The sequence below is a fragment of the Danio rerio genome, chromosome 21 (genome assembly GCF_049306965.1).
Source record: "Danio rerio strain Tuebingen ecotype United States chromosome 21, GRCz12tu, whole genome shotgun sequence".
Taxonomy (NCBI): domain Eukaryota; kingdom Metazoa; phylum Chordata; class Actinopteri; order Cypriniformes; family Danionidae; genus Danio; species Danio rerio.
Genome location: NC_133196.1, coordinates 28,846,669 through 29,791,566, shown reverse-complemented (window position 1 = coordinate 29,791,566; position 944,898 = coordinate 28,846,669). Strand labels below are relative to the sequence as shown.

General features: G+C 38.8%; 24 protein-coding genes, 7 long non-coding RNA genes and 5 other non-coding genes across 133 annotated transcripts; 17 read left to right on the top strand and 19 right to left on the bottom strand.

The window, feature by feature from the left end:
• The first annotated feature begins 2,249 nt into the window (after positions 1-2,249).
• Positions 2,250-7,758, top strand: banf1 (barrier to autointegration nuclear assembly factor 1). Of its 2 annotated transcripts, none has more exons than XM_073934319.1 (3): positions 2,250-2,341; positions 3,158-3,336; positions 6,892-7,758. In XM_073934319.1, exons 2-3 carry the CDS (start codon positions 3,211-3,213, stop codon positions 7,036-7,038), a joined length of 273 nt encoding a protein of 90 aa, XP_073790420.1. In that variant the 5' UTR covers positions 2,250-2,341; positions 3,158-3,210; the 3' UTR covers positions 7,039-7,758.
• Positions 7,759-10,510: 2,752 nt separating this feature from the next.
• On the bottom strand, positions 10,511-19,859 carry gng3 (guanine nucleotide binding protein (G protein), gamma 3). Its single transcript, NM_131841.2, is given in 3 exon segments — positions 10,511-11,445; positions 15,010-15,109; positions 19,780-19,859. Coding segments are annotated over 2 exon segments (228 nt in total). The 5' UTR covers position 15,109; positions 19,780-19,859; the 3' UTR covers positions 10,511-11,316.
• A 5,552-nt stretch (positions 19,860-25,411) lies between these two features.
• bscl2 (BSCL2 lipid droplet biogenesis associated, seipin) lies at positions 25,412-36,724 on the top strand. 2 transcript variants are annotated; one of them, NM_001423731.1, is given in 11 exon segments: positions 25,412-25,658; positions 27,318-27,886; positions 28,043-28,124; positions 29,369-29,512; positions 31,521-31,655; positions 31,809-31,906; positions 32,788-32,929; positions 33,227-33,308; positions 33,397-33,474; positions 33,581-33,646; positions 35,649-36,724. In NM_001423731.1, coding segments are annotated over 10 exon segments (1,218 nt in total). In that variant the 5' UTR covers positions 25,412-25,658; positions 27,318-27,677; the 3' UTR covers positions 35,831-36,724.
• Positions 36,725-36,810: 86 nt separating this feature from the next.
• On the top strand, positions 36,811-49,724 carry nxf1b (nuclear RNA export factor 1b). Its single transcript, XM_001923926.7, has 21 exons — positions 36,811-37,051; positions 39,246-39,477; positions 39,552-39,729; positions 40,452-40,535; positions 40,621-40,725; positions 40,916-40,996; positions 41,088-41,157; positions 41,248-41,336; positions 41,823-41,930; positions 42,014-42,123; positions 46,119-46,155; positions 46,268-46,339; positions 46,428-46,483; positions 46,557-46,664; positions 46,779-46,837; positions 48,278-48,393; positions 48,480-48,522; positions 48,607-48,679; positions 48,770-48,952; positions 49,033-49,093; positions 49,176-49,724. Exons 1-21 carry the CDS (start codon positions 37,018-37,020, stop codon positions 49,212-49,214), a joined length of 1,938 nt encoding a protein of 645 aa, XP_001923961.2. The 5' UTR covers positions 36,811-37,017; the 3' UTR covers positions 49,215-49,724.
• A 48-nt stretch (positions 49,725-49,772) lies between these two features.
• On the bottom strand, positions 49,773-57,110 carry prdx5 (peroxiredoxin 5). The gene is given in 6 exon segments (NM_001024406.1): positions 49,773-50,163; positions 51,395-51,459; positions 51,599-51,637; positions 51,750-51,881; positions 54,439-54,573; positions 57,084-57,110. Coding segments are annotated over 6 exon segments (489 nt in total). The 5' UTR covers positions 57,096-57,110; the 3' UTR covers positions 49,773-50,057.
• A 7,421-nt stretch (positions 57,111-64,531) lies between these two features.
• On the bottom strand, positions 64,532-95,818 carry esrra (estrogen-related receptor alpha). Of its 3 annotated transcripts, XM_009295473.5 has the most exons (8): positions 95,440-95,818; positions 89,889-89,992; positions 80,236-80,628; positions 78,721-78,837; positions 78,481-78,594; positions 78,210-78,377; positions 71,419-71,688; positions 64,532-67,648 (listed from the first exon to the last, which is right to left on the bottom strand). In XM_009295473.5, the coding sequence occupies exons 3-8, from the start codon at positions 80,621-80,623 to the stop codon at positions 67,395-67,397; spliced, it is 1,311 nt and encodes a 436-aa protein (XP_009293748.1). In that variant the 5' UTR covers positions 80,624-80,628; positions 89,889-89,992; positions 95,440-95,818; the 3' UTR covers positions 64,532-67,394. The 3 variants fall into 3 exon arrangements, with proteins under 3 accessions (XP_009293748.1, XP_005161401.1, NP_998120.1); XM_005161344.6 differs by lacking the exons at positions 89,889-89,992; positions 95,440-95,818 and adding an exon at positions 88,538-88,738; NM_212955.1 differs by lacking the exons at positions 89,889-89,992; positions 95,440-95,818 and having other exon boundaries at positions 67,395-67,648; positions 80,236-80,623.
• Positions 88,275-92,691, top strand: LOC137488819 (uncharacterized). The gene is made up of 2 exons (XR_011008060.2): positions 88,275-88,416; positions 91,803-92,691. It is a non-coding gene; the product is annotated as an uncharacterized lncRNA (long non-coding RNA).
• Positions 95,819-107,923: 12,105 nt separating the features above from the next.
• kcnk4b (potassium channel, subfamily K, member 4b) lies at positions 107,924-130,445 on the bottom strand. 12 transcript variants are annotated; one of them, XM_073935934.1, is made up of 9 exons: positions 130,358-130,445; positions 124,832-124,947; positions 124,425-124,654; positions 119,000-119,117; positions 118,701-118,861; positions 116,405-116,591; positions 114,048-114,196; positions 111,730-113,748; positions 107,924-111,534 (listed from the first exon to the last, which is right to left on the bottom strand). In XM_073935934.1, exons 3-8 carry the CDS (start codon positions 124,611-124,613, stop codon positions 113,059-113,061), a joined length of 1,494 nt encoding a protein of 497 aa, XP_073792035.1. In that variant the 5' UTR covers positions 124,614-124,654; positions 124,832-124,947; positions 130,358-130,445; the 3' UTR covers positions 107,924-111,534; positions 111,730-113,058. The 12 variants fall into 12 exon arrangements, with proteins under 12 accessions (XP_073792035.1, XP_073792039.1, XP_073792040.1 ...); XM_073935938.1 differs by having other exon boundaries at positions 107,924-111,497; positions 111,726-113,712; XM_073935939.1 differs by having other exon boundaries at positions 107,924-111,468; positions 111,726-113,712.
• An 11,427-nt stretch (positions 130,446-141,872) lies between these two features.
• On the top strand, positions 141,873-149,298 carry LOC100149591 (protein RD3). Its single transcript, XM_017353061.4, has 3 exons — positions 141,873-142,181; positions 144,481-144,776; positions 146,436-149,298. The coding sequence occupies exons 2-3, from the start codon at positions 144,481-144,483 to the stop codon at positions 146,758-146,760; spliced, it is 621 nt and encodes a 206-aa protein (XP_017208550.2). The 5' UTR covers positions 141,873-142,181; the 3' UTR covers positions 146,761-149,298.
• stx5al (syntaxin 5A, like) lies at positions 148,422-165,550 on the bottom strand. 4 transcript variants are annotated; one of them, NM_199630.2, is given in 12 exon segments: positions 148,422-149,593; positions 152,772-152,893; positions 152,985-153,082; positions 155,113-155,194; positions 157,029-157,085; positions 157,174-157,290; positions 157,374-157,444; positions 157,517-157,572; positions 160,413-160,483; positions 160,606-160,834; positions 163,302-163,389; positions 165,105-165,550. In NM_199630.2, coding segments are annotated over 10 exon segments (1,044 nt in total). In that variant the 5' UTR covers positions 160,816-160,834; positions 163,302-163,389; positions 165,105-165,550; the 3' UTR covers positions 148,422-149,433.
• Positions 163,394-210,251, top strand: rce1b (Ras converting CAAX endopeptidase 1b). Of its 27 annotated transcripts, none has more exons than XM_073935927.1 (11): positions 182,717-182,875; positions 182,954-183,056; positions 183,155-183,238; positions 184,298-184,334; positions 184,478-184,556; positions 185,869-186,036; positions 186,509-186,580; positions 186,652-186,714; positions 188,166-188,336; positions 191,677-191,759; positions 192,004-192,091. In XM_073935927.1, exons 4-10 carry the CDS (start codon positions 184,329-184,331, stop codon positions 191,688-191,690), a joined length of 573 nt encoding a protein of 190 aa, XP_073792028.1. In that variant the 5' UTR covers positions 182,717-182,875; positions 182,954-183,056; positions 183,155-183,238; positions 184,298-184,328; the 3' UTR covers positions 191,691-191,759; positions 192,004-192,091. The 27 variants fall into 27 exon arrangements, with proteins under 27 accessions (XP_073792016.1, XP_073792019.1, XP_073792020.1 ...); XM_073935926.1 differs by having other exon boundaries at positions 182,733-182,875; positions 185,866-186,036; XM_073935909.1 differs by lacking the exons at positions 184,298-184,334; positions 192,004-192,091 and adding an exon at positions 206,844-209,037 and having other exon boundaries at positions 182,661-182,875.
• On the bottom strand, positions 170,974-180,738 carry adssl (adenylosuccinate synthase, like). The gene is given in 13 exon segments (NM_173237.2): positions 170,974-171,857; positions 172,037-172,186; positions 173,171-173,268; positions 174,391-174,515; positions 174,623-174,777; positions 175,888-176,014; positions 176,096-176,177; positions 177,863-177,970; positions 178,081-178,147; positions 178,301-178,351; positions 179,771-179,839; positions 179,992-180,094; positions 180,397-180,738. Coding segments are annotated over 13 exon segments (1,407 nt in total). The 5' UTR covers positions 180,616-180,738; the 3' UTR covers positions 170,974-171,804.
• Positions 206,545-210,251, top strand: cd248b (CD248 molecule, endosialin b). The gene has a single exon (XM_021469088.3). The coding sequence runs from the start codon at positions 206,688-206,690 to the stop codon at positions 208,692-208,694; it is 2,007 nt and encodes a 668-aa protein (XP_021324763.1). The 5' UTR covers positions 206,545-206,687; the 3' UTR covers positions 208,695-210,251.
• Positions 210,252-210,834: 583 nt separating this feature from the next.
• On the bottom strand, positions 210,835-210,916 carry trnas-gcu (transfer RNA serine (anticodon GCU)). The gene has a single exon. It is a non-coding gene; the product is annotated as a tRNA-Ser (tRNA).
• A 1,299-nt stretch (positions 210,917-212,215) lies between these two features.
• On the top strand, positions 212,216-216,547 carry zgc:110540. Its single transcript, NM_001014352.2, is given in 7 exon segments — positions 212,216-212,425; positions 213,141-213,256; positions 214,672-214,865; positions 214,946-215,093; positions 215,189-215,304; positions 215,679-215,778; positions 215,889-216,547. Coding segments are annotated over 7 exon segments (795 nt in total). The 5' UTR covers positions 212,216-212,331; the 3' UTR covers positions 215,916-216,547.
• A 2,966-nt stretch (positions 216,548-219,513) lies between these two features.
• On the top strand, positions 219,514-294,003 carry ankhd1 (ankyrin repeat and KH domain containing 1). 5 transcript variants are annotated; one of them, NM_001199768.1, is given in 35 exon segments: positions 219,514-219,974; positions 255,830-255,983; positions 264,163-264,319; positions 265,073-265,220; positions 266,969-267,116; positions 267,248-267,481; positions 268,900-268,994; positions 269,091-269,328; positions 272,271-272,462; positions 272,551-272,660; positions 272,738-272,825; positions 274,540-274,667; positions 274,773-274,916; positions 275,073-275,175; positions 275,711-276,102; positions 276,169-276,559; positions 279,198-279,331; positions 279,458-279,569; positions 279,660-279,805; positions 281,691-281,833; positions 281,926-282,139; positions 282,320-282,495; positions 282,582-282,744; positions 282,864-282,959; positions 283,057-283,173; positions 283,280-283,445; positions 283,854-284,358; positions 284,623-284,775; positions 285,057-285,206; positions 285,302-286,947; positions 290,464-290,628; positions 290,738-290,992; positions 291,624-291,802; positions 293,168-293,332; positions 293,417-294,003. In NM_001199768.1, coding segments are annotated over 35 exon segments (7,743 nt in total). In that variant the 5' UTR covers positions 219,514-219,698; the 3' UTR covers positions 293,477-294,003.
• LOC141380005 (uncharacterized) lies at positions 259,240-263,523 on the bottom strand. Its single transcript, XR_012397207.1, has 2 exons — positions 261,341-263,523; positions 259,240-261,056 (listed from the first exon to the last, which is right to left on the bottom strand). It is a non-coding gene; the product is annotated as an uncharacterized lncRNA (long non-coding RNA).
• A 1,767-nt stretch (positions 294,004-295,770) lies between the features above and the next one.
• eif4ebp3 (eukaryotic translation initiation factor 4E binding protein 3) lies at positions 295,771-300,378 on the top strand. Its single transcript, NM_001007354.2, is given in 3 exon segments — positions 295,771-295,961; positions 297,017-297,169; positions 299,853-300,378. Coding segments are annotated over 3 exon segments (315 nt in total). The 5' UTR covers positions 295,771-295,831; the 3' UTR covers positions 299,885-300,378.
• Positions 300,379-306,465: 6,087 nt separating this feature from the next.
• On the bottom strand, positions 306,466-306,547 carry trnas-gcu (transfer RNA serine (anticodon GCU)). Its single transcript has one exon. It is a non-coding gene; the product is annotated as a tRNA-Ser (tRNA).
• A 5,191-nt stretch (positions 306,548-311,738) lies between these two features.
• Positions 311,739-314,357, bottom strand: tmsb (thymosin, beta). Its single transcript, NM_205581.1, is given in 3 exon segments — positions 311,739-311,953; positions 313,139-313,249; positions 314,303-314,357. Coding segments are annotated over 2 exon segments (138 nt in total). The 5' UTR covers positions 313,239-313,249; positions 314,303-314,357; the 3' UTR covers positions 311,739-311,915.
• Positions 311,906-451,811, top strand: LOC141380004 (uncharacterized). 2 transcript variants are annotated; one of them, XR_012397206.1, is made up of 4 exons: positions 311,906-312,034; positions 319,824-319,915; positions 428,157-428,286; positions 450,133-451,279. It is a non-coding gene; the product is annotated as an uncharacterized lncRNA (long non-coding RNA). The 2 variants fall into 2 exon arrangements; XR_012397205.1 differs by lacking the exon at positions 428,157-428,286 and having other exon boundaries at positions 311,909-312,034; positions 450,133-451,811.
• A 1,102-nt stretch (positions 451,812-452,913) lies between these two features.
• On the top strand, positions 452,914-564,001 carry gria1b (glutamate receptor, ionotropic, AMPA 1b). 6 transcript variants are annotated; one of them, XR_012396510.1, is made up of 18 exons: positions 452,914-453,291; positions 453,435-453,569; positions 472,446-472,685; positions 490,415-490,599; positions 492,585-492,638; positions 496,092-496,250; positions 498,623-498,790; positions 503,169-503,273; positions 503,619-503,729; positions 507,915-508,121; positions 516,273-516,724; positions 529,872-530,070; positions 532,399-532,646; positions 544,406-544,520; positions 545,041-545,155; positions 547,440-547,684; positions 548,515-548,649; positions 559,674-560,551. XR_012396510.1 is itself a non-coding variant. In XM_005161339.6 (16 exons), the coding sequence occupies exons 1-16, from the start codon at positions 453,210-453,212 to the stop codon at positions 559,830-559,832; spliced, it is 2,754 nt and encodes a 917-aa protein (XP_005161396.1). In that variant the 5' UTR covers positions 452,914-453,209; the 3' UTR covers positions 559,833-564,001.
• LOC141380003 (uncharacterized) lies at positions 551,058-555,133 on the bottom strand. Of its 3 annotated transcripts, XR_012397202.1 has the most exons (8): positions 554,965-555,133; positions 554,104-554,286; positions 553,672-553,739; positions 553,038-553,110; positions 551,949-552,081; positions 551,667-551,824; positions 551,459-551,554; positions 551,058-551,287 (listed from the first exon to the last, which is right to left on the bottom strand). It is a non-coding gene; the product is annotated as an uncharacterized lncRNA (long non-coding RNA). The 3 variants fall into 3 exon arrangements; XR_012397204.1 differs by lacking the exons at positions 554,104-554,286; positions 554,965-555,133 and having other exon boundaries at positions 553,000-553,110; positions 553,672-553,719; XR_012397203.1 differs by lacking the exons at positions 553,038-553,110; positions 554,104-554,286; positions 554,965-555,133 and having other exon boundaries at positions 553,672-553,719.
• A 9,509-nt stretch (positions 564,002-573,510) lies between the features above and the next one.
• Positions 573,511-590,833, top strand: nipal4 (NIPA like domain containing 4). Of its 3 annotated transcripts, none has more exons than XM_073934470.1 (7): positions 573,570-573,792; positions 575,223-575,486; positions 579,704-579,760; positions 579,832-579,922; positions 588,479-588,639; positions 588,723-589,150; positions 589,495-590,833. In XM_073934470.1, the coding sequence occupies exons 1-7, from the start codon at positions 573,741-573,743 to the stop codon at positions 589,561-589,563; spliced, it is 1,122 nt and encodes a 373-aa protein (XP_073790571.1). In that variant the 5' UTR covers positions 573,570-573,740; the 3' UTR covers positions 589,564-590,833.
• A 7,691-nt stretch (positions 590,834-598,524) lies between these two features.
• On the top strand, positions 598,525-616,116 carry tlcd1 (TLC domain containing 1). 2 transcript variants are annotated; one of them, NM_001006071.1, is given in 5 exon segments: positions 598,734-599,021; positions 600,214-600,296; positions 605,353-605,435; positions 607,845-608,299; positions 616,015-616,116. In NM_001006071.1, coding segments are annotated over 4 exon segments (756 nt in total). In that variant the 5' UTR covers positions 598,734-598,815; the 3' UTR covers positions 608,229-608,299; positions 616,015-616,116.
• Positions 600,965-619,929, bottom strand: LOC141380002 (uncharacterized). Its single transcript, XR_012397201.1, has 3 exons — positions 619,789-619,929; positions 617,517-617,690; positions 600,965-602,792 (listed from the first exon to the last, which is right to left on the bottom strand). It is a non-coding gene; the product is annotated as an uncharacterized lncRNA (long non-coding RNA).
• Positions 619,930-621,707: 1,778 nt separating this feature from the next.
• rpl23a (ribosomal protein L23a) lies at positions 621,708-624,448 on the bottom strand. Its single transcript, NM_001001593.2, is given in 5 exon segments — positions 621,708-621,768; positions 621,977-622,046; positions 622,658-622,834; positions 623,063-623,243; positions 624,401-624,448. Coding segments are annotated over 5 exon segments (468 nt in total). The 5' UTR covers positions 624,426-624,448; the 3' UTR covers positions 621,708-621,753.
• LOC137488881 (small nucleolar RNA SNORD42) lies at positions 621,835-621,902 on the bottom strand. Its single transcript, XR_011008142.1, has one exon. It is a non-coding gene; the product is annotated as a small nucleolar RNA SNORD42 (small nucleolar RNA).
• On the bottom strand, positions 622,118-622,181 carry LOC137488880 (small nucleolar RNA SNORD42). The gene has a single exon (XR_011008141.1). It is a non-coding gene; the product is annotated as a small nucleolar RNA SNORD42 (small nucleolar RNA).
• On the bottom strand, positions 622,915-622,985 carry LOC137488883 (small nucleolar RNA Z17). Its single transcript, XR_011008144.1, has one exon. It is a non-coding gene; the product is annotated as a small nucleolar RNA Z17 (small nucleolar RNA).
• A 126-nt stretch (positions 624,449-624,574) lies between the features above and the next one.
• On the top strand, positions 624,575-635,357 carry rab34b (RAB34, member RAS oncogene family b). 29 transcript variants are annotated; one of them, XM_073935904.1, is made up of 12 exons: positions 624,575-624,771; positions 624,990-625,019; positions 625,299-625,327; positions 625,565-625,647; positions 628,757-628,822; positions 628,983-629,084; positions 629,161-629,225; positions 629,298-629,349; positions 629,431-629,512; positions 630,945-631,035; positions 631,583-631,690; positions 633,492-635,357. In XM_073935904.1, exons 6-12 carry the CDS (start codon positions 629,041-629,043, stop codon positions 633,548-633,550), a joined length of 501 nt encoding a protein of 166 aa, XP_073792005.1. In that variant the 5' UTR covers positions 624,575-624,771; positions 624,990-625,019; positions 625,299-625,327; positions 625,565-625,647; positions 628,757-628,822; positions 628,983-629,040; the 3' UTR covers positions 633,551-635,357. The 29 variants fall into 29 exon arrangements, with proteins under 29 accessions (XP_073792005.1, XP_073791996.1, XP_073791990.1 ...); XM_073935895.1 differs by having other exon boundaries at positions 625,215-625,327; XM_073935889.1 differs by having other exon boundaries at positions 625,212-625,327.
• A 2,452-nt stretch (positions 635,358-637,809) lies between these two features.
• Positions 637,810-667,343, bottom strand: supt6h (SPT6 homolog, histone chaperone and transcription elongation factor). The gene is given in 37 exon segments (NM_145118.1): positions 637,810-639,065; positions 641,727-641,923; positions 642,298-642,482; positions 642,576-642,650; positions 642,733-642,845; positions 642,935-643,059; positions 643,504-643,617; positions 645,562-645,800; positions 645,890-646,085; positions 646,170-646,310; positions 646,411-646,553; positions 646,675-646,822; positions 651,512-651,719; positions 651,812-651,939; positions 652,061-652,228; positions 653,006-653,143; positions 653,234-653,369; positions 653,451-653,527; positions 653,620-653,737; positions 654,602-654,741; positions 654,842-655,034; positions 658,186-658,340; positions 660,034-660,184; positions 660,262-660,391; positions 660,686-660,796; positions 660,882-661,030; positions 661,105-661,247; positions 661,338-661,427; positions 661,514-661,627; positions 661,712-661,813; positions 661,930-662,185; positions 662,279-662,360; positions 662,450-662,633; positions 662,733-662,806; positions 665,560-665,727; positions 665,879-665,989; positions 667,272-667,343. Coding segments are annotated over 36 exon segments (5,181 nt in total). The 5' UTR covers positions 665,979-665,989; positions 667,272-667,343; the 3' UTR covers positions 637,810-638,875.
• A 796-nt stretch (positions 667,344-668,139) lies between these two features.
• sdf2 (stromal cell-derived factor 2) lies at positions 668,140-674,922 on the top strand. The gene is given in 3 exon segments (NM_200039.1): positions 668,140-668,348; positions 670,059-670,255; positions 673,053-674,922. Coding segments are annotated over 3 exon segments (669 nt in total). The 5' UTR covers positions 668,140-668,173; the 3' UTR covers positions 673,350-674,922.
• A 6,024-nt stretch (positions 674,923-680,946) lies between these two features.
• Positions 680,947-778,085, bottom strand: caln2 (calneuron 2). Of its 8 annotated transcripts, none has more exons than XM_068216058.2 (6): positions 777,941-778,085; positions 758,187-758,308; positions 738,470-738,613; positions 733,844-733,956; positions 684,781-684,937; positions 680,947-682,016 (listed from the first exon to the last, which is right to left on the bottom strand). In XM_068216058.2, the coding sequence occupies exons 2-6, from the start codon at positions 758,299-758,301 to the stop codon at positions 681,889-681,891; spliced, it is 657 nt and encodes a 218-aa protein (XP_068072159.1). In that variant the 5' UTR covers positions 758,302-758,308; positions 777,941-778,085; the 3' UTR covers positions 680,947-681,888. The 8 variants fall into 8 exon arrangements, 7 of the variants coding, with proteins under 7 accessions (XP_068072159.1, XP_001343041.1, XP_021324760.1 ...); XM_001343005.9 differs by lacking the exon at positions 777,941-778,085 and adding an exon at positions 773,871-774,457; XM_021469085.3 differs by lacking the exon at positions 777,941-778,085 and adding an exon at positions 772,779-773,086.
• On the top strand, positions 685,937-688,966 carry LOC137496647 (uncharacterized). The gene is made up of 4 exons (XR_012397200.1): positions 685,937-685,979; positions 686,920-686,959; positions 687,058-687,202; positions 688,541-688,966. It is a non-coding gene; the product is annotated as an uncharacterized lncRNA (long non-coding RNA).
• On the bottom strand, positions 691,559-695,271 carry LOC141380001 (uncharacterized). 4 transcript variants are annotated; one of them, XR_012397197.1, is made up of 9 exons: positions 695,189-695,271; positions 694,796-694,855; positions 693,940-694,091; positions 693,471-693,526; positions 692,542-692,726; positions 692,350-692,457; positions 692,215-692,274; positions 691,958-692,123; positions 691,559-691,864 (listed from the first exon to the last, which is right to left on the bottom strand). It is a non-coding gene; the product is annotated as an uncharacterized lncRNA (long non-coding RNA). The 4 variants fall into 4 exon arrangements; XR_012397196.1 differs by lacking the exon at positions 695,189-695,271 and having other exon boundaries at positions 692,215-692,271; positions 694,796-694,838; XR_012397198.1 differs by lacking the exon at positions 695,189-695,271 and having other exon boundaries at positions 692,542-692,644; positions 694,796-694,838.
• Positions 778,086-944,898: the final 166,813 nt, after the last annotated feature.

Genomic DNA, 944,898 nt, shown 5'->3' with positions numbered 1-944,898 from the left:
TACATCTCAAAATATTGCAACCCAAAATTTAAAAAAAAACATTGAACAAAAATGTCACACTATAGAGAACTAAGCAAAATAGGCATACAAAAACAAAAGAAAGAGTTTAAAACATGTAAAACACATTAAAATGGTGCAGCAGGCTGTAATCAGTTAAATTCAATTCATCTTTATTTCTATAGCATTGTGTCAAAGCAGCTTAACATAGAAGTTCTAATAAATTGAATCTGTGTCAGTCCAGTTTTTAGAGTTGAAGTACAGTTTAGTTTAGCTTAGTTTAGGTCAGTATAATTTAAATTTCACTGCTGAAAGTTTTAACACCGAAGAGCAAATCCCTCGATGAGCAGCTCCACAAGTCCCAAACCAATCAAGCCAGTGATGCAGTGGTGAGAAACAAACTTCAGCAATTGATGAAAGTGAAGGGAAAAAAAACTCAATAGGTTATTAATGTAAATCAATTACTATTTTGCATATATTTCTACATAGTTTCATAATAACTGCCTATACATTTTTAATACTAAGGTGTCATTTTTGGAGTGATTAATCCTTTTAACCAGTGATATGCAAACTAGGGCCCTTTGTATCCTAGTGGCCCTTTGTATGCTTTGATTTGGCCCGCCTGAGAGAAAATGAATGGGAAGGGTTGGGGAATGTCTTTAACAGAGATTTTCCATTAATGTAACTTTTTGTTTGTTTGTTTTATTCGTGACCTACAAAAAGCAACCTGAAATTAAATGTTTCAAATAAATGTTAATTAATCAGATTTATTTTAAAAATGTACATACTGTCACTTAACGAATAGGGGACACATCAGAAGAAATCAGCACGCAGATCAAGGCAAAGGCAGGTTCAGCATGACTTGTCTATTTGGCATTGAAAATTTAATTTTTTATGGTTTTATTTTAATAAGTTTGTTGAATTATTATACATTTTCAAAAAAATAAGTATTAGTGAATATGGTTGAAGTAATTTTTTTATTTATTTTTTTGTCATATTAAATGAAATAAATGAGGAACTACTCATGATAACTTTAATGTAATACAGTTTGCTCTTTTTACTTTCGGCCCACAGCTCTCAATCAAGCATGAATTTTGGCCCTTTATTTGAAAACGTTTGGAGAGCTCTGCTTTAAACCAACTAAACAGAATTATTAAATAAAAATAGAGATACAGGATTAAAAAAATATTTACGTTATTAATTTAAAAGGTTGCTTGAAGTTTTGTGGTTAGCAAAAATATTTAAAAATGTAAAATAATGAATTTAGCAACTTAAAAAATTGATTGTCTTGAACTGTAAGATTTGTGAAATAAACATCTGTAATGGGGGACGACACGGTGGCTCAGTGGTTAGTACTGTTGGCTCACAGCAAAAAGGTTGCTAGTTCGAGTCCCGGCTGGGCATTCAGTGTCATACCATCAGTTCTTGGACTGAAGCTCTGAAAGGGAGAGTTAGTCATTGCTTCATGATTCTAAATAAATGTTCTTCATGATCATTATTAGATTTTCACTCCACATAGAGTTTGCATGTTCTCCCCATGTTCGCATGGGTTTCCTGCAGGTGCTCCGGTTTTCCCACAGTCCAAAAACACGCGGTGTAGGTTCATTCATTCATTTTCTTTTCGGCTTAGTCCCTTTATTCATCTGGGGTCACCAAAGCAGAATGAACCAAGAGCGACACGATGCGACAGGATGTCCACCAAGAATGCCCATGTAGGGCCCACCTGGTATTGTCCACCTGGGTTTGCCCATCTGGGGTCGACCTGGGTTTGCCTTGGATTATAGCCCTATTATAAATGCATAATCTTTTAAATAATGAGTCAAGAAAAGAGTCAAGAAAAATAATGTGTATGTGGCATTATGTACCACTGTATTTGAGCATCTAGCCTAGCCTATATATTGAGAGTCTATATGCATATACAATATATAAGTATTAAATAAATGTTTTGAGAAATTTTTCAATACATGCAATAAAGTTCTTAAGTTACATCAAACTGTTTTGACATTTGTTTGGATGTTCTGACACTCAGAGTTTAGAAAGTGTTAAGACTGTTTCGAAAAAAATGTGCCAAAGCAATTGAGAAAATCTGTAATTATTATTCTCTTATTCTGTATATTAACTCTGTTATGACACATAATAAAACTCACCAAGCAGCTGAATCCAGCAGGGGCCAGCAGCTCTGTGAAGAGCGCCATGATTGTGGCGGAAGTGGTGGTGTTCTGTCTAAAGGCGGGATCAGGAAGCGCCGCTCTGTGTGAGTTATTTTGGGCGCACTCAGACTGTGAACGGCACGGTGTCTGTGTGGATGAGGATTGAAATTTCTCCATGATACTGTCTAGGTATGGTAGGTGTGATGGTACATCATTGTGTGTGTATAGGAGTAGTGTTTATATTGTTGTCATTTATGTTGTTTGTCATTGTTGAATGAGGAACGTGTCGTTGTGTAGCGCTGAACGCGAAGAAATGAGGCGGGACCTCAGAAACTCGTGGAAATGAGGAAAACTTCACTTTCGCGCGCAAATTGATTATTTTTAAAAGAAGTTTATTAATCAGACGTCTTTGCCGATTTTGTGGTTTGTGAACATCACAAATTTCACTTTCATTTCCACATTAGTCCAGAAACTTACCTTCACTTTCAATATTGAGTGTCCGGCAGCGTTTCTAAACACGGTCCTTCTTGCACACGGCTGTAAACATGGGGTTAAACATAGGCCAAACTCACTCATTTACAACTAAAGTATTTTAAGCTTCACAATATTTGAAGGAAATGACAAAAAAAACGTTAATAATTAATATGTCCAGTTGATTAAATCATTCTGAAAGAAGACGTGTCCATTCACTGACAGAAAGTCTCCAAAACCAACGTTGCAATCATATTACCTATTTTACAACAACATCTCCAAATGGGTTTCAAGAAAAATGAAAACATTTTCACTTTCACATTCATTTTACAAATTATGCATAAACACCTCATTACCGAAACAGCCTTTCTAATAAAGTTTGCAATCTGTATAATGTACAGTTCAGGTAATGTTCACATTGAACGTTTTTACAAAAAGTAACAAAGTTTGGACTTAATAGATTTCTTTTTATTTATATGTATAATTTTAGGTTGTATTAATTCATATCCAACTTATATTTATTTTCTCTCTTTTTTAAGTCATTGAAGAAAGTCATCTTGAGTCCCTCAGCCCTCTCTAATCTGAATCAACAATGTCGTCGACATCACAGAAACACAAGGACTTTGTGGCAGAGCCCATGGGCGAGAAGTCAGTGATGGCACTCGCAGGAATCGGTGAAGTTCTTGGAAAGAGATTGGAAGAGAAGGGCTTTGACAAGGTAAAATCTATCAGAATGTTTCATGCGTACACTTTCTGACAGCTCAAACATGCTTCAAGTTAAGAAAACACAATATGGCTGTTTCTCAATATGCCTTCTTCAGCAATCTTGCGTAACGTCATCTTTAACTGACAAAGTTCAGTGCTACAACTTAAGATCGCAATAACGGAGGACGCGTGAAAGTTCCCAGATGCGTTCTTGATTTTGAGGATGGATTGATGCGTACTTGAGCACAAAACTCACTCGAAGTCCCAGAAGTCATTGTGGCTGAATAAAAGAGGTGGGAAGCACAGCATTTTATACAGATTTATTATTATTGTTCAGAGATGTAGTTTATTTATCTTCGGAGTTTTCCTGAATGAAACTGAAACTAAACATCACCATGAAAAGGGATTAACACATTAAGGGTGTTTACTTGCTAAAATTTGTATAAAATTGTTTTTATTTGTATTGCTCAAAGTATATTTGTAAAGTTTTTGTACATGTTAAATATATTGAAAATGGGGAAAAATAACAAATCGTTGTATGAATTCTGTAATGTTAAAATAACTTTCTGTTAAAAATACGTGAAGGTCATGTGACCAACAGGAAGAAAGCAGCATCTCATTTCTCAGAGGACACGTTCTTTGTTCTTTTGGTCTCCCGAGTTAATTCTTCCCAGGTAACCTGGTAAGACTGCTCTCCACGAGAATGCACTTCTGTTCTCTGCCTTCTTGGAATTGAGAAACAGCCAATAGAAGTTTGTCAACTATATCAATGCAAGTTTAACAAGATTTGTGCGAATTCTCACAACACATGCAAATAAAGCTGCAAGTAAAAACAAATGAATATAGAAAAATGCTAACAAATGTAGAAAACGCAAATTTGGGAAAAAAAAACAGAAATGTGCATTTAATACTCATGTAGTCAAAACCTAAAACTGTCTAACATGTTTCTTTAACTTCGCTTTTCTGAGAGTCACTCTTTTTATTTATTTTTTTTTAAATTTTTAATTCTTTTTTTTAATGTATATATATATTTTTTTTAAAGGAAGAAAATGGAAAGGGTAAAATACGAATGAAAATTGGTATTTATTTCCGGTGCTTTTAAAGATTTATTTTTTTAAATTTCATACCACTTTTAGATAAATGCAAATCTGATATAGCTCGCTGGGGTTCTCTCCCTCTTTCCATAATAGGTCGGGTAAATCTTATCAAAATGATAATTCTTCCCAAATTTTTATACCTTTTTCAACATATCCCAGTCTCCATAAATAAATAGCTTTTTACTAACCTAAAGCAACTTTTGCGCGGGTTAATTTTTTTGGGTTCAAACCAGCTTGTATCAGAATGTCAGCTTCCCAAATCTGAAGGGGGTCTTGCGCTCCCAAATTTTCAATATTACTTTTGGGCTTGTAATATTATCAAAATACTTAATTGGATTGGTCACAAAACTGGTGTTCCTGACCCACCTTGGACACATATAGAGTTATCTGCCTCTTCACATTGTCTATGTTCTACAGTCTATTCCCAACTTCCCCTTGAAATACACAAAGCATCAAACAACCCAATAGTTAATAACACTTTGAAAATTTGGCAGCAGTTTAGAAAACATTTTGGTCTTCATAGTGCCTCAACTCGTATGCCAATCTCTGATAACCATTTATTCCCTCCCTCTATATTAGATCATGTTTTTAACACTTGGTCAATGAAAGGCCTAGCCACTTTAAATGATCTCTATGATAACAATGCTTTCTCCTCCTTTTCAACCCTATCAACTAAATTTGATCTTCCCAACAACCATCTTTTCCGTTTCTTTCAAGTGAGACGTTTTGTTCAAAAACTATTCCCCCATCCCCCATTTAGTTCACTCTTCATCTATTTGTGCCAGACACGGCCTACTACAGTGTAAAGTACTTCATAGGACCCATTTCACTAATGCCAAACTTTCTAGAATATTTCCAGACAGAAGTGATGCCTGTGACTGCTTGCATCTGTTACCGGCTGATTACCTTCACATGTTTTGGTCATGTTCAAAATTAACTATTGGTCTAATATTTTTAAAATTAATTTACATTACATTTACATTTAGTCATTTAGCTGACGCTTTTATCCAAAGCGACTTACAAAAGAGGACAAATAAGCAATTCACACAACTATAAGAGCAACAATATATAAGTGCTGTAGGCAAGTTTCAGGTGTGTAAAGTCTAAGAAGGAAAGCATTAGTCATTTTTATTATTATTATTTTTTTGTAGTTAGTGAAGGAGTCAGAGAGAGAGTTGCATATTAGTAAGTAGTATTTAATATAACATGGAGTCCCATACTGTCAGTCATTGAGAACCCTAACGTTTCAGGAACTGCTGACTACAATTTCGAAAGGGAGAAAGAGAGACTTCTAGTTTTTAATTTACATTTTCATCCTCTGTATTTACCTATTCATTCATTTATATTTATTTATTTTATTTATGATTTTTTCAAATGGCTTACTATTTATTTATCAGTGTATTGATTCACCGTAACACTTATTGAATGCCTCAGAAAATAGGGAGGGGTGGGAGATGGAAGGGATGGTACATAGAAGTAGGTAGAAAAGTGTAAGTTTAATTTAAGAGTTCTACAGATTTCTTGTTTTTATTGCTATGTATTTCATGTCATCTCTGCTTGGCTTTTAGTTTTCATATACATTTGTAAGTTTGTATAATATCTGAAAAAAATGCAATGAAAATATTTGAGAAAAAAAAAAGAATGCTTTTACATCAGCTGCATTTACAAATATAGCCTATAAATAGCCTAATAATAAACTATGCTTAAGAAATTATTTAAAAAAAACTGCTTTTTTTTACATTGCAAGATGCTTCAAAACCGTATTAAAACACAGTTAACTCAAAACACTTAACTCATATATGTCAATGTGTTAACGAAAAATCATAAACATTTTCTCATTTAAATGCACTTTGCAACTCAGAGGGTATTTTCAACTGCAGGGAGCACAATAAACAAAGAAAGATTCTGACTTCTGCCAGAAAAGGCAAACGTTGATTTTTCTCCAGAAAAAGTTTTCTCTACATTCTTTTACAGAACAAAATCTAATTATTTGTTTTACAATTATTGGTTTCATTTTATTTTACATAAAAAACATAGTAGTAAAATAAAGTGTTGTTAATTCTGCTCAATTTGTTATTAGTTTTTTCGTAATATAAAAACACCACAAAAAGTACCGATAAGAGAACCGGTTAAGAACCGAACTGATAAGTGGTATCGATAAGTGTGGTAATACCATTACAACCTTAACGATACCCATCCCTACCAACATTATCGCTGGCTAAACAGGAAAGAGCTTTTTTGCATCGTGGTCTTTGCAGTTCATTTCTCTATTTGCATGTGTTGTGAGAATTTAAGTGCACATGTTGACAAACTGATGAAGATGTTTTCTTAAGTTGTTAGTTTTTAAACATGCACTGGTTTTCTTAACTTGTAGGGAGTTTGAGCTCTCTCAGCCACCGTAATTTTGTCATAGAGCTGAAAGATAAAGTGTTTAAAGTGTTATTTAAGTGTTTTACATTTCGTCCCCACAGGCGTATGTTGTTCTAGGCCAGTTCCTGGTACTGAGGAAAGATGAGGAGTTGTTTCGGGAATGGTTGAAAGATACATGTGGAGCAAACACCAAACAGCAGGGTGATTGTTACAGCTGTCTGCGAGAGTGGTGCGACTCCTTCCTGTAGTTCACGGTTCCCTATTTGTTTTTTTTTCCTACTGCATACCATATATATTTACCTCACTATCAATTTTGACTTTTCGAACAAAAGTAACTCGGCCCAAAAATGGTATAGCACTAGAAGGTCTTTATAAGGTGTTCACATGTAATATCACTGCTCATTTTGTGTATTGTTCAAACATCATTCACATCCATTCTTCTGATTTGGAGAAATTCTTGAATTTTCGGGGGAGTTTCGTGTCATCATACTCAGTTCTGTGTTAAGTTGTGTGTAGATATGTATATGTGCATACACTAGTAGTACAAACACACAATCTTTCTTCTCTTATGATTATAATGATGATGTTTGAAGGTTTTAAACTGACGATCTTCAAAATGTGCCACAGTGCTTATAAGCTTTTAAAAGGTTTCTGGGAACTTGTCACTGTATTACCCAAAGGATCACATGCATCTGCATTTTATTCTCCCCAATCTCAAAATTGCCTTAATAAAAAAAAAAAATCTGAATTAATTTTAACTGTGCATGTGTAGCTTCACCCTCATGGTCTGATTTACATTGTGTAGTCTACACTTCCATCATTTGCTGCTTTCACATTGATTAAACTGCTGCATGGATGTTCTAAGAAACACTGATAAATGTTCTTGTGGCTCTAAAACAAAAGACCTTTATGTGTTTCATTTTTTAATTATTTTTGGAATAAAAGATCCTGAAAGGTGTTGATTGAAAGGGTTGTGTTGTGAGTGTGTGGAGTGATTAACAATATTGCTGGAAAATGTGGAAAGTGGAAAGTCTTCCTAGTTTGAGCTCAGTGGAATATTTTTTTTATCATTTCTAATACAAAGCACTGTTGCCTAGCTAAGAATTGTTTTTAGGTGTAATATTACACCTGCTGCAGTCACGGGACTGCTGTAACATTTCTTGATTATTATATCAGAAGGACTCAGAAATTAGCCTAGAAAATAGCAATACTTTGTTTTACTAAAGAGTCAAGTTTTTAAAAGAAAAAATATAAAATTATTATTAATAACTCTTAGTTTTTTGTTGAGATGCTAATGGTCTAATCTGGTTTAATGATCTACTAAACGTGCTTTCCCCAGTCCTGGGCCCAGTTTATCAAAAATTTTATCTGGGTCAAAAAAATCTTTTTTTTTTTTTTTTTATATATATATATATATTTTTATATCTGGGTCAAATTGGTGCAGATTTGGAAAAAACCCATGTTTTGCTATCCAGAATTAATTGATCTGTCTTGCATTTATGGCAGTTTTTAAAAGGAATATTGGATTGGATCACTGTGATCCCCACTTAATTGCAGGATTACCTTATAAATCTTGTTAACCAGAGCCTTAAATGCACAGCTGTCAAACTCTGCCCAGTTTAGTTCCAACCCTGCTCTAACATACTTAAGCTGCGGTCACACTAGAGTTTGATAATACGAAATTGTGTCGTGCGGCACTGCGAAAAGGGGTGGGAATAAGCAAAATTATCAGGCTTTAAAAAAGTGAGCGATTGCTCCATGTTTTAAATTTTTGTCTAGAAAGGTTATGTTTTGATCCTCTGTTGTTCTCATGCAGTCAAGTGATGGGATTTCGCACGTCAGAGTTCACCAAGCTTAAACTTTGCACTGCAGCAACCTGCAAAACTTTACGCATGACCCTGCATTTCCGGTCTGATGCGTTCAAGTGCGTATGAATGGAAGTCTATGGGAAGAAAAGGCCAGTGTGACCGCAGCTTTACCTGTAGGTTCCAAACAAGCCTGAAGGACTTAATTAGTTTGATCAGGTGTGTTGTATTAGGGTTAAAGCTAAACTGCAGAGCTGCGGCCCTCCAGGAACAGAGTTTGAAACCTGTGCTTAAATTGAACCAACAGTGTAGCCTACTGGCTTGGCAGAGAACAACATGTAGGCAAAATACCAGTGGCAACAAACGGTCCATGTTTGTCTTAATTGTTAGATACAGAAACGCTGCAATCAACAAACATAACGTTTATAATACTGTTTTGTTATTGTTTATCATATCATATTAGATGTGACATGCTTCATATACACTGTAAAACCCAAAAAGTTGAGGTAACTCAAACTGTTTGAGGAAACTGATTGCAACAAACCGTTTAAGCTCAAAAATTAATCCTAATGAGTACTGTGAACTTCATTTGAGTAAATGAACCAAATTGAGCATAGTAAACCCGGATAAATGAAGAGAACTCAAACCATTTGAGTTAAACTAATCTGAGTAGTGAACTTACTCCATTTAAGTTGAAGTAATGAGGTATTTTATTTAACTTATTACCAACAGAGTTTAAAACTCTTCAACTGAGCAGAATTAACTTTCAGTATTTTTTGAGTTAACACTCATTTCATTTGATAAAATTGACTCTTGGGTTTTACAGTGAAAGCTTCAAATATGAAGGAATTTGTATATCATCAGTAACTATTAAATTTATGATCATTCACCTTTAAAAAAAAAAACGTTTTATTTTATTTGGTTAAAAAAAAATCACAACAATCAGAATCCATTTTTTTAATGGGATAGATCTCAATCTGAGTTTAAAGTTTAAAATAACAAAATGGCAGGTTTGATCCAAAGATTAAGATTAAATTACATGGTCTGATCTTAATTCAGAATCCCTGTTGCTTTTGAAAAACCCCTTTCCAAGATTTGATCCAATCTGTGATCCAAAATCCAACAGTATTACTAATATAAAAAAAAAAAAACTGAAGATCAAGATTGAAAAACGCAAAAACTCAACTGTTTAACTCTGTTGACTTGTAAAATGAGCCTTTTAGTGAGTATTCTTTCAAATTGACCTTATGAACAATATATAACATAAAAACAAGATGTCTTTGCTTATAATGTACTCATTTTCTAGCAATGGATTTAAAACAATGCTTAATCCAGGGGTTTCCAAACTCGGTCCTGCCAGGATGTTTCTACACTGTACAAAAATAAAAAGTTGAGTTAACCTAAAATATTAATGCAACCGGCTGCATAGAAATTTTGAGTTTATTAAGCTTCAGTGGTTGAAGTTGTACCAACTTATATTTTTAAGTTGTCTGAAAGGACTGGTTTTAGGTCAAGTATACAATAATTTGGCACAACTTCATCCACTGAAGCTTAATGAACTCAATTTCTTTGCAGCCAGTTGCTTTACAATGTTATGGTAACTAATTTTTTTTTATTTTTACAGTGGTTAGGGGTCAATTTTTTACTTTCTTTGAACAATCAGTTCCAAGCATGCAGTAATATTGTTTTCATGATTAAATTCAACTCTGAGCTCAAAAATATGTCCACAATTTTAAACTGAGTAAGCAATTTTCAAGCTGGGTTTTTACAGTGTAGTATATCTAGTAAGGCCTTAAACTGGTTCAGGTGTGTTCGATTAGGGCTGGAGTTTGGACACCTCTGGCTTAATCCATTGCAAAGTAAAAAAAAAAAAAAAAACAGTGCTCCCCGATCTCAAAAACAGCACACACAAATCTGTTGTTTAAAATCTTTATTCATTCCTTCATTAAATTCTGTCTGCAGTGTTTAATCCGTTACTTGAGACCACAGTTTTCTGACATTTTTTCTTCAATGGTTGTTTTTTGTAAGCTAATTTCCAACTCTTAGAGACTAGACACCACTTACTTAAGTGGTCATAAAAATTAAACCTTTTATGACACAAGCTTCAGTTTACAAATCCTAAATAGGAGTGCTATGTACTGGTGGTATTTGTGTGTACAATAGGTATCACCAGTCTCACCATGATCTAAACTTGAAAAGCTCTAACAGTTAACCAGACATTTCTACCAGCGTACATAACCACCTCAAACAAAACATTAAAAAAACAAATCAAAATATACATACAGAATATCGTAAATCGCCATAGAATACTATGAGAAGAAGATAACCAATGTCTCGAATATAATAAACTTTGACATACCCGGACCCACACCTATTTCCTTTTGCTGGATTAAAAAACTGTGTGCTTGCATATGTGTGTTTATCAGTGTGTCATATTCATCCAATCATTTTGCACAATGATGTTAATTTGTCCCCTTAATGAGCAGGAACATCGATTACCAAAAAAACCTAAAGAATTCAAATATCCTCACAAACATAAATATATAAATCTCTGGCCTCCGCGATGTCAGTTGATGAAATTTAGGACCGCTTTTGTGTTTACTGGACGTTAATTTGGGATTGATTTATCCTTGTGGTGTCTCGTCGAGTGTTGTGTCGTGTTGTGTGATGTGTGTACACAAATCGTTATCATCTAAATTAGACTAATCCTGGGCGTCCTGCTCAGAGCAGAGCACAGAAGAACTTTTTCTCCCTGAAGGGGTTTTCTGAAGTGGGCACAGGGGTGATGAGAGGATCCTCGCATGCATGGGCATCACAGTAGGCCATCAAGTCCGCTGCTGCCTTAGACACCTAAAAATACAGGAGACATCAAGAAAGAGATATTAGAACTGATTAATCATTTGAAAAGACATTTGTTATGTTTATGAACGCAAAAGAGTCCATTTCTAATAAAAAGTGCATTCATTTATATACATTAGAACGGAAAGAGTATTGACATATTAGAATTATATACGTTTTCATTTAGTACAGTGCATCTGGAAAGTATTCAGAGCGCTTTACTATTTCCACATTTTTTATGTTAAAGCCTTATTCCAAAGTGGATTAAATTAATTTATTTCCTCAAAATTCTACGCACATTACCCCATAATAAAAACGTGAAAAAAAAATGTAATTGTTGCAAATGTTTTAAAAAAATAGAAAACCTGAAAAATCACATGTTCGTAAGTATTCACAGCCTTTGCTCAATACTCTGTTGGTGCAGCTTTGGCAGCAATTACAGCCTTATGTCTTTTTGAATATGATTCCACAAGCTTGGTACACCTGTCTTTGGGAATTTTTGCCCTTTCCTCTTTGCAGTACCTGTCAAGCTCTATCAGGTTGGATGGGAAGCGACGGTGTACAGCCATTTTCAGATCTCTCCAGAGATGTTCAACAGGATTTAGATCTGGGCTCTGGCTGGGCCACTCAAGGAAATTTACTGAGTTATTTTGAAGCCACTATATTGATATGTTGGCGTTGTGCTTTGGGTCATTGTCCTGCTGGAAGAAGAACTGTCGCCCCAGTTTGAGGTCAAGAGCACTCTGAAGCAGGTTTTCATTCAGGATGTCTTTCTATATTGCTGCATTCATCTTTCCCTCTTTCCCAACTAATCTTCCAGTTCCTGCTGCTGAAAAACATCTCCACAGCATGATGCTGCCACCACCATGCTTCACTGTAGGGATGGTATTAGCCTGTTGATGTCAACTCCGAAGAGTTCAATTTTAGACTCTCATCAGACCAGACAATTATGTTTCTTATGCTCTGAGAGTTCTTCATATGCCTTTTGGCACAAGGCAGGCTGCTATGTGCCCTTTATTAAGGAGTGGCTTCCGTCTGACCACTCTACCATACAGGCCTGATTGGTGGATTGCTGCACAGATGGGTGTCCTTCTTTAAGGTTCTCCTCTCTCCACAGAAGAATGCTGGAGCTTAGACAGAGTGATCATCGGGTTAATGATCACCTCCCTGACTAAGGCCTTTCTCCCCTGATCACTCAGCTTAGATGGCCGGCCAGCTCTAGGAAGAGTCCTGGTGGTTCCAAACAGCTTCCACTTACGGGTGATGGAGGCCAATGTGCTCATTGGAACTTTCAGAGCTGCAGAATTTTTTCTGTAACCTTCCCCAGCCTTCTGCCTCGAGACAATCCTGTCTCAGAAGTCTACAGACAATTCCTTTGTCTTCATGCTTGGTTTGTGCTTTGACATGCACTGTCAACCCTGGGACCTTATATAGACAGGTGTATGCCTTTTCAAATCATGTCCAATCAACTGAATTGACCACAGGTGAACTCCAGTGAAGCTGCTGAAAAATCTCAAGAATGATCAGTGGAAACAGAATGTACCTGAGCTCAGTTTAGAGCTTCACTGCAAAGGCTGTAGATACTTATGCACATGTGATTTTTCAGGTTTTTTATTTTTAATAAATTTTAAAAAGCTAAAATCTTTTTTCACATTGTCATTATGGGGTATTGTGTGTAGAATGATGAGGAAATAAATATACAAGTATTTCCTATAGGTTCTGACAAATTGTGAATTGATGCAGTATTAAAAAGTAACACTTCGATTCATAAATTCACTCAATCTTTTCCCAAGACATCATTAGTTAGTAATATAGTATATATATAATAATATAGTAGTATTATATATAATTTGGAATTGTGTTTGTGTGCCCAACTTCACATATATGCGTCCTAAATTTTATAAGAAAATTGAATTAGTATGTTCCAACTTAGTATGTCCCAAGTCTATGATGAATTGAGTATTCCAAAATTGATTTCAGTCACAGCAACGGATTAAATGACATTGAAGAGTTATCTGTTGCCATCTACTGGCAAAATAATGTAATTACAATCTTTACTCAAAGTCTAAAGTTACTTTCAAATGATTTCTTCTAATTTGATCACTATCCTAGATATCAATGTTTATATTGAAGCTATTATTTTATCCTAGTTAAAAAATAACAAAATAAAGATGGATAGTGTGTGGGTGTTTCCCAGTGATGGGTTGCAGCTAGAATGGCATTCGCTGCACAAAACATATGCTAGATAAGTTGGCGGTTCATTCCGCTGTGGCGACCACTAATTAATAAAGGGATTAAGCCAAAAAGAAAATGAATAAATGAATGAATAAAGACAAAGCTTTTATAGCTTTTTCATAACTATACATGACGAGTGCTCTGTCTCTCACTCCCTCTCTCGATCTCTGCAATGTAAACAGATCTGAATGTCTGCTATAACACTTGCCGAACATAGATGTCATTTATAGTTGAATTGTTAATCAAAATCAAATTTTTGTTTGTGTTGTTTTTTTTATCGAGTCTTACAATTTTCTAAATAAACTTTACAGGAAACTTTAATGTTCAGTTTATGTAAGTCCCACTGAAGAGGAGATTTCAGGCACAACGCAGGAGGAAATAACTCATTTCCTTTAGTTTTTCTGAGAAAATAGCTACTTTAAAACAGTGACAAAACCAGATATTTTGAAATGTGTGAAGTTTTTTCAAATGGGATGGACCTCAGTTCCTCAAATTAACTAAATATCACCATTTCACAATTTTGAAAAAGCGTACACAAAAAAATGCAATTAAAAAGTTCTAAATTAATATTACTAATATTAATAATGTATAAACTGTGCACACCCGCATTTTTATGGACACATTTTGGTTTCTAGCTTGACTAAACATTAGTAAACTATAGTAGATTGCATATTTATTTTAAGCAGTTCTTGATGTTTTTGATCCATATCTGCCCAAACAAAGCTTAACACGACACATACATTTCGAGACAGTCATCACAGATCATTAAATATTTTTAACGTGATAATATATATTTTTAGAAATATATTTATAATTTAAAATATTAAATTTTGTCTACTTTGATAAGGTGTCCCTGCCATCTGAGTTTTCCAATGCCATTCCAGCGCTTATGTACTGTATTTTAAATATACACACAAATTATTGAGTATTATATACATGTTCTTACCTCTAATCTAAGACATATTATTGGGCAATTCATGAGAAAAAAGGGCTTAAAATCTTTATTTACATTTAGATAATGAATAACTATATTTGACTACTTTCACCTTCATGTCTGGTATATAACATGGTTTTAATTGTACGAGAGGTTGAGGTCGATGCTTAAAGGCTGTTGAATGCCTCAGATTGTACTTGTAGGACACAGTTTACCAGAGGGATTGTAGAATTAGGTCATACCTATTAACCTGATTCCAGATCTTTGATCACATCTGATACAAATTAGTCTGCCATGTACAGGCTGGTATAATAAGACATACAGGTATTTATAGGCGGGCAGGATTACAGCTAATCTGACTTTTTGCTTGCCACATTTTCTGTCTGTTTTTGGACTGAAACGCTCACCTTGATTCGACAAAAACTGGCTTCAATCTTCAGCTGCTCCACCAGCTTCCTGGCCTGACCGACGCTCATGGTGCTGTTCACAGGGGTGTCTCCTTTCATCCTGCCCACAAAAATAAACAGAGGTCAATGGAAAATGCAAAAATATTATATGAACTGAGGGATTTTTATATCGTAAACGTGGTATTTTGCTGCCCTATTCTGATTCTACCAGTGTAATGTGGTAAAATCTTACAGTAAGGTCACATTAATGTTAAGTAAAGTGATTTGAATTTTTTAAAAGTAAAAAAAAAAATTATTTTCAACAAGTTATTCAAAACCTGCATTCATTTTGTCTTATAAAAACTAAATATATTAATTATATCATGGTAAATCTGTTAGAAACAGTTGCTGCTCCTCCTTGATATACAGTAGAGTGTAAACAAATTTCCACCAAATCCCTTCAGTTAACTATTTTAGTTATAATTTGGTTAGATATAGCAGATAAGGTGTTAATGATTCACATTATGATCGTATAATCCATTCAGATATGCACAATTCTTTCAGTTTTTTCAAGTACACAGGCTTAAAACCAATATATATAGTATCAACAATACAGCCGGCAGCTAGTACATTCAGCAGCTAGCTCTGCAACTCTCACATGGTCACCCACTGAAGCTAAGCTGGGCTGCACCTGGTCAGTACCTGCATGGGAGACCATATGGAAAAGCTACAGTAGGTTGCTGCCAGAAGTGGTGTTAGTGAGGCCAGCAGGGTGTGCTAAACCTGTGGCTTGTGTAGGTCTTAATGCTACAGTATACGGATGGGGACTCTATACTGCTCAGTGAGTGCTGTCTTGAGAGGGGTCTGGATGCAGACCTGGTGCAGTGCAATCTGAGCTGCATCCAATGCTTTTTAATGCGCTCGCCTAACCCCACCCCTAACCCTACCCCTCGCAGTGACGTCACTCGAACCATTTGAGAGCATTGTGTCTGACATTGCATCGCTGAGGGATGCAATCTTAGCCTGCATCATAAAGGCATCCTGATACTTTTCAGATGAGACATTAAGCAGAGGTCCTGACTCTTTGTGGTCGTTAAAAATCCCATGATGTCCTTCGAAAAAGGGTAGGGCTTTAACCAACGTTGCCCACTGGCCTCCTTCCATCATGGCCTTCTCCTAACCATAAAAATAATTCTCTTCTTCTTCTTTTAATCAGTAGTTTCATATATTTTTTTTCTTCATTCGTCTGTTTAACACAAAAAAAGATACTTTGAAGAATGTTACTAACCACTGACTTCAACGGTAGGACAAAAATGCAATTAAAGTTATCAGATAGAGGTTACAAACATTCTTCAAAATATCTTTACAAATCCTCAAAATATCAGAAGAGAGCAACTCAACTAGAACTGGAGATTGAGAAAATGAATTAAAATTAACAGATTATAATTTTTATATAATAATTTATTAGTAAATGTTGCAATTGAAATTAATGAAGCTTACAAAATAACATTTATCTAGAAAAATGCTATTTTTAGGGCATCACAATGGCAGTGTTCACATGAGTTTCCTCCAGGTGCTCCGGTTTCCCCCACAAGTCCAAAGACATGCAGAATAGGTGAATTGGTTAAGCTAAAATTAACCGTGGTGTATGTGTGTGAATGAGAGTGTATGGATGTTTCGCAGTGAGGGGTTGCAGCTGGAAGGGCATCCGCGCTGTGTAAAACATATGCTAGATAAGCTGGCGGTTCATTCCACTGTGGCGACCCCAGATTAATAAAGGGATTAAGCCAAAAAAAAGAAAATGAAGGAATTATGCTATTTTTATTAGCTTATGTTTTTAAATAATTTATTTAATAAATGTTAAAGATATTTTTAGATCTAATCTTCTATATCAGACTATACTGTGTCAAGGTGCAAACATTTATTTTGGAAAGCACTACGAGTGATTGAAAACCTCAGCAGATATTTTGACTTTGATTGGCTGTTTTTCTCTCTCGCCTCGACTCCTGCCATAAGTATTTATTTTCAGCTCTGGGTTCACCTTTGTGCCGCTCCAGCCAACAGCAGAACAGCAACTACTTGGAGTTGGGGATGAAGATAAAAAGTCTAAAAAGGTGCTAAATAGTACAATAAGTGGCTATTTAGCTCATAATTATAGGGTAACCGTTTAAAGTGGTACATACTGTAGCACATATATCTTTACAGATGGTGCTTTGTGCAGTCTGTAGCATTTAACCCACTTGAGGCTTTCTCCACAGCTTTAAAGAACAAACCTTTTCTGTTTAATCAGACAGGCGATTCTTTATTTTAATTATCTGGGAACCTTTAAATTTCTTGTCTGCTAGACTCTGGACAAAAGAAGTGTAATCTGCCTTTTTGTAAAATTATTTTGTATTCTATGTCGTTTTCTTTTTATTTTGTTTATTTATTTACAATTTAATTAATTTAATTGTATTTTTTTATTATAATTTTTCATGATTGGAATGATATGAGTCATGGATATTGTCTTATTAATCATTCCTTCATTTTCTTTTTGGCTTAGTCCCTTTATTAATCTGGGGTCGCCACAGCGGAATGAACAGCAAACTTATCCAGAATGTTTTAAGCAGCAGATGCCCTTCCAGCTGCAACCCATCACTGGGAACACCCATACACACTCATTTAAACACATACACCACGGACAATTTTAGAATACCCATTTCACCTACAGTGCATGTCTTTGGACTTGTGGGGAAACCGGAGCACTGGGAGGAAACCCACGTGAACGCGAGGAGAACATGCCAACTCCACACAGAAATGCTAACTGACCCATCCGAGACTGGAACCAGAGACCTTCAGGCTGTAAGGTGACATCACTACTCACTGTGACACCGTGTTGCCCCATTGTCTTATTACACAATGTAAATTTCTGATGTGTTTTTGCTATTAAAAACATTTTTAAAAAATGTAACATCTTTGTAACTTCTTAACCACCCAAAAGAACAACTTAAGAACCAAAAATCGATTCTTCTCCTATAATTATTACCCAAAGAACCACTTAAATGCTTCTCAAATATATATAGTTATAGTTTCAAAATATTTACAGATATTTTGTTATATGAATATAAATAAACTTTTCTTTACATGTAAATGCAAATTTACATGCATGTGCGTAATAAATATTACAAATAAATACGCACAGTACTTGGGCTGCACAATATATCGCTTCAGCATTAAAATCACAATGTGTCCATTCTCAGTAGTCACATTGCAGGATTATAGATTATCAGCAATAAAGATTGAACAGTGTTATTTTGCATTACATTTGAATATTCAATTACTCCACCTGAATATCTGACTACTGTTTGACCTTCCAGAAACCCAAAAAGCACTGCTTATTATTAATTTTTTTATCTTTGCTCTACCTTGTTTATGCTTGAGTTTTTAAGTTTGATTCACTCTGCTACAAAATTATCCTGATCAATCTAAATTAAAGATTTAATTCCAAAAAGAGCTACTCAAACCATCATCGCAATATATATAGCAGAAAAATAAAATATTGCAATGTCAGATTTTTCCAATATCGTGCAGTCCCACACAGTACACACAAAATTATTATATGAATGCAAACTTTTATTTTGTATGCGATAATCACGATTAATCATTGAAGAGCATTAATGTACATCCCCTTCTGTAAAAATGGCCTCGTTAACATGGTCAAACTGTACCCAACTACTAAAGAAATTAAAAATTGGCACTTTAGATTAAACAAACTGTGCATGTGCGTTTTTTATCTCTTAATCTTTTGCCCAGACTGCCTTTCATATGGAAGTAGCTGATTATTGTAATAGCTGTGATGTGCTATTCCAAAACAAGAATGATTTTAAAAACTAGATCTTTATGGTTATGACTATACCCTACCAATCATCATCTATATTGTGAACAAACCTCAATAAATAATTAAGTTTACGTTAACTAATGCAGACAAAGCATCTGTAAAGTGCTCCTGATTCTGTTTATAATGCACACAGTCTCTAATGGAAGCATCATCCTGTGGTTCAGGACTCTCAACCCCTCTGCTTTACTTCCTGTCTTTCCTCCTTCTTGGTATCATTTACTACAGATTTGCTAAAAGCTGCTGCCCTAGAAAACCAAAACCTCAACTTAGATCGCAATGATCTGATAGTAACGCATTTCACCTTGCTGAAACCCTTCATTTCCAGATGAAGATCGTCAGAAACCATCGCATATATAGATTTGGAATCATTCGTAATCATACGAATATCAATATACAACAAATATTAGCAGCATTAATGAATCTGGATAAGATTTCAGCAAAGTATTGGAGCATGCCGGCCCCATTTTCATTATAGAAAATATGTTTGCTAGGATCTAATCAGCACTACACAGAATATACCACAATATCTGAATGAAAAAATAATTAATTTTTAAATATTATCTCTATTAATGTCAACATTTAGGCATATATAGACATGAAAATCACGTGTTGCAGCCAGCAAAAAAGAGAGAGAAAAAAAACTAGGCCAGATACACAAATGACAATCACAGCTTCACAGATCTCCATAATCATCAATAGGACTACATCCTTAAATAAGAACATGAATATTAATACAGCTGCAATCAAATAAACTGATCATCTTAATATTAAAGCAATACATTTCAAATAAATGAACATCAAGATGAATTAAGGGAAAATGGAGAGCAAGAAGCATTTTTAAAAAGCCCAGAGAGCTGTATTCGTCTGTTTTATGATTCCGGCCCTTTTAAAATCCTTTTTATCCCATTTCTTACCCTTGCTGTATTCCACTTGTGGTGATATCTCTCCCTCCTCTTCTTTCTTATCCCTTCTCTCTCTCTCTCTCTATCTGTCTGTGTTGTTGCTTTCAGTGTAGCCGGACCGCACCCTCATACACAGTGTGGATGCTACCCAGTTCTGTACAGTCCAGTGCACTGCAATTCTGCTACAATGAACACCAGTCTCTCGGTGCACACAAATCCCCCCTGTGCAGACAGTGGAATGTGCCGAGAGGGGGGAGGGGCCGCTAATGGAATTGATTTATTCTGCGCGGTGGATCATACCATGTTTATGACGGGAGAGGGGGGACGAATGGGGAGGGAAATGTATTGAAGAAAGCCAGCGTTTTAAGAGCTAAAATCTCACAAGATGTGTTCAGATTGTCAAGAATTAAAAGAATAAATTTGATAGGAGTGAACATGTATTTTGTTTGTTGGTGGTGATGCTGCTGAAGCTCCTGAATAAGTGAGCCTTCCCTCTCTGGTCTGTTACCATGGGAACTGCTGCAGTCTCAGCCTCTTTGTCTTGCACTGATGCTCCATTTTGACTCAGTGGTCTCTCCCACTTTGGTGAAGATCTTATACCCCACTATGGCAGACCGAATGAACATTCAGTCTATGAAACACACTAATATATGTCTTCATGATAAACCAATGCTTATTTATTTATTTATTTATTAAAATATCTTTTCTAAACAAAAAACAAAAAATCTTAGCCTCTAGTGCTTATTCTTTAGGTATTGCTGCTTTTTTGTTAAATACTTTTCCTTATTAAGTGCTACTTATTCATTAGATACTGGTAGTTAATAGACACTAGTACAGTTCTTATTAATTAGATACTTGCTGTAATTTTAATAGTGGCTTTCCTGCTGAACATTCCAGCTTAAACCAGCCTAGGATGGTTGGCTGGTTTTAGCTGGTCGACCAGTTTGGTTTTAGAGGGGTTTTGGCCACTTCCAGGCTGGTTTCCAGCCATTTCCAGCTTGGTTTTAACTGAACAGGCTGGGAGATGACCACCTAAAACCAGCTTGACCAGCCTAGCCAGGCTTGGAGCCCAGCCCAAACCAGCTAAGTCCAGCTTAAGCCAGGATGGTCAAGCTGGTTTTAGATGGTTTTAGCTGGTTACTTTCCAGTCTGACAAGCTAAGACCAGGCTGGAAATGGCTGGAAACCAGCCTAAAAGTGGCCAAAACCCCTCTGAAACCAGGCTGGTCGACCAGCTAAAACCAGCCAACCATCCTAGGCTGGTTTAAGCTGGGTTTTTCAGCAGGGATACTAGTCGCTATAAACTTTTAACTAATTGTTTTGGTATAGCCCATCTATTTTATGGACACTCATACTTGAATTGATTTCTTATTTATTGGGTACTAGCACTTATTTATTAGAATCTTTTGTAATTATTACTATTAACAGGTCTTATGACTAATCTGAACAAAGAGTTCAGTTAAAAGAGTTCAGTTACTTGTAAAACAAACAAACAAAAATCTTGGTAACATTTTAAATAATAAGCTAGTCTCTAATAAATGTGTACTATCTTGAATTAGTATTTGTGTCTATTTAAAGTCCCTATGAAATCAAAATGAAAGTTTTCATATTAGAAATTAAATTTAATATCTTTAGGTTTTCAGCACAATTCATCAATCATTTTTGACGTAACCTCGCACTTCAGTTTCTCACCAAATCTTCTGATTATTCATGTCAAAGGAAATTTAAACTGCCTGAAAGCTTGCAAATATAAGACAATAATAATAGATAGTAGCCAAACTGTGCTGATCTGAACTCCTCATCAGCCATACTGTGCACAGCATCTCTAGACAAGTGAGTACTGCTATATAAGGATACAGATAGTGTAAATATAATTTCCTTCAGAGTGTATGAAAACTGCTTTCATAAAATGCACATTTCAAAGACCTCAAAGCACTCATTCATTAATTTTAATTTTGGCTTAGTCCCTTTGTTAATCTGGGGACGCCACAGCGGAATGAACCGCCAACTTATCTAGCATATCTTTTACGCAGCGGATGCCCTTCTAGCTGCAACCAAACTCTGTGAAACATCCATACACACTCATTCACACACATATGGACAACTTTAGCTTACCCAATTCACCTATAGTGCATGTCTTTGGACTGTGGGGGAAACTGGAGCACCAGGAGGAGACCCACACCAACACGGGAGAACACTCAAACTCCACACAGAAATGCCAACTGACCCAGCCGAGGCTCGAACCAGCAACCTTCTTGCTGTGAAGTGATTCTGCTACCCACTGCCACAATTAATAGCAAAGATTATCTAAATAATGAGCAGTGCTTATAGTTTTTTATAGTTGTCCATCAAAGAGTCAGTGTCACCAAAATGAAAAGTCCTGACACCATTGTTTATAAACAAGATAGTCAAATGGCTTTGTCATGTTTTCATTATGACAGTTCCCCATGTACATTTTTTCCAAAGCAAAAAAAGTCTGATTTTGGTGACACGTCCTGAACATGCTCAAGACAGCACTATATACTATTTGCACAGCCATTTGAAAGCTACATTAAAGTTAGACATCACTGCATTACAGTTTTTCTCAGTCGCTTTGGTGCGTTTCTCACAACACTAGTGCATTTCTGCTCAACAGTTACTGCATTTCTCAAAACAATTAGTACAAACTACAAAATCTAGTTGATAACCTGCAAAAGCGCAACACATGCTCAAAATAGATAGTTCATTTCTCAAAATCAATTAATCATGTAAATGAAAGTGTCAGTGTCATCAAAATGAAAAGTCCTGACACCATTGTTTATGAACAAGATTTGCTTTGGCTATAGACTATTTGCACAGCCATCTGAAAACTCAATTAAGTTCGACGTCACTGCATTTAGTGAGGTATCTGAGTACAAGACACTGAATATGTATGTTTCACATTTTTACTGCATTTGCTTTTTGCAATTCTAATTTATTCACAGCATTGTGCAAAAGAATAAATACACTCTTATTTATAACAAACATAAACTTCCTTTGGGTAGAGCACAACTGTGCACAACTGTAAACAATATTGCAGTACATATTTCAACTGAACCTACAACATACACAGGTCTGTAAATCATTCATCAAATTGTTCAATTTTAAAGACATTTTCAGAAAAAAAAACATTTATTTTTTTGTAAATAAAGTTTTCTTGACAGATTTTGACAAGTAGTTCGACATTTTTGTATGTAATGACTATGTAATGAGTAGTGAAATGAGAACTATTAGTTTTATATGGAATGACTATTCAGCATTTACAAGTTTAGTTTAGTAGCAATATTTACTGGCATGACATAAGCAAATGATAATGTTATAAATAGCAAAGAGTTGTTTGAAAGCAGTTGATGCATGTCCAAAAGCATTCACAATTTGTTGGAAGGAATGAGAAACTGCTACTATGATGTGCACAAATGACTAATTGTTTTGAGAAATGCATTAACTGTTGTGCTAATGTAAACAGTGTTTTGAGAAATGCACCAAAGCCACTGAGAAAATCCGTAATAAGTATATTTCAGTGATCTTAAGAAGTTACTGGTAACATAGAATAAGCACAAGGTAATGCAAGTACTAGTAGAAAATATACCAGTATCTAAACAATAAGCACTAGTAGCATAAAATAGATACAAGTACAGTTTAGATGAAATGTAAAAACGGCTTGCCATGCACACCTTTACATCATTCCAGCTCCCTCTGCATCCATTCTCATGTTACATTCACATTGTTGCAAATCTGCCCCCTAGTTTCCTCCTGAGAAATGAAAAGGCTGCTGTCTGAAACATTCAGTGGGAGAGAAAGAATGAAGAGAGACTGATTCCTAATGGTGGACAATATTACAGTTTTTCTCAGTCGCTTTGGTACATTTCTTAGATCAGAATTAAAACTACATGTTCAATCTTCACATCAATGTTTCTCATTCCTTTGAACAAGTTGCAAATGCTTTGGTACAGCCATGCAAATGATTATGTGCAATTCTCTGATGATATCTACATGATCAATTGCTTATGTCATGTTGATTAAAATGTACTATAAAGGTCTCTGTTGTCATAATATTTTGTCAAAGTGAATTTTTCTATAAATTTCCATTAAACTTGTTTTTTTAAATCTGTCCTGAATTGGTAAATTGATCCCAGATGAGCCTTAACTTGAGAATGTTCTATATATGTTCAAGCTTCTACTTATGTTTTATTTTTGTCTTGCTGTCTTTTCATTTCTGTATCACAATGACATGAACTGTCAACAGTTTACAGTACTAACAGCAAATATTTGTTTACATCAGAACACCCCTCCAGAGTTCACTGCTATCAGGGCTGGCCCTGTACATTTTGGGGCCCTATAAGCAGAATTATTTTGGGGCCCTTCTGTCCTCTAAATCAGGGGTGCCCAAACTTTTTGTTATGAAGGGCCAGAAAACTATTTTGATTGAGGGTGGTGGGCTGAAATATACCAAACTCTATTACATTAAAGTTGCCATTGATTTCCTAATTTATTTAATATTTAGAAATTAGGGCAGCGCGGTGGCGCAGTAGGTAGTACTCTTGCCTCACAGCAAAAAGGTCACTGATTCGACCCTCGGCTGGGTCAGTTGGCATTTCTGTGTGGTGTTTGCATGTTTTCTGTTGGTGCCGGTTTCCCCCACGAGCCCAAAGACATACGCTATAGGTGAATTTGGTAGGCTAAATTGTCCATAGTGTATGTGTGTGATTGGAAGTGTATGGGTGTTTTCCATGAATGGAGTGACACTAGTCAAGCTACACTTGTTTTTGCCTTGATTTGCATGCCAATTTGTTCTGCATTGTCCCCTATCCACTGAGTGACAGCATTTATATTTCTAAAAATCAGATTAATTTACAGTTATATTATATTATACAGTTATATTCAATTATAGTTTCAAACTTTCGTTTACTACAGTTTAAAATAGAAACCATGGTAACTGTAATGTGTTAACTGTATGTCTGGCTGTTGTAATGTTTTGCTTTGTTTTTCAGCAGAGTTGTTGAGCAAAGAAGGACTATTGAAGACAACCGCAGGTTGTATTCATGAGCGCGCACATTATATTGTTTTCGTGCTGTTTTCTGAAAGTTTATTCTGTTTAGATAAGTTTGCAGGTCAAACAAAATAAACTATACTCTTAAAACACCTGTCTCGTGTTTTATTTGTCCTCTTCAGCAGCACACTGTCATATAATAAGTCTGTTGAATGCATTTGAATGCAACATGGTTTGACTATAAAGTAGTCTAACAAATAAATAGTTGTTATAAATGTACCTTCATTAGTCAACATTTGGTGTAGGTAATAAAAAGTTAATCAAAAATGTTCTAAGACATAATGGTAATGTTATGGTTGTTACATTACTGTATTTATTATTATTCTGTATGTTTAAAACCAGCAGATTATACTATATATTTAATGTGTCTGTTATTTAAGAATCTGCCTAATAAAAATGTCCTAAGACAAAAATGGGTTTTGTTTTGGTTTTATGTCAAACTACTGTAGGTTTTAGGTTGACTACAGCAGGTTTACTGTAATCATTGGAATGAATTACAGTACTGCATTGCCTCCACTGACAAGCAAACGCATCAAACAGTCTGTAATTTGTACCTCTTCTGTTGCCGTACTCACAGGAAGGGGCGCCAATGAGTTCGGCAGTTGGTTGTTTTTCTCTGATCTCTAAATAGTCAATTGCGGCAATTCGCTATGGTTTTGGACTTAATTTGATGTGGACATCGATCATTCCGCCATGAAGTGCATAAATTATGCGTCACTCGAGCTCATTATAGGGAAAGGAAGACAGGGCAGGAGTTGTTCATCAGTTTGTCCTGAAGCGAAATGTTATTTATCTGGCCATGGCGCATTTTCTGACTGAAGAGGGTGAGTTTGCGGGTTGTTTACAGTTGATGTACTGATATTAGCGTAAGATGACTGAAGAAAGTATGACAAGGAGGCAATTGAATTCATGTGCAGAAAAACTGAAACGTTATGCTAAAGACATGCTGTAATGACATTATCTTTGAGTAACTTAGAAACATTAGTATCTATCTTTATTCTTCATCTGTCTTTATTGGTTTGTTTTAGTTCGAGTCAGTTTCTATTTATTCAAAGAGTAAAATATATTTAGAATCACAGATGTTACATATGTATACACTCACCGGTCACTTTTATTAGGTACACCTTACAAGTACCGTGTTGGACCCACTTTTGCCTTCATGGCATAGATTCAACAAGGTACTGGACATATTCCTTTTTGATTTTGGTCCATATTGACATTATAGCATCACACAGTTGCTGCAGATTTGTCGGCTGCAAATCCATGATGCGAATCTCCCATTCAACAACATCCCAAAGGTGCTCTATTGGATTGAGATCTTTATGACATGGCGTGTTATTCTGCTGGAAGTAGACATCAGAAGATGGATACACTGTGGTCATGAAGGGATGGACATAGTCAGAAACAATACTAGGGTAGGTTGTGACTTTGACATGATGCTCACTTGGTACTAATGGGCCCAAAGTGTGCCAAGAAAATATCCCCCACACCATTATACCACCACGACCACCAGCAGCCTGAACTGTTGATACTAAGCAGGATGGGTCAATACTTTTAAATAGATGCCAAATTCTGACTCTACTATCCGAATGTCAGAGCAGAAATTGAGACTCTTCAAACCAGGCAACGTTTTTCCAATTTTCTGTTGTCCACTTTTGGTGAGCCTGTGCGAATTGTAGCCTCAGTTTCCTGTTCTTAGCTGACAATAGTGGCACCTGTTGTAGTTTTCTGCTGCTGTAGCCCATCCGCCTCAACATTTGATATGTTGTGCTTTCAGAGATGCTTTCCTGCATACCTCGGTTATAACGAGTGGAGTTAATGTTGCCTTTCTATCAGCTCGAACCAGTCTGGCCATTCTCCTCTGACCTCTGGCATCAACAAGGCATTTGTGCCCACAGAACTGCCTCTCACTGGATATTTTTTTCGGATCATTCTCTGTAAACCCTAGAGATCGTTGTGCATGAAAATTCCAGCAGATCAACAGTTTCTGAAATACTCAGACCAGCCCGTCTTGTTCAGTTAATTAAATCACCTTTCTTTCCCATTTTGATGCTCAGTTTGAACTGCAGCAGATTGTCTTGAACATGTCTACATGGCTAAATGCATTAAGTTGCTGCCATGTGATTGGCTGATTACAAATTTGCGTTTATGAGCAGTTGGACAGTTGTACCTAATAAAGTGGCCAGTAAGTGTATTATAACTGTAATATTTCTAATAACATCTGTCAAAAGAAAATGTCAAAATAAGTTACACAGGATGCAGTATAATGACCATAAACAAAACATTCACAGCTTTGAAGCTTGAAATGTCATTAATGACCAAGCCAGTAGTCTTTTGTTTTATTATTAATTTTGGATAAGTTGTCATGTCATTATCCTAAAAATATGTGATCATTAAAATTTTTTGTATGTTTAATTATGATTACATTTAATACGATTTCAATCTAACGTATTTAATCCTGTATTTCTTTTGTTCCTTTTTAGTGTACTCCATGACTTCATCCAGAATTACAGAAGAACACTGCAGGGGCTGCTCATATAAGAAACGAGCACATCATGTCTTCAGCCAAAGAGCGAGATCTAAAGACGATTAGACCTCAGTTTGACTTTTTGAATGCACATTCTCTCTAGCTGACCAGTATTTTCACACAATTAATTCTCACAACAGATACCGAGCATAAATAGATGCAGTGATGCAGACTGTACACGTTATTGAATAGCGTGTAAGAGGTTTGAATGAGTGAAGAGGAACAAACCCCATTGTTTGCAGTGGAAGGGCAGACAGGCAGACGCCCTGAACCAAGACGACTTGCTCCTGTATGGGACGGTGAAGGACTGCCAACCATGGGCGCAGCAATGGGACCATTATTGCTTTGGCTTCAGGACGTGGCTGCGGTGACCCTGCTAAGAGCTCGCAGGACGCTTTTAAGAGCCGCCATCCTGCTGTGTGTCCTTGTGCTTCTCCTCTGGGTCTCCATCTTCTTATATGGGAGCTTTTATTACTCCTACATGCCCAGCGTCAGCTTCTCCACACCGGTGCACTACTATTACAGGTACAGACACATCATCACATTCCTGACCCGTTTTGATAATGGTCTGCTTGCGCACGACTGAGTTTTTCATTAGTTTGGTCCAGTGAACAAATACTGTTGGAGGAATTACTGGTGTTCGTGTTGCATTGTGGGTCATTCATGTTTCACCCCTAACAGGACAGATTGCGAGGCTTCGGATGCCGTTCTCTGTTCTTTCCCGATGGCTAATGTTTCGCTCTTGAAGAACGGAAGAGACCAGGTACATCACAGTCCTGCCATTAATCTGTATTTACAATGAAGAAACAATGCTTAAAAATGCTTTGAGGGGTATACCCGGCATTAGTTTTTGCATGATGTTTACGCCAAAATGTTTTCACCATTTATTTGGTTCTAAACCTTTTTATTATTATTGAGTTTTTTTACCACAAAAGAAGATATTTTAAAGAAAGGTCAAAAACTTTAACCATTGAGCTCTATAATGTTAGTTTTTTTTTCTACCATGGAGGTCAATGTAAAGAGTGTGTAAATGATGACAGAATTTTAATTTTTGTGTGAACTATCCCTTTAAAGATGCATGTACATTTTAACAGTTTTGTGTGGAATGATGGTTGCATTTGACCAGTTCTCAGTAATTGCTTATTAGCAGAATATTACTATAATTGTATAATAATATTTCTGATTAAGGCCTTTTTCCACATGATGATATTTCAAATAAATCAGCACATTACTAACTATTAATAAGGAGCAAATTAAATGTTAATTTTAGGCAAAAGTTTTATTTATTTATTTAATTGTTTTTTTATTTGGCAGGGACAGTGTACATTAATTAGCATTGCGACATATGCACCAGAATTAGCCAGAAGACTATTTTCATCCTTTGTCCCTGGACAGATGTTAAAATTGTCAACCTAAAAAGCAATACAAAAATTATTCAATCAATCAAGCATAGTTAAGAAACACTAAAATAGACATAGTTATGTAGATCTTAATGAAATGTATATGTACGAAATAAACTAAAAACACCAACATTATGTAATAGAGATAAGAAAAGTTAAAACGTATTAAAACAACAAATTATTTAGATGGCAGGCGCACGTGGTAATAGTTTGTTAATAGTGTAGTAAATAAATAGTTTGGTAAAGTTGTAGTTAATAGTTTGTTAATATTGTGAATTGGCCAAAATAATTTAAAAGGATGATTTACACAAAAATAATAAAATAATTTATTTACAGGCATTATCAAATCAGATTTTTATTTTTTCTATTGGTTAAATAAAAACCAATTAAATTAAAAAAAATATTTTATTGTATTATTTTTTCTAATGATTTCCACATTCTTCAAAATATCTTCTTTTGTGTTCAAGATATATAAGAACCATTAGAGTGTGAATTAATGATAAATCGTTTTTTTTTTTATTTTAGTGAACTATTCGTTTAATAAATGTTGGTTTGTTATGACATTGATTTATTAGATTTTTTTTGGTCATATTTTTTATTGTGATAGGTGATGATGTCTGGTCAGGCCTACAGGATCTCTCTGGAACTGGAAATGCCTGAATCTCCTGTTAACGAACAGCTTGGCATGTTCATGGTCAAAATGTCTTGCTATTCCAATGATGGGACAGTTGTTCACTCAGTGGCCCGCTCCGTGAGTAAAGACAGCTGTCATTAAATTGTAATTTTTAATATATATATATATATATATATATATATATATATATATATATATATATATATATATATATATATATATATATATATATATATATAATCCTGTCAGTCATCTTTTAGAATGGGTGTCAAACTCAATTCCTGGAGGGCCGAAGCCCCGTACAGTTTAGTTCCAATCCTGCTCCAACACACTTACCTGTAGGTTTCAAACACGCCTGAAGGACTTGAATTAGTTTGATCAGGTGTGTTTAATTAGGGTTGGAACTAAACTGTGCAGATCTGCGGCCCTTATGGAACTGAGTTTGACACCTGTGTTTTAGAACATAAGTCATTTGATTTAAGGATCACTGTGCAGCTTCAAAATACAAATACAAATGAATAAGTATCTAAATATCCTTTATCAGCCAGCATACAGGACTTCAAAGTTGTCCATGCCATGGTGATTGTTAGTACCTTACTCATGACCATACTAGAATGTTTGGGCCCTATCATACACCCGGCGCAATGTGGCGCAAGGCATGACACAATACTTGTTTACTAGTTTCAGCTTGGCGCAAGAGTTGTTTTGAGGCGTTGCGCTACACTCTTTAACTAGCAAATGCATTAGCGCTCATATGTGCGCCCATAGGCGTTCTGGTCTAAAAAGGAAGGCGTTCTGAGGCGCGCTGCTGGTGCGTTGCTATTTTGAGAAACTATAATAGATTTTTCATTAGACCAAAACAAACCTGGTCTAAACTCCAGCGCAGAGTTGCATCTCGCTTACACACTGCTTAATACACACAAGATGGAGAGCAATATGCAAATGTCTTCACATATGAAAAATGTAAATATTAAGGATATATATAGGATATAATAAGAATATATATATATATAGGATATAAATATAAAGGATTAAAATATTACAAAACATTATTTTTTAGCCTACATAAATATGAAAAGCCACTGCTTTTATGTCTTCTTCATCTCGGGAGGCTTTTTCAGTTCATTCATACCAATTTGCTTTTGTATAATGTTATTATTATTAGCCGTATTATTTATTATATCCATATTTATATTTGTTTTATTAAAAACAAGCTTAGATTTGCCCACCTGCAGGTTTTAGACCATATGGGGCACAGCATGTGTTTTAGGATATAACTCAGGTTTTTGAACACACTTCATTATTGTTGTTCATTTATTTGTTTGCTGGAAATTAAAACTGAATTTAGAAATAGTTTTGAAACAAATATTTGCGCTTAACAAACAAAATTAATTATTTATAGGCTAATTGATGTCTGTGTGTAAAGGTTTCCCTATCCACGAGAGCGAAAGTGAAAGTAGAGCATTTATCTCTCACTCTCGCGCGGTTGATGCTCTGTTAAACTGTTTTCTGTTAAAAAAAAAACTGTTAACTGTTTGCTTGTGAAATGCTCAGTTTTTCCACCTACACTTACTTTACGTCAAGTAAATAGCAAATGCGCTTATGGCACGCCGCAAGGCTCTTAAAGGGAATGGGAGATGAGACTCTGATTGGTTTATTCTCAAAACACACCTATAACTCATTAAGAAAATAAACTCAACCCTTTTAGACCATGCGCCACGGCGCAAAGTGGATTTTCCCATCCTTAAATTAGCAAATATGGATTCTGACACGCCCTGAATGCGTTTGTGCCCTGCGCTTTCCGTTTTGCACATGGACCGTCGAAATAGAGCCCTTTATTTTTTGACATTTGCAAATAAATTTATTGGGTTGCAAATAACTTCCCTATTGGGAAATGCACATGTAAAACTAGCAATATTTTATCGATCCGTTTATTGTGAAATATATAATTATTACGAGGATATTAGCTTTTCAAATGTTTCCATAAAATATCAAGGAGCACACAAACAAACACACAAAACTGAGAGGCAAATCAGCACATAAGAAACAATCTTTTATGTTCTAATGATTGCCAGTAAATGCCTGTTAACTCATAATTACTCAGTCCTTGTTTCTTCCCCATCAGACGATGCTGCACTACCGCTCTAATCTCCTGCAGACCCTCAGCACACTGTTGTTCTCTCCACTCTTGCTGTCCGGCGTGTCTGAGCAGAAACAGCTCGTTGAGGTCGAGCTTTTCCCAGATCTCAAACTAGACATTGTGAGTTTGTCAATTATGAATAAAAGGGATAGAATTGTTATTGAGCGTTTACATAAGACTGATGGGAATGATCATTTTAAGAGCAAATATCTATGTACTGTAAAAACTATATATTGATGTATAGAAGACTGTATATTGATCTGTCTTTTACAGTATCATCCTGCCGTTGGGGCTGTGATCGAGATTCAGTCTCGCAGGGTTCAGATTTATTCTGCCCAGCTGAGGATTCATGCCTACTTTACTGGCGTTAGGTAATTGTCATTGTTTCATTTAATCAGTTTATTTACCATATTTTACAAGATAAAAGTCCCAGTTTTTGCTTCTTGTAAATTAATTAATGCTTGCAATTAATTTCAAGCAAGCAAAATAAGCAAAAAGAGAGACATGTTTGTATTTGTATTATGCAATTTCCAACACCGTTTGTTTAAAGATTTGTGCTATTATTCATTGTCTGATATATCACTCACTAGCAAAAACATCTCTTGAAAGTCCAAAAGGGATTTGTGTGACTGTGTTGTGAAATGCAGTTAGAATGATGCCATAATTCTGCAAAATTATCCTTTATGTTAGAAGATATTTGTTGTGTCACACAAGCAAAGTAGTTTCCCCCCCAAAGATCAGTGTAAATGTACTCACAAATTACATTTAAAAACAAAATCACAAAAAACAAAGAGTAAAGGAGATGAGCCGATGCAGGCGCAATGAAATTATGCAGCACCTAAAAATAGTCCCCAGCAGCAAAAAAGCCCTACACTTAGAACTAGTTAGAATCTGTGTAATATCATTGCGCCTGCTGCAGTCATAGTACAGCTAGTCATATCGACCTAGAAAGGTGCAACTTTTCATTTTTTTCGGTGTCTTAGTACACAATGTAACTACAAAAGAATCAAGCTTCAAAAAAGAAAATTATCAAAACTGTTTTATTTTTTTGAGTGCGATGCTAACGATCTTATCCAATTTAATAATTTATGCTAAGCTAAGCTAAAAGTGTTTCCGCCAGACCTGGCTGAATGGATTCAAAAATGGTAAAACTCAACTATTATCTCTAGGGGAGTTGCAAAATTAACCTGTTTTCAAAAAGGGTGATGTGTTGCATTAAGACCTTCATGTGACGCTCTTCCCTTTACAACAGATTCCTCCTGTATAACTTCCCGGTGATGTCTGCCATTGTTGGAGTGGCGAGTAACTTCACATTCCTCAGTGTGATTGTGCTCTTCAGTTACCTGCAGTTCATCTGGGGAGGCCTCTATCCACCCGAGCAGGTCCGAGTGAAGGTAAGATCAGCAATCACTCAACTTCATTCTCTCTCATTTTGTCCAGATGTGAGACACGGGTGAGTGGGCTGGACAAACCACCTGTAGAAACACACACACACTCTCTCTCTCTCTCAAAAAACCTCCCCCTCTTTACTCCAAATTCTAAACACAAACAAATGACTTTGTATAACCAGCAGTAGTGTGTATTGCCTCTTCTTGTTAAATCGCTGAATTCCTCCTTAATTGTAAGTGGCTTTGGACAAACGCGTCGGCTAAATTAGTAAATTAAATGTCGATGTCTGTTTACACTCACAGGTGATGATAGGAGACTCGACACGTCTTCAGCAGAGACGAGAAGAAGCACGTAAACGCATGCACTCGTCTGCCAGCACTCCTGGTAAAACACCTTACTCACAACCACACACATACGACTGCATTAACCAGACCAACCAGTCACTAATGCACAATGTCTGACTGTTCCCCAGTTATGACATATGGAAGAGATGGAAGTGAACTACTCTCAGATCCGCTTCAGCATCCCAAACAAACCGTTCGAAACAAAGGTACAGGAGAATGCCTGAGACAAATAGAAATGTGATGATTCTTTGTGACTTGTATGCACAGTAACGGAGAGATCATTTCACTGTAGAATCATGTTTGTTTGTGCAGGTGATTTGGACACTCCTAGTGTGATTGGGACGGAAGACCTGAATAACCAACAAGAGGATGAAACTGGTAAAAATATTACATAAAACGTAAATCTCATCACAAATGTAATTTTTTAAACATTTTGTACAACAGTTAAGCAAGCAAAAAGTAAATGAGATGAGAAGATGCTGGTGCTTTTATTATATTTAGTTATTATTATTACTTAATAATTACTTAAATACTTTTATTGCTTTAACATTATTACTTCAATGTTATTATTTTAACATCACTACTAAAGAAGTCGCTTAGGGTGTGTGTTCACACTCTGCAGGTTTGGTTCAATAAAAGAAACTGGTTTTATTCTTCCATTAGTGTAGTTTATAATTATTCTGAAATTTGAACCTTGATGCACACTAACAAGAAGTCAGACATCCCTAATGACATACAGTTGAAGTCAGAATTATTAACCCCTCTTTGATTGATTGAATTATTTATTTCATTTTATTTATTTTTTTATATTTCCCAAATAATGTTTACCAGAGCAAGGAAATCTTCACAGTTTGTCTGATAATATTTTTTCTTCTGGAGAAAGTCTTTTTTGTTTTATTTCAGCTAGAATGACAGCAGTTTTTAATTTTTTAAGACCATTTTAAGGTCCAAATTATTAGCCCCTTCAGGCTTTATTTCTTTTCGATAGTCTACAGAACAAGCCATCGTTATACAATAACTTGCCTAATTACCCTAACCTGCGTAGTTAACCTAATTAACCTAGTTAAGCCTTTAAATGTCACTTTAAGCTGTATAGAAGTGTCTTTCAAAAAAAAATATCTAGAAAAATATTGTTTACTGTCATCAAGGCAAAGATAAAATAAATCAGTTTTATTTTTATTAAATAACTGTTTTATTAAAACTGCTGTTTAGAAATGGGTTGAAAATCATCTCTCCCTTAAACAGAAATTGGGGAAAAAAATAAACAGGGGCTTAATAATAATTCATAATAATAAGTTTGGTCTCAAACTCAAATCCCTGGAGGGCCACAGTTCTGCACAGTTTAGCTCCAACTGACACCTGCTTAATAGTCTCTAGTGGTCTTGAACACCTTGATTATTTGGAACAGCTGTGTTTGATTAGGGTTGGAGCAAAACTAAGCATAGCTGTGACCCTCCAGGAATCCAGTTTGAGACCTTTGCTTTATAGTATCTTTTGTGTTCAACAAAGAAAGGAAGTTCTAAAAGGCCTGGAACACATGGATGCTGTGTAATTGATGGCAGGTTCACATATTGGGTGAACTATTTATTTTGTGTTGTCACTTATGTACACTGGAAGCTTCTGTAGCCAAAACTAATTTTTTTGTGTGTGTGAAGCACACTTGGCAATAAAACTGATTCTGAACTATCCCTTGGATATATTTCAATATGTAATTTATTTCTATGATGTGAAAAATGTATTTTCAGCATCATTACTTCAGTGTTTAATGTCACTCATGATCATTTGCTGCTCAGGAACCATTTATTATTGCAATCAGTGTTGACTTTTTGCCATTTTGCAATTTTTCCCAATGCTTCTAAATCAGCTTAAATAAAAGTATCAATTTAATTTACAAAACAAACAGAAGATGATCAGTGGTTCAAATCATTTGTGACTTATCACATGTTTTGCATAATGAGTATGAGATGTTACCTTCAGGGGAAAAGGTTTAGAGTACCTTACTGTAGATTAAATAGATATCTCTTTAGAAAACTCTTTTTATCTGTTGAGCATTAAGCTATTAAATAGTGATGGCTTAGACTGAGAGTATTTCTCTTTTGTTTATTTATGTGTATACAGTGTATAGAGGTGGATATGTAACTTTTTTTGGGATGGGGCCATAGGGTTGTAGATTTATTTATTTATATACTCATCTGTTTTTATGTACGTTTTGTACATGTTTATCTGTGTATGTGATGACTGCAGCTTGAGGGCAAGAACCCAAGACAAATTTTCCTAACTAGGACAATAAAGTATTACCTTACCTTACCTTACCTTACCTTACCTTATCTTACCTTATCTCATCTTACCTTGGTTGGTGTTTCCTCCATCACCTCGACAGACGATGCTCCTGTTTTTCTGGATGCTCCTCGTGGTGGAGAGAGCAGTTTGACTGAGGAGGATGCAGATGATAAGCAGAGGATGGCAGGAGAGAGGAATGACACTCAAGAAGAAGAAACAGCCCAGCCACAGTCATCAGACACCAGCCTTAGGCAAAGGCCTGGACCCTGGATGAGGCTCTGAGCTACAGCCACATGACGTCTGTTACACTCACTCACAGCTCACACCTTTGACACATTCCTTTTGCAATGCACTGAGAATTACCATAAGAAAATTTTTGATGCATTTGGAAACCAGTTTACCTCATCTAGCTGATCGAGAGCATTTCCTGTTTTGCTGCATTTGTTTTTTAGTTTAATACTTCCTACAGGTCTCATCCTGACATGCTTTAATGTGCCATTACTGAGCAGTGTGGTTCTGTTACAATATGAGCTCTGCATGTAAAGTGTAATCACATTATTAGCATTAACATTTTATTCAAAATTCTCAGCAGTCTTCTTTACTGAGAAGTTTAGCATTTTTACATATCTAAGCAGTTCTTGGGAATGGTAAATAGTTTATTTTACTTCATTTTAAGTTGTTTTTAATGTTGGAAATGTTGAAAATCTTATTTTAAGAGGATTGTTACTTATGAAAATTAAGTTGTGGACTATGATATATAATTTATTAGGGAATAATAATGTTACATATTGTGTAAAAATAACATTATAAGTATTTTAAATACATATAAGTTTATTATATTATGTATTAATATTGTTTAATGTCTGAGACGTAAGATGATGATGATAATATATTGTTATAAAATAGCACACTAATAATTGTTACTATTACTATATAAATAATATTGCAATACTAAAAGAAATACTAAAACTACTATAAAAAGGCATATGGTGCTTAACCGGTAATGTTTTGTTACAGATTTATGCATATATTTTCTCTTTCACCAAAGAGTTGCTGTTATTTGTGTTTTACTTTTATTCCATAGCACTTCTGATCATATCGGAAGCTTATTGTGTTCATGTTTTGTTACGCTTTTTGTGTTTATTTAATAAAATCATATATGATGTAAATGAAAAACAAAAGTCGTTCGTCGTCGCTCATTGCTGTTGTGCACCAGATGGCGGTAGTGACGTGATGAGCGAACTGTCCGCTGGGTATTCGAAGAAGAGTCAGTAGTAGCAGCTGCCCAGCACGGAGGCAGATTATTTCTGGCACGAAACACGGATAAGAAAGCATTTCTTCGGATCTTTCAGCCGTTCAAAGTGTTATCTTAACGCCTCTCTGTTTGGTGTTTTTTATAAAACTACTAAAATAACACCTGGGAGTCGTATATATCTTACATTTAAAGTAGCGTGAAGCCTTCTGAAAAGATGGCGACAGCAGACGACTCGCGCTACTATAATGGTAAGTTTGAGCCGTTAACAAAAGCTCTCGCGTCCATTTCAATGCCTTCACATTTGTATAGTTGGATTAAGATTATACACTGTCATACTGCGTCCCAGAACCTGTTTTCTTCTTCTCTGTATTCTCCAGCTGTGTAGCGTTAGGATTTACATAAGTTCATCTAGCCAGCTAGCTTATTTGTAAGTCGCCGTTGTGTTTTTGTTGTATGAGCTGATTTTGACCAACGCTAAACGCATTGTCTTGATTCATTTAGCCGCATTTTGCCGTATTTATTGGAATTACATAGAAATTATTGAGCGGGATGAACTGGCCACATGGTGGTAATGCGTGTTGAGCTCGTGTTGAACTTATGTGGTATCGTATTGACTAACCTGAAGCAATGATGTCGAGACCCTAATGCTAACAAAAGAACCCAAATGAGCCTTTTGGCAGGTTAACTCTGTGTACTCTGACTATTTGCCATAAAACACTCAGAAAAATAGTTTGTGTATTTAATTAGACACTATTGAATATGTTTACAAAGTTATACAAATTTATCAACGATTATTTGTTGTATTGTGAGAGGCAATTAAAGGCATAGTTCACCCCAAAATGAAAAGCCTGTCATCATTTACTCGCCCTCCTCTAGTTTTAAACCTCTTTCAGTTTCTTTCTTGTTGAGTTCAAGGTTAGATATTAAAAATACTTGTATTATAGTGTATTTGTTCCTGCTATGAAAGCCAACTTTTTTCCAACTTTTCCCATAATATCTTGTTTTATGCTCAAGAGTGGAGAGAAATTCCTAAATGTTTATAACCATTTGAGTGTGTAAATGAGAAAATGTTTACGTGAACTACCTCTTAACATATATTAGTTGCACATAATATAAGAGCTATAAACGCATAATACTAACTGTACTTGCTTAAAATCATGTAAACACAAGCTTCTATGATATCTCAGTAATAAAATGTCCTTTGTATATTTATATTAAATAATTGAGAGCTATTAAGCTATAAGTTTTAAATTTTAATAATATGTGCATGATTACAATTTCTAAAGAAAAAGCATAAACACATTAAAACTGCCACTATAATACATCTAAAAATATAATGAATAAAATAAAGGTATAAAAAATTTTCCATAGTGGGATAATCTGTTTTACTATTGTAAATAGTGTATAGTCAGGAAAAGCAAACATTCTGTTCATTTTAGTGCATTTTCTGCTGAGCTTTTAACAGGCTTAATTTTTGAAAATAAAATATATTTTTTTAACAGACTAGCTAGCCAGACTGGATTTATTACTTTGCTATTTAATTCTGGAAGTGTGTGTTTGGTTTTAAGGTGAGAAAACATAAGCAGAACAATGTTTTTCACTTGTCCACTTGTGCTCCAATCAATCAAAACACATACTAAATGGTAGATCACCACAAAATGAAAATGCCTCATCATTTACTCTTCCACCATATGGTTTTAAACATCTTGAGTTTCTTTCTTCAGTTGAACACAAAAGATGTTTTGAAGAATGCTGTTTGCAAGGATTCATAATCTTCAATAGTAGGAGCAAAAATTACCATGGAAGTCATTGGGTTTTGTCAACTCTAAATGGTTTAGGTGTAAACACGTTTTTTTTTTTTTTTTTTTTTTTTTTTTTTTTTTTTTTTTTTTTTTTTTTTGTTACAGCAAAAAAAGTCTACATTGTAGACCATTTTCAAATGCTGATTCTTGCACTTGTTATATAGTTAGCACTAGGCATGGGCCGGTATAAGTTTTGGACGATATGATATCCTTGGATAAATATACCACAGTTTGAGTTTGACTACAGCTCCAAAATGTTTTTTTTTATGTCCGAGTAAACAAACAATTTTTTTCCCCCATTGAATAAAATTTCTTTTATTTTAGGAAATATTTATAATATTTTGAAACCGTAAACATGTCAAGCTAAATAATTAAAATAAATCATTGATTTCTGCTGTCTTCATTCATTGATTTCAAAAACACGTTTTTATTGACAACACATTAAAAAAAGGTGAGAGAAAAAAATACATAGACTTTATAACAGAAAACTTTGTTTTGAAACCTCGACTTTTCCAAATCGCTGTAAACCTTGAAACCAGTTATCTTCCCATGGCTAATTGGCACATTTGTTCAAGGATTATGACACATCAGTTGTGTTTGTTAATGACACGTTCACACCTCTGACTCTTTCATCCTTCAGAGCATGATGACCGTGTTGGTGGACCAAAGCATCGCAACCGTAAAGGCAGAGGCCCTTTCAGAGCCCCCTTGTACAGTGATCAGATGTCTCGTCCAAGGCATCGAGGAGGTCACAGCGGGGGAGGTGGAGGAGGAGGAGGAGGTGGCGGCCCTGGCCCCCGGTCAAGACTTCATGATGATGATGGAGACGTGACCATGTCTGACATCCCTCAAGACAGCTCGCAGCGCAGATAGTAAGCACTTGTGGATGCGGAATTATACTTTTATTTGTGCGATGATCAAGTTAACGTTTCATGCTTTCTTGTAGTAATCCATATGGCAGACAACAAAACCGTCGTGATGACCGCAATCGCAAAGGTGGAAGAGGAGGTGGTGGAAATGACGATAGAGGTGGCAACCGATTTGGAGGCAGAGGAGGAGGAGGAGGAGGGGGCGGCGGTGGAGGACTATCTGATGGAAGAAGCAAGAACTGGTTTAAAATGACGGTTAGTGCATTACACATTAATAACACATGAGATATGCTTTTATAATCATGCCAATGCTTTGAAGTACTTCTAGTTAAATTAAAGAATGAAGAAGTGTTAATTTAAACATTTTTAAAGTGCTTTTGACACTTTAAGTTCCTAGAGGGCTGCAGCCCTGCACATTTTAGTTTTAACCCTGCTTATCAGTAGGTTCAAGCCTGAAGGACTCAATTAGTTTGATCTAGTGTGTTTAATTGGGGTTAAAGTTAAACTGTGCAGAGCTGAGGCACCTGTTTGACACCTGTGTCTTAAAACAACCTACTGTATAAAGTTGCAAATAAATCAACGTGACTATACTTGCAGAGGTTTGTCAAATATCAACATGGCTACTATCAGATGTTTGCATATTCATTAACGTATTTATCTAAACACCACACTAAGTAATGTGAGCTACATTGGATTGTTCATTAACAATATGCTGCTCGTGGTATTGAAAATGTCTTTTTACCAATGAATGGCGATCAAAAAAAAGAATTTTAGTTTAGTGGGGTCTTTGGATTTACTTAAAACTTGATAATCATCTTATTTGCATATTATATTGTTACACATTATTCTGTGTATTTGTTTATGTCATTGGCTCACTCTTGTTGTTTGTGTGTTGTGTGTAGTTATTGTTAAACAAAGTGTGATATAAATAAACTGTCATTATCGTTGTCATATATTGTGCTTATGTTTGACCACAGATTCCTTATGGGAAGAAATACGATAAAGACTGGCTTCTTTCTTCACTTCAGAGTGTCTGTCCCATACCATTCCATGCCGTTCAAGTAAGTCAAGAATTTTCTCTAAAATGTTTTAATAATCAGATGACTTGCTAAATGTAATTTTTTTTTTTACTTCTCTTGGAAATAGTATCATCTGGATGGGAACAGGGCCCAGTTTTATGTTGAAGACTCTACAACCGCTAACGCTATATTTAAAGTTTCACGTAGAATAACGGACAAAGATGGATATAAGGTAAAATATACTTTCGTTACACTAAATGCATCATAAATAACTAGAAGATGACAGAAATCCCATTATCATTCAATTGAAGTGCATCTACAGTAAGATAAAGAAATATTTGTTATTTTAAAGATCTGTATAAGAATTTTAGTTCAGTCCATGTACTTAAGAGTTTAACTTGATGCCAATCTTTGATGGACAGGTGGCTGTTATCATGAACAGCTGCCCCCCACCCACTTTAATTCACTCTGATCTGAAGCCTGCAGATCTTGAGCATTTGAAGGTGAGTGATTGTTAAAACATCTTATTGATTTTCATTTAGATGATTTATGGATTATTTATTATTTCCTGTAACTATAATTTGTTGTTTGCAGCAATGCATGGCCAAACGATTTGATGGATCACAGCAGGCTCTTGACCTGAACAACATCAGGGTCGATCCAGGTTTGCATTTTTTCATTCTTTCTCCACTTAAATGTGTTTATTGGGTTTGACTTGTTTTTGTTTCTCATCAGTTTTCTTCTTTTCCAACAGATTTGGTTTCACAAAATATTGAGGTTACCTTGAACCGGAAAAACTCCATGTGTGCGGTCATTAAGATTATTGAGGAAAACATTCCTGAGGTACAAGATGTCTCTCAAAAAGTTCAAGAATGTACAACTTTTGTTTTTTGCTTTTTAAGTTTTGGGTCAGTTTGACTTTGAATTGATACTTAAAATTAGTTAAGAAATGTATGATGTTACAAGCATAGCTTTGTTACAAAACTTGTAACAAATCCTTTTCATTAAATATGGTTTCTACAAAAGTGTTAAGAAGTGCAACCATTTTCAACACCTAGAAGAAATCGTTCTGCTCATGATATTAGGGTATAGAATTATTTCTGAAGCATCACAAAACAAGACATTTTGCAATAACAGGGAGAGATGATATTTAAATTGTAGATTATTAAATGTTCGAAAAACAAAAAGGTTATTTTTTATTATAATGTCTGATTTAATAAACAAACAAACATGGCTTTAAGCTTTTACAAAGGCATTGAAAAAAACAATCATACTGAATGTAAATATGTGTGCATAACTCATAATGTTTTTCTTTTACCCCATTCATAGCTGGTTTGTCTAAACCTAAGTAATAACCGGTTATTCAGGCTGGATGACCTGGTGGATATTATCCACAAAGTTCCCAACCTAAAAATTCTCAATCTGTCACACAATGAGGTATGAATGTGCTCTCTGATGCCTGTAGATTTATCTTGCTACCTGTAATTCTTTCAGTCATGTGTCATTGTTTCATGTTTTAGCTGAAGACAGAAAGAGAACTTGATAAGCTAAAGGGTTTGAAGCTGGTGGATCTCTCACTGGAGGGAAATCCTTTGTGTCACCATTTCAAGATCCATGCTGACTACATCAGGTTAGTCTTACGTGCCATTTATTGTCTGGTGAAGATTAAGCCAGAAAAATACTATACACAAGTACATCGATGCCAACACTTACGAACATGTGCTCTTACATTACTTAACAGAAACAAGCCTCGATACTTTAATACTTTAAACTGTAGAGGCTGATCTGAAAGAGAAACATTTAAAATTTGCTAAGATTGCAACACATACTTATGAATTGCAGTTTAAACTATTCGAGAACACAATCTTGCACAGTTAGTGCGTCTGCGTTCAAGTACTTGCGTACAGTGTGTTTCAGGTCTGAAATAGAACAGTTGTGTGTTTGTGCACTCGTACAGATGAATGAATGAATGCATGCCTATACATACACCACCTGTAAGAACAACAGATAACAAATAAAGGCCTTGGTGTACTTCAGACGAAGGTCTTTTTCATTCTTGGTTTGAAGTATACCAGAGCCGTAATGCTGGAAGGGGGTGGTTGTGTTTTGTAAAATACACCCAAAAAGCATGTCAGTCACTAACTCTATTATAGACAACAGACCAATGTGTTGTGTATGGAACATTTTAACATTCTTCAGTTGAATATTGCATTTTATTATTATTTTTTTTTCTTTTCTTTCTGGATGAACCACTGCCCACCAAGGCAGAGATAAAGAAAATGTCCTTTTTTATCATTGCAGTTGTTTTTGTAATCATTGCATGTTATAAAACGGAAATCATAATTCATAAGTCCCACCCCTTTGTACTTCTGGTCATTCAGCCCTGTCTGTAACGTGCAGGTGTTTTAATCCTGCAAATAATTCTTCACTACTTCAACCATCAGGCATATGATAATAATATTCATATGTTCACGTTCCAGTGGCAACCCAGTAAGAATAAATTTTTCCTAATTTTTTTTTTTATAGACTTCACACTTGCTTTGCTTCATTCTTGCTTCATTTCGATCCTATTCTCTGCCCTCACACTGTTGGCCCTGTAGCTTTTTGCACAGACGAAATGTAATCGCCTAAAATTTAAGTATATAATACAGTTACATTACCTCATAGTTCAGTAGTCAATTCAAAAAGTTCAGCAGCTTCAACATGTGACCTCCCAGAATGCCTATGGATAAGTTTCTTAAAGGACAGAACGTACTGCTGGAAATGATGCTCTGTAAAGTACATTTGTCCTCCACCTTTCCAAAACGCCGGCACCCTCCTCCCTCCCACCCGCCCTGCACATGTGACACCTGAAGCACTGCTAGTGCTGCGTGGCCAGTGAGAGGCTGGTTAGTCAAAGACGGGTAAGATCCCAACTTTGAGCATGGGACAACCTAAGGCAGGCACAGCCGCAAAACTGGCCACAGCCAACGATTCGAAGATAAAGAAGACTGGAGTGAAGAAGACGAGATGTTCCAGAGGAGATGCTGCGGGTGGAGAAGGAGAGGGGAAGGTTTTTAAGAGTGACCTTGAGCCGAGCTCTGCTCCATAATGCGAGCTTTGTTGCATGGTGAATAATGAGAGGCAGTTCTCTCGCTGTTTGTGAATTCAAACTGAGGTGGAGGATAGTTGGTCAGATTGACCTTTTTCACGATCTTCGTCCTAGAGCATGTTGAAGGAAAAAATAAAGCATCAGATCTACAATCCTGCAAAGGCAAAACGCTGAGAGGAAAATACTGGAGAGGATCACAGGAACAGCTTTGAAATATTTCAATGTAAAAATAGATTACTAATTAGATTACATGGGAAATTGTACCGTAAGCTGTCTGGGCTCAAATAAAGCTTTGATTAATTGCTTGAATAAATACCCTGCTGTTCTTAATTTTAATGGTGGGGTCCAAATTGAGTAGACCAAATAGCCCATACAGCTTTTATAGTGTATTTTACTGTTTGTATTATTATGATCTGTTCAAAAGCTCAGGGTTCAACAATTGTGACGTTCTGGTTTTATATTCATTAACTTTTGTTAATTTATTTTTAACAAACCTTCTTTTAAACCCTCTCTTTTGGTGTTGTTTCATACTGTATGGCTGTGCGTTTGCTGTCTTATTACTGGATTATGCTTAATTTAGTACACTAGTGCCCAAACACACTTTTTGTGTGTGTTTGTATGGCTGAATTTCATCAGTTTTACTTTTAAATGAGAAATTCATTTATTGATCTTTTAACAATTAAAATAAATTCCCTCCCTTAAACTAGCAACTATGAGCACCATATTTCTTTTGTAACTGCCATCTTGAATAGATTTCTTGAACATAGTTTTGTCATTAGTCATTCAAAACATCATTTGCAACATTTTAAGAAAATGTTTGCAACCTAAAAAAAAATTGTCAGTGCCTGATGCTGTTTGATAAAAATAAATGAGTTTTGCTGATAAGTAACACCAGCATGACCAGATTATAGCATTCGTTTATCAAACAACATACTCTTTTTGCTAAATGTGTGCCAAAAAAAAAAGCGAAGCAAAATAAACAAAACAAATACAGACAGAGCGACTGACTGACTGATGGTGTGAATGTTCACCAAACTCTACCCCTCACAACACCCCACTGCCCCCATCCTTTGCCAGCCTGCGTGTGTCTGTTCGACCTGTAGGGGCACCAGTGGTGAGTATTGTGATTGGGTAAGTACCATGTGCCGGGGGCGGGAGGGAGCTGAAACAAGGCTGTGATTGGCTCATTGGTGCTCTGACTCAAACGCTTGTGTTTTTGTCATTTTTATTAGTACAAGACATACTTGATGGGTTATTGAGGAAATCTTGAGCTATTTGTTCAACTTGAAAGGAATGGTTTTTGTTTGTTGGTTAAAGACACTACTGTTGAAATGTTTGAGGTTAGTAGTTTAAAAAATTATGTAAATGTCATAGTAAAGACTTAAATTAATAATTTCTATTTTGAATAAATGCCTCTTGTTGCTTTCTGATCATCAAGACTTTCAGTAAAAATATCAAATGTTTTTTGTTAATGATAAAACTTTCTTGAGTAGCAAATTGGCATGTTATTTATTAAGTATTGTGTGACACTAGCTACGTTTCCATCCAAAAATGCAAATTAAACTTATGTGCATAAGAAGCGTTTTCATCCAAGTGGTCAAAGAGAACAAAATTCAGCCACTTCCTGATTAACTGACGCCAAATATCAACAGTAAAAACTAAATTTGCTGCAGGATAAGCTGTGTGAATCTTTTCTTTATATAATAAATGACCTCAGAAGACAATGTAACACGCAATGAATGTGTGGTGTTTGTTGGCGTCAGACGTGGAGCACAGATGTTCTTGCCAATTATTGAGGTAATTAATAATTTAATAACACTAAAACTGTTGTTTTAGAATGACTAAAAGAACAGTTCAGATGTTTTACAATGTGCTCAGCCTGCTGGTTTGTCCATTCACAAACATTTTTATAATCACATTTTCTTATAACAAAATCACATGACACTTTATTTTTATTTTTAATTAATACTTTAATTTGTTCAGTAAAAGTGTTTCCATCGTAGTTTATGCGCATCTTGTCAAATAAAAAGTTTATCCTACTCTGTTATACTTGTATGTTTTTTTAATGCACATTTTTAAAATGTATGCACAGCTTGGCGTTTCTATCAACTGATTTTTTTGTATATATTTTTTATGCACATATCCAAAATCCACATAAAAATAGGTGAACGGAAACGTAGCTACTGAAGCTTTGCCATCATTTTGCCAAAGAATATGAATTTTAAAATAGATTAAAATTAAAATGTTTTGAAGTATTTCAGTTATTGCTATTGTTTTAGTAGAAATTAATGCAGCCAAATCACACCAGCCTCATCTTTTGAATGGTAGTGTACATTAACGTCTGTGTGAAAGTTCACAGTATCACAATATCTCAAGCCTGATGGATAATTATCTGTAAGTAAATGTTTTCTCTGATTACTGAACACTTAAGATGCCCCGGCTCAAGTTTTTGGGTGTTCATGTGGGATATTTCAATGACGCATATGTGTCTCGTACTAACTCACTTTTGTTCTGTCTTTGTGATTGTTGGACAGTGCCATTCGGGAACGATTCCCCAAGCTGCTCAAACTGGTAGGAAGTCCCCTGTGTTTAACTATTGGTGTCGCTTTGTTGTGTGCTAACTTGAACATGCAATCATGTTCATCCTAATTGTACTTTATGCTCATTTCTTGGTTTTTAACAGGATGGACATGACCTTCCACCTCCTATTGGTTTTGACTTGGATGATGGTCCATCCACTCTTCCACCTTCCAAGGTTTGTACTAGTTTTGATACATTCTTCATTTTTGAGCAAGCCACAGTTGACTTCCATACTTAATCTCTGTCTTTTATTGTGAACACAGGCAAGCTACTTCTGCTCTGAGGAAATCAAGAACATCATCCTTTGTTTCCTGCAACAGTATGTATATGTGGGTCTTTATAAATTAGTTTTTGTCAAAGTAAAACGTTCAAACATCTGTCTCATTGTTTAGGTTTTACAACATATATGACTCTGGAAACAGACAGCCACTGCTGGACGCCTATCATGACGGAGCCACTTTCTCCCTTAGCATTCCCTTCGTTTCCCTGAACCCCTCAAAGTATGTTATCATTTTTTCAATCATCACTTTTTTTTTTTTTCCTAATAAACCATATAATCTGGTGTGCCATCATTTGGCATGTTTTTGAGTGTTTTTCTCAATCTGTGTCTGCAGAAGTACTTTAGGGGAGTATCAGAAAGACAGTCGCAATATCAAGCGCATGAAAGACCCTAGTAAGTAAATACTGAATACATCTTTACACTACATCTTTCATTTCTGTTTTGTAGGTTCTATGGCTTCACTATAATATATTTAATTAACATGGTCTAAAATAACACCAATTGCTTTAAAAATATGACATCTATATATTATTATTACTTTCATTTTTGTAACTGGCCATTAAGCTGTGTGTGTGTTGTTTAATTTTAGAATGGGGAAGTTAGGATACACAATCTAAATTGTCACATTGTAAATGTGAACTGGGTTGATGGACATGTATGACCGTTATGCAGAGTTTTAAGACGCCTTGTAAAGTGGAACTAACTTCAACTTTTACACACATCGCCATTCATCAGTGTCATGCCTAGTTTAGACTGCAAGATTGTAGCCCTGATTTTGACTCGCCGACAGGTTTTGAGAAATCGCAGACAAATGCCTGAAATCACTGGCCAATTTGTGCTCATTCACCTGAGTACCAATCCCACAGTGTGAACTATCAAAGATGTGATCTGAGAGAATTGCAGATGAGTGGCTGATGCCAGATAAATATCTGGAGCTGATGCTGATTTAAAATCATGCTCTGTGAAATGTTCTGATTAAAAACAACATCTGCAATTAACTACAGCCAATGAGAGAGCAGCATCCACTAGTATGTGTATCTGCAGGCCAGCGGGATGTTGGGAGAAGTTAAAAGGGCCTATTTTCAAGAAATATAGGAAAAACTTTAGAAATTTTGCAGGAGCACCCGTATGTTTGACTTGTCATGTGAGCAATATCACAACTGGGTCGAATAAGTTAAATTGCTAATTACCGTTAAAAGCTAGTTGAGCAAAATAAGTACATTTTCTACCCTATTAAAGACCTCTTTCTCATTATGTAGTTAATAACAAAATATTACTACGTGACCTGGCGTTGTTTCCATGTAACTTCTCGCAGCTGTTTGGTTGTGAGATGTAGTTTGCGGACTGAGACAAAGTTGTCGACAATTCTCCCTATTTTAAAGTCATGCGGTGTGAAGCTGACGCTGATATATCTTGCAGTGTAAAAAAAGCAGTGGCAGAATGCTACCCCCGATAGTCATGCAGTTTGAAAACTTCAGTGACACGACTACTTTGAGAATCGTGCAGTCTGAACTCGGCATTAGCTGCAATGCAGGGGACCAATCAGAAAAAAAACTTGAAGGGACAGTACAGGTGCTTATAGAGGCTGTGTCTGGATCCCCTTTTTCCCCAAGGCATTTTTAGATGTGTACTTATTTAGTTTTGTACATGCCCACTCAAATTTAGTGTTTGGCAGGTGTTCATGTTAGACCGTGAATAAAAATACTCACCTCTATTTTTTTTTACCACAATTTGCCCAACTTTGTTGAAACAAATTTTGTCTACAATATTTCAACAAATGTTACATGTTTAGTATCTGTTTTTTTTAAACTCTATTGACCATTTTTATTTCAGCAACACGGTACCGTTTGATCAAACACACACGATTGAATGTGGTGGCTTTCCTGAATGAACTTCCCAAAACACAACATGACATCGCCTCATTTGTCGTTGATGTCAACACCTACACGGTGAGTGCAGCTTTCCACGTTGTTAGTATGTTTCGTATTTCATATTAAGGTATGTAGTTTTTATTTCCGCCTTTTATTGTTCTCAGGCTACACTGTTGGCATTCACAGTCTGTGGAGTTTTCAAAGAAAGTAAGTTCCTTAATTTTAAATCCTTCAGAGTGTGTGTGAGCTGTGTGATCCACAACCTAATTTTTTGCTCTTCTCCCTTTAAAGTGGATGGAAAGTCCAGAGAGACCTACAGAGCCTTTTCCCGGGTGTTCATCGCTGTTCCTGCAGGAAGCACTGGGTAAGTCTGAAAGTCTCATTTGTTTGATTTTTAAACACATGGCTTTAGTTTGATTATCAGTGTAACTTTAACCTGTTTTCAACCTTTCAGTCTGTGTATTGTGAATGACGAGCTGTTCGTTCGAAACGCCACAACGGAGGAGATTCGCCGCGCATTCGTCGCTCCAGCACCCACGCCATCCAGCAGTCCTGTGCCCACTCTGTCTGCCCACCAACAAGAAATGCTTGCTGCCTTCTCACTGAAATCCGGAATGAACCTCGAGTGGTCTCAAAAGTAAGGGCTCAGTTAATTACTGGATTGTTGTAGAGTCATATAAAGTTGGACTGAATGTTTCTTTTTATTCTTTTAATCAGGTGCCTACAAGATAATGATTGGGATTTTGAAAGAGCCGCTCAGATCTTCACAGGCCTCAAGGTAAGCCAGTATCACTTGCTTATGATTCGCACAAAGATAAATAATTGAATATCCTGTGTTTATAGTACTTTGTCTTTTACAGGCACAAGGAAAGATCCCAGATGTTGCGTTTGTGAAATGAGTTCATGTTGAAGCTTTTCCAGAAACCATGAGGTGCTTTTCAGATTCTGTCCTCCTCGAATATTTTTTTTTCTTTTTTGTATAATTCTTGTTTTTCTGATGGAAAACGTTCTCCACAAAGGAAATAATTCGTTTACAGAGCAAAAATATGAGACAAATAAGGAAAAATAAAAGTCGAGCGAAGACAAATAGTGACTCAGGAAGACACTAAGACAATGTTTTTCCTCCTTTTGTGAATAATTTCCCCCCTCACCAACTCTGCGGTTCGATGTTTCCTTAAGTTTTAAATTGTCATGTCCAATAGGGGACAGTTGTGGCAAATAAAGTACACGTTCATTGCTTGTGTTTTGTAAAATAAATATTAATTATGATCTTACGTTGTTCAAGACTGAAAGTATTTTACTGTCTATCTACAGTTGAAAAGGAAAATATAACACTTCAGTTCAGTTGAATGTGTCCGTTTGTAAAATACTGTGAATATGCTGTCATAAATCGTACCTCCGTTCTTTTACTCTGTGCCCCTTTTATTGTTATTACTGCAAGAAATCATCAAATTGGATGCAGTCATGAAGAAATATTTATTGCTGCTTGGGTAAATACTATAGGTTACAATACGTAACAGTCAGAATAAAAAGATTTGTGCGGTTTACAGCCAAACTTGTGCTTTGTTCCCACATTAAAATAGGAAGGAATGAATTACTGCTCTTAGTAAACATGTTTTTTTCCATAACATAAGCAATAGTGTTGTCAATGTTACATATCTGTATTTTTTTATTGCGATTGGGCAGTCTGGTTTATGACTAGAGGGTGACTGATGAATTGGTTGTAAGCTGGATGTAGCTCTTTAGACCTCAGCCAGAAAGTTTGATGCCAGGCTGCAGGTCAGGCCAGTCCCATCAGGCTCCACGCTGAGCTTAGTCACCACTCCATTTTCAATCAGCATGGCATACCTGCACACAAGCAACCAATCAGGATTGAGAGAAAGAACTGAGAATGTCACTTACCCATGAAAATGAGACTGAATTTCACACTTCTATGCTGTTAGTTTGTTGTCCATCTCGCTTATAACAGGAGTGATTGTGGACATTTTGAAAGCTCAATACGAGGCTTCTTGTTTCTAGTGTTAACTGTGCAAAATTATTCTGTTTTATGTATTTACATGCTCTTACCTGTTCAACTGCTCATTAATACAAAATGGCCTATGGGGTACTACTACAGTGATCAAAATATGAAATTGCTTGCGACTTTTATAAAGTGTTTGCTCTCATAAACTGGAATCCTCATCTCAAGAAATGATTGAAACTATCTCAAATTTAATTTCCTGAATATTTGTGGAGTAGTCCGAGGTTTAAAGTCAATCTGACCTAACTACTGCAGTTCATAAGGATTCTCCGTATCAACACAAGGGGGTGCCAAACCAAAAAAAAGATTGCTAAAACTATCATAACGCTTCAAATATCTTTGCTAAATTCCAAATACATCTGTATAAGCTCAATCTGTGGTCAAACTAAAAATAATGGAGACAAGCCCCTTATTTTTACTTTGACCATACTAACGTGTGATTGCTTTATTGCATACTTGAAACTCTACAATCTTTGATCTGATTGACCAGAAATTTGGCATGTAGTGTCTTTTGTCCAATGTACTGCTAATATCCAAGAGGGCCATGACATATCCAAAAAACATGGCTGCTACTACTTATGAATTAAGCACCTATTAGTAGGCCTACATGGAATCTGCACCCAGATTTTTCAATATTTATTCACTTATTTAAATGTGTGTAAATATAGATTTACTCTGTTTTTATATGAATTTTATTTTTAATTAATATGCAAATGTTTAGTTGATTTATGTACAGCACAACTTGTAATTTTCCAATGCCTTTTAGTGGATATATTATATGAGAGCTACTGTGATTTTTGTTTTGCCAAATCAGGGGTTCATATGGGATTGTAAATCTTATTAACTAGTCAGCTCTTAACTATTTTGAGTACAATAATTTCATGATGTCTATAACAATTAAAACCTCTTAAACTCTGCTAATTGGTGCTTGAATATATTTCTTCTAGTCATATTCCCACAGCATCTCACACATCAACAGACAGTGGCTTTCTCTTGGGTCATGAAATAAAGTTGACTCAAGGGAGGGAGATGTTTTGTTCTGGGAGGCGGTCACCTCACCTTTGAGACCTCAAATTCCCAAGCACCGGGATCAGTTGAGCATTGTTTAGGACAAGATCCACAGCCTGTGAAGAAAAACATTATACATGTGGTCACATATATACATCTATTCTTGTATTATTTCAAGCTTCGTGCTGATTTTTATCTATAAAATGTTTAGAAATGACTTCTCATGAATGAAGGTGTTTCGAGAGCAAATCTGACCTTAGTGAAGGCTCCTGTGGGATCAGCCAACATCCGCACCTAGAATACATCAAGCATTTAATGACTCACTTGATGAATCCATTCAGACACAAGTTAGACTGTGTTTTAGTCTAAATCAGCAATGTTAAATAAGGGTGGAGAGCTTCCCCACCTTGCCGTCTGCTCCGTTCTGTTTTCCCCAGGCGGACATAACAAACACATCATTAACAGAAATGCATGCAACCTCATCCACACCTTTGGCCCTCAATTCCCCAGCCATCTGTATGAAGCCTGGGAGATGAGTCTGAGAAAAACACAACACACAATTCATCTTTATTAATCTTCTTTCACACATTTGTTATTTGTTCTGGGATCATTTGAGTGTTGTGTTTCAGGCCTGGAATCATGTATCTGTGTAACCTGGTGCACTGTGTGAAGTCCTTAAAGAGCTGCTATTTTAGCTTATGAAGGGTTATATTTCGCATTTTGAAGTCCCAAGCAACAGGATGATATGCATGCAAGGTTAAACACATATTCAATGTCTTATTTATTTATTTTGCCTCCTTTTCTCAACTACTCTCATATGAATCATCCCAGCGACTCTTTTTACCCAAGCCCCTCCTTTACGTGACGCTAACTTGCAGTGATTGGATGTATGACCCAGTCTTTTATGATTGGTGTACTGAGCAATGCTACGCTTTCTTATATTCTAGTGTTAAAGATCGCAATTAACATCATATATGTAGCTTTATGTTAGTTGAGGTTCAAAAGTATGCATTAAAGCTGTGTTTCTCAACCATGTTCCTAAAGGACCACCAGCTCTGCACATTTTCCATGTCTCCTTAACCAAACACACCCAATTCATATCATCAGCTCATTAGCAGAGGCTGATAGATCTGTAATGGGTGTAACAGATAAAAGAGACATCCACAACATGCAGGGTTGGTGCTCCTAGAGGAACATGGCTGAGAGACAGAAATATTATTGTTTTACATCAAATTGGGAAATTATAATTGGCTGACCTGTTAAAAATGACCCTGCAGTTTAAAATTAAAAGCATTATTTTAATGAAATTCCACAGAACTTAATGTCAACTTTCACTAATTATATCCTAAAACTAAACTGTTTAATCCTCATAATGCATCCAGGTTTGTTTTGATACAATATTTGTACTAACTAAATGCTTTTAACAATTATTTTTAAGAGATATAGTCTTTAAAAAAATCATAGTGTGTGTGTGTGTTCAGGTATTTTTTTTTATTAGGATATGCATAGAGAGCTTTTTTGTAAAACTGACTATGAAGTATTGCTGTCCCTAAAAATGATCAAATCCTATTTCCCCATATCTGACATAGGAAAGTATTCATGAGTCATTTTAATGTGGTTTTTATATCATTAATTAATATGAAGGTTTCATAAATGTGTATCATCTTGAGTGAAAAAAGAAGAAAATCTGTTCATTTCAATGGCATTGTTACTGGTTCATGTAATACACTCACTGGCCACTTTATTAGGTACACCTGTCCAGCTGCTTTTTAACCCGAATTTCTAATCAGCCAATCAGATGGCAGCAACTCAGTGCATTTAGACATGTTCAAGACAATCTGCTGCAGTTCAAACCGAGCATCAGAATGGGGAAGAAAGGTGATTTAAGTGACTTTGAACGTTGCATGGATTTTGCTGCTAGAGGTTAGAGGAGAATGGTCAGACTGGTTCCAGCAGATAAAAAGGCAACAGAAACTCTAATAACCACTTGTTACAACCGAGGTATGCAGAAGAGCATCTCTTAATGCACAACACGAGCCTTGGGCTACAGCAGCAGAAAACCACACCGGGTGCCACTCCTGTCAGCTAAAAACAGGAAACTGAGGCAACAATTTGCACAGGCTCACCAAAATTGGACAATAGAAGATTGGAAAAACGTGGGCTGGCCTGAAGAGTCTCAATTTCTGCTGCAACATTCGGATGGAAGTGTCAGAATTTGGCATCAACAACTTAAAAGTATGGATCCATACTGCCTTGTAATAATGGTTCAGGCTGGTGATGGTGTAATGGTGTGGGGGATATTTTCTTAGCACACTTTGGGTACATTAGTACACAATGTCAACGCCACAGCCTACCTGAGGATTGTTGATGACCATGTCCATCCCTTTATGACCACAGTGTACCCATCTTCTGATGGCTACTACCAGCAGGATAACGCACAATGTCATAAAGCGGGAATCATCTCAGACTGGTTTCTTGAACACAACAATGAGTTTGCTGTACTTAAATGGCCTCCACTGTCACCAGATCTCAATCCAATAGAGCACATTTGGGATGTGGTAGAACTAGAGATTTGCATCATGGATGTGCAGCCGACAGATCTGCAGCAACTGCGTCATGCTATCAAGTCAATATGGACCAAAATCTCTAAGGAATATTTCCAGTATCTTGTTGAATCTATGCCATCAAGGATTAAGGCAGTACTGAAGGCAAAAGTAGGTCCAATCTAGTACTAGAAAGGTGTACCTAATAAAGTGCCCGATGAGTGTGTAATATAATATAATACAAATAAAACTTATCACCAGTATTGAAAAAAACTAATGTTATAATATAAACAGCGATTCTGAACGGGAAACAAGATTGTGAATGTTTGAGAATTTTTTTTTTGTAATAACTTTCACTTCCTCTTTCAACAACACGAAGGGAACTTCTCAAATGATGTTTACTAGCATGAGGGCGGGATCAGCTAGCCACCCACATGAGATCCGCCAATAGCAAACCACAATGCTTCAACTATGCATTCCAGATGCACGAAAACCCAGCCCTTGCCCTCGTTTAAGAAGTTTTACAGCTCTGTTGTGTCTGAATGTTGGTACCTTAGAGCAGCCAGGAGTGAAGGCTCCAGGGACGCCGAACAGCACTCCTCTTTTACAGCTGAAGAGTTCAGCCATTGAGAGGCTGTTTCCCGGGTCTTCCTCCTGCACCTCCACAGCTGGGAGACGCTGACCAACCTTAACAAGATAAGAAGAAACAATAACACATAAAACTGATCAGACAGATTCATTTCCTAATCCATTATTCAGTGGTGATTAAATTCATCACCTTAGAAACACAAACAACAAACAAGTTCTCTGATGACAGACGCAGTTCCCGTAAACCCAAGCCAATTTCAAAATCAAAAGTGACTTCATAATACAAATATAAGGTGTTCTTATGTTTATGTGACAAATAGGCAGAACTTTTTTTTATAAACCACCATTTTGAAGAAATATATATATATATTCATGTAGTTTGAAGTCTGGTGTTTGAGAAAATATAATTTTATTCATTCTTTGACTGTTTTTCTTCACTTTTACTGAACTCTACATTAAATATGTCCTAAGATGTGACAGCAAAAATGATGAGACACAACTCACAGTCTTTACAGTCACATGAGCCTCATTGGTGTCCTTCAACTAATTACAGTTTTTAGCGGAATTGATGATTTTAAAGCTACAACTCAGGCTCATTCTGAAAACGTACCGATATGTACATTTCTGGAGAGCGCCATATATGTCCCAGAAGGTACGTTTTTTTGCAGTTTTTGTGTTCGCAAACCCACCAGAGGCTGCTGTGTACGCTTTTTGAGATCTCAAAATTCTCTTGAGAGTGCCATTCACACCTGCTGTTCTCTCGTAAATCCAGAGCGTGCTGTCGCCTGACAGACCGATCAACTGACCCACCCTCCTCCTGCCCTAAACTCAACCAATAGTGTTTTCAAAATAACAGATTGACCTGCCCAACCACTTCTCTATACCCAACTGACAATTTTAAAAAGCAATTCAGAAAAAGAAAAGCCCTCGCCTGATTTTTACCACATTTTCTTATTTTACCACATTCTTACCCTGTTATTAACTTGTTTTTTTTTATTCTTTGGCTTATGTTTTGCATAATCACTTTCTGGAATAATTTTTCACTGGACTCAAACCCTGTCATTATGGTCAACTCCTCTCTGTGTCTCAAGTCTGCCGATGTACATGGTGAGCTACTGGACAAACTGGTAACAGCGGGAAAGCCGTCCAAACGGAGGTAAGCGCGAAAAGGTACGACATCATACCACCCCATATCAATCGTTTTAAAGATGAAATGCAGCCAGACATACTTCTTGCTAAACAATTCGCGATCTCCAGAGATGTATATAGGGCTACGTTTTCAGAATGAGCCTACGTTGTAAAATTAACATATATAGTGTCACACAAGAGGACAGGATTTTCAGTAACAAAATGCATCATGTTCCTATTCTTTAGAACTTTATGGATAAAAAAATGAATCCTGTGAAATTAGGTATTTATTAAAGATTTTTTAAAGTAAAATAATTATAGAATATAATTTTCTTTTTAATTAATAAGAGTTGTGATTCATTTCACTATTCTATTAGATTTTCCTCAAAAATGTGAAAAAAAATTTAAATGGCAGAAAATTGAGGGTTTTCATTAAATTGTTTAGATTTTTTCTATTTAAAACACAATACAGTGTTTTAATCATTAAAGACTTTCAGAGGCTTTTTCTACAGTGTATTTGTTGTTGAACTGGATAATCAAGGAGCAGCACTTTGTCTAGGAACCATGAAAACTTGTTGATGACTCATATTAAACAAGGGCTCTTTCAAATCATGTGCACTTACACTTACAGGAACTAATCTACCAAAAATAATTGATGTTTTTGGTCAAAACATTTATAATTATTTTTAGATACTGACTTGCGTTTTATAAATCACCAAGGACCACAGTTTCAGGAAAAAAAATCACTGAAAAATAAAAGTCACATCTTGGATTACACTTTTGAGTGAATTATTCCTTTAAGTATAACTGATTTCATTTTTTTTTTGTTCATCCATAATTCCCATTGCATTTACGGTTTAAAAAAAAATCAAACTAACATAATAAATATTGTTGACACACTTAAAACCACGGGTAAAGGGTGGGCAAAACCTAAACTTAACTAAATGAACCATATGCTTACAACACATAAAACACCAAACCACAGTATTTAGTATACCCTGGTATGGATAAGTAGCAACTATATTTGGCAATGCACAATAAATGCTCTATATAAATACACATTACATTACAACGAGTCAAGCGCAAACAACGCCACATTCGAATCATTTGTTCATCAGTTGAATCCGTTAGCTACTAAACTGGTTAGTTGCATCGTTATTACTAGTGTAGTTGCGTCAGGCCCACAAATGTTTACAAATTGAGCTAAAGGCTGACTTTTACTGCGCGCTTAAACAAATCTGAATAAGGATCAGGAAAAGAAAGTGGACAAAAAACTTTTAAAAACGCCGTCCCATTCAGCTCACGTTACAGCACACTTGTGCTTATGAAATGCGTGAAATAAAAACACTCATGGCCGCCACGCTTTCCCGGAAGCATCTAATGCGTTTATTTTAGGTACAGTGCGGCCAAAATAGCGCCAAGGTCATGCGCAAACGTCGCTTACGGTCCTGTCTGTGAGTATCCCGGGTATGAGTTCTTACCTTGATCGGCATGCTGGTTATCGGTGTGCAGTGCAGTTGTCTAAAAGTGCAATGGGCGGCACGGACGCCTTTCTGGAGCAGTGGAGTGGAAATCATCGGTTTATATATCAGCGGCAGGAGCGGCAAAGAGGAGCAGCGACTGCGGGAACTCAACACTCATCCTGCCCCCACGCCTTTGCCTCCCCGCCCTGAGTGTTTCATCAGAGCACATGAGACTGATCCTTCTTATTAACTTTATTACAGCAATGAAGATAATTTACTGTTATTATTTGAGCACTTAAAATGAGCAATTAACTGTCTGTCCAGTTGACATGGTTTTTTTCCTTGCCCAGATGATAGAAATGATTATGATGGTCCAGGATCAACATTAGTGAATTTCCACTGTATTTAAATGATTATGGTCCAGGATCAACATTAGTGAATTTACACTGTATTTAAATGATTATGGTCCAGGATCAACATTAGTGAATTTCCACTGTATTTAAATGGTGATGGTCCAGGATCAACATTAGTGAATTTGTATGTTATTGTTTTTTTTTTTAATAATATTTTGAGTTTACTTCAATTGACAGTTCAGTAGAAATTATGGAGAAGAAAACGTGTGTGGCAGAGAGACAGGAAGGTTTACCAAAGCAACTGTAGGTGGGATTTAATCTCAAGTAGCTGTAAATGCCAGTGTTCCTATTGTCAACGCACTAACCACTACACCACTGGCACTGACTTTTTCCATTGTATTTAAGTGATAGTGATGGTCTAGGATTAAATTTAGCAAATTTACACTGTATTTATATGATGATGGTCCAGGATCAACATTAGTGAATTTACACTGTAGTTAAATGATGACAGTCCAGGATCAACATTAGTGATTTTGCACTGTATTTAAATAATGATGGTCCAGGATCAACATTAGTGGATTTACATTAATTAATTCATTTTCTTGTTGGCTTAGCCACAGTGAAATGAACTGCCAACTTATCCAGCAAGTTTTTTTATGCAGCGGATGCCCTTTCAGTCGCAACCCATCTCTGGGAAACATACACACACACATTCACACACTCATACTATGGACAATTTTAGCTTACCCAATTCACCTGTACCACATGTCTTTGGACTCCAGATAATCATACTCTGATGTACTCAACAAAAGACCAGGTCACAAAAAGTGAAGGTTAGGATATTGAATCCAGTCATGCTGATAGTTCAGAACCGCTGATTTTTGCTGTGTAGTTAGAAATAATGTGCAGCTAGTTGAGAGAGGGAAGAGTCTTATCAACTCCCTCTACTTTTTGAACAAGCAGGCCGACCTTTGACCAGCACCCAAATTTTGACTATAAAGGTGAGAACTTCTTGTAGTAACATTGAAAGCTCAGCCGTGGGACATGAGTGAATCGCCTGGCATTCTCAGATGTAACAGGATGTGACACTGACAACAGAGGTGCAGATCCAAATATAGTGGCAAACAGATGTATACAGGCAAATCAGAAACGTAGTAAAAGAAACAGGTGAGAGGTCAGAAGGCAGGCGGCAGACAGAGATAAATCGATTAACAAGGCGAAGATAAAAACACGACAAAAAAGACAAAGAAAATGCATTGTAATGTCACTTTAACAGATAACAAGACTCAGCCGCTAGAGTGAGTGTTTGTGCTGTTTAAATAGTGTGTTTAATCAGTTTTTGATTACGGTGTGTATGCAATCTGTCAGGGTCAGGAACGTGTGTGTGTGTGAGTGGAGTGCATAGCAACTGTAGTCTATGACAGTGGTTCTCAAAGTGGGGGTCGGGACCCCCCGAGGGGTCGCAGGGCAATGAAGGGGTGATTTCCAAAAATCTATTAATTTTTTTTAAACCATAAGAATTAAAATATTTTATCCATAACTATACTGAAAATAAAAATAGTCGTTTATAGTTACTATATACTATATAGTTACTATAGTAGCTTATAGTTACTAGTTCTATTGGATTGCGACCCCTGGGGTAATTACAATATATTAAAGGCAGCAATAGCATCAGATGCATTTTGATTTTATAACATCAGGTTATACTTTCTGGCACATTTTAAGCACTGACACAAATTTAATTGGTGTGTCTGCGTCATTGCATGCAAGGTTTCTGTATTTATAACCACCTCAGAGGATATTGGGGGTCGCGAGTCACTGGCATTGTTATTTTGGGGGTCGCGGGCTGAAAAGTTTGGGAACCCCTGGTCTATGAAATGGCAGATTTGTAGTCCGTTAGCGCTTATTAGTGTTTTCCAGCAGTCTATGGTGTTTAGATCGCTGGTGAACGTGACATCAGACTTATGTGTTTGTCTTCCAAGTGACTGCAACCGGCTCTCCAGTCTTTGGAGAGGAAGATGATGGCACATCTCTGAGGTTGTAAATAATTCTTCTTGCTTGACATTGTAATATTCATTCGTCATCTGTTTTCTATCCACTTGTTTTGTATATTGTGATAGGCATTTTATGCATTTTTATTATTCATTATTGAATATGGTTTATGAATATGATGGTTATTATTATTATTATTATTGATAACAGCTGTATGTACCAACAATAAACCGTTATATTGCTTGATTGGTATGGTGTACAGACCTTTTATTGGTACCTTCTTTTGTTGATTAGCACCACACTTGTCTCACTTGAGTAAAAATACAAACCATACTAAAACATTTTTGGATTGCTGAAATATTTCAGATAATAATAATTTGGGTATACTAAAACACCGCACAATACCTTTTGGACCCTCGTCAAAAAAGTGTTTCTGGATGGAAAGCCAATCATCGCTGTGCTTGACACCGGGAGTTTCATCACCCTGGTTTAACCAATAACCACCCAGCTCAACGAAGTAAGTAAAGCCAGCATTCCTATTGCACATTACATATTCCTATTGCACAACGGGTTACCATTACAGCCAGACCAGCCACTTGTTCCGTTGAGGTCAGAATGGTAACCGATCTCCTTGTCTTCCTCAATCTGAGCCTTAACAGCTACAGGCTCCCAGCACCTCACCCTCTCTTCTATTTCACTATTACCAATGGTCTGCTGTACTGCCTTGCCCAGCGGTGGGTGGAGAGAAAGATGTTACTGGTGGTTCTGAAAAGTAAAGTCCCCACCATACAAGAGCTGGCCCAATCCCACTCTGATGGCAGGCCATCTGGGGCCTGACAATATGGTGCAATGGATCTACAAACATTTTTACTGGACGAACTGCCAGGGGTGTCCTACCTGCCAGATGATCTCTCCACAATGGCTTTCCCCCAGTTTACTGATTCCTTTACCCAGTATTGAGGTATCCTTCAACCTTATTGGTCTAGACCTGGTGGGCCTGTTGCCATAGTTTACCCATGGTCATAAACACATCCTGTGGATCCTGAATTATGACACGTTACACTGAGGCAGGGGGCCAAACACCAGCACAACTGCCCATTTACTTTCACTGGTACTGTTGTAAATAAACCAGGGCTTTTGATTTAACCTTTGTCAGATTTGCTTTGTGTTTATCCCTCTTCTCGCCACAATGTAGAGTAAATATATATATATATATATATATATATATATATATATATATATATATATATATATATATATATATATATATATATATAAACTATTCAGTAACACATTTATGTGGTTGTTTTTGCCGACTTTTGTCATAACAACATAATTCCTACAACCCTCAGTTGCTTTAAAATGGTTATATTAATTTTACCATTATTGTTTGTGGCTCAGAAATGATAACACTAAAAAGTATTAACATATCCAAATCGAGATCATTAGGTATAAATAAGATTGCGTAGGTATTTGATCAATTTTCATTTATTTTATTGATTAATATTTTTATTTCTAATTTCCAAGATAAATTTTGATGGTTTAATAGTAAATGGTTTTAGGAGGAATGAAGATACAGAAACTGTACTATAACCTCCAAAAAAGAGGTCTTTGTTTAAACGCCCCTTATTTAAACTCCTAACTCATAGTTTGTGTTTAATCTTGTGTTATGTTGTTACTTGTTGTTGACTTCTGCAACATCTGTCTTCTTCTTCTTCCTGAAGGCCATGATATGCTGCAGAAATCTGCTTTTGAGGTTGATCTTTCACTGTACTGCAGCTTTGCTTCTTCATAGCAAATTCATTGTTGAGGCCAGAATTCTAAATGGAACTCAAAGGTTCCAGGATGTCATCAAGACTAAAGCTAATTGGCTGTGAGTGTCAAAGGGCTGAAAACCAGCAAACCAATATAAGACAATGAAAAGGAGACTTCAAATAGAAGATTTTTTTTTCCTGGAAAGAGGGTGATGCAATTGAAACAATGTTATGAAATATGCAATTGGGGAAAAACATGATTCAACAAGTTGACGCAAAATATTGAGGCAGAGATTTGACCTGGTTTAAACTAGTTATAGATCAAACATTTCAAAGCAACAAAATTCACTATCAGTCATTATCACTATAAAGTGCTTTTGAGACATAAAAACTTTCAGTAAAAAGTTGAGATTTTATATTTAACCATATAGTTATATTAATTAGATCTTAGGCTATAATAAATGATTGTTGGTCAAGCTATGGCACCTTTTACAAATAATCTGCAAGCAGAAAAACAGTAAACAAACCTCAAATTGTGTCAACCCTTCCATAAGGTCAAGGTAATGTGTCCATTTACCAACCCAACTTTTTTGATTATGGAAATAGTCTGTTTATAACAATGAAATATTGAACAAAGCATTTATTTTTTTCAATAAAATATGCACTCATTGCACATTCTTTTCAAAACAAAACCCAAAATCTAATCTATTATTATTATTATAAATCTAATATTTTGTCAAACTTTCAAACAATATTAACTGGCCCTTAATGGTCAATTAAATGAATCACAAAAGATATTTTGCTGAGGTTATAAATGAATTGTTTATTTTCATAAAAAAAAAAAACAAAAAAAAAAACAAGATGACAGGGTGGACATTGGAATGACAGAGTGGACAAATACTTTATTTAGTGAACTAAATAAGCAGAAACATTTAAAAAGCAACAGGTACAACAAGAAATATTAAAGGGTAATTTAAAGGGGAGTAAAAGTTTTTAAGAATTCAACTTCTTCAATTTCAAGTTTTCAGCAATTACTGCAAACCACTGAGCCACCATGCCACCTCTTCTGTTATCAGTTAGGTTTTATCAATATGCAAATCAATGGGAAAATAGACAGTTATTGTCCTTCAAATTAAACTAAATTTGCTAATGAATTTAAATCTTTACATTGTATTGGAGGAGTGAAGGGAATGTTGGAAGCGAATCGAGTTAAAACAACTTAATAATACTGTTGTTTTTTTCAGAACAAGGTAAATAATTAGATTACAGATGTCATTGTAGAAATACTTAGGGCTGTATTTTTATTTCCTACAGTCAATGAGCTCTATTATATGGACTTTGAAAGGATATCCCTTATTTAGACTGAGACAGATATTGTCAAATGGTTTGTATAGTCCACTCATGTATTGCATCTACTGGTAGTATGTGTGTTTATAAGTAAGTGTTTCAACATAAAAACTAATTAACAATAAAATATTAAATAAATAAATAAATAAAGTGTCAATAACAATACATATGTCCAGGGTGGACAATGACAAGGAGGACATTTTTGGCTAAACATAGCATTTATTCAAGACAAGTTGTACCTGCAGCTGGCAAGCGTGTTTCCTTGTTGAATCTCTTTGTACACAGTTTAAGCTATTTGTTTAAAATTTTTTATTTAAAAAAAATATTAATTATTATTTTACTATGACAGAGTGGACATGTTAAGCTCGACAACATTCAGTTTCAAACACAATATGAGGAAAAATAGGAAACACAAGTGTAGATACGTACTGTGTGGCACATCAGATGTTTTAACCTCCTCTGAAAAGCAAAATGGGCAGGGGGTGTCAATGAGTACATCAGAGGGTTTCTTAAGGGGACATTTACCACATCATGACATAGTTGATTAATAATATTATGAAAACAAAATAAAAAATATTAAAATGACTTTATCAAATAACTTGTAAAGACAAGAAGAATATTTAAAAATCATTTTAATTTGATTCAATTTAGCTACTTTTTAGACTCACTGAAGCTGGTTGATTAGTGTGTGGGACATGGCAAAATCACATCAATGAAAAATATGGCAAAAATGGACAAAAACACATTTCAAAACACATAATTCTGTCTTTATGTGTGAAAAGGTTCAACCAATTGTATTAAAACATCAGAAATTCATTATTTCGCATTATGTTCATATTGGACGGTTTCAATCTCCTTTAAAACATTAAAGGCACTTATAGTGATATTGACCCAATTGTCCATCAATCATTTTTTTACAACACTAAGGGGAGTTTTTTTTTGGTTGACCTACAAAAGAAACAACCTACTGTATTCCTGAGGCATTATTTTGTTCCAAAATAAATAAATAAATAAATAAAAAATAAAAAAATGCCCAAAACAAATTGAGATCTCAAACAGGATCATATGTGAAAAGCTTTCTAAAACAAATTTTACACACATCTAAAAGATTATAGCAAACATTTTATAGTAACATGCTAAAACATGCTTTTACAGTTTGAAAACCTATTTTCAATGTCTGGGCTCGAAATATTCAAGCCAGTCTAGTTTTTAGAAATAATTTTGCAACTGTAAAGGCAAAAAATAAATAAATACAAAAAGCCAGGAAACTCAGACAGTTGGGCACCTGCCACAGTGTGGGAGAAAACTCCACATTATATAACTTATGATAAATTGTAGGCTATCAATTATAGAACAGAAATGAGTGTACTGCTTGTTTCACACACTTACCACAAGATGCATTATTCATTAACATTATTGCATTAAAATTATTCATGCAGGAAATTATTATAAACGGTTGTTCATAATTATTTTGCTATTATGGGCATAAAGACTGGCATAAGAAGTCATGAAACAAATCTTCTGTAACTGGTACAACTGGTTTCTTGATGATGACTCCGCTCTCAAGCTAAAACTAAACCTAGCGTTACAGCTTTATACAATAAAAGCCCTGACGATGGCGCTGTTTGTCCACTGTTCGGGGCAGGCGCGTTCATGTGAAATTAACCACATGATGGCACTATTAAACACACATATCAAAGTGACACGGTGTTTTTGACTGAATGTTTCTACCTCAGAGAAAAAAATGTTGAGATTAACTGCTCAAGTTAACTCTACTTCCACTACTCAAAGGTTTAATTTGTGAAAACGCACGAGGGGAGGGGATTGAAGTCGTAAACTGTGTGTAATTGTCGTCGACATGTCTTTTCCTAGTTTTGCTTTCAAGATGTAAACAGTGGAATGGACCAGAGACTGACGTTCATTCATTGCAAAATAACTAAATACTCCACTTTGCAGCCACATGAGGAGAAAAACAGACAGGATAAGAACAAAACGACATAGAAATCCAACGACAAGTGAGTATGACGAGTGTTAATTTATTACAAAACACATAGACACTGACAATATTTGAAAATACTTCTATCTTATCCTGTGGTGTTTTAGTGTTTGCTTTCTCTTCACAGTGATTCAATATGAACAAAGTGTTGAAATAGTATTACTACTGCAGAACCACTGAGCTTTACAAAAAGGAAAAAAAAAAGAAGCACAGACATTTACAATCATTTGACTTCAACTCACACAAATACCAGAACAATAATATTAATAATAATAAACATCCGCAAATTGAGTAAAAAATAGATTTTAATCTTTTAAATACAACATTTTGGAATACAAATATTGATTTGTTCATAACTGTAGTTCTTATTATTACTATCGACTGTTATCATCACTAGTGTTACTTTTGAGGTTTGCTTTACAGTATATCAATATACAGAAAAAATGTGAAAACAAACATTTTGGTAAATTCTGGTATTGCTCATTTACATAAATATACACAGACACACAAAAACACCTAGCCATGAATTTAATTTATCTCTCAACCATGTTATGTACTAAGTCTGACAGACAAAATGGCTTTATATATATATATAATGCTTACAATTCTGAAAACACTACTGTAATATCATCGTTATATTAGAGTTATTATTGACACAAACATTGACATATTTTACAGCTGTCTTTGAATGGACCCACTCATTCATGGTTATGTACACAACCCATGACATCCCAATAACCACTTGGGAGAGACATTAACTTCTGTGTATAAAAAAAAAAAAAAAAAACACTCCAATGTCACAAAATCATATTTTAGCTTAACGTTTATAGATCGGATCCAAAATTAAACAGAAATATCCCAGAAAATTCCCTTAACAGCCAAATTAGCTGTATTTTCAAAAAAAAAAAAAAAAAAGATTTTGTTTTGCAGAGATCGACACGCATGTTAGTGTCTAAAATCTACAAATACCATTTTGAATGAAAATGTCACAGAAAAAATGACACAGGAATATAACGTCAACTGGCTTTCATATGTCTTAAAAGTTAGTACTTTAATCACAAAAAGAGAAATCTAAAAAACAATTCAATACAAAACAGACGTTTCATAACATTCTCCCAAATGAATTGCTTTATTTCATTACCAAACCTGAGGCCAAGCTTCATAGTCTATATGAAAAACCAAACACTAAAGTCAAGCACAGAATGAGCAACAGAAACTCACATGATTCTCACGATGCGTCCCCTCAGTATTTTGGACTAGAAATCAGCAGATACTAATATTGAGCTGAAAATATTATAAATATCAATCTTGGAAGATTCTTTCTACCTTCGTCTATGGCATAGGAACCATTTTGCGAGCGCGCATACAATCATTGCTGCGAACAGTGAAAAATCACCCTGAAGATGTGGCTTCACCTCCGAGGTCTGACTCTGGACAACAGTGGTTATCTTTTTTATAGTATTTAAATTGGTAAAGATGCCAAAAAATGGCAACTGGCTTTTCTTCCTCCCGTTTTCACACCTTTAGAATAAATAAAAGGTAGCAGAGTTGCACTCTTTAACGGAGTATGATTGCATATAATACCAGACAAGAGTCTGCAAACAAACAACTATGAGGAGACCACGCAAACACATCTTAAACCAAGAGTCTGATTAAGCTCTTCTCATGAGGCTTTCCAATTTGCATCTAATGTTGCTCTGCGCCACAGAGGCTTTCAGTTTGAATATCACAGAACGAATCGGCTGTCCGGCTGCGTCGATGAATGAATGAAGATTACAGTGTGGAAAATGATCTTTCCTCTGAAAAGTCTTTCACAAGCAGGCCAGTGTCTTCTGAAGAATCCAACAGTGTCCAAAAAATATCACAGCAAAAAAAATAATAATATCAAACTACAGTAGTGGCCTACAGGAGGAAAAAAAATCCCCGTTTACCCTGATTTAGACGCACTGTTGGTTCAGTTCAGCATTTATAGTACCCAAAATCTCCCATTCACTCAATCTGCATCCCAAAAATGATAAAACAACTTGCTATTATACAAAGGACGGCCTGAAAATGGTCAACAATCATAAAAGTTATTTTTCTTTATGCGACTACACCAATACTAAATTCATTTTGAAGCAGAACGTGGCATCGCAGCCGCTCTTTTTTTGAAAAAAGGCTGACATCAAACGAGCTATGAAATCTTTCATATTGCTTTCTGTTAATATGATGCATTTGCAGTACCAGTGTAGACCAGTAAACTGAAGATTGTTTAGCTGTATTTCCTCCAGTAAGTCTTTGCATATTCCACAAAAAGCTAGCGGGACAAGGTTAGATAGCACTTGTAGTATGGCGAGTGCATTAGAAAAGACATTATCAACTAACACAGACATTATTAACTTAAATCTGTGCTTTTAATGCACCGATTTAAGGAGAAATAGAAAGCTAACTGTAGTGATCGAGAGCTTGCTTCAATGGCCTACTATCAGTAAAGGAGGAAACATCGCTGAATTGTGCAATTCAGAGAAGAGTTTATATTGCTGCAGTCTCAGTAGGCGCCCTTGGCACGTGAATTTCTCTGAGTTTACAGTAATGGTTAGCTCCTAAAACACTTATCTGGATGGCCGTGAAGTGACAATGAATTACATGTTCCTCTCTAACACTGATATAAATATTAAAACTGACCCAAGCCTACGCTGACGGGATACTCATTGGAAATTGAATGGAGAAGAATAGGATGTGAAAGCCCAGATCTGGCGAACACCTACACAAAGCGTTGTCTTCATATTCAACCCCCAAAATAGTTTTCTTTTGGCTTTTGGAGCCCTTGCGCACACATAAAATTGACTTTGGGCAAACGTAGAGCCCGTTTTCTTCATCCTTCATCCATGTGTTGTCTGTGTGTGGTCTAGGGTGAGTCCATCATGGCCTCCAGCATCTCCAGGAAGAGTTTGTGCATTGGCACGCCGCCACGGGTTTTGATGCTGTAAAAGGTGGTGAGGGCTCGACCGGCTGTCTGCCTGAGGAGAGGCAGGGTGAGGAGGAGACGTCCAGCGCGCTGAGGATCATCTGGACGCCGCTGAACCTCAAGCTCCAAAAGAGCCTGATGCAGCAGGTCTCGTAACTTCTGCACTGCCTCCATGTCCTCAATGTACACCGAATCTGAGAGAGGGGAAGAGCAGGGTGAGTGTTAAGACTCTCATATCACAGTAAATGAATGCAGTGGTTCTAGTAAAGAATTAACATGATTCAATTGCACAAATTATTTTAGACACATTTTCAATCCATGTGTTTGGAGAACAAAATGATCATTCCTGGAGTTATTCCCAGCCAAATGTTGGACTAAAAAGCTGAATTTCCATGATCTAATAAACAAAATACAGGTCGTTGTTCTTCTTATATATTAATAAGGTAACATTTAAAAAATACATTAAAATAACAATATAATATTACAGTGTTTTTAACATGATCATTTTGCATGACTTTAGTAGCCACCATGAGAACAACAATGGATAATTGACCTCTTAAGGCTGATTTAGACTTCTGCGTGAAGCGCACACATATGCTCTAGCGCAGCCTCCAGGTGGTCACATAACCCTCACCGTGGCTGATACGGACACACACACACACATCTCAAAAAATTGTAACTACATGTCGCAACATTGCATAGTGCAAGCTCCGTGATATGTCAGCTTGGCTGCTGTGACCAATGTGGGTGAGACTAAGAGCCGCGCGAACCCATTGGAGTGAGTGTCGAATTCTGTGAAGTAGCTCTAGATCAGGGGTGTCAAACTCAATTTCTGGAGGGCTGAAGCCCTGCACAGTTTAGTTCCAACCCTGCTCCAACATGCTTACCTATAGGTTTCAAACAAGCCTGAAGGACTAAATTAGTTTGATCAGGTGTGTTTAATGAGGGTTGGAACTAAACTGTGCAGAGCTGCGGCCCTTTTGGAACGGAGTTTGACACCTGTGCTCTAGATGGAAACTTGTCATGTTCACCTTATGATTAAAGTTGTTGCTCGTCCACCGGTTCCCACCTCTGATTAAGTGAGTTTTATCTACTTGTACATTAAGGTAGTGTTCAGAAAAAACAAAACACCCGCGAAGAAACTCAACACAGAGGAACATAAGAACCTACTGCCAGCTAGCGTTTCAGAAGTGTAATTGCAGAGCAACACAAACAGCGTGCAGAAGTATAAATGCATGACTACCCGCAAGGCAGCCTCTACTTTCAGCCTTTACTGTTTGCATGACAGCAAATTGCTCTCTCTCCCATTTTTGATAGCTCAATAGTTTTACTTCACATTAGCTTTCCTGCCATCTACTTTTTAATGCCCAGTCTTTGAAGCCAAACCTCTCTAAATTTCTATTATCCTCACATGTTAGCCTCAGTTAACAATTACAGTCTGGCGACTGGATTCGACTTAAGTGACTACCAGTCAGAGAGCTCAAAAGGAATAAAATGGAGCAAAACAATAGCCCAAACAAAATAGGCATTAAAAATAAAATTGACAAATGGAAACTAAAATTTAAAGGAACGAACAAAAAACCCCCCAGATATTCAATGGTGTGGACAAACAAATATAAAAATATGAATCCCTGTCTTTCAATGTCTGGAATTGACCTTTTAAAATTCCATGATATTCTAGAAATTCCATCACCGGTGGGAACACAGTTATTTGCACATAATAGAAGGAGTACAATGATCCCTCGCTTTAACATGGTTCGCTTTTCACAGCCACGCAGCATCATGGATTTTTTTTTGTGTAATTTGACATGCTTTTATTCTACAGCGCATTGTGTTTAGTGTCCTGACTGGCTGCAGACCATTGTCAATCAATTTACATAAATCTTCGATCTCTGAATAGCTGTACTGTATGTTTTCAAGTTTTCTCCCCACAATCTCAACGAAACGTTCTGCACAGTCAAAGGCACCTGTGGTAGCACCACAACTTCTGGACATGCTAAAAGAAGGTAGAAGTTATGCGGCTGTAGGGCGCCATCACAGAAGAAATAAGTATAGATCAAATGGTTTTGATCTTTGGTTTCATTCTATAAAACTGGACTTATTTTTCTACAAAGGTTTGAACTTTGAGAGTGTTAAGCCTGTCTGAGAAAAGTGTATAAAGAGTGTAGTGAAGGTTTTGCAGACTTCAAACATCTAAAATAATTGTAAAAAATAAAGCTTACTCCTTTGCAGATTTTACCTATTGTGGGTTGTTTTTAGAACCTAACTCCCGCGCATAATGAGGGATCACTGTAACAAATTTTTTAAAGATAAGAGAAAGAAAACTATGAGGAGGATAAGAATGCAGCAGACTTAAGAAAGATCCTGAAATGTTATACTATTTAGAAAAATGAAATATCAATATACTAATTAGGGCTGTGTGATTAATCGAATTGCGATTTGAAATGTTGACATTAGCTAAGCGCAAGGGGCTGCGATATGAAATATATTCGTACTATTTAATTTCCCCTGCCCAGAGCAAATGCGTGACTTCTGTCTGTGTGTGATAGTCTTACTAGCCAAGTGAGTGAGCACAATCGAGTGATAAGTGTCTTGTTAAAAAGTCAACTGAAAGTATTGCCAGTGGCACTTAATCTAGTAGCAAGCAACAGCAAAGTACAAGTTTGCTGACAGTTCTTTATTTTTATAATTATTTTTATTACTAATTTTACTAATTTGAGTACAACTTATTTACAGAAATGTAAGGTCATTTATTGATTTTTATTTGGTCTTAAGAAAAAAAAAGTGTTTATTTCAAATTTTTTAAAAATAAATTTCAGTTTATCATTTATTAAGTTAGTCAGTTCCTTTTTTAACTAACACTCACTGCATTTTAACAGTAAGAAGCTACGATACAGATTATTGAGCTGAAATAAAATTAAATTGCTAATCAAATAAAAAATTATAATAATAATAATAAAAAAAAATCGAAATTAGACTTTTTCCCCAAATCGCACAGCCCTAATACCAATGCATAAAGATGAAGTGTAACCTTATGATTTGAAATGTTTTATTTCAGTCTAATTTAATGCACCACTTATTGTTTTTATAAAGTAACTAGAACGTTTTCTTTTATTTTCTGGATAAACTTTTTTCTGAATTTTTTTCAGTAAATTAGTTTCATCAGTTTATTTGCAGAACTTCTAAGTAAAAACATTTAGTTATTTGCATTTTTACCTGCAAGGACATTTATAATTCTTTAGTTCGCCTTTAAACTGGTATCCTTTTGATCCCTACTTATAACTCAAACTAGACTGAGCTCGACAACCCCTTGTAAATCATTAGTGACCCTTTAATTGCAGGTCACAACCCCTGGGTTGGGAGCCACTGCCCTGAAGCATGACATTATTATTGTTATGCCTGTAGAAATTGTGTGTGCTCCGAATTCAGTCCTGAGGATTTCTCCAATGACAAGTTATAAATACACATGCGGAACAACAATTCAACAAATCTGATATACGTATAATATGATTCTTATGCTAATTTTGGCATGTGTGCCAAATGTCACTGACCCATAGACTAGTGTGTTGCTGAGGGTTAATGTTTGCCATGTACACACAGATACGCGAGGTCTAAGGAAGAGCTACTGGGTGTGTTCAAGATTCAAAGCATGCGACTCCCAGTATTTGCATAACAAATACAGATTCAGTAGGTGAAGCAGATACGGGGGTTGAATTTATTATTTACAGTAATTAAAGGTTTCATGGGCTCTTCCGGGAGGGGGATGAATTGGCACGCGCAGACAATGACAAGACACGTATGCTTTCAACACGACACAAAACAGAATAGTGTCTGGTCTTAATTACTGCATGACTCAGTCGGGTCAGATGGGTTTTGATCAGAAGGTAAGCAGTCAGGGTCAGGGAATAAAAATAGAAGTGGAATGAATGAGTCATTAATAGGAAGATGGTGACAGGAAGTGCACCTGAGTTGGTGAGGGCGATGGCCTTGAGCATGACAAACTCCTCGCGGTCGAGCTGCAGGGCCCGGAAGCGGCGTGCCAGCTGACTGATGGCAGCGTTCAGTTCGGTCAGACCGGCCACACGAGACATCTCCTCATCCAGAACAAAGTCCTCAGCAAACACTACCTCGTCCTCGCAGCCCAGAGAACGATAAGCAACCCCCAACACCAACACTTCCAGCCACACCGACTGCAGCACGGACATCTGGTCAGCCAGTGACAGGGAGAGAAAGCCTGGGTGAGGGGAACACAGAGAGAGAGGTTGACCATACATGCTCACTGCTGCAGAAGAAAACAAAACAAAAATGCAAAAAAAATCACAGATGGTTTATCTCTGATTTAGGCAAAAGGTTGGTCAGAAAATTTGGTTTTAAACTGCATGTTTTCGGAAACGATACCATGTAAACTATGAAACAATTTATTTATTTATTTATTTTGTGAAAACAGGTATGTTATGAGCAGTGTTGTGCTAGTTACTGAAAAATAGTAACTAGTTACAGTTACTAGTAACTTCATTCAAAAAGTAACTCAATTGCTTTATCAATTACCTACACCAAAAAGTAATGCATTACTGTTAAAAGTAACTTTTGAGTTACTTTTCCAAAGAACACTTTTATGCTCCTATTATTACTCACACTTAGGTGCTACATGAAGAATACACTGTTGATCAACCAATTTGCTTTCTCACAACTAAAACACAACAAACTTGAATAAAAAGTAATTTTTAAACACAAATTTTTAAGTCATTTTTAACACTATTTAACCCTTAAACATGTTCTTTCACAGCTCAAGTATGAAAACTATTCAACAAACACAAAACCATTCTGAAATAAATAAATGAAAGTAATCTGAATTTTCATTTTGAATCAATTTGGTGAAACTCAGCACCAAAAAGTTGCGATTACAGACAACCATAAATTTGATGCATTTTAAAAACACACCAAAAACATAACAGCTGCTCAAAAATGAAATCGATGAGCATTTTTCAAACTAACCATAAATTAAACATGCCATGTCAACAAACCCATGGAAAATTAGCTGTGTATATTCAAAGTGCAAAATCTGCTGCTGTATAACAGCTATAAAGATATGTAAAACAATAATAAAAAAAAGAAAAAAAAAATTACAGCCTTTTTCTGAGCAATGCAACACTATACATTTAAAGTGTTGGTCCACTACGATATCATATTTTAAACTTTAGTTGATGTGTAATGTAGCTGTGTGAACATAAACAGCATCTCTGAATGTAAAATGCTCAAAGTTCAATGCAAAGGGAGACCTTGATTTTACAGAGTTAGCTTAGCAAAGCCTACAATGAATGAACTTTGGAGACTACAAAAAATACTTCCGCCCCCTGTGAGATCACATAAGGCCGTGGCCAGAGGCGCTGTAACGTTATAGCAGAAGGAGAAAATGCCATCCTGCTATTTCCACAGAGCTTCTCTGTTTCTGTATTTGGGCTTCCATATGACACAACCCAAACACAGAAGTGCTTACAGTTCAATATGAATTATGTTCCAGAGAACTTTAAAATACATAGCAAGCATGACAAAATACAGCTTCCAGAATCCCTCTCAGTTCAGTGCTGGATTCAGCTAAAATCTCCTCAAAGATGGAGCAACTACAAGGAGACGCTGTGAACTCTGAGCCACAACCTGTAAGTATTTTATTTGTTAACATTGATCATGACATGTACAGTGTCTAGCCTTAACGCTATGTTGTAACAAAGATGTAAACAATGGGAAATAATGTTCGCCACCGCTAATGATTTAGCTACAAATCTATATTTATCAGTCAAACTGCTGTAAACACACACACAGACACACACAGGCACACACACACACATGTACAGCACGTGGGTCTCTCTGTGTGCGACGGCAGTTTCTCTACCATTAACTTTCATGCATTTTACATGTTATATTTGAACAATTCATGTTCCTTACACAGGCATATTCCGGATATGTGTGAAATACGTCATGTAACGCATTGAGTTAAAAAAATACAGCAATGCTCTCTTAACTGGAGTGTAGCACCAAAAAAAAAATCAATCAAGGCTCACAAAGGTCTCATCCCACATCTTATGCTTTATTCTGTCAGCAGCGTCACCACAGAAAATAACTTAATCCGGAAAAGAAAAATAAACATCGGTCCTCGCACATGCGCTTCTCGTGTTACAGATAGTTCACAGTATAAACACACACACACAATGGCACACAAACACTCTCTTAAAGGAGCCGCATCCCATTTTCACTCGTTACAGACATGTTGACTGACTGTTTACACAAAACGCGCGTGCTTGTGCGGGCATGACATGGAGCCGATCCGCGAATCACAGCACATTATGACGATGACCAATCGGAGTCACTTGAGGGTGGGCCTTTCAGAGGAACTAGGAAATATATCAGTCGTTTTCATGTTAGCCGTGTAGCTGTATATAATCAAAGTGAGATTTATGAAAAAATAACATGATTACCTTCAAGTGAAACATGAGCACACATTGCTTTGCATCTTATTAACACAACCAAGCCTTAAAAATACTTTCTGGACCACCCTTTTAAATAACATGTCCTGAAATATAACAGAAATGTGTCACAGTGTTTACTAGACGAATCAGTTTTGTTATACAGATAACAAATGTGTACTTATTTATTTGAAACAACAAATAAAGTAGTATTGATAATAGTAATATTAATGGTTTCTTGGTCTCTCTTGCGCGTGCATTCGGTCTCTCCCGCAAGAACATTTGGCCTCTCTTGTATGCACCCCGTCTCTCTTGCGCACACACTTGATGTACCTTGCGCGCATTTGATCTCTGTTTTCACTTGACTTTTGTCCAGTCTTTTTAAGGGTGGTTCGTTGGCATTCACCAATCCCACAATGTGTCGCCACTGTAAACAGGAATAAGTGAGCTACACTGCAGTCAATATTAATTAATTTACCAAATATTGGACAAACGCATTGTAATGATAACGGAGTTACTATATTTAAAAAGTAATGCATTACAGTGTTACTGTCAAAAGTAATGCTATTAAGTAAGGCGTTAATGCCCAACACTGGTCTTGAGTACTTGCCAACTAAAGCAATGATGGTGGACTACAAGATTGGATGTGCACAGATGCATAGTGTTTCTTTACAAAGTGATATCCCCATGTACTAGCCCGGCATTAATAATATAGTATTTTTATCATTTTAGGGATCACATGGTTTAAACATTATTACATCCCCCAAGACATTAGTTTCACACAAAGCTCCAAGAACACTTTTGTGTGGTAAAAAAAAAAAACAGTAAAAACTACTTTGTTTCTTCCTCAACGGAAGTTAGGGTGTTCATTTACAAAGGTCAATTAAACATTTTGTCTTTAGAGTCATTCAAGCATACTGCCTAAAAGGCGTTTCAAAGATGACCATCGAGTGAAATGATTTGCCTTAAAGGGACTTTGAGATTATTAAGAATTTGATCAAATGGCCAAACTGGTTCCAATTCCTAGCCCTAGTGTAAACAATAGGATTTCAATACAGTAGTATGTAGCTTTCTGGAATTTTAGCAATGTGTAGATGTTAAAATACTTGTTAAGATTCCACTTCATGACGACTGGCATTTTTCACAACCAATCTGCATAAAGTTTCTCAACTTTTTTTAGGCTGTCAGGAACGTCAATGCCACAACAGCTCTTCTCCGATAAAGCCTAAAAATGCCCACTTAATTCAGATCCAGTGGATGTGTGCAGTGAGAGGTGTATAGAGAGCAGCATAAGAGTTGTTTATGAGTACCAAGACGCGATGGACACTCAGAAAAGTGCTCTAAAATAGGAGGTCTTGAAAATAGCCAGAGACTGACAAAATCATTCTAAGACTCCTTCCAAGACTGAGCTAGGACACCAATTAAGAGGAAAGTCTTCCACATTCTGACTGTAGCTCTGACTCACCTGCTCCAGTTGCCTTCAATTATAATCTTTCTTTAGGCACCTGTTTTCAGCAGGGAAGAGTTGTGATTGATCAGCACTTTACAGCACTGCAGAAATGTGAGAACCAGCATTGATTAACAAGCTACTAACTGTTTTCTAGATGGCCTTTTCATAGCCTTCTGAAATGTTAGCCTGTTATCGATATATTAGCATTTGATCTGCTCTCTTTCCATCCAACATTAAGCATCTGAGTGGCATTTGGCCAGCAAATTCATATAAACAATGAGCATGAGTAAACACAGAAGTAACCATGAAGGAAGAGGTTTTTTAAGAGTGGACTTTTTGCACAGATTTCAAGCAACCTTTAGTACTACGATTAGTAACATTACACTACTGTGCAACTGAAAAAGTTAAGTGGCACTTCACTCTGGTCCACATTGCAATTTATTCTCACCAATGAGCCAATTTAGTCAAAGCAAAAAAAGTTCATTATTTTGTTTCACAAGCATATAGGGGCAGCATTATCTGCAAAATATAAAGCCACACAATTAGATAACAGAAACTCTCATTTTGGTTCAACTTGAAGGTCCAATTGAAGTGATTGTGATCAAGCAACTTTGTTCAATCGAAGCAGGACATAATGAGTAAAATAGTTCCTTTCGCCTTTAAAAACAGCCAGTGCACTTTCATTTATAACACATCTCTGCCAGCCACAGCTGCTGAGCTAAAGCCACATCTAGCAGCTTCTCCACTATAAAAAACAATATTCATTGTATAATTCCAAGGAGTCTGAATTTTTTTGTCTACTCTGAATCGCACATTTTTTCTGTTACATGATGTCAAGCTGTGCGTGTGTGCTGCAGGTTTATGTGACATTAACAGGAAGGCTTTATTCTAGAAAGGATAAGAAAGGAAATTTTCACAAGCAATGTTCCCATCCACCTATTTTTATGTGCATTTTGGATATGTGCTTAAAAGAAAACGGTTGATTGAAACGTCAAGATGTGCATAACTGAGTAAGATAAACTTTTTATTCGATAAGAAAAGATGTGCAGAAACTACAATGGAAACACTTTACCGAACACATTCCAGTATGCACAGTAAAAAAAGGTCATGTAATGGTGAAAATTTGTGTGAATTTGTGTAATGCACAAATCAGCAGGCTGAGCACACTGTAAAACATCTGAAATGTTGTTTTGGTTATTCTAAAATGCCAGCATTGGTGTTGTTATATTATTATAATTACCTCCAGAATCAAGAGCATCTGTGCCCTGTTTATCAAGCCATAAACGCTACCGCACGTTCACTGCATGTCTGGACTGCCTTTTTTTTACTTATTAAATAAAGACAAGATTCACGCAGCGCCTTCTACCGCAGCAAATTATGTTTTTACATTTGATATTGGGTGCCAGTTAATCAGGAAGTGCTGATTTTGTTCTCTTTGACTCGCTGGATCGAAACGCTGCTTTATTCGCATATCTATTTCTGCAATAATTCAGTTTTGCGCTTAAAGTTAATTTGCATTTTTGGATGGAAACATAGCTAGTGTTTGTATATCTCATAATTGGTGCACACACTATATGCAGTATTGTAATTGTGTTTGACAAACATAATTTAACAGAACATAACATGCCCACTGCATTTCAGCATCCCAGTTTTTTCCTGATTCCTCCTCACATTTTATGCAACTACTAAAAGTTCAAAGAGTTCAAATCCACACTCTTTTACGTATAATTTATTTATTTATTTATTTTTTTTCGCAAGTGTTTGCGTGTATGCAAATAACTAATGATTTTAGACATGTCCTATAGGGGCAGGATGCTTTAGATGCTACAGAGCATTTAATTGGTCTGAAGATCAGACAAGAAGCTAAAATGCATAGTGATGTCATTAATAATGACTGATGCATTTTTGTTTATTTAGTTTAGTTTCTCAATTTAAGAAAGAAACAGAAAGATTTAAATTATTATATCTTTTAAATGGGACGGAGTGGTGGGTAGCGCTGTCGCCTAACAGCATGAAGGTCGCTGGTTTAAGCGTCGGATAGGTCAGTTGGCATTTCTGTGTTTGCATGTTCTCCCTGTGTTCCCATGGGTTTTCTTCCGGTTGCTCCTGTTTCCCCCACAAGTCCAAAGACATACGCTATGGGTGAATTAAATAAACTAAATTGTCTGTGGTGTATGTGTGTGTGTGTGTGTGTGTGTGTGTGAATGAGTGTATGGTGTTTCCCAGTGATGGGTTGCAGCTTCAGAAAACATATGCTGGATAAGTTATGATGAATAAAGAGACTAAGCCGAAAATAAACTGAATGAAAGAAAGAATGAATATCTTCTAAATGTGAATTCTGTCATCATTTCTAACTACTGACATGTACTTCATTTTGGCTTGATTTTCTTTAAAACTATATCATAGCAATTTATTCTGAAGTTTCACTTGAAATATACCGAAGCCTTTGCAGTCAGGTGCAAATTGCACAACTTAAAAGTTGTCTTAAACAACATTTGATGCTGACCAACTTTGGCAGCTCTATATTTAAAATGCAATGCTTATTTCCTCCCTCTGCAAGACTATATTTCCAACTTCAATGAAATAAAACCCTAATTAGTCCTCTTAGAAACACAAACAAATAAAAGCCAGATTGTGGAAGTGGTTTCCAGTTTAAGTGCACTGTGAATCAGACAGTGAATCATACATTCAAAGGCTAAAGCAGGCATAACTTTGTGGTAAATTTGCTTTAGCTTAACTCAAGCAACATGAGAGTGAGTAACCAGTCGCTTTACACCAGAATAGCTTACTTGAGAGGGTCTCCTTGCCAACCGCCTCGCTGTTCCTCTTATTGCTCTTACTTACCAGGAATGTGCTTGGCCCAGCCGATGATGACAACTAGTTCCCTATCGGCCAGGTCACAGAGAGTGGTGAGCGTGCGCTGGGCTGTATCAGGCTGCAGGGGGTCTGGCATAGCAAACAGTTTTTCTGGCTCCGCCACCAGCAGATGAGACACAATGATGCTGGATGAACCTGAGAAAAACAAACTAAACATTACTAAGCTGAATTAGCCGCAAATGTAGCACCAATTGCAGACCATAAAATGATTCATTTATTTTTGAACTAAAATATATACCCTTCTCTCCCTCCTTCCTTAAAGGTATTGGTGCACTCTGGTACGTGGCATTTTCCACCTCAGGGCGTCTCTTGTACTTCTGTCGTCCACCTCTGACTCGGTCCAAGCGAACTCCTACACACGTTAAACGCAGAAAGAGGATTATGGCATTGGCACTGCTTGCCGATCACACCATACACTGTGAGGTACTTGTGTAATGTTAGAGAGAGGATTGGTTGTGTTGGCCAGCTGCCACCTCACCTTCTTTGAGCATGCCTACTTTGAGGCACTTGGTGAAGCGACACGCCTGACAAGCCTTTCTGCGGCGCTTGGTGATCTCACATTCATTAGAGGCAGGACAGCTGTACTCAATATTGCCTGTTGGATGAAGGGAAACCATTATACAAGAGCCTTATACTTAGCATTAAAATATTAATAAATATTATAAATATAATTGTTTTACTGTGTTCTTGTTACAGAATTATTGTCCATTTTATTACAGATTAATAATATTAACCACAGATGCTTACTACAGGATTATGATAAAGGTTACCTCATATAATTATAAAATAAATAACTATAATAAATATAGATTAGTTAGATTCCCTAATCTGGCAACGACCACATGTAGTTAGTGCTACAGAAATATTTCATTTATCAGTAAACAGGAAATGTCGATAATTCAAATAAAAGAAAATAATTTGTTTAACTAATAAACATTTTAAGCTTAAAACAATTAATTTAACTACTTGTAATATGATACTAAGGTTAAAAAAAAATCCTAAACCAAAGTTTACTTAATTTCAACAACAACAAAAAAAAGTTCATTTTGGGAAGGATCAATTACACTGATTAAACTATTTAACTTTATTTCAGCCATTCATTGAAAGATGCCAGAGCAAATGCTGAGAGCAGTGATTCATTTTCAAATCGGATTACACTTTATGTATAATTACACTTACTATATATGTGTATTTTGGAATGCATCCAGTGAAAACACAACAGAAAGACAAACTGTCTTAGGGCTCATTCACACAGTGAAAACACTTTTTCCATTCTAATGCGATACCTTTCTATTGTTTTTCAGTGTAAAGATGTTCTTGTTGGACATGCATGATTTTTATACTTTACACTTGTATGTTAAAGTATTTTAGACACCATGTCAAGTTAAAAGAACTTCAGTTTCAGACGCAGTGTAAATAGTAAACTGAGAACCAAGTTTTCAAAAGTCTTTCTATGTTTTTTTTAATGTGTAATATTCACACTTACTCCTGATAAGTGTGAACTTAAAAACACTTTCAAGTGTGACCTCAATAAACGCCGCTACTTGTCAAGTGTCAACACACCCTAAAAGGACTACAGGTGACTACAAACTAGAATGTGCAAAAACTAGATTGGCAGATGCTCTCTGATGGCTGGCCGCCTAATTTGTGTCATGCCATTTTTAGTACTAACTCAAAGCACTTAATTCAAGGTTCTAATCAAAACCCAAACCCCATTCAACTCTTAATAAATATGATTTGTTATGTTGAGAGAGTTTCATTTTATTTGGTTGAACTTATTTTAAGTTATTAGTAACAACAAATATGCAGTACCAAGCTAAATTGGCTGTAATATATGTGTGTGAATGGGAGTGTGTGGGTGTTTCCCTGTGTTGCGTCCCATCCGTTGCGTAAAACATATGCTGGATAAGTTGGCGGCTCATTCCCCTGTGGCGACCCCTGATTAAAAAAGGGACTAAGCCGAAAAGAAAATGAATGAATATGCGGTGCTCACCTTGTATGGTTCTTTTGAAGAAAGCCTTACAGGCTTCACATGAAGCCACTCCATAGTGGTAGCCAGATGCCACATCTCCACACACCAGGCACAGCCTTTTGGGAAGTGTGCTTAACGCATACTTGCAACGCCCTCCTCCACTACCAGTTGAGCCCTCTTCGGCTCCATCTGCACCCTCCTCCTTAAAATGGCAGCGCAGGGCAGGTGTGTAGAGGGGTGGGGAGTAGCGGCCAGCGCCTTCTCCTCTGGATCCCCCTCCTCCACTCTGAGAGGAGTCTGAAGATGCTCCTCCTGGGCTGGTCCTCCCTCCGCCACCTCCTCCGCCTCCCTCAGGACTGCTAGGCTCAGCCTTTATGTACAGGTCAGAGCGTCGTTCTCTGGAAGACATGATACCTGCAGAGAAAAATGTGAGACAAACATTTTAGGTATTAACTTCATCTGCATTACCATGAAGGTCAAGTCTGGGTGTCTGGGTGCCAATCTTTCAAATGTGGCTTTAAAAAAGGATAAATATATTATATATCCAACCACCTGATCTGCATCAATATGTGCAGGTGAGGTGGTGTTTAATTTCTGGATTAATCCACATTTTTAATAATCGAGTGAGTCATCATTTTAGCAAATAGATCAGTCTCTTTCCTGAATAAATCAGCTAAAACAAACTGATGGAGTGAATAATTAATTACTCATTAAGATGACAGAGTGACTTATCTGCATCTACTAGTGTTTTGTTTTATTTTTTTCTCTATCATGTTATATTTATATGAGGTGGCATGGTGGCTTAGCGGTTAGCACTGTCACCTCACAGCAAGAAGGTTGCTGGTTCGAGGCCCAGCTGGACCAGTTGGCATTTCTGTGTGAAGTTTGCATGTTCGCATGGGTTTACTCTGGATGCTCAGTTTCCCCCACAGTCCAACGACATGAGTAATAAGTCAATTTAATGAACTAAATTGGCCGTAGTGCATAAGTGTGAGTGAATGAGAGCGTACGGGACTTTCCCAGTGTTGGTTTGCAGCTGGAAGGGCATTTGCTGCTTAAAACATGGCAGAATAGTTGGTGGTTCATTCCTCTGTATGACCCCTGATAAATTAGGAACTAAGCCTAAGGAAAATGAATGAATGTTATATTTATATATTAAAAACATAATCATTATTATAATGGACGCAAGCTATGACAGCTGATCACATACTTCTTTATCGATATTCGCTCTCAAGACTTATGGCTCATTTCCACTGACTGGTACAGTACGGTATGGTTCGGGGTGGTATGGGTCACCTTTACAGGCTTGTATTTCCACTACCAAGGGTACCCTTTTGGTGGGTGTGGTGTATGACAAAGTTTCAGTCGCATCATTCTCGCTCGTGGAAATGTCTACGATAAAGCTGTACGAGTCGCTTACATATCATATGAAAAGCACTTCTCACAAAACAGACGGATCGACCATGGCTCGTTGCTATATGTATATATAATTCCGCTGTAATCTCTCGGCTGTGTGTGTATTTTAAACATGGCGGGGTTTTTTGTTTTCATTCTGGCTTGTTGCGTAAGCAAATGACGTATCTCTGTAAACCAAAAGCGTTCCGCTGCGCATCTAGCTCCGCCTTTTGGTACCCTTTCTCGTGTTTGGTACCCTTTCGAAGAGGTGCCGAAAAAGTGATACGGTGCGCCTTTTGATAGGGCTGTGCAATTAATCGAAAATCCGATTTCGATTTTGGCTTCAAACGTTTATGAAAAGGCATTAATCGAGATAAACGATTATTGCATCATTTACCGCCCCATTTCCAGCTGAACACATGTGTTGCTCTTAAAAGCGCGTAAGAGTGTGTGCTTATGTGAGTGCAGCCAGAAGCATGCGGACGGTCAGCATTCGCTCTCATTCGCACACTGAGACGAGCAGAGGAGCGCAGACATCTAAAGTCATCTTAACGCGAGCGCTTTAATGGTCAAATAGGTTTCAAAACGCAGTGGTTAGAGATTATTCATATTAACCCTCATTTGTGTAATAAACAAACGAGTTGAAGATCAAAAGACACGTGAAAGAGAAACCATTAAAGAGACAGTGCACTATTCTTGCTGCTGCCTTTTTTTATCATTATTAAACAAAACGAGAAAATCCCTCTCTGCTCTTGACTGAAGGATTTTTGTAGCTAAAGTGTTTTTCTTACAGTGAAGATGCTTAAAGCACAGTTTGTTTCATATTTTTATTCTATTATATTCATTTATCTTTCCTTTGCAGGGTGGAAAATAACTGTATATATGAAGTTGAAGTCAGAATTATTAGCCCTCCAAAATATTAGCAACCCTTTTCCTCCCCAATTTCTGTTTAATGGAAAGAAGTTTTTTTTACTTATTTCTGAACATAATAGTTTTGATATCTCATGTCTAATTATTGATTTCTTTTATCTTTGCTATGATGACAGTACATAATAATTTTCTAGATATTTTTCAAAATACAAGCATTCAGATTAAAGTGACATTCAAAGGCTTCACTAGAGTAATTAGGCAAGTCATTGTATAACAGTAGTTTCTTCTGCAGACAATCAAAAATATATTGCTTAAGGGGGCTAATAATATTCACCTTAAAATAGGTTTCAAAATATTTAAACCTGCTTTTATTCTAGCTAAAATTAAACAAATAAGCCTTTCTCCAGAAGAAAAAATATTATAGGAAATACTGTTAAAATTCCTTGCTCTGTTAAACATCATTTGGGAAATATTTAAAAAAAAAAATTTTTTTTAGGAGCGCTAATAATTTTGACTTCAACTGATAATTGTTTTAAATAATCGTGATTACAATTATGACCAAAATAATCGTGATTGTGATTTTTCCCAAAATCAAGCAGCCCTACCTTTTGACAGTGGAAACGGCCATAAAAGTGTACCAAACCAAACCATACCGTACCACTCAGTGGAAACAGGCCATTAATGTCAGCTGTCATGCAAGTCTCGTCTAGTAGACACCAGTGTATATTTAAATGGGTTTACTCTAGATTGATACTTTTGTTTTGTGGTTAATCCATGATTAAAGTTGAATTGGAATTAAACATTCGCCGCTTAGTGGTTGCGAGTTTAAACTACTGTCACAGTAGCATCGCACACATTTACAGAATGAACTTCCGAATGCATCAAACTAGTGTATTGCAGAGTAATGCAGGGAGAACACAGAAGTATAAATGCTCATGATGGTGTCAGCTATGTGAATAATCTACAATGTGGGCTAAGGTGTTCATGCGACACTGAAGTTATAAATTGGACATGACAGACTGGAACTGATGCCACATGCTTCATGTTTTCTTTCATTTGGCTTAAGTGAATGTAAACAGGACAAAAAAATCCAATAGCTGTTTGAATATTTGCATTAGGCCTCACAAAACAAATGCAGCATCAGTCTCCTTTAAAAGTTTTTTTAAGAAGAAACAACAAGACAAAGGCAAAAACAAAGCAACTACTGTTTATTTTTCAGTAATCAGTTCTGCTCCTTTCTACTGCTTACAACACAGGTGCGTGCTGAGTAAGCAGACAGCATTCATTCGCAAAGACGAGCATGAACCTATACATCCTCACTCTCAAGTACTGTTTTCTCCACTGAAACCTCTGAACAAACCAATTCACAACAATTAATCAAACCTCCCAGCGGTACCAGAGAGAGAGAGAGAGAACATTTTAAAATACTGTGCTCAACTTGCTCACCTGCGCTCACACAGCAGTTTAATGCAAGCAATACATTTACATTTTATCTTAAATTGTTTCTCTATTTTGGTTTGTTGACAGCGTAGAAGCAGTTATGCAAAGAGCACAGTATTTTCCCGTTTCCAAATAAGTACAAAAGCTTCAACACTAATACATTGAGTTTAATCCCAAAATGGGGAAGTCTGATCTGTGGCTGATTTGGCTAACTTCTGCTGACAAACGGTCGAGAATACCTTGTAGCAGTTAGCATAATCTGCAAGCAATAGAGATAGAATATCAAACAGGTGAGAATGAATTGTGATGCTTTTCCTAGTGAACACACATATGCACATGACAGAATTCACCACAAATCTGTCCATAATCCCAGTGCCATGGCCTCCGCCCACAACAGATTAGGGTCATTAATCCAGGAGAGAGAACCAATCCTCTAATTATACCTCCACAGGAGATGCCCTACAGACTCTGGTCTGCTCCATGGTACCCAGTTTATAAACCCCCCTGAGGGATAAACTGACCTATGATGCCATTTCATCCATGTGCTGATCTTGTCATTTTAAGCATTTAGCGAGAAAGAGACAGCATCCATCACATTAGCACACACAGCGTTACCCAAGTTACAGAATGGCTGCCAAGTAGGGAATACAGTCAATGATATCTGCATCTTTTTGACTTCAATTCAAGCACACTTATTACAACACACTGAAAAATGAGTTTGCTTTAACTTGAAATTCTGACAGAAATATATTACTATTGTGAAGTAAAATATCGGGGTTTCTGCAGGTTTCACCAAGTTACATTTAAGACATTAAGACCATTATAAATAATACAATTTTGGACTTGCACAAGGCTACATGCTAAATTCTACCCCAGTTAGAAATTTTCACTTGATTTGAAAAACTTATTAACATTTATTTAATACCTTTAATAATAATTTTGCTTTAATATTTGAAATGTATTTTTTAAGAGGTTTTTCACCTTTTTTTATTATGATATGACAGTAGAGATTTCAGACAAGAAAGCATTGAGAGCAGAGAGAGGGGAAAACACGGCAAAGGACCTCAAGCCGCCATGAGCACGTCGGGGCTATATGTTGCTGCACAGCACCACTGGGCTATCGGCGCCGACGTTTAAATATTTTTTCATTTATTTTCAAATATATTTATTCACATACCCTATAACCCTTAGTAAGAATAAAACAAAACATAGCTGTCAATTACTTCAGTCTACGATAAGAATAATTTGATAATAAAAAATATGTAAGGTCACTATCCTCAGCAGTATATAACAAATTTTAAGCAAATGTTACTGTAAGGAAAGTAATTAAATGCTAATTTTTAAATAAAAAGTTACAAGTTTTGTTGAGATGGATTGTTGGATGTACACGTGTTAATGACCAAACTGGGTAGCTAGCTATACATTAACAAAGGCAAATTAAGACCTGTTAAAATAGATTTAAGACCTACAACACAATATTTCAGTAAATTTAACACTTTAAGGCCTAAAATGTAGCTTTTGAGATTTAAGACCTTTTAAGACGCTGCAGATACCCTGAATATATTACTAAAAATTCTACCACTGCTACTATTGTTATGGAATAATAACACAATGGGCTATATGCACACAGAGTTTTAATTTCAGCCAGCCAGTCTCAATGCTTCTGGTGAACTGTCTTTCTTTTATAAAATTGCCATGTTTGACGTGATTTCTTTGAAAATCTGTGATTTTTCACTCCCTGATAGATATATGACAAAGTATGTCTCAGACCAGACAAGAAGCACTACATTAAATCCCATTTCCCCCGCCATGTCTTTAAAATATGACAGTTCATTTACCCCAGTTTTATCAATAGAGTTTCTGTGCTCGCCTGCTCATCCTGACGGTGCTAGTGGTTACATGGTCTTTCATCTCATTTTATGCTTGAACAACTAAATGAATGTTTGAGTCTATTTAACTGATTATTTTTTAATTACATTACAACATCATACTGTAAACCTTTTAAAGACCATGAAGAATGAAATTTCAGGCTTTTATAGGGCTGAACGCTAAATATTTTTTAATCGTCCATAAGGAAAAAGAGTGTACTTGGCTTATCTAATACAACTTGCTTGTAATTCTAATTAGTTTTTTCTTATTCACATATTACAAAAGTGTCCAAGCAAGCAGTTCCTATAGTTATATAGATTTTTTTACAGCATAACCGTTAAACATAACTAACAACATTAAAAAACCTTTATAAACAAAGTGTATGCGCAACAGACTGTTTATTCAGTTTATTTTTTTCAGATGTATTTGTTAGTAAATGAATGTGTTGGATTGATTGGGTAGCTTTAAATAAACAAAGAAAATTAAGACCCGTTAAAAACTATTTTAGACCCACAAGACAATATTTCAGTAAATATAAGACTTTTTAAGGCCTAAAATTGTGTTTTTAAAATTGAAGATATTTTAAGACCACATGGACACCCTGTGTAAAAGTAATCTTAAGAAACTGAAAATAGTCACTAAGTTTTCACCAGAAGTTTATCATTAGCTGAAAAATATTGGGTGTGCGTAAATCACGTTGTTCTATGAAAATGTAGAAAAAATTATAAAACTTTTTCTGAGGGAAAAAGTTCAATAAACTGTTGTTAAACTGTAATTTAAATAAAACAAGTGTGATTTTATTTTTTATTTAACTGAGTTTAGGAAAAAAAAAAAAAAGTCCGGAAGAATTTAAATGAAAAATAAAAAAAAACAACTGTGAAAAAAAATACATTAAAAAAAATCAGTTTTCTCTCAATAAAGGTTTATTATTTACAAATAATAGTACTAATCAATTATTAACTTATTCTGGGTTTTATATCTGGGAAACTACATAGATGCCTTTTAAATTTATAATGAGGGTCTCTCACACATCGAGATCATATTTTATGGCGTTTTCAAGATTGAAAAAGCTGAACTAATGCACTTTAAGTGACTCGTATATATCATATTGTCCTGTCGGCCGTTCAGAGTCAAAAAGCTAAATTTCCACCTTCATTTGTCCTCAGTGAACATCACACACACACACACACACACACACACACACACACACACACACACACACACACACACACACACACACACACACACACACACACACACACACACACACACACAATCCCCTTTCACCTGCTTGTGTGATGTGTTGCAATTTTGGCGAGTGTGCAGAATGTAACTGTGCCCCAATGCCTTCAAGTCCACTGTACTTTCTGCCAAACACGTTCATTCTGTCACTCTTGCATAACAGCCGAACTTTGAATTCAAACTACACTGCCCATTCCAACAGAAAAGATTTGACACAGTTAAATATGATTAGGAAAAGTAAATCCAAAGTAAATCTGTGGAGTTTGCCTTCTACTTGTTCTAATTCTGACCGGTTATGATGACAGTGCTTTACAATACATTGAGCACTGCTACTAAACCTAATAATGACCACGTGGCTACAGCGAGGACACGCGCCGCCGGTTCACGGAAGGTAAATGAGTCAATCGCTCATTGTGAGGACAAGCTGAAATCTCTAAATCCCTCATCAAATTGAAGGAACCGGATGATGGAGGAGCGCTCCTCTTCAAAGAAACCTGTAAATGTCAGACCATGAAGAAAAAGGCGCAATCTGGTCATGCGGTGCAAACGACAGTCTTCATCACACACGTGCGTGTCTCCAGCAGAGCTTTGCTCGAACCTCGCTTACCGATGTGCGACTTCCGATTCGCCTCATTGCATAGAAGTACATTAAACAGTGAGCTGCTTTGAAATGGGATAGAAATTCCGACTCCCGATACATTTTGAGTCGGTTCTTTTGAACTGTTCGTTTAAATGAACCGGTTCAAAACGATTTTGCGTCATCGCGTAATCACATGCTTCCTGTGTTAACCCGGTATGACGTTTCACGCTCCAACCGCTTGGAGGTACATATTGCGGTTTATTAAATTTGATTGATAAAGGAGCTTACTGTAATTCGTATGCCCTAATTCACCTTGTTACACGAAAACAAAGCCAACAGGTCAACCTGTATTTGGATTAAACGACGCTTGCATATTTCAAGTCTGAGTTTCTGCATGTTAGTCAAATGTTAGTATGTTTGTAGCGATGTTTACATAACTGTTTTACGATAAATTCAAAGTATAACGTTATGTACTTTGTGATATTTCCAGTACGTTTCAGCTGTTATATTTCTAATCCTGTATAAAGCAGTTCAAATAATTTCACTCGTTTTCATATCACATTAAAACTAGCCTTCTCTGCTTATTTCAAATCGGACATTATGGTTCTTGGTTCAATGAGTCGAATCTGTTCACTCCAGAACCTCTCAGAAACCGAGTCAGTCTGGTTCACTAAAATGACTCGGTCAGGTCAGCCAGATGTAAATATAAAACAGCAGCATTTATTGTGCTATTGTACAAATTCATCAACCGAGTCAACACATATCATACCTCTGTAAAGCTTACACTTTTCAGCCGGGCTGAAGCTGTGAGTTTGTATTTTTATTTATCTTTCTCTCTCTTTCTCTTTTCATGCTGTTCAGTGTTTAAATGAGCGCTCAAGCTCTCATATGAACAACTGGGCACTAGCTTAGCTTTCGCTAACTTACCTTTACTCATTCAAGATCCGTCGCGCCTCCCCCAAACGTCTCAACTGAAGAGCTTGCACCCAAAATTAGCTTTTCATTGACTCACCGGCTTTTCAAAACAAAGAAATCGGGTTGTAGCCCCATAAACATGCCTGAAGACGCGTGGTTTAGTTAGCAGTGCGCATCTTTGAACTTCACTTTCCCCCTGACAAACGTTACATCATGAGTCACTGACTGCCCTCAGGAGGAGGAGAGTCGCTCACAGGCGCTTTTACTAAATATATTCAAACAATCACGCAATGATTACTTATGAAAAGATTCTGATAGATTACTTAATGAGAATGTAGTAATAGTGACTGAAAGAGTGAAGCACCAAGTCATTTTGTAGCTGCTCGAGGCAGTTATGTTAGTAAGTTTGACGTAAAACAATGATGCATTTTATAAGTATTACAGCAAATTTCTAAAACATGGACAGTATTTATATTGACCTAGAGTCATTTTTAGTTTTTTTTCTGCTAGTAAGGGCTCTAGATGTTATTATTCTTGAAAGAATTATCAATAAATTCTAAAGAATTATCAATATTTTCTTACACAAAACACAAATGGCAGTTTCTCAAAATGTAAACTACCGGTCAAAAGTTTGGGGTCAGTATGATTATTAAATGTTTTAAATAAGCTTCTCCTGCTCACCAAGGCGGCATTTATTTATTCATAAATACAGTAAAAATTGTGAAATGTTATTGTACTATACAATAACTGCTCAAAAGTAGTTTAGAAGATATTTTAATAATTTTTTTTAAATAATTTGAGTCAGAAAAGCATGTTTTAAATAAAATGTATTATTATTATAACAGTAAAGGAATGAATGAATTTTCAGCCTCATTAATCCAGTCTTCACATCATCCTTCAGAAATCACTAATATTAATTATAATCATTATTAATAATAATAATAATATTATTAGTAGTAATAGTAATAATATTATTAAAGTTAATAGTAATAAAAGCAAAAATGACTGGAGTAATAATTTTGTTGGAAACTACATACAATAAGAAAGCAGTTATTTAAAATTGTATTAAATATTTAACTATTTAACTATTTTTTGTTACATTTTTCTGCCTTGAACAAAATAATTTTCTTTAAAGAAAAAAGAAATCACAAAAAAAAAAAACTGACCCCAAATTTTTAAGTGGAAGTGTACTTATTATTGGCAAATCCAGAGAATTGATAATAATTTTGAAGTGGTCCTACATTTTTTTACCCTCAAGAGTTGTATACACATATTTAACACACTGTGTATGTAGGATAGAAAACTATACTCAACAGACTATAAATAAAATTAAATAAATAAAACACAATTAAAAAAATCTTACCTTCTGCCGAAAAGCCAAAGGTCTTTGTCTGGCGTATACTGAGGATCTCACTTTATTTTGCTGCCAGAAGACTACAGGTCAGTTCAAGCTGAGCATTAGGAACCCTTGCAAGAAAAGAGAAAAATTAGTGACACAGCAACAAATTTATTTTAGACTGAATATAGATGACAGCACTATCTATTACAAAATGAGGCCTCAGAAAATGCATTGCATCAGCAGAAGCATTTAGCTAAATGATGATGATAATAAGAATGAAACCACCATTAGTTCAAACCACATCTTCATCCTGAAAGTAAAACTAAATTAAACCAGCCATAAAAGCATCACTGATATCTAACAAAAATCCCAGATTTAATCAGACCCAACATTAGCTAATGTCGCACTGAAGTCAGTGTTAAGTCTTGCATAGAAATTCATCTCTCCTATATTTCTTCCTCTCGTTTAAAAAAACAAAAAAAAAACAAACTCCTGGTCACTCAAACATCTCGTAGCACCTGATTTGTTCCCCATAATAACAATCGGTGTGTCCATTACACCGTATCCGTGTTTTACACCTCACCACCTACACCTACAGCAGAAAGTGCTGACTGAGGGAAAAGGCGTTTCTTTGTCTTTCTCTCAGGAGCCGTTTCTCTGGTGTTGCTCACTGTCATTCACTCAGTCTCCACATGCGTTCGGACACTCAGATCCTCTCATATGATTTCTGTACACAACACTCCCCTCCCCCTCCGCTCTCTGACACATTCCAAAGGTCAAAGTCATTGGAGGCCTTTGAAGGACAAGCGCAGTTACTCCGAAAGCGCTCTCTGTGTATGACAGCAATTACATGTGAGGAACAATAGACTACACAGATGAGAGACTATTTACCCACTTTAGAAGAAGATTAATAAGAAAATAATAATTAATGCAAAAATTTATAATAAATAATTTCTTTTAGAAAAATACAAATATTGAAACATTTCTACAATGCAAATTTTAAAATAATTACAAATAAAATAGGTATAAAAGTTAAGATGAAACCAAAGAAATAAAAAATAGCTGCCAAGACAGCCTTCCCCATGCTCACATTTATCTTTGAATGATTTTTAAAGAAGTAAACGGTGTACAATAAAGACTTTTAATGACTTAATGTCAGATATTGGCATTACCTAATAATGACACTATTAAAGTCTATTGCAGATATGTTTTATTTTAATAGTGCACAAATAAATGCTGAAATTAAAATTATTAAATGCTTAAGACGATTGAGAACATGTTAACAAATGCATGATCTACTGTTAACAAACGAAACCTTACTGAGAAGGATTAGTAAATAATATACGATACACATTAATTTTATACATCTAGTTCATGTACAGAATGTTAATGATTAACTATCACAGCTATTTTAATGCAGCTATCTACGACTTGTGAAACTTCAGAGGAAACAAACTAATATTTAAGTTCTAACAGAACATCTAAAACCCCAAAAAACTGTTCTGTTCTTTCACTTTCATTTTATTTTACATTATATTTAGAGATAGCAGGCACACATTGTAGTCCCAGAATATACTCATGAGTTACCTATAAATTTCCTCTCTCAGTGACTCTTATCTCTTTGTTGGCCATGTGCTATAAAGCATATGGTGTTAAAAATAAAACTGCATTTATAATTATTCTATATAAACTCAACGTTAACATTTTTAAAATATAAAAGTTTTTAATGCAGCATTTTGTCTGTAACATTAGTTAAAGTTTTTTTTTTTTTGAGGTTACTTATTGATCTCGTTGAAGTACGTTAGTTAAGTACATAACTTCACAATGGTGACGATTAGTGTAGTTGTCAGTTGGTGTTGTGTGTATAACTAAAGCATAGTAGCAGTGATCAACTGATTTCTAATCTAAAGTTTACTGTGTAAATCTGATTCTCCGCAGAGAAATCTGAGATAAGTCGTCTGTGCCAGCCTTTGAACTTCGACTACAGTATGCATATGCATGCAACTGCAGAGCAAAGACTGTCGGAGCAGGCCTCAAAAGGTGACCTTGTTCAGCAAGCCTTGACAATTGAAAGGTTAATTGCTCAACTGGATTACAACCTCTTAAGGACAGAGATTCCCAGTCCAACCAAAAGGTGGTCAGCAGCACTTTTGAAGTGTTTTAGTATATATGATATCAACAGTCATTAGAAATAGACTTATTTAAAAAGCACATATGGAACCTACACAGTAGACGTATGTATAACCAGTATTAATGTATATTTGGAATAATGCTTGATACACTTTTTTACAAGCAATGCAGCCTTGACCTGTCTGTGAACTCTGAAACCACTTACAGCTGAGTTTAAAGGTGAAATGCCAAACTCTAAATTTGTATTTCATTATCATTAAAAATAAATCTATAAGTAAGAAAAACAAATAAAGCTAGCTAACCATTGCATATATCTTAGTTTTTGCTGGAACATTAATAATGCTCATTATCAAGAGTTTTTCTTACTGACTATGAAAGTAGCAGCATAGTGTATTGCTTATGTCGAAGTCTAGACCCCAATATGTTTGTTGTGCCAGCTCATATGGCAGTTGTCTACTTTGAAGTAGAGGACACTTTAATGGGCTTGTGCACTCCTTTTTGTGCTACACAGAGCGGAACGTGGAAAATGAAGCATACTCTGGCCTTTAAGGTCTCTGCTCTAAATTTTAAAGGAGTACAGCACTTTATGCTTTGAAAGTATTTTTTCTACTTTATTCATAGTCATATGCTGAGCTATTTAATTTAAACTCCGTTTGATTTGCTTGTGAACACTGATATTAAACATATATTGTACTCACATTATTCTGAATATTCATCAATGAGTATTGACCCTATTCTTTCATGTAAGAGTGAGCACAGCCTTTGGAAACTTATTGGCTCAAGACATCAGTCTTAATGCCTTCTAACGGTTTTCAGCCATAAAAACAGTTTGTTATACTAATTGATGTAGCAAACAGGTATTTTCTTATAGTTTGACCGTTTAATGCCATATATTATTCCTAGTAATTTCCCCGTAGGCAAATGAATTGAAGGTCCAAAACAATCACAGAAAAGAGCTTAAATGAGTGTTCAGACATCTAGTTTATGCACTTTTGCATTGGAGTCATTGTTGCCATCTTGTGGGCAAAGTAATACGACAGCAAAAAAAACGTAAAGCGTATTGTTCGAATGCATACTTACAAATTAAAACAGCAGTGTTTGTCCAGATCAGATCACATGAACGGAAATTAGGCCCTATCATGCGGTTTCAGACTTAATCGAAATTAGACGTCCTGATCAGGACTCTATAAATGTATCTATATTGTATCTATATATGTATTCTCATTATTTTTGAACACATCTGTAATTATGTGGTGGCACAGAGTTAGACCTCTTTCTTGACTTCACACAGAAACAGCAATGTGTGCGGCATAACATCACTCTGTCGCAGAGATGCTATTGGATAGAAACTGAGATATGTAAACTTGGGATTGCCTGCCGGGTGTTTTAGGTTGAGGTGCTATTTGTTTTTATATTAGATTTTTTTTTTTATTTACTGTTGCAAGTCCAAAAATAAAAAATTATGTTATTTATTACTTGATTGTTCAAGCTACCTCACAAAAGTGCTTAGTTTAAGTTAAAAGTTGTTGAATGTTAAAATAAGGTGAATTAAATTAAAAATAAGAAACATCCTGGATTTGTTTCTTCACTCTTCTTTATTCTCTTTTTATGTATTATAAAAGTATCAGATCCGGTTTCGGTATCAGTAGATACTCAAAATCAAATGACTTAAAAAAAAACCTGATCAGGACATCCCTAGTACATCACACATACATTATGCGCGAAACTTTGTGTACAGGTATATCCCCAAATTATACTTCAGCTGTCTGCGTTTTGCATTCAGTCATCATGAAGTTACAAATTTTATTGATTAGTAGTGGATATAAGTGTACACTGCCTGTGTGTAGCAGTTTTTCTGTCCATTCAGAAGATTGGTGTACAATAGTGCAGATGCAAAGTAAATGTTCAAACAGAACGTGTGAAAAAAATTGTCCATCCATTACCTTCCATAGTTGAGATTACTTAAAAGTCTGCACCTGAAGAATTACTATGCGTTAAGGCTGATTTTTATTTCTGCATCAAGTGCACGCGTATGCTACGGCGCAGCCTACGTGTGGACGCATAGCCCTCACCGTGGCCATTGCTGACGCGCACCTCTTAAAAAAAATAACTACACGTCGCAACGACGCGTAGCACAAGCTCTGTGATTGGACAGCTTGGTAGCATGTGGGTGGAACTGAGAGCCACGTGAGTCCGTTGGAGTGAGCATTTACAAGTGTTGAGTCCCGTGAAGGAGCTCCAGATGATAAGTTTTGTTTTGTGTTTACCTTATGGTTGAAAGTTTATGGTTGCCTCAAAATAAGTGAGGTTGAACCACTGGTACATTAAGGAAGCATTCAGAAAATACAAAACACCAGCGAAGAAACTCGACACAGAGGAACATAAACACATCACTGCCAAGTTCCCACTAGCGTTTCGGAAGTGTTTTTGCAGAGCAACAGAAACAGCGCGCATTAGTATGAAAACCACAGCTATGCATGTTGCATGCGCCGTCGGTCACGCCGATCACTTGACGCACAAGTATAAACCAGATTTTAGTCGAAAAAAGTATACCTTGGACGGCATACCGACACCTAGAGGCTGAATGTGGAATTGCATTATGAGCACTATATTTACAATGAACCCACATTCTTAAAGGACCAACAGCTATGGTAGCAAATCGGCAGCCCCCAACATCTCGAAATGTTTGTCCTAATGAAAGCAACTAGCTCCATATGAAATAAATTATGGAGCATCATCTTTTTTTCCACAGTGCAAACTTTAAAACTCATTTTAAGCATATTTTACAAAAACAAAATTGAACATAAAACTTTTAGTTAAGGAACCAATTAAGTAAACTGTTAATCACACTCTGCTTCAAAAAAGACAGCAGATAACCAAATAAAATGATTACCTTCTTGTACCAACTGCATTACGTCAGTGACGACGTGAAATGCCTCGAATATAAGAATGCAAAGCAGATCTGTCGCGCCTGAGGTAGTTTGTTTCCAGACTGAAGGGCTGTACTGGAAATGCGACATGACTCGAGTACTGGAGTCTGTGGTAAAAGCTCACTCGCTGACACAATGTATGAGCTAGGGGACAACTCATCAAGGTCAGCGTGCTGCAAAGTCTTACTGCGGACTTTTTATAGCAATAAAAGCGCGTAACGCTCATTTATATGCAAAGAATAAGCCACGGTCTGCGAATTTAAATGTTAGGCACTACATCAAATCATGTTCTCGTGCTGATAGTAGTCCTAGAAGCAAACTATCAGAACACACTGACCTATTTACAGTGTAAAGTTTTTACTGCTGAGTAGCGACAGCAGACATCGCCAGTGATGGACAGTATGACATCAGAATTATGATTATCAAACAGGGTCGCAACACCGCGCATTCACATTAAACACAAAATAAAGAAACATTGCATTTCGTTGCTGGATGCCGGGTGGATGAACACTTACCAGTATATCAGAGAGCATTGCTGGTGCCTCGAAGCCAAGCAAAGAAACTCTTGAGCAAAGCCGGGTTTAATATATAGATAGCCTGCTATCACATAAATTACAGCACAATGTCCTACACGCCGAATTAAACAGCAGATGCTCTTCCCTATCAGTTAAGTGGGCTACCTTACTTAGCAATTCTGGTGCTGTATTAAGTACGATAAGGTATATGTGACACAAAATCAATGCTAGCACTCGATATTTTGAATGAATGGCGGCGCGACTGTGGTCAGATGAGCAGACGCGTATGTTTAATCCATGTTTGATTTGCTCTTCCCTGGACTAGTTCCCCATATTGCTGTTACGGTTGTCACTGGAAGCCTGAATCCTGTCTTCCGCTAATACAGCTGAGATCCCGGTTACGTATATCCTCGTTGTTCCTCCTCCCTCTCCGCTCTTGCGTCTGCTGTTTCTCCGTTACGTCCACTGCCGCTTCCAATCACGCGTCCTCGCGCCTCTGTCACAAGCGGCAGCAGCAGCGCTTTCAACAATACAGAGAAACTGACCTACTGTATGTGTGTGTGACTCACGAGTTTGCACACTTTTGATCTATTATCCCAAGCTTTTATTCGATGCCTTGCATCCCGGGCTATTTTGGGGACTGTTTGAGGGGTAAATTAAATGAAGCGTGGTGCGGAGGCCATTTGATAGCACATGATTCGTGACTGAGCTGTAGTGAATAAAAGGTTGGATATCAACTGTAAAGCTTGGAGATTATATAACTACAATGCGTTTGTATTTCAGTATTAAGGGAACTTAAATATTTGGCACCTTTCCCTTCATTAAACCATAACGAATTATGGTTTTATTAGTAAAAGGTAAACGTGATATTTTTGGGGTGGCATATTGATTAGGCTACCATTTGTAGGCTACAACAACAGGTTAGCTATACAAACACCCTTGTAAGTGCAGCAAATCTAGGTTTATGGTTTAAGTCTAGTTTCATTTCTAAAACCATGGTTAATTTTCATAAGGGCTTCCAATATATATATATATATATATATTTACAAACATTAAATAGTATCCTTGAGAAAATAAACCACATTTTTATTATTATATAGAATATAGTATTTATTAGTCATAGTCATACAGTACTCGGCACTCTTTTAACTTCATATTTTTAATAGGAAGCTGTACAATATTATGTTTGTGCATATACATTAGATTAGTCAGTACTGAAGCCAAATCTGGAGCGTATCTAAAAACTAGTATACCCAAATTTATGTTATAGAAAAATATTAAATGCAAATTTAAAAAAGGAAAAAATGAGCAGAAACAAAAAATGAAAAACATTTGTTGGAATTTTGTAGGTTGTACTTTTTTTGCCATATTTTGCTTAAATTTAATTGTATTATATTTCAATTTCTAAATATGTTTGGTGACTAAAATATTATGTTAATAAATTTATCTTTTTAATAAATCAGTTTTGTCTTCATGCACCAAAATACACTGCCTATATTTACTGCGAAATTGATAAAAATATTAATTTTCAAAACGGGGTGTACTGTACTCCAATGCTGAGCACTGTAGATTATAGTTAATTATTAGTAACTAAGGATTTTGGCACATTATTTAACATTTGTAAATGGTTTACAAATATGGATAATTAGTGGTCAGTTTAGCAAAACCATAGTTTATTTTTGGTTATCATGCTTTAACTACAATGTAGTTTATTTATTGATTTAGTTTTGGGGAAAACCATGGTTAATTAAAAAAAAATAATGATATATATATATATATATATATATATATATATATATATATATATATATATATATATATATATATATATATATATATATATATGGATAAATGGCAACATTAAACTATAGCTTGTACGCCTTATGGAACACACCAAAAAATAAAAAATAAAGAAAGACCCCCCACACACACTCTCTCTCTCTCTCACTCACTGACAAAGGTCCAGAATGTGTCACATACATAAGGTAATTTGTCCAATTTTGATTATTATGCCATAATGAATTAATGAATTGTGAAAATAACACATTGAACAAGGCTTTAAAACCTAGAGGAAACCATGTTGGCTGTCAGTACAGAATTTAGGCAATTTTTGTGCCAAACTCGGTGTCCCAAATTCTGCCAGAGGAAAGTTGAATGTGCTTGCCAGTTTTGTTATTTGCCTAATAAATGATAACAGGCTACAGTTTTTTTTCTTTTCTGAAAAACAGATTTATATTTGTTCTAATGATATATAATGTTATAAATTATTATTTTTTTAAGTATTATATTTTTTTGTAGATTATAATTTTTTTATTAAAAATTTTTAGGAAATGTTTTTGGTATGTTAAAAGTGTGGTTGTGATGACCATCAGACAAGCTAATCCAGCAAAAAAGGACTTAAAATGCTGTATTTAAACCTCATACTTAAATAGAAAATGAGGCAAATAATCGCAAAAAGGTCCACTTTTGAGAAAAAAAGAACCATTGATTTTGCCAGGCTGGCTACAAGCCTGGTTTATGAGCATGAACGTAATTAAAGGTATGGAGTTATGTGAAGGATGCACTGAGAAAGGGGATGAAAGTAAAAAAAAAAAAAACAGTCCCACAGAGAACCCTACTATGGCTTTATGCAATGGTAAAGTGTATACACACTTCTCAATTTTGCCAAGTCATCTGGATGCTTTTTGTTTTAATCCTTTGTGAATTCAGACATATTTGTTTCACATTCTATATATTTGCTTATGTAGATAGTTAAATGTCATGCACAGATTATGCATATTATATTTATTATTAAATAATTTAAGTATTAAATTTATACAAATTCTATACTAGTTATAGGCATGCATATCAAACATGGAGGTAAATTATAATTAATGGGGCAAAAACAGTTCCAAAAACACTGCAAGCACAAACAACCCGTCATCTACTTACAGTGATAAACAGTAAATTTACTTTGCCTGAAGTTTCAGCGTGACACATTACTGCTTTTCTTATATTGTGTTGTATGTTGTTGCTGTATAACATTTATTTAAATTTTAGCCTAACCAATATGTGTTTTTGTGGGTCAGTGTTTAAAAAAAAACTAATTTTATTGTCATCATCATGTGACCTTTTGTTTTATTAGCAGCTTAATTTAGAAGTGATCAGGTGACAAATCGAGATATAAAAAGCTTTATGCATGTTGCAACCTGCAACTGTTACATTAAAGAGGTAATTTTACCAGATTTAGCCTATAAAAAGTATTTTTGCTCGTAAATATATGCAGTTTCCATTCAAAAAAGTTTACTAAACAAACAAACACAAAAACCCACGGTTATAGTTTAACAGCGAGAATAATCACATGGTTTACCGCACTGACCATGGTATTTGCAGTAATAATAAATAAATAAACCATGCTTACTGCACATTTACTACAATAAGACTGGTTCTTTTTCATAGGGGTTACTTCAGTCACAACATTGCTGACTTGACTGCTTTAGATTGAACTCTTTTATTTGTTTTCAGTGTGCGTTGCCCCCACTTTCCATTATAATGCGACAGAATCCGTTTGTCCCATTGAAGTTCAAACGGCAGGGCAGTAAATCAAGCATCGCTTTAGATGGCATGGAAAATGTCAGTCCGCTCGGTCTTGTGACACTGACCCAACTCGCTGCTCTAGGCCTCCCATAGTCAGCTGGTTCCTACAACAGTTTTGGGCTGTGAGCCAGCGGCGCAGTTCACAGTGACTGCGGAGCGAGGAAAGGAGAGACAGAAGGAGAGACTACAATCCGCGTAACCCGATAACCGGCTGAGAGAAAGAGATCGCTGCGTCTCCAAGCCGCTGTAACGGAAAAGAGTCCCATGTTAGGGAAATAATTCGGCGACAGGGGTCTATTTTAGGAATGCACCCCAGACAGCTTGACAGAAACGTGTCCGTTTTGCATATTGAACTAAAATAACTCATTAATAAGAACAAAACGCATATATGTGTGTGGTGCTGCAGCAGAACAGGGCTAAAAAAGGAAACAGAGAGCGCTAGTGTTCTCGGTGTCATTGAAAGCGCACGCACGACCTTCACTCAAGGTCGTTTCCCGACGCAGCGTTTCAGCTGAGCTGCATGCGCATCGAAACGCTCCACGTGGGACATTTTTCCTCTCATGCCCTCATCCGAACGCCTCTCGCACAGTTTGGTAGATGTTTTACAACTTTTACAGAGTATCACGAGATCTTTTCCGACAGAGGCTTTTGTGTAAATGTGGTTTATGGCTCCACCACAAAGGGTCACACCTCGGTGCTCTGGAATGTTGACAGAGGTCATGACCTTAAAAACAGGTGGGAACGACTACACAAACACTAATAGCATGCAAAAGACAACAGCTGGGAGGTGATGGCTATATGCAGAAAGGGGAAGCTGAATTATTATCATGTTAAACAGTGACTTCTTATTCTTTTTAACAGACTTGGGATAAAACAGACACACTCTGAAAAACGGAAATGAGCTTTTGCATGCAGGGTTTCTTAAGCACGCTGCATAGCCTACATAAAGGCATACCAAAACTGAAACTTCTGTAATCATTTACCCACCCTTCACCTTTATCCAAAAGGTCTTGGGCAAGTGTAGGGTGAGTAAATAATGAAATACATTTTAAATTGAATTTCTTTCCTAAATTTAAAGTGAAATAAAAACAAACAGTTTATGTTTAAAGCTAGGAATAAAATACTTCCGAAACGCATACAAAAAGACAAGGGGGATATAATCTGACAGAAGATCAAAAGTTTAGGAGGTTAAAAACAAGGACAACTTTTAAAAAATTGTGTATGTGGTGTGAAATTATTGAATAGTCTAAAACATATTCTCAAACAATGACAGGATATTAATCAATTGCATGAATACATATTATTTAAGGAATATAATGATGAATAGAGGTGATTGAAAAATAATAAAATAAGAAAGATATGCAGAAATGCATGATTATATGCAATACTATGTATTTTTAGGTCTGTTATAAAGTGTAAATGTACAAATGGAAATAAACATAATATATCAAAGATGCCAAAAGGGCAAATATGTCTTATGTAAAAAGAAGCGATAAGTAAAAGAAGAAATAAGTTGAAGTAATAGAAGCATGATGTGTGTGGTAATGGGGTGGGAAATAATAAGCTTGTGCTTCATCCTGCTCCCTTTTGACCATGGTGAAAAGTTTTTTTTTTTTTTTGTTGAAGAATTTTTATGTATGATATTTCTGTTTGAAATAAATAAATAGATCAAATCAATTTCTCTGTTGAACACAAAGATATTCTGAAATGTTGCCGGGACCCATTAACTTCCATAGTCATTTGTTTTTTTCTATATAAAATAAAATAAATGGGTCCTAGCAACCAGCATTTTTCTTTTGTGTTCAAGGAACTCAGGTTGAAAATCATATGTGGAAGACTTTCATTTCTGGCTGAACTATTACTTTAAGTCAAATTTGCATAAGTAAATCAGAAGTAAGTGTTGAGTCATTTTAACTTGGGCAATTTACTCATTGTCATTCAAACAGTGTAGCACTGAAAAAAGCTATACTTTTGTGTTGCTTAAACATTTAATTACAGAGGTAATTTATTGTTACAAGGTGATATCTTAATATCTCTTCATTCATCAGGGGACTTCACAGCGAAATGAACCCCCAACTTATCCAACATATGTTTTATAACATATGTTTTAGTCTTCGCTGAGGCCATCTTCCAGCCTCCACCACGGCGACTGAAGCCCTGCACAAGACTTTTGGCCAGCGGAGAAATTAAAATGGTCGTGCCCAACTGAGTCTGGTTCTCGCAAGGTTTTTTTCTTCACTCCCATCAGGTGAAGTTTTTTTTCCCTCTTCGCTGTCGCCACTGCCTCGCATGGTTCAGGATTGGTAAAGCTACGCATCGATGAATTTGCTCTTCAGTGTTTGAACTCTCAGTAATGATTAAATCACACTGAACTGAGCTAAACTGAACTGAACTGAACTTAAACACTAAAACACTGAACTACACTGTTCCAGTTACTATGACCATTTATGTGAAGCTGCTTTGACACAATCTACATTGTAAAAACGCTATACAAATAAAGCTGAATTGAGTTGAATTGAATATAGTGGATGCCCTTTCAGCTGCCATCCTACTGGGAAACATCCACACTCATTCACACACATACACTATGGCCAATTTAGTTTGTTCAATAAACCTATACTGCACTCTCAGAAATAAAGGTACAGGAGCTGTCACTGGGGCAGTACCTTTTCGAAACATACATATTTGTACCCAAAGAGTCCACAGTGGTACCCCAAAGGTGCCCAAATGTACCTAAAAATGACCTTTTAGGTACCATCATGGACCCTTCGGGTACAAATATGTATATTTTGAAAAGGAACTGCCCCAGTGACACCTACTGTACCTTTATTTCTGAGAGTGTGCAGGTTTTTGGACAGTGGGGGAAACCCACGCGAACATCGGGAGCACATGCAAACTCTACACAGAAAGGCCAACTGACCCAGCCGGGACTTGAACCAGCAACCTTCTTGCAGTGAGGTGACAGTGCTAACCACTGAGCTACCATGTCACTATATTTTTAAATCATTATTATTTTGAGAAGGAAATGGACTCTAGATGTCATAACACTTCATAACAAAAGCAATGATAAAACAATGAACATAAAAAGTACCCCATGGGAGCAAATATTTCTATTACTTTTATTTCCTCAGAGAAAGTTATCGATATAAATATGACAAACAATTTTTGTAAAATATTGGCGACTAATTGAAGCTTTCAGTTCTGTAAGCCTCAACATAGCATTTCTTCGCCAAATATAAACTAAGTAATGTAAAAAATCTGCTTTTTCTGTTGTATTTACTTCATCACAATGCAGTTACAGGCCTAAAGCCAACTAAAATGATTTGTCAGTTAATGCAACTTTTTAAAAACCTTTTTAAGTATGCATAATATTAGTAGAGATTAAGAAAATGAGTTCATTTATGGTTTTTACTATCATCACTAATAGGCTACTTTAGGTATGAATAATTTTTCATCACTGAACAATTTCTATGAGTGCAAATCTAAACATTGTTGATGTTTGTTCAGCGTGGATGAAAGTGGTCAGTAATGTTCAGTGGTGTAATTGCGGCAGCAGGCAGTACGCCGCAGCGCCATCTAGCGGTGATGTCCCTATGCAGCAGTTAATAAGTGGATTGTGCCAGTCTGCCGACTAGTGACGTCTGTGTACAGAGTGTCCTCGAGCACAAGGTCATATGTTTCCGTGCACGAAAGTTGAGACATCCGAGCATGTGGCCCAGTTAAACCTCCTGTGGTGTAGCAACGATGCGATGGCAAACCAAGATAATCAAATAGATAACTTTTTTTAAGTAGCCTTTGAGCTGCAGTTTTATTTTATATTTATTTTTAATGTACCCTTAAATTGGCCAGGAGTAGCCTACTCACGGTTTTTTATGCTTTCAGATGATAATAACACAATCCATGCTTGTTGTTTTTGTATTATTTACTTAATTCTTTATTTGTTTATTTATTTATTTTTTTTTTTTTGCAAGGCAAGCTTTAGAATGTCTGTGGGTCATGCAGGATGATGGATGGTCCTTCAACAATTCTTGAAAAAAAAGGGAATAGTTATATACAGCTTGGCTATATGACACTGACGTTTTTCTCCATATTTTATTATTATATTTAGAAAAATAGGCTTTAAAATAATGGTTTCAGGATGGAACATTTCTTATGTAGTTTAAAAACTTTTTGACCACGCCGTTTAAGTAATTAAAAGTATATTACAATTTAAATTGCAATAAATGCACATCATCAAATGGGAATATGGGTTTTTAGTTTGGTTGTTTAGATCATGTCTGAATTAAGTGAAAAGGTCTCAGTGTCATTTGCACTTTAGTCTTATTTGAGCACTTCTCAGGGTTTTAAGGTAAGCTTTCAGCACAGGATTATGGTGGCCTCACCCACTGAGGCAGATTACGTTTGTTTCCTTCACCGTTTCTCAAGATGTCCTTCATAATGCAGATATTTTTATTGTTGTTATTTTGAATTACACGTTAGTTTTTAATGTATGCAGTGGCCATCATTTAAAGCGTTTTTGCATTCAATTCAGAGGCCATTATACGCTTAAAGATTATAATTAGACAAAATAACCTATTTTTCTAAAGCTTGACTTGAACCATGCAAGATGAAAAGATTATAAATCATTTTGTCTACATGATCTTCAAAAAAAAAAAAAAAAAAAAAATCAATGGCATACTAGCAGTTTCTCTTCAATAATTCTGGCTAAAACTACCTGCACTACTGTTCAGATGTTTTGGGTTAGCTGAGTTTTTATTTTATTTATTTTTTGTGAAATACTTTTAACTTGCCAATTTACATTCTTACTCCTAAGGCCGTTTATATTGAAGTTGATATTTAACCCTACCATGCTGGCGTTTTATAACATCTAATTTTTACAAGGAGGGTTGTTAGCCCAATGCTCAACCCCCAAGCTGGAGGGCCAAAACATACACACATACACTACGGACAATTTTGTTTACCCAATTTATCTATAATGCATGTCTTTGGACTTGTGGGGGAAACCGGAGCACCCGGAGGAAACCCACATGAACACAGGGAGAACATGCAAACTCAACACAGAAATACCAACTAATCCAGCCGGGGCTCGAACCAGCGACCTTCTTTCTGTGAGGCAACAGTGCTACCCACTGCACCAGTGTGTTAAATACAGATTAATTTGAGTTTAATAAAGTATTTGTTCTCATAAATAATGTCTTTTGCTGCTGTTTTAATCTAATTATGAAAGAAACAAACACATTGTTATTTATAAAGGGTGAAGCTGATGTGTGGTCAAGATAGAAAAGGTCTGTGTTGGGGTGGGGGGGACTTCATATTGCATTTCTCCATCTCTGCTCTGTTGTTAAATCTCCCTGAAGCTTTTCCTTCTCCTAAGAGCTGCAGCTCTCATCTTTTCTGCATTATTCACTTATTCACTCACTCATTCACTCACTCTGCTTCAGCTCTTTCCACAGGTGTTGACCTCTGCTCAAGGTGAGTTTCTGTTCAGCACTGAAGCTCTGGTGCTTAACTCAAATAAGCGAGATTCATACAGTTAACAAAGTGATAGTACAGTTCTGCTGGGTTAAATAAGAGTGACATACTGGCTGCCCTTTAATGGGTTCATATTTTTAATAAGCATAGTTGCATATTTGTAATACAATTTTTATATACAGCAGAAATCAAAATTAGAGGACAATTTCCGACCACTCAAAATTCAAAATTTCATTCAATTTTAAGGAATTTTAGTTGTGGCTGCACGATGTTAATAGAACAGTGGTTTACAAGGTCTTTAATAAAAGTACTTTATCGGTCAACAGCAATTAGATGAAGAAATTGTAATATAAGCAATGACTACCACTAAAATACCAGGCGTTTACAGCAGTCAGAAATAAGTTAAGTGTAAGGCCCTTGATTTAAAGGTGCCAATAGCATGAAAATCTGGATATATCCATGCAAAGCTGAATAATAAGAGTTTGATACAAATAATATACTGTGAGCCTTAAATTCCATTATTTTCTTGTTCTCATGTAAATCCTGTGCTATGAGTGTAAAATCAGGTGAAAACAGGACAATCTGAACAAAACACTGACTGTGACAATTCACAAGTGTTCATTAACATGCACATCCCACATACTGTAGTATTGAGTTACTAGTGAGATTACAGCAATTATAATTTCCCCAATATTTTCTAGATAAAACACAGCTTATTATATTTTATGTGTATGTGGTACACTCAGTTTGAATACTGGTCTGGCTTTAAGGAAGCAGGCAACCATGCATGGCTATGAAGTAACAGTGTTCCAAATAGGATATATTGCCCTTCGATGGGCACTGAGGGAAAACAATCATGGCCGCCAAATTGAATTGTTGTTCCAAAATTAAGTGCTCAAAACTGGCCACTTTGAAGAGACATGAAGGATTTCATTGGGAACAACTGATGGATACTTCTGGCCATGATCGTTGGAGCAGGGAAGTTGTCACACATTGTGTTCAATTCGCAAGTGTTCATCCCTATGCCCTAATCCCTTCAGAGCACAGGTGACAAATTCAGTTTCTGTGGGGCCACAGCTCGTCAAAATGCAACATTCAGAGAAGACAGATGAACAGTTTATTCACTGGCCTGTATCTTTTGTTAGTTCAACATGCATATTGTGAAATTTGCCTCATATTTTTGCAATAAAACAAGTGTTTAATGTGTGTTTATGCATTGTGTCATATCACAAAGCTCATACTTTGTTTTTCTACAGTGAGAGGATGGCAATAAACTCCAAGAACTCATGTTTATAGAGATTGATAATAATTCCTGTATGAGTTTTGTACAGGTTAAACCCACTACATGCAGCTCTAAATACATCTGTCTCTGCTGTTTAATTGGGTGTTATTATAATTTAGCCTATGTTTTATTCACAACAATTCAGGAGCAGTAATGAAGAAGCAGACTTAAATGCCTATAGATCACTTCTAAAATGAAACTCTTCTCCAATTCAGTTGAAATGAAAATCATTTGACAAGACAGTACTCACTTTGTTTAAAAAAATGTTGAGAACTGAAGTTCATTTATTCATTTTCTTTTCAGCGTAGTCATTTTATTAACCTGGGGTCGCCACAGCGGAATGAACTAACAACTTATCCAGCCTATGTTTCATGCAGTGAATGCCCTTCCAGCCGCAACCCAGTACTGGGAAGGAGAACTGAAGTATGGAAAACAAATATGTATTTCAGATTCAAGCTGTGTGAGCGTCAGAGACATGAGCTCATTAATATTCACAACCCTTCCAATTAAGGTAAAAAGTGAGCTTTCATTCTAGGGCTAAATTCTAGGTTATACGCATGGGTCTCCAACTCAATTCCTGGAGGGGTCAGCTCTGCACAGTTTTGCTTCAGCCCTAATCAAACACAGCTGATCCAACTAATCAAGGTGTTCAAGACTACTAGAGACTGTAAAGCAGGTGTGAGTTGGAGGTGGTTGGGGCTGAACAGTTCAGAGCTGCGGCCCTCCAGGAACTCCAGGAGTTTGAGACCAATGTTCATGGTGTCTTGTAAAACCATTTCTGTATATTTGTGCAATTACCGGAGCCACATACATCATGTAGATATCAGAGAACAATTTAAACATAATGTATCATAGCATCCTAAGCATACCTCCCAACATTTGTCTCGGAAATTCTGCAAGACCCGGGAGAGATGTGTTTGTCTGAATAACACAGTTTAGTGTGTGTTAGTAACAGTACTATGGACCAGGTTTTGGGCAGCTGCTGAGATTGTATACTATACCAAAGTTAGCGACCTAGGGATGTTACAGACCACTAAAAAGCTAAGGGCCGAGGCGGGATGAAATTACGAGAGTTTTCTGGGAGAAATAACAAAATGGGAGGGTCGCGGGAGATTGGTCTGAAATACGGGAGACTCCTGGAAAAAAACGGTGTTGGCAGGTATGATTTTAAGGCTATTTTAAATGAAATGAATTCTTTTGTATATTTTGCTGTTAATTTACTTCTTTAGATCATTAAAATTTGCTTTTTTTCTTCAGTAGAACAATAGAAGATTTTTTTTAAAATGCATGTTAAAGGTAACCATAACTATACCTGTAAAAAAAGCATATTATGGAATTCAAAATGATTACCTCTGTAATTAATCTGTATTGTCAAGAAACACAGATATTGATTTTGTCTTTTATTAAAGGAGTGGTCCACTACGATATCATATTTTAAACTTTAGTTGATGTGTTATGTAGCTGGGTGAACATAAACAACATTTCTGTATGTAAAAAGCTTAAAATTTAATGCAAAGGGAGACTTTGGTTTTTACAGAGTTAGCTTAGCAAAGCCTACAATGAACAAATTTTGGGGACTACAAAAAATACTTCCGGCCCTTGTGAGATCACAAAGGTTCTTTTACCGCGCACACACTGCGCAGCTAAGGGTCGTGGCCAGAGGCGCTGTAACGTTATAGCAGAGATAGAGCTAAAATGCGTCCAAACGCTGCTATTTCCACAGAGCTTCTCTGTTTCTGTATTTGGGCTTCCAAAAGAAACGACACAATGACAGAAGTGCTTACAGTTTAATATTAATTATGTTCCAGAGAATTATAAAATACATAGCAAGCATGATTTGACAAAACAGCTCCAGAATCTCTCCCAGTTCAGTGCTGGATTCGATTAAAATCTCCTCAAAGCAGAAGCTGTGAACTACAACCTGTAAGTGTTTTTTTATTTGGTAAAATTGATCATGACATGTACAGTGTCTAGCGTTAACGATATGCTGTAGCAACGATGCAAAAGATATGTGGATGATTCAAATTACTTACATCTGCATATTCCGGATATATGTGAAAGACGTTGTGTAACGCGTTGAGTTAAAAGTATACAGGATAGCTCACTTAACTCATGTAGCAGCAGAAAAATAAATCAAGGCTCACACGTCGCATCCCACATCTTGTGCTTTATTCTTCTGCCACGATATAATACAGAAAACTTAATCCGAGCATCAGAGAAAAAGAAAAAGTCCCGCGCACATGCGCTTGTTACAGAAAGTTCATACATTCACACACACACATAGACACACAAAGACGATGTCTCGTAAAGGAGTCGCACCCTATTTTCACTCGTTACAGACACATGTCAGATTTTATTTTAGAGAGTGGGCAGGAAGTTGACTGACTGTTTACACAGCAGAAAAGCATGTACTTGTAAGGGCGTGACTTGGAGCCAATCCGCGAATCGTAGCACATTAAGACGATGACCAATCAGAGTCACTAGAGGGCGGGCCTTTCAGAGGAACTAGGAAATATATCAGTCGTTGTCATGTCTGCTGAGTAGCTGTGTATAATCAAAGTGAGATTGATGAAAAAATAACATGATTACCTTCAAGTGAAACCTGAGGACACATTTCTTTGCACCTTATAAACACAACCAAGCCTTAAAATTACATTCTGGACCACCCCTTTACTTTGACTTATATAACTGTTGACTTGCTTTTATGAGTCCCACAAATTCATCTAGAAATGTTATTTTGTTGTTCTGACAAAGAATTTTGCCATCACAAAAATGTATTACAATCGATTACAAAAATATATTTTACATTTACTGATTTTTCTGTTTTGTTTTTTATTAAATTAATGCAGCCTTGGAGAGCATGGGAGACCTTTTAGTTTTTAGATTAGAAAAATCAATCATTTATTTTCCTTCGGATTAGTCCCTTTATTTATCAGGGGTTGCTATAGCAGAATGAACCACCAACTTATCCAGCATTTGTTTTACACAGCAGATGCCCTTCCAGCTGCAACCCAGTACTAGGAAACACCCATACACTCTCATTCACACACAGACACTACGGCTAATTTAGTTTATTCAATTCACCTATAGCGCATGTCTTTGGACTGAGGGGCAAACCGGAGCACAAAGAAAGAACATGCAAACTCCGCTCACAAATGCCAATTTTTTGCTGTGAGGCGACATTGCTAACCACTGAGCCACCCTGTCTCCTAGAAATTGATTGATATTGCAAATATTAGAAGTGTGCTACAATGACGATGGTGATGAAATCATCTGCAGGAGGTAAAAAAAAAATCTTTATTTTATTTATTTATAACTGCTTTAAAAATATCAGGAGACTATCTGTGCTATGACAGCAGAAAGCATTCCACCTGCATTAGATATGAAACATTCATGCATTCAAGAGTTAAAAAACTTTTTTATTTGAGAGTAATGAAAACCAACGCTCTTGCACAGCATCTGCATACACCTTTGAGAAGGAGGACACAAATAATCAGAATACTCCTTATGACTACAGCTCCATCATGCATTACGGAAGGTATAAATTCACCCATATTACTTGTGAAATCATGCTGCAGTTCAGATATATAAAGTACATCGTTTTGAGAATTTATTCTCTCAACCCTTCTTTTGCAGGGCAGCCTTCACTATACAACATGAAATGATAACTCAGTTTCCTAACCCTTCAGTGCAGATTGAACAGAGAAAAGAATTGTCTGACGTTGACATTCAGAAGATCAAAAAACTCTGTGAGTGTAGTGAGTGCATTACACACATGCAGCCTTTCATTTTGGACTGTAATTAAAGAAGTGATGGATTAAAAATCATCTTTATATCCCACAGCTGTTTAAAGTGAACACTTCACTGATTATGAAGTCTAAACTCCTGTGAAATACAGACTGTGACAAATAATACAGTATTGTGTAACACACCTTCTGCTTCCTCCTTTGTGTGTAACTTGACCACATAAATGTAATGGACTGACTGCAGAGCTCAGTTGCAATAAATCTAGTTAAGGGTGACTTTTGATGAAGGTTTGTGTTAGTTCATTGCAGTGGTGAACTTCTCAAGTTACGGAAAGAGTTGCACATGTACCACATTTATTGTAGTTTGTCTGTTAGAGACCCATATATTTGATAGTAAAACCTGTTTCTGCCTCAGAGTAAAAAAATAAAACGCTGGAAGTCGCAATAATGGGAAATAATCTTGCAGTTGTGAGATGTAACGTAAGAGTTAAACAATTGTATATTATTTATTTGCTCAATTATGTATATTCAAGTCTCAATTATGGGAAAATAAAGTCACAATTATAAGCCGCAGACATTTGAAATGGCTATTGTTTGACAAAAAAGTAGCAATTATATAAAAAAAACAACATAAACTTGAAATTACAAGAAATAACTGCAGTTCTGAAGTCACCGTTATTAATAATTGTGACAAATAGTCACTTTGTGGGATAGAGTGGAGAAATTAAGTATTGAACACATCAACATTTTTCTCAGAAAACATCATTTAAAGGTGCTGGTGGCTTAAAATTTTCACCAGCTGTTGGTAACAACCAAATAAATCCCTATATGCAAAGAAAACAAGGTTGCAAGATAAGTTAATATGAAATGACACAGGGATAAAGTATTGAACACATGAAGAAGGGGAGGTGTAGAACAGCAGTGAAAGCTAAGACAGCAGCTGAAATCTCTCAGTAGTTATTTAGCAACCCTCTGCCCTTCGTCATTGTAAATTATTATTGGCTTGAAGCCAGGGTGACAATAAAAGCAGGGTGGACATTTCAGCGAGACAATGTCAAGGAAACTAAAAAATAAAAAATAAATAAAGCTGTGAATAGGCCAGCCAATCACCTGACTTGAATCCAGTATAAAATACAAAAATACAAAATAAAGATTAAATTTGATAGACGAGACCCACAGAACCATCAGGGTTTTTACTATCTGTTGAATTCTGTGAAAAACTCACACCTGACTAATTCATGTGACTTCATTCTCAATATGAGAGGCTTCTTTAAGCTGCTGTCACCAAAAAAAAAAGCCTTTAATATAAAGTAGTAAATGTGTTTCAGTACTTTCTCCTGGTGTCATTTCATTGTCATTACACATTTTTCAGATTTCTTTAGGTTTTATTTTTATGTTTGTATAATTAAAGGGCACATAGTTTACCCATTTTTCACAATTTAATATTAGTATTATGGTTCTTCTGAGTGTGCCAGTTTAGGCTCAGTTCAACACACAGTTGAGATTTTTAAAATTATATTGTGTTCAAAAGTGTCATGTTGGGGGCGTTTACACAGTTTGCTGTTTTAGGGGCGTGTTGCTTCACATGAAAATTAGTTTCGGCTTCCTGCCCAACTTAAAAAATTGCAGAGCCAAGAGCTCACCTGCTCTGTGTTTTCAACAGACAGGCAGACTGTGAGAAGGAGCAAGAGTCACAGGATCAGCATTCAGCTGTACATGTACGACTCGGACACAGACCAAGCAGAGAGTACACAATAATTTGTGTCTTTGTATAGTTGTACAGACAACTGTGTGATAGTTTCAAGTGCCGAGCTTGACTGAGGCACCGGATGCGCTGCGACACGGCACACCAGACACTCTCTGTGGCGCAGAAGATACATGAAGTGTCCCGAATCGTCGCACCACACATTTTAGAACTCTAAACATGAAGCGTCATGCGTGTCATATGCACGTCTCTCCACTGGAAAACCAGAAGCGCCGCTCTGCGTGGCGCGACGCAGCACCATGCATTTTAGAACTCTAAAAACATAGGTTTCTATCAGGGTAAACACAACGGCGCTTGAAGTCGGCGGCTGTCTGCAGCGCCCAGCCACCAACTTGAAGCGCCATTGTGTGTACACTGATAGAAACCTATGTTTTTAGAGTTCTAAAATGCATGGTGATGCATCGCGCCACATAGAGCGGCGCTTTTGGTTTTCCAGTGGAGAGACGTGCAGCTGCATCTAGTTAAGATCACAGAGAGCTTCTGTGACCTCGGTAAATGCAAATGGCTGAAGTTTAAGGTAGACGCAATGAAAAGTACACATTTGCAAACCTACCTAAAGATACAACCAATAATTCCAATTACAGCAACCATGTGGTGAATGTTGATCTTGTGTTGAGCTAAATGAGCCTGGCATCTAAAAATAGAGCAAGGATGTTCCTTTAGTGATATTGCTTTGACTCTCGCTGAAAATGGCGGACGTGAATCAACAAACTGATGATATGGTGACGTCAATCAATGGGCCTGTCAATTAATATTGGTTGGCAGGGGGACCGCACTCCTACGCCAAGTTGCGGTCGCTCTGAAAACCGCTCCACCGTTTTTATGTTGTTAAATTAAAAAAAAAAAAAAAAAAAGGACTGTGTGTGTTTATATCACCCCAATATGACGGTCTATACACTATACTTACACACCTGTAAACAAACAGCTGTCCAAACAGCTTGAAAAGTAGATTTTTTACCATGGGTGCCATGGTCACATTTATAAGATTGAAAATAAGAATAATGAGAAATCGTCACACTGTGAGGTATAAAGTCCCAATTGTTTTGAAATAAATTTGTTAGCAGTTGTGGGATTCGTTCACAACTATGAGATATGATAGTTATGAGATAAAGGGAAACCATGAGAAGTAAAGTTGTAGCTAAAAGAGAAGTTGTAGCAGTGATATTAAAAGTCACAATCATGAGAACGAGTCACTTTGTTGGAAATAAAGTGCTACATGATGTGTATAAACTTGCAAACCTTAAAAACAGTCACTTTTTTTACTTGAAGCAAAAACAGGTAGTCATAGCAAAGTGTTATTTTCCAGTAGTAGAAAAGTGACAGTTTGATGAACTCAAGCAGTAAGTATCAGTTGAGTTGGATTAGTAACGTTAGTAACAAGGTGTCATTCCTTTATAATTATTACGACGTAAGGAAAGAAGCGAAAGGCACACCGAAAAAACATTCATTGACAGTCAGTGCATCTGTAAACAAGTCAGCGTCCACAAGATGGCGCTAATCGTCTGATCACGATGGCCTTCATGTACACAGAGAAATCCCTAATAGACTAGATTATCCAATAAAAGTTCTCTCTCATGCTGAGGGGTCCAAGAGTTGACATGACCTGATTCTTTTTCCCCCCTTTTGCATTTTAGGCACATGTTTTTTTGTTTTTTTGTTTGTCCCAGTAAAATACTGTCACAGTGGAGCACAGCATATCTTAAAGCTAGCAGTTGCTTAAAGTTTATTCCAAAGAGGCTTTTTTTAAGGAACTACAATACTCCTCAACATTTTAACACTCACACTTTTGGTGTAGAAGGATCTTTCTGTTGAATGTCTCCATTTGGCGCTCTATTCTCTGGTTCAATTGGACTGGTTTGGGGGTACTTGGTTTTTGGTTGATCTCTTCTCAATTGTCTCCGTTGACGTCTCCTTTTGGGCCTGTCTGGGTTTGAGTCTGGTAAATCCAGCAGGGGGTCTAGGTGGACCTTCCTGCTCCCTGCATCTGAGGATTCATCAATGTATGCAAGATTTTCCCCAAAGTAATCCAAAGGCTGAGAGAGAATAGGATCTTTGAGGATGGGATCTTTGGGCTTGGGATCTTTGGGGATGGGATCTTTGGGGATGGCGTGAAGTTTTTCCTCTTTCTCTAATTCTTTAGCAGCAACGCTTCCTCCACCCTCCGGGACCCGTTCAGTTTGAGTTGCCTCTGACTCTGACTCTGAGCTGCCTTCAGACTCATCTGATGAGTAGGAGCCGGATTCAGATTCATTCTCCTCTCTACCATCTTTTCCGACTTCACCCTGACTGCCGGTGTGTTTGTGCCGCCTGTGACGGCGCTTTCTCTTGCTGCGCTTGAAGGGATCTTCAAGTTTTCCAGCAATGTTGAAATCCACAGACATATTCTGGATGTTCTGAGTCCAGTCCGAGGCATGGGCTCGCAACCCCTCCATCTTAGAGCAGAAAGTAGGGCAGGAGAAATGGAAAGGCTTGAGAGTTATGGAGAGATTTGTATGCCACCAGGAACAGAATGATTGAAATTTGACACAGATTTTTTGGTTAATAGGAGTTGTGGAGAGATGAATTACGGATATGAGTGGGAAATGGAAGGAAGGTTATCATGGAGATAGAAGGGACGGGAAGTGAGAGAGAAATTAATAATCCTAATTGATTTGCAGTGCTGAGTTTGACCAGGGAGTTTGACCAGACACTGCCCTTATTCATAAACTCCACAAGGCATTTGGTTATAAAAAATTAATCTGACATCAAATATTAATCACATGCCTACCTCAGCTTTGGTTTTTTTCGTAACTACCAAGATCCAGTTCCCAATCATGGAGAGAATGGTAACAAAGTAGGCCAAACCGAACAAAACCCAGAACCACACCAGAGGCTTGTACCAATATTCTCGACCATCGTCACCCTTGACGTCATCCCCTGATGGATGCACAAAATGCATAAAAAGTGAGTTATTTATTTATTATAAGTATTAAAGTGATGATTTATTCATTATTTAATTTCATTCATCCATTCATTTTCATCTTTTCCAAGGCCGGGTCATGGGGACAGCAGTCTTAGAAGAGAACCCCAAACTTCCCTCTCCCCCGACACTTCCTTAAGCTCCTTTGGGGGTATCCCGAGGTGTTCTCAGGCCAGCCGAGAGACATAGTCCCTCCAGCGTGTCCTTGGTCTTCCCTTAGGTCTCCTCCGGGTGGGACATGCCTGGAACACCTCCCTAGGTAGGCTTCCAGGAGGCATTCGAAACAGATGCTCGAGCCACATCAGCTGACTTCTCTCGATGTGGAGTAGCAGTTGGTCTACTCCAAGCTCCTTCCGGGTGACAGAGCTCTTCACTCTATCTTTAAGTGTGCATTTTGCCACCCTGCAAAAGAAACTCACTTCTATCCGAGATCTTGTCTTTTCGGTCCAAAGCTATGACCATAAGTGAGAATAGGAATGTAGATTGGAGATGGTTGGAGGAAAGTCTTTTACCTAGGTGGAGCAGTTCAAGTATCTTGGGGTTTTGTTCACGAGTCAGGGAATGATGGAATGTGAGACTGACAGGCACATTTATGGTACATGCAAATATTAATCCTAATGTGGTTCCACATTTCTTTGAATTTAGTTTCTCTGTGGAACCCAAAAGAAGATATGCTTGTCTATATTATGAAAATAAATTACACTCTGAACTTTCAAGCTCCATAATGCACAATAATGTAGCATTAAATTAAGCCAATTGAAGCTTATATTCAAATTTTACAATTAATGTCAGGGTTAATTACAAAGAAAAAATGGTCATGTGACAAACAAGGCTTAACATATGGAATTGGAAGACAAAAATGTTTGATAACTGTGCAACACAATTATGAGAAGTAAAGCCACAGTTACAAGTAGCAATTGTAAAATGTCCCATCTGTAAGATTTAAAGTTGCAATCATGATAGATACAAGACGAAGTAGCATTTGTGGGATTTAGTCATAATTTTGAGATGCATAGAAATTACATTAAACACAGTATGAGTTATTATGAATTATTAGATTTTAAATAAAAATTTGCAGAAATAAAATAATAATGAGTGGGTATGTGAAATTTCAGCTTAAACACTATCACATTGCTAAATATGAAGTGTAAGATAAAGTTTCAGATAAAAGTATGAGATAAAGGCTTAATTATGAGAAATAAAGCAGCAGTTGTCAAATATGTGTGAAATTTAAATCTCAGCTGTAAGATTTGTAAAGTTTCAATTATGAATAATTAACTTGCCGTTATACGAGACAATATTGCAATTGTGAAATTCAGTTGAGGTTTGTGTTGTCTGGTCATATTTGATCATTGTTCGTCATACAAAATCATTGTTTGGCTTCAGATTAATTGTCCACTTAAATGAATCAAGTTGCATTGATTAATTTAACACCATCATGTTGTCCATTTTGGTGCTAAAATATATTGGGTCCCACTGACTTCAATAATGTGGTCAAAAATGACCTTTAAAATATCTTTCTCTGAGAGGGGTCTGGATGCAGATCTGGTGCAGTGCAATCTGAGCTGCATCCAATGCTTTTTAATGCGCTCACCTAACCCCACCCTAACCCTACCCGTCACAGTCATGTCACTCACTCCATCGAGTGCATTGTGTCTAACATAGCATAGCTGGGTGATGCAATCTTAGCTTGCATCATATAGGCTGCATCCAGATACTATTGCTTTCTCTGCATAAAAGCATTATACAGGCTTGGAACAACCTATATTTCAGTTAAGAAGGAAGTAAAATGTTTAGCATTGTAAAAGCGTCTGCTAAATGACTAAATGTAATGTAATGTAAATGTAAGTCACTTTGTAGTTTCGGTTCTGGCATTTGAAAACCAAATCAAGTGGCATGTTAATGCAGGCAATTGTGGATTCAGACCATTGATTTAACCCATTATATTTCCACCACAAGATGACAGCAGTGGTTTGTTTATTAATGTTTACAATTACAAGAATGTTCAAGGTTAAATTGGGTCTTTGCTACGCGTGGGGTTAACCTCCAGCTAACTTATACAAGTCAAAAGTCAAGGTAGAGGTTTTCATCTCAGTTTTAGTCATTTTGATGCATTAAACTTGTAATGCATACATAAAATATGGAAGTGAAAAATTTCAGGATACCTGCAACATAGTCTCCAAAGCCCACAGTAGTGAGGGTGATGACCACAAAGTAGGCAGATTCCAGCAGAGTCCAATTTTCAATCTTCTGGAAGACTAAAATTGGCAAAAAGATGAAGAGGACGCAGCCCAGCAGGATGGACAGCACTGAGGTGATGACACGCACGATGACTGGCTTCACCTTAAATTTCTGAAATTAGAAAAAGACAAGACATTTAACACAATTTTAGACAAGATTTAAGACAATTGGCCTGTTTAGACCTGGCATTTAACATGTAGATAAGACAGACACATTCCTGTTTATACTTGATGTCTCTATACTTGATTTGTTTGAGGGGGACGGTCATTGAGCGATTGAGTTTATGAACTTTTCAGATTTTTCAATCCAATATTATAGAACAAATTTGCACAAATGACATATGAACCTCAAAAGACAAATTAAAATGATATAAAAGCTATGAACACTGGAACTTTGTGGTAGAATCACGACTGGTAAGAAAAAAAAAAACACGATTTACACACAGAGACACACACACAGAGACACACACACACACACACACACACACACACACACACACACACACACACACACACACACACACACACACACACACACACACACATATTTATTCACACTCCCCTCTTTATTAGGTACACCCTACTAGTACCAGGTTGGACCCCCTTTTGCTTTCAGAACTGCCCTTAATCCTTTGTTGCATAGATTCAACAAGGTACTAGAAATATTTCTCAGACATTTTGGTCCAAATTGACGTGACAGCATCACAAAGTTGTAGCAGATTTGTTGGCTGCACATCCATGATGGAAATTTCCTGTTCCACCACATCCCAAAGGTGCACTATTGGATTTAGATCTGGTGATTGTGGAGGTAATTTAAGTACAGTAGCCATTAGAATATGGGTGGTCATAAAGGGATGAACATGGTCAGCAACAATACTCAGGTAGGCTGACACCAAATTTTGACCCTAGCATTTGAATGTTGTAGCAGTACTCAAGACTCATCAGACCAGGCAGCATTTTTTCAGTATTCTATTGTCCAATTTTGGTGAGCCTTTTTGCGAATTGTAGCCTCAGTTTCTTGTTCTTAGCTGATAGGAGTGGCACCCGGTGTGGTCTTCTGCTACTGTAGCCCATCAAGGTTGGACGTGTTGTGCATTCAGCGATGCTCTTCTGCATACCTCGGTTGTAACGAGTGGTTATTTGAGTTACTGTTGCCTTTCTATCAGCTGGAACTAGTCTGACTATTCTCCTCTGACTTCTAGCATCAACAAGGCATTTGCACCCACAGAACTGCCCCTCATGGGATATTTTCTCTTTTTCGGACCATTCTTTTTAAACCCTAGAGTTGGTTGTGCTTGAAAATCCAAGACTTTCTTCCTCATTCTGATGCTCAGTTTAAACTGAAGCTCGTCTTGACCATGTCTGCATGCCTAAATGCATTGAGTTGCTGCCATGTGATTGGCTGATTAGAAGACAGGTGTACCTTATAAGGTGGCTGGTGAGTGTGTATATATATATATATATATATATATATATATATATATATATATATATATATATATATATATATATATATATATAGCTTTTCAAATAAAACTTTCTCAAAATCTAACTCAAATTTAAATTCCCACTCCTCAGTGGTTTGAAAATAAAAAAGTTTATTTCACATTTCTGATATGCATCAACTCGTAATTGCGAAAAAAAAGTCTAATTTACTAGAAACATTGACTTTTCTACTCACAATTCTGACTTCTGCCTAAAAAAGTCAGAATTGTAAAATATAAACAATTACAGGGGGAAAATGATTAGGCTTTTATTACGCACTTCCAAGAAAAAATTATTTGTGTTTCACAATTATGATATTATAACACACCAATATGAATTTATGTAGTACAGTTCTGAGAAAAAAATCTGAATAGTTTTGTTATGAAATTCTAAGGTAAAAAATCCCATACTTCAACAACGGGACAAAATGAGTGTTTAAGCTTTGAGAGCAGTCTGATCTATAGCATTTTCAATTGAAGTGGTCAAAAGTGGACAAGCTCAAAATATTTACATCTCTATTAATCGTCTTCCAAGTTCCGTAACTGTCACATTAATTAAATTTATATAAATCTTATTCCAAACGTCAAGCTGAATTCTAATTCCTTCCAATTTATTGAGCCTTTGATATCTTTTTCTTTCCACAGCTCCTAGGTCATACAGTGAACCCTTTCTCTGTAAATGTTAACGATTGTCACATGAGTGTGTGCATGTGTGTGTCATCACCATCATTATTTACCCATAAAAGCGCTTCAATTTTAGCAATGGCATTCCTCAGCGACGTCCCCAGATGGTCTCCTGCGGCAGCCAACAGAAATCCAAACAAGGGAATGCCCACCAGTGTATAGCAGATACAGAAGAACTGACCCCACCATGTCTTTGGAGAGATGTTTCCATAACCTGGACCACAGACAAACACTTGCTGTGATCTGATGGCAGATATTTTTAGACATCACACAGTGCCAATGATCTCCAGAATGCAGAGGCTCTGGCTTTAGCATGCAGGTATGTTCAGCCAGTGATGTGACAATCCTGTACCGATGGTGGTGACAATGGTTCCACAGAAGAAGAAAGCGCTGGCCAGGTCCCAGCTGGTGCTGAAATTGGTTTCATTTTTGGTGGGGTCAACTCCAACACCCATTACCTCTGCTAGTGTCTATTTAGAAACAGTAAGTAGAGTGTGGAGAAAAGATTAGATATTAGATTCTGCATGATGCTCTGTTGTTGTGAATGAGCATGATACACGATAAAAGTCAAAGCAGTGAAATAATACAGGCTATTGAAATATGGTAAACAGGCTTCCTAGTCAGAACAACCCCTCAAGTAGTATTTATGACCTGGAAGCTCCGAGATAAACCTGATATCTAGTTTCGATCTAGTTTCGTAATTGGGTGGACCATAAACCCAGGGAGGGGGACTGGATTCTTTTTTTTTTTTTTATCACAGCAGCTATATTTTCTTGCCTTGTTATTAAAGGGGTCCTGTTACAGTTTTTTTACAAGATGCAATATATCTCACAGGTGTCTTGTGAAAGTTTCTGTGAAGTTACCTCACAAATCATATATTATACCATGCAGTAAATGCTCCTTTTTGAGTGTAAGCAAAAACACAGTTTTTTAAGTGCAAATGAACTGCCGTTCCCAACCCCTTTCTAAAAGTGGCCATGCCTTTACAGCTTGTCCTAGTGAAACAATTTTTAAAGGGGTGATTCACAGTGCATTTTTAAGGCTTGATTGTGTTTTTAAGATGCTAAGCAATGTGTGCTCATGCTTCACTTGTAGAAAATCACATTATTTTTATTATATTATTACGTTATTTGATTATATACATCTACTCAGCTAACATGAAAATGGCTGTCATATTTCCTAGTTCCTAGTTGAAAGGCCCACCCTCAAGAGGCTCTTATTAGTCTGCTAACATAATGTGCTGGGATTCGCGGATTGGGTCCACGCCACACCCATACAAGCACATGCTTTTGCGCTGTGTAATCAGTCCAGGAGGAGATTGACCAGAAGGGCTAGACCATTTTTTAAGTGTGGGCCGGTCAGTTTTTATTTTATTTTATTTTTTTAATACATATAGTATTTACATGCAATCAGCTTTTATCTCTTGCAAAATGTGAATGATGTGAAGACGATGATGTTGATAATAGTAATAAAAGTAAATGTTAAGCATTTGGCCCAATCGGCAATGGCCGGCTGGTTTCGAGATGGGCTGAACCAATCAGAGGTTACGCGGACGTAATCAATATCTGGCAAGAATGTCAAACAAAAAGTTAGTGCAACACAAGCTAATTGTCAGAGATGGACCGTAAAGAAAGGAAGGCAGTGCCGAAAAGCTTAGAGAAAGCAAAAAAATGGCTCTAAAATCAGACACTGCCTAATGCAAAAAATTAACTGAAATATTCTCGAAAAGAGGAACCCTCAATAGATCAATTTTAACAAATAAAAAAGGGTACAGGTTGTGGCTCACGATCTACAGCTTCGTTGATTGGAGGAGTTTTTAGCTGAATGCAGCACTAAACTGGGAGAGACTCTTGAAGTTCTCCTTTGTCAAATGCTAGCTATACATTTTTTTTTTATAATTCTCTGGAACATATTTAAAATGAAATTGTAAGCACTTCTCTCTTTGTGTCGTGTCCTTTAGAAGCCCAAATACAGAAACAGAAGAAGCTCTGTGGAAGTAGTAGCGTTTGGACGGCATTTTAGCTTACTCTGCTATAACATTAAAGCGCCTCTGGCCACACCCCTTTGCTGCATAGGGTAGATCCGCGTGGTGAATGCACGTAACCAAAAGCCCTTGTGATCTCAGTAAATCGGATGTATTTTTTTTTAGTCCCCAAATTCTTTAGCTGGAGGGTTTGCTAAGCTAAATCTGTAAAAGCTAATGTCTCTCTTTGCATTAAACTTTGAGAGTTGTACATTCAGAGTTGTTGTTTATGTTTACACAACTACATTACACATCAACTAAAGTTTAAAATATTATATCGTAGTGGACCACCCCTTTAAAGGCTTATTCATCTGATTATTTAATCTGATGTTTTTATAAGAGCATACAGTTCAAGTCAAAATTATGAGCCCTCCTGTGAATTTTCTTTTTCAAATATTTCCAAAATGATGTTTAACAGAGCAAGGAATTTTTTCACAGTATTTGCTATAATGTTTTGGAGAAGGTCTTGTTTGTTTAATTTCGACTAGAATAAAATCAGTTTTAATTTTAACAAACAAACATTTCAGGTCTATATTATTAGCCCTGTTAAGCAGTATTTTCTTTTTTCTTTTTGATTGTCTACAGACCACTGTTATACAGCGACTTGCCTAATTATCTTTGTTAAGCCTTTAAACTGCACTTTAAGCTAAATACTAGTATCTTTAAAAATATCTAGTAAAATATTATGTACCATCATCATGGCAAAGATAAAAGAAATCAGTTACTAGAAATGATTTATTAAACAGTTACACAGAAACCATTTTCCCCCCCCTCAGGCAATCCATTTCATGAACACTTGATGATAGTAGTGAAACAAACATCACTACTTTTATACACATATTCACTTATTTAACAAGATACTTTACATGTCAATTTGCACATAGCAGCTGCACATACAGTAGAACGTTGTATATAGTAATATACCTGTACATACCTTGTCAGTTTGTATATTTGCAGTCACTATTTCTGTTTTTGAAACATATTTGTTATCTGTTTTTTGTCCTGTCTCTGTCATTCTGTTGCATCGTAGAAGCCTTGTCATGAAAACAAATTCCTCGTATGTGTGAACATACCTGGCAATAAAGCTCTTTCTGATTCTGAAATTATTATGTTTAGAAATGTGTTGAAAAAAAATCTTCTTTTCAGTGTTGGGAATACAGGAGGGCTAATAATTTTAACTTCAACTGTAGCAAAGCTCAGTGCACAGAAAGTTAATAATAATGTTTGTCACGTCTGTTAATATAAATGGACATTTTATGCATATCAGTATTTTTGTTCTTTGGGGCAGCACCACTATTTTGACAACACACTAATATTAAAATGACTAAACCAGGCCACACCTCAATGACTATGAATTATTTACATTCTCAATATTAGGATGTGTACTTTCCCAATAGAAAAATCAGTAAAGCAATTGAGAAAACGTGTTTGAAGTAGTTCAGAAACAGGACCAGTTATAGAGTATAAATCTCTTTGCAGTAATTGTGCGCTTTATAACACGGCAGAATCTTTCATGCTCATACAAAACAATAATGGAAGTTGGAAGTAACCATAAAATGGTTAAAAAAACGACTTTATCATCTTTGTAATTTTTATGTCAACAACCATTGATTAGAATATTTTGTACAACACTGGATCTAAAATTTATGAATTTTTAGGAAGCAGCCTATCTAGAGCAGTGTTTCTGAACCATGTTCCTGAGGGGCCACCAAATTTGCATATTTCCCATGTCTCCTTAACCAAACACACCTGATTCAGATCACCAGTTCATTAGCAGAGACTGAAAGACCTGTAATGGATGTGATATAGTAACATCCAAAACATGCAGTGTTGTTTGTCCTCCAGGAACGTTGTTGAGAAACACAGATAAAGCAAATAAAACATAAAGACGGATGATGATGCTGTATGATAACAAAACAATTCAACACCACCACCACAAAAAAAACAAAAAAAAAACATACAAAGCAGAACATTTCTCATGGAAGTTAGGCATGATTAAAGGTAATAATCACACTTTTTTGTTGAATGAGATTCCTGAAGACCTTTTTGACTCAGACCTCAAACCTCTGTTTACAACTCCTACATTTCAGGCTACACTGTAAAACAAAAAGTTGTTTTACAGGGTTTTTCCGGCAGCTGGGGTAAATTAAATTACAGACATTTACCGTAAAATAACAGACGTTAAATTACAGACATTTACCATAAAATAATAAAATAACAGACGTTAAATTACAGACATTTACCATAAAATAACAAACGTTAAATTACAGACATTTACCATAAAATAATAAAATAACAGACGTTAAATTACAGACATTTACCATAAAATAACAAACGTTAAATTACAGACATTTACCGTAAAATAACAGACGTTAAATTACAGACATTTACCATAAAATAACAAACGTTAAATTACAGACATTTACCGTAAAATAACAGACGTTAAATTACAGACATTTACCATAAAATAACGACGTTAAATTACAGACATTTACCATAAAATAATAAAATAACAGACGTTAAATTACAGACATTTATCATAAAATAACAGTTGTTAAATTACAGAAATTTAAAGTAATATAATGGCTGTTAAATGTAGACTAGCTGCCGGGGAAAAAAACGTAAAATCATTTTTTTTACAGTGTATGAAATGAATATTAATAAAATGGTCTACCTCTCAAATTCCTAATATTTCCATGTGGATTTCTCAATTTTCAGTCATTCTTTGGAAAAATTACCTTATGACCTCAACCACAAACAGGTCAAATTCAGACGACTTCAGGAACCTCTCCAATTCTTTCTACACAAACAAAGATTGTTTTCTTGCTTTCTTTAATTTGATTTTGTTTTTGTTAAACAAATACATTTGTACATTTTCTTTTATGGCAGCATTTGTAGTTTGTTTGTTTGTTTGTTTGTCTGTCTGATTGTCTTTGTTGTTTGTTCTATTTAAAAATCCTTTACAAAAAAGGTAATAATTACCCCAAATGGAAAACATGGGAAAAATACATTACCCACAATCCTATACAAAACGTTCACCAACCGAGTTGCAGCAAGCAAAATGGGCCAATCACAACGTTCCCATAAAGCAGTGCAAATTACATAACGGATTTGACATATTTGAGAGGGGTCTGGATGTAGACCTGGTGCAGTGCAATCTGAGCTGCATCCAATGCTTTTTAATGGGCTCAACTAACCCCACCCTAACCCTACCCCTCATTGTGACGTCACTGGCTCATTGTAAATGGATTGTGTCTGACATTGCATTGCTGAGTGTTGCAATCTCAGCTTGCATCATAAAGGCTGCATCCAGATACTATTAACATATTTTGCAATAAACATGAAACAAATTGATTTTATAGATGCAACAGAGAATTTCAAATAGATTTTTTGTTTTTGTATTTCTCCATTGTTGTTAATTCACAGTGCTTCATGGGATTGAAGCTATTCCCCTCATCAAAGAGATAAAGACAGCCTGGTACTTTTCATTATTTTGTCCAACTTTTATATTATTATTTGTTTCAAATTTAAGTTTACAATGTTGTGATTCTCCTTCTAGCTTGTTGGATATTTTTTGACCCTAGTGCTTTAACAAAAACTGTAATATTAATTACAAAATTGGTATTTGTTGTGAAGTTTACCAGTGATTTATGAGTGGAAGCACAATTTATTTTGAATGTAAAAAGTTCAGTATTTTTAAACAAAATAACTGCACAGATTTAATGAGTATAAAAATATGTGTTAGTATACTCACATCGATGAACTTGTTTAGATTCTCTAGGTCCACACAGGTATAGTTACTAAGGAACTCTTGTTTGGTGGTCTGCAGAAGGTCAAAGTGTTTCTCTTCATGACCGGCCTCCAGATAATTGAACATCAGAGCCCCCATAACCAAATACAGGAGCACCCCAGTGAGGATAAATACAAGAGTTGCCCCGTGCATGGTTAAACATCTGCTGGAGTCCTCTACTGCTGTTTATCCTCCTGTGGACGAGATTGCAAAACCAGCCAAATCCATTAAAAAGAGATGCAAGCTTAAGCGAGAACACAAAACAACTTTACAGGGAATTTTGGTGAAACACATTCAAGCTGTAATATCAGTGTTGGTCTATGACATTTAAAAAAAATACATCCTAGGAAAATATTTAAACAACCACAAACCTGTGTTTTTTTTTTTCAGCTTATCCAGCTTAGTCCGTGGCAGTCCTTAGAAATTTAGTCTCCACATAGAAATCCACATGGAAAACTGGCGTCTTCGTGATCTAATTGTGGAGACACTGTTTTGATGAAGAAATACCAATAAATATCAGCATCATATTGAGGTCAGTAAGATAGCCAATATCTTATCAATATCTTACATCAGGGATGATGTACTACAGGTTAAAGTTGGGGGTAAGTTGTCATGATTTATTCATTCATTCATTTTTCTTCCGCTTAGTCCCTTATTTTATCAGGGGTTGCCACAGCGGAATGAACCGCCGTTGTCATGATTTATATGATAAATATAACATTTTGTTTCTTACTAGTTTTTTGTTTCTAAATTTTTTTATTCAGTTTTATATTACTAGCATTTTTATGATCCAAGTTATTTATTTTGAAAGATATTAGGTTAATAATTAGACAAGTTGAGTTAATAAGGTAAGTCACTGGACAACGGTTCTGTAGCCAACTGAAACAAATATTTTTAAGGGGCTAATAATGTTGACCTTACTCTAGCTGTTTTCAAACCTTTATTATTATAATTCATTCATTTTCTTTTTGGCTCAGTCCATTTATTAATCAGGGTTCGCCACAGCGGAATGAACCGCCAACTTATTCAGCAGATGTTTTACTCAGCCGATGCCCTTTCCAGCTGCAACCCATCACTGGGAAACACCCATATACTCTCATTTACACACATACACTATGGGCAATTTAGCCCATCCAATTCACCTATAGCGCATGTCTGGACTTTAATGGAAACCGGAGCACTTAGAGGAAAACCATGCAAACACATGGAAATGCCAACTGATAGAGCCAGGACCAGCACCCTTCTTGCTGTGAGGCGACAGTGCTAACCCCAGAGCCCCATGTCGCCCATTAATATATGTTTTGTTTCTTACTATTTTTTGTTTCTATTTTTAATCCAGTTATACATTAGTATCATTTTATGATTCAAGTTAATTATTTCGCAAGATACTGGGTTTATTAGGCAAGTTGAGTTAATAAGGCAAGTCACTGGACAACAGTGGTTGAAATTCTAAAGGTGCTAATAATATTGACCTTACTGTAGCTGTTTTTAAACCTTTATTATTATTATTTTATTTTATTTTATTATTTTTTTTTATTCATTATTATTTATTTTTTTATTCCGGCCAAGCTAAAAGAAATAAGACTTTATCCAGAAGAAAAGTATAATAGGAAAATCTTACTACTCTCTTAAATATTTCTTGGGAAATATTCCAAAAACTATTTACATTTCACAGAAACAAATTTTTTTTTTGTCTTTATCTGAATATTCTGAAGCACACTAAAGAGTTTGATACGAATTGGAAAGCAAGAGAAGCTGGTTAATCCAGATATGTTTTCTAAAATATTGCATTTATACAAAGTCAATACTGCAGCTGGAGTTGGTCATCGGTTTAACAGTGAACAGGGTATCTGTATCTTCATAAACATTGTATGAAGAGAATACTAAAAACAATTAAGAGAATAGACCTACTAAATTTCTTCCTAAAAAGGGATTTCTGCCAACACATATGTTGATATTTTGGTTGTTCTGGCTTTAAACCTTCTTTAAAATGAATATTAATTAGCCCAATTTCACAGTTTTGAAATGCCAAAAGAATAAAATAAACGTTATTCTCACATTTCAACAAGCAGTTTCTAGTCATGACAATAAACAATTCTTTGCCATATCCTAAATTTTGAAAGAAAAATAAAAACTTTTTTTGTACTTTTTTGAACGTTAGCCTTTTGTAATATTAACACTGCTACATCAAATTCAGTGTCAGATCAGGGTGTGTGTTTTTTTAACATTTATTAAAACCAGCTTGACCAGCCTGGCCAGCCTGGTAGCCCTGCCAAAACCAGCTATGTCCAGCTTAAACCAGGCTGGTCAAGCTGGTTTTAGCTGGATTTAGCTTGTCATTTTCCAGCCTGACCAGCTAAGACCAGGCTGAAAATGGCTGAAAATCAGCTTGGAAATGGTCAAAACCCCTCTAAAACCAGCCTGGTCAACTAGCTAAAACCAGCTAACCAGCCTAGGCTGGTTTAAGCTGGATTTTACTGCAGGGAGGCAGTTAAGTCATAAAACAAAGCTGTGGTGACCAGTGTAAACCTGCCCTGAATGCTTGTCTAACTTCTAACAAATGTATTTTTGGCTTCTGCTGGACAGTTTTAATGACAGGACTCATACAGAGGACCAGCTGGCTCGCGTCATGTCACGAAGACTTTACCTTCACAACAAAACTCATCTGTCTTCTAGTGTAAAACAACAACACCAGACCATTAACCAGCTGTTAGACAAACAAAACCCACATGAAGCAGAGGTGAGTTTAGGACAGAACTACCCTGAAAATGATTCTTGTCAATACAGAAGATGAGCTCAACTATATGCCGAATCAAATTACAGAAAGCGAGAGGAAGAAGCACTTTAGAGTCTGTGGATGAATGGTGTGAAGGCGTCATGAATACGAGCTGAGCAGTTTTTAATTATTATAAATATATTAGTTGAACAGGTTTTATTGCTCATGGAGAACTATGTGAAAAATTTGACTTAATTTTAGCAAAAATTGCAGTAATATTGCTGTTTTTATCTTTTAATAAACTAAACGAGAAATGTTAAATATTTATTTAGTTTTTAAGTTGTATATAGCATATTATACAATATAATTTTAATTTCAAAGACAGTTCTCCCAAAAATAGCATAACAAATAGCATAACAATCTTATTCAGCTATATATATATATATATATATATATATATATATATATATATATATATATATATATATATATATATATATATATATATATATATAAGCTGTGTTTATTTCTTTCTATGTTTATTTACATATATTATTTACATATATTTAATTTTTTTTTTATTCATTTAGAAACCACTGCTAAAAAAGCATCCATGGTATAACAGTTATAGCCTCTATAAAATATATCTGCATGACAACTAGCTTCAGTCTTTCGTATTTATACCACGTTATGTAACCAACTTATTTTCCAGTTCTTATATTTTTATTTTATAGTAAGAAGAGATATTCGTAACGCTATACACTTTGTGTGTGTTTACGAGTGTACGGTCAACTCTTCAAGTGCGTGTGTGAGATCCGAGAAGCTGTAAATGCCAGCAGGCCGAGACGTCTGAGGCAGTTATTGGGTTCAGGGTTTGATTGGAGGGATCTGCTGACTGCATACTTGCAAACTCACTATAAAAAAGTGCTTTGGCAAACACGCAAATATACAGACATTCAAGCAATTAGAACTACAATAATCAAGGCAAGACACTGCACCAAACGGTAAAAATAATAACTTATTAGTAGGGCCACACCGAATCTGTGGACATTTTTTGCAATTTCAGCTGAGACTTTTGTAAAGAATCAGTGGATTTATGTAAAATGATTTTAGGAGTATCATAACTAAAAACTTAATATATGAAATAAAAAAATAATGCATTTTTAACTTTAATGTTTACAATGAAAATCCAATTAGATCCACGTAAACAAAGCAAGTCTCTCATAAAATATATCAACTAAAAGAGTGAAAATATAGCTTTACAAACCGTATTGTAAATTAATCATATGAACATTTTCATATTACTATTAATATATCACAATAACATTAGTGAACTTAATAATAATAAAAAAAACGGAATAAATTTACATTTACACAAGTAAGTACATAGACTCAATGATGGGCTAAAAATCTGAGGAAATTGTGGATTCATGCACGCACAGATTCCATGTGGGCCTACGGGTATTTTTTTATACAATTGATATTGTCTACTTGGAAAACTGTAAAGTTTTTTTTTTATTTAAATAAAGTTTTATTATTATTTTATTCCAGTTTGCTTTACTATATTTTTTATCTATTTCCATTGTAATTTTATATTAATTTAACTTTTTTGTTCATTTATTTTCGCAACAAAGATCATTATGGAAAAATACAACTTTGATAGTACAAAATTTTTTTAAAAACACACACACACACACACACACACACACACACACACACACACACACACACACACACACACACACACACACACACACACACACACACACACACACACACACACACACACACACACACACACACACACACACACACAATAACTTATATTTATCACTGTACTTCCCTATTTGATTGATAGGGTTAGGGATAGCAAATACATTCTTGTATTGCAAGTTTCCTAATGTGATGTGTATAAATAAGATTGCAAATTATGCAAATAAAAACACTAATTAGGCACATTTCTTGAATAAAAATTGGTTAGTTTCATCTTAAGGCAGCTTTGTTACAGCACAACTATTAATTAACTTTTAATAAATACTGAAGAATATTAATGAATTACATGTGATTGGGGTTAGCATGTGGATTGGCTTTGAAATAAGCAATATTATATCTAATCACAATAAAATTTATGTTAATAGCAATGATAAGCTCTGGACCTTTTTACTCAATATTGATCTAAGAGCCAATCACACAGCAGAAATGTGCAACAATGGGAATCTAAAAGTGTGTTGTTATTTGAGATGCACTGAATTTTTACTCTCCGAAAATTTATCCGCCGAAAATATGGGAACTCATTTTATGCACCCTCTAATTTTTGTGGCTTTAGTCATTGTTGGGATAATTTTTAAAATCTGGAAGCATTAACAAGTTATATCGAAAAACATATAGACATCATCAAACATTTTTGCCATATCAACCATCAGTCAAATTCATTTATTTTCTTTTCGGATAAGTCCCTTTATTAATCTGCGGTCACCACAGCTGAATGAACCGCCAACTTATCCAGCATACGTTTTACTTATTGGATGGCCATCCAGCTACAACCCATCACTGGGAAACAACCATACACGCTCAATCATGCACATACACTACGGCTAATTTAGCTTACCCGAATCAGTCAAAGTACTAAATATAAATATAATATATATTATAATATAATAAAATTAACATAATATAATATAAAAACGTTCAGGATACAGAAATAAAACTGCAGCTTAGTTTTTTATGTAATTGTAATTTTTATCAACAGACACAAATTGGTCAAATACAACAAAAAGAAGACCCCAACATGAACTTTTTATCTCCATTACACTGAAAAAAAGCCAGTAAGCCTCAAAACTCACAGGTGCATAAAAATGTTTTCGTCTGCAGTGTCTCGCCTTAAACAAACCAAAGCCAAACAACTCTAGTCAAATCCAGAAGATCTCCTACTTCCAGTGCATTCATATATTGCACAAACGGCATATTCACAACTTCTAATAACTAGTAGAGACATTCATCAGCTCAGTCCATATACAGTAAATGCTGTTTTACACCTCGCACAGTCAAATTCATAACTTAATCATACAATTTCCATGCATTACTAAATAAGTCCAAAACTTCCAAACAGACTTACATGCAGGACCAGCATTTGCTTACATTAGCAGTAAAAGCACAGAATAGATCAAAAAACAATTCTTACACACAAGCTCCCAATGCCATCTCCCACCTCAGTGCAGATGATCCTGCAAATCCTGCGATCCAGAGCTTCAAATTGCAGGACTCCTTTCAGAGAATGTGTGTATGTGTATGTGTATATGTATATGTGTGTGTGTGTGTGTGTGTGAGAGAGAGAGAGTAAGAGAGAGTAAGAGAGAGAGAGAGAGAGAGAGAGAGAGAGAGAGAGAGAGAGAGAGAGAGAGAGAGAGAGATGGAGAGACACTGTTGCTGAGTGCCCAAGAATGAAAAGCTACTCAATCAGAGGCAGGCTGAGAGACCGACTGAGTGAAGTGTATGAGAGAGTGTGTGTGCGGTGGAGAGGGTAGGATCAGAGCAGGGAAGGGCTACTACAGTAAAGGATGGTGAAAAAGAGAGAGAGGAAATGAAGAAAAGAGAAAGGGAAAGGGTGGGGTCGATGCAGAGATTCTCAGCTCGATCTGATAATTGGTCTTTCCTTTCGGATCAGCCGGAGAAAAAGCCCAGTTTATCCCAGGACTAATGGTTCCGTTCAGGAGGACAATTTACTTTTCAGTCGGAAATGCTGTTTAGGGGACAAACTGTGCTTATAAAGTACAAAACTTATTTGGCAACATGTTATAATAGGCTTTTATTGATTAACAGTTAATAAAATAGCTTACATAAAATGTGGTCAACAAAATAGGACAACAGCAGTAAACATTCTAATCCATTCCATTCTACTCTACTCTACTCTACTCTACTCTACTCTACTCTACTCTACAACAGCAGTAAACATATTCCATTCCATTCTACTCTACTATATTCTAGTCTTTTCCATTCTATTCTTTCAGTATTTATATAATATTAGATATTTATATATAGATTTTTCATATATATTCAGTACATATTTATCACTTCAATGTATGTATATTTAATAATTATACATTCGAATGTTAAATATGTACTAAATACATATGGATAATCAGTATATAAGTATCTAATAATTTATAAATTTGATATATTTTAGCATATAAACTATAATAAAAAATATTTCAAAATATTAAATATGATTTATTATAATTTAATATGTTGTATTTACATATTATATATGTATAGTTTGTTAATCTCAATTTTATCTTATAGTATTTATCTGAATATTAAGTATTTATTATGTATAGTTATGTTCAGACAATTTTCCCTCTGTTCTCTCCAGACATTACATATCGACAGACAAATTGCCTCTAATATTCTCTCTCATTCAGAGTAAGGGCGTGTAAATCAACATTAATTCAGAAAAGTGTCTATTTCAGTCTGCCGTCTTTTGCGTTTTCTCTGCCTCCAACACGTGCTTCCCATATGCTTGTGTCAGTATCAGCTTGATATGTGATGCACGCTAATGTGCATAACTTATTGGGAATTGCAGCTGCAACACTGCAGACCTTGCACAGCTTTCAGAGCTGAACGCCAGCAGCAACACATTCTCACAGATGGAGTTACACTTCTCCTAACCGATACTGACTGTATATGTCTCACCACCTTGAATTGATTTGGCCTGGGAAGTTTTTTAGAAATATCAAAAACAGTGACAGTTTTTTGGCTGAGACAAAAACAAGAGCTTGAAGCCAGAGGCGAAAAACATGATGTTGGTGTAGCATTAAAGGCGGCATATGCTTCTTTCCATAGATAAAATAAATATTGGTGTTTAAAAGATGTGATATTTCAGCCCAAAATACCTAGTCTTTGTCAAATTCACCTATTTGGGTGTGAGCAATAACTCAGAAGAAGGTGGAACCTTTACAGCTATTCTGACAGAAACAACAAAACAAAGGCATTTAGCCGCCTCCCGTTGTAATGAATGGTGATAGGCACTGCATATGTCACAAAAAAAGCTTCAGCATGGACAGAAAGAATTGCTTGTGGACCCAGAAGAGAAGTTACGTTAGTAAATTGCCACCAAAACTCACCTCAAATCAGCCCCTTCAACTTCTTATTTGACTGCCTGTTGGAATACAACAACTTATGATTTAAATTTCAAAACACACAATAATATACCATATATTAAAAACATAGTAATAACAATATTTTTAAATATTATTTAAATTGAGCAAGGCGGTTCATTCTGCTGTGGCAGCCCATGATAAATAAAGGGGCGAAGCTGACAAGAAAATGAATGAATAAACGAATAAAATTGAACAATGCTGGGTTCACATCAGACGCGAAGCATCACATTACTTGCTCTAAATACTTGAGATGTTCTTTGCAAATTTTCAGCTCAGGTAAATTTTTTTAAACTTCAGATTTACATACGGCGATTTACATTTATATAAATATTTATATTTGTATTTAATCTACTCCTGGGAATAATTAAATTTGCATTTGATGTGAACCCATCATATAAGTTTGATAGCAAATTAACAATCCTTATTTCATAGGGTCTACATTTTTTTATGCAAAATAAATATATTTGAAGGACTCTTAGTTTAAACTTTATCTTTAATAGGAATAGAAATCACACTTAGTCATTTTCTTTTGGGGTTAGTCCCTTTCTTAATCAGGAATCGCCACAGCAGAATGAACCGGCAACTTATCCAGCACAAACATGGGGAGAACACAGAAATGCCATCTGACCCAGCCGGGGCTCAAACCAGTGACTTTTTTGTTGTTGTAAGGCAACAGTGCTACCCACTGCGCCATTGTGTGACCTCTAATTTACACTTAAAAAGTTAATAAATATAAATAGTTAAATAAAAGATATAAATAAAACGCACAATGTGTTATTATTATTTTAAAATCAACAGGGCCCAGAATATGTCAATTCAGGGCCCACATGAAAAACATGTGACCAAAACCTAACTCAGGGATCCATTAGCTAAAAATTAAACTTATTACTAAAGGGAACAACACCCCTGAGAAATATAGTTTTGTCTGGAGATCACCACAGTCTTGAAAAAAAATTGGGGCTACGCTGCACTTGGAGTTCCTTCAGTTTATTTGTGGTGTGTTATAGCGTGACTACAGCAATGATGCTGTGGATGGAGAAATGCAGATTCATAAGTGGTAATGTATAATAACATCCCTTTCCCAGAGGAGTGAAATCTGAATTGTGCATATTTTCCCCACACGTTTGCAGAAAAAGCTTAACCAAAACAAATAACTGTTGTCCTATTTCACTTTTTCTGTGTTGGTGGTTACACCGAGGACTTAATTATTACACTTAAACACAGGTAGAGTTATGATATGTTTTCTATAATTGATTTAGTTTATACCTTATCAGTCATATCAATAATGTTTTTATCCAAGACAAAAAAATGGTCAAAGCCAGAGGGGGAAAACACAACAGTGGTGTAACATTAACATACTACAGCCAACAATCACCAACAAAGCCATTACATAACCAGATAGTGAATCCGTTGTCTATTATTCATGATTATGTTTCTACTAAAGTGGCTGCTGCAAAGAGAAAGCAACACCAACACTCCCCTCATTCCTGCCAGTGGCTCGAGCCCAAAACAACTCTCTTTAGACCAAAAAAGCTTGACTTACAGGGTCATGTCAGCAGCAAGAGAGAGACTGTGTTAACAAGTTTGGAAAGATTATCCCCCTGTGGCCACTCAAGTAGCGCAATGAGTCAAGCGTAACATTAGCACTCATTTTGGAGCTCATTCAACAGGCACACACATAATTAAATGATGCATATGCAGGTCAGCTGTGTGTGTGCTGAGAGATATCAGTTCATTTAAGTCAATGAGTGACAGTTTTCAGGGGGATTTCATTAAATGGAGATGAAAATAGTTGTTATTTTCAACCCACGATGCATCATGATTGAATTTTAAAAGCCTTTTTAATTATTCAGGGTGTGATGTTACATTTACAGCTCCATGCATGATTAACTTTACTCTTATGTCTGTGAGACAGGCCACTTCATATGTTTTATGACCGCATAAACTGGGAATGGCGCACAGATGATGATGAAGCTCCTCTGACTTAATTACATCGATTGACTACTAAAAGAAAACCATATACTGTGACTAAAATCCATTTTGTTAGAAGAAAAATAGCGCTCACTGACAAAAAATAATTACAGAAAAATAAAGGTTTTTAGTACAGTTTATGGTGGCACGATGGCTCAGTGGTTAGCACTCTTGCTTCACATCAAGATGGTTGCTGGTTCGCGTCCCGGCTGGGCCAGTTGGCATTTCTGTGTGGAGTTTGCATGTTCTTCCTGTATTGGCATGGGTTTCCTCCCAAGTGCTCTGGTTACCCACATAGTCATGTGCTATAAGTGAAGTGGATAAACTAAATCGTGTGTGTGTGTGTGTGTGTGTGTGTGTGTGTGTGTGTGTGAATGAGAGAGTTTATGGGTGTTTTCCAGTACTGGGTGGCTGGAAAAGCATCCTCTGCATAAAACATAAGCTGTAATAGTTATCGGTTTATTCCACTGAAAATGAATGAAGTATATTTTGTTATATATTTTAATTTACATTTAACATAAAATTGAGGCTAGAAAATTGAGGCAATTCAAACTATTAACAAAAAGCTTAAATTCCTCCAATCCATGCTACAGTTTTTCTTGGTAGGACGACAAAAGAATGATTAGTAATTATTATATTAGAATTTTGAAAACGAAATATTAAAATAAACTTAACTCTGATAGTCCGCTTTTGTTGTGGTTTATTGTAGCTTAGAGTAAGTGAACTATGGAATATAAACTACCAGAGTAACCTAGTTTGCTTGTTGTGTTGTGAATAATATATAGGCTAAATTATAATTAAACTTGAAAAAAAAAAAAAGAGAGAGACAGACAGAGATGCATTGTGTTGTATTTTGAAGCTATAATTGTAAGTATAAACACAGACAGGTCAGGGTTTCTGTAGGTTTAATTTAAGATTAACTTTTTAATTAACATTTTTAAGACCGTTATGAATAAAATTTAAAACTCATACAGGGCTGAACATTAAGGAATTTTTCAAATAGCCCACATGAAAAAGATTTTTATTTGTCCTATTAAAAAATATTATAGTTTAATACATTTATTAATTCAATAATTGAATAATAAAATATATATATATATTGGATATTCCTTAGCAACATATTTGAAACATTGTGTAAAAACAAACAAGTTACCAACATAAACTTTGTTTAAAATAAAATTAAAAAATGGACAAATGTTTTAAACTGTTTAAAAACTGTAATAAGCTAAATCTATGCGCAACAATCTGTCCAGGTCAGTATCCAGCTGTAAATACATTGAGTACATTAATAAAATATTGTAAGGAAAGAAATTGGTAAACAGAGTTAAAATGAACCTTTTTATACAAAAGTTTAAAGTTTTATTGAGATTGTGATTGTTGGTGATTGTATAGCTGTTGACCAGATTGAGTTTTGAGATTTAAGACATTTTAAAACTTTTTAAGGCCGTGTGGACACCCTGCCGGAATAATCAACCTCTGCATAAACAAATGATGTTTAATAAAGTGTATTGCTATTTTATCGCATTGCTTTATTACTGAGTGATTGATGCAATGCTTAAACGTGCATTAAACACAACACTCATCAGTTTACATGTACAGTCTACATGCCAAACATACAATTGAAGTCAGAATTATTATCCCCCCCTTTGAATTTTTTTCTCTTTTTTTAATATTTTACAAATAATGTTTAACAGAGCAAGGAAATGTTCACAGTATGTCTGATAATATTCTTTCTTCCGGAGAAAGGCTTATTTGTTTTATTTGACCTAGAATAAAAGCAGTTTTAAATGTTTTAAACACGATTTTAAGGACAAAATTATTAGCCTCTTTAAGCAATTTTTTTTCGATAGTCTAGAACAAGCCATCATTATACAATTACTTGCATAATTACCCTAACCTGCCTAGTTAACCTAATTAACCTAGTTAAGCCTCTAAATGTCACTTTAAGCTGCATAGAAGTGTCTTGAAATATATCTAGTCAAATATTATGTACTGTCATCATGGCAAAGATAAAGTTATGTTTAAAAATGTGTTGAAAAAAATCTGCTCTCCATTAAACCGAAAATGGGGAAAAAAGAAATAGGGGGACTAATAACTCAGGGTGGCTAATAAGTCTGACTTCAACTGTGTGTGGCAAATATCACAATAAACATAATCAATTAACAAAAGATAAAATTAAACATACCTTATGTCCCTTCAGGGTGGAGCTGAATAATTCATTTTTAGCCAAGCATAGAAAACAATCTAGTACAGCTGGCTTTGGCTTTTTTCAAAGGGACTTTGAATATCAGTTTGTGTTTTGGCTGCTCAACTTCTGATGACTCATGGCAGGTTTGGCTGATTTAGAACGTGACCTAAAGTACATGAAAATGTTGAGGGCATGGTAATGAATATTCCTATGAGCAACATTACAGTCTGTATTGTGTTCTGTTTGGCCAGTTTTTTCACCAGGGTTTTACACTTGTAGAATTTACATGACAATGATAAAGCAATGGTGTTTGAGGCTCAGTGTTTGGCCATCTCCATATATTGATCTCTTATTATTCGACTATGCCTAGGTATTTGCAAATTTTTTTTACAGTGCACCTTTAATGTTGGGGGTGGGGGGTGGGGGTGCAAAACAACAATAAACTTGTCACTCTGATATATATATATATATATATATATATATATATATATATATATATATATATATATATATATATATATATATATATATATATAAGGTATGTGGATGCAAAAGTTCAGTGTGATCTTCTTGACCAATATTCTTGGCTGGCTCAAATAGATTGTATTGTGAAATATCTGCTAATCAGATTCTGAAATACATGTAAGAACACGTTTAATTTTTTGAAACATCTTAATTGTGATGATTATGGCTGATTTATGAGCAGTAATGGGTGTCACCTTACAATAAAGATTAGATTAGAGCTGCTGGATTTACAACATGTTAATTCCTCGACTTCGCACAAATACATGAAACTACATGGCTGTTTAACTGGAGGAAGATCAGAGAAACTGTTCTAGTTTTCTAAAGAACAAACTGTTTATCTGTTACACACATTGTCAAATGATGAGTGAACTGATTATCATGGCTGTCTCCATAGACATCGGGGTGTATTTTACAAACCATAAATGTTTTGTTTTGCCAGTAAAGTAAGTTGTGATCTTTGACAAGTAATGTGCATGTCTTTCTCTGGCTCAGAGTTATTGTGCATGAACAGACGTAACTTGCTGATTAGGTAAGGCACTTGGCAGTACTGAAACACCATCTAGCTGTTAGTCAATCATAACACACTGGTACAACTAACCAATCACAACACATTTTGTTTCTTGGAAGGCGGGACTTTTGCAATTACAATAATGTAAATTATGTAAACAATAATATGTTTTTCGAAAATCCAACCATTGATTACACCCCCAAACAGAATCAAGACTTTGTAAAAGGGCATAATTGGACAGCTTTACTGTATTGACTGCTATAGTGCAGGGGTTCCCAAACTTTTCAGCCCGCGACCCCCAAAATAACAATGCCAGTGACTCGCGACCCCCAATATCCTCTAAGGTGGTTATAAATACAGAAACCTTGCATGCAATGACGCAGACACACCAATTAAATTTGTGTCAGTGCTTTAAATGTGCCAGAAAGTATAACCTGATGTTATAAACTCAAAATGCATCTGACGCTATTGCTGCCTTTAATATAATGTAATTACCCCAGGGGTCGCAATCCAATAGAACTAGTAACTATAAGCTACTATAGTAACTATATAGTATATAGTAACTATAAACGACTATTTTTTATTTTCAGTATAGTTATGGATAAAATATGTTAATTCTTGTGGTTTAATAAAAATAAATAGATTTTTGGAAATCACCAGGCGACCCCCTTTCATTGCCCCGCGACCCCTCGGGGGGTCCCGACCCCCACTTTGAGAACCACTGCTATAGTGGACTCATAGCCACAAAGTCACTTCAAAATAAGCAATAATATACAAAAGTATTGTTATCAAATATGTTTTTCCTTTGTGGTCGAGTAATTCCTGCATCTGAGGGTTAAACAGGGCAAGCATCTTTTTGTCAGCACAAAGTTTGCAATTAACTGATGTAGTGCTGCTGTTTCCACTGGGCCAGGTGCCATCTGAGCTGAAGATGAAATACACTCTGCTTTTACTCATTTTAACAAGACTTGGACTCAAACACAAAACACAGGCTTCAGCAAATACCATAAAGTATTTTCAATATTTTCCTCTCCTCTCTCTGCAGAATATGATTTTGCCTGTACTGTAGTAAAAAAACAGCAACTCTATATCAGCCTCTGAATTGAACACTGGCACACTCTGACCCTCTCTAACATAGATATAGACCTCATATGCTATTTGACACATCCACATTGAGACTCTGATTCATTTTGCACTCTCTCTAAATAGACTTTTATATGCTCTTTGATGCCCGAATGTAATTCGTGAGAGAGGTTTGGATCCCCTCCTCAAATTGTTGGCCGGGCTCCACAAGCTGTGGAGGACTTTTATGACTCAAAGGCAAGCCGAAGTAAATCAGAAACCTCGACCTGAACAGATGCAAATGGCAGATTTATGGTGACAACATACTGGGGATAAATATAAAAACTAATCAGGATGGGAGGGGGATTGTTATCATTCATATATAGACAAAAGGTTACGTGTGAAAATGTTAAATAGGACTGTAAAGGAATTAAAAACTGATTTATATATGAAAGTGTCAGTTAATGTTCTTTTTTGTTATTTTACAGTACAGACATTTTTGTTTAGCAACTTATATTTAAAAACTAAAAATATTTAGTTTCTATTTTAGCTTAAAGTACTTTACATTTTAGATTTTAAATGCAATTTCCACTACTAATAATTAATAATAATAATATTTATAATCATAGTATTATTAGTGGAAATTACAAACTGTCACATCTCATAAATTACAAGCACAGGAGTATGGGTAAAATACAGGGGTATTCACTAAGAAATGTAAACAAGTGAGTCTTAACTGAGAAATCTTGAAGTCAGAGGTAACATGCAGAGAAGTTTGTTCAGAAACACAGAAGTTTGTTTGTGCAGAAACACATGACACACACAAGCAGGGGAAACAGAAAGACAAACATCAGAACATACAGAGAAATACTGGAACTCAGGATATCGCTGGGAACCAGGAGAAGAATCGCTAGAGAGTAATCGCGTGGGAAAAGATTGGAAGATGCTCTAGATGTGAGTATCCAGACTGCGGTGGCTGAGTGAAGGTGAGAGCTCTTTAGTCTTTAGTCTGTGTGCAAACCAAGCAAGCCAGTGGTGACAGTGACGAGGAACAGACTTTACCAATTGACAAATGTAAAGGAAAAAAACTCAAGAGAAACCAGGCTCAGTTGGGCACGGACATTTCTCTTCTGGCCAAACTTCTTGTGCAGAGCTGCAATCTAAGTGTTGCAGGCTGAAGAACACTGGACATTAATCGGGGAGAACTGCAGGTGTGAGTAGGTCACCGGCGAGTGTTCAGGCTGGCCTACGGGATCAAAGTGAAGACTCGATTGTCACGGGGGTCTTTCAGGAATCATTCTTAATGCTCTCCACCCCTCCATAACCACCACAGCATCTGCTCAGGATACGGCCTGGTCCAGGATTATGGATACCTCTAGAAGTCCTCTTTGGTTGGCATCATCTCTTCATATGTGTTGTCCTTGAGGTCCTCGATGATTGACATGATCACTTCCCAGCTCTTGGATCACATCAATGGCGTTGCATAATCTCTAAAGGCCTTGATATGAGCATCCCCATGTGGATGAATTAGGGAACAAATAAAATAATTTGTGGAGCTGCTGTTCATATTTAAACAAAATATTTAAAAATGAAGTGATGTAAATGAGCTGTTATATAAACACACACACAAATAAACATAAAAAGGATATGAGTGTTTCTAACATTAAAATAGGAGTAGTGTGTCCTAGAGGTGGTTTGTCAAGCCCACTTACCTGTGTGGAGCACACTCATGCATCATGCCATAATGTGATGCATTGTGTTTATGCTTTACTAAAAAGATAGGTCTTTAATCTACTTTTGAACTGAGAGAGTCTGTCTGAGCAATTCTCTGAAAGGCTATTCCACAGTTTAGGAGCCATAAATGAGAACGCTCGACCTCCTTTAGTAGTCTTTTCTATTCTGGGAATTAACAGAAGCCCTGAGTTTTGAGATCTTAAATAAGAATTACAGTGTAAAAAAATTTAATTCTGCAATGAAGAGTATTACAACATTTATAATAATTGTTATTGTCGTCATTATTATTATAAATACATATCCTTAATTCAAATAATAATAATAATAATAATTCTTTTCATATATTAGAAGTAGTGGTATTTTAGATAAATCAATATCCATAAATCAACACAAATTTTAACCTTATTTATGGATTTACTAAAATAAAAGGAATGTCATGCAAATTGTTTTCAAGTTTTATTACGTATGACTGTTGGAATGTGGGAAAATCCATGCCTATACTTACTTTTTTCTTTGGGATGAAACTTACACCAGTTTCCCTCAGTAATGTGCTTCGATATCATTTTCACATTAAAGTCCACACTAAGACATTTAAAAAGAAAATATGACAGAGATGTACTAGCAGCTGTAACTGTAGAAAGCAAAGTGATAATGCCTAGCAGAGGACTTCATGAAGGAATGAGAGAGGAATCACTGGTTTAAAATGTCAAAACTGATGGAAATCTAATGGTCGGGTATTTTAGCAGGAACTGAATTTGCAGAGATGAAAGTGGCTGTGAAAAAAGGGAATGTCTCCTCTGTTCCATTAAGAAAAGCTATGAAAAAAATAGATTTTCATTTTGGGAGCTGTCAAGCAAACAACATGAGTAGTCAAGCATAAAAAATAAAAAAAAAACACCGCTATATGCTCATCTTCAATAAACAAATACTAAAAAGAAACTTTTAAAAAATAAAAAACATGAATAATTTATAAGGTCTCCATTTATTATCCATTAAATACACACATTCCTGGCCTTGTTCAAATATGACAGGAAGTTCAGAATCATCGGATAAAATGGAGCTGAGCTGGCGTTTTTTTCTCCTCATTTGAGAGACACGTGCGGAGTGGCAGCTCTTCCCTGAACACCAGTACTTAAGAACTCTTACATTACACATTAATCTAATCCTAGCCATTTCCCTGGGCTTTTAACATGAGTAAGGAAGCAGGAGGCCAAGAAATAAAAGTGAGAAGTTCAGTGGCATTAGAGTCATAACAAGGCGAGAAATTAAATCAGTTTTAACTTTGATCTCCAGCTTCTTCTGTTTAAAAGTCGAGTTCTGACAAATATTAGTGTTAAGTCCTACTCTACAACTTCAATTTCCTCTGTAAGTTGAAAATGGGATGAATCACATTTCGGACGCGTCTGAAAGATGAGAATTGCGAGGCTATTATATTTCTTGGTGTTACTAATCTAATTTGACATCATTTTGTTCACCTACAAAATGACAACAGGGGCCGTAGCGGTGTTTATTGAGACAGGATTGAGATCTAAATCTATGTTGTGTAATCTTTAAAAGAAATAATCCTATTACGCTGACTGCTCCATCGGAATGACTAAGCTAGACATCCACAGTTTGCATTTGAATTGTTTGTATGTGTGGAGGGATGGTTTACTCTTAGACTAAGTTGTTTTGTTTTTTTCCCTTTGTGTGCAGTGATGAACTACTGAAATGTGGCTTTACTGAAGATTATGATCATAAGGGATTTTCTTTAGCCCTTTATCTGTTGTTGAGAGGGACAGAACTGACTGCAATGTGCTGTAGGGTTAATAGTGTGATGGATCCACTGAGAATATAATCAACTTTTTGCATCTAATAGAAGGTAAGTCCCATATGTAAACATTTAGGAGAATGTTTTTTAATAGTATTATTATTTTTCACGACATACACTCATGGATACTATGTGTGTTAAAGGCAAATATCAAGTAACCAATCCCAATGCATTTAGGCATTTAAATGTGCTCTCCTTCTCAAACTGAGCATCAGAATGGAGAAGAAAGTTGATTTAAGTGGCTTTGAATGTGGAATGGTTGTTGGTGTAGATGAGATGGTAGAGTACTATTGCTATTAAAAAATAACAAGTTCATTGAAAATTATCCCAAATTTGGAGAATATGCAGTGAGCAACCATTTAGAGCAGTTTAGTTCAGAGGAGAATGACCAAGCTGATCGAAAGGCATCTGTAAACCAACCAAGGTCTACAGAAAAAGAAGAATCTCTGAACCCACAATAGATCAAACCTTGAAGCAGAAGACAGCAGAAGAATAGCACACCCTGAAGCCTAAGACTGGTTGAAAACTAGCAAAGTCCTGAACCTGGGTAAGAGTCCACCTGGGTTGCTATTAGAAGTGGTGTTAGTGAGGCCTACAGGGGCACTCCTGTGTGGGTCATGATTATATAATATAGCAGTGATTCTCAACCATGTTCCTGTATGGGCACTAGCACTGCATGTTTTGGATGTCTTCTTTCTCTGTCACACCCATTGCAGGACTTTCAGTCTCTACTGAAGATCTGAATCAGGGGTGTTTGGTTTAGGAGACCTGAAAAATGTGCAGAGCTGGTGGTCCTTTAGAAATGTGGTTAAAAAACACTGCACTATAGTGACAGGGACACTATCGTAACAAACAATGCTTTTTCACTATTGTAACAAATCTCATGGCCTTTCTTACACACAAACATACATGTATACATGGTTTACAAGGACACTCCATAGGCATAATGTATTGTATACATAAAAAAAAAACATTATTATATAGCCCTATCCCACCCCCGCCCGAAAACCCAAGCTTCACACAGGAAAAATGGCAAATTTTGAATTTCAAAAGACCTCATAAAGTATGAATTTTAAGCGTTTTGAATTACTACATCTAACCTTAACAGAGTACAAAAAGGTCATACTCATGTCATTATACAACTTTGTGTATCTGTAAACAACATACACCTACACACACACTCACAAAGGGTTTAACATCAACCTCGACATTAACATATCACAGAAAGCTGAATGATACAAGAAAAAACATGCATGATTTATGAACAAGATGCATGAATGTAAATTAAACGCATATTCAGCAGTATGTGTTTACTGTGTCATTACAAACATATGCAGCAAATTTCACAACAGAAACGTTACACTAATGAAACTTAAACAGACCTTATGCCTCTTCAGGATGGCATTGTATAATTTTTTAATCCGTATATCCTGCAGTTTGTGTTCTGACGAGCTGTAAACATGAGATGTCATGTCACTAGGAAATGTTGGGGTAAATCAAACATTGGGCATGCAAATTTATGACCTTGCATGGATAGTCAAAGCCTGTGTTTTAATTTGATTGGCAGTATTTTTCAAACTGATCTTACACTCACAGGATTTACATGAGAACAAGGAAACAATGTTGTTTATTATTCAGCTATTCCTAAATATATCCAGATATTTATGTTTTTGCTTCATTGTTATTTCTGGTTGTTGTGTAATTATTGTAATGTTCCTGGATATAGCATACTGTATATCTGAATTGGTATTATTACTTTATGTACCGTTTCAAAGCTATAGTAAAAAAAATAGTTTAATTGATTAATTCTATGGTACATTTAAATGAATGAAAAAAACATTGCTTGTTTTGACGAGTCTTGATTTGTACTGTGATACTCGAATTGTAGATTCAGAATTTGGTCTAAAGCGCGGATCCATCCTGCCTTTTATCAATGCTTTATGCTGCTGTAATGGTATGAACAATATTTTCTTGGCACACTTTCAGTCCCCTGGTACCAATTGAGCATCATTTAATCGTTGTTGTTGCTGACCATGTCCATCACTTTATGACCAAAGTGAACCCTTCTTGTGTAGTCTACTTCCAGCAGGATAATGCTTTATTAAGCTCAAATTGCCCTACAGTCACCAGAACTCAATCATGATTATGTTAAAGATTTTTCAAAATGTGTGATGTTCCCATGCCAAAATGAACCAAAAATTTGCAGCACCTTGTTGAATTGATGCCACAAAGAATTAAGGAAGTTCTGAATGTTGTGTCCAATACAGTCAAGGTGGTGCACCTAATAAATCTTCCAGGGAGTATATTTTGAACAGACTAAGAAGCACTTCAAAACTCTTTACCATTTCAGATGTTCCTCTGGTCCTCAGTGTTCTCTAAGGAGCCACAGGTTCCCGGTCATCGCTCACCTGAGGAACTGGTAACTAACATGTTGATGTTAGAGTTGGGATCTCTGGTGAAGCGCAGCGAACGTCTCCACCAGGAGAGGGCAATGGAGACCCGCAGGCGCAACTCCAGTGTGGATTACAGCTGGCTGGCATCAGTTCCACAGAGATCCTCCCGTGAGATCTCACCTGGAGAGAAACTGGAGCTTCAAGACCTGTGCGCCAAGATCCCCCCATCCCAGTGCGGTCCACTCATTCTCAGGTAGGCCTACAGTGATCAATGCTAAAACTCATACACGAACATTCACATATAAATTAAGAAATGTAACTATTTAAAGACATTTCTGATTATTTAAAGTCAATATTTTTCTCTAATTATGATACATGCATATAAAACTATATACAAATAGATACCATGAAACCGCCTACAGAAACAAAACAAAAAAATTATACATAAAATTAACTAGAAATTAGATATACTCAGTGGAGGAGAGAGTACTGAAAAATCATACTCCATTTCCATGTGGTTTGTGCAGGGATGCGTGAACGTAGCATGCTGTAGTGCATTTAGTGATCTTCCTATATTCGTTCCTTACAACCTTCATTCCATTGTTTGTTTGTTCTGTCCTTCCTTCTTTACTTTTTTATTCATTTGTTCGTTCCTTCCTTTATTTATTTTGTCCTTCATTTCTCCCTTCATTCGTTCACTAATTCATTTGTTCGTTTATTTTTGTTCCTTCCTTCATTCTTCCTTTAATTTGTTCGCTTATTCATTAATTCATTTGTTCATATTTTTTTCTTCCTTCATTAGGTCCTTTGTTTATTCATTCATTCATTCCTTCCTTCCTTTTTTATTTTATCTAATTCTTCCTTGAATCCTTCCTTCCTTCATTTGTTTGTTTCTTCCTTCATTAGCTCACTCATTCGTTCATATTTTTGTTCCTTCATTAGGTCCTTTGTTCATTCATTAGTTCCTTCCTTCCTTAGTTTATTCAGTCCTTTCTTGAATCCATAATTCATTTGTTCCTTCATTTGTTCGCTTATTCTTTAATTAAAATTTTTGTTCCTTCATTATTTGTTTGTTCAATGATTCCTTGAATCCTTCCATCATTCATAGGATCCTTCCTTACTTCATTAGTTTGGTCCTTCTTTCAATTTTCAATCCATCATCTTCTCATCAGTGACATGCAGTCTGTAAAAAGTCTCTGGGTCAATGCGTGTAAAGATTTTGGACATGTTCTTGGACATTTTTAATGCTTTCAAAGGGTTTGCTACATTTATAAAGCACCCATGTCTTAAGGTTGTGATGCAATTTACTTTCTATGTGCGATTTGATTGGACAGGAGTCTGATTTTTCTACTTTAGCCAATCACCATAGACAAGAAAGAAGTAGTGACTGCAGATTGAAGGAAAATGGTTGAGTAAAAGAACCGATACAGCACTAAAAATGTACTGAAAAGAAAGTAAAACTAAATACATAAAACTAAATTACAATTCCTAAGAAAAACTACTCAATGGCAGTAACTGGAGTATTTGTTACTTTACACCCCTGAAATACTGTATAGATGACTACTGCAGTTGTTCCTTCCAGCAAGGCAATCTCAGGTAAAAATTGGGCGAGTGGATGGTTCAAACCATTGTCTTTTTAACAGTAGTGCTCGCAGATGATAAGGTCCTTTTTTGATGAGTGTTCAGTTGTAGAATGGAGTCATTCAATAAAAGAAAAAGTAAGAGATGTTTAAAGATATTTTTAAATATGTATTTTGAAAAAATAGGATAACTGACATGATTATATCATTGCAGGGCAGAATAAAAAAAATTGCCAGATCAAATCTTTTCATTTAAATATATCAAAGCTCAATTCAAAATAACCTCTTATAGAAAGTTTCTTTGAGACATCATCTGTATTTTTGTTGTTTAGACTGAGGAAAATGGTGACAGAGCTTGAGCCGGAGGTGAGTGAGGTGTCTCGCGTGTTTCGGGCCGTACTCTGCAACTACCTGGATGAGATGGAGGAGGGAGCCGCCATGGAGAAAGCGCTGAAGGTCCGGGTCAGCCGCAGCAAGAGCATGTCCGTCATCAACCTGCGCTCACGGCTTCGTATCAGCCCACTCTGGAGCAGATCCACAGCCGGCCGAGATGATGAGGATCCTGGCACTGAGGAAGATGAAGATAAGATCTACAGGAACAGGAGGATCAGGAGCATGCCACATATCAGCATAGTGGAAGAAAAAGCACAGACCTGAACAAACGGACAATTTTGGCAATGCTGTAGCTTTTTTTCGCATAGTTTAAAGCATTGCTTGTTCAGTAAAGGAATGCTTTTCTATTTTTATTCTTTTTTTTGGTATCAGACGGTTTTTATAGCTTGGTCTTGTTGATTCATCATTTAGAGATTTCCCTTACATCAAACATGACATATTTATCAAATGCCTGCATTAGGACTCCCAACAACTGATCAATACATTTAATCATAATCGCTAGTTAAAATAATTGATTATTTGTCTCTGCAGATCCAAAAGAGGCATTTATACATACTGTGTATATATAGACACACTCCTGATCCAAATCTTCAGACCAGGTCAGAAATTGGCATGGTATCCAGGATGGTATCCAGGTTGTAAGTACTGCTTCAAACTGGCAAAAGAAGAAACAACCCAACACAAGTGTCCAAAATAAAGAATCAATAATGAGTAGCTTCACTGACCTTCTTGAAACCACCAAACATTGGTTTCAGCATGCTGGACGTGACAGGAGGTCAGTGGGAATATTGATGATTCAATGTGATGAAGGCTTCAGAAATGGCAACCACGGTCTAGAATTGAGATATTTTTTGCAAACTTCCCTTGCCATCAATCCATTCCTGAATTTTTTTAGTGGGATTAAGATCATATTCTCCTGGATGATAACCTTCGTCAGGCAGGCATTGTGAACTGCAGAGTTGTTCTGTTAAAAATACACAGACGCGAGAGATGCCCCATGCAAATCCACATAGCCAGTCACCTCCGCACAACCTGAAGCTGATTTTCCCATTGAAGCAAGATGCATCCCACGTCATGATGGAGCCTAGTAATTTTTCTAAGCCATCAGGGCCGTCCAAGTTCATTTTTTTCTCATCAGAGAATAAAACTTTCTTCTGCCTTTCAGCATCCCATGTTTGATGCCCACTTGTAAATTCCAAATGGGCAAGTTTGTGATGTGGGAGGAGATGTGATGTCTAAAGATCACAGATCTTGTCTTATGGTTACTGGACTGCAGTCAGCATCAGCATCAGAAAAGGCTTTAATCTCAGGAACATAATGAGCTTTATTCACCAAACACAATGATTGTTTTATTTTGAACAAGTATATATATCAATGTGAATACTTGTCCTTTTGCACCTGGTCTTAAGATTTTGATTATACAGTGCTCAGCATAATTGAGTCCACCCCATTTTGAAAATGAATGTTTTGATCCATATTTGTCACATAACTTTAGAAATGGAAAGATAATACAACAAAATTCATGCAAAATATTGCAAAAAGAAAATTACAAACTACAAAATTATCAACAAAATTGTAAATATCATTTGCTTTTCTTGATTTTTGCTATTTTTTATTTTAATTTTTAAAATATTTTTCACTTACATAAATTTGGCCAAATGTTTGAACCATTATTGTAAGTAAAAAGTTTGTTAGATAAGCTCCAGATTTGGCTGACTAAACTAATGTATATACACAAATATAATATTGTATTGTTAGAAATTTGTGGGGGGTGTACTCATATGCTGAGCACTAAATGTTGCTAAAACTACAAAATGTAAAAAAAAAATATATATATTTAAATTTTCGAGCATAAAGAAACAATGAAACGTTTAATTGCTTATCAAAAATAAGCCCTAGCTAAAAATAAAACATTAAAAAAACAATTTTATCCTAAAAATAGATAACTTTATTAGTAATCTTATAATATTTTGAGTTCTGCACCTATAAAATATGCTACAATAAAAAAGAAAAACAGATCTCACACACATTACAACATAGATATTGTATTTCATATTTCAATACCGTATGTATTTCACAAATAATGGCCTGTGAATTCCCCCAACCTCATTGGGTAGTTAAACACAACTTTACACTAAGATTTGGAAAGCAGCTTTCTAACAGACTATCTGTGAACATACACAGAAATATTTCTGTACAAACCAGCTTGTGAAAGTTGACTTAAAGAACCACTGAAATAAAAAATAAACTGAATCTTTTTTTATTCATATTTCTCCCAAAATTCATGAATTATGTCCAGCTTTTACGTTAAAGTAGTTCTCTGTTCTCACCAAAACTTGAAAAGGTCTGAATACTTCAAATACTGACCTCTTACCCACTGGACAAGCAGTATCTAAATGTTTAGCAAAGAAAAATAGGTGGAATCCACATTAAAACGGTCAACAAGTAGGGGTGTAATGTTGTCTTTCAGCAGTCAGAATACACAAAGTATGTATATTTCAAACTCCTGCAAAACAAGTGGCCTCAAAAGGAATATTTAGTCAAAAGAGAGAAATAATGCAATGCATGATAATGTCTCAGAAAAGATGTGTAGCATATTTAGTATAAACCACAACATTATAGTTTGCACTTTGACTGAATGAACCAGAATCTGTCAAAACAGTTGGAGTTGTTAGTTGTGCGATTCAGAAAAACAATGTTGATTTCTTCGACAGACAATAAAACATGTAAGACAATTATAGTTAAATTATTTGAAATCTATGAGAAACCGCCAGCTGCTTTGTCTTTGTTTTTACCAATTTTGAAGACAAGAATCAGTAAAAGACAGTGACCGGTGAGCAGATAAAGAGCAGACAGAAGTAAGAGCACAGCCTCTTTTACTCTTCAAATACTGTGAATCATATACTCCTCAAAATCGGCACCTCTTAGAGCTGGACGTCAGGTCATGAAGAGCACAAAGACAATGAAAAAGATGACGAGGACTAGGAACATCTTGATGAGCAGCCAGCGGTTGTTGGACACAGACTGGAAATATTTGAGTATCTCTGTATGCGCCAGGTCCACGTTCAGCTGAGTGTCCTCCACATTCGCATCAATTCTGAAATGGTAGAGAGGAATCCATTTTTGCTTAAGTAGTGCAAGTATGCTAAAGTTCAAAAGTGTAAAAGTCGTTAAATCTTGCATTCATTTGATTAAGAATGCAGAAAAAGCTGTAATGTTGCTAACATTTCTCATTAGCATGCTTAATATTGGTATGTAAATCATACATTTCTTCAGAATTTCTTTTTGCTGAATAGACAATAAAAACAGCTGTTATTTATTGCAAAGTTTGTTTGTAACATTAGATTTGTTGTCATTTACCTCTTTGTTGATGAATGAAAGTATCATATATACCAAGAAATTCAAGGTTTGTTGAAGGATTTATAACTAGAGTCAAGCTGCTGGGTTTTAAAAAAAAATATGCACAATTATTTGAGCAAATCAGCTTAGATAGACAACTTTTAATACTGGTTTTATTTATTAAACTGCTGGCTAACTGTTAGTGTGGCAATAAAAGAGGGTTTGCAAAGGCAAAAAGCTTTACATTATGGTCACAAACTGTGACGACTTGACCACAAATGGAAGTAAATAGGGAAACACACACTTGCAAATTGATTAGACACAGAAAGTGTGGAACAGGAAAAGTAAATGAAGAGCCATTCTTGAATCTCACCTACATTTCGGAGTTCAGGTATGTTGTATTATAACACTATTAGTATTTACGATTTATTTAATATTATTTTTTTATATAATCCTTCATTGATTGAGCTTTTCTTTTGATATTTAAAAGGGACCATAGAATGAAAATCTGGGTATCCTAGCTTAATAATAAGACTTCAGTACATAGGAATGACTTACCACGAGCTGAAAAAGTGCAAGTTAACGTGTATATTATGAAATTTGCTGCATATGTTTGTAATGATACAACAGACACATGCACAATGCTAAATTAGTGTTTAATGCACACTTATGCATCATGTCATATCACTCAGCTCTTACTATGATTTGTTTAAAGCGAAAGGACAGCAATCAACTTTGAAAACTCATCTGCTAACTGCAAACAGAGGTTGATATTTTTTCCTGCCATCGTTTTCAGATGTGTTAGACCTTTTGTCAGGCATAATTACAATTTAGTCTATATTTGATTCACAACACATAACTCAGGAGCTGTAACTGAGCAGATGTCATTGTTTACAGTTAACTCCGAAACCTCTTCTCCACTGCAGTTGAAACAATTGTCATTTTGACAAGACTTTGTTCAAATATTTCCAAGTAACTGAAGGTTATTTTGCGCATTTGTATTTCAGATTACACCAGGCTGTGAGAGCATCAGAGAGATGAGAAAAAGCAGAGCTCATTAATATTCATGACCCTTAAAATAAGGTGAAAACTGAGCTTTTCACTGTGGGGCCAGATTCTAGGTTCTAGGGGGCCTGTTAAACCATTCTTTTTTTTTGCATTTACCCAAGCCTCATCCCTTCTTTGTAGATATTATATGGCACCTTTAAGTATAAATTTGAGTAATTTTGTTTATATTTTATGAATATTATCTGAAGGACTCTTTTTTTTTTTATATATATATATTTCTAGTTTAAATCTGCTCTATAATCTGTAGTCTACAACAGGGGGGTCAAACTCTAATTAAACACACTTAATTGTACTAATTGAGTCCTTCAGGTTTGTTTGAAAGCTACAGGCAAGCGTGTTAAAACAGGATTGGAACTAAACTGTGTAGTAGTGATGCGTGGATGATGGTTATATCCGCGGGCGCTGCGGATAATCTGCGGGTCGAGCGGGTTGGGTAATAAAAAAACACATTATGATTAATTGTGGGAGGGTTGCAGGTAGATGTAGCAGGACATGGCAGTGGACCAGTGAAAAAGCAGAGTACGGGCTTTGAAGGATGAGAATATGAGAAGGCCAAAATAATAGATGAAGTGCAAGAGTACTGTTCAAACTTTCAGTTAGAGGAGTCATCAGAGGAAAATCTGCTATCGTTCTGGGAGAAACAAGATAATTTATTTACACGACTGCAGCACCTTACGAGGAGAATCTTGTTCATTTCTACAACAAGCGGTGCAAGCGAACGCTCATTCAGTGCAGCTGCCCACGTTTTGGAGGCAAGGCGGAATCGTCCAAATTTAGGCACAGTAGATGCTATTCTGTTTTTGCACAGTGCAAAGCAAAAGACCATGTAAACAACATAGCTGCCGTTTAGGCTGAAGTGGCACTTTTTTTGTTATCTTGTTCATGTATCTGTAAAAGCTAAAATGTCTTTTATTACTTTTTTTTGAAAAGGAAGAAAATGTTGTATAAAGACAAACTTTAGTTTTTATAAATAAATATTCATTTAAAAATGTTTACGATTAATGTAGGCAACTGTTTTACTATCAGAGATGTGAACTATCATCATGCCTAAAACAAAGAATTAAAATTATTAAAGTGACGATCAGGTGCGGATCGGGTGCGGGTCTGATGCGGATATATACATCAGATAAAAGTATAAGTGCGGGTGGGTGGCGGGTGGATGATTAGTATGAAGCCGCGGATTCGGGGTGTCATTTCAGCTGATCCGCTGTGGCCGTTCAGGAACTGAGTTTGACCACTTTGGTCCACAGTCACAAATACACTTTTAAACTGATCTGTCATAACAGTTTGCAATTTACATACTGTATTCTGCAGTTGGTATACATTGGTATATCACTATAATCAAACTGCTTATTTCTCATTGCTATAAGATTTGGTTCTTTTTTATGTTACTAATGGGCGAGGCTTTCCTTGTTAGATTACATGTACAAAGGGAGAATGTCGAAGTCAAATCAAAGTGTTTCTCCTGACTGTTTTTATGAAGTGTGATTATAAATATACATTTTTACCACAAGAAGCTTATTATATTTACAGACTGTTGCCACACAACTGCTTAAACCCCTTATAAAAGTGATTTCTACATAATAAGTATGCTTTAATGTACAGAAATGAAATCAAAACACACTTGTAAGGAAATATCATTTATCGGTACATGCTTTCAGAATCACCTTTACTTGAAACAGCTCAACTGAATACTTTTTATATAAAAAAATCTGCTTCTGGGCAGGTTTGAACTCACATGCTGCAGACATGCTGCTATGACAAAAACACTTGGATGAGTTTTGAAGAACCAAACTATCCTGGATTGTGTCTAATGGTCAATAACCAAATCCACATGTATTGAAAAGCACAAACATTTCTTTCCTCACCTGTGTACAGTCTCTTCCTGTTCTTTCACCATATGAGCCAGCTGCTGAAATATGGATCCGAGCTCAACAATGGTGGACTCTATATTCTGCATAGTGTCTGCACGGTTCTGAATGTACGAATCCTAAACACAAACAAGGCAGCAGTGATTTAAACACATTTAAACCAGTTTACAAGCAGCTTTTGTTACAAAACAACCAATAAACAAACAATACCCGTTCATTGACTAATTGCATCTGCTGACTGGAATTCAGGTCCATATCTATAGATATATCCGTCTTCTTGGAGTCGTCCTGCATAAGCACTGAATTATCTGGGAATAAACATGAAAAAGATGAAAAAGAGTGCCGGGTTTGTTACCAGAATTTTATATAATAAAACAAACACAGTAAATGTAAAATATACACTGTCTTGTCAATTGTTTGTCTCAGATTTGACCTTTATTACAGTCATTAGGACCTCACAAGTCTCTCTTTTAAAATTATATTTTCTATAGGAAATAAAAAAATACTATATTTATGCTTATCAGTAGATTAGACAGCACCAAGGACAAAACAGAAGCGAATCCGTTCAAACATTAATATACTCAAGTTATTATGTTGGGGTAATAATAGGAAATAAAATTTAATAAACAGGAAAAATTAAGAGTAACACAAAACATGTCAAATATAGTTTGTACATTTTTTAAATGTATTATCTTCCTATTTCTATAGATGTTAGGTGACCAAACTCCTATTTTAATGGAAAAACCATTTAATAAAGCTGTTTTGTTTATATAGTCCAAAGATTATTGGCTATATTCAATGAGAAATTAATACAAATATTTATTTCCAAAAGGCAGTGTACTCATTTGGGCAGAGCTCTGTATAAATGTTTAGAGTAAATTAAACTGCTACAATGTAAATACAATTGGTAACACCATAATAGAGTCTCATTAGTAAAAGTTAGTTAATGGATTAAAACCAACAGTGAAAAAAGTTTTTTTCTAACTGAATACAGTTACTATGTTAATATCAATAAAAAAACATTGTTGATGTTAATATCTGAATTATTAAACTATCCAACTACAGACAGACAGACAGACAGACAGACAGACAGACAGACAGAGAGATAGACAGACAGACAGAGAGACAGAGAGACAGATAGATAGATAGATAGATAGATAGATAGATAGATAGATAGATAGATAGATAGATAGATAGATAGATAGATAGATAGATAGATAGATAGATAGATAGATAGATAGAAAGATAGATAGATAGATAGATAGATAGATAGATAGATAGATAGATAGATAGATAGATAGATAGATAGATAGATAGATAGATAGATAGATAGAAAGATAGATAGATAGTTAGATAGATTTCCCCTCTCACTGTCACGGACTGTTAAATATTATTATTTTTTTCCATTTGTAATGTTTAGAAGAGTTTATTTCCTTTTGTACCCAGCTTTTTTTATGTGTGTATTTTATGGTTGTATTATGATCATCTTCTGTCATGTCAAGTTGCATTTGACTGTCATTAAAAAAATTTATTTGTTTATATTTATTTGTTTATATAAATTTAGCAGATTTGGGTTGTATTCAAAATCGCCCCCAATTCCGAGTGTACTATTTGAGCCATTTTGTGGTAGTGTCTGAAACCAGTGGATGTTCTGCACTTAATCAAACTCATGATGCACCGCAATAACAAGTGTACAACCAATGTACACTCAACAGCTATAAAAATACTTATAATGCACTGAGTTAGCAAGCCGAATTTAGTGCATAAGATGACATCCACAGTGGTATCCTATCGCTGTCAAATTTGAAAGTAATGAATTATTTTATGTAATAGTTTACTTTTGCATACAAGACAGAAATAAAAACACATTTTTTATATTTAGTAATTCCAGGGCTCGCTAAGTGTTAAATACTGTAAATATCACAGAATCTGAACAAGAAATTGAGTATCTGTCTGAAGGATTTATACCCAAAGCACAAACAAAACGGCAATCCTTCCTGTGCACTCAGTACTCAGAATCACTCATTTAAGTGGACTAAAGTAGTGGACTAATGTAGAAAATAGTGGGAGATTTTGGATACAGCCTAAATGTTTTAAAAATTCAGCTACACAGATAGTGGCAAATCTCTCTGGCCAATCAGGATCTTCAAATGGAATCTAAGCCAAGGAGGTACTTAAAATATATATACTTAACTTTGTATACTTGGTAAAAAAGTGAGTTGTACCAAACCATACTATGTCATACGAAGCAGTGGAAAAGCACTTTGATTCACAACACTTCACTTAAACCTCACTGAACATCTTGAGATGACTTTATCACAACCAAAGATGCTCTTACTGAAGCTGTTAGTGTGGAAAGCAGATGCGGAGGCAGGAGTCTGAGAAAACTGCTCTTGTCTGCTTCTCTGCTGCTTCAGGTTCTACAAACAGACAGAAATAAAGGGGAAATATAGCCCATGAATAAAATGATTCAAAATTCATCAATTATTGGGTCACCTTTAAGTCCGCATTTTAACATGGAGATGTATTACAGGGATAATTTTGGGACATCCGATACATGCAGTGCTGTAGGGCTCCAGGAACCTGGTTGAGAACCACTGCTTTAAAACATTAAATGTACCTTTGGAGTGGCTGAGAGCTTAAAAGTGCAGCGTTTTAAGAAAGCACTTGCTTTTTTTACTATTATGAAAAAAATATATAAATTAAGCAAATTGCAGCCGGGTCGAGTCACATTTTGGGGTCCCTTTGAAAGATATCTATTGTGTTCTGTGCTATTTGCATGTGTTTTGAAAAAATGCAGCGTGTTTTCATAATTGTTTTGAGTTGTGAAGATCTACAACACATTTGCTGTCAAAACAATAAAGATCGTTTCTTAATTTCCAGGTAATTTTTGTAAATGCATTTGTTTTCTTAAATTGCAGCATGTTAAGCTCTCTTGGCCACTGTATATTTTCCCTTAAGGCAGGAGTGTCCTCACTCGGTCCTGGAGGGTCGGTGTCCTGGAGAGTTAAGCTCCAACCCTAATGAAACACACCTGAACAAGCAAGCTCTTACTAGGTATACTAGAAACTTCCAGGCATGTGTGTTGAAGCCATCGATATATACACTAGATATCGCATAGAGACCTGAGCATGCGTCAATAATGCCGCCATATTTGTACAGTGCTCCCAGGACAAGGGTCATTCAACCACACTAGTCAATACAGTGTTATTACGTGAAGATGCTGGATTTTAGAGCTGTTTACGTGTGTAGTAATGAGCAAACAAAGAAAACAAAGCACAAAGGCAGAACATTTCATAGGTAAGATTCAGTTTTTTACATTTTTGTATGTTATGAACTTTTGTGCTAAACGGGTAACGTTATTGAGTCACTTACTGCATTCATCATAAGGCAAAGCAGCAACAACTTGCACTAAACACTCGGCTTATGCTAGTTTTGTTGACTAAAATCAGCAAACAATGCAAAAGAAATATGACAATGAGATGCTTCGGTGCCAGAAACTTGCATTATTGTCAGCTAAGTGAAGGTGTCATTCATAACGAAGATTAATTCACAAACTAATTGCTCCTCCGTCAGTATGAGAAGTGAGCAGGAGAGAGGGTGTGTTTCAGGACATGGATTAGATCAAATTTAACAGGGAGGATGTATAGTACATTTCCATACAAACAAACACAAGCTTTTTGTCTGGAATGTGTAATTCTGTGGCTCTGGATGGCCAGTCCTCCACTGCAGTTTGGTCCTGCATTCATTTCAAGGGAGCACTACCCTGTTCCAAAATGGCAGCTCTATTGACACATTCCTTCTAATAGACAACAACAGGGTAGGCACCATCTAATGTATATATCTATGTGTTGAAGCAAGTTGCATCTAAGATCAGCAGGACACCGGCCCTCCAGGTCCGACTTTGGACACCTCTGTCTTAAGGCATAAAAACAGCTGGTGTGATTTTCTAGTGAAATCTGGCAACACCAACCAATATAATGGAGAATGAAAAATTCACAGAAGACATCAAGAAGATCTTTGTGTGTTTTTGCAGGCTGAAGACTAACTGTTATTGAGGTATATTTAGTTAATATAGATCAAGATGTATGACTTTCACCTCACCACTGTAAGCATATCAGATCAGATCAATTTAATGAGATCAATAACTTGAGAACTAATAAGTGATTATTAGCCGATTGCAAACTCTATATTTGGTCAAAGTTAGCACTCCTACCAAATACTGCATTTAAGGCAAAAAAGGAAATCAATTACCTCTGTTCTGACTTCCAGGACAGACTTGAAGTCACTGGACATCGATGCCAGTTTGGACTACAAACAGAAAACATATTATATTTCAAGAGAACATCCACTAGACATCACTGTTTTGTAAATGAATACTAAAGCCAGAGGTTAATACCTGTAATGAGACCACGATGGTGTTGGAATGTGTCTGAAGATGTCTGCCGTTCTGTGCACTTCGAGACCGAACCAGCTCCTGCAGGCCAGCAATCTGCTTATTCAGACTGTTGATGTCCTGAACAGGGATGGGTAAGAGTATGAAATGCACAGACAGAATAATGTGTCCTTTTTGAATGGCAGGTAATAATAAACCCTCACCTGTTTCACGATATAAGTGAGTTCATCAATCTCAGTGGCTTTGTCATCGAACAAGGACTTTCTTTTGGCAACTGTAGACGTAAACCGTTTGAGTTATATGCTAAAAACATGTGCAACAATGACAGGAGGGACAAGATACTTACGAATTGTGAGCTTCTCCAGCTTGGCAAAAGTGTTGCTGAGGTCTCTTCCAATTCGCCTGTTAATAAGATGCGGGTCAATATCTGTCATAAAGCCAAGTCGATGAAATAACACAGACCATTAAAGCTTAAGTAGGTCTGAATAAATTATAGGTCAAATGCAGCGTCTCGGTGCCAATACTAAATACAGTTGCAGGGAAAAAGTCCTTGAACCCTCTGGATTTTCCGGGAAATTGGTCATAAAATTGGATCCAATGTTCAACAACAATAAAGAAACAATAAAGTGAAGTATGTGAAGGTAAATGCAGTGAGGAGTCAGCTGACCTGGATTCCAGTCAGTGTTTATGTTGGTCAAATCCACTCTGGCTGATGAAAATCATTCACAATTCTGATTTGAGTACGGTTAATCATATGATGCTCATTTATTTACTAATGTATTAATGTATTGTTGTCAGGCTCTAGTCACTTAAAGACAAACACATTTAAAATACAAGTCATACTTACAATGTTTTGAATAGAGCAAAACATTTTTATACAAATAATCTTAATATTGGTATAGGTGCTCCAAAAACATTTCATCTTACTGACAACATCTGTGCTGTTTTATTTACATTTTATAGATAGGCAGTATAATTAATAAACATTCAACTTAAAAAGAAATAGGATGTATTATATCATTTTATATATTTTTAAAAAATACAACAAAAAAAAAAACTAAAAACCTTCAAAATGTGACAAATGTGAGGTATCTTCAGGTGTCAAATTCAATTGCTCTGCACAGTTTAGTTCCAACCCTACTTCAGGACAATAATTCTGTAGTATGACGCTGTGAAAAGGGGCGGGATTAAACAAGATATTACACATTTTAAAAAGCATGCGATTGGGCCATATTATAAAATTCTGCCCATAGAGGTCATGTTTTAATCTTCCAATTTTGAATCCTGAAATGGTCTCACATGGTCAAGTGATGCAATTTCACAGGTCAGAGTTCACCAAGCTTGAACTTTGCAATGCAGCTAACTTTCAAACTTGTCACATGAGCTTGCGTTTGTGGTGTGATGCATTCGTGTGCTTATGAATGAAAGTCTATGGGGAGAAAAGTCTAGTGTGACTGCAGGTTTACCTGTAGGTTTCAAACAAGCCTGAAGGACTCAATTAGTTTGATCAGGTGTGTTTAATTAAGTTTAAAACAAAACTGTGCAATGCCCTCCAGGAACTGGATTGACACCTGTGCTCTAGAAGAACATTGTGTTTGTAACTCGAAAGCCAACACCTCCAAAAATGCATTTAATGACAACTTTTTTTTTATTTATATTTTTTATAAAATTGATTTATATATTTATGTGTTTATGTTCACTTCTTGTGCTTCTAGCAAAGAAAAAAAATAAAGAGTGCATTCAAAGCTTTAGATCAGGGGTGTCTAAACTCGATCTGAAGAGCCGGTGTCCTGCAAAGTTTTGTTCCAACCCCTATCAGACCCAACCTGGGCTAGCTAAACAAGCTCTTACTAGACTTTCTAGAAACAGCGGCAGTGTTCAAAACAGCATACTTCCATACGATATAGTATGCTAAAATCTTTATGTGAGCCAAGTAGTATGTCCGAACTCATAGAATTTGAAAAACAGTATGCGAGAAGTACCTGGATGACCGACTACTTATGGGGAGATTCTGAAGTGCGCATCGCAATCTCATGATGCCTCGCAGTAGAATTCATGAATGGGAGTAGTAGAATGCAATACGTCCAAATTCCTTTTATACTGCTCACATTTATACTGTATAGAAGATACTTTTATAACGGCTGAGTAGTACATTTAAATTCATATGCAAAACCTACTGAGTAGTAGGCGGTTTCAGACGCCAGCCATCCTGGCAGGTGTGTTGAGGCTATTTGGAGCAGGACACTAGCCCTGCAAGACCAAGTCTGGACAGCCCTGCTTTAGGAGCACCTTCAGATCAACCAATTAAAAGGGGATTTTTTTTCTTTCTAAAGTTTTAAACATTTTGTTTTTTAAAAAATATTAAAATAAAATTTTTAAATAAAATTAAATAAACAACACTAGCAGGTGCCAAATTGTCAATGAATCCTTCTTTAAAAGAATTCATTCAAAATGTCTCATTTACATTGGTGAGAACAAAATGTAGTTATTAACTCTGACTGAATTTTGATGAAAATCAACTAGTTTGTAGGAATGCAGTTAATAAAGATTGTGTCTTTAAATAATGAATAACATCAAATATAGTCTGTATTTAAAGAAAATGTTCAAACTTTTTACTTGATTACACTATAATACCTTTTATAGAATCATTAAACTTAAATAAAACCAATATAATGAAACCAAAAGAAAAAAAAGTCGGGCATGTCATTTTGTAGGAATGATGTCTAGAGGAAGTCAAACACAACCTCATGGCTAATACTTAGTGGATAATTCATATGAATTCCTACGATCTCATTTGTACAATTTAGTACGATTTGCTTACCCCCCCCCCCAATGACAGCTGAATTTAGAGGTGGGGTTGGGTGCTACGCCTCCTTTTTAAAATAGTAAATTTTCATACAAATTAACTTGTACAAATACGTATGAATTAGCTGCTAAACTAAAAACGTAAAATAGTTACGTTTCCTCATGAGATTAGGCTGGGAAGACAGTGATTTTGATCGTTAAAACCCATGGTTTTACATATTATTTCCAACCTGCTTTTGAATATTATAAGGTGTGTTTAATAGCAGCATATTCATATATCAAACCATGAAACTTGATATGTGTATTTACTAAAACAGACTGTGCATGTGTCTTGTTGTCAGCTGAAGATCAGATCAAATATTAGGACTAAAAATCGCTACTTTTGATTACTTTTCATTTTTAACTCTGTATGAGAGATTGCAAATTAGTTTACTCACTTAGCCAAGAGTGTGAAATCACTCCTCTTTTGGATTGCATTGTTGACAGCTCTGACAGGCTGTGCTCCATTCTAAAAGATAAAAACAAGAGAAATTTTAATGCAACCAGTACAAACTCCATTACAGCGAGACTATATTGAATGTTTTAGCCACTCACAGGTTTCCCGACAGTGTGAATCAATAGTTATCGCACCTGTCTTCCTTGCAGGGACTTGCACACAGACTGAAACTCGCCAGTTCGGTCTCTGCAGGACATGCTGAATGTGTCTGGGACGGGAGCAATGGGCGCTGGGACAGCCAGGGGGGTTTCCAGCTGCTGGACCAGCTGGGACTGGGTCTGAGAGGGCCCAGTGTACACCCCGTCCTGGCTGCTTTTAGGACCGTGACGCCGACGTGTGTTCATTGGTGCACCCACTCATCACCTTATGAACAGGAAAGAGGAATCCATCCAGACATATTCAGTAACAAAATAAACTATGCATGATATTATTATTGTGGGCACTTCAACTCAATTATTTATGATTTAAACATTTTGAATGCCTCTCAAGAATATTCAGATTGTGGTGTTCATCACAGGACCAAATGCTTGAAGACTCATTAATTTTTTTTTAAATACACATGTTTCTTTACGTCAATAATTTAGTGTACAGTGTTCAACATAAATGAGCACACCCCATTTGAAAATTTATATTTTCATCCATTTCTCAGTGAATATAGATAATAAAAATGATAATAAATTTTATTTGTAATGCGCTTTTCTTAGACTCAAAGCGCTAAGAGGCAAAATACCAACAATAACAGAAAAAGCACAACGATAAAAAAGATGCAATAAAACAATAAGAATATGAACCATAAGATAGAATTTAAAAAGTTGACAAAATGATTGTCCTAAGGTAAAAGCAATGCTAAAAAGTTGAGTCTTAAGAAATTTCTTAAAACAGTCCAGAGAAGCGGCATTCCTAATGCTGATGGGTAGTGCATTCCACTACTTAGGCGCACCCCATGAGAAAACCCAACCACCCATCATCTTTAGTTTACAGCGTGGCTGATACAGAGTAAGTCCCAATGCTGAATGAACACTGCAGGCTGGAGTAGCAAGATTCACCAGGACACAAATGTAACCACGTTCTAGCCCATGCACCCTTTGAAAGTTAAAATCACGATCTTAAAATCAACCCGTGACTTAATAGAAAGCCAGTGTGGTTGTTGAAGTATGAGTAATATGGTGGCGTGATGATCTGTGTGTCAAAACCCGTGCAGCGGAATCTGTAATCTACTGAGAGAACTTGTAGGTAAATCCCAAAAAAGTTCATTACAATATCAAGATGTGATGTGATGAAGGCATGGATAAGCCTCTCTGCATCAGGTAGTGAGAGAAATGGTCTAATCTGTGCAATATTGTGGAGATGCGAGAAGGCAGTTTTTGTAAAGTGTTTGAAACTGAGCAGAGGTAATATATTTTGGTGCATTTGAACAAAACAGATTTATTAAATTCAAATATTTATTAAAATAATATTTTAGTCACCAAACGTCTTTAGAAATAGAAAGATAATACAATTAAATTCATGCAAAATATTGAGGAAAAAATTACAAACTATAAAATTTCAACAACATTATATATATATATATATATATATATATATATATATATATATATATATATATATATATATATATATATATATAGTTTCTCTTGAGTTTTGCTCTTTTTTTTATTAATATTTAATATTTCCCCCCTGACATATAGTTTGGGTGTACTAATTTTGGACCATTATCATAAGTTTTTTTGTAACATTAGCTCCAGAATTGGCTTCAGTGGTGACACAAATATAATAATGTAAAGCTTCCTATAGAAAATATAGAATTTAAATGAGTGCTTTGTGAGAAGTGTAGTCATATATGTTGAGCACTGAAATTGTTCTGATTCCTAAACACTTCACAATAAGGCTCATTTTATTACTGTTAGCAAATAGAAACAAAACAGACATTGAAAATTACTAATAATGCATTGTTTAAATTTGGTGAGTTTAATATCTTAGTTTAATAGCCCATCACAATCCAAAAGTGGCAACTATTTTTTATAACTAATAAAGTTCAGATTTAATACAACAATTTACATAAAAGTTTCTGTAACACATTACTTCTCACTATTGATGCAAGTAAATGATTTAACTAATGTTTACTAACTTTACTAATAGTGAAGTTGTATCTAATATGCAATATTATCACACCAAATCAGTCAAACAGCAAAATGGTCATCTAAATGCACTTTTATTCTTTGACCAAAAGCAAAAAATAATAATAATAATTACGTGTGGTGTTAGATTAACTAACTTAATCTGTATGTATCTCACAACTGAACTGGGAATGTGCCTGTGATATTTAAACCATATGAACACTTATTTTGAGCACTGAAAACAGCTGTAAACTAATTTTTCAGGATTTTTTACTGAGTACATTACTGAGAGAACATTTCTGAAGAACTTCACTTGAGGTAACATTCTGAGGTTAGTTACATACTTGAGGACATTATAAATCTCTTTACGGTCATTTTTGACTAATTGAATTACAATATTGACAGCTGTTTTGAACAGAGCATAACTGGATATTTGTGTTTATTGTGTTTTAGTAATGTCGCCATTTTAAAATCAGAAGAACTCGTTAAAAGAGCGGCGTGTTATCTGCTTATTTCGATATTTGACAATAATCTTTTATGAAATCCAGCTCATGTTAGCTGCTAAGCTAAGTAACTGATTGTGTAAATATGTTAACACCGTTCAAACTGTGAAAAACGTCAAACATTTGTGAACAATTGAGCAGCTTTGTTGTAACTTATGGGAAGCTGAATGACAGCACGTGAGACGAAAGATACAAAGATTCATTTCTCACCACTCTGCCTCTCTGATGGCTGAACTGTGTGCAGGCTGTAAATAATATCCGGGTCTTGACAAACATACTGACGTCACTGCCACGTATCCTTTGCAGAAAATTCGGTTAATAGTCAACACAAGGTGGCGCTGCGATTACTATGCTTGAAGTTATGAAGGTAAGAATTTTTTCATTTATTTTTTTATTCTTATATTTTTATTGAAGCATATAACTGACAAGTATACAAGATTACACGCTAACATATGTAGCAGTCATACAAAACTTATTGATGCAGAACATACATTAAATAAAAAATGCTACATGGAGGGATCCATCCTGTTTAAATTATTTGGTTGTACAGATTTGGTTTTTTGAGGTTTTTATAGCCTTCTTGTTTCTTGTAATTGAGGTCAAAGAATTATTAACTATTTTTAAATCTTTACAGAACAAATTAACGGAGGGACTAATAGACATTAATTTTGCCATGTGTGTGTGAAACTTCCCAAGAAAAATTATCAACTTTAAAGCATTATTGAGTGTATCATAGCCACACAATTTTACAATAAAAAAAAGAATCATGTATTCGTCAAAGGTAATTATATTGTAAAATTAATCAAAAATCAACCCTAAAACCTGTTTCCAAAAATAATCAGAAAACTTACAAGTATATAAAATAGATGTAAACAAAAAGAACATTGTGGTGAAATGCCTTTTTAAGATGTATAATTTTAAATCAATTAAAATTATTTTTTTCTTGTTGAACATAACCTATAAAGGTAAAAAATATATATAGTTTCCATTTCAAAATGGCTATTTTGAATATTTCAAAAATACTACTATTTTGAATTAGACATTTTCTGACATGGAAGGTATTACATTTATTTATTTATTTTTTATCTAGGATACTGATACCACCAAGTAGAGTTTTTGGAATTTGCTTTAAGACTGAGTTATAAATAACATGAATTTACATCAAGTAAAGCAGTTTATTAGAGATGCTTTTCACAATCAAATTATAATCATTATTATTAGAAAGAATGTCCTGATAGATATAAATCTCATCACTGCTATTTAGTAAATCTTAAACAAAAATAATTCCCTGGTCAAACCAATCTTTTTTAAGATAAGAAATTTGCTAAACAAATAGCTTGGCGGTCAACAAAAAAAAAATGGTGTTTCAAGCATCAAAACAATCAAAAGCTATTTTTTTCATAGTATTTTTATTACAATTATTTTAATAAAATACATTTTAGTTTGATTTACATAAGACTGACACAAAAAGTAACAATGTTTATTTACAAATAAAATAAAAAAATAATAAATTATATGTCCTTTATGAAATGTTTTCACCATTTAATATTAAAAACTCCAAGTTTCATTCATTTTTTCATTTCATTTGTAATAAAATGTAGTAAATAATGCAACATTATTTCACCCGTTTTGACATACTACTTTCACAAACATTATTTGAAACATTAAATAGACACTTTACTTGCATTAGAATTGCTTGTGGGTCAACGAAGAAAATTGGGTTTCAAGCATTAAATCAATCAAAAGCGTTATTTTCTTAATATTACTTTTTTATCACTATTATTTTAATATAATATTTTGATATTTTATGATATGCATAGAACAAACACTAAAATAGCATTCAGTGCAACAATATTTATTTACAAATAAAATAATAATGACATGAAAATAAAATTAATTTCCTTTATAAAATGTTTTAAACATTTATTATTAAAAACCACAAGTTTTATTCATTTCAATTGTAATAAAATAAATAAAACAGCGATGCGGTGGAGCAGAGGGTAGCATGCTCACCTCACAGCAAGAAGGTCACTGGTTCGAGCCTCGGCTGGGTCAGTTGGCATTTCTGTGTGGATTTTGCATTTTCCCCAATGTTCGTGTGGGTTTCCTCGTGGTGTAAAAGACATGTGGTACAGGTGAACTGGGCTGGAAGGGCATCCGCTGCGTAAAACATGTGCTGGATAAGTTGGATGCTCATTCCACTGTGGCGACCCCGGATTAATAAAGGGACTAAGCCGAAAAGAAAATGAATGGATAAATAAACTGTAATATACTAAATACAGATCAGAATAATTTTTGATTACATTATCCATCTGTTATGTTAAATGATGGAACATTTTTTCAACCATTTTGACATACTCTTTTCCACAAGTCAGTTTTACTTGCATTAAATGTTTTCTATCTACACTATCTGACAAATAATAACTTGACTTCTAGTTGATCATTTGGAAAAGTTGCAGGTCAATTTATTTTTTAGATGAATCATCTGTTGAGCCGCATCCCAATCATCACAACTTCTACAGAAGACCTATTGGAACACGCATGAACCAAATATTCTCACCGAAATCAGTCAAGTTTGGTGAAAAAAAATCATGATTTGGGGTTACATTCACTATGGGGGCATGCGAGAAATCTGCAGAGTCAACCGCCTGAGGTATCAAGACATTTGTGTTGCTCATTACATTACAAACCACAAGGAAGGGTTATTTCTTCAGCAGCATAGCGCTCCTTCTCATACTTCAGCCTCCGCATCAAAGTTCCTGAAAGGAAAGCAGGTTAAGGTGCTCCAAGATTGGCCTGGCCAGTCATCAGACATAAACATTATTGAGCATTTCTTGGGTAAGATGAAGAAGGAGGCGAGGCATTGAAGATCAATGCAAAGGATCTTGATGAACTCTGGAAGTCCTGCAAGAACGTTTTCTTTGCCATTCTAGATGACTTTATTAATAAGTTATTTGAGTCATTGCAGAGATGTATGGATGCAGTCCTCCAAGCTTATGAGAGTCATACACACAATATTAATTATTTTACCACTGCACCATGACTTTATATTCTATACTGCACATTCTTTCTGTTAAGTGACAAGACTTTTATTTTGGTCAAATAAGTGTAATCTAGAGGCCTTTGCCTTTTATTTAAGCCACTTTTGATACCACATGATCAACTAGAAGTCAAGTTATTATATGTTGTTCCTAAAACTTTGATAGGCAACAAGACTTTTGTCAAGTAGTGTATATAAAATCACTTAATGTAAATGTAACTTTGTGCAATCACCAAAATGTGATGTTGTGTCTTTGACCTGTGTTGGCCTTCCTCATTGTGTTAGCAGAACATATTTAATAATAATGAAGTAAATGATAATGAAATGAAGTAAATGTACTGAACTGAACAGAGTTTTCTTCTTAATAGCTTTGAAACTTGTGACTGAGAGAAATGTGGTGATCAACTGTGTGTAGCTTCTAACAAATAAAACAACTTTTGCTTTAATTCCCAAAATGCACGCAGTACAGTTCACTGTATTACCATAAAAATAATTTAACTAAAGGACATGGACTTAAAAGCTGTGACTATCATTGATAAAACATTTCATAAAATCATCCACTTTAAAATCATAACCCTTCCGATGAAAACAGAACAAAGAAAACTGTTTACACATAATCTCAATATTCATTCATTCATTATCTTTTCGGCTTATTCCATTTATTAATCTGGGGTCTCAATAATGCTGTCAATTATACATTCATAATACAAATATTAAATAATTCCTTAAATAACACTGAAAAACTTGTATGTAGATAAGCTGTTTCATCAGAACTAGTCTCTGAACCTGTTAGGAGGAAAGAATAATAGTATTATTTATTACTACTCATGAGAAGAAAGAACATTATACATGATTTTAGGGACGTTCTATGACCGTTTAAGTTCGTCAAAACTCTTAATGGCAATCAATACATCTGATAAAGGCATAAAATTGTCCATTACCTGCACTGACACTGGCTGTGTTCAACAAACGGCAGCTCGATGATGCTCCCGGCCATATTCCCCTCCGAATCTGTGGCATACTGCTGTAACTGTCGTTTTGTTGAAGCAAAACAAAAAACGAAAAAAGACAAAACATGAGAAAACAAGACAAGACAAAACACGAGGAAAGGAAACGCTGTTATATGCTGAATTAAACATATCCCTATACACTAGCTTGTGTTGACTACCGGAATTATGGTGGTGTGTTTGGCCACATTCACACACACCATAGCCTCATCTGAACAGCATCCCCCACAGCGCTGTAGAGGGACACATGAGGGCACAACATGACCCAGTATCACCTCAGAGAACTCGTCTTCAACTTTAACCAGTGTTTCACGAGGCTTGCAAAGGGTGCTCATGTAGAGCTTCAGCATAAAAGAGAGAAATCGATGACTTAGAACAGTGTTTCCCAACTCTGTTCCTGGTGGCACACCAAACGTACATATTTTGAATGTTTTGATGAGGGGAAGGTAAAGATAACAATGGTAATTAATAAACTGTACACAAATCCTGGTTGCCTCAAAATTTAAAGCTGAATCAGATTAATCTCATGAATCTATTGAGCTTATTTTGTTAAACTGACTTAAAAGTGCTTGCATAACTTAAAAATTAAGTTAGAATATAGCATTGTTTAATAAGTTTCAATGTACTAAAAACATATGCTGTCATGACTAATTGTTTACATATTTTTACAGTGTAGTTACATTTAAAAATAACATGCAAATATAAAGCTATCAGCCTTTCCATGTTGACAATATTTGTTCCATTGGATTTTAACCCATAGGAAGGGTTTTTTCCATTGGTATTGCGACTCCTATGAACAGCATATGGCTACACACAGCATATGGCAAGCCATTTAAGCTTAAAATCTTACAAAGTTATTTGTTACAAATGCATTTTTAGTTACAAATTCATTACAGGGATCTACTATTAAATGATTACTCTTATCAATTCCTATTAGAAAGCCTATCTAATCAGTTCTTAACAATTACAATTAAAGAGATCTCTAAATTAAACAATTCCAGTTTAAAATTATTTTGTTTACTAGTCATGTAACCATTCATTTCCATTAATGTTTAATTATAGATCTCTATAATTGAATCTTTACTAAGAATCCTGATTAAACGGATATACAATTAAATTTGACTTGCATTGATTCAGGTTAGAGACCCCTCCTTTATTACTGCTACTTGTAATAAAAGAACACTCTAATTCAATTCATTTTGGTAAAGAAAAGCAATAACAGAGCTCTAAAATGTACTTTTTACTAGTAAAAAGTCTCTGTTTTTAATTTTTCAAGTAATAATTTAATTTACCCAGACATTAAGATTTGTATTACGGAGCTTTCTGATAGTAATTCCCATAGAATTCATATTAAAGAGCTCTCTAATCTTAAATGTTACCAATAGGCATGCAGTTCATGAGTAACTCTGCTCATACTTTTAGCTTCAAGCTGCTTTTCATTTACATTAAAACATGATAGTGAGTATCTGTGAGAGATCATACCTTGATGGTGAGGATGCTGTGGGATTAAAGATACAAAAATTTGATTAATATATTAGTTATTATGATTATATTAGTGATTAATTATGACAAGATTGTTCTTTTTGCTCATATATTTGTTGTTAATGATATTTCAGAAAACACTTTGCTTTGTACATTTTGAGTTTGCCCCAAAGTAATAATTGGGTATATGCACACAGATATTTAATTTCAGCCAGCCAGCCTCAGTGCCTCGTTCGCCACGTTTTAGGTCTGATTTCTTTAAAAATCTGTGATCTTCACTGCTGGATAGTTATACGATATAAAGTGGGTCTCAGACCAGGCAAGCACTGCATTAAACTTAATTTCCCCCACCATGTCATTAAAATATTAAAACCATTTATTTTACCCCAGTATTTTCAATGGAGTTTCTGTACTCGCCTGCTGATCCTGACGGCCCTAGCATTAACACTGTCTTTCAGCTCATTTTACACTTGAACAAAATGAATGAATAAGTCTATTTAGCTGATTAAATTTTAATTACATTACAACATCAATGCTGTAAAAGAAACCTTATAGAATTGAAAATTGTCACGTTATGCTTTCAACATTGGCTGAAAAACACTGGCTGTGCATAAAACCAATTCTCTCATCATTAACTTGCACTCCATTTATTTCAGACCTGTTTGAGTTTCTTTCTTGAACCCAAAGGAAGATATACTGAAGAATGTTAAAGAAAAACATCCAGTGTTTTTCTTCCTAATTATTGCAGAAACTTTCCAATATTCTTGTCTTGTCTCACGTTCAACATTAGTGTGAGGACATTTTCATTTCATTTCATCAGAATCCATTTAATTAAAGAGAGACGGATCCTAAATTAAAAACCAGTCAGCGATTCCAACAGTGTATATTAATAATTACAGGAAAGCTTCATTCAATTTCAGAATCACCAGCAGGTCACTAAAAGTTAAATCATAGCACGTAGCATTTGTATGGTACGGTATTGTCCATGAAACCTGAGAAACTGAGCAGAAATATGTGCAACTAAATATTTGTGGAGCCTATATTATTAAATTAGCCTACACAAAGAGATGCGATTACCTTAAGCACGTATGCATCTTACGTCAATCAGCACACTCTCTCTGCTTACAACGCCTACGCGTAATCACACACGCACTGACTAGAGTTTAACATCCTTCCGTGCATTTTAGAAACCACTCTAACTGGTTATACTACTACCACCACTGACTTACGTAACATTAAGTTAACCAAGCTAACAGAAAAACTTAACATACTGAAAATTAAGTAAAATAAAATTAAGTTCATTTTAAGTAAAAAATGTACACAATATATGCAAATTAATAATCACAACATATATATGCATGTATATTTTACCTGGGCTTGAGTCACCGCTGCCTGATGTTACATGAGATAAAACACAAACAGAAGAAAACCCCGCATTATTCTAGATGAATAAGTGCACTGCAAGACAAATTTTAGACTGACGTCAAATTCTGTTACAGTCTTCATTCGAAATCTTTTCCCCATTTAACTGTTAGTCATATTCTCATGATGACACTGTATTGCAAAATATATCCTGTCCTGAGGTGGTTATTTACTGCGTGCACTTTACCATAGAATCTACATCTAATTTGTGCTATTTCTAAATAATAGCACACATTAAATCATAGAAATAAATATACATTGTAAAATATTATTTCTACAATAAAAAAAGATTGATGCCCCTGGTGCTTTCAAATATTTCCTATGTATTCTTTTGAGAGTGCAAGTACAGTCATATGACCGGTGATAATGAAGTGAATCAAAGTTGATCAGTTCTCATGTAATGTACATGTTGACAGGGTCAAATTGTTAAGGCAAGGTGACTGGGTCATCGTACCTGTCAAAACAAGTGCCCAAAAATTTCTTAAGCACAATGGCATCAAAGGCCATCCTGTTCGGTTTGAGCCAACATATTGTATACTGTGCTACAAGTGAAAAAAAAAATGTTATGAGATAAATCTCACTGCATTTTTCTCCATAGCTAAACATTGTAATCATAAGAGTGCTAATGATGAGCCATTGGACATCATAAAATGGCAGGGGGTCTAATTTTTAATGAGCTGGACTTGTAACATCACTCCCTTCCAGTTGCAGTACCCACAACTGAGGTGCCCTTGGGCAAGTTGCTGTTTAGCTATAGGTTTGAAGATGAAGAGGTAAATATTTTGTCCTCTCTTTAAAGTTCTCCGAATCTTAATTCAAGTAAGAATCTGTGACGTGCTGGATCAACACATTTGATCCACCTCATAATCTACAGGTCTAAAAGAATCTGTTGGGGATGTATGCAGTTTTGGAAGTATACAGAAAACCAACAGCATGTTAGGCAGATGGTCAATATTTTGGCTCACCTATCAATTTATGCATTTTATTGGAATTAAAATGCAAGTCAAAAAGAATCAAACATTCACTTTCAAACTATACTTAGTTTTGCACTTTATTTGTCAAAAAAACAGCAGCAAATGAGTTTGTGCACTAGGTGGAATGCAATGTCTATCAGTTATTATAGATTCAAGAGCTGTGTCTGAGTGCACTAATCACTGACAGAAGGCTGAAAATGTTTTCTTTTTTTTCTTTCAATATCATAAAGCCTCAAGAGAAGGTCCCTTTTGGTATCAAACCAATGTTAAAGTATACACAAACAATTAAAAGACAAAAGATATAGCGCTCACCCCTCATACTTGATCACATAAAAAATAAACAGTACATTACAATCTTAAAAGTTTGGTTTTATCCACCTAATAGCAATAAATGTGGTAATTTAAATGCTCAGAGTGCAAGTCTGACTTTAAGAAATACGGCAAAATATGATGAAGCCTTTCAGTTGGGAGCTCATTACTTTACCGGCAGACTACTACTGATTAGCAGAGGTATGTTCTGAGCAGGTCTGGGATGCGCTTTGGAAACAAACAGGAACGAATCAAGCAATTACAAATGCACTGAAGCAGGTCTGGTGCTCAAATCTGACCCCTATACACAATGCTGGTGTTCACTTTGAGTGGGACATTCAGTGGATTCTAAACCCACGGTTAGTCTTCATCTCAGCGCTGATGCATAAAAGCCAGTTCAGGTGCTCCAGCGGTCATGATGATAAATGTCGTGCCAGACCAGTCGATGACCATCAGCTCAGCCTGTCCCTTCGCCCTCGTCAAAACAGCTTGATCATGCTTTCTCTTGACTTGCCAACACCAACCCACTTCACTGAAAAGAGAAACATATTTGTATGTGTAAGCATGCCAGTATGTAGTGTTAAGTAATGGTACTTCAAATTTTAAACATGTAATGGCATTAGCTTTTCTGCAGTACACCTAAAATTCCTACTGACAGGCATGTGTTATTTTGACTTAAATAAACAGAACATTAAGGTCAGTGTATGTTACCTGGCACTTGCAGAAAATCCTCAATAAATTTAATGTAGCTTTGTGCCTGTGTAGGCAGCTCATCGAAGCTGCGCACTCCCTCAGTGCTACAACTCCAGCCAGGGAACGTCTCATAAGTCACCTGAACCTTTGTGAGCATGTCCATGTTTGCTGAAATATAAAACAAAAGCTCTCCATTATGAACATACTAACCAAAACTAATATCTTACTGCTGCACGCAAGAAAGTTTCAGACTGGTTATGTCGTTCATGTCTCACCCTCAATGCAAGTAAAACTGTGGGAATGTTTTTTTCAATTAAGAAAAATGAGGAGCATTGCTCAGATATTTTAGTTAATGGAGTAGTAATAAATATAGTTAATAATTTTAAATATTTAGGTACAGTTTTGACTCTAATTTAAATGTTAAAAAACACATTTAAAAGTTTTCCAAAAGTGCTACAGCAAACCTGAGGATTTATAAACTTCAGGCATCAGTTACCTATGAGTGCTGCTAAACTTCTTTTATGAACACAATGATTTTCCCTTTTTTATTTTATTGTGCTACAAACTGGTCCCAAACAAACATTACAACATTAAAACCATTGTATATTACCTGTAATTACTGCCATCATTACTGTAACTGTTTTGAACACCATAAATTACATTTGACAGTTTCTTATTTTATCCTGACGTGTGTTTAATGTAGAAAATATTTCATGATCTTGCACCACCTCCTCTCAACAATGTGTGATTGTCTGCAAGGACAATACAAGACAGACTAGGTCATCGGTTAGAGGTGATTGTTCAGTTAAAGTCAAGAGAACTGTTTCTGGACGATCCGTTTTTTCAGTCAGAGCAACATTAATAAAACTGTTCTTAAAATTTGGTCTAAAGAAAAATCAAATATGCCGCCACTGATTTGATTTCATTTTATTGACAATGATGTATTGTATGTATTGTACAGTAAGTGTATATTGTATTATTAATATTTTTTATAGTTAAACCTGTTACAACTTCCTGGTTTATAGCTAACTCTGGCACATGTCATCTTGTACATTATCCCTGTATAAAATAAATAAATAATCAATTAAATAATAATACATGAGTAACATTACACTGAGTGATGAAATCTAAAAACAGGAGCAGGTTCCTTACCAGGAAAACTGGGAAGAGGCTTTCCATCAACTGTGTAGGCTGTGCCAATCTTTATTTCAGGCAATGTGTCAAGAATGTCCAACTTAGTCAGCGCAATGCTAAGAGAAATAGAAGAATAAGTGTTGTTTAATTAATTATAAGATTACCAACACCTTGCAGCAAACAAAAACAACTATAAAAACTAACAATTCATAATTACCTCAAAAATAAATTCATTAGTAAACCATTTCAACATGTTAATTTGGATAAACCTGTTATACAGATACATAAAAGGTCCCAACGGTACAAAGTATCGGAATAAATAATTTAAAAGATCGAATAAAACATGAAACTAATGTTTTAAATGAACAACATTTCACAATATTGCTTGCATTTCTTATATGAAAGCATTCTAATGAGTGTTTCATTTTAAAAAGTATTTGGCCTAAATAGGTTTAATAAAACCTGATACATGCTTTAAATGCAGAGAGGCTCAGGGTTTATTTGTGCATTGTGTTTGGGAATGCAACATTATTAGAGACTTTTGGGTGGAAGTGATTAATATTACAAAGATAATTGTACCTTGAATATTTCACTAGATGCAAAAATGATTTTGCTACATTTATACCTAAAGAACCTAAAACTAAATCTTCAGCAGCGCAAATTCATAGATTATGCTATATTACAAGCTAAAAGAATGATAGCTCTTAGCTGGAAAAGACCTGATCCACCATCTATTGGAACTTGGATTAATGCCATGGCACAGTGTATGTATGTAAAATATGTAACATATTTTACTAAAAACAAAATAGATGAATATGAAGAAATATGGAAGCCGTTTAATTACTAAATTAAAAACAATAATATTGGTCATTTATTACAAGAGGTGTAACGAAGTATACAGTTTTTTTTTTTTTTGTGAGTGTGTGTGTGTGTTTCGTTTTGTTGGATAATGTAACTTGTGTGTAAAATACAGTAATGTATACTTGGTTTTTGGGTACCTAGCAATTTTTGTTTTGCAAATTGTCTCTTGTGTGAGAATTCTGTGTATTTCTATAAGGGAGAAGAGAGTGTTGTTCTTTTGTTGGGGTGTGAAATAATTGTGACGAAATGGAATAGTGTTTTTCTGTTACCTGTCTTGCAAAATCAAAAACAATAAACACATTGTTCAAAAAAAAAAAAAAAAGTATTTGGCCAAATGTTTGAATGAAAGCACATGTAAAACACTCAACACAACTTACGCTGAAAACCCGTTAACCATGTGGGCATAGCGAACCAAAACCAGATCCAGCCACCCACAGCGCCGCCGCCTGCCTGTTGTAACTCCAAATTCCCTCCCTCTGCTCTGCAGCAGATCTCCAATTTCCTACAAAATGAAAGAGTATTAAAAATGTTCAAACATAAAGACAAACAAGAGAATGTCACTGAATATTAAAAAATGATTCACTATTTCCAACCCACAAAAACACTCACATTGTTCTGCTCAGTGGGAAATGCCCCGACTCCAACCCTGGTGGTGTAGGCCTTCACCACTCCATACACACGGCCAACATGAGATGGGGGGATGCCAAGACCTGTGCAGACGCCTCCAACAGTGCAGTTTGATGAGGTCACAAAGGGGTAGGTCCCTGAGAGACATGGATACATCTAAAGTTAAAGAGATGCTTCGCCCACAAAAGTAAAATGTGCTGTTCATTTAGGGCTGTGCCAATGCCAATGAAATAGCGCCAACATAACTAAATTTGTTGTCAGCTTGCGTTGGCCACATCTGGACCACAAAGCTGCACATGAACACAATAAACGAATGGCAGCTGACAGAAAAGGAGAGCATGCTTAATGCACCTGCATGAGAGCAAGTGTTTTTCCGCCCCATAACCAGAACTTCCCACGCTCAACGCAACATGTTGTTCCATTATTTCAGTAATTGTCACTCACCCAGGGGGATTAGCTTGTGCAAACTTGTCTGATAATCTTATAAACCACATAGTTTGCAAACATTTGAAAAATGTAGCAAAATTACAGACTACTTTTTGTTGCTACTTTACTTGAATGTTTTATTTGGTTATGTCACTTCAGCTTTTGTTCTCAGGCTCTTACTCACTGCTGAATAACCAATCAGAGCACACTCTTCAGCCGATGGCAGATACTGAATCTGATCTGGTCTACTTAATCTCAAATTAAGCCGACTAGATGCAACAAGTGAAACACACCAAAGACATACCAAAAAAAAAAAACATACAGGCAAGACAAAATGAATACATGTGACTTCAGTTGAAACACTGAGGTCTCACAGTAAAACTACTGGTCTGTACAAAAACTAAACCTTGCAACATCTACTTTTAATCCACAGCCTCAGCAAAAGTTGCTAGAGTGCAAGTTACAGACTGATTATGAGTGAACCGTGCATCACAAGACCTCAAGTTATCTTCACAGAGTTCCCACTCTTAGCCAAATATCAATGTCCCTGACTTTCACTGACTAAGAAGCTGAACTTACACAGCCTTTGATGAAAAAAAAAAAAAAAAAAAAAAAGGAGCTGTTGTGTTTTGCACAATATTACAATTAATGAATGTCATTTTACATGAATATAAAAGCCATCATTAGAGCAACTATGTAAAATTGACCCTGGATTTTGAATGGATATTAAGAGAAGCAAATATCATTGTTTTTTAACTTAAGATATTTTAAAATACACAAAACAAAAACAAGTCCTATTTATGCAAGAATATTTCTCATACCAAAATCAATATCCAGTAAAGCAGCATTGGCTCCTTCCACCAGAATCTTCTTGCTTGGTCCAGTGAGGGCTTTGTGCATGAAATAAACCCCATCAGTCACTAGTGGCCGTAATCTTTCAGCAAAATTCTGCAAATGGAGTAAATATTATTTACAGGTTCACAACTGAGAAGGTACCAAATTGAAAAATGCAGCGATGCTAATAATCACCTTGAGCTGCTGAAGCTCAGCATCAATGTCAATGTTAAGATTAGGATAAGTGGTCTGATAATGTCCAGCCAGCACCCGAAACCTGTGGAGAACAAATTACATATATTAATCTTTCAGTTGACATTTGTTGAGAATACCGCCAGGATTTCTACAGGATTCATCAAGTCAAATTTAAGACTTTTTGAGACCATTATGAAAGAAATTTCAGGCTTACACAAGGCTAAACACCAAGTATTTTTACTAATGGCCCAGTTAAAACATTTAAATAACCATTAAAAGCAAATGTTATTGTAAGGAAGATAATTAAACTATATCAGTAAATGACGTTAATAAATAAACTTGTGTTAAAACTTTTATTGAGATGGGATGTTAGTGTTCTGGATGGGCATTAGCTCCATTACATGGACATAGGGAAATTAAGACCCTTTTAAAATGATCTACAACAGAATATTTCAGTGAATTTAAGACTTTAGGACCCCGCAGATACCCTGATCTTATGCAAGTGGCCTAAATAAAAGGTTACTAAAATAAAATGGTAAAATACCGTATTTTCCGCACTATAAAGCGCACCGGATTATAAGACGCAGTCTCAAGTACGGGGTCTATTTCTGTACTTGACCCATACATAAGGCGCACCGTATTATAAGGCGCACGCTAAAATACACTGTCTGCAAAAAAGGTAATGGAAGCAAAACAGTTAACATAGTTTAGTTGAACTTTATTGTACTATTTAACAATACACTCACATTATTATTTTTTTCAATCAGTCTTCTCCCAAAAATCCATCAAAGTCCTCATCTTCTGTGTCTGAATTGAACAGCTGGGCAGTTTCGTCATCAAACACGCCGGGTTCTCTCTCATCATTGTCGGAGTCAGTCTCATTGCCGGGTGGCTGTTCCGGCTTTTGCGAAAGCTCGGACAACAGTTAAAGCAGACACCCTAGCCCAGGCATCCACAATCCATTCACTTATGGTGGCGTAACTCGCCCGGCATGCTTACCAGTCTTAGTAAAAGTGTGTTCGCCGTATGTCATCCATTGCTCCCACGCTGCTCGCAACTTCACTTTAAACGCCGTCTACACCAATATCCAGCGGTTGAAGTTCTTTTGTTACTCCTCCCGGAATGACAGCAAGCTCCGAATTCATTCAAGTTGGTCTTCTAACTGTCCAGATTAGACAGATTTTTGAACTCCGTGCACACATAAAGCGCACCGGATTATTAGGCGCATGGCCGTTTTATAACAAAATTTAAGGCTTTTAGGTGCGCCTTATAGTGCGGAAAATACGGTAATTAAATTATTTAATATTAGCAACAAAAATAACATATAAAATAAAAATGTAATCTTAATATTCATTCATTCATTTTCTTGGGCTTAGTCCCTTTATTAATCCAGGGTCGCCACAGTGGAATGAACCGTCAATTTATCCAGCAAGTTTTTACGCAGCGGATGCCCTTCCAGCCGCAACCCATCTCTGGGAAACATCCACACACACATACACTAAGGACAATTTAGCCTACGCAATTCACCTGTACAACATGTCTTTGAACTGTGGGGGAAACCGGAGCACCCAGGGGAAACCCCCGCGAACACAGGGAGAACATGCAAACTCCACACAGAAACGCCAACTGAGCCGAGGCTTGAACCAGTGACCTTCTTGCTGTGAGGCGACAGCACTATCTACTGCGCCACTGCTTCGCGTAATCTTAATATTTCACGATTAAAGTACTGTTTTGCTAAAGAATCAATTGGAAATCTCTCATACTCACTTTTCTTCAAAGACAGAGAAGTCGGAGACCAGATCACACACTCTCAGTCCATTACGTGCTGCTTTGGAAGAGTATGCAGGTCCAATACCCTTCTTAGTTGTGCCCAAACTGTAAAACAAAGCGTAAACTCAATATTAATCAAGTAAAAAAAAATAAGCAACAAAAAAAAAAACTTATCTACAAAGCAACTGTTTCCATGCAAAATGAAAATAACTCACTTTTTTCCTGCCTGCTGTTGTCTGAGCTGCTCCTGTATGCCATCAACAGCCTGGTGGAAGTTGAACACTATATGAAAAATCAGAAAAGCTTTAACTTCAACAGAACAGATATCAAAGTGTTTGTATTTGAATGAGACAACCGTTGTACAAAGTCAATGCCATCTGCAGCACATCTTAATCACTCAGATGAAGGTCAGATGAAGTCAAAACAGAAAAGTACCAATGTGTGCCCGGTCAGATATCTTCAGTCGTTCCTCCCATCCTTGAAGTCCTGCATTATACAAAGCAAAAGAACACAGAATTGATACAAAAGCAGAAACACAGCTTTCAGTTCATTATTAAAACACTATCTTGATTAACAGAACACATGGGACTTGTGGGACACTGGGACTTCTGAAGCTGCATATCGATGGATTTGCGCTTTAGTGTTTGGACTTTCAGCAGTGAAAATTAAACTACACTGAACTGAACTTCAACTCTGAAAACTTGCCTGACAGTTTCAATTTACTAGAACGTCTATGTCAAGCTGCTTTGACACAATTTACACTGTAAAAGCGCTATAGAAATAAAGGTGAATTGAATTGAACATCCTCAAAGCGTATTTCAATGGGAAAATGGAAAAAAAATAAATAAATAAAACTTGCCAGGAATACTTAGAGCAAGAATAATGTGATAAAAGACTATTTACAGATCACAGTGCAGCCAGAACCTTACTAATTCAGAGATTAGTTTTTTTTTTTAAAATGTTGACACCATGTATTAAATCACAACTTTCAGTTACTGAAAACCAAATTAAATTAAACACAGCATTATATGTACTTCTGCTGAATGATGATCATTTTGTTAAAAAAATGACATTTTATATTTGAAAGAAAGGACTTTCTAAATACGTTTTATATGTATTTTTGCCATTTCGCAAAATTTTAATTGATGCAGATACAGAATGTGATGCCTGAAGCACTTGTGTACATATTAGATATGGGACGATAACCGTTTTTAATGTTTACAGCGGTTTGGAAAAGTCAAGATTTTAAAACCGCCAAACTATTCTGCTATACCGTTCCTAAGGTATGTGTAAGGTTTTTGTTTAATTGTTTGTTTGTTTTTTAGGACAACAATATCGCCAGCAGAAGAGATATCCAAGGATGCCGTTTTAAATTGTAAAGAAATCAGTGTTTTTTGAAACTAAAGTCAATAATTTATTTGAATTATTTATCCTGACATGTTTACTGCTCCAAAATATTTTGAATGTTTCTCAAAATAAAATAGATTGTGTTAAAAAAAGTTTGAGTTTTTTTGCCAGACATTTAAAAAATATATATATTTTGGAGAAGTAATCAATACCGTGATACTGTGATATTTTTATCCAAGGTTATCATACAGTCAAAATCTGTACAGCCCATGCCTAGTACATATACATATGTATTATACAATACATGCACATATAATATATAACTAATTTAACCACTACTTTTTCCACCTCACATTTCTTTGCGTCTTAAAATACTTGCCGTCACAACAATGTAAGGAAGATTAGCTTATTGAATAATTTTCATATTTTTAATTGGTCATATTTTCAATTTCTATTGTTTTGCAAAACAATGCAGGTCCACTACTGACACACAAACACTACAACACATACATTTAATGTATTTTACTCAATATCCAGATTGTGGATTGAAACACTTACCATTGCCCTTCTGCAAGTTCTTCTCAGCCTCGTCAAAGAGTCCTGGCAGGTGTATCACAACACCATTTCCTGTGAGACAAAACAAGATCAAGATCAACATACACGGGCAACATCTGATCCAAAACGCAATGAGTCAAACAGTACTAAGATCTTACTAATAGTACAATCTAGGGGGCAGCAAAACAACAAATAATTTAACAGGAAGGTCAAACAAACAATACCAATAAAGGAAGTGGCCTTTTTGTTAAGAACTCCGCTGGGCAGCAGGTGGAAGTCATACTCGACCGAGTCCACGACCACAGTGTGTCCCGCGTTATTTCCACCCTGCACAAACACTGACGTTATCAACACGAGCGGGAGTATCGCGATAAGATCAGAATGAAGACGAAACAAATCATGGACAGGTTACATCACTAGTTCTACCGCCAACAAGTGGCAATGACAAAAACAACAATTCGGAAAACTTTGTTTCGCCCTGTGAGGTTAGAGATGCGACTTGTGAACGCGGGCATTTCCGCTCTTACATCAATAACATTGCCTAATGAAACTAAATCTCAGGTAGCAGATATTATATCTCCGCGGCGAACTCTTATTAAACACACAATGATAAGCGGCTGGAAACCCACCTGGCATCTGCATACAATGTCGGCGTCCATTGCCAAGAGGTCGACCACTTTCCCCTTCCCCTCATCGCCCCACTGCGCGCCCAGCACTACGGTCACTTTATTCTGGGGCTCCCGCGGGACCCGCAGTGAATCCAGACTGTCTCTGGAGCGTTTGAGCGCCGGTTCGCCGTTTAGACACGCCGTTTCCTGACCATTAGACATTGTGCTGTCCGCTGCCATGCTGAAACTAAGCGAGGGAACAACGTGAACGCGGTACCGACACAATTGCGCGCGAGATTGGCCTTCAGATTCACAATAAAAGTCCGGGGGCTAAAAGTTAACAAAAGAGGTGCTTTGGTTTGCACATGCTGCCATGAAAGCTCCACATAAAGAACGTGCGTGGTTGTAAAAAGAGTTATTGAAGTAAATTCAGAGTATATAAGACATGAAGCTATTGAAATGATTTTTAGTAAATTGAAAGTTTTCGGCTCTTATCATTTGTGACTTCACAGTCGTATTTTGGCGGGTTGTACCCATAGTAGACTGTAAAAATTGTTGTTACGGGAATATGTCTTTGTTTTGGCTACTAAATATATATATATATATATATATATATATATATATATATATATATATATATATATATATATATATATATATATATATATATATATATATATATATTTTTTTTTTTATTTATTTATTTTTTTTTATTTTTTTTATTATTTGCTCATACATAACAGCTCTAATAAAAAACGACATTACAATCTAATAATCTAGCAGAAACCTGAATGTTTGTCTTAACGCAAGTGAATAAAATTAAAAGTTATCAAACCAAAGTCCATTTTCTTAAATCTTTAAATATGCAGATGATGCATTGTTTCAATCTGATTTGCATACATTTCTTGCACAAAAATGAATGTTGTATAAAGTCTGGTTCAAATATTTTGTTTGTTTATTTGACATTAATTAGGTTATATTGAGTCAAAATGTTTTTACTGAAAGAAGTTTGGGTTTATTTTTATCACTTCATAATTCAGAAGAATACACTGCTTAATAAAGTAGAATAAAATGTAATATACAAGCACATTATATATGAGCAAGTCCTGTAAAATCCTTCTGAAGATATGAAACAAACTGAAGATGAAAGTGCTGCTATTTAAGACAAAAACAACTCGTGTTGTATTTTAAATCTACTGACACAACTGGATAAAGTGTGATCAAATAAATACTAATGTGTATTTTGAATGCTTTCCTTCAATTAGACTGAAAATTAAGCACTTTACGAAAAGCAGACAGAAATCTTAAAATTGAGAGATGCATGAAAAATGTTTTTTTTCCCGATAGTGTCTCAGCTGAAAAACAAACAAACTAGTTTTTCAAAGTGCATAGGCTATTAGGGCTGCACAGTATATCGTTTCAGCATAGATGGGTCAATATAAAGTGTCTTTGATGTCACACAAGATTGTAATGCAAAATAAGGAAATTCTGATGTTTCAATTGGTTAAACCTTTTCACACATGCAGGTAGAATTATAAGTGTTCTGAAATATCTTTTTGCCACATTCTTTCATTGATTGTATGTGATTTTGCCATGTCACACACTGCTCAGCCAACTTCGGTGAGTCTAAAAAGTAGCTAAATTCTATAAAATGTAAAGATTTTAAAATATTCTTATTGTCTTCAACAAGTTATTTGATAAAATAAGTCATTTTAATAACTTTTTTTGTTTTTATAGTAATAATAATCATTTTGCACGTGTCCTTGAAATTGTTGTCCACCATGTAATAATGTGGTAAATGCCTATTTAAGAAACCCTCTGATGTACTCATTGACACCCCCTGCCCATTTTTCTTCAGAGGAGGTTAAAACATCTGATCTGCACACAGCAGGTATCTACAATTATGTTTCCTATTTTTACTCATATTATGTTTGTAACTGAATGTTGTGAAGCTTAACATGTCAACCCTGTCATAGTGAAATATTAATTACAATTTTTTTTTCAGAAATTGAAAATATAGCTTTTAAACTGTATACAAGAAGCTTAAATAGGGAAACACTTTGCCAGCTGTAAGTACAACCTGTTGAATAAATGTCTCAAAGGCTTTTTATAGTGATAATGACCCAGATACCTAATGACCCAGAACAAGTTAAAAGTCTTATAAAACTAGCCATAACTATACCATTTTAATCAACTAGATGTTTAAAGAATAGCTGACCACCTAAGAGCAGGTATCTATTAGATTAGCATAAACATGCTAGAGAAAGTATGCTCTAAAGCTTGACAACGCAGGCTACGTCATGAACCGCAAAGCAGCTTAAGCTTGTTATCTTCTTTTCTCACAGCAGCAGTACGTTGCTTTAGAACAACGGACTATGTTATCAATCAAAACCCTTTCAGACACCTTTGTAGGAGAATGTTGGATATCTGTTAGTTGTTGTTTGTTGCTTGCCTGTCTGTATGTTGGGAGTCTGTATGTATGGAAGGGCAGCTTACCCAGGTAGCGATGGAAGTCAGCAGTTTAATTTAAATGTATGTTTGATTCCTTATGCTCTGTTGTGTTTTGTATGCTATTTAGGGACCACCCAAATACAATAAAACGGCGTTTCACCAGTGTTTTGTGTGTGTCAGCTGTTGCACCACTAGTTGTATTGGCCTGGACACACTCAATGAAACTCAGGGTGAGTCTGGGTTGACAGGTAGATTGCATACTTTTTAGGTCCTGTCTCAAGTATTCATTCATTTACTTTATATAAATTATATTTTATTTTTATTACAGCCAAGTCCACCACTGTGGGCACTTCTGGGCATTCGTCTGGAGGGCTTTGTACCTGCTGCTGTGCTGCCACTGACACTTACTATGGTATGTCATTTCTGTCTTCTCATTATTCCTCTTCTCCATTTCCTCTAAATAAATGTGTACAGTAACATGCAACCTGATGATTATAAACCAGACCTGACCTTATATTAGTTAACTGATAACAAATCTATAATGTTTCACCACTTTTCAGTTGATGGGTTAGTTCACCTAAAAATGAAAATTTTGTTGTTAATTACTCACTTTCATGTCTTTTCAATCATGAGACCTTCGTTTATCGATAACTCCCTCATCCTCCATTGACAGACACAGTCCAGAGATGTTTAAAATCAAGAAAAGAAACCAAAAACAGTCAAAACATTCCATGTGACTTCAACCAAAATACTGTTTAAACGTCTTTGTTAGGCTGGTTTTTGATTAAGATTGGAGTGCATGTTTATTATACACAATGGTGAAAATTTGATTGAAAAATCAATCAAATATCAACATCATTCCATGTTGTTATGGGTGATCAGAATAACATTGTGTTTAGACGCTGGCTAGATATTGAATTTTGGTCAACTGAAATCACAACCTAAATCGAACCTAACATTAGCATCTGATGACTTTGTGTGTCCACTGGACAATGACTAAATGCACTACAGAATGTTACGTTTACACTCACATGCACAAATTACATGTAAACGCATTCGCTTTTTACAGCGTAATACTCACTACTCTCGAGTAGTTTTGAAAGAGCTACTTTTTACTCATACTTTGATTAATATTTACAACAGAAACTTAACTCTACTTGCGTTACACTTTTAGGCAAGTAATGGTACTTTTACTTAAGTATGATTATTCAGTACTCTTTCCACCACTGACTATACTTAATACGCGTTGTGCTGCTGACTTTCATATTGTCTGTAATAAATGTGGACCGTAATCTTTTTGGCACACAAGTGTTTTTGGAGCTAAGTAAGATTACAGTTAAAACACTGAAGTCACATGGAATGTTTTGACTGCTTTTGGTTCCTTTTCTGGACTTTTCTTGATCGTGGCAGTCTATGGAGGATGAGAGAGCTCTGGGATTTCATCCAAAATCTCTTAATTTGTGTTTTGTAGATTAACGAAAGTCTCAGGCAATTGAAACAACATGATGGTAAGCATTTACATACAGAATGTTCATTTTTGCATGAACTGAGCATTGAACCAGAAATTACCCCATGCAGAATCTTTCTTGAAGGACTACGGACATACAGAATAACTTTTTATTGTGTGTTTTTGTTTATTTAATTTGTGCAGGTGCTTTTCCTTGGACCTCTGACCCAGCTAGCAGTTGAAAGCCCAAGAGGACTTTTTCATGATGTTAAAGCAGGTTTAAGTGAGTCAGGGGGAAAACGCAGGCACACAGAAACACACAAACATACAACTATACACTCACCGGTCATCTTATTAGGTACACATGTCCAACTGCTCGTTAACGCAAATTTCTAACCAGCCAATCATGGCAGCAACACAATGCGTTTAGGCATGTAGACATGATCAAGATGATCTGCTGCAGTTCAAACCGAGCATCAAAATGTGGATTTCAGATTTAATAATCTGAAAAGGCAAAATATTTTTTATATATAGAGGAGAATGGCCAGACTGGTTCGAGCTGATAGAAAGGCAACAGTAACTCAAATAACCGCTTGTTATAACTGAGGTATGCAGGAAAGCATCTCTGAAAGCACAACATATCAAACGTTGAGGTGGATGGGCTACAGCAGCAGAAGACCACATCGGGTGCCGCTCCTGTCAGCTAAGAACAGGCAACTGTGGCTAAATTTCACACAGGCTCACTTAAATTGGACAATAAAAGATTGGAAAAACCGTTGCCTGGTCTTCTGATGGCTACTTTCAGCAGGATAACATGCCATGTCATAAAGCATGAACAATCTAAGACAATCTGTTTTTTTTAACACAACAATGAGTATGTACTCAAATGGCCTCCACAGTTGTCAGATTTCAATCCAATAGAATGTGCAACTTTGGAATGTGGTGGAACGGGAGATTTTTGCATCATAGATGTGCAGCCGACAAATCTGCAGCAGCTACGTGATGCTGTCCTGTCAATATGGACCAAAATCTCTGAGGAATATTTCCAGTAGGCTACCTTGTTAAATCTATGCCACAAAGGATAAAGGCAGTTCTGAAGGCAAAAGGGATCCAACCCAGTACTAATAAGGTGTACCCAATAAAACGACCAGTGAGTGTATATTTATCAGCCACCGGCCACTTTTTTACAGGTAAAGACCATTTTAACTACTTTTTAAAATTGTTTGTTTGACCGAATAATACCAGGCCCTAATTGTCAAGATGCATATATGGCTCTGTCTTTATTATGTGCATGTGTGTGTATAACAACATTACTGGAGTATATTTTACAGGCAAATACGATTTCAGTCATTCTACTTAAAAAAAATGTTTAAATAAATCAACGTAAATTTACTTATTATGCAATGCATGCAGTATTGTAATTGTTACATTATGTTTATTGATTTGATTCGTGCATGTGTAAAACAATAATATTAAAATTGAAAACTGTATTATTATATTCAGTCTTTCTACTTAAAATGATGTTAGATTAAACTAAATTAAATATTTTATTAACTCTTACTGCAATTTAATTTCATGTTTTTCTTAAAAAGCAGATTGTCAGTCCTGGAGCAAACGGGTGAAAGATTTGAAATGGTTGAGGAATCATGTGGTGGCCCCGTTAACAGAGGAGTTTGTTTTTCGAGCTTGTATCATCCCCATGTTGGTGCCATGCACTGGTCCCACATCTGCCATCTTCATTAGTCCGCTCTTCTTCGGTGTGGGTATGTAAAAATAACAAAATGTAAAACACACATTGTTCTTTCAGCAGATGGCGATGTTGAGCTCTGATAATAAGCTGTGAACTCGGAATACTTACTGTATGTGTATGTGCTTTTAGAGGGATTCTTTAAAAGCCAAAACTGAATGCTGTCATAATTTACTTCTCCTTCACATACCTATTTAAGTTTGTTAAACACAAAAGAAATGATATTGCAAAAGAAATGATATTGAACTGCTATAGCATTCTTTAGAATATCTGCTTTTGTGTTTGACACAATAAGAAACTCATAAATGTTTGGAAACACTTGAGGGTGAGTAAATAGTAAGTAAATGTTTTTTTTTGGGAGAACTATCCCTTTAAGAGGCATTATATAACTATTGAAAGAAAGCACAGCATGTCAGAGAATGTGTGGCTGAAGTTTTCCATTAATTTTTCTGTTGCCTTACAGAGGTTTTTTGTTTCACTCCACACAGCCCATTTTCATCATATCATTGAACAACTTCGCTTTGGACAAGACACTGTTTTTGACATCCTAATTTGTGCAGGTAAACTGCATTCAGAAGCCTTACATTTGATGTAATGTCAACTAAAACTTCATCCCATCCTCATCTTTCAGCTTTTCAGTTTACTTACACCTCAGTTTTTGGAGTTTACACTGCCTTCATATTTATAAGGACGGGTAAGTATTCATGATACATATATAAGACAGCATACTTTGCCTTGTGTCTCACATTCTTAAATCCTAAAGGATTAGTTAATCAAAAAAATTGAATTCATGTTACTAAATGCTCACCCTCATGTCTTTGAGCTCTCTGATAAGTTCAGAAAAGGAACCAGATCATTGTCCACGTGACTTCATTGGTTTATCTGTAATCATACAAAGCTCCATGAACACTTTTTGTTTGTAAATCTGATTTTGATCACCTATATCTTCTGTTCCCCATCTGATTACGGTGCAAGTTTAGCACAGGAAGTACAATATATTGCTATTACAGTCATCCACACGACATGCAAGCATTGTGTCGCCTGAAGGGGGGGGGGGGGGGGGGGGGGGGGCAAAATTGTTCTTGCAGCTTCATATGGTTAAAGATAAACCGCTGTCACATAGAATGTTTCAACAATGTTTTTGGTTTCTTTTGAATTTATCTGGACCATTGTGTTGCTGTATATGAAGAATGAGAGAGCTCTCAGATTTCATGAGGTCTCAGCCCACTTGAAAAAATATACTATAGTAACTTTTAGTAAACACTAGGGTTTTTAAACCACGTTATAGTAAAGTACTTGAAATAATGTGTTAGGGTAATTCTAAAGCTGCTATAATAATACTCAAACAACTATCGTCATATAAACCAATTTGTAAAAACTGTAGAATTATACGACCATAGGTTGATTACACTACAATGCAACACAGTTTACTGTAGTAAAAACTAAAGTATACTACATCATTTATTATACAGTTTATCAGTTCAATCTATTCATTCATTCATTTATTTTCTTTTCAGCTTCGTTCCTTTATTTATCAGGGGTTGCCACAACGGAATGAACAGCTAATTTATCTAGCATATGTTTTATGTAGCGGATGCCCTTCCATCCAACACTGGGAAACACCCACACACTCTTGCATTCACACACACTACAGCCAATTTAGCTTATTCAACTCATCTATAGCGCATTTCTTTGGACTGTGGGGGAAACCAGAGCACCTGTTGGAAACCCACGCCAAGACAGGGAGAACATGCAAACTCCACACAAAAATGGCAACTGACCCAGCAGGGGCTCGAACCAGCGACCTTCTTGCTGTGAGACGATCATGCTACCCACTGCACCACCGTGACACCACAAGTTCATTATAGTTAATACAGACAAATAATATAACAAAAAGATTAACAAATTTTAGTAAATATGATTATAAATATACAGTCTAATACACTTTACAAAAGTGTGGCTCACAAACACCATAGGATTTACTATCAATTATAGTATGTTTTAATGTGGGTGGGGACTGGAACGACATGACACCCCCAGTAATTAATAACATCTATTTTGGTGAAGTAAGGCAAGGCAATTTATTTTTATAACAAATTTCATACACAATGATAATTTATAAACAAGTAATCATTTAATGCCCAGGTCATCTTGTGGGACCCGTGCTGTGCCATTCGTTTTGCAACCGGATGGGTTTTCCAGCCATTGGCTCAGTTTTGGAGCATCCACAAAAGTCTTTGATCCTGCTCTTCTACCAGCTTGGTGTTCTGCTCTTCTTCATCCTCCTCTTCCCCTTCACAGACCCAACATTCTATGGTATGTCCCCAGTCTGCAGTCTACTGCTTACACCCCGCTCTGCCTGCACTTGACACTTCTTCATGCTACCTGGAAAGAAATGTACCAAAGAGTCTTTAAAAACATGACTTGGGCAGGAGATCCCTTCCTGAGAGCATGAGGAGTAAATGAACCGCGCTACTTTCATGCACAAGACTCAAACGTATCCCGCACATTCATCAGCCTTGATGCTGAGTTAATGACTGTCATGTTTCATTTCTTTGCCTTTTTGTGGTTATGCTTGTAGATTGGAGTGTGGCTTGCTTGATTTATTTTTATCCCATAGTTCTCTTCCATTCAGTTAAAGAGCGGTTATCAGCTGTCTTGCTGTTAAATTAAAAGCAGATGTGATAGTTAATACATGTCAGAGATGAGTAGCATTTTCTGCCTTACATAAATCAAGGATTTTCATTTATATTGAGAACCATTATGTGTATTTATCAGTATCTGTCATGGTCCAGGGTGGCATGGTGGCTCAGTGGTTAGCACTGTCACCTCACAGTAAGAAGGTCACTGGTTTGAGTCCTGGCTGGGCCAGGTGGCACGTCTGTGTGGAGTTTGCATTTTTCCTTGTGTTTGTATAGGTGTCCTCCGGTGCACATGCACTATAAGTGAATTGAATAAACTAAAATGGCCCTAGTGTGTGAATGTGAGAGTGTTTGGGTGTTTTCCAGTACTGAGTTGCAGCTGGAAGGGCATCTGCAGCGTAAAACATATGCTGGAATTTTTGGCGGTTCACTCCACAGTAGTGACCCCTGATATATAAGGTACTAAGCTGAAGGAAAATGAATGAATTTTCTGTTTTTATGATAATTTGTGTAAATGAAACTTCGAGGTTAAAAATGTGTTATTGTAAATGTTTTTTTTTACCGATTGCGTTTTAAAAAAAAGCTTATTTCATCCAAAAAGCTGTGATGAAAGAGGATTTATTGTCTTTAATGGTTGTTGTGTAAATGTAGTTCACTATTCTTGGTTGATTATTATGTTCAAAAGTTAAAAGGTTTCAACTTTAATTAATATATACATCGTTCAAGAATACATTGTTCAAAATGAAATCCAAGTTTATTGTTATAATAGAGTTGTTTCAAATAAATAAACTTTCTAATATTATTGTCCAAAAATATAAAGCTTGTGCTTAAAGGTTGATTTTGTCCAGAGATGGCAAAAGTACACACATTCTTTATTCAAGTAGAAGTACAGATACTCATGTTTAAAATTACTCTGGTAAAAGTTGAAGTACTGACTACACTTTTGTACTCAAGTAAAAGTAAAGTGCTTAAGTAAAAAGTATTTATCACTAATACCTGTTTTAGTTTCACGGTGGTACAGTAACTACACTGCACATAATGTATACATCTATACAAAATTACTTACATTTCTAATTTTTTGGTCAAATTTTTTTTTTGCCCAAAAAATTTCAGCTGCAAACTAGCCCAACAACATTATCGATGACAATATAGACTTTATTTACACCTCGTATGCTTTTTAAATCAAAGATTTCAATGCATTACTGTTGAAGAAGCATTCCTAATGAGTCAATTCATTTATAAATGAGCCTCTAATAAAAAAATAATGATATTGATATGAAATAATTTGATATTCAGCATTTGGAAAAATTTGATAATTCAAATAAATATAAATTTAAAGGTAAATATGACATCTAAGATGTAAATAGATAACATTTAAGAAAAACAGCATTTCAGTGTTAATAATGGGCTTTTGACAAACATACCAGTAAAAAAGTATGATTGTTAATGTTTTTTTTCGGCGGTATTAGATTGAAAGATCAGAAAAGTACAGTTCACCATGATCGAAAGTGGACAAAAGACTTTAGCCCAACCCCATAAAAATGCAAGATTTGAACAAGAATCAGTCTCTTGTTTACCTGTGATCTGATCGTTAAGCTTAATAAACAAGCCTAATTATGGTGCATAATCAGAGGTTGAAAAAGCTGCGCACTGCATCGCGAATGCGCACAATGACCAAAAAATCTGATTAAATCAAACAGACGTCCAAATTGTGCAATGACAAGAAATAATATCCACATAGCAAAATTTCTCTGGCCCACACAATCAGGCTTTGCTTGGCCCACATGCTGCAGTGAACAAGTCTGGCTTCCAGACAATGGCCAAATATAGACCATATCTGGGACAAGTCTCAGCCAAGTTAATACCTCATAACTGAGCCTGAACTGGGCCAGAGAGGTTGGTGTGTCACAATTGCAATGAAATCGATTAACCCATCAAGCACTGTGCTTTAAGTGCACTATGTGCTTTTTCCTAAAGCGACCTGATTGGTAGAATTGTTTCTTTACTCAAAAATAATTTTAATGTATTTTAAATGTGGGTCAAGACAGGCCAAACTTACATTGGCCACATATCTATTTTTAACATCTGGACCAAACAATACATTTTACATCTGGCCCAAATCTTGTGTGTGCCGCCTTAAAAACGGTGCCACCTCTGCCAAACCCGGGCCATGTTTGGCCCACATGCTGTATGCCACTGCCAGATGAATGCCTCCTGTGCCAGCTTTATGCCAAATCTGGGCCAGAATGCTTTGCTACCTTCCCATCTTTAATTATATCTGCTCGTTTAGTGTTGTTTTCATAATAATAATTCAGAAGAAATTTGATGTCCTTTTGTCAGTTTTAGTTTAGTTTTTATTTATTTTCATTTGAGAGTTCAGATTTATTACTTTGTCTTGCACTTAATTTTGTTCAGTTATCAACAAAAGTTTCCTAATTCTTGTTTATTCATTAATTAATTTTCCGTCACCACAACGGATTGAACCACCAGATATTCCATCATAAATTTATGCAGCAGATGCCCTTCCAGCTGCAACCTAGTACTGGGAAACACACACTCATTCACACACACACTACAGCCAATTTAGTTTATTGAATTCCCCTGTACCGCATGTCTTTGGACTGTGGGGGAAACCAGAAATCCTAGAGGAAACCCACGAGATCACAGGGGGAACATGCAAACTCCACACAGAAATGCCAACTGACCCAGCCAGGACTCAAACCAGCGACCTTCTTGCTGAGGCGACAGTCCTAACCATTGAGCCACCATGCCACTCCTTAATTCTTGTTTAAATACAGCAAAGTTAAATATTTAAATAATAGTAATAAAATTAAAAAATAACAATAAATGATTTTTTCAATGAATTCAAATCTAAAAAATATTCTGCATCTTAATGTTTCCTTAAAATTTGAGCTCTTTTACTTTACTCTTATGATCATTCAAATACATTCCAATCAAACATCAGAGTTGCCGTTGTGCTCTTTTATGGTTTTGCTGTCTCTGTTTCTATTCAGTTCAGTCATGGTGATGAAGACCAGTCTGTTGGAGAACATCCCCTTAGAGACAAGCAGATAACTAAACAAACAGACACACAGAGGTAAAAAAAAAATACCTGGAAGTCTCAGTACAGTGCTCCCCATTTATGCACTACAGCTTTTCAAAATCTCTGGAGTTTAGTAGTCAGCATTGTGTGTCTTCCTTCTAACATGGCGTTTTGTCTGTTTTGGCTTTGTTTGATTGTGATGCTCACTGATTTGACACCCTCCAAAATGTCAGTAGTGCAAAACATTTCCTGCAAGTACAAAATTTCCTGTGCTTTTATTTGCCATCCATCGTCTCAGGTCACAGCTCTACGAAATCTTCCACATGAACTCTCCTGCCAAACACACATTTCTGTGGAATGCTGGGATTGAAGGGTATGTGATTTCAAAGCATCTGGTGGGCATCAGCCACTGTCAGTCTTCCAATTATAACTGCCAATCAACACAGCAAACCGTTCAATGGTCAACAAAAGGATTTCCACAAAAAACAAACACAGGTTTTGAGTCTGAAACTCTGGGTACGTGTCAGTAGAGCTGCGCTGAGAATGAAAAACCTGAGCGCTCTTTTCTCCTTGGAGTGATCTGAATGGTTCTGCTCTGCTGAGGTAGGCTGAGGCTCCAGGAAACTTTAATTCCAGGGTCCTCTCGAGGCCTGCTGGAAACCCAAACGCAGCGTATCTGGGAGCCGTAACAAGAGAAGCTCCGTGGGATGCAATGGGGTGTCTGAGGTTTATTACCGTTCTGTAAACAAAATTGTTACCCTTTGCTTTATCTACATTGACCCTCAGGTGTGAAGAACTTAAGAAATTCAGTAGCCAAGAGAGTTTATATGCTTCATATTGTAACATTTATTCCAGTGAACAGAATGGTTCACCCAGTTGTCAGACAGTAGGATTTTCCGTGATGAATTAACCGTCGCTCTCGGGAGCATTGGCTGACTTTTTTGTGGTCGGAGGCTTAATGCAATTTCGAGGGCAGCCATTGTGTTTTGAAACTTTGAAGCATTCCCTGGATGTATTGGCTCCTGGAACCCATGGTGATTGTTAATGTGTTCACCATTTGCCCGTTATATATTCACATATGTGTTTCATCGGCCTCATGTGAATATATGGTTTTCCACTGGCAGTGTCAATGACAAAACCGTCAGTGCTGGTGAAATATGGCACTATAGTTGGTGTATCCTGAAACCAAATATCGGTTTGTTTTGTGCACTGGTGATTTATTTGCCATTCTGCATCGAAGGCGTTCTGTTTTTCCAATAACCACGAGGAGCTATCAGTATCCACCAACACAGAGGAGGAAAAATGGCTCGCTGTGCTGAACTGTAGCTCATTGTGTAATTATATGCAGTAATAAGAACGACAGTCGTGTTAAGCATATTAAGAACCTTCCATTGGAGGAACACATTGTTTTAATGATTGAAAAGTACAATATTGGAGTCTGGTTGAGGTCAGTGGGTTGCCTTCGGCTATAGACAGCCAGAGATCATGGAAATAACGAGAGTTTTGACATCATGACTCTTTCTCTCCCCTATTTCCAGACCTTTTCTGCTTTATTGGTCTCTTTTGCAGCAATTTCACAGAGAAAATATGGAATATCTGATCATCTTTTGATTCATTTTCCACTTCACGCTGCTCAAACTTGCCCTTTCTCCCTCATAAGCAGGTGTCAGCTGGGCTTCATCGGACTGTCCTTTATGTTTATTATCAAGGTGGAGAGTTAGACATTGATAGACCTGCAATCCCCATTAAGGGATATGATCATCACTTTTGGAAAGCCAAAGAATACTTTGCACAGATGCTTGTGCATTGACTTACAGTAGATTTTTAAGATCTAATGGCATTACAGTTTGCTCCATGACAAGAGAAGAATTTAGCGTTTTAGCATTGTTGCACTGTAAAACCCAACAGTCTACTTTATCAAATGAAACTAGAGAAGTAAAGTTCGTAGACAAACTTCATGGTGACTTGAAAAAAGCTTTATTTGAAAATTTGAACTTTAAAAGTTTAAATAATTGAAGTAGTTTTTAGACAGTTTGAAACACTTGCACAGATAGAAAACTATATATAGGCTAGCATGTTTCAAACATGGTTTGCCTTGTTTCTTGCTAGGTGGTTGTTAGGGTGTTCTAAGTGGTTGCTAAGGTGTTGCGAAGGTGTTCTGAGTTGTTGCTAAGGTGTTGCTAGGTGGTTGCAAGGGTGTTCTCTGTGGTTGCCTAGGTGTTGCTAGGGTGTTCTGAGTTATTAGTAGGCGGTTGCTAGGTGTTTTGAGTGGTTGCTCGGCAGTTGCTAAGGTGTTGCTATGGTGTTCCAGGTAGTTATTAAGGTGTTGCTAGGTGGTTGTAAGGTATTCTGAGTGGTTGCTAGGTCGACCACTGAGCGATTGCTAAGGCTATGCTAGATGGTTGTTAGGTTTTTCTTAGTGGTTGCTAAGGCATTGCTAGAGTGTTTTAGGTGGTTGCTTGGGTGTTCTGAGTGGTTGCTAAGGTGTTGCTAGGGTGCTCTAGGTGGTCGCTAAAGTGTTGTAAGGCAGTTGCTAGGGTGTTCTGAGTGATTGCTAGGTTGTTGCAAAGGTGTTGACAGGTGGTTGCTAAGATGTAGCTAGGTGATAGCTAGGGTGATCTGAGTGGTTGCTAGACATTTGTTATGGTGTTCTAAGTGGTTGCTAAAGCATTGCTAGGGTGTTTTGAGTGGTTGCTAAGATGTTGGAAGGCAGGTGCTTTGGTTTTCTGAGTAGTTGCTAAAGCGTTGCTAGGGTGTTCTAGGTGGTTGCTCCGGTGTGGCTAGGCGGTTGCTAGGGTGTTTTAAGTAGTTGCTAAGATGTTGCTAGCTAGTTGCTAAGGTGTTCTGATTGCTTGTTAGGTGGTTGCTAAGGTGTTGCTAGATAGTTGCTAGGTTGTTCTAGGTGGTTACTAAGATGTTGCTTGGTTGCTAAGGTGTTCTGAGTGTTTGCTAAAGTGTAGCTAGGTAGTTGCTACAGCGTTCTGAGTGGTTGCTAGGCAGTTGGTAACATATTGGTTGCAGTAAGAATTAGCATGTTGGTAACTTTCTAGCATAAATTAGCATGTTGTTAGCATGGATCTAATGTGAATTAGCATGTCGCTAGCATGTTTCTAGTATAAACTAGCATGTTGTTATAGTGAATTAGTATGAATTAGCATGTTGCAAGTATGTTCATAGAACGAATTAGCGAATTACCATAGCCTAGGCTGGTTTAAGCTGGATTTTTCAGCAGGGAAGTGTATGGGACAGTTGCTAAGGTGCCATAAGTGGTTGCTAGGGAGTGTCTAGTAAGCTGAAAGGTCATCAGTGATTGGCAGATTGGTAGTCTAAGTAAAATTAGCCCAACCTAAGTCTGTATGATAGTCTGGCGCAAAGTTATGAGGTCACAAAGTTTGGTCCAATGAATTTTAAAGGTCAGTTTTCAGAAAACCATAAGTCAAATCAGATAGAAAAGATAAGCAACCCGGGTCAAACCAGTTTGGCGGTTTGGTGTTAGTTTGGTGGATGTAGTATGGACGGTCTAGCAGGAGATCCATATAGAAATTAGTCTCAGAAGAAGAAGAAAAAGAAGACAGGAGAATAATAAGTTTATATAACAAAATGTTGGCTTTCTCAAGCCACCATAATGAGTGTAGTTATCTCAAAATTTACTGATAGTTAATTCTACTCATTTGAAAAGAGTTTTGAACTCAGTGTTGAAAGTAATGAGTTTTTTAATTACCTCATTACTTCAGCTTAAATGGAGTAAGTTCACAGTACTCATATAGATTAGTTTAACTCAAATGGTTTTGTTGCAATCGGTTTCCTCAAATGGTTTGCGTTGGCCTGACTTATTGGGTTTAACAGTACTCAGTTGGTTTGAGTTCTCTTCATTTATCGGTTTTCACTGTGCTCAAATTGCTTCGTTTACTCAAATGGATTAAATTCACAGTACTCATTAGGATTAGTTTTTAAACTTAAATAGTTTGTTGCAATCGATTTCCTCAAATGGTTTGAGTTACCTTAACTTTTTGGGTTTCAGTGTGCATGTCTTCCTCTTGTCCCTATGTGTACATCAAACACACAAGTGGACACAGGGGATTTAATTTGATTTAAAAGGGAAACATTGTTCCTCTTCAAAGACAACAAGGGGAGGTTTTCGGTGTAATCCCAGGAAGGCCACGATTTCCTGTGTGTGAGCAGGAGATGTTATTATTAAAACTATTTTTTGCACAGATCCTGATCACTTTCAACTTTTCTGCCTCACCAGCATTTTCTTGTTTTGTTTTTATAAAAGAGCCAAAATAAATGTAGCATTTCTGGTATAAATGAAAAAGTGGAGCTTTCTGAGCCTGCCATCCTCTTCCTCAGATTACGTTGAATTCCACAAAACCAGCAACATTCCATTCACAGATTAACATAGTGTGCTTAACGCAGACCATACATTCGACGATATGTGTTTTGCAAAAAAAAATGATGTGGATAGTCATTTCTCTTTAAACATGGATAACTGGAACTAATTAATGTTCTCCAAGATGTGGCTTTGTCTTCAAACCATCCACTCCACAATGTTAAACGGGCTGAATAAAACAACAAAAAAATCTGTTTGTTGTGTTGTGTAGATATGTGGCCCTTCCAAAGGCCTGGAAGAAATTCAAAAATAAAAGACAGTTTAGATGGTGTGAGTCCTTGCAAATATCTTCTTAATGGAAACAGGCCAAAAGGTAAAAGTAATTGAGTCACCTTTTCTCAAGGTGAAAAGTCCTTGGACGTGCATTCAGCTAAATTCGTTTGCCACGTGGTCTTGACTAATAGTTTCAGGATGTCTAATGAATGATGAAGCGGTTGCTGCCTCCAGCTCAGAGGCCGCTGTAGGGTCGCGCTCGCTCGAGAGCCGTTCTGCTTTGAGTCAATAAACAAATGATGGAACCAATTAAATCCATACGCACATGCTGAATGAACTCAACACCTTGTTTTTGTAAAACTCATTATCATTGGATGACACAAACTACCTCAAGGTAATGTCTGAGGTACTTTTGAGTTAAAGAAGCTAAAGGCAATAACCAAGCCTTAACCAAACATTTTCAATGTCCCACCTGTTTAAGAATGATATATACCAGCAGTGCAGGCAATTGTCGAACAAAAGAGTGGGATGCCTAATCTAGCAAGAGGGATTAAGGCCTAAAACAAAACCTTAGATCCTGCAGACCAGTCAGATTACCTTTATTTCTATAAATGCTTTCAGCCTGACCTCACAAGAAAACGTAAGTATTTTATGTTTTGTCAGTTTAGTGGCTAAAGCCCTGCTAACATTGTGAGATTTCAGCCACTATTTGGTCATCTGAGACAAATTTGGAAAATCTTAATAAAGGATTCCTGAAATTCTAGGCTAAAATCAGTGATCTTTGATCGTTGGTTTGACATGTACACTTACTACCCTGCGATCAGATGTTTCCTCCGCTGAAGTTCTGGCAGTGTCAGAAGATTTCAGACACTTTCCTGCAGTGTGACAACAGCTGTGATGAGCGTCAATCCAAGAACCAATAGGAGCTCCAGAATTGATGACACGATATATTCGTCAATTCAAATGACCGCGGAGAAATGTCAAAACTATTTTTTCATTCTGTTGTCGCTACAGATTGTTTATGTTTGTTGTGAGGAATCAGTTCGGAACATGGGATAATGAAAGAGTCACGGGTGAATGACGTCAAAATCGTCTTCACTGTTGTTTAATCTGACTTCATAACAGCTGAAATCTTACAGTGTGATATGGGAGCCATGTTTGTGCAGTCTAACATGCTAAAAAAAATCGCAGTGTGAGCCAGCCTTAATTCGTACAAATTCAGTCATACGAAAATGTATGATTTTAAAAAGGAGGCGTGGCACCCAACCCCACCCCTAAACCCAACCATCACTGGGGGATGAGCAAATCATATTAAATTGTACGAATAATATTGTACGAATTCATATGAATTATCCACTAAATCAAAAAGTTAGGAATTGCCGTGAGATTGCGTTGAGTGCTTTACACTTCTTCAACTGTGTTAAAGCAGATTTACATAGTTGAAGGGGCAATGAATAGGTCAGGTACAACATTTTCATCATTGTGAAAAAAAATTAATATGAAGGAAGAGACAAAACCGCAGTTAGAAGTGCACAACTGGCTTAGTAGAGCTTAATGAGCATCCTTCTTGGTATAGGTGCAGGTCTGGAATGTGTTCTATGTGGACATGGGGATTTATGTACAAGACAATTCATCAAGATTTTTGCTGAAGATCAATCCTTGCGGCTCATATTATCATGGTTTGTTTACAAAGGGAGATCTGGAAAGACAAAAATCCAAGGCAGAGTCAGGGAGGTTGGACACCAAAGTGAACCTGTAAATCTGAAGACCCAGAGTGATGCCATTTGTCCCAAGGGCCATATCTGAGTCAGGGGATCCGAGGACCAAGGTGGAGTTGCAGACTTGGAAGGCCAAGGCGGAAGCATAGCAAAGATAGAGGAGCTTGATGGACCTGACTGACTAGAGCCAAGAATTAGGCCCCTCATGAAGTCAGAAAAATGACCACCATGGCCAGAAAAAAGGCCACGGTGTGGGAGGGCAGAACTAATGGCTCGAAGGGCAGAAGTAGAGTCATGGTTTTGGAGGAATGAAGTGACCCTCATAAACCTTTGTGCGAGGCCAAGAATTTTTTGACCATGGTAAAATGGACTAGCTAGAAGACTGTGGTCATGCTATGGGAGCTGAGAGTTGGGGAACTGGTTTGGGACAAAAAATTCCATAATATCAATTGGAACCACATAAGGAAAGACCTGACACCTCATTCATACTAGCAGCGACTTTGTAGCTGCTTGACGCTCTGGGTGGGGACCTGCTTCAAACACAGGTCTGTGTAGATACAGCACGAATATAACCAGCCTCTGAGTGAGCTGAAAGAAGATCAGGTGAACTCTACTGGTGCTCCTATTGGCTGTCGCTCAAGAAAGTCGCTCTTTTGCATGAAGTTGAAGGATTCTTAACTTTGTCGTGCTGCTCGACATGCCCACCAAGTCGCCAACGGTTTCTGTCTCCTGCGTAGACAGAAGTCGCTCTCCTTTGACATTAACGGTCGCTTGGCAATTTGCCGCTGCAAGTTGCTTGTTGTGTGAATGAGGCTTTAGAAGTAGGTCAATGGAAGGAAGGCCATTTCAGGGTGTGTAAATTAATGAGTATTATCTCTTGGAGTTGTAGCTTGGGAGCTCTAAAATGACCAAAATTGAGAACAAATGACTTGGGAGCTCTGGAGATAAATCTTCTATATCAACCCCTGTGAATGAGAAAGTACTGTAGTAGAGTACACACTCCACATTCCGAGTAGTCTTTCATTTAATTTAAAACAGCAACACTAAGTAACACAAGGAGTATGCAGGTGAACTGAAAAACCAAGTCACGTAATACAGACAAGAATAAAGAAATTAGGAAATTACAAATAAGGATCTTTTAAATACTCTACATACTAGTATTAGGTGAAACAAGGGCCCAATGCCCATTCCCTTGGCCCTTGAAACAGTGTGAAGAGGAAGGGCTTTAAAATTTACCCCTAAGAAATGGGACACCGCTGCAACACCTGCACACGTCATCACAATCTTTTGCTTCATATGAGATCGACAATCATGACTGCTGTAGTTATTCCAGTTGTGTTATGTTTTTGTATTTATCTTCAGAAAATCACTGAAGGCAACATTATAATGTTATCATAATGATATAATGTGGCAACAAGATCGTAACTGAACTGTGGATTTACACCCTGGCCTTATTCATCTATGTAAACACAAGAAAACAACATTAGTGTTATATCTGTAAAAAGGTCATTCCCAGCCACTAGACTTTTCTGACAGGGTATTCGAGTGTCATCGAGTGACAGAATGTTGTGGGACTACTATACAGGAGTTATTATTATGGATTATGGATAGCAAAATTTTGTTTTTATTTTGTTTTTATTTTAGCGCTTTATTAAAGCATGATGGTAAAACACAAAACACATGCTTGTTTGTTATAAAAATTCATAATAATGACAAAAAAATGCTAATTTGTGCATTTCCTGACTTCCATGTGCAGCCATGCTGCCATTGTAGATGGTGTATATTATAACATTTTCGAACCCCTTGGTTTCGAGTGTGGTTCTGAAAAATCTTTGTTTCAAGGGATATCTAGCCCTTTCCCATAGCCCTACGCCTTCAAACTAAAGAGAACTGGGACACCCTTACTCCTTCAAATAAACGCGCAAAATGAGGGGTAAGGGGAAGGGCTAAGGGGTAGACTTGGGATTGGGCCAAGATCACAGCACTCAGCAAATGATAAAATGTACGAACCAAGAAAAAACAAAACAATGAATCCCAGCAGGTAAATAAACTCCAGTAGTGGTACTATTTCTTGATATCAGTAGGGGTTTTGCTCTCATTGTATCATGTAGATATATACATACATCCAATTCAATTTAAAAAAAATTATATCATTTCAATCAAATCACTATTTCAACAAATCATTTACAAAGAATAGCAGTTTGAATGCTTCACTAAATTAACTTACCAAATCTGTCAGAGTGACTTCTTAATAAGCACATGAGCCACTAAACTGCAAGGTCAGTGCAATATTAGATACTTCAATACAGCTGTTCCTACTTGCTGTGCAACAGCAACAAAAAAGAAATCCCTCTGTTTGGAATGAACAGTCTATGTCCTCATGTTTTCCATTCTCCTTATTGTAATGCAATAAAATATATTTGTAAGTAGGCTTATGTAAGACAGTGATAGGACAATGGAATAAAATATTTTTGTTCTTAAACATTTATGGTTGGTCTTCAATTATATTATACCTCTTTAAGTGGGTCATAAAATGAAAAAGCGCTCCTGTAGCTCAAATAATTGAGAGTGCTGCTAGCAGCAACCACAACTCAAGGTTCAATTGGGGTTCAATTCCAAGGAAATGCATAAAGTAATGGTATGTGAATGCAATGTCATTTGGATAAAAATATCTGTCTGTAGTGAAAAATTAGGAAAACCCTGATTTATACCATTCACAGAACCATGAGGAGTTTCCAGACTGTTCTCATTAACCCTTTGACCTCACCTGCTATCCTTTACTACGTTCCCTGTATGGTTCAAATGCATGCAGACAGATATATGTTATTGCATAATAGGTGTGAGGGGAAAAAATAACATGGGATTAGCTAAGCTGCTACCAAATACTAAGGGACTGGGTTTGATGGCAGCAAATCAAGAATTTTCCAAACAGTAGAGGATTTCCAAAAGGAGTCTGCTTGGAGCCTCTGAATAGCAAAAGTAACATGTGATCTCAACATAGTGATACTTCTGTTAGCAATGTAACCAGACACTAAGCCTGCCAAGGCGTTTTATCCCAAAGGGAGCAGTGAGATACTTTAAGTTCACAGACTACCAGCAGACACCACACACTCGAGTTTTTCTTTAAATCTTGGCCTTCACAAACTATTTTTGGGTTGTCTAGACCATAGACAGGTTGTGATATTCAAAATGACATCTGTGATTTGATTCTTTTCATAAAGCATCACTGACTAAAACTCCACAACAAAGACCTCAACCACAGCAGGGAAGGAAGCTTTGAGGAATGTGAAGGTTTCTCAGTCTAAGTAAGCAAGTCTAGAGAGAATGAGCAGATGCTATCTAGATCAATTGCAACTGGGCCAGCATATGCTATGCACATCAGCTAGAAGAGGGGCTGAGGTAATAAAGAAACTAGCAGAAGTCATTGCGGACTTTCTTACCTGGCTCGGGGACCTGAGTAAGATGGATTTTATAGATCAAAGCCTCCTACAGTCACAAACTACAATTGAAAAACCAGAATAGGATGGAGGAGGCCAGGATAAATGGCTAGTTTTTGTTTAAGCTCTTAAAGAATCAAAACTGAAAAAAAGAGGATGGGAGAAGAAAACAAATCTTCAGAGTTCTGTAAGAGTTAGTTTGCTTTTAAAATGTAGGAAAAATTGATAAAAATGAAGATTTTTTTGGGTTTATTCTCCACTGTAGGTTGCAAATATGGTTTTATTGATGTTTTATCAAGGAATGATTCATTTGGAACTAATAGGGGAAAGTGTATACACAGCGTTTCGATGTTGGCTACAACCTTTGACTTGGAAGAAGCAGCATGATGACAGCATGAAATATAGACTTGGCCTGTGTACTGAATTAGAAAAGAATTACTTAACAACCCATAAGCTTCCAGTTTTTCCAAACCCCGCTCCATCACTAGACACATGTTGTATATTCCTGCTAACCCTTTAAAACAGTCAAAATGTTCCATTTGAACTGAACAAAACTATTTTCCTGTTTATATGCGCGGACCTTATGAGCTGTAAGAAATGAAAACCTCCAAAAAGACAGGGCCAGGTTAAAGGTTATGAAGGGTTCGAGAGGTTAGCGGAGATTCCTGCTAAATCAAATCTACTAGTGCAGACATCTCTTGAGGCTTTTTGATCTCTCAACGTAGGGTGTTAAGAAAATGGAAGACAGGATGTTAAAGCACCCCCTTCCGAAAATGAGTAACCACTGTTTCCCAGCATTCCTCATCAGGATATTCCCCTAGGGTCCATCACTTATGGGCATGCATCAGGAGGGTCCTTCATGCTGTGCTGTAGACAAACATACAAACAACATCCTTTGTTAGTCATACAGTATAATGAAACTTTGACACAGTGGGATGTACAGCTGTGTCTTTAATTATGCTACAATATCAAGCTGTTAAGTGGTACAAGTTTTAGGTACAAACTAGAGAGTACAGAAACTAAGAGAATTATTTTAGTCATCTTTAATGTTATGATTTGATGTTGTCAGTAAAAGTAGCAGAGGAACATTATAGATCAACTATATAACTGTGGTTTCTAAAACAATTTTAGTTATATGAACTCCCTTTATAGGGGGCTAAATTGGCTCCTATATTCTATTGTGGTCATGTGGTGCAAGCCCTCAGAAAAATCCCAGCTCACAAATTGTGATTATAACTTGTACGAAAGCATTAATGAATTTACAAGTTAGAATATGCAGTAAACACACCTATACTTTAACAATTAGCTGTTCAGTAACTCAGTGACATCACATAGAGTGAGTCTGAATCAGTGAATTTGAGAGAATATGATTAAATTACAGTCTGCTTTTCAAATCAACGAATCAGATTAAATACCTTTTACTTTCATTAGCTATTTAGAGCTTTAAATCAACAATCATCATGCTTTGTGTCTCACTGATGAAAATGTCATATTTGGTTATTAAAAATTTTTTGAATAAAGCAAGTAAAACCAGAAGTTCACTCATAAATAGATTAATTCACTTCATTAGGTACACCTGTCCAACTGCTCGTAAATGCAAATTTTTAATCGACCAATAACATGGCAGCAACTGCATTTAGGGATGTATACATGGTCAAGACGATCTGCTGCAGTTAAAACCAAGCATTAAAATGGGGGCGAAAGGTGATTTAAGTGACTTTGTACGTGGGATAGTTGTTGGTGCCAGACGGGCTGTTCTGAGTATTTCATAAACTGCTGATCTACTGGGATTATCACGCACAACCATCTCTAGAGTTTACAGAGAATGGTACGAAAAAACAAAATATCCATTGAGCGGCAGTTCTGTGGGCGCAAATGCTATGTTGATGCCAGAGGTCAGAAAAGAATGGCCAGACTGGTTCAAGTTGAAAGAAAGGCAACAGTAACTCAAATAACCACTTGTTGGAACTAAGGTATGCAGAATAGCATCTCTAAATGCACAGCACGTCCAACCTTGAGGTGGATGGGCTACAGTAGCAGAAGATCACACTGGGTGCCACTTCTTTTAGCTAAGAACAGGAACCTAAGTCTGCAATTCACACAAACTCAACACAATTGAACAATAGAAGATTGGAAAACGTTGCCTGGTCAGATTAGCCTTGGTTTCTGTTGCAACATGTTGGTGCTCGTGGTGTATTTGTGTGGGGGATATTTTCTTAGCACACTTTGGGCCCATTAGTACCAATTGAGCATCGCAACAATGCCACAGCCTGAGTATTGTTGCTGAACTTGCCAATCCCTTTAACCACAGTGTACCCATCTTCTGTCATAAATTGCTAGTTAGACTAGTTTCTCAGACTAGTTTCTTGAACATGACAATGAGTTCAATGTACTCAAATGGCCTCCACAGTCACCAGATCTCAATCCAATAGAGCATGTTTGGGATGTGGTGGAATGGGAGGTTCGCACAGCTGACAAATCTGCAGCAGCTGCATGATGCTGTCACGTCATGGACCAAATCTCTGAAGAATATTTCCAGTATCTTGTTGAATCTATACCACGAAGGATTAAGGTAGTTCTAAAGGCAAAAGGGGGTCCAACCTGGTAGCAGTAAGGTGTACCTAATAAAGTGACCGGTGAGTGAAGAAAGCACTCATTGCTTTGTTGTAGAGCCATTATATTTGTGTATACTTCTGTAGACTTTAAATCTACACATTTAGTTGAAGTACCACCTTGTTAATGAATATTGTGTTCAAAACGTTTCCCCAAATGGCTTGAATCAATTAAATGCATCCAACATTAAAATCAAGAAATAAAATGTAAGACTTGCAAAAATAGCATCCACTGAGGTAGTATCCACATGATAGAATCTCCAGTCTACAGACGGAGGTCAAGAACTGACCCTTTGCAGCACTCATGGTCATTATTTATTTGTGTTGAAATCTCCACGGTCAGGGGAGAGGGCCAATCTGATACAAGTGTTTCCTTTGTAAACTGCCCAAATAGCAAAGCACTTCTGTCTGTGTGTGAACACAACAGGCTAAACAGGCAGTTGAACTTCTATGGCTGTCTATAAAGTTATCACTCTAATATAGTTAATGAATCTTGTGAAAGTGCATAATGAGGATTACTATCATATTCTACAAACAAAACTACCAAAAGGTTCTTAAATAATCCTGACTGAATATGTGAACTTTTGAACTTTGGATGCTGGAGTGAATTTGGCAATGTGATCTGTCTGTTTTGCTTCTCAAAGTGAAGGGGAAAATGGTGAAACTATTTCTGTGTGTAATAGAAAAACTCCACACTATAAAACAAAAGGGCAGTTGTGGAGCTTTAAGCATCCAGTCTTTCTGATCTCCATTCAGGAAACCTTCTCTTGCAGAGGCAAAAGATTCAAATCTGTGCATTTAATGTGGAATCGCAGGCAGATCTGTCTCAGACTAGAGAGTGTGCTACAACATCTGGAGAACTGAGGAGAAAAAAATAGCACTTCTAGATTAGTTCTTCTTGAGGGTTAAGCAAACAACCCCAAGTTTACCGTTCCTGCTGTAGATTTTGATGTTTTTGCAGAATTCATCTGCTCCTCATCTTTTGTCGATTGTGTGTGATATTTATGAGCCTATTCTGTTATTTCGTCCATGTATTTTGGAGTTTTACTTTGGTCAGGTATGTTAGGTCCACACCAGGACAGACTTGTTTAAATTGGAATTGGTGAGTGAGATTTTTGGGATACATTTCAGAAAGGATTATTATTTGCTTTAGACAGGTAAATGTTGGAGAGATTGTGGAGAGAATAGGGCAGTGGTTTTATTTCCAAGTAGACTTATTATAGCTGAGATGAATGAAAACATCTGAAGCAATAATTTTGTTCAATTGTCTGACTTGCTGGATTTAAAGATTAGTAGATCAGTGTTTTACACAATGACAATTGGATATATCTGAATTTCATGCAATCGAATCGGAGAAGGTTGTGGTCTTGGACAAACACTTCTCCCCTGTCTTTAACTGGAAAACCTTGACCGCTTGTGGTTTAATGGCTCAATGGAATTGAGAAACAGGCTGTGACCACTGAGGAAATCTCTGCATATTCTCACATTTTTAACACAATCTTTAAAAGTTGATTCAGTCCAATGCAATTTGAGCTTTGCTGGGATTCTGGGTCTATCATTCTCATTGCATATTTTATACAGAAGCTTGCAGAGACCATGAACTAGTATTTTTTCTTTCATGCTTTGGCTTTGACAGAACTATTTTACAATTATGTCTTGAGAGCTTTTTCATGATATGGCAGTATATTGCTCTATGCATGGTTTAAATATTTGAGTATTGTGTTTACAAGATAATATGGCAACATCAAGTATTAATCATAACAAAAACATAAAGGTTCTGATTCACTTCAAGCAAAATCAGCAATTTGAGCCAATGAAGCTTGTTTAGAGCTCGACTTAGATGTCCAGAACAGCGAACCCAAAACTATCCGAATGGTATCTAGAGAGCTACAGGCTACAGTTTTATTCAAGGTTTCTGCCTTGCCTACCCAAGATTAGGAAGTGTTTTTCAGTTTAACATCAAGAAAGTTATATAATGCTCAAACAAAAAATAAGTAAATAGATGATTGAGCCCTGTGTATTCTCTAATGTCTGTTTACTATAATTTTTTTTTTTTTTACGTCATTATAGAGTTGTTGCATTGTGAGACAAAATAAGGATTTTTAAAAAATTGAGAAGGAAAAACTGTGTGAGCAGCTCTGTGAAAATGAACCATACAATAATAGAAAACTGAGAAAATATCATTAGGATGATCCAGGATGAAGTTTTCAGGTTTGGATGGATGTATGGATTTGTGATGATGATTGTTGTAGTGATTGGACAAGCGAATAGAGGATGGGGGGGGCTGGGGGTGGACTTGTTGGCGGGGTCACAAACTATTTCCTTAAACAGCCTTATGAAAACCATACGGCACAAGGGAAAACCACAGGCCGAATCTCCCCCCACCACACAGCATACTCATTACCCGCCCCCTCTTCCAATAACAAACGTCTGTACCCTCCTTCTCAGTCTCTCTGCTGCAGACAGACTGCAGACAAAAGTCATCTCTTTAGGCAGAGAGACCAGAGCTTTGAAAGAGCTCATAGGTCAATTTAAAAATTCAATTAGGTCAGAAAAATACAACTGCAGACAAAAAAACACCTGAGCTGCAGAAAAGTAAAAAAAAAGCAATTATGGGGAAAAGGGCTGATAGGAAATCCTGTGCAGTGTATCCCTGTCTTTTCTTTGGTCTTCTATATTTGTACTGGTCAAAGGGAGTCATGGGACAAAGCTTGCAGGAGCAAGACGGCATGTGCGACGCTGATGGATGCTACTCTATTCATCTCCAGCGCAAGACCTTTCGGGAGTCCTCAAGGATCTGCAAGGATAAAGGGGGAAACCTGGCTACCATTAAAGGACCAGAAGAGGCTTCCCTGATCCATAACCTGCTTTCCTCAGGGGTCAGACGTGTGCCCCGGCCCAGAATCAGACTGTGGATTGGCCTTCAGCGTATGCCTCGGCAGTGCTCAGCCACGCGTCCTTTAAGAGGCTTTACCTGGAGCACCGGGGAACAAGAAACGCAGTATACAAACTGGCAACGTGACGACGTTCCCAATGCTTGCGCTGCTCATCGTTGTGTAGTCATCAGCTACAACACTGCAGACAAAAGTGGCAGTGACCAGAACAACTTCAAATGGCTTGATGGGTCTTGTGCAGTGGCTGTCGATGGCTTCCTCTGCAGCTACACCTACCAAGGGATGTGCCCAGCTCTTCAGAATGAAGGAGGTGGTCCTGCACTCTACAATACCCCATTTGAACTGGCAAGTACAATTCTTACTCATGTCCCTTTTGGCTCTGTTGCAAATCTTCCTTGTCGTGAAGGTGAGAAGGAAGATCAGTCTGTGCTGTGCATGGTGAGGGATGATGGAAGTATTGGCTGGTCAAAGGATGCTCCACTCTGCACGGACATTCCTAAAGACTTGTGTGAACAGGACAATGGAGGATGTGAGCATTACTGTGAGAACCGGAATACTCATTATTACTGTGAGTGCTCAGAGGGTTATGTTCTGGGAGAGGACGGCAAAACCTGCCAGCTCTCGGATCCCTGCCACAGAGCCAATTGCGAGTTTGAGTGCGAGTCCACTGCTCAGGGACATCGCTGCAAGTGCCCTGATGGGTACCTTCTGTCAGGTGATGGTCAGAGTTGTCTTGATATAGATGAGTGCTTGCAGAAACCATGCCCACAGGAATGTATAAATGCACCTGGAACATTCGAGTGTCGATGCAATGAGGGCTACCTTACGTCAGAGTTTGGAGAATGTGTAGATGTGGATGAATGCATGGAAGGAAAGTGCGATCATATATGTGAGAACTTGAATGGCTCCTACACATGCCTCTGTCACGAGGGATTCTCACCACTCAGAGAAGATCCAGATCTATGCGAAGACATCGATGAGTGTAAAACTCCAGAGATTTGTGATCAGGTGTGCAGAAATTATGAAGGTGGGTTTGAGTGTCTTTGCGATGAGGGTTATATTTTGCAAGAAGACAACTACTATTGTCGGCCAGTCGAAGAGGATGAACACTTGACGATCCAATCAGCTGATGCAACAATGAATGATCCTGATCTGGTGACATATGCCAGCACTACTGAGTGGCTAACAGATGCACCAAGCATAGAGTGGCATCCAACTTACCCGAGCTGGTTTACGGAGAAGACTGAGGATGGTGATGTAACCACACAAGAAGCTGATTTAACTGAGAATGCATTCTCAAATTCACCTGACCATCTGTTGGATATTACAGAGTCAAACAAAGAGGATGAGGGAATTTCAATAGCAACTAGTGATTCAGTAGCTGCTAGGGCTTCAGGAAACAAAAGAACCTCAGAGGCTTTGACATCAGCACCCAAGAAAAACAGGGTTTTTGTAATGTCCACGTCTGCAACATCACAATTGCCAGAGGATGCATTAGCACCAGGAACACAACAGCGTCCAGGTGACAAGAAGAAACATGATAAAAGCTGGCTGCTTGTGGCATTGCTGGTACCACTATGTGTTTTTATTGTGGTCATGTTAGCATTAGGCATTGTTTATTGCACAAGCTGTGCTGTAGAGCCAAGGAAAAGTGTGACAGACTGCTACCGCTGGACCACCACCTCAAAGCCTGAAAAATCAAGCACAGCAAAATCTCAGGCTTGAGTAGTGCATAGTTAACAGTACTTTTTTTTTTAAACAGCAGTGATCCTGAACTTCATCAAGCTGTTTTGGTGTGATCACTGATGTCACTTTTCTGTGGGATCCTGTGGAATTTAAGGACAAAATGATCCACAATAAACAATTTGACATTCAAGCAATGGATTTTAAAAAGCATCAACAATCTTTTGAGTAAAAGTGGACCAGTATGCCCCAATTTGTAAAAGATATTTTGTGGAAAGTTGGACATAGCAAACAGAATTTAGCATGCATCCATTTTTCATACAATGCCATGATTTTTTTTTCTTCTACTAATTCTTTAAGTGAAAATAAATTTTAATGTATTAAATGTATGTGTTCCGGTCACATATTTTGTGCAACAGCACCCTCAACAGTAAGGTATGTAAGTAACAAACAGTAAGTAACAAAACTATTTTCAAACATTAGGACGTTTACACATTAGACGGGAACAGGGTTCATACACATTTTTTTACCACAATTCCATGGCTTTTCCAGGATTTTTCAAGTAATTTTTCATGACATATTGTTACATGTAATATCTACGTATAAATGCAATAAAAAACATTACAGCGTATTATAAAACACAACAATCTATTTAGTTAGAATTTATTTTAATATCTATGTCAAATTAATTTAGATAATGCTTACACAGCATTCATAATCTGAGACCATGTTTTTGGCCAGAAAGGATAGAAAAGAAGTAATGACAACTAAACCATATTCAAGTTTACAGATATTTATTAAGCTAATTTCCAAAACTTTTCCAAAACATTGTGGGTTTTTCTGTTTTTCCAAAACTTTTCCAGGCCTGGAAAATGCCATGACAAAAACTAATGACTTTTTCAGGTTTTCAATGACCATATGAACCCTGCACGAAACACATCAGTTTAGCATCAGTTCATTTTGATCTAGAGCAAATTATTTGAGTAATTATTACAACATGGATATTTTTAATCAAACATACAATACTGTAAATGCCTAAATTAATTTAATTTCAGCGTTTTAATCATTGAAGTAGACCAAAAAAAGAAAGAAGGGCAATAGAAAAATAGAACAGTAATAGAAAAACAGACTAGTGACAGTCATATTAAAGTAACACTTACAAAACACTTTTGCCTTCAGTAAAATAAAAGCAAATAAATGGAAAAGGTATGCCAATGTGGTTTTACCATTATTATTCAAAAATATTATATAACACATCCATGTTAACAGATATCTGCTTCATCAAGCAGCCATTTATATTTTTCACTGTATTCCATTTTGCACACTGTTGAAAGGGTTTGAACAGAAATTGTTTGCTAGTAATATTGAAATAAACGTTGCTTGCTTGTTTTCGTCAAATTTAATAAACATCTTCAGCATCTAAATTGTAATTTACATCTGACATTGGGAGCAATGTGTAGCGGAGTATCAGTTTGGCTTGGCCGTGTAGTGTTGTACAGACACAATCACACCAGTAGTGGTCACTGTATGACATTTGAGTTATTGTTTATGTCTGCAAACTAACGTGATTTTAATAAAAGCTGAACATGAACAACGTCATGGTACAGTTTTTCTGCTTGGTTACTAAATTGTGACTAATATATCAATTATTATCAACCTATTTTTTACAAATGTTCTGCATAACAAAATCAGGTTGTTTGTTTACTGCATTATAATTGAAGAGTCTAAATGCCGTCTGAAATTTTCCTCAAAATGAGCATTTTTGTCAGACTCTTGTGTGTACGTTAAGTGACATCACTTTTATGGCAAAGAATAAGTCCATTTCCTCGTCTTTAAAGTGAAATATCTCAACACAAACAAAGGAGGTTGAAAAAAATCAATTTTTAATGGAAATTTCAGACTCTTCAATAATGTTGATGTCGTTTTTGGAGTTACCAATATCACTGTCATTTATTAACTTGCAACCCCTTCATGAAGAAAACAAACAATGTTACTAATGCAGAAAAAAATGTTTTATTAATAAATCATCTATTTAAAATGACAATATTTTTTAATAATGAACAGTAATAGACTATTCGAAAAATAAGGTACAACACTGAACGGTATTTAATATTATCAGCGCTTAATTGATCTTCTCAACGTAATATCAGGTAAACACTTCAAAAATATAAACAATAAAGTTCGACGAGGATGGGATTCGAACCCACGCGTGCAGAGCACAATGGATTAGCAGTCCATCGCCTTAACCACTCGGCCACCTCGTCATACAGCTACAAAGCGTGAACACATAAGTAAAAAAATAGCTTACTGTGCAAACTGTTTATATGCTCACGCAATATATACTTAAACATTTTCTTGTAGATGAAACATTGCCTCTGTGATATTCATAGTCAATATCACAATTACAATGGCATTAAACACTACACAGACATTAAAATCATCTATTAAAAATTTGCTTTATGGGAATGTTTACAGCTTTTTAGTACATAGAAACTTACCTTACCTTAAATTACAATAATACAGACTGTTTATCGCGAATTATTTAAACGATTTGCTTGTAATTAATGTGACTCACAAACAAGTAACGACGATAATGATATGAACTCACACACAATTCAATGAAAAGCGATACCAATCAACGTGGTGTTTCGATTTCTACGTTAACGTTACATGTTTATATATTTAGTTTGGCTTAAAAGTGCGGGAAATGCTTTAGATTGACATTCGTGTTACGTAGTTCACTGCTGCCCTCTATCGGCCATATAATGGTATTGATTTGCAAATTGACACGTTATATTTAAAATAATTTAAAATCAACGTTTTCCCAGAGATGGGTTGCGGCAGGAAGGGCATCCGCTGCGTAAAAACTTGCTGGATAAGTTGGCGGTTCATTCCGCTGTGGCGACCCCGGATTAATAAAGGGACTAAGCCGACAAGAAAATGAATGAATGAAAATCAACGTATATTGAGATGTTCGTTCAATAAATGTTTGACTGCTCTGTTCCTAGGGTGTAAAAACCTTCAATGTTTACAGTCCGTGGAGACTTGCTTTAGCTAATCTATAAATGATCATTATCAATGACTTTAGCAGAACGGGAAATTTATATGAAAAAAAAAAATATATATATATATATGTCGACGTTTACAACATTTACAGTCTTAACTTTACCATCAACAACAAAACAAATTTGCACATAATTTTTATTTTTTTAAGTTGAACAACGTGTAACTGAACAATGTAATGAAACTAATTTAATTTCAGCATAAACTATTTGGATCTTTCTTTCCACCTTTGCGATCACTTACCACTTCAATCTTGGGATATTTACATAATTTAAAGGTCTGAAACGTTGTCTTAATATTAATAGTCTGGGTTTTGTTTACCAGATAAAAACGACGGAAGTATCTCAGTCAGCAGGCGGTACAGCTCAGCAGAGCTCAGCGCGCTGTAAACGTCAACCAATGAAACGGAGGCCTTTGCGGGCTTGACCAATCACAGAGGGCATGTAGCAGAGCTCCTCCCCTGGCCATGTGAACACTTGCCTTTACCGCGAATTTCAAGCGGTTCTTGAAGCTGTTTAGGCGCGCACGATAACATTTGGTCCTTGTAGATTTTTTTTATTTAAAGAGTTTCAAGTACTTGTTTTATTATTTATTTGTTTATTTTCTTGATACAATAATGGCAACTCCTCCTAAGAGACTTTGTTCGAGTTTCGACGCAGACCTGAGTTTTGAAAAAAGGGCAATGAAGGTCTCGATAGAGGGAAACATTGGTAAGTTGTATTGTTTTGTTTTCTAGTCAAGTAATATAAATATACGAACTTAATATATTCTGTGCGTGCGGTTTGGTTTAGTTCGTTAACATTCTGTAACGTTACTGTTATACAGTAGCGGTATACAGTAGTGCAGTTGGCGCCAAATACTAGACCTTTTTTGAGGGAACAAAACACCATCGATTTCTGTTATTTGCAATAGCATAACTGTTTATATATTTTGTACCTAGTATAATTACTTAGTAAATGTCCACATATTCAGTAATGTCTTTGAAAGTATAAACGTGTTGCATGAAATAAAGTAAATGTCGACAGTTACGTAATTGTGTCATGATGTTACAAAGCCATGACAAACACCTGTATAAAATATAACTAATAATCAACATCAAATGGCCTAAATTTTTTACCTTAACTTTGTCTCTGCATCCAGTTTGAAATGTATAAAATGCTTGGTTTTAGTGTATTAAATTTATAATAGTTTGTACCTTTCATGTAAGTGAAGCTAATATGACGATAGACTTGCACAACAGAAACACAACTGCATGATATTTTATTAAACTGTTAAACTTACACAAAGTTTTATTTAAGGATGTTTCAGCCAATTCATGAAATAGTTAACTATCTAGGGGATTTGTTTTAGTCTGTAATAATAAGGTGCACCGCATGTTGTACATTTTTTGTTTTGCATTTTAAAACATTTATATCTGTTCAACAGCGGCAGGAAAGTCCACTTTCGTACGTTTGTTAGAGCGGGCATCAGAGGAATGGGAGGTCATACCAGAGCCCATAGGGAAATGGTGCAATGTACAGACCACAGAGAATGAATATGAGGTACAGTTAAGTCTAAGATTTGATTTTAAATAAATAAAACAAAACTTTTGTTGCACAAAGTTTTCCTTTGTTGTTTTGAAAGCTGAATATCCATGACTGAAATCGCTGTATCATGCCAGGCTATTAGTTGGAAATGACACTTTGTAAAGAAGCATACACAGACTGATTATGCAATTTGTATGTGTATATCAGAAATGCACATTAGTCTGTGCATCTAGTAATGTAGATGTTATATAGTAGTTATAAATTAGTCTGTTGTTTTCTTAAAATTCTAATAGTATAAACTTTAGAAAGTAATACTTTAAAAACCCAGTTTTAGATCCCTAAAACACCACAGTCATGTACAGTTGAAAGCAAAATGATTACCCCTCCAGTGAAATTTGTATTATTTTTAAAAGATTTCCCTAAGTGATGTTTAACAGACATTTCACAGTATTTCCTATAATATGTTTTTCTTCTGGAGAAAGTCGTAATGGGCTCTATGCACAGCTAGAGTTTTAAAGCAATGATAAACTTTTAATGAAAGCTTTATGTGACAATTTCAAGCTGTTTTTACAGCATCGATGCAATGCAAGTACAATACATTCAGTTAATTAGACTTAAGCATTAATTTATTTGTTTAAGCATAAAACGAGATTAAATTTCGTTGTAACCACTGACGCCATCAGTAGCAACAGGCTAGCGCAGAAATTCCATTATAAATAGTGTGGTAAAATAAATTCATGTTTTTAAGACATGGCTGTGCTTGTCCAATTCGCATTTCTAACAGGCAGTAAAGATTGCTGATTTAAAAAAAATCTGATCTTAAACGTAACAATTTTGTAATGGAAAGACAGTTGACCCGAAGCCCTTGGGCTGCCTGACTGAAAATTTAAAGTCTGTCTGTCTGTGCATATAGCCCATTCTTACAGTTTGACTATAAAAAACAATAACAATATAAACAATATCATCAGCCCCGTAAGACATTGTTTTTTGGCTACAGAAGAAACCACTGTAGTCCAATAAGTTGCCTACTTTACCTAACTTGCGTAGTTAACCCTAATAACCTAGTTATGCTTTTGAACAACACTTTAAGCTGAATACAACATCTTGCAAAAGAACTAATAAAATATTATCCACTATGCCAAAGACCAAAGAAATTAGTGATTACAAATAAGTTATTAAAACTATTGTTTAAAAATGTGTTAAAAAAATCTTACCATTCAACAGCACTTGGGAAATATTTCTAAAAGAGTTAAATTTTCATAGAAACAAGAGAAAAAGAATTTTAAGTGGCTAAAATGTAGATAGAGGAACTCTATCATAGAAAAAGAGTTTTCCGTTTTAATGGTGTTGTAGCGTAAACACCTCCTAAGTCCTGTCTCAAATATTAATATCAATGATTTAACATAATAAAACCTCTTTAAACCATATAGGAGCTCAGCACATCCCAGAAGAGCGGAGGCAACCTGCTGCAGATGTTATACGACAAGCCGAGTCGCTGGTCCTACACTTTCCAGACCTACGCCTGTCTGAGTCGAGTCCGTTCGCAGCTTCAGCCTCCATCTGCCAAACTTCAGCAGGCAGAGAAGCCAGTCCAGTTCTTTGAGCGCTCCGTCTACAGTGACCGGTACATACAAAAAGAGTCATGAAAAACAGCTACCAAAGAATGCCATTTAACTGAAAAGCTTGATATTTGCAAATCTCCAGATACGTGTTCGCCTCCAATCTCTTTGAGTCCGGAGATTTGAATGAGACCGAATGGGCCATTTACCAAGACTGGCATTCATGGCTTCTCACTCAGTTTGAGTCGCAGATTGAACTGGATGCCATGATCTATCTTCGGGCTGATCCTGAGGTATCTTGCAGCTCATTATGTGATACACCTGTAGTAACATGGAAATGATGGAATAAATGTTAGGATGGTTGACTGATTATATGCATGATCTGCAGAGGTGTATGCAGCGGCTTCAGTTTAGAGGACGAGAAGAGGAGCAGGGGATTCCTCTGGACTATTTGGAGAAGCTGCATTATAAGCACGAGTGTTGGCTGTACAACCAAACCACAAAGTTAGTGATTGGCTTATTATTAGGTGCTAAACCTGCATTTGAGCTGTTTGAATTTCTTCCAACACATTTAAAGAGATGAAGCCACTCAAGGACAACACATACACTTAATACACTTCATTAAACATGCACACATAGACATCATCATCAATAATAGATGCTGGCATATATATATATATATATATATATATATATATATATATATATATATATATATATATATATATATATATATATATATATATAATAACTTACATTTGATTGTAGCTTTGACTTAATTTAATTGTAATGCACCTTTCATAAAGCTGCTTTGAAAGAACAATCATTGTAAAAAGCGCTGTACACATAAACTTGAATTGATATCTTGTCTCATGCAGGTTGGACTTTGAGTATCTAAAAGACCTTCCCATCCTGATCCTGGATGTTAATGAGGATTTTAAAAATGACAGAATTAAACAGGAAGGTGTAATTGATAAGGTATGTATATATGGGTGTGTTTGTGTGGACGCTTGCAGTGCAGTGTTTTTGAATCACCATATTTGGATACAGTTTGATATTGAAAGTAAATTACTCTTGTTTTATTTCAGGTCAAGGAGTTTCTGAACAGCCTTTAGCATTTAAATAAAAGTAATTTATTGTGTGTTGATCATGAAAACTTGATGGATTCATGCATGTGGTCAACTGAGTGAATTTTGTATCATTGTGTTGTTATTTTTAACTGATTGTTATGTTTAGCTTGTATATATCTATTTTGTAATTTTACATTAAAATATCATTTTAACAAAAAGCAAACAAAAAAAATCAACCATGTGTTATTAATTTTGTTTTAAGTACTTTGTATAGGATAAGAATTACATCAAATGTAAAGTGTGGAATATTTTGTGACGAGCAACATATGCTGTTGGTGCAGAGATACTTTTTTATACATTTTGTAATGAGTTATACAGACTTAATGTACGTTTTAGTTTTAATGTTGCAGGATTCCCACAGACCAACTCTGGAGATGTCAGTGGTTAAAAAAAATGATGCTTACATTACACAATTGGAAAGTTCATTTAGTTACTCTCTGCACTTAAATATTTAATCTGTTTGAAATTGCTCTGTGAGTGCTGAATCATTTTTTTATTTAATTATGAACCACTGCAAATGTCATGTCATTTTATTGGAGAAGAGCTGTGGGATGAATGTGTATTGAAACAATGTATAACTTGAATAGAGAGAAAAATAAAAGAGGTTTCACAACCAGAAATGTTTGCAGTTTTAGAGACAATTCATTCCAGTTTTTCTCATGAATACTTGGCCAAACTCTTGCTTGCTGTAATACAGGTTGTCAGAACCAACAAGGACCTGCTGACTCAATCCATCTTTTGTTCATTATAATTAAAGCTTTCAAGGTCAATGTTGACAATCCATTTAAGTTTATTTTCAGATTTCTTTAATATATGTTAAGACTTTTGACTCGTTAAAACCTAAATTTTTCTATAATGGAGAACATATATAGATATAGATAGATATGTGTGTGTGTGTGTATAAACAGTTGAAGTCAGAATTATTAGCCCCCATTTAATTTTCCCCCAATTTCTGTTTATTGAAGAGCAATTTTTTTTTCAAAACATTTCTAAACACAATGATTTTAGAAACTCATCTCTCATAACTGATTTATTTTATCTTTGCTATGATGACAGTAAATATTTTACTAGATATCTTTCAAGACACTTTTATACAGCTTAAAGCTACATTTAAATGCTTAATTAGGTTAACTAGGCAGGTTAGGGTAATTAGGCAAGTTATTGTATAACAATGGTTTCTTCTGTAGACTATTGGGGAAAAAATAGCTTAAAGGGGCTAATAATTTTTTGCCTAAAATGGTTTTTAAAAAAAATTAAAAACTGCTTTTATTCTAGCCGAAATTAAACAAATAAGACTTTCTCCAGAAGAAAAAAATATTATCAAACATACTGTGAAGATTTCCTTGCTCTGTTAAACATCATTTAGAAAATAATTAAAAAAGACAAAAAAATTGAAAGGGGAGCTAATAATTATGACTTCAACTGTAAATATACATACTAGCAAAAGTTTGGGGTCAGTAGGATTTTTAAATGTTTTAAAATGAGCTAATCCTGCTCACCAAGGCTGCATTTATTTAATCATAAATACTGTAAAAATTGTTAAATGTTATTGTACTACAAAATATCTGTTTAAAAGTTTATCATTTAATAATATATAATATAATCCTGGCAACGCAGTAGGTAGTGCTGTCGCCTCACAGCAAGAAGGTCGCTGGTTCAAACCTTGGCTGGGTCAGTTGGCATTTCTGTGTGGAGTTTGCATGTTCTCCCTGTGTTCTCGTGGGTTTCCTCAGGGTGCTCTGGTTTCCCCCATAGTCCAAAGATATGTGGTACAGGTGAAATGGGTAGCCTAAATTGTCCGTAGTGTATGAGTGTGAATGAGTATGTGTTTCCCAGAGATGGGTTGCGTAAAAACGTGCTGGATAAGTTGGCTGTTCATTCCGCTGTGGCGACTCCAGATTAAAAAAGGGACAAAGCTGAAAAGAAAATGAACTAATTAATTCCTATGATTTTAAAAATGAATTTTCAGCTTCATTACTCTAGGCTTCTAAGTCACATGATCCTTCAGAAATCACTTTAATGATTATAAATATTATTAAAGGTATTAGTAATAGCAATAATGACTGGAGTAATAATTTCATTTGAAACTACATACAAAAAGAAAGCAATTATTTTAAAAAAAATATAAATTTTAATAAATACTTGACAATTGTTTTTATATTTAATTAATGCTGCCTTGATGAACAACATTAAAAAAAAAAAAACTGACCCCAAACTTTTGGCCGGTAGTGTATATTTCTGCTTGGAAGTGGTTTAAATGTCAAATGATCTGTAGCAATGTCCTGTGTGGCATTAAGGCCTAAATAATACTCAATATAAATATATACTTTTCATTAGTCTAGTTTGCATCGTGAACCTGCATTGTAAATACAGTGGGTGGGACCTATTTAATGCCATATACATTTTAGCCACTTAAATTAGAAGTCTAAGAAATGTTTCAAATATGTATTAACCTAAATTCATCTTTAATATGTTGTTAGCAGAGCAAAGATGAAATGTAAAGTTAGTTAGGTAAAACATACTTCTGTACAAAATAAATAAATCACCTTTTTGGAGACCTCATTAAATACTAGTAAACTGCAATCTCGTTCATATTTCTCTAGTCTCATTAAACTCATCTTCTCGACTTCAGGATGCCCCACTGTATCAAAAAATACTCGAATGTTCCCCTGCACAACATTTTTAGACTTTGCATAGCCAGAAAGACATTTATTGTTTGACTCACTGAATTTATTTTAATATTGGAGGACTTTTTTGAGGCTGAAATAACTCCTTTAAAGGTAAAAACACAGCTTTCCATGCAATATTTCCATGGAGTCATAAATTACTGTTCATATAAAATTGGCTCACAGCTTCTTTACCACAGTAAGATGTCAAATATGTATGCAGAAGAACGTAGAAAAAAAGTTATGTAAAAAAAGATTTCGCAAATGCTATGCGCATATTTCCTCATGATACACTTTGATTCACATGCTATATAATGTTTGTATATTGTTACATATGTGTGGAAATTAAACTACAAGTCCCATAACGAAATCGAAATTACAGAAATCCGGGTATTGCTTCACCCTAGTCGGTCGCGCCCTCCTCTGAGCAGACTGTTATTGACACAGTTGTCCTGAAACATGTTAAATACTAAGAGCTGCTTAATATTGGACGCAAAGAGTTGACAGCCACTCAGACTTTCAGCTGTCAGTGCATTAGATGCACTGTATTCACAAAATAATTCGACAGTTACTGTCTTGACTAACCAGGTGCATCTTGCAACGCAGCACTGTAAACATGACACCGAAACTGACAAAACTTCATAAATATGATTGTAAAACAAATTAACCTCTACTTTCTGGAAAAAGACGAAAATAGGCGTTTCGTGAGGGCGGGAATTTGTGACAAGCGTGCCCGCGTCCAATCGTCTTGACTTAAAAATGTTTCCTGGCGTTAAATCTTAAAGCCCTCGTATCAACCAACCTTGACGTTGCGTGCTTTCGCTCGAGTAGCGTCCGCCGCAGCCAATCGTCTTCCAGTCCTCAACTCTCGCGCCCAATGTTCTTCGCATATTTTGAACAGGGGCGGGACAATACACAAATGGAACGAAGTAGGGTAGGTTGTTAGAAAGTTAATGGCTTGGGGGAAAGAGATTCTCTTCTCGCTTCAGGAGAGTTTGAGGATTTTTCTGAAGTAAAACGTAATTATTTTATAACAACATAACCCCAAAGAAAGTGAAGAGACAACATTACCTTCACAAATAGACGTATTATTTAAGAAAGTATGCAGGATGCAGTAGCCGGGACGGCAATGCTGACGGACGGCTTCGAGGACGAGATTGACTCGGTGACTCCGCGTTCCCCAGCGTTAGGGATGGGGGTTGGAGCTACACCAGGAGCCGGACTCGGGGGCCTCGGGATCGGCGTCGGTGGCAAGAAAGTCCGCTTGTTCGGCGAGGCTGGCGGGCCCACCACAGACAGACTTGATTTCAAACTCACAGCGGCCGCAGTGCTCTCCTCGGGCCCCGGATCCGGCAGCGACGAGGATGAGGTGTCTGAGGTGAGAGCGAGTCTGCCAGTAGGAAAGTGTGTGAGAGTGTGTGTGTGTGCTAGCTCACATGCTAATCCCAGCTAGCCTTAATAGGCTTCATTCCCAACCCACCAAAACCCTGGAATTAATCACCTCGTCTAAAGAGAACGACTTATCACGTCCCACTTTTGTCAACATTCACACAACAATGTCCTCACGCAAGGCGCACCTTGCAGACATTTCAGCAGCGTTTCATGCGACCCACGTTGCCAGTTGCGTTTCTAAATAGCTGAAATTCAGGCGAGCTAGCTTAGCTTAGCACGGGCTCAGAGACGAAGGCTGCGATTTGGGCCTAAACAGAACATCAGGGGGCAACGCCATCGTCTGCTAGTTAGCCGTCCCGAATTATTTCACTTGCCACTTTAGTTTACGTGCTTAAAACTGTAACTGGCCACACGTCGTGTCTGCGTGACAGTCGTTTTGAAGGATGTAGAAATGGCGTTAGCCGAGAAGCTAAGTGGATCTTGGTGTGTAACTAAATATTAGCTGGAAATATTAGCTGTTTAGCAAAGCTTATCTGCGTGACGGTGCCTCGCCAGGCCTTTGCACTGTTGGTAAACTTACAGCTCGACTTCGAGGTGATATTTGTGCCATTTTTGACTGTAGGAGCGTGATGTAACAATGTTCACATTAACCTGCGTATTAGTGCTTGTGCTTATATGTCCACTACAGTTTCTGCAATTTCACAAGTCGCAGATGTTAAAAACATCAAGCTGTAAGCTTAGAGGTTATTATTATTTTGCTGTCAGAAGAGCAATCATTTGCTATTATGATAATCAAGCGCTGGGTTTCAGGGCGACTTGTCATGCGGGTTTGGCGTCAAATAGCCAGATGCACCTGTTGGGTCCTGTAGATGTTTAATTATCAATCCCACTAAGTTTTCTTAAACTGCAGTCACGTATTCCTGAAAAAGGTGTGTTCTTTTCTGTTCTTCCGAGCTTAGATGTGATCTGGATACAACTTTAATGCAAAGATTGTGTAGATTCATCTTTGTTGACAGTTGACAGGTCATGACATTTGCCACGCAAGAATTGCATGATGAACAATTCATGCATGTTGTAGCTGTGGACAATATGACCAAAAGATTATGTTACCAGATGAGAGATTTTATATCGCATTAACACATTAATCTGGAATTCTGTAATAATCATTGAAATCTGGACTTTAATAGAACTATGCGGGGCCTGCCTTGACACAATCTATATTGTAAAAAGCGCTAATTAAATAAACATGAATTGAATCTGTTTTTTTTTTTTTTTTGCATGAAATAAGGTTGTTGCCATATCACTTTCGCAATCAGATGGATTTGAATATATTCTTGACACTTTCAAAATCAGTCAAAACTAATACTTTTCGTTTTTTTTTTTTTTTTTTTTTTACATAAAAGCAAACAATTTGTAATAGGGCTGCATGATATTGGATGAAACTGACGTTGCAATATCTGTATATATATATATACATTTCATTTAATGCGATTAGGCATGGGCCGGAATAAGATTCTGAGGGTATGATAACCTTCGATAAAAATATCATGTTTTTACGGTATTGTGATTATTGCGCCTAAATAAGTTATTACATGTCTAGGTAAAAAACAAGAACTTTTCCCCATTTAACAACATATTTCATAAAAACATTTTGGAACAGTAGCTTTTGATGTAGAGGTTGCTTTTCTGCTGAATATATTGTGTCCCTGAAAAAAACAAAATGAATAGTTGTGAAAAGCAAAATAAAAACAACAACAACTTACATATACCTTAGGAAAGGTATTACAGGAAACTTTGACCGTTTTAAAACCTTGACTTTGCCAAACTGCGTTAAACCTTAAAACCGGTTATCGTCCAATGCCTAACTGCAATATATATTGTTATATATTATTTTAGATGATATTTTCATTTACTTTTAAAATTGACAAGCAGAGTTAAATACAACAGATACAAATAAACAATATGATTTTCCGTGGAGTCAAACAGTATTCAGAAACAAAAGGTAAATAATCACCGTATTATAATAATAATTATAATGTTTTAAAAACTCTAAGCGTAACATTTACATTTAAATGTACCTGCTACGTTAACTGTAATGTCTGATTAACTATAATCCCAATCACATTGCAGACTCCTGCAGATGTAACTATTGCAGATTTGAATATTGCAGTATGGATGCTGAAATGATGTATTGTGCAGCCCTAATCTGTAATAAGAATAAAGAAACTATCAGTTATAGAACAAACAGATACATCAAAACATAAATGCACATAAACAGTGTTACAAGAAGTGTTTTCGTAGGTAAATTCGAAAGTATTCCAAAATACCTTTCACACAGCTGATTGTGCTTAAAGATGAACATTTAAAGCCTGAAATTAAACTTTTCTTTAGTTCTTAGCGATTGTTATTGATCTTGTTGTAAACACTATTTAGATATTGTAATGTTTAATGAAAATGTCAAAACGTCATCTGGTTTAAATGACAGACGTCTGTCCAATTTAATTATGACTAACTTCCTCAAACATGTAGTTTGCTCAAACATGATAATATTTGTGTCCACTTTTAAGTGTAACAACCATATTTCAATATTCAGTCAACAACTGATGTAACAGATCAATTCCAGACTCCCGTACAAATGTAATGTTTATTAAATCATTGTATGTAGTATAAACTTTTACTAATATGATATTATTACATCTTCAACCTCTCACCCTCAAAAAAGGTATGCAAATTCTATACTTTTATGAAAATGCATATCATAACTGCAATCTCTACTGGTTGATATTTCTTCTGGTTTTTCATGTTTAGTGATATATCGTTCAACATACTCGCTCCACTACCAAGTGGGCAGTGATTAAGAAATATTAATGCTCTGTTCGCAAGGGCTCAACCTTTACCGTCTGCTTTAAAGCAAATGACTACAGTCAAATTGAGTTTGTCATGTCCGCAAACATATACACTGTTGTGTTAGAGCTGCACGTGATTCCTTCCTTCTATCTGGAGTACAGGGGTGTGTCTGTTGCCTTTTTTTAGCTTGTAATGGGTGCCCCACTCTTGTGTTGTTGGTATTTGTTTGGAATTTAAGGGGGAGGGTATTAAAGTTGGTGGAGGTACATGCATATGATAACAGGCTCAGGTATGACCTGCATTTCCACAAATTCCTCTGCACTCCATATGCACTTCCTGCTAGGTCACCCTGTGTCATGTGTCAGTCTGGCCTGTGAGCTTAAAAGTAGACTCTAAATATGTGTAGAAATGTTATGTTTGCAAGAAAAGAAAGAGTTGCATCATTCCACATCCACACACACAGCTGAATCTGGATACTTAAATTGACCTGGAGGGTAAATTGTGCAAATTTGTTACCTTGCATTCATGAGATTATGGATCCAATGAATGCGTTCTTTAGTTAGATTTAAATTCTTGACATTTTTTATGCTTGTGGTTGAAGTTGAGTTCTGCATTTTTCATGTCATTGGCTATGTTTTCATTCTTCTCATATTGAAATTTATGTCTTATTTGTATGGCACTTTAAAATGCGACATTCTGACTTGTTGTTTTGCTGCAAGCTATATAAATTATTCTGTGAAAACCTGCTAATAACTGACTATTTCGAAGTCGGATTTGCATGCTTTAACACTTAAGTTGGTATCGGTTGTAGGGTTGGGTGGTATGACCATAATTATTTCATAATTACATTATTTCATGATGTAGTTGGTGTATTATGTATTTGTATACATGCATTATGTTAAACTAACATTTAGGCATTTATCAAGATATTTATGTATGAAATAAGGACTTTATAATTCATTTTTTTTTTTTATTGGAAAGGCATAAAATTCACAGCATCAGTGACTTGTCACTTTTCCAATTTAAATTCCCTAATCATGGACCAAGGATGAAACGCAATTTTCTTCATGACAGTAACAGATCAACATATCCAATTCCATTATATTAGATCATTTATATCAAAACTATATACAGAAAAATCCATTTGAACCAAAAGTCAACAAATGTATCTTTTTGGTTATGTACACAGTTTCTTCACAATTAACACATTTTCCAAAAACATCAATCAAATCTTGCATTTGTGGTGGATTAGGTTTATAACCAGCATCTGTAATAGCTTATTTACTTGAAGCAAGAATGACTCTATACACACATTTGTTTTGTTTTTTGTTTTTACGATGAAACCATTGATAGCATACCCAAATAAAGTACATCAAAACTGAAATCACTTGAAATATTCTCGAAAATGCCGAGTATATCTCTCCAACATATTGAGTTTCCACGAAATGACATTTTCTGTTTTAGTCTAAAGGAAAATAAAGAATAATATTTCTTCAGCAAAAATTCTCTCATATGAAGAACGGGAAGTTGCCTATTGTAATTTATATATATTTACCCAATCCTCAGTTGAGATGATAAAACCACATTCTTTCTCCCGTCTTTCTTTAATGTGCAGAGACGAATACATTTGTAGATCTATCAGTGATTATATAGTCTAGTTATAGTTTTTGACATTGGTTCAGCCATATAAGCTTGAGTAGAATAATTTAGCTAGAGCACACTTGTTTGTATCACCCTCAGTGTTTATTGGAAATATTTCCGGAGCTTTAGATATCTAAAGAAGTCTTTGGAATCTAATTTAAGACTTTTTAAAAAGTACTTCATCTTATTTCATATATATTTTTTTGTTTTATTTGGATGCAGTAAATGAAAGACGGTCAAAAATTTGATGAAACTTAATTTTCACAGTATGCCACAGTTCACAATTCACTGTCATCTGATTGTTCCCTTTTTTCAACCCTCTACATGGTGTATGTTAATAGTTTTATATACACTGTCTGCTTCGCTTCAGAAAAAAGCTTATGATATGAGCAGTTCCATGCAAAAGTCAACCTTCCCATAATTATAATAAAGTTTTCACCAAAATAGCGAAACCCTTGCTAGTTATTTTGTAGGCTTGTATTTTACAGTACTGTAAAATACTCACTCAAAAATGTCTCTTTCAATGTTCTCAAACAATTATATTTGATTTACCAAATTAACACAAGTGGCGATTTTACATCTGTCATGTAAATAGCAGAAAAAATATCACATCCATAACGAAGCTTTTCCCACAATAATTTTTGTTCTATAGAGAGCCAGCTCTGATCCTTTTAATTAACATTATTTCTTTTGTTTTGTGCAGTTTAATTCACAGAATTTCTTCAAAATATGTTGTCTACTGTAAACTCTCACACTTTTTTGGTCGCATCCATATAGCATGTTTATTTTTCTCATTAAAATATGATCCATAAACTTTGTGGTTAGAAGTTTTGGAAATTTTGATACCGTCAAACAGCCTACATATTTTACCCTGGTATCCGGTATTACCGGCGTTAGGGTTGTAACAATATACCGGTATGACGGTCTACCACGATTTGAACGTGCACGATTATCATACCATGAACAATTGCATATCAACGGTTTTAACCCTTAAAGACCGAGACAGCCGCCCGCGGCTAAAAATAAGTATTGCTCTTAAATGTTTAATAACTTTTGGTCCGCTGATCCGATTCATACAATTCAAAGATTGGCATAAAGAAGAGAATCTCAGCTTTCCAGTGCTGTATCACATAACGCGGACTTTCAGAGGCTCCGGAATCAGTGCGGTTACGTCATCAACATTTGACAACGCTGATTTGACAAAGAAACGCTCGTCACTGTGTCTCCGGACAAATCAGACATGATACATTGATGCATTATCCCTCCTCCATGCCCAGATTGGTTCAAACTCGCTATATCACAACCAATAAGCATAGGTTTCGCTTTTGTTTGTGGACCAAGCTTTTTGAACAACACGGAATGAGAGAAAGGCATACATTTATGCGCGGCTAAATAAAACGCCAAAAAAAAAAAAGGTTTTGCATGAAATAATTCTCATACTAAGTACTTTTGCATGCACAGCAGCACAGAAACATGACAAAACAGTGACACAGCAAAGACGAACTGCTGCTCTTGCTGTTCTCAAAAGACGCAAATGAAGATGCAGCTGTTTATCTGCATTGCAAACAACCATTTCCAAATCCATATCCATAGACAACCATATCCATGCTGGCACATAAAACCTAAGGATGTTCCATATTGAATCTAGTTTCGTTATGTAACTATTTATAGTATAGTAAATATTTATATCTATTTTTTACTGAGGATTTGCACCATGTTTATTTGGACTTTATTTGGACTTTGACACATTATTTATTATTTTCTTATTTTTATTTGTTCATTGTAAGTGGTGTTGTTTATAGGAACTAAAAATATATTATTTGGAAAAAGTCAAATTTGCTTCACTGTTCTATTATTTTGTAACATTTGTAACATACCGTATACCGCGAAACCGTCAAACCGTGGTATTGTTTTAGACGATTATCATACCGTGAAAAATTCATACCGTTACAACCCTAACCGGCGTAATAAAAAAAAAAACATGACGTAAGGCTCAGACAGCGTCACCAAACTGTTGGCTTGAGCCTAAACCATTTAGAAACTGAATACCTTCTAGAGAGAGAGAGAGCGTTTTAACATAATTTATTCGTAACAAACGTAGACTATAGGCCCTTTGGAAGTTGGAACAAAGAAATAAAATAAATCCTCTGTATCATCGTAACATCTCAACACTGTAAATAGGTCTAGGTACATACACTTAGCCTTTAAATTGGCCAACACACCAATGAAGAGAAATCTTGCTAAACAAATCAAATTAAATAAACTAAATGATGACGGGTATTTTGGCAATAACGAAATTAAGATAAAGGCTGTGCAAGATTTGTTTCCACTTCTCTTCTCACAATCTGGCATGAAGGCGGTGGTGAAGCTGAATATTAAAAGAATAATGCCACCATTAGCCTGTATACTCTGTCTACATTATGATTATATGGTTTAATTAATATTTATTTATAATTTAAAAACCCTTTACTCACCAAGATTAGGCTACGTGTGTTTGTGGAGGAACATTATTAAATCCACTGGCTCTTGCACTCATGGTGCATCCAGCAGAACTGAACACCCTTTCCTGTGGCTACAGGGCGAGATGCAGAGTTCTGATCTGGCTGATTTTGCAAGTTTTGGGTAGGATTGTTTGTTCATCTTCTACCAGTCAGGAACATCCATTTAATTTTCCATGACAGCAGTTTCACTGTAGCGAGTGGCCTCGTCTTTTTACCTGTCAGCTTGCGGTTTAGGGCTCTACCGTAATACGCAGTGTATGAGCGACCGCCGAAATACCTTTGCGGCTGGAATGACTGTTCCTTCTGAACTAGTGACTGACTTGACCGCCGTCAAAATTGATTGCTTTTTTTTACTACTCCGTCATCATTTGTTTCACCTTTGCAGGGATGGATTTTCATGCAGGGATTTGGATTTTTTCGGGTCTCACTGGGTCCGGGCAAAGATCTTCAGCTCTAATTCAGACCTCTTGTTTATATTAACCATGTCTCCCTTCTGTTCAGTCGAAACCGGAAATACTGCCAAACTGCAGGTCACTTTGGAGCGCGACTCGTCACGTCACCTCTCCCTCTCCCTCTCCCACTCTCCTCCACATTGTCCCGTGATGACAACCACACATACATTTTTGTAGGCATTAAATAAAGGATATTTAATATTTTATGACGGTATAACGGTATTGAAACTTACACCGTTGCTATTTTTAGAACCCGCGGTATACCATAATACCGCCCAAGCCTAATAGACATTAATAGACATTTAGTCACCATGCTGTGAAATTTGGTTGAATTTGTGACTAATTTACTTGCTTTATAGAGGGTTGTTTTTCTTGTTTTTTTTATTAAATTTGTGGTGTCTGATGAAATTTCATGTACACTGCATGTGACAGCCATGCTGTTTAATGTACACGTTAAACATTTTTGTAAGGTTGACTTCTTATACATTGGTGACAATGTGTCATCTTAGTGCACAAAAAAATTACTTTAGATGCATGTTCAAACTAATTTATAGTTAAAACAACACAATTCTTAAGTTTTTTCGTGGACAACTTAATTGTTTTATGTTCAATCCAATTACATTTGTAAAAAACGATTGCGTTAACCTAATTGATTTGTGTTAGGATAACAAAGGAATTGTGTGGAAGCCAGCATTTTTATAGTGTAGACAAACAGATGTTTTCACTTGTGAAAGTGTGCAAAACCCTCTGTATGTTACGTGTGAACAGGCACAGAAGATATATTCTGGGTTTATTCAGACTTGGTTAAATCAATATCTGAGTCAGACAAATGTCAGATGAAAACAGCAGCATACTTGTAGCGGACATCTACCCTTTTCTGCCCTCATGTCAAAATGCATTTTCTTATGGGAACAGGGAAAGCGTATATAGCATCAATTTGTGTTGCATTTACCAAATTCTTTATAAACATATTTTCATTCTAACATCTTTGGAGTATTTTTGACTTTTTGGAAACTCTTAATGTTAGTCCTATATTTTTTGTAACTTTTTTTGCTTGTCATAATTTAAAGAGAACACAATTCACATGACTGTAGCCTATGACACAGCATGTGTTTCTTAATTAATGGCGTATTGCTCTCTGAAGACGAGTCAACTACATAGTCGCTACAAGTTACCTCCCTGTCTTTGGGGAAAACTGTAGATATAATGATATGATTAAAATACCTCTACCGCGTTTTAGATCTGTTTCTAGTTTAGGGTCTTTCTTCAACCAGGGCTTATTTTGGCTCTATAACTTTTAACTGTAACAACAGTATATGATCCTCTGAGAAGATTTTAAGTTTATTTTTTTTGGCAACTTTATGTATTCATTTAGTGTTTTAAGAGTTTTAAATGAAAAGTATAAAAACATTTTTGTTAATCTTTACCTCTCTGGCTAGTGTTCATACTGGAGTGCACATTTGTTACAGCATAGTAACTTTGATTTAACTGATATTTAGCAGTTTTTTCTAATTTTGCAAATCCAGTTTCTAATAATTCTTTGTAAACTTGTAAAATTGTTTCAGCTCTGAATCCTCCTCCTACAGAAACTACACAAGATAACTACACAAATAGACATTAACTACGCAAATATTTGTGTATTAGCGGTCACAATTCCAGCACAGGTCACTATTGCTATCTTTTTAGATGATCAAAAAAATATGGTACTGTAATAATGGTTTATATTAACCGAGTACTTTTATTTCAGTCTTCTAAAATTATGTGAGTTTTAAGATTCTTTTCCACTGCATGGCATGGTGCAGTTTGGTTTAGGATGGCTCACTTTTGGGTGCTTTTCTGCTGTGTTTAGTTTTATTTTAGTTATTTATTTGTTTATTTTTTTAGTACCCTTTTGTGTGTGGTTCTAAGCAATAGGGCTGCTCGATTTTGGAAAAAATCATAATCACGATTATTTTGGTTATATTTGTAATCACAATTATTCAAAACGATTATCAGTTTAAGTCAAAATTATTAGCGCTCCTGAGAATTTTTTTTTTAATAAATATTTCCCAAAATATGTTAAACAGAGCAAGGAATTTTAAGTGTTTCCTCTAATATTTTTTTCTTCTGGAGAAAGTCGTATTTGTTTTATTTTAGCTAGAATAAAAGCAGGTTTAAATATTTTGAAACCCATTTTAAGGTCAATATTATTAGCCCCCTTAAGCAATATATTTTTTGATTGTCTGCAGAAGAAACTACTGTTATACAATGAATTGTCTAATTACTCTAATTAAGCCTTTGAGTTGCACTTTAATCTGAATGCTTGAATTTTGAAAAACATCTAGTAAAATGTTATACTGTCATCAAAAAACTTCTTTCCATTAAACAGAAATTGTGGAGGAAAAGGGTTGCTAATATTCTGGAGGGCTAATAATTCTGACTTCAACTGTATATTTACACAGTTATTTTCCTCCCTGCAAAGGAAAGAGAAATAAATACAATAGAATAAAAATATAAAACAAACTGTGATTTAAGTATCTTTACTGGAAGAAAAACACTTTAGCTACAAAAATCCTTCAGTCAAGAGCAGAGAGGGATGTTCTCGTCGTTTGATTAATGATAAAAAAAGGCGGCAGCATTTCGCACTGTCACTTTAATGGTTTCTCTTTCACGTGTCTTTTGATTCTCAACTCATTTGTTTATTACGCAAATGAGGGTTAATATGAATTATATCTAATCACCGCGTTTTGACACCTATTTGACCATTAAAGCACTCGCGTTAAGATTACTTGATGTCTGCGCTCCTCTGCTCGTCTCAGTGTGCGAATGAGACCGAATGCTGACCGCGTGATTATGCGTGTGCGCGTGTTGCACACACACAAGCACGCGGTCTTTCGTGCTTTTCATAATCGTTAGAAACCGAAATCGAAATAGGATTTTCGATTAATTGCACAGCCCTATTAAGCAAGCCGTACTCTTACTAACTTGTATACACTGCTGGTCGTTGATTGGTTAGAGCTGCACTATATTGTTTAGGCATCAATATTGCAAAGTGCACAGCTGCAATTTCGAGTCAGCATTATGGTTGACCTGGGTCCACAGTTCAGAATTTGTCATTTGTGTAGACATTGCAAACTTAACCATAATAGACAAAGTTTATCATTTGTTGAGGTGTGACCTACACTGTTCTCGTGGTTTGGTTATGATTATCATGCCATCGCTTTGGTTCAATTTGATATCTTGGTTCATCACGGTGCATTGACGATGCTTTCCATATATAGTTTTATATTTACTTCACAGCACAGCAATTATTGTATTAAAATGTATATATATATATATATATATATATATATATATATATATATATATATATATATATATATATATAATTTGTAATACAATTTTGTCCTTTCATACAAATACTCATATATATAAACTGTACCTTTAAAAGCTCAAGTACATGCACAGAACAACATGAGCATTTATAGCAAATAAACAAATATAAATATCCCCCTCGCTTTGAGCGTTGTCGAGCAAATTCTGAATATATTAAAATATATTTGGGAGCATTTCTGTGAGTGCTTAAAATTGTTATGTGCGACCAGTTTTTACTGTAAAATGTTCACCACATGCGCGGATTCGGGAGACATTCACGCAGAATGCATCTCTGCACTTGAAACGTGAAACGCAGCACTCAGGAATGGTTTAAAACTGTTGTCATGTCAACTTGCTGCAGTAAACAAATCCAAGTCCGTAATGCGTGCCCCGCCTTCACGCTCTTCTTATTGGCCAACTGCTCTAGCACTGAACGCAAATGATTGGTTAATATCAGCTGTCAATCACTCAGTCAGCGCTTTTGGCTTGGGATGACAGAGAGAGCAACTACCGCGAAAAATTGTAAAGCGCTTAAGAGGAGAATGAAGATAACACTGACAGATTTTGTTTTAGAAACCATGACAGCTAAAGTTATAAATACTGAAACATCTTAGTAATGATCATGTGCTAAATGTTAATCCACTATCTACACTTTTCCAAGCAGGGGCGGACTGGGACTAAAAATCAGCCCTGGCACTGTAGCCACATCAGCCCACATTATCACACCGACACAGCCCCACCCTCGGACATGCATATTCACTACTTTTATTGGTGTACAGATGGTAAAATAATATAAGCAGTACCATATGTAATAAATGTTTAATAGATATTTATTTTGTGTTTGGACTTGTGAGGGAAACCGGGACGAAACCCACACGAACATGCAAACTCCACACAGAAACACCAATGACCCAGCCAAGGCTCGAACCATTGACCTTTTTGCTGTGAGGCGGCAGCGCTACCTATTGTGCTGTCCCCTTTTGAGACTATTTCAGTTAATTTTATGCATTTGGCAGCGTCTGATTTTAGAGCAATTTTTAAGTTTCTCTGAGCTTTTGGGCACCGCCTTTCCTTTTTTTACGGTCCATCTCTGACAATTAGCTTGTGTTGCACCTAATGTTTGTTTGACATTCTTGCCAGATTTTGATTATGTCCGCGTAACCTCTGATTGGGTCGGCCCATCTCGAAACCAGCTGGCCATTGCCGATTGGGCCAATGCTTCACATTTATTATTATTATTATTATTATCATCATCATTATCATCATCATCATCATAATATTCACAACTTGCAAGAAACAAAAACTGCCTGTATGTAAAAGCAATACTTATAAAAATATTTAATAAAAAATAGCATACCGGCCCACATTTAAAAAATGGTCCAGCCCTTCTGGCATTTGCCAGAATTGCCAGATGGCCAGTCCGCCCCTGTTTCCAAGAGTAGAAGACTTCCATTGGCTTCAAGTCCGCTATGTAAAGTCTGTGGGATGGAGTTTTCAGGTAACTGTTTGCCACATCTAGCACGAGAGCTTCTGTTTAATACTTCATATAATCGCCAGATGCTGTCCGCCATGCAAGGGACAGCTATATGTAAAATTGAACACCACGTAAACCATCGCGAACGGGCTTGCATTGAGTAAACTAATATTGCTACTCATAAAAATAAACCGGTATTGCTATTAACATGTATGCATATAATAAGCTACAATATGTGTCAAAAGCATTAGTGCAATATCAGACAGCACTTGTGAGAACAGCAGAGTTATGCCGTTAACAGATTCATTTAAGCAGTGCGTGCAGGGCCAGTGAGCGCTCCGTGTATCTTTTGCTCACTCAGTTCTGTTATAAAAATATATTTTCTTGTGATAACGGGATTTCGTTGAGACATATTTTCCTCAAGCTTGCATTTATATATATATATATAATTTTTTTTGCTTGTTAGTTTGTTTAGTGTTGATTTCAAATACAATAAATATGTTTGTATAAAACTTGTAGTAACGGTGCTCTTAATTGGTGGGTGCGACTAAATTTTGGCTGATGCGCCTAAATTTTTAAAGTTAGGAGCACCGGTGCTACCAAGCAAAAAGGTTAATTTCGAGCCCTGCAGCTGGTCCATGATAGTTGCGGATGTGTCAGTAGCTATGTTTTCATCGACCTATTTTTATGCGCATTGTGGATATGGGCATAAAAAACTGGTTGATAGAAACGCCATAATGCGCATACATTTTAAAATGTGCATAAACGGAGTAGGATAAACATTTTATTTAATAAGAAAAGATGCACATAAACTATGATGGAAACACTTCATGGTTTCCGCTACATTTATTCTTCCGTGGTGGGGCGCCACGCCAAAATTCATCCCGCCACGGCTACAGTACAGCTTCCTATTCAAAATATTTGGTTGTGTTTTAAATAGCAGGTTAAAATCGCACCGAAAAATTATGAAAAGGTAAGTGAATAATAACAGCGAAAACTTTTCTGTGACTGTAGTAGTGCTGTGCGTTCTGTTTAACCCTTTAAGATGACGTGGTGACTTACTGACAGGTGCGTGATGCATGAGACCAGCAAACACGGCGTATCTTTCAGTTATGATTAACATAGTTTCCATAATTATACTTTATTTATAGATAAAGGTCTGTGGCTCTGCATATAGATATACCCAGTTTTGCGCATAAAGTTCATTCGCATTTTTGGATGGAAACATAGCTAAAGAAAGACTGTCCAGCTAACACACACGTAGTGAGTTGTGCACAGTTTTTGTGTTTTTAAGTATGTTTATTTTTATACTATGAAGACTATACAATCTTTTACATTTGAATATTCAATTTATTCACCTGAAAACTATTAGCCTCCCAAGAAAATCATTAAGACCTGTTTATTTCATTTGTATATTTGTTCTGTTTATCTTTGCTTATTTATTTATGATTTTTTATGCAGACTCACTCACCTACAAATTCATCACAATCCATAAAAATTAATCAATTCTTTCCAATTAGAGCTGTCATGTGGTGAAATTGTATTGCAATGGCAGTATTTTTCCCAGTATCGGGCAGCCCTGTGCCATTGGATTTGTGACACCAGATGCATTGCTGTATTGTTGACTAAATTGTTTTTGTTCTACCTTGAGACACCAACATCTGAAATTACAGCATTGTGGTCTGTAGAAGAGTTCCAATTTGTAGACAAGGAGCGAATGCGATGAAGATGACAAAAGTTTTTGAGGAAGTCAAGGCAGTATAGGCAACTATACTGATAATTCAGCTCACTTTAAACATTACTACACTGCAGTGGAAATGCACAGCGAGCCAAGCCATCTAGAACAGTACCATACTGCACAGTGGAAAAGTGACTTTATTGTAAAATAGATTGAATTGTATTTTTTAAATAATATTTTTTCTTTAAGCTCTCAGATATATTCCTCATATACTAATAGTTATGAGACTACTGAACCACTAACTTCTAGTACAGATGTTGTTCTATTTTAAGATGATTTGAGAATATTTTTCAGCATAGAGTTTTAGTTAATAAATTGTCAAATTGCATGAAGCCTTTAATTATAGCATGCAAACAAGTGTTACAGGCCATTTTAGAATTCTTGCTAAATGTCAAACATTTGTCATTCTTTCCAGAAGAAAGACTATCAAATGCTTTCAGAAAAGTAGAAGTGAATCATAATCATACAAGGGCTGCATGATATTGGAAAAAATGCATGTATATTGCAATATGAACACAGTTTCACCAGATGGCGTGAATAGCTCTATTTGGGACAAAAAATTAATTCAGACTGATTGTGATGTAAATCATACCTAAAAATTATAAACAAATTACAAGCTACAGTGTTTTATGGTTTTGTTAAATCATATTCAGGTTCTCTGCTCCTTCTTCATTTGTGTAAAATAAATTGTATCTTTTATTAAAGAGTGAACTCTTACTAGGCTGCCCTAAACCATGCTGAAGCACGGTTGTCCCCCTCCCCTTTCTCCCGACAGCCTGTACTCTCACTGCATCTTGCTTAAAAAGTATTAAAAGTTGAAAAATCAATGTAGATAAATTTAAGACCCTTAAAAAGTATTAAATTCTTACATGCTTTTTGCAAGGTATTCAATTTTATATAGTTTTTGATTACACAATGTGTAGTTGTATGCTTAAGTTTGCCTGAATTAAATATGTGATTATCAGGATGCTGTGTAGTTTATTAAATCCTACTAGATTTGACATCATGCTGATTTGTTTACTGCAGTAAACAAAGCAGCACCAATATTTCTGCTGTTTTGTTGGCGCCAACCTACTGAATTAGCTACATTTAATAGATTTTTATTTAGTATATGAAAATTGTTTTAGTTTTGGATTATTTTCTTACATTTATATTTAGTAAATATACTGTTAGAAATATATAAGTTAAAGCCTCGCCAGTGTTTCTGGTTCAAAAGGGGTTATAAGGTCTTAAAATTTATGGAAAAAGTCTTAAAAAAGGTCTTAAAAGGTATTGAATTTCACTCTCTGATTCCTGTATATACTCTGGATTAATAAATCTCTATGATGTTTCGGGCTCAGGCACGCTTTGCACTCACTACAAGCATACTGCTCCAACGTCCAACGGAACCGCGCTCTGGCACACCTTCCAACTGGGCCAGGGCCGGCCAACTAAACCGTGCCTGGACCCGATTAGGAGCAGTCAAACTTGTCAAGTGAACCAGGAAACACACCTGGGCACAGTCAACTATAATCCCCACTCCACATTGATACCATTGCAGATGCACACGTTGTGAAATCAATGCTGAAATCATATATTGTACAACCCTAAATAAAACATATTTTTTTGAGTGAACGTTTCTTTTAGTACATTTTTCATAATCATTACCTTGCACAAGCTACTTATCCCATGTTCTGTTTATCTTAACAGCATGTCCATAGTTAATGTTAACCTTCTGCGTCCCCTACCTTTATGTGGCCTAAATACACATGCAGATAAATATGCTGTTTTGTGTATATGAACCTGACTGACACAGGTGTTATGTAGTGCAGTACATAAGCTGTGTAATCACAGAAGTTGCTGTTTTGGACTTTACACACTGTATGTTATTGTTGTCAGGAATTTTGCTGCCAGCTCTTTTGCATGGATGGGTAAAGTTTCACCGTCGGAAAGGGTCAGTGTATAGAATACTGACTAACTATATTTTCGAGTTGAGTTTGACTTGTACTTGAATTGCATTAATAATTTAAATAGTAAGCTCTATTTCTATTTAAATGATTTTAAGTATAGTATTGACACTCGCTACAAAAACTTTTGCAAATTTTTCAGAATAAAAATGGAACTAAAACCACTGTAGATTTTTTTCCCCTGCATATTAAATGACTTGCACTAAAGTGCTCAAACCACATACGAGGTCATATTCTCCCAGCTATTTTACGTTCAGATGTCTTTTAACCAAATAAAAGTTTGGTCACAGACTTTGATAACAGGCTCAGGTATTTGAGAACAACTAAAACATTTAATGTGGTGTATGTTGACACCGTTTTAATAGTAAATCCACAAATTCATTCATGCTCTACTCTGACAAATCTATGCTTTGATTTCTTTGGTTGTGCATTAGGAAATTTTTATTCAGTTTTGTTAAATGTCTTTTAGATTAAACCTTTTATTTGTCTATAATACCAGGTTCAGACTGCATAGCATCAACCTGACTTTGGCACAATTTGTTTGATGTTGCATGTCGTAATTAACTTTGGCCATCGAAACACCAGAATCGGTTGTTTAATCATGCATTGTATGTTAAAGTGGCCTTCATAACGCTCTGAATAAAAGAATGGCATATTTAATTTGTTTTCCAGTACTCATGATTCAGTGGATTCAGTCACACTTGGGACTTTGAACACCAGAAGTTGTCCCTATAAAAAATAGCTAAATGAAACGAAAACAATAATGCTGCTTGTTGGTATTATGCAAAAAATGAAAATGTTGTGAAGTATGAACAGAATTCTTGCCCTTTATGATTTTTGCAATGCTAACCAATTTTACTATTAACCGTGCTTTGATTTTAAACAGTTAATTAATCATAAAGCTTTTCAACACCAGGTTTTTCCACACTGAACAAAACTGCTGCAAGTAAACAAAGTTATGCCAACTGTGCACTAGTTTAAAGTTCTGAGCTTGTAAACAGGCTAATAGCATACACACTGGATAACCTGTGGCTGAGGCCATTAACTGAGGGACGTTCACATACTGCATTTTTTGCGCATGCAAATTTGTTATTTACAATGGATGTGCGCTAATATTTGGATCGATGTGTCACATTTTCTAAAAAAAAATGTCACGTGACAAGAACTGACCCATTAGATTCATACTTTGTATGAAGAATAAAGAAAAATACAATTTTGCAATATAGTTGGTCAAAAGCGCCTTCCAGACAGGTTCAGCAGCCTTTGACTACATTTGTTCTCTATAAAAAAGGAAATACTTAGCTAATATGTAGCTTATATGTAGCTAATATGTTGCCTGATTTATACTTTTGCGTCGTGTGATTGGCGTGACCCATGGCGTATGCTTTGCGCGTTGTCGTGCAGTATACTTTTGTGTGCAGTTTGTGTTGTGTTGCTCTGCAATAACACTTCTGAAACTGTAGTTGGCTGTGAGGATTTTATGTTGCTCTGTGTCGAGTTTCTTCGCTGGTGTTTTGTTTTTTCTAAACGCTATCGTAAAATAGAAGTAGCTCGATCTCGCTCATTTTGAGGCGGTAACTAAGGGATGTGCAACCACATTAATGATAAGGTAAACACAAAACAAGAGTCTCCATCTGGAGCTCTTTCACGGGATGCGACACTTGTGAACACTCGCCCCAACGGGTTTGCTCAGCACTTGGTGCCACCCACACTCATCTGGCTATCAAGCTGACCAATCACAGAGCTTGCACTATGCGTCATGTTGCGACATGTAGTTTCATTTCTTGACAGGTGCACCTCAAAATGTACAAAGAATGCGAATGTAAACATCAGACTTTTTGTGTTTTCCTTTTGTGATATGTTGAATAAAAGCACTTTGATTTCATGAAGGACATCATCTATTGCTCGCAGTGAAAGAATTGTCCCTCATCTTTCTCTAGTTCTTGCTGCTTGCTGAGAGTGTAGCAAACGCAGTCTGTCTCTCGGTGCAGAGATGAGGTAATGAGAGTCACTTGTTTGGACGCAGACTTTCGTCTCGCCCTCACCTCCCTCCTTTTCTTTCTTTTTTTCTCCCCCTCTCTCACTCACTCACACACACACACACACCATGAGACAGATGCTTCCCAGAGTCTAAGACCAGAGCACAACAATTCCAGCCACGCCACAGCCCTGAACATTCAACTGCTCCTTTATGCTTTTAATTATTCTTACTGCAGATGAGCTGTGCTTGACCACGCCCGGCCTCCCTTTACTCACCCTGCTTTTTGGGTCATCCCTTTTTGGCAAAATCCCTTATTTTGTCCAAAATTTTTTACTCCTCCCAGTTTTTTGGTTTTTCAATTTTTCTTATTTAAATATGGTATTCTATTGTGGAGTTCTGATGTGGAATTATCATGTTTTAGTATTTATTGTGATGATGATTTCAAACACGATAATACAAATGTATTCACTGAGAGGCAAATAAGGCCTGGATCTTTAGACAAAATGACTATTATTATTATTTTATTTTATTATTTATTTTTTAGAAAAAAATTGAGAACATGGACTTAACATAATATCAGGTTTGATTCATATGGACAGGGCCAGTGCATGCTTATAGGCAAACTAGGTAGCAACAATGCTGGGACAGCAAGATGGAGAAAGATTGATTAAATTATAGTTATTCTTGTATATTCATTTGGGATTTTTGCAGTCATGTCAACAAGTCATTGTCAGTCACTGATCACCCAGATTGGGCTTTTTTTGTGGCTGTTTATGCAACCCAGGTGCCTTTTGTTTATTACACATTAGGTTATATTTAGGGTGCGTTCTGAACACCTCAAGTTGAAAAGCGTTCAACATATTTCCTGTTTTTTTTTTTTTTTTTTTTTTTTTTCAAATTTGAGTACACTCATTCTATACTGTCAGACTTTTAAAAACAATGTTTAAAAACAAATTTTTTTTGTTTTTTTTTACAAACAAATAAGATGTGTGTGCCTTCATGTTTGTAAACTTCTAAAACATGTTATGTGTGATTGAGGTTTTAGTAACGTATATTTAAACGCATCGCATGCATATTCTGCTTGTATGTATAAGTATGATTTATCATTTATAGTACAGGGCAGGGATTCCCAAACTTTTTTATTCCGGGACCCACCTAGACAAGTAATTTAATCTCAAGACCCACCATAATATTTTATCATGGAAAAATGGGTAAAAAAAATTATCCATTGAAAGCAGTCAAAAATATATGGTGTGCGGCTTTTTGGATTTTGCAATTTGATATGTACAAAATAAGGCTCGAAGTGCTTTATGGGGGATGCTGGCCGTAACTGATTATTGTTTTGTTGAAAAAGATACTCTTCTTTTTTCAGAAGAGAATATGATCAACCTTTGATCAAGCCCCTGGATTATGATCAAGCCCCGTCACATCGCAGTAAATTCCACTGCTGGTGTAGTCAAAAGAAACTAAATAGCTTTTTGATTGACTACTACAAGCTGGCAAAACATCAGATAAATATGCCAATGCAATTAACATTATTGCAGAATAGATCTAATATTTACACATTTGCTTGAGGAAGGAATGATGGGGTAGTTACATTGCTATTACTATTTTCCATAACATCTATGCCTTTCCATAACATTAGCTGATGTTAAAACTAACAGATAGCACTATAGCTATTTATTAATTAGCAATCTGTCAACGTTAGTATGTAAAAAATATAGGACAACAAATGGCTTCAAATGATAGAATGCATAGCAAACATTAGAAAATATTGACAATAAAATAAAAGGTTTAGCCTATTAAAATCAATGGCCTATCCAGAAATTAAATAAAGCTATAAAATCTATTTCACTTTTGATTGTATTTGCATATTGATTAAAGTTACTATAGTTATTTAGTGAAGAGCAGCAAATGAATCTCCCATTGAGTTTTGTTTGATAACAGAGGTGTTAATGTAAGAATGCACAGATCTATAATGAAGCATTTAACTACTTTAATAACTGTTTGTTGCTCATTTAAGAGAAAATAAGTAGTGTTTAAAATAAAACACGCAGGATGGAGAAAAAAATTAAAAAACGGGAAAAAAAGAAGAAAAGAAAAAAGCACTTTTCCGATGATCCCTTACTGAGAGCTCCGCTCTGCGTGAGCTCTACCGGCTAAACGCAGATTGCGAGAGCTCAAACGAAGCAGTGCTCAATGTCGAGCGAAAAAAAGAAAAAGAGCTATTAACCATCTTTGTCTTTTTGTAGGAAACACTTTAGATATTTTTAGGGTAAGATGCTTTTAAGTTATTGCCGTCAATAGTACTGGTTTTGATTCACCGCAATGTAAATATAGCTGCAGCTATGTGACGTTCTAGTGGGTCACGACCCACAGTTTGAAAACCCCTGGTATAGGGCAAAAAAAAAGTGATTAATTGCATCCCAAATAAAAGTTTGCTTTGACAATTTTATAATATGTAGGGGTGTAACGATACACTCAGCTCACGATACGATGTGTATCACGATATAGTGTTCACGATTCGATATGTATCACGATATTTGAAATAAAAATTGAAAATTTAACTGAAATGCAAATTTTACCAAGTAAACTATTTTTTATGTATTTCTTTTGTTTCAACTTGTTAAAGTGAACCTCTTAAATAAATTAAACAGGCCTGTCTCTGGAAAATAAAACAATTTAAAAACTTCTTTAAAAATATTATTGAAATGACAGAGACACAATTAAGGAACAATTTAAGTAAAGGTGCAAAAAAATAAGCTTTCTATTCAATTGAATTTAACAGTAAGAGCTTAAGGCTTTGCTTGGTCACTTGCGTTTTTTGTGTGTGCAAAAAAATCCACATTTCCAGGTAATCAGCAGTTCTATAAGATAATCCTGAACTTATATGTATCTGTCTGAGAGGTATTTATGGATGGCTGTCTTCATGTTGGGCATGATGAGTGACAGGGTGGCCGTCTTATCATTACACTGGACAGTCGTGGCTCTTTTCAGAAGTTTAGGCAGGTTTACTATTTCTTCGGCGTCGCTGATGTCGGCGCTATCAAGTGTATCATGTTGACGTGCATTTTTGTGTACCTCTGTACTCAAATTTAGCTTTATGCTCGTCGTAATCATAACTCTAAAATGCGATATGGTTGTTTAAATAATGTGTACATTTTCGGTTTCATTTCCACTGCTAAGTGCTGTTCATAATTCCCACGCAGCTCCTGAAAGATCACTCTGTTCCACAAACTGAATGTTGTTTACTACTTTATTAGTCACAACCTGCAGGTTCTGTTCACTGAAGCAGACGCGCGCGTATGGCAAGCCGTTTTAGCATTTAAACCTTTGTTCTGACTATCCATAAATATATGTAATTCATATTTAATTAAATTAATTTAGAGATATCTCTAAATATATTTATGGATAGTCAGATCAAAGGTTTAAATGCTAAAATGACTTGCCATACGCGCGCGTCTATCATAGTCCGCCCTCTGTAGTAACAGCTCACGTCATGTGTGATTTTGCGGCCGCCAATACATCATTATATGAAGACAGAATGATATTTTAGGGTGAATTGTACCTTATAAATACAGTATGTGACTCTTTCAACACCATTAGGAGGTATCCCTGTCGCTGTGCAAAGTATGTAAATCACTGTGAAGACTTTAAAACTTAGGATGTGTGACCCAGTATGCGTGTCAAAAAGCGGACGAGTCTAAAGCAATGACTGTACACCCGAAATGTTGCCAGACGTCTGATTTTGAGAGGATGGGCCATCCTCTATTTCAGCTCCACTCATCTTGGTCTGCTAACATTACAGCTGCTGCAATCTGAACTCACTTGCGACAGCAGGTGGAACGTAGCTCACGTGCAAACAGCTCAACTAATTAGAGAAATAGGACGTCATATCCTAATCAGATCGTCATAACGCCACGATGCATATCGAGACATTTTTGCATCGCAATAAATCGTACAACGATAAATCGTTACACCCCTAATAATATGTATTGAGTATATTTATGTATATACAAATACACGCAGGCATGCATATATTTGAGAGAATCTTTATTTATATATAAAAATAAATTCTGCGTTTATGATATAAATTTAAATATCTATGTCACAAAATTAATTTGTATAGGTTTGTTTTCATGTATTTGTGTGCATCACATATATTATATGTATGTATGCATGTATGTATGTATGCATGTATGTATGTATGTATGTATGTATTCAAAGAAAACTTTATTTTGAATGTGATTAATCTTTGCCCATGACAAAGTGTACACGCATCAAAAAAATTTACCAAAGATTTTGTATGGAGTCACGTGACCTGTTAAGGCTGACAGTGTACTTCTGCATTGAGAGCACGAGTATGGTCCGGCGCAGCCTCCACATACCCATGCTACAACAAATTTACCTACATGTTGTGACGAGAGCCGTGAGGACAGCAGAGAGGCTGTCGTTAGAGCGAGAGTTTACAAGTGTGGAGTCCCGTGGAGGAGCTCTAGATGGAAACTTTTGTTTTGTGTTTACCTTATTATTAAAGTTTTTGCACGTCTGCCGGTACCCTCCTCTAAATAAGCAAATTTTTACTTCTTGTACATGAAACATTCTGAAAAAAAAAAAAAAAAACCCTGCCATAAATCAATGCATGGCTACGCGCAAGGCAGGCTCTGTGGCTCACGCCGATCACTCGATGCAGATGTAAAATTCCACCTTGAAAATCTGAGGCTGATTTATACTTCTGACAGTGGAAAAAGGTACAGCACACGAGCCGCTATTTCCCTATAGGGTTGGGTATCATTTGGGTTTTTTCTATACCGGTGCAAAATCGCTACTTTTAAAGCTGTACCGGTGCCAAAACAGTGCCTGAATCGATAACTTTTAGCCACAAAATTAATTGACTATATATATAAATATATTAGGGCTGTGCAATTAATCGAAAATTCAATTTCGATTACGGCTCATAACGATTATGAAAAACCATTAATCGAGATAAACGATTGTTCCATCATATACCGTCTCCTTTCCAGTTCCACGTTAAAGTGACTGAAAGATGTGCTGTAATGTAACTTTTGCAGCATGGGATGCGCATCATTCATATTTTTAAAAGCGCGAAAGAGCACGTACTGTTGTGTGTGTGCGCGTTGCGCTTAGCCTCGGACAGGTATTGTGTGTGTGTTTGTGTGTATGTGTGCGCGCGGTCCGCGCTGAGCCTCAGACAGCAGAGCACATGCACATCTAACGCCATCCTAATACGAGCGCTTTAATGGTCAAATACATGCACGGTGTTTAGTGATTATTCATATTAATCCTCATTTGTGTAATAAACAAGTTGAGAATCAAAAGACATGTGAAAGAGAAACCATATCGGAACCGCACTATTCTTAAAGTGACAGCGTGCGATATTCCTGCTGCTGTTTTTATTATTAATCAAACAACAAAAGGAAGAAATCCACTCGCTGCTCTTGACTGAAGGACTTTTTTCTTACAGTGAAGATGCTTAAAACACAGTTTAAACAGATTTAATAGCTCTTTTCTTTAAAAGTTCTTTTCTTTTATTTATTATTAAATAACTGATTTCTTTTATCTTTGCTATGATGACAGCACATATTTTATTAGATATTTTTCAAGATACTAGTATTCAGCTTAAAGTGACATTTAAAGGCTTAATTAGAGTAAATTGGCAAGTCATTATGTAACAGTAGTTTCTTCTGCAGACAATCAAAAATATATGTTGCTTAAGGGGGCTAATAATATTGAGCTATTAAAATACGTTTCAAAATATTTAAACCTGATTTTTTTTGTAGCTGAAGTAAAAAAAAAAAGCCTTTCTTCAGAAGAAAAAATATTATAAGAAATACTGTAAAAAAATTGCTCTGTTAAACATAATTTGGGAAATATTTGTATATAAAAATAAATTCTCAGATGGGTGAAAAATTTTGACTTCAACTGATAATCGTTTTGAATAATCGTGATTACAATTATGACCAAAATAATCGTGATTTAGGATTTTTCCCATAATTGAGCAGCCCTAATTGTATATATGTCACTATCATTTTAATTGAACCATATAAATACATATTTATAATAGGTTCAAAGTAAACATCAATTCATATTTTATTCATTTGAAATGCATTAATATATTTTGATTATTTGTTTATTAGCATAAATGCAAGATTTACATTATGCTTTAAACATTACATTAGCTTACTACTAACCTGTGGAATAGCTGTCATCAAAATCAGGGAGCACCTTTTTTCTGGGTTTGGGGCTTGTAATACTTTTACATGGACATCAGTGAGCTAATGATTTGCCTTAATCTGAATAAGACAATAATAGGATTCAGGTGTTTACATGAAGTGCTTTATGGATGTTACATTCATGATTCCCAGTTACATCTTATAGCACATAGATCCATCAACGTCATTGTGTCACCAGCCTATAAATGTTTCCTCTACAGTTTGTGTCTGGTGCTTTAAGATATAAAAAAAAATCACTGTTTATGTGTTAGACTCTTGATCAGAGTAGTGTCTTAATCATATTAAAATCAGTGTATTGGTGTCTATGTAAACGTACTCCGATAATGAGTCAGATGATGTCACAAGCTGTCAGAGATGGTCCATTTCTCACCTTTAGGTTGATTCCATGAGCCCTCACATTTTATAAGTTTGACGTGCTTCTCTCTTACATGCAACTTTTGTAAAACATCTGCTGCATGTTGGTGTGTCAGAATCCTTGCTTGTTAAATATAGCCATACTGTAGAATGCTTAGTTTAAGCAAATTAGATGAATGCGATCATGGGTGTTGATGAAGTGAGTCGCTCACCGCATGCGCCGTACTGCGCGCTTTGCCTTCTATAAGCAACAATAACAAACGCCTGACATCGCTGACATCCGTATCCCTCAAAGCTGTTTAGAATTAAACATTTAGAGATAGTGTGACAACGCTTTCTCACGTGTGTCTTTAATGCACCCCTTTATTTTCTTAAGCGCGTCACACAGCAGATGCGCCACTCAGAGCTGCGGCACGGAGCACACATGACAGTTCATTGTAGTATCACACACCAGACTTGCACATTTGTATGTTATTTAAAATGAAATTCAGATGGCGCTTTGTGGCATGCGCGTCGCCGAGCGGCGCTTCCGGTGCGTGACTTGCTTTACGTTCTTGTTGCGGCACCGAAATTCATATGCTGATTTGATCCGGTGCATATCGGTTCCAAAGAGTTTCGGTACCCAACTCTATTTCCCTACTAGGGAAAAATGCTTTAAAAATCCACCACTGCCTCTCTCTCTCTCTCTCTCACTCTCACTTTGGACATTTGACCAGCTGCCGTGTTCGTGAGGTAACTTTTTCTCTCCTCTTGTCTGTTAAAGCGATATTTGTGGATCCAGACACGAGCGTGCCTGAGGTGCAAGTTTTCTCAACTCTGCCTACTATGGATTACCTGTGATAATCGTGTATTATGCGCATATTGACTGTAACCGCGGCTGTTCTTTCCTCCATCTGTGAACAGCGCCTTCAATTTTATAGCCAATATCAGCCCTTTCTGTTCAGCTGGTAAAGACTATTACCAATCATTACCAATCAGCAAGCGGCATAGTATTTACATTAGTTTATTTGCTCTAAATGCTCATATTGTTCTGTGGATGTATTGGAGTTTTGTTTGATAAAGTGATTGTTTGAGTTAAAAAAAAATAAAAAAATGCTTCTCACGTTCAGCATTTTAAAATGTCCCAAAACAAAGGCATATGTTGTGTGAAAGAGAAAATGGGCAAGAAATCATGAGGATCAACTTGTTGGGCGTGTAGTTGCAAATCCAACATATTACAATTTTTATGTTTATAACCAGCACAAACAGCTGTCACAACCGTCACTACGCTGGTACTGAAATCACAGATTTAGTGCTTTATATGTTGAAAATCAATGAGAGAATTGTCCTTTATATGTCGATGTGGTGCTACTGTCTAATGTATGACCAGGCCAAAGAGATTCATCTTAATATTTCAGAGGGACACTGGGCCTGTACAAAGGCTATACACCTATTATCTAATTTGCAAATGCAGCTGTGGCATAGTGAGTCCATGCTTTACATTACAGATTAGGGAAAAAAAGTGTATGCATTTTACAACTACTGGTTGCTTTATGTTTGCAAATGACTTTAACTTCCTTTTATAGAACAGGGGTCACCAAACTTGTCCCTGGAGGGCCAGTGTCCTGCAGGTTTTAGCTCCAACCCTAATCAAACACACCAGAACAAGCTAATCAAGTTCTTACTAGGTATACTTGAAATACCCAGGCAGGTGTGTTAGGGCAAGTTGGGGCTAAACCCTGCAGGGACACTGGCCCTCCAGGACCAAGATTGGTGACCCCTAATCTAGAATGAATCTATTTCCTTGAAGTCAACTCATGAATTTTGCCATTTCGGCTATATTAATTCATAAAGTGTAAATGCCTGTCTGCATAGGTTCACCAAACAAATTCAGACTCCAGTTAGCATAGCAAGTACTACCGGCTAGTGCAGGAGCAAAGGCTGTTTGAAATCAGCGTCACCCTACTGCATGTTTGTTCAGCAACCTCTATAGAGATTTCCTGAGTTTCTTCTTTAACGCTTATTTGGAGAAAGTTGCACGTTTATGATGGCCTGCTAGATGTTGGCAAGGGCTGCACAATTGTATTCATATTGTATATGCTTTAAAATATTGTGGTTCTGGTTTTTTATGTTGGAAATATAATGGTTTAATGCTGTTTGATGACAGAAATGCCTGCGTCCTTCTACTGATACAGGCGGGATATCTTATTAAATGATGTAGTAAAATATGCATTAGAGCTATTGTCATGTAAATCATTAAAATACACTACGTTTAATTTTTATTGGTTAGGATTTTTTCAAATAAATGGTATGTTTAATTTTTTTTTTAAATGTAATGTGTAATTTGTGTAGTGGTCAAATTCAGGACATTTAAGTAGATTTATTCTAAAGTTACAGTCCATATATAACCCATTAACCACTTTTTGCTTAATTCTGAATTTTAAATGTGTACCAAACATTTAAGGGTGCTTTCTCATTGATTTTTGGTTATTGTTGTTTTTTTCCAAAGTGACATGGCAGAATATTGATGTCAAGTAAAAAATTACTTAATTTTATGATTTTGAGTTTGAAATGAAGTGTATATTTATAAATTACACGTAAATGTATATATTCTTTGAAACCAAAAAAAAAAATTGAAATGCATTGTTATAGATTTGATATTTCAACAAGTGAGGTTCCAGGAAGATTTTCCACTAGACAAAACAATTAAATTTAAAGTAGTATTATAAGTTTAAAATGCAGTCTTTTTTGACCATGATCAGCACAGGGTGACCCTTTTATTTTACTTATTTATATAATATTCAACAAAACATCTTCATAGTTTTTCCCCCATGGTAATTGCCAAAAACCTAATCCTGTGTGGAACATTCCAATAAAGTAAAAAAAAAACAAAAACAAATTATCAAACATAATTCAGTAACAGTTTTCTAATGAAACATGAAGTTTGTTCCTAATTTCAAAACATAATGAATGCAATATATATATATATATATATATATATATATATATATATATATATATATATATATATAAATATATATATATATAAATATAAATATAATTTACTTATTTCTCTGTCAAAATAGCTAAAAGAATGTTATCAATTCGCAGAACCTGAATTGTATTACTTATGAGAGTGTGGCACAGATCAGAAATCCTCCTGCTGTGTGGGTGTGTGCTGTTGGTCTAGAAGTTAATCAACAGTTTGTACTGGCAATAGAAAACCGATTTTAGCTTGACAGAATCTGATTGAATGTGTCATGTGCATCATATGCCTCCTGTTCTGTTTGAGTGTAGCAAGTGCTTACAACTGGACTCTCTAAGCATGCTTGTCACTTTTCTATTTGCATTTCAAAAACAAAGTAATTTTTGAGGGGTTTATTTGAGCAAGCACAGATGTCCCATTGCCTTTGAAGGGTTTTGTGGTTGACCACTGGAACAATTAAAACAGCATGCAAGGTTGCTTTGCATTGGGTGTCTATTGTCTTCATTAAATGTGATTTTTCATTTGTTTTGATAGATATGAAATTTTCTCCCACAGAGCTGACCATTGAGTTGGCACAGACAAGAAAAACATATTTGCTCCATTTGAATCCTGCACAGAATATTGCTGTATTATAAAGTGAGAGGTTTAGGGGTTTTAGGAGGAGAAAAGATTAGATTTGCTGTGGCTGATGTCAAATGCTGGTTTACAGAGCAAGCAGTGATGTAAACAATACTATTGGCTATTAAAAAAAGGGAGGATTTACTTTATGTCCTGCCCTTTCTTCCTATTACAGTGGAAGTTATGTAATTTACATTAATTTAGATGTAATAATTTAGCTTTTTCCTTTCTTATGTGATCTTTAAATTATTAATTTCAGTACTGTGAACTTTGTTTACCCTTGTATGAGTCATGACCAAAGTTCATGTAGCATGATTTGAGCTCTGCACAGATCTTAAATGCAGACAAATGACAATTTTACTGGAAAGATAAAGTTGTTCTAGATAATAAAGCAGTTAAATGGGAAGCTATATTATTTAAAAGTATAACATTTATCTTTTTTTTTCTGAATTACTTTGACTTATTCAGTTCAGAAGCAGTTAGGACATTTTTTTTAAAGAGCCCATATTATGGGTTTTTGAAAATTCCCCTCCATGTAGTGTGTAACACAGCTCTAAGTGAAGTGAAGTATTCAGCTAAGGCTTAAATCTGTAAGAATACAGTGTTTAAAACTGTTGATTCATCTATAAAAGAGTCGACTCATAGTGCTTCAAACGAGTCGCCTTGATCACGATTCATTAGGTGTTTCGCCATGACGTACGAACGAAACCAAGTTATTCACGTGCACGCGCAAACCCGGGAGATTTCAAACCTGAGGCCCCGCCCTCTGACGCAGAAACCCAGACACACACACACCCACAAACACACACACACAAACATGCCGGTCGATTGAAGTCACACTGCAGATGGATATTATATTGAGTCTCTACCCAAAGATGAAACCTCAGCATTATAACCAAGCAGTTGGAAACTTCTGGAAGCTACATGCTACAAAGAATACTTCATCTGAGTTTGTTAAAGGAAGGATCAGTAAAGTGTAACTGATGGACGTCAGGATGGGTTTCTTCCATTTCTCAAGTGTAAGTACGTGCGGTTAAAGTTGTTGCCTCGTTGACTCTAGCTTGCAAATGTATTTAGCTGTGATTTGTTACTTGTAACCGTGTGTACTGTATCAGGTTAACTGGATATTTTATCTTATCGCGTACAAAGTCACGTTAAAAACGCGACGCGTGCTGTTTGTTTATGGAGCTCCGTGCTAGAGTTCAGCTCCCGCGATTTATTCGGAAATTTATTCCCGCGCCGCAGAAATCTGGGAAAATAAATTAAAATTTCCGAATAAATCGCGGGAGCGGTCGGTAACGGGTTTAATTTGGGACGGGAGCGGGCTGTCTAGCAATATCACGGATATTGCTATGTGAATTAGAAAGAGAGAGTCTGCTTGGTATGAGAGAGCGTATGAGAGAGAGCGAGAGAGAGAGAAAGAGAGAGAGCGAACGAACGAACGAGCTTTGTGCTGTGTATGTGTTTATACAGACAGCTTGGCTGTCTGGACTGTATACTGGGTGATTTTTGGTTGTGTTCTCCGCTCTAGCGGCACCGGGCGCGGCGGGCAGAAAACGGAGCGGGTTCTCAGGCTAAAACCTGGCGGGTGCGGGCGGAAGCGGGAGCGTTGTCATCCGGAGGTGTGTGTGTGTTTTTGTGTGTGTGTGGTATGGCGAGTACACGACTGTCTCCTTCGTTCGGTTATCCGTGGCACTATCCACTCGCCATAGTGTGGCAGCTAAAATCCACGCCTACACTATCGAGCGTGTATGAACTGTGATTACTTTTTAAATTGCTGATTAGCTATTGGCCATTTCCCTCTCTGACTGAAGGCAGTCGACCAATCGCGACAGACTGTCATCGGTCCAATCAGCGCAGATTAGCTCCGCGCTAAGGAGGGGTTTGGGAACAAATGAATCACTGGACGATTCATACAGGAGTCGCTGGGATAATTAGGTAAAAATAAATGCAGATTATAAGACCATGAAAGTGTTTTTTGACCTTGCATGCATATTAGACTGTTGTTGGAGACTCTTACAACCAAGATATGACCCTATTTCATGTTTAATATGGGCTCTTTAAATGTTAGCTCACAACAGACACTGGAATATTGAAGTATTTTAAATTGTCATTTACATGTTTAAAAATACATTTTTAAATAATTTAAAGTAATTTAAAGAAGTTTTTTTTTAGTGCAATAATAATTTACATGGTTTCTACTGTATTAATAATCAAGGTTATGATCAACTTTTAAAGACTTACAAACAACAAAATCTTACCGACCTTTGACTGTCTGTGTGCATCTATCTATCTATCCATCTGTCTTGGTCTGTGACCGTCATGGGATCTGAGTTCAATTTAGCTGAGTTGGACCTGGCTGAGCCTTCGATTTTTCTCATATTACCAGTTTAAGATATTATGCTTGTACTAGCTTCATTGCTGAGATGCTTTGAAACTCCACAGTGTTTATATTGTTTTTGCTGAATGCTTATTTCAATATTGTAAACAGAAATTACTGGAAAAGTCATGGAAATTAAATATTTCTTTAGCATCTTGTCTTTTTAAAAATGCTTTTTGTTACATCATTGTGTTACATTTGTACTACTTTGTGAGAAATTGTTACTGAGGCTTTTTAATGTTTTTTTTTTCTAACGGTGTTGGTTCAATCGGCCTACGGTGGTCACCACTACCTTGCAACTAGCTATGCTAACAAGGCGTCTAGTTTGTCCTAGTAGCCCACAGTATGGGACATCCTTCCCTTTAGGTGTTAAATAGGGTGTGTGGAGGTCAAGGGCGCAGGGAGAGTAAAGGGAGGGGGAAACCCGCTGATCAGCTCATCTTAATGCTTACAGTAATTCCTCAAAGGCTCAGGGCCTAAATAGCACTCAGCTCTTTCTCCCAGCTGCGCTTGAGAGGGGGGTGGGTTTAGTGGCTGATGTGAACTTTGTGACTGGTGTCCTCATTTGTGTTAATTACCTGCTCATGTTCCAGGGAACACACCATGTGCTGTTGTTATTGTTAAAGTGGCTCACATGATGGCATTGAATTTTGTTTTGTATATGGATGTCGCGGGTCTTATTCATATTAATATTGATATTCATGTATTGATATCCATATTGATGGGTTGTAGACTCTAAAGTAAACACCCACTGGTATGATTGACTAGCAGTTAGTTTATATATAAAAATTACATTTGCTTGTTCATCAGTCCAATGTTGTTTGAAAGCCTAAAGGCTGATTTATACTTCTGTGTCAAGCGCACGCGTATGCTATGGCGCAGCCAACGGCGTCGCTGACATGCACCTCTCAAAAAATGTAACTACACGTCGGAATTGAAGCGTATCGCAAGCTCTGTGATTGGTCGGCTTGGTAACGCTGACAAGTCTGGGCGGGACTGAGAGCCGCGCCTACAAAAGTGGACACGAAATTTGTAAAGTTTAATGTTATTCTGTTGTATTCATATAGTGTATTATCTCCAAAATAAATAAAAACAATAAAAAAATAAAAGAAAAAAGCCGCTCGTGGCATAAACAGAGCTATGAAGGGAGCGCTCTTTCCTCGGTCTCACACACACACATACAGGCATCTAAATGCGCACAAACACACCTTTTAAACTTGACAAAAACTCTCGAAAACCTTTACTGTCTATTGTGCCTTTTAATATGATGTAAAGATTATTATGCGTTATTGAAACATCCAGAAGGACGCAGCAAAGAAAAGTCACGTATAAATTAAAACTACTTTATTATTTTATGCAACAGACTTACATAAGGGTGATCATACGCAAAAAAGACCCCAGCCTATAATTTGTTCCAGATGTTTTCTTTCCCTTATTTATTTATTTGTTTATGTGTTTTGCGCATGTACTCGTGTGCATTTGGAAAACTGTGCCCGCCTCTCCTTTCACTCCGCCCCAAACCCCCGGCTGGCCCTCTTTGGCCCAAGGTGTTCGTCGGGCAGAAAAAGGCCGGCCGCTGGCCCCAAGAAAGCCCCGATTTGGCCCGATTAGGCCCCGAAAGTGACAGTGGAAACGCGACTAGCCTTGGTTCGCCCTGGCTCGCTCGCTTTAGGCGTGATAGTGGAAACGCGGCTAGTGATCTTGGGTTCTATTGTGCCTTCAGTGTCAATGAAAGACCAAGCAAACTCATAAGCAGTCACATGTGCCCAGCGAATTCTTTGCATATATCTGTGCATTTATTCTTCTGTGTTCTGTCATGATACCACTTCTGAAATGCTAGTAAGCAGTAGAGGTTCAATGGCCCTTCACAGTTTCTTCGCAGGTGATTTGAGATTACACTAGAAAAGCATGAAATTCTAACTTACTGTATGAATAGCTCAAACTTTCACTCATTCAAGCCGACTGGAGAGCATGCAACAATTTTAATCAGAGTAAGCTCAAAACAAAAGTGTCCTCCACACCAAGACGATCCCAAGCAACTAGCACCGCCAAAACCCAACTGTGTTTTTACTTTACATCTGGTTTAGTCTAGACCAAAAGCTGTCCGTGAACACAGCAAATGTACAGCAGCGTACTGATTCAAGAGCATTTGTTCTGCGCCTATGTGGAAGGATGCGTTTTTTCTCACCCGTGCATTGAAATAGTTTGTTTTTCTGTTCAGAGCAGGAAATTGAAACTTCCAATGCACGTGCAAAGTGTAAACAAAGCAGCGTTTAGTACCATTATCACAGTATTTGTCACTCACCATGGTGGGATTCTTTCATTTTCTTTTCGGCCTTGTCCCTTATTATTAATCTATTAATCTTAATGAACTACCAACTTGCAGCACATTTTTACACAGCATATGCTCTTCCAGCCGCAACCCATCAATGGGAAACATCCATTCACACTCATTCACACACATAAACTACAGATAACTTAGCTTGCCCAATTCACCTGAATGCAGGTTTTTTTTTTACTTTTAGAAGGAAAACATGCAAACTCCACACAGAAATGTCAACTGACCTAGCCGAGGCTCGAACCAGCGACCTTCTTGCTTTGAGGCGACAGCACTCCCTCTAGAAATTTAGTAAATTAACAGCCAGTCTTTTTTGACATGAATTGGTGACTTGCTACATCAATTTACCACGTCACACTTGTGCTGTGATTCATTGCTAAATATCCAGGCAGATCGCTGTCTTCAGTTGACAGCTCGACATTAATTCTGCACACTGCATCGGTCAAGTGAGCTTCGATGTTTATCCTGACGTAAGGCAACGTGGGGAACACACCAAACCTACTAGCCAGACTGAAGCCCAAGGGCTGTCCGTCAGCTTGGTGTGTCCCAGCTCTTAAATATTTGTGCCACTGGCCTCCTCCAATACTACACCTTTTAGCACTAGGCCTGTTATGATATCTTATATTTGTTGTACAATGTTTTGCGCCAAATTGTATTATGTTAAACTTTCTTATTGTCATTTTAAAGCTCTTTATTTCACTCATAAGGACATTCATTACGTATTTCCAGTATGACAATATAATAGCATAATAATGCAAGTACAGTCAAAGATTACTTTAGATAATTGGAACAATTCAATAAAAAGGGCATTATAATCAGAATGTGTAAAGTGTATCCTAAACAAATATAAATATTATGTGATTACAGTGCTAGGTAACAGAAACTAGATTAAAACAGAGCAACCCACATGAAAAAGTACTATAGCAAGTTTTTGTAAATGCAGAAAGTGCTCCGCGTTTACATGAACCAACAGTTTAAAATGGTGCAAAAACAATGCAGCATTGGTGAGATTTTCATTGCTGAATTTTTGTTTTCTATAGAATAAATAATATAGACACCTTTTGACTTTAGCCCCTTTGACACTCACATAATTGTTCAGAACATTACATAAATTAAATTGCCATAAAGAGATCATATGTGAACAGGCCCATTTTAAAAACAAGTTCACACAGTTTTCTGGAATATGAATTTGTAACATTTGCATTAAATTGATGAAAGTTTAGAATGTGCTTATGTGTCGTCTTCTGCTTCTACATAAAAATGATAAAATGCTTATGATAAACTACTGTCAGATAATCTACTGACCAAATTGGCAAAAATCACACTTCCCTGCTTATGCATGCAAATCAAAATGGGATTTTTGCTAATTTGGTGAGTCCGATTTTGGTACAACATTGATAGTCTTACGTTCCTAGAAGGGTCGAACTAGAAGTGCATACGCAATATTCTGCAATGATTGTGAATTGTGCTTTTTAGAAAAATAGTAGAACATCTTTGCCTGTGTTAGCTGCAAGTCATCTAAGCAATTTAATGGGTATTTTCCATATTTTCTTGTTTTACTGTCAAAAGTGCTTTTGTCATGTCTCAGCATACTATATTTTAATTTAGCAGGTGTGTAACGATATTCAAACCTAACTAAAAAAAGTAGTACGTGCCCTGTGGTATGAGCCTCAATACTCTTGAGTAGGGCTGCACAGTATTGACATTGATATTTTTTTTTTTGCTACGATCTATATTGAAATATGAATACAATTTCGGCAAATGACTTTTTAGTAAAATCATTAACTTGGATTGATAGGAATAATCTTGTAGAGGAGTGAAAGTAAGAAATTGCAAAAATAAATAAATAAGATAAGAGCAAAGATAAAAGTGAAATAAGTTGTCAGACATTCAGGAACAGTAATACGATATTATATTTTGCCCCTGATAATGACACATCATGATATCAACGATTATATCACAAGAAAACCATTCACAATAGATCATGATATTTGTAAATGAAGAGGGAAAAATGCATCAAAGTTATGAGATGTATTTCTTTTATTAACAGCGCATATATTTCTTAGAACTGCACCATTGATATATGTGCAATGCACCACCTCATGCATATCGCTATTTTTGTCCTGCCCCTATTATTGAATAATCAAGTGTAATGTAAAATGTAAACAATGTACATTCTTCATTGCTGATCAGCAATGATAACATTGTAGATGCTGCGATCTTACTATTGCAAATGCACACATTGTGATATCGATACTGAAAAGGTATATTGTAAAGCCCTAACTCTGAGGTTTCAACCACCCACAAAGCCCCCTCACGGAGCCTTCGCACCCTCAACCGTCACAGGAAAGAGAGCAAATCGTTTTTCACTGAAATGAAACAATTAAACAAAATCTGTGTATTTGTCATTTGTGCTGGGCTAGATCAAGGATGCAGAATTCTCCAGATAACCCAATCAACGAGCGAATGTGCACAGACAAGCCCTCTTTCAAGCTAAAACTATTCTGCGTTCAGATGTCGTCAAAGCTCTATAGTCATGAGGATGGCATGTGTTACTCCAGCAAAATCTACAGTATGAGTTGTAAAATGAAAAGCAGTGTAAACACTCTCCAATGTATGATGCGTGTCTCACTTTTGCTTTACTTGTATCAGTGAGGGTATGGTTGTGCTTTTGTATCTTAAAGTGTCGTTACAGGATCAGTGCCAGACTTCATGATGTACGGTGTTGTCACGCTGTGGTGCTGCTGTGTTCATTGAAGTGGACCACAATAATTTTTCACAGCCAGTCTGAAGTGACTCTGGCAGATACAAATGTTGGCCATTACAAGCTAGATAAACCTATCCTGCCTTTTAAACCACATTTCCATCTTCAGACTAATTGATGTTGCTTTAATGTATAGGTTTATCATGAGATATTCACATTCTTTTCTGTTTTTCTTAACTATATTTGCTAAACAACACGGGCAGACAATTTCTGACAGTGACTCTTTCCATGCAGGTTGAATCATTCATACTAGACCAGGAGGATCTGGATAACCCCGTACTAAAGACAGCTTCAGAGCTACTCCTATCAAGCGCTGCAGACGGAGCTGACCTCAGAACAGTAGACCCAGAAACACAGGCACGGCTCGAGGCGTTACTAGAAGCAGCAGGTACATCCACTGGCCAAGCGTGATGTGATCGCATTAAGCCTAATGATTTATCCTGTATCTGCATGCATGTGCTCACTACTTCTGTTTGCTTTTTCAACATGTCTTCACAGTGCTGAGCATGAGTCAGGCTTTCGGTTCTTGTGGTTTCTGTGGCAAACTGTTACAGAGGCGCTACAAATGGTTTTGTTGCTAGACAAAACTCTACAGGAGCAGAAATAATTGTAAATCTGTATGTTTAGGGCTGGAGTGACTAAGTATTAATAATTAAAAGCAGCAATAACATTTCACTGATTTTTTGTCTAGGCTTTGCGCTGTGCAGAGAACTAGTTTATATACTAAAAATCTTTTCAACCATATTTGCATGAGCCTAAATATGAATTAACTTCCATTTAAAATATTTTTGGGTTGGGTTTGGTTTTTACTTTACATAAAGTAGGGCTGCACGATATCGGAAAAATCTGTTATTGCAATATTTAATTTTTTTGCAATAAATATTGCTATTTGAGTACAGTTTCACCAGATTGTTTGAATGGCTCTATTAAATGTTTTTTTTCTGGGGAGTCTAAGGGTGCTTTCACACACAGATGTTTGTTACAGAACTCTCGTTTGCCTAGTTTGTGTGGTTCATTTGGCAAATGTGAAACCCGCAATCGCGCTCAAATCCGCGGCAAAAAAATCGGTCTGAGAACGCCTGAATTAGCTGCTCTCGGCTCAATTGAAACAAACTCAGGAGCAGATTGTAGTGAGAAAGCTAAATTATCCACTGAACCAGGCTATATCACAGTGTATTATGGATATGTAATAGCCATATATGGCTTTATGAAGAGAGAATTATGAGCTGGGTGTAATGTCTTTACTACTGTTCATGTCAAATTCGAAAGTGAAAGCATGCTGAAATATTACAGGGTGCTGTTTTTCTGGTTGGAAAAGTGACTAAAATTACCATCTGATACTTTTTCCATATTTTAATATTATAATTTTCTTTTATGGCTATTGATTTGTTCTTTCTGCACTGACACTTACACAGAAGATCAACATTGATCTGCTTTATGATCAGACTCTAGTCTTTGTTCATCTATTATTTCTCTCTATAGCCTAATTTAAGCTTGTAATGCATAATTCTAGCCAACATTTTTTTAATACATTGATTGATTCAATAGATAATATTACAAAACTTTAACTTAAATGAGGCTGTATGAGAAAATCTTACCTCTCTGATTTATATTTGGTCACTGTGTTTGTGGGTGTCAAAATTAAAGTGCACCTTGTCGCTTATGTCTTATTTCTCACCATTATAAGTTCAAACAACGTTGTATGACAGGTAAGTGGAATCCATGGGACTCTGAAAAATAAACCCTGAAACTGACCAATGTGAGGAGAGTTTACTTGCATGTGACTTGTTTTAACTATGTTTTGGTCCGTTTAGAAACGTTGCGGTGTGAAAGCGAACCACATTAAGACTGAAAATAAACTTTTTAGCAATTTAAATCCCTATTTCGGAACAAAAGAATCAATCTACAGGTGTTGAAAGCATCCTAAAGCCCCCTTTCCACTGCACACGACAAGTGACAGACGGAAGTCATTCATTTCCAATGGAGAGTACTAGTCTGGGAGCAGCGTGGAGTTACAATCATCTCCGTATACGGAAAATTCGGATCCAAATTGAGCTGCAGATCCGTTAAAATATTTGAACTCCTGTGACTAGACCATATGTGACCGGCTGACCGGATGTGATGTATTCCAGTGTTTTTCAAGCAAAAATGTAAAATTCCAAGCGAAAAAGTCTATAATAAAAAAAATAACATTTCTATTCATAAATGTAAGTAATAAAGTAATAAAAATATATTTTTTTATGTTGTCTCCACATTCCCTCCAGTATTTTAAAGGGCACCTAGGTTACCCCTTTTTTCAGATTTAATATAAGTCTTTTGCATCTCTAGAATGTGTATGTAAAGTTTGAAGTTGCAAAGTTCACGCGCGCTTGCACACACTTACATACTAATACACGCACACCGCAGCTGACATACAAACACACACACAGACAGGCAGAGAGACAGAGCGCGCTTAGCTTTGCACTGTTTTTGCACTCAAATGTGTCAGGATACAGGCTAATCTCCACTGTTGTGTGGATTTCTGTTATGTTATTGTACAAAATAAACCTGATTTAACGTCTACAAACCGGGATTGAAGCGTCTTCCTTTATAATTGTTCTGACACTCGGCTGTGCTGATAAAGTAAAGGTGAAGTAAATCACTGTAATTAATTACACACGTGCTCTGTTTTAAAACACTTTAAAGGGTCACGAAACACCAAAACACATTTTTTGAGCTGTTGACAGTCGTATATGTGTCCCACACTGCTAATAACACTATGAGGACGCCTATATTTCACTAAAAAGTGTAAATTGGTTGTTTTTGCGTTATTTTAAGTAAATTCGTACTTCCGGTTTGAAACTAATTTCTGAAGCTGCGTCACGGTCATGACATAATAGCGTTGTATTCCAGCGTGCAGACTGGACGTCTGTGCCAGAGTGTGTCTTATTACGTCTTACAGTGTGATGCATTAATGCATAAGTAAGGCTTGGTTCAAACCAATCAGCGCGCTCTATTGTGCAACTTCATTATTATTCATTACTGTCACAGTGTTTAGACGGCAGAGAAGCCACGTTGTGTTGGCAAAACAAGCGTGAAGTATTGCTTTTATAGTTTGCTGCAGTTAAGTTTCGTTTTCATTTTCTCTCTGTGAGAGCTCAGAGTCACGTGTGGATTAACAGTGTACACGACGCTCGACAACAATAACTTGCGTGTCTAAGGAGTATTATTGTTTACCTGAGAGCTGTTCTCATCTGCAAACGCTGAGATCCGGATTCGCTTGTAGTATTCTCTTCATAAAGACGCGGCTCTAGTTGCTGTTGATTGTCCTGTCTCTACAGATTTGGTAAGTGAGCAACCAGTGCTCTTTGTTTATTCAGTTTGTTTGTATCTAACAAACTATTGCACCGAGTGTAAACACGTTAGCACCACAACCAAACTTTAACCTCGTGTAGGGTTTTTACCGCATTTAGTGACCGGACTAACACACGCAGCTTTCTGACACTACCTGCCGTGTGCATCTAAGTTTCCGGGAAATGCTGAGTTTTTTTTTTCTCTCATTCGCCGTGCGGTATCAAACATTGCATGAAAAATACACGCTTAGAGCAGTTCCTCGAATCAAATATCTCGTTTGTTGCGAGGGGCATGAATGAATTCCCTGAATGAAAGTCCACCATTTAATAATTTGGCAAATAATTCGACTACAGATGTCCATGTAGGTTAAACACCATCACTTTCTACTGTGTGTGTGAATTTTGTCTCTGAAACTCACGCATGCCTAAATAGACACTCCCACACCCTCCCACTTTAGTTCCTCCGACACTCCCCCCTAAACAGAGCTGGACACGCCCACTTTTCTGACTTTTTCCAAAGTAGAGGTGTGAAAACACCCTGCTGAAACGAAGGGGTTTTATGGCCCTTTAAACATGTGAAACTTACTCTTAATCAAATTTGATGATGATTGCTGATCCTAGCGAACTGAACAGACCTTTTATTCCCGGTTGCTTTGCATATGTCTGGTCTTGTTGACATATACACGTGACTACCGGGACATGTTAATGCAAGCAGCTGTCAATCAATTCGGTGGGCGGGGGACCGTACTCATACGTAAAGTTGCGGTTGGTCTGAAAACCGCTCCTATTGGTCCACCGTTTCTATGTTGTTAAATTGAAAAAAAGGACTGGGTGTGTTTATATCACCCCAATATGATAGTCTATACACTATATATACACATATGTTTGTCCAAAAGCTTGAAAAGTAGATTTTTCACCATAGGTGCCCTTTAAGCAGTCTGAGTTTCTAGTATTTATTCATTCAGTCACGGGGAATTGCTTTTGCACTTCTTTATTTCGGACACTGCGAGAACAGTCTCCCATGGTGCACGTCAGAGCTGAAAATTCTGTGCGACTGCCACAAGGGGGCATAAGCCGACAGTCTTGTCCAAATGTTGTGTGCAGTGGAAAGGCAGCTTAACAGTATTTAGGTACAGAAATGGCTTTTCTTGCTTTGTTTGGTCTCATATCTAGTCTAAATATCTAAAAATTCTTAAATAAAAATGTTGGTTTCAACTTAAAAAGAAGTCAAAACTAAGAGTTTTTCTGGCCTAGTGGTTAGCCCGCCGAGATATAGTGCAGCAGAACTTTAGGGCGTCCAGAGTTCGAATCCCAGCTCGAGGGCATTTCCCGACCCTACCCCTCCCTTTTTCTCCCACTTAACTTCCTGTCTCATTACTGTCCTATCTAATAAAAAGGCAAAAAAATAAATCTGAAAAAAAAAAATACATTTATTCTAGGCGAAATAAAACAAATGAGACTTTCTCCAGAAGGAAAATTATGGACCCTTTTTACAAGACTGTTGAAAAGCATTTAATGGTCTTCATGTTCTGAAATGCTTGAAAGTTTTTAATATTTTAATCTTTTAAAAAACTTATGTACATTTATATGTATTCACATATTATGCTTGAGATGATAACCACTATCAAGGTATACCACAGTTTCGAAAAGCCAAGGTTTTAAAACTGCCAAAATTTTCTGCTGTACTGTTCCTATGGTATATGTAAGATTTGTATTTTATTATTTAATTTTTTTAATTAAATTCTCCAGCTGAAATTATATTCGAAGAAACCATTTTAAATTGCTAAGAAATCAGTGTTTTTGAAACCAATGAAGTTAGCAGAAGTCAATGATTCATTTGAGTTATTTAGCCTGACATGTTTAGCTACTGCTCCAAAATATTTTAAATCTTTAACATAAAATATAGTGTGTTATAAAGGGGGAAAAGGTTTTAGTATTTTACCCAGACATTTAAAAAGAATATATTTTAGAACAATAATCACAATATTGTGTAACTGTGTGATTATCATACACTCAGAATCTTATTAGGGCCATGATAGGCCCATGCTTATTACATATGTATTATATCATCTTTGCATCAAATTACTAAAAAAAATGACCGTTTGTGCGAGGCATTTGTAAAGCAGGATCTATGGGGCAGGACAGTAAATTTGCCATTATTCTCTCTTCTGTTTGTTGTTTTAGCCTCACACATTTTTTTTCCATTCTCTGAAAGTCTTGATAACACAATCATTATTTTAAACAAGAGCACTGACCAATATCATACCCAATAAATTTAAATAACTGACAGACTAATTTGACACTGCAAGTTGCACACCCAAGTGCATATGGAGAATAAATTAGTTTTTCTTGTGTATTTTATAATAAAAAGAAACAAAGCACAATATCTGGGTCCCTCGGCTAAAGAGTTCACAATTACAGTGTATATATAGATCTACTACGGACTGAACAGCACTCAGGCAGTTCAAGTTCACACACACAAATATCTGGATACTGAGAGACGCTGCTTAATATAGACCTGCAAATCCTTAAAACCTGTTTATTTGTACATGCTTTACATCCTGTAGTGTTTTGTCCAAATGACTCGCCATGAGCTTTGATTGCATTGCGAGTGCTGACAGGTTAATGATCGACCACATTTCGTAAAAAAAAAAAAAAAGGGTCTTGGGAGGGTGAAAGGTTAGTGTCGCATGTGCAGAGTGTTTCGTAATTGTTTTATAACCTAGGCAGCTAGTGGTTGGTTCTACTTGGCACCATGTTTGGCCTAGTCTGCGAGCTGTGCCATTGTATACATGTTTGGGATGAGTTGGCTTGGGTGAGGCCTGTCGTGTTCGGCCTGATTCTCTACAACGGCCTGCCCTGCCCCATGAGCGGATAGTTATCTCACAGAGGAACCAAAGGGGAGATTAGTAACAACAATGGATTTCCATACAGCAGCAGCAGCCTCACTCATGACTCAGCACTGGCCTTTAGTACACTTGTGTACTGTCTGTATGCGTGTCTTCATCTGTGTCTATGAGCATCTCTTTTGCTTTCTCCGTCTGTGCAGAGCTTGTGGACATTTGTCTTTTTCTTTGTCTACTCTTTTGTTGTGTTCTCCTTCCTCTTAGTTGTGCACCCTTTATGCTGTTCATGTGTTAGCTGCTGTTTACATGCGCTTTGACGTGTTTTCATTCCACCTGAACCACACTATTGTGACCGAACACCTCCATGCCACGTGGTTTTCCTGTTTTACCACGAGCTTTATCTGTTTTACGTCATCTCATGCTGTCAGAGGAAAGCAAACACTGCTCTTCCTGGTTGAGGGTTGAGCAGCAGATAGCGAAATGTTCTTTGAAATGTTTTGGAGTTGGCTGGTGGTCATTTGTTTTCATTAAAATTCAAGGTGGAATCGAAAACACAACCTGAAAATCAAATTTAAGAGTTGGGAATGGTGCATAGCACACAAGTGTCTCAAAGATAAATGGCTCTTCTTTGACAGAGATTAGAGGTTGACCGATATGTGCAAAATATAGATTTTAGGGCCTAACAGCAAAAATTGTGTTTCTTAAAGGGATAGTTCACCTAAAAATGAAAATTATTTGATATATACTCACCCTCAAGTTGTTGTAAACCTTCGAGTTTCTTTCTTCTGTTGAACACAAATGAAGATATTTTTATAAAGCTAATAACATAGCCAAAATGTCTATGGCTAGTTTTTTAGCTTTTTATAAAATATCTTCTGTATATCTACTATGTTCTGTGTTCAACAGGTTTGGAACAAGTAAAGAGTGTTGTAAATGTTTGAGTGAAGCATTCCTTTAATGTTTTTGTACATAATCTCTGATTAAAATAAAAGCTGTTGATAGCTGTGTCTAGACCAGGGGTGCCCAAACTTTCTCATATGAAGTGCTAAAAACCAAATATCAGTGATAGCCGTGGGCCAAAGATAAATATACTAAACTATTTACCACCATTAATTTTCTAATTAATTTCATAATATAAAAAAATAAATAGAAAACGTTACTTTGAATTGTATTAACTAATGCAGTATAACTATTTTCCATTAGAACTTATTAGAATACAAACAAATCAAAGGTTACCATGAGCCAACTTTGGCCTGCGGACGCTAGTTTGGGCATCTCTGGTCTAGACCTTTCGACAACTAAATGTTTAACTTTGTTTTATTTAATTGGACATTTTAAGTAAATGCTTGGAGTTAATAATCATTTTCAACAATGTGGTTTGCCATGTTAAATGTTACACTGCAGTTTAATAGTTGGCATTTGGTAGGATTTTTTTATTGTTATATTCACCGACGTTACATATTTATTTGATCATTTATACAGTAAAAACATGCATGGTTGGAGATCCTGTCCTGAAGGGATTTCAGGAATAGCTGAAAATTATTACACTTAAAAAAAATAAAAATAAGAACATGTTTGTAATATATCAGGGTTTCCGTAGGGTCTTGAAAAGACTTGATGTCTTACATTTCAAAAACAAAATTTTAGGCCTTAAAGTCTTTAAATTTTGAAACAAAAATGAAAAAACAGGTTTTCCTTGGTTTATGTAAAGCTACCCAATCAATCCAACACATCCAATCACTAATAATACAAAACTTGTAGCAAATCTCTATTTATAACTAATATTATAACAGTCTGTTATGTATACATTTAATGTAAATTAGTTTGAAGTCTTTTTTTTTTTTTTTTTTTTTAATCATCTTCAAACCTCATATTCATGTTGGATATTAAGGTAGTAAAGAGTTATCTTGTCATGGTTTATAGGAACATGCTTAATTCTCACACAGGCATGCTCATTTATGCCATTTATCTTGCACTTATAGGTATAAATCAGCGTACCTACGCCACATAAAATCATTTATATTATGAATACCATTCACATTTGAAGTCAAAATAATATATGCAGCATACTTGATTGCCAGTGCACTCTAGAGAAATACCATACCATATGGTACCATACTAGCAAAATCGGTCAACCTCATTTTATTTTATTTGACTATTTTTCTTTTGTGACAATCAACATTTTCTTCGAGCATTTATCATGTTATGACGTTCTCCAAACTCTACAGAAGCTTCGAAATGTAAAAACTAGACTAAAACTGCATGGTGTGAGTTTAGCTAACCGAGCATTGTATTCTCCGTGTGTGAGCGTGTTGGGCCTGTACTAACCATGGATGCGTTTGTTCTTGCTGGATGGCGTGTGGTGCTGGTGTGGGGCTGGATGCTACAGGCATTGGTAAACTCTCCACTGCCGATGGCAAAGCCTTTGCAGATCCAGAGGTGTTACGCCGGCTGACGTCGTCGGTGAGCTGTGCACTAGACGAGGCCGCCGCCGCACTGACCCGTATGAGGGCCGAAAACACACTCAACGCCAGCCAGGCCGACAAGTAGGCATCTTTTCTCACACAAACACACATTTCTCCTGTTTATACATCATGATGCAACATTCTTGTTCAGCCAGCAAGAATTACTTCACTGTTAAGGCTTAACACAGAGCGATATTAAAGGATTAGTTCACTTTCAGAATGAACTTTTCTCATTTACATGCCACCATTTCAGAAACAAATTAAGGTTTTGAGAAAAACGAGCAGGATTTTTCTCCATATAGTGGACTTCTCAGTGGTACGCAATCCCAGCAGAGGAATAAAGGTCTTACCTTGCTTAACAATTGGTCATTTTCTTAAAATAAAAGGTTATATACTTTTTACCAACCAAAGCTCATCTGGGATGCAAACTTCTGTGGTTAACACTATATATATATATATATATATATATATATATATATATATATATATATATATATATATATATATATATATATATATATATATATATATATATATATATATATTTCAGGCTTCTCTAAAACTGCTGTTTGAAAGCTCGAACCACTGAGCAACTATATGAAGAAGAGTCCTGCATGCTTTTAAAAACTGGAGAAAGAAAGAAATGACCATCTTGAATGATGAGTAAATTATCATCAAATGTTCATTCTGGAAGTGAACGAATCTGAATGTTTAAAGCAGTCTTGATATGAAATTAGAAGCAGGTAGCTTCTCTAGGTCTTCTTGCTCCTTCAGTTAGAGTAGTTAGCTTCGCCTGCACAGTCGCAGTAATTGTAGTAGTCTGGTTATTTTTAGCCGTAGCCTGGCTGAGGCCTGCTCGGACGGCGACGTGAATGCGGTGCGGAAGCTGCTAGACGAGGGACGCAGCGTCAACGAGCACACAGAGGAGGGCGAGAGCCTGCTGTGTCTGGCCTGCTCAGCTGGATACTATGAGCTCGCACAGGTACTGTGTACAGACTTAAACTCGCACTATTGTTTTGTCCTTCCACATTTTTAGCCCTGAAGCTTTCATTTAAGATGCTACAAATGCATTTGGTTAAAATCTAATGCATTTGGTTGATTAAGTAATTAAAATATTAACTTGTCTGATTTGCTTTTGTAATTTCTGCACTTTTTAATGAACTAAAATAAATTAAATGCAATTGTTTTATTGCCACTCTTTAGATAAACAGCTAGTAACCATTTTAAGCTATTTGTAATTTCTGATGTTATGAATTATTAAAGTCAATTTCTTTTTTCTTCCCCAAATTTCTCATGGCCAAATTTTATATGGGTTATGTGTAGTACATGAAATTCCTAGGGGTGTATAGATACATGGTAATATCGAGAAATCACAATGAAAATGCAATGCATTCGCTGATATAAATGATATAAAGAGCGATTTTAAAGTTAGTTTTATCCAAGAGTCAGATTCCCACAAAATATCAATTGTTTTTATGTGCTACATCATGATTGCATATTCACGGCGGTGATACTACTTGTGAGCTGATTCACTTACCACAGAAAGACAGGACAAGCCTGTGAATGCATCATTATGCGACCAGATGCTTGTGTTGCGTACTTTGGTGTACATATTCAAAAATCTTTGCCCAGGTTGTGAATAATAGGTAATAAAGTTGTCAATAATGTTTGTTTTGGATCATCAGGAGCATTTTAACCAAGAGTAGGCCTAGATATATCATTTACCATATATTTTAGAGAGTACTAATATTAAACATTAATATGATTTTGAGATGATAGTATTAAGATGAATATTGTTAAGATATTGAGAATAATAATGAAACAATTTCATATCGCAAGTATCATTATATTTATATCTTATCTTGACTTGAATGAATTGTTACACCCCTAAAAATTTCAGCAGGTATTTCTCCAGTCACATGATCCCTCAAAAATCTTTCTTATAAGCTGATTTGGTGCTTAATCATATTTTGTAAAGGTGTTTTTTGATTTTTGAGAGTAATTTTCAGACAATGATCTTATAACTCTTTATTAAAGGGTCACTTGATTGATTTGTGAGAATCTTAATCTTTATCTATACATAGTCTATATCTGAAGATTCTTTACTTTCAGCGTAATTCTCACTACGTTTTCTGATTTTTCTATTTTGAACTAATATAATTGAATAGACCAATCATAAAAGTTTATGTACTGCTTTATTTCAAATAAATTTGACTAATAATTGTATATTAATATTTTAAAATGTTTTTAATAACATCTAAGAATAAACTGAAGGACTAGTATTTTCATCTGAAAGACATTCACAGTAAAGAACTGGGTAAAACTGAATGTGTAGCATTACATTGTATCCATGTATTAGGTCTTGATAAAATAAAATCTGTCGTTGTTAATCAATCAAAACATTGAATCATTCACAATAATTTTTTTTTTTATTCCGACCACTGTTCCTTTTGTACTTCTATGAACAGTTTTGTAAAGCTTTTCTTATTTTGTGTTGCTTAATCTGTTTATTGTATTTTTGTTTTAATTTTTAATTACAAAAATAAGAATACAGAAATCTACATTTTAGTTGTTAATATAGTAATTATTGTTAATGCAACTAAACTCATAATATAATAATAAAAAATGGTTTGCATATGAATATGGTGTTGTTAGTGATGAAGAAAATACACTATTTTAGTTTTAATATAAGAAGGACGTCTGGGTTAATTTGTGTATGCCCGCTTGTAGGTCTTGCTGGCCATGCATGCTAACGTGGAGGACCGAGGGATTAAAGGAGACATCACGCCACTAATGGCTGCTGCAAGCGGTGGTTACGTCGACATCGTCAAACTGCTCTTAGTGCATGGAGCTGATGTTAATGCACAGTCTTCAACAGGTACAACACCTTTTTTCTGAGCTTTTAAATAAGTGAAATGAAAGTGAACTTAAGTGGACCAAAAAGAGTAAAGTACGTTTTCAGTTGTGTTCAAGTCATTAAATGCGTGCTTGCCTTTTCTTTTCCTGCAGGTAACACAGCCTTGACATATGCATGTGCTGGAGGCTTCCTGGATGTAGTGAAGGTGTTGCTGAAAGAGGGTGCTAACATTGAAGATCACAATGAGAACGGTCACACTCCGCTGATGGAAGCGGCCAGTGCAGGCCATGTGGAGGTGGCTCGTGTGCTCCTGGAGTACGGCGCTGGAATCAACACACACTCCAATGAGTTTAAGGAGAGTGCGCTCACACTCGCCTGTTATAAAGGTGCGTCACAACAAAGATTGCAAAGATTGCATCTGTTGATAAAAACAAATTAATATCAGGTGATAAATGCAATCGTGAAATGTGATGAGCTATAGCTTTTTTTAATCAATTACAGATAACATTTTAATTTCATTATTATAGGTTCATAGATTTTTTATTAATGTGATTTTTTTTAGGTGTTCAGACATATTTTTATTATTTTTATTGTTATACTGTTTTATTGCAGAAAAATAAAGTGCCTTTGTTCCATATTAATCTTTTAAATATCTATATTAATCTCTAATACACCCTAAAGTAAAATTTGATGTTTTGACATTCAATTGTTTAATTTCTGTATTTCTATCTTAAGTCTATGAATTAGATATTATTTTTATTGTATTATTTTAATAGCAAAGCTAAAGAATTACAAAGTTGTAATGTGGTTTAAATAATTATTAATAATTACTATTTTAAGGATAAAACATTGACGTATGAAGATCCAATTTATTTACAAATTTTTAATTTCTGAATTATAATCAAATACAAACAATTTTTTTTTTACAATTATCCTTCATTATATATTGCTTTTTAAATTAATTATTGCATGAAAATTTACAGTACTTTCTACAAGATATTCTAAGGGGCCGATCACACTGAACACGCTTTTATGTTTCATGTTTCAAAAACGTAAGGCGTGCTGCAATGCCTTTGTGTTGACTAGAAAAAAAGAATCGGCTGCCTGTTGTGCACGAGTGTTTTTGTTGATATTGGTATCATTTTAATATTTAATAATAATGTGTTATTCAAGATTTGTAAATTCAGCTCCGGTTAACTCAAAACAGTAACCTCTAGTCTCTCCTCTATCTTTAAAAGTCTCTGTAGTCTTCTTGACAACACAAATACTGCAGTTACCTCAACGGACGCCTGGAATTGATTTAGGACTCAACGTAAACCATTTGAATGCAGAATGAAAAAGACACAACTGATGTTACGCGCTTTTTCCGCTCAGAGTTGTCTTTTTTTTTAACTGCAAGAGCACAGCGCGCAACGGCAAAAACGCAAGACGCGCAGGGCGTATAAGCAGCGCACAAAACGCTCACAAAAAGCATGTTCGGTGTGATCAGCCCCTAATGCTTTTAAAATAAACGCATAATCAAAATGTCACGTCAAAAACAATTAAAATGCTGTGTAATTTCTGAGTTCAAAACATTTTACCCTCACCATCCCTAATTTTAAGTTTGGTCTCTAAAATTTAATTGTTTCTTTTTATAATAAATACTTATTCAAAATATATACCTTAACTGGATAGAGATGTGCAAGTAATCACATTAAAAAATAAATAAAAGTAAATAATAAATTCCTGACTGTGTTTGTAAAAAAAAAAAAAAAAAAAAAAGAAAAATTAATGTGACATTGATCGTATCCTTGTTGTTCCCCAGGGCACTTGGACATGGTCAGGTTTCTGTTAGAAGCAGGAGCTGACCAGGAGCACAAGACAGACGAGATGCACACTGCACTCATGGAGGCCTGCATGGTAACACCACCTCTTAAGTACACAGTCTGTAGGAACTTCCTCTGATGTTTGTGCAGGTCTTGTGAAGTCCTAATTCTCGTGGTTGTTCTTGTGTAGGATGGGCATGTGGAGGTGGCACGGCTGCTATTAGATAGCGGAGCGCAGGTAAACATGCCTGCTGACTCATTTGAGTCGCCTTTAACGCTGGCTGCCTGCGGGGGCCACGTGGAGCTGGCAGCGCTTCTGATCGAGAGGGGGGCCAACCTGGAGGAGGTGAACGATGAGGGATACACGCCGCTGATGGAGGCAGCTCGGGAGGGCCATGAAGAGATGGTAGCACTGCTCTTGGCACAAGGTACTGGGGAATACAACCGTCAATGAAGTAACAAGTTCACTTGGGCTGCATTTACACAAGTGAATATGGCCCATGTACGTGTAAGCAAGAAAAGATCACATGAATTCCGATCTGTGCCTGTGTGTGTGCAGTGTATGCAGGTAGATTGGATTTTCACCTGTCAATGCGAGTCGCGCATCATCAAAAACTGTAGCGAATGACGTCAAGTCTGACACTTTCTTTTTCGAACAGACTTCAGTCCCATACATTAAATCTCATACACAAGGACTAAAAAAAGCTAAAAGAGAGAACGAGGGATAGATCAACATCCACCACATAACCAGTATAAAGCTGTTGCATACTTCACACGGCATAAATCACGCCTGGACATGCATGGACATTACATTAAGATGCATACAGGTTTTAAAAGGGCCAGATTAAAACAAGATGGCAAAATGAGAACTTTTCTGTCAGAAACTATTGTAAAACAACCTGTCAAAAAGAATAAAAAATGAAACCCTGTGAACACATTAAATATAGGAATGGAGAAAAGAGGGCTTTTTTATTATTAACTGTCCGTCAGCACCCGCTCGTTTTTCCGTGTCATTGCGCCTTTGCCTTGTGCTGCATAGATGCAAAATTGGAAACAAGTCACTTTTAAAACATAATGTAAGCTGGTCATCAAAAAAATCAGATACAGTCACCAAATTGGAATTGACCGTCAAGATCTGCAGTGTAAATGCAGCCTTGTAAAAGTTATAATACCTCCAAACGGGTGGATTTGACATTTTTAATACATGTATATAATATCTGTATTTAAACTATAGTTGGGCATTGATTTTTTTATTTATTTTTTTATCTAGATTAAAATTGCTCATTTGAATTCTGCTGAAGGCATTCAAAGTATGTGTGCAACCAAATAATAAGTCTTTGAGAACGGGTTTCTTAAGCTAGGTGGCGCATTAGACCAGGGGCTCATCTCCTGTTTCCAAAATGCATCACTGTAACTGCTTGAGAAACTGTTCTACTATGATAATTGGTGATAAAAATAAGTTATGTTCAATAAGATGTACTTGTGTTTACTAACTGTTTATTCAGTTAAACATTAATTTTGATCTGTAGGCCTACATAAGCTCTAAGGCAAGTTCACTGAGCCCTGACAGTGTATCAAACATCGAGTATCATGGGCAATAGTACTTAAATAAGATTTTAATATGATTAAAACAATTCTCTGATTAAGAGTTTTCTATGTAAACAGTGATTTTTTTATCACCTTAATGCGACTTAAGTCATAACTGAACTAAACAGAATGGAATTAAGACGTGGAGTATGCTTATATTAGTGGCATTACTGACAAACTATTACCATCATGTAGGACTTTTCGCCATGTTTTCCGACAAGATCCACACAGGTGGCTGTCTTTAAAGCACTGCACGCGCACACAGACACACGTGCACACACACACACCGCGAAATGTTGAAGTTTTTTTTTTTTCATTTGGTGTGCGTTAAATTCTATAAGTCCTTATTCCTTATTTGCGTCTAATACCTCAGTTTGTCATAGGTGTGAATGAAATTTTTATGAGTTAAAGTAAAACTGCTGAACTGCAGTTAAAGTCAGGGATACTGCTGATTTGATTCAGAAGGCCACTTTTTTTGTCAGACGGCTCACCGGTGAGGTATACATCCTCGCTAAAATATTAAGGTGAAAGTCATCATAGCTTGCATAGAATAGACCCAGCTCCCAACCCAATTTTAAGAATAGATTAACGGCGAGATAATTAAAATCGCGCAATAAGATTCTCGCGTTAACGCCGATAATGGCCCAACCACTAATTTAAACATAAATGATTTTAAACCCTCATACAGAAGAAAGCTGTATGGGCCGTTCATATGTCGCGTCTTTGCATACTAATTTTTATTATTTCAAATGTAGATGCACACCAAGAACACACAAATAGAGAGAGGAAGTGGAAACCCTCCAGTATTTTTCACATGTGGTTTAGAGTCGACATGTGAATGCCCCCATAAAACAACCAAGCACACACAAGATGATGCAGTTCTTGTTACTGGGCATGTTGCTGTTTGCCACTAGGTGTATGGTATATGCCTTGCTATTTTGGTAACTTTAACACTGGAATGTTAATCAATGTTCCAACTATATACCGTATACCAATACCGTACCCAACCAAAAGGCTCAGTGGAAATGGGCCATGATAGACAGGTAATTTGGTATGAGTTACTGCTAAATCTTACACTGTCTTACACTGCATTGTATTATAGCTATTGTACTGGCTCTTGTGGGAACAGTTTGCAAATGACAGTAGTTTGAGTACAGTATTTTCACAAATCAGACTTTACCCTTGCTATCAATGGCTTGCCATGACCTACTTTTGTGGTTCTTGTTTTTGTCAAACATCTCAAAAGGTGGAAACATAATTTTGTTGTTTGTATTGGTCATTCTAAACTGCGGTTTACTCATTTTTGGGTTATCTTGCTTCAAATTTCTCACTCGTTAACTTTATGCTACTTTATTATATCTGACTTTATGGACTGCACATGCCAAAATCCTGTGTTAAGCTCCTGGCTTGCAAAATTGTGATTTGTTGGAAAAACACAGCCTGTTTACAAAAAAAAACCTGTTGTGTTGCACATCCACATATTGTAAATTGCTGACATCTATGTAGTTTCTCCTGATAAAACATTTCAGTAAGGAAGAGGTCATAGCTGATGACATTTTCTGTGTGACACTGTGGTGTCCTCCACTAATTGGCCACTATTTAAGAAAATTGGTTTCTTATCCTTTTTAATTTAGGTTTATATATTTCATTGATTTAAATATGATGCTGGTTTTGGAGCAAGAAATATTGACCCAGGGTTATATGCTGTATAAAAAGCCCTAAATGATTCAATGTCAGGATTTCTTTATACTTACAAACTGAGTGATGACTTGTTTTATTTTAGGTGCAAATATTAACGCTCAGACAGAAGAGACGCAGGAGACTGCGTTGACTCTGGCATGTTGCGGAGGCTTCCTAGAGGTGGCGGATTTCCTTATTAAAGCTGGGGCGGACATTGAGTTGGGTTGCTCCACTCCGCTCATGGAGGCTGCACAGGAGGGCCATCTGGAGCTGGTCAAATACTTGCTGGCTGCTGGTGAGGCCTTGCTTCTGATGTAATTCTTGAAAATATTTTCCTTTGTCTGTAGCTCAGTATGTTCACACACATCTTTCTCTGTGTTTAGGGGCAAACGTCCATGCCACAACAGCTACAGGTGACACAGCTCTCACGTATGCCTGTGAGAACGGACACACGGATGTGGCCGACGTGCTGCTTCAAACAGGGGCTGATCTGGTTCGTGGATCTCTTAATTTTTATACTACTGATTTTGGACTTTCACTATTATTATTGACTGGTGTTTTTGTTTTTAGGAACATGAATCAGAAGGGGGCAGGACTCCACTGATGAAAGCAGCCCGAGCAGGACACCTGTGCACTGTGCAGTTTCTCATCAGTAAAGGCAAGTTGCAGTGTTCTTAAACTGAGCTGCAGCAATCAATCAGTGAGACCAATAACACATGAGAATAAAAACTGTCAATAATGAATTATCACAAATATTATATATATAGCTTTTATGCAGAATAAAATTTGCTGAATGCAGACATGATTCAGACATGAATGCAAATATCATCAGTAAGTAGAAAAAATGTAAAATGTTTAAATTGGTTCCTAAAGATGCAGTTTAATCTTGCCAGCCATATTTCAAATAAGCTATTTAGTATCACTATTTTTGTCACTACCTTAAAGGTTCTCGGTTGGTAATGTTTCCTTCATTTGTTTTCTCAACAAGACTTTGTTTTCTATTTTGTGATTTTTTTTTTTTGTGTAACATTTATTTGTCCAAAATACATTAAAAAAATTATGTTGTGAAATTATATAAAAGTTTGTCACATTTTGATATCAGTGTTAAATTAAACTTACTAAAGTGAACTTGTATAAATGGCATCTTGCATACAGATGAAGTAGCTTTAGTTGTATTAAAACTTCTTTATTTAAAATAGAAGTCTTTTCTATTACAGCATGTCTTTGCTGTCACTTTTGAGTAGAGCTGCACGATTCTGGCTAAAATAAAAAAATTTTTTTTTTTTTTTGCTTGAAACAAAAATCACAATTTTCTCACAATTCTGTAGATGTAAGATAAAGGTTAATGTGAATAGGCTATTATTATTGTTATTTCTCAAGCATATGGTAAGATAAACAATAATAGATTTAGGCCTATGTGTAGATCTACTATTGATTAAAATGCTAAATTTTATATAGACTTGGAAAGGTAAAAAAATTTTTCTGGTTGTTAATTCACATTAAAGTGAACACATCACGATATAACTGTTCATAATTACAAAGTTGAGTTATTATGTTTGAGACATATGCTTGTTTTTTTTGTCATTGACAACATTATTATACCATTTTTCCTCACTGATAAAATGAGACATTTGTCATTATCAGATTCCCTCTTTCATTATATTCAACATTATATAGGCTACAGTAGTTATACTGACCCAGTAAACATTTATTTTTAAGCACAACCCTATGTGTTCGTTATGACAGAAAAAATATCAAATGCTTGCTGTAATCATAACTGTAAAATGCAATGTTTGGTTTCGCTTTCAGTGCGGAGTGCACTCATGTCATGGTTGTTTCTTGGATAGAAAAAAGCACTTGCATGCAAATCATACTTCCCCTCGGCTCCTGCGAATTTTACAACTTTATTAGCTGTTATTCACAGCCTAAACGGGTTCTATTCACTTAAGTAGATCTTGGCGGGCACTTGCGTTTCCTCTCGGTAGTAAACAAATATTTGGGTGAAATATACCTTTTAAATACAGTATGCGACTCTTTTAACGCCATTTGGATGTGTCCAGACATTGTGCATCTGCTTTCGCTTCCCTTCTGAACTTGAAAATATAATTGGCTGAATCATAGGAAAGCTGAATAAAGATCGTGTGTAGGGTCGAATCAAGATCGCAATCTTTTTCTGAATAATCGTGCAGCCCTACTTTTGACTACATAAATTTACTCATTTTTTTCAACTTATTTTTTTCAGTTGTATATCTCATGGAGCATTTAAAATTAGATGTATAAGGCGTATCTCTCTGATCAATTATATGCCCGCTTCAGCCCTCATAGTTCTTTATTTTGCATTGTTTGAAATTCAGTTATCCCTGTTTCTGCAGGTGCTAATGTAAATCGAGCAACAGCCAACAACGATCACACAGTGGTTTCACTAGCTTGTGCTGGGGGCCACTTGGCTGTGGTGGAGCTACTGTTGGCTCATGGTGCTGACCCCACACACAGACTGAAGGTGAGGGTATCAGACAGTGAAGCTGTCCAGATGGTCATGGCTGCTATTTGGTGGCACAATCTCTGGCCAATCCTCTGTGTTAATTAATTTCTTTTACATCCACAGGACGGCTCCACGATGCTGATTGAAGCTGCTAAAGGTGGTCACACTAATGTGGTGTCCTACCTGCTAGACTACCCAAACAACATTTTGTCAGTCCCTGCCCCAGACCTGTCCCAGCTCACACCACCCTCTCATGACACTTCTCAGGTGAGCTGAAACATGCTTTACTCTCTTCAACAGTCGGAGCATCACTACAAATTACCCTCTTTTATATGAAACCTAATGTTTTTAGGGTATGTGCTATGAATAGTGTAACAGTTTGTACTTTTATATAATTGATTGTCGATTTCACTTGACATGCAGGCCCCACGAGTCCCATTCCAGGCCCTGGCTATGGTGGTGCCCCCCCAGGAGCCAGACAGAGTTCCCTCCACCATCCCCACACCCCCACCCGTTACAAGCAAAGGTTAGATTTTAATGAAATCAGCTAAAAGTGTATTTCAAAAATGACAAAGCAGTTTTTAAAGTCAATATACCCTAGTTTTTTTATCATTTGCATGTGTAAACAGCACAAATGGACATGAATTTCTGTTTTTCCACATTAGTTTCAAGCTACACATACACAGCTTTACACATGGTTTGAAACCCTTTTTTAATTCAATCAGTTATGTTTCAGATTGGAATTTTTTACATTTTAAACTTGTAAACTTGATAGACACTGTTATATAAAGTGCTGAAGTGCAACATCAGTACCTTAGAGAATGTAAAAAACACCACAGGATTTACAAATAAGATCTGTACAGTTATAATACATGTTGTTTAGAGTAAATCATTTTGGTCAGATTTTAAAAAGATGCATTCACATAGTCTTACATTGACATTTTACTGTATTTTTACCATGGTCAGATTAGTTTACTGCTACGATGTTCATGCACAGAACTTATGATGCTTGACCGATATCAACTTTTTGGGTTTAAGCGTTAGTCTTGTTTCCCTTCTAGGTGCGTCCAAGCAGAGACTAAGCTCCCTTCAGAGCAACTCTGTGGCCTCGGGTGGCCTAGACTCCGACCTACTGCCGCCCTTCCACCCCTATCAGCCTCTGGAGTGCATTGTTGAGGAGACAGAGGGCAAGCTGAACGAGCTGGGCCAGCGCATCAGTGCCATCGAGAAGGCCCAGCTCCAATCGCTCGAGCTCATCCAGGGTGAGCCGCTCACCAAAGACAAGATCGAGGAGCTGAAGAAGAGTCGCGAAGAGCAGGTGCAGAAGAAGAAGAAGATCTTGAAGGAGCTGCAGAAGGTGGAGCGGCAGTTGCAGCTGAAGACGCAGCAGCAGTTCACCAAAGAATACATGGAGACCAAGGGGCTCAAGGAGGAGCTGGGCCAGGCGGCAGGGGTGGAGATGCCCGGCACCCCCCTGCCCTTGCAGGCCACACAGCTGGGCTCTGACAACGAGTGTGAGGGGATTCACGAAAAGGAGGACCACAGGCCCACCCCCACCAATGAGGAGGATGAAGACGAGGAGGAAGATGAAGACGACATCGACTGTGCCAAGCTGCCACAGGTGAACACCATTCTGCAGCCACCGCCGCCTCCTCCGCCTCAGAACCAGGTCCTCCAGAGCCCCCCTCTGCAGACCAGCTTCGTCCCCATCCAGCCTCTGACCCCACAGCTGTCCACAGATTTCAGTAGCGCCGAGTACCCGGGGAGCAGCAGCCCAGACCTGCAGAGGGTGTTGCTGGGCCAGCCACTCACCGGCTTGGGCCCGGGGCTTCTTGCACAGGCATCTGACGGACTCATGGTCGCCACACCTGCACAGACGCTCACAGATACGCTCGATGACATCATGGCGGGTGAGCTCACTGCTACTGTGGCTTCCTTTCAGGATGTCGACCAGTGATAAGAAATGCAATAACTGTTTTAGCGTTGGGAATTAAAGGGGTAGTTTTCCAAAATTACGAGGTAATTCAAATATGTAGGCTACCTCAAGCAATTTCTGGTGTATGTGACTTTCTTGTAAGGCTAATACAATCAAAGTAACATAAAAATGTTGCTAGATCTTCTAAGCTTTAATAAAGGCAGTAAATGGCATTCCAGGTTTAATGCTAAAAAATTCTATATTCTTCTATATTGCTCCACACGGCTTGTGAAGTGAAGTGACGTTGTTGTTAGAAAAAAAATCTATATGTTTTATTCTTAGTTAACCATAATCCCTCTATTATATTAATTGAGGGGGATTAAATCATGTCATTTTAAATTGCTATTTTTATTCATAATTAACAATATTTGTGTTTAACTTAATGTTTTAGAAAGTACAGTGGTCCCTCGTTATTTGCGGGAGGAACATTCTTAAAACAACCCTCATAAGGCAGAATCCGCGAAGTTTTACTTTTTTTACAATCATTCTAGATGTAAGGCTGTAACACCCCCCACTACACACTTTATACACTTTTCTCCGACAAGCATTAACATTTTTACATTTTGCTCTCATTTAAACACTCAAAGTTCAAACCCTCATAGAAAAATAAGTCTAGTATTATAGAATTAAACCAAAGATCAAAACCGGTTGATCTGCATTTATTTATTCCACAATGGTGTTCTACAGCCATGTAACTTTTACCTTCCTTTAGCATGTCCAGAAGTTTTTGTGCAGTGGTTAGCATATTCCTCTACCTTTTGTGTGCTACCGCAGATGCCTTTGATGGTGCAGAACGTTTCGTAGACATTGCAGGGAGACAACGCAATGCTAAACTTGCAAACATACAGTACAGCACTTCAGAGTCACACTGCTAGCGATCGAAGATTTATGTAAATTTTGGCAAGCTGAACGCATTCTGTTCGGTGGTGTGTTTCCTAAATAATGACATAACTCACAGCTGAACTATCATATAGTATGATGCATTGTTTGGGAAAAGAACGATGTAGTGATGAGTGTTTCCCAAAACCCATAGTTTTCTGTCGCAGATCCATCGTTTGAACCACGTTAGTTATAACATAAAAGACCCATAATGATGCTCTAAACGGGATGGTAACAACTTCTTTAGAGCATAATCCCATAATTTCTTTGTGAAAATTATATTGTTTTACACACACATAAAAAAAAATCCAGTATTAGTGTTGGTAAAGACATGCACTCGCTTTCCATATTAATGAAATATATGTAAATGGCAGATATAGAGCCTGTTTCTTTTACAAATATTATTGAGAACATTACAGTCTATTCTAAAACATAAAATCACTAAGAAAAGCTAACAAGTATTCTAATCTTATATATAAATAATACAAATAAATAAATAAATAAATAAATAATGAGATACTAATATTAATATTAATAATGATAATTATTATTAAGTAGGATATTGTTTATTTAGGTTTTATTTTTTGAAAAGTCTACTTTTACAATTTATTACATGCAAACCACTGCAGAAATGTTCTAACCAACAGGCCCATGTCATATACAGTACATATACTTAGTAAATAATCTACTATAAATTAAAAGCATTAACATTAATATGTTATTTGTTTTTAAAAGCTTTGGAGACATAACATACATTCTGCTTTTAAACAATAGGTCACCTGCATTTTAAACACTAAAACCTGAACCACACTGTTCCAGTTACTATGACCATTTATGTGAAGCTGCTTTGATACAATCTACATTGTAAAAGCGCTATACAAATAAAGCTGAATTGAATTTAATTGAATTGAATTGAATTGAACTGTAGCTTTCATCATGAGCCACGGCTGTTCGAAATGACATCAGTGTTTTCAAAGTGCACTGCAAAGGGAGCGCAATTGTAAACATGAAGATCACTAAAACTGAACTGTAAATATAGTTTAAAAGCAAATTACACCCAAGATTGATGACAATTTTTTTTTATCATTCCAAGTTTAAATGTTGGAATGTTCTAGAGGAATATGGCATAGGGGGATAACTGTGAATACAACACAGCCAGGAACTATCTTTCTAACCAAAGCTCTAGAGGTGTAGTTGCAAGCATACAAGTTTGCGACACAGTTTCGAATGTTTGTTGGAACGGCGGATTTGGGAAATGCCAAATCAAGAAACTGTTTGTAACGATGGAACTTAATTAGCTTATGACCTTAGTTAGCTAAAGATGGTTTTCTGGTTTTCGGGAAAAGTGAATCGTGTTATAGCAAGGGATCACTGTATTAAAATTTACATTTATTTTTCTTTTCTTTGCTGTTAATTCAACCAAAAATATTAATGACTTCTCTTATATATATATATATATAAGAGAATAATCACATTCACGGCCAATCAAATCCTTTCTAAGTTAGTTGCCATATGCCAAAGCAGCATTTTATATTTTAAGTTATTTAAATAATAATGCCAAGTATAAATATTAAAAAGAAACCAGCCAAGAACAAAGTTGCTTAAACTATATTTAAAGCTAAATCTAAATAGAAAAAAAGTGCAAATGTTATAAAAATCATTCTAAAATATACCTGGTCTGACTGTCTTTGCAGCTGTGAACAGCAGAGTGCCTGTGGTAAACACTACAACTTCGCCCTCCCCTCAGCCCTCCGCACAGACGCCCATCAACACAGCCTCCCCACCCTCCATGCTCCCTCTCTACCCCTCCGTGGACATTGACGCACATGTAAGTCAATCTTCTTCACACAACAACAGCAATCATATAGCACAAAAGACAACATTTGTAGATATGATAAAACTGTCAGATACGTATTTGTTTTAAGCATAGCATCTTAATATTTGTTCTTGACAGACTGAGAGCAATCATGACACAGCGCTGACCCTGGCCTGCGCAGGGGGCCATGAAGAGCTTGTCTCAGTGCTCATTGCGCGTGGGGCCAACATTGAGCACCGGGACAAGAAGGGTAAGAGGCTGCTTCATCATTTTCACTGATGTATATTGGTATGGTGAACTTACAGAGATATTGAGTGTCGTTGTACATGTCTGCCCACAGGATTCACTCCCTTAATCCTAGCGGCCACTGCAGGTCATGTGGGTGTGGTGGAGATCCTACTGGACAAGGGAGGTGACATTGAAGCTCAGTCTGAGAGGACCAAAGACACCCCTCTGTCCCTCGCCTGCTCGGGTGGCAGACAAGAGGTACGCAAACAGCTTTCTTTTAGACTCTTCACCAATTAAGCTAATCACTTGTGTGAATGACGAGATGTGCAAAGCATGAATGGATTGGTGTGGTCCACTTATAGAAATTTTGATTTATGATTAAAATGTTTACAAAATGCCAATAAACCAAAGACAAAGTTTTTTCCTTGTGTTTTAAAAATTTCACATTTACATTTTGAAAAAGGATCTGCTTGTACCCATTTGTGAAAACAGATAAAAATGCTGTACAGTCATCCCTCGTTATTCGTGGGGGTTACGTTCTAAAAACCATCAGCATTGAGCAAAATCTTTGGAGTAGTCCGCTTTATTATTTACAGATATTCTAGATATTTTAAGGTTGTAAAACCTCTCACTACTCACTTTATACACTTTCTCAGACAGGCATAAACATTTTCACACTTTTCTCTCGTTTAAATGGTATCAAAGTTTAAACCTTTGTAGAAAAATAACACCAGTATTATAGAATAAAACCAAAGATCAAATCTGTGACACGGCAGAAATATCCGGTGTATTAGAAGATTTGTGCGCATCTAGTGTGCGACCTCCTTTATGATGATTTTAGTGCACAGTTACAAACCCTTTTCATATCCTTGGTAAAACTCACACTGCTAGTGATTGAAGATTGGTTAATTTGCAAGCTGAACACATTCTGTACTGTAAGGAGACACGGAGGAGATTGATCCATGGTCAGCCAATCAGGATGCAGAACACAATGCGCTGTAGAAAAAAAGCATGTCAATATGTGCAAATAGTCCACAAAACCGCGAGGTGCATTACGTTGTAGCAAGGCGCATCACGTTATAGCAAGGGATCACTGTATTGTGTATCCCAGGCCTGTATTTGGTGCTGTAAACTTGTTTGGAAATCCACACTTTGCTGATGAAGCATTAGCAACAACAACACTACCCATGCGCTCTGTCATTGTTGTTTGTTTGCGCTTGACTGGTGTCCCAAGTTTGAATTACGGGGTGGCCGTTGCTCTCTCTCTCTCTGTCCCTCCAACTTCGCTTTTTGTCTAGCTACTTAAATAAGTTTTTACATTTTTTTGAACTTTTTTTTTTTAATAAAGTCAGTTTTACTAATCAAAATGCATGTCCAGTTTTTTAAAACAATAAACTAATTTAATTAACAATTTATGATAAAATTAACAAAATGTAATGTTTAGGAATCAAGTGAGACACGAGACACCACGTAGTAAACCAAACTGCTGCATGTAAAAGCTTATTTCTTGTAAGTAATGTGTATTTATATAGTGCATACAATCATAGGGGGGGTCTCTCCACACCACCACCAGTGTGCGGCATTCACTTGGATGATGCAATGGCGCCAATGCGCTCAGCACACACCAGCTATAGGTGGAGGGGAGAGAAAGTGGTCGAGCCAATTCAGTGGATGGTGATGATTGGGAGGCCATGATGAATAAGGGCTGGGGAGGGAATTTGGCCAAGACACAGGGATTTTACCCCTGCTCTTTACGAGAAGTGCCATAGGATTTTTAATGACCACAGAGAGTCAGGACCTCAGTTTAACAACTCATCCGAAAGACAGAACTCACTGACAGTATAGTGTCCCCTTTACATTACTGGGGCATTATGCCCCCTGCTGGCCTCACTAACACCACTTCCAACAGCAACCTAGTTTTCCCATGTAGTCGGTACTGACCAGGCTCAGCCCTGCTTAGCTTCAGTGAGTAACCCGTCTTGGGCTGCAGGGTGATATGGCTGTGGTTTGATACTCTCAGCCACTTTTTTACATTATGCCGCTTATTTAATTTTTATGACTAGTCTCTGTTATTCTGTCTGCATTTTCCCCATTATGGAAGCTGTAGGATGTTATACATTACCATTAATATCAATCTTTCCAGGTGGTGGAGCTGCTGTTGCTTCGTGGGGCTAACAAGGAGCACCGTAATGTTTCTGACTACACTCCGCTCAGTCTCGCGGCCTCAGGTGGCTACGTCAACATCATCAAAATCCTTCTGAATGCTGGTGCTGAGATCAACTCTAGGTCAGAACATCTGTGCCCATTGGTTTAATCAGTTGTCTTAAGATTCATATTAGGAAATATCAAGATACTGACTGTGTAAACTCTTGTTTCAGGACTGGCAGTAAGCTGGGCATTTCACCACTGATGTTGGCAGCCATGAATGGGCACGTGCCTGCAGTGAAGCTGCTGTTGGACATGGGCTCTGACATCAATGCACAGATCGAGACCAATCGTAACACAGCACTGACCCTGGCCTGCTTTCAGGGTCGAGCAGAGGTTGTCAGCCTGCTCCTGGACAGGAAGGCCAATGTGGAACACCGTGCCAAGGTCTGTAATTACATGTTACTTGGGCAAAAAGGAAAACATGAAATTTGAACTTCTTATATAGTAAAAGACTCTGACTGTTTGTGTGTAGTTAAAGAAAACCGTCGTTTGAGCAGTCGAAACATTCAAGATTATTTTATTTTAAAGATGTTGTAATATAAAACTAAATGGTCTTTCCACTAGACTGGTCTCACCCCTCTCATGGAGGCTGCGTCTGGTGGTTATGCTGAAGTGGGCCGTGTGCTGTTGGATAAAGGAGCTGATGTCAATGCACCTCCTGTTCCCTCTTCTCGAGATACTGCCCTCACCATTGCTGCAGACAAGGGCCACTACAAGTTCTGTGAGCTCCTCATCAGCAGGTAAATATTAAAGCTCTAGTATTTTACAGTAACAATCTTACCAGAATGTATCAAATCATGCTGCTGTTTCTGCTCTGGTTGTGTAGAGGGGCTCACATTGATGTGCGAAATAAGAAGGGGAACACCCCATTGTGGCTGGCTGCTAATGGTGGCCACTTTGATGTGGTCCAGCTCCTGGTGCAGGCTGGGGCTGACGTGGATGCAGCTGATAACCGCAAGATAACCCCCCTCATGGCAGCATTTCGCAAAGTGAGTGAAGTTGATAGGATTCGTGGACATCTTGCAGTAAACCAATTTTTGTTTTTAGAGTAGCACCAGTGATGCTTAATAAATAAAATGCCATAATCACTGAAATGTGTTTTTTTTAGGGCCATGTAAAAGTGGTGCAGTATCTGGTGAAGGAAGTTAACCAGTTTCCATCTGATATTGAGTGCATGAGATACATTGCAACTATTGCAGATAAGGTATGAAGGATCTTCTAGTGATGCAGAGCATATTCATAGAAAACTGTTTTAATCATTTGGCATGCCTTTAATGGCTGTTTATATTTACACTCTTTAGGAGCTGCTCAAGAAGTGTCATCAGTGCATGGAAACCATTGTCAAAGCCAAAGATCAGCAGGCAGCTGAAGCAAACAAGAACGCCAGCATTCTGCTCAAGGAGCTTGATCTGGAAAAGGTTTGTCTCTTCTGATAACCAGTTAGATTAGCTAACTATCTTGTTGAGGAGTTTTATAGTAGTCAACCTTTTTTGACAACGTATCATGGTTTTTAATTTGTAACAGTCTCGTGAGGAAAGCAAAAAGCAGGCTCTGGCTGCAAAGCGTGAGAAGAGAAAGGAGAAGCGCAAGAAAAAGAAGGAAGAGCAGAAGAGGAAGCTGGAGGAAGAGGAGGCAAAAGTGAAAGAGGTGTCGTTTGAGATGCTGGATCAGAAGGAGGACTCTGCAGAAGGTCAGGAAAACTTTAGGTCTAGATATCATGAAAACAAATTAAAGTTAATGCCCGAAATAAATAAATAATTAAAATCCGAGTGCATTTAAAGAATAATCTGTACAAATTCTTAAACCCAAAGTCAATCTATTAATCTGTCTTCTGTTGATGCATGAAAAAACTAACATTATTTTAATTGAACCTCCTATTCATTTAATATCAAGCGTCACTTTTCAGTTTTATCATGAGTCAGATATTATTTTGAAGCTCATTTATGTGGCATGACGCATGCACTGCAACACGGCTGGAGTAGAAACGTTCAAAAGCTGAAACAAAACTGACTTATGTGCAGTTTTTACCCCCCAAAAACATACATTTAAGTAATACATTTCTTTGCATCACTAACCTTTTGCCTTTTTTACCCTGCAGAGGCAGAGGTTCCCATCGAGCCCCCGAGTGCTACCACCACCACAACCATCGGTATCTCCGCCACCTCCGCAACCTTCACTAACTCTTTCGGCAAAAAGCGAGCCAATGTGGCCACCACACCAAGCACTAATCGCAAAAACAAAAAAAACAAGACCAAGGATACACCGAGCGAACCCATCATCCTTCAAGACCCGCAGGTAGCGCTGGCACAGCAGAAAGCCGACAAAAACAAGATCCACGGAGAACCTCGAGGGGGTGGGGCGACGGGTGGCACTAGCGACTCTGATAATCTAGATAGCACCGACTGCAACAGCGAGAGCAGCAACGGCAGTAAGAGTCAGGAGCTCACAGACCTGCCTTCATCGTCCTCCTCTTGTTCCTCTGCCCCTACGGTCTTTGTGGGCTCTAACCAGCCCCACTTCGCAAATGAAAAGAGACATGGGCTATCGCTGCCGGGCTCTCGTGAGGAGAAGGTCATGGTGTCCATCTCCAAACCACAGATAAAGTAAGAGTTAATATACCTCTGTTTGTCACTACCTGTTTGTGCAAAAATTTGCCTTACAAAGTTGTAGTGAGCAGGCTTTTGATGGGTCTTGCACAGCTGTTTATTTCCTTAAATATTAAAATACGGGCATTACCTAAAAAAATTGCAATCATAAATGTTAGTAATTTTATTAATTTAATAAGCATTTAAATGTCGCCTATTTTTGGCCAAAACAGTACATCTAAGGGGAGATGGTTAAACTTCTTGTTCTGTTCTCATAAACAGATCTCATGAGATCAGTGACTTGACACCCAGTACCCTTCCCACCTCGTTCAAGACCATTTCACTGCCAGTCACCTCGCCCAACAGTAAGATGAATCCCCTTAGCCCAAAGAGGACCCAGAAGAGAGAAGAAGGGTGGAAAGAGGTGGTTCGGAGGTGAGGAACATTGTATATGCTTTTATGCTTGCTTTTTTATCACGTCATTGAGCAAAGAGGTAGCATTACATGTTTATGCTATCAGACTTCATTCATTAAACAGGATAAAAATCTAAAAGATGTACTGTGCAATAAGAGACAAGAAGAATGATCCGAGTATTTCAGACACTTAATAATTTATTTTTTTAGCTGTGTGCTCAAAACCCTCTAATCAAATCATATATCCCTGGCCTACATCTAGCAGTTTCATTAGGTTTTGAGCTTTGTCATTTCTTTTTTAGATCCAAGAAGCTCTCTGTCCCTGCCTCTGTGGTGTCTCGGATTATGGGTAGAGGTGGCTGCAACATTACGGCCATCCAAGATGTTACTGGTGCACACATCGACGTGGACAAACAGAAGGACAAGAATGGAGAGAGAATGATTACAATCAGGTAAAAAAGGCCTTTAAAAAAGCGTTTTAGGATGCTAGTGATTGATTAGTCCATCTTGGCATTTCTTACAAATGTTTCTTTTATTTTGTTTGCAGAGGTGGCACAGAGTCCACACGGTATGCAGTGCAACTGATCAACGCGCTGATCCAGGACCCAGCCAAAGAGCTAGAGGACCTGATCCCTCGTAACCACATCCGCCCGCCTGGGGCCAACACCAAAATCAGCTCCACCTACACAACCTCCACTGGGGCCACAAGCACTACTGCAGCCAGTTCAAAAGGCCTGCCTTCTGTAGTGCCCTCCGCCAACGTGTCTTTCCAATCCACCACCAATTTCACAGCTCAACAGGCTAGCAAGTTAGGCAAAAGTATGGCATCAGGTGTCAGGCCCCCATTCGTTTCTTTGCCGCCGCTCGCTTATGCTCATCCTCAGCTTGCCCTTCTTGCAGCCCAGACAATGAACCAAATCCGGCACCCACGATTGCCCATGGCACAGTTTGGTGGCACTTTCTCACCCTCTCCCAATACTTGGGGTCCTTTCCCTGTGCGTCCTGTGAGCCCAGGTAGTGCTAACAGCTCACCCAAACACAGTGGTAATTCTGCACCACGCCTCGTCAGCACTACTCCGGCCCATATCGACCATCCTACAGCTCCTGTATCCAGCACCTCAACTCCCACTGCATCCACAAGTTCTCCCACCAGTACGGCACCTGCCAACACCCCCACGCCTTCCTCTGTAAGAAAGCAGCTTTTCTCCTCAGAGCCCAAGTCTCTGGCTGGAATTGCTGTGGTCACTACAAGCAGCAATGCGCCCTCAGCACAGATTGCACCTTCTCCCATCAGTTGCGCTCCTACAACACCTACGACCCCTCCACCTTCATCTGCAGCCACTGCTGCAACTCCACAGCATCCTCCAAAGCCAGAGCCGGCCAGCCTTAGCACCCCAGCTAAAGAAAAGCCTGTCACAGAGATTGCAGCACCCACTGCAGGAGCGCCATCTGACGGGCCCAGCGCCTCTGCTCCCCTGCACTTCACCTCATCTCCTTCAGGCCCCTCGATGCTGCCCCCACAGCCCGAGAGCCGGCAGACGCTTCCATCACACTTTCCCCCCAGCACAGAATCCAGTTCCTCTTCCTCATCTCAGCCAGGCTCATCTCACCCTGTCACACGCCTGCCACCTCCAACCTCCAGCAACACCATCACTAATACCAGCAGCACCTTACCTCATTACGGCTCCCCCACAGCGCCCGGTGTGTCCCCGCGCATGCAACCACCAACACCCTACTACCCCATGGCTCCAGGGGCCCTGCAGGAGCAGCAGTCTGTGTTTGTGCCTCCAGGAGCCACACAGGAGACCCTTAAACAACAGCCGCCGCCTCAGCCCACCCTTGCTCCAGCAGGCATGCCTCCTCCCTCTCTTCCAATGTCCTCCACTATGGGCATGATAAATGGCTCTCAAATGCACCTGCACAGTGGAAAAGCGCAACTGCCCCCCAACTTTGGCCCTGCTGCTCTTTTTAATCACTTCAGCAGCATCTTTGACAACAACCAGGTGGGCAACAACCAGGTTTGGGGTGCCTGCCATCTGCCTGCTCGTACCCCACCAGAGCAGCCCTACAGTGGCACAACAAATGCCTACATAGGGGGAATGGGGCAAATGGAAAGTGTCATGCCTCCTCCTGATGGCTCAAAAGCGCCAGGGTATCGCTGCTCCACACAGCGGATGGTCTCCAGTCCCATTGGTGAGTGAAGCAGTTTATATCAAATGTCGAGTCTTGCTCCCAACTTTCTATCCCATCTTTTATGTTTTGCTTCAGCTTTCTCCAATGTGCCCACCTGCATGTCTAGTAATCCTGAAGACCCTTGTTAGATCTAGGATTTGATGGATTTTTTTCATTAAAATTTTTAAGTATACTTAATAAAAGAAAATAATTATACATTTTATTGCTTCCCCCTAACAGGGATGTAACGATTTACCTGACTCATTAGTACGTTTGTACGATTGAAACTATTCAAATTATCTCTCGATTTAGTCACGATTTTTTTTACAAAATTATTTGAGAGAAATTTAAGGTGAACAAGAGCCCTTTCATATTTTTTTTCAAATGCTGCAGTTTTTCTTTAGAAAATAAAATATTTTATTTAACTAACTAAATTAACTAAATTGGAATTTTAAAACAAAATCCAAATTGAAAAATGAATACAAACTAAAAAAGACTCTTTACAATAAGCGAATTAAAACTTTTGTGCAACTACGTTAATACTTTAAAACTGATTCCAAATAAAAAATTAAGAATATTAAATTAAAGAAGACTCTTTTAATACAAACAAACTAAAACTGTGACTGTGCTGGGAATTACCTTTTTTTTTTTTTTTTAAAGAAATATCAGAATATCTATGTTTTCTGGTATAAGCGGAGATCTTTGCACATTTACAATGTCCCCTGCTGATGGAAAAAACTTTCCTAAATCAAAGATCAGTGTGTACATTCTATAGGCCCTCTGCTCCTAGGGGCCTGGCATGAAATACTGATTATAATATATTATATAATAAGCAAATTATTAAAATATGCATTAACTAAATTTAAAAAGAGAGGGTTAAAAGGAACAATATAATACAGTGTTTCCTCTAGGATTTTTTCCAGTTGTGGTGGCAGGCCTTTTTTGCACAGCTCTACCAACTAACTGTAGTGTTATTTCAGTGATAAATGTCTTGAGCGCAGTATTAAGTCGAGATTGAATTTATGTAATAGCCTATGAGCATGCAAATCTCTTTGCTTGCGCGGTGGTTTCCTCCGCATCACTCACCTGCCAGTCAGTCAGTCAGCACGTAACCTTAAAGAGTTAAACAAATGACGCACAGCACTACTACGGTTACAGAGAAGTTTGCGCTGTTATAATTTACTTACTTTTTAATATGTCTTGGTGTGATTATCATCCGCTATTAAAAAAAAAAAAAAAAACACGAATTAATGTTTTGAATGGAAAGCTGTAATGTAGCCGTGGCGGGATCAATTTTGGCGTGGCGCCCTGCCATGGAAGAATGAATGTAGCGGACACCATGTAATACCTGGTTCTGTAACAGCATTGCATTCTCTTTCAGTCTGAAAAACATCTTCACACTTTCATATGAAAACACTGATGCACCATGTGATCTCCATATCTTTGGCACTCGTCAGAGCAAGCGGGGCTGCCAATTCTTCGGTCAGCGTGGTTTGATCTATTAATAGCTTTTTAAGTTAAGGTGCCTGTAACAGTAGTTTTTCACTGTGCTGCATCATATTCGTTGTTCTGTTAATGTACGTAAATGTCTTTTTGCAGTATTTGCACACAGTTTGTGTTTGTTTGACGCACCTCACCTCTATCATTTAGGCTGCACCCGAAACCGCCTACTACTCAGTAGGTTCTGCATTTGAATTTAAACGTACTACTCAGCCGTTAGGAAAGTATGTTCCTTACAGTATGAATAGAATCAGTTGCGTCGCTTCACTTCCATTCATGAATTCTCTCGTGGGGCATCATGGGATAGCGCAGCCTGCATGGCATGTAGCCATGCGCACTTCAGAATCTCGCTGGAAGTAGTAGGTCATATGGTTACTGCTCAAATACTGATTTTCAAATTCTATGAATTTGGACATACTACTCAGCTCGCATACTCATTCACCTCATCTCTTGCTCACTGCGCATGCATTGGCAAAGCGAGTTTGTGCCTTTAAACAGCGCCTTTTCTGTTTAAAACAGGTATCGCAATTCATTCAACATTTGTACCAGTTTAAATCGACTTATGGTGAATCGTTACATCCCTACCCCCTTATAGTCGACTAGAACAGATTCAGTTGACAAGTTTTTGTTAGTCAGTTAGTTCTGGGGAAAAAAATTACACAAATGGTGCGCATATTGTCAAACAGAACGTTTGTGTGAGCTGAGAGTTTGCTTAAGCACCTAATGTGTTTTAAAAGCTTTGACAGTTGAGAAGCACTCGCATCTGAGCAGCGCAAATAACACACACAGCGAGAGCTTGTTAAGTGGATCTGATAAAAATTATTGTAACAATAATTACCGAGGTGGTAGTCGAAAGTGTGGGATCATTCCATCACTTCCACATCTACTGCATCAGACGCAACACATTTCGGTTTGCTGTTTATTTGTTGTTTAATTTGGGTATTTATATATTTGACTTACACAAATATTGAATACCTAAGGAAAGACTGTTTTACTGAATGCTACAAATTATATACTTTCTCAGCCCCTTAATTGCAAATATTTTACTTTATTGCCTTAGGAAGGCTTAATTAAATTAATTTATTAAACGGGTGATTAGCTGAGTAATGGCTTTATTAAATTAATACTGGTTGACTAATAAAGTCTTTAGTTGGAACAATTCTAACATGTTTACGATAAAACCAAAGCCTCATAAACCAGTAGCTACAACAGAACACAATGATACCAATCAGCTTCAAATTTCAGCATTTCTTGTCTTGACCATGTTTACCTTCACTGGCCAAAAAATGACTGGTTTCTCAAAATAAACTTGTTTGTTCCTTTTTGAATAATTATTTTTGCTGAAATGTACATATTCACAAATGTTATCTGTTACAATTTAGTGAGTTTAAATTTCCGTCTTTTGTTAAAAATATTAATATATGCATTTTTTAAAAATCATTAATAAAAATTAATGTAATTTAGCACAGCCTAAATCTAAGATTCTTTTGGTTCAGTACTGACACCTTGTGGACAAAGTAGTCCGAAAAAAGATCCAAAGAGCATGTGTGACCTGCTCATAAATTGTTTGCACTGTTAAAACAGGTTTTACAATAATCACAAATAACCAAATGGATTAACATTTTTATCAAATATATGAATAATGTTTTAGTTTAGGATTAGTTTCTTACAATCAGTATTTAGTGAATATATTTAAAAAGTCGCCAATGTTTCCTATTCAGACCTTAAGTGGCAATGAGCTCTTAAAATGTAAGGAAAGAGTCTTAAAAAATCCTAAAAGGAATCCGATTTTACCCTCTGATTCCTGTATATAGGTACCAATACTGTATAGGTACCAAAGGGTACCACACCCCTAATGATTTGGTTCAAGAGTTTAATTTGATTTGGAGCTAAACTTGCTTGAAAAGTGGCTGTCCAAGAAAAGCATTATACACCCTGCCTTAAGTGAATTATAGCTGAAGAACCCGCTGCTTGTTTATTTGGGCAATTGGGGTCAAATTCTTTTAGTAACACTCTTGTATTCACTCTCTACAACAGGAATACACCCCATGGATGGCTCAATGTCCTCATCCACTGCACTCACCAGCTTTACCACAAGCATATCTGCAAGTCCTGTTTTCCTGCCAGGTCCTGCTCCAGTGGGTACACCCTCCTTCAGCCGCCAGCACTTCTCTCCCCATCCCTGGAGTGCCTCCACCTCTTGTACGTCAACAAATATGTCCTTTGAATTTAGATGGACCACAATTATTGACAACTATTATCTGACCAATTTGATTTTACTGATGCTCTTTTCATTCCTCATCGATTATAGGCGAGTCTCCAGTGCCCTCTGTGTCCTCTGGGGCATCGTCACCTCTTTGCACATCTACGGTGACTCCTGCTCTGATCCAGGCAAAACCTAGTAGCTCCAACCAGCAGGACCGCAAAGTGCCCCCACCCATCGGAACAGAGCGCTTGGCCCGAATCCGGCAAACTGGCTCAGTCAACCACACCATGCTACCCACCAGCTACACCCCACCAGTTGGACAGGGTGGCATCTGGTCTTTTGGAGTGGGCAGTGCCTCCGGTGAGCATGACTTAGATGTAGTTGACATTTACAAATGGTTTTACAAAGGAAATTATTTACTTATGTAGTACCAATCATTGGGCATTAAACTTGAAGTTAATATAGAACTGACAGATGATGCAGACAAAAAAGTACTTTCTTCCGATCTATATGTATGTATGTATGTATATGTATTTATACTGCAAACAACCGGATAATAAATTGCAAGAGATCAACTCAAGCATATATCTAATACAATTTTTACATTTAATTTTTGACATACCATCAGTGTAAAATCACAGTCAAGCCTCTCTCTCACCATAAAACATTTTCTTAGAATGTGAAGTTTTAAAGACTTCTAGACAAGATTTTTGTACTCAATGCTTTGGATGTTTTTAAAATGTATGCCCTAAAGAGTTATTTATCAAACATTGATTGAAGTTAAAAAATCATATCTAATGTTTTAAATGTGTTTCTTATTTCTATTTATTTATATGTATTTATTTATGTTGTGTCATGTCTTATTGAAATCTGAAGTTATGTAAAATGTTTTATCTAGATGTTGATCTTAGCATAAAATAGCCATAAGTTGCTGATGTGGCAATAAATAAACTAACTTAAACTTTAATATGTCTGTTTTTGTTCTTTGCAGAGACGATGTCCGGCTGGTCACAACCCCTGATGGGAGGAGGGCCAGTGATGCACCAGCAGATGCAGGAGCCTTCAGCCTTCTCTCAACACCAGGCTATGGAACGAGATGACACTGGGATTGTGGCTCCATCTAATACTTTCCATCAACCTTTGCCCACCAACTTCATGGATTTTCCAAAGGTACACACAGAACAGTGATGTCCAAAACAAAACAGTCCAAAACAGTCCAAACAAAAAATTTTATGCATTGTGTCATTGCCATTGTATCAAATTGCACACCTAACAACAATGTAGGCTACCTAATATGCTAAATATTATTTATATATATATATATATATATATATATATATATATATATATATATATATATATATATATATATATATATATATATATATACTGTATATATACACATTTTTATATTATAAATGTTTTTAATATTTAAATATGTTTTAATTACAAAATTGTCTGCAAATTTCTGGGAATTACTACCACAAATTATTTATAATTTTTATCGCAAAAAAATCACACAAGAAATTGTGAAAAACTAGGAGGTCTGCCAACAACTCTCTCTGTGTGTTTCGAATGGTATATATATAACCCTCAGAAGGGCACTTCATGACAATCAAAACAATCATGGCCTCCAAATTGAAATGTCGTTCCAAACAGAATAAATGATTTTGAGGGGTACAACTGTTGGATACTATAGAGCCCCATACTTCATTGTGCAGGGAAGTTTGGTGTCTTTCTCTACGCCCACCCACCCATCATATATCAACATGCATAACTTCACATAGAACATTACAACTGGTACATGAACAGTGTGCAAAAAGACAGAACATTATGCCAGGTGTAATTAATGATTAAAAATACAATCATTTTGAGGGAAAAGATTTAGGAAAAAAAGCTAATTTCTGCCCTCCCAACATCTAGTAAAACTCATTATAAAAGATTAAATGCCAACTCAGCCTCTTTTTGGTTCCTGGGGCTCTACATTTGTTGTGGAAATCTCTAATTGAACCAAAACAAACAATTACAATTGGCTAAGATTAGCAAAAAATAAATAAATTGTTTCAACTGACAGACTTGAATACTTTAATAATTACAAGTGAACGTTATACTTTGTAGACAAAATACCTATAGGATTTTAAGCCATTTACATTGTTTGACCATGATAAAGTATCCAAAAAACTAAAAAAAAAAACAAGTAGAAAGTACATTTTTTTCTCCTCATGCCACATTTTTTTAGTGGGTGTCAACCAGCAGATACTTTAGATTCTCTTTATCTATTCGAATTCCTCACTCCTTTAAAGGGATTTGGGCAAATGGATTGACATCAAATTTAAAGCAGTGTATGTCTGATACATAATATAATTCCTCCCCAAACCTCCCACTACCCTGTATAGTGCTCTTGCATTGGCTGATTTTGCAATTTGTCGCCGAATGCAATTCAAGTGCAGTCTGAACCCTCCATTAGTTCTGCACAAAAAGGGCAATTTCAGTTTGTACCTCCACAGCAACTCTTGTGTTTTGTGAACTCTTCAGGGGCTGCCAATGTCAATGTACGGTGGCACGATGATCCCTCCTCACCCTCAGATGGCGGAGGGTCCTGGAGGCCCTGTCTACAACGGTCTTCACACTTCTGACCCTGCCTGGAACCCCATCCTAAAGGTTGTACCCAACTCTGCTGAGAACGCAGACCCACAGCAGGTAGTTGCCAACCCCGACTGAAAGAGCTTATAAATTAGAAGCTGCTTTTTTGTTGTCCTGACTCTTGCGATCTTGTTGTTGCAGGTATGGCCAGGCACTTGGGCTCCACATGTGGGAAATGTGCATCTGAATCATGTCAACTAAACTGTGATCGAGAGGCCTAGGAGCAGTAACAAGAAACACGTTAAAAAGAACAAGATAATTACCTAATTACTGAGACGTGGTATTAACCTAGATGTGTCCCCCCAAAAATGTTAAAACAAGTTCAGAAATTTGAGAGACGGACACCCTCGATGTGCCTAACTAAAAAGAAAGAATCCAGTGTGGGATTTAACGTGTTTACCACGGTCTATGAACAAATCGATTGCCTGTTCAACAGGATACATACTGAGTAGTATAGCCATTTTGACATATAAGCCCCACGTAAAAGTGTTCTTGGTCGGCAGGGCTCAATAGGACAGTGCGCTATTTATACTTGGCCAAGACCTAGATGATTGCGTAAAGAATGAAATCAGACCTTTTAGAGTGGTAAATACCTGTATAATTGTTTACATACTGAAAAAAGGGTTAAAAATGAGAGTAAATTTCATGTCGTATAGTGGCTCTACTTTATGTAGCTTGTATTAATGTGAAATATTTACCTTAATATTCAATAAAAAGTTGGAAATGTATCTGGTGTGAAAGTTATTTCAGTCCGTTGAGTTTATGATACTAGTTGCCTGTTATGTTTTTAAAATAAGGCACGCTGGTACATTAAGGCACACACTGTACTAGGACTAGTTTGATTTCTAACTTCTCTAAGACATTATTTTGGCATGTAAATGGACATGTTTGCACATTTCTCTGTGTTCTGAAAGTCTGACCATAATGTCAGGATGACCTACCAGGAATTTAAACTTTAACCTGTAATATTACAACATCCGTTTTAGCTGTACTTATTTAAACTCTTTAAACCTTTTTTCTCTCTAAGACCAGTTTTACACAAATAAAAAGTCCTATTGCAATGCTATGGGATAGTAGATTTATTCTATCATTGGATAAATGATTTAGTTAATGGGCCATGAACTCACACAACCTGAGAACTTGCATTAAAACATCATTTTGTTTCATTAAACTAGATAAATCAGCACTTAGGTAACAAGTTTCTAGAAACTTCTTTGATTAGTCCAATATCTAGATGCAGATGTGAAGGCAGTGTTGAATGCTTTGATTATACTACATTTTGAGCGTATGGCAGTGTTGTAGTTTTACAATGCTGGGTCTCAGGGGTAGTAAGATTAGCTTTTGTACATTATGAATTTTATTTCTGTGTAAAGAATACTAAAATAAATGGGTTTTTTTTTTGAACGTTTCCAATTTTAAAACAGCTTGGTAAACATTGTTTGGAGTAACTTTTGTGATTACAAAATATAAAGTATATTTAAGCACATTTCTTTGTTAACTACATTCCATAATTTGTGAAATGTGTGAATTGTTTGAAGCATGCCAGTATCATTTGGATAGTTTATTTTTAAATCCTCCTAAATTTATAATGTGCTAGTCTTAGGGGGGAAATCTTACATGCAATGTATGAATTCTATTTCATGATTCAATTCAATTCATGTTTATTTCTATAGGGCTTTTACAATGTAGATTGTGTCAAAACAGCTTTACATAGAAGTTCTAGTAAATTAAAACAATGTCAGTCCAGTTTTCGGAGTTTAAGTTCAGTTCAGTGTAATTTAAATTTCACTGCTGAATGTCCAAATACTGAAGAGCAAATCCATCAATGTGCATCTCCACACATCCCAAACCAAGCAAGCCAGTGGCCACACTGGCAAAATACAAGCTTCACCAATTGACAAAAGTGAAGAGAAAAAAAATGAATAATTATAATTATTGTGTTATAGTTGATGTGTTTATAAAGCATTATACCCAGCAAACATTTAGATTTGCTCAATTAAAAATTTTAGCCCAAACAAACACAAGGTCAAAAACACATGTCCCTTTTTCACTTTATATGCATTCAATGGGGACACGTAAAGGGTGTTTTTTCTTCAATTTCGGGCTTTTAAAATGGTTAAGGTGCCAACAAATATAGGCAGCACATCTAAGCGTGATACAGCACAGCTCATGTCTTTCATGCAGAAAATGTCCAGATGTGCAGCCAGTTCAGGGAGTGAAACCTTGGGTCAAGTCGAGGTGACTATTCCTCAGGTAGGTCAGGCTTTTCGCACTGCACGCGTTGTTTTGTTTCACCGTGTCCTCGCTCCGACTGACTCGTGCAGTTCATGGAGCTTGCATTCCGTGAAATGGCTAAGCGCTTGCTCCTTATCGAGGGCCTCAGCGCTGTTAGTACGGAGTGTGATTGTTGTTTCTGATTGGCCGAATATGTCACGTGACAAATCTCCGCCCCCCCTCTCAATAAACATGTGGAGGACAGAAACACGCAGCGCTCCTAGTAAATGAACCGAGACTTTGCTGTGTGTACGTGAAAGACTCGCTAACTTTAAACAAATCATGTCAAACAGTGAAGCTTCGTCGACCTGCCCGATCCCAAGCCGCTCCATTCATGAGAAGAGCTGGTCTCCGCTTCCGGACAGTTACAGTCAGACACCAGGAGGAACTGTGTTTTCAACAACCCCCGGCGGTGAGTTATTTGACCTCGTGTATCATAAGTGTATTGTACTAGACGAGTGGTTTAGTTTTGTGCAAGTTTCTCTGCGTAAGTTACCCGTGCACGCTTTGTTTTTGTATGACGTGAGCTCGACTGCGCAATCATATGCCGCAGGCTATGCGCTGTTTACAACTTAAACAGTCCTGTGAGCAGTGACAAATCGATTAATTTTTTTCTCACCGATGCACTTGTGCTTCAAAGCACTTTTGCAATAGGTTTAAACCACATTTTATCTCTTTACTATACTGTCTAAAACTGAACAATTGCGTCGTAAAATAGATAGTTGTTTATGATAATTTACGAAATTTGATAAATAGAAATGTTTTCTGGACCTTAACGTTATCTATAACTTTTGTCCACCTTTTTTAAATTGCACTAACCTTTTGTTTAAATATATGTACAGCAAATTCAGGAGACAGTTTAAAAATTAAAATATAAATAAAGGAATGTTAATAGACTTTCTTGAACTTAAAACACATTTATAAACTATAACTTAACACCCAGATTCAATACTGATCACATGGGAAAACTCACATGGAGAAATGTGACTGCAAAGTTGGTTTAGTTTGTTACAGCACAATTTATTCATATAAACCTGTCAGCTGTGACCATATCTCAGGCACAATCATAATCATGCAGATCATATTGATTTAAAAAGATACCCTGCTATAACTCATTTTGTAAGCCTTCCGATTTGAGTTCATGTTTTGGATTTTTTCATATCAAGCCAACCCTCAGGCAGTCCAATTTCACTGGTTCTTTATGCAGAAAGGGCGATGTTGCTCAATTTCCTCGCTCCTTGGGTTACTACAGGACATCTAAACAGGGACGCCTTGTTTTAATCACTGCTTGCATGTATTTCCATTAGACAAACTTTACATTTACTTGGATGACACAACATGTTTTTCTGTATTTAGAGATGGAGCTGAACTCAACAGGAAGCTCGTTTCTCGAAGCAAAAATGCTTTCAGCTTGTGCCAACATTTTTTTTCTTTTCCCTTAAACCAATATTGATATCTTCCCTGCAGGAACTCGGATTATCTATGATCGAAAGTTTCTGCTGGAATGTCGAAACTCTCCAATCGCTCGCACCCCACCCTGCTGCCTCCCGGACATCCCAGGAGTCACCAGACCCTCACTGCAAATAATAGAGCAAGAGGAGGACAGCAAAGATCTGTCAAGTAAGAGACGCATCACTTGCATTAGTTTGTTTTTTTCCACCTAAGAAGAACATTCAGTCTTGTACTGTCCTATCTAACATTCTCTCACGTTGTTTATTTAGGACTGGGTGATATGGCAAAAATGCAATCTCGATAATTATTTTCCATATTGAACGATAATTATATTTAATTCGATATCAGTTGTTAATGTTTCCCGATTTAAAAGAGTACCTCAACATTGACTGAATCTGCAAAAATTAGAGAGTCCATTAACTGGCGTAACATATCTTCGGCCGATAAATTTTCAGTGGCCAAAAATTTGGTGCATCTCTAATATTAAACACTCTTCCAGATTCTCATTGTTGCACATTTCTGCTTTGTGATTGGCTGTTGGATCATTCGTTCAGTTATTTTCTTTTCGGCTTGGTCCCTTTATTAATCTGTGGTCGCCACAGCAAAATAAACTACCAACTTATCCAGCATACAGTATGTTTTACACAGCGGATGCCCTACCAGCTGCAACCCATCACTAGGAAACATCCATACACACCCATTCATACTCGTACACTACTGACAATTTTGCTTACCCAATTCGCATGTACCACATGACTTTGGACTTGTGGGGGAAACAGAGCACCCGGAGGAAAGCTCTTAGATCAATATGAAGTAAAAAAAAGGTCCAGAGCTTATCATTGTTATTGACATTAATTTTATCGCAATTCAATATAATATGGTTTATCGGCCCAGCCCTAGCGCAATGTATATAATTTTTCATTTACAAAGCTGCAGTGTTGAGCTAAACCTGTGGAACAGGTTTAATCATGTTTCTGATTGACTTCGTTTAAGTCATCAACTACATGAATGTCACATCACTGTTGTGTATAGTATGCACTGCATGTGACAGAGCAAGACCCACATGGGAATTTATGTACAGTAAATGAGACAATGGCAAAAAAAGTGGTCATGAGAAAGAGAATGCAGGATGCTGTAAACATCAGAGAAATGTTTACTTATAAATCATTGGTTTTATCTTTGGTGTAATATTTTATCTTGCACTAGAAATATGCTACACATTTTATCCAAAAAAAAAAGTAAAAAACAAAATGCAAAAAAAAAAAAACTATTTGTGGGGGGCTGCAAATTCTCACAATTTTTTAAAAATGTGCTGCATTTTTCCACAAAGCAAACAATTTACGTAAACGCTTTACTTTTTCTCACAACGCAATTTACAGTAACGCACTGCATTTTCTAATAACGCAAACAATTTCTGGAAATGCGCTGCATTTTCTCAGAACGCAAACAATTTAAGTAAAGCTCAGAACATGAAAACATTTCAAGGAGACCCTATAACATGACGGACCCAGCTATTTACGTTATGGTTATTTAGGCTAGTGAAGTACAAAAGAAAAGGGAATCAGGATGTTAAAATAAACAAACAAAAACTGACTTTTCCATGATCACCTACAACTTCACAGAACAATAATCACGGCAAGTCAGTGTCCATCACATTTTTGGGTCCACAGTTGAAACATTTTCTGCTGTGTTCCGTTCTTTACACAATCTGAAATTAGTAATTCATCTGATCATTTCAATTTTTTTTATGAGGCTTAAAAAATATTGACATTATAGAATTTGTATGGGTGCTGCAATTTTTGGATAAAGTCCTTGAAACTACATAATGTAATTGTTTTTTCATAATAATTTTTTACTAAATAAATAATAATATTTAAGTATTTGCATAAAAATATTTATTATTTTTTGCTTGTGTATTAAATGAAACATCTGGAGTCTGCACCTGTAGTGTGATCTGGCTGTCTTTCTGTAACCATACACTTTGATTAAGTGGTGCGAGAAGACAAAATACAAGTAGATTACCACATAATGAATGAAAAATGCATTAAATTAAATTTAAAATACTTTTAGGATAAAAAATGAAACATTTAGAAACTGTGTGAATGACATTTCATGCAGTAAATAACAGTTATTCTGTTTAATTTACCTTTAAATACTATACTATAAAATACTGTAAAAATACCATCAGATATAATGTAATGAAGTGGCAAGGTTTGCATGTTCTCTTTGTGTTCATGTGGGTTTCCTCCTGATGCTCTGGTTTCCCCCACAGTCCAAAGACATGTGCTATAGGTAGATTGAATAAACTAAGTTGTCAGTAGTGTATGATTGTTTCCCCATGCCAGGTTGCAGCTGGAAGGGCATCCGCTCTGTAAAAAAAATGCTGGATAAGTTGGCGGTTCATTCCACTGTGGTAACCCCTGATGAATAAAGGGACTAAGCTGAAGGAAAATAAATAATTGAATAATGTAATTAAGTATATCAATTTTGCCACACTTGTAAATTGCTGGAAGAATGTAAAAATTAACCTGGAAAATGCTTTAATTTGACTGTGGAATAAGTGTAAGAACCATGTAAGTGGATTTAAATTCAGCAAATAAAACATTGTTTATCACTGAGATGAAGTGAAATCAGAGCAATGTGGGGCACTCCTTTATTTTTTTACTACTGCATTGTAAGCGCAGTCACATTTCACAGTGGCTGAAATGACTTCATGAGAAAAACAAATAAAACTGCATCTGACCTGCTCCTAGTCGGTGCGTCTGATTTCCATATCAGGAGACCATCCACAGGGTGACGCAACTCTTTGAACCCTCTAACCGCTCTCTCTTTCTCTCGTTTCTCTCCTCAGTTGATGACAGCCAGTTTGTGATTGACATATGAAGTGTCTGCAGCTCTTCTGGATATAAACTGACTGTCTCAGCCTGTTCCACCAGTGCTCTATCTGAAGGAGGATCACACCAGCAGACCGTTCCTTCATTATTGCCTCCATACTTTTTTGACTTTTTTTGTAATTCATGCAATACTTAGAGCGAGAGTCTCTGTTATGGGGAGGAGTTTTTTTTTTCTTGAGTTTGGTGGATATTATGGTGAAAATGCGGCTTTTGTTGTTGTTTTAATGCAGCAGCTGCGATTTAGTGCCTTCTTTTCTCTTTATTTACAAACATTCTGAAGGTGACCGTATGCAATTTATACTTTTACTATCTTAGGATAGTTCAAATGCAACAACTTCATTTTTGTAATGGATTTACGACCCTATGAGGGCTGTTTAAGTCATATGCCAGAAATCAGCAGTTGGCTGACAATTGTTGTATTGTGCACTGTTCATTTTCTGGATATAATATGACATTTTGCAATAAAACTAATAGAAAACACCATGTGAATCTCTTGACTTGTGTCTTATTTAATATATGTATTCACTTTAAAGGGATAGTTCAACAAAAAATTTACATTTGCTGTTTTACTTTTGTTGGTAATTTTTTTAATATATATTTTTTTAGCAAAACATTTAAGTTTTTAGCTGAAAATCCTTAATGATTCATAAAATGCAAGTGAACTAAGATCAACACCTAATGAGAGTAAAAAAATGTAATTGGCTACACCTGTCCAACTGCTTGTTAACACAAATTTCTAATCAGCCAATTACATGGCAGCAACTCAAAGCATTTAGGGTTTACAGAGAAAAGAGAAAATATCCAGTGAGTGGCAGTTCTGTGGGTGCAAATGCCTTGTTGATGTCAGAGGAGAATGGCCAGACTGGTTTTAGCTGAGATGAAGTCAACAGTAACTTAAATTAGCACTTGTTACAACCGAGTAATGCAGAAGAGCATCTCTGAATGCACAACACGTCTCTACCTTAAGGTAGATGGACTACAGCAGCAGAAGACCACACCAGGTGCCACTTCCTATCAGCGAAGAACATTAAACCGAGGCTACAATTTGCACAGGCTCACCAAAATTGGACAGTAGAAGATTGGAAAAACTTTATCTGGTTTGATGAGTCTCAATTTCCGCTGCAACATTCGGATAGTATGGTGAGAATTTGGCATCAACACCATGAAAGCATGCTTCCATTCTGCTTTGTATCAACAGCTCAGGCTGCTGGTGGTGGTGTAATGGTAATGGATATTTTTTGGTACGCTTTGGGCCCATTGGTACCAATTGAGCATCATGTCAACACCACAGTCTACCTGAGTATTGGTGCTGACCATGTCCATCCCTTTATGACCACAGTGTACCAGTCCTCTGATGGCTACTTCCTGCAGAATAACACGCCATGTCATAAAGCACAATTCATCTCAGACTGATTTCTTGAACATGACAATGAGTTCACTGCATGCATCACAATTCTGTAGAAAAAAAGGCAGAAATCTAGGGTATGATGATCAAGAATAGAGCCAGTTTCTATGTGATATGAAGGCAGAAATGAGAAGCCACTTTTGTCAAATGTGAAATTACTTTAATTAACATGCACTTGAACATGATCCGTAAATTAGACACTTCATGTCACTGATATGTTGTCAGGTCAGTTGTATCATCAGGAGTGGTTTTATTTCTGTTTAAGGTGCCAATTTTGCATTTAACTTCTTGCAGCTTTGGCAATAACCATGATGTGAAGAATAAAATTCCCTTTTGATGATTTACCAAGGTTTACCACAAATAAAACCAGAATGTTACAATTAAACCATGGTAGCCACATGGTTACCATCTTGCCACACCAAGAGGTTTAACCATTTTATTTGTAGTAAGACTGCTAATTGAATTGAAATGCTACATAAAACGGTAAGCAATCCACCCCCCATAAAAAATGGTTTCTACAATGGAATTTTATTTTGTATGTAAAATTAAGTTATTATCAATCTCTAGTGCTGATATGGAGTGCTAAATTCTCCTAAAATGTCCACAAGCAAGACGTACTGTACAAGCAGAAATAAAAACTTTGTTCTCAATGCAAACAAAGCCATCAGTGAATTTTGAAGAGGATCAATGCATGATTAAAATATTCTTCAGGTATATTCACATGTGTAATGTGAATGTTTAACGTGATGCTAAAGAACATGGGTTTTATCACAGTATGCTACTGAATCTATTTCTGCAGAACGACACATCACTTTGTAGTAGGAAGGTGTTCCAAAAACATTACATTGAATCTATACTATGGTTTGAAGTGAAGCTATGTTGTGCAAAACTCTTTTAATCACCTATTAAAGGGATAGTTTGCCCAAAACTGCATGTTGTGTCATCATTTACACACCCTTTACTTGTATCAAACATGTTTCCCTTTCCCTCTTCTGTCAAGATATTTTAAAGACTATTGACTTTTTTCCTACTTTGGAAGTGAATGGTCACTGGTTTTAAGCTTTCTTCAAAATATCTTCTTTTGTGTTCAACAGAATAAAGAAACTTTATTAAAGATTTAATAAAGATTTGGAAGCATTTAGTCCTCAAATAGTGAGCATATACCAGTTTTAGGGTGAATTATCCTATCCTTTAAATGTCATTTTCCCTTTTGTAAGCAATAACATTATTTATTTTTAAATAAACATTTTTTAGTAACAAAATGCGTGTACATATGATAGATAGTTGTACAAAGAAAGAAAGTCTCTATAAGGGCATATAAATAGCCTAAGAGATATTTTTAACTTTTACAAACATTACCAATATTTGTGTGTTGTTTTCCTGATGAAGTCAACAGATATGTCCTTTCAGTCTTTTCACCCAAACTATAAAAAAACTTATGGTGTGCACTTTGTCCTAAGCATGTGAGAATTTGGCTCGTTCCTAGAATGTCACTCTGTCTATACTGAGAAGCAATAAAGTGCACATTGAACATCCATTCTAGCCCTGAACCATGATCAGTACTGACCGGTTGATCTGATAGCAGTTTATTTCTAGTGTTCTAAACGTGTTGATTCTTCGATGTTTGTTTTTTCCCTCTGAAATCAGTAAGAAATGTGAGTTTATGATCAAGGCAATGAGAAATTTCAAGTTTCAAAGCTAGGATTGAATATACTTCTGTTCCATTTGATTTGTAACATTTTTATACAGTTTTCAATTAAAAAACAGTGACTAGCATAAACAAGTACACACTTTACAGATATCCATTTAAATTAATACCTTATATTGGACGCTATAAAATAAGAAATTTGTGTAAATACATTAAATTAGTCAGTACCAAAGTCAAAACTGAAACTAATAAAGTATCTGAAAATCATGGTGCAAAAATGTGAACCCCCCAATGAGTATGTTAAGGGGAAGTAATAAACAAAATTTTGACAAAGAGGAAAACTCAAAGAGAACCGTAACAATTTTACATTTAGTTGAAATAAAGTAGTTTGTAATTTTTTCCCAGTGTTGGGTTGCAGCTGAATAGGCATTTGTTGTGTAAAACACATGCTGGATAAGTTGGCGGTTCATTCCGCTGTGGTGACCCCTGATTAATAAAAGGACTAAGCCTAAAAGAAAATGAATGAATGTACTTTATTTGAATTTAAATGTTTTAGCAATCTTTGTATTCTTAAAGATGTTAGGGGACCACACTCTAATTTTAAACTGTTAAATAAAACAGATGTTTAAATGCATCAACATACAGCATATTGTACATATTCACCTAGAAATTGATACAGATATTAATTTTCAAAGTGGTTGTACTAATTTATGCTGCAGACTGTATACATTTATTGATTCTAAAAATGCTGTTTGTAAAATCTATTTTTAGTACAACCTGATTAGTGTACACTAATATGATTATAGCTTGATTTTGAAAGCTGCCAATATTCAGTGTCAGTATGGAGTGATGTGATCTTACTAATACTGATAGTGTCAATGGTACACAAAAGCAGCTGTTGTTTTGTTTAACACTCTCCTCCTTATCATTCCTCTCGTACTCAGCCTTGAAACCCAACCCTGTAAGTTCTTCGTGACTCCGTCTAACCGGCATCACGTAATGTTTACAGCAGCTGCTGGCAGCTTCATTTTCTCTCATCAACTTATTTAAACAGTAATTGACTGGCAATACTGAGTTTGACTGCCAATTAATGGTTATATCATGTCATGGCCCTGAATGCTTGATTGCCCTAGTGTGACTTTGTGCAAATTCTTCATTATTCTATGCAGTGTTGAATGTTAGAACAACTTTAATGCCTTTCACTTAACACTCCCAATGGGGTTTATGCACAGCTAGATCTTTTCAGCCAATGATAAACCACTGGTGAAAGCCTAATATGACTATTTTCAATTGCATATAGTTTATTTTACAGCATTGATGTTGTTCGTTCATTCATTTTCTTTTCCGCTTAGTCCCTTTATTAATCCGAGGTCACCACAGCAGAATGAACCGCCAACTTATCCAGCACATTTTTACGCAGCGGATGCCCTTCCAGCCGCAACCTATCTCTGGGAAACATTGTAATGTAATTAAAATATGTTCAGTTAGGCATTCATTTAGTTGTTCAAGTATAAAACTAGATGAAAGACCATAGCACCATCAAGATCAGCAGTCAAATGCAGAAACTCCATTGAAAATACAAGGGTCAAATAAACTGTCATATTTTAAAGACATGGCATGGCTTCTTTTCTGGTCTGAGACCCACTTTATATCATATATCTATCAGGCAGAGACAATCATTGACTTTTAAAGAAATCAGACCTCAAATAAGGCAAGTTTATAATGAAAAGGCAGTTCACCGGAAACGCTAAGGCCGGCTGGCTGTGCATATACCCCACTGAGCATACATAGAATGTCTATGCACGTTCTAAGATTCAGTATAACATTTAAATATTTATTTTGTATAAATATAACATATGCAACCCTACAAATGATAGGATGATAGATACTTAAAGATTCTGTTCCCTGTCACAATATGCAACAGACTTAAAGGCTTTAGTACATTCAATAAAAAAAGAAAATGCTGTTATTAATTACTCATCCATCCATTACTCATACTTGTGTCATTCCAATAGCCTAAGCCTTTCATTTCTGTTAAAAATGTAATTATAAAATAAATAAACTGTTATAAAATAAATATATTTTAGATGAAATCTGAGTGCTCCCTTGTCTATCACAGACAGCAATAGTCATGAGATGTTCAAAGTCAAAAAAAGGAAACAAAAAACACTGTCAAAGCATTGTTACTTCTGTGGTTCAACTGTAATCATAAGGACCCCCTACCCCCAAAATAAAAAAATATATAAAAATAAAAACAAATGTCCCATGTCTGCTGATTTATTTGTATTCTAAAAATCTGAAGATCTCAGGGGATTGGAGAGACATAAGGATGAAAATTTAATAACAGACTTTCATTTTTGGATAAACTAACCCTTTAAGCTGAAAATCTGAACAAAACTTTACAACATATCAGAATAGTAGCTTGATGTTAATGGTATGCAACAGGACACTAATATTTGTATAATTATGCCTACAAGCAGGGATGGGCACTTGGGCAGTATTAGTGATACATGTATTTAAAATACATATTTTAAATACAAATTAGTATTTGACAGGGTTAACCAAATTATCTAATTACTTTGTATTTTCAAAATACTATAAAATTCTTTGCAAGTCTACTGTATATGATAACTTAATTAAAATATGAGGCCTCTGATTGGTGCTTTCTCAGTTATTTGCCTAAGCTTAAGATCAGAGCAGAAAAGAAAAGATGTTGCTCAAGGATTGGTGTATGGATGGAAATTATGCTGAAAGTAACAGACAAATGGTGAGGGTATATTCAGGAGCAAGTAAACAACCATTGAAAATAGCTACTGAGCAATATGCTAAGACCTTAAATATATAATGGCTGTATAGTGTACAATTCAGCGTAGTTAATTTAGCACGAACTGGGGCGCACGTGGTTAAAATTCCTGCAAACAGTGACACATCTCGCATTAAGTCACAAACTAAAAAACAAACTACTTTTCTAAAAAGAAAAATACAATTTGAGTAGGCTAAACCTCAGTCTGATATAACGAAATAGCTAACCAAAAGGACAGAAACCACATTTGGGAAAAACGCAGTGTGACGCGGATTATGACTAAACATACTCAAACTGCAGACGTCCACTGGGAGTGAAATATTTTGGCTTCTCGTTTTCAGCACGTGTGGGGCACACTTGGACATAATCAGCAACAGCTTCACAGCATGTGTGGCAGTGAGTGTTAATCCTGTTCAATAGTGACATCTAGTGGTAAAACAATGCAAGAGTACTCATGAACTGTCTTACTCAAATAAAATAAACTAAATACTTACATTCATGTTTTGTAGACGCTTTATAACGAAATAAAAAAAATAAAAAGTAGATACAGCTTCTATTATGATAGACGTGAACACTAGATGCAAAGACAGCACGATACCTACTTCGGGAATAAGCACTAGTAGAAATGACCAACGAATTCCTTTTACACGTGATTTTAAAGCTTCTCGTGGTTTGAAAGTTTCTCGGGTAAATGTTTAGCATAACATTGATTTCCGACGAGGATGGGATTCGAACCCACGCGTGCAGAGCACAATGGATTAGCAGTCCATCGCCTTAACCACTCGGCCACCTCGTCGCAAACATGATTATATTTGTGCAACACTTCCGGTTGGTTTACAACTGTATGCATAATAATCTAGTGTCGATCAAGGGTGCCCAAACGTTTTCTTATAAAGGGCCAAAAACCAAACTTGATTGAGGCATGTGTACTAAAGTTGGATATACCAAACCATATTACATTATATTTGCCATGTGTAATTTATTAATATCTAAAAATCGCTAGAAAATGTTGCCTTAAACATATTAATTAAGGATGCAGTGTAATTTTTAAAACATTTTATAATGAAATTATTATCTTAAAAACATAAACAATCCCATTTATAAAACAGATCAATGCTGAATAGGCTAGTCGAGCTCCTACCTTTGTCTTGATTTGCTTGCTTATGTCTTGTCAAGTGATCTGCCAAGGGGCAGCATTAGTTAAATTTTTAAAACGTTTACAAGATTTATTTTAGTTGGCTTTTTTTGTAGGTCTTCAATTAAACAAAGAAAAGCTTACATTAAATACACAATGACGATCTCTGTCAAAGCCATTTGCCCCATTCAACTCCCTATCATTCCCCCTCTCATTTCAGATAGGATGGCGGGCCAATCCAAAGTTAACCATGGGCCAACTTTGGCACGCTGGTCCTACTTTGGGCACCTCTGCACTATATGTATTCAGTTAGTAGGCCTACTTATTTTTGAGAGACTGTAAGTACTAGTAATCACAAGTGCTTTTTCTTTAGGTTGCCCACAGGAACCCTTTTAAAATAGACTTATCTGTTTATGACATACAAAGTTAATTAATTCATTAGATGCTATAGTGCCTATTTAATAAAGGCCTACATTAAAACTAGTAAGATACTTTTGCAGAAACTACTAAATTTGATTGGAACTTGTAAAAGTATACTAGTACTTCATGATGAGCTACTAGATGCTAGCTGTTCATTTGTTGAAACAAATGTATTTTTGCTGTTGAATTCCGTGGAGATCTTACTTTGAAATATCAATATCAGATCATTATCATAACTATTAAATAGATTGTGGTTATTCAGTTGATTTTGGTATTAATTAATGCTAGTAATTATTTTTAAGGTAGCCTATTAGATTTCAGTGACTTTTTGTAATTATTACCAGTTCTATAGTAGGCTACCATATCGTCATTTGGATGTATAAGGTTCTATTTGTGTTCTGAATGCAGACAGTATGTGTGTAACATTTGTTTTTTTTAAATAAAAAGTCTTAATGTAAACAACTTATAAAAAAAGCATCCCATAATGTTAATTATTTATCATTTATTAAGAATATGTCAATAACTCAATTTTGACAAAAATGTCAGATAGAACCTTATAATTCTAGGGTGACGATATATTCACAGCATGCTTATTACTCATCAATATATTACGATTACTCAGGATGGTCGCGGGATAGTTTAATAAAGATCTAATTGTAAAATAAAAATATGTTAATGGTAAATTTTCAAATATGTTGTATATGCATTTTAGTGTCTAATAAATAAGTGGTAACTAATAAATGCTAATAGTGTCTTTACTAGTATAGTGCAAATGGAACTAATTCAAAAAGATACTATAGCATCTAATAAATGAATAATCAAATAAGTATTTAAGTAAAGGAATTAATGAATGTCTAAAGGTGCCAATCAATGAATACATGTATCAGTTTAATAGGTATGTATCAATATTGTAATATCTAGTGAATAACAACTAGTTACCAATGAATATTTACATAATAATTTACTTTTCTAAGTAACGAGTAAAGTAAGGCATTACACTGTTAGACCGTACCGGGTTTTTTTTACAGTAGAATACTGGCAACACTGTTGCCAGCTACTCAGTGTAAAAGTTTGGTTAGAGTAAGTAACTGGCAACAGTGTTGCCAGTTATTTACTGTAACTGAACCATAACAGTGAGTGGCTGGCAACAGTGTTGCCAGTTATTTACTGTAACTGAACCGATACAGTGAGTAGCTGGCAACAGTGTTGCCAGTTAATTACTGTAATAGAGCAGCAGTGGTAACTAACTGGAAACTGTGTACAGTTAATTACTGTATTGTAGTGTTACAAATCACAGCATTATACTGCATACACATTAATAGTATGTCATATATATTTATTGTAGTGTTACTAAAATTAATCAGTATTTTTACCTGTTATTAAAAAATAGAAGGCATAAAATTTTTTCAGACAAATTTATTTTATTGTTTTATCACCAAACAAATAAATAACAGAAAATGTATAACAAAATTAAGAAATCAGCAGATATAAATATTGTCTTACATATTACAGGTCTGCACAGTAAGGCTGCGGTCACACTAATGTTTGAGCATGCAAAATTCTGTCATACTGCACTGCGAAGTGGAATTAAACAAAGCGAGTAGTGGAATTAAACAAAATAATTAGAGATTGAAAAAGCAAGCCAGAGAGGTCATGTTTTGATCTTTGATTGGTCTCAAGCAATCACATGATGTGATTTCGCGTTCAGCGTTCTCAAAGCTTGAACTTTCCATTGCTGCGAATTATGAAATTTGTCGCATGAGCTATCATTCCAGGTCTGCAGTACTCACATGCGTATGAATGGAAGTCTATAGGGAGAAAAGTGCAGTGTGACCGGGACTTTAAGCTGTAACTCTAATTAAACACACCTGATCAAACTAATTAAGGCTTGTTAGAAATCTACAGGTAATGTTGAAGCAGGGTGGGTACTAAACTCTGCTGCGCTGCAGTTCTACAGGAACTTGGAGTTTGACCCCCATGGTATATAACAGGGGTGCTCAATCCTGTTCCTGGAGATCTACGTTCCTGCAGATTTCAGTTGCTACCCATATCAAACACACCTGCCTGTAATTATCAAGTGGTGTTCAGGTCCTAATTAATTGGTTTAGGTATGTTTGATATGGATAGCAACTGAAATCTGCAGGTAGGTAGATCTCCAGGAACAGGATTGAGCACCCCTGGTATATAGCATACTTTTAAAGCAACTGCCAACATTTATCGCCAACATTTATCACAATCACATATCCAACACACACACACACACACACACACACACACACACACACACACACACACACACACACACACACACACACACAGCATTATTTTACATTTTAAAGTTTTCAATAATTAAAAACTGTGTCAAATCTCAATAAAAAGTTTAAAATAATTGTAGAAAACAAAAATAAAGTTGGCATTTACATACATTTATCACAATCATGCACATATCATTGAATAAAAACAAAAAAATATATAAAAACTTCATCCAAAGCAAAAAAAAAAAATATATAATAATAATAAATAATCTGATCATCATGTTGTTTCAAACCTGTAGTAATAAAAAATAAATAAAAAAAATAAAATAACCTGATTAATACATATATTTCGGAAAGTCTTTATACTATACTGTTAATGCCATTTTTACCTACTTCATTTGAAGTTTTCCAGACAAATTCATTGAGTCGCTGCAAAAATGTATGTACGTGCTGTTTAAGATATTTTTTAAATAACACATTTTTACTAGTTATTTAGCAAAATACTAATATTCAGATTAAAGTGCAATTTAAAAGCTTAACTATAGGTTACACTAGGCAAATTAGATTAATTATAGAAAAGTAAACAAAGTTATAAAAATGATTGTGATAATTTGGTTGCTCTGTGTGAATATTTTTGCCTTTAAATGCATCTCGTCGATATCTTTAACTTTTAATTAGCTCTGTGACATTGACATTGGTTGACTCCTGATACTCAATGTTAAAAACATAAAAGGAACCAAAGAAAACACAGAGATGGCTGCAGAGAAATTTAGCTTATCATTAATGCATTGTCTCACTTTCTCCTCAATACTGCCATACACATACCAAAACTGAACAGTGTATATATATATATATATATATATATATATATATATATATATATATATATATATATATATATATATATATATATATATATATATATATATACACACACACACACACACACACACACACACACACACACACACACACACACACACACACACACACACACACACATATATATAGCAACATAAAGCATCAGAGTACATGGGGTAATAATGGTTGAGCAGTAATTTACCATTTATTATCACAGTAACTATCTGTAAGTGGTACATAAAGTAAATTACTGTAATTTATTCTTTGCACTACAAAATTTCATACAAATCCTGCTCCTTTTACAGTAAAATACTATTTCCTTTTATTACAGCAAAACACTGGCTATATTACAGTTATTTACTGCATAATCTACAGTAAGGGTTAACAGTGTACTTTTAAAAATTAAGTAATAATATTTGAGTTACTTTTTAAAAATGTAATGTGAGTTACTTCTTAGTTTAATTAATTAGCTGAATTAAAATTAAAGTAGTCACGATGAATCACGCAGTCAATGAGAGAATGTGTTCATAATATTGAAAGCATCGACGAAAAGGAAAAGGGGATTGTCTTAATGGACAGTGATTTTACTTGAGACAAATAGTACAAACATAGCAAACACATTGCTTTAAACTTTCAGTAATCTGAATATACGGCATGTAGAGCTCTGGGGTCAGGAAGTTCTTAGATAACATTATCCTAAAATATGTGAAAAGATGTGGGGTTCATTTAAGATGAATAAAGGTGTGGGTTATACAGTGTGTTGATTACAAAACTCTTCTATAAAAACAAGTTCTGAAAGAGAGTAAGTCGCAGCCATGTAATAAAAGTAACACAAATAACGTAAGACATTACTTATACCATAAAAAGTAACCAAGTAACGTTGGGGAGTAATTTAATATTGTAATGCGTTAGTTTCAAGAGTAACTTACCCCAACACTGTATGTGATAAATGAAATTTAGTTTATATTTAATCAAATAAATAAATGCAAGTATGTCCTTTAAAAGGTTCAATTATTCAATAATCAATAATCTAATAATACATCAAGAAAAAGCACTAGTAGCTAATATGTACTAGACCTAAAGGAAAAGTTAGTTATATCTTATTATTAAGAATAAGAACTAGTAGTGTGTTAATAGATACTCCTGATTTATTTACATGAAACATTAAATTATATATCATTATAATATTGTAATCACATTACTAAAATCATAAGTTTGCTGGTGTGTAGCACCAAAAAGTAGTTTGCTGCATTTTTTCAAGCAACTAAATGCATCCAAACAAATCTGGAGAAAATACAGAAAAAGAACTTATTTTTGTGTCAAAAATGAGGTGCATTTTATTTGGTTTTCTGAACTCACAGGGTGAAATACATTCTCACATTTGATTTAGTTCTTATACGGACAATCTAAGTTATAAAAAAAGACACATTAGTGAGTGCTTGAGTTCGTCTGAAGTCTCTGGTCTTCACTTTCTGCTGTGTTACAGACGTCATTCACGGTGTGGACTCTCCTTGTCTCTCCTGTTCAATAGCTGCAGAAAAAAGACAGACCTTGAGATGTGCTTGATGTGAACGGAGATCAGAATGGCTTTATTCTCTAGCACAAGAGAAAAGTAGGTGGAACGACTTGATTATTATGATTGAAAAACAGAGCAATAGTACAAGGACAACTTTATAAATTCCATGAGTGTTAAGAGAAACAGTCACTGATTTTAGAGATTAATTTCAGCATCAAATTATGTAAGGAATGAATAATCAAACATCACCATTTTATAATCAAACATCATTATTTTTATATTGTCCCCATACATTAAAATGTCTTCGGTTTATTTAAGAAAAAATCACATTGATGCAAAATTGGGTTTATTTAAAGATTACAGTCCATCCCCAAATCCATTATCATTTTTAATCTTAATATTTGCCATTTTCATTCAAACCATGGTTTTACCCATTTGTTGTTTTTAATTATTAAAATATAAAGGCAGCAAAACCAAAGCTTAAAAAATATGAATGTATTACCCTGAAAAGGCTATTACAAAGCATAATTGTTGTTTGGCTAAGCACCCATTTTAGACTGATGTTAGATTGATGTAGCATTTAACATTCCATATAAAGTTGTAGTCAGAACTATTATCCCCCCGTTTAATTTGTTTGCCCAATTTCTATTTAACTGAAAAAAGCTTTTTTTCCCAACACATTTCTAAACAAAATAGTTTTAATAACTCATTTATAATAACTGATTTATTTGATCTTTGCCATGATGATAGGAAATAATATTTTACTAGATATTTTTCAAGACACTTCTATACAGCTTAAAGTGACATTTAAAAGCTAGGTTAATTAGATTAACTTGGCAGGTTAGGGTAATTAGGCAAGTTATTGTATAATGATGGTTTGTTCTGTAGACTATCGAAAAATACATAGCTTAAAGGGGCTAATAATTTTGACCTTAAAAATGTGTGTGTGTGTTTTTTTTTTTTTTTTAAATAAAAGCTGCTTTTATTTGCGCCAAAATAAAACAAATAAGAAAAAATATTATCAGACATACTTTGAAAATTCCCTTGCTTTGTTTAACATCATTTGGCAAATATTTAAAAAAGAAAAAAAAAATAAGGGCAGTAAATAATTCTGACCTCAACTGTATATAAAATCAGTTTTGTTGATTTTATTTGATGAACATCATATCCATGGCCATTGTTTCGTGATCAGATACTCACTTTCTTTGGTTGGCAAAGGGTTCTTTTCTTGGGTTTCTGTCTTTCTGAGTTTAGTTTTATCAAAGGATGTAATTTCAGTCATGTTGGGTTTGTCGGCCATGTTTTTTTGAGCTGCAGATGAAAAAGCAAATTCAAGTTTATTATGTTTATATAATACAATGTTCCTTACACAAATAAATTCATCTTAATTCAACAAGTAAAGTGTTCAGTGGAGTTTACTGAGGTCATCATTTTACCAATTTTCTCTCCACTTGTTTTCATTTAAAGCAAGACATTGCAAGTAAACTGGGTAAAAAAATGAATATTTATTACCATACTTGCCCAGTTTATCAATGACATGAAAAATGACAAACATTTTTTTATTTAGTATTTTACAAATGTTGTTTAAATATGCAAATGATACATCATTTATTAAATATACACTACTTTGCAAATAATTCTAGCTCAAAAAAACTTTGAACTTTGGTTGAAATCAGGTTCTTGTCTTATTTTTTGGAACAATAAAATCTGTGTTATTTACACAAGGGATTTTGGGTGTAACTCCATTAATCATCAAGTTCAGAAAATAATGCTGAACAGCCAAAATTATTGCACATATTTATTTTTGTAGATTAAAATGTTGCATATAATCAGGCAAATTACATATGAACATGTCCATCTGTAAAAATATTCAGACCATTGATGCGAATAAACTGTCAAAAAGTCTGGTGTAAGTTCTGCTGATTTTTTGAGAAAATTTAACACAAATTTATAAAGTGTTTTTAAAAAACACTTAAAATGTATTTAGGATGTTTTCTTTCCATCAGGCTGAAACAATATTGTATGAATAGCTGAAAAGAATTGAGGGGTGCATAAAAAAATAATTAGAAAAACTATAATTTATTTTAGTTATAGATAAAATTGTCCTACAGCTGCTGTTAATACTCATAAATATATTCCTATTAATCTCTGCCAGTGTGTCAAAGCAGATGCCTGTTGGCCATCTTTTCTTCCTGGCAATGCCTCGCCTCTGTCTTTGTTCTGTGACCTGCTTCTCAGAGTCATTTCACTCGTTCTCGCTTCAAATCTCTAGACATTTCCGACTCTATCTCTCTGAAAACAGCAGAAAGAACACAAAGCTGCCTCTAAAGCATATCCAGAAGATTGGATTGTAGAAAGTCTTACCGTAAAGCAGTGAATGGGCTGGAGTGCTGAAAGAGAAAGTGTCAGGCTGTGTGCTTGTGTGGATGGAGCAGCAGGTTCTGGCCGCGTGTGAATGATGAGGAGGGGGAAACACCGCCTTTCCCAAGGGCTTTCAGATTGGCCACTCCCTTCTTTGTCTTTCTTCTACACTCAAATAACATGAAATATTCATGGACTAGGAACTGAGGGGCTGATCTTTTATGGCAGAGTATACTAGATTTGAGGGTATTGTAACTAATTATATACACTCAGCATATTTATAATTCTATATACTCAACATATATGTGCTCAACATATATAAGTACATCCCTCACAAATCTTCAGTTTAAATGAATATTTTCTATGGGAAGCTTTACAATATTATATACAAACATATGCAATAGATTAGTCAGTACTAAAGCCAAATCTGGAGGTAATCTAACAAAATAAGTTAAGATAACGATCCAAAATTAGTACACCCAAATTTATGTTAGGGAAAAATATTAAATACAAAAATTTTAAAGAGCAGAAATCAAAAGAAACAAAACATTTATAAAATTTTGCTGAAATTTTGTAGTTGGTTTTTGTTTTCCAATATTACGCATGAACTTAAATGTAGGCTATAATCTTTCTAGTTCTAAAGATGTTTGGTGGCTAAGATATTATTTTAATAAATATTTTAAATAAATAAATAAATATTTAATCAATTTATTTTTTTCAAATACACCAAAATATATGACCTATATCTACTGAGAAATGGATAAAAATATTCATTTTCAAAATGGGGTTCACTCAATTATGTTGAACACTGTATATATTATGTTATGTTGTGAAATGGAAATCTTTTTTCCATAGCATTGAAATCTATGGAAACATTATAACTGTCAGTTCTAACTGTCATGCCTCTCAAATGTATTTATTTATTTATTTATTTATTTATTTATTTATTTATTTATTTATTTATTTATTTATTTATTTATTTATTTATTTATTTATTTGTTGTCAGCACTTAATTGAGTACAATCATACAATAATTCAAGGTGCATATGAATTTTAGTATGTGACCTTAAGTGACATACAATTTACATACACTGTAAAAAATGGCAGTGATTTCAACGGTAGAAAACTGTAAAAATGATACAGTACAAATCTGTAACCTGGTTAACGGTATGTTTTCTTAATATATACGGCGAATAACCGTAAATTGACTTTTCCAGAATTCTGTGCATGGCACATCTCTTTTTATGCATTTGGTTGCCATTCTTATGGATCTTTTTAGTTGTTTCCCCATCAGTTATGTACAGTAGAGATTTATGTTACATCTAATGTTGATAAACAATGTTTATTTCATTACTTTAATTTTATGCGTGTTACCATACTGGTGTTTAGTAGTAGTGTAAATGACACCGAGCACCTTCTATGTGCTGATACTCTATTCTGCTTGTGGGAAAAGTTGATTGTGATGAGCATTGGCTCATTATGTAACTTCCTCAACATCACCTGCATGTGGGTGTGCTAAAGTGTCTAACTGTTTAACAAAAGATGTGTAAATGTTGATCATTCAAAATACAGACATTTTACCTCTACAAATTAATAAAATACGGTAATTTACCGTAAAAATGAAAAATTACTTTTACGGTTTGTACCGTGTTTTTAACGGTAAAGTACTGGCAACCACAGCTGCCGGTTTTTTACCGTAAATTTTACGGAATTATTTTTTACAGTGTACAATATTGTCAGGTGTACTAACTATACATAGTACTCAAATTTTGTTAAATTATAAATAGAAAAATATTATAAAAAATAAAATAATAAAAATAAAAAGCTATTTACATCCAGGGTAAGAACGCATGTCATAATATAATTCCTTCCAGAATGTTCACCTTCATTACACACATGGGGATAACACAGAATACAGCATGTATATATGAAGACTTTAGATGCAAAAAAACTCTAAATGCCATCTGAATTTTTCCTCTAAAATTAGCATTTTTATTAGGCTCCTGTGTTTGTTTATGTTTTATAATATCACTTTTATGGCAAAGAATAAGTCATTTTCCTGGTCTTTAATGTGAAATATCTCAACATAAACAAAGGAGGCAGAGAAAAATGTTTGTTTTTAATGGACATTTCAGATGGCATTGCATCTTAACTCTTCATTTACAACCATATACGTATATACACATTACATTAGCCTGTGTTTATCTATCAGTTGAGCATCTTCTAGTTGTTTATAGTAATAAAATCGGGTCTTTTAACTGAAATATATACAACCCATTTACTTCATTTTCCCGGGAATATATTCTTCTTTAAATTGACTAGAGAGGTGATTTTTTTCCATTGTATACAGATCTCAAAAGTTGTATCTATCCAATTGCTTAAGGTTGGTTGCTCTTGTTGTAGCCATTTGCGTGTGATTGTTTTTTTTTTTTTTTTTACTGATAGCCATGAGATCACTGCCATTACTGATTTACACAGCCAAAATAACAATAACAACTTACTGTACTTTCTAGAGGTATATCTTTTTAAAATATATGTTCAAGAGCCTCCTGTATTTCTTTACAGTATTCTTAATTATTTTCATTTTAATATTAGTTGAAGTTTTAAAATTTTAAATTGATCATTTATTAGTTTATTTTAATAGGTACTGTCAAATTGTCAAGCGAAACATTGAAACTATGCTGTTTTAACAGTGAATAGCTCATGCTAATTCTCATCTCTGGTGCCTAGAAATACTTTTTTTAAACAAGAAGAAAATCAAGACTCATAATATCCTAAAATAAAACATGCGTAACCACTTGTACATTCTAAAAAAAACTAATACATAATGCAAGGAGACTTCCAACCCTGGAAAGATATAGATGAACATTTGAAATAATACTATAATAAACCTATACATGCTTAACTATTAATGTAAACAAGTTTATATCATGTGGTGCACTTTAATCTCAGTTGATAACATCATCTTCCATTAGTTCCATACTGTATGTTGGGAACCCTTTACAGAGATGGCTCTTTATCCTTGTATGGATCTGCAGTATACCTAATCCTACAATTCCCATCTGTTGCACTCCTAGTGAGAAGTAACCTTGGTGGGAAGACATGTTATAAGAAGACAAAATAAATAAACAAATGCATACAATCAGAGATATTGTAATTGAAAAAAATGTATGGTCACACTTTATTTTGATTGTCTGTTTGTTGAATATAAGTTACATTGCATCAACATGGCAACTAATTCTCATTAGATAAGTAGACTGTTAGGTTGGGTTTAGTGTAAATTGACATGTACTTGCAATTTTTCCTATATAGTCTGTTAAATGTCTGTTGAAGGAGCAGTATCAGCAGATATTAAGCAGACAGTCTACTAATACTCAAATGGACCATCAAAATAAAATTGTTCCAAACTTACAAATAATTTATGTACATAGGGATATACACCAATATCTTTGCCTTATTTAATAATCTATTAACTGTACATGACTTGTTTGGTGTAATCATAGTATCAGACAAAAGATGTGTCAATTGGCATGTGGGCAAACATGAGCTTTAGTGTGTGCATACATGAAGCAACTGCTTCAGTGCACAGAGCGGCTCAGCTGCCATGTCCCATAAAGAGAGTCACCAAACACCAGACACATGTGCCTGAGAGCAGCTGTGTCTGAACTCATCCATATGGAGAGGATGTGACCTGAAATCTACAGCCCAGCCTCATTGGACATAAGTGGTTCAGTCTATTTGTTTTTTTTTTGTAAAACATATGTTGCTCCAAGAAATTTTCAGATGTTTCAGACGACAAATCCTCTAGAGGGCAATGACTACATTTTTTTTACAATCTGAAATACATTACTTTGAGTTCATTGAGTTTTACTCAGTCCTTCTCTGAATCCAACCAATAGTGTTTTTAAAAGAAAACATAAGAGAAAATGCACTGCAACTACGATTGATGTTACATAGCTTTTATACAGGTAGAACCGTGCTTCACCAAATTGAATCTGAGCTCTTTGCATTCTAAGTACAACACCATACGTGAGCTACCATGCAAACTGACTACACCAGAAAAGTTGTCCGCATGGAAATAGATATGAGGTTTCACAATATGTAGGCTAAAACACACATTTCAAATGAGCCTGTGCTGTAAATCAATACGACACAGCTGTTTCTGCTCTTCAGACCAGGAGACTGACTTATGACCCTTCTGAAGGCCTTGATAAAACAAACCGCACACATAACAGCAACTCAATACATTTAGCCATGTAAACGTGATCTAGAAGATCTGCTGAAGTTCAAACTGAGCATCAGAATGGAGGAGAAAGGTGAATAAATGGATTGAATGTGACTTGTTTGGTGGTGCCAGCAGCGTTGGTCTGAATATTTCAGAATGATCTACTGGTATTTTCATGCAGAACAATCTTTACAGAGAATGATCTGAGGAAGAGAAAGAGCTTCTGAACAAACAACACATCAAATCTTGAAGCAGAACAGTGGTAAAAGAGGAGCACCAGTGTCAAAGGAGGCTAAAATTTACACTGGCTCACCAAAAATTGGAAATACTTAGCCTCTGCTCCTCCTTTCTGCTGTGACATTTAGATGGAGCCAGAATTTGGCATAAACAATATGAAAACATGGACCCATTCTACCTTGAATGAGTTTCTGAGGGTATTTTCTTGGCACATGCTGGGCCTGTTAATACAAAGAGAGCATTGTTTAATTGCCAAAGTCTACCTGAGTATTGTTGATGACCATGTCCAGCCCTTTATAACCACATTGTGTCCATCTTGTGAGGGCTACTTCCAGAAGTATTAAGTGCCATGTCACAAAGCTCAAATTCATTTATTCATTAATTTTCTGGTGCTCTGTTGATTTGTCCTACATTGTCAGATTGTCTTACCTCCCATTCAAAAAGTAGGTAGCACATTTTGATGATGCAATATGCTACCCATCAGATTTTGCTACCAATATAAATTTTAATGTGGAGTAGTGTGATATGAGGCTGTATTATTGCCCTAACTGACCTAATTCCTAACCTCAACCTCAGAGATATTCAGATACAGTGTTGGTAGAATAATCTGATGGGTAGGATAAAATGAAAGGACACCGGGACTCAAACTAGTGACCTTTTCGCTGTGAGGCAACAGTGTTAACCACTGAGCCACAATGCCACCCCAAAGCTCAAATGATCTCAAACTTTTTAAAAAAATCATGACAGTGAGATCACTAAACTTGAATAGTTCCACAGTCACCAGAACTCAATTCAATCAAGCTCCTTTGGGATGTGCTGGAATGAGAGTCACATCATGGATGTGGAGTCGACAAATTTGCATAAACTTAATGAAGCTTACATGTTGATACAGACCAAAATGTTTGAGGAATGTTTTAGCCCCTTCCTAAAGGAGGTCCAACAGGCATGAGGTATACTAGACTGGTATATGTAACAAATTAAATACAACTTGTACTTTATTTGTAGATCTAAAATGATATTCCTGCTGGATCACAAACACACATTTTGCATTCTCACCACCAGGTGGACCCAGAGAGACACAAACGTTGTGCTAAACTCTGAAGCACACCAGCATTTTCCAGAAACTGCATTAGAACATGCGAATGACAGTTAAGGTAAGGTCTTTTTTATGAAATGTTGAATCTTTGTAGATCCCATTGTCCTTCGTGATTTAAAACATACACACACGTCCGACTTCTGATCTTTAAAGAATAAACTCTTTATAAGGTCTGTCTATGTTGAAGGAGTTTAATTAGTTTGTTCTTACTCAATGTGCACATCATCTATTCACCACCCCCGTATCAAGTGTATCATTTACCATTTATAAAACTCAACCAATTACTTCAAACATGCTTTTGGTCTTCGAATGACAGATGTAGGTGAAACCCTTGAGAAAAGCCTGTGTGAAAAGAGCCAGTAGAGGAAGATGAGGTTGACAAGCCATTAAGGTGATGGGCTATAATCTATTGAGCTGATTGTTTTGTTCTCCTCGCTGAACGTCTTAAGCCTGAATTCGAAAAGCCACAAATCACTCTTAGTTTATCATCCTGGAACATGTTAACATGCTTTTCACGCACAAGCAAAATCCCCACAATATAATCAGCTTTGTGGACAGCCGTACTGAATAATAGCGGCCCGACTGACTTTTTTTGCAATAATTAAACAGTCGAATGGAGACGAGACTGTTTATTCATAACCTTTGAATAACCCCACAAAAGCCCCAGGGCAGCGTTAAGAGATTTGTCCTCAGATTTGCAGAAAAATTGGCCCTTCCTCTCCTCCTTCAAGCAGACCGTGCTCAACGTGCCGCAGCTGTGCTCAACAGAGCAAAGCGATGTTCACCCTTTTTAAAGTCCACTTCCCACATGAACCAATCTCCACCTCTGCACCTCTTCATCCATATAACATCCACCGTTGAGAGGGTCGTCTGCAAAGCTTCTTCAAAACTGATTTATAATGCTTATGCTCCAACGACAAGCGACAGCGTAAGTCTATGAATCACCTTTCTGGATTGCCAAATGGCAGCCTATAAAAGAAGCGACTTGAAAAATAAGGATTAATATAACTAACATAGAAACCACCTGCACACGCATGGATCCTGAATCAAATGGCTTTTCCGTTGAGATTCATTTTCATTTATCCATTGGTGTGCTATTCATCTCTCACTTCATCCTTTGAGATGTTTGATAATTAGACTACATTTCCAGCCCTGATCCTATGTACATGATTAATTTTAAACCGTCCTTCCATTATTATCAGGAACATTGGAAAGGTCGAATTTAGCCAGCTACATGAATGATTATGATAAAATAAGATTGGTGAAGTCTGCCAGTCTGGTGTCAGGAAGTATTAATCTATCTATCTTGTAAAAGTTTTTAATGATTTATTGATGGCTGTGGATGCTGGTGATTCAGTTATGTTGGCAGAATGGCAGAGTTTGTTATAGTAGCCCACATGGGGCTGCTTTTGTGGCTTGAACAATATCAAGAGATACAAGGGAAAGTCTGATAGAAACATTGCAGTGAGATTTATTCCATTTAGATTAAGCTCGACCTTGCTAATATGTGGTGTGCCTCAAGGCTTTATTTTGGCCCCCCATTTTTTTCATTGCGAATGTTCTCATTATACGAAATATAAATATTCTGTTTCACTGCTATGCAGATGATTTGCAAGTCTATCAAAATAACAGAACTTTTGAGTGGCCTCTCCAATTTAAAATCATGGTTGGCCTCTCATTATTTTTTATATCTAAATGAAGATAAGAAAGTTATTTTGATCCAAGATTTGTGATATGAATGGCTCTCATATCATCAAGGTTGGAATATTGTGATTTGCTATCCAAGGTTGTCAATCAGACTAATCAAACTATTTAAGAGTTGCAAGTTTAAAATGCTGCTGCAAGGCTGCTACTGAATTTTAAAAACAGAAAACACCTCTCTACACTTTTGTTCCAACTACTTAGTTTAACAGAATGTTCAATTTTAATTCTTCAGTTTTTTTGTTACAACTCTGGTTCAAGCACTGGCTAGGTCAGTTGGCATTTCTGTGTGGAGTTTTGCATGTTCTCCCTGTGTTCGCGTGGGTTTTCTCCGGGTGCTCTAGTTTACGCACAGTCCAAAGACATGCGGTATAGGTGAATTGAATAAGCTAAACTGGCCATAGTGTGTGTGTGTGAATGCAAGAGTGCATAGGTGTTTCCCAGTGTTTGGTTGCAGCTGGAAGGGCATCTGCTGCGTAAAACATATGCTGAATAAGTTGGCGGTTCATTCCGCTGTGGCGACCCCTGAAAAATAAAGGGACTAAGCCAAAAGAATATAAATGAATGATGAGGATGGATCCTGGTGGTTCAGTTGGCAGAATGGCAGAGTTTGTTATAGTGGCCCACGGGACTGCTTTTGTGGCTTGAACAATATCAAGGGATACAGGGGAAGGTCTGATAGATACTGGGCTTACAACTATTTTTAAAATCATTTTTATTATACTAAACTTTTCAATATTATTTGTATCCTATTATAATCATAATCATATTGTTATTAATAATAGTAGATCACAGGAAAAAAAGAGGTCTGACGGCGCTTATAACGGTCTAAGTAACAAGGGTTTCAAACAATTTATGCCTTATTTGATGTATTTACTGAACAGATCCATCACGAAATTACAACCAATATCCTATGTTGAGTAATGAATAGTCTTACATGCAAATATTGAGGAAATTAACTTGCCTTCTTAGATTGCGATGTCATCAGGATGGGATGAAAAATTGGCGCCAAAATTTGCGCTATCAAGTCACGTGATTAGCTACCGCACACACACACATCTGATTGGTTGAAGCATTGTATCAATTAGTTGAAACATTGGTTCTAAATGTTCCAGAGTCAACAAGGGTGGAGCTTATTATACAAAGTCCCTATGAGGCAAGTCATTTCACTCGGCGGCCATCTTTAAAACGCCTCTTGGGCAGTATGCTCGGCATTCTGTCTGAATAGGGAAACATCAAATTCTCTACAGTTGTTTGCCAAGCTTATGATTAAATTTCATATTAGGAATCAACAATAAAATTAAACAACATCTGTCTCTTTAGTTTCATCTGCAAATGTTTGAATCACACAAAATCTGCAGAAACTCATGTCTGGTTTCGTCAGTTTATAGCAATCGCTGATTGGCTTCTGTACTAGAAGGCGGGGCTTCATTCGCCATGCTGACTGTTTCACTTTTCCCCATTCAAAACTATATGAGTGACACGTCTTTTGTATTCTATAGTCTTTTGTTAGAATCAGGTTGTGCGATAGAAACACATGGCAGTGAGATTTATCCTATTTACATCAAGCTTGAGCTCGCTCACAGGTTGTATGCCTCAAGGCTTTATTTTGGCCCCCCATTTTTTTCAATGTATATGTTCCAATTGGATGAAAATTTTAAGAAGTACAATTTAACTAGTTTCACTTCTTCAGCTTTATTTGCTGCTCTGCTATCAAAATAGTAGAGAAGAACCTATGAGTGGCCTCTCCAGTTTAAAAACATGGTTGGCCTCTGGTTATTTCTAAATGAAAATAAGAAAGTCTTTGTGATTCAAGATTTGTGTTATTGGGGGATAAATCGCTCTCACATCATCAAGGCTTGAATACTGTAAGGGTATCACTCAAACTAATCAAAGAATCTGCCGGTTGCCGGTTTAAAATGCTGCGAGGCTGTTACTGAATATTAAAAACAGGAAAATACTTTCTTTCATCTCTCTACACTAGCTTCCGGTTCAATATAGGATTGATTTTCTTTTTTATATCAGTCCTTATATGGCCTTGCACCATCCTGCATATCAAAACTGCCAAGTGAGTGTCAGAGTGAAAGAACATTGAGATCATCATCTCAAGATCTACTTAAAATCGCAAAGACTAAGTTACTCTGCCTTCTCACTAGCAAAGCCAAAACTTCGGAACAGCTTACTAGTACATGTATAAAAATTCAGACTTTTTCATATTTTTTAGGACAGTTAAAGACGTACCTGGCATTTTCTTGTTGAGAATTTTCACCTTTGTTTTTTTTATTTTTTATTGATGTATTTAATATGATATGAAGAACTATGGTCAACATATGTTGTTTCAATATGGTTCTATATAAATAAATTTGACTTTGACTTTACATTTTCAAGGATATAATGAACCAAAAGACTAATTCCTTAGCGCATTATGGGAGTTTAAAGTGCTTGGCCATCATGAATAATAAAAGGACGAGGGGCCTCATGTATGAAGAATTGCGTTGAATTAATACTAAAACATTTACAGCTTTGTGCGTACGCAGTAAAAATTCATATGTATGAAACACTGCGTATGCAGAATCCCACGCATATTCTCTTTCTACATGCGAATTAACCTGAAACTGAGTGCACATGCACGAGCGCAGAAAAAAAATTACTCCCCAAGAAGCTACCCATCGTGCACCCTGCCACCTTGGAGCCTTCGGATTCGACCATTGACAATGTCCTCTAATAAGGCCAACACTGCAATTGCCATAGACTAAGGGTTGTATACATTTGCAAATGCTTTTATATGTTCTAAACCACATAATTGGTAAAAAATTTTTATTGTCAATTAACCCATTTTATTAATTATAAATTAATAGCTATGTTTTTCATGTGTTGGTGTGATACGTTGCAGTGTGCAATTAAACATAATGGCCTCTAGGAGATGCCAATGGAAATAAAACAAACACACAAGAAATACACGTACGCCAGACATGAAGTTGGCGTAGACCAACGCACATTCTCATGTTAATTTCATCATTAGTAAATCCAAACATGAGCGTGAGACCTGGCGTACGCAAAGTTTTTGTGCGTACACAGCATTAATACATGAGGCCCCAGGAGTGTTTAAAAGATGAAACACACCAGCTTTGTGCAACATCAGTAAGAGAGCACAATCCAAGCATTTTTTATTATTATTTTTTTACAGAGTACACTGGCTTCCGGTTCACTTTTAAGCTTCTTAATTAGTACATCAGTTCTTATATAGCCTTGCACCATTCTACATTTCAAACTGCTTAGTGAGTCTCACAGTGAAAGAACATTGAAATCATCATCTCTAAGACTTAGTAAATTCCATTAACATCAAACTTTCTCAGTGGTAAAGCAAGACTTTGGAACAGCTTACCTGTTCATGTAAGAAATTCTGACATTTACATTTTTTCAAGTAAAGTTAAAGACATACTGTTGCAGTTTCGTAATTGAGAAGTTTCATCTTTGTTATTGTTGTTTTTATTGATGTATTTGATATGATTAATAAATAACTTTGGTCAACATATGTTGCTTCAATATGGTCCTATATATATATATATATATATATTTGACTTTGACTTTATATTTTCAAGGATTTGATGAACCAAAAAACTAATTTATAAATACATTACGGGATTGTATTAAAGTGCTTGGCCATCAAAAATAATAAAAGGACCAGGAGTATTTAAAATATTGAAGATGGGATGAAACACACCGGCCTAGTGCAACATCCGTAAAAGAACTGAAAAGAATAACATTTTACAAACAAAGCAATGAAGCGAATCTCCTATTATCTGGCAGCTCTCTCCTGCAAATATTTCAATTGCTTATTTCAGTTAAATCTATAAAAATCCCTGAATAGGTTTCTGTGCTGAAAAGATTGTGTTCCGGCAAAATTACTATGAAACAATTTCATCACAGAGACTGTTTCGTGGACACCCAAATAACCCTGTTTATTTGTGCAACTGTTTTCTTACAGAAATATTTTGGCATCAGTTGAGGTTAAAAGGGCGCTTCATCCAAAACCCAAAGTTCTGACATAATTTAGTCATCTTTCAAAATTGATCTGACTTTCATGTTGTTGTTTTTCTGTGAAACAAAAGAATAGAATTTGAACATGTCAGAAACCAAATCTTAGTAGTTGGTAACATTGTAAAACAAACAAACACATAAACACACATATTCCCATATAATGTATATGCCTATGATTAAATGCACAAATAAATGCAAATCTGTTTGAGTGTGCTGTTGAATCTTTAAGGATACATTTTAAGGCTTATTTTGTGGTATCTATATAAGCTATTTGATCTACAGGGAGTTGTAGAGAGATGAATAAATCACATTCAACCCAGGATATTGATTCAGGGAATATGGATGAGAATTTAAACAAATACTAAGCAAAAATCTAACACCTTGAAATCCATGAGCATGTCTCATACTTGCTGTACATGATCTTACAGTTACAGAAATGTCTGTCGTTGAAAATCAATGTATGTTGTCATGAATGATTACGTCTGTTTGCATAATAAATGCACTCAGAAATGCTTGGTTGTTTTAACCCAAATGGATTGTTTATATTTATTTGAGCATTTGACTTGTATGTCAGAAGATTTGATGAGAAATTAAAGAGATCCATATTAATGGAAAGTGTTGGTGTGAAATTGGTTTGGAATGTTGATATCTTCTAAATGCAAGTAACATTTGGAGCACAGTAACTTATATTTAACCTGAATGACAGAGTATTTTCTGCCACTAGAGGGTGCATTTTAGCGACAAACAATGGCATATTTTAATGACGCTGTGACTAAGTGTGAAATCATGCCAGTTGTTTTTTTTTCTCATTCATGCACTTCATCATGTTCATAAATAATCTAAAATACTTAAATTACTATCATGGTAGTATGAACCAGAGTAAAGCTGGAGGTCATCAAAGCAAAACAATAGCTGATGAGAGACGAGGAAAACTTTTATTATGCCACAGTCGACCGCTTCCAGGTCTTCTGTTCATGACAACATGGGGAAGCAGCAGCACTATTTTATTATACTAAATATACATTCAATTGGAGATATATTCAGCTGCAGACCCGCAGACCCACACACGTTTTTAGGCACTCACAATCTAGCACACACGATCTAGGCAGGGGCAAACCATAGATGGTTAATGACGGATCAGTCATCTTCTATTTTTTTCTTGTTTATCAATGACTAACTCCTCAGGAGCATTATCAACACCTACTTAATTACCACATAATAGCCACAAATTACCAGTACTTTATGATTTAAAAAACAATATATTACTTACTATAAATTGATCTTGGAAATCATTAATAAAAAAATGTCAATAGAAAATTAAGCAAACAAATACTATTCAACTACTGGAATAAAATAGTGTTATACATTTATTAAATGTAAAAAGATTTTTTATTACAAATAAAGATGTATTATTGCCTATATATATTCACTTGCTATTATTTCCTTCATTATAATGAATCCGTTATATAAATTAAACCCATCCAATTGTTCAGCAAGGCCAACAAACAAGTATCTGCTAAACTGACTCTGTCAGATAAATAATGACTGATCATCTATGGTGACTGATAGAAAACTGTTCAGTCTATTTTAATAAATGGCGATCGTAACGTTCCCCATTCACCCATCCTGATTGCCATATTTGTGAAATAGGAAACACTATTGTTTATTGTGTACAATATTTATTAACAATATATTGATGACGGTGTCAGAGAAGACATTAATAACTTTTACATCCGACGTAAACATATATGGTTTGCCTAGATTGTGTGTGGTGGATTGTGTGTGCCTGAAATGTGCGCGGGTCTGCTGAATATAATTGTTTAATTCTGCTTTCATGTTGCTCTGTGCAGTCTAATAAAACGCACATACATCTTTAGTGTTTCCAATTTCTATAAAACCGAACTGAAAATCAAGGTTGTAAGATGTCATTAACATGGCAATGGCAGTCACAGTCTGTGTTTCTATTTAAAATTGCTTACTTTTCTGGATTTTAACATTTTTCTAAACATTTGGTTTAATGCAAGTACACAAGTCAGCAAAATATTTGAGATTTTAGCAATGGCTTTTATGAAATTTTAGTCCCACTTTATAATAACCCTCCACCCTCTATCATTATGATAGATCTATAAAAAAAATTTGACTCTCTTTTCTTAAAATGGCTTAACTTAAAGTGCTGTAAAATGTTTTTGAAAAAAATTTTTTTTAAAGCTACTTTATGATCTGTGTAACGTCTCAGTTGATCTTACTTTGAAATGTCAAATTTTGAACTTTCCTTAAAATTAATATTTTTTGTTGTTTAAACTAATTCAATTGTTGTTGCAGTATTATGAACTTTAACACAGAATTTATAAATGACACCTTACACATGCTTTCCAGCAACTCATACCATATACCATATACCACGCCTGCCTCTGAGCTAACTTACCTGAACTGTCTCTATTAAATGTCCAGTCTCCATCATTCTCATGGCCACTAAAACCCATCTCATCTTCACTTTCATCTGCCGGAAGAGCCACTTCTGTCCTTTTGTTCTTCTGCTTACCATAGAACATGGTGGTCTTCACTAATACACTGTTCCCTGTATTTATATCTATTCAAAAGTTGTATTCCCATTAAAACTATATCCTAAAACTTTTTTCCATGATGCAATTTCCAGTAACATACAATTAATCAACATTATATTACTAGCTGTCATGTTGTTATTGTAACAACTTAAAAGTTCACAGCTGACCTTGCTAGCTAGCTAACCCATTGCAATATGCATGTTCCACTATTGCATTTGGCAACACATACATTTGATTGATTTACAAAAAACTAATTTGATAAAATCATTTGTGTTGTGAATATGTCATCATAACTTACTGGAGATGAAGTTTCAGATTTTGTTTGTGGATCTGATATGAGTTGATTCTTTGTTTTTATTGACGTTTACATTTACATTCAGGAACTACTCACAATTAACACTAGGAGTCCGTTCTTCGTACGTGGATTACTCAGCTGGATTTGGTTATTGCTGATTTGACACAGGCGAAGCAGTGGCGCAGTAGGTAGTGCTGTTGCCTCACAGCAAGAAGATCGCTGGGTCGCTGGTTCGAGCCTTGGCTCAGTTGGCGTTTCTGTGTGGAGTTTGCATGTTCTCCTTGCATTCGTGTGGGTTTCTTCTGGGTGCTTCGGTTTCCCCCACAATTCCAAAGACATGCGGTACAGGTGAATTGGGTAGGCTAAATTGTCCGTAGTGTATGAGCGTGTGTGTGAATGTGTGTGTGGATGTTTCCCAGAGATGGGTTGCGGCTGGAAAGGCATTCGCTGCGTAAAAACTTGCTGGATAAGTTGGCGGTTCATTCTATTAATCCTGTGACCTCAGATTAATAAAGGGACTAAGCTGACAAGAAAATGAATGAATGAATGATTTGACACGATCCAGGATCGTTTTGTTCTTCAAAACTGATCTGAGAGTTGTTATAGTTATTGATAAAATAAATAAAGTTTTATATATATACTAATAAAACTTACGTAATCTGCAACAACGAAATGAAAGTACAAAGACTGCAACCTGGTGGTGCAAAGAGAAAACTTATTGATATGAACTTTAGATCGCTTTAGTACAATTTGTGCATGATAATAGAAATGCACAATATGTGACTTTTTTTAAAAGCAATAATAGCTACATTTATGCAGTCATAAACATATTTTGACAACTAATATGACAGTTATTTGATGCTTCATAAAAGTTACAGACGCCTTTACCAATATCAAATGTTTTTGTAAACATCCAGCTATTCTTTACACCGATTAAAAAACCGGCTACTTTAATACCACTTTGATAAGGAAAATCCATTCTAACTGTAAAACTAAATAAATTGCTCTTGACACATGAAAGGGTCAAGCATGCAGCCCACAACAAGGTGTAAAGTTATTGCGTATCATATTTAACAAATAGTTTACTACTAATTTGATGTAATTTTGCTCACGTAGATCATTGAATATTAATCAGATAATGTCATTACGCTGCTGTGCCGTGAGTCAATCGTTGCATTGCTGATCATGATTTCAAGAATCGATAGATCTGTCCTTCACAACACACGCAGCGATTTTAGATCAGTTCATCCAGACATTTTAATCTAATTCGCGAACTTGTTTGAAGAACCAAATTATCCAGAGATCAGTTATCAAGATGAACAGATCCAGGATCTGCTTATCTTCTTCGAGGTACGAAGAACGGACCCTAGGGGTCTGTTCTCCATTTGTAGATTACTCAATTAGCTGTATATGGATGTTGACGATTTGACATGATCAAGGATCGTTTTGTTCTTCAAAACTCATCCGAGACTTGTTGTCATAGTAACAGTTCTGATAGATCAAACCTGCGTAGGAGCAGGTTAATTTCTTATACACAGGATTAGATCAAGTCAGTTTAAGCAAAGATAACACGGAAGGTATGTACCAAATGCTGATGATTTCTTACAGTATTTATAAACACTTGGGATAATAGTAAATGTGTATATATATATATGTTAAAAAATATATATAAATAAAAATTATGCAATCTGCACTCTGAAATAAAAGTAAACGACTGCCACCTGGTGGTTCAAAGTGAAAATTTATTGATATGAACTTTTCTGATGCAAACGCATACATGCACAAGATTCAGCTTTTTTTTTTTTTTTTTAAAAAAAGGATAATAATAATTTATGCAGTCATGCACGAGTTTTGATCACTAATATGCCGGGTATTGACACCTTTACCGATATCAAAATGATATTTTGATGCAAATGATCATGATTTTGGGAATCGATTGATCTGTCCTTCACAAAACAGGCAGCGATCAGTTCATCCAGACATTTTAATCTGATTCACAAACTTGTTTGAAGAACCAGATTAGCTAGAGATCAGTTATCAAGTTGAACAGATCCAGGATCTGCCAAATCATCTTAGATCATCTAAGTGAGCTATGAAGAACAGACCTCTGTCTGTCAAAACTTGCAATACAGAAAAACACTGCACATCATGTGACTTAACCAAAGAACATCATTGGCTACACTAAGGTCTTCTCTTTCCAAAAAAAAAATAATAATAATCAATGTTGGTTGTAAAGAATCAGTGGCAGGGAAATTAACATAATATCATGTTGCCACATGCAACACCATGCGGTAAAGGGTTAAGTGGCCTTAACCACTGTGCACTTGCAATTGCATCAGAAAATAACCATAATTTACTGTGTTCATATTGTAGTGCACAACACTTTTTGTTTTACTGTGTGGTGTGGGTAAGGTTAAGGATGAGTTTGGATGTATAGGTAGGTTTGAGAGTGGGTTAAGGTGTAAAGAATGGTCAACATTGTAACTAAACATAATCAGTGGCAGATTTAGGTATGGACAATATGGGGCGACATCTTGCTGCCGGCAAAAAACGTGCACTAGTGTAAATAATCTGTTCCCCATTAAGCTTTGAGATATGATTTACTTTATACAAATGTATTAATTTAGAGTGGTGATGCTGGTGAAAGCAAACTGACGCATGCGCGCAGAAAACCATTCCCATGTGCCTCACATGAGCTGCTCCTGCTCCCGGTGTGATTCACGGTTGTTTACATGCGCGCTGATAAAATCAGGGCTGCTCATGCGCTGTGAAACCGTAACAGCCCTTTATGTTACTTTTATGACACTAGGTGTTGACATGCAGCAAGTTTTACAAGTTGACAAGACTTAAATGTATATAGTATGATGATGTTATTATTTTGACTAAGCATAGCTATGAAGCAGAAAGGAGGAATGAGTCAGGAAGGTAAGACTTATTAACATTAATTCTCGGCCTTCAGTCGGATCTAAGAAGAACAGATAATTCTAATATATATATATATTGATTTCAGTGGGACTTTAAATGTTCTGTTAACTCCTGTTCTAGACTACAAAATTGTCCTGACTCCTGACCTTGCACTGGCGAAACCACTCAAACAGACCACCTGAAACAGCCAACAGGTGTGAGTCACAATGCGTTCTGCTTCTTACACTAATCTAGGGCAGCAGTGACGTGCGAGTCAGTCTGCGCCAAAAAGCTTCGTTTAAATCTCAAAAGAGCCAATAGAACATCCATCCTTGGAAACCGTGGAGAGCTTTCATAAGAGCCAGTTGTCATGGCAACTGTGTACTAATGGAAGTCATGACAAAGGGATTGCACACGCCGCCCAGGTCTGACAGAGTCACTTGCAAGCAGCTGTGAATGCAAGAGGACAAAAGCCGAGTGGAGATGGTGAAGAGGCTGGTTTTCTGCTAGTCTTGTGTGATTGTGCAAAGGCTGGACGTGTTTGTAACAGCTGGCCTATAGTGGCAAACTGAGACAAGCAGTCTGAGCAAGATCAGAAGCCCCGGCATTGCAGGGTGTCTGAAGGTGCGTCGGTTACATAAACGTACTGTGGATGTGAAGGAGGTTTACATAAGTGCTATATAGTGCAAAGCTCCATTACAATGCTGCATTGTGCTTGACAGATCACACCATGTTCCCCCTGCTTATAAGACACATCCTGTCTCTCTTTGTCTCCTGTCAGCTGGAGAAACAGGGGTGATTTGCCTTCAGTAACTCTGATGTGTCTTTCCAAACTCTGCCTGAAGAGTAAAAGCAGGGGTGAAAAGGTCCTCACTTGAGAGAGAAGCACTTACCTGCTAATTTCTGCAGATATAGGGGTTCGGTTTGGTTCCCCAGTCACCAGACCTTTTTTGCCCCATGGCACATTTTTTAATCAAAATATGGGTTTCTAGACACATATCTTAGTTATATAAAGGTTAAAAATAGCTACAAGCTGTGTGAAATCTAAATTGAAAGCTTAAAACACAACAATGGCTTATAATCTTAATGCAGTGGTTCTATATACGTACATATGAAAATGCTCACTATCTAAATTAAAGGCAAGGCAAGTTTATTTAAATAGCTCATTTCATACACCATGCAATTCAAAGTGCTTTACATAAACAGGACTAAAAAGACGAGTATAAGAAAATAAAAACAAATATTAAAACAGATTTAAATGTGTCTTATAAAATAATAGAAGAAAAGAAAGACATGATATTGTAATCTGTGGGACCTATACAGTGCTCATTCAGTAAAGGCTCAGCTAAACAGATGGGTCTCAGTCTTGATTTGAATGTACCTAATGTTGGAGCACATCTGATCATTTCTGGAAGCTGATTACAGCAGTGGAGGATGTACAGTAGTAGCTGAAGATGGATTCACCCTGCTTTTTACTAAATTCTTGGAATTTCTAGTTTATATGATTCTAGAGCTGAGTAACCTATTAGGTTTGTATTCAGTGAGCATATCTGTAATGTATTGATGCCCTAGGCCATTTAGTGATTTATAGACAAGTGATAATACTTAAAATTTTTTTAACTGGGAGCCAGTGTAAAGAGCTGAGGACAGGTGTGATGTGCTCTAATTTGGTCAGAATCCTGGCCGCAGCGTTCTGGATGAGCTGCAACTGTCTGACTGTCTGCTGCATACTGGTGGTGGATGAGGAGATTCCCCCCTCTGTGTAAAGCGCTTTGAGTGCCCAGAAAAGAGCTATATAAATGTAATGAATTATTATTATTGATAATAAATATGTGAATTTGTCTAAAAATACATTTTTAAATTCATATTTTTAATGTTATTTTGAATGAAAAAAATTACAGTTCTATTTAACGAAATGGAAGCAAAAACAATATAATGAAAGTATTGAAAGAGGTTTGTACTTGATGTTTTACTATTATACTGAGACCTCCTAAATTGAGGACCTAAATTTGAACCTAATTTCTGACCATTAAAGGGACAGTTCACCCAAAGATGAAAAAAAAACTTTTATTATTTACTCAAAATTCACTTGTTTACAACCTACGCATTTCTTTCTACACTCAAAAATGAGAGAGGTTTGGTTGCAGATTCAGTGCAGATGCAATCTGAGCTGCATCCAATGCTTTTTAATGTGCTTACCCAACCCCACCCCTAACCCTAACTCTCACAGTGACGTCACTAGCTCCATTGAGTGCATTGTGTCTGACATTGCATCTCTGAGTGATGCAATCTCAGCCTGCATCATAAAGGCTGCATCCAGATACTATTGCAAAAAAAAATATATTATTTTGCCCGTTAAAACTACTTATTTAAAATGAGCTGAAAACACACAAGTCTTGAGATTTCATTGGGACAACTTAATTTTTTAATGTTCAATCCAAATAATTTTGTTAAAAGTGTTAAGTTAATCAGTTTCTGTTAGGACAACATGAATGAATTGTGTGGAACCCTGCATTTTTTACAGTGTATTGTTGAACACAATTAAATGTTTTTACAAATGCTTGCTGGGTCTGATTAACTTCCAGAGTAATTATTTTCCTACTATGGAAGTTGATGGTGACCAGCAACCAATATTCTTCACAGGATCTTGTTTTGTGTTTACAAGAGAAAAGAAACCCATAAAGGTTTAAAACCACATAAAGAAGAACAATTGATGATGTAATTTTCATTTTTTGGGTAAACTATAGCTTTAAAGGGGTAGTCCACTGTGATATCATATTTTAAACTTAAGTTGATGTATAATGTAGCTGTGTGAACATAAACAACATCTCTAAATGTGATACGCTCATAGTTCAATGCAAAGGGAGACATGAGTGTGCCTGTGCACAAAACATCATCAAAAAGTCTATTCCTGAGTTTAGCAAACACTCTGCCTTTGCTATTCTATGAACATCAAAACTTTTTGTGCTTATAAAAGTGTGTGATGGAAGATTAAATTTATAGTAGCTAAACTATTTAGGAATTGCAGTAACATTTTTTAATAAATACAGACCTTACAAGATAGCCAATGTAGAGATGATTGAAGTGGGCGTATATGATCCTAATTTCATGATCAAGTTCTCAGATAAAAACTCCAACAACTGCATTTGAGCATGAAAATCACCTAGTAGTCATTACAATAATCTATAGTTTAGAGGCCACGAATGCAGGAACTTACTTAAGCTCAAGAAACAGATTACATGACTATGAGCTTGGTGATATTTCTAAGGTTGATGAAAGCTGTTTTTGTAACATAAGTGATATGATTTTGAGAAAACAGGCTGCTGTCTAATAGACACCCAGGTCTTTAACTGTAAAGAATGAAGTATCAGTACATTGTTCTGTTGGAAGCTGTATTATTTGGTTTATGGGTTATTGGCCATATGTTTTTTTTTTCTAATTGAAGAAATTTACTGGTAAACTAATATATCGACACACTCAGTTAACATATTTTAATTTAGAATTTTTATTTGAAATTGAAGAAATATATAGCTTCATCTGTGCAACAAAAGAAATATTGAAAATAGATAGCAGAAGGCCTAAAACAGATACATACAGTACCATGCATGAATGGCCTTTAACAAAATTGTGCTGATCTTCACAGGTAGGATCTTAACTACTTAAATTCTTGTCCCTGAACAATAGAATAGTTTTTAGCAATCTCAGAAGGAGACTATTATGAACTATAGTGTTGAACGCAGCACAAAGATCAAACAAAGCTAGTAGTGAGATGCAGCCTTTGTCTGAAGATAAAAGCAAGTCATTTGTAATTTTAAGTAGTGTGGTTTCGCTTGATGGAGTCTGAAACATGACTGAAACTCTTTACTGAAATCAATCACCTGTAAGAAAGAGAGTAACTGAGTAGAGAGAACTTCTATTATTTAAATCATGAATTGAAGTTTTGAATTGGGTTTGTTGTTTGATATTGCAATAAGATCTAAGTTCTTAATGAGAAAGTTTTGGATGTGATTTAGAGATAAGTTAATAATAATGAGAAGATGCACTCTTGCTACAGGTAATGCTTTTAATAATTTAGTTAGTATGAACAAACAGGTTGTTGGTTTAGATGTAGTGGTAAGTTTGCTCTTTCTGACAAATAGTTGTAAAACAAGAGCGATCTTCATGTAAATGAGACTAAATCAAGATGATGTAAAAAGTTTAAGGAATTACAAATTTTACTCTTTGTTTTTAAAGTTTTATATGGTCTGACACTAGAGCTGCAAGACATTGGATAATAAATTAAATTGCAATATTTTCATTCACTGCAATATTTATGCTATTTCAGCAGATGACTTAAACAGCTTGTAAAGAGTTCATACTTTTAGATCGATTAGAATGATTATGTAGAGGAGTATATCTGCATAAAATATAATAAAAATGACAAGCAAAGTTAACAGAAAAGATGCAAATAAACAATGATTTATCATTTTCTGGGGAGTCAAACAGTATTCAGAAGCAAAAATTAATAATAATAATAGTAATAATAATAATATTCATAGAAATAATAAAATAATAGTTATAATAGTATTAATAATAATAATAATAATAATAATAGCAATAATAACTAGAATTGTACATTTCCTAAAGGAAATGTGAATGGGGTTTGCGTGGCAAATCGATGGGGTACAAAATGGTACTAAACTGGGCAAAATAGCAGTAAATGTGGAGAAATGGTTAAATTCATGTGTTTATGTGGTTGCTAGGGTAAAGTAAATGGTTGCTAGGGTGTTGCTAGGCGGTTGCTAAGGTGTCCTAAGTGGTGGCTAGGTGGTTACTAAGGAGTTGCTAGGCGGTTGCTAGGGTGTTCTAAGTGGTTGCTAGGTGGTTGCTAAGGTGTTGCTAGGCGGTTGCTAGGGTGTCCTAAGTGGTTGCTAGGTGGTTGCTAAGGTGTTTCTAGGTGGTTGCTAGGGTATTCTAAGTGGTTGCTAAGGCGTTGCTAGGCGGTTGCTAGGGTGTCCTAAGTGGTTGCTAGGTGGTTGCTAAGGTGTTGCTAGGCGGTTGCTAGGGTGTCCTGAGTGGTTGCTAGGTGGTTGCTAAGGTGTTGCTAGGTGGTTGCTAGGGTGTTCTGAGTGGTTGCTAGGCGGTTGCTAAGGTGTTGCTAGGCGGTTGCTAAGGTGTCCTGAGTGGTTGCTAGGTGGTTGCTAAGGTGTTGCTAGGCGGTTGCTAGGGTGTCCTGAGTGGTTGCTAGGTGGTTGCTAAGGTGTTGCTAGGTGGTTGCTAAGGTGTCCTAAGTGGTTGCTAGGTGGTTGCTAAGGTGTTGCTAGGCGGTTGCTAGGGTGTCCTGAGTGGTTGCTAGGTGGTTGCTAGCGTGTTGCTAGGCGGTTGCTAAGGTGGCCTAAGTGGTTGCTAGGCGGTTGCTAAGGTGTTGCTAGGTGGTTGCTAGGGTATTCTAAGTGGTTGCTAAGGCGTTGCTAGGCGGTTGCTAGGGTGTCCTAAGTGGTTGCTAGGTGGTTGCTAAGGTGTTGCTAGGCGGTTGCTAGGGTGTTCTGAGTGGTTGCTAGGTGGTTGCTAAGGTGTTGCTAGGCGGTTGCTAGGGTGTCCTAAGTGGATGCTAGGTGGTTGCTAAGGTGTTGCTTTGTGGTTGCTAGGGTATTCTGAGTGGTTGCTAAGGCGTTGCTAGGCGGTTGCTAGGGTGTCCTGAGTGGTCGCTAGGCCCTTACTAAGACGTTACTAGGCGGTTGCTAGGTGGTTGCTAGGCGGTTGCTAGGGTAATTTGGGTGGTTGCTAGGCAGTTGCTAGGGTACCCTGGGTGGTTACTAGGCAAGCCTAACATACATGCCTGTTGAAATAATTACACTTAGTAAGCATTTCTAGCAAGTTACAGTACTTGGCTAGTCAGTATTAGCATGTAGCTAGTCACTGCTTGCATGTGTAGCATATAGGAAGTTCCGTTTGCTAGCATGAGTCAAACGAGCCAATCACCAAGTCTCTACGATGTTCCGATGCTGAGATATAGCTGTTGATGATTGGTTGCTAGGGTACTCTGTTTTGTTGCTATGGGCGAGGTTACAGAGTGAACTTGAATGTGGTTGGCTGTCTAAGTCAAATAAACCAACCCCCATGTCTCTATGACACTGCTATGTAAAGATATGCATCTAGGACAGTTATAATGACAGTCTATGGGACCAGTTTGGGGGCGTGGCTTGTGAGCTTCATTATCATATTGAGATGCTCATTGGTTATCTGAGTCAGATGAGCCAACCCCCAAGTCAGTTGGACACTGCTATGCAAAGATATGCATATAGGCCAGTTACAATGGCAGTCTATGGGACCAGTTTGGGGGCGTGGCTTGTGAGCTTCATTATCATATTGAGATGCTCAGTGGTTGTCTGAGTCAGATGAGCCATCCCCCAAGTCAATAGGACACTGCTAAGCAAAGATATGCATCTAGCCCAATTATAATAGAAGTCTAAGGGATCAATTTGGGGGCGTGGCTTGTGAGCTTCATTATCATATTGTGATGCTGATTGGTTGTCTGAGTCAAATGAGCCCACCCCCATGTCTCTATGACACTCCTATGTAATGTTATAGATGTGTGACCTTTATAATGGAAGTCAATGGGATGTGCAATGGGACATCCCACCCCCTGTTAAGTCAATGGGGCAGTTATTAAGGGTCTTTAAATGGTTTGGGGGGGCGTGACTTGTGAGCTTCAAAATCATATTGAGATGCTGATTGGTTGCCTCAGTCAAGTAAGGCAACCCCCAAGTCAGTATGACACTGCTATGTAATGTGATTGACATGTGAGTCAAGAAATGAATGGGAGTCAATGGGCCATGTAAAGTCAATGGGGACCCCTTTGGGACGTCCTAGCACCCCATGGGTACAACTTATACCCCTTTTTGGGGTATGTTCTCATACAGGCTGCAACCCCCTACAGATGTTGCGAATCCCATATTTCTACGAATTTCACACTTGGCGCTACAACGCTTTAAAGGTCGTCCCATTTCGCGGCGCGTTTAGTGCTCTTCTAGAAAAATGAATGGGAGTCAATGGGGCCAATGTAAGTCAATGGGAGAACTTTGGGACGTCCTAGAGCCCCAGAGGTGCAACTTATACCCCCTTGCGAGGTATGTTCTCACTTAGGCTGCAACCCCCTACAGATGCTGTGAATCCCATAATTCTATGAAATTCACACTCGGCGCTGTGATTCGTCAAAGTTCGGCTCAATGTTAAGTCTATGGGATTTTTGGGCAGGTTTTTTGGCCCCTGCGGGGCCAAAAAACCCCCCACCGCTTATAAAAGTCATAGCACACCATTCCCGATAGAACCGGACGATTTGACACCACTTTCAAGGGTCTGGGGCGAAAGCTGCGGGACAAGTTACGCGCCGAACTTTTGGCAGAATTAAGAATAATAAACCACAATAGTAAGAATGGACTTTGCCTATGGCAAACCCCATTAATAATAGTAACAATAGTTGTACTATGTTGTAGTTGTACAATTGTGCCCAAATGGCTTAAATTTGTTTCAAAATCTTTTCTCAAAAGCACATGCAAATAATGAACTTTCACTTTAAGGTTAAAATCTGAAATGAATCCAAATTAATCATCAACTCATCAACTATAGTTGAATCAAATCATCAACTATAATCTCAACCACATTGCAGATCCCTGCGATGTGACTATTGTGGTCTCGCACATTGCCATTTAGATGCTGAAGGAATATTTTGTTTAGCCCTATTTGACACCTTATTTATCTAAACTTGTAACTGTTAACATACCTACTAGATGCTTCATCATGCCAGAAATTGTTCAGGGTTCCCAGATTAAAATCAAAGAGAAAGGGAGACTGTTTGCCATTGTCTGCCCCAAATTGTGGGATAGTCTACCTATTTTTTAGGATAATCTTCACTGAATTCTTCTTCAAGGGTAAACTGAAACTTTATACTTTTGAAAAGCCATTTAATACCAGAGTCATTTGAGCACAATTGTCAACTGCAGATTTTTTTTGCAATATAAAAAAATTCACAATTACCAGCGATGTAATCCTTGTAGATCGCCAGTAAACGCGCAAATCGCTGTAGAACTACTAATCCACTGTCATTTGGACTACATATCCAGTCATGCACCGCTCACACGCACCTGTCCTGGTTTCCATTAATTACATACACACACACAGCTGGAGGATCGTTATGGACTTATTAAACAGCACACATACACACGCATTAGTGCTGAGTCTTGTTTATATGTTAGTAAACATTGAAATGTTTGCCTTGCATAGCCTTGTCATGCTAGACCCTTGCCTTGTTGCTTTTGTTCATTTCAACCTAGGCTCATTTCAGAAAACGTACCTCTATATACATTTCTGGAGACCGCGAAATCTGTCCTAGAAGGTACGTTTTTTGCAGTTTTTGTTTTCGCAAATCTACGAGAGGCTGCTGTGTATACTTTTTGAGATCTCAAATTTCTCTTGCCATTCGTGCCTCCACCAGAGGCCGCTGTTGAATGACTGTTTTACTGACTGACTAACTGACCGACCGACCAATCGACTGACCCATCCTCCTCCTTCACTAAACCTAATCAATTCTATCAATTGACCCGCCCACCCACATTCCTAAACCTAACAAACAACTTTCAAAAGCAATCCAGAAAAAGAAAAACCCACATCTGATTTTACCACATTCTCACCTTGTTATTTACTTGTTCATTTCGTTTTTTGGATTACCTGCTTTCTGGAAGCGTTCTGTACTGGACTCGTACCCCATCATCGTGGTAAACTCCTCTGTGTGTCTCAAATTCACCGACGTACATGGCGAGCTAATGGGACAAACGGAAGCGGTCAGCTGGTAAGCGCGAAAAGGAATTGCGTCATACCCCCCCCCCGTAGCGGTCGTTTAAAAAATTAAATGCAGCTGTACGTACCTCTGGCTACATAATTTGCTGTCTCCAGAAATGTATATAGGATTATGTTTTCAGAATGAGCCTGTGAGTTTATTTACGTTGTCTGCTGCCTGCCTTTTGAGCTTCCACCTGTTGTATGACCACTACCCGGATTTGCCTGTATACATCTGTTTGCCCCTGTGTTGACTGTTGCTTGCCTGACCATTTTATGTTGAATAAACCTGCATTTGGAGCTGCACTTTCTTGTCAGCCCTACATTCAGTTACATAAATAAAGTAGACAATTAAAGTTGCTTATCTACAATTTATTTTCTAACTCTTTGCCCCGTGTTTGTTTTGATGGTGTATTTTGCGGTCAGCTACATAAGGTCCAGCTGTCTTTGGCTAATCCACTTACACAGTAACATCTGTTCTAAGAAAATACCCTTAGGAATGGTGTGTGTCAACATCAGATGCACAAGGTCCCCAGAGTTTTACTTTTGTGTCCCCAAAGGAGCCTCCCCAAGAGATCTGTTGGCAAATATGTTCAGAGACTGAGACTGAGAGAGAGACTGAGAGAGAGAGAGAGAGAGAGAGAGAGAGAGAGAGAGAGCTTAATATCCTATTCAAATCTCCTCTGAGTTCACATGATTTCCCATTTTCCACTGAATAACAACACAAACATTACCATTGTATAATTCCTTGTTGGGTCTGGATAGATTGAATTGGATTAACTTGGATCTTCAGATACGAGGCAACTTCTTTTCCAGGAAGTCGCTCACTGTGCCTTTCAGTTTTACTTATTTATAAGCAGCTGACTTGAAAGGTGGCAGGAAAAGGCCAGAATTCTTAAAGAAAGATAAAACAAAAGCATTCAAAAGCACAAATGTGTGACTCACAATAAGGACGCCCACTTGGTAAAGAATCTATGGCTGTTATTATCAAATCAAAATGACTCAGCGTCACAGCTCTCTGGGAGGCCCTGCAGGGACGGCAATGAAGAAACATAACAGCCCATCGCTCAATACCTTTCAGCTGCGTTTTTGTGTGATATGCATAATCACTGGTTATAGCATCAGGGTCCTTCGAGAGGAGACAAAGGGAAAAGGCGGAAATTCTGACTGCTAAAACCAATCTTTAACCCCCCATCCAAAAATCTATCATCCCAAAGTGTCACTTGTGAACGTCTTGCCACCTACCGCTACGCATTTTTCATCTGACTTCCACAATGAACTATAATCTCACAAAGAAGGCAATTCCTTTGAAAAATGACAGGAAGAAGTGTGGGTGTGTGAAATATAGACCTCATATCATATTGTGAAACATGTTGACAGGTGTGTGATAAAGCAGCGGCACATCATTGAACTCAGTCAACTTCGCTGAGAATTTGCATTTAAAAACGCGCTGCCAAGGAATGCATGGCAATGATTGCAGCTTGTTGAAGGACTTAACATGTCTATGTGCATCCAAATTTGCAAAGCCTTCAACTAAACAAAACCAAGACTTCCACACATCGATGATTTGGCTTAAAACAAGGGAAAATCTAATCATCTAACAACAGTCCAAAACTAAACTAATCATCATGATTAGTCAAACTTCATGTGTAGTAATTCATTTCTTTCTATTTAATATAGTCTAAATAGATAATTAGTAGTTTATTAAGCTAGTAGTTATAAAGATGAATTGTGACCTAAACTAAAGTGTTACCATTCAGAACTAAACTAATCATCTACATTAGACTTCATATGTAGTAATTCATTCTATTTAAAATGCTCTGTTCTGGTAACACTTTAGTTTAGGTCAAAGTTCATCCTTATAAATAATTGCCTATTACATGCCTGTTATTAAGATATTAACTGTTTATTAGTAGTTATAAAGTATGATCTTATTCTGCATCCCTAATCCTACCCAAATCCTTAACCCTACTTCTACATTACTAACTATTATTAAACAGATAATTAGTAGTTAATTAAGCTAGTACTGTTAGGTGATTGTTTGTTAATACCTTAAATTGTTACCTAAAGTGTTGCCTCTGTTTTTAGCCAAGACTTTTGGGTTTAGACATCGATTAGACTTCTTGTAAACTCATAAAAATGCTTGTTGCGCTCTAGTGAGAGAATAAACATTGTAAAGAGTATGTTTGAATCTACAGTATTCAAATACAGTGACCCCCATTTTGAAAATTTATCTTTTTTTATCAGTTTTTCAGTAAATTCAGGCAATGTATTTTGGTGTATTTAAACAAAACAAATTTATTAAACAGATTTATTTATTAAAACAATATTTCAATCACCAAACATATTTAGAAATTGAAAGAAAATACTCTTAAATTCAATTGCAAATGTTGCAAAAAAACACCTACACATTTTCAAATAAAATTTACTTTTTTTTTGTTTATCTTGATTTTTCTCTTTTTTAAATTTGTATTTAATATTTTTCTATAACATATAAATTTGGGTGAACTAGTTTTTGGTCCGTTTTCGTAAGTTAATTTGTTATGGAGCTAATAATATGCCAAAACAATCTGAATTTGGATTGTGTTAATTTGAATTATTGACAATTGTAATTTAATAAATGTGATTTTTTTCCTATTTGTTACAATATTTTACAGTAGAGCAAACCATATAGTATAGTATTTTAAGTAAAATTTTATCGATGTATTCCCAAAGCCATTATCAACACTGAAATGCTGCCTCTTTTAAATATTATCTATTCACATCTAGGATGTCATATTTAACCTTACATTCTTTTTTATTTGAATGATCAGATTTATCCATATATTTCAAAATATGACATTATTTATGGCTAAAATACATTAAAACTAAAATGTCCAATAGGTGGGGCTAAATCTCTATCTTTGTCACTAAATTGTTCATTCAGATTCGTTTGAATCGGTTCATTTATAAATGAATTAAGTGACTCACTATGAATGACTGGCTCAGAGATTTCTTGTTAACCTCATTTGTTAAATGCCTAACACTTTGTTTTAAAAAGTAACAACTTGAGAGGTGTTAAAAGTCTATATAGTTGTGAATAGAGTACAGGGAAAGCCACCTGATGAGTTTTCAACATAATGTTTGTTTTATGTGACCAAAACTGAAAGCAGCCTTCCCCATACTTAAAGGGCCATGAAACCCCCTCGTTTCAGCAGGGTTTTTCTTACACCTCTTCTTTGGAAAAAGTCAGAAAAGTGGGCGTGTCCAGCTCTGTTTAGGGGGGAGTGTCGGAGGAATTAAGTGGGAGGGTGTGGGAGTATCTATTTGGGCACGCGCGAGTTTCAGTCAAAATACTCACACACAGTAGAAAGTGATGGTGTTTAACCTACATGGACATCTGTAGTGGAATTATTTGCCAAATTATTAAATGGTGGACTTTAACTGCAGTTTGGCTCTTTCATTCAGGGAATTCATTCATGCCCCTCGCGACAAACGAGATATTTGATTCGAGGAACTGCTCTAAGCGTGTATTTTTCATGCAATGTTTGATACCGCACGGCGAATGAGAGAAAAAAAACCCTCCGCATTTCCCGGAAACTTAGATGCACAGGTAGCGTCAGAAAGCCGCGTGTGTTATTCCGGTCACAAAATGCGGTTAAAAACCCTACACGGGGTTAAAGTTTGGTTGTGGTCCTAACATGTTACGGTGCAATAGTTAACTTAGTTCGATACGAACAAACTGAATAAACAAAGAGCACTGGTCGCTCACTTACCAAATCTGTAGAGACAGGACAATCACCAGCAACTAGAGCCGCGTCTTTATTAAGAGAAGACTACAAGCGAATCCGATCTCAGCGTTTGCAGATGAGAACAGCTCTCAGGTAAACAATAATCCTCCTTAGACACGTAAGTTATTGTTGTCGAGCGTTGCGTACACTGTTAATCCACACGTGAGTCTGAGCTCTCACAGAGAGAAAATGAAAACAAAACTTAACGGCAGCAAACTATAAAAGCAACACTTCACGCTTGTTTTGCCAACACAACGTGGCGTCTATGTCGTGTAAACACAGTAATGAATATTAATGAAGTTGCACAATAGAGCGCGCTGATTGGTTTGAACCAAGCCTTACTCATGCATTAATGCAACACACTGTAAGACGTAATAAGACACACTCTGGCACAGACGCCCAGTCTGCACGCTGAAACACACGCTATTATGTCATGACCGTGACGCAGCTTCAGAAATTCGTTTCAAACAGGAAGTACGAATTTGCTTGAAATAACGCAAAAACAACCAATTTACACTTTTCAGTGAAATATAGGTGTCTTAATAGTGTTTTTAGCAGTGTGGGACACATATACGACTGTCAACAGCTCAAAAAATGTGTTTTGGTGTTTCGTGAACCTTTAAAGCTGAACATTCTTTCTGCACATGCGAGGACACTCAGAACTTTGAGGCTGGTTTAATAAATGTGTTTATAGCTTTCAACTCCCTGCAGGGATCATGAAGCTACAACATCCATGCATTTGTTTCCCTGCTATTAAAATACAAATGGGTTCAATTTTACATTAGGCTATATGTAGATTAAAAAAGCACCTATTTTTACCTTTTTTTCAGACCTTTCTGCTGAATTAAAAATTTCACAATCTGAATTTCTGGTTTTGAATTTTAGGATATTAAATTTGATGTTCTGAATTTCTTCATCTTGAATACTTGAAAATATTTTTAAAACTGGATATCTGCAGTCTATGAAAACAGAACACAAAAAATCGTAAGTCTGAAAATACGCCTATAAAAAATTCAGCCTTGAAAAATTCAATTGTCTTAAATTTCAGATGTTCAATATTCAAGTTATGAAATTCAAATTCAAAATAAGAAATTAAAAACTATTTTAACAGCATACAAAAAAATCAGATTTATTAAATTACATTTTTCCTAGAGATGGGTTGCGGCTGGAAGAACATCCGCTGCGTAAAAACGTGCTGGATGAGTTGGCGATTCATTCCGCTGGGCGACCCTGGATTTATAAAGGGACTAAGCCGAAAAGAAAATTAATTTATAAATTACAATTGTCAATAATTCTAAATGACAAAATTCAAATTCAGATTGTTTTGGCCTATTCTTTTTTTGGCCTATTCACTGTACTATTTCTTAATTATTAGCTTCATGTTTTCACAGCCCCAGATTTGGTTTCAGCACTGACTAATCTAATGTATATGCACACATATAATATTGTATAGCTTTCTATTAAAATATAAGTTTAAAAGATAGATTTGTGAGGGGTGTACCAATATATGCTGAGCACTGTAACATTAAGCAAGAAGTACCAGGATGACCCATTCCATTCAGCAATTTTCTAAAGTGTGCATCCAATTGACACTTTATAATCCCTTGAGGCAAATAGTCTGATAATGGAAGTAAAGTGACAAAACTGGTGGGTCACAAGGCCACAACCAGGATGATATGCAGTAAAGTGATACAGTAATTCTGAAATGCATTCATAGTACTCACATTCATAAAACCACATTTTGTTGCAGCATGTATATATATTTCAGATTTATTATGCTGTAGAGCATCAGAAAATTCACAGAAATTCTAATATGGTAACCACTACAGAGCAGACACAGGACGTCAACACTATGTCAGATTAACTCTGTACGCAATGTTGTGGGGATGTAGCATTTTGGGTGGGAAGTGAAAATAGTGTTGCTGTAGAACTCAACGTTGGATTATGGTCACTTTCCAACGCAACCTAATATACCCAAATGTCTAATGACGTTACAGCTTGACGTGTGGACATTACCACTATGACATCTATCAGTTGTTGGATTTTGGTTGAATAAATATCAGTATTTGACATCAATATTATATTGGTTAAAGATGTTGACTCGACATTGGATTTTGGTCTCTTTCCAACACAACATTGAATTTTGGTCACCCGACACCACAACCTCAATCTAACTGAATACTAGCGTCTTATGATGACGTGTGTCTGCTGGGTATATTGCAAACCCTCACTATAAATCAAAAAAAAAAAAAAACATACAAATCATGTTTCCACTGTTAATTTTCATTAGGGTGTGGGTTTCTATTTTAGGAATAGGTAGAAGAACAACAAAGTGTAATAAAAAGTAAAACTATTTTTGCTACGAAACAGAACATTTAATAATCATGACTGCAATTTACAAAACAACAAGAAATACATGTTTGCATCAGGCAGCAAGAGAGGCTGTTTTGCAAAGAAACCAGAAGCCTGATACTTGATATCTGACACAATTAAAATTACAACCGGCCTTGAAATATCATTAAATGTTTGGAGATATAGTCATTTTTAGCTTGAAAGTTATTACTTATTCAGAAGATGTCACATAGGTGCATGTGTAATTCTTATCATATGAAATGTAGCAAATTAAAACCACATTTTAAAACTACTTCAAACCTACATATTTTTATCTTGCATATTCTACATGGTGTTTGAGTGCTGTGGTTTCGTAGTGCTTGCCCTGTTGGACAGATGTGAATGAAAGCAGATGAAGTGAGGTTCTGAATTGCTTAGCCTCACGCTGCCCTAAATCGCATGTACCCAATTACCAGAGCCACCGGAGCCTGACCTCCAGATTACGAGCAATTGGAAGGACATTTTGTTGTAATTTGGAATGAGGGAGTCCAATTTAGTGCTATTTTTCAGAAATCCATCATACTCTGAGGTGCCACGGTTCGTCTCCCCCTTCACCTCTCAAAATATAAGGTTTGCTTTTCTTTAATATATTTGAAGGTGTTTGTGTGAGGTGTGTTTACAAAGTGTAGGGAGTCCACGGATCCTTCCAGATCCAAACAAGTCACAGACCATATTATCTTTAAAAGATTGGTTGGTGCCTACATGTCTGAGCTTTGATTTCATTTTCAAAGCAATCCACAAGCACCCAGCAAAAGGTTATCCACAGGATGACTTGCCAGTCGCAATCACAACTGCCTGCTAATTAACTCTACACCTTAAAACTATAAAAGAGGCTCTGCACTCAAAACAACCGCACCCCGTAGCTTCTTTGATTAGACAAATCATTGTGTAGGCCCAGCCTACAGCAAAGCCTATAAAACTTTGAACAAAGAAATTTTGTTGTCGTCTTTTGCCAGTCATCTTTGCCAGTCGTTGCTGGCTGGACGTTGCTCTTCTCGTGCCGTGGCTGTTACATCGCCTTGCCGGAAGCCTCGTTACATCACGGAACAACCGCGACCTTCACTTGCTGCCGGCTCAACCTCCGATCTGGTTGTGCAACCGCTTCAACAACAAGCCATCAGGTCAACAAATCAGAACTTTGAAACTCTATCATAAATACAGAAACCCTAGAAAGGACTTCGAACGCCTCCTCGTCCAACATCCGTATCACTAGCAACCGACTCCAAGCTTCCCTGAAAGTAAGGAAACCCCTCTTCTCTTGAGAGCACCCAGTCATAACTCTCCTCAAACTGCTTGTACATGTGTGTATCGATGTGCATTTGTTTGTTTTATGTAAATTAGATCGTTGTGTTATAGAGTAGCAATAAACTTTTGTTTCGTTTTAAGATCCCGTGTTGGTATGTTGTGTGCTTTATAAGTCATTGCCTCAGCTTCAGATACTGCTACCTTGCTCATGGACAAATACAGAGGTTAAGTGTAAGCTTTAAATAATTCTATGTGAATCATGTTCGATTCTTTAGATTTGAATCCCCAAAGTTTAAATGTGATTCAAACCAAAGAGCTGACTCTTACAAAAGTTTGAGACTGCGTACTTCTCACTTAATACAAATTATATTTTCAGCATTAAGTACATGAATTTTAAAATGTAACGATGGTTTGTTCTGTAGACCAGGGATTCCCAAACTTTTTAGCCTGCGACCCCCAAAATGAAAATGCCAGTGACTCGCGACCCCCAATATCCTCTTAGGTGGTTATAAATACAGAAACCTTGCATGCAATGGCGCGCACACACACCAATAGACCCAAGTCTATTCTTCGCTTAGTTTTTTTTTTAAATGTATGTCAGTGCTATAAATGTGCCAGAAAGTTTAAAGTTTGTCTTTAATATAATGCACTTACTTAACTATTAGCTACTATAGTAACTATAAACGACTATTTTTTTTCTCCTCATGAGGTTATGGATAAAAATGGTAATTCTTATGGTTTAATAGAAATAAGTAGATTTTTGGAAATCACCAGGCGACCCCCTCCTCGGGGGGTCCTGACCCCTACTTTGAGAATCACTGCTGTAGACTATTGAAAAAAAAGTAGTCTAAAGGGGCTAATAATTTTGTCCTAAAAATGGTGTTTAAAAAATTAATAACTTTATTTATTCTTGCTGAAATAAAACAATTAAGACTTTCTCCAGAAGAAAAAATATTATCAGACATACTGTGAAAATTTCCTTGCTCTGTTAAACATAATTTGGGAAATGTTTTAAAAAAAATTCAAAGAGGGCTAATAATTCTGATTTAAACTATATATATATAGGTTAACAGAAATACAAGGATCTGTGCAAGTCAGGTGTGTGCTACACATGCCACTAATGTGAAAGCCTGCTGGCTGATTTTGCTCATGCACTACACACATACACACACACACACACACGTACTGCTTTGTGCTCTGCAAGTACGTGCGCTGTGAAAGAGGCGTGACACAGTTTCTGTGTTACGTGCTGTGCCTGCAGCAAGTCTTTATTTAAGAAATTTTACTACATTTTTGACAGTAATATTTGTGTGTAAATGCGACTTTGTTAGTTTACTCATATCTAACATGCGGTTTCATCTTCGTCGGGTTAAATGCTGAGTTACAGACCATCGTGAAGGTAAATACTGCAACCTACGATCATGATGTGTGTAAAATCATGATTAACTTAAAAATAGAGGGAAAAATATTCATTAGTTTTTCTTTTCGGCTTAGTCCCTTTATTAATCTGGGGTCACCACAGCGGAATGAACTGCCAACTTATCCATTATATGTTTTACACAGCAGATGCCCATCACTGGGTAACACCCACACACTCTCATTCACACACATACACTACGGACACTTTTAGCTTACCCAATTTACCTGTACCGCATGTCTTCGGACATGTGCGGGTAACCAGAGCAACCAGTGGAAACCAATGCGAAAACGAGGAGAACATGCAAACTCCACACAGAAATGACAACTGACCCAGCCGAGGCTCGAACCAACAGCCTTCTTGCTGTGAGGTGACAGCACTGCCAACTGCGCCACCGCAACGCCTTGAAAAATATATAATTGCTGTAATTTTACTAGGAAACATAACAGCAAATCAAACAGTCTGGGCATGCATATTAAAGTGTATCATTAAAGTTTGTGGTTTGTTCTGATTGGCCTGCTTTTTTACTGAGATTTTAAACTACATTTTAAATCTACATGAGAATAGGAAAACCATGTTTGAGAATCATTGTATGTAATTTCCATGTACTGAACTCTTATTAATCAGGTATGCCAAGGTATATCCAGATTTTCATTATATGGCAGCTTTAAGTACAGCAGTATTTAAACTATAGGATCTCTGCAAATTGTAAAATACCTGAGTATCATGTTTCCCAGCATTATTTAAGAATTATCCAAAGAATTATGCATAAACATCTGACTGTCTGCTCATTAACATTTGCGTTTATACAGGGACTGAGTCATAGGCGTTTATCAGATTAATGCTAAATAAATGCCTCTCTTTTTCATCTACCTTTCACTCTCTGTCTCATTACATATTTATATATAAATAATGTCACTGTTCAGCATTCTGATGAATCCATCACTTGCTGAGCGTTTTGGGGTTCTGTTAGTAGCCAAACTCTTCCTTTCTACTTTTTCTTGCCCTGCAGCTATGGCTACAGAGAGAGCACACGCTGAATAAAGATGTTCCCTCATGCCTGCAGATGGGCTATGATGCACTTCTGAGGAGAGCATATGCTTTGCCTTTGCTAGAGTCTGTAGCTCCAGGACTGCACCAATATAGGACTTTTACATTTTTTATTTAATTTGTTTCTGTGGCTATTGGGCTCAGTGGTAAGAACTCACAGCAAGACAGTCGCTGGTTCGAGTCCCGGCTGCGTCAATTGACATTTCTAAGTGGAGTTTCCATGTTCCCCCATGTTAGTGTAGGTTTTCTCCGGTTTGGTCTAGTTTCCCTCACAGACTTTATAGGTGCTTTATAGGTGAATTGAATAAACTAAATTAGCCATAGTGTATGAGAGTGTTTGTATGGGTGTTTCCCAGTACTGTGTTCCGGCTGGAAGGGCAGAGTTAAAATAGTTGGGTTAAAAGTACCCCAACATGTAACTCAATCATAGGTTATTATAGGACCTTCCCAACTATTGGTTATTTTACCCAAGTGCATTAAGTTATAGACCGGTAAAAAATTATGCCAAGCTATTCATAACCCTGGACCAGGCCGTATCCTATGCAGATGCTGTGGTGTCATGGAGGACCGGTAAGCGTGAGACAGATTTCTGAAAGACTACAACTCCATACATGCACTCCACTCACACACACACCTGTTCCAAGTTCCGATGATGAGCACACAAACAGCCAGAGGGTCATTACGATCATTTGCATCTCGTTTATATTCACTATGAACAGCAGCTACGCTAATTATTCTCTATTTCCACCTGGGGATACTCATTGTGAGGCCCTCAGACAATGCAGCACCATTGATTCGATCTAAGATCAGCAATGAGATAATCCCAAGGTTTCCAGAATCCTGGAACAGGCCGTATTCTGAGCAGCTGCTGTGGTAGTCACGGAGGAGTGGAGAGCATAAGACTGATTCCTGTGACGCTCCAGGGATAGACGAGTCCTCCGGCGCCTAAACTGCAGCTCTGCACAAGACGTTTGGCCATAGGAGCAATGATTGTGCCCAACTGAGCCTGGTTTCTTTCGAGGTTTTTTTATTCTTCACTTTCGCCAATTGGTGGAGGTTTTTCCTTGCCGCTGTCGCCACTGGCTTTCATGGTTTGGGATCTGTAGAGCTACGCATCAATGTATTTGCTCTTCAGTGTTTGGACTCTCAGTAGTGATTATAAACCACACTGAACTGAGCTAAACTGAACTGAACCGACACAGTTTCAATTTACTACCATCTTCTATGTGAAGCTGCTTTGACACAATTTACATTGTAAAAACGCTATACAAATAAAGGTGGTTGAAAGGTTGAAGGTTGAACCGGAGTGGGCGGATTAATGGCCGTATGAAAAACGGGCTTCAATTTAGAGACATGAAAAACGTGATGAATTCTCCTGTACGCTGGAGGAAGTTTGAGGCGGACTGCCACCGGACTAATGATCTTGGTGACAGAAAACGGGCCAATGAATTTAGGTGCAAGTTTGTTACATACGGTGCGGAGAGGAATATTTTTAGATGAAAGCCACACTTTTTGACCGACAACGTAAATGGGAGGCTTAGACCGGTGGCGATCGGCTTTTGCCTTGGTGCGCAAACCTACTTGAAGGAGGGTCTGTCTGGCCCTATTCCAAGTACGTCGACACCTCTGGACAAAGGCGTGGGCAGAGGGAACCGCGACTTTGGATTCCAGACTGGGAAAAGCAGGTGGCTGGTACCCTAAACTACACTCAAATGGAGAGAGGCCCGTGGCAGACACTGGTAATGAGTTATGTGCGTACTCAACCCATGAGAGCTGCTGGCTCCAGGAGGATGTATTCTGAGAGACTAAACATCGTAACATGCGTTCAAGATCTTGGTTGGCTCTCTCCGTTTGACCGTTAGTCTGATGATGGAAACCAGAAGAAAGACTAACAGTCGCCCCCATTAAATGACAAAACTCTCTCCAAAATTTAGAGATGAACTGAGGCCCCCTGTCAGAAACCACATCCGTCGGGAGGCCATGAATACGAAAGACATGGTCAATGACAGCAGCCGCTGTCTCTCTGGCTGATGGTAATTTGGGCAGAGGAATAAAGTGAGTGGCTTTCGAAAACCGGTCCACTACGGTCAAAATCACCGTATTCCCGTTGGAGGGGGGAAGACCCGTAATGAAATCTAGCGCAATATGGGACCAGGGTCTCGATGGCACTGACAGCGGCTGAAGAAGTCCAGCGGGGGGGCGATTGGAAGTCTTAGAAACAGCACAAACTGAGCAAGCCAACACAAAATTCCTTATGTCACGAGCCATAACTGGCCACCAGAATCGTTGTTTGATTAGATACAAGGTACGACTCACCCATGACAGGCCAACTTGGAAGAGTGACCCCAACGGATGACGTCAGACCGTAATTCCTCTGGCACAAATCAACGACTCGGTGGGCATCCAGGCGGAGGCGTTACCCCTTCTAAGGCCATGCGGACCCTCGACTCGATCTCCCAGGTGACAGCAGAGATAAAAAGTCTGCGTGGCACGATGGTCTCAGGAGATGATGCGCGCTCAGAGTGATCAAAAATTTGAGAAAGTGCATCAGGTTTAACATTCTTGGAACCTGGTCAATACGAGATGGAAAAATCGAAACGTCCGAAAAATAAAGCCCACCGCGCCTGCCTAGAGTTCAATCTTTTGGCGGATTGGATGTACTCCAGATTTTTATGATCGGTCCAAACGATAAAGGGAACCCCCGAACCCTCTAGCCAATGACGCCACTCTTCCAATGCAAGCTTGACGGCCAACAGCTCTCGATTACCAATATCATAATTTTGTTCAGCATTGTTGAGACGATGAGAAAAATACGTGCATGGATGGATCTTGCCGTCCGAGGAAGAGCGCTGGGACAGGATAGCACCGACCCCCACCTCTGATGCGTCAACCTCCACCACGAACTGCCGTGATGGATCAGGGGCAATAAGAATAGGTGCTGAAACAAAGCAGCTTTTCAGACGATCAGTCCGTTCTGTCACGAATCAAGACAAGGAGGATCCAAATGCGGGTGTTTTAATGAACAGAGGACACACGAAAGTTCAAACAAAAGAGAGCCACAGGCCACAACGATGACATCAAACAGACAGCGGATGATACTGGGAGACAACAGTCAGGAACAAGGACAAACAAGGACAACAACGGACTGATAACCAGCACATACCACAGGAGGAATTATATAGCCAGCCAAATGAGGTTCAGCTGGAGGATAAGTCAGCTGATGACATCAGCTGATCCTAGCACGCTGTCAACACAAAAGGTAAACAAACACACACCCTCACACATGACAACACACAAGGCATGATACATAACATACAGGAGGAACACACAGATCCATAAACCGTGACAGTTTTTGACCCTAGACTTGTTTGTTAGTTAGTTTGTTCACGTTGCCTGCTGCCTGCCTGTATTGACCATTCGCCTGTTATTTACCACGACTCTGGATTCCCTGTTCAACCGTTTGCCTCTGATTGGGATCATTGCCTGTTTGACCATTCCCTGTTTTTAGATCCGCACTTCCCTTGTCAGCGTCTTCCTTGTGACAGCACCAAATATTTAACCCAAATGAATGAATGAATGAAAATGAATGAACTGACAATGCCTTCAGTAAACAATACACTCATTTATAAGAAATTTTGTTTTACATCTTGCTAAGCTTGAAGTTTATTTTTAATAGCATAATTCATTCATTTCAACACCTGCTTAGGAAATGACATTTTATTGAAAATTTTAAGCACAAGCTTTCCTCCTCTTTTCCATACCAATGTGGTAGTGTAATTAATTTAAGACAAAAAGGTTTCTAAAGAAAAGAAATATTTGTTTAGTGCCACCCTTTTTGTAAATCTGTTTCAAATCATCTGCCATTATGTGCATTTAATCTGGTTGTGCCTTTTGCAGAGCTCTGTATTTGCGTGCACCACCATATATTATTTTCTGCTGAGATTAATGTGTGCCATTTGGCACCGTATTGATTTGGTGATTAAGGTAATGAAAATAAATGCCTCTGTTGGTGTGCAGAAGACTATATTTCTCTCAGATTTACTGAGAGTTCGAGAAGTAGAAGCCATTTTGTTTAGACAATATTTGGATGAGTCATTAAAGTTGTAGGGAGCAATTTTAGCACCGACTACAAGCTTCCATTCTTCTTCTTTATTGCATTTTCATGGCTGGGTTAACTATAATAATCTTAAATCATAAGGTTTACAAAGAGGAGGCTAGACATTTCTCATCAACATTCTCGCAGATCGATGACAAGAGGGTCAGCGACAATTACATACTGAACTGCGAAAGACAGTTGTTGAATTTGCCAATTACTCTGTTGGCAATTGTAGCAGGATGGAAGGTGCTGTTTCTTTTTTTATTCAGCTCAGAATAAACAACAAGTACAGTAAGTGCTTTTTAGTCTCGATTCTGAGCTATACATGTGTTTGTAAGTACCTTACCAGCAGTATTCCTGCTACAAATCTGCACACTGACTTTTTCTTACCAACCGTGCTTTGAGAGGATCAACTTTGATGGTATAAATGGACTGCGGTGAAATAACTGAGTCATGCTGAAAAGCTGCAGAAAAGGCTTCTCGCATTTTTTTTCAGAGGCATAGATTAAGTGCAGCCATTTTGATCTGGCTTCTCAAATAGTTTGTTCCCAGTGAGATATGAATAAAGGAGGAGGAACAATCAGGATGTTGCATTTCATTTGTCATCTGCATGCTTGTGGGTGAGGCTGGAGTCTATGAAATGATGCAAAAGTACAGCTAAGCTCTCTAATTTCTCTTCAGAAATATCTGTTCGTGCTTCTGGTGTATAGATTATTTCTTGCTTGTTTTTGGATTTGATAAGAACAAAAAATCTTCACTTGATTAACTGATGACCAGATACACTGAAAAAAAAAAGATTCATTGGATTTACTAAATATTTTAAAGTATCTGGTTGCGAACAATTTATATGAGCTGAATTTAAACAAATTTATTTGAACATTATTAAATTTTATTTGTTTGTTTAAGTTCCGGCGGTGGCTCAGTGGTTAGCACTGTCGACTTACAGCAAGAAGGTCACTGGTTCAAGTCCCGGCTGGGTCAGTTTGTGTTTCTGTGTGGAGTTTGCATATTCTCCCCTTGTTGGTGAGGATTTCCTTCAGGTGCTTCGCTTTCCTCCTCAGTCCAAAGACATGCGCTATAGGTGAATTGGACAAACTAAATTGTCCAATTAAATGTAAGAGTGTATGGGTGTTATCTAGTGCTGGGTTGCAGCTGGAAGGGCACCCACTGCGTAAAACATATGCTTAATTAGTTGCCGGTTCATTCTGCTGTAGTGACCTCTGATAAATAAGGGATTAAGCCAAAGGAAAATTATTTTTTAATTCAGCCCATATAAATTGCAACCAGTTACCTTAATTTTTTTAGTAAATCCAACAATTACTTTGTTATTTATTTAGGAGAAGATTGGAAAAGATCCCATGATAAATTCTTTGTGGTTCCTAACCTGTTATATTTTCTATAAGACACTATATTGGTGATCAGTTTTACATTTGATTTTAGACTTGTATGACTCTATATATTCAAAATACACAGTCTATTTTAAATATATAAGGCACATATAAATTCACAGAATAGAGTAGTCTTTTTTTAAAAATCAAATAGACCCTTTTCACACTTCTGGGTTTCTCTGTAGCGGAAGTCTTCATATTTGGGAAAACTTAGAGCACAGTGAATGGGAGTGTATAACAAATATGATGTTTTAAAGACTTTCAGGAAAAGGAAAAAATTGTGTGAGACTGATGACGGCAGCCAGAGGAAAGAATAACTTCAAATTTACTGTCCTGCCCCATAGACGCTGCATTAAAAAACCCTCGCACAAGCGGTAATTCTTTTTTTGTTATTTGAAGAAACGATGATCTAATACATACGTAAGTACACATACATGCTCATACATTAAAAAATATTTATATATATATTAAAAACTTTAAAGGATTTAAGATGCTGATGACTGTTCAACGCGTCATAACAGGCTTGTGAAAAGGTTCCATTATACAACTTTTAGCTGTTAAAAAGTTTGCAGGCAACAACTTTTAAAAGTAACAACAAAAAAGTATAATTAACAGAAGTGTTTTATACCCAGAGACATCATACTAAATGCAAGTAAAGTGTCTATGTTTCAAATAACTTTTGTGAATGTTAAATGTTTTTATAAAACAATAACTGGATTAAAAAGTACACTGTTAAAAAAGTTGACTCAATTTAAAATTTTAAGGCAACAAACTTGACATTAGACATTTTTGAGTTGACTCCGTTTTCAACCCAATACTGCATTTGACTCCATTTAAGTTGAGTAAACTCAACAATGTCAAGTTGAGTCAACTTTTTTTAAACAGTGTAGTGGTTTGAAGTCTTTTAGTGCGTCATCAAATACTCTATGTATGCCTAAAACAATTTTTGGGCACAAACTGTTCTACCAAATTATTTTTTACAGAAGTGTCTTCTGTACATCATTGTAAAATGTATAAGTCATTATGTCATTATTTTTGTTCAGAAAAAAAAAATATTTCTTTAAAAATATAAACCAGATCCATTCTAGTGTACAAAAGCTGTAATATTCTTTTATTGTATTGATGGTTGAAAAAGAAAAGAAAAACCTAAATATTGAATAGAATATGAAAACATATTCTTTATCATTCTGCAACAATGTAGATTTCGATGCCATCTTATATTTTGTAAATGGAGAGAAGTATTAGGCCTGTAAGAATAAGTCTGACTGCAACACAATAAAATGGCATTTGATTTTGTTAGCATGCTTAAGCACAATGCACTTCATCCAGCTATAGCCGCTTACTGGCTAATGATATGTCACTTAATGCAATATCATCACTATAGTTTCCTCAAAACAGCTAAATAAGGGAAGTTGTTGCTTAAATTGGTCAAATGCGGCTCTCACTATCTCTCATTATACATTCAGCGGATTAAGCTGCACTGAAGTTTTCATACTCTGTTCTCTTTACACCTAATGACAGCTGCAAAAGTGTGAAATGTCACACGGCCAGGTTTGTGTTGTGCCTAAGAGGCTGTTCATTTCACTTTCTGTTATCTCTCTCAAGGGAAAAATTCTCAAAACGCCGCTGTACTGCTTAAATCAGCAAAACATTTCCCACCGCTCCCCATCACAGTTTCTGCTTTGGTTTGCGTGGCTCTTGCAAACACAACAAAACAGTGGCGAGTTCAGAATTTCAAATCTGACAACAGACATATAACCTGAAAAGTAATTGCAGATTCTTTCTAAAAGGTTTCTCTCTAGATGAATATCTGCCTTGTCATAAAAGTTGTCAGATAATCTGAAGTGTGAGAAACTGCTGTAGAAGCTTTTAGGGACATCATCTCTCCTGGTTTTCAGAATATTCTGCTTGCTTCAATAGAAGAGAAACTGTAATACTCTTTTTGTTAATGTGAGCTTCAGAATCGGCTTAGTAATGAACATTAAAATGAAACAAATATATAGATTAGCATGTAAAAATATCATTCTTCATTCAGCAATTTGATTGACATTTGCAGGAAAAGCCTTTCATAAATTTTGTTAAAGTACTAGTTCACCCAAAATTTACTCACTGTTTACTCACCCTCATACCTTTGTGAGTGTCCTTTTTTGAACATAAAAGAAGATATTTAGAAAAATATTCCATTTCAGAGAAAACAAACATGGATGTCAGTGGTTACAGGCCTCCAACATTTTTTATACCCTTTTTTGTGATCAATTGAGCAAAAAATTTTTAAAAATTTTGTGATGAGTAACGGTTGTTAAGTACAAGTAAATGATGACAGAATTTTTTGTTTTGGGTGAACTATCTCTTCAATGCCTCAATTTCAGATATTAAACTCAAAAAGGCCTCCAAGTTGACTACAGTTATATTTTGACTAAAGTTGACTACAGTTATTTGCCCTATATATTTATTCTTTACTATATACATTATGCATATATGAAGACAAACTACACATAAGTCACTTTATGAATTTTATTACTAAAAGTCTACAACATTTTAAAAATGTAAATTCAAAATCACACTGTATAAAAATTTCTTGCTGCCTTTTTTTTGCTTAATCTAATTAGATAATCATAATAAATATAAATGTATATGAATCTAACAAAAAAATCAAACTAAACCCGATTAACTTGATTGAAATAAGGTAGCATAACATTTCTCATGACATTGCAGTGATCTTGAGACATTTTAGTGTATGCAACATAAAATGCACATGAGTGATTGTACTGTATATACTGTATATATGTGGAATGGATAATAATTTAAAGTAGGGCTGTATGATATTGGACAATTATGATATTGCAATATTACATTTTTCTGTGATTTAATATTTGGCAGGGCTAAATTTGTGGCTAAACTAGCCAGATCCGGATCCTGCACCTCTGAAATTCGAAATTTGATCTGGTTTTACCAATCCTTCTCCTCACACAATAATATCCAGCTGCAGGACCGCAGTACCACACACGTTTCAGGCACACACAATCCAGCACACACAATCTAGGCAAACCTTATAGTTACTACAGATGTTATTGTTATTAACGTCTTCTCGAACCTTGTCATCAATATAATTGTATATATATTGTTAATAAATATTATACACAATAAACAATAGTGTTTACTATGCAACAATACAGTTAGCCCACGGTTCAATACATACTGTACCTCAACACGGTTTTCGGTTCTGTTCGGTTCTCATGGTTTGATACGTTTTTATTTTTGATTTATTATTTTATTTATTTTTTTATAGGCAATAGGAACAGTAAGAGGTTAAGAGGAAAAAAATAAAAACGCTTTATTGCAATACTCATTTTTTTTTACTTAAGCCAAGAAAAGTACACTAGTTCCTTGTTTATTCTATAAAAAAATGAACACGGAAATCTCACTGCTGCTGGTAGCCCATGTGCAAACTGGGAAACACATAAAATCCTACACTTTGAAAATAAACATACATGTGAAGTTAATAAAGATAAATTGGCCATTTCAAATAAACATATTTTTACTTAAGTAAACATAAATAAACCATCTTAATTATCTCGGTGCTGAAAAAATGCGAGACTGTAGTCTGCAACGTGGATCGAGTGCTTTTATAAAATGACAAAAGCCCACATCTCCCATCACCGTAAACGGCTGCAAATCTTAAGCAATAAACACCCGCACTGCCTTTGTTATTTTTATGTGTTTCTCTGAACCAGTGGGGTATGTTTGCTTGAAGGATTCAGCGAGGGATTGTTGCTATTTGGAGGACTTTATTACCTTTTCTGCTATCCTGCCTTCAGACAGTGATATTGCTGGGTGATGGGAATGCAGATGTGCAATCATAGTTATACGTGTAAAACAATGCTTGCACAGTTATTTTTTGTTCACCGTTGTTTCTTTTATTGGCATTATTCTTACCGGCAAAACCGAAATGTCCTCAAACAGCAGATTTGAAAGACGCCGGTGCTTTCTGTTGACTTACTTCGCCGGCACTTCCTTGTACTGTTGCCTCACTTCACCGCCACTCGCCATGTTAAAGTGTGGAATGATGGTTAAGCTCCTCCTAACTTTAGAGCATAGTGATTGGATATTTACTCGCGGTGAGGAGTTTTCTTATCTCAGCTCATGTACTTACAGGCACACACAGTAAATTCGGGGAGATATGAAACGCACATAAAATTATTAAACGCAAAACCAAGAAAACCGCAATTCACAAGCTCGGATTAAACCGTGGAGGTCGTACCGTACGGTTCAATATTATATTGAGAGCCGTGACATCCCTTGTGTTTACTATTTCACAAATATTGCGATCATTCAATATAATAAACTGAACAGTTTTCTATCAGTCAAAATAGCTGATCAGTCATTATTATCTGACAGAGTCAATATAGCAAATACTCATTTGATGGCCTTGCTAAACGATTTAAATTGGACAGATTTCATTTATATAATGGATTCATTTATAAAGAAGCAAATAATAGCAAGTTAATATGTATAGGCAATAATACATTATAATACATGACGTACTTCATATGTAATAAAAATCTTTTAACATGTTATAAAGGTATAACACTATATTAATATTTTACTCAAACGATTTAATAGTATTTATTTGTTTAAATTTCTAATGACTTTTTTGTTGATGATTTCCCAGAATAAATACTACAGTAATTTATAGTAACCAAAATATTGTTTTTAAACCATAAAGTACTGGTAATTTGTTGTAATTGTAGTTGCAACAAATTTAGCATTACAAACAAATTAACTGTTAATAGTTAATTAAAGTAATAATAATAGTAATAATAATAATAATTATTATTATTTATCTATCTATCTATCTATCTATCTATCTATCTATCTATCTATCTATCTATCTATCTATCTATCTATCTATCTATCTATCTATCTATCTATCTATCTATCTATCTATCTATCTATCTATCTATCTATCTATCATCTATCTATCTATCTATCTATCTATCTATATATATATATGTATATATAAGCAACATCACACTCGTAGCATTGTGATATGGCTGTATATCGGTATAAATGGCCGATATACAGCCATATTGCACTGCTACGAGTGTGATATTGCGTTTATACAACAGTTTGACAGCATAATTGTGTATATAAAAACAAAATCAAACACGCAGAGTTTCAAAAACCCTTTTGTTTGAGGAACTACTTTCTTCCTCATTTGATTCAACTTATAAGCTGCATCTTTTGAACTTTAGATCTGTAGTGTCTGCTTTTTGCTGGCTGAATGTGGGCGGAGTAATACACAAAGGGTAAAGAGGCTGTAGAAGTTCTGATATTACAGAATATCGCACGGCTATCAGCCAATCAGATTTGAGAACCAGACAGAACTGTTGTGTATATATATATATATATATATATATATATATATATATATATATATATATATATATATATATATATATATATATATATATATATTACATATATATAAACAGTTTAATAAAAGATAGTTAAGATAAAATAATAAATAAACTATAATATATATATATATATAGTTTAAATAATTGACTTTACAAATTAAGCAGCATACAGTTTCACAAGATGGTTTAAATACCTCAAATTGACAGTTTTCTGAGAAGTCTAACAGTATTCCGGTACAGAAATTGAATAATCACAATGCAAAAAAATGCTTTTCTTACTTTGCTTTGTATCTTTTTAGTTGAAATATCTAAAACTCTTTGATTAAGTAAAAAATATTGTTTAGTTTTCGCCTTCGGGAGAAATAAGTCAAAAGTTTTTCCTTTATGTCTAGCTAAATGATCTGGCAATGGAGTAGATCTTATAATCTTATTTTCACTTTGAAATGTAGATATTTGAGATAGATACAAGATAAAAATTCTAAATATCTTTGTTACACCTCCAAACATCATGCTTTTTTGTGCCCAAGTGTTCAAAACTCTCTTGAAATGCGCTCAGTCAGAGGCCTTGAAAACAGATGCAAATGATAAACCTTTACTCTATTATGGTAGCAGTGACTTTACAAATCCTTCTATCCCTCAAATCCTCCTGGTCAAATAAAATTAAGATTCAACATGGCAAATCTTGTGATGTGAGTATTGTAGATGTGCACATTGCGATATCGATGCTGAAACAATATATTGTCATTATTGTGCAGCCCTTATTATAAGATTCTACTTTAATGTCAAACTAACTTGTTGAAAAAAATATAAATAAAAAGGTTAAAACAGACTCTACTAAAAATCTGCACTAGTAGTAAATCTGGAGTGGCATGCTTGAATAGTGGCTACGACTCTACTGAAAGAGTTTTTTTTTTTGAAATGTCAAATGACAATGTAGATTAAGCACTCATACCACGTATATGACATGTTTCTGATGACATGCTTTTGACAAGCATGCCATGCTTTTCTGAGAATAACTTCAGCGGCGTGTTTTGTGGCAGTGTTTGAGCATTGAGCATTTGAGCATGAATCTGATGTTTGTGGTGAACCCTTTCTGTCTTTTCATTGTTTTAAGGTCATTTGTAGGGCATCAGTCCCAGTAGAGTAGCTATAACCCATGACAGTGATTGTCCTTGTGCTTCCTCCTCATCAAGTCATGCATGTCTTGCGTGTGCAGCAACCGCACGGTGTCTTTACGAACACAGTTCAAGACCGAGAAATAGATCCCAGTGGGACTTTCTGATCATAGATGTTGGCGCTGCTCCCATTATGCCTGTCTATTTTATGCTCTGTTATGTGTGCATCAACTAGATAATAATGTCTCTGCAGTGTTATTAGGATTGTATTGCTTGGTTTTATTACAGTGTGGGCCAAGAAATGGTGATGATATAGGAAAGAAGCAGTTAGGGCTCCGTATCCTAGCGTTTCATTATCTGCTTGCTGGAGTATGCATCACTCAAATATATGGATTATGGATAGCTCATGCAGTGTGTGGAAGTTAAAGACCACTAGTTTTTTCACCAACAAGAATGGTTTTTAGGCAATTATTTCTGTTTTTTGATGTAGTGTGTCAGTAAAAAATGATCAGTTTAATTGACAAATGTTATTTTCGCTATTGAAAAGATAGTTTACCCGAAATGATAATTCTGTCATCATTTATTCACCCTTCACTTGTCAAAATCTATTTGAACACAAAAGATGATATTTTGAAGAAATTTTGTAACCATTGACATTCATAGTAATATTATTCTTACTGTAAAAAGTCAATGGTTTAGCTTTCTTCTACATATCTTCTTTCAAGAGTTCACACTTAGCTGATGATTGATTTTAAAGTGTCTTTGGCATGCTGTCCCAGGAGAGAGTCCTGAACTCATAAGATCCTTGAGCCCGGGGATCCCTCTCGTTTGCAGGGCGAGAGGGGAGTTTGAGCTCAGGTAGATATCAAGAACTCCCCTGGTGTTTATGGCTAACGACAAATTGGGGACTGCTGTGGAGCTATCCTGCTGACTAAGAGCCCATTTATGGTGGGATGGTGGGAGGAAACCGGGGAACTCACACGAGCACAGGGAGAACATGTAAACTCCACACAGAAATATCGACTGTCCAGTGGTGTAGCGGATGGGCCCACAGTCACATTCGTGCTGTGAGGCAACAGTGATAACTACTGGGCCGCCAAAAAATTATAAATAAATAAATGAATGAATGAATAAATAAATAAATAAATAAATAAGAATTAACTAAGGTGAAGCAATCAAACAAACAACCCCATGGCATTTATATGAAGCTGATATTGTGATGCTGGTCTTTAAGATACTTTTTGTGTAAAATTTATTCTTTTTTTAAACTGTATACTTTTTATAAATGTTTATTTAGTAATTTCACAGAATGTTTATTATTATTATTGTTATTATTATTTTTTTATTTTTTATTTTTTTAAAACAATTAACTGTATTGGTCTGGCCCTCTAAAACCACCCCAGAGTCTAATGTGGCCCCTTGGGAAAATGAATTGCCCACACTTGCTATGAGGTGTCGCATGCATTTCAAATGATCTCCAGTAAAGATTACTGTTTCCACTCAAGTGAAAATTCAACTCAGGCAATCCTCATCTTTTTAGTCCAACACTTATGCTTTTATAATTATCCTACCCATTTCCCTCACTAAAATGTGCAATGAACCAAACCCAGCAGGCAAGAATGTGACCTGGAAACGACTGTCTGTGATTTCACCAGGGACAGCAAGAGTTTGCTGCAGGTTTTATCGCAGCTATCTTACCTCACTCAGCCCATAGCAGAAATGTTAAATACTCTGACACCTGAGTTCTCCAGTGCGGAGGCATTTGCAGATGTTGCAGGGCTCTGGTCCTCAGAGAAGGAGCCCACTATCACATTCAAGGCTGGCGGCTGGTGAACAGAAGCTGTACAAGGGCAGCATGTGGCCCTGAGGTGGAGCAGACGATCACAGAGCTACCGCTGTTCATATCGCTCAGTAAATAGAGCATGACTGACTTTCTGGACAGAATTCAACGCAGAAACACAATAAGTGGCTTATAAACATGAAAAATTTAACTGTCTGCAGCTGGGAAAGCCAAAGAGTGATGTTATGGGATTAAGTTAGTCTGGTGTTTACTGCCTTGCTGTAAACCGTCCGTATCATCCTCATGACTGAGCTAAAAACATTATTTTCTTTGTTGGCTTGATCAAAGAAGTGTCAACTTGGCCATTCCATACATTGCTTTAGGTTTCCAGGGACGTCTGTGGCAATAATATCTCTGTAGGGTAGAGCATATTCAAATTGTGCATTTCTTGCCAATGTATTGAAGGGATAGTTTACCAAAATGTTAAATTTCTTCCCCCTTGAGTGCTTCAAATCATTCTAAATTTTAATAGCAAATAAAAGAAGACATTTTGAAGAATGTTGTAAACCAGAAGCTATTGACTTCCATTGAAGGAAAACAAATATGATGGAAGTTAATGCATGGCTTAAAGGGAACATTCCATAAGGCTTCTTAAAAGTTGTGTAAATGTTTGCACTTAACGTTATTAAAATAAGGTTTTTGAAACCTTTGTGTAATGTTGCTAAAAATGGGTGAGAATTTATAATAACTACACATTATGAATCATTTATTGAGCATTAGCAGTTAGTTCATTCATTATGTGCTAAGCATTAACTCTACATTAATAGACGCTAGTAAGCAGTTTCTAAATACAGCTTCAAATGCTGTATTCTTGACTTATAAGCACATTTGTAATGTGCTTAATGATTGTTGTTTCATACTTTAATGATACTTTTTTCATTACTTAAGTATTGGATTATTTACAAACCTATTTAAGAATAATTGGTGCTATTTTAAGATCTTTCAGAATGCATAAGTAAATGATCAATAAATTATTTAAATTAACATTATATAACTTATTGTTCAGGTATATATTAATAGTTGATTTGTATATAAATATATGCTTTATTAAGTCAACAATATTTAGTTTTGTGACCTAAATTGAGGACTGTTTATTCTTTATAAATCCCTTAACAATGACAAAAGAAAGTTCAGTTATATTTTAAACAGAAAAAAAGGAAATTAAAGTATTTATTTCTATTCATTTGGAGATACACAAATAAAACTGTTTTACATGAAAAATAAATCTGTGCAATCTTAGCAATCAATCAACAGTACAATCAAATGTACTGTACTGTTTAAACTGTGCTAAATAACTTTAAATTGTTGTATCATAATATATTAAATTAATATGTTGTTGTTGTTTTATCCAATTTTATTTAATGATATTTATTTCTAATTTTATTTTGACACTCATGTTATTTGGCAATGATTAAAGTTTTATTTAATGTTAAACATTTAATGTTCATCCTCACTTTAGAATAGGTCACAAAACTGCATGAAGTTAATGAAACATTTATTAACATACAAATTAACTATCAGTATAGGCCTGAAGAATCAGACATAAATGTTCATTTGAATAGTTTAATAATCATTTACTAACTCATTTTGAATGATTCTAAAAGCCACCGACCACTCTTAAAAATAAGTGATTTGTAAATAATAGTGAATTTAGTAATGAACAATTAATAAGTATTAAAGTATGAAAATACAATGATTAAGCACATTATAAATGTGCTTTTAAGTCAAGAATGGAGCATTTATATCAGTATTTATAAACTGCTTATTTGCTAATGCTTAATAGATGATTCATAGTGAGTAATTATAAAGTGTTACTGAAAAATGTTTTTAGAACATTGATATTTTGTGGATGGAATGTTCTATTTAAATAAAATAATAAAGTTCTGAGAACATTAATATAGAATAAAACGGAAATGTTATGAAAATGGTTTAAATAATGTTATTAACATAAAAAAAAACTTCAAACTATTTTAGCCAAAAATAATGTGAATACATTGCATAAAAAAAAACTGGACGTTTTGAATGTTCGTTTAAAGTACATTTAAAAAATAATGTTATTTATCTTAATGGCAGCAATAACAGAATGTTTTTAGAACCTAACATTTTAGCTGGGTGGCTGCCAATTTTTAAAAGATCTGCTTTTTTATTCAGCACAAGAAAGAAGCTCAAACAGGTTTGGAACAATAGAGGATGAGTACAAAACATTAACAGAATTTTCATTTTTTGGTTGAACTATTCCTGTAATGACTGCACATAGTGTGGATTAACATTCACATGTCTGTTTTCGCATGTGAAATGACACAGAGAAAGAGAGAGAGAGAAACAGGCTGTTCCTCCTGAAAAATATATGCGAGTCATGTCACTGCTCATAAATATTAAGCACCACGGATCATAACGTATGTATCCCACTTGCGCATCACTGTTTTCTGCATGTCTTCCAGCAGAAGGAAATCTTATGTGTGACAGATATATAATGAATTTAATATTTCATAAATGTAAAACTCAAAAAACATACCCACATACAATTTACTGCATAAGACTTTCTGCTGTGATGCCATTGGAAAACTATTTTTTCCAATAAAATTTTTTATAGTGTAAAGAGCATTTCATTATGCTAAAAACATTTTCGGATAAAGAAAATAAACTTTTACAGAATTAAATAGCTTTAGTGTACGTGTGTAAATGAGTGTGTATGGGTGTTTCCCAGTACTGGATTGTGGCTGGAAGTTCATCCATATGATGGTTGCTTCATGTGGGTAATTTTAATTGCACATTTTTACATTTAACACTGTCAGTTAGGTGAAAGATACTTATGCAGTCATTGCCCTTAGCATTGCAAATAAGTCCTCATGTTCATTATCAGTATCTCTTTGTAATGATATATTTTTTTCTATATTCTATATTTTAATAGTAGAGTGAATATACTCTATGAGTATGTCCATTGCGAATATACGCTGGGAGCATATTGGGACACTGAATCATGTTCAGTCTGTTTTACATTGAAGTACAAACAGTTCATTTAGTGTCCACCAGTATTCCTAATATAGGGTTTTCAACTAAATTTAATACCTGACTGTCTGGAATACTTGATTCTGATTGGTCAGTCATGACATTTGTATGTCATTCCCAGAAAACAACCGCTGAACCTAATAACGCAGGCTTATCTGGGTACTTTGAATCATCTTGTTGGTCAGTAAAAACTTTTCTTGACCACATGCATTGTAAAAATTTCCAGATTTTCACAACATGTTACTGTAATTTTTCACAGTAAATTACATTAGTATCACTTTACAGGATTTAATGATAAAATTTCACAGTAATGTGTTGTACAGTGTTTATAAATTTATTTTTAAATTAATGCAGGAAGCATGACTACAGCAAATCACTGTAAAAAGGCATATGTATTTTGCATGTTAAATCAAACACTTTTTTTTTCATTCAACATATATATTAATATAAATGAATTTTTATGCTAGTATTGGCACTTTTTTATATTTATAAATAACAGAATGTTATTGCTGCCCTAAAAACAATTTGGTTCCATCTTCAGAAATAACTTGAAAGAAAATTCTTCTTGTTTTGAAATGATATGAATGTTATAGTAAATCTTCATTTTTGGTGCACTGCACCTTTATTTAATTTTATAAGGTTAACTTGGAAATATGAAATAATATTTAATGAACATAAATTTGTGCTTAGCCAAAAATATAATAAACTGGAACAAAAGTAATAAATTCATAAAAACCAAACACTGTTAAACACCTAACATAATTTCAAAGTCAGGGCAAAGGTCAGAATGACTAGCCGAGGAAAGCCTGCTTCACAGTAAAATATAATTAATTCTACAAGATAATATTGTGAAATCACAGTAATGGGCGGTACTATCTACTGTAAAGTTACACTAAATGGCTGTAATTTTACAGTTATTTTAAGGTAATAAAATCACAGTAAATATCTGTGAACTTTCTCTCAATAATTTACTGTGAATTTACATTCAGTATTTTGCTGTGAAAGTAATGCAATTATTAGCCAGTAATTTACTGTGAATTGAAGGTCATTTTTTTACAGTGTGCTTTTCTGTCAACCAGCTGTTTGTTTGGGTAAGTCTATGCCCCACTAAGCTGTTTTTCATTTCTGTCAGGTTTGACATGTGAAACACTAGCTCTCTACAGCTAGATAGTTGGATACCTGGATAGTTAGTACTCTGGATGGGAGACCATGGGAAATCTAGGTTGCTGTCGGAAGAGGTGTTAGCCCAGCAGGGAGTGCTCAACCTGTGCTCTTTATGGATCCTAATGCCCCAGTATATATAGTGACGGGGCCAATAGTGCCAGTGAACACCATCTTTCGTATGTTAAACCAAGGTCCTGACTTTCTGTGGTCATTAAGAATTCCAGGATGTCCTTGGAAAAGAGTAGAGGTGTGTTCCCTGTATTCTGGCCAAATTTGCCCACTGACCTCTGTCCATCATGGCCTTCTAACCATCCCCATATAATAATTGGCTTCATTACTCCTTTACAAAATGCCTGCCGTAGCAACATGCCGATAGATTCTGCAGACTGGTGATAGATGAAGAGATTCCCCCAAAACATTTAAAACACTTTCAGTGTCCAGAAAAGCACTTTATAAATGTAAGGAATTCTTCTTCTTATTATTATGCTTATTAAAGATTTAACAAACTATTACAGCTCAGAGCAATGATTTATGTGTACTTTTATTTTGTGGCAAGTAACCTTGTAGAAAGTGGAATGAAGAAAGTCTTGGTGTTTTTTTTTTTTTTTTACTAAAGTCTCTGAGCTCTAAATTGAACTCTGTAGCGTCACTGACTGGACATTTCACTTTAAATCTGTTGTAAAACACCTAAGAAGCATCACAATAACATTTTAGCAAAAATGTTGCCACATGCACAAATATTTTTATGATTTATTTCAATATTTTACTTTTAATTGATTGTATATGGTCTGTCTCAGTCACAAATATTTGGACAATTTGTTATACTGTTGGCACCACAGTTGCACTTTAGTATATTCTTTAGTGCCCACGGTATAGTGAATTATCCAAATATTCATGACTGAGAAGGACTACAATCATTTAAAAGTAAGATACAGAAATAAATTATAAAAAGTATGTGCCTTAGCACTTTTGCTAAATTGATTTTATGTTGCTTACCTTGCAGTTGGGATATATTTAATTTCTTAGAAATATCTCAAACACTAATGAAATGCACTCTATTTGTATTCATAGTCTCACAGCTTGACAAAGATTTCATTTTTTATGGGGAGGGAAATCAGCATGTTTAAATCTGCAGGCCTCTGTTGTTTGATTGATCTTTGCAATCCTGATTGAACCTGCTGTCTGTTTCCACATTCCTTTTGTTCCTTCTCAAACTATTTACTTAGCACCAGTTCTGAAATCCCCCTCTGATAGCTTATTCTCATCCTAACGCTTTCTCCAATAGTCATGCAAATCACTCCATTCCCAGTGTTGGACGATGAGAATTATTCATTGGCTTTCAAAGACAGATGAGAAGAGTGCTTTTTTACTCACAGTTTTCTTCTTCACAACTACACAGTGAGAGAACACTGCATTTCTCACTCATTAGACTCTATTTATGTTTACTGCACTCAGTGCACTGGTTTTAGTGCAGCCTGTCAACACAGCGCTCTAATCTGTTGATAATTGTCACTTATGATGTTCTTCTAAGTGAAAATCAGGGGTTTACGTTAAATGTAAGTTGTGTGGAAGATATAAACAAGGCTGGCTGGGTGTTTGCAATTCAGAGTTTATTCAGGGACTGCCTGATTCAGAGTTGAAAATAGGGAGCCTGGTTAATCCCAGAATTCTTATTGAGTTTTTTTGCTGTGATATTTAGTGGAATTAAAACAATTTTGGAGGCAAAAATTCAAGGAAATTGATGTAACCGTTTTGAGCTAGTCATAACATGGTATAATACATAAAACATTATTAAATATAATATTGTTATTATATATAATAATATTAGATCCCACTTTACATTAAGTGGCCTTTACTAATATGTACTTAAACAGGAATTAATAGTTTGTTACAATGTATAGTATAATGTATAAAAAATTCATCTCTGCCGTGTCACAATTCATAATGTGAGTTAAAAAAAAGTGTCCCTTCAATGACTGTGTTCTGCCTGAAGGTCGCGTTCTCTCTAGTAGGTGTGTAGAGCTCCACCATTCACTGCACTTTCCATATAGAAATGAGTGACGGATCTCTACATCTGATTGCACGATGCATCTGCAAATGAGCGCTTCAAATTACCACCTGCACATCTGAAGCCACTAAAGTGAGAGCCCCCTCCACCCTCTGTTTGGGTGTTTTAGCTGCATAACAAAAGCCCAGACCATTGATCTGAGTTTTAATGCATGGTTTCATAGACAGTGAGTGAGTAAAATCATCCACCGCTGACCCGCCGTATCCCCAAACCACAGCTGTAATGCAGTTTATATCTGTGCTTATGCAGCCTGAATCCCAAACTCAAGCGTTGCCCCCAGTTAAACTCATGTTGACCGTAATTGGCCCACGGTGACAGTCAGCTGTGATTAACAGGGACAGATTTAATTACAGAAGGGCTTGAAAAGACGACGTTTGTCTCATGTCATGTTTCTCTGAGCCGAAGGGCAGGGGTTTTTACCTAATGAGCCAACGAGTTAAGGACACATCTAGCCTCTGGGCAGAAAGACCGATGTGACCAAAAGCCTTGGCTTGGAAATGGACTTAAAAGTCACAGAGAAGATGAGAAAGTGATAAAAAAGGCCTGTTCATTTGTATGTAAAGCCACTATGCGCCAGGGGTGTAAACAGTGAGGAAGAATCAACTGCTGATATGTTTCTACTGCTTCACTGTGCTGAAAAGACCTGGGGAAATGGTAGCTATAAGGTATTCAATATTTAAAGGAGTTTAAATGATATTTTAAGTAGCTATACTTCAGGCTGCTGACAAAAGGCAAAAAAAAAAAAAAAAAAATGAAGATTTGTTTTAGAAAGGTGTGTGTGTGTATGTATGTATGTATGTGTATGTGTATTTATATGTGTATATATATATATATATATATATATATATATATATATATTTTTTTTTTTTTAATATTGCATTCAGAAAGGTTTTAATTTAGTATTATTTATTTAAAGTTTAATTATTCAATTAGTAATATAGTAAAAGTACAGATATTCTAATAAAATATATTTCCAGTAATATTAAATGCTTTTTCCCCATTGTACATCAGTCAAAGTACAAATTATTCTTTTCATGCTAATAAATATAAATTGATAAATGTTTTAATTTCATTTTCCTCTGGCTTTGTTTCTATTTCAGTCTCCGTTTCAGTTTCAGCATTTTTCTCTGTCACCATAGCGCAATGAACTGTTTACTGTTCCAGCCTATGTTTTACACTGCGGATGCCCTTCCAGCTGCAACCCAGCACTGGCAAACACCCATACACACTCATTCATGCCAACTGGTCCAGCTGGGACTCAAACTCTACCCACTGCACCACCACACAGCTCCACTAACAGTTCAGTTTATTCAATTCATCTTTAGCACATACCTTTGGACTGTAGGGCAAACTGGAGCACCCAGAGGAAACCCATGTGATGCAACATGCAAACTCTACACAGAAATGCCAACTGGCCCAGCCGGTACTTGAACCAGCGACCTTCTTGCTGTGAGGCGATCGTGCTAACAACTGATCCACCATGTCGCCCTATTATATAGTCATTTCAAAGGAAAATATTTTATTAACAAAACTTGTCATGCTCTGATAACTGACACTTGATAATTTAAGTTTTCAAACAAGTAAATATAGCACATTATGCAAAGGTTAGTACATAAAGCTAAATGTGTGCATAATACTAACATATAATGAGCTTTGATTTGATAGCATCTGTCTTCTTCCGTCTGCTGTGTCTCCGATCAATCCAATGGACACATTTATTGATTGTTTAATCCCTCTTGTACTCTATCTTGCTCTGTTTTCTTATTCTCTCTCTTCCTCTCTCTTTATCTTTATTTTGCTCGCTCATACACACACACACACACACACACACACACACACACACACACACACACACACACACACACACACACACACACACACACACACATAATCATTATCTGATTTAAATAGCTTAAACTGTGACAATAATTCATTATTTGCACTGCAAAAAAAATCTGTTAATTAACAGTTGCCTGTAGCTTGTGTTTCATGGTTGTTTTCTATTTATCTACGCTTCCCTATTGCAATAAGGGAACCCAAACTCTGCTCCATCAATGTTTCATGTAGAAATTCAACTTAAACAAGGAAGAAGACTTGATATTTGAAGTGGATTTAAATAATGCACTAATACTATACCACTGCTAACTGTGAGCAAAGAGCTTAGAATGACCAAGAGGCGGCACTCTATAGAACTCAATAGAACGTTCCATCACAACAGCAGCGTCCAGCAACAGCACCAGATTCTGCTATTTTGGAGTGAAAGCGATCGGCTGTCCATTAGATCTAATCGCTGACACGATGGCAAGCAGCTGCCTTGTTTGTTTGTTTATTTATTTATTTATTTATTTATTTAAAAAGCACATTAAAGTTGAGATACAACCTGAAAGATGTCAATACAACACTTACATCACAATCATCAGCACTTTTAATAGTTTATTTTACAGACTTTTAATATGCTGTTGTTCTATTGGAGTTTTCATTCCAAAATGGCCGCAAATTTCCCAAATCGCAAATAGAGTGTCACCTCTTGGTGATTCTATGCTCTTTGCTGTGAGGCAGTTTAAAATACAAACATTTACATATTTTTTCCAGCAAAAAATTTCTCATGAAAAAATACTATAGTAATTTATATGAAATACTTTAGTGTTTTTTATTTATTCATTTTCGTTTTGGCTTAGTCTCTGTATTAATCTGGGGTCGCCACAGCAGAGTGAACCGCCAACTTATCCAGCATATGTTTTATGCAGCGGATGCCCTTCCAGCTGCAACCCATAACTGGGAAACATCAATAGACACTCATTCACACACTTACACTATAAACATTTAACTTACCCAATTCACCTGCACTGCATGTCTTTGGACTGTGGGGGAAACCGGAGCACCTAAAGGAAACCCACACGAACACAGGGAGAACATGCAAACTCTACACAGAAATGCCAACTGACCCAGCCGAGGCTCAAACCCGTGACCTTGTTGTTGTGAGACAATCGTGCTACCCACTGCACCACTGCTTGACCATAGTGTTTTTAACCATACTATATTAAAGTTTATGACATATTCTGTTGTGGTAATTCTATAGTTGGTGTGATAATACATTTTGCACATTATGTATTCGTTTTCAAAAGCAAATTAGTTTTCTTTAACTACAGTCTACTACAATACACCACAGTTTACTATAGTGTAAACTAAAGTACACTATAGTATTTATTACATTTAATCAGTTGACTATAGTGAATATCACAGTATGCTAAAGCACTCATTAATGAATAGTTGTAAATAATATAAAATATACAGTATAATAGCTTTACTATGGTATAGTGTTATAGTACTATAGTATTTACAACAAAAACTAGTATTTTTATGTGCAATGCAATTTAATGTTCTCTACATACAATGAAATATTTAATGTTTATCTTATACAATTAAAATATATATTTTATTATTTGACTACATTTGATAAGATTAAGAGTTTGCTTGTGACACCAAAATGAAAGACCTGTAAATATTAGTCTAGTAGTGTTAGATAAGTAGTGTAGCCATTGTTGGGTGTAAGCAGTTTCAAATTAACTAATGCTGCAATTAAATGACTTTTTCATTGAAAGAAAAGTCAAAAAAGGGATTGCTTTTCATTTTTAGCTCCTTTAAATATTTATTTTTTGTTAAACAAATACATTCGCATTTATTCGGATAGGTTAGACAAATACACACATTTAAGAAACAATGAAAGGAGTAGGAAATTATTGTCAATGTATTGTATGTATAATATATGGTGCCATTATTACTTTAAAAAAATGTTTAAAAGTTTTTAAACTTTTACAGATATAACAAAGTAACTTTACAGAGAAATTTAAACAAATAATATTTCCACCCCTACCCTCTAAACAAGATGAAATTAAATTTATCTAAGAGGAAAAAAAGAAATAATAATAATAATAATATTAATAATAATAATAATAATAATAATAAATTATTTCAATAAGTTATCCTGTACAGAATTCACATATATCTTGATAACCCATTATTTCAAACATTAATCCTCAGGTATTTGTACAATGTACTTGATTACATTTGCTTTGCAATTGAAAAGCCCTAAGATTTAGATTGACAATTTGTAGAGGTGCCAATCTTACTTTAAAACATTTTGTGTTTCCATCAACCCAGGCTCATTCTGAAAACGTACCGCTATATACATTTCTGGAGAGCGCCAAATACGTCCCCGGAGGTACTTTTTTTTTTGCAGTTTTTGTTGTCACGACGCCCACTAGAAGCCACTGTGTATGGTTTTTCTCAAATTTCCATTTTTTTCAAATTTCAAAATGCCATTCCCGCCTGCTCTTTTTGCGTAAATCCACCAAAGGGCAGTATTGACTAACTGACTTGGGTAGGTCGATCAACTGACCTACCCTCCTTCTTCCCTAAACCCAAAAAATAGTGTTTTCAAAAGCACCGATTAACCCAACCGACAGTTTTAAAAAGCAATCCAGAAAAAGAAAAGCTCTCATCAGATTTTTACCATATTTTCAGATTTTACCACATTCTTTCCCAGCTATTTACTTGTTTATTCTATTTTTTGGCTGCTGTTTTTGTCTCACCTCCTTTCTTGAACAGTTCTTCACCAGATTCGTACTCAGTCGTTCTCCTCTCTGCGTCTTAAGTCTTCTTGCTACCGGACAAATTTTTTAATAAAGCTAAAAGGCACAGTCAAATTGAAATCACTTAAAGGAGTTTTGTATTCTGTATGCTTAGAGATTAATAAGGATTTGAAGTTGTATTGAGTCAAGTAATTAAATTACTTAATGAGTAATTAAGGTACTTTTCAGACAAAGTAATTAGAAAGTAATTTGAATGAATTTATTTTGGTTAAATTGCAGTTTGAATGTAACCAGTTTTGAAGGTGGACCGGTGACCTGTGATAGGCTGTTATGTATCTCAAGCCCAAAGGAATGTACAGCAGAACACACTGTGCAGGTTGATTCCCAACGGCTCACAGCTGTCATCCTGTTTAAATTGGTCTCAAAGATTCTGCATAGTTTGTATTAATACTTAATGAATGTCACCTAACATATGAAACGTTCACATTCTCAACCATTCTGAGCACTGCCTTTATGACTTGACAGGCATGATTAATGCTTTCTACAGTCACACGACTGAAACGGCACAGATAAAGCAGCCGTCAGTCTTCCTCCCCGCCTGAGCTGCGAAAAAGCATCTCTGAATTACAAGCGCGCTTTGGATTTCAGCGCGGGAAGAGGAAATCGTTTGTGCCCTCAATTAAGTCCTAAATGAGTTCTTAAGGAGCCATTTGCAAAATCTCTATGAAGTTTTTAATAGATGCTTTAAAGGAAAGGATGCGCCTCTGCTGCCCTCAATTATGAATAGGTGACAAACACAGAGGCTGAATGTGACTATGACTACATTAGCTTTGATGTCCTCTTCCAATGACCTATGATCCGCTGTCACTGATCCTCACAAATGTCAACTTACGTAAATGCCTGCCAGAGAGGGTTTATTTATATCCAGATCAATACTGTGCTATAGACAACCTCAAGTGGGAGTGAGACTTGTGAAGCGAAAGTCTTTCAAATGTGACCCGTGTGTCTCGAAGACCAATTCCTCATTCCATTCAGACTTTGGTGATGAACTTATTTTTTTCAAGTGGCATGTGCTTGTGGTGTTGTTGTCATAAAGAGCTGTTTTAAATGTACCCTTGAGCAAGGCTGTCCCAGAGTGACTGTTTGTCATGCTGATGTTCTGTGCAACATCTTGTTAAATTCACAGATATCCACTGGTCATTTGGTCTTAAATAAATATTCTATTCTATTCTATTCTATTCTATTCTATTCTATTCTATTCTATTCTATTCTACTCTAGAATGGGGGTGGGGGTGGCTTGTATCTGTGATCTGTGTCAGTACCATTCAGAGACTTTAAAGGTATGTGTTTGGAGGTATGATTTAGGGACTGAACACTCCAACTGTTGAAGTGTTTCAGGTGTAATTTTGTCCCAATCCTGCAAACAAGTCTTAAGGTGGGTAACAGTACGGAGTCTTCCCCGAAAAAAAACCTGAAATACTGATTCATCTGATCATATTCCACGTTTCCGCTGTGCTATGGTCCATCCCAGATGAATCTGAGTCCAGAGAAATCAAAGGCGCTTCTTGACACTGTTAACATAGGGCTTCCTTTTGGCACAGTACAGTTTTTACTGGCATTTGTGGATGTAATTATGTATTGTGGTACTTGACAAAGGTTTGCCAAAGTAATCCTGAGCCTATGTGGTGATATTGCTTATAGATGTATAACAATTTTAGATGCAGTGCTGCCTGAGGGATCGGAGATCATGGTAATTCAGCTTAGGCTTGCGCCGTTGTCCTTTGCGCACTGAATTTCCACCGGATTCCTTGAATTTTTTAAGGATGTTATGCACTGTTGAAGGTGAAATATCCAAATGTCTTCCTGTCTTTCTCTGAGGAACATTGATTTAAAACATTTCAATAATTTCTTGTATTTGTTGGCAAACTGGTGATCCTCTTCTCACCTTTGCTTCTAAAGGACTAGACCTTTCTTGGATGCTGCTTTTGTACCAAATCATAATTACAATCACCTGTTGACATCACCTGTTTCAAATCACATCATCATTTAACTAATTTACCTAATTACTAGCCCTAAATTGCTTCTGTCCAAACGTCTTAAAAATATGTTGCATGTTTAAATACATGTTTATTTGGAAAAAACAACAATAAAACAATAACAATAACAATAAAAATCATGCGGAACACATTAAAGAATGTTTGTTGTATTGTCTGCAATGGAATACATGTCAAAGTAAATTTAGAAATCACTACTTTTTTTTAATTAGTTTTTTTAATACTGTCACAACTTTTTCTGGTTTTGGGTTGTTGAATCTAATACATGTGTGCTCTGCAGGTGAGTGGGATTGACAAACCACCCGTAGGACACTCTCTGTCCTCTTCATATACTTTACTGCATTACTAGTGCAGTTTATTGAGTAAATGTTTAACCTGCTTGCATTAGATGGATGGATGGACGGATGGATGAATGGATAGATGGAAGAAGCAATAGATAGAATCATTGAACAATAAATAGATACATAGAACGATGGATGGATGGATGAATGGATGAATAGACGGAAGAAGCAATAGATAGAATGATAGAACAATAAACAGATATAGAGAATCATAGATAGATGGATGAATAAATGGATGGATGGATGGATGGATGGTTGGATGGATGGATGGATAGATGGAAGAAGCAATAGATAGAATCCGAGAACAATAAATAGATACATAGAACAATGGATGGATGGATGGAAAAAGCCATATATAGAATGATAGAACAATAAATATACAGACAGATAGATGGATAGATGGATGGATGGATGGATGGATGGATGGATGGATGGATGGAAGAAGCAATAGATAGAATGACAGAACAATAAATATACACATAGAATGATAGATGGATGGATGGACAGATGGAAGAAGCAATACATAGATAGATAGATAGATAGATAGATAGATAGATAGATAGATAGATAGATAGATAGATAGATAGATAGATAGATAGATAGATAGATAGATAGATAGAAAGATAGATAGATAGATAGATAGATAGATAGATAGATAGATAGATAGATAGATAGATAGATAGATAGATAGATAGATAGATAGATAGATAGATAGATAGATAGATAGATAGATGGATGGATGGATGGATGGATGGATGGATGGATGGAATGATAAAATGATAGATAGATGGGGATCCATTTAACGTGCTGTTGATCTCTCTGTGGGGTCACTCCACTGTCCTGCTCCGTCTTGATATTCTGCTCCGTTCTCTGCCTGAATCGGCTGCAGCTCCCAGAAGAGCAGTGCTGTGGTATCACAAGCCTGTTATCTGCTTCCTCTCACAAAGAGCCTTTTTTATGTGAGGAACAACTGCAGTGTGCAGCTCCACTAGTCATGTTATGGACTGCTAAATCTCTTTTGAACACACTATTACCACCTGCTGCCAGCTCTGTGTACTCAGTTCCACAGTCTGACCGCTGTAGGAATAAACCACATTCATGCGTCTTCAAATAGGCCTGAATGTGAGCAGCTTCTCCGCTCTCTTCAATTATTGGCTTGCAGCTGCTGCCGTTGGTGACGGCTGTTTAAATCAATGACCACTGAAGCGCTTTCCACACTCAGACACTTATTATTCACTCGTTTAGATGCTGCACTATTTTTTTTTCTTTTCTGTTGGCACGATCCAGCGAGCTTTCCGAATATCTTCATCCCCATTTGTGTGACAGAACATCTCTGACAGTGATGTCTTATCTGGCCGCGGCAGAGCTGTTGCATTTCAAACCTAAACACTAATGTTTATTTCAGCTCAGGCTGGACTGTAATGGAGGTTCTCTGCATTTTTCTGCTCTTCTTTATAGCCATGTTGTTCAGGACAGATGCACTACAAAGGATTACGGGAACAGGCTAAAGGACCAAAAAAAAAAAAGAAGAAAAAAGAAAAGAAAAACAAGATACAAGGCATAACAGAGAAAAGGGAAAAGCAGGGATTTTTTTTGTATCAGCAGGACATTCTGTGTGCTTGTGTGTTAATGGAGAGAGTGGGCGGCCAAATGAGTTTTCAGTCACTCTTTAAGTAGCAAGTTTGAGAAGCATTATTACATTACACAAAGGAAGGTGAAGGAAGGCGTTATTAAAATCGGTTTATTAATGAGTGTTGATTGACTGGCTGAACATTACACAGGATGTTAAAAAAAAAAATCTGTCATCGTTTCCTCACCCACATGATGTTTCTAACCTTTCTTTCTTTCTTTCTTTCTTTCTTTCTTTCTTTCTTTCTTTCTTTCTTTCTTTCTTTCTTTCTTTCTTTCTTTCTTTCTTTCTTTCTTTCTTTCTTTGAAGCACGAAATAAGCCATTTTAGAAACTAGCCTTATTAGAAAGAAGCTTTATTAGAAGCCATTGTTCATTATAAAATAATCTCTATCTGTGTATGTGTTCTACAAACAATAGAGAAATGCACACTGTAAAACCCAAAAAGTAAAGGTAACTCAAATCGTTTGAGGAAACCGATTGCTACAATCCATTTGAGGTAAAAAATGATTCTATATGAGTACTGTCAACTTGCTCCATTTGAGTTGAATGAGGTATTTAATTAACTCATTACCTTCAACACTGAGTTCAAAACTCTTTTCATATGAGTAGAATTAACTTTCAGTAAATTTTGAGTTAACTACACTCATTTAATCTGATAAATTTGACTGTTGGGTTTAACAATGTATAAGAAGATCTGGAAAAGACATGATGAGGGTGAGTAAATTATGACAGCATTTTCAGATTAATCTCTCAGATTAAAAATGATTCTCTTTATTATACAAGTGCTGTAGTTAATATAATTTAAATGGATGCTGATGCTTTGTTGTAAGCTGTTTTAACATTAAATGTTAAAAAAACAGAAGTTTTTAGTACCTATTAGCTAATTCTTTCTTTAAAAAATGACTAGAACTTACTTATTTGAGACTATTACTTATTCATTTGATGGTATCTGTTTAATAGATAGCAATTTAGATTAGTCAAAATAGCAGCTGGAGTTAAATGATAAAATCTTTAAAAGTCTTTTTAAATTTCTACCTAAAAATCTTACTAATAAAATAAATAAATTTACAATATTCAAAGAAGTACTAAGAAGTACTATTATCTATTGATAAAATACGTAAGCTCTAGCATCTCAAAGAACTAAGATCTAATGAATATCTAATAAATATAATTAATACTACTTTTTTAACAACCTTCTGTCAGCACCAATATCCTAGTGGTAAAATGTGCCAACATACAGTTAAAGTCAGAATTATTACACCCCCCCCCCCCAACAATTTTTTTTAGTCACAACTTTTGTTTAAATATGAGAAGATTTGCTCAACACATTTCTGAATATATAAGTTTTGATAACTCATTTCTAATAACTGATTTATTTTCTCTTTGCCATGATGACAGTACATAATATTTGACTAGATATTTTTCAAGACACTTCTATACAGCTTAAAATGACATTTAATTAGGTTAACTTTGGCAGGTTAGGGTAATTAGGCAAGTTATTGTATAACGATGGCTTGTTCTGTAGACTATCAAAAAAAAAAATATATAGCTTAAAGGGGCTAATAATTTTATCCATAAAATGGCTTTTAAAAAATTAAAAATTTTATTCCAGCCAATATAAAACAAATAAGACTTTCTTCTTCAGAAGAAAAATTATCAGACATATACATGTACCGTGAAAAATTTCTTGCTCTGTTCAACATAATTTGGGAAATATTTAAATTAAAAAAAAATTCAAAGAGGGGCTAATAATTCTGACTTCAACTGTATAGCAGTGAGGTGCTCACGGCAACCTGAATTCGATTCCTGGCTTGAGATTCTTTGCTGATCCTTTCCCCCTCTATCTGCTCCCCATGAACTGTTGTCTCAACTCCACTGTCTTATCAATAAAGATGAAAACCGATAAAAAAAAGAGAAAACCTTGTGAAACTGCATCTGTGTTCAATGTTGTTTAATTTTAAGGAGTTTTTCTTACGTTTCTATTGTTATGTATGTGCTGTAGGACTTGTTCTTTTAATTAGTATTGATTGTGTTCATCACTTTGGGCAACATTGTATTGTAAAAATGTGCTAAACTAACCAACTAACTAACTAACTAACTAACTAACTAACTAACTAACTAACTAACTAACTAACTAACTAACTAACTAACTAACTAACTAACTAAAAGTATGTAATAAATACAATGTATTATCTATTTAAAATAGATCCCGAATAAATAGGCAGCATCTAATGATTACGTACTACTATCTAATAAACATGCCAAATGAATTACTAATATATACAAATATGGGAAAACGATTCACAAATTTACTAGTCAAAACAGAATAGTTCATATTTTAGTGTTAGATTTACATTAAAATAAATGACAAATTAAATAAATATTAGTATATTTGTTAGTCTCTATTGAAATGTCATGAATTAGTAGTATCTGATGTAATGAATAATTACATAATTTCATGGCACCAGGTAACAAAACTTTGTAAAGTTAGAGCTTTTAGAGTGTAATATGTCAAAAAGATATATATTGGCTAACCTTGGAAATTTTCACCAAAAACAGGTCACATGGCAGGAGTGATTTCCTTGTGGTGGAAGCAATGTTGTGATGAGTGCAGTTGATTGTGACTATAGTGACTAGAGGATTTTTTTGTTTTTTGGTATAACATCCTTCAACCAGATGGTAGAGATGGCCCAATCAGGTTTAGTTAAGTTAGGTACTCCTCCCAATGAATTATAGTTAGTAAAAATATGATCAACCAATTGGTCGAGCAGGCAGTTAAAGGGTTAATATCCACTTAATGTAGTATGTAATGAATAAATAAATAATATATGTGACAAATAATGTACTTTTAAAGGTACTAGTACCTAAAGAATAAGCACTAGTAGCTTTGGAATAAGTACAAGTGTAAAATACAATTGTAGCTTAACAACAAGAACTTGCAAAAAAAAAAAAAAAAAAAAAAAAGAAAGCATGATGCTAGATTGTTTCTTTGATTAAATGGTAAAATGAAGTAATGTAAAAAGAAGTAATGTAACCTGATGAGGATGTTTTTAGTTCATTAGAGCACTTTTATGGATCACAGTTTGATGATTTACCAGGAGCGAAAGTGAACATGCAGTACAACCCTGCAATCAGAGCAGCACATGAATGACTAGCAATCAGCTTTCTTTTCAGTCTGTTTAAAAGCCTTCATGTGACTTTCATGCAGTATATGCAAAAGTCATTCACTTTTCCGTGCATAATATCACAAAATTTATATTCAGCTCTGTCTTGTTTTGTATAATGTGCTGTGAATATTTGTAACAGAGTACAGTGTTACACAAACGTTTGTGAACCCCTTTCAAAATCTGTGAAAATGTGAAAAATTCTTACAGAATAAGAGAGATCCTTTACTATTTTTTATTTAGTGATGTCCCAAGAAATTTTTTTTACATTAAATATATGGTCACAGTTTATTTTGATGGTCTGTTTGTTAAATTTAAGTCACATTGCATCTACATGCCAACTAATTCTCATTAGATTATAAATAGACTGTTAAGTGGGATTATTTTACCTTATATAGTTACCTGAAAATTCCATCCCACAGTCTTTTCATAGCGGACTTGAAGCCAATGGAAGTCTTTTATCCATTCTTCGAAAAGTGTAGATGGTGGATTAACATTCAGCACATGACCACCAGTAAGATGTGTCATTATTTGTAACTTTAGATGCCATGGTTTCTAAAACAAAATCTGTCAGTGTTATCTTCATCCTTAACCTCAGCGCTTTAGTTTTTAGTAGCTCTCTCTGTCATCCCAAACCAGAAGGCATTGACTGAGTGATTGACAGCTGATATTTCAGTGCTAGAGCAGTGGGCCAATAAGAAGAGTGCGATGGCGGGGCAAGCATTACGGACTTGGCTTTGTTTACTGCAGCAGTTGACCTGACAACTGTTTTAAACCATTCCAGAGCCCTGCGTTTCAAGTGCAGAGATGCATTCTGCGTGAATATCTCCCAAATTAGCCCATGTGGTGATAGTTTTCTAGATAGAAGTTAGCTTTGGTAATCTAATATTAGACCAATGGTATTTTAAAGAATGATAATTAATCCATATTAACAAAAATAACTATGAGCAAAAGAAAGCAGGTGAAAAACACACCATGTGTGATAATGAAATCTTTTAACCAGTCCAGCGCATCACAGCTACTTTTGGTGCAAGTGATCATCCACTCATTCGGTATTCACAGAAATTATTTAAAGAATAAACTTACAAAGGACACTTAGAAATGTAGCCTTGCAGACAGGTATCTTGTGATGGGAGGAGCGCAGGAAAAAAATGCAGCATTTCACTGTAACCCCTGTCCTTCTTCTTGACAGTAGCGGAGACTGACAGACGCAGGATTTTTTTTTATCTTGGTCCACTTTTGTAGCATTTTTTTACATTTTGGAGAAGTTGAAGGCTACATCTTCATATAATAGTTTGTCGGCATGACACAGACCAACATTACTCACATTACTGAGCAAACTCAGATCTCTTCTTAGCTCTCTTTGCCACTGGTCCTTTACCACTGTTGTTTTCACATCTGGAAATTTACATATGAACAGCATGCTTAGTGAAAGGCGGGATCAAGTTAGTTGTAATGAGGCAATACTGGAGAATCCGTACCAGTCCTTACTTTTATACGGATTACATAAAAAGAGATTATTTGTTTTTCGTCTTGAATTGGTTAATGCAAAAGTAGACAAATCAAGCTTTATATAGATGTCATAAATCATCATCTTTGTTGAACATTTGCTGAGTTTCCTTTCATTTTAGTGACGTGTTTTTCTGACTACAGTCTGCATATGGCACGCGTCTCATGCATACGCTTGTAATAACAATGCCTCGTGGGCATGGTCGCATTAAAACTAATGAGATCAGACTAAGAAACTAGATAAAGTGTTGGTTTCATACTGATTACTTTATTAAGCAATGTTTGTTTTCAAAAGTAGACACTTCAAAAGTAGACACTTCAAGCTTTCTAGAGATAAATGTTTCATCTCTGTGCGTTTTGTTTTTACGGAGTTTCAGTGCATTTTACTGACGCGCTTCTAAAAGCAGTTCACGGAGAGAGAAAAGACAGAATGCCTACACTGTTTGTTTTCCTTATTGTGCACAAGCACACACTTTTGTAGTTGTTGTAAGTGTACACAACAAAAAGTAAACACATAACAGATTCAATTGATGTATTGATCCTATCTGTACGATCAAAACTGAAAGTGTAATTTAAGTTCATTTCAGCAGTTTGATGACACTACAGATCAAAACAAGTATACGCGGTCTTCGAGGGTTAATCCCAGAACTCCTGGGTGGTGGAGCAATGGTAGGGACATCTCCCTACTGCCCCCTGCAGCCAACCCTAGGATCCTTCTCTCCCCTATGACTTGCCTTTCCTCCTTAACCATAGCCAGAAGCTCCCTCTGCCTAACTTTAGACCATCCACAACTGCATTCTTGTAGGATCCTCTGTTCAGGTGTCATTTCCATGCCAATCTGTACCGTGTTGTCCGTCCAGTTTGGTCTATCTTCCGTCTCGCCTCTCGGAGGACCCCCGGGTTGTTTCTTCATTGTTCTGCTTGTAGTTACTTCGTCCAGTGACATGTGGTTAGGGTAACTAGCCCTGCCACCCCAGGTATAGACTTTCCTGCTGTCAGCCAGTCTTTCCTGGCAGCCCATCAGCCTTTCCTGGTAGACAACTGCTCTGTTCACAGTCATCACTGTTAATCCAGACTAACTAGATATAAACACAGATAGTACTAGCTGCAAGGCATTTCTGCCTGACCCACCACGTGATAATTGGGTGCCGCTGACACCAATAGACTTCAGGAGCTGTTGGGTGGAGGTTCCGGAGAAGCCTAGGCAGCCACTTTCCACTGGATAAGTGAACGCGTGCCACCCTGCATCCTTACAAGTGTCTGCAAGGTCTGCATACCTCTCTTTCTTCCTCTCAAATGCAGCGTCCAGACCGTCCTTCCATGGCACTGTTAGTTCAACCATGATGAGGTTTTCGCGACGGTGGACCAGAGCAAAATATCTGGCCGAAGGGAGGTTATAGCAGTTTGCTGTAGGAACTTCAGCTAATGATCAAGGTCTGCTCTTAGCTTCCAGTTGCTTCCTGGTAATGTTTTTTACAGTGTTTACAGTCACAGATTCAAGGGATTCACACTTCTGCCATAACACTTTTAAGATAAACCCAAATCTGTTAACATTAGAACAATTGCACTCAGATTTAGAACTCAGCAAGTGTCCTTAGTTCTATTCATGCAGGTCTCTATGACAGTAGATCACATTTGCACCAGAACAATCGCTCCAAGATCACCTGAATAAAGTAGTCTTGGCCAGATTGTCACAGCAAGCAGTTTGTTGAGGTATGAAAGCAATTTGACTCAGCAAACCATTGGTTGTCATAATTCATAACAGGAAATGCGTTGTATTAAAAGCAGTGAATATGTAAATGCGTCTTAGTTATTGCAGTTGAAAACCAAAGAGTGCTTCTTCATCTTAAAATGCTGTCCAGATGTACAAATAGCCTTCATATACAAATGAAAACATTATGAGACTTTAAATTTCTTAGTTTCAGTTTATTACTGGGTTTACTGGGTTTGAGTAAAATGTTAAGATTTGTTTTATTCACACTGTTTCATTCACACAAACACACACACACACACACACACACACGCACGCACGCACGCACGCACGCAAACACGCACACACACACACACACACACACACACACACACACACACACACACACACACACACACACACAGTTGTAATTGTAAATTATTGAACTATTCCACAAAAAATTCTTTCTTAAAACAAGGCACCTTTTTTATGCAAAATGGAACATTTTTATTTTCATTTTGGAAGAAAGAAAATCAGTAGTTTAGAGAATAAAACCGAAGCTCCGGAGAAACCAGAGAAATGCTTGGATAAACATGTTTTGGTGCACTTTTGAAATGTTGCCTTGGGCTTTTTCGCGTATGGGTTAAAAGCCTTGTTCCTCTGTGTTTAGCCACGTTAAAAGGTTTTGTTTAAATCAGTGAGGTCAAGGGATAGAGCTCATTATAGCTCATTCTTATTTGTGAGAATTAGTACAATGTTGTCAGTGCTAAACAATGAATGAAATAATAAAAAAGAAGCTTCATTCATCTATTTATTTACTTCGGGACAGAGCACAATCCTCTGATGGTACACATTAAGAGTACTTATATTTTCAGCTCAGAGACTCGTCTTTGGATGCTTGTTGCTATGGTTACCACTTTCTCCACTAGAAATGTCTTTTTGCTTCTGCATTGACCCACCAAATTTCCTAATTTTGCCAGCACTCACAGCTAAGAATTTTATTGGCCCTTATGACCTGCGACAAGTAATTTTAGGAAGTCAATAAATTGACGTTTAAGCCCTCCTCTGCACACATAATCATTTTATCCCATAAAGTGCTAGCCTGTTATGTGCCTGAGATGCACAGATTAAAATGTAATATTCCTCTGTGAAAAGAGTGAATTAGCTTGAAGAAGTCAAATATTTATGTGCTTTAACCTTAGAAAGGAGGGATTTGTTTTTGCAAAACAGAGCAAGCTTGTCATGCTTTAATTAAGGGTCTGAGGATTTGTCGTATTTAATAAATCAGCGAAGTTTGTCCTGATTACTTGTGTTTGTATTATGTAAACCCGGGAATGTGTTTATGAATATGTGCTTGTGTGTGTGTGTGTGTGATTTTTATATATATTTTTTTAAAAGAAGAGTTTGTGCATTATATATAGAGCTTACTGTTTGAACACTCATGTCTGTCTTTGGCAAGTTTTCACCAACTTATATCAAATTCATCTCTACAGAAACCTTTTTCTTTCCTTTCTGGGGCAGAGGGAAAATGAAAATGTGCGGTTGTGGCTTTTTTTCTCATCCCAGCTATTTAAGATCAGGATGAGGATTTGCAAAGTCAAACAAACTGTTTAATCAAATTAAAATTGCATAAAAGCAACAATGAAGGAATTCATCCAAAAAAAGGGAGAAAATAGCTTGCCTCGTTAAAAGAACAACATAAATTAGAAACCTTTCTGGCCAAGAATCAGGGTAAAATTCGATTAAAAAGTCGATTGCACACAATCCCTAAATTGTCTTCCTGCAGCAACCTTTTACTTCTGTTTACAATGATGTCAGATAAGATCAGGGATATGGGAATTATTATGGCGTTCACCCAATTTACGGCATCATGTCATTACAAACAAACGGTAAACAACAATAACTACAATCCCAGACTGAATCAGGTTTAGTGGCTTCTGGGTGTTTATCCGCAATCTCAGTTTCCCACAGACTAATCATGCCAAGGGTGTCATCATTGCTGTTAATCAGTGTTATTTAAGAAAACTGGCAATGAATCAATGAATTAGACGCTATAACAACTGCACAAAAGGAAGAAATAAGTAATAAAAAAATACACACAGAGCCATGAAGGATGCTGTAAGCTTATTGGAGATATATAGAATGGGGCTTTACGAAGGATCAATTGATATTTTGTGTTTAGTTTTGGTTATTAATACATAATGTCTAACATCAATGGCTCTATTTTAATGATCTAGGTGCAAAATCTAAAGCAAAAAGCATTAAGGGCCTGTTCAATTCCACTTTTGCTATTTTAAGGATTGAAAAATACGCTCTGCACCCTGTTGCAAGGTCTAACGGGGTTGTGCTTATTCTTCTTATGAGTTATAGGTGTGTTTTGAGCATAACATGCTTTAAACCAATCAGAGTCTCGTCTCCATTCCCGATAAGAGTTAGTTGCGTCATGCCATGGCGCATTTCGTATTTACATGGTGGACTTTGTAAAACGGAATACTTTACTAGCAAGAAAACAATAATAATAATAAAAAAACATCTGCACGTGGATAAAGAATGAGCCTCCTCCTTTTGGCCTCTTTACTTTCTCTTTACTTTACAATTACTATTTATTTCACTTCTTTACTTTATAAAGTAAGGAAACAGTGTTGCACGCACTCCACTGAAGACATCCATTAGCCTACATATTTAATTTTGTTTGTTAAGTGCAAAGATTTGTTTGAAAACTATTTCTAAACTCAGTTCTAAGCAAACAAATAAGTGAACATAAATAAGGAAGTGTGGTCAAAATATCCAAACACACATCTTATACTTAAGCCCCATATGGTCCAAACCTGACAGGTGGACAAATCTAAACTTGTTTTTATTAAAACAAATATAAATATGCATATAATAAATAATACTGCAAATAATAATAACATTGTACAAATGCAAATTGTCATGAATAAAAGAAATCCCAGAGATGATAAAGCATGGAGACGGTGTTTTTTTTATATTTATGTAGAAAAATAATAATTTTTGCAAAATTTTTTCATATGTAAAGATTTTTGTTTATTGCTTTAGCAATATGTAAGCTTGAATACATATAAGCACTAACACACTCTGCACTGGACTTTAGACCAACTTTTAGTTGATCAATGGCGCAGTCTATTTCAGTTCCTCAAAATAACAATGTGCCAACAATGTGCCTTGACACATCTTCTTTTTAGACCGGAGCGCCCATGAGTCCACATAATGGATTTGCTATTTAATCAACGTGGTGCAAAAATGTGAAAATTAGAGTTACACTAATCTGAAAATTATTATAAAATAGTAACAATAAAATAGCAACAAATCACGCCATACAACCATACAACGCCTTATTGCGCTGAGTGTATAATAAGGCCCTACGTAAGGCTTTTTTTTTTTGTCTTTTTGACAAGAAAGAGTTGATATGGGCACATTTTTAGCTTGCAGTGTTTTGGTTGCAAATACAGTAGCAGCCAGGGTGACCTTTACTGCTATACCAACATCTGCAACAGTAGTCCAGTGTGTGATGCAGAAATGTCGAGAAAGTTAGCACTTGTGTTGCTTTTGAAGTTAATAGGAAGGAGAATGCCAGTTTTCCATGATGTTTATGATGTTATACAAGAAAGGAAAAAATAAACACTTTAGCCTTGGAGCTCAAATTGAAATGCAGCATATTTTAGACTATTTGAACTCCTTGTGCTAAATGGTTATGGAATGGTTATTGTTGGTTATTGTTATGGAAATCATAATTGGCCAGCTGTCAAAAAGTTTGCAAAAAGTAGCATTTTTTTTCAACTTAAAAGGTGCTCTGAGCTGCAGAATAAGACACTAGTAGTGGTGTAAAAACTCATAAAATGTTTTCGGAAATGTGTTTTTTTCCCCCATAGTATTATATTATAAGATGCTGGCAGCTTTAAAAAAAGATTTCAAGTGTGAGCATTCATAATTACGTAACACTAAAAACGACAACAGTGAAATGCTAAATGCCTGCTTGTTTAGTCCCCAGGGATGTGTGAGTATCAAAAACAACAATGACTATGTTTATATGGACATCAGTAATCAAATTATTTGCCCTTTTGTGAATAAGAAAATAATATGATTAAGGTGTTTACATGAGTTGCTTTTTAAATATTCCTTTAACGATCCTGTTTTACATTTTATAGCACATAATTCGTTCTTTGAGTCACAGCGCTATTCACATTTCCTCTGCAGTTTCATGTAATTTCAGGTGATTCATTTTTAATTCGTCAACTTTAACTGCAGTTTGGCAATTTCACTTTCATTTAGGAACATTTATGCATGCCCCCATGACAAATGAGATATTGGATGTGAGTATGAACTGCAGGAAGAGTGTTGTTTTAATAGAATTTCAAACCGTACGTCGTATGGGTAAAAAAAAAACCTACGAATTTCCCGATGCAGGTGTCTTTTACCTTCACTGACTCGGTAGGTGCAGGGAATAGTGTCAAACAACTGTTTGTGTATGGAATATCTTACCACAAAATGCGGCGAAAAGTCCTACATGAGGTTATTAGTTTGATTAAGTTGTTTACATGTCTGTAGTGCTCCTCAATAATGCAACTAAAATTGGCTCACTCTATTTGTCTTAATCCGATTTCTGTTTAGTTCAATTATGACCCTAATCAGATTAATCAAAAATTGCTGTTTACATGGTAGACTCTTAATCAGAATATCGGCTTAATTACAATAAAATTGTTGTCCATGTAAACGTACTCAATTTCAGACTACAGGACATATATAGACAGACACAGTGTTTCTTAAGAAAATGACAACTCCATGTGCAAACCTTGCATGCATAATAAATTGTTTTAATAATTTTTTACTTGTTCATGCATTACTGTAGGGTGCAGATAATATAGTGTTGGGCTCACAGAGCTTTGAGAAGACTCAGAAATGAACTGCAGAGTCAGTGCTTTAAAAGTCAGAAAGTTTCCTCAACAACTGAACTATCAATATTTCTAAGAGAACAAAGTTTCACAGTAGCTTCCTGGAAGCCCCAAACAAACAGAGGATAATGCGAGAGACTCTCCTGCTGAGGCCGACAGCAAAAATGCTGGAGTAATCACAAAAGACTTCAACAGAACTGATGTTCAAGGTAGCACTAGTCTGAAGAGCTCAGTGTTTCCAGAGAGAGACAGTGCAAGCTCCTGTCAAAGGCTGGACAGTGAACACAAACACTGCTTCTCCGTGGTTCCCTCCTGCTGCATACAAAGCATGGGGGAAACCTAAAGGTAAAGAAGACCAGCAGTCTAAATTGCTGATGTTTGCAGGTTCAGATTGGACAGGATCTAAGAACTATGCTAGATGTATAATTAATTTGACTTAGCATGCTGTTTTAGTTGTGTGTGATTTAAATAACCCAGAATGTTAGGGTCAGTCTGTAACACATTCCTGGTTTATGTTTCATACTGAACAATAAAATAATAATTCTAAATATGGGTCTTCTGTGAGTAGAAGTTGGCAGGACTTCTGCATAAAATAATCATTTAAAGCCATTTTTGAGTGATGCACTTGTGATAAATACAGATAAAACAAAGAAATTAATCATAACTTGAGGTAAACACAACACTTTGCAGTTGGAACCTGTAATGCTTTATGGGCAACATTAAAGTAGGCCTATTCAGGGACAAACATAAATGCTGAACTTAGTTTTTCAAAGAATACCAATAAGAACAACTGCTTTATCTAAAGTTAATTTCACATTTATTTGTATAATACTTATAAGCATTTAGAAGCAGCTTTATAGAAAGAAAGCAATTGTACTGTGGTCATCAGAGGTCACAGAGTCAAAGTAATGTCTGCTGCAGAAATGTACAGTTCTGGGATAATACAATCATGCAGATAATCACAGTATTCAAGAACATGATTAAGGCAATGATTACACTCCCTGATTATGATTACAATGTAAGGAACATTTTAAGGTTTGTACGTTGATTTCGAGCTTTAGCGCCATATGGGGTCCTCGCAGGTGCTGTCGTCATATCACAGGTGTTTAGCTTATGTGAAATCTTCAGGAGAGGCTGGATCCAAACTAGAGCTTGCGTAATCTTTGATTATCTTAGGATGGGTATTAATGCTGGGTAGAAGCAAGAAAGATAAGTGTGGATGATTATAGTGTGATAAAGGAATGGTTAAGTACATAGGAGCTTTGTATGCAAGTAACCGTAAAATAAATGCACACATCATGGAGACGTCTTTTTTTTCTTTCTTTTTTTTAATTAATTGTTAACAAACAAAACATACAGGCTGAAAAACCTATATAATGAAACATATCAATAAAAAAAAACACCCCTCTCCCCTGCGGTCTCTTGAAACTGGGCTTTACAATGAATAGAAGTTAACATAAAAACAAAAACAGAATACAGTATCAAATATCAATTATACAAAGCAAGGCAATTATTCTGGATCCTGATCATTTCTTTGTGCAATAAACAAATAGATTTTGTCAGCAGCTAAAGTCCAGATCTGTGATCTACTCATTTGTTCACTCGTGCCGTGGATAACTCCAACATTATAATGTCTTGAAGTTGTACCAACCACTTGTACATGTCCAAATTATGTGAAGGCAGCCAGTGTTGGGCTAGGAATTTTTTAGCAGAAGTTAAGCTAGCCAGCCAAACAGCTTTTTGTAGCTTGGTAAGGTTCAACGTGGAATCATCACTCAGTAATAGAACAGAAGGATTCAATGGTACAGGATATTCAATAATTTTTGACAGGATGACACATATCTCATTCCAAAATCTTTGTACTTTCTCACATTCCCACATCATGAGGATATGGGACATTTGGGACATTAGAAAGGACTAAAGGAGGCATTGATACAATGTCTTTTGAGTGGGGTCCAGTAGGTTCTGTGACAAAAGTAATAGTGAATGAGTTGGTGATTGGGATTTTTAGATGAAGTAAAAATGTTCTGCTATACTCTTTCCCAGTCTGTGACACCCTCTTCTAGTTGACAATCAGTTTCCCAACAGCGCTGTTTAGCTAAATTCTTTGCTGTACCCTCTAAGGCCTTTCTGTATAACCATGAGGTAAAATGATTAGTAAAGGACAGATCAAACCAAGCAATGATTGGATGAGTGGGAAGATTGTCCCCCCAGGGAACCTGTAGGCCTTCATGGAATCATGGAGACGTCTTTGATGTTTGTCTTTACATCTGAAGGCTTATTTTTTGGAGTACAACATATTAATTAAAGTATTTATGGTTTAAAGTGTTGTTTTACTATTTTACTGTTGTTTGGTACTTAATGGGTATCCGGGCGAAGCAGTGGCGCAGTAGGTAGTGCCGTCGCCTCACAGCAAGAAGGTTGCTGGGTCGCTGGTTCGAGCCTCGGCTCAGTTGGCGTTTCTGTGTGGAGTTTGCATGTTCTCCCTGCGTTCGTGTGGGTTTCCTCCAGGTGCTCCGGTTTCCCACACAGTCCAAAGACATGCTGTACAGGTGAATTGGGTAAGCAAAATTGTCCATAGTGTATGAGTGTGTGTGTGAATGTGTGTGTGGATGTTTCCCAGAGATGGATTGTGGCTGTAAGGGCATTAGCTGCGTAAAAACATGCTGGATAAGTTGGCGGTTCATTCCGCTGTGGCAACAGCAGATTAATGGGGACTAAGCCGACAAGAGCATGAAATGAAATTAACTTAATGGGTATCCATTGTTTGGTTTGGTTTGTAAGAATAAAGGCTACCTGACTTGTTATGTTTATAAAGCATATTATATGGGCTGTTTTCTGTCATGCATTTTCTGTCATGCACCTGTCTGTACGTCTCTGTACATGTTTGTTCGTTTCTTTGTCTGTTTGTTTATTTGCTTGCTTGTTTGTTTATCAGTTTGTTCATCTGTTTGTTTGTTAGTTCGTTGTTCTGTTTGTCCATCTTTCCGTCTGTCCATTCGTCTGTACGTCCGTCAGTCCGTCCATTCGTCTGTTTGTTCAGTCATCTGTTCATTCATCTGTCCATTCGTCCATTCTTTTATACGTCCGTCTATCCATCCATCCATTCAATTGTACACATAGGCTACAATAAATGTTTAATTTTCGGTTCACAGAGAGATGTGCAACTGCAAATTATCTCCACTATTATGAGAATAATTATGGCAAAAAAAAGTCTGTTCGTTCAGTCGTCTGTTCCTCCGTTCATCTGTCCGTCCGTCCGTTCATAAGCTACAATAAATGTTTAATTTTAGGTTTACAGAGAGACGTGCAACTGCGAGTTAACTCCGCTTTAATGAGAATCGTTTCATATGTAGAAAGTTGGGATGTTAAAACCTAATTTATTCAGATTTTGAGTTTTTATATCGGACTAATGTTTGTTATATGGATAAAGGATATTATATGGGTTATGCCTGTTTTCTGTCATGCGTTTGATGCCATGTCTGTAGGTCGCTGTACATGTTCGTTCTTTCTTTCATTTGTTCCTGCACATAGGCTACAATAAACGTTTCATTTTTGGTTTACAGAGAGACGTGCAACTGCGAATTATCTCAGCTATTATAAGAATAGTTTCATATGTATGAAGTTGTGATGTTACCGTTTTTCTTCATTGGTTTGGCTCATTTCTTGAAACAGAAATTACATTCTCAAAATTCTTAGATCATTTGACAAAACAGTGTTATAGTTTAGCACAACACTATAGCTCACTTGCAAAAGCTCACATCTCTCCAAAAACAGTTCACGCATGCATTAAAACTAAATTCCTTTCCCATATAGAAAGTCAGTGCCAAAAAATGGCAAATATCCTTCTCAATTGCTTTGGCTCATTTCTTGAAACAGACCGGATATTCTCAACACTCTTGGTGCTTTTGCCAAAATAATGTGGATGGTTCGGCACAACACCATGTTCACCTGCAATAGCTCATACCTTTCCCAAAACAGGTCACTCATGTGTGAAAATTAAATTTCCTTCTCATTTAAACAGTCAGTGCCCCCAAAATGCTTCATCCCTTTAGCATTGTGTAAGCACTGCAAGTCAAAATGTTTAGATGTTTTGTAATTATAGCACAGGACCACTAAAATATCCTTCATGTCCACCTTACAGTCTTAGGCCAGTCCTTCATTGACAATGGTTACAGTACTGTTTTGTCTAGCTTACAGAATACAATTGTGTAAAAAACTGAGAAAAAGAAATACGATTTTAGGGTAAGAGTAGCCTCCAAAGTTTGACGTCACACATTGCACTCATACTGCCAAGGAAATGTTAACTTCTTTTTTTATTGTATTGTAATGATCAACCACACACAAAGTTACTTCCATATATCAGAGCAAAAAAAAAAAACTGTATACAGCATAATAAATTGTAATATAAACACACAAACAAAAAACTAGAGTGCTATAAATAAAGCTGGAGTTTCATAACAGTTCTTCACTGCCCGCTGTCCTCACCCTCCTGACCATCCACACGCTGCAGTCTGTGTGGCCACTGATTCTCGTCCACATCACAGCGTATATTCTATCTTGCGATTCATTGAGGGAAGAAATGGTGTGAATGTCGTAACCATCCCCTACAATGATCAATTGTTCCAAGGATTCACCTACTGTATGGCTTTCTGTACTTAATCATTTGCAAAGATGTAATTAGACATTTGCAATTTGATGAAATGAATGAGAAATTTAATTCTGTTGTGAACAATTGCCAAGTGGTCTGGAGGTTTGTCCATGTTGTTTTGAGAATGTAATTTCTGTTTTAATAAATGAGCCAAACCAATGGAGAAAAACTGTAACTTAATTTATTAAGATTTAGAATTTTTATATCGGACTAATGTTTGTATTTGCTGATCAATACCGTCAAAAGTTGCTCGCATTACTGTGGGCATGTGAGCTTTAACATCTGGAAACATTGTTACATAAATTCTCGATGATTGTCTCAAGTGGATGGAAAAGAAAAAAAAGGGTATATAGTTGCTTAATCATCACAGTTTTTTTGCGTTTCCAGTCATTGTTCAAATGTACTCAGGAGAAAAATACAGCCATGGATAAATCTTGTAAATAAATGTGGTAAAGGGATTTGCCACCTACACAAAGGTCATGAACAGTGTTGCCAACTATTTTCAATGAAAAGGTGCTAAGCTCTGCCTGAAAATATGCTACGTCAATTTGCATATTACTGACATCATCACGTCCAACTGTTTCTGTTTGTTTAATAGCCTATGGTTAATAAAGAATTATTAATGTTTGCGCTACGCTTTACTTATGCATGTCAATTTAACTAAATGTATTGCTGTTTGAATACAGTATACCAGTATAGATGTGTAGTGAATTTGCAGTAATCTACCAGACATGATAAACTGAGACCAAGTTCCAAAACTGTCACTAAAATCTCTCTGATTGCGAACAAGAAAAGAATAAATGGTAAAATTAAATTGTTAAATTTAAAACAAAGGAGAAGCAGATTGGTTTGACTGTACAAGGGAAATACCTCACGATTGCGATGCTGAATCATTTCCCGTTGGGACGCAGAAGGGCGGCCTGTTTTCAGGCTGCAGGTGAGAGAGACTCCTGTTGGAGGACTGGGCCGCATATCAGTGCTTGTAGTGAAGAGTAGGAACTGTACAATATGAACACATGAGAGTCTATAAAAATCTCCAGTAACACAAAAAAAAAAAGTCGTTAGATTTGTTGCTAGTCGTTTTTTGAAAATTTGTCACTAAATCTGCGACAAATATAGGGTATGAGGGGGTATAAGAAGTTGATAAATATAGTGACAAAGTCGCTAAGTTGGTTACACAGGTCATGAATATTTAATAAGGTAAATAGCCTACTGAGTGTTTGATTGGTTGACTGTCGTTTCCTAGTGGAACATATAAAACAGATTAACAATTTCATTCTCTCCAATCTATTGAATGTGTCTACGCAAATTATCAATATAAAAAAGCAAGAAATTAGGGGTAATAAAATGTTTTATTGATTATTTTTGATGAGCTGAAAACAAGTAATAAAAGTAGTCTGTTTCTATACTCTAGTTCTATTAGATTTGGAATCACACCATATTACAGCATCATTATATCCCAAATGTCCCATTAACTAGATAACTAACCTTGAGCAATAATTAAGCATGTCTGAAATGGCCTGCTCTCCATATTTCTCAGTTCTTGATTACAGTCATTAGAGAACAGGGATGAAATTGCGTTCCCTCTGTCAATAGTGCATAAATTTGCCCTCCCTTACATCGTCCTCCCACTCATGTGACTAAAGCTGTTCGATGAGTGGGATCCAACAAGACCTGAGCATCAAATAATAAAATAAAAAATACAAATTACATTTCAAAGTCAAACAAGTTCACGTTAGCGTTTTGTGCAAAGATAATATTGGTTACCTATCCCACATAATTGTGGGGTGAAAAAAGTTTTACAGAGCTGTCACAAACCATTGATTTTAATCCATCACAGGCTGCTTTGCAGACAATTTTTGTACATTCAGAAAGAGAAGCAAACAAATACCCATACACAAAGTAAAAAAAGGAAAAACCAAACTGGTCAGATTCATATAGCTACACTCTTAAAAAGAAAGATTTTGAACTGCAATTAGCAGTTCCACAAAACCCTTTAAAAATCTTGTGAAATTAAAATAAAAAATTTCAGATGTTAGCATGAGTATGTCATTCTTAAATATATCTATACGGTGCTCCAAGACAGTGACGAAAATTGCGTTTACTGTAGAAGATATAAACATTCAAAACCTGCAGTCTGTCACTTTCACCTATCAATGATTTTTTGACCTCATACTTCAGGTTCTCATTAAATCTTCTCACCTAGTATCTGACATGTCCCGCCCCATTTTTATCTGCTTTTCATTTGATGCTCTTGGCTATTTTTTAAAAAAGGGAAGAGCTGCTATTTGTACTATCTAAATGTACTATAAATTTTTAAATAGTGTTACCTCAGCAGCCCTTTGTGCTTTGGTTCCAACAGATCTGTAACAAATGGTATTTGCAGTTACTGGCTTTTAAAAACTGTTATGGACAGAGATTCTTCGTTTACTGTGTGTTTTCACAACATCTAAAAACAAAACCAACACTGAGACCTTTTAAAAAAATCCCATGCTCCTCATCTGAGGGTCAACTATTGCTGTAGCTACTGAGTTTGTAGCCTGTTTCTCTTCATTTTGTATGTTTTGTGATTGTTTGTACTGTTCTCAGGTGTTGATGGAGGAGATGTTAAGGGTATCTGTATGTTTTTATGTTTTGCAGAGCAGGAACCTGCTGAAAAACAGCATTCATGCTGAGCCAGGCCCAATTATCTTTTAATCTTTTACTGTTTAAAAATGATAGATAAATAAATAAATAAATAAATGGGGTCTTCGTACCTTGCTTAAATGATAAGATGACTATAGGCAAATCTTGGGTATGTTAATCTTGATAACTGGCCTCTGGCTAATTTGGTTCTTCAAACAAGTTGGCGAATCAGATTAAACTGTCTGGATGAACTGATCTGAGATTGCTGCGTGTGTTGTGAAGGACAGAGCCCCTCAACAATTGGCTGACAGCACAGCAGCGTAATGACATCATCTGATTAATATTACAAAAATTATATAAAATTCGTAGCAAATGGTTTATTAAATTTGGTTTATACGCAATAACTTTCCACATTTGCTGGGGGCTGCAGGCTTTACACTTTCATGTGTCAAGAGTATTTAGCAATTTATTTAGTTTTACATTTAAAGCAGACTTTCTTTATTTTAATGGCCTATTTAAGTTTCTTAATCAGTGTAAGGAATTTAAATTTTAATTACATTTTTAAATTAAAATAAATTGTTGAAAAGCATTTTGATATTGATAAGGTGTCTGCAACTTTTGCGAAGCATCAAATCACCAACATATTATATGTCAAAATGTGTGCATGACTGCATAAATTGTTATTCCTTTCCTTGAAAAAATAGAATATTGGCCATATCCATTATCATACACAAATTGTACTAAAACTGGGTCAATATCTCATAAAAGTTTGCATTTGTATCTAAAAAGTCAATTTTAGTTAATGTTCTCTTTGAACCCATTGGGAAGAATGCCCCTGTGACAGTTTTAAGTGTAGATTGCATAACAGTTTTATTTATAAATTTAAAAAAACATAAAATTTATATATAAATTAAATTTTTGTTTTATTGTATACTATTTTCCCCAGTGTTTTTAAACTATAGGTTACTACTGTGAGAAAATGTCAGCATTCGGTACATACTTTCAGTATCACCTTTGCTTGAAAAGACCCAATCTAATCCTGTTTACATGAAATGAGCCTGCTCCCGAGCAGGTTTGAGCTACCAGATTTGTTGCTATGACAATAACTCTCGGATTAGTTTTAAAGAATGAAACAATTCGGGAGCATGTCAAATGGTCAATAACCAATATCCAGCTAATTGAGTAATCCATATACGAAGAACAAAACCCTGGCCTGTCTTCAGTTGAGATTACTTCAAACATTGAAAAAAAAATGCTCATTTCATTTCAAGTACTTTCCAGGACCTTTAACAACCTTGAAAACTTTTCATTCCACAAAAAGTTCATGTTTAGATAACATTTTCTTCAGATGATTAAACTGTTCTTCACACAAAGATATTTAACTCATCATAAGTTCTTTGTAAACCAAAACAAATCTTATTTTCCATCATTTAAAAATTGTATTTATTTTATTTATTTATTTCATGGAGACATCAATGGCAATAATGAACCTTTCATTTTAAGAGCACATACCCAAGGTAATACCCAAAAAGGACATTTAAAAAGAATCAAAGCTTGAAAAATGAAGAATACTTCTTTTGGCTGTATGACACTAGTGTGTTTACTCTTTGAAGAATCTCTACTACACAGTGACACAGAAATATATGATAATTCAGTCTTCAAAGTGAGTTGTGCTTCATGGCTTCGGGATGTCTCTTAATTGGGTTAGCTGCTAACTAATTTGTGCCGCTAACTTCACCCACCTGTCTTTTTGACTCCCTGTGGCACACGTGGACTAAAATATCAAACGATTCAGACGTCAATTTGTCACACTACCTCCTCAGTGCTTCTTCAAGTTGAGGGATGATTTTTATAGACCATGCAAAAATATTTGAATGCAGGTGTCATCATCACATGCCGTTTTGGGGGAAATTAATTGTGCCAAGGCTGTTTCTACTATTTTGACATTTGAATTACATCATGAAATAAATGTAAGGTAATATTTAAAAAAGTGAATTAAAGTAATGCGGAATTTAATCTTAAATACATAGTCTTAAAGAGCATATTGTAGGTTAGATACCACCCCAGTGAGTCAATGTGCATAAAAGTAAAGTAGGAACTAGATTTTCTTTAAAATATATGTTAAAGTTTATTATTAAGCTTTTTGGAGTCATTTTTAGTCACAAAAGTGTTCATCCACATCTGAAAATCACCAGATCTGAAGTAATGTCAGAATGAGCAGATCGCTTATGTAAACAGTATTAAGACAACTGATTGCTCTGTGCGTTTGCATGCCGAGATAAGATATTCACACAAATGACGGACCACAGCCATACAATTATAATCCTGTGGACAGAACAGCCATCAGAAAAGAGTAATTGAGCTGTAATGTGAGAAGAACAGAGCAGGTTCTTGGTAAGAGACCAGTGTTAGCTTACAGACAGATATGTTGGCTAACTAATCTTATTAGGCAAAAGCAAAGCTAGTATTGATCATCTATAAGTATAAATTATTAGAACAGAAACCAATGAGCATTTAAAAGAGTTATGCCACATTTTCACTATGTTTTAATTGTTGATAAGTGAATACAAAACACAAATAACATAGAACATCTGGAATAATGCAGAAACATGCAAACAATGTACTTGGAATTTTTTTATTATCAAAATGTTTTAGAGCTTTTTGTATTGAAATAAAAACAACATCAAATATTAAAACAATTAGGATAAGTTTTAAATATGTTTCTTTTTTTGTCAATTTCTTTTTGCTATGGGTATAAGATGATCCGTATTGGTACTTTGTTCTTAGACAGCCCCGCTACACAGCATATAGACAAGTAACCCTCATCTTTTGCGTATCCGAAAAATGATGCCATTTTAGCAACAATCCATAAAAAAATACAATCACTGTAAACAGCACACGCCTGTCAGATAAGTCCCCAATGTGACATCACTGTGATTTTAGGATAAAAATTTGAACCCTTGCGCTTTGTAAAACATTTTAATGTGGTATTTTCTGGTATTATGCAGTATTTTCAGAATCTATCCTACCTTTTTATTGTTTTTTTTTAACCTACAATTGCTCTTTAAATGAATGTAATCTTTTGTAGCAAATCCCAAAATGAACATGCATTATTAATATTTTACATCATAACCCTTACTGAAAAGCTGCATCAATTTCAAGTGCAATCATGTTTAAAAAGTGTTGTTTTATTGTGCTTATTTTGCGATAATTTTCATGTGATGACATCATCATAAAGGACATAATTCTAATATGATGAAATCTTTTCTATAAATCTAAACGTCCAATCACGTCAAATCACACATAAAATATGTGGAAGAAATGTGAAATGTGGATTTGAAATCTTTTGATTTGAAACTCACATTATAGCCGTTGGCCAAATGTAGATGTGTGAAAACATGTTTCTCATACAAAATGCTCCAAACCCCCATTTCAAATGCGGTTCATGTGAGTTTCACATTTTGTTCCACATAAACTACATGTGACTTTAACATGCGGTTACAAATTGAGGAGCTGTTGAATTTTATTATTTACTAGTGCTCCACTATTATCACCCATAAAATACATACACTTCCTGACAGTAGTCTTGTCCTTTATCCAAGTTTTAGGAGCAACAAATAATAACTTGACTTCTAATTGATCATTTGGTATCAGAAGTGCCTTATATGAAATGCAAAGGCCTCTAGCTTATGCTTATTTTACCAAAATAAAATATAGTAATTTCTTGATTTTTTTAAATTATTTTATTAAGACAGTAATGTCTGACTTTGCTTAGAAAAAAGTCTTGTCACTTAACAGAAATAATGTGCAGCATAGAATATAAAATCATGGTGGAGTGGAAAAACAATTAATATTGTGTTTGACTCCCATGAGCTTGGTTGACTGCATCCATACATCTCGCCAATGAATCAAATAACTTATTGATAAAGTCATCTGGAATTGCAAAAAAAGCGTTATTGCAGGACTCCCAGAGTTCATAAAGACTTTTTGGATTTATCCTCAATGCCTCCTCCATTTTACCCTAGATTTGCTCAATAATGTTAATACTGGTGACTAGGCTGGCCAATCCTGGAGCACCTTGACCTCCTTTGCTTTGATATGGCTGAAGTATGAGAAGGAGCGGCATCTTGCTGAAGACTTTGCCCTCTCCTGTGGTTTGTAATGTAATGGGCAGCACAAATGTCTTGATACCTCAGGCTGTTGATGTTGCCATCCACTCTGCAGATCTCTCACACGCCCACATACTGAATGTAACCCCAAACCATGATTTTTACTTCACCAAACTTTACTGTTTTCTGTGAGAATCTTGGGGTCATGCTGGTTCCAAAAGGTCTTCTGCAGTATTTGTGATGATTGTGGTGTTTTTCAACAGATTTTTCATCTGAAAAATTGACCTTCTGCCACTTTTCCAAATTATCAAGTAGAAGTCAAGTTATTATTTGATGCTTTTACAATTCGGATCAATGACAAGACGTTTGTCAGGTAGTGTAGTATTATCTGTTTGAATTTTAATGGGGCTTCTCTGAATACGAAGCTAGCACATGTAATTCCCTTTTCTTTAGTCACCATTTAGCACTCCATTTGCTGTTGGTGAAGCCCCTATGGATTGAATTGAACATTAACTGTGCTTGCGAACAGTGCGGTGGCGTATAGCCTGCCAATGTAAGGCTAAATATGGATTAAGGGAACGGGCAGCACAGGAACCCATTACTCATTCAGTCATGTCTGGAAATGTAGCTGAGCGACACCATGTCTCCTGACACACAAAACACAGGGAGCCCCTCTCCATCTGTGAGTGCTGCTGTAACACTTCTAAAAGAAAATGTGGAAAGCCAGAACGCTGTCTCCTGGGTTATTTGTCTTTTCTCCCCCGTCAAATATAGCATTTGGATGCTTTTTGGCAGCTTTTGGACTTCGTCTTTCCATCTCTTTTGCGTGATCTTTTTGGCTGTCGAGAGCATCGCTGTCCTCTTTTTAGTTCTCACTTCTCCGTGGACAGATTTTCTGAGGGCTGGTGATGAAGATGTGTCATGCTGTCAGCAGATGTTCCCTTTCCTGTTATGATTCCACTATTTCTGACTTTCTAGCATTGGCTTGACGTGAGGGATGAAGCGCTGAGTCGGCTCCAGGAAGTTTCTGCCTGAGGACCCGCTGAACTTCTTAAGCTTGAAATTTTTAAATACTTATACTGAATGCTAATCGTGTACAATTTGCATGTTCCAGAAGCCCAATCTGTCAAAGCACTTCATGTATTTTGAATATTTAGCTCACTACAGGAGCTAATGGGCTTGTACTTCCTTTAAGTATTTGACAATGTAATACTTTTTCTTTATGTTTGTGAAACTTGTGCTGAAGTGTTTAGCTCTGTCGTCTTACATCAAGAAGATCGCTAATTTAAGCCCTGGCAGGGGCAGTTGGAATTTCTGTGTGGAGTTTGCATGTTGTCGCGTGGATTTTCTCTGGGTGCTCTGGTTTCCCCCACAGTCCAAAGTCATGTGCTATGTAGGTTAAGTAAATAAACTAAATCGGCTGTACTGTATGAGCTTGTGTGTGTGTGTGTGTGTGTGTGTGTGTGTGTGTGTGTGTGTGTGTGTGTGTGTGTGTGTGTGTGAATGAGTGTGTATGGATGCTTCCCAGTAAAGGGGTTGTAGCTGGAAGTGCATCCACTGCGTAAAACATATGCTGGAATAGTTAGCGGCTCATTCCACTGTGGTGGCCCCTGATAAATAAGGGACTAAGCTGAAGGAAAATGAAAGCATGAACTTGTGCTGAATTTAAAATTGCACGCTAGCATACTGCTCTGATCAATGTTTTTCCATACATTTGAAAACATGAATATGTAATATAACCCAATTTTTGTACCGTTACTGACATAAGTGACCCAGGAGCTGTAGCATTTCAAACTGAAATGAAAAGTAAATAAATACCCATAAAACTTTACAGAGAATTTCTATTAAGATACATGTTCAAAAATGACTGATAACTTATTACCTTCTTTTATAGCATAATTCTTGTGACAAATCCTTACATGCATGCTGACTTTATACCCTAAAATGTCAGTAAATTTCACTTTGTTAAACTACAGAGTATTTAATTTTTACCTCAGAAGTTGTCTATTTGTTGCACACATACACACAAAGGGCCCTATCATACACCCAGCGAAATAAGGCGCAAAACGTGTTTGGTTGCTATTTTCAGATCAGCGCAACAATAATTTTCATGTTTTGCACCACGTTGTTTAAATAGCATATCCATTTGCTTCACTTTGTGGACTCATGGGCGTGCTGGTCTAAAAAGTAGGTGTGTTAAGGCACATTGTTGGCATTTTGCTATTTTGAAAAACTGAAATCGACCAGTGACCAACTAAATGCTGGTCAGTGCAGAGCGCATTAGTTATGTGCCTACGCAGGTTTCTTTTTTTTTATTTTTAATAAAAACATGTTTAGATTTAACAATGTTATGTTTAGAAACCTGTCAGGTTTTGAAGACCTATATGGGCCTTCATATAAGACCACCACTTTGGATAAAAATCTCCTTCTTCTGTAAATCAAAAGTTTTCTCTATTTTCTCAAAGAGTTATTGTGTGGCGCTTTGATGTTGTACTGCTTTTACTTTGTTTTTACTTTACCAGTCAAGACTGGACAAAACACAGTGCAAGGCTAGCAGGTCGACTTCGTAGTTATTTTTTCCCCCCATGTTGGAGCGTTAAGAGCTCCACTGGGCTCTCAGTGTTTTGCATGTGTGGCACTTTCTTGCTGTAGAAATGCTTTCCCTGACACTTTCTCGATTACGAATCCTTACATTTCACCTGAAGGAGAAATGCACACACATCAGCTTTGGACAGGCTCTGAAATCCTGTTAGTCAGCTGAGCATTCGTGATCTGTAGAGAATATAGAGCACATAGTAGATGATGTACAAACAGGGAAAGTGGAGGAGCAAGAGGTTAAAAACCGCTGGTGACTCAGAACTGGAAGCTCCGTCACTCATGTAAACAGGAATGGACATCAGATAAAAGAAACTTTAAGAATCAGTTTAGTGCTTTCATATGCTGTGTGACATTTCAACTGCAGTGAGTTGTTGCTAGTACCTTAAATAAAATGTGTAAATAAAGGTTCTAATGTATAGGTATGCAAAATATCCATTTGTTTTTTTTCCTATAGATTCTTCTGTTATTTATATTTGTTCTAATATCTAAGATCCCTTATTAGGGTTAGGCGATGTCGACCAATTTGGCATTGTACGATGTATATTGTGAAACATTTCAATGGACGATGGCATCCTCATTGTAGGCAGCAGTGAATTAATTATGTATGAAAAATTAATTAGTATTTAACTAAATTAATTATTTGTAGCCTACTGCTTCAACTACCTGACCCGCATGGTCTTTGTTTTACCCATAAGTAATCAAATCAGAAATAAATAAAGATAAGTTGCACACAAATTATCACCTGTCAATCTCTTTTTTCTGCAGGACTCTGGCATGAATAGGCAAAGTGATCTGTGTTGTTATAATGGCGTCGACAAACATGGTTGTTAAAAAAGGTGCACAACCAACAGGAACCAACCAACAGTATCTGAGGTTTTTGGTAAAATCACAAAGTTCATGCGTGAAAGTAGGGCTGCACCGATCCCGATACTTGGATTAGATATCAGTTCGATATCGCATATTTTTGCTGGATCGGGTATCGAACAGCTGGTACAGATCCAAATCCGATCTTCCGTCTCACTCGCGACGAATTTAGGCAAGGAAATGATGCCTTTAGATGGTTTAGTTTATAGTCTGCTTCAAACCTGCAGGAGAATATCAGGCTTTGCTAAAAGGCTGGTTATTTTACCAGCGATCAGGGTCTATAATGGTAACCTATTACAGATATCAAGGAAAAATTTTAATATTAAAAAAAGAAACATAAGCTGGACCACAACAGATCATATCAATGTCATCAAGGAATGCTCAAATAATGTAGCAAATATCACAACATTACAGCAAACATCATGCTTTAGTTAGATTGTGCCGTCTGTCATGTATAGTAGGCCTATGGTTCTGTTATTTTTACTGAATAAGATATATTATTTGAGTTTAGCACCAGAACAATAGAAACTATGTAAAAATAAATAAATAAATGGCACAGTATCGGGATCGGATCTATATGGTTGATACTCAGAATTTTGATATCGGGATCAGATCTGCTCCAAAACATGGTATTGGTGCATTCTTACATGAAAGCGAAAGATAGTGTACTGACGCTGTGACACGTTACCTGATAGATTCAAAAGACAGAAGAGTCGTTAGATAGAGACAAGATTAAATAAATACCACATTTAACAACTATAGTAAGACCGATCCAGCACTACATCCTTGATAAACTGTCTCATGAGCACTGCTCTCTAGGGTTTTGTGCTCAAAGCCCCCTATTGATTGCCTAGAGCTCAGATGTGCACATATACTGCTGAAGTGCATGCCAGAGTGTGTGTATGTGTGTGTGGGGTGACATGATGTGCGTTTTTAGTGGAATACTGTGGATGGAGAGCTGTTCAGAAATGCTAGGTAAAACACAGTGTGGATGTGGCTCTTTTTCATTCTAAAATGCCATTTTAAAACTAAGACGTATTAGTGTAAACAGGGCCTAAGTGTGTTTTTTTTCGTGAGCGAGTTTCTGCTGCGACAGGGGCGGGGCGGAGAATTGCGATGGCGGCTCAGGATCATGATGTCTTCCTGTCATTGGATAGATCTGCATTTTTTTTCAATGTTGAAATGTTTCTTATGTTTATTTCAACACAGGCTCATTGTGGAGATTATGAATTATGTAGCCAGAAAAAACTTTTGTCTTAAAAATGAATGCTACGGGGTTAGGACTCCGCAGATGGCTTTTCTTCCTTTTTGGGCTAACATCTTACAGCTTACCTCTGTATGGTTGGTTTTTCCAGTGTTACCAGTTTGCCTAGTAGTAGAGTTAACCTCGATGATGGGGTTAGAGTCCAGTGAAAAACAGTTCCAGAATGGTCCAAGAAGAGGAAGCATGAGAGAAATTTTAGATCAGCAAAAAGTGAAACTCTGCTGCCTCTGGTGGTTTTGTAAAAACAAAAACTGCGAGCACACGTACCTCCAGTTGTGTATTCTGCTGTCCCCAGAAATGCAGACTTGGGTATATTTGTATTATTTTATAGCAGTGTTAGCAGTGTCAATGCCTAAGCTGCTATTATTTAATTTCAATTACTCAGAACTGTTTTAATAGTTTTGATTTAGTGCTTAAAACCTTTTCGATGTAATTTACATTTATGTAGATGAATTAGAATTTAGAATTTCAATACTGACCATTTATAAGCTATTTACACAGCGCATGGCCTTCCAACTGCAACCCATCACTGGGAAACACCCATACATTCTCATTCACACACATACACTACGGACAATCTAGCTTACCCAATTCACCTATAGCACATATCTGTGGGGGAAACCGGAGCAGCCGGAGGAAATTTACGCGAACACTGGGAGAACATGCAAACTCTACACAGAAATGCCAACTGACCCAGCAGGGGCTCGAACCAGCAACCTTCTTGCTGTGAGGCGACAGCGCTACCCATTGTGCCACCGCACCGCCCTTCAGCAATTGGCATAACATAAAAATAATGACATTACCAATACATCAGTCAGAATTTGACTATATAATCATCCATATTGTGAAGACTCATAAAGAGAAATCTGAAAGTGTTGTGATCTTTAGTGTCATAGAATGAATAAAGTAAAAAATTACAATCATTGACCTTTGAAGAAGACCTTTAATTCCTCAATGTTATACCCAATATGCAATAATAAAAAGATTCACTGGAGTCAGATATTTGTATTTTCTCAAAACAGAATAACAACAGAATCTCTCATTTTAAAATGTAATCTGTTTTATGGCTTGAGTTTGAAATGAATGTTTGCCTGCTGTTTGGCACTGCGCTAAAGGGAGATATTAGATTAAATCAAGCAGAACATGATAACGACCTTCACACTATTCTCGCTTCATTTTTACCTTTGAATATTTTTGTAATTGAAGCTTCCTTTGTAGTCGCACTTGCTGTTTAAACAGGACTATGATGTTGGTCACACTAGGGAATGTAAATGGCAGCATTTGCAAGTCAGATCCGTATATTTGAATTTTGCATATTAATAAAGAAACAAGGTGTTTGTGAGAGCTAGACGGTCATTTTGGAGGAGATTATTATTTATTTATTTTGTTTATTTTTTGTGTGTGTGGATAATCAGCCATCATAAAAAAATGACAGAGAATAAGCTGGCTTCCATTATGTTCAGAATCGTTTGCCAATGAATTAGAGTGCTTTAATAGATTATTACTTTGTTTGTAACCCTTCAAGTACCTCAGTCATTGTAAATTTTATTTATTCTGCTGAAAAGAGCTGAAATGTTGCACACATTAGTCTATATGGGTTGTAATTTCACAAAAGAGCCAACACAATCTCACAGCAATTCGTAACCTTTGATTTAGTGGCTAATTCGTATGAATTCATACGATCAAATTCTTACAATTTAGTACGATTTGCTCATCCCCAATGACGGTTGGGTTTAGGGGTGGGGATGGGTGCCACGTCTCCTTTTTAAAAACGTACAATTTCGTACAACTGAACTCCTACAAATTTATACGAATTAGCCACTAAACTGGCAACGCAAAATACAACGCAAAGTACTCACGTTTTCTCGTAAGATTAGGCTAAAATAGCTTCTGATGGATAAATACACCAAAAGATAAGGACACAATTTACTTCTTTATTCCATCTGATGGCATTAAAGGGTCAGGTCATACAGAAATCAAAATGATGTCATTATTTGGACTTTTTTCCCTTAATAAATACAGAGCTATGATGTTTTTTTGCTTTCGTACTACATATATTTTAATGCAATCTAATGTACTTGAAGGGTGCACTTGGACATTGAAATATCCAAGTATTGATTTGGAACTTGTACTAGGCATCAGGGGCACAAAATCTTTTTTTTTTTTTTTCCAAACCCATAAGAAACATATTAATCTTCTGAGCACACATTTATTGATCTATTTGTAAGCCGTTCTGACAGATCTATTTAAAAGGCTGTTTACCCAACCACTTAAAGTTTTCATAAACAAATTAAAAAAACATCCACATGATTCAAGCTTAAATGTGCTGAATCAACCTTACAAAATTATAATATTGCATACATTACACGTTGCTTTTATATTTTCACATTTCCCCCTTTCATATTTTCCCACACAGACAGAGAGTGTTTTTGGTCCCTGCAGATATTTTCCCTGATGTTTGTACTATATTTTATTATTATAAACTTATTAATGGTAGATGACGCTCTGTTTAGCACAAATAAAGAGAGAAAATACAAACATTTGACCACAAGGCTTTTGAGTTGTGAGTGTGGTGCAGTAATTACTTCAAAATTAGCTGACAATCACCCTGCCCACTCATTCACATAAAACCAACATGTTTGAGAGGTTGCATGTTAAGGAGTTGACAATGGGTAACACTGTTGAGCTAAGAAATGCTGAGAAACTTCTCTTATTTACCGATCAGTGTTGAATGTGGCTTTGGAACAGTCTAAAATACAGATAAAATAAAAAAAAAAATAATAATACAAGATAAAATATATGATGTTGTGCTTAGCGTCAAGTGTTTGGGTTCAAAACTGGTGAAGAAGAGTTCCACAAAACAGATAAAAACAATGTAAAATCAAGGTAAAACTATTGTTGCAATGCACTAATCTCTTATGATAGCTTCAGAAATGCTGTTGGTTGGGTTTAGGAAAAAGTTCAGGTCAATGGATCACTGGCCTAGCTGACCTGTACATTAAGTTCTGCCTTTTTGTGAAATTGACTTGTATCTGTAATGTACAAATAATGTACTTTAAGTAACAGTTCAGATTTGTAAAAAAGTAGACAGTGACCTGTAGTGGATTTTTTTTATCTAATATGTGCAAACAACGTTGTATTTTACGTTTTGCAAAAATGTAGGCTGAGACACTTACTTCCAAATAGATATTAAGAGATTTTTTTAAGTGAATGACCTATAAAAATGAACATAATCATTATTAGATGTAAAAATGATCAGTTTTAGTTTTCAAAAATGTCCTCATCAAACCTTTTATTCTGAAAATTCCTAACAATTATTTTTAATTACTTGACTTGTTAAGATCAGAGATCTCATCTCCTGGTTCTGTTTCCTCAAAAAGGGACTCCTGGCTCTCTCTCATGGGTCGACATTGATGAAGATGAAAAGACTCATGGTGTGATATTCATAATGAAGGATGGTAAACAGCTCAGCTGGGTGATTATTATTACAGAAACTCTCATTACACGTATGGTCACAAGAAAACATTTACACTATATTAGTGACTGGAGAGCTCTAAAAAACAACTCATTAAGATTTACTAGACAAAAAGAGCTGATTCATCACTATGGCGGCTTTGTCCATTTTGCATTTAAATCTCTAAAGCCTGAAGTTTGCCAAACTAACTTTGTGTATGTGTGTCAGGGCTGTAACCTCCATAGAAAGTGACAGCAGCAGATCCCTTCCCTAATTAATGGATACACTATCCACCCTAAAATCTGAGATTATTTTACTTTATTATGTGGTTCCTGGTTATTAAGATGATGAAATAGTTTTATTTAACATTTTTAGACTGAGCTGTGTGTGTGTGTTAAAATGTTTGAGCGACAATCAAATAAAATAATTCCAGTGTAAGTTTAACATGATTAGCAGAACATTTAATATATGACAACTTTCATGACAGAACTGTTGAAATGGCTGACAACAATATCAAGTGACTACTCAAATTCTTTCCTCAAATTAAATTGTAGACTGACATGGAAAATATTATATCATTTACACATTCATAATACCTAGAATGGTGAACCAAGGAAAAGTTGTCTTTGAAATTTTAGGCATATAAATCACAGTGAATGTTCGAGTATTTTTGCAAACTTGCAAAGATCATTAACACAGTTTGTAAGACCATATTGCACCCCTAGAAGCAGCTTGTGGAACTTTATAAACCAGACCAGTCAGAAAGCCTCACAGATAGTTCATAACTCCACTCATCCTCTTTATTATGAAGTTGAAAAGCTTCCTTCTATCAATAGACAGAGTACCCACGGCAAAAACAATTTTTTTTAAGAAATCTTTTATACATTTATTGAACAAATGATCATAAAGTAGTTTGTATATTATTCTGTAACACTGTGAATTTATTTGTGGTTTGATAAGCCTGGGTTTTGTGCTGGTAATCTGTGGTGTAGAAAGCTTTGTGTTTGTGTTTTGTATTTGTGTTGTTTGGGGGTGTTTTTAGTAACTTTTTGTGAGACCAAAAACGAATTTGGTAGACAATAAAGACATGTAATCTAATCTAATCTAATCAATTCATTCATTCATTTTCTTGTCGGCTTAGTCCCTTTATTAATCTAGGGTCGCCACAGCGGAATGAACCGCCAACTTATCCAGCACGTTTTTATGCAGCAGATGTCCTTCCAGCCGCAACCCATCTCTGGGAAACATCCAAACACACACACAAACACACTCATACACTACGGACAATTTAGCCTACCCAATTCGCCTGTACTGCATGTCTTTGGACTGTGGGGGAAACCGGAGCACCAGGAGGAAACCTATGTGAATGCAGGGAAAACATCCAAACTCCACACAGAAACGCCAACTGAGCCGAGGTTCGAACCAGCAACCCAGCGACCTTCTTGCTGTAAAGGAAATCTAATCTTTATATTTAAAAAAAAAAAAGTTCCCCTCCTAATTCTAGTTCAGAAACAAGTATTTAATTTAATTTAATTTAATTTAATTTAATTTAATTTAATTCAATGACTGTTATTTATAATTGTTTCACTTAAAGGGCCATGCACATTTATCAACTGATGTTGTTTGTATGCAAAAATGTTTTTTTAGGGCATCAAAAATGATTTGCATTGATCCCCATTCACTTGCATGCAGTAGCTAAAATTCTGTAATGTTTTACCTTTGTCTTTAGTCATATACAGTATCAGACGCTTCTGTCCAAAGGCATTTGCAATGAGGATGTTTTTTTCTACAAAGCCTTTATATCTGTTTAGCTGAAGAAATAAATAAGCCTTATGTAATATTTGAAAGGCCCTAGGGTGAGAAATAATCAGGAAATTCACATTTTATGTCAATTGTTATGATGTTATGAAGTTTTATTATTTTGAAATTAATATACTGAACTCATTGATTCACCAGACAAAAAGGTGAAAATATTTATACACTTTTACACACCTAGAATGCATTTGTCAGTGAATGATTTGGTTAAGAAAGCAAAATGGCTGATTTACATAAAGTATACATTACATTACTCAAGTATGTAGCATAATTGTGTAATTATATTCACATTTCATGCTAATATGACATTTATTTTATCAAACAAATGTATACACTGTGAACACTGAAGTATACTCCGGAAGTTATGTACAAATATAAAGGGTTTCTTTTTTTGTGACAGTGACATGATTCACTTTCAGCAAGTAATCCAGACAGGACTGCGCTGAGCATCAAAATATGGCACTTTGCTGTGTCTCCTTCATTTAGCCAACTTTAGAAATAGCTATGTTCCATTGGCATGCTTGTACCTGCAGATGGGAAAAGACGGAAGCAGAAGCGAGACATGTCTCAGCCCAAATTGAAACTGCTATCCAAGTTCTGAATAGTGCTATTAGTGATAATGACATAATTATTGGCTCTAGTTGGTAAAACAGATACCTTTGTGAACACACACTGTGAACAAATTATCACCCTTCCTACACATCTTTAAAAATGTATAAGAGTCTCAGGCTGCAAGGCCGGCGACTTGAGAAATTCAGTTCCTTTTTAACACATCTTATAGTCTGTGATGTAAGAGCTGATTCTGACAAAATACCAGGAGTGGATGTCTTATTACTTTCATATATCTTTTAATATTCATTAAAGGTGAGATAGTATGCCCCCATTTTATAAGGTGCCAAATAAATCTGGTATCCCAGTGTGTCTGTAAAGTTTCAGCTTAAAATAGCTCACAGATCATTTATATTGTCAAATTGACCGTATTTGCATGTAAAAAAAAATAGTTACTTCTGCATGTTACTTTAAATGAGCTGCTGTTCTAAAACAACTATTCTGACACTCCAGAAACATCAGAGTCAGACAATGCAGAGTAAAGCCCCAGTCAGATTACACCATTCATTTTTTTGATTTTGCCACTGTTTGTGTCGTGGGGATCTGTAAATGAAAAATCTGCCTCAGACAAGATTCAATTGTTTCTTAGTGTGCCATAGTGCATGATAACCAATGTCATGTCTATGACGCTTTATAATGTCGACTACCCGAGGCACTTCTGCATCCTGGTTAGTGAGTACTTGAATTACCATGTAAAATAACAAATCACCCATTATGTTCTCATTCAAAATACAGTATCTTCTGAAAGTGTGATTGTCATTTTAATTTTAATTAATGTGTTTGTAAGCGAGTCAGAGATTTTCTAAACTATATGGAGATGGAAATCTGTGTGTTACTCACTATTGAAAAAAAGTGCAATCGTCACTGGTCAGCTTTCACAGATGACAGACTAAAAACCATTAGGGTAAAATCTACAGTTGAAGTCAGAATTATTAGCCCCTCTTTGATTTTTTTTCTGTTTTAAATATTTTACAAATGATGTTAACAGAAAAAAGCTAGAACATTTACACAGTATGTCTGATAATATTTCTTCTTCTGGAGAAAGTCTTATTTGTTTTATTTCAACCTAATTAATCCTAGTTAAGCCTTTAAATGTCACTTTAAGCTGTATAGAAGTGTCTTTAAAATATCTAGTCAAATATTATTTACTGTCATCATGACAAAGATAAAATAAATCAGTTATTGGAAATGAGTTTTTAAAACTATTATGTTTAGGAATGTGCTGTAAAAATCTTCTCTTCGTTAAACAAATATTTGGAAAAAAATAAACAGGGGGGCTAAAAATTCAGGGAGCTAACAATTCTTCAGCTGTACAATTGATTCACCATGAGTGTGGTGTTTAGTGTAAAACACGTTGAAGATTATCGAACAGGCTTTCAATTGAATAAAAAACAAGTTATTTTCTCACATAAGTTGTTTATTCCATTTAGTGCACTTGAAAAAAGCTTTTGTTCATCCGATTAAAAACATTTAGGGTAATGGTTCACATCTAAATTTTATCACTTGACCCAATAAAAAATAAATAACTTGCGTCAAACAATATTTTCTATCTTCATGGGAACAATTTTATATAACTTGGTACACAGGATATGTGTCTTGTTGAAGTCAAATAATTAAATTTCTCTTTTTTTTCTAAACAAAAAAGATATAGCTCTAATCAAAACAACAATTCCATATTATATTCATTCATTCATTCTTTCACTCATTCATTCATTCATTCATTTTCTTTTCAGCTTAGTCTCTTTATTAATCTGGGGTCGCCACAGCGGAATGAACCGCCAGCTTATCCAGCATGTTTTTAAGCAGCGGATGCCCTTCCAGCTGCAACCTATCTCTGGGAAACATCCACACACACTCATACATTACAGACAATTTAGCCTGCTATTCACCTGTACCGCATGTCTTTGGACTGTGGGGAAAATCGGAGCACCTGGAGGAAACCCACGCGAACGCAGGGAAAACATGCAAATTCTACACAGAAACATCAACTGATTTAGCCAAGGCTCGAACCAGTGACGTTCTTGCTGTGAGGTGACAGCACTACCTACTGCACCACTGCGGCGCCCCATGTTCATTCATCCAGTTAAAAAAAAATAGGGTAGTGGTTTCACATCCAAGTTTGACCACTTGAGCCAATTAAAAATAAATCATTTGACTTAATATTTTGTCCACAAAGCTACAAAGCATATTGTAATGATTGCTGTACATGGACAGCTGGAGCTACTTTAATCTAACTAAACTGTTTAATTAATCGAAATGGCTAGCAGGGTGCTAGCATTTATGGTGCATAACTTTACATTTCTCAGCATGTTAGTGAGAACACTCTCGTGTCTCATACAGCCCACAACCCTGAGTGTCTCTGGTTTCAGTAATCTGGCAGAATAAGCAGATAGGAGACGGCACTGTCAGTTAACCTTTTTATTTAGAGCTCAGAACATGAACAGCTCTTCACAAAATCACACCACCGTAGTGCTTCCTTTACACACTAAGCTCGTTGATGGTGACGGCCAATATTTTTTAAATAAATTAAATGTTGTGCTATAATCACTGAAGCCAATTTAAACATGAACACACATTAAGTTTATAACAAAACAACCCATGCATTTAACTAATATAACACATAAACTAACTCCCATGATGCACCTGGCTATAGTGCTAAGAGCCAGATCATTAAAATATTGAGTTTCTGTTTAATACACATGCACTGGCCTGTGTGAGTAACCTTAACATTTTACATTGGTCAAAACAAATATTTCTTAGTTGAGCTCTTCATCAAAAAACATTTATATTTACTATGACTTTCATTAAAACAAAATAGCCTCTGTTCTCATTCCTCACTTACTGGCGTTAGCGTTTAGTTAGCCATTATGTCTTTTCAGATAATAATTTCCGGCTTGTCATCTATTGGCTTTGAGTGAGTGCATCCAGGGTTGCTTTGTTTACAGCCATTGCTGAGAAAATGTTCCTGTAGCTTCAAATGCAGCTCATGCTGGCACAGAATGAATCTCCTTATCTACTGATTTTGTTCAGAAAACACACACGTGATACAGTATATATAATATATATATATATATATATATATATATATATATATATATATATATATATATATATATATATATATATATATATATATATATATATATATATATATATATATATATATATATATATATATATATGCTATCACTGGGGAAACACTCCATAGACGAGATATATGAACTTTATGTTGCTTTCTGATGGCAGAATGTGCATTATATGCGTCACGCGATAATTGATCATAAAGCAATGTATGGTATATTTGGTACCCACAGAATATCAATATTTCATATAGACAAAATCTAATCTAATATGTAATCAACAAAAAAAAAGTATAGTCTGAATATGGTTTATGTTACAACTTCTAGACTGCTTTGTTCCGATGCGGTGGCCCAAAAAACACTTTCATTGTCTTACAATATTTTTTAATCTAATTATCCCAACGACTCCCATATGATTCGTTCATCGATTCATTTGTTCCCACACCTCTTGTTTGTGTGAGGTTAATCTGCTGTGATTGGTTCAATGACCCAGTCTGTTGTGATTGATCAACTGTGTACAGCATGAGACAGAGAGAAATGCCCACCACAGCTACAGTATAAAGTAGCAGAAAGTATGTAAGAGCCCAATGCAGGAATGCGATAAAGCAATGCAAAAAGCATGTGTCGCGTTTTCAACTTGGTTTTAGACGCAATATGTAAATAGCCCCATACAGATTTAACCTGAAAGATACAGTGCAAGCACTGATCTATAAAAGATAAGTGATAACAAGTCGCGTGGAGCGATTACAATTTAACACAAATTTTACAAACTACACAAAACTAGGCAACCATTTCAATTACAACTACATGTTATGATCCAGTGGAGAAAGAAACTGGTCCATATGAACTGGAACAGTTACTGACAAAGTCCCTGTCAAAGTCTTACAAAGTCCCATACATAATGATCTCTGCTGCTCCTTCAATAGCAAACGGCAGGCAAATTCCACGTTGGAGTGTAGGGTATTTATTTAATTACCAGAAAAAAAACAGAAACAAACACAGCTCTAGCTTGAGTATATGGTATTGTTGTAAAAATTAACTTCAACCAATTGTTCCCCTGCGCCAAATCTCTATCTGTCAGTGATTGTCATCTTCTTGTCACGATTAGTCCCTTTATACCCCACGCTCCACTAGTGTTGTCTAAAGGGAAAAGCATGTTCACAATTTACGGGATCCGGCACTACATATTTGGTCATGTACCGTATCGGCGTCGACGTGTTCAAGCAAATGATCCGAACCCTAACACGATTCATTTATTCGACTTTGAGTTAACGTTTTTGTTAAAGAATCAATAGGTTCACTTTCAGTTTAAAGCCTCAGCTGAATGTTTTCATTCACTTAGAGTTGTGTCACACAATGGAAGGTCATTTAAAAAAAAAACTCATAATAGCGGCTCTTTAAAACAAACTGAGTAAACTTGTTGTGACTTGAAACTGTTAAAGGGATAGTTCACTCAAAAATGAAAACGTACTCCCTATTTACTCTGCTTAAACCTTTTTGAATTTAATTCTTCTGCTGAATTCAACTTTGTTGAAGATGACATTTTGAAGAAAGTTGAAAACCTGTAACCACTGACTTCCAGTGTAGAAAAAACAAATACTATGAAAGTCAATGGTTTCAGAATTCTGACATTTTTCTATTTATCTTCCTTTAGATATTGTACCTTTTTAAAACATAAATGATGACACTCAAAAGGATTGAAGCAAGTAAAGGCTGATAAAATTATGACAATGTTTTTATTTTTGGGTGAATTATCTTTTTAATTTGACTTAATTTTATAATCATGCACATACGCCATTTATTAATAAATTTAGGTCAACCAATCACTTTAAAAGCAACCGATTTACTAAGCGTTTACTAGTAAGGTCAAATAATTACTTTTTACAGTGTATTTGCTGGGCGATGCAGCGGCGCAGTAGGTAGTGCTGTTGCCTCACAGTAAGAAGGTCGCTGGTTTTAGCCTCGGCTGGGTTAGCTGGTGTTCCTGTGAGGAGTTTGCATGATTTCCCTGCGTTCACGTGAGTTTCCTCTGGGTGCTTCGGTTTTCCCCACAGTCCAAAGATGTGGTACAGGTGAATTGGGTAGGCTAAATTGTTTGTAGTGTATGAATGTGAATGAGTGTGTGTGTGTTTCCCAGAGATGGGTTGCAGCTAAAAGGCTGCATCCACTGTGTAAAAAACATGCGGGATAAGTTGGTGGTTCATTCTGCTGTGGCGACCCCGGATTAATAAAGGGACTAAGCCGAAAAGAAAATGAATGAATGAATGAATGAATGAGTGTATTTGCTCTAAATAGATATTACATTGTTTGTAGCTAATGTTTGTGGATGGAAAAACACACGGATAACAAATTTCAGACACACTGTGGTTGATTTACTGTCTGACTCCTAATTACATGTGTGATGAAGCAGAACTCATATGGCAGTTAATCACACTGTTAAAAAAAGGCTGACTGGCGTTTCTTGCATGCCAGAAGCGTTTTGTTTTGTCTTTTCGTTCTGCACTGTTAGGTGTGTGCGTCTTCATATGGCCATCTGAGATCATTTCTCAGCCGCCATCTGTGTAATTGTAGTTCTGGGAAGAGCCTGTAAGAACTGATGGACCTTTACACGACAACAGCCTCTCACCATAAAACACATTTCCCTCCAACAGAGTTCCTAGATATGATATATTCATCTCCTGTGCCATCATTGTATTGTGACTGAAACATGTCCAAAATTCTTTAGCTACTCTTTTACTATTTTTCCTTTTCATACTACTGCACACTTGATACCTGTGAGAGCCAAGGTGACGCAAAATCAGGATGGAAAGGAAATCTAAGTATATGTTTTTCTGAAATATTTTTCTGTAGTTATTTTATTGATTGATTGAGAAATAACAACAAATAATAAGCTGCTGTAAAAAAAACTGCTATACTGTTCTTAGAACACTATTATAATATAATTATTAATACTATATGTATATGTTTATTTAACTTTGGCAAAAAGAACATAATCGAACATGGACATTTTTATATATTTTTTTTGTTTTTGTACAGTTGTACATCTGCTATTTTTCATTAAAGTGAAATACAGTATTATTGCGTTTATACAACAGTTCGAAGGCATCATCATGTATATTTAAAAAAGACAATCAAACACAGAGTCTCAAAACCCTTTTGTAAGAGGAACTATTTTCTTCCGCCCTTCACATCTGCAACTGACATCAGAACAGCAGAAATCATTGCTCATTCACTAATGTCACACACAGAGCTAATATTTGAATTCTCTTGCATAATATCTAAGTGATGACAAAACAGGGGATTTTGCTCATATTTTAAGATTATAAGGCTGAACGGCATGAAATGCCATCAGTCTACAGGAATATCTCCCAGTATTTCTCTGTTGCAATCAGGAGAACACAATAATACTATGGTATTAATGCAGCACTACAACATAAAAAAGAGAGAGATCGACTTGAAAAGTCATTTACCTGTTTAATAATGATGTGATCAGCTGTAGTTAGAAATGTTTTTAAAAATATTTTAAAATAGGCACTGTCCTTATAAATAAACTTCATAGTTGCAGTCTAAATAACTACATTCTCGACTAAAACAGCCTCAAAAGTACATCATGTTGCCCAACAGCAGCAATGTTTGTCAAACTGTAGAATGTCCTCTGCTTGTTGCAGTATGTGGGTGGAGTAACCATGCATTCACACAGTACGAACTGCATTGTGGATTGGATTCATCAGCGCTGCTTCAACAATTGCTTGCTGCAGAAGTTAGGAATTTCTCAACTTTTCAAGCGCCAACGGACCCGTCAGCCAATCACATCGCTTTATGCAAATACACCAGCTCAGACAGTAGCTAATTGCAGACTAATTTCATTGACTGACGCTACTATAACCACCGCGTCAGCCCCAACTTCAGACACACCCTCTGCCAAGTGTTGACATGAGGGTTATACTGTAGGTTAAGAGGCTGGACAAGTGCTGTTACTGGCAGAATATTACATGGCTATCAGCCAATCAGATTCAAGATCCAGACAGAGGTGTATATATATTTTTTTATTTAGTTATCAAGAACTAATAACTTAAAACCTACTGTAGTAAACTAATTTGTTTTTGCAAAAAAGTCGTATAAAGCAAATGTATGCATGTGTTTATTTTTTTAAATTTTACATTTATTGTACAATAAATAATACTAATCAAATGTTATTAACAATGAGGTGAGAATAAAAGGTGAGAAGTTCAACTGCAATCGCAGATTATAAAAAAAAATTATTGGAGCTGTAATTCCATGGAGGCATTTTCAATTTAAAAATACCTAATACCTATAGTAAATTATTCATTCAAATGTTAGCATTTAGTAGTAAATGACAGTTAATATAAAGTGCCTTTTTTAGTTGAAAATGGTTTATAATGTATTGTAGTATAAGCAAAAATGAGTAAGTGTCCATTTATCATGCATGCATTACAACAGTACAGATCCCAAAAGGGTTTATCCATCATAATAATACAAAATTATGACAAATCTGTTTCTTCCAGCAACTCATAATTTATCATTACTTCCCAGTTCTCGCATGCTTATGATCTAATCAGCAAGCACAAGTATTTACGAATGACCCAAAGCTATCAGAAGCATCAACATTTGTTCCATGCGTGCATATCATTTATTTTGTTTGCTTGCAATCTCGTGCTCAGAAGAAGTGGTTAGGAGAACATCCTCTTTGGAATCGTTTGGTCTGTAGACAATTTCACACAAGCTTGATTCTGCTCCAGCAAAGCTCTAATCTTGTTGCGATCATGCAATGCTGTCTGTTTCTCTGTGTGACTTGGCTGAGAGCGAGAGAACGAGAGACAGGGAGAATCTGCTGACAGAAGGAAATCGGGGATCAAAGTAGGATTCCGTCCTAAAAAAAAAAATCCAGGGGGAAATGCGTGCACGTTTGATCTTAACAACAGACTTGTAGTGCTAACATGAGTGAGTGTTTGAGTGAGAAATGAGCGGTGTGTTCTGGTGATACTGTTGACTTGATGTGAACAGACACTTAAATGGGTCCACGAGGAGCATATACTTAACATTGGAAGAGCTTTTCAAACCGAGAAAAAGTATGACAAGGCTTGATTCAGAAGGATGGGGAAAAAATGATGCTTGTAATATTTTTGATGTTCTGACATCTTAAAATAAAATCACCCACCTTAAACTCATGACACGACTAAATTGCAAAATGTGGGTGGATTTCAGCAGTGATGTGCAACATTTGTCACTTCCACTTACATTTCATATACTAGGGCTCAGCATTGACACTTTAAAAAGTGAATTTGTGAGTTGGCAAAAGTGGAAAATAATTTTACCTAACCAACTACACAAGCCTAAATATTATAGGAAAGAAGGGCTCTATTTTAACGATCTAGGTGCAAAGTCTTAAGTGCATGGTGCAAAAGCATTAAGGGTGTGTCCAAATCCACTTTTGCTATTTTAAGGACTGAAAAATATGCTTTGTGCTGCGGCGCATGGTCTAACAGGGTTGTGCTTATTCTCTTAATGAGTTATGAGTGTGTGTTGAGCATAACATGCATTAAACCATTTAGAGTCTTATCTCGCATTCCTTTTAAGAGTCAGTTGCATGGTGCCATAGGGCAATTGCCAAAACTGAATGCTTTACTAGTGAGAAAACAGTTCTACAGACCATCTTCAGCGTAATGATAAAGAACAAGCCTCCTCCATACTTTACTTTATCTTTACTTTACTTTTACTTTTTGCTTTACTCTTTTACTTTCGTGGATAAGGAAACAGTGTTGTACGCACACCACTGAAGACATCCTTTAGCCTACATATTTATGTTTTCAAAACTATTTCTAAATTCAGTTCTAATTTCCAGCAAACAAATAAATGAACAATAATAAGGAAGTTTGGTCAAAAAAGATAAGGTGAAGAAGGCATGGAGGTAGTGGTTTTTTATATTTAAGTAGAAAATAATAATTTTTGTAATATTTTAAAACTTTAATTCATATATAAAAATATTTGTGTATTGCTGTACATCTTGTGTGTATTAAGCAATGTGTATGCATTTTGAACCTGCATAGGTGCTAACGCGCTCTGCGCTGGACTTTAGACCAGCTTTTAGTTGGTCAATGTTGCAGTTTATTTCAGTTCCTAAAAATAGCAATGCGTTAACAATGTGCCTTAACCCACTTCCTTTTCAGACCGGAACACCCATGAGTCCACAATGTGGCGAAAATGGATTTGCTATTTAAACAATGGGGTAACAAAATGTGAAAATTAGGGTTGCGCTGGTCTGAAAAACCAAACACGTCTTGAGCCTTATGTGCTGGGTTTACGATAGGGCCCTAGGAGTGAAAGTCGTTATGCATTAATAAGATGAGTATTTGCTTTTTCCATGAATAAATCATTTAATGCAAGACAGAAGTGAGCTTGGAAAGTACATAGGCTCAAATTTTAATTCTTATGTGATTTTGAAGTGGAATTTGACACTTATTAACTTAATTTGTTGCAGTGTTTGGTGCAATGTCTGATTTATATTTACTTTCATTTTTACAGTTTATGGAAATCTAAGCAATTTTGTGATCAGATTGACATTTTATTTGCTGGGGTAATTTCACAGCTTTTCTGCATCGTAAAAATAAATACCTGAATATTGTTTTTTCCAACCATAATTTGACACATTTGATAAGAAAATACTTTGCTCATTTGATATTCACCTTGATATTTCATATTCTCTACTCATCTCATATTTTCTTTTATGTTTTATAGTTTATTTTAATGTTGCATTTTTCTATATCTAACAGCAAAACGTTTTTGTTTATGTTGATACTGAAAATGTTTTCATTCATTCATTCTCTGTTTGGTTCAGTCCCTTCATTAATCTAGGGTCGCCACAGTGGAATGAACCGGCAGCTTAATCAATATATGTTTTATGCAGCGGATGCCCTTTCAGTTGCAACCCATCACTGGGAAACACCTATACTTCCATCCACATTTACAGACTACAGACAATTTAGCTTTCCCAATTCACCTACAGTGCATGTCTTTGGTCTTTGAACAAGGGGGAGAACATGCAAACTCCACACAGAAATGACAACTGACCCAGCCGAGGCTCGAACCAGAGACCATTTTGCTGTGAGACGACAGCGCTACCCACTGCGCTACCGCCCTTGATAATGTTGTTTAACCATTAAATTAGCATATCGGAATTATATCCGACGGATCTTGTGAAATTTAGCACTGGGTTTGTTGAAACCTCAGCTAAGCCATCAATGGAATAAAATAAAATAAATAATACTTAGGGCTGCACAATACAACAACAACAACAACAACAACAACAACAACAACAAAAAGAAATGTTTTGAATAGCTCTATTTGGGAAAAGAAAATAATAATTTTTGACTGACTGAAATGATTTTGTAGGGTAGTGCACCTCTATAAAAAACAGATTACAAGCATTTCTCAAAACAGTAGACCAAAGGAACAAATTAAATATACTTCCTCAGGAGCATCTAACAGTGTTCAAGTACAGAAACTGAATAATCAAATGTAAAATAACGCTGTATCATCTTCATCTTATAATAATTAGAGGCAATTCATATTTGTTAAAGCTACAAACGTTATACTATCTTTTTCTTTATGATTTTATTTAAAAAATCTGCAAAAAAAAAGTTGAAGGGAAGGAATTGGTCATTCAGTCCTGCTGTTTGATTGTAAATACTGGTTTTCAATGGAAATAATGACAGTATAATTTTCAAAAGTTGCATTTTCAGGCATTAAAAATGACATTGCCGTACAAATAAACAATCAAAACAGGATCAACAGTTTTCCATTTTTTTGCTCAATATGCTTTCGCTGTATCCCAAATTAGATATGCACATTTAATCCTACTCTTGCTTCTGTTTAGGGTCAGTTTGATCCTTACATAATCCCACAACAAAATGCAATAAAATACACAATTGACTCCAGCTCTTCAAATCTGACAATATTTTCCAGTTGGTGACACCACTGGTGCATAAAGCATAAACACTTTATGGAAGTTTCTCCAGTCAAAAAATTACCAAAAAGCCATCTGCGCCCTTTAAAACCATATAAGCCGATCTGCCACTGGAATATAAAAGCTGAAATTCTACATCTGTATATCTGCCAACCCGCAGACAGGACCAGCTGTTGTCACAAAGCCTGTTTTTTTGTGTATTTGTTGCTGTGATGAGAATAGGACACCCTCTGGAAGACGCTCTGCTTTGGAGTTTCTTTCATAAGAATGTCACACTTTCTCCTGATTTGGCAGGCCATTGTAACGTCTTTCTGTCGCCTTGTGTTTTACTGTGACTGTCCCTGTCCATGGTGCTGAATGCGGTGCTGTGGAGAGGAGATAGGGCTGTGCTTGGCTGAGCTGCAAGGGTGAATCACTGTGACAATGCGCCGTGACTGAAAGCCCACTCAGCTCCGTCCCACATGCCTGTGCAGACAAGACTGCCTCTCCCTGGGTCTCTGCCCAGAGAACTGACTCAAACCAGACACAATCCAAGAAAGCTTTTCACACGGCCGACAGCTGCTTGTTGCTCTCGTGGTAGGCTCTTCATCAAGAATAAGTTGATAGATGAAGTATAAATAGAGAAAGTCTCTTCTGTTATGATAAACTGTCCTCGCAGAGTCCTTTTAAAGCACATGCGATTGTTCTTGTAATGGCCTTTTTAGCTCCCTTGAGTTTGACTTTAAAACGTTAGATGAGAGGCGGACTGAGCGCTGTGAATATTAAATTCGGATTCACATTCATGCATTGTATGACAAGAGGTTTCTTTATTGAGTAAATCAGAGGTTTAAAAGACTAATTCACTTTGAATGCAGATGTTTTTTTTTCAAAGAAAAAGTTCATGAGCCAAATAAAGCGTGCAAAGAATGTGCTTTTTAATTGGAATCATCTTCATAAGCCACACGACTTATATGTTTTTCAAATGCGACATGGCAGGTGTTTTATGCACAGTCCTAAATATCATCTGCTCAACTTGCATATGCAGGCATGTTTTTTGTCTTAACTGTGCATAATATATTTAATTTGACTTAAATTGTCTTAAGAATCCTGAAATATTTTCACTAAGGCACTTGCTTTAGATGTCTTCAGCACATCTGCAGTCACAGCACAGCACCAGTCTCCCACACTGCTCTGCTGTGATCTTCATCAGCTTTTACTCCATCTCTTCCACAGTTCATCAGCTGTAGTGGATTTCTTAGCCATAACTTTGTTGCCAAAGTTTTTCCAGAGATTTTCAATCAGGTTTAGATCAGAACTATTTTTTATATTTCAAAATTTTAGCTTCAAAAAACTGCTTTACTTATTTTGCTGTGTGACAGATGTAAAGTTTAAGATTCTCAACTTCTGCTGCAGAAAACATCAAATCATCATACTTTTTCCTCGACCTTTCACTGACTCCTGCACACACTTTGAGTTCAGTTTTTCACCAGTTTGCTGACCAGCATAACATTTCACAGTGGATCCAAATTAATTAAAACTGGTTTTAAAGGGCAATTATGATAAAAATAAGCTGTTTGGGCAGAACTGTCTGTATTGTGTGTCCAGTCATATTGGAGTTATATAAACGATTTATATAAACGAGTTATATAAAGATTTCTGATGCTAAAAAAAGGATCCAATAGTGATTTTGGGGCCCACCGCAACGTGATTTAGGAGTGCAGTTTTCCCCGCCCAGCATATTGATTGATAGTTGCCATGTTTCTATAATAATAAGTATACACACGTCCACATAACATGTTTTTGCAAAGAAGCTGGGATTAAAATATTTGTTGAAACTCTCTGTGATTTTGTAAGTTTTCTAAGTTTAAAACGTTTTTTAAAAGAGCAATAATAATATAAAGACTTTGTAATTCTTTACTGCTATAATCACCACGGCTGTATGGTGTCAGTAAACACTGTGTACTACAATTGGAATTTGTGTGAGACTCATCCGGCTCTATTTTGACGATCCATGCGCAAAGTGCAAAGCGCACGACGCAAACGCATTAAGGGCATGTCAGAATACACTTTTGCTAATACAAGTACGTAAAAATCCACTTTGCGCCGTGACACATGGTCTAAAAGTGTTGAGCTCATTTTCTTAATGAATTATATGTGTGTTTTGAGAATAAACCAACCAGAGTTTCATCTCCCATTCCCTTTAGGAGCCAGTTGCGTCGTCCATGGTGCATTTGCTATTTACATGACGACTTTGTAAGTGGAAAAACTGAACGCTTTACTAGAGAGAAAACAGTTAAACAGAGCATCTGAAAATATAATTAACTGAAAAAGCCCCCGAGATGAAGAAGGCATGAAAGTATGGTTTTTATTTTTATCTAGGCTAGAAAATAATGTTTTGCAATATTTTAATCCTTTATATTTATATGCTATATATATATCCTTATTATATTCTATATACATCCTAGATATTTTAATTCTTTTTCATATGAAAAGATATGGCGGTTCATTCCTCTGTGGGACCCCGGATTTATAAAGGGACAAAGCCGACAAGAAAATGAATGAATGAATGTAAAAATATTTGCGTATTGCTGTATATCTTGTGTTTATTAAGCATTGTGTAAGCAAAGCGCACAACTAAGGTGCTCTGCGTTGGACAATAGACCGGCTTTGTTCTGGTCTATAGAACGGACTATTATAGTTTCTCAAAATATCAACGCGCCAGCAATGCGCCTCAAAAGACCAGCATGCTTATGGGCGCACATATGAGCGGAAATGAGTCTATCTCTGTCACTGCTCTATTTATCTGACACAACACATGATGAGAAGCAGACATGCAAGTGAGAGCAGTGGGCAGAGCGAAGCAGCTCATTTCAGCTCATTTAAAGCCACAGGCTACAAAAACAGTTACAATGTATTCAGACACCAAAACGGGCAGATTCTACTTCATATAATAAATAATTTGATGGGTATTTTGAGCTAAAACTTTACAGACACATTCTGGGGACAACAAAGGCTTATCTTACATCTTGAAAAAAATGGTTATAGATGCCCGTTAATCACTAAAAAATTAACTTCTGAGCATTTGTCTGTTCACACAACATTATTTCTTTGCAAAGGTTATTATGGCCTTTTCATTCTTTCTGCTGATGAGATCCAAATTCTCTTAAATATCAAAGGACTGTATGCTGAGATTCCAGCTGTAGTGCTGAACCAACTGACCATTCTCTGCAGTATTCTGTTGTCTTAAGCATTTGTCTTTTTTTGTATTTGTGTAATTTGTGTAATTCTTTTGTAATTGAATGAGTTAATAATTTTGTAAAAGTTTAACATTCTAGAAGTCACAGATTTGGAACATCCAGCTTCTTTAGCGATTTTTTAAAGGGTAAACCATTTGTCCTTCATTTGGACAACCCAATCTCTAGGGTATTACTCACTTTAGAATGGTTCACGTCTAAATTCTCTTCTATATAAATCTTCTATAAAAGAAACTGTTCTCTTATTTTGATACATGTTCTGTTTTTAATATCTCATTTAAGTGTTTTATTTTGTGCTTCAAAATATATGGAACTCAAAGAATATGTATAAAACTGAAATATACAAACACACACACACACACAACTGAAGTCCAGACTCATTGGAAATATTTGCCTTAGCATTCACTTTGCAAATGTAACCCTGCTGGCCTTGGCTACACTTACCCCACTAAACCTCAATCCCATCCAGGTCATGGCACTCATGTAACCCTGCCAATCCTACACCACCAAACCCACTTCGAGCTGGAATCGAGCCAGCGACCTTCCACGTAGGAGTTGGTTGCTCTAACAAGGAGGTTAAAGACCATGGCCTTTAGTGTCTGTCGCTAGACCACATTTGGTGGTCAGAGGAGTGAGGTTTACCTAAACAGCACTTCACTAGCTAGCCTCCACTACACAAAACATAATATAAGTTGCTCATGGTGCATTTTATTAGATGTTTCAGATCACAAATCCACTAGAGGGCACTGTCTACATTATTATTTTTTTTTGCAAATCTGAAATTTGTTACCGGTACATTTGGTTGTACATTTAAGATACTTTCCTTGATTTACATGTCCACTAGAATGCAGGACTTGCCGTACAGATCAGCTACTGTAGACCAGCAAACCATTGACCCTAAACTCTTCATTAAACTCAACAAAAAACTGCATGAAAATAATCACTTATTTGTCAACTATATGTCTCTCTAAATATTACTAGAGTAAAAAAGGAAAAAAAGTTGCCACCATGCTGCATCATAGTGTTCATTTTACCTAGAAACTGCAATCAAATATATATATATATATATATATATATATATATATATATATATATATATATATATATATATATATATATATATATATATATATATATATATATATATATATATATATATATATATATATATATATATATATATATTTCACAAGGTTACCTGCTCAATTAATTGTGTCAAACATGGTAAATGATTTTGGCGTTGTTGTCCTTGAACAGAGCTCGGAGCTATCGTCCTTGGAGGAGGCTCGAGGCTTGACTCTCCCTCCCCTAAGACATTTTGAAATAGAAAAGGAGGAGTTGAATAGAAAGGGGAGATGGAGGGATGCTGAAACAAAAGTAAACTGAAACGCAAAGACCGCTGTCTGACCCACCTGACTGATCAAGCTCCTCCCGAACTCATGTTAAAAACTTAATTTAACCATGTTTTCAGGGTTTCACAAAAATGTAGCCTGAAACATGTATTTCCATTGAGCCCATGTTGCACAATTGTACTGGTCTCTTTGTACAACCATGATCTATAATCAAAAATTCAATAAAAAATGTACTTATATCAAAGCACTTCATTTTTATTTTTACTATAAAACCTCATTTGAGTTTGGCAGGTATTCTGATCTTTAAGCAAATGCAGCTTGAAACAGCAGTGTCAAACTTTCAGGAACAGACTTTGAGTGAAATACTCTTAACCTAATTTACCCAATCTGTTCCTGTACAGCTGGGAAGAAGAGTGAAAGCAAAAACAGCGGAAGGCATTTCCCCTTCTAAAATCATTTTTATCATTTGGTCTGACAGACTTTCATCCATCTGTTTTCCATGATGTGAACGATGACGAACAGCTCGGTACCTGTCCAGGATGTTCAGTTTTGCTGTCTAGCAAGTCTGACAGCACTAAAAGTATTCAGAGGGCAGAGGACAGATGAAGGTGAGACTGCAAATTATTTTTTGTCTCAACAAAAAGGATTTCAAATGCTTGTTGAAATTAAATTGTTGCTATATAAGGGGTAGTACGGTGGCTTAGTGGTTAGCACTGTCACCTTACAGCAGGAAGGTTGCTGGTTCAAGTCCCAGCTGGGTCAGTTGACATTTTCTTTTTGGAGTTTGCATGTTCTCCCCATGTTAGTGTGGGTTTCCTCCAGGTGCTCCGGTTTCCCCCACAAGTCAAAAGACATGTGATATAGGTGAATTAAACTAAATTGGCCATTGTGTGTGTGTGTGAATGTGAGAGTGTTTGGGTGTCTCCCAGAATTACTCCCAGGGTTACGGCCAGAAGGGCATTCGCTGCATAAAACATATGCTGGAATAGTTAGCGGTTCATTCTGCTCCGGAGACTTCTTCTTCTTCTGTTATATCTGCTGTGGAGACTTCTGATAAATAGGAGACTAAGCCAAAGTAAAACGAATGAATAAATGTTGCTATATAGTACATAGCAAGAAGAAGATAATTAGGGTAAGGGGCTTTGGGGCCTGGAGTACACATTAACCAGGGGATCCAGAATCCTTAGCAAAGCCCCTAGCCCTGTTTATCAGGAGAAGTACAGTACATTGTTGTCTTAAAGTCAGTTTTGTGCTTGGTGTGACTTTCATTTTTGTAGTATATTTTGTCTTCCTAATCCCTACATTGTTTCCTGACACGTGTTCATTTGTTTGCATGCTTTTGTTGTGATTGGTCTTAGTCATGGCTTTCATTTTTCATAGATTTTTCGTTGGGTTTTTATTTTTCATGTCACGTGATTCCCTTTGTTTGAGATATATAGCCTTCATGCAGCCTTTGTTGCCTGTTTGTATAAGCCCACTGTTTGTGAGTTTGTTCTTTGTTAGCTAAGCCATGCTTTATATATGTTTAGTTGTTTGATCCTCCTGTATCTCTGGATCAGTAATGGCATTGAACATTTTGATGAATATCAAAGGTCTCCGATTCAAATAAAGCACAAAATTCTCTTTAAATCTGCTGGAGAATGTGATCATATACAAACTGCATGTCAGATTGAGTGTGGCTGACTGTCATAAAGCAAGGCATTCAGAAACTGAAGCTCAGTTTTGAATTCATATTCTCACTTCTCAGATTGATAACAACTTTTGCAATTAAACCAAGTCTTTTCATTAAATCAGAAAGTGGCTAAATACAACGTTTCCTCTAGTAGCTTTAGTATCTTAGAAGCTGCAGTTTTTTTCTTGACATCTACTATAGATTAGAGGGAAGTAAAAGAGGAGTGTGAAAGGAAAGATAGAGGAAGGTTAAGAGGAGCTCAATGCTGCTTGCCTGCTTCTGCAGCCCAGCCTGCGGGCTCACAGCTGGGAGCACTTCTGCTCTGCCCTGGGCCTTTCTTGGAGGAGTCAGCATGGTTTCTCAAACACACACACATATTCACTGCACTGAAAAGACAGGAAGAGTTTAGCAGAAAAGCGGTCTGAGCTTTAATACGCAGTGCCAGTAGCGCTATTCAGCAAGAGCTAATTAGACCTTAAAGTTTGAACAGAATTTACAAAAGCCTTGAGTTTCCCTGTGGTCACCACTTTTAAGATCTCAGTTCGCAGCTGACCGTTCAAAAGGTTAACGAGGAGCTTCACTTTAAACCATGGGGAAATCCATATCGTTTACTTGCTGGACTAAAAAAAGGTTGGAAACAGAACATGTTTTATCAGCTTTTCCATATTTTTGTCTTCTGTTCTTAAATGAATATTACTGTTAACCTTAAGTGTGTAACACAATGTTAATCACAATGTTAACAGCATTTTTTCAGAATTCCCCTACTATTATCAAAAAGCATAATAATTCTCTGTGAAAAATATGATAAAATAAACACTGCAGATGTGATTGCAATATTTTAAAGGGCACATATTTTACCCCCTTTTCAAGATTCTTTTGTGTCTCCAGAATGTGACTGTAAAGTTTCAGCTCAAAACACCCATTAGATTATTTATTATACCTTTCAGAAAATGTAATTGTCTGCTCTAAACACAATGTAGCTGTTTTTTTGTTGCCTTTGTCTTTAATGCTAGTTCTCCCCATCTACCGTTCCCACCGTTCCCATATCAACACAAAGTTTATGCACACACACACACACACAAACAATGGACACACGCACAGCACGTGCATTTAACTTTGCACTGTTTTTGCACTGCAAATGTGACATGATACATCCATTATGTTAATGTACAAAATAAACCTGATTTAACATCCCCAAACTGGGACTGAAGCGTCTTCTTTTTAATTGTAGACATGCAGCTGTGGTGATAAAGACAGTACAATTGCTAAAATTCATTACAAACATGTTTAAAAATGTTTTAAACTTGTAAAACCCATTCTTGATCACATCTGTTTATGATTGATGATCACAGCGAGCTGAACAGATCTTTTAATCCTAGTTGCTTTGCACACGTCCTGTCTTGTTGATGTAATTATATGCCTTAATATTGAGACATGTTAATACACGGCTGTCAATCAATTCGAGTGGAGAAACTGCACTCCTACATGACATTGTGGTGAGCCTCAAAATGGGCAGAATTTGGATCCTATTTTAACGTCAGGAAATTAAAAAAAAGAGACTTATTGTCTTTATATCACCCCAATATGACTGTGGACACACTATACCTACACATAGTTTTGTCCAAACAGCTTACAAAAGATGATTTTCATCATAGACGCCCTTTAAATAAAGAAAAACAAGTTATTCAGATATAATGTCATGTATAAGTTTTTCTTCTTTTTTACCTTGTAATAATACACTGTCACCATAAAACACAAGTACACTGTAAACCCTAATGCTCTCTTTACTTAAACACTTAGCTAAATATTACTTAAACTATTACATTTTGGCACAATTACTATTTAATAGAATTAGATTTCATATGTTTTGACCTCTACATCATGATTAATACAACTTGTAACAAACTCAAAAGTGTTTTTCACAATTTTTGATACACTTTTTTGATTGGCTGTGCAAGGAGTTCAGCCTGGCAACAAGAAACGGTCTGATTGTTGTTATTAAAAAGAAGGTCTCTAGAAAGAACACATAGAATCTACTCAGTAGCTTTTTCCAAATGAAATACTAATAGATTGTGTTCGCATCAAAAATACAAATAAGAAAGACCATTACACTAACACACAACAGTGAAACAATGCAAAAACAATCTTTTAAAACACTAGCTCACTTTAAAGCAAAAAAAAAAAAAAATCTCCTGAAAATTCTGAGATTTTTCTTACAGTAAAAAATAAAAGTATACATATTTCAATAACCGACATTACATCAAATACCACATTTAATCTATTTTATACCATCATACGCTAAGGAAAAAAAGAAAACACATCACAAATTCAAGATTCTTTGGATTCATCTTCAATGCCTCCTTTATCTTACCCCAGACATGGTCGATGTTAATATCTGGTGACTGGGCTGGCCAGTCCTGGAGCACCTTGGCCTTCTTTGCTTTCAGCAACTTTGATGTGGAGCCTGAAGTATGAGAAGGAGCTCTATCCTGCTGAAGAATTTGCCCTTTCTTATGTTTTGTAATGTAATGGGCAGCACAAATCTTGATACCTTAGGCTGTTGATGTTGCCATCCACTCTGCAAATCTCTTGCATGCCCCCATAGTAAATGTAACCCCATACCATGAATTTCCTTCATCAAACTTGACTGATTTCTGTGAGAATCTTGGGTTCATGCAGTTTCCAATAGGTCTTCTGCAGTATTTGTGATGAATAGGATGCAGATCAACAGATGATTCATCTGAAAAATCTACCTTCTGCCACTTTTACAAATGATCAACTAGAAGTCAAGTTATTATTTGTCGCTCTTAAAACTGGGATCAATGACAAGACTTTTGACAGGTAGTGTATAGTTGTGACATAATTATAATAATTTCTTTATCAGAAAATTTTCCCAATTTGCTCCCATTGTAACTATCTCAAAGAAAAACAATGGATAAGTTCATTTTGGATGTTGTAATCACTATTATTTCACAAATGTGGCGGATAAGCTTAAGTTGCTGAACTCTGAATATTCCTGTGAAGGAGAGCACATGTGATGCTGTACAGTAATGGCTCTGTGGAAGTGTAATTAACTTCAAAGCTTGCTTGCTAATGCTGGATAATTAGAAGCTCTCTGGAATGCAGAACTATCAGGAATGAAACTGCTGAGGATGAAGAGATTAGAAAGAAGATCGCGATTGGACAAGGAGAAGCACATGACAGATGATCTATAGATTTAATGACCTGATTTATTCAACACATGCTCCAATTAAACTGATTAGGCCACAGAAGGCTTGTTTAATCGCTTAATTTTGCTACAATATTAAGGAATTTGCCAGATGAAAGTGTGTGGTCCTTCTCTGCCATGAGGTAATGTGGAAGAGATAGCTTCACTTGCAAATACAGAGTTATTGTAGGTTTTATCCTAAAATAGAATAGATATTCTGTGAGCTAATTTTTAGCATAGTCAACACTTACTTTTATCAGCTTCCAGAGCTGTATTTTGGATTTATGTCAGCATTGTACTTGAATTGTTTTTTCTTTTTGTTGTTTTAGAATAATGATGAACTGTCAAAATCCAGAGCCCTCAGTTAGAGCTGGGTGACCAATCTGTGGCAACTTTTATGCAAATTTTGTCAATAAAGCTGGCTCTTCTGGTAAACCTTCAGCACATGCTTTCAGATGGAAGAAAATAGAGTCATAGTTCACTGATAAGCTATGCAAAAAATAAAATAAATAAATAACAATAATCAAAATCAATTGAATTGGACGATAATTTTATCGAGATAATCATTCTGTGATAGTGGTTTGTGTAGCTTATAAATTAACTACAGGTCTATGTATGTACAGTAGGGAAATTAAGTATTGAACTTGTCACCATTTTTCTCAGAAAACATATTTCTAAGGGTGCTTTCACAACTACACTTTTGTTTCGGAACGTATCTCGTTTGCCCAGTTAGTGCAGTTCGATTGGCATATGTGAACAGGGCGATCTGTTCCGCGTCAAAGTAATCGCTCCGAGATCGCTTGAATGAGGTGGTCTCGGCTCGATTGAAACGAACCCTGGAGCGGTTCGATTGCAGTGAGAAAGCGATCCGATCCGAGCGCGGTTATATCACATGTGTTTTATGCATACGTAATAGGCTTACGGCTATATGAAGAGAGAATAATGAGTAGGGCTGGAAGTTTCGCGAGTCTCCGGATGTCAGCAAACGAGTGATGATCTCCCGGTAATCTTGCCTCTCCCTCCCTCAAATAGGCATCGTCGCGCACCCTTCTCACCCCTCCCCACCGCGTCTCTCCTCAGACATGTCGCGCGCGCGCACCCTGTCAATCACCACCAAACCACCACCTCTCCTGACAGCTGAGCTGGACGCTGCAAAATAAACCCTGACACTGACCAATGTGAAGAGAGTTTACTCGCACGTGACGCGTTTTAGCTCTTTTGGTCCGTTTCGAAACTTTGCAGTGTGAAACCGAACCGCTCCAAGAGCAAAGAGCAACAATGTAACAATTGTAATCTCTGTTTCGGAACAACTGAATCAATTCACAGGTGTGAAAGCACCCTAAATGTGCTGTTGACTTGAAATTTTCACTGGATGTTGATAACAACCAAAGAAACCCATATATGCAAAGAAAAAAAAAACTAATTCGTTTACAAATGAATGTGTAATAAAATATAAATGACGCAGGAAAAAAGTATTGAACACACGAAGAAAGGGAGGTGTAGAAAGGCAGTGAAAGGCCAGACAGCAGCTGAAATCTCTCAGTAGTTATTCAGCAACCCTCTGCTCTTCATTATAGTAAATTAATATTAGCTTTAGTCCAACATCTACATTACCAGGGTGATGAAGATGAAAGCAGAGTGACAATGATCCGAAACACAGCCAAAGAAACTTTCAAATTCTTTAGAGAAAGAAAATCAAGCTTGCAAAAAGCAAGTTTGTCGCAGGATTGGTCTATGGTGATTGATAGACCAATGAGAGGCGAGCGGCCTGACTATTTAGGGACTTTTGTATTTTGAAGGATTGTCGATATCCCGTTAAGAATGCCCTCTTTCTGGCATTGCCTCCCCATGGTGTGCTCCATTTTTGGTTACCTGTTTGTCCTCAGGTAAGAGTGGTGCTGGTGGCATTAATTGTACAGCAAGTTGAGACAGAGTTGACCTCGCAGTAAGGAAGATGAGTGTGTATGAGTGATATTTGGCACATTTGATCCGTGATCCTTGAGGAAGTGACCATATAGTGTTGTATAGGCTCTAGTCCGGAACCCTTGAGGCCTGGATGTGAAGCAGGAAGGACCAGCCGCTCTTTTGGTGATGTTTCACAGGGGGCCATGTGAAGTAATATGGTTTCCATACTAATGTGTAGTGGTTGATTTGGTGTGCAAATCTGTGTGCATCTGTGCTTCTAAAACAATGAATGTTTTTGGATTGCTCCTCCTGTCTTGCTCCGTCTTATTCTTTGCCTTCAATGTGGTAAAACTTACCCTGGAGTCATAACTGGGAGTATTTCTCTGGTCCCCCACTAGGGTGGCATAGTCGGATGAACTAATTTCTGATGCTTGACACAGTGGACTTTAAGGGAGTGCCACTTGTAGAATGGCCCAGCCAATCACCTCACTTGAATCAAATAGACCATTCAAAATAAAGATGAGATTTGATAGACAAAACCCACAGAACTATCAAGACTTTTATGTATTTCATACATTTCAGTAGTTTTTCAGTAGTACTTTCTCCTTGTGTCATTTTATTGTTATTACACAACTACTTTTTCAGATTTTTTGTTTTTGTTTTGTTTTATTTTATTTTTATGTTTGTATTGTTTAGGTTTTTACCAAAATCTGGTTCAATTTCATGTCAACAGCCCTTTAGAAATGTTATTCCCAGGAAATTAAACATGACGTGTTCAATACTTATTTCCCCCACTGTTTGTAATAAATGCTGCATGTGATATAAACATGGTACAACATGGTTTTACTCCAAATTCACCTCATAAGTTTATTCGAGTTTATTATTCAGTCAGTTCTGTCCATGCAATGCTCTAGGAATTTCCTGGGTTGCTTCTTTGGCATTTCCATGCAAGCACCCTCTGGCCTTCAGCGGAGATTTACTACAGATCAGTTTTCACTTTCCTGACAAGATGTGCATGAATCGGTTGTTTATCCAAATTTATCCAAACCAATTGGATGGGGCTTTATCATCGTTATACTTGTCACAGTCAGGCCAGACCCAATCTCAGTCACCACAATCACCGCAATAACAGTCACCTGAGTTTTAATCAGTTCCGCACCTGCACGTTATTCTCGGTCATCACTCCAGCACCATAAAAACCCTCACCAGTCTTAACTCAGTTTCTGGCTTCATTCCAACAACGTACTCTTAATGCGGTCAGTGTCTAAACTATGTTATATAGTTTAAAAATATATTCTTGTTCCCTGTGATCTTCAGTGTCTGTGTCTCTCCTTCCTTGTGTGGTTTCTTCTGGTCCCTCCTTTGGTTGTCGTACAATGCCTCTGCACCACAGCAGTGGTGAGTCTTGAGTTTTGTTTACCCATCCATCCTATTTAATAAACTGTTGTTATACTTATATTTTTGGTTCCCTTCCTGAGACAATAGGTGCGTCCCAAATCACATACTTATTCACTATTCTATGCCATCTTCTAGTTTAAGTAGTGCATTCACACTGAAAAAGTACACTTTAAATACCTGACTGATGCACTAATTTAACTGTTATTATGAACTGTGGAATGATGGACACTTCACTCACTCAACGATCGCATGTAACAGAAGAGGCGGAGCTTTCGGGCACTGATGTTGGATTATTTATTTTGGATTGTGAAAGCAAAATTCTCCTACGAGAGTGATTATAACACATCCCGATGATGAATACAGTTATACCCTAGGCAGGCATTATTTTTTATTTTGGTCATTTATTTTACTATTATCTCAAATGTCAACAGGGAAACGATTGGAAATTTTGCTTTGTAAAGCTTAAATTCTATAAATTATTTTAAAAAAAGTTAATATACAGTTGAAGTCAGAACTATTAGCCCCCTTTTGAATTATTATTTTTTAATGTTTCCTAAATGATGTTTAACAGAGCAAGGACATTTTCACTGTCTGATAACATTTTTTTTTTTCTGGAGAAAGTCTTATTTGTTTTATTTCGGCTAAAATAAAAGCAGTTTTAAATTTTTTATATGAGCCCCCTTAAGCTATATATTTTTTTCAACTGGCTGCAGAACAAACCATCGTTATACAATAACTTGCCTAATTACCCTAACCTGCCTAGTTAACCTAATTAACCTAGTTAAGCCTTTAAATGTCATTTTAAGCTGAATTCTAGTGTCTTAAAGAATATCTAGTAAAATATTATTTATACATGACAAAGATAAAAGAAATCAGTTATTAGAGATGAGAAATGTGTTGAGAAAATCTTCTCTCCATTATGCAGAAAATGGGGAAAAATAAAAGGGGGACTGATAGATCTGAGTTTAATTGTAAATGGCATTTCTTTCGACATACTGCATGCTATATCACATAACAAAACAATAAAATGTATAATTTGTTATTGTTATTTTAATAACATCTAACCATCAAAAATGTAAAGACCATGAGACCATGTCTTGTTTTACACTTGTATAACGAACAAATTAACTCTATTTTGATGGTCCCCGTAGTGGACTCTCTGTTAAATGTAAGTTACTCGGTAACATAAGGTAAACAGCAATTAGAGTATTAGTAAACTGTTGGGTTAAAGAAGAAAAAGTCAAAAGATTTGTATTTTTTTTCTGAGAGAACGTTACAATAAATAGTTATTTAGTTTATATGCTTATGTCCTCTTTAAACATTCTTTGGACTAATTTAACAACTCATTAGAATCAGCAGTCATTAGAATAATAGTAAACTGATACTTAACTGTTCGGTCGAATAAGTTAACTTTTTTATTTACATCGTTATTGATTTATCTAACACTGTTATACTTAAAAAAATGTTTTTATTTTATTTTATAAAAGTTTAAGACAAATGCAAAGATTTCTTGAAAAGCAGATTGAGTCATGATTTCTAAAAAGTGTTTCAAGAGTTAAGAAAGCACAAGCTTTAAATAAGTGAAAGAACTCAAGCTTTTATTGTGGTGCTCTTGTTTCTACTGTGTTTGCATTCTGCGCTGTTGAGCAAGCAAATTGAATTAGATTAAACACAAACCATTAGGACACACTGTTGTTCTAAAGTTCTAAAATAGCACTCAAATGCATTATTTTTGTTACTTTTATGCTCTCTTTAATGGAATAAAGGCCTGTTTCAGCACAGCGCAGCGCTATTGTTAAAAGATAAAAACGCTGAGATCAAAAAGACTTTTTCTTATTAATATGCTTTTATGATATGATACAGTAGCAAAGAATCTGAATCAGCCATGCGTACATGACCTGCATTCATTCTATGTACTGTATACTCTAATGCATAATGCATCTGTACACTTGCATTATGTTTTATAACCACTGCCACTGAAGTTTTTGTGACACCACCGATGCGTGAAGTAAGCTCTTGAAAACACACTTCACCCGTAGTGTGTGTTCAGCCTCCCCAACAGACCGGATTTGCACTGCATTTTTTATTCTTATGGAAGTTTCTAGTATGTCTCTCTCTCCTTTTGTTGCGTTTTGTTGCTTCATAAATAAAATAACATTAAAAAAACATGACCTCAACGTGGGCTTCATCCACTGGTTTCAGCCGAGAAACACATTACTAATTGTCAGATTACAAATTATTTATCGCATTATTGAATGCATTATGCATTAGATATGCAAGCATAGCAGAGGTTTTGTGGAGGAACGGAGGGGGGGAAATGGAGCTTTGAGTGTAGGTGTGCCTGAAAGCATCTCTCGCACGGACAGGCCTGACAGCTTCACTGGAGGAGGCTGGAGAACTGAGCATCAAAAAACTCTCAGTAGTGCAGTTTCCAGCTTTCTAATTGGCCTTACTGACGGATCTTAAAGTCTGGGTTATCCCATGAGCAAAGCCGCATGCTCGTCAGAGGCTTCCAATCAAATAGTAAACACAAAAATAGGCATGACCTTTCACCTTTATAAATGTGCTTTCTGAAATATACATGACTCTGTGGAGAGATATCCAATTACATGTCATAAATCATATGAAGTCACATGAACTTTTGATCCTGAGGTTGTTGAAGCTGGTAAAAGCCTGTAACATTCTGTGTTTTCTTAAAGTGCTAGGCTTTTGGTTAATGGGTCTAGAAATATTATATTGATCTTTATAAAAGCATACTGGACACAGCCATTCATCTGTTTATCCATAATCCATTTATTGTCATCCATCCATCCATCCATCCATCCATCCATCCATTTATTGTTCTTTTTGGCTGTCTAATAGGGCGACACAGTGGCTCAGTAGTTAGTACTGTCGTCTCACAGAAGAAAGGTCGCTGGTCCAAGCTGGGTCAGTTGTCGATTCTGTGTGGAGTTTTCATTTTCTCCCTGTGTTGGCGTGTTTCCTCCACGTGCTCTGCTTTCCCCCACAGTCCAAAGATATGTGTGAATTGGGTAAGCTAAATTGGCTGTAGTGTATGAGTGTGCATGGGTGTTTTTCAGTACTGGGTTGGGCTGGAAAGGCATCTGCTGTGTAAAGCATATACTTGGTAAGTTAATGGTTCATTCCGCTGTGGCGACCCATGATGAATAAAGGGACTAAGTCAAAGCAAAATCAATGATTGAATGTCTGTTTAATGATCTATTTATTTCACATTAATTAATTTATTGTAGGTGACACGGTGGCTCAGTGGTCGCCTCACAGCAAGAAGGTCGCGGCTGGGTCAGTTGGCCTTTCTGTGTGGAGTTTGTATGTTCTCCACATGTTGGCGTGGGTTTCCTCCAGGTGCTTCGCTTTCCCCCACGGTCCAAAGACATGTGCTATAGTTGAATTGAATAAACTAAATTGGCTGTAGTGTTCGAGTGTGAAAGAATGTGTATGGATGTTTCCCAGTAGTTTGTTGCAGCTGGAAGGGCATCCGCTGTGTAAAACGTGCTGGATAAGTTGATGGTTCATTTTGCTGTGGCAACCCCTGATGAATGAAGGACCGAAAGAAGCAGAAGAAAAAAGAATGATTGAATGAATAATTTATTGTGGAATTAATTCATACGTTCATTCTTTCTTTCATTAAATCATTCATTCACCCGTACATCTGTATATTGCTCTTTTTTCCATCCATCCAATTAGCCTTCCATCCATTCATCCTTCCATCCATCAATTTATTCTTCTGTTTATTTTGTCTGTTTATTGATCCAACGTTCTTCTTCCATTCATCCATCCATCCATCCATCCATTCTTCTGTTTATTCTTCTGTTTATTGATCCAACGATCTTCTTCCATCCATCCATCCATCCATCCATCCATCCATCCATCCATCCATCCATCCATTCTTCTGTTTATTCTTCTGTTTAATGATCCAATGGTCTATCTATCTATTTATCCATCCATCCTTCTGTTTATTGTTCTGTCTGTTTAGTGATCCACTGATCCAATGATCCATCCATCCATCCATCCATACATCCGTTTATTGTTCTGTCTGTTTAATGATTCAATAGTCCATCCAACCATTCATCCTTCTGTTCATTGTTCTGTTTGTTTAATTGTCTGTCCATCCATCCATCCATCCATCCATCCATCCATCCATCCATCCATCCATCCATCCATCCATCCATCCATCCCTCCATTTTTTGTTCTGTCTGTTTAATCACATATCCATCCATTAATTTATTCAAAAACTAATAAATAACACTATTAATAATACAACTGTATTATTATATTACATCAAAACTTATTTTATATATATTTTTATTTTTACAATTTCTTTATTAATCTTCTTTTTTCCTTATTAATTTTATCTGCTCAGCACTGGTTCCTGCCAGCAAACTGCACCTGGGCAACATGTCATGCCAATATGTTCTTCATTTAAACTTGCATTAATAAGCAGTGTCTGAGTTAGTGAGAACACACAGCAATTAGTGAAAGTCCAAAGCAGAAGCAGTTTTGGCTAATCATTTTTTAATATGATCCATCATTCATTGAATTAACCAAGCTGATATCTGAGGAAAATGCTGACTCTCCCATGCCATATTAATTGGGCTCCAGTGAAATGGGATGAGCGTTTGGGCTTTTTTTCGGCTCCACCCGGCAGTTTTGTAGCATCGCTTTGTAATATTTGTTTCAGGCTGCCGTGTTCTTCAGGGACACAGTGGGGGTGAAAGTCATCACAGCTTTTCTTTTTTCTTCTGCTGCTGATATGTTTCTGTCCCTACCGTGTAAACAAATGTCGATCCAGCCTCCAAATTAACCAAAATAACATCGGTTTGCGGAGGCTGTCTCTTAAAGCCAAGCCAAACCGCTGCTGTCCTCTCATTCCTCTACACACAGCAGTTCTTCGACACATTTGTCTTTTGGCCCCTGATGTGTTGTGCTTATGTTCCTGCTTTTCACAATATGTTTGTGGACCCATAAAGCTGAGAGTCATTACAAGCCCCCCCACCACCGAACCCACAAAAGAGCTGCTCAGTTGCTATGACAACCGAAATAAAAGCAATTAAGGATGATTTAAGTAGGAAAAGCAAATCCAAGTTTGCACATAGCTCTCTCAGTTCTACTAAATGTCGAAGTGATCCTTTATCCACCCATATCTCTTTGTGCGTTATTCCACTTAACAAGACTAAAGTGCTGACAAATGAACAAGCGTACTGGTTTAGGGTGCCTTGAGCAAGTATAAAAGCAGAGCATAATGACTTAATGAAGAATTAAATGATACATATGAAAATAATGCTGACTGTCTGAGGTTTTATTTTTGCTAAAGCCCACTTGATTATTTTGACCCCATTTTTTGCTTTGTTATTGAAATATTGCCAACTAAGTAAGAATATATGAAAAATGTTTAACAAATGTTTAACAAACAATATTTCATTGACATCAGTTCCGTAGGCATTTTTTAAATTAATTTTTCTCATTAGGATTTCTTTTATTTAAAGCATTTTAAGCCATTAACAAAACAAACCAGTTGCAAAGTAAATTCTAATTTGGCAAAAGTTGATTTTACATATAGAAGAGAAGGGCATAAGATTGTGTATTTATGCATTCAAAAAAGGAAAGATTGACAGGAAAATGACAGAAAAATATACAGAAATAAACTGTTTATTTTAAATTATTAGTTACATCTAAACAAATATGTGTTTTGCAAAACATACATACAGTCATAGCCAAATTATAAACCCTCCTGTAAATTATTTATTTATTTATTTTTAAATTTTTTATTGTTTTTCAAATATTTCCAATTTGTTTAACAGATCAAGAAAATGTTTTCCAGTATATCCTATTATATTTTTATTCTGGAGAAAGTTTATTTCTAAAAGTAATAGTCATAGTCATAAGTCATTTTCATAAGTCATATTCCACAGTCATATTATGGTGATATAAAGACAATAAGTCTCTTTTTTTTAAATTTCATGACTTTAAAATAGAATCCAAATGCCTCCCATTTTGAGGTTCACCATAATGTGATGTAGGAGTGCGTTGTCCCTGCCCAAACTGATTGACAGCCGCGTATTAACATGTCTCCGTAGTAATGCGTGTAATCATATCAACAAGACAGGACGTACACAAAGCAACTGGGATTAAAAGATCTGTTGAGCTCACTGTGATCATCAATCATCATCAGATGTAATCAAGAAAGAGTTAACAAGATGAGTTTTAAGTTTAAAACGTTTTTAAAACAGAGGATGTTTGTAATGAATTACAGCGATTTTACCATTTTTATCACTACAGCACTATCCCTTTGTCAGTACAATTATTAAAGAAGACGCTTCAATCCAGGATTGTGGACGTTAAATCAGGTTTATTTTGTAAATCAACAAGGAATATCCAAACAGCAGTGGATATTAATGGTCATCCTGTCACAAACAGTGCAAATTTAAACGTGCGTGCTGGTTGTGTGTGTGTGTATGTGTGTGTGTCTGCTGTGTGCGTGTGTCTGTGTGCGCTTGCGTGAACTTTTTAATGACATTATGTGAATCAATGCAGAATTAACTCCACAACAAATACATCAAATAAATATTGGGAAAGTTATTACTGCAGTATTTCTCAAAAATGTTCTTGAGATCTGCTTTTTTCCATGTCTTTCACTCTGCTGTTTATCTGACACAGATTGAAGCACACACTGACAGGCACATGGGAACGGTCGGCGGGGAGAACTAGCATTAAAGGCACAGGAAACAAAAGCAGCTACATTATGTTTAGAGCAGACAATTCAAGATTCCGAAAAGTTTAATAAATAATCTGATGGGTGTTTTGAGCTAAAACTTTACATACACATTCTGGAGACACAAGACTCATCTTAAATCTTGAAAAAGGGGTAAAATAGGTGCATTTTAATGGCTTTAGAACAAACTACTGTTTTTTAGTGACTTGCTTAATTAATAACTTGCCTAAATTAGTCAAATGAATTAACAGTTAAATTGCAATTTAATCCAAATACTAATATCTTGCAAAATACCTAGAAAATTATTATGTAAAAAAGAAATTAGTTATTAGAAACTAGTTATTAAAGCTAAAAATGTGTTGAAATGATCTTCTTTCCAATAAACACCACATATCTTCAATATATATATTTATACAACAGTTCTGTCTGGTTCTTAAATTTTAACCTTTGTGTATTAATCTGGCCACACACAGCAAAAAGCAGAGGAAACTCTACAGTTTGACAAACATTGCTGCTGTTGGACAACATAATGTACTTTTGGGACTTTTTAGTCGAGAATGTAGTTGTTTAGATTGCAACTATACTTTTTATTTATAAGGATAGTGCCTATTTTAAATATTTATAATTTCTGAGAGACGTCGCGTCAGCAGTCACTAGCCTTTCATTAGGCAGAGCTACAACTGATCTAACTACAGCTGATCAAATCTCTAACTGGTAAGTGACGTTCTAAGTCGATTTCTCTCTTCTGTATTTTGTAGTGCTGTATTTATACCATAGTAATTGTAATGTGTTGAGTGTAAGATGGGACACACATATCAGAAATGTGTGTATTTTGAGTTGGCCACTCTTTGTATAACCCTGTTACTTTTTGGTTGGCCATCTGTTTGTTTTTATTGCGTCTCCTGTTTTCGTTACTGCAGACTAGTTCAGTAAAAGAAAGACAGAAGAAATGCCCGCATGTGTTTAGCATTTTTCCTTACTGCAAACACAGCAGTAATCTGATAGCGCTGGTTTGTGGTAAATTATTGTTTTCACTTGATTGCAACAGAGAAATACTGGGAGATATCTCTGTAGACAGATGGCATTTCATACTGTTCAGTCTTATAATCCTAAAATGTCATCAAAATCACCGGTTTTGTCATCATTTTAGACAGTACGCTAGAGAATCATTCAAATACTAGCTCTAAAGTGACGTTTTTAAAGTAGCAATGGCTTCTGCTGTTCTGACGTCAGCTGCAAATGTGAATGAATACCAAAGAAAGTAGTATACACGATTATGCCATCGAACTGTTGTATAAATGCAATATCCCACTCGTAGCAGTGCGATATGGCTGTATATCGTCACTGGTGGAACACTAAGGCATGCCTCCCATGAGTGCTGATATACATCCATAACTGCTTCTCACACAAACTGATGTGTTCAACAAAAACATATATTTTTTATGATTTATTATTTATTGCTAAAAAAAACTGTTTCCTTGTGAAAAAAAGGCATAAAGTTATTACCTGACGACTGCGCTCTATTCAGATGCACTGTAATTAGATTGCCTGACATATCATTAGAGGACACGGCTTATATACCATGTGACAGAATAGATGGAGGTTGGTCTAACACAGAAGTGGAAGTTAGTAAAAATGTCATAGATGGCTCAGGGCATCTTTAAGCCTGTGCAGTCAGCCTAGATTCACTCCCCATGTTCCAACGAATGACACCTGCTGGAGTAATGCTGACAAAGCTGCAACCGTCTCATTCCATCAGCCACATAATTTGATGTTCTTACTCCCCTGTTAAGTACACTGTCATCCCTGCTCGCCTGTAAAGATTAACAGAACATTTCCGAGGGTATGTGGTATGTGCTGGGGAATCCAACAGGAAATGAGAGCATTCAACTCCAAGTTTGGTCAGGAAGACGCAGAGTTTACTGACAAACATGACCTATTTTAGTGAATGCACTTGAAACCACACACACATAGTTGCTTGTGTTATGTTTAGTGCTCTCATAGTAGCTATACGGAAAATTGTAAAGATCAATTATAATTACCCCAGTTTTCTTTCACAAGATTTTACTGGCTGATATTTTAAACTGTGGTTATTAATTTTTATATCTGAATAAACCACCATCTCATGTTGTCCTATTACTGTCATTACACACTCTAGTTAAGCCAACTGCAAATTTCTGCTTACTCAGTTCAATTAAAATGATCCAAACAATTCCCAATGGACCAAATTATACAAGTCCTGTCCTACTTTCACCCCCTTTCCCCCCTAAAAAGCCCTTTTACTGTAGTAAATAATTACAGTACTGGCCACTTTATTAGGTACACTTTACGAACACAAGTTTGGAGTTTGTTTGCCTTCAAAACTACTGCAATTATTTATGGCATTGATTTAATAATGTGCTGGATACATTCCTCAGAGATTTTGGTTCAAAATTGACCTGATAGTATGGTCCACAATGTGAAGTCTTTCAAAGAAGCTCTACCGGATCGAGTTCTGGTGACTGTGGAGCCATTTGAGTTTCGGATAATTTGAGCTTTGTGACTTGATGTATTATCCTGCTGGAAGTGGACATCACAAAAAAGGTTTACTGTGGTCATAAAGAGATGGCCATGCGCAACAATAATACTCAGGTAGCCTGTGGTGTTTAAACAATATACAGTTGGTGGTCCAAATTGTGCGGAAAAAAAATCTCCTTAACCTTCACCCATCAAATTTCACTGCATAAATTGATACTCATCAGACCAGGTAACCTTTTTCCACAATCTATTGTCCAGTGTTTTTGAGAGTGTGTGAGCTTTAGGCTTAGATTATTGTTCTTTTATGACAGGAGTGTCACTTATTGCTCTGCTGCTGTTTCTCATCTACATCAAGGTTTTTGTGTTGTGCATTCAGAGATGCTCTTTTACAGACCTTGGTTGTAACAAGTGAGTATTTGAGTTTCTATTGTCTTACTGAGCTTAAGCTAATATAATAATTCTGCTTTGACCACTGGCATCAACAAGGCATTTTTTGCCCACAGAACTGCCACTGACTATAAATTTTTTCAAATCATTCTCTGTAAACCCAAGAGATAGTACTGTGTGAAAATCATATAGATCAGCACTGTCTGAAATACTTAGCTCAATGTGCCTGACAGCACCAACCATGCCACATTCAAAGTCACTCAAATCACCTTTCTTATCCATTCTGGTGCTCAGTCTGAACTTCAGAAGATCACCTTGACCACATTTACATGCCAATATGTTGCTGACATGATTAGCTGATTAAATAATTGCATTAATAAACAGTTTAATAGGTATACCTAAAGTGGCCATTGTCTCAATATGTCACAATAAGAAAGACTCCTGTAACGTTTTTGTCTTGCCAAATTGAATTGTTATTTAATATGCTTTTAATTAAGTTGTTTGGGTTTAAGATTTTATGGATGCACCAGCAACAACAATCATTATGGATTACAAATACAGTAGTTACAATCTGTATGTACATTTAATGGCAGATTAGATTAATCACGCTTCATGTGTCAAATTTGTCACACACCGTATTCTATGCATTAAAAAAAAATAGCTAGTTTACCCCAAAATATTAATTGTTATTAATTACCAGTGGTGTAAAGTAACTAATTGCAAATACTCAAAGTAATGTAATTAGGTAAATTTTCCCAGGAACTGTAATTTACTGAGTAGTTATAAATGTTTACTTTTACTTTTTCCTACAGTACCTTTTTTAGTGCTGTATATTGGTACTTTTACTCCAGTACTTTTCTTCAACCTGCAGTCACTACTTTATTTTTTTCTTGTTTACTGTATGATAACCGAAGTGGCCTTAAATACCCAGCAGGCACAAGAAGTCAACATGACGTCATATTAACTTTGTACTCTAACGTCATGGGGACGTTGTATTTTGCTTTGAATTTAAAATTGGGTTGACATTAGAACTCAGGGTTGAACATCAGGACAACGTCAATGTCAAACGCCCAACCTAAAACCAACCAAATATCAACATCTAATGATGTTACAGTTTGAGGCTTTGTGCACGTAACCCCTATGAAGTCTATCAGATGTTGGATTTTTGTTGCCATACCTGATAATTAAATGTCAGTATTTGACGTCAAAATGCCGTTGGTTTCAGATGTCGGCTTGATGCTGGATTTTTATCACTTTCTAACAACCTAAAATCAACTAAATATCAACATCCTTTGACGTCATTATTGGACATAAAAATAACATTGTCTCTAGACGCTGGCTAGACATTGAGTTATGGCATCACGACCTAAATCTAACCTAATATGAATGTCTTATGATGTTGTGTGCCTGCTGGGCAATAACTAAATACACTACAGAATGTTACATTTATACACAACTACAAATTAGATGCAAACACATCAGCTTTTTATTGCATAATACTCACCACTCACTACTTTTGAGTACTTTTTAAAGGGCAACTTTTTACTCATACTTTGAGTAATATTTACAACAGATACTTTTACTCTACTTGCACTACATTTTTAGGCAAGTAATGGTACTTTTACTTAAGTATGATTTTTCAGTAAACTTTCTACCACTGTTAATTACTCACCCTCAATCCAAACCCACCCAGAGAACCCCTACACAAAGTAAGATATTTTAGGTGAAATCTAAAGCTCCTTAATCCTCTGTAGACAGGAAGTTATCCGATTTGTTTAAAGTAAAAAAAAAATAGCTTAATTTCTAAAGATGAGCAAAGGTCTCAGGTGTTTGGAATAACATAAAGTTGAGTAATAAATAACATAATTTAAATTTTTGAATGAACTAATACTATAAGTATACTTATGTGCCATTTTATACACAAAATTACTTTTAGCTTGTTGATACGCACTAATTGCTAACTGCAAGAAAATTAATTGGGTTAAGTCAAATGTTTTTTTGTTTTAATGAATTTAGATTCTGCTACACCATGTCTCTGAAGTTCACAGTTTAATATGATGTTAAGAAAACCTATTTATAGTGATTAGCCAAATGAATTACCTCCAGTCAAATAATAATTTCTTGTAGAGAAGAAAACGCCAAGTCTGTTTCTTTCACAAAGTCCTAGTTCAAAAAAGAAACCCCTCTCATCTATTTGGGTCAAACACTTGCCCGTTCCCTTGACTTTCATGAAAACAGGGCATGACAGTTAAAACAGCGTCCAAATTAATATGAAAGGAATGACGTCTTTTCCCTTTTTTTTTGCACAGAGCTTTGTTCAGTAATAATGGTAATGGCTTCAGTGCTTCCTGCTGAAAGACCTCGCGCTTCACTGTCTGACTTTCAAAGGTGAAAAGCTTTTAAGGTATAATGGAGACGCAAATGTTACTTGCAGTGCTGCTGAATTAGCTATGCCTCATCACCTTTAACAACTAATGGGAAGAAAAACGTCCTGTATTGAGGGCTGAACCCGGAACACAAATGGCTCTTTCTTTGGGATCCCTTCCTTTTAAAAACTCAAGCGCACAATCAAAACTTCTGTTATAGTAACTGTCAAATAGCCTAAGGTGGTGCTGCATTATTCACTTGCTAAATATTTCATTCCTCTGTACCTTTATGTCAAAGAATTGTTGTGAACATTCTTTGAGCTAAAAATAATGAGCTGAATGTGGAATACTTTTGGCTATTTGCTTTATTCATCCACATTGAGATCTTGAGGATCAATGATTTGATTACTGCTAACAATTATTTTGTTGATTCAGATGACTTTCCAGAAGATGTTTGTGTGCATAACGATAGATAAACCCCCAAAAAGCTCTTTTCTAGACTGCCAGGAAATCAGGATGGTGTCAGGAAAAAGCTGAATGTGCATTTCGTTTCTAGTTCATAGGTATTCGAATGAAGATTAGGAGAATCACGAAGCGTGGTGGATTTAAGCTTACTGACTGTACACATTCTTCACTGATTTTCTAAGATGAGGAGTATCCTCAGATTTTCTCTGAGGGGGAAATCAAAGAGCAGCAGTAAAAATCGTGCCAGCGCTGACAAGAATAACCAGAGGAAGGATCCTCTTGTAAGCAGGATATACTGTAAGTGTACTGTTGTGATTCTGCAGCGTTTAGATCCACTAGGCTCAGCTTTACTCCACCCTGTAGCGTCGGTTCTGGTTCTGCCTACTTCATACTTATGCAGACTTTCAGCTGTGAAGACAAAAAAATAAAAGAGCTGTTGATATGTTGTATGTAAGACAGTAATTTCTCTTGTAAAATTAATTCTCTTGAAAAATACTTTTATATTAAAGAGGAGTGCAAGTTTTTTGTAGAAAGATATTGACCTTATTCTGCGATGCGGAGTGTGCTTGTTTTTTTCGATTGTTTTTAAACTTCCAATTCTGTCGCCTATAGAAGAAATGACCAGGAATAATAAACACCAGAAAACGGTGAAAGTGCTTTGCTCTACAGACAAGTGTGTTCATGACTATACATAAAAAGCAGAATAATATAACAAGAAAATATCAGTATCATTAAATATAGATAAATCACTCATGTGCATGTTTTACAGTTCATACATTCAGTCACTGTTATCTTTTTCTTTGCTTTGTTGGTCCAATTCTCTAGGTGTGAAAAATAAGAGTTGTTTGGAAAAAATCATGAACTTAGGAGGAAAAAGAACAGGGAAAACAGATGACTATGGCTCAGTTATACCATAGACAAATTTAGAGTAAAGCTCAAAGTATTCTGTCAGATGACTCCCATCCTATGTACCACAAGATTTATTTTAAATCCGATACAGAACTTCTATTAGTAAAACAAATCGGTTCAAACTTTTATTTATCCCCTCAGCTGTAAAGTTTTTAGATTTAGGGTAGATTTGTATTGTTCAATGTGTCTTTGTGTATTATGTTTGATGCTTCTATGCTCCAACCAAATCGTTTTCTGGAATGAATAAAGACTTACTGGCTGACTTTCAGTTTGCAGCATCAAGCAGCGTAACGAGATGTTTTTACCATCTCAAAATCAATGAAAGTCTTGAGCCAAAAAGATTCCAGTGTCGTACATGAAGAATAAGGTCAATATCTTAAACATATTGTAGTAATGTACTATTGTAGTAATGTACTGTAAATGTAAATTGATTGATAAACTTTAAATATTAAATTATTTAGTCAGTTAGTTGCAGTCACCAAAATATAATTTTATTTGAAACAATAAAACAAAATAAGAAATCAGATATTTGTTGCCTTTCTTAAAAAAAGTGTATGATTAATACAGAAAAGTGTAAGTTAATTGAGCTCATTATAATAAGTTATTAGTATAATAAGTATAACTTTTGTAATTCAATTTGTTAATGTGTAGTATTGTAAGACATTATAATGATAGTTTTAATTAACTGTATGTTTAATTAGATTCATCTCAAAAATTTAAGTCAGCAAATAAAACGTTGTAGTGAACTCGGCAAAAAAAGCTGATTGAACTCTAAATCCACTCAATTCACACAACACACACTCAAGCAAATTTCACTTATTTATTTACAACATTAATGTTTTATTTATGGATGTTTAATAATTCATTCTCTCTTTTTTTGTTGTTTGTTTGTTTCAGCTAACTTGCAGCAAGTCGTGTTCCCAATTCCCATAAGGCATTTTTTGGCACTTGGCAGTGCAGCCTAGTAAACCACAGGGAAGCTAACGGATTTCCTTCTTCTGTTGGTGAGCCGAGAGGGACTGGAGATCCACCACACTGTAATTGTTCTGTGTCATGGATGTTAATGTCATTACATCCTGCAGCTGATGAAGCCAGTTATGCCGTCTTAATTACATAGGCCTGTGTCACTGTTAATATAATCTAATCTCAGTGGACAACTCTCACTTACAGCCCAATCTTAGGGTTATATTAAATCATTGCAGTTCCATTAAGGTGAGACACTGGTATGCATAGTACACAGTTTTTTTATAATATTTTAAGATTTTTTGGCTTTCATTTATTGCACTTTAACAATTTGTATCTGTACATGTAATCTTTGATGCATACACTCACACCAGTGTGATCAGTATTGGCTGGTTATATTAAATCATTGCAGTTACATTAAAGTGAGACACTGGTAAGCATAGTACAGTTTTTTCATAACAATTTTAAGATTTTCTGGCTTTCATTTATAGCACTTTAACAATTTGTGTTTTTATACTTAAATCTTTGATGCATAAGTGTATCAAAAGACCAGATGCTAAATTCAAATCTGTTTTCCTGCAATGGCTTGTGCTAAATCAGAGATAGAAGCCCATGGTGCTAGTCATAAATTGCAATGCATCAATGTTTTCAAACTAAACAAATAAAATTCATGCTGATGTTTATGGAGACTGCAATTATGATTATTTTTAAACATAATCAGATGCACACTGTTTAGGAAACTTGAATGTTTACTCTATTACTCTCCTAGTTAAACAGCCCCTTACTTTCATGTATTTCTGACAGTTTGATGAATTAACATGTTGTAAATCCAGCAGCTCAAATCTCTCCTCTGCATCTCAGACTAACATTGCGTAAGCCATCATCTATTCAAATAATATGATCATTATTAAGCTGTTTTAATGTTCTTAGACAAATTTGTTAATACGAATAAGAATAAGAAATGTAACAATATAATTAGGATATTTGACAATATTTACATAAAAGGGAAAAACCAATGTACTATATGCATAAATCATTGTGATGCAGTGTGTCTCACAATAAACTTGACATGTTACCATGCAAACGTAAAGTGATGATTTCTAAATAATGGTTACTTTGAAAAAACAGTTGGGACAGTGTTAAAACTAGCAAGTAATTTTTTATTATTATTATATCTTGTGTGTGTAAATTAAGTGCTTACATTCACTAGACAGTTGTATCCTTGTCTATATTCTGAAGGTTTTATATATTATTGGTATTCATATCACAATTTTTTTAACTTAAGTTTATTCAGTGCTCAGATCCTACATTGCTATGTGTGCAATTTAGGAAACTTTGTGATTGTAGCAATGTAGGAAAATTCGCAGTTATGTCACCCATTAGGGTCATGCTATATACAATAAGGTTTTATTAGTTTATAACGTAATTAGTTACGTAAACTAACATGAATAAAGAACAGTCATTAATCATAGTTCAACATTTACTAATGCATTATTAAAATCCAAATTCTGGAATGTTTGTTAATGTTAGTTAATGCATTGTGATTAACAAGAACTAACAATGAATGCCTATATTTTCAATAATTAATGCTAACACAGAGTAATAAACACTGTAAAAAAATACATTGTTCATTGTTTGTTCATTGTAAAGGCTTGACTAGGCTAATTAAGTTGGGTTAATTAGTCAAGTCATTGGACAACTTGTTCTTCAGCAATCAAACAACATATTGCTCTGTGAAACATTCCTTGAGAAATATTTTCGGAAAAGAATTACATTTCACAGAAGGGTTAATAATGTTGCCCTCCACTGTAATCAATCAGCCTGTGGAAGTATGGTGATAATAACTATTAGTTAATCTTTTACTGTGTTACTCTGCAATTTCCCTAATTCAAGTCACTGCAGTCTCTGTATAAATATCAAATTTGTAGACTGAATACAAGCACACACATTTAACTGGAACAGTGTGAACAGCCAAATTCATAAATGCTGATGTTGTGCAATGCATTGCATGTAATATAGATGTGAGTACAGTATGCATTTATCATTTATTAACTCATGCAGTCTCTGCCATTCACTTGGGTATTGTGACCAATTCAGTTGTTGATGCAATCTTCAGATTCACCATGGCTTCAGTTACAGTATGTGATTCATTCCAAAAGAAAATATTTCATGAACTGAAATGTTGAGTGAGGGTTATTATTGAAAACACATCTTTAAAGACATTCATTCTGGGTAGAATTTGAGTTTCATCAGATGTGATGTTAAAATCATTGTGACTTACCGTAAATGAGTTAACTGCCAATTTGTTCACACTACACTCCAAGCAATTGCTTAGCTTTATTAGCCTGGTTTCAAATATGGGCAAACCCAATGTTTGGATTAATCTCTATTTGACCCAGAACTGGCCTGATATAATCTAGCATTTATTAGAGGGTAGAATACCCATTAGCTGATCTTAAATGTTGAAAAATGCCATTAACAATTGATAAAATATCTTGTTGGGTAGTTTACTCCAGCTGATCAATTGTCTGTTTATGAAGCTTTGAACTGTTTATCAGTTTTAAGTCATTTAATAGACTCCTCTAAATATTTATTTTATCAGCTTAACTTGTAACAATAATCTTACATAGCTACATATGTGCCGCCTGTAGCAAGCAAGCTGGTAATAATGGTACGGTCTGCGCACGGCTTCAAGTTTACAGTCACTCGCTCTTCAGAGTAACGGCAACCGGGAGCGCGCGCGGTGATGGTGTTGAGAAAGCGATCAAGATCCGCGTTGACTTTCTCCTGCTGACATTACAGAGAGTGTGTTCATTTGTTAGTAGGTCTGTCCGAGACACGTTTTTTCAGTCAGCACTGCAGTTTTACAGTACCAACAGGACTTACCAACAGGGATTCACTGCGCTCTGCGTTACAGCCATGGGTTCAGTGTGAGTGAAGAGACAAAAGACTTTTGGATATATATCATATATGTTTGGCTTTTGGCGTGTTTCTCAAATGCAAACGGAAATATGTGGCAAAGCTTCGTCCTACTGTTAACCGGTTTGCTTGGGTTGTGTTCATGTTCAAGTTTCCCAAGTAACATCAACATAGGTGAGTACTCGGCGTCTATTGTTTATAATCGCGTCCCTAAAGTTTCCGTTGCACAGAATAAGGTATTTTCGAGGTCATTTACGTTACGATGTTCACATTCTGCTTGTATTTTCCCTCAATTACTCTTTCTGTAATCTCGACAGGAGGTTTGTTTCCAACCGACTCCCATGAATACGATGTGTTCCGTTTCGCGCTCTCGCAGCACAATGATGTCCCTAAACTGGTACCACAAGTGGACATGGTGGACACGGGGAGCAGCTTTGCTATGACATACGCCTGTAAGTTGTGTATTATTGTTTATCCTCGAGGTCTGTTACTCTTCCCAAAGCCAAACATCTGCAGTGCGCACGCGACCTGTTTCCATCACGCTTGTTGCTCTGCTGAATTTCCGTACGACTTTGCACAGATGATTTATGCCATTGTACGCTTAGCGAAGTAAAACCCCAGACATTTTGTTGCTGTCTTCACTTATACAGTCTAAAACTCAGCTGGATTACTGTCACGATTAACGTCAAGATGTCAGGTGGAACTGCAAAGCTGGCAAAATGTCCTGGAACACCTGAGGTTGAATCTGACACAAGCCAGTGGTGTGTTTCACAATTTCAGGGGCTTCTTGTGCCACATTCGTTTCATTTTAGATTCAGACTTGTGCTTTTTACGTGTTTAGTAAACAAAGGTGCATTTATTGTGTTTATTTACAATGTAAATGCATCGTAATTTTAATAGAAATGTAATAAAATAAAAACAAAACAAACCATTACTATTGACTGTACAGTAATATACAGTATTATATGCATTATCATATTTTATAGTGCTAAACAACATCTTTAAGACATTATAAATACAATATTTTTTAATGTTTTTGGCAACTAAGTAGGATTAACAGCTTTAAATAATTCAGTTTATTATATTTATGTGAGTAATGTATGCAAAGGTATGCACAATGTGTTGTTTATTTCACTAATTTTGTCTTTAGTTTATTTCTGTTGAAACATCGCCTGAAGCATTCCCACCACCTTTTTTAACAGCAAATTTCTGGCACTGCAGTTGTCATATTTAACATGTTTTTATAGCATATTTGCAGACAGCATATTTTTCTGTCATAAAATAGAATATGAACCATATTCCTGTACATAGCTAATATGAACAATTTTAGACAAGCCGAACAGAGGAGACATCCTCATTCATGGCTCAGCTGGCTGTCAATCACAAATCTTGCCCTTTAATGTCTGAGACTGACACAGGCAACCTCTCCATGCTCGTGTTTAACTCTGCCAGCGACGTACAACAGTACATCCACTCTTCAAAAATAAAGGTTCTTTACTGGCATTGATAGTTCCAGGAAGAACCTTTTCATTCCAGTTTTTTTTTTAGAATCATTTGAAAATCTTTTTACTAAAAGGATCTTTGAGGAATCTAAAAAGGGACATCACAAAGCCTCTTTTACCTGGCACCTTTATTTTTAAGTGTCTATGGCTGATTATTTAAACAGCTTCTGATAAAGAGATATTTCAGATGTTTGAGATACTTTGACGCTTGCACAGTAGACCAATCACCCTGACAGGTTCACATGGGCTATAGTTTCTCCCAGATGAGTACTTGTGATAAACCTCTCTCATGTTGAGCTCTTTTTAGTGAGTCTCAGTGCCTCAAAGCAAGAGTATGCTGTTTAATGGTGGCTGAGCACTAAATCTAGGGCTGGAGCAGTGTTTTTCATTTTAGGGCAGTCCTTAGGGCGATTTTATAGGGTGACATCGTAGAGTGTCTTGTTAGAGGAAGGCTATCAAAGGAAAGTTGAACACACTGTGTAAGAGCTGATTCTGTATGTTCTTGTCACGGGGAAGTGTGAAAGTAATTATATGGAGCTAATTACATCTGTAGAGAGTTCGCTCATCAGGGCGATTGTGCATGGCTGCTGTCTTATCCCTTTAATCGCTATATACACCTTCCAGAACAAAACCTGAGAGCACTAGAGCCAGAAAGGGCAACACATTTCAGTTTGATTATAATTTTTCTTCCTCTGCCACAAGAACAATGAGTGAGGCTTTAAGAAGCAGAACAAAAGAAAATCAGCGTTTTTGTCGCTTGATTGATATGTTTAAGAGAACTGTGCTTGCCATTGTGTTTTTGTTTGTTATTATGAAGGAAAACATAAAAAGCTTAAAAAGATGCACTTGCAATAATTGCAGTGATACTGAGAGACAATTTTATAACATGAAGCCCATATGGTTCCATTATTTGGACAAACATTGACCAATCTAATAAAAATTATTCAGTTTAAGTAAAAAAAATGAGCTTAGACAGCCGCTGATGATATTTAAATACTTATTAGTATTAAAATTTTTTTAATTTATTTAATATTTGCATTTTAAGCTATTATTTTGGATGATAAATTAAGTGCATGACTAATTTTTGTTTCTGAAAGAAAGAATAAACATACTCTAGGTGTAGTATAAAATTGCTCAACGCCAACCTCAATTTTCAGTTGCTGAATATGAACAATATCTACAGCGGAAGCACAGAATGTAAAACAGTGGTTAGATCAGCAAAGCGTTACCATTTAAACCCTTTCACAAGTATTAAATACTCCTGCTGACCCACCAGTGTGAGTTTTAGAGTGTGACCATTAAATAAAAGGCAGAGCTTTAAAGTTTACATAGTGACACATTAGTTTTATTACATGACACACCACAGCCTAAAGGTCTCATTTATATACTAAATGGGCAGAAATTGAACCTCTCTAAATCATCATGAGCCATTTTTTATTAATAAATATAGTAAAACTTGGTGACACTGTGGCTCAATGGTTTGCCTCATAGCAAGAAGGTCATTGGTTCGAGTAGTTTGCATGTTCTCTCTGTGTTGCCGTGGGTTTCCTCCAGGTGCTCCGGTTTCCCCCACAGTCCAAAGAAATTTGCTGTAGTTGAATTTAATAAACTAAATTGGCTGTAGTGTATGTGTGTGAATATGAGTGTGTAAGTGTTTCCCGGTACTGGTTTGCAGCTAAAAGGGCTTCTGCTGTGTAAAACATATGCTGGAATAGTTAGTGGTTCATTCCACTCTGGCAACCCCTGATGAATAAAGGGACTAAGTCGAAGGAAATTAAATGAACAAATGAATATTTAAACTTGGTCTATATTCACTTTTAAACATTTTTTATGGCGATGCAGTGGTGCAGTAGGTAGTGCTGTCGCCTCACAGCAAGAAGGTCGCTGGTTCGAGCCTCGGCTGGGTCAGCTGGTGTTTCTGTGTGGAGTTTACATGTTCTCCCGTCCCAGCGTTTGCGTAGGTTTCCTCCTGGTGGTCCAGTTTCCCCCACAGTCCAAAGACAAGTGGTACAGGTGAATTGGGCTAAATTGTCAGTAGTGTATGAGTGTGTATGGAGGTTTCCCAGAGATGGGTTGCAGCTGGAGGGGGCATCCGCTGTGTAAAACATATGCTGGATAAGTTGGTGGTTCATTCTGCTGTGGCGACCCTGGATTAATAAAGGGACTAAGCCAAAAAGAAAATGAATGAAAGTTTTTTTTATGCAAATTTTTATAAATCAGACCCCTGGTGATTTAAGCATATATTGTTTTTTGTTATTTTTTCCATTTTTGTTTGCAAATATTGACATGTTTTATTTATTATATTGTGAAATATTTGATATTTTGATTGTCAGATATGTGTAACAACATAAGGATGGAGGCTGACATATTTACAACATGCTAATTCCTCATCTTCTTCAGACATACAGCTAAAGTCAGAATTATTCTCCCCCCTTTGTTTTTTTTAATGATGTTAAAACAGGACATTTTCACAGTATGTCTGATAATATTTTGTCTTCTGGAAAAAGTTTTATTTGTTTTATTTTGGCTAGAGCAAAATCAGTTTTTAATTATTTAAAAAAACAGTCTACAGAACAAACCATCATTATACAATAACTTGCCTAATTTCCCTAACTTGCCTAGTTAACCTAATTAACCTACTGTAGTTAATCCTTTAAATGTCGCTTTGTTGTATAGAAGTGTCTTGAAAAACATCTAGTCAAATATTATTTACTGTCATCATGGCAAAGATAAAATAAATCAGTTATTAGAAATTAATTATTAAAACTATTATATTTAGAAATGTGTTGAAAATATATTTTCTCCGTTAAACAGAAATTGGGGGAAAAAATAAACAAGGGGGCTAAAAATTCAGGGGGGCTAATAATTCTGCCTTCAACTGTATGTGGACACTGTATAAGTGGTTGTTTAACTTATGACTTATGGAAGAATAGTGTAAACATTCTAGTAACCTAATTATTGTGCATATGATGTGAATAATGCACATTGTCCATAAAGTTGTAAAATAATTATCATTGCTATTGCCATAGTCATCAGCATGTATTTTACAAACCACAAATGCTAATATTATTTGATCCATGAGCGGTGATGGGTGTCATTACATAGTCTGTGCTGCATAGGGGAGATTAGAACTGCTGGATTTTCAACATGTTAATTCATTGACTTCTCCAAAAATACATGACATTGGCTGTTTAACTAGGGGAAGAAAAGGGTAAACATTATAGCTTACACACTAAACAGTGTGTACAGTAGCTGATGCAAATAAAGCACGTCATTTGATTTACAGTTGAAGTCAGAATTATTAGCCTCCCTGTTTATTTTTTCCCCAATTTCTGTTTAGAGATTTTTCCAACACATTTCTAAACATAGTAGTTTTAATAACTCATTTAATTTATTTTAACTTTGTTATGATGACAGTAAATAATATTTTACTAGACACTTCTATACAGCTTAAAGTGACATTTAAAGGCTTAACTACTGTAGGTTAATTAGGTTAACCAGGCAGGTTAGGGAAATTAGACAAGTGATTTAGGCACAATGGTTTGATCGGTAGACAAAAAAAAAAAAAAAAAATATATATATATATATATAGCTTAAAGGGGCTAATAATTTTTTCCTTAAAATGTCTAAAAATGTAAAACTGCTTTATTCTATACCCAAAATAAAACAAATTGGACTTTATAAATATTTAAAAAAGAAAAAGAAAATTAAAGGGGGGCTAATAATTCTGACTTTAACTGTATGTTTAAAATATATTTTTTACCATCTCCATAAACATCAGCATGTATTTTACAAACCATAAATGTTATGTTTTGCTAGTACTTACATCTATTTGAAAGTGTTAAACTTAAAATAAACATCATTTGTTTGAAAACACTGATTAATTGTGATTTATGATGCAGCACGTCTTTCTCTGACTCAGCGTGAGCCATCATGGAAAAGGAGATCTGAATTTAGCAGCTGATCACGTGATGCACTTAATTTTGTTATCACACTTTTGTGATTGTATGCGTCATATGTTTAAGTCAAATTCCTTTTGTAGTTGTTTTTAATAATTAATAAAACCTGACTAATTCAGGTGGTTTTCCCTTGATGTTATTTGTATTTAGTTGTGATTAGTAGCTGTATTATTATTAAGCGTCCAGTGTTTTTTATTTGTCATTTTCACCATAAGTCTGCATTTCTGCCGTTTTACATTGTTACAGCCTAACAGTTTCTTGATTTGATTGGTTATCTCAGTAATTGTGTTCATTTTAGTGGATCTAGACCACTGAGGCTGACAGCCTACACATTAAACAACCAACAGGGCAATGTCAATATTGAATTTGGATGTTTCTAATTGTTGTCATATTTAATTGCTAACTAAATTTTCTTAAGCTTTGTTTATACCTAGTACAATGTTTTCTTCATTCTCAACTGATCTAATATACAAGTGGTCACCTGAGACTAAAAACTGTTTATACTTGGTGTTAACATGCATCTCGAATGAGTCTCCAGTGGGTCACTTGTGATTGGATTATGAGGGGGTTTAGATGATTGGCTGCCTTTAAAGCACTTCTAATCAACTCTGTGTTTAGTGCAGTGTTTTTTAGCCCTGCTCCTAAGGCCACTTTCTGTTTTACACCCACATTCATTTTGAGGAAAATGGCTGAGAACCACTGTTAAAATGTAATGGTTGATTGACAAGTGAGTAGGCCGCCCTTTGCTTCCGTCAAGGTTTACATCAGGACAGATTAGTGTCTACTACAGATGCAGTGTGGTCAATTATGGTTCTGACCATATACTGTGGCTGGATTTTATTATCATGTCAACCCTTTTTGTATTGCGTAAGACTTTGGATTTTTTAAATGGTCAGATAAACCAAAAAAAAAAAAAGGAGTAAAGGAGAAAATACAGCCTGTCATCTTTACTCTTTTTTGTTTTGTAACAAATGTAAAGGCTTTTTATTTTTTTCATTTAAACATGTTCCCATTACTGAGAATTATTATCTGTTTTCTTATTTTAAATGCTTTGCAAGATACATGGCAGAAATGACACAAATAGAGCAGTGCAGACTCTTATTTTCTTAGATATGTGCCTGAACTGGCTCCCAAACTCTGAAGAGTTATAGTAACCGTTTAGCACAGCTCAGATAGATTCATTTAATCTATTATTCATTGCATCATAGCCAGAGTGATTATTTCTGGGGTTTTGATGTATGCATGTGGGAGCAGAGCCACAAAGGGATGTATAGTGAAAAACCCACTTGCGTGGGAGGGAATTGACAATATTTAGCTGAAGTAGGACAGGTGTTCTTCTGGGAGGAAACATTTTTCCCTAGATTACCACATAAAGGAGGGTTGAACTTGCACTGATAATAGTGGGCTTTAATCAACATGGCAAGTCACTGCATAGTGTGATTTTGAAAGGACTGAAGTGTCAAGATTAGATTGCAGCAGACAGATTGTAGAATATTTCTGTCTCCTTAATAGTGATCATTTCCTCAAGACAGGGAAGTTGACTTGTGTATGTCAGTTGACATCATACTCCCACATAAATTGATGTACGCTACCAATGATGTAGTGTGTTTATATATGGAATTTTTTGTAAGGTTTGATTTGATTGAATTTCTGGTGTGATTGCCCTGTTAGTGCAGTATTTCACATTTATTCATTCATTTATTTTCTTTTTGGCATAGTCTCGTTATTAATCCACGGTCGCCACAGCAGGATGAACCGCCAACTTATCCAGCTCATGTACACAACGGATGCCTTTCCATCGGCAACCCTTCTCTGGGAAACATCCATACATACTCATACACACTCATACACTACGGACAATTGAACCTACCCTATACACTTATACCGCATGTCTTTGGACTGTGGGGGAAACCGGAGCACGCGGAGGAAACCCACACGATGCGGGAAGAATATGCAAACGCCAACTTAACCAGCCGGGGCTCAAACCAGCCGCTTTCTTGTTGTGAGGCGACAGCACTACCTACTGCGCTACTGCGTCGCCTGTATTTCACATTTAATCTTGGCATATTTGTTATTTTTTTAAAATTATGCTATAATAAATTATCATAGCAATGATACATTATTTTATTAATATTTGTCTCCAGTGTCTCCAGAATGTGTCTGTAAAGTTTCAGCTCAAAATGCCGGACAAATTACTTATTATAGCCACCAGAAGTTGCCCGTTTTGGTGTCTGAATACATCGTAGCTGTTTTTGTAGCCTGTGGCTTTACATAAAAATTAGCTACTTCTCCCCGCCCACCCGCTTCGATGTGCATGTCTGCTTCTCATCATATGTTGTGTTAGATTTACAGCATGTGGATGTGTTTACATGTTATTATACAAACATGGCATCTGTCAATCAATTCGGTGGTCGGGGAAAACCACACTCCTACATCACGTTGCTGTGGGCCTCAAAATCACTGGGATTTGGATCCTATTTTAACATCAGCAAATTTAAAAATAGAGACTTGTTGGGTTTATATCACTACAATATGACTGTGAACACACTATACCTACACACAGTTCTGTCCAAACAGCTTACAAAAGATAATTTGATTTCATCATACTGTGTTGGTGCTCTTTAAAGAGATGAAAAAACTCAAATTACCTCATCTTTTACACTTGTGTGTTTTTAAACCTTTATCAGTCTTTTTGTTCCGTTGAACATGAAAGATATTTTGGCTGATTGCTTGTACCCATCGACTTCCATATGTTTTTTTTTCCCCACTATGGAAGTTAATGGGTGCCAGCAATCAGCTCTCTCCAAAATATCTTCTTTTGTGTTGAAAATAGCAGCATTTTCATTTTGGGGTGAATTATTCCTTTAAACTATAATTATCATGTTTCCATTCTCAGGAAGTAATATAAGTAATTGTAACAGTATTGATATTATTCAAAAATAAAAATAAAAGTATGATATGAATACAGATAAATATCAACAGTACCATATCGAATTAAAAATAAATGTAATCACCCTCCCATCACAAAACGTTTATTAGCCAAGCACAAAATATTGTTTTGGATGTTGTGTTCCTAAAGTTCTTTTAGTACAAAAAAGTTATATTGTTTTGTACTTTTAGATTTGCTCTTAGGAAAAAAGTGTGAATGCTAACTATAATGCAAAAATATGTCATTTTAATTTTTTTTGACTTGGCATAACCTGGACCAACCAAGAAAATAAACTACAACTGTGAGCACAATTTTATTTTTTAACATTTTTGTTTTCTATTGTGAGAGTTAATATGGATCCAACTAATTTGTTAAATATATTCATTCATTCATTCATTCTTTTTTTTTCAGGTTAGTCCATTTATTAATTTGGGGTCACCGCAGCGGAATGAACCACCAATTTATCCAGCATATGTTTTAAGCAGCTAATGCCCTTCCAGTCGCAACCCGTCACTGGGAAACATCCACATACACTCATACACTACAGTAAATTTTTTAGCATACCTAATTCACCTGTACCACTTTTGATTGTGGTGAAAAAACTGAGCACCCAGAGGAAACCCATGTGAACATGGGTAGAACATGCAAACTCCACACAGAAATGGCAACTGACCCAGCCAAGGCTCCAACCAGCGAGCTTCTTGCTGTGATGCGTACTGTACGTGCTACCCACTGCGCTACTGTGTCGCCACCTGTAAATATATATATTGTAAATGTTTTTCATAAAAATAATAAAGAATATTGCAGAAGAAACAAAAAACACATGTGCTTTAGGTGAGTAAAGGATGCCAGTCATTTCATTTTCGAGAAATTGATCTCTGTAACATTGTCTTCAAGCAGTGTTGTAGGAATGCCACATTTCAGCCTTCATTGAAAATGCATGACAGCAGTTCACAGTAAACAGTTTATCAGAATTGGCTGGGCCCTTAGATGTTTTCAAACAGAATATCAGACCACACTGAAATTGCAACACAATATTAAAGTTGAGGAATTGCACGCACCTTTGATTTAAACTTGAAGTGGAGTTGTCAGCTGCACTGATGAATAGCGAGTAACATGCAGTACGTCGACCTCCCAGTGACAAGTGAAATAACCAGTCGAAGTCTGTCATGATGGCGGTGACTGTTTCTCCTCTCGCCTTTCTAGTTGAATAAAACCTCATCATCACATCACTTTAAACTTGGCAAACGGGCTCTTGTGATTCATTTTTCTTCCATACGTGAATTATTTTAAGAATCCGTTTCAGCTTTTGCCATATCACAAGCCTTTATGACAGTCTGTTCAGGGCATTAGTCCCATTCGGCCCCGTGGTCCTCCTTTCAGCACGTATCAGTCCTTTCATCACGCTGACATGCAGTCGGGCCAAATGTCCACAGCATGTCAATCAGGCGGCTCCAAAGAGACCCATTGAAGCTCACGTCAGAGCGGGTTCAGGAACAAACACTGTTTTGTGTGTCTTCCCTGTGGATCTCACATAGACCACTGAAGAGCTTTTACCTGTGTGGTTGCCTTAATATACAAGTGATGGAAGACTTTAGAGACAATAAATGCCTCGATGTAAAAGCTAGCTTGAAAAATACCAAGGATAGCCAGATCAGTCCCAAAAAATACATTTACAAAATTCATATATGCGCAGCGCAATTCACATTTACAAAATCTAATATGTCAATTTGTAAACACAATTTGTGAATTCACAAATCATCATACATATTTTCAGCAAATAAATATAATTTGTTTAGTTTTGAATCGTGTTTTAAATTTACGAATTAAGTTTTCATATTTTTAAATTGTGTTTTGAATTTAGGAATTAAATTTGTGCGTTTTTGAATTTTGTTTTGAATTTAGGAATTGGATTTGTGTAATTTTGAATTTTGTTTTGAATTTACGAATTGGATTTGTATATTTTTGAATCGGGTTTTGAATTGACAAATAGAATTTGTGTATTTTTCAATTGTGTTTTAAATTTTTGAATATATTTGCGTGTTTTTGAATCATGTTTTAAATTTACAAAATATATTTTTTTGTATTTATGAATCTTGTTTTGAATTACGAATTGGATTTGTGTACTCTTGAATCGGGTTTTGAATTTACGAATTGGATTTGTGTATTTTTGAATCATATTTATATTTACGAATTAGATTTGTGTATTGTTTTTACAAATTCAATTTACGTATTTTTAAATAATGTTTTGAATTCACGAAATTGACTTTTTGTGTGTTTATGAATCGAGTTTTGAATTATGAGTTGGATTTGTGCATTTTTGAATCGTGTTTTAAATTTACGAATTGGATTTGTGTATTTATAAATCATGTTTTGAATTCAAGAAATGAACTTTTTTTTAATCGTGTTTTGAACTTGCAAATTGGATTTTAAAAATGTGAATTGTGTTGTGGATGTATGAATTATATTTTGTAAATATATTATTTTTGAGACTGATCTGTCTGATCATACAGACATGTTAGCATCACCTGCCTGACCATTAGCAAAGACTTCCAGGCATAAGATGGATTCATAATGAAGTTGCATTGTGAAATATGAATGGCTTTTTTATTTCAGGAAGCTTCAGTGTTGATTATAGATGACACTATCTTCGTTAGCTGTGAGGATCTGGATGCAGTTCAGAGGGAATGGCTCAGGCAGCTGTAAGGTTAGCGGTGGTGATTTCTGGATGTGTGTCTGTAGGGCGACCTTCACTGAGCTGGAATGATACAGTGATAAAAATGTGCCTTATCAGAAATATCATCTTGCAAAGACTGAGGCTACAAGCCGCTTAGAGGACACCAGGGACAAAATCTGATTCTGTTAGGTGACAAAAAGAGCCCGCTTGGCTGTAATCTCTGAAATGATCTCGGTATTTTCTCTTAGAAGGAAACGCTGTGCCCTAATGCTACAGGATTTGGTCATGAGCAGCTACCGTATTGATTTAGAAAAAAAAAAAGAAAGACATATTCTCACAATTTCCTATAATTTCCATCCTGTATTATTTTGATGTTTTTTTCCATGATTTTTGAAGGTACCGTTGGGATTCCTCTGTATTCCTCCATGGCATAGATCAGAAAATTAAGCATATTATAAATTTAGGGGTGAAATTTGGGGTTTAAATTAAATTATTTTAATAAATTAGGGGTTTAAAATTGACAATCAGGTTAGAGTGGTAGTTAAATCTAGCTTTTTCCAATTAAAAAATTAACAAAAATACAGCATTATATACACTAAAACAACAGTTTAAGACAGTGATTTATGCTTTTGTGACCACTCAGTTGGATTACTATAATGCTGTGTATGTGGAGAGTGGAAGGTCAGCTATTGCCTATTTGCAAATGTTGCAAAATGCTGCAGCATGCCTGTTAACTGGTACTCACAAATATGACCACATTTCCCCCGTGTTAGCTTTGCTTCATTGGTTGCCAGTTTATTTTAGAATACAGTTTAACATTCTTTTATTTGTTTTTAAACCAGGTCCGTGCAGAGACTGTCCAAAGGGCATGTGCAGGATAAATTTTTTGAAGAGCGAGTTGGCGCGGGGGGGGGGGGGGGGGGGGGGGTATGGGGGGATTGGGGGGTACTGAAGAGTGTTATCACGCTCGTTCTGATCAGCGGTGTTGTCACGCTCGTTCTGATCAGCGGTGTTGTCGCGCGTATAATGTAAAGCGGTGGGGCATGGCATACTCAAGAGCGGTGTTGTCGTGCGCCTACTGAAGGGCGGTAGGAGGGGGGGGGGTGTCGCGGGGGCACTTTTGATCATTTTGGAAGGGCACTTTCTATCCAAGACTAAAAAGGGCATGTGCACTACACAGGTTGAGCCCTATGTGTGCACGTGCCTGTTTTAAACCTCTAAATGGTCTTACCCCACCTTATATCTCTGAGCTGATACACCCCTGTAAGCCCACTCGTTCTCTCAAGTCAGCTGATCAGTTTACGAACTATGGGCCCTATCATACACCCTGCGCAATTAGGTGCAAAAGGTGTTTCCACAATTTGTTGCTAGTTTTAGACCAACACAACACTAATTTTCCATTTTCCGCCATGTTGTTTAAATAGCAAATCAATTTGCACCACTTTGTAGATTTATGGGTGTTCTGGTCTGGAAAAGAGGTTTGTTAGGGCACATTGTTGGCACGTTGCTATTTTGAGGAACTAAAATAGACTGCTTAATAGACCAGCTGAAAGCAGGTCTAAGGTCAAGCGCAAAGAGTGTCAGTTGTGCGCCTCACTTACACATTGCTTAAAATATGAAAAAGAATAAAAGGATTAAAATGTTAAAAACAGTTATTTTTTCCTACAAATATAAAACCAGTACCTTCATGCCTTCTCTACCTCGGTGGCTTTTTCAGTTTATTCTCAACAGATTGCTTTTGTGTATCATCATTAGTATTATCTATTATATGCATGTTTATATTGATATTTGTTTTTCTAAAAACAAGCTTAGATTTGTCCACCTGTCAGGTTTTGGACCATATGGGGACCAGATAGGTCGTGTCTTTGGATATAACTATTATATCAAACTATATAATGGATATTATCCACTATCGTTATTATTGTTAATTTATTCGTTTACTGGAAATTGAACTGAATTTAAAAATGTTTTTAACCAAATCTTTGCGCATAATAAACTAAATTAATTATGTAGGCTAATGCATGTCTTCATTGGCGAGCGTACAACACAGTTTCCTTATACACGAAAGAGAGAAAGTGAAACTACCCTGTAAAGGCTGAATGGTGGAGTCTTATTATCCTTTAGCTGCAGATGCTGTCTGTTTTTTTAACTGTTTTGAAGTGTTAAGTTTTTCCACTCACAGAGTCCGCTATGTAAATAGCAAATGCGCCATGCAGTGATGCAACTGACACTTAAAGGGAATGGAAGATGAGACTGTGATTGGTTTATTCTCAAAACACACCCAGAAAACATTAAGACAATAAGCTGAACCCTGTTGGACCATGCGCCGTTGCGCAGAGCGTATTTTTCCGCCCTTAAAAAAGCAAAAGTGAATTCGGAAACACCCTGCTTTTGCACCCTGCACTTCAGACTTTGCACCTAGACCATTAAAATAGAGCCCCATGATTTTCTTGTTGCCAGATCTTAGGCGAAAACACAGAAGAATCCATTATATAGCAAGAAAAATCCAAATGCTTTATATATTAAATAATACTAGTATATATATTGTGTATATCTGACCCCTTTATTAACTATTTATTAACTTTTTCTTGAATTTAACTGATTTCTGAGCTGGGCCTAAAGAACAAAGCCATCTGAGCCATCTGTTTGCCCATTTAAATTAAATATTTTCTAATTAAAGATTAGTGAAGATTAGTGAAGAACTACTACACTGTAAATAAATATTATGATCAATTAAACGTGACAGCATATGTTTTTAGGTGATTGTAAATTATTAAACTAAGTTAAACATGTTCAGGGTCAGAATTAGTTATTTTGGGGCCCTAAGCAATTCCTGCCATAGGGCCCAAGTCTTGAAAGGCACTTTATGTAAATTTATTTATATTTTAAATGTTTATATATTTTTGACATTTTAAAGTAACGCAATCTCTACATTTTAAGTGATTGGTTTTCTTAAAATAAATTTACAACTAAAAATAATAAATATATATTTTTTATAAATTATATAATTTTAATATAATTACATAATTTTATAAATTATGATGGATATTTTATTTTGTAATATTATTATTATTACATAATTTTATGTTATTATAACAATATCATATTCGAATGTATATTAAATAATATTTAATTATGTTAAAATTGTTTTTCAAAATATCTTTAACTTTTACTATACAAAATATAGTAGAAAACAATGTTATATATAGTTTAAAGGTATAATTTATAGTTTATTTATTGGGAGCCCCCAGATTTTCTTGGGCCCTAAGCGGTCGCTTACCTCGCTTATTGGTTAAATCCTCCCCTGATTATGTTATAACTTAATTTTATAAGTTACGCAAGCTGTTTTAAGTCAGTTTATCATAGTTACGTTCGATGCACTCATAATGTTTCTTTAAATATAACTGCTTGTTTTACTGGCTAAATAAAATTCATTCAAACGTAAAAATTTTAATTAAATTATTAGCTCACATCTACAGACTGCGGAGTGACATAAAAAGTAATGAACGATATGAAAAACTGCATGAAACAAATCTGAAAATAAAAAAAATTATAGAGTGTGACCTCTTAAAGCATGAGTGCCCCCTTTCCAGCCCCTCAGTCACTGTGGTCTAAAACCACCACTGACCATCAGTGTCCCAATGTGTAGTGAACCAAGCTCCTTACTGTCCTATCAATGCCTTAATTTGTGTACACAACCTACTGATTCACAACTAGGGAGCTGATTGAGACACAACTACACAAACCCGTTCAAATAAATAATTGGTAATATCTAAATTTGCTGGTTTTCAGTCAAATTAGTTCTGAGGGTAAACCCTTCTGCACCCTTTAAAAGTTACTTTCAATGATATGATATGGCAGAAAATACTATCTACCAGTTGCCTATTTCACTTTTCAGATGGTTTATCGTGTTTTTAGAAGACTTGGAATATAGTGCATGAGTCATATGGACCACTGCTTTATTTTTGTCCTTTTGAGAGCTTGTCAGTAAAAATAACCATCCACTTTTATACTTATGAAAACTGAAGGTGAAGGCTGGACTGTATTCACAAAGAAAAGAAAGAGACAGATTGACACAAGAGTACATAATAATTTTTAGCCAAACAATCTATTAAGATACAACTATTATTAGTTGGAAAGTACAACTCTGATTAACCCTAGCTGGCATATATGACCCCTGTCACCATTTTTGGTTTCTCAGCCATGGCATGACTCCCTCAGGACTGCACATCAGTTCAAACACCCCCCATTTTTTTTTTTTTTTTACCTCAGCTGCTCAGTAACCAAAGGCAAGGAGAACAGAGGCCGCTGGAACAGATTGATGCAGCCGAGCTCCTCTCATCTTCACTGCAGTGACTGAAGATCAGACGCGATCACTCACGCTGGACCCACCTGTCACAAACATCATTCAGCATCGTGGAGATCACCTCAGGCGGAGAACTTGTTTTCTCCTCCCCAGCCCTGACTATACATTCATGCGCATCCCTCTCCACACGAGATTCAAACCCCGATACTCCTTTCCACCAGCACTGCATAAAAATGAGTTGTTCTTTTTTTCCGCCGCCCCCTCCTCCTTTTTTATTAATCTGCGGTAGGCATGAAGAACGCTGATAAAGAAGATGTGCACACAGGAATCTCTCGTTATCTTTCCAAATGATTGAGATAAATGCATTGTGCGGCCTCTTTATCGTCTGTTTTAAGAGATATGCATCTCCGAGTGACAGTGCTTTTCGTCTGTCCTCTCTATCAGTGATTATTATGGCTTAAATTTTGCCTGCTGTAGTAGATGAGGAGCAGAGAAAGCTATCTGCTATCAGAGTTGTTTTCTGAGCCTGGTTTGAAAGTTTATTTGCCCAAAGGAAAGATTTGGAGCTGAAGTATGTCACAACTGTGGCACATCCCTCATTCTCATGCTCACAGCCGCAGGGAACCAACATGTCTGAATGCAAATGGTACGAAAATCCACTGAAGTTATACCTTCGCTGGAACGAATAGAAGGTCTTAGCTTGGAAACACTTTTGAGTTTTGGCCGCTGTGATTGAAATGTGTGGTAAAAGAGGTGTTTTATTGCAAATCTGCTATAATTATGTCTGGAAATGCCTGCATTATTATTAATATATGCAATGTGGAAGGGACAGAGCAGTGGATATAATTATAACTGCAGAAGAGGATACAGTCGCAGGTGAAACTCAATACTCAATAATAAAAGTTGTTTTTTTTTCTGTTTGAGTAGACCCCGATTTGACACCGTCTGCAACAGAGGACGCACAGACACAAGAAACAGGTCCTCTACTGGAGAACTGCAATAAAAATCAATTGCCATGTGCCTCTTGAGCACATGGGGTTTAGCTGGCTGTGAGGTGGATGGAGCGGAGATGATTGGTGGGTGGAGGTTTCACTGTCACTGTAATTACAATGAAGAATGCAGGGCAGGACATATTGAGGTCTTGTTTTTTTTAGGAGGAAGTGCTTTAGGGGGTGATCATGACAGAATTTTTGATAATGTATTGACTCCCCTAAGCACTTGCTTTCTTGTTTCGACCTCTCAGCATTGATTGAAGAGGTACAGTTATAGAGAGGGTTTCACAAGTTTTTTAATGGTAATGAGTCGATGCTTTATTTCAGAGTTGCTTGTGTCCTGGAAAAGAGGTGTTTTTAAATTAAGGGTGAGATTTGCTTGTGGAGTTCTGTAAAAGCAGAGATGAAAAATTATGTGAGTGATCTACTTACAATGTACTAGTTAAATAGCACAGATCAAGCAATGCATTTTAATTTTTATCGGTCGCATAGCCCTCGCCATGGCTGACGCAGATGTTGACGTGCACCTCTCAAAACATGTAACTACAGTTGGCGCCAATAGCCTAGTGGTTAAGTGCGCAGACATGCAGCACCATGGTGCTCATAATGACCCGAGTTTGATTCCTGGCTTGAGATCCTTTACCGACCCTTCCCCTCTCTCTATTCCCAATACTTTCCTGTCTGTCCTCCTCTATCTTATCCAAATTAAAAGTGAAAAAAATATATATATATCAGAATAAAAAAATGTATGTAACTACACGTTGCAACAAGGCAAAGAGCAAACTCTGTGATTGGTCAGCTTGGCAGTGATGATTAGTGTGAGTGGTGCTGAGAGCCGCGAACCCAATGGAGCAATTGCTTAGAAGTGTCAAGTCCCGTTATGGAGCTCCGGATTTTTTGATCCTTATGATCAAAGTTGTTGCACGTCTGCCAGTTCCCGCCATAGCATGAGCGAGTTTTAGCTACTTGTAGCGTTCAGAAACAAAACACCTGTGAAGGAACTCAACACAGAGGAACATAAGAGCCTATAGCCAGCTAGCGTTTTGAAAATGTTATTAAAGAGCAGCAAAAAAAGCACGCAGAAGTACAAATGCATGACCATGCACAAGGCAGGCACTGTGGGTCACGCCGATCACTCGATGCAGAAGTATAAACTAGGATTTACAGTATGTTGCAAACGAGCAGTCGATAAAGATAATAAGTTAAGATGTAATATAAGTTAAGACATTGGTTTTTGTGAATTAAAAAATTACTTTAAAAAACCTTGGTAAATAATGTTGCATAATTGAATGGGAGCTCAGTGGTTAGCACTCTCGCTTTACAGCAAAAAAGGCACTGGTTCAAGACCAGGGCCAGTAGGTATTTTGTATTGAGTTTGCATGTTCACCCCATCTTTGGGCGGGAATGGGTGAATTGGATAAACTAAATTGATTGTAGTGTGTGAATGTGAGATTGTATGGATGTTTCCCAGTGCTGGGTTGTGGCTGGAACGGCATTCGCCGCATAAAGCACATGTCAGAGTATTGAGTGAGTGATGTTAAATGCTTTTAATAATCATTAGTGTTTCAGTGCAAGTCTTCTACCTGGAAATTCTCACAGCACTTTTTTTTATATATATATACAGTGTATATAAAAGCAGTTAGTAACTTTGTACCCAAGTGCTTTTGTGCATTTTGTCAGTGGTTTTGCTTTGTTTGTAGTAGAAACCTACATTTCCTTTATTTATTTTTTTGAATGAATAAATGTCAATTTTCCTCAAGGGTTTTCAGACTTTTGATTCGACCTCACCCACACTATATCCATCCTTTATGAGGACTTTTTGAAGTGTTATTCGCTAAATCCCAAGATGTCTTACCAATGTAAAAATACATTTTTTTCTTATTTAAATGGCTTTTTTCACTGTAAAGCCAGTCATTTAAAATATCTTATACCTAATATTTATTTGTATTATATTTTTACTTTGTCTATTTGTGCTGTCACTTAAGTTTAGATTTTAGATGTATAATAAAGCAATAGTTTACTCAAAAATGATAATTACTTACTATTTTCCCGCCATCAAGGGATTTTATTCAAATTATCTTCTTTTGTGTTCAACAGAAGAAACTCAGAAAGGTTTGTGATAAGTGTGAATAAATTTTTAGTTTTGATTAAACTCTCCCTTTGATGCATCAATTTCGCATGTTCTCTGCAACTCTCACATGGTCGTCCACTGAAGCTAAGCTGGGCTGTATCTGTCAGTACATGGATGGGAGACCACATGGGAAAATAAGGTTACTGCCTAGCTGGGTCCTAACGCCCCAGTACAGTGAAGGGGACTCTATACTGCTCAGTGACTGCAGTTTTTTCATGAGACGTTAAACCGAGGTCCTGACTCTCTATGATCGTTATAAATCCCAGGATGTCCTTCGAAAAAGAATATGGGATTTAACCCCAACATCCTGCCCAAATTTGCCCACTGGCCTCTGTCCATCATGCCCTCCTAACCATCCCCATATCATAATTGTCTCCTCTCCACCATTCAGCTGGTGTGTGGTGTGCGGTCTGGCGCAATATAGCTGCCGTCGAGCCATCCAGGTGGATGCTGCACACTGGTGGTGGATGAGGAGATTCCCCACTAAAATGTGTAAAAAGTGCTTTGAGTGTCCAGAAAAGCACTATATAAATGTAAGGAATTATTATTATTATTATTAATTGTTAATTATAACTCAAAATGGCTTCTAAGTTTACTTAAGTTACATTTTGAGGTCACCATTGTGGTGCTCAGTGTTATAATGATGATAGCATTTTTTATGAACTGTTCTTTCAACCGGATATGTAACATTAGAATTACTTAAAGAGTCAACAGAATGGCTAAAGGGGTCCTTCATAAATAATACTTGTATATATTCTTTTTTTCCTGCATGAACATATAATTTTGAATGAAGCAAATGTCATTTTCTTACATTTCTTTTCCTGTTTTACAGTTTGTTCACAGTTCTCCAAAGGAGTCTACGCCATCATCGGTCTGTATGACAGGAAGACCATGAACATGCTGATGTCGTTCTGTGGCGCTTTGCACGTATGTTTCGTCACGCCGAGCTTCCCCATCGACACCAACAACCAGTTTGTGATCCAGCTGAGACCTGAGCTCCAGGATGCTCTGATCGCCCTCGTCGAGCACTACAAGTGGAATAAGTTCGTCTACATGTACAGCTCAGACTCAGGTTGGCTTTTTTTTATGCTGTTTCAAAAGTGCAATGAGTTTATGAGTACTGCTGCCAACTTTTTCAGGGTAAGGTAAATATTTCAATATTAGTTTTTTTCTTTTTCTCATATATGCATTGCCAGTGGAGTTGCAATGGTGATAAAATGTTGTAATATTCTGTAAGGTTGCTCCGGATGTCACTAAGATGAACAGCAGATGATTTGTGATTTAGGAGCTCTGGAGGATATTGCTGGGAAAGTTTGAGAAACATGATGATCAGCAGTGTAATCCTGTTGCGGTGCTCTGCTCAGTTTGTAATAGGGTTATACTTTGACATTTCCAGTGCCTCGGGTGTAGTAATTTTACTTACGGCTCCCTGATTCCCTCAGGATTGTTCTGATAATCTGTTTGAAGTTCACTGAAAGATCCTCATTTGTGATTTGAGTGTTGGCCGAGCACTGACTGCACCATATTTCACATGCGAGTGGAGACACTCTATCATATTTGCCATATCCAATCATTATCAAGCTATCATGTTGACATCAGAAAAGAACTCTAAACCATTACTGCAATCACTTACAGATCTCCATGACCAGAACAGCACTAGGCAAATAAATGAGCGCATCAGAGTGAATTCATTTAGCATTTGAACCAAGGAAATGCACAGTGTTTCTGCACAAAAAAAATCAGCCAGTAGCTTAACCAGGTGCTAAATGCACTGGAGAATCATTGCAGGATATTTAAATAAAGTCACTGTCATTATTTTCAGCACAAACATGCCTCATTTCTATGCAAATTAGGCTCATTATTGATTGCGTCCTATTCACAAAACTCTGTGCTATAGAACTGTTCAGTCATGAAATCAATTTGTGGACCAACCCGGAAGACTAATTGACCATGGCTTCCCTTGGGACTTTCCTAAAGGGGTTTTCTTCGATTTGTGAGTAAAATAAGGTCTGTGCTTCGCATGATTTGAAGAGACTTTAATATTTTGCTTAACAGTGTATATTACACACATTTAGTTACAAATTCTGAAGTTATAAATTCTGAAGCCATTATATATGGATGACAGCAGTCTTTTGCATCAAGCATGTCAACTGATATCTTAGTGACAATAGTTTGTTTTTTAGATATAGCTTTTGTTTATTTTTAACAACATCAAACTAAGAAATGTGGCAGAGCAAGATCCATGAAGTGTATTTCTTATTCTCAGGAAATATACAAACTCAAGAACAGCAGAAAGTCACAGAATATATCGGAACAAAATAATAAAACAGGCTCGCTGTCAGGCATACTGCTAATACTGCCTTCATATTTTTTGGGAAACGGGTTTCAATACCAGGGTACACATAGGGCAGGCCAAAATATTCAGTGTAATATATATTTAAACAACTTTCTAGTTGTCAAATCTAACTAGTGAGAGTCTTTTTCAGCAACTTTATGTGAAATGAATCAGTTCTGAAGACTTCTGCATTAAAAGGAAACAAAACCAGTGGTGTGTAATCTCCTAATTTGCCAAATAATACATTGCTTTCCTCAATGGACAAATTAATTAATTTAATTTGATTTATTAAATAATTTTAATTTATTAAACTACTTTGATTAATTCAAATCAAATTATTAAGATGAATGTTGTTTGACTTGAATGAACATAGGTATAACAGTAAATCTCGCTTTCTCTTTTGATTTATTTTTTTCTCGCATAGTATTGTTATGTCACAGTATAATATACTGTTGCTGTAATTTAGCATTTGCTTTGCTTTGGCATTTACAAAGTTATTGTTAGAGATTTATTTAAATTCCATTTTGCATTATATACCTGATTAAATGCATTAATTTTTTTAAATAAGAGATTATTTTTGTCGTCAGCTATTGAAACAGACAATTTGAGATTGAAATCTGCGGCAGAAATTATTATTTCTTTTTATTTACACATTGGTATCATTAAACAGTTCAGTTGTATAAATGTAATACCACGCTCATAACACTGAGATATGGCTGTTTACCAGTACAACTGTGATTAGCTATGCTACTTGCCCTTTGGCAATGCAGTCATGTTGATATACAGCCATATAGCAAAGCTATTTGAGCAAACATTTGAAGCATATTTTACATTTTATAAACAGTCACATTAGCATATATTTGACCGAAAATCCAGAATCATAACCAATCTGAATATTTAACAAGGTTAATGTTTAACTACTGAGATGCTACATTTTATTCTTTGTGACATAAAAGTGCATGAATGAGCTTGTAATTATGACTTTATAAGTGGAAAGAAAAAAAATCCAAATAGTATGTTAAGACAACAAAGTATGTAGAAGTAGGACTGTGCAATATGTTAAAGTTGTTAAAATGTGCATATAATTATATAAACTGCCTGACAAAAGTCTTGTTGTTGATCCCAGTTGTAAGAGCAACAAATAATAACTTGACTTCTAGTGGATCATTTGTATACGTGTCAGAAGGTAGATTTTTCTGATGAATCTTTTGTTGATCTGCATCTCAATCATCACAAATACTGCAGAAGACTAGTTGGAACCCACATAAAGATTCACACAGAAATCAGTCAAGTTTGATGAAAGAATAATCATGGTTTGAGGTTACATTCGATATGGATGCGTTTGAGAGATTTGCAGAGTGGATGGCAACATCAACAGCTTGAGCGATGAAGTAATTTCTGCGGCCCATTACATTATCAACCACAGGAGAGGGCAAATTCTTCAGCAGGATAGCTCCCTTTCATAATTCAGCTTTAAAGTCAGAAACATCAAAGTTTCTGAAAGCAATGAAGGTCAAGTTGCTCTAGGATTGGCCAGCCCAGTCACCAGACATGAACATTGTTGAGCATATCTGGGGTAAGATGAAGGAGGAGGCATTGAGGAGGAATCCAAAGAATCTTGATGAACTCTGAGAGTCCTGCAAGAACTCTTTCTTTGCCATAAGTTATTAAATGATCAACTAGAAGTCAAGTTTTTATTTGTTGTTCCTAAAACTTCCTAAACTACAAGACTTTTGTCAAGTAGTGTACAGTACATATCACAATGGTTTTAAATAAGAGTGATTAAATAAATAAAAAAATTATTTGTGTGCTTCCCATTAGCACACTCTTTGAAAGTGAAGTTGAATTATAATGTGCATCTCTAAACCTAAGCAGAAATGACATACTGGTTTCCTTGTAAACAAAATGTGTAAGGATTTTAGTATGAATGCTAAAATGACCAAGCAAAAGCAAGCAATGTTAAGAAAGCAATAAGACGGCAAAAAAGTAAATTGACTCTGTTTCAGATAAATTTTGTTTTCCTGATTGTGTTCTTGATGTTTTCAGTTTGATAAAACTATATCAGTGCAGCAAAGTTTTGGTGATATTTACTTTTTTTGTTAACAATATTGAAAAGTCTAATTTGTTTTTTGCAACAGTAAACATGGCTGTTCACTTTCAGAAAATTGTATTGATGCTTTATTTTGCCTAAAAATAATTAGCAGTTTAATGTTGTGTTGTGTATTGAATTTTGCGTTATTAGCATACTATCACATATCATTTTTTTTTCAAATATTGCACAGCCCTACGCAAAAGGTTGCAAACTGCACTTAAGCATATTACCCGTTTTGCTAGTTACAGTATCTTTAAATTATTTGAATTATACATATGTTGACAGAGCTGATGTTTTTCAGAAACATTTAGCTCAGCTTACCTGTCAAAAACCAAAACAAAAACAAAACTGTGAGTTCAGCGAACATTCCATCAAAATCCTTCATCTTGTAAATGTCTCGCCAATGTTTGACCTTGTAATACTCTGTTGTCTGTGTCTGGGCATTTTGGCAAGCTGGCAAATTTTGACTTGCGCTTGTGATTTTTTTTTTTTCTCATGTCACCGTCTCACATCAACTAGACACCCTCTTTGCTCAGCCGGCTTCAGAAGTCACACCTCAAACTCTCGCTATATTGATTGAGCTGGAAAATTATTCATGTATTTAAATAAACCACTTTGATGGTACTTCAGGCTCTGTATTTACACCTTGTGGGGGAGATAAACTTACAGTGCTGTAGGGATGGTATACAGTTTTGACCCAAAGAACGAACAGTCTGTCGGATGAAGAAGAGCCAGAGTCAGAGATTCAAATAAATAAATAAATAAAGTTTACTGAAGATAGTTTGAAGTTTCATCAGCAGAAGCCAGCTTCAACACTTGCAATGAGTTCCTAGGCCATTCTGAATTACAGTAAAACAATGCAGCAATTATACTCTTTACACAAGCCCAGAAAAGGTTGGATCCAGGTAAACAGTTTTCATTGGTTACAGCAGAAATAGACATCTCTAAATGTGTGCGTCAAGGAAGAATTGTATCAAACTCCAAATATGGATGGCGCCATGGTTTTTGGGGGTCAGGTCGACCCTAAACTATTAAGAGCTGATCTTAGACCTGTAAAAAGCTAAATCATGGATGCAAGAGACGCAAGAGACAATCTGTTGTGGAAACTCAAGGTTGTTTCTTGTACGTTAAGCTGTCTTATCAAATTGGATCAAGACTGGTTTCATCATCATTTGGCTTCAATATCCTCACTACACACAGTGTCCATCTACCATACAAATTGAATTACTTTAAAAAGAATTATCAACCAAAACAGCTAAATTACTGTAGACAGTATCATAACAAATAGAACAGGTGTTTTCCTCTCCTCTGCATCAGTAATTCCGTTCAGAGGGACAGAGGGAGAGAAACAGAGGTCTCCATGACCTTTGACCTGGTTTTTGTGTGTCTCCTGAAAACAAAGTTAAAATACACAGGCTAAGAGAGGAGCAAGGACACTGAACATTCTTTCATAAAGCAGTGTTACTTATTCATTGGTTCAAATCAATTTCAAAGTTAAATACTCATTCAAATAATCAAATAGTTATTTTTAATAAAAGTAATGAAAAAGAGGATGATGAGAAAAAGGATAAACGCTGAATTACGTTTAGATGTATTTAAAGGTAGAAATTCGAATCCTTCAGTGCTCAGCATATATAAGTACATCCCTCACAAACAAAAATCTTTTAAATTCATATTTTTAATAGGAAGCTTTACAATATTATATTTGTGGATGCACAATTAATAAGTCAGTGCTAGAGCCAAATCTGGAGCTTGTCTAACAAAATAACTTACGATAACGGTCCAGAAACTAGTATACCCAATTTGATATGTTTTGGAAAAATTTTAAATATAAATTCTAAAAAGCAAAAATACTGAAAAATTTAGTTGAAATTTTGTAGGTTGTAATTTTGTTTTGCAGTATTTTGCTTGAATTTAATTGTATTATATTTCAATTTCACAATTTGTTTGGTGACTAGTATATTTTAATAAATATATCTGTTTAATAAATCTGTTTTGTTTAAATGCACCAAAATATATTCCCTAGAAATGGATAAAAATATTAATTTAAAAAATGGGGTGTACTCAATTATTCCGAGCACAGTACTTATAATTGGCAATGCTTGATTTAAGCTAAGAAAATGTATGTTGACTTGCTGAAATGCTCTCATTAAATAATGTTAAGCCCAGAGCTTAGGTTAATCTTAAATGTAAAGTCACGAATCTAAAAATCCATACAAACTTCCCAAAGGAACCCGTGGCTATAAGGCAGATTTTCTAGCCAACGTTTAAAATCTACAAACCTCAAAGCTCTATTTGTCTAGTGAAATGAACCGCTTTACAGAAATTGGTAAACAGAATTTCATTTGAAAGAGGTGTCTGTGCACACTGCCTATTTATCATGACAGGATTTACTCATTAAATAAACAGAGATGTATTCATATGTGTATACATGCATGGCAATTGTAAAGAGCTGATTCAGGTGTCTGGATTGCAGTGATGGAGAGACGTGGCAGATTTTGTGGCAGTGTTGGTGCTGTTACCTGATTTGCATAATTCCTTTAGTGAATCGGTGCTAAAACAACACAGAGAGCATGTGCAAATAACAACATTGTCAACAGGAGCAGTTCTTTCCCAGTGAATACCCTAATAATATCACACAATATTACCTGTTCACAAACACACACACCCATCCCACATGCTTAATTATATGTTATTCATTATCCAAGTAAACAGACTTATCATGTATCATACAGATGTTTGCCAAAGCTGAACTAGGAACACAAGGTCACTATGTGTTTCATCTACGCACAAATACAACAACCACCTCTAGAAGCCCCCACTGCTCTCCTGTTGCCTGGATACAACAGTACTCAGTCTCTAGGTTATTTTAAACCTTTTGAGTAACTCTTGTGTGTGTGTTTGTGTGTGTGTGTGTGTGTGTGTGTGTGTGTGTGTGTGTGTGTGTGTGTGTGTGTGTGTGTGTGTGTATGTGTGAGAGAGAGAAAGTGTGTGAAATGTTTATGTCAGGTAGCACATTAAACCCAGAGTTCACCGGAAAAAGCAATAACATGACAGATGTAATCATAGCCGTCTTCAGTCTCTGCTGTCACAGTGTTTTTTCCTTCTCTCGTTTCAATCAAATTGAATTACACAGTTTATCAGTAAGATATTAGAGCTTTTAAAATTGTATTTTTACTGTATACATGACAAAGCTTAAAAGAGCTATTCTTAAGCATAAAAATACAATAATATGATTGCAGATTTTTAAGAAACATGCTACAGTAAGTGAACGATCTTGTTTATCTAAAACACAATGCTGTAGTCAAATATGCTGCTTTAAAAAATGTCTGTTACGTGCCGGAATGCTGTCTATGTTTTTGGTTCTTTTAACCCACTCACTGCCACTTTAGCCAATTACATTTCAGCACCGAGGGTTGCCTTGGTGGAAAACCGTGTATATCATTCATTCATTAATTCAGAAAGGCTCTCAAAGCAGCATTTGTGACTGAAATGTGACCTCCGGACAGTAGCAGACTCCGAAATGAGACGTGGATTCAGAATTCCACATGATGTTATTAATTAGCAAATAACATAAATTTTACAAATGTAGGCAGGTTACACTGTAACTCCATGTCCTAACAACATGCTACTGGATGACATTTGCAGTTGCGTCAGTGCACCAGACGAAACACGACAGAAATTTAAATACAGCCATTCAGAAGCACAGAATAGTGCACTCACTGCATCCAACAAAATGGTAAGGTTTATAATCTAATTAATACTTATTAAACATCTTTAACATGATTAAATGTAGATGCTGAATCACTGATATGTGTTGGGTTGCACTGAGTCTCTGTTCTAAAGTTCAATTTCTAAAGGTTTATTTTATTTTCAAGATCTGAGGTGAACTATCCGCTGCTGCTTTCAGGAGTATGGCTATACATGTCATGTAAAATGGCATTCAAACTCACATTATTAGTATTTAACACTGAATAAAGTACATGGAGTGTACCTGAGGTGATTATTGTCATTTAATACTGTTGTTCAGCTTAAAAAAATAGAAACCGTTTCTAAAATATAAATTTCAGATGTTGGTTAGGACAAAATCACCTTTTAATATGTGGAATATTCCTTCTATCATGTGTCATTGATTTTAATATAGAACACAATTTATTTCATATTTAAATCAGCCTTTAGGCTCGATAGTCAGACTCGCTCCTGTTGGTAGTCAGTCTGGCAACCTGCACTTGCTTTTGTTTTGATTTTGAAATGCATGGGAAGAATTTGTAAAGGAGTGCATCTGCAGAAAATATTACAGACTAATTGCCAGCATAGGTAAATACTGTAGCGCAATGGTATAAAGCCGATTCGAATGTTATCACTCGATTGAATAGGTGTTATCAGTGGTTATCAGTCCACTGCACCTTTTGGTAGGCTCAGGCCCATCCACATGGTTAATCAGCTATAGATAACATACGGCTGCGGCTGAAAGTTAAGTGAACTAGGGAATTATTTATATTATTTATAAAATTTTCCATTAATTGTATTTTATTAACCTCTACCCCTACCCAGCCTTAAAACCAACCATCACAGTAATGTAAAAACAGATCTGGATCTAGAGTCTTCTCTATTAGTATAGCTGATTAACCATGTGGATGGATGATAGCAGCTTTATAAGCCTACCAGTAGATATTGATACTAAAACGATATATTGTGCAGCCCTAGTCATACGCCTGTTCAACAATATTGTGCATTCTAATTTTACATTTGTCCATTGGTACATTTGGCATAATCTATGCTTACCTAAAATTTTTAAAATCACTAGGGTTAGGAATTAAAAATCAATTCTTGAGTCCTGTTTCTATTACAATGCTTTTTACTGTGTTTTATTTTCATAATAAGCTAGGTTGTAATCTTTAAAAAAATAGTCTGAAATCCCTAATGGATATTACCAACCTGCAATGAAGGTGTTTAAGTGTTGTTTTTTCAGCTACCATGCGTAACAATTGCTACGCTAACCTAGACTCATTCTCATTCTCACGTTTACTGGATCGTTTGTCAGGTGCTCAGAGATGACATCTCCAAGCCGCTGCAGATGGGCCGAGCATCATCTGTGGAGCTCGCAGCAGTTTAGTGATCACAACCCCCCGGATCTGTCCTTGCCAACTCACACAGATGTTTACTGAGCTGAGGCATGATGAGCCGGCCGCATGTGCGCATCTCCTCAAAGAGCCAGATAATAGAGTTAGGGCCTGTAAACACACAGCCGGCTTTGTTGAAGGAGGCGAGGAAAACACACGGTGTGGGACTCCAAAGGAGACCAGCGGAAATTCAATTTGTTCCTGCGCGTGAGATATTTGAAGAAGCGCGGCGAGAGCAGGTGATACCAAGCCAATTCTGCTTTTCCAAGACAATCCCTGCACTTCTTTTCCTATTCCTCTCTTATCAGTAAAACCGCAGTCACGTTAAGCAAAACTAACAGGAGATGGACAGAACGCGCCGTCCGTCTCTCCCTTCGTCTTATCGGCAACTTGGAGCTGCTTGGTGGGAGATAAAGCAGGTTTGCTCTGTGGCACGAGACAATTTCACAGCTGCTGAGATGCAGGCGTCAGGAGAGGGTTGAGCGTTGGTGTGGCCAAGGCTGTAGAGGCGTTTCAAAAGGCAATCTGACACAGTCTTTTAATGAATGCACTGGCTGTCTCACCGTTCTTTCAGCGACAAACCTAATTCTGGCTGCTGTTGCATAATAATCCAAACACTCCCTCTATAATTAGTAAATCTCTTCTTAATCTGTTGTTTAATTGAAAGGTGTGAAATGAAAGATGACTGACAGCTGCTGATTAGGGTTGGGCGATGTTGTATTTTTATATAATTTTTTTTACAATACCAATGACAAATTTATACTTAGAAAGTGGTACCGTTGTCTGCCTGGATAGATAATTGAAAAAAAAAACACACAAAGACATACACACGAACATAACAACCTAAAATGATGTTGGATGAAAGAAGATGGAAGCTGCTCATATATCTTGCTGCACAGTTAATAAACAGGGCAAACATGTCATTAAAATGACCCATTATTTACTCTTCTTCGTGTCATTCTAAACTTTTGAGTTTTTATTCTGTTGAAGATATAATATATTTTGAAGAATGCTGGTTGCTGTTACCCCTTTCACACAGTGAAACTGGTAAATTCAAAAAAGCGCTGCAAGCAACTGAAGGTTGCCATTAAGAAGGAACATAGAAACGTTATCTGACCAACATCTAGCAGCTAAATGTGTCTGGAAAACTATTAAAAGGCTTTAATTTTCATAAACAGCACGGATGTGAATGTGTCTGAATGTTCTGATTGGCTGTCTTACGTCAGCTTGTGCTAAGCGTGAACGCTGCAATTTTCTTTCTGCGTTCATACAGCGCAGCATTCTGGCAAATTACTGGTAATGTTACAACTTCTTATTCTGGAAAATTGCCTGAATGAATTTACTAGTATTTTCAAAAGGGGCCTGTTTACACATGATCCCTATTCCTGAAAGATCTGTATGTGTGAAAGGGGCTAATGATTTCCATAGTAGGGGATTTTTAAAAATTATGGAGTAGAGGAACTATGACGTCAATTTGTATCCAAGAACCCGGAAGCAAGTTGGCATTTTAGCAGTTCCAGGTCCCTCGTCCTAAAGTAAATGTTTTTTTTTTTTTTTTTTTTTTTTTTAAATAGGATTTTAGTTAAATCACATAAATAAGGTTCGTGGGTACAACAAACTCAAGATACTTTAACGTTTTATTCTACAACATAAAACACACCAGTTACATACCACTTTTGCTTTTTAAAATTGGTTATGCTTCTTTTAAAAGACACTTGCTATCAAGTTGCTAAATGAGACTACAGGCGATGTCAGAGACTTTATATGTCATCGAGCTGCACTGTCTGAACTGGAATACAGCCCACTTTAAATTTACAGCTTGCATTTGGTATTTTCATAAATAGTAATCATAAAATAACATAACATAACATAACACAACACAACATAACATAGTTCATATTTTTCTAATTGGGCATTCATATTGTGTGTAGTCTTCACTTTAACTTGAAAATTGAATCAAACTTATAGAGATCGTCGGCATCGTGGCAGATAATGCTTTACATAGCGCAGCCTGTCTCTTTCCTGCTTTTAGTAATGCAAATGTGTGAAAAAATTTGTGAAAAATATATATATTTACTGAGATTTTAACATGAATGTTTTACATTATCGTTTTTTTCTCTCTTTTTTTGTCATTTAAACACATTTATTGCAACATTTAAACTAATCTTAAAATATATAGCATTTGTGAATGTATGAGCTGGTTTTCGTTGTACTTTGTGACAAAAAAAAAGGTATTGAATGTTGTTCTCTATCTATGATGGGACTTACAGACTTTTTACTCGGGTAAGCGAGCTGTACGTGCACAATTAAACTTATTTAAATATGTCTTATGACAATAATAGGCACATTGATAAAACATACAGTATGTGTTTTAAAACTTTTATAACAACTGTAAAGCTAAACAAATGTATTTCTCACTGGAAAATGGCACATAGGTCTTCATATAACCATTACAACAACAATTTTTTTTTACGTATTTGTTGAGAGAGTAAATCATCATAACATTGTATATCCAGTGTTTTGAGCTGCTGTGACTAGTATCTCTATGAGTCTCTTGCAAAGTCAAAGTTGCTCTATAAGGCCCGCAAATCATATCGAGGAGAGAGAACAGATCTCGAGAGGCTCATCAATGTTCTAAGCATTACAGTTGTTGGGTAAAATGAATTGATTTAACTTTTTGTAATATAAATATTGCAATAAAAAGTTTATAAGCCTATTTCTTTTAGTAAAAAAAGTCATATATTTATAGGTGTGCCTTTAAACTCCTCCAAACAGACAGGTTAGACATGTGAGACATGTAAAATTATTATTCCATCATTTGCAATGTTTCTAAATTGCATTGTCAATAATTTTTTTTAACCATTTTTTTTCATCTGTTTTATCTATTCTGTTCTGTAAAGCTGCTTCTGACCATGCCATGTCCACACTAAATGGTTATAAAAGACATGTTAAATGGAATATATACAACATTCTTTATTTATTCTCTTAGGTATGGCGAGATCTCCACTTAAGTATCATACTTCGAGGGAAAATGTGCTTTATGCATTAGCATGAAGCATTTGAATCGGTACCTGGTATCGGTCGATCACGATGACAAGGAATTTGTACTCGGTATCGGCTTCAAAAATCCAGATCGGAGCATCCCTAGAAATTACTCATGGCAACTTTAATGTATACAGTTTGCATTATTTACCTTCAGTCCACAGCCCTCAATCAAGTTTGGTGTTTGGCTCTTCATAAGAAAAGGTTTGGGGGCCCCTGATTTAAAAGTTACTGATTTAAGTTGTAGCCTGATGATTTCTTCACATAAAATGTGAAGTTCCAGTACAGATGGACAAGAGGCCTGTAGGTAGAATTTAATTCATGTAGAATTATACACAATTGCATTGTAATGAAAACATTTTCAATGAATATCCAATAAAGAGCAGTTTTAATGTGGACAACAACCTAAAGGGTCTATTTGCATGTTTGTTATAGTCCAGATTGTCATCTTGATTTTAGTTAATGATATGCATTGTTATCTTATTATGCTAATTGGATGCAGTGGACCAAAATCAGAGTCTATATTTATAATGCTTCTCTCTGCTCATCTCCAGATATAGTTGACTCTCTTCCAAAAGTAAAATCTTTTTTTGCCTCATTTGAAAAAAAATTAAAATAAAATAAATAAATAAAATAAAGCCTGAGCTTCTCAAAAGACATAGTGTTAACAAAAGAATTTAGACTTATTTTGACAGCAGAGCAAAGCGAATTATGTTTTTTCTAACACCAAGTTTCCGAAACGTCTGGGCTGTAATGTACGAGCAGTTGTGATGGCAGCACCAATTATAAGCCAAATCCATGACTGAAAGTGCAACCAAGCATGCAAAACAAATGCAAATTCATTAAAATACATAAATTGGCTTTTTAATGTTGTCTCAAATTAATTTCTTTAAATTTTATGTCACATTTCTGACCCATTTAAATGTGCGAGCTAGTTTGTGTTGAAACATTTTACTTGCTGAACTTTGCTCAGCCTAATTTTTCTCTGTGTGCATATAGTCAGGCTTGTTTAGGAGGTTGCTCATTTGTGCTGCTCTTTTTTTGCATTTGTGCTGCTCATAAATACTGATGTGTGTGTGAATATAGGTGCCAGTATTGATCCGGCTTTTGCTTTGAAGGCAGTTGCCTTTGGCTGAATAGGAGATTTGCTGTCTTTGAAGTTGAAATTCTGCTGCCTGCAGAATTTGTCCTTCATATTGACCAGTAAGCTTATCATAATCGGGCACAAGTCAACGCTGATTGCTGTATTAACGCACCGTAATTTGTTTTTTAGAAATGCAGAGACTTTGATCCTGTTCCTTTAGGTGTAGTCTGACAGGGAACATGTCTGAATGAGATTGTCTTTTGAAGTCCTGTTTGAAATGCTGCATAGGCAACTACATCTCTTTTAAACACAGTGTAGCATCAGCGTTTGTTTTACTGATGTGTCTTTTAAACGAAATACTAAAATACTTAGATTTAGCATAGTAGTGGCATACTAGGATGTTTTTGTAATCATTTTTTTTTACTAGCTGGCAATAATAAATAAATACACTGTAAATAAACTGAAACCACTGAAAACATGGGTCTAGTTTTAATTTTTAATTACAGCACCGTTTCCTTATCCAGTAAAGTAAAGGAGTAAAGTAAAGAGGTCGAATGGCTTTCTCGCTAATGTTTTCTCGCTAGTGAAGCTTACAAAGTCCTCCATGTAAATAGCAAATGTGCCATGGTGTGATGCAACTGACTGTTAAAGAAAATGGGAGATGAGACTCTGAATGGTTTATGGCACGTTATGCTCAAAACACACCTATAACTCATTAAGAGAATAAGCTCAACCCTGTTAGACCATGTGTCAGGGCGCCAAACATATTTTTTTTGTCCTTAAAATAGCAAAAGTGGATTCGGGCACACACTTAATGCTTTTGCGCCATGCACTTTAGACTTGCACCTAGATCATTAAAATAGAGACCTAAAAGCCCTTAGAGCCCTGAAACAGACCAAAAAAGTAATTTCAAATGATTTTAATTAGTTTATTTCAAAGAGGGATTGGGGAAAGCATCGAAGCAGTTTTCTATATTATCATTTATTAAAAAAACTTCTGTCTGCTAAATCAAGCCATTTGTATTTCTCTATTGTTTTTTTTTATTATGTTTTCAAGTAATCATTAATCAAGTACGTTAAACTAAAGTTTAAAAGTGGCATGAAATTTTAACAAAACAAAACCAACAAGAACTTTTCTGAAAGCTTTGGCACATGCAAATGAAATAATTTTTAATTTCCTTTATCCTGGAAACTCGTATTGACCCAGGTAACAGTCTAATAAATGGGGGAATTTGCTTAATTCTGTTCAGTCAATAGAGCAGAAGAGACTCGGAAAACACTCACCGTAAGAAATGCAAATGCTTCTGAGGAACGATCATCTTTCATTAAACTAATTATATCAGTGCGTCTGCTGCACAGGAAACAAGCTGTCAGTGCCAGCAGAAACTTCCTGTTTGAAGAACAATCAGTCGTTGGTTCTTTTATTAGTTTCTCTCCATATGCAAGAAGCTAAACTGCATGCAGGTTTAAAATTACCTTGATGAACGGCTTGGAAGAAGAAGTCAAATGATCTGAAACGGTGCCTGTTTATTCAGACATCACACCTCTGCATGATGAGAGACAGCCAATAAAACTGGTCATTCCATTCTAATGAAATTCACAGCACGCCATTCAAACGCTAGCACTCGGAAGAGGAATGTCCATTAATATCACATTGTGTCGTTTCCTCCTAGAAAAGCAGTTCATACAAATGCTGGAGTGGCTTTTGATATCTTGGATTACAAAAAACTGTTGCACAATATGAGTTTCTGCTTTCTTTGAAACGTTGTAAAGCACCAGAGGAAAAACATTTGAGGATAAGAGTATGCAATGTAGAGAAGCAAACTACAGAAGTGAGTAGCACTTTCTGTGAAGCCTGTATTTGTAATAGATCAGGCTGTTCGTAATGTCTATAAGAGATATACTGTAAAATGCCTTATAAGTGACGTTATAATGTAACAGCAGTAAAATACTGCTATAATTTTAGCCATCAAAGTTATAACGGATCATACTGTATATCCCACACTTCAAACTTTAGGCCATATGATTTTTTGTGGCCTGTGAGAGCATATGATTTAGTCATTTGTGCAAGTAGGTTACCGCATTTGCTGTGAACACACAGAATTTGCTTCAATCACTTCTTTCGTGCAAGATTGTATTGTCTGACATTTGCAAATGTCTATCTGTCACTCATTAGCAGCTCAAAATGATTTGTTGTTTCATAGTTCTGCATCTCTCAGATGTGACACTGTTTTGGAGAAAGGCAATGACTTGTGTCTGATGATTGTCTATGTTATTTACTTAGATGGAGTAATGTGTTTTTCTTTTAACTTGATAAAAGGTTTCATGTTAAAATATTATAGAGAACTAAGTTATATTTTACATTTATGCAAATACATGTATTTATTTGTTACTTCAATATGGTGTAAGGAAGTAAAGGGACAATTAAATACAGAATAAATTTTACATTTGTATTATTTGTTTACAAAACTGTCATTAATCTTGTTCCTCAGTATCTTACTGACTTGCTCTGTTTGTATACCCCCTCTTGTTCATTAAGATCTTTTGATCTCAATTTACTCACTGTACCTACAACATGGCTTAAAAAAACAAGGTGATCGAGCATTTACAGTTGCTGGTACTAAACTCTGGAACAGTCTACCAATTCACAGTAGACTTCCCCCCTCCATTTCTATGTTTAAGTCCATTTAAAAGACCTATCTTTTCACTCTGGCTTTTAATACTTTTTGATCACTGCTTTATTGATTTTGTTTGTTAAATGTTTCTTTTATATTCTGCTTTCTTCCCTGTCTATAGTACTCCCATGTAAAGCAGTCAAGTCAACTTTGGTTGTTTTTATAAATAAACTTAAAATAAACTTTATAAATAAGTATTGTGTTGTATTGTATTGTAATTATTTAACAATTTGTTATTTAGGACAAGTAACACCTTACAGACTGTAGGCCCTTTGAGAGCAGCCATAATGCAGTTGACACCCCTGATATGTCCCATTAGTCTCAAATATTCAGGTTTCCTGAGTTTCACATCTTGTTTTCTTAATATCTTAGCTGTATACTACATCTTACACTCTTTTACTGCAAAAAAACAAACAAAACAAAAACAAAGCATATAAAAGAATGAAGACTAAAAATATTGCTTTGTAGAATTGTTAGTGGATTACATTGCAATTTGATCATTATAATCTAAGAAAAAATTATATAAATAAAAGAATATATATATATATACACACACACACACTTGAAGTCAGAATTATTAGCCCCCCCTTTGAATTTTCTTTCTTTTTTAAATATTTCCCAAAGGATGTTTAATGGAGCAAGGAAACTTTTACAGTATGTCTGATAATATTTTTTCTTTATTTTGGCTAGAATAAAAGCATTTATACATTTTTTATTCCCAATTTAGGGACAAAATTATTAGCCCCTTTAAGCTTAATTTTTTTTCCGATAGTCTACAAAACAAACCTTCGTTATACAATAACTTGTCTAATTACCCTAACCTGCCTAGTTAACCTAATTAACCTAGTTAAGCCTCTAAATGTCACTTAAAGCTGTATAGAAATGTCTTGAAAAATATCTAGTCAAATATTATTTACTATCATCTTGACAAAGATAAAATAATTCAATTATTAGAAATGAGTTATTAAAACTATTATGTTTAGAAAAGTGTTGAAGAAATCTTCTCTCCGTTAAACAGTAATCGGGGAAAAAATAAACAGGGGGGCTAATAGTTCTGACTCCAACTGTATATTTGTAAAACTGAAGGCCTTTGAATGTGTTTGAGCATAAAATAAATACATTCTGTTAAATATATTAAACTTAAAAAATAGTCACTTGGTTGGTGCTATTACTTCTAAATATATAATATTTTTATATATAATTTTAGAAAAAAAATACAGTACATTAACTTAATTTAAATGAGTAAAAATGTTTTTCTGTAAAACATTAAAAGTATTTATCTGTAAAATTTTATATATTTTGCACTTTATTTAGAAAACTATATGTTACTGTCATTTAACAGATTTAGTTTCTCAGCTGTCAATCATTTGACTATTTTTGACTATTTTTTATAGTACATAATATGGCAACACTTTAGCATTCTCAAATTGATCAGCATTCATATTGGCTGTTTCTTAGTACTTATTGCTTTCTAATAGCTATAAGATACCGTAAAGTGGTAATAAATAATTTCCTATAAAAAGTATAATAAAATTGTGTGCAAAATTACAAAATAGCTTTTTTAGCTACATTTTCAATTCATACCATTTGAATTAATAGAAAACATACAACTGAATCTAGTTTTACTAAATCTATACCTATTTAAATGGCAGCATGGTATTTATATTAGAAACAAAAAGGAAGCTGAAAAACATAAAGCATAAACCGTCGATTGTATTTAGAAGTTTTTTATATATATATAGTATATGCATGTAATTCTTACTTTTATTTATGTGCAATTTATTGCTTTTTTTTTCCTAAACATTAGTGAGGAAGAAAAGCATTTTAAAATAAAAAGTTATATAAGCATTAATGCATAATGCATGCATATATTCAACTGTTGTTATGATCATTTATCAGATTATGCAAAATATTATGCGTTTGTTTATAAGTGATTATGCATGCATCGTAATGCATTAAGAATACCCCTGTCACCAAGCAATGTTTAGGGTAAAAATAAATGTTGCATATCAAAATGCTTCATTTAGCTATGATCATTCAAAGTTTTTCAAAACCATCATCATACTAAACAACATCAAACTCATATCTGCTTGTCCTCTTTAAAAAAAAAAAACATCCAGAATTCTCTTCAAGCCGAAGAAAAGATGAACATTTGAAGTGTTGAGCTGTCCATAAATCTAAGCGGGAGATTGTAAATGATATGAAAGCAGATGTTGATTAGAGCTGGAGCAGAACAGCAGGGACCCCCTGCTGAATGTGGAGACAGAGCTTCTCCCTTCTTCAAACCAGGACTTTACCTCCTTTAGAGTTACAGTATTCAAAGATGGTTTAAAACACTGATATGTACAGATGCTTCGACATATTGTGCTGAAACAAAAGTGTACCCATGCAAGCAGCTGCCTGTTATGAATGTTCAATCATGATGCTCATTTTTATTTTTATTTTTTGAAGGTCTGACAGTGTTGCAGAAGATCTTAGACACTGCAGCTGAGAAGACCTGGCAGGTGACGTCCATAAACTTTGACACACTGACAGAAGCGGCATTCCTGAAAGCCATCCAAGATCTGGATAATAAGAAGGAGTTCAAGATCATTCTGGACTGTGAGCTGGAGAGACTCAACTCCATCTTAAACCTGGTAAATTCATTTATTCATTAATTTTCCTTCGGTTTAAGCCCTTATTTATTAGGGGTCGCCACAGCAGAATGAACCGTCAATTATTCGAGCAAATATTTGACACAACAAATGCTCTTCTAGCTTCAACCCAGTACTGGGAAACACCCTTACACTCTCACTTTCACACACACATACACTACGGCCAATTTAGTTTATCCAATTCCTCTAAAGCACATATCTTTGGACTGGGGGGGGAACCGGAGCAGCCAGAGGAAACCCACATGAACAATGAGAGAACATGCAAACTCTACACAGAAATGCCAAAAGGGACTTGAACCAGCAACCTTCTTGCCGTGAGGCAACAGTGCTATCCACTGAGCCACCGTGCTGCCCATGTGAATGCTTCATGCTTGTTTTTTTTTTGTTTTTTTATGTATATATTGACCATGCATTGTGGTCATTTATAATCAGGTTGATGGCCCAGCCTGAAATGTACCATTTTCTGCTTTGATTTTGGGGAGAATACTGTGAAATTCAGTGAAATGACTTGACTAGAAAATGTGTTAAATGTTGCTATAAGTTGTAATGTAGCTATAAAGTTATAACTTAAATGCATTAAATATTTAAAGTAGTTTAAATTATACAAAAAAAGTTTGCCTTTGCTTTGCAATACCTATGGGTGCGGTAAGTAAAGTCCTGCTTTCATTTAAGTATGGCCATGTTGCTCGAGGATCATACTGGACACAAAAATGATCTAGCACATATGACAAATAACATATGGCAAATTGCTATAAGTAATTGTAATTGAAATGTTTTCATCAAAAATGGTGTAAAGCTATCTGAGGGGTTTCATCAGAACATAACGGCATAATATATAATATATATTCCAGAACTGTCAAGAGCACCTGTGATCTGCGTCTCAAACACCAACATGTTAATTGCGTGTCAGCATTGCCTTCTGAGCCGCAAGTAATTTATTAAATAAAGAAATGATTCACGCAGTTTCTCCTACCTCAATAAATTACATTTTTACTGTTGATATTTGGTGCCAGTTAATCAGAAAGTGACGATTTTGTTCTTTTATACTCATTGAATGGAAACGCTGCTTTATTTGCATTCTTTTATGGTATAGTCCAGTTGTGCGCATAAATTTAATTCACATCTTTAGATGGATATGTAGCTACTAAAGTATCAAGGACTGGTTACCTAGACTTTATAATCACCTCTTACACACACTTTGCTGAGTCTTGTGAGTTTGTTATCTTGGTGCAGGGGAAAACCCTGAAGTGTTACTGGGTGGGTGGAAATTTGATTAAAAATTATGTTACAGTCAATGTAATTGAAGTAACCTTACTGTATATGGCTCTTTGCCCAATAAAAGTTAAGACTTTGAAAAAGTTTTTGGAACTTCTAATAAAAAACACCTTCACTTTAAGCCAGTGCCTTCATGGAACATCATCTTCTTAGACAGAACATGATTCTTCTGTACACTTTTTTAAAGTTATGACATGCCTCTACCAGAAAGACAACGGATTCCTCCTTCAGGCAAACCAAGCCAATTACTCTCCTCACTACAAACCCCATCCAGACATGACAAGATCTGAGAGAAAGCGCTGCCAAAGCCGATGATCAGAAATCTGCATTCGATAAAATTAACCCCAGCAGCAATGTGTTTCCTGCTGCCGCTCACAGGTGTTCCTACGCTCCTCATGTACATGTAGTCATTAAGTCTTATAATTGGACTTCCTATGGCGGCAGATGCCAAATCTTTCTTTCTTCCTCCATCTCGACTGCCCCTTCTGATCACAGATATTGCAGACACTCAGTGAGCTCTGCAATGGTGTGCAATTAAGGCCTGAATGATGGGACCTATTCATCGCTATTTAGAGAGCCAGGCTAAAAATTATGCTTTAATTGGTGTTGAATGAAAGAGGGCTGCCATTAGCTGACACAGAGAGAGAAGATTGTGGTTTTTTGCCCTGATGTATGGTGCATTTGTCTTTCAGATCGCAGCGCAGAAAAAAAACTTGAAGAACTACCATTACATACTAGCAAACCTGGTAAGTGAAGTGTCTTGTGTCCTCTTTGGTTTGCATGAATGAACCATGAGCCTTGAGGCTTTTTAAGATGAGTTGTCGGTTAACCTCTCGCACATCACAAGGGAACGCTTTAACAAATTGATGGTGGTGGTTTATGTTGCATGGCTACTTTTTTCTACTTTTTTTTTCTGTGTGACTGGGAGAGTTCATAATTTTGAATGCAGCACACAATGCTGACAGATTGCAGAATTACTCTCTGTGCTGACCGAATTTGCATTTGTTCTCTTTCTGGAAGGCATTAGATGCCTTTTTTGCATGAATGAGAGTGGGAATGTGTGGCAGGGGTGTAGCAATCATTATCATATATGCACTTTTGAAAATTTGAGTCTTATTTTTATTCTATTTTATGTTATTATTTATTAAAGTTTATACTAATATAAAGTTTTATATATTTTTATATGACTCTTATGTCAGGATTCTAGAGGTTTTTTTTATTTAATTTAATTTCATATTAAACTTCATTTTGTTTTGTTTTGTTTTAATATTTTTTTTTATTTAATTTGTTTTGTTTTGATTATTTTTATTTATTTTTATTGAATTGTGTTTTGTTTTATTAAAATTTTTATTTAATTTAAAAAAATTCATTATTATTTTATTTTATGAAAGAATACTCACTCACTCTCCTTTGGCTTAGTCTCTGATTTTTCAAGGGTGGCTACAGCAAAATGAACTGCTAATTAATCTGGCATATGCTCTATGTGTCGGATCCCAACATCCCAACCCTGAGAAACATCCATACAATCTTACATTCGCACACAGTCATTCATTCACTTTGGCCCAAACACTGGGGAACCATGCAAACTTCACACAAAAGGCCTCATGAAAGATTAAATTGAAGCAAAATATTTAATTAAATTTATTCAATAATTGAAAAATAAGGTTTTATTTACTTTTATTTGTTTCCTTGTTTCTGTTTTAGTTTAGTTCAGTTTCTGTTTTAATATTATATGAGTGCATTTAGAAAAAGCTGAATAATTATTGCTCAAAAAACCTACTGTACTAATACAGCACTCATTAACAAGTTATTAAATTATTAAATAAATTATTAAATGATTAAGTTATTAAATTAATTAATATTAAATTATGGTTTCATTTATTAAATTTATTCAATTATTTCATTTATATATTATATAATTATATTATATTTATTTATATAATATCTCTTATTTTACAGTTATTTTTAGTTTTCAGTGATGGCTTAATATTTCATAGCAACTATTTTTTAAATTTTTTATTGGAGTAATTGCTTTGAAAGCAATTTTCTGACTGAATGAAGACACTGTAATACAGCAATGTGACTTCACAGGAGAAATAGTAAATATTTAATTTGGTTGTTCATGGGGAGAAGAAAATTCTTCAAACTTCCCTTTTGTCAAGAGCATAATCCAGTTCAGCAGTGATGACGAGAGATGTCAACCCATGAGCCATTTTTCAAGGGTTATACAGCAAGGATGCAACAATTTGCATCATAGACTCCCCTGGGGTTTATCACTGCATGGGCCGGTCACCCAAATGAGCAAACATACACACAAACACAATTAACTGTTATCACACAGATACTGTGATATTTAACCAGCATGTCACTGTATCATTAGCTCTTACACTGACTATTGTATCACAATATCACACAGATAATTGTAATGCTCCTAGATGATTGCTCTTGGGTATTTATTTTTCTATTTTTAGTCTATTTAAGAGGGAATAATTATGCCTAAAAAGTGTTCTGATATTGATTATGGGTTTATATTGTGGTCTGTAGCTCTGTTTTTATGTCGTTGTTAAATTTAAAGGGGTAGTTCACCCAAAAGTTACAATTCTGTCATCTTTTACTCACCTTTCACTTGCTGAAAACCTATTTGATTTACTTTCTTTTTTTAAACTTAAAAGAAGATATTTAGAAATATTCAGCAGAAGAAAGAAACTAAACAAGATGAAGGAGAAAAAATACAAGGTGATTATCATTTTTGGGTGAATCATTCCTTTAATTTTAAATTTTTGGAAATTGTCTTTTCTTAAAGTGTTTTTGTTTTTTTGTTTTTTGTTTTTTAATTTAAAGAAAAATAAATCTATTTGGAATTATTTTTGTTCACAGCATTTTAGTAATAATAAATGAGTGTATATGAACCTTTGACTTTGTAAAAATAAACAATTCATCCAATGGTTTGTTTTTTTACTAAATATATTTAGAATAAATAGATTAACACATATTTCATTATAAAATTTAAACAACATTTTACAAAAATTATAATATGCAAATGTTTGCAGTTCTTAATGTAAACAATTAATCGGGGAAGCACAATTATGAGTATAAGTAAACTTTTTACTCTAATCACTTGCTGCGTCTTGCTTATGCCTTCAGTAAATATTAGAATTAATTACATCATTCACGTTGTATTTAAATTACATTCAAACTACGTTGTCTGAAAAGTAATTTAATTATTCAATTAGTAACTTAATTACCTGATTCAGTAATACTTAAAAGTACAAATGGAAGTATTACAATTCTTTAAATTTGACAACCTTTATTGTTTAAAAAAAACACTTAAGAAAAGTTAAACATGTATCAAAAAACAAAATGTTTCAAAGTAATAATGACACCATATTTCAAACATTGAAAGCATACATCGATCTATTGACATTAAATTACAGCTCAGTTCACTGTTCAATACAAAGGTGTATTCATCTGAAAAATCTAAACTTTAGCTAAGTTGAGGTAAATATATTTGTATAACATACAGTGGCAATCAGAATTATGGCACAGTGTCTGATAATATTTTTTCTTCTGGGATTTGTTTTATTTTGGCTAGAATCAAAGCAGTTTTTTATTTTGTAAAAACATTTTAAGGTCAAATTATTAGCCCCTTTAAGTTCTTCTTCTTCTTATTATTATTTTTTGATAGTCTACGGAACAAACCATCATTATACAGTAAAGTGCCTAATTACCCTAACCTGTCTAGTTAACCTAATTAACCTAGTTAAGCCTTTAAATGTCACTTAAAGCTGTATAGAAGTATCTTGAAAAATATCTAGTCAAATTATATACTGTCATCATGACAAGATAAAATAAATGTTATCACAAATGAGTTATTAAAAATATTATGTGTAGAAATGTGTTTAAAATCTTCTCTCCGTTGAACAGAAATTGGGGGAAAAATAAACAGGAGAAAAGTAGAAATAGAAAACTTACTTTTCAATAGAAAATTACAGTAATTAGTTACTTGTTACTTTGCAACTAAATGCACCCAATGATCTTAATAGATTCAAACTCACTGTACAATATTACGATACAATAATTTGCATTTTGCATTAGAGTCCTTAAACTTGCCCATTAGTCTGTGCATCAGAGCAAGACTGATAGATATTAGACATACTGTATGAATAAATGCAGATTGTGATGTGTTTGATCTCCTTCAGGGATTTCTGGATCTTAATCTCACTGAGTTCAGGAAGGGAGGTGCAAATGTGACAGGCTTCCAGCTGATGAACTACACAAACCCTACTGTCAGCAGGACAATTCAGGACTGGCTGGAGTTTGACAGTAAAGACTTGAAAAGCCCCAAAAGGAGACTCAAGGTAAAGCAAGGTCGTAGTCATGAAATATGATTTGAAATTTTCTCATAAAAAACTCAAAAAGAAGTCTGTCTAGCTGAAAAGACCTTGAATTTACATATCATCACCTAATACTTAAACACCCCATGGTGAAAATTATGCTTTTAGCATTGTTTATTTGTCTGTTTTGAATATGGATATGAAAACAACAAAAACAGAACAACAACAACATGTTATTACATCAGTCAACACAGTCTCAAACATGCAGTTTCACACTTAGATATGCTTGGCGTTAATGGCAGATTTGGCATGAGTTGTCTCTGGAGAGAACCCTGAGCTCGGAGATAATTGAACAAAAGACCCCCGCCTAGTCAAAAAGCATATAAGGTGGTTGCGAGCAGGGTGTTATGCATTGGATCAGGAAAACTTTACTTTTTTGTTAAGTTAATTAAATTGATTTATTTATTTAAATGACCTCAAATTCATTAACATGATGTATTTAAATTTTCTGTGTTTTGATGGATATTAAATGTATTCTGACATACAGCAACCTGATTATTTCAGAGTTTACTTGCTCAAACTATTCCAACCATGCATCTAATTTTACTTTACTTTTAGGCTATGTAAATATAAACACCCATTTCGCAAGGAAACTGTCTTGTGACCCCTTACGATATCCATTGCATCTCTAGATCTGCTTGTTTACTGTTGAATGATTCTTGCAGACTAATTAGCACGATGATATGATGGCATGCTATTATAGAGGTGGTCAAATGTATGTTTGTATTATCTGTTATTTTAATTATTAATATTATTATTATTTAAGATATAGATCAGGGAACCCCCCCCCCCCCATCACATTCTTCTTTTAAAGTTAGTTTATAAAACTTAACTTTGCATAAATTATGAAGGAGAATTTATATTTTTGTGTTATGTTTTAAAAGTGTAACAGTAATTTATATGCAAACAAGGCCACAGTGCAGTCCTAAAAATAGATATTGTCAGTTGAAAACTTTACATTTTGCTACTATCCTGTCAGCAAGATATTTTGAATATTTTAAAATAGAATAAAATGTTTTATGATCACTTGTTCTTTTGTATATTTGTGACATTAGATCAGGGGTGCCCAACCTTTTTCTTATGAGGGGCCAAAAACTAAACTTGATTGAGGGTGGTGGGCCGGAGGTAAATAAACCAAACTGTAAAGTTGTCAAGGTAATTTCCTAAATTATTATTATAATTCATTATATAATTTATTATATCATTTAAAAATATATTTAAAATACTTTAATTGTATATATAATTATACATTTTTGCACATTTAATGAACATCTTACAATAAAAAACATAAACAATTTCATTCATAACACAATAAATACACTTTGCCTTAATTTGCTTGCTGATGTCTACTGCAATGTCCGCAACCATCAAGTGACTTTATTAAATAATTTTTTAAAATCTGATTCCTTCACAACATTTAATTAAAACATTTAATTCAAGTTTGCTTTTTTGTAGATCAGCAGTTAGAAAAAATAGTAATGTGCATTAGAAATGACAGTCTCTGTTGAAGGCATTTCCCTGAAAATTCCCCTATCATTTTCCTTCTCTTCTTAGATGGGATGGAGGGCTAATTCAAAGATTGCCATGAACCAACTTTGGCCCGCGGGCTCTAGTTTGGGCATCTCTACATTAGATGATGCATTATTGCACACATTTTAACTAGATTTATTTCCGCAGATGTTTAAATAGACATCGTGTTTAATTCATGCATGTTAAATCACTATTGTAAATGTACTTTATTTTAAACACCAAAATAAGATGTTGACCCAAATTCTTTTGCCTAAAGAGCTTGAAATTGTAAACGTTTGAACATTGTGTAACATTAGCTATGCATTACTAGATGTTTGATAATGGAGCCAAATAAGTCTAATGATATCAATTATTGGGTCGTGTCTGATGATGTGGAAAGCAATACATGAATTAGCCTACCATTCTGATACGTCAACATGTAAAATGTAAAATTTACACTTTGGATTTTTGGTGTAAACATACAGTACATGGATGAATTTCTCCATTGTTTCATTTGTTTGCTGCTTGAGTTGAGGAAGTAAAATTAAAGCTGGTTATCAGCAATGATATGATTGAGTGGAGGTGATGTTAATTAGCATAAATATTGAATTGCATAAGTGAGGTGTGGAATTAATGGCCATTGTCAAAGATGTCTTTTAACAATTAAATAAATAGTGATCATAGGGATGCAATTAGAAACACATTAACATACTGTAAACCGTGACTCTACTGTGGCATTTTCAGCAAGACAGGAAATAGAAATCCAATGTTTGTGAATACATTTCTTTGTCTTTTTTCTATTCATTTTATTTGTAACTATATTTCAGTACACTGGAGCACTCACATATGACGGGGTGACTGTCATGGCCACTGCCTTCCAGAATCTGAGAAAGCAGCGCATTGATATCTCACGCAGGGGGAATGCAGGAGAGTGTCTGGCGAACCCTCCAGCACCCTGGGGTCAGGGCATCGACATCCAGAGAGCCTTACAGCAGGTAAACAGAGCCGTTTACACAACAAAAGATGATGCAAGAGCGAGATAGAACAAGAGAACCTGCAAACCCCATAATTAGTCTCATATTTCTGCTGAATTAAAAGGGTAAACTATGAAGAAATGCACATGGCACTACAGTATATAACCTGTCCACAATCTTACAAAGTTGATTAAAGTCATCTTAATATTCAAGGTAATTTAATTCAGTGTCTTTATGCAATCACAGGTTGCTTTGGTTTCATCTGTTATCTGATGACATTCTTAGCAATCATTAAAAAAACTTAAATAAGGTGATTGGAGCCTCTGTGCATGCATTTATGCATATTAACGTGAGCAGTCAGCTAGTGTCGTAACTCCTTATTCGCATTGCTTTTCTTATTTTGTTTTTGGTTCAAGACCAAAAAGCTTTTAGGGGTAGAAGAAGAGACAGCCTGACTCTGATTTGTAGTATTTAAAATGCACAGAAAGAATGGACACAAACAAATGCTGCACAATATTATAGCAAAGGGTATTTTCTACGTTTATTTGTTGAGTTTTTTCAATTACAATTTAAAACAGTACGTTACCTCTCCCCTACCTATCTCCAATTTTAAATCCCAGGTTAAAACCTTTCTATTTAGGATTGCTTTTAATGACTTTCTGGATTAATATTATTTTTTATTACTTTTCTGTCTTGTTTTTATAATGTACCTGTGACATACTGTACGGTGTCCTTGAGTGTTGTGGAAGGCGCCTATAAATAAAATGTATTATTATTATTATTAAATAAATAAATTTATTCTAAAGGTCAGGGAGTTCCTCAAAGTATTTTATAAAGGGGACCAATTATCTAAGACAGGCATGCCCTAACTATTTCATATGACAGGCCAAAAACCAAATATCATTGAGAGCCGCGGGCCGAAGGTAAATATACCAAATGATATTACTTTAAAGTTACCATTGGTAATTTTTTCTTAATAATATTTTAGAATAAATAGAAAACATTACTTCAAATCATAAAACCTAGTGCAGTATAACTTTTTAAATTTTTTTTTTTAATAAAACATAAACAATCACATTTATAACACAATGGAGAAAGCTAAATACACTAATCAAGCAAAATCTTGATTTGCTCACCAAAGTCTGGTGAAAGTATGTACAGTACATTTAAACAAAATCTACACCATTTAGTTGAAACATTGAATTTAAGTTAGCTTTTAACAATAAAACCAACAAACCCTACTTTTGGCATCTTTGGTCTTAGAACTTGCCTTTTAAGCCTCGAATTATGTATTTAATCTTTTCCAATTAAACGCAAGACATCACTTCATTTATCCAGCCAGCGTGTGTTGGGGGTCTACTCTTTTCCACTTGAATAAAATTAAAAGTAGTAGTGCTAGTAGTGTTGTGAAAGCAATAGCCAAATGTATATCTTTACCGAGATCTGCAGTATATTCTCAGCCATGACACCAAAAGTGACTATCAATGGATCTGGGTCAATTGGAATGCCATATATCTGTTCGTATGTTTCAAAAATCCCCTTCCAAAACTCTTCTAGCTTGGGACAAAACCAGAACATATGAGCAGTGGTAGCAGGTGATTGTGAACATCTACCACATGCAGGGCTAACATTTGGGTATTTTTTTTTTCTAATTTAGAGTTAGTCAAATGTAGCCTATGGAGAACCTTACATTGAACCTTACATTGTCTAGCACATAGTGAGGATGAATGCACCTTTGTTAAAGCCCATTCTACATCTGAAAATTCTCTGCTAAATTCATCTTACCAAGCTTCATGATTAAACTCCTAGTTCTGCGGGTTTGTAGATGTAATAATTGAATATATGCTTGAGATGAGACCCCTGTTCTGTGTGTTCAATTCAAGCAAATTCTCAATGGGTGATGTAGGGGTATTTCTGGGAAGAAAACAAATACCTTCTTAGTGAGACTCCAAGGGTATTTTTAAAGCACCAGATTTTCTCTAGTTGCCTATAATAGCCGGCAACAAGCTCTTTGCAACTCTCACATGGTCACCCACTGAAGCTTAGCAGGGCCAGCAGAGGCCACTCAACCTGCTGTCTGTGTGGGTCCTAATGCCCCAGTAAAGTGAAGGGGACACTATGCTGTCAGTGAGTGGCGTCTTTCAGATCCTGACTCTCTGTGGTCATTAAAAGTCCCAGGATGTCCTTCAAAAAATACTTTTTTGCCCACTGGTTTCTGTCCTAACTATCCTCATACCATCATTGGCTTCATCACTCTGTCTCCTCTCCACCAATCAGCTGGTGTGTAGTGTGTGACATGTCGCAATATGACTGCTGTTGCATCATCCAGGTGGATGCTGCACACTGGTGGTAGATGAGGAGATTCCCCCCGATGTGTAAAGCGCTTTGAGTGTCCAGAAATGTGCTATATAAATGTAAGGAATTATTATTATTATTATTAATAATAATAATAATTAATACAATTATATTAATATTAAAATGTTTATATTGTTATAAGTAATAGTAATAATACTAGTTATTAGTATTATTATTATGGTTCTTGTTATACATTACTAATATTATTATTATTATTATTATTATTATTATTATTATAACCTTTATTTTACCAGGAAAGACACATTGAGATTAAAAATCTCTTTTACAAGAGCTCCCTGGCCAAGATTGGGCAGTACACAAGTCATATGAGTCCAACAGACAACTAACAAAAAACAATTTACAGTTAACATGAATCACACCGACAAACTATTCAAAACATCTATAAACCTGTGTTTCAACTTCTAAATCTTTTATATTCTTTTTAAAAGCATGTAGTTAAATCAAGTCTTTGAACTGCAACTGTTTTTGCAGATTATTCCAAGCAAAAGGTGCTGCGTACTTAAAAGCCTTTTTTCCAATCTCAGTGCGCACTTTAGGAACAGACAGTAAATAAATATACTGTGACCGAGGACCATAGTTAAGAAACAGGCTTTTCACAAATGTAATTCTGGAGATGTGATGGGAGTAAACCCAGTATAGATTTGTAAACAAGGATATGCCAATGCTTGAGCCTACGAATGGACAAAGCAGACCAAACTACCATAGTATACAGCACACAATGATGAGTAAGAGATTTAAAATTTGTTATAAATCTAAGTGCACCATGGTAAACAGTATCTAATGCATTCAGACTTTGAGACGAAGCATGTACATAGATAACATCACCGTAGTCCAATGTCGACATGAATGTTGCCTCAACCAGCTTCTTTTTAGCATCAAAAGAAAGGCAGTTTTTAATTCTAAAATAGAAGCCTAAAATCATTTTTAATTTTTTCACCAATTGCTGAATGGGAGTACTAAAAGAAAGTGTATCATCAATTAAAACTCTGGGACACCAATTCAATCTCTGCACCATGAGTAGTAGCAATAGGACCTAGTTTTTGCTTAGCTTGTTTTGAATTTGAAAATAACATAAGTTTTGTTTTATTGGCATTTAAAACTAATTTTAACTCAGATAGATTTTCTTGAAGTACATTGAAAGCGATCTATAGTTGAGAAAGGGCCAGATTAGGTGTAGATGCAGCCATGTATATAACTGTATTATCCGCATAATAATGAAAATGGGCATTTTTGATATTTTTGATCAATATTATTTATATATATATATATATATATATATATATATATATATATATATATATATATATATATATATATATATATATATATATATATAGTGAAAAGAAGAGGCCCTATTACTGAACCCTGTGGAACTCCTTTAGTTACAATCAAAGTTCTAGAAACAAGGCCATCCGCTTGCACACATTGATTTCGATTTGTAAGGTAGTTTTTAAAGCAACCAATAGCATGATCAGATAAACCAATACTTTTGAGGCGTTGTAACTACTATCACTACTACAGATACTCATAATAATACTAATAATTAATTAAATATTTATTTAAATATACCTTCCAATTTTTCCTAGCAGCAAAAAAGTATAATAAATTAATTTAAATAAATATGATAAGTTTTTGTACCCTTTTTCTGAGATCTTAATGTACCAATGTCCCATATGCACATTATAAGTGAACTAAGTAAACTTACTGTTTATTGCCAGCCAAGCCACTCTGAGACAGTGAAAACACTGGGTCATTTGCTGTTAATGTTTACATATAAACACTGTTGTGCTTCACTTTAAAACACGCAGTGAATGTATTTAATAAAACCACTGTCTTTGCCATTTGATAATGGCACTAAGCCATAGCTATTTCATTTTTATTTCAATTATTCATGCAGCCCTAAAATAAGTGTCATTTGACTCCCTGTACAAAAATGTAAATCAGCTTTCCCAGATAGTGAAGTTCTGCGTATGCTAATATGAGCTGATGAACAATCCGATTATGTGTGATTCTCTCTCTGTAGGTGCAGTTTGAAGGACTTACAGGACATGTTCAGTTTAATGACAAAGGACATCGAACCAATTTCACTGTCAGTGTGATGGAGTTTGGCCCAAGCGGACCCAAAAAAGTAAATGGGATTGTTTTTTTTTCTCTGCTTGCACGCAAATGAGGCTCATTAATCCCAATGAGCATGCATTCTAACTTTTCAGTGGAAATCTGAAAACATGTTCTTGACATTCTCCTGACATAAATTTGATTGCTAATGATTAACCTGAGGTTGCACCTGAAACTTCAGCCCCGGCTGTGATGAAAGCGAATCAAGTGTTAGTCACAGACCGGCTTAAAGAGCCGCGTATGCATTTCAAATGATTACAGCTCCTCTTAAGCCGTCAATATGAATATTTAACAATCTAAAAATAGTGGCTCTGAAATTCCTGTGCGCTGCTGTGATATTCCTCCCTCCTGCCTGCAGGTGGGCTACTGGAATCAACGTGAGAAATATGTGAGCACAGCTACTTACAGCAACATGCTCAACGAGACGTTCGGACTGCAAAACAGGACCTACGTCGTCACTACCATCCTGGTGAGTTTGTCAGTACAGCTTTTTTTTTGTTCCCCTGATCTGGCAATGCATCCCATCAGTGTGGATTACAAGTCATCAGTGTCATCAAGATGAAATGCTGCGTGTGTTTTTTCATGCAGATAATGATCTGGAGGTGTGTGACATATAGCTGAAGTCTGCACTAAACAGAACTGCACAAATGAACTCTCCAGTCCCAAACTCTTAAAAATAAAGGTGCACTACACTGCAACAGAATGTTTTTCTTAGATTTTATTTTGTCTTGTTTCTAGTGCAAATATATATATATATATATATATATATATATATATATATATATATATATATATATATATATATATATATATATATATATATATATATATATATAAATATCTGTCTTTCGGAAGAGATGTTAAACCGAGGTCCAGACTCTCTGTGGTCATTAAAAACCCCATGGCACTTCCCGTTAAGAGTAGGGGTGTAACCCTGGTGACCTGGCTAAATTCCCTCCATCGGCCATTACGATCATGGTCTCCCAATCATCCCCATCCCCGTCTATCCACTCCACCTTTAGCTGGTGTGTGGTGAGCACTCTGGTGCCATTGTCCTGTGGCTGCTGTCGCATCACCCAAGTGGATGCTGCACACTGGTGGTGGTATGGAGAGACTCCCTTTCATGATTGTGAAGCGCTTTGGGTATATGGCGATAAACATGGGTATATACACGATAAACATGTTATAAAAAAAATTGCATTACTTACTTACTTAATTTAAAAATTCTTAAATCAAGAAGTATTTTCTAGACAAACAAAGCATATCATCTTGCTTTTAGAAATAATATGCCAAAATGAAGCAAGTCATTGCTCAAAACAAGCTAAATAATCAACCAATGGGGTAAGAAAAAGAATGTTGTTTTTCCTTTTTACATAAAATTATTTGGCTTACCCCATTGGCAGATGATTTAGCTTGAATTAAGGTACTCACTTAATTTTGACATATTATTTCACGTATTATTTCTTTAAAAAAAGAACATGTTTTGCTTGTTAAGAAAATAGTTCTTGATGTAAGAATTTCTAGACATTTGGACTAAAAACAAGACAAAAATCTAGGTAAGAAAAGCATATTTTACAGTGTATCAGTTTTTAGTCTATAATCTGTTTTTTTACGTTTTGACATCTATTTTCAAATTTTTCAGAAACTATAGTTGTTTTGTTTGAATTGTTTCTTTGTGGAACCATCAAATCAAATAAAAGACCTTTATTTTTAAGATTTTTTCTAAATAATGTCATTGGTTGGACTAATCTATATGCATATTATAGAGTAACTTCTTTCCACAGAGTAAAAATAAAAACACTATAAATATATAATTGTGAGCTTAAAATATAAATTGATAAATTAATATTTTAATTTTATTAAATACAGTATTGGTAATAAAACACATTATGAAAAATAAAGTCATTATTATGAAATGTAGACAACAATATATTGTAACAATTTGAGATATATAGTCTCAGTTACCCTTGCAAAAAACTTCAGTAATGCTGAAATTGTTTTCACATTAAAATACATCTTTATACATAAGCTCGGCATCTTTCCTACAGTTCCAGTTAAAGTCCTCTTACTTTACTCTGAAACTTACTAAATCTTGTTTTTTTTATAAAGCCAATACACATTTTATTTCCAGAAATATTTCAATAATTAGGCGACGCAGTGGCGCAGTAGGTAGTTCTGTCGCCTCATAGCAAGGTCGCTGGTTCAAGCCTCGGCTGGGTCAGTTGGCATTTCTGTGTGGAGTTTGCATGTTCTCCCCGCGTTCGTGTGGGTTTCCTCTGGGTGCTCCGGTTTCACTCACAGTCCAAAGACATGTGGTACAGATGAAATGGTAGGCCAAATTGTCCGTAGTGTATGAATATGAATGAGTGTGTGTGGATGTTTTCTAGAGATGGGTAGCGACTGGAAGGGCTTTCGCTGCGTAAAACAGGCTGGATAAGTTGGCGGTTCATTCCACTGTGGCGACCCTGGATTAATAAAGGGACTTAGCTGAAAAGAAAATAAATGAACGAATTTAAATATTAGCAACATGTTTAGGTACATTTCAAAAACAGAAAAATCAACAAACAATACAGGTATCATAATTTCACAAGGGGTTCGCTGTGACCCTGATACGCCATAGAGTATCAAATTTGCATGTTTTCAACTGAAGTAGTGTGCTTCATTTGCATAAATACATATGTGCAGGTGTCAAGTGTGTGTATATATATATATATATATGTTTAAATTAAACTAAATCAAAGTATTTAACAAATTCCACAAAAACCAGGTTATGTATTTGTTGTTGAATAACTGATTCAGTTATTCACAGACAATTTCAAGATATATAGTCTCAGTTACCTGCTCTATACAATACAGAAGACTTCAGTAATACTGATAAATGTGTTTTCACATAAAAAATGACATCTTTTTACGTAAGCTGGGCTTCTTTCATTCAAGTTTAGTTAAAGTCCTCTTATTTTACTCTTGAAGAGGCTTTTCTTTGTTTTATTTAAAAATGTTTTACTAATTGTAATAATAAAGTTCTCCCTGCGTTCGCGTGGGTTTCCTCTGAGTGCTCCAGTTTCCCCCACAGTCCAAAGACATGTGGTACAGAAGAATTAGGTAGGTTAAATTGTCCGTAGTGTATGAGTGTGAATGATTGTGTATGGATGTTTCCCAGAGATGGGTAGCTGCTGGAAGGGCATCCGCTGCGTGAAACAAACGCAAGACAAGTTGGCTGTTCATTCTGCTGTGGCCACCCCAGATTAATAAAGGGACTAAGCCGAAAAGAAAATCAATAAATGTTTAAGGTTCATGTCAAAAGCAGAAAAAGGAACAAACAATACAGCTATCATTATAAATATAATTTTACAAGGGTTTCACAGTGAACCTGATACATCATAGAGTATTAGATGTGCATGTTTTTAACTAAGGTAGTGTGCTTTTTATTTTTTTAAATGCACATGTGTTATTATAAGCTTATGTTATTAATGTTTTTAAATATAAAACATGAGCAATATTATTTAAAAGTTTATTTAAAAAAAAGTAACTATATAAAAAGGTTTAACAATTTCAACCTAAACCAGGTTATGTGTTTGTTGTTGAATAACTGATTCAGTTATTCACAGAAAGTTCTGTAATTCAGTAGTTCACAGTAAAGTGAAGTGGCTTTTGGATGTTATGAATGGGCCGTTGAATCACTGACTCATTTGATTAATTCAAAAACACAGATTCTTTCATCATTGAACACCTTGTGATTAGACTTGTTGACAGCACTGCAAATGCAGACTTATTTGAACAGCTTGAAATATTATAGCAAACTGACTTAAACAGGCATTATAACTGTAACCTAAAATTATCTCTAGCGTTTTTTATGATATTTTAATAATCATATTTTGATGAAGTTCCTGTCCAGTGTTCTAGAACAAGGACGAAATAATAATAAATAATACAGTCACCATGTACTCTGTGATGTTTTTTCTGGTATTACTTGTTCCATGGTTTAAATAAAAGATGATTCAAATTCTCAAAATTCATCACTGCATGATCCTGCACTCAGAAGAGTTTGTTCTCTGCCTCTAGGGTGAATCTCCATCCTCTCAGGAAGGTGAGAGGTAGCGTGAGTCTTCTGAACCCTGCTGGGTTTACTGTTCTGCTCATTACGGACACAGTTTGTGGGCTGACTCCGAGTTTTGAGTGGCTATTAATCTTATTTCAGTGCAACTCCAAAAAGAAATACCTTCATCCCTTGAGGACTCTTCTTTGACTGTAGTTAGACCCTTACAGTATTGATTTGTCTTTTGTATGGCTGTAATGTCATACCTATGGTGTTCATAATGTGTATTCGATGTCAATACACATAATGAACATTGTGCATTGTCGTATACATATTTAATATACATGATTTCATCTCTGTTTCTTCTCCTTGTTTTTTTTCCCTGTTGATGTTGTTTTGTGCATTCTATATGATTGAACTGAACTCTTTCATTATTTATAAGCTGAGAAATACGCTGGAAATGCAAGATCCATTTGATGTAGATGATGCAAGGTTTTCTTCCAAGCCTCTTTGAATCACGCAGTAACTAAAGAACTACACTGATCTGGCCTGTACTACAACACAAAAGACTAAATGCACAATTAACCTACACTGTGTTTCTGTGCTTTTTGTTTGCAGGAAGCTCCATATGTGATGCTGAAGAAGAACCACGAGCAGCTAGTAGGGAATGATAAATATGAGGGTTATTGTGTGGAGCTTGCGGCAGAAATCGCCAAACACGTGGGCTATTCCTACAGACTAGAGCTCGTGGGAGATGGAAAGTATGGAGCCAGAGATGCAGAGACAATGATGTGGAATGGGATGGTTGGAGAACTAGTGTATGGCGTAAGTAGATATTATCATTGAATATTTTGTGTGGTAGAGATTGAATGATTGACTGCTTTATTATATTTTCAATTAAGTTTTTCCAGTTTTCCATTAATTAGTTAATTAGTTTGTTTACTTAACATTTTTTTTATCTTATATATATTTTTTTTTATTTAAATTGTATTTTATTGCAGAGGATTGGTATATTAGGTTTGTGTCGAGCATACATTAAGAGCCACACTAGGCAGGAAAACATTAAGTATATGTAAAGATTATCAAGGTCAGTATGGCATGGATTTATTGATTGATTAATGATTTATTAACAAAATGTTTATTGGTTGATTAATTGGATGATTGATAACATTTTTATTTCCTTTCTAATTTACCTGTATTTTATTTTATTTTATTCTATTTTATGTTTTGATATTTTTAATGTTTAGTTCACCCTAAAATAAAGTAGTTTTCCTCAATCTAATCTAATCTTTGTTTATTTTCACACAAATTAAGATATTTTAGATAAAATCTGAGAGCTCCCTCATCCTCCAAAGACAGCAACAGCCCTGATACGTTCAAAGTCCCAAAAAGGCACCAAAATCTTTGTCAAAACATTCACTGTAAAAAGTTTAGGCCAGTAAAAAAAAAAATCTTTATTTCCTTTTGCTTTTTCTTGTTCACTCAACTTTTAAAAACATCAGCTGCTCTCACCTAAAATTATTTGTCAGAAATACAAACAACAATTAGTTGGGTTAAAATAAGATTATTACTTTTCTGGAGAGGTGAACTACTCTGTAACAAAACTTTCTAAGTTATTCCAACTAAAAATGTTTTTGTCTGCAGAACTGGAATGCCTGAAGTTGAGAATGATTTTATTGTGTACTTAAGGTTTTTTTTTTCACTTTTAATTAATAGGACAGTAGAGAATATAGACAAGAAAGTTTGGGGAGAGGGGCATAGAACCTCGAGGCGGGAATCAAACTCAGGTCTCCGTGAACACCGGAGTGCCATGTTACGACACACTAACCACTATGCTATTGGCACCAACGTATCCTCAACTTTTGAAAACATCAGTTGCACTGAACTAAAATGTCTGAAGTTGAATGAACAAAAAACACTTTTGGATATTGGTATTAACAAATAATACATTTTCAAAACAAACAAACAATCATATTTCAACTTAAAAAAAGAGAAAGCCATGCTTCACATGTAAAGTCTGTCCTGACATGTTTTGATGCTTGTTTTGTTTACTGTTATTGTTGTTTTACCTCCTGTCTTGTTTCTAATTCTGTGTCTAATACATTTTTTGTTAACATTTGTCTCTGTTTTAATTTTTTTTAGTTGAAGTATGTTTGTTTGTTCTGATAATGTATCATTTCTTAATACCAACTCCCACAAGAGTTTTTGTTTTTTGTTCACTCAACTTCAGCAATTTAGGCCAGTGCAACTGATGTTTTCAAAAGTTGAGTACACATCGGCGCCAATGGTGTGGTGGTTACATTTACATTTACATTTAGCCATTTAGCAGACGCTTTTATCCAAAGCAACTTACAAATGAGGACAAGGAAGCAATTTACACAACTAAGAGCAACAATGAATAAGTACTAAAGGCAAGTTTCAGGTCTGTAAAGTCTAAGAAGGGAAGTATTAGTAGTTTTTTTTTTTTTTTTTTTTTTTTTTTTTGGTACAGTTAGTGTGATATTCAAAGAGGCAATTGCAGATTAGGAAGTGAAGTGGAGACTAAATAGTTGAGTTTTTAGTCGTTTCTTGAAAATAGCGAGTGACTCTGCTGTTCTGATGCAGTTAGGGAGTTCATTCCACCAACTGGGCAGATTGAGCGTGAGCGTTCGCGAAAGTGATTTTTTCCCTCTTTGGGACGGAACCACGAGGCGACGTTCATTCACAGAACGCAAGTTTCTGGAGGGCACATAGATCTGCAGAAGTGAGTGCAGATAAGAAGGTGCTAGGCCAGAAGTCACTTTGTAGGCAAACATCAGAGTTTTGAATTTGATGCGAGCAGCAACTGGCAGCCAGTGCAAACGGACTAGCAGCGGAGTGACATGTGCTCGTTTAGGTTCATTGAAGACAACTCGTGCTGCTGCACGAGCAGTTGAAGAGGCTTGATAGAGTTAGCTGGAAGCCCAGCTAGTAGAGAGTTGCAGTAATGGTTATTGTGTTGACACATGGCACTCCCTCTCTCTCCTCTACCCACACTTTACTGTCTATGCTTTCTACTGTCCTATCAATTAAAGGTGAAAAAATGCTGAGTACACAAGAAAAAGAAAATAAGAATTATGTTTTTTTTTTTTTTTGTTGACTCAACTTTAAGCATTCCATTTCTGCAGACAAACATTTTCAGTCGGCACATTTTTAAAAATTGTGTTACAGAGTTCAACTCTCCAGAAAATAAATAATCTTATGTTAACCCAACTAAATGTTTTTTGTATTACTGATAAATAAGTTTAGGTCAGTGCAGCTGATGTTTTCAAAAATTAAGTGAACAAGAAAAAACGAAAGCAAATAAGGATTTTTTTTTTGTACTGACTTTTTAGAGTGATCTATGTGACTTCAGTGGTTCTGCTGAAACTGTTCATATGAAGCTGCTGCATTCATCCCTTGAGGACTCACAGCAAATTTAATTTTGCCTTCGTCTCCCATGTTTATGCACATTTACTGCAGACAATACCACACTTTGATCACACATTTATTTAAATTTGCACTGTCTTTGTTCTCATGCATTGTTGCTCCTCGTATATAGTTGTACTGACACTATGCGGCTTTGCGAGTTTACTTTGCGAGTTTACACTATGCAAGTTTACTGTCTTTCATTTATTACAAACATGCACTGTTTTAGCAAAGAGTTGAACAGATCTTTTAATCCAAGATCCTTTGCAAATTCTCTTTTGTGGACTTGTTTATATACATAACTACAGAGATGCATATATGTTAATATGTGCCTGTCAATTAAGTCAGTGGGTGGGGAAAACCACACTCTTATGTCATGCTGCAGTGGGCTTTAAAATCACTGGAATGTGGACTTTTGTTTATATCAATCCATTATGACTGTGGACACACTATATCTACACATAGTTCTGTCCAATCAGCTTCCAAAAGTTGATTTTGCATCATAGGTACCCTTTAAGTGTAAGTACGTCTGTATCACACATTTAGAATATATCTGCATTTTGTCCATTTCCTGAACGCAATCTCTTTAACAATGACAAAAAAATAAATAAAAAAATAAATAAACAGCAATGTGTACAAATTTTGTCACAGAACAAAGAACAGGACATGTTGTCTCCAAACCTCAATGCCTCAGGTTGAACAAAACATTTTTTATTTGGTCTCTCATCAGCACTCATGAAAAAGATTTCCCCTCCTGTCCTGTTTCCTCCCCTCATGTTAGAACAATTTCTGATTTTGCAATATAGCAAAGAGTCCAGGCACCCTACTGAAAAAAGGTCAATTAGATAGGTATAGTTAAGAATACCAAAAAATAGTGTTTGGTTTTCATAGCCACTCTTAGTTCTTGGTTGTAGTTTCTTTTTGAGAGCATGTTTACCCTGAGGCTGCAGCATTAGTGGCTTTGGAAAGCTAAGCAGTGTCAGATGTAGTCTGTCTTCGTTGGGCTAAATGCGAACACTCCAGCTCAGTGTTGTCAAGCGGCATTCGTTACTATTCTTTTCTGCTTGAAGAAAATACAGCATTATTATAAAGCACGGAAAGAGTGATAGTGCACGAGGGATTCTCTTGAGGACATAGCGCTGAGTAGAACTGACTCTGTAGTGATCCGTGATACTTGAAGTTATTTATATGTTCGCCTGCTTCTAAAATTGTAGATAAAGCTTTTTGTTGCTTTGTGCTTGATTTGTAATTCCAGTGAGTTCTGAAAACCTACTGAGGAAAAGTCTTGTTGTGTGTGAAACTGGATCTCAAAGCTTTGTAATACACATTCTGAATGTTTGATTTCATCACTTTCTGTGAAGCCACTCAAAGCATGAGTAGTATGCTTTATTGTTAACGTAGTAAATAACACAGGACCAAAAATGAAAATGTATTTATTCATTATTCACCCTGGTGGTATTCCACTCTAATATGTCCTTCTTTACTTTCCATAAAAGGATAAAATATTTTTAAAAATGTCATGCTCACCCACATAATGTTGATAAATAGCAATATTTTAAAGTTTTAAATAACAACAAAATGATAATTCGAGAATTTGACACAAACAATAGCTGTTTCTCAATTTCAACAATGCAGAAAACGGACTTGTGTTTTCGTGAAGACCTATCTGGAGTGCATTTCCAAAAACCATCGTTAGCCTGATAAGCTCGCAAGTTGCATTGTTACAAACATAGTTAATTGATTTGGCATTTCCCAAATTAGTCAATCCAATGAACATTCGCAAACTGCATTTCAAACTTTTACGCTTGCCACTACCCTTCTAGAGCTGTAGTTAGAAGTATACTTCCTGGTTGTGTTCTATCCCCAGTTATCCTCCATTTAGAACATTCTTACATTTAAACTTGGAATGATAAAAAAAAAACATTCAAATCATCTCTCTTAGGTGTAATTTGCTTTCAAAATCATTTTACAGTTCAGTTTTAGTGATCTTCACATTGATAATTGCGCTCCCTTTGTAGTGCACTTTTAAAACAAATGCCATTTTGAACGCAGCCGTGGATCATGACGAAAGCTAGAGGTGACTAATTATTTAAAACCCGAATTTATGTTACATCTCCAAAGCTTGTGAAAAGAAAAATAATTAGCATACATTAATGCTTTAAATTTTTAGTGCGTTAATTATTAAGAAATGTATCTGTTCTGTATTTGACATGGTTAAAAGATCTCTGCAGTGGTTTGAATGTGTGTCAAATTGTAAAAGTAGGCTTTTCTAAAAAAATTTAATGAAAAATAAATAAGCCTTATCCTACTTAATAATAATAATAATAATAATAATAATAATAATAATAATTATTATTATTATTATTATTATTATTTTAAGTATGATTTTTTCATTTCTTAATAACTACCCTACTGTAATTAGGCCTACAATCATTAACGACTGATATGATTTATACATGAGATTAGAATACATGTTAGCCTAATTTTATATGGAATATTTTTTATAATATTTGTAAAGGAAACATATTTAGGTTCTGTATGTGTCGTTTACGTTTATTTCAAATTATGTGGAAAAACGAGTGCATGCTTTTACCAAAAGTAATATTGCATTTAGTTGCAAATACGAGTGTGTGTAAAGCAAAATACATAGTTCAAACGATGGATCTGCAACAGTTGTTTTTTTTTAGGGAAGAGACTACTCACTACATTGTTGTTTTCCCAAATAATGCATTGAACTATGATAGTTTAGCTGTGAGTTATGTCGTTGTTTGGGAAATGCACTCCTGGCCAGGTTAACTCTGTAGGCGAAAACACAGAACGTGTCCTGTGAGAAATCAGATGCTGCATTCTTCCTAATGGCCACTTGACCTTCACATATTTTTAACGAAAAATTATTTAAACATTACAGCATTCATACAATGATTTATTGTTTTTCCCATTTCAATATATAACATACACAAAAACCTTACAAATATACTTTGCACAATACAAATAAGCCAATTTTAATACAAAACTTGGCAAATAAATACCCTTTAAGTGTCTTTATTAGGATTTTCATGGTAATGCTTACTTTCACAGTTTTATTCAGGAAACCTCCTGAGATAAATAAGTTATATCTCTGAACTTTAATGATAAGCAGCTGCACTTCCCACCTCCTTTATTCAGCCGCAAAGATTTCCATGACTTCTCAAGCGAGTTTTGTGCTTAAGTCTGCATGCACGCATCCTAAATATCAAGAACACATCCGGAAACTTTTATGCGTCCTGTCTTCTTGTGGTTTTGAGTTTTGGAAATGAACTTTGACAGTTTATGACGATGTTACATGAGAACACGAGGACGCAAGAGCTATGAAGAAAGCTTATTTAGAAACAGTCATTATTTTATTGAGAAAAAGATATTTGTCTTTGTGCTGCTTTGCACTTTCATGGAACTCTATTAGCCTTGCGATTCGCTCTATTTCTGTTTATCTCTAGATTAGGACTCAAGTCATGACAACATGTGTTTTTGTTGCTTTAACTTACAATGTTTCCCATGTTTGAACTTAAATTAAAATTAAAATCCTGTTTTCATTTACTCATGCTTTACAAACACTTATGTGTTTCTTTCTTCTACTGAACACAAAAAAAAGTTTTTAAAGAAAGCTGAAAATCTTCCATTGGGAAAAACAAAACTATGGAAGTCAATGGTTACAAGTCAAAACTAAGCAACGTATGATGTTTTGCAGTTTTTGGCAAATAAATATTTTTACTTAGTTGAAGAAAGTTCATGGGTTATACTTTGTATCCCATTTCTATTAATCTGATATTCACACAACTTTTCTTTTCAGGGTTGAGTCACAGTGAATTACCGGACTAATATTTTCACAAATGCACAAAGTCCAATGTTAAAGGTCAGGATTTTTGTTAAATTAAGTATTAAAGATTTAGTTCACCACAAATGAAAAGTTCTTTCATCATTTACTCACCCCTGTGCCGTTCCAAGTCTTCTCATCTTCACAAAACAAATGAAGATTTTTTTTTAATTCTGTGCTTCTGTTTTTGCTAACCACCTCTACTGTCAGTTCTCACACTCTGCAAAGAAATATTGAATCATTTTAGTTCAGTTTTTTTATTTTTTATTTTTTATTTTTTTGCCATAATATCAGTGGTATGATTGGTCAGACCAATTGTCAATCTGACTCCCTGGGAGGGATCAATAGGTGAAAACAAGGTCAATTTGGGGAACATCTAGAAAAACCCAAACACATGGTCAAATTTAACTTATTTTAATGTTAATTTTAAATTTTTAAATAATGGTTGTACATTATTTACCTAAATTAGAGTTAAACCAACTCGGAGTGTACATTTGAAAGGGTTAAGCAAAGAAAACTTTGTTCACTGATCAATGTATGTGAATTAAAGCCTGATATAAATCTATTCATCAAATAAAATGTTGTCTATCAGAAATTGTATTAATATAAATAATCTACTTTCAAATTCATACAGAAGCAAAATTTTTTACTTGTGTATTAAACATAAAGACATTTTTGAGGGGTGAGAAAATTACGATATGGATTTCTTTTTTGATGTAAGTTAATCATATTTTGATTTGTTTGTTTTTTTTTAACCTAACACTGTTGTATACCACACAAACACTCACAATATGGCACACAAGTTAAACTATTCTGGGATACTTTTGGGTAAGGTAACACTTTACATTAAGGTTCCATTGGTTATTGTTAGTTAGCAAGTGTTAGCTAACATGAGCAAACAATGTGATGTGTGATCACGCTGTAAGCTCCCACAATAATATCAAGCAATAATAACAGTAGTTTTCATTGTCATAATATTGTGAATTGATACTGCAAATTATGGTAAAAAGCACAGTTACAATTACTGAATTATATTATAATAGTTTAGTTTGTTTATTATTATTGTCATAGTATTCTTATTATTCTTATTATTCATAGAATTGTAGAATCATCCTGGTGGATGAATAACATTTAGTATGTTAAACTAGTGCTTTTTACATAGTTTTAAATTACAAATTTTAAATCCCATAAGATAGAATTCAAATATAAAATGGAGACAAATGTAGATCTTGCCTTTCAGCAAGGCTGAGGTTGGGATCTTTATCTAAAAAAGGTTGGTGACCACTGACATAACCAGTCAAAAACAGTGGTGTGACTGATGAACATATTAATATGGATTTGAATGTATTCAGTGATGGTAAAGATTATATGAAGTACCCAAATGAGTCTGTGTTATTTGTTTCAGTGGTTGTTATCAGATTGTAACATACCTAATACCTAATATTATTCCAAGTGTAACATACCTTGGAATGTCATAACTGATAAATCAGAATAAATTATTCCAGACAGCCGTGTAATAAATAAATATAATGTGCTGGTTGCTATTCACTGCCATTGTATAGACAACAATGAGCATTTGTGGCCTTCACAGATGGTAATTTGAAAAATATTTGAAAAAGCATTAGAACAACACCTGACTACATTTTCCACATTTTTTAAAGTTGAACTATCGCTTAATTAATGTTAATTTTGTGTTGTAGAAAGCAGATGTTGCTGTGGCCCCCCTCACCATCACACTGGTCAGAGAAGAGGTCATTGACTTCTCCAAGCCCTTCATGAGCTTAGGAATCTCCATCATGATCAAGAAACCCACTAAATCCAAACCAGGCGTCTTCTCGTTCCTGGACCCGCTGGCCTATGAGATCTGGATGTGCATTGTGTTTGCTTATATTGGTGTGAGTGTGGTGCTGTTCCTGGTCAGCCGCTTCAGTCCATACGAGTGGCATGCAGATGATGAAGAGGAAACAGCAGATCAGCAAAACCAGAACCAACCACCGTCGCCAGAACCAAACCAGTCGCCAAACCAGAGTCAGAACCAGCGAGAGGAGAAGCAGGAGAAACAACCGGAGCACACCAATGAGTTTGGGATCTTCAACAGCCTGTGGTTTTCCCTCGGAGCCTTTATGCAGCAAGGATGCGATATCTCACCAAGGTAGGCCTAGATGAGAAGAAAAAAACGCAATTTTCATCATCATTGTCATAATGTTTCTCATCTTCCACTGCTGCTTGCTCATTTGGCTGACTCATGCTCTGCAAACAACATCTGTGATGGAGAAAATGGGTTGTAAAATAAAGATGATCTCTTTAATCGTCTGCTGCATAACACTGTCTCTGAACTACATCTGAAATGAAGACTGTGTTCAAATAAATTGCTCAGAATATATTTAAAAATAAACATGGTAAAGACTACAAATCAACAGTTATCATATATTGCAAATATTTTTTAACACTTTACATTATTGTTTAGTAGTTAACATTAGTTAAAGGTGCAGTAGGTGATTGTCCTCAGAAACTTTTTTTTTTTTTTTGTGCTGGTTGAAAGTCTCTTCACATTCCAATAGTACTGATTAAAGTAAAAGATCTAAATGTATTTTATTATGTATTTTTATATTTTGGGTAAGGCATGAGACTAAAAATTTTCATCCAGTTAAAATAAGTCGGGCCGACAATTCCCATAATTCTGATAAGTAGCCCAAACTGTCTATCAGCAAATGTAGATTAGTACATCTGCGCACCCCATTAGCGCAGATCTATTTTACTCACAGAAAGCTTACGTAGATTTTGCTGTATTATGAACGGGTTATGTACCCAGAAGTGTTGTTCAGCAACTGAAATCTTTCAGCAAAAGTTGAAGTTGGTTTTCATATCACATTGATTCATTTTTTGAACAATGATAACCTGTTACGTGCTCCCTATATTGTTCACCGTGCTACTTTGAATATTTGGTCTGAAATAACATGTAAGTGTGATTTAGTAATAAGTCTAATTCCTGCACCCTGCCGGCCAACCACTAAGCATGCAGTAGTTGCTTTAGGAAAAATTGCATGATAGAGTGAGACCAGCAATCTTTGCATGCCTGAAATATTGTGCATTATGACAAGTTTTGCTTGCCACACTGAAATCGTGCTAGATATAATACAGTTTACAGAATTGCTGTATTATAAAGTACTATAAGTTGTCTAACTGGTGAACGACATGATCTATTGAGTTGTCTGCTTTCATTTTTAAGGTGCGCGTTCATGATTTCAGTAGGCGTGGCTTTGGACTGTGTTTTCAAAGCTTTTATGCTAACAGTTAGCATTTTGGCAGATCACCTACTGAACCTTTTATCCATTAACATTAGCTAGTGATGAGTAACACATTTGTTCCTGTGTTTATTAATCTTTGCTAATGACATTATTAACTTAGAATTATTATACAATATTAAACAAAAAAAGGCTACTTAAATAAATATACAATTTATTATATTAATACATAAAGTTAAACAAAAAAAATGCTATTTATTTGTAGCTAGCTGAATTTTAAAAAGAAGTTTACAATTATTTCATTTCATTATATATATAAAGTATATATAATTTTAAAAGCGGAAGTTAAATACGGAGTTAAATGCGGAGCTTATATATAAGCTCCGCATTTAACTTTTTTTTTTTTTTTTTTTTTTTTTACATATTTCCCAAATGATGTTTAATAGAGCAAGAAAATTTTCACAGTATGTCTGATAATATATTTTCTTCTTGAGAAAGTCTTATTTGTTTTCGGTTATTGTTCGGTTTTATTTTAGTTTTTGTGTTGTAAAAAAACATTTTAAGGACAAAATTATTAGCCCCTTTAAGCATTTTTTTTTTCGATAGTCTACAGAACGAACCATTTTTATACAATAACTTGCCTAATAACCCTAACCTGTCTAGTTAACCTAATTAACCTAGTTAAGCCTTTAAATGACACTTTAAGCTGTTTAGAAGTGTCTTGAAAAATATCTAGTTAAATATTATATACTGTTATCATGACAAGATACAATGAATCAGTTATCAGAAGTAAGTTATTAAAACTATTATGTGTAGAAATATGTTGGTTAAAATCTTCTCTCTTTTAAATAGAAATTATTGAAAAAATAATCAGGGGGCTAATAATTCTGACTTCAACTGTGTATATGTTTATGTATATAATTACTTCATTTGCCATACAGCCTAAATTGAAAATACATTCCAAATATTTTTCCAGCCTTACAAAAATTTTGTAGCTTTCTCCTAACCTGTGCCTTCCTACAACCTTATTACGAAGAACTTTTTAAAAGCAAGGTGTAACATGGGAAAAGGTGTAGATTTTGATATGGTATGAAGATTTTATAGGCACTGTATATACTGTATATTTGTATAAGGGACGTTTTCAGAGATAATAAAGGGTGGTAATATTAGTACATTTATTGGTAGAACTTAAATACGATGGCTGAGAAATTTTAACTACTGCAATTTAAGAAAACACATGCAAATAGAAATTAACACCAGCAAATTAAGAAAACATCTTCAAATTCTTACAATGCAAACACAAATTCAAAGTGCGCTGCAGAAACACAAATAGAAAAACACGCTTCAAATTAAAAAGCAGGTTTTTCTATTTGGGTTTGCAATGTTAGGATTTGCAGTGCATGTGTTATTAAACTGATGAAGATGTTTTTTTAATTTGCTGGTGTTTTTTTCTATTTGCATGTATCTTCTTAAGTTCAGCATGTTGAGCTCTCTCTGCCACCATACTTAAGCTTGAAAAACGAATAAAACCTCACAAATCGTCTTTTTTACATTAGCAATAAACCTTTCTCTGCTTGTCACAGTTTGCAGGGAGTGATTCAATATAGGAATCACCAGCATAGAGCCTTCTTCTCCAAGCATCTTATTGGATCTCAGCCTGTCTCTTTGACCGATTGGACACTTATTCACAGTTTTTTTTATACTAGCATTAGTCATGAGGGAAGTGTTAGCATAAGTCGGGCTAGCGCTGACACCCCTGCTAGGGTCTTCTAGCCTCATTATGTGCAGATTGGCCTGGAGCCTCTGGGTTTGCTGGCTCTTCTGCTAGTGTTTGACATTTTGGTTGGACATGTATATCCTTGGCTTGAGGGAAGCAAGCAACACACTCAAATTAGATTACACTGCCAGAGAGCCTCCATGACAGATGTGATTGTCTGCGCCAGAGCACTGAGCTAGACAGTGTTTTTTTATCCATGCCGGATAAGGACTTCATGCAAAAAAACTTCATCTAAAGTTCTGACATAAGGACATTCATTAGGAAATCATTCAGTTGGTTTATTGTGTGAAGGCTTTGATTGAACTGAAAAGGTGATGAACGGTTGTGTTGTTTTGACTGGAGAGTTTCAGATAAGGATGAGGGAATAAGTCTATTATGAGCCTCCAATAATGCATTTTATGAAGTCTTTTTAATTTTTATGATACTTGATGCTTGATCTGAATCTTGAACAAATCATTGTTTTATTGTTGTAAAAAAAACAAATGTATAACAAACAAACAATATTAATTATTATTGTTTTTGTTATTCACATATTAGAGATATTTTAAAGTTGTTTAAAATATGTTGGCCACATATAGTTATATAATATATAATATATATATAATATAAATATATAAACATATATATGTATATATAAATTATTATTTAATATATTATTTGTAAAAATAATTGTTGTTGTTGATATTAATCATATTATTAGACCAGTAATTTTACATTAGACCGTTTTTTTTTTATTAGACATTAGACCAACTGTTTAATACAATTCCAAAGTCTTTAAAACTACCTTGTTGTGTCATTCTTATACTATTTTCCTAATTCTATAGCTGATATGTTTATACTTATTTGTATTTGCCCCTAACATTGTTTATCTTTCAGTTGTACACCTTTTTTTATTTTATTTTTATGTGTATTCTTTGACATTCAAAAAAAGTTAATGTATAATGTAATGTGTATTTATATAGTGAATATATTATGTATGGCCATACACACAAAGCCCTTCACAATCATGATGGGGGTCTCTCCACACCACCACCAGTGTGCTGCATACACTTGTCTTGAATGATGCGACAGCAGCCACAGGACAGGGATTGGGCCGATAGCAAAAATTTAGTCCGAGCACCGAGATTACACCCCTACTCTCTACAAAAAGTGCCATCGGATTTTTAATGACCACAGAGAGTCAGGACCTCAGTTTAACGTCTTATCCAAAAGACGGTGCTCACTGACAGTTTTGTGTCCCCTTCATTGTACTGGGGCATTAGGACTCACACAAACCAAAGGGTGAGCAACCCCTGCTGGCCTCTCTAACACCACTTCCAACAACAACCTAGTTTTCCCATGTGGTCTCCCATCCAGGTACTGACCAGGCTCAGCCCTGATAAGCTTTAGTAAGTAATTAGCATTGGGTTGCAGGGTAATATGGCTTATAAAGCATTATTATTATTATTATTATTATTATTATTATTATTATTATTATTATTATTATTGGATAATCAACCATTTAGATTTAGAAATAGTCAATAGTCAAAATGTTATGGCATACTACTACTACTACTACTAATAATTTATATTATTAATATTAATCGATGATCAACTATTTAGATCAAGAACCATCTATTAAATAAATCTAATTATATAAACATAGGAACAATATTAGGGGTGTCACGTTGGCAGTGGGTAGAACGATCGCCTCACAACACGAAGGTGGCTGGTTCGAGCCCCAGCTGGGTCAGTTGGCATTTTTGTGTGGAGTTTCTCCCCGTGTTCATGTGGGTTTTCTCTGGGTGCTCCAGTTTCCCCCACAATCCAAAGACATGCGCTATAGGTGAATTAAATAAGCTAAATTGGCCGTAGTGTATATGTATGGATGCAAGAGTGTATGGGTGTTACCCAGTGTTGGGTTGCAGCTGGATGGGCATATGTTTAAATCATATGCTGGATAAGTTGGCGGTAAATTCCGCTGTGGCGACCTCTGATTAATAAAGGGACTAAGCTTAAAATAAAATAAATGAATAATTAATATTAATAATAATATTTGTTGTTTTCTTTGTTGTTGGTATTATTTATGCCTAGATATTGCTAACCCATAATCATTTGATTGCCTGTGAAACGTAGTTAAGCAAATAGGTCATTTTTTTTAGTTGGCCATATTAACAGGTTGCATGCAAGATGTTGTAATACAATGCAATGATTTCACTCTATGAAAAATAAGAAATTGTCATAGATATATTTTTTATACATTTTTACTGTACCACAAGACAAAGTGCTTATTAAGAGAATGTTTTTACAAGTTGTGGTTCTGCTGGGCATTTGAATCTCGGATACTTTATACTCGGAGCCATTTAAATACTTTTTCGGACTGTGAGGTTATTTGTCAGTCATGGCAGAAAGCAGCGTTTAAGAAAGTCTTCAGCTAGAGTGTTTTGGTAATGAGGACTGTGTGGGCCAGACAGAAAACACCAAGCGGCTTACAGTATTTATCTCTGACAGGAAACTTGTTTGTCCTCGACAAATGTCAGAGCTGCCACTCAGAGCTGTGACTGCTCACATTGTTATTCACTCCAGCTCATCTGCGCCATCGCTTCAGAAAAATCCCCGCTACCTCATCCACACTGTCTGATTAGTTCCTGATGAGGTGCTTATGAAGGGTGCTTAGGATTTCATTAATTCATTATTTCTTTTAAAGGTGCCAAAAACAAAGTCTCTTTGACGTCTCGCGAGACAGAGAGCAAATAGAGATGCTACTGTAAGCACGAGGGCAATCAAAGCAATTAACCAGGGCTCGAGCTCTGCTGTAATCTGAAGTCATGAAGCGATGGCACAGATGATTAGCAACGTGAGCGGAGAATTACTCAAGCCCACAGCAGCCTGACACGGCTCTGATGGTATATAAATGAATAACTCGACACACGGCACGATTGCTGCTCGTCTTTTAACGCTTCACCCAGAGGTGGGAATTGTAGACTGTTTGCTATGCATATTATGCACTATCACTGTCACGTCCACTAGCATCAACACTGTGCATTTCATAGCACGTTTCAGATAGGCTTCTGTAAACAACATGCTTTTGTGAACTGTCTTTTCAGATTCCGACAGTTAAAAGCCACCTGTTAGTGGAAACCGTCTGTGTTCGTCTGCATAAATTCTTTATGTGAAGCACGCGTCTTGAGTGCTGTAGTGTTAATTTGGTAATTCATTCATTAAAGTGATTTATTTCTCTGCTCTGCATCACTGCATCTTACATTATTTTAATTAGGGGTGAAGTAACATTTACATTTGTTGAGATATTAGCTCGAAGTAAACGATTTACTGAACAATATACTGAACAACCTATCTGTCTGATCTGGGCTGTCACATGTTCATCCATCCATCATTTTGTTTTTTATTATTCCATCTATCAATTTATCCACCCATCAATTAATACACTCATTTTATTTTTCTGTCTATCCATCCATCCACCAATCTAACCATCCATCCACCCATCCATCAACCCATCCATCAATCCTTAATCAAGCCATTGTTCTTTTTATTGTTCATTCATCCATGTATTATTTTGGTTTCATTATTCCAACCATCAATCTCTTCATCCATGAATTAATCCATCCATTATTATTTTTCTGTCCATTCATCTATCAATCCAGAATTAATTAATTGTTCTTTTTGTTGCTCGTCCATTCAATTTTAATCCTTTTTTCTTTTTATTGTTCATCCATCCATCCATCCATCCATCCATCCATCCATCCAAAACTAATCCAATGATTTTTATTGTCCCATCTATCCAACATCCATCATTGATTGTTTTATTGTTCATCCATCAATTAATCCATCCATATTTCCTTTTAATTTTCTGTCCATCTATCCATCCATCCATCCATCCATCCATCAATCCATAATTAATCCATTGATCTTTCCTGTTTCATCCATCCATCCAATATTATTGTGTTGAGTTTTTTATTGCTCATCCATCCATCCATCCATCATTTTGTTTTCATTATTCCAACCATCAATCTATCTATCCATCAAATAATCCATCCATATTTCTTTTTATTTTTCTGTTCATCCATCCATTCATCCATCCATCCATCAATTAGTTCATCCATAATTAATCTATTTTTCTTTTTATTGTTCATCCATCCATCCTAAATGAATCCATTGGTTTTTATTGTTCTGTTTCTTGTTATTTCCTCCAACCATGTTATTGTTACATCCACACAGCCACTCATAATTTTATTTAGTCCATTCATCCATCCATCCATCCATCCATTTCTTAGGTTGTCTATTTTACTGGAGATTTGTTGCTGCTTCTTGTTGTACTGCATAGTGACTCCAGTGTACCATTACACCCCTGTGTACAGTTTCTCATGGTGCTGTACACACACACACACACACACACACACACACACACACACACACATATATATATATATATATATATACACAAAATCATAGCACATGGCTTGCAGAGCTTAACCTTAGAAAAAGCACACTGCCCCTTTAAATAAGTATAGGAGTTATTTTAGCCGTTGGTGTCAGTGTTTAGAGCAGTAAAATGCAATGCCCTCATTATGGTAGACAGAAGGACCTCCACTGAACTAATACTGCGAATCTCTTGTTATGAATAGTGCTCACTGTGAGGGGGGGAGGTGCAGATGTGACTCCCAGGAAAGCTGTCGCATGCAGGCCAGATGACTTTTCCAATGAGTTAAATTGGCCCAGAGGCCGATGGTCTGTCTGTTCACACCTGCTGAAGAGTAATCCTGAAAGCACTCCAGGACACGAGCGTGGAAAAGTGTGTGCGTGCTGGAGCAATAGAGCGAGAAGTGACCCTGAGGAAGCGATACATGTTGTGTGCCTTAGGAGCATTATTGGAGATGGTGAATGTGTCTTTGTGTCTGTGTGTGGGTCACACCATCAGGCTTTCAGTAAGCATGACAGTTCAACCCAGGCGTCATGGTGCCCCCTTCCTCCCGCCGGCCGCCGACTGTCACTTCAGCTTTGTCCAGATCCCTTATACCCCCTGTACAAAAATACTCTCCCTTTACAAACACTTCCATATGCAATGACACTAACAGGTCACGTACAGTACACATTACGTTTAGGTCACACATTTAGGTCACGAGCACATTAATGTACTTTCACAATACAAAAACATTTGCACTGAAGCCTGGAGGAAAACATCTCGTTCGGGTTTTTCTTACTATCGAGGTGACCTTGCCATCCCAAGTGTTTGGAAATTTTCTGCAGTGTTTAACTGAACTGTGACACGAGTACGAGGAGATGATCAGTGTGTCACAACGTTCCCATCAGCATCTGTCTGAGTTCCTGTAATGGAACGGACATTTTGCAGCAGCACCATGAGGAACGACAAGAAGACCTTTATTTTTAGTTTGCTACAGCGCTGTTGTGAGTCGTCTTGTCTCAATGGAGATGTGATTGAAAGAGTGTTTGTCCATGAGAACCTTTTTTCGGTGCCAGAGTGACCCATATTCTGCGGATTAGCATGATAATTCATTTGGAGGATTCATCTGGGGATTTGCACTGCTGGTATCCTTTTAATGTGCAAGCTGTGTGTGTTCAAATAATAATAGCTGTAATAGTTTCTTATGTGACCTTATGTTTTCTTTGTCTATTGTGCTTGTATATCAGGAATGTCTCCTCTAAGGAGGAAAGGGAAGCAATGTTTAGCCTAGTTTTAGAGAAATAATCCTCCAAAAGGTGTCTCGATTGAAACCCAAGCATTTATTCATTAATTTTCCTTCTGCTTAGTGCCTTTATTTATCAGGGGTCACCACAGCGAATTCAACCGCCAACTTATCCAGCATATGTTTCACGCAGAATGACCTTCCAGGTTTCTGTGTGGGAAACCGGAGCACCAGGAGAAACACACGCAAACACAGGGATAACAAGCAAACTCCACACAGAAATGCCAATTGGCCCAGCCAGGGCTCAAACCAGCAATATTCATGCTGTGAGGTGACAGTGCTAACCACTGAGCCACCCAAAACCCAAGCATATCATCAAAATCCTCCATCTTGTCAAAGCACTGCCAGTGTTTAGTTTAGTTTTGCATATACTGGAAGTTCAGATTTTGTCAAATCATAGTTTCATGTCTGTTACGATCCCACATTCACTAAACACCCACTGGTTTGGTCTGCTACAATAGCTATGTCCCAAACTCTTGCTATTGGTCGAACAGGAAAATGGTTATCAGATTAGAGCAGATTTTATGCTTGTCTGTCTTACATACTGTATTCAACTTGCCTCATTTATTTTGACATTTACTTTACACGTGATTTACTGCTTAGGTCTGGATGAAACACGTTGCAATAGACTTTTTGTTATCGTGACATAAAAACAGCTCATCACTCAAGAAAAAAATAAGGCTGTAAATCAAAAAATAATATTAAGCACAAATAATTAATGCATTGATTTTTGTAAGTACTGCAATATTTTTTTAATTAAAAAGAATTTGTGATTTTTATTTAAATGTGACTTCATAAATGAAGTATATACATGTATTTTACATGCAATATTTTTTTATTAATATACTAGCTGCCTAAATCCCAAGAAATCACTAGACTGGCCAGTCTGCAGTCCTGACCTGTCACTAATAGAGAATATCTGCATCCCAAATGGCACACTCAGTGTTGGGCAGTTGCGTTGTTACAAGTAGTGACGCTACTAGCTTAGCTACATTTCTCAGTAGCTTGGCGGTAGCGTCACTTTTTTCTAAATCAAATAGCTTTTGAGTAGCGAAGCTATTCTATTAGTCAAGTAGCGCAGTAGCGTCCACAAAGCTACATTTACCAATCGCAGATCAATAAGTGACCGCACCGACATTCACAAAGCTGTGAAGCCGTTGTCTAGCCAATGAAAGTAAATCCATATGATGGAGAGTATCATGATTTCTTCTTCCTGTTTTATGGTGGTTGACAACAAACTTTTTGGTGCATTACTGCCACATCTGGTCAGTTTTAGGCCAAATTAGGCTAGCACAAGAAACTTCCTTGATGGAAAGATGACTGAGGGAGAGGAGTTATTTCTAAAGCAGGATTTTTTCGTGACCATACCTCGAGAAGTACATGTTAAGATGCAATAACTTAATTTCTGATGCTGTGCTCAAAAAATATTTCCGGAATTTATAGTACTACTATAAATTACTGCATTATGTAGTGTCATTTATTAATGAAGAGTTGTAAATATATTTACAATATGCATAAGGCTTATGTCAAAATATTTATCTTTACTATAAATTTTTATAGTATTTTAAGTTTTTGTTTTAGCTGTTACATACTATGTGTTCCTGTTTAGTACAGGATATTATTTACTATAAATAACTGAATTGAATTATGCCCCATATGTTTCATTGACTCTTTTATTGATCACTAAGATATGAATGACTTAGTGTTAAGTTGCTTCGATTTAAATATAAAAATTGCAAAAAAATAGCTTAATGTAGCTAAGCTACTTTTGCCAAGTAGCTTTTAGCTTAGCTTGCTTCATTTCCCAGAGGGTAGCTTATAGTGTAGGCTACATTTTAAGTTGAGTAGCTTTAAGAAGCTTGCCCAACACTGGGCACACTATACACTATGCACTTATGCACTTACACACTCAACAGCATAGTATATGTATGTGGTGTCGTCACCAATGGAACACAATTTTTTTTTACTTAGCGGAAATTCAAACCCCATCTTACCCAGATGATGTTTGACGGTTGCCAATTTAATGAAATAAATGCCATGAGTGTAATCACATTCACCATCGGGAGGTGGTATAATCACTCTCGTCAGAGAATTTTGCTTTTACAATCCAAAATAAGTAGAGTAATCCCACATGAGCGCCCAAAGGCTCCACCCCTTTCGCTTCGTGAGTAAAGCAACGGCTGTTGAGTGCGTGAAGTGTCCATTATTACACTTTATTTTAAAGATTGAATAAGTGCATCATCCAGGTATTTAACGTGCACTCTTTATTTTTATAGTTTTCAGTGTGAATGCACTACTTACACTATTTATACTACAAAATTTTGTAAAATAGTGCATATGTGATTTGGGATGCACCTATTGTGTGGCACATTTTAAAGTAAAAAATGCAGCAACAAAGACCCTGTATATATGCATAGATATATTGACATATATTATAGAGCCATCTGCTATATACAAACTTCATAATTAAGCAAATTTATTTAAAGGTGCAGTGTGTAGTAGTGACAGTTAGTCAATAAGTGAAGCTAAGTTAAAACCAAATAAAGCTCAGGATTTATTTTTATGGTAATCAAACGCAATTTGATGGTTATAGAGGGAATGTTTCTTACAAATAGCTGCACTCCTCTATTTGACAGACTGAATAAAGTCAACTTCATATCACACTCCTTACAGCTGAGCGGACGTGAAAATAGGGAGACGGGGCAGGTGAGAGAGACAAGAAAGATACGCGGAGTACAAGAGAATCTTTGAGATGAAGTAAAGAGTTGAGGCAGACACAGATTCATTGCTCTATTATGTTTTTTTTTTTTTTTTACATTTTTCACTAACTTGCGCCTTATTCCTTTGTTATTGTAAAGATGTAAGACACATTTCAGCATCTTTTGAAGCTGGTATTTGACATCAAATTTAGTTTTTATTGCTTTTTTGAATACAAAGTAATGTACTTTTGCACTTAAGGTCTTGACTGAACAAGAATATAAAATAAGCATGACAAAACCTTTGAACTGTTGTTTTTTTTAAGCAGTTAATAGTTTAATTCAGTACAATAATTTAATCAAAAGTGACAATAAAGACTTGTAATGTTAGAAAAGATTATAATTTCAATTAAAGGCTGTTCTTTTTCTTGAAGCATCTTAAAAGTTGTTGCCTTCCACAAAAAAGCACCACAGCTGAAATGTTTCATGAGCAGCAAATCAGCTTATTAGATTTTTTTTCGGAAGGATTATATGCAGGGACTGAAAACGCAGCTTTGACTGAAAGATTTTTTTTTAATAATGATGTTTCATAGTTCTAATCTATAATAGTGCAATTTTGATTGAAGCTTAAAAAAATGAAGAAAAAAAAAACAACCAAGCCTTTGGACAAAATAGAAAATTTCTCCATTAAGAAACAATATTCACCCATTTGTCGTATTTCCTTACTGTTTACGTGTTTAAATTAAGAGTGTGCAGACTTTAATGTGTAGATTTAATAAGCATGAACTAAAATTTCCATTATTGATCTATATCTAATATTGGATATGCAAATGTATTTACATCTCAACAATGTTTCAACAACTTCCACTTTGTAATGCAGTGCATTTTGCTTTCCAATAAAAATGTAAAGTGGTTTATGGGCCACTTTAATATAACTGATAATATCACTGGAAGCAGTGAAGAGAGTATATTTCCCTAGAAAGTGAAAGAGGGTGGAATAATGCACAGCATGTATTAGAAAGTAGAACTTTAGTGCAAGCTGGGCAGAACAGGATCTTTGATTAAATTAAGGACTTTCAAAGGGAGCTGTGAAAAAGAATGAGGTTTTCAGGACACTCGGATCAATCGACATGTGCATAGTGAAGTCACAGATCAAACCATGTCTCCTGGACAAGGTTATGTTGTAATGGTTTATTTAATTTTTTTATAATGTCAGAATTTATTTTTCAGATAGGTGTATTCAGCATAAAATGAAAACAAACTTATTTTTCAGTTTAAACAGTTGTTTATAATAATAATAATAATGATGTTATTACACCATTTAATATAGTCAATATGAAAGAAATTGTGTTTTTAAAATATTGGAAATCATTATTGCTTACCAGCAGCATTTAAAAATTGCTTGTAATTCATAAAATGTACTTTTATAAAAAAAAAATAAATGTGTCTATAGCACAAATTTCCACTTTTAAGGAAAAAAAAAACATTTATAATTGTAAAAGATTTAAACTGCTGCAGTCACCCAGTCATTTCATTAAGGTAATATAGGTAATATTTCAGGCATTTCTTATCTCTGATGGTTATTACATTCTGCACACAAAGGCTGCAAATGACTTTACTTTTGTTTAAACTCTGCTCCAGATCTGATTTATGCTTCGATTAACCATTAAGAAGGCCCTGTTCATCATATATGCCTGCTGATAACATAATTCATGTATTAATTAATCTGTTATCTCTCCACTTTGTGCGCAGCTAGAAATGGAAACGATATTAGAAATGAGACACTTCATTATGAGTCTAATTTGATAGAGAAGATCGCTATAATTCAGGCTATTAACCACCTGTTTTGTTGTTAAATTGTATGCTCTTTCTCCCCTAGATCTCTCTCTGGTCGTATAGTCGGAGGTGTGTGGTGGTTCTTCACTCTGATTATCATCTCCTCCTACACAGCCAACCTGGCTGCCTTCCTCACTGTGGAAAGGATGGTTTCACCCATTGAGAGTGCAGAGGATTTGGCTAAGCAAACTGAGATTGCTTATGGGACTCTGGATGGAGGATCCACTAAAGAGTTCTTCAGGGTAAGTAATACTCGCTGAATAAAAAAGGCAAAAATTATACATTTAGCTTATGGGATTCTGGATGGAGAATTCACTAAAAAGTTCTACAGGGCAAGTAATACTCGCTGAATAAAATCAATGAAGAGATTATACATTTAGCTTATAGGATTCTGTATGGAGAAGTCACCAAAGAGACAAAATGTGAAAAACCTCAACCTCCCTTTGCTTTGCACCATGTCTAACAAATATACACTCACTGGCCACTTTATTAAGTACACCTGTCCAACTGCTTGTTAATGCAAATTTCTAATAAGCCATCACAATCACATTGCAGCAACTTAATGCGTTTAGGCATGTAGACATGGTCAAGACGATTGGCAGCAATTCAAACTAAGCATCAGAATGGGGAAGAAAGGTGATTTAAGTGTCTTTGAACGTGACATGGCTGTTGGTGCCAGACGGGCTGGTCTGAGTATTTCAGAAACTGCTGATTCACTGGGATTTTTACGCACAAACATTTCTAGGTTTTACAGAGAATGGTCCAAAAAAGAGTATCCAGTGAGAGGCATTTCTGTGGGTACAAAAGCCTTGATGCCAGAGGAGGGGTTTTGATGTCAGAGGAGAATGGCCAGACTGGTTCAAGCTAATAGAAAGTCAACAGTAACTCAAATAACCACTCATTACAATTGAGGTATGCAGAAAAGCACCTCTGAATGCACAATACATTGAACCTTGAGGCGGACGGGCTATTGTAGCACTACACCAGTACTAGTAGGGTGTACTTAATTAGGTGGCTGGTGGGTGTATATTAGTATATAATCATCATTAAGGTATTAATATACATCCTTTGAGAGTTCAAAGTTACAGCAAGTAGGTTATAAAGCTTTATAGCTATTAAAGAGCAAAATATGCTAAATTTATCCATAAATCTAAAATTCTAAAGAGAAAACTGAGGAAGAACTGGTTTTAACATCTTGATGTGACATGCAGGAGAACCATGGCATCAGGTACTTTGCATACTTTTTTGTTATCATTTGTGCAAATGGTATTCCAAAGCGACTTACAGTACATAATGTGATCCGTACAAAGCAAACAAAATACGAGCAAAATGCCCATTTGTATTCATGCTGAATAAGAGGCCTGTCTGTTTCTTTTTAAATGTGCTCAGTGTCAGTTTAAAGGTGCTGTGTGTCATTTTTTAAGGTTTTTGAAACATGTGAAGTTCACATCCATGTTTATCTGAAAAAACTATACAAGTTAATATCTTTTGAAATGTGTTTCTGCCCATTGCCTACTAAAACAGTTTTTACTCAAGCTAGGTTGCCAGTTGGAAGAAAACACAGCAATTGAAGACAGCAAAGGAACTGGGTCACAGATCGCTTTGCAGTTCTTCTGACAACCCAATGTTTTTGCTACAGATTTTTTTAAATAACCTGCTTATTAACAAACCGTACAGTACAGTGTTTGGGAAAGTTATTTAACATCACATATTCAGTATATAATGAATGAAATCAGTTTGTTGTTCAAGACAAAAGGCATTTTTCTAATTTAGCTTGCTGACATCTCACCTTTGTATATGTTGCATAAAATAATTTACAGCACACTGAACTCTATTATAAATGCACCAATTCAAAAAACTTCAACTGACAAGCTCATGTTGGTGTAATCAATCTAGCAAACAGTGTCTTATTATAGTTTAAACTACAGGATAACCACTAGCTGTCAATATCACTCACTGCACCATTAAATAAATGAGTTTAATTGTGAAATTTGTATATACTGTAGCAGATGGCTCTATAATATCTATATATCTATCTATGTATCTGTATATCTATATGTGTCTAGATAGATAGATAGATAGATAGATAGATAGATAGATAGATAGATAGATAGATAGATAGATAGATAGATAGATAGATAGATAGATAGATAGATAGATAGATAGATAGATAGATAGATAGATAGATAGATAGATAGATAGATAGATAGATAGATAGATAGATAGATAGATAGATAGATAGATAGATGAGGGTGAAATATCCAAATATCTTCGTATCTTTCTTTGGGGAACATTGTTTTTAAATATTTCAATAATTTTCAATAAATCACTCTCATTTAGTTTATACCTTTGTTGAATTTTAGTAACATTGCTCTAGTCTTTTGGTGTCACGTAAATCTTCAATAATAGTTACAATATGCTGTTTTGGTGTTCACGAAACATTTATTGTCAATATTGAGAGCAGTTATGCTGGATAAATATTTTGTTAAATATTCTGACATTTTCAGTTAGAAAGAAACTGCATCTTTGTTGAATAAACATGAATCAGACTACGTTTGATCTTTTCTCAGAGATCAAAAATCGCAGTATTTGAGAAGATGTGGTCCTACATGAAGTCTGCAGAGCCTACAGTGTTTGTGAAGACAACAGACGAAGGCGTCGTTCGAGTAAGAAAGTCCAAAGGGAAGTATGCTTATCTGCTGGAGTCCACAATGAATGAATATATCGAGCAGCGCAAACCTTGTGACACCATGAAGGTGGGAGGAAACTTGGACTCAAAGGGTTATGGAGTGGCCACACCTAAAGGATCTGCTTTGAGGTACACTTGAGCTTCCAAGTACTCCAAATACAACTTAAAAATGTTTTCTGACAATGATTACGAGTCTGAGAGTTTACACCGGAGAAATGTCTGAGGCCATTACAGCATAAGGTCAAAGTCTAAGAATTAAACTAGTTAGAAGAAATATGTAGATGTATTTTGGAATAAAGTAATATATACTGTGTAGATATTTACTCAATAAATATACAATTTAAAATGTAAATGTATTAAATTATGAAGAATTTAAAAAAATATATTTTACTCAAAAACACTGATTATAAATGGGGATTTAGAGTTGTATTAAATAAGCACACACATGAGACAAAAAGAAATACATAAACATTAATTATTTTATTATTAATATAAAGTAATTAAGTAGCTACAGCTAAAATGCATTAGATTTAGTAATTTTTCACAGACATATCTCCTCTGTAACCTCTAATTTTATGTGTTGACTGGAATAAGTTATAATTGTTTCTGTTCGTGTTGTGTACCATCAGTTTTCATTGAACTAACAAAGTTTGTACTCATAATTCCATTGTCAAGACAATTTTAATGTTTATGTGTGAATACCATGTCTAACTCTTCATTTACATCCCAGTCCATTGACTTTCTAACCTTGTTCTTTATAACATTTACACATGACATCTTTGCGAATATACCTAAAAAATGCTAAATGCTGATTTGAATAAAAGCTGTGTGCCTGTTTAGCAGCATTTAACTATAAACAACACATTCCCCAAGAGTTGAATTCAACTTATTTAACTTGATTTATTTACACTGCTGTTCAAAGGTATGAGGTCGGTAAGATGCATTTGTAAGAAGGCTCACCGAGACTGCTTTTGTTTGATCAAAAATACAGAATACAACCGTAAATATGATAACTGTTTTGTAATTTAATGTTTAATTTTAAAAAATTATAATAATTTATATATATATATATATATATATATATATATATATATATATATATATATATATATATATATATATATATATATATATATATAAATTATTAAATAATAGAAATTATTAAATAATATAAATAAATATTAAATACAAATATTTTTAAACATTAAAAGAATTACTGTTTAAAACAAATTAATAAATTGTTATTTATTGTAGAATTTTTAGCATAATTACTCCAGCTTTTAGAGTCACTTATTTCTTCTAAATTCCTTCTTAGATGCATTATTTGATGCTTAAAAACACATCTTACTATTATCACTGTTAAATTAATCAAAACTGTTTTGGGGCCACACCAGTTTTAATGACCAGTGAAATTTCACATATACAGTACATATATAACGTTCGAGGTTACTAAAGTAACCCTTCGTTCCCCGAGGAGGGGAACGGAAGCACTATAAGTGGATTTGATTGTAAAATCCACGCATTGGGAGGTTCGGTTCAGAAGCTACTCGTCTGAAAGAGTATTGAACGGGCCAATTAAGAATGAATTGGCAGCGCAAGCCTGCGCAGGTGAGCGGCATAAGCAATCAACTGAGTATATAAGCTCACCTGGCGCAGCAGACGCTATCCTTTTTAAGCTGAAGAGACTTTCAACAGCTAAGGGACAGTCATTATGGCGACGGAGTATAGTGCTTCCGTTCCCCTCCTCGGGGAACGAAGGGTTACTTTAGTAACCTCGAACGTTCCCCTTCGGGGGGAACTTCAGCACTATAAGTGGATTTGATTGTAAAATCCACGCATTGGGAGCCCATTGAAAGCGCCATAATGACTGCACCTTACCAACACCCCCGATGAGGAGATAGTCAAGCAAGCGTGACGCACCCACATCATGGGGGGCGCGGTCCTCCAACGTGTCCCTGGCCCTAATTTATCCTACTTCAACAGAAGTTTTACGGATTTATATATATTTTTTGGGGTGTCGTGAGCATCTAGATAATTCTAGGAAATACGACAGTACGTTGGGAAGCGTGCAATCCCGATAGGGAGGACGCTGCGGAGGCCATCCGTTACCCAAGGGGGGATAGATGGCAGAATTTACATATGGACTAGCCCTAAAAAGGGGGAGTACGCATAGCAAAAGAGTGGTTAGCGGGGAGGGAAGACACGGGTCCGCCCAGGGGGGGGGGGACTTAACCGTGGCTGAATAAGCATATGGGATCGCCTAGTGGGGACCACGCATAGCAGGCACCTTTACCCAAAACGCGGGCTGACCAGCGGGCAGACCTACAACGTAGTGGGCCAGCAAGTGACTCCTCCGCTGAGTCAGTGCTGGGGGCCACGGAGGAATCTGCAGGGCTCACCTGACGGGGAACTTTACTGACAGATAAAAAGGCGCACGTATCTCCGTGTTAGGGAAAATGGCGCAGCAAGCGTGTTTCAACACCCTACCGAGTTGTTTCCTCAATCACCAAGGGTTACCTAATACCCTTGAGGAAACCGGCTCCACTCGCAGATTGTAAAACCTTGCAAATGTGTTGGGTGTCACCCAGCCCGCAGCTCTACAGATGTCTGTTAGAGGGGCGCCGCGTGCACGCGCTCGAGAGGATGCGAAGCTCCGAGTGGAGTGCGCACGCGCTCTCGGGGGACGCGGCTCATCTCGGCTCTGATAGTGAAAGAAAGGCATCCACAATCTAGTGGGAACTTATTTCGGTACGGCACTTCCCTGCTGCCGACCGCTATAACAGACGAAGAGCTGCTCAGATGATCTAAACTCTGAGTGCGGTCCGGATAATACGCAAAACGCGAACTGGACAATAAATAAGGGCTGGGTCTGCCTCCTCCGAGGGCAGCGCTTGCAGGCTCACTACCTCGTATTAAAACGGAGTGGTAGGAACCTTGGGCACATATCGCGGGCGGGGTCTCATACGTGAGAGAAGCCAGCCCAATTACAGGCACGAGTCACTGACCGAAAAATGCCTCCGGGTCCCCGACCCTCTAATCGATATCAACGCGACCAGCAGAGCTGTCTTCAGGGACAGAAATATACTGAGTCGAGGATCGAAGGGATCTGACGCGGCTTGTGTAGCGAGGGCGAGATCCTAAGAGGGCATGAAGGGGGGCGGGGTGGATTAATTCGCTTAACGCCCCTGAGGAACCGGATGATGAGGTTATGCGTTCCCACGGTGCTGCCAGCCACCGCGTTATGAGAGCGGAGATGGCAGCCACGTAACCTTGAGTGTGGAGGGCGACAGCCTGCTCTCCAACTTCTCTCGGCGTAAAGAAAGCACAACGCTGATCTGGCAAATTACGGGGGTCTTCTCAGCGAGAGACACACCATTCAGTGAATAGACTTCACGTCAGGGCATAGGCGCGCTCGGGGAGGGGGCTCTAGCCCGAGTGACGGTATTAGCCACCGCAATCGGAGGTTACCTAAGTCTTCCTCGCGTCTAAAAATCTCTTCAAAGATCGGCGAGGGTGCCAGGTGGTGCCCTGTCCCTGAGAGAGTAGGTGCTCTCTCGAAGGGACTGCCAGGGGAGGGCTATCGCGAGGGAGAGCTCTGACATCCAGGTCCGGTTGAGCCAGAGGGGCGCAACCAGCAACCTGTTCCTCGTCCTCCCTGACCATGCACAGTAACTGCGCGAGCAGGCTCACTGGGGGAAACGCGTATTGCGCGTGCCCCGAGGCCAGCTGTAAGCCAGTGCATCCGTGCCGAGAGCACTCGGTCAGGGAAAGAACAACTGGCAATGAGCGATCTCGGGGGAAGCAACAGATCGATCTGGGCTTCCCCGAATCGCGCCCATATCAGCTGAACAGACTCGGGGTGGAGTCTCCATGCTCCAGGACGCAAGGCTGCCGTGAGAGCGCATCGGCTGCACGGTTGAGCTTGCCTGAATATGAATGGCGTGCAGCGATTTCAGCCGCGGATGACTCCAGAGGAGCAGACGGCGGGCGAGCTGAGACATGCGGCGAGAGCGCATACCCCCTATACGGCTGATATACGCCACCGCCGCCGTACTGTCCGTCCTGACCAGCACGTGTTGCCGCTCCAACACCGGAAAAAAACGGTGGAGAGCGGGGAACACTGCCAACAGCTCCAGGCGATATGCCAATGCAACTGGGTACCTTTCCACAGGTCCGCAGCCGCATGCCCGCAACGCACAGCCCCCCAGCCCGTGTTGGAAGCGTCTGCTGAAACGACAACAAGACTGGACGCCTGTTCTAGAGACACCCAGGCCTGTAGGAACGAGGGGTCGCTCCAAGGGCTGAGGGCGCGGCGACACAGCGCAGTAACAGAGACTCGGTGTGCGCGCGCGTGCCATGCGCGTCTGGGGACTCGATCGTGAAGCCAGTGCTGAAGTGGTCTCATATAGAATAATCCGAGCGGCATGAAGCGGCTGCGGATGCCATATGCCCCAGGAGCCTCTGAAATTGTTTCAGTGGGACCACTATTTTACTGTCGAGCTCTCTCAGACAGTACAGCATCAGCTGAGCGCGCTCTCCGGAGAGGCGCGCTGCCATGGTGACCGAGTCCAGCTCCAGCCCGAGAGAAGAGATCCTCTGCACGGGGGCGAGTTTGCTCTTTTCTCGGTTGACCTGAAACCCCCACAGGTGGAAGTGCCAGAGCACTTTGTCTCTGTGCATAATCAACTCTGTGCATAATCAAAAGAGAGGGCAATTCAGCCAGTCGTAAAGAAATTGAGTATGCAGATGCCCGCGAGCCGAAGGGGCGCTGAGGCACCCTCCGCGGGCTTGGTGAGGACCCGCGGAGACAGAGAGAGCCCGAAGGGGAGGGCTTTGTATTGCCAAGCTCGACCTTCAAACGCAAACCGCAGAAACTGTCGGTGGCGAGGAAGAGTGGAGACATGGAAATACGCGTCCATCAGGTCTAATGCTGCAGACCAACCCAGAGGACGAACGCACCGGAGGATGCGCTTCTGCGTGAGCATTCTGAACGGCAGCTTGTGCAGGCAGCGGTTCAAAACGCGCAGATCTAGGATTGGCCGTGACCCACCGCTCTTTTTGGGCACGATGAAGCGTGGGCTGTAAAACCCGCTCTCCATCTCGGCTGGAGGGAGCGGCTCGATTGCATCCTTCGCCAGGAGGACAGCAATCTCCTCTCGCAAGACAGGGGCGGACAGGGGGCTGACCCTGGTGAATACACACCCGTGACTTGGGGGGCCGTTTCGCGAACTGAATCGCATAGCCGAGTCTGATTGTGCGTATGAGCCACCGCGAAGAGCTGGCCCGCGCTAACCAGGCAGGCAGAGCTCTCGCTAATGGACTCATCGCTACAATCGCTGACGTACCAGCAGTGGGGCAGCGCGGAGTGGGTGTGCTGATCCGGGAAGCTCGCGGGTCCCACGGAAAAGCTGGAGGTGGGATATTTGCTCTCACTCCAAACCCGAGCTCCGGAGGGGAGGCTCGAGGGGTGGGAGAAAGGAGACCGTCCTCCCAGCGCTCGTGAGCCACTGGCGAAACGCACCGAATCTGCAAGCTAGAAAGCATAGCGTCCCAGACTGGCAGATTTCGGGCTGTCACATCTGGGGAAGTGAAAAGTGCCCTTTCATAATGTTTTCATGGCAGTAAAAAGTGCCGTTGGAAATGGGGCCCCGCCCTCCAGCGGGGAAAGAGCAAGTTCCCTCTTCTCCAGATGGCCTGTCCCAGGGGCGCTTCGCGGTCCGTTGCCGGACTTAGCGGCGTTCTGGGCAGGGGGGCTGCCTGCTTCCGAGGTGCCCGACGCGCTCGCTTCGCCTTAGGCGTGTGCGGGGGCGGAGCAGCTCTCGTAGGCGGACGCCTTCGGCGAGGAGCAGGTATGAATGGCACGGCGGGCGGAGCGGGCTACGGACCGCCGATAAGACATCACCCACCAACTGCTCTCTCACCGCCTTGAATTCCTGGGTGAATTCACAGACAGTGTCGCCGAACCTGGCTGGGGATATGGGGAAGTCAAGAAAGCGGACTTTGTCGACTTTGCGCATATCAGCCAGGGGTGGCGCTCCTGGACCACTAATGTGGACATCGTCCTCCCCAACGCACACGCAGCGGACTCAGTAGTCCGAAGAGCTAAGTCGGCGGCGGTGCGAAGCTCGTAAGCCTGGGTTGGACCCACCCTCGTGCAGCTCGGCCAGCGCCTGCGCTTGGTAGCGCTGGTAGGTGGCTATCGCATGCAAGGCGGAAGCAGCCTGGCCCGCAGCTATGTAAGCTCTAGCTCCGAGGGAGGTAGATAACTTACAGGCTTTGGATGGGAGACGAGGCGGACCCCGCCAAGAAGAGGCGCCGCGCGGATTTACCGCCATCGCGCACTCAACCTGAGGAATCGCCACATACCCCCTGGCTGTTTCACCGTCAAGAGTGGTTAGGGTGGAGGAACACGCAGCACGAGCAGAAAAAAGTGCTTTACAAGACCGCGTGAGCCTACTGTGCACCTCCGGGAAGAAGGGAACGCCCCTCTAGTCGGTCCGGCCGCGGAGCTGGGGGATAAACCATCTCCAACCCACGGCCGAAGCAGCCCGGGAAAGCACGGCTAACATGTCCGTTTCAGGATCCGTAGTGACAGCGCTCACCAGCCCGAAGGGGGCGAGCGGGTCTGGATCATCATCGGACAATGAAAGCCCACCCTCCGATGCCGCGGTGGACATCTGGTCTCCGGTGTCATCGGGCGTAAGGGCTACCATCTGTTAGACGGATCGCTTCCTCCGCCCGAAGCTTGGATGGAGCGCTTAGAGGAGCGGGAGGTCCGCGGGCCCGTGGGCGACGGATTATCTCTCGCTGAAACCCTCAGATCTGCCCGAGTGCCCGCTGCAGAGCAGGGGACAACTGGGGTGGTTCGCCTTTTTGCAAAGGCTAACCGCGATCTTGCGCAACAGTCATGGCATCGCAATGACGACATGAACTGCCCGCGAGCAGCGCATTAACATGCTGGACCCCCAGACATGTAACACAGTGCCCGCGCCCATCATCCGAGGACAGGAAACCACCGCATCCAGAAACGCACAGTCGGAGCGCCGTCCTGATAAGGACGTGCTGCACGACTGTGTTGCTCTTTCTGTGAAGTTTGCAACTTTATACGCACCGCTCTGGAGGACCGGACCCAAAGAACGCCAGGCAAGGGAGAAACCCAGCTCGACCGTCTGCCACTGCGTGTACACACTCTGGACCGGGAGAATGCTCTCGTTCGCTCAGAATCGCTGGTCACAGCAGGAGGAACCCTCATCGACTCGATCAGAAAGTCTCTGAAGCGAAAAGGATAGCGTCTGCTGCGCCAGGTGAGCTTATATACTCAGTTGATTGCTTATGCCGCTCACCTGCGCAGGCTTGCGCTGCCAATTCATTCTTAATTGGCCCGTTCAATACTCTTTCAGACGAGTAGCTTCTGAACCGAACCTCCCAATGCGTGGATTTTACAATCAAATCCACTTATAGTGCTGAAGTTCCCCCCGAAGGGGAACATAAGTTATTAGAGCAAAGTGATGTTGAACAGAGCAAGGTCATTTTTCACGATATTTCCTGTTATATTATTATTTTAGAGAAAATCACGTTTATAAAAATTGGGCTAGAATCACTTGTTTATTTTTTATTTATAATTTTATTTTAAAAATCTGCTAAGGTCAATATTATTTGCTGAATGCTAGTATCTTGCAAAATAACTGTCAACATGGGAAATAAAATAGAAATCATGTAGTAGAAATCAGTTATTAAAACTATTCAGGGTACATTGGTTCATGGAAAAGCTGGAAAAGTCATTGAATTTTGACATGGGCATTTTTTAAAGCTGGAAAAGTTTTAGAAAAACAGAAAACCCCACAAAGTTTTGGAAAATTAGTTTTAACAAATATCTGTTAACTTGAATATGGGTTAGTTGTCTTATTTATTTTCTGAATTTGGCCAAAAACATGGTCTTATGAATGCTGTGTAAGCATTCATCAATTCATTTTCCTTCAGCTTAGTCTCAATTTCAGAGGTGGCACAGCGGGAAAGAACTGCCATGAGTAAGCATTATCTAAATAAATCTTACATACAATAGATATAAAAAAAAAATTAAAACTAAATAAATTGTTGTGTGTTTTAGGTTTTTTTAATGTATGCTGTAATACATTTAAACGAGCATTGTTTTTTAATTATTACAGTTTTTCTCAGTCGCTTTGGTGCGTTTCTCACAACACCAGTGCATTTCTGCACAACAGTTAATGCATTTCTCAAAACAATTAGAGCAAACTGCTAAACCTAGCTGATAAGCTGCAAAAGCGCGTCACATGCTCAAAATGGATAGTTCATTCCTCAAAAGCAAGTATTCTTGTCAATAAAAGTGTCAGAATCATCAAAATGAAAAGTCCTGACACCATTGTTTATGAACAAGATAGTCAAATGGCTTTGTCTTGTTTTCATTATGAGTTTACTCTGGACATTTTTTCAATGCAAAAAAGTCAGATGTTGGTGACACGTCCTGAAAATGCTCAAGACAGCACTATATACTGTTTGCACAGCCATTTGAAAACTAAAGTAAAGTTGGACATCACTGCATATAGTGAGGTATCTTAGTACAAGACACTGAATATGTATGTTTCACATTTTTACTCTGCATTTGCACTTTACAATCAATGATCACAATCACTTTCAATCACAATCACAATCACTACAATCACTTTACAATTTACACTTTACAATCAATGAATAAATTATCACAGCATTGTGCAAAAGAATAAACACACCCTTATTTACAACAAACATAAACTCTCTTTGGGTTGAACTGTGCACAACTGTAAACAATATTGCAGTACAAATTGGACTTGAACCTGCAACATACACAGGTCTGTAAATCATTCATCAAATTGTTCAATTTTAAAGACATTTTCAGGAAAATAAAGTTTAAATTTTTTTTTTCATAAAGTTTGCTTGACCGATTTTGACATCAAGTTCAACATTTTTGTATGTAATGACTCAAGTAATGAAATGAGGACTGTTAGTTTTATATGGAATGACTATTCAGCATTTACAAGTTTAGTTCATTTTGACTGACATGACAAAAGCAAATAATAATGTTATAAAAAGCAGAAAGTTGAATGAAAGCAATTGATGCATGTCCGAAAGCATTTGCAATTTGTTGAAAGGAATGAGAAACTGCTACTAGGATGTGCACAAATGACTAATTGTTTTGAGAAATGAATGACCTGTTGTGCAAATGTAAATAGTGTTGTGAGAAATGCACCAAAGCGACTATGAAAAACTGTATTTACCATGTGTACAGTACATAGACATTACATTTACGGAGACCCGGAAGGGACGTAGTGGAGGAGAAAAAAATTGGCGTTTGTGAGAAAAAAAAGAATGGGTAGGATTGGAGAAAAAAATTAGTGGGAGGAAAATATATATGTTTTGCGTTCCCTCGCAAAGTTTTGCATTATCTAGCAAAGATGTTTTGCGTTCTCTCGCAAAACTGTTTACACTTCCTGTTCACTTCATTCATGTAACCCTCCCGTTTTTGCCGAAATTCTCCCGTATTTTAACATTCTATCCCACTTTCTTTAAACTAAAGCTGTGTCGCCTTTCATTTCCTACCTCTGAATCAGTGAAAGCATGTAGTATAAGTGCTGACTGACAGACGCGCTCAATACAATAAACTGATCCCAGATCAGCGTCTGTACACACTATTTACAGAGGAACAAAACTGCAGGAAACTTTTGGATTCGGGTGTATGTTTAAAAAGACAAATACATTGAATAATATGTAAACATCTCCGTCCTGCATGTTTTATATTAAACAGCTAATTTCCTCTTAAATAAGCACAAACAGTTTCTAAAGTAATGGAATGCTTTCATTATATCTGTGCATTCTTACAGAGACACCTCTGTTATCAAACAAAACAAAACATGAGATTCATTTGCTGCTCACTTGTTTGATAACAGAGGTGTCACTTTAAAGTGTTACTTGGCGCATACAGAAGATTATCTGGGATCAGTTTATTGTACGGAGCACGTCTGTCAGTCAGCGCTTATACATGCATTCACTGGTTCAGAGGTAGCATATGAAAGGCGACGATCGACGCACAGATTTAATATAAAGAAAGTGAGATAGAATGGTAAAATACGGGAGAATTTTGGCAAAAACTGGACGGTTTACATGAGTAAAGTGAGCAGGAAGTGTTTGTGGAGAAACAGTTTTGCGAGAGAACGCAAAAGATCTTTGCAAGATAATGCAAAACTTTGTGAGGGAACGCAGAACATTTTTGCGAAGGAATGCAAAACTTTTCGAGAGAACGCAAAAACATAAAAATATATATTTCCCTCCCAGCCATTTTTTTCTTTCACCCATTTTTTTCTCCTACCCATTTTTTTTTTTTTTTTAACCAGCCAATTTTTTTCTCCTCCACTACGTCCTTTCCGGGTCTCCGTTATACAGTAACAATTGTTTAAAAATGTGTGTGAAAAAAAATCTCTCTCCATTAAACAGTATATGGGAAATATTTGAAAAATGATTAAAACTTCACAGGAGGGCTAACAATTTTGTATTTATATTATGTATATTGTCTTTATTATTACATAGTTTGCTCTGAAAAAAGTGACCATTGGACACTTGCAGTGTTCCTTTTAGGCCTTCAACGAGCCATGCATTTTTGTGGAAAATATTATACTTTTTTCAGGACTTTTAATCCACAATAATATACAGTTGAAGTCAAAATTATTAGCCCCCCTTTGAATTTTTTTCTTTTTTAAATATTTTCCAAATGATGTTTAACAAAGCAAGGAAACTTTCACAATATGTCTGATAATAGTTTTCCTTCTGAAGAAAGTCTTACTTGTTTAATTTCGGCTAGTATAAATTCAGTTTTTAATTTTTTGACAACATTTTAAGGTCAAAATTATTTACCTTCTTAAACTTTTTTTTGATAAGTCTACAGAACATCGTTATACAATAACTTGCCTAATTACCCTAACGTGCCTATAGTTAATCTAATTAATCTAGTTAAGCCTTTAAATGTCATTTGAAAAATATCTAGTCAATATTATTTCCTGTCATCATGGCAAAGATAAAATAAATCAGTTATTAGAAATGAGTAATTAAAACTATTATGTTTAGAAATGTGTTGAAAAAAATTAATTCAAACAAAAACAATCATATCTACTCTACAAGCAAAGCAGTCCGTTTTCCAGTCCTGAGCTGATAAATATCCTGTAGATCAGATGTTAAGCATGAATCTTTCTTTGAAAATTTCCTTCATTTCAGGCATTGAGCTGCTCTTGCCCATCATTATCCTTCTCCACATTCCTGTTGTCTTGTGTGCCCTGCAGATTTCAGATTAATGTCCATGGATGAAGTCTGGCTTTGTTTTAGTCATCCATAAACACACCGGCTCTTTCTCCCTTTCTCTTGAGGGATGCAGAAAGAAGTCAGCGATTTTACCAAGAAAATCTTCATACACACACACCAGAAACGGGCCGCATTAAAAAAATGCTCTGGATTTGGAACATACAGTGTCCTTCAACCCCAACCACAGCGTAGCAGATCATCCACAGCTAATCTACAGTAATATTAACTTAATCTGTGAATCCTCTTACACCAACCACACTTAAATCCAGAGCATGGCTTAATTCGTCCCGTTTTCCCCCCACTGGGGGGGTTCTGCTTTTGGTAAAATTGTTCATAATTTTGTCACTGTACACTTTAGCGCAACACAAGACAACTAATATAGTCACATCAACAAGCCCAGCAGAGCCAGGCACACAGTCAGATCAGTTTTCTGTTCTGTTTCACTTCCTCGACGACTTAATAGACTCACTTTTATTTGACACAACCTCTGCCTCGCCGTATCATATCACCAATGCTGACCCAGCTTATTTTATTATCATTTCAAGAAACCCAGTAAACCTGGCAGTGTTAAAACTGAACGAGCAGGGCCTGTTGGACAAATTGAAAAACAAATGGTGGTACGACAAGGGAGAGTGTGGCAGCGGAGGAGGTGATTCCAAGGTCAGCCCCAAAAAATGAGCCATCCGGCGGGTAACCACCACCTTGGGGGGGTAACCGGCAACCTCAGTTAACAAACACTCCGGCTGCAGATCATTGAAAAATATCCAAGTCTGACTTGACTGATTGACAGCTCGAAATGATTGACGGCTAATTATAACTCTGAGTATCGTAACTGTAAAATGTGCAAATCCGAGTGTTTCAAATCTCTTGCCGGTTACCCAAAGTGATATAGTAATACACATCTTGCAATAGGGAGAAAGGTCACAAGCTAGATGGAGTATTAATGCATATCACTTTGGCAGTGGCAGTTTTCCAACTCTGTGACTCTGTGCTGTTCTTCCTTTTTCTTTTCTTTTATTGTTTCCGTCTCCTTTTTCTTTCTTCCTTTCTTTTTGTTCTATCTATCTGTAGACATTTAGAACACATCAAAGCGTAATTATGGGTGTATGTATTTTGCTTAAATGCTGAATAACATAAGATAACATGGGTAATGTTATTTATGTTATTTTCCTGGTTGAAGAATCCCCGTAAACCTAGCGGTGTTGAAGCTCAATGAGCAAGCCGTCTTAGACAAACTGAAAAACAAATGGTGGTACGATAAAGGGGAGTGTGGAAGCAAGGACTCCGCCAGAAAGGTCAGTTCACTCATTGGTCCTTTCCCTCAGCTTTAGCGCTTTACTAAAGGCCCTGTCCTCTTCTCTCTCAAAAACTCGCTCTGTCTCCAGTCTGCCATTTGCTCAGAGACTCGTGCGCTCTCTGTCATCATGTTTCTTTCTGGCCCTTATTACTTCCCATGTTACAAAATAGACATGCTGCTTGTGGTGTATTTATAGCGATAGGCAAAGTGTTTTGTTTTGTTTTTTTGCTCACTTCAGTGCTTTAGCACAGGCACTTGGTTCTTCACTTGCGTATTTAAAAGTTGTTAACATTTTGTGTGTGTGTGTACATGTGTGTTTGTGGATCAACTTCATTCAGAAATTATGTATTCATTAATCATTTAAGGATTAAAATTAACCATCTGAAATCACATGTACGCAACAATCAAGCAACAGTATATGAAGTATTATCAATTATTTTCAAGTGTGCTTTAATTGACTTGTGAGTTATTTCATTATTTATACTTTTTAAGAGTTACATACTAAAGCAATTTGTATATTGATAAATACATAATCTTTATTTACAGACACTCAAATAATTTATATTTGACAACTATATTATATTTTATATACAGATTTTATTTTAATATACACAGTTTTTTTTTAATTATGGACTTAGATTTAATCCTAATATTTACTTACTAAGATGTTATAAAAACATCTTTGCAGTCATAGTTTAACTGTTAAACTGTTATTCAGAAATGACATAAATTGTTGTCGTGTTCACCTCCCGCCTCTTACTTTAGTGTTCCTGGTCAAAATGGACCACTAAACTGCTCTTAAATTGCAACCAAATATTTATTCAACATTCTTTAGCTGTAAACAATGTCTCAAACTAATGTTTAACATGAATTTATAAAATTAGACATAATATAACTGCAGTGAAAATACAAATAGGCACTGAAAATATACTTCAAAATAAACATGCAATGTCATGGAGGTAATCATGTGCGGGGGCTAAGCAGACATTTTAAAAAGTGTGTGTAGGGGGTGATGGGACAGCTGATTGAGATCCAAAAATTTGCAATCATATAATTATTAATGACCTGTTTCTGGATGGTCTGCCTCTAAAAGTGAGGGGGACGTATCCCCCCGTCCCCTCCGGTTGCTACGCCCCTGATTACGTGGGAGGATCGGCACATAAGCACGGGAAAGAGATGGGTATCCACAAAAGACAATGTTCAGTCAGAAATGTGTGTGAGTGAGTTGGAGTGGTGTGTATGGGGATGTTTTATGTTTGATGGTTGAATATAGTCTGGATACTCATTCATATCCTATAGTCGTCAATTTTAACTAAGAACTTAAACACTCAAAATTCAACGAAAGAGGAGGTAATTGTTTTTATACACTGTAAAACCCAAAAAGTTAAGGTAACTTAAACCATTAAAAGAAACCGAATGCAAAAAAACAAACAAAAAACATTTAAGGTCAAAAACTAATGCAAATGAGAACTGTAGACCTAATCCGATTGAGTACAAGAAGCAATTTGAGCACAGTGAAACCCAATAAATGAAGAGAACATAAACCAACTGAGTACTGTAAAACCCAATAAGTTAAGGCAACTCAAACCGTTTTAGGTAACTGATTGCTACAAACCATTTGAGTTAAAACAAAACTAATCTGTATGAGTACTGTGAACTTGCTCCATTTAAGTTGAAGTAACTAATTACCTTCAATGCTGAGTTCAAAACCATTTTCATATGAGTAGAATTAACTTTCAGTCAATTTTGAGTTAACTAAACTTATTTCGGTTTTACAGTGTTTAAATGCATATGTGGAGAATATCATAAGGCCTTGAGGCAATCAGATGTAAAACACAATATATATGAGTGTTTTAAGTCGGTCAGATTTGACCCAAACACGACAGGAAGGTTAAATAGCCAATCTGAATTATCTTTATTATATCAGATTATTAAAATTAAGTTTCAAACTAAATTAACTGTTACGCTCCAATATTTATACATTCAGGCAGACACAAAGGGCAGCAAATAAAAGTTAAATGGACAAAACATCAGATTCATAAACATCTTAAATAAAATTTCAATAATTAAAAAAAAGCCATATGAAATATTGAGATACTGCGCAGTGCTGCTGTAGTGTCCTACGTTCCCTTTATGCTATCTGCGTTCTCCTAAACTCATTATAACAACATCAACACATAAAAAACGAAAACCCCCATCTGTCTCAGCATGAGTAAATGGCAGTCTGGAGAGAAAAGCGTTGCCATGAAATGCCCTCTAACTGGATTGCTCTTCCCCTTTAGAGTCCTTCAATGCTGTCTTGTCTCTGTCCAAAGACAATATGCATGCCAATGGATGAGACCTTAATGCGGTCGCCAAACAGATGCATGTCATTGACTCCCACCACCCTTGACGAGACGTCTCCACCAGAGACAGAGAGAGAGAGACGCCAAAGGCCCCCCAGTTATGACCTTTGGACGAGAAACCTTAAAGTGACAGTTCACCCTAAAATGAGAGTTTGCTGTTAATTTGCTCACACTCAGGCCAGGCAAGATATTTATTTCTTATAAGTAAATTAAAAAGATTGAAACCAAGCTACTTTTTGATTCATAAAAGATAAAGTCAATGGCCGTTGGAACTTTTGAAGTAAATAAAAAAAACATGCAGCCAATACAAAATGAATACTTGTACATTGAGATCTTATGAAGCAAAATATAAAAATAATGTTCAGTTTCTGATTATTTTGCTTCATAAGATCTCAATGTACAAGTATTCATTTTCACAAGACCTTAATGTATCATTTTTGTGTTGATTCTATATGTTTTTTGACTCTTAAACTGACAGTAGACTTTTATTTTATGAATCACCAAGGAACACAAATTGGTTTTGAAAGTCAGTGAAATAGCAGCAAGCTTTCATTTTTGGGTCAACTATCCCTTTAAAACCATCCCTATATAAACAAGACAAAAAAGTTTATACATGCATGGTAATAAATAATAAGGTCTGCATATTTCAAACTAGAGAAATGTACAATAAATAAATTAAATTTAAATATATGTTTTTATTTATTTGTAATGATTTGTTTAAGGTTAAACCACTATGTATAGACAGCCAGAAATGACTCAAAATTATTTTTTTTTTCTCAAGCTGACGCATGAATTTGCATGAATTAGTTCTTTTTTATTGCTCACTTGTTTTACATACTGCAACAATATGTAATGTGATTAAATAGTGAATGTATAAGTATGCAGATGTTGAGATGTAGCTGTAAATATCATGTTGTTTGTTTACTGACTAGCTGTGAATAGAAAGAGATGATTTCTGTTTGTTACTCTGCTGAAGATCTGTGAGTGTTTGATTGCCGTCTCTGCTCTGCAGGATAAGACCAGTGCTCTGAGCCTCAGTAATGTGGCTGGAGTTTTCTACATTCTGATTGGTGGACTTGGGCTGGCCATGCTGGTGGCCCTGGTCGAGTTCTGTTACAAATCAAGAATCGAGTCTCGAAGGATGAAGGTGTGTAAAAACCATGATATCTCACTCCGTTCGGAATCTACAACCTGGTACTGCGCAATATTTAGATTCATCTGCATTTAATTATGGGCTTTGCACTTGGCACTTATAATGTTTTATAACTGCTATTATATACTGACCTCACTTCCTCTAGGGGATCTGGCAGAGTAAGATGTTGGCATTTAAGAGGTAATTGTGGGTGGTTGTAAACATTGTACCGCCCACTGCGCTTCGCTCTAATCCTCGAGCACGTTGCAACTGAATGCTCAAAGAATTAAGAATACAGCGACTTATATAGAATTAATTACTCACAACCCCGTGTTGTGACTCATAATTTTCATTCAAGGTATTTCAAAGGGAAATCTGAGAAGTCATTTTTAGGACATGGTTTATAAAACACATGGCTTACTATATATATTTTTTCAGACAGCATCACTCCGGAAGAACAAATTTGAATGTAATAGACTGTCAATATTACTTTACCCATGATAAAATATCTGGGACTTACCAAAATTGCACCTGATCTGTAAAACTTATTTTGATAAAAATGTGAGGTTACACTTTATTTTGGTGGTCCGTTTGTTCCCAGTAGATTATAAGTAGACTGTTAGGTTGGGGTTAGGGTTAGTTTAAGTTGATATACTTGCAGAGTTTTTTGTAGTCATTTAAATGTCTGTTGAAAGAGCAGTATTAACAAATATTAAGTAGACAGTCTACTAATACTCAAATGCACCATCAAAATAAAGTGTTACCAAATGTGATATTTTAAAGGAATAGTTTAGTCAAAAATAAAAGAAAAATGCTGTTGGAAATCTAAGGTGTAGGTAGCTTTTTTCTTCATTCTTCATTTTTTTTCTTCAACACTAACAAAGACCTGTAGCTGAAACTGTGGTTACAAAAGGCAAGTTAATGGTTACTTACCAGCCTTTTGCTAGTCAAAAAACCTATATAGGTAATGCAGAATTATACCTTTTGCAATTTAACGATACAATGAGATCTTATGAACCTCAAAAGAACTTCCTAATGACCTAAAAACTAGGATAATTAATCAACATAAATTAGGAGAAGGATACAAAAAGCTGTCAAAGAGGTTTAAAGCCTCTATCTCCACAAGCAGAAATATAGTAAGAAAATAGAAGACCACAGGGACAGTCCTTGTGAATAAAAGGTGTGGTGGGCCAAGAAAATTCCTAAACAGCAAAGGGGAAGGATGGTTAGAATGGCCAGAGACCACCTACAAAGAGCCCCAGGAACATCTTGCTGCTGATAATGTAATTGTACCATTATACCATCATTGTTCCACAGTCCAGCACACTCTTCACAAAGAACAGCTCAGTGGAAGGTGATGCAGAAAAAGCCTTTTCTGTGTTTTGCCAACAAGCAGAGTCATTTGATGCACTGTAATCCCGAATAAGTTGACAAAACTCAAAAAATTTGAGGTAATCAGTTACGTCAAATTTTTTAAGTTATGAAATTATCTATTTTAAGTAAACAGAAACATTAAGTTTTGAGTTTGTTGTACTCATGCAAGACACTTCACCTAACTTAAAATACCCAAGTTACTCAGCTTATACGTTTTAATTGCAATTAACTTAATTGTTTTAATTTTTCCAAACTTTAAATACTTAGTCACCCAGCTCATACATTTTAATACCAATTAACTTAATTGCTTTAATTTCTTTCAACTTTAAATACTTAAATCACCCAGCTCATACATTTTGATAGCATTTTTTAAAATTAACTTCTCCATCGTCAGTTTCACAAATAAAATAAGGCATTCGTTAAAAAAATAATAAGTGCACATTCTGTGAAGTGACTCGTTTAGTGTAAACTACACAGAAACTGTATATATATATATATATATATATATATATATATATATATATATATATATCGTTGAAGTCAGAATTATTCGCCCCCATTTATTTTTTCCCCCAATTTCTGTTTGACGGAGAGCATATATATATATATATATATATATATATATATATATATATATATATATATATATTCAGTCTTGGTTGAACTATGATTCTGTCATTTACTTATTCCAAACCTGTTTGAGTTTCTTTCTTCTGTTGAACACTTAAAAGGTTATTTTTGACCAAAAAAAAAAAAAAAGCTGAGACCTGTAACCACCGATTTCCACAGTATTTGTTTTCCTATTAGAAAGTCAGTGGTTACAGGTTGTCAGCTTTACTTAACTTTTGTGTTCAACAGAAGCAAGAAATTCAAGCAGGTTTGGGACAAGTGAAGAGTTAGTAAATGACAGAATTTTACATTTGGACAAACTATCCCTATATATAATAAAATGCATACTTACCAATTAAAGGTAAATGAATGTTTTGAAGTTACTACCCCAGAGACAGTCTTTATTAAGTAAAAAAAAACAATCAACTCATTCTTTAAGGTTTCCATGCTACGAGACTTTTTATTTTCCATCATCCATGCCGAGCAAAACTTTTTGCACAAGTTCAAAGTCCTTTACTATATATTATGTGAAGAGCATACATTAATCCATACAAGACAAGAAAGGTCTGGAAGTGTGCTGTGGGTGGTGTCCAATTCATTCTTCAGGACAACAGAGACCCTCAGTGAATGCAGGGCCAATAAAGCATCTTCAGTCAGCAGGATTATCAATCTAAAAATATAATTCAAGGATATTAATGTAAGGACAGTATCAAAATGACTGAGCCAATATTATATGATTCATCAACTATTCGTGATTACAAATATGTTAAGTAAAAGTTTTCAAAACTTTCATCTTTTTATTAAACATGCCTAATTGTGAAAAGAATGAATGAAGTCTTACCAGGGTGTTCCTAAAGAATCTTAAGTCACGCTCACGCAGCAAGACCAAAAGACCTCTGATAAGAGTAGTCCGTCATGAACTGACATCATGCAGTTCCTGGAAATCAAGTATAATAAATGATGAATAAATGATTTTAAATCAATTAAAAAAAAAAAAAAAATTCAAATTATATTTTAATGTATACTTTAACACGTGACCCCAAACATACCTGCTCATCATAAGCCTTTAAAAGATTAGCCAGGGTATCTGCTGTCTTGCCAGTTTTGGATGCTGTTTGCCTTGAAATTGTCATCAAATGAAATATGTGGTGGTCCAGTTGTGCAAAGAATTTGTGGGGAAAATTCTCATTTGTAACATGTTGGTACTCTGCAAACAGCAAAAAGAAACAAGAGAGAATTTCATAAAACAAACCCACACCACAAAATATACAATTCTAGAAAAAAATGTATTAATATTATTATTATGTTTCATTTACTTATCTATTTTTTACCTCAGATGAAAATCAGGTGTTGATCAGATGTTGAAAGCAGGATCTTCATGTTGTAAACTGAACTCAAGGTCTAGCTGAAGTTTCACTTTCCTTGTAGTTCCTATCTGTAGTCAGCAACACCCGACCTTCAATTCTGTATGTACACAAAGTCACAGTGTCATTTAGCTGAGAGTGGAAGTAGTACAATTGCATGATGTCTAACGTTAACCTCCAAAACGGTTAGCAATAGAGCTGATTATCATGTTAGTTGCTTTGATTTGATGAACACAGATTTAATTTAAACAGTATTGAAATTTCTAAAACTGAATAGGACGACAAAGAAATTTAAGGCCTGATTTTAAAAGCTAGAAATAACAAAACTTACCTTATTGTCTAATGATGTAAAAATATATAGACTAAAATATTTATATTTTTAAGATATAAATATATTTTAAGCTACAAAATTTGCACATCAGAAAACTATGTCTTGTTTACCACGTCTTGAATATTTTGTTTTGTTATTATTTTATTTAATAACATAATTTTGTATTAATGTGTTAGAGATATGCATACTTTGTTTTTTAGGCTGTTTATATTCTCTCCAGAGTAAACATTTTAAAAATAGATTGAAAAAAAAAAAACTTTTATCATACCTTTAAAATACATTTGACCTAAATGACATTTAAACTCATTTAACTGATCGCATTAATCAGGTAATCATTGATATGCAGAGATGTCGTCTTAAGCGCTAGGAAATATTAAGTGTTGATCAGTGCTGGTGATTGAGGTAAAGTTAGTTTTATATTTACACATTCAGACTTTCTCCTTAATAATATAATTTCAGAAAGGTAATTTTTGCATATTCTTAATGGTGAAATCATATTAGCAGCCAATGACTTTCAAAGTACAACATTGTTCAGTCAAAAAAAATAGTGCATTTATTGTAATGTTGTTTTCATGTCATACTTGCATGTGATTTCAGAACGAATAGACAAAGTACCATGGTAAACAATTAATGGAGCGAGTTACAAGTTGTTACTAAATGAATGTATGAATATAAAACCAACTTTACCTCAATGTGGTAGAGTAAAATGAAGCTCTGCTCTGTACCTGCTCAGGTGAGGAGCGCAGCTTAAATGTTCTCCGTCAGGCTATCCTCATACATGGATCAGCAAGCAACAAGCTGCGTGTGACAGAGTTAAGTTTTGAGACTACATTTTTGCGCGTCATCAGAAAATACCGTTAAGTGTTTAGGCGGAGATCATTCGAGTTATGATTAACGTTATGTTTCTTGCGCCTTTCGTTTCCGAAGTGCCTACAGATTGCAAAGATAATACCACATTCACACACTGGATGGAGTTCAGCGCAGCGCCAAGACATGCGGTTGTGAGAGCGCGCGTCTCCATGACAACTTCAGCACAGGCCGAGAAAAGGCATACTCGCGCCAAGATTTAAATTTTTTTGAAAAATGTAATCTGCCGATTTTAAATATTTTTGTCTTTATCACACTCTGTTAAAATTCAGAGTTAACACGTTACAACTAACGCTAACGTTGCACTGATTCTAACTTTTTAAACAGCAATGTTAACGTTAGTTAGCAACAAGTGAGGCTAAACATGTTTTCTGTAATGTACGACATGTAAACACACCCTGATTAACTCTACATTACATTGAACTGTTACTGTGATTATATTAATTAAAACATACAATTAATATTTCTTGGATTTGTAAATATTTTACTTACTGTAGTGTGAAGCGAGGTTGATCCGCCATGTTGAAAAAAACGAATGATGCATGAGCACGTACGTGAACCTGGATGACGTCAGACGCAAAATCACTGGGCTGACAGATTTTGAGTTAATGAAACTTTAAAGAGACATTTTGTATAAATTAAACCCAGCAGAATTGTTCACCTTACTTGAAAGATTAAATTTTTTCAAACTCAAAAATAAGAAAAAGTTCTAAATACTCATCAAGGTTAACTAAGATAAACGAATTTTAATGATTTAAGTTAATAGAACTCAATTCAATTAATTAGTTACAGCATTAGGGTTTACAGTGTGTATGCAAAGGCTTATCTGGACAATTCTGAATCATTTTGGAAAATTATACAATTTGGTCACTATAATAGGCAGAAAAACAACACAGCATTCCAGAAGAAAAACAAGCTCCCTACTGTAAAATATGGTGGAAGGCCCATCATGCTGTGGGGATGTTTGGCACCTTTTCAGAGTTAAAGGTTGCATGGATTCCAGCCAGAAACAGCAGGTTCTTTTGAGAATAATGGTCAGGAATCCGTCAAGAAGCTGAAGTTACTTCAGGATTAGATGTTTCAGCAGGACTATTCCACAAAGCAGTTCTAGATCAACCAAGGAATTCATACTTAGACACAATACAAAGTTTAGAATGGCCATCCCAGTCCCCAGACTTAAATATCATGTAAAATCTATGGATTGATTTGAAAAGGGCCATTCACACTTGGCAACCATCAAACCTGACTGAACTGGAGAAATTTTGCTAGGAAGAATGGTCCAACATGCTTTCAGCAAGAGTTCAGAGACTTATCCTTGACAATAAAAATTGCATTTATATCAATATAAATATTGATTTAAATTGCATTGCATCTGTTGATTAAATAAATGTTATGTCAGAACTGAAATGTTGCTTTGTTTATAGAGCATAAAATGTATTCAAATAATTTTGCCGCTTTGAAAGGCCAGCAAACTAGGCCTTGCAATTTTGAAAATTATGAGGGTGCCCAAACTGTATATTTCTATCTCTTAAATGATCAAACAATGTGAGGTAAATATGAGGTCAGTATATTAGTGCATCTTGATTTGTATTTTTTTGACCATACAACAAAAATCTGTGTTTTTGACCCTAATGAATTTCACTGCAAACAAAACCAATTGTAACTATCTTCAAAACATGTGTTCTTTCGAAGAAATAAGGTCGTACTTGTTTTAAGGACATGCAGAAAAGTAAAAGATGACCAAATTTTCACTTGTGGATTAATTAGCACACAGCTATACTTCACCATATTTTTGTCACAGCAGCTTCTAGCGATGTGTCTCTTCATTCTTCAAGTGTTAGGACATTACAGTCGCATAACAGCCACATTTAGAATATCACAGCAACAAATCGTTGTTGCTTGCAGGCCAATTAGTCTGCATCAGCCCAGGCAACATAATCCCCAGCAATCCACTGAAGTGTGCTGGATTTAAATCATTTATTCGTCAAGGATGTACAAGCCAACATCCACATCATTAGCTCCAGTTTCAAGCCTACAGGGTTTCATTATGTAAAATTGCTACATGAGAGAGTGGCTTCAAGTTATTGTGGCACTGGTCTCATCATCACTGCACTTGATGGCTGTTATTTTTCACCATTTTATATCTTGAGTCATTAGTGGCTTTAGCACCGGAGAAACATTTTCACATTTCTTACAACTGTTGGTGGACAAAAACACACTCACTGACATGTTTGCAAAGCGGCTTTTGCGGGAACTATATTAGATTAGGGTCTAAACTAACATTATCAGGCATGACCTGAAACTATCACTCACATAAATATACAATGATTGGGCAAATGCATACCATACAAAACACACAAGCATAGTATTTTAAAGTGTAACAGATCATAAATGATTAAAGTTGGGTTGTTTTATATATATATATATATATATATATATATATATATATATATATATATATATATATATATATATACACTGTAAAAAATTGCTGTTAAAAAACGGTCAGATTCTACAGTAATATAATGTTTTTTCACTAAAACAGTAATATTCTGTTAAAAACAGTGCTTTCTGGGTAACATTTTTGTTTCGAGAAAGAAACCAACTGCAGAAAACTGTGAGCGAACAGAGTTCAGATTCGATGTTTTGAAATCTGTGTTTGAAATCACACTTTGTGTCCTTGTTCACTATTTCATACACTAGTTAACTAATATAGTTCACCTGACAGTTTTAATGAACACTAATGAGTGAATTCAGACACTGATGAACACCTGCTGTTAATAATTACAATTACTGAAGAAAATAAACAAGAAACACAAACAGTGACTTGAGTTACAACATTAAATAAAATAAAATAAAATAAAATAAAACAGCTTTAGTCTCAGCAGAGGATCATTAAACAACTCCACAAACAACAGCAGACACACACTTATTACTGACTGAATTGACTTCCATACTATTCACATTGAGATCCTACAGAAATTAAGGTGTTTTTTGTGTCACCGTAATGGAGTGAGGGGCTGATTTAGTTGGGCTCTTCACCCTTGAACTCTTTTAAGAAGACTTTCCATCTGCTTGAATACAGAGTTTACAAAACGTTTGTACTATAGCAATAAAGTTGGGAAGTCAATAAATAGAGAAATCTGTTTATCTGAAATTAATTCTGATAAATGTTTTGGTATAAATCTGGAAGAAGGGCCACATTCAATAGAATTTATGCTTAGTTGCAGGTATTAATTTAATTAATGAGAAGTGGAAACAGAAAAGATACCTCCATTATTACTTAACAGTTCAGTTATGACAAATACACACTCAGACCTCATGAATCTGACCTTGTATCTCAACAATGGTAACATCTCAAATGTTTCATGCTGCAATGCATGCTGGGAGTGGCACTGTACAAATATCCCAGCATGCATTGCGGTATAAATAAATGTTGTATAATGGTCTAACAGTTTTCTTTATTTGTGTTTGATTCTGCTGTTGTTTATGTTTAGACTTTCAGTTGCCTGTTTGTGAGTTAAACTGTTAATTTTGTTAAATTTGTTTTCACCATTATTGAGGTTCATATGCTGATTATTGATGTCTCTTTGAGTGCGATTTACACCATAGAGCAGTGTTATTGTCCAAGATATTCTTAAAAACTTCCAGAAATCATTGCCATATATAGACATATAATGTAAAACAATAGATTTAACATTGAATTGGAGCAGCAAATTTTATTATACGAAATGAGAACAGACTCTGCCATTTAATAGCAACATGAACATCACCAGATCTTATTTAGGTTTTTGGCTGGCTTGCCACAACAAAGGATCTTTTCAAACAAAGTTCTTAACAATTGCAGCAGCCACGATATATAAATGTTAAATATGACAGGGCTAAGAGCCCAACTAAAGCAAACTCTGTTCTCCATGATGGTGACGTAAAACTTTAACTTTTTCTCAAGAAGAACTTTAGTAAATGTTATACAAAAATACATGTATTAAGTAATAAGCGTAGCTGGTGATGATGTTTGTAGAGTTGTTTAATCATCCGCTGATCATTTAAATGATTTAATCATTTGTTGTTCTTCAGGTTATTTCATTATAAAGCTGTGACTAAAGTTTTGTATGTTCTGTTCTTGTTTTTTCCTTTCAGTATTTCTTCATTTGTTCATTGTTAATCCTCAATTATCATTTAATTAGTCAGATAATTAATGAATTTACTTCAGCTTTGCTCCATGTTTCTTGAACACTCAGTAGTGTGGACACTTCAATTAAAACTGAAGTATTTGCTCTGGGGTTTAAAGGGTTAAAGGTGTGAGAGGTAAAAACACAGTGTAAAAATGTATTTTAACAGTAATATACTGTTAATTTACACAACGGAAGTAGACTGTAAAAAAACAGTACATTGCTGGCAACCACAGCTGCCAGTATATTACTGTTAAATCAAGGAAAAAACAGTATTTTACTGTAAAACCTGAAGCTAATTTCTTCTGTGTGTCACCGTTGTGGAGGAGAGTAGAGCCAGTGTATGAGTTAAAGATGAACAATGAACTGCTGATGTTATTCTGCATGTTTCTCTATTTAAAGATAGCGGCTGTTTAGTTGCTGATGCAGTCAGAATCTCTCTGGTGATTTCAGATTTACATGTATGTGTGCTGTTGTGAAAAATAAGACATTAGAGTTAAACCAAACTTTTCTAATTAACTAAAATAAGTTATCATTATGATTATGCTTCTAAGCATATATAGCACATTACTTCATAAACTCATTCAGCAGTTGACCAAGTTGAGGCAGTTGCTTTCAGTGAGCAAAATGAGTTCACTTGAGTATTGTGTAAATCAATGTAGTCCATGTATTTTTACAGCAACATACTGTAAAATAACAGTACATTGCTGGCAACTGCAGCTGCCAGTATTTTACTGTTTTTTAACGGGACAATTTTTAACAGTGTATATATATATATATATATATATATATATATATATATATATATATATATATATATATATATATATATATATATATGATGTGTAGTTTTTTGATGTTGTAGATTTTTAGTCTGGCTCATGTCCCATTTATTGAGCAGGGTATGTCTGCGAACAGCAAAACAGAGGCATAACATGAAGGGGCATAACTTATAGTAGGTTAGAGGCATAACATGATGTTATGGAGACCCACGTGTCAAAGCTATGTTGTTGGCAGATGTTGCTATACATCAGTTATTAATGTCTACACCGACTCCACATCTAAACCGAACCATCACATTTACTAACATCTATACCTACAATACCCCTAAACCCAACCATCACAGTTATTAAAGTCTACAATAGCACCTATCCAGCACACTCTTCACAAAGAACAGCTCAGTGGAAGGTGATGCAGAAAAAGCCTTTTCTGTGTTTTGCCAACAAGCAGAGTCATTTGATGTATGCAAAGGCTTATCTGGACAATTCTGAATCATTTTGGAAAATTATACAATTTGGTCACTATAATAGGCAGAAAAACAACACAGCATTCCAGAAGAAAAACAAGCTCCCTACTGTAAAATATGGTGGAAGGTCCATCATGCTGTGGGGATGTTTGGCACCTTTTCAGAGTTAAAGGTTGCATGGATTCCAGCCAGAAACAGCAGGTTCTTTTGAGAGGTGCTATACATCAGTTATTAATGTCTGATGTGCTATACATCAGTTATTAATGTCTACACCGACTCCACATCTAAACCGAACCATCACATTTACTAACATCTATACCTACAATACCCCTAAACCCAACCATCACAGTTATTAAAGTTTACACCTTCCCCAATCCTAAACCCAACCATCATTATTATCGTTAACACCTTCCCCAACCCTAAGCCCAACCATCACAGTTATTAATGTCTACATCTTGCCAAACCAAAACCCAACCATCATCATTATAATCGTCTACACCTTCCCCAACTATCAAAGCTATTAACATCTACACTTTCCCTAACCCTAAACCCAACCATCACAATTATTAACGTCCACACCTACCCCAAACCTAACACTCTCGCCATTGTATTGTTATTTGCAACCACAGGGGGTGACTGAGTAGGCTGTCGTTACAAAAAGGATGAAGAAGTCAGCGAGTGAAGTTGCATGGTGGAGTTGCTAAATAAATGAATATTATAATAAAATATCAAATGAATTGATTGTGGATAAATTTGTAGAAAATAATGAAAACATTTGGTGAAAATGTTCTCTGTTAATATTTCCACCATCTTGCCGACAACATCTCGTTGTGACATCTTGCATTGTTCAATGGGATCTTGACAACTGCAAGTTATGCCTCTCTAACTTAAAGTTACATCCTTTCATGTTACGCCCCTCTCTTGCAGTTTGCAGACAGATACATGGACATTTACATGGAAAGAATGGAGTTTATGACAAATACTGCAGCCTGCCACCAGGGGGCGATCGAAATGTTTTGACATTATGACATATATGACAATGCCTTTTAATTGTCCATTTTTTGTTTTTCTCTTAGCAAATCATTGATGCTGCAATGCTCAGCTCCACACTGACTAGGATGGGTAGTGGAGGTGAGAATGGTCGTGTGATGGCCCATGACTTCCCCAAAGGGGCACAGACTCTGCCATGTATGGGCCAGGCGGCCGCCATGGGCCTCAGCACCACTGGGATGTAAACAGCCATCATCCTCCCCGAAATGACGGGACATCAGGAGACTAGTGGAAAGAGTGGAAGATGATGTGAGAGACACTGCAGTGTACATCTCACCTGCCACTGAAGTACTGCCAAATGGATTCATGGACACATTCTGGGCTCCAAATGAAATTAGATAAAGATGGAGGAAAATTACTTTTTTAATATCAGGATGTGGCTGTTTCTTTCTTTTTTTTCTTTTTTTTTTTTTTGAATATCTTTTGCAATAAGGAGACCATGTGTGAGGTGTTTTTGTATGAAGTTTCACTTTTGAGAAAACTGGGTTTTCCTTCAATTCTACACAAAAATTACTGACAATGTTTTTTGTCATTTCATTGTCCACAAATCCCTCCGAATTTCCTGATTATGATCATTTTATTCTCTTCATCTGCCTTCTGATATATCCAACAAACATCTGAAGGACATTTTATTTGACATATTTTTCCATAGTTTCAAATCATTTTTACACTATCAGATAGTGAAGGTGAAGTATGTAATTTCTGTGTTACTGGCATACCCATGGCGAATTGCAAAAGTGTGTTCATCATTGATTGGAAAAACCAATATTCCTCTCCTTAAATCACAAGTTGGCTGGGTTAGGAAGTACATCATCTAATACTTACTACAGTATATAATGTGAAAAAGGGGACAGTTGAAAATCAAATGATTGAAATGCAGAGCACTTTCAAAAGATTTATGCTCACCAGGCACAGCTATACAATCCGAATAAATGTCAACTAACAGAGCATCAGCAAATATGAATAATAGGTGAAGATATCAGATTTCCAAGGCTAGACACCGCCATTTTTGGCCACTACTACAGTTGCATATTGATTTGGAAATGGACATATTTTGGGTATTGCGCCCTCAAAAATTATGCCTGTTTTAGATCTTATATGAATTCATATTTCTTTTGTGGAACACCAAAGGACATAGTCAGGTCAGGTCTGGATCAACACAAAGGTGAGTAAATGAATAATTAGGGCCCAAGTATTTAAATTACATTAGTCTACTTATACTTAGGGATTTTACATTTACGGTTGCTCTAGTTCTACCTGAGCAGGATTTGAATTAGTGAATTGTCACGTGGCCACATTATCATCAAGTCACTAGCGTTCCTCTTTGGTCTGGTTTTACTCACCCCATTCTGAGATTCAAATCAGCATGGGCATACTAACAATGAAATATAAAGTCTATAAACTGATTTTTTTTTTATGTGGTCACCATTTTAAAAGTGAAATCGAAGCTGCGGTGGGAAGAAACCCAGAAGTATTGCCTGGAGTCACACAGGAATGTTGTGTACCTAGCTGTATATCTTATCAGCGAAGAGAAAGTGACACAAATTTATAATTTCACCGCCTTCCGAGTGACCCGAAGGTTCATTCTAAATGGATAGTGAAAATAAAAAGGGATATCAGACCTCTTTTTGAGCTAAGGTAAGTGAAATGGCACAAGTTAGCTAACCCTTTCTTTCCCAAACACACGTTTTAGATGCCATTTATCAAACTCAAGTTAATACACTTTATTAGACGTCACAATACTGAAATAAAAAAATAAAAAACACGTCAATTTTCGGCTAACATTTATTCACTGTTGAGCGTGTTCTTAAACACCTCAGATTTGCCAAAGTATTCAACAATGCTCAAAAGAAATGACTGTGATTGGCCGTGAAGATCATCAGTTCACTACACCCCACTGATGTTTACCGAGTGCAAACACAGACGAACAATCCATTTGTGGCTTTAAAATGCTCCAATGTCTGTGTATCTGTGTTTGCACTCAGTGAAGAGCTGTGAACAGATGACCTTTGCAGCCAATCACAGTCATTTCTGTTGAGCATTGGTGAATACTATGGCAAATCAGCACTGTTTAAGAACTCCCTCATCGGCGCTTAAATGTTAGCGGGAAATAGACGTTTTTAAAATCTTAGGACTAGGACAACACTATTACAGACAACACAAGGTTGTGCTACAGAGGACAGCATTGTTTTAAAACTTACTTTAACTTTTTTTTAACTTAACTGAATGATATTAAAGTGATGTTAATACCATATCTACAAATCGTGACAACAGCTAATCCACAGCATGTTGTTACAATGTTTACAGTGCTGATCCTATACTTCTGTGTATCTTCCCACCTCAGCCTCGCTGTCAAATTTTAAAATTGCGGCCTCGTGAAATAAGCATATTTTCATAGTGTCTCTGAAAGCCAGGGGACTATGGTTTTCAGGTCCTACCAGCTGTTTTTTTTTAAAATCATACACAAAAAGTTGCACAATAGTTATGTACTTGACCTTTTAAGACACAATTCTGAATGAAACAAATGTTTGCCCTCTGAAAAACTATAGGAAGTGTGCTACATCTGTGTGTCAGCTTCAGTGCAGAGTCTCTAAATGTCTTCCTTTCCGTCCACTTAGATTGACAAGCCTCTCTAGGGAAGGTGACTTCTTCCATAGGTTCGGAGAGGCTGATTACCAGTCCTGTCGTTGTTACTGCTGTAGCTCGCAGTCTCACCCTTCACTTATGAACACTTTGGATCAATCACTGCTTCCCCGTTCATGCTGCTCGATAGAGTCTGAGAGTTAAAGACATCAGATTGAGAGAGCGAGAGAAACTGAGGGGTGTAGGCTATGCTTGCAGATCCACTTTTGCCTATTGCTTTGCCACTTTCACATTCCGTCTTCCTTTCCAGCTTAACATGACATTTTTCTGTTGAAGTGATATGTATACACATCATTCCCACTGTCAAGCGCTAATGAGGTTGGCGTAAACAGATGTGACAATAACAACAGATTCAAGGGCAGAATGAGCACCCAGGAGGCCGACTACTTAGAAACCCTAAAACGTCTGTTTGTGATATTGTCGTTGTAATAACAGCTGAAATATTGTCGTGTAAACACCAATTCCATGAAAAAGCATCATATGGAAATCTACCTAATAGCTGACACAGACAACAATAGAAATTGTTCACGCTGTGAGATTAATAAGGTGATTTAATAGCTTGACTATTAACAGTTCATTTAAGATGAGCAAAGCACGATGGCTATGGCTTGTTTTGTACAGTCATTGCTTTGTGCGCCAATAAAACGAACACACTTTTGAATACATTGGCAAGAAATGATGTCATTAACAAACAATGATAGTCTGACTTTTTTAGTTTCGAGGTGCCACGTCAGGCCTTGTGTTTTTCTATCAGACGGGACTCACCGATTGAAGCACAGGAGAGGATGATGAACTCTTAATGGACCTGATCATCAGATACTGTGAACGAACACAGAGGTAAAACTGAATGTCAATACTTTAAGCACAAGATCTTCATTCAAACGTTCAGGAGAGTTTCGCTCAGCAGTGAGGCCCTGTGGTCGGCCTTTATCCTCCCTCAATCCTTTGCCAGTGAACCTTCATCGGTCTGTACATCATCTGTCCTCTTTACTGCCGATTCTATTTGTATAAAATACAGAAAATCCAACATAACCTGACATGGAACATTTGTGCTGACGAAACGGTGCTTTGTGGCCTTTGTTTTCCATTTGATGGGTTATTTGTTTTGTTTGTTATTTTTTCCAGTCTCGTATTTAAAGTGGAATTCTGTATTTAAGATGTTTTTTAGTTGGTGTTGTTGTTGGTTTCGCACTTTTTAAACAGGGCTGTCAATCGATTTAATCGAATGAATCACGACATGCTGATTAATCAGATTAATCACACACTGCGTATCTATGTTTGCTGAGAAAAATCGAAATAGAACAATTTAATGTATTTTTAATTTATAAATTCATTGTTTACAAATACAACATTATTGTGGCATGGCGGCATTAAATAGAATTTTAAAAGTAAGTGATTTATATATTGTCAGTTAGTCCGAATATTGTTTTGTTTTTAAACACTGAACTTAAGCACTTGCTGACAGGTCAGAATTCATTTTACATTCAATTTGTCAATCTGTCTGAGGCAGACACTGTTTTTATTTGTATTATTGCTTATTTGATTTAATTAAATGCATTAAATTAGCTCATTAAATTGACAGCCCTACTTATAATAACACCTCTTTTTAACATTCTCCCCACAAAATACATTTTAAAGCAGCAGCAAGATGTAACATTAACAAACCAACGTATTGACAAGGAGTATTCCGAAATAAACTTTTCTTACTGAATGCCTTTAGCTTTCATCTTTTGTCTCTCTCTTCTTAAAGGTGTGGTCTCCTACGATATCATATTTTAAACTTTAGTTAAGGTGTAATGTAGCTGTGTAAACAAACAACATCTCTGAATGTTGAACTTAATTTGCTCAAAGTTCAACGCAAAGGGAGACATTGGCTTTTACAGATTGTCACCTTGGCATTATAAAGTTCTATCTGCGTTCTGAATGATTTAGAGATATTGAGCTTTAAAGTTTTTGCATTCCATAGCAAACAGTATGTGTGTAACATTTGTTTTTAACAAAATGTCTTAAAATGTAAACAACTTATAAAAAAATCCCAAAATGTAAATAAGTTATCAATTATTCAGAATTTGTCAATTTCACAAAAATGTCAGATAACACCTTACAATTCCAAGGTGACGAGATTTAACTTAGCAAAGCTTACAGCGAACAAAGTTTGAGGACTACAAAAAAATACATCCGGGTTAATGATGTCATAAACCCTTCAGGTTACGAGCATACACACAGTGAAGGGGCGTAGCCAGAAGTGCTGCAATATTATAGCAGAGATGCTTCCTGGTGACATGGAGCCGATCCGCGAATCACAGCACATTATGTTAGCTGACCAATCAGAGCTTCTTGAGGGCGGGCTTTTGGAGGAACTAGGAAATTTGACAGTCATTTTCATGTTAGCTGAGTAGCAGTATATAATTAAAGTAAGATAGATTTAAAAAATAATGTGATTTTTTTTTTTTTACAAATGAAGCATGAGCACAAGTTGCTTTACACCCCATAAACACAACCATGTCTTAAAAATACACTCTCGACCACCCCTTTAACATTGTTTTTCGAATTAATGATGCCAGAGTCTACAGCTACAGCTTCTGTGTTTCTGCTCAACGTCATCGGATTCTTGTCCATGACTTGCACTGATATAGAACATCTTGTTTAAGCTCTGCTGGCTCTCTGAGTGTTGTATTGATCTCGATAAATGCCACATTTGTTCTCTTCCTTCTGTTTCCCCCATAGGCCTGGCCTTTCACTCAGTCACTCACTCACTTCCAGCGGAGCTCATATGCTCAAGACATAGAAAGTGCCAGAGGCTTTTGTGCACTTGGAAAGAGTTCGGAGATTCAGCACTATCTGTGCTCGGCTAATTGTGTGCCTACAGGTATGCAATCATCTCTGAGAGTGGAGATGGTGAAGTTTTGTATTAAGGGTTACTGAGGTGCCTAAATTGAAGATCCAGGGAGTTAGCGCTCTGTTTGGTGACATTAAAGAAACACTCTCACTCACTTTTTTTTGCAAATATTCTCACCTAGAGTTAAATAGCTGAGTTTTACCATTTTTTTATCTATTCAGCTAATATCTGGATCTGGCAAGGGCATATTTTAGCCTAGCTTAGCATAAATCATTGAATCAGATTAGACTATTAGCTTCTTGCTGAAAAAGGCTAATGTTACGACTCAACTAGAGTTAAGCAGTTGAGTTTTACCATTTTTTAATCCATTCAGCTGATCTCTGGATCAGTCGAGGGCATGTTTTAGCTTAGCATAGCATAAATTATTGAATCAAATTATCAATAGCATCTTGCTGAAAAAGGCTAGTTTTACGACTCACCCAGAGTTAAGCAGTTGAGTTTTACCATTTTTAAGCCATTGAGCTGATTTCTGGGTCGGGCGAGGGCATGTTTTAACATAGCATAGCATAAATCATTGAATCATATTAGACTTTTAGCATCTTGCTGAAAAAGGCTAATTTTACTACTCACCCAGAGTTAAGCAGTTGAGTTTTACCATTTTTTATCCATTCAGCTGAAATCTGGGCCTGGCGAGGTCATGTTTTAGCTTAGCTTAGCATAAATCATTGAATCAGTTTAGACCATTAGCATCATGCTGAAAAAAAGTTAATTTCCTTATTTAATAATGGAACAATAACAAAATCCTTGTTTTAATTTTTTTAGCTAATAAGCTAAAATTGCTCTCTCCAGACCCCGAGATCAGCTGAATTGATTTAAAAAATGGTAAAACTCAACTGCTTAACTCTAGGTGAGACGTAAAATTAGCCTTTTTTCAGCAAGATGCTAATGCTCTAATCTGATTCAATGATTTATGCAAAGCTAAGCTAAAATATACAATTGTCAGAACCAGAGATCAGCTGAATTGATTTTAAAATGGTAAAACTCAACTGTTTAACGCTACAAGAGGTGTAAATTAGCCTATTTACAAAAAAGTGGAATGTTTCTTGCTACGGAAACAATTTACTTCACCTTTAAAATCTTTGCACTAAGCAAACTTTCTCAAGTTCAAAAAAATAATAATAATAAAAAAGAGAAAAGCCAAGATTTTTTTCACAAATATATGTTTAAGCTGAATAATAGCAGTTTGTTACACTGTATAGGGTTATTTTTCTTCCAAAATACCACAGAACAAATAATTTTAATAATATTCCTCGGTTGATGACAGCAGAGACAGATGCTGAAAAATGTTCTGATGCTGTCATACTTAGGCCCAAAAATATTGTTTGCTCATAAAATGGTATTATTTGAATGGTATTTTGGGTAGAGAATCTCCTCAATGGCATCTCTTGTACTTGAAATATGGAAAGGAAACTGTCAGAATAATAATAACTTGCAGTGCCACAGTTGCAATCCTCATTACTGTTCACGTCTCCTTGCATGTCACTTTAACTGCTGCATCTGCATTTAATTTTTGCCATTGCATAGCAGCTCTCTTAATTTCTGTGCGGGGAAAAGGACAAAAACCATGTAAATACATAATAAATATACACTACAGGTCGAAAGTTTGGGGTCAGTCAGATTTTTAAATGTTTTAAAATAGGCTTATCCTGCTCACCAAGGCTGCATTTAATTAATCAAAAATACAGTACTAATTTTAAAATGTTAAATGTTATTGCACTATAAAATAACTGTTCAAAAGTAGTTTATCATTTAATTTAATCATTTATTACTTTGCGTTAATTATGAATTTTTAGCTTCATTTCTCCAGTCTTCAGTCACATGATCCTTCAGACATCACTCTGAAATTAATTAATTATTATTATTATTATTATTATTATTAATGGTAATAGTAATAAAAGCAATAATGACTGGAGGAAAAAAATCATTTAAAACTACATTCAATAAGACAGCATTTATTAAAAAATGTAATAAATATTTAACAATTTAGAAAAAGGTAATAAATGCCACCTTAATGAACAGAATCATTTTCTTTACACACACAAAAAAAAAAAAACATGCAAAAAATAATGACCCCAAACCTTTGACTGGTAGTGTACATTTTAATAAATATAAATATTTTCACATATTTAATATAATTTATTAAGACAAGACACTAAAGGCAGAAAAAAATGTTTTTTTATTGGCTTGTTTTCACTGTCAAATGGTTCTTTGTTTTAGTTCATGTTTAAACTACATTTTCTCAAAATGTTTTTTTTTTTTTTCATTCATAAATCTCCTCTTCAGCAGCGCCTACATCAAACAAGGGATGATGGATGCATTTAAATAAACTTTGCCTGATTAAATACGGCATCCTCCTCAATGTCTAGAACAGAGATGCCCAAACTAGGGCCTGCGGGCCAGAATTATCCCTTGGTAACCTTTGATTTGGCTCGCCATCCCATCTTAGAAGTGAGGTTGTTGTTTTTTTGAGTAGTTTGTATTGTTGTTAAGCCACACAAAAGCAAACTGAAAATAAATGTTTCAATTAAAGGTTGTAAATGAATCAGATTTATTTTAAAGTACACTGTGACTGATAAATAGAAGACCATGCAGAAGAAATCAGCAGAGGCAGGTGCAGCTTTACTAGTGTATAAGGCATTGATCTGCGTGGTATTAAAAAAAAAAAAAAAAAAATATATATATATATATATATATATATATATATATATATATATATATATATATATATATATATATATATATAATTTTTTATTCCTGTAAGTTTGTTAAAAATCTACTGCATTATTAAATATGATTAAATCTGATTATTTATTAATAATATGAAATAAATTAAGAAATTACCTATGGCAACTTTAATGTTATAAACAATATATATACAGTTGGAGTCTGAATTATTAGCCCCCTAAGTTTTACCCCCCTGTTTATTTGTTTTCTCAATTTCGGTTTATGGTTTACGGAGAGAAGATTTTTTTCAACACAATTCTAAAAATAACAGTTTTAACAAGTCATCTCTAATAACTGATTTATTTTATCTTTGCCATGATGACAGTAAATAATATTTGACTAGATATTGTTCTAAACACACAGCTTAAAGTGACATTTAAAGGCTTAACTAGGTTAATTAGGTTAACTAGGTAGGTTAGGGTAATTAGGCAAGTTATGAACAATGGTTTGTTCGGTTGACTATCGAAAAAATATATAGCTTAAAGGGGCTTATAATTTTAACCCTAAACTGCTTTTATTCTAGCCGAAATAAAACTAACAAGACTTTCTCCAGAAGGAAAAAAAATTATTAGACATACTGTAAAAATCTACTTGCTCTGTTTAACATCCTTTGGGAAATATTTTTAAAATAATAATAATAATTAAAGGGAGGCTAATAATTCTGACTTTAACTGTATATTTTGCTGATTGTTCAATCTACTTAAGTAAAATAAGCTTATACAACCATTTTTTTAGATTTGTTGGGGCCAACTTTACTGTTTTATGTTTAATCCACTTAAATGTGTTAACTTGATTGATTTGTGTAGGGACAACCTGAATGAATTGTGTAGAACCCTGCATTTTTTTTATTTTATTTATTTTTTTTTTACAGTGCAGTTTAATAAACCTTCGACCAACAACCCTCAATCAAGTTTAGTTTTTGACCCTTCATAACAAAAAGTTTGGGTACCTCTATATGTTGTGAAGTTTTATGAACTAATTTCGAGATGAGCACATGGGATTTATTGTGGCTGGCCTCTCATCTGCAATCAGCCCTAAACCAATCTGATTGATTCAAATTTATAGACCTCCTTCCACCCCATCTCCTCCTTTTCCTCCCTTAACCAGGGGGATCTCGGTCTCCCTTATATGCTTATTGACCAGCTGGGAGCCCTGGGCTCAACTATCTCTGAGCTCAGGATTCTCTCCTGGGACAACATGCCAAACCTGCTATTAGCATCAAGCATATCTAAGTGTGAACTCTTGAAATGGCCCTTTGTCAACATATAATGAAATTAAATGATATTTTATTAAAAGTAAGACAAAGAGTATGAAAATGTAATTTTAAAATTTGATTTGCTGCCAATATTGATGTTCTTCAAACAGATTTTTATTGAATTAAAAATAATATTTTAATGGCTTTGCCAAATTTAATTTTACCATTGTACCATATTTAAGCTATAATTAATATAAACATACATAGTTTGGTTATTTGTTTAAAAGTAGCAGAGCTAAAGCTGTTTTAAATCAGACTGACAATTCTCTAAAACTTCACCATTTTGTAAGCAAAAACTGAAGTCTTTTATTTCTTTTCTCCTAAAACGGTTGCCATGCCAACCCCCCAAAAAATCCTTACCTTGGAAAAGAGTCTCAGTCATACCAACTTCTGTTCATAATCTAATTGCAAAGAACTGAAATAAAAAATATTAACTCTAACATTAAACTGTCCATCCAAAACAGCTTCACCAATTATCACTCTGGATGCATTACATTCAACGATAAAACACTAATTAATTAACATTCAAAACAAAAGCTGCATCTTTAATGGCATCAGACCTCCAATTTACGACATGCTGTCTATGACAATCATAACGAGCATAATTTGGCAAGTGCCCTTGTCATTAATGATGTTAATTCATGTTGATCGACATTGCCATCTGACCTGCTAATAATAACCTCATCTAGCGCTGTTCTGTTATTGAAATGATGTTTACTACCTATCTCTCCTATGAAAGAGTAGCTGCATGTCTCTGTGTAGCTGTGCATGAATTGTTTTTTAGAGCTCGTGTGGGAGGCTGCAAGCAGGAGTAGTGCTCCGTTTTGAATGATCATGGTAATTAGTGCAACGCACACACTCAACAAAAGCCATCTTGAAAGCAGAACATGCGCAGACAAATTAAAGCAGTGTATTACTGTGAGTGACGTGTTGTTCTCCTTTGCAGATGGCAAATCTGACGTTTGATCCATTCCTGCATGCATAGGTGGACTTGACTAGGATAGCTATGATAAGATAATGCGAAACAATTCTATAAAAGTTATCAGATTTTTTTGAGACAATATGTTCCAGTAAAGCTTCTTAGAATTTTAGTTAACGTTACAGCAGGCCTAGTTGATCTTGTTGCACCATGGCTTATATCAACCATTAAAGCCAACTCTACCACAAACCCATTAATTTTCCTTAGGCTTAGTCCCTTATTCATCAGGGGTCCCCACAGTGGAATGAACTGCCAACTTATCCAGCATATGTTTTACACTGCAAATGCCCTTCCAGCTGCAACCCATCACTGAGAAACACCCATACACTCTCACATGCACCCATACACTACAGCCTATTTAGTTTATTCAAATTACCATATAGCGCATGTCTTTGGGCTGTGGGGGAAAACGGAGCACCCACGCCAACATGGGGAGAACATGCAAACTCCACACAGAACAGTGCTATTCACAGAGCCACCTTGTCGCCTTAAGCAAACTTGAGATTCTTATATTTTTGGGACTTTTCAAGTAACAGTTCCCACAGTCAAAACAGAACATTAGAAAGCATTAGATGTTTGCTGGGGCCACAGGATTTTGCTGCTTGTGATTTTGAAGGATAAAAGTCTACATTTTTCTAGGCTTCTGATTTTTTCTAGACTGGATAGCATGTTTTAAAATGTCTTCCAGCACTTTCTTTTATCCATAAAATGACATTGAGGAATAGGCCTATAACCTAATAAAGGGCTATGACCTAAGCAAAACAAAAGTTCTGTGCCTTGTGTGACTCTTTTTTTATAAAATCAAATCTCTCAACAACAAGCCAACTTTAACACCATGTTTGACTTTATATTATTTTCTGATTTCCACTCACTCAAAATAAGGCTAACGCTGTGCTTTCCATTGGTCTGCAGTGACATCAACTGGGCATTTACAGAATTGTCAATAGTGGTTCTTAAAAATCATTTTCTCTCCAAACTAAAGCAACGTGATCTTAAAAAAAAACATATTTTTTAATGATATTTTTTGTACAGCGGGTGTACTGACAAAATTGTATTTTATAAGGAAAAAGCTGCCAAAATTTATGCATTTATTTATTAAATTGCATAATTCCAGAACTTTCAATAGGCTAGCTGAATAATCTTCATGGTTTAGTAAATTTATGTGACAGTTATAAAATCTACAGTTGCCAAATCTTTGAGAAAACATTTTGGAACTAAAATGACAGATGTTGAGGAAACAAAATTATTATCATTATTATTATTTATTAATTTCCTGCCGCTTAGTCCATTTTTCAGGGCTGGATTGTAGCTGGAAGGGCATCCACTGCATAAAAAACATATGCTGGATAAGTTGGCGGTTCATTCCACAGTGCCGACCCTGAATGACCTTCTTGCTGTTAGGAGACAGTGCTAACCGAGGGGATTCTGGCTGCAGACTAGGTGCAGATGCAATCTGAGCTGCATGCAATGCTTTTGAATGGGTTCACCTAACCCCACCCCTACCCCTATCCATCACAGTGACATCACTAGCTCTATTGAGTGCATTGTGTCTGACATTGCATTTCTGAGATATGCAGTCTCAGCTTGCATCATAATGGCTGCATCCAAATACTATTGACTGAGCCACCACACAGCCCCTCGTTTTTATTTATTTATTTAGTTAGTTAGTTAGTTAGTTGCATTTTAGCTCTGCAACAGTTTTTTTATTAGATTGAGAAATGAATGATTTCATTTATTTTTATTAATTTCTTATTTTCATTATGCAGACATGACGTGACACTAGACATGAAAGAACCTCCTCGTGATCTTATGTTGCCTCATGTGCTTATATAGCCTGTGTCTAGAGACATTAGTGAGCGCACTTGCTCTGGTAACCAGTCTCCCTGGACAGATGCTCAATTTAAACTAAATTTTGACACACCTGACAGCAACCGAATAACCACATACATACCCTGTTCTAACAGGATTACACCAACCATGATATAGAATTCATGGGGAAGAACAAGATGATTTACATGTATAACAAATCACTAATGCATCTCAAAGTTCCTCTTCTCAAAAGGAGAACAGTTGCCAACAAACAACAACAAACACCATATCAAATAGCACAGATGGAGATAAAATTTTAATGAGTTCAGGCCAATAAACGATCCAAATATAGTGTTTAAAAAGTAAGCCTAATATAAACTGTCTGTTTTGATAAATTCATAACACTTCACAGCCTGTTTAAGCTTGTCTGTCTTTTTCTTCATCTCTGCTCAAACCCGTTATAAGCCAAACTGGTTTTCCAACTTTCTGGCAGAAAGCTGTTATGCCAGACAACACCATCAGCAGCACAGTATCAGATGTCTGTACTCTGAGATTACACTACAAACAAGCAAACAATAGTTGTTTTATACCTGATAAACAAACGCTGAATACATAAACATTCAGATGAAGATTTAAATAAAGGAAAATAATTAAAATAACAAATAATGAGCTCTTTTTTTATGAAAAGCAACATGTTATTTTATGTGAAAGCAGTAGACAAATTCAAAATACAAACTAACTAATTATTCTAAATTAAATACAAAGTATTTGAAATAAATAAAAAAGATAAATAAGTTTTAAAACAAGTTTTATTTTTAACTGCATTATACTTAAAACAAAATAATCACCTTATGATTTTTAAAATGGTATTACAGGTATTTTCCTACACTAACAACACTAACAAAAAAGTACAAATGAATGTATGAACGAACGAACGAATGAATGAATGAATGAATGAATGAATGAATGAATAGTAAATCATTTTTAAAGAAATTTTATTTTATGCTATTTAGCAACTATATCGTAGACACTAAACCACCTTATAAAATTCAGTGGATTATTATTTTTTTAATTAATTTGTTTGTTTGTTTGTTTGTTTGTTTTGCATGTTTCATCTGGCAATTGTATAGCATTTTAGCTTATTTTAGGTATATGTTGCTCTTTGATTAAGCAATAAGTATTTTAATTGTTGATAAATTTTGCTTGCAACAGATATATGAAGGTTAATATAATTATACTAAGTAAAATAATGAATCATTTTTATTTATGTATGCGTATTTATTATTGATTAGGCTTCAAACGAGTAATAGCAAGTGTTTTTATTGGATATAATGGCCAACATTCTACTTACAAAAAAAAAAACCAAGAAACCGGGGTGAAAGCTTAAACAAAGAATGTGACATGAACACTATGTCCTTCCCACTAAAACAATAGTAATGTCTTATTAAAGTAGGAACTTTTGCGTGTGTTTGAGTTCCGCTTATTGTATTTCCTGGAAGGTGTTTCTCTATTGACAACGGCGTGCAGCAGTCTAGAGGCGCAGTTCGGGCGTGGCTCCTCCGCCGATACCTGCTCTGCGCGTGGCCGTGTTCGCGTGCGCGTGCTTCACAGGTATCATATATTCCTGTTCTTCAGAGCGGTGAAGTTACGCGCGAGGTTGCAGAGCTCTTATTCTGGATATATTTAGATGAACCGATAGAAACATGTTCATGTCTTGTAGTTTATTCTGATAGTTTTGTTGTTTTTAAATGGCTTCTTTTCGGTAATTTTAACGCGTCGGTTTAATGGGTGTAACAATGAAAGACATACACCTGCCATCCGATTCATGCATCAATGGTAAGATTACTGTTTGTTCGTGTATCTTCATGTGTATTGTGAAGGCTAACTGCATTTGAGTTAATACTGTGATACGTAAGGTGTGCATTACTTGTGCTATTTTTAAATGTTCAACCCACGTAACCTTTAATTAATCATTTTATAACGTAGAGATTGTTTCAAAGCAACTTCTCAGCATTAATCACGAAAGAGTCAATAATCCAAACTTCACACGAGGCAATTATTATTAGCTGGTTTGGGCAAATATGTTTTAATTGGATGACATCTTGCTTATTTACATAGAATAACATAATTTGTTTTAAAGACAGGCGTTGTTTAATGTACGTCTAATGTCAACCTTATAAGTAGCTAATGTCAAATGGTTACTTTTGCAAGTACATCTGGTTTCATTGTTTGCTAAAACGCTGTGTAAACACTGCCTTTGCGTCGGTATTTTATAAACCTTTACACTTTTTATACAAATCTGATTATAATAGTAGTTATTACAGCAATTATGGCAAATATATATATATATATATATATATATATATATATATATATATATATATATATATATATATATATATATATATATATATATATATGTGTGTGTGTATGTATATATGTATATATATATATATATATATATATATATATATATATATATATATATATATATATATATATGTGTGTGTGTGTGTGTGTGTGTGTTGTACTAGTTGTCAGAGTCCCATCAACTTAAATTACAAATCAAAATGCTGTAAACTGAAATTTTCAGCCTACAAGAACTAAAAGACATAAATGTTTAAATTACCTTTGGTAAAAAAAGATTGTAAGATATAAATATTATTTTAATAATTTAGTTATTTATACATTGTTCAGTTATTCATGTTAGCTATTAGTTATTTAATTAATAATAATAAATGTTCTATTAAATATAAATTTAATAATTTTAGGTTCATCCTCATTCAGCACAACAGATGTAAAATTTATCAAGATACACTTACCTATAGTGAACATATCTTTAATAATGGATAATATAAAATATTACTAAAAGATTCTAGCTATTATTATAGTAAAGAACTGATCATTTAAAAAAATTGGTTTAAATTCCCAGTTTGTAACACTATGTAAATATTAATATTTGAGTCAAACATAAAAAGCCAGAAGATCCAGAGAAACACGTACTTGTTCAGTCTTAAATAAATAGCAACAAAATGACAACCTGCAGCAGTGAGTTCATTGCTCTCTCTGCCATGCAGTCTTGTGATGAAATCCTGTTTATTTAGCAATGTTGATTTAGCTCTTAGGTTTTTGAAACGTACATCATGTGAATAATATGAAATTAAACTCATCTAAAAATAAACATTTTGCCAAATTTTTCCTTAAAATTGTGTATTAAAGTAACTTACTATTTTAAAAATGCTGTTCTTTTTTATTGTTTTGATCAGGTTCAGTAATAAGGATCTTTTGTCCCACATCCGCCTCCATTTGTGTGTTTGACACGGCTGTTGGCAACACGTCTTATAGTTTGGACAACTCCAATAAAAATTTGACAGTCAGCACACAATCTCTAGCCATTGACAAATGGAGCAATTACAACTTCTGGACGGGCTTGACACTGGCCGTCCTCTCAGCGTTTCTCATAGGAGGAAGTGTTATCCTGAAAAAGAAGGCACTGCTGCGTTTGGCCAATACTGGGGAGACGAGAGCAGGTCAGCTCATTTACATCAATATTTGCATACAAAGACTTCATACAAAATCGCTATTGGATTCTAATGAAATAAAGTTTGTTTGGTGTTTATACTAAAAGGATTGGTTCAATTCCAAAATGAAAATTTACCCATAATTTATTCAGTCCCTTGTCACCAAAGATGCAAATTTCTTTTTTTAGTTGAAGGTTTTTGAGGAAAGCATTCCAGGAATTTTCTCCACATGTTGAACTTCTGCAGTGGTTTGAAGTTTGTAGTTTCAGTGCAGCTTTAAATGGCTCGTATTGAGCCCAATCAAAGGTATTTTAGCAAAGGAAAACTAAAACTATTGGTAATAAAAAACTATTTAGTTTACTTAAAGGGCCATGACACCCCCCACTTTTGGTTAAAGTCTACTTCAAGATTTTTTCAAAAGATGCATGATTAATGGGCGTGGAGCTCCGCGAGCATCGGGCAGGAGTGGGCGTGGCCAGCAGGGGAGAACGTGAGCGAACGAAGCTAGCTCACAAAATGAGACAAACCGTTAGGAGACGCATGAGTTTATAGTTTACAAAGTTAAAATGCAAAGAAATGTACAGTGATTTAATGCCCTGCTACATTTGTTATTCGTAATTTCATATACACATAACCACAATTTATATCATTGTAAAGATAAGTGTGTTCATGTAAACCCTATAAATGAGGACTTCTCCCTCAATCCCCGTATCCAGCAGACTCAGTGCAGCAGGTCTCCTGACCTGTCTATTTTAACCATTAGCCCTGCTGGTAATCTGGAGGATTTAGGCAAACACAGCAGCACAGTGATGTGTCTGAATGTGAACGAACTCCTGATAAAAGACAGCGTCCGCCATTCTCTAATTCTCGTGTTGCTCTCCCGACAAAAATGCTAGCAGCACACACAGCTTTGCTGTATGATCGGCCCTGACAAGATCGCGGGGGAAAACATGCAACAAACCCCGTGGATCATGGAAACAAACGCATGTGAGCCTTCATGAACGGCTAAATACTGTGTGCCCGTGCCGTGGGTCCGTGACGTGTCTCACAGCTCGGGCTTGACTCTGGCAGGTCTCATGAATAATTAAGCAGCCGGCTCTTCTCATAGGATAAGAAACTCCGCTATGAATAATAATGAGAAACCGATGCGTCATCATTGCACTTGCAGTACTGCGCTACGTCGCCGATTTTGATCCCGCCCCAAAAATCATTTTAAACCCGGAAGCTAAAATTTGCTGACAAAAGCTCAAAATTATCCAGTTTTCCCCACAATTAAAGCTGACAGGTGCTGACATTGTCTTAACTGATGCTCAACACACACAAATCTGTTAATTAAAAAAAAAAAAGTTCTCCAGGGTGTCCTGAACCCTTAAATAAAATATTGACAATAAATGAAAAACCAAAACTAAATTGAACGAACAACAGTGACCGAAAAACTATTCATTCATTCATTCATTCATTCATTCATTCATTCATTCATTCATTCATTCATTCATTTATTTTCCTTCGGCTTAATCTCTATTTCATTGGAATGTGGAATGAACAGCCAACTATTCCGGCATTTTTTTTTTACTCAGTGGATGCCTTCCAGCTGCAACCCAGCACTGGAAAACACCCATACACACCCATACACACACACACACACACACACACACACTCCTACACTACGGCCAATTTAGATTATTTAATTCACCTATACCACTTGTCTTTGGACTGTGTGGAAAAAAACTACTGAAATGAAATAATAATTAGCAAAAATAAATTATAATTTTTTTGGTGGAAATTAATAAGCTCAATCTGTGGTGGAAAATCTGACCTTTGGCTGTTTATTTAGTCACCAGTAAAGCACATGATCATAAACAAAACACATTTTTTTATAAATAAATAATGTTCTGTATTTTGCTCTTTTGCAAAAAAAAAAGTCAATTTATGTTTAATAATTTGCATATTCAACCACATATACAGTATGATCTTTAATATGAAGACTTAAATATGAATTCATAATTTTGTACTTTTATTCATTGCATTTTTATGGTTTTGGATTCATTGTTTTTCATACAGTTATTTTATTTTTACTACTATGTTTGCACAGGGCTTAACTTAAGCTGCTTAAACCTTAGTGTCTTATTTATCAGGGGTCACCAAACCAGAACAAACTGCCAACTATTCTGTCATTTGTTTTACACAGTGGATGCCCTTGGAGCGGCAACCCAGTACTGGGAAACACCCATACACACTCAGATTTACACACACACACACACACACTCATACACTGCAGCCAATTTAGTTCATTCAATTCACTTTTCCCTTGGTCTGTGGTGGAAACCTGGAGGAAACCCACACAAAAAAACTAAAACTAAATAAATAAAAAGTATATGGAAATGTGTTTACAAAAAAACAAAATGAACAAAACTAATAAAACAAACTAAAAGTAAGCTGCAAAATAAAAAGGATGATCAAAATAAAATGTCATTTAAATATGAGAAATCGAACCCAGTCAATGTATATTCAATTCATTCATTCATTTTCTTTTCGGCTAAGTCCCTTTATTAATCTGGGGTCGCCACTGCGGAAAGAACCGCCAACTTAACCAGCATATGTTTTACGCAGCGGATGCCCTTTCAGCTGCAACCCATCACTGGGAAACATCCAAGCACACTTATTCACACACATACACTACGGACAATTTAGCTTACCCAATTCATCTATACCGCATGTCTTTGGACTTGTGGGGGAAACCGGAGCACCTGAAGGAAACCCATGCCAAAACTGGAATAACTAAAACTAAATGTATAAAATTTAAATAGAAATGTGTATACAAAAAAAAAAAAAATTAACAAAACTAATGAAACAAACTAAAAGTAAACTGCAAATTTAAGAGGATTATCAAAATAAAAAGTCATTTAAAAAATGCGAAACTTTAATATTCTTGATCCCAGTCCATAGATATTCAATTCATTAATGTATTCATTTTCTTTTCGACTTAGTCCCTTTATTAATCTGGGGTCGCCACAGCGAAACGAACCGCCAACTTATCCAGCATATGTTTTACGCAGCGGATGCCCTTCCAGCTGCAACCCATGCCTGGGAAACATCCATACACACTGGACAATTTAGCCTACCCAATTCACCTGTACCACATCTTTGGGCTTGTGGGGGAAACATGCAAACTCCACACAGAAAATGCCAACTGACCCAGCCGAGGCTCGAACCAGCGACTTTCTTGCTGTGAGGCGATTGTGCTACCCACTGCGCCACTGCGTCGCCCCATATTTAATTAAATTCAATTCATGTTTATTTATATATTTTGTCAAAGCCACTTAACATAGAAGTTCAGTTTAGTTCAGTTCAGTGTAATTTAAATGTCACTGCTGAAAGTCCAAACACTGAAGACCAAATCCATCAATGTGCAGCTTCACAAGTCCCAACCAAGCAAGCCAGTGGTGAGGAATAAACTTCACCAATTGACGAAAATGAAGGAAAAAAAAATCTTCCGAGAAACCAGGCTCAGTTGGGCAGGACCATTTCTCCTCTGGCCAAACTTTTTGTGCAGAGCTGCAGCATAAGGGTCATTATTGGTCATTATCTAAGAAAACATTTAATTAAAAGATCTTAAAAGATGCAAGCTTTTGTGGTTAAAAAGTATATATTTGTTATTTATTGTTTTTTTTTTTTATAAATGGCTGACTGCTTTAAGGTAAGAGCCTTATTCCTAGTCTAGGATTGCATATAAACTGCAATTTGGAAGTACAAAGCACTGAGCACCATAGAAGTCAGTCAAAAAACTTGTTTAAACTACTTATTTAAAATGAATTGAAACAACACAATTCTTAAGGTTTTTTTGGGGACAAATTTATTGTTTAATGTTCAGTCCATGTAAATTTGTATAAACAATCAAGTTAACTAAATCGATTTGTGTTGGGACAACATGAAGGAATTGTGTGAAACACAGCATATTTTACACTGTCCGCTACATAAAAAGTCCTGGATTGGAATGTTTTCCTTAAAAGCCTTAATTTCATTTCAGCTGGAAGTGAATTAATACTTAAATTGTTAGAGAAACTTGTCATATGGGGGTATGTAATGTTTATTTTTTTTTACTTGACTGAATAGCAATTGCAAAATTGGTTGAAACTGGTTTCTTTGTTTGCTTAACTAATACTGACAGAATACTGAGTCAAGTGTTCTTTAATGCGCTAAATTACTGGAAATGTTTGTCTGTTTAGCCGAGGGAGGTCATGGGTACCTGAAAGACTGGCTATGGTGGGGAGGCCTTTTGACAAGTAAGTGCAATGCAAAGCAATTGTAAATAACCTTTTGATGACTCTGATAACATCTTCTAATGTTCTGGCAGTGGGCGGAGGTGAAGCAGCAAATTTCGCAGCCTACATGTTTGCTCCAGCCACAGTGGTGACCCCGCTAGGAGCTCTCAGTGTTCTTATTAGGTAATGGCACGCCTTTATTTACACTCGCCAATGGTCTGATCCACACTGTGCTGTGTAAACTTTACAAGCCTGTGAGTGAGAGGACCAATGTGTTTTGAAATATATACCAAATGACTAAAATGTTCAACATGCCAAACTTGTTTTGTGCTATTATTGTGGAACTTTGGTGTCAAGTATGTTTAATGTATTATTTTACATTTTCAGGAATATATATTAACTTTTTCTACACTCAAAAAAAGAAAAGATTTTTGCTGTTTGTTCAAACTATTCAAATAGTGCTGAAACACAATCCTTGAATTCAATTTTTTTTTTTTGGGGGGGGGGGGGGGGGGATAAATAGTTGTATGTTTAATCTACTTAAATTTGTAAAAAACTAGTAGGTTAACATAATTCCTTTATGTTGTCTCAACAAAAAGTGTGTTGAACCCTGCAGTTTTACAATGTATTGCATGACTATTTTGTTTTGTTTTGTTTGTTTTTTATCTCATGTTTACCAAGGCTGCATTTAGTTGATCAGAAATAGTGTAAAAATAATATTGTGAAATATTATGCAGTTAAATAAAATTTTTCATATGTTATGAAGATATTTTATTATTACTACTCTATATAGAATATAATTTATTCCTGTTATTTAGGAATACTCCGATCAGGATTTTTGCAGCCTACACCGAGTACCGAATATTTGTCATGGTGATCGGCCAATAACGATTCTAATGCCTCAAGCTTTATAATGCATAAAGCACATTTTCCCTCAAAGTAAGATTCTTAAGTGGAAATCTCTCCCTACCTAATAGAAAAAATAAAGGATGCTGCATCCCTTAAGCATTTTTAACCATTTAGGTGTGAACATGCCATGGTCAGAAGCAGCTTTACAGAACACAATACATAGCACAGGTGAAAAAAAAAAATGGTGAGAAATTTTACTAACAATGTAATTTGAAAACACTGCAAATGATGAAAAAGAAATTCAACGTTTTAATCGAGAAAAAGTTTGGAGTGCATATTTGATGCATAAGAAGTTAAAATGCTCACCTAAAAAACAATACTTACTAAAAGTAGTTTGTATGCATAATAACGTTCGAGGTTACTAAAGTAACCCTTCGTTCCCCGAGGAGGGGAACGGAAGCACTATAAGTGGATTTGATTGTAAAATCCACGCATTGGGAGGTTCGGTTCAGAAGCTACTCGTCTGAAAGAGTATTGAACGGGCCAATTAAGAATGAATTGGCAGCGCAAGCCTGCGCAGGTGAGCGGCATAAGCAATCAACTGAGTATATAAGCTCACCTGGCACCAGCAGACGCTATCCTTTTTAAGCTGAAGAGACTTTCAACAGCTAAGGGACAGTCATTATGGCGACGGAGTATAGTGCTTCCGTTCCCCTCCTCGGGGAACGAAGGGTTACTTTAGTAACCTCGAACGTTCCCCTTCGGGGGGAACTTCAGCACTATAAGTGGATTTGATTGTAAAATCCACGCATTGGGAGCCCATTGAAAGCGCCATAATGACTGCACCTTACCAACACCCCCGATGAGGAGATAGTCAAGCAAGCGTGACGCACCCACATCATGGGGGGCGCGGTCCTCCAACGTGTCCCTGGCCCTAATTTATCCTACTTCAACAGAAGTTTTACGGATTTATATATATTTTTTGGGAAGTCGTGAGCATCTAGATAATTCTAGAAAAATACGACAGTACGTTGGGAAGCGTGCAATCCCGATAGGGAGGACGCTGCGGAGGCCATCCGTTACCCAAGGGGGGATAGATGGCAGAATTTACATATGGACTAGCCCTAAAAAGGGGGAGTACGCATAGCAAAAGAGTGGTTAGCGGGGAGGGAAGACACGGGTCCGCCCAGGGGGGGGACTTAACCGTGGCTGAATAAGCATATGGGATCGCCTAGTGGGGACCACGCATAGCAGGCACCTTTACCCAAAACGCGGGCTGACCAGCGGGCAGACCTACAACGTAGTGGGCCAGCAAGTGACTCCTCCGCTGAGTCAGTGCTGGGGGCCACGGAGGAATCTGCAGGGCTCACCTGACGGGGAACTTTACTGACAGATAAAAAGGCGCACGTATCTCCGTGTTAGGGAAAATGGCGCAGCAAGCGTGTTTCAACACCCTACCGAATTGTTTCCTCAATCACCAAGGGTTACCTAATACCCTTGAGGAAACCGGCTCCACTCGCAGATTGTAAAACCTTGCAAATGTGTTGGGTGTCACCCAGCCCGCAGCTCTACAGATGTCTGTTAGAGGGGCGCCGCGTGCGCGCGCTCGAGAGGATGCGAAGCTCCGAGTGGAGTGCGCACGCGCTCTCGGGAGACGCGGCTCATCTCGGCTCTGATAGTGAAAGAAAGGCATCCACAATCTAGTGGGAACTTATTTCGGTACGGCACTTCCCTGCTGCCGACCGCTATAACAGACGAAGAGCTGCTCAGATGATCTAAACTCTGAGTGCGGTCCGGATAATACGCAAAACGCGAACTGGACAATAAAGAAGGGCTGGGTCTGCCTCCTCCGAGGGCAGCGCTTGCAGGCTCACTACCTCGTATTAAAACGGAGTGGTAGGAACCTTGGGCACATATCGTGGGCGGGGTCTCAGAACGTGAGAGAAGCCAGCCCAATTACAGGCACGAGTCACTGACCGAAAAATGCCTCCGGGTCCCCGACCCTCTAATCGATATCAACGCGACCAGCAGAGCTGTCTTCAGGGACAGAAATATACTGAGTCGAGGATCGAAGGGATCTGACGCGGCTTGTGTAGCGAGGGCGAGATCCTAAGAGGGCATGAGAGGGGGCGGGGTGGATTAATTCGCTTAACGCCCCTGAGGAACCGGATGATGAGGTTATGCGTTCCCACGGTGCTGCCAGCCACCGCGTTATGAGAGCGGAGATGGCAGCCACGTAACCTTGAGTGTGGAGGGCGACAGCCTGCTCTCCAACTTCTCTCGGCGTAAAGAAAGCACAACGCTGATCTGGCAAATTACGGGGGTCTTCTCAGCGAGAGACACACCATTCAGTGAATAGACTTCACGTCAGGGCATAGGCGCGCTCGGGGAGGGGGCTCTAGCCCGAGTGACGGTATTAGCCACCGCAATCGGAGGTTACCTAAGTCTTCCTCGCGTCTAAAAATCTCTTCAAAGATCGGCGAGGGTGCCAGGTGGTGCCCTGTCCCTGAGAGAGTAGGTGCTCTCTCGAAGGGACTGCCAGGGGAGGGCTATCGCGAGGGAGAGCTCTGACATCCAGGTCCGGTTGAGCCAGAGGGGCGCAACCAGCAAACTGTTCCTCGTCCTCCCTGACCTTGCACAGTAACTGCGCGAGCAGGCTCACTGGGGGAAAAGCGTATTGCGCGTGCCCCGAGGCCAGCTGTAAGCCAGTGCATCCGTGCCGAGAGCACTCGGTCAGGGAAAGAACAACTGGCAATGAGCGATCTCGGGGGAAGCAACAAATCGATCTGGGCTTCCCCGAATCGCGCCCATATCAGCTGAACAGACTCGGGGTGGAGTCTCCATTCTCCAGGACGCAAGGCTGCCGTGAGAGCGCATCGGCTGCACGGTTGAGCTTGCCTGAATATGAATGGCGTGCAGCGATTTCAGCCGCGGATGACTCCAGAGGAGCAGACGGCGGGCGAGCTGAGACATGCGGCGAGAGCGCATACCCCCTATACGGCTGATATACGCCACCGCCGCCGTACTGTCCGTCCTGACCAGCACGTGTTGCCGCTCCAACACCGGAAAAAAACGGTGGAGAGCGAGGAACACTGCCAACAGCTCCAGGCGATATGCCAATGCAACTGGGTACCTTTCCACAGGTCCGCAGCCGCATGCCCGCAACGCACAGCCCCCCAGCCCGTGTTGGAAGCGTCTGCTGAAACGACAACAAGACTGGACGCCTGTTCTAGAGACACCCAGGCCTGTAGGAACGAGGGGTCGCTCCAAGGGCTGAGGGCGCGGCGACACAGCGCAGTAACAGAGACTCGGTGTGCGCGCGCGTGCCATGCGCGTCTGGGGACTTGATCGTGAAGCCAGTGCTGAAGTGGTCTCATATAGAATAATCCGAGCGGCATGAAGCGGCTGCGGATGCCATATGCCCCAGGAGCCTCTGAAATAGTTTCAGTGGGACCACTATTTTACTGTCGAGCTCTCTCAGACAGTACAGCATCAGCTGAGCGCGCTCTCCGGAGAGGCGCGCTGCCATGGTGACCGAGTCCAGCTCCAGCCCGAGAGAAGAGATCCTCTGCACGGGGGCGAGTTTGCTCTTTTCTCGGTTGACCTGAAACCCCCACAGGTGGAAGTGCCAGAGCACTTTGTCTCTGTGCATAATCAACTCTGTGCATAATCAAAGAGAGGGCAAAATTCAGCCAGTCGTAAAGAAATTGAGTATGCAGATGCCCGCGAGCCGAAGGGGCGCTGAGGCACCCTCCGCGGGCTTGGTGAGGACCCGCGGAGACAGAGAGAGCCCGAAGGGGAGGGCTTTGTATTGCCAAGCTCGACCTTCAAACGCAAACCGCAGAAACTGTCGGTGGCGAGGAAGAGTGGAGACATGGAAATACGCGTCCATCAGGTCTAATGCTGCAGACCAACCCAGAGGACGAACGCACCGGAGGATGCGCTTCTGCGTGAGCATTCTGAACGGCAGCTTGTGCAGGCAGCGGTTCAAAACGCGCAGATCTAGGATTGGCCGTGACCCACCGCTCTTTTTGGGCACGATGAAGCGTGGGCTGTAAAACCCGCTCTCCATCTCGGCTGGAGGGAGCGGCTCGATTGCATCCTTCGCCAGGAGGACAGCAATCTCCTCTCGCAAGACAGGGGCGGACAGAGGGCTGACCCTGGTGAATACACACCCGTGACTTGGGGGGCCGTTTCGCGAACTGAATCGCATAGCCGAGTCTGATTGTGCGTATGAGCCACCGCGAAGAGCTGGCCCGCGCTAACCAGGCAGGCAGAGCTCTCGCTAATGGACTCATCGCTACAATCGCTGACGTACCAGCAGTGGGGCAGCGCGGAGTGGGTGTGCTGATCCGGGAAGCTCGCGGGTCCCACGGAAAAGCTGGAGGTGAGATATTTGCTCTCACTCCAAACCCGAGCTCCGGAGGGGAGGCTCGAGGGGTGGGAGAAAGGAGACCGTCCTCCCAGCGCTCGTGAGCCACTGGCGAAACGCACCGAATCTGCAAGCTAGAAAGCATAGCGTCCCAGACTGGCAGATTTCGGGCTGTCACATCTGGGGAAGTGAAAAGTGCCCTTTCATAATGTTTTCATGGCAGTAAAAAGTGCCGTTGGAAATGGGGCCCCGCCCTCCAGCGGGGAAAGAGCAAGTTCCCTCTTCTCCAGATGGCCTGTCCCAGGGGCGCTTCGCGGTCCGTTGCCGGACTTAGCGGCGTTCTGGGCAGGGGGGCTGCCTGCTTCCGAGGTGCCCGACGCGCTCGCTTCGCCGGAGGCGTGTGCGGGGGCGGAGCAGCTCTCGTAGGCGGGCGCCTTCGGCGAGGAGCAGGTATGAATGGCACGGCGGGCGGAGCGGGCTACGGACCGCCGATAAGACATCACCCACCAACTGCTCTCTCACCGTCTTGAATTCCTGGGTGAATTCACAGACAGTGTCGCCGAACCTGGCTGGGGATATGGGGAAGTCAAGAAAGCGGACTTTGTCGACTTTGCGCATATCAGCCAGGGGTGGCGCTCCTGGACCACTAATGTGGACATCGTCCTCCCCAACGCACACGCAGCGGACTCAGTAGTCCGAAGAGCTAAGTCGGCGGCGGTGCGAAGCTCGTAAGCCTGGGTTGGACCCACCCTCGTGCAGCTCGGCCAGCGCCTGCGCTTGGTAGCGCTGGTAGGTGGCTATCGCATTCGCGCACTCAACCTGAGGAATCGCCACATACCCCCTGGCTGTTTCACCGTCAAGAGTGGTTAGGGTGGAGGAACACGCAGCACGAGCAGAAAAAAGTGCTTTACAAGACCGCGTGAGCCTACTGTGCACCTCCGGGAAGAAGGGAACGCCCCTCTAGTCGGTCCGGCCGCGGAGCTGGGGGATAAACCATCTCCAACCCACGGCCGAAGCAGCCCGGGAAAACACGGCTAACATGTCCGTTTCAGGATCCGTAGTGACAGCGCTCACCAGCCCGAAGGGGGCGAGCGGGTCTGGATCATCATCGGACAATGAAAGCCCACCCTCCGATGCCGCGGTGGACATCTGGTCTCCGGTGTCATCGGGCGTAAGGGCTACCATCTGTTAGACGGATCGCTTCCCCCGCCCGAAGCTTGGATGGAGCGCTTAGAGGAGCGGGAGGTCCGCGGGCCCGTGGGCGACGGATTATCTCTCGCTGAAACCCTCAGATCTGCCCGAGTGCCCGCTGCAGAGCAGGGGACAACTGGGGTGGTTCGCCCTTTTGCAAAGGCTAACCGCGATCTTGCGCAACAGTCATGGCATCGCAATGACGACATGAACTGCCCGCGAGCAGCGCATTAACATGCTGGACCCCCAGACATGCAACGCAGTGCCCGCGCCCATCATCCGAGGACAGGAAACCACCGCATCCAGAAACGCACAGTCGGAGCGCCGTCCTGATAAGGACGTGCTGCACGACTGTGTTGCTCTTTCTGTGAAGTTTGCAACTTTATACGCACCGCTCTGGAGGACCGGACCCAAAGAACGCCAGGCAAGGGAGAAACCCAGCTCGACCGTCTGCCACTGCGTGTACACACTCTGGACCGGGAGAATGCTCTCGTTCGCTCAGAATCGCTGGTCACAGCAGGAGGAACCCTCATCGACTCGATCAGAAAGTCTCTGAAGCGAAAAGGATAGCGTCTGCTGGCGCCAGGTGAGCTTATATACTCAGTTGATTGCTTATGCCGCTCACCTGCGCAGGCTTGCGCTGCCAATTCATTCTTAATTGGCCCGTTCAATACTCTTTCAGACGAGTAGCTTCTGAACCGAACCTCCCAATGCGTGGATTTTACAATCAAATCCACTTATAGTGCTGAAGTTCCCCCCGAAGGGGAACTACTGTTTATTGCAATACGTAAATTACAAGAAGTTATATTCTTCAATATTCATGTTAAAATAAATACAATTTTAGTTTGTTTCTTTCATCTAATATTTCCAGCCATGTTTTAGTGAACTTGTAAACATGTAGTAGCTGCTGTATAACCCAGATGCGCATGTGAATAATCCTCTGCTTGTAAACGCATAAACAAACATTTGCAATAGGTTCATGAGATCGGCCAGATCAGCGATTGAGTTATTAAATGTGATTATCAGCCGATACCAATCTCCCACCAATCAATCCCTCTGTTATTTATTCCTTAAGTCATTGTGTCTTGAATTCCACACAATCCTTTTACAACCCAAAATGCTTATGGTATCCTCAAAAAAAACTTTTTGGAATCTTTATTTTTTTAATGTGATCTAAAACAAAGCTGATACTATGATTTAGTGATAAAAATTATGAAAACAGTTTAGGTACTTGGCGAGGCAGTGGCGCAGTAGGTAGTGCTGTCACCTCACAGCAAGAAGGTCGCTGGTTTGAACCTCGACTCAGTTGGCATTTCTGTGTGGAGTTTGCATGTTCTCCCTGCCTTCGTGTGGGTTTCCTCTGGGTGCTCCGGTTTCCCCCACAGTCCAAAGACATGCTGTACAGGTGAATTGGGTAAGCTAAATTGTCCGTAGTGTATGAGTGTGTGTGTGAATGTGTGTGTGGATGTTTCCCAGAGATGGGTTGCGGCTGGAAGGGCATCCGCTGTGTAAAAAAAAAATTAGCTGGATATGTTGGCGGTTTATTCCGCTGTGGCCACCCCGGATTAATAGTGGGACTAAACCGACAGGAAAATGAATGAGTTTAACTACTTATTTTTGCACTTTTTGAACTAAAACCACAATTCTTTTACACACAGCTGGACATCCAGCTGACACAGTGAATTACATGATTGACCTAAAATGAAAATGTCTTCATCATTTACTTAGACTCAAGTTTTTCTGAACTGAGGTAGAATGTTGTGGAAAAAGCAGCCGTTGATATCTATAGTAGGAACCAAAAATATATAATAGAAGCCAATCGTTGTTTTTCTCAACGTTGCTTGGTATATATTGCCTTGTGTTAACAGAAGAAACTCAAACAGGTTTGGAACAAGTAGAGAATGAGCAAATTATGGCTTGAGTTTCATTTTTGGGTGAACTTTAACTTTTGACACTGTTGTTACTTCTGATATTGTGTACATGTAATGGCCAGGACATTGGAATACATTCATTTCAAATAGAAAGTCTCAACAGAGCTCTATATGATGTCATTTTAACTTAAACTGATTTGCCCAAAAAGCCTGTCAATTGATTATTTCAATAATTATAATCAGTTCATTATGATTATTTTTTTATTTATATTTTAGAATATTATAAGCATATGCTAAGTATATTGAAGTGCATGCATTATAGCTGAATCCTTTGCACATTACTTACTCTTTATGAAAACGTTGAATTCCTGTAATAGCCTTTATGTTTCTTTCTGGTGTTTTTCATTAGAGCTAAATGGAAAGGTAGTAGTGTTAATGTTTATTTACTCTCTTCAGCGCGGTGCTGTCCTCCCACTTGTTCAGAGAAACAATGAATCTGCTTGGAAAATTGGGCTGCATGCTCAGCGTACTGGGAAGCACTTTAATGGTTATACATGCACCTGAAGAAGAAGAGGTGACCACACTTAAAGAAATGGCCGAGAAACTCCTTGATCCTGGTTAGTGTTAAAATTCCTTTAATTTTTGAACTCCAAAAGCAGTTGCTATGGATAACAACAGGTTTTTATGCTTCTCCTGCAAGGTTTTCTGGTGTTTGCCAGCATCCTGTTGGTCACTTGTTTAATCCTGATCTTCTACGTCTCTCCTCGATTTGGTCAGTCTAATATATTGGTATACATCAGCATCTGCTCTCTGCTCGGATCCTTTACTGTGTCCTCTGTCAAGGGTCTTGGCATTGCCATCCGCACCATGTTCACAGACACTTCAGTGGTCCGTAATCCTCTCATGTGGATTCTTTTGCTGACCTTAATTGGATCCATCATCATTCAGGTCAACTATCTGAACAAATCCCTGGATACTTTCAATACTCTTTTGGTTTACCCCATCTACTACGTCTTCTTCACCACAGTGGTCCTGAGCACGTCTGTGATCCTTTTTAAGGAATGGGGTGCCATGTCAGGAGTGGATGTGGTGGGCACCATTGGGGCATTTTTGGTGATTGTGATTGGGGTGAGCATGCTTAACATCTTCAAGGATTTGAATGTATGTTTTGAAGATCTGAGAAGTAATCTTTGTCAGCCACTGAGTCAGGAGAGCCCGTCAAAGAGGGAGGACAAGCACATCCTCATAGAGAATATAGAAACTCTGCCGCCCATGAGAGAGGAAGGGCCCAGAGTCTTCATCATCAGCTGAGAGTGTGAATATATATATATATATATACATAAAAGTCTTGTCTATTCCAGTTGTAAGAGCAAAAAAGAATAACTTGTGTTCTAGTTGATCATTTGGAAAAGTGGCAGAAGGCAGTTTTTTTTTTTTGATTAATCTGTTGAACTGCATCCCAATCATTACAGATACTGCAGAAGACCCATTGGAACCCACATCGACCCAAGAATCTTAGAGAAATCAGTCAAGTTTGGTGAAGAAAAAATCATGGTTTGGGGTTCAGTGTGGGGCGTGCAAAAGATCTGCAGAGTGGATGGCAAATTCTTCAGCAAGATAGTGCTCCTTCTCATACTTTAACCTCCACATCAAAGTTCCTGAAAGCAAAGAAGATCAAGGTGCTCCAGGATTGGCCAGCCTAGTCACCAGAGATGAACATTATTGAGCATGTCTTGGGTAAGATGAAAGAGGTCCTCCAAGAACGCTTTCTTTGCCATTCCAGATGACTTTATTAATAAGTTATTTGAATCATTTCAGAGATGTATGGATGCAGTCGTCGAAGCTCATACACAATATTAATTCTTTAACAAGACAAGACTTTTGTCTAAGCAAAGTCAGATCTTTCTGTCCTAATTAAATAACTAAAATCAAGGCATGATCATATTTTTTGGTAAAATAAGCGTAATCTAGAGGTAATCTTGCCTTTCATATGTCACTTCTGATACCAAATGATCATATAGAAGTCAAGTTAGTATTTGTTCTTCCTAAAACTGGATAGGCATCAAGACTTTTATCAGGTATTGTACAGTAGTCAACATTTAAAGTAGATTAAAACCTTTCATCAAAGTTGTCCTAAAACTATTGAACAACACCCACTCTTGTTTTAGGACAATTTTTAAAAAGTTTTTGATCCACTTGAAATGTTGACTACTGCACTGTATATAATTTTGAAAATGCAGTTTTATGATATCATCACTCTTTTTTGTTCACTTCCTCTGCTGAAAGCCATACTGTGATGCAGTGATTTGGATTGGTTACTGCTGAATATGGTGATGATGCAGACCTTTTTCTTCTACTCAAAATGGGTGATGATTAATATTAAAATAGCATATACAGAATATGATGTGGCAGAATATAAAATCCTGCTACTGAGAACTGACATTTTATGTAAATGATTATACAGTCAATACAGTTGGTATATTTTTCTGTTTATTGGAACGGTATAGGTTATACCTGCGAAATAAGACAAATGAACTGAATATATTTACACATGCTGTAAAAAAGAAATATTTCACAGAAAATATGCTGTATTTGAAATATGCTGATACATATATTACATACTACATTTCATGAAATTCCTAACATTTAATTAAACAGTGATATTAGAGGCCATGCTGTTTTCTAAATCAATGTGGCGCCTGTATTCATCCTGCATCATGCCTCAAGTATGTCTGTTACTGCCTAATGCAAATATTTAAGGAAAAATATGTGTAATAATGTTACTTTTTTAAATAAAATCATTGAATTCCATCCTTTAGTGACAGAAATATCTCAATGTTAAGTTATTGGCATTTCTGTGTGGAGTTTGCATGTTCTCCCCGCGTTTGCATGGGTTTCCTCCAGGTGCTCTGGTTTCCCCTACAAGTCCAAAGACATGTGGTACAGGTGAACTGGGTTAGTTAAAATTGTTCATAGTGTATGTGTGTGAATGAGTGTGTCTGGATATTTCCCAGGGATGGGTTGCAGCTGGAAGTGCATCCACTGCGTGAAACGTGCTGGATAAGTTGACGGTTTATTCCGCTGTGGCCACCCTAGATTAATAAAAGTACTAAGCCGAAAAGAAAATGAATGAATGCTGGCATTCAGGCAAAATGTCTGACTATTAAAATGTGGGAAAATGCTTAGCAGCATGTTTGGTTCTGAGTATACAGTATGTACACACTTTCTTGTGGCAAAGTCAAAGTATTTGGAAGTCTGCAGTTCTTGTAACTTCCCCCTATATTTTTAAAACATACAGATTCATTGAGAACCACAGGTCAACTGGGAGATTGCAAAAGACCGGCTTCTGCTTTAAACTGGACTGACTGAATATCTACTATTAAATATTTACTACTCAAAACCATGCTGACAAATGTAAAATACAGTAAAACACACTAAATCTGATGAAACGCGATGGCAGTTGTGTTACTGGATATTATTGGGATATCGCTGACAGGAACAGTAAACAGCTTTGCCAGAGCGCGGCTGAAGCTTATATGCAAGTTTATTTTACAGTCTTTGGCAGAAACACCATTTAGCCTTGCTAGACCCTCCTTTATGATTGCGCATCCATTATAAAAAACTCACAGGACATTAATTTGGATAACTATGGGGATATATTACAGTTTTTTTGGATTGCTTACACACTAAAATTAAAAGTAGTACACTATTAGCAAAACCTTACACACAAGTATCAAAACATCAGCCCATATTTGCACAACTATAAGCACATTGTCAGCTTCACACTTGTTGCAAAACTCTACACACAGTGATTTGCAAAACACTAAACACACTTAACATACATTACACACTAAAATCTATCATAAATTCACTTCCTTGCAATACCAAAGCACTGACTGTCAAATTACTGCACTGTCCAACCAATTGGTTCAACACAGTCGTCATGTGTGTTTAATTTTAGTGTGTGAGCAATCTTAAAAAAACTGTACTGTACTGTAATACTAGATCTACACTGAACTACACAATTTTGCCTGACACTGTTCTTCACGTAGTTTTATGAATGGATGGAGAGGAGATCTAGCATGAGTTTGCTTACGTAGATGATGGTGTGTTCAACCTGACGTGAACACGGAGTAGAAGAAAAATCATTGGCCACAGGGCTATAGTCAATGTCCCAGGGCAACGTGGGGGAAATATACAGTAACACTCTGTGCAGCCATTACAAAGAATGGGGTCCTCCACTGCCATGCCCATATGGGCCATTACAACACAGCACATATACTTACATTCTTGGACCAATTGCACAACATAACAGCAGCAAATGAAATCGATCATACGCAATACATTGTTGTCTGGGACAATGTGTCTTTCCACCGTTCTGCTCTGGTTCAGAACTGGTTTTAGCAACATCCACATTTTACCGTCCTGTATCTTCCACCATACTCTCCATTCCTCAACCCTATAGAAGAGTTTTTCTCTGCATAGTGGTGGAAAGTATATGATCTCCGTCTCCAAGCTGAGGTACTCCTCATCCAAGCCATGGAGGAGGCCTGTGACCAGATGGAGGTAGCAGCAATACAAGATTCTACATTCAAGACACTTCTTTCCAAGGTGTCTTGCTAAGGACAACATTGCAATTGATAATTCTCATGCCAGATTTATCTTACAGTTCAATACGTGAAGTGACATGTTACAGTACTTTGAATCTTCATGCCAACATGTTGGACATGTTGAGGAATAAATGAGTTTCTTCAAGGTGCAACATTGTTCTTGAGTAGTGTTTGGTGAATTTACTTTATATTTGTACTTTGTTGATGGTAGCCTACTCTAATCATAGGGAAGTAGAAGTGCTAAAAGGGTTTTAGGTTTATCACAGCAGTGTGTAACTCGTGCAAGCAGTGCATAGTAAATGTGAAAATGTGTGTTTCTTATGGTAAAAAAGTGTGGTTTTTAAGCATAAGTCTATAGTTTTTATAAGAGTGTTTAATTATGCAAAGGATCTGTAGTGTTTTGCTAATTGGGTGTGTGGTTGAGCTAATTGTGTGTTTTGAAAACACGGGCCCTGTTTTGAAAATCGTGCTTAAGCAATCCAAAAAAACTGTAAATAGAGACTTTCACTTCACACAGTTTGTGAATGAACAGACTGACGTGTACTAGTTGCAGGCGTGATCATGAGGTTGTTTTTGCGCAGAGTTTGAAGTAATCAGAAAGGGCATTTATTTCATCAATTTAATATAGCATATTAATAATAAAATCCAAAAATTATTGTATAATCTTAAGCGTTAAGAGAGGCCCACTAGTAAGCTGCGGCCCACCGGTTGAGAATCCCTGGCCTAGACCATAGTAATCTGGTAGTGTTTGCTTTGCATTGGCTTTTTCAGTGTTAATTATTGTGATATTCTGATTGCAACAGAGAAATACTGGGAAATATCTCAAGACTTGTGATTCCAAAATGTGAGCAAAATCACCTGTTTTTTTCATAATTTTAGATATTGCGCTAGAGAATCATTCAAATACTAGCTCTGGGCTGTGACTTGGCCCAGATATGGTCCATGTTTGGCCCTTGTATAAAAGCCAGACTTGGTCCGAACATGACATGTACCATAATTTACTGGGGACCAAGCTAAATCTAACTGTGTGGGCCAGAGAAATTTTGCTATGTGGGTTGCCATTAAGAGAACATTAGAATGAATCTACACCCTTAAAATTAAAGATGCCAAAAAACGTTTTGTTGCAGTGATGCTACAGAAGAACCAGGAGGATTGTTTCTACACAGGCTTTTATGAATAAGGCCTGTTGATTTCACCACTGACTTCCAGGATATGCATGTTTCAGGCAAAAAAAAATGGCACCACATGCATGAAACTCTTTTAGTGGATCTTGTAATAAGCAGTTGAATATGCAGATAACAGGATTTGGTCTCACCGTGTTAAACTGTCAACTTACCTGGTGAATACATTATATGACAGAGCTGTTCTGCAAGGATGTACATGCTCCACTGTTTTAGGCAGAAACTGCACTAAATGCAACTCATTAGTGAACTTGTAATAACACGCAGATAATGATTCAGTTTGATTAATTTTCTACATTGCAGTAATGTAATATAACTTTGTATAAGACTAACTTAGTCAAAATTGATCAAATGTTCTTTCGCATAAGCCCAGTACTTTGTAGTGCTGGTTAATTGAATCTTTTGTTCTAATTGAGGAGTTCATATTGAGTCACTTGATACGGATATCTTCGTCACTGTGGTTATTTAAGATCTGTGAAGTGACTGTAGGCTAATGTAAATCGGACTGCTCCAAACGTCAAGAACAACACAAGAAGACTGTATTCACCCATCAAATCACTGACCTGAAGAGCACTGGGTCAAATGACTGTCAATAGAACTGTAGTCTGTGTATCAGCTAACAGAACTCTCAGTTTGAAAAATAGAATTTCAAAGTCCATGGATATAGCTCTTTAATTAGACGTCTTCACCCAATTACACAGCCAAACGCATACAGATAGGACAGAAGAATAGGACAGATTCTGATTTATCACAGCGGAATGAACTGCCTTTTGCGCGGGCACATGTATTACGCAGCTCATGCCCTTACTGACAAGAAGAGATTTTAATGTTTAATCAAATGACATATTTAGACAATTTCTTTGAAAGTACAGTTTGTAAGCATTTCATGTTGCATATTCATACACTGAAAGATAAAGGTATCACAATAAGAGTTCCTGCCTAAAATTGTTCATCACTCATTTCAAGAACAGCAATAATGTATTGAGTTGTCTTTCTCTTTTGTACCAGTAGATGGCAAACACTACACATCAGTCTTCAGCTCTCAAAACCACAGAGCCACACACGTTTCAGGACCAGGACACATATAGGAACAGGGACGTTTTAGTGCAGGGAGGTCAAACTCCATTCCTGGAGGGCCGTAGCCCTGCACAGTTTAGTTCCAACCCTAATTAAACACACCTGATCAAACTAATTGAGTCCTTCAGGCTTGTTTAAAACCTACAGGTAAGTGTGTTGGAGCTGGGTTGGAACTAAACTGTGCAGGGCTGCGGCCCTCCAGGAATTGAGTTTGACATCCCTGTCCTAGTGGGTTGGGTTAGTTTGCAGAGACCCAGCTATGTTTACTGATATGCTTATCAATTTAATAGAATTTTTGTGACTTTGAATCTATCCAACTTCTAGAAATATGTAGCTAATAATTTTATGAATAATAGTTAAGGACTATCATTTTGACTTCAACTGTAGGTGTTAATAAAACACAAGTTAAGGAGTAGGCATAGAGTTAAGTAGATGTTAATAAAATAAAAGACTCATAATACAGTTAAAAATGTCATGGTTCATTATATTGATTAAATGAATGTAATTTCATGAACAATGGGAATGTAAGGGAACAAAGGAATGTAAAGCACAATCACAAATCAAATTATGTATTTTTAGTATATTATTAATAAGTAGTGTGTGTGTTTTTTTTTTTTTTTGGGGGGGGGGGGGTTATGGTGATGTCACCCAAAAGTGATTAATGATTTATTAGCAATAAAATTGATTTAATAATCTTTTAACCAAAATTATAAAGTAAATACAAAATATTATTAATAAAAATAAATAAACAGAACCACACACATTTAAATTAAGCAATTTCTCTGTGTGTAATGTTTTTTAAATACTACAATGCAATTTCAATATTGCAAGTTGATACTTATTTTATCTTTGCCATGATGACAGTCAATAATATTTGTTTAGATAATCTTCAAGACACTACTATACAGCTTAAAGTGACATTTAAAGGCTTAACTGGGTTAATTTGGTTAACTAGGCAGGTTAGGGTAATTAGGCAAGTTATTGTATAATGATGGTTTGTTCTGAAGACTGTCGATAAAAATATAGCTTAAAGGGGCTAATAATTTTGACCTTAAAATGGTGTTTAAAAATTTAAAAACTGCTTTTATTCTAGCCATAATAAAACAACTAAAACTTTCTCCAAAAGAAATAATATTATCAGACATACTGTGAAAATTTCACACTAGGGGGGGTAATAATTCTGACTTCAACTGTATATATATATATATATATATATATATATATATATATATATATATATATATATATATATATATATATATATATATATATATATATATATATATATATTTGTCCTCAATATTATCCAGCTGCAGGCCCATAGAACCACATAGTTTTAGGCACACACAATCTAGGCATACCAAATATGGTTACAACAGATGTTAATGTTATTAACGTCTTCTTGGACATTGTCATCGATATATTTTGATATATATATATATATATATATATATATATATATATATATATATATATATATATATATATATATATATATATATATATATATATATATATATATGGTTAATAAATATTTTACACAATAAACAATAGTGTTTACTTTATTTCACAAATAATGCAATCGAGACGGGCAAATGGGGAGCGTTGTTTCCGATCGCCATTCAGTAAAATAGACTGAACAGTTTCATAGATCATAGATGATCAGTCATTATTATATGTTTGCTGGCCTTGCTAAAAGATCTAAATTGGACAGGTTTAATTTATGTAATGGATTTATTTATTATGAAGCAAATAATAGCAAGGTAATATAGGCAATAATACAATCTTTATGTAATAAAAATCTTTTTACATGTAATAAATGTATAACACTATATTAATAGTTTACTCTAGCGATTTAATAGTGTGTTCGCTTAACTTTCCAACAACTTTTTAATTAATGATTTTCCACATTAAATACTGTAGTAATTTATAGTAAACAATATAGCTTTTAAACCAACATTTAGCAACAGAAATAAGTTAACTAATAATAATTAGTTAAAATAATAATAATAATAAGTAATATATATATATATATATATATATATATATATATATATATATATATATATATATATATATATATATATAAAAAACAGCTGTGACAGTTTAGTAAAAGATAGTAGTTTATAATCAGATAATCAGTTAAGATAATCAGTTTATAACTATATTATATATTGTTTAAATGATTAACTATAGTAATTCATTTTAATATGACACATTATTGTTTGCTTTTTATATTTTACAACCAAGTGATTTTAACCAATATTACGATCCTGAATTAGTTTATTACACTAATCCTACATTTAGACAGTCTATTTTATTTTCTTTGTGTATGTGGACACATAAATAAAGTCGTGTGTCTTTAAACAATTATTTTTATTTACATAATTTGAGTTCAGAAACTGCAGAGATGTTAAAATGATTGTTACGGTGTAATAATAATATCTGAAATGGGAAACCATATTTGTGAAATTCAATAGGTGGTGATAATGCTCCTAAGGAGTTAGTTAGTTACCATATATGGTATGCCTAAATCGTGTGTACTAGATTGTGTTTGCCTGAAATGTGTGTGATTCTGCGCTTCTGCAGCTGGATATATCTCGAAAATTTTGACGGTTTTAAAACCTTGACTTTTCCTTTTCACGGTGTGCCTTGAAAACGGTTATCGTCCCATGCCTATATGGAAGTAACTGAAACTGCAATTCATTGACTGGCCTTTGGGGGTTGCTGTAGGAACTCCAGATGTCCACTGAGTGCAATGCTAAATTGGCCAATTTTACAGCTGATAAAAACATGTTTACAAAAGATGATTTTGGTGCATAAAGCTAATATTACCCTTCATGACAACTGTTAGGGCGTGATTTTTTTTTATAACTCATCCGTTCAGTTTTTATTAAGTTATATGAATTCTGCATAATTAAGAGTGTGTTATTTGCGTTTTCCTCCTGTAGAAAAACGTTATAAGAACAATGCTTAGTGACTCAAAGTATTACAACAGTGTTTTCAAAAGACTAAACACTTTATTGATATAGTACACAACCAAGCACATGTGGTCAGAACACAAACTAGTCGCAGGTAATGAATTGTAATAAAGTGTAACGAAGGTAACAAAGCGTTTCTCCTAAAGAAAAGCCTGTGTAAGCAAAATGCTAGCAGGCATCTGTAGCTTCACTCACACTCCGCATTTTGCCCTGTTTTGGGAACCCCTGGTCAGTGCAATGACGCGTGAGCAAAATAGCTGTGGCTTTTTCAATTTTTCTTACTACCTTGTAGTGTAAACGTAGCCGAATGTGTCCAGATTCTTTATATGACACTGCACACAACACTGAGTCAAACTGTTAGTCAAATTCACCAAAGATTTGCCCAGTAAACATGATGTTCATTGCAGTCGCATGATAAGTCTCATGTCACTAACTGTGAGCTGAGCAAAGCCAGCGGACAGTGTGTTTTCTTTCAGTCGTTCTCCTCTGCTGTGACAGTGAGTGAAGTCATTTGATCCAGCTGCGGGACACAGGACATTTCATTTTATTAGGGACAGCAGGACAACTGTGAGTTTAAATGGCTTCTATTGTTCCATTGTGCTCCCACACACACACAACAGACACAAACACATACTGTATCATTGCAGTACCGAAGTGTTTTTCTGGATTGAGGAATGCTGCGAGATGGGCTCATACAGTTCAGCTGCCATTCCTTACACTAAACCTCATGCAGATGAACTGTACTTCCTCAGCCAATCAGTGCTCAGCAAACAGGTCTACAGATACAGGTAGACGCCACACCTGTGACAGGCAGCAGCACGTGGAGGAACAGACAATTACCAGGAAAAACTGAACTTTTTTCAGACTCATGTGGAAAGGCAACTGAAATTTTAGATTAAGGACTCGCTGTCTGAGAGAGAGGGAAGGAGAAGACAGAGTGAAGGATGGACACATGGCTGAATGAAGTCCAGAAGTTTCCGGTCCTGTATGTGTTGTGCTGTTCTGTGCTCTTCAGGATCCTGCACTGGTGTCTGCAGATTGTGGCCCGTCCTGATACTGTGACTAAAGACCGCTGGAAGACGTGGAAATGGAGGAATCTGTCAGTGTCTCTTGTTCACTCGCTGCTTACGGGCACCTGGGCCATCGCCTGGTGAGTTGACTTGTTTACTATTTTATACACTAACTTTTCTAAAAGAAAATGAGCCATAAAACAAACAAACAAACAAATCTATAACAAATGAAATGTTAAAATATTAATATTGTCTATATATACTTTATAATTTAAAAATATACTAAATAACTTAGAAAATATTATAAAAAATAAGTCTAAAAATACTTTTTAAGAAAAAGTTACAAAACAGAACGACCAAAACTTAAACTTTAGTTTAAATGAGATGTAAATATACATAAAATATTTTAACTATAACTATAATATGTTTAACTATATTTAAATTTTTACAGTCTGTCAATGTCACTCATATTAGATTGGATTATTTTGATGTATTATTTTATTTTTGTTTGTGCAGTGTAGTTTAGTTTACAGTAGTACTTTTAGTATCTAAATAACAATGTGACGATGTTTATAAAACTAAACCCATACAAAAATACAAAAATCTTCAAATAAAACATCTAGCTAGCTTTCAGCTTTAGCTTATAGCTCAGTTATAGCTTTATTCTATACTTTAAAAGTCAAATAAAAATAATACAAACTAAATAGACATTTTTAAATATTTAAAAACAAAAAAGCTTATTCTATTATTTTCTGAAACCATAAATGTAACCGCTTTAGTTTTTCAAACAAGAAAATTTAAGAAGTTTTTTGGGGAACTGCTTAAAAATAATATACTTCAAAATAATTAAAAACAAATTGGTACATTTTATTTAGTATTTTGAACAATTTTAAACAGTTTACTAGACATTATGTTTTAAGAAAAATTTAAATATTTAACATTTAAGGCAAAATGCTGAATAAGTATCGAGAGTTGACATACTTAAAGCATCCAAGAGCTGTTGTTTTGACATTATAAAAACAAGCGTTAATTTAGATTTTGTAATGAGTTTGTACTAACAGCAAAGTCTACAAATAAATGAGCTTAACCTTCAGTCAGATCTTTCAGTTTAGAAACAGGAGAAACCAGTTCGACCAGCACGAATGGAGAGTATGAATGACTGTGAAATTATTACTGACATAAATCAGTTCATCTCTCTCACAAGAGTTAAGAGTTGTCTCACTGTTTTCTGCTCTTTAGTGTCAGATTCTGAGCACATGTCTGTCGTGTCTTGCTCTTTTGATGATCTGTGTGACGTGAATAACAGTTATGAATGTGTTTTTGTCCTGGCAGTGTCATTTACTATCCAGCAATGGTGCATGAAATCCACTCAACATACACACCTTCAGCATACATGCTAGTGGTCGTCTCATCTGGTCAGTAAACACACCTTTATATCATAAACACAGTGTAATAACTCATAGTAAATGAGTAGATGTAAAAATACTTGCCCACCTCACATATGCCCTTTGTTCAAACTATGCTCCCTCCTGATAGCAGTCTGAGCTCTTCTGGGTCTTGAAGTTTTGGAATGTTTACATCTTAAAGGGACAGTTCACCAAAAAAGTTAAAGAATTAAATTTCACCAAAATGTAGCCCATGATTTACTCACTCTCAGTGCTCCTTAGGTATATATGGCTGCATCCAAAATCGTCTACTACTCAGTAGGTACTGCATTTAAATTTGAATGTACTACTCGACCATTAGAAAAGTATGTTCTATACAGTATGAATGTCAATAATATGATTGGAACTCGGACGTGCTACATCCGCCATTTTGTCATGAGCACCTGACCTAAATGCACCAGTTGCGTTGCTTCACTCCTATTAATCAATTTTATCCTGGGGCATCATGGTATAGTACAGCATCCATCGGATGTGCACTTCAGAATCTCAAAGGAAGTAGTAGGTTATTCAGGAACTCTCATATACTGCTTTTCGAATTCTGTGAATTTAGTAATACTACTCGACTCGCATGCTGTTTTTAGTGTACTATATAGTATGGAAGTATGTGATTTCAGACACAGTATAAGTCTTTCTTTATTCAGTTAAATTTCTTTATTTTTATTTCAACGGTCCAATAACACATCTATAAATTGCCATTGAGATGAACGTGAAAATGGAAAGTAGACAGATAAACAAAACACTGGTCAAGAAAGAAAAACAGGCAAAAAAGTCTCCACCTGGCTTGTATTGAATTTTCAAAAAATTATATGAAAAAAGACTTTAAATTACACGAAGCAGTTTATAATGTTTTACATTTGAGTTTTACAATTTGAGATTTGCTTCAGTAAAAATTTATTCACCCACTAGAGGGACTTTTTAAGATTATAGACGTATACTTTATTGAACTTGTTTTGAATTAATGAAGAGAAACACCAGCCCATTTTCATCGTAGCTCTTAAAAAAACCAAGAAAACCCAAATTCACTTGTGAATTTAAAATACTCCCACTGACTCCCGTTGACATTGTGAAATATTTGATATTCCGATTTTTAATTATGTGTAAAAAACATGTTTTTAAATAGCTTAATAGAAATCATATTGTTAGATGGGAGATAGGTGCCGCAATGTTAGTCTGCGCTGCAGTGGAGAGATTAGAGCTGCTGAATTTTCAATATGTTAATTCATCAACTTCTCCCAAAATACATAGATAAATATGAAATAAATACGTTGATGATATAACTCAATCAATGAAATTAAGAAACAATACTTCTCCACCATCAACACATTTTGAAGGCAATCAGTGTTTCATGTATATTATGGTAATAGAAATACATAAAATGATATGATATGATATGATATGTCTAAGTTATGCAAGCAGTTTTAAGTCAGTTTGACAAAATATAAGTTCAACGTACTAGCAAAACTAACAAAGGTTAATTTGATTCAGCTAAAAAATTTACGGCAACCAGGATTTGTTTTTACAACGTAGGGAAGGGAAGCCCTAGTTCATGTCCTGAGTGAGTTACAGGATTTCTGGATCTCCACTGAGTAAAATATATGATGATGAGAGAAAGTGAAAGTCACATGTATGTGTTTGTCTTTGTATAATTGTGTGTGTGTGTGTGTGTGTGTTTGTGTGTGTGTGTGTGTGTGTGTGTGTGTGTGTGTGTGTGTGTGTGCATGTGTATGTGTTTGTTTGTACTATGTACTAGTGATCCCCAACCTTTTTATCAACGCTTGACAGTTTACCGTAGCCTGGTAAAATTGGCCCAAGTCGTGCACCTCCATTGGAAATAACAAACTTGCGCAAATTCTTGAAAAGACGCGATATTTAACATAAACGTATTGTTGGAGCCATTTGTGATATTTATATATATATTTATTTCATTTGTTTATTTGTTGCATGATTGATTAAGATTAATAATATTATAAAGTATTATTCTGTGTCACTGTTCGAGTGGTTTAATGATATAGATAAACTCCACCTACATATCACGTCAGCTTACCTGCTTACGTAAATCTAGAAAGGCCTATTAACTAAAGGTATGAAATTGACATTCAATCCTCCTTTCGGCTCACACCATTGAGGCTCATGGGAGCGACTTATCCGAACCATCAAGAAAGTCCTTTACTCCATTATTAGACAACAAGTGTTGGAAGATGAAAGCCTTCAAACAGTTCTCTGTGAGGTTGAGAACATCTTGAATGATAGACCCCTCACTGTGGTTTCCGATGATGTAAGTGATCCAGAACCCCTCACGCCAAACCATCTGCTCTTGTTGAAGGTAAAACCCCTGCTCCCACCTGGATTGTTTAGGGAGGAGGACTGTTACTCCAAACGAAGATGGAGGCAGGTCCAGTATATCGCTGACATATTTTGGAAGCGTTGGGTCAGAGAGTACCTCCCTCTGATGCAGGAAAGACAAAACTGGAATGTGAGAAGAAAAAACCTTAAGCCAGATGATATAGTGTTAATTATGGATGAAACTTCACCACGTAATTCATGGTTAATGAATAACGGACATGTTCGACAGGTGAAGCTACGAACAAGGAGCAACATTCTGGAGAGACCCATCACCAAGCTATGCCTTCTTTTGGAGGCCTGACATATCCTTGGCTGATCTCAGATCTTCTATCCTCCCTTTTTTTTTTTTTTGTACTTTAAAAAGGTTTCCCTTTTTTGCGGTGGAGAATTTTTGTTTTTGCCTTTCGAAGAAGAAAATCATCTAAATACTTTTATTTTTTTTCATAAGATATGGACTCTTAACATGTATAGAAGAACTATATTTAATGCCTCCTCTTATTCTTGTAATTGTCATTATAATAGACAATTAGGGGCCGGGATGTTGGAGCCATTTGTGATATTTATATATATATATTTATTTTTTATTTGTTTATTTGTTGCATGATTGATTAAGATCAATAATATTATAAAGTATTATTCTGTGTCACTGTTCGATTTGTTTAATGATATAGATAAACTTCACCTATATGTCACGTCAGCTCACCTGCTTACTTAAGGGCTCACAGGTGATGGGTGATCAGCTGGCAGGAGTAGCGGGGAAAAAGTTTTTTGACCGTGTTTGTTTGTCGCATTTGTAAGAAAAATAAAGTTAATCTTGAGATATAAATGCTTGGACATCACTGCTCCTGTCAAAACGGTTCCGTAATAACTAGAGGATGCTGGAGACCGTTATACGTATATTGGCAACCCGTAACTTCTTATACAAAATGCTGGCTGGGAAAGAGTTAACAGGGAGAAAAACAGAGCAAACTTTTTAATTTACACATTAAAGTGTTTATCTGATGTAAATCTGATTGTTTTTTTTTTTTTTTGTTATATGAACAGCAAATCAATGGCACTTTGAGAGTCAAATAAATGTACAGAAAAAAACTAAATTAATACCCATGGCTCTCTCTATAATACCATTGCCTGTGTTTCTAACACAGACAAATCATGTCAGATCTCATCAGACCTCATCAGGAGTCAGAATGAAATCAAAATGTACTCTTGTTTTTATATGTATATAAAATTTTGTATTATATAGGAGTTCTTTTTAAAAGCATTGTATCTGTGCACTTATTGTTTTGCAAAAATTAATTTGCCTTTAGAATCTTTAATCAAATAGCCTTTTCTTCCAATTTCTTCACTTCTGGTCATGGAATACGCAGGGCTATTAGGGCATGTCTCATTTCTGCCATGCTTTTGACCGTTCACCTCTTTTCTTTCATTTTGTAAGCAACGCCTGTCCTTTAACAATCCAATCAGTTCCCAAACAACAAAATCATTCACCAACCAACAGTTTTTTTTCTCTAATTTTAGCACTGTTTTACTTCCATTTCATAGCATCTTAAACATATTTAGCCTGTATGTGTTAGTTTGCCTAAAATACTAAGCTTATTACATAAAAACGCTATCATTTAGAAGTATAGGCTATATTCTGTCTTTTTTTGACCCCATGACCTGAACATATATTTTGAATGGGTGTAACAGACTGAAGACTTAGAAGTAAAAGCCCTCTTGTGTGATTTGTTTAGCATTTGTAACTGTGTGTATCCTAAAAATGTAAACTTATACATGTACAGTAAGTTAGATTTGACAGACATCCATCATAGCTTGATTAATAGCTGTTGACGTTGTGATTAATGATAAAAATGTATGAATACTCAGTACATATCAAATAATCTGTATAACAAACAGACAAAGCTATAGTGAATATTAAAGAAAATAAAACGGTTAAAAACTTTTCTTACACGGCAAAATCACTAGTGTTAATTCAACTCTGAGAGAGTTCATTTTAACACCTTACCAGTGTATATATAATCCACACTGGCCAGAGTTCAATTAACATTTTCAAAAGTGACAGCAATTTAACACTGGCTCAAAAGTTACATTTTTTGTGTTTTATCAGTAATTATTCACATAATAAATGCAATGCATACTGTTCTAGTCAATGATTTCAATAATTACATTAGTCAGATAATACTCTTTACACTGTCAATGTGAATTAAACACTATTAAACAACACTTCACTCTAAAACACAGGATCACCAGGATTTTAACTCAAATTTCAACAATATTTTTATGTCAAAATATCAAGGGAATTTTAATTTCTCAGTTCATGACTCCTCTAAAATAATCTGTAATAGATTTCTTTTGTTTTTGTATCGATTTAACAACAAATATCCATACCTAAATCTACCTTTAACATTTTGTCTAAACTTGTCCTCCAAACATAAAATATTGTCCGTTTTTAAAATCTTAATTGCATAGCTGATTTTTCGGCATCATTGTTTTTAGTGTCACGTCCTTCAGAAATCACTCCAATATGCTAATTTTATTCTCACTAAACTTTTAATATAAATCTCTTTTTTTTTTGGTTCATCAAAAAATTATTATAATAAATCCAAAATTGGGTCAAAAATAGTAAATTCTGCTGTTTCTGTGTTTAATCCATTAAATTCAGTGTTGATCTTCTGTTCAACAGGGTACTTCATTGAGGACGCTGCTGACATTGTGTTTAGTGGCCACGCTAAAGCATCTTGGGAGTTTTTACTTCATCATGTATTGGTAAGTCTGCACATAGGTCAAGATATAAAGACTTATAAAAAGTCCATTAGTCAGAGCTGCAAATCTGAACAACTCTTTCCAGGTGGAAAATAATGAGATTTAGATCAAAGTTTCTGGAGTAGTAAAGTGACTGATTTTACAAATGTAAATTAGTTACTCAAACATAATCCTGCAGGGTGTGTGCAGACAACCACTGTTTACACAAAATACCTTTCTGTACTTTGTACTTTTTTTTATTTTTTAAGCTACATACAGTTGAAGTCAGATTTTTTAGCCTGAATTATTAGCCCAAGTTTATTTTTTCCCCCAATTTCTGTTTAACAAAGATTTTTTTTCCAACACATTTCTAAACATAATAGTTTTAATAACTAAATTCAAATAACTGATTTATTTTAACTTTGTCATGATGACATTAAATAATATTTTACGAGATATTTTTAAGACACTTTTATACAGCTTAAAGTGATATTTAAAGGCTTAACTAGGTTAATTAGGTTAACTAGGCAGGTTAAGGTAATTAGGCAAGTTATTGTATAATGATGGAATTTAAAAAATTTTAAAACGCTTTTATTCTAGCTAAAATAAAACAAATAAGACTTTCTCCAGAAGAAAAATGTTATCAGACATACTGTGAAAATTTCCTTGCTCTGTTAAATTTGAACACTTTTTAAATAAAAACATTTTTAATATTGCAGTATATATTATATATCTGTGAAGATATTTGGGGTAAACATTACAAAAAGATTTTATAAGTTAATAAATTATCAAACAATTAACCAGACTTTTATTACAGTATTTATTCTTCTTTGTTAATGTTAATATCTTCTTTGTGAAAATAGTTTGTTCTTGATGACTCAGTGTGTGAACTAATGTAAACAAGCACAACTTTTCATTTCTTTACATTTTTTCATGCTTACACTAGGTCTTTAGCTGCCCATAATGTCATTCTCTTCTCTCCCTCTTAAACTATGTTTATGACAATATGCGATGATACGATGAGAATAGAAGACTGTGAATATGATCCAGATGCTGAATGATAGAGGAAGATGAGCTCCGAGACATTTACTGTTTATTTACTGTGGTAATACAACACCTACAGCAATGTAAACAACCAAAAACTGTACATTTTCTACTCTCTTTTTATAAACATACACACACAAAATATATACACCACCGTTTCCTGTAAAACTAAACTTTATTAGTTTATCAGTTAATTTTAATTAATACAGTATGCTGTAGCATGTGCAGTAAATATTATAAAGCATACAGTGTAATACACTATTAATATGGTTCAAAAACACATAGTACTTACTACACTGTAAAACCCAACAGTCAACTCTATCAAATAAAATGAGTGTAGTTAACTCAAAATTTACTGAAAGTTAATTCTACTAATTTGAAAAGGGTTTTGAATTAGTTAATTAATTGCCTCATTACGTCAGCTTAAATAGATCAAGTTCACAGTACTCATAAAGATTAGTTTTTTTTACTCAAATGGATTGTAGCAATCGGTTTCCCCAAACGGTTTGAGTTGCCTTAATTTATTACAGTACTCAGTTGGTTGGAGTTCTCTTCATTTATTGGGTTTTACTGTGCTCAAATTGCTTAATTTTCTCAAATGGATTAAGTTCACACAACTCATTACAACATTACACATACAACTTTTTAGATTTTATGGTGTATAAATTAAAATTTTTCAAATCAAAATCTTTTCTGAAAATCTTTTTTTTTTTTTGACAATTTTCATTTAGGGAGGTAAAATGTAGAGGGATCTAGATTCCAAACTCATAAATCTGAGATCTATTAAATAAATCTGAATTTAAGTCTAAATGTTCTATTTAGGTGTCTTAGCTCCAAATACCACACAGAATATTGTATAACATAAAATTATAAAAATTGTATAATTATAACTTTTTGTATAACTAAATTAATGAACATATTCAAAGAAATATGTCAGAAGAAAGGAGTCTATAGAGACTCATTTGTGAATCATAAAACTATTTATCCTGTTAGTTGCTATATTCTCTTCAGAAGGTGAAAACTCTAATGGCGGACGGCTGCTTCTCACTCAGGGCTGTTTATGCTAATGATGTAGAGATGATCACTAATAATGGGTGGGGCTTCCTTTTCTGATCAAATTTGCAAAATGTCAAAATGAAACGGTGATTCAGGTGAGTTTATAAAAAACAATATTAATACATTTTTTTTTCCATTGCAGTTTGTGATATTTGTAATGTTGCCAATAAACTGTTTAAACCCCTTATAAAAGCGATTTTTGCATAATAGGTCCCCAATAACAGATGCTTTAATCCAAAGTGATTTACAAGTGAGGACTGAAAAGATTTTATTCAACAAATATGGCAAAAATATCAAAAATTGTCCTGCTTTAAGCCGTGTGTTGTCTTGTAGGTGCTGTGGTGTTTCCTGTACGCAGTGTTCACTCATCAGTATGTGGCGGGAGCAGTGGTGGCTTTATTTGTGGAGGTGAACAGTGTTTTCCTGCACACTCGTTTACTGCTCAATCTGGCGAAGGTGGCACACAGCTCTCTCATCTACACCGTTAATAAAGTGTTGAATGTGGTGACATATGTGACCTTCCGGCTCGGAGCACAGTTTTACCTGACCTGGTACCTTACTTACCATTACTCGTCATTGGATTATGCTCTCTACTTCCTGATCACCATGATGCTCATGAATATCATGATCCTCATTTACTTCTACCGACTCATCAGGAGTGATTTCTTCACCAAGCGGCGAATTCAAAACGGCATTCAGAAGTTAGCGGCGGACTAAGTCTGTCAGTCTAAAAAGACTGCGTTTAGGGTGACTGGTGGTAACTACATTTACATCCAGAGGATAACTATTGTACACTCTAAAAAAAATTCCGTAAAAAAACGGTAAAATGTACTGGCAGCTCATTACACAAATATTTTACCGTAAATTAAAAACGGAAAACTTCTGTTAATTGACAAGTGTGTCCACATTAAAAAAACAAAAAAATATCCGTTTTTTGACAGGTAAACTACTGTAAAATAACCAACCATTTTATAGTAATTTAAGGGTTTTCTATATAAAAAAAACGGTTATTTTCTGTGTTTTAAAGGGTATACCAACAGTAAAAAAGCGGAAATATTCTGTGTTTTAATAGTATACCTACTGTAAAAAAACAGACAGATTCTGTGTTTTAATAGTATACCTACTGTAAAAAAACAGACAGATTCTGTGTTTTAATAGTATACCTACTGTAAAAAAACAGACAGATTCTGTGTTTTAATAGTATACCTACTGTAAAAAGAGGACTTTTTTGTGTTTTAATAGTATACCTACTTTAAAAAAACAGACAGATTCTGTATTTTAATAGTATACCTACTGTAAAAAGAGGAGTTTTTTGGGTTTTAATAGTATACCTACTGTAAAAAATAATTATTTTACTAATTTAATGCTCTTCAAGCAGCATAGAAATGGCAATTGGTAAGGGCAAACATATACATATGGGAAATACACTATTAATGGTTTACAATAGTAAAACAAAACATTTATTCTATACTGTATGTGTAGAGAAGCAGTAAATAGTTTGTTATCTATGAACTTACAATGATTAGTACAAAAACAACTTTGCAATTAAAACAGATTCTTTAATGAATACAAATCATTTGAATTCCAAATAGCTAGTTATACACACAATAATACATATTGACATGTGAATCACACAGTGAGAAGTCTTGGCAAATAATCTCATAGCAAATTAGTTTTAAATGTTAGCTTTAAGATAATTGAGGACAAGTGGGCAAATTACAAGTACTTTACATTAAGAAACCAGGTTAACTGCAAGATGGCAGGAAACAGACGATACAACTGGGTCTTCTTCCTCTCCAATACTGATACTTCAATGGCTGTAAAACAAACAAACAAAAAAAAAACATTACTAATGACATTTCACTTACAACTGGGGTGATTCCTAGCATGTCAATAGTTCTGTTAATCATTGACTCTACATTAATAGATGTTAGCAGTCGGTTATAAATACAGCTACAAATGCTGTAATCTTGACTTAAGCACATTTATAATGTGTTTAATAATTGTGTTAACAAACTTTAATGATTGATTTTACATGACTATTTTTATATATTAAAAAAAAAAAAAAAAAAAAAAAAAATATATATATATATATATATATATATATATATATATATATATATATATATATATATATATATATATATATATATATATATAATATTGCATTATTTACAAAACTTCTTCCAGTTTGGTGGCCCTAATCTAAAGTGAGGATTATTTATGATTTATAAATCCTTATAAACGACAGTTAAAGGCTCAGTATGAAATGAACAATAAATCATTACAGTCTTATCTAATAAATGTAATTACTGTAAATATGAAACCTTGCTGAATAGCAGGAGTGACAAAATATAACATAAAACTGGATAAAACAACAATAAAATAATTTAATGATATATTACGATGCAACATTTCAGTGTTATTTAGCTATGTTTAAACTGTACAGTAATTTTATTTTAGAAAAGATTTATTTTTCATTTAATACAATAAAATGAATTTCATTTTTAGAATATAACTGAACCTTTAATTGTGATTTATAAGGGGATTTACAAAGCATAAACAATCCTCACTTTAGGCTACAAAACTGGATGAAGTTAACAAAAGCACTTATTAAAATAAGTATTGTATATACTTTATATACTTATTTTTTTTACTTTATATACAAGTATAACTATTACTATTCATTCATGTATTTTCTTTCAGCTTAGTGTGTACTCGCACTATGTACAGTTGCCTTGAACCAAGCCGAAGCACGCTTGTCCTCCCTACCGTCTCCCCCAACGTCCCGCATTCACATTGCATTCAAACCTGAGCACTCTTACATCATCGATGATGCGCTGTTTAGTTTAAGAAGTGCTCTCTCTCAGCACAGTGGAGAATTCTTACATTATTTTGTTTTAGTTGTTTGGGATGCAGTAACACGCAGTCAAATATTTAGCCGAACAGATCAGCCACTTTTGATGTTCCCCGTGTTGCTGTGTGTTTGAGTACGCCCTTGGAAACACCAATACACACTTATTTACAAACACACTCATACACTACAGCCAATTTAGTTAATCAATTTCCCTATAGCGCATGTCTTTGGACTGTGGGGGAAACCTGAGCACCCGGAGGAAACACACAGCAACACGGGGAAAACATGCAAACTCCATACAGAAATGCCAACTGGGACTCGAACCAGCGACCTTCTTGCTGTGAGGCGACAGTGCTAGTCACTGAGCCACTGTGCTGCCCAACTATTACTATATGCCTGAATAATAAGATATTTAAATGTTAGTTTGAATAGTTTATTAACCATTTACTTACACATTCTGAATGATTAGAAAAAAAATACACCAACTATTCTTAAATCACTGGTTTGTAAATAATGCGATACTAAATTTAGTAATGAAAAATTAATCATTAACAAAATATGAAAACAAAATAATTAAGCACATAATAGATGTGCTTATAAGTCAAGATTACAGCATTTGCAGCTGTAGTTATAAACTGTATACTAAGGTCTATTAAATGTAGAGTCAATGCTTAACAGAACTTTTTGCTAATGCTTAATAAATTAATCAATAGTGTTTAGTTATTATAAAGTGTTATCGGTGTGCTTAATTACCTTTAAATCTTCCAAGGATTCTGAAAGTCTTTCTGATCTGACAGGAATCGAAGGAGTTTAGATGGTATGTTTCTGCTTGGTGCCCTTTTTTCTGCTTTGGACCTACGTTCTGGATAGTTACTCAGCATGCTCCTGTTGTAAATACAACAAACATGCATCACCTTACTTGTCTTGTAAAAATGAAATAAACTTAAAAATGTAAAAACATACCTTTATATAAACTCCAGAGTCAGGGCTGCTTCCTTAGGCTACATAATGTTTAGCACATAAGAGACTAAACATGTAGCTGACCACAATTAGGGGACAGCTCAATGATCTTGTTATTGTGACTGTGGACTCTTCTTCTGAAAAAAAGAAAAGAAAAGTGAGTTGTGTGTTGGGTCTGGTACACGCCTACATGGAAAGAATATGGTAAGAAACATATGGTGTAATATGGGTTTTTGATATATGTGACGCATATAAAATTGGCTGTTTTCCTATATTATATGTACATATATGGGTACATATATGCACACCTATATGTTAAATTATTAATATTATTAATAATATTATAAATAATATAATTATTATGTAAAATTATTCAAATACATGTCTGCTACATAATTTAAAAGAAATTTTTTAAAAATTATTTACTTAATCAAAAAATATAGTGCAGAAACAAAAATAAGTTATACTTTTTCTTCTTTTCCACTATCTTTATGCAAGAAAGAATTGACCTTGCAAATGTTTCAGGAAAAAGTGTAGACATCATAGCTTTCCATCTCCTCTTACTTATTTGCCATAGTTAAATTCCATAACATGCCAATTACATGTGATACCAAATTCAAGTGGCACATTCATAAGTTTTTTGCATTTTTAAAATAAGTTCTTTTCCAGATAGCAGACCTAAGTTAAATTAACATTGAAATGTTAAAACATCAATCAAACTATCATTGAAACAATGTTAAAAGTCATCACTGATTTTTAGGCAGTTTTCCACCCTGAAATAATGTTAATTCTATGATGATAAATAGACAAAACTGTCCCAAAATCAGCATTTATTCAACCAAAATTAAATCATTTTTTACAATGAACCCAACATTAAATAAAATGTTAAATCAACCACACTATCATACAATTAATGTTAAAATTTAAAGTTGATTTTTAGCCAGTTTTGCATCCTGAAAAAATTTTTATTACAATCACGATAAATAGATTAAACGGTCAAAAAATCAGCATGAAGGTCTGGCTCACCATCAAGATGCCCACATTGAAAATGTCTTTTTCATTATCAGGTGGCTAAGAGAGAAAAGAAAAGAGATTCAGCAGTGGACCAGTTATTTTCTTATCATTTTAAACAGACATTACCAAAATAAAAAACTTGTAACATTTTAAATGTTGTAAAAATAAATAATAATAATAAATAACTGCTTTATTCATTTAACAGATTACAGTAGCAGCTTAAAAAACCCCAGATAAAACACCCACATCAACCCAGTACTTTTAGTTTGAATACATGTTAACAAAATTCAATATTACTGAAGCAAAACATGTTCCTGTAAACACTTAGTAAAAATATAGGTACAAGTAATTGGTTTTGCCAAATAATAAAAATAAAAGCATCAATATCAAACAAAAACACTGAACATTTTACCTCTTAAACTTGTAAGTTTACTGTCATCCCCTGTATGAAGTACAGATGGTCCAGCACAACTGCCTGAGTTCTGAAAGAGCAAACACATATTTTTTTGTATTATTTATAAAAATGCAGTACTGACCAGTCAGCATCAATTTCTACACCAACACACCTACAACAAAAATAGCACTCATTCAGTTCGAAACATGCAACATGTAGTCTACTGTTATACTTTACAAACTTTGTGAATAATAAAAAATTTAAAACATTTAAAACCCCAGGTGTATTTTATTTCATTTGTCTATATCAACTGAAATTTAGTTTGGATTGAACGTAAGATTTAAGATTTTTATTTAGATTGCTGTGAAAATGTACCTGTACCTTGTACTTATAACCAAAATGACAGAACCTGGAAGTCAACAAAGCAAAATATCAGTTAACCTTATATATACAAAACACTCAAAATCAAACAGAAAAAACGCTGAACATTTTACCTCTTAAACTTCAAAGTTTACCGTCATCTCCTCTATAAGGTACAGAAGGTCCAGCACAATTGCCTGAGTTCTGAAAGAGCAAACACATTCTTGGTAAAATTACAATAGATGCAATGCTAAATATAAATCATTGTTTATTTTTTTGATTAATAAATGCAGTACTGACCAGTCAGCATCAATTTTTACACCAACACACCTACAACAAAAATAACACTCATTCAGTTTGAAACATGCAGCATGTAGTCTACTTTTAAATTTTACAAACTTTGTAAATAATAAAAAAATGAAAACATTTAAAATCCCAGGTGTATTTTAATTTGTCCATATTAATTCAAATTCAGTTTGGATTGAATTTAAGATTTTAATTTAGATTGCTGTGAAAATGTACATGTACCTTGTACTTATAACCAAAATGACAGCATAAACATAAAGCAAATCTTATATCATATATCAGTGAACCTTATATCTACAAAACACTCAAAATCAAACAGAAAAACCCTGAACATTTTACCTCTTAAACTTGAAAGTTTACTGTCATCTCCTGTATAAAGTACAGAAGGTCCAGCACAACTGCCTGAGTTCTGAAAGAGCAAACACATTCTTGGTAAAATGACAATAGATGCAACGCTAAATATAAATCATTATTTTTATGGTTAAAAATGCAGTACTGACCAGTCAGCATCAATTTTTACACCAACACACCTACAACAAAAATAACACTCATTCAGTTTGAGACAGTATACATTTAGACTTCACAAACGTTGTGAATAATAAAAAAATGAAAACATTTAAAATCCCAAGTGTATTTTATTTCATTTGTCCATATCAATTCAAATTCAGTTTGGATTGAATCTAAGAATTTACCTGTACCATGTACTTATAACCAAAATGAAAGAACCTGGAAGTCAACAAAACAAAATATCAGTGAACCTTATATGTGCAAAACACTCAGACTCTAAATCTACATAAAAAGATTTCATTTGTGATAACACCATGTGTTATGCATTGTGTTCACTCTATTATCAAGGCTTTATTAAAATAAAACTCCTGATCTCCTAATAGTAATGAAAGTATTATTTGCTATAATGATTCGAACTGACAGTTAGTTTGAAGAATTTTAGGACTGTGGAAGAACAACTCATATTTATATCTTCATATTAGCAGCCGTTGAGGTTCTTAAAAGTGAACTTGGCTGAATCTGCAAGTTGACAAGACGTTCATAAGTATAATATCCATGACAGTTCAACTCGACTACAACAAACATTTAATTGTGTGCTTTAAGGTACACGTTGTATTTGAGGCCTAAAACGCATGACAGTTTAAACACTATATATCATTTTAAATGTCACACACTTACTGTATCACTCTGTTATCTCTGTTACACACAAACACACGTCGCGAAATGCGGAAGTTTTTTTTTCGTTCCTTTTGGTAAGCGTTATTGAATTCCATAACACTCTCATCAGTTCTTGCCTCTTATTTGCGTCTAATACCCCAGTTTGTCACGCGGGATGAATGAAATGTTCATGAGTGAAAGTGAAACTGCCGAACTGCAGTTAAAGTCAGGCATCCTGCTGATTTGATTCAGAAGTGCACTTGTTTGTCAGACGGCTCACCGGTCAGGTATACATCCGCGCTAAACTACCAAAGTATAAAAGTCACCCAGCTCCCAACCCAACGTTGAGAATAGATTAACGGCGATATATTTTTTTATCGCGCGATAAAAGTCTCGCGTTAACGCAGCACGTTAATGCTGATAAGTGCCCACCACTAATAATAACTTTATGAGTGTGTATTTCCCCTCATACCGAGTTACACAATGCCTCAATTTCACGCGGGTCTAACTTATACTTAAAAACCAGCAAAGCTGTTCCACTGAAACTCGGTCACACAGCCTTAATACGTCGGTCAAACTAAAGCTAACATTTGATAACGTCAGTAAAAATATGAAATTATTAATATGCAAACAAACACAGACGGTCAGGTGTTACGGGCGTTTGAAACACGTTAACGTTAAAGTTCATTAAAGGTAACGTTAACCAGTCATCGAAATACACCTTCATCACTATAACTTATATCAACCAAACTAACGTTACACAGTGTCACAAACTTTGAATGCTATCCCTTGTTCAATGCACTGTACAAAGAAAACATTTTTATTTCTATAAAATAATTAACATACCTTTTACACTCTCACTGACAAGCTGACGTTTTACCGTTAATCCAGTCAGACTCACGCAGGTGCAGAGGGAGTGAGTGGGTGATTGGGACGTCACATCACTTCCCGCGCACGGCAGTTTAGAAAAATACGGACAAACAACTGTAAATTAACAGATATCATATTCACTGATGAAGATAACGCATAAAAAGGTAAAAATTCATTATATATGCTTGTTTAAATTGCATTTAACCACTCACAGCTCAGTTTGATCTTAATGATATAAAGTCTGATCTTGTTAACAATATTAAACGTAATTTACTGCTGTACTTTCCATGGCCGCTTCAGACAAGACAAAGATCATTTTAAATAACGATACAAATGTAATAAAGCAGTATTTTAACTAAAATATTGTTATATGTTTTATTAATCGTACTTACCAGGGAAAAAACAGAGGAAGAAATATCTCCCGGTGTCCATCAAACGTTGCCTGAGCTGCGATCCCCTTCCCATAATGCAATTCGAAAATGTATATAAACGGAAAAACAACCGTAATACGTGTATACGGAAAAAATCCGTTAAAATATACAGTCATTTAACTGTTATTTTACAGATTTTTTTTACAGTGTACGAGCAAACCTAAACAGAGTCCGATGTGAATCTCCAAACATTTTAAATGTTTTTTTCACACTGCAACTCAATAAACAACTTAAAATGTTGGTAGCCAGGATCTAATGCTGTCACATATGGCATTTCATTGACTATTTATATAAAAAAAATAAAAAATTAGCATTGAGTACGGCTAAACTCTTTGGCACATCATTCAAAGCAGGATAGTTGACCCCCCTTGTCATTTACTCTTTTCTGTCCCCTAAAGCTTTAAATAGATAGTTCACCTAAAGTAATAATAAAAAAACAATTTACTCCCTTTAATATGGAGCTAATAATATGCCAAAACAATCTAAAATGAATTGTGTTAATTTGAATTATTGACAGTTGGAATTTAATAAATCTTAATTTTTATATGCTTTTTTAAAATCATTATGAGTTGGAATTTCTTAATTTGAATATTGAACATCTGAAATTTAAGACAACTGAATTTTTCCAGGCTGATTTTTTTCTGAATTCCTAGCAGATATCCATTTTATAAAAATACAGTTTTAAATATTCAAGATGAAGAAACTCACCGCATCAAATTAAATATTCTAAAATTCAAAACCTGAAATTCAAATACAGCAGAAAGTAGGTCAGGGGTCATGAACAGGGAAGAGTAGACGATCACCGAAAAGTCAAAATAAGAACACTCACCTCTGCTTGATTCATGGTTATGGACGAATTACAGGGTGCGAATTACGAGAGTGGGAGGGGTCTGGAAATAGGTAAAAATACCTTTTTTTCTCTACAAAAAGCCTAATGTAAAATTAAGCTCATATATATTTTAGCTTAAAGTATAGGGAAGGCTGCTTTCGAGTTTGAGGTCACAAAACAAACATTATGTTGAAAACTCATCAGGTGGCTTTCCCTGTACTCTATTCAACAATATAGACTTTTAACACCTCTTGTGTGGTTACCATTTGAAACAAAGTGTTAAGCACATAAAGGTGCAGCAGGTGATCTGCCAAAATGCTAACCGCTTACCATATTATCTTTGGACGACAGGGAGGGACTGTGATTCAATGCCACGCCTCCTGAAATCACGAACGCGTGCACTGCACCTCTTGGGGGTCATTCGCCAGTTAGTGTTTGGCCGGCGGTGTGCAGGAATCAATTACTAAGCCATACATTTATTACTAAGCCACACTTACATGCTATTTCAGAGCAAATATTCAGAGTAGCATGCTAAAAAGTATAGGAAGGCTGTCATTGTTAAAAAATGACCCAAATGTGAATATAAAAGCAACTTTGGTGAAATAGCGCTATTTACTGATGTTTTGTTGTTAAACTAAATAAAAATTTACATTATCGATAGTGTAAAAGGTCCCTTATAAAACTGAAAATAATCACATCGATCTTTCACCGGGAGATTTCAGTGGCTGAACAACACATCTGTGCATATAAGCCATTCATAACACAACACAATCTAACATAAGCTTAGCCTGACTAAAATAGTTTTAAAACAGAACATTACCTGTCTAACTGTAATACTTCAGCAACGTGTTGTTCTTCCTCCAACGTACAAAAGTAACTCCAATATTGATTCAGGGTTATCAATAGTTCCAATTCAGCATTTGATTTCATTGCATCTGTGATTGCCTTGTGAACGCACGGCACTCATGCAGGCAGGCAGGCGCGAATGGCAGATCTGCGTGAACAGATGCAAAGAAGTCCGAATTTACATTTACTGACAGTTTGGGCTACTTATCAAAATAATGGGAGATTTCGGCCCGACAATATTTAATTGGATTAATTTTTTTGTTTTTTGCCTTATCCAGAATATAAAAATACATTTGAAAATATTTAGATTATTTACTTTAATCATAATTTATATATTTACTGTTAAAGCATGCTGTATTGTCTTCTTTTAAAGTGTGTTACACACTATTGAGAATATTGAGATATTTACTGAATTAAAATCGCAAATGGAATAAAAATCACAATTTCAGAAAAATCACAATTAGATTTTACCCTCCTTGGACAGCACTATTATAAAAGCATCATTTTTATTACCCAAAATAAAAAGTCAAGAAAAATAATGTGTATGTGCCATAATTATTAGGTATTTAAGCATCTATATATTGAGTCTATATTAGAACTTTATTATTTCAGATTTTTTTTTGAAATCGCACATCTGAAATTTCTTTTTAAACTGATTGTTTAGAGAAAATGCTTATTTTTACCCCTTATATATATTAGCAAAACATTTATTTTGCTTTTACTAATATTATCTTGTTTTTCTACAGAATTTGATAAAAAAAACTGAACTAAACTAGTTTGTATACATATCATATATAGTATTTGGGTTTTTTATTTGGGAGTTATGCTGAAATTCTAAAAGGTTCACACAAAAACAGCACGCTGTAGCAGGAAAATGAACATAAGTATCAAGTTGCCACATGGTAACCGTGCAGTAGAGGGTTAAGCTGTCTTGCAGCCCACCTGCAGGATCGCTACGGCCCAACGGTTGAGAATGCTATATGCTATGCTGTACTATATAATATTGTAACAAATAGCATCTTGTATAATTTGATGAAGTGTGTGTGCATGCAAATATCAGGGTCCATACACATTTTTACTACTAAAATTCCATGATTTTTCCAAAAACTTTCAAGTAAATTTTCACGGCCTAATGTTTCATGCAATGTCTACATCAGTGTGGTAAAAGAAAAACAATGCATGTTCAAATTTATTACAGCATATCGTAAAACACTCAACAAACTTCAATTTATATCCATGTAAAATTAATTCAGATAATGCTTACACGCACTAATGTGAGAGTAACGTGATTTGCCGGAACGTTGCGTTCATTCGATTTTTGATCTTAAACGAAATTTTAAAAATTAGAAAACTGACATTTTTTTTTATTATTAAATAACTGATTATGGCTCGATTTTCGTTTTTTGGTTTGGAGTAGGAAAATGGATAAATGACTTTAAAATTCATTATAATTATCAGCGTTTCAGTAGGCGGTTCTGAAATCCCCATGTCCTCTGATTGGTCCATTAAAATAATAGTCCTGTAGTCCTCGTCCTTTGCGGATCAGCACCCAGGCATTTAATTATTATTATTTGATTATATATAATCTGACTATATATATATATATATATATATATATATATATATATATATATATATATATATATTAGCAGTATTATTAAACATTTATCATTACAATTTATCATTACTGTCATAGTTCGCTGCCAAATTTGCTGATGCACCTGAAGCTGAGCAAAAGATTTGCGAGCAGCACTGGGTTTGCACGATTGTTACCAAGCTAGGCCAATATATAATAATAAGCATTATAGTGTTTTTTTTATTGTTTAGTTTTTATTTTTATAGTAGCAGGCCCAGATACATTGAGTACATTGAAACACATTTTCTCTCACAAGCCTTCCTTTCGAAACTTTCGCTGGATTAATGTCGAGTACAGTAAAAAAATATTTGTAAATAACAGTTTTCCGTATTTTGTGATTCATGTTTTTATTTTTTATTATTATTTATGTGTTTATTTATATTGTCTGGGCTGGTGTTGTATATTATGCTACAAAAACGTTGTAATAAACTGTCAGTAGGCCTACATTTTCTGTCATTTTACAGATTCATTTATCTAGCCTATATTATTTAAACATATTATTTCAAAAGTCCACAGAGCAGAGACTGAGGTCCCATAATGCAATCCACAACCATAAATAAACGGCAAACACAAAATACGGAAACTTAACATATTTTTAGTGTAGCCTTACCAGGAAGTTATGTGTAATACACAGGCTTTGCCCTGTAGCCGGTGTTACATAGCCTTTTATATAAATAAAAATCAATTTAGTTCAGCTGAACATCTTACTACAGATATGAGGCGCAGGCGCTGCGCTTCTCTTCCAAGCAGCAGCTGCAGGAGTGACGAATGATGCAAGTGTCGGATATTTTTTGAAAATGTTGGAAACCTGTAACCATTGTTTTCCATACTTTTTCTCCATGGTACCGTTACAGGATTTCAGTTATCTTTAAAATATTTTTAAGAAAGAGTACATTCATTTTAGGGGCTAAACTATCCCTTTAAAACTCTAGGTTAGGGGCAGTATGGATAGCTGGCATGTAGAGGTCTCATTTTGTGATAGAAAACTGTAAATAGGCACCATTTATTAAATTCTCTAAATTGTAATTGAGAGGTGATACAAATATTGATTTAATTAAATATCTCATTCCTCTATTGAAGACAACGGTCATGATAAATTGTGTATTGAGAATTAAAGTTGCAGTAGCAGCCATGTTTAACAATGTACAATACCATGTTGTATTGTAATGTACAATGTACCATGTTTAGCATGTACAATAAACAAATACTTAATTTCCACAAAAACATTATTTGCCACGCAAAACATCCCAGTAACACTGATTTAAAATGATTTAATTGTAAATATACAGTTAAATGGTCATTAATGGTTTAATGTTTACAAAAGAAATATATATATATATATATATATATATATATATATATATATATATATATTAGCAGCAAATACATTAGCAAACAGTTCAGCTTATTAAAATTATTAGCTTTTATAATGAAATAGAATCAAACAAATCTCAGCCGTTCCTTCACTGTATAACTTTCACATTCTGATTAAAGAGCAACTAATGGATCTCATTTATTTAGATTTTTTTGTTTGAATAAACAACAGGTGTCAACTTAAAAATAAACGCATATTTTAATACAAGCATTCGACTGCTTTCCTGACTTAATTTAAGAAGAAATTTTTGAAAAAAAAAAAAAAAAAAAAACACTAAGATCAACATCTTTTAATGTTATTATTTATGAGTTGTGTATATGTCTGTTTATACACGCACCCAAAAGCCAGACTTTCGCTCAGCTTCAAATTCAGAATTCGTTTAGGAAACGGTGTCTATCACTATGGAACGTGTCAGCTGACAGTCATGCACCATTATATGACTGTTTTGAGGATTGCATAGGAGGAGTGACGGCAACTGTAATAAAAAGGAATGGGAATTGCACTGATTTTATATTTTAAAGTGTTTTCGTGCCTAAACAAAGCGAATACACAGAACAGACCCACATTTAAGAGCAAGGGGCGGCCCCTGGAGGTTCGGCGTTATGGGTTGCGTATAGGGGGGCTCGGCTCTTTAATGTTTCTTGCCACCCATCAGAAAAACACTGAAAATACAGGAGAAATAAGGGAGAATACCTTTACAGGATGATAGCGGGATAGAACTGTAAGATAAACAATAATCCCAGGAAAAAGGGTTTACAGGTATAGTGTTGACGTAAGCCAGACTCAGAAAATGTATTTCTCCGACTTGTGGACATCAGCATGTGTCTACTTTAATTATAGTACTATTTCACATTGCACCCATGAAAAACTCCAATCAAGCCAGAAATGAAGTGTGCTGGAAGTCAATAAAAACCTTACATGGTCTAATTCAGTCATAATAGATATTCAGTTATTTGATTTAGTGGCAGTATTACAGGCATTTAATAAGTGCTTTGGTCTGCCTTTGAAATTTAAATTTGCTAATGTCATGCCTTTACATTTGATTAAATCAAACGAAAGAAAACAGCTAAAAAAAAAAAAAAAAGTAATGACCAAAAGGCTATTCTTAAACCTAAAAAAAAAATAATAATAATGAAAAAGACACAAAACAAAACTTGTTTTACAAACATTTATTCTTCTGTACATCTGACCAAAAGCAGTTTAGATGATGCCGATCTGTAATAGAGAACAGATGATAATCAGTACTGATCACAGCAAACACTTCACAAAGGCAAGAAAACAGAGCATCAGTGGTTCCTTTGAATGCATCACAATCATTCAGGCAGAAACTTAATTTACATCATATGCAGAGCTTCAAAAATAAACTTCCTCAGCGTCCAACATAGTGACATGAAATTAATTTACTAGTTCATAAATTATTTACCTTGTTGGCAACATCCAATGCATCATAATCTGGTGCGAGACGAACGTATGCCTTCTTTTCGCCATCGGGCCTGAAGAGAGAAATAAATGCAGCACTCAGAACAGATTCATCACTGCATCACAATCTGAGTGAACCTCTCCTGTGTATCAGTGGTTCCTTTGAGAACATCACATTTCAGAGAAATAATTATTTTACATCATTACACAGCAGGGTTTCTCCTCTAATCATTTTAGCACATCTCAACATCATAAAAGCATCGCCTTAAAACAGTGATTCTTAACATTTGCCTTAAAGAAAAACTTCATAAGTCAGGTTTTTTTTTTAAAAATGAAGTTAAATGTTTGCCTTAAGTGTAGATATGGTAGAAAGCAACTACTTTAATTGAGTACTTGTACTTTTTAATCTTAATTAATACGTTCTACATAAAAGTTTAAGTTAATGTTCCAGTAATAATTCTGTAATTGACACAACTGCTGGTTTCTCAACCCTTTTCAGTTCTGTATTTTACACCAATCACTTAAACATTTAACAATAAAAAGAGACAAAACGAAATCTTTTACAAGTTTGAATAAGTGAGCAAGCATATAATTATATATAATAACATATTTATTCCATGTGCACACTGGACGGCAAAGTTGAAAACCACTGTTTAAAAATGCCTAGATTAATAAATAGTTATACCTGATCAGTGTGTTGACTTTGGCCACATCGATGTCGTACAGTTTCTTGACGGCATGTTTAATCTGATGCTTGTTTGCCTTTACGTCAACAATAAACACCAGAGTGTTGTTGTCCTCGATCTTCTTCATGGCCGACTCAGTGGTCAAGGGGAACTTGATGATGGCATAATGGTCCAACCTGGCAGAACAAGAGCAACACTTGTTATAAACTCACTCATGTTCTGGAAAAACGTTTTGTTTTACTTAAGTTCTCATGAGGATGCATCAGTTTTAAAAAAGCGTAATCACATTATTTTCATGCTTTGATCGCAATTCCCATCATTTGCATCATAAAAAAAGTAATTCTTGTTTCTGTTGGAATTCAAAATTTAACACACTAAAACACAAAGCAGTGTCCGGGTCTTACTTGTTTCTGCGTGGAGCGCTTTTCCTAGGGTACTTGGGCTGCCTCCTCAGACGCAGGGTTTTGGGCCGGTGGAAGGTCGGGGTAGTCCTGATCTTCTTCTTCTTCTGGCTGTGGACTCCCTTCAGCACAGCCTTCTTGGCTTTCAGGGCCTTAGATTTGGCCTCAGTCTTTGCCGGGACAGCTGTCGAAACATTTGAAAAAATAAAACCATGGAATAGTAACTAAAGAGAACGTTTTTGATAGATTTTTATTCATTTATTAAATCAGTTTATTGCTTTATAATTTTATATGCACATGTTCAGAAATACAATATTGGTTTAATGCACGTTTTAGATCTCAAATTCATAATACTGTTTGAAGTTTTGACAAAGATTAGAACTTTAATATTTCTCACGGCTGATGTAAATGCATCAAATGACCTTATTATAAAACTTCGCCTGTTGTACTTCATAAGCAACTTTGTTAGAAACATTTCTTTATTCTAAACCAGGGGTGCTCAATCCTGTTCCTGAAGATCTACCTTCCTGTACAGTTTAGCTCCTACCCTGATCAAACCCACCTGAACCAATTAAGTAGGACCCGAAATCCACTTGATAATTACAGACAGGTGTGTTTGATAAGGGTTGCAAGTTGCAACTGAAATTTGCAGGAAGGTAGTTCTCCAGGAACAGGATTGGCCACCCCTGTCTAAACACTCACAACAAAACGGTCTATAAAATTAATGTAACATTTAAAATCGTGATAACAGCTAAAATAAAAACAATCATTTACAACAGAAATCAGAAAATTTTAACGTTACAACCAAATCAATTGTACGTGAACATGAAGGTGTTTACATTGAGGAATCGGCTATAAAATGCTTCAAGGACACGTTGGAATGTTTTGAGCCTAAAAGTTTTATAGCTTGATCCAGTTGCTTTTTACTTCACGAATATTAAACTGACTAATAATGAAAAAGTAATAAGAACGAGTAACCACGTGTGTGTTAACGTTACGAGCTAACTACAAGCTAACAAAGTGTCAATTGCCTGTTTTTCACTCTGGACTCTCAAAATAAAAAATGAGAACCAGTTAATGACAACTGGACAATGCTTTTAACTCGCAGAAAGACTGATGTAATGACACCATATGAGCGCATGTAGTTCAATGATTAGCTTGCTAGCCGCTCTTTTCACTCCAGCTTCGTCGCACTAAATAGCTGTATTTTCCTACTCCAGACGGCGAAAAAATTGCTAGAAACGAACATAACCACATCACTTACATTTGAATGAAAATAAAACTGTATATAATTTGCACAAACTTTATTTTTATAACATAAAATGCATAAATCTGACGCACCTTCCTTCTTCGCCTTCGGGGCCATGTTGGGAAAGGAAGAACGAGAGGGGTTTCCTTCAGTATATTGCAGGGTTTCACGTTGACACACACAGTTATCGCGAGATTGTAGATATGCATTATGGGTATGGTAGTTTAATCACGTAGTGTAAATATTGGGCGCAGCCTCAAGAGACCGAGGCGAGCTTTGAGCAGTCAAACAGTAAAAGCTGTCCGTTAGGTTAACGTTACTTCTATATTACTTTGCCTTTTTTGTTTTAGATATGTAAAACATTTGTTGACAAAACAGAACATAACGTGTCGACTTAATAGTTGCTATTAAGTCTAAAAAGCTAACGTTACTCGTAGAAGGTAAAAAAAAACTCTGTACTGAGGTAAGATGTATTTACTTTTTTCGTTAATATAAATATTAATTATCGTTGTTTAGATTTTTATTACAGCAAGATAATAATTTTTCATTAATGTTAATTTTCTAATTTATAATTTTAGTATTATGAATATTTTTGTTACAGTTATTAATGATGACGGTAATTATGTCGTTATTGATTTAATAACACTTAACTGTTATACTAATAATAATAAGAAGAAGAAGAAGAAGAAGAAGAAGAAGAAGAAGAATATAGTAAGGCATGTCTCATTATTGTTAAACATATTAAACATACTCTTTATTAATTATTATTATTATCATTATTATTATTAATATTATTATTATTATTATTACTACTACTACTACTACTACTATTATTATTATTACATTATATAATTATTATTATTATCACCATCCTCATCATGGTTATTATGTATTTCTTCCCAGAAGGACAGAATGGTAGAGTGTTTGTGGTTGTGTCAATGTGCTCTTGTTAAAGCTCTCACATGATGAATTCTTTACCCCCTGTGAAAGGAGACCGGATCATCTGTGAACTCCCTTTGGTAACATTTTCTGTATTACTCAGTTATTCATTCAGTCTCTGTGAACATTCAGCCATGTTTATATATTTTCTTTTTTTTTAACCTCAGAATTAAACACTTCCTTATAGAGGATTATAACATTGAATAACCCTCTGAGCTTAATAAGCCAGACTCAGCCAGAGCAGATTGTCATGTAACAGGTTTTGTTTTTTTCTTGTTTTAAAACTTAACCTCATTTAAATTGGTCTATTTTTTCAGTATTTTACAAGAGATGCTGCAGTGCACACCAAAGATGGCTTCAATATTACTGTTAGAGAGGCTTGTCAAGGGCAGAAAACAGGGTAAGTTATACTTGACACAGAAACGACAGTTTGTAATTTAGTTTTTAAGTTAATTTAGTTAGAGTTTTGTAAAGTGAAGGGAAAACATTTGCAGTTGGGCAGTGATTTATCGAATATGTCAACATTTTACATGTCCCAGTACCTGTACATTACTACAACACTAAAGGCTACAGTTAACACAATATTACCATTGGTATTCAAAGCAATTTTTACAATAATGCCTAAATCAATTTTGAAAATCAATTTCTCATAATTGCACATTGTTGAAATACATAAATTTAGATAGTGGCTTTCATGATATGTGTTCTTGTTTGGGCTAATGCAGTGCAAAGTGCTCTTACTAAAAGATTGACTTTAGGAATTAAGAATTTATAATAGATCAAATGAAGGTCTATAAAAGTTGAAGTTTCAAATATATATACTTCAAATATGTACCTTCTGCACATGCAGAAGTTAATACAATGCTGTTTTTTTGTTTTGTTGTAATCCTATACATAGAAATGTTATACAACTATGAGCGATATTTATGCATGTGTGATGTGTAATGCACATTTTAGTTATAATGTTCTTTATATTACTTGCATGAAGGCTCAGTGGTTAGCACTATCACCTCACCGCAAGAAGGTCCCAGGTTTGATTACCGGCTGGACCAGTAGGCATTTCTGTGTGGAGTTTGCATGTTCTCAGCCCAAAGACATGCAGTATAGATTGTGTGTGTGGGAATGCAAGAATGTTTGGGTGTTTTCCAATACTGGGCTGCGTAATATATACTGGAATCAGTAAAAATAATAGATTACAATATTAAGTTACTTCTCAAAAAAGTAACTAGTTACATTACTTAGTTACTTTTTATGGAAAGTAATGTTACGTTACTTTTGAGTTACTTTTTCATACCTGCCTGAGGCTTGATCTCTTCATAACTTTCAGGGTATTATCCTTTTTTTTAAATAGAAGAGCTCTGCATTTATTGGCACACTGTATAACCAGCACCTTCATTTACCTTTAAAAAAACGAATAAAAAGAATTAGAGCAATGTTACCGTCTGAGAACTTCCTGACTCTACACATGCCGTATATACAGAATAATGAAAGCTGAAAGCAATGTGTATGCTACTTTTGTATTTTTGTCTTATTAGTTCAGTAAAATCACTCTCCATTGATACTATAATCCCATTTTCTTCCTTGTGTTCAAAATAATGAAAATACTTCCACCACAAAAATGTAAGGTTCTGCCATCTTGGTTTCTGTCTGTTCCCACGGGCAGCTTATTGACTGATTTAATGTGATTACACTAATTTTAATTTAGCAATTTATTTTTTGAAAACTAATTAATTAATCTAAAAATTAACTTGAGTTACATTATTAAAAAATTAACTCAAATACTATTACTTAATTTTTGTAAAATTAAGTAATTATGCGTTACATTAGTCGTTACTTAGAAAAGTAATATTATTACGTAACTCACGTTACTTGTAATGCGTTACCCCTGTAAGAATTGAAATATTGCAAATATTCTGATATCTTTGACAATTCAAAACATGAGCTGAAAACAGAGACTGGTAACTTCACAACTCAGCAAGGGGAATGCGGGAAAAACCAGTTCCTGCTGCATTTGCATCTGAGTCTGCTTCATCCCCCCAACTCACACATATGGTCATTTCAATGTTTGAATGTTCTAGAATTAACCAAACTGACTTTAACTATCATGTTTGATATCATTTGAAATGTCTCAGTGCGATTGGTACAATGGTCTCATTCTCTCAGAAATAGACATAATCAGAACAATAAATATATAACTTCAGGCATCTTTTGATCCACTGTGAGGGGTGTGACACTAAGTGTGAATGCCTTTTGTTATATATTCACACCCCCTTCCTTGAGGGAATTCTTGGATTATTTAAGGTAAGGGCTAAGAAAAGCTCAGGGCGATTCTGCCTAACCAGATCAGCCCATAACATGGGGTCTGCCCCATGTTATGTATATTTCAAAGTCAGGAATGCATCTTTTTCATCTTGGATTTATCTTTGATAATTTGATGTTTTGTATTGATCATTTATGAATTGACTGATTGAATTGGCATATTACATTTACCTGACAAATAAATTGTAATGTTTGACCATATTTTGCTCACTCTGTAATTATTAATTCAAGTAGATTACGCTGTATCCTTGTTTCCACACGTCTTGCGTCAGGTCAGTAGACGGACTAAAATCCAATTGAGATGGAGCATTGGCACACTAATTGTGTTTTAGCGATCCGGCTGACTCTTGATATTGATTCATGTGTACTTAGGTGGAAAGGGCGATAACTTCCGTCTAGGTCAACAAGGTGTTGCACGACTAACCTAGATTGGGTACCCGACCTTTGTTTGAAGGTAATATTATTCTAAATTAAGTTCATATGGGAAACCATGGGCTTGGTGAAAACCAAAGTTACTATAGAGTCCAGTAGTCGGGTACATTTATATTAATGCCCTAACCTCTAATTAGAAATGATGATTGTCTTAACTCAAAGGTGTACATCTAAGCGGGACTAACTAAAGTATTTTAGAACGAGCGCGCTGGTAGCGGCCATCTAAAGTATTAGTCAATTTACCTCTGTTTAATATTCAAGACTGACCGGAGTGTGACCGTGAGGGACGCCTTCGGCCGAGGCGATTTCTCTGAGCGACATGAGCACCCGAATGAACGGATGTAATAGTTACTAGTGAAGACAAACGGTTCAAACATTTATCTAAATTACATATTGATATAATCTTCTTAATGTTTTATAATTGGAGTCAGACAAAACGAGGATAAATATATTAATATTCTAAACCACCTCATACTAAAATTGGAGTCAGATATGAGTTAAGTTTAATATAAATCAACATTGTGCACTGGAAAGACCGAACATGCAGTGAACCTTCATCCACCAGTGGACACCGGCATTGGGCCAACTGGGTGGACCTTACACCCCCAAAACTGGCGGGAATAGCTGGTGGTTCATTCTGCTGTGGTGACCTCTGAAATAAAGACTAAGCTGAAGGAAAATGAATAAATGAATGAATAAATGAATGAATGAATGAATGAATGAATGAATGAATGAATGAATGTTCTCTATGTTTTTAGATTAAATGTAGCCAAAGTCATTGTCGTTGGTGATGTTGGGGTCGGGAAGACCTGTTTAATAAACAGGTAAGAGTGTGTAAATATTCTATTCTCAAATGATCTATTCCCTATTCTCTTATTGTTCTAAATGTGTCCAAAATTTAATTTATATTTTACCAGAATTAAAATACTTACAAATTAAGAAAAGAAAGAAAGAAAAATGAATGATTTGTCTTTTTCCCACAAGATTCTGCAAAGACTCATTTGACAGAACGTACAAGGCAACTATTGGAGTGGATTTTGAGATGGAGAGATTTGAAGTTCTCGGGGTACCCTTCAGTTTGCAGCTGTGAGTTTTTTTTAATGTATTTTATTGGTTTATCTGTCATTCACTTGGTTTCAGCCAATCATGTCTTTCAATACAGGTGGGACACAGCAGGTCAGGAAAGATTTCGATGCATTGCCTCCACATACTACAGAGGAGCGCAAGGTGATAAAACAGACTATATCAATCATAATCTTGCTGTCAGTAGAGTTCAAATGTTTTGCTTTTCTGTTCCAGCCATCATCGTTGTGTTTGACCTGAGCAACTATGAGTCTCTGGATCACGCGAGGTACAGTTGAAGCTGTTATTGTGGTTGAAATACATCTAAATAATCATGAATGGTGTTTGTTTTCTGTGTCTGTTTATTCAGAGAATGGCTTGAAGATGCCATGAGGGACAATGACCCGTCCAGTGTCCTGCTCTTCCTCGTGGGAACTAAGAAGGATCTTAGTGTGAGTAACTCTCACATGATCTATCGCTGAAAAAAAGTGTCCTAAAAGTTCTTTTTTGTCTGTGAGTTATTTTATTCCATTTGAATGGTTATAACATTATCAAAAAGGTCAAAAGAAAAGAAAAGTTTACCCCAAAAATGAAAATTTCCTCTCCATTTACTCACACTAAAGTGTTTTTTTTTTATTTCTTTTTTCTGTTGAACATAAAGGCAGATGTTCTGCTGTTGGAAAAAAGCAGTCAATAATCCATAGTAGGAACAAAAATACAATGAAAGTCATTGGTTGTTTTATTCCAACATTTTGGGACAAGTGGAGGATGAGTAGAATTTTCATTTTGGAGTGAACTATTCCTTTTTATTGACTTTTATTTCTTCTTTTTTAAAAATCTGTTTACTTTTTTTTTTTTGTCAAAAAATAACTTAGTTCCTGTTTTGTTTATAATCTGGTTATAATTATTATTTGTTCTTAAATTGAGAATGACATTTTACTAGGCCTATACCGCTTGACAAGTTGTCATGTAGATGCTTATATTTCTATGTGTACTTGATAAAAAGAAAAGGTTGAGCAGCTCATGTGTTCATGCCCAGAACATTTAGATAATATGCATTTTGATTACTACTGTATATCAAAATGTTCATCAAATATTGGAAACATGATTTTAAATTTAATTTAGTCTTTACTCAAATATTAGCAAAAGCATTAAGGACATTAGCTCATCTAAGTAACATGGTAAAATTTTTGTAAAAGTTTCCTAAGATGTCAGTCCGTATCTTGAGCTGAGTAGGTGTACACTAGGGGTGGATATTGGAAAAATCTGAAATTGCTATATTTATTTAATTATTGCAATGTGAATATAAATATTTCAAATTCAAATGTAAGCAAATACAACTGCATAGTCTTCATTGTTTAAAAAAAATAAATGCAATACGTTTTCATTGTTATAATTTCTTCTACACTTATTATTTTAAATGCACTTGAAATCTTATTCATAGATCTTAAAAACAAAGCAAACAAGCACTATTTCACTCTATTAAAGTTAAACTTCAAAAATCACTCAACAATATGGGTCTTGGTAAACTATAATTTCGCTGAGGGATGAATAAACTGAAGCTGAACTTGACATTTCAGATACTGCAGTGTAATTATTGCGAATGATCACATTGTGATATCGATGCTGAAATGATATATTGTGTAGCCCTAGTGTAAACATCTAGTTTTTATTAATATGCTCAAAACTTTAAACTAAATTTGATGAAATTCCACATTATACAGCAGATTCTAAGTGTGTGCCTTTAAATGCACTCTGGCTTTCACAAGATTAAATACAAAATAAAATGACAAAAAAAGGATATGGATGAATGAAATTATACTTACAATTAAATCTATGTTTTCTTGTGAGATCAAAGAGTCTAGGGATCTTTCTCTCTTGTAGCATCCAGATCTGTTGGCCCAAATGGAGCAGGAGGCCATTCGATTGTCTGAGGAGATCAGAGCAGAGTACTGGGCAGTTTCTGCTTTGTCAGGTACAGGAATGTGTCTGCACAGCAAATGTTTTGTATGCATCAAACTAAACTTACAAAATATATATTTTATAGCCTTTATTGGTTCCATGAAGGAATTGTAACATCCATATCTTTACATTCGAAAAAGATGTTTTAGATCATGATAATGTTCTTTACACCAAGAAACAAATGAATGATTTCCTTTATGAATTCACTTAGCATTTTTACCAGAAGTGATCAAGTCATTTACAGTGTATGAAAGATAAAAAATGTCTTTTGCATAAAAAGCTGTCTAATATTTCATTCTTGTCATTATTGCAGCACTCATTGAGGACAATGGCAGCTCTACTTTCAAATCATAGATATAATGAAATATCCTCTTTCAATATATTGTAAACTATAACTTATTCTTATCATTACTGTCATTTATTGCTCCGATGTCGCATGATCCTTCAGAAATTATCATAATATGCTGAATTGATTCTTTTAAGTAACAAGACTTCTTCATAATCATTAAAAATTCTTGAATGATTGCAACTGTTTGTATCATGTTTGGTGTCGTCTACAGGGGCGAGTGTGAGAGATTTCTTCCTGCGGGTTGCTTCGCTTACATTTGAGGCCACTGTTTTATCTGAGCTGGAGAAGAACAATTCTAGACGAGCCGGTGATATCGTCAGTAAGTTCAAGTGACTTCACTAGTTTACCATCACCTGTTCCAAACATTAGACCAGGGGGCTGTTCCATAAACCAAGCTTAGAGAAAAAGCCAGGCTTATTTTGGTAAGTCTGGTTAATTAATGGGGGATTCTGTTCAATAAATCAAATTTACGATAGTTCAAACTCAGTTACTATGACAACTTATGCTGGAAAACTAGCCTGGTCCGGGACAGGTTATCTTTTAGGCTTATCATTATCTTTTTGATTAAGTCAAGCTTAATCAAAGTAATGTTACCATTCGACTGATGTAATTTGATGCCATTTCATTTCACTTAACCTCTTATTATTACTTAATATTTTCCCTCAACTTATTAATTTGGACTGTGATCTTTAGTTTATTTGTTGTTAGATTAGTCCTAAATTTGGCTTTGGTACTGAATAATCTAATGTACAGTTGAAATTAATAAGAATTAATAGAATTAATAGCCCCCCTTGGATTTTTTTTTTTCCCTTTTTTAAATAGTTCCCAACGATGTTTAACAAAGCAAGGAAATTTTCACAGAATGTCTGATAATTTTTTTTCTTCTTTTGTTTTATTTCGGCTAGAATAAAAGCAATTTTTAATTTTTTAATAATTATTTTAAGGTCAATATTATCAGCCCCTTTAAGCTAATTTCTTTTTCGACTGTCTACAGAACAATCCATCATTATACAATGACTTTCCTAATTACCCTAACCTGCCTAGTTAACCTAATTAAGCCTTTAAATGTCACTAAGCTGTATAGAAGTGTCTTGAAATATGAAAATCTAGTAAAATATTATTTACTGTCATTATGGCAAAGATAAAATAAATCAGTTATTAGAAATTAGTTATTAAAACTAATATGTTAGGAAATAAACAGTGTAAAATAAACAGCGGGATAATATTTCAGGGGGGATAATAATTCTGACTTTAACTGTATATGCACAAACATATTATAAAGCATTCTGTAGAACATATTAATTTAAAATATTGATCTGTGAGGGGTGTACTTAGCTATATGTGTAGTATGAATTACAAAATTTAATTAAGAAAATATATTAAGAAAGCATTGACTGATATGAAGAAGTAGGGTAATAATCGGGGAATTTATAAGCATGATTTCAATATAAAGACATTTTCCCAGGGGCCGCGGCAAACACAAGTGTCAAAGGGAAAGAAGCATTCTGCAGAAATCCCTGAAATCTCCAATTTCATGTCAGATTCCCTCTTGCTTTGCTGCAAGCCATAGATTTTGATTATTATGTTTAAAATATTATATATTTAAAGCAATCACGGCTCACTGTGAACAGATGTGTCTCATTTCAGAGCTCTTTCAGTAAATTTGGCATATTCATAATCAAAACACAATCTATGTATCTATGCTCAACCTTCAGGGTTTTGGGACAGTAACGTGCACAAGCAGTTATCTAGATTATTTAAACTGAACTCAGATTAGTTAGATCAAATGATTTTCAACTTGCTGTTATGGAACCAATTGAAGCGTGGACGTTTAGTTTGACTCATTGAATACCCGCTTTTCTAAACCACTTTTATGAAACAGCCCCCAGTGTGTCAAACTCAGTTCCTGGATGGCCACCAGCCCTGCACGATTTAGTTACAACTCTGCTCCAACACACTGTATACCTGCAGGTCTCAGGTGTGTTTAATAATGGTCAGAACTAAACTGTGCAAAGCTGCGGCCCTTCAGCAACTGAGTTTGACATCTGTGCTTTAGACAAATCTGCCAGTATGGTCATACAGAATTTCCTCATAAACACAAATATTTGGTCTCTCCACAGAAATCTCCAATAATTGTGACAACAATTTTAAGAAGAGGCAATCCAGCTGCTGCCATTGACTGAACATAAAGAATGTAATGTGTGGATTTGATCAAACGGGAATAGATCACGAGACTGTAGAATGTAGACTTTGGGCAACTGGGATGACGTGTCATAATGACAGAGTAAAAGAAAAGTTTAATCCAGAAGATTGGCCAGTGAGAAACTGAGGGAATCTCAGCAGGAATCCATCCGAAAGTCAAGTCTGGATAGTATTTAGACGCGTACTAATGAATGCAATATTATATTTAATGTATTTTCATGACTTGAAAGTGCTGTATCGAGATTTTCATGTGTATACACTTTAACAGTACACAGAGATTGTCACACACTATCAAATAACCAGGATCAAGTGAGTGTTATTTTGGATAAAAATATATTAAACAATTGAGATGAATGAAATCTGTATATGTATAAAAATAATATAGTATTTTAAGTAAATACTGTAGTGTTTTTGAACCACACTATAGTGAACTACTTAGTTATTTTATTGGTGTAATTTTGTAGTAGCTCTGGTAGTACAACTATTGTAAAATAGACAAATTACCCAATATGGTACTAATATACAGTGCTAACTATACTATAATACTATACACACAGTAAAACACAGTTTACTGTAGTAAAACTAGCAAAAGATTAATCGTGATTAATAGCATCGAAGTGTTTTTGACATAAAGTGTGTGTGTTTTGATATACACTCACTGGCCACTTTATTAGGTACACCTGACCATCTGCTCATTATCACAAATTTCTAATCAGCCGAGCCAACTACATGGCTGCAACTCAATGCATTTATGCTTGTAGACATGGTCAAGACGATCTGCTGCAGTTCAAACCGAGCATCATGCCAATCCATCCTGCCTTGTATCAAGGGATCAGGTTGCTGGTGATGATATAATGATGTGGGGGATATTTTCTTGACACACTTTGGGTCCATTAGTACCAATTAAGCATTATGTCAACAACATATCCTACCTGAGTATTGTTGCTGACCATGTCCATCCCTGTATGACCACAGTGTACCCATCCTCAGATGGCTACTTCTAGCAGGATTAAGCGCCAGCACCAGCAGGATAATGTCATAAAGTGTGAATCATCTTAGACTGGTTTCTTGAACATGACAATGAGTTCACTGTACTCAGATGGCCTACACAGTCACTAGATCTCAATCCAATAGAGCACCATTGAGACATGGTGGAAGCGGAGATTTGCATCATAGATGTGCAGCCGACAAATCTGCAGCAACTGTGTGATGCTATCATGTCAATATGGACCAAAATCTCTGAGGAATATTCCCAGTACCTTGTTCGATTAAGGTAGTTCTGAAGGCAAAAGAGAGTCCAACAGGGTACTAGCAAGGTGTACCTTATAAAGAGGCCGGTGAGTGTACAACACAATACCTTTTACTATAGTATGGTACAAAAACACTATCAATACTTTACTGTAAATACTTAAATTCTACACAAATCCAAAACAACTCTCTTTTAATGATGTTTATTTCACATTTGATTTTTATTCTAGCAAACAGCCGTGTTTCTTTAAGAGGTCACAGTAACTTGCCTTCTAGCGGTTCTGGGTGGATCTTTTGTAAATGCAGCCTTTGTTTTTCATTGCATCATGAGTTTTTCTGGCTAATATGATACATATGCCAGCACTCATGACCACGGGCTCCGCTGCGACACCATATTTCTGCTGGGAGAAAAATGGAGGGATTGTTAGACATACGTGGAGTACTACTGGAGCAAGCAACTCAACATCCTGTTATATTCTGAGCTGAATTGTCCTCTCAAAACATTGATTCATGCAAACAATAAAAGGTTAAAACAATTGAAGCTTCTAGAAGTTGCTTAAGGTATTTTGTCACTAGCAATAAGTTGGCTTGAAGTTGGGTGTGATATATTTTGCACATTTAGGGTTCGTCTCTAAAGTTACACAAAATATGTCATCATCTAAAGCTCAATAGAGTTCAAAGAGATTGACTTATTGTCAGTTGGTTTTTCGACTGTAAATCATTTCCTTCCATATTTAACTATTAGCTATTCATATAATTCTTTACATAAATCTTGAACCATTTAAAGGCACAGTATGTCTTTTTCACCACTAGAGGGCACATATTCACAACAAACAAAAATGTAGTTTGATGACACTGACTGGAATCATGGGGGCTGTAGTCTTTGTTAAATCCTACTGGGCACTTGCAGAAGTCATGTTGATGGACGAGCTAAAGCACAGGTGTCAAACTCAGTTCATAAAGGGCCGCAGCTCTGCACAGTTTAGTTCCAACCCTAATTAAACACACCTGATCAAACTAATTGAGTCCTTCAGGCTTGTTTGAAACCTACAGGTAAGTTTCAATTCAATTCAGCTTTATTTGTATAGCGCTTTTACAATGTAGATTGTGTCAAAGCAGCTTCACATAAATGGTCATAGTAACTGGAAGTGTGTTGGAGCAGGGTTGGAACTAAACTGTGCAGGGCTTCGGCCCTCCAGGAATTCAGTTTGACACCCCTGAGCTAAAGCATTCAGAATGGATTATCACGGTAATTTGAAGCAGAGAAAGGCTGGAAGCTGCAGAAGCAAAACAAGACCAAAAAGAGAAATTGCTGATGAAAAACGAGAGAAACTTTTATTATGACACAGCTTCTGTTTTTTGCGGTTGGTATCATGTGCCGATGTTCTATTATAATGCTGCTCTGTGCAGTCTAATAAAAAGAATTTAAACATTAGTAAAAAAAAAAAACATTTGAGATAAAGTACATTAAAAGTCATCAAAATATTTATGTTTTATATCATTTTATGAAAATTTATTACATGTTGTGCATTTCATTGTCATAATTTTAAACAATTGTAATATTATAAATAATTTGTCAAGATTCAGGTTGAGGTAAAGACAAAAAAAAAAAAAAATGTACTGAGAAACAATCCAACTGTGGGATGTTCAGATAAAAAGCACATCTTGCACATCATTTTGTGTAACCACATTTAGTCATTATTATGTAAAGATTGTCATATATATATATATCTCTCAAAGCTTCATTTTTGATTTGTAATGTTTAATAAAAAGAACTTGTTTTAGACAACTTCAAATGCTATTGACTCAATATTTTTTAACTGAATGAAATGAAACATTAATGGAAAACTTATTTATTCAGCTTTTATGTGATAAATAAATCTCAATTTCCAAACATTTATCCGTATGACTGCCTTTGTGGTGCTGAGTCACAAATGAAGACTACCAATTTATTCTAAGAGAATGTCTGGTACCCCTTTATTTAGATGGTCCATTTGAGTATTAGTAGACTGTCTGCTTAATATCTGTTGATACTGTTCCTTTAACAGACATTTAATTGACTATAAGAAACTTTGCAAGTACATGTCAACTTACAGTAACCCTAACCTAACAGTCTACTTATAATCTAATGAGAATTAGTTAGCATGTAGATGCAATGCAATTCAAATTCAACAAACCGACAATCAAAATAAAGTGACCGAACGTCTCTCCACTTAAAGTCTGTTCGTGTAAAAACTGATGCGTTAAAATTTTTTTTATCTCGAAAAAAGAGATAAAAACAAAATCACACTAGTCCAGCAGTTTAAAGCTCATTGGTTCTTTCACATCAAGAAAGCATGACTGGGCTTATTCGAGTTTCTTCTGTTGGACAAAGAATTATCAGACATTTTGAAGAATATTGGGGACCACAGTAAACTTTTTTTTCATTCTATCAATGTCAATGGCTACCATTTATCTTTTAACATTCTTCAAAGCATCTTTTGTGTCCAGAAAAACAGAAAAAACATAAGGAACCACTTAAGGGTGAAAAAATTGGGTGAACTGTCCCTTTAAATGTTGTAAACATTGTTCAGTTAGTATTCATACATTAATAAAAGCCTGAATATGTTAATCATAGAAAGTGTTTATTCGGTCTTCTGAAAACCGAAATCATTCACTCAGATTTCATTTTGTGATTACAATCTAAATGTTAAACATTAAATTGAGGAAGATCTCAGCTCTCAGCATCGGAAGATGAACTGTCTTTAGATTTTAATGGCATGAGGACGAGTAAATGATGACATTTTCCATTTAATAAAACCCAAGGAATGTCACATGAAAAACCGCATTGCAGACAGTTTAGCATTATCTTAAGATCACTGCTGTGTGAAATGAATTCTCTCCGGTGTGAATACAAACAAACAAACCTTTCCTTTACTTACTCAAATCTCTATAGATCTTCAATAAACTCTCAGTTGAACACAAATAAAAACACGAATCAGATTCAGGTTTAATTGGGACAACTTTATCAAAGAAAAAATAATGAAATGGTCAGCAGTGAAATACACTGAACAGAAGGGTTCAGACACCGAGTTCATTTCCTGACCTGAAGGCAAAGCAAAGCCTCAGTGCTAAACGAACACATGATCAGGTCAGACACACTCGACTAGATGAGGGGTGAAAGAAAAAAAAAAGTTTGTTGCATGAAAATATTGTCACAGCCTGTTAATAAAGTTCTTTTTGCCTAAATCTCACAATTTCTGTCTATAGTGACACATGAAGGAAAGACGACTGCATGTGTGCGACACCTTCAGGAAGTCCAGCCAGCAAAGATACACACAAACAGTCCCCAAACCAGAGAAGCAAAAAAAAAAAAAGCCGTTCAGGGTCTTAATATCTTTTAGCACAATAGATCAGTTGATAATGTACGAGCTTCAAAGGTGAACATCTAAATGAATGGGCTGAGCAAACCTTAAAACCATCATTCCTCAATGTTTAGAAATTAAAACGTGGAAGATCCTGTAACAGTCCACAAAAACACAACATTTACAGGATCTCTTAATAATCGTCACTTACTTCATCTATTGTTTTAGTAGCTAAGCAGCTTCGCAAATCTCTTCAGTGCTTAATCCTCGTAACAGCCAAAACAGAACACTGATTCTGAATCATTACAGTGCTCTGTCTAAAACGGTTTTATTTCACCGTTTAAAGCCAAATACAAAAACGAAAAGCTCTGTGGGTTGCTCTGAACTAATGATCATACTGTGAATCGAACACCAGGTCTTGTGGGCACGATCATGCAGCGCCTCATGCTTTTCCTTTCAAATTTACTTAATAAAAACCGAAAAAAGCCTTAAAAAAAAAAAAGAACGAAAGAAAACCCTCGTGACAAACTTGTATGGTAGGTCCATTTCCTAAGTGTGTTTGTCGTCAGCACGTTTCAAGTGTTTGTCTTTGTATCAGTAGCTCTGAATGACTCTGAATCAAATACTTCTAGCAGCGAGAGAGCGCGAGAGACGGAGGGTGAGGGATGGATGTGGATGAACTTCTATATGACACTTCACTCAGCCCTGCTCTATCGGTCCATCTCGTCTAGCAATGGAGTGGCATCTCCAGCTATGGACATGGGTGTGCTCTCGATCATGGGGCTGGGGGACGGTCGGGGAGTCATGCGGGGGGTCTTTTGCTTCCGTCGTTCCGCTTCTTTCTCCTGTAGCCACTGTTCAGCCATCTTACCCCAATCCACGGCGGTGTGAGAGCTCGCCCTGCAGAGAACACAAACGCACAAGCATAGAAGTTTAGTACTTCACTCTGTAACTCCTTAATGGCTTAAGCACAGACGCTGCTACATTATTTATAGATTGCAGGGAGAACATTTTGATTGCTTTATTTACAGTGTAATATGGGAGCAACATATTCTGCTATTTAACACTGTTGTTTTGAACAAGTCTAAGGATTCAAACAAATAGGTTAAGGCAGTGGTCTCCAAACTCAGTCCTGGAGGGCCGGTGTCTTGCAGATTTTAGCTCAAACTTGCCTCAACAAACCTGCAAGGATGTTTCTAGAAAGTTAGTAAGAGCTTGATTAGCTAGCACAGGTGTGTCTGATTGAGGGAACTAAACTTTGTAGGGCACCGGACCTCCAGGACTGAGTTTGAACACCCCTGGGTTAAAGCATACACAATCCACTGAGTTTTGGTGACTAACTTAAAGTCCACATGAAATTAACTAACCGTATTGATTTTGTTAGCTCACATGCTAGTTTTGTGAACATCACATCTGTATGTCATTAAAAACGAAAAATTGTTTCCCCTTGTTATCTAAATTAAAATCTGAAAATGCACTTCATGTTTATTTTTTTTGTTGACTTGTTAGATTATGTCTGGGCATATTGGGGCGTAGCTAACATACTTAACAACGTCCCTCCAACTGTTCGTTTTGACAGCACTATGACAACATACAGAAATGGTGAGAAGGACGAATCTGCTAGGTTGTATTAACTCTCCCCAAACCATTTTCCTGATCTTTCTGAATGAAATGCCTACTTTACTACATCCAATCAGCCTGTAGTAGAAAAAACAAGTCACGCCCATCATCTCATCATTCAATTTTTAATTTCACTAGGGAACTGCGTCACTATATATCTATAAAATAAAATATATTATATATTCATTAGGGGGAGGAGGCAGGAAGGGGTTTTGCAATCATCCACGTGTGCTCAGTTTCATGCTAATTTGGATGTACAAAAAACATTTGCATTGGGTTCCGCGTACGCAGTGTTTTATACATCTGAATTTTTTTACTGTGTGCGCACATTTACAGCTTTGTCCTCACGCAATGTTTTAGTATTAACTCCATGCAAGTCTTTGTACATGAGGCCCCAGAGTTCACATTTCATCAAACAATACATCAATTTTTTTGCATATAATAAAAAAAAAGTTCCAGGTTGTATATGTATATTTTGTTCTCTGACAGTAGGTGCGGCTTCTGTCATGGTGACCTTCTGTCCATCCATTCATTTTATATGCACATTATATATTAGAGATGCACCAAAAGAAAAATCATTCTGGATCCACTTTGCCCAAAACCAAAACTGTTCTGTAATTATCATTAATTTCTTAAATAATACTAAGTACAAATTTGTAAGACTTTTAAAATTTGACTTAAATTATAATAGTGATTTTAAAACAATTGAAAGTCATCATTTTACCAGCGTTGCCATGACAACACATTAGCGCTAATAAGCAGAAGGAACAACTACATTAAGTATAATACTAAATCAACTGTCACCACATGATTTGAGCAGATTACACTCACACTAGGCACAGTTGTCTTGAACTGTGCCGGGGGAGGATTGTGCCCCTCCCCCCTCCCACTCGGCCTGCACTCACCCTGCAATTTTACCTTTTGAGAGCATTGCTTGCATCATCAATAATGCGACTGTTTCATTTTGAAGCGCTCTCACTCAGTACAGTGGTGATTGCTTTAGTTATACTCTTTTTTTATTATTTTAAGTCGTTTAGGATGCAGTGACACGGCTTCAAATCTTGTGCTGACCAGATCCACCACTTTTCATTGAAAAGTAAGAATGATTAATAAATCCATATGTAACAGTCCCTTAAAAGTGATGTCGGGTCTTCAGTTTTGGGTTCAGGTGTGTTTTGCACTCACACCACAAGTGTACCTCGCCTGAACCCAACTAAATCACACTCTGGCACACCTCTTGTTACTGGAACGTTTTGGAGAACTCACACTTGTCAAACAAACAGGGAAATGGGAGTCAAAAGCACCCAGATATGGTTCGGTTAGGGTTAGGTTGATTTACACTTTTGTGTCAAGCACGCACATATGGTCCATTGCAGTCACATACCTCTCGCCGTGGCTAATGCGGACGTTGACGCACACCTCTCAAAAAAATAGAACTGTACATCGCAATGACACATAGTGCAAGCTCTGTGATTGGTCAGCTTGGTAGGGCGAACCCATTGGAGCAAGTGTTTACAAGAGTTAAATCCTATGAAGGAGCTCCAGATGGAAACTGTTGTTTTGTGTTTACCTTATAATTAAAGTTGTTGCACGCCAGTTCCTGCCTCAGAATGAGCAAGTTTTAGCTACTTGTACATTAAGGTAGCGTTCAGGAAAAAAAAAAAACACACCCATAAGAAAACACTACATAAGAGGAACATAAAAACCTACTGCCAGCTAAAGTATTGGAAATATTACAGCAGAGCAACACAAACATCAAACAGAAGTATAAATGCACGGCTACGCGCAAGGCAGGCACAGTGGGTCACGCCAATCACTCAATGCAGAAGTATAAACCTGTCTTAACAAGGACAGTCATAAAATGTTGTTCGTATTGTGTATGTGACAAATGGCATCTGACATTTTGAATGTGAAGACATTCAGATTCACAGTAGTACTCACTTGGGCTGTGGCGTCCTCACTCTCGATGAAGATGATGATGGAGTGGAAGATGAATGCTGATGGTGTCCATGTGAGGACTGTGGTGTGCTGCTGGGATACTGTGGTGTGGTCATGGCCTGCTGCTGGCCTGGTGTGGTGTAAGAGTAGCTGGGCGTCATCAAGGGTGTCGCCATTGGCTGCTGGGGTGTTGCGAACACCTGGAAAACATGAAAAGAAAAAAATTAAATCAGTTTAATTAAGTTTTAATTTAATAGGATAAAAAGTCAGAGGCTGGGTCAGTTGGCGTTTCTGTGTGGAGTTTGCATGTTCTCCCCATGTTGGCGTGGGTTTGCTTTGGGTGCTCCGGTTTCCCCTACAGTCCAAAGACATGCGGTACAGGTAAATTAGGTATGTGTGTGAATGCAAGAGTGTATGGGTGTTTCCCAATGTTGGGTTGCAGCTGGAAGGGCATCTGATGCGTAAAACAAATGTTGGATAAGTTGGCAGTTCATTTCGCTGTGGCGATCCCGGATTAATAGAGGGACTAAACCAAAAAAAAAAAGAATGAATAAAAGTCAAAGAGGTGTCATACATGATAAGCACTGCTGCTGCCTCCTCCTCCTCCTGCACTGCTGCCGCCGCTGTAGCCATACTGGCTGGAGGCCCACTGAGCCGGTGTGGTGTTGGGGTTTTGGCCCTGCCCTGTAACCGCTGCAATGGCGTTGAACATTTGGGACGTCATGTTACGTGGAAGAGAGTTCACAGCTCGAGTCAAGTCTGAAAGAAAAGATACAGGTTTGTTTATGAGTAGGATTAAAGTTTTAGAAATCCCTTCTGTTTTCAGTGGAGACTCAAGTGTGTCTGTCAAACCTGCAATGTTGATGTTGGCAGGTGTGGCGTTTACTGATGCTGGCGTTCGCGTTCTGCTGCTGGCTGGCGTCACACCTTTACAGACAAATCAACACTGCATTAAAAGAAAGAACAACAATGTTAGGCCAGAGCTGGGGTGCAGATGGAGACTACTAACCTGGCACAGGATCCTGGTAGTGATCTTTGAACCAGCGGAAGAGGCCATTGACCGTAGGGAATATCTGCGAGCGATACCTAAAGCCATCTGGAGTGATGGTTACATATTCTATCCTGCAAAATTGATCAAAAGCAAATGTTATTGAAAAAATATTCTGAACTGTGTGACCTGTGTCTTGCATTGGTGGGGTAGTGAGTGTTACCTCGGCTTCCCTCTAGGCTGGTAACCCAGCAAGAATTTGCCAGGCAGGTCTCTACATGCTGAGATGTAGTAAGGGATGAACGTCGGCTTTTCTTTCTTTGTCCTTACTAGAAGCTCCTCCATTTTCTGAAAAGATACATAAGATAATAAATGCATGCTTCATCTTATTTGTAATAAATGTCTGCTGTTTTTATATTGACCTTATTCTCTTCAGACGAGCGGGCGCTGCCATTTGAATCTTTTTGGCACGAGACTTCCGGTCTCATTCACTTCCATTCATTTTTAGACATTAAAAACTGCTCGTTTCGCTGTTTGATCTTGCAAACTGATATGTCCTTGTTATATTATTCTACTTGGTCTGTATAGTCATGCAAACATTTGTTTGTAGAGCAAGTAGTTTGACCGTTTTTTGCCGTTTATTATTCCTAGTCATTTCTCCCATAGGCGACTGAAACGCAAGTTCTAAGACAATCGCGAAAACAGGCGCACTTCCGCATTTTAGAATAAGGTCAATAATGAGGGTATAAATCAAGATTAAATGAACAGATGGTAGTTAATCAGAATAATCACCTTCCTGTCGCCCCCATTGCACTCATGGAAGTACTTGTGGCCGAGCAGATCTCGTGCGAATGCAGCCATGGGCTGGACATATCTGGCTGTGATTTCATCCAGATCCTCAAACTCCTGCAGACAACCACATATACTGTTAGACGTCAAATAAACCATTCATGGTGTTTCTCTTTCATCCGCACTTTTCAAAGATTTAAGAAAGTATAAAACAAAACGCACAACAATTCAGAATGGAAGTGATCTAGGGATTACGTCCAAAACAAAGCAAAAGTTTTTCATTTACATGGGATTTTTAAAGTTGTGCACACATTATAAGTTCATTTAAAACATTCAAGCTACAAGAAATTATTATTTATAATATATTTTATAACTTTAACATAGCTCGAAATTAACTTCAAATATTTAGGAGCACAAGAAAAAGTATAGGAGCACCCACCAAACATGAATGAGCACCACTGCAAATTGTATAAAGGGATTTATTGTATTTGAAAACAACATCAATTAGGACTAACAAAAAACAGAAACAACTATCTAACTAATGCTGTGAGGACTTATTAATATTTGTGCAATAATTCCAAAATGAATGTCTAATAATTATAGAACGTTAATGATGATGACAACAATAACACTAACAATGAATTACATTTCTCAATATCATGCTGCCTTGACTTTGCTTTAATGCGAGTTATCTGCTATAAAAAGTCCTACTGTTACTGTATGAAAAATACATTTATGGTTTGCATCCAACAAATGAAGCATTGCAGTAAGAAATAATTATTTTGCACCATTGTTTTCATATGCATGTCAATTTAATAAATAATATTTCTGCTACAAAACAAAATATTATAATAAATCACTCAAATTCAAGGCTGAATGCTGAAAAGCAGTAATCAGTAATTAAATAGAAAAATAATATAAATCTCAAGAAAGAATGACAAAAGAAAGTAAGAAAAGTCTCAGTTCCATCACTCTTTAAAAGTTTTGGTTTGGGTTTGTGTCATTTTAAATGCTTAGTCTTGTTATGCACAAATTTCCATTGTTCTGTGTTTGTGGAAAAAAGCAGGGTGTCAGCAGGCCCAATACATGAGTGGGGCAGAGCAGGATTCTTGCGATGAGCACTGGCGCAATACCTTAATTATACACCGCAGTTTCAGTTTAAACTTATAAAAGGCAAGCTTCTTAGGCGATGATGTGTACAGTGTAATATTTTACATTTAGTGGATATTTGCGCTGAACACGCAGTGAATGTAACGCATTGAGATTCGGACACTTTCTCTGAAAACACTCCATTGATCTCAACATTCACCACATGATCCCTGTCATCTGCGCCATTATTTGTAACTTAAGGTGGGGTTTGCAAACCTGGGTATTTTTCACTCTTCAGCTGTTTGCTCTCATCTGACAGCAAAAAGCCTCGAGTGATTGACAGCTATTATGAACCAATATAGCGGCAGGGAAGACCGATTCAGCACATTTGAAAAAAAAAAAAAAAATCAAAACAGGTCACACTACAACCAAAATAAGCAATCGCACAAATACTCCCAAATATATTATGAGGTCGCATAGATTCAAGTTTGGGTGCATATGCAACCAAAATGGTCACAATTTCGAGCCCTGTTTAACAAAGAGTAATGGTATATAGCACGGGTGTCCAAACTTGGTCCTGGAGGGCCAGTGTCCTGCAAATTTTAGCACCAACTTGCCTCAACACACCTGCATGGATGTTTCTAGAAAGCCTAGTAAGAGCTTGATTAGCTAGCTCAGGTGTGTCTGATTGGAACTAAACTTTGCAAGACACTGGCCCTCCAGGAACGAGTGTGGACCACCCTGGTATATAACAGTGAGACATGGCTGTATTTCAGACACGAGGTCCCTACATTAATCCAAAAATCCTAAAATAATGAATTATTTCCAAACAGGGGTACTAAAATCATGCAGTGCAGTGTAAACGGTTACATATAGATATCTCTCATGAAACTAAATATACAATTTTTTGTAGTAGTATTTTTTCAATATTGTGCAGCCCTCATGTATGCTGGAGCCATAGGAACAGCTCACCTCAGTGTTAATCCAGAGTGTATGTCCAAGGCTGAAGGCGTTTTCTTTGCCCTCTTCACGGACGTCCACATGCTGATAGATCCCATCTGCCACCTTCCACGTCACCGTCAAATGGTTCTCCCCTTTACTGCTCGGTCGAATCACCACATCACCCTGGTCCATGGACTCCATCATCTTCTCTGCTTGTTTGAAGTTGATGTTGTGGAAGGATGGATGCGCAATCACACGCTTGATGTAAGCTAGAAAAAAAACACACAAAAAAAAGTCATACTTGGATCACACACAAAATAAAGATAATGAATGCTCTTAAAAGAAGATCAATGCTGACTGGTTCTCTGCTGTTTCTTCTTCTGCTCCTCTTCCTGTTTAACATCATCTGTCTCAGCATCAAAGTCATAATAGGTGTCTTTGGGAAGTTTCCATTCGTTGTTCTTATCGCTCAGATCAGACGTTCTGCAAGTGAGATCTACATTGAACTTCTCAATGTCGATCTTCATTATGCGGCAGTGCACGGTCATGCCAGGCTAAATGAAGAGAAACACACACAAGTGTTTTGTAAGGCAAAGCATTTATAGTGAACAATGCCAGATGATGTTAGATTAACTCACCTTGACCCTCTCCTCGGGGTGCTTGACCACTTTGTCACTAAGAAACTTAGTTGGAATGAAGCCCATGACGGCGTTATCTAACCTGGTTCTTACTCCGATGGCTTGACCAGGACAGGAGCCGCTGTCAAAGTGATTCCACACCTGAGAAATACACAACACCATGGTAACAGCATTCACTGATGTGCAAAAGCTAAAATGAACAGTCTCATTCCTTTAAAAAGATATCAGAAAAGCTTCCCACCTCACTGAGCTCAGGGAAGTTGTCCTGCTGGCAAAAAGGACACTGCCAGAGTCCAGTCTCATCATTACGGATGGCCTGGTCATAACTCTCACCTTGTGGTCGTCTGTGTGCGATGTTAGTTACTACACAGGTGATCAGTTTACCTGTAGATGCACAAAGATTTACATTATATATTAAAAATACAAAAATATCACCATAAATATCACAGAGCATGGATCATTACGATCTTTTATCATTTCTAAAAGCAATCAAGTAGTGGTTTACCAATATAGAAAGTCTCAGGTGTCTCCTTGGTGAGCATGTTAAAGACTTCCTCTGTGTTGGGAGGTCTGTATGGAGCTCTCAGGTCTTTATATCTACAGCTGAGCTCTGCTCGGATGTCATACAGTGTAATTCCCTTATTACCATAACCCTAAAAAAGATAGAAAAATGTCTAGTTAAGTACGTGTTCAAATCAGTTACGTTTGAAGCCTGCTAACATTAAACAATGAGGGTATACTATGAAACACTGGCCCTGTTTACAGCTGGCATTAAGATGCATTTCTGTCCATCAGATCACAAGTAGGTGATGCTAAATACATATATAAATGTCTTCGGTAAGGTTTCCACTTAAAAAAAATAAATAAAAAAAAGGAAATAGTCTCAATAAAAAAATAAAAAAAAATACAAGTAAGTCACAATAAACTCATGTAAAAGGAATAGTTCACCAAACTATTTAGTTCATCCATCATTTACATCATCCTGAACTTGTATCTACAGATATACTGAAAAATATTCGACAAATAATCAGCCACTGATATCCATAGTACTTTGTGTTTCTACTACTGTATGAATGTATACAGCTGCTTTTTCTCCACCATTCTTCAGAATATCTTGTTTTGAAAGAAGTTTATAAATATTTAGAACCACTTGAGTGTGAGTAATGGTGAGGAGGTTTCATTCGGGGTCCCACTCATTCATAAACAGAGGATTAAAAAGGCTTTTTAAAGCACCATTCTAATCAAGCACCTTTGTCACACCGCCATCATATTAAGTGTATTATTTGCCAGAGTCCGTGTACAAGATTTAATTTAAGATTTTTAATTGAAGAATTTCTCTCTTTTTTTGTTGTGTTTTTGACAGCAGTACAGTACAATTGTGGAAACAAATTTAAATTCAAACTTAATTCAAGCACTTTTAACAACCTATGTTCTAAGTACTTTCTGTACTTTTCTTTTACTGATAGATTAATCCTAAATCTGGAGAGAGAGGGAGAAAGAGAGGGAGTGAGGGAGAGAGGGAGAGAGAGAGAGAGAGAGAGAGAGAGAGAGAGAGAGAGAGAGAGAGAGATTGCATTAATGCATGAGTAAGGCTTGGTTCAAACCAATCAGCGCGCTCTATTGTGCAACTTCATTAATATTCATTACTGTCAGAATGTAGATGGCAGAGACGCCACGTTGTATTAACAAAACAAGCATGAAGTGTTGCTTTTATAGTTTGCTGCAGTTAAGTTTTGTTTTCATTTCTCTCTGTGAGAGCGCAGCTAGCGTCCCGTGTGGATTAACAGTGTACGTGACGCGCGACAACAATAACTTAAATGTCTAAGGAGGATTATTGTTTACCTGAGAGCTGTTCTCATCTGCAAACGCTGAGATCCGGATTCGCTTGTAGTCTCCTCTAAATAAAGACACGGCTGTAGTTGCTGTGGATTGTCCTGTCTCTACAGATTTGGTAAGTGAGCGACCAGTGCTCTTTGTTTATTCAGTTCGTATTTTATTCGTATCAAACAAACTATTGCACCGAGTGTAAACAAGTTAGCACTAACAGTTACAACCAAACTATAACCCCGTGTTGGATTTTGTGACCGGAATAACACACGCGGCTTTCTGACTACCTGCCGTGTGCATCTAAGTTTCCGGGAAATGCTGAGTTTTTTTTTCTCTCATTCGCCGTGCAGTATCAAACATTGCATGAAAAATACACGCTTAGAGCAGTTCCTCGAATCAAATATCACGTTTGTCGGGAGGGACATGAATGAATTCCCTGAATGAAAGAGCCAAACTGCAGTTAAAGTCCACCATTTAATAATTTGGCAAATAATTCGACTACAGATGTCCATGTAAACACAGTCACATTGTCCGCTGTGGTTGTGTGTTTTGACTCTTAGGCCCCGTTTACACTAATGCGTTTTAGTTTGAAAACGCATAAGTTTTGCTACAGTTACGCCATCCGTCCACACTACGCCGGAGTTCTCGAGCGCCGAAAACGGAGCGTTTCGAAAACGCTGGAGAGGCCGTTTTCATTCTGAAACGCTGCTGCTCCGTCTCAGTGTGGATGATGGAAAACGGAGACATTTGAAAACGGAGGCGGGCCTGCAGACATTCGCCTCTCTGATTGGGGCTTTTCCTGAATATTAAGTAGCCTAACACGCACAGTTCAGTCCTGCATCTTCTCCGTGTAAGTTAAAACTTCGCAAGTTTGATCATGGCTGCAGTCTCTTCTTCTCAGTTTGATATGGAAAACAGACTATACCGAGGACACGGGTAAATCTTCAAAGGGAACAGTGTACTTTATAACTTCATTCACATCACCCTGTCTACGTTGTTTTACTTTCTCAACAATAAAATGTAAACATGATATAAGGAACTGCCTATTTTCATTTTAATATTATTAACTAAACAGACAGCAAAAATGTTGAGGCGCCGTGCTGCAAATATGAGCGTCATCTTCACTGTGTGTATATTTATAACAAAACGGAGCCGATAACAACTGCCTCCTTTCAATTTCAGTGAAAATACGAAACACACCCTCTCTTTGCTGAATATCAGTTTTAATCGATAATGGCCATTATAAAAGTATAACATACAATAAGTTTATACATTATAGGAAATAAAGGCAAGCGATCAGTCAATATACAGAATGTACGTGCTTACATTAATCATTAACTTATCTTTGCGCTTAGCCAAAACACGTTACCTGAGAACAAGTAATAGATTCCAATGTCCAATGAATATGTCGTTAAATAAAGACAACAAGATGAAAGAAATATTCCGTTTAATAAATATAGTGAGGTTAGATCCAGCGGGAGATGCTTGATGAGAAGTCCGACTAGCACAGCTCTCATCTGGGTAGATTGGCTACAGCGCTTGCCTGAGAGTGTGTGTGTGGTCACGTGATGTGCGTTTTCAGCGTTTTGGTGTGGACGGAGAGCAGTTCAGAAACGCTGGGTGAAACGCGAGTGTGGACGCGGATCGTTTTCATTCTAAAACGCCGTTTTAAAACTAAAACGCACTAGTGTAAACGGGGCCTTAAATTCAGCGCGCCCAAATAGACAATCCCACACCAAGCCTCTTTTCTTCCTCCGACACTCCCCCCTAAACAGAGCTGGACACGCCCACTTTTCTGACTTTTTCCAAAGTAGAGGTGTGAAAACACCCTGCTGAAACGAGGGGGTTTCATGGCCCTTTAACTGCTAGACATAAGCCTACTTGTTAACTTGCGGGACGATAATGTATAACCCGTGCCTACAGACATATTTGCCAAAGAAGCAAAATGGAAGAAGAATATTGCTGTTTGATACAGACGTGTTGATGCCAAACCAGCACTGATGTTGACCTGGATCTGCGTCATAAACACAACTAATAGGCTTTACGTTTTATTTTACAGCTTATAAAACATGTATGCACATTAATGCAATATCATATTTAAACAACAAAACTATTTACAAAATGTCAACATATGCACGCGTTGTCATAGTCTTTTCATCACGGCAGCGCGCATTTGAACTGTGAGGGGGAGAGAGGAAACCATACAGCAAGACATAATCTTTAAAATAATGATTTTTATTAAAAATGTAAAAAGGTTTTGTGATATAATAACAGTGGGTCATTAAATAAATGCATATTTTCCGTGAAGCGGGCAATTTGAGGAAGTCTGTGATTTTTATTTGACGGAAGAAAAAAACTATGATTGGAAAAAAAAAACAGCCTATGCCAGTTATTAAAAAGAATCAGTCAGTGTTTTCATTTTGTAATATAAATTAATTATTTAAGTGAAAATACTGTAGGACAGTCCTATTTATTTTATTTAGTTTAATCTGCTCTTCTGTGCTAAACACTGCAGGTGCGTGAAAAAGCTCTGTTATTATGTTCTGTTATTAATATGCTAGCATGTTAAAATAAATCAGTATTTTAAAATGCAATATTTAATGTGTCAGACACAAAATAGATAAAGGTAAATTGATGGCTTGCACGAAACATTTTACATGCAACAAGCCGGCCAGCTGTGCTGCCACGGTCATGTTTGACGCGTTGTCTGTTACAACGACAGGTCCTTCCAATTGATGTCCCATTCTTCCTACGCAGTTTTCAGTAACTGCATTGTTAGTTAAGGCAAACAGAAGCTTGTTGATGATGTTATACAGTGTAGTTTGCCTTGAATCAAGAGGTTTTGGTTGAGGTCGCAGTGCCGCTAATTCATTTGCCTGGTGTTTTGTTAAGTGATAACGCAAGTTCGTAGTGTTTCCTGAATATTTTAAGATAGATTTGCAAAGCTTACAAATGGCATTTTTTATCTAATTCAGTACTCTGGTATAGTGTTAAAGCCAAAGTGCAGCCACACGTCAGCTCTAAAAGCAGAAGGCTCCTTTATATTTTCCACTATGCTCACTCTTGCTTACTGCTGATACCATACTAAGCGTTTTGTTGATAGCGAGTTTGCGACATCTACTAGAGCAAAGTAGGAGGTTGTTTGGCACAACATGAATCGATACTTCAGGTTGGACAATCGATACACTATCGTGAAATAAATTATCGAGACAGTTAGATATATCGATATTTTTGCACAGCCCTAGTGTCTTGCAGTGCTGCCTTTGTAATAAATGTAAAGCTAATTACATTTGTCGACTCCCCTTTTTGGCTGATTCAAAAAAAGGTCCGATCCCTGACTAAAAAAAAAACCATAATGTGATCCGAACCGTGAGATTTGTGATTTGTCACACCACTACTAGAAATCCTGTTCATTTTTGGGTGAACTATCCATTTAATATCAATGCCTTGATTCACAAAACTCATCTCATCACAAACTAGAAAAATGGCCACCAAGACTAAATCCCAAAGCTCACCTGTCTCTCCAGCTCCTCAGCGAAGGCATCCAGATCCAGATCTTTTAACCTCTCCGGATTCTCAAGAATCTCCTCTAGTGCTCCAGCTGGGTTGGCATCTTCTGCAGATTCATCATACTCTAGAGCATCCACCGCCATTTTACGTGCCCACTCGTATGTTTCAGGGTGAACTCGAGAGCCGTCCAGAACTTCAATGTAGGAGTCAGTGCTGCATGATGAAAGATTAGATCACTTTATCTATTCTGGCTGTATGCAGCACGACTTAGAAGAGCTGCACACACATTATGTTTAAAATCTTACCTGTCTCCAAGAGAGGCTGTGTCAATCTTGATAAATCCAGCACAGTTAATGAAGACTTTGGGCCCCATATGGCACATGGTGACCAACTGGGTTCGGTTCTCTAACCTAGTGTTGTTCTGCTTAAGAATCTGAGGGAGAATGGAAATGTGCAGAAGATGATTTAATGTTCTTCACTTGATTTAATGCTTCACTTGAAATAAACCTAAATAAAATGAATAGTATAATTGAGATGTTAGGAAAATGTCTCACCTTAAGCAAGTGTGAGCCTTTTCTTGGTCCGAGACCACAGATGTACTGGACCAGGCTCTGGGTATAAGGGTGAGCGATGGCTCGGTTCACATCCACACCAACCTCATTCACTCGGTTTATGAACTCACAGTAGAGCGCGCTCAGCAGTTCATCTTTCACTACATGCTCCTGAGGAACAACAAAATGAAAATACACATAGCTGATTAGCCCTTTTAAGCGTTTATTAAATATTTAAGTGTGTTGAACAGAGCAAAAATTATTTTCACAATTAAATGTTATTAGCCTTAAGATTGTTTCCACCTAATTGGCTACAGAACAAACCATTGTTGTCTAATGACTTCCTCATTTAATCTAACTTGTCAAGTTAAAAACATTGACCTAATTAAGCCTTTAAAATGCCCTTAATGCTGAATACTAGTATCTTGCAAAATAACTAGTAAAATATTATGTACCATCAGCATGGAAAAGACAAAAAAATAGTGATTACAATTATTATTTTTAAAAAGTTGTTCTTTTTGAAACTCCAATAAACAGCACGTGGGAAATAGTTGAAAAATAAATAATTTCACAAGGAGACTAATAATTTGAGAATTGGTTTGGAAACAACGTTCTTAAGCCTTCTCAAAAAATAAATAAAAAATTGCTAACTAACAAATGCAAATTTGCTCAAACTAAAACTAAATGTAAATATGACAAGACAAAATTAAAGAACTAAAAACTTAATTTATTAGAAAAATGAAAAGTTAAATAAATGAAAAGCAAAAGATTTTCAGTTAAACTCAGAATGAAAATAAAAGCTGAAAATAAAACCAATTCAATACTATAAAAGTTTATTAAGAATATTAAAAGTCATCACAATGTTGAACTGTCGCAAATGAGCAATTCTAAAGCATTTAAGTATAAATGTCAAAAGGCAGGCCATGAGAGGCAGGAATATGCTTTTACCTGCAGGGGATGCAGTTTTAAACACAGGATGTCATCATCAGTACTGCAGACTTGGGCAAACTCCACTAGTGGGTCCTGGATTTTGCGAGCCACAGACACAGCCTGCCGAAGCAGAGGTGGGTAATCCCTGAAATCCGCCTATGCGAGGAACAGCATGACAATGAAAACGTAAGAATAAGATCCTACTTCGGTTTTGTGTGTAAGATGCGTTTCTCTCACTCCACTGACCTCAGACTTCTTGCTGTTCATATAAAGCACAGCAAGTTCATTGTCCACCAACTCCACTCCCACCACAGGCAGAGAGGAGTTCTGCTCTAGCTCACTGATGGTGCGCTTGATGTCCTCCATCACCATATGCGCATCACTGCATGCATGCAAACACAATATTAGCATGTGAAGCTCTTATGAAGGTTCAAAATCACAAATTCAGCAATGATAAACGCACCGATTCTCCCCAGAAACAGCAACAACATGTGGCTTCTTACTGAGGAGGAATTTTTTGAGGTTTTCAACATCTTGTTGCTACAAAACAAGCAGTAGTTTAAAAACAAATGATCAAATGTAATTAACAAACAACTAAGCAGTTAATCATTCTGAGGGCTTCTGTTTCTTACCTTTTTCTCTCGTTCATCTTCTCTCCATGCATTTCTCCTCTTCAGGAAATAAGGAAGTCTAAGGAAATCCACCACCTCTCCTTCACCATTAATGAGAGAGCAGAACACTGGTGTGTCTCTACACAAACACAAGCAAACGACATCAGATCCCATTCAAAACCATACAGAGTAAGCAAACTTATACTCCAATACTCTCACTTGATAACCATAATCATATTATGGCCAGTAACCAGCAAACGGAATATATCAAAATGATTACAAGTTTAAGATATGTAATTTGATGTTACCAATAGGGATTTATTTCAGCAGATACAACAAAGTGAACCCTTTTGGCCAATTCTGATATTGATATTTTCCAATTTCATACAGTACTAGCTAGTTATTTTCTCCATTAAATTCATTTTATTGAACATGGATTGGATTCATTTAGCATTCAACCATCAAGAGAGGCACAAGTTATAATATGAAAATTATCAAAGGAAATGTGTCATTTAATATTTATTTTTACAGCATTAACTGTTATTTGTCATACAATACAAAAACTTTTTACTTGATAAACTTAAACCAATAAAGCCAGAAAAATATTGACTCACTAAACTGTAGATGGTTTTTATAGTCCAAGACATTTTAGCCCAAACTAACCATTGTCTTGTGCGAGTTCTTAAGCACGTTGCATACCAGCTGCTTTTTAAATGCATTTTTTAGGCCTAATATTTGCAAGTATTTACTGAATAAATGACTCTTGTTAACCGAACAATTGGGACCAAACCCGCAACCTTTTGATTACAAGTCCAATTCCCTAGACCTTAGGTCAACTGCCCCCTGAATTATTGATTTTGCTCAGAGAAAAATGTTAAAAGTTTTAAACGTGGAGCTCATTTCCTCCATATAATTAATATATTAGGATATGATACCATTTGTCCAAAATTTTTAAATATCCATACAAACAGTAAACACTTTCTCACTCCATTCAAATACACACCTGCCAGAAGCAAAGGCCACTCCGAGCACACGGATGCCCTTTCCTTGTGACTCATCCATAAGGTCATCGTCCTCCTCCACCTGTTGATCAGGCCGATAAGGAGCCACCTTCAACCAATTATACAGCTTCTTGCAGCAGGACTGTCCCCCAGAGACAAGAGCACAAGTCAATATATTATAGACTACGGTTTTTGTGTACAGAAACTTGGTTAGCAGCGAACACATTAAATCAATGGGTCACCTTAACAATATTGTCCTTTGCTTCAGCGATAAGCTTGTTCTTTAATTCTTTGGCCATCTGTGGATACAGGAACTGCTGCAGGGATCTTTCAATGGCGAGAGTTCTCTGCTTGTTCCACTCCTGCACCTGGTGACTGAACTCATCCCTGTAGTAGAACTGCTTGATCTCATCAAAGTAAGTCTGATCTCCATACCTGTAGAAATGGCAAACATCTGGTCACCAACATTAACTTAAGCCCATGATCTCAGACCTTGCTCAAAGGCAATATCTAACCATCAAAGAAGTGTGATGCAACCAATTGAATTGAGACAATTAAGAGTGAGCCGATCATATGAAGTGCCATTATTAACAGTTAAATGTTATTAATAACAGTGAAATAATGGTTCAACCGGTACTACATTAGCATTTTAAAAATCAACTGTAATAAAATCAGGCAATCTATAAAAATATAAAAAAGCCAGCCTCTGACATGTCTCTCAGTAAGACGACTACTGTACCTTAACTTGATTATTTATTATACAATTAGAAATGCATGTATCTTTCAGCATGGTATAGAGAGCTGTATATTAACATTTGCAAAACTATGGCATTTAATTTATAGCCTTATCTCAGCTGGATTAAATAAATAGAGACACGCAACACTTCACATCAATAAAAAAAAAATTTCTTGTACTTATTTTTCTGTTATTTCAGGAGGTACCAGCAGAGTGAAAAACATCTACCAGTCAATCGCGATCAATGTGTTGGTGACAATTGCCTTATGAAGATTACTTGTTCCATATTTGTTTATTAAACACAGAAGATATTTTGAAGACTGAAAACCGATAGTCTTTGAATTCCATAGCATTTATTTTTTTACTATGAATGTCAGCGGCAACTGGTTTCTAACATTCTACAAAATCACTTTAGTTGATTCAAGTAAATTTTTCCATTTATAGGTATCCCTTTAACAATTTATAACAACCCCTTTCCACTGAGTGGTACAATATGGTAGACATTTTTGGCTGTTTCCACTGTCAAAAGGTACCAAAAAGTGAATCGTACCATACCTATTTTTGGGTACCCTTTCGAAAGGGTACCTTGCACAACAAAAGGGTACCAAAAGGCGGAGCGAGACATGCAGCTGAACGCTATTGGTTTACAGAGATGTGTCACTAGCTCATGCACAAGCCCAGAGAAACAAAACAAAGGAAGCACCATTTATAAATACACAGCTAAGACACTACACCATAATAATATATACATATAATAACAAGCCAGGTCGACTCGAGCTTAAACAAACCTTGTCGTTGTCTTGATGAGCAGCCACAAAGCCAAGAAGAGCAGAATCTCATCTGTGCCCAGTAGTTGTTTACAAGGCCTTCTAAAGCGCAAACAGTTTCAGTTTGCAAGTCTTTATTTGATATAATGAACTTCTTAAACTGATGATAATAACTTGAGTGTGCGTGATTATTGAAGTGCTTCTGACATCCGATCTTTTCTAAAATGAATGAGCGACGTGCAAACAAAGTAGAAATCCGAAAGACAAAGGAGCAAAGGATTCTTTCAGCAACCTAAAACATGAACAAACTGCTATGTTTAACTATTATCACCACCTTCTGGACTATTATGAACTCGGAATGACATAATTACACTCTACCAAGAGGTTACATGTGCTGGTAAAGATACAGATGAAAGGTTACTGTGGGCTATATGTTGTATGTTTTTTAAACCCAAATAAGGACTAAATGTATACTGTGTGTAGTTTTTTCTTTAAGTGGTAAGATATCAGAGACTGTAAGGGTCTGTATGCGTTCATATGTGTTGCATTTATTTATGTAATTTTATATAAATTGCAGATGTTGCAGTAGGCTATTTCACACCATCATTGATCTGTAATTACAATCAAATCACGTGCATAGAAAGGCTACACAAGTATTTATGTATATAAAGCATCGTTTTTGTAAGCAGTGCTTCTCATTTTATACATGAGCGACCCGTACAGCTTTACTTTGACATTTCTTTGAGCGAGAATTAGGGCTGTGCAATTAATCGAAAATCCGATTTCAATTTCGATTTTGGCTTTTAACGATTATGAAAAACCATTAATCGGGATAAACGATTATTCTATCACGTACCGCCCCCTTTCCAGTTGTACACGTGTGAAAACTCTTTGCCTCTGCAAAGCTCAGTTCCACGTGAAAATGACTAAAAGCATGTACTGTAATGTAACTTTTGCAGCACGGGATGCGCATCATTCATATTTTTAAAAGCGCAAAAGAGCATGTGCTGTTGTGTGTGTGTGTGCGCGTGCCGTGCTTAGCCTCGGACAGGTCGCGTGTGTGTGTGTGTGTGTGTGTGTGTGTGTGTGTGTGTGTGTGTGTGTGTGTGTGTTTGCGCGCGCCGCGCTTAGCCTCGGACAGCAGAGCACACACACATCTAACGCGATCTTAATGAGAGCGCTTTTATTGTCAAATACATGCACATTTGTGTCAGAGCGCGGTGTTTAGTGATTATTCATATTAACCCTCATTTGTGTAATAAACAAACAAGTTGAGAATCAAAAGACACAAGAAAGAGAAACCATATCAGAGCCGCACTATTCTTAAAGTGACAGCGTGCGGTATTCCTGCTGCTGCCGACTGTTTTTATTATTAATCAATAATAAAATTAAAAATACAGTGAAAATGCTTAAAGCACAGTTTAAACATAATAGATTTATTAACTCATTTCTAATAACTGATTTCTTTTATCTTTGCTATGATGACAGTACATTATTTTTCAAGATACTAGTATTCAGCTTAAAGTGACATTCAAAGGCTTAATAAGGGTAAATAGTCAAGTCATTGTATATCAGTAGTTTCTTCTGCAGACAATCAAACATATATATTGCTTAAAGGGGCTAATAATATCGAGCTATTAAAATAGATTTCAAAATATTCAAACTGCTTTTATTCTAGCTGAAACAACAAATAAGCCTTTCTCCAGAAGAAAAAAATTTATAGGAAATACTGTAAAAAAAATCCCCGTTAAACATCATTTGGGAAATATTTATATATAAAAATAAATTCACTGGAGGACGAATATTTTTGACTTCAACTGATAATCGTTTTGAATAATCGTGATTACAATTATGACCAAAATAATCGTGATTATGATTTTTCCCCATAATCGAGCAGTCCTAGCGAGAATGACGTCAACTGAGACTTTCTGTCGTACATCACGTCCACCATTGGTACCCTTTAGGCAGTGGAAACGCAAGTCTGATAAAGGTGACCCATACTGTACCACTCAGTGGAAACGGACCATAAACATTTCTTGACACTAAATTCAGGTTTCCTCTAAAGCTAAAAATACAACTATACCCTTTGACTCCAACAAGGTCAATGCAGATGTCTATGGCGAGAAGGCCTTCCTCCTCAGCCAGACACATCTTCAAGAACTGATCTCCACTGAGCTCTTTCACAGGCTTGTTCTTCAAGTACTTGAAAGAATAGGCAAAGTGCGCCTCATCCACATCCTGGAAAACATGACAGGCAATAGCAGACAAACTTAGTAAAGAGCAAACAATGGAGCACATCAGTTCACTTTGGGTTTGAATAGCAATTCACTATGCTAATATTGTTGCACAGCAAAAACAATGGCTACATCTCGCACCTACAGGCAACAACTGAATATTCTAGCTAAAGCTCTAACACAACAGACTTGGGATTATGCTGCAAAGGTTGATATTCTGCTTATACCCTTTCCTTGATGAATACGGTTAAGCAAAAGTTAGAGGATAAACAAAAACAACAGTTAATAAAATACAGGTTGAATACATTTATTGCCTTCTAAGGTGTGCAATACTGAAAACATTTGTATTTTTGCTAGGAGTGTTTTGAACATACCACCAAAATCCTCAGTAGGTGGTGGCTTTCTAAATGAGCTTAGCTGAACCCTTAATTTAATAGATTTGTTTAAAATAGCCGATTCTTTAAGAACTCTGCCTCTCAAACGATTCACTCAAAGAAATTCAATAAGCAACAAAATATTGCAATGCTGCTGAGCTGCAAAAATGCTCCACTCCGGCATAGTTTAAAACCATTTTCAATATAGAACAGGCAATATCATGTCTTAAATGTATTTTACTCAATAGTAGTCAGTTTGTTGCAACTCTTAATATAACTTCAGAACTGTTGTATAAAAATCAACATCACATTTGGAATTGCACTGACATGCTGGCATTAGCAATATAATTATATTGTATAATAATTACAGGGTTTCTGCAGGTTTCACCAAGTTAAATTTAAGACATTTTAAGACCATTATGAATTAAATTTTAGACTTATACAGGGCTTTATGCTAAAGATTTTTTTTTTTAAATATCTCAGTTAGAAAACATTTTTATTTTCCCCATTAAAAATTTATTAAAATGTAACATTCAATAATACAATAATAATAATTTTGTTTGAAAATGTATTTGTTTTTTAAATATATCCATTCACAAATTCTATAACCCTTACATAGCTGTCAATTACTTCAGTCTACGATAATAATAATAAAAAATATAGGTCAGATCAGTATCCTCAGCAGTAAATAAATGCAGAACTTTTAAGCAAATGTTACTTTAAGGAAAGTAATTAAATGCTATTTTGAAATAAAAAGTTTTATTGAGATGGATTGTTGGTGTTTGGGTGTTAATGGCCAGATTGGTTTGCCATACATGAACAAAGAAAAATTAAGACCTAAAACCTTAAAAACATTTAAGACCTATAACACAATATTTCAATAGATTTAAAACTGTATAAGACCTAAAATTTAGATTTATTTCCCTGAAAATAAATGGCTGAAAGGGCATCCGCTGCCAAAAAACATGCTGAATAAGTTGGTGGTTCATTCCGCTGTGGCGACCCCGGATTAATAAAGGGATTAAGCCGACATGAAAATTTAGATTTAAGACATTTTAAGACCCCACAGATACCCTTTAATTAACATTCAGTAACATATTAGTAGATAATTGATATTTAAGCAATATTATCATTTGTATGACAAAGCCTGTTAGATTGACAATATCATTATTATAAATCATATTGTCATTCTAATAGGCTTTATTACACAAATGATGATTGCATATCAATAAAACATAATACTATAGCCAACATATTTTGCACACCCCTACTTCAAACATTTAGAATTTGGTCTGTTAATCCTAAACAAATCCAAGAACCAACCTTCTTGCCCTTCTTAGTTGGCTTGATGTTAATCTTGGCCCTCTCCTGGAAGGTTTGTCTGAGCACGTGTCTGACCAGAGGCTCGCGGGCAATCTGCATGGCCACCATGTAGCGAGCGCCTTCCAGGACAGCCTCTGGGGTGTTAAATTGGCTAGAAAAAAAACATTGATTTATAAAAAGACTACAGGGCAAAAAAAAAAAAAAAGAGAATTCCAACTGATCCATTACCTGCAAACATAGTCCTTGGCCAGCTCCAAAGGCTCTGCAGGAAACTGCTCGGTTTCATGCCTCTGATAACTGTCTCGCAAGTTTTCACCAAACTGTTCTGGGGTCAGACCAAACTTCTTGGCAAGACCATCTTAAAAAATAAAATAAAGGTTACCATAAGCCATTAACAATTAGTAAAAGTGTGTGCATGAATTCATAACTTTTAAAAATGACACTATAATATTTATAAATTTATATATATACAAACACACACACACACACACACACACACACTTTTATTTATAAAAGAAAAAAATATTAATGTAATAAAATTACCTTTTCATTTTTTTATTATATCATGTGACATTATATTTATATAATAGGTTCCATTTTTTTCTTCTTTTATTATAACCGAGTCTTATTTAAATGTGCAAGATATACACACCAAGGCCTGCACTCTGGCAGATGCTGTACATATCTCTGCGTGAGGCTTGTTTCAGATCTGGACCCTTTTGCTCCTCTTCTTCCTCTTCCTCCTCCACTTCTGCTTCTTCCCCTGGAAATAAAAACACACAAAAGGTTTTGGTGTAATGCATTAATAAACATTAGAATTCACTCGTCCTAGTAAAATTCTGCTATACCATCTTCCTCTGAAACTTCCTTGATCTTCTTTAGTTTCTTTTTGCCACCCTTTGCTGCATTCTGCATCTTAGGAATGTCTCTGCCATAGTAGAGCAGGAAGTGATTGTAGACATCACCCAGCTCATCAATAGACTGAACGTCTTTCAGTCTGTCAAAGCAATAAAGAAGTGAGCACTGTGGACAAAGAGTCAAATTTAGGAGCACATGTTTAAACAGTTATACCTCTCCATGTCAGCAGTGTCTAGGGGACGAGTAGAGTCAGCTAAAGGCTTGTCAGGGTCAGCCGAGATCTGCTCAAACTGATAAGACTGCATTCTCTGGAAAAGACGTGTCAAGTTCTGCTTTCTGGTCTTCAGCTGGGTCCACTGAATAGGACAGCATAAATAATTTGTCAATTTTTAAATGAAAACCACAAAAAGCTTCAAGCAAAGCATTTGGAGCATATTTGCATTTACCTTCTCATCCCACTGCCACACCTTCCAGAGATCATTGATGTTCAGCTCTGGTTCCACATACTCTTTCCTGTAGAACGCAATGAAGGGAACCTGTAGGATTAAATAGAGATGTGTCAAAACTAGATTACCTGTATATCAGATGTGACTTATACAACCTATTTTTTCCATTACTGAACCTCAAAGTGTTGGTTCCTCATAAAATTCAGGGCTTCTTTGATTTTAGCAATAGTACTTGGGCCCTTTCTGCTGAAATTAGTTGTTGTTCCACGATCCAGGTAATCTGTGCTTTCCTACATTGCCACACAAAACAAAAGTAAGCATGTTAAGTTAGTGCCATAAAACCCTCTAATTACAGTCACATACTCGGCTCCTACCTGCATGGAGATTGTCGGTGTGGAGAAAGCATTTCTGTAAATCCATTCAGCTTCTTCCTCCAGCTCATCATCCTCAGCAGGCTTTACAGGGATGGCCCTTAACTGCAAATGTGAAGAAAAAAAAACATGTTAAGACAGAAGGAAACACAATGAGAGCAAGTAGAAGTCTCTGATAACTTTCTCATTCAAAGAAACACTGAAAAAGAAAGAAAAGCAACCTGGAATCTTTCTGGCATGTCTGTAGAGCGGATCTCGTTGTCCTGATCGGTCATGTGGCTGCTCTCCAGCTCACTGGGCTCATAGATCTCAAAGATGCTACGGCGGCTGACTCTTCTCTTGGTCTGCTTCTTGGGCCGATCCCAGGACTCATCATCCTGATCCTCTTCTTCTTCTTCTGCATGATCATAAGCTTCAGTGTCAAACTCAGCAAAGTCAAAGTCACCCCCGAAAATCTCCTGAGCTTCTTGCAAAGCACTGGAATGTGACAGAAAAGAGATAAAGAGTCACAAGAGTAATCAAGACTTTCGTCCACCATACTATCATCATACTACAGTCTACAGCACTTACGCATCAGTGTAGCCAGAGAACTTCTTTCCCTTCTTTTTAGTGATGGGTTGTCCATCATCATCCACAATAAAATCATCAATATCTGTAAGGATTGAAAATTGAACGAATAATTAAATAAATAAAAGAACTCTATCATAAGAACTCAAACTTATGATAGACAGAGTAATCTACCAGATTCCTCATCATCTTCCTCCTCTTCATCATCTCTTGGGTGAAGTGTATCTACGGCCTCTCCATCCTCCACCTCTCCTTCTCCGTCGCCATCCCCAGTGAAGATCTCATCAGCAATCAGGTCTTTTTCATCATCATCATCTCCCTCATCATCCATTGTTTTCACACGAGAGTACTTCTTTTTCTGAACTCAAGCAAGCATTTCTTTGAACTCAAATTTGGAATTTTGGAATATGGAGCAAAAATATACAATTTAGCACAGACTTAAAATTTGGCAACTCACCCTCCTCTTCACTTTTACTCCTAAATTCTCCTCAATGAGGTCCAGATCATCATCATCCAAATAGTCATCAAAACCTGACAGATACAAGCACATGTTTGTTTACACGCAAAACTAAAATTGAGCAATACATAAAGTCAATACAGAAAAATCATCTTTAATTTGGCCTAGTCTTAATCAGAATTTTTTCAGAGAAAGAATAATTTAGCCAAATTACTTTAAAACAATCGACACAAAAACAAAACACACATACACATCCATCTAATAACACATTGCAAATGTCATTCACGAAGGTAGATATATTGTACACCAAAATACCAATGAAAGTGTTTCCTGAACAAATCTGAGGAATGATGTACTGATTCAGATTACTGAATCATAGCTACAAACAGGCATGGGGCGATAAACAGTTTAAAGGTTTAAAAGTCAAGGTTTTAAAACCGCAAAAAAAATTCTGTTATATTGTTCATAATGTATATGTAAAGGTTTAAGTATTTGCTTTTATGTGTGGTAAAGAAATCTGTGTTTTGAAGATAGAAGTCAGTGATTAATTTTAATTTAACCTGGCATGTTTACTGTTCCAAAATATTATAAACGTTTCCTAAAATGAAATATATATTGTGGAAAAAAGTTGTTGTTTTTACTAAGGTATTTAAAAAGAACTTATTTTAGAGCAGTAATCACAATACCACAATATTTTATCCAAGGTTAATATACCGTCAGAAACTTATTTCAGCCCATGCCTAGCTAAAAATCTATACACTTCACTAAATTATAAATCTAAAATGCTATTAAACAACACATAAGAATTTTAGTGCTGTCAAACAAGTCATAAATCAAGAATACATCTTTCCAAATAGTAATTCTAACTAGGGATGCACCGATACCATTTATTTGGAACCGATCTGACACTGATACCAAAATTCTCTGTATCGACCGAAAAATTCTGAGTATCGACCGATACAAATCTGATAGCAATACTGTGCATAATACAGTTTCATTAGTTCTGGTAATAAACTCAAATAATATATCTTCTTTAGAAAAAAATAACAGACCTATAGGCCTACTATACATGACAGACCGCACAATCTAACTAAAATATGATGGTTGCTGTAAACTAGGCTACATTATTTGAGTATTCGTAATGACATTGATCTGTTGTGGTCCAGCCTATGTTTCCTTTTTTAATATTAAGATTTTTCTTTGAAATCTATAATAAGCTACATGTATTGACCATAATCGTTGGTAAAATAACCAGCAAAGCCTGATATTTTCCTGCAAGTTTTACACAGATTAAACTAAACAGCCTGAGGCCAGTTTTACTTAATAAACATTCCCTTTTCTGTTAATGACAATCAATCATGCGCTCGTCAGTTTCACTTTTATTAATTTGATCAACTACTTTTACCACAATGAGGTAGGCTTTACAAACTATTCGCAGCACTGAAAATATTCACCTCAGAAGAATAAAGTCAGTCAGAAGGATGAGAGAACAAACTCAGTGCGAGAATAATTTTACGAATCAGCGCACGTCAGGTCTGCGCAGCCGGTGCGTGAATGAAGTGCTTGATGCATCTGAGACATCGCGCAGCCCTCCAGAATCTGCGGGCACTTTCAAAACTGAGCAGCACAAAGAGTGTGCGATAAGGATCTGTCCAATTTATTATTAAGCCTTAAAACTTCAGGTAGGCCTACTTTGAGTGTGAAGAGCAGGTAATAACCCTCTCTACTCCAGTGCTGCGAATGTGATCTGCTGATCTAACAGACACAGAACAAAATGATTTAAAAACAGCAATGAACTCCTTGCTGCATGTAAAAATGAACCTATTTTATGCAAAACTAAATGCATTTATCCACTGATTATTCAAACTAACAGGAACAAATAGTCTTGGAGAAAGTTGTTTTGTTGTCATAAAAGCGACACGCAGTTTAAATCGTGATTGAATGGATAATGATTGACAGGCATGGTGGCGGGAAGCGCTGAACTGAATTTATCTGTACTTCACATTAAACTATAGAATGGCTTCAGAACACTTAGGATATAAAAGGCCTAAATGACAACTTTCTTGTGAGTTATTAACATAATAATAGTCTACTTTCATGGATTTTGTTGGCTTATAAATTACACAGAATATAGCGCATGCGCAAGTTTGGATTTGGATTGGTCCTAGCTGGGTGTTAACCGATCCAGCAAAAACATGTAGTATCTAACAGATATCCAATCCAATTATCGGTATGGGTGCATCCCTAATTCCAACAATGGCTGAAATCTAATTGGGAGTGAAATCAGTTTGCTATTGCACTGTATTTTATAAATTACGTCAAGTTAAAACAAACTTTCACTCTGCTGCCAACAAGATACATGACATGAGATTCTGTCCACACAATTTTAATATGCTGGAATATGTGTGTAGTACACAGAACCACACCATTTATTCACAGACACATGTAACATGCAGAGTTCAGATTAAATTTGTCTTTTTATGTAATATCTGCAGACATGTAAATGGTTATATTAGGTGTAGAGTTCAATTTCTAATTTATTCTTTTAGCATTTAAGAATACAGCTTGCCGTCTTGTGCAGTAGATTCAATCTGTATTACTGGAATCCATCTGCATATTCCACATCTCATAAATCAAAAGTCACTAATTAATGTGCACTGATATGCAGCACATTATTTACAATACTGCACATTTCCTTATCTCCAGTATACTAATGTGAATATTTGAGTTTACCTAGCTTACTTAGATCAACACATCTCATTAGAAAATTGACAAAACGGCAAAACACACAATGACCTAATAAAACAGCTTGGTCAGAGTAACTTACTCCGTTTCCTGCGTCGATGACGGACCTCTTCCCCAGAGTCACTGTCCTCTCCTGCTGGTGGTTCCCCCCGTTCCTCCTCCTCTTCTTCCTCCACGTCATCATCATCAATAAGCCCTCTCAGGTTTCCGTGCTCGTCTTGATCTTCAGTATTCTCTTCTTCTTCCTCTTCTGTAGAAAACAACAACGTCGAACATTAGGAAATACTCAATGCTCCAATACAAGAATGAAAACATCAATAATAAGACTAAAATATGATTTTAATAATTTTCATGCCTTTTTCAAGATTTAGTTTTTTTATTTAAAGCAAGAAGCATCTTACCATCTTCTTCCATAAATCTCTGGGTCTTCTTGGGCTTTAGGTCCTTCTCCTCAAACTCCTCCTCCGACTCCTCAGCCTCGCTCTCGATGAAGTCAGACATCTTTGCAAGGCCTGTGTAGAAAAATAAACGCACATTATAATAGAGTTGCATGGTTTACTGGTACTTTAGTAGCACCGCGGATACTATGGCTCCAAAACAGTGGCGGTGCCAATGTAGTTTGAAAACAGTAGTATCGTCATTAACGGTTCTACAATATGTTGCATGTGGAAAAGTCACTAAAATGCTCAAACATTTGTGAAAGAAAATAACCAATTGACCACTTTATTTCTTAATTATTGCAATAACAAAAGAGTCACAGTATATACAATAGAGTCTGTACAACTAGCACGTTTTTAATAATAAGGGAATTCTGAATATCATTTAAGTATTATGACATATAACATATAGTATTTCAGACAATTTTCTATATTTTGAGCTATGTATTAATATAGTATCACAATAATAAACAAGGTATGGCATTTAGTGGTTTTGGGGTGTTCATAATAACTATATGTGAAACGTTAGATTATAACATAATCTGTACAATTCAGATTATCAATGATAGCAACAATAAACAATTGAACAGTCAGGAATCTGGTTGAGGTAAAGTTGGTTTTAAATTTGCATATTCGTTCAGTGACAACTTGTGACAAGGTGCATATATTGTTTAACATGTTTCTTTGAATATTAGGTCTGAAGTCTCATGCAATACTGACTGCAAAAGAACACTAGCTCAATTTAATTGACGATGAACAATGATGTACTTGATGTAACCACTTAGAATTTGCAAGGATCACTTTTTTGAAACTATATTATTAAGGACAAAGTCTGAATTAGCGAAAAAAATTTAACTTTACCTCAAAATGAATCTGACAAATAATTTCATTAGTAAACAAAAGATAAAGACAACCTGCCCAATTTAAGCTTCACTGGTCTCTCAGCTCGATTATTCGTATATAACATTTTCGGAAGAACACTTAACGTGAAGACATAGCACAACATATTACTTCTAAATTGAAGCTTTTCAGATGCCAAAATATACATTAAGTTGAACTTGGCATCCATGCGACTAGCTTAATAACTTAGCTTAGCAAATGAATCAGGACGCGTAAATACAACCTTAAACTCATTAGGAAATATCTCAAAAGCCGTAAATAAATAAAACTTGAACAGCAAATAATAATTTACAACCATTTTAATAATCACGTTACTAATCTGTCCGCGACACTGTGGGAGATCAAGGCCCTCATGCTAATCGCTAACCTGTGCGCTAACAAAAACAACACAGGCGATACGTGCTGCTTTATAAAACGGCATATTGGAATAAAATATCGTGCACAAAAGCCCACTTACTTCTCCTCGCAATGAAGCTCGGTTAAATACGTGAAAATAAGTGCTGAGATGAAGAATAGAGCGTCACTTTTGGAGAAGCTTGAAAGTGACAACAAAAAATGGCTGAGGGGATATAGTCGAAATTCTGGTTCCGGTATATACATATTTAACTTCCGGTCGTGGTGCCGCTGTTGTGATTGAAAGGGTTTTGATTTTATTTATCAAATGTCCTAAATTATTTGCATTTTGCTTCCAATTTCTCTATATGCTATTTTATAACTATAAGTTTGTGACATTCGTTAGTTGAATTCCATTATTCAATGTTAGTTAATGCATAAAAATGAATTTAAAATGATAATGAATCGTTCAATATTAGTTCATGTTAAAGTCTAATAACAAATACAAATGTTTAGTACTTTTATTACTACTTTTAGGATTTTTAGTACTTGTACAATGCATATCCGCAAGTAAATGTTTAAATGAAATTAACTTAGATTATAAAATGTGAAGAATTTGACACTTTTTGTTAACCAATAATGCTAATAATTATAACATTATTCAACATTATAATGCAGTAATATATGCACCTTTTGTAAAGCTGCTTTGAAACTAAGATGAAAAGTGCCATACAAATAAACTTGAATTGAGTTATTCTTGGTTTCTGTGGGTCTTTACAAGTTTTAATTTGCTTTTTTTTTTCTCGGGGCAAGCAGAAAAACAAACATCCACAAAGTTATGGCACTTGCACAAATGATATCCCATTATGGGTGTACTTGGCATTATTTGCCTCTTCTGTGCTGCGTTTACTCAGGCAGAAGCTCCAAACCTGAAGTCGGCGCTCTCTTTCGGTTCTTCACGCGCTGCATGTGACGTCATTTAGGTTTTTTAAAGATTAGTTTTTTCCTCTTAGGGCTCAAGAAGCCATGGACAGTTTTGTGTTTCTGCGGGTACAGTTGCCTCTAACAGTATTATTGTCATGTGTGTTTACATTGACCCTCTGCAGTGAAATGAATTGTGTAACATGCGGGTCGGTGGTGAAGTTGATCAACGTGAAACACAACGTCAGATTACACTCTCACGATGTCCGCTATGGGTCTGGTGAGTGAGTGACTCATTCATAAATGCTGCTCGTCCAGTCTCGATGACAGCCGTTTGATGTGTTATACAACGTAATTAACAAAAACGTTAAATGTTAACTTCTATATTATTCGTTTGTAAATGTGTTTAAAGCCTACACATTGTTTAGGATTGGGTGCATTTGCTTACCAAGAGTCTTTCTTTATAATCATCATGCAGTAAAACAGCGACATTGTGTTTCTTAATCGTTGTGATGGTAATTTGAAAGTCATTAATTCATTCATTGTCATGGTTGTTCAGAAATGAATACTTTAATTTCTGCGCCCTATTCATTACTGTTCAACTCATTGAATTGGCCTTCTCTTCAATCACGTCGACAAATTCATTGGTTTCTATTCATTTACACAGCTCCTATTGGGAAAACACTTCTTAACATCCAGAAAACATGTTGAAACCTGCGCTCTATTCTGGTAGTTTTATTAACCTTCGCACTTCATTTGGTCGCTAACGTTACTTTTTTCAGTTGACCTTAAAGCTCAACGCTTTCATTCCACTAACATTTTTTAAAAATCAGTGCCGTTAATAGTATTAGATCACTGTGATTGTTTTTAGTTTTTCCTTGGTTTAACATGTTATTATTTGCATTTGTGAAATTGTTATTGTATTTTGTTCCTGCTGCTTTATATCTGCTTTTTTTATGTTGCCTCTTTGCCTGGTAATCACTTGACTTACCTAAATTAAATTAAGGTTATTATTAATTACACTACTGATATTCTCATTTGGTGCTCAAAGTATTAAAAAAATATCACCAGTGTTTAAGATGCTTCAATGTTCTTGCTTCTCAACACAAACTATTTTACATACACATGTGAAATAGAAATTTAGGCCATTACTCACAAGAAGAAAGTCTTTATATTTAAAAACTGATTACCAATATACAGGCTAATAGCCTACAGTAGGGCTGAACAATATATAGTTTGAGCATTGACATTGCAATGGATGTATCCACAAAAGTCACATTACAGGATTATATTGTTTATTAAAGGATAATGATATTAATAAATATTATTTTATAGTATTATTATTTCATTCCATGATAACCATGTTATTTTACATTTGATTGGTCGATATATTTCGTTAGTGTTCGTTTCCCCAGAAAACCATAAAGCACTTCTTTATTTAACTTTTATCATTAAATTATGCTTGCAATTTATAATTTTTATGCAGATGGACTGATCACCCCAGTGAATCTAATTTAATAGATTAGTAGATATTTTCCAAATAGACCTATTTAAATCAACAGGTGAAATTATATTCATATTGCAATATATATTGCATCAAAGCAAAATATCGCAATGTTTCAATACCGTGCACCTCTGGCCTACAATGCATAATCGCTTGCAAAAAAAAATTGAAAACATACAGTGGACAACTGCAGAAAATGAGAAAACAGCAAGGAAACATTTACATCCTTCTTTTCCTAACATCATTGTCAGGTTGCAATTCTGAAGAAATCCATATTCTAACTTATTTTCTTATTGGGCTAGTAATGGAAACACAAAAAAGCAGTTATTGGCTGATTGATAAACCGATATGGTCACTGATGTATTAATCATCTCTAATAGAATTCTTCTATAATAAAGTAAAATTCTGTTTTTAATTGCCTTAATGCATCCTTGCTTCACATAAATTAATTAATATAAATGTGTTATTATGATTTTGTAATTGCAGGTAGTGGTCAGCAGTCAGTGACAGGTGTGACCACAGTGGAGGACAGTAACAGTTACTGGAGTGTTCGGGGCACCAGTGATCACTCATGTCATCGAGGGACTCCTGTACGTTGTGGACAAAATATCCGACTGACCCATGTGAACACAGGCCGCAATCTACACAGCCACTACTTCACCTCTCCGCTTTCTTCAAATCAGGTTTTAATATCTCCATTAACACATATCTAAATCAAATATTTATATGTGAAGCACTGTATGAAAAGCTACATAAGTATTGCATTACATAAGTTGTCATTAGTCAGTCATGAACATGATTGTCGTGAGGCCTTTAAAATTGTATCATGAATATTTTCCTGATTAAATCTTTCTTTTTTATAACAGTTTTTTAAAATACAAATATGTCAAAATAATTTTTAATAGTGCCAGTAATGGGCTAATGACAGATGATTACAGTTGCCATAAATGAAACTCTCTGTGTTTGATTTTCTTTTTTATACACACACGATTATGCTGTCGAGCTGTTGTATAAATGCAATGTCACACTCATAGCAGTGCTATATGGCTGTCTAACGCCTCGTTCACATGGGGCTTCAGCGTCAACGCTGGACAGTGGGTGTGTCTGAAGTTGGGGCTGACGCGATCGTCATAGCAGCGTCAGCCAATTAAATTAATCAGCAATAGGCCACTGTCTGAGCTGGTGTATTTGCATACAGCGATCTGATTGGCTGATGCTTCTGTCGGCGCTTGAAAAGTTGAGCAAGTCCCAACTTTTGCAGCGAGCAATGCCTCTAAAGGGGCGCGACAGATCCTCAATGCAGTTCATCAATGCCTGACGTCACCCATTCAAACTGAATGGGAAACATTGACGCTGTGTGAATGGGGTGTAACGGCACTGGTGGGAGGCGTGCGTTGGCTCAAGGCTGCAGGCCGAGTGCCTTAGTGTCCCACCAGTGCAGATATATAGCAATACCGTAATGCTACGAGTGTGATATTGCGTTTATACAATAGTTAGACAGCATAATCGTGTGTATAAAAAGAAAATCAAACACAGTCTCAAAAACCCTTTTGCACAAGAATCTACTTTCTTCCGCCATTCATTCACATCTGCAGCTGACATCAGTACAGCAGAAACCATTGCTACTTAACAAACATCACATTAAAACTGGTATTTGAAAGATTCTCTAGCTTAATGTCTAAAATGATAACAAAACAGGTGATTTTTTTTTTTTTTTTGCTCACATTTTAAGATTATAAGGCTGAACGGCAAAAAATGTCATCAGTCTACAGAGATTTCCCAGTATTTCTCTCTTTCAAAAGGGATATCACAATAATTAACCTTGAAAAAGCCAATGCAAAGCTTAGACTACCAGTTTGTGTGATATAAATACTGCACTACAAAATACAAAAGAGAGATATCGACTTAAAATTTAGTCGCTTCATAATCCTTTGATAAGCTGTAGTTTGAAACATACATTGAGAAAACGCTGAGTTTTTCTCCCTCTAATGCACAGGTGTCAAACTCAGTTCCAAAAGGGCAGCAGCTCTGCACAGTTTAGTTCCAACCCTAATTAAACACACCTGATCAAACTAATTGAGTCTTTCAGGCTTGTTTGAAACCTACAAGTAAGTGTGTTGGAGCAGGGTTGGAACTAAACTGTGCAGGGCTTCGGCCCTCCAGGAATTGAGTTTGACACCCCTGCTCTAAGGCCTTATTATGCAGTCCTTGTCGCCATCTTGTGGCGAAATGTCAACCATCACTATCTTTGGTCCGCTCAGTATGACAGGCTGATGGGAGCCGATGTGCTGAAGTGCTGAATTTATAAATATTTAAAATGGGCATTGTTCTTATAAATAAACTGCATTGTTGCAATCTAAATAACTACATTCCCGACTAAAAAAGCCTCAAAAGTACATTATGTTGTCCAACAGCAGCAATATTTATCAAACTGTAGTGTGTCCTCTGCTCTTTACTGTATGTGGGTGAAGTAATACACAAGGGGGAAGAGGCTGTACGAGTGCTGATATTGCAGAATATTGCACGGCTATCAGCCAATCAGATTCAATAACCAAACCGAACTGTGGTATACGCAGTCTCATTCATATTAATGATGTATCATATCATAATTAGGAATGTGTCATGTCAGTTATAAGAACATGAAATGTTACCAAAATATGTCAGCATAGAACTGGCAGAGAAGAAAGTTTTGGTAGTGCATGCAAAGTGGATTTTCATACACATGACAGAAAAAAAGGATCATCTTCGCATATAGACAACACAAACCAAACTCTTTCAGTATCCAATATATAACCTATAAAGTTTGAGGGTCAAAGTAGAGGCTGTTCATAAGCAATTATGAATAAATAAAAAGTAAATCTGTAATTACTAATGATTCATTTCATTCAATTGAGTAACAGCTCTCTCTTTTGCATCACACTTTTTTTTCACATTTCTGGGTTTCTCAGCATCAGGAATCATCATAGTTAGTTAAACTTCGAGCACAGTGAATGGGAGAGTACCACCACTTTTTTTTTACAGTCCTATTTGCTCAAACCATAAAAGAAAAACACAACCATAGTGTTATCAAGACTTTCAGAAACGAAAAAAAAAATAATAAAAATGAGTGTGACTGATAACAGCAGCGAGATGAGAAAAAGACATAAAATGTACATTAGAAATGCCACACACAAGCGGTAATTCTTTTTTTTTTTTTTTGTAATTTGATGCAAAGACGATATAACAAATACATAAATACATATAAATGTGAATTAAAAAAAACTTTTAAAACTTCCAAAAATTCAAGATGCTGATGACTGTTTAATACATCATACTATAACTGTCTTGCAAAAAAGGGTCCATAACTCTGCAACACATTTTACATTCCAACCAGCTTCATTTACACACTAAATGAAAGGTAAGCATAATCATCAGTGCACTTGGAGAGTTTGATGTTATAAGTCTCGTTATACATGTTTACTCAAAGCTCTTCTCATTTAGGAGGTCAGTGCCTTTGGTGAGAACGGTGAGGGTGATCATCTGGACGAGTGGACGGTCCTGTGCGCGGGCTCCATCTGGCAGAGGGACGAGTCTGTCCGCTTCCAGCACACGGCCACCGAGGCTCTGCTGTCTGTGACAGGCGAGCAGTACGGCAGACCCATCCACGGCCAGAGAGAGGTGCATGGCATGATGGTCAGCAGCTCACACAGCTACTGGAGGACAATGGAGGGCATCTTCATCAAACCCAGTGAGGCTGGATCAAGAGATTTCCACAGTCCATTACACAGCGAGTTCTAGAGAAACGCTTGAACTTGCTGGACTCTTGATTTTATAGAGGTGTTGTTATTTCTTAACCTACCAGTCCTGATGAGCAGCCTCGCGCTGTTGTGAATAATGGTTTCATAATCACTCTGTGCCTCATGCTCATTTTTAACACTTGAAGCATATGGTTTTAAATTGCACAGCATGCACTACTTTTCAAACATTTTGGTCAGCTTTTTTTCATCAAGGACACATACAATTGTAAGACTGCTATATTAATTGAATGATGTTCTTTAAAAATACATGAAAACATAAAGCAGCTATTTTAAATTGTAATTTCACTGTTCATTCACTAAAAAAAACTTTTTTTTACTCAACTTTTTTAGTTGAATGGAATGACCTTTTCTGTTTTATACTGACTAAAAAAGTTAAGTTTAACCATGTTTAACTTAAATGAAGTTGAAACCTGATTGACGTATTAAAATAAGTTAAAACAACATTAAAATATTTTTACACTGTTAAAATCATGAAGAAAATCTGACTGACCTTAAATGTTTTAAATGTAGTGTATAATAAGGGAAACCGAAATTCAAGCTGTTCATACATTTAAACAAAAAGGCCAAAAATGTTGAAATTACAATACAAAAAATTCATAAATAAGCCATAAAGAAGCAACACAAACAATTTCAGAATTTCACATATTAGAGATTACAATCAGTGTTTTTCATAAATTAATAACCTGCAACATCCATGTTTTCTGAATATCTAATGGGCAAAAATCTGATCACAAATTATAAGTCATAAATAATAAAAAATAACAGCAGCAACAAATTTAAAATTCATAAAACTGCTAAATCTAAATAATATTTTAAATCCTTCAAATGTAATTAAATCGCACATTGAGCAGTCTTGAATTGACTTGAATTGTTTAATGCTGCCCTCAGAGTGAAGTCACTACAGCAGCGGTGCTATATTATATTACATTTGATGCTGTACTATTTTGTGACAGTATTAGCAGTAAGAGACTAGCAGTTATGTAAAGATGTTTTAACATATTTTTCTAATAGATACCATAAATTCTTTAAAGTGATTAATATCATACCTAGGAACACTCTGTTGGATAAGAGTGTTCTCCTAATGAGGCAATATATATTGAGTTGACATCATTTTTTAAGTGTCACTAAAACAGATTATTTTTGTTGAAATTAAAACAAGTGCCTTTTTCTTCTTCATTTATTTACCTTGATTATATTTCCTTCATAAATTAAGTTATAATTTAAACACATTGAATACTAGAGGTGACCCGTAACATTTTTTGTGTTGATATGTTTGTGGTCAAAGCTGTAGAACTGACAAGAAAAAGACATTATTAAGAGTGAATGTGGAAGTTTTGCGCATCAAACAGATTACCTCAACATATCACAATCTACTTCATGCCTTTTAAAGCAGTATTTTTGTTGAAACATGCCAGTGTTTGTTGATGGTTGAAAAAAAACATGTTGTTTTGTGGATGCTATAAATTAAAAAGATCAAAACTGCCCTCTTTTTTGTGGTGATTTATTTTATATAGAGAGAAAAAAAAATGAATAAAGGGATGGTTCGATCAAAATGTTAAAACTTCCTCATCATTTATTCACCATCTAATAGTTCTGAATTTTATGTTGTTTTTCTGTTGAACACGAAAGAAGATATTTTGAAGAATGTTGGAAACTGGTAGCCATTAGCATCCACAAATATGATGCAAGTCATTGGCTACCAGTTTTCTTCACTCTTCAAAATAGCTTTGAGCGATTAATTAAACACAAAGAGATGTTTATTGTCATTCTCAATAAATAATTTTAATTTATTTCTTCATATATTTTACATATAATGATACATTTCTGTTTAGAAACCATATTGCTGTAATCTGACTGTCAATCCACATCCTGCATGCAGTGTATTGTTTTGCATAATAATAGTCCTCCTTTTTGATATATTCCATAAAAATACATACATATAAAACTTTATTTGGCATGCTTTCAGATTCGGATAAGATTAGGATCTGGATTGAGAGTAAATAAAAAGAATAATCCTATCAATCTTTTTTTGTGAGATTACAAACCAATATAAAACATAAAAATTATTAATCAACAAAATATAAAATACGGTAGCAAATAAAACCAAATTTTTTAGTATATATTTTCCAAAATGCCCATAAACTAGAGAGATTGTAGATTCTAACAAGATAGCAACAAGCAAGGGTATACATAGAAGAATGGCTAGTTAAAATGTTTCAAAATAAAATTAAATGACAAGGTCCAACAATCTGATTTATAAGGAATTTACACTGAATTCCACTCTCGTTTCCTTTTTTGGAACATTTTTGTTACAATATGGCAGGCTATCTTGACTTTTATTTTTTCGCAGGATTAATTTTCATGATCAAATATTCATATTTCACTAGATGAATCTCATAACTCTTGATATCAATAATGACATCCAGAAATTAACATCTTCACATCAACAATTGTATTGTGGTGAATTGTTTCAATGTCTTACACTGTTGTCTGATATCAGTATTTAGGAGAGTAAGTGCAGATATATGGCTTTCTTACTAGCCATAATGACAGCCCTGCTGAAAACAAAAAAAAAACTGTAAAAAGAAAATGCTGGTAACGTATGTTTTGATGCTGGTTTTGTTGGTTTCGATGCTGGTCGTGCTGGCTTCAGTGCTGGTCTCAATGCTGACCAGGAATAAGAGACCAGCAAAAGCATTGAAACCAGCAAAACCAGCATCAAAACATACCTTACCAGCATTTGCAGTTTTGTTTTCAGCAGGAAATAATTTCATAATAATAAAAAAGAAGCAGATCAATTGTTGCTATAGCCTAAAGAATAGCTGTCTAATAACCACTAAATATCATACTGATATCATAAATGAAGGTTTTTCATAAATTAGTTGTATTTAGGATATATTAAATTGGGATTTTAGCTAACAAGATATCAAGTCTTGACATCAACAATTGAATTTAGCAGTGAATATCAAGAATTTGATTCATGTGTGTAGAAATCTGATTCCTAATATTAAGAATTAGCATTTTAATAGATAAAAATGTAATTGTATATCAATAATTCATATCCTGCTAATGAATCAAAATCAAAATGGCTTGTCAGACGCGCTCCATCTTCACCAAACAATTATTATTTTTACCTCAAATCTTCAGCGGAGCCCACAAGATGGCGACATTGATCTGGAAGTTTCCGAAGCACAGACTGACAGAATAAAAAAGCACCAGTCCTCAATCAAGCCGTTCTCTGACACTCTGTGACTTTCTGGAAAACTGACAGGATCTTTGTCCAGTAATAATCCGCTTTTCCTCTACTGTGTATTTTGGCACTGAATGCTGGTACGGTTTCAGATAAAATTTGCTCACAGGAAGGAAACAAAGGGAGTTCAGACATTTAGACTGATGCTTTCAGCAAATGCCTGCAAGCGTTACAGACCTTGGAAAAGCACTGCGTTAGTGTTCTGAACATGCAAACATGACACATTCAAACAGACAGTGCAGTAAGTGTGGTACTATATGCATAAATACACATGCAATATACAGGGGATTGTGACAAACGGCTGTGAGTACTACAAGTACACAGGGAACGGGGACTAATGTATGTGCAGATACATTATAAATATATAGACAAACAGGTAGACAAATATTTAACATTGCACGCAGACTGTAAAAGAAAAAAGTGCTGTATTTAAAGACTGACCAGTTATCTTCTGGTTGATTCAGAGCAATTTTTGTCGCATTCACTGACTCTGAGCCTGAGAGTGAATTAAAACTTAAAAATGGACCAAAAAGTCCAAACTATGTCGCATAGACACTTCCGCAGAAGTTCAGTGTCATATATTTTGACCAGACAATATATGCAGATATCGAGAAGACTTTGATACTAAAACAAAGAGAGTATTATACTCTCTCTTTTTTTTCGAGAGATTATTAGGCAATGAATGAAGCAATTATTTTAAGGTTTCTATATAAAGTGACAGAACTCGGTTTAGCTTTAATGGACAAAATATGGAGTTTTGTGGAATTGAGTTCATCCCACTTCCTTTGCAGAATATGGAATCTGTTATAGCAATATGTATAGCAAACAATGAGATATGAGTATGCTTCCGCTCAAACTGGGTTTGTAATTGTACAAAGACTTGGGGTCGGTGGGATAGTTTTCATAATTTAAAGTAACATTTCAGGTTAAAATTTCAATTATTCTGAAATTTTTCATTCAGATTTTAGTATCATTTAAACCTTTAGAAATAATTTTAATAATAAATATTACAAATAGATGCCTTAATGCAGTAAAACAAAAGGATACATGTGTTTTCAGGATTCATAAAGAAAATTCGATAGAACTGCATGTATTTTTCAATACACATATTTTGTAATCTTTTGTTTATGATCGCACTGAATGAATTTAATGCATCTGTGCTGAATAAAAGTATTAATTTCCAAGAAACTCCTACTACAAACTTTTCAAGTCATGTCTAAGTAAATAATTGAGTTAGTATTTTTGGTATTGTTGTCATTATTTAAAAAAGTTTAGCTCAGCTAACAGCCAGACAGTTATCATTATAAATGAAACTGTCATTCCCATTCATGTTTTTGGTTTACAAACATTTTTGTTCCTAAATGATTTTGAAATTGATTTATGGCTCATTTTTATAATCCTCTGTCTCTCTTTCTCTGTCTCTCTCTCTCTCAATTATGCTAATGTAAAGTACTTTAAAATTATAATGGCCAATATAATTTAAAATGGGCATTCTTACTTTACTTTGCCTTGGAAAAAGTATGATTATATTTACTATTTTCATATAATATTTAAGAAAAATGAATCCATTTAGTATTGACAGTAAATCAAAGGAAAAACAGCTGGTTCATTCTTCAAATCTGAAAGGTCATGATGCATTGTAGGATACAGTACAGAGCACAAAGTTCAGGTTCTGGAAGTAACCCCCCCTCCCGCCCTGCTTTCTCTATAGGAAACACAAACTTAAAAACCTTTATAGACAGATCTTTTGAGCTCTGACGATGTTAATCGATTGCATAAGCTTTAGATCTGCTTACATTCATTCTACAATAATAGCAGAATTTGACAGAAAAACATTACCCATAATGTTGTACATAAAACCCCATTTTTTGTTCCATCCACTCCCTTGAAACGCTGCAAATTTTGTAAGTAGTCAGGGCAGTGTCTAGATGCTACTACTGTATAATAAAATAGTGAAAATAAAGTATAAATAGTATAAAATATATAGTTTCTTTAGATACAACCAACAACTTTATATTAACAGTTTTAAATTTCTTTGTTATTTTGTATTATTCTGTGGGTGCTATTTGCAGTTAGTGCTGCATAGGATTGTAGTCCTTTCCCTCATTAAATATGTCAAGTCTTGTACCTTTGTGCGTCAAATCAAACTTTTAATGTTGTGATTAAATGTTCTGGTAAATTTGGTTCATGCCTTTAATGCTTGATCAAAGACTTTCCCTATAAGAAAAATGAATGGGGGAAAAAGTTTCAGAACCTGAAAAAGTGTTCTGACACCATTTTAATAATCCAGTGGTTCTCAGTTCTGGTCCTCGCGACCTCCTCTTGTTTAGCACACCTGATTTAGACTGCACAACACTGTTTGCATCATCCTAAAACAAAACTTATGACAAAGGTGTGCAGGGATATTCAGTCGCAATCATGAGATTTGCATATATTTTCTCCCAATTTAATTATGTTAATTAATTACCTTCATGTCGTCTGGTAAAACCAAACTTGACAAGGCTCACTCCACTTCTTTTCTCAAACCTCAGAGACATCTTATTACATTACATCTTCAGAACGCAAATTAAGATATTTTGAAACCAGAGAGCTCTGTCATCCCCCATAGACAGCAGAGGTTCAATTGGAATATAATCAAGCTATTTTCATTTTTATGTCTTCAGTGTCAGTATAGGGCACACTCAGTGTTGCCAACCTAGCGACTTTATCACTATACCTAGCAACTTGTCAAACCCCCCTAAAGACAAGTTTTCAAAAAAGCAACTAGCGACAAATCTAGCAAATTTTTTGGTCTTACTGGAGATTTTAATAGACTTTCATGTGTACATACTGTACCATTCCTACTCTTCTCAATGAGCTGTGGGCGATGCCGTCAGCCGCTCCCCAGAGCACTCACAGTCACCCCAGTCCTTGTACAGCAGTCTGTCCAATCTGCAGCTTGAGAATGATTTAGCACTGCGAGTGTGATTTCCTATATACAGTTAGACCAATCTGCTTCCCCTTTGCTTTAAATTTAAACAATTTAATTTGACAATTTATCATTTTCTTGTTCACAATCACAGATATTTTAATGACAGTTTCAAAACTTGCCTGAGTTTATTGCGTCTGGGAGCTTACTGCAAATTCACTACACATCTATACTGATATACTGTATTCAAACAGCAATAAATTTAGTCAAATTGCATAGTGCAAATATAAATACCCCTGTACTAACCATAGGCTGGTAAACAAACAGAAACAGTTAGACATGATGAGGTCAGTAATATGCAACGTTACGTATGATATAATCTAGCAACATTTATTGATTTTTCAGGCAGAGCTTAGCGCATTTTCGTTGAAAATAGTTGGCAACACTGGGCACACTTTCTTTTTTTTTTTTGGTTTTGTAAATTGTTTCACACTTACTATTAAAAGTTAATAATAAAAATGTTCTTATACTTTTCCAGACCTACTGTACTAAACTCCCATGTATGTACAGTTTAAGTCAGAATTATTCGCCCCCTGAATTATTAGCCACGTTTATTTTTTCTCAAATTTCAGATTTTTAACACATATCTAATCATATTAGTTGTAATAACTAATTTCTAATAACAGATTTTTTGTCTTTTCCATGATGACAGTAAATAATATTTTACTAGATATTTTTCAAGACACTTCTATATAGCTTAAAGTGACATTTAAAGACTTAACTAGGTTAATTAGGTTAACTAGGCAGGTTAGGGTAATTGGGCAAGTTATTGTATAACGATGGTTTGTTCTGTGGACAATTGAAAAATAATATAGCTTAAAGGGACTAATAATTTTTTCCCTAAAATGGTTTTTAAAAAAATTAAAAGCTGCTTTTATTCTAGCCAAAATAAAACAAATAAGACTTTTTCCAGTAGAAAAATATTATCAGACATAGTGTGAACTTTTCCTTGCTCTGTTAAACATAATTTAGGAAATAATTAAAAAAGAAAAAAAATATTCAAAGGGGGGCTAATAATTCTGACTTTAACTGTAAATGTGTACCTGTAAGCCCAATTTTTGTGTGTGAGCTGAACTTTCTTGTCTGTTAGTTTTTTTGTTTTTTTTTTTTTTGTTTTTGGTATTTGTTTAACTGTTGTTGTCAATGTAGATCATTATTTCACAAGAATGTTATTTTTTTCTTTTTATAAAAGCAAAACCTTAATAAATATACATATATACAAAAAAGGAGCTTCTATTCTATTCTAAAATATATTATTTCATGTTCTGAAGAGGAATGAAGATCTCGGAGGATTAAAACAACATAATATTAATTGTTTTATTATTATTATTATTATTATTATTATTATTATTATTATTATTTGTTTTTTAAATTTTCCAGGTCCTGCCAGTTGAAGCACTTTGGCTGAACTTTCATTTTTCATCTTGAGCCAACCCTAATCATTTATTTGGTTCAGTTAAGAATTTCCACAACCACCAGAGCCCAGGGGATCAGAGAGATACTCCAGCTTGGCCCCTCCCTGATCCATAATATTCATTTTTGTTTGAACTTTAATACTCTTTAAATTGAACACACGTCTTTCGAACTAGAATCATGACAGAATATCCTCTGATGTCCACTTTGCAGGCCATTTACTAACCTCTGAAGTGGTAAGTGAAACAAAATGTGCAGAGCAGAGGGTCACGAGGACCAGGATTGAAAACCACTAGTCTATTCCTTAACGGTTGTATCCTGCATATATTGCCAACAGGGACTTTCTTTGCATACCAAACACTATAAAAGCGTGACAGTATGCCTCACCCCCGAAAGACACCCGACATCAAACAACATCCTCAATAAATCCAATAACCAATCTTCAAGACAGAACAAAATGGACAGCATATTTGAGATGAGCATGCACACACTCTTGATGCCAGACATCCTGCGGTGGCTCAGATGGACAGGCTGCCAATCTCTCCTCATCGTTCCCATGTGGCAAGGCCTGGAGTGAGATAAAGTACAAAGTCGTCGCCTTTGAAAGACAGCGGATGAGAAAAAACACGCAGCAGTGCAGAGGGACACAGGATGTTATTGCATTAAATGGTATCCAGCGAGGAGCCCTTGCGTGTCCCTGTCAGGCCGATGATGGAGGACATTCCTCTCTGCTGTTTCAGAGTCTGTCACAATCACAGTAGCCGTAATAAATATAAAAAAGGGATTCACATCCTGGGCTCTTCAAATGAAAAGAAAGCGATGCATGTTTGTTTTTGTTTTGTTTTTTTAAGCAGAGGTCAGATTAACCTGTTTTCACAGTGGGCTGGGCTACTCCATGCCATTCCGCAGCATCTGATTGGCTGCGATGAGCATGACGCTGATGATGAAGGCCATTGCGAAAGCGCAGATGAGGCTCTTGCGCACACATGTCTGCCGGTTCTTCTTTTTCGAATGCACTATATGAAAGATGACAGCACACAATAAGCGTAAGCCATCCCAACAATGCTGTTGATCTCTGTGCATAATGAGGCTTTGAATATGCATAATAATGAAACAAAACACTGAACTGCCTCACAGGACTCGACACAGTAATGATCGCACACACACACACGCACACAAAAATAGCATTAAGTATTGGCGTGAAACTGTTTAAGGGTGCAGTAAGAGGCTGTAAAGCTGTATTTTAAAAGATTGCGACACTAATTGGATATTGAGGCATGAAATTGTTACATTTTATTCACCTTTTTTCTCTGGCTAGCAGATTCAATTGCATTCGGTTGGTGTTGCTATTTTGTGCTTTGTGTTGAGATTAAATATTGAACTGTTGAAATATAATTGGATGTGAACTTATGATAATTTCCTTGGTTTTGAAATCCGACTTGCTTTTGTTTGGTGATGAAAACGTCTTGTTCAATAACACTTTATAAAAAAATCTTTGAAAGCAACCAATTTTGAATGTCTTATTGTAGTGAAAAAAATATAACAGTATTTGCTTTCATAGATGCTTTTAGTCCAAAAAAAAAAAAAAAACCTATAATGGACAGAGAGCACTGAACTCTTATAACATTAAATGGCCAGTTTCTGGGCAAACACAGCAGGTTATAGAGCGCAATAGTCTGGCTCTGGAAGTAAAAATCCATAAAGAAATGGATTTTTAATGATAACATATAAGCCTTTAAAGACCTACTATAAGCTCCAAGATTGTTAAGTGATGATGTATGCTTCTGCTGAAGCCAGAAGTCAATGTGATTTCAGCTTCACTTGAAAAAAACAAGCTTCTCATTGGACGCACCAATAAGAAAAGGCTTTTTTTCATGAAAAGAACGGATTCTTACGGTTTCTTTATACGCGAGTAAATATTCATTCAGTTTCCTTCGGCTTAGTCCTTTATCTATCAGGGGTCACCACAGCGGAATAAACCGGCGTGATTAAATATTTTATAATTCAATTTTAATAGATTTATTTAATTTTTTAAATAAATTTTATTTGAAATGAACTATATACATTTTGTTGTACTTTAACCATTACAATAAAAGCTTCTAAATATTTTATATTGTAATAAATATTTTTATATAATTAAAAACTATTTAAATTAAATATTTAATGAATCAATATATAGTCTTTTAATATATCCTATATTTAAGCAATTAATTAGTTTTTTTTTAATTAAATTTAGACATGTACATTTTAGAATTAAAATTTTAGAAAGTAAATTTTAGAGTGTAAAGACATGCAATTGGGCAATTTAAATGTTTGCAAAATTGTCTTTTTGAATGAGGTTAGTCATATCCAAAATAAATTGATTAATTTAAATGGCTCATAATATAAGCTTTTTATGCGTAAAAATGTCATTAAATTAAGTAGCATTTATTTAAAGACAGAGTCAGGATCTTTTAGTAAAGCACTGTTTAAAAAAATAATCAATTTCATTCTTAATTGAAATCAAAACCTTCTTGTACTGTTGCTCCCCTACCATACAGTATGCAATTTCAGACACAAAGTACTATTCAGTTTGAAATTTCACAAACACATGTAATTTCTTGCCAATCTCAGAATAAAATGTAAGTATTATATGTATAGACGTTAAGTGGCAAATTCATCAGAATTCATATCATTTAAAAAAAAAAATTGCTCCTGGCTTAAATATTTTTAGATGAATCTAATTAAATTTTTTAGTCAACTAAACTTACATTAGTCAAACTGGTGAAGCATATTAAGTTAAACTTTGTAGAACTTTAAAATGAGATGAAACCTGATTTACTTATTCAATTAAGTTAACTTATTCCATTGAGTCATATACATTTCTAGTGTATAAAAAACCTGATTTTTAAAAGGAGGTATGCTCCCAAACCCCACCCCTAAACCAACCCCTCTTGGTGGCTGAGCAAATCCTACTGAAATTAACAAATGAAATCATAAAATTTAATGCGAATTAGCCACTAAATTGTTATTAATCCGTAAAAAAGTTAGGAATTGCCAACGTTCATTCACGGCAATTCGTAACTTTTTGAATTATTGGCTAATTCATATGAATTCATACAATCTCATTTATACAATTTAGTATGATTTGCTCATCCCCCAATGATGGTTGGGTTTAGGGATGGAGTTGGATGCCATGCCTTCTTTTAAAAATTTTCACACAACTGAACTCGTAACAATTAGTATGAATTAGCCACTAAACTGACAAAACGTAAAGTAATTACGTTTCCTAGTGAGATCAGTCAAAAAACTGACTGAGAAATGAGAATGTAAGGAAATTCAGCAGCAAACTTTTCATTACCATAAGCCAATTGCAAATAATATTACTAAACTCCTTCTACTAGTTTATTTATAATTATATGCTTTGCGTTCTACATTTAAATGTCATTTTATATAGTAATGCTAATATTGATATAAATAATCAATCCAAAAATAGCTGATAAAAATTAAACTGATTAATCTCGGAGCTGGTTTAGTTCAATGTTGTTAAGAATATAAACCATGTAGAAAATTCTCTGAAAGCTGGCCGTTCACTGCTGTACTCTGCCAATCATATGAAGTATGAAATGTAATCTTTTTATTTGTTTCATTCAAAACTGAACTTTCCAGTTCCTGTCAGAACTGCAAGCAGCACCCTCAATGACGTTTCTTAAAAGTTTCCAGCATCTGAAAAACTTGAATCACCTCAAACTGTTTCCGAATCCGTCAATTAAAATAAAATAATCCTTTTAGTTTATTTACCTCCCTGAAATTCCGTCTGGCAGTTTCCTGAGTTCTCCTTCAAGCTCTCCTCCTCGGTGACGATGATGTTCTCAATGTCCTTCATGGTGAGATGGTCTCTGAAGGCGTGGAACAGGACGTGTTTAAGCTCCTCCAGGGACATCTGTTGCATGTCAAACTGCAGGGTGGAAACACAAGAGGACTGCCGTCAAATCTCAGCACGGCTGGTCTGTCAATGCCGCTCTGTGGGGCAGCGCTCCAATGCGAGAGACACTTATTATAGGACAATTTCCTTCCACAGAAAGTTAGAGAAGTGGAGCTAGTAGGACGAGGAAAGACAAACTGGCCAGAGGAGCTGTACTAGTAGATAGACATCACATTAAATCAAGAATTTACTTAATCAATCCCACTCGCTCTTGCTCAATTAGTATAACATTGAAAAGAACAACACATTCTCACTCCCAACTCGTCATATACTGACGCTTGGTCAGGAACCCTCGGCGTAGGTTATTGACGCACAGGGTACCCCTTTAGCGTCACATTTAGACGTGCAGGGATTCCCTATAGAATCTGTACCTGAGCCTGAAGCGTCATAGGGAGACGCTGGAGGCTCGTATAATTACCAATAGATGTCAACGCACTTTTTAAAACCTGATTTACGCCTATTATCGCAGTTTTCTTCTTTTAAAAATATGTAATTTTTATTTTGTTCATGAAAAGCGTCTGTAAACTGGGTCGAAACTACTGTATGAATAAACTTCGGTCCACGTGACATCCCTTCACGGTGAGTTTAACGCCGCTCTGCTATTGGTCAAACTGCATCAACGGTGAGTTCTCAGATGAGTTCAACTGTCAACATTAAATAGTATGTTAATGCTGCATAATGTATTTTTATTGGAGATTAGTTGGTGTTTATAAATATTTTATCATTAACTTTATATTTAATGAGTGAAAATATATTCGGTTGTCCAGTTTAGGTTAACTATAAAACTATACTACTAATAAAACTTTGATTCATTCATATTATTTATTATTTTTTTTACTTTAAAAAATATTACATTTCAAGTACTAAGTTTAAAAATGTTTTTGGCTGATCTTTTTTCATTTTAAATTATTCATTGAAGTTGGGGTCATTGTATGTGGCGATCTATTTTTTACAGTCTATGCTCGCTATCCCAAGGTTCATTGCGATCCCAAGGTTCACTGCGGTTTTCCACAAGGTAAGTAAAAAGTAAACAAATAAAGACGATTTGTTGATAAAGCATGTACTGTAAACTAGCGACGTTATCTAATTACATCAAGTTCATTTATTAAAAACATATTTTTCTCACATATAACGTTGGTCATGCATTAGAACAATATATAAATTTTAAGATAAGGAACAGTGTTACCAGATTGTTGTTTTCCACAATAGAATTCGTGCAAAATCTTTATATGATATGCAATATGCAACTCTAATAATACAAATGTATTCGTAATTGTTTCAATATTAAAGAACATCAAGTGTTTCCAAAGGTTTAAAGGCTACATTGTAAAAACAATTATTTTCCATGCCTTAAAACACACACACACACACACACACACACACACACACACACACACACACACACACACACATATATATATATATATATATATATATATATATATATATATGTGTGTGTGTGTATATATATATATATATATATATATATATATATATATATATATATATATATATATATATATATATATATATAACATAAGAAAAGCTCAAGTATAACTTAAGCTGATGTATGTCACAATGAATATCTTACACTATTACAAGTATAATTTGGCCTTTACCAATTTATTTAATAAAAGAAAGAATCTATCATCTCTAAATTGTGGTAAAGAGGCACAACAAGCTGTCTTCTTTGTCAAATATTATGTCAGTCAGGATGGCAATGGTAAAACTCAAGGATTACCTTGCACCTTCTCAGTAATTTACCATTGATCATATGTATTACAAGTGGCTGGGTTGTTTTTAACACAAGCAACGTATTTTAAATCATTATCTTAAACAGATTATGGCTCATTTTGGACTACACTTACATTACTTTACAACTGCTTAATGCAGTACTGATGTATCTAGTAGTTAGTGGGTTTAACTAATGTCACATCTGTTTTTATTCATTTTAGATGCAGAAACTTTTGACATATGAATTCATCTTGACTAAGGGTAAGGTTTTTGTTCAGAATTAATCATTATTTAAAATAATTGTATTTTCTTTGTTATTATGTACAGATTTTAAAAGAATGTACTTTCTTTTAATAAAGAACTCTTCACAGCACTGCATCTGAACAGTCACAACCTCACAGAGCTGCACAACTGCCCCACTCAAGATCACTGTTGAAGCTGGAACCTCATCTTGTGTACAGCAAAGGCAGAGCTGAAAATTCACTGTTTGTCTTGTATTGTGTGGTAAGTCATAGTTTTATTTATTTTATTTTTTTTATTGCAACACTAAGTAGTCCATTCTGTGGCCAATATGATATAAAAGGCCTAAAATGGGACTGACGTGATCATTGTTTTGATTTCTAGATAAGTACTTATGGGGCTACACATGCAGCTGAAGTTAGCTACATGGAGTAGGACATTTCTTTCAGTATACTCTTAAAGAGATTCACCCAAAAATGAAAATTCTGTCATTAATGACTCATCCTTCACTTGTTCCAAATATGTCTGAGTTGCTTTCTTCAGTTAAACACAATTTATATTTTAAAGAAAGATGAAAAACTGCAAACATTAACTTCCATGGTATTTGTTTTTTCCTACTATGCATGTCAATGTTTTCAGCTTTTCAGCTTTCTTCAAAAACTTCCTTCATGTTCAACACAAAGTAACTTGGAAGTTTTTAAAAAAAGGTTTACAACCACTTGAGGGAGAGTAAATAGTGAACTATTCCTTTAACCCAATCTAGTTGACTTTACTAGAAAATTGTATAGAAACCCAGTGCCTTAAACCCCTTACATTTTATACAAGGTACAACTTAACAGCCATACTTGAATTAAAATATTACTGTAAGTCCAAGAAGATTGTAAAGGTTCTAGGTTAATTTAAAGAGGGCTGTTTAGTTTCACCTTGTGTAAAAACATAAAGGATTTAAGGCAACATGTTTCTATGCAGTTTTCTAATAAAGTCAACTAGTTTGAGTTAAGAGTGTAATGGGTTTCAGTAAAAGCAGTGAATCATGCAGGCATGAAATAAATGTTTAGCCATGTAAAGCAATAAGCTTGTTATAATTTAGAAATATTTTTAGGGTGGAGCACTGTATGCTGTAGTAGTTTTCATATAATTGATGAGTCAAACATGAGATGTGTTTTCAATTGCAAGAAGTGAATTAACAATATGTTCATCAAGATTCAAATCTTGCATCTTATATTTTTTAAGGTTTTGGCCCAATAATACCCATATTCTGCTATTTAAAAAAAAAAACTTGCTGGAATTTGTGTCAGCATTCCCTTCAATGAAAACTACAGCAGTGGACATCAGTGGTGATAAAAATGTATGAGAAGGATAAGGGTGTTCATAATGAGAAGTGCAGTCACTATCCTGATCTCTGAGTTTGTAGAACTGACAGATCTGCTTGGAATACATGGAAACATGCTGGAAATGTTTAACTTATTATACAGTTAATTCAAGAGTGCCAGGTTTAATGACACTTTACATATATAAATAAATATCACTGAACTTTCTAAATGAAACCTAACACTCATTCTTTGTTCAGTAATGATATTGTGCACTTCTAATACTTTACAGTGGCAAAACCTGGAATAACACATGGGAGCCCTCCAGGAATTGCTGACACTTTACGCCCAAGTCTCCTCATGCTAACCGGGTTGCAATATGACAGTCTAGTCAGCATAAACACCTGGACTCACCAAGCACACTTTGATTCTCAGTGTTTTGTACAAATTGTTTTTGCTATTCTTCAGTAAATACTTGAATATGTTTTGAACTTATTCTACTTTTGATGTTTAAGTTCAGAAAGTTGTTATTATAAACATAATTTGCCTTTGTCATGAACTTGACTTCTTTTTGTTGTGAAAGCTGTTTATTATAATGGCATTTCCAAAGGCATCATTTGAAAAGATTTTTTGCAGTGCAGTTTTACTTGAGCTTGACATACCAGATGTATGACATGAATAAATATCACAAAATAAATATAATAATGATAATACAAAATATAAATTTCCTTCAATTATAATTGTTTTTAATCATTTATATATGTATGGTAATATATTATTGCATTAAAAACTGTTATAAATATATATATTTTTGGTTTTTGCATGTTTGCGTGATTTTTTTTTTTTTTTTTTTTGTGGCATTATGAATAAATTATAAATGTTTCATTAAAATGTATTGTGTTTATTTGCATACTGATTTACAATGAACTACTATTTTTACTATTTAATGGGCACTATATTTGTCATTTAAGTTTGACACATATTTATTTTTGTATACCTACATGATGCAGGGTTTAGTTACAGGAAATGCTGAAAATGTTTTCAAACATGAAGCTTTTTTTATTATTTTATCATTCGTTTCAAATTTAGTATACTGCATATGATCTGGTTTTACTATGATCATTTTGCACATCAGGTTACCCCCACAAAGGAATCTCACGGTAAATATACATTTGTATTTTTAATAAGACAATAAATAGCATGTAATATTAATACACATTTTGATATTTAAGTTATATTATGAGGTTATTATAATCTACCTTCAACCGGAAGATTACCAAATAGAGACAAAGTGTGACGTAGATTGCGACATTGTGATTGGACTATAACTTCAAAGCCAAATTAAAAGATCCTTCGTGTTGCTAACTATGTTTTGCTAACTTTGCCACTTTACTAACAGTGTCCTTTATCAATGAGTTATCGCTGTGTTTCAAATAGTTACCGATTAACCAAGATCGTAACCCTAAACGTAACCCTAACTACAGCTTTTAATGAACTACAATTTGTACCGCCATGTCTTTCCCGTCCCATCTATACAGCGACAAAGGATTGTGGGTAATGTAGTTTAAAGCCTTTTTGTAATAAAATGGAACAAATACTATTTTTAATGAACTAAAGACTATTTGAATAAGGTCATTGTGCATATATTTATGACATATATGAAAGCCAGGCATAAATTTGTTATTTTTCAATGAGTATTTTTTTAAAACAGCTTTTATTGACTTGATCAGTATATATCAGACTATTATATCCAACATTATTTATTGAACATAGCATAGATAATAGTCTTGCTGATATTCTCTCACTCATTTCTCGTTTGAAATGTGAATACTTTTTCCTTTTCTACGGGGCTCTACTCATCCCCTTTGAGTAAAAGGGCAGTTAACCTATGTAGATGTATTATCTTCAACATGGACTAGAAATTGTATTGTCACATGTACAGTTGTGGTAAAAAAAAAAAAAAAAAAAAAGCTGTAAAAATAAGCTAAACATTAGTATCCTCTTTAATCACAAATTATTAGCAATAGTGATCTATGTTCATCACAAATATTATGAGTTCAGAATAATATGTGTGGATGTAATTTTGTAAGTGTTTCATTAATGGTCATCGTGTGATGTTTAATTGTTTTCACTTTATTTGAAATATGGATAAAAGCTCTTAAAATATGTAAATGTTTATAAATATAACCTTTTTGAAGACATGTATTTGTTTGAAAACCACTCTTTATCTGATTATTTTTACTTTCTAAATCTTCAACTGTTTGTGTAACAGTATGTTTTGATGACAATAGATGAACTTTGTGTTAAATAATGATTCCACATCATGTCTTTGTCCTGCATGTGGGTTAATTTGTTAATTATTTTCTTTATGATCAAATGATTTTAAGATTTGCTGCATTGTAAGAATCATGAAAATAGTGAGAAATGAGGTAACAATGACGATAAGATATCCTTTCAAATGCTGTGAATAGTTCGAAATGAATGATACATAGCCATGAACCAACAAAATAAATATGCAAACCTTTAAATCATCTAAACTAGAAGTAAAAAAGTTCTGTGCTGTACTTAAGTTACTGTGAAGTTCTATGTCTACAAAAAATACATATTTTATTTTACTTTTTGGCTTAGTCCCTTTATTAACCAGGGGTCGCCACAGCTCTATGAACCGCCAACTTTTCCAGCATGTTTTTATGCAGCAGATGCTCTTCCAGCCGCAATCCATCTCTTGGAAAATATTTTATTTTTTTATTTTTTATCTTGCATTCAATAAAACATTATACAAAGTTATTTTTTATTTTCAGCATAACAACAGTGGCACTGTTATCTCACAAGTACAGTAGTTTTTTGTTAGACATTCTAACAAATGAATACAAATGTTTCAAAGTAAAGACAAAAATAAAAGGAGATACATTTTTTTTTTTTTTAGAAAAATCCATGAGGACCAACTAGATCCATCAGATCTTTGATGTAAATCATAGGTTAATTTGTTCAGAGGTAGAAGTGTGGTTGCCTGACTCAGCCACATATTGACTGGAGGTATCTGAGCAGTTGACCATAATAATGTACATTTTTTGGCCAAGTATATGCAAAAATTTAATTTATCATAAAAATGTATCATAAAATTAATATTTTAAAAGCTCTTAATGTCATTTAATGTAATAATTTTATTTTAATATAGAGTTCCTTAAATCGTTATATGTTGTAAGCAGTTAGGCATACAATAATGCTCTTAATTTACAACACTGATTGATTTTAGAGGAATGCTTACATACTGTACATGTCTATGTATTTTAAAAAAAAGAGACAACAATTTGGTTATAGATGATGAAAATTTTATTTTATTTTTACAGATTTTATTACATGCTTTAGATTCAGGGTTAAGGTCATCCTCTTCTGGATTACAGTAAAAGAAAATCCACAGTCAATGTCATACTCATCAGCTGGAGCTTTATTTAAAAAATGTATGTTCTCTGCTCCAGCCAAAACTTGCAGGTACCTTGCAGGTCTCTAGATTGCACCATCGTATTGTTGTTTATTTCTCAGTTATTTTGTTGCTTTCTGAGAATGATGATCCATAGACCTTTTAACCCCTCTTTGTTTAGGCCACATGTCGAATCTTAAAAGAACACAACAACATAAAAATATATTAATATCATTTGGACTGGGTAACCTTATGCTTATGTCTGTGCCAAATAATACAAATACATACTTTTCAGTAGCAAACAAGCAGGAAAGTTCTTTGAAGGAACCAGGATGAGTTGAAATGTATTTATAGTGGTTGGCCATCTCTGCCACAAGAATCCACTGCTCCTGAAGAATCCTGACTAGCAGGATGATGTTGAACACCCTCCTCTTTGTTGCTGGGTCAGCAGAGTCTGAAATATATTTATAAAAAGAAAGTTGTATAACAAGGATTATACATCAACTTTTAAAGAATCAACACTGACAGAAGTCTAGTGTACATACCATGCCATATGACGAAGACATCCATATCACTTCTGTTGTTTGTTGTCTTTGCTTCTGCTACTGAAAAAAATGACAATAATAGTAACACTTACAATTTTTCATGACTACATGTAATATTAATAAGAATTTCCTCACCCTCTGCCCACTCCTCTACGTCACAGACCAAAGTCTTCCAACTGGTTTCCGGTCACTGCCAGTTTCATGGATTCTGTTTTCCAACTTGCTCTGCAGAGCTGTTGTGGTCTACAGTGATAAGCAATCAAAAATCACAATACTATTTAAATAGGTTACAGAACAACTAAAACAAATTCTACTGGATATCGTTACCTTCTGATATCAATAGGTCAGCGAGATGGCCAAATTGTTGAATATCTGCTAATTCCAGCACATGACCATGAGAGTTACAGTAGCATGTCTGGTCACTGCAATCCTATAGAAGAAATATTGCACTGTTCAACCTCCTTCCCAAGAGTAAAACCACACATATCCTTGTATGCCTCACTCCATTTCACCTGGTTAACATATACAAAAACAAACAAACAAACAAACAAACAAGCAAATAAGTAAACCAATAAGTTTTGGCATTTACTTGTAGATCAGTTTAAGATAATCTCATAGTTCATCTATCTCAGATATAAACTCATGTGCTTAGGCATGAAACACTTAAAGATGGTGCTGAAACTTTGGACAGCTTTTTGCAACTCTTTGGAGGTAGTGTCATTAGTTGATGTAGTCCACAAATCTTCCTGTCAATCCTTAATCCTTAGCTGTAAACAAACCTTCAAAATATTATCTTCTAATCTAATTTTACTAGGTGAACATCAAAGAGCTGTTTTCTTGTTAATTTAGTTTCAACACATACAGTTTAAAGTACCTTGTGCATTCATGAAATGGTTATACTTATGGTTCACATCTACTTAAATTGGCAGTATATCTAGTGTGGAAGCAGGACAGATGAAGGGCTCTTCCTTGCAAATACTATCCACCTTGTATTGCACAGACTCCCACTCAAGAGTATCTCAGAAAAATGTCTGCTGAGATCTTGGCAGTCTATTAAAAATAATTATACCAAACTCTTTTCCACCAATGGAAAGAATATAAAAATATTTTAGGATATATTAATACTTGCATGACCAAATCTGAGATAAAAAAGGCCATCAGTATGCCTTAGTTTAAATAAAAACAAATTTTTACTCTAGCCCACTGTCACCTAGATCTACAGATACAGGGACTAATGGAAACATTAAAGTACACACCAACAGTCACTGGAGCAAGGCCCTCTCACAGTTGGGAAGATTGGAGTTCCTATGAGCTGTACCAGATAAAAACAACAAAAAATTACATTTATAACAATTCTAACTTATCCTAAGACTAGTAGACAAGCAGCATTAGTTGTTTAATTTCCTAAACCGCAATGTGGACAGTTGATGGCCTATAAGGTGTCATAAAATCAGACAAAACAAAATACTTTCTGAAAAAGAAAAAAAATGGTTGGCCACTATCAACACCCAGAACAAATAGTTTTAAACAGTTAGGCCACAATATTTTGTGAGCTTATACTGTAGTTTATAATGTTTTTCATAAACAATAGTAATAGTAAAACAAATGCGTTCCTCTCTGTTATTACAATAGAAGTGAAAGAATAAATGCATTTTATCTCATACAATCATATATGCCTAAACAATGTAGATATTTAATATATATGGAATGAAAAACTTCACTAACCCTTGACTGATTCCAGAGTGGTCTTTGCCCTCTATACATGGTGGTGCTTCCTGCAGATCATCAAGTTGTCATCAAGACTTGAGCTTATAATTGAGATCTTGATGATAAATCTGAGTATAAAGGAATCACTCATGGTGATAGGCAGAAACAGGCTGAAAGACACAAGAATGAATCAAACAAATACAAATGTGTTAACAGAGATAGAGAGAAAGACAAGTTCAATTTAACATACAGACATGGGTAAAGTGGCTTTACTTTTTGCTTATTAGAAAACAAATATGGATTTTTAAAGAAATCTAAAGAACCTGAAAAGAGCAAAAAAAAAATATTCATATCTGAACAGTGAATACCTTATAATTTACACCTGTGTATATATATATATATATATATATATATATATATATATATATATATATATATATATATATATATATACATACATATGTGTGTGTGTGGTAGATTAAAATAAAAATTAAATTAAATTAAAAATGTGCTCAGACGGGCAAAATTTCTGCCTTTTTTCCTTTAAAGGCATGGAAAATAATTGTTTTTACAATTAACCTTTGGAAACACTTGATGTTCTTTAATATTGAAACAATTACGAATACATTTGTATTATTAGAGTTGCATATTACATATCATATAAAGATTTTGCACGAATTCTATTGTGGAAAACAACAATCTGGTAACACTGTTCCTTATCTTAAAATTTATATATTGTTCTAATGCATGACCAACGTTATATGTGAGAAAAATATGTTTTTAATAAATGAACTTGATGTAATTAGATAACGTCGCTAGTTTACAGTACATGCTTTATCAACAAATCGTCTTTATTTGTTTACTTTTTACTTACCTTGTGGAAAACCGCAGTGAACCTTGGGATCGCAATGAACCTTGGGATAGCGAGCATAGACTGTAAAAAATAGATCGCCACATACAATGACCCCAACTTCAATGAATAATTTAAAATGAAAAAAGATCAGCCAAAAACATTTTTAAACTTAGTACTTGAAATGTAATATTTTTTAAAGTAAAAAAAATAATAAATAATATGAATGAATCAAAGTTTTATTAGTAGTATAGTTTTATAGTTAACCTAAACTGGACAACCGAATATATTTTCACTCATTAAATATAAAGTTAATGATAAAATATTTATAAACACCAACTAATCTCCAATAAAAATACATTATGCAGCATTAACATACTATTTAATGTTGACAGTTGAACTCATCTGAGAACTCACCGTTGATGCAGTTTGACCAATAGCAGAGCGGCGTTAAACTCACCGTGAAGGGATGTCACGTGGACCGAAGTTTATTCATACAGTAGTTTCGACCCAGTTTACAGACGCTTTTCATGAACAAAATAAAAATTACATATTTTTAAAAGAAGAAAACTGCGATAATAGGCGTAAATCAGGTTTTAAAAAGTGCGTTGACATCTATTGGTAATTATACGAGCCTCCAGCGTCTCCCTATGACGCTTCAGGCTCAGGTACAGATTCTATAGGGAATCCCTGCACGTCTAAATGTGACGCTAAAGGGGTACCCTGTGCGTCAATAACCTACGCCGAGGGTTCCTGACCAAGCGTCAGTATATGACGAGTTGGGAGTGAGAATGTGTTGAAAAGAAAAGCAGCACATAAAAATAGATCATTACACTAGTCAGGGGTAATTTGGTGACTGAGCAATTTCCAAATGTAAGAAATGTGGTACTTTTACTTTTGTTGTTCTTTTGAATGGTGCAAATTCAGCAATTATGTACTGAACCAGTTGTTGTTCTAAAACCCCTCTCTATTAAGTATAAACTGATTGATTTTTTTTTTTTCTCAAAAGGTTTTACACATCAGGTACAAGTCAGAGATCACACATCTGAATACACTCGCAAATAAGCACAAATTCTGTACATCCACTTTCTCTTTCAGCAATATATGCTTTCTTTTTTGTGCGCATATACACTAATGTTATACATAATAAAAAATATAAACAATAAAATAAAACAAATAAATAAAATAAGAAAAAAGGGTGGTGGACAATTAAGTAAAGATAAATAAATAAATCAGTAAAATAAGATATACATCAGCAACAAAACTGTGCACTTGTAGGGAGTGATTCTTCCGATTTTAGGTTAACAGAAATGTTGTATCGTCTATTTTCAATGTATATAAACAGTAATCCTCTACAACGCATTCAACAGTTCTGAAAGCATGTCAGGAACCAAAAAAAAATATTTTTTATTATGCAAGCATCTTCAATATTAGCATTCCTTTATAAATTTATATTATGTGCAGCAGTTATAATATGTTATTTATTATTTATATTATGCTATTTATATTCTGTGCAGCAACATTCCAGCTTGCAGAGTAAAAGCACAATGTTAGATCATTGTAAAAATCAAGCCAAATAAAATTAGGACACAAACATTGGGTGTACAAACCTAAAACTATGTGCACACTTTTTTAAAAAATATATATTTACGTTTTATATTTAGTGTAGAACATTTTTTCCTTGCTTTTGTCTAAAGAAAATTACAATTCAATAAGTAGAGGCAACACGCTCAAGAAGTTCTAATTATACAAATCAACTGTTAGTGCTCAGAGAAATTAGTGCTAGATTAAGGAGGAAAGCTTTTTAATTTATTTTTTCATCGCTTTTTTGACAAACAAAGTTCTTTTCTTATTTTTTCATACTTAATATGCATAAATTTATGGAAAAATCCTAGCCCAGTATCATTGGAAATATGTGCCTTAGCCTACATTTTTGCAAACCATAACCCATGCCTGGGTTAATTTTGTTGCATGTTTCAGAGTAGAAATCCACAAGAGGGCGCTGCATACATTTTTTGTGAATCTGAAATATGTTGCTTAGGGTATGTTACTTATGATACTTAAGTCGCCTTTCCACAGCACATAACATTTGGACATGACTGTCGGAATACGCCCCCTTGTGGCAGTCGCACAGAATTTTCAGTTCTGAAGTGCATCATGGGAGAGAAGCTGTTCTCGCAGTGTCTGAAATAAAGAAGTGCAAAAACAATTCTCTGTGGTTAAATGAATAAATGAATAAAAGAAATTTAGACCGCTAAAAATACTGGAGGGAATGTGGAGACAACATAAAACATGTTTTTATTACTTTTATGAATAAAACGTTTTTTTTTTTTTTTTATAGAAATATAGACTTTTTCTGATTAAAAAAAGGTACATTTTATGTATGTTTCAGATATCACGTCCTTCTTGTACACTTTCAAAAGAAGCAGGGCTTGTAGTTCAAATAGTGACCCACTGGCCTAAACCCTTCCCTAAAACCAACTAACAGTGTTTTTAAAATACAATGTGACCTTATAGTCACAGCGCGCGACAACAACCCCCCCAACCCAACAAGCATAATGAGTTGAGAAAGAAAAGCATGTATATCAGTATACTGGATCTGTGCATTTAGGTAATTCAGTTATAAAATATACACATGTAAAAAAAAAAACAAAAAAAAAAAGTGGCAAAATATGACAAAATATGGGATTGAGAACATGTTGACACACAACACAAACTTTCTGATGCAAACCGAGATCTGTTTTACGCAATAGTTCTCAAAATATTTACTGTCCTTCAACAAAATATAAACCCTCAGCAGAAACGCACATCAACCAAAAGACTTTTTTTCCAGGCGTCCAATTAGCAAAACAGCTCTGTCCTCAGCGAGCTACAGTTTCTAAAGTGACAGTGCTAGATTTGCGACCTAAACTGGGTGAAAGCAGGATAAAGGAGATGAAGAAAAAAGGAGGCAAGTTTGGGCTGGTTCAATAATTCAGAATCACCCAGAGACAGGCTTGAACTTCTGCAATTTCCCTGCCAACTCGGTGTCAAGGGTCATCTCAGAAACCTTGAATGAGCTTTGGTGGTAGAGTGTTACCCTGTCGCACCGGAGTCGATAAATTATTGAAGTGTATGAAAAAATATGTATCACATCGTTGAGAGCATACGTCTACATGATTTCTCATGAGCTCAACTGCTTTTTACAGACTCTAACAATCAATAGAAAGTGTGTTCATTATTCCTGTTCAAGCTTATAAAATGCATTTTCATTACATACAGCCCTCCTAAATTATTAGCCCCCCAGCATGTTTTTTCCCTTAATTTCTGTTGAACGGAGAGAAGATTTTCTCAATACATTTCTAAACATAATAGCTTTAATAAGAAATTTTGAATGACTGATTTAATTTATCTTTGCCTTGATGACAGTAAATAATATTTTACTAGATATTTTTAAAGATCCTAGTATTCAGATTAAGTTGTAATTTAAAGGTCTAACTAGGCTAATTATGTTAATTAGGCAACTCATTGAATAAAAGTGGTTTTTGCTACAGGCAACTGAAAACAGTGGGTTGAAGGGCAAGGGAAGTAAGAAAATAAACAGTGAACAGGTAGCTAGGTTGATCGGGCGTCCTACGATGATGCCCAAAGACTCACCGTCTCTGTAATATTTTGGTAGAATGATTGGACCCCACGATTTAACCTTGGAGGGAAGAGAGGGTTATAAGGATTGCTAATGGAAAGCAAAGAGGGAGGGAGAGTGGGTTCGAGAGAATGACAAGAACAGTGCTAGAGGGCTGGTCTGCCTTAAATAAGTTTTATTGGTTAAGTGAGGCATGGTTCCGATGCTGAACAGTTAACTCCATTTAAACCTTAAAATCTTTTTTAAACAGCTTTTTTTCTAGCTGAAATAAAACAGATAAGACTTTCTAAAGAAGAAAAAATATTATAGGAAATACTGTGGGTAAAAAATCTTTTCTCTGTTTAACATCATTTAAGAAATATATGAAAAAGAAAAAAAAAATCACAGGAGGCCTAATAATGTGGACTTTAACTGTATGTGCTCACATTTTAATGAAATTAAACAAATTTCCTAAAAATGGTCAAAACTCTAAAATTATATCTCAAAATTATAGACTGATGATCAAAACTGCAAAGTAATACTAACCAGGTAGAAAAAAAAACACTTGAAGATTAAAAATATTATAAACATGTTGCAATAAGGTCTTATTATTTAATGCATTAACTAACAAACAATATTATTATTCATTCATTATTTTTCTTTTTCGGCTTAGTCTCTTTTATTAATGAAAACAAATGAATTTTTAATTAATATTAACCAACCTAGGCTCATTCTGAAAACGTACTGCTATATACCTTACTTGAGGTACGTTTTGTTTTTTTTTGCATGTATGTTTACACTCACAGTTTCATTTAGGAAAATCGCAATGTTGCTATTACTTTTGGGACTTCTAGAGATAGTTCGGTGCTCAAGTCTGCATTTGAACGTCCTCGATATCAAGAACACATACGGGAAGTTTCATGTGTCCTCCGTTCTTGCGGTCTTGAGTGATGGAACTGAACTTTGGCAGTTAATGATGATGTTACACGAGAACAAGAGGACACAAGATAACTGAAGAATGCATCTTGACAAACAGCTATCGACAGACTCATTGATTGACCCACGCTCCTCCTTCCCTAAACCCAACCAATAGTGTTTTTAAAAGCACAGATTGACCATCACCCACCCACTTCTCTAAACCCAACCAACAGTTTTAAAAACCAATCCATAAAAAGAAAAGCCCTTGTCTTATTTTTACTACGTTTTCAGATTTTACCACATTCTCACCCTATTATTTATTGTTTTTTTTAACCTTTTGTCTTCTTTTTTTGTCCTACCTGCTTTCTTAAATTGTTCTTCATCAGACTCAAACCCTGTCGCTGTGATCAACTCCTCTCTGCGTCTCAAGTCCGCTGTTGTACATGGTGAGCTACCAGATAAACTGGTAACAGCAGGAAAGCCGTCCATTAGGAGGTAATTGGTCAGCTGGTAAGCATGTAAAGGAATGGCTTCCTACCGCCCCTGTAGCATTAATTTTAAAGACGAAATGCACCTATATGTACTTCTGGGTACATAATTTGCGCTCTCCAGAAATGTATATAGGGCTACATTTTCAGAATGAGCCTGTGTTGCAACCAACAGATACATTTTGTATAAAAAGTGCACTGTAAAATGTTATTTTTTGTGTTTAACATTAACTAAGATTATGGTTCATTGTTCATATTAATGAACTATTACATTTAACAAACAAAATTGTAATAATTATTGTAAATTGTTACAACACTAAGCTTGTATATCTGAATATTATTCACACATATATACTCACACATACTCCAGATTCACATCTGTTTTCTCAATCTTTATGAAAACAATATGAAAGAGCTTTGATTGATTGTCTGTCTCAGCCTCTCATTAGCTCTCTGGTCTCATTTACACCTGATATTAAGATGCATTTTTTAGGTTTGATCATAAATGGACAACAATAAATACTAGTGTTAACTAAATTTAAAATGTTTTGTTTGCTTTCAACTATAGTTGTAAATGGATTTGATTGGATTGTTTTCATAGTGTAGACACTCATGTGTAGTCACATGCATTTAAACAGCATCAAAAGACCAGCTGCTCTCTGCTATACTGATTAACATGAGATCATTATGAATCATGCTGTGAGAAAGCACACCAATGTATTTATACTTTGCTGTATTGTACCAAAACACCATTTATGGCTGAAATTAGAGCTGGCATTCATTTTTCGTTTGACTGCTTTCCTACTGGCTCATATAAGCCACATTACATGGGTTTGTTATTTTCTATCACAATACAATGTTTTGTTTTATATGACGTTTATGTTCTGTATTATTGAAAACATTTTACTAACCTTAGGGAACAAATTTTGATTTTAGCCCTTTTATTTTTAACTCGAAACAGCAGTAAAATAGCAGTAATACATTGGTCACAGTTTGTTCCAGCGATCATAAAAATAGTAATCATATAATAAAGCAAAATATCAAAACTAAATATTAATACTGTTAATTGAGTAATTAATTAATACTCTTAGCTGACCATTAATACTATTAATTAACTCTTTCTATCTAGATTTCATACAGGAAGAACAAAATTCAAAGAATTTCTGCCTAATTGTAGATATTTTAGTGTTTTAACTTAATGCTTGAATTCAGCACATTTATATATAGTCAAAATGATTAGCCCAAGGAAACGTTTCATAGTATTTGGTATATATTTATTCTTCTGGAGAAAGTCTTATTTGTTTTATTTTGACTAGAATAAAAGAAGTTTTTATGTTTTAAAACCATTTTAAGGTCAATATTATTAGCCCCCCTAATTAGCCCCCTTATTTTTCAATTGTCTACAGATCAAACCATTGTTGACTTGGCTACAATAGGGTATATGCCGAGCTAGTGCTTTTCCCATGCTGATACACTTCCGGTGACCTGTTATTGTGAACTTTTTTCCATTTTATACGGTTCCTTATACAGCATCGATGTTGTAATGTCAAATGTAAAATACATTCAGTTGAATAAACTGTAGCATTTATTTAGTGGCTCAAGCGTAAAACGAGACAAAAAGCTGTTTACTCGCAGGCGCCCGTCAGAATCGGCAGGCTAACGCAGAAGCTCCATTGAATATACTGGGGTAAAATAAATGCTCATATTATAAAGATATGGCGGGGGAAATGTAATTTAGTGCACTGCTTCTTGTACAATCTGAGACCCACTTTAAATCGGATATCACTCAGCTAGTGGAGATCGCTGATTTTTAAAGAAAACAGACCTTAAACGCACCGGATTTTGCATTGGCATTCAATTCACCGGAAGCGCTTAACCCAGGTTACTGGCGAATTAAAAGTCCTATTAGCATGCTTCGGCATATACCCCATTACCCTAACTTGCCTAGTTAATCTAATTAACCTAGTTAAGCCTTTCAATGTAACTTTAAGTCGAATACTAGTGTCTTTAAAATATCTAGTAAAATATTATTTACTGTCATCATGGCAAAGATAAAAGAAATACAGTTATGAAAGCTATTGTGCTTAGAAATGTGTTGAAAAAACTTATTTCCTTTAAACAGAAATTGTAGAAAAAATATACAGGGTGGCTAATCATTTAAAATGGCTAATAATTCTGATTTAAACTGTATAAAATAAAACAAAATGGAATTAAAAAAATCACTAAACAAATGCATCCCATTCAAGAAGGCATTGGATTCCTGTTAACAGCGTTCACGATGGATGTTGTTTGGCATGCAGCACTTAAGCTGTAGCTCTTCATGACCGATACCTGCATGGCATTTACTGAGCCAATTTACTGCAAGTCGTTTCATGGGCGTTGTAGCTCTCGATCAACATAATTGCACTTATTTAGAGTCTGCTTGAAAACAAAGCCTGCTCTCTGAATTATGGCACTGCCAGCCACTAATTAGATGACTTAAAAAAAACTAAAACCTAAAATCTAACTAAAACATACCCCAAAAAACCATCCATGGTCTGTGGACTAGTATGTTTTAATGAAATAATTCATTCCTTCATTTTCTTTTTTCGACTTAGTCCCTTTATTAATCCGGGGTTGCCACAGCGGAATGAACCACCAACTTATCCAGCATATGTTTTACGCAGCAGATGCCCTTCCAGCCGCAACCCATCACTGGGAAACATCCATACACACTCATGCACACTCATACACTACGGACAATTTGTACCGCATGTCTTTAGACTGTGGGGGATACCGGAGCACCCAAAGGAAACCGACGCAAACACGGGGAGAACATGCAAACTCCACGCAAAATGTCAACAGACAGCACAGGCTCGAACCAGCGACATTCTTGCTGTGATGCGACATCGCTACCTACTGCGTCACTGCATCGCCTAAATGAAATAATAGTGTTATTAAAATGTCTGCTAATCCATTTTTAAAATGTATTTATTTTGTGTAATATTAAAGCATTTATTGTCTGAATTAATACTTCGGTCTGTAGTTTCACATATTTAGACGATCAGTGTTACATGAAGAAACTTAACAAGATTCTAGCGACAAGCAACATATGACAATAATAGTTTTATTTAGCATAAACACTATAAATTGGTTGTCAATGCTCTAATAACTTCATTTCTAATGTCACAAAGTTTTATAACATTCATTCATTCATTTTCCTTCGGATTAGTCCCTTATTTATTAGGTGTTGCCACAGTGGAATGAACTGCCAACTGTATGTTTTACGCAGCGGATGCCCTTCCAGCCATAACCCAGCACTGGGAAACACCCATACATTCTCGCATTCACACACACTCATAAACTATGGCCAATTTAGTTTATTCACCAATAACGCATGTCTTTGGGCTGTGAGGAAACCGGAGCACTTGGAGAAAACCAATGCTAACATGGGGAGAACAAGCAAGCTCCACACAGAAATGCCTAATGGCCCAGCCGGGACTCAAACCAGCAACCTTCTTACTGTGAGGCGACAGTGCTAACTACACCAATTTATTATTATTTTTTAAAAATTATTTATTACTATAAAGATTTGCACATTACACTGTTAAAAATTGTCCCGTTAAAAAACAGTAAAATACTGGCAGCTGCAGTTGCCAGCAATGTACTGTTATTTTACAGTATGTTGCTGTAAAAATTTGTAAAAAAACTACATTGATTTACACAATACTCAAGTGAACTCATTTTGCTCATTGTAAGCAACTGCCTCAACTTGGTCAACTGCTGAATGAGTTTATGAAGTAATGTGCTATATATGCTTAGAAGCATACTTATAATGATAACTTATTTTAGTTAATTAGAAAAGTTTGGTTTAACTCTAATGTCTTATTTTTCACAACAGCACACATACATGTAAATCTGGAATCACCAGAGAGATTCTGACTGCATCAGCAACTAAACAGCCGCTGTCTTTAAATAGAGAAACATGCAGAATAACATCAGCAGCTCATTGTTCATCTTTAACTCATACACTGGCTCTACTCTCCTCCACAACGGTGACACACAGAAGAAATTAGCTTCAGGTTTTACAGTAAAATACTGTTTTTTCCTTGATTTAACAGTAATCTACTGGCAGCTGTGGTTGCCAGCAATCTACTGTTTTTTTACAGTCTATTTCTGTTGTGTAAATTAACAGTATATTACTGTTAAAATACATTTTTACACTGTGTTTTTACCTCTCACACCTTTAACCCTTTAAACCCCAGAGCATATACTTCAGTTTTTATTGAAGTGTCCACACTACTGAGTGTTCAAGAAACATGGAGCAAAGCTGAAGTAAATTCATTAATTAACTGACTAATTAAATGATAATTGAGGATTAACAATGAACAAATGAAGAAATACTGAAGGGAAAAAACAAGAACAGAACATACAAAACTTTAGTCACAGCTTTATAATGAAATAACCTGAAGAACAACAAATGATTAAATCATTTAAATGATCAGCGGATGATTAAACAACTCTACAAACATCATCACCAGCTACACTTATTACTTAATACATGTATTTTTGTATAACATCTACTAAAGTTCTTCTTGAGAAAAAGTGAAAGTTTTACGTCACCATCATGGAGAACAGAGTTTGCTTTAGTTGGGCTCTTAGCCCTGTCATTTTTAACATTTATATGTCTTGGCTGCTGCAATTGTTAAAAACTTTGTTTAAAAAGCTCCTTTCTTGTGGCAAGCCAGCCAAAAACTTAAATAAGATCTGGTGATGTTCATGTTGCTATTAAATGGCAGAATCTGTTCTCATTTAGTATAATAAAATTTACTGCTCCTATTCAATGTTAAATCTATTGTTTTACATTATATGTATATATATATATATATATATATATATATATATATATGGCAATGATTTCTGGAAGTTTTTAAGAATATCTTGGACAATAACACTGCTCTATGATGTAAATCGCACTCAAAGAGACATCAATAATCAGCATATGAACCTCAATAATGGTGACAACTAACAAAATTAACAGTTTAACTCACAAACAGGCAACTGAAAGTCTAAACATAAACAAAAGCAGAATCAAACACAAATAAAGAAAACTGTTAGACCATTATACAACATTTATTAATACCGCAATGCATGATGGGATATTTGTATTGTGCCACTCCCAGCATGCATTGCAGCATGAAACATTTGAGATGTTACCATTGTTGAGATACAAGGTCAGATTCATGAGGTCTGAGTGTGTATTTGTCATAACTGAACTGTTTTTGTATGTTATTTCTTAACTGTTAAGTAATTACGGAGGTATCTTTTCTGTTTCCACTTCTCATTAATACCTGCAACTAAGCATAAAATCTATTGCATGAGGCCCTTCTTCCAGATTTATACCAAAACATTTATCAGAACTAATTTCAGACAAATAGATTTCTCTATTTATTGACTTCCCAACTTTATTGCTATAGTACAAACGTTTTGTAAACTCTGTATTACAGCAGTTGGAAAGTCTTCTTAAATGAGTTCAAGGGTGAAGAGGCCAACTAAATCAGCCCCTCACTCCATTACGGTGACACAAAAAACACCTTAATTTCTGTTGGATCTCAATGAGAATAGTATGGAAGTCAAATCAGTCAGTGATAAGTGTGTGTCTGCTGTTGTTTGTGGAGTTGTTTAATGATCCTCTGCTGAGACTGAAGCTGTTTTATTTTATTTTATTTAATGTTGTAACTCAAGTCACTGTTTGTGTTTCTTGTTTATTTTCTTCAGTAATTGTGATTATTAACAGCAGGTGTTCATCAGTGTCTGAATTCACTCATTAGTGTTCATTAACTCTGTCAGGTGAACTATATTAGTTAACTAGTGTATGAAATAGTGAACAAGGACACAAAGTGTGATTTCAAACACAGACTTCAAAACATCGAATCTGAACTCTGTTAGTTCACAGTTTTCTGCAGTTGGTTACTTTCTCGAAAACAAAAATGTTACCCAGAAAGCACTGTTTTTAACAGAATATTACTGTTTTAGTGAAAAAACATTATTTTACCGTAGAATCTGACCGTTTTTTAACAGCAATTTTTTACAGTGTATAAATGCAATTATTAATGCTTTTTTTAACCACTTTATGGCATTTATGTTAAACAAAATTATTATTTTTATGTTTGCTTATAGTTAGGACACAGTGTCAGGCTTTAATAAACTACTGGTCATTTCTGACATTTTGGCTGCATTAGACTGGCCTGTTTTGTTGTTTTCTGGAGTATAGGAAGAGCATGTGAAAGCTCCGCTTTCTTCTGAAAACCTGCAGCTTATTTGCATTTAAAGGGACACAACCACAAACGTGTTTTTTGCATACACCCTCAAAAAAGAACATTTCACAAGATATAATAAATGATCTGTGAGTTATTTTAAAGCAAAAATTCTATTCTACACATTCTAAAAACAAAAGAGATTTATTTGACGTCCTATAGAAAGGGGCATAATATGTCACCTTTTAAAGGGCAGCTATGGTGAAAATCTTTTGTAAGCTGTTTGGACAGAACTTTGTGTAGGTATAGTGTGTCCACAGTCATATTAGAGTGATATAAACCCAACAAGTCTCTTTTTGTAAATGTCCTGATCTTAAAATAGGATTCAATTCTATCTCATTTTGAGGCCGACCGCAATGACGTAGGAGTGCAGTTTCCCCGCTAACCGAATTGATTGACAGACCGTAGTGACGTGTATAATCATATCAACAAGACAGGACATGCACAAAGCAACTAGGATTAAAAGATCTGTTCAGCTCTCTAATCATCAATCGTGATCAAACGTGATCAAGAATGAGTTTTACAAGTTTAAAACAATTTTTAAAACAGTGCATGTTTGTAATGGATACAATAAAATTGCTTTGTAATTCAACACCACAGCTGCATTGTATTAGTACAATCACAAAAGAAGATGCTTAAATCGCGGCTTGTGGACTTCACATTTTACTTTGTACAATAACAGAACTGCTGTCCATACAACAGTGGATATTAACGTGTATCCTGTCACATTTACCATGCAAAAATAGTCCAAAGCTAAACGTATATGTGTGTGTAGGTGTGTGTTTGTGTACGCGTGCAAACTTTATAACGACATTATGTGTGACTCATCATTGCAGAAAGGCTTAAATTAATTCCACAACAAATATATCAACAGTTGGGAAAGTTCTTACTGTACTAAGGGAGATCTTCTTCATTCTTGTCTGTGACTGTGCTGTTCATCTACATGAGGGCTACAGCTCTGACACGCACATGGGAATGGTTGGCGGGGAAAACTTGATTAGTTGCATTAAAGACACGGAACAAAAACAGCTACAAAGTCTTAATAGCCTAAATTTCTCAGATTTAAAAAAAAGTGTATTAAATAATCTGATGTGTGTTTTGAGCAAAAAACTTTACAGACACATTCTGGAGGCACAAAAGACTTATCTTAAATCTAAAAAAAAGATATTGAGATGGTTAGGGGTTACGGACATGTAATAAAAAGTTTAACTTAAAACATACTTACAATACTCAGCAAGCATTTTTTGTTTCTTAAAGATGTTTAATAGACATCTAAACATAGTTGTCTTGGCTAAAACAAAGCTAAATTTAGGCTGTCAGTGAAAATCTAATAAGCAATAATCTGATAATCTATTCTAAGACGTCTAAGAATAGTAAAAACTAGAATAGTCATCAAATAAATAGAAATGAATGACAAAACATACAAAGTCTTTCTAATCTGTCGACTAGTCTATAGCTTTGGGCTATTCTTAGACGTCTAAACATAGTTGTCATGGCTAAAACAAGGCTAAATTTGGGCTGTCAGTGAAAATAGATATCTAAGAATAGGTCAAAACTATACTTGTCATCAAAAAAACAGAAATGAATGACTAAACATATAAAGTCTGTCTAATCTGTCGACAAGTCTAGTTTTGGGTTATTCTTAGATGTCTATTAGATTTTCACTGACAGCCCAAGTTTACCCTTGCTAAACCAATCTGTCTATGTTTAGATGTCTATTAGATGTTTATTAAACACAACATTTTGTGTTTAATAAACAGTTAAATAGTTACCCATACTGTCGCACTAACAATACATTCCTTTACTTCCTATCCTTTTCATTTGACATTACTGATGCCATTAATACAGGAGTGATCTAGTAGGAGGTCTTGAGTAAATGCTAATGTCTGTGTTTGTGTGACTGTTAGCTGTAATCCACACTGTCTGTTTGATCTGACAGGTGCTTGAAGGGCTCTGATTATTACAGATTTACACTTACTGTGTTTTTTTTATTTCAACGTGGCGGCACTGAAAGCTTATATTGATTCTCATCTCTGACCATTAATCGTGAAGAACCGCCCAGTACAGCATGTGATTAACGTTTCAATTACCCGAACGCTCAGGTTTTAATGACAGGAACATGATTAATGTGAGAATGAAAATACCTCTGTGAAAATGATTGGGGAGAACTCTCATAAAGACAGGCAGAACAAAACAAATTCATAATAATAGACTAATTCAGAGAGTTAAAATGTTGGTTCTATTGTTGGGGTAATTCACACATCGATTGTCTTGTAAGAATTTACACAGTTTGTTTTCAGTTCATGTTTTTAGTCAATAAAACACAGCAGCTCCCTTCAAAAACATACATCTGCATTACACATGAAAGATGCTCGCCTAATACTATGCCCTAAAATATGCACTCATTTTGTCAATTTTGTGTTCAGTTGCTTAGTTCAGCAGATTCTGCCATGGGTTAACTGTCCTGTCAATCATCCTGTCACAGTTAACATCCTCCACATTTCCTTTTATTTAATTTCCTATCACATCAGAGATAAAGTAGCATGTTAAACTGCCATTTGTGGGTCTTTTATGTGGAAAAATCTGCATTTGCATAATGATGCATTCAAAAGGTAATGACCAATCGTATGGTAATGATCAAACATATCCTTATAATTAAGTTTAGTGTTGTTGCAGATAAAATATCCCATGGATAACATCAAATATATATACAGTTGAAGTCAAAATGATTAGCCTTGCAATGGATTTTTCCCCAAATTTCATAGTATTTCCTATAATATTTTTTTCTTCAGGAGAAAGTCTTATTTCAGCTAGAATAAAGTCAGTTTTAAATTTTAAAACTATTGAAAGGTCAATATTATTAGCCCCCTTAAGCAATATATATATTGTCAAAAGAACAAACCATCGTTATACAAGGACTTGCCTAATCTACAGAAACCATATCTCTAGTCTGTCAATGGCACTGAGAGCTGTCTATCAAAATCAGAAAAACCGAGTAACCAATCAGAATAGACCGCTGTTAATCCCGCCCTCACAGGAGGTTTGTTGCAAAAAGGCAAATTTATATTTGTGAATTCAAATAACCAAATGCAATGCATTCAAAACTGCATTAACGAAAGTGAAGGGGAAAAAAAGGAATGCTGTTAATTTAAAGACAATGCTACTTTTTCTTTGCTTTTTAGATGATTGTCATTTATTTCCAGAAAGCTTTTATAATTTATCAGTATCAAAAGATTTGTTTGTTTTAATTGGCATAAATCTACTCCAATAAATAGGCATCTCATTAAAGCCCACCTAAATCAAAATAATTTTTTGTGTGTGGTAGTATTAAAGAGCCCATATTATACATGAAATAGGGTCATATCTTGGTTGTAAGGGTCTCCAACAACAGTCTAATATGCATGCAAGGTCAAAAAACACTTTCATGGTCTTATAATCTGCATTTATTTTTATCTAATTATCCCAGCGACTCCCGTATGAATCGTCCAGTTATTCATTTGTTCCCAAACCCCTCCTTAGCGTGAAGCTAATCTGCGCTGATTGAACCAATGACAGTCTGTTGCGATTGGTCGACTGCCTTCAGTCAGAGAGTGAAATGCCCAACAGCTAATCAGCAATATAAAAGTAATCACAGTTCATACACGCTCGATAGTGTAGGCGTGGATTTTAGCTGCCCGTGTGTCAATGTAAATCCATCGATGGACTTGAAAATACAGACGACTAACTATTTTATTGAGCAAAAACTCCAAAAACTGTCGAGGAGATCTCCTAGCTTGTCTCACTCTGCTCTTTTCACAAACACACACAAACACACATATTGCCCTCGTCCTTGCGCGCGCGCACACACATACAAAAACACACACACACCTCCGGACGACAACGCGCCTGCGCACGCACACACACACAAACACACACACATACCTCCGGACGACAGCGCACGCACACACGCACGCACACACTACCCTCGTCCACGGAGCTCCGTAAACAAAGCAGCATGCGTCGCGTTTTTAACGTGAATTTGCACACGATAAGAGAATATAGCCAGTTAACCTGATACAGTACATGCGGTTACAAGTAACAAATTACAACTAAATTCATTTGCAAGCTAGAGTCAACGAGGCAACAACTTTAATCGTACGTACTTGCACTTGAGAAATGAAGGAAGAAACCCATCCTGACGTCCATCAGTAAGTAACTCTTTACTGATCCTTCCTTTAACAAACGCCGATGAAGTATTCTTTGTAGCATGTAGTTTGCAGAAGTTTCCAGTAATTTCCAACTGCTTGGTTATAATGCTGAGGTTTCATCTTTGGGTAGAGACTCGATAATATCCATCTGCAGTGTGACTTCAGTGCAGATTTGACCACATTCTTACCCTGTTATTTACTTGTTTATTTAATTTTTTGGCTTCTGTTTTTGTCTTGCCTGCTTTCTGGAACCGTTCTTCACCGTTCTCAAACCCTGTTGTCATGATCAACCCCGCTTTGCGTCCCAAGTCCATCAACCTGTATGTGTCGAGCTATCGGACAATCTGGTAACTGCGGAAAGGCCGTCCACATAAAGGTAAGCAGTCGTCTGGTAAGTGAGAAAAGAAACGGCATTATATCGCCTCGTGGCTTCGTTTGAAAGAGGAAATGCAGCCATATGCACTTTGCTAAATAATTTGCGATCTCCAGAAACGTATATAGGGCTACGTTTTCAGAATATGCCTATGTTGGAATCTAAACTCTATGGTGACCTCAAGGAAAATTGATAAAAAAATATGCCCAAATATAAATTGGTAGCTGACACACAGTTGATCTGAACTCTACTTTTCATTCATTCATTCATTTTCTTGTTGGCTTAGTCCCTTTATTAATCCGGGGTCGTCACAGCGGAATGAACCGCCAACTTATCCAGCAAGTTTTTACGCAGCGCATGCCCTTCCAGCCGCAACCCATCTCTGGGAAACATACACACACACATTCACACACACACACACACACACACTCATACACTACGAACAATTTAGCCTACCCAATTCACCTGTAATGCATGTCTTTGGACTGTGGGGAAAACGGGAGCACCCGGAGGAAACCCACAAGAAAGCAGGGAGAACATGCAAACTCCACACAGAAACGCCAACTGAGCCGAGGTTCAAACCAGTGACCTTCTTGCTGTGAGGCAACAGCACTTCCAACAGCGCCACTGCCTCGCCCAACTCTACTTTTATTAGTTGTAACAAATACAGACGACCTTTATTTCAACAACTCTAAAAATGAAGTAAAAAAGGGGAGTGGTTTCTCTATATTCCCCGCCCTGTCTTCATGCTTCAGTTAAAATGATGCGACACATCAGACAAAGCTCCACATTTAAAGCACTTCAGGGGACCTTTAAGTTTGGCAACAGAACAATTGTGTCTTTATAATTGGCTTCATCTCCAGAAGCCAGAGCTGATGTTAAAGTGTGTCTGGTTTTTGTGACCAGTGCTCATGTCACACAGTGAAGTGTGTCCACACAGGGGGAAACAGGACATGAAGAAATCTGTTAGAGGCTGATGTTTGTGGTTGACCCACTGAGCAGGGGACGAGGGCGGTAAGTGTCGTGTTGAAGGTGTCCAGACGCATTTGTCACAATGTAATAGGTGCCCGACTGTTTTTCCTTCACATTCGCCGGCTTCCCTCTATAACTCACAGCCACATTAATGCTGATGTGGAGCAATCAGACACACTGATGTGAGGACGGAGGGGCGAACAACCAGATCATCTCACTCCCATAGTAGGGAATGCTCAAATTAAAATTGCATTTATTAAATACTTTCATTATTTTGTGTTTCTTTGCACAGTCTGCGGACTCAAAAACCTTAGGGGGTGAATATAAATGAAAGACATTATTGTGACAGATGACTATTGCAATGAAAAAAGAGGCCCTTTAATTCAAATGTTTGTTTTATTCATAATTGATCTCCTCCAACAACAAAAACAACAACAAAAACAACAACAATAATAATTATATACAACTACAATAATTATATTAAGTCATTATTATTATTTATAAAAAAGAAAATATATAATATAGATATAAAAACTATATATTTATAAATATATATTAATTTACTATTACATCTAATTATTACTACTACAACTATAAGTTAATTATTATTAATAATAATAATAATTATTATTATTATTATTAATTTTAATTAATACTAACAACAAGAACAATAATAGTAATAATATTTGTAACAAAAAACAACCAAAATAATTATATTATGTCATTATTATTATTAATAAAAAACATCTCTAAGGACTGATTTTGGGAAAACATTAGGCATCTAAGAGAAAAATATATAAAAATGATATTTTAAAAGATATATTTATTTACTATTACTTCTATTTATTTAAGTTCATACATTCATTTTCTTTTCGGCTTAGTCCCTTTATTAATCTGGGGTTAATAAAATCCCTTTAGTCCCTTTAATAATTTTTAGCATAAGAATGATTCTATTTCATAATTCGATTATTATTATTATTATTATTATTATTATTATTACAATTATTATTATTATTATTATTATTATTATTATTATTATTATTATTATTATTATTATTAATACAAGTCTCTCTCAGAATTGACTGTGAAAAATAAAAAATAAAATATATAATATAAATTTAAAAACAATATATATTTGAAAATATATATTCATTTACTATTACAACTTCTATTAATTGCTATAACAGCTATAAGTTAATTATTATTATTACTACTACTGTTGATTAATTTGAATGAAAACCAAGAACAAGAACAATATTAATAATATTTTTATTAAAAAAAACAACCACAATAATTATATTATGTCATTATTATTATTAATAAAAACATCTCTAAGGATTGATTGTGGAAAATAAAATAACATTAGGCATCTAGGAGAAAATATAATAAAATATATTTTAAAATATATATTTATTTAGTATTACTTCTAATAATTACTACAACTATAAGTTAATAATAATAATAATAATAATTGTTATTATTATTACTATTGATTAATTTTAAACAATGCCAACAGCAAAAACAACAATAATAATTGTAACAAAAAAAGCAAAAAACAATCATAATAATTGTATTATGTTGTTATTATTATTAATAATAAAAACATCTCTAAGGACTGACTGTGGAAATTATATTATATATTATATTATATTTTTTTATATATTATAAACATTAAAAATATATATATATATATACTATTACTACTTTTATTAAATACTGCTACAACTATAAGTTAATAATTACTATTATTGTGTTTTGATTAATTTTAAACAACTACAATAATAATAATAATAATAATAATAATAATATATCATATATTATCATATAAATATAAAAACAATATATATATATTTTACAAATATATTTATTTGCTATTATTACTTCTATTAATTGCTACTACAACTATAAGTTAAATTCTATTATAATTTTTGGATTTATTTTAATTAACACCAACAACAACAATAATAAAAATATTAATATAATATAGTTATTTAATTTTATATAAAATTCCTGATCTGAAATGTACTTAAATGTGAAATATACTTTAAAACACCAAATTGTATTATATGAATAAACGGACATGTCTGTTTTTCATCTGTGCCTGTTTTCTGTTATTTTTTCCCCAGAGCCCCACAAAGCCATTGCTGAATCTAAGCAAGCCGATCCTTAATCGAGACAAGATGATTCAGAATATCTCATGCAGTCTGCCAATCGATACTATATCACTCCGTCAGGACATCATGGGGGACCGTCTGTGCTGTGCTATCACAGACTCCAACATCTTATTACCGAGTGCCAAGAAAAAAATTTGAAAAATCATTTGAGGAACTGCAGTGATATGCCTCTACTATAACTTAATCTATACTCATCAACTATAAACACACACACACATACACACATATACAACCGTCCCTTGTGAAATCATTTCCAAGGCACTAACAGCCTGTAAATCAGCTGCCAGTTCAGCAACTGTCACTTTGGGAAGTGTGAAGTGAACAGATGGCATTTGGGCGTCAATGGTGCGTTTGGGAGCAGGGCGATTGTAACAGGAGGGTCTGGGGTTTAAAAGCAATCCATTACTTTCCACAGACTCATTTTCATTCAGCTCCACACATATCCTCTACTTACTCTAATAGCAGCAACTTGCACCATGATCTGCCTAAATATTGCATTTAGTTTCAGAGTTTTCAAAGCTGTGTTTACATCTGTATTAAAATAGTGGATGTTGTTTTATTGATTCGATGAGGGACATACATTCCTTTCTATACATTACTTTTGTTCCCTTTTAACATTTTTCAATGACTTTGATTAAGAGATGGTCTATAGAGGGCTATTTTTATAGACCTTTTCTGATGTTCCAATTTTTTTTTTGCAAAATGGGGACCACAAATTCAGTAGTAAGTATCAATTTTATAAGTCAAAATTAGTTAGGACAGGACAATACTTGGTCAAGATACAACTTCTCTGATACAAAATCTGGAATAAATCGATTAACTTGAGATAATCTCAATTTTGAAGTGTATATTTCAAAAGCGCTATTATAATCGCTTTAGAAATGCATATTTCTAATCAAATATTGAGGTTTGGTATACCTAAAAATGTACAAAATATCCTCATGAAACATGAATTTTACTTTTTTCAAGAGAAAAATCTATCATTTTGACCCATAAGGTGTATTTTTGACTATTGCTAAAATTTGGATGGATGATAACAGCCTTATGAGCCTGCCAGTACCGAATTCATTTCTGACAATTTTTGAAAGTGGTCAAAAGTGGAAAAGCTCAACACATTTCAGAGCTCATTTACACCCGTATTTAGCATCATTCACAAAATGCATGTTAAAGGTGCAGTATTGTAAGTTTATGTACTGCATTTCTGGATCAAAACAAATGCAAGTACAGGTTGCCAGATTCAGGCCTGCTCACCTAATGTTTACGTAATATTTATATTATTTGCTATTGGAACTCTGATCTGCCTCTCATTTTAGAGTCTGCTACTGTCCACCAGAGGTCGCATTTCAGTCACGAGTGCATGCTTTGAGATCCTTTCTGCATGAATGAATGAATGCTGTTTTCCATCAAGGAAACCCAGGGTGCTGAAATATAATTGGGCAGATTAAGAGAACCAAAACAAAAACAGCATTCCCGCACGTAATGCACATTTTCAAAGCAGAATATCTGACTTTAGCATTGTTTTTCAGATAAGCAAGAATGTTTTGTTTACTTAGCATGTTTCTTAAATATCTGCAAACATTTTATGGTATTTTTATGCTTTAGATGGGTCAAAAACTTACATAGAGCACCTTTAACATCATGGCATTCAGCTTTTATGCATACAGGGCTCAACCTGAAAACACTCACACAGACAAAATCGACAAGAGTGACGAGCTGATCGTGAGTTTTAAGACATAACCAATGCAGCGTCTCTGTCACAGTCTCCACATGTGACATTTGACACAGTTAGGACCCATCTGCTCGCGGGCCTGATTGTTATCTCACCATGTTAATGACCGCCAGTGTGAATCAAGCATTGCATCTGTCCTACTTTCATCCCCTTTCCATTAGGCTCATCCGTCCTCGAGGACTGAAGGCAATCAACAGTATAATTGCATACAGGCAGCCGTGAGAGAATTACAAGCAGAAAACAGGTGTCATTAACCTACACATCCATACGCACTTCTCTTCTGAAAGAGTGGCGCGTGAAGTGGGCGTGTCTAGAAACTTGAGAAAACTTTCGCTTTATGCAAATGAGCCGTGACTGCCAATGGGAGTGAAGACATGAGCACATGTGTGAAGGCAAGACTTTAACACTGCTACCAGACATTTCTGCCCACATTATAGAGATGAAAAATTGATGCTTGGAAAGCTGTGTCAGAAATGGTCTGCGTTCAGAGTGAACCGTGCACTGACAGTCATTCATCTTGTTCATGATTTGATGTATTAGGCTCTCATGCAATTTACATTCAAATGCTTTCCCCTTCAGACTGTTTATTTTTAGCAGGCTAAAAGAAAACAGAATGGAAATTTGATATTTTACCAGCATGACATCTCCTTTGTGATCAGACTTCAAAAAGCTAGGACTAGTATAGTCTACCAGTTGTATTCAGTTTCAAAAATATTCACTATAGCTAAAATAGCACGCTAAGCTCATTAATAAGCAATATTATACCCTAACTATATACACTACCTGAAAAAAGACTTGTCATCTATGTACGCTTTAGAAACAACAAATGATAGTTTGACTTTATTTAATATCAGAACAGTGTAACCCCGAACCATGATTATTTATATACATAATTACTTTTGGATCCTTAACAAGTGTAAGGCACATATGCAAACTGTTGTAATTCCTTTACCTGATTTGGATGTAAATATTCTCAAATTAAAGCTGACAGTCTGCAGTTAAAGCACAACTTTTTCATTTAATTTCAAATCCATTGTGTTGGTTTTATAGTGCCAAATATGTTAGAATTGTGTCGATGTCTAAATATTTTAGACTGTATATATGTGATTTAAAAAAATTATTATAAAGATTTATCAGCCAAGATTAATTTATCAGCCATATGCATACAGCTGTAACAATCTGTTGTCTTTAGTTCTTCCTTTGTTCAGTTTTCCCTGTACGTCATTAGTTAATCCGTTCCACCTGTCTGCAATCAGATTATCATTATCTCGGTGCATTTTTTGTCCCTCTGTTTCTTTGGTTTTGGTGTCTAGTCTCATTTGGAATTATGCAGTTATTAATATGGATGTGTTGCTGTTCTTTTTTTTCAGTTTCTTTGTGGATTAATATACCCTTATGGGTTATTATTATTTTTTTTACTTTGTTTTCATGTACTAGTTGATATTCAGCAGTCTTTCCTTCACAGAAGCCAAGATTAAAATAAAGTTTAGCTGTTTGTTTGGGTTCATTTAGTTTATCAGTGTTTTTCTTTCATTATTTTTTTCGCAACTTAAGAACTAAAAGTCTCTCTCGAGGACCATTCCAGACTTGTCCAAAATTAACTAATTACCCAAACCATGAGCTTTGTTTTTTTCTTTACAGCATCATTGCATGCTGAGGTAGCATTAGTCAAGATTGTGGCTATATCTGGAAGCCTAAGATTACAGATTGGGATTATCAGAAAAATTTCTGGCTTCTTCTCCAGTTCCTGCCATTTATTCACTAACCTTTCATTCATACCCCGCTACAAACTCTGAAGAAATGGGTGAGAGAACGCAATAAGGACTGGTGGGTGTCATCATTTCCTGCTCACACAAAAAATGTGCTCTCTTGCTTGAAGCCATTCTCCTTTGTTTGTCATCAAAGGCCTGAAGACTGCTGTGTGAGCATCCTGTCGTTAAATTTAAAACAGTAATAGTTTGATTATGATGTTTATTGTTATTTAATTGCCCCTGGTGGGATTCATAAAGTTGTTAAACTTACATGTCTCTACTGGACTTTAATAATGCGAATAAAATAGTCATACTCCAAGTCTTTATTTATTTCTGTTTAGATCGATTATGACTTTAGTTGAATTAAGATAATTAAAAATCTTAGTTTACATACCCAGCAGGCATAGAACGTCAACAAAACCTCAGATTGACATTGTACCCCAACATCTTGTGGATGTTGCATTATGTTTCTAAATGAAAATCGAGTTGATGTCAGAACCCAACGTAAGGCAGATGTCAATGTCCAACGTCCAGCCTAAAATCAACCAAATATCAACGTTTAATAATATAACAGCTTGACATTGTGTGGACATTACCACTATGATGTCTATCAGACGTTAGATGTTTGTTGCCATACCTGACTAATAAATGTCAGTAACTGACTTCAAAATGACGGTTTAAGATGTCGGCTCGACGTATGATTTTGGTCACTTTTCAACACAATCTGAAATCAAGCAAATTTCAACGTCATTTAACAATGTTATTGGACGTCAAAATAATGTCATTAGACGCTGACTAGACATTGAATGTTGATTACGTGACATCATGACCTAAATCTAACTTAATATTAACTTCTTATGACGCTGTGTGCCTGCTGGGTGGTAGACTCTTATTCTAAAAAAAAAGACAATTGTTTTAATCTTATTGAAATCGAAGTATTGGTGTCCATGTAAATGCATTTGTTAGTTGTATTTCCTGTACACCTCCCTCCTCAACTGCTCTTTTACTGACTCCTTCTCAGTACTCAGATCGACCTTGGGCTTCCAGGAAAGGCTCTCCAGAGTCCAGCTCCATCGCTTCAGGACTAAACTTCACCTCAGCACTACAATTATTTCTCTCTATTTTGCCTCTGCTACACCACTACCCATAATAGTAATGTGCAAGTGATAGTAAAAGAACCAGAAGACCAAACTCTGGATCCTAAACGAGGACTATGTTGCGTCCGATATTACTACTTTAGCTCCTGTGTTTAACTTCAATCATAAATATGTAACTGTGATCACACAGCATCAATGACAATGCCATTCATGAGGTGATGACAACACAGGCTCATTCTAAAAACATAGTCCCATGGATGTTTCTGGAGACTGCGAATTATGTCGCCGGAGGTAATTATGACTGCATTTAATTTTTTAAATAAACGCTACGGGTGTGGAGGGCTTTCCCACTGCAACCAGTTTGTTCAGTTAGCTCGTCGTGTATGTCGGTGGATTTCACAAGCAGAGAGGAGCTGACTACGATGGTGACCGGGTTCGAGTTCGGGGAAAGGCGGTTTCAGAAATCAGGTATAACAAAAACAGAATCCAAAAAAATAAAGTTCATAACAGGGTGAGAATATGGTAAAATCTGAAAATGTGGTAAAAATCAAATGAGTGCTTTTCTTTTTTTGGATGGCTTTAGTAAGTTGTCGGTTGGGTTTAGGGAAGTAAGCAGGTGGGTGGGTCAATTGGTAAAACTGGTTGGGTTTAGGAAAGGAGGAGGGTGGGTCAGTAGATTGGCCGGTCGCATAGTAAACCATTCAGTGAGTCAGACAGATGGTCATTCGACAGCGGCCTCTGGTGGGTTTACGCGAGAACAGCCTGGGTGCGAACGGCACTTGTGATAGACATTTGAGATACGAAAAAGTGCACACAGCGACCTCTTGTGGATTCGCGAAAACAAAAACTGCAAAAATATGTACCTCCTGTGGTCTCCAGAAATGTCCATGGGACTACGTTTTCAAAATGAGCCTAGGTTGCAACGACCATGATGATGATGATGAGGTGTCATTTGAAAATGCTGGGAAATTCTACTAATAAAACTTTATCCTAGTTTTGAGCTCTTTTACAAACTGAACCAGCTCTCTGTTCCTAGCTCTGTCTGTCAATGGATCACCAGCTTTCTGACAGATAGACGACAGCTACTCAGAATGGGCAAAATCATATCCGACAGCCACACCATCAGCACTGGTGCCCCCCTGGGATGTGTTCTCTCCCACTGCTCTTCTCCCTGTACACCAACGACTGCACTGCAAAAGACCCCTCCATCAAACTCATTAAATTTGCAGACGACACTACTGTTATTGGCCTCATCTAGAACGGTGTCGAGTCTGTATACAGACAGGAGGTGGAGCAGCTGGCTTCATGGTGCAGACACAACAACCTGGAGCTGAACGATCTTAAAACAGTGGAGATGATAGTGGACTTTAGGAGAAACCTCCCTGCATACCCCCCACTCACCATCATGAACAGCACTGTAGCCGCAGTAGAGTCATTCAGGTTCCTGGCACCACCATCTCTCAGGATCTGGAGTGGGATATTCACATAGACTCTATTGTAAAGAAAGCCCAGCAGAGACTGTACTTCCTCCGTCAGCTTAGGAAGTTTAACCTGCCACAGGAGCTACTCGTACAGTTCTACTCAGCTGTCATCCAATCCATCCGCTGCACTTCAACCACTGTTTGGTTTGGCTCAGCTGCCAAAACCGACCTCCGTACACTACAGCGAATAGTCTGGACTGCTGAACGAATCACTGGCAGTACCCTTCCTACACTTCAAGAACTGTACTCTTCCAGAGTGAGTAAAAGGGATCGCAAAATCACTCTGGACGCCTTGCACTTAGTACAATACCTGTTCGAACTGTTACCGTCAATACTTTCTACATTCACATTTGTACACAGCACCTTATAATCTGTATATTTATAACAAATCTGTACATACAATTCAACATCCAGATTTCTTGACTAACTGCATCTATTTAATGTTTAGCGTCTTTTTTGTCATATTTATTTTGTGTTGTCACTTGTCACTTTATGTACACTGGAAGCTTCTGTAGCCAAAACAAATTCCTTGTGTGTGTGAAGCACACTTTGTAATAAACCTGATTCAGATTCTGATTCTGATCTCAAATAATAAATGTGTCTGTTTCCAGAAGAACATTAATGGCACTTCTCAGTCTTCCATGGGTCCAGGTCAAAGTTCCAAATGATAGACAGATTTCTTTTAGGTGCAGGCAAATACTTTTGGACCAGTGAGGGCCTCTAATTAGCAATTATTTTATCAAGCAAAAATGCATTTAACTGATCAAAAGTGACATAACACAGACAAAAAAAAAAAAAAAAAACTTCAAATAAATGCTGCTCTTTTGATCATTCTGTTCATCAAAGGATGAATTCTTAAGCACCAAATCAACAAATTAGAGCAATTTCAAAAAAGAGAATGAGACGCTGAAGACTGAAGTAATGATGCTGAAATTTCAGCTTTGTCATCACAGAAATAGGTTTTGTCTCTTGAATATAGTGAATTGAAATGGTTGCTTAAGCTAATGTGTAGGTATTTGTGTGGCATTAACGACATGCAGTATTTTAAATTCACTGCCTATAGTGATAATCTCTCTTTTAGCCTCGTCAGCCCAAACTGCTCTGAAATGTGAACATTTGTGCATTCAGTCCTGCTGAGTTTGTTTGTCATGCTGCTGTAAATGCCTCCACAGAGGCTTTTACTTCACTATTAGACAGAGATGGCTTTAGTGCAGCGTTGATGCCACTGGCTATACAAGCAGACAACAGAGGAGAGATGCTGGTGTCATTCATCAGCTGGACATGAGGAGGACAGGGCTTAATTGAGTTGTCAGCTGTGGTCAAACACACTCCCTAATGCTGTAGTGACTGTTGGGGATACTCCCTTACACTGCTTTAATTTTAGCTCACTGCATTTTTCATATTTTTCTTAGTTTTTCTATCATTTCATCATTTTTTGTCTAAAATATATATTTTTTGGTCTAAATTATTTTTATTACAAAACCAAGAAAGAATTTTGGTTGCCGTTTTTTAAATAAACAAACTAATAAATCTGCATATTTTTAGGGCATTTTTGTCTAAATGTGTACTAAAAGATCATTGACATTTGTTTTTGACATTCATTTATTGTTTTACTCAAAGTCTACAACAAAATAATGGCCTGAGATGTCGCTTTTTTGGAGAAAAGACCATGATCATGAATATTAATTAGCCTGTTCTGACATTACATTGCCTGATTAAGATTCATGATCCACAGAAGTTCAGTGTTTTGGGCACTGACAACATCAAAGCAGTTTTACTCATTTGCTCAGATATTTTTGTTCCTACATATTAATTAACTGTGATAATTAATTGAATGATAATGAATTGAGTCAAAAAAAAAGAAGATATTATCACCTTAAGATACAATTGGAAAACATTCATTCATTAATTTTCCTTTTCATGTATCAGGGGTCCTCACAGTGAAATGAACCACCAAGTATTCCAGCATATGTTTAACATGGCGGATGCCCTTCTAGCTGCAGCCCAGTACTGGGAAACACCCATACACACTCATTCACACACACTTATACACTATGGCCAACTTAGTTCATCCAATTCACCTGTAGTGCATGTTCTTTGGACTGTAGAGGAAACCCAAGCAAACACAGGGAGAACATGCAAAGTTTACACAAAAATGCTAACTGGCCCAGCCAGGACTCAAACCAGCTACCATCTTGCTGTGAGGTGTGAAAACATATCAATAAACCCACATATTAAACTGAAATTAAAACATTTTAATATTAATAATAATAGTTCCCTACATTTATATAGCACTTTTTGAGACACTCAAAGCGCTTTACACATATCTCCTCTTCCACCACCAGTGTGCAACATCCACCTGGAGGACGCGACAGCAGCTATTTTGCACCAGACCGCACAACACACACAAGCTAATTGGTGGAGAGAAGGCAGAGTGATGAAGCCAATGATGGCATGGGGATGGTTAGGAGGCTATTATGGACAGAGGCCAGTGGGCAAATTTGGACAGGATGCCGAGGTTAAACCCCTACTCTTTTTTGAAGGACATCCTCAGATTTTTAACGACCACAGAGAGTCAGGATCTCGTTTAACGTCACATCCAAAAGGCGGCGCTCACTTAACAGTATGCACTGTAAAAAATTGCTGTTAAAAAACGGTCAGATTCTACGGTAAAATAATGTTTTTTCACTAAAACAGTAATATTCTGTTAAAAACAGTGCTTTCTGGGTAACATTTTTGTTTTCGAGAAAGTAACCAACTGCAGAAAACTGTGAGCTAACAGAGTTCAGATTCGATGTTTTGAAGTCTGTGTTTGAAATCACACTTTGTGTCCTTGTTCACTATTTCATACACTAGTTAACTAATATAGTTCACCTGACAGAGTTAATGAACACTATTGAGTGAATTCAGACACTGATGAACACCTGCTGTTAATAATCACAATTACTGAAGAAATTAACAAGAAACACAAACAGTGACTTGAGTTACAGCATTAAATAAAATAAAACAGCTTCAGTCTCAGCAGAGGATCATTAAACAACTCCACAAACAACAGCAGACACACACTTATTACTGACTGATTTGACTTCCATACTATTCTCATTGAGATCCAACAAAAATTAAGGTGTTTTTTGTGTCACCGTAATGGAGTGAGGGGCTGATTTAGTTGGGCTCTTCACCCTGGAACTCATTTAATAAAACTTTCCAACTGCTGTAATACAGAGTTTACAAAACGTTTGTACCGTAGCAATAAAGTTGGGAAGTCAATAAATAGAGAAATCTATTTGTCTGAAATTAGTTCTGATAAATGTTTTGTTATAAATCTGGAAGAAGGACCTCATGCAATAGATTTTATGCTTAGTTGCAGGTATTAATTTAATTAATGAGAAGTGGAAACAGAAAAGATTCCTCCGTAATTACTTAACAGTTAAGAAATAACATACAAAAACAGTTCAGTTATGACAAATACACACTCAGACCTCATGAATCTGACCTTGTATCTCAACAATGGTAACATCTCAAATGTTTCATGCTGCAATGCATGCTGGGAGTGGCACGGTACAAATATCCCAGCATGCATTGCGGTATAAATAAATGTTGTATAATGGTCTAACAGTTTTCTTTATTTGTGTTTGATTCTGCTGTTGTTTATGTTTAGACTTTCAGTTGCCTGTTTGTGAGTTAAACTGTTAATTTTGTTAAATTTGTTTTCACCATTATTGAGGTTAATATGCTGATTATTGATGTCTCTTTGAGTGCGATTTACACCATAGAGCAGTGTTATTGTCCAAGATATTCTTAAAAACTTCCAGAAATCATTGCCATATATAGACATATAATGTAAAACAATAGATTTAACATTGAATAGGAGCAGTAAATTTTATTATACTAAATGAGAACAGACTCTGCCATTTAATAGCAACATGAACATCACCAAATCTTATTTAGGTTTTTGGCTGGCTTGCCACAACAAAGGAGCTTTTCAAACAAAGTTCTTAACAATTGCAGCAGCCACGATATATAAATGTTGAAAATGACAGGGCTAAGAGCCCAACTAAAGCAAACTCTGTTCTCCATGATGGTGACGTAAAACTTTCACTTTTTCTCAAGAAGAACTTTAGTAAATGTTATACAAAAATACATGTATTAAGTAATAAGCGTAGCTGGTGATGATGTTTGTAGAGTTGTTTAATCATCCGCTGATCATTTAAATGATTTAATCATTTGTTGTTCTTCAGGTTATTTCATTATAAAGCTGTGACTAAAGTTTTGTATGTTCTGTTCTTGTTTTTTGCCTTCAGTATTTCTTCATTTGTTCATTGTTAATCCTCAATTATCATTTAATTAGTCAGTTAATTAATGAATTTACTTCAGCTTTGCTCCATGTTTCTTGAACACTCAGTAGTGTGGACACTTCAATTAAAACTGAAGTATATGCTCTGGGGTTTAAAGGGTTAAAGGTGTGAGAGGTAAAAACACAGTGTAAAAATGTATTTTAACAGTAATATACTGTTAATTTATACTACGGAAGTAGACTGTAAAAAAACAGTAGATTGCTGGCAACCACAGCTGCCAGTAGATTACTGTTAAATCAAGGAAAAAACAGTATTTTACTGTAAAACCTGAAGCTAATTTCTTCTGTCTGTCACCGTTGTGGAGGAGAGTAGAGCCAGTGTATGAGTTAAAGATGAACAATGAGCTGCTGATGTTATTCTGCATGTTTCTCTATTTAAAGATAGCGGCTGTTTAGTTGCTGATGCAGTCAGAATCTCTCTGGTGATTCCAGATTTACATGTATGTGTGCTGTTGTGAAAAATAAGACATTAGAGTTAAACCAAACTTTTCTAATTAACTAAAATAAGTTATCATTATACGTATGCTTCTAAGCATATATAGCACATTACTTCATAAACTCATTCAGCAGTTGACCAAGTTGAGGCAGTTGCTTTCAGTGAGCAAAATGAGTTCACTTGAGTATTGTGTAAATCAATGTAGTCCATGTATTTTTACAGCAACATACTGTAAAATAACAGTACATTGCTGGCAACTGCAGCTGCCAGTATTTTACTGTTTTTTAACGGGACAATTTTTAACAGTGTAGAGTCCCTGTCACTATATTGGGACATTGGGACCCACACAGACCGTAGGTTGGGTGCCCTCTGATGGCCTCACTAACACCAGTTTTGGCAGTAACATTGCTTTCCCATGTGGTCTCCCATCCAGGTACTGACTGGGCGCAGCCCTGTTTAGCTTCAGTGGGCAACCATGTGAGAGTTTCAGAGAGCTAGCTGCCGGCATAGAAATAAGTAACATGACATCTTATTTATCATATTAGGAAGCCTACTAGGTTAGGTGTGCAATCTGACAAAATGGCAATGACACAAATCATAAAATAAAGCTTCTTTTTTTTTGGTCTCTTGTGAATAGAAGATATAAAACAGTTCTAAAACTGTAGGGATTAAGGCAAAGAAAGGTTGTATAACTCTTACTTTTATGCACAATCTTACTTTCTCTTTGTCAAATTTCACTCTCTGGAGCATCTGACATCACATCATTTTCTATTGTTAACAGCATGGAAAGAGTAAAGCGAAATCATGGTCATGTCCAGCGGCTGTTAACCTTGAATCAATCTCCATCAATGTAAGCTGCTCGCTTTTCTGTCTGTTCCATTGCTCTGTTTGTTAGATGTTTGTACCCACTTTCTTTTGCAGCGTCAAACCCACAAAACGCCCAATTCGCGCTGTGGTATTCAGTCGATTTGCACCACAGGATGTCTAATCGTATCTTTGCATTGACGTCACATGTAAATTACTCATGCTTTGTCTGCGTCTGCTTACTGCACAGGCTGCAAAACAATTCCCCTCACTTCCATGTAATGTTATGATTGTGAGGGCGCAGGTGAGATATTGCAAAAATCTGATTAAAATTACTTTTAATATAAATTTGCATATTAATAGTATATATATATATATATATATATATATATATATATATATATATATATATATATATATATATATATATATAGAATGGTATTATATTAACAGTATATATCATATTTTCAAAAACAAGAAGCAGCACTATTAACAATAGCATTAGTCAAATTAGGACATGTTCTTGACATTAATGATTTCTGAAGGATCACGTGACACTGAACACGTCCCCTCTAATCACTTCATATCTCTTAAAAAAATATGCTTTTTTGAAGTTTGCTTCACACAGGTGAGTGGGCTTGACAAACCACTTGTAGTAACACCCTTTAATCTATATAAAACACTTCCTCTTCCTAAATCTAGCAGTTAATTCTCTGAGCACAAACATTTTCTTTATATAATTAGTACTTATTGTGTGTATTGCCTCTTCTAGTTGAATCGCTGAATGCCTCCTCAATTGAAAGTCGCTGTAGACAAAATCGTCTGCTGAATGACTAAATGTAATTATAACATTTGAATAATGATGCTTTGCATCACACACATTTAAATATCACATCCCAAAAAATAAGATTATAACGATATATCAAAACAAATATGATATATCAGAAATATACATATATATACACATATACATATATATAAACAGACTACATAGTTAAATTTCGTCTGATGTTTATATGTGTGCAGAAGTTTCAAAACAACCGTAAAACAATGGACATACGTGAATAATACATCACAGAGGTCTAGAAGGTGCTGTTGGTAATGCTGGTTATTGCTGACTGTGTTTGCCGCTGTCAGAAGTGGGATGTTGGCAGCAGGTTTGTGCTCCTCAGGGTGGAGAAAACACGCTTGTTTATGCCTCCTTGCTGCTAATAATCCATGACTGCCTGTAGCTCTTGGCTTCACTCCAGCGTCCCCATTGACAATCTAGTTAAGAACATTTTTTAAACACCCCTCACTAATAAGCGCTCCGTCTTTCATGTTACACAAAGGCCTCCAGCATCTCCAGATGAAAAATGTCCTCGTCAGCATCCAAAATCTAAACTGAGATGACACTATGATAAACACACACACGTTTCTCTGTACTTCTAAATACAAGCTAACTTTCTTTTGACTGTCTATTGCAGATTTGAAAACAAATAAATAAATAAATAAATCTATAGTTTTAGGCTGGGTCTGGCTTCGTTGTACTGTGTGTAAAACCTTTACTACTATACCTTAATGTCAAAGATGCTGTGTGTAAATATTTATTAGAGTTTTATTATGCAAGCGGACTGTAATGCATTTGACAGGAAGCTTAGAGAAGATGCGTGATGTTTGACCGTAGGGAAAAATAACCTTGAAAATAACCCTTAAGATAAGAATAGAATTAGTTTGCTGCATTGAAAATTTATACAAATCTAATAAGAAATTACATTTAAATCATTTATCAATTCTGTTCTGTTTTAAGGATTTATTATTATATTAATAATACATTCACACATTGTTAATATTTGTTTATAATGCATGACCCAGAGTACTGTATTAAAAAAGCTATGTTTAAGCCATATTTTGAATTATGCATTGCATTTTAATGGTTTAAAGTTGAAGAAAATCTCAGTAAATTAAACGGAAAATGTACTGGCATTTTTCTTCCAGAAAATTATGCTTTTCAATTTTTGAATAGTTAATTTATTTACATATTTATGGTGTGGTTCATATTTATTATTTCCAGAAGTTAAATTAATAAATAATAATGAAATGTTTTAATGTACACTATAGCCAGGTTTTCATTCATTTTCCTTCTGCTTAGTCCTTGATTGGGGTCGCCACAGTGGAATGAACTGCCAACTATTCCAGCATATGGAACCAAGTACTGGGAAACACCCATACACTTTCAAATTCACACACGCACTCATATTCTACGGTCAATTTAGCTTACCCAATTAACCTATAGCTCATGTCTTTGGACTATGGGAGAAACCAGAGCACCCAGAGGAAACCCACACAAACAAGAGGAGAACATACAAACTCCACACAGAAATGCCAACTGACCCAGCCAGGACTTGAATCAGTGATCTTCTTGCTGTGAAGCAACAGTGCTAACCATTGAGGCATTGTGCCGCCTGCAGCAGGGTTTATTTAATTAATTAAAGCTATAAAATAAATATAAAATGAATAACATATAAAAGTGTAAGCTTATTTTATTTTAACTGGAACATTTAGAACATCACGTTATTTAATTTAACTTTAAGATTAGCTCTCCTTTTTCTTTTTGACCTGCTTAGCCCTGAACTCTGGGTGTTTTTGTTTGATTTAAATAAATGTTTTACTGCACTTGGTCTTTCCTTCAGCCTTTCCCTGCACCACTGTTGCACATGTTTACAAAAGAATGACTGAGACAAAACAAAAAAGACAACTAAAAAAGAAAATATTTTTGAAAAACTGATTTCAACTATAAGTAAAAAGTAAAAAGTTCAAATGCTTGGATTCAGTAAGACTAAAAAGTAATTTAATATGAATTCAAGAGTTCACACTTAGCTGATTTATAAAAGCTTGTTTGGCATGCTGTCCCGGGAGAGAGCCCCGAGCTCAAGGGCTCCTCGAGCCCGGGGCTTCCTCCCGTTGGCAGAGCAAGAGGGGAGCCTGAGCTCGGTGGATCTCAGAACTCCCCTGCTGCGGTAGCTAAGGGAACACAAGGGATTAGACAAAGCTTGATTGTTATGTATGTTATATGTCTTTGGATGGTGGGAGGAAACCGGAGAACCCGGGGAAAACCCACGCGGACACGGGGAGGACATACAAACTCCTCACAGAAACACCCACCAGTCCTGTGGAACCAGGGCTGGCAGTGTTTTTGCTGTGGGGCTCACAGTGCTAACCACTGGGCCGCCGTGCCGCCCAATCAGAGGTAAAGGAGGAGAATAGGGGAGGAGGGGGGTTTCTTCCAAACGAAGATAAAGTGAACTGAAAACTGTGGCTATTTATAGTAGCTTAGGGCTCATATGATTGGAAGATAGTGATTAGCAAATGCGAGACCGGCCGTGATAAATCATAAGCACGTGATCCTCTCGAAATTAGTTTATGAATAAAGTTCACTTATTTGTGATGCAAATTTTTCACCAGTCAGTACTCATAATACAGCACATAATATTTCAGAAATCATTCTAATATGCTGATTTGATATTAAATAAATCATTTAGTTAAAATATATTACTGCTGGGCAATTATTAGTTTTGGGTACTGAAACCCGGTGCCACACCGGTACCTACACTCTCAGAAATAAGCTGTCACTGGGGTGGTACCTTTTCAATAGGGTACTCATTTGTACTCAAAAGGTCTATATTAGTACCTCAAATGTATGTGTTAGTACCTAAAAATTTTAAGAGAAACACTTTTGTACTTTTTAGGTACTAACATGTACCCTTATGGTATTATTATTGACCTTTTAGGTACAAATTTGTACCTTTTGTAAAAAAGGTACCACCCCAGTGACAGCTCACATACCTTTATTTCTGAGAGTGTATGTAACTGGTATACACTGGACCAAATCAGCATATGCCACACATGTACCTACAGTATGTATCCAGTATGCATCAGACAGATTCATCATATGAATTCCGATGCCTAATTTTGGTGCCACTGGTGCAGCAACAATGACATAAGAAGTATTAAAGGGTGCATCAAACAAACAATCAAAAAAATAATACATTAATGCAAATCAAATTTATAAAATATGAATTGATGTACACTTTAAATTTTAATTATATTGTTCAATTGAGATTATTTTAAAAAATGGTCAAATAAAACGTTTTTCCACCATAACTTTGTTGCTCAAAAGTATTGTTTTGGCAATGGTATTGTTTTAAAAGTATTGATTTAGAACTGTTATCGAAATAACCCCCAAATGATACCCAACCCTAGCAATAATAAATAACAATTAATCACACCCAAAATAAAAATTTGTTTTAATCTATAGCTCCTTTCCTCATACATACATCCTTTCCACATACATACAAAATTGCCGACAATTTTCCGGAAAGGTTGTATGTGTGAACAGGTCCTTTTTGAAAATACCGGTAAATTCGTTCTGGCTATTTTCCGGAAAGAGAAGTTGTAACATTACCGGCAATTTGCCGGAATGCTGCGCTGTGTGAATGCAGAAGAAAGATTACCGTAATAAGCGCGTGCACGTCTAGAACGTGCTGACGTGAGACGTCTGCTTTAGCCAATCACAACAGTCAGACGCATTTACGTCCGCGCGATTTGTAAGAATAAAAACCTTTGAATATTTTTCCAGACACATTTAGCTGCTAGAAGTTAGTCAGATCACGTTTATATGTTCTTCTTTATGCCAACTGTGTAAATAATCATCGATGAGATGCTTATGATAAGCCGTTGTTTGTTTACCTTCAAGCTTTGCGTGTTCCTGTGAAACAGCCTGTGAGTGCCTGCACAGTGATCCTGCGAAAGTGGTTCACAATATTGATCATCCACAGAGTTTGTAATTTAGTCAAATGTTTACAAATACAAGCGCAGCCGTATAAAAGCTCATTTGTGGTTAATGATGTCAGAATTTACCGGTATTTTGGAATGGATGTGTGAATGCTCTTTTTCGGAAAATTTCCGTAACGTCTTCGCCTGTGTGAACAGCGCTTTTTTGAATATACCGGTAAAGTCGTTCCGGAAATTTTCCGGATATTTACCGGTATCACTGTGTGAAAGGGGCTTATGATAAGTGTGTGTATTTTATATATTCATTCTGTATATGTACTTGTCACGATAACCAGCGATCATTCTCCAGAGATCGCTGGTTTTCTCACAATATTCATGGACTACATATTCATACATGTTCTCCATTCACACTCACACATGCTCACTCATCTAGACTGATTACATTCTCACCACCTGAGCCTTGTCAGAAACTGATTGCACTCACTACTTAAGCCACTCATTCGAGTCTTGTTTGCTATCAGTGACATTACAACTCGTTTCTCCTTTTCTTGTTTCTCTGTGTTTAGACCCTAGCCTAGTTTATCCTTGTTATCCTGTTTAGCCGCCTGCCTTACGACCTATAGCCTGTTTACTAACTACGATTCTGGACTGCCTGTATATACCCGTTTGCCCCTGTTTGGACCATTGCTTGCCTGACACGAATAAACCTGCATTGTGGATCTTACCTCCAGTTGTCTCTGTCACTCCCCCATCATTACAGTACTACACATACATACATAAAAACAAATATATATAATTATATAAAAGGTTTTTGCATAAATATTTTAATTTGTATCATACACTCTCAGAAATAGGTTTCAAAAGGTACAAATTTGTATCTAAAAGGTCCATAATAATACCTTAAGGGTACAAATCAATACCTAAAAAGTACAAACGTGTTCCTCTTAAATTTTTTAGGAACTAATGTATACTTTTGAGGTACCAATATGGACCCTTTAAGTACAAATGTGTACCTTTTGAAAAGGTACCACCCAGTGACAACTTGCGTACCTTTATTTCTGAGAGTGTATGCATATATATTTTATATCTAAATATAAATAAACATTTCTCAAGAGCATGCATGCATGTGTGTATTTGAGTTTACACACATATATTAGTTTAAAACTAATTTTTATTTTTGGATTAATCACAATCAGGATTATCTTTGCCCAGCACAAAAAAAAATATCTTTGTTGTATAATATAAGTTGTGACAGCATTTTTTTAAATGTAAGAGTCTGTCACGGTTATTGCTGAATAAAAATATTCATTTCTAAAAAAAAAAAAAAAAAAAAAACTTTCGACAGAGGTTGTGTAGGATTTCTAGAAGACATATGAGAAATCTCAATAAGTCGCGCTGTCAAAACAATATTTCCCCGGAGGTTTTGTCATTGTGCCATGATTAGACTTGTATTGGGCTGTAATATGATCAGAGAGGCAGAGGGTGTTTGGTATGCGGCGGTGATGCTCTTACATGGATTACTGTTGCAGTTATGAGTCACTGTGTCCCACTAAAGGTGTGTTGAGATGAGCATTTAAATCACCTTTGAGACACCGGTGTCTGTGACCTTGCTGTTTTACACTCCTACACAAACCGTTCAGAGAGAAATACACTACACACAAACATGCAAATATAAAGCCAGATGCTACTCCTTCGGTCAAAAATCTTATGGACATAACTTTGCACACAGCAATTAGGAGGGTTCAAGTGTTTAAGGCCTTTGTGTACACACATATAAACTGATAATATCATTTTAATACTACTTAAATTAGTGATGGGAAAGACAGACATTTTAGTTAATTTGCCATAGAAATACAGCAATGTTCTAAATTTGTAATGGCTAAAGCACCATATAGGCAAATAATAATGAATGCTTTTGTTTGAATACAATCATGCACGTACTCACCTGAACTTATAATGACTGAAGTTTTAATTTAAGAATTATACCTATTTGCGTTTATACATTTTTAAAATTAACATTACAGCTGTCCAGATGCAAAAGTCCTATTTATAACTTAAGGGATAGTTCACCCATGAAATTAAAAATTCAGTTTCTTTCTTCTGCTGAACACAAAGAAAAAGATATTTTGAAAAATGCTGGTAATTGACACCCGTTGACTTCCATAGTAGATTTTTCCCTATCCTATGGAACTCGACTGGTCCCAGCATTCAACATTCTTTAAATTATCTTCTTATTTAGAAGAAAGAAACTCATAAAGGTTTAAAATGACACAAGGGAGAGTAAACTATTTCAGAGTAAAATGTTCATTTTGGGGCGAACTATCCCTCTATTTTGACGATTATTTATCTTGCATGCAATAGATTTGTAAAGTACTGCTTTTGTTAAGGTTGATTTATATTAGATGCAGTCAAAAGTTCACTTGGGAGCATGTAGTGAATGTGAGATCATTGTGTTATTGGCAAAAGTTTGCTTTTGGTGTGATGGTTCACTTTTGGCTGTTTATGTGCAATTTATTTTTTATAACTTTGCGCATGGCTCCACATCCAAAATGCATCACTTGGAGTCCGGTCGAGCTGGATGAACATCCAAATGAAAATCCAAAACAACAACCTAATGTGAAGTCTTTTAGGCTTCTTTTGAAGTTTCACAAAATAATAATGCATATTTTTCCATTTATTTTTCTGTTTTGCATTAAGCACACAGTTATTTTGGATATATAAAATATAGCCTAAATACCAGGCTGCACAAGAAATAATAAATATTTAAATTTTATTTATCATCTGAATCTGAACAATGTTTTATTTTGAAAAATCTTTCATTAAAAAAAAAGACTCTATTCTCTCTCGGGTCACTTGAGCGACACAATTTAACCCAAAATCAAGCAAAATGAGTAAGAAAAAGACGTATTCAAAAGCATCTTTGGGAAAACGCCCAGTGAAGGAACCACAAACTGCCAAGGAATGGATCCGATTTGTCAGCAAATCAGGTGAATCCAGCATGTCTGTGTGAGAAAAATATCAACTGCTAGAGATTTCAAATGACGGCAGCCAGAGTCACTTAAATCACTTAATTTTACAATTTATTACACTGTTCTGCTTTGACAGTTATACAAAGTTGCCACTGTTATTGTCAATAATAGTAAAATAGTGATTGTGTTGAGTATGAAAGCTTTTACAACTAGAATAATAGTAATCATAATTACAGTTCATCAAAGTTTCAGAGCTTCAATCTTGACCCATTAATAAAAGTTGAAACGAAGGCCTAAAAAATCAGAGAGAGAGAGAGAAACCACTGTCCATATGCCTCTGATGACTAATTCAGATCTATACTTGCCTTTTCAAGTGGCAAATCTTTCAATTAATATGCCTCGCTTGACTCTCACGGAAATCTCTTGGAATTGAATCTAGAGTTTCCTGTCCTTATGAAGGAATGTTGACTTTGAAATGGGCAGATGTGTCTGTTCACTTTGAAGCCTGTGGTGTGGGAAGAATCATATTGAGCAGTTGTCACGGGACGGAGGAAGCAGGTGGAGAGGGCAGTGCGTGACCCGTATTCTTACCCGCGTGCTCAGAATACAAATGCGTGCCCAAACAATGAAGAAGAGAAGGTATATAAAATAGATGAATGTTCCTCATACCTGCCAGAATATGCTGTCTATAGTGCTGCCTAAGAAGCCCTCTCTAGTTTCAGAGGAAACCAGTTTAGGTCCCAATATCGTCATAAATTCATCAAAGTCCACCTGTCCATCACCTGCAGAAAGAACAGAACATTTCTGAGTTAGAATTTAAAAGTGTTTAAAAAGTGGCAGAAATCTTGACTCATCATTCATGATGTCAGATCTTACTAGAACAAAAAACAGCAAACAATAAACCAAAATTAATCCAAATATCATATAATACCAAAATATAAATACCCAATTCTAATTACATACTGAACTTGACTAATTTATGAGCCAAACAGGAACAACAAGCCCAAACACGGATATAATAAGTAGACATGCAAGGGCAGGAATCTAATCACAGCATTTATTATTCAAAAACAATTGAAAGAAAAGAAAAAGGAGGGCCTATGAACATTGCTGTTGAAAATGGAAGGCCTTGGAGTGAAAACGGTTTAGAGCCACTGATATACAGCAGTTGGACAAAGAAACTGAAATGCCTGGTTTTAGACCACAATGATTGATTAGTATGGTGTACGGCCTCCATTTGCAGCCAATCATTTCATCTTGGGAATGACAGATACAAGACTACACAGTGGCCAGAAGGATTTTGAGCCATTCTTGTTGCAGAATAGTGGCCAAGTCACTATGTAAGGCTGGTGGAGGAAAACATTTTCTGACTTGTTCCTCCAAAACACTCCAAAGTGGCTGAAAAATATGTAGATTTGGTGACTGTGTAGGCCATGAAAGATGTTCAACTTCACTTTCATGTTCATCATACCACTCTGTCACCAGTCTTGCTGTTTGTATTGATGCATTATCATCCTGATACACAGCACCGCCAATGTTTGAATCATTGGGTGCATATGGTCCTCCTGAATGGTTTGGTAGTCCTTGGCAGTGACTCATCTAGCAAGTATTGAGTCTAGGGAATGTTATGATATTGCAGCCCAAACTATAAACTGTACCACTCCCATTATTCACTTTGAGCATGCAGCATTCTGGATGGTACACTTCCTCTCCACTCTGTAACTCCCCAGAATGTGGGAAAGACAGTAAAGGTGGACTCATCAGAGAACAAAACATGTTTCTGTTGGATGTGATTCATTTTTCTTGGTGGTTTGCTTAAATTACGCTGAATACTGTGGCTCTTGATACATCACAAAGACTTGCTGTCTTGGTCAGCGAGATGCGCACCAACAATTTGTCCTCTTTTGAACAAGGATATGCCACCCATAATTCTGTTTGCATTGCAATTGATATTACTCTGTTAATTAATCCTTCACACTCTACCTTACTGGTGGAATGTTCAATCAATAAAGAATGGCATCCAGGATAGTGAAATTTAGCAACGAAACCCCCAACAATAATTGGCCAATGTTTTAGTTTCATTATCCCACCCCTGTAGATCAACTTAATAGATTAATGAAACAATGTTCAGTCTAATTCTAATACAATTTCTAATACAACACAAGTTTGCACCACTAACTTTGTGATCAGTGGATGGATGGAGATCGATTCCTAGCTGGTGTACCTTTTTTATTTAAATTATTTTAAATCTTTAAAAAATAAATACAGCACAAATAGAAACTGTAAGTTGTTCAGTTGGTCTCTACTATTTTCATAAGCATAATGAGCATCCATAATGGCCATTGTTAGTCTAAGTAGCTAGCTTTTAGCATATAAATCTACACAAAACGCTGTCTCATATGCTAAACCCCATCAGATCACATTGTGTGTTGTTTCAGACACCCGCTGCTGTCTGAAAGTCATTTCTGAGCTAGATATTGTCTGATGTTAGCTTGATTAATCTGATCATAAAAACTACTTAATGTGTACTTAGATATAACATTATAAAGCTACAATTATTAAAATATCTTATACATTACATGTAGCAAGAGTTTTTTTTTTTTTTTTTTTTGCCCTAGCAGCAAAATCAGAAAGTCAAAAATGTTCTGACTGATCAAAATTGATTTGATTTACCATATTGTGCCTTGTGGGGGGAAAGTTCTTTATATCAGCTAAAGAACAGAAGAGAGCTGAATATAATTAATTGAGGAAACCACCATTGCCCTTCAGGGATCAATAAGTTACATCTACCTAAGTCACAGGAACTTTGTTTAATTTAATAAGATCTGCACTGCTTTGCTGACTGCTTTATTATGCAGGTTTTTTTTTTACAACTTCAGCTCAGCTAATAGGCTAAGTAATAGGCTACAGATCTGATTCAAATTCACTCGATCTAACCATTGCATATGAAACTGACAATTATATTTCCACTCACATTTCAGCTGCCAGGGGTTTCTTGCGCAGATCAATTCAATAAATCAATTATCATGAGGAAGGCCAATTAAAATTCAGATCAACTTGTGGCTGCTTAATGAATACCTTTTCATTAATAATTAAAATGTAATTTAATTGTCTCCTAAGGTGATTGCACTTGACCTTACATTGACCGTATGAAATCTATGAAATCTTATAAAAACTATTTACAGCATATAAACGGTGAGCATATAAAATCAATTTTCGTCATTCAATCCTTTAAGCAGGGCATGCAAAATTTCTCACTCTTTTGGTAGCCCAAATATAAATCTAAGCAGCCCAAATAGAAAATACATTATTATTAAATAAAAAACAAAAACATATATTAACTAAATAAAAAGATATAATGGCATTTAATGTAGGCTATATATTAATTTTTAAATAACCAAATTGTATTATTTAACTTTTTAAAGTTTACATTATTACATTTAATGAAATGGAAAAACAAATGGAATAACCAAAACATTATTGTTAAGTGGGGCATCACGGTGGCGCAGTGAGTAGCACGATCGGCTTACAGAAAGAAGGTCACTGGTTCGAGCTTCGGCTAGGTCAGTTGGCATTTCTATGTGGAGTTTACATGTTCTTCCCATGTTCGTGTGGGTTTCCTCCGGGTGATCCGATTTCCCCCACAGTCCAAAGACATGCGGTATTGGTGAATTGGGTAAGATAAATTGTCCGTAGTATATGTCTGTGAATGAGTGTGAATGGATTTTTCCCAGTGATGGGTTGCGGCTGGAAGGGCATCCGCTGCGTAAAACATATACTGGATAAGTTGGCAGTTCATTCCGCTGTGGCGACCCCAGATTAATAAAGGGACTAAGCTGAAAAGAAAATGAATGAATGAATGAATAATATTAATTCAGGTTATTTTTTTGCAGCTTTAAAGACATTCCAATATGTTACAGAGTATATAGAATGTTCCCTTGTGGTTATTTTGTATTATTTCTTATTTAACTAACTTGCTGCTAGCCTTTAAATCTGAAAAAACCAACATGGAAAATTGTACATGCTTTTTACGGAGACGCATGCACTCCGTGAGTGAAATTTTTTTTCTTTACAGTCTGAATGGCTAACTAACGCATCGAAATCTTAATGTTGAATAATTGCATAGAGATATATATTTTTTTAATTGCAAAGCTTACACAGGCCTAAGGCTTGTTTACAAACCCAAAGAAAGATATGTCCTATTAAACTACAGTTTTGTACAAACAGGTAATAAATGCATTCTAAAACAATTATTTTCATTTTACGTTTATTAATTTATTAATACATTTTTATAGTCCCTGAATAAATGTAATATTGTAGAAGTCATTATTTGGAGCTGGCATGTGAGCTAACGGAACGAATCAGGGTGTTCTGTTTATGCTGCTGCTTTAGACACTTTAAAGTGATTTAAATATGAAACATATGATAATTACATTTAAAACTTAGCTTAGGCTATTACTGTATCTGAATATAATGTGAGTGCAATCTCTTAGTGATTGACGAGTGTTTGTGTGCTTCAGTGCCGCACATTTAGTACAAGCGATTAAACTGACAGAAACAATGCGTTATTTGGGAGGTAGTTGATAATATTGTGGCTTTTCTCCTTTATTATCAACAAGTGGATTCAGAAGCACAGCACACACATAATTATCCACTTTGTGGGAGAACACACGAACAGCGTGTAGATAGATTTTGGTAGCCTGATAAAAAAACAATAGCCCCAGGACGTCAGGCTACCAGATTTTGCAAGCTTTATGAAAAATTACAACACTGGCCAGAGATATACAAAATCATTATACAACCTTAAGTGACTTTAAAGTTTCATTAAATGCTTAAACAAAATGTCTGAATCAAGAGCAACAACTTTCAATGTTGCTTGATAAGCCAAACCAATGCATATTATCTAACCATCCAGTCAACACTTCAGGGACCCCCAGAAACACACTTTTTCTCTCTCTTGCTCCATATAAACAGTATACCCCCCTCCCCCACACACACACATACAAATATACACAGTACAATGAAGGTTCCTCAGAATTCAGCTCACAGAATTCACCTATTTATTACCTGCTGCCCTGGAAATATTGTAGCTCATTCAGTTCTATGATTGCTGTAGCACAAACTGCTCAGGGTGTCATATATATCTCTCCAGCGAATGGACTGGAAGAGGTCCGTGACGGGTTGTAAAGCTGTTTTAACAGATGATCGTAAGACAGAAAGATGCTCTTTTGTTTGTGTGAGAGGTGCAGGTGAATGATTGGAGAACGATCGAGGTGTAGACAGAGACTGACTCACCGTCCATGTCCAGTCTCTGCATGATAATCGCCAGCTCCACCTCACTGGGCATGTACCCCAGAGAGCGCATGGCCATTCCCAGCTCCTGCTTCGAGATGAACCCGTTCCCATCCCTGTCCAGAACTCGGAAAGCCTCTCGAATCTCTGTGGAGAGAAATGAGACAAATGCTATTTTATTAGCTTCTTTAGACAGTATGAATTTACTTTATTATTCTTGTTTGCATCTGTATGTAAGCTGATGTCATTATGAATAAGGAGCAACATACAGTCATGGTAATTTAGAGAATAAATTCCTGCCCACAAAGAGCTGTTTGTTACTTCACTACAGCTACTGTTAACTAATAAGGTGTACAACGCCAACTACTGGCCTGGCATATGTAATACAGTGCTTTCTGCAGGTTTCAGGTTTATGTCTAGATGCGAATATAAAAATTGCTTAGGGACTGCAAGACAAGGGCGTAACATGCAGGGGTGTCACTTGTAGGCCTAGTAGGGTGGCACTTTATTAAAAAATTTGTCAAAATTTTGTTGTTGGCAAGATGGCTCTATTATTATCAGTTATAAGTGCCTACACCTACTCCACACCTAAACCCAAACATCACAGTTATTAACATCTACACCTACCCCAACCCTAAACTCAACCATCAGCGTTATTAACGTCTATACCTACCACAACCCTCAACCTAACCGTCATCATTATTAACGTATACATCTTCCTCAAACCTTAACCCAACCATTAGAGTTAGGGATGCACCGATATGGATTTTTTGGCCGATACCGATAACCGATAATTCTTCAGACTTGGAGGCAGATAGCCGATATGTATAGGCCGATAATCATAAATATTTTTTAATTGTTAAATTTTATACAGCAAACTTCATAAAAGATTGAACTGCTCTTATGAACTGAATAGCCTATACACAAAGCAAAAAAGCTATAGCTTCAAAATTGCAAGGTGATTATAGACCTATATTCACGACGTCACATAAATCAGCATGCAAAAAATTATTTCCTTTTCTTCATAGCAAATTACAGTTTTTCTCAGTCGCTTTGGTGCGTTTCTCACAACACCAGTGCATTTATGCACAACAGTTGATGCATTTCTCAAAACAATTAGTACAAACTGCAAAACCTAGCTGATAACCTGCAAAAGCGCATCACATGCTAAAAATGGAGAGTTCATTCCTCAAAACCAAGTATTGATGTCAATCAAAGTGTCAGTATCATCAAGATGAAAAGTCCTGACACCACTGTTTATGAACAAGATAGTCAAATGGCTTAGTCATGTTTTCATCATGACAGTTTACTCTGTACATTTTTTCAATGCAAAAAAAGTCAGATTTTGGTGAAACTTCCTAAAAAAAATCTAAAGATAGTACTATATACTATTAGCACAGCCAATTGAAAACTACAGTAAAGTTAGACATCACTGCATTTAGTGAGGTATCTGAGTACAAGACACTGAATATGTGTGTTTCACATTTTTTCTGCATTTGCTCTTTACAATTTGAATTTTTTCACAGCATTGTGCAGAAGAATGAATACACCCTTATTTACAACAAACATACATTTCCTTTAGGTAGAGCTGTGCACAACTGTAAACAATATTGCAGAACATATTGGAACTGAACCAACATACATACACAGGTCTGTAAATCATTCATGAAACTGAAGACATTTTCAGTAAAATAAAGATTTAAACATTTTTTAAAATAAAATTAGCTTGCAAGATTTTGACAACTTGTTCAACATTTTTGTATGTAATGACTCAAGTAATGAAATGAGGACCGTTAGTTTTATATGGAATGACTATTCAGCATTTACAAGTTTAATTAATTTTTACTGACATGACATAAGCAAGTGATAATGGTATAAATAGCAGAGAGTTGTATGAAAGCAATTGATGTATGTCCAAAAGCATTTGCAATTTGACGAAAGGAATGAGAAACTGCTACTAGGATGTGCACAAATGACTAATTGTTTTGAGAAATGCATGACCTCTTGTGCAAATGTAAATAGTGTTGTGAGAAATGCATCAAAGCGACTGAGAAAAACTGCAACATGCAAGTTGATTGTTGCATAAAAATAATAGTTTAAATAACAAAATGGTATTTAATTAACAAGCAAGATATATTTAAATAAAATGAAAATGAAAAAGCTAAGGACTGAAACCAGCTCAAATGGTCATGAATAAAACATGTTACAGGGATGTACACATGTAAAAATATGTCATGTCTGAAAAAGCCTTTATCAGAGGTGTTTTGACAGTTTAGAGCCACAGTACAAGCCAACAGCTAAATACAGATAGTACGTTTTAGTACGTTTAGAAAATGCGGCACAGATTCCTCCTATTTGGCGTTTTGACATGTCACATGTAGGTGCTGCTTGTCAATCAGACGCTTCTGCGCTTGTTCTTGCCGTCAATCGTGGGAAAATGATCGATAAAAAGTTTATGATGAACCACTGAGGGTTTTACTCAACTGTAGAGGCAGAGTTGCCATCAGAGTCAGATTTTGATACAAAACCTGCATTGAGCTGACTTTATGACAAACACAGAGCAGAATATAAAGACAGAATGAGCGGCTAAATACAGTTATAATACAGGTTATGGAACTATGAATATTTCACTTTAATTTCATGTTATTATTTTATTAAACAAACAAACCTGTTTGTGTTTTGGCGCTGCATGCAGCGTGGATCTTATTTTGAAGCATTGCACTTCAAATGTTATTCTTCCTTTTTATTTTTATTGTATTTTTAATATTTTTAATTATACCAAAAAAAATTGGTTCTAAACAGATACATTTTACTATTGGCTATGATGAAGTCTATATTTTTGTTCACACAAGTCCTATACAAAACTGTGTGGATGGATGATTTGTTTCTCCATGAAAACTATAAGGATTTCAATCACTCATTTAGGCTATTAAGCAAAACAGGCCAAAATGTTGTTTAGCTTGCGTCAAACTGGATGAACAATTTACAAATATATTAAATACAAAGGCTGGTTATTTTATGCAATGAGGGACAAAAGGCCTATTACAAATTAAAGAAAATTATTTGCGTATTAAAATGAAAATATATAAGCTTTACAACAACAGATCCTACCTCATAAGAAATGACTTTAGATAATGTAAATAAGCATCAAGTTTTGAGATTGTGTCCTCTAATTCAGTAGTGTAGCCATAAAAGAGACTCACTTTATTGTACAGGCTTATTGCACTTAAACTTTTTTAGGTTCGGCTCTCGAATTAGTAAGGTTATGATTAAATGTTATTTAAAATATTTCGCAAAGCCTGCCATGTAGCCTACAATAACAATAACAGCAAATTACAAAAAATAGTAAGACAGGCCTACTTTGGCGTTGCAATAAAATAATATTAATTATCAAATAAATAATTACAATATATAATTAAAATAGGAAGAAATAAAATAAAAACAAATGGTACCCTTTGTTTTTATAGCAGGGCCCAATGCGTTCTTATTCTGGTTCTTCTGCTAACAACTATTAAAAAGAAAAAAAAAACTAAACAATCAAAACACTAGTAAGTGATAATAATAATAATAATAATAATAATAATAATAATAATAATAATAATAATAATAATAATAATAATTATTATAATAATAATAATAATTATTATTATTATTATAAAGCCCCTGCTCTGAAAAAATCATACAAACCAGGTGCTGCTCGGAAATGGCTATCTTTGCTCAGCATCAGGTGCACAGCAGCAAGAATCTTGGCAGTGAACTATGATCTTATTTTAATGACAAATGTCTAAGAATACTGCTAACTTACGTTTTTATTTAATTTATACATACGCAATGAATGTAAGCCTGCTAACTCTGTGTGGTTGAAATGATAGAATATGTAAACTTAGTTTATATATAATTAAATAATAATAAACAAAAGCCTGCGTGTAAGGCTTTTATTTTGAGGGCGACGTCACGAGCTCAGATTTGGTTGACCAATTAAAGGAAAGTGGGCGTTTCAGCACCGCCTACATGTGTAAAATGAATTTTAAAGTCGTTTATCCCTTTCCTACCCTAAACAAAAAAACGAAAATCCAGCCAAAATGTCGTTTTTTCGTTTTCTCGTGAGCAAAAGAAAAAACGGAAAAACGGCCGTTTTGTCCATTTCCTTTACTCCGTTTGAAAATGGAAAACAAATGAACAAAATGTACACGGACCTACTGCTTCTCTCAGCAGTAAAACAGTGTGCTATCAGACAAAGAGCAGATATACTAAATACAGCTCATTCTGTTTTCAAAGCTGTCTATATAGTGTGCTGTGACTGAACATTTATCCATCGTTTCAAAAGGCATCATCTCTGGTTTTTCAGTTCAGCTTAGGTTGAAGAACCCACACCAAGTTGGAAGCGATGTCAACAAAAATAACAGGCGTATCTTGCATCATTTCTGAAGAGTATTACCGTCTTAAAGACCCACCTTTGTGTTATTTTGGGATACAGAGGCAGAGGTGCAGTGTGCCTTGTTATATGCTGAACTGAGTGCTTCCTGCATTTCACAGAGCCTGAGAATTTCACTGCTTGAGATAAAATATCCTTAACCCTCATGATCCATTTGGCAATCTGAAAGACCCCAGTTCCATTTTATTAGTAGCTCAGAACCTTCATAATCTTGAAGCGTTTGATACTGTAACTTTAGGTCTTTTTTGTAAGAACTAATTCTAAACAAAATTAGATAAATTGTGGGTGGCTCAGTGGTTAGCACTGTCGCCTCAAAGCAAGAAGGTCACTGGTTCCAGCCCTGGCTAGGTCAGTTGGCATTTCTATGCGAAGTTTGCATGTTCTCCCTGTGTTCGCATGTGTTTCTGCTGGGTGCTCCGGTTTCCCCCACAGTCCAAAGACATGCTCTATAGGTGAACTGGCCATAGTGAATGCATGTGTTTGCAGCTGGAAGAGCATCCGCTGCGTAAAACATAGCTGATGGTTCATTCCACTGTGATGACCCCTGATATACATATATGTAGGCCTAAAATACTAAAGACTAAAATAATAATTATAATTAATGTCATCTTCAAAAAACAAATCTAATTCTGTAAATAATTTTCTGAGATCAAACTAAATTACATAATATTATTAAACAGCCTTTCTTAAAACCACATAAAGCGGCGAAATAAGGACTATGTGTTTTTACTTTTAATTACATTTAATTTTACTGTTGGTGGTTTAACAAAGCATTGAGACTTTGAAAACCCCAAAATAAATTAAAGTCAATCTCATTAGGACATGTGGCCTTATTTCCTCTGCCTTTATCAAAACTCAATTCTCTACTCACACCTTTATGTCTCCCACAAGGCTCTTTGTCTGTGACTTAATGACATTTTAGCTTCTTTTTATACCTCACAAGTGACTTAGTACTAGAAAAATTCCCACAAGCTTTTTATATTCCGTCCACTAGATTTCATTCAATCAGAGCTAATTGAATTGATAAGTTGATCAAGTTAGCGGCTGATTATTGAACATCCTCCTCTTGTTCTTCCATTAGTCTTTCTTTCTGTAAAGACAGAGCTGATCTGAACTGCCACTCACTCTTCTTATCATCCCTCACCTCATGAATATGACAATCATTGCATCTCTCAATTTCTAGTCTTTTTAAAAGAGGTTCAAGCTTGAATTCCAACAGAGAGTTTCACAGCTCTAGATCAACACTGTATTCACAACACGCTAGAACCAATCCGTCAGGCCACTGATTTTCTTCAGGTGTGCCCCAAGGCAGTAATGGTAATAGGTTTGTAATCTTTATTATCTTGGAGGGACAAGAGCGTAAGCCCTGAGGCTTCTTTGTTTACTCTTTTAAACTGGTGGTCTTTCTGTGCATCATCCCCTCGTAACAAAATACCGGAGGGCATGGTTAAGAATATTTTGACTAAAGCTGCCAAAATGATTAAAGAAGAATAATAATTCTAAACGCAGAAGCAAATGGTCAGACTTTGATTGAAGATCACCAAAACAAACATTTTGTTCAGTGGGATAACTCACACTGATTAATTGTTCATCCAAAGCAGTGGCCCTCAACCTTTATATCAGGATAAGGTAAAAGGGGTGGGTGTAGGTGTACGTAGATTGCTCAGAGGATGACAAGCTCACAAAACATTTTTGCAACTCTGATGTAGTTTTATTTAATGAAAAATTAAGGTCATGCTTTATTTTAATGTTCCGTTTGTTGAATGTAAGTTTCATTGCACCTACATGCCAACCAATTCTCATAAGATTATTGACCTTATTCTCCGCAGACGAGCGGGCGCTGCCATTTGAATCTTTTTGGCACGAGACTTCCGCTCTCATTCACTTCCATTCATTTTTAGACATTAACTATACAGACCATACTTGGTCTGTATAGTCATGCAAACATTTTTTTGTAGAGCAAGTAGTTTGACCGTTTTTTGCCGTTTATTATTCCTTGTCATTTCTCCCATAGGCGACTGAAACGGATGTTCTAAGACAATCGCAAAAACAGGCGCACTTCCGCATTTTAGAATAAGGTCAATAAGTAGACTGTTAGATCTGGGTTAGGTGTAACGAATAAGGCAGCTTACCATTCATCCGCCCACCAGAGGGAGCTCTCTCCTGAATATTGACTGGGTACTTCCTCTGTGGTACCATATATAAGCACACTGAGTATGTGTGTTCATTGCGAAGTATTGCTAGTTTCACTGCCTACTAAGTGGTTTCCTACTGCTATTTCTGCCATTGTGTTATGACCTTTTTACCTACTCTTTTGACTACTGTTTTTGGATTTTGGACTCTGCCTTGTTTGCCTTTTTGGACTGCCTCTTTGTTTGCTTGTCGTTGCCTGGTTCATGATCACGATTCTGCCTTTGTTTTATGCTAGTTGTTTGTTTAATAAACCTCCAGCTTTTGGATTCAATCCGTCTCCATTTCTTCACCTACGGCTCCCTCACATTAGGGTTAGTGTAAGTTTACATGTACTTGCAAAGTTTCTTATAGTCAGTTAAATGTCTGTTGAAGGAGCAGTGTCAACAGATAATTAGCAGACAGTCTACTTATACTCAATTGGACAATCAAAATAAAGTGTTACCAAAATTAAAAAGCACTGCAGTGTTTGCATGTTCTGTGTGTGTATGATATAATTAGTCTACCGAAATGTGTTTATTCTTTACAAAGTATGAAGCTCATCGGTCAGTTCTTGTCATGTGACTCATGACATTCTGAAAAGTTAAGATGTTCAAGTAGTTGTGCTTGGAAGATGCGTGCGTGTCACTTCCAATATGCGTGTGCAAGCCGTGCGGGAAAAGACATGATATGCAAATGACCACTTAGGTCGTTTGCGCCTATATTTGCGATCACATCATTTGCGATCTCCAGCAGTTGATCTTTTTCTTGCACAGACATGCTGGACTCACTTGATTTGTTGTCAAATGGGTTGGGGATCTATTGCTTGGCAGTTCGTGGGTCCTTCACTGGGCCTTTTCAAAGATGTCTGTTTCTTACTAATATTCATAGCTTTTAGTTAAATGTTTGCACTCAAGTGACTGAGATTTAACCGAGAGAATACAGTCATTTCTTAGAATAAAAGATTTTTCAAAATAAAAGATACATAAATAAAATGGAAATAAACAATGATTTCTTGTGCGGCATAGTACCAATTGATCCACAGACCGGTACTGGTCCAAGACCCAGGGATTGGGGACTAATGCTCTAAAGAACATTAATGAGCACTAACAAAATAAACATTGTACATTTTGAGTCAGTTGGGATTGCACATGAACTTTATAAAAAAAGTCCTTAATTTTATTTATTCAATTAATTCATTTTTACACAATATTCTACACAGCGGTTTCCATTCTTATAAAAGCAGCCTGATGACTTTCTGGTTCAGTTAAGCCCCTGCCTCAGAAATACAAAATGTGCTCTGATTGGCCAGCTGATTCAGTGTGTTCTGATCTGTTAACTGTCTATCGCTCATTGAAAAAAAACACAGAGGGTGGGGTTTATGTACTTTTTAAGGGCCATGATGTCATAAAAGAAGCTCATTGTAGTCCAATCATTTGATGTAGCCCTTAAACGCAATATCTGTTAAAAAAAAATTTCTCCCTTTGCATTCATTAATTGAGGGTCATAATCTTGCATGTTGTTTTTGCACAAACAATCATTCATTCATTTTCTTTTTGGCTTAGTCCCTTTATTCATCAGGGGTCACCACAGCTGAATGGACTGCCAACTTATACGGCATATGTTTAACACAGCAGATTCCTTTACAGCTGCAACCCAGTACTGGGAAACATCCATACACACTCACAAGCACAAAGATACATTACTGCCAATAGACCCCAAGACCCCTTAAAAGTGCCACTAAAAGAACAGGGAAACACAGGAAGGATGAAGTAGTTAAACTGTTTTCAGTATGTTGTTGTTTCAGTTTCCAAATCAGTGTGTGGTTAGTTTTTTGTATAAATGTAGATTAAGACGTGAGGACCAATTCGAAAAAAATCAATATGTTCTTCCGTCTTTTTGAAAAGCTACAGATTTTTAAATGAGTAATTAAACTAAATTCTTCAAATTCTGCAAATGTGGTGAGTCATATAACCTGCACAACCAAATATATATATTTTATTTCATTCACATATAACTGGCTTGTAATGAAATGAGGAGTAATAGAACATTTCTTACAAAAACATTTTCTTTCCTTAAAGTTCTCTTGAAATTGTTGTATATGAGGGCGATGCCAATCTTCTTGTGCACCACCAGAGGGAGCCATCACCCGAATACTAATCAGACTCACAGACTCAAACTCCCATAAGCCCTCCTGCCTGTCACTGATTGTGGCTCAGGTGCCTCTCATCATCCCAGCGCCTATAAACCACACTCACGCCAGTGTTCAGTGTGAAGTCTTAATTTGCCATGCAGTCATCACCGAGCGGTTTCCCATTGTTATTCTGATTGATCTGTGTTCTGAACCCTTGCCAGATTTACAGACTAAGAAGGACATCTGCCTGCCTCGAATTTAAGACTGTTACACCGACTGTGAACGTTATCTGCCTGCCCTTAACTCTGCTTGCTCACGACCTGATTCCTGGTTTGTCCCTTTATTGTTGCATTGTGTGTTTGTGTTTAATAAAGCTTGCAAATGGATCCAATGACTTCTGGTTCATCACAACAGAAGACTTCGCCAATACAGGATCCAGCAGCTTTAACACATTTCTCTACCGATCTCTCTGCTCAAGCCACACAACTAGCCACTCATCACCAGCAAATTACACATTTTAAGAGTTTATACTTACATATTGCTTGACAACTGTAAGCAGGTTTGTCATGCTGTCCCGGGAAAGAACCCTGAGCTCGGAGATAGTTGAGCCCAGGGCTCCAGCCAGGTCCATAGAGCATGTTAGGAGAGTACGAGATCAGGTGGTTCTCGAGAGCTCCCCATTTTTGTAAAGGAGAAAAGGAGGAGAAAGGGGTGGATGGGGGGTTTCTTCGGAAAACGAAGATAAGGGAGTAATATCTAGCTAGGCTACTTATAGTGAGTTAGGATAGATCTGATTGGCTAACTAATGAGTGTAGATAGGTGGCCAGCTGCAGTCAATTATATCACGTGCTCCTCTCGAAATTAGCTTAAAAACTTTACTTAACGTCTCTCACTGAGGAACTGGTGAAAGCTATGCAGCAACTCCGTCATCCCAATCTTACGGCTTCCCCGCCTGTCACAATGACAACTCCACCGCCACTGACTGTCACCCATGCTCCAGCTACCGTAAGTCACCGTTAGCTTTTCCAGAAAAGTTTGACGGAACGGCTTCACGTTGCAAAGGCTTCCTCTTACAATGCAAGCTGTGTTCTGAATTCTTTATATTATGGCTGTAACTCGATTTACTGAGTGTTCTGTAAAGGGCTTATATTATGAATGTAGGATGTAACTTCCGGAGGATGCATATTTGAGCCCATATATGGGAAGTTGAATGTGCTGACTCATCTGAGTGAGACGCGATTGCCATCCGTGAGATATTGTGAAGTACGGGGTAAAGTTATTGCCAAGTGAGTTTGTTCCTTCATATCATGTTTGTAATTACCCTTGTATGCTTGATGTTAAGTGCTTGATGTTGTTAATGACCCGCGATCGGCCGCGAGCATTAGTTTCCGTATAAACCAAAAGTGAAAGTGCTGCTACCATCAGCATCGCGGCTAATCCCGATGTCATCGTTGAGATCTTGTTTGTTTTATTATGATTCAGTTTACTATATTCTACATTTGTTATGCCTTATGCTGTCACATGCCCTTTATATAATGCAGCTTTAGTCATTGATGTCTATTTATATTCTGTTTACATTCAGCATACATTAGTCTATTGACTGCACTTTAAGAGAGCTGCAAATACTGTGTTGTTTAGTTTAGGATATTTATTGTGTCAGTACATATATATTTTCGTGTTTGATATTTTATTATTTACGTATACTTATTGTTTATTACAGGAAACTACCTCCCTGCTCATAAATAAAAGATTAAAATTATCTCCTGACTCCTACTCCTTAACCAGAGTGTTGAAGTGGTCAGCAACATTTAAAGAACTGGCATTCTAAATTGGGCAATCCCCAACAAATGGTCCTTCGAGCCGGAGCACTGACTGCTTCAGAATGTCAGCAGATGGCAATCCAACATCTCCTTCTCATGCCAGACCATTACGACAATGTCAAGCCCCCAGGTATCTAGAGGATTATGTCCTTGACTCCCATCACCGACCTGCCCTCACCTCTAGTACAGTTCAAAGCGTAATGGAGGAGCCAAAAGGCGCAGCAGCCGCAGTGTATTCGAGTCAAGCAGATGTAACCTCCAGTCAAGGTAGACATCTGGTCACACCCAGTCCAAGTCAAGCAGACTTATTGAGTATGGACTCATTAACTAAATTAATGGAAACCATAAACTAGAAGGACAAAGAAGAAAATGCTGAAATGCACAGTCTTCTCAGGAAATTAGAGCAGCTCAAGAAACGGAAACATCGCAGAGAGGAGATGATGGAGCACATTACGTCTTTCATAAGGGAGGAACAGGGAAATGAGAACAATGAACCAGTACAGTCTTCTCCTGCACCTTCTAATCCATCAAGTCCTCCACCCTTACCCTTATGGGACACAGTACCACAATCAGAGCACCAAGTTGCTGCAGGCTTATCAATGGGACCAGAGAAGTCGTCACATCAGATGTCAGCTATGGTTTCTAGACCAACGGTGGGGAGCCATGATGCTGCTTATGAATCAGTCAATCAGAGTCGTCCACAAACTACAGGTTTATTGTGTTCCCCTCCCTCATCTGGCATGGCATCTCCTGTCCCCCATCCGCCACAGTCACAGCTATATGAGCCCATGTCCTCTCAGGCTCCCAGACCTCTCTCTAGGCAGGAACAAGCTAGCACTGCTCATTCAGAACGATCATTCCACCCCCTTGAACCACAGGTGATTTCGCCAACACCAGTCTATCCACGTTCTATGGCACCTTATGGCTATATTGCAACACCATACTCACAAATGCAGTCATGTAGGCATCATCCATATCCCTATTCAGCAGCTATGCAAGCACTTCAATTACAGTATGGTCAGCCCCAGCAACTGGCTCAAAGTGAAATAGCAGCCATCCTCACATCACCAGATGTAAAGCCCAATCATGGTCATAGCTTTCAGAGTTTCGCTTTGAGAGTTCATCTTCTGGTCAGTATGCTGCTGTCACTAGAGGGACCCAGAGGGATGGAGCTTAACTGTTGCTCGCATGTGGACCGCTTGCTTAGCAAGCTACCAAAATACCTTTGAGATGGCTTCATTGAGTTCCTACAACAGCAGGGAAAACTTAATGCCTTAAGTTTGAACCCTTATAATCTGCAAGACTTCGCTGGGTGGCTACAAGTCAAAGCACAGCAGCAGCGGCTGTCTAATCGACTAATGCAACGCTATCAACATGAAAGGCCTTCAAGTATTGGAAAGGAGAAAACTCAAGCCAGAACAAAGGGGACAAGTTTAGTACTTTATCAGGGTGCGGCCCCAAATTATACTGCTCTTCCTACCCATCCTAAAGAGAACAAACAAAGGAAGCCACTTAAGGTACAATGTCTGTTCTGCAATAGTACAGAACATTACATTACACGCTGCGACAATATCAAAGAGCAGTCAGTCGCAGAGCTCCATAAGTGGATTTCAGATGGAAGGCGATGCTGGAAATGTGCAAGATTTCATGCACCATCTACAGGTGCTCCATCGTATCGCACCTAATGATCAACCAAACACATCAGGTACGCCAGAGAGTCGTATTTACCTCACCCCTGCCAGTGTGACCTGTAGAGTGCTTCTTAAAGTGGTTCCAGTGTTGCTACATGGCAAGTTCAAATCAGTAGAAACCTATGCTATACTAGATGATGGAGCGCAACGAACCATTGTCTTACCAATGGCTGCACAGATGCTTCAGTTGAAAGGTGAACCTGAAGTACTGACTTTACGCACAGTGCGAGCAGATGTTACCCATCTTTCTGGATCCAAGATTAATTTCCCCAAAAGGCAAACCCAATAAACATTTCCAGATACTTGACGCCTTCAGAGCTTCCGGTTTGGATCTAGTTGAGCAATCATATCCAGTACAGAGACTTCAAAAGCTGTATGCTCACCTTAGAGGGCTCCCTCTACAGTCCTTCCACAACGTACGCCCACTAGTACTGATCGGATCAGATCATGTTCATCTTATCACAGCCGATAAGCCAGTCCACCAAGGAATCAAAGGTGGCCCAGTTGCAATACACACAGCCCTCGGATGGGCATTACAAGGAGCAGAGAAGAGCACACCAATCCACAATTCAGTACAGCAGTGTCTTTTTACATCGGCCTCCTGTCCCAATGACTTGCTTTATCGCAGTGTTGAAAAGTTATGGCAACTGGACATCTTGCCTTATCGAAATGAGAAACTGGTGGTTCGATCCAGGGAAGACCAAGAAGCAATCAAACTTCTTGAGTGCAAAACACAGACAATTAATGTGGAGGGTATCCAGCGGTATGCCACCCCTCTCCTGCGCAAACCTGGGGCTTCTACACTATCGAGTACGACTCGATCTGTCATGCCTACTTTGAGAAGTATTGAGAGGAAACTCCAGAGAGACCCTGAGAAAGCAACCATCTACTCTCGTGAGATCGAGAAGCTCATTAAAGCAGGCTATGTCACTAAAATTCGTCCAGAAGAAATCAACCAGTCTAAAGAGGCCTGGTACATACCCCACCACCTGGTGTGTCACAATGATAAACCAAGACTGGTCTTCAATTGCTCATTCAGGTCTCAAGGTCAGTCGCTGAACGATCAACTTCTCCCAGGGCCTGCACTTGGTCCATCATTATTCGGAGGCCAGGGTGTCCGTTGATCAACTGCGCAGCCTACTAGCTACAGGTGGCTTTGACCTTAGACAATGGGCTAGCAACCAGCCCGCAGTGATCTCACATCTACCCACTGAGGCAAGATCTTCAGCTGCAGAACAATGGCTTGCACAAAATAGAACTGATCCAATGGAACCAACTCTGGGCCTCAGGTGGAACTGTGCTGCTGATACACTGGGATACCACTATCGTCCAATAGAACATGCTACCCTGACAATGAGAACAGCGTATCAAATATTAGCCACACAGTATGATCCACTGGGCTTCATTGTGCCCTTTACCACACGAGCCAAGGTGCTCATTCAACAGTTGTGGTCTAAAAAGCGAGATTGGGACGACCCAAATTTACCACAAGATCTCAGCAGGGCCTGGGACACATGGGAGAATGAGTTAAAACATCTCAGCGATATAACCATACCTCGTTGCTACTCATCTATTCCCCACGATGCACAACAACAGTACGAAGCACATGTGTTCTGAGACGCATCCGAACGGGCTTAGGGGGCTGTGGCTTACTTGGTGGAATATGCAGATGTTATTCATTCAACCTTTGTCATGGCCAGATCAAGAATTGCTCCTAAGAGGCAACAATCCATACCTCGACTGGAGTTATGTGCTGCACTAGCAGGTGCACAGCTGGCAAAGCTCCTGAAGGAGGAGATCACAGATAGTTTTATGGACTGATTCTACAACTGTGCTAGAGTGGCTCCAGTCCGATTCATGTCGATTTAAAGTTTTTGTTGGAACACGGGTCTCAGAAATCCAGGATCTGACTGAGCATAGTACTTGGCGCTATGTTGACACCCAGCAGATGATATCACCAGGGGTAAACGACTCCAAAGTTTTACCATTCCTGGGCGCTGGAGTCAGGGACCCTCATTCCTAAACCTGGGTCCTGAGCACTGGCCAAAAAGACATGAACCATCAAGGTCAGAAGGATTACCTGATTTAAAGGGTGCCAACATCTGTTGTTTAATGACTGTGGTGCCAGATCATACTTTCCCCGATGCCACTCATTTCCATACATGGAAAGAGTTAGTGGAAGCGACTCGACAGGCCGATGGAAAGGCGACAGGTAGTCAACCAGACACTCAACTCATGGACCATCGCACAGCAGAATTGGAATTAATAAAAGGGTGTCAGGCTCAAAGCTTTCCCGAGGAGACCGCAGCCCTCAAAATGCACAAACCTGTACCAAATCAGTCGATTAAGATGTCTTGCTCCAGAGTGGGATCCGGTGATGGAGGTAATTAGAGTCGGAGGACGATTACGAAGGCTAGAAAGCCTAAATGCTGAGGAAACTCACCCTATAGTATTAGACCCACAGCATCCAACCACAAAGCTTCTCATCAAAGAGTTTGATGAGCGCCTGCTCCACCCAGGTACAGAAAGAGTGTACGCCGAACTTCGGAGACAATATTGGATCTTGAGGGGGCGGCAAGCTGTTAAACATCACCAGCTTAAATGTTCATCATGCCAACGATGGAGAGCTCAGCCTAAAGTACCAAAAATGGCAGACCTACCACCAGAGCGGCTCAGGATTCTTTGCCCACCATTCTACTCTACTGGAGTAGACTGTTTTGGTCCACATCAGGTAAAAATAGGCAGACGAGTGGAGAAACGTTGGGGAGTCATTTTTAAATGTCTGACAACAAGAGCGGTTCACATTGAGCTCCTCAACTCCTTGGATGTGGATGCCTTCTTGCTTGCTTTGCGACGATTCATTGCCAGACGTGGCAGATCAAAGAAGCTTAGGTCAGATTGTGGTACAAACTTCCGTGGGGCTGATCGAGAGCTAAGAGAAGCCTTTGCTGCCATGGAATCCCCATTAAAAGAGCGGCTAGCTGATCATCAGATCACATTTAAGTTCAACCCTCCTCATGCACCGCATTTCGGTGGCACTTGGGAACGAGAGGTTCGTTCCATAAAGACTGCTCTACGGGCAGCAGTTGGTGGCCAGTCTGTCTCAGAAGATGTCCTCACTACTGTATTAGTAGAGGTAGAGGGCATTTTGAACTCAAAACCGCTTGGATATGTCTCCACGGATATTGCAGATCCAGATCCTATTACACCAAACCTTCTCCTCATGGGGCGGCGGGATGCGTCACTCCCACAAGTGACTTGGCGCAGATGGCGCCATTGTCAAAATCTTGTGGATCAGTTCCGGACTCAGTTTACAAGGAATTACTTGCCCACACTACAAACCCGCCAAAAGTGGCAAACTTCATCCGACAATCTAAAAGTGGGTTCAGTGGTTTTGATTGTTGACCCACAATTGCCCAGGGCTCAGTGGCCCATTGGCAAAGTAGCCAAGACTGTTATCAGTGATGATGGTTGTGTAAGATCTGCAAACATAAATGTTCAAGGTAAAGTGTACACTAGGCCAGTAGCCCGGCTCATTCAGTTGCCAGCCTTTCAAGATGACAGTAAAGACTCCTAAAGAATTCTCTTGACTTGCACATTTGCTGTTCAAATGTGGGGGCGGCTGTTCTGAATTCTTTATATTATGGCTGTAACTCGATTTACTGAGTGTTCTGTAAAGGGCTTATATTATGAATGTAGGATTTAACTTCCGGAGGATGCATATTTGAGTCCATATATGAGAAGTTGAATGTGCTGACTCATTTGAGTGAGACGCGATTGCCATCCATGAGATATTGTGAAGTACAGGGTAAAGTTATTGCCAAGTGAGTTTGTTCCTTCATATCATGTTTGTAATTACCCTTGTATGATTGATGTTAAGTGCTTGATGTTGTTAATGACCCGCGATCGGCCGCGAGCATTAGTTTCCGTATAAACCAAAAGTGAAAGTGCTGCTACCATCAGCATCGCGGCTAATCCCGATGTCATCGTTGAGATCTCGTTTGTTTATTATGATTCAGTTTACTATATTCTACATTTGTTATGCCTTATGCTGTCACATGCCCTTTATATAATGCAGCTTTAGTCATTGATGTCTATTTATATTGTGTTTACATTCAGCATACATTAGTCTATTGACTCCACTTTAAGAGAGCTGCAAATACTGTGTTGTTTAGTTTAGGATATTTATTGTGTCAGTACATATATATTTTCGTGTTTGATATTTTATTATTTACGTATACTTATTGTTTATTACAGGAAACTACCTCCCTGCTCATAAATAAAAGATTGCAATTATCTCCTGACTCATACTCCTTAACCAGAGTGCTGAAGTGGTCAGCAACATTTAAAGAACTGGCATTCTAAATTGGGCAATACCCAACAAGCTGTTTGTTAACAACCCGCATTATATCCCACTGATACCAGTCGGGTGGCCTTTGTATGCAATCTGTTGACGGGTAAAGCGTTGGAATGGGATGCAGTGATATGGAAGGATGATGAAAGTAATTATCCCACTTTTGAAAATTTCCTTAAGCAGTTCCGTGAAGTGTTTGAACATCCTGCTGATGGGTAAAGCCCGGGAGAACAACTACTTGCTCTCACACAAGGACGAAACACCGCTGCAGAATATGCGCTATCCTTTTGCGTTCTCGCCGCACAAACCAGTTGGGTCGAGGATACCTTGAAAACTCTACCACTAGGGGCACTATGAGTACACGGTAATGCCCTTCGGCTTGGCAAACTGTCCTTCTGTGTTCTAGTCCTTTATGAATGTTGTCTTTGGGATATGTTGGATCGCTGGGTAATCATCTACATCGATGACATTCTCATTTACTCTAACACAATGGAAGAACATGTCATGCATGTACGTAAAGTATTACAGCGCATGATTCAACCCCAACTCTATGCCAAACTTGAAAATTTTTTATCAGAAAAAGTTTTATCAGACACAGATCACTTTTCTGGGCTATGTCATCAGCGCGGAGGGAATCAATATGGATGATATGTAAGTGCAGGCAGTACAACAATGGCCATTACCTCAAAATCTCAAGGAGTTACAGCAATTTCTGGGCTTTGCCAACTTTTACAGACGATTTATCAGAGGTTTAAGCTCCGTAGCAGCCCCATTAACCGCTATGACTAAGCGAAGCACAACCAAGCTATACTGGTCCCCCAAAGCACGTCAAGCTTTCACCGAACTAAAAACACGATTCACCACTGCTCCCATTCTCTGCCGTCCCAATCCAGACCTGCCTTTTGTCGTGGAAGTGGATGCATCCAACACAGGAGTCGGGGCGGTGTTATCCCAACGCCAAGGTCAACCACCAAAAATGTATCCATGCGCCTTTTTTCCCGTAAGTTGACCAGCGCAGAACGAAATTATGATGTTGGAAATCGCGAATCATTGGCCATGAAATTAGCCCTTGAAGAGTGGTGACACTGGCTGGAAGGGGCAACCCACCAATTCACCATTCTGACAGATCACAAGAATCTAAAATATCTCTACTCTGCTAAACGTCTAAATCCCAGGCAAGCTCGTTGGGCTTTATTCTTTACAAGATTCAATTTCATAGTCACAAACAGACCAGGGAGCAAGAATGATAAGGCAGATGTACTCTCCAGGCTAACTGAAGATAAACCCACTATCAGTGAAGAAACAATCATCCCTACCAAGCTATTATTGGCTCCGGTTCAGTGAGACATTCTTACGGAAATTCAAGAAGCTAATCGAGAGAATCCTCCTCCAGCAGATTGTCCCGATAACCTTACCTTTGTGCGAATGATATACGCTCACGACTACTCACGCACGTTCACGACACTCCCAGCTCTGGTCATCCGGGCATCATGGCAATGAAGGAAATAGTCAAAAAAAGCCAAACCACTAAGGCTTCTCATCAAACCCCTGCTGGTTTATTACAACCTTAACCGACCCCTCAACGTCCATGGTCCCACGTAGCAGTGGACTTCATTACCGATCTTTCTGTTTCCCAGAACAACACTGTCATTTTGACAGTAGTCGATCGTTTCTCCAAGGCCTGTCGGCTGATTCCACTGCCTAAGTTACCCTCCGCTTTTGAGACAGCAGAGGCTCTGTGTAATCATGCGTTTCAAATCTTTGGTTTACCTGACGATATTGTGTCAGATCGTGGATTGCAGTTCACTTCTCGGGTATGGACAGCTCTCTGCAAGAACCTCAATATCAACGTTAGCCTCACTTCAGGGTATCATCCTCAATCTAACGGTCAAACGGAAGGATTAAATCAAGAAGTGATTCGCTTTCTTCGTTCTTACTGTCATCAGCAGCAGCATGAATGAAGCCGTTATCTCATGTGGGCGGAGTATGCACAGAACTCATTGATAAAACCAGCTACAGGTATTACTCCATTCAAATGCATTCTGGGTTACCAACCACCTTTGTTTCCATGATCTGGAGAACCCACTGAGTTATCAGCTGTCACGGATTGGCTACAAAGGAGTGAGGAGGTTTGGAATCAGGCACACTGCTGGATTCTCGACGCCGGGGTGGTGCCCTCCAGTATTTGGTGAACTGGGAGGGGTATCTGGTCGAACGTATCTGGTCTGAACGATCCTGGGTAAATGCTAGAGATATTCTAGACCCAACTCTTACTGAAGAGTTTCATTGAAGGTTCCCAGAGAAACCAGCCCCCCGACAGCGTGGTAGACCCCGGCGTCAAGTGCATTCTCGCTTCAGGAGCCGTTTGGGGGGGGGGGGGGGGGGGGGGGGGGTTCTGTTATATATGAGGGCGATGGCAATCCTCTTGTGCACCACCAGAGGGAGCCATCACCTGAATACTAATCAGACTCACGGACTCAAACTCCCATAAGCCCTTCTGCCTGTCACTGATTGCGGCTCAGGGGCCTCTCATCATCCCAGCGCATATAAACCACACTCACGCCAATGTTTAGTGCGAAGTCTTAATTTGCCCTGCAGTCATCACCGAGCGTTTTCCCATTGTTATTCTGATTGATTTGTGTTCTGAACCCTTGCCCGATTTACCAACTAAAAGGACATCTGCCTGCCCCGAATTCAAGCCTGTTACACCGACTGTGAACGTTATCTGCCTGCCCTGAACTCTGCTTGCTCACAACCTGATTCCTGGTTTGTCCCTTTATTGTTGCATTGTATGTGTGTGTTTAATAAAGCTTGCAAATGGATCCAATGACTTCTGGTTCATCACAACAGAAATAAAAAAAACTGGCAAAATGTACTTTTTTTAGATGAGGTTGCTATATCTTCATGTAAATAATTAAGCTGTTGCTTGTTTTGTAAGCCCACCCTCTATTCAATATTCCATTTCATACAGCAAAAGAAATACTGCAATACTGAAGTCCATAAGAACATCAAGTTCTCGCTGACTTTCAGTTCATTCTAAGCATATATTCTTTGAACTTGCAGACATTGACACTGAGACAGACATCAGTCATTTACACACACACAGACCAGACTCACCGCCGAGTTCCTCTGTAGAGATGTTGGCAAGCTGCTCTTCGCTGGTTTCAGACAGAGACGTGCTCAGATAGTTGTCTGTGTAGAGCAGCCCTGCTCTCACATGGTGAAAAGGCATCTTCACCCTTCAAAACAACAACAAACAAAAGATGAATCGATGAACACACCATGACTGCCCCTGCAGACTCACCAAAAAATAAACCCACCAAAAAAAAAAGAGAAATTAACTCTGAAAGAAACCCTGAAAGAAGGATGAAGCACACACATTTACAGCCATCATGTTTGTTTAGATTTATTCTTGAAGGAAAACACTTAAAACTTAAATGACCACATACACACACTGACTGTAAATCCCCAGCATAATGCACAAACACACAAATACACACACACGACAATCCAGCTTCTGTTGTAATGGGTCACATGGGACTGTATAGGTCTGTCTGGCTTGAAATAAATGGCCTTTATTCACAAACCACAAAAACTGCTGTGCTGTACAGCTCATGTGTTCAGAATGTTACTTGAGGGAAAGAAAAAGAGATTTTTATAGTGTGAAAAAATAATTTTATAAAATTTTAATCAAAATAATGTAAATTATTTTTATATTCTCTTACTTTAACTGTAATAAAATCCAAACATTAATATTTTGAAGTTGTTTTTAGTAATTGACATTAAAAGACAAAAACATTGTTTTAAAAATGTGTTTTTACATGCACTTGTTTTAAGACTATTCAGTATAAAATTTGAGACTTACACAGGGGTAAAGACCAAAGGCTCTATTTTAAAGATCTAGATGTCAAGTCTAAAGTGCATGGCGCAAAGGCAGTAAGGGCGTGTCTGAATCCACTTTTGCTAATTTAGGGATGGAAAAATACGCTCTGTGCCCTTACGCATGGTCTAAAAGGGTTGTGTTTATTCTCTTAATGAGATATGGGTGTGTTTTAAATCAATCAGAGTCTCATCTCCCATTCCCCTAAAGCGTCCGTTGCGTCGTGCCATGGCACAATTGCTATTTACATGGCGGACCTTGTAAGTGGAAGAACTAAACGCTTCACTAATGAGAAAACAGTTAAAGAGAGCATCTGCAGTGCGAGAATAAAGAATAATCCTCCTGCATTCGACCTCTTCAATTTCTCTTTACTTTATTTTTACTCCTTTACCCTCGTGGATAAGGAAACGGTGTTGTAAGCATTCCACTGAAGACATCCGCTAGCATACATATTTAATTTTGTTTGTTAAGCACAAAGATTTGTTTCAAAACTATTTCTAAATTCAGATTTAATTTCCAGCAAAACGAATAAATGAACAATAAAAACAAAGTATCATGTCCAATTTCAGTTGAAACAATTTGTCAGAAAAAAATCAGCCTGTGTATAGGCATACAGTGATACTGATATATGATATCTCTTTATCAGTTAATAAACTTTTTTTAAACATTACACTATCAGGCCTGTAGCCAGCTTATTAACAGTGGTGTTTTTTTTTTTTCAGAAAAACTGAACCTTTTAGCAGTTATTCACCTTATTTCTATTTCTACTAAAAGAAATTTAACCATGTCAAATTGCTTACCATTCTATTTTACCATTTTAAGTGTTTATTTACAAATGTGCATTTAAACTGTACATTTGAAATCACAGTTTTATAAATAATAAAAATTTTGAATTAAAAATATGAAAAGATGCTTATTTTTAAAGTACAAATTTAATATAATCTATCATTACATTTTAATTTTTTTTAGAAATCTGATAAAACTCGTTTTAAATTAAACACTGAAGCCTACAGGCAAATAACAAACTGGCCAGAACATTCAACTTTCTTTAGTCAGAATTTGGCCATTTGAATAATAAGAAAAAAAAAAAAAATAATAAAAATAATCCAACTTTTGGTCTTTTGAACCCTCCGAACCACCCTTGGCTACAGGCCTAAAACTTAATAAACTGTATGAAGAGAAGATTAATTAATAGTGTGCTTTAATAGCAGTTAAATAAATAATAGCATATGATGGGGGGGGGGGGGGGGGGGATTCACCCACCCCACCAATGTCAAGTGAAAATTTAGAATTTTAGAAATTTGGAAAATTTAATTTGAAAAAAATTTGCTTTAAAAATTTCTAACAGCTGCAATAAAAAACAAGTTTTATTAAGATGTATTGTTGGTTATTGGATAAATTTTGGCCGAAGTGAGTAGCTTTACATGTTAAAAGTAACTTAAGACCAGTTTAAAATGATTTAAGACCTACAACAAAATATTTCAGTTAATTTAAGCCTTTTTAAGGTCTAATATAGTTTTTAAATTTAAAACATTTTAAGACCTTTTAAGATTCAGTGGACACCCTGATATTATTTAAGCAATTTAAGAAAAAAACAAGCAATTACAAAAAACACCATCAAATTAGGAAAAGATCTTATGTCTCTAAAAAGTGTTTCAAATCCTCACAACGTGAATACATTAAGAAAACGTGCTGCAAATTCTCACAACACATGCAAATAGCATGACACTTAATGGGAATATTTTAAATGGACCCAAAAACATCATGCATGCTGTCAAATCGATGAAGATATTTTCTTTATTTGCGGGTATTGTTGTAATTACATGTATTTTCTTAAATTACAGCACATTAATATATAAAAAAAACTATTTATTTTTTATTTATTTATTTTTCACTTTTATGCAGTTGTTTCATATTCATACAATTGTATTAGGTTTAAGCTATTTTTCCTCACGATTATTTGTTTCGGGTTGTCACAGTAAATGTGTAACTGTGGGCTCATTCTTTCAAGCGATTGATTTTATTTATTTTTTTCATTCTGTGAGCACAACTAGGGGTCCGTTCTTCGTACCTCGCTTAAATGATCTAAGATGATTTGGCAGATCCTGGATATTTTAATCTTGATAACTGATCTCTCGCTAATTTGGTTCTTCAAACAAGTTCGCGAATCAGATTAGAATATCTGGATGAACTGATCTGAGATCGCTGCGTTTGTTGTGAAGGACAGATCTATCGATCCTCGAAATCATGATCAGCAATGCAACGATTGGCTGACGGCACAGCAGCGTAATGACATCATCTGATTAATATTCAATTATCCATGTGAGCAAATTTACATAAAATTAGCAGTAAACGGCTTGTTAAATATGACACGCAGTAACTTCACATTTGTTGTGAGCTGCAGGCTTTACACTTTCATTTGTCAAGACAAGAGTATTCATCATGTATTTCAATGCAAATCAATGTATTTAGTTCTTCATTTAGAAAAGATTTTCTTTATTATAGTAACCGTTTTTTAATCGGTGTAAAGAATAACTGGTTGTTTCCAAAAGCATTTTGATATTGTTAAAGGCGTCTGCAACTTTTGTGAAGCATCAAATCACTGGCATATTAACTGTCAAAACATGTTTAAGACTGCATAAATGTATTATTGCTTTTAAAAAAAAGTCACATATTGTGCATTTCTATTGTACACAATTTGTACTAAAGCGATCTAAAAAGTTCATATCAATAAGTTTTCTCTTTGCAACACCAGGTGGCAGTCTTTGTACTTTCATTTCGAGGGTGCAGATTGCATACGTTTTATTAATATGTGGGTCAGTGACAAATAAGGTTTGGCAAGGTGACAAATTTAAAAATATATTGAAAACTTTTTTTAAAAGCTTCTATCAGGTAGTTCAAAATGTATATATTGTATCCACATTGATATTAAATACTTAAAAATTACATTTGCACCATTTTTTACAAATGTAAAGACTGCATGTACCTGAAAATGTCAAATGGTGTAACTACGAAAGAATGTAAAATATTTATTATTTAATGAACCTAGATGGCATGAAAGTGTACTCACAGAAATGTATAATTCGTTTTAAATATTATAGAAAAATGCATTTTATTACTATTTATTACTAAATTAAAATGTTAATGAGTTTTTGCAATATTTGGCCGGACACATACTAAAAAGCACAACTGATTTTTAAATATTCTTTGACAAATGTTGTAAAAATTGTTAAAAACTATTTTGTTACACTAAACTAGGTAATTTGATTTTCATTTAACATTTTTTACATGTATAAAAATATATTTTGATGAAAAATACTGGTTACACCAATTGACAAAACCGGTTACACCACATGACCATGTTGATTCTACAGCAAAAGGGTATTGCTTGTTAAAGAAATGAACACAGAAAATCAAGCATGACAACCAGCAATTTCTGTTGAAGTGAATTTATTTTCTTTTTAATGCTGAAACAAATGTGTAGCAACTCATGTCTCATATTGAAATTACATGTAACAGTAAAGAAAAAAAAAAAACGGTAACAACTAATCAGAGTAAAATCATATTTTAGAAACTTGTCTGTGCATGCATGTGTGTATAATTAGGTAGGGGATAAAACTGAGGGAGAGGGTGAACTATCATTGTTTAGGAGTTGTTTAGCATGTGATTGAACTTTTTTCCTATTCCTGTCCAGAACAGCATCATTGTGGCATAAGATTTCAGGCTGTGTGTGCTTGGAACTGCTTCCAGTCTTCAGTCATGAGCTTTGAATGACGCAAGTTCAAAGGTTCTGGTTCAGATATCATGTGCAGGACATCAGATTTAGGGTAGAATAGGAGGTCTGGCCGATGAGGCCAGGTGAAAGCATTCCTTCTGCCCAGCTGTTGCATGCAGCTCACTTTCACCTCTTCACCCACCACCTTGATGACCTGTCCCACAAAAGGCTTACTTTCATATCTGACCAGAATGAATTTGCCTTTCAGGTCTTGCAGACAGTTAGTAGATGTTGAGGGAACATTCTCTGATACATTGCGGAAATCTACTGTAGATGGATCATAGCACTTGCAGAAACCAGGTCTTGCGCAGAAACATGAAATTTCTCTCCACTGAAGTACAGCTGGTTCTTCAGAGGTCACTTGATGAATTTTGAGTGTACCTTTAACAGCTGGGACATTTTTTTGGTACAGATTCATCATACTTTGCAATGTCTTCCTCTGATATCCAGTAGTATTTGATGGTAGAGTCTTGGTCCTTCAAGAATTTGTAAAGTTCTGCAGCTGTTTGCAAGTCAGTGCCTCTTTTCACTGCTGTATCTGCAATGTGCTTTACAGCCCCACCTACTCCATCAGGAGCTCCTTTTCCATGTGATTTCTCACTGAAGTTCCAAGTGACTTTTTTGAATCCAGACTGAAAAGGAGCTGTGCTGAGCAGATAAAAGTTTTTCTTGTTCCTGTATTGGGTCACTGGTCCGTCACTGATAATATGTAGGGTACTAGGCATTGTGTTAAATTTACCTATGGCATCCTTTAATACAGGCTCCAAGTGAGCCCATACAGCACGTTCATCATGTCGGAGAGAAGGAGAGATAGTGGCATAGGAGAAGGATGATGAGGCCATATACACCACACTGGTGTGAATTGTAACCTGTCTGCGGCTGCCACCAAAGTGGAAAGCCTGAATTTCACTGCTGAGCTTACAGCCATAGTTCTCAGAGAAGTCCACATGAATGCAGACTTCATCTTCACGTAGCGTTTCTTTCAGCTCTCTGAGTGTTTTGGCTTGGTGAAGCCAGTTGAAATGGTGCTTAGCTAGAGTGTCCAGCTTCTTGTTAAGCAAAGCCAACAGATCCTTATACTTTCCAGTTTTTGTGACTTTGGCAAAGTTAGCAAAGTTTTTCTCTTCTTCAGATGTTACTACTCTAGACCACTGCTGCCATGTTATTTCTGTGTCCTCCAAAGGTCCTAAAAACTCAATCTCATTGTAACCGCAGTTTGCACAGGTGCGGTACATACATTGCTTGTTGTTAGTATTGCATGCAATGACCACTTGCAACTCTGAAATATTGTTTGTAAGAAGAATGCCTTTCTGGTGCAATTTGTCCACAAGCAGCTTGACATTTTCATGGTCTATACAAGCACATGTATTTCTGTCAGTGTCTTTTGCCTGTGTTACATAAAAAGGGCAGTATCTCACAAATTGTCTATATGACACTTTCAAGGGTCTATTAACGGTTGCATTGTACTGTGTATGGAGCTCTTTCAGTGAATGAAGAAGTACTCTCCTTTGCTGCTTGGTTTTATTTTTCGTCACTGTGTCTTTTCTACCTGATAACATGCGACTATTCTCATCCCTACAAAGAAAGTTGACCACTTCCTGTCTTCTTATTCTTGAGGTTTGCATTTTCTTTTTCAGTTTGCTATTTTCCCTCACAGTTATCTGTTTGTTCTTTTGGTACTTTAGTTTCTTCTTCATGTATTGTGCATTTTGTTTTGCTATTTGGAGTTGCCTTTTAATTTTACGCAGTTCAGACCTCAACTTTTCCCTTTCTTTGAGCAGTGAGCTATATTTATTCCGTCTTCCTTTTTCTTTGCTTGTTGGGGTTGAGGATACTTGCAGGCTCTCTAAACTTGGCTGCTCATAGTCATGATCATCAAGGTGATTATGCATGGGCTCAGGATTTTCGAAAAGTGGAATTTCCTCATTTGCTGATGTGTCCATAGATGGGGGTGTTAAGTTGAGAACATCATTAAGCACTCTTTTGTTTTTTCTGTAATTTCTCTGATACTCCCTCCACTTTTCCCTTATCTTCTCCTGCTTTGTTTTGGAAAGCTGGGCTACTGGAACATGCTTCGTCTTTCCCTCTCTTTTTCTCTTTTGATAACTAAAAATACAATAAAATACAATTAACCTACAGAGCTTTAAAGGCATCTTCATACAGTTGAAGTCAGAATTATTAGCCCCCCTGTTTATTTTTTCCCTAATTTCTGTTTAATGGAGGGCAGATTTTTTTTTATCACATTTCTAATCATAATAGTTTTAATAACTCATCTCTAATAACTTATTTATTTAACCTTTGCCATGATGACAGTAAATAATATTTTACTAGATATTTTTCAAGACACTTCTATACAGCTTAAAGTGACATTTAAAGGCTTAATTAGGTTAACTACACAGGTTAGGGTAAAAAGGCAAGTTATTGTATAATGATGGTTTGTTCTGTAATCTTAAAGTGTCTAATAATTTTGACTTAAAATGGTTTTTAAAAATTTTAAAACTGCTTTTATTCTAGCCAAAATAAAACAAATAAGACTTTCTTCAGAAGAAAAAATATTATCAGACATACTGTGAAAATGTCCTTACTCTGTTTAACATCATTTGGGAAATATTTAAAAAAGAAGAAAAAATTAAAAGGGGGCTAATACTTCTGACTTCAACTCTACCTATATTAACACCTTATCATGTGAGTTCTATTGATTAACCTTTCAAAACACCTAAACCACTGCATCCCTCTTTAACCCGCTCTTTGACATTAACCTGACTTTACTTACACAGGCTACTGTATCTCTCTCTCTCTCTCTGTGTGTGCGCATGTGCGTGTGTGTGTGTGTGTGTGTGTGTGTGTGTGTGTGTGAGAAAGAGAAAGTGTGAGTGAGCGAGTGAGTGAGCCACTGAGTGAGTGAGTGTGTAAACTACCTTTCACGTCTTTTGGCAAGATAATTAGCCCTTGCAACAGGATCGGCATTTACTTGTGCTCTGTGACGAGCCACTTTTTCCTTGCTTGAAAGTGGCATCTATTTGAGAAAAAGAGGCATGGTTATATTGTAATTGTTATAAAATATCAGAAATTGTATTGTATTTTAAAGAAGGAAAGGGTAAAAAAACACCTATGTTGTGTGGCAGAATTATTTTATCCTAGGTTTTAAGAGCTTTAATCAGAAATTTGTGGATTAAGCACCATTTTAAATAGAATGCAACATTGGAAACTTAAAAATAGTTCAAAATAGAATATAGTATATATTGGATCTTTAATCAGCATTATAAACTAGTAATACTTGACTAAATTAGAAAGACTCATAATAAGAGTCAAATAGTGTAACCAGTTACACCCCATGACATTTCAGCTTAAAATCAGTTTTGACAGGCATTATCATGAACACCTATGTAAGCAAATGGCCTTTGAGGGGGTATTTCAAATGAAATTTTTAAACTTAATACTTCTTTTTACCATAAAAATTAATTATCAGTTTATTCCTGGGGTCTTACCATTTGACGTGTATAACAAAGAATTCTTGACCATGCCCTAAAAACGTCAAATTATCACAGATTTTAAAGAGAGTTACTAACCTTTACATGCAGCAGTTAGCCTCATCAGGGGTCCTTCTCTTTGATACAATTTCTTGTCACATGGTCTTCTGCACAATTGTAACAAAATGGCTCCTTGTATGGTGGTTACACCACCTTGACACTTCAGGAATTTGACTTGACTGACAAAATTCCCCAAATAAATTTTAATATTTAGAACAATGGAGCTCAATTTAACTTTAATTAGTGTTAAATAAATCCAATGTAAGATTATGCCAAACTATCTGATATGGTGTTTATTTGGGAATTTTATCTTTTTTAAACAAGATCAACTATTTTGTACAGAGTTTTTCTGGTTACACCACAATGACATTTTACCATTAATTTCCCAAATAATTTCTTAAAATGAATTAAAAAGAGAAAAATGGACCTGATACAAAAAAAGGAGAACATATTCTACTAATTTGATAATTTATTTTAAAAATTGTATTATTTTGAATTGAATTAAATCACATGGACATTAAAAAAGTAGCGTCACGTCATTGACCCACGTATAACTTTATTTATTTTATTAATGACTATAACTTTTATATATATAGTTAAAAAATATTTACTATTTTCCCAAGTGTATATAACTTTTACTGTAAGAAAATATCAGAACTCGGTACATACTTTCTGTATTATCTTTGCTTGAACTGAGCCGATCTAATCCTGTTTATATGATTTGAACCTGCTCCCGATCAGGTTTGACCTAGCAGATCTGTTGCCATGACAACAACTCTCGGATCAGCTTTGAAGAACGAAACGATCCTGGATCGTGTCAAATCGTCAACATCCAAATCCAGCTAACTGAGTAATCCACGTACGAAGAACGGACCCCAGGGGTCCGTTCTTCGTACCTCGCTTAAATGATCTAAGATTATTTGGCAGATCCTGGATCTTTTAATCTTGATAACTGATCTCTCGCTAATTTGGTTCTTCAAACAAGTTCGCGAATTAGATTAGAATGTCTGGATGAACTGATCTGAGATCGCTGCGTGTGTTGTGAAGGACTGATCTATCGATCCTCGAAATCATGATCAGCAATGCAATGATTGGCTGACGGCACAGCAGCGTAATGACATCATCTGAGTAATATTCAATTATCCATGTGAGCAAAATTACATCAAATTAGCAGTAAACGGTTTGTTAAATATGACATGCAAGAACTTTCCACATTTGTTGTGAGCTGCAGGCTTTACACTTTCATTTGTCAAGACAAGAGTATTCATCATGCATTTCAATGCAAATCAATGTATTTAGTTCTACATTTAGAAAAGATTTTCTTTATAGCCTAATAGTATCCGTTTTTTAATCGGTGTAAAGAATAACTGGTTGTTTACAAAAGCATTTTCATATTGGTAAAGGTGTCTGCAACTTTTATGAAGCATCAATCACTGGCATATTAACTATCAAAACATGTTTATGACTGCATAAATGTATTATTGCTTTAAAAAAAGTCACATATTGTGCATTTCTATTATACACAATTTCTAAGCGATCTAAAAAGTTCATACCAATAAGTTTTCTCTTTGCACCACCAGATGGCAGTCTTTGTTCATTTCGAGGGTGCAGATTGCATACGTTTTATTAATATGTATAACTTTATTTATTTTATTAATGACTTTAACTTTATATGTATATATAGTTAAAAATATGTACCATTTTCCCAAGTGTATATAACTACTACTGTAAGAAAATATCAGAATTCGGAACATACTTACTGTATTATCTTTGCTTGAACTGAGCCGATCTAATCCTGTTTATATGAATTGAACCTGCTCCCGATCAGGTTTGACCTAGCAGAACTGTTGCCATGACAACAACTCTCGGATCAGCTTTGAAGAACGAAACGATCCTGGATCATGTCAAATCGTCAATATCCAAATCCAGCTAACTGAGTAATCCACGTACGAAGAACTGACCCCAGGCCTATTATGTAGCAAAACAATGACAGTGTCAAGGTAGATAAGTTGCTCGTATAATGTAGTGGCACAAATGTTTATGGATTAAAGCTGTTTCCAGCAGCCTGCCAAAAGATGCAAAATTTTCCACAGGTTTTGGATTTTTGTTTGGAATTACTGCAAAACAGAGGTTTGATTGTGTCTCGAGTGTCTGATCTGTTTTAATCATTTCTGGTCTTGTGATGCTTTTAAAATGAAGCACTGACTTGAGTTTTTTATACCTGTATAAACATCTAAAACAAGCACCACGCCAAAGCTTTTTCAAAGTTACAAAAGAGAATCCTTGATTAATTCTGCTCAGAGACACACAGAGCCTCTGTTGAGAACAGAATGTGAACTAAAGGCAAATTACATGGAGATGACAGAGCAAACAGCGAGAAGTGCTCTTCACTGATATTGGCATCCCTGGTCAATATGAGCAAAGGAGGCTTTTAAAAATATGTCTCTAATTTTTAATCTTCTGATCTTTTGATTAAAACATATAAAATAAACTCTTTTTTTATTGAGAACAACAATTACAGTACAGTTACAGTACAAACACAGCCCTCACTCACTTCAGCTTATTGCCTGCTTTAATCAGGAGTCTTCACAGCAGAATGAATTATTTTTTTTTTACGGCGGATGCCCTTCCAACTACAACCCAGCACTGAAAGTACAACCCTCAGTGCTGGGAAACACCCACACACTCTTCTATTCACACACTACAGTCAATTTAATTGATCTAATTCACCAACACTGCATATCTTTAGGGAAACTGGTCCACCTGGAGACAAACCTGCAAACAACGGGAGAACATGCAAGGTCCACAGAAAGGCCTGCTGGTCCAGCCAGGACTTGAATCTGTGACCTTCTTGCTGTGAGGTAATTATGCTAACCACATAGCCACCACAAACACAGCAGCTTCAACATAAAAAACTCAATTTGTCACAACTGCTACTTCTATAATTAAACAAATAATATTTTACATTTTTAGTACACCTGAGCGATGAGGAAGAAGAAATTGTTCAACTATGATCACCTTCAGCTTTTCTACTTCTCAAAGATAATAATATGATGTAAGACACAAGCCAATTTCACTCATTCATTCATCACAATAAAGAAGAGCAAAGAACAGAGCAAAGACTTCTAGCTAAAGGGCTTTGCAAAATAGGAAGTGGCTATAGGAAAACTGCAAAAACACTGCAAATGTCCACCATCAGAGCAATAATTTAAGAGTTTTAGTCACCACTGTATGTGTTATGAATTAACCTTCAGAACTGCAGAAGTTACTTGGCTCTTGGAGTAAGAAATTCTCCAAAACTACAATCTGGCATCACCTGCAACACCACAAATAGCTTGAAAGTGTTAAAAGAAAGCAAAACCTTTACTCTCATCTAAAACAAACTCAATCATTTTCCTTTTTTTGGTTAATATTTTGATTTAAAAAATTACAGATTAAATACAGGCCTTTTCACGGGCATTCTGTGCTTAAACAGGGTGCCAATATTAGAGGAGGGAACTGTCATTTTTGGTTTTATTCATCAAGGATGAACCCTAGTTGTACAACAGGGCTCTGTGATACTTTAATTACCAGAGATATTAACACAGGCTTTAGCTGACAGTGGCTTTGGGTGCAGTATGATTTTTTTTTTTTTTACAGAGCCATTGATGGGTGCTTTAGTTTACTTTTACAACTTGACTTGTGTGGCTGATACAAACACACTCTTAAAAATAAAGATGGATAACTTCATGAAGAACCTTTAAATCCCATCAGTTCCACAAAAAAGTCTTTAATGAGATTTTAAAATATTATGTACACTAAGAAAAAATGCTGAGAACATTTTTAAAAATATCTAACATACTTTTGTCGCTTAAATGGAATGGAAAGGTTATATTCTACTAAAATCATTATTTGTAACTGGCATCAATGGTTCCATAAAGAGAAGATAAGGTGGTTAGCACCATCCCCTTACAGCAAGAAGGTCTTGGTTCGAGTCCCGGCTGGGTCAGTTGGCATTTCTGTGCGGAGTTTGCATGTTCATTTGGGTTTCCTCTGGGTGCCCCAGTTTCCCACAGTCCAAGGACATGCGCTATAGGTGAATTGAATAAACTAAATTGGTCATAGTGTATACATGTGAATGGGTGTTTCCCAGTGTACTGAGTTGCAGCTGTGTATACATACTTTGTAAACATATGCTGGATAAGTAGGCGGTATACTCCGCTGTGGCGACCCCTGATGAATAATGGAGGTAAGCCGAAGGAAAATGAATGAATGAATGAATGAATGAATGAATGAATGAATGAATGAATGTTCCATAAAGAACATTTGACATCCATTTAACCTTTGCTTCCACATAAGGCAAAAGATTAGATAATGAAAGATTTTTAAACTATGAATACATGGTTCTTTGAAGAAGTATCATGGTCTTTACAAAGTTATTAGGCAACACAACTATGTCCAACATGAAAATGATAATGGATTTCATCTTAATCAGGAAATCATCTTATAAGAAAGGTTTCTGAAGGATCATGTTTCTCATTACAGGAATTTATTAAAGAAAACTCACTTACTTTCCTTCGGCTCAGTCCCTGATTTATCAGCATTCGCCACAGTGGAATGAACCACCAAATACCCTGGCACTCAATTTATGTACTGCAGTATTAAAGAAAACTTTAGTAATTCATAAAATAAGTAACTCTTATAATATTACTGTTTTAGAGTGTTATTATCAAATAAATAAAGACCAAAGCAGTGAACATAAGAGACTGCTTTGGAAAAGAAAAAATCATACCGACCCCAAGCTTTTGAACTATTTACAAAGCTTATTATACTGTACAGTGTTCCTTAAAATGCAAAAAAAAAAAGGTGTAATTGAACAAAAACATATTAACAATGATTAACATTTAACATGAAAGCATTTTAAAAGACAACATAAGGTCATTCAGAAGATGCTGTCAAGGCGTTCAATTGTCTTGGCATTTACTTCCTAACAAACATGCAAATTACACAGAAGCAAGGCCAAATTGTACTGTATGTTGTTGCTTTGGAAACAGATTCTGATGTACATTATGCTGAGGCTTCCATGAGTAACCTTGAAAAACATGCTATTCTAAAGTCCTTTAAATCCTAATCTGGCCCATATCTAATTTACAGGCAGCGTGTGAATGCTGATGTGAACAGTTATTGAACGAAGCTGCCATCGCATTAAGCCCTTAGTGTGGCAGGGAGCGTTTATTTAATAGTTTAACAAAGAAACAAGATAAAGAAACAATGAGAGATTGAAAGGAAGTGACATCCATTGTTGGCATGATAAATAACATATGATGCTGCATTAATGGCTTCTTTCCAGTCGCCTTTTAGCTGGTCTGACTCATGGGATCCTATGGGACAGACTCATCGACCGGTACCCGAAAAGGTGTGAGGTTTTCACATGTCGTGAGGAGCACGTGCTATATCTTGGCTTTTTGCTTTTGCACATCTGCCCCTGGCTCTGATCCAGGACCTCTTAATGAGGGTTCGGTGGCATTTGGGCTACAGACACAACACCAAGCTGTGATGCATGATGCAAGCCAGTTCATTAAGCAACTGCAAACAGAAATGAGCCACAACAGCAAGGATGCCCCTTCACAAGGTCAACCATTGTGCTCAAAACATTATTCAAGGTAACGAACAGAAATCTGGCACATAATTCACTGAATGGCATTTAAGACAGAACTATATGACCTTCACAAGGTGACTGGAAATGCAGATTGATGAAAACACAAAAATAGAAGGTTCGGCTCACAAGAAACATGCCAGACTTTAAAATGTGCAGTCTTTGAGGATAAAGAGGGAGTGAAAGATCTGACATTGTGAGTGAAGTTACATCATAGAAATGTCACAGCTGCTCCAGGGACCCTTTGCATGCTGTGAAGCACTTAACACTAAGTGTTCATAATGATAACATTCACATTAAAAGTACAGTATGGTTCAAGAATTATCTTTATCAACATAAACCATGCATGCAAAGTTAAAGGCTGAATACTAGCTTAAAGAGATGATGAAGATAAAATAAAGTAAAATAACACACCAAAGAAGATTTGTAAAATATCTTTAGAATAGGCAACTTATATCTGTTACTTCTTTCTATCTGAAAATCCAATTCATTCATAACATCCAGCCTAGTGGACATCAGCCAAGTACATGCTTTGAATATATCTATCACATTTAGACACTAAAACTGAAGCAAATAAAAGTAACAAAGAAAGAAAACGTGCCACAATCTAAATATTACGAACTTAGTCGCCATTCTTCAACAGAATCTGTAGTAGCTGCTTGTAAAGCTACAGGTTTGATTTCTTGTTGCTTATTTGGTCCCTGCGATAACAGTCCCTTACACTTCGACTAATTATGATTCAAAGAACAGATCATTCACACTGTGCCAGTTCACCATCTGTACAGCAAACTTCACTCGCCTCAACAACAGCTTTTAATTAGGATGAACAAAGCAATGCCCGTTTTAGGTAATTAAAGGCGTTTTGATGAGATGTCCCATCTACAGTTACCTCCACAGATCGCACTCCTCTGAGTGACTCTCTACGCGCAGCTCCGTTTCTTCTTCGCTATTAGTTGATGGACCGGACACATCCACAACGCGCAAAGGCAATTCCAAACCATACTTTTCCGGACCCATTATCGTTTGTTATAGTATAGATAGTAAGCTAATGTCTATAACGTAAATGCGTCGTTCGCTAAAGACCCCTTAAAACACTAGCGAAATTATGGCCGCACGCGCTCTCATGCAGACCGCCGAGATGATGAGCTCCGAGTGCGGTTTGTAGCGTCCAGTTCCCGCGCCCCTGGAGACCGGAGTGACAAGCCATAACTCACATGGGCCATACATCACTAGTCCTTCAAATAACACCTTGCTCTTAACGTGAATGAGCGACCACAATATAAACAGATTTAGCATCGCTGGCATGGCATTTTTTAAACCCGACTTTGTTTACAGATAACGACTGGCAAAATATTATTGTGAAAATTTCCTGTATTAAATTTGTTGACCTTTTATTAGCTCACCTATAGTGACCAAACACAAAACTAAGCAAGGAGGTTTCCAGGTCAATCAGTCATTTTTTAAGGGCTACTTAATTGTAAAAACTAGGTTGACTTACACCCTTTTTTAAAATAAATGTAATATATTGACATAGCTGGCTCCTCAAGGAACCTTTAAAAACCATGAAACCATCATTCCACAAAATGTTCTTTATTATGCAAAAATGTATAATTAAGATCACACTGTACACAAAAACGTTCATCGTAAACTTCCATTAAAGAGTTTTATTATGACATCCCTGAAAAAAATAAAATAAAATTTCGCTTTGTTCCTGCCACCATATAGAGTCAATCATCCCATAAAGCCGTCAATGAAGCAAAAAAGAGCAAACTAACTAATGAACCGTGTCCGAATTTGCATTAATATTCATAAATTGAAGCCAAACCTTTTATGCAAAATTAAATGGACACAACTCAATAAACACATGTAGAATGAATATCCATACAATCGAGATCTTTTCACAACAGGTGCCATAAACCGGATTTCCCTACGCTCCGTCTCCTTAACACCCACACATGGCATTTTAAAGACATCCACTCACCTCCTCAAAGGCTGTGTTTTGCAAATCTCGAAGTCTTATAAAGCTAGTGTTGTGAGTTTGTCTCGGGTGGGATTATTGTTGTTGGTCTCATATGTAGTACGCTAAAAAAAGAGTAATTGAAAAAAAAAACAATGAGATGTTCAGTTGCCCCAGTTATCTGTTCTCGGTCCCGCTAGCATATGACAGCCCCATTGCCACCGCAGCGGAGTTTCTTAAAGATCCATCAGGTGAAAAGCTCGCTCCAGAAGCCACTGTCGTGTTTTTTTCAAAGTTCAAACCTTTAAATGAACGGCTCAGAAATGTGCCCGTCGCGCGCTCGCCTCGTGCGTAACAGGCGTTCTCCGCCGCGCGCCCAAGGGTGTGTTGCATTTAAAGCCCTTCCAGAATGCGCCGAGATTTATAAGCATTCTAAAAACGGAGTCCCGTTTCACTGGTGTTTGTCTCCTGGCAAAATTTGAGAAAAAGCCAAAATCTTCTTGGTAAATGTATGGCGCTGATAAGGTAGGTGACGGGCGCGCAGCCCTTTAGTGATTTAGCGGCTGGAGCGGTTCAGCCGATCTGCTCCACGTTTCCTCCTTCAGAGATCTGGCAGGTGTGTCAGACTCAGAGACTGGTGTAGGGTGGAGTTAAAAATAGATCCGTAATGGTTCACTATTAGCAGACAGAGACATGTGAGGTTTATAACCTGAATGAAACACTGCGTATGTCTCTACCTCGTTGTGTTTACTGATTTCATCAAATTATTAAAAAATAATCCTATAAATTATACTAATTGATCATTAAACCAATTTGACACCTGCTCTACCATTTTGCAAGATCACAAACCTTAACTTAAATATGCTCATAAAAAATCTTTCCACAAAATGTTTATTTGAGGAGGACACTTTAGGTGTTACAACTCACCTTTCATTCTCGATTCAAATTTAAGACCTGGAAATATTATCATAATCTTGCAAGGAACCCATAATAAACGAAAAAAAATGAAGAATTGATTTTTAATTTTTGTGATAAGACCCAATTTAAGCAGAGGGTCTTATATAAATAACACAATTTCTCTTATTTAATTAGTATATATGTCTATATTCTATACTTTTAACAAGCAATATATTGTGTTTTTTATTTTTACAATATTACTATGGGTGGCGACGTGGTGGCACAGTAGGTAGTGCTGTTGCCTCACGGCAAGAAGATCGCTGGTTCGAGCCTCAGCTGGGTCAGATGGCGTTTCTGTGTGTTCTCCCAGCGTTCGCGTGGGTTTCCTCTGAGTGCTCCGTTTTCCCCCACAGTCCAAACAGATGTGCTATAAGTTAATTAAATTAACTAAATTGGCCGTAGTGTTTGTATGTTAATGGGAGTGTATGGAGGTTTCCCAATATTTGGTTGCAGCTGGCAGATCATCCGCTGTGTAAATGAAAAGTACAGGGCAGCTAAAACCCCGTACAGTTACTCAGCAAGCATTTTTTGTGTTTAAAAGATAGACATCTAATAGATGTCTAATAGATGTTTAATAGACATTAAAACATATAGTCATCTTAGCAAAAGCAAGGCTAAATTTAGGCTAAAATACTAATAGACATCAAATAAACAGAAATGAATGACTACACACTACACATAGTTTTGGGCTATTCTTAGATGTCTATTAGATTTTCACAGCCCAAGATTAGCCTTGTTTTAGCCAAGGCGACTTCGATGTCTATTAGATGTCTATTAAACACAAAATGGTTTGCTGGGATACTTACAATTGGCTGCTTTGCTTGAAAAACGTATACTATAAAGAAGTTTCATTCGATTCATTTGATTTATTAATGCATGCTTAGACTCACTATTTTACCTGTATACAATGATTTAATGACATTTTTACAGGGATAATTTAACGCTGTGTTCTCTTTCTTTGAAAAGTGGTGGAATTACATCATCATCCCTCCTTTATTCTCAATAGACTGTGGCTGCATGGCCCTGAGTCTAAGGTTCATGCATTTTTACGCTGTATTCTTACTAATTAAAAATAAGATCATTAACGTAGTCTCAAAGGGTATACATGCACTGCATAATAGTTTGGGACGAAAAAAAAGAAACAATAACAGAAATGTGCATGAACGTCAATGATAATTACTGTTGTTTCAGTTGAAGTGTATTTGAAATGTGTTCAGTCCCCCGAGAGCCTACAAAGGAAACCACACATAAATGCATTAAATATTTAGCTTTTATATGTTTAATTAGCAACTGAATGTTGGAATGAAGGAATCAGTTCGATAGCAGCTCCACAAATTAACTTGAGATGGCATTGAAGTGCTTGAATGATAAACCTGTGCTAGACCTAACATAATTGTTGACTGGACAAAGGGAAAGCACCTGAGCTTCACAAACACTGGCCTTATTTTGACAGAGGAGAGAAAATCCATTTTTAATAAGAGATAAAGAGTTTGAAAAATAAAGTTTTATATTAGAGTGTCTCTATTGTGTTATTTTGGATATTACTTTTGTGATATGTAACTGTTTGTGAATGCAAAAGGTCTGCAAAGTTTCAAATATCAAAGTGCTGTACAAATGAGCAATATCACATACTTAGCAGTGCGATATGGCGGTATATCAGCACTGACAGGGGCCTTAGTGTACCACCAGTGATGATATACAGCCATATTGCACTGCTACAAGTGTGATGTTGTGTTTATACAACAGTTCGACGCCATTATTGTGTCTATAAAAAAGACAATCAAACATCGAGAGTCTAAAAATCCTCATGAGGAACTATTTTCTTCTGCGATTCATTCACATCTGCAGCTGACATCAGATCAGCAAAAACCATTACTACTTCACAAACATCCCGTTAGAGCTAGTATTTGAAAGATTTTCCTGCGTACTGTCTAAAGTGATGACAAAACAAGTGATTTTGCTGACATTTTAAGATTATAAGTCTGAACGGCATGAAATACCATCAGTCTACAGAGATTTCCCAGTATTTTTTATTTTTTTTTGTTACAATCAGGGGTTCGTTCTTCGTACGTGGATTACTCAGTTAGCTGGATTTGGACGATTTGACACGATCCAGGATCATTTCGTTCTTCAAAGTTGATCCGAGAGTTGTTGTCATAGCAACAGTTCCGGTAGATCAAACCTGCTCGGCAGCAGGCTCAATTCATATAAACAGGATTAGATCGGGTTAGTTTTTGCAAAGAAAATACTGTAAGTATGTACCAAATGCTGATATTTTCTTACAGTAGTAGTTATATACACTTTGGAAAATAATAAAACTTGGAATCTGCACCCCCGAAATGAAAGTACAAAGACTGCCAAAGAGAAAACTTATAGATATGAACTTTTTAGATCGCTTTAGAACAATTTGTGTATAATAGAAATGCACGATTTGTGACTTTTTTTAAAAGCAATAATACATATGTAGTCATAAACATGTTTTAACAGTTAATGTGACGGTGATTTGATGCTTCACAAAAGTTGCAGACACCTTTACCAATATCAAAATGCTTTTGTAAACATCCAGTTATTCTTTACACCTATATAAAAAATGGCTACTAAGTTATGATAAAGAAAATCTTTTCTAAATGTAAAACTAAATACACTGATATGCATTGAAATAGATGATGAATACTATTGACACATGAAAGTGTAAAGACTGCAGCTCACAACAACTGTGGAAGGTTATTGCGTGTCATATTTAACTAACGGTTTACTGCTAATTTGATGTAATTTTGCTCATATGGATAATGGAATATTAATCAGATGATGTCATTACGCTACTGTGCCGTCAGCCAATCGTTGCATTGCTGATCATGATTTCAAGGATCGATAGATCTGTCCTTCACAACACACGCAGCGATCTCAGATCAGTTTATCCAGACATTCTAATCTGATTCGCGAACTTGTTTGAAGAACCAAATTAGGAAGAGATCAGTTATTGAGATGAAAAGATCCAGGATCTGCCAAATCATCTTAGATCTTTTAAGCGAGGTAAGTTACGAAGAACGGACAGGAGATCACAATAATTAACCCCCAAAATCCAAAGCAGCGCAAATTCTGTGGCTTCGCAAAAATGATAAAAGTGTCAAACTCACCACAGATGAGGAGAAACACATGCAGAAACATCATAAACCAGCAAACTGTTGTGTTTGCAATAAGGAAAAACGCTAAACACGTGCAGACATTTCTTCTTTCTTTAACTTACTAAACTAGCCTGCAGGAGACTCATTAGAAACAGATGGCCAACCAAAAAGTAACTCAGGGTTATACAAAGAGAGGCCAACACAATATACATATATTGCTAATATGTGAGTGCCTTCTCACACTCAACACACTACAATTACTATAGTATAAATGCAGCAATACAACATAAAAAGAGAGAGATCGACTTCATCATTTACATGTTTATTAATGATTTGATCAGCTGTAGTTTAAAACCTCCTTTTCAGCCCGGGAGTTTCAAGCCTCAGACTGGCCCACCTCAGTTCACGACTGACTATATTAAAATAAGGTCATTTCCAATTCAGTTTCTAATGACACTATCACGTCTTTTTTGAGAAAACAACTGCTTTAGAACTTCAAATGTTCAACAACCCTAACAGTATTATATGTCTTAACAATAAAAATGAAAATAATAAAAATCACTCAGATGAGGATCGAACCCGGGTCTGCGGGGTCGAAAACTAACATGCTATCCACTGAACCACAACAGCTGTTCAGCTAAGTTTGATCAAGTTATATCATCATTAACCTGCAAGCCGCAACTTGCTCACTGAGCTGCGAGAAAATAGATAGAAGAGTAGAGCTGCGGTAAAATAATGAATAAAAAGACTGTGGTCAAGTAAATAAATAAATTAATTTAAAAAGTGTACTGCTGAGAGCAACCAATTCTTTAGCTAGGGATACCGGCCCTCGCGGCCAAAAAACAGACCGGCCCACCGGGAATTCTCCCGGTCAGGGGCGGACTGGCCATCTGGCAATTCTGGCAAATGTTCCTCAAATTCCTCAATACTGGCAAAATTCCTCAAATAGAGGAACCAATTTTTTAAATGTGGGCCGGTCAGTTTTTTTTTAATATGTATTGTTTTTAAGTGCAGACAGCTTTTATCTCTTGCTAGATGTGATATTATGATGATGATAATAAAAATAATTATGATAAATGTTAAGCATTTGGCACAATCGGCAACTGCCGCCTGGTTTCAAGATGGGCCAACCCAATCCAAGGTTACCCGGACATAATCAAAATATGGCAAAAATGTCATATTATTTCACTATCTTTACACCAAAATAAATAGTGAATGTGCGTGTCCGTGGGTGGGGCTGTGTCGGTGTGGTAATGTGGGCTGGTGTGGCAACAGTGCCAGGGCTTATTTTTTGCCCCAGTCCGTCCCTGGCAACACTTATTTTTCCACAATGCCATTAACTTTGCAAACCAAGATCAGCATGAAAACACAGCAAATCCAATGCGTTCATGCAGTGCACCATAGTTTGTTAAGAGAGAGATTAAGAGCGATAATAACATGTTCATACAGAGTGTCTAATTTGTATAGACAGAGATAAGAAGCTAATAAGAAAATGTGTTTATCATTATGTCCTCCTGATAATTCAAATCTGGCACTCAAAAAGTTTTTGTTCACCTCCTCCTTAGTTATAAGATCAGCCCTCAGGCCCTGACGCAAACAGTTCTTACTTCTGGCAAACCAATATGAGTGCAACTTTAGAACCACTTTTCTAGTTCAGAGATGGTCTGAACCAACACTCGAACTGCCAATGGAAAAGGAGAAATATGACCAATCAGAGTACACTCTCACAAGGGTGGGATTTAAAAAGACCTTAACTTAAACAATTTAGACACTGTCAAAAGATCTAATGCAATGTATAATATGAGAACATGCTCTTTTTTTACCTATGGAGGTAACCTATAAATGTAAGAGTTCTGCCACTCTGGTCATGTTAATTCTTGTTTTGGTGGCAGAATCCGGACACCAGTCATGTCTAGTCCTGTCCTGCTGTGCTCGGCTCAAGTTTTCTTGGGTTGAGCACTTGTTTCTGTCATTGTGTGTGTCTCCGTGTGCGCCCAAGTGTGCCCAGAGCGTGCGCGCTCCCGCTGGATGCAGCCGCGCGGGCTCTGTGTGCCTCTGACGCGCGCGCTCTTTTATTTGTGTTTTCGTCTGTCTGCAGCGTGGTGTTTCATTCACAGCGTCTCAGTCTAGTTGGTTTCGGTTTTGATCGGCGCTGGGATGAAGCATGCACGCTGCGTGTGTGAGCGCACGGTGAGTGTTTTCATTCATCGTGTGCTCATGTCTTGCGTCTGTTGTCAAAGCACGTGGCTATGTGTTTACATTGTGGTCACGTGCTTTTGTTGTGTGCTTCAGTGTTGGTCTTGTCTTGAACATGCGGTTAATGAGTTCTCTCATTGGCTGCATGTTCTTGTCCTGTTTTATGTGAGCGCATGGCTTGTGTTGTCTCTCTGTGTCATGCGCTCTCCCATCTACTGTCTAGTCCCACCCTCCTTGTTAACTCATTATTAGTTTGTCATGTTCACCTGTGTGTTAATTTACTTTTGCTTTATAATCCCCTCATGTTTTCAGTCCTGTGCCGGTTCGTCGTTGTTATTTCCATGTCCTGCTGGGGCAGACTGGCCATCTGGCAGACCGGGCACTTTCTCGGTGGGCCGACGTACTTTTTGGGCCGGGCTGATCATCGTCTTATGATCTGATCGGCCCTTAAAAGGCTTAGCAGCGTATCACGCTGCTGTGATCTGTGACTCTCTGAAAGTAGATGCTTTTTTTTCCCTTACAGACAGACCGGGCCGGCCCATGTGACACTCTGCAGCCCATTGGCTCTTTTCGGTATTGACATTGGGCTGGCCCAATCACAAACTCCTATTTTGGACTCCGTGTGAGCATGCGTCGTCTGTGTATTTGTCAAAATAGTCGAGAGTCAGAGAGAAGAAACAAGGGAGGCGCAGAGAAATCGCGGGAAATACACCGGCGTTTCATTTAGCGATTCTGAAAAGTTCTCCGTTCATTCTAGTGCACAGCTAAAAGCGCAAATCACGTGACCACACACTCTCTGCCAAGAGCTGCAGCCAGTAATTCAGCGGGTGAGCATAAACCCCAGGTGAGAGTATAGTGCATGTCAGACAGTTCATCTGCTGGATGATCTCATCTCACTATAGTTGTTAAACGTGATATTGAATTCATCTTGTTGTCTCTATCTAACAATTCTTATGTCTTTTGAATCACTTGTTCTCAGTTAACTGTTTTGGCTGAGTGCAAAGATAAGCTAACATATTAATTTATGTAACCACATACACTGATTCTACACATTGACTGATTGCTTACCTTTATTGTTTAAATTTAATGTACGTTAAACTGTTATAATGGCCATTATTGGTCATTAAAACTGATATTCTGCAAAAGAGACAGGGTAAAGTTAATTCTTTTCAATGGAAATGAAAGGAGGCAGTTATATTTAAGCCCTGTTTTGTTATAAATATGCAGAGTGAAGCTGATGCTCATATAAATATATAGCTACACGAGGCTGTTTGGTGTCTGTTAATCATAACATCAAAATGAAACAAATTTGACATATGTTTCATTGTTTAGATAGTGAAACAGCAAACAGGATGAGGTGAAAGAGGTTAAAATGTAACACTGTTCCCTTTGAAGATTTACCCATGCATTAGCAGGCAGTTTTTGTTATGTTTATTATTGAATATAGGCTGAGTGAATAGTGTTTGTGAATGAGTGTGTATGGGTGATTTCTAATATTGGGTTGTGGCTGGAAAGGCATCTGCTGCATAAAACATGCTGGAATAGTTGGCAGTTCATTCCACTGCGGCAACCCCTGATAAATAAGGGACTTATGCGAAGAAAAATAAATGAATGAATAGTGTATTTTTTAGAGCTCAACAAATATCTTTATGGACAGTATACAGAAATTAAATTGAGATTAAAGTTTGTATTTATTTATTTATTTCATATATATGGCTTTTGTGTTTTATAGAATATGAGTTGATAAAAATATTGGACGTGCATAGATAGATAGCATTTTGATTGAATTTAGTGGGCCGCTCTGGCGCCCAAAATGCGAGAGCCGATTTTTTTGCCACAGTCCAGCCCTGATGTCCTGTGCTATCCAGTCCTGTTTGTCCTGCCAGCCCATCCAAGTTTGTTTGAGTGTTTGTTTTATAGTTATGTTTTTCCCCCTCGGGGTGGTTTTTGTTGTCCTTTTTGTTTTATTTTTATTAATAAATACCCTTTTATGTTGCATTTGAGTCCTCGCTCCCTCATTCTTCCTGAAACCCTGACAATAAAAGGAGACCTTCAAAACAATATTTGGAACCTTTAAAATAGCATACCAGAAGCACTTTAAGATACATTCAATCAATGAAACACGTATAAATAAATAAATGAGATCACTGTAACGGGGAGACTGACACGGAGGGATCCATTTTGCAGTATTTAGTCACACTTAAACATCAACAACTCGCACGGCTGTGCGGACATACAACATACACATCAATGGGGAAGTAGCAGATGAGAGACACAGTGTGATTACCAGGCTTGGGTCAGAGGCAGGCAGCGTGATTCAGAGTCCGTGTAACAGGCTTTAGTCAGGGGCAGGCAGCGATAATCAGAGTCCGAGGAAACAGGCTTTGGTCGAGGGCAGGCAGAAGACAGAGCAGAGTCGTGAAACGGGCAGTAGTAGTAGACGGGAGATCAGGCAGGATAGAACGCTCAGAAATGCTGGCCGGGGCTAAACAAGACTTCGCACTGAGGTGTGTGTGAGAGCTGCTTATATGTGGTACGTGGGTCATTAGTGGAATGGAGAACAGGTGTGCTGGAATCAGGGTGAATGGATGACGTAATGGTTAGAAGTTCGGAGATGGTGGCCTCTGCTGGCCAGCGAGGGGAATGACTGGGACCGAGTCGGTGACAGAGCCCCCCCCCAACGAACGGCTCCTGAAGTGAGGCAATTCTCGACGACGGGGTCTTCCACGGGGGCGAGGGGCCAGCATATCCGGATGTTGTGAGTGGAATTCTTCCAGTAGTGTAGTGTCTAGGATGTCCTTGCGGTTAATCCAAGATCTCTCCACTGGACCGTACCCCTCCCAATCAATGAGATATTGAAGTTGTCCCCCCCGGCGTCTGGATCTCAGGATTTCGTGGATCTGGTAGGCCTCCTCACCATCGATCATGAGAGGCGGGGGACCCTGTTCACCGGCTGCCACCTCCCTATCCGCCTCGGCTGGACCAACAGCAGGCTTGAGCAGAGAGACATGGAAAGTGGGAGAAATACGGAAATGATTAGGGTGTGTCAGTCTGAACGAAACAGGAGATATTTGCTTTTTAATCTGGAACGGACCCACGTACCTGGGGCTGAGCTTCTTGCAGGGCAGTCTGAGGCGTAAGTCACAGGTGGAAAGCCATACCCATTGTCCTGGGGAATACATGGGACCAGGACGTCGGTGTCGATCGGCTTGTTCCTTGAACCGCCGTACGGCGTGAGATAGTTGAGTGTGTGCTGCGTTCCAAACCTCTTCGCAGCTTTTGAACCAGGTGTCCACAGCGGGGAGTTCGGAGGTCTCACCGGACCAGGGAAAAAGAGGAGGTTGAAAGCCCAGTACGCATTGAAATGGAGTTAGCCCAGTAGATGCCTTTCTCAGAGAATTTTGAGCATATTCTGCCCACATGAGAAATTTAGCCCATTCATTCTGGTTAGAGTGACAGTATGTGCGGAGGAATCTGCCAATCTCCTGGTTCAAGCGCTCTGTCTGCCCGTTGGATTGGGGATGATAGCCGGATGTTAGGCTAATATTCACCTGGAGATTTTTGAAGAATGCTGACCAGAGTCGGGATGTGAACTGGGGACCTCCATCCGACACTATGTCTTCGGGGAGACCATAGTACCGGAACACACATTCACAGAGTAATTCGGCTGTTTCCATGGCTGTAGGCAGTTTGGGTAAGGGAATGAGACGGCAGGATTTAGAAAATCGATCTACTACTGTGAGGATGGTGGTTTTGCCCTGAGATATGGGTAGATCGGTGACGAAATCTATGGCGATGTGTGACCAGGGACGGTGTGGCACCTCCAGGGGTTGGAGTAATCCCGCTGGACGGTGACGGGAGTGTTTAGACATCTGACAGGGTGAGCATTTGTTAATGAAGTTGATGACATCTTTGTTTATGGATGGCCACCAATAGCGGGATTGAATTAATTGCACGGTGGCTGTGCTGCCTGGATGACCGGAACTGGGGTGGTCATGTACCTCGGAGATGAGCTTTTCTCGAAGTGACGGAGAAACAAAGATCTTATTCTCTGGACAGGATTGTGGCGTGGAACTGGTTTCGGCGGCTTGAAGGATTTCATGTTCGATGTCCCACTGGATGGGAGCGACAATTAGAGGATCTTTGATTATGGGTTCATCATTGTACTCGGAGGTTTCATCGTCTGAGAGGCGGGAAAGAGCGTCTGCTTTGATGTTTTTTGAGCCAGGGATATAGGTGACTTGAAAGTCAAATCGTGTGAAAAACAGAGCCCATCTAGCCTGTCTAGGGTTCAGACGTTTACAGGAGCGGATATATTCCAAGTTTTTATGATCGGTGATGACAGTGAAAGGATGTTTGGCGCCTTCAAGCCAGTGTCTCCACTCTTCTAGCGCTGCCTTCATGGCGAGGAGTTCTCGGTTTCCCACATCGTAGTTCCGTTCAGCGGAGTTGAGCTTGCGAGAATAGAAGGCACAGGGATGGAGCTTCTTCGTGACTAGGGATCTTTGGGACAGGATGGCTCCAATGCCAGTGTTGGATGCGTCAATTTCAACAATAAAAGGTTGCTTGGGATCAGGATGACGCAGAATAGGTGCACTGGAGAAGCGGGTTTTGAGTTGAGTAAAGGCTCGAATAGCGTCTGGGTTCCATTTTAGGCGGGCGTTGTTAGCCTTTACCATGGCGGTAAGTGGAGCAGCAACTGAACTAAAGTTCCTTATGAAGCGCCTGTAGAAGTTGGCAAAGCCCAGGAATCGTTGCAGTTGTCTGATGGTTTCAGGTTGTGGCCATTGTGTCACGGAGTCGACCTTTTGCTGGTCCATGGCCACGCCTTCGGGGCTGATGATGTAACCCAAGAACGAAATGCAGGTCTGGTGGAATTCACACTTGGAGATTTTTGCATATAGCTGGTTCTGGATGAGGCGTTTGAGCACTGCCCTGACGTGCTGAATATGTTCAGATAGTGAATTGGAGTAGACCAGGATGTCGTCAATATACACTATGACCCATTTGTTGAGCATGTCTCGAAATACCTCATTTACAAAAGCCTGGAACACGGAAGGATTGTTTGCTAGGCCGAAGGGCATAACGAGGTATTCGTAGTGGCCGTCGTTTGTAGAGAACCCGGTTTTCCACTCGTCTCCCTGTTGTATGCGGATGAGGTTATATGCACTACGGAGGTCCAACTTGGTGAAATACTGGGCGGATCGGAGTTGCTCAAGGGCGGCTGGAACCAATGGCAAGGGGTAGCGGTATTTGACTGTGATCTCATTTAAGCCTCGGTAATCAATGCATGGGCGTAAGCTACCATCCTTCTTCTTTACGAAGAAAAAGCATGCTGAAGCGGGTGAGGTAGATGGCTCTAGCTCCTCCGAGATGTAATTCTTCATTGCTTCAGTTTCAGGTTGAGAGAGGGGGAAAATGCGACCACGAGGGGGCGTGGTGCCTGGTAACAGTTCGATGGCACAGTCATTTTCACGATGCGGAGGGAGCTTGGTAGCCTTCTGCTTATTAAATGCCTCAGTTAAATCATGATAAACCTCGGGAACATGACAGAGTTCAGGGTCTTCCATGTTGGTAATCATGTTGATCTGGACTGGGGAAACAGAATGCAGACATTGGGTAAAGCACTGATTGCTCCATTTTGTGATCTCACCAGTTCCCCAGGAAACTTGAGGGTCATGTAGTTGTAGCCATGGCAACCCGAGAATTACAGAGTGCTTAGGGGAGTCGATGGCAAGAAGGGAAATCTCCTCTTCATGGAGAGAGCCTGTTTGAAGAGAGATTGGTTGAGTCTGGAATTTTATGCGTCCCTCTCCCAATGGGCGCCCGTCTACAGCAGTGATGGCTATGGAGGAATCACAGGAGGTTAGAGGAATGGAGTGAGTGGTGGCAAACGTATAATCGATAAAGTTGCCAGCGGCTCCTGAATCGATCATGGCCATGGTCTCAATTTCATCTCCATTATTTCTCAAAATGACAGGCAAGTTCATAACGTTATTAGTGGTCGTGAACATAGTGGTTGCACTCACCGAGAGGGTTTTAGGGAGAGGCTTGTTGGGACATAAAACCTTCGTATGACCTAGAAGTCCGCAATAGATGCATAGGTGATTTCTTCTCCGTCGTTCTCGTTCCTCTGGGTTCAGGCGGGTTCTACCCAATTGCATGGGTTCAGCGGAGATCTCAGGGGATACAGGACTGGAAGCAATTGAGCACAGTGGGTTGCGAGTGCGGAGGAGAGTGTCTAACCTTATGGAAAGTTCAATTAGTTGATCCAGTGTTTTTCCCTCGTCACGACATGCCATCTCTTTCTGCAATTCTGGTCTCAGAGCCTTTCTGTAGAGCGTCGTAAGCGGATCATCAGCCCAGCCAGTTTGCGCTGCCAAGGTGCGAAACTGCAATGCGAACTCAGCTGCGGAGCGATCTCCCTGTTGGATACACAGTAGCTCCTCGCCAGCGTTACGACCACCCTCCGGATGATCAAACACAGTGCAAAAACGTTTGAGAAAGTCATTAAACGAGGGAAATATCGGGGTACTGTCTGGCCAAACTGCAGTAGCCCAGTCTAGCGCTTTCCCAGTGAGTAGTGAGCACACAAAAGCAATTTTCCCATTATCGTCTTTAAACAGATGGGGCTGTTGGGCGATAAACAGTTTACATTGCAATAGGAAGCCTTTACATTTTGCTGGGTTACCTGAGAACTTGTCAGGGAATGCCAATCGAGCTCCGGAAGTCATCGGGGGTTGTGTAACAACAAGTGGACTCGGAGAGTAGTTGGCGGTGAGTTGCGCTGTGGGAGCAGCTTGCAGGTTTTGTAGAGATTTCACAAGTTCGTCTGTCAACTGAGTTAGATGTGTTAGTTGTTGTTGGTGAGTAGACAATACCTGAGCTTGAGCTGTGACTTCGTGAGACAAAACCTGGATGGCTGCGGGATCCATGTTGGGCGAAGTCTTCTGTAACGGGGAGACTGACACGGAGGGATCCATTTTGCAGTATTTATTAAGTCACACTTAAACATCAACAACTCGCACGGCTGTGCGGACATACAACATACACATCAATGGGGAAGTAGCAGATGAGAGAAACAGTGTGATTACCAGGCTTGGGTCAGAGGCAGGCAGCGTGATTCAGAGTCCGTGTAACAGGCTTTAGTCAGGGGCAGGCAGCGATAATCAGAGTCCGAGGAAACAGGCTTTGGTCGAGGGCAGGCAGAAGACAGAGCAGAGTCGTGAAACGGGCAGTAGTAGTAGACGGGAGATTAGGCAGGATAGAACGCTCAGAAATGCTGGCCGGGGCTAAACAAGACTTCGCACTGAGGTGTGTGTGAGAGCTGCTTATATGTGGTACGTGGGTCATTAGTGGAATGGAGAACAGGTGTGCTGGAATCAGGGTGAATGGATGACGTAATGGTTAGAAGTCCGGAGATGGTGGCCTCTGCTGGCCAGCGAGGGGAATGACTGGGACCGAGTCGGTGACAATCACATATTCGAGCTCACATTCATCATTCATAACAAAGGTCAAGTTTGTGATAGAGAATCTGTCCTGCATATTTCATGAGGTCATTTTAGGATCATTTTTGATATATTAAATGGTGCCCTGTGACTGAAATGTAATCGTATGCTTGCATTTCATTCCAGAGCCATCACATAACAACATAAGCACTAACTGTTTGTAATTGACACTTAGAATAGAGGAACATGCTGCATAAAACAAGATGTAGCATATGGGTGCTGTCAGTTGCTCATAGAACAGGTCTAATTCAATTCATCCAGGCTTCATTAAAATGCTACAAAGCCTTTGGAATGGAAATTAGCCCACCTATAAAATGTGCCAGATTTGCATGTAATATATTCAGTTCCTTTTTGTGCTTTAAAAACTACTTCTTTAATCCTCAAGGAATAGTAATATGCTAATCATGCATATAGCCTACAAATGTAAGTGTGTATGTGTACTTTTCTAAGAACATGTTTACACAACAACGTTTACATGAAGTTCAAGAGTTCACACTTAGCTGATGACTGATTATAAAGCTTGTTTGGCATGCTGTCCTAGGAGAGAATCCTGAGATCATAAGATCCTCGAGCTCGGGGCTTCCTTCCGTTTGCAAGGCGAGAGGGGTGTTTGAGCTCAGGTAGATCTCGAGAACTCCCCTGCTGTAGTAGCTAATGAACAGATAGCGACTGCTCTTAAGAGATAACCACTTACTAGGAGCATGTCTATGTTGCCAATTTGGATTAGTTTGTTAACTTAAGTTGCATGTTTTTGGACGGTGGGAGAAAACCATGGAACCCGGGGGAAACCCACGTGAGCACGGGGAGAACATGTAAAAAACACACAGAAATATTGACTGGATTGGTAAGGACAAAAACCAGTGTTGTCTTGCTGTGAGGCAACAGTGCTAACCACTGGGCCACTGTGCCACCCATCTAGGAAAGTAGGAGTAAGGGTGGAAGGGGTGGATTCTTAAAAATGAAGATGGCTGTTATATGGAACTTAGGGTAAATATAATAGCTTAGGAATCGTCTGAATGGTGAATCATAAACTTGAATTTGAATAAAGGTGGGACCGACTGCAATCATAAGCATGTGATCCTCTCGAAATTAGTTTAAAAACTTAAAAATTAGTTTAAACTTAAAAAAGATGAATATTATTTTTTTGCATTTTATCTAGACCTTTACACAACAATGCATTTTGAAAGCCTGAAAATACAAACTCAGCACTATAAAATCTTTTAGAAAAAAAAAAAAATTATGAGAACTAGACAAATTAAGTTGCACTTAAGAAATTAAGTTGTGGTAACTTGAAAAACTAAGTTGCAGTTCAATTGTTTTATTAATTAGAAAAATTAAGTTGCAATAACTAGAAAAATTAAGTAAAAAAATTATCAAACAAATAAGTTAAGGTAACTCGACAAATTATATTGTTGCAACTTGAAAAACATGTTGGGGTAACTAGACAAATTTAGTTGAAGCATTAAAAAATAGTTAGGGTAATTGGAAAAAAAGTTGCTGTGTATAGAAAAATGAAGTTGAAGTAACTAGAAAAATTAAGCAATAAGAAGTAGGGAAAAATTAACTATACAAATTAAGTTGCATTAACATGAAAACATATCTGAGGTAACCAGGAAAATTAAGTTGCAGATTCTAAAAAAAGCAGCTATAACTTGAAAAAAAAGTTGCCGTAACAAAAAAAAGTTGCATGACCTTAAAAAAGTAAATTGGGATAACTACAATAAACTATTTGCAGTAACTATAAAGATTAAGTTGTAATAGCTAGAAAAATTAAGTTGTGGCAATGAGAAAAAATAAGTTATAAAAACTACTAGCAATAATAGGTAGCAGTAACTGAAAAAAATGAGAACAAAAAATGAAGTTGCAGTAATTAGAGCAATTAAGTTGCAGTAACTCTAAATGTTAAGGTTAAAAGAAATATAAAGAGATACATTAAATGAGTATAAAGTACATCCGGGAGGTTGTTATCACAGAATAAACCTTTATTCTGTAAAAACAGCCTTCCTGAATGTACTTTAGACATACAAAACATTGTTTCGAGTCGTAATAGTTTATTAATTCTTTAATTAAACATGAAGCTGACAGAAACAAAACCAGCTGAAAGGAGATGATGAGGCATACAATTACCTTCACATTATTCAGCCACATGATGGTGACAGTCAAAAACACAAAGCTGACAGAAATGAAACCATTTAAAGGTTCACGAAACCCTCAAGTACTTTTTAACAGATTTGTGTTTGTTGAGCATCAGTTAAGAGAATGTTAGCGGTGTCAGCTTTAATTGTGGGAAAAACTGGATAATTTTTAGCTTTTGTCAGCTTATTTTAGCTTCCGGGTTTAAAATGATTTTTGGGGCGGGATCAAAATCGGCGACGGAGCGCAGAACTGCAAGTGCAAAGATGACGCGGCGGTTTCTAATTATTATTCATAGCAGAATTGTCTTATGCTGTGAGAAGAGCCAGCTTCCTATTTATTCATGAGAACACGTGCTTTCCCAAGGCAAGGCAGACCTGCCAGTGAAAAGCCCATGCTGTGAGACACGGACCCACGGCACACAGTATTCAGCTGTTCATGAAGGCCCGTATGTGTTTGTTTCCAGGATTCACGGGGTTTGTTGCATTTTTTTCCGCGCGATCCTGTCAGGACCGATACAGCAACGCTGTTGGGTCTCCATTTTTGTCAGGAGAGCATTACGAGAATGGAGGACATTGTCTTTTATCAGGGGTTCGTTCACATTTAGACAAATCATCGTGCTGCTGTGTTTGCCTAAATCCTCTAGATTACCAGCAGGGCTAATGGTTAAAATAGCCAAGGCAAGAGAGCTGCTGCATTAAGTCTGCATTCAGATCTGTTCAGATCTAGGGATTCAGGGAAAAGTCCTCATTAATAGTGTTTATATGAACACGATTATCTTTAAAATGATATAAATTGTGGTTATCTGTATATGAAATTACGAATAACAAATGTAGCAGGACATTAAATTAGTCTTTATTTCTTTGCATTTTAACTTCGTAAACAATAAAATCATGTATCTCCTCACGGTTTGTCTCTCATTTTGTGAGCTAACTGACAACAGTTGTTTGCTTCCCTACTTCTCCCCTACTGGCCACGCCCACTCCTGTCTTTTGCTCACGGAATCATGACCCTTTATATGGAGCATCCACTAACCAATTTATTATGCATTCACAAGACAGTGCCAAACAGTCAAAAAGAGTGAAAAACAGCAGCATTACAGACAATAAGACACATAATGAGGGTGTAAGTATACAGATGTGAGCCTGTGTTATTCAGTGGTTGTCATTTCGGGAAAAACATACCTTGTAATGTTATGACTGAGCAATCAGAATTAAGTATTCGAGACATCTGTGTAATAAAGGATAATGAACGCATTGTTTTGTGTTAAAAGTCTTTATATGTATGACGCAGAGGTGAAGAACCACCCAATATTTGCTGTAGAGCCTTTAATCTTGTAAAAGTGGGTTTTGTTACTGTCGCTTCATAAAACCGACACAAGCTCACTGCCACAGATAAAGTGACAACATGTAAGAGATCTCCAGAGATTTTCATGAGCAGCGTAGAGGAATAACACAAAGACCTTCATAGAGGTGAAATGTTTCTTCTACAGAGAGCTAACACATCATGAGATCATCCTTTTGTATTTGTTGACAAGAATTAAACAGTTTTCTTTTATGAACATTTTGTACAACTTTTTTCATGTGTCAACATGTTTAAAACAAATAGACAAATTTCTATTGTAAAATACATTACTTGATTTAAGTATTCTGAAGTACTTAGTAAAATTAACCATGCTTTTACTAGAAGAAAACAAGATTCATTTCTAGAATGCTGATAATACAAATTAGCACATAGGCAAGATTCTAAGTTTTGCTAATGATAGCTATACAATTAAATCATTAAATACATTAAGATTTTCATGAAAGACAGTCCATGTGGAATTAAAATTGACAATGTTTATTTTGAAAGCTCATATTGTTAATCTTAAAGTGAATAAGTAATCTGTGCAATTTAATCCACTGGGGGAAAAAAGTCAATCAAAACCTAATAATTTATTTCCACCTTTGGAGTGGTGGTCTTTCTTCTGAAGTTAACTTAATATTAATATTGATATAGCATATTAATATCCTTAACCACGCCCCTCTTATCATTTGTTTGCTATGAGAGAATGATGCACAAAGAAAACCCCACCCCTACTCAATATTCCATTTCAGTTGAAAGTACATCAACATACTAGACTAAAAGCCTCAGCAACTTCCTGTTCATGCTGACTTTAATAGATACCCTCAATTACAGCATGTGGAATATTTCATAGATTTGTTTGAAAACTATAAGCCTGCTCACTTAGGCAATTTATAGCATACAGAGTCAAAACAAAGTGAAGATCTGACCTGAGTTTGGTGGTAGTAGCTTAAACACTTAAGATGACGATACTATTTAAGCAGAAAAAGCTTGTGTTTTAGTATATTATCTTCAACTTTCATTCAGTTTGTTGTAAAGAGGCAGTTTCAAGCAGTGTCCACTGAAATTAAAGCAATATTGCGAAGACAGGCCAACATCTCTACAAAAAGCAGGCCCCTATCAGAGTTTAAAAAGACTTATGAGGTATGTCTAAATTAAGAGAAAGTGAATGGAAAAATGCTGGTTGATCACTAATGATGGCAACAATTTTATTCACTCTACGTATATATTCATACAATACACACCTGTAGCATTAATTTCTTTATTACTAATTGACTATTGTAAAAGTTCACACTAAGATATTGTCAGGGTTCTGCCACTCTGGTCATGTTAATTCTTGTTTTGGTGGCAGAGTCCAGACACTTGTCATGTCTAGGCCTGTCCTGTTGTGCTTGGCTCGAGTTTTCTGGGGTTGAGCACTTGTTTCTGTCATTGTGTGTGTCTCCGTGTGCGTGTGCCTTCGTGGGTGTGCGCAGAGCGTGAGCGCTCCCGCTTGATGCGGCCGCGCGGGCTCTGCACAGCGGGGTGTTTTATTCCCAGTGTCTCAATCCAGTTGGTTTCGGTTTTGGTCGGCGCTGGGAAGAAACATGCACGCTGCGTGTGTGAGCGCACGGTGAGTGTTTTCATTCATCGTGTGCTCGTGTCTTGCGTCTGTTGTCAAAGCACGTGGCTCTGTGTTTACATTGTGGTCACATGCTTTTGTTGTGTGCTTCAGTGTTGTGCTTGTGTTGTCATGAACATGCGGTTAATGAGTTCTCTCATTGGCTGCATGTTCTTGTCCTGTTTTATGTGAGCGCATGGCTTAAAGTTTTAAGCAATGTCATGCCAAGATCCAGATCAAGTCTAGTTGAGTGTGTTGTATAATTTTGTGTTTTTCCCCACATAGGGAGATTTGAGTTTTGTTTTTGTGTTATTTCTTAATAAATTCTTAATTTCCTGCATTTGGGTCCTCGCCTCCTCTCCATCCACTCCCATATGACAGAACTGACCAGCCAGAATGAGGACCCAGCGGAGTGAAGATGGCTCCTTCGCTGGCCGCGTTTCTAAGTTGCTGCATTTGCAGTCACTGCAGCAATGTGGCTTGAATTTGGAGGAGTTTTGCGGAAAAATTCCGCAAGGCGGCTGAGGGGCTGAATTTTAATGATTGGCTGCTTATGACCCACCTAAATTTTGCTCTGGACAAGCCCCTTCTTCCTCTGCAGATCCAGATAATGGCGGGCTGGTCATACCAGCAGTTTATAGAGCACCAGGTTTATCAGAAAGAGGAAGTGATCCTTCAGGAGGAGAGGATCCCTCGCACCACCACCAGCATCACCTCCCAGCCCATGTCCAGCCCTTAAGGGCTGACCCGCACTCAGAAGCGGAGGTTAAAGAGGAAGACCTCTGCTGCAGTGTCGGCTCCAGCCCCAGGGCGCCCTGCAGTGTCGGCTCCAGCCCCAGGGCGCCCTCCAGTGTCGGCTCCAGCCCCAGAGCTCCCTCCAGTGTCGGCTCCAGCCCCAGAGCGCCCTCCAGTGTCAGCTCCAGCACCAGAGCGCCCTCCAGTGTCGGCTCCAGCCCCAGAGTGCCCTCCAGTGTCGGCTCTAGCCCCAGAGCGCCCTCCAGTGTCGGCTCCAGCCCCAGAGTGCCCTCCAGTGTCGGCTCCAGCCCCAGAGCGCCGCTCAGTGCCAGTCCCAGCCTAGCTTCTTGCCCTGCCGGCACCACCCAGACGTCTTGCCCTGCCGGCACCACCCAGACGTCTTGCCCTGCCGGCCCCAGCCTGGCTTCTTGCCCTGCCGGCACCACCCAGACGTCTTGCCCTGCCGGCACCACCCAGACGTCTTGTCCAGCCGGTCCCGGCCCAGCTCCTTGCCCTGCCGGCACCACTCCGACGTCTTGCCCTGCCAGCACCACTCAGACGTCTTGCCCTGCCGGCACCACCCAGACATCTAGCCCTGCCAGCCCCAGCCCGGCTCTTTGCCCTACCGGCCCCAGCCCGGCTCCCTGCCCTGCCGGCCCCTCCCAGACGTCTTGCCCTGCCGGCCCCAGCCCGGCTCCTTGCCATGCCGGCACCACCCAGACGTCTTGCCCTGCCGGCACCACCCAGACATCTTGCCCAGCCGGCCCCAGCCCGGCTCCTTGCCCTGCTGGCACCACTCCGACATCTTGCCTTGCCAGCACCACTCGGATGTCTTGCCCTGCCGTCACCATCCAGACGTCTAGCCCTGCCGGCCCCAGCTCGGCTCTTTGCCCTACAGACCCCAGCCCGGCTCCCTGCCCTGCCGGCCCCACCCAGACGCCTCCAGTTCAGCCGGCTTCCTACAGGCCTCTAGCCCTGCCGGCTCCCCACAGGCCTCTAGCCCTGCAGGCCCCCCTCAGGCCTCCAGCTCTGCCGGCTCCAGTCCAGCTGCCTCCAGCCCTGCAGGCTTTCCACAGGCCTCCAGCTCTGCCGGCTCCAGTCCAGCTGCCTCCAGCCCTGCCGGCTTCCCACAAGTCTGCAGTTCAGCCGGCACCCCCCAGACCTTCAGTCCAGCTGGCTCCCCACAGAACTCCTCTCTTGTCCTTCCTAACCTATCCTCCCTGGGTTGTCCCTCCTGCTCCTCCCTGGTGTGCCCCTCTACCACCATGGATGGATTCCCTGGCTCCACCTTGGCCCCCTGCTGTGGCTCCAGACCCTCTGAACACACTCTGGTTTGTCCCTTGGGTCCCGTCCTGGACTGTCCCTCCTGCTCCTCCCTGGTTTCCAGCCAGTACCCTCATTCCTGCTGCCGTTCCCTATCTGTCAGCCAGGGCCCCTGAACTGCCGGACTTTTCCAGGTTTTGCCCTCCCCTCCCTCCCCCTTCATGTTGTCTTGCCCGTTCACCTCCCTGTCTTGTGTTTGTTGATGCTGCCTTTTTTGTTGTCTTGTGGTGTTTCTTGTCTGTCTTGTTCCTTGTTGGATGCTCCCCTTAGTGGGCTGGTGTCAGGGCTCTTGTACTCGTGTTTGTGTTTTCGTCTGTCTGCAGCGTGGTGTTTCATTCCCAGCGTCTCAATCCAGTTGGTTTCGGTTTTGGTCAGTGCTGGGATGAAACATGCATGCTGCGTGCGTGAGCGCACTGTGAGTGTATTCATTCATCGTGTGCTTGTGTCTTGCATCTGTTGTCAAAGCACGTTTCTCTGTGTTTACATTGTGGTCCCGTGCTTTTGTTGTGTGCTTCAGTGTTGTGCTTGTGTTGTCATGAACATGCGGTTAATGAGTTTTCTCATTGGCTGCATGTTCTTGTCCTGTTTTATGTGAGCGCATGGCTTGTCTTGTCTCTGTCATGCACTCTCCCGTCTATTGTCTTGTCCCACCCACCTTGTTATCCTGTTTGTAATTATTATTTTCACGGGTCTGCCTGTATGTTTATTGGTTTGTCTTTCCTATTTATTCTCCTAGTGTGCTCTGTTCTGTGCTGGTCCGTTGTTAAATGTTTCCTTACTCTGTTGTATGAGGTCTGTTGATATCTGTTCTACAACAGTGGTTTAAAGTAGTGTCATGCCAAGATCCAGATCAAGTCTAGTTGAGTGTGTAGTATAATGTTGTGTTTTTCCCCACATGAGGATATTTGAGTTTTGTTTTTGTTTTATTTCTTAATAAATCCTTTATTTCCTGCGTTTGGGTCCTCGCCTCCTCTCCCTCCGCCCCCATACCGTGACAGATATTGCTTAATTGCTTGGTTTGGCATGCAGTCCTGGGAGAAAATTCTGAGCTTGGAGAAAATTGAGCCCAGGGCTCCCAGCAGGTCTTTTAGCATGTAAGAGGGTCCAAGATTAGGTAGGTATTGAGATGGGGCAGAAGAGGGGATTCTTCCAAAACAAAGATAAGGTAGTAGGGTGAAATCAGTCTATTTGAATCAATCTGACTGGATCATAACTGATTAAGGATGAGAGACCAGCCACGATCAATCATATAAAGTGTCCCTTTCGAAATTAATTTAAAACTTCACTTACTGTCATGAGTTTATAAGTGATCACTTCCATTTCCTTTATTCCATGTGGTCATTCGTTTTTTTTTGTTTTTTTTCAGGAATGGGCAACTAACGGGCCACCATTCTGTTGAACGAATTGCATTGGTATGAATTGTATCGTCTCTATATGTTTCATTCAAAAACAAATCAAAGCTAATTAAGAACTTGTGAATGTAAATGGGTCACCGATAATGCTATCCTGCCTGTAAGTTAGAGATTGGACACCATTTCAAGATCCCTATTTTATCTTAAAATAAAATCTATAAAAAATCTAGCAGACAAGTATTAAAAATCAACAGTTGTCATGGCGGAGAGGAATATGCTGACGGCATGGATACAAACTTGTTTACTCCATACTTTAAACAGTTTTCATTAGCAATCCCCCTGACGGGAGAATAAATGAAGCATGAAGATGTCGATTGCGAATTTCATACGCTGACAAACTGAGTTCTCATGTGAAGGCAATTGCTGTTGAAATGAGCTGATTCCTTTTTTTGGACACAATTCACGAAAACCGGTTTTACTGTATGCAATCGTGACTGCAGAGCTTTTTAACATACTTGAACTACATGTTACCCAGTTATTTATTTATTTATTTTTGCTTTGTATGTGTTTTTAAGAATTTGGGCCAGGGCCCAAATGTTCCAACTGGGGGCAGTAATAGGAAGTTGGCATAGACTTTTATTAAAATATACAAAAAGTCATTGCACATTAGAGCCTTACAAGCCCCTTGACAACTTCTCTTCACTCGCTAACCAACTGTGAAGGCCCCTCTCGCCTTGTTACTACTCCACGCACGATCACCACCAACATCCATCTGCTTATTTACTTCTTCTGCCATCACTGAAATGAATTTGCCTGGATTCAGCACAGAAGAAAGTCAGCTGAGCCTCTGCCCTTGAGCCAGAAAATTCAATTGACTTGCTTCGACACATATACATGTTGCATAAATGAATTATGTATCGAATGACTAACAAAACACAGCAGGGCTGAGGGTAAAAACAGCAAAGCCACAAATACATAAATAGATAAAAATAGAACCATCAGGGAAATGAATAATTCTAAGATGAAAGTTATCTAATCCCAATGAAGGGAGCATTTATCCTTACACAAGCAACTTTCTAAGGATAAAGATGAAACAAAACCACTGTTAACAAAACGGAGCTTCATACTATCATTTGATTAATCTGACCATGCGCTCTCAGTAATCACCACAAAATCTATCACTGGGCCAGTACCTTTATAAAAAACCTACACATTTGTGTCTAAAGGATCCATATTGGTATCTTTATATGGCACATATTAAAAGTTAAAAATTAAAAAAAAAATTACATTTTGAAAAGGTGGCACCCAGTGATGTTATTTTTTGTGATTTTCACAATGCAAGGGAATACAAACAGTCATTATTTAGCACCAATGTTCTGAAATTGCCAACCCAGGTTCATTGCGGATACGTACCCAGATCTATATTTCTGAGGACAGTGAAATACGTAACTGACGGTGTGTATGCTAGCAGTTTTTGTTTTGTCCTCAAGCCAGAAGTCCGTAAACTTGCCTCTCCCCATGCTTTAATTTAATTAATGAACAAAACAAGCTCAACTATTTGGTTGGCAGCAAGCCAGCCAGGTACCCAGTTTGTTTCAGCCCATACACAAACGAACACCACCTCACATGATTTCACTCAGGTTCTACTCTCAACATATAAATAAATCTATGCACATTTTAGAAAAAAGGCCTGCACTTAACAGAAATTAAAAATGTATCTAAAGAAATTGTACTCTAAATTTTATACCTCATCAGATGTACCTCTGGCTACATAATTTGCACTATCCAGAAATGTTCACAGGAATACATATCCACATTGCAATTTGCACACTTGCCAGCTATAGTATGTAAAAAAGCAGTATGTAACAAAATATATGTTATATATACAGTTGAAGTCAGAATTATTAGCCCCCTTAGATTTTTTTTTTTTTTTTTAATATTTTCCAAATGATGTTTAACAGAGCAAGGAAATTTTCACAGTATGTCTGATAATATTTTTTTCTTCTGGAAAAAGTCTTATTTGTTTTATTTTGGCTAGAATAAAAGCAGTTTTGATTTTTTTTATTAACAATTTTAGGAACAAAATTATTAGCCCCTTTAAGCTATATTTTTTTCTCGATAATCTACAGAACAAACCACTGTTATACAATAACTTGCCTAATTCCCCTAACCTAGCCAGTTAACTTAATTAACCTAGTTAAGCCTTTAAATGTCACTTTAAGCTGTATAGAAGTGTCTTGAAAAATATCTAGTCAAATATTATTTACAATCATCATTGCAAAGATAAAATAAATCAGTTATTAGCAATAAGTTATCAAAACTATTATGTTTAGAAATGTGTTGAAAAAAATCTTCTCTCCATTAAACAAAAATTGGGGAAAAAATAAAGAAGTGGTCTAATAATTTAGGGGGGCTAATAATTCTGACTTTAACTCTCTCTCTCTCTCTCTCTCTCTATATATATATATATATATATATAATTTATTTTCTTGTCGGTTTAGTCCCTTTATTAATCCAGGGTCGCCACAGCAGAATGAACCATCAATTTATCCAGCAAGTTTTTACACAGCGGATGCCCTTCCAGCCGCAACCCATCTCTGGGAAACATCCACACACACATTCACTTATACACTGTACACTACTGACAATTTAGCTTACCCAATTTACCTGTACCACATGTCTTTGGACTGTGGGGGAAACCGGAGCACCCGGAGGAAACCCACGCGAAGGCAGGGAGAACATGCAAACTCCACACAGAAACGCCAACTGAGCCGAGGTTCGAACCAGCGACCTTCTTGCTGTGAGGCGACAGCACTACCTACTATGCCACTGCCTCTCCCCGTATATATGTATATGTATGCGTGTGTGTGTGTGTGTGCTTCAGAGTACAAATAAAAAAGTACACACAAAGTTTTTGATTACATCTTTGCACTTTACTCTCCCATGAGGGATCGATTAAACATTCTGAGACTATTAATAGAGCTAGTGTACGTTAACACTGGGCAATAATGTTCCAATATTTAACACTATTTAATTCAACTGAACTCACAATAAAAACGGCAAAAGCTTTTATTAAGATTGTGCTAATTTATTAAAAAGCCTAATAACAATGTAGTTGTTATCTGACTCCAAGTCATATTTGTTTACTAAATGTAACATAACAAAACGAATAAAATAAATTAAATATATAAAAAATAAATTGTCTTTTTCTAACAGTTGATTTGAATCTATTAACTAGCATTTATTAATGGTAGTTTATTCTAAAATGCTACCTGTTGTACTTTATAAACCTTGAGTAGCTTAATTTGGTGAAACATTTGTTTACTTTGACATGTACAGTTGAAGTCAGAATTATTAGTCCTCCTTTGATTTTTTATTTTTATTTTTTTTAAATATTTCCCAAATGATGTTTAACAGAGCAAGGAAATTTTCACAACATGTCTGATAATATTTTTTCTTCTGGAGAAAGTCTTATTTGTTTAATTTTGGCTAGAATAAAAGTAGTTTTTAATATAAAAAACATTTAAGGTCAAAATTATTAGCCCCTTTAAGCTATATATTTTTTGATAGTTTACAAAACAAACCATCTTTATACAGTAACTTGCCTAATTAACCTAACCTGCCTAATTAACCTAGTTAAGCCTTTAAATGTCACTTTAAGCTGTATAGAAGTGTCTTGAAAAATGTTCTGTCATCATGACAAAGATGAAATAAATCAGTTATTATAAATGAGTTATGAAAACTATTATGTTTAAAAATGTTTCGAAAAAATCTCTGCGGTTAACGGAAATTGGGGGAAAAAATCAACAGAGGGGCAAAAAATTCAAAGGGGGCTAATAGTTCTGACTTCAACTCTATATTGTTAGGATTATTAGCGATCTAGCGGCTGGTATAGACACGGATCGCTAACAGACTCCAAATCTGCCATTATGGACTACAAAACCCAGTCATGCACCACACACACAAAACCAGTTCCTGATCCTGTCTGTTTACACACAGATATATACGGCTCACTTTGAGACACTCATTGCTGAGTCTTGTAAACTGTATAGTAAACTTTAAGACGCGATTTCCTTGTTTTGCCTTGCCGTGTTGGACACTAGCTTTGTGTTGTTTGTTTATTTCTGTCTGCTACCTGTCTTTATGACCATCTGCGACCATGAATCGAGTTGGGTTCGGATATTTTGCTTGAACGAATGGACATCAACACGGTAAATTACCAAATCCCTAATGTTGATCCTGGACCATCATAAACATTTAAATATAGTGTAAATTCACTAATGTTAATCCTGGACCATCATCATTTAAATAGAGTGTAAATTCACTAATGTTGATCCTGGACCATCATAAACATTTAATTACAGTGTAAAATCGCTCAGTTTGATCCTAGACTATCACTTTCACTTAAATACAATGTAAACAGTCGATGGAGTGGTTAGTGTGTTGACACTTGGCATGCTGGTATTCATGGCGACTTGAGTTTGAAACCTTATTTACTTTGGTTATCCATCCTGTTTCTCTGCTCCACACACTTTGCTCTCTGTAATCTCTACTGTACTGTCAATTAAAGTTTAAAACCCCCCAGAAAATTAAAAAAAAACATAAGCATACAAATTCACTAATGTTGATCTTGGACCATCATCATTTAAATACAGTGTAAATTCACTAATGTTGATCCTGGACCATCAAAAACATTTAAATACAGTGCTAAATCACTAGTTCGAATCCTTCCTCTAGGTACTTTGGTGATCCTTTCTGTATCTCTGCTCCACACACTTTTCTCTCCATAATCTCTAAAGTACTGTCAATTAAAGTTGAAAACCCCCCAAAAATTATATATATATAAAAAAACACACAAATTCACTAATGTTGATCCTGGACCATCATATACATATAAATACAGTGTAAATTCACTATTGTTGATCCTAGACCATCACTATCACTTAAATACAGTGTAAATAGTCAGTCCAAGTGGTGTAGTGGTTAGTGCATTGACACTTGGCATTCTGGTATTCATGGGGGCTTGAGTTTAAAACCCTCTTTTAGGTACTTTGGTAATCCATCCTGTGTCTCTGCTCCAAACACTTTCCTCTCCATAATCACCACTGTACTGTCAATGAAAGTTGAAACTCCTCAAAAAACACACAGTTGTTGATCCTGGACCATGATAAACATTTAAATACATCTTAAATTCACTTATGTTGATCCTGTACCATCATCATTTAAATCTAGTGTAAATTCACTAATGTTGATCCTGGACCACCATAAACATTTTATTACAGTGTAAAATCGCTAAATTTGATCCTAGACTATCACTATCACTTAAATACAATACAAAGAGTCAGTTCCAGTGGTGTAGTGGTTAGTGCGTTGACACTTGGTACGCTTATATTCATGGCAAAATGAGTTCACATCCTTCCTCTAGATACTTTGGTTATCCATCCTATATCTGTGCTCCGCACACTTACTTCTCCATTATCTCTACTGTACTGTCAATTTAAGTTGAAACCCTCTCAAAAATAATAAAAAACAATCCCAAACAATTTCGCTATTGTTGATCCTGGACCATCATAAACATTTAAATACAGTGTAAATTCACTAATCTTGATCCTACACCATCACTATCACTTAAATACAATGTTAATAGTCAGTGCCAGTGGTGTACTGCGTTAACACTTGGCATGCTGTTATTCATAGCGACTCAAGTTCGATTTTCTCCTCAAGATAACTTAGTTATCCATCCTATATCTCTGCTCCACACAAAATTACTTCTCTGTTATCTCTACTGTACTGTCAATTCAAGTTGAAACCAACCCAAAAACAATACTAAACAACGTCACTATTGTTAATCCTGGACCATCATGAACATGTAAATACAGTGTAAATACACTAATGTTCATCCTGGACCATCATAAACTTTAAAACAGTGTAATTTCACTAATGTTGATCCTGGACCATCATAAATATTTAAGTACAGTGTAAATTCACTAATGTTGAACCTGGACCATCATAAACATTTAAATACAGCGTAAATTCACTAACGTTTATCCTAGACCATCACTATCACTTAAATACAGTCTAAGGAGTCAGTGCCAGTGGTGTAGTAGTTGGTGTGCTGATACTTGGTATGCTGGTATTCATTGCAACTTGAGTTCAAATCCTTCCTCTAGGTTCTTTGGTGGTCCATCCTTTATCTCTGCTTCACACACTTTCCTCTCCATAACCTCTACTGTACTGTCAATTAAAGTTGAGACCCCCCCAAAAAATAATAAAAAAAAACCTACAAATTCACTATAGTTGATCCTGGACCATCATCATGTAACTACAGTGTAAATTCACTAATGTTGATCCTGGACCATCATGAACATTTAATTACAGTGTAAAATCGCTAAATTTGATCCTAGACCATCACTATTACTTAAATACAATGTATATAGTCATTTCCAGTGGTGTAGTGGGTAGTGCGTTGATATTTGGCATGTTGGTATTTATGGCAACTTGAGTTCGAATCCCTCCTCTAGGTTCTTTATTTTCCTTTCCCGTATCTCTGGTCCAAACACTTTCCTCTCCATAATCTCTACTGTACTATCAATTAAAGTTTAAACCCCCCAAAAAATAATAAAAAACATACAAATTCAATAATGTTGATCCTGGACCATCATTAACATTTAAATACAGTGTAAATACACTATTGTTGATCCTGGACCATCATCATTTAAATACATTGTAAATTCACTAATGTTAATCCTGGACTATCATAAACATTTAAATACAGTTTAAAATCGCGAAATTTGATCCTAGACCATCACTTTTACTTGAATACAATGTAACTTGCCAGTGGTGTAGTGGTTAGAGAGTTGACACGTGGCATGCTGGTATTCTTGGCAACATGAGTTTGAATCCCTCCTCTCTAACTTTTGGTGATCCTTCCTGTATCTCCACTCAACACACTTTTCTCTCCATAATCTCTACTGTAATGTCAATTAAAGTTGAAACCCCCCCCCCAAAATTCACTAATGTTGTCCTGGACCTTCATAAACAGTTAAATACAGTGTAAATTCATTAATGTTGATCCTGGACCATCATCATTTTAATACAGTGCATATGCTTTTGCTATTAAAGGAAGGAGTAGCAGATACTATTGTGCATGAAACTTTGTCGGACTTTGATAGGGACTTTGTCAGTAACTGTAAGAGTTCATATCGACAAGTTTCTTCTTCTCCTCATCATAACATGTAAGTGTAATTAAAAATGTTGCTTTGTTTTGTGTAGTGTGCAAAAAATGTGTTAATTGTATGTTGTAACTTGTAATCACTCCATATGGCTTGTAATCACTTATCTTTTATATATCAGTGCCTGTACTGTATTTCTACAGCTAAATCTTTGAGGCTATTAAAATTTTGTGTCCAAAACCAGGCTGAAAATGCAGCGAATGCATCTTCCTTTACCGATTTAAATGTGTTTAAACTCCTGATCTTCTGCTGTTTGTCTTTGCTTTAACTACCATCAGCTGTTCCTCACACATGGTGTGGTCAATTGTCAAAATAGTTCAACCTTTGCCCCAGTGTGGATTAATACTAATTGTGTGTTGTTGTTATTACTTGGGGTTAGGTTTAAGAGTAGAGTAATATGCTGGTGTTTAACAGCATTGATTCATTGCATTTCTGCATTGGGCTACACACATCTGTGTGCCACTTCATAGCAGTGGTGGGCATTTTTCTCTGTCTGCGCTGAACCCAGTCGATCAATCACAAGAGACTGGGTCGTTGGACCAATCAGGGCTGATTAGGTTCATGTTAAGGAGGGGTTTGGAAACAAATGTGTCACTAAACAAACCATATGGGAGTTGTTGGGATAATTAGGTAAAAATACATGCATGTTATAACACAATAAAAGTGTTTTTTGACATTGCATGCATATCAGCCTGTTGTTGGAGACCTCCAAAACCAAAATATGACCCTTTATAATGCAAAATAGGGGCTTTTCAAAAACAAAAAAAGATGTTCCACTATATATAGTCTCTATGCATGTAGTATAGGAATAAAATTCAAACAAACAATGTCCATCATGTTATCATTTCATTGCTTCACTGCACTACCAGTAACCACATGTAAACTCATTAAGGCACCTTTAAGGTCCCATTATGTCATGCTACAGCTCTGAAATGCATCTCTTTTCAATATGCTTTTTAGCTTATCCATTATAATGCTGTCACCGATGACCCCATTAAAGATCAATGCAGATCTAAAAGACCCTGTTAGGGCCTGCTTCATTAAAATCCAAAGCAGTCCCCGCTGGGTTTAAAAGAATGAATCAGCCACAACATTCTCACAATTTAGGTCTTAATGTTGTGCACAACAAGTGACACAGTATTCCAGACACCACATGAGAGTCGCTATTGAGATGCTGCATGACCTAGAAAAGTGGGTCACTCTTTCTAGGCCTTCAGAATGTAAATGTGAGGCTGAAGAGAAAGTGATATGCATTGAAATTAAGGTAAAAAAGGGAAGGTTTGAAAATTTTACAGGAAAAATCTTACTTCAAAATCAGTGCATCCAAATTAATTATAGCCACCCAATAAAGGAGTAATCAGATATTTGCCAGCACTCATCCTTGTAAAAGACTTCCATCAGATGTAGTTACACTTCACTACCTACTTCATTTAAAGCTTGTAAATCCCTGAGGGTGAAAACTCCCACAAAGAACTTTAATTGGAAACAGAATTAATTATCTACTGCACATTTATACTCATAGCTCGCTTGTCATCAAAACACTTTTCATTGCTCACATGGAAAAACATGCCTCATCACACTTTCTTGCTAATACGTGTTTGATGGCATGTGCAGTGAATGATTATGAAATGACTAGAAGTTTAAACATGCAAGATAAAGAGTTCAAATGCTAAAATAATAATGCTATTAACTAGAAGATAATTGAAAAAGAGATACCATGAAAATGCAATTTCATGAATCTTTCTATATATATTCACATATCTTTTGGTTGAGAAAGATAAGTGGAAATTAATTAAATGAACTCTCTTTGACCACAGAATGAGAAGAAAAAAGACTCAGTAGTCATGAATAAACCATTTAAAGCAACAAACATGAAATAATACGCTCAATAACAGATGTGTAGTAAAATGTATTTTGTATAGTTGTAAAATTTGTTTTATAATCCTGCACTGAGCCATGAGTTGTGGCAGACTCAAGACTTAGAGCTCTAGGAAATCAAAGCCACATGCTTATATATATATATATATATATATATATATATATATATATATATATATATATATATATATATATATATATATATATATATATAAAACAGCCCAAGCAAGTTTTGCTCCTCAAGCCTACTGAATAAATAATGGCCTGCGCTCACTGTTTGTTCACTTTGAGGTGACAGATGAAGACAAACGTTGATGACATAATGGCTTTGCTTGTCAGGCAAACATTTTTAATTCCCCGCGAGCTGTCCTATGTCATGCCTCCTCCTACAGAAATGAGGAAGATGACAAATTAGAGAATTGAGTAGCAGACATGTGGTCATCTTATAACTGTAAAGGACCACCTGTGGGAATTGACCTTGTGATTGATCTGTTAATATCCGGCAATGTCATTTTTTATTTTTCAACAAAAGAAAACAAATGGTCAATATTAATATTGTGGACAGACTAAATGTGCTCAGTTGAACATCTCAAGGTCTTTTTAAAATATTACTATAGGGTCAATTTATTCTCAATCAACAACACAACGATCACTTTTACTGTTATCTTGGAAAAAAAAAAAGAAAGTTACAGTGTTTACAATGATTATATTTATGTACATGGTGTGTATATTTTTGATGCCAGAAGGAAGTAGAGAGTGTTGAGCATTGTTTACAGTGTCTGCAGGGTCACAGTGCCACAAATCACCAGCAGCTACAACAATGGTTACCCGGGAAATATATCAAATCAAACAGATCATCACAGACTACCGCATAAAAGCCTTTGTAGCCAATGATCCTTCCGGGTCCTTGTGGTAACGATGCACCATTTCCAACAATACTTGAAATGATCCAATCATGAAATGATCATCAGGACTGGACAGTTGATGATTTAAAAAATCTAGTCAACCAAGGCTCATTCTGTACCCCTATATACATTTCTGAAGAGAGCAAAATATATCCCAGCAGCTACATTTTGACATTGACTGACCAACCGACCAATCCCCCCACCCTCCACCTTCCCTAAACCGAACCAATAGTATTTTGATAAGCACCGACTGACCCACCCACCCCTTCCTTAAACCCAACCGCAGTGTTTTGAAAAGCAATCCAGAAAAAGAAAACCCCCTGATTTTTTTTTTTTAGATTTTACCACATTCTCACCCTGTAATTAACTTGTTTGTTTATATATATTTTTTTTTGGCTTCTGTTTTTGTCTCACCCATTTTCTGGAATCGTTCTTTAACGGACTTAAACCCTGTCATTGCAGTCAACTGCACTTTGCTTTTCAAGTCGTCAATGTACGTGTTGAGCTACCGAACAAACTGGTGACAGCGGAAAAGTTGTTTACGTGCAGGAAAGTGGTCAGCTGGTAAGCACGAAAAGGAACAGCATCCCTGTCAGCTGTTTGTTGGGAACCAAGTAAATTTATGGCCGCTGTGTTCCTTTGCCAGAATCATCAACAGTAATTTGAGAAACATGCTAGTGAATTGCTGTTAATGGTTTGTCCTCCACTTACACTTCAAATTGAACCCATTTAAACATTTGTGGTTTAACTTGTAAAAGCAGGTTAACTTGTTGAAGCAGCTACCTGATAGTGTACAGGAACTACACTACCTGTAGTGTTTAAAAATTAGGTCAGTAAGTGGAGAGCTGGTCTAGTCTGTTCAAATATATTCAACCACATAAAGATTGCATATACAGTAATCCAGTATCATGTGTTTTTGATTATCTTTTGGAAATGTAAAAGTAGACATGTATTTATCATAATTACGTTGATAAAAACATATCTAAGTATTAGGTGCATACATTTTTACTTCTGATTCTTTTTCAAACGAGACACAATTCCATGGAGAACTTTAGAGTGACTAAAAATAAACTACTGTATAATGCAGTGTTAAATGGCATACTGGGTCCGTTCTTCATACCTCACTGAAATTATCTAAGAGGATTTGGCAGATCCTGGATCTGTTAATCTTGATAATGATAACTATTCTCTGGCTAATTTGGTTCTTCAAACAAGTTCGCAAATCAGATTAGAAAGTCAATATGAACTCATCTGAGATCGCTGCGTGTGTTGTGTGTTGTGCAATGCAGCGATTGGTTGTGAGCAAAATTACATAAAATTCATAGTAAACGGCTTGTTAAATATGATACACAATACCTTTCCACCTTCGTTGGGGGATGCAGGCTTTACACTTTTATGTGTCAAGAGTATGTGGCAGTTTATTTAGTTTTACAGTAAGAGCGGATTTTCTTTAGTAGTCGTATATGTAATAGGCTAGCCGGTTTCTTAATTAGTGTAAAGAATAACTGAATGTTTTAATTAACATTGCATCAAAAAAGCATTTTGATTATGGTAAACTGATATTGTCTGCAACTTTTGTGAAGCATCAAATTATCATCATATTAACTGTCAAAACATAACTGTATAAATTTATTATTCTTTTTTTAAAAAGTTGCATATTGTGCATGTCTATTATCATACACAAATTGTACTAAAGCGATTGTACGTGTTTATATCTAAAAAGTTCATATCAATAAATTTTCTCTTTGAACCACCACGTGACAGTCTTCGTACTTTTATTTCAGAGTGCAGATTGCAGAAGTTTTATAAACATATATTTTTACACACACACACATATATATATATATATATATATATATATATATATATATATATATATATATATATATATATATATATATATATATTTATTTATTTATATATATATATCTATTTTCTCAAGTGTATATAACTACTACTTTAAAAAAATGTCAGCATTCGGTGCATACTTTCAGTATTATCTTTGCTTGAACTGACGCGAAATAATCCTGTTTATATGAATGAGCCTGCTCCCAACCAGGTTTGAGCTACAAGAACAGCTCAACAGCTCTCGGATCAGTTTTGAAGAACGAAACAATCCTGGATCATGTCAAATCGTCAATATGCCAATCCAGCTAACTGAGTAATCCAAGTACAAAAAACAGAGCACTGGGTTTTACACTAATATCACAACAAACGTTTGAGTAACCTCTTAGTCCTTATTACTTTACTGTTGTTCAACTGTTCCCGATTACATTAGGAGCCATTTCTCTCGAATGCCGCACATTTCAAAAAAAAAAAAAAAAAAAGCTTTCAAACAACCTATTCCAAAACATTATGATTTTAAAGAAAAAAATTCAGAAACATATTGGAACTGGACCTTACTGTATTCTTGCTGTCAAATTAACCAGCAATTCCCAATGACCAGCAAAAGTTTTTTTTTTCTTTTTTTTTTTGCATGTGAATTGGCAGGTTAAAGCAATAATTTCTCCAGTGGGGATGTATGGTCATGTTACACTGTAGACGTCTGCAGCCCCATGAGGAATGAGGCTCCACTTGCACAGCCGAAGCAGCAAAAAAAAACAAAAAAAAAACGAGGCCAAACCCGCCTTCATGATTGTTCTATAATCTACAAGTGTATGAGCCTGTGGGATTGATGGTCTTGATGGTCCTTATCAGCAGCTGGAGGAACCCAGTGGAATAATGATCACCCACAAAGCCTCCCTGATAAATCAGAGCTGACTAGGTCAAGGGACAGCTCTCTGATTATGTGCACAGGCTACGAGGAGTCAAAAATATGACCGCCAGTGCAAAATAGTTATAATATTATTAAATAATATGATTCTAAATACATTAAAAATAAATGTTTTTTTTCCTTATTTTGTCTTTAAAATGTTTTCCAAATCATTGATAATAATATTAAGCACCTTGAAATATACCCAATATATTTATTTTGCTCACCAGCCACTCAGTGTCATATTTGCTTGTGTAAAAACATTTAAATGGCACTTCAGGTAAAAAATGACAAAAGCTTATTTATTATGTTAGGTTTTGTATAGTGTTTGACTTTTTTATGTTCTTGCTGAGTCCGATGTAACTCAGAATTGTCACATTGCACAATTTTGTTGTTTGGAAATTGTGTTTTAGTTTCAATTGCATTTATTTTTGTCATTCAAAACATCTCAATGAATGACAAAAATAAAGACAACTGAAACTAAAATACAATTTCCAAACAACAAAATTGTGCAATGTGACAATTCTGAGTTACATCAGACTCAGCAAGAACATAAAAATCATCAAACACTATAAAAACCTAACATAATAAATAAGCTTTTTAAGTTTTAATAAGCCTCAAGTGCCATTTAAATATTTTTACACAAGCAAATTAAATAAGGCATGACAGCATTTACATTGAAAAACAATGACTCTTCAAATACTGTAATGAGCTTTAGGCCTTTATTAATTTTTTATCTAAAAATGAAGGGGGAAAATAATTTTTTGGACTGTCTATGGCATTAAAACGTTTGAACAACCATGTCTTTCAACACCTCAGTCATGCCTCTGTGTCTCTGTTTTTATGGCACTCTGTATGTGAGTGTGATTAATGGTGGTGCAGTCATGAACAAATGCTCAACACACTGACACAACAAAAGAAGATAAAATGTATTGCTTGGATGACTGTAAATCAAAAAAATATTTCTTGACATTACAGATAGACAAATAAAGCAGAATTACAGTACAAAGATCTTACTGTGCTTGTATTACTAGTAAAAACAAATTGTTATGCCAATGAATATTTTTTTCTAGTGGGATAATGAATCATTTTCTTTTGGCTATGTCCCTTTATTCATCAGGGGTTGCCACAGCCACCAACAATTCTGGCATATGTTTTATCCAGCTGATGCTTTTCCAGCTGTAACCCATTACCGGGAAACACCCATACACCCACACTCCAATCAATTTAGTTTATTCAATTCACCTATAGTAAATGTCAACCAGAGGAAACTGACAACCAACCTGGGGAGAACATGCAAACTCCACACAGAAATGCTGACCCAGCCGGGAATCGAACCAGCGACCTTCTTGCTGTGAGGCGACAGTGTTAACCACTGATCCACCCTGCCACCCAATAGGATTTTATTTCCAATGCCGATTATTTACTCATCCCAAGGCCATCCAAAATGTTACTGTCTTCAGCCACCGAGTAATGAAGGTTTTAGAAAAAACATCTAAGGATTTTTATGTCTAATGCACATGAATGAGACACAATGTAGACCAGTTTAATGGTCCAAAATCTATATTTACGCAGCTTCAAAGTAATCCGCATGACACCAACCAACAGATAAGACTCATTTTCAGCTAAATGATCAGTCCCTTTTACAAATTATAATTACTTTTTAATAGAGATCCACTGCACGGTCGACCAGAAATAAATATAGTCAGTATTTGGTTTTAATTTTGGCTGACCTCTATTCTAATTTAACATGACATTTGTGTGAAAGTCTGGAATGCGGACTGACTCTCCTAAGAACATTTTAGATGTTTTTTTATTGTATAATGCATGTAGTGTTCAAAAACAGCTCCTTTTGTTTATAGCACTTAACCAAGGAAAGCAATGATACTGTTCCATATGCTCCACTTACTGAGTGATTTAGCATTTTCATTCAGCCTGTCTACTGTATTTTTTTCAATGCCAGTAGTGTCATCATTTCAAAAAGCTAATATCAGAGCACTCTTCAAATTTTGAACTAATACAATCTCTTTAAATTTAATTTTGCTCATGTCTGTATGTATATCTTTGTTTGGGTTGTAATTGGTTACCTCTTGTTTTCAAATAGCTCCAGATAATGTGATCAGCAATAGATCAAATAAACATCATGTTATCAATCTTCCTTGTGTCTTGTTTAAAACACTAATAAGACTGTCAATCAAATCAGAACTGTTTTATTTGTATATAAAAACAGAAATCTGAATCAGCCCTAAAAAGTATCTTTGCAGTTTGTATTGTAGTTGGTCTGTAATGTGAACCGTATGTAAATAGAAAAGGTGCCTCTGAAACGCCTTAATGATTTGTTATATTTTCTAATCTGTTGCCTTTTACTGATATATTACTGATTATAAGCACAATTAAAGTAACATATTTGCATACTGATGAAGTATAAACTCTTTAAAATGGTTTCAGTTCAGACAGAATAGATATGGAAAGTTCAATTAAAAACTAACTTACAGAAGCTAGCTAACCAATCAGAGTAGAGTTGAAGAATGAAAGGGAAGGGTTTTGTAAAGTGTTTTATGTTGTACTGTCTTTTATATTGTAATTTAGTCTTGTCGTCTTGTTTCATGCCTTGTTTCCCACCATGTGCTTCTTTGTGTATGTCATGTTTCCAGTGGGTTATCCATGTCATGTCATGTGTTTATTTCTCATTGGTTCTTTCATGTCATGTTTCCTTGTTCTTGGTCTAGCTTTGTTTGTTGTAACCTGCTGTTGGTGAGTCATTTGTTTAATTGTTTATGCCATGCCATGTTTTTGTTTCAAGCCATGTTCATGTTTGTTTTAAGTTTAGTCTTAAGTTTTGTTATATTTGTTTTGCACTTTGGACAATAAACTGCTCGGGTTGAAAACGCTTGCCTTCGGTGAACCTTAACTCTTACAGGTTAACAAACCATAGGCCAAGAATTGATAAAAAAACTGATCTAATTAATTGCAAAAACATTCTAATATTAAATGTACATTCAAATAAAATGTACAAATATTCTGACCACTCTCGGTGCATTTAAAAGGGGTAGTTTCCCCAAAAACAAAAACCCTGCCATAATTTCCTTACCATTTTTTTTAAACATATATTAGTTTCTAGTTATTAAATTGTTAGAAACTGGTTACCAAACCATTGACTTATATTATTAGTTTTTTTTTCTGCTATGCAAGTCAATGGGCTACATAATACAATGAAATTCGACTAAATGAAATTCATAAAGGTTTAAAAGTCACTTGAAGGTGAGTAAATAGTGAGTAAATTGTCATTTTTGGGTGAACAATCTTTTTGAACCTGTTGTACAGGACATTATGAAATTGTAAAATATCACATGACCTGCTCTTTACAAACATTATACGAATATGTTTGCAGAGCTAAAGCCAATGATTTTTTTTTAAAATAAACTAATACAAACATGTACAGCATTGACTATTTTCTTACTCCCAGGGTCATTTATATCGTAGTTGATATTTAGATGCATCATGTTGGTGTTTCGTAACATCTCATTTTTAAGAGGTGGGTCAATAGCCCGATGTTCAACCCACAACCTGGAGGACCAGGAGGACATACACTACGGATAATTTTGTTTACCCAATTCACCTATAGTGCATGGACTTTGGACTGGAGCAGCTTGAGAAAACCCAAGTGAGAACATACAAACTCTACACAGAAATGCCAACTGACCCATCAAACTAGCGACCTTTTTGCTGTGAGGTGACAGTGCTACCCACTATGCCACTGTGCTGCTCCACATTGACAATTTAACGCTAAGCAAATGCTCTTCCTTTATGCATGACCTTCCCAATCACATCACAGGAATCATTACTTTGAAGCTAGCTAAATATGGGTCAAAAGTGTTCCTCATTGAAACCCATTCACACATTGAACCCTATTCATGTTATTAGGTTGACTATTCCTTTAAGATCCAGATTGCCAGTGGTTAATGTCTGAAGAGGAACTGAACCTCAACCTTTATACATACAGGATATATTTTGTAGAGAAAAATGAGCAGTTGGAATGGAGGAACACTGCTGGGAGATTGATTTGGCAAAGGTCTGTGTACAGTATAAAACCGCATCTTTGCAACTGGCCAGATTATCAATTGCAATTGTCCATTTTCTACCCACAGCTTTTCTATGAAATCCATAGAAGAGAAATAAATCCCAGAGTGCATCAATCAAACATAAGCACGCTGTGTCAATGTGACACTGTCCACACCATGGCACCAGCCTCAGGAGAGACACACGGTACTCAGAATAAACCACACAGCCAAAACAAAACACACACATATGAAGACAAGTTATATTTCACTTCATGCAAACACACATATATACAGTTAAAGAGTTATTAGCCCCCCTTTGATTTTTTCTTTTTTCTTTTTTTTAAATATTTCCTAAATGATGTTTAACAGAGCAAGGCATTTTTTTACAGTTTGTCTGATAATATGTAAAAATGTAAAGCTGTTCTGACAAAAGTTAATAATAGATTGAAATAGAATAGATGAAAGTGTTCACATTTTGCAAACGCTTGTTAAAAAAAATGGACACCTGCTCCCTGCCATGTGAAAATGCTTCATAAAAGTGCAGTTTATTTGTCTTCTTTTTGCCAAACTGATTTGTTGACATTTTATGCACATGATAATATTCATTTTATTTTATTTTACACTTTGTTTGGTGTGTCTTTTGTTTTATTTGTAACTGAGAGTTAATAACTTCATGTTTGGGTTAAACATTTATCAGTCACTTTAAACAGCCTCCAAATCTACTCATCCCAGTGTACAAATACACTGGCCAAAGACTAAAATACAAAGATGATTTTATATTACTGGTTGTCAGGGTTCGGTGAGGGGAAAAGGAGCGAGGACTCAAGTGCAAACAATAATTGGGTTTTATTAATAATAGAAGTACAAATAAAACAAAGGCAAAATAAACTACCCCGAGGGGGAAAACATGAATCAAAAACAGACAAACTTGGCTGGGCTGGCAAGACATGACTGGAACAGGAACACAGAGGGAATATCGACGACGAACTGACAAAGGACTGAAAACATGAGGGGGATTATAAAGCAAAAAGTAAATTGACATGGGTGAACACAATTAACTAATAATGGGTTAACAAGGAGGGTGGGACTAGACAATAGACGGGAGAGCGCATGACACAGAGACAATACAAGCCATGCGCTCACATAACACAACACTGAAGCACACGACAAAAGCACGTGACCACAATGTAAACACCGAACCACGTGCTTTGACAGAAGACGCAAGACACGAGCACACGATGAATGAAAACACTCACCATGCGCTCACATATGCAGCATGCATGCTTCATCCCAGCGCAGACCAAAACCGAAACAAACAAGACTGAGACGCTGGGAATGAAACACCATGCTGCTGACAGACGAAAACACAAACACGATTACAAGAGCGCACGCGTCTGAGGGACGCAGAGCGCGCACGCGGCCGCGTCAAGCAGGAGCGCGCACACTCTGCGTACACCCACGACGGCGCGCGCGCACACAGAGACAGAAACAGGACCAGACACGAGTAGTATCCGAGATCTGCCACCAAAACAAGAATTTACAAGATCAGAGTGGCAGAACCCTGACACTACCCCCCCCCCAAAAGGGACGCCACCTGGCGTCCCTAAAGGGAACATCCAACAAGGTACAAGACAGACAAGAAACACCACAAGACAACAAAACAGGCAACATCAACAAACACAAGACAGGGAGGTGAACAGGCAAGACATGAAGGGGGGGAGGGAGGGGAGCCAAGTCAGACCCAACAAGACAAACAAGGGAGGGATGGGAGGGCAAAACCAGGGAGGATCAGGAGGGACAGTCCAGGGTGGGTTCAGCGGGTCGGGAGCCCCGGCAGGGAACCAGGGTGAAGCCGGAGGATCCATCCAGGGTGGAAGAGGGGAACACCAGGGAGGAGCAGGGGGGACGACCCAGGGAGAGTCTGTGAGGGGAAACAAGGCAGGAGGTCTGTAGAGAGCCGGTTGGGCTGGAGGCGACTTGACAAGAGCCGGTTGGACAGAAGGCCTGAGGGGAGCTGGCTGGACAGAAGGCCGCAGCTGGGGAGCCGGCTGGGATGAAGGCCTGTGGGGAGCCGGCTGGACAGAAGGCCGCAGCTGGGGAGCCGGCTGGGATGAAGGCCTGTGGGGAGCCGGCTGGGATGAAGGCCTGTGGGGAGCCGGCTGGGATGAAGGCCTGTGGGGAGCCGGCGGGGCTGAAGACCAGAGGGGAGCCGGCGGGGCTGAAGACCAGAGGGGAGCCGGCGGGGCTGAAGACCAGAGGGGAGCCGGCGGGGCTGAAGACCAGAGGGGAGCCGGCGGGGCTGAAGACCAGAGGGGAGCCGGCGGGGCTAGGAGCCGGGCTGGCTGGGCAAGACGTCTGGGGTGCGCCGGTAGGGCAAGGAGCCGGGCTGGGGCCGGAAGGGCAAGACGTCTGGTTGGGGCCGGCAGGGAAAAGAGCCGGGCTGGGGCCGGCAGGGCAAGACGTCTGGTTGGGGCCAGCAGGGAAAGGAGCCGGGCTGGGACCGGCAGGGCAAGATGTCTGGTAGGTTCCGGCAGGGCAAGGAGCCGGGCTGGGGCCGGCAGGGCTAGACGTCTGGTAGGTGCCGGCAGGGCAAGGTGCCGGGCTGGAGCCGGCTGGGCAAGACGTCTGGGTGGCGCCGGCAGGGCAAGACGTCTGGGTGGCGCCGGCAGGGCAAGACGTCTGGGTGGCGCCGGCAGGGCAAGACGTCTGGGTGGCGCCGGCAGGGCAAGACGTCTGGGTGGCGCCGGCAGGGCAAGGAGCCGGGCTGAAGCCGGCAGGGCAAGACGTCTGGGTGGCGCCGGCAGGGCAAGGAGCCGGACTGGGACCGGCACTGAGCGGCGCTCAGGGGCTGGAGCCGACACTGGAGGGCGCTCAGGGGCTGGAGCCGACATTGGAGGGCGCTCAGGGGCTGGAGCCGACACTGGAGGGCGCTCAGGGGCTGGAGCCGACACTGGAGGGCGCTCAGGGGCTGGAGCCGACACTGGAGGGCGCTCAGGGGCTGGAGCCGACACTGGAGGGCGCTCAGGGGCTGGAGCCGACACTGGAGGGCGCTCAGGGGCTGGAGCCGACACTGGAGGGCGCTCAGGGGCTGGAGCCGACACTGGAGGGCGCTCAGGGGCTGGAGCCGACACTGGAGGGCGCTCAGGGGCTGGAGCCGACACTGGAGGGCGCTCAGGGGCTGGAGCCGACACTGGAGGGCGCTCAGGGGCTGGAGCCGACACTGGAGGGCGCTCAGGGGCTGGAGCCGACACTGGAGGGCGCTCAGGGGCTGGAGCCGACACTGGAGGGCGCTCAGGGGCTGGAGCCGACACTGGAGGGCGCTCAGGGGCTGGAGCCATCTTGGCTGAAGAGGCCTTCCTCTTCAATCTCCGCTTCTGGGTGCGGGTTAACCCTTGGGGGGAGGACATGGACTGGGAGGTGGTGCTGATGAGAAGGGTCCCTTTCCCCTCCAGGATCTCCCTCTCCTTCCTCAGGCAGGTGTATTCAACCACCTCCCAATAAGTCCATTCCTTTAAATCACCCAGCTCCTCCCAATCAAGAGGCTCATCCAATCCTGCCAGGAAGAGATGGATGAGGGTCTTTTCATTGAATCCAAGCCCCAACACTGCCTCAAGGAGGCCTTGAGCGTACACACCAAATGGACGACTGTTCTGGTGACATTCCTGCAGTCTCCTGGCAAGGGATTGATCCTGGAGCTTCTTGTTCTGGGAGAGAGCTGGGCGAAGAAATAAACCCATAGTTGCTGAGTCCTCTAATGGTCAGTTCGTACTGTCAGGGTTCAGTGAGGGGAAAAGGAGCGAGGACTCAAGTGCAAACAATAATTGGGTTTTATTAATAATAGAAGTACAAATAAAACAAAAAGGCAAAATAAACTACCCCGAGGGGGAAAACATGAATCAAAAACAGACAAACTTGGCTGGGCTGGGCTGGCAAGACATGACTGGAACAGGAACACAGAGGGAATATCGACGACGAACTGACAAAGGACTGAAAACATGAGGGGGATTATAAAGCAAAAAGTAAATTGACATGGGTGAACACAATTAACTAATAATGGGTTAACAAGGAGGGTGGGACTAGACAATAGACGGGAGAGCGCATGACACAGAGACAATACAAGCCATGCGCTCACATAACACAACACTGAAGCACACGACAAAAGCACGTGACCACAATGGAAACACCGAACCACGTGCTTTGACAGAAGACGCAAGACACGAGCACACGATGAATGAAAACACTCACCATGCGCTCACATATGCAGCATGCATGCTTCATCCCAGCGCCGACCAAAACCGAAACAAACAAGACTGAGACGCTGGGAATGAAACACCATGCTGCTGACAGACGAAAACACAAACAGGAGTACAAGAGCGCACGCGTCTGAGGGACGCAGAGCGCGCACGCGGCCGCGTCAAGCAGGAGCGCGCACACTCTACGTACACCCACGACGGCGCGCGCGCACACAGAGACAGAAACAGGACCAGACACGAGTAGTATCCGAGATCTGCCACCAAAACAAGAATTTACAAGATCAGAGTGGCAGAACCCTGACAACTGGTTACTGCATTTTATGTTCAGAAATACTCTTGAAACTTAAATATTTCTTATATGTTACTGATAAGGATTCCAAGCAAGCAAGGTACTGGAAATATTCCTCAAGAAACTTTGGTCCATATTGACATGATAGCATTACACAATGGCTGCAGATTTGTCGACTGCACATCCATGATGTGAATCTCTCATTCCATCACATCCCAAAGTTGCTCTATTGGATTGAGATCTGGTAACTGTGGAGGCCATTTGAGTACAGTGAACTCATTGTCATGTTCAAGAAATCAGTCTGAGATGATTCGTGCTTTATGACACGCACCGTTTTCCTGCTGGAAGTAGCATCAGAAGATGGGTACACTGTGGTCAAAAAAGGATGAACATGGTCAGCAACAAACTCAGGTAGGCTGTGGTATTGACACAATGCTCCGTTGGTACTAATGGACCGAAAGTGTGCCAAGAAAATATCCCCCACATCATTACATCACCACCACCAGCCTGAACCATTGATACAAGGCAGGATGGATCCATGCTTTCATGTTGTAAATGCCAAATTCTGACCCTACCATTCGATGTCACAGCAGAAATCAAGACTCAATAGACCAGTTGACATTTTTCCAATCTTCTATAGTCCAATTTTGGTGAGGCTGTGTAAATTGTATAGCCTCAGTTTTCTGTTCTTAGCTGACAGGAGTGGTACCCGACGTGGTCTTCTGCTGCTGTAGTCCATCCGCCTCAAGGTTCAACTTGTGCGTTCAGGGATGCTCTTCTGCATACCTTGGTTGTAACGAGTGGTTATCTGAGTACCACAATCTCTGTTGCCTTTCTATCAGCTGGAACCAGTCTGGCCATTCTCCTCTGACATCAACAAGGCATTTGCGCCCACAGAACTTCTGCTCACTGCATATTTTCTCTTTTCAGACCATTCTCTGTAAACCCTAGAGATGGTTGTGTGTGAAAATCCCAGTAGATCAGCAGTTTCTAAAAAACTCAGACCAGCCTGCCTGGCAAAATCAACCACGCTATGTTCAAAGTCACTTAAATGCCCTCTCTTCCCCATTCTGATGCTCGGTTTGAGCTACAGAAGATCATCTTGACCATGTCTACATGCCTAAATACATTGAGTTGCTGCCATGTGATAGGCTGATTAAAAATGTGTTGAAGAGCAGTTGGACTGGTGTACCTATTAAAGTGGCCGGTGACTATATGTTCATGGAATATTTATTGCTGGGCAAATGGCCTATGGTTCTTTTTACATTTTTGAAGTATACTAGATTTATATCTTAGAAGGGAATCCAGAATACTCCACTGCGTTCCTGAGTGTGTAACTTATGTAGACAGGAATTATGTTAATTGTGATTGAACATAAACGTGCATCCTGTTTATGAATTCATTAAGGATCAATTTGTCCATGAAACATTTGCAAATCCGAAGTCTGTTTTATAACAAACTATTCATAGTTTATTCTTTTATGTTACGAATATTTCATGAACGAGGCCCAATGAGAACAACCGCAAACAGTTTAGCAAAAAACATATTTTTTTTTGTTATTGTGTGCCACAATTACTGAAAACACAGGAATTCAAATGAGCAAAATGTTTCTGAATATTCCCAATAATATTCTACATTTTTGGTTAGACTTGGCTGACAACAAAATTGTTCAACCATGCTCTGAAAAAGTGAAAAAGGAAGAAAGGCCGAACTCGGAAAGCACAAAGAACAGAGCAAAAACACTGAAATTGCCCATTTCCACCATCAGAGTAATAATAAAGGAATTCCAGTCAACTGTAAGAGATGAATCAACCACAAAGAGCTTGTGGCTGACTTTTGTCCAAAAAACTTTTTTAGGAGGATGCTTTGAGTGGCCAACAAAACTCACAGCTGGAAAACTGCAAAACTGTTTGTCAGCTTCTCAGGGTCAAAAAAGTCTCCAAAACTACAATATGATGTCAACTACATCACCACAAATTGTTTGAAAGGGTTTCCAGAAAGCCTCTACTCTGATATAAAAACTTGAGTGTATTTTGAGTGAGACATTCAATTCAATTCAGGTTTACTTGTGTAGCACTTTCCACAACAATTATAAATCCTTTCAGATTTATAGACGGTGCAAATTATTACTACATCACAGTCAAAATCAAAAATGTTAAGGAGTTTTGTATAGGGTGAGCACTGGCCGTAGAAATGATTGTGCCCAACTGAGGCTGGTTTCTTTCGGGAAGTTTTTTCCTTCACTTTCATCAATTGGTGAAGTTTGTTTCTAGCCATTGGCTTACTTGGTTTTTGACTTGTGGAGCTGCACATCGATTTGCTCTTCAGCGTTTCGACTTTCAGCAACTCTAAAAACTGGACTAACAAAGTTTCAGTTTACTTGAACTTCTATGTAAAGCTGCTTACATTCTACATTGTAAAATGCACTATAGAAATAGATTCATTGACCTGTATTGAATTATATAAAACATCTTTGCTCACATTAACTAAGAGTGCCAAGATTATTGTTGGGCACAATACATACACATACGTACACTTACATATACCACAAACCTTCTAACCCAATACTGTCTGCTTGTGTGTTGAAGTAGAGCACCTGTTATGAATCATTGATGTGAGTTTCCCAGCCCCCCTCTCCTCTGTAACAGAGCACAACACATCCATTAACTGAAGCACTGATGGGACAAATCTAAGTTAACCTCTTCCCCCTGAATTCCAGCATAACGGGTGAAGGACAGGGCAAAAAAAGGAGAGCGCAGGTTCTGTCTTTAGGGGAGAAATGACCTTGTGAGCTAGAACACTCCAGTTTCAAGCATTATTGTGTTGTATCGATTGAAGTGCTTTAATTCAGTTTGGTGCTCAGAATGGTGGTTATTTGAAGCAGTGGGATGATTTATCACTTACCTAAGATTTAGTTAATTATTTATTTGTTATATTTTTTCTGCGGCCCCTTTAAGCTATTTATTTTTTGATAGTCTACAGAACAAACCATCATTATACAATAACTTGCCTAATTACCCTAACCTGCCTAGTTAACCTAATTTACCTAGTTAAGCCTGTCAATGTCACTTTAAGCTGAAAAGAAGAGTCTTGAAAAATATCTAGTAAAATATTATTTATTGTCATCATGGCAAAGATAAAATAGATCAGTTATTAGAAACAAGCTAGTAAAACTATTATGTTTAGAAATGTGTTGCCAAAAATCTCTCCATTAAACAGAAATTGGGTAAAAAAATAAACAGGGGGGCTAATAATTCTGACTTCCACTGTGAATGTAATAAATAAATGTTAATTTAATATTTAAAATAAATAGACTTACAAGCCAAATCCCAACAAAAAATAATTGTTAAAATTGATAAAAAATTATTAAAATGTACATATTCTGAAAAAAGGTAATAGTAAACATTTAAAAAGGACACTAATAAGAATGGATAAAACCCTAAGTCATTGGTCTCAAAAGCAACAATTATGAAAAATAATACCCAAGTTGTAAGAAATTAGGTCAGAATGAATAAAACAATACTTATTATCATTCATGTTCTGTTTATTTAAATATTGATGAATTAATTAGATACATTTGCTATATTGTTAGGGTTAAAATGCAGGTTAGGTTAAGGTACAGTTGAATGTAATTATGCTTAGTTAATTGTAATTAATAAACTAAGTACATAAAACATGTAATAAATGGTCTGGTTGAGGATCCATGTGCAGACTTTTTAAAAGAATAGTCAGGTAGGCAATGGTCAAACAGGAACAAACAGTAACATGAGGGTAATCCAAAAGCGTAGTCAGCAAAGCATGTGAATGGTCGGGAAAGGCAGCAAAGCAACATAAACAATGAACAAAGCAAAGGAAAAAAACACGAAAGGACAAGGCAAGGAAAACACTTAGAAATGTTACAGGGGAACAAGACTTAGCATTGTGTGTGAAAATGAGAGGTGTCTTTAAAGTTCAGGCAATCATAAATAATGTGTTGCAGCTGGATGCATGTGTGAGTGTACAGATTATTGTCAGCTGTAGGGTGTTTATTGGCGCATAGCTTCATGGTAGTTGTAGTTCATGTGCAATGCCAATAAGCTTAGGCTTTAAGTTTGTCATTTCCAATGAAGGCGCATGACTTGTGCGACGCGCACATTGGAGTGATTTGCACATGTTGTGCAAGCGACATGCACATACACACATTACGGGTGCGCATTTTCCAGCCGCACCTAGTTGAAAACATATAAACTTTTCCGAATGCTGCAAGCGCACCAAGATTCATAAGAGCTCACCAATCTGCTTCACACTATGGAATATACACATTTCAGTAACGGCAGACTAATTTCCTCAGACAAACACAGTGCATCCAAACACTGCAGTGATTTTTACTTAAACTTGTATCGGAGCTTCAGCAATGATTTTTCCCTTTGTCATCCTCTGGGAAAATACTTGATGGTTGCCTAGTCACGAGAGAAGCCAGGGTAGCACGAGCGCAAAGCTTACTGTCAGGAAAACCATGCATTCGCATTTGTCACTTCAGGTCAGGATGTCGCCAGAGTGGCTTTTTGGTTTCTTTTCTTGTGCTTCCCAGCCGCTAGCACCCATTCTGAAAGTTTTTTAAGCAGAGGTTAATGTAGTCGTTCAACTTTCCCATTTGTAATGTTGCAGTATGTATTTGAATAATGAGGGTTGGTTCTTTTACTTGAAAGCTCAGATTTGATCATCATAATTAGTTTTGTTTACAGAGTTTGTGGTTTACTATATTATTATTATTCACAACTATCAGATGTTGATCTACCTTAGAAACCTTTGCTTTGATTGTTCAGTATTTACGCTTTACAATTGCACATATTTTGTAACATTTTATTAATCAAGTTAAAGAGTCTCTTTAACACTTTTGTTTATTTGTTTATAAAGAAATCAGATATTTAGTTTAAGTAGTTTTGTTTTTGACTATTAAAACTATTTACCTTAGCAACGTTGGTGAATTAAAATTAAGTGGTTAAATAATGTTAATATTCCTAAATGTATTTTTAAAAATATTTACTAATTATTAATATGGAATGATATGAAACATGTTATGAAACATGATCTCATGATAAATATTGCCCAGCCCTAGTAAACAAATTGTCAAAAATAAATCAAATCACAATTATGTGATACAGTGAGAAACAAAGACACAATTATGGCAAAAACTATGAGACATACATAAAAAAAAGTTTATAAAAAATAAAAAATATCAGATAACAAGGTTGCCATTGTGAAATATAACTGAAAATCTCATACAATATGTGTGCATATTTTAGGAAGTTTGTTTAAGCAAGAGTATTTAACACCCCATTACAAAGTTTTCATTGAACAGAAAAACAATTAGAGAACTGAAATATTTATCTGCATCTTCACCCTGACCACTCCCCCTTACTCCTGATATTGATATTCCTCAAGGAGTGCATTACAGGAAAAAAAGTGGCTCCTCATTTTACCATCACCCCAATTACAAGGTCAGAGAGCCTCTGGCAAACAGTGTGAATCATGGAAGATTATCAGTTGAGCATCTATTCTGGAGCGCATAAATCAGGCTGTGTACGGTATTATATTGACGAAGTGAGCAGTGAATCTCAGTAGAGCCCATGGCCATACTGAAATTAATCTCTTCTTAATATCGGTAGTTAGTGTGCATGTCTCACCTCTTCCTTTCATCTGTCTATTATTCTTTTCCGGCTGTAGTGAAAGAAGAGAAAGCAGCATAGCAGCTTTGATTCAGAGCTGTGAACGAAAAGTGAGTGGGATCAAAGCCTGTGCACTGTGAGAGAGGAGAGGAAACAGCCTTGAAAATAAGAAGAACACAAAGAGAGAGCATTCATCTAATCAGGCAAAATTGGATTGCAAGTTACAGAGAGGGAGAGACGATTTAAAGGGCCATTACACCCCCCACTTTCGGTAAAGTCTACTTCAGAATTTTTTCAAAAGATGCATGATTAATGGGCGTGGAGCTCCGCGAGCATAGGGCAGGAGTGGGCGTGGCCAGCAGGAGAGAAGGGGAGCGAACAACTGTTGATGTCAGCTCACAAATTGAGACAAACCGTGAGGAGACGCATGAGTTTATAGTTTACAAAGTTAAAATGCAAAGAAAAAAACAGTAATTTAATGCCCTGCTACATTTGTTATTCGTAATTTCATATACAGAAAACCACAATGTATATCATTATAAAGATAATCGTGTTCATATAAACACTATAAATGAGGATTCTCCCTCGATCCCCGGGTCTGAATCATAGATCTAAATGCAGACTCAGTGCTGCAGGTCTCCTGACCTGTCTATTTTAACCATTAGTCCTGCTGGTAATCTGGAGGATTTAGGCAAACACAGCAGCAAGGCGATGTGTCTGAATGTGAATGAACTCCTGATCCAAGTCAACGTCCACCATTCTCCAATTCTCGAGCTACTCTCCCGACAAAAATGCTTGCATCACACACACAGCTTTGCTGTATGATCGGCCCTGACAGGATCGCTGGGAAAAACATGCAACAAACCCCGTAGATTATGGAAACAAACCAGCCTGATCTCACGAGAAAACGTAAGTATTTTACGTTTTGCCAGTTTAGAGTTCAGTCGTACAAAATGGTACGATTTTAAAAAGGAGGCGTGGCACCTGACCCCACCCCTAACCCCAACCGTCATTGGGGGATAAGCAAATCGTATTAAATTGTACGAATTAGATCGTAAGAATTCATACGAATTAGCCACTAAATGAAAAAGTTACGAATTGACGTGAGATTGTGTTGAAACAAACACATACGAGCCTTCATAAACGGCTACTGCGTGCCTGTGGGTCCGTGTCTCACAGCATGAGTTTGGCACTGGTCTGGCAGGTCTGCGTCAGCCTTGCCTTTGGAAAGCGCGTGCTGTCATGCTCTCATGAATAATTAAGCAGCCGGCTCTTCTCATAGGATAAGAAAACTCCGCTTTGAATAATAATGAGAAACCGACGCGTCATCATTGCACTTGCGGTACTTTGCTACGTCGCTGATTTTGATCCCTCCCCAAAAATCATTTTAAACCCGGAAGCTGAAATTAGCTGACAAAAGCTCAAAATTATCCAGTTTTCCCCACAATTAAAGCTGACAGGTGCTAACATTGTCTTAACTGATGCTCAACACACACAAATCTGTTAATATATATAAAAAAAAAAGTTCTTCAGGGTGTCCTGAACTTGTAAAGGGGAAATAACAAGTTAATATACAGTAGATGGGAATAAACTAGAAATGGCATGGAATAAGCTAGAAATGTGTGCTCATCTAGCATCACCAGACAAATATTGGAAAAATAATGACTGTTTTCAAACAGGTTTCCTGAAAACTAAGTCTATGTACTCTTGGCCAGGAGAACAGATATGCAGTAAACACTAAATAAGAGCAAACCACACTTGTGACATATTGTCAAATTTAGGGAAACAATTTTTTTTACGAAATGTTAAGTCTCAAGTATGACAAATTCACAATTTTTGGTCACAATGTAAACCTTGTAAAAATACTGACTTTCAACTTTAAAGAAATTTACCCTCAAAAATTCACCCTAAAAACTCTGCCATCAAAATCACACAATACACTTGATTGCTCCAACACAGTTAGATTTTTTTGTTTTATTGAACACATTCCAATATAATTTAAAGGATTTTCCAGTATAAAACTGGTAATCATTGACTTAGACAGCATTTGCTTTTCTTACAATGGTTGTCAGTTGTTGATGGAGCAATTCTGAATCCTTGAAAACTTCATGCTGAGCTTGTCATTAAATGACATATTTTAATTCAGCAACAAAATCTGAAGTGATCTGTCCCATTACTTGTCACGATCACCAGCGATCTAACAACCAGAGTTCGCTGGTAAACACTCACATTCACATGAACTATAAATCTGCTATGTTATGGACTACATATTCAGTCATGCAACACACACACACACCTGCTTCAAGTCACCAGTGATTGCAAACACTCATACAGCTGAAGCTGCTCAGACTGATTACTTGGACTATAAGAACAGCACAAACACACACAATATGGCTGAGTCTTCTGTAACAGGATGTGACGCTGACAAAGGAAGTGAAGAAACAAACGCAGAGTTTTATTAACAGAATGGTCAGGCAAGCAATGATCAACACAGGAGCAAACAGTTATATTAGGACAATCCAGAGTCGTAGTCAAAATAGCAGGCAGGTGGTCACAAGGCAGGCGGCAGACAGGAGTAAAATAAGAAAACAAGGCAAGGGTCAAAAAATACAGCAAAGCAAGACTTATGTCACTTAACAGATAACAAGACTCCGCAACAACTGTGTGTTAGTGTGCTGTATTTATAGTGCAGTAATCAGTCCAAAAGCAGCTTTAGCTGTGGGAGTCTAATCAGTGGAGACTTGGAGCAGGTGTGTGTGTGTGTTGAATGACTGAATATATAGTCCATAACATGGCAGATTTTTAGTTCATGTTAATGGGAGTGTATTTACCAGTGAACTCTGGTTGTGATTGTGACATTACTGTTGTTTCCTAAGCTCTAATTACATTTAAAACCTGAATTTTCAGGTTTGGTCCAACTATTGCTTATGTGCAAAAATTGGCATGACACTAATCTACTATATGGGCATTTCAAAAGCAGAGGAAGCAGTTTTGAACACTGGAAAAATAAAGACAAAACCTGAGCAACAACTGAAAGATCACATTGGAAGGAAACAATATGTGATGGGATTAGCTGCAATTTTTTTTTTTCCGTCAAAATCAATAGTCATCAAACGACAAGGCGTAACAAACATGATAAAGAGGAATGACTTCTGCATTGTTCATTTCCCCAATTATAGTAATGCCAGTGAAAGAGCTTTGTTTACGCTTTTGGAAATAGTCAAAATTGTAAGATATTGAGTCACAATCATGACAAGCTCTCAATAATGAGACAAAGGGCACTATTTTAACAATCTAGGTGCAAAGATTAAAGCACATGGCGCAAAAGAATTTAAGGGCATGTCCTAATCCACTTTAGCTATTTTAAGGACGGAAAATACGCTATATGTGCCCCGAGCATGGTTTAACAGGGTTGTGCTTAATCTCTTAATGAGTTATGGGTGTGTTTTGAGCATAATGTGCATTAAACCAATCAATCTCATCTTTTATTTCCTTTAAGAGTCAGTTGCGTCGTGTCATAGTGCATTTTTTATTTACATGGCGGACTTTGTAAGTGGAACAACTAAACGCCTCACTAGCGAGAAAACAGTTAAACAGACTATCTTCAGCACAAGAATAAAGAACGAGCCTCCTCCATTTTGCCTCCTTACTTTATCTTTACTTTAAGTCTTCACTGTTTCCTCATCCATGAAAGTAAGCAAGTAATGTATGCACTCAACTAAAGATATCCATTAGTCTACATGTTAAATTTAGTCTGTTAATCCCAAATATTTTGTTTCAATCATCAATTCAGCATTAACTTTGGCAGGTGAAGTTAATCCAACTCACATCAGATCCATATCTACATACACATGACACCAATCACAGTTTTCTTTTTTAGGTTCTTTCAGTTCATTATTCAGCAGCTTATGGCTTTGCTCAGGAAATAATCACCCACCGCCATCCTCAACTCCTCCTTATTATATTATTATATTATATTATAACTCCTCCTTATATTGATACATAGAACAGTTAGTTAGAAGATGAATGCCAGAATAAAGGATATATATGGGAGTTGGAATTGTGAGATGTGTGAAATATTAAATCAGCATTATGACAAATAGATTTGCAACTGTGAAATCACAACCTAATTGTAATGTGAAGTGGGAGCTGGACAGGAAATGTGGATCCAATCACAGGTTTATTGAACAGAATGGTCAGGCAAGCTACAGTCAACACAGGAGCAAACAGGTGTATACAGACAATTCCAGAGTCGTGGTCACTGGTAACTGGTGGATGTTCAAAATGCAGGCAGCAGACAGGGTAAAACAAACAAAACCAATCAAGGTAAAAAAAAAAAAAACGGAAAGGAAAATGCGTTGTAATGTTTACATACATATCAACAAGACTCAGCAACAGTGGGTGTGTCTGTACTGCTTATATGGCTTATAAGGCTTATAAGCCTTGTTTATACTCTACGCGTCCGCTTGTTGGCTTGAGTGCGTGCGGTGAATGTGATGTCATACGAGGTTCGCTTTGGGTGCGCGGCATGATTTCGGCTGGCGGTGCGTCGGGCATTTTTTGTGACTCGAGCGAAGAGTGCGTGCGGCGCCGCAACTGATTTGAGTTGAACATGAAACACTTTGAAGAGATTTGATCTGAAACAGTAGGACTGAACACGCATCTTTTGACTCGTGATCAGAGAGACAACCAGATAATCAATAATTCTTGGCTAGAAATCGCAACAGCCATGGGAAAGGAGAAAGTTTTTATTAAAAGGTTTGGTAAAACCTGAAGAATAAGTTTATTAAAATCAAAAGAGGCCATGGCAAAATGTACACAATTACAAAATGTTTTTCCACCAGTCATAGGTTTCGCACTGATTTGTTTAATTTTGTATTAAAAACAATTTAATAGTTACAAAACTATAATTAAGTCACAAAATCATTTTTGATAACTGGAAAGGAATAGATATACTGATGGCCTGTTTCTCTGGGCTTTATTGTTGATAATGGTCAGGAATGTTGAACCATCACTGCCTTTTTAGCATAAGAATAGGACAGAAACCAGCCAGACAGTAATGTGTGAATTGTGGAGCGGGCTAAATCTAAAATAATCTGTATTTTTAAGTAAGTGTGCTTTTGCTTTTATTTTTGCAATAATAAAACATTTGTTTGTTGAGCAACTCATGTTCTGTTGGTATTAATATTTTAATAAATTGTAACAGGTTAACTGTCTGAGTGTAACGAAGTGGTTGACACCGAGGGATCCATTTGCAGTATTTTTATTAAAGGGCCATGAAACCCCCTCGTTTCAGCAGGGTGTTTTCACACCTCTACTTTGGAAAAAGTCCGAAAAGTGGGCGTGTCCAGCTCTGTTTAGGGGGGAGTGTCGGAGGAACTAAAGTGGGAGGGTGTGAGAGTGTCTATTTGGGCACGCGCGAATTTCAGTTAAAATACACACAGTAGAAAGTGATGGTGTTTAACCTACATGGACATCTGTAGTCGAATTATTTGCCAAATTATTAAATGTTGGACTTTAACTGCAGTTTGGCTCTTTCATTCAGGGAATTCATTCTTGCCCCTCGCGACAAACGCGATATTTGATTCGAGGATCTGCTCTAAGCGTGTATTTTTCATGCAATGTTTGATACCGCGCGGCGAATGAGAGAAAAAAAAACTCTGCATTTCCCGGAAACTTAGATGCACTCGGCAGGTAGCGTCAGAAAGCCGCGTGTGTTATTTCGGTCACAAAATGCGGTGCTAACATGTTTGCACTCAGTGCAATAGTTAACTTAATTTGATACAAACAAACTGAATAAACAAAGAGCACTGGTCGCTCACTTATCAAATATGTAGAGACAGGACAATCACCAGCAACTAGAGCCGCGTCTTTATGAAGAGAAGACTACAAGCGAATCCGGATTTCAGCGTTTGCAGAGAGAACAGCTCTCAGGTAAACAATAATCCTCCTTAGACACGCAAGTTATTGTTGTCGAGCATCGCGTACACTGTTAATCCACACGTGATCCAGATGAGCTCTCACAGAGAGAAAATAAAAACGAAACTTAATGGCAGCAAACTATAAAAGCAACACTTCACGCTTGTTTTGCCAACACAACGTGGCGTCTCTGTGGTGTAAACACGGTGACACTAATGAATATTAATGAAGTTGCACAATAGAGCGCGCTGATTGGTTTGAACCAAGCCTTACTCATGCATTAATGCAACACACTGTAAGACGTAATAAGGCACAGACGCCTAGTCTGCACGCTGGAATACAACGCTATTATGTCATGGCCGTGACGCAGCTTCAAAAATTCGTTTTAAACAGGAAGTACGAATTTGCTTGAAATAACGCAAAAACAACCAATTTGTGAAGTTTCCCAAACTAATTTCGAGAGGAGCACGTGATAGAATTGACTACAGCTGATCCGTATCACTAATCACTAACTAGCCAATCGGATCACTCTAAATTTAATATAAATATCCAGCCTAAACTCCATTCCTCATCTTCGTTTTTGGAAGACCCGGAAACAGCTAGCGACTCAAGCAAGCAAAAATCTGCAAAATGGAAAAGCACCAAACGCTCTCCACCACCACCAGCAAAAACAACAACAACAATCTCCACCAAGCTAACGAAAGCGGCGCTATCCTCGAAACTTCAGCCGAGGACCAGCATCAACTTACCCAGAGTGGGAACCAGCTTGAGCCCGAGGCTACAGTGAGAGGCCGAAGGCCAATCCGTTCAACAGCAACTAGGTTATCTCGCCGTCTTCAATCCCCATCCCCGTATGCTACAAATCTCCATCTACCTTCACCAGCCTCTTCGTACGCTTCCGCAACATCTTCACCAACCATCAACAGGAACATGACAGCAAACGAACTCCGCCAAAGCATCACAGACGCCGGCATTTTCATTCCAAGCCGATGCAATAAGACTGAACTCCTCAAACTGAACACATCCATTACCTCATCGACTCCGCCCACCAGGAACTCCAGGATCACTCGCTCCCGCCACGCCCCGTATCCCCAGCACAGCGCTTCTCCGCCAGCCTCTAACCAACCCGGACCAAGAAAAGCAACTGGAAAAACCAAGAACACCAAAAAAACACAAGCCCAACACCACCAAGATAATAGGAGCATTACTGGAACCACATCTAATCAAACCAAGGACATTAACCCAGACATTAACGCTACCCAGCAAAACAACGCCACCTTCTTCTGGCCACAAGCTCCTCAATCTAGCACAACTCCCAGTCCTCATCTTTCTGCTACTAATCCCTTACAGTTTTCTCTTCCTTCCAACCTTCCATCTACATCTACCAACCTCATCCACTCACACGAGTCTACAAATATCAGTACTAATGCTCCTCTTCATTCTTCTTCTTTTTCTCCCTCCAATATACCTTCATTCATGCCCTCTTCATCCCTCCACCAAGCACTCGCATCTAATACTAACCCTCCTCCGCATCCTCCTCTCCCTACTAACATTTCTTCCACTCACCCCCCCTTCACCCTAGCCACTGCCGTACCTCTTCCCATCCCTCAGAATGCTCCAGCTCTGGAACCTCCACCCGTCTCCAATACCATCAGGAATCTCATCATCTCAGAAATTTCGAATGCTCGCACCAGAAGCAGATCTACATCCGCATCCAGTGCCTCCTTATTCAGAGATGATATTCCTATAAACCACCCTATGCATCACCTGCATCAGACGTCCATCTCCCTTATTTTAAATGCTGTTGCTCCTAGAACTTTACAAACATATCTTACTGCATGGAATACATTCAAACATTTCCATTTCCTGTACAACACATCATTTCCAGATTTTTCCTTGCTTACAATTACCTCATTCATCACATACCTCCATTCATACAAAAACATACAAGCCAGCTCCATCAGAAGCTATTTAAGTGGCATCCAATTCTTTCACAAGTTAATCCATGGCTCTACTTCAGATGCCATAGCAAATTCGCAAACCAGCCTTCTTATTAAAGGCGTCCAAAAAAACCCACCCCTCCCTCCCAGACTCTAGGCTGCCCATCACACACCATATACTGTCTAAATGTATCTCCACCCTTCGTAAAGGCTATGTATCCACACACACAGATCGTACCCTGGATGCTATGTTCATACTTTCTTTTTTCGGATTCTTAAGATGTTCCGAAATTTCTATAACTTCAAAATTCGTGCCCAGCATCCACCCCACCATATCAGATCTAACTTTGGTTGACGGGGAAACAATATCCTTCCTCATCAAGCAAAGCAAGACCGATCAATCACGCAAAGGACACCTAATTTACATATTCGACATCCCCTCCTCTACATTCCCGTTCCAAACACTCCTAGCATACATTCACTACAGAAAAACTCTCAATCCCACCCCTCTCTCCCCCCTTTTCATAGATGATTTATCTCGCCCAGTAACACGCTTCTGGTTTCAAAAACACCTTAAAGCAGTCCTTCGCCTTTCTGGCATTTCACCAGAACCGTACTCCAGCCACTCATTTAGAATTGGAGCCGCTACTACCGCAGCTCATAGAGGACTATCTCAACAGCATATACAGACACTGGGGAGGTGGACATCTGATGCCTTCAAGTCATACATTCGCCTAAGCCAAAGTCATCTTAAAGAAGCCCAGAAGACCATGTCAATGAGTCATAATACCAACCCATAACGTAACTACCCCCCCCCCACCCCCGCCAACCCCTCCCAGCATCACCACCACCCCGCTCAGAGGAGTCTCCATTTCCTCCCTCCTTCCCCGACTCCTGCGAAGCCAGCCTTTGATAGCTCAACTCCCGAGCTGTGACTACGAGCACAAGTCACGTCACTGCCCCCCCCCCATCAGCCCTAGCTTCTTTTATTTATCTTATTTTGCTTTGACCATTTATATACGCATATATGAGGAGTGTGTATGGTACACCCACATAAATATATGCCTATATGAATAACAGAATCATATGCCCGCATGTGCCCATGCATGCGGATATATACATTTTACATAGCGCTGTCACCCCTAAGCTCTGGCCACCGCAGGAGCGGTCCCAGAGCTTAAACCCCCTTTTTTCCCTCTAGAAGGAGTCTCCATCGGCCAAATTCCCCCTTCCCGACTCCATCTAGAACCAGCCTTTGATAGCTCAACTTCCCGAGCTGTGACTACGAGCACGAGTCACGTCACTGCCCCCCCACCAGCCCTAGCTTCTTTTGTTTATTTATTTTGCTTTGACTGTTTATATACGCATATATGAGGAATGCGCAATATGCCTACAAATATATGCCTATATGAATAATATAATCATATGCCGCGTGCGCCTATGCCGCGCATATACATTTTCACTAGTGCCGTCATCCCTAAGCTCTTCCCGAACTGTGACTACGAGCACGAGTCACTCCACGAGCTTAATTTGTTTTACTTTACCTATTCATATGTGCATATTCAAAAAAAAAAAAAAAAAAGGCACACGTGCACGGCACACGTGCGTATATGGATATATGCCCATATGAATAAATAATTATATGCCCGCATGCGTGACATATACATTATTTCATAACATTTGCCTATTTTTACACTACCTCCATCGGAGATAGAGTCCCATCTTTTCCCATCAAGGCTCTTACAAGCCTGCATCTCCTCTACCTCTCTAATTTCTTCTCCAATCACTATATCCAGCAGCCGGATATAGCAGTTCTAGCCTTTGGGGGGCGTTCTTCGAATACACGGCTGCTGTCCCGACACAATGGCATTTATGGGGAGCTATCGAGAACTACCTGATCTCATATCCCTCCTAATGCTTATTGACCAGGCGGGAGCCTTGGGCTCATCTATCACCGAGCTCAGGGTTCTCTCCCGGGACAGCATGCCAAACTAGCTTAAATAGTCAAGCACTATCTAAGTGTGAACTCTTGAAGTGAAGTTTCCCAAACTAATTTCGAGAGGAGCACGTGATAGAATTGACTACAGCTGATCCGTATCACTAATCACTAACTAGCCAATCGGATCACTCTAAATTTAATATAAATATCCAGCCTAAACTCTATTCCTCATCTTCGTTTTTGGAAAACCCCCCGATCCTTCCCTTCTCCCTCCTCCTCAGTTCGGGCGTCACGGCGGCTCAGTGGCTAGCACTGTTGCCTCACAGCAAGGAGGTCATTGGTTCAACACTAGCTGAGCCAACCGATACTCTCTGTGCGGAGTTTGCATGTTCTCCCCGTGTTCGCGTGGGTTTTCTCCGGGTACTCCGGTTTCCTCCCACACCCAAAAAACCATGCAAAGTTAAAGTCACAAGCACATACTACAAATTAGCGCCAATAGTGATTTATTTTGGGAGCTATCGAGAACTACCTGATCTCATATCCCTCCTAATGCTTATTGACCAGGCGGGAGCCTTGGGCTCATCTATCACCGAGCTCAGGGTTCTCTCCCGGGACAGCATGCCAAACTAGCTTAAATAGTCAAGCACTATCTAAGTGTGAACTCTTGAAACACTTTTTAGTGAAATATAGGTGTCCTAATAGTGTTTTTAACTGTCAACAGCTCAAAAAATGTGTTTTGGTGTTTCATGACCCTTTAAACAGTTTAATAAACAATAGCACACAGATGTTGTGTGTGCGCAAACTTACAAACACAGTAGTATGTAGTCGTTTGGCTGGCGGCAGGTAAACACAGGATGAGAAAGCAGGCATGGGTCAGAGGCAGGCGGCTAGTATCAGAGTCGGTAAGCAGGCTAGAGTTCAAAGGCAGGCGGCTAGGATCAAAGTCAGGATTCAGGCTGAAGTACAAGGCAGGCAGCAGGCAATATGGGTCAATGAACGAAGCAGGATCACAACGGGAAGGCAGACAAGGATGAGACCGCTCAGTAGTGTTAGCCGGGGCAAAACAAGACTTCGCAATGAAGCAGCGTGTGTGTGCTGCTTATATGTGAGTGGAGTGTGATTGCTGGATGCATGTCAGGTGTGTCTGCAATCAGTGTAGATGGATTACTTAATGTCAATAGTCCGGTGATGATGACCTCTGCTGGCCAGCGAGGGGAACGACTGGGATGGAGTTGGTGACACCGAGATATAAACAAAAGCGATGACCGCTAATTATTTGCTAGAAATAAAAACAGCAGTGGGAAAGGAGGAAAGTTTATGTTAAAAAAAAAAAAAGGGAAAAAAAAAACCTGAGGGATAAGTTTGTTTATGCCAAAAAAAAAATAAAAAATCATAGCAAAAGTGTAGACCCGGGTACACAATTACAGATTATGTTTTTCCACCAGTCATAGCTTTTACACTAACGTATGTTATTGGATCGTATTTGTAATACATCTGTATTTTTTTAGTAAGTGTACTTTTTATTTTTTGCTTTTATCCCTGCCATAATAAAAATATATTTGTAGAGCAACTCATGTTTTCTTGTGATTAATATTGTAATAAACTTTATAAGGTAAAACTGTCAGAGATATGGACAAAAGCAAGTGATGCATCAAAGTTTGATTAAAAAAATTCTAAGGGTTAAAAATGCTTATAATCATTAAAATAATTTATAAAAACAATACAAATAATTAGTTAAAAAATATTAAACGACATTATGATATGACGTACTTCCGGAAAGTTTCTACTTCTCTATTTATCCGTCTGATTTTAAGGTGGGTTACTTTTGACCGCTGCCTGTCATTTTAAAGAATATCACAACGGCGAATGCGGCGAGTATAAAAGCCTCGGCCGTTTCGCGAGGGGCGCGCGCAGTCAGCGGAGGTGCGCAATGCGGTGCCAGGCGCGAGTATAATTCCAGCTTCAGGATTAAGAATTGCTGTGAGTGTGTGTGGTGCATGACTGGATCTTGTAGTCCATAAAATGGCGGATTTGTAGCCTCTTAGCGATCAGTGTATTTACCAGCAATCTGGATCGCTGGTGACCGTGAAAAATTCACAAAAGCTGTGAGAAATAGATTTACAATTGTAAGACGTGAAGGGCACATTTATAACAAATACATGCATAATATTACAAGTGTATAAGTAATAATGATATTATGACAAAAATAGATACATTCTCAAATCTTCCAATAACCTATTTATACATTCTAGCTCACTAATCTCTTTAGAAGGTGGAATATATGCATATATATTTTTTATTAATAAAAATGTATGCAAATATTTAAAAAAATACTACTACACTGAAAAAAAATATTGGATTTACAAATTATTTTAAGGTAAGTGGTTGCAAACAATTCATATGGGCTGAATTTAAACAAACAAATAAAGTTAAACATGACTAATTTAATTCATTTGTTTGATTAGATTCAGTCCATATAAATTGTTTGCAACCATGTACGTTAAAAAAAAAAAACATATGTAAATTCAATTAATATTTTTTTCAGTGTACTTGTAATACAATATTTATACACAGTAGTGCTTTTCCAAACCTCAAGGTCAGTTTAGAAAGTTAGAATACATGAGCACAGAACAAAATTAGAAACCGAATAATAAGCAAACGGAGAAAATAATACACATCATTCTGAATTAAATCTGAACGTTAATGAGGAATGACGTTAGGCTGATTTCCTCATTTCGAAAGCTACAAAATAAATCATTTTAACATAAAAAAAACACACTTTATTGTTCACGTAATGAGAAAATGGACACTTGGAGACTAGAGAGAGCAGACGAAAAAGATGACAGATTGACACAATCTACAGAAGTCAACAGAAACAAAGGAGGGATGCGAGATAGATTAAGCGGATGATGGGGTATAAAAGGGGGAGATCAAGACAGACAAAACACGAATGAGAAAGGGAGAAAGTGAGACTAATACTGTTGCCGAGGGCAGGATTTGATTCATTACAGCATTAGCAGAGGAGTGAAATCAAGGACGTGCTTAATATGGAAGAGAGTCTGCCTTTTTACATGACAAGAAACAGAAGATCGGCAGATTCATTCACAAACAAACACCTGTGTTAAAAGCAGAAATTAAAACAGCTTATACTATGGGGCTATTGAATGCTTCATTCTGATTGGCTGATGAACATTCATCAACATTACAGAATTTATCGCCTTACTGCTAAACTTTAAAAGTTTAGCATTTTCTCAGTATTTATATTTTTTGAATCATCAGCTTCCAGATTTTTAAAAAGTTAATTATTGTTCATTTCTAACAAATTAAACACACATCAATAGAAATATTATTTATTCAGCTTTCATGTGATATAATCCCAATTTTAGAAAATGAACACTCATGACTGACTTTACGGTCTAGAGTCACTAATACAAAACTATAGTAACCGTGGTGACCTATGCATAATTTTCTAGTAATTCAATGGCCAGTTTTAAACTGTTCCTTAATCATTTGAGCAAAAAAAAAAAAAACAAACAAACATACACAAAAACTAAAAAGTGACACAAATAGCTGGAAATTAGAGGGCAGATTGAAATGTCTTTACCAAGGTTAGTATAGTTTTGTATTAGTGACTCTGGACCACAAGGTCAGTCATGAGTGTTCATTTTCTATGAAAGCTGAATAAATATTTTTTTTCTATTTCTATTGGTGTGTGGTTAATTTGATAGGAATGAACAATATTTAACTTTTTGAAAATCTGGAAGCTGATGATTCAAAAAATATAAATACTGAGAAAATGCTAAACTTTTAAAGTTGTCTAAACAAAGTTCGGAGCAATGCATATTACTAATCAAATTTTAGTTTTGATATATTTACACTACCTGAGAAAAGTATTGTTGCTTATCCAAATATTAGGAACAACAAATAATAACTTGACTTCTAGTTGATCATGTGGTATCAGGAGTGGCTTATATGAAAGGCAAAGGCCTCTAGATTACGCTTATTTAACCAAAATATGATCATGCCTTCATTTTTAATTAGAACAGTAATTTCTGACTTTTCTTGAACAAAAGTCTTGTCACTTAACAGAAATAATGGACAGTATTGAATATAAAGTCATGGTGCAGTGGAAAAAGAATTAATATTGTGTATAACAATGAGCTCAGAGGATTGCATCCATACATCTCTGCAATGACTCAAATAACTTATTTATAAAGTAATCTGGAATGGCAAAGAAAGCATTCTTGCAGGAATCCTAGAGTTCATCAAGATTCTTTGTGTGGCAGGAGAGGTAATTAGTTGCCTAGTGTCATTAATTTACGGGTCCTTTTCTCTGTCCTATCACAATACGGCATTTGGGCTATAAAAAGAGGGAAGCATGCTACCTGGGATGTGTCACCTGATTAGTTGCGGCGCCTTGAACGCGCTTCGTCACTTCCCACACCTGTTGAGGGCGGTGAGGGGTTTTGATCGGGCTGGAAGTTGCTCCGTCTGAAATGTTTGGCTGCAATCGCCAACGCTAGAATGCGTGTAAGGACTGGGAAAGCTGCGAGAACCAGATGCAGGTGCGCGACTGTGTGTTGGCTGTGCCGGCTGTTGACTGAAATCTACGTGCTATCTGCCTTTTGAGTGAATGATTGAACCCCGATTCCCTTCGGCTGAGTGGCACTCAGTGAGGGGAGCTCCGTCGGGCGCTCCGCATCCGTATGCGGCTACAGTGCTGTCCTGTTTCCCGTGTATTTTTCTGTTTTCTTAGATTTTGTCTTCCGTTTTCTTAATTGTTTATCTTTTTGAGTTCTGTTTTTGGTCTACACAAGGACTGTTTAACTAACTTTTTGTTGGTACATTTATCTTAGTTTGTTTGGGTTTCATTTTATCTATTGGATAAATCTATAGTGTGGCTGGATTTATTTGTTTATTTTTATTATTTTGACTTATTCATCCAGCATGTTTTGATTTTAGTTTTTTTCCTTACATTTTGTGCTTGTGTGAATCTTTACTGTTGTATTTTTTTTCCATTATTATTGTTTCATTTTCTCTTTAGTAATTTGGTTTAAGATTTGTTTCCTCCCTTTTAAGGTGGAATTTAGTTGCTTTTCTTTGTTTTCATTTATCAACTTTATTACATTTTGTATTTTGTTTATCTAATAATTTACTTGTGTAACGGATTTATTTTTTTGTCTAATTGCAGGGCAGTGGTCCGACTTTTCGGCTGGTGACAGAGCCAGAGCTCCCTGGGGTGGGAGGCTAATTTTATTGGACATTTTAGAATTCCTCACAGTGTGTAGTGATCACTGTGTGCTGGTTTGTGCGTGTGGGTGCTCCTTTTTTTTTTTTTTTTTTTTTTTTTTTTTTTTTTTATAAACAGTGGATTCTAGTGGTTTTCACTTGCCTGAAGTACAGTCTGGCCACTTTCCCTAACGCTGGCGAGCTCTGGCCCTGGGCACCTTTTATAAATTTACAAATTGTCATGTCAATGTCGAAATATTGGTTTTAATCCTGTTTTTTATTTGAGATTTGTTAAAGAAATCTATTTTTGTACCGTGCCAATGTCTCTGACTGCAATTTGGTGGAATTTGGTAAATCATTAATATTGTCAGATTGGAGGTCTAGCTCCATCCGCCCACCTGCCACCTGTCACATTTGGATTCATCTTCAATGCCTCCTCCCTCATCTTACCCCAGACCTGCTCAATGTTCATATCTGTGCCTGGGCTTTCCAATCCTGTAGCACCTTGACTGTCTTTGCTTTCAGGAACTTTGATGTGGAGGCTGAAGTATGAGAAGGGGCGTTACCATAATGAAGAATTTGTGGTCTCCTGTGATTTGAAATGTAATAGGCAGCTCAAATGTCTTGATACCTCAGGCGGCTGATGTTGTCATCCACTCTACAGATCTCTTGCACACCCCCTTATGGACTGTAACCTCAAACCATGATTTTTTTTCTTCACCAAACTTGACTAATTTTGACCTTCTGCCACTTTTCCAAATGATCAACTACAAGTCAAGTAATAATTTTTTTGCTCGTACAACTGGGATCAACGACAAGACTTTAGTCAAGATTTTTTTGTTAGTGTACATAGGACAAAATATCCTCATGAAAAGTGATGTTTTCTTAATATTTGATATTTTAACATTTACAATGTATTTTTGACTATTGCTCATACTAGTTTTAGTTTAGGTTCAGGGTCACATTTTAAAATACATTTTTCAAAATTTCTGTATAATGTAACAAGTTGCTATGAATTTCATTATAGTTTTAGTTCAATGACATCCAAAAGCAGTCCACTGCTCAAGCACCGAAACATCGAACCGGTTTAGCTTGTCCACCGATGTCCAAATGTGGACCACCGAACTTTGGAACAGATGGATAGTCAGTAGCAGCCACATGATGAGTGCCTATTAATTCTGAAAGTGATTATTTATGTTTGCAAATTATTATTTTTAGTTAGTTTTCCAGTAACTGTTGTTAGTTTATTTTAGGTTCTGAAAATGTATTTTAATCAATGCTTTTAGTATTAGTTTCAGGTTTAATTCACAAAAAAGAACCTGGTCTTGACCATCATTTTTCAGTCATTTATTTTGGTTTGCTCAAGTAAGTGCTGATGTTTATACTATGCAAATCTTCAGAACCTCTCCTGCTCCGGCCTCGATGTGCACCAGCCACGTTCACCTCCAGCTATGTTCACTAATTAAAGAGACTGGAGACTCGACAGAAAGAGGAAACCGGAGAGAAACCTCAGGGTTTTGAGGGACCTGTGGGTCTCCAGATTTAATCACAATGCTGCTGCTCACATGCTCCATCTGAAAATAGGCCATGGATAGAAGAGGGCACCTCGGGCTTCAGCTCTAAATACAGCAGCTGAGTGAAAAATAGTGAGGGACACGCATAAAGAGGTGGAGCCACAAATTATGATGGAGGCTTTTCATAACTTTTGTTTTGCCAGTTCACGTTTGCGTTGAGGAAAATTCAACTATTTGGCACTGTGGACAATAGCAGATGACTTTTGATTTATTCTAAGCACATGACTCTATAGATATGCTCACTCTGTTTGCATAAATCAGGATCTGACTGAAATCTGGAGCTTTGATCAAACAAAATTTTGTGAATGTGTGACAGGAATCTGGTCATATTTAATAAGTGTGAACAGATTTTTATAATATTCTTACACTAAAAATGTTGGCATGTATGCAAATATTAACAAAACCAAATATTGGCTTAAAATTACATTTAAATGGCATTTTCTTTACAATTAAGTACAATCAAAGAAGTTTAACGACACTGCACTTGATAAAGGTTACAGGTGTAATCTGCTGATTTTTCTGCTGATGACCTCATAACTTCTTACGATGCAATTAGGGCTTTAATGATTACTCCAGAGAGCACTCTTAGATCAATGAGTTTCATGTGTGACCTAAGTTACGATGCTTTTAAGAAACAGGCTGTAAAATTAAGATCAGTCGCACTATCACATTTATGATCTACTAAGGCTTACAACTGTTTACAGCTGAAAAAACTGGCTATTTCACTGTAAGAAATGCTGGGTTCCACACAACTGATTTGTGTTGTCCCTGGTGAAAAAAAATATATAATTAAATGCAACTAAAATACACTTAAATACCCGCAAATACATTTTTAGTACATTGTTATTTTTTTGTGTTAAATAAAAGTTTGATGGTTTTACACTATAAATATACTAATTAAAAGTATGTTTATACTTCAGTAGGACTTTAGTACACTTGACAAAAGTATACCAAATACCAGTAATACTTAAATAAAATTTTAGTGTACTACAATAAAGTACACTACAGAAAAAACATCCAAAAGACTTTTATTAGTGTGTTTTTCAAAAGTGTGCTTTAAATGCTTTAAACATTAGTTGATTTTAGTACACACTGTGCTGTAATGTTGCATATATTTATATTTTTGTGTTCTCAGTTTTTGCTAAGTTTTTGTTCCCTCCCATAAGGTATTTTTTGGACTTGTGGTTTATTGCACAAAAAGATTAAAGTGTTTTGATGAAGCACAGATGCTGTTTTCTTTGTACACATTATCCCAGGTAAAAAAAAAGAAGTGCACTAAAATGCACTTTATTTAAGTATACTTAGTACACTTTTCAGTAATGTACTATAAGTGCTCTATTTTCGCACACTAATTTTGTACTTAATTTACTAAAAGATAGTATTAAGTATATGTTAAGATAAACTTAATACCATCTAAGTGTACTCAACTGTGCTATTTTGAGACACACTGAAATTGAACTAAAATGTGCTTTTAACATACTATATCTGTATTTTTAAAAGTATGTTTAGTTACAACTAGAAATACACTTGAACCCTAATTTTAAACATTTAAATATATTTATGACTAATTTAAAGTATAATAGTAATATATTAAAAGAATATTCAAATTGTAAAAAAAGTGTGTGCGAAAATAGAGCACTTTTAGTACATTACTGAAAAGTGTACTAAATATACTTAAAGTGTATTTTAGCACACTGCTTTCACATTTTAGTGCACTTTTTTTTCACCTGGGGTGACAACATCTAGGAATTAAGTAAATTTTTTAGTTCTTACAAACTTATATAGATTGTACAGAAAACAATTAAGTTGTTCCAAAAAAAAAAAAAAAAAAAAAAACTCAAGAATTGTGTTGTTTGAGTTTATTTTAAATAAGTAGTTTGAACAGACAGCAAATGTCATTTTATGTGTGCTGTTTCTGGACACACAGTCATTAGGAATATTCTTTAGTTTGCATTGTCCCACATCCTTGCACAAACAAGGATTTAAGTTGTTAAGCATGTTTATTGTAATTAATTTACTTAAGTATGTTGCCATGTATTGTGAAACCACCTTTGTCTGACAAAAAGTGAACAATGTGTTTACAGTGGAATTTACAGATAATTTTTTTTCTATTTTCTAGTTGTAATCAAAGTAGTTTTGTATCAAATACAATGTGATTTATATAACTGAAGTATGACAGCAATGGCACAATTTCCTGATGAAGTATGGACGGGATACTTGAGTATGCACACATTAGTGTAAAACTGATTTTGACACTGTACAACAATAATTACCATTTTTACATTACTGTGAGGGGGAAAGTTTAGGGCTGGGGTTGAGGTAGATGTGAATAAAGAACTTCACAATTTAATTTATTAAATAATATAAACTCATTAACTAAAGCTGTATCCCTTCAATCGACAGTTTTACAATTTGAACAGAACAATTGTGTCGAGACATTGCAAAGAGCAACAAGCTGCTGTGGATTCGCTCCCCTGAATCCACAGATTTGCAGAAAATTACCATCATCAAGCTAATAAATAATTTACAGACAAAAACCCAGTCAACTGAGAAGGCAAACCTTTTATTGTACACTGTTCTTTACTACTTATAATAATTCCTACCCTGAAAGCAAAACTGCAGTGACATTAATTACAAAATGGCTAATAAGAAACATTTCAAAATGCACCAGACTTTTACTATCATATATCTTGTCATTAAGCATTTCCTAAAATATTTGCCTCGAACATAACTATTCAAATTCTTATAACCCCAGTCTCATATGCCATCCCATCTCATGAGTCTCTCATGTTGTGTCCTACCCCTAAAATTTATAGTGATCTTGATATTAAACCCCCAAACTCATTCTCTCAAATGTCTTGGTGTGAGGGGATTCACAGCTTATGGACTGCGCGCCCCAGGTATATTGTAATTTTCCACTCGACTTCACAACAACACAAGCTTGCTTCTGCAAAGACATTCAGCATGTTTTCTACAAGCAAGGTCAAATGTGTTAACGTGATATGGGGCATAAGAAAGCGACATGCTGTAGGTTAAAAACCCATGCAAAATTTAATCAGAGTAGTCAGAATGAAACGGATTTTCATTGTGATCTGACTACAATTTAAAACCATACCAGTCTACACTTGCTAAATATGATAAGATTCCAATAATATATGTGCAAGAACAGGTTTACACTGACAACCCATATTATATCTGCACATTACATTTTTCTGGATACATCTGAAAACAGCCATTTTGTTTTAAAGAGTTCAAAGTTTTCAAGCATTTTCCAGACATTTCTTGTTCATAATGAAATGTTGGAAACAGGGCTTGATATTAACTTTTTTTAATGACCAGCCACTGTGGTTAGTAGTTTTCCAACATTATAGTCCCTCGCCATTTTCACTAGCTGGAGTTTTATTGTTGGGAAAATACATTTTATATGCATAAAATTTGACTTTGGCATGCTTATGACTTGCCTTAAAATGACTTGACTTAGATTTTGTGTTATTTCCACAAGCCTCCTCATTCATTTTTTTGTGTTCTATGATATGAGTAAATAGGTTGTGGTTTTCCTAGTGTTGCAGTGCAATCAGTTTTTATTTCACATGACTTTTCAGGACTCAAAACCTAGGATTTACAAAATTTGTATTTAAAAACTAAAAAAAAAAAAATAATTCTTAGCCCAAAATGACTGTAAGCAAAAGAAAGCAGGTGAAAAACATACCGTTTGATAGTGAAAGGATGATCACGTGAAAAGTTAAAGCGAAAGCAACCTGCTGCTCACAAAAAGACCTTTACAAAAAATCTGTGGGTGCACAAGCGTCACTTTTTGCCCAGTCTATTTAAAAGAGAACTGATCGCACCAGTTACGTTTACAGGCATGGATGCTTCATGCAAGGAACTGTGTGCATCACATCACCTGAAATCAGCCTTGACACTAAAGCCCTCATAAGTGTGTCAGGATCGTCTGTGTCTCACTGTGCGCGTGATCATCTTCCAGTCGTTATTCACCTGCTTTCTTTTGTAAACAGTTATTATTGTCATCTTTCATTTGGCAAACCTATTGTTACATTTGTTTTTTTTTTAAAGAAAACTACAATTGAAAAATTATCTTCAACCAGACAAAGTGACTAGTGGGAGTGACTGACTAACCCACCACAGCTGAAATCTACCTGCATTTGGCAGTTGTTAATGTCAACAAGGCCTGATTGGAAAGTACAAAAATGATCTTGCTTGATATGCATAAAAAGTGGTAAAAGCTCAGTGAGATGATACCTACATCATAAATCTTCTTCGCAATACAGTTCCCATGATCTAAACTGTACGTTTTGCTACATGAAAGCAATTAAAAATTTTCATGTCAACTTTAAAGATACCTTTAAAAAAGTAAACATAAAAAGAGCACATAATAGGCACCAACATAAATGCTGTATCAAACAATAACTGCTATTTCAAATGTATTCATCAAAAGAGAATGTTTATTCATTGTCAGAGATCATCTTCAAAAATCTTCAAAGCTCATCTTTTTGAAAGAAAAAAATAATGTCTTATTTTGGGCATAAGGCCAAAATATAGTGAAAATGACGTTGTTTATTGTTTTAAATATATCTGAATTAGTTTTAAAGCATAGAACAACACAAGGAGGCCGAGGTAAACATGGTGAGAAGGTGAGAGAAAGGACTGAGGCGTATTCTCAACCATCTGGTAGTCATTTGTAGATGCAGAGTCTCTTATCTGGACTTTAAACATAGCAGTGATAAAGGTGACCTCAACCACCAGGATGTTCAAATTAAATCAAGATCAAATGTTTCCACATTGTGTTATTTAGTGGCTCATGCCTTTTAAACTGTCAAAGAGATTCAAATTCTCACCATGCATGAAATAATAATGCACCTATCCTTGCATATTTTGACCAAGACTCAATATTGGTAAGTAGAATGAGGAACAGCATTTCTAGTTCCAACTGGTTAGTTATTTTGGACATGACAGGGAATTTTAGGTATTGCATATTATAAAGCCTATATGAAACTCAGACGAAATTAACTTTTGTGAATTTTCTTTTGTATTTTTAGTCCTTATACCTACAGAACATAAAAAGGATTCTTTATCTAGGATGAACTGTAAAATTCTGAAATGTTTCTATAACAAATAGCAGAAATGTGTGGATAAAATGTAACAGTAGGACTGATAGGATCTACTGTAGGTTTTAAAGGTCCATTGAAGTGCTTTGAAATGTGCATTTTTATTCGAAGTTTGACGTAATCTTATCCAAAACACGATGGGAGGGTGAGACATAGAGTAGCTCCTCCTCTTTAAAAAAAACAGCCAAATAGTGTTTTGTTTTATCAGAGCTCAGCGTTTTGTTGAGCTCAAGCGCATCAAATGAAAAGCCAATAACTGCATCCAAAACCGCCTACTACTCAGTCGGTACTGCGTTTGAATTGAAACATACTACTCAGCCTTTTAAAAAGTGTGTTTTATACAATATGAATGTGAACAGTATTAATGGAATTCGGAATTCAGACGTACTACATCCACCATTTTGTCATGGTCATGTGACCTACCTACGTCAGTTGCATCGCTTCACTTTCATTCATAAATTTTCTCGCATGCATGGGATGCGCACTTCAGAATCTTGATGGGAATAGTGGGTCATCTGGGTACTTTTCACATACTGATTTTCGAATTCTATGAATTCAGACATACTACTCGACTCGCATACTGATTTTAGCGTACTGTATAGTATGAAAGATTTGATTGGTTACAATGTGAGGTGACGTGAATAAAACTATTGGTCCATTTGGGTTGAAGAAACAAACTACATGTTTTTCAACTTTTAATTATGCAGCTCATTCTGAAAACGTACCACTATATACATTTTCAGAGAGCACCACGTCCCAGGTGTTATGTTTTTTGCAATTTTTGTTTAAGTGTATCCACCAGAAGCCGCTGTGTACCTTTTTTTAGATCTCAAATTCTTTCGTGAGAGCTGTTCGTGCCTGCTGTTTTAGCCTAAATCCACCAGAAGCCGATGTCGACTGACTGACTCACCCACCCTCCTTCTACCTTAAACCCAATTCCTTTCATATTTTTCCCACTTTTTCAGATTTTACCACATTCTCAACCTGTTATTTAATTGTTTATTTAATTTTTTGGGGTTTTGTTTTTGTCATACCCTCTTTCTGGAACCGTTCATTGCTCTGCGCCTCAAGTCTGCCAACGTACATGGCGAGCTACTACACAAGCTTTGTAATGGCGGGAAAGCCGTCTACATGGAAGTAAGCTGTTAGCTGGTAAGTAAGAAAAGGAATGGTGTCATTTTGCCCTGTAGTGTTCATTTTAAAGCTGAAATGCAGCCAAAGGTACTTTGGGCTACATAATCCGCAATCTCCAGAAATGTATATAGGGCTACATTTTCAGAATGAGCTTGTTGGAATTCTACGTCTCCGGCATAATGCCTTTTGGTATAAGTCATCAGATACCTAAGGGATTCATAACTGCATGAAAACTGACAAACCTTCAAGTTAATTGGTCATCAGAGACCTGAGGTTCACCGTCCACCAGTGACAGGGCCATGACCTGGAGATTAAGATCAATATTTAATTCAATAAACTGCCTCTTAATCAAGGCTGTGACATGAAACAAGCTTTGAAAGGGAAACTGAAATGACTTACAATTTATCGCTACAAGTATATGAATATCTCATGAGTCTTTAAATGATATGTTCTACATTTCTCAAGGTAAAAACAACCAATAAAACATATTTGAAGCGCTGCAATATGTACAAACTGAAGAACAGATATTCAACTACAATCAGGACAGACTAAATTTCAATATTTAAGTCATGATTTTACTTGTTTGTTGTCATTTTAATGAATGAATGATTTGCGATTTCAAGTCAATATTGAAGATTTGTCACACAATAAAAGAATGGTAACTATTATTGAGTGACAGCATCTAACATTTGCCTGAACTGATGTCATGTACATAATCATTCATAAATCCAACCTGACTGCAAATTATACATGCCCTTCTCAAGTCATTTATGCCAAATATGTGGTCTAGGTTCCTTCAGGTGAGTAATCTGCTATGCATATTACATAAGACAGAAACTTTTATCTGAGGGCTAAATCTTCGGTCACATTTCTCATGAAATATTCTTAATGTTTAGCATATTTCAAAATCAAAATAGCAGTGACTGAATATACTTTCATTTCAAAGTAAAGTTAATGTTTCTGCTTGTCTAATTACTCTATTGAACGTGCATTAAACAAAATGTCTTATGGCTTGAATGTGAAAATCATCAAGGATGAGATTTGAGCAGGACTCTCTCAGGTAGAATCACTAATGAGGGGCCATTAGCAGTGCCTCTGCAGCCCCAGACAGGAGCTCAAGGTAGGCTGGTGTTCATTAACTGATTACTATGCTGATGATCCTCCACCAGCAGATGGAGAAAACCTATTTGGTAAGTTATTCTTGTTCAGAACAGTCCAGAACTATAGAGAAGACTGATGTGTTTGTCATCATGGGCATCTGAAGTAAATAATGAACAAACAGTTCACAGAATATGAAGTTTAGTGTTTGTTTACTTCTATCTTGCACTATTATGTTCCAACATCTAACAGCTATATGGACGGCATTTCCTCTGTTACCATTGTGTCCCGTTAGCTCGCCATGTACATCAGTAAACATGAGTTGCAGAGCATAGTTGACTGCGACAACAGGATTCGAGTCTGGTGAAGAACAGTTCCAGAAAGCAGGTAAGACAAAAACAGAATCCAAAATATAAAATAAACAAGTCAATAACAGGGTGAGAATGTGGTAAAATCTGAAAACATGGTGAAAATCAGGTGGGGCTTTTCTTTTTTTGGATTACTTTTTAAAACATGGTTGGGTTTAAGGAAGGGGTGACTGGGTGTCACCGACTCGGTCCCAGGAACTCCCCTCGCTGGCCAGCAGAGGCCACCATCTCCGGACTTTTAGCATTACGTCATCCATCTACACTGATTGCGCATACACCTGATTGGAATCTGGCTAATGACCCACGTACCTCTTATAAGCCGCACTCAAACACTCGTGCAGTGCGAAGTCTTGTTTAGCCCCGGCCAGCATTTCTGAACGTTATCTCCAGCCTGATCTCCTGTGCACGACTCCAGCCTGTCACTTACCCTGCTTCGCCTTCTGCCTGCCCACGACCCACGCTTGTTACACGGACCCTGACTCTCTCTCTCTGCCTGCCCACGAACCACGCCGGTTATACGGACTCTCATCCTCGCTGCCTGCCCTTTACCCAAGCCTGCTTAACGGATCCTGATTCTCGCTCTCTCCCTTCTACTCATGCCTGGTAACCCACTCTGTGTCTGTTCATCATCAGTCTTGATACCCATACTACTACTGTGGATGTGTGTGTGCACTCCGGTGCATATTGTGTGTTTGAGTGAAGTTGTGATTAATAAATACTGCATAATGGATCCCTCCGTGTCAGTCTCCACGTTACACTGGGTCAATCAGTGCTTTTTAAAACACTATTGTTCGGGTTTAGGGAAGATGGAGGGTGTGGGGATTGGTCAGCTGGTCAGACAGTAAGTCAGTTAGTCGACAGTGTCCTCTGGTGGATTTACGTGTAAACAGCGGGTACGAATAGCTCTCCCGAGAGAAATTAGAGATCTAAAAAAGCATACACAGTGGCCTCTGGTGGATAAAAACAAAAACGCAAAAACAAAAACTGCAAAAAAAAAAAATGTATCTCCTGAGACATAAGCTGCGTCCCAATCCCATACTTATGCGCTATTCTATGCCATTATGTAGTATAAATAGTTTAAGTAGTGCGCTCACACTGAAAACTCTAAAAATAATGAGTGAACTTTAATTACCCAGATGATACATTCATTCAGCCGGTAAAATGAAGTGTGGAATGATGGGCTGTGTCCGAAACCGCCTACTACTGAGTAGGTACTGCATTTGAACTTAAACGTACTACTCGGCCGTTAGAAAAGTATGTTCTATACAGTATGAACGTGAAAAGTATTAATGGAATTCGGACGTACTACATCCGCCATTTTGTCATTGTCACGTGACCTACCTGCGTCAATTGCATCGCTTTACTCCCATTCATGAATTCTCTCACGGGGCATCATGGGATAGTGCAGCATGCATGCGATGCGCATTCCAGAATCTCGCTGGAAGTAGTAAGTCATGCGGGTACTTCTCGCATACTGATTTTCGAATTCGGACATACTACATTCAAGCGTCATCGGGAACACGGTTTGAATTTCCACTATGTAAAAAAAACATAAGTGTGCCATTTGGGACGACACTACATACATGTACTATCCTGTTGAGTGTGTAAGTGCATAAGTACATGTGAATGAGTGCATAGTGTATAGTGTGCCATTTGGGACGCAGCTATATTTTACTCTCTGCAGAAATGTATAAAAGGGGCATTAAACAGAAAGAGCCTGTGTTGTTATGTTCAGTGCTTTCAGAACTACAGCACAATTGCATGATAATGTTTTAGATAAAATATTACCTGTTTATTGGTTTGTTTGTGCATCCTCCATTGAAAATAATATCAAACAAAGCACTTGTGTGATTCAGTCCTAAATATATCAGTTTCTAAATGACTGGACGACTTATCACTTGTTGCCCCCTACTTTTGATGTTAAAATTTCAACTCTACAGTTTAACAAAGTGACTTTTATTGATATTTCAGTAGTTTGAAATAATATAATGTATGACAATATTTAGAGATAAAGTCTTCAAAAAAACAACATATACTGGCAGCTTTTTACAGTAATATATAAATCCAACCTAGACAATATTTCACTTTAAACTATTAAAAATCTTAATAAAAGTCACTTTTTCGAATTTTTCAAAGTTAAAAGATCAAGGTCCCATAATCCAATCCCGAAGCATAAATAAATGGGGAAAAATAAAAACATGAATCACCAAATATAGAAAACTGCTTATATACAGATATGTTTATCGTGTATAATATGAACTAATATCTATTTTTATGCCTTTTTAAAAACTAGAATATTTTCTACTAAGTATCATGCGTTTTCATTGGTGACTAGTGTTTATTCTTTAGTTCCCTCATTATTCTTTAAGTATATTTGTAAAAGATACTAGTACTGATTCATTAGTTATTATCTATTTATACACCTGCATATTAAAGTTTATGTGAACTGGAAATTGCTGAAGACATTTATTTAAGTAAGATGATGTAATTCCAACTGAAATTAAAAAAAATATATTGGGGGAAAAATTTGGATCTTTCACTCCCAGCAAAATAATGGTTGGAGGAGCATGACTAAGCATATTTTGCCCAATTTGTTAAACTGGGCATCATAAAAGAACTACCATTGTGAAGCCTTTGTGGAAGCAGATTTTGATTAGAGATTACCAAAAAAGTTTTTATCGTTCAGTGGATCAACTTGTCAAATTGTTCACCTTAAAACTAATAGTGTGTGCTAACAAAATAAACAATGCAAACTCTTTTTTGCATCTATTTATGCAAATAGATATTACATATTTCTAACTTACTAATAATAGATATGACTTAGACTTAGAACGTTTAATACATATTATCACTATATCTATATATCACTATATGTATGTGTGTGTGTATATGTATATATATATATATATATATATATATATATATATATATATATATATATATATATATATATATATATATATATATATATATATAATGTGATGCTTTAGTTTAAAAACGTTACATTGGATTCCATTTGAAATTAACTGCTGCTGGAGATTTACAGCTGATTACAGAGTCGGCTTTATTACCCAGCACTATTCAGAACCAAGCAAGTATGTCACTTGGATGTCAATAATCGACATTTAAAGGATATTTAAAGTGGATCACTTTAACCAATCAATTTTATGTCACTTGGAATGACATAAAAAATGACATTAAAAAATGTCTAAAAAGGTGGTTCATTTAACAAAGAGGTTTTTTTTATGTTTTATTTTTGAAGTGTCTTTGCACAGTGGGTATAGCATCTAATAAATAAGTACTTGCTTCTTATGAAAATGAACTACTGTCCATTTACTACTTTCTGTCAAAAGCACTGGCATCTAATAAATAAGAATATTCATTCATTCATTTTCTTTTTGGCTTAGTCCCTTTATAAATCCAGTGTCACCACAGTGGAACAAACTGCCAACTTATCCAGCACTTGTTTTACGCAGCACATGCCTTTCCAGCCGCAACCCATCTTTGGGAAATAAGAATAGATATTCTTATTTTTTAATAATTTGACATTATCTACTGAATAAGAAATATCTTTCAAATAATAAGCATTAGTAGCTAATAAAAAAGACTAATAGATTAAATGTTAAAACGTCTTGCCATTGGAATGATGTATATTAACACCACTCAATAATTGAGCACTTCTGAGGACTAACAATTGTTTAGTATTAGCTTAGAGAGGCTGAACTATATTGTGAGCTGAGCATCCATTGGGATGTGTTTGGAAGCAAGGACAACAGACACTTCTCATTTGACCTAGCACTTACTAAAGTACATTACTCCTGTCACAGTCCTCGGCGAGACACCACAATACACTTAATTTAGTCTTATTTTCTCTCAGGCAGACACAAAGGTCACATTCAATTGTGCTTCCAAACCCATACGATATTATTTCTTTGGTGGAGCACAAAAGAAATGTGTTGAAGAATATTCTGCCAATTTCTTTCCAGCATTTAAGTTTTTAATTTGATGCTCTCATTGTCATACATGAAGGTAACTTTATTGATAGTCCCCCTAAAAAAAGTGTTCTATTCATATTTTGATACAAAAAAATTACACTAAAATTGGAAAGAGATTACTTGGTCTGATGACTCCTGGTTTCTGCTGTGATGTTAAGATGGTTGAGTAAGAATTTGGTAAAAACAATATGAAAGCATGAATCCATCCTTTCAATAATCCAATCCTTGTCAAGAAACAGGCTGCTGCTGGTGTTTTAAACATATTTTGGACCCCTTTGGATCTTAAAATTTCTATTTACCCCAGATTATCTGAGTATACTGTGTCCATCTCTTTATGTGTGATGGATACTTTCAGCATGATGAAACTCCTTTGTTCAATCTATGCCATGAATAATTAAAACTACTAGCAAGGTATACCTACTGTAAATGACCAGTGAGTAAAAAAATATACATTTAAGAAAAATGCTTAGCAATTATCTCCACCATCTCGACTTTAGCTAACTCTTTTTTTCTCCATATGCACCAGACACATTTTTAAGCTTGATTTATACTTCTGCATCGAGTGATCTCCATACCCCACAGTGGATAACTTGCACGTAGTGAAGTGGATTTTATACTCTTTAAAGTGTGAAGTTAATCTATATATTCAAATTGTATGTGTATAATCTGCTTGTAGACTTGCATACTATTAAAACAATTAAATTGTTATGTATAACAAGGGAAAAACAGATTACAGAGGTGGAATTTGGGGTCAATGGTTAAACTAGGGGGGTTTTGTGTGATATATGTAGAAATAAGGGAAAAACAGATGATAGAGGTGGAATTTGGAGTCAATGGTTAAACTAGGGGGGTCTTGTGTGATATATGTAGAAATAAGGGAAAAACAGATGACAGAGGTGGAATTTGGGATCAAAGGTTAACCTAGGTGGGATCTTGTGTGACAAATTAGATCAAAGGGAAAAATAGTTGCAAAAGAAGTATATAAGCAGGCCAGAAAATCAGTGAGACAGAATTTTTCAGACAGAGATGCTACTGGGGGTCTCCTGAAAATTCTCCTTTGTTGTCGACAATAAAGTATACTCTTCTAATATTCATAACCTCCAGACTGAGTTTGATTCATAAAGAGAAAAACAGAAAACCACTACAGTAGTCCAAACTGTTTTGAGCATTTATACTTCTGCATTATTCTGTCTTTGCTGCTTTGGCAAAAACAAATCAGAAAAACATGCTAGTAGCCAGTCTATGTTCTACTGTGTTGAATTTCTTTGTCTGTGGTTTGGGTTACCAGCTACCAAAAAAAAAAAAAAAGCTCAAACTCACTCAATCAAGTAAAAAAGAGGGAACAACTTTAATTATAAAATAAACACAAAAACAAAAGTAATGTGAAGGGGACGCTGGCAAAGAAAGTGCGGATACAAACGCAGGTATATTAAACAGAGATGGTCAGGCAAGCAGCGTTCAACACAGAGCCAAACAAATGTACACAGAAAATCCAAAGTTGTAGTCAAATACACAGGTGAAAGGTCAAAAGGCAGGCAGCAGACAACGTAAATAAGAGACGTTGATGTGTAAAGCCTTGATGTGTGTGTGTGTGTGTGTGTGTGTGTGTGTGTGTGTGTGCTGTATAAATAGTCCTTGTAATCAGTTCATGAGCAGCTCTCAGACGTGACTGTGTGTTATCTGCCGAATGAGAAACAGATGCGTGTGAGCGGTGCATAAATGGAACTTGTAGTCTATATACAGGCGGATTTGTAGTTCTTTAACAATCTGCGTGTTTACCAATGATCTGCCAGGATTAGATTGCTGGTGATTGTGACAGGATCCTCTATGGGACTAAACACTTGTTAGACTCTTTCCACCAACTCAACCTCACTCATACTTGTCATTACTATCAAGCCGACCAATTGTAGATCTTGCACTTCACGTCACCACATTAAATTTTTTGAGATGTTAGTGATGATGTCTGGTCAGGAAATGCAGAAGGGTTTGTCAATGTGGAAAGGCTATGCCAGTCCGTTCCCATGCACTTAAAGCAGAAGTATAAATTGGCCTTTATAAACACACCATGCTTCTGGGAAAACGTGAAATCCCAAGTGTGCTTGCCAGAGGTTTGTGGGTTTAAAAAACCACCTAAAGGTCACAAAAAATACTTAAACTAATTTAGACTTGTCACAGCATTTATACATTGCTGCTCTCTGATGATTTGAAATGCTTCTTTTATCCTCACTTGTAAGCCACTTAGGATAAAAGCATCTGCTAAATAAATAAATGCAAATGAAAAATATTTCACCGTCGTACTTTATTCCAATTTTGAGCTTCACAAAAGATATGAGTAAATTATTAAATTTCATTTTAGGACAGGAAAAGCTGTTTCAGTTTTTTACATGTTTTGTATCAACATATTTAAGTCTTTTCATTTCTGTTTTGAAGAATCTCCATCTCCTTGACAATCCAAACACCCCTGAAACCCCTGTATCGCGTTACTCTTGCAGTTTACATTCATCACTGTCAGACCTCTGCTCTCAAACCAAGGTATTTGGTGACTCTGGTCTTTCTCTTCCAGCATAAGCAGAATGAGGAGCCTCGACGCTGCCCAAACTGATGGACACAGGAGGTTCATGAGTTAATCTAGAGACAGGAGGCGTGGGCATGATGGATTTCCTCTTGCCAACACAGGCTAATTTCTATCAGAAGCAAAGAGAAACTTCCTAACCCTGGGGATTAATTTGTACGATAGTTTTGACTTTCCAAGGTGTACTCAAGTAGCTTAGGCAAACTTAACATGTACTCAAAAGATAATTTTGTTGTAAGTTTAAACTACTTATTAAAAGTGATCTAAAACAACATAATTAGTGAAATATTGTTGAAACAACTTAATTGTTTTGTTTAATCCACTTAAAGTTAAGTTAACTTAATTGCTATGTGTTGAGATGACATAAAGGAGTTGTTACAGTGTGCAATCAAAAAATGCTGTTTGTGCTTGTACAAACCTCTTATGCAAAATGAGCTGAAACAACACAATTCCTGAAGTGTTTTTGCTCACAACTTAATTTTGTATGTTTCATCCACTTCATTTTGTAAAAAACTAATAAGTTATTTACGTAACATTATCATGACATTAACATTATCATAACATTCATTTTCTTGTCGGCTAAGTCCCTTTATTAATCCAGGGTCACCACAGCAGAATTAACCACCAACTTATCCAGCAAGTTTTTACGCAGCGGATGCCCTTCCAGCCACAACCCATCTCTGGGAAACATCCACAAACACACACTCATACACTACGAACAATTTAGCCTACCCAATTCACCTGTGCCACATGTCTTTGGACTGTGGGGGAAACCGGAGCACCCAGAGGAAACCCATGCGAAGGCAAGGCGAACATGCAAACTTCACATAGAAACACCAACTAAGCCAAGGTTCGAACCAGCGACCCTCTTGCTGTGAGGCGACAGCACTACACACTGCGCCACTGCCTCACCTGTTGTCATAACACAAATTGATTTTGTGAAACCCAGCATTTTTTTACAGCGTGAATATTCATTGCTGTTACTTGAATGTTTTATCTATGTAAACCAGGGCTTAATTTGTAAATTACGAGGTCCCGGAACAGATCGGGATAATGGACCTGGCATGATACCAGAGGAGGGAGAGGTGTCGGACGAAAGTGAAGAGGGTTGGGGAGTCCTGTAAAAAGGTGAAGAGTCATCTGAGGAGGGGGTTCCTTAGAATGAAGTGCTAGATCAAATCAGATCCAGATCCGGCTTGATCCAGCACAAATGAAATCCTGAATTAAACTCTTTTATATATATATATATATATATATATATATATATATATATATATATATATATATATATATATATATATATATATATATATATAATGTGTGTGTGATTCTCATTTTAGCCAGAATCCTGCAGCCCTACTTAGAAACAAAAAAAAAGTGCCCAGTTGTTGTTTGTGTTAATATACGGCACATCTAACAAGTCAGAAACACAAGAGTGTCCTTGACCTTGAGATAAAGTGTTTTATCATCCTTTATAAGTTCAATATCTGCCAGTTACACGGGCTTACTGATAAGATTGAGTGCCCTAATTTAGAGGTTTTGGGATTAAAATGCAAACTTGACAGCACAAACTTGAAGGCTGTTAGACAAAGAAGTAATAGGACATGGGTAATTAACCATAACCAGTTGTGAAATGTACTGTAAACATAAAGGAAGCAGGAGCTGTCTGCAAGAAAGCAGAAACAAAAATTATTAGATTAGCTACAGGCATGTGCCAGGACTCAGGAGGGTTTATTTCTTCTTCTTCTTTTTCTTCTTCTTTTCATGAAGGGCATGCCATTGTAATTTTGTATTGTTGTGTGATGGTACAGCAAAGTTTGAAGGGACGTCATGCTGAGCAAGTGTGGTTCTAAAACAGGATTTGTGACTCATTTTTTGACTAAATATAGTCACACAGCTGTCTGATGAAATAAAAGATCATGAATAATTCAATAATAGAATCTTTTTTTCCTTTTTTTTTTTTTTACCTTGATTGAACCTGTCCGGCCAGAATTACCTACACTTCCCTGTCCCTTTTCAATCTGCCTTCTTATAAAAAAATTACCACCCACATTAGAAGTTAAACCTGGCAAATATCTCTGTGACAATTACCTTTAAAAGGACCGTATAATATAGAGTTGAGGTCAAAAATATTACATCCTGTGTGAATTTTTTTTTTCTTTTTCAAATATTTCCCAAATAATGTTTACCAGAGCAAGACTTTTTCTTCTATAGAAAGTCTTATTTGTTTTATTTTAGATAGAATAAAAGCAGTGTTAATTTTTTCAAACCATTTGAAGCTATGAAGATCATAGATTTCATTTTTTAAATGAACACTAAGGAGCGGTATAATACCGTTCATTTTCACACTTACCAGCTTACCGTTTACCTCGGTGTAGACGGTTTCCCTTCTATTACCAGTTTGTTCAGTTAGCATACCATGTATGTTGGTGGACTTGAGATACAGAGAGATGCTGACCATGACAACGGAGTTCAAGTCCAGCAAAAATGGTTACAGGAAAGTGGGTAGGGCAAAAACAAATGCCAAAAAAATAAAAATAAATAAATGTAAATAACAGGGTGAAAATATGGTAAAAATCACCTTGGCCTTTCTTTTTCTAAATTGCTTTTTTAAATTTGTCAGTTAGGTTTAGGGAAGCGGGTGGACGGGTCAATCTGTGCTTTTTAAATTACTATTGGTTGGGTTTAGGGAAGGGGGAGGGTGGGTCAGTCGATCGGTTGGTTGGTCAGTCATTCAGTCACAGTCAGTCGATAGCTGCCTCTGGTGGATTGACGAGAGAACAGCAGGTGCAAAAGGCACTTGCGAGAGAAATTTGAGTTCTCAAAAAGCATACACAGCGGCTTCTGGTGGATTAACAAAGCATAAATGATGATCCAAGATGGCGGCGCGTGCACAACACGAGGCTCAGGGTCTCTCCAGTTTCTGCAGTTTTGCAGTATTATTCCTGCTCATTTCGGGTCTGTTCGTGCAGAACAGTGGTGCCTTTACATCTTACACCTGACAGGAGCTTTTGGAAATTGGTTTGTGCATTCCGGACAGTTTTATTAGCAATCTTCGACTCATCCATGAGATCACCAGAACACCCTGGGCTGGGCGCCCTGCCCGGCCGGGCGGAAGTGCTCGCAGACCGCGCAGAGAATGTAAACAAAGAGGGGGAAGCGCGGCGGGCTAAGAGCTAAGCTAAAGCTAACACCACACCGGCTCTCTTTACCCAGCATCTTTCTCGCCAATGTACGGTTACTGGTGAACAAAATGGATGAGATTCATCTGCGCATCAACCACAGCAAAAGATTATAGAACTGTAACTTCATGATTTTTACAGAAACATGGCTAAACAGCGGGATACCAGACAACGCTGTATCGCTAACAGAGCATCACACATTCCGAGCGGACAGAACGGCGGATGACTCCGGTAAGACCAGAGGCGGAGGATTATGCATTTACATTAACAAAGCTTGGTGCACAAACTCTGTCAATGTTGGGAGACATTGCTCTGCTAACCTGGAATTCCTAATGGTTAAATGTAGACCTTTTTACCTACCATGGGAGTTCACATCCACCATAATATCTGCTGCTTATATTCCTCCCGACGCTGATGCAAAGCGAAACGAACTTCATGCAGCCATCAGCAAACAACAGACTGCTCACCCGGAGGCTGCTTTTATTGTTGCGGGGGATTTTAATCACTCAAACTTAAAGACAGTGCTACCTAAATTCCATCAAAACATTCTCTGCCACATAAGGGGAAACAAAACATTGGACCATGTTTACACAAACATAGCTGAAGCCTATGCTGTGACCCCCCTCCCCCACCTGGGTCAGTCAGATCACCTTTCTTTGTTCCTTACCCCCAAATACTCACCCCTCATCGACCATGTGAAGTCATCAGTGAGGACAATCAAAGTGTGGCCTGCGGGGGTAGACTCCACACTTCAGGACAGGTTTTAACACACAGACTGGGGTATGTTTGCTTCCCAGGCCACACATGGCTCTCACACAGACATTGACAGTTACTCTTCCTCTGTTCTGGAATATATCAGCACCACCATAGACAGTGTTACAACCCAGAAACAAATCACCACATACCCGAATCAGAAGCCATAGATGAACAAGGAGGTGCGCCTCCTGCTGAAGGCACGCAACACTGCATTCAGATCAGGGGATGCACAGGCCTACAGCACTTCCAGGGCTAATTTGAAGAGGGGCATCAAAAAGGCCTAGCACGGCTACAAGCTTAAGCTAGAGGAGCACTTTTCCAACCCTGATCCTCGGCGCATGTGGCAGGGCATCCAGGCCACCACCAACTACAAACCCAGCCAGTCTACACCCACAGCCACTGACGTCTCCTTCCTGAACAAGCTAAATGACTTTTATGCCCGCTTTGATAGAGACAATAAAGAACCCTACACCAGGATCACTTCCTCCACCGACCACTCACCTATCACATTCACCTCCTCAGAAGTACACACCGCACTGAGTCGTATCCATGGGCGTAAGGCTGCTGAACCAGACAGTATTCCTGGGCGTGTCCTCAAAGTATGTGCAGAACAGCTCGCTGGGGTATTCACAGACATTTTCAACCTGTCGCTCAACCTAGCAGCTTTGCCAACATGCTTTAAAACCACCTCTATTGTGCCAGCCCAACATGCCTGAATGACTACCGGCCTGTATCACTCACACCCATCATCATGAAGTGCTTCGAGTGGTTGGTCCTGGCACATCTAAAAGACTCTCTGCCACCCACACTGGACCCACATCAGTTTGCCTACCGTGGCAACAGGAGCACAGATGATGCAGTCTCTATGGCACTGCACTCTGTACTCACACACCTGGACAATAAAAACACTTATGCACGAATGCTGTTTGTGGACTTCAGCTCAGCATTCAACACTGTCATACCCTCCAAGTTATTGATCAAACTAAGGAACCTGGATATCGACACATCACTCTGCAACTGGATTATGGACTTTCTGACTAACAGACCTCAGAATGTTAGATCAGGCCACATCTGCTCCACCACCGTCACACTCAATACTGGTGTACCACAGGGCTGTGTGCTGAGCCTCTTCCTCTACTCCCTTTTCACCATTGATTGTAGGCCTGTTAATAGATCCAACACCATCATCAAATTTGCAGACGACACCACAGTGATTGGTCTAATCAGCAACAATGATAAGACGGCCTACAGGGAGGAGATACAGCATCTTGCCACTTGGTGCACCGACAATAATCTGCTCCTTAACACCAACAAGACCAAGGAGCTCATTGTGGACTTCAGAAAGGGACGAACAGGCTCACATGATCCCATCCACATCAATGGGATGGCCGTTGAGCCTGTATCATCCTTTAAGTTCCTGGGGACCCACATCTCAAAGGACCTTTCCTGGACCACCAACACCTCCAGCCTGATCAAGAAGGCTCACCAGCGCCTATTCTTCTTAAGGCAACTGAAGAAGAACCAGCTTTCATCAGCCGTCTTGGTGAACTTCTACCGCTGCACAATAGAGAGCATTCTGACAAACTGTGTCACAGTCTGGTATGGAAGCTGCTCTGTTGCTGAGCGTAAGGCACTGCAGCGGGTGGTGAGAACTGCCCAACGCATCACAGGGACCACACTGCCAGCCATAGAGGACATCCAGAAGAAACACTGTTTGCGCCGAGCACGCAGTATTTTGAAGGACACCTTTCACCCGGCTCACAGACAGTTTTCTCTCCTGCCCTCCGGCAGGCGCTTCAGGCTCCCCCGGACAAAAAACAGCAGACGGAGATACAGCTTTTTCCCCAGAGCTGTCTCCCTCCTGAACTCTGCCCCACACTGACTCTTTTACTATATATATATATATATATATATATATATATATATATATATATATATATATATATATATATATATATATATATATATATATATATATATATATATATAGTAACATATACACTTGTAATCATGTTTATCTATCCCTGTATATATATTCATATATTGTAACATATACACTTGTAATCATGTTTATCTATCTGCACACTACTGATTATTAATAGCAACCTGCACATTTATTCATATATTGTAAATCTGTTCATAGCTTATCCAACCTATATATAATGTTCATAGTACATCCATCTGTAAATATCACCATATTTTTCTATAACTGCACTTTATAACTTATTCCTGTATCCTGCACTTGCTGCTATTGCACTGCTGGTTAGACCTAAACTGCATTTCGTTGCATTGTACTTGTACATGTGTAATGACAATAAAGTTGAATCTAATCTAATCTAATCTAAACTGCGAAAAACATAGCTCCTGGGACTTATTTGGCACTCTCCAGAAATGTGTATAGAGGTACGCTTTCAGAATGAGCCTGGGTTTATAAAACAATCTGAAAAGCTGTTTACACGCACGCGCTTAGAAACAGCAGGCTAGCGCTGAAACTCTTTGAAACTCAATAAAAAAACTGGGGAAAAACAAATTAAAATATTTTAAACGCATGGCAAAAAAAATTAATTAAGTGCTTCATGTACATTCTGAAACCCAATTTATATCATATATCAATCAGACAGTGAAGATCGTTGATTTTTAAAGAAATCAGACCTTAAATGCGCTGATTTTGTAATGGAGTAGAGTTCACCTGAATCGCTTGACCTAGGTTAGTCCTTCTGCATATACCTTATTAACCTAGTTAAGCCTTTAAATATCACTTTAAGCTGAATACTAGTATCTTGAAAATATCTAGTAAGATATTATTGTCACCGACTCGGACCCAGTCATTCCCCTCGCTGAACAACAGAGGTCTTCATCACCGGACTTCTAGCATTACTTCATCCCAAAGACTGATAGCCACACACACCTGCAGCTCATCTCATTAATCACCACACACACCTTTATAAGCAGCACAAACACTCATCTCATTGCGAAGTCTTGTTCTGCCCGTGCAAAAACTAATAAGCGTTCTACTCCTTGCATGCTTTGCAGGGAGAGAGGTGGACCCCTGGGTAGCTTGCTAGGGTCAGAGACCCCTAGGTGGAGGGCAAGGGGGCCCTCTGGGTCCAAGACTGCAAGTCCAGGGAGAGTGGTGGGCCACGAGGTAGCTTTCTGGGGTCAGAGACCCCTAGGTGGAGGGCAAGGAGGCTCTCTGGGGCCCGGACTGCAAATACAGAGATGGAGGTGGGCTCCTGGGTAGCTTGCTGGGGTCTAAGACCCCTAGGTAGAGGGAGAGAGGGCCCTTTTGGGCTCAAACTGCAATTTCAGGGAGAGTGGTTGGTCCCTGGGTAGATTGCTTGGGTCAGAGACCCCTAGGTGGAGGGCAAGGGGCCACTTTGGGGCTCGAACTGCAAGTCCAAGGAGAGTGGGCCACTGAGTAGCTTGCTTGGGTCAGAGACCCCTAGGTGGAGGGCCAGGGGGCACCCTGTGTCCTATACTGCAAGTCCAGGGAGAGAGGTGGACCCCTGGGTAGCTTGCTGGGGTCAGGGGCCCTTAGGTGGAGGGCAAGAGGGCACCCTGAGGCCTACACTGCAAGTCCAGGTAGAGAGGTGGACCCCTGGGTAGCTTCCTGGGGTCAGAGGCCCCCAGGTGGAGGGCCAGGGGGACCCTGGGGCCTATACTGGAAGTCCAAGGAGGGAAGTGAACCCCTGGGTAGCTTGCTGGGGTCAGGGGCCCCTAGGTTGAGGGCCAGGGGGCACCCTGTGTCCTATACTGCAAGTCCAGGGAGAGAGGTGGACCCCTGGGTAGCTTGCTGGGGACAGGGGCGCCTAGATTGAGGGCCAGGGGGCACCCTGGGGCCAATACTGCAAGTCCAGGGACAGAGGTGGACCCCTGGTTTGCTTGCTGGTGTCAGAGGCCCCTAGGTGGAGGGCCAGGGGGCACCCTGGGGCCTATACTGCAAGTCCAGGGAGAGAGGTGGACCCTTGGGTAGCTTGCTGGGGTAAGGGGCCCTAAGGTGGAGGGCAAAGGGGCACCCTGGGGCCTATACTGCAAGTCCAGGGAGAGAGGTGGACCCATGGGTAGTTTGCTGGGGTCAGGAGCCCTTAAGTGGAGGGCCAGGGGGCACCCTGGGGCCTATATTGCAAGTCAAGGAAGAGAGGTGGACCCCTGGGTAGCTTGCTGGGGTCAGGGGCGCCTAGGTTGAGGGCCAGGGGGCACCCTGGGGCCAATACTGCATGTCCACTAAGAGAGGTGGACCCCTGGGTAGCTTGCTGGCGTCAGAGATTACTAGGTGGAGTGCCAGGGGGCACCCTGGGGCCTATACTGCAAGTCCAGGGAGAGAGGTGGACCCCTGGGTAGCTTGCTGGGGTCAGAGACCCCTAGGTGGAGGGCCAGGGGGCACCCTGGGGCCTACACTGCAAGTCCAGGGAGAGAGGTGGACCCCTGGGTAGTTGGCTGGGGTCAGGAGCCCTTAGGTGGAGGGCCAGGGGACACCCAGGGGCCTATACTGCAAGTCCAGGGAGAGAGGTGGACCCCTGGGTAGCTTGCTGGGGTCAGGGGCCCTAAGATGGAGGGCAAGGGGGCACCCTGGGGCCTACACTGCAAGTCCAGGGAGAGAGGTGGACCCCTGGGTAGCTTGCTGGGGTCAGAGGCCCCCAGGTGGAGGGCCAGGGGGCACCCTGAGGCCTATACTTAAAAACTAGGGAGAGAGGTGGACCCATGGGTAGCTTGCTGGGGTCATAGGCCCCCAAGTGGAGGGCCAGGAGCACCCTGGGGCCTATACTGCAAGTCCAGGAAGAGAGGTTGACCCCTGGGTAGTTTGCTGGGGTCAGGAGCCCTTAGGTGGAGGGCCAGGGGGCATACTGGGGAATATACTGCAAGTCAAGGAAGAGAGGTGGACCCCTGGGTAGCTTGCTGGGGTCAGAGGCCCCAAGGTGGAGGTCAGAGGGCACCCTGGGGCCTATACTGAAAGTCAAGGGAGAGAGGTGGACCCCTGTGTAGCTTGCTGGGGTCAGGGGCCCTTAGGTGGAGGGCAAGAGGCACCCTGAGGCCTATACTGGCAGTCCAGGGAGAGTGGAGGACCCCTGGGTAGCTTGCTGGGGTCAGGAACCCTTAGGTGGAGGGCAAGGGGGCACCCTGGGGCCTACACTGCAAGTCCAGGGAGAAAGGTGGACCCCTGGGTAGCTTGCTGGGGCCAGAGACCCCCTTGGTGGAGTTTAAGGGGGCACCTTGGGGCCTATACTGCAAACCCAAGAAGAGAGGTGGACCCCTGGGTAGCTTGCTGGGGTCAGAGGCCCTAGGTGGAGGGCCAGGGGGCACACTGGGGCCTATATTGCTAGTCTAGGGTAGAGAGGTGGACCCCTGGGTAGCTTGCTGTGGTCCTAGGCCCCTATGTGGAGGGCTAGGGGGCATCCTGGGGCCTACACTGCAAGTCCAGGGAAAAAGGTGGACCCCTGGGTAGTTTGCTGGGGTCAGGAGCCCTTTAAGTGGAGGGCCAGGGGGCACCCTGTGGCCTATACTGCAAGTACAGGGAGAGAGGTGGACCCCTGGGTAGCTTGCTGGGGTCCTAGGCCCTTAGGTGGAGGGCCAATGGGCACCCTGGGGCCTACACTTCAAGTCCAGGGAGAGAGGTGGAGCCTTGGGTAGCTTGCTGGGGTAAGGGGCCCTAAGGTGGAGGGCAAGGGGGCACCCTGGGGCCTATACTGCAAGTCCAGGGAGAGAGGTGGACCCCTGGGTAGTTTGCTGGGGTCAGGAGCCCTTAAGTGGAGGGCCAGGGGGCACTCTGGGGCCTACACTGCAAGTCCAGGGAGAGAGGTGGACCCTTGGGTAGCTTGCTGGGGTAAGGGGCCCTAAGGTGGAGGGCAAGGTGGCACCCTGGGGCCTACACTGCAAGTCCAGGGAGAGAGGTGGAGCCCTGGTTAGCTTGGTGGGGTCAGAGGCCCCTAGGTGGAGGGCCAGGGGGCACCCTGGGTCCTATACTGCAAAACCAGGGAGAGAGGTGGACCCCTGGGTAGCGTGCTGGGGATAGGGGCCCCTAGGTGGAGGACTAGGAGGCACCCTGGGGCCTTTACTGCATGTCCAGGAAGAGAGGTGGACCCCTGGGTAGCTTGCTGGTATCAGGGGCGCCTAGCTGGGGGGCAAGGGGGCACCCTGGGGCCTATACCGCAAGTCAAGGGAGAGAGGTGGACCCCTGGGTAGTTTGCTGGGGTCAGGAGCCCTTAGGTGGAGGGCCAGTAGGCACCCTGGGGCCTACACTGCAAGTCCAGGGAGAGGGTGGACCCTTGGGTAGCTTGCTGGGGTAAGGGGCCCTAAGGTGGAGGGCAAGGTGGCACCCTGGGGCCTACACTGCAAGTCCAGGGAGAGAGGTGGACCCCTGGTTAGCTTGGTGGGGTCAGAGGCCCCTAGGTGGAGGGCCAGGGGGCACCCTGGGGCCTATACTGCAAAACCAGGGAGAGAGGTGGACCCATGGGTAGCTTGCTGGGGTCATAGGCCCATAAGTGGAGGGCCAGGGGGCACCCTGGGGCCTACACTGCAAGTCCAGGGAGAGAGGTGGACCCCTGGGTAGCTTGCTGGGGTTAGGGGCCCCTAGGTGGAGGACGAGGAGGCACCCTGGGGCCTTTACTGCATGTCAAGGGAGAGAGGTGTACCCCTGGGAAGCTTGCTGGGGTCAGGGGTGCCTAGGTTGAGGGCCAGGGGGCACCCTGGGGCCTATACTGCAAGTCCAGGGAGAGAGGTGGACCCCTGGGTAGCTTGCTGGGGTCAGGGGCGCCTAGATTGAGGGCCAGGGGGCACCCTGGGGCCAATACTGCAAGTCCAGGGACAGAGGTGGACCCCTGGTTTGCTTGCTGGTGTCAGAGGCCCCTAAGTGGAGGGCCAGGGGGCACCCTGGGGCCTACACTGCAAGTCCAGGGAGAGAGGTGGACCCTTGGGTAGCTTGCTGGGGTAAGGGGCCCTAAGGTGGAGGGCAAAGGGGCACCCTGGGGCCTATACTGCAAGTCCAGGGAGAGAGGTGGACCCATGGGTAGTTTGCTGGGGTCAGGAGCCCTTAAGTGGAGGGCCAGGGGGCACCCTGGGGCCTATATTGCAAGTCAAGGAAGAGAGGTGGACCCCTGGGTAGCTTGCTGGGGTCAGGGGCGCCTAGGTTGAGGGCCAGGGGGCACCCTGGGGCCAATACTGCATGTCCACGAAGAGAGGTGGACCCCTGGGTAGCTTGCTGGCGTCAGAGATTCCTAGGTGGAGTGCCAGGGGGCACCCTGGGGCCTATACTGCAAGTCCAGGGAGAGAGGTGGACCCCTGGGTAGCTTGCTGGGGTCAGAGACCCCTAGGTGGAGGGCCAGGGGGCACCCTGGGGCCTACACTGCAAGTCCAGGGAGAGAGGTGGACCCCTGGGTAGTTGGCTGGGGTCAGGAGCCCTTAGGTGGAGGGCCAGGGACACCCAGGGGCCTATACTGCAAGTCCAGGGAGAGAGGTGGACCCCTGGGTAGCTTGCTGGGGTCAGGGGCCCTAAGATGGAGGGCAAGGGGGCACCCTGGGGCCTACACTGCAAGTCCAGGGAGAGAGGTGGACCCCTGGGTAGCTTGCTGGGGTCAGAGGCCCCCAGGTGGAGGGCCAGGGGGCACCCTGAGGCCTATACTTAAAAACTAGGGAGAGAGGTGGACCCATGGGTAGCTTGCTGGGGTCATAGGCCCCCAAGTAGAGGGCCAGGAGCACCCTGGGGCCTATACTGCAAGTCCAGGAAGAGAGGTTGACCCCTGGGTAGTTTGCTGGGGTCAGGAGCCCTTAGGTGGAGGGCCAGGGGGCATACTGGGGAATATACTGCAAGTCAAGGAAGAGAGGTGGACCCCTGGGTAGCTTGCTGGGGTCAGAGGCCCCAAGGTGGAGGTCAGAGGGCACCCTGGGGCCTATACTGAAAGTCAAGGGAGAGAGGTGGACCCCTGTGTAGCTTGCTGGGGTCAGGGGCCCTTAGGTGGAGGGCAAGAGGCACCCTGAGGCCTATACTGGCAGTCCAGGGAGAGTGGAGGACCCCTGGGTAGCTTGCTGGGGTCAGGAACCCTTAGGTGGAGGGCAAGGGGGCACCCTGGGGCCTACACTGCAAGTCCAGGGAGAAAGGTGGACCCCTGGGTAGCTTGCTGGGGCCAGAGACCCCCTTGGTGGAGTTTAAGGGGGCACCTTGGGGCCTATACTGCAAACCCAAGAAGAGAGGTGGACCCCTGGGTAGCTTGCTGGGGTCAGAGGCCCTAGGTGGAGGGCCAGGGGGCACACTGGGGCCTATATTGCTAGTCTAGGGTAGAGAGGTGGACCCCTGGGTAGCTTGCTGTGGTCCTAGGCCCCTATGTGGAGGGCTAGGGGGCATCCTGGGGCCTACACTGCAAGTCCAGGGAAAAAGGTGGACCCCTGGGTAGTTTGCTGGGGTCAGGAGCCCTTTAAGTGGAGGGCCAGGGGGCACCCTGTGGCCTATACTGCAAGTACAGGGAGAGAGGTGGACCCCTGGGTAGCTTGCTGGGGTCCTAGGCCCGTAGGTGGAGGGCCAATGGGCACCCTGGGGCCTACACTTCAAGTCCAGGGAGAGAGGTGGAGCCTTGGGTAGCTTGCTGGGGTAAGGGGCCCTAAGGTGGAGGGCAAGGGGGCACCCTGGGGCCTATACTGCAAGTCCAGGGAGAGAGGTGGACCCCTGGGTAGTTTGCTGGGGTCAGGAGCCCTTAAGTGGAGGGCCAGGGGGCACTCTGGGGCCTACACTGCAAGTCCAGGGAGAGAGGTGGACCCTTGGGTAGCTTGCTGGGGTAAGGGGCCCTAAGGTGGAGGGCAAGGTGGCACCCTGGGGCCTACACTGCAAGTCCAGGGAGAGAGGTGGAGCCCTGGTTAGCTTGGTGGGGTCAGAGGCCCCTAGGTGGGGGGCCAGGGGGCACCCTGGGTCCTATACTGCAAAACCAGGGAGAGAGGTGGACCCCTGGGTAGCGTGCTGGGGATAGGGGCCCCTAGGTGGAGGACTAGGAGGCACCCTGGGGCCTTTACTGCATGTCCAGGAAGAGAGGTGGACCCCTGGGTAGCTTGCTGGTATCAGGGGCGCCTAGCTGGGGGGCAAGGGGGCACCCTGGGGCCTATACCGCAAGTCAAGGGAGAGAGGTGGACCCCTGGGTAGTTTGCTGGGGTCAGGAGCCCTTAGGTGGAGGGCCAGTAGGCACCCTGGGGCCTACACTGCAAGTCCAGGGAGAGGGTGGACCCTTGGGTAGCTTGATGGGGTGAGGGGCCCTAAGGTGGAGGGCAAGGTGGCACCCTGGGGCCTACACTGCAAGTCCAGGGAGAGAGGTGGACCCCTGGTTGGCTTGGTGGGGTCAGAGGCCCCTAGGTGGAGGGCCAGGGGGCACCCTGGGGCCTATACTGCAAAACCAGGGAGAGAGGTGGACCCATGGGTAGCTTGCTGGGGTCATAGGCCCATAAGTGGAGGGCCAGGGGGCACCCTGGGGCCTACACTGCAAGTCCAGGGAGAGAGGTGGACCCCTGGGTAGCTTGCTGGGGTTAGGGGCCCCTAGGTGGAGGACGAGGAGGCACCCTGGGGCCTTTACTGCATGTCCAGGAAGAGAGGTGGACCCCTGGGTAGCTTGCTGGTATCAGGGGCGCCTAGCTGGGGGGCAAGGGGGCACCCTGGGGCCTATACCGCAAGTCAAGGGAGAGAGGTGGACCCCTGGGTAGTTTGCTGGGGTCAGGAGCCCTTAGGTGGAGGGCCAGTAGGTACCCTGGGGCCTATACTGCCAGTCCAGGAAGAGAGGTGGACCCCTGGTTAGCTTGCTGGGGTCAGAGGCCCCTAGGTGGAGGGTCAAGGGGCACCCTATGTCCTATACTTCAAGTCCAGGGAGAGAGGTGGACCCCTGGGTAGCTTGCTGGGGTCAGAGGCCCCTAGGTGGAGGGCCAAGGGGCACCCTATGTCCTATACTTCAAGTCCAGGGAGAGAGGTGGACCCCTGGGTAGCTTGCTGGGGTCAGGGCCCCTAGGTGGAGGGCCAAGGGGCACCCTGGGGCCTACACTGCAAGTCCAGGGATAGATGTGGACCCCTGGGTAGCTTGCTGGCGTCAGGGGCACCTAGGTTGAGGGCCAGGCGGCACCCTGGAGCCTATACTGCAAGACCAGGGAGAGATGTGAACCCCTGGTTTGCTTGCTGGGGTCAGAGACCCCTAGGTGGAGTGCAAGGGGGCACCCTGGTGCCTACACTGCGAGACCAGGGAGAGAGGTGGACGCCTGGTAGCGTGCTGGGGTCAGAGACCCCTAGGTGGAGGGCAAGAGGCACCCTGGGCCCGTTACTGGAAGTCCAGGGAGGGAAGTGGACCCAGGGTAGCTTGCTGGGGTCAAGGGACCATAGGTGGAAGGCCAGGGGCACCCTGGGGCCTACACTGCAATTCCAGGGATAGATGTGGACCCCTGGGTAGCTTGCTGGGGTCAGGGACACCTAGGTGGAGGACCAGGGGGTACACTGGGGCCTATACTGCAAGTCCAGGGAGAGAGGGGGACCCCTGGGTAGTTTGCTGGGGTCATGCGCCCTTAGGTGGAGGGCCAGGGGCACCCTGGGGCCTATACTGCAATTCTAGGAAGAGAGCCGGACCCCTGGGTAGCTTGCTGGGGTCAGATTCCCCTAGGTGGAAGGCCAGGGGGCACCCTGGGGCCTATACTGCAAGTCCCGGGATAAAGGTGGACCCTGGGTAGCTTGCTGTGGTAAGGGGCCCCTAGGTGGAGGACGAGGAGGCACCCTGGGGCCTTTACTGCATGTCCAGGAAGAGAGGTGGACCCCTGGGTAGCTTGCTGGTGTCAGGGGCGCCTAGCTGGGGGGCAAGGGGGCACCCTGGGGCCTATACCGCAAGTCAAGGGAGAGAGGTGGACCCCTGGGTAGTTTGCTGGGGTCAGGAGACCTTAGGTGGAGGCCCAGTAGGCACCCTGGGGCCTACACTGCAAGTCCACGGATAGAGGTGGACCCCTTGGTAGCTTGCTGGTGTCAGGGGCACCTAGCTGGAGGGCAAGAGGGCACCCTGGGGCCTATACTGCAAGTCCAGGGAGAGAGGTGAACCCCTGGGTAGTTTGCTGGGGTCAGGAGCCCTTAGGTGGAGGGCCAGAGGGTACCCTGGGGCCTATACTGCAAGTCCAGGAAGAGAGGTGGACCCCTGGGTAGCTTGCTGGGGTCAGGGGCTTTTAGGTGGAGGGCCAGGGGCACCCTGGGTGCTATACTGCAAAACCTGGGAGAGAGCTGGACCTCTGGGTAGCTTGCTGGGGTCAGAGGCCCTTAGATGGAGGGCCAGGGGCATCCATGGGGCAAATACTGCAAGTCCAGGGAGAGATGTGGACCCCTGGGTAGCTTCCTGGGGTCAGGGGCTCCGAGGTGGAGGTCCAGGGGGCACCCTGGGGCCTGTACTGCAAGTCCAGGGAGAGAGGTGGACCCCTGGGTAGCTTGCTGGGGTCGGGGGCCCTTAGGTGGAGAGCAAGGGGGCACCCTGAGGCCTATACTGCAAGTCCAGGGAGAGAGGTGGACCCCTGGGTAGTTTGCTGGGCTCAAGGGCCCTTAAGTGGAGGGCCAGGGGCACCCTGGGGCTATACTAGAAGTTCAGGGAGAGAGCTGGACCCCTGGGTAGCTTGCTGGGGTCATATGCCCCTAAGTGGAGTGCCAGGGGCACACTGGGGCCTATACTGCAAGTCCAGGGAGAGAGGTGGACCCCTGGGTAGCTTGCTGGGGTCAGGGGCCCTTGAGAGGAGGGCCATGTTGCACCCTGGGGCCTACACTGCAGGTCCAGGGATAGAAATGGACCCCTGGGTAGCTTGCTGGGGTCAGGGGCACCTAGATGGAGGGCCAGGGGTCACCCTTGTGCCTATACTGCAAGTCCAGGGAGAGAGGTGGACCCCTGGGTAGTTTGCTGGGCTCATGGGCCCTTAAGTGGAGGGCCAGGGGCACCCTGGGGCCTATACTGCAATTCCAGGAAGAGAAGCAGACACTTGGGTAGCTTGCTGGGGTCAGGGTTCCTTATGTGGAGGGCAAGGGGGCACCCTGGGGCCTACACTCCAAGTCCAGGGAGAGAGGTGGACCCCTGGGTAGCTTGCTGGGGTCAGAGACCTCTAGATGGAGTGCAAAGGGGCACCCTGGGGTCTATACTGGAAGTCTAGGAAGAGATGTGGACCCCTGGGTAGCTTGCTGGGGTCAGACTCCCCTAGGTGGAAGGCCAGGGGGCACCCTGGGGCCTACACTGCAAGTCCAGGGAGAGAGGTGGATCCCTGGGTAGCTTGCTGGGGTCAGGGGCCCTTAGGTGGAGGGCCAGGGGCACCCTGGGCCTATACTGCAAGTCCAGGAAGAGAGGTGGACCCCTGGGTAGCTTGCTGGGGTCAGGGGCCCTTAGGTGGAGGGCCAGGGGCACCCTGGGTGCTATACTGCAAAACCTGGGAGAGAGCTGGACCTCTGGGTAGCTTGCTGGGGTCAGAGGCCCTTAGATGGAGGGCGAGGGGCATCCATGGGGCAAATACTGCAAGTCCAGGGAGAGATGTGGACCCCTGGGTAGCTTCCTGGGGTCAGGGGCCCCTGGGTGGAGTGCAAGGGGGCACCCTGGGGCCTATACTGCAAGTCTAGGTAGTGAGGTGGATCCCTTGGTAGCTTGCTGGGGTAAGGGGCCCCTAGGAGGAGGGCCAGGGGGCACCCTGGGGCCTATACTGCAAGACCAGGGAGAGAGGTGGACCCCTGGGTAGCTTGCTGGGGTCAGAGACCCCTAGGTGGAGGGCAAGGGGTTACCCTGGGGCCTTTACTGGAAGTCCAGGGAGAGAGGTGGACCCTGTGTAGCTTGCTGGGGTCAGATTTCCCTAGGTGGAAGGACAGGGTGCACACTGGGGCCTACACTGCAAGTCCAGGGAGAGAGGTGGACCCCTGGGTAGCTTGCTGGGGACAGAGGCACCCAGGTGGAGGGCAAGGGGAGACCCTGGGGCCTAAACTGCAAGTCCAGGGAGAGAGGTGGACCCCTGCGTAGCTTGCTGGGGTCATAGGCCCCTAGGTGGAGGGCCAGAGGCATCCTGGGGCCTATACTGCAATTCCAGGAAGAGAGGCGGACAACTGGGTAGCTTGCTGGGGTCAGGGGCCCTTGAGGGAGGGCAAGGGGGCACCCTGGGGCCTACATTGCAAGTCCAGGGAGAGAGGTGGACCCCTGGGTAGTTTGCTTGGCTCATGGGCCCTTAGGTAGTGGGCCAGGGGCATCCTGGGGCCTATACTGCAATTCCAGGAAGAGAGGCGGACACTTGGGTAGCTTGCTGGGCTCAGGGGGCCTTAGGTGTAGGGAAAGGGGGCACCCTGGGGCCTAAACTGCAAGTCCAGGGAGAGAGGTGGACCCCTGGGTAGCTTGCTGGGGTCAGAGACCTCTAGATGGAGGGCAAGGGGGCACCCTGGGGCCTTTAATGGAAGTCCAGGGAGGGAAGTGGACCCTGGGTACTTTACTGGGGTCAGATTCTACTAGGTAGAGGGATAGGGGGCACCCTGGGGCCTATACTGCAAGTCCAGGGAGAGAGGTGGACCCCTGGGTAGCTTGCTGGGGTCAGGGGCCCTTAGGTGGAGGGCAAAGGGGCACCTTGGAGCCTACACTGCAAGTCCAGGGAGAGAGGTGGACCCCTGGGTAGTTTGCTGGGGTCAGAGGCCCCCAGGTGGAGGGCCAGGGGGCACCCTTGGGCCTACTCTGCAAGTCCAGGGAGAGAGGTGGACCCCTGGGTAGCTTGCTGGGGTCATATGCCCCTAAGTGGAGTGCCAGGGGCACACTGGGGCCTACACTGCAAGTCCAGGGAGAGAGGTGGACCCCTGGGTAGCTTGCTGAGGTCGGGGGCTCTTAAGTGGAGGTCCAGGTGGCACCCTGGGGCCTACACTGCAAGTCCAAGGATTAACATGGACAATTGGGTAGCTTGCTGGGGTCAGAGGCACCTAGACGGAGGGCCAGGGGTCACCCTGGGGCCTATACTGCAATTCCAGGAAGAGAGGTGGACCCCTGGGTAGCTTGCTGAGGTCAGGGGCCCTTATGTGGAAAGCCAGTGGGCACCCTGGATGCTATACTGCAAGTCCTGGGAGAGAGCTGGACCTCTGGGTAGCTTGCTGGGGTCAGAGGCCCTTAGGTGGAGGGCCATGGGGCATCCAGGGGTCAAATACTGCAAGTCCAGGGAGAGATGTGGACCCCTGGGTAGCTTGCTGGGGTCGAGGGCCCTTATGTGGAGGGCAAGGGGGCACCCTGGGGCCTACACTGCAAGTCCAGGGAGAGAGGTGGACCCCTGGGTAGCTTGCTGGGGTCAGAGACCTCTAGATGGAGTGCAAAGGGGCACCCTGGGGACTATACTGCAAGTCCAGGGAGAGAGGTGGACCCCTGGGTAGCTTGCTGGGGTCAGATTCCCCTAGGTGGAAGGCCAGGGGGCACCCTGGGGCCTACACTTCAAGTCCAGGGAGAGAGGTTGATCCCTGGGTAGCTTGCTGGGGTCAGGGGCCCTTAGGTGGAGGGCCAGGGGGCACCCTGGGGCCTATACTGCAAGTCCAGGAAGAGAGGTGGACCCCTTGGGTAGCTTGCTGGGGTCAGGGGCCCTTATGTGGAAAGCCAGGGGGCACCCTGGGTGCTATACTGCAAGTCCTGGGAGACAGTTTGACCTCTGGGTAGCTTGCTGGGTTCAGAGGCCCTTAGGTGGAGGGCCATGGGGCATCCAGGGGTCAAATACTGCAAGTCCAGGGAGAGATGTGGACCCCTGGGTAGCTTCTTGGGGTCAGGGACCCCTGGGTGGAGTGCAAGGGGGCACCCTGGGGCCTATACTGCAAGTCCAGATAGAGAGGTTGATCCCTTAGTAGCTTGCTGGGGTAAGGGGCCCCTAGGAGGAGGGCTAGGGGGCACCCTGGGGCCTATACTGCAAGACCAGAGAGAGAGGTGGACCCCTGGGTAGCTTGCTGGGGTCAGAGACCCCTAGGCGGAGGGCAAGGGGGCACCCTGGGGCCTTTACTGGAAGTTCAGGGAGAGAGGTGGACCCTGTGTAGCTTGCGGGGATCAGATTTCCCTAGGTGGAAGGACAGGGCGCACCCTGGGGCCTACACTGCAAGTCCAGGGAGAGAGGTGGACCCCTGGGTAGCTTGCTGGGGTCAGAGGCACCCAGGTGGAGAGGCAAGGGGAGACCCTGGGGCCTAAACTGCAAGTCCAGGGAGAGAGGTGGACCCCTGCGTAACTTGCTGTAGTCATAGGCCCCTAGGTGGAGGGACAGGGGGCATCCTGGGGCCTACACTGCAATTCCAGGGATACACATGGACCCCTGGGTAGATTGCTGGGGTTAAGGGCACCTGGATGGAGGGCCAGGGGGCAACCTGGGGCCTATACTGCAAGTCCAGGGAGAGAGGTGGACCCCTGGGTAGTTTGCTTGGCTCATGGGCCCTTAGGTGGAGGGCCAGAGGCACCCTGGGGCCTATACTGCAATTTCAGGAAGAGAGGCGGACACCTGGGTAGCTTGCAAGGGTCAGGGGCCCTTGAGGGAGGGCTAGGGGGCACGCTGGGGCCTACATTGCAAGTCCAGGGAGAGAGGTGGACCCCTGAGGAGCTTGCTGGGGTCAGAGACCCCTAGATGGAGTGCAAACGGGCACCCTGGGGCCTATACTGCTAGTCCAGGGAGAGAGGTGGAACCCTGGGTAGCTTGCTGGGGTAAGGGGCCCCTAGGTGGAGGGCCAGGGGGCACCCTGGGGCCTATTCTGCAAGTCCAGGGAGAGATGTGGACCCCTGGGTAGCTTGCTGGGGTCAGAGAACTCTAGATGGAGTGCAAAGGGGCACCCTGGGGCCTATACTGCAAATCCAGGGAAAGAGGTGGACCCCTGGGTAGCTTGCTGGGGTCAGAAGCCCCTAGGTGGAGGGCCAGGGGGCACCCTGGGGCCTACACTACAAGTCCATGGAGAGAGGTTGACCCCTGGGTAGCTTGCTGGGGTCAAAGACCCCTAGGAGGAGGGCCAGGGGGCACCCTGGGGCCTGTACTGCAAGTCCAGGGAGAGTGGTGGACCCCTGAGTAGCTTGCTGGGGTCAGAGACCTCTTGATGTGGGGCCAGGGGGCACATTGGGGCCTATACTGCAAGTCCAGGGAGAGAGTTGGACCCCTGGGTAGCTTGTTGGGGTCAGTGACCCCTAGGTGGAGTGCAAGGGGGCACCCTGGGGCCTATACTGCAAGTCCAGGAAGAGAGGTGGACCCCTGGGCAGCTTGCTGGGGTCAGATTCCCCTAGATGGAGGGCCAGGGGGCACCCTGGGGCCTACACTGCAAGTCCAGGCAGAGAGGTGGATCCCTGGGTAGCTTGCTGGGGTCAGATTCCCCTAGGTGGAAGGCCAGAGGGAACCCTGGGGCCTACATTGCAAGTCCAGGGAGAGAGGTGGACCCCTTGGTAGTTTGCTTGGCTCATGGGCCCTTAGGTAGTGGGCCAGGGGCACCCTGGGGCCTATACTGCAATTCCAGGAAGAGAGGCGGACACCTGGGTAGCTTGCTGGGCTCAGGGGGCCTTAGGTGGAGGGCAAGGGGGCACCCTGGGGCCTACACTGCAAGTCCAGGGAAAGAGGTGGTACCCTGGGTAGCTTGCTGGGGTCAGAGGCACCCAGAAGGAGGGCAAGGGGGCACCCTGGGGCCTAAACTGCAAGTCCAGGGAGAGAGGTGCACCCCTGCGTAGCTTGCTGGAATCATAGGCCCCTAAGTGGAGTGCCAGGGGGCACCCTGGGACCTATACTGCAAGTCCAGGGAGAGAGGTGGACCCCTGGGTAGCTTGCTGGGGTCAGGGGCCCTTGAGGGAGGGCAAGGGGGAACCCTGGGGCCTACATTGCAAGTCCAGGGAGAGAGGTGGACCCCTGGGTAGTTTGCTTGGCTCATGGGCCCTTAGGTAGTGGGCCAGGGGCACCCTGGGGCCTATACTGCAATTCCAGGAAGAGAGGCGGACACCTGGGTAGCTTGCTGGGCTCAGGGGGCCTTAGGTGGAGTGCAAGGGGGCACCCTGGGGCCTAAACTGCAAGTCCAGGGAGAGAGGTGGACCCCTGGGTAGCTTGCTGGGGTCAGAGACCTCTAGATGGAGGGCAAGGGGGCACCCTGGGGCCTTTAATGGAAGGCCAGGGAGGGAAGTGGACCCTGGGTACTTTACTGGGGTCAGATTCTACTAGGTGGAGGGATAGGGGGCACCCTGGGGCCTATACTGCAAGTCCAGGGAGAGAGGTGGACCCCTGGGTAGCTTGCTGGGGTCAGGGGCCCCTAGGTGGAGGGACAGGGGGCATCCTGGGACCTACACTGCAATTCCAGGGATACACATGGACCACTGGGTAGGTTGCTGGGGTCAAGGGCACATAGCTGGAGGGCCAGGGGGCACCCTGGGGCCTATACTGCAAGACCAGGGAGAGAGGTGGACCCCTGTGTAGCTTGCTGGGGTCAGAGACCCCTAGGTGGAGGACAAGGGGGCACCCTGGGGCCTTTACTGTAGGTCCAGGGAGGAAAGTGGACTCTGAGTAGCTTGCTGGGGTCAGGGGCCCCTAGGTGAAGGGATAGGGGGCACCCTGTGGCCTATACTGCAAGTCCAGGAAGAGAGGTGGACCCCTGGGTAGCTTGCTGGGGTCAGGGGCCCTTTGGTGGAGGGCCAGGGGGCACCCTTGGGCCTATACTTCAAGTCCTGGAAGAAAGGTGGACCCCTGGGTAGCTTGCTGGGGTCAGGGGCCCTTGAGGGAGGGCAAGGGGGAACCCTGGGGCCTACATTGCAAGTCCAGGGAGAGAGGTGGACCCCTGGGTAGTTTGCTTGGCTCATGGGCCCTTAGGTAGTGGGCCAGGGGCACCCTGGGGCCTATACTGCAATTCCAGGAAGAGAGGCGGACACCTGGGTAGCTTGCTGGGCTCAGGGGGCCTTAGGTGGAGGGCAAGGGGGCACCCTGGGGCCTAAACTGCAAGTCCAGGGAGAGAGGTGGACCCCTGGGTCGCTTGCTGGGGTCAGAGACCTCTAGATGGAGGGCAAGGGGGCACCCTGGGGCCTTTAATGGAAGGCCAGGGAGGGAAGTGGACCCTGGGTACTTTACTGGGGTCAGATTCTACTAGGTGGAGGGATAGGGGGCACCCTGGGGCCTATACTGCAAGTCCAGGGAGAGAGGTGGACCCCTGGGTAGCTTGCTGGGGTCAGGGGCCCCTAGGTGGAGGGACAGGGGGCATCCTGGGACCTACACTGCAATTCCAGGGATACACATGGACCCCTGGGTAGGTTGCTGGGGTCAAGGGCACATAGCTGGAGGGCCAGGGGGCACCCTGGGGCCTATACTGCAAGACCAGGGAGAGAGGTGGACCCCTGTGTAGCTTGCTGGGGTCAGAGACCCCTAGGTGGAGGACAAGGGGGCACCCTGGGGCCTTTACTGTAGGTCCAGGGAGGAAAGTGGACTCTGAGTAGCTTGCTGGGGTCAGGGGCCCCTAGGTGAAGGGATAGGGGGCACCCTGTGGCCTATACTGCAAGTCCAGGAAGAGAGGTGGACCCCTGGGTAGCTTGCTGGGGTCAGGGGCCCTTTGGTGGAGGGCCAGGGGGCACCCTTGGGCCTATACTTCAAGTCCTGGAAGAAAGGTGGATCCCTGGGTTGCTTGCTAGGGTAGGGGGCCCCTAGGTGGAGGGCCAGGGGCCACCCTGGTTCCTATACTGCAAGTCCAGGGATAGAGGTGGACCCCTGGGTTGATTGCTGTTTCAGATTCCCCTAGGTGGAAGGCCAGGGGGCACCCTGGGGCCTACACTGCAAGTCCAGGGAGAGAGGTGGATCCCTGGGTTGCTTGCTGGGGTCAGGGGCCCTTAGGTGGAGGGCCAGGGGGCACCCTGGGGCCTTTACTGCAAGTTCAGGGCGAGAGGTGGACCCCTGGGTAGTTTGCTTGGCTCATGGGCCCTTAGGTGGAGGGCCAGGGGCACCCTGGGGCCTATACTGCAAATCTAGAAAGAGAGGCGGACACCTGGGTAGCTTGCTGGGGTAAGGGGCCCCTAGGAGGAGGGCCAGGGGGCACCCTGGGGCCTATACTGCAAGTCCAGGGAGAGAGGTGGACCCCTGGGTAGCTTGCTGTGGTCAGGGGCCCTTAGGTGGAGGGCAAGGGGGCACCCTGGGGCCTACACTTCAAGTCCAGGGAGAGAGGTGGACCCCTTGGTAGCTTGCTGGGGTCAGAGGCCCCAAGGTGGAGGGCCAGGGGCACCCTTGGGCCTACACTGCAAGTCCAGGGAGAGAGGTGGACCCCTGGGTAGCTTGCTGGGGTCATAGGCCCCTAAATGGAGTGCCAGGGGCACACTGGGGCCTATACTGCAAGTCCAGTGAGAGAGGTGGACCCCTGGGTAGCTTGCTGGGGTCAGAGGCCCTTAGGTGGAGGGCCAGGTGGCACCCTGGGGCCTATACTGCAAGTCCAGGAAGAGAGGTGAACCCCTGGGTAGCTTGCTGGGGTCAGGATCCCTTAGGTGGAAGGCGAGGGGACACCCTGGGGCCTACACTGCATGTCCAGGGAGAGACGTAGACCCCTAGGTAACTTGCTGGGGTCAGGGGCCCTTAGGTGGAGGGCCAGGGGTTACTCTGGGGCCTATACTGCAAGTCCAGGGAAAGACACGGACCCCTGGGTAGCTTGCTGGGGTCAGGGGCACCTAGATGGAGGGCCAGGGGTAACCCTGGGGCCTATACTGCAAGTCCAGTGAGAGAGGTGGACCCCTGGTTAGTTTGCTGGGCTCATGGGCCCTTACGTGGAGGGCCAGGGGCACCCTGGGGCCTATACTGCAAGTCCAGGGAGAGAGCTGGTCCTCTGGGTAGCTTGCTGGGGTCAGAAGCCCCTAGGTGGGGTGCAAGGGGGCACCCTGGGGCCAATACTGCAAGTCCAGGGAGAGAGGTGGACCCCTGGGTAGCTTGCTGGGGTAAGGGGCCCCTAGGAGGAGGGCCATGGGGCACCCTGGGGCCTATACTGCAAGACCAGGGAGAGAGGTGGACCACTGGGTAGCTTGCTGTGGTCAGAGACCCCTAGGCGGAGGGCAAGGTGGCACCCTGGTTCCATTAATGTAAGTCCAGGGAGGGAAGTGGACCCTGGGTAGCTTGCTGGGGTCAGATTCCCCTAGGTGGAAGGCCGGAGCGCACCCTGGGGCCTATATTGCAAGTCCAGGAAGAGAGGTTGACCCCTGGGTAGCTTGCTGGGGTCAGGGGCCCCTAGGTGGAGGGCAAGGGGGCACCCTGGGGCCTACACTGCAAGTCCAGGTAGAGAGGTGGACCCCTGGGTAGCTTGCTGGGGTCAAAGGCCCCCAGGTGGAAGGCCAGGGGGCACCCTTGGGCCTACACTGCAAGTCCAGGGAGAGAGGTGGACCCCTGGGTAGCTTGCTGGGGTCAGAGGCCCCCAGGTGGAAGGCCAGGGGGCTCACTTGGGCCTACACTGCAAGTCCAGGGAGAGAGGTGGACCCCTGGGTAGCTTGCTGGGGTCATAAGCGCCTAGGTGTAGGGCCAGGGGGCACATTGGGGCCTATACTGCAAGTCTAGGGAGAGAGTTGGACCCCTGGGTAGCTTGCTGGGGTCAGAGACCCCTAGGTGTAGTGCATGGGGGCACTCAGGGGCCTATACTGCAAGTCCCGGAAGAGAGGTGGACCCATGGGTAGCTTGCTGGGGTAAGGGGCCCCTAGGTGGAGGGCCAGGGGGCACCCTGGGGCCTATACTGCAAGATCAGGGAGAGAGATGAACCCCTGGGTAGCTTGCTGGGGTCAGGTGCCCCTAGGTGGAGGGATAGGGAGCACCCTGTGGCCTATGCTGCAAGTCCAGGAAGAGAGGTGGACCCCTGGGTAGCTTGCTGGGGTCAGGGGCCCCTAGGTGGAGGGCCAGGGGGCACCCTGGGGTCTATACTGAAAGTCCAGGGAGAGAGGTGGACCTCTGGGTAGCTTGCTGGGTTCAGAGGCCCCTAAGTGGAGGGCCAGTGGGCACCTTGGGGCCTATACTGCAAGTCCAGAAAGAGAGGTGAGCCCCTGGAAAGCTTGCTGGGGTCAGGGGCCCCTAGGTGGAGGGCAAGGAGGCACCCTGGGTGCTATACTGCAAGTCCAGGGAGAGAGCTGCACCTCTGGATAGCTTGCTGGTGTCAGAGGCCCCTAGGTGGAGGGCCAGGGGGCAACCTGTGGCAAATACTGCAAGTCCAGGGAGGGAGGTGAACCCCAAGGTAGCTTGCTGGGGTAAGGGACGCCAAGGAGGAGGGCCAGGGGGCACCGTGGGCCTATAATGCAAGTCCAGGAAGAGAGGTGGACCCATGGGTAGCTTGCTGGGGTCAGGGGCCCTTAGGTGGAGGGCCAGGTGGCACCCTGGGGCCTATAATGCAAGTCCAGGAAGAGAGGTGGACCCCTGGGTAGCTTGCTGGGGTCAGAGGCCCCTAGGTGGAGGGCCAGGGGGCATCCTGGGGCCTACACTGCAAGTCCAGGGATAGACACGGACCCCTGGGTAGCTTGCTGGGGTCAGGGGCACCTAGATGGAGGGCCAGGGGTAACCCTAGGGCCTATACTGCAAGTCCAGGGAGAGAGGTGGACCCCTGGTTAGTTTGCTGGGCTCATGGGCCCTTACGTGGAGGGCCAGCGGCACCCTGGGGCCTATACTGCAAGTCCAGGGAGAGAGCTGGTTCTCTGGGTAGCATGCTGGGGTCAACAGCCCCTAGGTGGGGTGCAAGGGGGCATCCTGGGGCCTATAATGCAAGTCCAGGGAAAGAGGTAGACCCCTGGGTAGCTTGCTGGGGTAAGAGGCCCCTAGGAGGAGGGCCAGGGGGCACCCTGGGGCGTATATTGCAGGACTAGGGAAAGAGGTGGACCACTGGGTAGCTTGCTGTGGTCAGAGACCCCTAGGTGGAGGGCAAGGGGGCACCCTGGGGCCTTTAATGGAAGTCCAGGGAGGGAAGTGGACCCTGGGTAGCTTGCTGGGGTCAGATTCCCCTAGGTGGAAGGCCAGGTTGCACCCTGGGGCCTATACTGCAAGTCCAGGGAGAGAGGTGGACCCCTGGGTAGCTTGCATGGGTCAGGGGTCCTTAGGTGGAGGGCAAGGGGGCACCCTGGGGCCTACACTTCAAGTCCAGGGAGAGAGGTGGACCCCTGGGTAGCATGCTGGGGTAAGAGGCCCCCAGGTGGAGGGCCAGCGGGCACCCTTGGGCCTACACTGCAAGTCCAGGGAGAGAGGTGGACCCCTGGGTAGCTTGCTGGGGTCATAGGCCCCTAAATGGAGTGCCAGGGGCACACTGGGGCCTATACTGCAAGTCCAGGGAGGGAGGTGGAACCCTGGGTAGCTTGCTGGGGTCAGAGGCCCTTAGGTGGAGGGCCAGGTGGCACCCTGGGGCCTATACTGCAAGTCCAGGAAGAGAGGTGGACCCCTGGGTAGCTTGCTGGGGTCAGGGGCCCTTAGGTGGAAGGCAAGGGGGCACCCTGGGGCCTACACTGCAAGTCCAGGGAGAGAGGTGGACCCCTGGGTAGCTTGCTGGGGTCAGAGGCCCCTAGGTGGAGGGCCAGGAGGCACAATGGGGCCTACACTGCTGGTCCAGGGAGAGAGGTGGACCCCTGGGTAGCTTGCTTGGTTCAGAAGCCCCTAGATGGAGGGCCAGGGGGCACCCTGGGGCCTATACTGCAAGATCAGGGAGAGAGGTGAACCCCTGGGTAGCTTGCTGGGGTCAGAGACCCCTAGGTGGAGGGCAAGGGTGCACCCTGGGGCCTCCACTGCAAGTCCAGGGAGAGAGGTGGACCCCTGGGTAGCTTGCTGGGGTCAGAGGACCCCAGGTGGAGTGCCAGGGGGCACCCTTGGGCCTACACTGCAAGTCCAGGGAGAGAGGTGGACCCCTGGGTAGCTTGCCGGGGTCAGAGACCCCTAGTTGGAGGGAAAGGGGGCACCCTGGGGCCTTTAATGGAAGTCCAGGGAGGAAGTGGACCCTGGGTAGCTTGCTGGGGTCAGATTCCCTAAGGTGGAAGGCCAGGGCGCACCCTGGGGCCAATACTGCAAGTCCAGGGAGAGAGTTGGACCCCTGGGTAGCTTGCTGGGGTCAAGGGCTTTTAGGTGGAGGGCCAGGGGGCACCCTGGGGCCTATACTGCAAGTCCAGGAAGAGATGTGGACCCCTGGGTAGCTTGCTGGGGTCATAGGCCCCCAAGTGGAGTGCCAGGGGTACCCTGGGGCCTATAATGCAAGTCCAGGAAGAGAGGTGGACCCCTGGGTAGCTTGCTGGGGTCAGAGGTCCCTAGGTGGAGGGCCAGGGGGCATCCTGGGGCCTACATTGCAAGTCCAGGGATAGACACGGACCCCTGGGTAGCTTGCTGGGGTCAGGGGCACCTAGTTGGAGGGCCAGGGGTAACCCTGGGGCCTATACTGCAACTCCAGGGAGAGAGGTGGACCCCTGATTAGTTTGCTGGGCTCATGGGCCCTTACGTGGAGGGCCAGGGGCACCCTGGGGCCTATACTGCAAGTCCAGGGAGAGAGCTGGTTCTCTGGGTAGCTTGCTGGGGTCAAAAGCCCCTAGGTGGGGTGCAAAGGGGCTACCTGGGGCCTATACTGCAAGTCGAGGGAGAGAGGTGGACCCCTGGGTAGCTTGCTGGTGTAAGGGGCCCCTAGGAGGAGGGCCAGGGGGCACCCTGGGGCCTATACTGCAAGACCAGGGGGAGAGGTGGACCACTGGGTAGCTTGCTGTGGTCAGAGACCCCTAGGTGGAGGGCAAGGGGGCAACCTGGGGCCTTTAATGGAAGTCCAGGGAGGGAAGTGGACCCTGGGTAGCTTGCTGGGGTCAGATTCTCCTAGGTGGAAGGCATGGGTGCACCCTGGGGCCTATACTGCAAGTCCAGGGAGAGAGGTGGACCCCTGGGTAGCTTGCTGGGGTCAGGGGCCCTTAGGTGGAAGGCAAGGGGGCACCCTGGGGCCTACACTGCAAGTCCAGGGAGAGAGGTGGACCCCTGGGTAGCTTGCTGGGGTCAGAGGCCCCTAGGTGGAGGGCCAGGAGGCACAATTGGGCCTACACTGCTGGTCCAGGGAGAGAGGTGGACCCCTGGGTAGCTTGCTTGGTTCAGAAGCCCCTAGGTGGAGGGCCAGGGGGCACCCTGGGGCCTATACTGCAAGATCAGGGAGAGAAGTGGACCCCTGGGTAGCTTGCTGGGGTCAGAGACCCCTAGGTGGAGGGCAAGGGTGCACCCTGGGGCCTCCACTGCAAGTCCAGGGAGAGAGGTGGACCCCTGGGTAGCTTGCTGGGGTCAGAGGACCCCAGGTGGAGTGCCAGGGGGCACCCTTGGGCCTACACTGCAAGTCCAGGGAGAGAGGTGGACCCCTGGGTAGCTTGCCGGGGTCAGAGACCCCTAGTTGGAGGGCAAGGGGGCACCCTGGGGCCTTTAATGGAAGTCCAGGGAGGAAGTGGACCCTGGGTAGCTTGCTGGGGTCAGATTCCCCTAGGTGGAAGGCCAGGGCGCACCCTGGGGCCTATACGGCAAGTCCAGGGAGAGAGGTGGACCCCTGGGTAGCTTGCTGGGGTCAGGGGCTTTTAGGTGGAGGGCCAGGGGGCACCCTGGGGCCTATACTGCAAGTCCAGGAAGAGATGTGGACCCCTGGGTAGCTTGCTGGGGTCATAGGCCCCTAAGTGGAGTGCCAGGGGTACCCTGGGGCCTATAATGCAAGTCCAGGAAGAGAGGTGGACCCCTGGGTAGCTTGCTGGGGTCAGAGGTCCCTAGGTGGAGGGCCAGGGGGCATCCTGGGGCCTACATTGCAAGTCCAGGGATAGACACGGACCCCTGGGTAGCTTGCTGGGGTCAGGGGCACCTAGTTGGAGGGCCAGGGGTAACCCTGGGGCCTATACTGCAACTCCAGGGAGAGAGGTGGACCCCTGATTAGTTTCCTGGGCTCATGGGCCCTTACGTGGAGGGCCAGGGGCACCCTGGGGCCTATACTGCAAGTCCAGGGAGAGAGCTGGTTCTCTGGGTAGCTTGCTGGGGTCAAAAGCCCCTAGGTGGGGTGCAAAGGGGCACCCTGGGGCCTATACTGCAAGTCGAGGGAGAGAGGTGGACCCCTGGGTAGCTTGCTGGTGTAAGGGGCCCCTAGGAGGAGGGCCAGGGGGTACCCTGGGGCCTATACTGCAAGACCAGGGAGAGAGGTGGACCACTGGGTAGCTTGCTGTGGTCAGAGACCCCTAGGTGGAGGGCAAGGGGGCACCCTGGGGCCTTTAATGGAAGTCCAGGGAGGGAAGTGGACCCTGGGTAGCTTGCTGGGGTCAGATTCTCCTAGGTGGAAGGCATGGGTGCACCCTGGGGCCTATACTGCAAGTCCAGGGAGAGAGGTGGACCCCTGGTTAGTTTGCTGGGCTCATGGGCCCTTACGTGGAGGGCCAGGGGCACCCTGGGGCCTATACTGCAAGTCCAGGGAGAGAGCTGGTCCTCTGGGTAGCTTGCTTGGGTCAGAAGCCCCTAGGTGGGGTGCAAAGGGGCACCCTGGGGCCTATACTGCAAGTCCAGGGAAAGAGGTAGACCCCTGGGTAGCTTGCTGGGGTAAGGGGCCCCTAGGAAGAGGGCCAGGGGGCACCCTGGGGCCTATACTGCAAGACCAGGGAGAGAGGTGGACCCCTGGGTAGCTTGCTGGGTTCAGGGGCCCTTAGGTGGAGGGCAAGGGGGCACCCTGGGGCCTACACTGCAAGTCCAGTTAGAGAGGTGGACCCCTGGGTAGCTTGCTGGGGTCAGAGGCCCCTAGGTGGAGGGCCAGGAGGCACAATGGGGCCTATACTGCTGGTCCAGGGAGAGAGGTGGACCCCTGGGTAGCTTGCTGGGTTCAGATGCCCCTAGATGGAGGGCCAGGGGGCACCCTGGGGCCTATACTGCAAGATCGGGGAGAGAGGTGGACCCCTGGGTAGCTTGCTGGGGTCAGAGGACCCCAGGTGGAGTGCCAGGGGGCACCCTTGGGCCTATACTGCAAGTCCAGGGAGAGAGGTGGACCCCTGGTTAGTTTGCTGGGGTCAGAGGCCCTTAGGTGGAGGGCCAGGGGCACCCTGGGGCCTATTCTGCAAGTCCAGGGAGAGAGCTGGTTCTCTGGGTAGCTTGCTGGGGTCAAAAGCCCCTAGGTGGGGTGCAAAGGGGCACCCTGGGGCCTATACTGCAAGTCGAGGGAGAGAGGTGTACCCCTGGGTAGCTTGCTGGTGTAAGGGGCCCCTAGGAGGAGGGCCAGGGGGCACCCTGGGGCCTATACTGCAAGACCAGGGAGAGAGGTTTACCACTGGGTAGCTTGCTGTGGTCAGAGACCCCTAGGTGGAGGGCAAGGGGGCACCCTGGGGCCTTTAATGGAAGTCCAGGGAGGGAAGTGGACCCTCGGTAGCTTGCTGGGGTCAGATTCTCCTAGGTGGAAGGCATGGGTGCACCCTGGGGCCTATACTGCAAGTCCAGGGAGAGAGGTGGACCCCTGGGTAGCTTGCTGGGGTCAGGGGCCCTTAGGTGGAGGGCAAGGGGGCACCCTGGGGCCTATACTGCAAGTCCAGGGAGAGAGGTGGACCCCTGGGTAGCTTGCTTGGGTCAGGGGCCCTTAGGTGGAGGGCCAGGTGGCACCCTGGGGCCTATACTGCAAGTCCAGGAAGAGAGGTGGACCCCTGGGTAGCTTGCTGGGGTCAGAGGCCCCTAGGTGGAGGGCCAGGGGGCACCCTTGAGCCTACACTGCAAGTCCAGGGAGAGAGGTGGACCCCTGGGTAGCTTGCTGGGGTCATAGGCCCCTAAATGGAGTGCCAGGGGCACACTGGGGCCTATACTGCAAGTCCAGGGAGAGAGGTGGACCCCTGGGTAGCTTGCTGGGATCAGAGGCCCCCAGGTGGAGTGCCAGGGGGCACCCTTGGGCCTACACTGCAAGTCCAGGGAGAGAGATGGACTCCTGGGTAGCTTGCCAGGGTCAGAAGCCCCTAGGTGGGGTGCAATGGGGCACCCTGGGGCCTATACTGCAAGACCAGGGAGAGAGATGGACCACTGGGTAGCTTGCTGTGGTCAGAGACCCCTAGGTGAAGGGCCAGGTGGTACCCTGGGGCCTATAATGCAAGTCCAGGAAGAGAGGTGGACCCCTGGGTAGCTTGCTGGGGTCAGAGGCCCCTAGGTGGAGGGCCAGGGGGCATCCTGGGGCCTACACTGCAAGTCCAGGGATAGACACGGAACCCTGGGTAGCTTGCTGGGGTCAGGGGCACCTAGATGGAGGGCCAGGGGTAACCCTGGGGCCTATACTGCAAGTCCAGGGATAGAGGTGGACCCCTGGTTAGTTTGCTGGGCTTATGGGCCCTTACGTGGAGGGCCAGGGGCACCCTGGGGCCTACACTGCAAGTCCAGTTAGAGAGGTGGACCCCTGGGTAGCTTGCTGGGTTCAGGGGCCCTTAGGTGGAGGGCAAGGGGGCACCCTGGGGCCTACACTGCAAGTCCAGTTAGAGAGGTGGACCCCTGGGTAGCTTGCTGGGGTCAGAGGCCCCTAGGTGGAGGGCCAGGAGGCACAATGGGGCCTATACTGCTGGTCCAGGGAGAGAGGTGGACCCCTGGGTAGCTTAATGGGTTCAGATGCCCCTAGATGGAGGGCCAGGGGGCACCCTGGGGCCTATACTGCAAGATCGGGGAGAGAGGTGGACCCCTGGGTAGCTTGCTGGGGTCAGAGGACCCCAGGTGGAGTGCCAGGGGGCACCCTTGGGCCTATACTGCAAGTCCAGGGAGAGAGGTGGACCCCTGGTTAGTTTGCTGGGCTCATGGGCCCTTACGTGGAGGGCCAGGGGCACCCTGGGGCCTATTCTGCAAGTCCAGGGAGAGAGCTGGTTCTCTTGGTAGCTTGCTGGGGTCAAAAGCCCCTAGGTGGGGTGCAAGGGGGCACCCTGGGGCCTATACTGCAAGTCCAGTGAGAGAGGTGGACCCCTGGGTAGCTTGCTGGGGTAAGGTGGCCCTAGGAGGAGGGCCAGGGGGCACCCTGGGGCCTATACTGCAAGACCAGGGAGAGAGGTGGACCACTGGGTAGCTTGCTGTGGTCAGAGACCCTTAGGTGGAGGGCCAGGGGGCACCCTGGGGCCTACACTTCAAGTCCAGGGAGAGAGGTGGACCACATGGTAGCTTGCTGGGGTCAGAGGCCCCTAAATGGAGTGCCAGGGGCACACTGGGGCCTATACTGCAAGTCCAGGGAGAGAGGTGGACCCCTGGGTAGCTTGCTGGGGTCAGGGGCTCTTAGGTGGAGGGCCAGGTGGCACCCTGTGGCCTATACTGCAAGTCCAGGAAGAGAGGTGAACCCCTGGGTAGCTTGCTGGGGTCAGAGGCCCCTAGGTGGAGGGCCAGGGGTAACCCTGGGGCCTATACTGCAAGTCCAGGGAGAGAGGTGGACCCATGGTTAGATTGCTGGGGTCAGGGGCCCTTAGGTGGAGGGCAAGGGGGCACCCTGGGGCCTACACTGCAAGTCCAGGGAGAGAGGTGGACCCCTGGGTAGCTTTCTGGGGTCAGAGGCTCCTAGGTGGAGGGCCAGGAGGCACAATATGGCCTATACTGCTGGTCCAGGGAGAGAGGTGGACCCCTGGGTAGCTTGCTGGGTTCAGAAGCCCCTAGGTGGAGGGCCAGGGGGCACCCTGGGGCCTATACTGCAAGATCAGGGAGAGAGGTGGTCCCCTGGGTAGCTTGCTGGGGTCAGAGACCCCTAGGTGGAGGGCCAGGGGGCACCCTGGGGCCTATACTGCAAGATCAGGGAGAGAGGTGGTCCCCTGGGTAGCCTGCTGGGGTCAGATTCCCTTAGGTGGAAGGCCAGGGCGCACCCTGGGGCCTATACTGCAAGTTCAGGAAGAGATGTGGACCCCTGGGTAGCTTGCTGGGGTCATAGGCCCCAAAGTGGACTGCCAGGGGCTCCCTGGGGCCTATACTGCAAGTCCAGGGAGAGAGGTGGACCCCTGGGTAGCCTGCTGGGGTCAGGGGCCCTTAGGTGGAGGGCCAGGGGGCAACCTGGGGCCTACACTGCAAGTCCAGGGAGAGAGGTGGATCCCTGGGTAGCTTGCTGGGGTCAGAGGCCCCTAGGTGGAGGGCCAGGAGGCACAATGGGGCCTATACTGCTGGTCCAGGGAGAGAGGTGGACCCCTCGGTAGCTTGCTGGGTTCAGAAGCCCCTAGGTGGAGGGCCAGGTGGCACCCTGGGGCCTATACTGCAAGACCAGGGAGAGAGGTGGACCCCTTGGTAGCTTGCTGGGGTCAGGGGCCCTTAGGTGGAGGGCCAGGTGCACCCTGGGACCTTTAATGGATGTCCAGGGAGGGAAGTGGACCCTGGGTAGCTTGCTGAGGTCAGATTCCCCTAGGTGGAAGGCCAGTGTGCACCCTGGGGCCTTTACTGCAAGTCCAGGGAGAGAGGTGGACCCCTGGGTAGCTTGCTGGGGTCAGGGGCACCTAGATGGAGGGCCAGGGGTAACCCTGGGGCCTATACTGCAAGTCCAGGGAGAGAGGGGGACCCCTGGTTAGTTTGCTGGACTCATGGGCCCTTAGGTGGAGGGCCAGGGGCACCCTGGGGCCTATACTGCAATTCCAGGGAGAAAGCTGGTCCTCTTGGTAGCTTGCTGGGGTGGGGGGCCCTTAGGTGGAGGGCAAGGGGGCACCCTGGGGCCTACACTGCAAGTCCAGGGAGAGACGTGGACCCCTGGGTAGCTTGCTGGGGTCAGGATCCCTTAGGTGGAGGGCAAGGGGGCACCCTGGGGCCTACACTGCATGTCCAGGGAGAGAGGTGGACCCCTGGGTAGCTTGCTGGGGTCAGGGGCCCTTAGGTGGAGGGCCAGGGGGCACCCTGGGGCCTATACTGCAAGTCCAGGAAGAGATGTGGACCCCTGGGTAGCTTGCTGGGGTCAGGGGCCCTTAGGTGGAGGGCAAGGGGGCACCCTGGGGCCTACACTGCAAGTCCAGGGAGAGAGGTGGACCCCTGGGTAGCTTGCTGGGGTCAAAGGCCCCTAGGTGGAGGGCCAGGGGGCACCCTGGGGCCTATAATGCAAGTCCAGGAAGAGAGGTGAACCCCTGGGTAGCTTGCTGGGGTCTGAGGCCCCTAGGTGGAGGGCCAGGGGGCATCCTGGGGCCTACACTGCAAGTCCAGGGATAGACACGGAACCCTGGGTAGCTTGCTGGGGTCAGGGGCACCTAGATGGAGGGCCAGGGGTAACCCTGGGGCCTATACTGCAAGTCCAGGGAGAGAGGTGGACCCCTGGTTAGTTTGCTGGGCTCATGGGCCCTCACGTGGAGGGCCAGGGGCACCCTGGGGCCTATACTGCAAGTCCAGGGAGAGAGCTGGTCCTTTGGGTAGCTTGCTTGGGTCAGAAGCCCCTTGGTGGGGTGCAAAGGGGCACCCTGGGGCCTATACTGCAAGTCCAGGGAGAGAGGTGGACCCCTGGGTAGCTTGCTGGGGTAAGGGGCCCCTAGGAAGAGGGCCAGGGGGCACCCTGGGGCCTATACTGCAAGACCAGGGAGAGAGGTGGACCTCTGGGTAGCTTGCTGGGTTCAGGGGCCCTTAGGTGGAGGGCAAGGGGGCACCCTGGGGCCTACACTGCAAGTCCAGGGAGAGAGGTGGACCCCTGGGTAGCTTGCTGGGGTCAGAGGCCCCTAGGTGGAGGGCCAGGAGGCACAATGGGGCCTATACTGCTGGTCCAGGGAGAGAGGTGGACCCCTGGGTAGCTTGCTGGGGTAAGGTGGCCCTAGGAGTAGGGCCAGGGGGCACCCTGGGGCCTATACTGTAAGACCAGGGAGAGAGGTGGACCACTGGGTAGCTTGCTGTGGTCAGAGACCCTTGGGTGGAGGGCAAGGGGGCACACTGGGGCCTACACTTCAAGTCCAGGGAGAGAGGTGGACCACATGGTAGCTTGCTGGGGTCAGAGGCCCCCAGGTGGAGGGCCAGGGGGCTCCCTTGGGCCTACACTGCAAGTCCAGGGAGAGAGGTGGACCCCTGGGTAGCTAGCTGGGGTCATAGGCCCCTAAATGGAGTGCCAGGGGCACACTGGGGCCTATACTGCAAGTCCAGGGAGAGAGGTGGACCCCTGGGTAGCTTGCTGGGGTCAGGGGCTCTTAGGTGGAGGGCCAGGTGGCACCCTGTGGCCTATACTGCAAGTCCAGGAAGAGAGGTGAACCCCTGGGTAGCTTGCTGGGGTCAGAGGCCCCTAGGTGGAGGGCCAGGGGTAACCCAGGGGCCTATACTGCAAGTCCAGGGAGAGAGGTGGACCCATGGTTAGATTGCTGGGCTCATGGGCCCTTAGGTGGAGGGCCAGGGGCACCCTGGGGCCTATACTGCAAGTCCAGGGAGAGAGCTGGTCCTCTGGGTAGCTTGCTGGGGTAGGGGGCCCTTAGGTGGAGGGCAAGGGGGCACCCTGGGGCCTACACTGCAAGTCCAGGGAGAGAGGTGGACCCCTGGGTAGCTTGCTGGGGTCAGGATCCCTTAGGTGGAGGGCAAGGGGGCACCCTGGGGCCTACACTGCATGTCCAGGGAGAGAGGTGGACCCCTGGGTAGCTTGCTGGGGTCAAGGGCCCTTAGGTGGAGGACCACGGGGCACCCTGGGGCCTACACTGCAAGTCCAGGGAGAGAGGTGGACCCCTGGGTAGCTTTCTGGGGTCAGAGGCTCCTAGGTGGAGGGCCAGGAGGCACAATATGGCCTATACTGCTGGTCCAGGGAGAGAGGTGGACCCCTGGGTAGCTTGCTGGGTTCAGAAGCCTCTAGGTGGAGGGCCAGGGGGCACCCTGGGGCCTATACTGCAAGATCAGGGAGAGAGGTGGTCCCCTGGGTAGCTTGCTGGGGTCAGAGACCCCAGGTGGAGGGCCAGGGGGCACCCTGGGGCCTATACTGCAAGATCAGGGAGAGAGGTGGTCCCCTGGGTAGCCTGCTGGGGTCAGATTCCCTTAGGTGGAAGGCCAGGGCGCACCCTGGGGCCTATACTGCAAGTCCAGGGAGAGAGGTGGACCCCTGGGTAGCTTGCTGGGGTCAGGGGCCCTTAGGTGGAGGGCCGGGGGCACCCTGGGGCCTATACTGCAAGTTCAGGAAGAGATGTGGACCCCTGGGTAGCTTGCTGGGGTCATAGGCCCCTAAGTGGAGTGCCAGGGGCACCCTGGGGCCTATACTGCAAGTCCAGGGAGAGAGGTGGACCCCTGGGTAGCTTGCTGGGGTAAGGGGCTCTTAGGTGGAGGGCCAGGGGGCACCCTGGGGCCTACACTGCAAGTCCAGGGAGAGAGGTGGACCCCTGGGTAGCTTGCTGGGGTCAGAGGCCCCTAGGTGGAGGGCCAGGAGGCACAATGGGGCCTATACTGCTGGTCCAGGGAGAGAGGTGGACCCCTCGGTAGCTTGCTGGGTTCAGAAGCCCCTAGGTGGAGGGCCAGGTGGCACCCTGGGGCCTATACTGCAAGACCAGGGAGAGAGGTGGACCCCTTGGTAGCTTGCTGGTGTCAGGGGCCCTTAGGTGGAGGGCCAGGTGCACCCTGGGACCTTTAAAGGAAGTCCAGGGAGGGAAGTGGACCCTGGGTAGCTTGCTGTGGTCAGATTTTTCTAGGTGGAAGGACAGTGTGCACCCTGGGGCCTTTACTGCAAGTCCAGGGAGAGAGGTGGACCCCTGGGTAGCTTGCTGGGGTCAGGGGCACCTCGATGGAGGGCCAGGGGTAACCCTGGGGCCTATACTGCAAGTCCAGGGAGAGAGGTGGACCCCTGGTTAGTTTGCTGGACTCATGGGCCCTTAGGTGGAGGGCCAGGGGCACCCTGGGGCCTATACTGCAATTCCAGGGAGAGAGCTGGTCCTCTGAGTAGCTTGCTGGGGTGGGGGGCCCTTAGGTGGAGGGCAAGGGGGCACCCTGGGGCCTACACTGCAAGTACAGGGAGAGAGGTGGACCCCTGGGTAGCTTGCTGGGGTCAGGAACCCTTAGGTGGAGGGCAAGGGGGCACCCTGGGGCCTACACTGCATGTCCAGGGAGAGAGGTGGACCCCTGGGTAGCTTGCTGGGGTCAGGGGCCCTTAGGTGGAGGGCCAGGGGGCACCCTGGGGCCTATACTGCAAGTCCAGGAAGAGATGTGGACCCCTGGGTAGCTTGCTGGGGTCAGGTGCCCTTAGGTGGAGGGCAAGGGGGCACCCTGGGGCCTACACTGCAAGTCCAGGGAGAGAGGTGGACCCCTGGGTAGCTTGCTGGGGTCAGAGGCCCCTAGGTGGAGGGCCAGGGGGCACCCTGGGGCCTATACTGCAAGATCAGGGAGAGAGGTGGACCCCTTGGTAGCTTGCTGGGGTCAGAGACCCCTAGGTGGAGGGCAAGGGGGCACTCTGGGGCCTCCACTGCAAGTCCAGGGAGAGAGGTGGACCCCTGGGTAGCTTGCTGGGGTCAGAGGCCCCCAGGTGGAGGGCCAGGGGGCACCCTTGGGCCTACACTGCAAGTCCAGGGAGAGAGGTGGACCCCTGGGTAGCTTGCTGGGGTCAGAGACCCCTTGTTGGAGGGCAAGGGGGCACCCTGGGGCCTTTAATGGAAGTCCAGGGAGGGAAGTGGACCCTGGGTAGCCTGCTGGGGTCAGATTCCCTTAGGTGAAAGGCCAGGGCGCACCCTGGGGCCTATACTGCAAGTCCAGGGAGAGAGGTGGACCCCTGGGTAGCTTGCTGGGATCAGGGGCCCTTAGGTGGAGGGCCAGGGGCACCCTGGGGCCTATACTGCATGTCCAGGAAGAGATGTGGACCCCTGGGTAGCTTGCTGGGGTCATAGGCCCCTAAGTGGAGTGCCAGGGGCACCCTGCGGCCTATACTGCAAGTCCAGGGAGAGAGGTGGACCCCTGGGTAGCTTGCTGGGGTCAGGGGCCCTTAGGTGGAGGGCCAGGGGGCACCCTGGGGCCTACACTGCAAGTCCAGGGAGAGAAGTGGACCCCTGGGTAGCTTGCTGGGGTCATAGGCCCCTAAGTGGAGTGCCAGGGGCACCCTGGGGCCTTTACTGCAAGTCTAGGGAGAGAGGTGGACGCCTGGGTAGCTTGTTGGGGTCAGGGGCACTTAGGTGGAGGGCCAGGGGGCACCCTGGGGCCTACACTGCAAGGTCCAGGGAGAGAGGTGGACCCCTGGGTAGCTTGCTGGGGTCAGAGGCCCCTAGGTGGAGGGCCAGGAGGCACAATGGGGCCTATACTGCTGGTCCAGGGAGAGAGGTGGACCCCTGGGTAGCTTGCTGGATTCAGGGGCCCTTAGGTGGAGGGCCAGGGGGCACCCTGGGGCCTTCACTGCAAGTCCAGGGAGAGAGGTGGACCCCTGGGTAGCTTGCTGGGGTCAGAGGCCCCCAGGTGGAGGGCCAGGGGGCACCCTTGGGCCTACACTGCAAGTCCAGGGAGAGAGGTGGACCCCTGGGTAGCTTGCTGGGGTCAGAGACCCCTAGATGGAGGGCCAGGGGGCACCCTGGGGCCTTTAATGGAAGTCCAGGGAGGGAAGTGGACCCTGGGTAGCCTGGTGGGGTCAGATTCCCTTAGGTGGAAGGCCAGGGCGCACCCTGGGGCCTATACTGCAAGTCCAGGGAGAGAGGTGGACCCCTGGGTAGCTTGCTGGGGTCAGGAGCCCTTAGGTGGAGGGCCAGGTGCACCCTGGGGCCTATACTGCAAGTCCAGGGAGAGAGGTGGACCCCTTGGTAGCTTGCTGGGGTCAAAGACCCCTAGGTGGAGGGCAAGGGGGCACTCTGGGTCCTCCACTGCAAGTCCAGGGAGAGAGGTGGACCCCTGGGTAGCTTGCTGGGGTCAGAGTCCCCTAGGTGGAGGGCAAGGGGGCACTCTGGGTCCTCCACTGCAAGTCCAGGGAGAGAGGTGGACCCCTGGGTAGCTTGCTGGGGTCAGAGGCCCACAGGTGGAGGGCCAGGGGGCACCCTTGGGCCTACACTGCAAGTCCAGGGAGAGAGGTGGACCCCTGGGTAGCTTGCTGGGGTCAGAGACCCCTAGTTGGAGGGCAAGGGGGCACCCTGGGGCCTTTAATGGAAGTCCAGGGAGGGAAGTGGACCCTGGGTAGCCTGCTGGGGTCAGATTCCCTTAGGTGGAAGGCCCGGGGGCACCCTGGCGCCTATACTGCAAGTCCAGGGAGAGAGGTGGACCCCTGGGTAGCTTGCTGGGGTCAGAGGCCCCTAGGTGGAGAACCAGGGGGCATCCTGGGGCCTACACTGCAAGTCCAGGGATAGATATGTACCCCTGGGTAGCTTGATGGGGTCAGGGGCACCTAGATGGAGGGTCAGGGGTAACCCTGGGGCCTATACTGCAAGTCCAGGGAGAGAGGTGGACCCCTGGTTAGTTTGCTGGGCTCATGGGCCCTTAGGTGGAGGGCCAGGGGCACCCTGGGGCCTATACTTCAAGTCCAGGGAGAGAGCTGGTATTCTGGGTAGCTTGCTGGGGTGGGGGGCCCTTAGGTGGAGGGCAAGAGGGGACCTTGGGGCCTACACTGCAAGTCCAGGGAGAGAGGTGGACCCCTGGGTAGCTTGCTGGGGTCAGGATCCCTTAGGTGGAGGGCAAGGGGGCACCCTGGGGCCTACACTGCATGTCCAGGGAGAGAGGTGGACCCCTGCGTAGCTTGCTGGGGTCAGGGGCCCTTAGGTGGAGGGCCAGGGGGCACCCTGGGGCCTAAACTGCAAGTCCAGGGAGAGAGGTGGACCCCAGGGTAGCTTGCTGGGGTCAGAGGCCCTTAGGTGGAGGGCAAGGGGGCGCATTGGGGCCTACACTGCAAGTCAAGGAAGAGAGGTGGACCCCTGGGTAGCTTGCTGGGGTCAGAGGCCCCTAGGTGGAGGGCCAGGAGGCACAATATGGCCTATACTGCTGGTTCAGGGAGAGAGGTGGACCCCTGGGTAGCTTGCTGGTTTCAGAAGCCCCTAGGTGGAGGGCCAGGGGGCACTCTGGGGCCTATACTGCAAGATCAGGGAGAGAGGTGGACCCCTGGGTAGCTTGCTGGGGTCAGAGACCCCTAGGTGGAGGTCAAGGGGGCACTCTGGGGCGTCCACTGCAAGTCCAGGGAGAGAGGTGGACCTTTGGGTAGCTTGCTGGGGTCAGAGTTCCCCAGGTGGAGGGCCAGGGGGCACCCTTGGGCCTACACTGCAAGTCCAGGGAGAGAGGTGGACCCCTGGGTAGCTTGCTGGGGTCAGAGACTCCTAGTTGGAGGGCAAGGGGGCACCCTGGGGCCTTTAATGGAAGTCAAGGGAGGAAAGTGGACCCTGGGTAGCCTGCTGGGGTCAGATTCCCTTAGGTGGAAGGCCAGGGCGCACCCTGGGGCCTATACTGCAAGTCCAGGGAGAGAGGTGGACCCCTGGGTAGCTTGCTGGGGTCAGGGGCCCTTAGGTGGAGGGCCAGGGGCACCCTGGGGCCTATACTGCAAGTCCAGGAAGAGATGTGGACCCCTGGGTAGCTCGCTGGGGTCATAGGCCCCTAAGTGGAGTGCCAGGGGCAGCCTGGGGCCTATACTGCAAGTTCAGGGAGAGAGGTTGACCCCTGGGTAGCTTGCTGGGGTCTGGGGCCCTTAGGTGGAGGGCCAGGGGATACCCTGGGGCCTACACTGCAAGTCCAGGGAGAGAGGTGGACCCCTGGGTAGCTTGCTGGGGTCAGAGGCCCCTAGGTGGAGGGCCAGGAGGCACAATGGGGCCTATACTGCTGGTCCAGGGAGAGAGGTGTACCCCTGGGTAGCTTGCTGGGTTCAGAAGCCCCTAGGTGGAAGGCCAGGGCGCACCCTGGGGCCTATACTGCAAGTCCAGGGAGAGAGGTGGACCCCTGGGTAGCTTGCTGGGGTCAGGGGCCCTTAGGTGGAGGGCCAGGGGCACCCTGGGGCCTATGCTGCAAGTCCAGGGAGAGAGGTGGTCCCCTGGGTAGCTTTCTGGGGTCAGAGACCCCTAGGTGGATGGCAAGGGGGCACCCTGGGGCCTCCACTGCAAGTCCAGGGAGAGAGGTGGACCCCTGGGTAGCTTGCTGGGATCAGAGGCCCCCAGGTGGAGTGCCAGGGGGTACCCTTGGGCCTACACTGCAAGTCCAGGGAGAGAGGTGGACCCCTGGGTAGCTTGCTGTGGTCAGAGACCCCTAGCTGGAGGGCAAGGGGCACCCTGGGGCCTTTAATGGAAGTACAGGGAGGGAAGTGGACCCTGGGTAGCTTGCTGGGGTCAGATTCCCCTAGGTGGAAGGCCAGTGTGCACCCTGGGGCCTATACTGCAAGTCCAGGGAGAGAGGTGGACCCCTGGGTAGCTTGCTGGGGTCAGGGGCCCTTATGTGGAGGGCAAGGGGGCACCCTGGGGCCTACACTTCAAGTCCAGGGAGAGAGGTGGACCCCTTGGTAGCTTGCTGGGGTCAGAGGCCCCCAGGTGGAGGGCCAGGGGGCTCCCTTGGGCCTACACTGCAAGTCCAGGGAGAGAGGTGGACCCCTGGGTAGCTAGCTGGGGTCATAGGCCCCTAAATGGAGTGCCAGGGGCACACTGGGGCCTATACTGCAAGTCCAGGGAGAGAGGTGGACCCCTGGGTAGCTTGCTGGGGTCAGAGGCCCCTAGGTGGAGGGCCAGGAGGCACAATGGGGCCTATACTGCTGGTCCAGGGAGAGAGGTGGACCCCTGGGTAGCTTGCTGGGGTCAGGGGCCCTTAGGTGGATGGCCAGGGGGCACCCTGGGGCCTACACTGCAAGTCCAGGGAGAGAGGTGGACCCCTGGGTAGCTTGCTGGGGTCAGAGCCCCCCAGGTGGAGGGCCAGGGGGCACCCTTGGGCCTACACTGCAAGTCCAGGGAGAGAGGTGGACCCCAGGGTAGCTTGCTGGGGTCAGAGACCCCTAGTTGGAGGGCCAGGGGGCACCCTGGGCCTTTAATGGAAGTCCAGGGAGGGAAGTGGATCCTGGGTAGCCTGCTGGGGTCAGATTCCCTTAGGTGGAAGGCCAGGGCGCACCCTGGGGCCTATACTGCAAGTCCAGGGAGAGAGGTGGTCCCCTGGGTAGCTTGCTGGGGTCAGGGGCCCTTAGGTGGAGGGCAAAGGGGCACCCTGTGGCCTACACTTCAAGTCCAGGGAGAGAGGTGGACCCCTTGGTAGCTTGCTGGGATCAGAGGCCCCCAGGTGGAGGGCCAGGGGGCTCCCTTGGGCCTACACTGCAAGTCCAGGGAGAGAGGTGGACCCCTGGGTAGCTAGCTGGGGTCATAGGCCCCTAAATGGAGTGCCCGGGGCACACTGGGGCCTCCACTGCAAGTCCAGGGAGAGAGGTGGACCCCTGGGTAGCTTGCTGGGGTCAGGGGCCCTTAGTTGGAGGGCCAGGGGCACCCCGGGGCCTATACTGCATGTCCAGGAAGAGATGTGGACCCCTGGGTAGCTTGCTGGGGTCATAGGCCCCTAAGTGGAGTGCCAGGGGCACCCTGGGGCCTTTACTGCAAGTCTAGGGAGAGAGGTGGACCCCTGGGTAGCTTGCTGGGGTCAAGGGATCTTAGGTGGAGGGCCAGGGGGCACCCTGGGGCCTACACTGCAAGTCCAGGGAGAGAGGTGGACCCCTGGGTAGCTTGCTGGGGTCAGAGGCCCCTAGGTGGAGGGCCAGGAGACACAATGGGGCCTATACTGCTGGTCCAGGGAGAGAGGTGGACCCCTGGGTAGCTTGCTGGGGTCAGGGGCCCTTAGGTGGAGGGCCAGGGGGCACCCTGGGGCCTACACTGCAAGTCCAGGGAGAGAGGTGGACCCCTGGGTAGCTTGCTGGGGTCAGAGGCCCCCAGGTGGAGGGCCAGGGGGCACCCTTGGGCCTACACTGCAAGTCCAGGGAGAGAGGTGGACCCCTGGGTAGCTTGCTGGGGTCAGAGACCCCTAGATGGAGGGCCAGGGGGCACCCTGGGGCCTTTAATGGAAGTCCAGGGAGGGAAGTGGACCCTGGGTAGCCTGGTGGGGTTAGATTCCCTTAGGTGGAAGGCCAGGGCGCACCCTGGGGCCTATACTGCAAGTCCAGGGAGAGAGGTGGACCCCTGGGTAGCTTGCCGGGGTCAGGGGCCCTTAGGTGGAGGGCCAGGTGCACCCTGGGGCCTATACTGCAAGTCCAGGAAGAGATGTGGACCGCTGGGTAGCTTGCTGGGGTCATAGGCCCCTAAGTGGAGTGCCAGGGGCACCCTGGGGCCTATACTGCAAGTCCAGGGAGAGAGGTGGACCCCTGGGTAGCTTGCTGGGGTCAGGGGCCCTTAGGTGGAGGGCAAGGGGGCACCCTGGGGCCTACACTGCATGTCCAGGGAGAGAGGTGGACCCCTGGGTAGCTTGCTGGGGTCAGGGGCCCTTAGGTGGAGGGCCAGGGGGCACACTGGGGCCTATACTGCAAGTCCAGGAAGAGATGTGGACCCCTGGGTAGCTTGCTGGGGTCAGGGGCCCTTAGGTGGAGGGCAAGGGGGCACCCTGGGGCCTACACTGCAAGTCCAGGGAGAGAGGTGGACCCCTGGGTAGCTTGCTGGGTTCAGAAGCCCCTAGGTGGAGGGCCAGGGGGCACCCTGGGGCCTATACTGCAAGTCCAGGGAGAGACGTGGACCCCTGGGTAGCTTGCTGGGGTCAGAGACCCCTAGTTGGAGGGCAAGGGGGCACCCTGGGGCCTTTAATGGAAGTCCAGGGAGGGAAGTGGACCCTGGGTAGCCTGCTGGGGTCAGATTCCCTTAGGTTGAAGGCCAGGGGGCACCCTGGCGCCTATACTGCAAGTCCAGGGAGAGAGGTGGACCCCTGGGTAGCTTGCTGGGGTCAGAGGCCCCTATTTGGAGGGCCAGGGTGCGTCCTGGGGCCTACACTGCAAGTCCAGGGTCAGACACGGACCCCTGGGTAGCTTGCTGGGATCAGGGGCACCTAGATGGAGGGCCAGGGGTAACCTTGGGGCCTATACTGCAAGTCCAGGGAGAGAGGTGGACCCCTGGTTAGTTTGCTGAGCTCATGGTCCCTTACGTGGAGGGCCAGGGGCACCCTGGGACCTATACTGCAAGTCCAGGGAGAGAGCTGGTCCTCTGGGTAGCTTGCTGGGGTGGGGGCCCTTATGTGGAGGGCAAGGGGGCACCCTGGGGCCTACACTGCAAGTCCAGGGAGAGAGGTGGACCCCTGGGTAGCTTGCTGGGGTCAGAGGCCCGCAGGTGGAGGGCCAGGGGGCACCCTGGGGCCTATACTGCAAGATCAGGGAGAGAGGTGGACCCCTTGGTAGCTTGCTGGGGTCAAAGACCCCTAGGTGGAGGGCAAGGGGGCACTCTGGGTCCTCCACTGCAAGTCCAGGGAGAGAGGTGGACCCCTGGGTAGCTTGCTGGGGTCAGAGGCCCACAGGTGGAGGGCCAGGGGGCACCCTTGGGCCTACACTGCAAGTCCAGGGAGAGAGGTGGTCCCCTGGGTAGCTTGCTGGGGTCAGAGACCCCTAGTTGGAGGGCAAGGGGGCACCCTGGGGCCTACACTGCAAGTCCAGGAAGAGAGGTGGACCCCTGGGTAGCTTGCTGGGGTCAGAGGCCCCTAGGTGGAGGGCCAGGAGGCACAATATGGCCTATACTGCTGGTTCAGGGAGAGAGGTGGACCCCTGGGTAGCTTGCTGGTTTCAGAAGCCCCTAGGTGGAGGGCCAGGGGGCACCCTGGGGCCTATACTGCAAGATCAGGGAGAGAGGTGGTCCCCTGGGTAGCCTGCTGGGGTCAGATTCCCTTAGGTGGAAGGCCAGGGCGCACCCTGGGGCCTATACTGCAAGTCCAGGGAGAGAGGTGGACCCCTGGGTAGCTTGCTGGGGTCAGGGGCCCTTAGGTGGAGGGCCGGGGGCACCCTGGGGCCTATACTGCAAGTTCAGGAAGAGATGTGGACCCCTGGGTAGCTTGCTGGGGTCATAGGCCCCTAAGTGGAGTGCCAGGGGCACCCTGGGGCCTATACTGCAAGTCCAGGGAGAGATGTGGACCCCTGGGTAGCTTGCTGGGGTCAGGGGCCCTTAGGTGGAGGGCCAGGGGGCACCCTGGGGCCTACACTGCAAGTCCAGGGAGAGAGGTGGACCCCTGGGTAGCTTGCTGGGGTCAGAGGCCCCTAGGTGGAGGGCCAGGAGGCACAATGGGGCCTATACTGCTGGTCCAGGGAGAGAGGTGGACCCCTCGGTAGCTTGCTGGGTTCAGAAGCCCCTAGGTGGAGGGCCAGGTGGCACCCTGGGGCCTATACTGCAAGACCAGGGAGAGAGGTGGACCCCTTGGTAGCTTGCTGGGGTCAGGGGCCCTTAGGTGGAGGGCCAGGTGCACCCTGAGACCTTTAATGGAAGTCCAGGGAGGGAAGTGGACCCTGGGTAGCTGCTGTGGTCAGATTTTTCTAGGTGGAAGGCCAGTGTGCACCCTGGGGCCTTTACTGCAAGTCCAGGGAGAGAGGTGGACCCCTGGGTAGCTTGCTGGGGTCAGGGGCACCTCGATGGAGGGCCAGGGGTAACCCTGGGGCCTATACTGCAAGTCCAGGAAGAGATGTGGACCCCTGGGTAGCTTGCTGGGGTCAGGGGCCCTTAGGTGGAGGGCAAGGGGGCACCCTGGGGCCTACACTGCAAGTCCAGGGAGAGAGGTGGACCCCTGGGTAGCTTGCTGGGGTCAGAGGCCCCTAGGTGGAGGGCCAGGGGGCACCCTGGGGCCTATACTGCAAGATCAGGGAGAGAGGTGGACCCCTTAGTAGCTTGCTGGGGTCAAAGACCCCTAGGTGGAGGGCAAGGGGGCACTCTGGGTCCTCCACTGCAAGTCCAGGGAGAGAGGTGGACCCCTGGGTAGCTTGCTGGGGTCAGAGGCCCACAGGTGGAGGGCCAGGGGGCACCCTGGGGCCTATACTGCAAGATCAGGGATAGAGGTGGACCCCTTGGTAGCTTGCTGGGGTCAAAGACCCCTAGGTGAAGGGCAAGGGGGCACTCTGGGTCCTCCACTGCAAGTCCAGGGAGAGAAGTGGACCCCTGGGTAGCTTGCTGGGGTCAGAGGCCCACAGGTGGAGGGCCAGGGGGCACCCTTGGGCCTACACTGCAAGTCTAGGGAGAGAGGTGGTCCCCTGGGTAGCTTGCTGGGGTCAGAGACCCCTAGTTGGAGGGCAAGAGGGCACCCTGGGGCCTTTAATGGAAGTCCAGGGAGGGAAGTGGACCCTGGGTAGCCTGCTGGGGTCAGATTCCCTTAGGTGGAAGGCCAGGGGGCACCCTGGCGCCTATACTGCAAGTCCAGGGAGATAGGTGGACCCCTGGGTAGCTTGCTGGGGTCAGAGGCCCCTAGGTGGAGGACCAGGGGGCATCCTGGGGCCTACACTGCAAGTCCAGGGATAGATATGTACCCCTGGGTAGCTTGATGGGGTCAGGGGCACCTAGATGGAGGGTCAGGGGTAACCCTGGGGCCTATACTGCAAGTCCAGGGAGAGAGGTGGACCCCTGGTTAGTTTGCTGGGCTCATGGGCCCTTAGGTGGAGGGCTAGGGGCACCCTGGGGCCTATACTGCAAGTCCAGGGAGAGAGCTGGTCCTCTGGGTAGCTTGCTGGGGTGGAGGGCCCTTAAGTGGGGTGCAAGGGGGCACCCTGGGGCCTACACTGCAAGTCCAGGGAGAGAGGTGGACCCCTGGGTAGCTTGCTGGGGTCAGGATCCCTTAGGTGGAGGGCAAGGGGGCACCCTGGGGCCTACACTGCAAGTCCAGGGAGAGAGGTGGACCCCTGCGTAGCTTGCTGGGGTCAGGGGCCCTTAGGTGGAGGGCCAGGGGGCACCCTGGGGCCTATTCTGCAAGTCCAGGAAGAGATGTGGACCCCTGGGTAGCTTGCTGGGGTAAGGGGCCCTTAGGTGGAGGGCAAGGGGGCACCCTGGGGCCTACACTGCAAGTCCAGGGAGAGAGGTGGACCCCAGGGTAGCTTGCTGGGGTCAGAGGCCCTTAGGTGGAGGGCAAGGGGGCACCCTGGGGCCTACACTGCAAGTCAAGGAAGAGAGGTGGACCCCTGGGTAGCTTGCTGGGGTCAGAGGCCCCTAGGTGGAGGGCCAGGAGGCACAATATGGCCTATTCTGCTGGTTCAAGGACAGAGGTGGACCCCTGGGTAGCTTGCTGGTTTCAGAAGCCCCTAGGTGGAGGGCCAGGGGGCACTCTAGGGCCTATACTGCAAGATCAGGGAGAGAGGTGGACCCCTGGGTAGCTTGCTGGGGTCAGAGACCCCTAGGTGGAGGTCAAGGGGGCACTCTGGGGCGTCCACTGCAAGGTCAGGGAGAGAGGTGGACCTTTGGGTAGCTTGCTGGGGTCAGAGTTCCCCAGGTGGAGGGCCAGGGGGCACCTTGGGGCCTATACTGCAAGTTCAGGGAGAGAGGTGGACCCCTGGGTAGCTTGCTGGGGTCAGAGACTCCTAGTTGGAGGGCAAGGGGGCACCCTGGGGCCTTTAATGGAAGTCCAGGGAGGAAAGTGGACCCTGGGTAGCCTGCTGGGGTCAGATTCCCTTAGGTGGAAGGCCAGGGCGCACCCTGGGGCCTATACTGCAAGTCCAGGGAGAGAGGTGGACCCCTGGGTAGCTTGCTGGGGTCAGGGGCCCTTAGGTGGAGGGCCAGGGGCACCCTGGGGCCTATACTGCATGTCCAGGAAGAGATGTGGACCCCTGGGTAGCTCGCTGGGGTCATAGGCCCCTAAGTGGAGTGCCAGGGGCAGCCTGGGGCCTATACTGCAAGTTCAGGGAGAGAGGTTGACCCCTGGGTAGCTTGCTGGGGTCTGGGGCCCTTAGGTGGAGGGCCAGGGGATACCCTGGGGCCTACACTGCAAGTCCAGGGAGAGAGGTGGACCCCTGGGTAGCTTGCTGGGGTCAGAGGCCCCTAGGTGGAGGGCCAGGTGGCACAATGGGGCCTATACTGCTGGTCCAGGGAGAGAGGTGTACCCCTGGGTAGCTTGCTGGGTTCAGAAGCCCCTAGGTGGAGGGCCAGGGGACATCCTGGGGCCTATACTGCAAGATCAGGGAGAGAGGTGGTCCCCTGGGTAGCTTTCTGGGGTCAGAGACCCCTAGGTGGATGGCAAGGGGGCACCCTGGGGCCTCCACTGCAAGTCCAGGGAGAGAGGTGGACCCCTGGGTAGCTTGCTTTGGTCAGAGACCCCTAGCTGGAGGGCAAGGGGGCACCCTGGGGCCTGTAATGGAAGTCCAGGGAGGGAAGTGGACCCTGGGTAGCTTGCTGGGGTCAGATTCCCCTAGGTGGAAGGCCAGTGTGCACCCTGGGGCCTATACTGCAAGTCCAGGGAGAGAGGTGGACCCCTGGGTAGCTTGCTGGGGTCAGGGGCCCTTAGGTGGAGGGCAAGGGGGCACCCTGGGGCCTACACTTCAAGTCCAGGGAGAGAGGTGGACCCCTTGGTAGCTTGCTGGGGTCAGAGGCCCCCAGGTGGAGGGCCAGGGGGCTCCCTTGGGCCTACACTGCAAGTCCAGGGAGAGAGGTGGACCCCTGGGTAGCTAGCTGGGGTCATAGGCCCCTAAATGGAGTGCCAGGGGCACACTGGGGCCTATACTGCAAGTCCAGGGAGAGAGGTGGACCCCTGGGTAGCTTGCTGGGGTCAGAGGCCCCTAGGTGGAGGGCCAGAAGGCACATGGGGCCTACACTGCAAGTCCAGGGAGAGACGTGGACCCCAGGGTAGCTTGCTGGGGTCAGAGACCCCTAGTTGGAGGGCCAGGGGGCATCCTGGGCCTTTAATGGAAGTCCAGGGAGGGAAGTGGACCCTGGGTAGCCTGCTGGGGTCAGATTCCCTTAGGTGGAAGGCCAGGGCGCACCCTGGGGCCTATACTGCAAGTCCAGGGAGAGAGGTGGTCCCCTGGGTAGCTTGCTGGGGTCAGGGGCCCTTAGGTGGAGGGCAAGGGGGCACCCTTGGGCCTACACTTCAAGTCCAGGGAGAGAGGTGGACCCCTTGGTAGCTTGCTGGGATCAGAGGCCCCCAGGTGGAGGGCCAGGGGGCTCCCTTGGGCCTACACTGCAAGTCCAGGGAGAGAGGTGGACCCCTGGGTAGCTAGCTGGGGTCATAGGCCCCTAAATGGAGTGCCCGGGGCACACTGGGGCCTCCATTGCAAGTCCAGGGAGAGAGGTGGACCCCTGGGTAGCTTGCTGGGGTCAGGGGCCCTTAGTTGGAGGGCCAGGGGCACCCCGGGGCCTATACTGCATGTCCAGGAAGAGATGTGGACCCCTGGGTAGCTTGCTGGGGTCATAGGCCCCTAAGTGGAGTGCCAGGGGCACCCCTGGGCCTTTACTGCAAGTCTAGGGAGAGAGGTGGACCCCTGGGTAGCTTGCTGGGGTCAGGGGCACTTAGGTGGAGGGCCAGGGGGCACCCTGGGGCCTACACTGCAAGTCCAGGGAGAGAGGTGGACCCCTGGGTAGCTTGCTGGGGTCAGAGGCCCCTAGGTGGAGGGCCAGGAGACACAATGGGGCCTATACTGCTGGTCCAGGGAGAGAGGTGGACCCCTGGGTAGCTTGCTGGGGTCAGGATCCCTTAGGTGGAGGGCAAGGGGGCACCCTGGGGCCTACACTGCATGTCCAGGGAGAGAGGTGGACCCCTGGGTAGCTTGCTGGGGTCAGGGGCCCTTAGGTGGAGGGCCAGGGGGCACACTGGGGCCTATACTGCAAGTTCAGGAAGAGATGTTGACCCCTGGGTAGCTTGCTGGGGTCAGGGGCCCTTAGGTGGAGGGCAAGGGGGCACCCTGGGGCCTACACTGCAAGTCCAGGGAGAGAGGTGGACCCCTGGGTAGCTTACTGGGGTCAGAGGCCCTTAGGTGGACGGCAAGGGGGCACCCTGGGGCCTACACTGCAAGTCCAGGGAGAGAGGTGGACCCTTGGGTAGCTTGCTGGGGTCAGAGGCCCCTAGGTGAAGGGCCAGGAGGCACAATATGGCCTATACTGCTGGTCCAGGGAGAGAGGTGGACCCCTGGGTAGCTTGCTGGGTTCAGAAGCCTCTAGGTGGAGGGCCAGGGGGCACCCTGGGGCCTATACTGCAAGTCCAGGGAGAGACGTGGACCCCTGGGTAGCTTGCTGGGGTCAGAGTCCCCTAGGTGGAGGGCAAGGGGGCACTCTGGGTCCTCCACTGCAAGTCCAGGGAGAGAGGTGGACCCCTTGGTAGCTTGCTGGGGTCATAGGCCCATAAATGGAGTGCCAGGGGCACACTGGGGCCTATACTGCAAGTCCAGGGAGAGAGGTGGACCCCTGGGTAGCTTGCTGGGGTCAGGGGCCCTTTGGTGGAGGGCCAGGTTGCACCCTGGGGCCTATACTGCAAGTCCAGGAAGAGATGTGGACCCCTGGGTAGCTTGCTGGGGTCAGAGGCCCCTAGGTGGAGGACCAGGGGGCATCCTGGGGCCTACACTGCAAGTCCAGGGATAGATATGGACCCCTGGGTAGCTTGATGGGGTCAGGGGCACCTAGATGGAGGGTCAGGGGTAACCCTGGGGCCTATACTGCAAGTCCAGGGAGAGAGGTGGACCCCTGGTTAGTTTGCTGGGCTCATGGGCCCTTAGGTGGAGGGCCAGGGGCACCCTGGGGCCTCCACTGCAAGTCCAGGGAGAGAGCTGGACCCCTGGTTAGTTTGCTGGGCTCATGGGCCCTTAGGTGGAGGGCCAGGGGCACCCTGGGGCCTACACTGCATGTCCAGGGAGAGAGGTGGACCCCTGGGTAGCTTGCTGGGGTCAGGGGCCCTTAGGTGGAGGGCCAGGGGGCACCCTGGGGCCTATATTGCAAGTCCAGGAAAAGATGTGGACCCCAGGGTAGCTTGCTGGGGTCAGGCGCCCTTAGGTGGAGGGCAAGGGGGCACCCTTGGGCCTACACTGCAAGTCCAGGGAGAGAGGTGGACCCCTGGGTAGCTTTCTGGGGTCAGAGACTCCTAGTTGGAGGGCAAGGGGGCACCCTGGGGCCTTTAATGGAAGTCCAGGGAGGAAAGTGGACCCTGTGTAGCCTGCTGGGGTCAGATTCCCTCAGGTGGAAGGCCAGGGCGCACCCTGGGGCCTCTACTGCAAGTCCAGGGAGAGAGGTGGACCCCTGGGTAGCTTGCTGGGGTCAGGGGCCCTTAGGTGGAGGGCCAGGGGCACCCTGGGGCCTATACTGCAAGTCCAGGGAGAGAGCTGGTCCTCTGGGCAGCTTGCTGGGGTCAGAAGCCCCTAGTTGGGGTGCAAGGGGGCACCCTGGGGCCTATACTGCAAGTCCAAGGGGGGAGGTGGACCCCTGGGTAGCTTGCTGGGGTCAGAGGCCCACAGGTGGAGGGCCAGGGGGCACCCTGGGGCCTATACTGCAAGATCAGGGAGAGAGGTGGACCCCTTGGTAGCTTGCTGGGGTCAAAGACCCCTAGGTGGAGGGCAAGGGGGCACTCTGGGTCCTCCACTGCAAGTCCAGGGAGAGAGGTGGACCCCTGGGTAGCTTGCTGGGGTCAGAGGCCCACAGGTGGAGGGCCAGGGGGCACCCTTGGGCCTACACTGCAAGTCCAGGGAGAGAGGTGGTCCCCTGGGTAGCTTGCTGGGGTCAGAGACCCCTAGTTGGAGGGCAAGGGGGCACCCTGGGGCCTACACTGCAAGTCCAGGAAGAGAGGTGGACCCCTGGGTAGCTTGCTGGGGTCAGAGGCATCTAGGTGGAGGGCCAGGAGGCACAATATGGCCTATACTGCTGGTTCAGGGAGAGAGGTGGACCCCTGGGTAGCTTGCTGGTTTCAGAAGCCCCTAGGTGGAGGGCCAGGGGGCACCCTGGGGCCTATACTGCAAGATCAGGGAGAGAGGTGGTCCCCTGGGTAGCCTGCTGGGGTCAGATTCCCTTAGGTGGAAGGCCAGGGCGCACCCTGGGGCCTATACTGCAAGTCCAGGGAGAGAGGTGGACCCCTGGGTAGCTTGCTGGGGTCAGGGGCCCTTAGGTGGAGGGCCGGGGGCACCCTGGGGCCTATACTGCAAGTTCAGGAAGAGATGTGGACCCCTGGGTAGCTTGCTGGGGTCATAGGCCCCTAAGTGGAGTGCCAGGGGCACCCTGGGGCCTATACTGCAAGTCCAGGGAGAGAGGTGGACCCCTGGGTAGCTTGCTGGGGTCAGGGGCCCTTAGGTGGAGGGCCAGGGGGCACCCTGGGGCCTACACTGCAAGTCCAGGGAGAGAGGTGGACCCCTGGGTAGCTTGCTGGGGTCAGAGGCCCCTAGGTGGAGGGCCAGGAGGCACAATGGGGCCTATACTGCTGGTCCAGGGAGAGAGGTGGACCCCTCGGTAGCTTGCTGGGTTCAGAAGCCCCTAGGTGGAGGGCCAGGTGGCACCCTGGGGCCTATACTGCAAGACCAGGGAGAGAGGTGGACCCCTTGGTAGCTTGCTGGGGTCAGGGGCCCTTAGGTGGAGGGCCAGGTGCACCCTGGGACCTTTAATGGAAGTCCAGGGAGGGAAGTGGACCCTGGGTAGCTGCTGTGGTCAGATTTTTCTAGGTGGAAGGCCAGTGTGCACCCTGGGGCCTTTACTGCAAGTCCAGGGAGAGAGGTGGACCCCTGGGTAGCTTGCTGGGGTCAGGGGCCCTTAGGTGGAGGGCAAGGGGGCACCCTGGGGCCTACACTGCAAGTCCAGGGAGAGAGGTGGACCGCTGGGTAGCTTGCTGGGGTCAGAGGCCCCTAGGTGGAGGGCCAGGGGGCACCCTGGGGCTTATACTGCAAGATCAGGGAGAGAGGTGGACCCCTTGGTAGCTTGCTGGGGTCAAAGACCCCTAGGTGGAGGGCAAGGGGGCACTCTGGGTCCTCCACTGCAAGTCCAGGGAGAGAGGTGGACCCCTGGGTAGCTTGCTGGGGTCAGAGGCCCACAGGTGGAGGGCCAGGGGGCACCCTGGGGCCTATACTGCAAGATCAGGGAGAGAGGTGGACCCCTTGGTAGCTTGCTGGGGTCAAAGACCCCTAGGTGGAGGGCAAGGGGGCACTCTGGGTCCTCCACTGCAAGTCCAGGGAGAGAGGTGGACCCCTTGGTAGCTTGCTGGGGTCAGAGACCCCTAGTTGGAGGGCCAGGGGGCACCCTTGGGCCTACACTGCAAGTCCAGGGAGAGAGGTGGACCCCTGGGTATCTTGCCGGGGTCAGAGACCCCTAGTTGGAGGGTAAGGGGGCACCCTGGGGCCTTTATTGGAAGTCCAGGGAGGGAGTGGACCCTGGGTACCTTGCTAGGGTCAGATTCCCCTAGGTGGAACATCAGGGCGCACCCTGGGGCCTATACTGCAAGTCCAGGGAGAGAGGTGGACCCCTGGGTAGCTTGCTTGGGACAGGGGCCCTTAGGTGGAGGGCCAGGTGGCACCCTGGGGCCTATATTGCAAGTCCAGGAAGAGATGTGGACCCCTGGGTAGCTTGCTGGGGTCAGAGGCCCCTATTTGGAGGGCCAGGGTGCGTCCTGGGGCCTACACTGCAAGTCCAGGGTCAGACACGGACCCCTGGGTAGCTTGCTGGGATCAGGGGCACCTAGATGGAGGGCCAGGGGTAACCCTGGGGCCTATACTGCAAGTCCAGGGAGAGAGGTGGACCCCTGATAGTTTGCTGGGCTCATGGTCCCTTACGTGGAGGGCCAGGGGCACCCTGGGGCCTATACTGCAAGTCCAGAGAGAGAGCTGGTTCTCTGGGTAGCTTGCTGGGGTCAAAAGCCCCTAGGTGGGGTGCAAGGGGGCACCCTGGGCCTATACTGCAAGTCCAGGGAGAGAGGTGGACCCCTGGGTAGCTTGCTGGGGTAAGGGGCCCCTAGGAGGAGGGCCTGGGGGCACCCTGGGGCCTATACTGCAAGACCAGGGAGAGAGGTGGACCACTGGGTAGCTTGCTGTGGTCAGAGACCCCTAGTTGGAGGGCAAGGGGGCACCCTGGGGCCTTTAATGGAAGTCCAGGGAGGGAAGTGGACCCTGGGTAGCTTGCTGGGGTCAGATTCCCCTAGGTGGAAGGCCAGTGTGCACCCTGGGGCCTATACTGCAAGTCCAGGGAGAGAGGTGGTCCCCTGGGTAGCTTGCTGGGGTCAGGGGCCCTTAGGTGGAGGGCCAGGGGGCACCCTGGGGCCTACACTGCAAGTCCAGGGAGAGAGGTGGACCCCTGGGTAGCTTGCTGGGGTCAGAGACCCCTAGTTGGAGGGCAAGGGGGCACCCTGGGGCCTACACTGCAAGTCCAGGAAGAGAGGTGGACCCCTGGGTAGCTTGCTGGGGTCAGAGGCATCTAGGTGGAGGGCCAGGAGGCACAATATGGCCTATACTGCTGGTTCAGGGAGAGAGGTGGACCCCTGGGTAGCTTGCTGGTTTCAGAAGCCCCTAGGTGGAGGGCCAGGGGGCACCCTGGGGCCTATACTGCAAGATCAGGGAGAGAGGTGGTCCCCTGGGTAGCCTGCTGGGGTCAGATTCCCTTAGGTGGAAGGCCAGGGCGCACCCTGGGGCCTATATTGCAAGTCCAGGAAAAGATGTGGACCCCAGGGTAGCTTGCTGGGGTCAGGCGCCCTTAGGTGGAGGGCAAGGGGGCACCCTTGGGCCTACACTGCAAGTCCAGGGAGAGAGGTGGACCCCTGGGTAGCTTTCTGGGGTCAGAGACTCCTAGTTGGAGGGCAAGGGGGCACCCTGGGGCCTTTAATGGAAGTCCAGGGAGGAAAGTGGACCCTGTGTAGCCTGCTGGGGTCAGATTCCCTCAGGTGGAAGGCCAGGGCGCACCCTGGGGCCTCTACTGCAAGTCCAGGGAGAGAGGTGGACCCCTGGGTAGCTTGCTGGGGTCAGGGGCCCTTAGGTGGAGGGCCAGGGGCACCCTGGGGCCTATACTGCAAGTCCAGGGAGAGAGCTGGTCCTCTGGGCAGCTTGCTGGGGTCAGAAGCCCCTAGTTGGGGTGCAAGGGGGCACCCTGGGGCCTATACTGCAAGTCCAAGGGGGGAGGTGGACCCCTGGGTAGCTTGCTGGGGTCAGAGGCCCACAGGTGGAGGGCCAGGGGGCACCCTGGGGCCTATACTGCAAGATCAGGGAGAGAGGTGGACCCCTTGGTAGCTTGCTGGGGTCAAAGACCCCTAGGTGGAGGGCAAGGGGGCACTCTGGGTCCTCCACTGCAAGTCCAGGGAGAGAGGTGGACCCCTGGGTAGCTTGCTGGGGTCAGAGGCCCACAGGTGGAGGGCCAGGGGGCACCCTTGGGCCTACACTGCAAGTCCAGGGAGAGAGGTGGTCCCCTGGGTAGCTTGCTGGGGTCAGAGACCCCTAGTTGGAGGGCAAGGGGGCACCCTGGGGCCTACACTGCAAGTCCAGGAAGAGAGGTGGACCCCTGGGTAGCTTGCTGGGGTCAGAGGCATCTAGGTGGAGGGCCAGGAGGCACAATATGGCCTATACTGCTGGTTCAGGGAGAGAGGTGGACCCCTGGGTAGCTTGCTGGTTTCAGAAGCCCCTAGGTGGAGGGCCAGGGGGCACCCTGGGGCCTATACTGCAAGATCAGGGAGAGAGGTGTTCCCCTGGGTAGCCTGCTGGGGTCAGATTCCCTTAGGTGGAAGGCCAGGGCGCACCCTGGGGCCTATACTGCAAGTCCAGGGAGAGAGGTGGACCCCTGGGTAGCTTGCTGGGGTCAGGGGCCCTTAGGTGGAGGGCCGGGGGCACCCTGGGGCCTATACTGCAAGTTCAGGAAGAGATGTGGACCCCTGGGTAGCTTGCTGGGGTCATAGGCCCCTAAGTGGAGTGCCAGGGGCACCCTGGGGCCTATACTGCAAGTCCAGGGAGAGAGGTGGACCCCTGGGTAGCTTGCTGGGGTCAGGGGCCCTTAGGTGGAGGGCCAGGGGGCACCCTGGGGCCTACACTGCAAGTCCAGGGAGAGAGGTGGACCCCTGGGTAGCTTGCTGGGGTCAGAGGCCCCTAGGTGGAGGGCCAGGAGGCACAATGGGGCCTATACTGCTGGTCCAGGGAGAGAGGTGGACCCCTCGGTAGCTTGCTGGGTTCAGAAGCCCCTAGGTGGAGGGCCAGGTGGCACCCTGGGGCCTATACTGCAAGACCAGGGAGAGAGGTGGACCCCTTGGTAGCTTGCTGGGGTCAGGGGCCCTTAGGTGGAGGGCCAGGTGCACCCTGGGACCTTTAATGGAAGTCCAGGGAGGGAAGTGGACCCTGGGTAGCTGCTGTGGTCAGATTTTTCTAGGTGGAAGGCCAGTGTGCACCCTGGGGCCTTTACTGCAAGTCCAGGGAGAGAGGTGGACCCCTGGGTAGCTTGCTGGGGTCAGGGGCCCTTAGGTGGAGGGCAAGGGGGCACCCTGGGGCCTACACTGCAAGTCCAGGGAGAGAGGTGGACCGCTGGGTAGCTTGCTGGGGTCAGAGGCCCCTAGGTGGAGGGCCAGGGGGCACCCTGGGGCCTATACTGCAAGATCAGGGAGAGAGGTGGACCCCTTGGTAGCTTGCTGGGGTCAAAGACCCCTAGGTGGAGGGCAAGGGGGCACTCTGGGTCCTCCACTGCAAGTCCAGGGAGAGAGGTGGACCCCTGGGTAGCTTGCTGGGGTCAGAGGCCCACAGGTGGAGGGCCAGGGGGCACCCTGGGGCCTATACTGCAAGATCAGGGAGAGAGGTGGACCCCTTGGTAGCTTGCTGGGGTCAAAGACCCCTAGGTGGAGGGCAAGGGGGCACTCTGGGTCCTCCACTGCAAGTCCAGGGAGAGAGGTGGACCCCTTGGTAGCTTGCTGGGGTCAGAGACCCCTAGTTGGAGGGCCAGGGGGCACCCTTGGGCCTACACTGCAAGTCCAGGGAGAGAGGTGGACCCCTGGGTATCTTGCCGGGGTCAGAGACCCCTAGTTGGAGGGTAAGGGGGCACCCTGGGGCCTTTATTGGAAGTCCAGGGAGGGAGTGGACCCTGGGTACCTTGCTAGGGTCAGATTCCCCTAGGTGGAACATCAGGGCGCACCCTGGGGCCTATACTGCAAGTCCAGGGAGAGAGGTGGACCCCTGGGTAGCTTGCTTGGGACAGGGGCCCTTAGGTGGAGGGCCAGGTGGCACCCTGGGGCCTATATTGCAAGTCCAGGAAGAGATGTGGACCCCTGGGTAGCTTGCTGGGGTCAGAGGCCCCTATTTGGAGGGCCAGGGTGCGTCCTGGGGCCTACACTGCAAGTCCAGGGTCAGACACGGACCCCTGGGTAGCTTGCTGGGATCAGGGGCACCTAGATGGAGGGCCAGGGGTAACCCTGGGGCCTATACTGCAAGTCCAGGGAGAGAGGTGGACCCCTGATAGTTTGCTGGGCTCATGGTCCCTTACGTGGAGGGCCAGGGGCACCCTGGGGCCTATACTGCAAGTCCAGAGAGAGAGCTGGTTCTCTGGGTAGCTTGCTGGGGTCAAAAGCCCCTAGGTGGGGTGCAAGGGGGCACCCTGGGCCTATACTGCAAGTCCAGGGAGAGAGGTGGACCCCTGGGTAGCTTGCTGGGGTAAGGGGCCCCTAGGAGGAGGGCCTGGGGGCACCCTGGGGCCTATACTGCAAGACCAGGGAGAGAGGTGGACCACTGGGTAGCTTGCTGTGGTCAGAGACCCCTAGTTGGAGGGCAAGGGGGCACCCTGGGGCCTTTAATGGAAGTCCAGGGAGGGAAGTGGACCCTGGGTAGCTTGCTGGGGTCAGATTCCCCTAGGTGGAAGGCCAGTGTGCACCCTGGGGCCTATACTGCAAGTCCAGGGAGAGAGGTGGACCCCTGGGTAGCTTGCTGGGGTCAGGGGCCCTTAGGTGGAGGGCAAGGGGGCACCCTGGGGCCTACACTTCAAGTCCAGGGCGAGAGGTGGACCCCTTGGTAGCTTGCTGGGGTCAGAGGCCCCTAGGTGGAAGGCCAGTGAGCACCCTGGGGCCTACACTGCAAGTCCAGGGAGAGAGGTTGACCCCTGGGTAGCTAGCTGGGGTCATAGGCCCCTAAATGGAGTGCCAGGGGCACACTGGGGCCTATACTGCAAGTCCAGGGAGAGAGGTGGACCCCTGGGTAGCTTGCTGGGGTCAGGGGCCCTTAGGTGGAGGGCCAAGTGGCACCCTGGGGCCTATACTGCAAGTCCAGGAAGAGAGGTGGACCCCTGGGTAGCTTGCTGGGGTCAGAGGCCCCTAGGTGGAGGACCAGGGGGCATCCTGGGGCCTACACTGCAAGTCCAGGGATAGATATGGACCCCTGGGTAGCTTGATGGGGTCAGGGGCACCTAGATGGAGGGTCACGGGTAACCCTGGGGCCTATACTGCAAGTCCAGGGAGAGAGGTGGACCCCTGGTTAGTTTGCTGGGCTCATGGGCCCTTAGGTGGAGGGCCAGGGGCACCCTGGGGCCTATAATGCAAGTCCAGAGAGAGAGCTGGTTCTCTGGGTAGCTTGCTGGGGTCAAAAGCCCCTAGGTGGGGTGCAAGGGGGCACCCTGGGCCTATACTGCAAGTCCAGGGAGAGAGGTGGACCCCTGGGTAGCTTGCTGGGGTAAGGGGCCCCTAGGAGGAGGGCCTGGGGGCACCCTGGGGCCTATACTGCAAGACCAGGGAGAGAGGTGGACCACTGGGTAGCTTGCTGTGGTCAGAGACCCCTAGTTGGAGGGCAAGGGGGCACCCTGGGGCCTTTAATGGAAGTCCAGGGAGGGAAGTGGACCCTGGGTAGCTTGCTGGGGTCAGATTCCCCTAGGTGGAAGGCCAGTGTGCACCCTGGGGCCTATACTGCAAGTCCAGGGAGAGAGGTGGACCCCTGGGTAGCTTGCTGGGGTCAGGGGCCCTTAGGTGGAGGGCAAGGGGGCACCCTGGGGCCTACACTTCAAGTCCAGGGCGAGAGGTGGACCCCTTGGTAGCTTGCTGGGGTCAGAGGCCCCTAGGTGGAAGGCCAGTGAGCACCCTGGGGCCTACACTGCAAGTCCAGGGAGAGAGGTTGACCCCTGGGTAGCTAGCTGGGGTCATAGGCCCCTAAATGGAGTGCCAGGGGCACACTGGGGCCTATACTGCAAGTCCAGGGAGAGAGGTGGACCCCTGGGTAGCTTGCTGGGGTCAGGGGCCCTTAGGTGGAGGGCCAAGTGGCACCCTGGGGCCTATACTGCAAGTCCAGGAAGAGAGGTGGACCCCTGGGTAGCTTGCTGGGGTCAGAGGCCCCTAGGTGGAGGACCAGGGGGCATCCTGGGGCCTACACTGCAAGTCCAGGGATAGATATGGACCCCTGGGTAGCTTGATGGGGTCAGGGGCACCTAGATGGAGGGTCACGGGTAACCCTGGGGCCTATACTGCAAGTCCAGGGAGAGAGGTGGACCCCTGGTTAGTTTGCTGGGCTCATGGGCCCTTAGGTGGAGGGCCAGGGGCACCCTGGGGCCTATAATGCAAGTCCAGGGATAGAGCTGGTCCTCTGGGTAGCTTGCTGGGGTGGGGGGCCCTTAGGTGGAGGGCAAGGGGGCACCCTGGGGCCTACACTGCACGTCCAGGGAGAGAAGTGGACCCCTGGGTAGCTTGCTGGGGTCAGGATCCCTTAGGTGGAGGGCAAGGGGGCACCCTGGGGCCTACACTGCATGTCCAGGGAGAGAGGTGGACCCCTGGGTAGCTTGCTGGGGTCAGGGTTCCTTGAGTGGAGGGCCAGGGGGCACCCTGGGGCCTATACTGCAAGTCCAGGAAGAGATGTGGACCCCTGGGTAGCTTGCTGGGGTCAGGGGCCCTTAGGTGGAGGGCAAGGGGGCACCCTGGGGCCTACACTGCAAGTCCAGGGAGAGAGGTGGACCCCTGGGTAGCTTGCTGGGGTCAGAGGCCCTTAGGTGGAGGGCAAGGGGGCACCCTGTGGCCTACACATCAAGTCCAGGGAGAGAGGTGGACCCCTGGGTAGCTTGCTGGGGTCAGAGGCCCCTCGGTGTAGGGCCAGGAGGCACAATATGGCCTATACTGCTGGTTCAGGGAGAGAGGTGGACCCCTGGGTAGCTTGCTGGTTAAGGAAGCCCCTAGGTGGAGGGCCAGGGGGCACTCTGGGGCCTATACTGCAAGATCAGGGAGAGGTGGACCCCTGGGTAGCTTGCTGGGGTCAGAGACCCCTAGGTGGAGGTCAAGGGGGCACTCTGGGGCCTCCACTGCAAGTCCAGGGAGAGAGGTGGACCTTTGGGTAGCTTGCTGGGGTCAGAGGCCCCCAGGTGGAGGGCCAGGGGGCACCCTTGGGCCTACACTGCAAGTCCAGGGAGAGAGGTGGACCCCTGGGTAGCTTGCTGGGGTCAGAGACTCCTAGTTGGAGGGCAAGGGGGCACCCTGGGGCCTTTAATGGAAGTCCAGGGAGGAAAGTGGACCCTGGGTAGCCTGCTGGGGTCAGATTCCCTTAGGTGGAAGGCCAGGGCGCACCCTGGGGCCTATACTGCAAGTCCAGGGAGAGAGGTGGACCCCTGGGTAGCTTGCTGGGGTCAGGGGCCCTTAGGTGGAGGGCCAGGGCCACCCTGGGGCCTTTACTGCAAGTCCAGGAAGAGATGTGGACCCCTGGGTAGCTTGCTGGGGTTATAGGCCCCTAAGTGGAGTGCCAGGGGCAGCCTGGGGCCTATACTGCAAGTCCAGGGAAAGAGGTGGACCCCTGGGTAGCTTGCTGGGGTCAGGGGCCCTTAGGTGGAGGGCCAGGGGGCACCCTGGGGCCTACACTGCAAGTCCAGTGAGAGAGGTGGACCCCTGGGTAGCTTGCTGGGGTCAGAGGCCCCTAGATGGAATGCCAGGAGGCACAATGGGGCCTATACTGCTGGTCCAGGGAGAGAGGTGTACCCCTGGGTAGCTTGCTGGGTTCAGAAGCCCCTAGGTGGAGGGCCAGGGGACATCCTGGGGCCTATACTGCAAGATCAGGGAGAGAGGTTGTCCCCTGGGTAGCTTGCTGGGGTCAGAGACCCCTAGGTGGAGGGCAAGGGGGCACCCTGGGGCCTCCACTGCAAGTCCAGGGAGAGAGGTGGACCCCTGGGTAGCTTGCTGGGATCAGAGGCCCCCAGGTGGAGTGCCAGGGGGCACCCTTGGGCCTACACTGCAAGTCCAGGGAGAGAGGTGGACCCCTGGGTAGCTTGCTGTGGTCAGAGACCCCTAGCTGGAGGGCAAGGGGGCACCCTGGGGCCTTTAATGGAAGTCCAGGGAGGGAAGTGGACCCTGGGTAGCTTGCTGGGGTCAGATTCCCCTAGGTGGAAGGCCAGTGTGCACCCTGGGGCCTATACTGCAAGTCCAGGGAGAGAGGTGGACCCCTGGGTAGCTTGCTGGGGTCAGGGGCCCTTAGGTGGAGGGCAAGGGGGCACCCTGGGGCCTACACTTCAAGTCCAGGTAGAGAGGTGGACCCCTTGGTAGCTTGCTGGGGTCAGAGGCCCCCAGGTGGAGGGCCAGGGGGCTCCCTTGGGCCTACACTGCAAGTCCAGGGAGAGAGGTGGACCCCTGGGTAGCTAGCTGGGGTCATAGACCCCTAAATGGAGTGCCAGGGGCACACTGGGGCCTATACTGCAAGTCCAGGGAGAGAGGTGGACCCCTGGGTAGCTTGCTGGGGTCAGGGGCCCTTAGGTGGAGGGCCAGGTTGCACCCTGGGGCCTATACTGCAAGTCCAGGAAGAGAGGTGGACCCCGCGGTAGCTTGCTGGGGTCAGAGGCCCCTAGGTGGAGGACCAGGGGGCATCCAGGGGCCTACACTGCAAGTCCAGGGATAGATATGGACCCCTGGGTAGCTTGATGGGTCAGGGGCACCTAGATGGAGGGTCAGGAGTAACCCTGGGGCCTATACTGCAAGTCCAGGGAGAGAGGTGGACCGCTGAGCTGCTGCTGCGCTGATGGTCGTGGGGAGTGGAGAACATGTGTCTGATTCCAGCGACGCTCCAGGGACAGACGAGTCTTCATTGAGGCCATCTTCCAGCATAAACCACAGCGAATGAAGTTCTGCACAAGACTTTTGGCCAGCGGAGAAATTAAAATGGTCGTGCCCAACTGAGTCTGGTTCTCTCAAGGTTTTTTTTCTTCACTCCCATCAGGTGAAGTTTTTTTTCCCTCTCCGCTGTCGCCACTGCCTCGCATGGTTCAGGATTGGTAGAGCTACGCATCGATGAATTTGCTCTTCAGTGTTTGAACTCTCAGTAATGATTAAATCACACTGAACTGAGCTAAACTGAACTGAACTGAACTTAAACACTAAAACCTGAACCACACTGTTCCAGTTACTGAACCACACTGTTCCAGTTACTATGACCATTTATGTGAAGCTGCTTTGACACAATCTTCATTGTAAAAGCGCTATACAAATAAAGCTGAATTGAATTGAATTGAATTGAACTGGTTAGTTTGCTGGGCTCATGGGCCCTTAGGTGGAGGGCCAGGGGCACCCTGGGGCCTCCACTGCAAGTCCAGGGAGAGAGCTGGTCCTCTGGGTAGCTTGCTGGGGTCAGGGGCCCTTAGGTGGAGGGCAAGGGGGCACCCTGGGGCCTACACTTCAAGTCCAGGGAGAGAGGTGGACCCCTTGGTAGCTTGCTGGGGTCAGAGGCCCCCAGGTGGAGGGCCAGGGGGCTCCCTTGGGCCTACACTGCAAGTCCAGGGAGAGAGGTGGACCCCTGGGTAGCTTGCTGGGGTCATAGGCCCCTACATGGAGTGCCAGGGGTACACTGGGGCCTATACTGCAAGTCCAGGGAGAGAGGTGGACACCTGTGTAGCTTGCTGGGGTCAGGGGCCCTTAGGTGGAGGGCCAGGTGGCACCCTGGGGCCTATACTGCAAGTCCAGGAAGAGAGGTGGACCCCTGGGTAGCTTGCTGGGGTCAGAGGCCCCTAGGTGGAGGGCCAAGGGGCATCCTGGGGCCTACACTACAAGTCCAGGGATAGACATGGACCCCTGGGTAGCTTGATGGGGTCAGGGGCACCTAGATGGAGGGCCAGGGGTAACCCTGGGGCGTATACTGCAAGTCCAGGGAGAGAGGTGGACCCCTGGTTAGTTTGCTGGGCTCATGGGCCCTTAGGTGGAGGGCCAGGGACACCCTGGGGCCTATACTGCAAGTCCAGGGAGAGAGCTGGTCCTCTGGGCAGCTTGCTGGGGTCAGAAGCCCCTAGTTGGGGTGCAAGGGGGGACCCTGGGGCCTATACTGCAAGTCCAAGGAGAGAGGTGGACCCCTGGGTAGCTTGCTGGGGTAAGGGGCCCCTAGGAGGAGGGCCAGGGGGCACCCTGGGTCCTATACTGCAAGACCAGGGAGAGAGGTGGACCCCTGGGTAGCTTGCTGGGGTCAGGGTCCTTAGGTGGAGGGCAAGGGGGCACCCTGGGGCCTACACTGCAAGTCTAGGGAGAGAGGTGGACCCCTTGGTAGCTTGCTGGGGTCAGAGGCCCCCAGGTGGAGGGCCAGGGGGCTCCCTTGGGCCTACACTGCAAGTCCAGGGAGAGAGGTGGACCCCTGGGTAGCTTGCTGGGGTCAGGGGCCCTTAGGTGGAGGGCCAGGTTGCACCCTGGGGCCTATACTGCAAGTCCAGGAAGAGAGGTGGACCCCTGGGTAGCTTGCTGGGGTCAGAGGCCCCTAGGTGGAGGACCAGGGGGCATCCAGGGGCCTACACTGCAAGTCCAGGGATAGATATGGACCCCTGGGTAGCTTGATGGGGTCAGGGGCACCTAGATGGAGGGTCAGAGGTAACCCTGGGGCCTATACTGCAAGTCCAGGGAGAGAGGTGGACCCCTGGTTAGTTTGCTGGGCTCATGGGCCCTTAGGTGGAGAGCCAGGGGCACCCTGGGGCCTCCACTGCAAGTCCAGGGAGAGAGCTGGTCCTCTGGGTAGCTTGCTGGGGTGGGGGGCCCTTAGGTGGAGGGCCAGGGGGCACCCTGGGGCCTATACTGCAAGTCCAGGAAGAGATGTGGACCCCTGGGTAGCTTGCTGGGGTCAGGCGCCCTTAGGTGGAGGGCAAGGGGGCACCCTGGGGCCTACACTGCAAGTCCAGGGAGAGAGGTGGACCCCTGGTTATCTTGCTGGGGTCAGAGACCCCTAGGTGGAGGGCCAGGAGGCACAATATGGCCTATACTGCTGGTTCAGGGAGAGAGGTGGACCCCTGGGTAGCTTGCTGGGGTCATAGGCCCCTACATGGAGTGCCAGGGGTACACTGGGGCCTATACTGCAAGTCCAGGGAGAGAGGTGGACACCTGTGTAGCTTGCTGGGGTCAGGGGCCCTTAGGTGGAGGGCCAGGTGGCACCCTGGGGCCTATACTGCAAGTCCAGGAAGAGAGGTGGACCCCTGGGTAGCTTGCTGGGGTCAGAGGCCCCTAGGTGGAGGGCCAAGGGGCATCCTGGGGCCTACACTACAAGTCCAGGGATAGACATGGACCCCTGGGTAGCTTGATGGGGTCAGGGGCACCTAGATGGAGGGCCAGGGGTAACCCTGGGGCGTATACTGCAAGTCCAGGGAGAGAGGTGGACCCCTGGTTAGTTTGCTGGGCTCATGGGCCCTTAGGTGGAGGGCCAGGGACACCTTGGGGCCTATACTGCAAGTCCAGGGAGAGAGCTGGTCCTCTGGGTAGCTTGCTGGGGTGGAGGGCCCTTAAGTGGGGTGCAAGGGGGGACCCTGGGGCCTATACTGCAAGTCCAAGGAGAGAGGTGGACCCCTGGGTAGCTTGCTGGGGTAAGGGGCCCCTAGGAGGAGGGCCAGGGGGCACCCTGGGTCCTATACTGCAAGACCAGGGAGAGAGGTGGACCCCTGGGTAGCTTGCTGGGGTCAGGGTCCTTAGGTGAAGGGCAAGGGGGCACCCTGGGGCCTACACTGCAAGTCCAGGGAGAGAGGTGGACCCCTGGGTAGCTTGCTGGGGTAGAGGCCCCTAGGTGGAGGGCCAGGAGGCACACTGGGGCCTATACTGCTGGTCCAGGGAGAGAGGTGGACCCCTGGGTAGCTTGCTGGGGTCAGGGGCCCTTAGGTGGAGGGCAAGGGGGCACCCCGGGGCCTACACTTCAAGTCCAGGGAGAGAGGTGGACCCCTTGGTAGCTTGCTGGGGTCAGAGGCCCCCAGGTGGAGAGCCAGGGGGCACCCTTGGGCCTACACTGCAAGTCCAGGGATAGACATGGACCCTTGGGTAGCTTGCTGGGGTCAGAGACCCCTAGGTGGAGGGCAAGGGGGCACCCATAGGCCTCCACTGCAAGTCCAGGGAGAGAGGTGGACCCCTGGGTAAATTGCTGGGGTCAGAGGCCCCCAGGTGGAGTGCCAGGGGGCACCCTTGGGCCTACACTGCAAGTCCAGGGAGAGAGGTGGACCCCTGGGTAGCTTGCCGGGGTCAGAGACCCCTAGTTGGAGGGCAAGGGGGCACCCTGGGGCCTTTATTGGAAGTCCAGGGAGGGAAGTGGACCCTGGGTAGCTTGCTAGGGTCAGAGTCCCCTAGGTGGAAGGCCAGGGCGCACCCTGGGGCCTATACTGCAAGTCCAGGGAGAGAGGTGGACCCCTGGGTAGCTTGCTAGGGTCAGGGCTCTTAGATGGAGGGCCAGGGGGCACCCTGGGGCCTACACTTCAAGTCCAGGGAGAGAGGTGGACCCCTGGGTAGCTAGCTGGTGTCAGAGGCCCCTAAATGGAGTGCCAGGGGCACACTGGGGCCTATACTGCAAGTCCAGGGAGAGAGGTGGACCCCTGGGTAGCTTGCTGGGGTCAGAGGCCCCTAGGTGGAGGGCCAGGTGGCACCCTGGGGCCTATACTGCAAGTCCAGAAAGAGAGGTGGACCCCTGGGTAGCTTGCTGTGGACAGAGGCCCCTAGGTGGAGGACCAGGGGGCATCCTGGGGCCTACACTGCAAGTCCAGGGATAGACATGGACCCCTGGGTAGCTTGATGGGGTCAGGAGCACCTAGATGGAGGGCCAGGGGTAACCCTGGGGCCTATACTGCAATTCCAGGGAGAGAGGTGGACCCCTGGTTAGTTTGCTGGGCTCATGGGCCCTTAGGTGGAGGGCCAGGGGCACCCTGGGGCCTACACTGCAAGTCCAGGGAGAGACGTGGACCCCTGGCTAGCTTGCTGGGGTCAGAGACCCCTAGATAGAGTGCAAAGGGGCATCCTGGGGCCTATATTGCAAGTCCAGGGAGAGAGGTGGACCCCTGGGTAGCTTGCTGGGGTCAGAGGCCCCTAGGCGGAGGGCCAGGGGGCACAGTGGGGCATATACTGCTGGTCCAAGGAGAGAGGTGGACCCCTGGGTAGCTTGCTGGGGTCAGAAGCTCCTAGGTGGATGGCCAGGGGGCACCCTGGGGCCTACGCTACAAGTCCAAGGAGAGAGGTGGACCCCTGAGTAGCTTGCTGGGGTCAGAGACTCCTAGGTGTAGGGCCAGGGGGCACCTTGGGGCCTATACTGCAAGTCCAGGGAGAGAGGTGGACCCCTGGGTAGCTTGCTGGGGTCAGAGACCCCTAGGTGTAGTGCAAGGGCGCACCCTGGGGCCTATACTGCAGGCCAGGAAGAGAGGTGGACCCCTGGGTAGCTTGCTGGGGTAAGGGGCCCCTAGGTGGAGGGCCAGGGGACACCCTGGGGCCTATACTGCAAGATCAGGGAGAGAGGTGGAACCCTGGGTAGCTTGCTCGTGTCAGAGACCCCTTGGTGGACGGCAAGGGGGCACCCTGGGGCCTTTACTAGAAGTCTAGGGAGAGGAAGTAGACCCTGGGTAGCTTGCTGGGGTCAGGGGCCCTTAGGTGGAGGGATAGGGAGCACCCTGTGGCCCATACTGCAAATCCAGGAAGAGAGGTGGACCCCTGGGTAGCTTGCTGGGGTCAGGGGCCCTTAGGTGGAGGGCCAGGGAGCACCCAGGGGCCTATACTTCAAGTCCAGGGAAAGAGATGGACCCCTGGGTTCCTTGCTAGGATAGGGGTCACCTAGGTGTAGGGCCAGGGGCCACCCTGTGGCCTATACTGCAAGTCCAGTGAGAGAGGTGGACCTCTGGTAGCTTGCTGGGGTCAGAGGCCAATATGTGGAGAGCCAGTGGGCACCTTGGGGCCTATACTGCAAGTCCAGGGAGAGAGCTAGACCTCTGGATAGCTTGCTGGGGTCAGAGGCCCCTAGATGGAGGGCAAGGGGGCATCCTGGGGCCTATACTGCAAGTCCATTGACAGAAGTGGACCCCTGGGTAGCTTGCTGGGGTCAGGGGCCCTTTGGTGGAGGGCCAGAGGGCACCCTGGGTGCTATACTGCAAGTCCAGCGAGAGAGCTGGACTTCGGGGTAGCTTGCTGGGGTCAGAGGCCCCTAGATGGAGGGCCAGAGGGCATTCAGGGGTAAATGGACCCCTGGGTAGCTTGCTGGGGTAAGGGGCACCTAGATGGAGGGCCAGGGGGCACCCTGGGGCCTATACTGCAATTGCAGGGAGAGAGGTGGACCCCTGGGTAGTTTGCTTGGCTCATGGGCCCTTAGGTGGAAAGCCATGGGCACCCTGGGGCCTATACTGCAATTCAAATAAAAGAGGCGGACACCTGGGTAGCTTGCTGGGGTAGGGGCCCTTAGGTGGAGGGCAAGCGGGCACCCTGGGGCCTACATTGCAAGTCCAGGGATAGAGGTGGTCCCCTGGAGAGCTAGCTGGGGTAAGAGACCCCTAGATAGAGTGCAAACGGGCACCCTGGGGCCTATACTGCAAGTCCAGGGAGAGAGGTGGACACATCGGTAGCTTGCTGGGATCAGAGGCCCCTAAGTGGAGGGCCAGGGGGCACACTGGGACCTATACTGCTGGTCCAGGGAGAGAGGTGGACCCCTGGGTAGCTTGCTGGGGTCAGAGACCCCTTCGTGTAGGGCCAGGGGGCACTTTGGGGCCTATACTGCAAGTCCAGGGAGAGAGGTGGACCCCTGGGTAGCTTGCTGGGGTAAGGGGCCCCTAGGATTAGGGCCAGGGGGCACCCTGAGGCCTATACTGCAAGACCAGGGAAAGAGGTGGACCCCTGGGAAGCTTGCTGGGGTCAGGGGCCCTTAGGTGGAAGGCAAGGGGGCTCCCTGGGGCCTACACTGCATGTCCAGGAAGAGATGTGGACCCCTGGGTAGCTTGCTGGGGTCAGGGGCACCTAGATGAAGGGCCAGGGGTAACCCTGGGGCCTATACTGCAAGTCCAGGGAAAGAGGTGGACCCCTGATTAGTTTGCTGGGCTCATGGGCCCTTAGGTGGAGGGCCAGGGCGCACCCTGGGGCCTTTACTGCAAGTCCAGGGAGAGAGCTGGTCCTCTGGGTAGCTTGCTGGAGTCAGAAGCCCCTAGGTGGGGTGCAAGGGGGCACCTTGGGGCCTATACTGTAAGTCCAGGGAGAGAGGTGGACCCCTGGGTAGCTTGCTGGAGTAAGGGGCCCCTAGGTGGAGGACCAGGGGGCATCCTGGGGCCTACACTGCAAGTCCAGGGATAGACATGGACCCCTGGGTAGCTTGATGGGGTCAGGGGCACCTAGATGGAGGCCCAGGGGTAACGCTGGGGCCTATACTGCAAGTCCAGGGAGAGAGGTGGACCCCTGGTTAGTTTGCTGGGCTCATGGGCCCTTAGGTGGAGGGTCAGTGGCACCCTGGGGCCTATATTGCAAGTCCAGGGAGAGAGCTGGTCCTCTGGGTAGCTTGCAGTGGTCAGGGGCCCTTAGGTGGAGGGCAAGGGGGCACCCTGGGGCCTACATTGCAATTCCAGGAAAAGAGGCGGACACCTGCGTAGCTTGCTGGGGTCAGGGGCCTTTAGGTGGAGGGCAAGGGGGCACCCTGGGGCCTACACTGCAAGTCCAGGGAGAGAGGTGGACCCCTGGGAAGCTTGATGGGGTCAGAGACCCCTAGATAGAGTGCAAAGGGGCATCCTGGGGCCTATACTGCAAGTCCAGGGAGAGAGGTGGACCCCTGGGTAGCTTGCTGGGGTCAGACGCCCCTAGGCGGAGGGCCAGGGGGCACTGTGGGGCATATACTGCTGGTCCAAGGAGAGAGGTGGACCCCTGGGTAGCTTGCTGGGGTCAAAGCCCCTAGGTGGAGGGCCAGGGGGCACCCTGGGGCCTACGCTACAAGTCCAAGGAGAGAGGGTGAACCCTGGGTAGCTTGCTGGGGTCAAAGACCCCTAGGAGAAGGGCAAGGGGGCACCCTGGGGCCTATACTGCAAGTCCAGGGAGAGAGGTGGACCCCTGAGTAGCTTGCTGGGGTCAGAGACTCCTAGGTGTATGGCCAGGGGGCACCTTGGGGCCTATACTGCAAGTCCAGGGAGAGAGGTGGACCCCTGGGTAGCTTGCTGGGTTCATAGGCCCCTAAGTGGAGTGCCAGGGGCACCCTGGGGCCTATACTGCAAGTCCTGGGAGAGAGGTGGACCCCTGGGTAGCTTGCTGGGGTCAGGGGCCCTTAGGTGGAGGGCCAGGTGGCACCCTGGGGCCTATAATGCAAGTCCAGGAAGAGAGGTGGACCCCTGGGTAGCTTGCTGGGGTCAGAGGCCCCTAGGTGGAGGGCCAGGGGGCATCCTGGGGCCTACACTGCAAGTCCAGGGATAGACAGAGAACCCTGGGTAGCTTGCTGGGGTCAGGGGCACCTAGATGGAGGGCCAGGGGTAACCCTGGGGCCTATACTGCAAGTCCAGGGAGAGAGGTGGACCCCTGGTTAGTTTGCTGGGCTCATGGGCCCTTACGTGGAGGGCCAATGCACCCTGGGGCCTATACTACAAGTCCAGGGAGAGTGCTGGTCCTCTTCGTAGCTTGCTGGGGTCAGAAGCCCCTAGGTGGGGTGCAAGGGGGCACCCTGGGGCCTATACTGCAAGTCCAGGGAGAGAGGTGGACCCCTGGGTAGCTAGCTGGGGTCAGGGGCCCTTAGGTGGAAGGCCAGGTGGCACCCTGGGGCCTATACTGCAAGTCCAGGAAGAGAAAAGGACCCCTGGGTAGCTTGCTGGGGTCAGAAGCCCCTAGGTGGAGGGCAAGGGGGCATCCTGGGGCCTACACTGCAAGTCCAGGGATAGACACGGAACCCTGGGTAGCTTGCTGGGGTCAGGGGCACCTAGATGGAGGGCCAGGGGTAACCCTGGGTTCTATACTGCAAGTCCAGGGAGAGAGGTGGACCCCTTGTTAGTTTGCTGGGCTCATGGGCCCTTACGTGGAGGGCCAGGGACACCCTGGGGCCTATACTACAAGTCCAGGGAGAGAGCTGGTCCTCTGGGTAGCTTGCTGGGGTCAGAAGCCCCTAGGTGGGGTGCAAGGGGGCACCCTGGGGCCTATACTGCAAGTCCAGGGAGAGAGGTGGACCCCTGGGTAGCTTGCTGGGGTAAGGGGCCCGTAGGAAGAGGGCCAAGGGGCACCCTGGGGCCTATACTGCAAGACCAGGAAGAGAGGTGGACCCCTGGGTAGCTTGCTGGGGTCAGGGGCCCTTAGGTGGAGGGCAAGGGGGCACCCTGGGGCCTACACTGCAAGTCCAGGGAGAGAGGTGGACCCCTGGGTAGCTTGCTGGGGTCAGAGGCCCCTAGGTGGAGGGCCAGGAGGCACTATGGGGCCTATACTGCTGGTCCAGGGAGAGAGGTGGACCCCTGGGTAGCTTGCTGGGTTCAGAAGCCCCTAGGTGGAGGGCCAGGGGGCACCCTGGGGCCTATATTGCAAGATCAGGGAGAGAGGTGGACCCCTGGGTAGCTTGCTGGGGTCAGAGACCCCTAGGTAGAGGGCAAGGGGGCACCCTGGGGCCTCCACTGCAAGTCCAGGGAGAGAGGTGGACCCCTGGTTAAATTGCTGGGGTCAGAGGCCCCCAGGTGGAGTGCCAAAGGGCACCCTTGGGCCTACACTGGAAGTCCAGGGAGAGAGGTGGACCCCTGGGTAGCTTGCCGGGGTCAGGGACCCCTAGTTGGAGGGCAAGGGGAAACCCTGGGGCCTTTAATGGAAGTCCAGGGAGGGAAGTGGACCCTGGGTAGCTTGCTAGGGTCAGATTCCCCTAGGTGGAAGGCCAGGGCGCACCCTGGGGCCTATACTTCAAGTCCAGGGAGAGAGGTGGACCCCTGGGTAGCTTGCTAGGGTCAGGGGCCCTTAGGTGGAGGGCCAGGGGGCACCCTGGGGCCTATACTGCAAGTCCAGGAAGAGATGTGGACCCCTGGGTAGCTTGCTGGGGTCATAGGCCCCTAAGTGGAGTGCCAGGGGCACCCTGGGGCCTATACTGCAAGTCCAGGGAGAGAGGTGGACCCCTGGGTAGCTTGCTGGGGTCAGGGGCCCTTAGGTGGAGGGCCAGGTGGCACCCTGGGGCCTATAATGCAATTCCAGGAAGAGAGGTGGACCCCTGGGTACCTTGCTGGGGTCAGAGGCCCCTAGGTGGAGGGCCAGGGGGCATCCTGGGGCCTACACTGCAAGTCCAGGGATAGACACGGACCCCTGGGTAGCTTGCTGGGGTCAGGGGCACCTAGATGGAGGGCCAGGGGTAACCCTGTGGCCTATACTGCAAGTCCAGGGAGAGAGGTGGACCCCTGGTTAGTTTGCTGGGCTCATGGGTCCTTACGTGGAGGGCCAGGGGCACCCTGGGGCCTATACTGCAAGTCCTGGGAGAGAGCTGGTTCTCTGGGTAGCTTGCTGGGGTCAAAAGCCCCTAGGTGGGGTGCAAGGGGGCACCCTGGGGCCTATACTGCAAGTCCAGGGAGAGAGGTGGACCCCTGGGTAGCTTGCTGGGGTAAGGTGGCCCTAGGAGGAGGGCCAGGGGGCACCCTGGGGCCTATACTGCAAGACCAGCGAAAGAGGTGGACCACTGGGTAGCTTGCTGTGGTCAGAGACCCCTAGGTGGAGGGCAAGGGGGCACCCTGGGGCCTTTAATGGAAGTCCAGGGAGGGAAGTGGACCCTGGGTAGCTTGCTGGGGTCGGATTCCCCTAGGTGGAAGGCCAGTGTGCACCCTGGGGCCTATACTACAATTCCAGGGAGAGAGCTGGTCCTCTGGGTAGCTTGCTGGGGTCAGAAGCCCCTAGGTGGGGTGCAAGGGGGCACCCTGGGGCCTATACTGCAAGTCCAGGGAGAGAGTTGGACCCCTGGGTAGCTTCCTGGGGTAAGGGGCCCCTAGGAAGAGGGCCAGGGGGCACCCTGGGGCCTATACTGCAAGACAAGGAAGAGAGCTGGACCCCTGGGTAGCTTGCTGGGGTCAGGGGCCCCTAGGTGGAGGGCAAGGGGGCACCCTGGGGCCTACACTGCAAGTCCAGGGAGAGAGGTGGACCCCTGCGTAGCTTGCTGGGGTCAGAGGCCCCTAGGTGGAGGGCCATGAGGCACTATGGGGCCTATACTGCTGGTCCAGGGAGAGAGGTGGACCCCTGGGTAGCTTGCTGGGTTCAGAAGCCCCTAGGTGGAGGGCCAGGGGGCACCCTGGGGCCTATACTGCAAGATCAGGGAGAGAGGTGGACCCCTGGGTAGCTTGCTGGGGTCAGAGACCCCTAGGTGGAGGGCAAGGGGGCACCCTGGGGCCTCCACTGCAAGTCCAATGAGAGAGGTGGACCCCTGGTCAAATTGCTGGGGTCAGAGGCCCCCAGGTGGAGTGCCAAAGGGCACCCTTGGGCCTACACTGCAAGTCCAGGGAGAGAGGTGGACCCCTGGGTAGCTTGCCGGGGTCAGAGACCCCTAGTTGGAGGGCAAGGGGAAACAGTGGGGCCTTTAATGGAAGTCCAGGGAGGGAAGTGGACCCTGGGTAGCTTGCTAGGGTCAGATTCCCCTAGGTGGAAGGCCAGGGCGCACCCTGGGGCCTATACTTCAAGTCCAGGGAGAGAGGTGGACCCCTGGGTAGCTTGGTAGGGTCAGGGGCCCTTAGGTGGAGGGCCAGGGGGCACCCTGGGGCCTATACTGCAAGTCCAGGAAGAGATGTGGACCCCTGGGTAGCTTGCTGGGGTCAGAGGCCCCCAGGTGGAGGGCCAGGGGGCTCCCTTGGGCCTACACTGCAAGTCCAGGGAGAGAGGTGGACCCCTGGGTAGCTAGCTGGGGTCATAGAACCCTAAATGGAGTGCCAGGGGCACACTGGGGCCTATACTGCAAGTCCAGGGAGAGAGGTGGACCCCTGGGTAGCTTGCTGGGGTCAGAGACTCCTAGGTGTAGTGCAAGGGGGCACCCTGGGGCCTATACTGCAAGTCCAGGAAGAGAGGTGGACCCCTGGGTAGCTTGCTGGTGTAAGGGGCCCCTAGGTGGAGGGCCAGGGGACACCCTGGGGCCTATACTGCAAGATCAGGGAGAGAGGTGGACCCCTGGGTAGCTTGCTGGGGTCAGAGACCCCTTGGTGGAGGGCAAGAGGGCACCCTGGGGCCTTTACTAGAAGTCGAGGGAGAGGAAGTAGACCCTGGGTAGCTTGCTGGGGTCAGGGGCTCCTAGGTGGAGGGATAGGGAGCACCCTGTGGCCTATACTGCAAGTTCAGGAAGAGAGGTGGACCCCTGTGTAGCTTGCTGGGGTCAGGGGCCCTTAGGTGGAGGGCCAGGGGGCACCCTGGGGCCTATACTGCAAGATCAGGGAGAGAGGTGGACCCCTGGGTAGCTTGCTGGGGTCAGAGACCCCTAGGTGGAGGGCAAGGGGGCACCCTGGGGCCTCCACTGCAAGTCCAGGGAGAGAGGGGGAACCCTGGGTAGCTTGCTGGGGTCAGAGGCCCCCAGGTGGAGTGCCAGGGGGCACCCTTGGGCCTACACTGCAAGTCCAGGGAGAAAATTGGACCCCTGGGTAGCTTGCTGGGGACAGAAGCACCTAGGTGGGGTGCAAGGGGGCACCCTGGGGCCTATACTGCAAGTCCAAGGAGAGAGGTGGACCCCTGGGTAGCTTGCTGGGGTCAGGGGCCCTTAGGTGGAGGTCAAGGGGGCACCCTGGGGCCTATACTGCAAGTCCAGGGAGAGAGGTGGACCCCTGGGTAGCTTGCTGGAGTCAGGGGCCCCTAGGTGGGGTGCAAGGGGGCACCCTGGGGCCTATACTGCAAGTCCAGGGAGAGAGGTGGACCCCTGGGTAGCTTGCTGGGGTAAGGGGCCCCTAGTAAGAGGGCCAGGGGGCACCCTGGGGCCTATACTGCAAGACCAGGGAGAGAGGTGGACCCCTGGGTAGCTTGCTGGGGTCTGGGGTCCCTAGGTGGAGGGCAAGGGGGCACCCTGGGGCCTCCACTGCAAGTCCAGGGAGAGAGGTGGACCCCTGGGTAGCTTGCTGGGGTCAGGGGCCCTTAGGTGGAGGGCAAGGGGGCACCCTGGGGCCTACACTGCAAGTCCAGGGAGAGAGGTGGACCCCTGGGTAGCTTGCTGGGGTCAGAGACCCCTAGGTGGAGGGCAAGGGGGCACCCTGGGGCCTCCACTGCAAGTCCAGGGAGAGAGGTGGACCCCTGGGTAAATTGCTGGGGTCAAAGGCCCCCAGGTGGAGTGCCAGGGGGCACCCTTGGGCCTACACTGCAAGTCCAGGGAGAGAGGTGGACCCCTGGGTAGCTTGCCGGGGTCAGAGACCCCTAGTTGGAGGGCAAGGGGAAACCCTGGGGCCTTTAATGGAAGTCCAGGGAGGGAAGTGGACCCTGGGTAGCTTGCTAGGGTCAGATTCCCCTAGGTGGAAGGCCAGGGCGCACCCTGGGGCCTATACTGCAAGTCCAGGGAGAGAGGTGGACCCCTGGGTAGCTTGCTGGGGTCAGAGGCCCCCAGGTGGAGTGCCAGGGGGCACCCTTGGGCCTACACTGCAAGTCCAGGGAGAGAATTGGACCCCTGGGTAGCTTGCTGGGGACAGAAGCCCCTAGGTGGGGTGCAAGGGGGCACCCTGGGCCCTATACTGCAAGTCCAAGGAGAGAGGTGGACCCCTGGGTAGCTTGCTGGGGTCAGGGGCCCTTAGGTGGAGGTCAAGGGGGCACCCTGGGGCCTACACTGCAAGTCCAGGGAGAGAGGTGGACCCCTGGGTAGCTTGCTGGGGTCAGGATCCCTTAGGTGGAGGGCAAGGGGGCACCCTGGGGCCTACACTGCATGTCCAGGGAGAGAGGTGGACCCCTGGGTAACTTGCATGGGTCAGGGGCCCTTAGGTGGAGGGCCAGGGGGCACCCTGGGGCCTATACTGCAAGTCCAGGAAGAGATGTGGACCCCTGGGTAGCTTGCTGGGGTCATAGGCCCCTAAGTGGAGTGCCAGGGGCACCCTGGGGCCTATACTGCAAGTCCTGGGAGAGAGGTGGACCCCTGGGTAGCTTGCTGGGGTCAGGGGCCCTTAGGTGGAGGGCCAGGTGGCACCCTGGAGCCTATAATGCAAGTCCAGGAAGAGAGGTGGACCCCTGGGTAGCTTGCTGGGGTCAGAGGTCCCTAGGTGGAGGGCCAGGGGGCATTCTGGGGCCTACACTGCAAGTCCAGGGATAGACACAGAACCCTGGGTAGCTTGCTGGGGTCAGGGGCACCTAGATGGAGGGCCAGGGGTAACCTTGGGGCCTATACTGCAAGTCCAGGGAGAGAGGTGGACCCCTGGTTAGTTTGCTGGGCTCATGGGCCCTTACGTGGAGGGCCAGGGGCACCCTGGGGCCTATACTACAAGTCCAGGGAGAGAGCTGGTCCTCTGGGTAGCTTGCTGGGGTCAGAAGCCCCTAAGTGGGGTGCAAGGGGGCACCCTGGGGCCTATACTGCAAGTCCAGGGAGAGAGGTGGACCCCTGGGTAGCTTGCTGGGGTCAGGGGCCCTTAGGTGGAGGGCCAGGTGGCACCCTGGGGCCTATAATGCAAGTCCAGGAAGAGAGGTGGACCCCTGGGTAGCTTGCTGGGGTCAGAGGCCCCTAGGTGGAGGGCCAGGGGGCATCCTGGGGCCTACACTGCAAGTCCAGGGATAGACACGGAACCCTGGGTAGCTTGCTGGGGTCAGGGGCACCTAGATGGAGGGCCAGGGGTAACCCTGGGGCCTATACTGCAAGTCCAGGGAGAGAGGTGGACCCCTGGTTAGTTTGCTGGGCTCATGGGCCCTTACGTGGAGGGCCAGGGACACCCTGGGGCCTATACTACAAGTCCAGGGAGAGAGCTGGTCCTCTGGGTAGCTTGGTGGGATCAGAAGCCCCTAGGTGGGGTGCAAGGGGGCACCCTGGGGCCTATACTGCAAGTCCAGGGAGAGAGGTGGACCCCTGGGTAGCTTGCTGGGGTAAGGGGCCCCTAGGAAGAGGGCCAGGGGGCACCCTGGGGCCTATACTGCAAGACCAGGGAGAGAGGTGGACCCCTGGGTAGCTTGCTGGGGTCAGGGGCCCTTAGGTGGAGGGCAAGGGGGCACCCGGGGGCCTAAACTGCAAGTCCAGGGAGAGAGGTGGACCCCTGGGTAGCTTGCTGGGGTCAGAGACCCCTAGGTGGAGGGCAAGGGGGCACCCTGGTGCCTCCACTGCAAGTCCAGGGAGAAAGGTGGACCCCTGGGTAGCTTGCTGGGGTCAGGGGCCCTTAGGTGGAGGGCAAGGGGGCACCCTGGGGCCTACACTGCAAGTCCAGGGAGAGAGGTGGACCCCTGGGTAGCTTGCTGGGGTCAGAGACCCCTAGGTGGAGGGCAAGGGGGCACCCTGGGGCCTCCACTGCAAGTCCAGGGAGAGAGGTGGACCCCTGGGTAAATTGCTGGGGTCAGAGGCCCCCAGGTGGAGTGCCAGGGGGCACCCTTGGGCCTACACTGCAATCCAGGGAGAGAGGTGGACCCCTGGGTAGCTTGCCGAGGTCAGAGACCCCTAGTTGGAGGGCAAGGGGAAACCCTGGGGCCTTTAATGGAAGTCCAGGGAGGGAAGTGGACCCTGGGTAGCTTGCTAGGGTCAGATTCCCCTAGGTGGAAGGCCAGGGCGCACCCTGGGGCCTATACTGCAAGTCCAGGGAGAGAGGTGGACCCCTGGGTAGCTTGCTAGGGTCAGGGGCCCTTAGGTGGAGGGCCAGGGGGCACCCTGGGGCCTATACTGCAAGTCCAGGAAGAGATGTGGACCCCTGGGTAGCTTGCTGGGGTCATAGGCCCCTAAGTGGAGTGTCAGGGGCACCCTGGGGCCTATACTGCAAGTCCAGGGAGAGAGGTGGACCCCTGGGTAGCTTGCTGGGGTCAGGGGCCCTTAGGTGGAGGGCCAGGTGGCACCCTGGGGCCTATAATGCAATTCCAGGAAGAGAGGTGGACCCCTGGGTACCTTGCTGGGGTCAGAAGCCCCTAGGTGGAGGACTAGGGCGCATCCTGGGGCCTACACTGCAAGTCCAGGGATAGACACGGACCCCTGGGTAGCTTGCTGGGGTCAGGGGCACCTAGATGGAGGGCCAGGGGTAACCCTGGGGCCTATACTGCAAGTCCAGGGAGAGAGGTGGACCCCTGGTTAGTTTGCTGGGCTCATGGGCCCTAACATGTAGGGCCAGGGGCACCCTGGGGCCTATACTGCAAGTCTAGGGAGAGAGCTGGTTCTCTGGGTAGCTTGCTGGGGTCAAAAGCCCCTAGGTGGGGTGCAAAGTGCACCCTGGGGCCTATACTGCAAGTCCAGGGAGAGAGGTGGACCCCTGGGTAGCTTGCTGGGGTAAGGTGGCCCTAGGAGGAGGGCCAGGGGGCACCCTGGGGCCTATACTGCAAGACCAGCGAGAGAGGTGGACCACTGGGTAGCTTGCTGTGGTCAGAGACCCCTAGGTGGAGGGCAAGGGGGCACCCTGGGGCCTTTAATGGAAGTCCAGGGAGGGAAGTGGACCCTGGGTAGCTTGCTGGGGTCAGATTCCCCTAGGTGGAAGTTCAGTGTGCACCCTGGGGCCTAAACTGCAAGTCCAGGGAGAGATGTGGACCCCTGGGTAGCTTGCTGGGGTCAGGGGCCCTTAGGTGGAGGGCATGGGGGCACCCTGTGGCCTATACTTCAAGTCCAGGGAGAGAGGTGGACCCCTTGGTAGCTTGCTGGGGTCAGAGGCCCCCAGGTGGAGGGCCAGGGGGCTCCCTTGGGCCTACACTGCAAGTCCAGGGAGAGAGGTGGACCCCTGGGTAGCTAGCTGGGGTCATAGGCCCCTAAATGGAGTGCCAGGGGCACACTGGGGCCTATACTGCAAGTCCAGGGAGAGAGGTGGACCCCTGGGTAGCTTGCTGGGGTCAGGGGCCCTTAGGTGGATGGCCAGGTGGCACCCTGGGGCCTATACTGCAAGTCCAGGAAGAGAGGTGGACCCCTGGGTAGCTTGCTGGGGTCAGAAGCCCCTAGGTGGAGGGCCAGGGGTAACCCTGGGGCCTATACTGCAAGTCCAGGGAGAGAGGTGGACCCCTGGTTAGTTTGCTGGGCTCATGGTCCCTTAGGTGGAGGGCCAGGGGCACCCTGGGGCCTATACTGCAAGTCCAGGGACAGAGCTGGTCCTCTGAGTAGCTTGCTGGGGTGGGGGGCCCTTAGGTGGAAGGCAAGGGGGCACCCTGGGGCCTACACTGCAAGTCCAGGGAGAGAGGTGGACCCCTGGGTAGCTTGCTGGGGTCAGGATCCCTTAGGTGGAGGGCAAGGGGGCACCCTGGGGCCTACACTGCATGTCCAGGGAGAGAGGTGGACCCCTGGGTAGCTTGCTGGGGTCAGGGGCCCGTAGGTGGAGGACCAGGGGGCACCCTGGGGCCTATACTGCAAGTCCAGGGAGAGAGTTGGACCCCTTGTTAGTTTGCTGGGCTCATGGGCCCTTACGTGGAGGGCCAGGGACACCCTGGGGCCTATACTACAAGTCCAGGGAGAGAGCTGGTCCTCTGGGTAGCTTGCTGGGGTCAGAAGCCCCTAGGTGGGGTGCAAGGGGGCACCCTGGGGCCTATACTGCAAGTCTAGGGAGAGAGGTGGACCCCTGGTTAAATTGCTGGGGTCAGAGGCCCCCAGGTGGAGTGCCAGGGGGCACCCTTGGGCCTACACTGCAAGTCCAGGGAGATAGGTGGACCCCTGGGTAGCTTGCTGGGGTCAGGGGCCCATAGGTGGAGGGCAAGGGGGCACCCGGGGGCCTACACTGCAAGTCCAGGGAGAGAGGTGGACCCCTGGGTAGCTTGCTGGGGTCAGAGACCCCTAGGTGGAGGGCAAGGGGGCACCCTGGGGCCTCCACTGCAAGTCCAGAGAGAAAGGTGGACCCCTGGGTAGCTTGCTGGGGTCAGGGGCCCTTAGGTGGAGGGCAAGGGGGCACCCTGGGGCCTACACTGCAAGTCCAGGGAGAGAGGTGGACCCCTGGGTAGCTTGCTGGGGTCAGAGACCCCTAGGTGGAGGGCAAGGGGGCACCCTGGGGCCTCCACTGCAAGTCCAGGGAGAGAGGTGGACCCCTGGGTAAATTGCTGGGGTCAGAGGCCCCCAGGTGGAGTGCCAGGGGGCACCCTTGGGCCTACACTGCAATCCAGGGAGAGAGGTGGACCCCTGGGTAGCTTGCCGGGGTCAGAGACCCCTAGTTGGAGGGCAAGGGGAAACCCTGGGGCCTTTAATGGAAGTCCAGGGAGGGAAGTGGACCCTGGGTAGCTTGCTAGGGTCAGATTCCCCTAGGTGGAAGGCCAGGGCGCACCCTGGGGCCTATACTGCAAGTCCAGGGAGAGAGGTGGACCCCTGGGTAGCTTGCTAGGGTCAGGGGCCCTTAGGTGGAGGGCCAGGGGGCACCCTGGGGCCTATACTGCAAGTCCAGGAAGAGATGTGGACCCCTGGGTAGCTTGCTGGGGTCATAGGCCCCTAAGTGGAGTGTCAAGGGCACCCTGGGGCCTATACTGCAAGTCCAGGGAGAGAGGTGGACCCCTGGGTAGCTTGCTGGGGTCAGGGGCCCTTAGGTGGAGGGCCAGGTGGCACCCTGGGGCCTATAATGCAATTCCAGGAAGAGAGGTGGACCCCTGGGTACCTTGCTGGGGTCAGAAGCCCCTAGGTGGAGGACTAGGGGGCATCCTGGGGCCTACACTGCAAGTCCAGGGATAGACACGGACCCCTGGGTAGCTTGCTGGGGTCAGGGGCACCTAGATGGAGGGCCAGGGGTAACCCTGGGGCCTATACTGCAAGTCCAGGGAGAGAGGTGGACCCCTGGTTAGTTTGCTGGGCTCATGGGCCCTAACATGTAGGGCCAGGGGCACCCTGGGGCCTATACTGCAAGTCCAGGGAGAGAGCTGGTTCTCTGGGTAGCTTGCTGGGGTCAAAAGCCCCTAGGTGGGGTGCAAAGTGCACCCTGGGGCCTATACTGCAAGTCCAGGGAGAGAGGTGGACCCCTGGGTAGCTTGCTGGGGTAAGGTGGCCCTAGGAGGAGGGCCAGGGGGCACCCTGGGGCCTATACTGCAAGACCAGCGAGAGAGGTGGACCACTGGGTAGCTTGCTGTGGTCAGAGACCCCTAGGTGGAGGGCAAGGGGGCACCCTGGGGCCTTTAATGGAAGTCCAGGGAGGGAAGTGGACCCTGGGTAGCTTGCTGGGGTCAGATTCCCCTAGGTGGAAGTTCAGTGTGCACCCTGGGGCCTAAACTGCAAGTCCAGGGAGAGATGTGGACCCCTGGGTAGCTTGCTGGGGTCAGGGGCCCTTAGGTGGAGGGCATGGGGGCACCCTGTGGCCTATACTTCAAGTCCAGGGAGAGAGGTGGACCCCTTGGTAGCTTGCTGGGGTCAGAGGCCCCCAGGTGGAGGGCCAGGGGGCTCCCTTGGGCCTACACTGCAAGTCCAGGGAGAGAGGTGGACCCCTGGGTAGCTAGCTGGGGTCATAGGCCCCTAAATGGAGTGCCAGGGGCACACTGGGGCCTATACTGCAAGTCCAGGGAGAGAGGTGGACCCCTGGGTAGCTTGCTGGGGTCAGGGGCCCTTAGGTGGATGGCCAGGTGGCACCCTGGGGCCTATACTGCAAGTCCAGGAAGAGAGGTGGACCCCTGGGTAGCTTGCTGGGGTCAGAAGCCCCTAGGTGGAGGGCCAGGGGTAACCCTGGGGCCTATACTGCAAGTCCAGGGAGAGAGGTGGACCCCTGGTTAGTTTGCTGGGCTCATGGTCCCTTAGGTGGAGGGCCAGGGGCACCCTGGGGCCTATACTGCAAGTCCAGGGACAGAGCTGGTCCTCTGAGTAGCTTGCTGGGGTGGGGGGCCCTTAGGTGGAAGGCAAGGGGGCACCCTGGGGCCTACACTGCAAGTCCAGGGAGAGAGGTGGACCCCTGGGTAGCTTGCTGGGGTCAGGATCCCTTAGGTGGAGGGCAAGGGGGCACCCTGGGGCCTACACTGCATGTCCAGGGAGAGAGGTGGACCCCTGGGTAGCTTGCTGGGGTCAGGGGCCCGTAGGTGGAGGACCAGGGGGCACCCTGGGGCCTATACTGCAAGTCCAGGGAGAGAGTTGGACCCCTTGTTAGTTTGCTGGGCTCATGGGCCCTTACGTGGAGGGCCAGGGACACCCTGGGGCCTATACTACAAGTCCAGGGAGAGAGCTGGTCCTCTGGGTAGCTTGCTGGGGTCAGAAGCCCCTAGGTGGGGTGCAAGGGGGCACCCTGGGGCCTATACTGCAAGTCTAGGGAGAGAGGTGGACCCCTGGTTAAATTGCTGGGGTCAGAGGCCCCCAGGTGGAGTGCCAGGGGGCACCCTTGGGCCTACACTGCAAGTCCAGGGAGATAGGTGGACCCCTGGGTAGCTTGCCGTTGTCAGAGACCCCTAGTTGGAGGGCAAGGGGAAACCCTGGGGCCTTTAATGGAAGTCCAGGGAGGGAAGTATACCCTGTGAGAGAACATTTAGTCCTCTTTCAAGTGTGCTTGCATGAGAAGCAGATGCTCCTGTGGTTTTGTGTGTGTGTGTGTGTGCGTCGGAGGTCTGAAGGTCAACGTCTGGTTTCAGTCTTGCAAGCTGCTCCCACAGTGGAAAGTCCCGCGCTATACATTTCCTCTTTATGTTGCTTGTATAGCATGCCCATATTAGGAGTGTCTTCCTGCTGTTGTGTAACTTTTAGAGGTCAGCCCACTATGTATATCTATCCCTGCTCATCCTGTGTGTGTTAGACTTGCAGAATAAACCATTCTAACTACAGTTTGGTCTCTTTTCATGTCTCCGGGTCGACCTGCTGAACTTTGCTGAATCTGGTGCCTAATTTAGGGGAATCTTACAGACTTGGGGGCTCGTCCGGGATACATCTGATCAGGTAAGAGAATTTTTTATTCACACTGCCTGCTCCGGTGTATCTCAGGAAATCGTAAGATTTTAATTAAAATTGGGTTGCGCAAGCAAGAGAGGTCTGTGCTCTAGAGCACAGAATACCCTGTCAAGTTTACTTTCAACAGTAAATTGCACAGAAGGATTTGTGTCGTCGTGTTCAATTAAATTTGGGTTCCACAAATCAGGGAAATTTATTAATTTGACACTTGATAGCCTGTCAAGTTTACTTTCAACAGTAAATTGCACAGAAGGATTTATGTTGTCGTACTCAATTAAATTTGGGTTCCACAAATCAGGGGATTTAATAAATTTTAGTAAATAAGTATTACGCACCAGCTTCAGCAATATGGGACAAGGATATCCAAAACCAGAACCCAGTGAGAGTCCAAAGCAATGGATGGATAGATGTGGGTGGGGATTTTACACTGAACCCTGGCTGTCCAATTTAGCTGGGTGGACAGAGGAACAATCTCAATGGAGAGACTTTCCTAGGGAAGGAACATTTGACCCAGGTTTCCTTCAGTTAGCTTACAAATTGATATGGGGATCCAGAATGGAATGACCAATATATGATGAATGGATATGACACATGGTATAAAATGAGTTCTATATGGAGGGATAAAAAAGGCATTTTTACACCCAAAACTGTTTTGAAATCTGTCCCCAAACCCAAAAGCAGAAGCAATACTGCCCTTACGGCAGATAAGAGGGGCTCTCTTGCAGCTGCTAAAACCACCATGACGTCACCACCCCCTTATACGGGGCCTTCGCAATCTATCTCATGCTCTGCCAGCGCTCCTCCTGCAGTGCCTTCTATTTATCCGTCTCTGACAGAAATGATTAAAACTAAACCAGACCCCTCCGACAGCACGGAGGGCACTACTTCAGCCTCTAATGTGGCTGCGGTGTGGGTTGCTAAACCACGAGGGATAGAGATAATTCCGCCCTCACCCTCTGTTCTGAAGGATCTCATATCTCTTCTGCCCGAAGTGGACAAACCACTGCAATTTGTAGACATGCTGTTGCGCAGTTCGCGTCACTGCCAACTAATTGGGGCAGATTATCGATTTATCCTTTAAACCAAAATGGGTTCGTCCTATGACGATAAAGAAATAACAACAAAAATACCTGCTCTTGATCTCAAGCTTGATATAGTACAAACAGAAACTGTTAAGGAAGAAACAGATGATAAAAAGACACGCACTCGTATAAAAACACGCCTCGCGTGGAAAGATGATCAGGAGGAGCTCCTGACACATCTAAAACAGCAGCTTACTAAATACTTAGTACCATACTTACTGGTCTGAATGTGACGCCACGACTGATCCTAATGGAATAATGCTAGATGGCAAAGGCCGTTTATGTCTGCCATCATCCTGTGCACCTTTTCTCGTCCGCGAGTTTCACGGTGTTACACACCGCGGCCGAAGAGGGGTAATAGACACAATGAGTTCCTTTTCCTTTTTGTGCATTAATAATTTACAGCACCATGTCAATAACACGCTAGATAGATGTCTGATATGTGCTCAAAATAACATCAACAATTGCCCCTCCCTGAAACACCCTTTCAGGAATGGCAGGTAGATTTCACACATCTGCCAAAGAGGGGTCCTAATAAATATTTACTGGTTTTTGTGGACAAATTTTCAAAATGGGTTGAAGCCTTCCCATGTGGTAAAGAAGACGCTAATACAGTTGTCAGATGCTTGACAAGGGAAATCATTCCACGATATGGTATACCATGTGCCATAGACTCAGATAAGGGAACCTCATTTACTGCGAAAGTAATACAAAATCTAGCTAAAGAACTCTAAATTAATTGGCAGCTACATATTCCCTACCATCCACAATCATCTGGTATAGTAGAACGAACTAATAGGACTATTAAGGACAAATTAAGAAAGGCTATGTAACATGCAGGGCACTCAAATTGGCTCGCCTTGCTACCTGTCGTTTTAGCAGACATGAGGATGTTTCCTCACAAAAGTCTTCACGGTCTCTCTCCTTATGAGACTGTGATGGGACGACCCTTTCCCTCACCATGGAGGCAAAGGGGTACCACACTGGGTAACGGTTCTTTGGACATTCATATGAGTGAATATGCACAACAGTTACTAACAACATTGCATGCATACTGGACTAACATACATTCTGGTTCAGCCCCGATGCCGGTAGACCCAACACACCCATTTAAGGCCGGTGACAGAGTAATGATTAGACAGTTCAATAAAATGAGCACAGAACTGGGGGACCCCAAATATGGCCCCCCAACGGATGTCGTGGCTGTAACCAGAACCGCCGTTTTAACCTCCTCTTCTCCACAGTGGATCCATGCAACCAGGATAAAACGAGCACCTATTGAATAATAAAAATGTATAAGTTTTGTACTATGATAATCTGTCTGCAGACTCTCTTTGTTTTACAGATTTTGGGGGCCCCCACATCAGCTAGCACCTCCACGCAGCATAACTACTAGAAGGATCAGCATGAAGTGGCTATGGACATTGGGACTGTTTCTCTTTCTTGTTGCTCAAGCTAATGCAGCCAGGCTGAAACGCTGGACACATGATCATGAATTTGGATGGGCAGAGGATGGGGCTGACAATCCAATTGGAACTAATATGTGGTATCAATATGTGAAAGTTTTAACTAGGTCATATAATGTATCTGGTTGTTATGTATGTTCTGTTATGCCTCATTCAGCCAAGCAAACCCCTCTTTATGCCAAACCCATGAATAAGACCTCTGCTAAATGTTTTGCCAGTTTTGCAGGATCAGGGTACCAGGACCCATATATAATTGTCGATGACTACGATCCATACCGGATTGGCATTAGAAATGGTACATGTGATGCTCTATTTTGGGTAAAATTTGGCCATGCTAAACCCGCACCTATTAGCCACAAGGTTTTTTATTAACCACTCTATTACACACCCTGTGTGTTATAACCAGACCATGGGCTTTCATTTCATGGGAAGCACTGTTAACTGTCAACAAATTGCCTCCTCGGGAGAAGGGGCCCCAGACGACATCTCAGGACCCTCAAATGGCACTTATGTGGTCCAGGGTGGGTGGTGGTTGTGTGGGAAAAACGCCTACATGTCCTTACCGGCCAACTGGACGGGGCAGTGTGCCCCTGTGCATGTGACTGATCACACTTTTATTGTGACAGCCCAGGTCCTGTCAGCGCAGCAAAGAGTTAAACGCAGTGTCCCTGAAATGAAGCCCCATGACTCTGTATGGGGTACTGACGTGCCCGAGGATTTTAAATTATGGACCACTGGTAGTAAAATGGTATTGGCTCTATTTCCGCAAATAGGTGTGGGAAAAGCTCTACTAAGAATTGAGACCCTGGACTATCGCATGGGCCTATTTCTGAATGCCTCAAAAATTATTAATGAGGCCCAGAATAAGGAGCTGGGTAATCTACGTACCATGGTTTTGCAAAATAGAATGGCTCTAGATCTCTTAACAGCATCCCGGGGGGGGGGGGGGGGTATGTAAATGAGTACTGCTATGTCCACTCTCCAAGGGTTAAAAATTGCCATGACTTCAGATTATGTTCCCGACACAACTTGGGGTTGGATGATGGGTCTGTTCGGCTGGGTAACTCCTTTCCTTACTATGATAATTCCTGTATGTATTATTTTCCTTCTTGTTTGTTGTTGTGGTCCTTTTCTCTTGCAATGTTTAATGAATCGAATCTATGCCACAATGGACAGTATGATGGGTCAACAGTATGATAAGATTCCTCTGCGTTAGGCCTTTGGCCTAAAAGAGGGGACTGAGAGAACATTTTGTCCTCTTTCAAGTGTGCTTGCATGAGAAGCAGAAGCTCCTGTGGTTTTGTGTGTGTGTGTGTGTGCGTCGGAGGTCTGAAGGTCAACGTCTGGTTTCAGTCTTGCAAGCTGCTCCCACAGTGGAAAGTCCCGCGCTATACATTTCCTCTTTATGTTGCTTGTATAGCATGCCCATATTAGGAGTGTCTTCCTGCTGTTGTGTAACTTTTAGAGGTCAGCCCACTATGTATATCTATCCCTGCTCATCCTGTGTGTGTTAGACTTGCAGAATAAACCATTCTAACTACAGTTTGGTCTCTTCTCATGTCTCCGGGTCGACCTGCTGAACTTTGCTGAATCTGGTGCCTAATTTAGGGGAATCTTACACCCTGGGTAGCTTGCTAGGGTCAGATTCCCCTAGGTTGAAGGCCAGGGGTAACTCTGGGGCCTATACTGCAAGTCCAGGGAGAGAGGTGGACCCCTGGGTAGCTTGCTAGGGTCAGGGGCCCTTAGGTGGAGGGCCAGGGGGCACCCTGGGGCCTATACTGCAAGTCCAGGAAGAGATGTGGACCCCTGGGTAGCTTGCTGGGGTCAGAGGCCCCTAAGTGGAGTGCCAGGGGCACCCTGGGGCCTATACTGCAAGTCCAGGGAGAGAGGTGGACCCCTGGGTAGCTTGCTGGGGTCAGGGGCCCTTAGGTGGAGGGCCAGGTGGCACCCTGGGGCCTATAATGCAATTCCAGGAAGAGAGGTGGACCCCTGGGTACCTTGCTGGGGTCAGAGGCCCCTAGGTGGAGGGCCAGGGGGCATCCTGGGGCCTACACTGCAAGTCCAGGGATAGACACGGACCCCTGGGTAGCTTGCTGGGGTCAGGGGCACCTAGATGGAGGGCCAGGGGTAACCCTGGGGCCTATACTGCAAGTCCAGGGAGAGAGGTGGACCCCTGGTTAGTTTGCTGGGCTCATGGGCCCTTACGTGGAGGGCCAGGGGCACCCTGGGGCCTATACTGCAAGTCCAGGGAAAGAGCTGGTTCTCTGGGTAGCTTGCTGGGGTCAAAAGCCCCTAGGTGGGGTGCAAGGGGGCACCCTGGGGCCTATACTGCAAGTCCAGGGAGAGAGGTGGACCCCTGGGTAGCTTGCTGGGGTAAGGTGGCCCTAGGAGAAGGGCCAGGAGGCACCCTGGGGCCTATACTGCAAGACCAGCGAGAGAGGTGGACCACTGGGTAGCTTGCTGTGGTCAGAGACCCCTAGGTGGAGGGCAAGGGGGCACCCTGGGGCCTTTAATGGAAGTCCAGTGAGGGAAGTGGACCCTGGGTAGCTTGCTGGGGTCAGATTCCCCTAGGTGGAAGGCCAGTGTGCACCCTGGGGCCTATACTGCAAGTCCAGGGAGAGAGGTGGACCCCTGGGTAGCTTGCTGGGGTCAGGGGCCCTTAGGTGGAGGGCATGGGGGCACCCTGTGGCCTACACTTCAAGTCCAGGGAGAGAGGTGGACCCCTTGGTAGCTTGCTGGGGTCAGAGGCCCCCAGGTGGAGGGCCAGGCGGCTCCCTTGGGCCTACACTGCAAGTCCAGGGAGAGAGGTGGACCCCTGGGTAGCTAGCTGGGGTCATAGGCCCCTAAATGGAGTGCCAGGGGCACACTGGGGCCTATACTGCAAGTCCAGGGAGAGAGGTGGACCCCTGGGTAGCTTGCTGGGGTCAGAGACTCCTAGGTGTAGTGCAAGGGGGCACCCTGGGGCCTATACTGCAAGTCCAGGAAGAGAGGTGGACCCCTGGGTAGCTTGCTGGGGTAAGGGGCCCCTAGGTGGAGGGCCAGGGGACACCCTGGGGCCTATACTGCATGATCAGGGAGAGAGGTGGACACCTGGGTAGCTTGCTGGGGTCAGAGACCCCTCGGTGGAGGGCAAGAGGGCACCCTGGGGCCTTTACTAGAAGTCTAGGGAGAGGAAGTAGACCCTGGGTAGCTTGCTGGGGTCAGGGGCTCCTAGGTGGAGGGATAGGGAGCACCCTGTGGCCTATACTGCAAGTCCAGGAAGAGAGGTGGACCCCTGGGTAGCTTGCTGGGGTCAGGGGCCCTTAGGTGGACGGCCAGGGGGCACCCTGGGGCCTATACTGCAAGATCAGGGAGAGAGGTGGACCCCTGGGTAGCTTGCTGGGGTAAGAGACCCCTAGGTGGAGGGCAAGGGGGCACCCTTGGGCCTACACTGCAAGTCCAGGAAGAGAGGTGGACCCCTGGGTAGCTTGCTGGGGACAGAAGCCCCTAGGTGGGGTGCAAGGGGGCACCCTGGGGCCTATACTGCAAGTCCAAGGAGAGAGGTGGACCCCTGGGTAGCTTGCTGGGGTCAGGGGCCCTTAGGTGGAGGTCAAGGGGGCACCCTGGGGCCTACACTGCAAGTCCAGGGAGAGATGTGGACCCCTGGGTAGCTTGCCGGGGTCAGAAGCCCCTAGGTGGGGTGCAAGGGGGCACCCTGGGGCCTATACTGCAAGACCAGGGAGAGAGGTGGACCACAGGGTAGCTTGCTGTGGTCAGAAACCCCTAGGTGGAGGGCAAGGGAGCACCCTGGGGCCTTTAAAGGAAGTCCAGGGAGGGAAGTGGACCCTGGGTAGCTTGCTGGGGTCAGATTCTCCTAGGTGGAAGGCCAGGGTGCACCCTGGGGCCTATACTGCAAGTCCAGGGAGAGAGGTGGAAAACTGGGTAGCTTGCTGGGGTCAGGGGCCCTTAGGTGGAGGGCAAGGGGGCACCCTGGGGCCTACACTTCAAGTCCAGGGAGAGAGGTGGACCCATGGGTAGCTTGCTGGGGTCAGAGGCCCCCAGGTGGAGTGCCAGGGGGCAACCTTGGGCCTACACTGCAAGTCCAGGGAGAGAGGTGGACCCCTGGGTAGCTTGCTGGGGTCATAGGCCCCTAAATGGAGTGCCAGGGGCACACTGGGGCCTATACTGCAAGTCCAGGGAGAGAGGTGGACCCCTGGGTAGCTTGCTGGGGTCAGGGGCCCTTAGGTGGAGGGCCAGGTGGCACCCTGGGGCCTATACTGCAAGTCCAGGAAGAGAGGTGGACCCCTGGGTAGCTTGCTGGGGTCAGAGGCCCCTAGGAGTAGGGCCAGGGGGCATCCAGGGGCCTACACTGCAAGTCCAGGGATAGACATGGACCCCTGGGTAGATTGATGGGGTCAGGGGCACCTAGATGGACGGCCAGGGGTAACCCTGGGGCCTATACTGCAAGTCCAGGAAGAGAAGTGGACCCCTGGTTAGTTTGCTGGGCTCATGGGCCCTTAGGTGGAGGGCCAGGGACACCCTGGGGCCTATACTGCAAGTTCAGGGTGAGAGCTGGTCCTCTGGGTAGCTTGCTGGGGTCAGAAGCCCCTAGGTGGGGTGCAAGGGGGCACCCTGTGGCCTCTACTGCAAGTCCAAGGAGAGAGGTGGACCCCTGGGTAGCTTGCTGGGGTCAGGGGCCCTTAGGTGGAGGTCAAGGGGGCACCCTGGGGCCTACACTGCAAGTCCAGGGAGAGAGGTGGACCCCTTGGTAGCTTGCTGGGGTCAGGATCCCTTAGGTGGAGGGCAAGGGGGCACCCCGGGGCCTACACTGCATGTCCAGGGAGAGAGGTAGACCCCTGGGTAACTTGCTGGGGTCAGGGGCCCTTAGGTGGAGGGCCAGGGGGCACCCTGGGGCCTATACTGCAAGTCCAGGAAGAGATGTGGACCCCTGGGTAGCTTGCTGGGGTCATAGGCCCCTAAGTGGAGTGCCAGGGGCACCCTGGGGCCTATACTGCAAGTCCAGGGAGAGAGGTGGACCCCTGGGTAGCTTGCTGGGGTCAGGGACCCTTAGGTGGAGGGCCAGGTGGCACCCTGGGGCATATAATGCAAGTCCAGGAAGAGAAGTGAACACCTGGGTAGCTTGCTGGGGTCAGAGGCCCCTAGGTGGAGGGCCAGGGGGCATCCTGGGGCCTACACTGCAAGTCCAGGGATAGACACGGACCCCTGGGTAGCTTGCTGGGGTCAGGGGCACCTAGATGGAGGGCCAGGGGTAACCCTTGGGCCTATACTGCAAGTCCAGGGAGAGAGATGGACCCCTGGTTAGTTTGCTGGGCTCATGGGCCCTTACGTGGAGGGCAAGGGGACACCCTGGGGCCTACACTGCAAGTCCAGGGAGAGAGGTGGACCCCTGGGTAGCTTGCTGGGGTCAAAGGCCCCTAGGTGGAGGGCCAGGAGGCACAATGGGGCCTATACTGCTGGTCCAGGGAGAGAGGTGGACGCCTGGGTAGCTTGCTGGGTTCAGAAGCCCCTAGGTGGAGGGCCAGGGGGCACCCTGGGGCCTATACTGCAAGATCAGGGAGAGAGGTGGACCCCTGGGTAGCTTGCTGGGGTCAGAGACCCCTAGGTGGAGGGCAAGGGGGCACCCTGGGGCCTCCACTGCAAGTCCAGGGAGAGTGGTGGACCCCTGGGTAGCTTGCTGGGGTAAGGTGGCCCTAGGAGGAGGGCCAGGAGGCACCCTGGGGCCTATACTGCAAGACCAGCGAGAGAGGTGGACCACTGGGTAGCTTGCTTTGGTCAGAGACCCCTAGGTGGAGGGCAAGGGGGCACCCTGGGGCCTTTAATGGAAGTCCAGGCAGGGAAGTGGACCCTGGGTAGCTTGCTGGGGTCAGATTCCCCTAGGTGGAAGGCCAGTGTGCACCCTGGGGCCTATACTGCAAGTCCAGGGAGAGAGGTGGACCCCTGGGTAGCTTGCTGGGGTCAGGGGCCCTTAGGTGGAGGGCATGGGGGCACCCTGTGGCCTACACTTCAAGTCCAGGGAGAGAGGTGGACCCCTTGGTAGCTTGCTGGGGTCAGAGGCCCCCAGGTGGAGGGCCAGGCGGCTCCCTTGGGCCTACACTGCAAGTCCAGGGAGAGAGGTGGACCCCTGGGTAGCTAGCTGGGGTCATAGGCCCCTAAATGGAGTGCCAGGGGCACACTGGGGCCTATACTGCAAGTCCAGGGAGAGAGGTGGACCCCTGGGTAGCTTGCTCGTGTCAGAGACCCCTTGGTGGACGGCAAGGGGGCACCCTGGGGCCTTTACTAGAAGTCTAGGGAGAGGAAGTAGACCCTGGGTAGCTTGCCGGGGTCAGAAGCCCCTAGGTGGAGGGCCAGGGGACACCCTGGGGCCTATACTGCAAGAACAGGGAGAGAGGTGGACCCCTGGGTAGCTTGCTCGTGTCAGAGACCCCTTGGTGGACGGCAAGGGGGCACCCTGGGGCCTTTACTAGAAGTCTAGGGAGAGGAAGTAGACCCTGGGTAGCTTGCTGGGGTCAGGGGCCCTTAGGTGGAGGGATAGGGGACACCCTGGGGCCTATACTGCAAGATCAGGGAGAGAGGTGGACCCCTGGGTGGCTTGCTGGGGTCAGAGACCCCTTGGTGGAGGGCAAGAGGGCACCCTGGGGCCTTTACTAGAAGTCTAGGGAGAGGAAGTAGACCCTGGGTAGCTTGCTGGGGTCAGGGGCTCCTAGGTGGAGGGATAGGGAGCACCCTGTGGCCTATACTGCAAGTCCAGGAAGAGAGGTGGACCCCTGGGTAGCTTGCTGGGGTCAGGGGCCCTTAGGTGGACGGCCAGGGGGCACCCTGAGGCCTATACTGCAAGATCAGGG

Excerpts from the sequence above, each read along its gene's own strand:
- banf1 (XM_073934319.1), top strand. The coding sequence starts at position 3,211 with ATGTCGTCGACATCACAGAAACACAAGGACTTTGTGGCAGAGCCCATG. Across the intron at positions 3,337-6,891 it reads AAGAGAAGGGCTTTGACAAG|GCGTATGTTGTTCTAGGCCA; the intron begins GTAAAATCTATC and ends TCGTCCCCACAG.
- nxf1b (XM_001923926.7), top strand. The coding sequence starts at position 37,018 with ATGGCGACAGCAGACGACTCGCGCTACTATAATG. Across the intron at positions 39,730-40,451 it reads AGAACTGGTTTAAAATGACG|ATTCCTTATGGGAAGAAATA; the intron begins GTTAGTGCATTA and ends GTTTGACCACAG. Across the intron at positions 49,094-49,175 it reads AGATCTTCACAGGCCTCAAG|GCACAAGGAAAGATCCCAGA; the intron begins GTAAGCCAGTAT and ends TGTCTTTTACAG.
- esrra (XM_005161344.6), bottom strand. Across the intron at positions 78,378-78,480 it reads AAGGAAGGAGGGAGAGAAGG|GTTCATCCAGCATCATTGTG; the intron begins GTATATATTTTA and ends TGTTTTTCTCAG. Across the intron at positions 67,649-71,418 it reads CATCGCCCTCACCAACTCAG|ATTCGGTGTACATTGAGGAC; the intron begins GTGCACTTCCTG and ends CCCCTCTCTCAG.
- kcnk4b (XM_073935934.1), bottom strand. The coding sequence starts at position 124,613 with ATGCACGGGGCAACTCTTGTATTTATCCTCACTGGGGTGCTCCTGTAT. Across the intron at positions 114,197-116,404 it reads CTTTGGAGACTATGTTGCAG|GGGATGACGTCAAGGGTGAC; the intron begins GTATCCTGAAAT and ends TGCATCCATCAG. Across the intron at positions 113,749-114,047 it reads CGAAAAAAACCAAAGCTGAG|CCTTTCCATTTCTCCTGCCC; the intron begins GTAGGCATGTGA and ends ATAACTCTCAAG.
- LOC100149591 (XM_017353061.4), top strand. The coding sequence starts at position 144,481 with ATGTTCCTCTGGTCCTCAGTGTTCTCTAAGGAGCCACAGGTTCCCGGT. Across the intron at positions 144,777-146,435 it reads TGCGGTCCACTCATTCTCAG|ACTGAGGAAAATGGTGACAG; the intron begins GTAGGCCTACAG and ends TTTGTTGTTTAG.
- rce1b (XM_690193.7), top strand. The coding sequence starts at position 182,751 with ATGTTATCAATCAAAACCCTTTCAGACACCTTTGTAGGAGAATGTTGG. Across the intron at positions 182,876-182,953 it reads TGGAAGGGCAGCTTACCCAG|GGACCACCCAAATACAATAA; the intron begins GTAGCGATGGAA and ends TATGCTATTTAG. Across the intron at positions 183,057-183,154 it reads CACACTCAATGAAACTCAGG|CCAAGTCCACCACTGTGGGC; the intron begins GTGAGTCTGGGT and ends TTTTTATTACAG.
- cd248b (XM_021469088.3), top strand. The coding sequence starts at position 206,688 with ATGGGGAAAAGGGCTGATAGGAAATCCTGTGCAGTGTATCCCTGTCTT.
- ankhd1 (XM_009295482.5), top strand. The coding sequence starts at position 219,699 with ATGCAGGATGCAGTAGCCGGGACGGCAATGCTGACGGACGGCTTCGAG. Across the intron at positions 265,221-266,968 it reads GATACTATGAGCTCGCACAG|GTCTTGCTGGCCATGCATGC; the intron begins GTACTGTGTACA and ends GCCCGCTTGTAG. Across the intron at positions 267,117-267,247 it reads TAATGCACAGTCTTCAACAG|GTAACACAGCCTTGACATAT; the intron begins GTACAACACCTT and ends CTTTTCCTGCAG.
- gria1b (XM_005161339.6), top strand. The coding sequence starts at position 453,210 with ATGTGGCAAAGCTTCGTCCTACTGTTAACCGGTTTGCTTGGGTTGTGT. Across the intron at positions 453,292-453,434 it reads CCCAAGTAACATCAACATAG|GAGGTTTGTTTCCAACCGAC; the intron begins GTGAGTACTCGG and ends TAATCTCGACAG. Across the intron at positions 503,730-507,914 it reads ACGTCGTCACTACCATCCTG|GAAGCTCCATATGTGATGCT; the intron begins GTGAGTTTGTCA and ends TTTTGTTTGCAG.
- nipal4 (XM_021468809.3), top strand. The coding sequence starts at position 573,741 with ATGGGTGTAACAATGAAAGACATACACCTGCCATCCGATTCATGCATC. Across the intron at positions 579,761-579,831 it reads GTGGGGAGGCCTTTTGACAA|TGGGCGGAGGTGAAGCAGCA; the intron begins GTAAGTGCAATG and ends ATGTTCTGGCAG. Across the intron at positions 588,640-588,722 it reads CGAGAAACTCCTTGATCCTG|GTTTTCTGGTGTTTGCCAGC; the intron begins GTTAGTGTTAAA and ends TTCTCCTGCAAG.
- tlcd1 (XM_073934485.1), top strand. The coding sequence starts at position 598,816 with ATGGACACATGGCTGAATGAAGTCCAGAAGTTTCCGGTCCTGTATGTG. Across the intron at positions 600,297-605,352 it reads GCTAGTGGTCGTCTCATCTG|GGTACTTCATTGAGGACGCT; the intron begins GTCAGTAAACAC and ends TCTGTTCAACAG. Across the intron at positions 605,436-607,844 it reads TTTTACTTCATCATGTATTG|GTGCTGTGGTGTTTCCTGTA; the intron begins GTAAGTCTGCAC and ends GTTGTCTTGTAG.
- rab34b (XM_009295489.5), top strand. The coding sequence starts at position 625,271 with ATGATGAATTCTTTACCCCCTGTGAAAGGAGACCGGATCATCTGTGAA. Across the intron at positions 629,226-629,297 it reads ATACTACAGAGGAGCGCAAG|CCATCATCGTTGTGTTTGAC; the intron begins GTGATAAAACAG and ends TTTCTGTTCCAG. Across the intron at positions 631,036-631,582 it reads GGCAGTTTCTGCTTTGTCAG|GGGCGAGTGTGAGAGATTTC; the intron begins GTACAGGAATGT and ends TGTCGTCTACAG.
- caln2 (XM_021469085.3), bottom strand. The coding sequence starts at position 772,906 with ATGGGTCCGGAAAAGTATGGTTTGGAATTGCCTTTGCGCGTTGTGGAT. Across the intron at positions 758,309-772,778 it reads GAGGAGTGCGATCTGTGGAG|GGTGAAGATGCCTTTTCACC; the intron begins GTAACTGTAGAT and ends GTTGTTTTGAAG. Across the intron at positions 738,614-758,186 it reads CTCTACAGAGGAACTCGGCG|AGATTCGAGAGGCTTTCCGA; the intron begins GTGAGTCTGGTC and ends TTCTCTCCACAG.